Source organism: Ursus americanus, chromosome 4 (genome assembly GCF_024610735.1).
Source record: "Ursus americanus isolate L20-20 chromosome 4, mUrsAme1.1.p, whole genome shotgun sequence".
NCBI classification, from domain to species: Eukaryota; Metazoa; Chordata; class Mammalia; order Carnivora; family Ursidae; genus Ursus; species Ursus americanus.
The window spans coordinates 7084038-8237470 of record NC_142130.1 but is presented as its reverse complement, the minus strand read 5'-3'; the positions used below and the strand labels follow the sequence as shown (position 1 = coordinate 8237470).

At 37.7% G+C, this 1153433-nt stretch overlaps 3 protein-coding genes, 1 long non-coding RNA gene, 1 other non-coding gene and 2 pseudogenes across 23 annotated transcripts in view; 4 read left to right on the top strand and 3 right to left on the bottom strand.

Moving 5' to 3' along the window:
* MECOM (MDS1 and EVI1 complex locus) overlaps positions 1 to 86135 on the top strand; it is a 545991-nt gene extending 459856 nt beyond the window's left edge. For 2 of the 10 annotated variants that reach the window (XM_045788603.2, XM_087861383.1), the window contains exons 3-17: positions 27277 to 27411; positions 39231 to 39333; positions 43087 to 43303; positions 48410 to 48557; positions 49829 to 49985; positions 54321 to 55677; positions 58084 to 58171; positions 63036 to 63062; positions 68421 to 68587; positions 69649 to 69726; positions 73539 to 73708; positions 76153 to 76297; positions 79733 to 79969; positions 80812 to 80995; positions 84596 to 86135. In XM_045788603.2, the coding sequence (XP_045644559.1) occupies positions 27277 to 27411; positions 39231 to 39333; positions 43087 to 43303; positions 48410 to 48557; positions 49829 to 49985; positions 54321 to 55677; positions 58084 to 58171; positions 63036 to 63062; positions 68421 to 68587; positions 69649 to 69726; positions 73539 to 73708; positions 76153 to 76297; positions 79733 to 79969; positions 80812 to 80995; positions 84596 to 84730 (3348 nt within the window). In that variant the 3' untranslated portion in view covers positions 84731 to 86135. The other 8 variants (XM_045788609.2, XM_045788610.2, XM_045788607.2 and 5 more) reach the window with 8 other exon arrangements.
* A 159863-nt stretch (positions 86136 to 245998) lies between these two features.
* Positions 245999 to 816276, bottom strand: LOC123786433 (uncharacterized; annotated as a pseudogene).
* LOC123786366 (small ribosomal subunit protein eS6 pseudogene) lies at positions 741210 to 741969 on the top strand (annotated as a pseudogene).
* A 105016-nt stretch (positions 816277 to 921292) lies between the features above and the next one.
* On the bottom strand, positions 921293 to 962797 carry LOC123786432 (uncharacterized). Of its 6 annotated transcripts, none has more exons than XR_015724114.1 (3): positions 962617 to 962797; positions 944393 to 944524; positions 921293 to 922190 (listed from the first exon to the last, which is right to left on the bottom strand). It is a non-coding gene; the product is annotated as an uncharacterized LOC123786432 (long non-coding RNA). The 6 variants fall into 6 exon arrangements; XR_015724111.1 differs by having other exon boundaries at positions 944427 to 944524; XR_015724115.1 differs by lacking the exon at positions 962617 to 962797 and adding an exon at positions 949900 to 950343 and having other exon boundaries at positions 944427 to 944524.
* On the top strand, positions 950345 to 1025692 carry GOLIM4 (golgi integral membrane protein 4). Of its 5 annotated transcripts, none has more exons than XM_045788598.2 (16): positions 950345 to 951044; positions 993765 to 993839; positions 995384 to 995433; positions 996772 to 996825; positions 998145 to 998295; positions 1001781 to 1001863; positions 1002373 to 1002456; positions 1006094 to 1006252; positions 1008543 to 1008851; positions 1010489 to 1010745; positions 1011449 to 1011528; positions 1012920 to 1013029; positions 1015598 to 1015765; positions 1016080 to 1016148; positions 1023649 to 1023729; positions 1024017 to 1025692. In XM_045788598.2, exons 1-16 carry the CDS (start codon positions 950858 to 950860, stop codon positions 1024161 to 1024163), a joined length of 2064 nt encoding a protein of 687 aa, XP_045644554.1. In that variant the 5' UTR covers positions 950345 to 950857; the 3' UTR covers positions 1024164 to 1025692. The 5 variants fall into 5 exon arrangements, with proteins under 5 accessions (XP_045644554.1, XP_045644553.1, XP_045644556.1 ...); XM_045788597.2 differs by having other exon boundaries at positions 1011449 to 1011531; XM_045788600.2 differs by lacking the exon at positions 1002373 to 1002456.
* A 49255-nt stretch (positions 1025693 to 1074947) lies between these two features.
* On the top strand, positions 1074948 to 1075052 carry LOC123786475 (U6 spliceosomal RNA). Its single transcript, XR_006777974.2, has one exon. It is a non-coding gene; the product is annotated as a U6 spliceosomal RNA (small nuclear RNA).
* A 31933-nt stretch (positions 1075053 to 1106985) lies between these two features.
* On the bottom strand, positions 1106986 to 1124286 carry LOC148110202 (uncharacterized). Its single transcript, XM_087861372.1, has 7 exons — positions 1124207 to 1124286; positions 1121919 to 1122060; positions 1119083 to 1119176; positions 1114568 to 1114686; positions 1112085 to 1112227; positions 1109141 to 1109338; positions 1106986 to 1107034 (listed from the first exon to the last, which is right to left on the bottom strand). The coding sequence occupies exons 1-7, from the start codon at positions 1124284 to 1124286 to the stop codon at positions 1106986 to 1106988; spliced, it is 825 nt and encodes a 274-aa protein (XP_087717498.1).
* Between the last annotated feature and the right edge of the window lie 29147 nt (positions 1124287 to 1153433).

Sequence of the window (1153433 nt, the reverse complement as noted above, 5' to 3'; positions counted from 1 at the left end):
TTCTCATTCCTCCGTCTTGAGTGTTGCCTGTTAGATTTCATGTAGGATTTCACATGAGTTTCCTCTGTCTTTTACTCCACTTTGGATGGAGCCCACTGAATGTTGGTTTAGTTTCCTATTGCTCATTCTGAAGTGACCTGGTGTTCCTTTTGTATTAATGTTTACTCTCTTGGGAACTTTCTATTTTGCTGGAGTCAGTTCTCTGGCTTCCCTTTAGAAAAGGAAGGCCAGTAGTTCCCTGCCCCACTGCTTCATCTACATCTTAATAGTTTTCTCTAGTACTTTGTCCAGGCAAGTTTCCCTCTTTCTCTTAACGGACTTTTCCATTTGACAATAGCTGAGGAGTAACTTCTTATCCCTCTTATTATACATTTTCATCATTTCCTTCCTCTGCCTCAGAGTAACATGGAGTAAGTGCTTGACAAATAGACTATCAAATTATTTATTCCAGTAATCATTAATTTTATTTAAAATGATTTTCACTTTCTTCTGGAGCAATTTCTAAATACCTTTTAATATCATTTTTACACTTCTCCTTTTAATGGACTACAATGGCCATGATATGAAATGTTAAGGAGCTTAATAACTGTTATAAAACAGTATTTCAGATTTCGTTTTATCAAACATATACTGGGTACCTATTATGTACAAATCACTGGACTAGGCATTAGAAGAGATATAAAAATGACAAGGACCCTGTCTCCAAAAAGAACAAAGCCTAGTAGGGAATTCAGGATGAAGGAAAACTGAACAATCTACCTTAATTACTATTGGTTATTAATAGATTTCTTCATGAGAACTAAAGCAATTTAATTAATTCTTATAACCTCAGCAAATGTTTCTAATAGAAAAATACAGTAGCATTTTACTTCGACATTTTCTTTCTCCAAACCTCTATTGCTTTGTCTTTGCTAAAAAAATGAAAAAATAATAATAACAATAAAGTATTTTCTGGTAGGAAATTGGCATGTTTAAAATTAAATTATGCATATATACTCAGAGAAGAAAACAGTCTTGAAATAGTGTAAGGCATTTGTAAGCAACACAGTGATATCAAAACAAAAACAAATTCCAGCAGTACATTTTGAAATTTTCTTATTAATTTAACAATATAGAAAGTGGCATATCCATTCATTTTGGATGTTAGCTTATTTGTGTGAAAGACTGTTCTGTAATTTACAAATGAAACACTGTCCATTGGGTTTAGAATTTGTAATCTCCTAATGGAGAATGAAAAAGTCTACAGGACTCATTGGAAAGGACATTATAGGTAGAATCTCAAAATCACCTGTAAGGTTATTAAAAAAATGGGTTAATATGGTTAGTTCGGTGTTCTTGTTAAGTTGCCAAATTGAACAGTGTGTTCTCCTTCAATAATACAAGAGAAAAACATCCCCAGCTGCTGCTTTTATATGAGGAGACACTGAGTCTTCCAATCCTACGTAAATTGCAGGGTAGGTTCCCCGTGAAACTTTGCAGAATGTTTCTAGAATTAGGGAAGCTGGCTCATAATTCAGAGTAAAGAAACTATCAAAGCTTTAGCCACCGTGTGCTGAATGGAAAAAAAAAAAACTGGACAAGTTCACATTTTTGGCACCCACAGAAGTGTGTATACCTTTGAATTGTGCTTTCGTTTGACCTGGTCTAATTTAGTACCTTGGGAAACAATATAATTTGAAGGTTACTTCTAAGAGAACAGAGAGGCTTGGTGTTGACTCTTAAGGTCTGAGTTGGAACAGACAATTTTAATGATTAAAATAGATTATCTAAATCAACAGGTAAAAATAGAATGACTCGATCACAAGAGGGCTTGCAGTGTTAGGCATGTGTATGAGATAGTTTGTGATAGTCTAGGGATTTCATTTCCAGTATGAAATACATAAATGGCTAAATATAATTTTCCTAAAATATTACTTCATTGGGCCAGTAGTAAGATATCATCTTGGCCTTTGTATTTTGGCTGGCTGACATTTTCTTCTTTCCCATGAAAAAAAAAGTAGAACTGGCCTCATACAGAATTGAACAGAACAGAGTGTCGTGCTGCCCCTCTCTGTTTATTAAGATAAACTTCTGATAAGATGGTTAAGCAGGAAGCTGGAATAGTTCAGAGAAACTGAAGGCTACTTCTGGCTCTCGCTATCTGGGACATACTATTTTACATTTAGAAATCTATTTTGAAGGTTCCTTTTTTTTTTTTTTTAAGTACAAGATGTACTGAGTTTTGAATGATACTTTAGGTTTCTTTTTAGTGGATATTGAATAAGTGTGAAAAAATGTCAATATTTTTATTTGTATTAACACTCTGAGGTCAGAGCAAACATTTAGTAATATGAGAGAAAGTATGCCACTTGGGTTCTGGAATGTTTGCAAAGAGCATAGCAGAACACACTTGGAAGTATAATTACCCTCATTTCCATTTATGAATAATTTTATAGCATGTTGATTATTTCAAATTAATTAGTCCAAATTAATGAGATTAAATTTAACCTATTTTTGGTAACACTATATGTTGATTTATTTCCTTATCATTATTATTAAATCTTTCTTTTACTTAACATTTCCAAGTCAGGGAGAGATTTCACCTATGGCCCAAGATAAGATATGAAGAATTATGTTTCTGCTAAAAATCATGTGTGATTTTTTTCCTACATTAAATAATAAAACCAAAAACTAATTATTCTTAATAGCTATTTTCATCAGTTTAAAAGCACATTGTTAATTTAATTTAACCTAGGCTTAGGGAGCTAACTTGTCCTAGATGAAGGAGAAATATTATCTGTAACTTTTTAAATTGTAGAAACCAAAACCTGAGCAAATATAATTTCTTTATTTTTACCCACATGACAACTTTTTTATTAATAATATGTGTACATTTAATGCAGATGAATTTTATCTATACTATTCTAAATCACAGATATTTTGCTTTTACTATATTCTTTGAATTTTTATGCATGTTAAAGAAGTTACGTCCTTGTATGGTAATTTAAATTTTTTCCTCATATTCAGCTTTTCTGTGTGACTTGCCAATTGTCTGGTTTCAGTCAGAAGAGCTCTCTCAATGAAAACCAGTGTATTATTTGGTTATTTATAGCCCAGCCTGACTACAAGGTTTAAGCACCAAGAATCTAACAAAGTAGACTAATGAGGTTTCTAAGACAGTTTTGGTACGGAAAAAAAGATTAGATATAGGGTCGACATAGACCTTTAAGTTGACATAGGACATGAATTTAGAATCTTTTTGGTTTGCCCATAACCAATTATAATGCAATTGATGTGAACAAATCTGACCTAGCAGGATTTTAATCTACAACCTGGCAACATTTACCAATTTCACAGCTACAATTCTTTAACCTAATATCAGGCAAACCAAAATAAAATAATACCATAATTTAATAAAGAACCAACTAGTTTAACTTAAAGCAGCATGGAAAAAAAAAAAAGGTAATACCGTAAGGTAGAAAATTATCAGCATTAGCTCTGGAATCTAAAGCATTTCCAACAAAAACTCATTATAAAAAGTCTAAAAGTGGTTTCAAAAATTCCTCTAAAAGTGATCAAATTATTTAACAATAGAATTGCTGTTTTTCCCCCATGCCTGTCTTCATGTAACAAGCTGCTATTCTCTTTCATTTCTCAGGGATTTTATTTATTGCATTTATTTTATTTATTTTATTTCACAGAGTATTTTAAAGACAAATTTTTGAGTCAGTAGGTGGGGGAATAATAACTCTGTTAATTGAAGTATGGAACTGGGAAGGGCGATTACTTAAAAGCCATTTACACATTCTTGTTTTAATAAAAAGTATGTTTTATTAAAAACAATTTTGAAGCCACATGTGCATACACGCATACAGAATCATTTTCCTGCCTTAGGGTTGCATGCCTATTCATGGCAGTATAGACTATCTATGCGTATAGAGTAAATTTTCAATTATCCCAGAACAAAATAACTTTTCAGAGGAGGGGTTGGAGGGTGATTACCTACAGTGAAAAGCAATCATAGAGGATTTGTGGAAGCAGTTTAAATGTTAATCATCTGAAATATTTATATATTAAGAGTTGTTTATTGGAAGCAGTTTAAATGTTAATCATCTGAAATATTTATATATTAAGAGTTGTTTATTATTTAGAACTAACCATACATTCTACTATGTGGGACCTTGAGTTCCTTGGCCAATCAGATGTCTCATATATTGGAGAAACGCCCTCTTCCTCCACTCACGGTTCATTCTTAGCACCTGGGAATCGTATGGCCCCGCAGAAAGGCTGGAAAGCCCCAAGTCTTGCAAGTCTTGCAGTAGGACTAGAGGAGGTGAATATGCAGCTGCAGAAACATTTCTATCCAGTTCATCCCCCACATCAGAGACAAACTGACGAAAAATAAAACATCCTAGAAAACAGACAATAAATAATAGATTATAAAAGTAGACAATGGCACTTTGGCTATTTCTTGCCAAACAGTATACATAATTTATGTACATTTATGAACATAGTTTATTTGCATAGTTTGCATATTTAGTGTATGAAAACTTACAAACTATTGTTTTGACTCTTTCAGATATAAAACAGTAAGCCTGTTGTTAAATGTAAGATTTACTTCACCTCAGTGCATGTGCGTTGCGTAATTATTTTACAACATTTTGGCTTTTTCTCTTACATTTGTTACTTTCGTTCACAATGAATTGACATTAATGTGTGCTTGCCATCCACACCCTCTTCACTGCCTTACTTATTATAGTCACATAAATAAATACTGACACCTGCATGCATTTATGTACAACCCTTTACCCAGGAAGAGGGTTGAAAACAATTGTGAGATATTTAGCTGTTCTGCAAAAACTCCTTTTGCGTATATATTTGGAATGATGTTGAAAGAGTGATAAAAATTTAGGCAATTCAGATCATGTGTCCTGGAATGTTCAGTAGCGCCTTTGAGAAAGTTAAGAGAGGTCCTGAAAGTAAGAATGCAATCTTCCTTTCTCTGTCATCCTCTTATTATTATTCTAATGTACGTTAACCTGTTGCTTTCTATAGCCACCACATAATAAATAGAAAAAGTGTATGTTTTGTTCCAGGATAAGTTCTAGTGATCACTGTTGTAAGCATGATGTATGAGAAAGTTGTGATAATAGTGGGAAGCTATTAGGAGGGGCAAGCAGCAAGAATGGGAAGAAAAAAGGGAACCTCTCTGTGCAGTGCGGGAGATGGGATCCTTCAATGAGAGTGGAATTCATGATACACATAGTATGACCCAGCTGTTTGGGAACATTAAAAATCCCTTCGCTTAAGCTGTTGAAAGCTGCAAAAAAGACCAAATGTTTTCCATCTCAAAACACATTTTACTTAGCTGTGTTTTGAAAGCTGTTATCTAAACATTAGGGGGGAAAAAACAGCATATTCTAACATGATTTCTTCCTTGGGCGCAAATCAGCAGTTATAATTTAATTTAGGAAAGAGTGAAAAAGGTAGAAGGAAAAGGCACATTTTATTCTCCTACCTTCTTGTTTATCTTTCCTTAAAGTATTTGAAGGACATAAAACAGGGAAATAAAAAAGTCACCAGCATACAGTTTTGTTAACTTATCTTGTGAACATTAAACATTATGCCTCAAATTTCGTATGGTACATAAAGTGTTTCGCCCTGCAAGATCACGTATACAGCACTTCAAAAAAGCCAGTAGGACAGCTCACTAAATGTAATGGATGTGTAACAGCAGATCTTTAGATCTCTTGTATTTAGCATGACAACTTCGGGTTCTTTAGGTGCTTTAAACATGATATCTAAAACCACATATTTTTTTCCTAGTGATGAAAAACATAGACTAATTACAAACTTCTCATATGCTGTATAGATGGCTTGACCATCCGGTGCAATTGCAACATTTTGATTATACTGTATCTCCTTTTGTTACTGAAGTTAATCAGTTTTACAACTTCACCTTGTTTTCTTAATGCATTTTCATCTCATTTCTCACCAGAATGAATGCTCACCGAGCACAGTCACAGTCTGGAAATGCCAGTTTTCTAGTGGCGCAGTAAACACTTTATTTCTATTACCTAAAGGTTTTAAGGTGAAATCTTAGCTCCTCTCCGATTGCATGTATCCATATATGTCTTCACTAAAATCTTTAAGAACTTTTATTAAGCAGTTTCAGAAGATATCTTAAAACAGGAACTGATTCCCACTTTAAGACTTACTTCTGTAAACCAACTTATTTCCTGTCAAAACTTAGGTCGGCTATTCTGTAGACAAAACTTTTGTCAGGAAACTTCACTTGGAATCTGGCTTAGACAAGGAATACGACATGAGGTCGGTGCCTTGCACCCAGGATGCACACCACAAGTGGTTTTTGATGATAAAAGCACAAGGAAGTTTCAAACAGTGTAAATAATCAGATAAGGAAGCCGATAGCAAGGGCTGGCATGCTGGATTTAGGAGGAAACTGCCACTAATAACCCCAACCACCTTCTGTGGGCTAGGAGACATCATTATGGTTTAATGACATAATGTTAACCATCAAATTTCATTGTTTTTACTAGCATCCCTATTATGACAGATGCATAGATGTGGACAGAAAAATAAGAAATTGTTTTTTTTTTTTTTTTATTTTTACCTGTATGTTTTTACACAAACCTAAGCGACGAACATAAGATGAGGATAGGTAATACATTTTCTAAGGTCACTTTTGAGAACCCTAAATTAAAATTAACATTTTACTTCTAAGAAGTGTCTCTCTTCCTGTCTCTAGTACTGAATTTCTTTTTCATGTGTTTTTTCCTGAGAGACTACAATTAAAATATGCTAATCAATGAGAGAGTAATTGAAAAAATGGGATGATGCCATAAACCAAGTATTGGTACAGATTTGTTCTTACTCTGATGATGATTGAGCCTTGGGAACATTATGTTGCTTCTCTGGCCTCTGTGTTCACATTTGCAAAATGACTGCATTAATTACTAATATGTTATATAGATTCATTGATGTCTCTAGAGTTTATATGGGTCTTGAAAATGCCCCTAGTGGGTTCTTCCTTCATTTATCTAATATGCATTGTTAAACCGAGGTTAGCATCCCTTAGGCTCCCTGTCAGTCAGTGGTTGGCTCAGAGTGACCCTGAATGCCAACTCCTAATATCAGACAGATGACATCTTTGGCAAATGAGGAGGCCAGTCTTTCTGGTCTTTATGTCTGAGGTACTGCAGCCTTGGGAAGAGGTTATAGCAGAATATACAGTCTTTATTGATCAGGGTTTGAATCCCATCTTTAATACTTAACAATTGTGTGACTTAGGGCAAGTTATTTACTCAATGTTATTGAGTTCAGTTTTGTGATCTATAGAACAAGGGTAAAAATCGCTTATATAGCCTGTTAGTGAGTTATTAAGTGAAATGATGCATACTAAGCATTTGACATAGAAGAGGCACTTAATAAATGATTGTATTATGATTATTATATGTCTTACCATCTTATCATCATCTCTTGCCTCTATGACTTCAATAGCTTGCTAATTGGTCACCTGGCATCCACTTGCTGGACCCCAATTCATTTGCCATGTTGTTGCCATTAGAGTTTTTAAAGATGAGAATTTGGCAAAGATCATGTCGGATTTCTTTCCAGAATGAATAAATAAGTGAATAAAATTAAGACTGACTAATGTTAGAAATAAACTATTGAAAGACACTGGCTTTAAAAAAAGATAATGGATATCGGGTGTCTGGGTGGCTCAGTCAGTTGAGCAACCGACTCTTGGTTTTGGCGCAGGTCATGATCTCATGGTCCTGGGATTGAGCCCTGTGTCACACTCTGCATTCAGTGGGGAGTCTGCTTGAAAGATTCTCTCCCTTTGCCTTTTCCTCTTTCTCTCTCTCTCTCTCAAATAAATAAATAAATAAATCTTTAAAAAAAAATAATGGTTATCTTTTGCCTACATTTGTAATCAAAACCAAACAATTTACAAAAAAGTTAAATCCATGGTTGAATTGAAGTGATCACAACACAAAAAACCAGCAATGGGCATATGTATTCAGGCATTATGCTTACAGTTTGGAAGTGTGTTGTGATTTTTGTTATTGTTATTATTACTATCGCAAATAAATTGACTATAACGTAGATTTCGTCTTTGGTTGTTAAAGAAAATGGGAAAACACATTCTCTGAAAGCAGATGTTTCTAGCTTACCTGCAAAGAATTATGCCTGGATTTGTACCTTTGGTATGTCATCAGTTTTTCTAGGTTAATAAAAAATTACCCTAGAAATTTCATGAGCTTACCAGTTGCTTTTATATTTTACCAGAACCATTATTTCTCAATGTTCCTCTAATTTCTTTTAACAGATTCACCCAGCATAGAGCATAAATCTGCCTGGTACATTTGAATCCATCAGAAAAATTAATCTCTTTGTTTAAAACACACACATGAATATACACATACCTAAGATACTATAATCTATATTTTAAAAACACATAGGGATGATTTTATACACCTGAGGAACAATATAGATGCTGGGTTTTATCAAAGCAATTAAGCAAACATTGAAAATACATTTAGCTTAAGTCCGGCACACAGTAAATCCCCAGAAATATTCCTTTCCACTTTTGCCCAGTCTTTGAATGAGTGCAAGTCTCACTTCTCCCATAAAGCTTCTCCTGCATGCCAGCCTTCACACATCTCCCTCCTGTCTGAATCTCTGCAGCACTTATCATTTGAGCCACATAATTTAGTACTTAATGACTTACAGTCTTGTGCTATTTGCTGTTCTTTCAAGTAGCTTAGTCTTGTCTCTCTAAATAGATTGCATGGGCCTTAACAGCAGGGACAGTGGCTTATATTAATTTTTTATTTCCTCTGGTTTCTAAACCTTATCCTGCAGCATATTTAGTTTGGTCATTTTCAACTATGAATCAAGAGCCAAGGCATTGGAGAGAATGATGTGTGATAGAGGAGACATTCCAGAGTTATTCTGAAACCCAAGAGTCCATGCAAAATATGTGTGTGTATGTATATGTACATGTGATTGTATGCATACAGCAATTAGAAAAAGAACTTCGAATTAGACACCAGCTTCCTAACTTATCGATTGCGATCTATTGCCACATTCAAAAAAGGAAGTTGTAGACTAGTATGTGCAGTAGAACTCTATTTTGGTAAAAACAAATGTAGACATTTATATAGAATATATATATATATATATATATATTTCTTTGTTTTGTGTGAGCAAGAATACCACAAGAAAAAAACACTGGACTGAATATTGATTACCTCTGAAAAGTGAAACACCTTTGTGTTGTGTTGTTTGATTGGCAAAACAAACGTGTATTATTTTTGTAATTTGAAGGACTTCAAAGAAAATGTTTAAAAATGAAAACCACAAAGGAAAGATCAAAGTGGAGTGATAAATAAAATTATCAGATTTTCTGTAAGAGAAAAAAATAAATATAAATCCAGCCTCTTTGCTGGGATAGGTGGAGAACGGCCGGCACTGTGGGAAAAGCATTTGCTAAGAATCGAAAAGTTCTGTCTGTCTTCTCGTCACAGGGCTGGCACTTACTAGCATTGGGACCTCGGGCAAGTTCTCTAATGTCTGCATCTCCTTTCTCAGTTTTATTGTGGTGATAATTTTACTTGTCATGCCCTTTCATGGTTTTGTAACATTAGTGACTTAATTTAAGTGGAAAGTATATCCCTCGGAAAGGATAATGGGTTATCCCTACTGTGCTCTCTGTCACATCTGATATGGTGTGGTTGGTACTTAGGCAAACCTGGCAATCTCTCTGGGAGCCTCTGGGAATGGCAGCCAACAGCCACTTTATCAGAAATGGCTATAGCTCCTAGAAGAGGTCCTACTGCCACAGGCAAGGGGCAAGGTCCTAGTCCATGACAGGGGCGGAAGGGGAGAGAAACAGAAATTGCTAGTTTCCTTTTTCGTTGATGCATTTGGTACTGATATGTTTGTATGGCCTTTCTTCTAGCTTTGGGCTGGAGTTGGGGGAACTCCTGGTAAACAGTTTAGCAAAGCACTTCTTTGTTCAAAGATCAACATCAAAATCAGTCTGAATCTGCAAAGCAACTAACCCTTATTTGATGCATGTCCCCAAACCATGATCTCCTATGTGATGGCTCTGGAAACAGGAAACAAATCTCTCTGAAATCTTGTCATAATGTCACCACTCAGAAACTTGTAGTGACTGCCTTTTTCTGTTTCCAATCCATTATAGCCTAAATTCCAACAGTCTTTGGAAAGCCTTCCGCAATTTGGCCTTATCAAGTCTCAGTCACTAATGCTTCTCAAGTTTATGGCTTCTGGGGCATCCTAATGAGTATATTGAGCAACAGTTCATGAGCAGAAATGGAGGCAGGTATTGTTAGACGAGAGCTTGAAAGCACCCCTCTGGAGCTCCAGCAGACCGCAGCCAAGTGCAGGCTGGCGAGTGCTCCTTCACAGGCCTTAATGCCCTGATGACCGCAAAAGGTCAAGCCAACTGAATTCTCCGTATCCACTGAAGAGCTTTGGCTGGTATATTTTGTTACCCCCAAACTTAGTGGCTCAAAACAGTAATAAACATTCATTATTTTCAGTTTCCATGGTTTAGGAAATCAGGAGCCACTGAACTGCTGGGTGGTTCTGGCCCAGGGTCTCATCAGGTTGCAGTTAAGATGGTGGCTGCGGCCGTCTGAAGCTTTGACTGGCGCTGGAGATCCATTTCCAGTGGCCACTCACTCACATCTGTGGACCCAGCCAACAGAACAAATTTACACACCCCAAACTGAACAACCTCTGCTGTGATCCTCTGCATTCACACCAATTTCTTACTCTGTGTATCTTCTTTCCTTTCCCCTGAATGTTCCATGTCCCATTTTCCCCACATTTTGAAGAATTATATTGTTTAATAGCTTACTTCAACTAATGACTAAAGTGTACTTCAAACTTACTTCTGCTCAAGGTTTATTGTAAAAACATGTGTGACTTCCAGTAGAATCATGAAGACTCCTGTTTCTCTTCATGTGCTTTCTTTTATCTATCTCCAAGATATTCTTCTCTTAGGAAATATTTCTCCTTTCTAGCATTGGGAAGCTTAATTGTTAGAGACCATAATGAATGTGTATTCGTATTGCTTCTTTTGGGTGCTCTCTGTTTCCATTTCTGTCTCCCTGAAACAACCTGCTACCTGATTGATGACAGATAAATTAGGAGAAAAAAAGTTTGTCTCTAACATAAGGATGTCTGAGAAAAACACACCATAGATGGCATTTATATAGAAGGTAACTATTTTATAGTTAACTCCTTTTAATGATAGCTAATGTTTATTAGGTGCTTATGTGCTAGGTGCTGAGTTAAGTGCTATGCATGGATTATTTTATTTAATCCTCTCAATAGCCCTATGAGATACTACCATTATCCCTTATTTATAGATGAGGAAGCCAAGGTGTTAGGTAACTTGGCACATGTCACTTGCCTAGCATATAGTGAAACTGTGAGTTAAATACAGGCTGTCCTACTCTAGTCTGTGGTTTTAATCACTACACTGTTTTTCGTCCTTATGAGTCTCTGCTATGCACCAGGCATTATACTAAGTGGTTTTTGTTTTTTGTTTTTTTTTTGGTAGATTTTATTTATTTATTTATTTATTTATTTATTTATTTATTTATTTATTTATTTGAGAGAGAGAGTGTGTGAGCATGGTGGGGAGGGACAGAAGAAGAGGGAGAGAGAAACCCAAGCCAACTCTGCACTGAGCACGAAGTGCAACATGGGGTTCAGTCTCACGACCCTGAGATCAAACCTGAGCCAAAACCAAGAGTCAGACACCCAACCGACTGTGCCACCCAGGTGCCCCAATATACTAAGTTCTTTATATACATTATCTCCAGTTTAACCCTGATAACCTATGATACAGGTGGTGTTACTATTTGAAAGACTGCATCAAGAAGTTTAAGCAACTGTCTCAGTATCACATATCTAGTTGAAGACTCCATCTCGACCTCCGGCATCAGAGGGCTAGAGCTTAGTCTGAAACCGTAGATGATACTAATGGCTCATGAGCCCAAGTAAGTTCATATTTGCAAGGAGGGAACCTGTGGTCTACAGAGCCCTGGGAAGAAGATCTTGTTACTTCATTCTGGCAGCTTACCACATTCAGTCCATCACCTTCCCTACTAACAGCTACAAGAGGCAGGTCATTTGTGAAAACAGACTGTTGCCACCGCATCCTAGGTGTGAATGATTTGACAGGTGGGTCATGTGAGTCCTGCCGGAGCCACTGAATCACCTGGACAACATTAAGCAAGATGTGGCAGGACAGGGAAGAATCAGAAAGGAAATATTGCTTTGCCTTCCACAAACACATTAGAAGACACATTAATTTATTTGTCTTGATTATTTATTTTGTCACTGCTATGAAATATTTTTCAAAACCTAAACCAAATTCAGTCGGTTTACATTTATTGAGGGCTTAGATTCAGCCGTGACCAAGTAATTGGAAATCAGGTGTAATCAAAATTTCCCTTGCTCAGCCCTTAAACCACCAGTGTTGTAGAGTCACCTTGGCTTTGGTTGAGCATCAGAGAAAGTGATGAATGTATTTGCACTCAGATACTGCATGGTGTGAAAAATACCTATCTCTTAAACGTGAGAATTACACACTCAACACAGTAAGATACTCACCACAGAAGGCATTTTTGATCCTTGATTCCTACCGAGGGAGCAGATGATTCATGTCTCTACCTCATTCTCTTTTCTGGGTAAAAGTTCATTCAGTCTCCTCTCTCTCAGGCTTCCCTTCTTCTCCTTCTTCCTCTTCCTCCCCTTTCTTTCTGTTCAAAATAGTTGAACGTCAGTAACTTGAATATGTATATGTTACAATGCCATGATACTTTCTAAGATTAAAATTAAGTAAAATATGTTTTATAAAGATTTTAAATGACTTTCTTGAAATATTTCAGAATTGATTACCAAGGAGATATGCATAGGAAATGATACACATTTATTATGATATTTTCTGCAGAAACAACAAAAGCCACAAAATTAATACAAACACGTTACATAGCCAAGGTATTTAGTGAGTCATTTCAATTTGATTCATCTACCCAATTTTTTTGAGGACATATGAACTTTGCTAGTTTCTTGTAAGAGTGGAAACGGGGAGGAGAAATATAAAAGTGTGTAAGATGCAATGTGTTATTTCACAAAAGCATGGGTTTAAAATTTAAAATCTGTGATCATTTCAATCTTCCCTTCCTAGGCTCATAATTTCAATTTTCTCCATCTTATGACTGGGTTCCATGTTTTATTTGTAAATTTATAGTCCAGATCATATGGGGATAGAAATTATGTGTGAATCAGGGTACGTATTTTTCTTTCCTCTTTAAGTATTTCCATTCACGTCTCTTCTGGCATTCTCCATTCTAGTTGTAGGGCACTGCATTAGCAAGCCTGGATTTGTTTCCCAGCCAAGAACTACATACCAAAACACAAATACCTTTGAGAATCTGCATCTTGGAAGTTGACCAGTATTTAATTCTGAAGTTTATAGACAGGCTATATTAGGATTTTATTTGAAGCTGAAGAATTGACTCAACAAAATTTACAGAAGGTATTTTTAAAACCGTGGCTGAAATCAATGTCCATATATTCATAATGATACTAAGATTTTATTGGTACTTTAACCAACTGTTGGTATATTTTGACGTTTTACCTTTGATATGTTTCAAAAGAGATGTGATACCCATTCAATGAATAGCAAGCCTAACACACTTTCTTGGCTTTTTAAATTTTTTTTTTTTATTGTCTAAGTGTCTGGCTATGGTCATTGATGTAATAAAACGGAATTTTTGAATTTCCAACATAGAGAAAAGATAAATGCTTCACTAAATCATTGATAAGAACTTAACCTATTGCTTGTTTCTTAATAATTCTGTAATGCACACATCATAACCAGCACGCACCGTCAAAGCTTTGGAGTGGAGCGTTAATTCTGGGGCCAGAACCCCCTTTGTTTAGTATATGCCTCTCTAGTTAGAAGTAAGCATTTCCAGTAGATCACAAATTAACCTGTAAAGCGTTCTTTACAGAGAAGGTTGTGTGGCCGCTCCTGTGAAATGTTCTGTTCCTCAGGATGACGAGTTAATTCATCTGGAACAACGTTAGCTCATCGAGTTAGATCAAATTCCTGTAATTTTGTATGCCATCTGATTTAATGTCCATTTAGTTTAGTGGTTAGGCAGCCATTGGCAGGCACAACACATGAATCTAATATCAAAAACTGGAAAAAAGGCAAATTCTTAAACATTTAATTCAGGCATCCTTAGGCTGAGATTGACTTGCTGCTTTTTTTCCCCCCTCCTGGGGAAGTGTAGATCTAGATAATGCCAAATCTTATTAAGAAAAGCCTAAATAATGTAAAACATTGTGTGTAAATATGCCCATGGTAAAATCTATGCTTGAGGAGAGCTTGTAATGAAAGAGGGTAGGAGAGAGTGGGTTGATTTCGAAAGGAGATTATACACATTCCTTTGGGAGGTTCTCCTACCATACTCTCAAATAGAATTAGACCAGTTCACAGGGTGAGGATCAATTGGCTAGAGTTTACTGATAACCTACTTCTCTTGTGAGCTTGATAGACCTTTCAAATGCTTTCAATTTGAATGAAAAGTTGAGGCTTGATTTTTGTCTCTATTCATCTATTACTATTTTGTAGTAACATTTTTGATCAAGAGTAAAAAAAAGTCAACGGATAGAAAAAAATATTTAGAAGAATACTTACATGCTTTGCTGAAACGGATGCAAAGTAACATAAAATTATTTCCCTTACGTGTCCCAGTGGAAGAGGCAAGGGGCTTTCCTTCATGTTTAAATATTTTTGTTGATGCCCCATTAAACAAGTCAAAAGGTTTCTTTACTGAGCCTTTTAGAATCCTAGAGCATTTACCATGTTGATGTTCATTGTGAAACCCCAATGGGAGTTATCACCTTATTTAACCGCAGAACACATATCCAGGGAATACCTGTTAACCAGTCACTGATTAGAAAATGCTGGTGTGTAGGGTATTTCTTGCCATTAAACAGCCTATAGGTAGATTGGCAGCTAACAGAAATATTCCAAATGACCCTAAATATAATGACTGACTAGTGAATGATTTTAATAAAGAGTACTGTAAGAATTTCAAGGAAGGTGCCTGGAGGGCTGTGTATGAGCTTGACAAGTAGAACTATTACTTCTATTGTTTCATCTCCTGAATGCTGTGATTATCCAAGAAATGTGAAGGGCCCACATGAACACAGTTAAAGGACCAAAAGCTTCTGTTCACATCCCTAGCTATTAACCAGAGCTAAAGATTTGTTTAGAAGGAAGAATCAGGAAATGGGCTTAGAAAGATAAATTTGACATCAAATTAGAGAGGAGATTGTATTTGGAATTAGAGGCTTTATTTTCAGCATATTAGGATCCATTGGAATCTATATTAGTGTGTTTTTTCTTTGTTTTTTACCTTTCTTTTTTAAGGTAAAACAAAACATTGTTATAACTTTGTTGTTTCAGGAAGGCGAATTTTTGGTATAAAGATGTCACAAAATTCAGGCCTGCAATGACAAGGGCCTCCAGCAGGCCACTGCCAGTGGGAGGGTGAAGGCCCCATGGAAACAACTGAACAGACTGACCAAGCCAATGACTGTTTACTGGGGATAAGGGAAAGGAAAGAGTCCAAGATGTTGTCCAGGGTTGGCACTTAGGTAAAGGGCAGATGGTACAGAAACAGACATTTGAGTGTTGGGGAGCAATGAAGTACTGCTTCTGGGAAGTAGCAGTGACAGGAATTTCTCTCTCTAACTTCCCTCAAAGAGACTTATCAGTTCATCAGTTGATCCCCATGGGGAACAACATTAAATAGTCCAGTTGTCTTGGATATTAACTGTAGCAATTCCTCATACATCTAGCCATAATTAATTCACTCTTGCAAGGAAAGTTCAGAGGTGGTTTCAGCCCATTACGAAAAGATGCTGCTGAAGAGGTCAGTGTGAATAAAACTTGATTCCATCTTGAAGAACCTTACAATGACCCTTCAGGAGGATTTTTGATGATTTTAATAATGAACACTGAAGAGCATTAGAGATACTACTGTACAGTAAGAAAGAACTGGCTATAAACCAGGAGGGAAGCACAGATGATTTGGGGTGAATGATGAACAGCTCAAACTTGGTAGGAATCACAGGGCATAAAAAGGAGGGGGTTCTTTGGGCAAGTAAGATTTCATCCAAGATAATCAAGGCAAAATGACTTATAGGTTAAGGAACAATAATGATTATAATAACAATTATTTCAGGAGCACCACTAATAATAGTAACTATTTTTATTGACCACATGCTAGGCACCGTGCATGATTCTAAGTGATTTACATATATATGGCTTCATTTAATTTTCAAAAAATGGAATAGTTTATACTAAAACGTTAGACAACTGAAACCCATTGGAGAATTTTAAACAGAGGAGTGATTAACAGCCGATGCTTGGGAAGATGAACAGCACTGAGCATAAACTGGTGGGAAGGTAAGCTGTGGTCAGAAGATCTGTTAGGAGGTCATTGCAGTAATTCACACAAGAGGTAACAGGCATTCAAGCTGGGCATCCAAGCTAGGTGGGAATGAAAATCAAGGAAGGTCCTGATAACATTTTTTAGCAACCGTCTACTGAATACCTACTATATGCCTGGTTTTGAGTTAGGCTCTGGGCAATAGACGCAAATAAGACAGACCCAATCTCTGCTATTCTGGCACTTAAAGTCCACCAGAGGACATGGTAGAGAATAAATTTCCTGACCTCGGTAATAAATATTGACCTAAAACTAATCCGGATGTATGTGTGCTTAGGTATGTGTATGTGTGCGTATGGCTGCCTAACCTGGTCTTTAGGGATCTTGAATCTCAGTGGCATTTTCCATCTGCCTCAGAGCTCTCTCTCTTACTGATTGGCAGAGAACACAGCGGGGGGGACGGAACGAACTCAGCTGCAAGCCAGACAGAGACAGACATCTTTGGGGGTACCGCAGCTTGAGAGAGCAAAAACATTTTTCTTCAAATTCTTCTCTTCCATAGGTCAGGGTAAGGATTAGGGCAACTGACATTGGAATGGAAGAACGAGGATAGAAAAATACTTCTATTTTGCCATTCCTCACACTATAGACTAGACTATCTTCCTCATTGTATGTGCATGTAAGTGTATTCTAACCCAGTATACCAACACAAAACTGTGAAACTTACAGTATTTTGCCCTGTTCCCATGAACTCAGAGCAGTTCACACTCACATTACCCAGTTTATTTTCCCAACACTCCTGTTGGGCTGATATTATGAAACTTTCACGGAAACTAACTCAGAGGTTAAGTGACTTATCCACAGGCACATAGCTGGGAGTGGAGACAGGAGTAGACAAAGGTCTTCCAACTCACTTTCCCCACAGAATTATGAGTCAAAAATACCCTGATATGGTGTTTTTGTAGCTTCAGGGAAGAAGTGACCCTGGAGTTATTGTGTGATGTACTAAATGGTGTCTTGAAATATTGAATTAATTAAAATAAATAAAATAATTAAAAGTTAATTCCTAAAAGAGTTGAGGTTAATTCTAAGACCATTTAATTATTTGAGCTGAAGTGAGGAAGAACGAGGGATTTGGCTTTTTGAGACTAATTATAATGATGATCCAAGTTATCATCTACAAAAAGAAAAAGTAATAGTAATTTTTGCTCAGTGATCTACAATGCTTAATGTCCAAACAACCAGACTGATGTTATGTTATATGTTTTTTGGTGGATATATGTTTTTCAGTTTTTGCGAAGTTATTTATTCATCATTTTTTTAAGGCATCTTTCAATGCATACACATCAGATCATTAAACATTTCTACTTTGGGTGGATAAGGAAGAGAAAAATAATGGTATTTTGTCTCTTTTTCTCTACCAAAATTTTACTATATTTTAATTTATAGCAGTGTTTTCACTTAAACTTGGTATATATTTTTTGTTGTTGTTGTGCTTTACACACAAAATAACCACTCAGCGTAATAGCTTAGGCCTGAAATACATCAAAATAGCCCAACAAAAAATATTTTAAATATGGCAGTCTTAATTGGAGTTTAGGAAATAAATCTTTGAGTATAATAATTTATTCACTAGAGCTGTTGTCTCAGCAAAGTATTTCATCTTAGTTTCCAAAGAGCTGCTAGTCATTACTAAATATATTTAAAGTCAAAGCAAAAAAAGAAAGAAAGAAAAAAAGAAACTCACTTTCATTCTGGCCAAATATACTATAAAATACTCAAGTGGTAAGCAAGTCGCCTGCATTTTTTTTTTTTTAGATCAGATAGGTGATTATGCTTGTGTAGTTAATTAATAAAATAGGAAGTAGGTAATGGTTCACTGGGGAAACTTTTATATCACGGTATCTGTTATGAAGGATCCCATGTTATAGGGACAATAACGGGGTGCTAATTCTGAACGCACACAGTGCCGTCCTACAAAGACATCAAGATTTGTAGGAAATCAACCCTCCAGCAGTCCTGGCAAGCCAGACTGACCCCAGCAAATGAAAATAATCAAAAGTAATTAGAAGCGTGCTGGACTACTCCTCGGAGAGCCAAGCGGGAGAGTAAACATGCCTGAATCCTCGAGCCACTGCAAAGGCCCATGTCTGAGCTGTTAGGTGCCCTGACCTTGTCCACATAAAGATGTGATTTATGAAGTGCAGGGCACAGCAGCAGGGCTTCTGTCTTCTCCTGGAGAACCAAATTACTGAGGTGGAGATTAACATGCTTTCAGTAGGGCCCATTTCCAGACCAAGGGAAATTTTTTATTTACATTTTTTTTACCTTTAATTTCCTTCTTTCTTTTTTTTCCCCAACAGTTTCCTCCCCCACACCCATAGATTTAAAAAAAAAAAAAAAAAGACAAAAGTCCATCAAGAGAGACCAGAAATATCTTTCCTGAGCAGTGATGATGTATGTCGGTGACTATAGACATTCAGAGCCCTTTTTATTTGTAAATTTATTGTGCTGGACTGTTTTGTTGGGGTCTACCTATCCAGTACCACAGAATTCACCTTCAAATCTGGGAGCCCATCTTGTGAAATACCCCCCGCCCCCGATTAAAACACATACACTAAAATTAAAATACTACCTTTGAGTCCATGGCTTTCTGATCTAGTTTCTCTTGCTAGATATTATGCTTCATTACAAGGCTTACTCTTTAAGTAAAAGGATTTGGGAGAAGGAACTTGTAGGTGGTCAAGAATTTGGAGGGAAAGAAAGAGGAGAGAAAAATTGGAGTTTCTGTATTGGGGAAAATATTTATCTGAGAATCAGTGGGGAGTCTCTTGAATCCTAAAGACATATATAGTTTTTCTCATCTTTGTCTCAGTTAAGTTAAATTTTGCAAAATCCCATTCTAATGTGGAAAAGGAAGCATCGATTTTCTTTTTAAACACACATCAATATCTATACATGAAGCTAATTTAATTAGCAAGCAGTTATTGTTCAGCCAAATGTCAATTTCTCAGATTATTTCATGCTTCTTGATGTGAACTGTATGAAACGAGATTTAACAGGATCTCCATGAATGAAACTGCTCTTGAGAAATGTAAAAATGCACTTGTACGTTCTTGAAAAGCTACAAAAAAACAGTGTTAAAACAAAAATGTCAGGCTTGAACTTCAGTGTGTATTTAGCCACCTCAAGAAACCCAAAGCTGCGGAATTAAGGGAACTCTACTTAGGCTGAGGTTATAAAGTGCCTTCCTCTATAAACGAAAAACATAATGTCAGGGTGAATGGGAACATACTTTATTAACTTTATGGTATTGAAAACTGCCAGCAAGTTGTCTTGTTTTTAAATATTGTCCTCTGCAGAGTGTTACAGGGCTGTTTGTCCACAGGAAGCCTATTAAAAGTGGACAGTGCAGTCATTTCATCTGGCTTTGGCTGGACTGCTTTTCTTTCCTTTAATGATGTGCTGGAATGTACCATGCCCATAGGGTCTCCATTAGCAGAACTTTTACTTCTGGGACAACCATGAAGTTTAAGGCTTAAAAGAGGCATCAGCTTACAGTCTTGTGGGAATCACTTGAATACTGGAGCACTAACTTCTTACTGCTTTAACTAATATATTGACTTATTTTAAATAAACAGTTACACAATGAAGGCAGAGCCAGTGGCCTTATTGGAAATCTTTGAGCCTTTTAAAGATTCTGCAATCCACGCAGATGGGGGAGGAAGGAAGGGGCCTGAGGAGGGTTTATGCCCTTTTCAAACCAGGAAGAAAACACATTAACCTCTCCCACCTCAGCCCTGCCATCAGCCAAAGGGGGATCTTTACAGCTCCCAGAAAATCTATCAACTCACACTCAAACCTCATATTTTCCAATGCTTTTTTCCTGGTAAACAACAATTAACGGAATGAGACAGAAAAAACAATATTTTAATTCCTTCTGGAAAAAATGGTTTAAGAGTATGATTCTCTTTTTAAACATTGCTGATGAATCACTCTATTTTCTGCTTTCCCCAGAGCTATACATTTGTTGTAGTACAAGTTCTTCCATTCCATCCCCTTAATATTTAGATCATTTGTCCTGATACATGTTTGCAAATTAAAGTTGGTTTGAGATTATAGTAAAACCATTATTTTTAATAGCCCATTTCAAGGGCAGCGCTAAACACTGCAGAACACGCATGTTACTGATTACTGCTGAGCAGACAGCGGCTTTTGCAGATTAATTTGTAACTGGGAACTACTGTAAACAGATTTCACCAGAAATCCCAAGGAATAAAGGGAATTGGTGGTGGTATTTGGCTCCTTGTATTTATTTATTGTTTTAGAAACCTCCTGATGGAAAGCCAGTTAACCAGGGAGAAAAAACAAGTCCCCTGCAACAACCTTTTCCTCCAGCCCTCTGTCCCCTCTTCTGTTTCACTCCTGATGGGAGGAGTTGGGTTAGGGTCTTCTAAAGGGCTATTGAAATACCAAGAGGCTCCTTCCATGAGAACCAAGGCCCCCATCTCACTACCCTGGGATTTCAGGACTTTACTTTTAAACTTACAGCTGTGTCGTCGGGGAAAAAGTGGGGTGACTCTGTCTTTACACCAAGTTATTATATAATCAAAACAGGAGAGGGGGCGGGGTGGGAGAGAGGGAGAGAGCGGGAGCGTGAGAGCAAAGGCGGGGGGCCAAGAGCCAGGGAGAGAGATTAATATTTAGTGTTTGCCCGGGTCCTTCTGATGATTTCCTTTAGTCTTTCTCACAGACTATTCAGTAGAGAGCAAGACTGATGATGATGATATTAATATAATAATGATAAGGCTAAATAATCCCCCATCTCTCTAGATAGATCTTCCAAGGTTTCAGAGAGAAGGCGTTAACTCTTTTGGCTCTGTTTGGAGAAGAGAATGCCCTACGTAGAGCTAGCCCTAGCCCAGGCCGGTGTCTGCGTTGTCTGGAGTGCGGGGTGCACTCGGCCAGAAGCTCCGGGAACGCGGGCCGGCCGACGCGTTACGCGCAGGGCGAAGCCCGAGGCCGGCGCCCGCCGGGCGGCAGTCGCTTCACCTGGGCGGTTGAAACCGCAGCCGCAGCGCCTTAATTCGGGGCGCAACGCCATCTACCGGACTCCTGCCGCATCTGCAAGTACCAGACCTTGAAAGTCGCCCCGCCTCCCCCACCCGAACCCAATATAAGGGAAAAAACTCGGAGGCCCTTTCCACGAAATCCTAATTTAGCCAGGACCTGCCACTGATTCTACCCGACCTTTTGTTTATCCACCGACGTTTCCTCCTTTTCAGAGCCGCTTTGTAAAGGGCAAGGAGGCGGGGGCCGCGGGGCTGGGGCGGGGGATTGGGGAGCTGAGCTCTCAGACCCCCTGATCAGGCCGCACTGTCTGAAGCAATCGGTTCCCCAGATTACTTGTATTTAATACACAATGCATCATAAAACAAATCCCTCATCCTGACAGGAAGAAAATAGAACAGCTCATAGCTCGAGCCGGTCCAATTTATGGCTAAATTAAAAAAAAAAAAAAAGGCTCCGACAATGGGCAAGTTGAGGAAGGGCAGGAAATCAATGGCAGCAAACCGGGGGCTCTTAAAGGTTCTCAAGCGCCGAACTCTATGGGAATATCTGACCGCGTTTTAGGTTATTTACAAAGGATTTTTCCTGTCCTACCTACCACTGCTGTGCGATTTTCCCTCAAACAATGGCCATTATCTGAAATAACAGTTCAATGTCACAGATAACAGGCCACCGAAACGAATTAGTCACCACCTCTTGTCATTTTCTCTCCCCCACATCCCTCCCTTTTGTTACTATTTTTGTTTTTAAATCAGCATTTTGGGGAAATATACATCTACTAGATTTACACGTCTGTTTGCACTTGGAGAAAACAAAAAGGGGACTTGGCGTTGTCCCCGTTTGCTGATAAAGTTTAACATGAGCGGGCTTTCCATAGCCTTTCCCTCCACCCCTCCCCCGCGAGGGTCCCTCGACTTGCTTACTTTGCTTAACTTTCCAGTGTCGAGCTGAGAAGTTGGATTTGTTCATTTGTTTTTATGAATGGAGTTTTGTGGTAAAAAGCATTTATTTCTACTTAACCGGTGGGTTTTACTAAAGTTTTCAAGGTTAACTATAGGTAAATCCGTAGACTCTCATTTTGTCACGCATTCCCTATATTCTTTCTTCCAGTGCTGTTTCTGAAATGTTTTGATAAAAATTGACCATATATATTAGAAAGTTATTAATCACCGTACAGTACTCGATCCCCAAAGCAGCATTTATAATGTTAAAAGTTTAAAAATAACCTGAGTTGTCAAACTGCTTAATTCCACTTTTGGACGTTCATGGTGTTTTAATTAACGTATCACAGTATATGGCAAAAACTCACCAGATAATTGTCAATCTCCCCAAGTCCTTAATACGCTATTTGGGCAGGTTATATGCAAAAAATGTTTCAGATTTTTAAATTACTTCTTTTAAGAAAACTATGATTTGAAAAAGTAGCATGCTCTTCAGCTGACCTAACTATAATAATAGAGGGAACAGAGTATGAATTTCAATAATCATTTGAAAATATGCTTAGCAGAAAACTGGAAATGGACATGTCAACTTTCACTGTTAGGCTGCTGTTTTCTGAAAATTTCTCAACTAATTACTAGGTTTAGCATGAGCCAGTGTCTCTTTACCCGAAACCCCATTCTCGCCCCCTCCAGCGCCCCGCCCCCAGCCTTGGTGCACACACCCTCACACCCCCCAAAGCACTTCACCACCCGATCACTCCCATCCCCCATCTCTAACATCTCCAACACACACACACCACACACACACCACACACACACCACACACACACACGCACGCACACGCACACACTTACACTTGTGCTTTCAGGACAACGAAACAGAGGATATTTCCCTAGGGAAAGAAATCCTTGCCTGGCGAGATCTGCCCATTGGTTGTTTACCCGGAGAAATCTACATGTTTAAGGGGGATGGTGTATCCATAATCAGTCTGTCCCTATAGGACTTGGGTCTTGGCGACCTTTTTGTGACCTCTCCCGCCAGAGGAGGCTGCTGTCACTTTAAAAATTTACTGAAAGAGGAGCCCGTCTGGCTTCCGATCACTCTGGGCGGCGGGAGATAGCTCCCTTTCTCCCTCGCCCCGGGTTCTTTCTGGATGGCCGAGCAGATCCTCTTTAAAGAGACAGTTCATGAAATAGAAACCCGGCGGCTGCGCTTGGAGTTGCGAAAGGGGACGATCCCGTGAGGGTCTAGGACTGGGGAAGGCGCTGCGGAGGATCTAAAAGGGGGTAGAGCTCCCCAGGCCCCCCACCTTTTCAAACTCTCCTCCTCCTGCCTGTTTTCCCCCCCTTGGAACTGGGAGAGAGAAGTGGAAGAAGTTTTAGTGGGTTTCAGATAACTTTCATTACACATCGGGCTGATAAGAGCAAGAGAAAGTGAGAAAAGAGGGAGGTGATGTGAACCAGAAGGAATAGCTCCGAGCTCATTTAGGAAGGGGGAAAAAAAAGCCAAAACACACCAAACCCGGGTCACCCAGACGAGAGAAGACTTCATTTCTGGTCTTAAAAATACACTGTTGGCGGACAATAAATCTGAAACGCGTGGTCCTGGCGAGCAGATCCTAGAGACGGACAAAGTTATCAGAGACCTATTTGGAAATCGAGACGCGAGGCTTTCTTTTTTCTTTTTCTTTCTTTTCTTTTTTCTTTTTTCTTTTTTTTTTTTTTTTTAACATCCCGAAATGTGGTTCGGGATCGTTTGAAAGGATTTTCGTGCAGGAAAGCTGGGGGCTGCTGATTATTTTATTTTGTTTGTTTTAATTCTTCTGTGATTGCCTTTTATTGCTGAGTTGAGGCCATAGAAATCTTAAGGTAAGAGAACTCACTTTAAAAAAAAAAAAAGTCTTGGCGATGTGCATAGTTTGTAACTTCGGACAGTTTCCTGCCTTGGCACCCCTTCTCCGGGGCGCCCCCCGCCCCCCCCCCCCAGCCTTCTTTTCCTACTTGCCCGCAGTCTCGCGGAGCCCTGCTGCTTATCTACGTTGCTGGGACTGGCGATTTCCTTGTTCCTCCTGTGGAACCGTGCGATCTGGACGCGTCTCCGGGGTGGGTCGTCCGGCCTTCGGTGGGTCTCTCTGCCGGCTGTCGGCCTTTTTTCCTCCCGCTCTTCTCCTACTTCCCCTCCCTCCGTGTGTCTGTCGGTCGGTATCAGGGACGCAGAAGGTGGGGTTGCCAAAATCTGAATTCCTGGCACCGGCCACGCGACTTTGGAGCCGCTTTCGGCCGAGTTCCACCTTGCCAAGTAACAGCTTTGCTGTCCAACATCGTGTGCTGCTTCGCGAGAAAGTCACATTCGGACCCTTTGGCTAGATTGTGGGGATTTTTTTTTTTCTTTCCTTTTGCTGTTGGTTTTTTGAAAGGGCCTTTCTCTAAAGTCCACCTAAAGGGAATTCTTTTTTTTTTTTTTAAGCTATCTTTGGAACTTGACAGCTTTTAAAAACACAGGAGTGTGTTAGATGAAATGACGGAAGATGTGTTCTTACTTTATTTTATTCGAGATTTCCGAGACGATTAAGACATTTGGGAGACAAATGCAGTTCTGCTAGCAAATCAAAAGTGAATAATTCACCCGGGGGGAAACGTTTTTGGAGAAAGTTCAGCTTTTGTCTTGGGGCAAGAATATTGAGAGTAAGAAAGTTAATATGTTGGTGAAATATTTGAATAATCATATAACATATATGTAAAAAGACATTCTTTAGAAATGAACCTGTTTTTAAATTAATTTCACTGTTGACAGTGGCAATGGCAATAATGTTAACACGGAATAAAATTACACCCAGAATTTTTATGTGCAGTATATGCAATACTTAACTCCCTGCCCCCGCAAAAGGGAATGCTCGAAAGCTAAGGGGATAGATGATGCTTGACTTTGAAATTAACAAGTTTTCCACGTCTTTCTGCAAATATGAAATGGAACTGGTGTTGCATTTCATTGACTTCACCCTATTTCCTTCATTAAATATTTCTCTAGTGTGTCAGTACAACTGCCTTTTTTTTGCTAGTCAAGAAAACAAATAACAAAAGATCAACCAGAAACCAAACAAGCCAAAAAACAAACAAAGCAAAATCCCAACTTTTTACTATTTTAAAATGTGTATTGCTATTGTTATTTATGCTCCCCCATAGACATCTGGGGGGGGGGGAATCTCAACTTGCCATTAGAGTCACTCAGCATTGAGAGTTGAAGAAAACAACTTAAAGTTTGTAATTTTAAAAATAAGAAATTGTTAATATTTGTCTTTCTCACTAGAGAGGCTATTTAAAGTAGACTTTCTGTTGTTAGTGTGACGCTGTGTCTTGAAAAAGACGTACTTGTGTGTGTGTGTGTGTGTGTGTGTGTGTGTAGCAAATATTATCCCTTTCTTCTGTTTTGATTTTTCTTTTTTAAATTGTGGGACTACTTATTGCTCTTTAATTGCCTCATGGCCAAAGGCTTATTCATAAAGCCTCTTGACTAGAGCCCTCAGAGCTCTGGGCTTCTTGAAGTTTGTGGGTGAGTTGATGAGTTGAATCTGCAACTAGGCGATTATCTGAATTCTATGGAAGATTGCTTTTGGTCTATATGCCCAAGAGTTTAGTTTTTACTTTTACATAGGTGTAGATACAGCAGGGTTCTGTGGGAGTTATTTAATTCATTAGTTCTTGTTCTGGACTGTCTTATTTAGTCTGTGATAGGAAACTTCCTCAAGTTTGCATTAAGTGATTGACATTAACATTACCAGCCTTTCTACTTATTCGCCATTAGGTCAACAACTCTGCAGTTTTTAATATTGTTGTTTAAAACGTTATTGCTGCTAGTGAATCAGAATAGCTTCGTGTAAGTATGCAAAACCTTAAAAATGGACGTTTCCCATTTCAATTTTTGTTTAAGGTGCCCTAAGTAATGATTAATATTCAGGATAGGCCAAATGTAAAATTTTGTGAAAAATAACAATACAGAACCATAGATAATGATGGCAGTTTATTACAATATTACTATATATTTTTTACTTGTTCACAAGTCAGTTTTGTTATTTTGCTTACTAACCATAAAATTGAAATATGCATTGGCATGTGTTAACTAAAACATTAGGTTGCCATATTTTGCATGAGTGTTTACCAATCATTTGTTTTCATTTATTTTTCTTAAGTTTGGTCAGAAACATTTATGAGACAGATCTTAATAACTTCTTCCATTAAGGGCGTGATTTAATTGTTTCATGGTAGTGAAATGCAAAGTGAAAAGGAATTTAGTGATATTTAAAGTTTTTTAATTGAATTAATTTAAAAGGCAAAAATGTGAAAGTATACAGTTACATGGGAAGACAATCTGAATCTAAAACATTGACTATTTAGTTTAGAAATATGAGGTTAATATATGCTGTTCAATATTATTTTTTGTAAAAATCACATGGAATAAAATTAAGTCAATAGCACTCATTCATGCATAACAAGGAAACAAGCATTTTTTTAAATCAATTGATCAGTTTTTGCAATAATGTACAGTTGCTTTGTTCTTTTAAAAAACAGTACATTGCTGCTTCTAAGATAACTTATTATTCCTCCTTTATTAATATGCATGCTGCCTGACTTTTTTTTTTAAGGTTTTAAAGGAGGACTATACACTTGAATAAAGTATTTTCAAGCAATTAACCATTCTAATGAATGAACTGATATGGAAATTGATTGTTCTCCTCTTCTTCCTTCCAGATCTTAGATGAGTTTTGCAATGTGAAGTTCTGCATAGATGCTAGTCAACCAGATGTAGGAAGCTGGCTCAAGTACATCAGGTTCGCTGGCTGTTACGATCAACACAACCTCGTTGCATGCCAGATAAATGACCAGGTATGTTGTAAAGATTTTCTTGTCTTTCTTTGAGAGCACTAAAGTATCAGTGAAGCCTGAAGAATAAAAATAACAGTGAGCTGCAGTAGACCCTTGTGGCCTGTTTGTTGATATGGTGAAAGGTAATGCACAAATATAAGTAAGATGCAGAATAAAGTTATTTGCAGTACTACTTTCTTTCAGTGCTACTTTTTTGGGTAGTTTACGCACTTCGTAACTTCATAAATGCTCTAGTTTTCTGAGTGTGATTGAATGTTTTAAAAACAGAGTACTATTTATTGCTAGTTGTTCTTTACCTTTTTTCTTTACCATCATAATAGAGAAACATTCATGGGAAGTATTGAGCTACTCAATAACACTTTATGAATTTGTGCAGAAATTGGAGGTGATACACTTGAAATATTATATAGATTTTACTTGAAATAGTAGATATCTATCTATCTATCTATCTATCTAGATAAAATCTACATGTGGTCTTATCTGGCTGTGCATTTTATATTGATTTGCCTGTTTACAAATGAGAAACACTTTTAGATTAAACAAAATACTCCTTTTTTTGGTGAAAAGTTAAAAATATCACTGCTAGAAATTGCTTTATGGAGGCCCATGCAGTGAGGTTAACTTTAATAACAATAACTATGAAATAAGATCATGAAAATATCATGAAGCATATTTTGCACTCAATAAAGTTAGGTTATGAATCTTGTAACTTAGTATGACAATACCTGAAACAACAAAAGGTGTAGCCTGTTAATTTTTGTTTTATAAACACTGTTGGGTTCGAATTTAATTATGTTATCCATCATTTATTTCTTTTAACCCAATGGTTACCTAAATCAAATATGTTTCAAAGGCCATATTAAAATAGTTGTTTGGCAAATTTACTGTGAAAATCAGCACCAAGAAAAAGAAAAGTTTAAATTAGATGTTTCCATTTGAAAGCTGTTAAGTAATGTTAGCGTCATATGGCCTAAGACTCTATTTCAATCATCATTATGAGATTATTCTTTGGCATTTTACCAGCTACCAGATAATTTTTACTGACTAAACTGTGTAAGAGGTAGTAAATTGTAAAATTAGGTTCAAATAGGTATCATTTAGAAATCTTCCACATATATCAAAAATAATAAACCAATCAATTATTTTTTCCCTTTGCTGTAAGAAAACAAGAGGCATTATTGACAAAGGAAAACATTATTAAATTAACTATTGATTGGGAGCAGAAAATATCCCAAGTCCATCATATGAGTTACTGTCACATCAACAACAAACACTTTTTGAGCATACACTATTTGTAGATGTGGGAAATACATAGGTGTTGTAAATGAATTTTTCAGGTTATGTTTCCTAAAATAAAGGAGCTGACAGACCTCAAAAGGCAGCTGTAAGATGAAATAATGTAATTATATCATAATAATTATTTGCTACCATATTTACTGACAATAGGAGCTATCTCCTTGGACAGATAAAACTGTTGTAGGATCAGTGAAAGGATGGTGTAAGACTGGGACTTGTGGCCAATACGTTTTTTCATTTAATATTTATGTGTCTCATATGTTGTAATAAATATATTCTTCTTATTGGGAATCTTGATTGCATTAAAAAAGCAAAACCATTTTGCTATTGCTAACTATGAATTAGATTGCTTCTTAGGGCAGGCATTTATAATTTTAACACAGTTACTTTTGAAACACACATTATAAAATATATTGCTTTCAAAAGAAAATATGCTGGTTTCATACCATAATGAACAGCATGTTTACTTATTTTAATTGAAGAATGAAGGGAAATAGTTAATCAGGAAAAACATAAAAGGCCAATATTAGACACATACCCATTATTTCTGTAAGCACTCATTTTAAATTTATGTATTTTACTGGCAGAAGTCTAAGATAGTAACATAGCACATATCAAATAACATAATTGTGAAATTGACATTACATGGTCAAGTAAGTTCACCCATAAACAACGAGAGAGGAAAGTCAGAGGTAAAAGTCAGGTTTGTGTGATAGGCAATATATGCATACAATCATACTTAGCCCAGTTGACAAGACAAAAGAGAACAGATACCCAAATAGCGTATGCATATTTTATAAACGTATTCATCTGTAAGCTTGTATGCATAGTTCTACAAGTTAATTAAGACTACAATTTCAGACAGCTTTGAAATGTGAATGTTGGACTAGGTACAATGATAAAAGAGCTGACTAAAGAGATTCTCTAGGTCTATTTTCTTGTTCTGTTTTCCATGAGAAATAAGAGTTGCCAAATGGTGAATAAGCACAACTCATCACATAATGAACACTTTCGTTGTGTGAGATATTATTTAATGTCCATAAAGAGAGACCTGGACCAGGAGTAATTATTAAACACGAGCAACATCAACTCACCTGCACAAACAATAGCAGATGAAGCACTCTCAAGAAATTATAAAAAAAGTGTTTCTCTTTGCTCCGATTCTTAGAGTTCAAGTTTATAAAATGAATTTTAATAACAGGACAGGTAAAAGTCCTGGGCTACAGAAAGGAAAAATGTCAGATGAATCTCAACTGTAGTCTAGTCATTATAATACTTATGACGTCTAATAAAGAAGGGGAAAGATGGCCCAGAACAAAACAAGGGTGTATAAATTATAGTTTATTTTTGCAAAGAAGATATTTTTAGAAATTCTGATGTTAAAGATTAAGCTTAATCAATGTGGATCAGTTTTATAATGATGTGGAAGAGTTCTATAAAAGAGAATAAATGTTCTTGCTAAGATGATAATACAGGTTGGTAATAGTGAGACAGTCAAAACATGTGTACTGGATAAAACCCATATTTGATTTGTCTGGTGGTGAAGAAGTACTTAGGAACAGCATGGATTTTGATTTTCAAGTAAAGTTGAGAAAAGATGTAATCTGGTTTATCTCATAAAAACAAAGGCCATGCGATTAACATTTTCCTAATACTTCTGTACAAGGATTTTATTTGAGGGGATTTTCCTGAGTTTAAATTTTCCAGTAGATTTCTGTGAGTTATTTTATTTCAGGGTTTTTTTCTCCCCCTCACGCCAGAGTGAGCTTTGTGGCCGTTTTCTTTCTTAATGCTTCCTAGAAAGACCCAAGCTTATTGTTTTTAGATGTCTCTTCATGTTTTCAAAATTATTGCAGTGATGTTTTTGGAGATAGGAATTCTGAAAACACTGGAGTGAATGCTTAAATCATAATTTCTAAGTAGCTGCAGCTCCTGGCTGATATCCCCTACCATCCCCCAGAAAATATTGTATTAACTATAGTAATTTATCTTTGAAGAAGAAGGTCACACCAAAGACACTAGTAAATTAAACAATCACATTCAAGTCATAAAATAGAAGATCTATAATAATGTCCAAGGTTCTTTATCCTTGAAGTCCTAATTAGTTTCCCCATATTCCTTAAAATTTCTGTACAATGTTACATAGCCACATTGCTGTGGCATAGCATTTAGCTGGAAATTTTTATTGAGACAGACAATGCTTCAATATTTTTACATTTTAACAGTCTGAAATTGTCCCCGGTTGCTTTCAGGAGCAAGAGCTGGCACCGAGAGGTAGAGCAGGGCAGGAGCAAAAGCAGAGAGTTGGGTGATGAAAGTTCTTTCTAGAATAGGTCCTCAGGAGGACCAAATATGCAGGGGAAGCATGAAAACAATTAATTATTTTGAGTTTCATTTACATCTGGAAACACCCATGTGTTGAATGTTAAGTAGGTACACATCTAGATGATTTGTTGAGGTTTTCTTTCTTTCTGTTTTATTCTGGATATTTTGCTGTCCTTTCCTTTGATGTCTTGTAGGTACGTTTACAAACCATTCTGCTGGGTGGGTGTAGCACATTGCTTTAGATTTGGCCTCACCCTGCTCTTACCTTTCCCTCCATTCTTTGATAAGTCACCTCATACCTCCATATTTCTATACCCTCACCTTGAAAAAAGGCAAGGTGACCCTATAGACCCCCTATCTACCTCAAACAAGGCCAGTTCTCATCTATGATATGTTTGCAAATTTGGGGTACTTATGCAATAGCCAGTTCTTTGAACACAGCTTTTCCCCTAATACTTCTTCATGGTGAACCCATATTGGTTGTAATCAGGTCAGTAAGGCACAATTCATATACGTTGACTTTATAGACTTAAGACCTGCCTTTCCACTCATGATAATTAGAACGATTTGGGCGTGTGCTTTGGGGTAACGTTTTATGTGTATATATGTGTTCTGCATCCTGGAAAAGAACACGGTTTCATTCAAACTCCTGGCCTGCCCTTAACATGGTCTATAACTGGAATAAAGTTCTCAGAAACCCAAGACATTATTAATCTTGTCATTTACACAAGGTGATAAGTCCTTTCATTTTTAAACAGGCCCTTGACAGCTGGTATTTAGTAAGTAGAATAAGAGAAGTCTGCTGTTCACTTTGAATAAAAAGAAATGTGTCAATAAGAGATTATCCAATGCCTGATGTATATTTTGAAGAAATAAGATATAGAAGAATGGGCGCCCCTCAGAGAAATCAAGGTCAAAATTCCCGTAGGGGTCCTGCCAGCTCTCTTGTGGTTAATGAGCGGCAGCAAGACTGTACAGTGTTTTCAGTTGGAGCGGGCAGCGTTCTCGTTTGTGCTTTACCTTATAAAGTTTTAACTGCTTCCAGGACGATCAGGGCTGAATTGGCACACCCACTTTCCCTCTCCTTAGGTCCACGTCAATGGTTCTATCAGACGGCCGTGACACTAGAGTAGTATTATTACTACAAGCTTATTATGGGCTCAATTATCAAGTTATTTTCTTTGGCTTTTTACGGAGAAAAAAAAGTTTTCCTGAATTATTCAATTAATGCAATTTGTGCAAAAAAGCAGGGAAGACCAGCGATGTGAAAAGCAAAATGTAATTTGTTCACCTCTTTCCACTTTTTAAAAATGTTTGCGTCAACTGTCAGGTAATTTGTTAATTTGCTCTTCCTTTACAAGGATTTCTGTCCACATTTTCTATGACCTCTTTTGATGTTAAAATTATTATTGGCTTGGGGCATTTTCTTTGCTTTCCTTTTAAGTCAAGTTCCACTTTTATACCAAAGTTATGCTCTGCTGTTTTAAGATGAATGCCAGCTGGCAGTACCCAGAGCCCGGCCTTGTGAACGGGGCCTAAGCTGACTTTGGGGGGATGTTGCCTGCCTGATAAGTTACTTCCTTCACCTGAAGATGAAACTGTCTCAGATATAGTTTGCCATTTGATATTCACATGATAAAACAAACAGCCCTGGCCACTACCCTACCCCAGAAATGTTTCCTTCACGTAATGATGCTCACGACACAGGATAGCCATAACACTATGCAGACTAGGAATTTTATGAAGATTCACAGGTCACATAAGTTGAAAAAGTGGATGACCTGAGGTATTCTGTACATATTTTAAGTACTTAGTGTTTGTGTGTATGTAACACCTGCCATTCAGGAAGATCTCAAAGCATCACACCCATACTAGAGTCTAGCTATTTCTGGAATGGTGCCAAAGAGTTAGACGTCAGAATGCATTACAGTCCATCAAGGTGGAAAACATGTTGGTCAAGGACACAAGAAAAGCCTCCAGCCTGGTAAAAAACCCAAATATGATCTTTAGCTTCCTCATGATGTGATGATGGAACTCTTCCCAGGCATTCTGAAACCATTCAGAATGATCGGTTTTCCTAGAATCAAATGAAATGGCCACATTAAAGGCAGGTGACAAGAGGATATTTCTTGTGGGGACTGTAGGGGTCCGTAGAGGTCATTTCATTGAAACTTTCAAGGCTTCCAGACTGGGTACACTGTAGGCTCCAGATATAATAGTAGGTGGATCATTATCATTTGCTATGTTTATACAAACTAAAACCAACAGTCAGTTCTCTGTTTTGTGTCATCCAATAAATTATACCTGGCTTTCTCCTCATGTTATTAATAAAGAGATAAATATGGGGGGAAGCTTCACCTCCAATAATATTTTTGTCCTGAAAATAACCGATGGATACATATTTTTGGATATAGGAAGACAGTACCTCATGTTTCTCAAAATATCTTCTAGTCTTTAGACTGTCATCTGAAAGATGAATATGGTATACCATCTCTTTGGAGAAATTAAGGAAACTGAGAGTGGTTTGCTTTGGCACAACGTGGCCGTGATAAAACTTCCATTCTGTTGGACAAATATCTTTCCATTCTGTAATCAATCTCTCTGTCTCCTGAAGACACTTCTCATTATCTCTTACCAATTTGGCTGAGAATGTATAATAGAGTCTCTCTTGGTGAGGCTAAAAACTTGACATTACTCATGCCCTCCTGAATATTGGGGTTTCCCACATAGCTATGGTAGATCAGGGGTCCAGACAGTGTTTTCTAAAGCTAGCACATATGCACACACTGTCTTTGTGGACCTGATGTTACCTCTCTGCAGCACCAGGGCTGACAGATGTGTTCATATCTAATGTTGACTTTGTTCGGATATGCAAACTGTCACCTACCTCCTCTCCCACCTAGCTTCCAAATGTTAAGTTTCCACTAAGCTGTTCCTAGTCTGGTACATTGCATGAAGCTATAGAAAATAAAGCATTCAGGCTGAATGGTGGGAGCTGGAAGAGGCAGAAATCAACTGTCAATTTCAAAGGGAGAAGACCGCAATAGTCTGAAAAAGTTGTCTCTCCGTACAGATTCTGCAGGGAGTACATTTCTCTATTATTTCAATTATTACAACTTCCTGAATAGGTTGAAGGTCATTCATAATTCACACTTCTGTCATTTTTAGACATGCCAAATGCAGTCTATTAAGCATAAATAAAACTTCAGTGCTTGACCAGGAAAAATAAACGGGATTCATAACAATGAGGCCTTGTTCATCTTTTTAAAAGTAAATGATGTGTTTTCTTTTTTCTTGTTTTCCCCCCTGTGCACTGAATTTCTCTTCTGTCTCAGTGGTACAAACACAATACTTCAAATTGATCCAAGCATAGCAAACTAGACTGTAAGTCTGGTCTGACAGATTCTAGATTTTTCTATTTTATAGGATAATAAACAAGAACCCACATTATTACCATTTATAAATACAAATAGTAGCATTGTCTATTTGATGGAGGACTCGGTTGAACACAGGCCTTGACAGTATAAAACAGAATTTGCCTGAAGTCTTTTATAGCCTATTAACTTTCCTATCGGAATGCTTGTAAGCGCCCATACTCTTTTTAGTACTTGTGGTCTTGGACTTAAATAACAAAAGAACATGAATATTTAATAAAATATGATTAATCCCAATTCCAACTACATATAATATATAACTATATGTAACATATATTATATACAAACTACTGTAACATATATTATATACAAACTACTGTATATAATTTATTACATATCCCTTATATGATATATAATTAGAATTAAGCATATGCCATTAAACATTCATTTATATTAATATGAGATTGCTAATATTTTATGCAAATTTAAAATTTCCCCAAGGTGTACACTTTACCACTTTTATAGGTCACATATAAAAATATATAACATATCCAAGTACATCCATGCTTATATATAATATTGTATGAAAATATACCTCTTGGAAGTCTAAAATTTGTTAAATCAAATCCAATCACCACTGCCTTTTATCCCTAGCTTAGCCTTGTGAATATTAACTGAAGGGATATTCTTTTGGCATTTGGAACTGGTTTCGAGGTTTGATTAAAATACATTAAGTATAATAATTATGTTCAGAGTAATTCCTTTATGGATGTATATAATGTTAAATTTATGCCTTAAATTGTGAATTTTACCACTAGTAAGAGTGAACAATTTGGGGAATTTCTAGTTTTATTTTCAAAATCGAATGATTTAGAATTAAAAAAAATATTTAGAAATTTCACTACTATGCTATTTTAGCAAATTGAGAAAATTAAAAAATACAAAATGATTATTAATTAAAACATTTACTACAAATATTTATTCTTATAAATTGAGGCATCCAGAGATCTAGATATAATATCCATACTGACAAAGATAGAAAAATAGCTTTCTGGAAAAATAAAAAGAGTCCATGAAGATATTGGGAAATTTATGAAAAAACTACCTTAACTTTCAGAAGTGTCAAATGTACGCACAGTTAGGTCATGGTCATAACATGTTGTATTTCTGGAATTTGTTACTCGCTACCAAAGAGAAAACTCTAGAGGAGCTAACACATTTTAAAAATGCTTATCATGACTTTTAAAAGAACAGAATTTTTATATATTCCTATTTTCTTATACACTAAGGCCCCGTTCCTCTTATCTTTCAACTTCTATTGTGGGGAATTGAGGTTTTTTTTTCCTTCTTAGAAAGCATTCCAAGAGAGACAGAGCAAAATAATAAATCAACAACCCTTTTTGTATCAATTTGAACTTTTTCTGAGTCTTTGAGACTTTGGAGTCCCTCTTTATATACTTGAGTTGAATTCATCACAAACCCAGATCCGGGCCATTTTTATTTTGGATCCAGATAACTTTTTCCATAAACCCCCCTGATGGGAGAAGAGACCTTTTCTTTTATGGAATTCAACAGAGTAATGATTCCCTTCCATTTTTCTCCAACTCAAAAACCAGAGAGGTTCTATTGGTAGGATCTCTGCTTCTGTTACGTAACTCAGATGACATATAATTCATAGGACTGCAATAGAGCCGAGATTTTGAGACTACACTGAGTTTAAAGACATTATGGTTATATTTTTATGAGCATGGCCAAGAACACTTAATATACAAACCTGTGGGAAAAAGCTACATAAATCACTTCTGTTATTTATTGTATTTTTATTTGCTGAAGGACCTATTTTATAATATAAAAGCAGAGATGTGATATCTGATTTTCAGAAAGGTTTGATTCCTCCAAGATTACATTCCATCATTCCTCCCCATAGCTGTTTTGAGGCAACGAATTGTCATTATGTTTTTGTTTAAACTCCTCCTCTCACTTCTCCAAGGTAGAACATAAATTAACTTTATATGCAGACATCTCTGGATTCGAGTATTCAAATTATTTTTTGGGGTCATTGTAATTATAGGTGGAAAAATATAATGTTACCGAATCTTTCTAAGATCCTAAGAGATGAGATATAAAAAGGATCACAAGTGGTAGCAACACCTCGAAAAAACCCACTAGATTTGTAAGGGTGTGGTGGATGGGACTTCGAGGCACATTCTTATTGCTATATGAGGAAGTGTGCCCAGAATCTGCCCTCATTACGTCTGGCGCTTGCCAGTTCTTTTCAAACCTCAGTTTCATGAGCACCATAAAAATTCACTTAAAATCGAAAAGAACACCCTGAAGTTAAAACCCACTCTGCTTTGCCTTGCCTTTCGTGGCCCAGAATGTCACCTTTTACCTCCAGTAAATAAAGCCAACATCAACACTCTTCCGTGTCTTTTATTTTTTATGCACTCAATATTCCTCACATGACAATCTGGATACTTAAGGGGAATTACAGTAGCGATCGATGTCCCTGCAAAGAATATTGTCTCTATACGCTATACTTACAATGTACCTATCATTTTCTTTTGTTTCTTGGACTGTTCACACTGGATTGAGTAAATATGAAATGGAATTAAAAGAGACATGATTAAGAGTGGACCACAAAGAAAGCATGATATCATAATACTTTCTTAAAATGACCCGGCATGTGTGTCTAAGCAGCGTTCCCCAACAGAGACAATCGCCCTGTGTGACGGTCTTGCAGGGTATTGTCTCTTTAACCTCACTATTTCCGAGAAGCCACCGAAAAGTTCTAATATGTCACAATTCAAATGTCAACATGTTGTTGGAAAGGAAGCTAATAAGTTAAACCTTTGAGAGATGCCAAAAAAAGAGGTGATTCAAACTGTTGAGAGAAGTCCATTGTTTTCTAAGGGGAAATAGAACTCCAGAATGAAATAGGGTGCTTATAAGCATTTAACTGGAAGATTTAGGGGGAAAAAAAGTGAATGCACAATAGTTTTTCTCAACCTGATAACTTTTTGAACAGAACTATTCCTCTTGGTGTACTTCCAAAAACAGAAAAATGTACAGGTGAGGGTTAATAAGATACGCACTGCACACTCACTGGTTTCTGTAGAAATAACACATGACAAGATGTGATTTTCTTAAGATAGTCTGGAGTCTATCTGTGGGTAGATATAAAGAATCTTAGGTTATATGATGACATATTCTAGCAACATTTTGCGTTTGGCATTACTTTCTATAAACCAACTTCACGTGGTTAAACTACTGTTGCCTGAAAAAAATGATTTCATTTTGACAGGAAAGAAACTAGGCAGAAAACACTCCTCATTGACTGATTTTTTGGATTTAGCACGATTTGGTGCTATGATGTTTTTATAGGAAAATAAACAATTGGACTTTAGAGCCACCTACTGGAATAAAGAGGCACATACTTATATTTGATGTCTTCTGCTTTTCGAAGGATAAACAAATAGATAAATACCATGAAAGTTATGCACATTTCTGTTGATCTTATAAGATATTAATTTACTCAGTTTTCCTCCATTTGAAATGTCAAATATCCTGCAAGAAACCAACAGAGTTAAAGCAATGCCCTCTGAAGATACATTCTCATAGTTCTTAGTAATTTGTGTCATGTGAATTTTTCCCATCGATTGAGACTGAGCGCAATTGAATCCCTAGTTTTGCTGTTGTCTTTGTTGCTCTGGTGGTTGTGTGTGTGGATGTTCATTTTCACCAGTTAATTGTATAACTTCATTCTTTCTTCCACAACCTCTATCTGGTCATGGAATTGTTGTTTAATAAATAATCTTAGAATAAGATTAAAAACTAGGAACATTTTTTTGTGATAAAATGAATAAGCACCTTAAATATTTTCATGATTAAATGCTTTTTTTTTGAGATGTGATTGACATATAATATATTAGTTTCAGGTGTACAACATAATAAATTAGATATTTGTGTATATTGTGAATGAAAATGCTTTTGTAGATGAAAAAAACCCTGAAACCTGGACAAGTAAGTTGGACAATGACTTGCCTAAGGTCACAGAGCTGGTCAGGGGAAAGGTAGGCAGCTCTGGGGAATTACAGGTCCACTTTTCCCCACAGCTTTTTAGTCAGTCATTAACAGATTTATTAAATTCTTTCTCTCCTCAGAATTTTGCTAGGAAGCAGGGGAATAAGCACCACCCCCTACCACCCTGATAAATGAATCAATTAAAGGGATACCACCTGCTTTCAGAGAGTGGGAGTCAGGAGCTGGGGCATGAGGGCAAGTCCTGGATCTGGTGTACTGAAAGTTGGTGAGAGGGGGATTAAGCTTTTTAAAAACAGAAGATTCTCCTTTGACAGGAGAATTGCTACAGCTCAGTTCCTTATGTCACATCCTTAAAAACACCTTGTTGAGAAGGTGGCTGCTTTTGAGGACGCGCTAAGCTTGGTCATTGTGCCCCTGCTGCCCTTTGCAAGGCCACTGCTGGATAATGCCAGACATATTCAGCTCTGTGAATACCTGGGTGGTTCACTAGAGTGAAGAATTCAAAGAAGGGAAAGTTCTTCACTAAACATTACACAAGGTATATGTGACACAGAAAGCCTTGTATGAAGACGATTTGATTGGTGAAGGAGGATTTGGAAGAGTTTGTGTACTGGCATGAGAGTCACAGCTTTCCATTTGTCACCAGAAGTCACACTTCTTTTGATAAAAAGACATATGTTAAGGTCTGAGAAGACGTACAGATATTAGTGGATATCTTGCCCTTTCTTAACATTCACTTCTTTCTCTCTTCCCACCCCATCCATCTCTGGTCGCGTGCAGATATTTTACAGAGTAGTCGCAGACATTGCCCCAGGAGAGGAGCTCCTGCTGTTCATGAAGAGTGAAGACTATCCCCATGAAACTATGGCGCCGGATATCCACGGTTAGTACTGCTCACGCCACCACCCTCCCTGCCCTCGCTCGGTCGCTGGGATGCAGCATCCCCATGAGGCCGTTGCACGTGGCATGTATCGGTGTTCCTGGCTCTTCAACGTCAGTTTTCGCAAACTCTTTCTCTTGTAACTGGCTCTTTTCTTGGCTTGATGCCTGGCTGATGTTACTGTGAAGCTCAAGTCAGCAGAGGTCTTCCCTAAAGTGGAGGCCAAAGGAATTTTGAATATTTCGACTGAGATATCACATGGTTAAATTTTTCGTCAATCCCTTAGACTATGGGGAGAATCCTTTCACTCTACAGAAGTAATTTCAGAGAACTCGGTTTGGGCTTTCATAAATCTAGTGGTTGTTTCTTCCCATTTGATGTTCTCTTACTGGGAAAAGTGTATCAATGTGAGTAAAACCCTAGCCAGCGTGACCATATGGGCAAGGGTTGGGGGGATGGGGATTGGGAGAAAAGTACACATGAGGAAATTTTACAGCCAGAGAAGTTTTTATTTGCCAGATACCTATTCTAAATCAAATGAAGGGGGGGGAATCAAGACAATTATAGTTACTAGTTATGTATGTACAAGACAGATAAAGAGAAAATTCTACCCGTATTGATTTGTATCATTGGGATGAAAATTGAGTACTTTTTCTTTCTCTTTCTTATTTCTCTCTCCTAATGTAACATAATTTGGTTCAAAATAATCTAATGGTGTCTTTAGAGTGTTTTTTAGTTGGAAGGACCACTGGGAAGGGTTTCTCACCCCAACTGAGCTGACAGGTGGGGATCGAGCCCCCTCCCGTCCTTCTGGCATCTGTGACAGAAGAACCTCAGTGTCTGCTTCGGCAGCTCCTCCGAAGGAGCCTGCCTGTCTTGGCTGGCTCTTCACTTGAACATGTTTTCCTTTGGCTGGGCTGCATTCTGCCTTCTTGTAGATTACAGCAGTTATATTTTTGGGAACCTTTTGGAAATTCTTCTCTTCTTAGAGACCCAGTGTTCTCAACCAGCCGGGTAGAGTTTCAGCCTGAGTAGGGCGTCTGATCCATGGGGTCTGTGACGGCTAAGAGTGCTTCGAAGATAAGAAGCATAATCTGGGTTTTCTCTAGTGCAAGGCAACTTTCATTGGTGAATGTTAGGTCTAAAAAGGTTTTCAAACAATTATTTTTAGCAACATAAATGTTCTAGATATATAAATATTCTAAGGGTTCTAGATATATAAATATTCTAAATATTCTAAATTCTAAATATGTTTAGCAATATAGGTACTCTAAAAAAATTAAATAGAAGTGACTGTTCTTTGTTTAGGGCTACGATTCATAAATGACCTGCCTTTACAATGCTCTTGAATCCGTCAGTTGCCTTTTGTTTTCATCATGTCATATCCATATCTCTCTATATATACCATATATGCTATATGTAATGTTTATGGTGTTTAAGTGGTGCTTTGTGTTTTATACTTCTAGGATTTCAGATTGCTTAGGAGAGAGAAAATAAAACACAAGCATCACACACATTACTGTATACCAGATGCATACTCTCCATTTATCATCTCACTTGGTCTTACACATAGATCAAACCTGTAAGAAAGGAATCGTTTCTATTACACACATAGAAAAACTGAGGCTACCTAAAGCTAGGTAAATTGGCGAAGACCACATGACTAGAAAGTGGTAGAGTCAGCTTTCAAACCAAGGTCTTGCTATCTCTAAATCCTAGGCCTTTTCCATCCATCCGTGTGGCCTGGAGTTTCTGTTTGTGTTCAGACTGCTGGTGAGATCCTAAATGTAGATGATGATGATGATGATGATGACGATGATTATTATTTTGAGAGAGAGAGTGAGAGCGAGAGCAAGTGGGTGTGGGGGAGGGGGCAGAGAGGGAGAGAGAGAGAATCCCAAGCAGACTCCACAACCAGCACCGGGCTTAATCTCATGACCCTGAGATCATGACCTGAGCCAAAATCAAGAATTGGATACTTAACCAACTGAGCCACCCAGGCACATCCTAAATGTAGATCTTAAATATGTGAATAGTGTGACAGAGTATAGGAAATGTTTCCATTACCTGGAAGATGTCATCAAGAAACCTGACTTTAGAGCTGAGGTGATTTATTTTAGTATGCTGCTTTTCCTTAACCCTCTACAGTCCAAACTTGACACATGTATAAATCTACATAGTGATTTCTTTACCGTACTGGGCCCCCTGTTATTGGTTTAGTTTAAATCAAACCAGTATTGGGTGTGGATTATAACAGTGGCATCCCATTTGACTTCTGCTTAACTTGTTACACTATAGCCGGGCTTTCCAACTTTCAGTGGCTTTCTGTTCCTGTCTTGGCACGGGCCCCAAAAGCCCCTAGTGATCTGCTACCCTCTCTTACTTCACTTCCCATTTCTTCCCTACATGCGCCCTATCAGCCTGCCCTATTTTACTACGGCTTTGCCTTTCCACAAGCTGCCACGCTCTTCCTTTCCTTTAACCATTGGTGCCCGCTGTTCCCACTGCCTGAAACGTCCTCCCTCATCCCACTTCACCTGGCTGATGCTTGCTCATTGCAAAGCCTTTTCTGAACCTCGCTCCCTCAGATTAGATGGATTAGACACGTTCCTCTGGGCTCCCTTAGGCCCTATGCATGCATCTGTCATAAAATACATCACACTCTATTTGTTCACATGTGTATCCCCTTGAGTTCCTTATGTAGTCATTCCCTAGCAAAATGCCTAGCATTTGTTGGTGACTAAATGTTCCCACAAAAACATTCAGTCAGTGAACAACTGGCTGTAGGTCCTGCCTGTAGTTCTATAAAACAGGGATTATGTATCATGTTGTCCTGGGTGTCTTTGCAGCACTGTGAGCTGTTTTCAAGACTTCTGTGATTGTGTCTGTGTGATCTGTGCATAGTGTGGCCTCATGAGTGGGCTAAAAGCAGTTCAGATGGAAAGAGTAGGAACAATACGATCACTACCTGATACTTTATAACCTTGTTATCGCTAGTTCCCACTAGGACCATTTATTTATCTTACTGATTCAGAGTGCAAATTCATGATATGTTTGCTGTTTAACAGGGCCCTGCCAATTAGCCCTGACCCTAGGGTAACATAAATTAGCCTCAAAGGGTACTAAAAACATCCTGTGTCCCATTACGTGGTAATGAGGAATGTAATGAAACATCCAAGTTTACTGCTATTAACCAGGTACAAGCATGACTCAGATAGGGCTTCGGTGTCCCACGTGCCCTCCAGGTAACATGGCACGGTGAGAAGGGTATGAGACAAAGATGGGTTCAGACCCTGGCACAACCCCTTGGCTCTATAATCCCTGACTGGTTACTGAACTTCTCTGAGCTTTAGTAGCCTCATCTGAGAATGGGATAAACATCGGACATATAATTTCTCATGATCAGGTCTTGAGAAATATCAGTACCCATGAACAGGGTTGAGGAAATAGATGATGCACAGTCAGTGGTCATTATGACTTTAATATCCTGTGAATATTAACTCCTGGAAGGGTTTAAGCCATAAAGCTTTTATCTGGTGAGGAGGCTGTACTGTAGTCACAGGAACCACATTACACTGCTGGACGGTATCCTGGCTTCTCTACAGGTATTATTTTTAATTCAGGGTAAAATTGAAGTGGTGGAAATGACGACTAAACCATTTCCACTATGTCTTCCATAATTCGATAAGAACTGCTGGTTTGTGGTGACACTTCCTGATCAGCCCAGGCCTGGTAACATCTGAATTATTTTCACAGAAGAACGGCAATATCGCTGCGAGGACTGTGACCAGCTCTTTGAGTCCAAGGCTGAGCTAGCAGATCACCAGAAGTTCCCCTGCAGTACCCCTCACTCAGCATTTTCAATGGTGGAAGAAGACTTCCAACAAAAACTTGAAAGCGAAAATGATCTCCGAGACATACATGCAATCCAGGAGTGTAAGGAATGTGACCAAGTTTTCCCCGATTTGCAAAGGTTAGAAATGGCTTGTTGCACTATGGAACATGTTTATTTCCTCTGCAGTCAAGTGTTGTTGGTATGCAGTCGGTATGCTGAATTTTCAGAATTTATGCAGATGGGAAATTTGGAACTGCAATGAGCCTGACAAAGTGTGTTAGCGACATGTTCAGAAATCAGTTTTCACTGGAAATTCTTATCTGTAAAACATTTACAATGGAGTTGTAATTAGTTATTTTGATGCTAGACAGAAAATAATGTGTTTATGTTTATTTAAGCGGTGTTATCGGCAACTGAAAGCTTAACGTTGCAGCGTAAAATAGGACTTAAAGGAAGAATCAAGAGTGCTGGAACAACACTGATGCCAGTTAAAGTCATCATATGCCAAGTAGTAAAGCTGCCTCTAGAAACATCTAGATGATTAAAAAAAAAAAGGATTGGTTCTGGTATACACTTAATGAAAGATCGATGATCTTTTGATAGATCCTTGTCACCTGTGGATTTCATTTCAACTATTTATCTAAACCACACGTATATGAAAGAATAAAAAAATCATGCCCAATGAAGAAAATGGGAAAAAGTAAACATGATCTAAATGAAATTATTCTTTAGTACTTATTTTTAACAAAGTAAAAATCACGTATCAGCAATATATTAATTTTTTGTAGGCTTTTGAACTTCATTCAAGAACTTTTTTTTTTTTTTTTTAAATTTCTGTTAAAGAAAACAACAACCCTGGAATCCGCCCTTGGAAAACTACAGTGATGATTATGCTACAGAACAGTCTTTAAGATCAGGGATGTATATAACCAGCTAATAGGTTTTCTGTTTGTTTCTACCTAGTGGTTTTTGCCTTGGCCCACAAAAGGTTTTAATGATTGCATTCATTTCTTTGCTTTTAAATCCAGAAACGATCCTTGGAACCTAGAATCAGAATTTCAAATGAGCATTACCGTATTGAAGTGGGAATGGTAGTGTATCAACTGGCCTTACTCGAGAGTGTGAATTACCCATGGTTTATCTTGGACACTCCACCTACTGCCCTTGACCATTTTGTTTCCTCTCTTTCCTTAGTGCCTTCCCTTCTTTCCTCTCCTCTTTCTCTCTGTTGATTTCCCTGCATCCTCTTTTCTGGCTAGGCTTCTTACAGGAAAGGATTTCATACAGTAGTCATTGATTTTAGTGCATAAATAACTAAAAAAGAGTCAAGTATAACCCACTCCTTGAGGAGACTGAGTCAAAAGAATGAATTTCTAGGTTTGAAAATTCAGGCCTAATTTTAGAGAGAAAAGGGGGAATAAAAGGGCTTTCCCAGTGCCCTTTAAACTCACCTTTAATATTTAATATAAATCCATGTAGAGAATAAATCTGTTATAGATGTTTGGTAAAAAATAGATTTGTAATAAAAATAAATATATCTCATAAATACAACTGTGACCAAATTTAAAAAACGGAATGAAAGTAATAAATACTAGTGGGTAAGGAAAGTATTTATATGTAAGGCAGTATCTCTGATGCCAGAAATTAAGTATATTTCCTTCAGTTTTGTTATCGGAAATAATGGACAGCATCATAAAACAAAAATTGGTGGACTAAACACTAAAATGTAATGCCTACTTCCCCCTAGAAGTGTATGGAGACACTTAGGTGGAGAGAGGTTCTTACTCTGACTAGCTGTAGGATTGAGCCTGAGTCAACTTAACGCCAAAAGCCACTGTCAGTTTGGTTCCTTCAGTCAAACATTCAATGGAAAACAATAAGGAAACCTAATTATCTGGTATCGGATGAACCCTCAAAACTTACTTTTCAGGAGCTCAGCCAGATGATCTAGCATGTCACGATGCAGCCTGATGTCGACCGTCTAAGTGGTATTTTAGGTTATATAATTTAGCCATGTGCAGAACTTACATTCCCGAATATTTTCCACTTTATCGAATCCTATATTGTTTCTTTATACTTTAAACAAATGAGAAATCCTTTTTGGACATGGTAATTATTCTGTTCTGTATCTTTCTGTAAAATGTTGAGAAAAAAAAATACCCCCTTCCCCCACTACCCCACACAAAAAAGGGTGAGGAACAAAGGTTGATATGTAAAAGTTGAAAAGAACCCAGAAGGCTTTTCTATGAAAAGTGGAGAAGTCTCACTAATGACTGACTGGATTGCTTCTGTGTTTGTGAAAGAAATGCACATTTGCTTCTGTAAGAACCACGTGCCTTTTTATTCTTTCTATCACTGATAAACTGATAGCTGATAATTCCATGGAAGAATATGGCTTTTATGCTAGAGTAGAAGAAAAGAAAGAAAGAAAGAAAGAAAGAAAGAAAGAAAGAAAGAAAGAAAGAAAGAGGAGAAAGGAAGAAAAGTTCCCTTTGCACTGCTATTTATTTTCCCCCCACGTATGCCATGTACTATACTCTTGAAGCTCTATCATATCCTTGGAGTTGGGACATGGGAATAAGACTCCACGTATAGGCCAGTCTCTACCCCTCGCTTTCAGAGTTTACGATTTGACATACACATTGGGTATGATAGATGTCATAAAATGGCCTGCCTTCCTGGGTGGCTGAGAATGACAGGGAGAATATTAATCTGTGCAATGATTGGAAGATGTCCCTGACTCAGTTCAGTGTTAACTGCAGTTGATGGTATCTCTCTCTTAACTCTCTTAATAACATTTCGACTTGCGTAACAAACAGAGGATTACATGTTGTAGATAAAGATAGGGCCGTTCTTGTGACTCCACACGCCAGTACTCTCCTGGTACCTTTTGTTCACAGAGATAGCACCGTTTGTGCTCAAACAGAATAGCATTACAAAGTTGACTGACTCACAGAGGCAGGAAAAGTAAGTTCATGTGCCAATATGAATAGAGTTGTAGGGAGGAAGCTGAGGAAGAGAAGAAATATGGGAAAGATATTTCTGATTTATCAAGATATGAGAAAGGGCACTTATTTATTTATTTATTTTTACACACACTGCCACGCAGTCTACACAACTACTGGATGTATTCTAGGCACACAGGCATCTTACTCGATACTTGAATTTGGAGTATTCATCTCACAGGAAAATAAAATTTGGGAGAGAAAGAGTGCTTACATGCTTGGTAGTTGTTTTTTTAAAATATCTTTTTAGTATGGAAAGTTTCAAAATATACAAAACTAGAGAGGATGGTGTAATAAACCCCCATAGACTCAGTTTCAGTAATTATCATACAAGGCCAGTCTTGTCTTAGCTACACTCATTCGGATTATTGAAACAAATCCTGGACATTATGTCATTTTATTCATAAAGAGCTCAGTATGTATCTGTAAAAAAAACGGACTCTTTAAAACACAAGTTTCAACACCACACTTTAAAAATAATGATTCTTTAGTATTACCAAATATAAAATCAGTGTTCAAATTCCCCCAGTTATCTCATTATTTTTAGAATTTTTTTGTTCGAATTAAGATCAAACTAAGGTCCACCAATGCAGTTAGTAGGCATATCTCTTATGTCTCTCTTAATTTGTAAGTTCCTCCAAAGTCAGTCTCTTTCTTTCTTTCTCTCTCTCTTTCCCTCCCTTCCTCATTAAAATTTATTTATAGAAGAAACTACTTTTTCCTGTAGCATTTCCTCCAGTCTGGATTCTACTGATCATGTCCCCTTGGTGTTAACATCTTTCTCCATCTTCTCTACTTCCTGTAAAACATCCCAAGCCTTGATCAGATTTAGGTTCATTGTTTTGGAAAGAATATCTCACTGATGTTATGGTTTATTTCCTTCAGGAGGCACAAGATTTATTTATGGATTGCCTAGATTTATTAATTGTTTATGTGCTGTAAAATGAATGTTTCTACTTCTATCATTCTTTCACTATTTATTATCTGTATTAATTCTATGCAGAGAAACTTCCCCTCATTGTTTATTTGCTCACCCTGAAGTACAGTTCATATCGGAAAAGCAAGGCATGGGGGCGAGTTTTCCCCCTTTGTTTACTAGCTTTCAGAATAATGATTTGGCTTCCCCGCATCTTCCAAGGGTGACTGGTGAGGCTTTGCTTGTGTGATTTTGAATATTGTCTGTTAAAGGATGAGATTATTATTTTTGTTGATGCTTAAATTTCCTCATCTCTGGTCAGTGGGTGTCTTTTCATGTTGGTACCTTAATTCTTTTGACATGATTTGTAACTTTCGTGCATTGGGCTTCAAATTTGAAACAGGCGCTTTCTCCAAGGAGCTCTGGTTACTTTATTTGGGGGTAGTATTCCAATGGATTATAGGTGTGTATTTAATTAACAAATATATTACAAACATCGGAGTATCAGAGCAACCCATTATCTATAATATTTGCTTTTCATTACATTCATGCAGATTTCATATACAAGTTTCAGAAGAGGGAAATGTTTGAGAAGCAAAAATGTTCTATGCTTTAAACCAGAGAAATTATGCTTGTGAGAAACTTTTAACTATGCTTTTCTTTTGTGGGGCTTTAATAGTGCATCTGCTTATAATATTATACACTTTTCTTTCCTCTCTAATTCAAAGGCACTATATATATGTACTCTTCCATATCTGTGTATATCCATATCCATTCATCGGTTCACGTGCCTGACCATCCAGCCATCCTAGGGTTATATTGGGAAGTTCCTCGATGAATAGTTAGCTCATGGCTCACTTTCCCATGTGGCGATGCCTTTTTGAATCTAGAGGTTATAGGCCTTGGATAGGATACCTGCCTCATGTTCTTAAGCATTTTTGAGGATCTTCTGTTTGAGTGTATGTGTTTGAATTGAGTGGGTATGAGCAATATGTGTTGCTCTTAGAATGATAGTGAATCGAGAACTGGACAAATAACTAGTCGTTTACTGTGCCCCTGAATTGGCGACTAGTCCCTGATAGCCAAATCAGATTTAGTTTCTAACAACAGGAGTACTTCTCTGTGTGAGTGAGACACAGTCTAGGAGAAATACATTTTCTTTTGTCTGTCACAGGCCTGTTTCTTCTCCTTCGTCTTCCTCACCTCAACTACTTTTCCTTCTTTTTTCTTTAATTGCCAGTTTGATTACTAATAAAATGACATTCTGTTTATGAATGTGTTCTTTGTCACCATGTCTTATTAAATCAATTGTTCTCTTAACAGCCTGGAGAAACACATGTTGTCACATACTGAAGAGAGGGAATACAAGTGCGATCAGTGTCCCAAGGCATTTAACTGGAAGTCCAATCTAATTCGCCACCAGATGTCACATGACAGTGGAAAGCACTATGAATGTGAAAACTGTGCCAAGGTACAGTGAATTTGTAGACTACTTGGCCTCTCTCTGTCATCCTGCTCTCTCTTAATCCATCACTTACTATGATATATAAAAACAAGCCTTGAGAGGGGAAACTATAAATATCTTGAGAAAAGTAGACTCAGTGTTGTATGCTAAAAGGCATTAGTACAGTGTATAAAAACACTTAGTGGGTATCCTTTTATTTTTGTAAGGGAGGAAGTGAGGCTTAATGGTGAGTTCCAGAACTAGGTGTCAGACATCCTTGGTAAATTCCTGGTTCCGCTACTGGCTTGCCAGTGAAGGGTTGTTTTATAGCCTTATGGAGAATGAAAATTTTATCCAATGCACATTTACTGATTTCTTTTAATAGCAATTTGTGAGGAAGTCACATAAAGTTTCTGAATGCCTATTCAGAAAGAATAGGAGACTCCTACATTTGCAGATTTTTCCACCCAAGTCCCCATCATAAATCATGACTTGGTTCTAATTAAAAGCGTAGTGCCTTAGTGGCCACTGCTCAATAGCATAAGGGTGCAGTGAAAGCACCCCACCTTGACCATGACTCCGAAATATGAAAACAGTAGTTCACATCATTTAATTTTCATGGTTCTCAATTAACCAAAAGATGTCCTGATGTCATTAAAGTTGATTTCTGTTTCCAAAACTTTTCATATCATTTGAATATCTTTCTTCATGCCGGTGGAAATTGTGGCACTGGAAAATATCTTTAGAGATGTTTTGCTTCTAGAAGTGTGGGTTACTTTTTCTTTTCTTTTCTTTTTAGTACAATGTTTAAAGGAATGGTTTTAGCTTCATGGTAACTTGCTAAAACACAGTGTTAGCTTTAACTCCTGGAGGAACTCCTTGACTAGATTTGAGATACTTTAGTAAAACTCCCCCCCCAATTTTGTACACAATGTGTCTTGGTTTAAAGGATGGAAATAGCACGCGAGGTTTAATCATGTCTTGGCTGGCATTTTTATTATTCAACTCTAATCACTCTAAATGGGATCAAAAAGATCTTGAATATGGTCTAATGCCATTAATTATTTTGTTCAACTGATACTGATGGACATTTTGTGCTAAGGGTACAGAACTGAATAATTTATAGTCTCTATCCTAGAGGAGCTCATGCTTTGGAAATACAACTTTCTTTTGGTCTTTGGGGAGAACAAATAAACAAAAGCAAAACAAATAAACATAATTCCTTCTTGAGTCATTCCTGGTCTTCTTTATTGTGTCCTTGAATTAAGTTTCTTGATTAATCAGTACTCATTTCCTAGCAGGTTTTCACGGACCCTAGCAACCTTCAGCGGCACATCCGCTCTCAGCATGTTGGTGCCCGGGCCCACGCGTGCCCGGAGTGTGGCAAAACGTTTGCCACTTCGTCGGGCCTCAAACAACACAAGCACATCCACAGCAGTGTGAAGCCCTTTATCTGTAAGTTTTTAACACTCCAGCCCTCCTTCCTGCATCCTTCTCTCGTCCGAAAGGCACTGTGATCAGGAGAGTGGCCATGTGGCCATGGAAGGGTCTCCGTTTTAGCTATTTATGGTCCAGTCCAGTAGGGCTATTTTCTGTTACAAGAAAAACTTTTACACCCAGATCCAGGGTATTTTGTCTATAATACCCGGAGTGTTTTCTTTTAGACGAAACGAGCAGAGAAAGAAGTCATTAAATAACGGAAGGGAAGCCTCCCCAGGTTGTAGGAATTAATAGAGACAACTGGATTTGTCTCACACTGAAAACGGCAGATGCCACTAAATGAGATGAAGTGGTAAAAACCTGTTCTGGGTCAGAAAGGCCTGGAAGCACCCCACTTGGCAAGGAGGCTTATGACTCTGTGTGTGTGTGTGTGTGTGTGTGTGTGTGTGTGTGTGAGAGTGTGTGTGAGTGTGTGAGTGTGTGAGGGGAGAGAAAGGGGGGAATAAAATTCCCCTCAATCTACGCATTGTTACTAATCACAGGCTGCCGGCCGGTAGTTCTCAGTTACTTGAAAAGCAGAACATTCTCACTTTGATGCTGGACATGCTGCTTCTATAACTCATGGCACTAAAGCAAATTTACCGGCAGTGTGTGTTCAGGGGACATGGAATCTGACCACCTACTTAGAACGTCCCCGTACTTTAGTAACACACTCCGCATAAAGTCAAACTCAGTGCTCGTTTGCTGCTGCTTCTGTCCACCCACTCCTGTTCCCTGTATTGTGCTGAAATGTTTCACAAGGAAAATCCGTTGTTTTCGGTCCCTCTGGGCAATGACTCTGGACTTCTTTTGATCCATTGCTCAGCGGGGCATACAAACACAGTGACTCACTGAGTTGTGCTACAAACCTCAAGACTGATTTTGGATTCAGACGAGCATAGAACTGATTGAAGCACACTCCATAGTTGGCAAAACTTCTGACTTGGGAACCCTTATAACACATTTTTTTTCGGACAAATATGCAATAGTCTGTAGTAGGTGTATGAGACACTACTGCAGGACCTGATGGGCAAAAAATATTTTTTAGTGCCGACGTGGAGATTCCAGAGACTAACCCTCCTCCTTTACCTTGATACAGCCTTCATTTGTGCTTCCACGCACCAAGGGAGCTTATTTTTCCCCCCTTTCCAGCTTACGCTAAAGTCTTATTTTGCTCATATTTCTTCTGTTCCCTGGGTGGAGTGAAGAGGACTAGCTGCTAAACAAAAGGGTGCTCTAGTCCCCCCTGGGGCAGCTCTGTTGAAAGTCACGGGAAATGAAGTATACAATAGAAATTGTAGACTTCTTGTCTCATAAAGGCATTTCGGACTCTAGGTCGTAACGCCCTTAAAAATGTACTCGCAAGTGTTACAGGCATAAACAACTCATTTACTTCTGATTTCTCAGAAACAGACTTTGATACATTTATTGTGTTTTGGTGGAAAAAAAAAACAGGCCAAACGAATTATGATCACCCATTTAATGCTTACTCTATTATTTAAACCAAAAGTTAGAAAATATAGATTCCTATCATCTAAGGTTCTGGGATCTGGAATTTTAATTGTGTTGAAGTCAAGTGTTTCATTTTAAAGCACTATAGGGTGTCCCTTTCCAATCAGCTTGCGCAACTATTTGCCATGAATGCATTTTCAGTAATTATTGGTAAATTTAAATAGCAGATGGCATTCTTCAAATATAAAATCTGACAGAGAACCATGGGGTAATTATGAATAATAGCCATGTAATTTCAGAACAAAAGAGGAGACTTGGTGTGGAGATTGGGAGTGGAGGAGGTTCACCTAGAGTTGATATCTGTTTCTCACCAGAAGGCCACACACCACGATTTACCCCCACTGGTGTGTTTATGGCAACTGTCTCTTATTACAGTGTACCGCCAAGCTTGAGCCCAAAGTCACCAGCGCTAAGGTAATTACTCACTGCCTTTACAGAAACCTCCAGCCTTCCCAAATAGAAACCACATGCTCTAATAGGCTGAACATATTCAAAATACCTCTTAATTTGTTTAATAAGTAGAAAAATGCAATGTTAACTGCTGGCTAATTCCTTATTACCAAGAAAATTACAGTAGAGTATAGACTTCAACATCAATTGAGCCGTTTACCTGGAGGCCTGGTGGTTTGTGGTGGGCCAGGCCAGACCTTCAAGTGAGAAAAACAAAGCCCCTGCCTAGAGAAACATCTCAGATTCTATGTTCTTAAGACCTGACACAGACTTCGCTCATCTGTGTAACAGGGGTGCAACCAGGAAAGTCAAATGCACCTTCTGTTACTCCGGTATAGAGAGGGTCTTGATTTCTTAAATCCATCCGGCTCTAAGAGAGAAGTGTAGAGAGCGATATTTCTTTGCCAAAAAATTGCAAACCTTTCAAAAGTTTATATCGTGGTTGAAGACCCATCAAGACATTTTCTCAACGCCTTTTAATGCCCAGAGGAGAGGTGTTACTTTCTCGATGAGTGCACTTTTATAATTCTAACGACATTTTCTTTACTATTTCTTGTTATCGCTCATAGCTGAATTAGTGTAACCAGTGAAAGCCTCATGTTTCTACCCTCTACATCATATGATTTTAATTAGTGTATCAAAGAATTTAAATAGCGTGTATATTTATTATATATGTTTAAAGAGTACATACTTTAAAGCAGCCTCTGGTCAATATATTCCAGTAGGATGATTTGAAAAGAAATCACTCACATCTTCTCTTCCCATTAAAATGCATGTTACGGCCTCTATAATGTTATGAATCATCCCACAGTTGAAAGCTCCTTTACTATTACTAAGCACCCTGATATATGTAGCAGTGCATTTTAATCATTAGTAGTAAAAGAAATATTATGGGATCACTTGGTACTTTGGTGGTGTGTGGGATAATCCAACTTTTGGGTGAGTTTTGCATGACTGAACATCTATAAAATCTCCTTCGCGTTTTTTTCTTTCAGTTATTATTGCTTTAACTTAGGAGCTCCACCATTCTGTGCTTATAGGAATCATGACATGAAAGCAATAAATGTTGCATTTTGTCTTCAATTTAATTTCTTATATAAATCTGTTTCAGTAACTACCGACAAGGTGTGTCATGTTTCTGCATGTATTAAACGTGCACAGAATCGTTTACAGTAAGCTCACACATAAAGTGGATTCATCTCTACTAAAGTAAGATTAAAAACTTGTGATGCTTAGGAAATGGATGCAACGATCCTGCCAAACTGCGAAGGGAGGGGGATTCTTACCTAGCAAAGGAGTTCTTAAAGGGTACGAAGCTTGGTCTCAAAAATACACTTAGATCTGTTCTCACATATGTGAGGAGGAAGATGTTCTACTTTTTTGGCAAATGCTCCACGAAGAGGGTTCTTTCCCAGCCGCACCCTGCTGTGTTCTTTCTGGACTGGAGCATTCAGAGCTCCCTGCCCTGCTTACCGTAGTTGGCTAAACCCCATAGAAGTCAAGCCCTGAGATAACCGGCGAAGATATGACAACAAGTGGACATATTTCCCAAGGACGGGGGTTTCATAAATGCAGGAAGGTTAGCACAACCACTGGTGTGAGGGGAAGTCAGAGGACGTGATCATAGTTCATGGGAACCAGCAATGCAGGATGGGCCACATTCAATTTAGTTTCCTTTACAGGCTTAAAATAGAGCCATTGTAAATTATGTCAGTCTTTCTCAAATCATGAAAATGATTGTTAAAAATGTCTCAGAATACACAATGTGCATTGTTGTGTGGCTTTGATGTGTGAATGATGAGAGCGTATGATATAATGCAAATTAAATAATGGTAGAGCAGTCACAGGCTTTTCCCCAAGGGGAGAGGGAATAAAGGTAAAGTTGCCGGTTGAGGAAAAGACTGTTTTATTTTGTTTTGGTGCTACAACTTAGAATTCTCAAAGTGGTCTAAAAATTTAAAGGGGTTCCTGTTATGTGTCGTGCTTAAGACTTAAATTTTTACGATTCTGTTAGGGTAGTCGTTGGGTGGGAAATCAATGCATGCTGGAATTGGGCTTTTCTATAAATATTTAAATACACAAATATGATGCAAAATATTATGCAATGGGGATGACAACAATATTTCTATATGAAGTATTGGTGCTGCCTCAAGACATTTGTCAGGTTGGACGCCTTGCTTTGGAATCTAGTGAAATGGGGATATCTGTGTTTGGAGCACCCAGATTGGTACCTCCAGCAACTTTTCTTGGCTTCCTAATTGAAATTTTGGGTAAACCAATTGTGATACTTGCTAAATTCAGCAGCAATTGCCATAAAGCCTGAGATTCTTTTTTGTTGTTTGCACACAGGTGAGGTCTGCCATAAATCCTATACTCAGTTTTCAAACCTTTGTCGTCATAAGCGCATGCATGCTGATTGCAGAACCCAAATCAAGTGCAAAGACTGTGGACAAATGTTCAGCACTACGTCTTCCTTAAATAAACACAGGAGGTTTTGTGAGGGCAAGAACCATTTTGCGGCAGGTGGATTTTTTGGCCAAGGCATTTCACTTCCTGGAACCCCCGCTATGGATAAAACGTCCATGGTTAATATGAGTCATGCCAACCCGGGCCTTGCTGACTATTTTGGTGCCAATAGGCATCCCGCTGGTCTTACCTTTCCAACAGCTCCTGGATTTTCTTTTAGCTTCCCTGGTCTGTTTCCTTCCGGCTTGTACCACAGGCCTCCTTTGATACCTGCTAGCTCTCCTGTTAAAGGACTATCAAGTACTGAACAGACAAACAAAAGTCAAAGTCCCCTCATGACACATCCTCAGATACTGCCAGCTACACAGGATATTTTGAAAGCACTATCTAAACACCCACCTGTAGGAGACAATAAGCCAGTGGAGCTCCAGCCCGAGAGGTCCTCTGAAGAGAGGCCCCTTGAGAAAATCAGTGACCAGTCAGAGAGTAGTGACCTTGATGATGTCAGTACGCCAAGTGGCAGTGACCTGGAAACAACCTCGGGCTCTGATCTGGAAAGTGACATTGAAAGTGATAAAGAGAAATTTAAAGAAAATGGTAAAATGTTCAAAGACAAAGTAAGCCCTCTTCAGAATCTGGCTTCAATACATAATAAGAAAGAATACAGCAATCATTCCATTTTCTCACCATCTTTAGAGGAGCAAACTGCGGTGTCAGGAGCTGTGAATGATTCTATAAAGGCTATTGCTTCTATTGCTGAAAAATACTTTGGTTCAACAGGACTGGTGGGGCTGCAAGACAAAAAAGTTGGAGCTTTACCTTACCCTTCCATGTTTCCCCTCCCATTTTTTCCAGCATTCTCTCAATCAATGTACCCATTTCCTGATAGAGACTTGAGATCGTTACCTTTGAAAATGGAACCCCAATCACCAAACGAAGTAAAGAAACTGCAGAAGGGAAGCTCTGAGTCTCCCTTTGATCTCACCACTAAGCGAAAGGACGAGAAGCCCTTGACTCCAGGACCCTCCAAGCCTCCAGCAACACCTGTCACAAGCCAAGACCAGCCCCTGGATCTAAGTATGGGCAGTAGGAGTAGAGCCAGTGGAACAAAGCTGACTGAGCCCCGTAAAAACCACGTGTTTGGGGAAAAGAAAGGAAGCAATATTGAACCAAGACCCGCATCGGACGGTTCCTTGCAGCACGCTAGACCCACTCCTTTCTTTATGGACCCAATTTACAGGTAAGGGAGGATAGGAGACGGTTCGACGTGGACCTGTGTACGGAGGGCAGTTTTTACATTCTAATGCTATGGCTTGTAACAAATTCTTTTTGTTATTAATATAAGGCAGAGAGTAGAGTTGTTTGATCTAGTGAATTCATTTTTTACTCAGACGGTCAACTCATTAGGTTTGGACTTATTTTTGGATGTCTCTGAATTTGGGGTTTGAGATGAGGCCCACAGAGTTCTTTCCCTTGACAATAAATTTATTTTTAAACACATTTTTTTAAGTGGAAAATATGGGAAAGCCGTATTTAAAGCAAGTTGTCAAGTGGCAGAAGAATGAGGCTTCTGAAGGATTAATGCAAATATGTGTGGGGACTTAAATGGGTCAGGATATTTGGAATGAGATGGGACGTAGAACAGCACGAGTTTTCTCTTTGTTAACCTACCAACACATCCTTAGTAAGTACTGTTCATATTCTGTTGCTAAATAAATCTCCCAGGAGCCCAAAGTAAATGAAATATCAGTTACAAAAATGTCTTGTATATAATGTGAATGGTTGGTTTTGAAAAACGCGTCTCTGTTTATATCCTCATTATCCAGTTTTCTTTGATGCATCCAAAAATTCCTTCAGGGAAACATACATGCTTAATAAAAAGCCTCTTAGGCAGTATTCTGTAACACTCATTTGACATTCAGAAAGATTTAGTTTTTAAACACCAGCTTTCTTTAAAAGTATGAGTAATAGTAATTATGCTTATTATGTACTTAAATATTACCAAGCATTTTCACATTTACTTTCTCACTCAAGTCTTGAACATTGTCAAGAAATAATGGAAGGTGTGGATCACTGTTTATTGGACTTGTTTAAGATGAGACTATTTTCATATTTTTTGCCTGATTCTCTTTTACGAACAATTTTGTGCTACTCTTTCATTCAGTGATACTTACTGATTCTTACTACTTAATAGGAACTATAGCCGCAAACCCTTTTGCACTAAGAACTCCTTTTCTGCCTCCTATTATCTATAATACATTAAGAAATACTGCCAGTATGTTGAGGGCTAACCCCACTGGAAGGGGATTAAAAAGGACGATACAAAAATATCTCTAAGCCATTGGTATCAAGCTTGGGCACTTTTTTTCAATTATTATGTCTTGATTCCTGTGGCAGTCCCAATAAGAGAAGGGAAAAGAAGGGAAAACAGCATTTCCATATTTTGCGTGTGGATTATATGTCACACATTGCCAGAAAGTTGTTTTTCCAAGTCAGTGATACATCTCAACCCTTTGTGAAGAGAATTCCTCAGACTTTCTTTCTTAGACCCTTCCAGTGGCAATGGGCTTTCAGCTCCTCCATACACCCATTACACTCTTCTCCTTCACCTCCTAATCTTCCTCTTGCTTAGTCGCAACTTGGTCTCCTCTCTTTTATTTAACTCTGAATTAAGAGTCTAGGCCTGTCATTTTACCAAAGTCATGAAAGACCTAAACACCAGTTTTAGTGTAAGACCTGAGTCGAAATCTCAGCTTCCCCATGTCTCAAGCTTTTTTTTTTTAATCCATAAAATAGGTATAAGAGAGGATCTATCTCAGTAAGTGAAATCGTGTATGCAAAACATACCATATACAAAATTTCAAGAAGTGGTAGCTGTTTGTATTAATTTTGATTCTATTTTTAAAAGTGTACTTATTCAACAGTTCTTAAAAGAAAATTACCAACAGTTGGTGAAAGAATTTAGTCCACTATCTTGTTTCCTGTATACTTAGTGGAAAATAGAATGACAAACATTTCTAAGGCAGAAGGGATATGTAGATAAATTTTTATATGTCTTCGTCTATCTTCAAAAAGGTCCTCTTCCTTTTCCCCCCACCCCCTTTTGCCTGCCCTGTTTGTCAGCGGTGGCATCCAAAAGAAGACACCTATGCCTCAAGGAGTAGGTAGCAGGGTGCATAGTGTGCTTAGAAACGCTCCTGCTGTCATTGGCAAGGACGAGAGAAACATAATGAACATCTGGGGGAACACTTTCTTGGTAGAAAATGACTTGAATTTTCAAAATGGACTCTGTCCTCATGATTTCAAGATCATCCAGGCTTCTTGTCTCCATTTGAAATGGAAAAGGTACAAATGTGTGACCAATGCCTCTAGCTTCATGACTTTTCATTTTTTATATTTCCTCACTATTGTTATTACTAGTCATTCAATTGGATTTTGCCATTATAAATAGGACCTCCTGTCTTTGAGTGCCTAGAAGTGCCCTGAGTATTCTTCAAGAACTGAACAGATGTCTTTATATTTTTATTAGTGTGCTTCCCAGAAACCTACCATTTGCTTTATTGTTAGCTGTTCGAAATGTCAGTAATTATATAGTGATTGATATATGAGACTGATTCATCTCCAAAAACTAATTTTAACCTTTCAGAGTAGAGAAAAGAAAACTAACTGACCCACTTGAAGCTTTAAAAGAGAAATACTTGAGACCTTCTCCAGGATTCTTATTTCACCCACAAGTAAGTATTTTGAATTTGAGACTTCAAGCTTGTAAACTAACTTGTTGATCCTGAAAAGCAGGTGCAATGAAATGAAAGAAATCTTGAGAACATTAGGATTTCCTATGACGCTGGTGTGGAAGAACACAGGAAATTCTAGCAGAATTAAAACCCAAACTCTTTAAAGAAAAAGAAATTAATATATGTGTAAAAACAACGTGTTTTGAGATGTTAAATTATTGTCTGCTGTTAACTACTTATTGAGCCAAAGTGTATTTTGGAGTGAGCAAAATTCAGTTGAGAAAATAAATATTGAAGTTGTCTTTTATGTTTAAAAATTACTGCTAGTAAGAGATAGATTATACTGTGATTCGTCCCAAACTCATGAAAGTCCTTCAAGTTCCTTTAGTGCTTAGATAAAAAACAGGAAATGAGTCTACCTGACAAGTTGTTACCATAGAGGGTGAAGGAATTTATCTAGAGATCACTGGGCATTCCAGCGAAGTTCTGTAATTGCACAAGAATTTACCACAATACACAGAGCCATTTGCTGAATGGAGCTATGTCCATTTATCAAAATATATATAGTTTCTCATTGCAAGGAGAATGCAAAGCAGTGCCATCTAATTGGTTAATCCCTCTGTCCTTACATATTAGGTTATTTTTAAAAACTGGTTTACATAGCAATCAACATGAGAATTCTATTGAAAGACCAAATATATTAACATCTTAAATGTATCTTTTTACCTGATATTTTGTTTTTTATTTCTAATTTTTTTAAAGGATATAAGCTCTGCTCTTTGTAGATGGTAAGCAAAATTTTTATGAAAGTATTTGAAATCAGTGAACTAATTTATTCTGTTTCAGTATATTCAAACTAAAGATTATGCTCTTCTAATAAAATTGGTGGAATTTTATGCAAGCTGTCTTAAAGAATGTTATGAGGTAATTAAATTATCTGGGGATATGACTCTCCCTGTCCCTCTGCCCCCTCCCCCTCTGCCATCTCTTCTTCAATTTTACAAGTACTTCCCCAACATCCTGAATGACGGAGTATGAGAGTGGAGTACATCTTCTGGTTAGCTGGAAAAATCTATCATTCTCTCTATATCAAAGTGAGAAAATACATGATTTACTATTAAAGGAGCTAGAAATGCTCCAGTTAGTATTCGTTTTATATAGAAAGGCTAAGGAATGATATTATTTATGTAGTTACTTTATGGAAAAGAAACAAGTTATAAAATAGGTAAATGTTTATCAGGTACTTATAATTTACATTTAGGTTGATTAAAATTGCCCATTTAGGCCTCATGGTCTAATAAAGCTGAACATAACGTGCATTTTGTGTCAGTGCGCAAAAGGTATATCTTTCTTGATAACTTACTTTCTAATTATAACTAACTGCTCACAGGGATATTATAGTTATATACGTTTAGTTATAATAATCAAATTGTTCTCATATTCTAATTATCTTTAAAATCTAACAACTAATCACTTCCAAATTAAGTACAATGGGTACATGGTATAATGGAGGGAAAGAAGACTGGGATTCAGGATCCTCGGGTGACTTGGTCTACCTGGCACTTAGTTCCTTATCTGTAAGATGACAGAGTTGGGTGTTAAGTCCCTATTCTTTCTGAAATTCAAAGAGCACTAGCTAGCCAAAGTAGATTCACTAGTTCATGAGATGGGCAATTTTGTCTCCCAATAATTCCACATGTGCATGCAAGTGTCAGAGTATGTACATATTTTTAATCAAATAATATAAGAAAAATCTACTATCTCTTGATATTTCCGAAGTGAATGAAGGATCACAAAAGATGAGGCATCTGTCCAATGCTGGGAGCAGGGCAGTGCTTCTCGCAGAGCCCTGCAGACATGCGTGTAGCAGCACAGTGGCAATGTATGCTTCCTTGCCACACCAGAGGGTCGTGTCTTGGTGGAAGGGATTGCCTATTGCCACTATTAGAACAGGACCCAAGAGTGATAATCGAAATTTTAACACCCTGTATGTCATGAATACTGACCAATAGGACTGGATTCCTGGCATTCTGGAGCAGGACCTTGGAAGTCCTCGCTGCACCAACCGTTAATGCTGTAATTGCTGGCTGGCAGGCTGACTGAAGAGTCTTTTGAGATGCGGCCAGGACGGAAGGGGGACCATTCAAGGTTCTCAGAGCAGAGGCTATGTACCAACTGCTACAGAAAGATTTTATTATTTTTATAACCATTGTGGCTGTTTTCGTGCGTAATGGCCATAGCTCACAGGGGTACAGGTGAAATAATACTGTTGCCTGGGAGAAGCTTGGGCCACCCTCTTTTTCATCAGGCCTTCAGACCAAGGAGTCTGTTCTTTCAGAAAATCTGCCTCAAATGTCCTCAAGTTTCAGCAGAATTCTTCTTTCTTTCTAGTACTCTATCAATTCCATCCTACCCCAAGATCCACTTTCCCATAAATACAAAGACAACCTGCCAGGATTTGGGGCGAGAAATCACTGCTTTATGACTGGCTTTCCTGCTTATTAGCAAAAATGCTTAGATTTTGAGCAGTGCAGTTCATTTCTTCTCTATCAGGGTGATGGGAACACCCCTTCCAGCCTTACCTGGCTAGCTGTGCAGATTAGTTGTTCATATACATAACGTGGTACAATGCGTTCTGCCTGGCAAGTGGAAGGACCTAAATGAGGAAAAGCCTTCATTATTCATGAATGCAGAAGTATTCCATTTTGAATGTAAAGGAATCCCAGTAAAATACTGTCCTGCCATCCCCTGAGCCCAGCTTCTTTGGCAGGCCTATCCGCGTATCTAGAAGTACTCAGAAGGATGCTGACTGTGTTCTTGGCACTGCCTCCTTGGCCAGCAGTAAGAGTGGCACAGAGCAGGGGGCCGAAATGGAAGCCCTTGCCTCTGCTCCCAGGGCTTGCCATGATTTTGTAGCTAAATAAATGCTTGGATAAGACTATTCATTGCTTCAATTTCCATTTAAAGTACAGTGGAGCAAATCACAGGGTCCCTCTGGGACTTCTTATCTTTGTCTTCCAAAGGGGAATAATACTTTCCCTATGGATTTCTCATGGTTATAATAATAATATCGTCATCATAATGAAAGAGACCACATATTCTTAATGCCTTCGGGACAACATAGATATAGGTATATAAATTCTTGGTACTGGTATTCTCTGGGCAAGCCTGATTTTATAATTTTTGTATGTCTTTGTATTCTACTCAGCATGTCCCTCCCCAGGACACGTTTCCTAATCAATGAAAGGTGAACACTTCAATGATACTTAGATATTTATTGAATTTTACTAAAAGATTATCAGGCCATCTCACTGTCTCTTGGAATAATGATATATATTTTTAAAAATCTTGTCAAAAATATCTAGAAGATATAGGAACACATGCAAAATTAAAAGATAATTGCTGGGGTTTTTTTGGTTTTTTTGTTTGTTTGTCTGTTTTACTTTTCAGGGTCTAAATTCCTTGCTTTGTTCAATTTTTAAGTAAAGTATGCTTTCCATGTCAGGCCACTAGAGGACTATTTAGACTTCTATTTTTCTTTTATAAAAAAGTTAGTTTAACATAAGGTAGAAATAAGTACTATAGAGTACTACCTGGTTAAAAATTGTTTGTGGGGTCTTAGTTTAGATTATAATTTTGAAAAGGAATGACAGCCACAAGTAGGTGAGATGGAGGGAGTGGTATTAATATGTGATCTCTGGAAAGTCCTTCACTGGGTACTTTGCATTTACACTGATGGCTCATTTGAACTGCCATAGAAATCATTTGCTGGTTATGCTGTTGTAAAACTGGCTGTTATGCCTCGGTTTGGTTTTCCTCTACTCTAAATATGTTTTTGGTTGTTAATCCATTTTATTTCCAGATGTTTGGCTTTGTATACATCTGCAACAAAGACTCTGTTTTACTTCTGTTTCTCTCCTTTATTCACTCATTTTTTATTTTCTTCTTTTAAAGTGTTTGACTATCCTGTTACTGTATCCCAAAGAACTGGGAAAAAATTAGTCTTTTTCCAAGTTATCATTTATATATAGATGTGAAAATTACTGAAGTCTTTTGTCCTTCATCTTCTGTTTTACTTTCTTATTGTTAGATTGCCTCTGCAATAAATTTTTTATCCTTAAAAACTATGTATCTTCCTTATTAAAGATACCATAACTCATAAAAGCAAGAAATATCCCCCTTAACCAAGCAAAATGGTAATTTTAAGGATACAGCATTTGTGCTTCCTGGAAGAGCTCCCAATTCACTGAAGTTTTCCCCAGTGACTCTTGTCATAAGTTGACATAGGAGGCTATACATTTGTAATTCTTTTAATTAATATCCTTATGTGTTTTGACGACTAATGGTCTGAATCCCATGCTAATGAAAGTCAAGCAGTACATTTCCAAGTACATTACCTTTTTGTTACTCAGTGATTCATGTTTGAGTCAATATCTTATTGTCTTTGTTATTAACATTATACAAATGCAAGAGACTAGATTTTTTTTTTTCCTTGCTGGAGATTGCTCAAGTTTTATTTATTAAAGGTTAGAACTTTTGTTTTGCAGTGAGTGAAAACAAATAAGAAGGAAGTATCTACTTTGCTATTTAAGATTTGGTAGTAGGTAATGTTTAGCTTTCTTGGAAAAAAAGAACATTCTGGTTTATAACCTTGATTCTAAAATTTAATTTAGGTAAATAGAGGAAATCCAGCAGTGTTATAAAAACATTTAATTTTCATTTCCAGAGTCTTTACTCAAGGTACAGTTACATAATAAGCAAAAATTACAAAGTCCGTATAAATGTTAATTTCTCAAAGGATAGATTGCAATAAAGATACTGATACAGAAGTAATTTTTTGTTTTTGTTTCAATTTTGCTCCCAGTTCCAACTGCCTGATCAGAGAACTTGGGTAAGTTTCCTGCTTATATTTTTGACTAAAATAACGTAGCATTAAAAGGAAAACAACTTATATTATAAAATGCTGTACAGACATAAAGAATTCTGAGCCGCTTTCCATTAAATGATACGGCTTTCAGCAGATCGCTTTCCAGCTTTGTCAAGCTGCAAAATACTTTTCTGTTTTAATTGGGCATTTAGTGTGCTATAAATTGTTTACAGAAAGAAGTTTATTTTATAAATTTGACCCATTCCATGTAATTATACCTTGATGTAGAACTCTTTCTCGGCACTTGGGAGAATGTTGTTAAAAGAGCCTTCGAAATGGGTCACTAAGTGGAAACAACCATTATTTGGGGGAGCCTGTATCAGCATGTTAAAGATGCTTTTGATAAAGCCTTCAAAAGGTTAAAACCTCAACTTACATGTAGACACAAGCTGACATTGGAATTCACATCCGTATATCCCAGGGCAGAACTCGGTTCTGGCTATTTGGAGTAATAAGACTAAATGTTTAAAAATCCATATCTAACTAGTAAATGAATCTTTCAGCCTTGGGTCTCACTTCCTCAGCTTTCAGTTCCTATTTCCAGATTCAGTCAGTTGTCAGGTAATGATACTAAGGGACAGCTTTATTTTTTTGTTCAAGATACAAAGAAGACTGCTTATTTAGTTTTCACTCTCAAATAAACCTTGGGTCGATAGAAATACATATAAATAACATAGTACAAAATTTCCTCTGATTATATGTGCTTCTACTTCTTCACTCTCTTCTTTACTCAAAACTATTTCTGATTCTGAGATATGGGTAAAATCTTGGAATATAGTTCAATTTTTTGTCACCATATAATTATATATAAATTATTTTAAGTCAGAGCACTTTAGCACTTACCTTTGTCCTCTATCTGACATTAGATCTTCTTTACCATAAATTCCTTCATTTTATTTCTTCCGTGGAGTATGTGATGAATTGTGATTTTTCTCATTTTGATAGATGTTTAACGATTAAGTTCATTTATTTCAAAAGTATAGGAGAAGAGAGAGAGAGAGACTAAGACTTTCTTAGACAAAGTTGTACAGCTGACGGGGTCGTGCTTTGATTACCCTGGGCCTGTATTCCCAGAGTTCCTCTTCTGTCTTCCTCGGCAGAGGTCCATCCTGAGCATCGTCCTGCAGGGTCCTCCTCCTTTCTAAGGTCGAGTATTACTTGACAGTACTATGTGGTTGGCTGCTTCATCCACAGGTGCTATCCCCTACAGAAATACCCACTGGTTCTACCAATTTACGAAGCCAATTCCGATTTTAAGTAAGACTCCCTTCCTGATAATACAATGGTATAGAAACTGCTGTTGCAATGCTTTGGAAACACTTCCATTCCCTACATCACAGGGTTTTCAGAGCTACGATTTATATTCGTATTATAAAACATAGATATTAGTGGGAACTACTAAAATATTAAAGTTTATAATTTTAGTGGTAAACAGATTCTAAGGGATTTCATAATCCTGACTGCTGTGAATGTGATACATGGAATGAGATAGCCATAAACTATGAATACTTACTTCTCCCCCAAATGGCCACGATTTTGAGATTTCTCAAGATTATCAAGTGAATAAATATAGAAAACCACCAAATCTACAAACTTTCCCATCATAAGTTATTTATGAAAAGTTAGTTGTTTTACGATAAAAGCATGTGTAATCTAATTTGTAAAACATTAGGTCACATAATTCATGGTGCCATTGGACATATCATTTCATATAATCAGATTGTCACTTTCATGGTTTTAATGAGAAACTTCTTTAGGTCATCAATTATTGGCTGCCAGATAATAAATGTTAAGCTAAGTGCTTAGGACCCAGTTGATGATATCTTGCCTGCTGAAATGTTTTTAAAAATACTAGCTTTATTTGACTAGAGAGATAGCTACATTTTTTGGTAGGATCTAGGGAATTCTGTCTAAATATTAGTTTGCGTCAGTATAAAGTTAATAGCCTCTTGGGGACTGAAAGGGGGTGCAATGACTTCCTCTTGCAGACATCTGGCAGCAGATACCATCAACAACTATTATATATATAAATAAAAATTACTGTTCCATAGAAAAAAACCCTGTCATTTACTGATCAGAGATTAGCCTATGACATTAATAGGACACAGGGCAATGCATTTCTATGATCTAATTTTTCCTCCTTTATTTTCCCCATTCTCAGCAAATTCTTTTTTATAGTGGTACACATTGCCCTCTATATTGGATTTTTCACAATTGAAATATGTATTTGCTAGACTCTGTTTCATTGATCCCAATTCATATTGATTTTTAAAATACCAAGCCAGACTTTAAAATGAATGTCAAAACTTGCTACTTCTCTTGTAAAAGGCATGTTATTTCAGAAAGAGCATCACACGAGTCAGCCCGCAGAGTGAGAAAGTTAGAGTTGTGACCCATGCACCAGATGAAGCTCATCTTAATCCAAGACAGAGGCAGACTGATCTGGTCATAGAATTGCTAACGTACCCAACTGGCAGATGTCTACATCACTTCTATCTGTCCTAATGGGGAAACTTATTCTTTTCAACTGAGGTCAAGTGGTATGAGAGCAAATCTTATGAAGATGAAAGGGAGGAATCAGTGGTGGCTTTTATGTTCAGTGGCTGCTAGCTGGACAGAAAGTGGTGTGCGTGCGTGCGTGTGTGTGTGCACGTGCATGGTGTTAATAACTACCCTCGGCTCACTTCCCATCTTCTTCTCTCCCTTTTCCCCACTCTTATTTAGTCCTCTTTTCCTTTGACACCGGAAGCCAAAGGTGGGGGTGGCTTTTAAAAGAAGCATTCCGGTCACCCCTATTTTATTTCCTGTTATCTTTAAGGATGTCAGTGTTGTCAAGCCCATAGTGTATTTTCTTGTTTCTTGATAGTTTCCCCAAATCGAAATAGTTTGAGGTAATGTAATCACAGTGCTCTTTCTTCAAAAGGAGGTATTAGCCACTACTAAAACGAGATATATTTTTCAACAGCCAATTGCTCTTAAATAACTTGAAGGACTTGTAGTTTATATGTGCTAGAGATGAAAGCCGAGAATAATAGTCATGAGTAAGCTATTTTCCGTATAAAAGCCGAAGTGTTTCTATAAGATATATCACCACGGGAATCTGAGTGTGTCAGCAGGGCGGACACTCAAATGATTTAAAACCACTAGATAATGAAACTTTACTCAAATATTAAATGTACATAAATAAAACATTAATAATCATCACCCATGCACTTACTCTTCTTCCCAATAAATACATGCGGTAGTGACCCTGCCCCTTGCTTGTTTCTGCTAATGAGCTTGAAGGCCAGAGGTCATGTTTCACTCAGACAACTTACTCCACGGAGGGTGGAATATCAAAACGATTTTTCTGCAAGAAACAATTAGGAGGAATAAATGCAAATAAAATAGTATCATAAAATATTTCTGGATTGATTTTTAATAAATAAAACCCAAAGTAAGATGAAAATGCTAACGCTCCGGCTAGAGGGGGATAATGACCGTATTCTGCAGGGACAGAGTTTCCGCCACCCTCTCTGGGCAGCAGCATCATTCCATATCTCTGCCCTGTGATCAGTGTGTGTCAGAATCCTTCATAGTGACAAATGTGCTGTCCACTTGCATCTGTGGAGAATGTTTTAGCAGCTGAGTGATTATGAATCAAACCCCTGAGCTTAGAGCCCCTACCGCCTCCCAGTGCATTCACATTTGTCGTCTGACAAGTAAATGTATCTTGACTTTCCTCTGAGATTTTTTGCACCGTGTTTGATGAAAGACATTTGGCAAATCGGCAGTGGTACCCTGTACGTTGCAATTTGTAGCTAGCATTAGGAGTCCGGGCATGAGATGAGAGGGCAGGCTCCAGGATAAAGGGAAAAGACAGAGCTAACTACAACATGAATAGTCATTTGAAGGCTCGAGCATACACTATTCCCTTTGTAAGAAAAGAATCATCGTCTGGCCGTTCTGTTAAGATTTTGCTTCGCCGTAAGGAGTCACTGGTATTCTGTCCCACCGCACAGCCGTGGAATAGAGATTTTGTTAATTTTCCTTTTGAGTAGGAACTGTTGCCTTTTCTTTCTATCCTGAGCTCGTAAATTAGGGCTTCAATTCGGTCCTGCCATCCTGTCAGTGAAAGAATCGTCCTCTTGGGTTAAACAGTTGTTTGAATGTGCAGTTACCATTCTTGTCCTTGCGTGGAGTCTCCTGGTCTCACACCCCAGCTCTTTGAGAAACACAGAGTGCATACAGAGTGCAAACACCTTTTTAACAGCGTTCTGAGCTCTCCAGTGGCATAGTGCCTGAGAACCAAATAAATAATGGGTGAGCTGATTTAACAGGATGGCCTGAGAGTTTGCTTTTCTACTTAAAAGTTCAGTAGTAAGCAGCTTCCAAATAAAATATGAGCACTAAGGAAACTTAACATTTTGAGAGGGTTGAAGGAAAGGGGAGTCCTCCGAACTGAGGACAGTAAGGATCAAGCTGTCTTTCACAGTAAATGCTGCCCTCTGATTGTGACTGTCAGATGTATGTGCAGGGGGACAGAAGCCTGAAGATTATAAGCAAATAAATTAAGTTGTTTGAGGGGAAGAATTAGGCAGGATAGTTTTTAAAGATTATTTCTCTAAGAGTGTGGTCACGTTAACTACGCCCCTTATAACACCCATGCCAAGTTATATTACGTGAAGTCATGATGATATATCATGAACTGTCATTTCAACTCAGTCTTTGTCCAGAACAAATTAATATTTCATCAAAATTCCTCGTATGTGATCCCACTTTAAGTTGCATATGCAGGTATTAAGTTAACCTCGTCTTAGGCGAAACACTGCTTACATATTAATTTTTTTCTTTCTGCATTACACACATTTGGCTTAAGCTGTAACTTTGGAACACTCGATGTGTTTCGTGCTGTGAATTCTTTTCATGGGATGCCATGCTTCCTATGGTTTTTATTACCTAGGAAAGACACGCAAGATCTTTCCCTGTAATGTCCAGGTTACTATTGATGTCCATAACATAATTTAATAAAAAGCTTTATTATCACTTATGTATTTATTACTCAGTTCTATATCAAATTATGACAAAATGACCTAACCAAGGTCTTTGGAAGAAGTTCACCCAGCATTCTATAAGCATGGTTCTACCTTTGTTACTTCCTAAATCAACGAGTCCTCTCGTTGTCTGTCTAATATGGGGACAGTACAACCTTTTTCTCTAGTCCACTGCATTCAGCAGATTTGATCCTTCCCTTTTCTTGACGATTTCTGGGTTTGCTAGAGACTATTACGGAAGAAAAGATGTCAGACGGGTCCTTCATGGTCTTGTGCTCTTGCCTTTCAGATGTCAGCTATTGAAAACATGGCAGAGAAGTTAGAGAGCTTCAGTGCCCTGAAACCGGAGGCCAGCGAACTTCTGCAGTCAGTTCCCTCCATGTTCAACTTCAGAGCACCTCCCAATGCCTTGCCGGAGAACCTCCTGCGGAAAGGGAAAGAGCGCTACACCTGCAGGTGACCACAGGGCCCAGGACAGCCGGCTTTCCCCAAGTCTCCCCTCCGATTGCAAAAGGCCCTGCTGTTTGTTTTGGAAATTATTCTTGATTGGATGATTAATCGTGACCATGATAGATCTCCAGCACTTCAAAGTAGTCTTTATTTAGGGAGATATAAAAATAGTGGTTTTAAAAAACTATTATTAAATGAGAATTTTAACACAGGCCATTTGGTTGTGATAAATGAGGTTGGAAACAGTCCAAATACTTGTTTCACTTTGATATTTATGAATTTTCTTTCACAGTTAATTATTTTCATGCAAAGGGTATAATACTACTGTCTTCGGGCATACATTTATTAATTGTCATGGCATTGAAGAATAAGGCCATTAACAAAGGACGAATAAGGTCGATAAGTGAAGAAAGCTAGTTAATAAGTTTCTTGTTACCCATCAGCATTACAGTAAAGCTTGTTTTTTTTCTTTTCAATAAATTGTGCTTATAATTTCTGAATTGTCTTCAGAAATTTGTGGCATCTGACTCAGGCATATCAATTTATCTGCTCTTTGGAAAATGTGTCACTTTCTTTCCAGAAAAGCTTTTATAGGACCATACCTTGATGGATGAGGTCTTCGAATCTTGTCTGATCTGATACCGCTCAATGTACACAGTTGTCACCACAGCTAACATGTAAAATGAGTTGAAACATTTGAAATCTGTTTACATCAACCCAGAGTCACAGACTCTTGTCATTTTTTTATCCCCTTGTCTGGTTCCGTTTCGCGACTATAAAGATACAGAGTTAATAAAAGAGGCGTATGGGGGTCATCAAAACTAAAGTCTATTTTCATAAACTGCTTGCTTATGCATGAGCAAATTCAACCAGCTCTCATAACGCAGCCTTTATTCATGGAGTTATTTTTATCTGTAGAATGGCTTTGTTGCAAATTTTAAATACCAAAGACATGTGAGTTCCATGCAAGATTAATTAAAGCAGGAATCAGCATCTGGCTTCTACGCGGCTTGAGTGAAATAAAGTCGATTGTGCTGACTTTCTCTTACAAACATCTTTCATAACAGATACTGTGGCAAGATTTTTCCAAGGTCTGCGAACTTAACACGGCACTTGAGAACCCACACAGGAGAGCAACCTTACAGGTTTGACAATGATTTTTACTAAATACCTTGATAAATATCATGGTAATTCGAGTGGATATTGCCACAATTTTAAAGGAGGCTACTTTTGTGCATGTCTGAATGTATTGACTAATGGCTAGGATAACAAATAGAAGAGTTCTAATTTTTTAAATCGGGGTTCCTGACATCTCAGTTTTAAAGGGCTAGCAGGATCTAGCATAGAATAAGCATTTAAGAAATGTTAGCTATTTTAAAAATTATTATTATTATGATTGTTTTAGAGAGAGAGAGTGGGGTGGGGAGGGGCAGAGGGGGAGAGAGAGAAAATCTTAAGCAGGTTCCATGCCCAGCGCAGAGCCCAACACGGGGCTCGTTCTCGAGACCCTGAGGTAATGACCTGAGCTGAAATCAAGAGTCAGATGCTTAACCGACTGAGCCACCCACACGCCCCCATTTTAACAAATTATTTTAATGCTCTCTCTTCTCAATAATCAGTGCTATATTAATTGACAGTAATCAGAACATTGCAGCCTTCCTTTCTCAAGCCTTAAACCTCTGTTAGGAGTTGACAAGCTGTGTGTAACTTTATTTCCCTTGTATACCTAAGTCAGTGTCCCCAGGTCCCATTAGGAGGTTTAAGGAATAAACCTTAAACCTGGAGAGAAGGAAGGCGATGAGGAACTAGGAGGAGAAGAGAAAAAATAGAATATATTGTGGAAGGGGGCAATTCTACCAAAAATTTCTAAACCACATGACACATGGGACATGTGTCTAACTTTAATATTATTGACTACTAAAGCATGAAAATTATCAAGATCCTCTTCAGTTTTAAAATATAATCTACATTGCTTTATGTGCAGTGCTTTGCACATAGTGCTAGGTGTTCATAAGTATTTTTTATAAGAATAAATGTTATTTATCTTAAGTCATATAGTAATTTCATTCTACTTTGAAACTCTTATGCATTGCATATGCATAAAATTATTTTTGTCTGCATGCTCACTTTTTCCATTAAAATCAATTGTTTCTCAGGTTTCAAAGACTTTCTTACATATAAGAAAAAGAAAATGGGCAGACCAATGAATGCTCATTTCAAGAGAATTGAAATTTTAAGAGAAAACTGGAGGGACTTAAGCTCAAAAAGTAATAAAAGTGTCTTCTTAAATTCTTTGCTTTCCTACACGTTTTATAAATTACCAGTCAGAAGTGGTACTTCTACTTTATAGGTAATAGAATGGACTTTATATAGTAAGTCTCAGAGAGATATAAAAATGGAAGTTGTTAGGTGATTTCCCTTTCTGAGAAAGATTTCAGATCCCAGGAATTCTGCTTCAAGTGAAAGAAAGATTTCAGCACTTATGTTTTATTATGACCAAGGATCTGGTATGCGACTATATCATGCTCATTTTGCTCTGTACTTGAATTCAGTGATTTTATTCTACCCCATAAATGGTATGTGTATTTTTGAAAACACAGGCCAGAATTTTGGCATAGCTAGAGATCTTAAACCATTATTTGTCTAGCTTCTCTGTTCTACAAGTGAAGAAATTCAGATGCACAGATGTTAATTGCCTTCTGTAAAGCCCGGTATTAAAAGATCCAGAATTAAAACCCAGAGTTGGAGCTCCCATGTCAGAGTTTTTATCTCACACCGTGATCTCAAAGGCTCCCATGACCCCTCTGTTTACATCCAGATTCTTAACGAGTGTATTGCTCATGATATATGTATTCATTTTAAGAATTTTTGAAACTTAACTACCCACTAATTTATTGGAGCAGAATGCAATGGTTTTTTTTATTTAGGAGCACTCAAAACTTTTGGCCAAGACATTAGCAGAGGAAAGATACAAAATAACAGATGATTATTGTGTAGAATGTTCTTATTGGCCGGTTTTATCTATAGTTGAGTGAATGGTGTCTACTAGATACGAGCAGAAAGCTGGACGCATGTCAAAGACAAAATCTTTCTAATTCGTACGTAGAAAATGTTTTGCGTGAACAATGTTTGATTGGGAGTATACATTTTCTCTAGCGGTGTTGTCTAGGTTGTTCTGCTCGATACAACACAACTGTGCTAATTGTATCATTATTCTCATTGTAGTGGGCCTTGGGAGTCAACAGAGTTATTCCAGAGAAGGTCATGACTCATATATATATATATTTTTCAAAAGCAGAGGCTAACATACTACAATGACTATGAATGTGGGGTTTCACACACTTTTAAATTAATATTGTAAGTGAGGAAAGTTGAGGAGCTTCATCATGCCAGGGCAGATTTTTAAGGGGGAAAAATTAAATCAGTCCTTGAGTCGGTTTATTGATACTAAGCCAAAGTAACTTGTTTAACAGATTTATTTTCCCCACGGAACTAACTAGACTTCTGGCATCACGTAGAGACGGCCGTAGAAACCCAAACACTTCGAGTGGAATGGGGTGATTTCTGATGTAGAGCACTCGAACCACTGAGTCTACATTCAGAAGTGGGAGGAGAAGGGCCCTTCACATATGGAAGAATAAGTTAAAGATTGTCTGGCTGCTAGGTTAAAATTTTCACTTAAAAATCACCTAGAGAAAGCTCATGTTTGTCTGTTTGTTTTCCCAAGCAACACACATACAAAAAAAGCCCCACAAACAAATAATGCAATCTTTACTTTAAAATGCCAAAGGAAAATACCCCATAAATTGCCACTTTTCTTCTTTATCCATAAGAGCTGGGGAGTGGGGGGGGGGGTTACATTTTTATTTAGGATTGAAGGAGAACTTCAGAATAAGTTACTTTTTTTTTTTAATTGCATAGAAGGCAGAAACAATTAGCCCCCCAAGAATAAGTGTTTTCCTGGAAAACCTACCTGGTTCAGAAATGCCATGAACTCTATAGGGACAGAAATGGAAAACTGGAGGGAATAGGAAAAGCAGATTAATAAAGAACTTTATTTCATTCCAAAAGGAGAATTAAGTGCCACTCTTACTTTCTTTTTTAACAGTTTAAAGGTGGGGGCACCTGGGTGGCTCAGTTGGTTAAGCATCTGATTCTTGGTTTCCTCTCAGGTCGTGATCTCAGGTCCTGGGATTGAGCCCCGCAGTAGACTCCACACTCAGCTTCTCTCCTTCTCTCTCTCCCTTTGCCCCTCCCCATGCGTGCTCTCTCTCTCTCTCTCAAATAAGTAAATAAATAAATAAATAAATAAATCCTTTAAAAAATACAGTTTCAGGTTATTAGAGTAAAGATTCTGGGGGCTTGTAGTCACTACAGAGTATTATGAAAATCAGTGTCTGGTATCAGGATAGATATTCACGTGCCTCAGTTTTAAAAGTTTGGAAACTTTACTGCTTTTTTTGAGAAGATGATGGAAGTTCTTTTAGGATTATCAGTTGAGAAAGTGAATTTACTAAGAAACTGTTTTTATCAGACTCTGCAATTTTGGATTTAAGCATGATCTTTTTTAGTTTATTTGAAGAATACATGAATTTTTTTCATGGTTGTTTACAAAGGACTTACTGCTATTGTCCTAAGCAGAAGATAAAACCATGCTACTGTTTCTTAATGTCATTAATTTTGTGAAGTTTATCGAAAACATGAGAACTGATGACCCTAATAAATTTGGGAGCAATCAAATTGTCAATATTTTATTATGGTTTTTCATAAAGTCATGAAAATATTTAAAGCAATCAAAGTCTATTGGAATTGAAATCTTGGCTGTGCAAATAGTACTCTTGCCTCTGCCTTTGCTCTAAAATGTTTTATGGGTGATACTTTTGGATATCTGGCTTACTAGTCTTGAGAAATATCTCCTAATTTGCTTGCAAATATTTTGTCTGTGCTTATTTTTCAGATGCAAATACTGTGACAGATCCTTTAGCATCTCCTCCAACTTGCAGAGGCATGTCCGGAACATCCACAATAAGGAGAAGCCCTTTAAGTGTCACTTATGTGATAGGTGTTTTGGTCAACAAACCAACTTAGACAGACACCTAAAGAAACATGAGAATGGGAACATGTCTGGTAGGTCATCAGTTGTGTTATGAGGACAAGATGGCTTAATGTTCTTGTTTTCAAAGATAATCATGAATCATATTTATGTCAACAATACTTTTAAGAGACGAGATAATTGTGATCTTTCTTCTCTCCTTCCACTTTGACACCAGAAACAGGTCCTAAAATTTGTAGCATGTTTCCCTTTAGATTGTAGAATGATGTGATTGTTGAATAATGTACAACTCAGAGCCTTACCTGGATTGTTTTCTTATTTTCCTGGATTCATCTCAATGGGTAATCTCAAACAAAGAGAACCATGACCCAGTCTCGTAGAAGACCTGTGAAGCAGCATTTCCTAAATTGCAGGGAACAGTCTTTCCACATATTGGTGCAGAATGGGGCCTCCAGGCACAGCAGGATTTCCGAAGTGGCAGCCCCGGAGTGCCATGCTCTGAATATTAACTTAGAAACCATGGCTGCTTTTGCAGAGGTCCTGCAGTTCAGAGAACATCCCTAGGGTAACCTTTCAGAGATTAGTGATAGAAAGTTGTTGACATGATCAGAGCAACCCATAGCAAATGATAGTGGTGTGTGATTTCGGTCACAAATTCTAACATAGAATTGAGGTAAAAGTGGCCAAAAAAACAAAAACAAAAACAAAAACAACTAGCCTTCCCTTAACTCAGACCCGCCAGCACATAGCAGAAGAGATGGTAGTTTTTCTTGCCTTTGGCTTCTAAGAGTTAGATAATAAATCATCAATTAATATATGCCAACTGGCATATGTGTTTGGAGCCGCACTGTGCAGCCATAATTTGTTTCAAGAGAATCAAGAAAAGGGGCGCCTGGGTGGATCAGTCATTAAGCATCTGCCTTCGGCTCAGGGCGTGATCCTGGCGTTATGGGATCGAGCCCCACATCAGCTCCTCCGCTAGGAGCCTACGTCTTCCTCTCCTACTCCCCCTGCTTGTGTTCCCTCTCTCGCTGGCTGTCTCTCTCTGTCAAATAAATAAATAAATAAAATCTTTAAAAAAAAAAAAGAATCAAGAAAATGACTTGGGGGCAAGGGAAGGAGCAAGCATGGGGTTCAGGAACAGAGATTTTAAAAACAGAGAAAAGTTGAAGTTGTACAAAGTAGTTATTTTAGTTAAGGAAATTATTTTATTATCAATCCTTCCTCCGCTGTACACAGGCACATTGTTTACGATGATGGGGGGCTACTACGTAGAACTATATTACTATTCGTTTCCCTTTAAGCCAAAAGTCAAATGATGTGGTCTAAAGACAGCAGATTTTAGAGACGAAAGTAGAAAGCAGTCAAAGTCTAAACTGGCCACACTTTTCAACCATGTGCACCCTTATGGCATATTCCCATAATTTTTCTAATCCAAAGTATTTTGTTTCTGTTTTGTTCTTTTGAAGATTTATTTATTTATTCCAGAAAGAAAGAGAGTGGGGGGAGGGACAGAGGGAGAGGGAGAGAGAGAATCTCAAGCAAACTCCCCACTGAGCAAAGAGCCCAATGGGGGGCTCGATCCGAGGACCCCAAGATCATGACCTGAACTGAAATCAAGAATTGGCTCCTTCACCGACTGAGCCACCCAGGTGCCCCTAATCAAAAACATTTTGGAAAATAATTTTAAATGAGTTAAAAATGTAACATGTCCAAGTTCAATACTTATTTGTTGACCCAGATTATAACTTTATTCAGTTGAGAGATTTCTCCCCTCTTATCTTGGTCATCTGGACTGTTAGGATGAACTCTTAGATTGTAAATATCTTGTGGGAAAGGTAAACAGCATGAAGCAAGTGTGGTGTAAATTTGACCACATGTAAGGTGTTTATAGTTGTGTGAATTTATAAAAACCTCACAACCATCCTGTGAGAAGGTTTTCTGATTCTAATTTTATAGGTACGGAAGCTGAAGATCATCCTATAATCAGCAGATCCCGTATTGTCCTTTTTATGCTGTCCCAACTCAGTCTCTGGGCTGGTGTGTTGTCTACTCACTGCCTCACCCACCAAATCCAAATACAGAATTTTTGGCATATTTTCAGTCTTTATTTGGTAATGTGCACAAGAGCAATGGATACATATTGACTGCAACCAGGACTGAGTAACCAGTCTCTTCTGGCAGAATCTATTTGAGGCCTCTTTATAATTTGCCTCACCCTATTTCCTCATTATATGAACAAAAATGTTCTCATGTCAGTGGGAATGGGAGGAAGCTGTGGGAGAAACATCGTTGGGAGACCGTACCTCACGATTTCAATGGTTCAGAATATTCCCCAAGGTACTTCCGTCAGCACGCATGTGGTAATTTGGGAGGACATTGGCCTCCTGAAGTCACCATTATTAATATTCAAAAGAGCCTGTTTTAGGAAACACTGATCAAATGAAGAAGGAGTGAGATTCAAAATAAGTTGCCATATCAATAGTAGTCTTTTCCTCAGAAGGCTCTCTCCCCTCAGGTACGGCAACGTCGTCGCCTCATTCCGAACTGGAGAGCACAGGCGCGATTCTCGATGACAAAGAAGATGCTTACTTCACAGAAATCCGCAATTTCATTGGGAACAGCAACCACAGCAGCCAATCTCCCAGGAACACAGAGGAGAGGTAAAGCTGAGTTTTTCCCTTTTAAACTCTCTGATTTCTGAAATCAGGATGTTCCCCATAGCTTTGCTGTGCTCACTTTTGTGACAGTACTGTAACTCCTCCCACCGGTGGCTGGCGTTTCTTTAGTGCAGATTAAATACTAAATGCTTTTCTAAGCGCTTTACGTGTGTGAATTAATTTAATTATCAAAATGGCCCTATGAGGCAGCGACTATTAATGTGTGATTTTATCAGTGAAGGAATGGAGATATCACAGGTTAAATAACTTGCCAGAGGCCACATAAGTAATTAATAAGTGGGCCTCAGCCTGGGCCGTCTGGTTCCAGAGCCCATGCTTTCACCACCGTTCTGTTCTGCTTCTCTTGATAACTAATTAGAATATTTTATCAAAACTTGTCAAGCAGAAGGGAAAGCTGCCACAGGGATTCAGCTGATTTAATAGTGGCTACTAGTATATATCGTGTGTATATTACAGATAATGTAACTATATGTACCTGTGTGTGTATGTATCTATACATTTGTGTGTATATACGTACATATCTGTATATAAAATACCTATTGAAAATCATTTAAATATATTTTACCTAAAAAGCAGTTGAGACTTCTTGATATGATTCTGTCACCACCTATATTCTCTCAGGTGCATATTCATTTAATCCCAGCATGTTTGTTTCACTGAGTATGATCACCCTTGTTTTTAGTGACCTGGTGCCCTGCCTGCCTCTCGTCACCATCAGCATCAAGCATAGTATATGGCTTAATCCATAAGGAAGAACTTTTAATGCTGCTGATAATAGTAATACTTATCTAGTATTTACATTTTATGTGATGTTAATGAAACAATATTTTACCAAAACTACCAGATTTAATTTTTCTTATCTCTAAGTTATAATTAAATATCTGATACTGAGAACTAGATTTTTTTGAACATAACTATCCAAAAGCCTATTCAACTGGGATGCTGCTTAGTCAATTCTAATGTCAAATGAAATTAGTTAATGAAAGCTCCATTACTTTTCATCACCCCAGTATTACTGTTAGTGTCCTCTATTTTTTGATGCTGTTAAAAGTCAAATAATTGTTTTAGGTAGTTTTTACATTAAGCCAAGCTTCAAATAAACGTTATCTCTCCAGATAACAAAGATATATGGCCACTTCTGTTCTTCAACTTATATTATAAAAGTATATTTAGGGGAAAAAGGAGAGAAGATCTGCTATTACATGACCCTTCCCAGCTTCTAAGAAGTCTGATAAGAGCTATGACTTTTTGCGCTTGCCCATTTGTGTGTGTGTGTGTGTGTGTGTGTGTGTGTGTGTGTGTGTGTGTAAAAGAGAGACAGAGAGAGAGGAGGGAGGGAGGGAGGGAGGGACATGAGCAGGTGGTCAGAAATACAAAGTAGTAAGAACGAGTAAGGGAGTCACCGTCTTACATTTTGGTAATGACGTTTACATGATACAAATAAGAAATGTTGAACAAAAACCACCATTTGGGTTCTGAGATGCCTTTTCAGATTTCCTAGCCTTTGCTTGGGGATTTGTGAGCCCGCATAGAGCTGTAACATCTGGCTTCAACATGTCCAAACAGCACAGAAGTAAGAAGGTTGGGTCATTTAACTTCCCCCCTCAACTCCAATCGGGGTACTTTTGATGAATAATTTATCCCCCATAAATTGCCACATTTGAAAGCATAATTAACAAATAGGTTTTCTTAATCATGTTGGCTTTGTTACTTTTGGTTTTCATCCATGCATTCTTTTGTTCTTTTACTTTTTCTTTCATTTTAAAAAATAACAATTTCAATCCATTCAAGCTAGCAAGTTGGCAGTGTATCTGGAAACTAATAATTTATGTCTGTGCAAAACATGTTTTTGTCATTCTTTGATAAAAGTGGTTAAGAGATTGGCTGTATAAAAAAGATGAAGAATGATAATACAACTGTTTTTAAGATTTTTACTGCGTGCATCTGTCACAACCAACATTGTTTTGTTTATTTATTTATTGACCCCAGGAAATCTAAATATTAAATTATACTCTTTTTTTTACATGGGAAAGTGATGGGGTACATTGCTTATACCTGATCTTCCATAATCTGAAAAATAGTTCCATTAAATGTTAATAGCATACATTTCTGTAGGAATAACTTAAATTTCAACAAGCTTTCTGAACTTGGGGAAGTGCCTTAACTTTCCTGGTCATGGAGCGTGAAAAAGAGGAGGTTAGGAGGAGATACTCTAAGTTCACAGCATCTGTAATCAATTTGGAATGAAGTTAATTTTGATTTTTAAATGTTACAATGAAACTTAAATTCAATTTATACATTCTTTTTTTTGAAGATTTTATTTATTTTAGAGAGAGAGAGCACAAGGTGGGGAGGGAGAGGGACCAGCAGACTCTGAGCTGAGTGTGGAGCCTGACGTGGGGGGCTCGATCTCATGACCCCGAGATCATGACCTGAGCCAAAACCAAGAGTTGAGCACTTAACCGACTGAGCCACCCAGGCACCCCTCAGTTTATACATTCTTTATGCTTATTTTAAAGCCTGAGAAATTTGTCCTACTTTTATGTAAATGCTCTCAAATGTATTAAATTGAGACTTCTATGTAATTAAACCCTTTTTTATAATTAAACTTTTGAATCACATACTACAGTCCGTACGACCACAAACTAAAGTATTACAAATGACTTTTAAAATATAATGTTCTTCTTTTGTATCACATTAGACATGTATGCTAAGTAAGCTTCAAAAGATATTTGCACAATTGCATTTTTAGATAATTGCCCACCCTGATGTTCTTCTGGGGAACAGGGAACTTTTTACATTCAGACTATCAAGAATAATTTGAAAACAGTACAAGTAGGTGAGCTCTCAATCACTTCCAAGTTTGAGCAGGATGTCTAAGTGGCATGCACCACAAATGTCACCTAGAAATATCAAATACCACGTAGTCCCTGACAGCTATCTTAACATTTTCTTTGAACTGCGAGATCTACTTTAGGCGTGTGTGTTGAAGTTTTTGTCAGTGTTCTTCAGGGATATGAATTTTCCAGAAACCTATTATTTTAAATGGTGGGCACTTATATAGTAATTAGGTAACATTATGTGGAGAAAACAGTTGTATGCTTCTTATGTGATATATAACAATATCATTTATCAGGAGAGGGTCTGATAAGGAATAGGAGCCCGAGACTGTTTGTCCAGCTCTGCCAGAGCTCCATTTATCCTCTAAATAATCACCCAATTATGATTTTATTCATTTTCTCATTCGTAAAGTTACATTACTTTCCCATGGTTGCCATAAAGCATAAACAATAGAAATTTACTGTAGAAGTGCTAAAAATCTAAACTGTTGTTGGGAAGACATGAGAAGAGAGCTAACTGCCCATTTAAAAGTAAAACCAATAATAGGACCTGCTTCTTTTTTTATGCCTTTGAAAGGATGAACGGCAGTCATTTTAAGGATGAGAAAGCTTTGGTGACCAGCCAAAATTCAGATTTACTGGATGATGAAGAAGTAGAAGAGGAGGTGTTGTTAGATGAGGAGGACGATGACAACGATATTACTGGAAAAACGGGAAAAGAGCCAGGGACAAGCAATTTACATGAAGGAAACCCTGAGGATGACTATGAAGAAGCCAGCGCCCTGGAGATGAGTTGCAAAGCGTCCCCAGTGAGGTGAGCACCGGGGGCGACATTAGTAAATAAGGAGGAGTAGATACGTACATGGTTGCAATTCCTTCTGCTCTGTTTTTCCATTAGGGCAACATTTCAGGACATGGCAGTTGATGAGTAATGATTCATAAGACATACATTTGAATTAGCAAGGTGTATTTGGTGGATTCATTTTGAATAGGTGAAAACAAGGTAGCCACCAAGATAATCCACAAGGATACAAATGCATCGGTGTTTGTGGAACCCTGATTAACCTGAGATGAGAAGGGTAAATGAAAATTGGACGAGTACCCCATCATTTATTTAGACTCTACCTGTAGAACTCAAAGAAAAATAGAGATTTCAACATTATCTAATTCATTCAAAAATCTGGTACATTATTAGTCAAATATTAGTGAGATAAATTTCACGTAATTTGATATATATGTAACCTATACAGGTAGGTTTTTAAATGGAAAAAACTAGCCAAATAGTTAAATTTGTAGGAATATTCTATTTTCATATGGAGAGTGGTGCTCACAAAATACTATCATCACTGGCTTTATTTCAAATGGACATTATAAACCTATAAATTGTGTCTCCGCTGCATTGCTGATTCCACATCGTTGACTTTACCTCTTATAGACACTTGCTTTAGTTATGAAGAATCTTAAAACGAATGTGTTTTTAAGATATGATATGTGTAGAGACTTTAAAGAACCCAGTAATGGATGCATGCTTCTTGATACTGCGAATATGGTAGGAAGTTTGACAGCTGTATGGATTCAGATGAAAAGTGATTTGGTTGGATAACAAACTGAGAAAGAAACAAAAACCCTCTGTGCTTTCCCATTGGTTCATTTTAGGTATAAAGAGGAAGAATATAAAACTGGACTTTCTGCTCTAGATCATATAAGGCACTTCACAGATAGCCTCAAAATGAGGAAACTGGAAGATAATCAATATTCTGAAGCTGAGCTGTCTTCTTTTAGTGCTTCCCATGTGCCGGAGGAACTTAAACAGCCGTTACACAGAAAGTCCAAATCACAGGTACCTGTTCTCCTGCAGCACAGCGTCATGGCGACAGCGTGCCTCGGGCGCCGCAAGGCAGATAGTCTGTCTGGGCAATGCTCTAGAATCTGACAGGTTCAGATGCTTTACTCACAATGTTCCTACCTTGGCCCTGTGACCAAATCCGAAAGGGTTAAGCAGTACAGCCGTGCACATGGCTGCACTCCGCACGGACGCCTCCGTGACAAACCTTCTCCTCCAGGAGCTTTTCCTTTACTTTGCAGTTCTCCTACTTCTGCAGAGCTAGTCTGTAATGTTTGCACCTGTTTCTGTATGACTTCAGAGTGATTTTCTAATTGCTTTGCATCTGTCATTCTTGTCAACCTAATTATATTTCCAGACTTCTGGAATGTGAATCCTGCCCTCCATTTTTTTGGGGTCCCTTATTAAATGTAGTTAATTAACAAGTCATCTTATTATAGCATTTAGGAGTAAACTGAGGACCAGAGATGAAATGAGTTGCCCAAAGTCTGCAGCAACTTCCCGGCAGATCTGGAAATAAAACCTATTAGTTTTTAATTGAATGAATGAATGAATGAATGAATGAATGAATGAATGAATAGTACCCAAGTTCATTGGGCTCTACAGAGTTCTATCAGCACTGTGGAAACAAAAATAAATCCATTTAAGGATCCGTAAATACCAATTAAAAGAGCCTCAGTTCATCACTAAATAAAGGAAGCAGTATTTTCTGCCGACATCCACACTCAACCACGTTGTTCATTTCATTCAGGTCAATTACAGAAAAAAAAAGGAAGAAGAAGAAGAAAAGAAACTTCCTGTTATTACCATATTTGTTGGTCACTTTGGTCTAATTAATTGATCGTGAGCCCATTTCAGAGGTGGCCTGACGTATCAAACCACGTGACTTTATTGGCTTGTACATTTAGAAATGATTTCCTATCTGGCTGAGATGTTTTGGGCTGCTCTTAGCACCAAATGTGGTCATATCTCAACCAAGGTGGGAAAAACATGTGCTAGTGGGATAATATAAATTCTTAACTATCAGTCAGCTCAGTGAAAACCTGAGGTGCCTTGTATGGGAATCGGCAAATGAATGTTCTTCCTGAGTGGAAGCGAAAGCAGCCGCCTCAGCGCTGGAGTCGCCAGCTGCGTGAACCTAAGAGCATCCTTCATGACTGTGGGTGCCACTCCTTCACTGTAAAATGGGGTGATGGAGACCATAGCTAAGACCTCTCATCCCGCTGTATGATTCAATGGGGATAAAAATTCATTTTTCAGTTTCTAACATTGAATGTAAATTAGCCATAGTAGACATCTCATTTTTACCTGGACATAACCGTTAGAGGTAGCTAGTATTTTTTAAAACCCTTGGTATCCCCTTCTTCCTTCCTGATTGATCAGAGAGATACTGGGGGATCCAGGCTTTCTTTTCTTTTAATTTCTTTTAATTATTCCACCAAAATGCTTAGAAGACACGGTACCTAAAAATTCCTGGAGCTATCAGGAGTGATTGAAAGCAGATGGGTCAGCGAACCCAGAGATAATAGATGTGATCTGTTTCGGTACCAGCATTATGACATAAAGCCCCTGCCCAGCTGGACTAACAAGTACCGTCACAAGAAATTCTAGCATTTTTCTCGTATTTTTCATGTTACTTGATCATGTCATATATGTCAGTTTAAGAATGGTCAGGGCTTTTTGCAAACTATATTTCATGAGACTTTTTCTTCATTCATTCAGTTGTTATTCACTGTCAGTGATGTGCAGGGAGCTAATCTTTGTGCATAAAAATATTTATTTTATTTGATTACCGAAAGGCACATATTCTATATTAACCATTTTCTAGAATCTGAATAGAGTTAGACGACTTACTCAAAACATTCATATATTTACTCTGATTTTTATAGTGATTGAATCCAGGATAGTTGAATAATACAACAGTGGCTGCATTCTGCATAGAATCCTCTTTGAAAATTCCTATCCTAAAAATTAATGTCACGATAATAGGTACTGTTTATGTCTGGCACTCTGTGTTAGTGCTTGTAATTCCCTCACAGCCCTTGGAGGCAAATTTTTGTTACGATGATCCCCATTTGGTAGGAGGAAAGTGACCTTGAAAGGTTAAGCAACTTGCTCAAGGTCACGCAGCTAGTTGAAGAGAGGCAGGTTAGAAGCCAGGAGTCCAAAATTTTCTCTAGGTTTCCTTTCATTTTTCCAAATATCGGAATGGGTTTTGTTAAACCATTTCAGAATATTCTTTATCTTGATCTCTGAAAGTGGGTACCTAATAAAAATAAAGTTCAGTGCTCACCTTGCTCATATTTTAAACTCTTCAAAGAAAAAGGATTATTATTTTTCATTGATTCCCTAGGGCCTAGCACACTGCCTGGCATAGAGTAGATGCTTAGGACATATCTGTTATATGTCTGTTGAGATTTTGTAGAGGTCCCGAAGACAAATTGCCTACATAAAAGTCAAATGTGTACATTTAGAGCAATGACCCAGCAAATCAGAATCAGCCTACAAGGGCAGATTTTCTAACCGAATGCCATGATTACAGAAGAAACCACAGATTGGCCGCATGTCTCAGCATGACTCTCAGAGATGAAATTCTGCTTAACAACAGAGGCATTTTGTCTTTGTTTACAGACAGTGGAATGTCTTTGGCAGGACTTTAATGATTCCACTTAAGCAGCATTTTGACAAGCAAGTGTAGCCGTGGATGAGACCAACAATAGCAAATCAACAGTGAAAAGTTCACTCACAAGTCAAGACCAAACATTGCATTTGACTATTTGACTTGGCAGCAAATGGGAGCTTCTCTGAACAGTTATTTAGAACTGACATGATAGAAGGGAAGAAAGAGCCCTTCTTCGCGCAGTGTCGCCATGGACCTTCTGCTTGGCAGACGCTGGAGTACAAGTTGGTTAGAACGTTGTCGGCTCTTGTGTTTTGTTTTATTTTTTGGTAGAGCTGACTTGATCTACCTGAGCTTTCAAGGTCTTTGGGTGTCAGCTTTGAATATCTCAAACATGGAGGGAAACCAGAGAAAGGCCACTGGATTAAAAGTTGGGCGGAAATCAGTTGTGCATGTGCCTCTCCGTGGTCTGGTTGAGTGACTCAGGGCAAGTTGTGTCACCTTCAGTGCTCTCAGTTACGAAGTGCGGGAGTCGGTGGGACTGCGTCCTCTGCTAGCCGCGGGGCCCCCAGGGCGGGCTATACCCCATTCGTGTGCGCAGTGTTGGTCGTAAGCAGGCAGGAATACTTTTGGTGACCCGGGCAGGCGCATGGACAGTGGATGGCCGGTGCGTGTTTACGCTCGCGCAGGGGATGGCTGGTGGTTCTCGGTGGAGACACTGTTGGCGTTTTGGGTAGGATGATTCATTTTTTTTTGGTCCTGTAGGACGCGTACTTTTGTGGCCCCGAGGCACTGAAGGCCAGCAGTAGCACTGCATCATTACAACGACAAAAAGGGCCCCCATGCTTTTCCAAACACGTCCGTGAGGGACGCTCTTACTCAGAGTCCTGTCCCCCCTAAGATGCACCAACAGTATTCTTCAAATTAAAAGTAATGCTTTCCAGCGCCACTTACCGAGTCTCTCCTTTTTACCCCAGGCATATGCTATGATGTTGTCACTGTCCGACAAGGAGTCCCTCCATTCTACATCCCACAGTTCTTCCAACGTGTGGCACACTATGGCAAGGGCTGCGGCGGAATCCAGTGCCATCCAGTCCATAAGCCACGTATGACATTACCAAGGTCGACCAGAGTGGGACCAAGTCCAACAGTAGCATGGCTCTTTCATCTAGGACTATTTAAAAGACTGCTGAGCAGAATGCCTTAGAAACCTGAAGGGTCACTCATTTAAAGTCTGGTGACCTTAAACTGAATGCTTAAAAAAAAAAGAAAGAAAGAAAAAGAAAGGAAAAGAAAGAAAGAAAAAAGAAACTATTTATTCTCGATATTTTGTTTTGCACAGCAAAGGCAGCTGCTGACTTCTGGAAGGTCAATGCAACTTAACGTGATTCGGTGAGAATGAGCAACTTGCGGGCTGTGGGCGGGCGCGAGGGCCGTGGGGATGGCGGCATTGACACGAATGAACACTCCATAGAAACTGAATTCTTTTTTTGTACAAGATCACCTGACACATGATTGGGAACAGTTGCTTTTAATTACAGATTTGATTTTTTTTCTTTGTTAAAGTTTTATGTAATTTAACCCTTTGAAGATGGAAGTAGTTGGATGAAATGCACACTCGATTATTATAGAAACTGCTAACAGGGAGTCCTCGTTCCCCATTAACTTTTGCCTTCTTAAGTACATTGTGTAAAATTAGGGAAAAGGGTATGTGTATATTGTAAACTGTGGATGTTCCAGCGCTCGAAGAGGTTAAGTCAGTGAAGTAACCTGTCCGTCACCGCTGTACCACTACACTAATGTTTGCCAAATCCTTGTAATAACATCTTAATTTTAGACAATCATGTCACTGTTTTTTAATGTTTAATTTTTTTGTGTGTTGCGTGTATCATGTATTTATTTGTTGGCAAACTATTGTTTGTTGATTACAATAGCACTGTCCAGTCAGCCACTACTTTCTGATGTCCGAGGCACGCCCCTTTCTGAATTGCAAGGACCAAGGTGACTCGACCTGTGTATGGGGGTGCCAAATGGTGTTCGGCTTTTCTTAACATTCCTTTTTTGTTGTGTTTTGTTTCCTTCTTAATGAGCTAAATACGAATAGATGCAACTTAGTTTTTGTAATACTGAAATCGATTCAATTGTATAAACGATTATAATTTCTTTCATGAAAGCATGATTCTTCTGATTAAAAACTGTACCCCATATTTTATGCTGGTCGTCTGCAAGCTTGTGTGATGTTATGTTCATGTTAATCCTATTTGTAAAATGAAGTGTTCCAGACCTTATGTTAAAAGAGAGAAGTAAATAACAGACTGTATTCAGTTATTTTGCCCTTTATTGAAGAACCAGATTTGTTTTCTTTTTTTTTTGTTGTTTGTTTGTTTGTAATCTCATTTTGAAATAATCGGCAAGTTGAGGTACTTTCTTCAAATGCTTTGTACAATATAAACTGTTATGCCTTTCAGTGCATTACTATGGGAGGAGCAACTAAAAAATAAAGACTTACAAAACTGGTTATTTTTCCCACTGTGTGATATTTTTCCTTCTTGTGCAATTTTAGTTTCTCTTAGGGATCCAGTGATTTAAAGATATGATGTCTGGGCCCTTGATGCCCGATAGATACATGGAATGTCAAACACGTGTGTATTGTTTTGAGATGACATAGGGATAGACCTTGACCCACAGGGAACTGGGATTCTGACTCATTCTTCTGAACTCTCTTTGTGCGGTGCAAAGTCAGGGCTCATGTGCAACACCCCAGGGTCCTGGGTCTTATTCCATGTCCAAAGCACCCATTTTAGTTAGGACAGACAGCAACCTACTGTTTTTTTACTCAATTTTTTATAGTGCATACTTAAAGTTGTTCTGATTTTTGTTTTTAATTACACAAATACTGTTAACTGATTCATAGGACCAAAAAAGAAAAAAATCCTTTAACTTTTCTATATTCCTTCTAAGTCTTTGTCTACATGCAAAATATCATGTTTTATAGTTATAATCAGAGTGTAGTCATAATGTTGTGTTTTCTTTCTTTACTGTGACAAAAAAAGAGTCAATGCATGTTGTTACAAATTCTTCAAATTAATAATGTAGCAGTTGTCCCGTATTCCATCAGGTTTGATATAATTTCTTCCACTATTTCAATTTTGTTGAAGATTCCAGCTTTCTGATATTCACCAATGCAAGCAGTGGCATTTTAATTTTCGTGCACCAAATTGATTCTGTGTGTTCGTATATGTACATACAGGGCTAAAATGTGAGGAGTGGTATTATTTCCATATGATAAATTCTCTGGTTGGGGAGCAGTTATGAATTCTTTTTGCTCCTTAAACATAATGTCGATTGTTTTAGAATATGGGAATTTCAATTTTGGCTGACTATAGAGGTATTAACAAGGCCTGAAAAATAAATAAGTGTGACACATAGAAATAGGTCCCAACTAATTTCTTCATTCATTTACTCATTCTTAGCCATACTGCCAGATACAAAGAGAATCTCCTCACATTCTTTCTAAATGTCAGTAGTATAGGAATTAAATATACAGGGTATAAATATAGGAATTAAATATATAGGGTATAAATATTAATTTTTTAATAGGAAGTATGTATAAGAAAAAGCATTCAGGAAATCTATTCAAGCTGTAAATCTGGTCTATAAGGAAGGAGAAGAAGAATCTAATATTGGGGACATAAGAAAAGTGGGGTTCTGGGACATGCTGTGCATTTTTCTTTCTTTTAAAGAATATACCTATAAATTCTGAAGCGGTTTGAATAATCTCAGTGCTACTAAATTCTTGTCAGGCTTTGAGCATGACATTTCAGTTGTTTGCTCATACTTAGTCCCTCCGAATTCCAAAAAGGCTTTCAAGCCTTACATTTCTGCGTTTTTCCACTCATTTCGCCAGCAGTCCTCCACCACGTGCCCCTACGGGGACTGGTGAGATACGGTGGAGACGATACTGGATTTGGAAACCCAAGGCCTGGGTTTGAGTTCTGGCTCCGCCGCTTCACTGGCTTTGAGGTCTCGGGCAAGTCACACACCTCTCAAAATCTCATCTGTTGAAACCAGGGTCATAATACTTGCTTCTGCTGCTACTGCACTGGGTTTCTGTGATGTCCAAAAATCAAAATACGTTTTTGGGAATATTTGGTAAAAGTTCTGCACATGCAAAGCATTTTAGAATTTTCATGGTGGTAATTAAGGAAATATAATATATGCATGTATCTACTCCTATTTGTATACATACGTGTATCTACAGAGACCCAAACACAGACACTATGCTAAGAGAAAAATTTTAGGATGTGACCGAAATCTACTCTGGACTATACAGAAGTAGATGTGGATGTTTTCTAGAAAGAAAATTTAAGAGATGCTTCTTGAACAAATATGTATGTTTGAAAATAAAGCTCAGCCCTTTGAAAACATGAGCTATTCAGTATAGTTGTTGAGAACTCTCAAAAAATTTAAGGACAGTTAAGAAAGCATCTTCAAAGAGTAGGCACCTTGATATTTTTATTTTCAGATAATGTCCATCAACCAATGTTATCTCCGTACAGAATAAAGGAGTTATCCATTTTTTAACTGCCTCTTCTGTCAATGTCCTGCTGGGAATGGGCCCATCCGTGACCTCAGTTAGTCATTACGGTGGGTCTGAAATAGGCGGCATTCCTCCTGTTTCACAGATGAGGAAACCGGAGCCCGGAGAGTTTAAGGACCTCGTTCAAAGTGAACCAGCTGGGAACTGGCTGGCTGACATTCCAGGGGTGTCTGGCTCCTTAGCCCACTCTTAGCCAAGAGTCTCAGACCTCCTGATTTAGGCACAGCTAACGAAAATCCAAAAAGGAATGTTCCAAATCAAAGAAATGTGCCCACAGAGAGTAAAGCTGTCAGAGATGCAAATGTGCCTGGGAGACATTTAGGCGTCTGAGTCTTGGCTGTAAAGAGTTTGAAAGGTGAGTGCCAAGCACCGGGTTCCAAGCTTTTTCTATTCAGGTTATCTCAGAACCAGCAATACCAGTGCTTTTTTGAATGATTCTAAATGCGTCCTTAATGAGAGAAGAGCCTTAGTAATCTTGTTTGCAAATTCATAGCAGGTGGCTTGAGTTTCCTCTTTACCCTTTTGGAAAAAAAAAATGATTTACCCCAAACCTACAGTCTGAAATATTAACATGGAATGAATTAAACCCTTTCTAAAATGGTTAGCAGACTCACCATGAGAGAAAGCAAATGTAGAAGCAAGTGCAGTTAAGTTTGGAGAGCCAGCCAGCTCTTCCCCAAGAGATTTAGGCTGGGATTTAATTGTCTATTATATTTTACAGAACCCATTTCTGAATATAAGAGACTGTCCTTGGTGCAACATTTATTTAGAAAAAGGATGTAGGATGGCTACTATAAAAAAAATCCAGAAAATAACAAAGGCTGGTGAGAGGGTGGAGAAATTGGGCCCTTCGTGCACTACTGGTGAGAGTGTGAATTGGTGCAGGCAGTCTGGACAACAGTATGGAGGGGCCGCAAACAATTAAAAATGGAACTTCCCTATGATCCAGTAATCCCACTTCTGGGTAGATACCCAAAAGGATTTCAAAGCAGGGTCTCAAAGAGATATTTGTACACTCAATGTTCACAGCAGCATTGTTCACAGGAGCCAAAGAGTGGAAGCAGCCCAAATGTCTGTCGATGGATAAATAAACAAAATGTGGTGTATCCGCACAGTGGACTATTATTCAGTCTCAAACAAGAAGGAAATTCTGACATACGCTATAACATGGATAAACCTTGAAGACATGAGGCTAGGTAAAATAAGCTAGTCACAAAAAGACAAAATACTGTGTGATTCCACTCATATGAAGCACCGAGAATCGTCAAAGACAGAGCTAGAAAGTAGAATGGTGATTGCCAGTGGCTGGGGGCCAGAAGGAATGGGGAGTTGTTTAATTGATATAGGGTTTCAGTTCTGCAAGATGAAAAGAGTTCTGGAGATTGGTTACATAACAGTGTGAATTGTACCTGCCACTGCTGAATTGTACCTTTGACAGGATTAAGAAAATAAATTTTATGTTAGGTATATTTTACTACAATTAAATATGAATTGAAATAAAATCCTGCTCTATCCACATGGTTCTTTAGGCTGAAAGAATCTAATTCTATTTAATTCAAGCAGAGAAGCAAACTACCAGGGGGATACGGGAGAGCTCGTAACAATCAGAGAGAAAGCTGGGGCATCAGGCGGAAGACACAGTCCTGAACCAGTGAGCAGCCAACAGCAGGAGCCCATGGGCCACCACGTAGGCTGTTATCATCAAGATGAATCAACTACCAGTATGTTCAGTCTTTCTTGTCACTCTGTGTCCACATTAAAATTCTAGGGATAGACCATGAGATTGGCCTTACTTGAAACCCTACTTGATCAAGACCACTATTAAATGCACCTAAAGGTATGGGGCACAAAGGGCCAGTTTCCGTATAACTAACTTGAGAAGCTCCTCACAAATAAGTGGGAATTCCCTAATGGATGTCAAAAACCACACATCTTCTTACCACTTGATGATGGGAAAACTAACAAATATGTAAGGAACAATACTTTCAGGGAAGGACATAGGATTTGGTAATTTTAAGGGTCAGCAGAGGGATAACCTGATAGCACGTACAAAATTAGGACTGCTCCAGAAATTGAAGGACCTACAATCCTCAAAGGAATAATTGTTCCAGAAAATTCTTGACGTAAAGATTGTTGTTATTGCATGTGTGTGTGTGGTTTTTTGTTTTTTTTGTTTGTTTTTTTAATGCTTCAGTCATGACTCCTACTGACAATTCTACCAAGATTGGCAATAAAATTGTAGCCAAGTAGCCATGGGTTAACCAGAATTAAAGCAGAGTGATTCATAAGATGATTTATAAACTTCTATGGGATGCATACAATAATCATGGTCAGTGAGAAACTGAAGTGTTTGAATCAAAAGCATTCAGTACATCAACGTCTAGAAAGAAAATCAGAAACCACTCTAAATATTTAAAGCAGAGAAGGATTTAATGCAGATGGTTACATATAAAAGCACTGGAAGCTCTGGGAGGGGAAAAGGAAGAATAGAATGTAACCGGAGACCGGGGAGTGGCCTGCCCCTCCCCCGCCCCCCCCTCCCCAGTCATGACTGCTCCTCTCCTGCTGCTGCTAATGCGCCCCCACTGCTATTGCTGAAACCCTGGTTCTGCTACTTGGGGAGTCACCCTTCCTGCTGCCTTCTCACTTCCCACCAGTGCCTTGCATCACACCTCACCAGAAGCCAGCTGGGGAACGAGCTTTTCCAGCAGCCAGCCCCCAGTAATCCAGAGCAACAGTGGGACTGGCGCTGAATACCAACAGACCACATCTGATACAGGACCAGCTACACTGAACAGATACCCTAGATTGGGAGAAATCCTCTGATAACTTCCCGTTGGTTTCAGAATGGATGTCAACATATCCACATGGCCTCCAGGGCCCTCCATGACCTAGTTCGTGCCTGCCTCTGTAGTCTGGCCCCACTTCCTGCCTCAAACAGGCCAAATGACTCTCAGTCGCCAAGTTCAACTTCACTGTCAAGGACATGACACACAGCAGTCTGTGAACTTGGAGCACTCCCTCTTGTCTCACTCTCCACCCAGAACCACCACGGCCCCCCATTCTTCGTTGATTAAGCTAATTTACTCTTCAGATTTGAACTTATCTGTCACTTCTTCAGAGAAACTTTTCCTGATACCTTCTACTCTCCTCCACCTATTAATGTAAACCAACAGTCCTGTTGTAGTCTCTCATCAAAGCATCTATTATATGCATATTTTGTGTGCCTGTTACAGCTGGTAACTATATGTATATCCATGAATAATTTAAGATCTCTGTTCCTAAAATCTTAAGATCCACGAATGTTCTAGGTCCACTTTGATCGATGCTATATCCCCTCTGGTTAGTACAGAGTACCGCGCATTGTGACTCCTCTACACATTTTATTAAACTAATGAACAAACAAACAAGTTGACTGTAAGGATGGATATCAAACCAGTATCAGTGGGTACCTCTAAAATTGGAGAGGAAAAAATAACTTTTTAGTATGTAGTTTTATTTTAATGCTTTCAACGGGAATGAATTACTTTTATGTTTAAAAAACAGACATTTTTTTTAATATACCTCCTGATTAAGAGACTCCCAATTCTAAGAATCCATCCTAAGAAGCTAGTTAGCATTACACACTCATTTTGTATACACGGATGTTCATTAAAACATTAATAATCAAAAATGGTTATTAGCCTAGAAGTCAAACAAAAGAGACTTGCTGAAGAAAAATGTGTTGTGCCTGCTTGTCCATGGTTAAGTACACAGACAAAGTCCTAACATATTAAATGAACAATCAAGTCACAATTGCCTGGAAGGTATATTCTGTAACATTTTGCTAGTTGTAGAGTTATGCTTGAGTTTTATTTGTCTTCTTTTTTTTTGTTTATTTCCATTTTTACATTATCTGAAAATAAATATGTGTTACTCTTTAAATAAGAGAAACATTATTATAAAGACAAGCAAAAAAGTTTTTCCAAATTAAGTAAATAGTACAAAGACAACAAAAAAGGTCCTATCCAAGAGAGTGATATGGGTGTTTTCAGATGGTCACTTGCGAGTTGGTTGTGGCCAACCTGTTCACTATGCCAGTGATAACAGTGAGATCTACAAAGAGTAATGATGGTTTTATCCAAGGTCCAAGGTCACACAGCTGGTTTGAAGTCCAAACCCACTTTGGCTTTCTGGAACAGTACAGTGTGAACCATTGTCTCAGTAAGGAGTAGGGTATGAGTACACTGGGGTAAAATCCTGGTTGTCCAATAAGGGAGCTTAGGTCAAGGGTTTTTATAATGAGCTCAAGTGTTAGATTACCTCCAAATATACCCCAATTGACACCATACCCTAGGTTCTGGACCCTATTTGAACTTGTTTTTATGTGTTATTAACAATTAAAAAAAAGTATTTAAGGTGTATATACTAAAATTAGAGTTATAGTACATGTTTCCCATATATTGATTTATGTTTATTACATTTCAATTTGGGGCTCTAAACTACTCATCAGAAATTGGGCTCCTTTAACTAACTGAATGGTGTTGAGCTTGTATAGGCAAGAAAGAAGTGGTCAAACCATCATCTCAAAACCCTGCTTCAATTTGATATCTCAGAAGGTGAAATTGATTTTTAAATACTTTTTCTACATTATCGTTCTGCAGGATAAATTTTTGGCTTCCTCCAATCATCTCTTATAGGCAGCATCATCTTTAAATCAGGATAAATACATCGGAAGAACAAAGAATCAGACATTTCCCCAAAGAAGCAAAGTTAACAAGGCTAGCAGGAGGCCAGCTAGTGTCATGACCTTGTCAAAAAATATCTCTTTACCACCACCATTGAAGTCATCTTAGTCTGGAACAGTCACATTCTTTTCACGTAAGATAATCATGGATTTTTCTAGAAGCAGGCGCATGTTAGCTGATTTCAGTCAGTATTATTGTGAATTAGTGAACTGATCTTTTTCTCTGTGGTAGCAAGGGGAGGGGATATTTTCTGAAGAGATGAGAGTAGGGTGAAAACAGAATGTGAGGGGACAGATTGGAGGCACTCCCTGAATGGGAAGACCGGGACAGCTGAAGCAGGGAGGGTGGCAGCAATCCGAGCATTCTGTCAACCTGAGAGGGGAGAAGGTGCCGGAAGGGCAAGAGGAAGAGTGTGGGCTTTTATGTTTGCTTTGCTTTGCTTTGTTTTTGTCAAGGACCAATTCTTCCATCAAAATTCACTTGCTAAAAAGAGAAGTGTGGACTAATGTCTTCCATTTGACAGATTCGGAAGAAAGTGACAGAAGAATAAATCGGGAACCTCAATGAAGGATTTTTGATAAATAGATTTATTATGACAGCAGAAATATTCAATTAGCTCTCTGGCTTTATAGACCTCTTTTGAAAAATGACAACAAAAAATATGGACTAGAGGATAAAGACAGGGGTGCCTGGGTGGCTCATTCGGTTAAACATCTGCCTTCAGCTCAGGTCATGATCTCAGGGTCCTGGGATTGAGCCCTGAATCAGGCTCCCAGCTCAGCAGGGAGTCTGCTTCTTCCTCTCTCTCTCCTGCTCCCCCTGCTTGTGCTCTCTCTCTCTCTCTTTCTGTCAAATAAATACAAAAAATCGTTTCAAAAAGAAAGAGTAAAGACTTACAATGTTTATCTCTGAATCTCTTCAACATGGTCTTTTTGGAAAAGCATCCCCCTGTTGGCATTACTAATTTAGTGCCCACTGTTATTTAAATGGGTGACATTTTCCTTACTGTTCTTTCATGTACTTAAAATCAATACTTTCCTTCTTCATATTCTTCCAGTATGACCAATACATTTTGTAGAACTAACTAAAAAGTAGTTTCTAGCTCCTTTCATTTTTTCCTAAAATGCCATCCAAAGACATAAAAAATGAAAGAATAATTAGAGAAAGTGGAATTTTCTTTTCATTAATGTTTTAATTGTTCAGAAAAGATTCAGGACGATCTCCTAGGCTTAATTGGCTTCCACAGTTCTTGCAAAGGCAACAGCAATATGGAGAACATGCAAAGATGGCGTCAAAGAGACTGGAATCTTAGCATTTTTGCCACAAACTAGCTGTGTGATCTCACGGAAGAACCGTGATTCCCAAATTTTAACCATTTATAAATCCCTCCTTTTTCACTCTGTGTGCCTTCAGTATTGTTTACTTAACATTTTTTCATCTTGATTCATTTTTTATACTTTGGTAATTTTCTTTTAAAGGAACATCTCTGTAGAAAGCCACTTTCCATAAATATCACTGAATCATAAAAATAAGCACAATGAAGAACTATGTTATCATGAGATTCTAGGAAGATGCTTCCGGTTGGCGTCCTACTCCCTGGGCATATTGAGAAGCATGCATTCCTGCTAGAGATGTCCACATGACGAGTTCTGTCCAATGGACATGAGGCGGTAGACACAGCACTAATTTAACCACAGTACCGTCTACTTTCTCCCTCTGCTGCGGCAAAGCAGGAAGCTGCAGGTTCCACCTGCGGGCGCTCTGAGGTGGCAGAGCCTCGGCCCCGGCTCCTGAGAAACAGTGGCGCAGACCTACTTCCGTTCTGAGCACCATTACGTCCGTTAAGATATAACTGTGATATAAGAAATATGCTCTTGATTAGCTCAGACACTGAGACTTTGGGTGTCTTCTTTGCCCACAGCAAAACTTAACCCATGTTGATTAAGACAACACTGTAGCCTGCCTAAGACTGTGGTCTCTTCGTCTACTTGCTCCTTATTCAGAAAGGGGGATATTTGGAACTAGGAGAGATGTTAGAGAAACTCTCCAGAGAAAGCTCTAATTTGAGACTCTTCCTGAGTATAATAAAAAAAAAATGAAGAATAATTAAAATGAGAATGATTTTCTTTCATGTACTTCAAATCTATCCCTATGCCTTGAAATACACTGGGCGAAATATGCCAACTCATTGACCCTTGGTTCCCTTCTTGGGGAAATAAAGGAAAATAATTGGCTCTATGTTGATTAGAGAAAAACAGGTCAAGATGGCAGCAGAAAATAAAAAATTATGATGGGTTTTATTTTAACGTTACAAGACATTCTACAATGTAGCACATGGATATTTTGAACTGCAAATATTGATTTTGCACTGTTCTAGGCTCTGGAGGACATAGGAAACAGAACATATCTTGGTTGCGGCAAGCCTCTCTGAGCTGGTGACATTCATGTAGACAACTGATGTTGGAGCAAAGTCCTCCGTGAGAGATCTGGGTGAAATGTGTAGCAGCTTAGAAGGATTAGTGTGTAAGAATCCTCAGACGCCCTGATAAGTGGAGCAAAGGAGTGAAATTGGGAAAACCAGATAAACCAGGGAACAAGTTGTAGAACGGGTAAAGAAGTGTTTCAGGGGGATCGTGTTTTACAGGGAGAGAGACAGGAAGACTTACTGATGGTTTGACCTATGGAGTATTCGAATAGTACCTAAAATAATAATTATCATTTATTGAATCCTTAGTATGTATTTAGCACTAAGGATAATGCTTTTATTTCTTTTAACCATCACAACAATCCTGCACATGAGATAGACAGTGTTATCCTTCCCACTTTTTCATCTGGGAAACTGAAGCTAGAGAGGTTAAGAAGCTTACCCTGGAGGACACATTAGGTTCATGAAAGAGCTGGGAACCCCCCCAGGTGTATCTGACCCCAAAGGCTGCGAACTCTAGCACTCTTCCATCCGATGACAAGGGATGCTATCTTACTTTCCCATTGCATAACCAGCAATTATATTTTTTCTTTATCAACTGTATCTTGTTCTTTGTGTTTTGAATATTTGGAATTTGATCATGAAGACAGCCTAAGATATCCATGTGCTAAGGATTTTGCCTGTGTAAACAGAATACTTTGCAGAGGAATGCAAGGGTTGAGGGTTTCATGAACAGCCCAGCTATGCAGAGTAGGATGGATGCCACTTAACTTTGAACAATTACTCACATATGTCTTGAGCATGAAAACTATTTGTTGGTTTCCTACAATTATCCATGGAACAGCGCAAGGTTCTGGGTCACTTCATGGTAGGTGGTTGCCTTCCAAACAAAGTCATTTCTGTGTGTACATGGGTTTGTGCGAGCATGAGGGGGTGGAGAGGGAATGAAGAGCGGCTAGTGAAAAATAGATGGATTAGAAGGTCGCTAGTGCCATGTGGCACCATCGAAGTTGGCTATAAAGCCAATTGCAGTAAAATATATTATAGCAAGAGGAAGCATAGTGCAAAGTGCACATGGTTTGAGCCAGACATGTAGACATAAGGATTACAGCTCTGTTTTTAGCTAATGTGTTGCTGTGGCTGGGGGTATAGTAATAACTACCACATAAGAAGGGAAGGGATAGCAAACATTTGATGCTTATGAAGAGTCTGGTGCATAATCCATGTTCAAGTAATAGTAACAATAAATGGTCTGTATTGAGTTTCACTGCAATCTCTCCTGTTTTTTTTTTTTTCTTTTTGATTTTCATTATTTCATTCATCTTTTTGCATAGGCTGTATCTGCTCATGGTAAAAATTCAAAAGTTATAAAAGACGTCATAATAAAAAATAAATTTTCTTTCTTCTCTTGTATCTCAATGGCCTTGTTCCCCCTCACAAATTCTGTTGTAAGATTCTTAGATATCTTTTCAGACGACATACATATCACTCCTTTTATTTCTCCCACAAGTGGTAGCATACTACACATGCCTGGATTTTTTAAATTTACTTTATCTTGGAGATCATTGCATATAAATTCAAATAAAGTTCTCTTCTTTTTCTCCTTCTCCCCTTCCTCTTTGTCTTCTTTTCCTTTTTCAAGTATGTAATATTCCATTGTACCATAATTTGATTGACCAATTCCCTACTAATAAACACTTGGCAGTGTTTCAAATATTTCACAGTTGGGAACTTAAATTAATATCCTGGTAAAAAGTCATAAAATTGCAAGGTCAGAAAGTATGGGCATCAGACTCATCTCTAAAGAGTTGTCATCAATTTACATTCTCATCATCGTTCCCCATATCAACACAACACATAATACAATATTTTGATCTTCGCCAATCTAAGATGATAAAATGTAGTGGATTTCTTTTAGTATGAGTGAGGTTGTGTGAAATTTTTGGATGTTTAAAAACTATTAATTTTTCTTTTTGTGTAAAGTATGTTTAGTTATCTGTTCCTCTCTTTTGTTGAGATTTTTATTGAGTTGTTAGTTTTGTTTTCTGAGGAGCTCTCTACTTAAACAGCCTTTTATTTATGATATTAATCATACTTTTAACATCCTTTGTGGTCTTCTGTTTTGCCTTGCAGAGATTATTTCTGCAGTGAAATTCATTGATTTCTTCTTCTTCTTCTTCCCCTCCTCCTCCTTCCCCTTCCCCTTCCCCTTCCCCTTCTTCTTCTTCTTCTTCTTCTTCTTCTTCTTCTTCTTCTTCTTCTTCTTCTTCTTCTTCTTCTACATTTTCTTCTTCTTCTTCTTCTTCTTCTTCTTCTTCTTCTTCTTCTTCTTCTTCTTCTTCTTCTTCTTCTTCTTCCTCTTCTGGTTTGTTCATACATAGACAGAAATTCCCATTCTAATTATTTTTAAATTTTGTTTTGTTTCATCTAAATTCATTTTGTTAAAAGGAATAATATAGGTATTCTATTTAGTTTCCCCAACACCTTTTGACAATAATTAACCTTTTTACAACTGGCCGTCTTTTCATATAGGAGATTTCTATATGAATTTGTTATAGTCTGGGGGCTTTCATTCCTTGCACTAATCAATTGAGAAGCCATTAACATGATATTTTAATCAATATGGCTTTTTAATAAGTTTTATGGTAGGGTCAAAGTTATTCTGTACAATCATATGAGCTGTACACACACAGCTCATTTTCAGAATCATTTTTTACATAAACTATAAGGTTAGTGATGGTACCTTCCCTCTCACCCTCAGGAATTGTTCAGTGCACAGCCAACATAACTAATGGGTCAATCCCATGCAATTGTTTAACTTTTTTAGAATTTCCCAGCCATTACTGATTGCTTTTTTTTTTTTAAAGGAATTTTAGAATCAGCTTATACAGTTTCAGAGAGTCTTATTGATCCATTTTTTTTTAAACTGGGATTCATTCAATTCACAAATTAATTTAGAGAGAATTGATACCTGTCTTACATCATTTCACAAAATCAAATCTAGGTGAATTGCATATTTAAAAGTAAAAGCTAAACAACAAAACTTGACATAACTTACAGTTGGGATATCTTCATGACTTTAGTGTAAAGAAATTTTCTTAAATGGGATGCAGAGTTCTAACTGAGAGGATAACTGGTTAGAATATTTTGTGTTCAGAATATATAATGCACTAATAATCCATAAGAAGAAAGATGGACAACCTCAGTTGAAAAGTAGGCAAGAGATTTAACTAGACCCTTCACAGAAGATGGTATCTGAATATTCAATGTCCTCAAAGATCAAGGAATACCAATTCAAACTTTAATGAGATACCGCTTCACACACACCAGACTAACTAAAATTAAAAAGACTAACAATACCAAGGGTTGATAAAACCTGGAGCAATGGTAAGTGTTACACATTGCTGGTGAGAGCACAAGTTGGTACAACCATTTTAGAAAATTGGTTAAACATCATCTATGAAAATTGAATGTCAGTATTCCCTGCTTTTTGAAAGTTAGGCCATTTGCTTTTTCAAAAGACCTACTTAAGTACTTGTTTCTGCTAACTAAAAGAAATCCAGAGAAGATTTTCCGGTTTTATGAAAAAAAGGTGACATTTGAATAACGTTCAGCATTGGTTTTGCAGAAGCCCTTATAGAGGCAGCACACACGTCCAGAAGTGAGAGTGGCGCCACCAAGCTCCTTCCCTGGGAACTACACTCAGCACCTCAGCAACGAGCTGCCATAAGGTTTGAACTGCATCTGGGAGCGCCTGTGCTTTATCTTGGTTTATTTTGTGCGTTTGTTAGCAAGATGTGTCCTAAGGCATCAGAAAAGCCTAAAAGCCTTTTCTGAGTCTGTGAATGCTAAAAAATTTTTCAATATAACTAATGGTAATTGTTTCTTTGTTGTACTCCATTTCAGCTTGCACAGGTTTTATAGGAATGCTCTACTTTCAGATAGTGGGGGAAACCTGTATATGCTATGCCACATGAGCCAGCTACTCAACAGAAGTATGTACACATATGGACCATAATTCATGTACCAAAATGTTCACAGCAGCATTTTTCATAATAGCGCCAGACTGCAAACAATCCAAGTATGTATTCTCAGTAGAATAGATAAATATACCAATGATTGAGGTATTTGAAGACAGGTAAATACTATTTAGTGTTTAAAATTAATCACTACAGCTACATGGGATAACATGGGTGAATTTCACAAAATATAATTTTAAGAAAAAGAAGCTGGTTGCAGGGCACTTGGGTGGCTCAGTCTGTTAAACATTAGCCTCTTGATTTCGGGCTCAGATCATGATCTCAAGGTGTTGGGATGGAGCCCCACATGGGGGGGGGTGTCCCTGCTCAGTGGGGGGTCTGTTTGTCTCCCTTTCCCTCTGCCCCTCCCCCTGTTCATGCACTCACCCTTTCTCTCTCTTTTTCGAATAAATACATAAATCTTAAAAAAAAAAAAGAAACTGGATGCAAGAGAATACATACTGTATTATCTAATTTATATAAATTAAAAAAAAACAGGCACAACTGTTCATTGACAGTAGTAGTGAGGCTAGTGGTCACTTTTTTATGGAAGGGAAGCATTCAAAATGTGGAACGTGAAGAAAGGAACTTCTTGGTGCTAATATATTCTATTTCTTAACCTGGGTGATGGTTACATGGGTGTGTTCACTATATGACGATTCACTGAGGTGACACTAATGATATATACCCTTTTCTGATTGTGTATTAAAATACATATATATATATTCATAGATATACATATAGCTATAGGCTTTTACCTTAATCTGCTTATGATTTAATTATTATAATTTTAAAAAGTCAAATTACTTTATGTATCTTATAATAGATGTTTTTAAAAACCCGTTGGCCTCCTGTCTGACTCCCTTTTCCTTCTTTCACATGCGCACAATTTCAAGTCTTTTAGGTGTTTAAAAACTTATTTATAAACAATAGTCTATATTGCTATTTATTAATTGGTTTACGTTTTAGATACTATCTTCAGATTCCTGCTGTGGAAAATAAGAATAAAGCTGTCCTCCATAATCTCGCCATACTTTTTCCTCCTATCTTCCCAACATAGGTATATAACAATTACTAGATAGTTCAAAACTAAGGGCTTAAAAATTATGATAATGAATATATTTTGTGTATGCTTATATAAATATTATCCATAGCTGGCCCATGCATTACATTTTATTTTTTATTAATTCTTATTTTCCTGGAGTTAATGCTTACCCTAAAACCTCTCAATTCTCTCTAAACTTTTTAAAACCCGTCCTGAGAGTTCTCGCTACTGGATTTTTTCCTAATTTAATATATACATTTTATACATTTCCCTTAAACTTGTTTTTCATATTTATTAAACTCTGAATCATTTAACTATTATCATTATATTGAAGACTCCTCGAATACTTATATCAGTGTACAAACTCAATTTATTGTTCTCCATAAAACTTAGTTCCATAATGTCTCCTCTGTACCTCGGTTCACTGCATCACCTAACGGAGACCCCTGCCTCTACTTGAACTGCCTCATGGAGCCCGAGGCCTGTCAGTCCCTCCTCACTGAGTTCCCTTGTATGTGCTCCAGTGCCTTCTTGCTCCTTTGCTTGTGCTGAGTCTCCATTATTCTAGTCCTCTTTGTCTCTGGCCGCTTACCTGGCTGACCAAGTAGACTTCCGCCTGATTTCCCCGGTTCCAGTCTGTCCACACTCCCCTCAGCCCTCCATCAGCAAGTTTATTTTTTCAAATCACATGTCTGATCTGATCATATCTTCTAAAGACGTTTATAATGTTATGCTAAATAAAACAATGAGACAACATGGGGAAATTCTTACGATATCATGTTAAAGTAAAATGTCAAAAAGAGAACTATATATGTAAGTTGTCATGAAAATTTTATAAAACTTAGTATAGACATTGGAAGGAAATACATCAACATGTTAATCATGTATGTGGGGCCCGGAGGGATTTGTAGGTCGCCCTACCCTGTATTGAGGAAAAATGCTGACTACCGTGAAACTATCCGTGGGCATAGACACAAAATTCTACCCCAGGAATTCTTAAGGTGCTTCCGGACACCAACATGAAGTCTGCATGGTGCGTAGTGCAGTGAGGCAGACCATGGAGGGAAACATACTCTGGACAAAAGAGACAGCAGTATAAGAGCCCAGAGCCGTGAGGAAGAGTGCTGGGTTCAGGGAACTGTGAACTGTTTGGACAGGGAGCTGGGTGTAGCTGGGGAAGAACTAGCCGAAGAGCCTGGAAAAGCCAGATGACCCAAAACTCTAAAGCTTTGTGAAGACTTTGGATTCATCCTGTAGGTGGTCATGAGGGGCTACTGAAGAGTTTAGCAGTGCCAGAACGTGACCAGATTTAGAACCCAGAAAACTCTCCCTAGGAGAAAAGACTGCAGTGGTCAAGACTAGAAACTCCTAACACAATTAGTTCCATGGTTCTCAAGCTTTTGCAACTGCTATGCACAGTAACAGAAAACAAAAAACGGGGAAAAAAATCAAAACAAACAAAAACAAACAAAACTTAAATTGCAACTCAAGTGAGTCAGAGTAAGAAATATATATATTTGGTCTCCATCTCCATTTCTGGCACAGAGCGCCTAAAACCCTTGGAATTTCCTAAGTGATGAGAATGATAAAGTCTCTTTGTTATGTTAATCAGGTGACTTTAGGAAACACCTAAGGATGGGGGCTGGTTGCCAATGGAGCCAATCCTGTGATTAGAGGGTTGGAATTTTCAGTTCCACACCCTGACCTCTGGGGAGGGGAGAAGGGCTGGAGTTTGAACAATTGTCAATGGCCAATGATTTAATCAATCGTGCCTATGCAATGAAGTCTTCATAAAATTCCAAAAGGACAAGGTTCAGAGAGCTGCTGGGTTGGTGAACACGCGGCTATTCAGGGAGAGTAGCCAGCTTGGAGAGGGCAGGGAAGCTCTGAGTCCTTTCACCATACTTTGTCCTGTGCCTTGTTTTCATCTGGCTGCTCCTGAGTTATATACCCTTCTATAATTAACCCGTGATCTAAAGAGTAAAATGTTTCTCTTTAGAGAATGTTTCTCTTTTGCCAATCTAGCAAATTAATCATACTCAAGGAGGGGCGGTCCCTGCAACCTATGATCTATAGCCACTTTGTCAGAAACATAGGTAACAACTTGGACTTGGGATTGACATCTGAAGTGGGGGTGAGGGCAGTCTTGTAGGACTGAGCCCTTAACCTATAGAATTTAATGCTATGTTAGGGTAGGTAGTGTCAGAATTGAGATGAATTGTAGGACACCCAGCTGGTATTAGAAAATTGCTTGAATGTGTGGGAAAACTTCCCTCCACCCCAAAACACACGCAGTGGAATTAACGTCAAAACTTGTATCAGGTAATACATATAATCTATGTATCTGTAGATATGAATGTGTATATACATAAGTATAAATGAACCAAAAGTTTCAAGAAACAGCACTTACCTCATGTACTTCACCCTGATATTTTCTATTCTGTTTTATTTTATTCATTTTTTAAAAGTGCTGGCCATGATCCACTATGATGATTTGATAACCACAAGTAGATCTCATTCTAAAGCATGATAAATACTGAACTGGGGGTTATTATAATAATCTATGCTGGAAACGTGAACATGTATCAAAAACTGAACATATCCTAAGAACTGTCTAGAAGAATGGAGAAAAGGGGCTGGCAGTCAACTGCGATTTAAAAAGTAGTGTCAGTAGCCGTTGGTAAAGGATTAGATATGACACATAAAGAAAAAAATACTCAAGAATAATCTCAGATTTTTGTTTGAAAACCTAAGTAGATGGTAGTGCCATTTGTAGAAGTAAGGATAGAAGAAACGTGTAGAACGTATAGAAGAAACGTGATAGAAGAAACGTGTAGTGAGGTGAAGAATGAATAATTAGTTCAATTTTGGCCGTTTTGTGTCTGGGGTACATGTGAGATGTTCAGATGATATTGGCAATGGGAAGAATTGTCTGGATATAGGAAAATGGGTCTAGGCCGAGACCCACTGATGTAACTTATAGATTTGGAAATACGAATCTATAGATGATAGAGGAAAATGTAGAATGAGAAGAAATAAGCCCTAGGATAGGACTCTTGGAAATACTACCATTTAGATGAGTGATAACAAACTAGCCCAAGAACAACTAGGAAAGGGCACAGACAAGGGGGACACAGGGGGATGGTTGTGGGACGCTGAGGAAGGAGAATCTGGAGGAGGGATTGGCCAATAATGTCAAATGGAAAGAACTGGAAAAGGATCATTGATGACTAATGATACGTGTTGCAAGAGCATAGTAATTATAGGAAGCCAGTTTACCACAGCTTGAGGCGGGCCCCGTTAGCAGGGCTGGGCGAGAGTATCAGTGGAGGCAAACATAGCAGAAGTCCAAAAGCTATGAACTAACAGAACAAACTGGTAAATAATTCTACCCTTCTAACTTGATAAGAATACCTGTATGGCCAGATATTAGAAGACCAGGCTTGAATTTTGAACCCTTGAATTCTTCAGAGCTCTTGACCTGGAATGTAGTAGCTTGGAGAGGTCAAGCCAGCCTACAGGAGCCCCTTCTTTTCTCCTTCCATCCCTATAACCTCCATACTGTGAGGTAACCTACATATATACATACGTGTGGCCACACAGCCCATAAGCACAAATTCATCCATAGCTCTTTCCCTGCCAACACTCACTCTATGGCCACCCCTTGGCCCTTGGGGTGTGCCCACGAGTAGTGTAGGTTGGTCTCTAGAGAGCTGACTGCAGAAGCACCCCCACCCCACAAAAGAAAAAAAAACACACAACAGGTGAGCAAAAGCATATTTACATGCCTGGGGGGAGAAACTAACCTTGGGGAAGCAGTTGAGAGCTTGAAAAGAGTGTGAGTGACTGACAGATCAAGTCCCTGTAGGAGATGATAGGGGTCAGGATGTAGCTCACAGCAGGAACAGGAAGAGGCCTTGGCCTCCACAGGAAGGGAGGGAAGTTATGGATACAGGTTTATTTACGGGTGAGAGGGAGTTTGATCATGCTTGCACTTCATGCTTTCATTTTCGCTGTGAACTACGAAACAGCGGTTGGCGATGAAGAGGGATGAGGAGAGGAACCCTGATGAATACAGTTGCTTTTCTAGAAAATTCTCCATTGCAGTAGCAGGGAAAGGTGCTCAGAGATGAGCAAAAGACCACCCAGTGGCCCTCAGGACCAAGAGGAATTTGGAATAAAAGGATTCCAGGTTGCTACAAATTGCATGACTGTGGGATTTTTCTTGGCTGTGAAGGAACAGGATGCATAATGTTCACTACAAGGTAGACGGAGGATCTTGCTCTAAGGTGGTTCGGTGAAAATTTAGTGGGTAATTACGTGATTATTTTTGAGATTTTTCCTCAATATCAAGTCACAGAAAATGGAAACGGAAAGGATCTCCTTCCTCTCCCCTAGCAAGACGACTTGTTGTAAGGGACTCCAAGAATGCATGCCTCATTTCCAAAGTCCAGGGTGAGGGAGAGATCCCCACTTCCCTTAGGAATTATTTCATAGCCTAACAGTTATTGTAGCCAGGAAGCTTATTTTTTCTCTTCCTGATATTTAGTCCAAATTATATTCTTCTTAATTTCAACCTATTATTGTTAGTCATTTCCTCATGGTTAACTTAAGAATCTCTATCCCTTCCGGGTATTTGCACCTTCCAAATATTATGTCGACTTATCACCTGACCTGGTGATAACTGTTTAAAAATATACATTTTTGGCTTATATATAGGATGATGGTTTTACATCCTATAAACACACTATACGTGGATGTCTAGGGACTTGAGAAAATACACTTTTGTGTGAGTGAAAATATGTAGGCCATATATACCTGATATATGTAATTACAATCTTCATAATCATTCATTTTAGATTTGCCAACTTGCACATGTGGAAATGTTCAATTTGTAATGTGATTATAACACAAAAACAAAGCATGTTTGATACCTGTGGCTTGGTCGTTTCATGGTAAGTGCAGAAAATTTGAAAAACCATGTTACATTTCATATTCCCAGCCAAGTCAAACTCTGAAAGTAGCTCTATAATTCTTGGGGAATCTCTTTAAGCAGACTTGTGTCAAGGCCAATTAGAATCCAAACAGCCTTTTTCTAATTGGGGTGAGGTATGCAGCTGAATAATTCTGTCATTAAGCAAACCCCTTATAAAGGTTACAACTCCAAGGCAAACCTCAGCCCCAGGGCTGAATAAACAAAGGAGGGTAGGAGTGCAACATTCCACGACTGGCACCTTCACCCCATGAACCCCGGAGAGGGGGGTTTTGGATTTCTTTCTATGCTCTAGCCATATACTTCTCCCTCCACCCCCTGCCTTTCCTCATACCTGGCAAAGATATAACAGAATGTAAATGGAAATTTTCCAAGAGCTTTCGCCTGGTCAAGAAGCCATAGTGTTTTTTCTTTTGGGGGATAAGAGTATCTTGGGAATTCTACAGAACTGGTTCAATTTGGGGTAGCTCCATGTCTGCTGTGACATTCTTGGCTTATCCCAGTTTGAACTCTTCTTTTTCAGACTTACCTTCTCCTACCTGTCCTCTAGTCCCCAAGCTCCAGCCACCATTTACCACTGCCCTTCATGGAATATTACACACGCAAGTCTTCTCCTCTCCTATCTATCTGTCTACCTATCTATCATCTGTTTATCTATCATCTTTGTTCATGCTGTTGCTTCTGGCAGCAATACTCAGGCATTCACAGAACTCACAGGCTTCGAAGTTTGTTGTTCTGGTTCAAACCCTGACTCCACCAGTTATATGACTGTATGATATTGGGGATTTAACTTATCTAAGTCTCACTTTCCTCAACTGTACTGGGATTACTTTAGTATTAACCTTACAGTTTTTTGGGTGTATAGGGAGATTAAATTATTTTATACGGAGTGGCTAGTAATAATAAAAATAGTAATACCGACTCCTGCGGTGTAGGTTGGGATCTCTGAGAAAGAGACTTGAAATACAGATTTGTATGCAAGAAGTTTATTGGGAAGTGAAGTTTATTAGGAAGTGTTCTAGGAATCAATACATTTGGGAGTGAAGGAGGTAGCACCAGGGGGAGGGAAATGTTGAACTATGGTGCAATTATGACAAGGATTTCAGCCCATTTTCTGGAGAGCTTTGGAGTTGAGATGGCCGTGAAAGTTGTCCCAAATTGTGGCAAGGGGACTGGTCCTTTATGTTCAGCAACTGCCAGTCACTGGATGAGGGCTCATCCCAGGAAGGGAACATGGTCTTGGGTAAGGTGGCTCCATTCAGCTGAGGGCAGTTTCCAATAGAAGAAGGACTGAATAATAAGTACTGAAGTGGGAAAGTATGTAGAGTACACCATAACTTCCGTAGAGACCACCCTTGGCATTGCTCAGATCTGGGAGTAATTCCTTCCTGATTCTGATGGACATGTTTTCTTGGAGAAACTGAAAAGAGGAATGTTAGCACGACGAGCTACAGCTGCTCCCGCCACACCTGGTACTGAGGCCACACTGATAGTCATCATCTCCCACCTCTATCACCTCTTTCAATTTCCTCGGCTAGTACATATGCTGGTCTGGGTGACTTGTGGGAATGACCCAGACTCTCATCTCTTAGGCCTCATCTCAGAGGTCTGATCTCATGGTCACCATGCTTTTCTCAGTCTCTGCTGTTTAACTTCTTTTACCATCAAAGTTGGCAAGGGTTGACAAGAGACAGGTGGATCACATGAGTACCAAACATATTCTTCTCTGCCCTTTGTGTGACAGCAACTCTCTCTCTTCCCGATAATCAGAGTTAATTATCCCTGCTAGCAAAGTCATCTCTTTTCTTGCTGCTGGTCTCTTGACATGACAAGCCCAAAGTGACTAGGCACCAGCAGCTCCCTAGTGAAAGCACTTCCCTGTGGGAATCAGGGCCTCTAAAATTACAGGTATGGAAAGCACAAATTCCCCAAGTCACTTGTAGTCATGGTAGTGGGGCCACTCCTATTTCTACTCCTTGCATCTTGGACTGCGGTATTCTATGTATTGAAGACAGAGCACCATACAATGATCATGGATTTAGGCTATATGCTGCATGAATGAGGCTGTTGTTCCATCCTCACGGTGTAGATCTCCAAACTCACCCTTTCACACACTCTTTTTTTTTTAAAGATTTTATTTATTTATTTGACAGAAAGAGGCAGCCAGCGAGAGAGGGAACACAAGCAGGGGGAGTGGGAGAGGAAGAAGCAGGCTCCCAGCGGAGGAGCCCGATGTGGGGCTCGGTCCCAGGACTCTGGGATCACGCCCTGAGCTGAAGGCAGATGCTTAATGACTGAGCCACCCAAGCGCCCCCTTTCACACGCTCTTTCATCATTCTGTCAGGCCAGCTAGGTCGTGCAGTATGTGATATGACCTGTGGATCGCATGATCATTTGGCCAGTGCCATACTTCCTTTGCTGTAGAGTGTCCCTTTGTCCAATGTGATACATAGGATCTTGTTCTGGTGATGAAGACTTTGTGGAGGTCCTTAAGCCAAGAAGGCAAATCCATACTTAGAATATTTATTGATTTTGCTCAAGATGAATTGTTGTCCCTTTCAATTTAGAAAAGATCCAGTATTATCAACTTCCCACCAAAATTGTTCTCCTTGAAACATGGTACCATAGAGAGGCCTTGGTGTTGGTCTCAACTGATGGCAGTTTGGATATTTGGAGTGGCAGTAGAAAGGTCAGCTTCAGTGAAGGAGAGCTCCTGCTTTTGATCCCATGCAGAACCTCCACTCTTCCCACCAGCTATTCCATTCAGAAATCTATTGTGCAAAAACTGGGGCTGCCAATGACAGGAAGGGTGATGTCAACTGATGAATCATTCTTTCTACTTTGTTGTTTAGGACCCCTACTGTGGCAAATGTCTTCCAAGTGACATTATGTGATACAAAGATCTTCCTACTTCATGAATGCTCATGTTAATCCATCCCCGTTCCTTTTTCCTATACCTCCCTGTTCCTGACTTGCCAAACTTTCTCTGTCAGGTTCCAGAATAACCAATCAATTCAGTTACAAGGCTGTATACATTCCAACCAGGACGACTTAAGTTTTCATATAAGGTGGATGATCTGGTAACCAAAGTGACCAGGTTCACTGCCCAGAGCTTTTCTCATTAGGAGAATTTCCTGTCACCACTCTTTTTTAGTACTACCCAGTAGTGAAGCAGTAGTATAGTTGTCATTCATTTTTGACATACAGAAACAGTTTGAGCCAATCCATCCATGAACCTACCACCGCAATTTCCCTCCTCCCTCATTGGGTTGTAAGGGACCTCCCTCCTCTCACTATATGATCACAGATATGAGCTAAGGAAGAGATGCTTGTACAAGTGTTGGATACCATGGGGGGTTGGGCCATGTGCTTATGTAGTTTTCTTGTGCCCTTTGGTTTTGTCATCACAACCTTAGATGCACTAGTTCCGTCTTATATAAATTGCTGCTAGACCCATCCAAACTTATGACATGGTGAGTCTAGAAGAGCCAGTTTGTGGTAGACTGTTCTGGTCACCTGGTCAATATATATACCATGACCAGTTATCTACTATGGGCTAATAGCAAGCCAGGACCTAGTGTCCAAGAGGTACAGAATTTTCATTTGCAAATGGCATTACTTTGCATCAGAACCCCAAGGATCTACATCGTGATATTCCCATTAGGGTTTTCCATAAAATTCATACAGCATCTCTACCTTCCACAGATGCCCCTCATACCATAGGGTCTGTTGCATCATGTGGTCTCACAAGCAGGGCCACTTACATCGTAACTTGTACCTTTTAGGGAACCATTTCCCGTTCTGGATTAATTCAAAGTGGTCACACTTTTGTGTATCCTAGTATTTGAATCAGAGAAGTATTCCCAAATGTAGCATATGCTACCTCCATTACCCAAAGAGGCCTACAATGCCTTTTGTTTCCTTCTTAGTGGTGAGAGGTATTAGATGCAGTAATTGGTCTTTTACATTGGGTGGGAAGTTCTGACATGTCCCAGATCTCTGCATCTCAAATATTTTTTTCTTTTTTTTAAAGATTTATTTATTTATTAAAGAGAGAGATAGAAGGGGAGAGAGAGAAAGAGAGAACAGGGGAGGGGCAGAAGGAGAGAAAGAGGGAGAGAGACTCTCAAGCAGACTCCCTGCCCAGCATGGAGCCCAATGAGGGGCTCCATCTCACCATCCTATCATGACCTGAGCCAAAATCAAGAGTTGGATGCTTAACCATCTGAGACACCCAGGTACCCCTCAAAATCTTCACTAATATATATACCAGATCTCTGAATCTTCTTTAGGTTTATCTCCAACCTGGAATGCTTGTGGTTCATTAAGATGTCGAACATATTTACCACTTCTTAATCATTCTGTCTAATTACCATGACATCATCAGTCTGTTAGACCAACGAGATTTTCTGCAAACTATCAAATGGTTCAGGTCCTTTGGACAATCCTCTGATGAGAGTGGGGGAGTTAACATAGTCCTGAGGACAAGACTATACTTATATGCTATCATCTGTTTCAAGTGAATGTGAACTGCTCCTGATCTTCCTTTCTGATACGATTAGAAAAGAATGCATTTACCTGCCATATGCAATACACTTAAGGCTTTATTAATCTGCTCTAGCAAAAATATCATATATGGCATTGCAACTACAAGTGGGGCTACTACTTAGTTGAGTTTCTAATAGTCCATTGTCATCCGCTAGGATCCATGCTTTGCCCAGTTTCTGAAACTGAGCCTACATCATTCACTTGGAAAAAGGTGAAAAACAAACATTTTGATAACTGTTAAATACACTCTCAGCTGGCTTATCAACCTTGGTGTTCATCATAATAATTATTCCATTTTGCTTCTGTTATAATTTTGGCTCCTATCATCCCCATTGTTATCAGGGAGCACAGTTCTGTAGAAGTATCTCTTATCATCAGCATGACCTATAGAGGACAGCCACTACTGAGCTTCTCAGCAGTGCTGGATCCCCTCTGACCTGTGCATTCCTTATCATCTTGGGAAATAGTGTCCTCTGGCCTTCCCACAAAATAGCATGCCCATTTCTCCTGGCCATTTTATTTCTTCTTCCTTATCTGCCATAATAGCCTGGTAAATGTACCTCACTTACCATGGGCCCTATCAACAAACGTCCAACAACCCTCTTGCCAGCATATTACTTCCATATCCCAAGGTTCTGTGCCAGGGTGCTAAGTCCTGTGTAATGGTAGAATATTCCAATATTAATAAATTTTGGCTTATCAAACTTTGTATTCCACCTTCCTTAATCTAGCATCCTCAGGATCCTCTCTTGTACCTTTGGGTCCATGTTAGTTAGGTCCTGCCATGCCTTTAAAATAGGCTCTTTCCTCCCGTAGCATACCCCAGCTCTTCTCTGGTTGGATAATATCGAGGCTCAACTTCAGTTGTTGGCATAGCAGGAGGCAGATCCTGAGAGGAGATGTGTTGCCCTACAGAGTAGAGACCATTGCATCATTTTTAGGAAAGGGAGAAGTAATGGACTCGAACGTGGCAGGTAGGAGTTCGAGAATGTGTTGGGATGTAACGTGCTTTAAATCATCAACCCTGATATCCCTATCCCAAGTCTTAGCATCCCACTGCTTCCCAACAAGGGTCCTGACCTTGGCATTGCAGACCAACTGTGTTTGAAAATTGAATTTTTTTCTGAAGCTCTGTTACTCTTATAATTTTTAGGCCTGATCATCATGTTTTCTGTCTTCCAACTGAAGGAGCTGACAATCTCTTTATATGCTGCTAGGAAGACCCATTTATTTCCACACTTAGTCTTCAAGTGCTGAATGATCCTGATGCCTTTTTTCTTTCTTTTCTTTCTTGTATCTCTTGCTCATACCATTCAATAGTCTTTATAATTACTTTTTCTCAGTACTTCCCAAACACCTTTTGTTATATTGCTTTTTATCAGTATCTCTATTAGTTATCTATCATAACAATTTATCTAAGCATAACAAATCACTCCCCACATTTAGTGGCTTACAGCAGCAATAAATATTTCTTTTTTTTATTTTAATTTTTTTATCATATTATGTTAGTCACCATACAGTACATCCCCAGTTTCCGATGTAAAGTTTGATGATTCATTAGTTGCGTATAACACCCAGTGCACCATGCAATACGTGCCCTCCTTACTACCCATCACCAGCCTATCCCATTCCCCCACCCCCCTCCCCTCTGAAGCCCGCAGTTTGTTTCTCAGAGTCCATAGTCTCTCATGCTTCATTCCCCCTTCTGATTACCCCCCCTTTCTTTATCTCTTTCTTCCCCTACCGATCTTCCTAGTTCTTATGTTCCATAGATGAGAGAAATCATATGATAATTGTCTTTCTCTGCTTGACTTATTTCACTCAGCATTATCTCCTCCAGTGCCGTCCATGTTGCAGCAAATGTTGAGAATTCGTTCTTTCTGATAGCTGAGTAATATTCTATTGTATATATGGACCACATCTTCTTAATCCAGTCATCTGTTGATGGGCATCTCGGCTCCTTCCACGCTTTGGCTATTGTGGACAATGCTGCTATGATCATTGGGGTGCATATGGCCCTTCTCTTCACTACGTCTGTATCTTTGGGGTAAATACCCAGTAGTGCAATGGCTGGGTCATAGGGTAGCTCAATTTTAAGGGACCTCCACACTGTTTTCCAGCGTGGCTGTACCAACTTGCATTCCCACCAACAATGTAGGAGGGATCCCCTTTTTCCACATCCTCTCCAACAATTGTTGTTTCTTGTCTTGTCTATTTTTGCCATTCTAACTAGCTTAAGGTGGTATCTTAGTGTGGTTTTGATTTGAATTTCCCTGATGGCTAATGATTTTGAACATTTTTTCATGTGTCTGTTAGCCATTTGTATGTCTTCATTGGAAAAGTGTCTGTTCATATCTTCTGCCCATTTTTTGATTTGTTTATTTGTTTCTCGTGTACTGAGTTTGAGAAGTTCTTTGTAGATCTTGGATACCAGTCTTTTATCTATAGTGTCATTTGAAAATATATTCTCCCATTCCGTGGGCTGCCTCTTAGTTTTTTTGACTGTTTCCTTGGCTGTGCAGAAGCTTTTTATCTTGATGAAGTCCCACAAGTTCATTTTATCTTTTGTTTCTCTTGCCTTTGGAGATGTGTCATGAAAAAGGTTGCTGTGGCCGATGTCGTATAGGTTGCTGCCTATGTTCTCCTCTAGGATTTTGATGGATTCCTGTCTCACATCGAGGTCTTTCATCCATTTGGAGTTTATTTTTGTGTATGGTGTGAGACACTGGTCAAGTTTCATTCTTTTGCATGTAGCTGTCCAATTTTCCCAGCACCATTTATTGAAGAGACTGTCTTTTTCCACCGGATGTTTTTTTCCTGCTTTATCAAAGATTAGTTGCCCAAAGATCTGAGGGTCCATTTCTGGGTTCTCTATTCTGTTCTATTGGTCTATGTGTCTGTTTTTGTGCCAGTACCATGCTACAACAGCAATAAATATTTCTTATCTCCCACAGTTTCTTTGGCTCTTGAAATTAGGAATGGTTTGGCTGGGGTGGTCTCTGGCTTAGGGGTGTCAGGGGGTTCAATTGCATGTCAGCCAGGTCTGCACTCAGGCGAAAGTTTGGCTGGAGCTGTAACATTCACTTCCACATGGCTGGGAAATTATTGCTAGCTGCTGGGGTTCGGCTGAAGTGTCTCTCTAAAGAACTGCTTGGGTATCTTCAGACATGGCAGCTGACTTCCCTCAGGAAGAATGGGTTTAAGGTACAAGGTGGAAGCTTCAGTGCATTAATAACCTAGCCTCAGAAGTCACACACCATCACTACAGCAGTGTTCTTTTAGGCATAGGGGTCACCTTGGTTTGATGTGAGAGGGAATTGCATAAGGGCATGGATATCAGGAGGTAAGGATCATTGGGGACCATCTTAGAGGCTACCTATCACAACAACACCTTATTTAAGTTTATTAAGAGTGGATTTTTTAAAAAAGATTTTATTTATTTATTTGACAGAGAGAAAGACAGCCAGCAAGAGAGGGAACACAAGCAGGGGGAGTGGGAGAGAAAGAAGCAGGCTCCCAGCGGAGCAGGGAGCTCGATGCGGGGCTCGGTCCCGGGACCCTGGGATCACACCCTGGGCAGATGCTTAACGACTGAGCCACCCAGGCGCCCCTAAGAGTAGATATTTTAACAATTGCATGACTATTCCAAGTCCAGGATCTTTGATGTTCTCCTTAACATCCTTGATGAGGTCTTCAAAGCCAACTGGACAGCAGTGATCTAGCACCAAAATTCTATTTTTGACTCTGGATAGATGATAAATAAATAATGTCTGCCTATCATCTCTCTCTCTCGCTCTTCCTCCAGAAATTTGACTACTTTCACCACCTCTTTTACTCTTGTCAAACTACCACACAACTCTAACATAGTCCGTAGTGGCCTCGTGATCTGAGTTCCAGCCACTTCTCTCCGTGCTCCTCTCTGAACAGGCTTCTCCTGACCCACTCCTCTCTAGCACAAATGTCACCTTAACCAACAAGCCATATCTTCCCATCTCATCATAAACATCACCTCCCAGCACTCTTTAATCTCCTTATTGTTTTTTTTTTTTAAGATTTTATTTATTTGACAGACAGAGAGACAGCCAGCGAGAGAGGGAACACAAGCAGGGGGAGTGGGAGAGGAAGAAGCAGGCTCCCAGCAAGGAGCCTGATGTGGGGCTCGATCCCAGAACGCCAGGATCATGCCCTGAGCCGAAGGCAGATGCCCAAAGACTGAGCCACCCAGGCGCCTCTTTAATCTCCTTATTGTAAGAGGAAATATATTTTCTCCTTTATATTTTCTTTTATAACATCGTCCCCATCTGACATTTATTAGACATGACCTCATGTGCTATACGTTCGTCTTCCACACGAGATTAAAGTTAGGGTTTACTTTGTTCTTAACCTCAGTGCCCCAAACTGTGCCTGGTGTACAGTGAGCACCCAAAACATATTTTTCAAATAAATGAATGAATTGACAGAAGATCTGTCAACTGACACCATTTAGTGTTATCAGACACTGCATCGATGACCTTTGTTAGACATACTCGTGGTTCTCATTGAACCAATGTGAGAAGCCATATGACTCTGTTCTGCTCAGAATTGTCTTCTCTGAGTTAAATTTGGCTTGAATTTTAAGACAAAAGGCAACATTCTGTTTTCTAAGTGGCCTGATTTCCTTTTGCATTAACATCCATTTTGGAGGACTCATTGTGCTGTGAACTTTGCTCTTACAGAGTCTATTGTTCGGCTTTGCACCAACATCGAATCCCTTGGAATAAAAACAAAGGAGATTAAAAGGGATATCATATCACCCTATTTTCCATGGTTTCTTTTCAACTTTTGGCATCTAGATTCTCACGTATCCCCCTGACCAGTCTGATGTGGGGACTGTCAGACACCTTGTTCTCTCCATGAGCTCCCTGCCACCTAGCCTTGTTGCTGCTCCTTGGCTTAACCCCTGGTTGTTAGAGGAAGAGAGGCAAGGTCACGAAAATTAACTTATTCCTTGTAAACTTCTTTGGTAGAATTATTCAGTGTGTGATACATGAGAATCTTAGACTCCGCATTGCTTTGAAATGTTTAAGTTATCTCAGTTCGAATAATATTTACCTACTTAGACATAAATGTCTGTAAGGGCAGATCTACAAAGGCGTTAAATCAACCTGTGCTTCAGCCTTTATCCAAAGTCTCGGATCTCCCGTAGGAGGTTAGCGGCTGGGACAGAAAACACTGTTATTTTATAGGTCAACTTCAGAATGTTTTTTTCCCAAATCAAACTGTATCCAGCTTTCCTAAAGAAACTTTTCATAAGAAATCATGGCATTTCAGGCAGGACACGGGCAGACAATCATTAACAGGATACAACTTTCAGACTCCCTTCTTCCAAAGCAGAAAGCCACTCTAAAACCCGGTGGAGTCTTCCTGGGATTCTCCGAACAGGGAAAGTTTAGAGTGAGGGCTGACAGCTCACAGTTAGCATGTTGCTTACCAACTTTTCACAAGCCGACACTGACTTTCGGGAAAATAAATGAAACTGGGAGAATCACCAATCTGAAGATCCACAAGCTAAAAAAGAAACTCTTTTGAGGGATGCCAACTCCACGGTGACACTGTAAAGTCCAGATTGCCTGCCATGCTGGAAGCCATTTTGGGGGGTCAGGGTCCAACAGGTCTCTGGGTTTAAGGGAGTCAAGTCTATGCTGAAGGCAGAGAGGGAGAAGACGAAATAAAACATGAATTTAGTTTTTCCATGCTACAAAGCATTTGTGACACTACGGCTAATGTGTGTCACCATCCACAAATCCCTCTTTCTGAGAACTAAGAGGAAGTTTCTCAAAATAAAAGGGAAAGGTGTTTATTTCTCACTATCAATCTAGCTTCGGGAATATTCTATGAGTGACCTCCGCCCTTCCCCCAAAACAACAATGAAGTGTTCTGTGTGCCAATGACAAAGCTTAAAAAGAAGGTAAAACACAATTCCTCATTTTTATAAAACTGATTAAAAAACCAGTATTTCAAACTGTAGAGTCACCAGAAGTACACGGTTATCAACAATGCACACACTTGACTTGGCATCTCCAGCCCGTTCAGCTTGCTATGCCTGGTCTGTTTTGGCATCTCCGTTTTCTGCAGGGTTAGTCCCATCCTTGCCAGCATCAGCTTTCCCCTTTTTCTCTCCCTTCTTTGCAAGGGCCTTTTTAGGCTTGGGCTCTGACTTTGGAGGGGCAGGGTTAGCAGATAACCTTGCAGATCTTCTCCGTGGCTCATCCTTCACCTCGCCCTCACCTGCGGCGTCCTTCACCTCGTTCTTGGGCGCGGGGGCTGCGGCCGGCAGGAGGGAGCCGCGGGCCACTGGGAGCAGCGGTGTGGGCTTTGGTCGGTCTGGGGGTCGTTCCCCGCCTCTTCTTCACACTGCTCCAACTTCAGAAGTTTTGAAATCTTACAAAATTTGGCCAAGTTTGGGTAAACACTTCAGTGTTTTCATTCTTTGTCTATTTTTTGTGTATTTATATTATGAGAATGTAAACTCCAGGAACATAACGCACACAAAATTTTTATTGTTTTTCTTTTTCAGTGAAGAAATAATCTAACACTTTAAAAAATATGCTCTTGATTTTAGGAGTTTTCACAAAGTGCCTTGCTTTCCCTAATCATGGTCATAGATTTTAAGAAGTATGAAGTTTTCATCTCTGAAAATGTAAGACAATGAGAATTTCACATCTTCCCAAATGCCTGGTATGAGATCTAGGCTTACCATTAATTCGTGTCCTCCACGAGTATTTACCAAGTGATGGTGAATGTCAAGCATGGCCTGGACAGCATTAGTAGGTGTCCTCATTGGTCCTATACTCTGAGGGAAAGCCAGACATTGCACTGGTGAATTCAACTGAGTTGAATGTTAACGAAAGAGCAGTAACAGTGTGCCATTCAACATTCGGTGTGACCTCCCTGAAGACATAATATTTAATTTCAAATGTAAAGGCTGAGTTGAAGTTATCTAGCCTAAGGGTGGTAGAACAAAATGTTTCTGGTATGGGAAGTAGCAAATTCAAAAGTCTTGAGGGGATAGAAAACTTGGTATATTTCCATTTTCTAAAAGTAAACTATATGACTGGAGCTCTGAGAGCAAGTAGCAAAGTAGTATGTGATGAAGCCAGAGAGAGGAACAAGACCAAGATTACGTAGCTCTTGAAGGCTATTTGATTTTGCACTTGGAGCCTGATAAGTCTTGCTTTAAACATGGGACAACATGATCAGAATTGGTTGGAAAAATTGCTCCAGCTGCAAGGTGGAAAATGGGGTTAATATGACCTTGGGAGACAACTTAGGAGACATTTGAAATATTTCGGGTGAGAGACAATGGTGGCTTGGACTAGGGTGGCATGAATAGTCTCTGGAACAATGGGTTATTTGGGAGATAGAATTGCCAGGACCTGTTGATGGATTAGATTTGGGAGTTGAAAGAAAAAGTGTCGTCACAAATGGCTGAATGGCTAAATGGTGGGCATACACAGTAAGATGAGAACATGAGGCTGGTTAAAGCGGAGTGTAGTCAGGCATCTACTCGCTGTGATCCAAGAATGCACACAAATTTCCCTCCCAAATCTGCTACTTAATGCTGAAGCTTATAAGAGGAAAACCTAAAGTTTGGAAGGATTTTATAGGTAATCTTCCCAATGTATATACTCCTACAGACGTGCCGAGGGATGATTATTCAGTCTCTGTTCCACTTCTAGCAGGAGGAAGCTCACTATCAGGCTCTAGAAATACTGCTGATTATCTGCACTCCCTTCTAAAAGAATTTGCTACCTGTCCCAGCATTTGGCTAAAAGCCTTGACTATATTGGTAACTGGTAGAACCAACCCACTTAGCACAACAAATTGGATTTGGTTTGAAAAACTGGGCTCAAGAGGCTCCAACAAAATCTTTTTTTTTTTTTAAGATTATTTATTTATTTTTGAGAGAGACAGAGAGAGCGTGAGCGCACAGGCAGAGGGGTAGGAGCAGAGGGAGAGGGTTAAGCCACATGGGGCTGGATCCCAGGACCCTGGGATCATGGCCTGAGCCGAAGGCAGACACTTAACCGACTGAGCCACCCAGGTGCCCCAAGGCTTGAACAAAATCTTGTTGGAAGAGTTTGAACTATAAGACCCCGAAATGGCGGAGATGCTGTTGGATCCCAGAATGCTAAGGGAACACCGGGATGTTTATAGTGTGGTCGCCGTGGCAAGCCAGGGCTGCAAGAAAGTTGAAATGAGGAAGTCACAGAAACCAGAAATGTCAAGGATCAATCCACTCTGCACAGAGAAGAATGTAGGGAATTTGATGTGAGAAAGCGAGGGAAGAGACTGTGTGGTTCTGGAAAGAAGGAGGCTGAAAGAGGAGATATCTGACGTTATTTTGGTCTCCAGGAAGACTAACTGTGTTGTCTGCCATTCAGTTCTATCAGCGTCTCCTTATTCTTTTCTCTTTAAAGAATCTACACTTTTATAAATATGCTAGAGTGGGACTTTGTTCATTGTAATCATTGGTGCCTGTCTTAGATACTCTCATAAAGAAAAATATTCTCATTTTTAACAGATCCAGAAGAAACAATTTTTTTTTTCCTATCCATGGAGCTGTATCTTTTTTCCTGCAACTTCTTTGGTCCCTGGGAGCCATGCTGAGCAAGTCTAATTCCTCCCTTAAACCCAGAGACCCGTTGGGACCCTGACCCCCAACATGGCTTCCAGCACGTCAGGCAACCTGGACTTTACAGTGTCACCATTCCTCAAAATGCTTGTGGATCTTCAGATTGGTGATTCTGCCAGCTTCATTTCATTTTCTGAAAGTCAGTGTCGGCTTGTGAAAAGTTGTTAAGCAACATGCTAACTGTGAGCTGTCAGCCCTCACTCAACTTTCCCTGTTGGAGCTTCACATGAAGACTTCACTGGGTTTTAGAGGGTGCCTCCCCTCCAAGTCTTCTTGTCACAAAACGTCTACAGTTACTCTGACTGTTCCTAGCACAATTTGATTTTCAGGTCTCTCCCCTATTCTGTCATACTCATCTGAATACCTTATGATTTGCCAATCCTTTTAGAATAAGGGACCCAGAATTATATGGAACACTTCATGTGTGATTTGACAAGCTCAGAGTAGCACAAGGCTATCACTAGCTACTATAACTTTGCAGTTAACTAAGTCCCTTTCTGGAAAATTTCCGGATTTGAGTTTGATTTTGTTTTGTTTTGTTGTGTTGTGTTTTAGCCAAAGTAAGTCTCTAGAAAAAATACCAGGAGAAAATAATTCCTTTGGATTAAGATATTGTCGATTGGTAAAATAAAAGTACCCTTGTATGTCATATGGCAGGTAATGACATTTAGTTGTCACCAGCTACTCAAACCTTAGCTTTTGTCATGCCAGCAGGTCAGCTGATACCCCCCTATCACAATGAAATGTTATACATTTTGAGAGAGAAAAGAGGATTCCTGAGCCAGAATCCATGCAGCCATTCATGGGAGTTGGAGCGCAAACACTGGGCAGACTGGCCGAATTTGGAAGACGGATCATATGAGGAAGGACAGTGAAATGAAAGGTGGGAAGATATGAACAACAATTCAGTTAAGGGTAGCAGTCCACTGCTGACAAGGCAGTCTCCAGGGTTACTCTGAGATAGCCAGCTGCCTTCCTAAGATTAGTCCAGGGAGTGCGGAGTAGAGGGAATGCCCTTTCTCTACTTCTGGTCGTGAGTGGCTGCTGTTAATGAAAGATTCTTAAAAATCTTTAAAATTCCAGCAGTTGGGTGTAAATCTATGGGTCTTTGGAGCCAGGCCTCACCAAGTGCTGTGCCGCCCTCCGTCATATCAGACTCTGGTACTTCACTATCTGATCCCCAGAGCTCCTTATAAAGGAGACTCGATGCTTGTTAAATTTCATTTTCTCTTTGTGTGTGTGGGAAACTAAGACGCAAATGTGAGAAGCTTTTTTCCATAGTTATAGATGACTGCAGGGGCCGAGCCAGAAATAGACACCCCGTTTTCATCCATAGTTCAATTTCCAGCCGTGCTGAGCCCTGCCAATTGCAAACTGATCCGGTGTGTGCTGGCAATCGTCTGCATGCAGTAGTGATCGTGTGCCACGCTTTCTACGGAGCGGCATTAGCGTCCGCACCTGGCAAACGCTGCCTCTTCCACTTGAATGGCTGCCGGACTGTGTGGCTGGAGCTAAAGGAAATGCAGGGTTTGCTCACTATCTTTCTGGGTCAGATTGGCTCCGGGGGAGAAGTGCTTAGTTAAAATAAGAAAATGAAAGTATACCTCGTCAGGTCTGCCTTAAGCCTTCTCACGTCTGTCCTAGAGACACTCTCTGGAGCTGTAGGTTTCATGTAGCTTTCATAAGGTTACAATGCTTAATCTCAGTAGGGTTATCAGTTCTGTCGTGTATTATAAACCCTCCAATCAAGGCAGTGGGAAACAGTGCTTCTATTTAATACCCGGAGAAATGGTGGAAGTCAGCGATTGATACCAACACAATGATGGGAAAAAGTGTCCAGAGGTGCTACTCACATAATCTCATTTTACAGCATCTTGAAAATTCAATAGAAAGGACTCCACTAACAATACCATTACACACTACTGATTATTGTTCTCAAATGTTCCTAAAGCTCTAAAAGCATAACTCAACAATAAAAATGCTCTATAAATACATCCCAACAATGTACGTAACTGTATTTTTTCCTTTAAAAACAAAAGCACAAGTGTTAGTCACAAGTCATATAATTTTACTTAAGTAATTTCTTGGCTAAAAGTGTGAAATTTTCTAAACATTATAAAATTATAAACGAATGAGCTATTACTTGACATTGGGAAGTATTTCCAAATAATTAAGAAAAGGTGGAGAATCTTGCACATTGGGTTAATTACCTCTTTAATATGTGATCTTTGTTGGGAGACATATTTTGTTTATCCTGAGCTCTATGTTATTTGCAAAGGCATTTGGGAAAATAGCAAAACTTTCTTGCAGAAAGCACTTATAATTTTCAAATTTCCTGCTTAAATGTGTCAATAATTCTTGGTTTTATCTTTTGCCATTAAAGCTTTTGGAATAAGTATATTTTTCAAATGAGTTAAAATTGTAGGAAGTACTACTATATCCTGTCCAAGAAACAAAAAACAAAACAAACAAACAGTTGAGAGCCATACATGCAAAATATGCTCCAGCTCTTGAAAAAAGATTTCAAACTGGCTTAGAAAAATATATTTTATGCTTCCTGTTTGTGCTCACACCATGGAACGAGGAGGGGATACCCACGAGTCTATGTTATTACGAAAAAGCACTAATATTATTTCCCTAAAAATACCATATTCTTTCATTCCACAATGGAAAGAACAATTTTTTTTACAAATGAATATTTTTGATTTAGCAAATTAAAATTAAATTACTAAATTTAATTAAATTACTAAAATATCTGACAATGTTAATGTTTTAGTTTAAGTTTCAATTTAAATTATTTTACTACTATTGATAACACTAAACTATTAAGTTAGGAACATTCTTAAAATGATTTTTAAAACAATTGGGGAAGCCTGTGTCCTTTTAAATAATTCATATTTATAGTAATACTCATTTTCAAAGTATCATGGAATTCCTTAAAATTTGCTGACTTAAAAAATAAAATGCAAATTAAAATTCAATAGCAATTTTAAAATAAAATCTGCATATTTTGTTTTTAATAATGGTTTAGTATATTTTATGTTATTACATATTATTAATTTCTGTCATTGAGAAATCTGGTGTGTTATTAAAATATATCGAGCATATTTTTCATAACTGGACTATCAGGGCAGATTTCTAAAACATGTTTTCTACTGAGAATCCACAGTACTACCACCTTAACTTTTACTTAAGTACTTTACAAAATGATTATTTTCGGCTATATTCCTAGATGGTAATTTTACATATTCAGTCAGATTTGTTTACAGTTTTTATAAACAACATTTATTGGAGAATGCAAGAAGCATCAGAAGAGAAGTTTTAACTCCCTCAAACACAGTAAAATGATCAAACGTTTGGAATAGAAGCAAATTGTAAAAATGTGTCTTAACTGAGACGCTTTGCCCTAAGGAACCAAGCCGTTGTGTTTGATGATTCTTCCATAAACCTGAGTTTATTTTAAAAAATTGATCCTTTTAATGTAAGAAAGTTGATGGAGAAAGAATTCCACTTACAAGTTTTTCCACTAGACACTATAAAACTCCATCGCAGCACCTCGCATTTTTGGCATCTGTAGTTGAACCCCACAGTTGAGTGTTGCCAGATCTTATTTTGAAAAATTGTGTTGTGTCTGTAGGATGCAAATCCTCTGAATGAAAATTCAAGTCAAATGGAAAGCCGGCTTGGTCACGGATGCTCCACTTGAGTCGACAGTGAGAAGACCAGAACTTCACTGGGACATGAAGAAATTTATGGAAAGAAATGACCAAGAAAAGAGAGGAGAGGAGAAAAGGCAGGAGTAAAAAGAGAAAGCAAAGAGAGCTAGGCTTGATCTGGAAAGACAGATTTCGTGGCATGCTTCTTCGTGTCCTTCCACACAAATGGCGTTGCCTTCCCCTTCCCCGTAGCTCGACTACCAGGTATATACACTCGACGTGATCGCCCTGGTTGGAATATTTGACGGTTGATCCGTTTTTCAGTTTCTTATTTTTTTCTTTAGATAGAAAGCGATGTTTTAACGCTTTTCTCTTTGCTGAAGAAATTAAGACTGTCACATATCAATAAGGAATGCTTTTCTAAACAAGGTGTTTGTCTGTTTTTAAAAAAACACTAGAGCAAAACTTTTATTAACTTGAAAAATATGGCTGGGGAAAATTTTTGGAGAGCTGGATCATCCTTGATGACTCCTAATTAATTATGTAAAAGCTGGAGACTTTTGTTTCCACGTACAATTCTTACAATGCAAAATTATTCTTTACTGTTTATTTATAGATAACATACCTACCTAAACTCTCATTTTACATTGGTTTATATTAAAACTTGAATGAACTATGTATTCATCTTACTGAACAACTAAATTAATCTGAAAAGTAACAGCGTTAGATAACTCTATTTATATAAATAGGAGGCTTATGTGAAATTCGGTCTTGCATGTGCTTTCTCTTTCTCAGGACAATGGTTCGAAATCAGCATTACAACCAGCGGGAGAAGAGGAGAATTACAAACGAAGGAGTTCTAAATAATTCATGGATGTGCATGGAAATAATGTTTCAAAACTCAAGTCAGAAGCAGCTGCTGGGGGAAATTTTTTTTTTTTTTTTTAAGTCACAGTCAACAACAGTCATATTATTTCAGGTTAGCTCACACCATTGTGTGCATTTACAATGCAACATTTGTATGTTTCCATTGGTTTGGGAAAGAAAATTTAGAAGACTCAAAACACACAAACAGCAAATATAAAGAATCCTTTCTAGTTCTCCCAGACAGTATGACTCAGTAGTAAGAAACACCATTCTGCTTGCAAAGTCTAGCCGAAAACATGATTCTATATTTTCAAAAGTAAATCCAAACCTTGGCCAAATCTTTTAGGCAAGTAAGTCTCCCTTTCACAAAATAAATATAAAAATAAGACAAGTTATTGTTTCTGTTTTTTCCCCATTGTTTATTTCACAAAAGCTCCTTATCGTGACATAGGTTTAGGATAAGGGTCATTGGAGAGGCTTGACAATAATGGAAAAACCACTCATTACCCAGGTAGGTCATTCACAATTCTAAGATTGAACAATGATGCAGAAGCAAATTATTTATTTTTCATAGTATCTAAATTAGAAGTGTGAATGTAGCTGTGGAAAAAGGAAAGTAATCAAAACTACTTGAGGATAAACATTGAAGTAAAACAGGATATTCTTAGATCTCATTTGGAAAGAAGACAACTGATAACCATATAAGTGGAACCATTCATCCTCAATTTATTTAGATTGGTTTTACTCCAGCCCCCTTTTCATGGCAATAACTCATATTCTAGCTCCCTAGACTCACATAAAGATAATATTTATAAACATATTTACTGGATCTAGGTATAGATGAATCTAAATTACCCTAATATCTCAAATAAAATAATGGATCATAGTAAGCTAAATGCTTTATGGAAATAATTCTGTAATATCATAGATAAAACAATACATTTGTGAAAGTAAGTTTTATGCTAATATCTTAAGATTATTTATGCTAAATATTTTCCTTAAGTGAAGATAATGTTGACCCTATAATTAACTGGGGAAAAAGAAACGTTCATCTTTAGCTTTTAGGAAAGAACCAGCGTCTTTCCTCATATAACTGAATGAAAAATTTCGGATTTGTACATTGATCTCTCTTCCTACCAGAGTATACGTTTGACCCTATTGATGTCCTGAGGTAATAAGCAGTATATTTTGAGTCTTTTAAAAGGTATTGAACAGATTAGAATAATTTATATCGCTGAATGCTAAAGTGAATTATAGTATTTTAAGTAGTAATTATTTCTAATCAAGATTTTTTTTAATTTCTTTTTTTTTTTTTAAAGATTTTATTTATTTATTGGGCAGAGATAGAGACAGCCAGTGAGAGAGGGAACACAAGCAGGGGGAGTGGGAGAGGAAGAAGCAGGCTCATAGCAGAAGAGCCCGATATGGGGCTCGATCCCATAACGCCGGGATCACGCCCTGAGCCGAAGGCAGACGCTTAACCGCTGTGCCACCCAGGCGCCCCAAGATTTTTTTAAATTTCTAATCAGGGTTTAGCTAGATTTCTTAATTCACATTGCTCACTAAAACTCAAATATCGGCTTCGTTTTATCCTGAGCTATGTTCACTCACGAGATGGCAAATAAGCAGAGTCAGAACTCTTTAAATACACACCTGAAGTTGCAATTTTCTTTTTCCTTTTTTTCTTTTTAATTATCACAGGTGTTGTTTCCTGCCTGGACTTGTTATTAGTTCTGATACCCCAGAGAATCTCCGTGCGGTGGATTCAAATCAAAGCCAAACATCTCATCCGGTCTGTGACTTCCATTAATCAGCTCTCCCATAAAATTACAATTTAAAACAATGCCAACTGCCCCCCTCCAAGTTGCAGTTCACAGACAAAAGCCATAATGTAACACGTGACTGGGCAATAGAAGCATGGCGAGTTGGGGGATGTGGATTTGAGGCCGACTTCACGGGGCGCTTCACATTTCTATTTTGACCATCTTGTTATTGGCTGGCTGTGCATTAACTAGCCTATTTAGATAGTGTGTGCACGGCACCAAGGAACTCCCTGTACTTCTTTTTTTTTTTTCCTTTTTACCATGTCCAGGCTTCCTGCCCTTCCGAATTTCTCAGTCCTGGGGGTTGTCTCTCAGCTCCGTCTCTGACAGTCAATGGAGAGAGCGTGTGGCGAATGAGACCTACAGAGGCTGACTTGTGCGTTTACTATCGCCTGAAAAACTCACTTCTATCTTGCACATGGGCCAGGAAGATCCAGGGGGTTTCATCTCCTCCACGAGCTTTCATCTCCCTGCAGCAGCTGTCTGGTGAGCTCTGCGGTGAGCTCTCAGGCAGGATCGGAGGGAAAGTGCGCTCTGATCAGACTGGAGATGTCAACTCGGGAACGCCAAAGGGAAAAGTCTGCCTTCCAGACCGCGGCACTGAGATCGGCAAATGACCAGCTGGGCTCTGCCAAAAATCAGAAAATGATTTTGAGTTATTTAGATGCTAATTTCAATGTATCTCTGGCTGGATCTGAGAAAAGTAAATATATAAAAATAGACTATACATAAGAATACGTATATAAATTTAAAAAATGAATGTTAATTTTTCTATTAGCACTTTTTCAAGATTGCCTGACAGTGGCCGGTGACTGTAGATCGGACCCCACTCTGCAGTGAGCAGGGTTCTGAGGTTACCGGTTTCTACAGACAGAAGAGCAGGGACATACAAAAAATAAAGGTTACTTGGTCGAACATTTGGTTTCAAGAAGAATCATCTATTGGTCTAAAAACAAAGGTGAAAGCATTTCAAGAAAACATTTACATATTCAGAAAACTAGTTATGCTTGGGCCCTTTATTCAGTGAGATTGAAGACTTTTTCAACTCCGATTTTCTTTCTGGTTAGGGTTCAAGTGGGGGGAACTATAGCTGCTTCCACATTCTCAGAAGCAGACAAACCTACTTTCTTTCCCGAAGACCTAGGAAATCATTCAATTATTCTGATTATATTTAATGGTTAGAAAGATTTTTTTCTACTCCAGATCTTAAACCGTTGTGTGTCTTTTTACATGGAGATACAGCTAATGAATAGCCATTATAGTGATTTTTTTTTCTATTTTCTATTTTCTAATTGTGTCCATGAAGCAAAGAAGGGAAAGGCCCTTCTTTCCCCTACGGAAAGTTGTAAATTTTGGAGTATGTTTTTGTACATTCTCTCACATGTATACAGTCACTAGTTCTCATCAATAGCATATGTACAGATACAACGGCCCACAAATGTGTCTGATTATTGGGCCATCAATTTCACTCTTACCAAATAAAGTAGTTTGACTTTATTATTTACATGATTCTTAAAATATGTAGGCCACTGACCACACAAATAAACATGTGCTTTTGGATCAGTAGAAAGCCTGGTGTTTATGAACAGGGTTCTTTGTATTTTTAACAATATCTGGCACATTTAAGCAAAACTCCTTACTGAAACATGGAGACTGGATATTTGTGTGTTTTGTGATCTATGCTGGGCAGGGGCCCCAAGCTCTCCTCTGTAGGCAGACAAGAGTACGAAAATCTGTTATTGCAGTTTGACATTTTCTTTGCATGATTAGGTCAGTTGGTAAGTCTCCACTTTGCAGTTCTTAGAAGCCCAGATTTCCTGTTACAATGCAATGTGGTTCTGATTACAGCCTTACTGAAGCCCAGACGCCATACCTGTGTTCTGTAAGCAATTCCACCTCTCATTTTTCGTGTTAACACGAGCAACTTATCGACCCTACCTCCCTCTTCTTTGCCTGCAATGGTCGGGGAGATTGAGAATCCAAGGAGTCTTTCTGTGAAAACTGAAGGCAGAGTGTTACGCACATTCCAAGTTCTGGTACGATGTTCTTAAGCTGGAGAAGAGAACTGGAACGAACTCAAAGCAAAAGCGATTTTCTATGTAGAGCCGTGGCTCCTCTGTTTTGTGCTTTAATTCTGACTGTCACCACAAGTTCCGTTGGTGAGACAACATGATTATCTTTCAAAGGAACACTTTCAAAGACCATCCAAGCCTCCGGTCCTACCCAATATCCCATGACGAATCTGGTCCATGGAGCTTTCTTTGCCCACCTGACTCACACAGCTCCTGACATAAGCTTGCATAAGCCTGTACACTGAGGTAGACAGCTTCCTAACTCATCTCCTGCCTCTCATTCTCGTTCCCCTACCTTCCCTTCCTCACAGAGTAACCTGAATTTTCTTTCAAAAATGAAGGTAAATAAGATTGTTTCTCTGTCCTGCTAGAATCCTCCAGGGACTTCTCACTGCTCTCTGATCAACTTCCACACTCCCTTCTGTGATGTCGAAAGCCTGAGCTGATCCGGGCTATACCATTTTCTGACCTCAACTCTTACCACTGTCCTTCTCTTTGCACACTGCAGTCTGTGGGCCATGGCTTTCTTCCTAATTCTGCCTTGAAGCCTCTGAATGAGCTGTTACTTCTTCTTCAAAGACTGTTTCTCTGCCTTATCATACTACCGACTCCTTCTCACTCAACTTTTAGGTCTCAGCTGATCCATCATGCCACGTCACTCGGACAACTCTTCCTGGGTCTCCTGATCTACAGAGTTCTCTGCGGGATTCTCCTTCAGCCATCCATTTTATTTCCTGCACAGTACTCACTACTCTTTAATATTATCTAGTTGCTTCACTGACTTACTAGTCTACTTTCCATCTTCTTCTACCGGAACGCATGCTTCTGGAGAAAAAGGACTTCACCTTATTCTTGGTGGGCCATTGCCTTGCGTGGCATAACCACTCAATACCTTGTTGTCGGGCGGATAGAGGAAAGACCAATCATTGACTTTATCTAAGTCCTTTAGCCAGAAAGGGCTCAGAACTGGTTTGAGTCCTAATAGACTACAACGAATTTAGAGCCCATTAATTTTCATTTCTTTGTTTCTACAATTGCCTTGATTCTTGCCAGGATCTTACATTCCTTTAGTTTTCATTACCCTATACTCATTTAGTTTCTAGTAGCACCCAACACACGCTAGGCACTTTGTGAGTGTTAGTAGAGCTGGAATCTGACATTTTATTTTAATTAAGTTGAGCAGTCTCATACTGCCATATAACGTCTTGATGCTACTAAGAAAAAGCCATTTTCTAAACATAAAGAGAGTAAAATTCGTAACAACATTCCCCTTGTTTTACTGTCAACCCCGGACATCTCCCTGAAATGGGAAGGCTAAGCAAGCCCAAAGATAAAAATAATACTTGGAACTTTTATACGAACATCTTTCAAAGGGGTTTTGCATGTGACTGTATCTGCTTACATAGAATTTCTTCAAGGAAATGTTCTTGCATCTCCTTAATCAGACAGGATTAATGTTCGGTGACTCACCCAGGGCCCCGGTGAGCCAGTAGTAAAGGAAGTACCTGTGTTTCTAATCTCCCCCCTCCCACCCCCTACCCCTCCCTTCTCTACCTTCCTGCCCATTTGCCGTTTGAATGTTTTTGCTGTTTGGTTCCCTTTGGATTTTTTTAAAATTCAAATTTATTTTCTTGTTTTCAACATATGATTTCAAAGCATCCACAAACAGAAGCCCCGGGAATGGAAAGAGTGGTGTTCGGAGAATAGGAAGGAGGGGAACCGGGAGAGATTGCGGTAAGAATCAGGAAATCTCAGAACTTCAAGAAACCTCTTCCCCAAAGAGAGCAAAGGCCAGGACACGGTGAGGTCATTCCTTTTCAAACGTAGCAGCAGGAAGACTGGAAATGGCCGGCATACACTCGCCATTCACGGCCGTGCCTTCTCAGGGCTGCAAGCGGGGCTCCGACGCCTGCCTGGGCGCCGGCGGGGCCTCAGCACCGAGGTCTTGAGCAGCTCTGGCTGCGAACGCAGTTCCGCGCCGCTGAGGACGACTTTCAGACGTGCTGCTGAAACAGAGGCCCTCAGCTTCCCTTTCTGCTGTTACATCTCCATGACACGACTCATTTTCTTTTCCTCGGCAGGATAAACTGCATTTTTATTTATTTATTTATTTATTTATTTATTTATTTATTTATTTATTTAAGATTTTATTTATTTATTCGACAGAGATAGAGACAGCCAGCGAGAGAGGGAACACAAGCAGGGGGAGTGGGAGAGGAAGAAGCAGGCTCCCAGCGGAGGAGCCTGATGTGGGGCTCGATCCCACAACGCTGGGATCACGCCCTGAGCCGAAGGCAGACGCTTAACGACTGAGCCACCCAGGCGCCCCTAAAATGCATTTTTAACGGGTGCTGGCGTTGTAACCACCAAGGGAGGCAACCACGCCTGTTCCGATTTCACCAACGAAAACCCTCAAGGCCACCAAGCGGGCCATGCCTCCGAGCGACCGAGGCCCTTGGCAGTGGGGCAGGTCAGGCTCTGCCGGGCGGTTTGCCTCGGGCCACCACAGCCTCACCCTCGACTCCAAGCACAGGCAGGGAGAAAAGTGACAAGACACGGGAATGTTAATTTTCAAAGGCCTCTTACAGACTTTTTTTATTTTTATTTTTTTTTTTTCTATCAGGAAGGCTTCAAGAGGAAGATGGGCTTCCAATGGCTGAGGAAATGCCGTGAAGAAAAAAAGCAAGCGATTGGGAAAAGGGCTGCTTCCATGCTATTAAAAAAAAAAAAAAGAGGAAAGAAACAAGAAAAAGGAAAAGAGGAAAAGATGCAGCCCCGTGGGGCTTCGAGAGTGCAGGGGTTACTCCCAGATCCTCTGCGCCCTTCAGGCCAGCGCTGAGCCTCTGGGAGCCCGTTTGCCAGCTTTTGAGGATAATATTTATTTTGCAGTTTGTTTTGAGGTCTCATCCAGTACTAGGTTCATGGGAGATACTCAATAGCTGATATTTTTAAAAATTATGGAAGTCATTTGAACAGGGTCAAAAATAAAGAATGCCTAGAGCTCGGGGTAGGACACACAGCATTCTTTTCCAGGTCCGCGGTGATGGGAAAGTTACCACTTCATAGGAGACCTTCGGCTATAAAGCCCTACTCAGGAAAAAGCCCTCTTGAAAGATATCTCATTATATTAATTGTCAGCTAAATATGGGTCTGAAAAATCAATAGCGAGAATATGATCACTTAGAATATCTAGAAAAAAATGATTTGGCTGCCAGCTTATTGGCGATTCATGGGAAAAAGGGGTGAGAAGGATTTTTTTTTCTCCTAAAAGCAAGGTTATTTATGTTATGAAATCAATCATTTGAATGCTTAACAAATTTTTTTTGTTGTTTTCACCCAGTTATATTAGCAGCATATGGACATAACCTGCATATACTCTGGTAGCTTGTTGTTATGTATTGTTCTTTCCTATTACTGAGCTGATGGAGATAATCTGTAGATCATATTTTCTTAAGCTGTAAACACAGCTTAATTTAACACATTGTGACTTGCTATTTGAAGAGTAAACTTCAGACTTCTTACAAATTCACCAAACCAACGTCTGAAGTTTTTCTAAGGATTTTTTTCCCAATATAGTAGTAGCTTTTTGTGTTTTTTAACTGATTTTATAAGTAATGTGTGTTCATTGATTAAAAGCAAACAAACACACGGGCAGACTCTATAGGAAGTTCTATACAAGAAAGAAAAAATCATCTGTGAGCCCATTACTCAGAGATAACTGTGTTGTGGTGTGTATCATCCAAACATTGTGTAGTCATTTCCAGTTTGTTCTGAAATGAAATCATGCTATGATGTTTTCAATCTCAATTTAACTTAAAATAAACCATAGTCTTTCAATACCAATAAATATTTATTTGTATTATTCTAATGATTTACATAATAGTTCATTTGTATGGATATACTCTAATTTATTTAACCACTTCTCCTTTTGAAACAATTTAAGTTTTCATTCCCTCCCCCCCCTTTTTTTTTTACTATTAAAACCTATACTCCTATTTGTCTGATTGTTTCCAGAGGATTAATTCCTAACAGTCAAAGGAACTTCATGTTTAAAAAAATTTTTATGCATATTTTTAAACTGCTTCATGGAAGATGATTCTAGTGTTTGCAAGTGGCTTTTCTCTCTTGCGAACACTGGACATTATAATTCTTTTTAATCTGTGCTTATTTAGTAATAGAAAAGTACCCCTTTTACATTTTTATTTCTTTGTTTACTTTTAAGCATGAATAATTTTTTCATATGTTTATTGGCAGAGATTCTGCTTTTGTGAATTGCCTATTCGTGCCCTTTGCCTATTTTTCTACTGGCCATTAATCTTTTTTTCAGACCGATTCTTAATAGTGTCTTACATTTTGGGGTTATTGCTGGTCATTTTGTAAATTAATGATTTTTAAATTCATTTAAAAAATTCACGGCATCTGAAATTTCAAATAAAAAATGGCATAAGTTTGTGTGGGGAAAGAAGGGTGGGGGCACATAAAGAAATAGGATGGGCCTTCAGAAAAGATCCAAGGTATCCAAAATGTTAGTTGAAATAGTGGCTAAATTACAACATGAGAGAGTTGGGTTACCCACAAAAATATATTTCCAAATAGTTCACAGTTTAAAGTGTTGGCCATGTTCTAGAACAGGATGCCAAGATCTTCCTCTGTGGGACTTTGCAAACTGGTTTCATACCTTTCTGCCTGGCTTGCATCATGCAAAAGGATGGGCCAGATGACTGTTCAAGATGTACCTTTGTCCAAAGTCCTTATTTTCTTTTATTTTCAGATATAAACGTGAGATTCGTAAAAGCCCTAATTCAAGGTTCGTTTTAGTTAATTTACTAATACTATGTATACTGTCCTTACTAAAAAAAAGAGAGATTCTAAGCCATATTTCGAAGTTTAAGAACACATGAAAGTAGCTCTGTGTTCCACTTCTTCCTAATACATAAAGAATGACTATGAGTCATCTTCCTAAGCTTTAATTTCTTACTGCTCTCTTGTGGCCATTCAAATGAACTGTCCAGATTTTTTTTTTCTTTAACAGATCCTATAATGTTAATAAAAAAATTTTTATCAAGCAGAGTCATCAAAACTTGTTTGTGTAACAAATTTAGAGTCTCTGACACTTGAACATCAAGGTAGCAAAGTAATTCTTCATTTTATTGCTAAATACTGAGATGGGGTTGCAGAATAGGAAAGGCCTGAAAATTTCTTCTTTTTATTTTAGTGGAACCAACCACATTGTGATTCATCTATGAAATCATCAAAAGGCTAAAAACTGAAATAGTTCTGGCCATTCTGAAGGTAAAATAATGAATTCACAGCTCCTTCCCTTCCCGTGGCTTGGAAATATCAGGAGGGTCTAAGTTCGGTCATTATAATATAAAACAGTCTTTTTTTAGGAACAAATAACTCACGGCTGGCTAAATGTTAGAGCACATATAATATATACTGAGCACTAAACTTATTCTGTTACATTTTGGCCATGTCCTACTGCCCACGAGTAGACAGGGTCCAGGAATGGCAGTGTCAGCAATCTTAAGAAGACAAGATGGATTGAAAAGCTTTATTGATCCTGGCTGGAGCATCAGTCAGCAAGTCATGCTGTTGCCTGACAAACCTCTGCTTCATTTGTCTTCGATTCCTGGGACCATGTCTATTCAAACATGGCAGGTTCTAAGTGAGGTTAGTCGCTACTCTGCCATAATTAGTATATATATATATATATATATATATATATATATATATATATATAGGCATACCTCATTTTATTGCTTTTCACAGATACCCTGTTTTTTACAAATTGAAGGTTTGTGGCAACCCTGTGTCCAGTCAGTCTTTGGGTGGCATTTTTCCCACAGCATTTGCCTACTTTGTGTCTCTGTCACATTTTAGTTATCTTCCAATGTTTCTAACTTTTCCATTATTATTATATTTGTTATGGTGATATGTGATCAGTGATCTTTAATGTTACTATAGTAATTGTTTTGGGGTGCCATGAACTGTCCCCGTGCAAAACAGCAAACTTAATCCCTAAGTACTGTGTGTGCTCCGACTGCTCCACCAACTGGCCGTTTCCCTGTCTCCCTCTGCTCAGACCTCCCTATTTCCTGAGACACAACTATATTGAAATTAGATCAGTTAAGAACACTACGATGGCCTCTGAGAGTTCAAGTGAAAGGAAAAGTCACATGTCTCTCACTTTAAGTCAAAAGCTACAAATGATTGAGCTAGTGAGGAAGGCCTGTGGAAAGCAGAGACAGCCTAAAAACTAGGCCCTCACATCAAATAGCCAAGTTGTGAGTACAAAGGAAAAGTTCCTTAAGGAAATTGTGCAGTGGACACACAAAAGATGAGAAAACATAACAGCCTTATTGCTGAGATGGATAAAGTTTGAGTGGTCTGGACAGAAGATCCAACCAGCCACAACATTCCTTTAAGTCCAAGCCTGACCCAGAGCAAGGCCTTAACTCTCTTCAATCCTGTGAAGGCTGAGAGAGGTGAGGAAGCTGCAGAAGGAAAGGTGGAAGCTGGCAGAGGTTGGTTCATGAGGTTGGAGGAAAGAAACTGTCTCCAGAACATAAAGTGCAGGGAGAAGCAGCAGGTGTCAATGTGGAAGCTGCAGCAGACTATCCAGGAGATCTCGCGAGGGTAACTCATGAAGGGGGCCACACTAACCAACGGCCTTTCAGTGGAGATGAAACAGCCTTCTATTGGAAGAAGATGCCGTCTAGGACCTTCATAGCTGGAGAGAAGAAGTCAATGCCTGGCTTTAAAGCTTCAAAGGACAGGCACACTCTCTTGCTAAGGGCTAACGCAGCTGCTGACTTTCAGCTGAAGTGAATGCTCCTTTACCATTCTGAAAATCCTAGGGCCCTTAAGAATCATGCTAAATCTACTCTGCCTGCGCTCCATAAATGGAACCTTAATGCCTGGATGAGAGCATATCTCTTTACAACATGATTTACTGAATACCTCAAACCCACTGTTGACACCTACTGCAATGAAAAAAAGCTTCCTTTCAAAATATTACCACTCATTGATAATGCACCTGGTCATCTAAGAGCTCTGATGGAGATGTACAATGAGATTAATCTTGTTTTCATGCCTGCTAACACAATATCCATTCTATAGCCCATGTATCAAGGATTCATTTTGACTTTCAACACTTATTATTTAAGAAATATATTTCATAAAGCTATAGCTGTCATAGATAGCAATACCTCTGATGGATCCAGGCAAAGTGAATTGAAGACCTTCTAGAAAGGATTGACCATTCTAGATGCCATTAAGAACTTCTGTGCTTTATGGAAAAAGGTCAAAATATCAATACAAATAGGACTTTGGGAGAAGTTGACTTTTTTTTTTTTAAGATTGATTTTTTGAGAGAGAGAGAGTGTGAGCTTGAGTCAGGGGAGGGACAGAAGAGAACCTTCAAGCAGACTCCCCACTGAGAGCAGAGCCCAATGTGTGGCTCAAGCTCACAACCCTGAGATTATGACCTGAGCCAAAATCAAAAGTCAGACACTTAACCAACTGAGCCACCCAGGAGACCCATGGAAGAAGTTAATTCTAACCCCCATGGATGACTTGGAGGGGCTTAAGACTTCTGTGGAGGGAGTAACTGCAGATGTGCTGAAAATAGCCAAGTGGAGTTAGAAGTGGAACATGAAGATGGGACTGAATTGCTTCAATCCCATGATAATGGATGAGGAATTGCTTCTTATGGATGAGCAAAGAAAGGGTTTTCTTGAGACAGAAGCTACTCCTGGTGAAGATGCTATAAAGATTGGAGAAAGGACAGCAAACTATTTAGAATATTGCATAAACTTGATTGATAAAACAGTGGCAGGGTTTGAGAAGATTGACTTTAATTTTGGAAGAACTACTCTATATCTATACTATCAAGCAGCATCACATGCTACAGAGAAATTGTTCATGAAAGGAAGAATCAATTGATGTGGCAAACTTCATCGTTGTTTCATCTTAAGAAATTGCCACAGCCACCACCAGCCTTCAGCATCCACCACCCTCACCAGCCATCTGCAAATAGCAAAGCAAGACCCTCCACTAAAAAAAGATTATGACTCACTGAAAGCTTAGAGGATAGTTAGAATTTTTTAGCAATAAAGTATTTTAAAATTAAGGTATGCCTATTGTTTTTAGGCATAATGCTATTGTATACTTGATAGATAGTCATGTATAGTTTAAACATAACATAATGTATAGTTTAAATATAACTTTTATATTCACTGGGAAACCAAAAAATTCATTTGACTCATTTATTGCAATATTTGCTTTATTATGTTGGTCTGGAATTAAACCTGCAGTACCTCTGAGGTATATCTGTATTCGTGCAGCTAATTCTTTTGTAAAATGAGGTCCATGCTATTCCAGATGTGATGCTGTAGAAATAAAGCTGAACTCAGAATGTCCAGGGTTATGTGACTTCAACCAGTGTATGTTGGAGCAGCGTCTCTATGACAGATCCTAGGAATATGAACAGTAACCACCTTCCCCAAAGACATAGTCTCATAGAGGTTATAGTCTACTGTATAAAACAGATATGATCCATGAAGGAATGTAAAACTACAAGCATGATAAATTCTACAAAGCAAAGAAATATGCAGAGTTTATCTGGTCAGGAGGGTTAGATGAAGTTTTCTTGACGATGTGATGATACAACCAAGATGTCAAGATGAATAGGAACTAATGAGGCAAAGAAGAGAGAAAAAGCAAAAGGACCAGTGTGTGCAAAGGCCCTGTGGTGGGGGAGGGGAGCAGGAAGCTCTTAATGAAATGATACAGTAGTCAGTGACTTGACAGTAAGAAAGCGAGAGGAAGAGTGAGATGCTTTAAAGCTGCCGAGGTATGGTTTTGTGGACTCAGTGAAGGGGCAAGTTTGTCTTTATTACAAAAGTGTAAGAAAGACATCAAGATGCTCCAAGCAGATAATGTTAGGATGTCCTTGTGTTTGAAAAGATTGTTCTACTTGATGTGCAGAGAGTGGAGAGACAGGGAGAAGAAAGAGGAGAACAGAGCACTTTGAATGCTATTGCAATAGTCCAGGTGGGAGATAACAGTGGCATTGATGGGCTATAAGGAATACCTGCATCAAAGGATATGGGAAGTATAATCTTCAGGACTTAGTAATGGATTGGCTATTGGAGGTGAAGGTGACAGAAGTCTTCTGGGTGATTCCTTGGCGTCTAGCTTCAATAACACATTGTCTTCCGGTTGTATTTATTAATGCCAGAATACCAGAAGGTGACCAATTGGGGGAGAAATACTGAGTTTAAGTTGTGTGTGAAATATAGAAGTAGAGATGGCAGGAAGGTAGGTGGATATGTCAATGGAAAATCTGGGGGCAGGGAATCTGTTGTGAAAATATATATTTGAGTGAACTTGGTATTCTAATGTGTGAATTTGATGAGATTTCTGAGGTTAGGAGACTAATAAAAAGAATAGAAATGTTAAGTGAAACTTGATGAACTTAAACATCTATTTTTTATTTTTAAAAGATTTTATTTAGGGCACCTGGGTGGCTCAGTCGGTTTAGTGTCTGCCTTTATTTTTATTTATTTATTAATTTTTTTATAATAATATTTTTTTTATTATATTATGTTAGTCACCATACAGTACATCCTTGGTTTTTGATGTAAAGTTCGATGATTCATTAGTTGCGTATAACACCCAGTGCACCATGCAATACGTGCCCTCCTTACTACCCATCACCGGTCTATCCCATTCCCCCACCCCCCTCCCCTCTGAAGCCCTAGTTTGTTTCTCAGAGTCCATAGTCTCTCATGCTTCATTCCCCCTTCTGATTACCCCCCTTTCTTTATCCCTTTCTTCCCCTACCGATCTTCCTAGTTCTTATGTTCCATAGATGAGAGAAACCGTATGATAATTGTCTTTCATTTGTTAAGTAAAAAATAAATGAGAGAGAGAGAATCTACACAGGGGAGCAAGAAAAATTATTGGAGAGGATAGAGTAGAATCATGAAAACATGGTGCCACATGGAAGATTAGGGCTAACAAAGAAAAACATGGTTAATATACCGAGCAGCTTAGGTAACAATAAATAATAACAGGTAACATCGTAGCAATTAATATGTGCCAGACATTTTCTCTGGGTTTTGCATATATTAACTCCTTGAATCCTTACACCTGTGTTATGACATAGATGCTATTATCATCCCCATTTTATGGATGAAGAGAGTGAAGCACAGAGAAGTGAAGTCCCTTGTTGAGATTACACTGGTACGTAGAGGAGTCAGTAGTCACACCAGGGCAGTCTCACCTCAGGGTTCCATACTTTGTTTGCCATTATACTGTTCTGCGTCTCCACAAGTCAAGGATAGAGAAAAGATGTCTTTGACTTGAGTGACGTGGAGGTCAGTCATGACCTTACCACAAAATGTTTGACTGGAATGATAGGTCCAGGCCAACAGCCACACTGCAGTGGATTGCACAGCTGGGCCAGGGGAGAGGTGAAGAAATGGGTGATGCATTTAGATACAACCAGATAAGCAGCTGTTGAGAAGCATGGCTCTGAGAAATAGAGTTTGAATCAGTTCACAGATAGAAGCATGCAAGTGGGACTCGTGAGAGCAGGCAACGTTGGAAGACTCCAAAGACTGGGGGTCAACTCTATCTAGATATGAAGCAGGTGTTCTGAAATGCACAGACTCTTAGTTCCATTTTAGAATAAGACCAAATTACTGGGTCACTTCTGATATTGCGTTTTTGAGGTTAAAAACCTTTTTTTGCGGGGTGTCTGGGTGATGCAGTCTGTTCAACGTCTGACTCTTCGTTTCAGCTTAGGTTGTGATCTCAGGGTTGTGGAATCAAGCTTCACAATGGGCTGCATGCTCTGGGGAGTCTGCTTCAGATTCTCCCTCCCTCTCCTTCTGCCCCTCCTGCTCATGTTCTCTCTCTTGAATAAATAAATAAATAAACCTTTTAAAAAACTATTTTATTCATCTTATTATTACTCCTATTCCCAAACTCCCACACTTATTACAGTGTTTTATATGTAACAGAGAGAAAAGGGGGTCAGGGGAAAGTCACTTTGGAATTAAGGAATGCTCCCTTGTTCTCTAATGGCTGTGACTTTGGACAAATCCAAATCTCTTGGTTCTTCAGCTGTAAAGAAATAAAAATAGCCTCTTCTCAGTATAGTAGGTAAGGTTAAGGATAAAAATACTTTGCTAATGACACAATTCTATACAAATGTTAGGTGCTACTATAATAAACTGTTATTAAAAGAGGGGAGGAAGGAGAGGAGAAGGGAGTGCCCCCGGTTTGAGAGTTTCACCATACGAGAAGAAATCTAAGCCTTCTAAAGAATGTGGGCACACAGTAGATGTCAATAACTATTTGTTGGTGAATTAATTGATTTTTCCATTTGGGAAGGGCTAGAAACAACAGCATGCATCTACTGGGGTCAGAGAAAGATCACCCTGACCTTTGCCTGAATGCCATTCACCTGGGCACAATGGCAACCCGGGGTGGGGGGTGGCGAATGTCAGGCTAGCGGTGGTGATAGAGCAGGTATTTAACATAAATATTTGTTGATTGATTGATTGAAGTGGGCATATCATCAACATTGCAGCACAGAATGTTTCGACAAGTGATCTTGTGAGATTTTATAGGAATAAGCTTGCCAGCATTACGGCAGGCAGACATTTCCTGAACAGTCACACTGCAATGCCCCCAGTGAATTGCCCACCAGTGCCAATTAAATGGAATTGTAGTTAAACCTTCAGGGTGGTAGAAAATGATCTTTAGGACAGCTTAGGATTCACTGGGGACTAGCCAGTTCTACAATGCTATCGTTTCACATATAATTTGAGCAAAAGGTGAAGGAACATGAGAAAAAGTTGATTGATGTCTTCATGGACTAGAGATGCTTCATCAAGAGCAAGTCTGAGGTTTAAGGTTTTGGAAATGAGACTCATAGCTCTTTCAGACATTACGCAAGTTCCTCTGAAGTTTTTCTTCAAGTGCACACAACTCGTTAACATATTTTTTAAAGTAGTGACTTTTCAAACGAACAAAACAAACAAATAAGAGCAATGAGAACAGTAACAAATATAGCAAATGAACCAAAGGGAAGAAAAATGCATTTAGGAAAGAGTCTGTGTCTGTGTTTGGGTCTGCAGGACCTGACCGTGTTCATGCATAACCCCACTGAGAATTTTCCTCATCAAATCTTTAGAGGAGTCATCAGTCCACACACTTTGGCACCCTACAACATGACCAGATTTCCCTGACTACGTTCCAGATGTCTCCAAGTGCAAAACCAGAGGGATGCCTGGCAGGCTCAGGTGCTAGAACAGGTCAAGGTAAACCGTGAGGCTTCTGTACAGTTGCTGGTAGAGGTACCAGAAAGGAGGGCTGTTTCTTTTCCCCCTTTCTCTTAGATACACACATGCTGTGCTGTCAGGGGCCCTTGAGATAGTTGCTTTTTGGAGCCCAGTGTCTCACTCTGTGCAAATTCCACTTTGCAATGGGATTTTTTTTCTCTTAGGGCATAAATTGTCCACCTAATTTAATTTGTGTCTGGAGGCCTAAAATGAAAAGCTGGATATAGCAACATAGCACCAGCTGAATGTAGGACTAAATGTTGTTTGAAATACAACCATGATGAGTTTTAGAAAGAAAATTTTTAAAGGCTAGTATGTTACTGATATGTGGGTAGTCAAGCCCCTAAATGCTTTTGCAAAAAATCCTTGACTATACCCAGTGAGCCCCATGAAAACAACATCCATATCTCTTCTTGTAGGTAACAGTCAGTTCCCTGGGACTTCCACGTGCTGGGAGGTGCTGGTGGGATTGCGGCTTCTTCCTAACTGGACCTGTTAAATCCAAATCTTTAGGAGCCACAGGCTTTCAGAAGGACAACTCCATCCTCTTCTAACAACACTGCCCTTTGCTTTGCTCAGTCCTGAGATTTTCTCTTAGGTTACAGATGCCCCCGTCTAGCTTGGCAGTGTTACATTTAGCTTGCTCTTATTCAACTCCCACCTGATGATTCCACATTGTCCGTATAAATGTGCACTTCTTTGTAGGAAAGAGAAAACCACCTTTACTTCCACTTTTAAAACCAGATAACAAGATCATCTATCACATGCATATCCAACTGTTAATGTCAGCTCTGGCATAGACTGTGTCATTTCTTTTCCACTCAAAAAAACAAAAAAATGGGGAACCTGGGTGGCTCAGATGGTTAAGCGTCTGTCTTCGTCTCATGACATGATCTCCGGGTCCTGGGTTGGAGCCCCGCATCAGGCTCCCAGCTCAGCGAGGAGTCTGCTTCTCCCTCTCCCTCTTCTTCTCCCTCCTGCTCGTTCTCTCTCTCTCTCTCTTTCAAATGAATAAATAAAATCTTTAAAAAATTAATTAAAACATAACAAAAAATCACCAGAATGAAAAATGATAAGAAAATGGAATTAACGATGTTTTAATTCAGATGGCACTGAATCTGCTTCAGTTAACAAAAAACAAACAAAAACACTAGTAAGCATTGTATTTTATTATCAGTAATCACCGGTGACACACTTCACAATTGTTTGCCACTGTGGCTGAGTACAGTTTCCTAAGACAGGTGCTCAAGAGGGAGGTTTGAATCAGAATGAGACGTCAGACCAGCTGATAGGTTAGTGCGTCTGTGCTCACCGCCTCCTCGTGATTCTCACCTAGTAAGCCTCAAGGAGCCAAGCTGAGGGGCGAAAGCAAGAGCTCTGTATATGTGGGCCATACAAGAAGAATCGGGCAAGGGAGAGAAACAAGAATTCAGGCAGACCCTGACATTTCCATGCCTGGTCTGGCATCATTTATTTTAGCTCATTACTCTCAAAGTGTTATTAAATTATTTTTCTAAATAAAATGTGCTCTAGTGAATAACATTAATCTATTCATCCAAATTATAATGGTGTCAAGAGCTCTGAATTGTCACTAAATACTTTTGTAGTACTTTTACTGTCATTCTAAACTATACATATATCCAAATATTAAATGAATATTTAATAAATATTTATGAGCATTTAGTACATTCTAAACTGGACCCAAGTTCTACAGATGCAACAGTGAAGAGAATGGTCTCTGTCACCACAGAGTTTACATTTTTTAAAAGCAATTATAACAAAATTTTATAAGTGCAACAGAGGGTAAATACCAGGCTAAAGAGGCAAATAGCAGAAGACACCAAATCCCACCAGCAAGAGAGTGTCCCATGACTACCTGGAAAACATGATAACCAAGCTGCCATCTGAGAGATGACTAGGAATTAAGCAAGTAAAGGGTGAGAAGGTAAGGTAGAGAGTTCCAGCCAAATGGAATGCCATATGCAAAGCCTCAAGACAAGGGACAGATAGTGCGTGCGAGGAACCAGAAGAGAGGATGTGTGCCTGGAGTCAAAAGTCCAGCATTCAGTAACAATCCAAGATGTAAGACTTCTAAGCCATGCTAAGAATTTGGATTTTATTCTAATGTCAAGGGGAAGCAAGTGAAAACTTATACATGTGGTAAGATTAGATTTATATTTTAGAAAGATCCGTTGGACTTCAAGGGGAGAATACAGGGATTCCTCGCCACGCACATTCTCATGAGTGGAGTTCTCAGGTGTGAGACTCAGATAAATTTGTAGATAAGTCTCCACTCTCCAAACTTTTGTTAATCACTCTACTAGACAGATTCAGATAACCTAATATCTTTCCCTCTCTGAGCTCTTGCTGTCTAAACTGAGGAATCAAATCTATTCAAAAAACGAAGAATATTTATAAATTTAAGTGGGGTGATAATGGAGGCTGGAGACATGATAAAGGTAGTAAAAGGGTAGTGACCTGAGGATCTGAGAGATATTTAAAAAGCATTACTAAGCCATTGGGATGGATTTGATACACGGGGGAGGTCCAGAGGGATAGAGGCAGAATGAAGGATGACGCACAGTCATGACTATGGTGATAAACACCAAGGGGTTCCTACAGCTATGATCAGAAACAAAAGAGTACGAGTGGTTTTCACTAAAATGGAGTTTGGAGATTGTGAGATGTAGTAGATTATAAATTCTGTTTGGAACCTAGTGAATCTAAGGTGCAAGAGGGAAATTGAAGTGGAACTGTCCAGTAAGCTGTTAGATGTTTGAGTCTGAAGCTAAGGAAAGGCATCCGAAGACACAGAATTTCTAGTTATTGGCTTATAGACAGTGCTGTGGAGACTTATAGTTGTCTACTAAAATCCGTCCTCCCGCCCGCTATTTTCCTTGATGTTATGCCCAAATAAGTCCACGTTTCCCAGCTGTCACCATGGAGCTGTGTGGTCATTTGACCACATTCTTACAAGTGGAATGTGAATAGATGTAATGCATACAACTTCAGGCCATTTGTTTAAAGAGTAGTCCCTGCCCGTGACCTTCCTTGTTTCCTTTTCCCTTGCTGAAGACCCTAAACTCGGCAGGAACCTAGCTTCAAGCAGCAATGACTATACAGATGGTTCAGGCATGCAAAGCGGCAGAATAAGAGAAGCTGGGTCTCTAAGTGACCGCGTAGAGCAGAGCTGCCATGCTGGACCGCGCACACATTGGCTTGTAAGTGAGAGAGAGATAAACCTCACTCTTTAGGCCGCTCCTTTTTTTTCCCCCCCAGTAGCTTAGCATTCACCCTAAAGAATAGAGATGGGAATCCTGTGAAAGTATATTAGATATACCAGGGAAAGGCATGTAGAGTAAGAAAAGAAACACTCTATGATCGAACCTTACAGAACATCCACATCGAGAAAGTAGACGCTAGAATCCTGAAAAGGAGGGCAATCAAGTGTGACTTAAAATACAGGAAACACCCAACGGTGCATCTCTTCATAAAAGCCTGGGAAAGAGTGTTTCAGGAAGAAGAGAGCGGTCACTAGTGTCAAGTGATACCAGTAGATCAACCAAATAAAAACCCGGGGGTAGAACTCTGGGGATTTAGCGTCAAGGAGGCCACAGGTGACCTCGGTGAGAATAGGTTCAGAGGAGTGGTGGTGTGAAGAGATGGCAGAGAGATGACGAAATGGAGACTATAAACACTGGCAGAATTTTAAAGACATTTGGTGTGGCAGGAAGGAGAGAGATGCAGCCACAATTATAGGTGGAAATGGGATCAGCAGCAAATCACTAATATTTTCTGAGCGCTGAGGAGGGGCCAGGTAATATCCTAACTCTTTACACATACTTTCCCATTCAATTCTCACAACTACCCTATTAAATTGGTCTACTATTTCCAGAAAACCAAGGCCCCCAAATGTCAAATAACTGCCTGAGGCCCCACTAAGTCTGGGGGCACCCTTCATCGTCCTGTGCTACAACAGCTGGTCAAGCAGCCCAGAGTTCTTATATATTCCTTTTCTTCTGTGCCTAACACTTGGAAGTTTCCTGCTTTGAGTATTCTTGCTGATTTTAAGCTGCATTTTAAATTTAGGCCCAACAAAATGTTTAACATCAATGCAAAGCAAATCAGTTGGTCCCCCTCAATGAAAGCCCATAACATTTCTACTTGCCTCAGTCTCTGAGCCCTGGCTGGTTAAAGAAAATGCTTTCAGATGTCCTGCACTGATAATAATGGCCATCATTTGTTAGTCACAACATGAATTTAGAGTTGGTTTGGGGGTTCATTTGAAACTTCTCGCCCTGGATGCCGACATTAGTAAGCTTGCTTATTTGTTTGAAGTAAGTACCAAGGGATCTAAAAAAAAGAGCTAGGAAAACAGAGAAAAAGGGATTTCTTGGAAGTGGTGAGGGCCTCCTTGCTGTTGGAGAGACCGTGAATTTATTGTGGCATTTATCTGCACAGTTATGTGATTTCCTCCAACTTATGGTCAGCCACTGAGGTGAATATGCTGGGAAGGGCGGTCGCTGGAGTCTTCTAGGCTTGGGCTTCTGCCAGTAGATGATGGAAAAACAATGAGCAAAGAAGTTAGGATATTAAAAACAGGGTAGTTGAAATGATGGGTCATGGGACTTAGGCTCTGTAGGAAAAGATACAGGAGCGCTGATCAAGAGAATGAAGCAGGGTTAAGGGTTTTGAATGTAAGCTTCATGACAGCAGGCATCTTTGACTTCTTGCTTTACTCCAGCAAATCCAGTGTCTAGAACAAGAGAAGGTACCAAGAGGGCTCTCATCACTATTTGTTAAGTGGCTAACCAATGAAACTAAAGACTAAAGTATCAGAAATAATTAAGCAACAGTCAGAAAATAAGAGCTCTGGGTCAAATAATTATATAGTCCGAATTTACAATGTAAGAGCTTGAGTAGCTTCAGGTAAAGATCAAGGTTTCAGCTTTACAACTTGGTGGTGGGCCCCTGAGGACTCCACATAGAAAGGTAAGTCACTGGAGATGAGGCCAACATGCAGAGAGCTCAGGGTTTCTTTGGGTTGAACACATGTCTTTCCAGGCACTCAGAAGGATAACAGAACCCTTGGAAGGGAAGAGAATTGCAAGCCCAGGTGCCAAGGCAATCAGTAAGTGAGAGGGAATGATTAGAAGGTCTGAAGGCAACACACTGTAGAAAACAGAATGGTATACAAGTCACAGATGAAAATTCCAGCTAGCTTCACTTAATAATAATAATGGTTAATTTGTTCCATTCACCTGGCTAAAGTGGCCGACAATGGATACTTTATAGTTCGATTTACCTGTTTTCATGGTCTAAAATGAAATATTGATTGCCCGTCTGGAAAATTATTTCATTCTGTGCCATATGACATGAATCTTGCTTTTTTCCCCTCATCTGCCAAAATTGGATGAATCTACAAAGGTAAATTTATTTGATGTTAATGATCTATCAATCAATAAAAAAAAACCTTCAAACCAGTTTATGAACATGGATATTGTCTAGTCTTTGAGTTTTTGATATTTGTCTAATGTGTTCACAAATTCTTATTATTCACTATTCTTTTTAGATGAGAATTTTCTATTTATTCATTATTTTTTTGCGGTGGTATGCATGATTTCTTTACAATGGTATCCATGTCAAATATCTTATGTTGGTCATTTTATTTTTTACTGTTGCATATTTTTACTTGTTGATGTAGTTTGAAATTAGCTTGGTTTAAATTTGACAATGAGAATATTTCCTTTTTAAACTATTGATTCTATTTTGATGATACTATGTAAGATGCTAAATATTTTGTTGCATGTCTTGCAACTCAAATTTATCTGTTTTTTTTTTTATAATGTCCAGAAACAAATAAAGATCATAGGTTCCCTTGTTTGCCTATCTGGAAGAGAAAATGGAAAATTGAGGCAATCACACCAATAATTTAGGTATGTAAATCACTTGGCTATTTCATTCAAAAGAGTTTTTTTTTCATCTGAGTTGTCCGTATATTTAATTGTCCCCATTCCTCTCCTTTCACAGAGAGACAAATGTATGAACCAGAAGTTAAAGAAAACGTTTCTAATACTTTGGTTAAAGTATAGGTGGAAATGTTCTAACGTTTGTGCTGTGATGTGTAGAATGCTTCAGAGCCAAGAAAGTATAAACAAAGAATTCTTTACCTTAATTCTCAGTAGCGAAAATTTAAGAACAGAATCCAACCAGTGAGTAGAACATTTCGGAGAGTGTTTTCATGCTGAACTCTCGATTCCCCTGCCTTTGTGAAGCTGAAAGTCACCAGACACTATTTGATAGTTTGTTCCACTATTCTCTATATTCTTTTCTTTTCATTATTTCAACTATGCTAGTCAAATGAGTTTCCATAGCCCTGTCCTCAAAAGTTGTACAGGGCATGATGGCTTGTTTTGCTTGGCAAAATTCTCTAGAACGTGATTCATTGTCTGCAGGTGATTCATGGTTAGGAAATTAATTCTGAACTCTGCCAGTGATTGCGGTTGATTAAAGTCCAGAAGTCCCTGCCGTCTATTCACTAGCACTCTTTGTCAACTGGAATATTTCTATAATAAAAAGGGCCGAAAGTAGATGTGTTTGATGCATGGAATTTACATGCGTGTTTGCATCTTTTGAAAGAGCTACTCAAGCCTACACAATTTTAACACTTGGCATGAAAATCATTCTAAAAGTGTCTGACTGAATGAATCACATTTTACAAATAAATATCTGTCAAATGGTGCAATTACTTCAGATCCAGTCATTAAGCAATAAAATAAAGCAGTAAATAGGACACATCTGCTGCAAAGTGCTATAGAAATGCGAGTTTCCTTCTCAAGTTACTTGTCTTTTAATATTTTAGCCTAATTGGTGGAATGATTCACTAGAAACATCAACCATTCAATGTAATCATGGCACCAAAAAAGGAGGGAAAAAAGGCTTTCTAAACCAGTCAATAGGACAAGAAAAAAACACCCACTTACATGAGCACAGAAAGCAAAAAAAGGCGATGGGACCTAAAGCATTCCTGCTGTGTGCCATCGCGGGGAGGGCTGTGGAGTAAAGGACCACACATCCTTTGAGAAGCAATAACAGCGTGCAAGGTGCCATCTAGTTTCCTTCCCTATCAAAACAGTTGTGTGCATGTAAATAAAGTAAATCTAAGGAGATTGTCATCTTTGTAAGCCAACTGAAATGCAAGTGCTTGGTTTTTCTTAAATGAAGAAAGTAAATAAATAAGCAGGGATGATATTAGATTCGTAATTCTCTACCACTCTAAGTTTATCAGTGGTTCAGGGTTCACATTCAAAGTCAGGCCAGGCAATGATTAGGTAATTATAATTATGATCTATCGACATATGGATGGACATAATGAAATATTAGGTCTTCTTTCTTCAGTCATTCTCCTTTCTCTATGAATTATTATAAAAAAGAACAAAAAAATAGGAAACCTGTGAAAGTTCAGTTTGGCAAAGTAGTTAAACTAAGTGTTTGTTCAGATTTGATTATGAAAAGTATGTCTTTGTTGTAACTTCAGAAAAAAATAAACAGAAGAAATTAAAACACCTAATCCAACATTCAAATAACCAATGTTAATGCCTAAGTATCTTGGGGTTTTTCTTCATTTTTCATTGTATATTCTTATGCCTGGACCTAAAGAGGTTGTCATTGTTTCTATCCTCTGTCACGTACCTCTGTCACTACCATAAAGAGGACATGCTCCCGCTAGCCCGCTGTTCTAAAAAGGATGAGAGACATGTGGAGCGGAGCTGTTCCAGCCAGTCTACGAGCCTACGGTGAGGCACAAATGCATGAGTGGATAATTAATGACTGTTGTTTTGGGTGATTTGTTATGCAGCAATACGCATGTATATAATGTGTATGAGTGTATATATATCCATATATAAGTGTATATAAATAATGTATATTTAACAAAATCAAAAGCATAATGTCCTTTAATCTGTTGGATTTTTTTTTCCAGTTAATATATATCCACCCTTATCTCAAGTATATGTGAGGTTCCTGAAAGCAGATACCAATGTATGCCTGTGACTTACCAGGATCTGGCCCACAGTTAAGAACTAAACAAGTATACAGAGACTAAATTAAAAATTTTAATATCATCATTTTAATGGCTGCATTTTATTCCATTGTATATATGCATATATCATGATATCCCCAACCAGTCCTCTATTTTAATTTTTGCTAAAATTCTTTTACGGACTTAGAGTTTAGAACACATTTGTGTTTATTTTCTTAGGAAAAATTCTTAGAAGCAGAATTTTGGGGCCAAATATATAGAAAGGACAGCTGTTTAAACAAAACCTTTTTTTAAAAAAATCAGCATCTTGGCAATCATAATTTGACAAAAGCTTTTCCCCCCTTTTTCATCTAATTTATTTGATGCATCACGTGACCTTTCTAGATGAAGGCGAGGAAAAAAGCGGTCTCGGATTGTGCTTGGTGCAAGGCAAGTTTCAAAGTGGGCATGTTTTCCCCATTAAAAAAAAAAAGCTGTATCCACTTCCTGTATTCTATCATTTTCTCTTTTCTGCTTTTGAGGCTTCCTTTCATGTCTGGTCAGTAAAGGTCCATGAAGGTTCTACGACGTGGGAGGCGCTTCACCCACCAATCTCTTCTTCCAAGGCGCTGCTCCCTGCTGGGTCCGCCCTCAAGCGAATACATGGCGAAGCGGAGTGCGGGGACTGTTAGACACAGAGGTTGAAAATTCCGAGGATAGAGCTTGTCACAGCCAGGAGAGTGGCCAGCTTACCTGCTTGTGGACACGATGCTGTTGCTTGTCTAGTTTAAGGGGACCTTTCGGTTTGGGCAGGTTTTAGAGCAAAGGCCAGGAAGTTGATGAGAGGGAAAGAGAACTTACTAGCAACCAGAAGAGAGGGCCGGCACACTCTCGCGGAGACTTACACCCAGACCATTACACTGAACATAGCCTTTCAAATGAGCCCTAATTATGTCTGAACCTCTTCCTCCTCATCTCCAGGGATCATTCTACAATGCAGAGTTCACAGTGAACAAAGGCACTCGCTCCCCCACTTTCTGTGTAGCACCTATTCAAAGTATAATAGGCTTGTCAATCCAGGGTAATGTTATTCCCATATTTTGCTAAGCACTATATTTATTATAAAACATAAATGATGGTAGGCTGACAGATTTTTTAGTATAGACACGAGATTTTTAACTATGCCTGATTTGTTTTAATTGATGTGTATTTCTATAGTTTGAATAACTTTTGTTGGTTGTTTTCTAAATGTCACAAATTTCTATTTTAATGCTGATATCATGTTCTGTTCAGGGCTATAGCTAAGGAAACATAATCAGAAGAATTTAATTCTATCTTAAAATAGGTATGTGGTTTGTAAAGATCAGAAGGGAAAAAAAAGAGGGGGTAGGTTTCTTTTAGTTCCAAATAACTGTAATTTTGGCTCATTCCTGATATGAGAATTGTCTTGGGCTAATTTGAATATAACCCCTTTAATGGGGTTGAAACGTTTTCTCCAGGATCAGAATTTGATTCTGCACTAATAATAAAAGCTGAAAGGAGTTCTAACTATGCCCTACCCCCAATACACACCTACAAAGAAGGTCATGGCTCGTCACTCTTGTATGAAGTTGTGTTCCTTGTAAGCAGTCTAATTCAAACCAAAATTACAGTTAGAAGTACCATATTTCAGTAAAGATTTTCCCATTTCTCCACAAACTTCAATTTAATAATGAAAAAAGCCACCGGATTTTGAACAAATTAGAAAGGGAAAATGAAAAATAATACTCTCTATTTATGTTGGAAAGATTGGAGACATGATTCAGAGCCTACCCTCATCCCCTCCCCCACAAAAAAAGATCAGATTTATACATACATTCAAAATGATATGAATAATTGAGCAATTATTCAGATATTCGGTCTGATATATTCAGACACATTACATAAAAGAGTTTTGGTACTTTTGGGCTTGAATCATTGAGGTAATTGAACCAATTCACTGCTTCACTTTGCCTCTTAGTGTAGTAGTACCTTAATTATGGTCTAATTTACAGGGTTTCTGTTCCTCCACATACACTTTAAGAACACTGGATTCAAATCAAGAGGCCTGGGCTGATTCTCTTTCACCCTTATTAGTCTGGCGACCTTGGACAAGCCACTTTCCCTCATTGGATCTGTTTCTTGACCTAGAACAAGACAATACTGAATACCTGACATATTTCATGAAGCTGAGAAAAGGCTAAACAACGTAATAAGAAGAACTACCATTTATTGGTTATACATGATTTCCCTTCATTTTCACAATAATCACAATTGTGTAGAAGAACTGATATTTAGAGAAATTAAGAACTTTGCCAAAGTCATACAGCTAGGACTGCACAGAGCCCAGACTCAAAACCCAGACTTGGATTCCAATGTCCTTGTTATATGGTCTCTCTAATGAGACAAACTCCTGCACATACATGAAAGAATATTTTTCACATGATTCCAGTAAGTGCAGTGAACCAGGCAACCTACAATGAGCTGGGCAAACGTCTGTACTGGCGGTTATTTAAAATTTATAAATTTTTCACCTTTCTTCAGCAATGATTCTAGGACACTTGAACAAATGGCTCTTAATGGTGTCGCTGTTGGGGCTGTAGCCATATGTTCATGAAGGACATGTGAAACCTGTTAGCTTTGGCACGATCATCAATAATAACTTTGCCATTTCCCTCAGCCTGGGAATCAATCCCTGGGGTTGGATTTGCTAACACCAGCATGAGGTCCCTTATCTAATCAGAGCTAGACCTAGCCATATTTCAGTGCATTTGACAAGGAATGATGTAATGGTCTTAGTTGAAAATGAGATATGCATTTGACATTTGAATGTCACACAGTAATATGATTGTCAACTGAATTGCCAATAATAGGTTTAGTAAAAGCATACTTTAAAATAGGGTAATGGTTTTACTCTAGAGCTTTTTTCTCCTGGTCACTATGTTATGTACCCACACACATGTATGTATGTGTTGACACACTTATATACTCACTTATCTATGAAATAATAATGATATGCCTGTGAAAACAACCAGGTTGTGTCTGCTTTAAATATGGAGAAGTCGCTATTTTTCCACATCCAAGATTTTCCCACATACTGATGAAAAAATAAGAAATCTTCCTGTTTGGATTACAGTGGTGAGAATTTCCCCATATGTTCACCATCTCTTTACCGTTTAGATATTCGGAAGGCAACAAAATAGTACATTCCATCCTTCGTAAATTTCCACCAAGCTTTCTCATCACAGATAAGGATTTTGGGTTAATTAACCAGAATCCTACACAAAATGTATGCAGAATAGGCTAACTACCATTTGCATAGCTTAAAAAGAAGAAATATTTGCAACTAACAAAAAGAATATTTGACCTTTCTAGAAAGAATAGATAAAGTATAATATATAGCACAATTCCATGAAATATAGAAATGCTACATATAGGCTAATTTTACATTAAACTATTGCTAGGAAAACTGCAAACAGAGGTCAATCTTTGACAGATCTAAAAATACAACCATGTGGATCAAATTTTCCAGTCACAGCTTCATCTCTGTAGATTTTCTTTGATTTGTAAAAATCTTGCTGTTTCTGCAGAGGAACTGACTAGACTGTCCACTTTAGTGCTGAGCAATGTATTTCTGAAAATGAGCTTCAGCCTACAACAATGCAGTCTATTGGCTGTGTGTTTTTTTAATCTATCCAAGACCAGCTTTTAGGCCTTACATTTCAGATTTGATGATTTGCCTTCGGCATAAACTTTCAGTGGCAGCAACTTGAATTTTCACATAAATAAATAGTACTCCAGTTAAGAACTATATCTATTTGGCCATGTCATTGGAACATACACTTTTAAGCCTCTTCTAATCATTAACATACATTTCCATGCATTACTTTCACTGACTTTTGGCTTGTCCCTCAGTAAAAGGGAATAATATTACCCACTTTCAGCTCAACTCATACCGTAATGCTTTACAACAACTGAGCTAGAAGAAGATGAAACAGATCTTGGAATATTTTACAGAAATCTCTTAGACAAACTTGTTTTATCAAGGACTCAGTTTTTCACTAGGACCTCAATCACACCTGAAAATACTTGTTTTTTCTAAGTTTTGTTTTCCCAGTTTAGCAATTTAATGCTCTAGTAATGCTAAGACACTGTTGGAAAAAGGCCTTGACTAAAATATATGTTTTGCACCCTATCACTAAACAATGAAATGTCTGAAATAAGTATATCTTCTCGATCATTGAAGCTTATTCCATTAAGTGCCTAATTGTTTATGTTAAAAATTTGCTCATGTTCTGGTAGAATTTTTCCTAAAAATTTCTAATTCAGTGGAGGCCAAATGTAATAGATGCTCATTGTGGTGTCTCCCTCGTCTATAATTTCCAAGTCTGGGCATGGCCTTAATATATAGGTTGGTCCCTCAGAGACCATTTTGATTCTATGCAAACTCTTTCTCATGAATACAACTGATTCGACACTTGAAGTAAACTGAGTAATTAGAGTCCTTATCCATGATTTTCAAATAGGACTAAGACAAGGTATAGTCTCTGGAATTTAGAGTGATGGTAGCTGCAGGAAGTAATGTCAAAGTACTGCCGGCAGCCATGTTATCCACAACATGGAGGAAGCTAGTCTTCAGTAGGAGAAGACGACGCTGAGAGAAGACATGGTAAATAGAAGATGGAAAGAAAGATTCCTGGGCAAGACCAGTCATTTTGTCCACTTTTCTCTGAGACTTAGCTATACCTCTGTCCTTCGTGAGGGTGGAAAAGTAGGCTTTGCATGTTTCCTTTATTGCCTAAACTGATTGCATTTTAATTTCTGTCACTTGAAACCAAACAATCCTGATGCCATTATCGCATATCTATATTGTCCGCAGCTGATTCAGGCAAACTTCTGAACTCCATCACAGAACACATTAAAGGACTTTTATGTGAACCTCAATCAACATAATTTTCTGAAGCAACAGGAACAGTTTACAGGAAATTTTTCCTGAACAATGGCAATGGCATTGATCTTCTTAGACATAGCACAGTGAACACACCTCCGTATTTGCTTTCTTTTTTTTTTTTTTTAAGATTTACTTATTTATTTGAGAGAGAAAGAAAGAGCATGTGCACACAGAGCGGGGAGGGGCAGAGGGAGAGGGAGAGAGAGAATCTCAAGCAGACTCCCTACTGAGCATGGAGCCCCACACTAGGCTCTATCCCATGACCCTGAGGTCATGACCTGAACTGAAATCAAGACTCATATGCTTAGCCGACTGAGCCACCCAGGTGCCCCTATACCTCCATATTTTCTTGATGATGTGAAGCTTGTACACTAAAATGAACTTCAGTTACTGTACTCTTATAATTCAGTGACACATTCAAGAGCTTTTTGAAATAGGAGAGGTTGTTTGTATGCACACTAAATGGCCCCAGACAGCTGTACTTTGTAAGTTATTAAATCTGATTTACAGAAAGTCTCTGTCATTCCTTCACTGACTTATTGTTGGCTCTCATCTCCTGCTGTTAGAAAGAGGTGGTTTGAGAAACAACACAGCCATTGGAAGAGGGATCTGGGTTGGACAGAATGTGTACTCTTGCTTAGTAGCTGTTTGACCTTGGGTGGTTTCTTTCAATGCCTGAACTTCTCTCTTCTTACAAAAAGAAAGATTGGCTTAGTAGGAACCTTTTTCTAAAGAATAAATCAGATAATATATGTAAAACACATATTAAGAATTCTATAAATGTTAGGTCACTTCTACAACCTCTTCCGCCCACTTCTAATTTACTACTTCTAACCTGTCCTAGGCTAGGAAAACAAATCACAACATATGGAACCTGAAGGATTGACCGTGATAAAAGATGACTCAGTTTTTAAAATCACCTTCAAGATTAATTAAAATTTATCAGTTAAAAACCACTTAATTATATTGAGTACTCTCTACAAAGTCCCCATCATATGCTTAGACAAATGCTTCTCCACCTGACCCCTATGGATCAGGATACCTATTTGTTCATTCTACCCTTGGACAGTTATGATTATTAGAAAGTTCTACTTACATGGAGATCATTGCACACTAGAATTGGCTCCACCTATCATTGCCGTACAGATAGAGGTGTATTTCTGTATAATGATTATACAAACATTTGAAGGATACTGTCTTATCCTCAAAGCTTCTTTTATGTAGATTAGAAATGTCTACTCATTTTCCTTTATCTTCTTTAATCATCCTCTCAGTATTATCCAGTTTATCATTTTTGAACTAATGTTCGGAATGTGTTACCCGAGTCATTTGGAATAGAATCATATCTCTCTCTGGGCAGTCGCAGATTTCACTTTTGATAACAAAGCAGATGACTCTCAAAAAGAGAGATGTCTGTATTCTAGGGGAGATCATTATTAGTGAACTTAAGCTACGGCCTGGTGTGCGTCCCATGGATCAGGAAATTTTGTTCACTATCAATCAAAACTTGATCTCTTTTAATTTTTCCACAAATATATATGTACACACCAATTATAAAATCCCTTATCATACCCAGTTTTGAAACTAGATATTTGTTCTTTTATGTGATTTTCCAAGATTACCACATGGTTTTGTCATCTCAGTTAGAAGTGCTTTAGTACACTGAGCTGGACTTACTTCAGACATGTAGGATGCGATGTGTTCTTACAATCATATTATCATTTTGATCTATGCTGATCTTTTCAATTTGCCTTCTATATATTTCAGTCTGGAAAAATTTTTACGTTCAGGGAACTGCTTTTTCTATGTCATTTACAAAAATTCCTCCCAGTAAAGATCCAATATTTTCTTGACTGCCTTTATTTCAGTATCACTGAAAACTAAAAAACTAGAGTTGATACCTTTTCTCTCTGTGTGTATGTGTTTGCATTAAGGGTCAGGTCATTTAGGACTTTAAGCCCAAATGACCAGTGTGAGGTTTTCAGCTAACTGTAAAAGTTTAGAGGAAAGAGTCCCCACAGGAGTCCACCCTCAGGTTCGATCATTTGCTAGAAGGGTCTCAGAACTCACTGAAAGTGATTATACTCATGGTAATGATTTATTACAAGGAGACAATATAGATTTAAAATCAACCAAGGGGGGGCACCTGGGTGGCACAGCGGTTAAGCGCCTGCCTTCGGCTCAGGGCGTGATCCCGGTGTTATGGGATCGAGCCCCACATCAGGCCCCTCCCCTAGGAGCCTGCTTCTTCCTCTCTCACTCCCCCTGCTTGTGTTCCCTCTCTTGCTGGCTGTCTCTATCTCTGTCAAATAAATAAATAAAATCTTAAAAAAAAAGATTCTCTGTCTAATAAATAAATAAATAAATAAATAAATAAATAAATAAAATCAACCAAGGGAAGGAGGGCATAGGGTGGAGTCCAAGAAAGGTGCCAAACGTGGAACTTCCATTGTCTTCTTCCTGTGGACTCATAGATGCATTACTTTCCTGGCATTAATGTTTGACAATATACATGGATTGATGACACATTTCCATGTCAGGGAAGCTCACTAGACAGAAGAAATGCCAGGGTCATGATCTTGGACGTTCCAGACACCAGAGATGTGAGGAATAAATGTGTGTTGTTTAGGCTATCCAGTATATGGCATTCTGTTATAGTAGCCAAGCTGACTAATATATTTATCATTTTTCTCTATAGAATATGATACATAACAGGTACTCAATATTTTTGGAGTAGATAAATTAATGTACACAGAAAACTTCCTGTTTTTACTGGGATCTTACTACTTTTTTTTTTACGTTGAGCTTTCCTTATGTGCCTTTATCATTACTTAGAAACTCTGAGTTCATTTCACATGAGACCGGATTTCGATCTTCTCCTGTGAAATCAGAATCCCAGACAGAGCCCTGACTGGCAACAATTGCTGAAGCTGATGAGTCACCAACCCTTTCAGGCAGGACAACACCTCCAAGTTCATCACATGTTCACTTTGTGGTGGTCATTTCTTCCTGATAAGAATGGGTTAGTGACTCCTTCCTATGACAAGAGATTCTGACCTCTTTTCAGGTTTCAGAGATAACCTCACTGGAGTAATAACCAATCATAATCCATTTAGAATAACAAAATGGGAAAGGGAAATGCATTTTTAAAAAGACATAAAATTGTGCTTAAGAATAAACTCAATAATATATTGAGAGTATCAACATAAATGTAAAATTTTATTAAGAAACTGGGTTAGCTTGATTTTATATAGATTTATGTCATGCTCCTGAATGCAGATATTATAAAGATGTGAGTCTCCCCCACTAAATGTACAAATTTAAAACAATTCCAATAAAATGGATCCTAAAGCTCTTATGGAAGAATAAATAAGCAAAAAGAAGCAACATAAAAGTTATGAAAGAATAAATAACAAATGGAGCTGTCAAAATTAGATATCCCATTATTAAAGCTATAATAATGACCCTGGCATGGTACTAGTGTAAAGACTACAAATATAAGGACTATAAATTAATGGAAGGGAGTAGAAAACTGAGAAAGAGACCCAACACACATTCAACACTTAGCCCAACTGTTTCTGGTCAGTGAATATCAGTTGATGAAAAGTTGAAATTCATGCCATATTTGAACGAACATAAACATAGTGTTTTGCATATAAGTCAAATAAGAGGGATGAATAAGTAGCCCAAGACGGCCAGAGAGAACACATGCTTACTAACATGATAAAGAACCCATTTTAGTCAGTGGGGAAGCATGGCTTAATCAACGGGAAGGAGGAATGGCATAATTCGTTGATTAACTAGAAAATATAAACCTGGGGCGCCTGGGTGGCACAGCAGTTAAGCGTCTGCCTTCGACTCAGGGCGTGATCCCGGCGTTCTGGGATCGAGCCCCACATCAGGCTCCTCTGCTATGAGCCTGCTTCTTCCTCTCCCACTCCCCCTGCTTGTGTTCCCTCTCTTGCTGGCTGTCTTTATCTTTGTCGAATGAATAAATAAAATCTTTAAAAAAAAAGAAAATATAAACGTTTATGTCCACCTCACAATATTTATTTAAAAAGAATACAGTTTTAAACTCATAAAATCGGTAAAAAAAAAGTATAGATGAAAATCTATGTGATTTCTTGGTAGAAACAAAAAGTAAACAATTAAAAATGAAATGTTAATAAATTCAAAAGCATAAACATGGAAAGTTATTCTCATAAAATAAATAACAATGGTGAACTAGTAAAAATAATTTGAATACTAGAGTAAAAATGAAGACCAACTGTTCTTATTTATGAAGAATTGTATAAATTAATGTGGCGCAGTGTAAGAGGAAAATTGTAAAAAGAAAATAACAAGCAATTCACTATACAAGTTACGAAAACCATAAGAAAATGTCCATATCACAAAATATCAAAGAAATGCATATTAAAATATTAATTTAAAAAGACTTTTCACATGCAACACTGGCAAAGATGAAAAAATGATAATATTCAGTATTGGCAAGGGTGGTGGGAAATGAGGAGGGCCATAAATTGTTTTTTAGAAATGTAAGATAACACTGCTTTTTAGAGGGTAATATGGATATGATGTAACAAAAGCCTTAGAAATATTCACATATTTGAGCCAGCAAATTCACTTGTAAGAATGTATTCTAAGAAAACAATTTGAGATATTAAAAAAGATTTATGCTCATTTTGTTCTTTGCAACATTGTTTATGCTGTCATAAAAATATTCAGCAGTAGACGTGTGGTTAAATAAATTATGGTCAGTGAACAAATTCAATATAACCATGAGAAAGTGAGTTGAACAAGTAGAGTATAACCAAAGTTTTATAAATAAATACATCTAGTTGACCCTTGAACAGCACAGGGGTTAGGGGTTAGGGGTTAAGGTGTTACACAGTCCAAAATCCACGTGTAAAATTTCACTCTCCCAAAACGTAACCTCTAATAGCCTACTGATAACTGGAAACCTTACCAATAACATAAACAGTTGATTAACACGTATTTTGCATATTACATGCATTATACACTATATTCTTACAATAAAGTAAGCTAGAAATAAACAAGTGTTATTCAGAAAAGCATAAAGAAGAGAAAATACATTACAGTACTGTACTATGTTTATTATTATTCTTTAAAGATTTTATTTATTTATTTGACAGAGAGAGAGAGACAGACAGACAGCGAGAGAGGGAACACAAGCAGGGGGAGTGGGAGAGGAAGAAGCAGGCTCCCAGCAGAGGAGCCTAATGTGGGGTTGGACCCCAGAACACCAGGATCACACCCTGAGCCGAAGGCAGACGCTTAACGACTGAGCCACCCAGGCGCCCCTGTACTATGTTTATTGAAAAAATCTGCATATAAGTAGATCCACACAGTTCACACCTGTGTTGTTCAAAGGTCAATTGTGTTACTAGCAGAAAATATATAAAATATTAACAGTAATATGTAGAATTTTTTTCTACATCAGCATATATTTCAAGTTTTTCCATTTTTTTCTATCATTTATTTTTAACTGTAACAAATAGTACATAAATAAATATGTTCTGATGTGGGAAAACACCCCCAAAAACCAATGAAGTGAAATTACACTATATCCTTACTTAATCCTACTTGTTTCTCTAGAAGTAACTATGCATTTATGTGTGTGTGTATCTCTATAGACTTTTTATAAGAAATATGTGTTATTATTGCAATCAGAGGTAAAGGCTGTTGTAGTGAGTGTTGATCCAGACAGGAGAAAATAATCTTTCTCCTTTACTCATAGGTCTAAATATTAAAGGAACAACGATGACAAACTGTATAGTGATATAGGGAAAGATATTTTGTATTATACTCAGATAAATCACTAGCTTTGATTATCCCTATCTTGCCACTCCTGAAAATAGACCTTGAATGTCACTGAACATTCTCAGAACCTACTAAAATGCTCTAGCAGAGGCAGAGAACCTAACATTTTCAACAATGACCACACACTTTATCAGGCAGAAGATGTATTCTCTCTCCGCGGGCTTTCGCCTTGAACACAAGCAACTTTTTACATAAATTACCACTCATTTTTAAACAGAAGAACCATATTACGTGCAAACTGAGACCTCACTCTCACCTTGCAAGAAGGAACAGGCAATGGACAGACCAATGTGTCTGTGCAGATCAATGATGGATTATCTTGAGCGCTGTCAGACGCAACTGCACAACAGGCACTTACTAACACGACATGTTCACAAGGTTTCTTTGTAAGTTAAAGAATGAGTGAGAAATGAGGGGATTACTATAATGAAAGGGCAACCAACGAGGCTTTTAAATTGACCCTTAAAAATGGCTGCCTCGCCACACGGAGTATTTGAACTATGCCCTCAAAAGCGAAGCACATGACTCAGCATTTAATTTTAAAAAATAATGTGATTAACTTGAATGTTTTTGATAGCGAGAGGAGAAAGCAGAATCACTTACTTGTTTAACCCTTTTTAGTTGAGTGTTTTCTATGTAAAATGCATGTTAGGTTCTGGAGGTCTGGTGAGGAAGATGAAAAGTTCTTTGCCCTTGTGGAACTTGTAGTTTAGAAGGGGTTATAGGTTTAAAGATTTCCAAAAAATTTTGCTGCACTAAATGCTTTGACAGGGGTTCTGAGTGCCACGGAAACACAAGAAAAGTCCAATGGTGCCCAGAGGAAGTGATGTCTAAGGTAAAGAACTGCTGGATGAGTAAGAAGCAGGTAGACTGGTGAGGCTGGGACAGAGGGGCATGTTGGTTGAGGAGAGGATGCTCCACAAACAGGAAATGTCCACCATTCCCAGGGGAAGGGGGGGGGGGGGCAGAAACATGCGCAGTGTGAGAACTGAAGACAGGTCGCTGTGGCAGCAGAGGCCAGAGTTATGACTGTAGACGTAAGCAGGGCAGATGACTGGTGGCCTTATAAACTCATGTAAAGCAATTAGAACTTAATCCTGTGGGCAGTGGAAGGGCAAGTGACAGATCAGATTTGGAATTCCAGAGGTCACTGCGATGGCAGAGGGGCCGCTGGGAGGCTGTTGCGGTCCTCCAGGAGGGAGACCACGTGGTCTACAGGCAGTGGAGGCAGAGCAGAGGGAGAGAAGCAGAAAGATTTCAAAGGTTTAAAAACACGAAGAGAGTTAACTGTGGCTTACTGAAGAAATAATGCCGGACTCAAAGGAAAAATCCAGGTTCTGGCTTTGACGTGTAGGAGTGAGCCAGAAAACAAAACGAAACAAAACCTGTAATACTTGGGCTCAGCTATGGTGATTTGAAATTGGATGAATCGAATTTGAAGATCTTCTAATATACCCAATGAGAAATCTACAGAAGGCGATTTTATCTAGAGAGATGGGAATCCAGGGCGTTCTAGAAGAACTGAAGAAATAGGCAGAGGTAAGAAAAAATGAGAAAATTGTAGGTCATATAATTTTTTTAAAAAACAACTTTTTCTTCTCCAATCCTTAGTATATGTGTTATAAACAAGAGAAACTAAATAAATACATTCTTAATTGGCTTTGTTGAGGCATAATTTACATACAATAAAATTCACCAAATCTGAGTGTACAATTTGATGATTTTGACAAATGTGTACAGTTGTGTAACCATCACCACAGTCGTGTTACAGAGCATTTCCATCACTCCCGGACGTCCCCGCACAGCCCTTTGTTCTCACATCGACCCCACCCCTGCCCGACTACCACCGATCTGCTCTCTGTCACTCAGTTTTCTCTTTTATAGAATTCATATAAGTAATATCATACAATACGTATTTGGTTTATTTTGATTTGCTTTTGAGATTTGTGCATGTTGTCGTGTGTATTGGAAGTTTACTCCTTTTTATTCCTGGATAGTACTCCACTGTAAGGGTATGCCAGACAATGACCATTTGGATCGTTTCCAGTCTTTTACTATGACACATAAGGTCGCTATGAATTTTGAGAACAAGCCTTTCTGTGAACATGTTTTCATTGCTTTTGGCTAAATATGTAGGACCAGGATTGTTGGGTTGTATGGTAAATGTATTTTAACTTCGCACGAAACTGCCGAACTGTTTTCCGTTTCGAATGTGCATTCTGCATTCCTATCAGCAATGTATGAATCTTCTAGTTGGTCCACGTACTTCCTGACAGAAGCTTTACATTTTAGGCATTCTACTGTGTGATATTTCACTTTGGTTTTCATTTGAATTTCCCTAATGACTAATAATCCTAAGCAACATTTTGTGTACTTTTAGCCATTTGTAAACTTCTCTTGGCAAAGTTTCTATTCAAAGCTTTTGCCAATTTTATTCATCTTTCTTTGTCTTCTTGCTGAGTTGTAAGAATTTTTACATATTTTCAATATAGAACCTTTTTAAATTTTTTTTTAAAGATTATTTATTCGACAGAGAGAGAGGGAGGTAGAGCACAAGCAGGGGGAGTGGCAGGGAGAGGCAGAGGGAGAAGCAGACTCCCCGCTGAGCAGGGAGCCTGATGTGGGGCTCGATCCCAGGACCCCGGGATTATGACCTGAGCTGAAGGCAGATGCTTAACTCACTGAGCCACCCAAGTGCCCCTATATAGAACCTTTATTTTAAAAATTCTGCAAATATTTTCATCTATTCTGTGGCTTGCCTTTTCATTTTCTGAACGGTGTCTTTTGAAGTGCAGACATATTTTATTTTGATCAAATCAAAATAAATTCATTTTATTCATTTTTCTTTAATGGCTTATACTTGTGTTCCATCCAAGAAATATTTGCCTAGCCCAAGGTCACAAATATTTTCTGTCTTGTTTTCTTGTTAATTTTTATAGTTTTGCTTCTTAACAGGTAAGGCTATTAGCCATTTTAAGCAAATGTTTCTGTATAGTGTGAAATAAAGGTGTGGGTTTATTATTTTTTTCCCATGTGGATATCTAATTTTTACAGCACAATTTGTTTAAAACACTACCCTTTTTCCAAGTAAGTTAACTTAATGCCTTTGTCAAAAATCATTGGATAATGTATACATGTATCCATTTCTGGACTCTTTATTATTGTACAAATACTTGATTACTGTAGTTTTTTTTTTCTTTTAAGATTTTATCTATTTATTTGACAGAGAGAGAGCACAAGCAGCGGGGGGCAGGGGTGACAGAGGGAGAAGGAAAGGCAGACTCCCCACTGAGTAGGGAGCCAGATGTGGGACTCGATCCCAGGACGCTGGGATCATGACCTGAGCTGAAGGCAGACGCGTAACCGCCTGAGCCTCCCAGGCTTAATAACCCTTGATGTCAGGTAATACAAGTCCTCAAACTTGACTGTTCGTTTGGTTGCTCTACAGACTTTGATGTTCCATACATATTTTGAAGTCAGCTTATAAATTTCTAACAAGGAAAAATGTGCTGCTGGGATTTTACTTGGGATTCTATTGTACCTGTAGTTCAATTTGTGGTAATTGCTATGTTAACAGTGTTCAGTTTTCTGATCCATAGGCATGGTACATACCTCCATTTTTTTTTAGCTCTTCCTTAATTTGTCTCAGGAATATTTTATAGATTTCAGTGTACATATTTTCATTATTTTGATTAATATATCGCTAAACTTTCTGATTATTTGATAAGATTGTAAATGACATGATCTTTTAAGTTTTCATTTCTAAATGTTTTATTGTTTATAAAATGGGATATGCTTTCATATATTGATCTTGATTCCTGGAAGCTTGCTAAACTCACTTATTAGGGTTCTTTTTTTTAAGATTTTATTTATTTATTTGAGAGAGAGAGAGAGCAAGCACACAAGCAGGGGGAGCAGCAGAGAGAGAGAGAATCAGCGGGGAGCCTGACCTGGGGCTTGATCCCAGGATTCTGGGATCATGACCTGAGCCAAAGGCAGACGCTTAACAGACTGAGCCACCCAGGCGCCCCTCACTTACTAGTTTTAATAGCATTTTTGCAGATTCTTGAAGGTTGTGTAGACTATTTTAAACTGTATACTTTTTTTTCTTCAATTGCCTTACTGTGTTGGCTAGAGTCTGCAATGAAACATTGAATGAAAGGAACAGAGAGGAAATATTTGCCTTGTTTTCAGTATTTGCATGATGAGAGCAATAGGTTGATTCCTTTTATCAGGTTGAGGAAGTTGTCTTCTATTCTCAGTTTCCTGAGAGTTTTTATCATAAATAACTCTTGAATTTTATCAAACATAAAAGCATCTTACCAAACATTTTTCTCCATTAATTCAGTCGATCACATGGGTTGTCTTTTGTATTCTATAAATACAATGAATCACTTAGACTGATTTTAAAATAGTAAAATAACCTGCACTGTTTAGTTAAAACCCACATGGTCACAATCTATTATCTTCTGTATATATTCCTGGATTTAATTTGCTAAAATTTTGTTAGGATGTTCATGAGGTTTATTAGTTTCTAATTTTCTTATATCATCTTTGTCTGTTTTGATACCAGGATTGATATTGGCCATATAAAATGAGGTGAGAAGTATTTCCTCCTCTTCAATTTTCTGGAAGAGGTTTTATAAACTTGATAGTCTTTCTTCTTTATATTTTTGGTAGAATTAACCAGTAACATTATCTGATGTTGGAGTTTTGTTTCCTTTTTTGAGGTTTTTAACTATGTTTTCAATTTAACAAATGCAGAACTATTCAGGTTTCTGCTTCTTCTTCAATGACCTTTTGTAACTTGCGTTTTAAAGGAAATTTCTTTTTTTTAACAGTTTATTTATTTATTTGAGAGAGAGAGAGAGAGAGAGTGGGAGAGGGAGGGAGAGGGAGAGAGAATCTGAAGCCGACTCCGCACTGAGCGCAGATCCTGATGCAAGATCATGACCTGAGCTGATATCAAGGGTCCGATGCTCAACTGACTGAGCCACCCAGGAGCCCCCAAGGGAATTTCTTTATTTCATCAAAGTTCTAAAATTTATTGGCACAAAGTTGTTAATACTTTTTCATTATTTTTAGAATGTCAGTAGAATCTATCATGATGCCCGCCCTGTCATTCCTGATACTGATAATTTGTGTAATCTCTTTTTCTGATCAGTACGGCAAGAGGTTTGCCAATTTTATTTTTCTTTTCAAAGACATAAATTTTGGTTTTATTCATTTCTCTATCCTTTTTCCTGCTCCTTTGCTGATTTCTTCTCTTATCTTTACATCCCTTTCTTCCTGCTTACCTTGTGCTGAATTTACTCTTCTGTATTTAGTTTCCTAAGGTGCAAGCACAGATCATTGTTTATGGCTCTTTATTTCTATTGGAAGCATTTTGAATGGTAAATTTTCCTCTAAGCAATGCTGCATGCGAAATGAGCCCCTTGGCAGTGGTATTCAAGTCTATGATGTTCCTAATTTTTTGTTCACTGCTTCTGTGAATGACTCAGAAAGCGTGCTGAACTCCCAGCCATAGCAATAGATTTACCATTTCTCCTGTCGAGCTGTTTTCCTCAGGTACTGCTTCATGCATTTTGAAGCTTTGTTATTAGGTGCATATAGAAGGTTGTTTTGTTTTTGTTTTTTTGTTTTTTCCTCATGATGAATTGGTCCCTTTAGTAGTAATCTTCCTTTATTCTGAGGTCTATTTTGTTTGATGTTAGTATGGTCACTTCAATTTTTTTTTTTTTAATTTGTGTTTTCATGATCTATCTTTTCTTGGCTTTTTACTTTTAACATTGCTGTATTTATTTTTTTGATGGTTAATTTTATGTGGCAACTTGATGGAACCACAGGGTACTCAGATATTTGGTGGAACATTACTCTGAGTATGTCTGTGAGGGTGTTTCTGGATGAGACTAACGTTTGAATTGGTACACTGAGTAAAGCAGATTGTCCTCCTCCATAGGGGTGGGCCTCATCCCATCAACTGGTAATGTACATACAGTAAAAAGGAGAAGTAAGGAAGAATTCACTCTTCTCTGCCTGTTTTTGGGCTGGGACATTGGTTTTCTCCTGCACTTGAACTGGATGCTGTACCGTCAGTTCTGATTCTCAGGCCTTTAGACTTGGATTGAAACTCGACTCCCATCTCTCCCGGGTCTCCAGCTTGTTGATGGCAGACTGAGACTTCCTAGACTTCATAATCATGTGAGCCAATTCAATATGTATATACATATGTATGTAAAGAGATCTATTTTATATACATATGTATATATATAATATTTATTTGTATATGTCTGTGTATGTCCCATTGGTCTGTTTCTCTGTTGAATCCTGATTAGCATAATAAAATAAATTTCTTGTAGATAGCATATTGTTAGGTTTTGCTTTTTTTTTTTTTTGAGATTTTATTTATTTATTTGAGAGAGAGAGAGCACGAGCGGGGTAGGGGGAGGGTCATAGGGAGGGGGGAAGCAGACTCCCCACTGAGCGGGATGCCAATTGTGAGGCTGGTTCCCAGGACACTGGGATCATAACCTGAATTGAAGGCAGACACTTAACTGACTGGGCCGCCCAGGCGCCCCTATGTTTTGCTTTTTAATGCAATTTAAACCTCTGCCTTTTTTTCTTTTTCTTTTTTTTCTTTTTTTTTTGGCAATGAATTTTCTGTTTTTTTTTGTCTGAAAATATATTTTAGCTAGTAAGAAAGTTGACAATTTCCTTCCTTCCTTCCTTCCTTCCTTCCTTCCTTCCTTCCTTCCTTCCCTCCTTCTCTTAAAAAATTTGCTTCATTATCATCTGGTTTGCATAGTTTCTGACAAAAAGTCTGAAAATATATCTGTATTTGTTCCTTAATATATGCAGTACTACATCTTTTTAAACCCCTTTTAAGATTTTATCACTGTTTTTTAGTGATTTCATTATGATATGACTTGGCATGCTTTTATTAATGTTTATTTTTTTATATTCTTTATACTTCTTGTATTGATGGGCAGATTATTTGGATCAAATTTCAAAAAAATTAGCATTATTTCTTCAAATATTGTGTCTGCTCCTCTCTTTCCCCTGTCTCAGGATCTAATTACATATTTACTAGACTGGGTGGTATTGTCTCATAAGTCATGGATGTTTTCTTCATATTTTTCTATCTTCTTTTTCCATATTGCATTTTGGATACTTTCAACTGATATGTCTTAACAGTTTCTACTACTTCAATAATTTTTTCAATAGTCTATTGTTCTATTTTTTTTTCTGCAGTGACTAATATGGTGCCAATTTAACCCAAATCACTTTTCATTTAATGTTCATTTTTCAACTTTAGAAGTGGTCTTTTTCATATCTTTAACTTTTCTTTTCATCATACTCATGTGTTTTTCTACCTCCATGAACATAGGGAGCATATTTATAACTATTTCAAATGCTTTTCTGGTAATTCCCTTATCTCTGCCATTTCCAGGACTGTTTCTATTGATTGATTTTCTCCTGGTTAGAGGGGATATTTTCAGGCTTATTTGCATGTCTAGTAATTTTTTTAATGGATGCCAGACATTGTGAATTTTCTATTGTTGCTAGCTAGATTATATTTTATTACTATAAATAATGTTGGATTTTGTTTTGGTGTACAGTTAAGATACTTGGAATCGGTTGGATCATTCTGAGACTTGCTTTTGGATTTTGCTAGAACGGAAGCAGAAGAGACTTTGATCTAGGGCTAAGTCAGACCCACTACTAATATGTGGCCTTTCTGGGGATTCATCCCTATTATTGTAATATAATGTCTTTCCATTCCAGCTGGTGGGAACTCAAACTGTTCTCAGATTCATATAAGCATCAGGAATTGTTCTCCTTACTCCTTTCTGGTGGCTCTTTCTCTGAATTTAGGTCATTCTTTCCCAACTTGGACTGATTAGTACTCAGCCAAAAACTGAAGGTTGCCTCTGCAGATCCTTGGAGCTGTCTTTGTGGAGCTCCCTGAAGCTCCCTCCTTTCTGGCATTCCACCCCTTAATTCTAGATGCCTTGGCCTTCTGGAACTGTTTTCTCTGTTTCCTCAACTCAGAGAGACTATAAGGTACTTTTCAGATTTTTCCTTCCTGATATGCAGCCTGGAAACTGCCTCTAGGCATTAAGCTGGTATGACTGCAGCGTTCACTTAATTTCCCTTTTCGCACAGATGATAGTCCTGTGGTTTTCCAATGTCTGAAAAAAATTTTTTTTCTCCCTGATTTTTCCATTGTTTAAAATGGGAGGGTAAATCTGGGCTTGTTATTCTGCTTTGACTACAAGTAAAACTCAATATACAATTTTTTTATGATGGAAAATGAAATTTTAAAAACAGGTATTCATCCACAAAATGACTTAGCCCGGGCAAGCTGCTTAACGGTGGAAACCTTAGTTTCCTTGCACATCAAGAATCAGTAATAGTGTTCCCCTACTTGATGAGTTGATTGTAATCAGGATCCAGTGTGACAGTGGAAGTTCTTTGTAATCTGGAAAGCTCTATGCAAATGACAATGCTGAGGGTTGTGGTAGGGATGGGGTGATGGGAATGTTGTTGATTGCTTCAATTCTGTAACTATTCAAGCAATAAAACTGTTTTAGAAAGATTTAACTTCAAAAAATCCTGTGGATAATAATAATAACATGTACTCTGGGTCTTCTATGTAAGCAAACATCCCTATCCAAGCTGGTTTTAAGCAACGAGAGAATGTATTTGCTCATTAACTGTGAAGGCCAAGTGGTGGGCCAAGCCCAGCGAACTGCAGAGTTCCAGTGCTGTCAGTGTTCTCCTTTCTCTCTATGTCTCTGGCTCTCTTGCCTCTGCTGCTCTGCTTCCTTCTCAGGCTTTCTCCAGGTGGCAGCAAGATGCTTGTTGACAATTCCACCTCATATTCCAACATCTTGGCAAAATGAGTAGACAGAATGAGTCTTTCAACAATTGCTCTGGCAGAAAATTTCTGAGTCTTATTTGGGTGATTTTCCTGTTTTTGAACCAATCATTGTGACCAGAAAAAAGTGATATTCGAATTGGCCAGATCTCTGAAATCAGGGATATTTTATTAGATACTGGGGATTCAAAGCTCAATAGGATATGATCTTTGATCTTTCAGTTAATAGAGTATTTACAGGGCACGATGAGTCACAAAGTGAGTTATGGTTAGTTCTACTCAAGAATCAGAGAGAAGACCACAGTGTTTTCTATTTTGGTACTTTCTTTGGTATTTTTACTAATGCTGTTCTCCTTTGCCATGTAGATTGATAAGAAAACAGGCAACAGGTAAGCAAGGAAGCTTTGACAAAAGAATCTTTATAGCAACAGAAAAACACAACATCACTACACTCCATAAATTATATGAATATAAGGGAAAAGCAAAAGTAGCATTGGCCCATCTCTGTCTTCTCTCTTCATGTATAACATACTTCACTGATCCTTTTTGAATACTCTTCTGGTGTTATTTTTGTCTGTGCTGTTTCTCCCATACTGGCCAGTTAACTACTTGAAAGCAGAAAAAGACTGTGCCTTTTTATCTCTGCATTCTCATAGGTCTTGACATAATGCCTCATACAGATTAAGAGCTCAATGAATTATTTGTTGAATGAATGAATAAGTGGATAGCTTATTATATAAGGTATGTGAGGTATCGTTCGAAGTGCTTTACATGTGTTTACTCATGGCATTCTCCCAGCAATCTTTTTTTTTTTTTTTAAAGATTTTATTTATTTATTCGACAGAGATAGAGACAGCCAGCGAGAGAGGGAACACAAGCAGGGGGAGTAGGAGAGGAAGAAGCAAGCTCATTAGCAGAAGAGCCTGATGTGGGGCTCGATCCCAGATCGCCGGGATCACGCCCTGAGCCGAAGGCAGACGCTTAACCGCTGTGCCACCCAGGCGCCCCACAGCAATCTTATAAGATAGATTTTACTTATTCCTCATTTTACAAATGAGGAAATTAATACCCAGAGAGGCTGTTACTTACTTAAGAACTTGTAGGTAAGAACTGGATTTCAAACCCAGGCAACCTGGTTTCAGACTGCTCTACTGCAGTCTTATTTTTTAAAAATAAACTTACTGAAATACCTTATTAAACAATAGGAGACAAAGAAGAAAAAAATGAACTTGTGCATTTGAACAGCAAAGGCAATTGGTCACCTGTGAAGGAAACAGGAAGATTACACTTAGCTTAGAAATTGTCAAAGCACGAGGGTGTTATCCATTAACTGGATGAGTCAAAGGATGATGCAAGGAAAACTTGCAATGCTGAGCTAAAGCGGTCATCTGAGTGGTTGTTAGTGTTGCACAAGGGCTGAGAAATGATTCCCTTTTGTTCTTAGGTAGGCATGTAGAAATAAAATCAAATGATCGTTTGTTTCAACTCTTGGTGATGCAAAGAAACCACATTCTGAGTCAGTAGACAATGAATTACTTGACTCCTACAATAAAGTTTAATAAGCCCCGTTATCATGGAGGAAACTCAAGGCTTTAACAGTAATAGCAACAAGACCACCAGCAGCAGCTTCAGGTAAGCGAGGGACCACCGTTGGAATAGCCCAGGACTTGGCGCTTGCAACTGTATTTGGAGTTATTTTTTATTGTTTATCTCTTTGATCTGTGATTATTGCCTTGATCTTAACTTCTATGTCTCAATAACTTGGGTCAAATCTAGTCAGTAATCATGGATGACTCCAGGAAAAATTGTAATTTGAATAGTTTCTCTGCTACTTCTTTAGTTTCTTTTTCTTTGAGGATTGTCTTAGTATACTCTTGTCTCTAAGTCACTGAAATCCAGACTTAAACCAGTTTAAACAATAATAAAATAATCTTACTCATGTTAGAGGAAGTTTAGAGGTAGGGCAATGTTCTGAGCTGTCAGTTAGCTCACAATGTTATTAGAGAGCTAGTTTGTTTTTATCTCTTTGCTCAGATAGCCAGATGTTAGTCAGCGTCTCAGGTGGATTCCCTCTTGGTCACAGAATGGCTGCCAGGAGCAATCACCATCCTTATTGATGCAGAATGGGTTAAAGAGTCTGGCTACTTGTGACAACATCCTGAGAAATAAAAAGAACATATTCTGTGGAAATAAATGACTACAGGCCACAAAGTCCTTGATTCAGTAATGAACACAATTATAGTTAAATTCATGAACTATAAATTGCAAAGCTACCCAACTAAAAACTTTAGTGAAGAAGCTTCTGACACAAGGTTTTAGAAAATACAAAGCATTGCATCAGGCATTAGTCTTTTCCTGGGGACACGGGGGTGGGAAGAGATAATATTAGGAAAAATTTACCTACCTGTTGCCATAAAATTTAACTATACCTATAGTTAATCTGTGTTTAGTTATAAAACAAAGTTATAAAAAAGTTACTATTTTGAGTGAGTGAGTAGAGTTTTCCTGTGATATTCAAGGTTCATTTTAAAGTAATCTTCTGAATAGTGATTTGAGTCATTGAGACATTAATTAGATTGTTGTTCAATTTGTTGCAGAGAATTGTGTTTGTTCCCTTAACGTTGTAAACACTTTGTTATTTGAGGTTAATTTTGCTCACCAGCCTTGTGACGCATAACGATGACCACACTGCTCCCAACGACAAATCAGCAGGTCAGGGTTGAACATTTTCTTATTGAGCCGGGAACACATTTTGAAAGCACTTCTCCTCATGTAATGGAATGCACAACTAACAATTAAAGTGAGTGACTCTAACATTTGTTTAAAAACACAATGCAAAATCTTATTTTTCCATACCTAGAAATCTTCAGCACCTCTCTTCTCGTGTGTCATTAGCTATATGCACACGTGCGCACCACACCACACAATTTTGTTAGTATGAGATAAAAAATTGTTTTACCTATCTGATGTCTCTTTGGTTTCCAAAATCTTGGACTAAACGAGCTTGTTTTTACGTCTCAGTTGTATTAAATGTTAGAGATCATATAAGGACTGATGGTTACAACATTCAAGGACCCTACTGTCTATTTCAGAAATAGAAGAGCAACTGATAAGATTGTAAAACTGTGAATAATTAATCCCACATTCTGTGCGGGAGATTTCGAGTGCCACAGGCAACGCTCTAGTAAAGGAGTGGAGCTCTGTGCAATCTAGTGTCTCATTGTCTCTGAAACTCTCTCTAGTCCAGAAGTTTCAATAAAGGCCCGGAATGGAAATAACTAATCACGTGTATGTGGCATTAGCACCCGGATTCACAAATAAACAAAGGGACTTTTAAAATTGTATGTCGTATGTTTAACCAGAGTTAATATAAAATAGTGATGACTAGACTAAAATCTAGACAGTGGAGGGAGACAGTCTGTCAACTCAGTCTAAAGATACTGTGCATCAGTGAGAACTGTGGGTTTTATAAAATAAATATAAAATATACAAAATCTAAATGTGAAATAAAAATACTTGATATTCCAAATTCTTTTTTTTTTTAGATTTTATTTAGTTATTTGAGAGAGAGAGAGAGAGAGAGAGCACAAGCAGAGGGAGAGGGAGAAGCAGGCTCCTCACTGAGCAGGGAGGGGCTGGACCCTGGGATCATGACCTGAGCTGAAGGCAGACACTTAACCGACTGAGCCACCCAGACGCCCCGGTATTCCAAATTCTTTATGATTTGGTTCTTTATCAGTTATTGCATGTGACGTCATTTTTTTTTAGGAAAAAAAATTCATACTTCTAGGGGGGAAAAATCCATTAGCTAAGAGTCATATACAAACTGCCAATCAATGGTGTCAGCTGCTCTTATAATCAATAAAAAATAGAACACATAGTCCTTGCTCTCAGAAGTTTATAATCTAATGAAGGAGAAAACTATGGGGCATTTGAATTCACAGGAAAGCAGTAAGAAAGCAAATCACATCTTTACGTGAAAAATTTTACTAATTCCAACTTTTTTTTTTTAAATCTGAAGTAATTCTGCCATGATTTGTTTTCCTTGCCTAATTATAGACTGGCTACACCAGGATATCTTGAGCCTGGGATGTATTTGATTAAATAGTTATTTTCTAATATTTATTTCCTCTCCTGAGTCTAAAAATTAATCCCCCACCTAGGAGTTAGGGAAACTTTAGAAGGCTTTCTATCGAAACGTCAGAGGAAATTCCTTATTTTATATGCACTTCTCTCAGGATCCTCTTTGCTCAATCTTTGCTCCTACCATGAGCAAAGGTCAAATACAACTATTGTAAGCTTTTCATTAGGGTTTGTTTCATCTTTGACATTTTATTTATTTTTTAAAAAAGATTTATTTGTTAGAGAGAGAGAGTGCGTGAGCCAGAGGGAGGCGCAGAGAGAGTCCAAGCAAGCTCCTCGTTGAGCGCAGAGCCCCACCTGGGGCTCGATCTCACAACCCTGAAATCAGGACCTGAGCTGAAACCAAGAGTCAGGCACTTAGCCAGCTATAGCACCCAGGGACCCCTCTCTTTGACATTTCAAATGTTGTTCTGAAGAGGTCTTGAAAGGCCTACAAAGAATATCTATCCCAGAGCTGCTACAGTCCCCCTGTAACTTTGAGTTGGCTTATGAAGCAAAGGAAAGGAGAAAAGGAGAAATAAGGGAAGTAAACAAGCATGAATCAGGCAAGTGCTTTGAAAGGTGGAAAGGTCTGTTTTTGTTCTATTTTGTATTTAAGATGAGGGAAGGAGACGAAAGGTCATTGGCTCTCCCGCCCAGACCCCACGACGGGCCGGAGCTCGCGGTGGTGGCGGTGACAGTGAGGACTGCTAGGGCTCCATCCTGTGCTCTAACCACTGTGCTGCCATTTCCTGCTTCGTTTTCAGATATACAGTTTATCGATCCTGCACTTGTTTGATATCTATAAAAGAATTTAATAAACTTAAGAACCCATATAAAAATAAAATATGATTTATCAGTCAGAAGAATTTCCTGACCCAGGGCTCACTGCATTACCTTAGGAACATACCCCAAACCACAGCCTTTCTCTAATGGTGCCTTTTAAAAATTCCTGACCTCCCACCACTTCTGCTCTCACAGATTTTCCCTGTTTTAGCAGTCCTCTCATCCCATCAAACAGCTTTCAGTGGCGTTATTTATTTGGGTAAAAATAACAGGAGCGGAGAGGAGGGACTCATCAATTCCAACTTAGACAGAAAAAATGACTGAAATTATCTGGCTGTGGAGTTACTTTCTTTTTCACTTCATAAAACATCCCGAACATTCATCATATATCAACTTTCCGAGTGCATTTCAACGTGACCACTGTATTTGTCAGTTCAAAGAACTCGCAGGGCCCTGTCTCTGTTTGTCTGAAGTTGCTGATGGTGCCTTCGCTTTCATTGCTGGTCTTCTGGCTCACGATGGAGAAGCGGGGCTTCTCCACAAGTTTCCGGCAAGTTCCCCGTCTCTGGCTGCCCATTTCTCTGTTCCTTGGGTCAGAGCCCTGGGAGAGGACTGCTCAGGGGGAAAGGGGTGGGGGCCCTGGGGCCTAGGGGTGGGTTTTGGATACACTGGACAAGTACTTCCAGACTGGTGTGAACACCTTCCAAGGGGAAATCCAAACAAGACAGGCAACTGGACAGAATGGGAAAAGCACTGGTCTGGGGTCTGGGAGTGACCTCAGTGTCCTGAGCAATCACTTAACGTCTCTGACTCTCAGTCCTTTCCCCTTCTTAAAAGCAACAACGATCACTCACCAGCCATAATCCCCACCCTGTTTACCTCGCTGACATAGTAGGGTGATCGAATTTCATCGTGTATGGCAAGATCTTTTTAAACTCTTAAGCACGTCACAAATCATCAGCTCTCATTAACATAGATGCCCCGAACCCCGGTAAATGGTTTGCCCCGGGACCTGGGCTGTGGAGGTGGTTCAGTTACGCGGCTCCCTTCCTCCCCCCACCCTGCCCCACCGCAGCCACCTGCAAAGGCAGCATACGATGTCTGGGGGTATGCATGGTAAGAAGGCTGTGACCTCCCACCCCACAACACATTTCCCAATTAAAACAAAAACCAATCTGTTAACATTTCCCTCGTTCTTCCTCCTTTCATCCGTGGAGGTGATTGTGATAGTTGGGCTCCCGGTGGTGTAAAAGGAGTCATCCCAAGGTGTTTCTCTTGCAGGAAAAGAATCAAGACATCTGTGTATGACGCACTAAGGTAGTCATTGGCAACCTCCCTTCCATTTCCGGGTTGGCTCATTGTTTCCCTAATTGCCAGTAATAATATTTCATTGTGTAAAGAATGTTGGCACCCGGGGCCCAGGTTGCGGTTTATTGATGGCTCGGAGTTTATGAATTGATGCCCTCAGCAGGTTGCTGCCCTGATGAATGGCAATTACTGGGCTCCCACAGAGGCGACTGTAGTCAGAGCATTTACTCCTTTCAAATAATTGCCCCTGAGAAGTTGAACAGGTAATTGTAACATCTGAAAACCATGCTTTTGGCTCTGAATCAAAGAGTATTAATCTCCATACCAGAGGTGTTTTGGAATGACCCAAAAGAGTTGTTAAAGAATGGTCTCCAGAGTGTTTAATTTTAAGATGAATTGGAGAAACCTTAGCAAGACCCCCCCCCTTCCTAGCGAAAATTAAAATGTTGTAAAGACACCCAGATTGTTGTTAGGGGTGCCCACCTTTTTGAAGTTGTGATACTCTGTGGTGATTGGTTGATTTTAGACTTTATGCCTACCATTACTCCTCCTTAAAATTCTTTAAAGCACCTTGCTCCAGCCAGGCTAACCTGCCCATTAACCCCTGAAATGTCGTGTTCACACTCACCCTAGAATATTTGTTCATACTACTCTTTGATGCCATTTAATACATGTGTGCAATAAAAAAAATGGCAAAAGGTAAAATTATTTGAAATACCATTTAGTTGTATACTATGATTTAGGTGGATTTAATTAATTACTAAAGGGCCTTCAATACAGAGTGCTAACATCTTGAAATTACGCATATGTCTTCTATGGAATCCAAAGATTACCTTCTACTCTAGTTATTTCATTAGAGCTTCTACTCTGTTTATTTTGGTGCCATGGAAGAAATGGGAAATAGCCACATAATGTAGTTTATTTGTTTAAACTTCATTTTGGCGGGAACTATTGCACACAATGGGAAAGAAATATGAAGATACTAATCCATGATGTTTTGGGTGGGAGGGAGGAAGAGTATCCAAGAAGAATTTAAGTACAGAGTCACACCTACAGCTTTGAAAATTTTGTGTGGAATAAAGGTCAGAAATCTTTGAGAGATGACATTGGAGGAAAGGAAGGAAATTAAAAAAATGCAAAATATACAAAAGTGTAGAAAAATCATAAACTAGTTTTTAATTCTGGAATACTTGATGTTTAAACATTTATTCTTCTCAAATTGTTGGCAGTAAATCCAGTGTGGTGAAAACAGCCAGGTATCTCTCTTTCGAGGCAATCTGCCCGTCATTATTCAAAGTGCCAGGGGTTTAAAAAGTGTCTTAGCATCATCATATTTCAGACTGGTACGTAATGCCAAAAGGAATGATTAGAAGACTTCAGACTAAATCATGAGTTGGTTCAGCAACACCCAACAATTAGAATAAAGGCTATAAAAAAGTGATTAGGGGAGTAAATATAGGATAAAATTATGAACATAGGTAAACTCAAATATGAAGTAATTCTATAAACACACACGCACATGTGTATGTACAACTAGAAGGATCTAAAGGACACCAAAACAAAATATACTTATCCACGCAACCATAGACATAAATTTCCTTAATCTTAATTTACCTTAAGACTTTAATACTCAAGAAACTCTTTCCTTAATCTTGATTTACCTTAAGACTTCAATACTCAAGAGTTTCCATCTTATATAATCATGACCTTGTTCTGCTAATTAGATTATTGGAACTGAGAGTTTTATAGGCTCATAGCACTAGACATGAATTTTAGAGACCATGTATTCCAGGCGCCTGCCTCGAGGCAGATAAATATCTGAACCAAGGATGACAAATGGGTTTTAACTTAGAAACTAATTCCAATCCATTTGTGGTTGACTGGCTGGAGCAAAACATTGAGGTGAATTTTGAGGCTGAGTTTAGTTCCAACAGAAAGAGTAGTGAGTCTGATTGATAACGTAGGGTCTAAATTGCTCAGGTCCGGGAATAAGAGTCCAGACACATACAGGGAGAAGGCTGGCTTGACTGGCATGCATTTGTCCTTCACAGTGTAAACCGTGCAGGTACGAGGAGGGTGGCATACAGTACAGATGGTAAGTGTTCTGGGGCATAATTACATAGTACAGAAATACTTAGCCTGCATTTTCTTTTATCAAAATTGTCCTTGACATATTAGGGATTTTTGAGTTGGCTCCTATATCTAGAGGGAATCGAAAGCGTTTCATGCCATAAGCTCCTTGCCCCTCATTCCTTAAGGTTTGGGAGTTCAAAACAAAGGAGAAGCACAACAGTGAGAGACATGCTCTTCTCGTGAATGGTAAGCCATGTCAATGGCTGTTCTTGACCACGCTCTTGTCATTCAGGTGACTACAGCCGCCTAAGGCCTCTGCCGAGTTCATCATTTTTTCCATAGCTAACTCGACCTAATGCTCAGTTAAGCCATGCAACCACAAATGGTAATTACAGTCATTTATCCTAACTGCACACTATTTATACCTACTGATCACACAGCATAATAAGAACTGTTCATACTAAAGATGTGTCCAGTTCATTCTGTGGTACGCTTTGTGTGATCACAACAATGAGCTCTGCTGCTTCCAGCCCCTTTTTCATAGAGGCTCGTCTCTTCGGCATGATCTCCTGCCACAATTTAAAGCAATCAAAGGACCTCGAGGTGTTCCATTGAGTCTACCGACCCTGAACTATTCTCATTCTCTTCCAGTGGCCTGTTCATTCCTTCTCTGTGTTCTTTTTCTTTTCCTTCCACCTTCACTCTAATGCTTCTGTTCATAAATTCAGCAGACATTCAGTGATAGTTACTTTTAACCAGTTAAAGTACCAGACACTGCAGTAGGCATGTTTTTATACTTTCTTTTGGTTCTTCACAGCAGTCCAAAGAATTCAACATTACTATCCCTATTGTATGGTTGAGGAAATTGAGAATCAGAGATGTCAAGTAATTTATTCAATATCACACAGGGAGGGAATACCCAGATTGGGATTGGAGTTTAGCAACCCTCTTTCCTGTGGTCCTCTTTCACTTATAAATCGCTGCTTAATGTTGTGACATCTACAATAGCACACAAGACATTATCCAAACTTCTATGGAACTTAAAAATTAGAAAATTATCTAGTTCATTACCTACTTGTTTCCTGTCCTATATCTACCGAATCATATATGTCCATCTTGTTCCCTATGACCAGCGCCAAGAGCCTGGTCCTGCCTTTATCACCTCATGGCTGTCTCTTCACTAACACCCTAAACTGTGTTGTATTTTTTCTTATATGTGATCTGCATGCAGATTTTTTTTCTGCTCAAAAACCTGGAGCGCTATTTCACCTGGTTTGTCAGCAATCACTTAGGGGCAACTAACACTTAGGGGTATAATGGCAACTATGTAATTTATTACATGTATTATTGATTACTTTATATCATATCCATTCATTTGGTAACATCCTTGAGTATGTAGCCCTTATTAGACTCTGTCAAAGATATAAAGTAGAATCATTTTTGGTAAAGATGCTCTCTTGGAGAAAAGAGAGGGCCTTAGTCCCAGACACCAAGGTTCAATGTAGAATAAAACATAATCCTGCGCTAAGGAAGGTGGAGATCGAGGGTTCATTCTGGATCAGTCAGAAATCATGAAGGAAGAGGTCTGAAGTAAACCTGAAAGGAATACATTTCTGGCTTGTGGAAATAATAGAAGAAGGCACATTGTAAAGACACGTTGTAGAGACATAGCCATTGGAGCTGTGTGGGCTGTTGGGGATGCCATGCAAGCCATGTGCGTGGAGTTGCTGGGGCACAGAGCACCTTCTGCTCGGACCAGAGTCACGCTGGGTGGAAGCCAGTGCTGCTCTTTCGCTTTGTAACATTCTTCATCTACCAAACTCTGTTCAGTTTCTGGGGTTCCCTCAAAAATTCTCTCTCTCTCCTTTTAAAATCATACGTAAGGTCTTTTCCGTACTCTGAAGAGTTTGATTCTATTTGGTCTCATCAACATTGCTATCATTTCCATGTGCCAATTGTCTTCCCAATCGCATTATAGTCTCTTCCAGGTGGAAATGCACTTTTCTAATCTCACATAAAACAGAGCCTAGAGCTGTGCACACAGTAAACACTGGATGATTTATTGGGTTTTTAGTTATGAATAAATGAAACTGTCCACAGATAATGTGGTTAAAAAGTATTAAATGAATGTTTCACATTTATCCCAAATTGCTAGCTATGGAAAAAACTAAACATCAATTTAAGAAAGGAGATGACCTTTCTTAAAAAATTCTTGGTACACACTATTTCTGTTAGAGATATTTCTCCAATCAAAAACACTCATGTTGAACACGTATTATGGTATGTATCTAGCTTTGAAGATCTAACTTAAGATAATAGGGGAAAAAAACTCAGTCATTTCAGTTTTAAAGCAACATTTTCGATTTTATGTTGAAATGATTCATACGTCATTACCTACTTAGACTGAGTAATATGCTTTCTAACTAGAATTATTTCCATAAATATAAAGAAGTCTATTTCACCTTTCTCCATTGAAATTCAACTTCATTTATTAACGCAGAATTATCACCAGATTAAAATTTAGAATCTAAAACTGCTGGTACTTTGCCCAATTCTTTTATTGAAATCTGCCTATAGGATCACCTTGGCAGAATTAAACTCAACCAGTTAAAAGAATAACTTATGTGAGAACTGTCAGAAGAGATGAGAACCCAAATTATATACGTGCAGCATGAACGTATATACGGGGTCTGAGCTGACCCAGCAACCGAAAAGTTTCATGAGTCCTGTTATCTGAGAAAATTAAAGGAAGAACATTGCATTCTTTCTCTGATTTATACTTGGTCTGATATTGATTGTTGCTGCCCCCTCAGAATGTGTGCGACTCGTCCAGAGAATAATTACCTCTGCTCCCCAGCCTAGCAATCTGCTAAATCTTTTCTCTTGTGAGAGAAAGTTTTACAAACTACATATTTAGTTCTCAGTTTTTCCTACTGTTATTTATAGTTTCATGCATATTTTCTGTCCTCCCAATTCAACTGTGACTTCTCTTATGGCAAAAGCCGGCATTTTTCTTTGTATGCCTATTTGCTCTGTCAGTGTTTTGAACAAGGTTTATTAGTTTTTGTACAAAACAGTAGAGGATGAAATATAACAATTTAACTTATCTTTTAAAATGTATTTCTAATAAAAGTGACAATTGTTTTTTTTTTCTTTCTTTTTTTTTTTAACTGCCAACTAAGTCAAATATCTCAAACCATTGTCCATCTGGAAATGTGGCCCAGGACAAGATCAAAGGATAGTACAGCGGCACAAATTCTAGATCATACTAAAATTGCCTGCTACAGAACACACACTGTTCAGTTGCTGAAAACACACGCCTAGCTGTTGGATGTGTGCCGGGATCAAAAATGCTCAATGAGTTGGGAATTATTCGTTGTGGTTGAAGAATACTGCCTTTGGTTAAATAAGCCGGGTTTTATCTCTTGAGAACTCTACATATATTCTCTAAATTTTTTGGTAGAGTGCTGTTCCCATGGCGTAACCACATGGATCAGATTAGAAGTGTGATACCCCTTCAGAGCTCCCCCCAAAACACAGTTAACCTTGAGCTAAAGCAATCTTGCTGAACCTTTGATTGAGGTTCCTGGCACTGTTCTCTTATACCTTCCCTTTGACCTTGTAGTTTTATGGAAACTGCCTCCACCCTCTAACTCTATTCTAGGATCCTCATACTAGTAGGAATATGTATTTTTCTTGCACAGTCTGGTGGCCAAATTTAGTCAAAATTAATTAAATACACAAAAAATCGCAGGTAGTCAAAGATGCCTTAAAATATGCTTTAAGATGATACTAAACATATGTACATACAATTCAATTTTTCATCACAAACTTAGTGCCAAATAAAGCACATCTTTGTGAGAAATACTTCTTAGATGTTCTAACAAAAGAGTATGTTTTATATATAGAATTATGACCTTAACTCTGTGTGGTGGTGATGGAGACAACTCATTACGGAAATGATACAAGAGTTGGATATTAAGGAATAAGCAGGATTTTTTTCCAGAAGAGGGGGCAGATTAAGCACAGGGATGTGCATGTGCAAAATGAGCAAATGTTCAGTGAAAAAACTTAAAAGTCAAAAAGATTCCATTAATCACATTGTATAAACTATGGTCCAAGAATTGAGGAAAAACAGTGGTGAATAAAAAGTGGTCCCCACCCTTATAATCTAGCAGAAAAAGTGATTTAAATAACTCAGTTATAGAAATTAAAAATGGTATGAGTGAGCAGTCATCTAACAAGGGTGAAAATATTGTGGGACTATAGAGAAAGGAAAGAACAGGGTAGTAATGTAAGAAAGGTTCCCAGATAAGATGGAATCTGAGCTAGCCCTTGAAAGATGAGTGAGAATGTGAGACGTCAAGCCAGGGGAAATTCCAAGGCATTCCTGGGAGAGGAGGATGGGGGAGTGAACGGAAGCATACAGAGAATGGTCATAGACCGGCACAGATGCCATTGTGACAAGAAAGTGGGGCTTTTGGGTTGCAAGGTGGGGATGGAGGGGGCAATGTCAGTGAAAATCGGAATGGTAGCTTGAAGTAGAGTGGCAGAATTGTTTGAGTCATGGATTGAGGACCTTTGTCACTGGGATGAGGAGAGAGCGTTATGATTTGATCTGTGTCTTGAGTTCAATAAAGACAAACTTCCAGAGATTTGGGGGTCATCCATGATGACTGATTGATTGTCACTGTAGGAAGGATATAGCAAAATAATTGTGCTTAATGTGAGGAGACATGGCTGAAGATAGAGGGTGGGAAAGCCTTTCATACAAAGAGAGGAAGAAGTAGAGAAAAGGAAGAACATTGAGAAGACTGTGAAGAAACAGGAAGGAATATATTGCACACCAAATTTTCATTCTTTGAAAATATATTCAGACACATCGCCAGGGAATCTGGAACACTTTGGCCTGCTGGACTTCAGCAAAGACCTGGCATATATGCTAAGCAATTCTTTGAAATGTTGGGGTGATATAGGACCCTCTACTCCCCTCTTTTTTGTCCTCTCCTTCACCGTGTCATCATCCAACCCAAAATTCATTTATTCTGTCAATCTATGATGTCACTGTCTACAAACTCCCCATACATCATTTCAGAACAAACTAGAAGGGATAATTCTGTACAACAACTGTTAAGAATGTCTGAATGGCCTGTCCTTGTCCATATGGAGGGCAAGAAATAACTAGAATTGCGTTCTGAATAGTCCTGAAAGAAATTTCTTTTAGATCCACAAAATGTATTGATCTAAAATCTATTCTTGAGGGTACTTTAATGCCAAGGTAGTAATTTAGAACCCTCTCGTGTGAAGTCTTTTCTAGACATTTGCCCACTGACATATTCTTTTATTCTTCTTATTACTAATTATTGTATGATTTACCATTTTCATTCCTAACATTGGTAATTAATGCTCCCCCTCTCTGACTGATCAGTGTTGCTTTATTATTACTAACTCATTACTATTTTTAAAAATAATTTTTGCTTCTGTTGAACTCTGTTGCATGTTTGTGTCTATTTCATTAATTCCTGCTATTATATCATGATTTCTTTTTTCTTTGGCTTTTCTTTCTTTTTTTAAAATTAATCTTTTTGAGATGACATCTAGACATTAATTTTTCAATCTTTCTTCTTTTCTAATACATGTAATCGAGGGTATGTATTTCCTTCGAAATGTGGCTTTAGCTGTTGCATTTCACAAGTTTTGATAGTTACAGTGTTACTACACTTTGAAAATACTATTGCGGGGCACCTGGGTGGCTCTGTTGTTAAGCGTCTGCCTTTGGCTCAGGTTGTGATCCCAGCATTCTGGGATCGAGCCCCACATTGGGCTCCCTGCTCAGCCCTCTCCCACCTCCGCCTGCTTGTGTTCCCTCTCTTGCTGCCTCTCTCTGTCAAATAAATAAATAAAATCTAAAAAAAAAAAAAGAAAGAAAGAAAAGAAAAGAAAATACTATTGCTTTGGCTTCCGGCCTTCATCATTGGCCATCAGTGCTATTGTTGCTAATTTGTAGGGAGTATGTCTATTTTCTTTGGATTGCTTTAAGATATTCTCTTCGTTTTGTTTTGAAGTTTCACTGTGACGGTCCTACTTGTTGTTTTTTCCATATTTAATGTGTTCGGAGTTCATAGTACTTTTGACTCTGCTTAGTGACATTTTTTTTTAGAGGTTTTATTTATTTATTTGACAGAGAGAGACAGCCAGCGAGAGAGGGAGCACGAACAGGGGGAGTGAGAGAGGAAGAAGAAAGCTCCAGCGGAGCAGGGAGCCCAATGAGTGGCTTGATCCCAGGACCCTGGAATCACGCCCTGAGGCGAAGGCAGACACTTAACAACTGAGCCACCCAGGTGCTCCGCTTAGTGACATTTTTGTTAGGATTTAGAAAATTCTCTTTTCTTCCTTTCTAGGACTCCAATTACGAGTATGGTAATTTCCTCCTTCTACCATGTCTTGAATGTCTTTTATTTCATTTTCTGTTTCTGGGTTTTGTTGTTGTTGTTGTTTTGTAAAGATTTTATTTATTTATTTATTTATTTATTTATTTATTTGAGAGAGAGAGGGTGGGGCGAGAGGACAAGCATACTCTGTGCTGAGCATAGAGCCTGACATGGGGCTTGATCCCAGGACCCTGAGATTATGACCTAAGCTGAAATCAAGAGTCAGAGGCTTAACTGATTGAGCCACCCAGGCACCCCTCTTTTTTTGTTTTTAATACTTTTTTCTCTTCATGCTTTAGTCTGGATATAATTTTCTTTTTCTGATCAGTCTTCCAGTTCAGTAGTCCTCATCTCAGCTGTTTCAAATTAGATACTAACCTCCTCTAATGTGTTTTTAATTGCAATTTTTTTATTTTTCACTTCTAGAATTTATAATTTATTATTTTTGGTTTTCAATTCTATGCTGAAATCTCTTATTGCATAATTTTTTGAATATGTTAATTATAGTTATTTTAAAGTTTGTGCTTGATAACTACTATATCTGGACTTTATTGAAGTTTATTCCTCTTGTCTTTTTTTCCCCCCTTATCTTTGGTCATAGGATCTTGCAGGCGGCTAAGGTAGGGACAGGTCATTTTAATACTATTAGATGAGTAGTCATGCCAAGGCCAATCTAATTCCAATTTACCACTGTACCTAAAGTGTGGTCCTCTGGGGTGCCCCAACTAACAGCCAGAGGTCTTTTCTAGGACTCATTGTTGGTAAGGCCAAAACTCTAATTTTTGCTACCCAGTCTTTCTAGTCTATTCAACCTTTCCATCTCTTAGCTTCTTGTGATCAGTATACAGTGAGAAAAAATCATCCAGGACATTGGACTCATCCTTTTACTTCTCTGCACTTTTTTTTTTTTGTACTTCTATCATCTTGGAAATAATTGTGAATTTTGTTATCCTTATTAACAAATAGCTATCTAATTCCTAAACACAAAAATTTATCTACCCTATCTATCTATCTATCTATCTATCTATCTATCTATAAATAAGTAGAGAGAGATAGCAAGATATATTTGTGTGTATATGCGTGTTTGTGTGTTGCCCAATTTTTCTTTCTTCCTTTCTTTCTTTCTTTCTTTCTTTCTTTCTTTCTTTCTTTCTTTCTTTCTTTCTTTCTTTCTTTCTTTCTTTCTTTCTCTTTCTTTCTTTCTTTCTTTCTTTCTTTCTTTCTTTCTTTCTTTCTTTCTCTTTCTTCATTCTTTCTCTTTCTTTCTTGTTTTTTTTAAGGGTTCACCTACAGTAGCTCACCATTACCAGATTATTAAAATGCCCGATAGAAATTCCTAGATATTCAGTTTGTTCAATTAAAAAAAATTGTTATAGTAATTTGCAAGAGGTTGTGACATCCAATGCCGACCTTGAAACTCTATCATAGAATTGGTTGCTAAGAACAGAAATCAAAAAAGAAGGTAAGGGAGAAAAGAAGAAAAGAATTTTGAGAGAGAAAGTGAAGACAGAGAAAGGAAGAAGAAAAAGAGGAGATACCATGGCAGAGTTGAGGAAACAGATCCTTCCAGGTCACCAGATAAGTTTCATTCCAAGGCTGCATTTGTTTTTTTTGTTTTGTTTTGTTTTATTTACATTACATGTCTTCTTTGTCCCTGTCACTTCTTGTCACTTCAATCAACCCATTCAGGAAGTTCATGGACAACCCAGTCACTGGGTGCAACCCACTGTCCTTCATTTAGACTCTTTGTTGGACTGTAGACCTAGGGCCTATATTAGCAGCACTTCTTGTTCATGCTTCAGCTGGAAATGGCCGTGAATGCTCTCCTTTTTCCCTCCTCCACCTCTGACCCTCCATCAGGGCTTCTTGGTGTTCCTGGCCATCTGCCTGACATCCAGAGTTGCTTGCATTCTGACAAGACAGAGCGGCTCACCTAGTTTCAGAACAACATCAGAGGTGCCAACACAAAGTAGACCAGATACACTATCCAAAATACCCCTCCGTGGTTATTCCAACCCAGGACTAAGCCAGGAGTTGTTCCAAAAATATATCACTATATTTTGGCCTGAGTGTCACTTCCCCACTTGGCAAGCTAGGACTAGAGAAATTGGAACAGAAATTTCCTGTTAGCCTGTCTTATATTCCCTCCTCTCAGATATACATCTTTTACTTGTCCCATCTCTAATAGGACACAGTTGCCTCAGCTTTTACAATTATTTATAATGTATCAAAAAGGAGCAGAAGCTCTACATTTTGTCTCTGACCTTCTCCAACGAATTTCAGCCAAACTGTTCCCTTCACACTAAACAAATGTTTTTGAGTGAATAAATGATCAGCTGAATGAGTATTTTCTGCATGTTTGTACTTTGATATCATGGGTCACAGAACTCCCTAACTACATGTATTTTCTCTTTTTCTTGGCTCAGTGCAATTGTACCCATCCTTCGGGGTCGTCTCAAATCTCAAATCTCAAAGCCTCTGCTTCCTAGCCCAGTCTGTTGAAAATCAACTATTTAAAGCAGTAACCTTTTTGTTAATCATCCCCCATGGTTAATCAAAAAACTTCCTTTAGTTAGTGCCAAACCATTTCATGTAAAGATACCTTGTTTCCAGAAATAGATGGGAAGCTCCTTTGGAGTAGGAAAAACATTCTCCCCCTATAATATCCTTGTTGACCTCATGCCTATAATTTACAAAGGATTATCATCTATTTAATATTGTCTTTCATATCCTCAAAACCAGAGTAGGGCAGAATAGTGGCTTTATTTCAATTTTCAAAATGATGGAATTGAAGTACAGGGAGAATAAATGATTTCTTCAAGGTCATAGCCTTGATAAATGAAGAAGGCAGGATATAACTAAGTATTCTTACTTCAAAGCCAGTGACCCTTCTACTGTAGCATGCTCTTTCCACTTTTTAACCCTCCTTCAGCCTCCAATGAAGTCACTCATGAGTTATAAGGGCTCAACAAAGAATGAGTGGATAAATGAATAGGTGTATGCTTTTTTCAACTCACCATTCCTACACCTATTTAGAAATACACCTAGTTGATATTTGCTTCACAGTAAAAGAAAAATTCCTCTGAGAGGATGGATTACATATATAAAGACACGAGCAGTAATTGTTGAATGCATATATATAAACATATGAGAATTAATCATTGTAAGAAATAACCAGCAACACTGAAATTCTTAGTACAAAAGATGGATTCCATGGTGTTGTCAATATTTCTAAGTTTTGTATCAGACTGTTCACAGACTTGGGTAAATGGGCTCATTTACAAAAAGACCACCTTCTGATCTTGTGTTTTAACTTACTCTTACCTTATTTGGATACTGTAATAGGCCTGCCTTGTGTGTGGCCACACTTGTCGGCATCCAGAACACATCCGGATAACACAGTCAAACCAATGGCATGGTCATCTTCCCTGACCCAGAGCTCTTAGAGATGCTTTGAGGTATTTTGAATAAGTTCATACTGCATGAAAAGAAAAAAAAGTTGTTTTTGCAGCCTGCGACCAGATCTTCCAGGAACTGGCTTCTCCAGTTCCTGGAAGGTTTTGAGAATGTTAGACCATCTGTACATTGCTTTTCTGACATGTTGGTAGAGATTGCAAAGTATTATCACCACCACTAATTTACTTTGCTGACAAAGGAAGGGTGTACTTAAAAACGTGGAAAAAGAGAAAGAAATCCTAATGATAGGTTCTTGAACGTTATCAGCATTACTGTAAATTAGCTTTTGTGCTAGAACAGCCTGTTTGGTGCCAGGAACAATTCTAAAGCTTTACAATACAAAACGGTGAGGTTTTAACACAATGTCGTCTAGACAGAACTTGTGTGACGATACAATCAAATCATTACTGTAAAGTTAAAAAAATAAAAGATGCAAAATTACTTTTAATTATTTCTTGGTGCCAGATCCCACCCCTCTAAATGAAGCTATTTTTTACTGTTATTTCTTCTGTCCCAGAAGATTTTTTTCAAGTAACTACCCTGGCCACAGGCAGTGATTTAAAATACTAAGGTTGAGGCTACAGTTTTTACTTGTGCCCAAATTCAGATTGGCCATCAACTCTTCAGCTCAGCCCTGCCATTGCCAGTTGTTCAATATACCTGCGTTGGGGAATTTAGACCCACAACCCTGCCAAGACCAGGGCCAATTGTTTCATAAGTTGGCAGGCTGGAGCTCTGCTGCAAGTCAGGACAGTGTCCTAGCAACCAAGTGACTCACCTCTTAAATTATCTCATTATTCTTTTACCCTAAATTGGGAGAAAGCTCATAATTTCCTTCCAATATATTTTCCTGCCACAGTGTAGTTTCTCTTTTAATTATATGCAGGAAAAGAGGTTTTCATTGTGGTGGTGGCTTTCTTTTCCTTACCATTTAGGGCCTTTTAAAATAGAATACATTCCTCAATGAGCATATATGTATATAATACATCTACACACACACGTACACACACACGCACACGCACACGCACACACACACGCACACGCACACACACACACACACGCATATAAATTAAAACTTCATCTGTTGCTTCCTTTAATCTCTATTTTTTAAAAAATATACATTTTTTTTGTTAGTTTAGGACCAGTTCCAACTTCCAATCCCCAATTTAGATTACATGCTCTGAAACTAACTCCAAACATTTACTGAGTTTGAAGGTCACAGTGCTATTGATTGATTTCTACTTATAATGTATGTTGTCCTAACATGAGTTGTGCTTTTTTCTATAACTTTGGGCTAAGTCCAAAAATGCAAGGATCAAAGCATCTGGACTTGTTGCTTTCATGTTTGGCATATAAAGGGGCTGGCAGTCACCAATGTGGTCTTGGCTAGGCCCTACTTGTTTTCATTCTCTGATGTGAAACAGTTGGGAATCACAGACCCTCCAACAACTAGAGTGGACTCAATAAAAATTGGCTTAATAATCTGCCAAGCATTTGGAAGTGCCAGTCTCCACAGTTTTTCAGCAGTTATTGGCCATGACATGTTTCTTTCTTTTTTTTTTTTTAAGGAAAGAATTTGCTGTGAAATTAGTTTTGAGATCAACATTTGAAATAGGTAAACTGTTCATCTCAGTAAACTGACTTTATCATCTTTGATCTCATCTAGTTTATTATTTTACAAGATCTATTTTTCTGATGTGATGTTTCTTTTATCCATTTGTTTGTCTGTTTCTCATGAAAATCAAACACGGAATACAACAAGTAATGGAGAGGCTTAAACAGTTGACCATTCTATCAAAAGTCCACTAATTTAAGAAAGTTATCTAGTCATCTTAACCTTTCCAGTTCCTTAGATGTAAAACATCCCATATTAAATAATTGAAATTTGATTCCAGTAAAAAAAAATATTGAACATATTTATAAGGCACTATCTAAATGCAAACATTTATTTTGATTAGGGTGAGGAATTTTCCAAATGGATCCCCCCCCCAAACTCCAGGGCAATGCTATTCTTTGCATTGAATTTTATTGTTATGAGTATATTTAAAAAGGTGGATTTGTTAGCTAAGGCTTGTAAATATTTTCTTTATTTACAAATTTCATTGTTTTTCAAAATTTTTTCAACTCATCACCATTTTTACCTTTCTCTACTGCCTTGCTTTCCACCAAAAAGTAGTAGTAAACATACATCTGCTAGGGATTGTTAAGATCTTGCAAAAGAAGGCTATGCCAGGGTAAATTTAGTAGCATTGGGGATGGGGGGAAGGAAAAAAATGGAAGAGTATATTAATATTTTTGTAGTTATATTAGAGTCCTAATTTGAATTTGAACTTCTACTCAAGCCATTGCAATCGGAAAAAAAGAAACAATAATAAGCTTAAAGACTGGAAAAGAAAAATATTATCATTATTTGTTAATCATATGTTTATTTAAAAAATTTAAGAAAATGGGGGCACCTGGGTGGCCCATTCCATTAAGCATCAGCCTTCAACTCAGGTCACGATCCTGGGATCCTGGGATTAACCCCGCATCCGTCTCTCTGCTCAGTGGGGAGCCTGCTTCTCCTTCTCCCTCTGCCTGCCTCTCCCCTCGCTTGTGCTCTCTGCCAAATAAATAAATAAATAAATAAATCTTTGGGGGGGAGGGGCGCCTAGGTGGCGCAGTCGTTAAGCGTCTGCCTTCTGCTCAGGGCGTGATCCCGACGTTCTGGGATCGAGTCCCACATCAGGCTCCTCCACTGGGAGCCTGCTTCTTCTTCTCCCACTCCCCCTGCTTTTGTTCCCTCTCTCACTGGCTGTCTGTCAAATAAATAAATAAAATCTTTAAAAAAAAATCTTTAAAAAAATTTAGGAAAACGAGTAAAACAACTTCACAAGCAATAAATGCATTTGTTAAGCTTGTTGAGGAAATGTTAATATTCTGAAATCATGCTAGACTGCTACAGTGGCATGTTAAAAGAGAAAATGGACACTCCTTTTACAATAATAATAATAGCAAACCCGAAGTGACATATGGAAGAATAAATTAACAGGAAATGCCTAAAATCTGTAAGAAAAAGATCATAAGATGCTACTGAGGAAACAAAGTAAGATTTAAATAAGTGGAAATGTGCATAATGCTTTTCGAATAGTGAGATACAGCCTCTCGAAGATTGGTCTTTAATTCATCTATCTTTCATGTTAAATTCATAAGAAAAGAATATTTTTTGGAAGCAGACAGGCTGTTTCTAAAGTTCATGTGGAAAAATAAACAAGCAAGAGGGGGAGGAACCATTCTGAAAAATGAAAATAATGAGAGACCACGCCCAATGTTAGACCACATTATAATGCTGTAATAATTAAAACAGTGTGATGCTGGCGCATGACTAGACAGATTGATTAATGGAACAGACCTAAAAGGCCAAAAATAGACTCAGATATGGATATGCATTTGGTATATAAAGGTGGCATTATAAATTAGTAAGGAGAAAGTGTTTATTCAATAACTATGTTGGAACAATTGATTAAACACCTAGCAGAAAATGAAGCTGAATCCCTACCTCACATGCTACATCAAAATGGATTCCAGAATGGATCAAACACTTAAATCCATAGGAAAATGTTTTTATAATCTGAGTGGAGAAGGCCTTTTCAAGTCAGATGTGAATCTAGAAGCCATTTAAAAAAAAGACAAATTCAACTGCATAAATGGAAAAGAATCTGCATAGATCAAATAAAAAATTAAGAGGTAAAATACAGATTAAAAAGCAGGAATCTATAAATTATATAAAAATAAAGGAAATGTAGGGCACCTGGGTGGCTCAGCGATTGAACATGGGACTCTTGATTTCGGCTCAGATCACGGTCTCAGAGTGTCAGAGTGGTGAGATCCAGCCCTGGAGAGCCTCGTGGTGGGGCAGGGTGGGGCGTGGCGGGGGGCGGTGAGGGGGGTGTTTGTGCTCAGGGGGGAGTCTGCTTCTCTCCCTCTCCCTCTGCCCCTCCATACGTTCATGTGCTCTCTCTCTCTCAAATAAATAAATAAATCTTTAAAAATAAATAAATAAAAGAATCATTTTTCTCACATATGAGTATTCCTTTGAATAATTAGGTAAAAATGAATGCAATGAAAGTGGGGCAAAGAAAGTCAGAGACTGTGGGTAAGGGGAAATAAATGGCTATTCAATAAGTAAAAAGATTTCCAACCTTATTTACAATGACAGAAATTTAAGTTAAAACTATATAGGGATCTGCCTTTAGCTTTTCAGTTTGGAAAACAAAATCTCATATTAATCTATCACATTAATAAGAATGTAGAGAAACCTGCTTTTTCATGAATCAATGTCAATAAACTGGAACAATTTCTATGGCAAGCAATTTGACAATACCCGAACTTATTAGACGTGTGCAGCCCTTTAACCAAGCAATTCTGCTTCGGAGAATTTATTGCACAGATCTGTGTGTTCATGCGCAGAATGACACAACCTCACCAGTTACTGCGGAGCTGCCTTTCATGCGAGCTTAAAACAATCTAACTGGGCTTTAGTGGGAGGCAAGACATTAATTATACTGTATCCACAAAGTAGAATATTATGCTGCTGTTAAAAGGATGCAGTATAAATTAGGATTTCTATTTTCTCACACAAAAGCCCTCTGCCGCTACCACACTGAAACCATTTATGCCGGCAAACATCCAGGCTGCTTCTTTCTTTCGTTACTTATCAGTGAATGGCTTACCACTTACTTATTGTGGATGGCTGTCCCCTTCCTTACATCTTAGTGACATTTCAGGCAGAGAGAAGTGGAACTGTACATTCTGCACCCTTCCAAAGAACATTGCCCGAAGCCTTATCAGCGTCTGCTTCCCCTTCACTGGCCAGAACTCTATTGAATAGCCGCTCAAATCACAAGGCATCTTGGAAATATTGTATTTTAGCTGAGCACATATTTACCCGGAAGAGAATGAGCTTCCATTATAAGGAAGAAGAGACTGTCGGGGATTGGGTAAGGAAATGTGTGTGTGCGCGTGTCCAGGCGGGCATGCACACGCATTTGTGCACACTGATGTACGCAGTGGATGTGCACAAGGAGAGATGAGAAACGGGGGTTTTAGCTTCCTCTTAGGAGGAAAATTGAAAATTATAGGTAAGAGTAAAGATTTCCTCTTTACTGTATAATCTTTTATAACTTTTGAATTTTGTACTTCAGATACATATTGTTTATTACAAAAATATTTTAATGAAAAATGGTACCTCTTTTTAAAGTGCTTTTCAATAAAATTCTTCAAAATGTCAAATTCACATCATTTCTTAATCAGGTGCTTTCATATTACAAGTGTAGTACTACCATATAATTTGCGCCATTACAAAAATCTATTAACCCCTTCACGGACAGAAGGATTGGGGCTAAAACTTCAGTTTTGTGGGTAGTATGGCTCTGAGGAAATTAGTGGCAGTTTCTCTAAGCTTCTGTTTTCTCATGTACAACATGGGGATAAGGTTATTGTCGGAACATGAAACTAGGTAACGTATGTGGTGCATTTAGCATAGTACTGAGCAGGCAGGTGTTTCATAAATGGTGTCTACTATTTCTATTTCTATCATTATTATAATAATCACCATTCCTGAGAACATTCCTATGAGGTTGTGTATTTTCTCTCTAAAGAGCACGAAAAGGAATGATGATATAAAGATTGGCCAGCTTAGAAATAGTACAATAATGGGAGAGCTGTCATAGGGAGCAATAGTCTACCTCATGTCTTAACCACAATCTGACAGCATTCTAGTTTCTATGAGTTTTATATCACGTGATATAAAAGCAGTTAATTCACTAGGCTTCTGTAAAGTGGATATATCTTCTATGTTGAGTACTATTAATGTTGGGTTCTGGGCACTGCAATTGAATAATCAGTCTTAAACACATTTCTGCCAGATTAAAAGGGAATCGAAGTTTCTGATTTAACTACTAATATGTAACACCCTAACTTTCATTGGAAATTTGTTGGAAAACTGACTTTCCAAAAAATAAGGATACCTCAAAATATAGAATTTGTTAGGCCCAAATTCTAAATACCATTATTGGAATATGTCCCACAAGTCAAATGCAATAGATTGTGATTGAAAAAAAAATCCTTCAGATTGTTAATAATTTTATAAAGAGGGGCGCCTGGGTGGCTCAGTCAGTTAAGCATCTGCCTTTAGCTCAGGTCATGGTTTCAGGACCCTGGGATCGAATCCCACATTGCATCGGGCTCCCTGCTCAGTGGTGAGCCTGCTTCTCCCTTTCCCTCTGCCTCTCCCGCTGCTTGTGCTCTCTCACTCTCTGTCAAATATAAATAAAATCTTTAAAAAACTAATAAATAAAAGATTAAAGCCATTTATTAAACAGTTGGCTTTCTTTTGCTATTTCCCACAAAAGAAACAACGATTTTCTATCACCTGAAAAGACACTTTTACCCATAAATACGAGAGAAGAAAATCAGCTGGACAGGTAGGTACTGGGTGACCAGTGAAGCTCAAACCCTTTTGTCATCTCAGCTGCACACTACACCCATCAAATCTGTTCCTTTCAGGGTGGGAGGGAAGATGAAACATTCCATGTTTTTTTCTTTAAAGTTGCCTGCAAATAGTGGAAACTTTTAAAGTTAAACCTTTGAAGACCAGGGGTCTGATCTACTGTTACAGTGTGCCTAGTTCAATATTTAACATAGTTGACTATTTCAGGATCTTACTGTTTTTCTTTTTTAATTAAATACATATTGAACTTGAAGAGTGTCTAATATTGATTTAATTCTACAAGCATATGAGGTTTCAGAAATCTTTGTAAATCAACAATATACTCAAAATTCCCACTTTCTTCAGAAATTGGAAATAGCATTTCTAATACATAAGCAAGGCAACTGAAAGAAAGAAATTTGATTTACCCCAAGGCTCTTGAAATGCTAGAGTAACAGCCTTAAAAAGTAACCAAATTTTAGTCAGTTGTTTAGAAAGGTTGTCTTTAACTCTTGGCCAAAATATGCAAGTCTTGCAGTTTTCCAAACCATGAACTGTATCAGCAACACAGATACATGGGGAGGAATGTTGAAACCACGAGGGGCTGAATATATTTCTTTGTACTCCCTTATCCCGTGTCCTTCACCAGCATGGCTGTGTCTTACACATTTCCGTCTTTAAGATGTTCACTTAGCTTCCTCCTTCCTCATTCCAACACCCCTGGGGAGGGTTCCGAAGAGGGAAGGGACTGTAGTAAGCTCATAAGAAGGAAACAGCTAAATAATGCTCATTGTAAGCCTTATATATTTGTATGCTAAGGCTGCTGTATCTATAGTAAACATTGTGGCATTCATTTCAGATTCTTTTAGTAGGTAAAAATTTTAGGGTTGGAAGCATTTCTTTCATTATTCTTTCAAAGCACCAGCAAACTTTTAGGTTTTCACAATTTGCACATATAATCCTTAAAACGAAAAGAGGTACCTCAGTGAGGGAGCATATGTGAGAAATAACGGGGGGCTGGGGAGGAAGAAGGGAAGAAAACAATGTTAGGTTATACAACTCTTGTACCCTTAAAGACAGCTTGGAGACATGGAAACCATATGTGAATTTTTAGCTAATAAAATAAAATGCCAAAATGTGGTGGCTAAAGCTATTGCACCCAAAATGTAATTGGACATATGCTCATTTACTTGCTTATAATCAAAACATTTAAAAAACTGTTTTGAACTCAAGCTAGGTGTAAGTATTGGACTAACTTAATTTATGTAATTATCTCACATGGAAAGAATGCATTTGTGCTATAGTGTTATTATTCCATTAAGAAAAGTAAACAATGGAATAGCTGGAATAGATAATACTTAAGCAAAACCAAAAGTTCCTATTGCCCATGTTCAAGAGAGGAGAAGAACTTATTAATTTCACACAGAAACTATTTTCCAATGAACATGCTATTTGGCTCGTGTGCTTGCTGTAGATTTATCATGTTCACGCAAATGAATGTCGGTCTGTTTAGGTAATCAATGCAAATTTCATTCCGTTAGTCAAAACTAACAGCTTTTACAAGTCTGGAGAAATTGCCAGAATGTCAGGCTTTGGTTGCTAAACTCAGTTTATGTACTGCATGGATCTAAATTTCTCATGTGAACTCATTCAAGAATACCAAAATGGTATTGGCTTTTCCTCACCCTCGCCCTTTTTAGTAGGTCTATTTATTTATCTTTATTTACTTATTTGTTTGTTGGTTGATTAGTTAGTTGGTTTATGAAGCACTTACAAAAAAAACCCACAGTTATTAAAAAAATATGATCCTGAAATAGGTTATAATGCAGGTATTAATTAAGGATTATATATAGTAGAAAAAGCAAAATAAAAATCAGATTTTTAAAAATTTAAATTACAGGGGATGATAAGAAATTTTACTTAAGAATAAAGAACTGTTGACATGTTTTTATTATTTCAGAAAACAGTTAAGTAGGAACTGTAGAAGAGGCCAGATGACAGAATTAAATGGAAAAAAATTAAAACTCAAATTTCCTTCCTCAAAACAAGGTAACATAAGAAATTAAACAAACACATATGAAACGTGTACAGATGTTTGTAAAGCAACTTTTCAGCCTACGTAAGAGCAGAATCCAAGCTGAGTAGCAATGGCAGGACTTGACAGTACACCATGCTCACACACTTGTGTGATGTCATGTCATCAATATCTACATATATGCTTGGCCAAGAATTCACAAACCATCTATCTGTGTATGATCAATAACTCCTTGAAAACTTATTCTATATTTATGATACAAAGAATTATCACAGGGTGAAGTTCATCAGCAGAAATATTTTTGGAGACAGTTAATTGGAAGATAGATTGATGAGAGACCAGCGGTGAGGACATGTCCCGGATGTGTGACAGTAGAAGGACAATCGCGAGGCTGGGGAAACAACGTAGGATCTAGAAAGAGGAACAGTGGAAGGTTAGAGGAAGATGTGCGTGTTAGAAGATAATGTTGAAAGTCAAAGAACATTTTAAGGTGTTCAAAAGAAAAAAAAAATGTAATTGTCTTGAATTGAAATCTGAAAATAAAGCCAGTTGATTCAATCCTTTAAATTCCATATTGAAGCTCTCAAATACATTTTTCTTTACACAACTGGCTGGACATGAGGAATAAGCAGCATGGGGTTTCTAGAAAGAAGACATGTAGATGAGCTTACAGTTAATTTTACAGTTTGACATTCAAAGTGGACTGCGCAGGGACTTTTCATGAAATGATTAAGGCATTTATTGGTTTATGTCAAGTGTAATGGAGGAGAGGACTCTGTCTCCTACTGTGGAGCATATTGAATTAGAATTGTGCCCTCGTGGCATCTAGGGCACAGGAACTCAACTGCTGAAAAGTCGACTGATGGACTGGAAAAACATGAATCAAAATATATGAAGAAAAAAGAATCATAAGATCCTATCAATTTATAGCAAAGCTAAAGATGACAGAATAAGAATGAAAATGAAAAATAAGTTTATTTCATTTTCCCTCTCTATAAAAGAAAACCATGTCCTTAGGAACAGAGGGGAAAAGACCCCGATTCAATGTTGGAACCAAATCTAGAGCATCGGTGTCATCTCTGAATTTATACTGAAGGGGGAGTAGATCTTCCCAAATCAGTGACCAGTGACCAGTGTGCCAACTCGAAAGCTCCAACAAGAAATTTTCAAATCTGAGTCAATGTTTTTCAGCCAAGTTTACTGATTGTTGTTCAAACTTCCAAAACCAAACTTTGAATATAAATGACATATACTGAAATATATAAATAATATATACATATAGGTTGCATTCTCCCATTTATTAAATGCTAATTATATGCCAGGCAATATGTTAAGTGACCTAATTATATCCTAATAGTTAAGAATAGGAACTTTCAGGTCAAACGGCCTATGTGAAAATTCTAACTTTGTCATCACTAACTTTGTTACCTTCAGCCAGGTGTCCTTTCTCTTAGTCTCCTCATCTTTGTAATCCAGATAATAATATTTGCTTCATACCTCAAAGGATTGTTGTGAAAATTAATTGGAATGTTACAAGGAAAATGCTTGGAATAGTGGCCAACATATAATAAGCACTCAGTAAGCACGACACGCTAATCCTCACAATGCTACAAAGACGTGAAAATTGAAGTTTATTGATTTTAAGAATTTCGTGGGAGTTCATCCATCTAGCTAGTAGTCGGGCTGCAACTTTAACCCGGGCATGTCTGGCTAGCCCGTCTTCCCAGTGCTTCATTACTTCACATTCACAACCTGGACCTCTGCCTTACCCTGCAACTGGCCTACCAGGTTTTGGTACACAGAAATGGGTTAGCCTCCCAGAGCTCCATTTCCCTCCTGCACAGAGACTGTCAAGCATTCCTTACTCTCCCCTGACCTCTGCAGAATTCAGTGACCCTAATCTACAGATCCCAAAACTTAACTCATTAAACAAAAGAGAGAGAGAAAGAGTTCAAATTTCTTCAGAAAAACCAGAATCGTTCTTCAGTTTGTTTGTTTGCTTAGAGTCATGTAACCTTCCAAAGAAAACAATTCAGATTTTGGAGAGAAGTTGATTTTTGGTGTTAAAAAAAATGACATGATAACTGGACAGAGCTGGCTCCAGAGAGGGCAACAGCATATAAAATCATGAGACACTTCAACCATCCTGTTAAAGTTAGAAAAATCCATTACCAAGTTGTAGAAGGAAAACAACTTGCGGAAATATCATCTAGGGCCGACCGTTTCCAATCACTGGTACTCCATTCATTATATGCTTGAGTGGTTCCAGGAACAACAGAAGACCGTGCACTGTTACAATGCCAAGGACAAGAAAGGCAGCTCAGCCTGTCGGGCTGACTTCCCCTCACAGCAATCCGAACATTTCAGGCCTCGCTTCCCTTGCCCAGATGAGTTAGTCACTAGGGAAGTGAAGCCATGGCCAAGGACTCCTTTCTCAGAGAAGACTCACTGCTCTCTTGTGAACCATCGCCTGCTTTCACATTCTTGAGGTCTAGCACGCACAAACTCTATTTGGAAGGGACAAGAATGACATGTCACTCCATCTTCATTCTGCCTTCCCTTGGCTCTTTATTTTAAGAGCTTCCGGCAGGGGACCACTATCTTTATACGGTATCACTAATTCTTACACGACCCCTACAAAACTGTTGCACTGTTTAGACCAGGAAACAGATGCTTATGATATTAAGTTTAAAAGAGCATGGACCAGCAAGCAATAGAAACGGGGCTTGTACCCAGCTCTGTTGAACTCTAAAACCCATGACCTTTCACACAGCAGTTGAGCATGGTTTGGTGGGATGAAAAAGGCAGAATCCACCGTAGAGTGTAGGAAAAAAAAGTAAAAGTTTTGTTTGAGTAAATCCAAAAAGTTGATGCCGTTGAAAAAGTGGGACATTTCAGTGAGGAAAGTGTCTGAATAAGACAAAAAAAAAGTTTGTCTAGTAAATATTTTATCATAAAAGAATGGGTGGAACATGGGAAGATAGAATTTCAGCTTGCCTGAGGCGTCCATATATTAGCTTGAAGCAGACACATGGTCAATGGCCAAAATGAATAAAATATGCAGACATAATGAAGCACTATTTTACAATCCCTGTTTAACAGGCTGATTCATTTGCATCTGAGTTAAACTTTTAGACTGAAATCGTTGTTTTGCTGACCCTACGTGCACACATCCCAAACTTACTTCATCAATGTTGTGATATGTTTATGAGTTAAATCTTTCTAATGAGACCTTAAATTTGGTGGAGAATCTTTAAATATTAAGTTTGGGTATTGTTTTGAAGTGAAGACCCTGATATTAAGACAGTTTTAAGGCTAACAGTAAAACCACGCTTCCAAAAATAAGAGAGCTCGTTGCTTAGTCTTGAGATGGCATTATTTGATTCACGTATTTGGCAATGATTGCTTAAATATGTTAGAGACTTTTGTAAAAAGAGTTAGCAAATGCCGTTTATCACACAGGGGTGCCTCCCCCTGCAGTACAGCCCAGAGCTTTTTGTAGATGCCTATGCTCTTGGTTTTTTGTTTTCAGAGAGGAGGGTGGGGGAGGGGCAGAAGGAGAAGGAGAGAGAGAATCTTAAGCAGGCTCCATACCGAGAATGGAGCTCCATGCGGAGCTCTATCTCACAACCGTGAGATCATGACCTGAGCCGAAATCAGGAGTCAGCCGCTTAACCGACTGAGCCCCACATCCCCAGCGCCCCTAGGTGCCTGTGTTCTTATCACTGGTTCTGGATTGAACCATGGTTAATTTGTCCCTTAGCCCTTTTGTCCTCTAAAAAAAATTGTCACTTAGAATAATAAAATTGGCTTTATTGATTCACTTTCTATTTTCCAGTCTTTTTAGGGTTTTGTCCTAGTATCTCCAGCTCAAGAAAGAATAAATTTATGCAGGACTTGAGTTAGGGAACAGCTGGTATTGAAAATGTTTCTCTTCTTTAAGCCCTCTCCCTTCCTTATCCAAACAGAGAAAAGACAGATCTGTTTTTTCCTACTCGAAAGGAGTGGAGTGAAGTCCAAGTCCTCCAAAAGAGAGACGGGATGCTGTTCTACCTCGCTGCTCACTCCTACTTCAAACTTCAACGTTTGGACTCACATCAGTTTTAGAACGTTAAACCATTTTTCAAAGACATTAGACTCCCAAGAGGTAGGTGACAATTAGTTCCAGTTTAAGCAAAATTTAAACACACAAATTTTAAAATAACAAAGCAAAACAAACAAGGTGGATACTCCTTTTCTCTTGCTTTTTAGACTGCGAAGTTACAACATTGAAAACAACCCAGAGTGTTCGCAGCATCGCAGTCCGCACTCCTTTGACCCTCCCTCCAATCTTCCAAAAGGAGGTCTGGGAAGACATGAGCTGTTGAGAAGTTGCCAGTTAAGAAGTCAGTTTGGAAGCCACTTTAAGCCAAAGTTGCGTAATCAGAACTGTTGGTCTTAAGTATGTGTTTGAGTAATGTATTAAATGGCATTAACATGGACAGTAAAACTCTTGCATTATTTTCTTCCCTGGGGGCATATAATGCAAAACTTCATTGACTGGAGCCAGTTTGGTAAATGGGGCAGAAAATGCCTGCAGAACTGATGTAATGTCATGAAGAAAGTGGAGCATAAGACGGCATATAAACTGCTAATGGTATTGTTTCCTAGGTTCTCCTTGTGCAGCAAAGGAATATCGCCGCTGCGTTTAAGGGAACAGCCCGCTTACAATTAAGGCACCAATGTGTGCGTTTCCTGGCACACACATGACTATGGGGCACAGATTAGAATTCATTTCATCAAGCTTTAATTTCATGTTCAGCCCCTTAAAAGTTCCATATCTTTTAAATATGCTGCCAGCAACCTGTTATCTGGTATAATGAAAAGCAGTGTAACCACTCACCAAATAAAATCCCATATAAAATCTAAACCTCAGTTTCACTTTTCAGGCACTGGTTTCATTGCTTCTTCCACTCACTCTTTCTCTCTGCCAGAGCCTCTAATGAGCAGCAACTCTGGCCAAGCTCTGCCAAGTCTGAGCAGGTGGGTTTGATGGGATGTGAAATGTAGTTTGCCTCTAACAAGACTACCATTCGCTGGCAAGACCACATGGATATTAGGCAGAGAGCGAGAAAGTCTAAGCAGATGTTTACAAATAAGAATGAAAATAAATCATACTGTTTAATGATACTGTATTATTCATTTAAATAGTACTCATTATATGTCATAGCACATTTAAAGGAATATTTCTGGAAAGATTTCCTTTTTACTTGGTAAACGTTAAATAGGTGGGTTTCTAGAGAGAGGAGCACATTTCTTTTCCTCTTCACAAAGCCCAGAATAGCAGAATAGTTTGGATGATACAACCATGCATTCATTCTTTCATTTGCTTTAAAAAAAAAAAACCCCAAAACCAAGAAATTCCAAAATAATTATTTTTACTTATTTGTTAGACAAATCGGCGAATATAACCATGGGGTTTATGAAACAAAACAAGATTATTTTATTGTTACTTTGATTTGACTATCCAGTAATTTTCTAACAGAAAGAACTTATATTTTCATAGTTAATACCATGTTTGGTTTAAATTATGCTCTATATATGTTATGAGAAGAAAGAAATATGCTAAAGAAACTCAAGGCTGAATGTGAGAATCAAAACAGATGACGTGATACGGAAAGCATTTCGAAAGTGGTGAAACATTTCACAGACTTACAAGCTTATTATTATCTTCAGAGGAAAGATGGCGCAGGGGAGAGAGTAGACAGTGTGGGAAGTCAAGTACAAACTTTGCGACCAGCCAGCGTGTGGAGCTGTGAGGTCATTTACCCTCTTAAAGACTTAGTTTCTGTTTATTTAAAAATTCCCTGTAATAACTGCCCTCTCTATCCACCACCCAAGCTCACCGTGAGAGTCAAATGTATTTAAAATCACTGTTTTGAACTGCAAAGCACAATAAGTAATCTTGAAATTTGTGAAATGTGTTCTCGATTATAGTCACCGTTTAGGAGAACTACAACACAATTTCAGAAATAAGGACATTTCGGGAGCCCATGTCCTACAAATGCAGGAATTCAAGTGCTTCAGAAACTTTCATTTGTAAATGTGGTTAATATTAATAAAAGACTCTACCCAATTAAAGTCTTTAGACCTAGCAGTATAAACACAAATACAATTCACAGATTTTATTCATTGACTTGCTATACTGATAATAGCCATATTATTTTTTAAATTTACAGTTTTCCTTTAAATAGGTATAAAAGAATGTGTATAATGTATGCATTGTAAAGTGATATGAAATGTAATAAGAAATATGTTATTAAGCCCAAGAATGTACCCAATAGTGATGAGCCTAAGAACTAGGACAGAAGTAAAAATGTGTGTATTAAATAGACTCGTGGTAGAAATAGGGGAGATACTTACAAGGGTTTAACTGAAAAAAATTAACACTACACCAGCAATGACTAAGACTTTCCATATCTTTTCTATCTGCAGTTGATCCTGGAACAACATGGGTTTAAACTGTGTGGGTCCACTTTTATGTGAATTTTTTACAGTACAGTACTGTAAATGTACTTTCTCTCCCTTATGATTTCTTAATAGCATTCTTTTCTCTAGACCACTTTATTGTTAGAATACAGTACTAAGTACACACGACCTACAAAATGTGTGGTAATCGACTGTTCATGCTATCAAGAAGACTTCTGGTCCATGGTGGGTTAGTCGTAGTTAATTTTGGGGGGAGTCAAAAGTTATACTCAGATTTTCAGCTGGGTCAACTCCCCTAATCCCCACATTGTTCAAAGGTCAACAGTCTTGTGCTGTCAGATTCTTAGTTTCTGCCAATTGAGTGGGTAAAACGATGGCTATCGCATTTCATCTTCATTTTCATTTCCCTTATTACTACTGAGATTGAACTACTTTTCATAATTTTGCTTACCAAAAATCTTTCCTCTCTGTGAAACTTGTGTTCATATCTTTTGCTCAGTTTCCTATAGAGTAATAGTATTATTGACTTAAGAGATTTCTTTTTAATACCTGAGATAATAATCTTTTGTTGGTTATATGTATTGCAAATATCTTCTCAGAGCTTGTGACTTGTATTTTCACTTTCTTTTGAGGCACAGAAATTGTTAACGGAATCGTATTCATCGATCTTTTCTTTGTGGTTAGTGCTTTTATGCATTATTTACGAAAGTCTTCTTTACCTTAATTTCAGAGTGACCTCTTCTATATTTTTTTGAAAATTGTTTACAGTTTTGTATTTCATATAGAAATCTTTAAATAGTTAGGTTCAATATGATGAGAGGATGATCCTAATTTAATTTTTTAATATAAATTGACTTTTTAAAGCTACATGTATCAAAGAGTCTTTCATTTCCTCAGCGATCTGCTATGCCGCCCCTGTATTTATCAAGGTTTCTTCTTTGCCTGAACTCGTATTCTGTCCTGTGGGTCAGTCTGTGTATCCATGGTGTCCATACTACACTTTCTTATTTATCAAGGCTTTATCTTAATATCCAGTAGGACAAATCATCCCTCTTTATTCTTCCCCATGAATATCGCAGCTAATATTGGCTCTTTTTTTCTTATATGGAAATATTAATATCTGGTTTAAAAATCCTATGTAAAACTCTGTTATAATTTTAATCAGAATAGTGTTAAAGCTACAGATCCATTTGGGGAAATTTGATATCTTTATAACATTGACTATATCTTCATAGAACATATCTCTCCATTAATTTAGGTCTTGGTTAAATTATTTGAATAAAGTTTTAAAATATTATTACATTAGGTCTTGCATATCTTTTGTTTGATTTCCTCTAAGAGATTATTTTTTAATTGCTTTTACAGCATTTAAAAACTATTTTCTGATCTTTGTTGTTACTCTATAAAAATACTGCTGGTTACTGTATATTAATTTAATATTCTGTTAACTTGCTATATATATTCATTATATTCAATAACTCATGTTAGATTTTTTTGGTGTTGTTTCTTCTTTTTTGGTGTCTTTAATTTCTTTTTTATTTTCTTAGAGGGTCATCTGAGATAGTTGAGGCTTGCCTATAGCCTAATATAAATGTAATCATTTTTTGTAAATACCATAATTGTGCTTAAGAGGAATGTATATGTTATAATTTAGGATGTAGATATATTTCTATATATCTCTAGTATGTCAAGTTTATCAAAACTTTCCTATATATATTAATATTTTGTCTGTTTGACCAATACATACATACATACAGAAAGTCTCTTAAAAATAATTAAAATAAAATATTTTGCTATCAACTTTTTTAAATCTTTATGCATTAAGTTTGTCTCTTATAAAGTACATATAGCTTTATTTCCTTAATTCAATTTGAAACATTTGGCCTTTAACAAATTGTAATTATTGACATATTAGTTGATATAAATCTTTATTTTTATATTCGGATTTTCTATCCTTTTTTCTCCTTTCTTGTCTTTTAAAAAATTAATTGGTTGAGGTAGAAATTTCTATTATCATTTTTCTTTTCTTTTTTTCTTGCACTGCTTTGGACTTTGCAATCTTTTCTTTTTTTTAAACAAATTTTACTTAAAATCTAAAGCTAAACAATGTGTTAATTCCCATTCTTCAACCAGAAATGTCTTAAATAATGTGTCTTAACCATGGTCTAGTCAGTCTGTAGTCCATATTATTTCTTTAGAGACATTTATCTAGGTCTCTAATACGAACCAATAACATGGCTATATCATTCATTTTGAAGAATAAATGAGGAGTATTATGGACTGAATGCTTACGCTCCCCCCAAATTCATGCATTGAAATCCTAATCCCCAATGCGATGGTGTTAGGAAGTGGAGCCTTTGGGAGGTGATTAGGTCATGCAGGTGCAGCCCTCATGAATGGGATTAATGGTCTTTAAAAAGAACCGTAGAGAGCCCTCGTGCCCTCGTCTGCACTGTGAGGGCACTGAGGGAAGATGGCCATCTATGAACCGTGAAGCAAGCTCTTGCCTGTACTGGGCATCCTGATCTTGGACCTACCAGTCTCTAGAGTTGCAAGAAATAAATGTTTATTGTTTCAGCCACCCAGTTAATGGTGGTTTGTTATGGCAGCCTGGACAGACTAAGCCAAGAAGTGGAAACATTGTGTTTGCTTGAACTAGAAATCTTGGCATATGATAGCATGGATTTGGAGATTTTAAAATATGGGTTCAGATTCTGGCTCTGCACTTGTTATTTGACTTTGAACAAGATCCTTACAGCCTCTAAGCCTATTTATTTTGGTTAGGTATGATGGGACAATAATATCTGCTATGCGGTGTTCATTTATTTGTTCACTTACTGATTGATAAATATTTGTTTGAACTAATATATGACTGATTATGTACCAAATACTGAGTGTGTCGTGATAAACAGAATGCCCTCATAAAATTTACAGTCTTGGAAATACAGAATTAGAAGAGGATCATACAGATAACTGAGACAAATTCTCAGAAGAAATTGATTTTATTAAAGGCTGTTTAAGGATTACGTGTATAAAATGTATGGAATTTAGTAAGCACTCAATAAACAATGATAGTTTTTTTATGAGCAATATTTCCATATCTTTGAAGTGACTAATTTACGATTAATGTGACAATATGTAATACAATACTAAACTATGTGTTATAGGTGGTTATATTTTTCTTTAAAAAAAAAGATTTTATTTATTTATTTGAGAGCGAGAGTGTGTGCGTAAGTGGGGTGGGCGGAGCAGAGAGAGGGACAAGCACACTCCACACTGAGCACAGAGCCTGATGCAGGGCTCAATTCCAGGACCCTGAGATCATGACTTGAGCCGAAACCAAGAGTCCACGGCTTAACTGACTGAGCCAACCAGGTGCCCCAAGGCATTATATTTTTCTTAATGATGTCAAAAAATTTGAGATTTGAATAGCAGTCTATATTATTTTCAAAAGTAGAAGTCAGTGTATGACAAAATTGGTTGAATACACTTTCATTAATATATTTTTATGATTTCCATCAATGACATAGAATTGTATTTTCTGCCTTTTCTAAAGGAGTATTTCCATCCAAACTCTACTCATAGGTTTGCAGAATGCATTATATTGGTTTTCGTGTTTTTTTAAGATTTCTTTATTTGAGAGAGAGAGACAGTGCAGGGGGAGGGGCGGAGGGAGGGGGGAGAGAGAATCTTAAGCAGACTCCCTGCTGAGTGTGAAGCCTGACTCACGGCTCAATCTCACGACCCTGAGATCACTACTCTGAGATCACAGCCTGAGCCAAAACCAAGAATCTGATCGACTGAACCATGTAGACGCCCTTATTATATTGCTTTTCACTGAGCATCGCCATTTGTTCATTCAGTCATTCAGTAAATACATATTATTAGACATTTCTTATGTACCATATAATGGGCTATACTAGGAATCGTGTGATATTTGTGGTGGAATTTGAGAACTGAGCAGTTAGGAGGTGAGGGTAGCCCAGAAAAAAGGAATACGAGGTATTTCAAGCAATTTATCAGATTATGAGTCATGCTGCTTTGTTTTGTTTTTATAAAAAAAGAATAGAAATATATTAATTCATGTATTCACCAAACATTTATCAAGTGTCTGCTGTATGTTAATATTGTTCAAGATTCTGGAAATACAAAAAATTAGTAAGATACACTCCCTGCTCTGATGTTAACAGCTAATTAGGACTTATTGATAGGTATAATCCGGTGTGATTTAGAAGATGAATATAACCCAGTAAGATACTTAGGATACTTTATTACAAGGATTCTAAAATAATTTCCAGACCAGGAGAAGTATATCTCATCACATTGCACTCTGCTTTACTCTGACTGTTTTTGTATCCTATAAAAACCAGTGAATCCAGAATGGTGTGTTAAAACCATGTGACAGAAGTCTGTGTTTGCAAGGGACTTGAGAAATATGCCTTATGCTTATGATCTGAAGAAAGAAACAAAGAATATTTTAAAATCTGATACTTCTTGGTACATTCAGAATTTTGTATCCAATTCAACTGGTGTAATCTCAAATTTATCTATGGTTTCAGTTCACCCATTTTTAAGAAAGCAATAAATCAACAATTTTTCAGGGCAAGGGAAAGAAATTTCTGTGCATATCAACTGGGTATTAGAGCTTTAAAGTATTAGGAGCCAAACCCAGCTCAGGTGTGGCTTTATTTTTCAGGAATTAAAATTCGCTACGATATTTGACATTCAGCATGTATCCAATTCATCCCTTAAAATGAAAATGATTGGCTGCTCCACTAATAGTTCGATGAGCCTGACAGTACAAATAATGACTGGAAAGACTGAAGAGGCAATCAAAAAGGATGGACATTCAACTTATAGTTATTTCTTGACTTTTCTGCTCTGCATGTATGTAGTGGAAGTTTTGCTTCATAGGGTTTGCTTTAGGCCTAGCCATACATATATATGTTGTGGTTCTTTATGGAATCAGAGACAATTACATAATAGCTACAAAAAGTTTTTAAACTGGGAAAAAATAAAATTGATAATGCAATGACCATAAGATATTTTGACCTTTTAATTTCTATTTTCATTGAAACTGTCTACACTTTTGTCTGGTTTATTCTATTTTCAATAAAAATGGGAAGTTTTATGGAGTCACGGAGAGCTAAACCTTTTTTAGCAGTTTTATTTTTCTTCTAAACGAAGTATTTGTCATGGCTAGAATTGGTGGTTATATAAATATAATACTTTTACTTTTTATTAAAGTAAGGCACATTAGGAAAAAACTCAACAGCTCTTCTGTGTTGTTGTTGTTGTTGTTGTTGTTGTTTTTCCTTCAAATCCTATTTGAAAACTCCAGGATAGTCAGAGTCTAGATAATGGAGGATAGTGAAATATATTTCAAATTGAGCCCCAAATGATTTTTTGTAATGGCAGGCACCCTTCCCCATACAAGGCCAATAACAATAAAATAACTTTGAATTAAAATGTTAATAGCAAATATTGCAGATTCCTGAGACTATAAGGTAAAAGAAATGTGAAGAACAGAGATCTGAACATATGAGAGCTTCTAGATGATTCCCTAAGGATTTGGAATAATCTTAGAGTGAAAGATGTGGCTGAGACTTGCTATTTATTCACCAAACTGTTTATCTTTCCTTCCTGGGCAGACAGACTACATTTCCCAGCCTCTCTTGAAATTTTCTGTGGATAGAACTAATGTGAACCATTTCTGGAATTGGCCTGTGTAGTCTTCTCACCAATAAACCTTCATTCTGTCTCCACCTTTTCTCCTCATCTGAGGGTTCAATTTTGAGACCTCTAAGCACCCAAAGGAGGGCAGAGCCACACAAGAGCAAAGCCGCAAGAGAGAAATTTATGTCTGAAAGAAAACCAGCCAAAAGAACAACTCAACCCAGAACATTGCATTAGACCATTGTATGCCTGAGAATAAACTTTTATCATATTAAGCCCGTACCATTTGGAGTTGATAGTTAGCTTATTATGACTAATTCAAAAAGATCCCAGGAGCGAGGAGCAGAAAGGCTACCATCAACATCCTAGACTCTGTATCATTTATGCATGTTATGGAGGCCTATCTAGGTATCTGCCCTTGCCAATGTTGAATGCCATCGCTAGAGTGAGAATTCCTCCAGTATCTTTTTTAAAAATTCAAATATTCAGGGACAGGAAATGTACTTTCATGAGGCCATTTTCTACATAACAGGAGAAATGGGAGTAACTTCAGAGAAAAGGATGATGTTTGAGAAAAGAAGAATACTGATGAAGCAGGAAAAAGGTAAGAAAAGGGGAATGACAAACACAACTTCGCTTATTCTGTTTAGGGACATGGTGTCAAAGGTAATGCAAAACATGTGATCTTTCTAGTGTTTGTGACTCTATGAATAATGGAAGATGGTTTTGGGTGATGCCATCATTTCTAATGAAGTGGATTATGCCACTTGATTACTGAAAATCTCCTGTATCTCCCTTGTGATATTTTCACATTCTGACTTATTTTGCATTCATTTTACAGTGAGGTATTAATGCAGGGACCTTAAGATATAAAAGTGAAAAAACAGTCTCTAACTTCATGGAGCTTGCAGTCTGCTTATGGAAAGGGACATGACATATATAAATTAGATAGATATTTAAGTACATTAATGTAGGAATGTCATTATAACAACATAAAAGAACATAATAGGTGATCTGAGGGCTGTATTGGAGGATGCTGAGTCACATGGGTAGCAAAGAGAAGGTCTCTATGATAAAGCAAATTTTCAGTCTAAAAAAATAGTAGGTTTGGGGTGCCTGGGTGGCTCAGTCATTAAGCTTCTGCCTTTGGCTCAAGGCGTGATCCAGGGTTCTGGGATTGAACCCCTCATCGGGCTCCCTGCTCCACCAGGAGCCTGTTTCTTCCTCTCCCACTCCCCCTGCTTGTGTTCCCTCTCTCGTTGGCTGTCTCTCTGTCAAAAAAATAAATAAAATCTTTTTTAAAAATGGTAGATTAGGCAAGTAGAACAGGAGAGAAAGAGAGGTGAATTTAGGTGAGTGGAGAAAGGAGACAGACAACACCCAAAGAAAGGAAACAATATATGTACAAATATGCAAAAACCTCTGAGATGGGAAGGAACATGCTATCCTCAGGAAACAAAAAAGGACAGAGTATGGGGTGACTTAGGAAGTGGGGCAAGACATGAAGGCAGAAAGGAGTTGGATCACCCAAAGCATTGTAGGGCCTTTAAGGATTTTGAAGTTATTATAACAGCAATGGAATCACTGAAGACCCTTAAGGAGGAGAACTGCATGAACTGTCATGGCTTTTAAAAGACCACTTGTTTACCATGGAAAATGAGTTTGAGGGGAAAGAGTAGAATCAGGAAGATCTATTTGAGAGTTGTATCTGAAGTCCAGGCAAGAACTGATGGTGGTTTGTACCAGGATGATGGCAAGGGAGACAGAGAAAAGTCTGAAAAGTCAAGATGATATATTTAGGGAGTGAAAACAATAGGACTGATAGAATGTGAACATTAAGGGAGAAGGAGTAGAGAAGGCTGACTGTTAGAATTCAGACCTGAGCCACTGGTGGTTATTTTTTCTGCATTTCTTATATTACTTATTCTTCCTGATGAGCTTCAAGATAAGAATACTTTTTCCTTTAGTGTTAACTTTTTAGTGTCTAGTCTAGTAATGCAAAAATAATAGATGCTTAGGATGTTGAAAGAATCAATGAATGAATGTATATATACCTAAATAAGTGAATGCATAGCATTTTGAATATTTGGTTCATAAAATACTCAACTGAAGTTTCCAAGGCCAGTTACAATCTTTGAGATATTAATTTATATATTTTATCTCTGCATTATTCTCCTTTTTCTCCTCTTCATTCAAGTAGACACCAAGGCTGTACCTTACTTCACTCAATAGACATTTGTGCAGGTGAACTTATTTAGTAAATTCTAAATCTAAACACAGAGGTACTGAGCCTGAGTTCTGAAGAAGCCATGCAGGTGGGGGCTGTGGACTTCTTAGCTATACCCTGTGAATTACTGTCTCTATGACTGCACTGCCCAATCAACATCTTAGCAATCTTAACATATTCCTAGGGATAGAAAAATTGCTCAAAATCCTATGGATAAATTAGCATTCCACATGGTGTAATGGAAGATCAAATAGATTTTAATGAACTTTTGTAAACTTGGATTTGTGGCCTGACACTCATACCTATAATATATACTTTGTGACTGAGACTGTGAGAGTTAATTTTGTGTCACGTTGGGTGGGAGATGGTGCCCAGATACATGGCCAAACACTATTCTTGATGTTTCCAGTGATGGAAACACTGGATGAGATTTACATTTGAATTGGCAGACTTCAAATAAACAGATTGCCCTCCATTATGTAGGTGGGCCACATTCAGTTGAAAACCTACATAGGACAAACAAGAACAAAAAAACTGACGTCCTGTGAGTAAGAGGGAATTCTGCAACAGATGGCCTTTGGAACTGAACTACAACATTGGTTCCTTTCTGGGTCACCAGCCTGATGGACTTTGGACTTGATCAGCAATACTGGTTTTCCTGCATCTCCAGACTGCTGGCCCACCCTATAGTGGGGACTTGCCAGCCTCCATTATCATGTGTGCTAATTCCTTAAAACAGTATATTTCTCATATATATATATGAAAAATTACACCCTGAAATATTATTACCAGTGAGCCACAATAATAAAGCTACAACCCTTATGAATTTATGCTAATCATTCTCTATGTACAAGAAAGTTTAATTAGAAATAAATAACAGAAAAATATATAGACAAACTCCAAATATTTGTAGAATAAACAACCACTTCTATATATCCCATGATATATACATCAGCCATAACAGATTACCTTGAAATAAGCCATAACAGATTACCTTGAAATAAATGAACACGAAAAATGATGTAACAAAATTTGTGGTGTGTAGCTAAAACTGCCATTAGAGGAAAAGTGATAGTCTCAAAAGAGAGGAAATAGTTTCAAAATCACTTATCTGAGTATCTACCTTGAAAATATAAGTAAAAGAAGAGCAAATTAAATTCAAATTAAGCAGGAGAAAGGAAAAAATATAGATAATAGCAGATATCAATGAAATATAAAACAGATAAATGTATAATAGCAACTGGACCAAAAGTTTGATTTTTAAAATCTTGATAAATACTTTAAATACTTGATAGATCTTTAGCTAGAATGATCAAAGAAAAAAAGAAAAGGATACCCAAATTAGTAACATGAAGAATTCAACAGATGACATCATTATATATACCAAAATGATAATAAAGAAATATTTTGAATAACTGCATGGTAATAAATTTGGCAACTTCAAAAAAAAGGGACAAATTCTTTTAAGATTTATTACCAAAACTGACTGAAAAATATAGACACTCTTAACAGTTCTATATTTATTAAAGAAATTGAATTTGTTATTAAAAACCTTTCCAAAAGTAAACTCTGGACCCAGATAGCTTCACTAATAAATTTATGATCAAAACAGGACTTTTCCAGAAAAGAAAACTGAAGACCAGTAACCCTTACAAACATCAACACAAAATGTTTGACAAAATTTTAGCAAATCAAATTTAATAATTTTAAAATGGCTAATACATCATGTTAAGGTTTATCCTTATAATACAAATTGGGTTTGCCATTTAAAAAGCAATAAATGTAATCCATTGCACCAACAGAATAAGAGAGAAACACCATACAATCTTCAAAACAGATGCAGAGGGAGGTGGGCGGGGGAATGGGCTAAATGGGTGGTGGGTATTAAGGAGGGCAGTGGTGATGAGCCCTTGGTATAGCATGTAAGTGATGAATCACTAAATTCTACTCCTGAAACTAATATTACACTACATGTCGACTAACTGGAATTTAAATAAAAACTTGGAAAAGAAAATAAAACAGATGCAGAAAAGGGCACCTGGCTGGCTTAGTCAGAAAAGCTTGCAACTTTTGGTCTCAAGGTCATGAGTTTGAACCCCATGTTGGGTGTAGAAATTACTAAAACAAACAAAACAAAAACAGATGCAGGAAAAAAAAACTTGACAAAATTCCACACCCATTCATTATTAAAACCACCAAAACTGAGAATTGATAGGAACTTCCTTAATTTGATAAAGGGCATCTAAGAAAAATCTACACTTATCATCATGCTTACTGATGAAAGATTGAAATGTTTCCACCAAATATTGAAAACTATCACTATTCAACATTGTACTAAAAGTTCCAGCCAGTTAAAGGAAGAAAAAAAAAGATAAGATACAAAAATTAGAAAGAAAATTATAAACTTTTACTTTTTGGCATATTCATAAACCTAGAAGTTCAAAGGAATCCACAAAATTGCTATTAGAGCTAATAAGAGTGGTTAGCAAAGATACAGAATATTAGGATAATAAAAATTTAATTATATTTCTATAAAAATGCAAAAACAAAATGGAAATTAAAATTAAATACTGTTTACAATACCATCAAAAATACAAAGTACTTAGGGGTAAATTAGTAAAATGTGGGTAAAATACTTTGTACTCTTGAAAATATAAAACATTTTTAAAGAAAATAAAGATCTTAAAAATAGAGGAATTACACCATGGTTTAGGTTGGAAGACTCAATATTATTCAAATTGACACAGATTCAACACAATCTAAATCAATATGCTAGTGGGCTTTTTAAAAAAAAGAAATTGACAACTAGTTCTAAAATCCATATGAAAAGTCAAAGGGCATAGCATTGCCAAAAGAATGTTGTAAAAGAAAAGAAATGTTAGACAACTTACACTATCTGACTTCAAGGCTTAGTTATTATAAAACTATAACACCAAGACAGAGTATATTGATGTAAAAAAGAGTAAGTTCAATGGGACAAAACAGAGATTCTAGAAATAGACCTATGCATATATGGCCAATTGAATTTGAACAAAGATTCCAAAGTAATTTAATGGAGAAAGGCCAGTGTTTTCAACATACAGTTCCAGAAGACTGGATATCTATATAGAAAACAAAAACAAAAACAAAAGCATTAACCTCACCTTTAACTAAGCCACATGTAAAAATTATCCCCAAATAACAATACATTTAAATATAAAAGCTAATATAAATATTTCTAGAAGAAAATTTGGGGGACCTTGGAGAAGACGAAACTTTCTTAAATAGAACACAAAAAGTATAAACAATAAAAAGTTGATAAATTTGATGTCATCAAAATTAAAAACTGCTCTTCAAAAGTCACTATTAAGAAAATGGATAAGCAAGCCATGAGCTTGCAGAAAATCTTCACCATACATATGTCAGAGAGAGACTTATATTTTAATATAATAATACGAAAATAAATCCAATTAAATTAAAAATTACCATTTAATTAAATGGTAAAAGACTTGAGAAGACATTTTACCAAAGATATATAAATGGCAATACGTTCATGGAAAAAAAAATGCTGAAGCTAATTAGTTCTCATGTAAATGAAAACTAAATCCACAAGGACATACTATTACACATCCACTCAAATGGTTAACTGAAGACAATGCCGGGTATTGGTGAGGGTGCAGATATTGAGAACCTAGGACCTCATATGTTGCTGATGAGGATGTAAAATTGTACAACTCATTAGAAAACATTTATATAGTTTCTAATAGTTAAATATACACTTAGCACAAGCATACCTAGTAATTTACCTAAGAGAAACAAAAATATATGTCCACACAAAGACCTGCCATAACAACATTATTCTATAACTGGAAATCAAGTGTCCAACAGATGATGACTGTAGTACATTTGTACAAATTAATACCATGCAACAATAAGGAATACATTCCTGATATATGCGACAATGCGGCTACTCTGAAAAACATTTTGCTAAGCAAATGACACCAGAAACAAAGAGTTCATACTATATGATTCATTTTGTACAAAATTTTAATTCGTAATGGCAGAAATTTTGTTAGTGGTTGCCTAGGTCTGGAAGTAGTGTCATGATTCACTAAGAGAGCACAAGACAATATTTTGGGAAATAGAAATGTTCCAAATCTTTATTATGGAGGTGATTATACAAGTGTATATACTTTGAGGGATAATTACACAGATGCATACCCTTAAATGGGTGTCTTTTGTTGTATGTAAATTAGACTTCAGTGAAGCTGAGTTTTGAAATAGCTCTCAGTTTAATAAGAAAGGTATACGCATAAATAATACACTAAATGATGATATGTTTATATCAAAGCATGCTCCTAAGATCATAAAGGGGTTACTCATTATAAATTTCAGCAGCTATGCCATTTGATTCTCTAGTCTTAAAATTATTCTTTTTGAAATTCCCTTCAAAATTTAGATTTTAAAAAAACACTAGACCCATGAACCCAGGCTTCAGGCTTACCCCTGTCTGCGGACTCAAGGTCCAGGCCCACTGCAGTGCCAGGTTGGCTCCCATGAACCTGGGGTCCAGCCCCACCCTTGTGGACCCAGATTTCAGGTTGGTCCCTGGACAGAAGCTCCAGACCCACACTCGTGGACCTAAGCACCAGCCTGCCTGAGTGGACACTGATGACAAGCTAGTCCCCCTGGACCCAGGAACCAGGCTTTCCCACCCACAGACTAAAGTAGCAGGCCTACTTGTTCACGGGCTCTGGAAGCAGACTTGCCTACCTTTCCTTACTGAACCCAGTCTGTAACAACTAGAAAAGGTGACTATTTCTTCAAATACACAGACATCAATGCAAGGTAACAAAAATCACCAATAATCAGACAAACATAGCATTATCCAAGGAACCAAATAATAAAGAAAAGGAGACTCTAAAAAAAAAGGAGATTTATGAACTGCCTGGAAAATAATTCAATATAATTGTCTTAAGGAAACTCAAGAGAACACAGGTAGACAACTAAATAACATTAAAAAAAATGAGAAGTTCAACAAAGATACAGAAATCATAAGAGTAATGAAACAAATTTTAGAGCTGAAAAATACAATAATTGCAATAAAAAAAATCAAGAAAGGGTTTCAACAGAAGACTCAATCAAGCAGAAGAAAGAATAAGTAAGCTCAAAGACAGATCACTAGAAATTACCAAGTTGATAAAATAAACAAATCGACAAACCCTTAGCTAACTAAATAAAAAAAGATGAGATATATACAAATAAAATTATCAGTGAAAGAGCAGACATTCCATTGATACCACAGAAACAAAGGATCATAAGAGAATACTATGTAAGATTTTGTGCCAACAAATTAACATTTCTCTAAAAAAGACACAAATGGTAAACAGGTATATGAAAAGAGCTCACATCACTAGTTATCAGCCAAATGCAAATCAAATCCACAATGAAATATCACCTGCTAGAATGGCTATTAAAAACAATAATAACAACAACAAAAACTAAAGGTAACAAGTGCTGGTGAAATGTGGAGAAATGGGAACCCTGGTACACTGTTGGTGGGAATGTAAATTGGTACAGCCATCATGGAAATAGCTTTGAGGTTCTTCAAGACATTACAGATAGAACTAACATATGATCCAGCAATCCCACATCTGGGTATTTATGCAAAAGAACCGAAATCATTATCTTGTAGAGATACCTGTACTCCCATGTTCATTGCAGCATTATTCACAGTAGTCAGGATATTGAAACAAAGTGTCCATTGATGGATGAATGGATAAAGAAATTGTGGTATAGACAGTGGAATATTATTCAGCCTTAAAAAAGAAGCAATTCCTGCCATTTGTGACAACATGGATGAACCTGAAAGACATTTTGTTAAGTGAAATAAGCCAGACAAATAAACAAAAATTCTGAATAATTTCATTTGCATATATAATTTTAAATAGTCAAACTCATTGAATCAAACAATATAATGGTGATTTCCAGGGACTATGGGGAGGGGCAATGAAGAGGGGATGGTCAGAGCTTTAGTTAAAGAAGACAAATAAATTCCGAAGGTTTATTATACAACACAGGGCCTGTAGATACTGTATTGTATGTTTGTCTTAGTCTATTCAGGCTGCTGTGTCAAAATACCACAGACTGAGTAATTTATAAACAATAGAAATATATTTCTCTCAGTTCTGGAGGCTGGGAAGTTCAAAATCAAGTTGTGAGCATGGCTGCATTCTGGGGAGGACCCTCTTCCTAATTCATTATGGGGGCCTTCTTGCTGTGTCCTCACATGTAGAAGGGGCTAGGGAGTAGTGTGGGCTCTCTTTCCTAAGAGCAGTGATCCTATTCATGAGGGCCCCACCCGCATGCCCTGATCACACCCCAAAGACGCAAACATGAACATTCAGATCATAGCTATACTTTAAATTTTCTAAGATGACAAATCTTACGTTAAGTGTTTTTTTACTACACCACACAAAGTGATATTTCTAATATAGAGGTTGGAGGAGACCAGGCGTGATGGATAGATCTGTCCATAGCCTTGATGGTGGTGAAGGTTTGGTTTGTGTTTATATTCCTAAGCTTATCGAGTTGTATACATTAAATACGTGGAGCCTGCTTAGGATACTCTCTCTCCCTCTGCCCCCACCCACCGCCCCGCTCTGGCTCGCCCTCTAAAAAAGAAAAGAAAGAAAGAAAGAAAGAAAGAAAGAAAGAAAGAAAGAAAGAAAGAAAGAAAGAAAGAAAGAAAGAAAGAAAGAAAGAAAGAAAGAAAAGAAAGAAAAGAAAGAAAAGAAAGAAAAGAAAGAAAAGAAAAGAAAAGAAAATTACAACTACAGTACAGTTGTTTTGACAAGATCATAGTAACAGAAAGTACTAGTCTTTACCCAGCTTGAGATCTGTTTTCCCTCTCACACAAGTCTTTTGACATGTGAGGGGAAGATGACAGATGACATCAACACGAGAGGTAGTATTGAGAACATATCACACAGTCTTCTCTCCTTACATTATGGTGATAGGTACTTGCACTGGGTTCTTTTCAGTGGGGAACAGAATCCAGAACAGAAATCTCCACTCACCAAGGAATCATATGCCAGTCGATCTCATTCTCCAAACCGCTTCTTAGGGCCTTGTTTTTCTCTTCTCCAGATGTGGGTGACATCACCAGACCCTTGTTTTGATGAGTAATATGCACTATCAGCTCTTATTTCTCCTACAGTCATATTTATAAGAATTCAGGGAAATAAAAAAAATACATATTCATCAAGAGCAGGTCAGCAATGTTACTTCTGATGACTAGCACAGTCCTTGCACTTGCCTGCAGACCGGAAGTATGGGAGCACCCAAGAGCATGGAGATTATGCTAAGAGTTTGTGAATTAGGCAGTCTTAGGTTTGTGCCCTGGCTTCTGATCTTACTAGCTGTGTGATCTTTTGAAGCCTGCTCCATGTTTCTGGTTCGAGTTCTAGTATCTACCTCATAGCATTTTCTGAGGATTCAAATAAATACAAAATGTGAAGCACTGACTGTAGTTCTCAGTACACTATTCAATATACAGTAGCTTTGATTAGCATTATAATCTTATTAGGAATGAGGACTCCTGACCTCTAATGCCCACGGACATCTACAGCAATGGACAATTCTTTTTTGTTGTTGTTGTTGTTAAGATTTTATTTATTTATTTGACAGAGAGAGCGAGAGAGTACAAGCAGGGGGAACAGGGGGAACAGTAGAGGGAGAGGGAGAAGCAGGCTCTCTGCTGAGCAGGGAACCCAATGTGGAGCTCGATCCCAGGACCCTGAGATCATGACCTGAGCCGAAGGCAGACACTTAACCACCTGAGCCACCCAGGTGCCCCAGCAATGGACAATTCTTAACCTTTGTGCCTAAGTTTTCTCCTCTCTAAATTGGGGAATAATACCTTTCCTATCTGACAGGATCATTAAAAAGGTCAAATGTAAAAGAACTGTAACTTTTGCAGTGGGTGACCCATAATGTGCCCAATTATTTTGTGTTTGTGTTAGGAAGAAGAGTGAGAGTCAGAAAAGAGTGAAAATTTTAAAGAACCTTGTTTTTTTTTTTTAATTGGATGAGAGAACATTTTGGAGAAGAGAATTTGTAATTGCATAACTGGGTGGAAAAGTTGGTTAGGACAAAGAAGGTGAGAAACAGGATTCTAATAAAATCAGAATTAAAAATCATGGATTATCGTTAAAGTGTAAACAGTATTGAACTCCAGGAAATTATTGCTTAAGACTGCTAGGAAGTGAAACTCAGCTTGGTTCTTTTTTTGCATTACTTGAAGAATGCACACACACACACACACACACACACACACACACACACACACACACACACACACAGAGTCTCTCTCTCCCTCTCTGTCTGTCTCTCAATTCCATGTGATTAAGCAGTTTTGTTTCTGTCATTTTCAACATGCCACTGCTTCCCAGAACTTGGGAAGGCTCTGAGGGATAGGGCGCCCTGGTTCTCAAGTGCTCCTCCTTGCATAACTCTGGGTTTTGAAGAGGTACGCCAGAGGTGAAGTGCACACTGTGTCATTTCCAGGATTTATGGGGAACCGAAATGCTTGAGTCAGAAGTTGCCAAGTACACATTTCATTTTGATTTAAAAGACAGTTAATGCCTAAAATTGAAAAGAATGCAAGTGATTATTAATGAAACAGGCAACAGGAACCAACAGTTGAGAAGCAGCCCACTTGTACATGCAGCCGATGATGCTGATTTGCAATTACGTGGCTACAGCAGGCTCCTAATAAAATGAGACTCGATTTTCTGAATCGATGGTATTCTGTGACTGAGCACCGGATCTTCTTTGATGGTGAAGAGGCAAATGGGGCGTTTTGATATGTGGCTGGAAAGATCATTTTCTCTAGCTGTACTATAAAGTTCTGTTCATACCCCTGACTTCAATGCCACAATAACTTGGCAAGAAGCTACAATGGCTCACAAATGGATGCTTATAGAGGCATTTAAATTGTCCAGGCTTCGTTGCAGCTTGTAGAAGAAGAAGGGGTGCATGGTTATTGTAAATGTGGACCTTTCCATTGAATGGTGATATATAAGACTGATGACTAATAAACATACCCTACATGGGAAACATTTCAGTGATGACATCTTTTTTCTTTCACCCTTTTAACTAGCCACAATGGCTGGGATTTTACTTAAGACATATATGGGAAACAGACTAAGCCCCAAGGCAGATCACCCTGGCAGCTGTAGAAAGAGAAGGCTATCCTTTCCCATGCATGTTATCTGCATTTTTCTATCATTTTCACGTCCACAGGGAGGTCAGCTTGGTCCTGTGCATGTGTACATCGAATACCCGAGTCTGGCAGACAACTGCAGCTTCCTGCTGTCCGGGGAAACAGGGACGGACTCTTTGGCTGTGGCCCGGAGGCCCTTGCCACCAGCCCTATCCAGGCTGTCTGGGTTTTTGGACACATGTACTCACAAAGGTTCCCAGTAATCCTGGCAACAGTTCGTTGTTCGGCCACCTTCCTTCCCGTGTCCCCAACAAGGAAGATGCTGGCATTTCCTTGATCCTCACAGGAGATTTGTGACGATCAAATGACAAGATGATTATGATTTTGCCAAACACAAAGCAAAATGCAAAATATCATATTATTGCTTATGCCACTTTGAAACAAAATAAGGAGTTCTTTATACCCTCTCCATGTGATTTATTATGTCCAGTTACCTCATTTTTGCATGCAGATATATATTTCTGGTTACAAAATTAGCCTGGTTTGCCACTAGACTCTAACATATCACTGAGCACATGCCTACTCTGCTTTCTTCTACGTTGCTGAGATTTTCCAAGACTTTTCCAAAGTAGTACATGTAGAATTGTCCCATTCTTTTTTATTGAGATATAATTTGTATACAATATTGTATTAGTTTTAGGTGCACGACATAACGACATGATATACGGTATACATTGCAGAGTGATTACCCAAACAAGTGTAGTTAATATCCATCACCTCACATAGCTACAAAGTTATATTTCTTTGTGATGAGTACTTTTAAATCTACTCTCTCAGCAACTTTCAAATATACAGTACAATATTGTTAACTATAGCCACCATGCTGTACAGTACATCTCCAGGAGTTACTAATCTTATAGCTGGAAGTTCACACTTGGACCACCTTTTCCCCACCCGCCACCCCCAACCTCTAGCAACCACCAATCTGTTTTTTGCTTCTCTGAGGGTTTTTTTTTTTTAATATTATACATAGAAGTGATATCATACAATCTTTGTCTTTCTCTGTGTGCTTTATTTCATTTAGTATAATGCCCTCAAAGTCCATCCATGTTGTAAAAAATGTAAGGATTTCCATTTTTTATTTTTAGAGAGAGAGAGAGCATATGTGCTAGTAGGGGGTGGGGCAGAGGGAGAGGGAGAGAGAGAATGTTAAGCAGTCTTCACGCCCACATGGGGCTCCATCTCACAACCCTGAGATCATGACCTGAGCTGAAATCAAGAGTCAGATGCTCAACCGACTGAGCCACCAAGTGCCCCAGAAATTCCTTTTTATGGTTCAATAATATCCTATCATATATATCATGTGATATATGTGTATGTCTGTATGTATACACATAATATATGTGTGTATATATCTACATATCTAGTCTCTCTATATATACATATATATATATATATATTTTTAATTCAACATCCATCAATGGACACTTAGGATGTTTTCAGGTCTCAGCTATTATAAACAATGCTGTAATGACATGAAAATGCAGCTATCTCTTCAAGATAGTGATTTCATTTCCATCAGCTGTATACCCAGAAATGGAATTGCTAAATCATGTGGTAGTGTTATTTTTAATAACTTGAGGAACCTCTATGCTGTTTTCCATAGTGGCTGCACCAATTTACATTCCTATCAACAATGCACAAAGGTTCCCTTTTCTCCACATCCTTGTCAACCCTCATTATCTCTTCTCCTTTTGACAACAGCCTTTCTAACAGGTGTGAGGTCATATCTTGTGGTTTTGATCTGAGTTTTGCTGATGGTTAGTGATATTGAGCGCCTTTTCATTTGCCTTTTGGCCATTCGTATGTCTTCTTTGGAAAAATGTTTATTTAGTTCCTCTGCCCATTTTCTAATTGGACTTTTTTTGTTTTCTACAGGGTTGTAAGAGTTCCTTTTATATTTTGGGTATTAACCCCTTATTGATATATGATTTGCAAAGGTTTTCTCCCATTCTGTAGCTTGCCTTTACATTTTGTTGATGGTTTTCTTTACTGTGCAAGATTTTCTAGTTTGATGTAGTTTGACTTCTTTATTTTTGCTTTTGCTGCCTTTGCTTTTGAGGTCAAATCTAAAAAATCATTGCCAAGACCTATGTCAAAAAAAGATCCCCCCTATGTTTTCTTCTAGGAATTCTATGGTTTCAAGTCTTACATTCAAATCCGTAATCCATTTTGAGTTGATTTTTGTCTGTGGGGTAAGATGGGAGTCAAGTTTCATTCTTTTGCATGTGACTTTCCAGTTTTCTTGGCATCGTCTATTAGAGAGACTGTCCTTTCTCTATTGTATATTCTTAGCTTCTTTGTCATAAATTAACTGCTCATATATGTGTAGGCTTGTTTCTGGGCTCCCTATTCTATTCTATTCTATTCTATTCTATTCTATTCTATTCTATTCTATTCTATTGATTTATGTGTTAGTTTTTTAAGCCAATACCATACTGTTTTGATTACTATAGCTTTGAAAGTTGTTTGAAATCAGGAAGGGTGGCACATCCAGGTTTGCTCCTTTTTTCCTCAAGGTTTCTTGGGGTATTCAAAGGCCTTTTATAGTTCCACACAATTTTAGGATTGTTTGTTCTATTTCTGTGAAAAATGTCATTGGAATTTTGATAGGGATTGCATTGAATTTGTAGATTGCTTTGCATAGTGTGGACATTATAACATTACTAATTGTTCCAATCCATGAGCATGGAATATCTTTCCATTTATTTGTGTCTTTTTCAATTTCTTTCCTCAATGTTTTATAGTTTTCAGTATATAGATCTTTACACCTCCTTAGTGAAATTTATTCTTGGGTATTTTATTCTTTTTGATATAATTGTAAATAGATTGCTTTCTTAATTTTTGTTTCTGATAGTTCATTGTTAATGTATAACATCACAACTAATTTTTGTGTATTGATTTTGTATTCTGTAAACTTAATTAATTAGTTCTAACAGTTTTGGGGGGGTAAAGGAGATTTTTCTTTAGAAAATTAAATAACTTGTTCAATCCTATTTTCTTCCATTCTTGAAACTAAGTTAGATGAATTTAAGCACACAGGCAAGTTATTCCAATTTTCTGGATTCTTTCTGCATCTTGCTTTTCTGCTACTAGAGTCTGTTTCTTTAGAATAAAGAAGAGCATATGCCTACATAAGATTCTTTCTAGGACCACATTATTATTAGAGAAGGGAAGGGAAATATTTCTTTGCTTAGATATACAGTCCTCTTATATCAACATGAATACAAAATATGCCCAGATGTCTATATCTCGAACTCTATGGGCCTTCTTATTTTACTTTCATTATGTACCATTCAAGGTAGCTCCCAGTGTCCAGCCTCCTGAGAATTAAATGGAAGATGTTGACGTCAGCAAGACTTTACATGGCTAACAGGTCGTTTTAAGGACTAAGTGCTAGTCCCATGGTCAACTCGAAGAATGATGCTGTCCCTTTTGTCCTTCCTTTTATCACATTTGTTGGTAAGGCAAACATGCATTTAAAATCAAGATTGTGGGGCACCTGGGTGGCACAGCAGTTAAGCGTCTGCCTTCGGCTCAGGGCCTGATCCCGGCGTTATGGGATCGAGCCCCACATCGGGCTCCTCTGCTATGAGCCTGCTTCTTCCTCTCCCACTCCCCCTGCTTGTGTTCCCTCTCTCGCTGGCCGTCTCTATCTCTCTGTCAAATAAATAAATAAAATCTTTAAAAAAAATAAAATAAAATCAAGATTACATTTCTAGGATGATGTAGAAAAAGAAATTATAAAATTATAAAGTTAAAAGCTCTTGCTCCCTACTCTCTACTCCCCATCCCCATCCTGTCCAACTACATAAACATTAAAATACTATCTAGACATACTTCATCATGAGCCTTAAGAAGGTATGTTTCTATTGGCAACCAACTTCCTAAACATCACTGCACACCGATTAGGAAAAAAATCAGGATTGATGGAAACACAAAGGTAAGATTTGTTCTAGATGATTTATTCTTCTGTAATTTCTTCTAAGAGCCCCCAACCCTCAACACACACACACACACACACACACACACACACACACACACACACACCCCTTTTTCCCTTAAATAAATAATGAGCTTTGGAAGGCCTTTAACCTTTTTTTCTTATAGACATCATTCTAAAGGAAAATAGAGACCAGTGTATTCTGTAAGTTTATATAAGTTCCGAGAAAGGAGTCACTCTGGTGCAGTTTCAACCCTCATGGCAGCAAGTTTCTTTATGGTGAGTATGACAAAGGGCAGGCTGTGCTGCAAAACTGCCAGCCGTCTCTGTGTTCAAGAACCTTCTCTCACTCTTCTTGATTTGACATGAAATATTAAACACCAGTTACCAGCAAAAAGTTATTGAACACAGATGTCCACTATCACTTTCAAATTGCTAAAGTCAATTTGGGTTTATATATTTTCTTTGCTTTAGCATTCGCATGCAACGCAAATGTTCTGTGACAGTAATGATTTCACAATATACCCTTTCAATTAGGAAAGCACATCGTATATGTGTTTTCAGTTTTAAAATGCCTATTTTTTCATTCAAAAGCTCTGTGTCCCTCACTAAAAATGGGACCTGGGATCAAAAAATAAATAAAAAGAAAGAGCTCCACCTACTGATTCATTTTAAAAACTTTTTTCTGCTCTCATGTTGAATTGAAAATGCTCTTGGCACAACAGGGATTTTGTGAGCATGTAGCTCACACTGTTTGGTGAAAGAAAAAAGAAAAGAAAAGGAAAGAAAGAGAAGAAAGAAAGAAAGAAAAAGAAAGAAAGAAGAAAGAAAGAAAGAAAAAGAAAGAAAGAAGAAGAAGAAGAAGAAGAAGAGGAAGAAGAAGAAAAAGGAAGAAAGAAAAAGAAAGAAAGAAAGAAAGAAAGAAAGAAAGAAAGAAAGAAAGAAAGAAAGAAAGAAAGAAAGAAAGAAAGAAAGATACAGGAGTTGCCCCCATGGAAAGGAATAGACTAGAAAGGAGCTCTGTCTCTGTAACGGAAAGAGCCTGCTCCCCCCACATTTTCTGTGCCCCTCAGAAGCCCTAATTAATAAGTCTGCTTCAGGTTTAGTGCTCCCCAGGGATATGGGTTAGCTGTGGCATTCCCTTCTGCTGGATTTAACAGAATCCCGACGGGTCCCACATTTTGCTCCACTACAATAATTGTATTCATGTCACTGACTGCCTTTTCCTTCTGAAGGACTTGGTGGGCCCTCTTTGAGAGGATTTACAGGGCCGTGTCTCCCACGGGTGAAACTGGAATTGTTTAGCACCTACCATACTACTCCCCTGGCTCAACCACTAGACTCAAGTGATTTCAAAGAGGAAGTGAAGAAAAACATCCACTGGGAACCTGGGGGTAATTTAAGGAGGCCAAGAGTAATTACTTGAGGAGGAACTGCTGTGCCAGTCTCCTGGGGGCAAGGGTTGAGAGAGGCGGCTGGAACGGTGGCTCTCTGTGATGTCTGCCAGCTCTCACCCTGTTACCTCTGTGGCTGAGAAGCTTCCAGAACCATTTTTAACTCCTGCCTTGGAGCTTCTTTTGAGAGGGGCGTGTTCCCATGAGTTTCCCATTGTGTGCCAACCCAAGCAGCTTCCTGGGAACACAGACAGATGTGACTTATTGGGGGGAATATCCTGGCTGCTTTGAAGGGTCATAATGTTCCGTGTTTTAGGTACCCACCGCTTCCAGCTTGGACCCTGCTTCCTGTACTACAGAATTTCTCTTAAGATGAATAAACACCAGACTGTATTCTTCTCATACATTTGAGCAGTGGCTATAGAAAATATTACCAATGGGTAACAAGATGATATCTGGAAACACACAATGGAGTAATTTAGATTAAAGTCCCCTACCTTTGAATCTGTCTGCTCAGTCATGCATTCCTATAGACATGATTAACTAACCATAAGACCCAGGAATTCAAAGTCTGAATAGAAAATGTCTATTCTTCCCCCAAATGAATCACACATCACCTATCACTGCAGAGTTGCCAAACTCTATGGTTTTCTTGTCAAACATAAATTCAATAGCTGACCAGAGCCAGGGACAGAAATTTCTTATAAATCAAATAACTACATACATTAGAGGGAGATGCAGGGGACCCGCTGCCGCATTTCAGTCAATCAAAAATATATGTAATGAGTGTCTACTGTGTTCACGGTACTGTGCTTGCTATTGTGAGGGTATTTAATGAAATGTAACCTGGCCCTAAACCTCAGGCAAGGAGACACCTACCTCCCATTGCAGCTCTGAGTATTATATACAATTACCTAGCACGGTGCCTGGCACATAGTTGGTGATAGGTAAATGGTCACTAATACCATTACTAGTAATGTAATATAATAGTTCGGTACTATTTAATACATAAACAGAAGAGATGTCATATGATGGGGTGGTGACCAAATGATAGACTCAGACAGGAATTGTGCTGAGATCAAAAGAAAGGGGGAATTCCTGGAGTCTAAAGTGGGTGAGATAGTTTCATGCAGGTGATTTGAACCCTAGTTATAATTTACCATTTTTGGAAGCTTATTAATGTCCAGGCAGTGGACTAATCAATTGACCATTTTATCTTAATGATGTAGATATAATCACCCTCATTTTACAGGTGAGGAAATGGGGTTCCGGGAGGCTAACACATTTGATGTGACAAAAGCCTTACACTTATGTTGACGGTGTTTCTGCTAACAGATGATTGTTGTCATAGAATTCCACTCTTAGAGCTGGAAGGGAATGGAGAAACCATGCTGCCCTACTGGCTCACCCGACAGTTGAAGAAGCAGGGGTCCAGAGAAGAAAAGTGATTCGCCCAAGTTCACACACCTAACTGGGGACATGGCTGGAATTAGAAACTGAGGCTCTGATTCCAAGTTGGTGCCATTTCCACTATTTTTTCCAAGTGTTTTTCAAAATTTATCCTAAGTCAATAGCACTTTTCATATACAATTATAAAAAGATTATGCTCAGAGAAATCTCTGGTCTACAAGTCAACTTTACAACACCTCTCTTCTCTGCTGATAGCACTTAATGATTTCCTGTTACTGAGAAATGATGTTCACCTCACATTCCACCCAACTCCATTCCACACACACACACACACACACACACACACACACACACACACACACTTATACTCACACTCAAAATACACACACTGTTTTTATTCAGAAGGTATAATGCAGGCTAAGTTTATATGCACATCTGAGGCTTCTGTTATTATTTTTAAATTTAAATTAAATTTACTTTAATTTTATTTTTAAAGAGAGCATGGTAGGAGGGAGGGGCAGGGAGAGAGGGAGAGAAAGAATCCCAATCAGACTCCACGTTGAGTGCCACACGGGGCTCGATCTCATGACCCTGAGGTCATGACCTGAGCCGAAACCAAGAGTTGGACCGTTAAAACGACTGAGCCACCCAGGCACTCCTTGAGGCTTCTATGCAAGCCCAGCCTTATCTGAACCATTCTGTCCTCAAACTCATCTTTCAGCAGGATTTGGAGCTAACCTGTTTCCCGGAATTGTATCATGTAGAACAAGTATGGTAAATTTCTACTAATTATAGATGCTGTGGTCAGAATATTTGTGTCCCCCAGAAATTTATATGTTAAAATCCTAATGTCCGTAGTGATGGTATTAGAAGGTAGGGCCTTTGGGAGGTAATTAGGTCATGGGATGGAGGCCTCCTGAGTGGCATTAGTATCATACAAAAGAGGCCCCACAAAGCTCCACAGCCCCTTCCAGCACATGAGGACACAAAGTGAAGGCACCAGCTATGAACCAGAAAGAGGGTTCTCGCCGGAAGGCAACCAGACTGATGTCTTGATCTTGGTCTTCCCAGCCTCTGTAAAGAACCATGGGCTATAAGTTACTGTTGTAAGTTACTCAGTCTGTGGCATTTTGTTATAGCAAGCTGGATGGAGTAAGACAATAGATATTAATAATTGATTACAGAATACTTTCTTTTTTTTTTTTTGGTTCATGAATGGTTCCAAGATCGATCACAGTGTCTATCAATCAGAATGTTAAGTGACATGAAAATTTCTGCTATCCCCGATCACAGGTTCCTCTTTTTGGTCTGATATAATCATGCTACTTTGTGTCCCTCTTTTATTTCCTGTTACAGTGCTCTACCAATTTCTAGAGTTGACCCAAGCATAAAATCAGAAGAAACATATGACACTGCATTAGGCAGACTCTTTTAATGAGGTAAATATAACAAAAACTAATAATTGATTTTTCAGTTCACTAATTCAATTCCTTTTTTCTTTTTTGAGAGTGCAATTGTTTATCATAAAGCAAATACTTGTATAACTGTCATCATGACCATGAAATAAAATATTGTCAGTGCCTGGGAGGCCCCTTTGTGCACCCTCTTTCAATTACTCCCCTCCCCTCAAAACTACCAATACTTTGAATATTCTGATAATAATTTCTGAATATTATAATTCTGATAATAATTTCCTTCCTTTTCTTGATACCATCAAAATATGCATTGTTAAGCATTCTAGTTTGTCCTATTTTTAAACTTCATTTAAATTGAGTCATATATAGTGTGTGTGTTGTATATATATATGAATTATGTATTCCTTATATATAATATATACATACACACATTTTTGCAATATGTACATGTGTATATTATATGTGAAAGAATACATAATTTAAAATGTATTATTATTAACAATGTGTACTACTAATATAATATACTATTATATTAATATAATATATTATTAATATATTTATTATTCCTAACCTCTTTTACTCAACATTACATCCATTCATTCATGGATATGCCACAGGTTATTTAGCCATACTGTTGAAAGACATTTTTTCCAGTTTTGACTATGATGAATAATGCTGCTATGAACATTTTTGTACCTGTCTTCTGGTACGCATGTCCTGCATTATCCTGAGTATATTAAAGAGTAAAATCACAGGGCCATAAAATATGGTCAACTTTGGTATACACATTTTCCCAAAGTAGTTATAGTACCATCCAACACCATTAAGTGAGAATTCCCATTGCCCCCTAATTTTATTATTATTATCAGCATTTTAAAATCTAACCATTCTTTAGGAGATTTTAATATGTATTTTTTTAACTACTAATGAGGTTGGATAGCTTTTCAAATATTCCATATGTGATGGATGTTTGCTCTCATTGTGTGCATATGTGTAGTACCTTTTCAGGTTTCTTGTCCTTTTTTCCTATTAGGTTGTCGACCTCTACATTATTTTTATCTGGGAGTTCTTTATATAATCTGGAAAAAGGCTCTTTACTAGTAGTATGTGTTGAAAGCATTTTTTCCTCTTGATTTTTTTAACTGTCTTAATGGCATATTTTGATGAACAGAAAAGTTCAATTTTTATGTATAACCCCATTTATCTATCTTTTCTTTATGTTAGTACTTTACTTCTTATTTAAGAAATTTCCACCTATAGAGCACCGGGTGGCTCAGTCGGTTGGGTATCTGATTCTCGATTTCAGCTCTGGCCATGATCTCAGGGTCGTGGGGTTGAACCCTGTGTCAGGAGGTATGGAGTCGTTAAGATTCTCCCTCTTCCTCTCCTTTAGCCCCTCCTCCTCTGCATGCTCTCTCTCTCTCTAAAAAAAAAAAAAAGAAAGAAAGAAAAAAGACAAGAAATTATAAATATATTCTCCTATATTAGTTTCTACATGCTTTATTATTTTACCTTTCACATTTAAATTTTTGTACATATGAAATTCATTGATGTTTATATATGATGTGAAGGAAGGCCAAGTTTCTTTTGATTTTTTTCTATACATAGCCAATTTTCCCAATATCATTTGCTGAAAAGACCATATGCCCCATTATTCTATTCCCCACATGATGTAAATCACATGTCCATATATGCACTGGTCTGCTGATGAGATCTTGATCCTATTCACTTGATCTACTTATATCTTTATAAACAAATACCATGGTTTCTTAATTACTGTAGCTTTATAAGTTTGACATACAGTAGAGCAATACCAACCATTAATGGTTATTTACAGAGCAGATGACTGCAGAAAATACACAGAAGGTACATCAGAGGAAGAATGAAAATTAGGAGATGCTGGAACATCCAGGGCTTAGTCCTTGGACCACTTCTCTTTTCTGCCTATGCCTACTGACTAAGTCATTTCATCTAGTCTCATGGTTTCAAATACTTATAAGCTAATGGCTCAAAACTCTCTGTCTCCAACCTGGACCTTCCCCCCAAATCCTGGATCTAACTTTCCAACATCCTACTTGACATCTCCACTTGAAAATACAATAGGCATCTCAAACTTAATATACCCAACACTGACCTCCTGATATCTGCCTCATTAAAGTTGTGGCTCCTTCTGTAGTCATTCCCATCTCAGTTAAACAGTAATTCAATTCTTTCATATATCTTAATAGTATTTTGTTTTGTTTTGTTTTGTTTTCCCTCTCTTTCTCACTCTTTACATCCATTGCATCAGCAAATTCTCTTTGTTCTGCATGAAATTATATCCAAAATCAACAACTTCTTCCCACTCTACTCTTTACATCCTAGACACCATCTTCCCTTTCCTGAATTATTGCATTAGTCCCTCACTAGCCTCCATGCTTCTGCCCCTGGTTCTCCATAATTTATCCTCTATCAGAAAGTATAGTTATTTTCTTATTCCTCTTTTCAAAAACAGTTCAGTAGATTTCCACATCACTCAATGTAAAAACCAATCACCTAAGTGATCTGGTTCCTTGATATCTCTCTGATTTCATCTCATAACATTTTCCCCTTCATTCTCTCTGTTTCAGTTACCTTGGTCTCAAACATGCCAGGCATGCCCTCTCCTTAGTGCTTTCACAATAACTGTTTCCTCTGCCTGGAACATTATTGGTTGTCTCCCTGCAGATATCCACATACCTGAATTTCTCATTTCTTTTAGTTCCTCACTATATAGTCACCTTCTCAGTAAGATCATCCCTGGACATCTTATCTAAAATATCCCAGTCTGACATAATTTCATGTTGCCTTTCCATGCTTTTTTTTTCTTAGCACTTATTACTATTTAATATGCTCTCTAAAATAATGCATTTTACTTATTTGTATTGTTTAATTTGTGCCTCTTCGAAGTTATGTGATTCAAAGCCCAACTGGAGGAATTAGCCTTAAAATGGAATAATAGCAGTATAGCCATTGTAACAGGTCAGGGAGATAGGATAAATGCCCACATTAGTGGGTTTATAAGTCTGATACATTGAGGAATCCATAATCTGCTTCATTGACAGTGCTCCTGACTACCTACATATTATCTCTAAAAGGCTTGGCTGGGCAGAGTTCTTGGAACTATGTATTGAAAACTTCTTTATGATTGATCAGTTTTGTGCTTTATAATAATGGTTGAACACTTTGACTATTGAACATGGTTGGAAATGGGGCAGATGAGGAAGTGGAGTGGGGACAAGAAGAGAGAAACATGCATATCCAAATTCAAGGTGCTTAAATTCATTTGAGCTTAAAATTCTTGTCAATTTAAGAAGTAGCTGGACGTTATATAGTTTTAGGTTGATTTTGTCAACTCAAATCTAGCAAAACCTGAAATCTGGTTGGCCCTATGGAAGGGCCAGTAGTTAGTTAAGTCCAAGATCACTTGCAGTAAGAAGCAGTTATAGACTTACAAGAAAACAGAAATACTATCCGAATACAATTACTCTCATATTGTCACCCAGTAAGTGAGGTGATTTTCTAGATGAACAGACATTTAGATTTCAAAGACTGTGCTTGTTATGAATTAAATTGTGTCCCTCCAAAAAATCTTCGAAGTACCCAGTACTTATGAATATTACTTTATTTGAGAATGGAGTCTTTGCAGATGAGCAAGTAAAGTTGAGGTTATTAGGGCAGACCCTAATTCAATATGACCAATCCCCTCATAAAATGGAAATCTGGGCAGAAACAGACACACACACACACACACACACACACACACACACACACACACAGGGAGAACACCATGTGATGATAATGGCAGAGTTCAGGGTGATGCATCTAGAAGCCAAGGAATGTCAAAGATTGCCAGCAAACCATCAGAGTCTAGGCAAGATCCGTGGGACAGATTTTTCCTCACAGCCCTCAGAAAGAGGCAACCTTGCTGACATGTTGTTCTCAGACTTCTATCAACCAGAACTGCAAGACAATTTTGTTGTTTAAGCCACACAGTTTGTGATACTTTTTTATGGCAGCCCTAGGAAACTAGTACGGTCCCTACTCTTTTAAAAACAACTAGAGTAAATAGGATTCAATTTATGACCACAAGAATTTTAATCTAGTAAAATTTCCGAGGCTGGAAGAGTCATTGTTTTAATAGACTTTCCAATTTAGAACAGTTTTAGACTTAAAGAAAAATTACAAATATACTACAGAGACTTCCCACACGTACTTTCATTTAACATCTTACATATTTGTTACAAGTAATGAACAGATATTGATACATTATTATTAATTAAAATGCACACTTCACACAGATTTCCTTAGTTTTTGCCTAGTCCTATCCCATCCAGGATACCATGTTACATTTAGTTGTCATGTTTCCTTATGCTTCTTTTGCTTATGACAATTTCTGACTTTGCTAGTTTTTGATGACTTTGATCATTTTGAGGAATACTGGGCAGTGTTCATGGAACATCCCTCTGTTGGGGTTTGGCTGATTTTTTTTCATGATTAGACTGGGATGGAGAGTTTGGAGGAAGATCAAAGAAATAAGGTATCATTTTCATCACATCATACCACCAACATGACATCACTGCTGATGTTAACCTTAATTCCCTAGCTGAAGTAGTATTTGTAAGATTTCTCCACCCCCCACCCCGTTGGTATCTTTGGAAAGAATTCACTATGCACAACCCATACTTAAGTAATGGGGAGTTATGCACCATCTCCTTTGGGGTGGAGCATCTGCATAAATTATTTAGAATTTTTTTGCAAAGGAGACTTGTCTGTTCTCCCCAGTCAGCACTGTAATTATGTGGAATAGCTATTTCAATACGCTGAAAATAGGGAGACTTTACAAAGAGGATAACTTAAAAATTTTACTATATAATTTCTCTTTAAAACAAAACAAAACAGAATTAGCAGGTTATCGATAGCAATGCAAAGATCCTGATCCAGATAATTAGAAATAATCTCCTTTCTCAGATAAAAACTAGTAAGGTGATACTATGGAAAAGCTCATGCTTCAAGGACCCCAATAGAGTATATTTAATGCATCAATATTATTCATTCAGCAAACATTTATGGAAGGCTAGCCATGAAGACATTATCTTTGGTTCTGAGGAAACAACAATGAGAAAGGATAGTTTAGGTCTCTATTTTGACATAGTTTTAAATTTGGGGGAGAAGACTGGCATGAAGTACAAATTAAAAGTTTGCTAGTCACATGATGAAATTTAGGCTACTATGAGGGTACAAAATATGATCACTTAGTGGATGATGGACTAGTTAATTTATTGCAGAAAAACAGAAGGTTTCTTTGAGAAAATTATGTTTAGGCTGATTTTTGCAGTGTGCATAAGAGTCAAGTGAGCACTGGGAGTCAAGTTGGGGATGATTATCATATTAAGTGATACAGTCCTGCTTTGTTTGAACATTAGGTTTCTCTTTGCTTTACAGGGGACAAAGAAACTTTAGAAAAGATCTCAAATAAGGCTAACACTAGAGTTTAGAATATTTTTGGAAAGCTAGTTGAAAACTCCTTGCCCTGGACATTTCTTCTTATAAGTAGTTAGGGACAACTCATACTGGTACCTTCTCTTCAAAAAACTCATGGAAACAGCAACAATACAATACATCTATAATTGATGTAGTGATTTGCAATATCCAGGCTCTCATGCTAATGGCAAAATTGTGTGGTTGTCAGGATGTTTGCTACAAAGGCAGAAAAAAATCTGAGACAGCAGTTTCCCCAAATGTGGTGACAGCCTAGTCATAAAAGAACATTCTACCTTATTGTTATGAATATATTAATCATTCCAGTGGTTTACTGTGAACATCTTTTACCATTTACAAGAAAACATCTGTTATGACTAGATGAATGATCAGCTGCAAAGTATACAGCAATTTTGTTTTTAAGGATTGCTTTCTAAAGTACTCCCATTTCACCCTTCACTTCATTCAGGTGCATATGTAAAGATACAGGAGGTCATTTCCAGAATTTTCTGGGTCAGTAGAAGCAAATTCTTGAAGAAGCTCATAAGATAAAGTTTTTGCTTTTCCCAGAATTTGAGTATTTCTTTGAGATCACTCCATCCCATTTTCGAAGAGTTCTATCCCTCCTCCCTGGCCGCTTTCTAGGACTATCTTCAAGGTTAATGTTTAAATGTTAATTAAGCCTAGCCATCTCTTAAGAGATAAGTAAGTAAACAGGCTAGCCTTGATAACAAGGTTTCTAAGACTGGACATAAAGGAATGTTAATGCATCTTTCATAATGGAAGCAATATGTTTATAATCTTAGACTTAAAGTAACTATGGTTACAAAGCCTTGTGCTGCCTCACCTTTACTTGATTCCTTTCACTGGGGATCCACCTCTGTCATCAGGTGAGAGTCTCCTTGGCTAATGGCACTCAGTTTGTCACCATGAGAATACAAAGATTAAATACCTTGTGAATAGAGAGTGCAATTTTTTTTGTCTGCTTCAGAAGTGTCTTTTCAAGAAGGAAGACTTGGTCAACAAAGAAAGAAGTGTTCTCAGTTTAAACTAACTTTCTAAATAAAAAACTTTGGCTTTCTATTGTACCTGAAGCGCTTTGTTATCAATGATTACCTAGCAAGTACAACAAGTCTTTAAACCCATAGTCCTGATGTTGACTAAGTGCTTCAAAAAGAATTTCTGAAGATACTTAGGGTGAAAGGGTCAAGAAGAAGATATTATCAGGATATAATTTAAAATACTGGATTTAGGATGAACTGCTGCAGACATCTTCTCAAAGAACATTAAGAACATAGGAAATTGCTCAAAACATAACATTAGAAACAAAGCAGGACTCAAAATGTATACATAATCTATTTTATAAAATAAAATAAAATGTATAAAGATGAAAGGAAATACATGAAAACATAAATGGTGGTTATTTCAGGGGTGAGATTATGGGTGATTTGCCTCAATAAACATATATTACTTAAAAAATCAGGAGAGAAATAGTAAGCTTTACATAATAATCTATTTTAAACAACAGCTACAGCTTTGGCAATTATGAAAAGGACTCACTGTTAATCTGGGACACTTTCAGAAGAGGTTGGCAAATGATAATAGGAGCTGTGAAAGCACTGATGATTTTTCACCTGGAGTGAAAAAAGAGTAATGAAACATGAAGCCTGGCTCCAACCATTTGAAAGACTGTCAGGTAGAACAGTATCAAGACTTATTTTCCAAAGACTAGAAGTTTTATGGAGTCAGCACTTGTCTTAATTTAAGAAAGACGTTTCTAGCAATCAGGGAAGAATCTGATATTCAAAAAGAAGTTGGATGTATATCAGACATACAGTTATAACATTGATGTTGAGTGAGAACTAAGACTATGGGATTCTTAAGGTCCTTTCAACTCTGGGATTCAATTACTTTAAACATTGCTAACATATTTGCCCAACACTCTAGGGGTCAGAAGTCTTAGTTTTTCTTTTCCTCTTTTCTTCCCCCTACCCCCACTCTCACTTTCCTCCCATACTGACACAAAATTCTGGCTTGTCCAAGGAGTCACTGGGGCAAATTGCCCTTGGAAACAATGCTAAAGGAACAGTCAATTCCTTGTGATAACACCTCTGATTTAAGTAGAATAGAAATTCCAGAATATAGAGACACGTCCAATTTACCACAATGTGTCAATGCACCTTGACTAATAGGGTGGGGTTTCCTTGGCTTGGCATTTACAGGGGCTTAAGAAAAATCACAAAGAATAAGATGGGTTCTGATTTCTAAAACTCATCCAATCACATGGACATGACCCATATTATCCATTCTTTTCTCTATTTCATCAATTTCCATACCACCTTACTCAAATATGGTCCAAGAGAATCTGTGACTGAGCTTCCCAGACATCTCAGTCTCCCAGTTCAGGATGTCCCTTGTGCAATCCCTAGTGAGTGTGACATCCTCATCTCTCTTTGGCTTTAAGTAGGAAGCAAATATTTTTGTAATACCATTCTTTTAGGAAGCAGTCAAACAGTATTAGAAACTTTGTTCCAAATACCAATAGCCATTTGTCTGCTAGTAAAAATAGCAGAATATAGATATTTAGAATTTTGGGCAGTTTGGATATTTAGAAAACTTATTTTACTCAAAGACGTAAATGCTAGAGGAATGATTTAGCCCTTTGGATATGTTTCCTTGATAAATATTAAAAATGTGATTTTTTTTTTTACTTTTCTTCTGAAATATAAAGATATGCCAAAGAATGGAGAACTATAATTCTTTATTCTCTATTTTCTGAGAAAGCCTCTAATTTCAAATATATCATGTTACACTTTCCATGGCCACTTCCCACGTTCTGATTTTTTATTTGGGAAGTACTGTCCTGTACAAGACAGTATTTTTAAGAAACTGCAGACTTGATCTCTGCAAATGAAAGATTATAACAAGAGGAACTACCACAAAGGCTACTGCAGGGGTATTAGGAGAACTAATGCACAGACAGTCTTAGGCCAGGCTTCTGCACTAGGTTAGAATGTGCTGTTATTGTTAATTTTGTCAATGGTATTGCTATTAAGAGGCTTAGACTACATAGTCCAAATTCCACTTACATTTATTGAGAATCTATATGGTGCAGGTATTGTACTTTATTTTTATTTAATCTTCTTGGTCACTCTGAGTCTTCATTTCAGTTTGTCCTTCTCTGTTCAGATGAGAGATGGGCTAGATGGGTTATGGGTGCTAAGGAGGGCACTTGTTATGATGAACACTGGGTGTTATATTTAAGTGATGAATCACTAATTTCTATACTTAAACTAATAATACACTGAATTAACTTACTGGAATTTAAATAAAAACTTGAAACAAAAACAAATAAATAACTAAATACACAAACTCATTACTGGGATGAAATAAATAAATAAAATAAAAGATTAGGTATTTTACTTGGATTACACAGCTATTCCTTCCCGGACAGACATGTTAAACCACCATCCAGGATACTCAATTGGTACAGGACAAATGTGGGATTCAAAGTCATGTTTCTGCAAAGTTCTTCATCCTGCTGTGATGGAGAATGCTGTGAAATATTAAGGAAAGCAATATATCTCAATAGCGACAAGCCCCTAAACCTCTGATTGCTTATGATGTTTTCACCTTTACATGATGTACCTCATAATTAATTTTTATCAATAGAAGGTCTGTCTTTTTTAACCATTAAAATCCTATGAATGAATTATATTTCAAATAATGCTTTAATAGAAAAGGGGAGAAAAAAGGCATTGATAAAATGGAAGTCCAAAAATGGAGTCAGAAAATATTGGCCAAGAAAAAAGAAAGAACAGGTGTTTGCCCTTATCCCACACTCCTTCAGACTGGAATATGGAAGAGCAACACTCTTGTTTTTGTGGATATGTGCTAAAGAAAACAGAAAAATCCAGCCAAGTTGTGCAGTGAGTCTCATGAATATATAGAGAAGTGTTTACATGTCTTGAATTGAGAATGGAATTCTTAGTCCCCTTAGACTGTGAGCCAGATTTTAGAAGGCCAGTATAAGCCCACTTGCATTGTCTAATCATTCTCTCTTCTGGGAACATTCTAATTTAGCTAAAACCAGGATTTGGACTTTGCCTAGCTATAAATTAAAAGAATACTACATGGCTATGCAGCTCTGCTCAAGAGTTTATTTGTTCTTACATTAAAAAATAACTCAAGTCACTCTCAATGGATTCATTAAAAACCTGATTTCTCCACTTTATAGCTATTTTGCCTGGCAGATGGGATCTGGTTTTTTCCTTATGCTGCATTTTTTGAACTAAGTATATATGGTGGGATAGCAGTATACTCTCCCGCCAACAAAAAAGCCACATGCATATTTCAATAAAATCACATTATTTGGCATCTACTGTCCACATATGTTCATTTGGCTATTGCTAGTCCAAGCCAATTATAGCCACAAGGGAAATGAGTGTTTGAAATTTAAACAAGGAGCTCTAAATTTTGTAAGAGAGAAGAGGCCTCCTGACAGGTAGATCAGTCTCTAATTCATTTTTAATGCTGTTGACAATTCCATAAATCATTGTTTCTCTCCCATTATGTGCCAGCTTCTGTGCTGTAGAAGTTCGAAAAGAAAACTTCTCTATACTTTTGGATAGGGGTTTAGGGCTAGGTAAGATTGCTTGAATGATCTTTTAAGGATGAATAATTCACCATGTAGAGAATAAAGAGGATTTCAGGCAGAGGGAATGGATGGAAATATGGTGAGTTCAGGGGTAAAGTAGTTCTTCGATGTGGCTGGAGGGCACATGGTGGAATGGACGTAGAAATGTAAGTGGGAAGGGAATGGTAGAGTGATGGATTTCTCAGTGCAAAGAGCCACCATTAAAAGTTTTTAAATGAGGAATGTAAGCTTTATCCTTGTGAGTCCTGAGAAGCAGAGTATTTTATTCCCACAAATGTGAAAAGCAAACCTGATGCCCTCGTCCCAGCAAAGAATGTCTATAACAAAAGTCTGAAGTTAAATGGGCAGATAACTAGGGGCAAAAGTTACCTGGAAATACTGTTTTAAGCAAAGAACCAAAACATGCAATATCTGACTTAGATTATTTAAAAAAAAGTTTTTTAATTCTGATTTTTAAGGATCTGGTTGAGCACTGGGAGAGAATAAAGTACAGGTGAAATTAATGTGGATGTTTTTTGTATAAAGTCAGGGTCACCGGAGATACCATTTGTTTATTAATTTCTTATATAACATGTCAAAAAAAGTACACACATGCATTTTTTATGCAGCAAAATAAAAGTGTTTGAAAATGTGACTAATTCCATGTGTCTGAATCAGCATATGGATAATGAATGCACTCTTATTTGTATTTACCAAATTTTTATTACATTCCAACATTTTCAGCGATAGATTTTCATCCTATGGGGTAGTGTTTTAGAATCGCATGTATTGTACAGTCCAGAGCTTGGCTCCCAGAATCGGGCAAACCCGAGCTCTGTCCCACATAGGAGCCATAGGACTTCTGCAAATTATCTGATTCTTTTAGGTATACTTTCTCAATTGTTAAAAAGAAAAATCAGATGCAGACTCATATCTACCAAGTAATTATTGTGACGATTAATTAAATTGTTTGAAAAATGCTTATTATAGTGTCTGGTGTATATTAAGAACGTGATAAATGTCATTAACCAATTATATCATTATTTTCATCACCCAAAGATAAACACATGCAATCAGTTTGAGAAAAAACGTCTGTTAAAACTACTTTATCTATACACTTAGCCAGTTGATTCACTGCATTTTGCTTGATTAAATAATGATGTAAAGGATAATAACATACATATAATACTTTAGTATCTAAGAAGTAATCCCTCTTGAACAAATAATTTGGCACAAATCCTGTGAGTTAGAAAAGATAAAATATTCTTATTGTTGACAAAGAAGACAAAAAAGAAATCAAGATAAAATATCCAAGAGAAAAATACCCATCAATGCAAGAATAGACAAGGAAAGAAAGAGGAAAGCAAAACCCTTCAAAAAGATTAATTTGTCATAACAAATGCTTTCAAACAATTAGAGTGGAAAAGACATCATATCAGCCAGTGAACTGACATTCTCAAATCAAATGCTGGGGAGCTAACAAATATCAGACTTATTTAACTTTTTTTTTTTATAGCTAGCTACTGATTTCTCAAGTTTAAACAATTCATTCCAAAAGTAATATTTCAGTTATGCTTGTGACTCATCACATTCATCATCACAAAAATATCATAAAAACATTTATTTAAAAGAAATATGATTTTTATGATATGTAAGTTTGTAAAAAAAAAGTACATGGTTGAATAAAGTTTTCATTTCTTTATTTTTAAAAATCATACATTTAGAGATTGAAATTCAACCACTGCATTTATCTATTATTTAAATTATTGATCCATAAACTATAACATAGACTTTGAAGTGACAGTTCTCAAACTCTACGATGGTGTGCTGAAAATGTGGAGAAGGGTTTCCATCATTTAGTTGAATATGGCCAATCATTTTCCAAGTTCACACTTGATTGGATTTTCTTTTTAACACTTTGATCACTAAAAGTTCTCTTTTAAAAAATTGATGTCCAGGACGCCTGGGTGGCTCAGTTGGTTAAACATCTGCCTTTGCCTCAGATGATGATCCCAAGGTCCTGGGATTGAGTCCCACTTCAGGCTCCTTGCTCAGCGGGGAGTCCGCTTCTCCCTCTGCCTGCCATTCCGACAAAGTGAATGTCCAAGTACCATAAAATATGTATTGATGGAATTTCTCAGAAAGGTGATTGTGCCTAAATTGAACCATTAATAAATTTTTGTGGTCATATATATTCATACTTAAGATTTTTGTTTTGTATACCTATAATAGAATTATGGTTTTCTAAGAAGTACTGATTCCAGCTCATGTTATATGATTAAATATTCCAATAATTCATATTCCACTTTGACTACCATGATATTCAGTTGTTCTGCTACCTGATCAAAGTTGGTAACCGTTGCTTTAGAAGTACAGACATATTCAGATCATTTTTATTGAATGATTCTAAATTTCTCTAAATTGCTGAGTAAGTAAATATAAGGCAGTACACTTGGTTAGTTCAAGTTGTACAGAATAGATGCATTGATATCTCTGGGGTTTCTATCTCAAGTGCTCTCACATGAATGGGAAAAAGAAAAAAATTAATGCAATTTTTCCTTATGGTTGTAAGTGGGTGTGTTAACCAATAATATTTCTTACAGGTTACTTTGACATGTATCTGATAAACTTAAATGAATAATTGATATATATGTGGCTTAAATCTAGGAATTACACTTATCATTCATTACAGAAATTGATAGCAGTGGCAAAATAAGATATTGTTAAAATTTGTAGGCTAAACAGCCTTTCAAAATATAAAATTTGATTTACGTATGCTGGTGAAGATTATATAAAAACCTTTAAAATTCAAGTTATTTTTCTTGGAACACAGTGAAACCATTAGGACCATGAACCTCTCATTGGCTTCAATTCTTTATATCTGTATTTAACTATTGCTCCTAGATACAGTGTGAATATCCAAAAAAGGGGGACACCGTAAGTTTGGAAGTTCTGTGATACTGTGGCTAGAATTCAAAGGGACTTCTGTAAAGCAAAGTTCACTGACCCTTCCAGCCAAAAGAATTTCTCACATGTCTCAGAAAAGGCTACAATCAAAAAGCAAAAGATGAAAGACATAAGACAAGAAAGTCTTCATTCTGTGATGTATTCACTGTGGGACCTACTTCTCTGAGCCTCAGTTTCCTTGGCTATAAAGCATAGATTAGAGGGGCTTTAGGTATTTTCCAATTCTGTGCTTCTATGATTCCAAGTAATGCAAGATCCTCTACTCTGTTTAAGTGCTGTTCCTTTGTTTTGGTTGCTTTTCTGACATGTAACATAGGTAGGTTATATCTTGTTTTATGAATAGAAGGCTATTTTAGCCTGATCCTATGTGAATTGGATCATACCACTGTTTACTAATTTTAAAATTTAAATATATATATCAAAGTCGTGTGGTACTGGAGGTTTTTGTTAGTGAAAAAGGTAATTTTTCTGAATGCTACACTGTGTACATTCATTTGTAATAATTTGGAATTTTAAATAGAGTTTTAACCAAGAATGTCTTAAATATATAAGCCAAAAGGAAATTCTCCATAACCTTTTACCAACAACATAAATAGGCCTTTGTGTGTGTGTGTGTGTGTGTGTGTGTGTATGTGTGTGTGTGTATGTGTGTGTGTGTGTATGTGTGTGTGTGTGTATGTGTGTGCACATAGAGCTGGAGATAATTTATGTTAAACACTTAATAAACAATACAAAGATCATTAGCAAATAATACTTAGATCATAACTCTAGTATTATTAGAATTTACACACTTCAATTATGACATGACAACAACTCATGTAACCATTTAGTGAATCTCAAAAAGGAATTATATTCATTCCAGTGCACTACTAAACATTCTCTTTGGAATTTTTAAATCATTTAAATAATCCCCAGGGGTTATTCAAAATATGGTATGTAAAACTACTATAAAATGCCCAGATGTTAGTAAAACTTTGGTCTTTTATTTTCTAATACATATTCCTATAAAAATTTTTATAATATTTCATTTAAAAAGAATACAATTTATTTCACATCTTCCTAATTGTCCTTAATGTTTAAAAAAATATTTACTGAATTTCTCATATGAATCAGACAAGCAAGAAAGGAAGAGCTCTTTAAAAGAGCTTTATCAACATTTTACTTTGCATTTCCAAAGCTCCCTTTTGAGAAATACTTAACTGGCTCACAGCAAATCCATGGGAAACTATAAAGTAATATAGGCCTTGCTCAGAATTCTCCTAGGCAATTACTAGAAACACCATAAAAATGTGTGATCAGGGTATCCAGACCAAGGATGTTTCTGAGGGATCACGCGATTATATATTTATTCCCATTTTTTACAAAAGGTGATCCTTGGGACGCTAGTTTTTCAAAACACTTCTGAAGAAAGGAACTCCTAGTTAAACAATTTGGAATTCTTTGCATACTATGTCTTTCTACTAAAAATTCACAAATCACAACGGGATACTAGAGTTCCTAAAAGTATTGCAGTAGGGTCTACTATGTATTTCTGTTTAAGAAATTAGACAACTAGCATTTCCTAGTTGTTAGTGTTGTTTTTTACTCTAAGACCCAAACAATTCTCCCTCTTCCCCCTTTCTCCTTACTAAATGCTATGAATTTGCATTCCATGGAATACTCATTGGGACACACTGCTGGTGGCCTCAAGGCTTTGGGAGGCTCTAGACCAGCACTTTGGTACTGTGACTGCTTCAAGGCCAGAGCGCAGTCCAGGGAACAGGTTTGGAAGAGGGTACAAAATCTCAGAAATTCATGAGGATTGTTCAAAATGGAATTACAAGTTTGATTAATATTTCATAGAGCCCAATGAATTTGCTGATTTTGTTTTGATTTTTTTGTGTTTTTTTAAAATTTGTTTTGATTTTTTTCAGCATGTTTAGAAATATAATAAAATGGATGGGCTACAACTGTGATATGCGTAGTGAAAAATAATTGTCTTCTAGTCACTGCAACCCTAGAAAAAGAATTATTGTTTAAATGTGAAAAATGCCTTTCCTTCAGAATGCCTTGTGAATAAGAAGAAATTTATAGAAAGCATATTTTCAAATAACCGAAGTGTTTACAGAATATGAAAACTTTCCTAAGTGCAGGCAGTACAGGGGTTAAGTCATTTAAGTAGACCAACAACTTGTACTGAGAACTCTCTACGTATTACTCAATTGGCATCAGTGAAATCTTCCTGTATGAAAATAAATAATCCTTGATGATTACAGCAAAACAGTGTGGACGTACTGAATGCCACTGCACTGTACACTTAAAAATGCTGAAGATGGTGAATTTTATATTGTGTGTATTTTGCCACAATATAAAAAAATAAATAATGTAACCTTGTTTTAAGGCACCACTAAAATAGCAAGGTATTTTTTTAATGCTCAAGAGAATTACTTGCTTTGTAATCAAACCAGATTCTTGAAAACATCTAAAAAACCTCCTCTATCCACTGGGAAACCCTCTCTTGACCAAAAGAAAAGGCGGTGGTGGATGCTGAACAGATATGAGAGTTTTCAGAATAAGAGAAATACTCTTTGCTTCCTTCTACTTCCACTACCTCAATCCCCATGCCATTACAGTTGCAATAACAGATTTGAAAGTAGACTTCCCTTTTACACTGCAAAAAATAATACAGTGTTCTATAAATGTAAAATGGTATTTCACAAGTTTTTTAAAAAAATATTTCATTTCCTGTAGTGGCATTAAGAGTAAAATCTGATGTGTGGATTTTTAAGGTTAGGTGGAATACATTTGACTTATCAAAGTGTGTATTAATATAGAAGAATTAACAAATTTGTGAGAAATAGACTTAGCGAAGGATTAGTGAACTATAAAAGGATTGATGAACTATAAAACTCATTGCAAAGCTAGGAATGTTGAAAAACCATTGCTCTTGTTGGCTTGTGTTGACTAGTAGACTGTAAGTTTATGAAGGCAGGGAACATATGCATCTTGTTCACCACGGGTTTTTTTCTTGCGTCTAACAATATCTAGTGTTTGTAGACACTTAATAAATATTTTTGAGTGAGTTAGGAAGTTCAAGATAGAGTTAAAATTCAGAAAGTTGCTTTTTAGGCAATTGTTAAAAAGTGACATTAATGAAGGTACTTCTCAGTTAATAAATGATTCAAAATATGACCAATTGAACATTTAGATATCTAGTAAGTTCCAAGTTCATTATTCATGTTAATTGTTTGCTACCATATCCATCCAAATGCTACATATGGAATTTTATTCACAAACCAATACTCTACATTTCAAGAGACCAGTATTGTCAACACTTAAGTGCTTAATGGTCAATTCTTTTCATGAATCTTTTTGTCTGATGGATTATTGCTAAATTTTGCCCATGAAGTCTGGGCAATAAAATTGTGCTTCATAGATATCCTTATGTCTTTTTTAAGTGGAGGCATTATTATTAAACATTCTCTGTATTTTAAAGCTATCCAGTGGAAGAATATTAATTAAAATGTTAATATTCATTATTTAAATTCATTTTCTTTGCAATTTGAGCTATTTGTGCATAAACATTAAAGTGACAAATGATTAAATGGTGTTTCATGCAATCCTGATTAAAGATTTAGAGATGAAAGAGTATATATTTGGAAGAATGTAAAAAAGAGGTATCTATTGCTTTTAAATATATTTCCTGGACCTTAATTGTTGGATTTTGTGTTTTTTATTTAGAAAAACTAAAATATAAGCAAGAAAAATAGGACATAGTTTCCACACTATTAGCTAAAAAATGGTCAAAACTTTGGAATCACTTTTAAATCTATGTTAAAAGCTCAGCTACTTTGATTTTTTTTCTATTATAGAAACATGAAAAGTTATTTCAACTGAATTGCATACATAACTCCTAGAGTGTAGACAGTTGCTATTATTTGTTCACTTCATCAAAATGCTTTTTTAAATTCTTGCTACATCTGTATTACCAGGTCCTGGAGAAACCAAGGTGAAAGAGGCCCAGGAGAAGCCAAACCTTCTTTGCTATTTCTAACAAAGGAAATGCCATTCTTGCCACTAACTCTTGGAATGATTTCCAAGTTCTCTAAAAATAATTTAACCTGTGTCAAATAGCTGTCTCATCTGGAAAACTCAATAAATGAGTGTAGAAGTTAGAAAGAGTAGGGGGGAAGTTAGGTGTTAAACTGAAATGGTATATCCCAGGCATGTTAGATTGAAACTCCAAATTAGCCAGCACGCTTCCATACATCTGCTCCCTTTTCTTTAAACTTGAGCTATATTATTGCAGAAAAGCATAATAATCCCCACTCTGATCTTGCATTCCAAGGGAAAGAGCCTGAACCATCACAGTGTAAGCACTTTCGTAAAGGGGTATTATGGGTGGATGAATTTCTTTTGGGGTCAGCATTTCTGCATTGAAGGGGCAGATTATGTAGGGGGGAAAATAAGAGGAGTAATACAAATTATTCTTCCCAATCACAATGATTCTAATTTGACATTGGGCTTTAGTTTAAAGAGGGTATACCTAGTAAATCATGCCTCATTTTAAACAATAGTTGAATTCTTTAAATTTTGTGCAAATTATTTCTTGGAAGCCAAATCACCCTTCACTGTACCTGAATAGGTCTTTTATGTAGAAAGTGCAGGTAAATCCTTACAAAAGTAAAAAAAAATGTGCTTTATTTATTTGTTCAGAAATGTGGGTCATTATATATTATTTTCTGAATTTGAAGCATGGCAATTATTAAAAAATGAATTTTAAAATTCAGTTATATGATTTTCTAAATGTAAAACAGAATTTTCTTGCTATTAAATTATTTAAGATTCACGTTTAGTATGTGTCGATCCACAAATGAAACGGCATTCCCTGTAATGATTTTCAGTCGTCGGCCAGTGTCCTCAAGCAGAAGCACTGGACGATTTTTCAGAGGGATGACTTACCCTATGACTATTAACTTTTGCAGGGTACCACCTGAATCAAGATTTTTCAAGAGGACCCAAGGTAAAATGAAAACATTCCGGACTTCAAACATTTCTCTGTTCTCTTTTTTGATATGAAAGACAACCTAAAAAAAATTTTGTAAAGAAATGGGACTACAGTCCCTTGCATTAGTTTTTGTTGACTAGGATAAGGAGGAAAGTGAAAATCAATTCGTCTAATGGGTCATGGGATAGTGCAAGTACAGGCACATACTCTGACTTGGCTTGCCCACTCTCATAATTTGTTTTAGAGCTTGGGGTGGAAAAGAGGGTGAAAGGAGATAATATATGGACCGCCTGACATTTGCCAAGAACTGTGCTTAACATTTAACACATGGCTTCTCATTTATAAAAAGTTAAGCAATATATAAGGAAACAAATTCAACCAAAAGAAATCTTACTCTTTTTCCCCTCTGCCAAATCTAGAGTTTCTTGTCTGTCTTAATAGAAGATAACATCTCTAGTAAGGAAGAGAACCCTCGTTTCTTGATTCTTTTCTCGGTAGTCACTGTTTATTTTTTAAGTTTCACAATGGAGGGAGTCCAGCGGTGGATGGCAGCCCAAGAGAGAATGCTGCTTTTATATATCTTATTCTCTTTGCAGGTCAGATGGGAATAGCTAAGAGAAGCTTAAAAAAGAAGGTAAGGAAAATGAGCAAGTTCTCAGAATACTCATAGTTTTCAATTGACTTGAAAATAACCATTTAAATGAATTTAAATATAAACATAAAACTTTAATTCTGAATACTGTAGATAGAGAAAAAAAGGTAAGATCATCATGACTCTTTTAAGACTAAACCAAATTTAAGAGTAATCTCTTAAAAAGTTACTTATCAAGTCCTTTATATCATTTAAAAACACTAAATTTGGCATGGCTGCCTATTGTAGGTATGTTATGTATCTGTTAAATGGACTGAGATATAGGAAATGTTAAGTAAAGATCGGAAACCATACTGAATTGTTAACATCAAGTGTTTTGTATAAATCCTTTGGTCAATTCTATCCTAAATCAGTTTTGATTCAAAAGTTACTCTAGGGGCACCTGGGTGCTGCAGTCGGATGGACAGCTGAGTCTTGGTTTCAGCTCGGGTCGTGATCTCAGGGTCCTGATGTCAGGGTCGTGAGATTGAGCCCCATGTGGGGCTCCACCCTCAGCCCACACTCAACATGGTGTCTGCTTAAGACTCCCCCTGCCCCTCCCCCGTTCTTGCGCTCTCTCTTAAATAAATAAATAAATCTTTTTAAAAAAGCTACTCTAGACATTATGCATAAGTCAAATATCTAGTCATATAGTTTTCATATTTTCTATTTTTATCCCAATAAAACATGGATATCATGAGTAACATTTCCAATCAAAAAAATTGTTCTTTCTAATGTGAATTAACCAGTAATTTCAAATTTTAGATATTCATAAACTACTTGAGAGCAAGAAATACAATCATATTTATCATTGGATCTTTCTTGAGTTTATCACTGGGCTCATGCTTACAAAAGCTGTAGAGCCAACCTGAATGATGAGCGATTTGGGTCAAGATTAGCCATGTGGATTCAACACCTGATTCCCAGCAGGCCTTACTCTACCAAAAATCTGTGTCTCCCAGAGCTGGCGGAGAACTTGCCGTGATCACTTCTACACTTTTTTTCTGTCTGCTGACCAGTGATGGGGAGAACACCACTAAACATTTTGATGATTCATTATAAGTGTGCACGTCATACTTTTACACTGATTTTTATGTGGCAAAAGTCCTAATAGTCTCCCACACCAAAAGTCATGTTTGAAATTCAATACATTAACAATCTGAAGCAGACTTAGCTGTGAAGCAGGATACTGAGAATAAATAGATGAAATTCTAGACATTTCTAAAGAGGATCCAGCTACTTAATAGCCACTGAGGTCTTCAGTGAATAGGTGTGAATATTTCAGTGCAGTCCAACCTGAACTGAAAAGCAGTTCTTACTTCCAAATTTAAATACCGCCTGTGCATATAAAAAAAAAAGAGAGAGAGAGAGAGAGAGTTTTATTTATTAGTCCAAAATGTTACTATGATTGGGATCTTGAAAAAACATTCTCTTTTTCTTGGGCATGTTCTTCAGCAAAAGGCAGTTAGGAAGGGTAGCCTAGAGAAAGGAACTTATGCTTGGAAGCCATAAAGTTCAGACGTCCTGTTTTTCACCTCACAACAGGCACAGTTGGGCTGAAGATAGTTGAGTAAGTACATTTCTCTGCCAAAGTTAAGATGATGAACCATGGGTGAACCCTGGCAAAATTCTATTCACCCACTGAAAAGCTGTTAGTATTTGGTTATTGAGGATCGTCCAAATCATTTTCCTCACAGGTTGGACCCATTCTCTTCGAGGGGCAAGTGCAGCTCCCATGACGAGGGTTACGGTGAGCTCTGTGGGTACACTGGCGCTTCAGAGCACCGTGAGGTCCATACTGGCCTGACCTGCATTCTGGGAGGGAAAAAGTAAATATAAAGGCAATTCAAATGTGCTTTTTTATCACACAGTCTTTTTACTACTATTTCTTGGAACTGAATAGGATAATGATAGACTTGTAAAAAATTCTGGTTAACCATGTGGTATCTTTTTCCCATGCTAGAATGTTATATAATAAAAGTAAGGACTTTAATGGAAAACAGGAGGAAGCTGGGAGTGTCAAGGAAGTTAGTGACAAAATTGAAAAGAGGAGAAGGCAGGACAGCAACGTAGATTTTTAAAGTGCCTTCTCAGAATTAGATTATTCAATAGAGCTTATAACACTGGCATTCTGAAGGACCCAGGGAAAATGAATTAGTTGTCTTGAGGTCAGAACAAGGCAACACTCACTCAGAATACACAATATATGAAATCTGTCTTTAGGTTGAAAACAATTATTTTAGCTTATGTTGTTGAAAATGAAATGGCTTTAAATTTCAACTCTTTCATCTCTTAAATTATGTCAAAAGGGCCGTAGATGCCCTGTGCACCTAACTCCACAAGATCCTGCTGTATGTACTAAAGGGGTGTAAGTATCTTTAAATTGAATTGCATTGTGACTACAACTGGTAGAGAAATAAAGGGAAGGGATAAAAAGTGTTAGCTTTATTAAAATAACTAAACATGGACTAAAGGGGTAATGCAAACATCACGCCCCAGCCTGGGTCCTTGGTATTCGTCTGAAATCTGGCAGAGAATTAGAGAATTAACAGGTTCTGTCTCTGAAGGATTGTGAGTTGAGGGAGAAAGCCCCACCCAGCCTAGCCCATGGAAACAGAAAGGGGTTCATATTTCCTAGTCACTCAGGCAAGACTAAGAATTAACTCAATATTTAAGGACTGGAGAAATTTAACTTGCAATAATAACAGTTACTTAGCTCTACGCAGTTTACAAATGGGTTCCTAATACATTACTTCTTTTGGTCCTAACAAACACTTGTGAGGTAGGCAAGGCCGTGAGATAAACTCTTTATCATTCTAGAGGCAGATAAACCGAGTTTTGGTATAGCTTAAGAAACCTTCTTAAATGTTCTATCCCAGGTAAATGCCAGGGCTGGATTTCTAAGTTCTCATCTACTGCTCATTCATCATTTTGCACTACTATGTAGAAAGACAAGGTATCAAGTATATATATATATATATAGAAGAAAGCCCAAAAGAGAAATTAGAAAGCTAGAGTGCCTGGGTGGCTCAGTCGGTTAAGTAGCAAACTCTTGGTTTCAGCTCAGGTCATGATCTCAGAATCATGAGATGGAGCCCCGAGTCAGGCTTCATGCTCAGCGGGGAGTCTGCTTGAGATTCTTTCCCCACCCCCCTCTGATCCTCCCCCTGCTCCAAGCGTGTGCTCTCTCTCTAAAATAAATAAATAAAATCTTTTAAAAATAATAAAAAATTTTTTAAAAATTAGCAAGCTGCAAAGTGGAAAATTTAGAAAAGATTATATATGCGTGTGTGTGTGTGTATACACACATATATATGTAATTATAAATATGAAGATACAGGTACTAGAGCAAATTCTGAGTCTGTGGGCAAAATTTTGTTAAATATTTCCTTATTTCCTCAAAATTCTCTTTGCTGGGTTGGAGATTCAACTTAAATTTATCATGAGCAGTTGGATTTTTTTTCTCTTTTGGGCTATGAAGATTGGTTAAGAGGTGGTTTAGCCCTCTTGTCTCAATTAATTAACTAGTTAGATTTTAAATATGATATGAATGGAGACTTAGAAATCAATTTTGCAATTAGTTACTTTTACTAATTACTAAGGAGTAATTCAGCTCCTTCCTAAATGAAGTTACAACAGGTAAGTAAAAGGAGCTTTGGAGAAGATGCAAGTACTCCTCTGAAATGAATCTCTTCTTTAAAACTTCAAAATTTATAAAATTAAAACAAATTTCTGTGTTATTTCAAATTTAAACTAACACACCCACCTCTGCCCAGTGTGTGGGAGGATTACTTAGTTTGGTGTTAAGACCTAGTGTTCTTGTTTGAAAAGAAATTATGAATCAGGATCTCTCCTGAGCAGTTCAGAATCTGATTTTAATTTATAAAAATACCACATTTTCATGTTAATAACGATGTGTATTTAAGACATCTGTTTGAATGTCTGCAAATGTTAGTTTACCAAGAGGGTGGGGAAATAATCCAATAAAAAACTGTTACATTCTTTTATGAATTAACATTATGGCTGTTTAATAGGTCCTTTACCAGAGTTCAAATTAAAATGAGGTCTTTTATCTTTATAGTGCCTGCGTAGACACAGCTGCTCACAGTTAATATCACAGATGAACTGTGCCTAATTGAAAATAAAAATACAAATAAAAGACCCTGTAGTACATCTGTGGAGGCTGTGGGTACCCCCAAAGAGCCCATGACAAGAGGGGCCTTGAGGTGCCCACTGAGAACGGACATATTACTACACATGATCCACTGTCACGTGGTAATTTACTTGTGGATGAAAGAGCCTATGTGATACAGGAATTTAGTCCAAAGAAAGTCCATAGAGTGAGGCTTTAATTTCCAGCCTCTCCATCAGCTCTCTTGGTTTAGTGGCAAGTGTTAAGCCACTGCTGAGTGCTGCCCGATAGAATTTTCTGCAAAGATGAAAATGTTCTCTACTGCACTATCAGATACTATAGCCACTAGCTGTAGGTGGCCACTGAGCACTTGAAATGTTATGCATGACTGAGGTGAATTTTAAACCAAATTTTAATTACATAGCCACCTTGGTTAATGCACAAAACATTTTAGGCAATGTAAATAGATAACCAAAAGAAATTCCTATTCCTTTCTTTCCCTTAAGAGGTATCTTAGTGGAGATGTTAAAGACTGACTCTGGACCCAGATTTTCTGTTTCAAACTCCGCTCTATCATTAATAGCTGTGTAACCTTGGGCAAGTTCTTAATCTTTCTGTGCTTGAGTTCATTCATCTAGAAAATGGAAATGATGATGATTGTAAAGCATAAATTAAATGCCTGTCACATAATATGCACTCAATAAACACTAATGGTTTTCTTCAGTGTTTAGATGAAACCACAAATGCTATAAGGGTTCTGTTTTTACTGAGCATTTCATTGGTGACGTGGGTACTGTGGCCTCACCAAGATGTCATGTAGATGTTTATTCTGACATATTTAGTTCAGATATGGCAAGGTTCATGTATTTTTTTCTACCATGACTCCATGAAGAATGCTGAGAAGAGAAGCCAGAATTCCTTCGACAAAAATGTGCTAAAGACTATCATGTGCTAGACCTTGTTCTAAAAGACGAATAAAAGACTAATAAACAGTGATTCAACTCACAAGCTTACAGTACAGAGAAACACAAGGATTAGATATTTAAATGAAGCAGCTTTGCAAAAAAGCAATGTCCAGATCAATTAGCTGCTGAGTTGGAAGATCCCATAAGGTTCCAAGTCAGTATTCATAACCTTTTAACCTTATTCTAAAAGTCTATAAAAAGGGAAGAAGAAAAGCTAGGAAAGGATATAACACTCTTGATGAGCTGCTGGAGGTTCCTTATTCCGGCCTATATACAGATATTCACACACTAATAGCATCACCCAAAATCTGCAACCAGACTGCATGGGTTCAAATCTTGGCTCTGCCACTTACCACCTTTCCATGCTTCAGTTTCTTCATCTGTCAAATAGGAATAAAAATAGCAACAACCTCATAAAGTGGTTAAATGAATGCAACCAAAGTGTTTCAGATGGGGCCAGGCATTCAAAAAAAAAATCTTTTATTACTATTTCTCAGAAGCAAGGTGGGGTGGGGCAGATGGTGCTGGGTAAGAAGCACTCTCCTATAGCCTGGAAGGTTACTGTGGTTTTCTCAGCATTATTAAAATTCCAAGTTAAAGAATCATAGATTAATGCTGGAAATGATCTTAGCAATACGTAACCTCAACTCTTCTTTTTGGCAATGAGGAAAGTAAATTCTGAGATTAAATGCTCTACTTTGGGTCATAATCTGTGTCAAGGACAGTCCTTCAGGGCTATTGTGAGATGTATAAAACCTTTTGATCTAGTAAGCACCCATTAAGTCAAATAGCAAGGGATGAGTCGATTCAATCTACTTTGTCCTCTTTTTAAGACAATCCCTGAAGATTTAAGACTTTACATTCTAGGTCATCCTTCTTGTGAGTGGAAAGGGCAATAAAAGATAAATCTCAATTTACAATGAATAGGTGGAAACTTGGTTCTCAAGAATACTATCTGGATCATACCTTAATTGCCTTAATTTTAGTTATTTCTCTGAATACTTTTGTGATCAGGGTTTTTAACTACATCACTCTGAGGTTCTTATAATGTGTCCTCTCTTAGTCATGGTGCTGGTTTGGGATGCCTGTGATGTAAAAGCTACATACCCTGATTAATCATGCTAGGGCGAGGTGACAAGCAGTGGTGGGACAATGTTCTCTAATTGAGTTATGTTTTTAGCACGGAAATGTCTATATATCCTCCGTGTAACCCATGAATCAGAGGAATGCCATGAGGTGTTTTGGTTCATACCAGCATCACATCTGGCTCAGGTTTTCTCAGGTGGACCGAAGCATTTTCCAGGTACTGGGTAGAAGGAACTTTCTTGTTCACAGTCACGAAGTTGATGCCAATTGTCTCCAAACATTCCAGGTGAACACTTTACCAAGGAAAGAGAAGTGCTGAAAATTTAACCCTTTGAGCTTTAACTGATGCATCTAAAGTGAGATTAGAGATAACAATTTCCTCAAGATGAAGTCCCAAGTAGCAAAGTGGGATGCTAAAATGATACGTGTTGGTCAGAAGAAGAGAGGGAAGTTTTGGAACTCTCAGAGAGAAGCTGCACTGTATACATGATTTCACATCAAGTCTTAAAATGGATTTATTTCGACAATGGTTTATATCTGTTAGAATGTGTGTAAGCTTTTTGAAGATAGGAATTTAAAGAAGAAGACTGGGTCTACTAGCTAAGAGTATATTAATATTTTTCCTTAAAATGTTATTTATTGTATATCTCCTCAGAAGACTGTAAGCCTCATGTTTTCTGCTAGATTCCCAGATTTTAAAGCAGAAGGAAGCACATAACAAGTGTACATTATTGAATCACTAAGTAATAAATGAATAAAGGATGGACAAGAAATATTATATGTAAGACTCTAGTGACATATGAGGTTATGGTATGGGACTAATATATAAATCTTTTTTAAAGGCAATAACTTTGGTTCACATAAAGTCAAATTATCATTATCATTATATCATCATCTTGGTTGTTGTGATCATATGCACAAAAGTGTACATAATATAGAGGAAAATTGGACTTAGAGTTGTTTACTGAGAACCATGTATTTTGGCACTGTTTTGAATTAGGTTGATCAGTCTTTTAGGATTTTATAATATTTTATATCAAACTGAGTAGCCCAAATTCCCACCTCTATCTTTTCACCCACATTTATGGTTGCCATTATTTTCTTGTGATAAATGACTAATTCACATTTTAAAATATTTTTCATAAAGCCCTTATACTTACTTCAATACCATTAAAACTAATGCAGTTTTTAAAAAACATTTAATAACATATTTTTCATTCAGAGGGAGCTTCTTTGCCCATTGAAGACTAACAGCATAGTGATGTTTTGAGATATTAAACAATTTCATTTATGGGAGGCAAAACATTTTGACCAATCAGCAACAAAATCAGAAACAACCACGATATTGGCACAGAATGAGTTCCCTTCTCCTTAATGTCCAAATTGGAAGTTTAGGTGATTATTCCATGTTTTCAATTTGAATTTACGTCTTTGCCCTCAGGATGAAAGATCTCACAGTCATGCAGAGTTCCCACATGCCTAACGATGCCCTGGCTATACCTTTTTCATACTGGCTGCCATGGAAACCTGCTGGGCAAATGCACTGTCCACTCTCTGTGTCACAACTGGCTCCATTTTTGTTGTCACAGATGTGAGCACAATTTAAGCTATAAAATCCAGGCAGGCACGCTAGAAAATGGAAATGTCAAAAGGCTATTTTGGTTTTAAGAATAAGCTAAAGGGAAAATTAAAGGACCTGGTCTAGGTCATTTTTTTCACCCAGGACCAAAGAAAGAGTTGAGAGCAAAGAATTGGAAAATAAGAAAAAATGATTAGGACATGAATATTGACAATAGTTTAGTCATATAGATATATAAATACATGAAATTTATTATCTACAAGTAGTCTAGAAAAATCCATAAGAAAAATATAAGTAAAATACCTTCAAGTAGATAAAATTTATTTGCTATGATGTGCTATGGTCTTACAAGTCTTACAAAGTCTTCACCAAAACCCTCTAATACCCTAAACACCTAAAACAATGTTTTCAAACTTCAGATTCAGGCTAAATTTACTGAGAATGGTTTTTCAATTAAATTCTTTAAGTAAATAAGAGTATCTGTGGAAAGCGATTCATACAGCTCTTTATAGTTGAAGTCTTGGGAATGTATGACAAAGGTGGGTATGAGGAAAGCAGGGGGGAAGAGAAGAAGAAAAAAGGGAATAAGAAACAGAGAATATGTTGTATATATAATATATATAGTAGGTTAGCATATTATGAGGAAGTTATGTTTTAAAGTCAGTGAAATTTAATATTTGGAAAATTTCCTTAGATGGCCCTTAAAGTACAATATAGAATTGCTTTTTAGGAAGTCCAATAAAACTTGTTTCTCTTCCATGGTTGGAGATGATCAATATTTTTGTGGTAGAATATCAGAAGAAGTACTTGATTTACATTTAGAGACGATGTAATTCAAGCAAATGCATTTCTTTAACGGCTAAGATTGTCACCTGCCCAGAAAGATGTTCTGAGAAAGGATTTGCCCTTAGAGAGGTGTGTGAGAGCAAGGCTTGACTGCAGACAAAAGATTGTCATTTCCTATCTTATGCTTTCTTGGCTATGCTTACCAGTCATCAATGGGAAGGGGATGAAATTCCCTTATCCCTCAATTATTCGTACTCCCTCTCCATCCCTCCTTCCTTCCCTTTCTCTAGCTCTCTCTCCTCTTTCTTTCTCTCTCTGTGTCCCCCCCACATCTAGAGTTGGTTTTGCCTAGTCACCATGTGTATGACACTTGTCCAGCATTCATGGAGTTACTTGAGACAGATTCAACATTAGGAAAAACTCATAATCAGGGAGAAGAAAAAGAAAGTAAAACCAAAAGGAGATAAGGAAATTTTATATAATAAATACTCTTCTATTTTCTACTATCATTATAACTCTTTAAAAAATAAATAACAAAGGAAAATGCAGCAAAAGGCTTCTTCTGTTTGTTCTTAAATAATCATTACTGAAAACACAGAAAAATCAACTGTCCTTTTTTTTTAGATTTTATTTAAATTCAAGTTAGCTAACCTATAGTACATTATTAGTTTCAGGGGTAAAATTTAGGGATTCATCAGTTGCATATATCACCCAGTGTTCATTACATCAAATGCCCTCCTTGATGGCCATCACCTAATTACCCCATCCCCACCTACCTCCCCTTCAGCAACTCAGTTTGCTCCCTTTGGTTAAGAGTCTGTTATGATTTGCCTCCCTCTCTATTTTTCTCTTATTTTATTATTTTTTCTTCCCTTTCCCTATGTTCATCAATTTTGTTTCTTAAATTCCACATATGAGCAAAATCATATGGTATTTGTCTTTCTCTGACTGACTTATTTCACTGAGCATAATACCCTCTAGTTCCATCCATGTCGTTGCAAATGGCAAGCGTTCATTCCTTTTGGTGGCTGAGTAATATTCCATTGCATATATATACCACATCCTCTTTATCATTTATCTGTCGATGGACATCTGGGCTCTTTCCCTATTTTGGCTATTGTGGACATTGATGTTATAAACATTGGGGTGCAAGTGCCCCTTTGAATCACTATTTTTGTATTCTTTGGATAAATACCATAGTGCAATTGCTTGTTCATAGGGTAGCTCTATTTTTAACTTTTTGAGGAACCTCCATACTGTTTTCCAGAGTGGCTGCACCAGTTTGCATTCCCACCAACAGTGTACGAGGGTTCCCCTTTCTCTGCTTACCTCATCAACATCTGTTGTTTCCTGAGTTGTTAATTTTAGCCAATCTGACTGGTGTGAGGTGTTATCTCTTTGTGGTTTTGATGTGTATTTCCCTGATGATGACTGATGTTGAGCATTTTTTTCATGTGTCTGTTAGCCATCTGTACGTCTTCTTTGAATGTCTGTTCATGTCTTCTGCCCATTTCTTGACTCGATCTTTTGTTTTTTGGGTGTTGAGTTTGATTAGTTCTTTATAGATTTTGGATACTAACCCTTTATCTGATACGTCATTTGCAAATATCTTCTCCTATTCCATAGATTGCCTTTTAGTTTTGTAGAGTATTTCCTTTGGTGTGCAGAAGATTTTTATCTTGATGAAGTCCCAATAGTTCATTTTTGCTTTTGTTTCCTTTGCCCCAGATGACGTATCTAGTAAAATGTTGCTACAGCCTAGGTCAAAGAGGTTGCTGCATGTGTTCTTCTCTAGGATTCTGATGGATTCCTGTCTCACATTTAGGTCTTTTATCCATTTTGAATTTATTTTTTGTGTATGGTGTAAGAAAGTGGTAAAGCTTCATTCTTCTGCATGTTGCTGTCCAGTTTTTCCAACATCACTTGTTGAAGAGACTGTTTATTCCATTGGATATTCTTCCCTGCTTTGTTGAAGATTAGTTGACCAAGAGTTGAAGGTCCATTTTTGGGTTCTCTATTCTAATCCATTGATCTATGTGTCTGTTTTTGTGCCAGTACCATACTATCTTGATGATTATAGCTTTGTAATACAGCTTGAAGTCTGTAATTGTGATGCCTCCAGCATTGTTTTTTTGTTTTGTTTTGTTTTAACAATACTTTGGCTATTCAGGATCTTTTCTGGTTCCACACAAATTTCAGAATTGTTTGTTTCAGTTTTTTGAAAAATGCTGTTGTTATTTTGATAGGGATTGCATTGAATGTATAGATTGCTTTGGGTAGTATAGACATTTTAACAATATTTGTTCCTGCAATCCATGAGCATGAAATGTTTTTCCATTTCTTTGTGTCTTCCTCAATTTCTTTCATAAGTGTTCTATAGCTTTGAGAGTACAGATCTTTTAACTCTTTAATTACGTTTATTCCTAGGTATCTTACAGGTTTTGTTACAATTGTAAATGGGATTGATTGCTTGAGTTCTCTTTCTGCTGCTTCATTATTGGTGTATAGTAATGTAACAATCTTTTGTGCATTGATTTTATATCCTGCAACTTTGCTGAAACCCCATATCAGTTCTAGCAATATTTTGGTGAAGTCTTTTGGGTTTTCTACATAGAGTTTTATGTTGTCTGTAAAGAGTGAAAATTTGACTTCTTCCTTGCTGATCTGGATACCTTTTGGCATCAATATTCATAGTCCCTTCCACGGTAACCTTGGAGGCACTCAGAAAACCTATTGCAAACTCCATTGTTCTGACACGAGCAATTAAAATGGCAGCCTCAGCCATAATTAACCAGGAGAACATTCTGAAAAAGAAACCACTGAAGCATTAGTTCTAGTTAAGACAACTGAATTTGTTGTAATGACTTTAAAGACAGAAACAAACAGTAGAAGCAGACAAACCATTAGCTAACCTAATCAAGACAAAAACAAAAGTACACACAATTTTTAAAAATGTGGAGTAATGGGACACCTGGATGGTTCAGTCAGTTAAATGTCTGCCTTCAGCTCAGGTCTTGATCCTGGGGTCCTGGGCTAGAGTCCCACATCATGCTCCTTGCTCAGTGGGAAGCCTACTTCTCCCTCTGCCTGCCACTCCCCCTGCTTGTTCTCTTTCTCTCTCTCTCTGATAAATAAATAAATAAAATCTTTAAAAAATGTGCGATAACCGTCAAAAAGAGTAAATGCAAAAACTATAGTACAAATAAGTGTAAAAACCTAAATGAAATGGAAAAGTTATAGAAGAAAACTTATCAAAATTGTTCCAATTTGAGACAGAAAACTTAGATAAGCTAATTATAATACAGAAACAATAAAGAAAATAGTAAATCGTTTCTGAATTAAAACAACAGCAACAAAAATTTTACTAGTCCGAAGTTTTGCATGGAATTCTATAAACCTTTGCCAATGAGATTATCACCTTATTATATACACTATTCCAGAGCATTGAAAAGGAAGAGAAATTTCAAATACATTTTATTGAGTATAATACCAATTCCCAAACCTGACAAAATACATTAAAAACTAGAGCTTAATTTTGCCTATCAATATTGATGCCAGTTCATAAGTACATATAAACCAACAGCATATTGTAATATACCATGAATATCATGAAATAGTAGTATTTATTCCAAGAATGTAAGGTCATTCAACATTAGAAAATTCATTAATAATTCCATCATATTTATCAGGCTAAAGAGAAAAATCATATTATTAAGTCTGTAGATGTAGAAAATATATTTGAAAAAAAATTCACGAGGTGCCCAGGTGGTGCAGTCAGTTAAGCTCCAACTCTGTTTCAGCAAGTTATGATCTTGGGGTCCTGGGATTGTGCCCCACATCAGGTACCATACTCAGTGTGGAGTCTGATCGAGATTCTCTCTCTCTTCCTTTCCCTCTACTCCTCCCACTGGTGGTCTCTCTCTCTCTCTGAAATAAATAACTTTTTAAAAAGAAAAAGAAGAAGAAATTCATTTAAAAATTCAGTAAAAGCATTGACTAAATCAGAAAGTTAATAGCTTATCTTAATATGAATATTAAAATCCAACATTTTACTTAATGGGAAACAAAAAAATTGAACAAATAAACAGGACATGTTTGTTTTTGGATAAGATAAGTTAATATTATAAATATGTTAATTCTCCCTAACAGAGTAAATGCAGAGGACAACAAAACAACCAAAAAACCAAAACAAACAAACAAAACACTGATTTATTTATTTATTTTGCTTCTAGACAATTCCATTATGAAGTTCATTTAGGAGGACAAATAAACAAAAATAGTGCCAGGAAATCCCTGAAAGTAAGAGCAATGAAGGGCGGCCAGCTCGGTCAGTATCAAATGCATATAATAAAGACTCATAATAAAAATGTATTTCATTTGCATATAAATGAGCAGACCAATAAAACAGAGCATCCATAACTATACCTAATTACATATACATGTTTAGTATTTGATGAAGGCTGCATCTCAAATCAGTGGGTAAGACAGTCTTGTAAAAGCTGCATTATGATAACTGAAAAGCCATTTAAAGGGAAAATGGATCTATTGCTTACACCATACACAAAGAAAAATACTTAAAATTGATCAGAAAGTTAAATGTCAAGAATGACATCATATAAGTATTAAAAGAAAACATAGGTGAATTCCTATAAAACTTGAAAATGGGAAATATATTTCTAATTATGACTCAAAATTTTTTAAAGAACAAAGGGAAAAAGCTACATTTTATTACAAACAACAACAAACTTCAAATCATGCAGAATCTATAATCCAAAGATGCTCTTAATAAACCATATCCTTTGGGATTCACACTCTTGTGCTGCCCATCCCACATGGAATCTGGGTTGATCCTATTACTTGCTTTATCCAGTGGGATTTGGTGGAAATGGTGTTACATCATTTCCAAGCTTTAGGAAGACCTGATGACTTCTGTTTTGGGAGATCAGCAGTTACCTAAGAAACCCAATTATCCTGTTGGAGAAAAAGGCCATACAAGGGAGGGTGGAATTTTATGATGGGACTAATGTCCTTATAAGATGAGACATGAGAGAGCTTTCACACTCTTTCTCTGTCTGTCATGAGAGGATAAAAATGAGAGAGGAAGGCCATATGCAAATCAGAAAAGAGGGCTTTCTCCAGGAACCAAATTCGTTGGCACTTTAATGTTAGATTTCCCAGACTTCAGAGCTGTAAAATAAAATAAAATAAAATAAAATAAAATAAAATAAAATAAAATAAAATAAAATAAAACAAGTCACCTCATTTATAATATTCTGTTAGCAGTCCGAGTTGACTAAAATAAAGAGAGAGAATCCACGTGGAGGAACAGCAAGGTGGTAGATATGTAAATGAGGAGGTTATCTTCTCCATTCCTACCCAGTTGAGTGTCCAGAGAGCTCCAGCCCCAGCTATTATCTGAGAGAAGAGTCACTTAGCTGAACCCAGTTAATCCTCAGAATCACAAGACAATAATACATTTTTTTAAGTCTCTAAGCTTTGGGATGGTGTCTTATATATTGATAGATAATCAATCAGGTGGCAAACATACTATAGGCATAGTAAAAAGACAAAAGACAAAGTTTCCCAAATTAAGGTGAATGATTCACAACAAAGAGTTAATATCTCATATATATATATATATATATATATATGAGATATCTCATATATTATATACATATATATACACAGTTGTGTACGTACATACAGTTGTATGTATGCGTACATATATATAGTTGTGTGTGTGTGTGTATATATATATATATATATAGAACTTCTAATATTAGAGTAGAAAAAGCCAACAACCTTATAGAAAAATGAGCTAGGGTTATGAAAAAACTATAGGAAAAAATGTAAAAGATTCTGATCCACTAGGGAGGATGATACAAATTTTCATAATAATAAAAATGAAATTAAAATTCCATTGATATAACATTTCTCACCAAAATTCTGATAACATATTCTTTTGATAAAGCTGTGAAGAAACAGGCATTCTATATATTTCTTGTGAATAAGCAAAATAGTACAACCTTACATGGAGAATTTTATAATATGTTGCAAAATTATATTTGTATCTTACTCAATGACTCAGTAACTCTTGCATATGTTCGAAATGTTCCATATTAAAAGTTTTAATGATAGAATCGAAAGTTAAAATATCTCATATTCCAAAATGCCAGAGAACTATCCAACTTGGAATTAAAAAAACTAATATGAACATGATGGTTCTATTTTTAAAGTACTGCTGTTATTCTGATTTAGTAATCCCAAATATCACAAAATTGGTAAGAGCGGTTTTCCATGTGGGGAGCATAGTGGCTCAGTCAGTTAAGTGTCTGACTCTTGATTTCAGCTTAGGTCTGGATCTCAGGGTCATGAGTTTAAGCCCTGCATTGGAGCTCCATGCCCAGCATGGAGCCTACTTAAAAAATAAAAAATAAAATAAAAAAATTTTAAAAAGAGAGTTTTTTACAAATTAGAGAAAATATCCATAAAAAAAAATAATCCCTGAAAAACAATCTTCAATGTTAGGTTTACAAGGGTTATCATTTCAAAGTATTTTTACCCTCACTTCCAGATGGGAAAACCAAATCACGGAGAGACTGTGATGTTCCCAATGGCACAGAGCATTGTATCAGCAGTGCAGGAGTTAGCATATGGATTTAACCACTCTCACTGCAAGGTACTATCTTCTATGCCATGCTGCTAAATTTCATGGCAGTCAAATTAGTGGTAAAGGATGGTGGGTAATCACACCCATTGTGATGGTATGTTAGGGCCACAAAACTACAGAATAACAGCCCCCATAGGTGAAATCATTTAGGTAAAATTTCACTGTGGATTTTTTTTCCACTCGGGGTACTCCAAGGTTAAGTCCCCACACAGTGTTCCTACCCACACTCAGCCTCACTGTCAGAACGCTCTTTCTCTATTCTGCCAAAATAAAACATCATCTCCTACAATAGCATGAAATAGGGAGCAAACTCTCCAGTGTTGCATAAAATAATCAATTGTGACTGGGAAAGAAAACATGAGAATAACCATCAATATTTATCTTTATTCATTCTTTATCAATTTAAACCTTTATATATGTTTTATAATATATACAATGTTAGTTGAAAAGCACATGCATGTCACTTATAAATAAAAAAAATATTCATGGTGGTACATGAATAACTTTTTCTTAATGAAGTGAAGGTGGGAGACCTCTGTTCCAGAGTCCTCCTCTTTGCCCCCTGCAGGTGAGCCTACTCTTTTTTTTTTTTAAGATTTTATTTATTTATTTGAGAGGGAGAGAGTATGCACAAACAGGGGAAGCAGCAGAGGGAGAGGGAGCAGACACCCTGCTGAGCAGGGAGCTCGATGTGGGTCTCCATCCCAGGACTCTGGGATCATGACTGGAGCCAAAGGCAGATGCTTAACCAACAGAGCTACCCAGACACCCCCAGCTGGGCCCACACTTAATGAACTGGCTCTAGCCAGGGCCCCACGTCTTCCACCCTGCCAGCCTCAATGCCTCAGTAGTGGTTGAGGGTCTTCTGTATCGAGCCAAGAAACTCAAGATCCAGCAAATCTGCCATCCACCAAGGCTTCGGGCTTAAACAGAACTGGAGGGTGAATGGGGTTTAGGTCTCAAAAAAGCTCTTTCACATTATTTAATACTATTTCAATTACTTAGGTGTTTAAAGGATTTTCACGTGATATTCTGGTAACACCGTAACAATCAATCAATATTAATGTAACACTATGTTTATTGGAAATGGAGTCATAATTATAAAATTGGAAAATAGCCTCTTCATAGGTCTCTACTATATTTTATCCAACAATGGAAGTATGCCCCAGAATTTTATTGAATAAAAGAATGTGATAATCAACTTACCTTTTTCACGGTAATTTCCTGTCCATCCAAGACCACAGGTACTTCTTCCATCTACAGGACTGCAAAGTCCACCATTTTTACAGGTACATTTTAGCTCACAATTTGGGCCATACATTGTTTGGGGACATCCTACACTGAAAACAAAATATACATATATATATACTCATATGTATACATATACACACATATATATATACATACATACATATATGTATACATATATATATACACCAAACTGAATAAAAATGTCACCTGAACAAACATTTTCCCCTGTTTCAGATAAAGTAATCATATCTAATAGCAAAAGCAAGAAAATGTTCAAATTAAAACAACTACTCAGATGTTACCTTAAGGTAGAAAGGACGATCATTCATTCACGTTTTCAATCACACTACGCATTTTTACTGTGCTTATAACTGCATGCTCGGTATACTTTGGGAACTGGACATGCTCTAGCGAACAAACAGAGGTCAATCCCAGATTGGCATAGGAGCATTTTATATATTTAATTTCATAATTGATAAAGAAGACAGATAAGCGGTTTACTCCTTAATGACTTCGTGCTGAAGTCTGAAAAGCACTTGAGCATACAGTGGTGTGTGACACACACAAAAAGCAGCGTGAAGAGGAGGTAAGATGCAAGTGAGAAAAGCTAAGCAGACATAAGGAAGATGGAGACTTCATCATCAGGAGAAAAGGACTGAACGATGGGAAGTGTCCCCAGTAGGTGAGTAATGCACTACTCACATTTAGTTGGTTTTGCCATGAGGAGTATGGGCCCAGTATAGCCAGCTAATATGATTTTTTCCAGGAAAACTCAAAATCCATACTTTATATCTAATCATTTAATCTTTGAAAGTTGGCAACTAATTAAAATTGCTTTACAGCACTGTGGAAGCCAAAACTGGTTCAGCCAATTCAAACACATTTGTGGCTAGATTTGGCCAAAGGCCTGTCATTTATACTTTCTAGTTTTTAGTATTTTTACATAATGATATTTTCCATATGAATTATCTCATTTAATGCTCACAAATATCCCTCTGATGTGGGTAAAAGTGTTCTTATTTACACTTGAGAAAACTGAGGCTTAGAGACTTAATTCTTTCTCAGGCTTAAGTAGCCAGGAAAGATAAAAACTGAGATCCAATCCCGAACTCCTGACTCCTCATCAACCTTTCTTTGTATTTCAGCTAGCGGGAGAGACATTAGAGATTTTTTTTGTTTGTTTCTTATTTACGCAAAGACACCTGTGTAATACATAACAGAGTTCGTACTTGAATTCAATCTGTATGACACTTTCTTTTTAGCCTTTATTTGACTTTAGTACCAAATGAAAGAAAGTTTTAAGTTGTTTATTTAAAAGACCGTTACAGCTGTACATTTAATGGTGGAATCACGACTAGATTTAATATTTCAACCTATCAAAATAAAGTAAAATAAATAAAATAAATAAAATAAAATAAATTTCAACCTTAAACCTCTCTGGAGCCCCATATCATGCTTTATTTTTTCTCTTAACATTGATTTTATTGCCTTTTAATATACATATAACTCACTTATTAATTATGTTCTTTGTTCACTCTTTTCTCCAGTAGAAAGCAAGTTGCAGGACTGGGATATTATGTATTTTATCCGTATGTTCCATATGTTTAAAACAGGCATTGGCATTAAATAAGTATTTTTGAATTGAGTGGATAAATGACTGAATATATCCAGAAATAGTCCATACCTAGTAAAACATATGTATGTGTATCTCTCTTACCCTTTAACCCTTTTTTACCCAATAAGTTAATATAGATACATAATATTGTCAAATTTTCTTCTTTTATAAATAAAATTTCCCAGGATTTTTCTAAATTAGTGCATATAATAGACCTGTCTCATTGTTTTTTATCAGCTGCATAGGATTTATTTCATCTTAAAAGATTTATTTTACCACACCACTATGATGGGCAAGTAGGTTGTTTAAAATATTTTGCTACTACGAGCAAAACTGTAATGAATATCCTTATGGAAGTCTTTACTCATATATACCACTGTATCTGTGGGGTAAGTCACCAGAAGACTTTTTTTTTTATAAAATAATATGGGTTCTAATTTGTGTAAGATAGTATCAAATTTCCTTACAAAGAGATTTGCAAATTTAGTAAGAAGGATTACCAATGTGCCATTTTCTTTTGTCAAACTAGTATATTATAAGAATCTAAAGATGTTATATAAATGTAACTTTAATTTGGATTTCTTACATTATGCATGATACTTATGTCTTTTCATAAGATCTATGGGTATTATAGATTCTCTTCTTACTAATACATAAGTTCTCTTAGCTTATTAAAAAAAGTTGGTCTTTTTTTTCTTCCATTTTTAAATTTTTTGATACTTTTTATCTTTTATGCCTTGAACAATTTTTTTTATTTCTTTTAAGTCAAAACACCATGGATTTTTTTTTCTTTTATGGGCTCTGAATTTTTGTCAAGATTTATAATATGGCTTTCCAAAAAAACTTTAAAAAATCCTAATGGTAATTCTGGTACTCTCAGAGTTTTTGTCATTATCTCTAAGTACTTTATGCACTTGGAAGTAATTTTGGTGAACCAAATTACTTTTACAAGAGTTACTTTTGTCTAGATTGCTGGTCATTTGACTTAACGTAACTTATTAAATAATTCATATTTTCCCTATGTTTTACTTTAGTCTTCCACATTTTTGCTTTAAGTTTATTTTATTGTTTTTTTTTTCACTGATTTTCATCACTTTTTATTTACTAACATAAATATTTTGGAATATAAATTTTCCTCTATTTTCTGAATTGGCTTTACCTGATGGGATGTGAATGTCCTCACTGTGTTTTTAAATTTCTGAAATACTGGTTTTGTTTGCCCTTTTTGAGCCATTGATTATTTAAGAAGGAGATTGCAAAATGCCCATGTAGTATAGTGTGGTGGGTTTTTTCCCTGGTAGGGAGTTAGTTTTGTTATTAGTTCTTCTTTTACTACTTCGTGGTCATAGAATGCCCTAAATCATACTTTTTGGGATAGATTTACTTTCTTTTTCAATTTTTGTTAATATTTCATGCATACTTGAAAAAGATATAATTTTTTTTAGGGAACAGAGTTTGGTTTACAACAATTAGATATACCTTACTAATTATGTTCAAACTTCTTTTATAAACTTATTTTTTTTCCTGCATATGTGTATGCAGTTTTATGTGTATGAATTAACATTAATGAGTTAATCTTCTACTGATAAGCTCTTGCTATTTCTCCCTGCATAGCTATGGCTTTTGCTTTATGAATTTTAATACTGTTATTGGTTTTATACATATTCATTACACTTCAATCTTCATTGTCAATTTTATTCTCTATTATTATAAGTGCCCTTCCCATTACTTGCATATTGCTATAAAATTTAAGATTGTTTGATACTGATATTATGACCACTGTTTTATTTTTCTCACATGGTTTTTGTGTGGTTGTACCGATTCATTTACTTTCATTTTATTTAGGAGTCTTTTTTTCTAAGCTAACATGGGTGCTTTTTCTCTCTTGCTGCTTTCAAGACTTCTTCAGTTTTTAGAAGCTTAATATTGATGTGTCTTTTGCAGATTTCTTTAAGTTTATCCTGTTTGTCATTCACACAGCTTCTTGAATCTGTAGGTTTATATTTTTTGTCATGTTTGGGAAATTCCAACCATTATTACTTTAAATATTTTTCAGCCCTATTCTCTTTCTCCTCCCCTCTAGGATTTGGATGACAAAAAAAAGTTGGATCTTTTTTAATAGTTCCACAGGTCCTTTGAGATCATTCTCTCTCTGTCTTTGTCATTTCTTTTCTTTTCTCTGTCTATCCTTTAGACTGGGTAATTTTCTACTGTTTTATCTTCAAATTTACTGATCCATCCCTTTGTCCTCTCCATTCTGCTATTAAGCCCATTCACTGAGTTATGTTTTATGTATTTTTGTTTCTTTTGATTATTGTATTTTCCAATTCTCAAGTTTCTATTTGCTTCTTCTTTATGCTTCTTATTCTTTGTTTTATTCTTATTCTATTTTTCTATTTTTCTTCTTATTCTATTTTTTTTAATTTGTTTCATGTATGGCCATAGTTGCTCACTGAAGCATTTTTATTTATAATGGTTTATTTAAAATTCTGATCAGATAATTTTATAATCATCTGAGTGTTGTTATCTGTTGATTATATTCTTGTTCAAGTTGAAATTTTCTGGTTGTTGGTATGATGAATAACTTTTAATGAAATGTGGATATTTTGAATATTATGATATAAGATTCCGGATCTCATTTTAGCAAGTCTCCTATGATACTGTACTTGCAAGGAAAGAGGTTCATCAGAAAGAGTTCTCTACATAGCCTCCAAGTGAAAGGGGGTATAAATGTTCCTTATTACTGCTGTGCCAGTGTGAGGGTTCAGACTTCCCATGGGGCCTCTGTTGGCACCTATCTGACAGGGGGGTAGAAGTGCCTTTTATGGCTCCTGACTCCACTTCCATTGATACTGCACAGGGTGGCCTCATTTCTGTTTGGTGGTTGTGAAAGTCCTGACTGTCCACTGGACCTCCTGTGACACCACCCTCGAAGGAAACAGTGCTGTCTCTATAATGTCTGATGGGGGTGGAAGTTCACAGTCTCCACATAGTTTCCACTGACATTGCCAGGGGAGGGGATACATCCCAATGTGGCAGGGATAAAAGTACCAGTCCTTTCTCTCACACCATCTTGGTGCAGGGCAGGGTGCCTCATATATCCCCTTGGAGTATGAAGGGTAGACTCTTCACTTGGCCTTTGCTGGTGGGGTTGGAGTCAAAGATAAAGTTTTATTCTTTAGTGTTTGACTGGACTATTTACCAGTTATTGTCTAAGAGTTTTCTATCTTGCTTGGCTGCCCTTTTCCTTGTCTTTCTTTTAGAGAAAGTGGGCATATCTTGGATTTTTTTTTTTTTTTGGTCTACACCTATTTGCCTTCCAGATTGCAGGTTCTCCACCACCCAGCCCAGGATATATGAGTCAAAAATGAAAACCCAGGGAATTCACCATTCCTGTTCTCTAGGTCTCTGAAATCCCTAGTGAGTCTGCCTTGTTCTCTCCACATCAGAGATTCTTATGTTTGTTTTTGATATAGTGACTAGAATTTTTACTGTTTAGAGGGAGGAATATGGAAAAATGTATGTATGCTATCTTTAAGTTAAGTCTTATAATTTTATATAATCTAGGGACTCTTCTTTAGACAGTGAGTATATTATTACATACCATAATTAATTTCTTTATTCAGCATATATTGGCTCAGCAATGTTAGTGGTAATGGAATTAATATGATTTTCCTTTCTCCTAATTTTTCTCATTCCTCTCCTCCAACTGACTTTAGTCGGCTATGTTTTTATTCTTAAATTCTCAGTTCTAGCATTTTAAAGTCCAACATTTACCTTTATACACTTAAATATGCTTATTGAATTATCATATTTAAACAATAGATTTTAGCACAGATCTATCCCTCCCATTTGCAACTTCTAATGAAGAAATGAGATCAGTATACTTAACCTCCTCCATCTTCTCTTTCCTTCCAGTTTATGCCTGTTTTGCTAAACTATCAAAATTGTTATTATATTAAATATTTATATTCTTATCATGTGACCATAATTTGTTTTAAACTTAGCCCTAATAAAAATAGATTTAATACTCACTAATAATCTTTTTACCAGAGATTTTCCATTTATTACTTGGCTGCTCAAATTTATCCTCTACTATTTCTTCAAAAATATTTTATGGCTACTATATCCTCAGCAACTTTTTATTATTAAAAATAGTTATTTATTTTCAGTCATACTATACTTGAATAACTGTTTAACTGTGTATAAAACACTTAAGTCATATTTTCTCCCAAGAACTTCATAGGCATTGATTAACCACATGCAAGCAACGGTTGTGATTATTGCTGTGGGGCGTGAGGCCGGTCTGATTTTTCTCCTCTTCATACGAAATCTCACATTTTTTTCTTTTATCCCCAGTGGAACTTCCCCTTGCTTATGATCAATCTTAACTAGAGTTTCCAGGAATAGAATGTATTCAATCTGTAGCATCAGATCTTCTTTCATTAAAAAACAAAATCTTGAATATTATATTTGAATATTTCCTTTTCCATTTATGTATTTGTCTCTCTGTTTTTCTATTTCTTTGTTTCCACTTTCCTCAAGCTTACCCTCCATTGACCTGGCTGTCACATACGCAGATTCAATCCTCCTATTACCTGTATTCAATATGGTCTTCATTTATATGATGTGAGGTTTAACTTTCATTTCCACTTCTTTCTGAGCTCTGCCAGCTTACTTTTTCATTTTCCTTTGTTGTCTTCTCATTTATTCCACGAACCTTTGTATCTCTGCGTAGCACTCACAATTTGTAGAGAGCGCTTTTTCATTATGTCCTTCGAATTCTTGGAAAAAATTCTGGTTAATATTTCCATGTGCTCCATAGCAAAACTCTTCTGCTCTATGTCCATCTGCTTTTTGTTTTCTTATTCCTTTTCTCCTTTTCCCTTCTTATAGAATTTGCACTAAAAATGTAACCAAAGCTTTGCATACTTTCATATATTGCTTCCGAAATGAGAGGAGGGTTTTTTGGGGGGTCTTTTTATGCATCAGGTTTTTGTTTTTGCTTTCATTTTCTTGTATCAGATTAGTTTTGTGTGCACCAGCTATTTTGGGGGAAGGTAGTATGGATCTGGGGCTAGAAAAATTATTTCAGCTAGTTGGCAGCCTCCTTGGCCCAGAGTAAAACTCCATATGACACAAAGTTGTGGTCCGTGTGTTTGTGTGTAGGCTTAGCTCCCTTTAGCTGCAAGGCTGCTAATTGCCCATAGATTATCCTTTATTCTAGAGCGGAGTTGAAAAGATGATGTTTCTGTGCACTTCCTGGTTATATCCCATTTTTCCTGCAACTCTGTGATGTCCAGTGGGGTTCAAGGTAGATCCTGTAGGATGCTCATGCAACCAACCCTGCTTTTTTAACAAAGGTCATTGGTTTTGCCCCTCTGTGTGTGCGATGGAGAAGTGGTTCTCTATATGTCATTTCACTGAACTTGAGAGTTCTTCTATTATGATTATTATTGTGAAAATAATGAATAATAGGATCTAGAACAAGACAATTTTGTGGTTTTTAACAAAGATCATGTTTTCCTTCTGTCTCTCATTTTTCTTACAGCTCTCAATAGGCTTCTGAAAGTTGAAGAAAATATAAAACTTTTCAGTTCTTATAATTAGACATTCCTAACACACAATTTTAGGCAGTTTTACAAAAGTTAACCAAAGTTATTTCAAAATTTGCTCCTAGTCAAGAGTATACATAAATTATTCTTTGTTTTTATTTTCAATTCTTGTTTACCCTCCAGTAGGCTATTTTGTATATGGCTCTGTGAGAGTGTGTACTTTCAGGTTATTAAAGCCACATTTAAGAAGAAAGTGTAATAAACAATGCCCATTTAATTATATTCCCTGGCACCAATCTGTTTTCATAGTGTAGCTTAGTTAGTGCGTGGACGGACAAGGTGACCCTGCAGCCATTGTTACCTTGCTGACACCTGGCTCCCATCTGGCTAGGTGGACACTGGCACCCGCCAGTCACTGGGTCATGCTGTCCTGAGCCACAGGGACACCGTTGGTCACAGTCCTGCCCATAGTGATCCTCAGGACAAACTGCAGGAAGGAGCAAAACAAAACCAGATTTTTCTTATTAAAACATTTTGCCAGTCAAGACTTTAAAAACCTTGTAAATACACGACCCTTTCTTTTAATCAAATAGGTTTCCTTGTCTTGCCTTCAGTTTGGTTTTCAACTTAAAAGGTTACTTTGAAAAAATAAAACAAAAAAAGGAACTGCTCAAATTGTTGCTTACTTAGTGCAATTTTGGTTGACATCAGGAATTCCAACCAAATATCCAGTGTCAAACACTTACATATATGATATAAATGACTCCTACAAACTCAGTCTTGCTTTACCACATGGCTGCCTTAGCAAATGTGTGTGTGTGTGTGTGTGTGTGTGTGTGTGTATGCATGCGTGCATATGTGTGTAATAATCTTGAGTATGTTTCCTCTTAAAGTCCACTCTGGAATTTCAACTTACACTTAGATACATCAACATAGAATCTATTATGCTCATATCTCCAAATATCATCTATGTATTTGTTAATTTATTTGTAAATTTATTGTTTATTTATTAAAATCAACAAATTTGTTAAATTATCTTTTGAAATTAATTATGTTAATTAATATAAGTTAAAATTTAATTTATTAATACATTAACACATCTATTCATTTGTCTGTTTGCAACTTTATTCCACAAATTCATTGAGATGTTAATCAAAATACAGATAACACTCAAAGATAAAATAAATACTTGTGAGAATCAAGTGAAGAAAAAAATATAGTTACAATATACACATAAATGAACATCACAATTCTTTGAACTTGTAAGAGGTGGACTGCAAATTGGCTCTGACCTACCTAGCTGTCAAAGCAAAGAAAGAAAAATACTCAGGTATAAGATCACAGCTTTCTGAAGACAAAAATATTCCCAATATTCAGAGAAATCAAAACTCTTGAAGATGCTTCGGCCTGAGGAAATTAAGAAATTTCCCTCAATGATTTTCTTTGAGGAACAAAAGGGCCAGTTAGAGCCTTCCTTAGGAGATGTTTATGGGTTGGCTTTAACTCAAAGATAACTTGGCTGCTGAGGCCTCAGAAGCAATATTCACTAGGTTTCAATTTTCCACTATATGGAGCCAGGACTTTGTCCTACTTGTCTTTTATCTTCAGAACATCAGGGTACTGAGGTAGGGTAATTAAAATTACCTTCATACAAAGAAGACAGATCAACTACCTGCCTGGGCAAAATAAGCATTTGGATATCTTTAGCACATAACAATTTAGTACCCTGCCTGATCACCAACTTCGTTATCATTCTTCCAACAATTACAGCACTTCTATCTTTTATAAAAGATCTATTAATAGTTCTTTTATTCTTTTAATTCTAAAGTATAAAATACAGAATAGTGCACAAAAAACATAAATGTGCAGCCCAATGAAGCATCAGAAGCGAACATTCTCAAAAACAGCAAATGGGTTGAAGAACGCAATATTGCCAGAACTACCTCCCCATCATGCACTCTCCTACGCATTGTTCCTCTATCCTCCCTAAAAATCATTATGATCTTGAAAAATGCCCAAATATTTAGGAAATGTCAAATCTGATAAGACCAAAATGTATTTGCTAAGTATATTCCTACAGTGACTAAGCTAGTACATTTTTAAGGGATCTTTAATTAACATCTGGTCCCTTAAACTTTATGTCAATAGTTTTCTTTGTGATGGATAGTTAAGTCTTTAAATTTTAGGGAACTGGTAACTTTTTGGTACGTAGGGGAACTACTTAATTTTGAGCTGGAAATTGCTAGGGATAAATTGTGAAACTTTAACCAATGCATTTGACTTTGTGTACACAGGCGTCCCCACTCCACTCTTATCTTATGGAACAGATTTTTTAATCCTGACTTGAGTCTAGCATTGCTGGGATATGAGAGGTTATGACCAAAGGGCTCTCTTTGGCTGCCTTCACAGCTTTAGCTCTCAAACTCCTGATGTAAGTACTCCTCCACCTAGAATGTAGGTCAGTTGGTGTTTGCCTTTACCGCAGTAAATTATTAAGCAATAATTGCAGTTCTTACTAAGTGCAGTTCTTAAAAACTCTACTTTAGCATATCCACTTCATAATTGGTAGACTGCCTTACTTCGACAGGAGTCAGCGCCAGTGAAGCCAGGAGGGCAGTAACAGGTGCCAGTCTAGGTGTCAAAGCCGCCGCCATTAAGGCATTTGCACATCCTTTGGCAATTTAGACCTTAAGTGCCTTTTGGGCATCCTGTTGAAGGAGAACAAAACCATATGTGATACTGTAACTCAAAGCAATCATTATTTAAATTCATGCCCATAGACATGTGGCTAACTCAACATTCCAAATACTGTTCTTTGGTATTTTCAATCCTCAAGCTAGTGATTCAAGGCATGGACTTATCTGAAGAGGTGAGACCATATAGATAGATGCCTTAGTAGTACGGTTGGGGGCATAATGTTACTGATGCTGCTCATTAATAAAATACAGGAAACTTAACTTTGAGTTTCCTTGGAAATTTGCCCACTTTTAGAGAGTGCTCAGAATAGGTGACGATTTGCCAAACAAGGCTATTTCATTCCAGTCTAGATGAATTCATTATTTTGATTAATGTGTAAGTGTTATAGTTTGTCTTGTCTGGAATGATCTGGGTTTAATACAAGTAAGAATTCAAAATGGCGTGAAGCATCGAGAAAGAATCTTCATTTAGTTTCTCACTTTCCTACTTTCACATCCATGGATGTATGGCGTACCATGATGATACCTGTGTAACAAATAGATAAATGGCCAGAAATCAAAATAAAGGGAGATGAAACAGGACAAAGAGTAAGATGAAGACCAATTATCTGTGCAATGATTGAAAGACTGGGGATGTTTATTCAGGAGAAAATAGAGTTAAGAAGATAGAAATGCCTTTAAACATGGAAAGGCAGTCTTGTGGAAAAGAAGAAAGACAGACTTTATCTCAATAAGCAAATACTTTCTGAAAAGTATTTCATGAAAGAGCTTTCCAAGATTGGAATAAGCTTTTTCAGGAGTCATGGTTACTCATCTCTGTAGGAGTTCAGAGACAGGAGAAGTATACAGTAGAGAAAATATAGAGGATATTCAAGTACTTGATTAACTTTGAAGCATTTCCATCTGTGACATTCTCCTACTCTGTGAAATGCCTGATACTTTCAAGTCTTAAAATTGTAAAAGTTTGAGTTTCTAGAGACCTCATGTCCATCTGGTTCAATTCTTATTTTAAGATGATGAAGTTAAGGCCCACAGAGTGAGGTGACTTGGAATATATATTGCACAAAATTCTGTCACCTGTTAAAGATAACCATCTTTATCCTTGCCACATTTTTAAATGTGAGACTGTAGGAAATTTTGAATAGACTGTGATTTGAAACCTACATATTTCACTTAGTAACATTGTGGCTTGATCTCCTTTTTTGGACTTCTAGTTCTTAATTCCCGAAGGGGATAATAACAAAATCATGGGCCTGTTGTGGTGACTAGAGTGAACAAATACATCGCCAAACTCAGCTCCCGTGTCAGTGTGGCCATTATTTTCATTAAATGATGGCAGTATCAATGCTAGGCGTTCAGCAAAACCCTTCCCCTATCTGCTTGATCTGAGTCAAAGTGTTGGGTATTTGCCTGAGGTTCTTGGAAGCATAACTCTAAAAGTGACCAAACTAGACCAGATGGCACTTGTTTCCTTCCTTTTATCTTGTGTTTTTATGTAAGAATCAGATAGTAAGGAATATTTTTTAAGAGTATTTGACATGTAGCATGTTTTAGAGGTAGCAACAAAGAATGGATTTTATTGAGATTCAGGTTGTTTATAATCCCCATATATGTCTTGTCCTAAATTCCAGAGTTCTCACCTTGAGTCTCAAACCCAAAGAGGGCTGCTTCTTTCTTCTTTTTTCTTCCAGTTTTAAAATAAAATTCTTCATAACGGAGATGGAAAGCAAAACACTGCAGTTATTCATACCAAAGGTTATTTCTGTGCTGTAGCTGCTGTATTTCTTTATTCCTCTGTATGAAAAATAATGGCTTCACTTTACAGTCACTTCTCTCATTCCCTCCTCCCAAGGAATATCAGTTCCCATAGCTCATTGTCTTTGGTACATAACATTCATTGGTCCTTCCTAAGAACTTGTTTTTTGCCTCACAAAAAGTTCAATAGAGCATACCTAAAAACAAAATTAGTGATTAAAAAAGTCTTCATCTCCTCCTCTTCTCCTATTCACCAAGATACAAAATGCTTTCATGTCCATTCAGGTCAGACTTTTGGAATGCAAATTTTTATAGTATTTTTTATCATTACTATGTGTGATGCTTAAGAAGAATGCTTGCTTGATACTAGAGAAAATACACGTAAAGCAAGCTGAAGGTATGGAGTCTGAAATAATGAAGACTGGTGTGTACTGCTGGGATGTTGCTTCCCAAAAGGAGGTTAAATTAATTAGAGTTGATTGGTATAGAAAATTCTGTAGTCACATTGCTATGAAGTGAAAGCTGGCATGAATTTCTGTGCAAGTAAGGAAAAGAAAACACCTGATAATGTGAAATTCATGTACTTATTAATGAGGAAAATGTCAAACTATGGATATAATCATGGATATAAAAGAATTTGCATCTCGGTTTAAAGGGAAAAAAGCTCATGGGTAATTACTTGATAAATTTAAATAACTGATATCTACATATATTTATATTATATTTATCATATATATACATATGCCTATATTTTTAGATCACTTTCATGTGAGTTGAAGTTACTTGGGAGACATAATTTCCCTCTGACGTACACTCATTTTGCAAACTATCTTAATGGTGGTTTTATGTTTGTTAGAATCATCCTTCATGGTTACTTCTTGTACACAGAAAACAAAATCACCTGAGTGTTAGCCTTCAACCTAATTATCCTTTTGAAATTGGGACACTGAACTTGATGAAATTTACCTACTAATGAGTATGCCATCTGTTGAAAGACAATGTGTGTATAACCTCTTAGCCTCAAAACTCATTAAATTTATATCAGGAGTACAGTATATGTTTACAAAAGGCCCCACAAGTTTTTCTCCCCAAGAATAAGTTATTTACTGACAATTCTACTTTCTCATATAATTCTGTAGCTATGTGAAAGTTTGACTTCTGGAATCATGCACACATCCTTTGCTCAAACATTCACTATATTTAACAAGGGAACACATGCTCGGGACATAATGATTTCATTTGGCCTAAGTGAAATTCAGTCTCCCCTCCCTCATTTCTTAAGTTCCATTTTGATCATTACTTGGCCTTTGCATTATCCTTTACAATTATTTCTCCTGGGAAACTTCGTTTTTCTGGCAAGGGATATTTAGATATTTCCCATCGGGAGATGACAACATTTTCCCATCCTTGCACCATCCCTTCTTCTTGAAGGAGACTGATTGGATATGGATTCAAAGTTCTGATTTGTTTAAATATGAAAAGTGACTCTATACCGTGATGTTGTAAACAACAACTGGAAGTTTCATTAAAAACTTAGAACAAGCAAGGTTGTGACTGTATCCCGCGATGCTTAGCTAACAAACAAATTAGAAGCATGAATGTGTTTTCCACAGAGTCTTTTCCTAGTATTTGACCAGGTTACTACTTACACTAGCTACTGTCACACAGTTTTGTTTTATTCTTAAAAAGAGGTGCTAAGGTTTGGTCCGCCTGAATTCTTAGTGCTATGAGCAAGATCATTAAACACAAGCTTCTACTGATGTTTTGATGTCTTCCTCCTGGCGCAGGTGTGCTATCTATGGCCCATGCTTCTCAAAACCTTCTATACCAAGGGTGTTCTTATGAAAATTGTCAAAAGAACTGCCCGTGATTTTTAGAGGACTCCAATACCTTAAATGTTCTCAAAGAGTTATTATAAATAGTGGGTATTACAGTTTGGAGAAATAAAAGATTTCCAGGGTATGGAGTTACTTTGCAATTTCTCATTGGTCGTAAAATACATAGTATGGTGAGTTTCTATCTACTGAGCAGTTTGTTTTTCCCCACATGCTGTCCACAGGCTGAGACCAACCTGCCCATTATAAATTATGGACAAATGGTGAGATCCTACTACAAGTTTGTCTGCTTCCTCTGACCTCTGCCTAGAGAAAATTTTGATTCTCTGCTCCAAACTCAAGAACATGAAAGCCCAGTTGTTTTTGGCTGCTGAAACTTTTGCTTTTGAGCCAGCTACACCTTTTATGGATATTTTCTTGAACCCTTTTTCGTAGTTCTGTAATTACAGTGGATGTTGCCAAGGAAACTTTGCAGCAACTCCCAACCACGTGTTGCCTGGAGCTGAGCCAATCTGACTAGTCAGGGAGCCGCTCCCCGACTCAGCCTTGATTTTACAAGGTGGAACTCCTTTCCTTCAACCCAAGGTAGCTTGCCTTCTGACGTGGAAGTACTACCAGCTCTATGTAACTTGTTTTTTTTTGTTTCATTTTAAAGATTTATTATTGATTGATTTGAGAGAGAGAGTGAGCATGCATGCAAGAGGGGGCCGAGGGAGAGGGAGAGAGAGACTCTCAAACAGACTCCCACTGAGTGCAGAGCCCCATGCGGGGCTTGATCCTATGACCCTGAGATCATGACCTGAGTTGAAACCAAGAGTTGGATGCTTAACTGACTGAGCCACCTAGGCACCCCTCTGCGTAACTTGTTTTTATTTTATTAAGATAAAATATCCTTGATATCAAGAAGAAATTCTTCCTGAGAAATGTGATTCTTAAAAAGTAAGGAAATAACTTTCTTCCATTACAAGGGTGTTTGATATTCGCCATAACCAAAATAGAGTTGAAATTTTACTAATTTTATATTTTAATTCTTCAGTTTAAGTTTGTATACCCACAATGGAACAATGGTTATGGGTTACAAACAAAATACTAATTGAAACCATTTTCATGAATGCTTAATAGTGTTTTTAGTTGATAATATTTAAAATTAGGGCAAAAGTGAGAAGTGATATTCAAAATATATATTATGTGGCTTGTAGAAAATAGAAATCAATAGCTTGACCATAAGTCTATGTTTTATGGGGGGCATGTAGGGGGAGAATCCAAAAATCATCCATATACTTGCAGAATTAAGAAAGAAAAGTGGAAGGAATCTGCTACAGGAGCGACTAGGGAGAAAAGAAGAGCAGTGGCCAAGTTGGGGGAAAAAATGAAACTGAGGCCAAATCATTTTATTTTTAAACCTATAAAAAGTACATTATAAATAATTACAAGCTTAAAAATTAAGTAGCTGACTGAACATTTTAACATGCTCCTTGGGACGTTTTATCGTGTGTTCCCTCTAACCATTTTCGATGTTAAAATGTCCTAACAAATCAATATAAGCTGTTTGGTCTAGGGACTATCCTTTTTTATTACAAAGCAGTGAGCCAACTGGCATTCTGTCCTTTAAACAAGTTACTGTTTTCATTCCAGAATAAAAATTTGTGTAATTTGATTGTTCCTAAGCAGATCCTGGAACTAACTTTATGAATCACTTTAAATATCTTCCCATTGGCTGTATATTGATTGTTACCAATCAGTTCATATTATCTTCGTTCTTTCTTTTTCTTTCTTTCTTTCTTTCTTTCTTTCTTTCTTTCTTTCTTTCTTTCTTTCTTTCTTCTGTCTTTCTTGTCTTTTTCTTGGGGATATTTGGCAACATAGGAGAAAGGGTTACACAAGAAAGCATGTGTTTTCAACCATTCCAATAAACCTTCTCACAGGACTTGTTATAAATTAGAAACTTGAATTAACATTTGCCCTTTAACATTCTGACTGATGACCCACCCTACTGGTGTCTCTTCGATAAATTACAACAAAAGCACAGAACACACTTACGGAGATGACAGCGGTTTCCACGGTAGCTGGGCAGACAGGTACATCTCCCCGTGACTGGGTGACACTCTTCATTCTCAGCTGAACACTGACATACCTGTTTACAGTCCTTCCCATATGTGCCTGGTGGACAAACTAAGGGAAAGAGGAAATGTAAACCCAATGAATTAAATTTGTCTGTGTAAATATAGCTCTAAAAGTGAAAGCAGGGAAAAATTTATTAAATAAGACCATTGCCTACAGAAGTGTGCTGCCCTTTGGGATTTAGGTTTCATTAAATTTACTTGGGGATTACTTCACTGTTTGATTTTGTTTTGTTCAGTCAATTTGTGACCGACTGTCAAGGGCTGGCTGCAATTTTCTTGTCACTGAAGAAAATCATAGGGTGATGTCAGGTAAAATCAACTAAAATAATAGTATAATTCATGAGGGACCACGTATCTGGATAAAGATATTTTTTCTGGTGTAGCCGGTTTAAATTCTCAAGGTTGTTTCTCTCTGCACATTAGCCCGTACTGTATTTGTGTCACTTGTCAGCTACAGTGCTGGGTTGTGCTGTTTTCTTTTTAAGGCCGAGCAGTAAAAGCTTTCCCTCCAACTTCTAAATAATACCATGCCATTTTGTTAAGAAAATAAAAAGGTTTCTGGGTATTTTTCAGCTTACAAAACGGAGTCAAATAGACATTTTAAGTTTCACGGTTGCGACCAATGACAATTCAAACAAAATCAGTAAAAAGAAAAGTCTAATAATGTGGTTATTATATGTCCTGTGGACCCAAAATTGAATAATAACTTCTGGAACAACCTTTTTATTTGTCACCTAAAGGGTATGGCATCATGGAAGAAGGGTTTGAGAAGGTTCTTCTCACACTGGAGAAATTATTGACTGTTTTGTTCACTGCATCCATGTTTAGCGTTGGCTGTCCCGTATGCCTATGGTGTCACTTGTTTTCTTGGCGTCCACTGTCTTTAAGAATATTTCATCTTCCAGTTTTCTTTAAGTAAAAATAACAGCAATGGTAGCAATTCTACTTCAGGGGCCATTGGTTGCTTGCTTAGCATTAAAAACAAAAACTAATTGAAACACCGGGCAATTAATCAAAAAAGAGGGTTCCCCCCCTCCTTTCTTGATTGGGATATATACAAATCAGAGAGCATTAGGTGGAATCTGACTCAGCATCTGAACAGCTATTTGAATGGTCTGTTGTTGGCCTAGACATTCTTTTAGCTAAGATTCACCATTTGTTCAAATATATATCAAAAAAGCATTTATCTGGTATGCCAGAAAGCACATCTGGCTTTACTGCCTGAGAAGTTTATTAACTTTGTTTGTTAATAAGTGGCTAGGCCAGAAGAACTGAGTGCGGCATTTCAGACATGACTGAGACTCTTACTTCCTTCACCTGGGTCGTCAGGACACACGTGAGGGCATCACTTACATTCCACCGTAATGTGATGGGAAGGGAGTTCCCCCAATGGAAGTTTTTTAACATGGAAGGCTGACAAATAATCAGAAAAATCAGAATATGTTTCATTAGAGGCTTCCAATAACTTTAGAACCAAGAGCTGCAGTTATTACAAATTCTTCCCATCACTGGGAAGACCTGTTTTGGCTGCAGGGTTATGTGAGCATAAAGCTTGGTTTCCCCGTGGCAAATAGGACCACAAAGCCCTGTGCTCTGTGGAGATCGATGACATTGAGAAGTCCAAGGGGCTGTGTTGAACACAACAGGATTTGTGTAGTAAGTTCCAGTACCCCAATATACTTAGTCATTTTCCATCTTGAGATTTGGGGCCCACCGGCATAGGGCTCTGAGTAAAGTGACAGACTGGTCTGCTCTGAGGGAGAGCCATCATGATGAATATTGTGCTGATTTGCAAGCATCCATTGAATGCTGTGTGGGCCAGAGGAAATGGTGTGAATTTTGAGTCAGGTAGGCCCAGCATTGCCAGTGACCTGATCTCTGGCTTTAAACAAATTTCTAAAGCTCTAAGAACCTCAATGTCCTTTTCTGTACAATGGGATTAATAAAACCTATCTCACAGATTGTTGTCAGGAGTAACTTAGTGGACATAATAACATATGGGAATTTCATAGTGCCTCAATAAAATTTGTTTCACTTCCAATGAAATCTTATGTATAAAATTAGAATCAACTATTTGACAAAAGTGCTATCTTTGGGAAAACATTATGGATAGATGCATTCAGAATAATTATGAAAAAGTTATCTAATATTTAGAGATCATCTTTACATGCATCTGCTTTCAGGAAAAATTATTTTTAAGAGAAAAAAATTTCAAAACCATTAAAATCACATGACACACAGTTTCTGAAACACAAAAAGGTAAAATTTATCCATATTCTCACTAATTGTCCAATGTTTTGAGGCTTCATTACACCATTCACAAATGTTAATCACTTCTTCATCCCAAGAGCTCAGGCACATCCTTAGCTTTGATTCTTGAGCTTCAGAGGAATCAAAATCACAGAAGATATAAATTATCTTCTTGTGCAAAACTGACCTCTTAAAGCTCTTAAACTCAGTTCTCAAATGGATGTTTAAATGTCATTGAAGGAATTTACAATTTATATTGCAAAGCAATAAAATGAAAACTGGAATAAAAGCAAGAAAAAGTATTCTGAATGTTACCCAAAAGAATTTTTGAGAAATATTGCTGTATTTCTTAGATTACATACTCATTGTGAAAAACATCTATCAGTTGTCACCTGTGAAAAAAATGGTGACTTTGACTAAGACTTCAGAGGAAATCAAAGTTCGTGTAAAGCCTGCTTCATATCCTCTGAAAGAGAATGTGGTATGTTAATGTATTGCCTCGTGATCACAGATGGACTGCATTAGGGGGCATGCTTTCAACCCATCTTACAAGACAAGCAGAATTCTGGAATATTCTCATTCAGCAAGAAATATTTTCTGGATATCTACTCTGTGCCAGGTTCACAAGAGTGAGCAAAACTAAACATGATTCTTGTACCTATCAAGCTTGCAATAGTGGGGAGATAATTACAATAAAATAACCATCAAATAAGCATATCATTTAAAAATATTATAAGAGTGCAGGGTGCTATGAGAGAGTATAACATTGGGGACTCCACTTTAGACTAACAGGCATAGAATGGAGGGTGTTTAGTTCCAGATGTTTTCTTTGAAGAGACCACTAACCGAGATCTGAAACACTAGAGAGTGTATGTAGTGGGAGAGGGAAGGGGAGGGGAGAAAGAGTAAGGAGGAGAAAAATTTCCAGAGGGAAAGACCCAGGTCTATATGAGTTACTGACACTATTCCTACATAGGATGTTGGCAATAATATGCCTGCGTATTAGACAATGGTCAGGCTTACCTTATTTTAAGCATTTCTGTATTAGTTCCCTAGAGCTGCTATAATAAATTACCACAAATTTAGTGGTTCAAACAATATAAATTTATATTCTCACAGTTCTGGAGGTCAGAAGTCTAAAATCAAGGTGTTGACAGGGCTGTGTTCTTTCCAGAGAGTCGTGGGCTGGGGTCTATTTCCTTGTCTTTTGCAGCTGTAGAAACTGCCTCCATTCCTTGGCTTGTGGCCCCTTCCTCCATCCTCCCAGCCAGCAGTTTAGCTTCTTTTTTTCTCTGATTGCCTGTCTCCCTCTTAAAAGAACTTTGTGATTGCAGTGAATCCACCCACGTAATCCAGGAAAATCTCCCCATCTCAAAATACTTAATTTAATCACTTCTGCAAAGTCCCTTTTGCCGTGTAAGATAACATATTCACAGATTCTAGGAATTAGGACATGGGCATCTTTGAAAGGACATTATTCAACCTACCACAATCTCTGTATTCTGACATGTTTTAGGTAGCTTCTGATTTATTCCTTAGGGACCATGGTATTATAGACAGTCACATTTTTAACAATAACCTTATACACAACTCTTTATAGAAATCAACACAAATATCATATTTTAAAAACTATGTAAAATTTATATGGGAAAGCTATCACCAATTATTTTTTTTCCTGATGTAAAGTTTGATGATTCATTAGTGGCGTATAACACCCAGTGCACCATGCAATACGTGCCCTCCTTGCTACCCATCACCAGTCCATCCCATTCCCCCACCCCCCTCCCCTCTGAAGCCCTCAGTTTGTTTCTCATAGTCCATAGTCTCTCATGCTTCATTCCCCCTTCTGATTACCAATTATTTTTTAAATATATATGTATATTTAATTAAAAGATCCAAAGGACAGCTTTTGACTTGGGATTTTTTGGAAAAGATCAGGGCCTAGAAATAACCTGGGAAGGAGCTTGGGCACCCAGAGACATCTAGAGGGGACAGGAAGAAGAGACTTCTCAAGGGCTAAAACTCAGAGAAATGAAGGACTAACTGTAGAACACAGTAGAAGTTTCTAGACCATGAACTACTTGCTCTTTTTAGCACTCTATGTAATAACATTTTACCTCTGCTTAACAATAAGCCACTTTAGGGGTCCTCCCCACCCATCTTTAGAACAGTATTTGCTTTTATAAATAGAGTGTTCCTTTAAACAGATGCTATTATGCCCATAATAAATTAGAGAGACATTAGACCACTTGGCCAAACAACATGGCTATAAGTGGCAAAACCAGGAACAAAACTGTGGTGCGCTTGGGATAAGTTCTAAGGTATTTCCCACTCTCTCAAGGCTTCTTCTCAGGAGGTGAGAGGGATGTTGTAAACTATATAGCACTGAAGAGATTGCAAAGCTGTCAACAGGCAAAGTTGTGGTTTAATTTACTAGTTAGGTAAATGAGCCTGGAAAATTTTATATTGGAAATTTCTTGTTTACCTCGTTTACTGATTAGCCATCCAGAGCACTGGAAGAACCAGTCAAACCAGTTTGGAAGTAATGTGGTTCTTTCTGGCTGAAATTATCCTGGGCAACCAAATGACCACAAAACCTCTGCGGGGCGATTTCTACATGGATTTAAGCTGATTCTCCATATTAAAGCTACACTTTCTTGTTTGAATTAACCAGTGAATATACTCAAAAATAAGAATGATTCAACAGTGCCTGTTTTTCAGTTAGGTAGAATCTATATTGCTTTAATCATGAAGCTGTAAACTGAATATGGATAAATACCCAAAAGATTTTGGAAAGGGGAAAAATTATATTTTTGATTTGTCAGATTCTCAGGTATTTAACTGATTTTTATTGAAAACTGAGGAGTCAGCTTTGCTAAGATTCAAGTTGAGACAAAGTCGGTTACAGAGACAAGTTGGTTAGCTGTGACAAATCATAAACACTACACCTCACATAGTTTTACTGCAGGATAAACTTTCTAATAGTATTTTTTGCTTCCAAGAAATAAGAACTTTGTCAAGTGACTTCTGAAAGATGATTCGTCTCTTTACTTTCCCCACTAAATTTAAAGATAAATGAGACATCAACTAGAAAATTTAATGAATTTGTCTTTATTTAATTGTCCTATCTACTCCCTTCTATAATTAATCATTTTCTGTGAGCAATATATCTGACTGGCAAACATTTTATGAGATGGCATACAGAATTCAAGCCATACATATAAGAAAATGCAACAAGTTGACTTTTTGTTTGGAAATTCATGACTGTCTTAGCGTTTGACGGGACACAGAGTAACTTCTTGTGGGAAGACCCTGTCTCGCCTGGCAAATAGATACATTGTGCAGTGCCAAGATCACAGTCTCTCCACTGTGACCGTTACGATCTCCAAGGCCATCTACACCAGCACAGTGTCCCTGACAAGCTAAATAAGCACAAGCAGAAAAGTGTTTTATACTGTCAAAACGAGCATCCACCATCCCATTAGCCGAGAAAAAAAAAAAAAAAGCCTATGGCTCTCATGATCCGTAGAGAGGCGTATTCAAATTTCATCTAATACTTTGCTTCTCACAAATTGGGATTGACCTTCCATGGCTTATGGCAGCATATTTTGCTCAGGTCTTTATCAAAGGCCTGGTGATAGATCAGCTGTCATCCACCGTTCCTCAGAATGTCTTTGTATTAAAGTAATGGTCCAGCAGAGCGGCCAGCCTGACAGGCAGGTTATTTATTTGCAATCTGGTAAAAGAACTGACAACTTCATTGTTTTAATTGTTCATTTTTCATGCGTTGATGCATTAGCTCACCCGAATCTTTGTGCCTTAGTCAGAGAATAAATATATGGGAGTCAGGGCATCAGAATGACTGGGTCCATCTTAAAGTTCAAGAAGCCAGGGATAGTCTTGGTGGCGACTGTGATTACCAGCGTCCCACAAGCATTTGGGATTTTTTTCGGTCTTATCTCTGTTGTGCATCTCTTTCCTCTCTTTCAGGAAGACCTATGATGTCAGCTACTGATCTGATTGTTTCTTGAAACAATGTTCCTTGTTCTCACAGACTGTTTAAGGAGAAAGACTGGAGTGGGCCTAGAGTCTCCATGTCTCAGTCAAAGTGCGGGCTGCCAGACAGAGGCCCCCAGACCTCCGCTATCAAGATATCAAGAGGAGACACAGCTCAGGTCAGAGCCTCTCAGAATCACGAGGAAGTTTTTTTGTTAAACAAACATGGCCTGGTCTCATTCTATGAGATTTGATTTTAATTCAGTGACTCTTTGGTGAGGACTAAGTATATATATTTCTAAAATCCTATGATCCTGGACGAGAAGCACTGAAGTAGAATTTAGATCGACACCCTCAATTTACAGATAAGATATCCTACAGATTGAATTTGCCCAAAGTCATAGCTATTTAGTAGCAGGGCTAAAACTAGAACCCAGAGATCCCAACCCTCCGATCAACACCCATTTCATTTTCCACATCACATATCGTTCTCTAGGAGCTATCTGAGAGACACTTAGAAGAAGTTCTCCCAATAGCTCCTGAACACGCCATGTATCGGGGCATAATATGGAGGTGATCACTCGCACTTAAGGCTCATCTCAAATGCTGGTCTTTAGAGAGCTGAGGACATTTCCACAGGCCAATTATAAGCATGAAGGGGATTCCTATTAAGGTACTGGGTCCCAAATTATATTATTACTTTACTATTTTTTCTTCTCATTAAAATTGAGAGTGCCTCCAGGGCAGAGGAATTATTTTCAATGTGCCTGACATCTCACATAAATCAAGAACAAGCACATAAATGCCTGATGAAGGAAAGAAAGAAAGAAGAAAGAAAGAAAGAAAGAAAGAAAGAAAGAAAGAAAGAAAGAAAGAAAGAAAGAAAGAAAGAAAGAAAAAAAAATAAAAAAAGGAAGGCAGGCAACCAAGCTTCTCTAGCCCAATATACACAACTGTGTGAAAGGCTGATCTTACACAAAAAGAGAACACTGGATCCCTACGTGGCATGTTTATATGTTCTTTTGCTTATCAAAAAAGATATTTAACATTTATAATTATTTACAGGGTCCTGTGCCGATGATATAAAATTGAACAAGACTAAGATCTGTTTTCAAGAACCCAACAGACTAATTTAGGCAGACATATGAAAAATTGATACAGAATAATCTGACAAATGCTACAAACATGTTAAAAAAAGGTTAAAGCATATTAAAGAAAATAGCTAAGCCATCACGAGGGAATTGGTGTCTCCTCAGAGAGGCAGCATTAGAACTGGGCCTAAAACAATGTGTAAGAATTCCTCAGTCAGAAAGAAGAGACTTAATGAGTCAAGTCTTAGACTGAAAGTGATAGGTACCTTTGCTTCATGGCTAGAGGGCAGAGTTTAGGAACAAGTCTGACGTCAAAGAGTTGTTGGCCCTTCAGAGTGAAGTGTGTTTACGTCACATTGAAGGTTTCATCTAGATGACCACAGAAGCATCACGGCCAGACTGTTGACAATGTGCAGATTGGATTAGAGGATGGGAGCCCAACTGGAGACCACTGCAGGCATCCTAACGAGACAAGAACCTGAATCAGACATCTGAAAAGTGATGGAAATGAGGAATTGTACCAAGATTTTTTTTTTCAGGTGGTTAGATAGAACTGGATGACAGATTGTTCATGAGATCAGAGGTAAGGCTCTGTCTGTTCCTAAACATTTCTTTCATTGCTTGTTGTTTGTTTGTTTTTGCCATAGGGTGTTTCTTTTGCAGAATGGTCTAATATTTTCACATTCTAATTACAAATGGGTTAAAAAATATTAGGACACTGACTTCAGAAGGCCATAGCAAACAAGCAAATCTGAATGAGCATGCAGCCATTCTTAAGATTTTTGAAAACAGGCCTTTTCAGCTTACTTTGGCAATCACAGCACTGGCTGGAGAGGGCAGGCTGCCAGGGCAGTGGCATCATAAGAGCTACAGAATGCAGATACTCTAGGGGCGCCCGATTGGAAAGCAGTGTGAGCATGTGGATCAGAAAAGAGAGATGATCCCAAGACACTGGGGCTGGGATAGGTCCTGGAAGCAAGTTCCACCTGGTTCATTTCTTTCAGGCTTTCTTTGTGAGTATATGCTTATATGGAGCACACTCCCTAAGGAAATATTCAGTGTTTCAGTGTTGAAGTCAAAGTGATGATGTTCCTTGTTGGAATGGACACCTTATGTACCGCTGTCAGCATGGTACACCACTAGGGCATTAATGATGGCTGCTGCCCTTTTGGGGAGCTTACCATTTACCAGATATGTGGGCAGTATTCATAAATGGCTAGCAACAACATTTCCTCTTCATCAGTGCTCCAGATAAAAGACAAACAACAAGTCACAGTTCTAGAACTTCAATATTTCAGTTCAATGCTGATGGATTATCTTCATACCCACAGAAGAAATGTATCTATTCTGAAAACAAAGAGTTAATTTATTCCTGCCTGTTTTTCAATTTTCGCATGTGTTTTGTTCAGCTACAAAAAGGAGAAAATCAACAGCACAGTTAAACTTGTGAATTGTTGTTAGGAGGCTCCAACCTCTAGCAGATGTTCAGAATGCAGGAACTCAAGCTGAAGGAGAGAAAGACGTTTGCAGAAATAGGAGAAGGTGAGAATGACTATGTATCAGGTACCAGAAATGAGTGTCTTGGAGGCCCGAGGAATGGGTCATTGTTAAAGAGCTGACATTTTCTCAGTACCTAAAATGTGCCAGACCTGTTCTAAGCCCTCTACTGTATCATCTCCTTTGATAACTGACACAACCTCATGAGGGAACAACTATTATTTTCATTTTATAGAAGAAACTAAGGAAGTTAATGTGAAGTCATTCACCTAAAGCTTGCACAGCCAGAGTCAGCATGGATAACTCAATGATGTTGTCTTAAACATGACATTATTCTTCTTCCCAGGAGTTACTTCATTAACAAGGGAATATGAACATATACTACTGGTTTATGGATCCTTACAGAAGGACCTATGACCCATGTTCTCACCTCATTTCCCAGAATCGGGATAGTATAGTGAGAAAAAACCTGGACTGAGCCCTGGGAGTTATCAATTCCTAACCATGTTACTTTGGGGAAGTCACCTCCTCTCTGAATGCAGTATTGAATTTTGTCATTTCCATAGCTCTACTTAGTTTTAAATTTCAAATAAAGTTTATTATGAAAGTGATCAGTAAAACATCTCAAACGGTAGAAATCTGGTACATTCTACTTTAGCATGCATGTATAATAAGGTGGCTATGCTATATTCAAAACCATAGTAACTTATAAGTAGATTAGATCCTATAATTTTCTGTGCCAATTAGATATGAACCAATTAGATACTAAGCTTGAGATGCTATGTCACTAATCACTGCTTTTCTCCAGATCCAATTAGATACTAAGCTTGAGATGCTATGTCACTAATCACTGCTTTTCTCCAGATCCATAGGATTTAAAGGACAGGAGTGGTATACAGAAAGAAGAACACCCACGTCCAATTAACTGAATTAGTGGATGGCATTAATCATACATAATGTAAGAATTCTCCTTTGTAATAGTAACAAAAGGTATCTGTATTAACCACTTAGAGCTCACAGATTAGATGATGAGCAATATGGTGATTAGACAAAGAGGGGGCACTTACAGAGTAAGCTGGAAACCCTGGAAGACAAAATGTCCATGCTTCTGCTTAAGTGTGTTGATACTCCCTTAAATGCATATACAAGATAAAGTTTATAGAATCCAGGGCAGCATAATTAATCATAATTATTTCTTTTTTTTTCAGATTTGCTATTGGAAGAGAGGTAATGTTTTCTATTATCTTAGAGTGTTAATTTTGGGCATCAATGTAAAATGAATCCTTTATCAAAATTTTCTTCATATCAACATTAAGGTCAATGAATAACAAATGATATTCAAATATAGAATGAAACTTCTGCATCAATGATCAGCTCAAAAACTGACCTGATAAACAGATCTCTATTTGGCTATCCTGAATACTAGTCCCCTTTTATCACAACAGAAAAAATAAAGCATCAAAAATAGAAACACGAGGGAAGCACTTAATATTATTTTGGATGATACAATAAAATGAAATAACCGTAGTAGAGTAACTAGATTCTTGTCAGTTCAAATGATAAAATCATTGCCTTTAGGTCATGGCTTGTGAAAACAAATTCTTTTTCTTAAGACCAATGTTTTAAAGACAGATACAAATATCCACTCATAAACATCCACTGACATCTTCATTCACTCGATTTGTAGTATTAATTCAATGCTTACAATGTGGCAGCCACTGAGCTTACTTCGAAAAAACTCAAAGTTGATCAGATCTCAGAGTTTTCTTTATTTCAAAGTCATCACTTTGTCTGAAGTCCTTAAGGATAAGAACAACAAGATGTTTGAAGAAAATTGGCCCTTAACTTTTATGAATTGTTCATCTCAACTTCAGCGATGTGAATGCCAACTCTCCAAAACAAACTCCAATTCAATTAGTAATAAAATATTGCAACTCTCTGTGAAGCTCTTTCTCTTCCTAATGGCAGTTTGCTTGGTCCAAAGTAAAGGTCTGAAACGAACAACTTCATTGTATCACTCTCTCCTTACATATTGTCCTGAATAAGTCACATTCCGTCTTAATAATTTGAAAGCATTTTCATTCGTGCCCTGGGAATGACTAGAAGAGCTTTTAATATTATGAAGTCTAGATCAAATCAATCCAGTCTAAATAGGGCATGGGACTAATGCTTCTTTAACCACCCCTCCTTCTGGCCAATTATTCACAACTCTATTGGTGGCCTTGTTAGGAAATCCTTGACATCTATGATCAGAGGTTGCAGGCGCAGGCCACTTTCATACATTTTGCTGACAACCTTTGAACCAAGCTGCCAAGTGAAAGCTTACCATAGTCTTAAAATCCCAAATGGTGATTCATTGTTTGCAAACAGAGAGACAGATTACCATTGTTAACTTGACCTCAGCCTCTAACTCCGAGTCAAAAATGCTTGAAAACATGGGCATCTTAACTAGAGCAAGACATAAATCAAATTACCTTCAACACCACAAAGAAATGAATGGTTGGCATCTTAGGAACTGTGAAGTGCAGTGGGTTTTCCTTGGAAGATGAAGTTGAGACTGACGACAAAAGACCCCATTACTTAATTGAGTTTAATAAAATATGGAGGAACAAACTTTGCCACGGCTTCAAATAGTTTGATGAATAAATAGGGCAATCCCAAGAGCTTGCTCACCGCACAGTTCCTGGGAGTGAAGCCTTTCTAAGATTATGAGTGAGACAACAGAAGGGGACTATTCAGCAACATGAATAATGTTGTCTTAATGTCCTTGCTGCAGCCAAATCAAATTAGCGGGTCATATTGTCTTCCTGGGTTTTCGTGCAGGCTTTAGAGCAAGGCAAAGTAGAGAGAAGGAGTAAAACGGCTGGTACAAGGGAGATCAGGGGAAAGAATTGTTCCCGAAAAGACAAACAATTTTGGTAAGTGAAGGAGGTGTAGCGAGGTTAGGCAAGAGCTAAGGCCAAACATGATCATCAAGTAAGGATTTTATGAGCATGTTAAATCTCATCATGTCACAAGTTAGACTGCAATTTTATTAGATGTCGGGTGAACTGAGTTGAGGCAGTGTGTATCCACAACTGAGGAAAAGGAAGACTTGGAAGTTCAAATAATAACAGATCATTATTGTTTTTGGGATATGACACCAGCTCTACTTTTTCCAGTGAGTTTTAACTAGAAACTGGAGGTAACAACTAACATGCATATATAATTTTTTAAAATGCTTATAAAATCCAATTTTTAAAACCAGGCCACATTAAAATTGAATGTTGAACATGTCTATTATTAATGAGCTAACACCAATCCTGATATTTGAGATGGTTATATTTATTATTTACTTTCTGCTTTGGATCTGGGAGGGGAGAGAAGTCTGCATAACAGCCCGGAAATGTGAGACAATTCAGTATTATTGCTTTTGATATCTCCATAAAAGTTTTGACTTTGCAAAACACAAGCTTTTTGAAAATTGCTCTAGAATAAAAAGCACTTTTCTACACAAACAGCAAATAAGTTCTTCAGAGGATTCTACCAGAATGCTCTGGAAATCGGTGTTTCCAACAAAAGATGATACATCCCAGAAACACTAGAGACATTTCTCCTTTTAATAGTTTGCCAAAGTGTAAGCTCTTGTGAAATCTGAAGGTTTTCAACATTGGCACAAGCTAGTTACTTAGAAACATATAAGCATTTCTTTGGGTTTCTGGAGAATGCAACTTAATAGAAAGTGGCATCCATGTGCACCTATGGATGCTAACAGCATGCGTACGCACCTGAGAACAATGGCAGGGCACATACTCATGGAAGGATACCAACACATTCATGTACCTCTTACTGAGACCTTATCAACCCGCTGCCAAAAGTGCTGGTTGAAACATGAAAAATTCAATAACTCACCTGGTTATTTTGCCTATGCTAACTAGTCTGATTTTTTTTTTCCTTTTGAATTAATTGAGCCGATCAGCCATTTTTTGTGTTTTGGAATTGAGTTTGTATCATCTTCATTAGAAATATATAGCTTCTACTGCACTACTGGGTATTTACCCCAAAGATACAGAAGTAGTGAAGAGAAAGGCCAAATGCACACCAATGTTCATAGCAGCATTGTCCACAATAGCTAAACTGTGGAAGCAGCCGAGATGCCCTTCAACAGACGAATGGATAAAGAAGATGTGGTCCATATATACAATGGAATATTACTCAGCCATCAGAAAGAACAATTACCCAACATTTGCAGCAATGTGGACAGGACTGGAGGAGATTATGCTAAGTGAAATAAGTCAAGCAGAGAAGGACAATTATCATATGGTTTCACTCATTTGTGGAACATAAGGAATAGCAGGGAGATCGGTAGGAGAAGGAAGGGAAGAATGAAGGGGGGATAAAAAGAAGGGATATGAAGCACGAGGGACTGTGGACTCTGGGAAACAAACAGAGTTTCAGAGGGGAGGGGGGTGGGTGGGATGGGCTAGGCTGGTGATGGGTATTAAGGAGGGCATGTATTGCATGGAGTGCTGGGTATTATACGCAAACAATGAATCATGGAACACTACATCGAAAACTAATGATGTACTGTATGGTGACTAACATAACGTAATTTAAAAAATTTTTAAAAATTAAAAAAAATTAAAAGTCTTCAACAGCAATATATATATATATATATATATATATGTAGTTTCTTTCCCACGATAACAATTTAAAGATAACGGTTTGAAAATAGATATTTTTACTCAACACTAAACTAAAGTATAAGAAACACTCACATTTGGGTATATGCTCATTAACTAGAATTTTATTCATTTTAAACTGTAGGAATCTATTTGACAGAAAAAAGAAAACAAACAAGGTGAAAAGTGAAAAGGTCCAAATGTGATGCCCCAAGAGTATGGGGTATGGGGTAGAACTGGGGTATGGGGTAGAATTGCTCTAGCTCCATAGTTACCTTTGGCAACCCAATCTGGGAGGCATCAGGATGTCCCTGGGGTGGACTGACAGTGTAACACATGCAGTGACAATTCAACCCTAAAAAGTCCATGTGGACAAGCTGAGAATGACAAATAACAGATCAACTTCCCTCCCTCCTTCCTCCTCTCTCTCTCTTTTCTTTCTCTCTTTCCCAAAAGCTCCTGTTTCTCTGTACTGCTTTAGCGCCTGGTGAATGAACCAACTCTGTTTCTAGGTATCTGGACATAAACTTTTCAACCACTGGAAAACTTTTTAATATTTAAAACTTTTCCCCCAATTATATGGAAAAGCATTTGACTCTCTGTCAAATTATTCCTTACCTCTCTAATACAGAGCATGGAAAATTTTATGCACAATGTCTGATTTGGAAAATATACAACAATTTCAAAATATTCAGGCCAAAGGTTATTATACACACTGATAAGAAATTACTACACACCTGGAATTTTATAATCCAAAATCACATGTTCAATGCAGAAAGTTACAGCACAAGGCAGAAATAAATTCAAATTTATCTACATAAATCTCTTTCCTTTCTGGTTTGTATAAATGCATTTTTATTAAATTATTATTTCTTACAATAACATTCTCACTCAGGAATTCATTCCATATACTTAACTCGTTTTTCACACACACAAAAAGCCATATCCATGTATATAACTAACTCATTTTTCCTGATTCGTATGTATTTTTCTTTTCTAGCAATGCCATATTTTTCAAGTTTATACGTTGGCAGCTAATAATAACAATTCTGTCTCATTTCACCAACTTTATTTCAAATATATTAGTTAATAACTAAAAGTGGATTACATTGGGCAACCCCAAAATTTAGAGACCTCAAAATAAGAAATTATAGAGATACATAAGTCACCTGATTATTCTCTGGTTGGAGTAGGGAACAGAAGGAGGGAGCTGTTTCCTCAATTAGTACCGGTCAGAGTCCAACAAAATCCCGTCCCCAGGAAAGCTGAAATGTGGATTAAAAACATTCTATTCTGAAGCTTGAAGTATGACTAACCAAAACCAAACCACACACACACACACACACACATACACACACACACACAAATAGAGCAAACCACTAAACTGAAAGAAATAGTGATCCTCCTAGTACATCTAATGGTTCCTTGCCATTTTATTTTTCTACATCTGAAATTTCACATTTACACAGGAGCCAGGGATGCTTCACATAAGTAGGCATAGAAACCACCTATAAAATACTCTACGCTTGAAAATTTATCTCCCCGCCCACTATTCCCTAAATTATCCCCTTGAGAGAAACTCTCCTTTGAGTCTCTGAATGTTCTCTATTTATATGCACTCTCCCCACCCTGGAAGACATATTCGACTAACATTGAAGTGCAGAGTATCTCCCTTCCTGTGCAGATTACCCGGACAAAGCCAAACACAGCTAGAGGAGGGTGGAAGGAGGAAAGAAGTATTCAGATGGGAAAAATATAGCAGGGGGAGGGGAAGGAAAGTAGACAAGCCTCGCCTGCTTCGCAATTTTCCAAGGTGGGCTTGTCCCTTGATGGGATATTTTTGGGTCCTGTAGGATATATATGGCTATCACCAAAAGAACCAGTTTTCTGTCGGCGGAAAATGAACAAAACTGGTACAACAAAGTAGCCAACTTTTGTTGCAATTATTTTCAATCTGATACTTGGGTGTATACTTAACCTCGTAATAAAAATATTTTGTTAGGGAAAAAATACTTGACATTTCAATTCTGGGCATTTTGTTCTTTGCTAAAAACTGAGAGGAAAGGGAGGGTGTTGTCGTTCCGCATGGAGAGAAAAGAATGGGCAAACTGTGATAGTCTCTAAGGAAAAGGGAGAGAAACAGGCTTAGAAGCTGAAGTCAAATTCAGGTAAGAAACTTCAGCATGGCTCACTGAAGTTCTTTATCCTGAGGATCGTAACAGTGACGAAGCAGCAAGAATACTGTTCAAAGATTCATTGCCATCTATTCGTTCTCATCTATCATGTCTGCTCACTTCAATTTTCTGACAAAATGTTTTCAAACAATATAGACTATTGGGGAAAATATGAAATATTTATTTAGATCACTAGTTGATGGAAACCAATTATTTTTTTCTGCAACTATGAACAACTGGTTATCCTGCTTCCATCTTCTGATAAAAATCTGTATAATCATTTTCTCAAGTTCATTTTTTTCAATTTTCAATTTAGTTCACTGGTTGAGGTTATCATAGACCTGAACATTTTTAAACTACTGTTGAGTTACTATTTTTTCCTTTGACAAATTGACAAAGATTATAAGGTTTTACACACCTTGTGTTTGCCAGTGCCAGGGCTAGAGGCTTCACACATAGTGTGATTATAAATCAGTGCCAGTTTTGTTGTGGTTGTGGTTGGGGTGGTTTTTGGAGATAGACTTCACTTGCAACGTCTATTAAAGTTGTAAACAAACAAGCCCTCAATTATGCAGCGAGAGGATTTAACTTAAGGAGGAACTCTCAGATCTGTGCAAAGAAAAAAATGCAAGAATGCTCACCACAGTATTTTTTAAATAGAAGAATACTGAAAATAATCTAAATTTCCATTTTTAGGGGATTTAGTAAACAAATCGTTTTAGAGGCTTACAAAAGAGTATTCCAAAGCCATATGGAAGAAAAGTCAGCTACGTGTGAACTGATAGGAGGAGATGCGTAGAATATTTAGTTTAGTAAATAAGTAAGCAAAACACAAAAATGTTTGGTGCAAGCATATTTGTGTAAAAATAAAACCTGAGGGGGGTTGGGGGGGGGGAACTGGCAGTGAAGCTTTCCACTCTACACTCTTCTGCACTATTATTTTTAAAAAATATTTCTACTTTTCATATCTTTATTATATATAAGATATATAAAACAATGAATTTGAGAGAAAAATAATAACACTGTAACATTTACCTTTTGTGTGTGTGTGTGTGTGTGTGTGTGTTCTGGCCCAGACCCACGCAGGGAAGAGGGAGCTATGGCCCTCTAGTGGAGAATTGCAACAATGCATTTCTCTCAACGCTGCTTCATCCCACATTCTAAAGAAATCTCCACTTCTAAATTCATTTATGGGTGGAATCAACTAAAATTTTATATCAGGTAATATCACAAAATATACACATTTCAGTGCCCTTGAATTTAACTCTTCCTTTAAAAATTCTGGAAACATCATTTGATAAAATATTAACGTATGATGCATTTTCTGTGTGCGACGTAGCAGTACCCAGCTGCTCAGTTGCATTGCATGGGAAAAGTCTGAGCGTGTCTGTTTGCTGAGAAAGTATATTTGCTAGCATGGGTGCTTCAGTTACAGGAAAGGCTGACTTCTAATAGTTATGAAAGCTTGCTGCTAATTAAAAACCAATCATTTGCTTATGCCGATCTCTAAACTAGGATCTATGTAGGCAACTGTCCTCCTCAAAACCGAATCACTGTAAGTGAATAATAAAGGTACTTATTTTCATGGGCTAATCTAAAACATTTCTAACAAGAGAAACTATTTCAACACTATATATGGCTGTGTCAACCGCCAAATTCCCTCAATCCAGTTGAAGGCGTGCAGAGTTTCCTGTCAACCTTTGCTCTGAAGCAGAACATTCTCCAACCCAACCACTGGGCTTGCTCCGTATTAAGTATTGGCTACCTTGGAAATGTACCGTCTCTCAGTGTAAAACTCCCCAAAGGGCAATTCAGATCACATTTAGAATTTCCTATTTACATTGCAACAGCCATGGCAGAAGTTTGAATGTCACAGTCCAAATCTGGCACCAAACGCTGAGTGTGTTCGGTGGATTCAGTTTCCAAATTCACGTCACATGGGCATGTTTTCATCAAGTGCAAGGAGGAGGGGGTGTCATGGGATAAGTTCATGTTATGAACTCTGGTCTTAAACTCTTTATCATCTTGAACAAGTAAACTAGTGTTTTTGCCCTTGCAAAGAAAGAATTCACCAGACTACCTCAACATAGTAAGCTTGCCTTTTAAATGCTTATGCAGAAACGCTATCAAGCAAGGACAGGCCACTATTATTTCCAGTTAAATCTCCCATATGAGAAAGGGAAACTCGGCTAGAACAGCCTAGCAAGGAGAGGCAATTCTTGAACAGGCAAACTTTTATTCTAGACAAGTAATGAAGGTTGCTAATAAGTTTTCTTTCCCAAGATGTGTCCATGTGATGGGGAAATGTATCAGGACACTGTTTTTATCTTCAGGTTTCTCCTTCTCCTCCTCCTTCTCCTTCTTCTTCTCCTTCCAAATGTATAGGGGTAGATTTTTCAAAATAAATAATCAGATGTAATTTTAAACGTTGTTCTGTGTACTTTGTTTTGCCTCTTCTTGGTTGTTACAAAGAGTGATCTGCAAGGAGAAAATGTGTCCTCCAACTGAATACAGCCACACACGTGCACACACCTTAATCCCCGGATCCCAAGTCCACCCAACTGAGGCGCACTTGAAAGAGCTCTTCCAGACCAAGCTGGGACATAAAACAGGCAGGACCGCTTCAGGTCACCATTTAGTGACTGGGTTGTCGAGTCCACATCCGCCCAAGGTTCCCGAGTTCAGCCGTGAACATTTATTTGCAGTAAATCATGATATGCCTAGCAATTTATTACAATCTAATGTTGAAATAACTTACTCTGACCCATCTATCTTGAAGTTAGTTTAAAAATAAAGTGTACTTAAAGGGAACGTGTATTATACACTTTCAGACTCGGAAAAAAAAAAGACTCATTATTTGGTCTTTACGTAGTTAGGTAAAAAAATAACATAAGCATCCCTTAGCTAAGGCTGCCTTTGAAAATTCCTGAATTGGAGGCGTAAATTGCTTCCTTAATTTGCAAAGTGATAGAACTCATTCGGGGCTGGGACTACGTGCTACCAGCACAGGAAGCACAAGAATTCACAAATATACTTGAAGAGAAGAGACCTCTCACTCTGTGGAGGGTTCTCACTCAGGTAGAAGAAAATAAAATGCTGTTTGTTATTCACAGCCCACTGGCGTAGAAGTTTTTCCTCTTTCAAAATTTTAAATTTGTCGGAACACTTTGAACGAGTCATTTACTCTGGCTTTCGATAATATATTAGCATATCAGATTAGCATATTAGATTGAAACTACACTTGCCTAAAAAACGAGGATAGATCTTCCTAGAGACCCAAAATTCATCGCATAAATGTGTTTCAAGTGCCAAAACAAACAGAGGAAAAGAGAAGAAACAGCTCTTGTTATACGCCAGCTTCAAAGATAGAAGCTGAGTGCTTCAGAATTCATATAAATTAAAATAATTATTATTTCTTTTTAAATCTTAGCGTGGCCTTATGTATTATTCAGTGCCATCTTGTTTGAATCCTCATTGCCATCCAGTTAAGAGAAATACTACTGCTGCCCTACCATACACGGTGGGTCCGGTAGTGTAATGAAGGGATTGGGGACCTGCAGTTGGGCAGATTTGGCTTCTATTTTAGCTCTCCAAAATGAAAATGATGATGCTTTCCCTACATCATGCTGCCAGGTATTAGAGATGATGTTTAAACAACAGCTGGCCCAGGGCCTGGCACGGAGTTGGCAGCCAGAGCAGTGAGCAGTTTTACCCCTGAGGGGCAAGTGGGTAAGCGACAGGATGGAGGTCAAAGGCAACAGCCCAGAGCTGCCAGAGGAAACATGTAAAAGCTCCCAGAACTCACCCAGCTTACCCACGTCCTAAACCTTGGTTGTTCATTCAAGCACAAGGACTAATCCATTTCAGTGTTTCCCAGTCTTAGCTGATCTATAATCAGATTGTTCCCACAGGAAGGAGGGATTTAGGCAAGTTGCTCTTTATGTAGAAACTTAGTACGTAAGCATTTGAGAATTTATCACGAATGGTTCTTTTATATGTAACACGGCCAATCATGTCACTCCTCTGCACGAAGTCCGTCAGTAGCACCCCCATTTCATTCAGCTGAAAGCCAAAGCCTTACAGTGGCCCACGAGGCCGTATATAACAACCCTCTGCTTTTCTGATTTCATCTCGGTAGCTCTTCCTGTCTCTCCGCTCAGGCTGCAGCCCCTGGCCTCTCACTGCCCTGGAACTGTCACTTTGACTCAACTCTTGCCTTCTCCAGGAGATCCGCCTCGACCACTCCTTACTGCTATCAGCTGTTTTGCCTATCCTGTGTTCCTGATTCCATTAACTTGACCTGCTCTACTTTGGTTTTTCCCAATAGTGCTTATCAGCCACCGTGCTACAGATTATGCGTGTTTGGGGGTTTATTGTTTCTTACTAGTGTTCTCTCACTAGAATGTAAGCTCAAAGAGGGCAGTGCTCTTCGGCACTTTATGGGTACGCACGAAGGGCTTTGATCAGTGCTTGGCCCTTACAAAAATGGGCATAGGACATTAATCGGCAATTCATGGAAGAACACACTTGAAAAGACAATGTATAAAAAGATGCAAAACCTCACTAGTAATCAGGGAGAGGCAAATAAAAATAATATTTCCTCTGAAAACCTGACACAAGTTAGACAACAGAGTAAGGCAACTACAGCTCCCCCATAACAGGTTCACCTACTTTGGACAGCAATTTGGCTTTAGTAAACAAAGTTGAAGATGCAGTGTCCCTTGCCCCAGCAAATCCACACCCAGTAGAAACCCCAGTAAACCCTGCCTCACGTGCACCAGGCGGCGGGCACAGAGATGTTTGCCGGAACACTGCTGGTAATGCAAAACACCTGGAAACAGCTCATGTGACTCTTGTTGGAGGGTGGAGAAAAAAGCTGCCCCACCTTCCCACAACAGGGGCCTTGTAAGCTCTCAGAAGGACACAGTCAACATCTACCAATACAAACTAACTTCCAAAACAACAGTGGAGGGAGAAATCAGGATGCAGGTTGGGAAGCACAGTATGATGTTATTTGCCCATCAAAGGCTAAATGTTTGCAAGATGGTACTCTCTGCTGTTAGCTGATACATGATTAACTCCTTCACTCTGTGTAATGCTCTGAACTTTATGAAGCCCTTTCCTCCCTCATTGTGGAACATTCCCTCTCACCCTATTTCTGACTCTGCTCCAAGTTTGGATAAAGTTCAGTGATTCTGCCCCATTTACAAAGAATAGCCAGTTGTGTCTCTGAACTGTTTCTGCCTTGGTGTCACATAAACAGGCTTGCTTGAGTTGACTAGAGGGAGGGCTGCCCTAAATCTCCAAAGTTGCACACAATGTTTGCATTAAATAATCTAGGTCATTAGAGTTCAGCCATGACTTTTCTACAGGGCTGTTTGCATAGACTTTATCTTGTTCCATGTGACATATCTCCAGCAATAGACCATTTTAGTTGTTATTTGCAGATACGGCTCTCAATTTTGGAGGAAATAGAACCATAGTATGGTTCCCAAATGCTACATTATCAGAAAGAGAGTAAGATTTTTAGATATGATCTAAATATGTGAAGTTTTAAGTATAAAAACAGTTAACTCATACACTTTCTAGAATGCCAACAACTTCATTTGTTATTTGAAACAGGACAAAACAATGTATCAGTTTTTAAATGTTCATTAAATCCTCCCATTTTTTTTTCCTTTTGAAACACTCCAATTTTTTGTTAAATGCCTTACTTACGATGGAAATGACCAAGAAGCTCCCTGGATCCCAGCATAAATTCTTCTCTCTTTAGATGGGAACACGTCCCTTTTACAGTAAATGTTGACAAAATGAGATTAGGGTGCTCCTAGACAAAACAGTTATAAAGAAGCGGTTTGTGTGTATTCTTCAATTTCATCTAAACGCCTTCCCTCACTGTAACTCCTGGTAACAATGATTCTCACCTGACTTTCTCTAAATTTCTTGTTAGACAGCTTGGTGTCAGGGGTTATTAATTTGAGTCCATGAGTTAATAGTTAATCTCAGTGGTTTCATGATCTCTCTGGAGTTATTAGTAAAAATGAATGTGCACATATGTTTTTCTAGGAAGAATTTCCATAGCTTTTGATAGATCCTCTAAGATGTTGAGTACCCAAAAAAGTTTAAAAATTATGTTTTACAAATTGGGCATTGTTTCCAGCTGTGGTTTTCACAGAGTGCAGAACATGACGATTCCTTGGCTCACTCTCTGAGAGGTACTGATTCACAGGACCTGGGGTAAGATTCAGGAATCTGCATTTTTAAAAAGTACTTCAATAGATCTTGATGACACTGATTCAAAAGATGACACTGATCCACAGAATAAAATTTAGAGTTTTATGGTCTTTGTCCCTAACTAATCTTTCTACTTTTATTTTGTCCATTACTCATACTGCCCTACAAAACACAAATCATTCTTCCACTTACTTACTCTTGTGTTCAAAGAATAGCTATTAGATTCACTATAGGGACCCTGTGCAGTACTTCTAAGATGCCATGGTTGACAAATAGTCTAGTCACAAGAAACAACCAGCTTTTCTTTACATTTTGTCTCCTCCTCCTTCACCAGGTAAGTGCCTATTAATCCTGCGAGATCCAGTTCAAAGACTACTTGTGCAAACATTCTAGATCCTTTGAGACAGAGTTCTTGTTTTTTTTCCCCCCTTTGGTGGATTCGCAGCATTTTTTTCAAACATTAATTATACTTTTGTGCCATTATTTTTTCTGGTTCCTGGTTTCTGTGCTTCTCCTGGTCAAGAACCACGTAGAAGTCTTAAACATATCCATCCTGCTCTCTTCTGTTCCAATGCAAAATTTCCAACAATATTTCCGAATGGATGAGAAAAATACCATGTTTTCTTCCCTACCAAGAGTAATACACATTTTAGTATGATACTCTTGAAACCCTAAAAGCAATGAGAAGAAAAAGTAAAGCATTCCTGTGGTCAGAATCCTAAACACAATGCTATGCTATGGGGCAAGATACTTGGGTTGGAGAATCTCATTAAATAGGGCAACATATCTGAAGAACTAGGCCCCAGGAGAGTCTCTTACTGTACAGAAGGGTGGGAATATATCTAGGCATTGGCCTTGTGACCAGAACATGCTTCAGCTCAGAGTGAGTATTGTTATCCACCCCAGAGCTAGTTCTCCTACCAGACAATCTTAAAGATATCATCACCAGTGGAGACACTTGGAATTTCATTAGATTTAGAAGGAAACTACAAGGAAAAACCAAGAGTCCATCTAAAGTTGATTTTATCCTTAATATCTTTGAGAAAATCTATGAGTTGCAAGGGAATAAAGCAGCATTTTCTGAATCTTGGATGCAGTGACAGCAGTGAGGGTCAAGCTAGAGAGAGCATGCCTGGTAGAGAAAATTCATGTGGGTGACATCTAATTATTCTTCTATTAATTCAGCAGCTGTCTTTAAGCACTCCTTTCAGAGCCAGGGATTTTAAAAATATACAATTAAAACATGATTTGGGCTCCAAATTCATGCCTAAATATATTTGCGAGCTTGGTATTTTTGAAGTATTTTATATGTTCCTAAGAAAAAGCCACAGTACAAGTAATTTCTATACCCTCAGTACTTTTACTCTGTGTATGTTGTGACATTTGTAAGCTTTAGAATTGTTGTGAAAGCATACTTCACATTAGTAGAAATATATCTTCAAGCATGGCACTTCAAGTGATGTACTTTTTGAATTCAGGCATCTTTTAAATTCTTGATCTTTAGTCAGTTTGAAGCCCTTCATTGCTGAATAGGGTGTTTTCTTCATGTGTTGAGATACTGGCTGTCCAGGCTTTGTATAGATGTATTTATACATATAGAGAAGAAAACACACAGATACAAATTACTTAAGTACAAGACGTGTCCATAGTTATAAATACGAGTTGAGGTTGCCATCCACAATTTTCCTTAACAGGTAGATATGTTTTCATTTTTAAATTAAACATGCACTTACAATGAAACCCATGTTTAAAAATGGGAATATTTCATATAAAAAATCTGATTTCTGGACTTTTCTTAAAAATCCGAAGTCCTGGCAGCTTGGGGTCAACCTTGCATGACCACAGTTAGTGGAGTTAGGAAGCAGCTCAGTGGTCGACCCCCGTGACAGGGCAGGGAATCTTCCTACCATTCCAGTATTCCTTAATATTTTTAGACACCGGAGGACTTTCACATTTTTAACTTCTCTTCTTAAAACTGCACTTTTATGTCAGAAAAAGTGGCCCTCTGTATAATATCCACTCATATCAGACTGCTGTTCTGGTATGCTCCAATAATCCCAAAAGGCTGAAAGATTTATTCTTGATTGATTATAGCATTTCCATTAGGTGGAGTTAAAGAGGCAAGAAAGCGTTGACACAGCAGTTGATGGGAATGGGAAGCCTCACAGCTGTTCTGCTTCTTCCTTCCCAGGGGCAGCTCCCGGGTGCTGAGCGACCATATTCATGGGAAGTCCTGGGACCTTTCTCTTGCATCTTTCTTTGGAATTTTTTTTCAGCAGCCAGGAGCAGGTGCTGCTAAATTTAACTCTATTAGGAAAATATGTGTTAATCCACCTCAAGACAGGTATGATTGTAGCAGCTGTTCCCAAGCTTTAGCAAACATCGAAATCTCCTGAAGGGCTTATTAAAACACAGAGTTCCAGGGCCCAGGGTGTCTGACTTAGTATATGGGATGGAGCCGAAGAATTTGCATTTCTAACAAGTTCCCCAGGGATGTTGATGCTACCGGTCTGAGGACCTCAGTTTGAGATCCACTTGCCTATACATGCCTATAGGGAATTTTTCAGATTCCTCTGAACACTGTAAATGCCAGATTGATGCAGAAAAGGTCAGTGAAGGTAGCATCTCCTAGCAAACATCTTGATGACATTCACTAGGCAGAAGCTGAACCCTTCATGAATTATGCAGAGTTGTTAGAATCATACCTATACCAACCAGCTCTATGTTGTCATTCTACTGCCCTACCACCTATGATAATCCACAGAGTAGCTGTGGGGTTGTAACTGAGGACAAATGAAGGAGAGAAACAGAGACGATGCTTAGATGATTATCATTTGCTTTTTTCTAAGAGACCATTTCTTTTGATATAGTTTTTAATTGAAGGGGATCCTTAAAACCACACGGTGGCAGTGTAATCACATGAGTGACACTTGTCATGCTGCCGGAGTTGGGTTCTGAACCCAGTACACATTAAGAGATAATTCTGAAAGCTAAGCATCTGCGGCTTTGGCTTACCAATTATTGGCCCGTAAAGTGTAAATGACAAGTTGTAGTCAGATACCTCTACAAAAAGCCTCCGTCGGAGCTTTCAATGTTTTTACAATGCCTCAGACAGAATACATTTTTCCCCTCTGCCGTTTCGTAGTGTGAAAACAACTTCACACGAACAAGCAACAGATCATCTCATGCATGAGCTATGTAACAAATTCAATCCAAAATAACTCCTGCTTCAGTTTAGCAAATTACTGTGTGATAGCAAATTCGCTTCTAGACTCTAATCATTTTTGAAAAGTGTATTTGTTTTTTCTCTAGCATTGCTTAATTTTAGATATGTGCATGTCTATATGCTTCTTACAACTGCGTAAAATTGAACTTCCCTAAATTTGCTTACTAGAGTGTCTACTCGGACCTTTTCTTTCTGCAGTGAGATTTCAAAATGACAATAAGTCTTTGCTGCATTTTAATTTGGCTTGTTGGCTATTAACCTGTACTTTACAAACTATATAACTTCAATAGAACATAAGGAGTAGTGGATTCTTAGGATAACAGGGTCCTGGCAAAATGAAGGACATATTTCTGTATTCTGTTCCCTGTCCTGAAACAAAATATTCTGTACGGTCGTCAGAAATGGCAGGTTCCTGGTGATGGTAGAGTGGGGGTTTGGGGGATGACTTAGTATTAAATATCAAAAATGTTTCCTTATGTGCATCTTGATATGGTGCTTCTGGTCACCTGAGCAATGGGAACAGTCAAGTAAGAGATTGCAAATGTGATAGATATGGGTGTCAGCAGAAGGGAACAAAGAACCTAGAAACTGCCCATGCAACATGGGGTACAGTTTCAGTTTGCTGATGAAATATGCCTTTGCCAACAATGACAGGACCTAAAATCATCGGCAGCCAGACTGGAGTGGGAAAGGAGGAAACATGACTTTTTCCCCAAACCATCCCCACCCAACCTCCTGACTATGTTCAGACTTCTCCCACCACCGCAGACATCCTGCTTCTGGTTTTAGCTGCTAACCTTACATTTTGGATCAAAGAATACCCTCTGGGCATTCTAAATCAGACAAAATACTCTCTGGGAAGTACACTGTGACTGGGATTGTCCCAAATGCAGGGCTCTGATGGGAAAGGTGTTTTAACCTTAGAGAAAGACAAGACTCAAGGTCCAAAATGATCTTCCCAAATGCAGACTAGAGAAGTCGTTAAAAATGTTATTTTGAGGCTGTAGCTGTTGCTCTAATGTGGGTAACCTGCGCTGCACTTTATTGCCACATGTGTTAGGTGGAATGGGAGCTCAGAGAGCCCGCCAGCACCGCAGGGCTTCCCAGTACGCCACAGTGTCTACAGTTGCAGAGGCTACAACTCCCCGGGTCCTCGTTGTGATTGATGGGCTGCACGCAGTGTGCGGAATTTCTGATTTGCCCCACATCATTTGAGTTTTTAACCTGCTCTTCTCGTTCAGCTACTCCATATTCAGCCAGCTTCTTCCATATAGGTGTCCAAGTTTTAGTCTATTCCAGAATCTCAAGATTAAGTTTTTCAAGGACAGATTGCAAGATTTGGAGAAATCACACCCTACAAAACAATCAGTCTTGTGCATGCATTCAGCCATATGTGGAGCCATGCCTGTAGGTACGAGGTCGGTATTATTATACCCACTTTGGATATAAAGAAAACTGAAGCTTAAGAAAGACCGAGTAACTTGTCCACAGATTACAGTCACTAAGTGGTAGTGCTGGGATTCCTACTCAGGTTGGTTTGGTAACTCTAAGGCCTATGCTTTTAATCATTAACAAGATTGGAAGGACTCAGTCATTATACTTGCTACCTTCAGAAAAGTTATTCCTTCTCTCCTACCTGCTCCTTCCATGTGAGGACTACAGAACAAATAAGTATAGAATACATGTGGTTTATAAAAAGTAGATTCTTTCTCCATGTAAATGGTACTTATTTTTTAAAATACTGACACATATGTTAACACTTAAAAAATATTCCATGTAATATTTATATGCATAATATGTCCTAGCAATATGATGTTGGATAGTTATAATTTTTTCAAAGTGCAATTACAAGGATTACTATATGAGCTATAAGTCTTCTTGACAATTCAATCGGGCTTCAAAATTTCGAAAAAAAGTTTAACTTGCCTCCTTGATTGATTTTTTTCATTATTTATACCCTGACTATTTAAAAAAAAAGAAGTTTTAAAATAACTTTCAAAAAGGAGAGAGTTACAAAACGGACTCATTAAAGCAAGAATGAAAGAATAAGAAGCATGCAATAAAAGGACAAGAGAGTTGTGCCCAAAATCTTGGATTCAAGAAAATAACAGTAAACAGACATGCTTTATTCATGAGTTCCCAGATAGCTAAAGCAAAGACAAATGAACAAATAAAAATATAGTTCTGTAACTGATAAAAAAGAATGCTAAGTTTTTAGAAAAGCCACTTATTTTTGTACTATTAAGCTTAAAGTGTTTTGACTTGTGTATGTGGTATGAGGTAGGACTAAAGATTCTTTTTCCCCATATGATTATTCAGGAGATCCAGTGCCATGACCATTGCGTGTTCACTGCGTAGGGTGATCGTTCTCGTAAATCAATTGACTCTGTATGAAAGGGTCATTTTTCTGAGCTTTTTATTATGTTCTGTTGGACTGTTCCTCTATGTCAAACCAATACTATCTTAATTACTATAGCTTTTATCTAGTAATGAAAGGTTTCCAACTCTATTCTTATTCTTCAAGATTGTCTTGGCATTTTTAGATCTTTACTTTTCCAAATGCATTTTACAGTCAGCTTGCCAATTCAAAAAAAAAAAAAAAAAAGCAGAGATTCTGATTCTGACTGAGTTGGTATTGTAAATCTGCCAATCCATGGCCGTGGTATATGCCATCATTATTTAGCTTTTTAAGTTTCTCTCAATAATATTTTGTAGTTTTAAGTTCGAGGCATTATACATCTTGCATTTAAGTTATTTTTTGATATTTGATATTCTCTAATGCACATGGTATCTTTTTAAAAATCTTTTTAAAAAATTATATTTGTTTCTGGTATGTAGATATGCAATTAGTCTGTTCATTGATATAGTATCCAGAGACCTTGCTAGGGTTACCTATCTGTTCTAACAGCAGACAAATTCTTTTGTTTCCTAGACACATAATCAAGCCGTCTAGAAACAATGGCAGTTTTGTATCTTTGTTACAGTAAGTCTTTTTCTTGACTTATTACACTATATAGGACTTCAACTTCTATATTGTAAAGAAGTGGTGATAGCAGTGTCCTTTTCTTGTTTTCTCAATTGAAGGGGGTACTTTTAGCATTTTACCACAAAGCATGATGTTTGCTGTATACATTTGTATATATTTTTAAAAATCAGATATTTAAAAATAGGTAGTTCTTTTCCTCATTTGCTAAAAGTATACTTGGTATGTGTGTATGCCTGTGTGTGTATTTTATTACAATGAGTATCAAATTAATTATGTACTATTCTGTGTACATTAACATGATCATATAATTTTGTCCTATTTTTTCCTAATACTATAGTGTACTACACTGATTTTCAATTGCAAATTTACTTTTGATTCTTGTTATGAACTTCCTTGGGCAAGATATATTATCATATATATATGTGTATATATATACACATATATATATCACTAAACAGATTGTAGATTTAAATGTGAAAGATTACAGAATAAAGATTTTATGAAAACACATAAGCAAATTTATACATGAGCTTGAGTAAGCAAAGACTTCTTAAGCAAGGTTCAGAAAAAAAAAAAGGATGACAAATTAAACCATATTAAAATTAAGAACCTCTGTTCATTGAAAAACATTGTTAAAAGAGTGCAACCGTATGCCACCACGTGGGAGAAGATATTTATAATACATATAGCCTACCAAGGACCATATTCAAAATATGGAAAGAAATTCTACAGGCCAATATAATAAAAGGCAGGCAACCCACTTAAAAATTGGGCCCAATACTAGAATAGAGATTCACAAAAGAGAAAATCCAAATGACAATAAATATATGAAAAAGGAATCAGTATCATTAATGATCAGAGGAGTGCAAATTAAAATCACAATGAGGTTCCATCATACACAATCCTGGAATGACGGAAATGGAATCCACAGTCTCAGGTATTCTCAAGGATAGAGCACCTAGAGTATTACAAAAGTGGGAATTATTATAAGCACTTTGTCAAACTCTTCAGTACTACCTCACTAGAGGTAAATGTCCATATAAGATGCAGGAATTACACCATGAGGTATATAGTTAAGAGAAATGCATAGTATCCTTACAAAATATATGAAGGAATGCTCAAGCAGCACTATTCATATTAGCCACAAATTGACAACTATTCCAGTAGCCACTGTGGTAGCCAGCCTGTGAGATGGCCTGCTATGATCCCTGCCTTCTGATAGTCACACCCTCTTGGAATCTCCTCTCACATTGTAACAGGGCTAGTCTGTGTGACCAACAGACTATGGCAGAAGTGATGGCATGTGGCTTCTCAGATTCCTTATCAAAGCCTGGAGCTTCTCACCTTCTCTCTTCCCCTCCAATCCCCTCTTCTGACCTACTCTTCTGTCCTTCTTCCTCCCACCTCCTTCTCCCACCCTCCCTTCCGCTCCCCCCCCCCCGCCCCTTTCTCATCAATGTCTTGGGGAAGCCGGCTGCCCTATCATGAGAAATGCTATGAAGAGAGGTGTGGTGAGGAACTGAAGCCTTCTGCCAACAGACACGTAAGTGAACTTGGAAGCAGATCGCCTCAGTCAAATCTTCAGAAATTGAGCCTGGCTGGTGGTTTAAACACAATCTCATGAAAGTCTCTGAGCCAGAGTCCCCAGTGAAGCTGCTCCCAGGTTCCCGAACCTCAGAAACTGTGTGAGATAATGTTTGTTTTTCAAGGTGCAAATTGTTACAAATTGAGGTAATTTGTTATGCAGCAATAGATAACTAATACATCCATCAACAAGAGAATGGAAAATTGTAGAATAATCATAAAGTAAAATACTAAACAGCAATGCGAATGAACAAACTGCAAGTATATGCGATGTTATAGATGAATCTCGCAAACATATTTAGTAAAAGAAACCAGATACTAAAGAGTACATACATTTTCATCTCATTTGCATGAAGTTCAAAAGCTGACAAAACAAATCTATGGTCATAGAAGCCAATATAGTGGTTACTCTTCTATGAGGCACAAAGGGGCTACTAAGAATGTCAATAATGCTTTAGTTCTTGGTCTGAGTAGTGTTGACATGGATGTGTTCATTTGGAAAATTTATCATTCTGAATACTTCCTATTCACTTACATTTTTAAATGTATGTTATAATTAAACAGTTTAGTTAGATTAAAAGGTAATGTATTGTGATTTCGGTATGAGGGTCTCAGAGCAATATAATGAACTGTTTTTTGATATTAGTCTCTTAAAAGTACAGAATCACTTTACATGTTGTCATTTCTGATACTGATTCTTGATAAAAACCAAGCACAAAATAGTGAATCACGTACCATGAAGATGATTCTCTATGGAATTAAATTAATGTGGTCCCGGTATATAGTTTTCTAATAATCAAATTTAATTTTGAGATAAGCTTAGCAGTGTTTCTCAAACTTTAATATGCATAAGAAATACCTAGGGATTGGCTTAAAATGGAAACGCACTGCCTCTATACCCAGAGAGTCTGATTCAGCAAGAATGACAAAGGGCCATGAATTCGTATTTTTAACAGATATTCCAGTGAAACACTTCGCAAAATACTGCAATAAAATTGTACAGGTGTTTTTTGCAAACCTTGGGACATACTTGTATTTCTGAATTTCAAAGAGAAACTAGTTTAACTGCAAATACACATGGGTATTTGATGCCTAAAAAAAAATCCTCAAAATGGGGAAGACAGAAATTAAAGTCTGAATATAAGAGCTCATATTTTAAATGCTTTTGGAGAATAAAAATGATATGAATTAAAAAGAATCACAAATATTTTACTGATTCTAATATATAACTTCTGTTGCATGAGAGGGGTGATATCTGTAAAAGATATGCACCTGTTGTACAATTAAATGTCACTCTACTGTGAACATTCCTCCTGCCCAAAACACCCACACTTAAGTTGCACTCCGAATAGCCAAGTCTGAATCTTCAGTTAACAAAAACAAGTTAGAAACCCCACAAATTTCAGTAAGACCACAGTGCTTGCTTAGAAGCTTATCTGTCCCTATGTTGTGCCCCTCAATAGAGTCTGAAAATCTTTCCTTGGTAGTGGAAATGACTCTGGCATGGAAATCATGTGAGTTTGACTTGGGGAGAAGAATAAGCAATAGCTCTCAAAGGACAAATATCCAAATAACCTGTTTTCATGCAAATATACTCATAACAAACAAAGCAAGGCAAAAGGAATCCTGAAGACATAAGATGTGTAGGCAGAATTATTTATAAACTGTATTATTCTGAAACTGCCCAAGAGGCATCAGCAAGTCTTTAAAGGTCCCTTATGATCGCTGTTAGAAGTACTGCTGGAAATAACATACAGCAGTAATAAACCATAGGTAGCTACAGAAACAGGCATACCATTTACTTTACCAAATGGGGTTTATTTTTCCTGTGTAGTCTCCTCTTAATAATATGAGCCCCAAAGTGAGGTCTGTGTCCAGATTTATGAAGTCGGTGAAAATGGGGGAGGTCCCGGTCCTTGTGTATGCCAGCAACTCTATAATCATGCAACAGCTTGCTGGGCAGGGGAGGGGGCTACCTCTGTGTTCTGTGCATTAGCTAGGCCTGATGGTGCTTATTAAATTCTTAATGGGGATGACAACCCTGCAACTGATGGAGGGTTATAAATGCAGCTACCTCAGGTGCAAATTATGGGCCAGACTTTGAGGTCCCTGTTGCTGAGGCTATGGATTTTTCTATTAGAACTACCACATGAAGGGATGTATAAACACGCTTATTAACATCTTCACCCTCTATAGAGTAACTATTTGGCCCCAGTGAGGCAGGTAGTATCTCCTCCTCTGTTCAGTAACCTTTAGAATGATCAGTAATCAAAGCAGTGCCCCAGAGTGCCAAAGAATAACAAGGATGCTAACTAGCATCGTGGCAGAAGCGGAATCAGAAGTATGTATATACATACAGACATATACACACGTACATACATATGCATATGTATATCCATATTTATACACATGCATTTGTATACAGACGAATACACATGTATATCCACACACATACATGCACACACATCTATATACACATATATACAAAAGAAAAAAATGAAGAAACACTTTCAGAACAGGCTATTTTAAAAATCAAGACTCCATTAAATAGAGAAATTATGTCTATATTAAACCAAGGTTGAAATGTAGTAACTAGTGTAAAAAGGCAATATGGAACCATCTGGTATTTTCCTCAAATGCTAACTTCATGAGGGCTATAGATAATTCAAAACCTGACATCTCGATTTTGGCCAATGGAGTATACCATGAGTAAAAGAGTCGGTGTAATCCGGTATATGAGGGGCTATTAACACTGCTCCTCACAATCTGAGAAAGCAATTGCCATTGATTAATTGCAAAAATGTCCCCGATTCTGCCCCCAGCCATGTACCCCTGCTGTTTGCAATGTGACATTCAGCTCCTTTCTTCAAGTACTGGAGTTCATTTCTCCACCCCTTGCATTTCGGCAGGCTTTGTGACTTGCTTTGGCCAGTAGACTGCAGCAGAGGTGACGGCATGCCAGCTCTGAGGTTAGTCCTGAGAGGCCATCTTGGCCCATCCAGCCACAGCTGACCTGCCAACTGACCACAGACACAGGAGAGTCCAGCTAGGTCTGGCTCAGACCAGCACAACTGCCCAGTCTACCCACCCATGGACTCATGAGACACAATAGTCACTGTTTTGTGTCATTAAATTTTAAGGCAACGTCCTACACAGCAATAGCTACACAATCTTGGCTGACATTATGGTGAATAATTAATGCTCTAAATAAAAGATATTTTTTTACATTCCTTTTTGGTCATAGATTATAGCCATTTTTACTACTTTTGCTAAGTCACGTGAGATGCAGTTCTCAGTACTTCATACAACTACTACAATTAATGACTTTAAAAATCCAGATTTTTGGTATAGCCTGTTACCTAAATAGGAGATCTGAGTCTAACCACAGTCTTGTCATTGAGCCTCTGCATTAAAAAGATAGTTCAAAGGATCAGCACCATTACAGGAAAGTGGTGGGAGTAGTAAGGGATCCAGGCATGGGGTGACGGGATCCAGATGAAAAGTGAGGTGCCTCATGAATAGGCAAACTCTCTGGTAACTTTTCATCCTCAATTGGCACTTTGAACTCAAATCAACCTCAAAAACTCAAGATGAAATGCATTCAGAAAAATGGCTCGTATCTTTAAGTCATCATGAACAGGGACCAGCTGGGACGCTGGCCCCAGGATGCTCTTTTGTATGTGAGCAAAGGCAAACATCCTAATAGTCTTTCTTCCTAAAAACCGAAACTTAACTACTGAACAGACTGTTCCTGGGCAAAGGAATCTGAAAATAACCTAGTATCCACTCGGTTACAGTATTTAGAATTCAAATGAGAAAAGAAACCATGTACCTTTAAACATGGGCTCTCCAAAAACACTGGTGATCACAACATATTGGTGACCATAACGTATTCTCCAACTTGGAAGAGACTGGAAAATAATACCAAGACAAAAACATTCTATTCCCTTAGCCCTGCAGAGCGACTCTTTTGGCCCAGGGGTGGCTTCCACATGAACTCTTTTCATGAAGACAGAGGCAGCAGTGGAAAAAGTCACAGATCTTACTACTTTTAACGACAGTCACATGTGTTTCCAAGGCCTTGTCCACAAATACCAGCATCACTAGTTGCAAAGAAACACAAAATTTAAATGAGAGTGGATTTCACACATGAGGCAACAGGCAGCTTTACATTTGGATATGACATTCAGAGCTATGTTAAAATACTACTTTGCATACAGATTATTGAATGCTTTGTCTTGGAAACCAATTCATGTTCTGTATGCCAGGACCCAGGGAGAACTGGCGATGCTGACTGGCAGAGTCCTTCCTTTACGTTACAGAATTCCAAGAAGAGATACAATTTCCCCCAAAACATTTTTTTATGAAGAAAGGAAACTGGTAAACCTTTGGGGATTGAGTTACAACACCTACAATGAAAGTAATAACCCTTTGAAAGATGTACAAGTTTTCCCCAAATTGGTAGTGAAATAACTAGAAATTTGCACATTCATCCTAAAAAACAAAGCACAGTTCACCAGATTATCTTTTTTTAAAGACTTAAAGTTCTTGGAAAGTGATGTCTGAATACTCAAAAAAAATTAATTGTCGTAATAAGTTACTAATTATTGAGGATCTGTCATGTGAAAATCTGTATAGCTATTTTTCTACAGTAACCTCACAACAATCCATCCACAGAGATATTATTGTTATTCCAATTTGAAACATAAGGAAAATGATGTATAATTCACCAGAGGTCCCATTAGAAACACATTACTGATTTAAATAAACAGTTTTGAATTAAACTATTCTAATGTGCTTTTTTTGTTTCCTTCCACATTCATCATCATTCATATTTTGCTGGCTCTATGAATACATCAAAATCAGAATCATTTAAGAACCAAACAGACTCCTCTAGACGTTTCTCATATTTCCCTTCTTTCTCTTCTGTGACCTCACAGTTCTCAAAATTGCTCTCTTCTTCATTTAGATAACTGATATTTTTTTTATCTTTCTTCTTATTTCCAAGCTCTTTCTGAGCTAAATTTCATACACTCCATGAAAATAACATATACATATTGGACAGTGACTGACATGCCTCTGATTGGTCCTGCAGTTAGTAAACTATGTTACCCAAGGTTCCAGAGGTAACCTGCCTTCTTTGAGGACATCCATCTGTACCAGTCTTCTTTACCAGCATGCGTGTTGCCATCACTTCTCATTCAATTATTGTTAAAGACACTTCAGTTAACGTTTATGTGTACGTGTTTTCATAAATAAGAACTTAAGGTTAGTGAAGACGGCAGTGGGCTTTACATTATGTGTTCTTTTCATAGCAGATACATTGTAATTCAGATAACTAAAAACCACTCACACTCTTTGACCTCAAAGCTGACATGTAATTAATCTTTAATGAGTTATTAACATTCTTTGCAGTTTTATAAGGCCTTGCTAAGGATTAATAAAATTATTAAAATTTGAAAAATTAGTCCTGAACAGATGAGTGGGATATTTTACTATCTTGTCAGGTGGGTAACGCACTTGAATACTAAGTGTCTGGGAAAGTGCCACTTTACGAAGGGTGGCTCTTACAAACATTTGCATGGCACTCTTACTCTATTCATCATCTGACGCATAGTCCCCTCATATGTTTTCAACCACAACTGTCTTACTTTTAATTTTAAAGATCTAAAACAGAAGAGAAAAAAGTATAGAAAATCCAAGAGAGTACAATATTAAGACTGTGCATTAAATACCACGAAGAACACAAAATTCAAGATTGATGGCAGTAAAAATGTAAGAGACTAAATACAATTGGAGTTGGCTTCTTTAAGGTTTCAACAGCACTGTGATATTGAAGTGGACATTATTGTTTCCTTTTAGGGAATTTTCCAAGTTTGAACAAGATAACAGATGTGAAAAATGTTTTGTAAAGCATAAGACATTAAGCAGTTGTTATCATGATATGACTACTAGAGACGTAAATCAGACTGCTTGATCACATAATTTAAATTATAGACCTTCCCTATAGAAATGCAAGCTTCTAAGTCTACCCTATATGGGGTAAGGTAGTCGACACTACCATTTTGTAGTCTCTCAAATTTAAATTAAAATTCAAGAACATCCGGTGAAATCCACAACGGAAATACTTCAGAGTCTACAATATAATGAATATAATTCCCTGGTAATAGCTAATACACATTATCCTTGTGGGAATACATAGGCAATTTCAAGGATATTATGGAACTTCTTCCCTAACATTTGAAAAGTTTCAGAGTCAGCTTCCCAAACACATTAATTATGTGGAGACTCTCACTAAGGTAGACTTCCAGGAAGTCTGAGCTCTTGGCTGTTGTGCTAAAGTGAGGCACATTAAGTGGTCTGCAGGCTTCCTTCTCTTTCTTCTCTACATTCAGACAATTGATTAATGATGGCACAAGAACACAGTTAGTAAGATCGACTGTATCTTAAAATAGCAGAAGGATTCTTTTCCCCAGTTTCTTGGGCCTGTCATCTTTATTATAGAAAAAAGCAAATACGGGACATCTCAGACTGAGCCTCACCATTGTCTCTGAAGCCAGCAGGTGTAATTTATCCCAACTCGGAAATAACTATTATGATCAATCAGGCATTTAAAATTGAGCCACTTTAGACTGTTTGAAAATTGATTAATATATATATTTCATTTGATTTTCTCTTAATCTTCTATCTCCTTTTGGGCCCAAGAGATAGAAATTATTCATAATGTAGTCACAGACACTTTCCTCTAGTGTGGTCCTAGAAAATAGACTGTTGGACAGCTACAAAGACAGTTAAATACTGTCGTGCTGTCAGTTGTAAGCCCCTCCCTAGTTTTAGATATGTTAAAATTTAAGAGAATGGTGACTTAGAATACATGACATAAATACGGTATATGAGTGCCTGTGTGTGTAAAAGAGAGGAGAAAGAAAAGGATAAATTAAAACTGGACAGTAGAAAAATCCAATGAGTTAAAAAAGTTACTTCTCAAAGTATCTATCAGTACAATTATTTAAATACATTCTTTAGTTTTATGTGAAAGAAAACTTCCAGGTATTTGATTTCATCTCAACATTAATAATTCTCATGGATTCTGAATGCTTTCTATCATGATTACATTGGATCTGACCTTCTAGGGTGAGAGGGATTGAGAATGAATAAGATTCATCAACAGGGATAATGTATCTTGCAAAGGCAGAGAAGATTTTAAGCATTCTGTTGATGGGGAAGGAAAACAGGTGAACCATTTTGTTCCCTTCATTGTCAAGCTTTCTGTAAGAGCAGTCTACAGGTGCAATTGTGTGTGTGTGTGTGTGTGTGTGTGTGTGTGTTTTAATTACCAAATCTTAAGTCACAAATCCTTTGTTTTTCTTCCCTTCTTTCACCCTCCTGTTTTAAGAAAGACTTTTTGGAAGTCCTCCTTTTCTGGAATTGGATCTCTAAGTTTTTCTATTTGCTTATCACCTTTTCCCACCTTTCTAAAGCAGGAGTAACAAACAGGTCCCTGAAGGCCAGGCAGGAAACATGCAGGAGTAAGCAGATGGAGTCTCAGCAGGTGAACACCAGGGAGCCGTAGAAACCACAACCGACTGGAAAGTGCCTGCCCCACCTAGAGAGGTGCGTGCAAACTAATTTTAGCCATTTGTTCCCATGCAGGAATATGGTCCCAGTGTTCCCACATCTCCCGATTTTTAAAAATATTGAATCATGTATTTTAAAAGGAATTTGCCTGCCATTCAAAACACATCTGCAAGTCAAATTTAGCTCTAAGGCTGCCAGTTTGTAACATCTGCTCTAAGTAAATCTTGCTCTCGTTCACTGATTCCTCTTTCTGTATATCCCCCTTAAATGTAGGGTATTTATTGATTTCTGCTCAGAGCCTTCATAGCTCTTGTCTTTAGTGTCTTCTCTTTAGTTCTCTCTTCCAATCTGTCTCCATGTTGATGGCTCGCACCCCTGTACTCTTAGTTCTGATCTTTCTTTTGAGTTCTTAGGATCTGATTTTCCAACTAATGATTATTTATGCATGCCCTGCTCAGCACGCCTCAAATCGTACATACCAAATCATTGTCAAACTCGGTCATCTTTCATTTTCCACATCTATTTACTGAAACAACCTGTGGCATATAATATGTATTCTTAAAATTTTATTTTATATTTATATTATTTTATGTATATTATGTGTGTATATTTTATATAACATATGTATATATTTTAAATATATTATATATATATTTGAAAGCTAGCATCACATAGTTGTTAAGATCAGTCATTGGAATCAAACCACTTAGGTTCTAATCCTAACTCCCTCACTTACTAACCACGTGGCCTTGAAGAAATTACTTTACCTCTCTTTGCCTCACTTTCCCCATCTCTGGTTGGGGATAATAAAAGTACCTACCCCACAAGGTTACAGTGAGTATTGAAAAATTATTGACTAGATAGCAGGATACAAAATGGAATTTTTTTATTTTCCCAGATTTGCAGAATAGACTTCAAACCAATGAATGCCAGGCAATTTATTCAGGTTTCACTAATGGAGTGTTAGTATAGTTTTATGATTCTTAGCTTTTCAGTTACATTGAGGGCATATAACAAGTGCTATGGATTAATTTTTAAAGATGGGTAGAGATTTTCTTGAAGGGAAGAAGTCTTATTATCCTATAACTGACTGAGTATAGCTATGTGCTAAATGCCCTTCCAAAGGTGTAATATGTATTAGCCTATTTAATACTCTTAAGAATCTGATAAGTCTTCTATTAGTTCCATTCTACAGATGAGGAAAGGAAGGGAACTAAGTACTCACCTAATGCAACAGACAGGTCAGTGGAGAAGCAAGGAGGTCAGGCGGTCTGACCTGTACTGGACAGCATCTTTGGGGTTGTCAGAGAACTGCTGCCTTCCTTGTCCCCCCTCCATGAATGCCTTCCCTTTACCTTACGCCCTGGGTAGAGGTCTCAGAGAGAACACTTTGAAAGCTTGAGATGCACCTTCTGGAAAGGGGGAGATTCATGAGCTGGCATCAGACCCACATTTGAAGATGAGAGACCAGAGAGCAACATTGCCACCAAAGGCAAATTGTAAGAGCAATTTTTTCCCACAGCCCAGCTGCCCATGCCATAGAGGGCATCTTGAAACATGATCCACCAAGAAGAGGGTGGAGGATGAGAGCAGGGTAAGGATAGAGTGAAGAGTACACCCTTTCTCTCTTGCCCACTTCTGAGCTTGAGTCAGGCCTAGGCTAGCCAAGGAACGAGTTTAAATTGGATTAGGAATTGAAGTTTTGATAAGAGAACTATACCTTTAATTGGGTGATGCAATAAAAACTGAGAGTGACGAGGAAAGTCGTGGGATCTTTCTGGGACCTCGTCCAAGAGCAAAGGGAAATGAAACTACCAAGAGGCTGAGCAGAGCAGGGCTGCAATGATGTTCTGCACTTCATGGCTGAGATCACATTCAGTTACTCCTCAAAAACTTTTAGACCCCCCTCCCCATTTATTTCCAAAAGAAGGACTGAATCTTCTAATGTGTCATCTGGGGCTTTTCACCATCTAACCCTATTATATCCCTTTTACCTTTATCTCCCATCACAACCAAACTAAATGCAGTCACACTCCATTTTGCACATCACCCTGCCTGGCATAAACTCCACACCAGCCAAATCTTCATATTTTTACTCATTATTTAAGATTTGGCCAATATCTTACCTCTTTAATGAAGCCTTAAGGATTTCCTCTCATGAGATTAATCACAACTTCTTCTCACACATCTATTATCTCACCCTCTCTTAAAATATAATTAAAATTAGTAATTTATACACTTTTCTCATCCACTAAATTGTAAATGAATTCCATGAGAGCGGGAAGATGCCTTATCTTTTTTAGTGCCCTATATAGCACTCCGCAAATGGGGCATGTACACAGAAGGCACAATAAACAATAATACAATGAACACTTAATGAGTATTATGACCTGAGACCTTTCTCACTTTCAGAGCACTTGCAAAATTCTCAGGACAATCTACATCATATGGACCTTTGTACGATTTTAGCTTAAAAAAGAAACAATGATATCCAGACACATTGGTATCAAAAAAACAAATTGAAAAGAAATTCTTCCACATGTCAGACTGCTTACATTTAAATATTAAACAATTACAGTACTAGAATGAATACACGTCAAAGTAAAAATAAATATTCAGCCATAAGTAGATAAAAATTTCAGAACACAGCGAACCATGAGCCCAACTAACAATGCACAAAGGGTTCTGTGGTGTGTGTGTGTGTGTGTGTGTGTGTATGAAAGCTGTGTGAATTGGAAGCCATGTGTATTGGAAGGTAGAATTTCGGGAGGACTCACTTTGTAGAAGTAAGAATTTATTTTGTACTTTGCCAGATATTCAATTCAGGGCTTGGGAAGCAAGCAACAAATGTAATCATGGATTACTGTAGGCAGCCAGCCAGCTATATTTACTAACACACAAAGAGAATTTTAAACAGTTAGATTGGACAGTCCTATAAAAACAAAAAGGACTGAGACCACTAAGCATCTGCTGAATGCAAAGGAAATTCCTTGGGTCATTATTTATGTTAGATGATGAACAGGACTTATTACAGGCAGCTTCTGACTTACAGCATCTGTCACCAGGCTTGGTCCAGTTGGACAGGCAGGTACACTGGCTAGTATCAAGGTCCCACAGAGAACTATCATTACTGATGTGGTGCAGTGGGCGGCTTAGGCTGTGGAAATAGGTTGGACAAGCTGCATACAGACACACAAAAGCATTCTCTCTCCATCGTTAAATTGAGCATAAGCTGGTCTGGCATTTGACATTTCAATGATGCTTTTAGCTATGGCACTCAATGTTTTTGCAGCCTACAGATGTGGGGCCCAAAAGAGAACAACCCTAATCCAACTTCTTGACTACTTGGAAATTTAGTTGGCTTGGAAATTAAATATTGGATACAATGTTTAATATCAGTAACTATTGTCTTATTTTGTAGATATGTACTATTGGTATGGACTTTACTGATAATCCTCAATTACTAATTACATGACCTCCAACAAGTTACTTAATTCTTCTAAATTCAGCTTCTTCCTTCATAAAAATATAATAGTATCAATAATAGTAGTATTATAATAGTAGGATAATAATAGTATCAATCCAGTTAGTTGTTCTGAGGATTAAATGAGTGAATTGATGAAAAACATAGCACAGTGGACATAGAGTGGGCACTTAATTACATGAAATTTGAGTAGTATATTTTCACTATATTGCATATGCCTACATTACCATATAGTGCTGTTATTTACTACACATTGACTTATATATTATTATATAAATATTATATATTCTATATCATTGTTTGGTTGAACTACTTTTATGTACAGAAACTAAGAGCCAGAACCATTTATTCACTTTCTTAAGGTGGCTCTGCTATTTTTAAAAGAAAAAACTGCATACATTAAAGGTGAGTACAGAAAAAAATAAATCTAACATCTTGAGAGGAAGCTAAAGAATTATAAAAAACTTCATTTTCTGGGGTTGTTAGTCTTCTAATCTTTCAAAAATCTTCTTCGGAAAAGTGCTTTCACAAATGGAATAGAGACCAATGAAGCCGTGGTGCTGGGCATATGGCTAAAGCTTATCTTCTCTCCTTTTGCCACTGATCTAATCTTAAAAGGTCTAACAATTCAATCCGGTTTTGTGTAGGCTACTGAATATTTTTCAGTACCATAAACTTTGTGTTTCTCATGTTTTCTTTTTTTTTTTCACTTGATGGGTATGAAACTTTAATCCCAAACTTCCTTACTAAATTGTCAAGAATGTTTTCTAATTTAATCTAGCAAATCTTTAATGAGTATTTCTTATATATCAAGAGCTAAGGAATAAAAAAAATGAATGATAGTTTTAATCATGTGCAAACAGACAATTATAATACAATCTGATGGGTGTGGCTATGGAAGAAAGGAATTTGGTATTTTTGTTTTTGTTTGTGTTATTTACACATACCAGAAAATGAAAATCCCTGAAAACTTTTAACAGGCAATAAAAATGAAGGTAGAAAAAAATTCATTAGGGGGAAGAGTAATGAATAAGGGCACCACAGTTTAGAACTACATGATGCTTGGGGGAATGAGTAAAGTATGCAGGATATGTGTAAGAATGGCCAAAATGGTGCTAGGGACAGGTTGATGATGGTCATTTAGTGCCCAAAGCTCTCGAAGGGATTTCCATTTCACCATGGAGGACATCAGCAGGTCACTGAGAGTTATAACATAGTAACAGGATTAACTTTAAAGATCTAACGGAGATATTGTAGAAGGTGATAAGAATAGGGGAAAGAGCCCCTCTTGGGTGCCCTTCAGTGGATATGGGCTAAAAAATAACAGCCAATTTGAATATTGATTCTTTGAAAACAGGAAGATAAATCTCCTAAAGACCAGATTAACCACTCCTCAACTTAATGCCTTTACATCACTGCACAACAACTCCCTTCCACTCCCAGACAATGGGGAGATGAACGCATTGGTAATGACATATCCATCAGTCCTCAACTGCGTCCCTATCTTAAAACTGAATTTGCACAATAGCTTTTTGAAAGGCCTGTCACTGCTTCAGTGTCGACTGTCGCACTTCTCTGTGGGAGCTGACATTTTGCTGATACTTCATCAGGCTGGACTGCCTGCTGAGAACAAGATTGGTAAGGGATATGCATCTCACTGCTGGAAAGGATGGGAGATGTATTATTTAAATACAATTTATTTTACAGTAACTTTAAAAATCAGATTTAAGATTGCTTCAGAGAGGTTAGAAGCATATTATTGCGTCTCACCTCTTCATGTCTGGGGATGTTTAAGACTTTTAATTGTTCTAATAGTTTTTTTTTTTAATTTGTTTGTTTTGTTTTATATGTACTCGTTTTTTGTTTTTCGTTTGTTTATTTTTTGTCTTAGATAACTGTCTTCTTGTTCACAATAGTGCGTCATAAAGGAAATGCCAGCCCTGATTTATGGTAGGTGTGTTACAGGAAGTTGGGAAATAACTTAGAGGTTCTGTAAGGGAACACATGGTTCCTCTCAATGTGAGTCAATGCTCCAACCACATAAATTCCAGAGAAAAACTGAGGAGGCTGTGTCTAACATAAAGCAATGCAACAGTTTTTGTTTGTTTTTTAAATCTTTAATAAGTTCAGCCAAACAATTTTTGCTTTAAAAATAAAATAAGCTTGGCTAAGTAGTAAATTTTTTGTTGGCTGGAACTATTTGTTGGTTAATTTAATTCAACCAAAAAGGTCAGACCAGTTATCTGTTTAGAAACAGCAAAGTAGAATGGACATCTGAGAAGTAATCATTTCTTAATATCAAAAGGGTAAGTAAAGGTTAAGAAATCTTTCCTTGCGTTTGGAATAAAATGATCTGTCAGCTGGTGGTATGCTGGAGTTGTTACTACCAGCTTGGGGAAACCAACTGTTGAATTCTCAAGAATTTTGCAAGCCAGTTGACATAACACTGGTGGCTTGAGATCACCAAGGTGGGAGTCTTACACTGTAGAAAACAGCCAACACTACAAGCCAGGGGCTTTATATTTCAGAGAACCAGTTGTTAAACATTTACCAGATTATTTCTCCAGAAGGTCCCCACCTGTATTCGATATGGTTTTCATGATGTTTAATGATGTTTAATTATCATCATTTCAAGATGATTAATCATTTCATGATGTTTGATCATATGATGTTTAAAGCATTAGTTGGAGTTTGTATCCTCCTTCTAGTGTCTTCTCCCCCATTCTTTCTAATCTTCTCTCCTTTAGCAGTGAAGGGGTCAATTGTGTAAACGCTCATGAAAAACATGGTAGAATTCAGAGAAGTCATAACAAAATGACTGAGGGATAGAAAATGGAATTGCTGAAGAAAGGGAAATGAAGAGTTATGAGGAGGAAACAGTACTTTGTTCTTATCTTAAAAAAAAAGAGTTTTAGTGCTGCTGTCAAGCTATGCTCAATACCCATGCCATATGAAATAGGAGAAAGCAGTCTCAAGTTAAAAGAGCAACAAGTTTAATTGAACTGAAGGAAAAACGTCTTCCCTGTTATGGCTACACCAGTAAGAACAGACAACCATCTTACTCAGGTACTTAGTCAATGGTTGGTCTGGAGATGATGTGCTTTCCCCTGATTGTTAAGGGGGAAACTGGTGCCATAGTGAATATGGATAAGATGGGAATGTATAAAGGAGGAAACTAGTCACCCGCAGTCCCACCATCTAGAGATGGCCACTGTTAACAACTACTATCCTTCCTGCTATATTTGTCCATAGACATATATGGGTCTATGTTCTCACAAATTTGGGTAATTTTGTATGTACATCATGTAATGTCAAATTAATGTCAATTCTCCTGACATTACACATTCTTCTAAAACATGAATCTTAATGGCTTCAGAATAGGCCACTCATGTGTTATGTAATTTGTTTAATCAAACTCCTTCTGGTGGGTATTTAGGTTGTTTCCATTTTGTACTTTTTACTATTACAAATAGTGCTGGGTTAAAGAAGAAACTGGGACCTCTTCTCAGATTATTTGGTAAAAGGCCTGATACGTAAGGCTCACCTTCACACAGATGGTGCATTCTTATCAAGGGTGTGAGAGGAGCTGTCAAGCCATGCTGCCAACCCCAACCCCCAACACTGTTTAGGAAGTAGGGAAAACTACAACCTACCGTAATGCAGATAGTTTTCTAATACAGCGAAATAAACCCTTTAAAAAAAAAGAATTATTTCCCCCAAGTATTTGTATTTATAACTACAAGAAATTGGAATTTATATAAAGCCAATATCTTTAGAAATAGCTTTTAGGTCTTTCCTGCCTTGAAAACATATTACCTTGTATAGCCTATAAGTATTTTTACAGTTCATCATGCAAAGTAACTAGGTTTTAAATTCTGTAAGCACCATAACAGGATATTTAGAAAAATGTTGTATGCATTTTTTCAAACACAAACCCCTTTTTAAATGCCACACACATTTCTTTGTGGAGTATGCATGAAGCATTTTTAATGAGTCCTATCCTTTGGTTCCACTCATTTGTCTAAATATCTTATTATGATGATTATACAATTTTTGCTTGTGTCTCTGTGTGTAAAATCAGATAATAACATATAATACCAAAATTGAACTGGACAAGGAATTGGTGAGTATTTTTGCCTATTCAATTCAATACATCATCTCATTTATCAGGTTGCCAATAAATTTCAATACTATTACTAATCACCAAAAATCTCTCTGAACTATCATGTTATATTCTCACGGGGTTTGAAATCCTAGAATAGAAGAGTCATAACATAACTATTAGAATTAATATTTTAAAGAATGAGCAGTTTATCTGTCTCTTCACTTGTTTTTAAATAGTCTATTTATATCATCTGACAATTGGAACAGTGTAAACTTTATCACTAACTGCTTAATAATTATTCCATTAAAGTTGAGTTAGACAAGAGAAAATGTCACTTCGTTGTCGAAATAGCTAGTAACTACCTTTTGAATATGTAAATTCTTACCTTTAAGCTTTTTTTTTTTAAGCAAAAACGTAAGTTAGGGATAGCCAACTGCTGCTCCAGCAAACTTTACTGCTGCTTGAAATGCTTGTCAACAGTGCCAGAATGACAGTCCTAAAATAAAAACATCTAGTTATATCCAGAAAAATCGTCAGACAAAGACCTTAGCCTATTGCTCTTACTTGAGGGTTATCCTTAGTGGCAGTGATGCATTTCCCCCAAATGATGAGATGATTAGCTAAGTGCTAAATACTATCCTGTTGTTACATTTTATGTTTGTGTTTAAGTTTCTGGTTTTATTTGCTTGTTGGTTTATAGAAAGTCCTAAGCACTGAAAACTAATTCAGATAATTGTTTACACCGTATAAAATCATAGACAATCACAAGCAACAGACTCTTGCTAACCTTCTCAGATACCTTTGAAATAATAATGTAAAAAATACAGCCATGGTCTTCTAGCCTACGGCTCCCCTCCAGTTCTCAAATTGTTCCAGTGTAGCGGAGTTTAGAAGGTAACACAGGCAGGGTTAACAGAGGTTATGTAAGAATCACAAACAGAAAGGAAGATAACAGGGTAGTAGTACCACCAGCTCTTCGAAGCAGGTTCAGTTTAACTGATCACTTTTTATGAGTCTATAATCTTCTCCCTCTCTGACAAGAATGGTAAACACAGTCTAGTAGATTCTGAAAGTGCCTTCCAGTATAACTTGAAATAATATACTGTGGTACATTGGTTCCAAGGATGATTCCAACTACATCTCCCAAACTTGCAGGTCTTTTGCAATGAGATTTTGCTGTTTCACTGACCAGAAGTTAAAATTTTTCTCCTCCCCTTGTGTCTGGCTGGCCTTAGGACGTGCTTTAACGCATAGAAATTGGCAGAGGTAATGACATGTGGCTTCTGAAGCTAAGCTTTTTGACATGTGATAGCTTCCTGGTTTTACACTTTTAGGATGCTGCTTCTTGGATTGTCGTCTTGATCTTGCCATGTTATGTGAAAGTCCAAACTAACCTTGTGGAAATGCTGTGTATAGCAAAGGCAGGTTGAGAAGCCCGGTCAAGCCGAGTTCCCAGATGATCTATTTACGAGCTAAAAGCAGAAGAACCGTCTTATTAACCCACAGGATCAAAAAATAATAAATCATTGTTTTAAGCCACAAAGTACCTGGATGGTTCATTACATGACAATAGATAATTGAAATACACCCTAACACAATATTTCATAGAGCAGTTAGAAAAAAAAGAGCATTTATAAAGCTAACAGCTTTACTCACTTTGTTGGTTATGCTGTGTCTAGGTTAATAACTTATGTATAGTACAGGCTTTTCCTGTGTAAGCAAGAGGACAATCACAGTTTCCAGTTCTGTTTTTTTGTTGCATTGACTTCCATCCTCGCAGGGCCCACAGGAGAACTGGCACTCCGGTCCCCAGAGGCCAGCAAAGCAGGCTTGTGGAATAAAAATAAAAAGACAAAGAAAGGAGTTAAGGGTTATAATGAATCTCAAGATGCCCCCTGATTTCTTCTGTCACCTCAGTGGGTTGGAAAAGTGTACATGTGTGTGTGTGTGTGTGTGTGCGCGCGCATGCACGTGTGGTGTATGTGAGTGTATCTGCGTGTGACTGAGCTGCAAGGAAAACCACATTTGAGTAGCCTCCACGGATTTACAGCACTTCCAAAAATATTCCCCAAAGAAATCAACACGATGCCAAACCTTGTCACTTTGGAAACACAGAGACAGAGGTGACTTTTTGCTGAAAATGTGGTTTTTCAGACAGTAACAATGGAAGCAATTTTGATATATATCTTTGGAGGCAGCTTGCATAGAACGAAACCTAAAAATGAGATGTAATTTGTCAAGGAAGCCTAGGAGGTGCAGTGCTTGGGAAGTTGTCCCCAAATTATTGCCTGAATCCTGTCCCAGTCTTTATTTCTTTTGTAATCCAGAATAATCACCCCAGAGGTTTATAATTTGTGTACTTTATAAAAGTGTGCAATGCATAAAGTGGGGGAAGAGGAGCGTGTGGTGCTTTGTTGAATGCCCTTTGAACTGGTAGATGCTGCGAGGCCTTGTGTGGGCTCAGTTAGAGGTTCCCCTGTTTGTCCCACCATTGAAACCGCTGGAGTTAGAGACCTGGTGGAAAGCATTCTTTGAATACAAGGAAAGCCTGGGAGCTTTCCCAAACATATGACAATTGTGGAAAGTTGCATCAGTCCAAGCTGGGCTGTGAAGTATCTTCTCGTCCTGGGAGGAATCTCTGAATAACAGAATTACAACATTTTCTGGATGTTCATACCATTCCTGGCTATTATCAGTTGATCATTACTTTGTGCCAAGCACTTTACATAAATGAGCTCACATTTCCATAAATACCACCATGTGATATAAGCAGCTTTATGGCCTTTTTATATAAGAAACTGAAGTTCTGAGAGGTAAAGTGACTTACTTTGGGTCATCCAGCTAATAAACAGCAAAATTAGGATTTGAACCCAGATCTTCTAGCCTTTGGAACTGAAACTCAGCCCACACACCCAATTTGGCTCTAATACTAGGTGCTTAGCACCTTTCAAGTCAATTCACTTGCTTTTAGAGACCCACCAGAACTCAAAATTTGAAGTCCATCCAGCGTAGAACTATGGTAACAAAAATCTATCCTCCTAATGATGACACAAGGGTTGACTAGGCCTCCTTAGATGGACTCGGTGGGCTCTCTGGACCAGAGTCCTCCATCTTTAGAGATCTGCCTGCAGTTAGGGTCCAAAATACCACAGGCTACAAACTAATCAAAATAAGGCAAAGACACTGGCTGTCTTTTTCTCCCCCTCTCTTTTTTGCTCTTTCACAGATTGATGTAGAAACTAGCTCTTCTACTCTTAGAAGTCATTGCTGATGGGCTAAATAAAGCCTGGTGCTGATTGTGGAGAGCACTGTTCGTTAACGCCATTGAAACAATTTGCAGTCTTTAATTAACTATTCATCGGCAATCTAGACACAGGTCTAGAGTTAAGATTTTTTAAAGATATGTCTGGCTCTAGGAGCACTTGGGCTACTTCACTCTTTTAAAAAAGATAAAGAAAAACAACAGGCCTGATTTTCATCATGCACAACTCTTCAAGAGCTCTTTTTGCCTTGATTTCAACTGCCAATCATGGCGATCCCATTCACCCGCTCCACTCTGATTCATAATTTCATTTTGTGGTTAGACAAAAATATCAGAATTGGACGAAGTTATCTGATTGAAAAATAATATGTTTTCCAGAGATTATGGTGACCTCTCTATTTTGCTAATTTACATATACTTTCAACTCATTTTCCTTCACAGTGGGAATCTCAGAAGCATTTTCCAATATAGTATATTCAGCAGCTGCTTTAAGAAAATGTTATCAGAATAAATTAAATCTACCCAGGTGTGTGTATACGCTATTGTTACCTCATGCTTGACTTCCAGGGCATGACTTCCTTAAGCGGGTTATTGAATAAAGGGCTGACTCTACATCTAAAAATCAGTTAAAAGAGGAGGAGGTTTACAGATTGGCATGGGACCTACTCTTATATGATGTTAAACATTTGTGTTACGTCAGGCTTCTGTTCCCCTAAGTTCTTTTCTTCTTTGCCTAGAAAGTCACAATCCCGCTACATAAATAGTCCTTTCTCCACAAAATCTAGGTGGGACATTGCTGCTCACGTACAGTTCGATAGCCACAGGACAACCTGTAAGACCCTTATTCCTGTTCTGTTAGCTCCAGAAAAACCCTGCAGACTATCTGAACTTGACAATGCAAGAAGCAACATGTAATACTTGAAGGCGAAAGACAACCTTCAATCCCAGGGCCTGTCTCTGTAAGTGCATGCAATGGTATGACCACTTCCTTTCTCACCTATTCGCTCCTCCTGATTAAAAAAAAAAAAAAAGACTGCCCTTTGGATTACTTCAAAAGCAAAGAGTTCACTTGTGCATTAGTTTTGACAATTTTGTTTGTTATCTATTCAGTCTTGCTATGTATGAAAGAAAAAACAATACTATGATAATTTCCTCTGAAAAAAATAGTAACAAGTGCTTAATTCAGAATACATGAGGGATGTGTATATGTTATGTTTATAAATAACATGAGAAAAATGTACAAAGAATAAAAACTGAACCATGCACATTTATGTATTCATTTAGGGAAATACTTATTGATCATCTCCTGTATGTCAGGATTGCTCTAGGAGTTTGGGAATACTTCGGTGAACAAAATGGACAGATAAACTTCTCCCATGAGAATGAGCTTCTGGCAGGAAGGATAGGCAATAAATATTAGACATGATAATAATTGGAATATGTGATGATAATAATAAAAAGAATAGTATGTTAGAAGATGACTTCGGAAAAATTTTTTAAATTCAAGGAGTTTCACAATTTGCAATTTTAAGTAAGGCAGGACTGACAAGATTCAGTGAAAAAATGACAGAAAACTTTGTGAAAAATTGAGAGAGCCATGTAGACAGATATCTAGGGAGAAGCATTCCATGAGTCCACAAACTCAATGCAGAATGCATTTTCCCAAATTTTATATGCATGTACAAACATAGATATCTATATATGTTACTTATAATTGGAATTTTGTTGTACATAAACTTTTATATTTATGGATTGTTAAAAATACTTAGGCAATACTCAAAAATTTGAAAAAGGAGATACTGATAACCCTATTTAAAATTTCCAAACCTTTTTTATGGATAGAATCTTTGAATTGAGTTTGTTTGAATGATCTATCTTCAGGTATAAAGAAAACAATTCGTTAACCCTGGAAGCTAGCAGTACCTTTGGTTGATTACTTCAGCCCAAAGAGGTGATTGGCCAGCTTTAATCTTCTTAAGATTCTCTTGCAATGGGATCTTTTTTCTCTTGCTCAAGCTAGCCAGGGGACAGCTAACAGCAGAGGCTGAGAAGACAAGGTTAAATAACTTCATCACCATGTGTCTCAGTTTCCTCGCCTGCAAATAGGGGATTAATAAAGCTTACCCATCTCCTGAGGACACTGGTGGGTTAACTAATTAATGATCACACGGTGCCGAACAAAGGCTGAGCATTGTTATTAGAGAAGAAAGAAAATTTATCATCAGATTGTACCTTTCTGGCATCTGTTGCCTTGGTAACCAGATTTGCAGGTGCAACTGCCATTTTTGGCACTGCATTCCAGGGTGTTCTCCTCCACACACTGACATTCTGAAGAGCAGCCAGATCCATAAACCCCCTTGGGACAGGCTGCAAGCAGACTGAGGCAAACTGGTCACCTGAAAACCATGCTTTGTTTCCTTTACATTGTCAGTGTACAGGCATGTTTTTCTGCGGGGCCTGATTATGGGGAAAACAAGGGGATCATCCTGACTGCCAGAAAAAAAAAAAAAGAAGAAGAAGAAAGAAAGAAAAAAAATGTCTTTCAAAGCAGGCAACTAATTTGATTTTTTGGCAACTGGATGTGAACAGTGAAGCCTGAACTACTTAAAAGGCTTTGGTGCTTCTGGGAGAGAAATTGCTTCTCAATGTGCTCCATTGGTGCCCATAGTTAATATTCTCCAAGGACTGGTAAGGTCTGCCAGGCCCTATATTCATTGTGCCACAGCAAGATGATGGACAAGCACTGACGGAAAAGCTTACCATTGTTTCCATCCCCTTTTATGATGTGGTAATCCGAACTAATTTTACATCATGTATATTACACATAACTTTCATCGTGACAGCAGCATTTTCTTGGCTACATTTTTGGCAAATGGTGCTTGCCTTTCCTTCATTATTTTCCCCATGCTGTTGAGTCTTAGGGATGGGAGTCAGCACAGGAATTCTAGTTTGAAGAAGTCTCACCTTTGCATTTAGGAAAACATACCCTTAGTTCTGTCTTTGAAGAGTTATTTGTAGTAATTCAATTCCTTTTCCAAAACCTGACATGTTTTTTCCTCCCCCATTATAAATGTCCAAGGGACTTATCAAGATCCTTCAGGTAATCTCCAAACTCAAGGTAATTGCATTCTATGCCTGTAGAGGCTTTGCTGTCAAAAGCTGCTTGGAGAAAACAAAATAAGTCACTTGACTTTCTGCTGGATGGAAATTATTAGCATCTGCTAATATCTGCTATTATTAGCAGAGATAATTTAAAGTTGTGGTTATAATACTACCACGTAGGGTGATTCTTGTCCCCATTGCCATGGACAGAGTTACCCTTGAAGCAGAACAGATTTATTAACAGGGCCCCTTTTCACTGTTAATATTGTCCCATTTGGATGATAAAATGTGATCCTTCTCTCATCCTTTCTGTGGCTTCTGAGTCCTTTCCCAGACCAACAAAATCCCAGGTCTCTCTCTCAGAGCTTTCATCTTCCTTGCTGGCCTCTTCTTGCTCATTCCAGAGCACTCCCTTCCCTGGATTGGCTTCCATGCCTGACTTTTCCTGGTTTAGCATATAGAACAGTGGTTCAGGGAACAACTCAGACATGATGGAATGCTGAAATATGACAATTGGGTATAATAAGAAATATAACTATGAAAATATGCAGAGAAAAAAGGAAAGGTAAACTCTTTTGGCAATCCAAAGCCAGGGTTCGTTATGCATTGAAATGTGTCCTCCAAAGCTCATATGTTGAAGTCCTACACTCAGTACCTCAGAACGTGACCTGACTTGGAAATTGTGTCTTTGCCAATGCAATTAGTTAAGATGAGGTCAGACTGGAGTGGGATGGGTCTCTAATCTGATAAGACTGATGTCATTATAAATAGGTGAAACTTGGGCACAGAGATACTCAAACAGCGAAAACACCTTGTGAGGATTAGAGCCAAGGAATTATGGGAAACCTGGAGAGGCCCGGAACTGATTTTTCCCCAGCACCTTCAAAGGGATCACGGCCTGCCAACACCTTGATGGCAGACTACTAGCTCCGGAATTGTGAGGCAATACATTTCTGTTGTTTAAGGCACTTACTTTGTGGTACTTTATTACAACAAGTCTAGAAAACTAATACAGGGTTGCAAACTCTAGCTTCTGAGGGCCAGGTAAGTGGCATTAATCAATGAAGCCTTGAGTTTAAGCAATAAGAATCCTGAGAACTGGAACATGTATTTTTTTTAAAGGTGGTCACATTCAATATTGTAACCACCATCACTACCACCACCATCTGCTCTTTGAATTTCTGACCAGATGAATTATTATTTAAATGGTTTTGCCAAAACATCTGATATTACCTTATAAATTATTCAAAGTTATTACTAAAAATGGGGTGTGTCTTGTGACCCTAGAGGAACAATAATAGAAATGATGCTATCTTTGTTTCTAGGTGAGTTTTCTTCTCCTGGCATATTCTGGTACACACTATCTACACCTGCATTGTTCACGTTTACCCATGCCTTTTCTCCTCCCTTTTGCTTTGCTTATTCAAGCCTAACCTTTCTTCGTGACCCAGGTTCAGTTTTCTATGATGCCTTCACTGGCTCTCTTATTAGAGTATTCACAATTTACTCTCTGTTTCCAAGGGGAAACAGCTTTTTATAAAGTAGAAAAGGTCCATGGACATTCAACTAAAAATACAATATAAGACTCTAAAAGGTGTAGGTTATTAAAAAAACAGGTCGTGGCATTACTGGGGTTCACGAAGGAAGAATTTCCAGAGGAGGGAATGTGAAACAGGCAGAGGAACAGGGTAGAGATTACTGTAGGCTCACAGGTATTTGCACACAGCTTCAAGATGGGGTGGTGGGCGTCTGGTGCTGATCCACTGGGAGAAATCCTAAAAGCTACTGATGCACTGAAGTACTTATTGGTGATTGCATTTTCTCACATCTTTTGTAAAATGTGATTGATGGTCAAAATGCAAAGAGAATAGCCTGTTTTGGAAATTTTAGGGAATGATATCACTTTGCATTAGAACAGAAATTAAAGAAACTAGCTCTGGGCTTTTGATATTCAACTCCCAGAAAGTGTCAAATGTCCAACAACTGAAATTCTCTTAAGGTAAATAACTAGAAAAAAAATGTAAGTAATTCAGAAATAGTTTTCTTTCATTCATCAAAATCTAGATTCTATAATGTCAGGAAGCTGAATAAAGACTAGAACTAAGCCATCATATATATGACTATATAAAATGCTGTTTTTTACCCTCTTTCTCTGTCTAACAAATTTTCAGTACTTTTTGAGCCTCCTTGCTTCATGTAGAGAGCAAATTGTTTTTTTTAAAGATTTAATTTATTTATTTTGCAGAGAGAGAGAGAGCACAAGCAGGGGGAACTGCAGACGGAGGGAGAGGGGAAAGCAGGCTCCCCGCTGCACAAGGAACCAGACTTGGGTCTCAATCCCAGGACCCTGAAATCATAACCTGAGCTGAAGACAGACACTTAACCAACTGAGCCACACAGGCACCCCATCATGTAGAGAGCAAATTATTGCCCGGGACTTACTCAGATGACAAAACCCCTCATAGCACGCTGGCTCACACATACAAGCACCACACACCTTGTGGCAATGGCCATTGTTGGTGTAGTTACATTTCTTTTTGCAGTTCTTCCCAAAGAATCCTTTTGGGGATTCCTGGAGGGTCGAAAAGACACACAAAGCAAATAATAACCCACATGCAAAACTGGTGAGAGCTGTTGTTATATGGAATAAGGAGATTGTACAAGGTAAGATGTTTCCAAGGTAATTGGACTGAAGCTAGAGAGATTTTTTTTTAAAGCTACAGATAGGATTCCATATCCTTTGTCTAAAATTCTACAATGACTTGCCATTGCTGTCAGATTAAAAACTCCAAACTTAACAAGACCTATGGGCCCCTGCGCCAGCTGACCTCGGGTGCTTTCATGTCTCCCTGGCTGACTTTTGCTCCACCAGCTGACCTTCTGCGGGTTCCTTTGGTTCACCTCACTCTTTCCCACTCCAGAGTCCAGCTATAGAAAACCTCTCAGTGTGGGATGCTCTTCACTCTTCCCCGTCTCTGTCTCTTCCTTTTTCTGCCTTTAGCTTAAATGTTACTTTTCCAGAAGTTGCTTCCTGGCTCACACAGTCTGCCTTTTCCTCCTAGTCTGACCTCTAAGCACACATTATTATTTAATTTGTAATACCTACCAACATTTGTAACCTATGTCTGCTCTGAATATAAGTTCCACATGGAAAGACCAGAGTCTTCTTTATTTTTCATCTTTTCCATTACCATATCATAATGCCTGGCACACTGCCTTGCTACCACTTCATATGTATCTTTTGAATAAGTGAATAAACATCGTTCAGGGGGATGAATAACTGGGATGCCAACAGGAGTCTTCCTACATCACTCAGAGAGGGAAGTAAACTCGGTTTCCATGTCCCCGGTTCTGTGATCTGAGAGAATCCAATAAACTCCCCAGGATTGCTGACAGTCCCCAAAGACTTTTACCTTCATTCACTCTCTGCATTCTACTCTTGGGCTTGTACAAGCAGTTTTATTTTTGTGCTCTATCTGCTCATGCTGAAAATGTAGCCTTTTCACTGGTTTCCATGTAAAATCCACACACAGCACTCGTAGGTATTTTGTGAGTTTTTCATCCATCATTTCTCCTGTCTTTTCCCCTCTCCCTCCTCTCCTTTGCTTCTCTGATTTTCATCTCTCTTCCTCCCTGGTTTTCTCGAAGAGCTCCATTTTTTCTTCTTTTTATTATGCAGAGCAAATAAATTCCCCCTAGTTCCTATGTCCAAATCTACACACACAATCTCAACTTTTTGCTCAGCAGAAAAAAAGTCTCTGTACCAAGATTTATCATACTTAGATACACATGTCATCAGTCAGAGCAACTGTACTCTTGTATACATAGATACGGCCTTTTTTCTTCTTCAGAAAAGGCCACCTTGAAAAATACAGATGTAATTTTCATTTAAAATTTTTATTTATTTATTTGAAAGAGAGAGAGTGAGTGGAGGGAGGGGCAAAGGGAGAGAATCCTCAAGCAGACTCCCCGCTGAGTAGGGAGTCCAAGAAGGGGCTTGATCCCAGGACCCATGAGGTCATGACATGAGCCAGAATGAAGAGTCGACATTCAACTGACTGAGCCATCCAGGCACCCCAGGTGTAATTTTCATTTCGTTTATTCCCTATTAGAAACCTCAAGAACTTAAGGAGTTATGACACGTGACCAGCACTAGCCACCTTCTACCGTTTCCACAGGTTTTCCCAGGAACTCCTCAGGGTGGGGGCCACTGACACTGCTCAGGGGATCACAGGTGCCTCCATTCTGACAATCACAGATGCTGCCACATGCTTTCCCGTGGGTCTCTGGGGAAAAAGCTAAGAAGAAAGTAGAGAAAGTGAATAGCAGTGTAATATACCCATGATACAAATGGAGAAAGAAGTTTGTCTTTCTATTAGAATGAATACCGGGTAATTAAAATCTCTAGTTCTCAGACCCAGAAAGAGTCAGCAGAATGCTTCCAGCTTGGATGGAATAATCATTCCTGGGAGCAAATTACTGATGCAGCTAATTAGAATGATGGTCACTGAAGAACTGATAACAAGGTTCACATGCAAAATTTACCTTGTTCCTTAAACTCTAACACTCACATTGTCACAGCTACCCAGACATCCTTGTTGTGTAACTGTCACCAACCCTAATGAGAAACAAATGGCACCTTCTATTTTGAAAAATGGGAATAAAATGTAGAAAAAAAAATGCCATGTATTTTTAACTAGGAATGAATGCAGCTAAGACTGTCTTGAAGGACCCAAGGTAGTTTGCATTGTGAAAGATTGATGATGTCAAGCAAACAACTGTTTTCTCTGATTTGTTGGTTCTTTAGGAAGTGTTTAGTATTTTTTTTTAAAGATTTTATTTATTTGACAGAGAGACAGCCAGAGAGAGAGGGAACACAAGCAGGCAGAGTGGGAGAGGAAGAAGCAGGCTCACAGTGGAGGAGCCCGATGTGGGACTCGATCCTGGAACGCCGGGATCACGCCCTGAGCCGAAGGCAGACGCTTAAGGACTGAGCCACCCAGGCGCCCCTAGGAAGTGTTTAGTATTCTATTAAAAAATAAATTGGGAAAAATGTGACTTGGGTTTAACTTGAGTAAATACAGCTGTTGAGATGATTTCAGAAAACCATTGTTACTTGGCATTTTATCATAATCGGCGAAATATTGTAAAACTATATTTACATCACCTCCTCTATCTATCCACCCACATCACTCCAGATACTAATATGGAAAATTGGCTCCTTATTGACTTTTTTCTTTTCTTTTAAGCTTGAAGATACTATGCAAAGGAGAAGGAAAGGACAGAGAAAAACAAAGGGCTAGGAAAGAAATAAGCGGGCAACACTGGTTGAGATCTACACTGTTAATTTATATGTAGTAAGTTTTTTGAATTCTTATGGCAAGGTTTTCCAGAGCTAAAGAAGAGGTCATCTTATCTTCATTTCAACAAGTTCATTTTCAATATTTCTATGTTAATTTTGTATCAGAGATGTTTTATTCTGATGTATTTGAGATAGGTTTTTAGTTTAATTTCACATGCTACCATGTGAGAAATCAAGGGTTTGGAAGATGCACATTTATTAATGAAACTGACTTAAGGGAAGTATTTACTTCCTAATAGTCATATACCACATTTTTTGATCCCAATCGTATATAGTTGAGTACGTCAAGTTGCAGGTCAATATAGCTGGGTGTCTCAACACCAAGTTTTATTCATTTGTCTATTCATGCACTGGGTGCCTTCAGTTTGGAGGAAACATTGGTACCTGACCAATGAACTCTCAGTCTAGTAAGGGAGATAGAACAGGAGATAGCTAACTCTAATTCAGTGTAGAGAGAGAGAGATAGTGACTTGAAACCCACCAAAAACATAAACAGTTGTGGCTAGACTGGGGCCATCAAATAAAGCTTCATGCAACAAGCAGCAATAGACAAAGATGGCAGTTCAGCAAAAGGCACAGAGCTGAAAAATGCAAAACGTTAAGTAGTGAGCAGTTTAGTTTGCTGGAAATGAGAAGCTGAGCAAAAAGCCGTGATTAGGATAAAAAGAGAAAAAGATTTATGAGTGCCTGATTGTACATGGTTGCCACTCCTAGATTAGAAGTGTGTGCTTATGTAGCAGGAAATGGGTCACCCTTGAAGTTTTTTGAGCAGCACAGAAACATGATCAGAGGGATGCTTAAGGAAGATCCTCAACACCCTAACTAGTAATTTTGGTAAATACTTCACCATGTTCTGACTCAAGTTTTGCCTCTGTCTCAGAAACAATATTTGTCATCTTTCTTCCTATATGCAAGGGGTTCAAAAGAAAATCTGCTCATATCATCTTTCAAAGTAATCACAAAAACTAAGAAAACCATTTTGTTAAAAAAAATGTATAAGGTAAATTTAAAAAGAGAAAGAGGAAACAGTCAATATATTTTGATTTCAGTACTTGGCAGTTTTCTTTCCTGCAAGTGTACCTCTATTTAAAATGTAAAGGAAACGATGTGTTCAAGGTATCATTTTTCAAATCTTTGATATTTTCGCATGAGGGACATAAAAAAACTTAAAAGTGTCATTGGCTTATGTTAACATATTTTGTAAAGAAAAGGAAAAAAAAACAGACAAAAAGAAGCAGTCAAGCAGTTCCATTAATTGCACTTTGTAACACAAACTCTTTTTTTTTTTTCATTGGGAATAGCTTGCCAGGGCCTAATGATTTATTTAAATGGAGGGATTTTTATAGGCCTAGAATATTAGGATCCTTTATTAACTTTTATGTTCCAGGGATAAACAAAAGACAGCACATCAAGTTTCCCAGGTAACACAAAATCTCCCCTTTTAATCACATGTTCAGTTTAAAACCTTAGCGTTTCATAAGCATTCTTTATGCACAACAAATAAATTAGTTTCTCACCATATCAACTGCTTACCTTTTAAAACATTTTTGGGAGAACACGTGTAAAGGAGAACACATCACAGTAATTTACCAGTAGTAAAGAACTCATTACCCTTTTACTAATTCTCCAGTATGACTTACTGTCATTGCAAAGATTATCTCCCCAGCCATCTGGGCAAGAGCACTCTCTCCTTCCTTCCTGGCATCTGCCCCCATTCAGAAGGTCCTCACAGCTCACACTGCAATTGTGTCTGAAGGTGTGATTTTCACCAACGGAACTATGATACCATCTTAGTTGGCCCATATTGTCTCTACCACTGAAAATGGAAATGAAACCCTTCATTTAAAAAAAAAAAGAAAAAGGAAAAAGAAAAGAAAAGAAAGAAAAAAGATCCTTGGGCATATTTCCTAAACAGTCTCAGAAAAAGACAATTGCAAAGCAATAACAATGGTATCTTTTAAAATAGAGTTTGGAATATAGATCCTAAACACTAGAATGTTTAAAAGAGTAGAAAGGTAAAAAGAAATTACTATTGATTCCTGAACACAAAAATAGTCACTGTTTCTGGCACTTTGGTGCTTTTCTTTCCAGGCTGGCTTGCTTACTTATTTATTTCATGGGGCTCGATCCCAGGACCCCAAGATTACGACCTGAGCCAAAGGCAGATGCTTAACAGACTGAGCCACCCAGGTGCCCCTCTTCCAGGCTTTTTTGAATGCCAGGTTGTTGTTTTTTCTTCTAGGAAAACTTTTTATTGACATTTAATATGCATGCAGACAAGTGCATAGAACTTAAGAGTACACTTCTTACTTTCTTCTCCACGATGTAAATAACCCCTTGTAAATGACACCCAGGTCAAGATACAGATTACCAGCACCGCAAAAACACAAAGGTGATTTGATGATTTCTTAATCATTAGCCTCACAAATTGAGCACTATCCTGATTTCTATCAGCAAAGATTATTTTTTCCTTATTTTTGAACTTCATATAAACGAACTTTATATAAAGCAGTCTTTGGTATCAAACTTCTTTCATTTAGTAGAATGTTTGTGAAACTTACCCATATTGTGTGCATGCTAGTTTATTTCTTAATGTCTGTGTACTTTTCTATCGTATAAATGTACCATAATGTGATTTTCCATTCTATTTTTCAGGGAAATTACTTTCATTTGAATAAGAATGTAGAGACTTGCTTTCAGTTGTTTTAAAGAACTTTCCATTTCGAGTTTTGCTTCTGTTTCTAGGTGGGGTCTTTCAGACTTCCTAATGGAAAGCCTGTCATGTTTAGCAAGGTCTCTATTCTGTTTCTTTTCCGACTTCGAGTAGCCAAAGAATCAGGAGTTTAATTAAGAAACATCAAAGCATTTCCATTTGTATACAGACACATTTATTGATATTATTCTTATAGACTGACCATAGCATAAAAATGCCTCTTGCATTTTAACCAACTCTTCCTAGAGCAATCATCCAGCTTTGATAGTGTTAAAATACCACAAATAGAGGGAGAACAAAAAGAGCAGTTCTGTTTTACAAAGAAAAGAAAAAAGAGGCAGCAGACTGGCTGCAAACTGTTACTTTTGAAAGAGGGTATGCTAATTTATTTTGATCAGAAGTGATTTGATGCTTCAGTTCTGTTGCGTGGACGTATAAGTGAAACTGCTCCCATTTTTAAAGATATTTTTCTTGGTCCACTTCAGCATAATGAACAATTGCTTCCTGGCATTTTAAAATGTAGAAAGAATCTAGATTTTAAGGCTATTTGAGGTAAATTTCAACTATATAGTAGTGACTTCTAGCGGAGTCATAATAGTTAGAAGAACTACAAGGTCCCAATCCAATCTCTTCCCCCGTTATGCTAATTTAAAGATAGTTTCCTACTCCGTTTCTCTGTACACACTTTAACAGCCCCCCACACCCTGCACCCCCACTTCTACGCATACCTACATAGCAAACTTTATTGCGCAAAAGGAAGAAAAATAGAAGATGGTGAATTTGACAGGAAGCAGTGAAGAAGTAATTTTGGCCCCACTTTTCTTGCTAACATGTTCAAACATCCGATGGCATTAAATACCGATAATGAAATTGCCTATAAGAGAATTTATGTGAATTACCTAAAAAAAAAGAGGTGAGTATAATGAAATAAATTCTTTGACTCACCATTTTGCTCAAAGCAGTCAGTTCTCCTCAAGTATGTGTTTCCTTATCCTCCTCATCTTCTTCATCTTCGTGGGTGGGAGGCAGAAAGATAACGACATCATGAAGCAGTTGAGGTGGGCTCTTGAATAGAAGGTATGGAAACCTTACAACTTCTAATTCTTCTTCTTCTTCCTCCAGCTCACCATCATCTAAGGCTAAGGGCACACAGAAAAATGCCTGGATTCAACATCCTGGTTAAAAGAAGGAAAAACTGAGCAGGGGTTGATGAGAGAAATGAGAGAGTTTGAACCAGACAGTCAAGGCAGGGGGTGACTGGAAGGTGCAACTCTTTGAGAAAGCTCTTTCAAGAAGTCTTTTGTAAATGTGGGTGAGAAGCAGCAAGCACGAAGTTGAAACCGCAGCAGATTGAACAAAAGGAAAAGGAAGAGCTCAGTCTGTGAAGACAGAAAGGGGAGGGCAGGTTGAGTTAAGGGACATGTGGTCTCTGTTGCTCTCCAAGAACAAGATGAGGGTTGAAGTCGTTTAGAAGAGATACAACAAAATTCTTCACAGTGACGTACACATGCAAGTTTTTTCATCACTTCCAATTCTGTAGCCTTCTTCACAGTGACAGTCCTATGGCCCCACAGAGTTAATACACAGCTGGTCACAGACTATGCTGACATGCAGACACTCAACCACATCTAGGAAAATTTAAACAACGTTTGCTTTTAGGTGTTGAAAGATAAATAAACATTATGAACTCATGGGCATAATTGTGTTCCCCTCGCCACCCTTATTAGCCAAAAACAAGGTTTTGCCATATAGAAGGCATCGTCCCCGAATTCTTCCTCAAGTATACCCTGCCAATTATTTTTCTTCCACTCATTTCTAAGTTTACTATAGTTCATCCTTATAGACAAGTTCTTCCTGAAATCTTGATCACAAGATTTTGATGAAGAATTTTAAAAGAAATTCAATGGTCTGAGTGTACCACTTTATAGAATGTTCATCATTCTTGAATTATTCAGCATCTAAGGTGAAGCATTTATTCCATGTGTAATTCTGTACAAGGCTTGTGGAGAATTTTAAGATGGAAGAAGAACCCCGGCCCTTGATTCATTTGACTTACTGGTGGTGTATGTCCACATTTGAGCCCAGACTTTGGTCAATGTGTTTATGATACTAAAAGTTCATTTATAAAGCTGAGTTTCTAAGTTTTGCTTCAGATTTTGGATACCTTTTCCATTTGGATGTGTGTGCCCAAGTATGTACATTCACGCCATACAATCATCTCTTGGCTCACTCTACTTAAAAGCAGATGGTACATAAAATTCAATTTTTTTTTTGGCCCCATTAATTGGATGGAATGTGGTAAATGGTAATATACTCTACTGTGTTTAGAATATATAGATACAGTTTTGTATTCTTTGCTGTTATCTATATTGCAAGGCTGGGGAGCTTGGCTATCTATATGAAGAGACATATCTATCATCCTCAACAGAATGCAGTAATTTGTTTCTTTAAGCAAAGAAACTATTCTCTCTGAGGCATTAAATCCTTCGTACATAATTTTACTGTTATTGAGACAGATATTAATTCTCTAATCTTTGCTTTTATTTTTAAAAAATGTGGTTCAAAATAATGGTAATAATGATCATAAATGAAAATTTAAAGGTTATATATTTAAGACAAACCTTAAATAAATTACAGCAATGACTTACATGAACCATTCTTAATAGTATAAAAAAGGTGAATTAATACTACTCACCTAAATCTCCTATGATATTTATATATCATATATACATCATATATCATATTTATATCTAAATCATATATATATGACTTAGAAATCATCTGAAGGGTAAGTGAACCAATTTTAACAAATAAGTTAGAAGATTATAATGACTCCTCTGAAAGCTTGCATTAGCTAGATTAATATCAGATATGTAAAGGATTCCAGTACAGATTTGGACTGTGGCTCATGAACTGGCAATCCCTTTGCTACGACTCCCTGATTAAAATGACTTTCAGGAACTAACTTTAATTCCAGTCAAGCTTGCCCTGAATGATTCCTATGGCAGTGTTCTATGGCCTGCCCAAATCTCTCACTTGCCTATATATATTAAATTAGGTAAAAGGGATTATGGGCCAATGAACATTATAATAATAATAGCTACTTTTAGCAGAGTGATTTCTCGACGTCAATCACTGTACTAGGCACTTTACATATATTACTTTACTTAATTTACCCACTAATCCTATTATTGTCTTCACTTTACTGATGAGGACCTGAGGCTCAGAGCAGTTAGGGTCGTCCAAGTTCATACAATAGAAAATGGTAGAACCACATACAAAGCCAAGTCCCTTTAGTGTCAAAAACTTCCCTTTCCACCCCTAACCCTGGGCCTCAGATGTTCTTCCTGCATGGTTGCCCCATCACATAATGAGTTCATGTTAGATCTCGGGAATTTACCATCACATCCACCACCATCAGAACTAATAATGCCTTCCTGACCTCAACATTTGTAGCTTCCTAAATAGTTGATGCAGAGATGGGCACAGCAGGCTTCTCCACTCTCACATTCATCGAGGTCTGAAGGGGAAAAGGACATTTCTGTTATTTAAGAGATGGGAATTGAACCAACCTAGAGAAGTGCCCATAAGCCTCATTTCCAAGTTACAACTGTTCTACTACTCATTTCCTGTTTCTCAGACTACACGGTACGAACATCAAAGAAACCATAATACAAAAAGGTTGAGGCCCACGTTTGGATTTATGTTTCTTGCATGCTTCCCCAATGCTTGTTACTTATTTTTAAAATATGTAAATAATCTCCAGATGCATTTATAAGAACAGGAAAAGAGATATCTGCTATTTTTCCAGTTTAAACAGCAATCTGACTGAATCAACAGAGAACCCGAAGAACAACAACAACAACAAAACAGCTTCAGAAGGGCCAAAAAATTCCATTTAGTGGGCACTTCATAGCTGCAAAGAGGAGGTAGTCTTAGCCTCCATAATGTGTGTACTCTTCTAGAACTTGAGAAGAAAGCATTCCCAAGCAAAACGAATCCACGTAACTGGCAAGAGAAGTGTTAACCGCAATTCAGACAGAGGGCAGAAAATCATTGTAAATATTATATTTAAATGACAGACTATTTCAGAGCGTTTGCTTGAACTCTTCGATGATGCTTTGACTACATGGATAAGTGGGGTCTAGGGGTTTTTATCGCCACCAGTAATACTATGACCCTGGCATGTCCTATCAGATAAACAATTTTCTAAGTGATGGTCTTTAAGTCTCCTTTGACACTACTATTCTAGAATTCTACAATCCTGAACGTTGTTTCCTAAGACATAATTGCCTGGAGGAAAATAAACATGCACCACAAGATGTCAAATTGAAACCTTTCAGCTACAGGATAATCTATTTGGCCTGAGTTTTGGGGTGATCATTTCTAGCATAATTGGCTGAGGAGTAGCAAGAGACTCTTTGCTCACTTTTTCCTCAGGTGGACACCTGGGGTTGTGTGGTCAGGGTTTTCGGCTACTCTTGGTTCAGTTTGACTCCCTCTGTTTGCTGAGCTGTGGAGTCGGGTGGACTGCGGCGCTGACGTTACTGAATTTCACTGTTCTGTAACTACATGAGAAGCCAGAGATATAAACGGTCAGGGTCTCAATTAACCTTGGAAAGGGTACCAATGTAAGAAATGCAGATAAGAAAAAAAAAAGAGAAAAAAATGCAATCAATCAGCCAAGGTGAAGGGTCACTATAAAATATCTAAATGAGGGTCATTTGGACACAAAACACTCTTCCTCCTGCCAAATATCCTAAGTAGAGCTGCTCACAAAATTCTGGATATTTTTGCCTTTTCAATATTAAACCTTCCTCTGTCCTTTGGATTAAAGAGCATGAATATAGGGGACCAAAACTTTTTTTTTAAAAACTCAGTTCCATTTCATCTAAAACATTATCCTTAGGGTTTTTGTTTTTTTTTAATTTTAAGATTTTTTTTTTTTGACTTTTCTCAGATACCACCAGAGCCTTTAACCATCCAGGTTTCAGGATTTCCTGTTCTCAACTAGCAAGGAGAACAACTGCATTATAATTGGAAAATTAGTTCCTCAGTCTATCATTTTATGATCCATTTTGGATTCTTCTTCTATTATCATTCCTCTGGGGTTATTTCTACCTTGTCTGATCTATAACGCCCTCAGTCTGGAATTCACCTGAAAACCCTTCCTTTCTATCTGATAAGCCTTTCTTAAAATGCCCTGTCTCTTCAACTTTTGCATCACCTGTTTCTCAAATTTCTTGATTTTTTTTTTCCTGATCTTATTGGGTGAGATTTTGCTTGCTTATTTTTCCCTTTTAATTTTCCTCATCTCTATTTTTTCCTACATAGGCCAATATGCCAGCTATTGCAATGTTACAGAGAAATTCACCTGTACATAAAAATTTAGCCCTAATAAAAAATAGAACATCAATTGTAACCAGGCAAAATAATTTCACATTTCAGCTTTAATTTCAGAAAAGCATCAAAAGTAAACTGTAAAAGAACTTGAGCTTCTGTATTTGTTCCCCATGTATAACCACTGAATAAAGCTCCAAACATTAGAAATAAAAAAATATTTTCTAGGGGTGCCTGGGTGGCCAACTCTTGATCTCAACTCAAGCCATGTTCTTGGGGTTGTGGGATTGAGCCCTCCATCAAGTGCTGCACTGGGGGCTCTGGGGGGAGTCTGCTTGAGATTCTCTCCCTCTCCCCCTGCTCCAACCCCTGCTTATGTTCTCTCTTTAAAATAAATAAATAAACCTTAAACAAGTATTTTCTAATAATTTCCAATTGTTAAATGTAGCGAACGTATTGCTGGTCAGATGTTCACATTTTAGACAGCTGCCTTTCCAATCATATTAACACATCTCTAGGTTTTAGCCCTAATAAAATTTGCATTTGGGTAAGACTGAACATTTGCAGATTGGATGACTGATTTTCACATTTATTTGTGTATTCAAATATACTTTAAAAAGCTAATCTTAAAATAAGCTAACAATTATTTAGTTTCCTTTATGCATGAATGTTTTTACAAAGCAGCCATGGCCTTAGTCTATTCTTAGGCAAATAAGCAAAGTATGCATATGTACACTCTGAACAAATCATTGCCTTTACTCTAGTGAATATTTGGACTTAAGGGATGAGTATTATTTATTGTTGGAAACGAAATAAACTTGAGCCATAAACAATACAACATAATGTTGACTGCTGAAATGTCATAAATATGTACTTTTCCACATTTTGACCCTGGCGGATGTTCTTTTTTTTTCTAGCTATAAATAAAAGCTTTACTGAATTGTCCTTTTCGAAGAATAAGGAAAGACCAGATTGTAAATTGCAGAGGTTTAGCAAAATTCCAGTTTCTCGTATTCAATAGTCAAAATAGGAAGATAGGTAAGAAGGAAGAAGGAGAGGGAAGGAGAGAGAAAAGAAGGAAGCCCTTTATATTTTTCTCAGATAAAAACATTAGCAAGATAGAAAAATATAAACCTATTTTTCATTACATAAAAATTGGCAAGGGAAGCAACTGGTTTCCTTAAGTTAATCACTGTAGACTGGGAAAAATACAGAAAGCAATGCTGGATCAAGAAATATGTTTAATGACATTGTTTTGGTTAAATAATTTATGAAGCCAGAATACTTCAAAATTCCTTTACGTTCACTCTGTCACATTATAGTGCCAAAATAAAAAGTCCCAAATACTTGGACCTCTGAAATTCTTCTTTTATGATACGTCACTTTGTCTCTAACAATATTGAGTAGTATGAAATGGCCAAAGATATTTTTCAGTAATTATATTATAATTTTTAAGAAAGGTGACTTAAAGTATCACAAAAGAAAACAAGCTAATATGGTATCAGAATTCCTGAATAATGGCAAACTGCTTTAGGGGCTTATAGGTTCTCTCTGAACCAAAGTTCATAGTAATACAGTTTGATGTTCAGTATCCCTATTTTTAGTAGTATTCTTTTTCCTCAGAAGCTCTAGATTAAACATTTCATATAGAGCAATGTTAGGGTGGAGATTATTCTTAGTTTCCCACATGATAAAAGTTCTAATAATATGTTGGAAAAGTTATCCATTAAGAATGGGTTTGAACTGGAATTTCCAAAGAATAATATCTTTTAAAGTTTTCTTTTGGAATGTAACTACTAACCGTATCAAAGTTGACTGTGCACCCAAATTATCACCAAGTTAAAAATCAATGCTCATGGTTTAGTTTCTGTTTGAGGTAAAGTAGGGTGTATGTGTTGTTTGAATTACAAATTACATTAAATGGTTAGGTAGGTCTTGCAATATTTTCTTGACATAAAACTATTAAGTCTATATATTTTGTTAACATGTTTTAAAGTAATTTTTCTTTTGCATTTGCCAGTAGTCAGAGATACTATTCAATTTGCTTCTTGCAGTTTGAGAGACAGGGCCCATAGTACAGCCGTAAGTATGTATTAGAGAGGAATGGGCTAAATGAATCCTGGGCAAATTCTGAAGATGACATTTACCGTACATTACCTATGCATGTTTTCTCATCTGAATCAAGCTGGTGTCTATGGTTGCAGGAAAAATTACCCTCCCTCCGGCCCCCGCCCCAAGTACGTGTTCACAGTGATGGGAACAACCATGATTGTTCTCTTCACAGCTATTGACAATTTCCAATTCAAACCCTTTCCAAAACAAGCAAAAGAGAGTTATTAGCATAACAACAGAGAAACCTGAATATCTGTCAATAATGGGTACATTCTCTGTTAGGAAGATAACAAACTTCATTGGAGATTTATCAACACTCTTCACGTGTAAAAGTAAAAGTCTGAGAGCTGTTAGGCATTGTAAATGTCTATACCATATCAAAATACTAATAAACCTATAAATAATGTTGAACTGATGAAGTCATACAGAAAAGCAATGTGTCCACCAGTGGTTATTAACACACTTCTTAAAAGAGAGTTACCTCTGGGAATTCATAGTATTTTCAGGATATAAAAAAATATGCATATTGAATCAATGACCAGAACGCAAATAGGTTGTTTGCCAATTGACACATCTGTTCTCAAGCTAATGGTATGTTATTATCTGTCCTTTTTAGAGGCTATAAGTACATGAAAATACTGTTAAAAATAGCTTTAGAACAAAAGTATGAACACAGAAACAATAAATGAGCTGATCCTATGTAACTAGTATCATGTTGATGTGCTAATCAGTTTTGATGTACATGAGAGTCACTTATCGTATAAACACACGATTACTTTGCAAAACAATTTGCTGATCCTGGTACATACTACTGATTGGAGACATTTGGGGGGACATGGCTCTCAGCATATAGATACCAATTGAACTGAGCACACAGGCACTAATCCATCATATTCTTATGAGGAAATGAGAAATAAAGAATGCTTTGAATCAATGATAAAATATGGAATTTGGGGGGTGCCTGGGTGGCTCAGTTGGTTGAGCGTCCAACTCTTGATTTCAGCTCAGGTTGTGATCTCAGGGTCGTGAGATCGAGCACCAGCATCAGGCTCTGTGCTCAGCACGTAGTCTGTTTGTCCCTCTCCCTCTGCTCCTCCCCCTGCACTCTGTCTCTCTGTCAAATAAATAAATAAACAAACAAATAAATAAAATCTTTTAAAAATATGGAATTTGGGTACTCTGCTTTTTCCACCATCGGCCACTATTGTTCTTCATTTGTGTTTCTTGGGGACACCTCTTCTTAATGAGAGTGTCCATGTTGGTTCATTTCCTTCCATTCTTAATGCCTGAAGAAGAGAGACAGGAAAGAACCAGACAAGGGTACTTGGGATTGTGGCACTCCTTGAAGGCATATATTACCATTCAAACTGCCTAGATATCTGCCATAGTTCCTGTACACTGATAGCACAGATGCTCCCTGATCCCCAGCCTCTAGTCTACAGTCGGCAGCAGCCTTATGTGCTCCCAGAGCACACAGTGCACATCCCTGTCATTGTGCTTATCCCTCTGTGCCATCATCATTTTGCATTACCCAGCTCATAACAGATGTTCAAAAATAGGTTTTAAATGATTGAATAAACAAAAGAAGGATTATGCTAATCAATTTATTATTGAAAATAAGAACCCCTTTGGGTTTAGAAACAGCTACTTTAGCACTGAGGAAAATTAGAAAGCTAAAGGAAAGATTGAAATAGTAAAGAGAACTGATATTTTTACAATATGTTAACATATACTCTTTAGGGAGACGTAGTTTAAATTTTAGCTCCTGTTTTTGTTATTTCCTGTAGACAATGCTGTTCTAAGTCTGCTGGTGGTAACTTAATTTAAACAGAAATTACATTGTTGTAACCTTATTTAAAAATGCATGGGACTAAAAGAGTGCATACTTAGATCTATAACTGCCCACTAAAAGTAAGCTGAGATTTTGTATTCTTGATACAGGTGTAAATAATTCTCAACCACCCTACTTTAAAAATATATACACTTAAAAAAAAACTTTAAAAAATGATCCTTGTAGTTTCTCACAGGTAACAAATAATCATTACTTACTCAACATATTAAAAATACATTAAATATGTATAGAATTTTTTTTAAAGATTTTATTTATTTGACACAGAGAGAGAGACAGCCAGAGAGAGAGGGAACACAAGCAGGGGGAGTGGGAGAGGAAGAAGCAGGCTCCCAGTGGAAGAGCCTGATGTGGGGCTCGATCCCAGAACTCCGGGATAACGCCCTGAGCCGAAGGCAAACGCTTAACGACTGAGCCACCCAGGAGCCCCTAAATATGTATAGAATTTAAGTTCTACTATATATTGCTTGGTAATTTGGGGGAAGCCTTCCTCATGCTGCATCTGGAATCTTCTAATTTCTAATCACAAAACAGTAACAGTTCATTTATAGCACTCCATGATGACTTAATGTTTATGCTATACAGTGTTTTGAGAGCCTCTGAGGAGAAATTATATAAATCCAAAATATTGTTTTCTTAGGGAAAAGGTAAAACAATATTTTCCTAAAATGTACTTCTATCTGAAGGACACATAATTCATTCTTAAACATCACCACATTCTGAAAACACTTACTCCACCTACAGGTTTTGAAACAACTCAAAACACCAGTTTTCATCTAGAAAGTTTTGTGTGTCAGTTAGTAAATATTGAGGTCTGGTGAGAGCTACAAAAAGAACTTAGCCAAATATTCACATAAGGGAAATAAATGTAAAAATACACTTCTACCAAATGTATTCAACTCTAGGGCAAATTGCTTTCCCAAGTAAATTCTACAGAAATCCTGTATCTCATAAGTCATTAGCAATAATGGCCCCTTCTTTCATGATAACCCAAAATGCACAGATTGCAAGAATTTTATTTCAGATATTTGTAAGGTATACTCATCTCCTAAGCCTCTGGCTGCATTGAAAAGTCAAAATATTAATAAGAAAGAAAAACCCGTCCACATTTCTGCTTGAAAGGATTCCTCAGGGCACTGAGAGAAAAGATTCACTTCAGAAGTTGTATCCTAATTAGTAGTTAATTCTTCTCTCCTGTCTTACTTAGTTTGCTCTTTAAAAGACAAATATCACCATAGCAAAACTGCCCTGTCTTTAAGCAATAGAAATATACCATCAGACCTCAAAGCTACATTAGCAACCCAAGCATTAAAGAAACATAGCATTTTGTGCAGTGGAGGAGAATGAAGAATTTAGTGACCCTAAGAATGTCTCTTCATGGGAAAGCTTAGAGAACACAAAATTGTTTATTTTATTTATCAATATCATTATTCTTCTTCCTTGGTTAAATTGATAAGTTCACACACAAATACATGATAAAATTGAAAGGACAGTGTATTTGGAGCCTAAAGACGTCAGTTCAAGTCCCAGTGCGAGAACTTACTAATTTTGTGTCATTGAGTTTTTGTCTTTGACACTGAATTGATAGTTCCCTAAGGTGTGGAGAACTGGGAAGAGCATCTTTGGAACTGAAACTGGAAATCAGCAGTTCTGTTTTGGGTGTGCCAAGTTTGTAATGCTTATCAGTCAAGCAAGTGGAGATGTTGAGTACATGGTTTGATATACTCACATGAGTTAAAGGAAGAAGAGAAATGAAATATAAATTGGAAATTGAGAGAGGGGGCAGAGATGGAGAGGAAAAGAAGGAAAATGTAAGAACATGAATGGGAAGGAAAGTGTTTCAAGAAAAAAAGGGGTTTGTCCACAGTGTTGAATGCTGCTAAGAGGTATAGTATAGTATAAAACCAGAGATATTAACAAGCAGTCTGGCAGCATGGAAGTTATGGGTGATCATTGGGTAGAAATGGAGATCTGATTAGTCAGGGATGATGAGAGAGTGCAAGATGAGGAGGGAACATTGGCTAAGTGATGAAAAATTTTAATGTGAAGGGGATCAGACTGAAGCTGTAGTAGGGAGTGGGCTCATAGGAATGTACTTTAAAGATAGGAGATACTGGACCAAGTTGACATGCTGATGAGAATGATCCATTATATAACTGCAATAGCAAAGATAATGAGAGAATGAGAGAGAATAGAATCTGAAGTATAGTATAGGAGATGGCCTTTGGTAGTCTTAGGACCGCTTCCTTTATATTAACAGTGGTGAAGGTTTTTCATGCTATTCTATGGGGTATTTTCAGTCAATCGTTAACTTGACTTGTAGTTTGCATCCACTTGCTTGATGATGTAAGAAACAAGGAAGAATAAAGGCAAAAGGGGGGTGATATAAAAATTTGTCTTTTAATTTGTCTTTAGAAATATACATCACATTCTACTGTATGGTGACTAACATAACACAGGTGTGAGCATTCATTTTGATGAAGTGGAAATAAACATATTCTGATAGTATAGATTGGTCCAGTTATGCTGCATAATCATTTGAAATTTATGGTCCTGAATTTAAAGTAAAACTAGTTAACATGGTTGTGCTTTGAACATAACAAAATTTACCTGCTAAGTTAAAAATATGAAGCAGAGAAAGAAGGGAAGAAGTCACTGAGAGAAAGCTGGGTCTAAGGATGAAAGAAAATGTATTGTTTACATACCATGGCTACATAAGAAGCAGAGGTGGAGAAATCAGCCAAAGAAATAAGAAAAAAAATATTCTGTCATTTGAAAACAGAGAGAAGAAGAAGCAGATGAGTGCATTTGGGAAATATTGAAGTTGAGAACATGGATTGGAAGGAATTTGTATCAGACAGTTTTAAACTTAGTAAAGCAGGGAGTGTATTATTCATCTATAGATTAAATAGTGAACCAGTGGAGAAGACATGAAAATGGAATTGCTGTAATAGTTATTAATAGCAGTGAATAATTCAGCATAAGAACATTTTAATATACTGATAATAAGAGATATATTAAATTGTATAACTGAACCTAAGTGAGGAAAGGCTAAGGTTAGATGACATGGATCATTTTTTTTAAGATTTTATTTATTTATTTGACAGAGATAGAGACAGCCAGCGAGAGAGGGAACACAAGCAGGGGGAGTGGGAGAGGAAGAAGCAGGCTCATAGCGGAGGAGCCTGATGTGGGGCTCGATCCCAGAACACCGGGATCACGCCCTGAGCCGAAGGCAGGCGCTCAACCGCTGTGCCACCCAGGCGCCCCTGACATGGATCATTTTGATTTGAGAAAAAAAGAAGAAGGAAAGGGGTAGAGGGATGAGCTAGTGAAAGAGAATTCAGTGAGAAGGAGCTGCTTAAAGAGGCATGATGGAAACGAACAGAAACAGGAAAGGGAGAAGGGCTGACAGGAAACATATGCGTTGGAGTATCCAATGTGTCAGGCACGGTACTTCAAAACTCCTTGTGTTTTACACTGGAGTTATTAGTGTTCAATAAATGTTGCGAAACAGAGGTGATGAAGGCAGGCAGACTCTTCACAAAGGATAGCTGTGGGTCCAAAAGAGCCTCCAGTCATGAGCCCTGAGACAGTCCTTGCTATCCACACTGTGGGTCATTAGGCAAACATTTTCTGTTGGCTCTGGACCTTTGTTTCCTCAAACTACAATGAGGGTGTTAGACTTCGAAGATCGCACTCTTACACCACCCCAGTGGAAAATATTTTCAGGAGCTTCTGCTTTGACAAGTTATTCAATATGGTTCTTTTGTTTATTACTCTTGTTCAATACTTGTAAAATGCTACACATTTCTTGGGCTTCTTTTGCTGTCATTTCTGTGACATTGTTTTCCATCAGCTCCCAGCTCAAAGCTAGGGTGGAAGGCGCAAATGAAAGATCCCATTGTGTTCACACAGTGATGGCTGCAGTGAGCCAGCCGTTCAGCATGTTCATTCACATCTACAGGAAGAGATATACAGCAGCTATGTCTTCAGAGCTCAAATTAAGATTTATCTGTAAACTATAAAAATGATCTAAAGCATTCCCTTCCTCTCAACTCCAGACATCAAGCATAACAGTAAATACTACATAGGTGTCATATTTGCAAATAAAGCAACTGCTAATGATATCAACTCAAGTGTTGGTCTAATGCTCTCAAACACTTCTATCTATAAGAACCTAGTAGTATTAATTAATTGGGAGAAAGAAAAGGAAATAAACTAAAAATTATACTTTATCTGTCCCCTAACAATACAGGTAGAAGTCATTGTAATTTGTCTTTAGAAATATACATCACATTCTACTGTATGGTGACTAACATAACACAATAAAAAATTTTTATGAAAAAAAGAAATATACATCACATTCTTTTTTATTTTAAAGATTTATTTATTTATTTATTTATTTATTTATTTATTTATTTATTTATGAGAAAGAGAGTGTGTTCACATGTGCACATAAATGAGGGGAGGGGCAAAGGGAGAGAATCTTCAAGCAGACTCCCCCTTGAGCTCGGAGCCCCATGTGAAACTCCATCCCTTGACCCATGAGATCACCTGAGCCAAATCCAAGAGTGAAACACTTAACCAATTGAGCCCCCCAGGTGCCCCAGGAATGTATCTCACAAACCCAATCAAAAATGGTATCTCCCTGATGTAAGGTAGACAGGACGTGTGAACAAGCAGACTTGGGGTCTTCATGTGTAGCAATCCATGGTGTACGCTCTACTTGATTACCATGGGGCAGTGCCATTTAAACAAGAATTCCCCCTCTTTCTCCTGACACTGAGAGCCAGTTCCATTCAGTGTAACTTCTGTAGCTCAGGTAGTCCCTGCTCCTTCCCTTCACATCGATAGGTCTCAACATCATTTTCCTGACTAGTACTTCCTCCTGTAGTGTCCTGCATGTCATCGCCACATGTATATATCTATATGTATAAATTTGTCAATTTGCCACAAATATTTGATAAGATCCTATTCTGTGCCAGAAAAGTTAGGCAAATGCTGTGTAAACAGATGACAAAAGCAAAAATGTTCTCTGTCACAAAAGTATATGAACACAATCAACAGAAAATCATATCTTAGTTTTGGTTTAAAAAAGAAAAAAAATAAACAGTAATTTTTATATCTAATTATTTTTCAGTATCTCTAAGTGTTTATCCATCCCATAAGTCAGGAAATATTTTGGTATTTTCATAATTAATCCAAATAAACTGTTTCTTATTTCTGAAATGTCATGATAAAAATGAAGGATTCTGTGATTTCTCTGAAGTTATTAAAACAAAGACTGTCCCACAGGAATGATTTCATTTATTAGTTCTGGTTATGGAGTAATTTGTCACTTTCATCCTTGAATTGAAGTATGTCTCTTTTGCTATTTCTAGGAAACAGAAATATGTAACCTTGTATTTATAGTTTCTTTCTTTTTGCTTTTAATTATTTCTAATTTCTGAGAACACTCATTTGCACATACTTGCATTTCAAAGGTTATCCCCCACCTTCTGTAGCCTATAATAAAAAACTCCCTGTGTAGTTATGGAAGATTTTGAATATTAATTTCGGAATTCACTTCATAACGAGAAACAGAAAACAAAAGGCATTAATTCTGAAATCACACTAAAAGATTTTTTTGTAACTAATAATTTCACTGTTTTTATAGTTTCACAAAAATACCTTTCAGAATGATCAAATGAGAATATAAATGTTCTTTTTAAAGCATAAATGAAAACACCCTTCTCCTAGCTGTTCTGATTATTCAAAACTGAATTACCACAAAATTTCAAACAATTACACAATTAAGCCATCAGTTTCAACTTCTTACCTCCACAGGCCTTTTTGTCTTCAGACAGCTGGTACCCTGGGCGACAGACACACCTGGCCACACCATTCTCACTCTGACAGATGTGGGCACATCCATTCCCACCTGTTCAGGGGTCCACCTCTGAAAGCAATTAAGCAGTTTATAATTCATTAACTTCAGAAAGATATACAGAGTGGAAGATTGGGGAAAGGTAAAGAGGGAACAGGGACCATGGGGTTTCTCACAGAGAGATGGTAAGGACTCTGGAAAGTCTTTTCCCACTTTCAGATAGAACTAATTTCACAAAAAGTTTCCCATTTTGTGATCTGAACTCCAAAATCTAAACAAATATAAACATGGATCAGAGCCAAAAAAGAATTAGCTTAATTCACTCTTCTCGAAAGTATTCTTTCTGCCCCCTGGTACCAAAAGTTCAACAGAGTCAGCATGAACTCTATCATATTTTCTCCTTCTCTCTCAACCCTTTCCTTTGGGCATCAGAATCATCCTAAAAGGCAAAAACTTCCTCTGGGTCACCTTTGCCTTTGGATAAGCAACCACAGTGTGAGGAGAAGGCAGACTGAAGCAACATGGGAGAGTCTTAGCCATAGCTGTCATGGAGATGGAATACAGTTCAGATCTTCCAGGCTGTAATGAACCTACTGTAGAACGTACAGTATAATGTTGAGTACAAGTGGCATGAACAGACATCCTTATCTCCTTCCTGATCTTGGGGGGAAAGCCTTCAGCATTCACTATTAAGTATAATGTTAGCTGTGGGTTTTTCATAGATTCCCTTTTTCAGGCTGAGGAAATAGTCTTCTATTTCTAGGTTGTTGAGTTCTTTTATCATGAAAAGATGCTGGATTTTGTCAAGTGTTGTTGTTACTGTTTTTCATCCTACATCTACTGAGATGATCATGTGGTTTTTGTACTTTATTCTATTGATATGGTATATAGTATTAATTCATTTTCAGATGTTGAACCAACCTCGTTTTCCTGAGATAAATCTTACTTGATCATAGTGTACAATCCTTCTATTTGTTGTTGGATTTGGTTTCCGAATATTTTGTTTGGGGTTTTTATATCTACATTCATAAAACATATCTGTCTATGGTTTTCTTGCCTGTGATATGCTTGTCTGGTATTGGTATCAGGGTAATTCTGACTTCATGGAATGAACTGGGAAGTGTTCTCTTCTCTTTTACATTTTTAAAGAATTTGTAGGGGCACCTGGGTAGCTCAGTGGGGCGCCTAGGTGGCTCAGTCATTAAGCGTCTGCCTTCGGCTCAGGTCATGATCCCAGGGTCCTGGGATGGAGCCCGCATTGGGCTCCCTACTCTGCGGGAAGCCTCCTTCTCCCTCTCCCACTCCCCCCGCTTGTGTTCCCTATCTCACTGTCTCTCTTTTTGTCAAATAAATAAAATCTTAAAAAAAAAAAAGAATTTGTGGGGCGCCTGGGTAGCGCAGTCGTTAAGCGTCTGACTTCGGCTCAGGGCGTGATCCTGGCGTTCCGGGATCGAGTCCCACATCGGGCTACTCTGCTGGGAGCCTGCTTTTCCTCTCCTACTCCCCTGCTGTGTTCCCTCTCTCGCTGTCTGTCTGTCTGTCACATAAATAAATAAAATCTTTATTAAAAAAAGAATTTGTAAAAAAAAAAAAAGGAGTAATTCTTAAACATTTGGTATAATTCACCATTGAAACTACTTGGGCCTGAGCTTTCTTTCTGAGAAGTTTCAAAATTATTAATTTTAATCTCTTTACGTATTACATATCTAACTGGATTTTGTATTTTTTTCAGAATCCAATTCCAGTAGTAATTATCATTCTAATAATTCATTCATTTCATCTAAATTATCTAATTTGTTGTAATACTGTTGTTCCTAATATTACCTTCTTTCTCTTTTTAAAAAAAAATTCCCTAGGATCAGTAGTGATGTTCACTTTCACTTTTGATCTTAGTCATCTGAGTCATCTTTCTTTTTTCCTTTGTCAGTCTAAAAAACAACATCCGGTTTTATAATTTTCTTGTTTCTCTATCTTCTACTTCATTTATTTCTATCCTAATCTTTATCTTCCTTCTTTTTTTAACCTTCTATGTTCCTTTTCTCTTTATGTTACTTCTTCCCAGTCTGAGCTTTCTAAGAAACTCTTATATTTGAGTCTGCAGATTCAGTGTGCCCTCCAACTTCACACACAATAAAATTTGATGGATATTTTTGGTTTTGATTTCATTATTGCATCTGTATGTTTTGTCACGGGTTAAGAGATCTACACAGCTATGTTTATACCAGAAACTTAATTTACTTAATCTATATCCCCTACTACCAATTCTCAGGACAATGGAATAGGTAACTTCTCCTCTGAACTCTGAAAAGTGAGGGGCCATTTCCACCCGATACAAAATTGCAAAAAAGATTGCAATGAACTTCGGTAGGTTCTTTTCATTGACCGTTGTCTCTGGAACCTCTTCTCTAAATGTACTTTAATCATCTATTGCCTTAATGACTTCTTGATGCCCAGGTCTCCAAATCTGAGGATTTACTCCTCCAGAAAGTGGCTAGATATAATCTCCCTACAACAAGCTATACTACTGTCAGAAGACCCTTTTGTGTTGGGGACTGATTGTAACTGTAGTCTTAACCCATTTGAATTAGTCATGGAAGAACTATAAAATAAAACTTCTATTATGCAGCATTTGATAAAACTTACAACTTTTATTCTCACCTGCAGGACATAGAAGGACATTTAAAAGTAGGATGTGGGACACAAGTAATATTTTCAATCAAATTTATAATGCTTCTTTTGTGTAGAGTACCCTTTTTATAGTAGCACTTGAATAGGACCTGTTCAAATTTGGCTCATGATCATGAAAGAGTAACCATGATTGGGCTTACTTTCTACCATAAACAACTAGAAAATTAGAGTAAAAATACATGAAACAACTGTTTGTAGATATTGGACAACAAACAGAAAAAGTATGGGAACTCTGAGTGAAGAGAAACAAAGTAAGCTAAATTACTGTTTTGGGTTTTGCTGGAGACCATTTCTGGGTTACAGCACAGAAAGAGAAACCAAAAGAGAGCTCAGTGATCCTGCTAAATTGAAGAGACAAATCAGAGCTCATGATTATCAAGGAAATTAGAATTTGTGGAGTGTTAGAAGGGGCAGGGGGAGGTGGGGAGGAGAGGAAAGAGAGGAAAAAAAAAACCTCCAGAAATCTGTATACTGATCCTTTTGAATATTTGACTAAATATTATTGCATATATACATATGATAAGTCTCCACGAGGCCAGGCAAGAACAAAGAAGAATTAGGGAAGTTATAAGCCAAGCCAAACAACTCCCAAAGTATACAGAGGGCCGGGAATCAGTTCTTAGCAGCTAGAGTGGGAATACTGTTTAACATATGGGGCTTTCAGTAAAGATCCCCAAAGGACCATGACTCAGTAGTAAGACCAATTTAACCCCAGAATAAAGTTTATTCTAGATCTACCCTAACAAAGATTCAAAACAGCATTTGACAGGATCAAACTGATCGGCAAGTAACTTAGCGTGGCACCCAGAAAGAAAGCACAATACTTTTGAAAGAAGAACTAAAGCTAGCGTTAGACAATGTAAAATGAATAATGTCCAGCATCTCATAAAAGGTTAATAAAAATGTGAAAGTGTAATCAAATGTGACCCATATCCAGGAGAAAATTCAGTTAATAAAAACAGACTTAGAAATAATAGAGATGATGAAATCAGCAGATAAGGACATTAAAATAGCACTATAAATAAATCAAATATGCCCGATGATTTGTAGAAAAATATGCATTTAGTGAGGAGATAAATAGAAGATATAAAAAAACTACCAAAGGGAACTTCTAGAGCAGAGGGATATAAGACCTGAAATGGAAAGTCACTAAATGGTATTATCAGCAGATTACATAATTAGAAAATTATTGAACTAAAAACTTAGCAGTATAAATTATCCAAAATGAAGAACAGAGAGAAAAAAAGGACCAAGCAATTTAAATAAAGGAAGTCTGGTGACGAGTAGAGCAATACTAAACAGACGATAGCAAATAATTCAAATTTTAGAAGGAGATTCTCTAGTAAAAGGATTAGGAGGAAGACAGCCTAATAAGACAGAAAACTTTCAGAAAATGACTGCCATGCTATAGCCAGACACCACAGAAAAAAATGTAACCCCAACCCCTACCTATGACACCAAAGACTGAACAGAGAGCCTAGACTTTCCCTTCAACAGGCTGTAAGGAGGAATTTTTTTTTCCCCTTCCCACTGGGGTGATGTCCAAGGAGGCTTATCAGAGAGTCAAGGCTTCCACCACCAATCAATGATAATGAGGCCACCCTACCATGATGTCTATGAAAGCCATGTGGGAACGCAAAAAGACACACCTATACTTCCTGGCCAGGTGGTACCAGTAGAGAGCTAGAACTCCCATCCTGCATGGAGGTAAGGAGGCATACGCTTCCACTTGTAAGTCATTAGAAGCCAGGTGGTGGTAAACTTGAACTTCTACTCACACTGAGCAGTAAAATATGGTTTCCCCCCACTCCTTCCCCTTCCAGAGTAGTGTCAAAGGAAAACATCTAAAATATAAGGTTTACGTAAGATCCAGAGTCTAATAACATAATATGCAAAATTTCCAGGTTTCAGTAGAAAATTACTCATTATACCAAGAACTAGGAAGATCTCAAAAAGATTGAAAAAGTGAATAAATAATTGCCATCACCAAGATTTTAGAGATGTTAGAATTATCTAAGATTTTAAACCAGCCATCATAAAATTGTCTTAATGAGCGATTACAAACATGCTTGGAACAAATGAAATAATAGAGTCTCAGCAAAGAAATAGAATATATGAAGAAGAACCAAATGGAAATTTGAGAACTGAAGAACACAATAACTGAAAATCTCAATAGAGATTGGGTGGCTCAGTTGGTTAAGTGTCTGCCTTCAGCTCAGGTAATGATCTTGGGGTCCTGGGATCAAGCCCCATATCAGGGTTCCTGCTTAGCAGGGAGTCTGCTTCTGCCTCTCCTTCTGCCCCTCCCCCCAACTTGTGCTCTCTCTCTCTCTCTCAAATAAACAAATAAAATATTTTTTTTAAAAAAGAAAGAAAATCTCAATAGATAGGCTGAAAATTAGAATGGAGAGGACAGAGGAAAGTATCAGTGAAATGGAAGATAGAACAATAGAAATTACCCAACTGAACAACAGAAACAATCAACTAGGGGGAAAAAAAGGAAATTTAAAAAAAGGGAGAAAGAAAAGAAAAGAAAAGAATGGAGACTTAGAGACCTACAGAAATATAACAAATATTATGGCAATGTCAATATCTTAGAGGATAGAAGAAATAAGGTGAGGCTGAAAATGTGTTCGAAGAAATAAAGCTGAAAATTTCCCAAATTTGACAAAAGATATAAATCTATAGATCCAAGGAGCTGAGTAAAGCCCAAGCAAATTAAACCCAAAGAAGTCCACACCAAGACACATTCTAGTCAAACTTCTGAAAAATAAAAACAAAAGCAAAATCTTTAAAACAATGACTGAGAAATGACACTTTATCTGTAAAGAAAAATGTAAAATAATAGATATTTCATCAGAAATCATGGAAGCTGGGAGGAAGTAACAACATTTTTCAACTAATGAAAGAAAACAACCCAGAATCTTATAGGCAGGAAAATTACTCTTTCAGAAATGTAGAGGAAACTGAGAAATTCTCAGATAAGGAAAAACTAAGAGAATTTATTACTCTAAATTAATGTCTAAAGGACGTTTTCTAAATAGAAATGACTAAAAAAAAAAAACAAAACACACACACAACAAATGTAAAACATCAGGAAGAAAGAAAGAGCAAAATAAAGAAAAAAGCCCAATAAACTTTCCTTCCCCTCTTGAGTCTTCTAAATAACACTTAATGGCTGAACCAAAAGTTATAATATTGTCTAATGTGGTTCTAAATGAACATAGAAAAAATACTTAAACAATTATATGTAAGTGGGGAAAAGTAAAGAGAAGGGATTTTTAAGGGTTCTACACTTCACTTGAACTGGTAAAATAATGCCACCAGTAGCTAAGATAGTTATACAGAATGCAATACCAGGAGAACCAGTAAACCAGTAAAAAGCTATGTAAAGAAAGCCACTCAAAATTGCTATGAATAAAACAAAATAGAATTCTAAAAAATGTTAAATTAACCACAGGAAAACTAGATAGAAAAATTAAAAACAAAACCAAAAACAACAAACAGAAAAAAAGAAATAGTAGACAAGCTGTAATATATCAATAATTACATAAAAGTAAATGGCCTATTACACCAATTAAAAGGCACAGATTTGAAAAGTGGGTTAAAAAAAATGAACCAACTATATACACTCTACATGAAGCTCACTTTAAATATAATGATATAGGCAGATCAAAAGTAAAAGAATGGGGAAAAATATATAGCATCGAAAAACTGATCAAAAGAAAGTAGGAGTGGCCATATTAATGTCAGATAAAGTCCACCTCAGTACAAAGAAAATTTCTAGAAACAGAAAGAGACATTATGTAATAATAAAAGGTATAACAAAAGGGTCAATCCACCAAGAAGACATAATACTAAATATATATGTATCAAACAACAGAACTATAAAATATGTGAAGCAAAAGCTGATAGAAATGAAGGAGAAACTGACAAATGCACTGTTATAGTTGGAAATGTCATCACTCTTTCACCAATTAACGATGGAACAACTAGACAGAAAACCATCAAAGACATAGAAGTCAACAACACCATCAACACATAAGATCTAGTTGATACTTACATAATGCTCCACTCAACAACAGGAGAATAAACATTCTTGTCAAGTGCCCCAAAACCATATGCCACCATCAATTACATCTTGGGCGATAACAAACCTCAAAAATTTTCGAGAATTGAAATTAAATATGAAGTATTCTCTGACCACAAAGCAATCAACTGACAAATCAGTAACAGAGGTTATAGGAAAATCTCTAAACACGTGGAAACTAAACATGTCACTTCTATGTAATCTATGGGTCAAAGAGAAAGTCCCAAGGAAAAATAAAAAAGCATCAAACTGAATGAGAATGAAAAGTCAACATAAAAATTTGGGAACAGGTGCGCCTGGATGGCTCAGTTGGTTGAGCAACTGCCTTTAGCTCAGGTCATGATCCCAGGGTTCTGGGATCAAGCCCAGCTGGCCTCAGGCTCCCTGCTCAGCAGGGAACCTGCTTCTCTTTCTCCCTCTGCCCTCGTCCCCAACCACATTCATGCTCTCTCTCTCAAATAAATGAAGTCTTTTTAAAAATTGGGGGACAAAGCTATAACAATGCTAAGAGACAGATTTGTAGCACAAAATATATTAGAAAAGACAAAAGATAATCTAAGCTCCCACCCCAAGAATTTAGAATAAGAAGAGCAAAATAAACCCAAAGTAAGTAGAATGAAGAAACTAATAAGGATAAGAGCAGAAAGCAATGAAATTGAAAATAGAAAAAATAGAAAATATTATTAAAACAAAGAGCTGGTTCATAGGCCAGATCGATAAAATTGACAACAAAAGGATTGACAAAGAAAATAAGAAAAAAGAAAATTATCAACATCAGAAATGAAATAGGATGTTACTATACACCCTGATGACATCAAAAGTATAGTAAGGAACAGCTACAAACAACTCTGCAAAATATACGTTGGTAACTTGGACAAGTAGTTTAATTTCCCAAAAGAAACACGAACAACCACAAGTCATTCATATGAAATAGAAAACTTGTATAGCTCTGTAACTATGAAAAAAATAATTTATAATTTAAACTGTCCCCAAAAAGAAATCTCTATGCTCAGATGGTTTCACTGAGTAATTCTACTACATGTTTAAGAAAGAATTAACACTGATTCTAAAATATCTTCCAGAAAATATAAAATGGGATACTTTCAAATACATTTTATGAACATAATATTATCCTGAAGCCAAAGCCAGGCAAAGACAGTACCAGTAAAAAGAAAGAAAGAAAGAAGAAAAAGAATACTATAGATCAATATCACTCATCAATAAAGATGTAAAAATCCTTTACGAAATAGTAGCCAATAGAATCCAGCAATGTATATAACACAATTATGCAACATGATCAAGTAGGGTTTATTGCAGCATGCAAGGCTGATTCAACATTACAAAAAAAATATCAATCAATGTAATTCTCCATATTTATAGAATAGAGAAAAAATTCACATGATCATATCAATCAATATAGAAAAAAAACATTTGACATAATTCAACACACATTCATGATTAAAGAAAATGGGATCAGTAGGAATCTCCTCAATTTGATGAAGAGTGTATACAAAAAATCTGCAACTAACACTATACTTAATGGCAGAAAACCAAATTATTTCCCCTTAAAGTTGAAACCAAGACAAGGATGCTTGCTCTCATCACTCTATGTAACAGTTCTAACCAGTGCAATCAGGCACAGAAAGGACATAAAATGACTATAGATCAGAGAGGAAAAATTAAAACTCTTCTTATTTGCATATGGCATGATGGTCTAAAAATTCTAAGGAATATACAAACTCTTAGAACTAAAAGGTTGAGTTCAGCAACTTTGCAGATAAACATGCAAAATAAATTGTTTTTATACATACTATAAATGAACACATGGGCAGTGAAAATAAAAAAGCAATAACATCTACCATCACTCAAAAACCCAAAATATTATGTGCCAATCTAACAAAACATCTATAGGACTTGCATGCTGAAATATACAAAACACTGATGAAAGAAATAAAAAATATATGGTGAGATCTACTGTCTTTATGGATTGGAAGACTCATGAAATAAAAATGCCCATTTTACCAAAGTCGATATACAAGACTAATGCAATTCTTATAAAAATCCCAGCAAAATACTTTGTATATATAGACAAGTTTTTCCAAAAATGTATGGAAAGCAAAGGAAGTACAATAGCTAAAACAATTGCAAAAAAGAAAAATGAAGTGAAATCAATGCCTGTACTTGACGTCAAGATTAATTGAGGCTATTTGGTAGTGACTGAAAGATACATGCATAAATTGGTGGAACAGAATGAAGAACCCAGAAAAAGATCCACACAGATATGACCACTTATTTTTGAGAAAGATAAAAAAGCAATTCAATGAACAAGGATAGCCTTTCAACAAATGAATAGGCAACCAAATGGATCTTGACCTAAATCTTATATCTTGGGGTGCCTGGGTGGCTTAGTCAGTTAAGCTCCTGACTTTCAATTTTGGCTCAGGTCATGTCTCAGGGTCATAAGATCCAGCCCTGAGTCAGGCTCTGTGCTCAGCAGTGAGTCTGCTTGAGATTCTCTCTCTCTCTCTCTCCCCTCTCTCTGCCCCTCCCCCCTATTTACATGCTCTCTCTCTCATAAATAAATAAATAAATAAATAAATAAATAAATAAATACTTTAAATCTCATATCTTACACAAAAATTAACTAAAACTGGACCACAGACTTAAATGTAGAACATAAAACTATCTTTAAAACACTTTTAGAGAATATAACCTTTATTAATAACCTTTAAAAACTGGAATGAATCCAGATGGAAATATTTAAGGAAACTGGTATATCCATATCTTGGAATACTATGAACTGTTGTTACATGCAAGTACTTGGATGAATCTCCAGAGAACTATGTTGAGTGAAGAAAGCCTATCCATAATGGTTATATACTCTTTGATTTTTTTATATAACATTCTTGAAATGTTAACATGATAGGAATGGAGAACATATAAATAGTTCCTTGGGGTTAAGGAGGGAATAGGCATGGAAGGAAAATGTAGCTATTAATAGAGAATATGAAGGATCCTTGCAGTGATGAAAATGTTCTGTATCTTGACTGTATCAATACCAATATCTTGGTTGTGATATTGTATTATAATTTTCCAAGATGTCACCATTGTAGGAAACTTGATATAGGTACATGATATCTCTCCATATGATCTTTTTAAAATTTTATGTGAATCTAAAATTATCTAAAAAAAAGGCCCAAAAGGTAAAATATAGACCCCCCCCCCAAAAAACCAAAACAAAACAAAACAAATCTGTTAAATGAATGAATATTTTGGCTGAACTGCAATCTAAATTACCTCTTATAAAAAACAAGAATACAGAATTGACTTTACTCATATAACTTTCATTCAATATATATTATTTAGAAAAAGAGATAGATGGAGAGAGAGAGAGAGACACCTGACAGCCTTGATTGTTGGAGAAGCCTTGGACCCCACCAGGCACCAAGTCTAAACGGGGACTGCTAGAGTCGTCAGTATAAAGCTGCCATGTCAAAATGATTTTTGGGTGTAGGCTCTTTCCACTCTGGAGGGTATGTAGGTGGTTTGGAATGCACTGAGCTCCAAAGAGTGGGAAGGCCTGGTTGCCCAAGGCTTGGAACAGGGCAAATGTCAGGAGAAGAGGCCAGGTCTCTCTCTCTCTCTCTCTCTCTCTCTCTCTCACACACACACACACACACACACACACACACACACACACACACACTTTAATGAAAGAAAGCAAAGCAATATGGAAACAAAATGAACAGTTTCAGTGACCAGTGGGAAAATATTGAAAAGAACATATCATATAACTGGAATCTCAGAAGAAAAGAAAGAATAGAAAAAAGAAATAAAAACTTTGAAAAAATAGTGACCAAACATTTTTGAAATTTCATGTAAACTAGACCCATATATCCAAGAGTCTCAATGAACCCAAGCAGAATAAACATAATGAAAACTGAACCGTAACACATCAAATTGACGAAAATCAATGATAAAGAGAAAATTTTTTAACAGAATCCAAAGGACAAAGAAAACTATATTATATACAGAAGAAAAGATAAAAAAATAACTCCATATGCCTTGTTGGAAACCATGCAAGACAGAAGACAGCAGAACATTTTTAAAATGCTGAGGGAAAATAAAAACAACCCCCCCAAAAAAAACCAAACCCCCAAAAACAGACATACATATCCAAAATGGATATGACACAAATGGAGAAGACATAAAGACATTCTCAGAAAAAAAGGAGTAAGCTGAAAGTATTCATCACTACAGATCAAAACTCACAAAATGTTGAAAGAAGTCATTCAGGTAGAAAGTAAATGACAGCAAATGGAAATGTGAACCTACACAATGGAATAAAGAAAGCAAGGCATTGTACATGTGTGGACAAAAATAAAAGATAGCTTTTGTCATTTAAAAATATATCTAATATATATATATATATGTATAGGTTAAAGCAAGTATAGTAGCAATGTATATGGTATTTTTTACATATGACAATTCTACAAAGCAATGGAACATAAAGAAATGCAAGTATATTGTTGGAAGTTTCTAACATTATATGTAAAGCAGTAAATAACATTTTCAAGGTAGACTGTGATAAGTTAATAATAAATATTGTAAATCCTAGAATAACAACTATTTTAAAGGAGTTATAACTAGTAAAGCAATATCAGAGATAAAATGAGATATAAAAATCCTTAATTAACCAAGGAGAAGTCAGAAAGGAGGAAAAGGGACTAAAGAATAAGTGAGACAAATAGAAAACAAATAACATTCTCATAGATTAAAACCCATATGGAAATAAATATAAATTAAATATTCATATGACAAGATAAGGATTGGGGCACCTGGGTGACTCAATTGTTTAAGTGTCCAACTCTTAATTTTGCCTCAGGTCATGATCTCAGGATCATGAGATTGGGCCCTGCATCAGGTTCCACAGTCAGCACAGAGTCTGCCTGAGATTCTCTCTCTCCCTTTCCCTCTCTCCTCTCCCTGCTCTCCCTCTTTCTAAAATAAATAAATAAGTAAATAAGTAAGTAAATAAATAAATAAATAAATAAATAAATAAATAAAATCTTTAACAACAACAACAAAAAAAGATAGGGATTTTCAGACTTGGAAAAAAGCAAGACACAGCTATGTGCTATCTACAATAAACACATGTTAGCTATAAAGAATAAGATCTATATTTTAAAAGAGTAAAAATATATACTATGAAAATACTAACCAAAAACTTTTGAGTGGCTGTATTAATTTTGCACAAAGTGATTTCAGACAAGGTAGATTAGTACAAAAAAGGGCATTCCATTCTAATCAGGTAATCAATTTTTCAAGAAAACACAAAACCATTTTAATGTGTGTGTACCTAATAACAGAGCTTCAAAATACATGAAGTATATTGATATAACTGAAAGGAGAAGAAGATACACCCATACATATAGTTGGAGATTTCGGTATTCCTTACCAATAATAGATAAGATAGGTGACAGAATAGTGATAGGCCTGTAGGCATGACTTAACAACTGTCAAATAACTTAAATTGACATTTATTACAATTTCAATCATTGCGGAATATGCATTTTTCGAGTATACAGAGAACATTTAACAAGATAAAATATTCTGAGCCAAAACCAAGTCTCAAATAAATATAAAGTGATTACAGATATATAGAGTATATTTTCTAATCAAAATGGAATTAAGTTAGAGTACAAAATGATATCTGGAATTTACTCAAATGTATAGATATTTAATAATTCAATTTTATTATCCATGACTCAAAGGAATTAGAAAATATTTTTAAGTGAATATAAACATTATCAACCTGTGTAGGGGAAACCTAAAGCAGTGCTTAGAGGAATGTATAGCTTTAAGTACTCATATGGGAAAAGAAGTAGGTCTAAAAATTTAGAAACTAAAAAAGGAAGAGCAAATTAACCTAAAATAATTAGAGGAAAAATAACAGAATGAAACCAGTGAAATAAACAATAAACAATAGAGACAATCAATATGAAAATTTGGTTTTTAAAAGTTCAATGAAATTGACAAACCTCTAAATTAAGCAAGAATAATGATATGACACAAATTAATAAGGGGATATTATGATTAATTTTTGCAAATATATTTGACAGTTTATATGAAATAGGCAAACACCTTAAATGACACATTACAATATATCAAAACTGACTCAAGTAGTGATGGAAAGCTTAAATAGCCTAATAGCAATATTGAAAATTATATTAAGAAATAAAAAATTTTCCTCAAAGAAAATTCTAGGCCAAGATGGCTTCACTGGTGAATTATCTTAAATGTTTAAATAAGAAATTATAGTAATTCTACACAAACTCTTGAAGAAAGTAGACAGGAGGGAATGTTTCCCAACTCACTTTACTAAGCCAGAATTACTCTATATTAGACAAACACTACAAAAAATAAAACTATACAAAAATAATCCTAATTTAAGATAGATTCAGAAATCCCACATAATCTCTTGAGTAACCATTCCGAGTTTTAACAAGACAGCAGAACACCTAGAACCCTCATATGTGGAAATATAAAGTTGCTTAACTCTGGAAGAAAATTTGCCAATATTTTATAAGGTTAAATATGCACTTACTATATGGCCCAACAGTTCTACTCCTAGGTATTTACTTTGTAATAAACTATTCTGCAGTAATAAAAATGAATGTGCTGCTAATATACACAAAAATATAGATGAATTTCAAAATCATTAGGCTAAGCTTTTAAAAGAATACAAAGATAATTATATACTGAATTATTCATTTTATACAACACTTTAGAGAACACAAATCTAAACTATGCTGAAGGAAAGCAGATCACTGGTTGCTAAGACTGAAGATACAGTGATTGTAAGAGTAGAGTAACTGGGAAAAGAAATTAAGGAAACTTTTGGGGAGATAGAAATAGTCACATCTTTATTGTGGTAATAGTTACACAGCATGTACATTTAAGTGTGTAATATTAAAGTTGTTGCATTTTATTAAATGTAAATTGTGCCTCTAAAATGTTGAGTTAAAAAAGATAAATAGCAATAATAAAAAAGGGGGACTATTTTTGTTTGGTTGTGGTCTATATTAAAGACAAATAAATTGATAGGAGTACGCCATTCTTTGTATACATCCCAATGGATTTTTGAGCCCCATTCATAGCAAGCACCAGATCTTATTTATTCATCTATTCTAAGCCATCCAAACACATTTGTTTAACAAATGAATGTTAATGTTTTAAAGAAGAGTGTGAATAAATAACACTCTTACTTTCTTTCATAAGAAATAACACTCTTACTTTCTTTCATAAGAAAGTAGTGGTTAAGCCTCACTTACATCTTACTTTCCTTGCCCAGGTACTCATTGTCCGGACTACCTGATTGACTAAGAATTTTCTTTTTCTAAGACTCATCCTCGGGACTACCTCCTCCATGAAATCTTTACCAATGATCACAATGACAGCTTTCATTATTGAAACAGACAGTTTTTTCAAACTGGGTTCCTTACTATAGCAGTTTTTGGGGATGATAGGTGTTATATGATAAAAGTTTCCAACACCAAATAAGCTTGTGAATGCTTTGTCATACACTTCTATTTTCCAAAAGATGTATTGAATAGTCAGAGATATATTCTTGACATCTTTGCAAAATTAAACATATACTTACCCTCATTTTCCATTGACTTTCTCAGCACTTTTACTATGATATAATGGATTATGGTCATCTAAAAATGATAGGGTATTTAGGTTTGCTGTGCTTGTTTGACCATGGCATTCTTTTTATTGTAAAAAAATTCAATAACTTAATGTTTCAGGGAACAAATATGGGAAATGAAGGATGATGCCATACATTCAGTTCTTATAATATCCTATTTTAACTTTAACAGATCAATAACAGGACACATTTTATTTCTTTGAATAATTTATTATTCCTTGGAGGCAGGGACCTGACTCATACAACTTGATATCTCCATCTGTCTATAATCTATATAGAAGGTGCTTCAAAAACTGTAGTTTGATGGAAAGAGGATATAACTATAAGAAATTTGGTTTCAAGTATTGGTCTGTCAGTTGCTAATAAATCACATGTTACCTCAAATGACACTCAATAGATCCATGGTGGTAGACTCTTGATGAATAATAGTGAATAAGACCATGTTCCTGTCCTCACAGAACATTCCTTCCAGTAGATGAGATAGACAGCTTATGAGTAAACCAAAACCAAACAAACAACAACAACAACAAAATCACAACTTATTGTGAGTAATGTGAAGGAAATAAACAAGATGATGTAAGAGACAGTAGCTGAGGAGGAGCACCTGACTGGAAAAGAGAATTTGGGGCAGAGGTCTTGAGACATTGAAATAGAAAAGACAGAGCATATTCAAAGAACAATAAGGAAACTTCTTTGTCTGTACGTGTAAAACATTGTGGTCCATGGTAAGGGTTTGGGAATTTAAGATCAATAGTAAGACATTGAAGATTTTGAGTAGATAAATGGGAGGGTCAAAAGTAAAATCCCCAGGTCTACTACTTCTTGGTTCAATAATCCTTTCCTCTTTATTAAAGATTATTAAAATACATGCATTTTACTTAAAAAAATCCTTCAAAATGATAGCCCTGAAACCACATAGGATATAATCTTTCACTGACTTTGCAATCTTAAATCCCTCAGTGTTTTTCATGCTTATGCACAGTTAAGGCATTTCAAATTCAAAAGAAATTGCTGTTTCTTTTTCACTTCCTATGTAACTTGGAGAAGATAAATAAGAGGGTAATTTAGATGGATGAGTTGGCATGGATTTCACTAAATACGTTAGTTTAGCAGCAGTTTAAAATAATACATAGTAATTTATCTTGAAATCTCAAACTCTGGCTGAAAATCATTTTAAGGACTTGATTATTAGTCACCATTTTGGAAGATGCTTAAGTGAAAAAAACATTTTATGTATTCCCAATATAATTTAAAATCTTATTTATGTTTTTAACAAATATGAGATAAAAATATGATTTAAAAATTTAGAACTTTGGCTGATTATATTTACCTTTAGTGAGACTTTGTCTTAGTTCTATTTTCCAGAAGATGTATTGAATAAATAGTCAAAGATACATCTTTGACTTATTTGCAAAATTAAACATATACCTACCTTCAAACTATATGAGCTAATTTACACCTCTGAATTCAAGAAAAACCTCTTTTCAAATCTGTACAAATGTACACTGAGGCAGCTAAATGTTATTTTATTATAACCAGTGGCACACATTTCCAGCTTAAACCCAGAATTTTTTTCTCCCTTAGAGGTGTTATACTACAGTTCCTCAGGTTTTCCAGTGACCAATCTTTGATGGTTAAAGGCAGACTAAGGCTGCCATGGAAAACATATGGGTAGTTTTGTTTTTAGCATGACTACTTCCCCTAATAACCATGTAACACTTTCTCAAAATTATTTTCTCAAAAATATATATTGGTAACCTCCATATACATCCCTGTTGGCCCCAGGGCCTTTGCTAAAGTTATTTATTAGTCAGAGTCCCTTGATTTTACCTCTACCTAGAGTCTCACTTCTTGACTTTCAAAGATACTTGAAAGACAGTGATTCTACTTGGAAGGTTGATATACTCATGTTTAACAAAGCACCCATGTGGCTAAACAATGCACATCTTCATATATGAGGGTTTAGTGGCATTTTACTAGGAAACATGTTCTGATCCAAGAAATATGTCCCTAATAAAAACTTACTTAGAGATATGGCAATAAAAAAAAAATCCACTCTACAATACCAATATCTTCCTTAATTGTTGATATTTGAAATATAATAGGCTAATTGTTCAGTAATCCTATAATGTAGAAGATGTCTGGGACCCTGACACCTCCCTTCTCTGGACTCATTTCTACTCTTCTTGCAAAATTTACCTTAGGTGTTATCACTTCTTAAAAGCTTTCTCTGAACCTGTTTAGGCTGGCTTATGCGCTATTCACTGGGGTTCCTGCAATATGTTATGCTCATTTTTACCACTGCTGTGACACTATTTATTTATGCATGTGTATCCCCTCACTAGACCATGAGCTTCTTGAGGGCAGGGAACTGTTTCTGTATCAAGGAATTCTTAATTTCCAACTCCAGTGCCTGATATATAATAGGAAATGAATGACAACACAACATCTGAGAGGAAGGTGAGGAAAATAAGCAGATTTTCCATCCAGTGAAATACCAAACGACTATCCCAAGCCTGAAAGAAATGAATCCTCAAAGCAAAAATGAGATAAAACAATCATTTGGTACATGATCTTTACAAAAAGACAGAAAATCCCCCCAAACCTTTAGGTTTTCTTTTCAAGTTTTGCTCATTACTAATATCCATTTCATATACTCACTGTAACTGTTTAAGTCCCTCAGAGAGTCAAGACTTATTTCTAGCACAGCATTATGGATCCCTTTCATCTAAGTCCTAGATAAAATTCAAGAAATCTATTTAGTTCATGGAGAGATGTACGACTGCCGTTGGAGTTTCTATGTGCTTAATAAACCACATGTGCTCTTGAAAGGCTAATCCAAACCAACTAGAGTTAGGGTCATTATGAGGCTTGCAAGGGCACTCAGACATGAAATGCTTTCTAAGAATCTAACTGAGATTCATAATTGACAGCATCTCGGTTTATAGGACAGTAAGATTGCATTCATCAAAGTACAATATAAGACTTTGTATTGACTGAATGAAGAAACTAGCCACATCTTCCTATGCTGCTATAGTTTAGTCTAGCTGCCAATTTGGCAGTTCCTGGGTTGCAAACTGTGGACACTATTGCTTAACATTCATGTCTGGTTCACATCCCAGCAGTGGCAGTTCACCATCTACGATCACGTTTCCTAACTGCAGTCCAGCCCAGCTGGAGACCCAATTTCCAGCACGACTGCAGCCAGCGCTGACAAGGGGTCTGGTAGTCAAACGCCACATTCTCTGAGGTACTTGGAGGCTATCTGCTTTGTGAAGTATTATAGATGCCACGAGAATACCAATGGAATGAGAAACTAAACATTTTTTTAAATTAAGTATATTATTTAAAAAATTCTATTCCTCAGAATTGCTGTAATAATTATTGCCTAGAATATTCATGTTGACATTTAATATGCTAAACTTTAAAAATGGCATAGAGGAAAGAAAGATCAAAGAGACATGAATTTATAACCTGTCACTGCCAAGGCCAGTAGCTCTGTGATCTTGGAACAATCACTTGACTTCTAGGAGCCTTAAGTCCCTTATCTGTAAAACAAGCATCATAACAACCATTTCATGGGATTGTTGTAAATACTAAGTGAAGTAATATGTGTATAGAGCAACTAATACAGTATCTGGAATATTATAGGCACTCCATAAATGTCAGGCATTTTTCGTATGAATATAGTAAAAAAGAGAAATGGAAATGGATAAGAGAATAATAAGCTAAACACCAGAAAGAGACATTTAGAACTTAAGATTTTTGAAGTAAAACAATTGTGAGTGGTATGAAAAGTCAGAACGTATTCAGGCTTGTGTATAGCTAAACCTGACTGGAATTGAAAAAATAAGAAAATCTTTGTATTGGGAGTTAAAATAATCAAGACAAATACTAAAGTCAGCAAAGATTTACTATGTTTCTACGATGTTTAAGATACTGGAACAGAGAGATAAATAAGGTATACCCACTGCCCTCAAGGGTCTTACTCCATGTGGGGAGATGAGCAAGTAGGTACGTGTGGGAAAAGATGGAGAAAAAGAAGATCAAATATTAGAAAAAAATCAGAACTAGAAAAGAATAGGGTCTCAAAATCTGAGAAAGGGACTTTCCAGAAGAGAGTTAAGGTTAAGGGCAAATTGGGCCAAATACTGAAGAGTTTGACAGTCAACATAAAGGGCTGGATTTTTTGTTTGTTTGTTTGAGTGCTTCCCCTGTGCTAAGCATAGTTTGAGGCACTTCTCTCATATTTGTTCAATACATCACTTAAGTAAGATAAGGAAAAGTGTTGGATGATAGCAAGGAACAAAGAGATGAATTTGGAAGAGGTAACTCCAAGCTACATTTGGAAATCTTAAACAAATAATAATAATTATTGATAAACGGTTATTGAAATTATAGATAATGTTTATATAGTGCTTAGTATGTTCCAGGCACTGTTGTAAGTGCTTCACATGCATTCATGTATTTAATCTTCACCACAACTCAATGAGGTAGGTAAAATTTAAATACCCATTCTACAGATAAGGAAACTGAGGCAGGAAATGTATTTAAAGACCCAAAGCTAAAAAGTGACAGAGCTGGGATTTGTGGAAAAAGAGTGCTTCAAACCCAGGAGGCTGGATTCAGAACCTGTTTCTTAACTTCTACACTATATTGAAAGAAGAGGGGTTTGGGCTCTTTCATGATAGCTATAGATGGGAAGCTTACAAGGATAGGTTATAAAGAATGGGAAGTACCCAGATGATGAGGGCTTCAGAAGGTAAGTGATAAAGATGCAGTCGGAGTCAGACAACAATGAGGACTACAGAGAACAAAAGAGCTAAAGGGGAAACGGGACTTTTGTTCCTGGAACACGAGGGAAATGGCGTTGAGGAAAATTTTGAGAGTATAGAGGAACTGATGTCTAAAACTCAATAAGCAAGCACTAAGTGGCTAGCCAGCAAGATGAGGTCCAGGAAGGTTGCACTGGATGGAGGGTCTGCAGCTTGGGTGCAGGATACGGTGCCATTGGTAACTCTGAATTCCAGTCTTGACAAAGTCAAGAAATAGCTTTGTAACCCTGCAGATGAAAACGTATCCATCTCTGCTTTAGGGTTCTAACAATTTTTTGTGAGTCAGGAAACTTACTAAGCTCTTTCCATGCTTTATTTATTTAATCTTTATTCACAACTTTATGACATATGTATGACTATTATGTCCAAATCATAGATGAGGAATACCAGTGAGTTTAATAACTGTTCATCATCACAGTAAGTGAGGAAGCTGGGACTCCCATCCAAGTCTATCCGACCTCATAGTCCTTTATACTACTGGGCTGTATTGCTTCTGTAATAACCTGGTGTTACTTACGAGAAAAAAACAGGTTTGCGAATTTTGAACTCAATCCACAATTACGGTGCATAGATACAGGCAGGCAAGAGATTAAGAACAATGGCAGCTGTAGCAGTTGAGGATCAGTCATTTGAAACTGAGTGTGTGTGTAGCCACCAACCCCAACGACCCAGTGCAGGGCTTGTAGGGGAAAACTCATTCCTAGTGTTGCAAGCAACTTTTTAAACAAGGGCACTTGTTGGGTGAGTGGTGGAGGAAAGGGATGTGCACAAGTAATTTGGAGAGAATTCAATAACATGGGATCATTTCAAAACTGAGAAAAATAATGACAATGGATCTTCATTGCATGGCCCTTCCTAAATGTGAAAATTATTTCACAAGAGCTTTTCTTTTAACAGTGCAGGAACAATGTTGGCATACTGGTTTACAACTAAGGATACTAAAAGTCAAATTTTCAAGTATATATACAGATGCCAGGCTTTTATTCTAATTTTTGGCTTGGAAAATGTTAAAACACAAAAAAGCTCAAATTGTTTCCAAAGCGCTACTTGTAGCTTAATATCTGCCATCAATAATTTCCATGTATAAAGGCATTTCCAGACATACCACTATTGAAAACAGGCACACTTGGAAATTCTATTAAAGCAATGGTAGCTATAATTCCTTAAAGTATTCACAAAAGGTAAATAGGTCAATAAAGACCATTTTGACCTTAACCTCCCAATATGTCATTTATTCAGCTTCTAGATTATCTCTGTAATTATCAAAGATTCAAGCAAACAGTTCCTTAAGTCAAATATCACAAAAATAGGAAACACAGGACACTTTCCAGATTTGGCCTACTCAGTCATCAAGCCATTACTGAGCAGTCATTATATATGCAAGACACTTGCATCTTAAAGATTTTGTGAGATCTGAACTCATATAAATCGTCTTTTAGACTTCTAAAATATTTCATAACATTAAGGTAAGAACAGGATTGTTAGGCTTGTTTCCCACAAGATACACAGTGGTGATATGGTTTGTTAGAAATCAAAAGGATTTGAATTTAGTATTCTATTGCTTCCAGTTTTTAGTTTAAGCTTGCATAAAAATTTGATGCCATGAATTGTACAAATGACCCTTGGACTGTAACAATTTTAATCAGCTAAATTTATCTTAAGAAATGATCATGTACGGGAGCAAAGAATATTTTTTTATAATTTTCTTCAAAATAGTTAAAAAGTGCAAATCTAAATGTCCAACATTAGGAAATTGGAATAGTGCAATTATAAAGAAACAATGGTATGCCACGTATTATATAGTCAGCCTGGAAAATCTTGGGTTCCAGAGTTCCAGTCCCTAGGTTCAAATCCTTTTTCTGCTACTTCCATGCTATGAAATCTTGGGCCAATTACCCAACCTGCACTGTGCTCCATTTCCTCTTTTGTAAAATAAGGACAGTAACAGTGTCTACTTTATATGGCTGCTGTGAACTCAAATGAGACAATGCACAAAGATTTATTTTCCAAAGGTAAATAACACAAAGATTATTCTAAATAAATCTAAGCTATTGTTATAGTGCAGTCATTAAAAAATCACATAGTAGAAAATTAGATTATGACATTAAATAATGTTTTAAAATATTTTAACAAAGCAAATTATGTAATAAAAGGTACAGTATAATCCTGTTTTGTAAAAATATTTTGTAAAAGTGTGTTTATTTACACAAAATACTTGAAAAGATTGACAACAACATATTAAAAATTGTTACTTCTACGGTTGATATTGACGGTTTCTATTGTTTTTCTCCTGTGTTATTTTATTAGTCATTTTTTCCCAAATTTTCTTCAATGAACATACACTGCTTTTATGAGAGAAAGTGTAAAGCCATAACAATAAAATAAATTGCATGGCATATATTGATCCATGACAAAGTTAAAAGGACCTCAGTAGAAGTTGCTGCTATCAGTATGTCAATAGTTCCTGAGGGAAGAGATGCTAATGACACCAAAAAGACCACGGGGAGAGGAGAAGTGTGGAGGGGCACCCAGTGTATCCAATACAAGGTAATAGAATTTGAGGTTGATGACAGGAGGACCAAAAAGTCAATGTCTGCTGAAAACACAAAAGGTGCAATTTCAACATTAAGATCGCTACCACTGAAGTATGAAATAATTGTTGCTAATGATCTGGAATAGAGTGATTTTACCTTGAGTTAAATACATAAGGACCTGATTAAATTCATTAACTTCTTTATGCTTTATGCTTTCTTTGTAATTATTTTTATTTTCAGTTTCATTTTAGATGTCATTTCAGTGTCTGGGCAGGTCCACTACCTTGGTGAAGGGCAGGGGACACAACACTGGAACAATGTCTGAGCTAAGACACTGCTGATCCAGAACCTGTTGCTTCATAAGCCATCTTATGTAGCATTTCTAGACCAGTTTGTGGGGTGGTTATGATCAATGTCTGTTTCCTCCCCTTGACTCTTAGGTCTTGTTCACTGCTGTACTTCCAGTGCCTGTCAGCTCCTGGCCTAAAGCAGGCACTCACTAAATAGTCATTGAATGAATGAACAAATGGATGAGTTTCAACAAGTTATTTAGTCTCTCTGAGACTCAATTTTTTTTTCCATTTATAAATTTGGGATTACTAGTCTCAGATCTTTTAAGGCCACCATAACCCATTTTAAACAAAATCTTACATAAAATCCTGATCTACTCAATGCTTAAAAAGTGGAGTTTCTCTGTAATAGCAGATGAAAATCCTGGAACAGCTCCACATCCACATCCTCCTCTTCACACACACGTGCACACACACATGTACACACTTGTGTGCGCACGCACAGACATACCCAGTAACTTCCTTGAGTTACGTTCTTGAAACTCTCCAACTTCTTAAATTCAGGTAAATTCCTGGGAACATTTAATTTGGAAACTACTGAACTAGACAATCTCTAAGAGTCTTTCTGTGATTCTAGGTCTTTCAACAAAGGTTGTTCAGCTATTGTTTTTACTCGCCAACCTCTCAACAAATTAGCACAAACTTACATTCTAACTTTTGGAAAACTCAGCCCATTAGCCCGTTTCTGTTACACTTTGGTTTACAATGCCAGAAATGCAAGCATATTTTTTGATGATGTCTCAGGCACATCATGGGGATATTCTTGAGCTCTCGCCCTATTTAACCTGCAATGGGCCTACAACTCAGATATTCCCCCCACCTCCGTCATGCCCCATGCCCCATCATGTTAAACTCAGCAGTCAATAACCTCCTTTCCACTAACTTCCCTGTTGTCATGTTATTACTATCATTCCTGATTCACCAAAAGGAAACCCTGAGATTATCTTCTCTTTATGTCTAATCTCTCATCACATTCTCTAGTTCCTTCCTCAACTCAGCTATTATTCCTCCTGTTACTTCATTGCTGAAATTTATCTAATCATACCTGAATTATTACAACAGATTTCTTAATAATCAATGTGATTTTCCTAAAAGATCAACTTTATTGCATCATTTCCAAGCTAGCAACAGATATAGACTCCCCTGCTTTTTTTCCATAACAATTGTAAACTCAACTTGACTTCTAAGACTTCCTAAAATTTGGTTCCTCCACTCTCCCTACCAAAACTTCACATTTACAGTTACGATTTGATAAAATTATTTTTGTCTATCCACATGCAAAATGAACAAGACTGACAATATCCTGTGTTGGTGGATATGAAAGAACTGGGTCTCTTATATACTGATGGAAATGTAAATGGGTTCCCTTTTCTTGAAGACAGATTAGTAGATTGTATCAAAATCCTAAAAAACTGTACATATTTTATACTCTATTCCACATTTAGAAATGTATCCTAAGGAAATAATATAAATGTCCAGAGATTATGTACCAGGACATTAATTGAAGTTTCCATTTACCAGGACCAGTCAAATAAACTATGGTAATTGTGATATTGGATATAACAAGAAATACATATTTGGTCTTCAACCTCTGGCTCCTAGAACAAGAAACTTTTAAAATCCTTAGAGTTTTCTGAGTGATGGAGATGAAAGAAGCATCTTTTGTTATTCATAATAATCCCCTTTCAATCATACCTGAGTTTATGCTAATAAGGTTACTCTTGGTGGGTCCCTAGATAGCTTCAGGATGGGGGCTGGTTGCCAAAAGAATCAACCATGTGATTAGAGGGTTGGGATTTTTCCTCCTTCAACACCTCCACCCCTATACTCAAGGGAGGGAAGCAGGGAAGAGGAGCTGAAGACTGAGTTAATCATCAATGGCCAAGAATCTAATCCATCATGCTTATATAATAGAACTTCCATAAACTCCCCTAAAATGATGGGGTTTGGAGAAATTCAGTTGGTGGACACACTGAGGTGTTGGGAGGGTGGCATTCTCATAGAGTACATGGAAACTCTGGGCCCCTTGTCCCTAATACCTTGCCCTAAACATCTCTTCCATTTGGCTATTATGGAGTTATATCTTTTATAATGAATTGGCGTAATAAGTAAAGCATCTTCCTCAGTTATGTAGCCGTTCAAGCAAATTATTAAACCTGAGGAGAGGATTATAGGAAATACCAATTTATAGCCAGTTGGCCAGAAGTATAGGAGGCCTGGGACTTGCAATTGGCATTGGAGGTGAAGGCAGTCTTTTGGGACTGAGTCCTTAAATCTGTGGGGTCTCTGCTAATGCCAGATAGTTAATGTTACAACTGAGTTGACTTGTGGGACACCCAACTGATGTCTGAAGAGAATTTGGTAATTGCTTAGTGTGGAAAAGCCACATATGTAGTGTCAGAAGTGTTGTGAGTAAAAATAGCTCATAGCAATCCATACACTGGAATGCTATATATATACACAAAATATTAGAAGAAACCTATACTTTTATCCTCCAGAAGTAGAGGTTTCACATATTTGAAGTTTTTATTAAGGCTTTCCATATTTTAAAATTCATATTTTGGTGAATATGAAATATTTCAGAGTAAAATTCTATTTGGAGGCAAAACATAAAGGAAAATACATTCCACAAAAGAAAATATTTCAAAATGTCAAGAAGTTCCATAAACTGTAAAAATGATGAAATGGAAGAATATTGGAATATATATTAACTTCTAAGGGGTTTATTAATATCCACAACATATAAAAAGCTCCTATACATCAACAAAAATGTACATGCCTATAGAAAAATGACAAAATGGCATAAAGAAGCAATGTAGTATAACATGTATTCCAAAGGCCAAGGAGTACATACAAATTTCAGCCTCTTGGATAAAAAAGTAACAAGTAAACAGGAACAATAATCAGATACTGTTGGACACATCAAATGATGAGACTGAGAATAAATGGTACTGATAGTCCTAATAGAATGAAATATGGCTTCATGATTCTAGTTTGGCTACATATCAAGGTCTTACACTTGACTGCATAATTACATTTTTAATGAATTTAGCCTAAGAAAATAATCGAGGATGTTTGTAAAAACAAAAGATTGTTCACTGCAGCATTATTTTGAAAAAATAGAAGAGTAAAACATCTTGTTATTTGATAGTATGAAAATGAGTCAGGATATTTTGCTGTAATCACTGAATGGGATATTATGCAGCTATTGGAAATTATGTAGTAGATTTATCTTAACTGACACAGAACAAATAGGTTTCATAAGACATTAAGTAATTTAAATAAAGAAAAAAGAAATGGGTTAGGTTACAAAACCATACAATCAATATGATACCAGAATTGATAAAAGCAAAACAAAACCAGAAAAGTACATATATTTTCTAGAAGAACCCATAATATAATAAAAGTGAAACCACTCCGGAAAACAGTATGGAGGTTCCTCAAGATGTTAAAAATAGAGCTACCCTACAACCCAGCAATTGCACTACTAGTTATTTATCCCAAAGATACAGATGTAGTGAAAAGAAGGGGCACATGCACCACAATGTTCATAGCAGCATTGTTCACAATAGCCAAACTGTGGAAGGAGCTTGGAGATCTCTGCAGTTTCTTGTTTTCAGTTAATGGAGAAAATTTTAGGACAAGCTGGTAAGGAGAAACTGAGGAACAATGAAGGGTGAAGTCAGTAATAGATAACACAGAAAACACATGATATCTAGAGAAAAGAGAAGCCCGCTTTCTGCTTTCCTTACTATGCTTTATTCCGCCTCCAGGAATGAAAAGATAAAATGCCCATTTCATAAAATACTAGAACTGTATCAAGCCTTACACATGTCCCTCTAAAGCCAGTGCTTTTGTGTGTGGACTAGAGGCCAGTTGGTGGGGGCTTTACTCTCAAGTCTTTCACTCTGCTACCAGATGATGGTCTGTGACCTTTAGAGTTGGTTTCCCTTATTTATCTTTAACTATGATTTTTTTCACACCCCTTTTTTTTTTAAGATTTTGTTTATTTATTTGACAGAGAGAGACAGCCAGCGAGAAAGGGAACACAAGCAGGGGGAGTGGGAGAGGAAGAAGCAGGCTCCCAGCAGAGGAGCCCGATGTGGGGCTTGAGCCCAGAACGCTGGGATCACTCCCTGAGCCGAAGGCAGATACTTAACCACTGCGCTACCCAGGCGCCCCTTTTTCACACCCTTTTTATGGCGCTAAACTGTTTGGTAAAAAGCACTTCTGGTCTCTAAGACTTAATTTTTTATTTAATCACATCCTTGTTGCTTTCTCTCTACTATTATGGACAGTGACACATTGTCAGCAAAATCACAGCCCTGTGTCTATGAGCACTGCAAATGTCTTTGAGACTGACACATGATTTTTATGTGGGGGGTTCTGGATAAATATGCAGGTAAACCACAAATCATCCCATAGGGCTTAGCATTAAAGTCATCTCCTTCACACGTGCACAATTGCGTGGTTTTGGACCTCTATTAAAAATAGGACAAATCAATGTGATTAAATCAATGAAACCTTAACCATCTGATTTCATAATTGGAAACAGAGGTAAATATGATCTAATAATCCCAACAGCTTTCCGTAGAAAAAATATGTGTAACAGCAAAGTCCTAAATAGTAACTTGAAATAAAGTATTGAAACCATGCTGAGATAGTCTAAATCAGATGTTGGACAAAATCCCCACTTCCCTGCCCAATTTATTCAGCATTCCATGGTCGACTTCTACGAAAAGAGGTGCTGTTACCAAACTTCAGTTTATGGGTGAACTAGTCTTTCAACTACATTTATAATGAAAGCTGTCTAGGAAAAGAAAAATCACTGTCTTGCACAGGGCCAAACAAAAAGGAGATGATCCATGTATGTTTGTTGAACAAATGAAGAAAAGTCTTCCCATCTTTTGTTGGATTAGGATTAGATGGCTGTACACAGAGAATCTGCTTATGTCAATACAGAATTTAATTAAGCAGAGTAATTGCTAATGTCAATAGTTGCTGGTAGGCAGCTTTTCTTTCGAACTATTGGAATTTTTTACTAAATGTACCATGCTATCAGAGGAAAATGACTCTGTCCTTGATTTCATCCCAAGTGAAGCAAAACCACAGTTTTGGGAAATTTATCTATGCTGTATAATACATCACCTTAGTTCATCCACGTATTTCTAAAAACAATAAAACTTAATATGTTAATAATTTTCTTCCTCTTACTTTCCAAAATTGCCAGTTGTTACTAATTCATTGCTGGCAAACTGTGGACCTTATAGGTGACGGACATTAACTCCCAAAGGACCATGAACTTGAACTTGTAAATTCAGACCCGCCTTCCTTGGTGCTCAGCAAAATGGCACCTGCTGTTCTCCACTGATTATGGTGAATGACTTTCCCAAAATAACCCATAACTCAAAACACCTACAGTTGCCCAGAGAAAACATGCACAATTTCTTTTGCAAAGGACGCTGTTCTTTGTTAATTGTGTTAAAACAGCTAAGGTATTTTTCCTTTCACTATACAACAGGGGTCTTTGCTTTACTCTACCACCTTGCAGTATTAAACTTAATCCCAATTGTCCACTAGTCTTTTGCTCAGGAAAGTAAATTCTAGGGTGCATGAAATGCTGTCATCCTTTAGCATAACTTCAAGTAGCCTAAGAAGTATCCCTAATGCAGGAACCCCTAGACCATGAAGGGAGTTCAATCTTTGACAGAGAAAGCTTGGGGATTTAGGAACTGTGATATAGTACGAAGTTCCCAAGGGAGGTTTATAAGGAGAGATTTGTTGCCAACTTGGAGATATGGTGATAAAGAGACCAGAAAGGAGAAAAAAAAACAAGAACCATTATGAAGTTAGAAAAAGAAAAAAAGGGGCGTCTGGGTGGCACAGCGGTTAAGCGTCTGCCTTCGGCTCAGGGCGTGATCCCGGCGTTCTGGGATCGAGCCCCACATCAGGCTCCTCCGCTATGAGCCTGCTTCTTCCTCTCCCACTCCCCCTGCTTGTGTTCCCTCTCTCGCTGGCTGTCTCTATCTCTGTTGAATAAGTAAATTAAATCTTTAAAAAAAAAAAAGAAAGGAAAAAAAACCTGAAAGAGTTAACTTGGGAAAAAGAGCTATACCCATCTGGGAAATGAGCAGCCGTGGTCCCAGAATTGCATTTTCACAGAAGCAAGTACACTGTTTATATTTAGATTGTGTGCTAGGAGTTAATAAGAATATCAAAAATTTTAAAGGATAACTTTATTTACATTTTACTTAGTACTGAGAAAAATGTGTTGCCTGCATTAAAGAAGATGCTTATCATTTGGGGAGTGTAATTAGGGAACAGGTGAAAATTATGGGTGCCTCCCTTTGACACCCCTACTGAATGAGTTGAGGTTAGCATGCCAAGTCTTTTCAGAGAGTTTTAATTTATTAAATAAAAATAAATGAGAGAAGATGTGCTTTTTATCACAAAAACCCACTACTATGAGTATATGCACATATTTTTTTCTCTTGAGTCTGTAGACTGTTTCTTGTTGATGCGCCGTCACAAAATGCACAGTGGAGAATAAAAGTCTTCACCCCTCTTGCTTTGTTTGTGCATTTAAGCATTTTCCAGAAATCTTTGTCTGGGATTTCTTATAAACTCAATGGGACACTTAACATCACTTTAAATTCTTGAATTCTGTCACAGCTCATCACCATGAATCATATTGCTATAGCTGGCTGCCCTCGCTTGAAAGAGAGTGAATAGGAACCTAGAGCCACAAATGGTTCCTGAGACAAAAGAGGCAACAGCTGTTTATGGAAAGGAACGTGTGAAGTAGATTATAGGGATAAAAAAAATGATTGTTTCAAACACACGACCTTGCAAAAATGGTACACAATGCTGGAAAAAGTTTTATTGCTCTCAACATGTTGTTCCTTTGCAGCAGGTAATATGTGCTCACTGTGACTTCCTCTCTCAGTGTTTGCTGTCTCATTTCAGCTGGTGGTATGGAAGGCACCAGGCTTACAGTGTTCATCAGTGATCTGAACACACTCCAGCTCATAGCCCCCATTGTTAACAGAGCAAGAGCTGACAGCTTGAACTCTGGAAAAGGCAAGAAACAAAATAAAACAGATGTCAAAAAATCCAGGGCTTGTTTGAACATAACTAGCATGCTGCGGAATCAATTGCTAAAGGAAATCTATTTCTTCCCATTTCTTACCTACCCCTGAGGGTCTTTGGCTAATATATTTTGATATCATCCCCTTCCTCAAAAGAAAACTAGCACATATATATTAGTCCCCAAATCAAGACAAACAGCACGGTCATTAACTACAAGATTCTTATTCTAATAAGGTATGCTTCTTCCTTAGTGACAGTGCTTCTCGCATTTGGAGGACAATATCCTTTCAGGGAGTCAGATTAATGAGAAGAAAATTTCCAGCTGTTGCTACAAATCATAGTACATACATGCTCACCATAGATATGAAAATACCCTCTGCAAAGAAAGAGCCTTTCTTTATATTGCTTTATTGCGGATGATTTTTTAATGATAAAAATAAGCCACTAATTTTATCTTTACCCAGCTCATAGTAGGGTGTCCTGCACACAGTGGTCATTTCACAAATTCTGCTAAATGATTATCCAAGGATGTGGCAGCTGAAAAATTATGTTGAGAATTGGGAATAAGTGTAAAGCAGTCAAATTTCTAAAACCAATTCTGAATTAGAGAAGATAATAGAGCATGACTCAAGGAAATGAATTGGCACTTCTCTGCTTTCATCTACATTGACCCTGTGAGCTCCACCAGGGAAGTAACCATGGCTGCCAGTTTCCTCCCTGCTATCACACCGCTGCCTGGCACAGTATATGGGGTGGGTTCAGCCAGCTTTGTGGACGTTAAACCTATGCAGTTGCAAAATGGTCCCACACGTGGTTATCACCATCTTGAAATTCTTAATACTTTTTGAACAACAGACCCTATGTATTCATTTTTGTACTTGTTCTTGTACTTTACATAGCCGATTCTTCACTCAGTTACATGTGTAGAATGAATAGAAACAAATAAATAAAAGGAATGACTACCTAGCTTTTTCATTCTGAGTTCCAAAATTTTCTTTTTTTTTTTTTTAGAATTTTTTTTTTAAGATTTTATTTATTTATTCGACAGAGAGAGACAGCCAGCGAGAGAGGGAACACAAGCAGGGGGAGTGGGAGAGGAAGAAGCAGGCTCATAGCAGAAGAGCCTGATGTGGGACTCGATCCCGTAACGCCGGGATCACGCCCTGAGCCGAAGGCAGACGATTAACCGCTGTGCCACCCAGGCGCCCCTGAGTTCCAAAATTTTCAACCACATTCAGAGGTCTTCAAATTTATAACTTCCCTGAAAGTAAATCTAGCCTAGATATTTAAAGCCTCATCAATGACATTTCTTTAGGAAAAAGAAAGAAAGAAAGAAAGAAAAACGCATATCTATATGTCATTTCAGTGTATTTTAATCCACATTTTTTCCATAGTCTCCTACCTCATTGTGAGGTATTCTAGACATAATTTGCAATGTAGAGAAATCAAGAACCAAGGAAGGAAGTGATGATCTCATTCTTCAACACTCAATAAATAAATAAATTTCATGTGCTAAAGCCTGAAATAGAAAATATAAGGAATATCAAAGGAAATATGCAGCTCAATGATTGTTTTCAAAAATTAACTGTAACAAAAAGAAGAGGAAAGACAAGAGTGTGACACTTTCAAGCTGCATTTAAACATTCGTCAAGTGGTAAAATGCATAGACTGATGGTCAGAAGTAAAGAAATATAGATTGTTCGTATAAGCAAAAAGATGTAAAAATTTAGGTATCTAAGATAACCATGGTCACCTACTCCTGTATCAATCATCTGTTGACTCTGGTGGGTAAGCTCAACTGAGTGGTAAACCATAACTATAAAAGTATAATAATTTAGGCAAATTTTTGATGTAAGCATAAGTACGTTGATTGATGAAAAGAATATTGTATAGACAATCCTGGTATAAAAGAACTTGATATACTCAATATATTACACAGAAATCTTGAATTCATTGAAGATGAAAAGGATCACTCAAAAATGGTGCTGGGATAATCACTGAATTATCTGGAAAACACACATAATTTAAGCCTATACTATACACCTAAATAAATTCCAAGTAAATTAAACATTTAAATCTAACAAAATAAAACTATGAAACTACTAGATCAAATTATCTGCATTTCTCTATAAGCTGGATAAAAGACTCTTAAAATTCATAAGGAAGAAAAAAATGCAAAAGAAAAAGATAAATATATTGTGCTATATAAAATTTAAACATGGATATATTGAAAAACAAAAATTGAAAAACTGGAAGTATTTGCCTTGTATGCAATAGGAAAAAAAATCAACAAAATGTTATCTACATAGAAAAATAGAAGAAAGAAATATGCAGGCAATTCAAAAAGAAGGAATGCATATGGTTAACAGAAATACCAAATAATACAAACTACAGTAATCATGAGATGCCATTTAAACTACTGTAATTGGTACCATAGTGTGGTGCCCAGATTCCATTTGGGGACTGAAATACGCATTCCTTCAGCTGCTGGGAGTGTTAGCAACTGGCAGATTTCAGTGGAGTCCCTCTCTGGAAGTGTCGTTAACTGAAGAGTACACTTTGCCCGAGGTCACATCCCCTCCTCCAGAGAAGCCTGCACCTACAGATTGGTTGGGCACAAGAATAATAAAGTCCCGCTGCCTTGTGCAAAGATGGGGTCAATATGAAAAGCTATTCCAGCTCTGATATTCCCACAGAACTGGCCGAGGCACCTGTATCTCAGTTCAACTGCATCTCAGTTCAACTCATCCATCTGCCCAATTGTCTTTCCCTCACCCCTCCCCTGTGTTGTTCCCAAGAGCACTCTTCAATAAATGTCCTCTATGGACATCTCAGAGTCTGTTTTCCAGAGAACCATTCTTATAACAGTTGGTAATGGAAGTAGAGTAAAAGAAATCTGGAATTGTAATGAGAGGAAAGATGTTGAGTCTCAGTTTCAGCCTCAAGACCAGCTGCAGTGACAAGGACTCTAGTTCATTTCAGTAACCTTACTCTTGCAAATTTTCCTGGGAAATGAAATAACCAGAATCCTGGAGAAGCTGTTCCTATTAATTATTACACAAAGCAAGTAGATCTGAGTGGTACAAAGCACAGACTGCAGTAGCAGCTCTGGCTACACTGCTGAATTTTTCCCTTCAGAACCACACTCATTCCTCAACTGTTGGCCATGTTGGCTGTGTACTGCTCTTGGCCAATTTGTTCTCTAAAAGAATTGCCCTCAGCTGAAGAGAACCTTCTTATCCAAGGACATGCCCCATCTAGCGCAGCCTGCAAATTGTTACAAGGATATCGAGTCCCAGACCCCTTGCCTCAAGATTGGACAATTTTGAAGGAACATCCCAGCTGCCTAAAGATTGGTAAACCCTTGTTGAAATTGCATTGCACTTCAATTTCCTTCTTTGCCTTGTCCTGCTTCCCTAACCCCTCACTTGTGTTGTTCTTAAACAAAAATTTTAAAGTCTGTTTTTCTGGGGGAACCTAACCTATGACATCTATATTATTGGGGAAAATGATAAAATAAAAGATAATATATAAGTTTTGCTTGGGCATAAAAAAAGGACAGTTTTCTCCCAAAATGCTGATAGAAATTTAAATTGCTATTTCCTGGAGGATAAGTTGATAGTAAACATAATTTTTGATGTAGTCATTCTATGCATGTTAATATAGCATAAAGCATGTCACTTTAGCAAAAGACAGAAAACCCAAAAATGGAATCATTAAAGAAATTATTTATCATAAAATTTATTATTTTCTTAAATATATAATGGCATAGAAGAAGATATATATTAAAATTTAAAAAAGAATTTCTAAAAATCATATAAACTTTTACTTTGTTTCTTTTAGAAAAGAAAAAGAAGTGTAAATTAACTCATAGCTGGGATGCCTGGGTGGCTCAGTAGGTTAAGTGTCTGCCTTCAGCTCAGGTCACAATCTCATTTTCCTGGGATCAAGTCCCACATCAGGCTCCTGGCTCAGCAAGGAGTCTGTTTTCCCTCTGCCTGCCGCTTCCCCTGCTTGTGTGCACTCTCTCCCTTTCTCTGATAAATAAATAAATTAATTAATTAATTAATTAAATAAAATGTTTAAAAAAAAAAGAACTCACAGCCAAGCCTACCAACTTGTCATTATTCCCTCCTTGTGGGAAAAAGATGGGATGAGCAGACTTAGGACACAGTCTCCTCAAGCCTGGTGTGCCGCTCTTACGCAACTTTTTTCTTGTCTATATTAAAGATAGGGAATTCTGCATCATTTTACTGGTCCTTTTTGAAAGTTGATAATCATATTTTCCTTATTGTTCCCTTTAGAATTTCCTCTTTAATATCAGTGCTTTTAGGCACTTCTAAAAATCTATACATTTCTACATAATACCTTGGAAATAATTACCCACTACTGTCCCAAAGTTTAAAAATATAATGAATTAATAATCACCATAGACCCTTAATTTGTTGTCTGGATTACAACCATATAAAATCAGACATTCTTCTCCATTTGAACAGTTTCTTGGATATCCCTGCTTAGAAAACCTCTGTGGTTCATATCCCCTCTGAAAAATTTCTTCTACACGAGCTCTGAGGTGCTAGGAAGAATCCCACTGGCAGGTACCACCTACATCTGGGCCAGAGAAGCATGGCATTGTTAGAATTAGGAAGTACAAAGTCCTGGAACTCTTTGATGAATCTTTCCCTTGGAGTCCCCCACTTCCCATTTCATTCAATTCAAAGAACTGAGGTACCGTCTCATTTGCTAAGAAAGAAGGTAAGGGAGTCCTAGTCCAAAAGCTGTCAAAACCATATAGATGATTGATTGATAATGGATAGATAGACAGATAGACAGCAAAAGTCCTGGGAGTACATAGCCTCTCTATTACCTAGTTCTGGCCCAAGGATCAGTCCAGGCCTCAGTACCCACATTCCCACCTAGTACAATGAAAATATTAAAATAGTTTAATTCTGATGGTGGTGGTGATGATTTTTTACATCCTTCCTTTTTTTTTTTTAAAGATTTTATTTATTTACTTATTTACATGTTGCCTTTATTCAGAAAAAAATAGGACAACGTATTTGTAATAACGATGACAAATGGTTATTATGCTTGCTTTGTGAAGTACTGTATATTTTTTAAAAAGATGAAATTCACAATTTTAAAAGGTTAGCAAAGTATCTTAGCAAACTCATAAAAAGAAACACAAATGACACATTTATGTTTAGAATCTGAACTTAATAAAATGATGTACATGGTTTTATTTAATTAGCAAACATTGAAAGAGACAATAAAATTTTGTGCCAGGAAGGGTAAGACAGGAACTTTTACGTAGTGGTAACTGATTAACAAATTGTCTTAGAATTTGGAAAACATTTTGACAACAGGTATCAAGAATTTTTTAAAATATGCTTTTTTAAAAACCTCTTTTATACCTTAATCGTCCTGCTTGAAATCTCACCTAGAACACAATAAAATATCTAGATAATATATGCAAATAAAATGAACATCAGCATTATTTAGAAGAGAAAAAAGATCCCATGATATAGCTGTATATTTAAATTTATCAAAAGGTACTTGCTCCAGTTAAAGTGCATTTTACAAATAGTTTTAGATTAAAACATATTGAGATGTAGGGGGTGTATGTGTGTAATATGTGTGCTGCTATATGAATATATCCTAAAAAGTAGCATCATTTCAATTATGAAGAGAAAAAAACCACGCAAATTAAAAAATGGAATGAAAGGGGGCGCCTGGGTGGCACAGCGGTTAAGCGTTTGCCTTCGGCTCAGGGCGTGATCCCAGTGTTATGGGATCGAGCCCCACATCAGGCTCTTTCGCTATGAGCTTGCTTCTTCCTCTCCCACTCCCCCTGCTTGTGTTCCCTCTCTCGCTGGCTGCCTCTATCTCTGTCAAATAAATAAATAAAATCTTTAAAAAAAAAAAAAAAAAAGGAATGAAAGAAGCCCAAATGTTAACATGGTTGCTTCTGAGTGGTGGGTTGTTGTTGCCTATTCTCTATTTATTTATACTTTTTTGCACTTCCTTTTTTTTTTTTTGACCCTAAGGATGTAATCCTTAGGAAATCAGGGAGAAAAAAAAGTAAAAGAACAAACAACAATAAAAAAAACCAAAACAAACAAAAAACCCCAAAAAAACCCTGAGGTTTCCACACAACCTTTCATTAAGTGTGTATTATAAAACTAAGTCAGGTATTATATGGTAATTAGCTCAATAGAATATTATTCAAAATATCTGGATTTTAATCCTTGCTCTGACAATTTCTAGCAGCATGACTTCAGTCTGTCTTATTTACTGATTGTTTGATAGTAGGAGATTTATTTAATTCCTCTAAGCTTCAGTTTTCACATCTTTAAAAAGATTATAATGAGTATTTCACAGGATTGTTGGAGGGATTAAATAACTTTAAAAGGGAAAGCACCAAGCAATGTTCCTGGCACCCTCTAGGGGTTCCATTAATGTTTGTTGAAGGTAAAACAGCTGGGTGGTTCCATCATTGAAAATCACATTTTTTTAAAGTGTAGAAACAGCCTTACTTCACAGTTCTGGGTCACAATCTCCTACCCAGACAAAAGAATATCCTAAAAATATCTGAGCCTCTGGAAACTAATCAACTCAACAGAGCAATGGCAGTGGGAATATCAGTCCTGGCTTAGAATCCTTTTTCTTTCTTTTTTTCCCTCTTATTCTTTATCTTCTTTAAAGTTTTGTTGTTGTTGTCTGCTTGCTTGATTTGGAGACTTATTCAGCCTGAATTATCTCCTCAGAATTTGTCTTATTTTTTAATATATTAAGTAATGATGAGCTTTTATTCATTGTGCATTTGAAGTGGTATCATTCTATGTATTAAATTCATATAGGAAATTTTTTTTTCTTCAAAAAAGGAGGAACAAGGAAATAAAAAAGGAGGGACATCTGTATTCATTTCTGGACATTTTAGACATGGTAGTTCCAAAGGACTGCGAAGCAGAAATTAATCCCACTGCCTGTGGAGTTCTGAGGACAAGCAGGGCAGCGGCTCTCATTTAGAATCCTCCTTTGCCATCTATTAAGAAGTGAGCATGGTAGAGCTGGCCATGGGGGAGGCTTTTTGATTCTCAATTCCTCTGAACATTGTCAGTGTTTAATCAATAGCTAGTCCGGGCATCATTAAACATGTGCTCTCAGTTCAAGGTCCTCTGATCGGAATGGCTGAGGGAATTGCTCAGTTTTGCTATCAAGTGCAAAAACGGGTACCTATATTCAGGTTAGCCTACTTAAAAGGTACAATTTTAAACCATATTGCATTAAATGAAACCTGTTTTAATGGGTCACATGGAATATCAATTATTCTTGATCTCATAATTTGTGCTTCCAATGCAGGATATATCCTACTGAATTTGAGACTCTGCACTTACTAAGTTATGCTTTCTACGAGGAGAAGGGTTAGCAAATGTGTCAGTCACTGGAATCAAGGAAGCCTATTCTTCCACATCTTAAATTTTATAGTTGGATGATTCCATGCAAGTTAAATAACTGTGTAACAAAGCAGGACTGTCTGTTTCAACATGTAGGGTGGGGATGAAGAAGCCTAATACACAATGTTTTGTTTCTAGTTTTAATCCATTATTCTGGTTTGTATGGGATACGGCACTTAGGGAAACCATCACTAGATTCATGGAAATACAAGAGATGAAATAATGTAGCTCTTACACCACCGGGCCTCATAAAAGTTTTAATGAGAAATAAGGAAGCTTATTAAATCTCTCTCTCTCTCTCTTTTAAAATAAGGCCAGGTTGAGACTAGACTGTTTTTAAGTTTAAGGAATTTAAAAAATGTGAGTTGTAGGAATCAGGGTATTCTCCCCAAACAAAAGAGGACTAATTAATTGGTTTGGTATAAAAACAAATTTGCATTATCCCCCCCTGAATCCAAGAGAAATATTGAAATCTTGAACATTTTTTTCCAACATACAATATAGAAAATGCTACAGGCAGAAAATCAATCAAACCATTCCATTGCAATTATTTAAATTTTGAGTCATATACGATATTCACTTCTAAAATAAATTAATGTGGGCACTGAGATTATGGCAGAGCAGAACAGGCAAAGGCACTCTTCTTGCTATTGGTTTATAATCTATGAATCTCATTTGGTAGGGACCAACATGATGAAGTCTTCTAGTAAATACGAAACCATACAATGTAAAACCTTCAAATCAAATTTTAAACAATGTCAAACTAGAATAAGTCTTGGAACGCCTTTCTTTTTACTTTATTACAAGTCATTGGGTTGTTATTAAATAATACACAAAATGTTAGAATTTGATGCAAACACTCATGCACTTATAATGTATATTCAAATGATTATATTGACTTTGACACAACTAATTTTCAAACTGTGAAAAATCAAACTATAAAATTTTATACAGTCTATGTGATATTATTTTTTTGTAAAATAAAATTCACATGGTTGAGTATACATGGGAAAAAGGACTGCAGCTTCCTGGCATTTGGTCTCTTGACTGTCATAATCCAACGTGACAGGATTTCTCACCAGTCCAGCCTTAAGGCAATAATCTCTTGATGGGGTCTCTGATTCAAAATGTGCCTAATCCATTTTCCATGCAACACAGTGATGGGAACCCTTTAAATTTTAATTGGTGTCTTTTCCTTCCTTAAAAAGATTTAACAATAAAATCCAAACACCTTACTTTTGAATAAACATGTTTGTTTATTTTAACACAGTGGATTTAATTGATCAGCTATGCCCAAAGGGCATATCATGGATTTATCCATGATATAAACTGAGTGGCTTTCCTCAAGTTGCTTAGCCTTCCTATCTTTCATTCCCGACCCCCACATTGCTGAAATAGTCATCTAGCACCCACCTCCCAGGATTTTATGAGGTTTAAATGAAACGGTAACTAGAGAATGCTTAACACTGTGCCCCAATAGATAACAAGCACTCCATAAATATGAGTCATTGTTATCACTTAACAACGTGCCCACATTCACACTGCTAGTTGGTGCAAAGCTGGGATTCTAACTTAGAGCTTTGAGGTGCCAAAGCTTATGATCTTTCTGCTGTGCACTCTGTATATCAGATGTCTTAAGGGAGATTTAGATGAATGTTGGCTCCCATTCAGTTCACAGTCGGATCCTCCAACACAGGCCTGTAGTGCAGAATTTCTATATTGTCAGTTGAAGTGAGAGCCATAAGATTTAGATACCAGACACTGGGGAGGTAAGGTTGACATTCTGTTGTGAAAGCTTAACAGTCTGACTTGTTTTCCTGCCCAGGCAGAAGGCCAACCCACAACAGTCCCGACCATCCAGTGTGGGTATCTACAGAATGAGCCAACTTTTCATTTTCCAAGAGAGAATACAGAGAATCTCCCTAAGTTCCCAAACTTGGGATGAAGTAAGAGTCTAAACCACCATATCACATAGCCTGGAAAGGAGAAGTTTAGCAAAGGTTACAATGGCAGATGTACTCCACTGTCTACTTGTCTCCTTCTTCCCCTTCAAAAAGTATAAAGCAGGGGAGCCTGGGTGGCTCAGTCATTAAGCATCTGCCTTCAGCTCAGGGCGTGATCCCGGAGTCCTGGGATCGAGCCCCACGTCAGGCTCCTCTGCTGGGAGCCTGCTTCTTCCTCTCCCAATCCCCCCGCTTGTGTTCCCTCTCTTGCTGGCTGTCTCTCTCTCTGTCAAATAAATAAATAAATAAAAGCTTAAAAAAAAGTATAAAGCAGCTTCAGTGTACTTCCCCATGATGTTTACTGATTTCAGAGAAGTACTCTATAGGGCTATAAACCCAAGTCTGTGATTCCAAAGCTATAATATTAACCTTTGAATCCCAGTTTCAGTATCTTTAGAATGAGAATATCAGTATCTCCCTCTTAAGGTTGTTGTGAGGATTGGAGATAATGCTTTTAAAACCATAGTAACTATTATTATTGATGGTCACAGTCAAAATTACTCTAAACTACCTAGATTCTAAAGTTTGAATCTCTGGATTAATTAATGTGTCTGAAAACATAGTACTTGGACGATGCTTGTTTAACCTCATGGTGACACATCAACACGGAGGACCGTACTCTGAGAACTGCCTTCCTGTGGGAATGCTCCAATCCAGTAATCTTAATCCACCCAAACCAGCAAGCCTGCAAGGGTAGGAGACATTTGGTCTTGATTATTAGGTCAATGGTTACATTATTGTTTTAGGACTACTAAAGAGATGCTCCTTGAAGTTTTCAAGGTCAGATTTCAAGTTCCTTTTCTGCCTACCTTATTATCTGTGGCCCCAACTTTAATCTTAACTTGGACCCAGACTCCTGGATGTCATTTCCACCTTGCCTTCAGAACTCCAATTCTCAGGATCAGTAGTGTATCCCTACCTGTGATTTGGTATTCAACCTGAACTTCCAGATAGTGACCCCAGCCCTATCACAGGTTTTGTGTCTGACCTTTGTCCTTATCCTCTGATTGGAAGTGGCACCCTGGGCTCTCACTACAGTTTTGCCCTTGACTCCTACTAATAACCATATACAAGATACAGCCTGTCTTTATGAAGTGGCTGCTCAGCATCAGGCTCTAGTTTCAGTGAAACTCTAGGGAGTCTTCCCGCTCTGCTGGTGTAGAGGCCAGTCTTTGTCTTCCCAGCACACGCCGTCTACCTCAGGCCTTGGTGCTGACAGTGAGACCTGGGGTTGCTGAGAACCAGTATCCAAACCATCCAGCTGAATGGCAGGCTCGTATCTTTTTCACATCTAGGGTTTAGAATAGTGTCCATGATGTTCAAGTATCCAGGTGATGAATCTAGGCTTGAATTTAGTTAGTTTTATTACCGTTATACTCCATCTACTTCCAAAGACAATTTGAGGCAATGTAATCTAAAACACAGCTATAATAGAACCACTAAAGCTAAGGTTTAAAAGGAGGGAGGGAAATATAAAAATAACCATTGCAGCAAAACAAGGACCATGTTATGAAATGGGGTAGAGATAGCTAAATTAGGAATATAGGTTAAAGAGAGTCCCTGCAATTAAGCCTTTAACTTAATGCTGGGTTTCCTAGGAGCCAAAGCCATGCATTTATGTAATTCTTCTTATCTATAAAGAGAAGCAGATCATAAAAAACCCAAAATGCTCCTACTTCTAAACAAAGCATAATTTGTTGCAAGCATCTTTATATTTTAAACACTGAATGGATATAGAGTCATTTAATAAAATTGAACACTTCATTTCAGTCACATGCTAGGTATTGAGAACACAAAAGAGATCAAAGCCTAGTAGGAGAGGTAGACAAGAAGAGAAACCTTTATAATCCATTGTGAGAGGTTCTATGTTAGAGATGTGCCTTTGGCTCTATGTGGTGGTATAATATATTTCACAGTGCTATCTTGACCCAGTTTTAAAGTCATGGCTCAAAACTCTCAGTTCCTCTTCATAGACACTTTGCTAAGCCCTCACCCCAACTACTTCTTTTATCAGGCACACATACCCAACTGCTAGAGGTTCCCAGATACTTAACACCCAGGATGGCCCCTTCTTCTTTGTGCTTGTGAAATCATTCAAAATACTCAGTCCCAGGAAGACAGTGAGTTTAACCTAATCTCACCCTACTTGTCATAAATAAGCTGCCTCTTATAGTTCCAGCTTGCTGTTACCCTGTCTTGGGTGTAACCCATGAAGCCTTGAGTGGTACTCTTCTCTCATTTGTAGCTGTAAGTAACCAAGTGTTCTTCCCTTCATCTATCTGAGTGTCTTAATGTTGTGTCTCATCATTAAAATAATCTTTAAAATCTTACAAAACAGGTCACAACTTCGGTTGATATATATGGGAATAGACCTAGGAAGTCTTCCCAGAAGAGATGATTCCAAACTTTGTCTTGAAAGGGAAGCAGAAGTTAGGCAAAGAGAGGTGGGGAGGAGAGCATATGATTAGAGAGGAGAAAGTGTGGACTGGCAGTCAAACCCAAGGACACGCATGTGCAGAAGCAGGGAGTGTCTGACAGATGGGACACTAAGAAAAAGGTGGAGGGATGTGGAAACTTCTGGTACACCCAAAGAACTGCAAATGTTCAGTATGTCTAGGCCTGGAGTATGAAGTATGGAGTAGAAAAATATCAGGTGAGACAGAAGTAACAAAGAATCAGATCGTGAAACATCTTGCAAGCCATAGTAAAAATTCTGAATTAATCCTAAAACCTACATAGAGACAGTAAATGGTTTTAAAGATGATAAAATAATTTCTTAAATCATATTTTCTCAGATGTCTTAGCAGTTTTGATAATGGATTGAATGGGGCAAGTAGGGAGGATGATACCATTTAAGAGGAAATTATAATAAGCTTTTCTATAAGAGATTATGAGGACCTGAATGAAAACAGTCATGGTAGTGACAACTCTTTGGGAGGATATTATGGAGATTTTGCCCACTGGTCTTAGTGGAGAATTAGATGTGTGAATTTAGAGAGAAGATGAGCCATGAGCAACTCCAGTGTACTAGACTGGCCTGGAGAATGGGTGGCCTGATGGGAAAACACAGAGAAGAGGAAAGTTGAGGAGTCAAGGGCAGAAAGGAAGATATATTTAGTTTTCTGTTGACTAAGATTGAAATGCTGGGGACATCCTTAATGAAGGCCCTATGCAGTAGCTGGATCTATCGGTCAAGGGAACAAAGAAAGTGACCTGACTTAGTAATATTGATTTGGACATCATTCACTTCTAGCTAATTGTAGTACGTAAAGCTTTGCAAGTGGAAAAGAACATGGGAAATGGAAAAAAGACCAATGTCAGAACTCTGAAGATCATCAGAATTTTCAAAGGTGGGCAGAGGGAAAAGACTATATGAAAGAAGTTAAAGAGTCATCACAGAGATGGAAGAGAATCAAGAGGAAGTTGTGTCCTACAAACCAAGGAGGAGAGAATGACAAGAAGAAAAGAGGGGTCATTATTTTCAAGACATTAAGCAAAGTGACTGACAAGCATTCCTTGAAACTAAGAGTGGGTAATTCACGGATAAGTCTGGCAAAACTAGTTTTAGGGAGGAGTCTGGTGTTAAGATGGAAAGAGGTTGATGATAGGGGAGAAAGAAAGATGTAATATTAGGAGCAAAGTTCTAAGGAGAGGTCAGGATGGGATTAGCCTGAAATAACAGCAGGGCACTTTTTCTTTGAGTGAAGAGCAACAGACAGAGTGGAGAGTTAATACCAAAGTTTCTAGGTGGAAGGAAACCTGGAAAGCCCTTTAGCTGAGAATTTTGGATTTCTCTGCAAAATAAAAAACATATATTCAGTAATAGATTTTGAAATCATTGAATTAAAAAAAAGTCTCTATGATTTGTTATTAGAGAATGCACATGCTCTGAAACAATGTGTCTCTTTTCTTGCAGCAACTAGAAAACTATTCTGGGGTACTAGATTTGGATTTAAGTTTTATGCTCATATCTGGTATTTGCAAGCATTTAATCCTTCTGCTGCTTTTAGATGGAAGCAATACTATTTTGTTTAATGTCTTTTCGCACTTTGTACCCTGTAAAAATGTCAAAGCTTCCTTGGAGCTTGTCCCCAGTGCTTTTGGAACCAGGGAGATATAAATCGTCAACCTAGTGATAAATGAGAATGGAAAATTTTACCATATAGTGAAAATATAGTTGCGAATATTGCTCTAAAACTCCAAAGGCATTAAAAATTAAAAAAGTAAAATAGATGTTAAAAAAGTAAAATAGATGTTTAAAGACTCACTGAATGTACATTTACTAACAACCCAGCAACAAAGATGTTCAGTGGAAGACATCTGATCACCAAAGCAAGTTTATACCTAAAGTGTCGGACCCTCCATAATTCTATGTAGTCCTGTAACAACAGCCAATGACAAGTATGAAACTAATATAAACAATGTTAGTTAATATTTATTGAGTGCTTGCTCCATTTTAGGCTCTGCACTAAGGATTTGACCTGTCCTGTATCTTTCCCTCACCACCCTCTGCATATGGAGAAACAGTAATTGAACAGTTAAGTGACTATCTCAAAGTTACACAGCTTGTATATGGGACAACTATGTCATAGAGTTCATATTGTTATGCCACAAAGGGTAATTTTTCCAAGATATGCTGTTTTCAGATTAGCATTATTTTTCTAACAATCCTAAATCCCATGCTGTATTTTCATAAATGAATAATTTAAAGCTAGACTCTTGTACTTCTATTTGAGCACAGTCCCAAATCTCCCATTCTTGGTGTCTCTGTACACTGGATGGGTGCTCTGTGGGAAGATAATGTAAGAGTACACACCTAATCATCATCAGTTATTGATTCAAACCACTATTTATTGACCATCCACTATGTGTGAGGTACTGTTTTAATCTCTTCATATGAATTCATCCTCTACAGCAGGTATTCTGTAACGCACTATGAAATTGTTTAGGAAATGCAAGAAAGCACAATTATTTATTTTTATTTGATACAATACCTATTATAAAAATTACTTTAAAAAATATTTTATGAATGTAACTAGAAAAAAAATCCTAGAGATTATTCTGAAGGAAGGGATGCGAAGCTACTTCCCACACAGAGAGAAAGAAGGAAGGGAAAGGCAACTGGCAAGTATTAAGGCCACTATGCTAACATCTCATTGTCTTGTTCTGTTTTGTTTTAACCTTGGAGATAGAAGACAGAGTTCACCATAATGCTTCGTTCAAGGAAAATTCTTGTCACCTCCTAGTCCTTGGAGGGACATCCTAGTTTGATGTGTGCACTTTTAACCCTAGAGTCCATTCTCAGTCTGCCCCAGTCTCCATGGGTAGCCATTCTAGTGTGTTAAATGCATTCCTTTGTATAAGGTATGTGTCCTTGTACAGTGTATAATATTGATTTTTGTGAATTATTATCCTGGTTTTATTAGGTATAGACACAGATAGAGAGACAGAGATAGAAATGATACAGACCCTGAAGATCAGAGAGACTAAGAAACTGGGCCAAGATCACACAACTCTTACGTGATGCAGTAGAATTTAGACCTCAGTCTGCCTCTGTCTAAAATTGTCAGTCTTACTTTCCCAAGTCTTCAAACTGTGGAAAAACTGTAGAAAAAAGGAAGGTTTCTAAATGCATTCCTAAAATCCAAGTAGTTGGAAGAAGTTTTTGAATTGGGTTAATGAAAACATGGATGAAAACTTGGGAAGTTCATGATTTTTCCCAAGGCTACACTATGGGGATGAGGAAGGCAGAGGGGAAGTGCTCCTTAAATTCAATTTTTGGGAATTAAATTTATCATCTACCACACTAAAGTGATTAATATTGCGAGGGCGAGGAATCTGATAATGACTGAGAGATGCCATCAACCTGACAAACTAAACAATTTTTTTAACCTGACATATCCCTTTTCAAGACATCAGCTGTCACCTGAAATGAATTCTGTTTCTAATTTGTCTTCATAAATAATGCAACTAATTGAAAGGTAGTTACAATGAAAGTCTTCAACCTCTTTCATCTCCAATTTTAGGGCAATCTCTTTGCATTCCCTGGAAAGAATCTTCTACTCCTTCTTTCGTGTAAAATTTAGACATCACTGACGCTGATCAGAACACTGAGATCAAAACAAAAGAATCCATTGTGCAAAGACCACCACATCTAATGGTTTTCTTGATCTTTTTTCCCCTAAGTTTAGCATTAACTTAAAATGTGAAACTCGTAAAAATCTGATGTAAAAAAATTTATTCAAGCTCAAAGTTTTACTAAGAGCATCTTTATTTAACCAAGCTTCCAGGTTGTCCTTACCCTCTTCTTCTTGCCACCTAACTTCTGCTTGTTTAGAATTAAAATAGGACCTCTTACTCTGTCACACACTTATTCACACGGAAAAAATCTTTGTTTTTCAGCTTTCCCGTTCACTTTCTTCTCTCTATCTGTTCTCCTCTCATTTAGTGAGACTAAAAAGGGGCCATTGAACAATAACAGATTCTGACCGTTCCCAGCAACTACAAATGAAGAATTCTTGCATTAAAAACTAAAACAATTAAAATGTTGTCGATCTGAGGTTTCTCTTTGCAGACATCAGTGATTCCGTTTGTTTATTCGTGAGGGTAGCTGTTAATAAAACTATGTGCTGAAGGCATGAGAGGTAAGAGAACTATGCAAGCATTAAAACTTCCAATCATTTAATTATTTCACCCCTCTGGAAAGGCCGATTTCAACAAATATATCAAGGGAAGGACATGATTATGAATGCAGATTTGAGCTGAGTGTGTTTCACCAGGTTGCTATTAAAAATGGAAATTTATGAAAGATTTTGTGAGGTATATCAAAAACCTTGCAAGTTACTTAAAATGCAAATTATACAGCTAAATACAGGAAATTTGGGTAATATAAATTATTTTGGTATCTAGCCCCTGGCTGTTAAAAAATATCCACTGGCAATAGAAGGAGTTTAGTCTACATTGTCATTACTACCTACATTTAGTAATATTTACTAAAGTCTGCCTCTCAACAATGAGAAAGCCACTAATTAAAAGCTATTGAAATATAATATATTTTGTATAGAGAATATACAGGCAAAGGTCCAAAAGCTAGAACTACTGAAATGAGTTTGAGTTTTTCCCCAATAAGCAAATCCATCTGGGTAAAGTCCTTGTATTTTTTAATATTCTGTTATAATAATAGCTAACATTTAATTAGTACTTGCCAGGTATTTTGCAGGTATTGACTTATGTCTAAAAATAAGAGAAGAATGGAGATAAACCAGAGAAGGGGTGAATAAAGGAGGACAATGAGTGTATTTGTCTGCGCAGCTGCCATTACAAAATACAACTGATTGTGAGGCTTAATCGACAGAAATTTAATTTGGAAGTCCAAGACCCAGGTTCCAGCAGGATTCGGTTCCTGGTGAGAGCTCTCTTCTTGGCTTCAGATGGCCACCTTCTAGCTTATTCCCAAATGGAAGAGACAGAGGGCAAGCTATCTCTAAGATAAGAGATTGGGCTAGATTATTTCTCAGTTATAATTATAAAAAAACAGTATTTTCACAAAAACACCAATGATTATATTTTTTCAATAAAAACACTTAAGTTACACACTCATTTTTATTATACTGGATATAAAATTCTTATCCTGCTTTTATGCTTGGACTTTCTAAGGTCTAAGTTCTTTAAACATTTTTCAAGTAAAATTAGAGCTCTATAGAGTGATTATTATACATAGTTCAGTAGAGTTTTAAAAAATATAGGTTAGCAGATGATTTTTTATGAATTAGTAATTTTAGAAACTCCATAAAATTAAAACACTTTAGAGATGCAATAACTTTAAGGCCACTTTGTCCAATTTTCAGATTTTACACATAAGGAAACCAGGTTGCAGAGAAATTACATGATCTGTAGAAGTCCACATGCCAATTTGGATTTCCACTGTGCTCCTGTCCCTAATCCATGGACAGAGTTAATGGTGGACTGGTAAGAACATCAACATCTATCTAATGACAGCTACAAAAGATGATTGCTGAAAGTTTCCATTTTTTAAGCTTTTGGTTTCCAAGCAAAGGAAAATTTAAAAGTATGTGAGTTGTTTGATAATATCTGTGTTAATGGAGACTCTGAATAACAAATCAAATCTGGCAAGAATTCCATTTTTGTCTGCTTTCTGATGCTGTGTCTGTGCCCTTACACCAACCAGGCACAGCTGGTGTCACTTGTGGTCATCTTCCCATGTGGGAAATCTCCTGGCTTTTCTGATGCTGTCTCTTAGGAGACGTCACAGCAGGCCAAGAAGTAAGCTACTCAAGGACAGGGAACCAGGGCTCTGGCTTGGAATCATATCATAAAGGAGGCAATAGGGAGAAACAGTCACTGATCAGCTTTGCTTTAGACTGTACGACAGTACCGAGATAGTACCGTGGCATAACAGTGTCATGAGAGTCTCCCATGTGTACACTTTCTTCAGAAGTGCCATCATAAGGACAAAAAGACATGCAGAATATTTTGAGCTGTCACAGACCCCTATAGGAATCTGATGAAAACAATAAGCCCCAGAAAAATGACACACATTCCAAGAATTTACAGACAAATTCAGAAGCTCAAACTGAAGTCCACTGGAGCTAAGTTCCTCAGTTTTACTGGGGTCACATTTTATCAGCAGTCCAAGCAACCCTTTAAAAGGAGCCAAGTGGCCCATCCACGCATACTTCTTGCCATGGCAGCCAACTACAATAGACCTGTTCGTTGTCTTAGAGCATTTCATGCGACGTTATCATTCTGGCAGAGGCTGACTAGTAACCGCTGGCCATATAGCTCCACAAGGGCATAATGCCTAGAGAAGGGGCCCTTTAAAAAAAAATGAAATCATCTGAAACTCTGTAAATGTTTAGGGGTGCAGGGAGTTTACTTTACTGTAGCTTCGATTAAGAGAAAGTGCAAAGAGCACCAGAAGTTATAATTCAAAAAGTCACACTAGCCTAGGCCTATGACTGATGGGCAGAATGGGGCAAAGGAAGGAAAAGAAGGCAGGGAAGAAGGGAGACATGGCGGCAGTTAATTTCAAGTACTCCAAAGTTGCAGAGCCATAAAATTCCATAACTCCATCTTTTCTTCCGTGACTCTACCATGAGTCATGATGAATTTCTGTCTACTACAATTTTGCAGTAAGCACCAACCACCATTTTCTGTCCCCTGCCAGGTAAAAAATCCTAAAGGGAAAGTGAGCTAATTTAATTTTCTTATTTTTAAAAATATCTGATCCATCCTACAATATAACTCAAAATACTAACCAATATGAAATTCAGTTCTCTACAGTAAACCTTTTTTTTTCAAAACAAATGAGCAACTAGTTCTTATTCTTTTTTTTTTAAGATTTTATTTATTTATTTATTTGACAGAGATAGAGACAGCCAGCGAGAGAGGGAACACAAGCAGGGGGAGTGGGAGAGGAAGAAGCAGGCCCATAGCATAGGAACCTGATGTGGGGCTCGATCCCATAACGCTGGGATCACGCCCTGAGCCGAAGGCAGACGCTTAACCGCTGTGCCACCCAGGCGCCCCACTAGTTCTTATTCTCAAGCTCACATTATTAGTCTTTAAACACGAAGTGCTTAAATTCTTCTTGAGCTCATTTTAACAAGAATGCTATAGTTGTGTCAACTGAGATTGTTAAGACGCTTCAGTGTATTACGTGAGAGAGGCATCAGGACTTCCACCAAGATCAAGTGCTGGTCTCAGTCCAGTATCTTCTGCTGAGGAACATCCAAGGGGTTAATGCTTTGAAAAGATTATAGCCATGAAACTCATACTTCTCATTAGCTTAATTTGTGCCATCTATCTATCTATCTATATATATATGGCACAGAATATATATATATATATATATAATTTCAGAAATATATATTTGTGCTTAATTTGTGCCATATATATATACATATATATATTTCAGAATATATATATATACATATATATATTTCAGAATATATATATATATATATATATATATATATATATATATATATATATATTTCAGGCACTGAAATTCTGCATGAGAAGATCAGCATAAGGAACTGTAAATAAGCTATTACCATAGTGTCCATGTATCTGCACAGTAGGACCTGGCTTTTAAGGAATAGAAATAGGAAAGATAAACCATAATATCCTTATCCAACTCCACTTTTGACCTGGAGTCATTACAACAAAAAATTAGAAAATTCAAGGGCACTGGTGGTGAGGAATAAGGAAAGCACTTAATGATTTTACTAAGAAATAGCTATTAACTACCAGAACTTAGAAAAGAAAAAAAAAAGAAAAGAAAAAAAAAAAAGAAAATTATACCTGTGTATATAATTTACTTGGTTATTAAAGTGTTTATTTGGCTTTTTCATAAAGACCAGGTATCATAGATTTATATAAATCATGACTTTGCAAAATATTTTTGTACTGGATATAAAAATTCACCAGTTCAATCTTTACTGATAAATATCTCATCTGCATGTATCAATAATCCTGCTGCTCCTAAATATTTTGTAACTGAGAGAAATTAGAGTGGCAACTGAAGGATATTACCCTGAAGACCTTACAGGTTGGGGATGCGGGTGGGAAAGGGATTCCTGTTGCTAAAACCAGTAATCCTGCAAAAAGAAGGGGTTATTTGGATGACATAAATATGCATGTGCTGCTGTCCCACCACTTGTGCCTGCTGTAGATACAGTCACAATGATATTGAGTTCCCTGGTTGCTAGGGTATGACTTCTATCTGTATTTTCACTAGACCGGCAAAGTCCTTTCATTGTTCTCAGGACCCCATTTTCTCATATCAAAATCAGACCTATGACTAGGACATCTGTATCTGTTTCCCTTGGTCTTTTCTCATTTGCTATAAGACATGTCTAGAAAAAGAAAGAGGGAGTACATGTTATGAAACTAGCTGAAATTGGCTGATTCTTATTCCAAGTTTCATAATTACAGAATAGCTATAAAATACTAATAATTTTTAGTAAATGGGCAAGTGAACAAGCCCGATATAAGTTAAACCAGCAATTAAATTGTGATGGACAAGATGCCACCTTTTTAATATAACAAATACTTTTAAAAGAGATCTTGAGATGAAATTAGAATGTGCATGATTCCATCTGGGGATCATCAATTAAAAAAAAAACCACTCTTATGTAAATTACTTTAGTTAAAACAACAAAAAAAGAGCATATATAAATCATACAGGGAGGGCAGGATTTTAAAAGTTTGGGTTTTTTTTCTGTGAACATACTTATTTTAGAAAATTTATAAAATTCAGAAATACACGAAGAAGATTTAAAATAAGAACCCAAGCACCCAAAACTGATATCTAAGAACACTTTGATGTACAACAAATTATAGTAAGCTTATATTTAATGTGTGTAGTTTTAAGTATTCTTGAATGATTCGAAGATCCTTGACCTATAATCTGTTATAATTTTTGCTGTTACAATTATGAGCCCAGTTTTGAGTCTGATCGGAAATGAGTGGACATTGTAGCTCATGACTGTAATAGTTCAGCATCCTCTCTTCATTGTGGCCCTGTGCTGTACTTGTGCGTAAGCAATAACTAACAAATTTACATTTCGCTGCATATGGCAGAAATTATATTCTATGGAAATATTCACATTTGGGGATTCGAGTTTTGCTTATGAATGTTAATTTCTATATTTCTTTCCCCATCTTTTTTTTTGTCTTTTAGTCTTTTAATAGCAAAATATATTTTTTTTATTCTAAGAGACAGATTTGTACTTGAAAACCATCAGCTTCTATAGATATTTTTACAATAGAAAAACCTTTCCTTCCTGCCCCTACGTGGGCAGGTCGATTTTCATTGAAAACGGCTTCAAGCTGGTTCTAATATTTACTCACTTATGCAGGTGCGTTCATCAGCATGGAGTCTGTATCCCGTATCACATTCACAGTGGAAGGTGCCCAGAGTGTTAATACAGCACTGCTGGCAGCCTCCATTCACCACCGCACATTCATCGACATCTAGAGGAGAAAGACAGATGGCCAGGATTACAATGTCATTCCAATGTCAGCTTCAGAGAAGTGGCACAATATTTCTTTGATACACAGTATGTGTTATATTGTACACAGGCACTGTCTCTGTTGCCACAAATCTTTGCTTGTTTGATCCATTTTGCTCCACAGTGTAAACAAGAGAATGTAGATAGAAACTTTATTGAGCTTTTTAAAGCCCAGCAACGATGAGCATAGGGATTGTCTCACAGTTTTCTATTCTTCACATACTAGTTAATTAGACAGATCTGAGATATAGATATTTCCTTGGGGAAGGAAAACCGGAGGGGAGAATTTCAATGAGCTACTCTATCTGGAGCAGTACACACTGGTAGATAAACACCTATTATTGGTCTGATGTTGTTGAATAAAGCCGATAATAGAGTTAAGACCTTGAATCTCCTTCTCATGTGCTATGGTGGACATCAAGGCAAAGATAGATAAATTCAAATAAAACTATGGTTTGGCGTTCTTAAAAATACGTCAATACATTTTCTTCATTGATTTGAATTTCCTCCTTTTCACCTAAGGTTCCATTTTCTGAAATACTTAACATGTATATGTGAAGCTTCATTTTAGAAAAAATTAGAAGAGATCAAGACTCATGGTCACCTATATCTTATGTTCGGTCAAGGTCATGATAAATTCATGTAATATTCACCTCTTTTTAGGAAAGGAAAATAAATTCATGTCTCAGGATCTCTATTTCTTTCTACCCTATGTAAATCAGTACTCACGTATCTAAAATGATGAAGAGAAGACACCCACAAACATAAGGAAAACTTTTCAGGTAATCAGTGGATAAAGGGGCTTCTAACTTTTCTTGTTTGGAGAATTTTTAAACTTGTAATCTGTCTTTTGGCAAGTGTCAAAGTAAAAATCAGGCAGAGGTGGAGATTTGACATGAGAAAGTATGTGTTTCAGGCAGAAAATGTCCTTAACTTCCCATGTCCTCAATCCCAGATATTCGGTCAAAGAATATTGGGTATGAATATTTGTCACTAAAATATGTTATAATGATATATAATGTATAATGATAACATCAAGTGAGACTAATTCCACAGGGGCAAGATCCTTACTGGAGAAGGCATCAATCTTGACAAGGAATACTATTGCAATACCTCACCATAGGACTTTGTAAAGAATGTTTTATACTATAATAAAAACTATAGACCTTGACTTGAGGTAGACAAAAGTCTTGACTTGAGGGAAACAAAAGAGTTTTCTCTCATTGGCTTTGCTGTGTGTGTGTGTGTGTGTGTGTGTGTGTGTGTGTGAGTGTGTGAGAGAAAGAGAGGGAAAAAAAATCCACATTTGTACAATCTAGTATTTTCCTTCTAAATTTAGATATTCTGCAATAATTTCGGATATTTAGAAGGAATCTTATTTTAGATATAAAAAGTACTAACTTTTCAAAGTATTAGAATTTTTATTAAATTGTGAGTCTGTGATAAACAAGCCTGTGAGTCTTTTTCATATGAACTAATGTTGATCCAGAATTCCCCATTTGTATTTGTGCTTCATAAAGGGCTTTAACATTTATGCTAGCTAAATTTTTATCTTTCTAGCTTTAGGATATTATTCCATAGGGTTGAGATATAATTTTGAATTTTAATTCTATCAACCCCTGAATTAGCTATCCTTCCCAGGTCTTTTACTTTAGATCTACAAATAAAACCCTTAATTCCTGGGATGCCTGGGTGGCTCAGTCAGTAAGCGTCTGCCTTTGGCTCAGGGTGTGATCCCAGCATTCTGGGATCAAGTCCCACATCGGGCTCCTCCGCTGGGAGCCTGCTTCTTCCTCTCCCACTCCCCCTGCTTGTGTTCCCTCTCTCACTGGCTGTCTTTCTGTCAAATAAATAAAATCTTAAAAAAACAAACAACCCTTAATTCCCAACAATCATATGTTTTATATGATAAAAGCATAAAAAAGTCTATAAAAATTATTATAATGTACCATACATACGTATTAAATACATTAAAAAATATCTTAAAGGGTGTCCACAAATAAAAACGATTACTTCTGAGGATGGAAGAAAGTCATCTAGATTGAGTGAGGTGCAGGATGTGTGTATGGGAGGGTCACAGAGAATTTACCCTCATCGCCAATGTTCTAATTTTGTATAAGAGAAAGTCATTCTGGTATTACTTGTATAATAAAATGTAAGTTTTTCATTCTTTTTAATTAAACTACAGTTGACACACAATGTTACACTAGTTTCAGGTATACAACATACCGAATGGACAAGTCTATGTGTCGTGCCGTGCTCAACCCAAGTATAGCTACCACCTGTCACCATACAATGCTATTCCAATACCCTTGACCTTATTCCCTATGCTGTACCTCTTATTCCTGTGTCTTATTCATTCCAAAACTAGAAGCCTGTATCTCCCACTCCACTCTACCCATTTTGTCCATCTCCCCATTCCCCACTCCTCTGGCAACTATCAATTTGTTCTCTGTATTTATGGGTCTGTTTCTGCCTTTTGTTGGTTTGCTCATTTGTTCCTTTTTAGATTCCACATGTAAGTGAAATCGTAAGGCGTTTGTCTTTCTTTCTCTGACTTATTTCATTTAACATAAAAAGTAATTTTAAAGAAGTGTAATATGACCACTTCCTTTTGCCTCTCTTTATCAAGCTTCATTAATTTTCTGACAGAAGAAACCAAATAAATGTAAAAAAGAATAATCATTGAGTTTATTCCAAAGATAAGAATGGACATCAATTCTGAGAGTGAGTCTTCCTTCAGTATGTTTTGGGGTGTTCATATTCTAAATCTGCCCCAGAACTAGAACTAAAGTACTGTAAGTTATTATACATAGACACACACACACACACACACACACACACACACACACACAACCAAACTGCCCCTGGACTTTGAGTTAAATAATCTTGGGGAAAATATCTTAGTGTTGAAACTTACTAGCCTGTCACCTTGCTCTCCAAAACTACATTCGCTCATCTATAAAATGAGAAAGTAATGATTGTCATATGTACTATGCTATGATTTCTTTTTTCCTTTCCTATTCATGCATAAGATTTTGAAATAGATTGCTAACAACTGAAGATACATGTAGAAATTAAACAACAGGCGATTTTATTTCACTAAATAGTGGAGCTAACAATGTAAGACTATAAAGTGAGAGTGCAAGACAGAAACAGTAAGGAACATCAGAATTCAGAGGAAAAAATCCATCTGGAGCTAGAGGGATAAAGGAATATTAGAGGGTAAACATCAAGCAGTTAAGTGCATGCAGTAGAGGGTGCGTAATCCAAAGGTGCTGTGGTTTGAACGTGCACAGTGTCTGAGATTCAGCATTCAGATCTGTCGGGCTGGAGAGTTGAAAAACAAACCTAAAACTCCTTTTAATTAATTTGGCAAAGCGTTCCTCTTCTTGATTTACAATACAATACACTTCTAGGCAGGTTGAGACATAATAGGCTGTGTTCACACAGGAGCTAAGCAAACTTATTAGCAGTTAAAAAAAAATCAATCATTTCTAGAGTGGTACCAAACACAAAGTAATTGGTTTGACTTCCTTTTTCTTTTATGCCTTTTCAGAATACATTGAATGTACTGATTGGGCATTGTGTAACTAATAGTTTTCGTGCCTGGCAGCATGCTAGAATCACTTGGTGAGCGTATAAAAATACTCATGCTCTGGTTCTACCCTTAAAGAGACTCATTTAATTGGTCTGGGGTAAGACCTGGGAATAAAACATGTTAAAATACCTTAAGTGATCCTAATGTGTAGCCAGAGTTGAGATCCCCTGATACAGTTAATGCTTTAAGCACTTAGGATCTTGTTAAAATGCAGATGGTAATTCAGTAGATCTGGAGCAGAGGGGCTGAGATTCAGCATTTCTACCTAGATCCAAGGCAATTCTGATGCTGCTGGCCTGTGGACTGTACTCTGAGAAGTAAGGGTGTAGACAGTCCTCTGTGCAACTAGAAATGTCACATGGATCACAAATGTCATGATTTGGTTCAACTTCTCAGTGGTTTGACCAAAGCAGACCAATTCAATTCAAGTGGACAAATCAATACTCTAACCAAAATTATATATATATATATATATTTCTATATAATTATATAATGTATATTTATGTATTTTCATATGTGTTCTATATTTTTATTTTTAATGATTTATATTTTAATTATCTACCAAAAACCTCTGAAAATAAACCACCAATATCTCCCACAATATTCTTTCAGTAATAGTTAATAGTTTTGACTATTTTAGCATCATTTGTTGTAAGAAATTACTTGCTTCTATAAAACATGAAGAGCACTTTAGTTCTTTTCTGATGGAATACCTCTGATATAGGATAAAACCGGGTTAAATTGCCATGATATTAGACACTCATGCTGAAGCTGTTACAAGTGATTTTCTTTTCCATCAAGATTCTGTCCAACAGAGTTAAAAACCAGAAATGTCAATATTACATTAAAATGTTATTATCAAGTATACTTCATGTGAAGAAACTATTTCTCCAAAAATTCTCTGAGTTATATCTTCATGTCAGATGCTTAAAGAAAGCCCTGCCCTTAGAATTGGAGCTCTGGGACACTGCTGGGAATAATGATAAAGTGATTAGAATTTTTTCAGCATTATCTCTGTGATATGGACCAAGGATTTCATGATTTTTATACTATAAAAGAATGTCAAAAAGAATCAACTATGTCTGCTATTTTTCCTTTTAATGTTCTTTCTCTAAATATTTCTGCTGTATTTATTCCCAAAACTATTTCCCTAGATGGTCACAGAATATAATAGCTTAAAAGAATTCACATTATTATCAAATGTATTTTGCACATAAAAGCTCCCTGAGACAACAATGATCCACTTTTGTTTCCAAACAACCAAAATTGTTTCATATTATTTTCTTAGAGTGTACAACCAGAATAAGATAAATTATTCTTCCATTTCCCTTTTAATATATTATTCTCAGAAACCTGTTGATTGGAAATGAGTGTTCCTGGGTTGCTTTATGATGGAGATTACATTGTAGAAGGTTAGGTTTGCAGGAAATATTGAAGGGTGTAGTGAAGATTCCACTCGATTTTCCATGTGGCTTTATTTTCACTCTGTTCTACCATAGTACTTTCACTCTGATATACTATAGTATATCAAAACTCCTAACTATTCACTTGTAATTCTGTAGTGCCTGATTGAATGAACTCCTTAAGGTCAAAGATTCTGTTGTATTAAGCTTTCCTGGCATAAAGTCGATATTCCATAAATGTTGCATGAATGAATGAATGTGTGACTTGAGAGCCATGCACAGCATTTAATCTTTTTGTCCATGCACATTCATCCATCGGATTTCTTAGAATTGGGCTCTGATTGCCTCTCTTTACCCTTGCAGTAGGATGCTTGGTATTTGTTTTGATCATTAACGAGTAGCTCTTAAAATCCAGGGCACAGAATAATTTCTAAGCTTACAAATGAATAAATCTGAACTGTGTCTGAGGTAATGATTGCCTGTTAGGGATTTCATCCATTTTTATCTTCCTCACTCATCATAGATAACCCAGCTTTTCCTTTGGGGAATTTTATCTCTTCCATTTTGGAAAAGGCATATAGTTTATGTGAGATTGATGAACGCAACTCCTCTCTCAAATCCAAGGTGGACTCTACTTCACATTATTTTACTTCCATTTGCCATAGTGATTGAACAATGCTATCTTTTCATTAGTATGTAGCTTTCTCAGGAATGAATGAATTTGTTCAGATGTGATCCAATCATCCTGAAGCTCAACATGTGGGTTGGGAATCCTGGGACATAGATGCCTTCTTGCTCTGGAAATTATAATGTGTGGATGTGAGCCATTTGCTCCCATGAATGAAGTTACACTAAAGATAAAGCTAACAAGCGGGACAGAACTGAAGGACTCACAGAGAATCTCAATTGAGACCCTGATTGAACTGTGCCTGAAGTCCTCCCTACCTCTAGACTTTTCAGTTAAGTGATCCAATAACCCCCTTTTATTGTTTAAAATTTTGAGTTGCACAATTCTATCGTTTGTAAACAAAATCATACTTACTGATACATGTATACTATAAAGATGGCATGCAGGAGGAAGTCACCAAGTACAGTTCAAACTCAGCATACACTTATCAAAAAGTTTTATCGTCCTCTAATCAGTAACATGTTTTAATCTATATTTCATCAAGGGTCAGAAAAAGTCATGTAGCTCTTCCTTATAGTGTTTACTGGAATGATTATATTTTATCAAGATTCTAATGAATTTGGGGATTTGTCACAATTTTGGTTCATTATTAATGAAAATATTAAGAGTTTATCAAACTGCCTGTGTAAAATCATGGTACATCTGATAGTGCCAGAGAGGTTGAAGATGATACCTTCTTTAATGGTTTCATCACTATTCCCCCTTGAGTGATCCTTCTCTAGTTTTTCCTTCAACCCTTGTCTGCTAGTTTCCCCTTTTGTTCCTTTCTTGGTAGCTACCTCTGGTAGCTTGATGCTCAGTTAGTAGGAAATAAATACATGCTGCTAACTTTGCAGATTCTATTGTTTCCCCCTCCTTTTGTATTTTTGTAAAAAAAAAAAAAAAAAAAAACAGTTTTCTAGCCCAGACATTCACCCAGCAGTAGAGATGGCCTTTCTCAGCAAAAACCATCTAGTTTACAAAGAGGCAAAAAGGATGGTTATGTGTATTTTTAAAAGAATTACAGTATTAGGAAGAAACAAACCTCAAAAGACTTGTTATCTTGTGCTGAGGATAGGACAATATATGTTTTGTAGGAAATGGAAGTCATTCGGTCTTGTAAAGTAAGGATTAAAGCAAAAAAAAAAAAAAGATGGTGCTAGAGATGTGGCTGGGGCCTGATCATGGCGGGTTTTTCTGCCATACTAAGGAACCATTACTTTATAGACAATGGGCACCAGCAGAGTGAAGAACAGATTAGAGAAATGGGAGACTGAAGGCAGAGGAGCCAAGGAATAACTATCATCAAAATCCAGATGAAAGATGACAAGGACTTGTTCGAGGGTAGTAGGAGCGGAAATAAAGAGATGTGGGCAGATATAAAAGATGTTAAGGATAAAAAAAAACCAATATGAGTTGGTTCTTAACTGGATGTGATGGAGAAAAAAAAGAGTTAAGGTCAACTCCCTTGAGCAATTGGATGGATGGTTGTGGCATTCACTGAAATAGCACAAGAGGAAGAACATTTGACAGAATAGTTCAGTTTTGAACATAAATGATTTGATGGGTAAGTAAGATGGGGAGTTGGAAATATCTAGCAGGCAATTGAGTGTGTGGACTAAAATCAGGAGAGAAATATGGGCTGATTTTTCAGCTACCATCTATCTACCTGAACAAGTCTAAAAATTAAGAGTCATCCTTGATACTTTCCTTTCTTTCACCCATATCTAATCTAGTAACCACATTATACTGCCAAACTTATCTCCTAACACATCTCAAATCTGTCCACTTGTCATCTCCACTGGTATCACTCTAATCCAAACTGCATAGATGCTTGTAATGGCATACCAAAAAACTCCCTCCACATCCACATTGGGCCCTCTAATATCTTCATGCTGCACCGCAGTGATTAAAAAAAAAAAAGATCAAGTCACCTATTCCCTCACTCCTATCATAGTTTTACACCCTCCAATCACTTCCCATTTCTCTTAGAAGTAACTGAACAATTACATGGTCTGCAGGTCCCTCCACCACACTCCCTGGTTTTTATCTCCTTCTCTAATTCTATCTTGCTATTCTTTTTCCCTTACTGTGTTTTAACAACTCAGATCTTCTTTAAGTTCCTTGAAGACTCTGTATTCCTTTTGATTTCCTCCTCCTCTCTTTTACCTAATATCTGTGCACCTAGTAGATGTCCACCCAAACACCACTACCTTAGGGAGGCCTGTATTTCTCCTTCAGTGTAGGTCAGATTTATGTGTTACACTTTCTTAGGACTATCTTCTTTTCCTTTGGAGCCATTAACTCATCTATTTGTGTGTGTGATTATTTGATATCTGTTGTTCCTCATTAATGACTAAGTCCATGAAAACAGGAACACTGCCAAGTTTTGCTCACAATAATTTATGTTTGACACATAGAATATGCTTTATAAATATCTGTTAAACATGTAAATGAATGGGGTACAGAGTATTGGGCATTTCCATATAGATAGTAATTCAAGACACAGGAGTAGACAAGAGCACTAAGCAAAATCATGTAGATAAAAAAGACAAAAGGACTCTAATAGAGAACCCTGAAGAATATCAACATATAAGGCAGGCTATTGTAGAACATACAAAGTTAAACCAAGAAGGCCATACAGAGAGGTAGGAGGAAAACCAAGAGTCTGGCATCATGGAAAGCAAGGAAGGGGGGATTTAAGAAAGAAATATGGTCAACACACAGATGTCAAGTAGGAAGTGCCAGTGCGCATTGAATTTAGCAAGAAGAGTTTCACTGATGACATGGAGGAGGAGGATGCTAATAATAATAATCTGCCTAACAATTACTGAACACTTACTATTTGCCATGCACTGCTCTAAACTCTCTACGTATACTAACATATTTAATACTCAAAATACCCTGTGATGTAGATACTGTTATTACCCTTACCTACAGGGGAGGAAGCTGAGACAGAAAACCGTTTCAGTGGAGTAGCTGATACATATCCCAGATTACAGTGGATTGGGTTGAAGAAGTGGGAGACAAAGAAAGGGAGAAAGTGAGCTAAAAGATGGATTGCAATAAATGTAACTATTAATGAGAGGGGTTTGTAGTTGACCGGAGAGTGTGGTAGAGCAGAGGGTGTTTAAGATGGAAGAGATTTGCGGTAGCTTAAATACTGATAGGAACTGGCCAATAAAGAGGGCTGCATTAAAGATGTAAGAGACAAAGGAAATTTTCAAATTATTGAGAATCTCAAAGAAGGTATATGCTGGGAGAAACAATCAACCATGGGCCTTGAGCATCCCTATACATTCTATGCCTGATCACTCTCTTTACCCAAAACATTTTTCAGGGTTGTGTTTGCACAGAGAGGTGAGATAACATCTCTCCCGAGAAAATGATCAGGCTTGTTTCCACTATGAAAGTGGTGGACATTCCCAAGCTCAGTGTTTCCTTTGTATGATGCAATCAATTGCATGCACGAGCATTCATAATATGCCCTTTTGTCACTGCTGTGGGATATGGGGGGACACAAGTTGACGCAAACAAACAAAGCATTGGCTACTGCTTTTGCCAGAAGTAATAAAGTCTTTTGTTTCTGACCCAGAAGCCTCATGTGTTCTGTCAGCATCCAGGAATAGGTTAACTTGTTAGTGTAAAAGTAGAGTAAAATCCCAGATCCTGCACAGTTCTTGATAGTATACAGAACAGAATTCACACACATAATCATCTAGAGAAAGCATGTATGTTACAAAGTGGAAGAACGTGAGAAGCCAGAGAGGATGTTCCTGTCTTCGTCCTCTTTCCATTATGCTTGTTGATTGCTTGTAGCCTTGAAACTATTAGTAAAGCATGATGCTCAGTAGACCTCTCTGCCTGAGCCTGATGTGACCATCTGATCTTTTGCTTTAGCTCAAAAGAGATAAAGGAAAAGATGTCATGCTAGTATGTCTTTATGTGATTTTAAAGAACACTGAAGATACAAATACCCAGTCCAAGGAACCAACAAGTTTACTATATTGTTAGCTCCTTGAGGACAAAAATGATGTGTTTTGCTTATCACCGTGCCTCTAGTATCTATGTCAGTGCCTGGCCCATAGCACATGCACAATAAATATTTGTTGAAAAAATGAAAAATGGGGAATAAATGAAATAGTGGGTAGCTAGATTTGCGAGGAAGGGGGCTTAGCAAAAGGGACTGAGAGAGAGAGAAGAGAGAAAGTGGAAAGAAGCAGGATGGTACAGAATCCTAAGTAGTAGAACAGTGCCCCTATGGAGGATTCTTTTTAAAAGGGAATAAACAAAAATATCAATTTGCTGAAAATCAAGTTAAATGGGGACTGAAAATAGTCTAGTAGATTTGCAAACTATAAGGTCTTTCTGTTATAGTGCAGAATGTGGAAAGCAAATTAGTCTTCTGGGGATGTCTATTTCTTTAATATTTTTCCAAGATCAGAATAACCTATTCTTTGTTATTGAAAACAGAGCTTCCAAGGTCATGCTTTCATGGATCTATTATATTGCTGCCTCATCTATAACATGACCCAATATCATCCCTGAGGACCACAGTATGACAAGGCTCTAGTATACTGTAATACAATATTGTCATCACAGTCTCTCTGTGTGAGGGAGCAGCAAGCAATGACAATAAAGCATGTACACAGAGCTTACTACAAAGATCAATTGGACATATAAGTAAAAAAGATGCAAAATTATGTTTGTACTTCATAGAGTTAGTATCAATGGAAAAGAAAGTAAAACTGAGCCTCAACAAAAACTCACGTGGTTGGTTCTGCTTAGCTAATTTTCTCTATGTCCAATTCAACTCAGTCCAAATACATTAATTCTTTTCTAGTTTTTAAGGAAGAACCAAACTCTCAGTGGGCTGAGAGCTAAAGATGTTATTACCAGGGTGGATAAGGCTTTACCCTGGGCATTAGGTTAGAAAAACAGAAACCCTGAGTCAAACTCTTAGTTCACTTCTTAGAAGAATGAATGGTGTGGTCTCCAGGGATTTTGATCTTTCCTACAGTGACTGGATCCACGTCCCCCTTTTTCTGTAGGTCTCACATAGCTCTAGCATGTAGACGGTGCTTAGTTTTTCCTAAGCAAATGGTGAATAAAGACACATCTAGAGAGGTAGAAAAGGGGCCATAGGAAATTGGCGAACCAACATTGGGTTTGGAAATAAAAGGCAGGTAATGAATAATGGTTGGCTAACTTCTCACTTGATTGAGATAACTGGGTTGATGTAGAAATTATTCAGACCTTTTTGAATATCCTAACTCTAAAGGTCTCAATTGGGAGATGAGCTCATGGAGCTCATATACTCTAGAGGCCACTGCTTGAAAGGTGCATCTTTTCCCAGGTGTTGGGATACAGGACAGAATACACAGTGGGGTTCTGTTTGGAGAAAGGGAGCGAGAGAAAGAGAAAGAGAGAGATCACACATGAGAGTGAGCAAGTGAGTGAGAAAACGTCTCCAAGCCCAAAACTTTTCTTTCGCATTGACTATGTGAGTCAATAGGAAAACTGTCCTGGGAAAATAAATGTGAGGCTAGCATTCTTAATTCAGAGTGGCTTTTGATTAGATTTATGCCCACTTATTGTAAGAGTAAGATCTCTCTCTCTCTCTTTTTTTAGATTATTTATTTATTTATTTATTTATTTATTTATTTATTTATTCGGCAGAGAGAGAGAGACAGCCAGCGAGAGAGGGAACACAAGGAGAGGGAGTGGGAGAGGAAGAAGTAGGCTCCCAGCATAGGAGCCTGATGTGGGGCTCGATCCCAGAACGCCGGGATCATGACCTGAGCCAAAGGCAGACGCTTAACGACTGAGCCACGCAGGCACCCCAGCGACGCCCCAAGAGTAAGATCTCTTACAGAAGTGAGAGAGGGAGAGACAGACAAGCTGTAACAGCAGGCAGAGAAACTGAGAGTGTGGCTGAGAGAGGGCCTTGGACATTTCTTGGTCACTGGGCAGCTGGGGAAACAAAATGAGGAGATCTAGAAGCTGGGAATTAAGATGCAGAAAAAGAGCTCAGAAACCAACCTCTCTCCTTTCTATTATGACTACCTCCTTTAGCTGAGTTTCTCTCCACATCTCAACCTAAGGGGTCGAATTAGCTAAAATAAACTTGTTGTCTTATAACATGCAGAAACCCTACAATTTATACATGCATGGGACTTTGATAGAAACCATAATATGATGAATTGATATTTTGACTTTGGAGAGCTCCAGTAATGATTTTATTTTCACAAGAAGTTTTCTTCCTCTCTTTTTCCTGATTACAGAGCTCCTCTCTTGTGAGCTGGAATAGAGTGAAAGCTGTTGCCACCCCTCTGCCCCATGATCACCACCAAACTACTGGGTGGGCAGGGGGCCCTGGCTGAGATAACCTGAGAACTCCATCTCCCCAGCCACAATGATTAGATCAAGGAAGGTGACCCAAGCCAGATAAAATAACATCTTACCAAAGACTTTTGCTCAAGCTAACAGGGAAGAAGCACTACCTTTTCTGCACAGTGCTCGAAGTTGCCCTTTATTTATATTATAAAGCTTGAGTTTGTTTTATATTTTTGTGAATATGTTAAATTGTGTGCCACTTCTAATGTCACCTCTATTTCTTTCCTAGTAAAAAATTTATTAAAATGTTAAAAATAAGATTTATCCAATTGTAGAATCTGAAAGGACCTCAAAAGATAAACTAGTCCAAACTCCTACATACTGTAGGAGTTCCTTCTTCAATATTTTTAACAAATGGCTATTCAGACTCTGATTAAACATGTCCATCTATAGAGAGTATTATTCTTTTTATGCCTTTCTCCCCTCCTACTTCTTCTTCTCCCCCTCGTCCTTTTGTATTTATGTGGCCTTACCACAGTATAAAACATTTGGAAGGAAAAAAAATTATTTTTTTTCATCAGAGAAAGTTATTTTTATTTTTATTTTTTTATTTTTTTTTATTTTTATTTTTTAAAGATTTTATTTATTTATGTGACAGAGAGACAGCCAGCGGGAGAGGGAACACAAGCAGGGGGAGTGGGAGAGGAAGAAGCAGGCTCCCAGCCGAGGAGCCCGATGTGGGACTCGATCCCGGAACGCCGGGATCACGCCCTGAGCCGAAGGCAAATGCTTAACGACTGCGCTACCCAGGCGCCCCCAGAGAAAGTTATTTTTAAACATAAACAATATTATAAACAAAATAGTACAAATAAAACAATGCAAAATTTTGGTACTTTGTTTAGTAAAATTGATAATTTTCTTTAGTTTTCATTTTATTACTTTTAAGAATAAACACTGTATGTTTGTTTATAAGTCATACCCCTTTTTGGCAAAATATCTGCATATGTTTTTTTGCCCATTATGACACTACATTCTCCTGTTCTTTCTCTATACCTTTCTTTGTCTGATGTTTACCAAAACAGGTACTATCTGTCATTCAGTATCACACTGAAAACAGAATCTTTTTTCTTTTAGTTTTTTTTTCTCTTTGCCAATAGTTTCAACCAAACTTCTAAGAAAGATCAATGTAATTTAAAGTACACCTCTAGACTATCCAAGACTTCAGCATTTAATTAGAAATCCATTAAAGTAATTGTATTCCCTTTTAATGTAGTCACTTAACCTGTAGTTAAATGTGACTTCTATTATTATAAAATAGCTCATATATAATCTGATATTGTATTGCTTAAAATTATCTCAGAAACATTAGCACTTGTCGATTAAGTACAAACGTCCTGAATTCACACCCTGAAGATACTGTTCACAAAAACTGGTGCACAGGTTATATTTAAAAGCCCAACTGAGGGGCACCTGGGTGGCTCAGCCATTGAGCGCCTGCCTTCGGGCAGCGTCCCAGGGTCCTGGGATGGAGCCCTGCATGCGGCTCCCTGCTCGGCAGGAAGGCTGCTTCTCCCTCTCCCACTCCCCTTGCTTGTGTTCCCTCTCTCGCTGTCTCTCTTTCTGTCAAATAAACAAATAAAATCTTTAAAAAAAATAAACAAAAGCCCAACTGAAGCAAAGTAATAGTTCCTTTCTCATTTTTTTTGTTAACCACAGCCAAATAAACTAGAACTGAGAGAATACAATTTAGGAATCTTTCATTCTTGAAATTAAGAATAACCTAAAAAACTCTTTTCTCCCCGCATTTATTTCTTAGAGAATTACCTGTTGATGACTTAATATATTGACATACATAGCAAAGCAAATGAGTAAAATGAAACATAAAAATATATATTTATGTAACCTATGACTGGCCTTTATTTCTAAACCAAATCATTGAATCTTTTTGTCTTTTGATAGTTTCAACACTATAAGACCTAGATTATTTCCCAACCTGACTCCAGGCTTCCATCTGTTTATTACCCCACTGCTCTTGATACTTCCTTCTCTTTTCTCTGTGGCTCCAGACTCTCATCTAACAATTCTTCGTTCACTAGAGACTTCTTGTATCTCTCTCACCCAGCCAGGATATTATGTTTTCCCACTGGCTCTCCAGAATCCTTCCCCCTGATCCCATCCCATATCTACCATGCCAGCTCTGAATAATACCTATCATCCATCAGGGCCAACTTATCCATTAGGTGTAGTGCCTAGTACCTACACTACTTTTAGAGACCCACATAAATGTTTTAATGTCTTACCTTTTAAGTTAAAGAAAATATTTTAATATATAATATATTCATCTTTATATCAATGCAGTCATAAAATATACTTAAAATTTTTTTATAGTTGAAAGGTCCCATTAATGCAAACATGCCTTGGGTCCATGAAAATCATAATGTGACCCTGCTATCCATTTACTTTGATTTACCTCCAAAGACACCAAAAAAGGCTAGTATTACTGAAGGAATTCTCACAACCCACTCGGCTCATGTTGATTCTCTTTTTTTTATATCATACACACACATGCACACACATGCATACACACACACACACACACTCAGAGGCAGCTTCATGGTTATGTGACCAAGACAAAGGCAAAGGGCCCAAGCTCAGAAGGCTCTGTGTTCAGAGTTTAGTGCTCTGGGTTCACCATCTTGAAATATTTAATAATTTAATCTCAGGACTTGTGTTTTGTAAGTGAAGTCAGGTGGGACAGTGCTGCATGAACCAGGAACTTGGAGCCTCAGCTCACATACATCCTTACATCTCTTACCACCTCCCTTCCTCTATGGGATGGCTCTTCTAGACTGCCTAGCACCTCTCTCCTGCCTGTACCCAGTTATCACTGCAGCTCTCTGCTGCCCCCACCCCTCTGTGGGGGCTTGAACATGGGTTGGGAGAGGATTTGGGTGTGGTGAAAGTCTCCATGGCATCTCAGCAGGTTATAGCGGCAGCTGTAACCTGCATCAGACTAGAAGTGACACAGGCCCATCTGGAGGGCAACTTTGCAGACGTTAGCCCTGATCTAGGACTAAGTGAGTCTAAGCAGAGAATCCTTGGCGTTCATCCATCCATTGTAGGTAGAGGTGTGAGCTGGTAGGAAGGAGACAAGCTTTCCTGCCACCAGCCAGAGCACTAAGTCAGTGTTCAGGCACGTACATGCTGAGCTGCTAGGCAGGACTATTGGCCACTATGAGTATCTGCATTTCCCCTGGAATCCTCATGCCTAACAGGTACAATAGCAAATAAAAAAAATACCATGACAGGATGAGACAGGGACCACTAAAGAAAAATGTTTTATATTCTAGTACTTATACCAACATTCTTTTCTGCTTTTTGAACAAAAGCCACACATCTTCATTTCTGTGCCTGTCCCTGGGAATTATGTAGGTTGCTCTGTACACTCCTTGGGTTCCAAGAGCTGCTCCCCCTTGATCTTGTGAACCTTGAGCTAGCTGATGAGAGTTCCTTTGACTTCCCTCTTTATAACACAAAATACCTCCTATTTTTACCCCCTGCCTCTTCTTCCTATGGGTTCTAAAGTTAATTTCTCTACACGATGCCCTCAATCTGATTCCATTCTCATCCATCAGGCTTCATGACATCAGTTACTCTCTTCCGCTTAACTCTTCCTCTCTCCCTTGCCATTGGTTATTTTCCCCTGTGTTTACCACCCCCTCTCTCTACCATCTGCTCCTCCTCAACTCCAAAAGCTAGGGGTCTCTACTTCATGGCCATCTCCTCTTCTGGCAGTACAGCCTCCCCTCTCAGTTCCCTTTCCTACCTTGGATTCACTGTCCTGGCAGTCTAATGATTCTCTCACACGTGCCTGAGAATTCCTTCCCAGTCCTGGGCATTTTCTATCCTCTACCCAATTGCTCACTGAATGGAAGTTAACAGAATGACCAGCAGAGATCTTAACATAGCTGAAGTTAGAATACTCCATTTTCTGGGCCCCCAAGTAGTGCATGCTTTTGAGGGTGGAGACTGGAATTCTCCACTGGGATCAACCTTGACTTTTTCCTAAAAGAGATTTCTTTAGTGTACTCTTTTATATAAGGAGAAATCCTTCAGGAATCTCAAAATCAATGAGGCAACTCAAACGCAGATACTTTAGACTGAGAGGTAAAAGGTTCAGCTTAGCCATATAAATTAGATGTATTGGCAGAACTGTACTCCTGCTACTCCCTCAAAAAAATTATCCCTTATGTAGGAGAGTTTTATAAACTAATATCTGAAACTAATATCTTATTGGTTATTTGCTGGAAGCTATTAGTCTAATGGCAATTCCCACATTTTCAGTGTGGCCCTAATACTTACAGGATAGAGTGCGACCTCGTGACATCTGAGTCCAGGTCAGCTCTTCTGTAGCTACAGCCCTCTTTCTAGACTTACATCTCATTACTTTGCTTTATGTATTCAAGGTCCTAATCATACTGTGTCACACAGTATTGCAGAGGTTCCTTGCTAGCTCCATGCTAACTCCTGGCTAGCTTGCTAGTTCCTGGCTCATTCTGATCCTTGAACTGAGAGTGATCTCTTCATTTCCACAGGCTGAAATTCTACCATCCTCCAGGTCCTGGCTGAAATTTCTCATTTTTCATAAATATTTCCTTGATTCCTACAACTGGAAATGATTTAATTCCCTGGAAAACTACAATATTTTTTTCTGCCCTTTTCTCTTCTGAACATACCCTCCCTTGGAAAATGCCCAGGACTGGGAAGAAGTAATTAGGGGCATGAGAGAGAATCATTAAAGTGCCAGGACAGGGAATGCAAGGTAGGAGAGAGAACTGAGAGGGGAGATTGTCAATATTATTGATATCTACAGAAAGGTCCAAAGTGCTAGGAACATGACATGCTGTTTTCTTGGGCTCCTAGGCAATCCCAGGTCACCTTTGGCCAGAAGAATACTTTTGTATTCTCCATTATAATATAAACTCATTAAGGGTAGAAAACATGGATAATTTTTTATAGTTATCATTTGCATTAATCAATTATAAAGTAATAGCATTCATTTAAGTCCTATGAAGGACTTATTTTTCCCATGAAAAATATATTATTGACCCCACTTGAGGTGCGTTTAGGAACTGAAGCTGAAATAGACTAAGTAATTTGGCCAAGGTCTGAAAGCAACTAAATGGCAAAGCCAGGACTTAAACCCAAAGGTTCTAATGCTAAATCTAGTGTCTTTCTCCTTCATACAATACTGCCTACAGTTGTCTTTATGTGGTCTTAACACATATGACCCCTGGCCCTTAGCATAATATCTTGGGAGTAATAGATAGCCAAGAGAGATTTGTTAATTAATGAATGATAACATACATAAATATAAATTAAAGGACTCATGTAGAAACAAGATAATTTGCTTAACATTAAAAGGGATCTAATGAAAAAATTCACTTATCAAAAGACAAATCTTCAGTAAAAAAGAGTCATGCCAAGAATATAGTGGACCAATATTAGAAACGTTCCTCTAAGTGTCATAAAAGTAGACTTAGATTTAAGTCATTCATTTTAGAGAGTGGATCTGATTTGAAAAGGGAGAACTCTGTTAGCACCTGATGGGACAGTGTAAAGAAAATACATTTTCAGGTTTATCATTTGAGTTTCTGACTGCAGGCAAATAAGACACAGATGAGGCTCTCCGTGAGAATTGAACGAGAAAGAGAAATTTGTAGGGGCTGAAGTGCTTTAGTAAAGAAAACATGCGTTCGGGCCCTTACGCTCTTTCTTCCACTAGTGTTCTGAACGTGATTTTGTGGATTCACAAAGGGAGCACAAATGAAAGAGATGGAAAGTACAGGCTAGTAACATTCAAAGGGAAGCAAAAGCTGTCTGGATTCAGGCTGATAACGCTGAATTTGTCTGGGGACGGATTCTCTTGAAATTCGCACTTGATGCTCAAGAGGCTGTACCAAGAATTATCAGCTGTAAGAAGGCACTCTAATTTAGCTTGTGAAGCAGTTATTGCTCTGGTTGAATGGACATTGATTAGAAATTGGAAGAATGTGCTGTAGTAGGTCAGGTTTTTATAATGCATGTCTCAAAAATGGAAAGTTTAACCCCAAATATAAACTTTATTTGGAAGTAGACTTTAATTCAGAGTATTGCACCTATTTATGAAGAACCTGGCATTTGCCATTACATATTACATAATGTTGTAGAGGAACTTACATTCTCAAAAAAGAAAAAAAGCACAGAAGAGGCTTCTCCAGAGAAAAGGAACATATGGAAGAGAAGGATTTAAAAGTATTTTTAAAGTATAATAGATTTATTTTACAATTAATATCCTGGTCTTCAAAAATATCTAAATAAGAATAAGTTATTTTAATTGTTGTAAAAGTGAATTATCAAAAAAATGAAGAAAAAAGGTATCCCTTTGATCTTGAAGAAAATAAAATAATTCAAAATGATCCACCTATTTAATAAAATAAATGAACTGTAATAAATCAAACAAAGATATCTTCAAAGAACACCTATTTACATGCTTCAAACTGGTTAAGTGAAATTGGTAAGTCAGCCCTATTGGAATACTACGCAACAGTTTTTATTTATTTTTATTTTTATTTTTTTTTAAAGATTTTATTTATTTATTCGACAGAGATAGAGACAGCCAGCGAGAGAGGGAACACAGCAGGGGGAGTGGGAGAGGAAGAAGCAGGCTCCTAGCGGAGGAGCCTGATGTGGGGCTCGATCCCAGAACGCCGGGATCACGCCCTGAGCCGAAGGCAGACGCTTTAACGACTGCGCTACCCAGGCGCCCCTACGCAACAGTTTTTAAATAATAAATCTATTTAAACCTGCTGGCATAAAAATATGTCTGTCATAACAGTAAGTAAGAGAGAAAGTTCCTGAATATACATGGGGTGATATGGATATCTACATATAATGCACATATATATGCATATACATTTATGCAAATGTTTAGGATCTATAAATGCATACACAGATTTTTTTATGCAGATGCATGTAGGCCTATGTTTTTAATAAATGTTTACAAGAAGACCACCAAGAATACACACAGGCCAGTGGTTAAATCTAAAGGAAAGGGTAAGCATGAAGGTTAGGAAGAACTACTATAGAGAGAATTTCACTTTCTCTTTATAATTTATACATATTATGATGAGAATGAGTCACTTCTACATTTTTTAAAAATTCCATGCATTATGTCTCCAAAACTGGTAACTGAAATCCCCAGTGGCACCTGGCTCTAATCTCTACTTATCAAAGAGTGAACATCTTTCATATTCTATATATAATATCATAGCTACGACTATGCCTTTCCTAGGGTTTCCTTTAATTTCTTCATTAACTTAAGCTAGATTACAAGCAAGATCTATTGCTTGCATTTCAAAATCCGAACTTAAGGAAAAGAGCATCAATATTTGCCACACGTTTAAGATTTTTCAAAATTTTGATATAATCAGAGAACAAATGCTCTTTTTTTCAAGGTTTAATGTATTCCCAAATAGCTGCTACAAACACATGGTAGAGGAAGCTACATCTGATCATGGTAGAACATATAACTTGTGGGGGGAGAGACTCTCTACTACTTTATTAAGGTTTTAGCCACAAATTCTACATAAAATAAAAAGGCCAGAAAATATCATTCAAAACTGATTACTATTCCTTCAGTTTATCTTTTACATCTGAATTACATTTGATAGTTGGCGAGTTGAACGTTCTTTTAGCTATTCCACAGACAATAATTACCCTTCCTTCTATTCTGAATCTTGTATGCAAACCATATGGCACATTTAGAAATTTTTCAGGCTTTAATTAAAAGTGTCCATTCAAATTAAACAAGGTCAAAAGAGAAACTATATTAAGATCCACCAAATATTTTGGAGGGAACTACACATATAACAGACCCAGTGTCAGTTAAAACTATCTGCAATCTTCATGTTGATATTTCTTCATACACAAAAGCTCAGAAAACAAAGCACATCATGGGTTGGTCTTCTAAATATGCAAAGAAAGCTAAAATGTCAGGGAGGCAAAGAGGTAGGAGAAGAAAGCAGCATCTGCTCCATGATTTCATGTGCCAGGGCTGTGAGTGTGCCTCAGCTCGAAACAGCTTGATGCAGAGTCAGTGCACATGTCCAGCTCTGCTCGTGATCCACGAGGTATGGTGGACACTCTGCTATGCCGCCCAGATCCCCCTTCAGGAATGAAGGACTCAGACCCCAGGTGCCAGGAGTGCTGCCAGTAGACAGTCTTTAGCTGTCACCCCTGTTTGGAAACTGCCTCTGCTGAAGACAGCCTCTTTATCCAGGGATGTGTCCCCTTCTTGGGCCAGTCCAATCCAATGACTGGTGCGTGAAGAGTATAAAAGCCCAGCCCCTGGCCCCAAGTCATCAAACTCTAAAGGGTCATCTCAGCTTCAGAACTTCCCAGGAGATCTGCTGGAGTTTTGTGTGACTCTGTCCCAGCCCATTTTCTTCCTGTTTCCCTCCCTTGCTTTCCATAGTTGTGGAGACTAAGAGTGCCCTCTAATAAAATTCATGCACACAGGGGAACCTGGGTGGCTCAGTTGGTTAAGTGTCTGCCTTCAGCTCAGATCATGGTCCTGGGGTCCTGGGGTGCTGGGATCAAGCCCCGCATTGGGCTCCCTGCTCACTGGGGACTCTGCTTCTCTCTCTCCCTCTGCCTCTCCCCTAGCTCGTGCTCTCTCTTTTGTTCACTCTCACTCAAATTAAAAAAAAAATCATGCACATTAATCTTCTTCTGAATCTGCTCCCTGGGAACCTATCTGGTGACAATTTATTGAAAAATCAAGGCAAAAATCAAATTTGAAACAGGATAATTCATAAGAAAAATAAATTTCAAAAAAAATCTGGTAAAAATGTTTATGTTGGAAATAATTTTATTTTCATGTTTCTATGAGCATTTAACATATTTCCAAACATGTATCATATTTCTGTGAAACATCTTATAATTTTTAAGGAGTTTATTAGGGAAAACTATTGAGTTTCCTTTGTAAGGCTCTTATGAGGTGAAAACAAAATGTATTTATAATAAAGAGAGATGCAAGTGTAATTAAAAACTAGATGTTTGTTAAATAGAAAAATTATATACATTTGAAAATGAATGCTAAGGTGATTAAGATGGAAGGCTGCATTCAAGAATCTGAACAAAGCCCCATAGGCATTGTAATGGAAGATGAAACACAGCAAAAAAGTGACAAAGTCTTAACCAAAAGATAAATAAAACAATATCTAGGAAAGATTATTAGTATTATTTTAAAGATTTTATTTATTTATTTGAACAGAGAGCAGGTGTGAGAAAGTGGGCACGAGCTGAGGGGGGGCGAGCAGAGGGAGAGGGAGAAGCAGACTCCCCACTGAGCGGGGAGCCTGAGATCATGACCTAAGCCGAAGGGTGGTGCTTAACCTAAATGACTGAGCCACCCAGGCGCCCCTGGAAAAGATTGTTTTTAATAGACATAAGTAACACTGAAAACTGGATTTTTTTATGTTTTTTGGACATAGTAGTAACATAAATTTCTGGTTAACTCAAACAATAGACAGTTCTTAGTAGTAATGCTGTGAGGTTATTTGGAAGACACAAAACATTAATACTTGGCCTCCATTGCCAAGATACTTAAAATGCAGCTTATTAAAACTTCCCTAAGAAAAGCCTTTTCTTGAAGAGGGAATCCAAAAATATTATAAACTGTGAATGCACATTTAACTAAAGATGTAATTTTTCTAGCATAATAGAAAGTCATTTAAGGGAAAGACATTTTTCCTCAATTTCATCCAGTTATTAATTTACATTCCAAAAAGAAACAAACTCTAGTGTTTTCTTTATTACAATCACCATTATTTTGACTTACTACAAATACCTGATAATTGTTTTATGTAATTCACCCATTAGAAAAGTTTAACTTTAATTGTAATCAACTCTGAATACAATACATTCAAGATTGTCTCAAAAATTATTGAAATACGAATAATAACATTTGGTAAAAATATAAAAAATAAAGAAAAAAGATATTAAAGATTTATTTTTAAAATACATTATTCGAAAGAAAACTTGAACATTTGGTACCATTTTCTTTATTAAAAATCGAATAATAGGGCTTAACAAATTTAATTGTTCAGAAATATATTTAAGCCCAGAAAAATACTTTAGAATACTTTTAAATATTCTTAGATCAAAATGTATGTCTAATATTCTCATGAATATTTTCATAGAAATTTAATGCACATCTTTCCAATTTAAATCACACATTAGCAAAATGTCATCTTGAAAGTAATACGCTAAATCTTTTTATTACCAATTTTTGAAAAGCTTTTCTTTCAATTAGAAGCAACTTGCATATTAAAAAGCTATTGTTTATTTCCTCATACCAAACTCAGAATTCTCAAGACCTTAAACATAACTCTTTCTCAATTAATATGGGGAAAAAAGGAGTAATGTAGCAATTGCTCTTAAAAACATTTCTAAACATAACAAGGAAGAAGCAAATTGTTGGCAATACAGTGAATACAGTTTAGCATGCTCATTACCATCTTATACAAGCCTCTTAGAATACTTTATTAAAAACCCTGACAATATCCCTAAGGAATGGAGATAATAAGACCTTTTATATACTCGTTTCCAGAAATGTTAAGGGACTACAGAAAGGGTTAATTTTCTTTTCTCCTCTTCTATTCCCACCTCCCCCATAAAATGAAAGACAAAGACAACTCTAGCTGATGAATTTTGGGGTGGTTTCTAGTTGACAAGATTCTCTTTCTGATGTTGCTGGTAATACTCATTCTAAAATTTACTTACTCCTTTAAAACATGTCTGTCAATGAGCTCAATGAGAGAACAGAGAAGTGAAGAAGCTCCAGATTACAGGTTGAATTCCAGGATGAAATCTAAAGGAACTACTCATGAGAAATTATTGTGAAGAAGCCATTTACTGTTTGTACCCTTAAGCAAACTTCATAAATATGTGTATTTTGACAATAAAAGAAAAAATATAACTAACCCTATGCCCCCATAAGTGAAAAGCCAAAAATTCATTTAATGCAGATGGAATTGCGCATCAACCAGGACTAATATCCTAATCGAGGGTGACATAGTAGAACTTTCTCTCCCAAAAGAAAAGTAAAAGTCAGAATTTTAAAACCTAGAGCTTTACACAGTCTTCTTTATCTAAAGAAATAGGGCCTTTCTTTGTGCTTACTCAAGCTTATCTCATGCATAAACATTTAACAATATTTTTATGATTATGAAAGTAATACACTATTGTTGACAAGGTGGACTTTACAGAAAAGGATTTTTTTTAAAGGAAATTAAATATCCTATAAAACCACTATTGGGAGAGAGTATGGTAACATTTTGGTGTATTTCTTTCTAGTCGCACATGTCTGATCTGTATCTGTACTTCTATCTTTATGAATTTCTTTCCCAGACCGCATATCCCTGTCTATATCGATGTGTACTCCAATATCTGCTTTATTTATTTTTCAATCTCTTTGCACATATATCTATGTATCAGGTAGTAGGTGAACCCCAACTCATTCTCCCATTTCCTTGGATCTTCCTTCAAGGAGTTCTTGCAGGAAACTTTCTCCCTCAATTTTTTTCCCCAAGAAGGAGGAGGAAAACAAAAGCGAAAAGAAAAATAAACAAAGTTCCCCATCTCATGCCAATATCTGAAACTGGCACAGCCCCATCACCAGCTAAGTAGTTTCTCAAGTCCGCTTCAACCCTGTGGTTCTAGTTATCTGTTACATTTTCTTTTTAATGCAAAGTTCAAATCATGCTGCATATATCTGTATTCTGCTTTTTTTCGCTGAATAGTGCATCATAAACATTTTCTCAGGTAAATATATTTTCAAATTTCTCAGGTAAATAGATTTTCAAAATTGCTGCTTAATATTCCAGTGTGTTAATTATATTTCTAATGAACTTTATTGTCTAAAAGTCCACAGCTAACTAAGAGAAACAGACCAGAAATCAGAGAGACATTTAGTAAAAGTGAAGAGGAGATAGAATAAATATAAAAAGCAGACCCAATACTTGTACAAGGTGTTGGGTTACATTGTTTTGTAAAAGTAAATGTATGTGTGTAAGTTACATCCATGGAGAGGCAAAGTTAAGTCTGTCCATGCGCTGCTTAAGAATCCAAGCAGGGGTGTTTTTCATTTGTAGTAGATACTTTATTCCACATGACAAAACCCAGTGTATGTCCGTTTTTACTTGCTTTGCTAAACAAAATATAATCTGCACTGATCTCTATCAGGAAAGAAATTCTTTCTCAGTCCTTTCGTTGGAGAAGGTGGCTTCTCCTCAGGGCGGCACAAGTTATGGGAAATGGCCCCGCTCTTTGGTCGCCAGCAGCCACTCACGTGCGGGGCTCTCAAGGGCTCTCTGCCGGCAGCATCTCTGCCACCCATGTGCCACACCTGCGAATGGAGTGGGTCCTTTTTTTAGATTGGGAGCCTTTGCACCTAGAGGCCATTTTACTGTGGCTCGGATGTGTCCCTAGACATTCTGCAGTCGTGGGGCATGATGCTGCTCTCGGGAGAGACACCCACATGTCCATCTCCTCCCCAAGTCCCCAGCAACTTCTCCCCACAGCCTCCTCAGGCTGCTCCTGCCTCTTCCCCCTTTTCAGTGTTGTCCTCAATCCTTTTCACACTCTGGAGTCCAACAAAATTCTCTTCAGGTATGGAGACTTATAAAACCTGAAGTGTGGCAACTATTTTATGAAGCAAGTGGGTCCAAAACCCAGGGAAAGGGGTGCCTGCATATGGGGGGGGAGAGTAGATGAGATGAAGGATTGGGTGGGCAGCCCTCTCTTACTTTCTTGACTTGACTTCTGAGGCAAGAAGAAATGCATTACTGTCATTACTATTGCAATGGATTATTTTTATTTCCAATAACTTGAGTTTTGAAAAGTTTCCATTTAATTAAAAAGATTTAGTACATAAACATAAAAATACCTCTAGAAGCCTTGCTTATTCCAAGTGACTAATTGCTGGAGATACTGAGATTATCTTGATATTGCTGTAGAACTTGTATAAACAGAGGTACATGAACTGATTGCTTTATCCAAAATACATCCCAATCATTCAGGAGAGAATTCAAAGACCACGAATAGTTGGCTAATATTTGTTAAGTCACTCAGCAGCCTACCATTTGCATGTTGTCAAAGATTTAATGAAAAATTCATAGAAGACTTGATTACACTGATAATTTTGATTATTTTGGGCCTATCTTTATAAATCCAGATAAAATAATGCTAATAAAACTAGCCCACTTTTTACTATGCTTTACAATACTTTCAAATTCAGCTTGTTTTGTTACAAGTGTTCCTAGAATGAGAATTAGCTGATAAGAATGTTGGTAAATAAGGGAATTAGGTCAATTCAATGCATTGGTTCAGATTCTAATTTTTTCCAGCATATTAGGTTTTTTTTTTTGTCTCACCACATACCAGCGGCTAAATGCGTACTACACACCTGAAATACACAAAGTGTTGCACATTATGGAACTAAAAGCAATGCCCACTCACTCCATATTCTTCCTCTCAGCTTGGGGTGGCCATATGCTTGCTCTTATTATTATTATGTTTTAAAGATTTTATTTCTTTATTTGAGAGAGACAAAAAGAGCCCAGCAGGGGGAGAGGGATAAGCAGACTGAGCACAGAGCCCAACACAGGGCTCCATGCCTGAGATCAGCGCCTGAGACAAAGTCAAATGCTTAACTGACTGAGCCGCCCAGGTGCCCCATACATGCTTGCTCTTAGAGGTATACGTGCGTGGTATATTTTGACTGGTCCTCTAATTCAAGCTTCAAACTTTTCTTACTCTCTATCAAGCTGTATTCTTTCTTGCTTTCTCTGCCTCTCTCTCCCTCACACACACACACTTTTTAAGGTAAGGCCCTATATTTTCTACAAAATTTCTTTTTTATGATTTTAATTTGTCTTTTGAACCACAGAGGTATTTTTATCAGCATGGTTGTTTTAGATAGAGCTTTGGTTATAAAGTTGCATTTGCTTTTAATAGTATGCCCTTCATATTTTTATAGTTGCATTACTTTTAGAGCTATGAGGTTTTTTAGGCACTCATGTTACAGTGGAAAGACCTGTGTAGTATGCTTTCTGATTCTCTTAATAAACTTATAATGTAGGTAAAATTTTTTTACAGATGAGGAAACAGAGGCTTGGGGAGCTTAAATCATCCATCCATTAGCAAATGGCAAGTAATGGAGACTGGAGACTGGAGTCCTGATCTGCTGATTCCGATTCTAGTGCTCTGGTCGCAATACCACACTCAACATATTTTCTTTTCTTTTCTTTTCTTTTCTTTTCTTTTCTTTTCTTTTCTTTTCTTTTCTTTTCTTTTCTTTTCTTTTCCTTTTCTTTTCTTTTCTCTTTTCTTTTCTTTTTTTTCTTTTCTTTTCTTTTTTTCTTTTTTTTTCTTTTTTCTTTTCTTTTCTTTTCTTCTTTTCTTTTCTTTTCTTTCTTCCTTTTCTTTTTTTTTTTTTTTATTTAAGATTTCATTTACTGGAGAGAAAGAGAGCACAAGCAGGGAAGGGGCAGCAGGAAGGGGAAAAACAGATTCTCTGCTGAGCAGGGAACCCAATTGGGGCTGATCCCAGCACCCTGGGATCATGACCTGAGCCAAAGGCAGATGCTTAACTGACTGAGCCACCCAGGCACCCCTCAATATCTTTAATAACTATCTGCATAAATTGTTTTATTAATTACGACCTGCTTTCTAATGTGGCTGTTCTTGTTGCTTTAGATTAGTATTTCAGGCTTTGAGGCTTATTTGTTTTAATGTGTTCACAACTTGTCTGCTTAGCTACTCTTATTTCTGACTCCCTGAATACCGAGAGTACTCTCTCCCCTCCACTTACTATTCCCATCCTATCAAAATACAAACACAATGAATCAGGTGCACTGCTCAGACCTTGAAGGCATAAGAAGAATGCTCCAATTCACCAAGTGAACCCCATCACTGCACATTGGACCTGGTGTCTCCATAGCCTGATGTTTGCCGGAAATAAATTATAGATCTTCCCACCCAAAAGAAAACAGACCTGGTTAAAGAGGGCTTGTGAATTATCCGATCATCTTGTTACCCTCAATAGAGCTACATAAAATGAATCATTACGGATTTATTCACAGCTATGCAGTGTGCCTTTACTGAGTACCTCTCATGAATCAAGCACATTTTTAAAAAAAGATTTTATTATTTATTTGTTTATTTATTTATTTATTTATTTATTTATTTATTTATTTATTTAATATAGAGTGCACATGAGTCGGAGGAGGAACAGAGGGGGAGGGAGAAGGGGAGGGAAAGAAACTTATGCAGATTCCATGCTGAGTGTGGAGCTCCATGAGGGTCCAAGAACCTGAGATCATGACCTGAGCTGAAACCAAGAGTCTGGTGCTTAACTGACTAAGCCACCCAGGAGCCTGAATCAAGCACATTTTTAGGCACTGGAACACAAACAAACATGACACAGCCCTCTGCTCTTTAGCGCAAAGCGAAAAAGACCCTAAGTGAAGTTCCACTGGAAAGATAGAGTTTAGGGCAATGGTTCTCAACCTTTATGGTATTCAATTTACCTGGAGGATTTGTTAAAACAGAGTGCTGGGTCTTTAGGCTTAGGGTGGGGCCTGAGAATTTGCATTTCCAACAACCTCCGGGACGATGCTGAGGCTGCGGATTACTTAAAACTCAAGACGTGTTTGTTATGTGGAAAAATGGAGCTTCAGAATAGTGTCTCACCCTTAGAATTGTCTTGAGGATTAAGGTAGTGTAGCATAGATCCTGGTACACAGTGAGAAGTCAGTAAATGTTAGCTTCTAATATTATTTTGATTATTTTCATTATTATTAAGGGGTTTCGGGAGGATTCTTCCAGATTCTCTCTCTCTCTCCTACCTCAGAATGTCTGAAATCTCTTTAGCCAAAGACAAACCAATAAAAATTATAAAAGTCTCCATGAGAGTTTACTTCCAGTAATACTAGGAATTAAACCAGCAATATCATATCCTTCCCTTATTCTGCTTTTGAGAAGGGAGAGACCCCTGGGGCTCTAAAAGGTGTTGATAAAGGTGAAAGAATTATGTGAAGAGAACATAGAAGCAACAACAACAAAAGAGCTTGCAGTAAAAAAGAAAACTTAGACGTTCTCCTGAGGTCTGCCCTATCCCCACTTAACACACAGAATTTCCTTCCAACAAATAGAGTCCCATCTACATTCTACTTGTATCAGTAAAACCCATTATTATTATAATAGCAAAATCATTAGAGAAGAAAATGTTAGACTCTTTTTTTCAGCTGAAGGTCTGCTGTTTCAAAATTCAAGCTGTGTCCAGATCTGTTACATGACAGGCCCCCTGAACATTCCCTCAGCAGGGCATGACACATGTTGAAAATAAGGTTATTGAATAAGAAATACAGAAAATAATGATTGATCTCCCATGGAAAACAGCTGCTTCTTGTTAGCAGCTAAACAAATGTCCTCTCTGGGTTTTGCGGAAGTCTTAATTCTGTATGGAAGAAAAAAAAAATGCCATGAAGGCATAGACAATCTAGACGGAATATAGCAAATGCTTTTTATTAAGATAATTTCTTTGAAATTTCAAGTACATAAAAACCTTGAAATAACAATTTAAAAAAGTGATGCTTGCCCTAGGTCAATGAAAAAAACGAGACTTTTTTTTTTAATAGATGGGCTCTTCAGTACACAGAGGACTATGTAGGGGGAAGAAAATAAATCCAAAAAGATTTGAACAGTACGCAACACAAGCAAATTAATATAGTATCCATGTGATGTTATTTTTTGGTTTAGTTTCTTTCTTTCTTTTTAAAGATTTTATTTATTTAGAGAGAGAGAGAAAGAGAGTAAGCATGAATGGGGAAAGGAGCAGAGGCAGAGGGAGAGAATCTCAAGCACACTCCCTGCTGAGTGGAGAGCCTGATGTGGGGCTTTCTACCTCTTGACCCTAAGATCATGACCTGAGTTAGAACCAAGAGTCAGATGCCCAACCAACTGACCACCCAGGTGCCCCCAGTTTGGTTTCTTCTTAAAGATGTGATGTTCTATTTAAGTTTATAAAGACCACGGTTTCTTTGGGATATAATTCCTAGATGAGATTTAATTATTATTCCAAGGGGGAATACAGGGTTAGGCTTCTGCAAGCCTCTAGTCACAACATTTTCACCAGCCTATCAATACATAATGTTGTTTTGTGTAGGTTTACGTTTGAAACACCATATTTAACATATATATATGTTATATATACATGGATAATTTTAAATAGCACAATCACTAACAGAAACCACAAACATATGAAAAACATGGCATTACATAGACTGCAAAAAAAGAATACTAGTTTACAGTATGAAAGCTAAAACAAGAAGGCAGAGTGTTGTTTTGTTTGACCTCAGGTGGGAACATGTGCATTGGGCGACTCAAATTTTTAGCTGCTCTGTGCATGTCTAAGAATGACTATGAAAGCACTGAGAGTATTGATTTGGGGGTTAAAAATAAACTTCAGTGAGTAGGTGAATTCACAAATAATGAAGATTGACTGTATATTCTTCGTCATTTTGAAGACCTTGCTCCATTTTCTCCTAGACTCTACTATGACAAATCATCTGTCATTTTAGGTAATCTGTCTTTTTTATCTTGTTTTTAGAATTTTCTCCTTACCCTTGATGTTCTGAAGCTTCACTATAATGTAAATTAAATTGTTTATCTTTCTCTAATTCTGGAAAAACATTTTTTTAGTCATCATCTCTACAAACATTACTTCTCTGTCATTTCTCTCATATTTCTGGGATTCCTAATATACAAATTTTAGAGCTTCTCAATATAACATATATACATATGTGGTCATATACATGATATATATTTTAACTACTTTCATATTTTTCACCTCATCATATCATTTAATTATGTGCAAAATGAAGCCTTTAGCACTTCCAATTCTTAAGCTATATCTATGACTATATCCACAATTTCTATGAGTTTTATTTTATGACTTTTTTTTTATTCACATCTGCCAGTTTTGATTTTACTATTTTCTTTTAGTATTCCTTTCTTTTCCTTTTGAGGATCTTGAACATACTGATTTAAAATCCATTTGTAACTAGTATATTATTTGTTTGCTGATGAAACTATATTCATCTTCTGTTAATTTTTTTAGCTGTTTTCCTTACCACTGACTCTTTTCTGTGTGCTTTAGAATTGTAGTTGGCAACTTCGCTATGCATGAAAGCATTTTACTTTCTCTGCCGTCTCTCTGAATTCATTCTTCTCCATAGCTCAGCTGTGCAGTCCCCTGCACCTAGAGGGTCCAGAGCAAATATTGCACTAAGACACATGCATTCCTGGAATGGGGCTATCAAAGACAGTCTCTATACAAGCAGGTTCCCTGGCCCGGTTCTTCCTCCTCCCCACCATCTGAGGTATGGAAATTAAAACAAGCAGCATGAGTCAGCCTCCTTTCAAAGGTGGGGGAATTCTTTCCTGGCCCCTGGTTTCTGGCCGAGTTTGGCCTTGATACCCTACTGTTAAGGGTTGAGTTGTGTCTCCCTGAAATTTATGTGTTGAAGTCCTAACCCTCAGAAACTCAGAATGTAATAGAGTCATTGCAGATGTAATTAGTCAAGCTAAGATGAGGTCATACTGGAGTAGGGTGGACATCTAATCCAACATGACTGGTATCTTTACAAAAAGAGTGCCGTGTGAAGAGAAAGACACTCATCCATGGAAAATTATGTGATGATGAGGGCGGAGATTGGCATGATGCTTCTACCAGCCAGCAAACATCAGATATTGCCAGCGAAGTATGACAAGCTAGGAGGCAGGCCTAGAACGGATCCTTCCCTGGCACCTTCAGAGGGAGCACAGCCCTGCTGACACCTTAATCTCAGACTACTAGCCATCAAAACTGTGACACAATAGATTTCTGTCGTTTAAACCACCCAATTTGTGGTACTTTGTTACGGCAGCCCTAGCAAAAGAGTGCCAGGCAGAGGGAGAAGCTCCCGCTGAGCAAGGAGCCCAATGTGGGACTTGATCCCAGGACCCTGGGATCATGACCTGAGCCAAAGGCAGACACTTAACCGACTGAGCCACCCAGGTGTCCTATCCTTACTTAATTTTAAAAACATATCTTATTTACCACTACCAAATCTCTGGAAAGGATGAAGGAGTTTAATATGAGAATTTGCTATACAATCTTTTCTGAAAATCCCTATTTTCAAAGTAGTCTGTAAGAAATATATATATAGAAAAATATATATAGGAAAGGATATTTTTAGGGAAAAAAAGAGATATAACAATGTATATTCTGATCCATAGTTTTAAGGATATTTTACAAAGCAGAGGGGTGCCTGGGTGGCTCGGTTGAGCATCAGACTCATGGTTTCAGCTCAGATCCTGATCTTGGGGTGGTGAGATTGAGCCTGCTTAAGATTCTCTCTCTCCCTCTCCCTTGGGATTTTTCCCCCTCATCTCCCCCCCCCCCGGTCCTTCACAGCCCCACTTTCATGCATGCGGGCTATCTCCCTCAAAAAAATTTTTTTGTTTAACAAAATACAAAGGAAAGAAAAGAGAGAAAGTAAGGAGCAAAGGAAAGAAGCTACTATTCTTCCCCAGAGCACAGGCCAAGATTCCTCTATATACAGATTGAAAGGAACAAGGAAGATTTAAAAAAAAAATCAGTTATCAAAATATATGGTAATTTCTGTTTGCCTTTGATTAATATTAATAGTCTTCTGATCTATTGTTCTAGATCTAATGGTCCCCTTAATTCCTCCAGTGTGCAGCTTTTGCACATATGTCTGTTTATAGAAAAACTACACAGCATTAAAACAGGTCCCCCAAGGAATGGGTGTGGGTGGTGCCAAACTTCTCAGGTCTTCTTGGAAACTAGGCATGATGACATAGTTTGCTACACAGGGACTAACATCCATATGCATTTGTGCTATTTTCACTGATGAACAGCTTGAGAAGGGTTCATTAATAAAACCTTTCAATGATTCCAGATTCAGAGTGTCTGCAAACATCAGCCATGACCCAGAAACAAATCAAAGCAGCCTAGAAAATTTTAAATAGACTTGAACTTAGTTTGGAACATGCATTTCAAAATGTCCAATAAACCTAGGATCTAGGTCATACTTTTAAAAAATAGACAACAGTTACATAAAGTAAATGCAATGGAATGAGTACTCACTAAATTCTTATCAAATTTTTATTGTATTAATTAAAGGAAACATTCCTAGGATATTAGCTAATACATTTTCAACTTCAATTCTTAATTAGAGGGATTATAAATATCTTTGCATGATACATATGGCAGCAGGTGGCATTGTAGAAAAAGTGTTAGATTTGGAGTAAAAAAAAAAAAAAACCCAAAAAACAAAAAGGCTAGTTCCACCATTTACCGATCACAAGCAAATCTTTTAATCTCTCTAAGCTCCACTTTTCTCACAACTGGAAATAGGAATAATACTACCTTCTACTTAAATAGTAGGTCATGTAAATTACAAAGTGTTTTGCAGCAATAAATGTTAATTCACACTATTGTAAAAATATTGTAAAAAAATTGAAAACAAAAATGAAATTTGGCATAGACTAATGATCTCCTTGAAAAAGTAAAGATACATCGTAGCGTTGTTATCTGAACTCATGAAAGGGTATAAATGATCCTAGTTGGAAAGTCTGGGAGACTCAGGTGAGACTGGGCTCAGAGAAGCTGTTTCCCTGATCTTTCTGATTCATGCTTTGACCCTCAGCGTGGCAGATTCAGAGGTTTGAATGTATTGGTTCACATAGAGGGCCTGAGAGACCAAGGGCATATCAGTTCAAATGTATGCCTATTTATGGACATATTAGTAGTTTAAAAACCTGGACTGTTCTTCACAATGAATCTCGTGCCGGGGGAGTAGATTTACTCAGGAAACCAAATGATAGATGAGAAGCTGGCCTTGTCAATCTGACCCAAGAAAGTCACATGCCTTTAACATTTTGTACCCTCCAGCTCAATAATCCCAGTGATCTGTCATCCTCTACTACACATGATTTCTCCATTTCTGAGCAAGATGGGCAGAAGAGCAGGCCCTTCCTTGGGCAGAATCAGAAACATTAAATCAGCCAATATGTATTTTTATGATCCAACAGTGTCCTGGGCTCTGAACAGAAATAAAGTTGTATGAAAAGGGGGCTGTGCTCAGGAAGCTTTAGGTCTAATAGACAAAGGTGTGAACCACTAACTATAATAAAGAAAAGGTGAAGTGAGAGTTGCATGACTTTTGTGAGAGTGTGCTGTGAGTGGTGAAAAAGGAAGGGGAAGGAGGCTAACATTTTTGGGTGCTTAGATTGGCAGGGTAGGAGGCATTCCCACATATCATCCCATCCAATTTCACCCTCCCAACAATTCTGTGGGATACAGATGTAATTCACACATCAACTACGGTCACCTTGTTCTCTAAATTCTAGAGAAGATTGGCTCCAAGAGTCCTTTTGCGGCAACCGGCCCTCAGTTGACAGGGTCAGTGGATAACTTAGGTAATTACAGGCTCACTCACAAAAGGCTTTAAGTCCTGCTGTAGGGCTTAGAGAGAGTAGTATGAATGTCCTTGCTACACAGTGTTTTCATTTATTACGTGTTATAAATCACACATATTTATTTTATGGACTATAATGTTTTTTATGTTTTAATAGTTATAACTATAAAATTTTAATTATTTAAGCATCCCTATACCCTTTATTTTCTAAAGTGTCCTAGTTTGGGTAATAAATGTAATGATGTAATTGTCTTACAGTGACCCCAACACTCATCCGGACTGGGGACCTTAGGCAGCCATCTATAGGGACACTCCTAGAATCATTACACCTATCCTTGAAGTCCCACTCAGCCATGGACCAAGAGTTTTCTCTATTGATGTTTAAGTGGAGTACACATTGTCAGCTAGTGCACCAAACCTCAGCCAGCGCCAGAAGAGCTTTCCATCCTCAACTAGACTGAGAAACTCCCAGGGGCCACCTGGGGAGGCTTAATCCACCATCACATTGGCCTCACTGTAAAAAGGTAGGGTTTTATGCCAACAAATCTCTAAATTTATTTCATTGTGGCCATATTTCAGATTGCCGACTTGTCAGAGAGGAAGAAAATATGGATTATATTTTCTTAACCAAATTTTGGTGTGTATTAATCAAAATCACCTTACATATAAATATATTTGTATAATGGATGTTAATAAAATAAATACATATTTAATAATGTCCTTAATAAATTGCCTTCATTAAAAACAATAAGCTCATTAAATCAAGACATTCTTAGAAAATTTGTATAATATCTTCATTTATATATGTATATATATAATGCCTGGAATGAGTGGTTCCAAATTATAACTCATTTGATGGATTTTCCTAAATTATTCTTCTCTGTCTTTAAAAAAAAGAATAACAGGGGCTCCTGGGTGGCTCAGATGGTTAAGTGTCTGCCTTCAGCTGAGGTCATGATAGTGGGGTTGGGCTCTCAGCTCAGCAGGAAGTCTGCTTCTTCCTCTCCCTCTGCTTCTCCCCCTGCTAGTGCTCTCTTTGTCTCTCCCTCTCTCAAATGAATAAATAAAATCTTTTAAAAAAGAATAACAATCTAGATATAAAAATAAACCCTCAAATCATCCTGAAAAGGTGTTATTAACCTAAAAGGGAATGTTTCTGACTCCCTTAATATTGAAAATAGCTAATCTAAATTAACATTAACCGAGCAACACAATTAAATAAAAAAGATATTGCAGATCTCTTCATAGAAAATACTGTGAACAGGTGTGCCTGAGTGGCACAGACAGTTAAGTGGTTGACTCTTGGTCTGGGCTCAGGTCATGATCTCCTGGTTGTGGGCTCGAGCCCCCTGTTGGGTTCCATGCTCAGAGCAGAGTCTGCTTTGGATTCTCTCTCCCTCTGCCTCCAGCTCATTTTCTCTCTCTCTCAAGTAAATAAATAAAATCTTTTTTAAAAAAGAAAGAAAATACTGTGAACATAACAAATGGGAGTGAATCATGGCAAGTATAATTTGAAAAGATTAGGTACTATTGTCATATAAAGATATCATATAAGCTCCTATTTGAAATGTAAACAGTTAACATAATAACCCAGGAGCAATATCCAAAAAGCAAACAGATACATCAAAGTGTAAAACAGGTCTTGTAATTATTACCTTTCATAGTGAGGCAGGGGAGCACACCACTTTCTATGAGTAAAATAAGTGATTGTTCCAAGAAAGCTAGATTGTCTCTGCAGGGCAAGAAAAGCTGTCATTTACAGAATTGTACCCAGGAGCCTAAGATGTTAATTTATCTCATTTTGTCCTCCTTGTCTCATGTAGGATTAGGTAATCATCAGGGATGGAACAATGAGGACAGCCAATGAAAGCCAGAGGAGAAATGACTTCAAATATGATGTGTTTGTAACTTTGCCCTACATTTGGCCTAATGGTCTTTGGGAATTTAAAATAATTTTGGATAAGTGATCAGAATTCAAAAATAGGGGTGCCTGGGTGGCACAGCGGTTAAGCGTCTGCCTTCGGCTCAGGGCGTGATCCTGGCGTTATGGGATCAAGCCCCACATCAGGCTCTTCCGCTGTGAGCCTGCTTCTTCCTCTCCCACTCCCCCTGCTTGTGTTCCCTCTCTCGCTGGCTGTCTCTATCTCTGTCGAATAAATAAATAAAAAAATCTTTAAAAAACAAAAAGAATTCAAAAATAGATTTAAGAGTTTGACATATGAGATTTAAAAACTAATAAAAATGAACAAGAATACATTATTAATATTCATTCTAATTCTGTAATTCCAAATCTCACTACCTGATCCAGAATGGCTTTAATGGCTCAACTGACATTCTAAGAACTGAGTATGTTGCTAAATTTAATGCAAAACTATACAAAAATGGTTTCTGATGTCTAAGTTGTACCATAAAGGATAAATATTGACTGAAATTCCACTAATATATGTAGTGGAGAAGGATGAGTATTAGCAAGAGTATGAAATCTCTTTCTGTTTGTGTTATTGTCACTAAATCAACTATGAGAGTTAGTGGTCTAATAACCACGGCTTGGGTTTTCTTTCATTGTAATTAATAATAAACAAAAATTTGCCAGTGTATTTTAAATTTAATAAGTTTATACTTTATCAATTTTCTTGGATTGAATATTTTTACTGGATATAAAAGTTTAAGGAAACCGAATAGTGTCATTTTAAAAATATTTTGTTTTTATTACAAAATATTACATACTAAAAGTAAAAAAAATTATATATATATAATATAGCACAGAAGTATAGTATAATATTATATATATATATATATATATATATAGTACAGAAGAAAAACAGTTGAAAATAGGTGTCCCTTTTGACTGTTTCCTCCTTTCTTCCCAGTCTCTGATCATATTCTTAATAATTGGGAGTAAATTCATCCAGATCTTTTCAATATCAGTTCTAACACACACACTTGCACACATACACACAAAATTAATACAGTGCAGATAATTTTTCATTGCAACAAAAGTAACTTCCTCATTCTTTTTAATGATTAGCTCAATCTTAATTTGCTAACATCTTCTATAAAAACAAGAAAGTCTAGGTAAGTAAATACTTCTATAAACAAGTCTGAAGCCCAAAGGATATTCTCCCCAGATAAAGGAGTCAATAAAAAAGATAATTATATGTAAAAGACAATTACACGCAATTAATATTTCCTCATCGTTTGTCCTTTCTGTGAACATTAGGTGGGGCAGAGACTCTGGCTTTTTTGTTTCATAAAGTGTAGTCAACTGAGCAAACACTGTATAGGTATGGTGTCATTTGTAATATGTTTATGTTTTAACAAGCTGAGGGGTATTTTTATTTTAATCAACTACTTCTCATGCAGAATCACTTAGAAATGTTGGCATTTTCAATGAACTACATCTTAGAGGAAATAAACATAAGTCTGTACTTTGAAAATAAGAACAAATGCAATTTTATTTGTTAAATTATTCTAAATTGCAATCTAACTGGATTTTTGAGTAATTGAGCTTCCTGTCCCTTCAGCTAGTCTGTTAATATTAAACAACCCTACTAACATCTTGCAGATAATCACGCCTAAAGTAGTGCTTCAGATTGGGTTGTTAATGAGAGTGCTGGCAGATCTGAGCTTCTTGCAAAATCTATTATGGATTGTTTTAAAACTTTATTAAGGGTATATCAGATGGGTCCATAAAATACAGGGATGTTTCAATACAGAATGTGACTTTTATTAGTCCTCTCATGAAAAACGGCATCAGTTTGATTCGAGATGGCAATAAAAAATATATAGCCTGTTCTAGGGAGCTCCATTTCCCAGATCTTGAGATTTGTGATTAGTAGGCAAGGAATTTATATCATATAGCAGGCAAGGTAATGGACAAAGTAAGATTTACCTTACGAAACATTTCCATTGAAAGTCAAATTTCTACAGCCTGGCAGATATGGTATCTCCTAATATTTCTTGTAAGCACATTCGAGGATTATATATACTCTTTTGTCATCCTTAAGAGGAAGAATGAGATGACCCATTTACAGATAGTTAATATTTAAGCTTGCTCAAAAATTCTGGAAAATGTTTGGGAGTTTCACACCTATCTTCACAACATCTGAAAAAAATGGAAAGTAATGCCATATTCTAATTTAGAATATGTTCAATTCAAACAAATTTAAAATGTTCTCACTCCTTCCACAAAATAGTTACAAATTCTGTGTATTATGACAAAGATTCCTGAAATGTTATATACTGGACACACCCCTCTGACTTTTATAACACCTCTTCCTCCATCCTAGTTCAGCTTTAACGTACATTATTTTTTCAAAGAAAATTGTTATCTGTTTAGGCAGAATATCATAGTTGTTTTAAGTCTATTTTTAAGACACAAGTAAATGTGAAGATATGAACCCAGACGTTAGAAGTTAATCATGTTTTCCAGGAGTTTCCTAAAAAAATATCTGTAAGTCTATGGACTAATTTTTCCATTAAATTTTAATGAAAAATATGTGTTGTGCTGTCTTGAAATGGTTCCTTGATATTTAAGAAGTGCAATGCTTCATTTTAAAGCCTTACTAAATTCTATCTCTTCCTACTGCTTGACTCTATCTTCTACCCATTCATCGCTTCACCTAACATTGATTGGACATGGCAGGCCCAGTGCACAGCGTCAGTCAGGGATACTAGAGAATTAAGACAGGATTCTTACCTTCAAGGCACTTCAAGTCTCATGGAAGACACAGACAATTTAGCAAGTAAATACAATATACTACATGAAGTTTTAATACACAAGAGTTTCCCACAAAGGCTGGGGGACTACAGAGAAATAAGACTAAGTGTTCATTAGATTCTTGGTGAAATGGAGTCCAGGCAAGTTCAGGGAGAAGGTGAACATGGGCTCAGTGTGTTCCCTGAGTATAAGCCCTACTGCCAGTTTGCCAATAAACCACTTTTCATCATTCTGTCTTTTCCCATTTTAGTGTTAATACTATATAATTATTAGGGAGCTTATTGGCAGTAAATTTCTCTACTGCTGGACCACATCTTCTTTTAAATGAAACTTTGGGGAATATGATACTTCCTGATAGTTGAAGTTATAGTTAAGGGGGCGTTAGAAGAGTTCTTTTAGAAGAATTACAATTCTGCCTACTTTACCTTTAAGGCTATCCCAATATCTTGTGTTTCTTTCAGTAGTAGGATATACTTTGAAGATTACTCTTCTGGTTAGGTCTTACTCCCTTGTCTAGGCTCTAGGCTCAATGGAATTTAGGAAGATTTCAACATATCATCAATATCGTTTCACAGTATAACAACTTTTCACATGTGCAAACACCTTTACTATTTACATATACTTCTCACTGACACATGCTAATTTGATTCTTAAAACAAAATCCCATGAATTTGGTAGGGCAGATGTTATTATCCCCATTTTAGATACGAGAAAGCTGAGACTCTGCAAGTGCTGTGGCAGAGCCTAGACGAGACTTTGTGCATTTTTCCTGCCTCTTCATGATGCCTTTTGTTTACATGCCCCAAATTAAATTAGTTCTGGGATGGATCATTATTGTAGAAACAGGGTCTGAAAACTCTAGCCAATTTTTAAAAAATATCCATAGGAAGTAATATTCCTTGCTGTCAAGGAAAAGTATTAGTCTATTTAGTTTTTCTTAATTATACACATATTTTACATATATGTTAATATTTGACCCCTGGTTCTAAATGTTCAGTGATAGAATCATAGCATGTTAATTCTTATTTCTGATTTTCATTAATTTTTTGTTGTTGAGCAGCAGCATTATTTTTCAGCTGAATAAAGTTTGAAATATCTAGACCCAGAGGGCAGTGTGTGTGTGTGTGTGTATGCATGGGAGGTTCTTTGAGATTATTAAATATAATAATAGTTTAAATAGCAATGTACCAGGAAATTGATTATAGTTATGTTGTCTAGGATAATAGTGAGCTAGAAAATGACTTCCTCCTAATAAATCAATTAGGAAAGAGTAAGTCTATGTGGGTGAGTCTATGTGAGTATGAAGTTGTCAAAAAAAATTTTTTTTTCCTCCACAGAAAGTTGTGTAGAAGTTGACCAAATCTAGCTAAGGACAACAATTTATCCAAAGATAATCCACAGTCCAGTATCCCAACTGATTTGGGGACATTTGATTAAGATAAAGTAAAATGAAGTAAATGATAATCTTGACAACTAATCATCAAAACTGTCAAAGACAGAAGAGTGATAGTGTACGGCAGCTCTCTGCATTAAAAAAAAGTTGACTATAAGCTTTCCATCTCTAACTTTCCACCACTTACACCTAAGCAAGGCTGAAATCTGGGAAATACCAGCTAGCTGCCTCTGGAGACTTTTCTCAGGTTGACACTCCTGAGATATTTCCCTCAATCCAAGGACAGGTCTTATCTCTCCATTCCTATCTTCTTAGTGCAGGTGAATATACCTTAGTGCAGGTAAAATCAGAAAGTAACACAATGCTTTACACTACAATTTATGCAGCATTGTCATAACCAGCCAAATCAAAACTGGAGTTGTTTGTCAAGCATGAAAACTGCATGTTGTAATTAAAACAAAACAAAACAAAAAAAACAAACAAAATAAAACTTCCACTCAAATGCTATTGGCCCAATCAAGTTACATGACCAAGTTGGCAATGGATAGGGAAAATACCATCTTCAGGGGAGTTCCCAAGTCTATATGACTGAGGATGTGTATTTATAATCCTTTGATTGGGTGGGATGAGCATAAATGGGAATTGTTCCAATTGTTGGTTTACTACTTCCCAGTTTCATATTCATTTTCTGCTCTCTGTGTGAAAATGGATCTGGGTCTTTTAAGTAATTTCCTTTTCCTTGCCAGTAGAGAGTACAAGAGAGACATTGTAGGATAAGGGGTCTCTCTTCCTGTTCCAGCATGCTTTTAGGCAGGTTCCTGAGGCAACCTCTCCAAAGGCTGGCTCCCTTAGCACAGAAGTCTTCACCAGCCTCCGGCTCTTGCAGTGCACAGGTTTCCTACTAACTAGCTTTGCTAGAGCAGGCCGTTTGTCCGGTGTTACATGGGCAGCTTCTCTAACATTAAGGTGCTGCATTTGTGCATAGCCATTCCAGTACTAACTCCCACAGTGCAGATAGCTTCCTCATCTCCTGGATCCTGCAAATGACTGGTGGTCAGCAATACCCAACAACCAGCAGCTTCCTCTGGCACATGCTTTGGGCAATGTTGTAGTTAAGAGATACCTCTCCATTAATAGATTTCTCCAGCACTTTAGAGAGCAGATTTCTGGCACGTTCCACAGGACATATTTCCAGCAAGTTTTGGTAGCGTGGGACCACTGTGGCTACTCTGCCATCCAATAAACCATGACCACACTCTCTTCAACAATGTCTGGATCTTAGTCCTGGGGAGCCTCTTCTTGGGTGTCCCTGTACAGCCATGGGGTGGTAGCTATAATCCTGTATTCTTTAGAGTTCCCTGTATTTCTTATTGTCCAAATATTATTTCCTCCAACCTCCTGAGATAGTTCACAATTCTTTGCATTAAACTTTCCATGTTCAAATTACTATATGTTTCTCTCTCTCCTAATCGGACGCAGGCTGATACAGGAGCCATACTATAAGCTACTACAGAGATTAATACATGGAGTTAGTTACATGAAACATTAATGGCAGATTAATACATGGGATAAATTAATCTATTCATTGGCACGTAGGACTGAGATTATCAGAGTTTGCTGGTTTAAGGCTCCATTTCTCCTGGGCATGCTTGGATGGGTTGTCTTCTTTCTATAGTTATGTGTTTAAGCACTTTTGTTTGCCAAACTCTTTTTCAAGCTCTTTGAGTAACTTAAGGTTATGGTCAGCTCTTTTCATTTCTCAGAGAACAGAGTTACCTCTGTTTATTTTTACTTTCATTGATTTTGTGTGGACTTTCAGAAGACATCTAATTTTTTTTTTCTCCCTCCGACTTCTTGAGCTTGGCCTCATTGGAATCCTCACCTATGCCAGTATCATGTACGCATTAGAAATGACTCGTGAAAAGCAACTTTTTAATAGGCATCATCCCCTTAAAACAATAATTGCTAACTTTCATTTCTTTCTTTTTTTATTAAAGATTTTTATTTATTTATTTGTCAGGGGGAGAGTGAGAGAGACTGAGCAAGGAGGGGGAGCAGCAGGCAGAGGCGGAAGCAGGCTCCCCACTGAGAAAGAAGCCCAATGCAGGACTTGATCCCAGGACCCTGGGATGATGACCTGAGCCAAAGGCAGATGCTTACCAACCAGGCGTCCTGCTAATTATCATTTCTGATACATTTATTAACCACTGTAACTACTCAGTGAATTATGTGAGTGTATGGGGGATATATCTAGAAAACACAAAGATAAAATTTTTGATTAATACATGTGTTGAAGCAAGAATCATATATGCCTTTGTAATTTAGAATTTCTTTCCTAAGAATCAGCACAGAAAATGCAGATGATTTTATTGGGCAAAAGGAACTTAACTTCCACTTTTTATTAATATATGTATATAATTTTTACAGAAATGTTTATTGAGACTACAGCTATTCCTCTCAATTTAAAAGTGAGCAATTCAAAGAGTTATTTGAGGAAATATATAGTGTTTTATTTTCTTGTCTAAAATCTCCTCTAGACTAACTGCTGATGTGAATAATGGATAGCAAGAAGCTCAACATGAATATATTGAGTATAAGGTAGGTAACACTTTGCTGGAACTGTGGAAATCCCAGAGAAATTTCATTTTTTGAGAGCCACAGAAACAAGACCTATATGGAAAACAAGGTTATCCTAAAGCTCAGCCTAAAAGGCAGGTAGAATCTACGGCTTCTTCCAAGTCTGAGGCAGTTAAGTTGCTGTTTCTGTTTTGCTCTTTTCCATCCTCCAATGATCTCATATCTTACTAGATACCTTAGCTTCTCTGTGTCGCCCCAGGACTAGTGAAGAAAGGCTGTGGGGTTCAGAGAAGAAGTCTTATGTCTCGTTAACCTCTACAAATTTCCTCTCAGCCTCTTTCACAGAATTACAGCTTTTGGATGACAGTTAATGTTGTAGGTTTATGCTTTGTGAATTATGGAATTTACAACCTTTGAGATTTCCCATTCCAAATATCTCATTGTACAGATGAGAAAGTTGAGGCCCAGAGAAGGGAAGGGATATATTCTAAGCTCCCAGTGGGTGGATCTGAAGTGATCACTGAAGTGATCTCCTGGTGTCTGAGTTGATGATCTTCATCTTGTCAGAGCTCCTGTGGGCAAAAGGGCCACTCTTTAGTGGTATCAGGGAGCACTACTTGTGAAAATGAATGGAGATTTAAACCTCCACAGCTGAAGAAAGAATGCCGACCAGGGGACTGTCTGCGTGTTGTGTGTGTTACACTGACAATGTGCGGCTCCTAGAGATCCATATTGCTACCTAATTTAAGAACTATCACCCATATTTGTCATATTCCTCCTAATATAAACAAGAGTATATAATTAACACTATGAGATTCTGAGTGTATCTGCGCGTTTTAAGCAAAAGGTTTTTTTTTCTTTTTTTTAAAGCAAACATTCTTCATTGTTTGTTTGCTAACTTGTTTGTATATAAAGAATCTTTAAAAGAAACACTGTCATTGCTCACTTCTATTTGCAAACCATCTGGCAATTCCATTTTCCAGTGACATCCAACAAAAGGAAAACAGTAAAAACAGTAGCAGGAACAAAAGTAAAGACAGGTCATCTCATCAAATAGAGAACTTATTTACAAGCAGATTTGAGCAGTGCTAAATATTGTGCCCTAACAGCATAATTAATAATAACATTCAGGGGACATTTTTATCTTTAATCTTACTTCTCATTAATTCGAAATTGAGTTAACTTATGATTTAATGTTGAAAAATAGGAATCAGCATAAAAAGAGCCTGTGTCTATAATGAAGATAATAAGCAGGCTCTACCAGATGGCAACATCAAAACCTATGGCAGGGTCACACACAGAAATCAAGTACTGACTTTCAAATGAGAAATGATGAAAAAATGGACTAGAATTTTCTTATAATGGTAGAAATTTTTATACAGATATTCTAATAAATCTGGTTGGAATGTGATTGTGTTCATTACTTTTTCTATCATATTATACTTGGCATCTCTGCTCTCCATAATTTATTCTATTATTTATTATCTTATTTACAAAGACTTTGGTATTTCCCCTTTCCTTGGGTCCAGTGTATCATCACGACTTACTGGTTCTCATTTCCTTATACTTCTTATGGATGCCAATAGCTGGGCAATCTCAATCGTTTCCTTGATATTTTCATGTCATCCTACATATCAATGCCAGAACAACTTTCAGAAATCACATTTTCATCCTATCACTGCTTTATTCAAATATTTCTCATTAAAAACCACACTCTTGCCCATGTTCCTATGGAATTTACCTCTTTAGTTGAAGCCATTCTCAGTCCAACTCAAACAAACCATTCATATGTTCCTGGAATAGACTCATGCTCATTCAATAGGTCTTCTACCTTCAGAACGTGCAATTAAACCATTTCTCAAAATGCATCCTACAAAACACTAAGTCCTTGAGTTGTAAATATTTCACTTTTGAAGATTTCCAAACATGTTTCCCTAACATGTTTGGAAACCTGAGTTAAACAAAGTTAAATGATTCTTCTTTTGCCTGGTTTTCATCAAGAGAGTTTTGATATACAGTGTTCCTCAAAATTATTTGCCTATGGAACCCTTTTCATGCAGCCAATTGCTTGATGTGTATCTGTCCATATGCATACTCATATAGTTATCTATAGTTCTAAATCTGTTTTATCTATTTCAATTAAAAGCTCCAGAAATATTAAATACAGTTACCACTTAATCCAACAATTCTACTCCTGTGTATATACCCAAGAGAAATGAAAATATGTCCACACAAAAACTTGCACATGGGTGTTTATAGCAGTATTATTCATAATAGCTTAAAGATGGAGACCCAAATGTCCAACAACTGACAATGGATAAACCAAAGGTGGTATATCCATAAAATGGAATATTATTCAGCCTTAAAAAGGTAGGACATTTTGACACAAGTATATATAATATATATAAACCTTGAAAACATTATGCTAAGTGAATGAAGCCAGTCACAAAAGGCCACATACTGAATTATTCCATTCACATAAAAGTCCAAAATAAATAAATAGAGAGAGACACTGAGTAGATTTGTGGCTGCTTAGGTCTAGAGGGAAATGGGTGAGTTAAAAAGGTGACACCAAATGGTATAGGTTTTCTTTTTGAGGTGATAAAAATATTCTAAAATCAACTGTAGTAATAATTGCATATTTTTAACTATGTTAAAAACCATTGAATTGTGTATTTTAAAAGGATAAATTGAATGGTTTGTGAATTATATCACAATCAAAGTGTTTTAAAAAAATTTCTAAAAAGTGTCCAGAATAGCAGATCATATCACACCATTTTATAACTCCTTACCATGGCTGTGTTTCAATTAGCAAGGGTTTAATAATTATCTGACAAATGAACTGAAAAAAACAAACAACTCTAACAAAAGCCTTTCTATTCAGTGTGGTCTAGGGATATCACATCCTCTGGGAGCCTGTTAGAAATGCAGATTCTCCAGCTGATCCCATACCTGCTGAATCAGAATTTGCATTTTAACAAGATCCAAGACGATTCATATGCACATTCAAGTTTGAGAAACACTGAACTGTAGGTAGTATCTTCTAATTGTTAAGAACACTAAGTTTTTACATAGCCATTTTGCTTTTTCATGCCTTAGGGCTTTTAATAGGGATTAAATGAATTCACTTTTAATAAGGACAGCATCTAATGAATTACAATTAACCTGATTTTCTCAGCTGCAGTTTTAATGTTTCCCAGTGCTCAGTCAAGCCTCCAAAATGTGATGATTATTTAAAATATAAGAAATTATATAAAATAAATACATATGTTCAGGTCTTTTAGCCCCTTGAATTTTACAGGCATACCATCTTTATAATCATTGATTTAAATATAAAAGCTAACCATTAACTTGTACAAAGATACAGAACAAATTATTTTAAACCAACTTGTTTTCTTATCAATGAGAGGCATATTGTCAACATTTTTTGATGAATTAGTAGGAGTCATTTTGGTTATCCTCAAAAAAAAAAAGTGAATATACATGAAATAGAGTAAGATTTTAGTTATTGTTGTAACCTCCACCCAAGAGGTTGTGCTATTGTTGGGGACGCTATAAGACTTGCAGCACCATACTTCTATAAGCTTGTCAGAACCAGAGAACATTATAACTGAGAAACATACACTTAATTACAACATCAAATACACATTTAAATGATTTCCTGTCAAGGATTATTCTTGTTTCTCCTCCTTCCTACCCCTGACCTCATGCCCACACAGATAGGGAAACCTGAAGCATCTTGGTTTTGCTCTTCTCCATCCTCACCCTGAAATGGGGTCTATAGGACCCAGTGATAAACTGAGACCAACCAGAGCTAACTCCTCTCCTCCTCAAAGGTGTACTCCTGAGAAGTGAAGGCCGCCTCTAATGAGCCACTCAGCTTTGTCAGGTGGTCTATTGCTAGAGTGCTACCAAAGGGTTTTCAAAAGGCCCTACTGTTTTTCTCAGTCTGCAAGACAGACTATAAATAAAAATTAATTTATGATCAAGTACCCTGAGTATTTTGATAACAATCACAGAAACCCACACGTTTATACAAGACCAGAAGCCCAACAGCTCCCTTCGTAAAAAGAGAACATTGTTTAGAAAAATTCTTTGGGTAAGATTCTTTAAATATCTCTTTCCTACATATGGGAATGCTGAAATATACGAAAGTTTATGTCTGTAATAGCATGAAGCACTTTACATATTTACAATATATACTATTCTTAGGAATATACCATTATGCATTCAGAGTCCCTCTTAATGAGTACTTATTGAAAGATAAAAAGTCTTCCTTATTTAGAGATTGATAAGGGTATTTTATTACAGCAAAAAGAAAATTTTAAAATCAATTATCCATTACTATTTTTATAATAGTAATAGAAAGTAATATGAGTCTTGCAAGTATAGGAACTAACCATCTACATTTCAGAAGTCCAAAAATGTCGTTCTTCAGAATACAGGATCATACTGATCCTTTGGTGGGTGTAATTTAATAATCTAAAAAAATATATATATATCTAGAGGAAAAACACAAACCTGAAGTGATTAAGGTCAGGGTGCTTCAGTTGGGGAATTTTTTTTTTTTTAGAAAAAATGAAAAATACAATATCTTTCAAAAAGATCTGCTTATTTTTAAATGACTGAGTAGAGAAACTCAAAGTAATTGTGAATTAAACTAAAAGATTTTATTCTCAAGGACATTAAACTTGAGGGGAGGGTCCAAGATGGTGATGTAGGAGGACTCTGAACCCACCTCCTCCATGGATACACCAGATCCACACCTACCTATAGAACAATTCATCCCAAAAAAGAACTAAAGGCTGACTGGACTCAGCTTTTGCACAACAAAGGATGGAGGACCTCACAGAGAACAGCAGGAGAGGTGGAGAGGTGGTAATGAAAGGATTCCCACCCTCAACACTGCAAACTGCCCTGGGGAGAGACAGTACTGAGGGACAGTGAACAGATTCATCTCTGTTGGGGCACAGAAAAAAAGCTGCAGTTTAAAAGGGCAACTAGAATGTAAAGGAACTAACCCTACACCAAACAGTGAAGGGCCAGAGGCACTGGCTAGTGCCATGGTTTATATTGCTGCTCCACCTTGATAGTGCAGATAGGAGCAGACTCTGAGCACCCTAGCATCCTGCTACCTCCATGAGTCCCAGACCCCTGTCCCACACGTGTCCTAGATACCCTGGGGTATAGGGGAAAAAACCAAGGTTTAAAGGAGCAATTAGAATATAAAGGAACCAATCCCAAAGCTCTACCAAATGGTGAGGGAGCAGTGAAACACTCTCTGGGCACAGAGGGGCAGGCAAACACCGTTGTTTGTGTTCCCCCTCCACCTTGATAGAATAGAGGAGAACAGGGTATGGTGCCCTGGCCAACGTGCTGCCTCAGTGAACCCTGAGACCCTAGCCCACACCAGCCCCATTTGTTCCACCAAGGAGACCACATAAGACAGCCCCAGCATCCCACACACTAGGATCCCCCTGGACAGTGCTCACTCAAGACAATTCAAGCCATCTCATCAAGGTAACCCAGGTGCAAAGAATCCCAGGATACTCCATGTCCATATCTCCTTCAGCTGGAGATGACTGTCTAGGGTACTCACTGTGCAGAAAGCCTGCTTGCGTTGCAGACATTCTGCCATAGTCACCTCTGTGCAGAATGCCCTGGAAATCCCAGACTCTGCCCACTTCAGCTGAAGCTGTCCCACCAGGGTGCCCTCTACATGGAGAGTCCCTGGACCTCCCACTTCATCTCCAGCCATCCAACAAGAATAGCCCTAGTGTGGAGTACCCCAGAGCCCCCAGCTCACACTCGCTACATCTCTAGCTAGCCAGCCAAAGCTGCCAGGCACATGTAGTCTATACTGGGATGTTCCTACACAAGGCCATTCCTTCAAGTCTAGAAGTAGCTGTTTGACCTAATTCATAGAAACAAACACAGAAAGTCAAATAAAATGAGGAGACAGAGGTATGTTCTCCAAACAAAAGAACGAGACAAAATCTCAGAAAAAGAACTAAATGCAATGGAGATAAGCAACTTACCTGATAAAGAGTTCAAAGTATTGGTCATAAAGATGCTCACTGAACTTAGGGAAAGAATGGATGAACTCAGTGAGAACGTTAACAAAGAAATAGAAAATTAAAGAAAAAAAGAACCAGAGTTGAATAATTTAATAACTGAAGTGAAAAATATACTAATTCAGCAATCCAACAGCAGATTAGGATGCTGAACGATAGATCAGTGATCTGGAAGACAGGGAATGAAAACACCTAAGCTGAACAGGAAAGAGAAAAATAAATAAATGAAGACAGGTAAGGGATCTCTAGGACAACATCAAGCATACTAACATTTGGATTATAGGGGTCTCAGAAGGAGAACAGAGAGAGAAACAGGAAGAAAACTTATATGAAGAAATAATAGCTAAAAGCATCCCTAACCTGTGGAAGAAAACAGACATCCAGATACAGGTCCAGGATTCACAGAGATTTCCAAATAAGATGAACCCAAGGACATCTACACAGAGACACATAATAATTCAAATGTCAAAAATTAAAGATAAAGAGAAAATCTTAAGAGCAACAAGAGAGAAATAATTAATTATGAACAAGGGAAATCCCAACAAACTATCAGCTGGTTTTTCAGCAGAAATTTTCCAGGCCACAAGACAGTGGCATAATATATTCAAAGCGCTAAAAGGAAAAAAACCTACAATTAAGAATACTCCCCCAGCACCACTCATGGGGGGCCCAAGTCCTTCTGATTGAGGCCCAAAGGAAAAAAAAGACTACTCTACCTGGCAAGGTTATCATTCAGGATTGTTAGAGAAAAACAGCACATAATCCAGTAATTCCACTACTACAAAGAAAATAAAAACACTAATTCAAAAGATATATGCACCTCTATGTTTATTGCAGCATTATTTACAATAGCCAAGGTATGAAAACAACCTAAGTGTCCATTGTTAGATAAATAGATAAAAAATATATTACACACGTGCACACACACACACACACACACACACACACAGAGGAATATTTCTGAACTCCAAAAAAGAATGAGATTTTGTCATTTGTAACAACATGGATGGACCTAGAGGGTATTATGCCAGGTAAAATAGGTCAGACAGAGAAAGACAAATACTGCATGATTTCAGTTACATGAGGAATTAGTTACATTACTAGACAAATGAGCAAACAAATGAAAAACAGAAGCAGAATTATAAATACAGAGAATAAACTGCAAACTGTGGTTGCAGAAGGGTGGGTAAGATAAGTGAAGGAGATTAAGAGGTACAAACCTCCAGTCATAGAAGAGACAAGCCATGGGGGTGAAAAGTAGTACAGCACAGAGAATTTAGTCAACAATATTGTAATAATGTTGTATGGTGACAATAAATATAATCACTGTGGTGAGCACCGTATAATACTGAGAATTGTTGAATCATTAAATTGTACACCTGAAACTAATATAACATTGTTGGCATTGTATATCAACTATGCTTCAATTAAAACAAAGGATACTAAACTTATTTTATGCTTCTTGATACAAGGCAAAATTAAGGGCCACGATCTGAACTTTGGAAAGAAGGTCCGTTGCTGTGCATCATTCCCAGACACGTCCACACAGCAATTTGCCCTGATTGGCTGCTTCTGTTTCATTGTTTTTGCAAGTGGCAGGAGCTGCTGAAATAGCAGGTTTGTGGTTGGTGAATTTTGTCCTGGCATACTGCCAACATGAGGCCCCTGTGAGAGATGTCTTGCTAGTCAGCCACAGACTTCTGGGACCTCTTTCCTCTGGTCTTTCTCCTTTGGCACTCCTTGTAGAAGCTGTAACTGCCATCCATCTGTATGTCCCTAATGACATCTGGAAAGTGAGCCAGCACGTCTTGGAGAATTTGTATCAGTTACAGTCTCTTCCAGTTTGCCTCACTACCAAATACACTTTTGACTGTAAGTGTTAGCTGAAAGCTGAGGTGTTGAAACGATCTCTCTGAGTTATTAGAGGAGAAGTGATGGGCTTCGTTTAAAAGATTAACTTAAAAAGAGAAAAAGTGGGTTTCCCCTTTCATAGCAAAATTTCAGATTTGATTTATGTGTGTGCTTTTCTCTCTCTCGTCTCAAAGACACAGATAAGAATACCCTTAGACTTTCTACAAAGAAGGATTGTGGGTGTGGCAATGTCAGCTTTGCTGTTAAAACCTTAGATGCCTTCCAATGTCAAACAAGAGAGAAGACTGACAACAGTACACTAATTGGGATTTTTTTAAAGAAACTAAAGAAATGGAAGGAGGGTTGTTCAGTCCCCGGACTGAACGATTAGTGTCTATCCTTGTTCCTTACAGCCTATTTTGATTCAATGGTGGGTTATCTCTTTGTCTGGTTAATTCCCATAGCACTTTGCTTGCACCTGCCTTATATTTACCCCTGCTGTCTTATACTATAGCTGTTTGTTCAACCATCTTAAATCTTTTATTGAACTGGAAGCTCCTTGGAGAGAGAAAGATAACCTTACACGTATTTTTATCTTCAGCAACATATAACATAGGAGGAAATTAAAAATGAGGAAAGAAGGAAAATTTTTTGAGCATGTATTATGTATTAGGAAAATGCAAGTCGTTAGTACATGAAAGTACAATAACAAATTTGTGTTCCCCGCCTTACTTTTGCATTAATTGAGATCTAATCAACATAAGTAGATGTAGATAAAATATCAGCTTTATTTTTCTAACAACTGAAACTGGAGAAGATTTAGGGGTTTAGCAACAATGGGCCTCCTAAAAAACATGCAGAATTAGGCAAATGCTTTCTCCTGGTTATAGGTGTAGGTGAGAAACCTCACTCTTCCCCATGGAGGGGGGGGGGTTCTGCCCTTGTTAAACTTGCATTATAGCAGAGAAGACCAGAATGAGCACTTTCTGCAGGCATTTGCAGATCCTAAAGAGGAGATAGGAAGGCAGGCTAAACTCCAGTTTCTTTCCCCAAACACACAGTTTGCTTCTTCAAACTTGCCGGTGAGGTAATTTTTCTTTCTCCTCTGGAAAGAAGGGAGTGAAGAGGGGGCAGAGAGATGTCAGAATTGTTAGACTAATGAATATCCCTCTTGTATGGTCATGCAGTAGGGGAAAAGAGGCTTCTCCACCACCAAGCTGTTTTCATACAACATCTCATTTAATCTTTCAATTTGTATCAAGTTAGGTATAGTGATTCTGGTTTTATACATGAAGAAGGGAAAGCCCACAGATATGAAGTAACTTGTTCTAAGCTTCAGAGTTAGTTAATGTCAGTCAATATTCAAACCCAAGGTGTATGCTCTTTGTTTAACATGATCCACAGTGGATGGGTCAGACACGTTTGGTGAACGAACGGATGGGTGAACGGATGAAAAGGAAGAAAACTTTGCATACATTTATGCATCAACTACGATAAATCCCAAGAATTTTAAATGATTCAAGCTTTTAAACATAATGAATTACATATTGTAAATATGTCTTGATAAATTCAGAAAGGATAACTTTTTTTTTTAAGTTTATGAGGAAAGACTGCATGGGAATTTTCTCAAATTGTTCTCCATTTCCTGGTTGTTGTTTTTTTTTTAAGATTTTATTTATTTATTTGACAGAGAGATACAGCCAGTGAGAGAGGGAACACAAGCAGGGGGAGTGGGAGAGGAAGAAGCAGGCTCCCAGCGGAGCAGGGAGCCTGATGTGGGGCTCGATCCCAGGACCCTGGGATCACGGCCTGAGCAGAAGGCAGACTCTTAATGACTGAGCCACCCAGGTGCCCCTGTTCTCCATTTCTATCATCCCAATGGACTGTCAGCCCCTAGAATTCAGTGAAGTACTACTACTACCTTTACATCCTCCCTAACACCAACAGAAGTTCAGGAGGCCCTTTATATATGACTACGAACAGAAGCAATGCACAGAAGTAGATAAATCCTTAATCATTTCTTCAAGTGAATTTTATGAACTCAAAACCAAATATGTATGCATTTATGTTTGTGGGTGGATAGACGGATTGATAGATAAATAGATAGATAGATGATAGATAGATAGATACATAGATACATAGATACATAGATAATATTTTTTCTTAAAGTGCCAAAAGCCTCTAGTATTGGGTGCACATTTTTACTAAGTTGAGAAGGGGCACAGTAGTATGCCATAAATGTGGGAAGAATTATTATAAAGGAGGATTCTGATTAGCTAAGTCTCTCTGAACTAAGAAGACAATAAAATAAAAAGGCTTACATTTAAACTTAAGCAGAAGGGGTATAGATTACATATCAGGAAGGCTTTCCTGATAGCAAGGGTAATTAAACAGACTACAGAAAAGATCTGCTGACTCTCCTCCTTTGGAGATCTCTGCTATCAAGATGAACCACCAGCTGGTTTAGATACTGTGCTGCTTGGAGGCAAAGAGCTGGCCAGCATGAACTCTCAAAACATATAATAAAACTACTTGCACTGTCCTTATCACAAAATAATTTTATATCCAGGATTCATAATAATACTGAAACCCGTTGACAGAAGAAACCATATTTTGTAGTATTCCAATATTCTCAAATTATGCAACATAGTGCTGGGCACATAGTAGTTGCCCAATGAATGTTTATTGACCAGATTGATCAGTAGAATGGCAGGTGGGAAAAGGAGAACTGGATTATTCCTAGGTCTATAAATAGTCTGAAACTTGAAGGAAATCAGTCAATTTCTCCAGGTCTTCATTTCCCTCCTCTGTGGATTATGGTCTCTGGGAGCTGAAGGTCTCTGGTATTCTGTAGTGCTGTGACTCCATGGTTCCGATTAACCTGATCTGTATCTACTTCATGTTGGTTATCAATATCATAGAAGGGAAATGAGAAAACTTGGCTTCCAGTGTCACTTTGTCCACCAATTAGCATTTTAAACTGGCTCAAATCATTTAATTTCCCTGGGGTTCTGCCTATAGAAGCCTTTTTTAGCCAAAAATTCTATAATTCCACAACAATGGCATACCGAGTTACATTCTCTGCTCATTCATATTATCATTTCATGTTTTTCAAGCAAAAAATGGCTTAAAATATTATCAAAATTACTTTTAAATATTTTAACCATCAATACATTAAACTATATACGTTTTTGTCCATTTATTTCTCCCAAATGTAAATTTATCTCAAATGTCAATGTTTATTATTAGTTCATATATTAAAAATATGGTAATGTTAGTTACTATTTGTTAGAAAAAAATTTTTGACTCCATGGGGCTACTATGCTCAGAGAGTCATACTAGTTATAATGCTGCACCAATAACTCAGAAAAGCCACATCGAGAAATTTCAGAAAGTTCAGACTAAGCTACAAGACTTTGATTTGCCCTCTAGAAGTAAAAATGTGATTTACCTTTTCAAATGAAACAGACTTGTTATCAGCAAATATTTACACAAAGACCTGCTGATAACCAAATGGTTTAACTAGCCAGACTTTAAGTGACAAACCCAGCATGATTAGAATCTGTAGATAAGGAAATGAATAAAGGTATACTGATTGTATGCTGCATGCATTTATATATATTCATTCATTCATTCATTCACTCAGTAAGCATGTATGGAATTCTGCTAGGTACTAGACACCTGTTAACAGGGGATGAGAAAGTGATAAGACATGATAAGACATGGCCATTTCCCAGAAGATATTCCCAATCTAAGAGACAGTACAAATGTGTAAATAAGTACAGTGCTCTGTGAGCTCTATACTAGAACTATATGCAACACGAAAGGAAAGAGAGTGTAACTAAAGGCCCAGAAATAAGAAATAATAGATTTAGACCCCCCCCAACAAGAACCACAAGTATTGGAATCAGACACACAATGTAGCTATGTGTGAAACAGTAAAGGAAAGGGATATAATAATAAACATTAGCATGCAATAGAAAGAAATCTACAGATTTGAGAAAAATAGGACTTATAAAACTGTAAAGTTAAATTATTGATATTTGAAACTCAGTAAACTAGTCAAGCATATGCAGTAAAGAGAGAAAATAGAACAGATGAAAGCAGCCTGTGATAGAGAATGCAAGGGTCTAACAAGTGTATAATCAAAGTAACAGAACAAGAGGATGTTCAGCAGTTTCCTGGCCTCTGCGCACTAGATACGAACAGTACCCCCTACGCTCAGTTGTGAAAATTAATGTCTTCAGACATTACCAAATGCCTCTGAGGTGCAAAATCACTCCGGTTGAGAACCACTACCATAAAAAACATATGAGAAACACAAATTACTGGCCTATTTCACTTATGGTTATGAATGTAAAAATCCTAAACAAAATAATTGCAAATTGGATTTAGTAGCAAATAAAATATTAAATCCAGTTGAAATTTTTCCTGAAATCCAAAAATGATTATATCTATGAAAAGCTATAAAGATTATAATTCATGTTGACACATTAAAGAAAAACCCTAAGTCCTTTCAAAAACATGCATACATATATGTATCCGTACATACATGTATACACATGCACACACTATACACCACGGTGTCTGCTAGTAGGCCGTTCTTTCCCCTTTTTATTTTCCTTTTTAATTTACACCTTATCATAACCAACCTGCCGTGTGAATTAGAAACCGTGCTTTAAGTTCAGCGCTTTGCCTGAGAAAAGGGGATCCCATGTAACCAAGCTAATGAGAAGCCTTCTCCACAAGTTTAATGGCTCTTTAGAGAAAAGGTTAAAAAGTAAGATTAGCTAACAAGGCCATTTACAAATATTTCACCTCCATTGAAAAGTAGACTCTAGATTTATTTTAATAGTACAACAAATGTTTACTAAAATGTTGATCTGTATTTTATTTTTTATTTATTTATTTTTTTAAAAGATTTTATTTATTTACTTGACAGAGATAGAGACAGCCAGCGAGAGAGGGAACACAAGCAGGGGGAGTGGGAGAGGAAGAAGCAGGCTCATAGCGGAGGAGCCCGATGTGGGGCTCGATCCCATAACGCCACGATCACACCCTGAGCCGAAGGCAGACGCTTACCCGCTGTGCCACCCAGGAGCCCCTATTTTTTATTTTTTAACACTAAAAGATGGGAAAAGATTTATTAATGAAGTGCTAAAAGATCTGTATTTTAAAAAGCAATTCCAATAAATTACATTCAACTTATATTAATGCAAAAAAAGTCTTTTCAAATGACTGTTTAATTCTATATCTGTAGCATTCAATACAACGGTTTTTGAAACCAACCCACCCTTACTGTTAGCATCCAGGAAATAAATATGAATGACTCATTAGTGCATTGAAATGCTCATTTGCAGTGGCTTTAGAATGCGCCCATTTTCAAAATGACTTCTATTATTTTTTATGTAATTACATATGTAAACAAATCTGAGATCACTAGATGTTCAACAATCAAGCAAGCCGGTTCCCTAGCATCACCATGTCTACCAGCCGTGAAGAAAGTGAACAGGAAAAGACTATGAGAAGTAGGAGACTATGAGGGGGTTCTTCACTGAGGTGCAAGTTCCACTCCGTACCACCATCCCCAGGGCTGCATCTTGCTAAGTAGGAAGTCAGCGTTAGCTCAGGGTCACACTCTTGATTCCCACAAATCCTGACCTTACTCACTCAGTCTGTGTGAAAGGACATGGGTTAAGTGAAACCATGGAAATCATTTCTCTAAATGTTTTGACAATTATATGAAGAGTAACTAACTTCAATTAAATATGAGATAATTGCATGTAAATGAATTAGTGGGTACAAAGTTTATCAAGACTCGTTAGCCTAATAGTTATTATAAACATAATTGCAACTGTCATACCTACCGCTGGCTAATTGCTGTGCTGGGCACTTCAGATATACCTATAATAAGGGCGACGGTGATAACCATACTCAGCCGAAAGAAACAAAGAGGTTGCTGCCTGTCAGGGAAGGGAAGGGTCATAACAAGGAATATTCTCATCATGTACGCCATGCTGTCTTCAGCAGTCACTGTCCCACTGTTCATTTGGACACCATGGGGTCCTTGAGTCCTCCTGTTCTTGGATATTGAATCAATAGAACACCACTGACAGATTATCTCATCAGTGATAAAGATTATCTCCCTTGAATGAAAGGAGCCTGGGTAAGTAAAGGGCTTGCCTTTATTAATTTATACTCTCCCTGGTAGAAGACCTTGCTTGGGGTGAAGCCTATCTCAGGAAGGCCCAGAGGCAGCTGCCTTTGAATATCTGCCGCTTACCTGGGGCCCTTCGTGTTGCTGCCTGACAGAACTTGCCAGAAGGGACTGAGCCACACTGCTTCCTGAGAATTTGATAAATCTTCTAACCTACTCACATCTACAACTTGTCCTGCCTTGGCAGTTCCAATCAAACCCACAGCCTCAGCCCCAGTTGCCTTCAACTGGATGTCTTTTATTTATTTTGTTTTCTCCTACAAACTTATCCACATATGTCCCATTGGGAATAGACATGGTCAGAGGTAAAAAATGAGCATATTTGTAAGCTCAATGAGAAAACATAGTTAGAGTAAATACACTTCTAAGTGATCAAAAAAAATGCTCTAGCATTTTAGTAATATGACTAGATGGGGGACAATCAGAAAGGACAGTTGTAAGACATCATACAGGGTTCTTTTTAGTTTGGATAGCTCTCCTTAGAGAACAAGAAAAGGGAGGGGCACCTGGGTGGTTCAGTCCTTAAGAATCTGCTCAGGGTCTTGGGGTGGAGCCCCGCATCAGGCTCCCTGCTCCACTGGGAGCCTGCTTCTTCCTCTCCCACTCCCCCTGCTTATGTTCCCTCTCTTGCTGGCTTTCTCTCTCTCTGTCAAATAAATAAATAAAATCTTAAAAGAGAGAGAGAGAGAGAGAACAAGAAAAGGGAGCAGTCTCTGTAACCCATTACATTCCTAATATGGGTAATAACTGAGTTCATAAATGAGAATGAAATCCATAGTTATCATCTCAACACCCACTATGCTAAATGTTTTAGATACATTATCTTATTTAGTCCCATGGCAACTTTCGTGATTTTAGAAAGTACCATTATCCCAAATATTATAAGTGAGGAAAGAGTCTTAGCAAGACTAAAGAACATTTGCTGGGTTACCTAATTGTTAAGTGAGAGACTGAGACTCCAACCCAGGTCTCTTTGAATCCAGTACATTTAATCCCATGCTATAATGCTTTAGAACACTGTTCTGTAAGGTTTTGGTTTATGTTTCAATCTTTGCCTCTAATCAGTACACTCCTTCAGGGCAGAATTTATTTCTCATTAATTTTTATATCCGCAGAACATGAAATAAAGCCTGCTACAGAGCATAAACTCAATGATTGTCAAATGAACCAAATGATGAATTAATAAATAAAGGAAGGTAGGAATTAATTTTAAAAGGAGACAGTAAATTGAAGTTTGTGAAAAAAGCTAATTCTGCACCAAGAATACTATCCCCGTGGTTGGTTTTGTGCCTTCCATTTCCATTGTACCAACATATGAGTATTTTATGATAAGCACCGTTTTTACTTTGGAATTAAATGAAATGCTTTCGAAAATATGTACTTTACCCAGGGATTTAAATGAACGATTGAAATTCTATAATCAGAACATGACACGACCAAACCAGCATATAATCATATGTTTCCTATAATAAGCTACTTGAAGTGTTCTTAGGGTTACAATTTTGTAATCTAGACATGAGAGGAAGATCTGTGCTCTTGACAACATTCAACACAGGCACTTCAACTGGCTTTGGATAAAAGACAAACCCCCTCTTTTGCATTACATAGATGTTCTCTCTTTCCTTATCTGTAAGCAGACAGTCTTAAACGTTACCTTCACATCCTCTGCCATCTTTCTCCAGCTTCTGGCCAGCTTGACACTAGAAGTAATAACTGCCAATTGTATTAGCATTGGTTCTGACAGCCACCTTTGTCAATGGTACGTTCATTTATATCTGCAATTGAATATTTAAAGAGAATTAGCCTCCTACAACTAGACACATAAAAAGACTTCAGTGGCTCTCCTAAAAATGTGCCATCACAGAACATTATTCTTTGACCTCAGATTAAATGAGATAACACTACAATATCTTATTTTAATTAGAGCTAATGCACTCTAATTTTGATGTAAAGGAAAAGGCAGATCATAGCCTTTGGTATCTGAAATATTTTTGAATAGTGTACTAAGGAGTTGTTTAGTCTTACAGAATTTGGAGACTTATACTACAGGTCCAAGAAACTGCATATCCAAGTCATCATTTGAGGATGAGATTGAGAACAGAGTCACAGACAGTGAGTCAGAACACTAAGTTGCCTATTTGTCCATTATGTAAATGTTGTTACTGGCTTCTCAAATAAATAACTATTGATCACCCAACCCCCCCCTCCCCCACACACTATATAATTGGCATGTGCTGGGCAGTGTGGTAAAGGTAGAAAAGTAGTCCCAGGTTTTCCAATGGTTAAAGTCCAGCTGGGGTTGAGGACTACATGGAGGTGTGATTTGGTTGTATCCACGTACTGGATATGTCCACACCCCATTCTAAAGATAGGCCAGAGCCTATCTTTACAGATAGGGTTCAATTTTATGTCTCCCCCCACCCAGCTTATAGCTAATAAGTATCCCAACACATCTGTAGGTTTGATAGTGGTGTGTTCTGCTCAAAAGAGGCACCTCTACTGCGTGTTCACTAGCTGACATAAGAAATCTTTGCCTCAGGAGGTGAGTGTGGCTGGGAGAGAGAGAGGGTAGAAAGGGCTGGGAGGAAGTGGGGAGGAGCACGTAAAAATGGGAGAGAGACAGAGATAGAAGGAGAATGTATTAGTCAGAAAGAGCAGAAGAAGCTGACAAGGAGGAAGCACAGAAAAAGAGGGCTGAGTCGTCCTGACCCTGGAACCCTGAGAGCAGGGCCCTGATCCTAGAGGAGCGAAGAACTGACTGGAAGAGTGAGCTACGGTGCCTCCTGACCTGATATACAAGCTTTGGTCTGAGGCATGGCTGTGCAGGTGTTGAGACTGCTTTTGTTTGTTTTTAGTTGACTCTTCACTGAAACGTGCCATAGACACAGAAAAGTGTACAAATCCTAAGTGTACAGTTTGGTGAGTTTTTCAGATACAGAATAAACCAATGCAACCACAACAAAGAGAACATTACTAGCACCCAAGGAGCAGCCTGCCTGGCCGAAGGTAACAACTAGCCTGATCTTTAGTCACTATGGGTTACAGGTTTTTCTTTTTGAACTACATAAGCAGAATCAGACTGTGTGTGTGTGTGTGTGTGTGTGTGTGTGTATCTGGCTTCTTTTTTAAAATTTTTTTAAAAGACTTTATTTATTTGAAAGAGAGAGAGAACTAGCACAGGTAGAGGGAGGCAGAGGGAGAGGGAGAAGCGGGCTCCCCACTGAGCAGGGAGCCTGATGCGGAGCTTGATCTCAGGACCCCAGGATGATGGCCTGAGCCAAAGGCAGACGCTTAACCACCTAAGCCACCCAGGCGCCCCTGTGTCTGGCTTCCTTCATTCAGTGTTCTGCTTATGAGATACACCCATATTGTTGCATATACTTGCAGTTTGTTCATTCTCATTCCTGTATATTATACAATTCCGTAAATACGCCACAATTTTAATTGACCCATTTCATAGCTGATGAGAAATTGGATATTTTCTTATTTGGGGGTTATTATAAACACTGCTGTTATAAACATTCTCACACACATCTTCAGTGAACTTACATGTGCACTTTTGTTGGGCAATATATATAGGACTGGAATTGCTAGGTCAAAAACTATAATATGCTTTGCTTTGGTAGTTAAAGCCAAATAGTCCTCTAAAGAAGTTATTCTAATTTATACTCCCACCAATGGTGTATTGGATACCAGATGCTACTCATGCATCCTTGCCAACGTTTGGGATATTCTCTTTTGTTTTTTTATTTTTACTCTTCTGGACAGTGTATAATATTAACATATTATAATTTTTAATTTGCATTTTCCTGATGATGAATTAGGTAAAGCACATTTTCATGTTATTGGCCATTTTAATAACATCTTGTTGAAGTGCTTGTTCAAATATTTTGCACATTTGTCCAGTTCTTAAAACACTGGTTCTTTTACTAGTGGGTAAGGTAGTGGCAGTGGTGGTAATGATTGTCTTTGTCTTGTTCCTGAACTCAGAAGCATAGTTTTTTAACATGTCACTGTTAAGTAAGAGGTGTACCTAGTTGGGTTTTTTATAGATTAGTTTTATCAGGTTAAGAAATGTCCTTTCTACCCCTAGTTTCTTTTGTATTTGTATCATAAAAAGGCGTTGTTGTATTTACTGATTTTTCTGAATCCATAAAGATAATTATATGGTCTTTCTTGTTAATTCCATTAACGTGATAAAGCTGATTGATTTTTTTATCCTTGAAGTAGATGTGGTCATGATACAGTGCCTTTTTTATATATTCCTAGATTCAGTTAGCTGACATTTTGTGGAGAATTTTTGTGATTATATTCATGAGAGAGATTTGTCTACCCTTTTTATTTCTTGTAATATTCTTGTTAGGTTTTGGCATCCAGATCAACCTGATTACATAAAGCAAGTGGGAAAGGTTTTTGCTATTTTTCTATTCTCTAGAATAATCTGTATAAGATTGTTGTCATTTCTTACTTAAATGTTTGGAAGAGTTCATTTGTGATTCCATCTGGGCCTGGGATTAGGATTGTATATCTGTGTGTGTATGTGCGTGTGTGTGTGCATGTGTGTGTGCATGTGCACACACAAAGTTTTTAATTATAGATTCAATTTCTTTAGTAAATATAAGAATATTCAGATTTTTATTTAAACTTGTAGAAAAATTATGTGTTTCAAAGAATTTGTCCATATCATCTAAATGTTCAAATAATATTGCTGTTAAGTTATTCACAATATTCTCGCACTATCTTCTTTTTTTTTTTTTTTAAGATTTTATTTATTTATTTGACAGAGAGAGAGACAGCCAGCAAGAGAGAGAACACAGCAGGGGGAGTGGGAGAGGAAGAAGCAGGCTCCCAGTGGAGGAGCCTGATGCGGGGCACAATCCCAGGACCCTGGGATCACGCCCTGAGCTGAAGGCAGACACTTAATGACTGAGCCACCCAGGCACCCCTCACACTATCTTTTTAATGTCTGTCTAATTTGTAGTGAGGCCCCCTTTCTTAATCCTGAAATAAATGTGTGTCTTCTCTTTTATTTTTGATCAGCTTTGCTATCTATCTATCTTCATCTTTAAGAACAAATTTTCAGCTTTATTGATTTTTTAGTATTCCACATTTTTCCAATTAATTACTTTAGAACTGTGATCTCTATCATTGCCTTCCTTCTACTTTCTTTAGATTTCTTTTACCACTCTGCATCTAAGTTGTTGAGATGGAAATTTACATCATCAATTTTTAGACTTTCTTCTTTTAAAATACTTCTGGTTATCCATGAATGTGTAACAAACCACTCCCAAAGTCATTTAAAAAGGCGATAGATTGGGGTGCCTACGTGGCTCAGTTAGTTAAGGGCCCGTCTCTCCGGTCTCAGCTCAGGTCTTGATCTCAGAGTCGTGAGTTTGGGTGTGGAGTCTACTTAAAAAAAGGCAATTTATTGTTATCTTTCACATTTCTGAGGATGAAAAGACTCAGTTTGATGGTCCTCATTTGGGATTCCAAGTATGGTAGCAGTCAAGTGGCAGCCAGGGTTAAGCTTGCATAAGGCTTTTTAACTCACATGTTGGGATTGGGGCTGAGATGGCTGGAATATTTGGGTGGTTGGTGGGGGCATCTATCTCTCCCTCCACTTGCCCAACTTCAACTTTCTCACTACATGGTGGTCTCAAGGTAGAGACATTTTATAAGGTGGCTATCACTCCCTAGAGAGACATTCTAAGAGATCCAAACAGAAGCTACAAAGCTCCTATAACATAACCTTTGAAGTACATACTATCACTTCTTAGATATCTTTTGGTTAAAGCAGTCGCAGGCCAGCCGAGATTCTAGGATGTGGAGAAATTCTTTCCCACAATGTGGGAATTGCAGTGTCCAGGAAAGAAAGAAATTGATGGCAGCCTTCTTGGAGAGAGCATATGTCACAGCAATATAAATTTTCCCAAAAATAAAGTATTAGATGCATCCCACAGGTTTTCTTGTGTTATAATGTGTTATCACTCAATTCGAAATATTTCCTAATCTACATCAACCCTTCTTTGGGTTATTTTGAGGTATATTTTGAAGGTTTTTCAAACATTCGAGGCATTTCCAATCATCTTGTTAGTGTGAAATGCTATATCAATTCCACAGGGGACACAGTTTAACTTATGTGACTTCAATTCTTCAAAATTTGTTAAGGTTTGCTTTATATTCCACCATATGGTCAATTTTGGTTTAAAAAAATCTATGTTTACTGGAAAATAAGATATATTCTACAATTCTCAGGTGCTCCATTTTCTGTATGTATCTATGCAATATATATAATATGTGTGTATACGTATTATATATATATTTCAAATATGTATATTTAATTAGTTCAAGTTTATTAAACATGTTTTTCATATCGTTATATCCTTAAGGACTTTTTTATATGCTTGTTGTATCAGTTAGTGAAAGCGGCATAGTACAATCCCCCGATGCGATTTTACATTTGTCCTTTTAGTACTGCGAGTTGTCTTATAGGTATTTGGAAGCTGTATTGTAAGTGACACACAGATTTAGAATCACCACACCTTCCTAGCAAATTAACTCTTTGTTATTGTAAAATGTTCCACATTAGATCCAGCTATATTTCTTTCATTAAAGTTGAGGTTTAATGATATTAGTATAGCTATATCAGTTTTCTTTTGGATTGTGTTTGCACGACATTTTATGTTCTAAACTTTACTTTTAACCTTTTTTGTATTCATTTATTCAAGAAACTATATCCATATATTTTTATCTATCTATATGTGTTATTTTAAATATTCTAATATCCTTAAGTTGTGGTATTATGTCATTGACTTTAATGTAATTACTGACATATTTGGATTAAAGCTATCATTTTACTAGTTTTCTGAATTTCTATATATTTTATGTTACTTTTGCTTTGTACCATTTTGTCCTTTTAAATTTATTATTTTACTGTTCTTTTTGCACTCTATATTAGATTGTCAGTTATACATTCTTTATTATTCTTTGAGTAGTTACTCTAGATATTAAAACATCTATTATTAAATTCTAATATAAATTAGTACTTTAACCACATCCCTGGCAATGCGAGAAACTTACATTTTAACTCCATTTATGCTTTTCCTGCTTTTATGTTATTGTTATCATGCTTTTTAATTTCAGATCTTTAGTCCCCCATAAGACTTATTATTATTTTATATAGTCAATAATAACTTAGACATCCACATATTTACTTTTTCTGTTATTCATTATTGCTTCCTGCATTTCTGTGTTTCTTTCTGGAATAATGTTCCCTCTGCCTGAAAATTGCTTTTAGTATTTCTTTTCATATGGATCTTCTGGCCACAACTTTTTTTTTTTTCAGATTTTCTTTGTCAGGAACCAATATTCTTTCACTTTAATTTTTAAATAAACTTTTACAAAATTTTTGAACAGTTTTAATTTTGCAGAAAAAACTGCAAAGATAGTACAGAGTTCCTCTATACCCCATATATTCCATATTCCATTATTATAAATCTTAAATTAGTATGCTATGTTTGTTATAATAATAAGTCAATATCGGTACATTATTGTTAACTAAAGTCCATACTTTTTTCAGGCTTCCTTAGTTTTTACTTAATGTCCTTTTTGTGACCCAGGATCCCGTCCAGGCTATCATATTACATTTAGTTGTCATGTACCCTTAGGTTCTTTAACTGTGACAGTTTCTACTGCTTTCCTTGCTTTTGGTGAACTTGACATTTTTGAGGAGTACTAGTCAGGTATTTTATAGAATGTCTTTCAATTAGGATTTTTATGATGTGTTTCTTATTATTAGACTGGGATTATGTGTTTTGAGGAGGAAGATCACAGAGGTAAAGTGCCATTTTCATGACATCATATCAAAGATATATATTATCAACATGGCTTAGGACTGTTGATGTCAACCTTGATCCCCAGGCTGACATAGTGTTTGTCAGGTTTCTCCACCGTAAGGTTACTTTTGTTTATCCCCTTTTCCATACTGTATTCTTTGGAATGAAGTCTTTATTCGTAGCCCACGTTTAAGGAGCAGAGAGTTATGCTTCACTTCTTTGAGGATGAAGTACTAATGTAGATTATTTGGCTCTCTTCTGCACAGATTTGCCTATTCTTCTCCATTTATTACATCTTAATTTTTGAAGAAAATTTTCAGTGGAATAGAATTCTAGGTTGGCAGTTGTTTTAAGCATTTCAAAAGTGATATTCCACTACCACTTAAATTTCCTTTTGAATATAATGTGACTTTCTGTCTGCATTTAAGATTTTCTCATTGTCCTTTTTTTCTCAGATGTTTTACTATGATACATTTTGTGTGTTTTGTTTTGTACTTTCCCTCCTTCGAGTTTGTAGTGCCTCTCAATTTTGTGGTTTTATGTCTCAGTTTTAGAGAAATTGTATCTACCATTCATTATCTCTTTGAATATTGCTTTTGCCCCATTTTCTCTTTTCTTCCTAGTACTGCATAACACAGTATGTATGACTTTTGATCTATATGTCATTTATCTTATGCCTTTTTTTTCTGTTTTGTTTTGTTTTGTTGTATCGTCTTTATTTTCTTTCTTTACTTCCATCTAGATATATTCCACTAGATATATTTCTGTCTTCTAGGTTACTAATTCTATAAACAGCTGTTCATAATATACCATAATTCCATCTACTTCATTTTCTGTTAAAGTTTTCTTTTCCATTTCTACTGTTTACATTTGGTTATTTTTATAAATTCTTCTTCTCAGGTGAAACTTTCCATCTTGTCATGAATTTTCTCATTTTTATAAATCCATTCTTCTTGGATTTGCTTTATGATATTGAAGCTGGACCTTATAAATATCTCTACATTGCCAGGTGGTGCAATGTTAAGTCTTCTTAGTAGAGGACCTGGAGGAATGCTATAGAGGAAGGGGCTCATACCTCTGAGGCCAGTGCTTTGTGTTTGGCAGTGTGTACATTGTGGCTGCCAGCAGGCTGCTTCCTTGTCAGTGGGAAGCTTCTTCACTAGCAAGCTACCCTGCCAGTGGTGTAGGAGACCAGGGGTACCAACCCTTCAGCTAGTCTCACCAGTATCTCAGCAAGCAGTTTCTCAGTGAAGCTCACTGCTGCCCCCAGCAACAGGCTCCTGCCCAACATCCCTGCCAGCAGCACTTCTGCAAAGCTTTATGCCATCTCATGGGCCATAGTAAATATTATGTAAATGAAATATTAAAATAATGAGTATCATCTGTAAGGATCCCTTTCCACATATGTCTGCTTAATTTAAACTTAACAATAAATGCACATTATTAACAAATGTCAGACAAAATTTGGCCTTTCAAAAACTCATAATCAAAATGATAAAATGGGACTAACAGGAGATAAGAAATAAAAGATGATTAGACATTTTATCAGTCAAAATGACTAGTGTACAAAAATGGTATAAAAAGGACCTAAAATCTCTTTCTTCTACGCAGGAAGAATTTTAGTAGCACACAATATAGCAAGAGATATTTTACAAATACACTTTATATTTTTGAACCTAAAATAATACTAGTAGTAAAAAGTACAAAAGAAAAGGCTAATAGACTTCACAATATAAACTTTAAAATCTCCCATTCAGAGTGACCAAAATTAATAGACAAATAAGAAATGAAGAAAAAAATTGACATATATAACGCAAGGGGTAGAAGCCTCGAATATATAAAATAATTAATATGTATCAAAAGGAAAAGATAAGCTCTCCCAAACAGAAATTTGGTCTAATAAAATGAAATACATTCAAATCAGGAATATAAATATATAATAAATATCAAATGTTGTTAAGCTTAATTGACAAAGAAATCAAAACAAAAATAAAATGAATATTCTTTCTCTATCAGATTTACAAAGACTAAAATCAATGCTAATGTGTGTAGGGGTTGTTAGGGTGTGGCAAAAGGGATGTACCATATTTGCTAGTGAGAGTACAAACTGGGAAATAATTTCTGATTCAACTGTCATCAAAAATCAGACAGTGGTTAATATGTCATATTACCCAGGGGCGCCTGGGTGGCACAGCGGTTAAGCGTCTGCCTTCGGCTCAGGGCGTGATCCTGACGTTATGGGATCGAGCCCCACATCAGGCTCCTCCGCTATGAGCCTGCTTCTTCCTCTCCCACTCCCCCTTCTTGTGTTTCCTCTCTCGCTGGCTGTCTCTATCTCTGTTGAGTAAATAAAATCTTAAAAAAAAAATATGTCATATTACCCAAAACTATCTACAGATTTAATGCAATCCCTATCAAAATTCCAGTAGCATTTTTTATAGAACTAGAACAAATAATCCTAAAATGTATATGGAAGCACAAAGATCCCAAATAGCCAAAGTCATCTTCAGAAAGAACAAAGCAGGAGCTATCACAAGCCCTGATTTCAAGATATACTGCAAAGCTATAATAATCAAACAGTATGATACTGGCAAAGAAAAAAAAAAAACAAAACACAGACACATAGATCAGTGGAAAAGGATAAAGAGCCCAGAAATAAACCCATGCTTATATGGTCAATTAATCTTCAACAATGGAAGCAACTCAAGTGATAATGAAGATATGATACACACACACACACAATGGAAAATTAACTGAACCATTAAAAAGAATGAGATATTGCCATTTGTGACAACATGGATGGACTGAGAGTATTTTGTTAACTGAAATAAGTCAGAGAGAGAAAGACAAATAACATATGATTTCACTCATATGTGGAATCAATAAAACAAAACAAACAAAGCAGAAAAAGACTCACAGACACAGAGAACAAACTGGTGGTTGCCAGAGGGGACAGGGGTCAACGGATGTGCAAAATAGTTAAAGGGAGAGAGAAGTATGGGCTTTCAATTATGGAATAAATAAGTCACAGGAATAAAAGGCCCAGTATAGGAATATCGTCAGTGGTATTGTAATAGCATTGTATTGTGACAGATGGTAGCTACACTCACGGTGAGCACAGCATAACATACAGACTTGTCAAATCACTATGTTGCATACCTAAAAGTAATGTAAAATTATTTGTCAACTATACTTCAATTTAAAAAAATAAATTAAAAAATCAGAACTTCTGCACTCAGCAATTCTACTTCAAGAATATATCCAAGGGAAATAACTACAAGTGTCCATAATGATTTACATATTTTTTAAATCAGATGAGGAAAAATGGAAAGTACGTATCATATAGTAGAATTTTAAGTTAATTATAATACATCCAAACAAAGGACCACTATCTAAGAATTAACAATCAATTCCAGGGAACTATTTATTCACCTCTGCAAATGTCACAACATAATAAGGGTGTGTGTCTGTGTGTGTGTGTGTGTGTGTATATATATATATATATATATATATATATATATATATACACATACATACATACATATATATAATGGTAACCCCATATGTATCTACTTATCTTGTTACCTTACATATCAATATATCTTATTAAAAAAAATGCAAGAACATAGTCAAAAATGCTAAAAGTACCTATCTCTGAATGAAGTTGATGATTTTTTAAGACTTTATTTATTTACTTGACAGAGAAAGAGAAAACAAGCAAGAGGGGCAGCAGGCAGAGGGAGAGGAAGAAGCAGGCTCTCCGTTGAGCAGGGATTCCAATGCGGGGTTCAATCCCAGGACCCAGGATCATGACCTGAGCTGAAAACAGATGCTTAACTGACTGAGCCACCCAGGTGCCCTGAAGTTGATGATTTTATGTTTTGTTGCCCTGTATTTGCCTGTTTCCCAACTTCTTTGTAATAAGTATACTTTGAGAAAAATAGCACAATAAATGCAAAAAAATGTTTAAAGTTAAGGCTAAAAGGTTTCTAGTACCTCTCTTTCCTTTTTATACACTCTGCCATGGTGCACAATTACATCACTTTTAGTGTATTCACTTGAATTTTAGAATTTATAATGTGTTTTTTAAAAAATGAATAATTTTTAAGATTTTGCTATTTTGCTTTTTAAAACGCTTTGTGAGGAACTTAAAGCTACTCAATGATACAGAATGTCGGCATTTTATTCAGTTCAGTTCCCATTGCCAAGGCTGTATCACCAATCATTTGGATGCTCCATACTTGAGAAAGGAGCAATGCATGCCAATGTTTTTGGTCTCTGGAGGCATCTTCACATTCAAATGATAAGGACAGCATTCTAGAACCCCCAGTGGAAGTTATATGAGAGATCGTGTGTTCTTATGAAAATTTGATCCATGCTTCTGTACTGAAGATTTGATGAAAGGAAAGGATGTCACACATTTCATACCAATAACCTCCTGCTAGGTGTAAAGTAGAAACCCTTTAAGGACAGCTAAATGTAACAGACAGGCCACTTGCCTGAACACAGAATTCTGAATAGAGTAGGTCTTATTTGGCTTAAGTCTTCATCTGCCAGAGTACAAATGAACACAAGAGTAAAGCCCTTTATGAAATGTTTGTTGCTAACTTCACAGTTCTTAATTTTGTCATCTGTACGCTATAGAAAAAGAAAGTAATTACTTTATAATGCTTCTGTAGGAATCAAATTAAATAATACACTTAAAATACTTAGCATAGTTTCTAACATAAAGTAAGTTCTATAAATAGTAGCTATTATTATTATTTATTAGCTAAGCATTAGCTATTATTATCACATGCTTGAGAACTCAAACCTGGTTCATAGGAGGCACTCAATTGGCTTTCCCTGTTTACTTTATATTGAACATGAATTCAGTTTTAATATGGATGGAATAAATTTATAGTAACATATATCACATTTCTTGTACTACAACAGAGAAAGCTCAAAAGCAATTTTGTTTTTTCTCTGATAGCACTGTTTTCATGCAACCCTGCTGTATTTATACATAATCTGAGATTTTTTAAAAAATTGGCTAAATAATTCCACCAAAGGATAGACTTCATTACTAGTGCTTGTTCACTGGTCAACTGCATATTGACATTAATAAATATAAAATATAAACATGCATTTCTGCTTCTGTTGTTTTCTACTTTAAAAAGCAAACAATAAAGCATGGTACACATATGGTGACCTCATGTACTAAAAAATGAAAATATAAAGTTATTGTTATCAACTGAAAATCAGTGTTCATAAGTAAAAAAAATTGAAAGTCATTGGCTTTGAAGATGGTTCTAAAAACCAAGTCAATACTTAGGATTTTAAATTGCAATTTTATAAGATACTCACTGCATGATAGATTTCAGGCTGTTTCATGTGTCCAATGTCATTCAAGGTTGCAAATAAATTTGGCCTTTCAAAAGCAAGATGAATGACAAAAATTCTCTGACATATAGCAAGTCTTCCAGGTTAGGCATGACAAAAGTTCAATGATATCATCAAGGCTATCAATCCATCTGTAATGACATACTGCAGTCTCTTCAAGAATTAAATATGATGTTTGCAAGAGCAGTGTTGCATTTCTGGTTGTAGGACAAAATAAAACGACTGCAAACACATAAAAGGTCTGTTAAATTAGCTACACAAATAGGCTGTTAATTTCTATATTTAAACAAAATTTGTGAATTTGGGCTCCTTATAGTTGATTGTTTTCTTAAAACATTCTTCTATTCTAAAATCATGTGATCCATTTAGTCTGTTTTTATGTAGTTTTAGGAATAGCTTACACTGCTTTCAGGAACAAAGCAAATACTAAACATAGGTGGCCACAGTGCAGAGTAAAGAGGCAAAATTAGAACTGTTTTATTTTACTCACATCTTTCTCTAAGCGAAATGTTTGGCCCAATTTAGTGTGTGTATTTTTGTTTTTAAAAGAGTGTGTGTTAGGGCACCTGGGTGGCACAGTCGTTAAGCGTCTGCCTTTGGCTCGGGGCGTAATCCCAGCGTTCTGGGATCGAGCCCCACATCAGGCTTTTCCGCTCTGAGCCTGCTTCTTCCTTTCCCACTCCCCCTGCTTGTGTTCCCTCTCTCGCTGGCTGTCTCTCTCTGTCAAATAAATAAATAAAATCTTTTAAAAAATAAAATAAAAAAAATAAAAGAGTGTGTGTTTGCTTTGTGAAAATTACCCAAAAGTGCACACACATCTTATGTATCATGCTGATTTTCAAATCAATAGGCTTCATGAAATGAATGACCTAAGATTCTTATTGCAATTAGTTTTTACAGCAAATCAGTCGATTTTTCTGTAGGTCCCAAGCTTAATGTAATTCTCTATAGGTTAAGATAAGATATGGCATTAATCAACATCTCTGAGAAATTCATACTTGCCCTAAATATAATTAGGAAATGCATTTAAACAACGTTCTGGGTTTTATGACCTCATTTTGAGATTATGGAATTACTCATGAAGATAATAATAATATATTTATAATGAAGAATTTAGATAATGCCAGAGGAATAACTTCTATACATGATTTTAGTTCTAGGATTTTGCTTAAATTGGTGCATGTGGTTTTATTTCAAGGCTTGGGCAGTCCATTCAATCCCTAGTCACTAGAGAACAAACTATGAACCTCAAAACAAAAATCTTGACCTTTATGAGTCTCCTGAGGTCCAACCACATTCTTTCTCATACTATTCATCAGTGGTTGTGGAGAGAAAGAGAGGAGGAATGTAGAAATGTACTAGACTCCTCGAGAAAGTATCAGAGAAGATCGTTCCTTATGAACCAATAACTTCAGGACAATGGTAGGAACAGATGTCACATTAGTGCTAATAGTGTTTGTTTTACATATAACATTGATCTACCCTCCAATGTGTCAAAAAGATAAATTTTAAATGTAGCTATTTATTTATTTGTGAAGTGCAGGCCCTACCATGACCTAGAAAATTCCCCAGTCCAAGGTATAATAAGTGTTATAATTTCCAGATTGCAAAACTCAACTATTAATTAACATTTTAGAAATAAAAGAAGTGAAGCTCCAAGAAAATAATAGTTATTGCTTCTTTAAATAACTTTATTGAGATATATTTGTCTATTTTATATATATATATATATATATATATATATATATATATATATATATATATAGCAAAGATCACCACAATCAAGGTAATTAAGTTACTCATCACTTCTACATAATTACTACTGTGCAAGTGTATGTGTGTGTGTGTGGTGATAAGATTTAGATTTAATATATAAAAAACTGGTAAAATTCAATAGCAAAAACCCAAAATAACTCAATTTTTTAAATGTGCAAAGGACCTAAATAGACATTTTTCAAAAGATACACAATGACCAATAGGTTGTGAAAGGGTTGTCAATACCACACTGATTATTAGGAAAAATGTAAAATAAAACCACTATGAGATATCACTCATACTTGTTAGAATGGCAATTATGAAAAAGACAAAAGATAATAAGTGTTGAAGAGAATGTGGAGAAAAAGAAACCCTTGTACCCTGTTGGGGGAAATGTAAATTAGTATAGCCACTACGAAAATAGTATGAAGTTCCCCAAAAAATTAATAATAGAAATACCATATAGTCTAGCAATTTCACTTCTGGGTGTATATCCAAGGGAAATGAAATCTGAATTTCAAAGAGACATCTATACTCCCATGTTCATTGCAGCATTAGTCACAACAGCCAAGACATAGAAACAACCTAAATGTTCGCCAATGAACAGATGGATAAAGAAAATGTGGTATATACACAGTGGGATATTATTCAGCCTTAAAAAAAAAAAGAAAAGAAAAAAAAAAGAAGGAAATTCTGCCATTTGCAACAACATGGATGAAACTGGAGGGCGTTATGTTAAGTGAAGTAAGCCAGACACAAAAAAACAAATGCTATATGATCTCACTTTTATGTAGAATCTAAAATAATCAAACTCACTGAAGCAGAGAGTAGAATAGTGGTTGATTGCCAGGAGGAGAAGGGAGTGGGAAATGAGATGTTGGTCAAAGAGTACAATTTCAGTTGTAGAAGATGAGTGGGTTCTAGAGATCTAATGCATAGCATGGTGATGAGAGTTAACAATACTGTATTGTACAGTCATCCATTCACTTAGTAAATATTTACTGGATGTCTCTTTTAGGCTGGGCCCAGAGAATCCAGGGATCAAACCCATTATTATTATTATTATTTATTATTATTATTATTATTATTATTTCAAGATAAACCTCCAATCCTGTGCTAAATAGCTTACTGGCTAGTGTGGGACATACAATTCAATAAGTTGTTATAAATTAACTAAAGATAAGATGGAAATTCAAGCTCACTGAAATCCAAGCTTTTGGACTCCAAAGTAGTTTCACTCTGCTCCAGTGCAGTCTGTCTATTAAGAAAGTATTTCCTCATTAAAATACTCACCATCTAATTAATTTACCCTCCACCCCCCATCTAAACTGCCATGTCGTTGTAACATGGTTGGAAGTCATTACTCAGATACAACATATAACTACTCAATCCCTGATCAGTCACCTTTTAAACATTCTCTTATTCTTCCCTTGGTTCATTTTTAACCATAAAAGAAAAAGCTCACTATGTGAAAACATTTCCTGACCTTCACAGTACTGATTCGAAGGAGAGATTTCTGCGACACAGTCATGTAACGTGGAGGCTTTACTTAAAGCATTTATTTAAAATGTCCACAAATCTCCTCAAGCTTTATTTTCTGGTGTAGAGCAAAAGTGGCTCTGAAGTCAGAATGGGTTCAAATTCTGACTAACTACTTGTTAGCTGTGTGACTGCTACTGATAGTGCTGTTATGTATCAAATCAGTCCAAAATTTGATAGCTTGAAAGCAACAATTTTTATGTTGTCTCACAATTCTGGTGGATCAGGAATTTGGGAGAGACATGGGCAATACTGCCTCCAGATCTCTCATAAGCTGCAGTCAGATAGTGTGAGTGGAGCTAGAAAGGCCAAGAGGGACTGGAGCTGCTGGGGGCTGGCCAGGCACCCCTCTCTCTCCCCAGAATGGTCTCTCTTTAGAGCCACTTTGGGCTTCCTCAAGGCATGACTGACAACATGGCAGCTCAGGACTCTAGTACAAGTGTTCCAGTGACCCAAGGGGATGTTGTGTCTTATTTCCTAACCTGGCCTTGAAGTCACTCAGTGCCACTTCTGCCACATTTTGATGGCTTTATGCAAGTTCCAAACCCAACTAGATGCAAACAAAGGAATTAGACTTCCCCTCTTAATGTGGGAATGGCAAGATTTAAGAAAAACATATGGAAAGAGAGATATTGCGATGGCCATCGTTAGAAAATAAAATCTGCCACAGTGACATTGGGTAAGTCAGCTAACTTTTTTGTGCCTCAGTTTCCTTACCTCTAAAATGGTTATAATATATGTCACTTCATTGGATTCTGGGGATTTAAAGGAGCTAATACATTTTCAGTGCTTAGAACAGTGCCTAGCTTGGGGAATGTCATTCCTTAAATTTAATTTTTTAAATTTAATTTAAATTAATTTTATTTAAATTTTATTAGTATCTTCAAGTCTCAGCACAAGTATCACCTCTACTGTGGAGCCTTTCCTCTTACTCTCACTGATTTTTCATTCCTTCTTCCAGCTTAGCATGGCTTTGAAGTTATCTCTTTTTTAATACATCTCTTCAGATTTTATTGTAATTATATGTTCACAGGCCTAGATCCTCCAGTGTACTGTGAACTTGTCAAGAGAAGGAAACAAAATGGCTGCTCAGTAACACAGATTTGATTTTTAGGGAACGACTCAGTCCAAAGTACAGGTACAAAACATACTGATGAAAATGTAGATGAAAGAAGATGTTGAAAACAAACTAGGATAATACAAAATAAAGAAGGTGGGGTGTAGTGGATAATGAATGACTTCCACTTAGGTTTACTCTCTCGTCAAACCTTTAAATGTTACAATTGCCCTGAGAAGGGTTGCAAGAAATGAGGATTTCCAGATGAGAAAATAGAGCAGGGAGTTGAAAGCTTTGGCCTTGAATTAACGTCTAGAGAGTGGATTAAATTTGTTGTAATAGACTAGCTAAAATTTAACTAGCTTTCTTATCACTGGACTCTAGCATTTAAAGTGTCTGCAATTAGAACATTTACTGAAAGAAAACTGCATTTGAGAATGAACATCAGCTTTAAACTTGTAAATGATGGGAAAATCCACAGCATTCTATTCCTTTTATCAGAGAAAGAGACATTAACGGCAATCTAATACAACAAAAAATATCTGTCCCTGGGTATCATACAGAATTCCACAGAATCCATAGTAACACGCAAGACTGAGTTTCTTTTACCATCAGGAAGGTACCTGTAAATCACGGGAGAGTGCTTTAAAATCATAAGTGAGTTTTGGTTTCACACCAAGAGCAATCATTTAAATTCAATAAAAAAAAGAAAATCATAGTACATGAAAATTTCAAAAAGCCATTTGTGAATAACAGCTCTAGAATTATTATTATTGCTGTTATTATCATTGTTTTGCTCCAGAGTCTAGAGATGTTTAAAAATGAATTTTTCGGTCGAACTCTAGGAACGTCAGATCTCAGAAACAACAGGCGAAGAAATTCTAATTAGCTGTGATGAACGTTGATTATAGAGCACGGATATAACAATGATTACAAAAGGAAAAAAAAAGAGGTGATGCATCAGTCTCACGTATCAAGTGTGGTTGTGTAATTAGAGAAATTTAATCACAGCCGGCATATGTGATATATTTGTATTTGCTCCATTTTGTGGATTCACAGGCAGAACTTCCTCAGAAAAGACAAAAGAAATAAAAGCATTCCTATTTTATAAGCTTTACCTCTAAACCATTTACTTCATGAAGGTCTTTTTTTCTTGTTCTTTTTCTACTTCTTCCCCACACCCCACAGAAAACCCACTTCTTCTTCAGCAAAATACTCAGTACAAGACCTTATTAGGTTGTTCTTTGTAGAATGTCCCCAGCTCTTTAGGATTAATGGAAGATGTGCATAGCTCATAGGGAAAAATAGGGTCTGTTTTATCTGAAACATTTGATTTTAAAGATATGGTCCTTCATCTGAGTTTCTGAAGGAAATAGAGTATAATCATGGCGTCCTCTAAAGACGAGGCCATGAATAGTGCCAGTGCTCTCAGGTTCTGCAACATCCGCCTGAGCTTTGCTGCCTCCTGAGTAAGTCCCAACATAGGAGAAATCACTTGGCCAGCTGAACTCTCACAGAAGATTCAGTCACCTGTTAGAAGGTCACTAGGTTTGTCTTGAACAAGAGTCTGTCTTGCAGCTTGTTGTTTTTTGATTTCCTGATTAAGTGATGGATGAGAAGAGGTCGCCTGGGCAGTACAGAACCAAAACCAAAACAAGACAAAACAAAACTCTCACAGAAACCTCAGCTGGCCCACATTATTCCCAACAAGAGAAGATTTCTGCTTTGCACTGATTACTCATAAAGCTTTTTCCAAGCAAAAAAAAAAAAATTTTTTTTTTTTTGCTAATGTTGTTCTATAATTAGGTGTTTCTGCTGGAATTAAGAGCAAACATGAAAAAGCTGTTCCTGCAATACATTTGTAAAAGGTATCTGAGTTATCATTGGTGAGGCTGGATTAAACTACACAGTTTATCATTATGACAGTGTATCTGTGTTTGCTCTAGAAACTCCACTTAAGTATAGTCCCCCTTATCCATGGAGGATATGTTGCAAGGCCCCCAGTGGATGCCTGAAACCTTGGATAGTAACAAACCCTATACTAGGTATACTACATTTTTTCTATACATACATACCTCTGATAAATTTAATTTATAAATCTGGCAGAGCAAGAGAATAACAACAATAACTAATAATAAAGTAGAACAATTATAACAAGATAGTGTAATAAAAGGTATGTGACTGTGGTCTCTCCTCTCTCTCAAAATATCTTATTGTGCTATACTCACCTTTCGCCTATGATATAATAAAATGCCTAACGATGAGAGGAAGTGAGGTGAATGACATAGGCACTGCAATGACAAGGCACTACTGAGCTTCTGAGAATAAGTCAGAAGAAGGATCACCTGCTTCCCAGCCAAAGTTGACTGTGGGTAACTGAAACCAAGGAAAGCGAAACTGTGGGTAAGAGGGACTACTTCATAATAAAAGAGAGAAATAGCATGAATCGTTAGAAGTTTACACCCACCCACCCACACACACACACACACACACACCCTTACCCTTTACACATTAATACTTTGCGTAGTTTCTTTAACATTTGTATATAATTTTCCAGACTTAACCTGATACAATGCAAATATAGTCACCCGAATGATAATCTTGCTTAAGATATTGAGGAGTCCATCATCCTGCAGTTTAAACTATAGAAATTCTCTCTTTGATAGAAGATGAGTTTTTGTACAAACATACTGTAAAAATGGGAAGAAAACATATCCTATTTTCACTTGCATCCAATAAAGATCTCTGTATATCAAAAAAGAGATCCCAATTCCTTTTCATGACTTATTCATAAAAGAAATTAGATGTCATCCCTCCTTCCCCCAACACACACATAAACCACACTATTTGATTAAACTTTGGTACATGACACAAGTGTTCAAATGCCTGTTGGGACAAGGAAATTGTCCCAATACATGAGTGAAGCAGGTGCCATTTATAGATGTTCTGTTTATATTGTGTAAGTGGTGGGCAAGGGTAAGATTGTTGACAAGAAGAAAGCAGGCCTCGTGTCTGATCTTCTGCTATGTTAAGAGAAGGTGTAAATTTCATAGGAAATCCCTCAATCTTTAAATACTGGCACAATTCATATGGACCAAACAAAGAATTCTTTAGGCTGATTGGACCTACCAGCTACCAGTTTGCAAACTCTTCTGTACTACAGCTGCTGAAAGGATTAGCAACAGGAGGGTGAACCTCTGGGACAGGCTGTGGCCAGAGGATGACAGAGTGGAACCAGACAGACCAGAACCCCATGCCCAATGGCCTTATAAGAAAATCTGCTTGGGCTGTGACATACTTCAAACTAAGTTAAGCTAAATCAATAACTTGGATGAGCAAATAATAGAGGGAGATTGTAGGGGAGACGAGAATTACCCAGAGAAAGATGTCAAGGAAAGCAGACAGTTACAGAAAACATTGGTCAGTTGAGGGGGCCCCTAGAAAACCAGCTCACCCCAGATAACTAGATATCAAATATTAATCACAGAGGAAGAAACAATAAATTTCCATGAACAGTATTAAGAATGAATGAACTCTGGCATTGTTTATGCCAAAGTGAAAATTTTCAGGCCACCTGCTTTGACTTCTTAAAATCATATATGTCAGGTTGGGCCCCAGAAAAAGGGCATGATGAAACATAAACTACGTGAAGAATTTAAATGTCACAGCAAATGCATATTTTGTTAGCTGATAAATTAGCACAGGGACAACCAAGGTTTATAATTTAAGAGTTGACATAAATTACTGTGCAGTTACATGGCAATTGAAATGTGTAAGAGACTTCTTTGATAATCTGCAATTACCCACTTCACTGGTATCCTCTGAACATTTAAATATAAGGATGAAGATTAAAACCCTGTTTTATCTTGATGTCTTTCAGCAGTCACACCTTTAGCTATGGCATACGGCACACATGCAGAAGAACTGGCACAAAGCCTTCTGTACCTCCTGTGGAACCAACCATTAAATGTGAAGAACATTTTTTCAATAACTTAGAGGTTTTCTTGACCAAAATTTCACTGCCTTGACAGTCTGAGAGGGCTGAAGAGGACCACTTAATGAGGGAGGGATGCTCAAAAGCAGGTTGAGCATGAGGTCACCCGAACGGTGGGTTGGGCAGATATATTCTATTTAGAAGACAAGCAAGGGCAAAAATAACACCATGGCCATCTCCAAGGTAAGAGAAAATGAGACTGTTTTCTGAAAGAATCTGCTATTTAGAGAGTGAAGAACAAGTGAGTACTTGGATTGGGAAGCAAGGTCAAGCTAATAAAAGCAGAAAGTAGAAATTGTCACTCTGTCTAAAAAATAGCACCTTGATCTCAAACCAAATTAAGAGTAAATTCCATAGCTACCTTGCAAGCCTGAATTATAAAGGCAGGAAGAAAAAAATCAGATCCCCCATGGCTCTTCTCAAGCTAGCTTTAGTTCTCTTCCACAGATACAGCATTATATGGTTTTAAGAATAAATGGTATTCAAAGCACTGTTTGCAAAAAGATTCATACTTTCTCTACCATAATCCTGGCAGGCTGTTATGATCTAGATACACCTCATCTTATTGCTCTTCACTTTATTGCACTTTGCAGATATGCATTTTTCACAAATTGAAGATTTGCGGCAACCCTGCATGGAGCAAGCCTACTGGAATCATTTTTCCAACAGCATTTGCTCAGTTTGTGTCTCTGTGTCAAGTTTTGGTAATTCTCACAATATTTCAATTTTTCATTATTATTAGATTTGTTATGGTGATCTGTGATCAGTGATCTTTGATATCACTATTGTAACTGTTCTGGGTTGCTATGAACCATGCCCTTATAAGAGAGTGGACTTAATCAATAAATATCATGTGTGTTTTCACAGCTACACTGACCAGCCAATCCCCCATCTCTCTCCCTCTGCTCAGACCTCCCTATTTCCTGAGAAACAACAATATTGAAATTAGGCCAATTAATAACCCTACAATGGCCTCTAAGTGCTCAAGTGAAGGAAAGAGTTGTATTTCTCTCACTTTATTTATTTATTTATTTATTTATTTATTTATTTATTTATTTATTTTAAAGATTTTATTTATTTATTTTAGAGAGCAAGAAAGAGAGAGAGAGCACAAGCAGGGGAAGGGGCAGATGGAGAGGGACAAGCAGACTCTGTGCTGAGCATGGAGCCTGATGCAAGGCTTGATCCCAGGACTCATGAGATCATGACCTGAGCTGAAACTAAGAGTCAGATGCTTGACCAACTGAGCCACCCAGGTGCCCCACATGTCTCTCACTTTAAATCAAAAGCTAGAAATGATTGAACTCACTGAGGAAGATATGTTGAAAGCTGAGACAGCCTGAAAGCTAGGCCTCTAGCACCAAACAGTTAGCTAAGTTGCGAATGCAAAGCAAAAGTTCTTGAAGGAAATGAAGTGCTATTCCAGTGAACGTACAAGTGATAAAAAGCAAAACAGTCTTATTGCTGTTAGGGAGAAAGTTTGAGTGGTCTAGATAAAAGCCAGCTGCAACATTCCCTTAAGCCAAAATCTTATCCAGAGCAAGGTCTTAACTCTCCTTAATTCTATAAAGGCTGAGAGAGGTGAGGAAGCTGCGGAAGAAAAGTTAGAAAAAGTTGGTTCATGAAGTTGAAGGAAAGAAGCCGTCTCCATAAGGTGAAGCAGCAAGTGCTGATGCAGAAGCTGCAGCAAGTTATCCAGAAGATCCAGCTAAGCTGAGTAATGAAGGTAACTACAATAAACAACAGATTTTTTAAAAAGATTTTATTTATTCATTCATTGAAGAGAGAGAGAGCACAAGTAGGGGGAAGGGCAGAGGAAGAGGGAGAAGTAGACTCCTTGTTGAGCAGGGAGCCCCAGTGGGGGTTCCATCCCAGAACACAGGGATCGTGACCTAAGCTGAAGGCAGATGCTTAACCGCTTAACCAACTGAGCCACTCAGGTGTCCCTAAATGACAGATTTTTCAGTGACATCAAATAGTCTTCTATTGGAAGGAGATGCCATCAAGGACTATCATAGCTGAAAAGAAGTCAACACCTGGCTTCAAAGCTTCCGAAGACAGGCTGTCTCTCTTGTTAGGGGCTAATGCAACGGATGACTTTACATTGAAGCCGATGATCATTACCGTCCTGAAAATCCTAAGGCCCTTCAGAATTATGCTAAATCTACTCAGCCTGTGCTCTCTAAATGGAACAAGAAAGCCTGGGTTACAGCACATCCATTTACAGCATGGTTTACCGAATATTTTAAGCCCACTGTTGAGGCCTATTGCTCAGGAGGAAAAAAAAAAGATTACTTTCAAAATATTACTGCTCATTGGCAATATACCTGGTGACCAAAGAAAGAGCTCTGACGGAGATGTACAACAAGTTTGATGTTGTCATGTCTGCTAATACAATATCCATTCTGCAGCCCATGGATCAAGGAGTAATTTTAATGTTCAGGTATTATTTTTTAAGAAATACATTCCATAAGACTATAGCTGTCATAGACAGTAATTCCTCTGATGGATCTGGACAAAGGAAATTGAATACATTTCGGGAAGGATTTACCATTCTAGATGCCATTAAGAACATTTGTGATTCATGGGAAAAGGTCAAAATATCAGAATTAACAGGAAGTTGGAAGAAGTGGATTCCAAACCTCACAGATGACTTTGAGGGGTTCAAGACTTCAATAAAGGAAGTAACTGCACATGTGTTATAAATAGCAAGAGAACTAGAATTAGAACTGGAACCTGAAGATTTAACTGAATTGCTGCAATCTCATGGTAAAACTTGAATAAATGGGGAGTTGCTTCTTTTTTTATGTTTCTTTTAAAAAAATTTTTTTAATTTAAATTCAATTAATTAACATAAATGTATTATTAGTTTTAGAGGTAGAGTTCAGTAATTCATCAGTCTTTATACAATACCCAGTACTCATTACATCATGTGCCCTCCTTAATGTCCATCACCCAGCTATCCCATCCCACCACACCCCTCTCTTCCAGCAACCCTCAGTTTATTTCCTATGACTAAGAGTCTCTTATGGTTGGGGCACTTGGGTGGCTCAGTCATTAAGTGTCTGCCTTCAGCTCAGGGCCTGATGCCACAGTCCTGGGATCGAGCCCCGCATGGGCTCTCTGCTCCACTGGGAAGCCTGCATCTTCCTCTCCCACTCCCCCTGCTTGTGTTCCCTCTCTCGCTGGCTGTCTCTCTCTCTCTCTGTCAAATAAATAAATAAAATCTTTAAAAAAAAAATAAAGAGTCTCTTATGGTTGAGGAGTTGCTTCTAATGGATGAGCAAAGAAAGTGGTTTCTTGGGATGGAATCTACCCCTGATAAAGATGCTATGAAGACTGTTGAAATGACAACAAAGGACTTAGAATATTACATAAACTTATTTGATAAAGCAGCAATTTAAAAGGATTGCCTCCAATTTTGAAAGAAGTTCTACTGTGGGTAAAATGGTATCAAACAGCATCTCCTGCTATAGAGAAATTTTTTGTAAAAGGATGAGTCAATCAATGTGGCAAACTTTATTGTTGTTTTATACTAATAAATTGCCACAGCTACCCCACCCTTCAGCAACTGCCACCTTGAGCAGTCAGCAGCCACAACACTGAGGCGAGACCCTAGTATAAAGGTTATGACTTGCTAAAAGCTCAGATGGTGATTAACATCTTAAGCAATAAAGTATTTTTAATTAAGGTATGTACATCTTTTTTTAAAACATATTGCTATTGCATGCTTAATATACTTACTGTATAGTGTAAACATAACTTTTATATGTACTGGGAAACCAAAAAATTCACATGACTTGCTTTATTGCAATATTTACTTTATTGCGATGGTCTGGAACAAAACCTGCAATATCTGCAAGGTATGCCTATATTCCAAAAGAAAAAATGAAGTTCAGTGAAGTAAACAGTCACCTATCTGGTAGCAGAAAAGTCAGGATTAAAGCCGACTAGTTTTTTCAGACACTTAGTGTAATGACATTTTAATGGCACTCAGATTTTTGTGCTCTGTCTCTCTATATACACTCTTTCAGGGTTATTCCAACTATTATACTTTTTATCTTCCTCAGCATTTGTCTGATAATTCTGATCCTGCCATCCATGGTTAATCGTCCCCCACTCAGTCTTAGGCACCTACTACAGTATCCTTCACTGATCCTGTTATTGCAGGGTAAGTTTATAACAAACTGTTAAGAGATTTGCCAGCATGTTTGCCCAAAAGTACAGGGCAGAAGCAAAGACAACAGGAACAGCAGTGAGAATGAATTCTCAAAAGGAGGGAGTTAAACAATGTTCGACCACAACACTAGGAGTGGAGAGAAGTTGGTGTAGTGGGGAGTGAAGGGTTATAAGAGCTTAGACGCTCGAGCTGAAAACCAGAAAAAATACAAGCTAAAATGTTCAAATTTGAGAAAAACACCCAATGAATTTTGCAGAAAGGGAGAAAACATACATATGATAAGATTTAATTTCCATTTACTGTACTCATATGTCTCTAAAGGAGCACCAGGAAGAAGAAGCAATTTGGCAAATGTATCTTTTGTGTTTAAACATCAACTTTGATTTGTGATAGATACTTGTCTTTCAAGTATTATATTTTCCATAACTAGAAAAGACTGGGAAAATACACTCTGTAAGCTGTTTATGAACTAAATTCTATTCTGACTTTTAAAATAGAGAAGAATTTCAATAAGAGTAAAGATCTGTGATAAAGGAAGAAAGAGATACTGTGCTTAGTTTATCTTCTTGAAGGACCAGAGCCTCCAAAAACATTATCAATTAGAACTTAGCATATTATAGACCAAATTTAAATGATTGTTAATAAAAAGGAATACACAACCTACAGTAAACAATGTGTACACGCGCATGCACACACACACACACACACACACACACACACACACACACAGCACTAGGCTAATGACTACAGGACAGACTGGCTTTTCTGGAGCTTGCAAAGAGAAAAGTCCCTCTCACCTTTCACCTGTAGCCTCATCTCCCAAATGACAGAGCTGCTATTGATAATGATCCACTGTCTGGTGTCTAAAAGCTAAAATCCAATAATTACTGCTAGTGGTCTAAGAGTTCTGTTTAGTGAAGGGATGGCGGTAGATTGAGATCATCATCCAACAACTTATTATTCTTTAAACTGCTGGTCAACCTGTATGTCTTTGAAACTAAGCATCTAAAGCTTTTAACTGCAGAGAAACTCTTGGTATAAAAACTCAGCTACTGATATGTAAGCAGATTAGTTCACTTTTGTGTATGCAAAGAGAAGACCTATATCCTTCCTTTCAATCTCCGCTCTTCTCCCTTCACCCCAATTCCCAACAGCCATTAATACTATGAACTCCCCTCCTGCTGGGGACAACTATGGCCATAAAACTTGACTCATGAAAATATTAATGAACTTTCTGTTTTCCCTTCATGTTTTCCTTCCAGTTTCTTTCTGCCTTTAGAAGGGAAATCAAAGGATCTCCCAGTTCATCTCTCTTACCACCCTTGTAAAACACCTGTCACCTGGGAAAAAGTAGACTCATTCACAGATTTATCATCAGGAAATGAAAATATTTGCTGAATTGCCAAATATAAGCTATGCCTACACATTTAATAGTGAACTCCCCAGTCTTGGGGGCTACTTGGTTGAGGAACTGACATTTTAGGATCTCTACTCTCAGCAATTTGAAATCCTCCCTAAAGTCACCAATTTCACTGCTAACACATTCATGTTCTCTGTGTATTACTCTTGTATTGCAGTGAATTGCTCACAGGCTTTCAAAAAATTAGAAAAAACACTGCTTCTTCCTCTGGCTACTTTTTCATTTTTCTCCATTCCCTGACTCAGTTCTCATTCCTTATACCCATTACATCTCTTTGCATCTCCAGAAAACTTCTCCAAATTCTCTTTAAGCTGACAGCTGTTCCCATAATTTTCTGAAAAATACATTCTTAAAGTCACCAACCCTCTTTATTTAAACCCAGTGGCTCTTTCTCACTGTAATTTGCCTTGAGCCATATCAGGTAAAAAAGGAAGTTTCTCAGTGGGTGCCATGTTCTCCATGTGATAGAAATACCATCTCTTTGTCTCCATCTTCTCAATCTGTAGTGCCCATTTTATTGTTGGTTTCCAGACTGTCCTTAAAATTTTGCATATTATCATTCTTTTGCTCTGATACTGTCAATAGTGCCCCCTCCCAATTAATGCATTAGATCTAAACTCCCTTTGCTTGTCTTTTATGGTCCTCCATCAGTTTGTACCCAGAAGTTATTTGTTGAGAGCCAACTTAAGGAAGATTAACCCGGCAGTTTGTATCCTGCAGCTGTTCCCCATGAAGAATGAGTATATAAGATATAAGAAGGGAAGTATTATTCCTTATTTGATTTCAGTTGTATTCATATTTAATCTCAAATTTCAGGTTATAACACATTATAACTTTCGCCCTTCTAAAAGAAAAAAAATTGTTTGAAGGGGGGAAAAAGGCTTGTGATAGCTGAGGGGTTCATAATCTCATTCTGATGAAATTATTTATTACAGTTTTCCCCAGTTGCCTTATTTTTAGGAATGCGTTGATGGCTATCAATGGTCAGATGCAAAGCTCTAAACTACTCATACATAAGTCTACTATTATCACATATAATGTAGGGAAATGGTTACCATTCTGAACTCTATTTATTTGTTAATACTTCATTAGTTTCATGTTAATATTTCGTTCTTGAAGCTTAACCCACAGAGAATTTCATTACCACTACTATTCAGGTGTCAAATCTCTTTCTAAAACAAAACAAAGGAAAATCTTTTATAAAAGTGGGTCTTTAGTTTTACAGACAAAAGAAACTGTGAAAAAGAAGATTAAATCTTCATCAGTTTAACTCACAAAGCAAACGCATAGGGAAATAGCATTATTCACCATTTAAATTGCCTAATTAGTCTTGGGAGTTTTTTTTTTTTTTTAGTCTGTCCAAGGTAAAGGAATTCTACATCCAGTTATAATAATGCTAAATTTCTAAATAGTAGATTTAAGTAAATCTTCTATTGAAAAAAATAAATCACTTCTGTGCTGAGGAAACTCTATTAAGATACCATCTGAAAGATCTATGGAGCCCTGAAGTGGAATACATACATTTTTAAAAGGATAAACATAGAAGAAAATGTCTGTCATGCTTTACAGCGAATATCCACCCACATGTTCACGAGCTCCCTGATTTATTCTCAAGTAACAACCTTGACTCTTTAAACATTGTTTATGATGGTCAAATGAGAACATACAGAGTTTGAATACAAGCTATCTGCTAGTAGGCTTCCTTTTGAGAATAAAACATTCTTAAAGCACCATTTACTTTCACAAACAGCATATGCTCACCATGTGGCACCATTCTTGTTAACACCAAAGTAGCAATTTGAGCTTAACAGCTTATAATAATAATAGTATGTGATGTCAAGTCCTCAGAGTCTCAGATGTCAAAGGTGATCATGAACATAAATGCAAATTCCCAAAATCTGCTCTGCTGGGAAAAAAGAGTCTTGCCAAGGCCAAAGAATCCAGTAGAAATACAAATGCTTGGTCTCCAGCTTCTAATAAGCTCAGAAATTGTCTTTCCAATTTCACTGCATCACGTTCATCTGGTTCTAATGCATACGCATGTCTAGTGAATTAGTTCCCCTTGGGGGAAAATTTTGTTGTTTCAAGAGCTTGAGATTTTCAATGAAGTGCCAATGATCTGATACAAATTGTTGAAAGTTTTATATTACAACTGTTCCCTTTTATATGAGCCGACTGTTTACTTTTTGAGCACCTTCAAACCTTCTAGCATTTCAGAGTAATGTTTAAAATATGGCATTATTAAGAAACTTCAAGATTACAGCTGTGAAAACAGACCTATGTCATTATAATCAGTGAGAAAGTCCCTTAACTGGGATTTCAGAATATAAAAGGAGCCCATGCAGAGAACTGGCAGAGTAAAAACCAAAGAGAGAAAAGAGAAAAAGAAAGAGGGGAAAAATCCATCAAACAAAGAAAGGGGGTGTTTCCATTCTTGACAGCCCATTTGAAAAAATAAAAGTAATTCAGTATTTGAGTAGAAGACATTTTATGGGGGAGGGAGGTGTAGTTACTTACTGCAATGGCTTGAATAATCACTTTATATATTACATCTATTAAAGCACTTATTTTTTTTCCATTTTAAATGGTTATTTAGCTATCTGCCTTCTCTACTGACTGTGAGCTCTTCAAGGACCAGAACCATGTCATATGTGTCCTACAAACTAGGACCTAGTATATTGCGATATTCAATATTTTTGGTTAAATAAGTGATTCAGACTAGAAATAATATAGAATACATGCTTCTGCTCAGACTAAGATGCAGAGGTAGGATAATAATGGGTGAAGAAAAAATTATCCCATATTAGCGTTGTATTAATGGAAAGAAACATTCAATATACATTAATATGCTGTGGTAAGATGATCACAAAGAATAAGCAAATTATGTAACACTCACTTGGGGAGTCCTCATCTCTCAGAAATAGGCTGTGGTTCAACATGATGCATTTTTCCCTTGGGCACTGAACTCGCTGGGTTGCAGGAACAGAGAAGGCAGAAGGTAGTAGAGGATTCATGTCATTCAAGTTCATAGAGTGGTGCCCTGATAAGTGAAGATAATGAGACACTCAAAGGTCCTCCTGAAAGAGTACTTTAGAGAAACCCAAATTGGGTAAGAGGGAAGAAATTCCAAAAAGGGGCTCCAGTGGACTGATGGATTAAAGAAAGTGGTATGCTATCATAGCCATGCTCCAGGCACTGTCCCTCAAGTCTCTTTTCCTGTCCTCTCTTGTCAAACTTCCCAGTCCTCTTGATGTTTGTCAGAAACCTTTATTTCTTTCCTCAAAGTCTAAAACAGTGTCTATGCTCTTATTTTCTTCCTCCTCTCCATCCTAAAACAATGCCCTCCCTCTAGGGCGCCTGGGTGGCTCAGTTGGTTAAGCTTCTACCTTCTGCTGAGGTCATGATTTCAGGGTCCTGGTATCAACCCTTGTCAAGCTCCCTGCTCAGTGGAAGTCTGCTTGTCCCTCTCTACCTCTGTCTGCCCCTTCCCCTGCTCGTGCTCTCTCTCTCTCAAATAAATAAATAAAATCTTTAAAAACAAAAAAAACCAATGTCCACCCTTTAGTGTATTCCCACTAAAATACTCATTTCCTGTCCTTTCTATTTAAAGCAAACTACTTTATCTCCACTTCCACACCAGCCTTTTCCTTCCTACCCACTGGACTCTCGTTTCCAGCTCTGTTACTCTGTAAATACTGCTCTCACTAAGGTCACCAATGACCTCTTAATTGCCAAATCTATAAACACCTTCGTTTTCACTGTACTGAAGGTTTCTATTGCATTTGATACCTTTGATCCCTCCTTTGATCATTATACAATAAAGCTGAGAATTAGTGATGAGAATTCATGTAAGTAAAATACTTAGCACAGCTTTTTGCACATAGTATGGGCTCTAAAAATGTTTGCTAATATTATCGTATTATTGTTTCTCTTCATTGCCTTTGTGATTCCTCTTTCTCTGTCTCCTTTTAAAGGCAGGTGTCCCTCACTGGATGCCCTCATCATCCACACTGTATAATCTTACCGGTCTTCTGATTTCAACACCTATTGTGTTATGACTGTCACATCCACATCTCCAGCCCAGTGTTCTACTAAAGTTTTATATGTACATATCTAGCTTCCTGATGCAGATTCCTATTTCAACTGGCAATGTGTCCTGTGGAGCACAGGTTGGGGGAGGGCGGTAAAATCACCCCCAGTTGAGAACTGGTGGTTAACTTCTATATGATCATTTGTGTCTTTCCTCAGGTGACTGTAAGCTTCCTGAAAGCCAGCACAATGTCTATTCATTCCTGTGTCCCTCAGACATAACACAGAGCCCCACATATACTGAAGCCACATATCTAACTTCACAATTCTCAATGTAGAACATCTTACTTTAATGAGAAATCATATTTATACTCCTCTCCCAAACAGTCTCTGTACAAATTAGTATATTTAGTCCTGATTTCTTTTGAAAGGAGGCATCTGGAATATCCTAATAATGAGAAAAATACACGTTAAGTGGATGGTGACTAAAATTTTGAGATAAGAGCATACTGTTAAATTTAGAAATCAGATGAAACTTTTCTTCAGAAAAGGTTTGAATAATAATACACTCTATTAAAAGAATGATTTGCTGGATTTTTTAAAAATAACCCAAAGAAATAGGAACTTCTAAAAATTTCACAGCCAACCTAAATCTGAGACTTGAAAAAAATAATAAAGTACTGGGGTTTCTATGTCTGAAGCCATCACATCTATGGCTCCATGTCGATTTATAATGGTAAATGTGCCACAGAAACAAATTTGTCATGGGAATTTTCACAGCAATAAATATCACAGTCTGGTGGCAGGAGATGGAGTTATGGATCACACCCTCACAAGTCTTAGGCCTAGTTTGGGGAATGTGACACGTGTAATGCACATTAGCTGAGACTTTCAAATCTTTTCATGCTTCACAAACCAGACCAGATTGGCTGAATTGTGGAATATATTTGCTGCAACACAGTAAATTGTCCCCTTAAACCACACCCCAGCTGATTGTGGGAGACAAATTAGCTGGAATCAGATCTTCAAAACAGTGTGATACACTGGGAATGAGGATCAATCTTAAAATTATTTTGATTCAAAAATTATGTTTTCCATTGCCTGAAGGCATGAAACTATTTAAATGGAATATGGTTTACTGGTAATGTCATCAATTAAAAGGTAAAGTAATAGAACTTCCAGGTTCCACAAGTGGTATATTATTGGTCTTGAACTTTAAATCTTTATAATTGTACTCTTATCTAACACCTTTCTTATGCTTCTTTTCCTTGACTCACCCTCTCCCAACTCTCTCTCCCACCCCTACCCCCCCCAGCAAAAACAAAACAAAACTAAACTTGGTACCTTGCCTTTTTCATTTTACAAACTTTCTTTTCCTTCCTTTGCATTTTTAATTGAGCAAATATCTATATTCTAGACAACAGGTCATACACCTCAGGTGGGTACTAAAAGAGTCAATAATTACCTTACCTTTAAGGAATTAACAATCTATTATTAAAAAACACAAGTACAAATGATCATAAAACCAGGTAGAATGTGAAAGTACAGGAAAATGAAGTGCCATAGAGGTGATATATTACAAGTAGAAATTGGGTTGGGATTTGTTCGGGAAAACAAGTCAACTATTTTTTAACATACATGAAATCATAAAACAGTGCATGACTCATGGTAAGCATTCAACAAACATTTATCTTCTTCTCTCCTATAGAGGTGTTATAGGCTGAATTGTGTTGCCCCTAAATCCATATGTTGAAATTTTAACCCCCAATACCTCAAACCTGTACTTATTGGTAAGGCCTTTGCAGAGGTAATTAAGATAAAATGAGGTCATATGGGTGAGTCCTACTCCAATATGATTGATGTCCTTATAAGAAGAGATTAGGGCACAGACACAAGAGGAAAAACCACATGAAGACACAGGGATAAGATAACCATCTGTGAGCCACGAAAAGAAGCCCTCAGCAGAAACCAACATTGCCAGCAGCTTGATCTTGGACTGCTAGCCTCCAGAACTGTGAGAAATTGAATTTCTGCTATGTAAGCCACCCAGTCTTTTTATTTTGTTACAGCAAACTAATATAAGTGTCAGTGAATATAGAGCTAAGAGGATCCCTTGGATCTCTATTTTTAAGGAGCTGAAGCTTGGGAATTTGATTTGTTAGCCAATAGGAAGTCAAACAAGGGTTGTGAACTGAAAACGTCCTGAAGACCCAAGTTTAGGTGAAAAGGTTTGGCTTTTATGTTTGGATTGTGATAGAAGGGAAGACAAATTTGAAAGATAAATTTGGGGGATATTGGGTCATTGGATCAGCCCAAGTACAAAATAACTGGGATCTGAACTGGCTCATTGATACAGAAAATGGGAATTGAAGTAAGGTGTATTTAACTTAACAACTGATTATATAGTGGAGAGCCAGGGAATAATAAAGCTCAGTGGTACCAAGTGTTTAGCATAGTAGAGATATTAATAACAAAGATAATAGTATAATTTTTATAAAGTTGAAAACATGACTTTTCTGTAAATATAGAATATGTTTAAGATTTTATTCAACATATTAATTAATGAAAAAAACAGTAACACACACATTCCTAACAAGGGCAATCAAGAGTGCTGAAATTAATTTGCTAATAACTGTCAAATTGGTTAATATTATAAAAGGCAATAAAATTATTTGGGTCATCTTTTCCATAGCGCAATAATCAAATATGTGTCTCTGGGACAAAAATTCCTTTGTACTGCTGTGCAGAGGATCCTTTACATGACTACCAGTTCTTTACAACTTAACTTCTGTCTTCAGAGTTGTAAAATAACCTAGTCGACAGAAGGTCAATCAGAGGTACATACTCCTATAGAATTATTTAATTCCCAGAGAGTCCCCTTAGACAATGCCCAGCACTCCAGTGAGAGGAAAGATACCCTGTAATCTCTTTTGTCCATTTCCAAGTCTTGCGCTATTTTTTTTCTGACGATAAATACAGGAGGAGCGATTTTTCATTTTAGATATGCTAAATATGCAGTGCCAAAGAAACACTCTGGGGAGAAAGTCCAGCATGCAATCAGAAATGTGAGGCTACACATCCGTAAAGGACCAGGTTGGAATAACTTTGTCAGTTCTGCTTGATTTTTCCACATACCTCATCAGTGAGCTCATTGAATTGGGACACACCCACAGGCTGGAATTGGAGGCAACTGCTAAGGACTCCATCCCTTCCCTCCCCCATGCTTAATAACCAACTTTGCTATGATCCCTTGTGTCTAACAAGCTTAAAAGTCATGGCTCTGTGTTCTCAACCCGGCTTCTCTTTTCACCCTTTGATCCCTGGTATTTATTTTTTTTCTTTCTGGTATCTGGACCTCAGCTTTTCTCTTCTGCTAGGCAGGTCCCCTGAACCCAGATTTCAGGTGATGTGGAATTGCTTGCTCCATTCTAGACTTAACAAGAAAGAACCCAATTCTTGTCTCATCATTTGGCTGATGCTCTGGTGGCCAAAAAGAAAGACTGGAGAAGTAGATTTGAGTCACCTGCATGAAGATGACATTTTGCATATAAATGTCAAGATTTCCAATTTTTCCTCTAGCCTTTAACTTCTGTGGTTCACTAACAGAGTCTACTTCCCTTTACTATCTACATGCTGGGTATTTGCCATGTGATTTGTAAATAGCTCTGGTAACCTCTAAGTAAAACAAAGTGTTCATTCATTAACTCATTAATTCTTTCACTCATTCATTCGTTTGTCAAAAATTACTAAATTCTTCATATGTGCTAAGCACTGCACTAGGTGTCAGAAGATATATAGATAAATAAAATATATCCTTGCCCTCTAAAACTTAACCACCGAGGGCTATAAAGCAATATGAATTTTTGACCTTTTCAAGTACATTCCACATCTGCAACATGTCCACTTAGAAGCCCTGCACATAAAGGAGCCATCTGTCAAAACAGAGTAGGCTGTAACCCTGAATGTCTGGGAGTCTGAGCTGAACCCTAAGGAGCTCTCCTTATGGCACATCCAATTCTCACCCTCAGGGGTTTGATAACGCCATAATGGAACTCACTTCTTTCCAATCATAAATATCGCACCCCAGTGTTACCTCAAAGATCTTAATTTTCACCAAGACATAAAGTAGCGGATTAACTGATTTTTTAAAATTATGATTGTTTTCGTGATACACTTAATGTTATAGTCAAAGAAAAATGTCAAAACCTTCCATTTCTCAGAAATTTGGTTTAATTATCAGTCATCTAAAATTCTCAATCCAAATCTCTTATTTATTTAATAATTTTGAAGAATCTTTAACAAGAATACATTTATCCTAATTGTATAGAAGTTTATTTGATCAAAGATGTGTTAAAAAGTATCACCAAACTAACCAGGAAATTAGTATGAGATGAGAAAAGCAGGGATGATTCTTCATATTTGATATCAGTTAATTAAAAGAATAAAATTTATTTTCAATGGAGATAATTGATGTGTTTCAATTAACATGAAGAATTGAAAGCCAGATCCCTTCATGGAGAGAGAAGATTCTGTGGCTGGTGAAGCTATATATAAGTAATTTAAATTTTGTAAACAATAAATCATAATCTAGTTCTCTAAATCTTCAAAGGGACTAGAGATAACCAGCAGCTCCTTCCTGGCAGACTTTTATTTCTTTCGGAAGTCCTTCCAATTCAAATGTTGTGATGACCAAATGAAACTCCAGAGAACCTGGCGGTAGGTATGTTTGAAGCATCTCTGCTTCATCTGAGGATGTGAGAGTAATGGAGAATAGGGTTCACTGGGGTGTTCCCCCACCATCCCACCACCCCTCCTCCCAAAAAGAAGCAGCTACAAATAGAGTACAAACAGGGAAATAAATACATAGATATCAATGTAGTTAGGTATCTCCCATATATAACAAGGATATATGGATAGTGTGTTGACTTTGGTTGTTGTACATTTTGGGATGGGCCAACAAATGATTTTAGAAAAAAATTTTCTTTCAACTCAGCATGGTAAGAAAATGACAATAACATAATAATATCACCACTGAAACAGACAAAAACCTTGTTCTGTAACCATATCTGATGAAGAATACTTTGAGAATAAGCTCTAAAGAGGAAAAAAACCCAAAGAGCCATATTTATTTTGGAGAATGCCCTTCTGCCTCTTTTGCTCTAGGTATATTTTAATCCATACACAATTACTTATTATTATGGGTGTAACAACACAAAACCCCACATTTTCAGAATTTTATTTTTAAATTACATCCGAGTTATGAAGATGCATGTATGTCATTCTATCCTTTAGGACGCACAAAGAACTAGTAGGTAGCTTTGAAACATATATGCATATAGTAGGGGGGTCCATTTTCAAAATTTACCAAGGTCATTAATGAACCAAATGTAAATGGTCTCCCATTTGTCAAATGCCCTGGGGAAATCAGGAGATAATTGAAATGATAGATGAAGAGATGAAACTCTGGGCTAATGGGCTGTATATCAATGAATCAATGTCACATTTATGAAAGGTTTTGGAAAATGATTCCTATTCTTTGCTTATTTCTGAAGTTTTAAACCTCAGGAAGGTAAGCTGTAGGAGGAGGACCAAAAAGTGAATTAAAAAGAGACCCTATTGATCGAATCAGAAATATTTCTGCTATAATTTTTCTCATGGGAGTTTGCATATTCCTCCACTAGGTTCAGCAGAACTTATCACACTCTCTACTTTTGCATTTGTGTTGCCTTCCTTTTTTCTTTCTGTGAAATCATCAGTTCATAAATGATCTCACCTAGGGATCAATTCTACTTCTTTCCCTTGACAAACTTATAGGAACTTTATGTAAGGAGGAAAAAAAGATAAGTATGTTGAATAAAGATTTAAAAATACAAGATATTTTCAATTTAGTTAAAAATAAAGGCAGTTTTCTTAACAAAAAAAAAAGTCATTAAAATGAGTTTCGGGGGATGTGCTCAGTGGGGAGTCTGCTTGAGGATTCTCTCTCTCCCTCTGCCCCTCCTCCTGCATGCACATTCTCTCTCTCTCTCAAATAAATAAATAAATCTTTAAAAAATGAACTTTGGGTGACTTAAAGTTAAACTTCTCAAAGAGAAAACTTATTTTCTAGAGCAAGTTATTTAAGGTTAAGTCAGACATAAGTCTGCGGAAAACAAATGGTACTCAAAACCAGACATTCTCTGCTCCCTAAAATGACAAAAAGTCAGCAATCCCAATACTGGATGAGGGGAGACATGCGAAAATACAAATGTAAAGTCCAACCATTAATGAGTTTAAGGAATGACAAAGGTGTCTTCCCAGGGCAAGTGGGGTTTTTGTTTATCGAGCAAGTTCATATTTTGATGGCTTTGATAATTTAAAAGCTGCTTGTGTTGAGTCATGTTTCCTCCAAGTCAGGCCCAGATACTGGGGCTCACTGTGGCTGTCAGAGTTGCTCAGTGAGTCAGACAAGCACTGATGGTGGCTGTGGGCACAGGTGATCAACCTCAGAGGAGGGGTTCATGGGAGGAGACCTCTAGTTCCAGCACAGGGTCAGTACCTTGACAGCTGTTTCTATCAGAAGCCACACAGGAAATAATCTTGCTGATAGTTTCACCAGGCCAATGATAATTGCCCCTCTTAGGGCCTGAGCTGGGAAACATGACCAACCAAGGTCAGCCAAAAGAATAGAACCCTTGAACTCAAAGGGAAGGGATGGCAGGAAATGCCTGGAAGAAATCTCTTTGAATTAAAAATGTTTGAATTCTAAATTCTTTCAGAATCTGAAATCCTGGACACAAACTCCCCAAATAAATGCCCTGAAAGAACTTTAGTTGTGATATGTTCACTGGTTGTTAAAATATTGCTGTATGTATTTCCATAGTGGTTGGAAAGTAGTCTCCGTCCTAAGGTCCCTGAGTGTCGTCACCCACTAGGTTGCTCCCTCAGCCTCCCCTGGAAGTCGTGGACTTCTCCCAGTCCAGATAATAAATTATTAAAGCCTAGCAGCAGGGAGCCTTGAGGACCCTGGCAGCTCTGGTATCTGCTTTGAATTTGTGGATTTCCTGTGCCATACAAGCTACAAAATAACTTTAAATATCACTTTGCATATATCGAACACTTAAAGTGAAGTAGTATGAATGTTTTTGGTTTTCTTCTCCCATCTTCACCATAAGCACCTTTCCTTCCATACCAGTCTCCCATACACTTCACACAAAAGTAAGCTTCCCCAACCCCCACCACCATCACCTGTACCTACAATGTTAACAAAAGAGAATATTAATACCACTATCTGGTACTGAATTCAAAGCTTCAATTATTGTCCCCATTCCAGTGGCCCTCTCTGAGACTGGCGCAGCATGAAATAAAGGAAAAATGAGATGTGACTATAAAGTGATGAAACTGATTTTCACATGTGGCCTGTGGGATTTCCTTGATTACTTTTTAGTCATGCCTCGTATTAGTCAGTAGGTAAAGCTAGCCTTCTGAGCAGGAAGATTTCTTACATGGCCCAAATAAAATATGCATTCTCTTCCTCACACTCGCTAGGGTTCTTTACATAGGAAAATGTAGTGCTTATAGAGAACTCCAGAGCCTAATTAGGCTTTTTTTTGCACCATTAATTTGCTCTCTTAAAATACTTTGCTCTAAGAGTAGGACACAGAATTTTATCTGACATAATAGAGTACTATCAATGTCCCTAATGGTCAGCCAACCAGTTAATGACCAAAATAGCAAAACCATACTCAGTACACAGTTTTTATGAGGATAGAATTTTCAAAGATGCCAAATGAATTAACTGAGTGGCTTGGTGTTGTCACTGTTAATCTCTCACATAACTCCTCAGATGTAAGAACAAGGCAAAAGTGGCAAAAAAAGAATTTTGCATAGATAACTCAAGATAGACATTGACCCCGGGATTTTCTTTATTGGGATGAACCTCTTCCTTGATTTCTGCAGAATTTAGAAATTAATGGCATGATGTTTGAGGTATGTTTCAGAGGATGTTTCCTGAAATTTTATCACTGAACTTTGTTAATGGCACAGCCAAAGAAAAACAAGACAGTAGCATTTGATGCCAGAGTTTTGTTTTCCTACCTGAACAAAAACCTAGTATCCTAACAAAGTGAAATACGCTGTGTTTACGTTGTTAAGACAACCTCCTCAAAATGATTTCAGCTCATACCAATCGTCTATTTATAGTAAAAAAAAAAAGGGAGAGAGAGAGAGAAAATCAAAGAAAAATCAGTGCAGATAGCTGCTCAATGCTAGTGTTGATGTACGCATGTAATATATCCATATAGAGATAGTCAGGTAATCTTCATTAATGTCATGTCAAATGTCTTACAAATATTTTTCCCTCTGCTTTATGGGCAAAGAAAATAATATGATTGTATAACACTATATGCACATCATTTTATGAATGTGAGATTACATTGTACATTCTCTTTCACAAAATACTTAGTTCTATGAACTTAATAATATTCCATGAACATTTTCCAGGTTATCACCATTCCATAATGCTTTAAGAACTGTATCATGCTTTATATAAAGAGCTTCCTATTAATGGAGTTTAGTTTATTTCTATGCTTCAACATTACCTGTAATACTCTCAACATTCTTCTAGCTAAATATTGGTGCATATTCATGCTTACAATATCACTCCTTCATGTTGCTGAAAACAGACACAATTGAGGCTAACCTGTCATTTGTATGCTGGTCTACAAGTTCTGTCTTCAAAAGAAATAATGCAAGTATACTCTGCACTTGATACTCTAATAAGGTTTTCAGTGTTCTGTCCTCAGAGACCTATTTCAAAGGGCCTGGCATGTATACCCTGCATTAGAAATGAGTATCACAGTATTTTGCATTTTTTAAAAAGTGTCTTGACTTTCAAAATTTAAATTTAAAGCAATACTTTAGACCAGACATAGTTGTATTCTCTGTAAAATTTGAATCATAGATAAAGCATAACAAATCACAAGGGAATGGTAAATTATTCAATAATTTGTGTTTGAATAAATGATAGCAATGTTGGGGAAAATCCATTTAGAGCCTCACCTCACACCATTTACCAAAACGATCCAAGTGGATTAGAGTTAAATATTTTTTTAAAACAAGCTAGTGAAAAGCTGGAATTGGATATTCATTAAATCTCTGGAGAGGGGGAGTTTTTACAATCAGAAGTTAGAAAAATCATGAAGACAACAATCAATTTATTTATGCTCACAAAATTTTTTAAACTTTTGCGTGTTATAAAAACATCAGTCAAATGAAAGAAGAAAGCATAATATTTAAAAATCCATCAAAATAACAGATCACCATCCTCACTAAAGAAAACACAATGATTAAGAAAAAATCACTAAATAGATAAAGAGATTCTAAAGAGGCAATTCACAAAAGTGGGCAATTCCAAATTTTAACAAACATTTTAGAAACACCATCCTCACTAGACACCAAACAAAGCAAATTAATACAGTAACGATATAAAATATTTTAACCTATAAAAGATGGTAGTTTAAAATATAAGATAAGGTACAGTGGAATCATGTTTGCTTTTCCAGATATTGCTGGTAGAAGTGCATACAGCCATCTAAACTTTTGGAAAGGAATATGTCAGTATGACCCAACCACTTTAAGAAATACACAATAATAACATAAATAATAATATTGTATAAATTTGAGTACATTTATGTTCAATGAGGTTTCCAAAACTATGAAGCTACATACATGCAAGTATATAAATATAAAATCAAATTAAGTGCAAACAATATCTATTCCCATAATTGGCAAGCATAGTGTACCTGGCATGTAGAATTCAGGCAATAAATATTTGTTAGAAGAGTGACATACAGACATATTTTAGCAATGCATAGGACCAAAAAAAAAAAAAGAGAGAGAGAGAGAGAGAGGCTAGAAGGAAATACACCAAAATGCCAAAGAATTTGTATTAGTATGGTGATATTATGGGTGATTATTTTTCACATCCCTAATGTCCTTATGCTACTTTTTATTTTAAATGAAATTGATTTTTAAAAGCAAAATTATCATTCAATAAACATATATTTTAGTCTTTGTCCTAGCACAGTTTAAACACTTTCAAGTTGTTCTATTTAACCCTGTGGTTTGTTCTAATCCTAAGAATACTGCTTATAGAAGTATAGGAAAGGCTGCTCTACTACTTCTTCAGTCAATAAATCTCGTATCTTATTTGAGAGGTAGGGAAAAACAAAAAAGTATTTCTAGAAAGAATTCTTGTGGGAGGGAATGTTTGTGAGATGGCTAGTATTTCTAAATTTCTATAATAGTCTTATATTAGTTTTACTTAAATGCAATTACCTGGAATACTGAAGCATGTAGGCTTACGAACAGCCACATCAAAGCCCAGAGATACAAATGGATCAATGTTCTGGGATCAATAGCAGATTTGCCAGAGTTTAGAGTTTGTGCAGTATATTTGGCAGAAACCCAGATTGAATATGACAAGCACATGCAAAGCCATTGCAAATGCACTCATTCCCACATGAGGAAGGGAAATGTATGAGCTCAAATGTATCCATGTGATGTGCCCTCACCTTCTCTCTGAGGTTGGTTTCGTGTTGCTGCTTGGAAGTCTCTCTTCCATTCCCAGCCCTTTCCTCACACTGCCTTTAGAACATAATTGATTTCTATTTTTATTCCCTTGGTACTCTTCTCTCTGCCATGTAACAGCTGATTAATCTGAACTGATGTGCCAATAAGTTTCCCCTTTCACATAGCAAGCACATTTTAACAAAGGCCTTCTGGGGATAATGACTAACTTAAGAAGGACAAAGGGATTTTTATGTGTCAGCTCCAATGAAATGAATGTGGCTTCCTAACCATTGTGGTAAGACAAGATCTGATACCATTTTTGGTCTCAGAAGTAAAAATTACCCCGAATAGTAAGTTTGCCATTGTCATTAGACAGGTCAATGATGGCACATGTATAGTGCTTGCCATTTCAGACTTCCCCTAAAAGCAGGGCAACTATTTCAGACAATTGAAAGGGAAGTAATTTGCCACACACAACACTTTACACCATGCATATGACTAACAGTGGGCTAGTAACACACAACAGCCACCAAACAGGTATGAATTGCATATGTGCTTGTAGAATATGAGAAAAACAAGCAAATCCCAGATATTCAAAATCCTTCACAATGGGCCAGTGGTCCCTAAACATCCACCTCTGGACTGGTGATGATCGGTGATCAAGTTTTTGTGCCTATTTGCACGAGATTTTTTTTTTTAAAGGGAAAAAATATGATTTTTTTTCCCATAAAGTTTAGCTCTTCCTCAGCTTAAAAAATTTTAACTCCAAGATTGTGTCATTCCTTTTTTTGGACACTAAAAATGGTCTTCTGTCTGAAATGACAGTAATCATAGGTGGATTTTTCCCTCTAACACCACCACTATGTTAATTTCCTCATTAAAAAGTAAAACAAGTGGAGATTCACAAAATCTAAAAGTCTTGGAAGCTCTTTTCTACTTAGTAAAGGATTTTAGATGGTCTGAGTTTGCTTCTTTACATAATGTTTCATTTTCAACTACGTACACACAGAAAACAAATATTTCTGCCATCACCTTATTAGGAAAAAAAATAAAGTTTTCCTTCTTTTGAGAACTCAGCAACCAACATTAAGCTCATTATTTATTACAATCTACTGTAACAATAAAGAACTTCTCATTTATATTTTAAATGAACCCAGGGACCCCATGACTTGAATACTTCTGTAAAGATTGGTTTAACATTTCTTTATCCTACGGTTTTGATTTACCAACTACCAGTGCTCCTTGTTTGAGCATGTAGCTCTTCCTTTGTTCTGGCTGCCTCCTCACCTAGCAACAGTTCTGGTAAGAACTGGACAACATCCTTGAGGGGTGAGAGCAAAAGTTTATAACTTTGAGAGTTTAACCTCTGAGACATCTAATTTGGCTTGGAAAAAAATGTTTGTGATGATTTTGTGGTTTAAGTAGTGTTCTAGAGAGGTGTGTGGCAGTTACTGGAGACAAGGACACTCGACTCCCATCCCTAACCCCTGCCTTGTTTTTTTTCTTCTGTAGAGACCGGAAGCTTTTGTGCAGCTGGTGGTGGCCATGTGACTGAGTGGCAGCTAATACAAGCACTGACCATTTTACTTTGTGAGTCATCTTTTAGACCGGAATGTAGATGAGATGCCTAGAGGTGCAAAAGCCATCCTAAAACCACAAATGAAAAATATGAAACGAGAGTGAACATTCTGCAGATGCAGAAGTAGGAAAGTTAAGAACCTGGGTACTTGGAGGCATTCTTGAACCACTACCAGTCCTGCAGGCCTTCCACTAGATCACTTGTAATAGGAGACAAATCACTAATGAATCATTTAAGCTTCTCTTAGTTATTTGCACTCGAGCATATTCTATACTATAGCTGAGTGTCATTCACCTGATTTCTCTAGAGGTAAATATGATTACATTTGTTTGACCCTTAAAACGTTCCCCAAGGAGATTTCAGAATTATAAAGTACACTCAAGGTCACTGAAAAATTGCTGAAGAGAGTTTTATATGAGCAGAGTAAAAAAGTATATCCAAAGTACATTACTAAGTCACCTCAATTTTACTTGAAAAAAGAGTAGTGTCTATGTAAGCAAACATTCCCAAGACCACAAGCCAAGAGAGCTTTGTTTTACTACCGAATGATTCAAACCTGTTCTTCTGTTTCAAAACTCAAACTAATAGACAATTTTCTGATGTCAAATTGAATGTGCACATATTTTGAAAATTTTGTTTCCGGTGCATCTTTAAATGACAAGCCATACACTATGGGGGAAAAGTTGTCAAAAACTATCAGAAACTCAGAAGCACTTGTTCAGCAGTCAGCATGTGAGGAGTTTCAGCAAGTTGCAGAAAGCTTCACAATGGATTTAATAACTAACATTTTGGTGCAAATTGAAATCAAATGTGTTCCGTCTACAGGATGTTTATCATTGATTTTCCCTCCTTTCATTTCAATAATAATGATGTTAAATATTCTGTGTGAAATACCTTTAGACACTAAAGAGCTCATTTGGGGGATTAAAAAATAAAAGCTCATGTAAATTAAATAACACAGAAATGTTTGCATCAACTTCTCTTCATTTTGCATTTTATTATCTGATCACTCATGCAGAGCACAAAAAGGAGATGGTGAGGTCCATGTCTTTAGTCTGCACAAATGTTTGAAACTTTATACTAAAACCTCCCCATTTATCAGTGAAGGCCTGAGCAGAAGTATCCTTGGCTTCTTGGAGGAATTCTCTAACACCTCACAGGTAGGCTGCCTGCACTGGGTGAAAAGGACAGGCCTTGTTTATCACTGGAAAAATTAACAAACCTTGCTCATTCAGAAGTAAAAGTTTGAATACAAAAAGAGGGTAATTGCCTCAGTGTTTCTCCTATTGAGCAAAAATATCTTTGAAGTACTATTATAAATACAAGCTAACCACATTGTTTTAAAGAATTAAAAAATAGAAGAAAATCATGCATAAACCAACAAGCTCAAAAAAAACCCCCGTATTATTAGCATTTTTTGCATTTTCCTTGAGAAAATTTTCCTTCGCTTCTTTTGTAGTTATAAAATTATTCTGTATATATAATTTTGCATCTCTCTTGTGATGGATTTCTTTTAAGAATTTTCATACTGTTACAGTCTTTATAATCATCATTTTAATGACTATATTATAATTCCATTTAATATAGTACAATTTTCTTATCTTTATGCATTTAAGCTGTTTCCAGTACTCTTTTTTTTTAAGATTTTATTTATTTATTTGACACAGAGACAGCCAGTGAAAGAGACAGCCAGTGAGAGAGAGACAAGCAGGGGGAGTGGGAGAGGAAGAAGCAGGCTCCCAGCAGAGAAGCCTGATGTGGGGCTGGATCCCAGAACGCCGGAATCATGCCCTGAGCTGAAGGCAGACACTTAATGACTGAGCCACCCAGGTGCCCCTGTTTCTAGTATTTTAATGTGTTATTGAAAAATGCTATGCTAAAAAGAAGTCATATATCATGTTCTCTATTTTAGATTCTTTCTTTAGGATATATTTTCCAAAGTGGAACTACTGGTTCAAAGGTATGAACACTTTAAGGGCTCTTTATATGTAATGTCAGTGAATTTTTAAAATGGTTGTCACAATTACACTCTATCAGAAATATGTAGAAAATACTAAGAATTTAGGCTAGCAGAGGGAATATGACATTTTGTACCTAAGCAAGCAAAAACTACTCAAATGCCTATTTCTACAATAGCATTTCCTTTCTATAGAGTATTCCTAGAAATACTTCTCTCCATTGTTGCTTTCTGAAAAAGTTTTTGGTGGTCAAATATTAGGAAAGGATAGTCTCATTAATCTGTTTCTTATAGATTCCATTTACATAGTAGTGTATCCAAAGTTTTGTGATATCCGGCCAAAACACGACTGTTAATTTTGTTTAACCACATTTCTCAAGCATACGTCCCACTGAGTGCTCCCACCTTTTTATAGCACCTGCTCTCATTTGACTTATAAACATGCTCTAACAAACTTGCATTAAGAAAAAAAGGAGGCACGCATCCTATGCAGTTGTTTAAAAGACACACAAAATCCTCCTAAAATCTGAATCTATTCTAGAAAATCCCTGCTACAAAATGATGGCAGCAGTAGCCTAAAGCAGCTTTAAAAATGCCTAGATTTTAGCAGATCTGGATTAGCCCAAACCTTGTCTGTGTGACCCCAAGATTTCAGGTTTCTCCAGATATTTGGGGAGGGCTAGAAAGGAAAAAAAAAATTATCTTTAACCAGTTGACTATATGCTCGCAAAAAGAAATCTTTTTTCCTCTTCCTTCTTTTTCCCTCTGGTCTGTTTAAACTACTCTTGATTTATCTGATTCTTCTTTTGCAATGAAGCTGCTGCTGTGTCACAAATAGGAACATAATATAGGAAAAAGAGAAGTCCTAGGGTAACAGCAACTTTTGGTAGAATATTCCACATGAGTCACTTGGCACATGGTGAGATCATAGTGAACGGTACCACCTGTTATTAATAGTAGTGTCTATACTTGTTCCTGGCTAATAAAAGGTTTATACAATTTTTCTAAAAGATAAATTGGCAGTTTATTAGAATTTTCTTTCCATTTGATATTGCCCCATTAACAACAGATAAGTACCATTTTCAGGTAGTAATTTTCAATCACTTGTTAACAACACTAACTGACACAGATAATAATAGTTTGAGAAGTGAATAAACTACAAGGAACAAAGATAAACAGATCACGTCCTAGGCCATTAAGAGCGGAAAACAGAAAATATCAACAGGAACAGAACTGGAGCAACAAGATTGAGGAAAAAACAGAATAAAATAGAATTCAAACTGAATAAATTAAATAAATATCATCCATGAGTTTGATAACTTGTTCTATGTGAGAACCTGAGTCTCTGATACATGAAATAGCATTCAAATATAAAATGAAGATTTATTGGACTATCAGAGAGACAGAATCAAAAAAGATTGTTTTGAAATGTAAACCTGAAAAGTTTCATTAAAGTTTTAAACTTTATCACTGTCCCTCTCTAATAAATGATCTAATTGGTAAAGGAATATAGAACACAGTTAAAGTAGTTTTAGCAGCAATATTAGTTATCTGTTTAAAATGTGTACTCAAAAGCCAAAAAGATCTACGTTGCTACCATTTATAAACTTTTAGGCTTTGAGAAAAATGTTTATTTTCTCTAGTGTGGGGGAGAAAAAACTTATTTTACCTTCAAGACTCTTCTAGCTGAAGAAAGAATTAAATCGACATGAAAGGGATTAACGGGAGGAAATACAATTTAATTTTTTATGTACAGGGAATCCACATGGACATGGTAATTCCAAAAATAGTTAGGCCAAATGAGGTGTATATGTCATTCTGAACTAAGAAGAATGGTGTAGGGATCCACGACTTCAAAGGGAAGGAATGCAATTTATAGGAAGATGAAAAAGAGTAAATATTTGGTAAGCAGATGTTTGCTGGGCCATTCAGAAACAATGGGACATAGCACAGAGTGGACTTTGATCAAATGGGCCTTGCTGGGTTCTTATCTATCTACCTTACCTAGTTCATATTATAATGTAGATATCTATGGTGATAGCTCTCCTCCTGGAACAGGTCCTCTATCTAAATTCTTTAAGGCAGGTGGGTGTCTGGAGGGTGTTTGTCAAAGCTTCTTCCTAAATCTTTGGGGCTTTGATTGTTTTCAGATTGGCATAATCTGTATGCCAAAGTAACCCATTTTGGGGAGGCCTGCCCTTGGCCCCTACACTAGTTTCTTCGAATATAAAATATTACCAAGTGTGGGAGGACTAAGGTGAGATAATGCATGTGAAGTATTTAACACAGTGCCTGGCACATAGTAAATACTCAACAAATATTAACTATTATTAAAGCATTATGAATTTTATTTGGAAACACAAATGACAAAATACAAGAGTAATTTTGGGTTGAGACCCAGACTAAAGTAATAGCTATGGAAAAGAGCTATTAAACTTAATTTTGGGCTGAAGTCTAGAGAGATTGAGTGTCTTTCTGAACTGGTAGAAACCAAGAATTTTAATTCCTAATTGGAAGTCTCTTGACGTGAATCAGCAGTCCTATACCGCTGGGAGTCGTAACTGCGTTAGACTTGCCTTCTAATTTCATCAATGTTATCACTGAGTCATACTTAAAATGGCAAAACTGGATTGCCAAGACATAAAAAGATCTTTAGTGAAATCAGTCCTATAAGAATAAAGGGATATTTTTCAATTTTCTCACACCAGACTTAAATTGAGAAGGAGCTACAATGCAGTATCAAAGGAAAAGTTGGTATAATGAGCTAATAGGGGAAGCACCAGAGAAATGGCAATGTCTTGTTGAGAAAGCTACTTAAGAGTTTTCTTTTTTGTTAGGGAAACTGTTCAGAGTACAAAAGCTGAAGCAGATTTCAGTCTGTATTAGATATTTTTCCTCATGGGTATTTACCCCCTTGTTTGAAAATTAAAGGGAAGGAATCAAGGCCAGATTTTAAAAGTTCTGAATCATTAAATGTAACTTCCAAAATAATATAATGTCAGATTTCCTTTCCTTCATATGAATCTTGGGATAAAAAAGATAAAACAACCTGTTTCAAGGATCACCAGTTCCTGGGGTGAGGGAGCAATGAAAAACTGATTCTACCCCAAACCAACAAAGTTCTGGGATGAGCACTATAAAAAGTATGTGTCCTATTTCCTGAGATGCCAAGCTGATGTTACATTTCTGCTGTTAATTTGATAACCTGGCATCCCAACTTACTGTCTGTTCCACCTTACAAAACCTGGACTGAAAGAGCAAGCAGTGATACAGGAGGGGCCATGGGCATCATAATCAACTGCCTTCCTCCCTAGTACTCAGATAAGTGAGAGGAGATATGGGGCCAGGAGTACAAGAATGGGGAGCCAATGATTGGAACCTTCTCAATCTTATCCCTTTTGCCCATAAATCTAATAAATATATTTTTTAAAAAACCTGCTGTTCAAGCATATTTAACATTGTTAAACCACATGTGTGGGCTGGGAAAATTGTAATAGACTGTAATCTTTGAAATTACCCACATAAGTCATTCTGCATCACTTGTTCTTAATGGGAATTCCCAAGATGCCGTTAAAAATGAATTCCATATATGATACTCATAGGTGAAAAGTGATAAATCAGATATGCAGTACCTAAACAGGGATGTTCTTACTGAGCAATAGCAGGGGGGAATATAACATTAAGACAATCTCTAAAGTAAGACTACACTTAGTAGCCTTGGCCTCAAATTAATGGATCTGTATATCTGTAACAAGTTGATAGGAGACTTTCCTATTGCTGGGAATTGGTGACTAGCCCCAAAACTGAGTCCAAATAGATATTTAGTATCCTGTGCTCTAATAAGAACTGCCAACAACTGGGACTTCTTAAGAGATTGTCACATTAGCTTTGCTGCCCAAAGGCTCCCAATCTTGATAAACAGAAGGCTGAGGGTAGGACGAGTAGCTTGCATTTCTACCACTTTATATAACAATGACGTGATTGCTGAAAGACAGAAAAATAGTTTCTTGGCTGTCTGGACAGTGCCTTCCCAACACTGTAGCCTGCTTGTTGAGGAGACCCCAGCTATGGGGTTTCCTAGTTAACAGGAAATAGGGGAAGTGTGAAACAGTACCAACGATGTCAAGCAGGAGCCAGACTCTATCAGGGAACTATGCTTTGGGGAAATCCCACAGCAACCTCTCCTCTCTCCCTCTCCCAAGACCACATATATGTGTCCCATGAGAAAGCCAGGCAAGGGGTTCTTGTATACAGTTCCTGCATTTCCTGCTACTACCTACAATGTCAATCCCCTCTATGTGACAGCAGCCCCAAGTCTGGCTTTCTTATGGGAATCCTTGCCTTCTCCCCAAGAATCCAAATGTTTGTCTTTATACTAGGAGAGTTAGAACCTAAAAGAAGACTGAAAGAGACCTTGCTTTTTTCTTTAAAGCAATTCCCTGAAATCTAGGGTTAAACCTAAATAGAGAGAAGAGAGTGATGCAATTAGAATTTTTAAAAAATATTGGATTGAGTTTTCAATAACTGAACATGACTGGAAAATATGGAATTTGACTGAGATAATATTATAGCTAACATTTATTGTTTACTGTGTACTAGGATCTGTGATTTAGATAGAGTAGTTCAATGGTTCCTCACAATTCCTTTGACACTCCCATTTCATAGATGTGAAAATTGACTCATTAAAAGTTAAGTAACTGTCCCAAAGTCACACAACTGGCAAATTCTAGAGTAAGGCAGTTCAGGTCCTCACTATTAATCACCATAGTCTTCAACCTCTCCAAATTAAGAGACTGTAAAGGTTGACACAAAAGTGTGCTTGAAGAAGAAGACTGGGAGAACAAAACCATTTCATATTACTCTTTACTGAGTTCAGCTGCTCAATAAACTGGTTATATATTCATATGAGAGGCTTAATAAATACTTAATAAAATTTGTTCATTATGAAGGGACTAGGGACCACCCGTCATATTATTTTCAGATATTCTTGTATTTCTAGATATAAAACATTATCACTAGCCTTATCCTTTGTATTGTATTAATTGAAAACAATATAAAGAAAAGATAAACACAGACATATTTCCTATTTAACTTAAAGTTCTGTAATTTTCAGAAAGGTATTTAGCTAGTTCATCTAATTTTCTAATGGAAAGCCTGTGTTTATCGCTAATTAAGATATGAATGCTTGAGTTGGGAAGAAATGGTCCAGTTTCTTTGTAAGAATGGAAAGAAATTTGGTTAAAAGGTACATATTTCCAGCATCTCCTACATTTAAAATCAGTTACAATCATTGCATCTCCAGCTATTTGATAATAATGGGTGAGGTTTCCCAAAAAGTCTCTTCAAGACTGATTTGTAGAATTTAGCCCAAACCCCAACAACTCAATAAAAACAGTCCTCAGGAAGAATATTCTCATCCATCTCACTGATTATTACAGATAATCTATAGCATTTAGCTAAAATGAGTGAAGTTTTAATTGCTTGCTCTTTTCTTTAATGACTATCTCTGAGTCTCTGTGGGCTATATTCAGTCTCCTATTGCAGATGCTTTTTCTCATAGTCATAATCTAAAAATAAATAGATATAAAACTTAAGGCTTCTCTGTGTCATGTTATTTGTTTCCCCTCCTTGTTAACTGGGGAGCTTGTACTTCCTTTTGCCTTGTTCTTGTATCAAATGTGTTATGAAAGGCTTTTTCCTTCTCCTTGGTGACCTGCTCTAATTGGAACTCATTTTGTGTCCTGGCCTCTTTGACCGCCCCACAGGCTTCTGCTGTTCCCTAACTCTCGTCCTTCCTGATCTGCCTTTGTTCTATTCAGCAGATAATTGCTTTTTGCATTTCAGATCTTAAAAACAGACTATACTTTACAGATGGCAGCCTCCTATGGTTTTCTTATCTTTCTTTTCATCTGCACGGTTATCTCTATGCCTTGCCTTTAATATGGTCGTATTTTTACTTTTAAAGAAATTCCCAGAACTCTTTCGAACCACTTTTCCTCTGAGTGTCCACAGGATATTACCCTCAAATATGCTAAGCTCAAACGTGTGTCTGTTTTATCCTTCTCTGAATCTGCTCCTCTGTTTCTTCTCCTTCCTTAGTGTTCTGTCATTTCCTCACTACAATTGACTGAAAAGGTAACTCAGAACTATAATTACTCTACTTGCCATGTATTGAATTACTGGTGTGCTTGTAGCCTCTTTCACTGAAAACCATTACTGTAACTTCAAGCACATATTATTCCTATTGTGATGAGTATAAGAAAATAAAACTAGAGCTATATAATCCAGAACACTCTTTCCCAATGACTGCATTTTCTAAATCTGGTTATTTTTGTCCACAAAGTTCCTTTTATAAGAAGAGTCTCTTTTTTTAACTCCAGTTCAGCTAATCATTTTATTTTTATTTACATATTTATAAGGAGCTTTTGGCTCACACAGCACTTTCAGAACAGTAAAGAGAACCAAAATCAAAACATGGTCTTTGCCCCAAAAGCTTACAACCTATTTTCACATTTCGAGTATTTTCCAGAACTGTCCTAAATGAGTCCTTTAGGAGAAAGTTTGAATATACAATAGTAATTGCAATATCTGCAGAACCCAGACAACCCAGAAATAAATTTATTTTATCCCAGACACAGCTATCAGGGTTGTGAATATGTAAATAGGTCCTAGCTTTTCACACCTGAATGAATGGATTATATCCTGCAGAAACCTGCTTGGTTTGAGAGATTTAATTAAGACAGAAATGCAAGAGTTTTCTTGGGACAAACAGGATTACAGCATTTCATAGATAATATGAAAAATTTTATAAACATGTCACAGTCATGAAACTTAACATTAGTTGGTTGGATTTTCTTTCTGTACTTCTGGATGAATTTGAATACAGCAATGAGCAAAAATCATGATAGTGATGAAATTCTTTCGCAGAGGGGAATGGTAGTGTGCAAAACAGAACTCTTCCAACAAACAAGCAATTGGAAAACTAAGATTACATACCCAGTGTTTATTACCAGAACTTCAGTGAAGCCACTCAGAGCTAAAAATATCTTCAAAGATGGGACACCTGGGTGGCTCAGTAGGCTGAGTGCCTGACTCTTGGTTTCAGTTCAGGTCATGATCTCAGGGTGGTGAGATCAATCCCCCATATCGGACTCTGCACTCAGCACAGAGTCTGCTTGAGACTTTCTCTCCCTATGCCCCCCCCCAAATAAATAAGTGAATCTTTAAAAAAAAAATATCTTCAAAGATGATCGCCTATACACATATGCATTAAGACTAAGAGAAATAAGAATTATAATCTTCTTGAGGGCAATGAACATTTCCTATGTGTTTTGGTCACTGCTGGTACCTCATTCTCTTGCCTTCTATGTGGTTTCACCATGAGTTAGATCCTGCACCACTTGCCAGGCCTAGGTACTTCCAGATCTCCCTGTTATTCCCTAGCATAAAACTCTTGCTGCCCTTGGGTACTGTAATTACATCTCTGTCTTTACCACAAGACCATGAATTCTTTGATGGTGTCTTTGATCCCTATATCCCCAGAGCTTTGCCCAAAGCCTGACACAAAATAGGTTTTTCAATAAATGCTGGTTGATTGAATAAATGAATTAAGGAATGGATAGATAGATGGAATTAATTGAACTGAACTAATCATAAATGGTAATTTTATGTTCTAAGCTTAATCACTGTTCACTCTAACTCTCTCAGGAAATCTATTCATGTTCCTCATTTCTTTTCTCCCTAAATACACAGGCATCAATTGAATGATTTTAAAGGGTGCCGCTCTGATTAGGAATCCTACTTTTGCTCCCAAAATAGAAATTTAAAAAGTCCTTCTGTGTCTATATCACCAAATATTTCATTGCACAGTGCGAGTCATTGCTATGCCACTTACTCAAGATTAAAAATAAATGGGCAATTTTGCTATTTGGTCCTATAGTAATTATTCAGATAGACTTAATATCTTTATATATATAAACATTATATATATATGTATATATATAATATATATATATATATTATATATATACATATATATGCTGCCTTTCTTCTTTTACAAGAGAATCATCTTGCAAAATACTCTGGATTAACCTAAAGTATTTCAGAGATTAAAAGGAAAATTATTTAATTCCATTTTGCATTTAGACAATGTTATTTCTGTTTGTAAGATATTAATGGCATTTTTCTATGTCCTCATGCCAGGTATTGTGTGAGATGCGTGAGGTAGACAAGGACAAGAACAAAGGAAGGGTTAATCTCTAACCTCATAGATCTCACAAGTCTGCTGATTCTGGATGGCTAGATGATGTTCTTAGATTTCCTAGTCAGGGGCACAAACTCTCCATTCCTTCCTTTCTGTGCTTCGCTGCTCACGGGTGTTCAGCGTACAGTTTCAGGAACCCTACACTACAAGCCACCATCTCTAGCTTACTGCCTTCTGCCACACATCAAGTCTTACATAAAAGGGAAAATTAAGTTCTCATTCAACAAATAATTATTGAGTAACTGTTAAGGTAAAATGCAGAGTGCTAGAGGCACAACACAGTTTTTCATCAGTCGTTTAATATCTTCCTGTCAAGCTACAGGATAGGAAGCTGAGCGGGGGGAATCAGGAAATAGGAGCTTGTCAAGAAGAACACAATTGAAGTCAGAAACCAGAATCAACTATTAAAAACAATTAAGTCAGAATTTTTTATGTTACAAGGAAAATCATTCATGCTTTGCCTTCCCTTAAAAGAATAATCACAATGAAAATATAAATCTATGGTAAGACAGAGATAGATGGTGAAAGAAAGACATGCTTTTCATTTTTTCCCCTTGAAGCATACATCTGAATTTAATTGTGCAAAGTCAGTGGTGTCAAGAAAGTAGCAAGTGAGTTTTGTTTGCAAAATTCCAATTTGCAAATGGAAACAATTACAGTAACACAAAGGCATTTATTAGCTAATCTTCTAGATAACTGAATCATAGTTTAATTTAAAAAATGTGTACCTATTTTCTCACCAAGCAAAACATAACTGTCTTTTTCTTAAATATAGGGCACACTGTCCTTTTGGTCATTAAAGAAGTAAACTACTGTCTGGGAACAAGAATTTCCTGTCCTCTCAAGGTCCTTATAGCTGGACTAAGAATCAAATTAACAGACAGATTAACAAGTGAAAATCAAATTTAATTTTGTATGTACAGGGAATCCACACAGACATGGATATTCCAAAGACAGTCAGGCAATAAGGTATATATGCCATCCTGAACTGTAGAGAAGGGGTTGGGGGTCTTTGAAAGGAAGGAATGCACTTCACAGAGCAATAAGAAGAGGAGATGTTTAGTAATTAGATGTTTGCCCTGTCATACAGATGGGTCACTCAGATAAAATGTATCTCTGGCAATGATCATTATTTTGGGAAATTTAGATTCTTCTGTATAGTTAATGGAGGGACAAAAAGTTTCTCTTGATCCTGCAGTGTCTCGATTGCCTTCAGCTTAAGAGAATCTTCATGCCCTCAACTCCTTCAGTTCAGATGTGTTCCTGGCGTTTTGAAAAAAGCAATTCACCAAAAATCTTAAAGAAATAAAGCAGTGACCTGTAGTAAAGTATCATATTTTAACACAAGACCCAGTTGCCATAACAGCAAAATTTATCTTGCTTTAAATCATAGATTATCAGGGATTTATTCTCGTCTAATGACATAAAACATGATCCATAACTCTCCTTGGTCCTTCTGTGGGAAATCCAGCAGAAATGAAACCAGTCACTGATTTCCTTTTATTCAACTTCTGAAACTTCGAGAAAAGGTCACATTTGGGGAGGGTCTACATTAACTTTAAACATAGTGTTTATAAAGTGTGAAAAAATAAAAAGAGCTTCATTTGAAACTTTCAAACTGGAAGATGAGTGGGCTCACAGAGTTAGTGATGGTATAGCAGCTTTCACTGTGAAGTTCCCGGCATGAATTCTGCCTAAATCAGCAGTTATCAGAATTGCTACCAACCAGAAGAAAAAATAATCTCTCACATTGCTAAATTATTGGTACAATGAACAGTCACAGTGGCAATGAGAGTCAACATGGGTCCAAAGAATTAATCTTTCAGAATTTTTTCCCTTCTACAACATTTATTGATGGTAGAATAATAATAATAATAATATCAGGATGCTGCCCATCAGTAATGATTAGTTAAATCAAATATTTCTATTTCCAACTCAAATTCAGTCACTTAAGTGCAGTCATTTATCTAATTCTCATGTTGCAACTGGAAGAGATGTTGTTCTACGGGTCAATTAAATAAGAAACTTGAGATACGCACCTATCCTAACGTGTGGAAAGTAGTCAGGACAATAAACACAAATAAATGACATTAAAAAAAAAAAAAAACTCCATGGAAGTTTGAGGTGAGAAAAGTACTTCGGCTAAGGAGTTCAAATAAATTAAATAAAAACATGAAATCTGAGTTGGACCTTCAAAGACTTACAGAATGGCACTATTTTGGATGGAAAGAATGAAGGATAAGGGAGTATTATAGACAAGGGTTACTATATAGCTTCTACATGTTTAGGGGCAGAACAAAAATGGTAAGTGTTTACATTTCCCCAGTCTCCTACTACTTCATTGTCTTTACCCCTCATCAGCTTCTTCCCCCTCCCACCCCAACATCTAAGAAGGATTGCCCAGCTGGAGGATATTGAGTTAACTTAATAGACCAAAAAAAAAAAAAAAAGGAAGAAAATGAAAAGTAAAATCCAGGAATACTAGGAGTAGAGAAGCACTTTTTCTTAGAGGCCTTGAAAAGGGAGCAGTGCCCTATGGAGGCAGTGGGTAAGAGGCATTTGTTTCTGCAACAGTCACATAAGGTTTTATTCTCTTTTAGAGTATGATTTTGAGGCTCTAAGAAGTAAGAAACCTTGTTAAGTTTGAGGGGGAACAAAATATACCACTCAAAAATTTAGCACTTTGGCAGAAGCATCATTTTTAGCTAAAAGAAATTGAAAAACAGCAGACTCAAAAAAGCTCTCTTCTCTATTCTCCCCACCTCACCACCATTTAACTATACCATAGATGATTCTAGACTCTTATCAGCCCAGAAATGGCACTAAGGGGTATCTATAACAAACGTTACTAGACAACCTTTATCTTCCATTAGTTTCCTCAAAAATTTACCTTCCCACAGTTTGCCTCCCATAAAACCCCTTTGCTTTATCTTGTCACTTTTCCACAAATTTATCATTCTTTGTTAAAATGGTATATAAGCCTCAGGTTCTAGCCGCTTCTTTGGATCTTCATTATTTTTCTATGAAAGCCTCCATATGCATACATAATAAACCATTTCCCCTGTTAAACCATTTCTTTTGTCACTTTAATTTGCATTGCCCCAGGTACTGAACATAACAGGGCAGAAGAAAAAGTATTTTTTCCTTCCCTACAAGGTCAAACAGAAGGCAAACACCAGGATGAAAGAGAGGTTGAACTGATTCCAAACCTGTGATCCTCTCTGCACTAAATGTCTTCTTTCCTTTGCACAAGCAGGAAGATATGTGGTGTGTGCTGCGGCTAGAGCATGAGGTAAAAAGTAAGCAGAAATATGACTAAAAGGGGTCAATAGCAGAGGGTCAGTATATTTGAGCTGGAACAGAAGAAGAAAGTGTTCCTGGGTATAATGGAAGTAACTATTCTTTTCCCAGCATCCTTAGAAAGGAAGAGAATTAGATCCCCAAAACATAGCATCAGGAAATGGTAGACAAAGTGGTGATTTTAGTTACATAATGGAAAACCAAAGGAAGATTCCTGGAATTATAATGGCTATAAACCTTTCAGATTTATGCTTTCAAGTTGTGAATAAATACTCTCTGGTATGTCATCCTGGGCTCCACTGTTGCTGGTTCTCAGATACAGACTCTACCTCCACATGCCCTGGCACCACTCTGCTGCCTGAAGAGGTCCCAGGACAACTGATCTGGGGCCTGTTTTTTCAGTTATAATATGGGAGAATAGCATCTGCGTAGTGTTGAACCAGAAAGTATGATAGACACATTAATGCCTAAATGAAGCCTTCTCTTTTCTCTAATGTAATCAGAAGAATCAAGGAAGGAGGTGAAGGTGGAAGAAGGCAGTGGAAAAAAAGAAAACTCAAGAGACCCATTACTGCAACTGTCTGAAGCACTTTTTAAAAGGTATAATTATGTCTTGAATATTTTTTTAATATTTATGGGAACTTTAAAACTTATCTCTTAGCAATCAGGAGAGTAGCCTTTTCAGTGAAACTGCCTCATTTTCATCTCAACAATTATTGTCTCTCTAAGAGTGAGAAGGGGAGAAGAAAACATTTGGGCATGTTTTGGTTGTGTTTATTTCTTCTATCTTTACCTGTCATCTTCAAGCTCACCTCTTGTAATTTAATGACTTAACTTTGCTTATGGCAAAGGCTCAATGTACCTTTTATTTAAGCTGAAAATCTGGTGCTTAAAAAGAGACCTAAGCAAAGCATTTAACAGACTATTCCTGAGAGAGCTTGGAATTAAATTGTTAAATGTTCTACTATAATGAAATTTTGTATAATCAGCAGGGAAGTAGCTGTTGGCCATTTATCAGTTTTTCTAGCTGCATTTTTTTTTTATGCATGGAAAGCATAATTAGAAACCTCCACAGGTGGAAAATCTTATATAATAATAGTACATTTTATCAGAATGGTGCTCTTTACCTCACAAATTTTAGAGCATTTTATAGCAATGACCTATTAGCAATAATAACTGTCACATCTTTAAATATTTTAATATAGAATTGTATGTAGAAGAAAGGAAGCAGTTACAAAATTCTCTAGACTCAGGTAGGGAATGTTGTACCTATGATCTCAGCTACTTATATATGTACAAATGGGTTAACATTTAGATTTCATGTGTTGGAAGGAATTAGGAAACCAAAACACTATGGACAAACAATCACAAACAGCCAACCAGGCTTTAAGATATAGCCAAATAATTTCCTTTCTTTCTCTATATGTCTTTCCACACTTTCTCTATAAGTCTTTCTCCTGGCTCATCTAGTGGAGTGTTCCTAACCATTTTTGGTTTGGCACTGCCCTATTAGAATGATTTTTTGCTCAAATAAAATATTAAAGTTTTTAATATTCCTTAGTTTATCTGTTCACAGGCTCTTCCTTTTCCTCTTCCGCCTTCCATTCCCCAACCCCTCCTGCTCCTTGTTACCTTTGTGTTCATAAGAAGAGAAAGAAACTTGCCTCTGTCTGGTGGTGTTTGCGGGTGTCCTTATTTGTACATTAGAGTGATATTTACGCTGAGTCATGACCTACTAATAGTATATGAAAATAATTTGGTGAGCCATATCAGCACTTTAAAAATGAAAGAGAACACAATAGAAAATATCAGAATACAGCCTATTAAGAAGAATTAAACAAATTTGGGAGAAATGAATAAGAAAGTTGGGCACTATTGTCTTTTGACATCACATACGTAGATTTTTTTAATAGACTCAAGCAATCATTATTTAGGGGAATAAACTCTGACTCCACTATTTATGGAGGGTCCTGGATTTAGCGAAAGTACATGCAAACTTATAAATTTTCTTATAGTAGATATGTAAATAATCTCTGTCCATTAGAAAATAAAGCCTTACAGGTTGTGACTGGTCCTATACCACCTTAACCAGTTTTATATCTAACTTAGCAATTTTAATATCTCCATTAAATTCCCTATGGATACCCAGATCCTCAATGATCTTTTAACGAATCTTAACATCTCACTGATTCCCTCAATAATTAATAAGCTGAATGAAATCCCTGACATGTGTTCATTTTATTTTTGTATGAAAATCATGTTTTTAACTTTAAAAGAGATTACACTTTGACAATCCCATGTCACAAGGGTATTTCTTATAAAACTTTGGTTTTAATAATAGTATATAAATGAATATAAGTCACATTGTAAATTATATTTCTTATTATAGATCTTGCTCAAAAGGGTGTGAAGCCTCCGAATTAGAAAATTTATCCCATGACCTCTTGATATTTCCTCTATTTCTCCAATTCAAGTGATCCTACTTTATTGCTTCTCCTTGTTTTTAAGCTTAAGCTTCAAATAACAAATATTTTGTCATGTTTCCCTAAGAATTACCTTCAAGAAACCCAAATCCTAGGAGTAATTTTTAAAGTAACTGAAGTGTCAGATGACTGATAGCAAATCTCTTCCTGGGAAGACAGTCCCCTGGGGTGTGAATTGGTGGTTAGGCCTGCAGCAGCAGACTGTCAATTGCTGAAAAGAAGTGCTGCTTCATGGCCGGCCGATTTGCAGGGAGAGACTTGGAAAATGTCAGAAAAAGGGTAAAAGCACAGAGATTACAAACCCAAAGTAAATACGGTGGTGGCATGAGGCATTTATTGACTTAGCACAAAATATCATGTGGCATTTTATAATAACAGCAAGATAACTACATGGGAATTCAATTCATAAATAACTGAAATCCCAGTAATAAAGACAGTGAAATCAGGGAACAACTGGGCTATATTAAAGCCACAGTGAGAGGCCTGGCTCAGAATTTTCTCATTCAGACTTGGGTTCCATCTGCCTGTTGGCATCATTTTAACGTTGGCTTCTACATAAAGCCTTCCTTGTGGCTTCTCCACTGGGAACAGTTTCTCTTCTCATCCCCCAAAACAAGGGGGGATGCAAAAGGATGGTGAAATTTTTATTGGAAACTGTGTGTTTTTTTTTCAATAATAATTTATTTTGGGAATCTGAAGTGATAGAAATTACATTTTTCTCCTAAGGGAGCAAAAAAATAATAATAACAAAATGAATTGCAACTGGTAATATGGTGGATGCTTTAGAATTCACTCTGGTCTGTGTCATAAAATAGCATTGTTTTGTGTGCAGGCATTTAACATTTCAATTGAAATTTGTTGTTGCTATTGTTCAGGAAGTCCTTATTCACATTTCTTTTTTCATACAGCAGCACCAAATGCCTGTACCTGCACCAGGGCAGATTCCCAACCTGAAAATCTGGCAGTGGATAACCCGGACAGATATTATTTGCAAAATTCTTCAGTGACATGATTCATTCATGTTATCAGATAGCAACATATGGCCACAATTATTGAGAAAGAAAGCATGATATATTACATAAAATAACCATTCTGACGAACTATGCATTATTTTCAGTGTACTGTAGTAGAGATGATATTCAACTGCATCTGTGCTCTAGCCTTTGCTTTGCCAACTAGACTTATGACCTTTCATTGATCAAGTTAACCTCCTCACTTCAATCTCCCTAATCCACAAATGAGACAGTAGTACAAATTCCATAATGAGACAAACAATAATGTAAGATAAATGAAATGATATAACTGAATGTGTTTTACAGATTATAATATGCTGAAAATATGAAACATTTTAACACATTGTATCTTTTAAAACATATGCCTATTCAATATGTTTTAATTAATTTGTTTGTGATTTACAATATTAGGCTTCAAGATTATAAGTGATGTCCATCAAAAAGTTATTGGCTCCACAATATAAAATTTAAGCAGAATTCCTGACCTCTCATGATTCATTAAAAATTGAACTACTATTTAAGTGTTAAAAGTCTCAAGGACAGATATAATAAAATGCGCACCTAATCAAGTAAAAAAACCCCCAAAACCTATATATGATTCCCCCAAGTCAAACATTCTTAGAGGAGAAAACTGCTAAACCCCATGGCAAAATGGGGTCTCTGATGGAAACAGAGTTTTTGCAATTTTTGCAGGTCAAAAAACATGAAATTATATGAGATGGCTGAAGAACATTTTAGTGCACAGACTTTAACATAATATCTTTCATTACATAAAAAAATCCTGAGAAATTACACATTATATCCAATTTATTACCTAATGGCTTGGAGAAGAGACATAGGCAGTTAGCATTCTGACGAGCCACTCCTTAACTATGGAAACAACCAATATAATGGGATTAATGCTCTCAGGTGGCAAGCAATGGCTTGGAAATTTATAACCTACAGAAACAACCAATTTTCTACTTCTCTGAAGACAGAGCTCCCATTAGGTCAACAAAGCATGACTTCTACAGATGCCCCACAACCACACTGTAATCAGATGGCATCGTCACGTACTGATTTATGTATAGAAGAATGCTTTAATATAGAAACAAGTATATTCCAGGGTGTCTAAAAAATATGGAATTTGGTAAAGTAGCTCAGTTCCTGCTCTCTGGGTTTGTCATAGATTTATTGTAGTTTCTAGAACAGTGAATAATCTCACTCTATCAAGCTTTAAAATGAGAAATACTGCTTTGTGATTGCATTTCAAAAGCCAAGAAAATATATACATTAATACCTCTCCAGATGATTGTTTGATCTAGACTGGTTTGAAGTGCCAATAAGAAAAGAGCATTTATAACAAAGTCTTTAAGAAATTAACATTGTAAATATTCCTTTAAAAATGTTTGTGGTGCTTAAAAAAACAATTTGACCTCCTTGGCTGTGGTCCTTTGAAAAAAAAAATCAAATAGGTTTTATTTGTTTCTTAAAGCAGAACAGACAGACTCTCCGGAAAAAAAAAAAAAAAGAAGAAAAAGTGTTTTTCATTCTTGTTGTTTGTACAGATAATTGCCAAAACCACATTTCCTTAAAGGTATTTCATTATAATTAATAATATTTACATGACTGTGGATAAAGCTTATAACATGCAACTTTATGATGTGGGTACTACAGATATACATATCAAAAGTAAAAATCCTGAAAGGTGAAACAAACTTCCTTATGATCAGTTAGCTTATAAATACTAGAAGCAACATTCCAGTTTAAATTTCATACAAAAATAAATGAGTTTTCTTTTAGAAAAGACTTCTGCATATATTAACCTGAATTACTGAAGATGCACTATGCTTCACTTGAATAATATTTCAGGGATATATAATGGTGCATAAACTTGCTAATTTTAAAGAGTATTTTACCCTACCTCAGAGGCAGAATATGCATGTTTCCCTGGCAAACATATCTGAAAACAGCACACACCAAGCCTGATTATTAACACCAGTGAAGCAGAGAGTTCCTACAATTATACAAGAAAGTGTTAGTGGCCAGATGCGCCTAAAAGAAAACCTTAATTCAATGACAATCAGTTTCTTCCAACTTCTTCATCTCTGAAGGTATGAGAAAGGTCTTTCTTGGTTCGTTGTTCCCCTTCTACAATAACCAGAAAATATATCAATTATTTTTGGCGGACAGGCTGTCACTACCCCTGGTAAGTAAATACACTTTCAGAAGGTTTCCTCTGAAAGGAAGTAAAATATATGTCACTTTCTTAATCAGCTGTCAGGCATCTTTTATTCTAATATGTGTTCAGAGAGAAAGATAGAATTGCCATTTTAGAAAAGTGATGGAAACTTTGGGTGTTTTCTGAAAAAATTATTCAAGAAAAGATGGTCTTCTAATGTGGTGACTGGGGCAAAGTATTTTTCCTTTCCCAAAGAAGAGTGAAGGGAAATGAAAAAAAATTTAAAAGGAGTGTCTAATTTTACTCTAAGTTGTTGATAAAAAATGGTAAGTGGTAAATCATTAAGCATCTATGATTCAGTGAATAAATTAGGGAGGACCAAGAGGTCTTAATAAAGGGCTCTCATATAATTAGTAACTGCATGGATAATCATTCTAAATTTATGGTTTGGGGTCTGAACAAAGTTTCATTCAGAAAAGGTGGGCCTGAGCCAAACTGTTGAAGGCCTTTTATGCCCTGCTAACTTGAAGAATAAACAGGCAGATAAAAGCAAACAATCCACTTCATGTCTCCTAAATTTTGCTCTATATTTACATGTTTAAGAATGAAACATGAACATGTTTCTAAAAGAATACAGAAACCTAGAGACCACCCAAGGAAACAGAATAAACATAGAAACTCACTGAATTGTTTCTTTTGATCAAGCTTATTAGCAGAGAGCAAAATGAAAGCTGACAAGAAAAATATTAACAAATAGTGCTTCATATACCTACCACATTTGGCACTTCATTACATATTTAACAGGAAAACCCAGCATTTTTGGCCCATTCTGGTCAATTTAACACACAACACAAAAACTAAACACAAAGATAAGAAGAAAAACAGTAAGTATGAAGTTTATGAGCAATTTTGCCACTATCTGGTTCCATTCACACTTGGTTTGCCTACAAAACAAAACTCAAAGTTTATTATCATCCTGGTTTCTTTCCACTCTTGCTGTAACTTAAACTGTTTTAATAGGAGAGTGAATTTTTATACTGATCAGTGACGTGCTTATGCTTCTGAAACTGCAGAATGTTGGTTCTCTCTCTGATATGAATCCTTTCATGGCATTAAAGTGGCTGATAGCATCTCAGGAAAGTGGGTTAAGGACAAATGCAATTATTTTAGTTTGACATATTTATTTCTAAAGCTAGAAATATATTTTTTTCCCTAGCTATGTCAGTTTGGTTTTCCTAGATTTACCCAGTTTAATCATTGATTCTATTCTATTCTTGACAGTCACAGCTGTCAAAAATACTCTTAAAATTGTCAATCTTTGGTCAAGATGAAAATCTCAAGATTAATGAAAAAAGCTAAACTATATTTTTAAATGAAAGGAGGAAATCACAAATAGTCTGTGGTTATGTTGTTAAAATATTTAAAGGACATTCTATTCTTAGTGGAATCCAACAAGAAACAGACAATACCAAGATACCTGACAACAAGGCAAAAAAACTTTTTTTTAGAAAAACAGGCTCTTTCTATGCTCTGAGGAGCGAACACCACACGTATACACTCTTACATATAAACCCCCTAATGCATTAACGTCTTAACAGAGATTAAAAGGAAAATTAAAGTACTTTGATGAATACAACTTGCAGTAATATTAATGAGAATGCTTTCAAAAAATAAAGGCTTCGTCTTTATGGACATTTTACCTAGTTTGGCTTTTTAACTGACAATAGAAATCAAATAAGGATTAGAGGAAAAGGGACTGACAAGCCTCTTGCAGATTTAAAAGGCTATCTATATCGCTATTTTGGGGAAACCTATGATAATAGTTAATTATTCAGCTTAGCATACTGGTCCACAGCGTAGCTTGCAACTGGGACATAAATAATCAGTGGTTTATAATTTCAAGTTTCCAATTATGCTAGGATGCTGACATTTCTGGAGACTTCCAATTTCATGGTTTTTCTGTGAAGACGGCAATGACCCCACTGGCTGAACACAAAACATAACAAGCACTAAGAGAAAGTAACACCACAATAGATTCTGCCACAAAACTTGCACATTCGAAGTGAACAAATACCTTTTTATTTTAATCAGCACGTTTGGTGAGAAAGCTGGTTTTGAGTTTCATTTGCATTTTCTAAGCTTACACCAAGTAGCACTAATGGCCAATTGATGATTCTGTGTAATGGAGACTGCCTATAATTATTTTTTAATCAGTAAATAACATTTAACAGCATTTTCTAACCTGATAAAAGATCTTCAGTTGGTTGAGGAAGTCTTCACAGGCAAGCTCACTGAAAGAGAGCACTTAGCAACAGCAAATCAAATGCAGCCCTTCAATGAAGTTGTTAGACACACAGCATCAGCAACTGCTGCTGTATCGAGGGCTTGTTAAAAATCAATTCATTCTAGTGATCAAAGCTGAAAAATCGTTCCACAGCCTGCTTCATATCAATAGACAATCTGTGCAGTACATCACACACACAAATAAGGTCTAGGAACAGGGGGGAGCATCAGAAATCTGGCAAAGGATGAGCTTAAATAGAGCTCAGTGTCAAATAGAAAGGTTGAGGTTTTTAGCATAATAAAAATAATCAATGGCGTTTCTCTTCTAGGTTCAATATGCAAAAAAAAAAAAAAGTGGTGTCTGGTTTTTCAGAATGGGAACACAAGACAGACCTTGATATGGGTTTTGTTTTTTTTTAATTCTTATCAAGGAGCACTTTACTTCCAATCTCTGGGTATCTTAATATAAGTGACTGTGTGTACTTACATGTGGATATGTACTCATATATACATATAATATCGATAAATTAAGTACTGACATTAAGGAACATATCGTAGCTGATATGTTTTCATTCTTTTTTTTTTTTTTAAATCAAAGTTCAGTATTTTGGAGCTGCCTAGACATAGCCACAGAATAAACAGACAAATTATTTTCCACAATGCATTAAGGGCAAGTATGTCAGGTGTCCAAGTCTGTTATCTTAATGCTATAAGGTAAAAATAAGTTTCTTCTACATTTATGTGGAGAAGATCCCCTAGTTATTACTGTAAAAGCCTCAGCTAAAATTAAATCACACCATAGCTATTCCAATAAGAATTGAGCAATCAGTCATAATTACAGCCAAAATAAATGAATTGGAAAATAGCTGATTTAAAGAGGTCATACATAGTCTGAGTTTTAATTTGAAATTAATAACAGCATGAGTTGTGCCTCCTAATAATTCCTTATTAAAAATGAATAAAGGCAGTGCCTGAAAGTAAATGTTTCCTATTTCATGGCTTCATTCTCCTGATTATGGGAAGGAGTTTGAAGAAGGTGGGAGACATGGTTATGGCCCTTGGTGGCCCCTTTCCTGTTACAGGATAAGGGAAATTGTGTGAGCAGATAATGGAATAGTAAGAGGCAGAGAAATCCCAATTTAGTAACATTGGTATGTTTATTCAGTTACCTCTTCCTCCCAGGAGATCCCATCTACATGTAGGCATATTCTACAGCATTTCAAAGCTTGGGTATAAGTAGTTATGGCATTTAGGAACGCTTCAGGAGAATCTACCCTTTGGAGAACCCACGTTCCCCTCCAAACCAAGAGAAACCTGTGCCCTCCACCCTTGCAAGACACTATCTTTGTATTAAAATGCACCTCTTCATACAGCACTGTCCGTTCCTTGAGCCGTTATACTTGGCTCATAATGATGCATCATTGCCTTTTATTTATTGTATTTTCCAAAACAGGAATGAATCCCAATCATAATTAACTCTCCCTTCTAAAGCTCCACATCTCATATGCCTTATGATTAGATACTCAAAACATGATTCTTGGAATCATGTGCCACATATTAATCTTAGATTGGATGTATCATAGAAACGACTCTCTAATGAATATTTTTCAAACCCCTGATTAGTTTATGTACATATTATAGAAGCCACTCTTTGATGAACATTTTTCAAACCCCTGATTAGTTTAAAAATAATTAGCATCTACTCTATAAAATATTAACCAAAATATGTGTTATAAGATTTCTCTTTCAGTTTGGGCAATGAGTTACTTCTAAATTATAATACCTCCTCTTTAACACTTACTGTGTTGTATTTCTATTCTATTTGTTTAAGCCTCTAACTCTACCTCAATGCCATGAACAAATGGAAGACAGAAGCTGTGCCTATTGGTCTTCACAGCATGGGCAGTCAGGGTTAGAGTTTACATAAAATAGGCTGTCAGTAATTATCTGTTGAGTTAACGAATAACTTTACCATCTCACCCAGATGTTCACAGTGAAAAAAAAAGTCTATAGTTCTTTTGTGGTTCATCTTAATTTCCCCCTCTCCTCTTGATACTTTCTAGCCATCTATGGACAGCCCCCTCTCCCCCCATGCCCACCACCCACCACCCACCAAGGCACATTTCCTTTGGAACATTCCAGTTACATTATTTGCCTTTTACCCCAATTTATCAATAATCTCCACTCTCCATTTACTTTTCCCAAGGGGTACACTAACATAGTGTACCCCTACATGTATTCATCTCCTCTCTGTTCAGAAATGACACTGAAATCATTGGAAATGTATAATAATAATAAAACCTACCACAAAAAAGAGAATGAGGAATGGGCCATCTCTGCATGACAGCTCTTGTTACAATTATTTTGAGCAGATAGAGAAAACACAAAAAAGGAGTGGAAGTCAAAACCTGGAGTGGTCACAGAAAGGGAAAGTCTAGACAGAAAAGCGAGTTGCCAGACAAAAACCTAAAATGATTTGGGACTTCTAGTATCAGATAAGAGACTAATAAACAGAGGATTCCCTGAAAGCTTGCCAACAGAACTGTGGACCCCATTGCCCACTACACACAGAACATCAGAGAGAGAGAGAGACAGAGAGAGAGAGAGAAAGTTACACAAGGAGAGGCAGAAGACAGAATGTAAAGTCTTGGAGATCACCTGGCATATCTCCTTCAGTTACAGACGGCCTTCTAGAAACTAGTTATCTCACACACCAAGTTATGGGATTTTGGGCTGGATGAACCTTTCTTGGAAATGTAGAGCACTGGCCTCAACTCTGGCATGTTTTCTGCTACATCAGCTGGGCTTCTGGTTCAGAGATCCACCCTGTCTTCACACCCAGACATTTTCCTGAAAAATGATTTTTACAGTCTCCTTGCTATAGGAACAATTCATGTGAGATAAAAAAGAAGTGATTCCCCACTTTCTTGAAAATATGGCATAGTCCACAAAACCATTCTCAAAAGGTCCTTTTAGAGCTTTAAAAAAGTAAAGAAAAATACTGCTACTTACAGGTTTAAGTAACGTTTTTAAATGAACACATCCGTTTTCTAGACGTTGGCATGATATACTGTGAGGAATACCTGATGGTTTGTTTGGGACAATGTGGTAACCTCAGTTTCTTCAAATAAACTGAGAAGCATGCTACTTACTGAGAGCATAACTGAGGATTAATAGTGAAAACCCATATAAAAAATTTAAAGGTCTCCTTAATATATAGTGGGCTCTTAAGATGTGAATTTTTCTGTTTCTAAATGAATGTGTATTACTTTATAATACTCTGGGGTTCCTCATATGGTGAGCTTATTTGATAGATTAAGATTCACTTTATTAGTTTTTTTTTTCTTTAAGAGACCATGGATCTTTATCTTAATTTTGTTAGCATGACATCTTGGATAGAAGCAAAACATGTTACATCTTAAAGAAATGTTTTACATTTTCTAGTGCAACTGTCCCCACTTTTATACAGAAATATTCCCCAAGATGTAAAGTGACTTATCTAACATCGTGCAGTCATCAGGGGCAGAGATAGAATTTGAATCCAATCTTTTCAGTTCAAGTATAGAGCTCGACATTACTTCAGTTAAATTAAATAGGCTTCATTTAATTAAAATGTTCAAGGTTCCTTCCAGTATAAAAATTGTAGGATTTGAACAGAAGAAAAGGAACAAGCATCTTCTAAGCACCTACCAAGTAGCAGGTGCCATGCTATGACTTGGAAGAGAATTTTACTCTTGTCTAAGGGTGTTGATCCTAATGCTAAGATTTATACAGAGAGGTAATCATAAATTATACCATATTTTCCATGGGAAACGAGTTGTTTTTAAATCCATCTAAATCACACCATTAAAATGATAATCAGGAAGACAATATAGCAACATGAAAAAAATGCTGATAGTGTAATGTTAACTGAAAAACTAGTCTATAAAATTGCATCTTTTCCATAATTACAACTTCAGGTACTAGTCTAAGAGTTTTTTTGATGTCTTCATCCTTATCATCTTCATCTTTGTGTGTCTCTGTCTCATCCAAGAAGCCCATGTTGAATTAAACCACATTAAGTTAAGAAGGAAAAAAAAAAAAAACACATGAAGCTAGTACTTCGTAAAAGCTTAAACTAATCCACAAAAATGATAATGGCTGCTGCTGGGTTATCAAGTAGATTGTAAATGAATTTTCCATTGCTTTTAACTTTTCACTAAATTACGTGTATAAGAGAAGACTGCCCTTGATTTCTCACTCTCAGTTCAATCCACTGAAGTGTTAAAAAGACTAAGGTATGATGCTTTCAACTCCATATTTCCTTATAGAGAATATGTCAGTTCCTTAACTTCCCAACTATAGAGGAAATTTAGTCAGAAGTGGGGAGAACCTATGCTTTACTAATATTCACTTCCTTCCTATCCTGAATTATTATTCATCAGTCTCTATTTCTTTTTCAAGAATTGTAAGTGTCAATCAGGAAAAGATACAGTCAGCTGAGAAAAAATGTTGTCCTGTAGAAAATGGAATGAAGCATTCATTAAAATGGTCATAGTGACAGATGATGCATGTTTTAACATTTCTTTACCATTTATTTTAAGATAAAAAATATCAAATGTAAGAAAGCAGCCATAGAATGAAAGAAAGGGATAAGAAATGTGAAAGGCAGAGCTCTAGACCAGCTCACAATGTCTACTTCCTCTAGGTATGTTCAGAATATACAAATCAAGTGTTTATTTAAAAAAATCCACAATATTTGAATTGCATGGTTGAGAAAAATTACCCAAAACTTGGAAAGGAGGTAAGAAAAATTACTGTGGCTCCTTTCAGGGTCACACTGGCATCCTAAGAAGCTTGCACAAAGGTTATTCAATTCTCTAGGGCAGAGTTTCTCGATTGGAGCACCACTGAGATTTTGGGCTGGATGATCCTTTCCTGGGAGTGTTAACAGGAGGCAGGGGAGTTGTCCTGTGCATTCATTGTAAGATGTTTAGCATGGGACTCTTCCCACTAGATGCTAGTTGCACCCTCAAGGTTGCCAAGACCCAAAATATCCCCAGCCTTTGCCAAATATCTGCCTGGGGCAAAATCACCCAGATTTCCAAGAAGTACAAGAAGTACCGCTCTTGGGAAATGTTCTACTGTTTCATTTACTATTTACTCTTGGTTAGTGCCCAGAACTGGTCAAATTGCTTTTTTAGTTTTTGTTTTGTCTGATAGAGATACAAATGATTTCTCTCTGGTAGAAAAGATATACTCAAAGGTTATGATTTTATTGCCCTATTGGACTTTAATCAGTATTTTCTCTAACTTGGCAAACTTCACATCTTTTCCAACCAACTATATAGTCTCTCTTCCACCAAGGCTCTTTGAACCAGCTCTATCTCCTAAGAATTATCTCATTAATGAGTTAAATTAACTATAATGTATCCTTACTTGAAACTTGTATGAAAGTCAACTTTTTAAGACTTTTTAACTATACTTTGACAAACGTTCCACTTTTAAAAGAAATATGCATGTCATCTTTTCCCCTAATAGACCACTTCCATAAGCCACAGAGTTACCTGTGGGTTCCTGACTGCTATACTAACAACCGTGATTTTTTTCCACTTAATGAATGATAAGAATCACATGTTTGTAGATAAAGAGAGAATCTATACAAATACCATTTACTTAACATTTTTTAAAAAATTACTTAATTATGTAATTACTTTCCCTATAGAGGAAGACCACAATAAAAGCAACAACCAGTAGATAAAACAAACTTTCTTTCAGCCAAGAAAACAAATCAAAACACTTAACACAATTATTATACAATCTTAAAAAGTAACCACCACTAACCCCACCACCAAGCAGCACACATACATAAATTCATGCGGACATGCATGTGTGCTGGTACAGACATAAGAGTCCTTGGCTAATTTCTTCCTTCAGCAGTAACAAAACAGCCATGATTGTGAGGGTGTGAAATGAAAGGTATTAGATTCAGCAATGAGACCTTGTAAATCTCACAGTTTTAAAACTGGAAGTGAAAGAATGAATTTCTTTTTATAATAATGTGTGACTATTACATCTAATGCTTTTCCAACACTCACTAATCTCCTTTATAAGAAAGAAAACAGGCCTCTGGCTTAGACAAAGTATCTGGCTGGGAATTTATAGCATAGTTTAGTTTTTATTTTCCAGGTATTTATTTCCCACTTACCTTTACTTACAACAAATGGTACTGGTTTTCCATTTTCCTCGTAATAAATTTAAATTTAAAACAAATAAAATAACATAATAGTACAGATGGTAGAAGGATATGGCAAAACTTATGAATGTGTTAAGTGAATAACTAAAGTTTAGGGAACACTCTGATAGAGAAAACTGATATTTAAAATGGAACTTGCTTTATAATTGCTTGACCTTAAGCTTTCTTTTTAGTGAATTGTTAAAAACAATCTTCTCTGGACAGCAGTCTTAAAGGCAAAGTAATGAGGAAAGACCAATGATTTGAGGGTCAGGAGAACCTTCCATTCATATTCTGGACATGTCATACCTGGTTATGAAATCCTAAATGGGTAAACCCACTGAACTACAATTTTATCATGTATAAAATTATGAATACATGATTTCTAAGGATCCTTTAGACCTTAAAGTACAGAAATTGGCTACTATGGTTACACTGATTCACCCACTTTTACACTCCTATTTTGCATAATAGAGTTTAGCACTGATTGATTTTTAATTATTTCATGCCTGCTAGTTTTGTCTTTCCAGCAATACTGTAAGATGGTTGAAAAGAGGAATCACATCAAATCCTTTTTTTTTTTTTTGTAACTTAAAGAGTAGTTTATGCAATACTGGCTAAAGTCAATTACTGTGTGATCATTGTTTGGTAATTGGCTAGCTTTCAGCATTCAGCAGAAATCTGATGAGTGTTTTTATTAAAAACAAAGTGACATCAATAGAAATAGTGTAAAAATTGGAAAATCATTTCAGTCCACTATTTTGTGGACAGTTTATTATATAAGCACGTGGTGATGAATTAAAATTGTTCCAAAATATATAAACTTAGGCTACTAATCAAAACCTACCACATTCATAAGAGAACTGAAAAAGATGCATTTGGTGAATTTTTAACCTAAAAGAAATTGTCTAAATGACTACCATATTCTAGAACTGTGCTGTCCAATACAGTGTTATTAAGTACATGTAGCTGTAAATGGAAAAAAAAAATCGTTCCTCAACTGCCCAAGCCATATTTCAAGTGTCCCATGGCTACTGGCTACCATATTAGATCTAAAATATTATAGGTCACTTCCATCACTGCAGAAAAATCTACTGGACAGCACTTCTCTAGACCATCTAAGAGAGGTTCCTTAATTGAGAAAACAGCTCAAAGGGAGCTGAGTTGCTCCAACTCCATTTGTCAACCAAGAAAAAGCCTGAGCAAAGAATTTGCTGTAAGTATCAGAGTCCAACAGAATGGAGATGTGTCTTTTATTCATTTTGCATATTTATAGATTAAACTATCCTAAGTGGAACAAAAGAATACCATTCGTAAATAGAAAATGTATTACAAATATGAAAATCAAGTAAGGCAATACAGATATAGAATAAGTCTTCATTGGAAATGACTTTCATATTTCTCTAACTAAGCCTACCAAAATCCATGGCCAGGAGGTATGTAATATATACTTGACAGAACTTGCTTTTCTAGCTTAAATTTTTATGCCAAAGATCCAGGTCTTCAGAATTCTGGTTGAAAAAATTAAAAGCAATTTTGAAATGGTTCCTATAGTTTAAGGGATGACAACCCCTATCAACACAACCATGCCCCCCCCCCAAGCAAAAATAAAAAGTACAGGATAAACAAACAAAAATTAACAAATACCAGCTCAACAGTTATAGCCTATAAATGAATTATCAGCAAAGATACAGTGAATGCAGCCAAGTATATTATATATATATATATATATATTCCAATCAATATATACATTCCAATCTCTTCCACAGGGGGGAAAAAAGGTGAAATTCTAGTAGATCACTAACTCAGGATATTTGGTCTTATAGAGAATCGGCTATGAGTGGGACTGGGTATGTGGAAAAGATGTGGTTAGAAAAAGGATGGATAGATGCCAAAGGATAAATGAGAGCCCCAGCCAAATCTGTTCTCTTGCCCTTGCATCTCTGTCGGCTCCCAAGGAGCTAGCTTAGTACCATGGGCAAATGGACCACCACAGCTCAAGCAGTGCGGGGAGAGGAGGTGAGTCCTTAAGGAGGTAGAAGCTTCATATTTGTATGATGTTTTAAAAATCATTGACAGGTGTCAAATCATTATCTGTCAACCTGGTTCCTGTTATTTAAAAACTTCTAAAAAATTCTATTGGACCAGAAGTGTAAGAATTACATTATGAATTTACCTCTGTTTCCTATTTGTTTCTGTCTTTTTTTTTTTAAAGATTTTTTTTTGACAGAGATAGCCTGCAAGAGAGGGAACACAAGCAGGGGGAGTGGGAGAGGAAGAAGCAGGCTCCCAGCGGAGGAGCTCGATGTGGGACTCGATCCCCCCCAGAACACGGGGATCACACCCTTAGCCCAAGGCAGCCGCCTAAGGACAGCGCTACCCAGGCGCCCGTTGTCTCTGTCTTTAATGAAACTAGGTTGCCCAGAAGTTTTTGTTCTTTGAAAGTCCTGTATAAAGAGGTGTGGCATTTTCTCAATTCAAAACCGTAGATATTCTCGCAGCCTCTGAAACCAAGTATGGGTCGCCTTCCTGCTCTGCACCAGGTCTCACCCACACTTGATTTCATGGGCCAGGAGAGTGCATCTGGAAGTTCTTACAGAGGTCTGAAGTCAGGAGAATCAGCAGAAGAAGGTAAAAAAAATAAAGGCAAGACAAGATACAACAAAATCATTGGATAAATAACATTTTACAAAAGAGCTGGTATAAATGGCTCAGAGGAAGACATTTCTGGGACAATTTTCCATTCAGATTATTTGTACTGTCTCCAAAATAATTTGTAGTGACAAGTAAACATCCAGCAACTCTTGATTCAGTTTATAGCTATTTCTTTACTGCCCATTTCCATCATGTGGGAAATTCAACTACACAGTTTCATCCAACTAGTAAGTAGCAGTCATTCCAGACTTAAATGTCTAACTTTCTGCATCGTCAAATTGTATTTACAAAGCCTGCACTTCCATATAGTCCATCTAATGTTGGCATATATGTGTATGTGCTAGCAAAAGAAAAAAGGTATAAAAACACAATCTAAGGTATATTGTCAAAACATAAGTCCGCTGAATTTCTTGATAATACCTAAAGCTTCACCTGACAAATTTGACTTTAGAAAATATAGAGCTTTCAAAAAATCGTACTGTATAATTTCAAGAAATTCTAAAGACTTGAGTAATTTCTATTTAGGATATTACACATATGTATCACAATCTTTCAGTATTAAAAGGAAAACAGAAACTAAGTTACAGAGAAAAATCATGCTGACATGACTTATTTAGAAATTAGCAAAATGCAATTACTTTTCACATCAAATAACCAAATAAAAATAAAATCATAGATGTGTAACACAGTATGGCTGAGAGATACCTTAGAAATAAGCCCCGTAGTCCAATTCCAATCCCAATTATTTAGAGACAGCAAAGCAGGACTTATTTGCCTTCATTTTAATCTGAATTTGGAAATGGGACACCAGAGGTTGATGAAATCAGTGGCCTGTGTCAGTTCAATGTGCCCAAGCTTCATGCTTTATGTACCCTCCAAAAAAAATGACAAGTTAAGGACATCTGACCCCTGATACTGACTGTGGCCCAGAAATGCCCTTGCTCCATTCCCTCCCTGCTCCTACTCAGTTCCATTTCTACCTGATTCCCAGCTTAGCTTCAACTCATCAACAACCTTGCAACCAACACTGAAATCTGGTTTCTGCATTTTGTACCTTATCTTTGATCTTCAGTGTTCTCTAAAAACTCAGTCTTATACTTGCTTCTTTGGCTTTTACCTTTCTTAAGACAGGAAGACCTGTCTTGTCTGGTTCTCCCACCTCCACTAGGACCACCAGGTTCACCACCCCTCAGCCCCCAACACACCACGAGCTCAGACCCTGGTAGAGACACTACACCCCTCAAGTATGCCTGCACCACTGAGAGATCACCATTGTTAACAATTTCTAGTTCTTTACAAGGTCATTGGACTTCACTTCTCAAAACACTATGCTTTAATTCCCAACCAACATTTCACTAACATTAACTTCTTTGTAGAAGTTTCATGTCAAGGTAGCATTTGCTCAAAGGACATAGGTCACATAGTAGCATCATTGCACAGACCATCAGTAAAAAATGATGTGTGGGATGTGGGGTGAAAGAGCGGAACTAATGACACAAAAGATGAAAAGGGACTCACCAATGAGTAATTAAAATAGAATGGGCCTTCCAAGAAGAGGGAAAAGGATGTGCAAAGTCAAGAGATATGAAAGTTTAAGGAGCTCCTAGAAGCTCACTATCACCAGAGAACAAGTAAGAGGGAAGGTCTGGGGAGAGATGCAGAAAACTGGTGGAAGACTAGGATTCCACAGGCCACACTGGGACAGGCCATGAACACAATGCCAGAGAATGCGTGTGTTTTACCAGAAGTTGTAAGATGCTAGCGATTAGTTAGAAAGCAGTGGCAATGTTCAGGTGAAAAGGAAGAGGACCTGAATCTGGATTTATAGCAGTGAAGGGAAAGAACATTGAACATCAACAGAGGCTGAAGACTGGGTGTTGGGATGGAGGGAGAACACATTATGACAACTGGGTTTCCAGCTCATCTGAACATGGGGTTGTGATGCCATTGACTGAGAGCAATAGAGAAAACACAAAGAGGTTTAAAGAAGGTAGACAATGAGCTTGATTTAAAATATGGTAAATTGGAAATAACAGATTTGAAAACACTGGTTTTTTAAAACCCAAATAACAGTCAAGACAACCCAAGGACATGTAAAGACAGAGTAATGACTGGAGGACAGAAACACAGGTACCCCAAATGTAATGTGATGAGAAAGTAAAGGGGGAAAAAAATCAAGAGAAAGAACATGCTAGCTTTTGCACAGGCCATAGGAAGTCATATTATTATACTAGAAATATTTAAACAAATATTTTGTATTGTGTTATCAGATCTCAGGTTTTAAATATTTTTGATGTTGACATAGAAGATATTTATACTTTTTTATTTTGAAAGCAAAATTCAGCTTAGTTTATAGCAAGATTGCAACAATTTCTAACCATACACATACAAGTCCATAACTGAAAGTAAACATTGCAATATGGTTTTATATTGATTTCCTTGTAGTATAATTACCTTGAGGACCTCTAGTAATCATTTGTTTTACTTACTTTATGCTAAGGTTTGGTGTAAAAATTGCTTTTCCCATATTTACTCAATAAGATTCCTCCATGAAATTAATTAGGGAAATAAAATAAATTTGTAGAGCTCATTTATGCATACACATCATAGAAAAGAAGATTCCTTCTCATTCTTGTTTACTCATCATCTTTACTTCAGGACATAACGCTTTGTCCATAATCAGAATTAAGTTTCAGTATAATTCTTGAGAAATATAACAACTGAACAGATCTCTTACCTTGCCTGGGGCCCTATCCCCCCACATCATTGCTGTTCACAGTACTGTATGGATTACATGCAGACCAGTCTCATCGGTGTCTGCATTATGCTGTGGACCCCTACATTATTACATTATTTCCAGGGAAGTTTGATACATACCTTTTTAAGAACAGATGACCATCACACAGAGAAACTGAACTTTAATATATGCCCCCCCACACACATATACATAAAGACACCACAGAGAGCTGACAGTATGTGAAAGGTAATCAGTCACATAATCTTTACTAAACACAGCACACACTCACCTCAAAGGACTAAGAATCCTTAAACAACAACAACAAAAAGGCCTTTTGCTGCAGATTATTTTAGATTTACCTTCAGGGTCAAAGAGATTATTTTTTTATTTTACTTTTAATTCTCGGCCTTAACTAAGAGTTTTTTCTTAGCCTTTTCCTCTCAATGCTGATTTTTTTTTTTCTTTTTGTATCCTGGAGACTTGGGTTGAAGCAGTCTCAATATACAGAGATGGCTTCATAGAACCATTTTTCTGCATCTTCTGGAATAAATCAACTTTTATAACTCTAACTCCAAAGATTTCATGTCATCTTAAATCTTTGAATGCCTGTATTCTTTACTCCACCAGTAATTACTTTTTAAGAAAAGAAGAAAAAAAAAAGAAATATTACCTCTTTGATGGTTTCACCCAGTCTGAGACATTAATCTTTCACTTCAGATACAGTATTAGATTAGTCTCCCCACTCACAATCAAGTCTTGATTTGGGATGACAGTGTTGAGCCATCCAGACACTGTTTTTAATCAGCTACTTTTGAAGGTCAACAAATGAATAGTCCGATTATTTCAGTCCTTTGTGAGTAACTCAGATACAAACACTTATTCTGTTGGCTATGGAAAGTATTAGTGAGAAAGGAGCTTTGCTAGTAACAAGCAAAATTGCAACAGCATCATTATACAAGCTACTTTTCTATCCATCCCAGATTACTCTAGAGCCTTGTAAATTCCCCAACTACAGTGGCTAAGAATTCTCTCCTATACAAAACCATACAACTGGACAAATGGTTTGCATACTATTTGCAAATATGTTTTTCCATTTCCTGGGGGTAATATATTTAAGAATTATTAAAAGAAAGTAACATAGTCCCTTGCTCCTTTGAAAAGCCTCGCCAACTTTTAAACAATGTACTTTCAACTCTAGCTATAAATGAGTTAAGAATAATCCCATTGGGGAAAGAGTACAAATTACAAATCTCTAGTTATAAAATTTGTTCTTTTAAACAGAGAACATAAAAAAGCAATTGGCATACGAAAATCCTTTTACCATTATTTTATCTCTAGCCGTTCTATTATCAGAGTTTCAATTACTTATATTAGCTCAAAATAATGTCCTCTCACTGATGCTATTTTGCCCTCTACAAATATATTAAAAAATTAGGAGCCCTGTCAGAAAATTAGGACACTTCTTCTTCTATCCAATCAAACAGGAAGGTTAATAATTTTTCCACCTTGAGGCACTGCCAATTTATCAGCTCTGGCTGGAGGCCCCTGTCCAAACCCAACCTTTCTATACTATATCCCCAAACCTCATTATTTCAAACCATTCCTTCAAATCTCTAACCCTTAAAGCAGTGAGTGGTCCTAAGTCCTGGCTGCACATTAGACTCTCCTGGGAAGCTTTTACAAAATATGGATACCTAGAAATTCTGATGTGATTGGGCTTAAGCATCAATGTTTTTATAAGGTGCAGAAAGGTTGAGAGAACCACTGCCCCAGAGCAATCACTTAGTAGCCCCATCATGTATTTTTAGTGCCTATTTTCCCAAACTGTACATCTAACCACTTTCCCTTTACAAACACATAGAACGAGACATCAGAGCACTCTGGTTTCCAATACACTTCTATCAAGTAATTTGAACAACCTCACAGCATTTTCTAAATACAAACAGAATAAGACTTCTGTATTTTCTATATTCAAACAATATGTTTAAAAGCAAGTAGTGAAAGACAATAGCAGAAAACAAGTGTCCATTATACATGCCCTCAAATATTCAAGTACTTTGCTTTTCCAAACCAAATTTCTACAATTTCCTCCCATGTCTACTATTTCCCGCGATTATTCCTCATTAATTAAGAACACACACACACACACACACACACACACACACACACACACACACACACACACACAGAAAAACCCATCTTGCTGGGATAAAGATAAAAGATGGGGATCATGTGCTTTAGAGATGTGGGGTAGATGAATACACTAGTATCCCCTAATGAAAACTACACTACCCTATATCTGTATCTTTTGCCATGTGACTATATAATCTGCCCCTTGAGATGGGGGCTCTTTCTCCACCCCTTATAAATGGACTGGACTTTAAAAAGGGGGACGGAGGGCTGGCATGATTTGCTTTCCCAAAGAGAATGTGATGGAAGTACCACTGTGTGACTTCTCAGGCTAAGTCTTGAGAGAACTGCAGTTTCTGTTTTTGACCTTTGGGAATGTTTCCACTATCATCTGAAGAAACCTAGTCTAGCCTATCAGCAAATAAGAGGCAGTATAGAGGAGGGTGCCACAGCCAACAGCCCGTGTCATTGCCAGGCTTGTGAGATTCGTTTGGATCACCTGTCCTTGGCTGAGTTGTCAAATGTCTACAGCTGCATGAGTGAGCCTCGGCAGGATCATTGGCAGGATCTGCAAAAGAACCCACCAGTTGAGCCAAACCCAAACTGCAGAATCATGAACAAATAAATAGCCATGGTTTCAAGTTAAGAAGTCCTGGGGTGGTTTGTTATGTACCAAAAGTTAACTGATATGGAAGTTTATGTGATATTCAAAAAATTGATGACTACTGTACTTGTTTTCATACATATCTGTTGTATGCAATTTGTAAGTAACACATTTTGAAGTCATTAAAACACTTCATGAAGTGTTTTGCAGTTCAGTCTCTCCCCATTAAGTTTCATAAATACCGTACATTTGCTTCTCATGTTCTGCCATGATTACTTGTAGGAAAATAATTAAATAAACAACTACCATAGCCATCTCTAAAAAAGTCAGTAAACAAATTAGCCTGAAGTTCCTCTGTAATTACTAATTATATAATTCACTTCACTTTCCTTAGAGAAAAAGGTATAAAAAGAAAAATTCCAGGAGGGATTAAAACAGAATTGTTCTGTTGCTAAACCTAAGGATATTTCCAAGCTTGGCTACCTCCAATAACTTACAAACCATTTCACTAAATATTTCACCTAATGGAAAACTCTCCTCAAAAACCTTTCTATAAAAATAGTGGTAGCTGGACTATTTTGCAAATATTCCATTGGATCTTCCTTCAGCATGGATCTAGGTAATGGCTGAAGGAAAATGGAGGCTTTGTGGCTTTCTTTTCCTATTTTTGGTTTTGTATTTTTTTTTTTTTGGTAGTGATTTGGGGAGCAACTTTCTGTATTCATTTCCTATTGCTGCTATAACAAAATATATTTAAACACAAATTTATCTCTTATGGTACTAGAGGCCAGAAGTCTGAAATCAATCTCACTGAGTTAAAGTGAAGGTGTTGGGAGAGTCACATTCCCTCTGGAACGCGACAAGAGAATCCTCGCCTGGCCCTTTCCAGCTTCTAGAGCTGCACTCCTTGCTTTCCTTAGTTCATACCACCTTCCCCCATCTTTCAAGCCAGCAGTGTAGCATCTCCAGTCTGTCTTTGCTCTTATCATGACATTGCCTTCTCCTCTTCTGTGGTCTCCTGCTCCTCTGTTTCCCCCTTATAAGTACATTTGTGATTCCATCATTGGGCTCACCTGGATAAGTCCAGGTAGTCTTCCCATCTCCCGATCTGTAATCACTTCTGCAAAGTCCCTTCTGCTACTGCCATATAAAGTAACATATTCACAGGGTTTGGAGGATTGGAATGTGGGTGTAGTGGGCATTACTTAGGCTATCACACTGTCTTTGGTTCTGTACTGTTTGGTACTGGGGTCAGGATTCTTCAAATAACTTCTTTGTTGAACTAGTTCAATTGAGGAACAGTAATGAAAATCCTTAGTTTACACTTCGTACGTAGTATGGACTAAACTTCCCACTTAAGCCAAGTGAGAATTCAGTCCTCCCTGAAGCTTAGCTAAAGCCAAAATGTGACTAAGTAAAAACAAAGACTAGATAAAAGGTCACTGAGGTGGAACTGTTATTTTTCCAGCAATTTATTCTACTTAAAAATATGATTGTAAAAAAAAAATTATTGCCATCATTTGTTTGCCAAGTTCAATAAAAACTTCATCTGGAATGGTTGCTTCAGGGAATGCTGGGTAATACTGCTTTTTATTTCAATTTCAACACAAACACAATTCAGTAGTTTCCTGTTTAACTTTAACTATCACTTTTTTAATGTATTCTTACCTAACACAGTTTCATTTTATTAGCAGCATAAAAACAAACTCACGCAATAATTTTTCTATGGACAATGTTGCCTACTTGAAGGCATCATAAACTTATAAGCACAGATTTATAATTCATACATTATTTAAAAAGAAGATATCCTTAATACATTTTATCTGCAAAAGAAAGTAATATATTTCCATTGAAAATTATGTTAGCACAGAAAATGACTCAAGCACGTATGCAGAAGTATTCTAACCATATAACTAGATTACAATATTTACATGTATGCAATCTCATTGACTCAGAAAATAAGTAATAAACTACTTCTAATCTCTGCTAAAGGGAATATTTCATAAGGTAAATCAGATAAAGAAAACAAAGCATTAAATGCAAATACTTGTGAGAATGATAGGAAATCAGATGTGCATTAAAATGTCTTATTATAGAATAGATAAGATAAACTAAAGAACATAATCTAAAGTACATTCAAAAGTAACAGTGTGCAAATTAACTGTTCACATATTAAGGTAGTTCTCAGACTGCTTATTTTTCAGGTTATGGAAATAAATGATAAATGGTTGTAGTGGTTTTAAGAGTACAGATTTAGGATAGTTAATATCCAAAGTCAAAATATATTAACCAAAGGTCAGAACCAATAAATATAAATTATAGCAGTTACTATACAATATATTTAGCATTTTTTAAAAAGCAAATATTAGTTTCATAGTACTAGTGTGAGAAGAAACTTATAATCTTTATCCTATTCCCCCCTCAAATTTTACTGAAATCAAAATAAAAAGCTCAACTATAAACCCAAAAGTTCAGAGAAAATAGGAGCTGGGACATTAGCAGACAAGATACGGCAGCCAATTCTGGAAGGAAGAATGTGGAAGGAAATGGGATACTGAGTTAGCCAGAGAAATTTCACCTGCCCTAGGAGGGGAAGGGTATTTACCAGTCAAATGAAAACCACATGCAGATATGCAATCCCTGCTTGGCTTTGGAATTAGTTACCAGGGACCTTAGAGGTCCAGGGTGCAGGGTGGGACTAAAAGCAGGAAGATTATTTTTAAGTCCATAGGAGAAAATTCAGATTCTCAGATCCTATTTTCCACTTAGCCAGCTAATTAATTGCTCTTTCCCCACCCTCACTGAAGATAAGAATTGATTCACTGAAAAGATTCAGAGACACCAGCTGGGGGTGGGGGTGAAGTACTATACTGAAAACTGGGGTTAAATATACTTGTCCATATGGAATGAAAGCAGAGGATTCTTTTCTGGGTAAACTAAATGGACCAAGAAAAAAGAACTAGAGATTCTGACTGACATTAGCATGTCCTCAAAAAAAAAAAAAAAAAGAAGCTGGTCCCTGTCCCTGTTCATTTGCCCAAAGATATCTTCCTTCATGCACACACACATATGGAGCTTCCCATCAGTCTTTTCTGTGCTGTTTGGTACCAAGATTAGGACTAAAAACAACAAAAAACCTTGGAGGAAACAGACAATGCAAGAAGAAACTAAACTCGTGTGTGTGTTTGTGTGTGTGTGTGTGTGTGTGTGTGTGTGTATTTGTGTATGTGTATCCTCAGACATAAAAGAAGGAAAGATGTGTAGATATTGCACCTATGTAATTTGATCAGGAAAGAATAAACAAAAGCATTTAGAAATAGGAAAGAACTCTTAGAAATTAAAATGATTGTCCAATAAAAAATCCAACATAAAGGTTGAAGAAATCTCTCAGAAAGTATATAAATTAAAAAAGATGATAAAAAATAGGAGACCAAAAACTTACATACAGTAGAGAATCAATCCAGGAGATCAACATCTAATTAATGAGAATTCCAAGAAGAGAAAAGAGAAAACAAAGAGGATCAGAATGATCTAAGAAAATAGAATACAATTTTCCAGTACTGAAGGTATGCATTTCTGTATTAAAAGAATCAACCAAGTGCAGAGCACAAATGAATGAAAAAAGACCCACATTAGGATACAGTATTGTAAAATTTCAGAACACCAGGTAGAAAGAAAAAAATTAGAAGAGCTTTTAAAAATAACTAATCAGATACAATGGAGGTTTTAGGCTTCTCAAACCAGCAAGGAGAGGAGAATAGAAGGCAGCATTGTCTTTAAAATTGTAAAGGGCAACTGTTTTCAATCTAGTATTTTATAAGTAGCCATATGATCAATTACCTGTGGGGGTATAAGAAAGCTTTTTTGAGAAAGCAAGGATTTTAAGGAATTCACCCCTCAATCAGTCTTTCTGGATAGTTACTAAAAAGTATTCTCACAAGAAATAGGAGATTCAGGAAACAGGGAACCTAATAAAAGGGAAAGAGAGAAGCAATCTCCAGAGCAGTGATGAAGAGAGATCCTAAGCAACAACTGTGTTACAAAGCCAAGGGAAACCAGCCCCACTGGAACAGTGGCTAGAGGGCCCCAGGAGAACTATCTCTGAAGAGAAAATAAGACTGTTACAGATTCCTTGTTGGCTTGACCTTACTGGAGGGGGCCTATAAGTTTTCTCTGAAAGTTTGTGCTAAATTAGTGTTAGTTACAGAGGAAAATAAACAAATAAGAAAAATGAAGCAATTACTGGCTCAACAACAACAACAAAATACTGATTTAATAACAACAGGTGACATAAGTTTTGGAGGATGGAAGAGAGAAAAAAATGTATATAATGTGGAGTGGAGCTAGACATGAAGTAAGAGAGCTCAGTCCACATTTTCTGTGGTAGGAAGATGGTTTATACTAAAAATATAACACATAACACCCCATCCCTGATAGAAATATCAGAAAACAGTGATATGGTCATATTATTTAGAAACAGAGATATATATGAGAAGAAACAGCTGTGAGAGAGCTGAAATTAGGTCTAGTCTAAGGAACAGAGACCAAGGAATGAGAGTGGTGGGTCAGCAGATAGCTTAATATTAGGCCTTGTATTACCCTGACTTTTAAAACTGTGAACAGGTACAACTTTCATAAAATACAAATACATTTTTATAGAAAGCTAACATCTAGTAAAAATCCTATAATCCACTAATGGCCAGCTCTTTTCAATGCTTGTGTTGAAGAGAGTAATCCAAACATGTTTTGACACTGTATACCAAATGTCACTTGATTCATTTGATTTCTAGCATTTCTAGGACTGCAATTGTAATTTGCAGTAGCTTCAAGATGGCTCTAAGATAATTCCAAAGTTTTCAGCATAAACTAGCCCTCTTAAACACTGTGCATAAATTTTCTCAGGCTCAAGCTGACCAAATGGCAATCAAAATGAAACACAAACAGGATGCTGATATTGCCTTATTGCTCTTGGGGCGCCTGGGGGGCACAGCGGTTGGGCGTCTGCCTTCAGCTCAGGGCGTGATCCCGGCGTTATGGGATTGAGCCCCACATCAGGCTCCTCCGCTATGAGCCTGCTTCTTCCTCTCCCACTCCCCCTGCTTGTGTTCCCTCTCTCGCTGGCTGTCTCTCTGTCGAATAAAAAAAAAAAAACTTTAAAAAAAAATATTGCCTTATTGCTCAGTGAGCATGAGAGAAAACAAAACAGAACACAACTACCACTCACACCTTAGACGGAACAGTTTCTTGTTGGGATAATTACATTGCCAAAATGTATTAATTCAAATGCGGAAACAAATTCATCTGTCTATTATGTGCCTCGCACTGTGCTAGGTAAATAGGTTATATAAGGATGTATAAGATGCAGTCACTTCATTCAAGAAGTTTAAAATCAAAGAAATTAGAACACTAGACATTCTCTTGACTGACTTCCATTTATGTGATTTGTCAAACTAACCCTCACTAGCCATATCCTCCTTTAAACACAATGACTGACATCCATGACATATTGAACACTCAAGTTAATGACTGCTCTTTCACCATTAGCTTCTTAACCCACCAGCTGAGTTGTATGCCTATATGGGGGTGGAAAAAATTCTTCTACCCTTTTAGGTTTAGTAGCTGGGCTTGCAAAATTAACTGACGAAAGACAGATTAACAAGAGAAAAATATACAGTATTTATTATTGTATATATTGAACATACACATTGGAGAACTCAGTGATGAGTAGCTCAAAGAAGTGGTTATAACTTGGGCTTACATAGCATCTTAACAAAGAATAATAATTTTGTACAGAAGTGACAAGATGAAGGAAAAGGGTCTTAGGCTTTAATGATGACCAATTGTAGGAAGATAAATATATGGGGAAATTAATGGTAGGTAAAGGCTATTTAGTAAGGTTTGTTTGTGTAGACAGACACTCAGTGCCACCTTATTTCACTGATCAAATTATTACCCATTTCTTGGTATGTGAAGTGGAGGAGGGAACATCTTCACAACAAGAATTTATGTTCTTTGTTTAGAACATATTTGTAAGTTTGATTACATGTTATTTTAAAAATGAAATTTGACTATTAAATTTAAAAGAGTTCTTTAAAAGTTTCAGCCTTGCTAAAGGTGAAAAGTTGAAGAAATGCTGTTGAATTAGTTATGGGAAAAAAAGTCATAAAAACACAGAAGGATTTTCACTTAACTTTGTAAACATCTTTACATTCTCACTTCTTTTTCAAGAAAATGAAACTGGATATGGAGAGGGTACAAAATGGATGTGGTTTATACTAAAAATATAACACATAACATCCCAGAGAGGGCCTGCATTCAAAGAAAAAGTCTTAATTCTTCATTAAAAGACAAATCACCAGAAGTATATTTATACGTCTTAATTTAAAATAAATGCTTAAAGTTGTATGTATCATTAACTTTAGTTGTATGTATTATTTGCCTTTTCATACTCTAATCACTGTGTCCATTAAGCAGCCAACTACAGTCCTGATCTTATTGAACAAGAGAGGTTCCTCTGTTTGCAGAGGTCACTTGGTAGCTGAGAGATGTGTTTATAACAGATTCCCTTGGAGTGGTGATGGATGTGCTCTTCTACTCACTTTTTTTCACTTTATGTCCCCAACTGTGTTCAGTAAACTAATTGATAATGTGCATTTGCAAGGTGGCTGGCTATGCTTAGCAAAACAAACAAACAAGTAAACATAGCCACAAAAAACAAACCAAAAACTGACCCAATTTTAAGGATTTCACATAAGATCTCACCCTTTTGAAAACTATTTTCTACAGCACCGAGCTAAGTATTAACAACAACAACAAAAGTAAATCCTATTAAAGAAAAAAAAATGATGCAGACCATCAAGAAAAGGAACATAGAATAGAATTGAATATTAGAACATCAGGGTGGAAATATCTTTGTCATACGACCTATTCAATTCATTAAGACTAGAGATATACACAAAACTGAAGAGGAAAGGGAGAACACGGCCCATGGCAGTAGTGATTATTTTCTGACGGCAATGGAAAATACATTATCTCAAAACTTCATCTATTGTGTCAAAGGCTTTGATATTGGCTATCATGAGGAGAGTTCTCCAAGCTATAGTATATTCCATGTGACTACTTAATTTTCCTTGAAATGATTCAGAATAAAAATTTCAAAATAAATATGGCAAAAGCTTATAGTTTACTTCCTTTGAGTCTTATTCAATTATGTTTAATTAAATTACAATGTGTTGACTCAAATAACTCTTTTAACCATTTTTAAGGAATGTCAAAATCCAGTCCTGCAACATAAAATAAAAATCCTTCAATTTTATGGAATATGTCTCAAAAAACATGTATTCTCATTTTCAGTTATATTCTCATTTTCTATCAATTTTCATTACAAAATCAAAAGAATTGTCCCACATGGTAAATTTATACTAGACTGGCTTAAAAGATTGTGTAAATTATGAGTCGAACTTGAAGTGTTATGACAATTGTCATGGAAGAATATGTTTGGCCTCACAAGAGTTGGAACATTGGCCTAACAGTTTATTTCACTTTCTGCATATGGTTTTACCAGCATCTGAAAATTCCCTTCCCTCATCAGTCATTCTTCTCTCCTGGGAGATCTAGTCCTTTCTCCATACTTCTCCATGTTCCAGATTCTGCTCTCTACTTTTGTCCTCATAGGAGCTGGCTAATAGAGTTAGCCTGTAATATCACAATTCCCCACTGTGGAATCACATGAAATAGTACTCTCCGAATATTCTTAAATTTGAAATGATGAGTTACATAAAATGAGTTTTCTTTTCAATTCTGTAAATATTAAGTTCTGTGTTTTGGATTAGAACATAGGAAATATAAGTTAACTCTTTCTGAAAGAGAAATTTATATTCATATCCCATAACCTAGGTTAAATGGTCTGGTGTTTTTATAGAATTGTACCCTTCTAAAAAAATTAAATATAGAGAAATTAACAAAATCATAAAATCTCAGACTATAAGGACATTTAAAAATCATCTATTCCTATCACTCATGCTCGAACCCTCTTTACAATTCTTTCACCAAGAAGTTATTCATTGTTTTCAACATTTCCCAGAAATAAGGAATTTTACCTTCCGATTCAGCCCCATTCCATTTTTAGAAAAAAACTATTAGAGAATTATTGTGAGAAAAGAAACTAGTCTCCCATTCTTTTGATCCTTATCCAGATACTTTTTTTTTTAAGGCAAGCCTCTGTAATTCAAAGTCAACCATTTACTTCCCAAACCTTCCTCTCTCTTCTATTGTCCCAGCCATTTACTGAAAGAAGCAATGAGACCTCAAGTCATGCTCCCAAAATCTTCAGTTTCCTGACTATATCTTTAGAAATATCAAAGATATCTTCTTAGAGTTTTCATATATTATTGAGTGCCATTAACCTCACTACTTAAATATGCATTTCAGCAAATTCTACCTCATAATTTTACCTATTTTCTTGTGCATATAATTATCATGAGTCAATTTTGTTCTATGAACAGTTGCATGTATGTCTCTCACTCAATTACAACCAGTTACTAGTTTGAGAAGAAGAAACAAGATGTCACAAAGACACGTTTTTGAATCCTCGAGCATGTCACTAATAATTTAGCAGTTGGTTTTTCACCAAGAGATGTAAAAGCAAACAAATAAGCAAATCTAATGTTCTTTACCATGCAATCAATACAGATGGTTACCAGGGTAAGTGATTACTAATAAAGTTGGTTCTACTAATGGAAAACATTCTAACAAACTGAAAAGAATGGTAGTAAAAAGCAAGAATTAGATTTTTTTAATAGATAGAATTTCTCTTCTTTATTAACATAATAATTTTGTATTAAAAACTGTCAAAATTTCTATGTCAAAAATTAAGTCCAAATTATTATGATCTTACCAAACACGAGCATTTCATTTTAGTGGACTCATGTTCATTTAAATAAGGGAAAACAAAGCTGTTTCCTAAGGAAGAGAAAAGTCTGTCACTTTTATGATCCTACAATAATAATGTTTTAGTAAATGCTCTCTTAAAACTGTAAAACACTTAACAAAGTATTCAATTATTGTTATTAATCTCTCTCAAAGTCAATCTCTCTGTATGAGACAGTTTGTTTTACCCCTACAATCAGTCTGCATTTAAATCTTCCATCCAAGAAAAATTCAAAATGAATTTGTTTATTGAAGGTTCAAGGTACAGTAACTTGTTCTCTAGATTTTATATAGGTTCTGTCATGATTAATTTGCTTCAGGCTTTTTGTATTACTTTGTTTTGCTGATTTGGCTTTGTTTTCTAGTCCCTACCCCTTCAGAATGCACTCTATTCTGTCCTTTGTGGATCGATCTACAGAAATGTGCTACCTAGCAACTGCTCAGCTTTTCTATCTGTCATTGCACAAGTAGTTGAAGCAAAACATGTAGAGGTTGGAAATTTGATGGAAAAAAACCATTATATTTTTCCTTCTCTCATCCATAAAAAAAGAGAAGAGGTATTCAGCCAGAAGTACTCCAGGTAACTATATCAAGTAAAGGCCCCCCAAAATCTCTCATTATGAGGAGAGTGATAAAATCTTTTTGATGGAGTTATCCATCATCTATGCTGCAATCATCTCAGTGGCCTACAGAGCAAGCAGCTGTGTGTCTAATCATGGTCATGAAGAGGACCTGGAGTTCTGTCCAGAATCAAAGAAATTCATGTTAATTTATCAGCAAAGTCTTTGGTTATTCCTTAATAACTCTATATTGTTCTACATGAACTCTTCCTTCAGTGAAATGAAATATTATACCATGCTGGCATTTTCCAGTTAGAGCTGAACATAAAAGCCAAATATCATCTAAAAAAACTTCAAATTTTTGAGACTTGCAGAAAGTTGTTCCTACCTAAAAATGTTTCCATCTTTTTGAATTATTTATGAAAATTATTTCCATACCTGAGTGGATATGACATTTTCAGCTTTACTGTTAAGAGCACAATTCAACAGCCCCTTTTATGAGGCTTTATGAAAAATGAATATGCAGATGTGGTTGTGCTTTCACATAAGATGTAGGGAGGGGACTCTACTTCAAATTATATGCATAATATGCTTGTGCTAGGTAGCACATAGAGGGAAAAAAAACAACACATTAGTCTATTAGCATATAAACCTAGCTATTAGAAATAAGTGACAAAATTTGCACTACGGAGGCAGACAGTATGGCTTAGTGTCCTAAGATGTGCTTTGCATGCATATAGACCTCAATTAGAATTCCATTCCCGCCTCACACTAGTATGATAAATTTAGACAAGTCACCTAACCTCCCTGAGACTCAGTTTCCCCATTGTGAATTGGGGATAAAAATGTACACTTTATCAAGTTATTATGAAGACTAAATGATATCATTCTATTCATTCAAAGTTCATTCATTTAGTCTATATGATGACATATGTCAGGCAGTATTCTAGGTACTAGGGATACAGCAATGAATTAAAGACAGACCACTGAGGAGGTGACATTTGTGCTGAGACAATGAAGGATAAAAAGGAATCATCCAAGCAAAGAGCACTCTAGCTTGAGAGGCCAGCAAGTGCAAAGGCCATGTCTCAGGAGTTTGACAAGATGAAGTAATGGAATGGAGGCCAATGTCGCCGGCAGATCACAGAGTGAGGAAGACAAGTTTGGGGAGACAGGTAGGGCAAAACCTATAGGACCTTGTTGCTTGCTTGGTCATAGTTTAAGAGGACCTGTAAGTTTATGAGCACACAGAAAGTTTAATCTTTCCAGTATGAAAACGAACATTATTTTAAAAATCAGACCATCTATTTTATTCATCTCACTCATCTTTCTTTCTCCAGGGCTAAGATTGCTTGACCCATAGTATCAATTTTACCTAAATCTGTAGGACCATTTTGAAATCAAACAAGAAATGTGAACAGACTACAGAACGCTGAACATCAAGATGAGTTGACACTTCACTGGGCTATAGACTCCAATCATGGGTGCCAGCATCCCACCCAAATGTCTAGATGGAACCAGTCATACCTCACAGGTGCTGTGATTTATGAGAAGATGAGACCAGCCTCACTGTTGTTAGATAAGATATATCCCTACCACAAGAAATAAAACTATACATGCCCAGCTGGAGAGGAGCAGGATTGGGTAGAGAGTATCCAAAAGATTGAACATTTTCCTAAAAGACACTGAGTCATTCAAAAGAAATCATTAAAACTGAAAGCATCAGTGATGCTCTAAGTTGACCAATTTAAAGTTTGTTGCCTAGACATGAGGAGGTTCAGAGTATGCTACCCCAAAATATACCACTCTGGCATAAAGATTATTTTGTGTTGAGGACAATTTAGAAAAACTAAACGCAGAATAACGTCTCTGCCTGCTCTACCCTCCCTACCATATGCTTGAAAGCAGAACATAAATATATGAGTTCCACTTGTGAAGGTGTTCCCCACCTACTTCCCATACCAGGAAGGAGATAACAACCTTATCGTTGGAGACAAGATGACACCAAGAGAGTCTACACAAACAAACATTGCTAACTGGTCCATACCTACAATTAGTTTCTCCATATATTTACCTTCCTATAATTTGTCACCTCTAGAAACTCAAAAGACCCTTTCCTTTGTCTTGACACTTCTCTACAAATTTATTGTTTTTCTATTAAGATGCTATATAACCCCAAATGTTTGTTTGTTTTAAGATTTGATTTATTTATTTGAGAGAGAGAGAGAGCATGAGCAGGGGGAGGGGCAATGGAAGAAGAAGAGGGAGAAACAGACTCCCTCCTGAGCAGGAAGCCTGGTGCAGGGCTTGATCCCAAGACCATGGGATCATGACCTGAGCTGAAGACAGACCTATAAGCCCAAGTTTTAACCACCCCTTTGAGTTACTCATAACTGAATTCTGTGTATGAACAATGTACCTGTTTATGAACTCCATGTTCCTTTTAATATCTTTTGTCAGTCTAATTTGCAGAGCCCCGGCCAATGAACGAAGATGGATAGAGGGGAAAAAAGCTCAAGTCTTTCCTCCCTTTACCCCTCTACCTCATGTTCAGTAGGATGAGAGCTCCTTAGTTCTTAAAAATAAAATCCAAAACAATTCTATTTATAAGTCTGCTAATAATTTCTTTATAGTACATATACAAGACTTAGAGTCATTTCAATCTGTGTGTATATTATATAACAAAAGGAAAATATCATATATGTGTGCTTAAACAGAATTCTGTGTTGAGAATCCAAAAATAAAAAATGCAGAGAATATTCACAATGTACTTTAAGCAGATGATTTGCATCAAGAATTTTCAATCAAATTTTAATTCCAGCTGCTTATTTGTAATAAAAACACCTCAAAATCATTTAGGTTTAAAAACAACAAAAAGGAATGATGCATGTTTCAGACATGTAAACTTAATATATAAAAATGGAGTAAAAGACTTTTAAAGAATAAAATATTTATTTCAGTTGATTTCTCTAACCAATCCAATACTTCCTTTCCTCTTTCATCTGTAATATTAATATTATAATTGTTTCAGTTATGATTTTTCAATTTCATAGCTTCTTTTCTCTGAAGTAATCCTTTTCTGGGAAAGGAAAGATAACCTAATAGATTTTTCTATTTTTAATTTCTTACGTTCTGTGAATTTTTAATGCTAATGCTTTAAAGAATCCTTCTTATTTAAATAAGATATTTGATAAAAAGTATTCCAGATAATCTTTCCACTAAATCTTTAACAGCAAAGCTTTAAAAAAAAAGAAGAAGAAGAAGAAGTAGAAGTTATTACCATATGCTCTTTAATGCCTAAAGCAAAGATCTAGTATGGAATTGAGAATCATAATGAGGTCAATCTCAATTCCATCAATGTTATGTTCTATTAAAATCAAATCCAATCACATTCTTCATTTCAACCCAGCATGGCTTGGCTTTGAGGTATGTTCAGAAACGCACTTAAATTAGAAGAGAAACATTAACATTTTATCATATGAATACCACTAATGGCTCAGAAGATTAGCAGTAACACATTCTGGAGACGTCCTCCACTGAAAATGTACTTTTAGTAATATTCTCACACACCTAATTGTAGCTGTGGGAGGTGTGGTTTCAACTAACAAAGTTCAGGAAATCTTGATTAAAAAAAAGAAAAGAGAGAGAGAGGGAGAAAGAAAGAAAAGAAAGAAAGAAAGAAAGAAAGAAAGAAAGAAAGAAAGAAAGAAAGAAAGAGCAGTGAAAATCCTTTAACTAGAAACCAAGTTCTATTTGCTATTTTACCAGAAAATGATTCTTCAGTTACATCATCCCCTATTAAGTGAAATAAAGTGTTGCAATTCTCTGGTGAATAATGGATCATCCTAGATTATCTATGAGTTACAATTAAATTTTTTATTTTTAGGAGGATTTTTTGGGGGGTGAGAGGAGGAGTTTAGATTTTCTCTATTGCCTTAGCAGGAAGTCTTACAAATTCATTCCAATCCTACTACTCTATTCTTTATCTGTGCAGACAAATAGCCCACAGGCTTAAAACATTCACTTATGACAATCTTAATTTGAAGTCTGAAGAAGGCTGGTCTCAATATAAACAGTTTCAGAGTTAACCCTATTCTATATGCCAACAATACATGCATCACTGAGAACAGGAAATATGATGGATAGTCCTTAACTTATAGCAGGAATGTATTCTTTAATACTTTATTTCCTTTGAATGAATTCAATTTCTTGAGTGCCTAAATTATAACCAGCACTGTTCTAGATGTCAATAAAGAAGCCATGGCCTAATGGAGATGGTAATATATATCTAAAGACCAAAAATGCATGGAATTAAAGACCTTTTAAGCTGTAAATTCTCTTAAAGGTCATGAAGGAAGAGTCATTTTACATTTGTAGGAACTAAAGCCCAGAGAGTTTAAGTGCCTTTGCACACACCACAAAACTAATTAATAGTCTACTGGGACTGGACTCCAGAAGCCTGACTCTCAGCCATTGCTCATTCTGAATATAAACTGAGAGAATAACTGCAGGGAGTGGATGTTACCATACAAAGTATGCGGACATCAATGCTGTAAAAATTCAGTGTGGAAAAGACTCGGGGAATGGCCATCTTTTCTCTCTGAATTTCAATTACTGCTGAAATCACCTGCTTTTGGAGTCTTAATCCCTAATAATTTAAGATGAGCTAATGTGCATTATTCTAAAGTACGTTGATAAGGGTTCCACTTATGCACATGAAGGAAACCAAAATATATCACCTCAAGATCTGCCTCTTTGACATAAAAATCATTTTGAGCTGAAGACAATTAAGAGATAGCAAATGCAGGAAAAGCTCTTTCCCCCCTCCCTTGACATGTCTAAAGGCAGGATATAACTTCTCCTTTCACTGGAGACAGACTCTTACAAGCCCAGAGATGGCACCAGAGGAGTCTATGGACACACCTAACTCCATTAGTCCCCTCTCACGTATTTACAACTTCCCACAGTCTGCCACCCTTGGAAGGCTAAAATCCCTCTCCTTTGTCCTGTCATTTCTCCACAAATTTATTGTTCCTTGTTGAAGATGCTATATAAACCAGAGTTCTAAGTCACCATTTGGAGTTACTTTTCATAAAGTTTTCTCCTGTGTGATATGTGCTGCATGCATTAATAAACTGTTTTTCTTTTGTTAATCTTTTTGTTCAAGACATCTAAATTCCTTCACAAGTTTAAAAAGGCCCTCACCAACCTTAAGCTCCCTAGAACTGTGAGCTCAAACATCCGCACTGAACTGGACCCTTCAGAAACACATAAGACCAGTTTCAGTTGAAGCTCCAGGTTCTTTGGGCATCAATTCTGAGACCCTTTTAGGAATATTTTCTCAGAGAAGTCATAGCATTTGGGGTCACAGTTGGCCAATGAAGCTCTGTAACTGCTTTTATGCTCTGAAAACAAGTGAAATTATGGAGAGAGAAGGTAGTAGGAAAAGGGAAAGCAAAAAAGCTAGAATTTGGGAACTTTAAAGATGGAATGAATTACAGGTGTGAATGCCTAATTTTGATATCAACAACAAACTTTTACTTATTAAATTTATTTTATTTTTTTAAGTAGGCTCCATACCCAGCATGGAGCTGAAGATGGGGCTTGAACTCATGACCCTGAGATCAAGGCCCAAGTTGAAATCAAGAGTCAGACGTTTAACTGACTGAACCACCCAGGCACCCCATCAACAAATTTTTAAAAATATTTCAAACCATTAGTTCCTCCCTTTGAAGGTTATTCTGTAATGTTTAAAAATATATGACATGTTGAGCCTAGCACAATGAAAATTTTTCCAAAACTATCATCTTTAAGAGCTCTAGAGAATAAATTAGGTTTATTTATTTTTGTTAGTACACAAGTACTGTACTAAATCTATTGCCAACTAGTTCTTTATTCTAAATTCAAGTACCAGATATGTAAATGTATTCTTTTTTTTTTTTTAACATTTTATTTATTTATTTATTTGACAGAGAGAGACAGCGAGAGAGAGAACACAAGCAAGGGGAGTAGAGGGGAGAGAAGCAGTCTTCCCTCCAATCAGGGAGCCCTATGCGGGGCTCAATTCCAGGACCCTGGGATCATGACCTGAGCCAAAGGCAGACGCTTAATGGCTGAGCCACCCAGGTGTCCCTGTAAATGTATTCTTAACTATTTGGTCAGTAACTATGAAAAATCGTTCAAATGTGCCTAGATGACTTTACAATTGGGGATAATTAGGATGAGAGCTGTGGACCTTCATTTTAAAAAATGAGGAAAGGCAGAATGAGATCCCTGACTCCCTCACCCCCATAAAGTTTTGAAAAGGAAAAAAAAAAAAAAAAAATATATATATATATATATATATATATATATATATATATATATCCCAGAAATCAAGAGGGAGAGGCAGAGAGAGAGAGAGATTGAGAGAGAAAATAGACCCCTAGAGCCTAGAACAAAGGGTCAGCAACTCTAAGTGACTCAATCAGAACCCATTAAATTTTGGGATGGCGGCTGGAGGAGCCATAACTTCATAACTGAAACAGAGTACAGTATATTTAAAAGCATTTTGTTAAAACAATGGAAGAAGATAGTAAAATATTTACTATGGGAAAGGATTGGTAGATGGAAATTTTTAAATATAGTAAATTTTTTTACTAATTTTAAGACTCACAAATTGCATTAATACGATGTATATTTAGTGTGCTTCCTTAAAATTGCTTTAATTTAATATTCATAGAATATTTATGTAAGAGCATCCAGTGAATTACTTCTTACCTCTATCCCCCAATCCTATATTTTCTCATTAAATCTCAAATAACTCAAACTCTTAAGTTGCCTACTTGAGAGTTTTTCAGAAACTTAATCATTATGACAAATATATCTCACATATTTTCTGCTTTGTACTTTATCATTATTCCCTTTGTTAAAATGTTTCTCAAATCCAACCATTTTATTAAAATTTCCCTGATGTATTAAAAGATTATGATTTTCCCACCTCAATTAAGAAACTTCCATGACTCACCATTCACATGCCATTACCTGAAAGACACTCATTTGTTTTATCCTTAGAAAGCATAACTTTTATAATTCATGTTACTATTTCGTAGAGCCTGCATGTATTTTGGAAAGGCCACCATATTTTTTGTCTTATTCTGGATGGCTTTTGTTAATCTAATCAGATTGACAATGTCCAAGTTACTACCTACAAATCTTATAGCACTCAACACCACATTTTAATACCAATTAGTAGCTTTCTATCCATTTTCTATATTAATGTGAGAATGTCACAAATTCAATGCTCTGTATCATTTCTCCCCAATTCTTAGTTTAATATCATCTTATAAGAGATGGCACCTTACAAAATCTTGCAAGACCAAGAGTGAAGTCATTTGTAAAGAACCTTGTAAGCTTCAATGCTTCCAAAGGTTGGTGCCTTGCCATTATCTATGCCCTCTAACCTAGACTTTTACTACCTAAGAAAAGAGTTTTTAGGACCAGATCGAGGGAATGTGTACTTTTTAATGATAAATTTTTAACAAACTATATATAAGATGGATCATGTAAGATTAATTTATAAATAATTATTTTTAGTTGCCAAAGGATGAAGATCTATTCAAGAATATGTAAGCAACTGATGGGAATTAAAATATAAATGAAAGAAAAGGAAAGGAAAAGGAAAAAAAAAAATCCCTACCACATTTTCTGAATCTCCCAATACATGTACCACACTAGAAAATGACAGAAATGCATACATGTATATATATATATATATATATATATATATACCCACCCCAGATCACACACTTCCATATCCTTCTCATATTAATTAAATGTCTCTTGAATTAATTTTGTGACATAGTATGCTTGAGATGTAAGATAGAATGGAACCCTTCAATATAGTAAGCCACTCTTTGCTAGAATCTTAAATAACACCTGAGTCTTCTGAGAGCCACAACGTTTTGCAAATTTCATTGATTTCTTTGATTGATGTAAATTGCAAGTGATTCTGTATTGTGTAGGGCAACTCTCAAATGGTTCCTGCTGACTCTGCAATGAGTCACTACATGGTCCAAAGCACTGTAAGGAACACATCACATCTTAACCTCAAGCAATAGAGCTCAATCTGCCTTGTTTTAAATTAAACACCCCTAAGTAATTGTGCTCAAGATTTGAAAAGTTTTTGCCTCCTTAAACAGCAAGAGCATGAACTAATAGCATTGCCTTTTATAATTTTGAGAATAAAAACCATTTGGGGGACCTGAGAAGAAAGGTAGCCTTCAAGGTGTAGGCCTCAAAGCAAGGAATGAAAACATAAAAGGTGTTATGGTCTGCTTTAGACATCTTAGAATAGAGAATAATGGTCTCAGCTCCTGTCCCCATTCCTCCTGTGATCAGAGCTCCATTTGCAGTTAATGGCGACTCCTTCTATAGGAGGCCTTTTAGAGGATGTGTGGATTCTGAACAGAATCACAGAACTGAAAAGTATCACTGAATGTAGCCTGTGGGCTGCTCACCACTTGCAGGTTCATAGACAAAAGAGAAAAAAGAAGCGACACCATCAGCAGGTGTTCCAAGAAGCAAGCAGGCCTGAGATGGTATCCAAGTGGCACAATGCAACACAAAAAGACACAATCCTCATGCCACAAGGTTCAAATTCTGGCTCTCTTGCTTCCTAACCACAGGAACTTGAGAAAGTCTTTAGTCTCTCTGAATCTGACGTTTTCACCTGACAAAGTACAATGCTAGTAATTCCTACATCATATTGTGATTGTCATGTGAGGTAAAGTCCATAAGACACCAAGGACAGTACCAGGCATCTAGAAAGTGCTCAATAAATGTTAAGTGTAAGATGACAATGGCTATGGTGGTCATGAAAAGGATGCTGACATGTGATAGCCACTATTACGAAGACTACTCATAATCCATCCAGTGTGTCACGCTGTTTCTTGCCCTGGAGCTTTTACATACCCCGTTTGTTCCCTCCTATCTGCTTTACCAACATAACACCTCATCCTTCTGAGAAATTAGCCAAAGCATTAATGCCTCTAGGGAGACTTGCCCTGAGCCCATCTGATTTGGATGCCCCTCTTCTACTCTTTACATCAACTGGAGCGAAGCGTAGATGGCTCAGCAAAAGCCTCCTGGAGAAGGTGAGTTCTAAAATGGAATTTAAAGATGATCGGATTTCTATATAATCCAGAACTGTGATAAGGGATGAGGATAGATAAATAAATGAGACACGATTACAGGCCATAGACATGCTCCCAGTCTAGACTTAGAACTACACCAAAAGTGTGGCAAGAGCTGTAACAGAAGTGTGTATAAAATTCTGTGAGAACACAGGAGGAGGGCATTAATTAAACTGTGGGAAGACAGAAGGAGAAGTTTTATGGAACATTTCAGTTATAAAATAACATCTGAGTTGGACCTTAAAGGGTAAGTACAAAAAGTTCCCTGAAAGGATCCTACCACAACAGCTTGCCTTCATATATACAGGCAAACCGTCTCTAAAGAGTATCAGGGACACAGACAGCTCTCACTGAAGAAGTGATAGATTATTCCACTTATAAGCGAATAATGGACAAAGAAATAGAGGGGAGCAGCTTATATTTAGCCTTTCATTTGTTCCAAGGGTGATTTTTAATCAAAGCAAGTCTCGACGATGTGAGCACAGAGGCAATTTGGGGAGCTAATACCAGCTCAGGTGGTGGTAGGGTTACATTTGCTTCTCGGTGTTGGAATTGCTGGGTGGTTAAATGAATTGATGATTGCAAATTGCTTTGAAACTACACAATACTGAATAAACACCATGAATTACTGTTGTTCAATATACTCAGGAGACAAACTCGCCTCCAAACAGAAGGTCTCCAAAAGATGGACTACATTTAAAGACATTTAGGAGATTTTTATTTCACAGCAATGATAATTTTTTTTTTTTAGCTAGATTTATTCTAAAGCCATTATAATGCCTAAGGATAATCTTTTTAAAATGCCATTATAACAGAATAAATCTGAAATTGCTCATAAATCCTACTTATAGGAAACCTGAAGAAAAAAATGCATTAAACTAAAACAGTTTTGCCATCTCACTTAAAAATAAATTATAAGACAAAGAAAGACTCTCATGGGAATGGTAGCTGTGATGGCCAAGAGCAAATAAGAAGAAACAAATTAAAGCTATCTAACCCATATAAACATATAGAGAGGGCTCTTTTAAAAAGGTGATGGAGGAAACTACTGGAAGAAACTCACATTTGATTCAAATAATCATTCTTTACTTACTTCAAATGGTTTCAGCATGTCTGTAAATCCCACCAACTCTATCCAACACTTGCAAAATGTTAATGGAAGTGAGATTAGTCATATAATAATGGTAGTCATACTGATGACACCTTAGATTGCTATTATACATTCTAGTTTATACAGTAAATTTAACAATCTAGTTTTTTAAAAAAGATTTATTTATTTGAGAGAAGAAGAGTGAGCACAAGCAGGGCGAGAGGCAAAGGGAGAGAGAGAATCTCAAGCGGACTCCATGCTGAGCATGGAGCCAGACTCAGGGCTCCATCTCCTGTTAGATTATGACCTGAGCTGAAGCCTGGAGTCGGACACTCAACCAACTGTGCCATCCAGGTGCCCAAAGCATCTAATTTAATACTCAATGCACTGTGAAGTGCATAAGACAGGTGCTATTTTTTTTTTTGAGGGGTAGATGTTTTGTGGTTTTTTCCCCCTAATTTTTAAATAATTGAGAGAAAGAGAGGTTATATGACTAGAAAGCCTGGAATCCCAGAGCTGATAGGTATCAGAATCTAGGTTCTTCTAATTTCTAGACTAGTGATCTAATGACACTGTTTTCCAAACACTGAGTTGATCTTTTAAAAATTGTTACCCAAATAACAGAGTTTTGTGATAAGCTTTGAAAGAAACTGGGGGGGGGGGCCGATCTCTTTTGATATCACAACAGAATTCATATTTATGTTACTTAACCATTAAATTAAGAAAGTTATTTTAAGACAAAAATTTATTTCCATAATAAAATGAAGAGGTAAGAATGAATTAGACAAAACTTTCTCAAACTGTATCCTTTGGAACACTCATTCCATAAGATTCCAGTAAGCTGTATGAAAAAAATTTTAAGGTAAAATATATCTGGGAAATGCTGTTTAGTAGGTCTTTTCCTTTTGACTCTCAATGTATATTAACAGGCAAAAAACTCTGAGAAGGGGCGCCTGGGTGGCACAGTGGTTAAGCGTCTGCCTTTGGCTCAGGGCGTGATCCCGGCGTTATGGGATCGAGCCCCACATCAGGCTCCTCCGCTGGGAGCCTGCTTCTTCCTCCCCCACTTCCCCTGCTTGTGTTCCCTCTCTCGCTGGCTGTCTCTATCTCTGTCAAATAAATAAATAAAATCTTAAAAAAAAAAAAAAAAAAAAAAAACTCTGAGAAGATCTGAAGCCAGAAACTTGTTTGTCTAATGGCCTCCAAAGTCACATATTCTATCTCTGTTCTTAAACTAGGGTATACATCCATCTGAGTCAAGAATATACTATCATGTGACAGAAATACCTAAAACTACAAAATAAATATGGTACATATCCCTGGAATAACGCTATTAATTATTATTTTACTAGTCAATAAAATGATGTAAAACATTATTTTTAAATTAAAACAAGCAAAAGATTGTTGCTTCAGAGAAGTTTTGCTGATGAGAGGCTGTTCTACCCCACACCCAGACACCTGGGAGTAAGAGTCCCTCTACCATGAAGATTATTTCAGTGGAAATGTTTGAGAAGGAATGGGATCTGAAACCTGGAGAGAATTGGTACGTCCAATAGTCAAAGCAACTTGAACACCTCATCAGGTTTGGATTTATCAGTTAAAAATAAAAAGAAGGAGATCAAGAGAAAAAGGAGCCTAAAGCAACACACCATTAAAGAAAGCTTGTTTGTCTGCTGTGTCTTTCACAGAGACACATATTTTGCTGGCACTGTGAATGCAAATTGTCACCTTAGTTACTCAGATTTAAACAAGTTCAGGTATGAACCTTTTACAGCTATTTTAGGGTCAGTGTTCAATTCTGTCAACTAGGAACCTGCTTAGAACCTGTTAGAGATCAATTAGCAACAACATTAAAAAGAAGTGTTCATAATTCCTAAGTGAGCTGCTCAATAATCTAAATATTTATAGCCATGAATCCCATTGTTTCTTGAATACATAGCTTTGTATTAGAAATTTCAGGGGGAGTGGTAATTTACATGATGTCCTGCAGGTCTCCAGTTTGAAAGTTTTGAGTCCGGGGATTGTTTTGAGCTAAAAACATGTAGAAAGAAAACAAAAATGCAATTATAATGTGGTAAACTAAAGAGTCCAGAGACCTGCACCCTGGTTCCTGTTTTGCCTTAAACTAGCTGTCTTTTAATTTGCTCAGTTTCTATAGCTAATACATAACGATATTTGCTGAGATGATCATACAATTCATTCCTAAAGGCTGGCAACGTACACACACAAACGAAATCTAATAACAGATTGGAGAGCATAGTAAAAAGACTCATTACCTAGGATTTGGATTTTTTCCTAATGTGACACTCAAAATATGAAGTGATGTCTCACTCATAGTAGGCGCTCAATAACCAAGTAGTTGAACTGATTGGGTAAGGGAGGGACAAATGTTTCTAAAAGCAGCACCAAATCAAAAAAGGTGAAAGAAATGGTAGCTGGCAGGCATGAAAAGAAGGGTAATAAAGAAGCAATGTAAATAGAGATTAGAAACAAAATGAAGTGGGGCCTGCTAATTACTGATAAGGAAACAGAAAGAACGCTGAGAAATTGTGAGTGAATCTAGGCTTGAAATTTCACATACAAGCAATAGAACCTTGAGGACCTCAATCAATCTAAAAGCATCCTTTAACATTAGTAAAAACATAAATGTAAAAGCTAAAAGAAGCTGGAGAAAAGTAATTCTTGTTTCAAGAAACTTAAAAAAAATCCATCGAGGAAGAGGGTAGGAGGTTTACTTCCTAACAGATTAAATGTGTTATACTGTCAGAACTTCTACTAGATATGGGAATTTCTTTTCTTTTCTTTTCCTTTCTTTTTTTTCTTTTTTCCCCTCCTTTCTTTTCTTTTCTTTTCTTTTCTTTTCTTTTCTTTTCTTCTCTTCTCTTCTCTTCTCTTTCTCTTCATTTATTTAAAAAAAAGTTCCAATGAAACAGAATTTTTAAAAGAAAATAAAAGATTTTTAAGTGTTACAGTCCCAATTGACTAGTTTCTACATTTATTTTAATAAATGGAAAATAATTAATTTGGGGCAAATTCTGGGATAAATATACCAAAGTTGAATACATAATTCATTTATTTTACAAAATAACTTACATGATAGGGTAGGAAAATTAATAACTTCAGGATTTCAATATTATATTGATTCAAAATCCAATGGATCAGTACCTTATTGTCAGGGTTTAGGCCAATTCTTGGGAGTTGAGGCAACTGCAGAGTTAGAAGGCATATAGTCCCCAGACTGCCCTACTTCTGACACTAATTGCAAGGATATTTGGGATATTCCAAAATTACCTTCAGCCTGATAATTCTCTAAAAAGACTCACAGTACTCTCTGAAAGCAGTTGTATCCATGGTTACGGTTTATTACAGCAAAAGGATACAGATGAGTATCAGTCAAGGGCTGAAGCACAAAGGGCTCAGTCAGGAAAGCAGCAAACACGGAGCTTCCATCATCCACTCCCCATGGAGTCAGGAGATGCTACTTTCCTGGCATTTTGTGACAATGTACACAGAGTGTTGCCAACAATGGAAGCTCACCTGACAGTCAAGGGTTCAGAGTTTTTATTGGGGCTGCATTATATAGTACAATTGATTGATTGCCCACATGGTTGTTTTCTATCACCAGGTTGACTGGTACCATGTATTCAAAGCCCCCATCCTAAATCACCTGTCTTTCTCACATCACAGCTATGAGCAAACAATGATGTAATAGATAAAAAAGTACTTCAAGAGATCATAATTGCATTACAAATAAAAGTTAATATTAACTTTTTTAGGAAGGCAATAACAAGTATTTTTTTAATTACATAAGTCCTACCCAAAAAAGCACCCTAATATAATTAAATCATGCTTTAATATTCAGAAATTCTTTTAAATCTACTATTCGTGGAAAATTGACAGTTTTGCAATAACTTATTATATTAAACATTAATAAATAAAATCTCAATGAAATGCATCAAAATATGACATGAACTAACAAAAGGTATTTTTATATCTTATGCAATATCTTGAAGATTCAAAGATAAAGCAACAATGTTACTATGTAGGACATAATGAATTCAGAGTCTATGACCCATTCTCTTTAATGCTCACCAAGAGGTTACCTTCGGTTATATACACCCTATGTATTAGCACTCTGGACACTGCTAATTTGTAGGCATGAGGAGATAGATATCACTTGAGTAAAGGTGATATTGAAGACAGAGGAAAAATTTCTTAATTTTTTTGCTTATCTACCTTCATCCAGTTTGAGAAAATTTAAAAATTTGGCTGGGAAAAATAACAGGATAGCACATTACTTTAAAAACGTACTTAAAGGGGATATAAAAATGTTATAACTTCAAGTTTTCAAATCACGCATAGAAATCTTTTTTCTCTGGTTAATAGCATTCTATTAAAGCTAGCAACTTTGTATGTTCATTCATTCCTTTAACCTGCAAAGAAACCCATTAGATACCAAAGGAATATAACAGCTTACAAGAATATCTCTAAATGTAGAAAAATCATAGAATGATCTATAAATATAAGCATGGTAAAGTTGTAGAGAGGACGTGCATGTTTGCCTGGGTAAGAAACGGGGAAAACAAATTTCTGGGTAAGATGAGGGCTATAGTGGAAGAACTTTTTGAAGCCTTTATCCACTCAATGGTCCCATCATGAAGGTGATACCAATTCCAAAAGTCCACCCTTTCTTGTTCAAAAAATGAACAGAAGCCCGAGCTCAGTTCTAGAATTTGAATATTCAGTCAAACAACAAAGATAAAAAATTTGCCCATTAATAACAATTATATGGAACCCTAGGGCTGCCCTAGGTTCTGCTGTTTCTGAGACTAGGTTTTCAATTTTTCCCTCAATTTTCTGGACAACCCCATAAACTTTCAACAGATCCCAGCAATGCTCTCACTTTTGCCTGAGTAAGTTAGAAGTGGTTTCTGATGCCTTCAATCAAAGAACCCTAACTAAAAGAAGTCCTGTATCCAAGAATGGTAAACTGCTAGGGTGCAGATACCTTTGGCTAAGATGATTGATGCAATTTTTCTGTGTACTTGATGAGAAGCTCAGTTCTGTAAGATATCCAAAAAGTGTACAAAACATAGTATCTATCTCCCCAGTAAGTTTTAAATAGCTAGGGAAACAGAAATCACATGTGGGAAACAGTTACAGAACTAGGAATAACTAAGTTACTAAGAAAAAAGGCCCAACTTTCTGTGCAATAGCAGTTCTAGAAAGGGAAAGAACAGAAGAGAATTAAATCTCAGGCACTTTCTGGACGAAGATCAAGATTGAGTGCAAACTAGAACCTAAATTAATGGTCCCTGTTATTAGGAGTAGGAGTAAATGAATTTCAGTGAAGAAAAATACTTAGTGCATACACTTAAACAAGACTAATAAAATCCCTCAACAAATGGCTTTGGAGGGATATAATGAAGTAAAGAGTCAGGCTCTTCATTGATAAAATGCACATTAGTAATGCAGTTGGCAGTGTTCAGGTTCCCTAAAAAAGGTACACACACATAAACAATCTTACCTCTGTCAAGCCCAGATACACCTCGTCCAAAGGGTTCTTCCCGGTCCTCAGAAGATGGGTGAGCTGTAGGTCCACACGGAAAGGGAACAGGACAGACCCACAGGGGTAAGAAGATGGAAAAGAGGACCTACAAGAGAAGAGTGAAAGTAACGGGGTTGTTAATGGAAGGAAGTAGAGTTCCAGGAGAAAACACTTCAGAACAGTGGTATTTCAAACTTTTCAGAAGATAGATTTGTCAGTAATGCAAAAGGCAAAGTGAGAAATAATGACAAATGAAAACAACCAATGTTTATGTACAATATGAAGCCTTAGTTTTTAAAAGTAAGTCAAGCCTTTAAAAATGCCAAGAGGTGTTTGTTTGGTTGTTTGTTTGTTTGTTTGTTTTAGGGGCCCCATCAGCATAAACTTCTATGAGTATGAGATTTTATGCATGGCTTGATTGAGGGATAAGTCACTCCCTGGGGATATCTGTTCTACGATAGCTAAGAACATAGCAGGAAATCTAAAGACTGTGGTTTCATACTACATATGGTTCAGAAGACATACATTGATAAGTAGGGTGACTATATAATTTATGATTCAACTTGGGACTGACTCTTTGAGAGTTCTAGGGGGAAGGTTATTAATAATTATGCTAGAACAGGGCACAGACCACATACATAGTCACTTATTCAAAGCCTCTCATGTAGGGAGAGGGAGTAATTTCCAGAAAACATTTCCCCCAAGAGTACCAGTAGTTCAGGCAGGTATCTGTTTAGTTGAGTATTATACAGGTCCTTGGGCAGAGTACATTGCTTAGGACAACCACCAGAGAGGAAAGGTCCTTTCTCTCCTGGCGGCTGCCCTCAGTCTGGCCTGTCAAAATATGTTGAACCCATATTTCAAGATTATTGATTTGAAAGGGCATTAAAATTTATTAATCTGAATTTACAATATCAAAAATGTACATTGAATAGTAAGAAGAGATTCGGGAAAGGCAAGACACATTTTCTCTAAATTTCCCATCTGCATAACAAGCTTTCTTTCTCCTCACAAATATTTCTCCTTGAAATCCTTCCCCAACTTTGTCCTTATCATGATTTTGTCAGACTTGCCATGCCCTCATTTCGTTATGCCTCCTAAATCCTGAAATTACTGAGGAAAGTCCCTTACATACTCATAGCTACGCCAACCAAGGCAGAGCCCCCTGGAGCCTATATGACATTAACCAAAAAAATATCTCATCCATATCTGGCTCAAATAGTCGGTGAGCTGGGGTAGATGTGGGAATTGAGGGCTGAATCATCCCATTTTATTAGTTAGCTGCTGGTAGTACCATGTCATTTCCAAACCACGACTGGAGCTGTTCTTTCCATATTTAGCCAGAAACAAAGACATTGTGTGTGGAGACATGTAATTTGCCCCATAGCCAGAGGCCCAAAAGGTCAATGTGACAGCAAAAGAAATCTCTGAGGCAAAGATTCAAACCTGCTTGACTCTAAAGCAAGGAAGTGATCACCTTGTGGGAAGGGATCAAGGTGTGAGGCAATTTATTTTCCTATCTCTGTCCTGTGATGAGAGAAGCAAATGAGTAATAATGGGAGCACCCCTATGATAGGGTGGCCACTACCTGAGAAGTTAGCAAACTGACATGCTCTGGAGCCTGAAGAAAGTTTGTGGTAAGGAGACCTCATATACCTGGAGCCTTTGATTTCACTGACTAACATTTCTGTAGAAAATCCAAGTCAGGAATGGCAGAGGTTGGGCTGCTGGCTCGTGCCCTCCCTTGGTGACAGCTCCAGGCAATTTTAGCATCCAGCTGTTCTGTTTTTCAAAATGAAAGTAATTGGAATTGAACTACAGAGCTTTGCTAAAACCTTAGCAATTAACAGTGCAATTTCCCAAATTGCACTGTAATGGAAAAGTGTCCATCAATCAACCCAGTGAAATAACACATTTTCTCACCAGATGTGAGATTTAATATCTTCATAACTCTCTGGATTTACCACTTATGAATTGTCAGCCTTGCCTCGAGCTCTGAGAATTAATGGACTACATCCCTGCTATGCAAGGATGGTTTACAGTTGTAAAATATCCCTACCTTCATTTTAGATATATTTACCAAAATGTTCTTCTTTAAGATGTAATCAGAAAACATGCTAGATGGGGAAATCTCATTTCTATTTACTAGGTTATATATTATCATTGTCTAGATAAATATAGTTCCCGGAGCCTCAGCACAGCACACTCTTGTAACAGGACCAGCCAGTTAATCACTGGCAGTGAACAATAAAAAATGGTGCAGAGATGCAGTGGCTTTGTTTTAAACTTTAGGATATCCTCTACAGTTTTCTGGAAAGAGAACCAAGAATATTCTAAGTTTCTAATTCTGGATGTATGTACAGATCCTGCTGTTCACCCTGGACTAAGAAGAGAACTCAAAGAATCCAATATGTTCATGGTGTCACTACGGTTATCAGGCACTTTGATTCCCATTTTCACTTTCACTCCAGTCTCAAACATCTGAGACCCGGCCATGATGAAACTGCCTCCTGAAATCAGCCCCAGCAGACTCCTGTGATGCCAGAGTCTCAAACTTTCCAGGTTTGGAAACTTATTCTTGCTTCCACCTTACAGAGAGAAATGCTGTAACAGTGAGACTCATTCCACAGGCCTTGCACGGACTGAATTCATTGAATAAATGATTCTTCTCCTACAGTGTTGTTCTGGGACCTTTGCAGTAATATGTGCAGGGTGCCAAGTAGGCAAAGAGGAGACGCAGTAGAGGCTGTGGGAGATTAGGGCATGGGGGTTGTGGTAGCACTTAGGGAAGGTTCTGCAGATAGCGGAGATCGCCTTCACATCACCAAGGAAATATGTTGTCAGACACTGGGGTCATCTACATGAGTATAGTTATTTCGGGGGCGGGGGAATCACAGAACTCTAGCATTTTAAGGAAATTTAGAGACCATCTATTTCAGTTCCTAATTTCATAGATTCATAAAATGACTCAATGACAACTGTTAATCACATCATTGTATCAGATAATACCACTCACTTGGCAAAATGGGCTATACTATATAAACTGTCGTTCATTCCCAACTGATAACACTTATTTCTCCTTGACCAGATTAGTTCACTTTAGAAGTTAACACTTTTCTTGTTTTTTGGTTTTTTAGCAAAAGAAAACAGAGGTCATGAAGGAATCACCTTGTCTAAATAATAAAGAAGTCTGACATATCTCTGTATGATTTATTCTATCAGAGATGAGAATCACAAAGCAATAATTACATAGTAAGAAACAGTTCAAAACCCACAGAAAACAGACCGGTGAAATACAATTGAGATTGGTAAAATCAATTCAAATGATTATAAGAATCCTCAACAATAGAGAAATAAATTACTATTTTATAAATAATATTGAGCTGATGTGATATCAGTATAGAAAAATTATCTTTCTTATATCACACAATGTATTAATTCCAGATGAGTCAGAATTAAATATTTCATTGAAAACTAGAAGGGGGGGGAGTCTCTTTCTAGCTATGGAGAAGGGATAAATTCCTGATACAAAAGAAAGGAGTATATTAGGATCTCACAGAGGCAAGACAGATGCGCGCCGATATGTAAAACTAAAGCATCTGAACTCTTCCATGTAAAAGAAGAAAGCAGCATAATGAGACTATGCACTAAATATATCTAATTAAAACATACTATCATACGTGTGTGTGTGTGTGTGTGTGTGTGCGTGCGCGTGTGCCTGCATATGCACACACGTTTGTGAGTGCATAAAGGTTAATGTGTCATTCACATCGGTACACAGACTTCCCCTCATAAATAAAGGAGGTAAACTTTCAGGTAAATTATAAGTGGCAAAGGAGGAGATAGGCAACACAGCTTTATAAACAACTGAAAATGATAAATACAACAACATTAAAGTATCGTTGCATACCCAATGACATGGCCAATAGAATTGAAAATGATAAAGCTCAATATGAGGGTTGGAGGAATTAGAATATATACCTCAGAGGTCACCAACTGGAGACCTGTCCAGGGGCAAGATCAAGCCAGCAGCAACTTTTTTCCCCACACAATATTCAAAAACACTTTAAATTTTTTGCCAATGCTTAAACATTGTGAGATTTCATATAAAACCTGGATTTCTAGAGTCTCCACAAAAATGGGAAGTTCTAAGTTAGTGCTGCAACTGTATGTGCACAAGGTAACATCGAGGCAGAGCTGAGCAGAGGCTGCTGTTCCCACTGGCTGGTCCCTGAGCCCAAGCAGGTGCGCGGTCCCCACCGCCCTCTGCCCCTCTGCGGTCAACACCTGAGCAGCTGCAATCACTTTTCTATCATGTGTGGGGGTGGGGGGATGGCGGAGTTTTCCAGCTCACTTATTCAGAACCTGAGTTTGAGATTTATGATTTACACATTGTCAGAGTCATTAAAAAGTTGTTCTTTCTAAAAAGCTATCTTGAACTTTTAAACAAAACTTTAAAATCTATTAATATACTTTAATATAATAATTTTACTTTGGGACTTTATTTCAAAGAAACCAGCATGTGTCTCTCAAACACCCCTCCCTGCCTTCCCCCAAAAGAAACAGAAAATGCTCACCCATAGTGGCAAAAAATGGAAAAATCTAAATATCTAACAGTACGTGAATGGCTAAATAAAGTAAGGTATAGCAACTGAAGAAAGTAGATGAGGTGCCTAGTTTGATGAAAATGTGAAAACATAATTAATGAGAAAAATGATCATGTCAGGTAACACCAAGTAGCTAAAGGTCTAGGGCTTTATACTGATAGAGATGAGAAGTGAATGTGGAAGGGTGCCGATTGAGTTCGATATGTATGAGAGATCGTTCACGTGAAGGTGTTTGCAGTCATAATAAACTCTCTAATAGGAGATAGCTGTGCAGTTCCTTAAGTCCTTTAGAGGACTGAGCCATACAACTAGGACAGGTGGTTAGGACAACTTGCTTCTTGCAGACCTCTCATTCAGAGTCTACACAGCCCCTTTTGTAGGTTGTTCACTGTGTCCACACCCAAAGGATCAGGCACTTCTAGATATCAAATTGAAATCTCTCCTGAGTTCATTGAAAATGTATCTTTTCAATGACCTGAAAATATGAGAGGATGGAACAACTGAACTATAATCATAAAAATATTACTTATGCTTGAAGCCAGCTGTCAAATTCTAATATTCTCTGCCCTTACAAGGCAGTAAGACAGGGATGTGTAATGGTTAAAGGCCTAGGTTTAGAACAAGATATAACTGGGTTTCAATCCTATCTCCCAATCCAAGCCACTTAACCTTTCCGGTTATCAGTCATAATATCTGTAACAAAGGAGATAATGATTTTGGTCTCAATAGGGATTTGGGGAGTGTTAAATAAGCTAATAGATGTGAAATACGAATTGCTTAGTTTAGTGTCCAGTCCTTAACAAGTTATTACCATAATAGTGATTATTTTTACTAAAAGAATTTGAGCGTTAGCTTTGTTTTCCTGTGAGCAATCTGATATAAAACTTAATTTTCTCTCTGTAATAATATTTTTCTCTTCTTAGAACTCTCAGAATTTTCCTGCCTCCTTCTTTCCAAGTGTGACTTTTGCTATGGGGAGGCAAGCAGTCTGCAGTATCAGCTTCCAACACAGTGTCGGTATCCTAAAAAATGAGGTACAGATTCCATAATAATAGTGGCTATGATCAAGACTTGCCAAATGTTACTATAACCTCCAGCAATCTGTCTTATGGAAACCTTAAACTACTCTAAAATCTACCAAAAGAAAATTTAGACATTGGAAACTATATCAGAATAAGTGTTTCTCAGTAAGGGATCATTACATTATCACCACATTAACAAATCAAGTACGCTGTAATTTTGTCCTCCTTCATCCACTCCGTACCTTCTAACTCTTTTGAAAGAAAACCAGTAGACAGGAAATATAATTTGATACAAATACTAAAGATACAAGTGTGAAATTGTTAATTAAATTCTGTTTATTTACTTATTTTTTTTGCTTATTTAATACTTCTGATCAAAGTCTTTAATGAAACAGTCTAACATTTTTTTCTCTAATGTTTTAATAGGTAACATATATTTCTGTACATCTGATTAAAAAACATATAATGAATCAGCTTTTTTCCTGTTTTAAAAATGAATAATTATATAGACGCCACCTCAAGTTAACTAGGTGGCAAGAATATATTTGTGACACTTTACATCATTAAAATGAGTAAGGAGTCCTTTACTGTTTGGAGGCAAATACGCTTCTGACTCATGTCCAAATAAAATCATAGCTATTTTCTCTCAAATGGAAAGGTGCATCTACTTCAAATTTAAAGTGATGATAAGAACAAAATGGAGGGACATTCTCATTCTCTTTAGTCCTCAGTTGTGATTTAAAAGTTTATACTCCATGGAGGTTTCAGTAGAAATCTGTTAGAAGGTGCATATGAGTTTGTTACCTGAGGGAGTGGGAGTGGGGGTAAGTATGTCCTCCTAAGAGTTAATAGCGTATTCGCATTCAAACAGAGCCTTAAAGGTAAAATTATTCCACTAAGAATAAGAAGTATAATTAAATGTTTTAAAAATACTTCAAACCAGCTATATTTGATACATAACCCAACAATATATTTGTTCCATGACTGTGTAATAAAACAATGACAAATTTATATTTATCAATTAAAAAAAAAAAAAAAGGAGGGGGAATGAGTGCCATCTTGTGGAGAGACCTACCATAGCCAAGCAATCTCTGTCCTAAGCTTTTCTTTTGTTTCTTTTCCACACAAAACCAGGACTTCCTTTACCTTCACGTACCTTGCTCTTTTCTTTGTAGAAAGGAAGTACATTATTTTTCCAATGGAAAGGATACTGTAGGTTGGAATATACATGGAAAAACCACTACTGTGGTCTGGACAATGTTAATAAAGAAGCCCTGGCTGGGATGCTGGAACATTCAGAAGAACGTATAGACATTTTACTACCTTGCATGCAATTGCCAAAGCAGGACTATTCATTCAAAAAAGGGCAGATTCTAATGGTGACAAAATAACTAGGTCTGTGACAATCTGGGTCTCCCTGAAATCTCATCTGCTCTGTCATGTTAAAGAAATTGAGGCAGTTTATTAAATTCAGTATTTTCAAATTTCATAACCATGGCCTCATCATACCAATGCATTCAAAGACCCACTCATATAATTTCATGTTGGATGTATTTAATCTGACACTTTCATTAGAAAGGAGTTTATTTCAATACATTTTTAAAGGAGAACCTGCTAAATAACATAGGAATAATAATCACTATGTGAATTATACTGGTAATGACACTAGTGATGATAATAATAAGAGCAACTATGATTTATTGAATATAACATGACAGTTACTTTAGATATAATATACAACCTTCTTAACAATGCTGCTTGGTAAGTACCACATTATTTTGCATTTAAGAAGTTGAGTCTCGGAGAATTTAAGCAAATTGTTCAAGAGCACAGTGCTAGTAGTAGCAGAGTTGGGATTTGAATAAAAAATCACAACTTTCCTTGACACCCAGTTTACTCTTAGGTCTGAAATTTTTGAGACTTCAGAAGTAACTGCAGTCACAAACATAACCATCTTGAAAAATAAAAGCCTTCCAAAGTATGGCCTTAAATCCCATTTTAATTATTCTGGCCATGCACCATTTTCCCAACATCCCAGCCAGGACTAGAATTATGAAAATCACTGTATGCTCCACTGAAAAACAGTTTCATTAGCATAGAATGCAATCTAGCTATTCCTTGGTGGGGTACAAAAATTACCCTCAATTGTAAAAGCTTGTTAACTAGAGATCGCTTTTCAGTTGGACTATCTCTATTCAACATTAGATAAATGCTAATTAACTATGAACCATGAAATGATTCAATATTAACCTCTACCCCAAAGCAGTATTTTCCAGGTTTCAAGTTCTGTACCCGATTATGAAACTTTCTTCTTTTTTCAGAATGGAAATATTTCCTCCATAAATTAAAAAAAAATGTTGTAACTAAAATGTCAATAATGTAAATTAAAACTGTATTCTATAATTCTAATTCTTTTACCTTTGCTAGAAGTGTATGTGAAAAATTGTTTTTGTTGTTATTGTTGTCATGGTATCTTTTTTTTTGTCCTAATAATCGACCTTCATAATTTTTAATAATAAATCACATATTTAGGTAATTAGCATAGGCATTTATTAAAATTACAAATACTATTCATAGCAGCTTATTTCTGAGGTTTCTTTACATTAAAGCAAGATGAATCTCATCTGGAAAAACACACACACACAAGCTAGATTCCAGGAAAATGTTCGTCTAAAAATAAACAAGCTTTTGGGCTTTTTCCACGCGTCTCAAGGTATGGATACCAATAAAGGCAAATTAGATAAACACATTTTTCTTTATTCAATTTCCCTTTATTTTTATTGTTTTAGTTTCTGACCATTTAAAGGACTAACCCAGGGATATCTCTGGTCTTCATTCTTCTCATCTGACTGGAATAGTGATCTTTAAAATTTTAGAGCAATGGTTTGCAACTTGTGAGTTATAGACCACCGGCAATAAGTGGAATGATTGCAGAATCTGGAAATTCTTATGTGCAAATAAGATTGGATTTTTTTTTTTATATTGGCTACATGACAGGTCATACACTCATGCATATATATAGGTAAATACATTGTTTGTCAAATGTCTATACTGTTGCTTTTGACTAATACAATGAAAATTCACAGTTTATTGGCCTCATCATTGTTATTCTATTTATTCTTAGTTAACCAAGATTAAATATACAACTATCATAGATGGGGTCGTGTTGGGAAACATTGTCCAGAGGTGACAGAATTTCTTTTTCCTTGGTGTTTGTCATCTCAGTGTTACTCAGAACACATCTCTTTGTTCTGAGAGATGCATGGAACTGTCCAAGCATAGCTTGGTAAAGAATGAAGAGAATGAAAAAGAATGTAATATATCAACAACTAGCAATGGCCCTTGTCTTTCCTCTTGTAAAATAACCTCAAGGCCTGTCCAGATCAAATAACACCCTTGGATATCTAATTGAATGTAGTAGTTGTCCTGGGTAAAAATGCTCAAGTATCAAGTAGCCCAAGATTTCTTCTGTGGTTTTTATGCAATGCCCCAAACTAACCTTTGGAAATTTTTCCTAAAGAAGAAAAGAAAAACTTCACTACCTTCAGCCTCCTTCTTCTTCAACCTTTATTTTAAAAATCATGGGCTTTTGGTTGTTTTTACCCATTCAGGAAAGGGTCAGTGAGAAAGTGCAGGAACGACCAGAGCAGCCACTGTTTGGTTTGGGGCAGCAAGGCAGACCTATGCAGCCTGGCAGCCTTAGCACTGAGGTGCGGAGACCACTGAGCCTTCCTGCTAACATGTGCAAGTTCAAAAAGAATAATTTCAATGTAAAAGTTCAGTTGGTCGCTCTGTAGTGAAATAAATTATTTCAGCTGCTACATTTTTGAAGTTACTCTATCAGAATTTTAAATCCTTTTCCATACATCCCCTAAGGGCGTGTGAGCTGAACCAAGCCTCCTTTCTGTTTTATGATTTCTAGGCTGACGGGAGTTCACAGCAAAAATAACTTCCGAACATCAATCAACCCTGTCCGTCTGCTCTTTTATTTGACATGCTTCCTTTTCATTGTAATAATATATATTTTTTTACATTTAAAACATGACGCTCAATACAAATCACTCGTTAAGAGGAACTTAATATGAAATGCAAACCTTATCAAATGTAGGAAAAGAAATAGAAATCATGGAGGAAAAAATGAAAGAGCATAATATAGATTCAGGGGAATTATTTTTTTTATACTTAAAGTGAATACAATTCTACAGACATTTGAATGCTTTTGTACTCTTATTTTAAACAAAAGTATATAGAGTGTCTTTAAACAAAGTGAAAGGAGGAGGAGCATGTTACCAAAGAAAATGGTCTGGCAAAAAATATAAACTACCAAAGATTTATAAATACCAAAATAGTTAAATTCTTTTTTCTGTTTCAAGTAATTGCTTGGTCTGATTCTGAATGGAAGTCAGAAGTGAAGTGGTTACTTCTTGAAACAAAGTATTTATCCAATCGTAAGTTGTAACGTTTTAACCTGTTGTGAAACCAATTTAGCGACATTGGTTAATGAAACTGAATAGAGCAGAACAGATCAGAAAATATGGGAGGGCACTGCACGTCACAAAGTTAAAACTTTTTTTAAAATTAAAAATGTATATGTGCTAGCAATATAAAATGTATTATTCGCTGTGTACTAGGCCAAAATTAGTGACAAAATAATTCCCACAACTTAACTTCTCTGTGCTCAGAGGATCATGGTTTGCAAGGTATTTTGGAATTCTTCTATAGAAATATAATTACAAATCCTGCATAGTGCATGTTACTTAATCCAAAGAAAATGTGCAAAACCCAGCAGGGTATTTTGAGAAACAGATTAGTCAAGAAACATGACTATTTTGATTCTAGTTAATATATCTCTGGTTATTAAAAATATAAATCAGTGTTTCCAACAGACTTAATTAAGATCATGTTCAATATGAAAAGGACAACAAGCATCTTTGGAGAGCCACAAGCACATTTCCAATATCTGTACATTCTGAACACTACTTATCGGTTTCCATTAAAGCCAAGACTCTTAAACTATCTGTAGAAAGAGCCAGTTAACAGTCAACAGAACACCCAATGTTTCTCATCATATGTGGATTTTTAAGCATTTTAATTTTTGCCAAAATATTTGGTTTAATAGTGATGATGATGATGATAAAACAATACGATATGTAACAAAAGTAATAATAGCTGCATTTCTTTGGGTAACCCAATATATGACTAGGCACTATAAATATATCTCATTAAATTTTCAGAACAATCCTATGAGGTAGATAAAATGGCTTCCATTTTACAAGAAATACAAAGTTCAGAAAGGTTTAATAATTAGAGGAATGTCTCAGAATTTAAACTCAAAAGCCAGTGTTTTTCATTATCTCTCAGGATAATGAGACATAACACATGCAAAATAATGAATTTGGACCTGTACCTCATGCCATGTGCAAAAATTAACTCAAAGCAAATTAAAGAACTATAGATATCAAACTATAAAACTCTTAGAGGTGGGATGCCTAGGTGGCTCAGTCAATTAAGCGTCCAACTCTTGATTTTGGCTCAGGTCCTGATCTCACAGTACTGAGATCAAGTCTCATGTTGGGCTCTGCACTCAGCAGGGGGTCTGCTTGGAATGCCTTTTCTACCTACCCTATGTTCCTCCACCCCATACACTCACTTTCTTTCTCTCTCATAAATAGATAAAATCAAAAAACAAAACAAAACAAAACCTCTTAGAAGAAATTATAGACATAAATCTTTATGACCTTGGACAAGGCAATGGTTCTCTCAACCTGACAACAAAAGCACAACCACCAAAGAAAAAAAATAGAAAAATTGGACCTCATCACAAGTAAAAACTTTTGTGTGTCAAAGGACGCTATAAAGAAAATGAAAAGGCAACTTTCAAAATGGGAGAAAATATTTGCAAATCACATACCTGGTAAGGGTCTAGTATCCAGAATATATAAAGAATACTTACAATTCAACAATAAAAAGACAACCCAATTGAAAAATGGGCAAAAAAAAAAAAAAAAAAAGGTGAATAGACATTTCTCCAAGTAAGATAAACAAATGGTCAATAAACACATGAAAAAATGCTCATCATTAGTCATTAAAGAAATGTAAATTAAAACTACAAAGAAATATCACCTCATACCACTATGATAGCTATATATATATATATATATATATATATATATATATATTTTTTTTTTTTTAGTGGAAAAAGGTTTAGATGAGGGTATGGAGTGGAGATTTGGGTACTTCTGTACTTTGCTAATGGGACTGCAAAATGGTACAGCTACTGTGGAAAATAACCTCCATAAAAAGTTAAGGGTTATCATATGACCCAGAATTTCCACAACTAGGTATCTTCCCAAGAGAAATAAAAACACATGCTCTAAAAAAATCTTGTGCACAAATATTCATGGCAGCATTATTCTTAGTAGCCAAAAAGTGGAAACAACTCAAATGACTATCAACTGATGAATGAATAAAATTTCCATTAACAAATGAAACAATAGACAAAATGTGGTATACTCACACAGAAGAATATTATTTGGCCATACAAAGGAATGAAGTACTGATATGAGTTAAAATATAGATAAATGTTGAAAACATTATGCTAAATGAAAGAAGCCTGAGAGAAAAAAGCCATATATTGTACGATTCCATTTATATAAAATGTCAAGAATAGGCAAATCTGGAGAGACAGAAAGGAGACCTGTGGATGCAAGGAGCTGAAGGGAGGGGAGGATGGGGAGTGACTGCAAAGTCACTTGGTATGGAGTTTCTCTATAGGGAATGAAAATACTCTGGAATTAGATGGTGGTAATAGTTACACAATTTTTGAATATACTAAAAATCACTGATTTGTGTACTTCAAAATGGTAAATTTTATGTTATGTAAATAATATGGTATATAATTATATCTCAGGAATTTATGGTATGTAAATTTATGATATGTAAATTATATCTCAGGAGAGAAAGCAAGCATTCATTGGAAGGGTAAGGTGGGGAAAGAAAATGAATCTTGGAAAGGAAAATAGTTGGAACATGAGGCTATGTTTTCACTGTTATTCCACAAACATTTATTGAACACCTGCTATGTGTCTGGCATTCTGATAGTCACTAGAGATAGAGAAGAGCTAAACAATCATTATGGAACTTTGGTATTGTTGGAGAGACTAAAATAAAAAAAAAAGTAATGTTGATGGGATAACAAAGATAATTTAAAGAACATGATAAGAAAGTTGCAGAGGTGAATGATATCTCCTCTCTAATTTTGCTTGGAGCTAGTGAGGCCAGTACATTAAAATGATGTAAAAGCATTAGTATGGTAGAATTATGTTTATAATTTTTCTTTCTAAAAATGAATTGTCATATCATATGCCAAGTGTACAAGCTTTTAAAAAAATTAAAACAAACCCATATGATGTTTCTTTCTTAAGTAACCTTCCCATGCATTCAGTTCACTGTGACTTGACTTGTTCCTTTCTTCATTTTGAGTGCCACTGCTCAGAGAGGAATGGAATCAAGGTCTGAGTGTCCTTGACTTTTCTACTTCCATACCACAGTTCTTAAGGCACTAACCAGGTAACATAAAGAAGGCCAGTGTGGAAATATGAGTGTACATATTTGAGACCTAAGTCATTTTCCTTAGTTTTCAATTATGAATATTATGTTTCTGGCTTCCTCAAACGGACATTTTTCCATTCCTTCTTACAGGGTATTTCTTAGAGAGTAAAGATAGGGTTATTTATGGTTGCATGGCCACAAGAACACTATATTATGTTATCAGCATTTAGTTATGCATAATCAATTAAAAGGAATCTGTTTTAGCTGCTCAGTAATTTCTCTTGATAATAAGAACTAAAGTCATTACTGTCCTAGAAATGAGAGAAAAGTGTGTCTCCCCTCAATCTACAGATTTTCTGCTGAAATATATCTATGAAATAGTTCATTAAAAGGTTATTAGATTTTATGTAAAAATGTTTTAATATAAAATATTTTTAGAAAATGGTTCTTGTTCCCAAAGTCATATACCCAAATCCTCTAAATCATCCTTTTAATTGTAGAATTTATGTTAGATGAGGACAGGGATCTCTCTCTGGGTTTTTCATTGCTATATCTCTAGGCACCTTGAACGATTCCTGGCACAGAGTAGGAACTTGGTCAGTTTGCCAACCCAATAAATGAGTGAATATGTAATATGTATATTACTTTCTTTTCTGTTTTTTCCTAAAACATATATATCTGATACAGAAGTATCATATATTATTTCTGCTCCCTACACAGACTCAAGCATAAATATTGTTTAATTTAATCAATTGCCTGAAAGCAATAAAAGAACACATTTTCAGAATAGAAAGGAGAAATTCAATATGGTGTATAAATCAGTACTGACTGAACACATGTTACATGGCTACACTAACAAGAAAGGAGAGTTTGAGATATTTCTAGTGATTTCGCTTGATTTGTGTATTAGAATTGATTGTGGACCTCAAATCAGCACGCAAGGAGGAACAAAACTTAGTAATATCTGGAATCTCTAAATCTACACCTCCTCCCTCAAAATATGTGCACTGATTTTTTTGGTGGCTTATTGAAATCACACAAGAGAAACATAACCATGGTCACCAAACTTTTTTTAAACGGATTTCCTAGAAAAAGGGACTTCTGTGAAAGAATCAGAATAGTAGACACCTTTCCTATGAAAGGAAAGCATCTGCATTTAAAAACAAAATTTGAAAATACATTTGATATCCCCCTGTGCCAATCACGTTTCAAAAGAGTTTTTCACATGACCACATTTAAAAATTGCTTTAGATAGTTATTCTACTTCTGTTTTATATAGGAGATGACGGAGGAACTAACTTGCCCAAGATCCTGTAGCCAGAAAGCACTAGAGGCAGACTTGAATCCAGGATTCTGACTTTACCTCCCATGCCCTTCCCTCTGCATCTCTCCTGCTTATTTACCCATGGAGTAAGAGAACCAGAGCAAATCACCAAGTCACATTCACCATGGGAATTCTTCCATAGCCAGGCAAGTTAGGAAGCTTGGATGAACATCACAAATTCTATTGGCCAATAAGTTTATTGTCTGATTTTAAAGCCCTTAGCCAGCTAGATGGAAATGAAATGTGGTGCATAAACTTGCTCTAGGGACATGGATTGGGGGTTTCTAGCCACAGGTGACTCTAGGTGCAAACTGGGATGATGCTTCTCAAATTGCCCATGGCCTGGTATGGACTCATCTAGTTCCTAGGACATGAAATTGTCCAGTCATCAGGGAAAAGGGAGTTACTAAAAACATAAGCAAGTAATTTAGAATTAAGTGCTATAAGAAATCTAGAACAGCTGCAGACCCACTTTTTGGTAGCTGAATAATAGAGCTCAATAGTTTCAGCCAGGAATTAGGAGGGAAGCTGGGCATGTATCCATGTATTCACAAGGTATATATAAACACACTTCATTAGCTTCCAGTTGTTGCAGAGAGAGAAGAAGAGGGGCATGGAAGGCATTATACAGGATACAGAAAATGAATCTATAGACAGGAACAGTGACATCACCAGGGAAGCAAGGAATCCTCTGTGAGGAACAAGGGATTGAGGAATGTGAATGAGGAGAAGAGATGTGAGGAAGTCTTGTGTCACTGTTCCTGATGGTGAATTTAACCTTCCGTATTGGGGTTGGGGGCATGGTGGTAAGAAGAACAACAACAACAACAAAAAGTATGACTTAAGCCTCCATAAGAACTCTTTGGAGATCCAGAAATAGTTATCTCTGCTTCCATGGGTGTGTATGTGGATGTTCCTTGACTTCCAAGAACTGATTTGGCAGACAGTTCTTACAAATTCCTCTAGTGGTAGTCAGCTCCTTCCGTGAGGTCTTAAACTTTCTCTGGTTCCCTCAAAGAGGCTGTTGTCTAAGGAGCTAGAATATGTGGCAATAAGAAGAGCCAGGGACCTGGCCAGACTAGAGTTTAGATCCTGCCATCTGCATTTAGATCCCACATTTGCTGTGTGATCCAAGGCACTTCCTTGAGCCTCAGAATCCTCCTTGTTAAAATGGTATTGCTACATAGACCTCTGGGGTTCATGAATACTAAGAAAATAATATGATACAATAATACTAAGAAAATAATATCAAGTGTTTGATACAGTATCTTCTTCTACAAAATAGATGTTCCATCCAGGGTAGCAACAAAATCATTATCACCCCCATTATTATTAGTTATCAGTAACTTTCCATCTTGGCTTCATTTTCAGGTCTACATGGAGGAGAAGGGCTATGTAATACCAATTACGTGGCACCACTCCAAACTGGTGGAAATCTGTAGAGATGGAGCCCAGGAATGTAAAGCCTCCCAAGTGACTCTAATATTCACTTCTGGTTGAGAACTACTATTCCATCTTGAGTCAACTCCTTGCCTTGTTCCTACAACAGCTCTTACTCCCTCTGGATTGACCTGCCTTTAAAACCAAAAGGGACACCATTTCTGTCCTCAGAGATGGATTTAACATGAAGTCTCTGAAATGTAAGCTTGAGGCCCCCTCACTTCCATGAGCCCATTCCAAAACCCTAAAACTAATTCCATATTCATAATTTTGGATTATTTTTATTAAATATGATTTCCTGTATTGGATTAGTTTCAGGCTCCATGCAACCCAAATCCCTGAAATTTTGTTCAACTGCCCTTGATGTAAACAACCAGCCTCAAATGCTTAGCTTGTGCCTGGACTGATGTGTTATAGAAACTTGGCATTGATTACACTACTTGTTGGTCCTCCCTTAATATTTGAAGTGTTGGCATTACCTTGAATTCCTATTAACTCTTATTGAGTTCTTTGTTTTATAAAGTTTACTTTTCTAGTTTTCTTGTTTTTAGCCTGCCAAACAGCTGGTCCAGCTAGAAAAACTATCAGCCACCAGCTGAGAGCTAACCTGGCTACCCCATACTTGTACGTATGCACCCCCACTGGTGGCCTGGGAGAATGTGGAGGACATTCATAGCAAACTGACTTCAATTCTGGGTCTTTTCCCAGAACTCAGAGTAAAAAGTAACATTTCCTAAAAGTAATGTTGCTCAGTGACCTCCAATCCAGTATCTCATCTTCCTAATGGACATAATCATAATCCTTTATTTAAGCAATTTTCTTTGCCTATCCAGAATCAGAAACTGTTCTATTTCTGTCAGTCTTCTGCTCCCCAGAAAACTTAATTTTCTGGTTGTCCATTAATTTTCTGAAAGAAACTTCTACCCCAAATTTGTTACATGAACTATTCACTTTATTCATAACTGCTGTTTTAAGAGGTGTTGTTCTTACTATTCTTTTAGATTTGCGGCTTATCTCTCTATATAAAGTAGTAGGTTTTCCAGTATGATCCTCCGAGAAAAAAAAAAAAAAGCCTCATCACCTAAATTATTCTGTTATTTCAAAGGCTGACAGTTCAATTCTCTGTAGAGAGATGGAGGGTCAAGATGCACGAGCAAAAGTAGCAGATTCCAACCTAGCGTAATTTGGTGAGGACAGAGGGGGAAAGGAGCTGCAAATCATTCCATCAGCTTCTATAGGGACAGACATGTCTGCTGATACATTTCTTTCTTTCAATGAGACAGATACCCATTGAATGAGGTATTATTTTACATTAAAAGCAAAAATTAATATGCAGAAAGCAGGGAATCTAAGGAATGAGACCCAGAACTGCAAAGACTGAAAGGGAGAAAAGCTTAGGAATGGTATGGAAACAGGCTTTTGGGTGTCCTAGTGGAGAGAGCCTTGGGAAAGCAAGGAAACAGATCATACTAGATGGTGGTTTGGCATGATGTGACTATAAATATTTTCACATTTTTTTTTTCTGTTTGGAACAGAAACATACCTTGAGGGGTTGTTAAGAAATAGGCAATAATTTCAAAAGCATGAAACTTTAAAAATAGATTTTTTTAAGGTAATTCCCCAAATGTCATTTTAAGCAGATGTCTGGTTTTTTGCTTCATTTTGTTTTGTTTTTTGTTTTTTTAACTAAATCATCATCCTGGGTCTAAACTGATACCATGGCAATCTAGACTGAAAATATTTCTGTTATTTCATTAAGAAGTCATCATTTAGCAACAAGAAAAATCAGAACTACACCTTGAAATATAAAATGAAAAGATTTACCAATTCAAGTTAATTTATCATCTCTCTCACCTTTTTTTCTCCAGTATATATCTTCTTGAAAAATTATTTCATGTTTTTAATATTTTGGTTTCACTTCTTATCTTTTTTGTTCTTCCTTAGTTAGGAGTGTTGCTTTTTCTTTGACTTAAAAATTTTCAGTATCTGAGGAGCCACTAAATGTCGTAGGTGGTATCTGACCATCTATTCTTAACAAAAATGGGGCTGCATCTTTAAGAAATGTCATTCTGAAATTTGCTGAGTCTTGCTGAAATTTGCTTAGTTATTTAATTTGCAAACATATGTTTTCATCTACTTTGAAAGGTCTAATTGATAGAGTTGCAGCATTAGTTAAGTGACAATGAGACTATTTTTTGCAAAATTTCCTTTTGTAGCTCTTTGTTCTTTATCAGCAGGTGACAAAATTATGCACTTACGTGGGGAAGTAGTTTAAATATGGTGCCAGCTGTGGCATATGACTGCCTCGGGCAGTTAGAAATGTTTCCACTGACACCTCTGAGAGAGAAAATCATCACTCAATCTAACTATAAAAACCACATAGAGACAAAAATCAATCATTCTAAAAGAGCAAAGAAAAATATCATGTATCATAAATATACAATGGCAGCTATACATTAATAATAGATAAATATTTATTTCTTAGACCTATAAAATACCATGTCTCCAAAGAGCATGAATATAATATGTGTACATATGATGAGCATAAGCGTTAACCAATAACAAATATTCTAATACTCAGGCATAAAATAATTATTAAATTAAAAAATAGAATTTTGTAATTTAAACCCTTTCACAGATGAGAATAACAAACTTGGAGGCATACAATGTTAATGCTTAAATGCAGATCATTACAGAACACTGTGTGTGAGTCTGCATTTTAATAAGATCACTGAACACTCAGAAATGCTTTGCAAATTGGCTCCAGTCCATAAATCTTTAAACTTTATGGTCATATTTGCTTTACCTTATGTACCCAAGTACCATTTCAACTTTTTAGGTGTTTGCCTCTGTTTTTCTCCAGAGGATACAGATTTCAGATTTCTGCAAAGTTAGACTGGCTTTAAGCTAAACTTCCATTACTATCACCTTGTAAATCATACCTCAGCTCTCAAAAAATATATTAAAACTTAAGGAAAAGTACTAAGTTGTTCTAAATCTGTACTTCCTCAATATCAATTTCAGCGAGCCCCCATCACCCATTTTCTTTTTTGCATTGGATAAAGTGGTAGTTTAAATCCTTTCATTACTTTCTGTAATTTAAGAATATTAAAAATACAAATAAACAGAACGACTAAATGTTCATAATCTTGAGAGAAGCAATCACGCTGCATAGTAAAAAGTCATCCTTACAAAACCAACATCAAGGAAAGGGAACTACAGGAACATATGCACACACGCATACATGCACGCATACACAGAGTTTTGGGTGGTAGAAATTTGGGGCAGGTAGCTTTTTTCCCCTCTATCACAAAACCCAGGTTTGCTTTCCTCCTGTCAGTTATTAAATAAACAAGCAACAACAATAAAAACAGAACACATGATTATTGCCAGCTAGAGTTGATCTTCCTTCCTACTTTTTCAGAGTTATCAGAAAGGTGCAACACCCATGCCTGAGAAACTATAACATCAGAATGATCTGCTCTCATGATGATAGACCATGTTCTAGAACAGGAATTTTGTCAAGTGTGATAAAATCTGCTTGTAAAAGCTCTTCTGTGGGCAGGCTGCGTCCCCCTGGTGATCTTCACACAAAGCTGAAAGAGGAAAATGAGTTGAGCGAGCAGAGGTATATAGGATCATTCCATGAAAGTTTTATTGCCCTAAAAATAGATACTTTATAACCTACCTTACATGGGCTCTGAAAGGGGTGTTCATCCCCTATTTATGGGGAAGAAGAAGGCAAGTTGAAAACCCTCTTCCCTGAAGAAGAAATATTTTCTTGGTTTCAGTAAGGTCACAATAAAACTGATGGTGAAAATATTCCCACTAAATTTTGAGACTTCTCTTAAAGTCATACTAAACTTAAGTGGACATGTCCATAATTTTTAAAGATTAGAAACAGTGACTTCTGGGGAAAAAAGGCAACAGTCACATTTGCTGAGAAACAGTAGGAATGCATCAGTCTGACCTGAAGGAACAGTGTACACTATTATGGTGAGCATTGCTTGCTCTTTATGAACAGCATATGATAGGTGGCTATCATTACATAGTTTCTTACCTATTAATTATGGTTAATTGCTAATAACCTGAGAATGTTTCCCTTCAATCTTCTCCCAGAAGATATGCAATATGAATAGTTTCAGGATGTCCTGATCTGAACTTCTAACACATCACCCCTGTGCTGTTAATGCTTCATAGTTCATAGGGAGAAATGGATGAAACAGAACAAGAACATCTTCACCTTCTCATCACTGAACCTGCCAGTCTCTCTACATTTGTATCCACTTTCTTTGCCTTCCTCCTCTGGAAGACACATTCTGCCCCTACTCAGATGTAAGGCTATGCCCCTCGCTTGAGCTCCGGTTCTCTCCCCAATTTACCTCCAGGGGACATCCTGCATTAATATTTCTTCTCTTTCAGCTGGAGGATCTCCACTAGCATGCAAACTGCTCTAAGGTCTCTTCAAAAATCCTATTTCTAGTCTTCTCATCCTTCTTTATTGACCACTGCCCTGCTCTGCTCCACTTTCTCAGACAACCTATCAAAAGAGTGGTCTACTGTCATAGGCATGTCAGTGCCTCCTGTTCACTCATCTGCAGTCTGGTTTCAATCTCCTCTCCTCCACTGAACCTGCTTTTACCAAGACCAGCAGTGACTTGCATATCAGCAGCCTACATTATTCAGTAGGAGCCGATACTTTTAACAGTCTTTTCTTTATTCAAACATTTTTTTTCCAGTTGGTTTCTGTGCCAGTGGACTCTTTCTTATTTTCCTCCTAGCTCACTACCTAATGAAAAGTTACTCTTAGATGTAATTACACCAAAGGAGGAGAAAGTACATATGGTCTTTGCTGGACTCTACTCTTCTACCAGACCTTTAGGTGTCTAGTTCTTCTTTTATTTATTGGATGACATATAGTACTATAGCATTATCTACGACCTATCCATTAAAGCCTATATTTATAACTTCAACTTGAACTTCTTCCTTTCATCTCCAGACAAAGTCCAATAGCATCCTTGACATCTCCATAAGAGAACATTTGGTTTCTTTTTGCAAAACATTTTTTCCACAGCCTTCCATTTCTTATTATACTCCACACTCTGCTACTCAAGTTAAAAATTGGGGAGTGACCTTTTCCCTCACCTCCAGATCTCAGCTATCAGCAATACTCATTGGGTTTACTTCTGAAATTCAAATCATTTATCTCGATCCTTACCACCATCACCATGGTGCAAGTCACAATCATGTTTCTGCCAACTGCTAGGTCCTCCTAAATAGCTACCTCCTGCTTTACCTATTTCCCCTTGGAAATCCATTCTTCACAACAGCCAAATGACCTTTTGAAAACAGAAATTAGGCCAGGTTACCCAGCTGCTTAGATTTTTCAGAGGCTCTCCGGTACTCTTTGAATGATAGAGTTCTTTCCATGGGTTCCAAGACACCTCCAGTCTCCTTGTCTGACTTCATTTCCTGGCATTCCCCTTGTCACTGCATTTCCTTCTGCTTCTTGGATATGTTAAGCTTGTTCCCACAACAGGTAATTGAGTTTTCTTTTCCCTTAGCCCTGGATGATCATCCAGATCTCACATGATGGGGCCTTCTTACTGTTTAGTTCTCAACCTGCCCACCACCCCCAGAGAGGTCTCCTGTGTGTCTGTCTTATGGCATGTTGCACTACCCATTACACCCAGCACTCCTCACTCACTGCATTGCCTTTTTTATTATTATATATTAACCATTATCTGAAATGATCTTATTTAAATAGTTAGTTACTGACTAGTTTCTCATCTTTTTCCCTTAACAAGGCTTTCAGTTCATGAGAATCTTAGGAACCTCTTCCGCCATGTTCAGAACTGTGTCCTCCAACACTTTAGTACACTCTCTGGTAACTTGTAGGCACACACACACACACACACACACACACACACACACACAAATACAGTTGAATAAGTGATCAAATAGGGATGTTTTACATGATGGGTGTCCAAAGGGATATGGTTTGTGGCTGGACATCCATACCAAGGGACCAGAACCATCTGGAATGTTCTTATTGTTGTCATCTTATACAGGTACTCTAGAATACAACAAAACCTCGGAGGGCAAACATTTCTAAATTGATACAAAATTGACATTGTCATGTTACTTCTCTTGTAGTTCTCAATATTGACTCCTGTTTTTCAGGAAATGTTTTAGTGATGGGAAGGAGAGCCATGAAGGTTGTAAAATATTCTAATACAAGTGTGGTGCATGTGTATTTTGATTTATATTAACTCAATCAAAACACTTTTTTGTAATAGTCTTTAAAAACCTATTCCTTTCCTAATACTACCTATATATATCTTAGTAAACTGCGCCACCTAACACTTAGCTGCTTAAGCCAGAAATGTGGAAAATCTTCTTGACCTCTCATCACCATCACCCAACCCATCACTAAGTTCTGTTGATTCTACCTTCAAATATATTCTGAAAATATATGCTTTTCTTCATATTTATTGTTACCACCATATCTAGGTCACAATTTCATTTTCCTTGAATCATTGTAATGCCATGAACTTTATTCAAATTCCTACTAAACCCATTCTCCGTACAGTAATAACAGTAGTCCCGCTGCCACCCAGTTACTTATAACTCAAGCTTTTTGTCAATCCAGGGCCTTTACCCATGATGCTTTAACTGTCTAGAAAGCCCTTCCCCTCCATTTTCATTTGGCTGTGGCTTTCTCACTGTAGTAGATGGTCTGGTGTACTGCTTAGATTCCTCTTTAGAACTGAGGTGCTTATTCCTATGCCAGTGGGAGTGTCAGTGACTGAGAACTCTCAGCTGAGTTCCTAACCAGGAATTATCCCTGTTTCAGAAGAGCTACCTTGTCAGAAATCATGCTCTCTCTGGAGGAGCAGCCCCTACCCAACATCTGGTAAGTTACCTGTGTGCTGGGTGGTGGTGGGGTGTTGTATAAAAGCTAAGCCAGGCCCTTTTGCTTCAAGGCACGGACAACTCTGAAGGGCTATCTTAGCTCCAGTGCTTTCCATTGGATTGTCTAAGAGTGTTGCAACTGTGCTATATAGTTCAACTTCTGCCCAATTTTGCTTTCCTCAACTTTCTTCATGTCATCTTTAAAAGTACCCTCCCCATCAACTTCTTGATCTCAAATTTTAGAGTCTGTTTCCTGGGAACCCAATCTATGACAACACCTGTTCAAAAAGTTCTTTCTTAACACCTATAACCAAAGTTAAATACCACTCATCCCCACTACATCCACACATACCATTATTTTCTCTCACAGTATCCTATTCATTTCCTTCATAAACCCTAATTTCAATTTATTTATTATCTATTTTTAAAGATTTTATTTATTTATTTATTTATTTGAGAGAGAGTGAGGAGGGGAGGAGCAGAGTGAGAAGGACAAGAAGACTCAACACTGAGCTTCAAGACCAATGTGGGTCTCAATCCCACAGCCCCAAGATCATAAATTGAGCTAAAATCAAGAGTTGGACTCTCAACCAATTGAGCCACCCAGGTGTCCTCTAATGTCAATTTATAATTCTGCAGATTGAAAGCCCCATAAGGGCAAGAAGTATTTTTATTACTGCTTGGTATATGTAGTTATTGAGTTTAAAAACCACATCTTTTTTTCCATGGTAAATATCAAAACATCAATAAAACATCCTGTGTTTGACTGGTCTCAGATCTCCAGACTACTCAAGGATGCTAAGGGACCATTGTTATTATTGAACAGAGGGTCATCAAAACTGTAACAATTCAAACCCAAATAAGCACTATAACGTCCAGCTTCACTGTCGAAAAAAAAAATCAACTTATTTAAGATATTTCTTATTTTCATAAATTGAGCAAATGTTTAAGACAATTAAAAACCTAAAGGTACATATGGAAGTGTTTCCCAATGAAGAAACATGCTTCATTTCTTAAAATCCAATTTCTTCAAAGCTTGAGGTACCAAAACAGGTGAATTTGGCCTCTCACTCTTCAGAATGTAGACCACACAGTCTTAAGGAGAGGATAAAACAGTTACATTTTAGTTTCTTAAAAATATAAAAGGAAATAAAAACAGAAAGAATTTCCTACTCGTGAGAGAAATCAAGTACAGATACTTAGCATTTGTCCTTTCAGATTTCAGTCACAAAGGTAATATTCTTGCTGAGCAAAGTGATTTTATTCTGACCTTGATCCAAGACTTAAATCTAGCCCAAAGCTACTGATGAATCATATTTGAAAAGTTTTCCAAGGTAATTATTATGAAAAGTCCATTTTAAGAGTCATCTTAAAGAACAATATTATGCTAGGATAATAACTTGATTTTCTCCTTCTTTAGAGAATTCCACAGAGTAAAGGACATTGGGTCCACTTTTTATAATTATCATACAATCACTGGAACTATGAATAGCATCCTCTATTCAAGTGTCTCAAATGCCTTATCCTCATTAAGTTTAATCAATTGAAATTTTTAGGCCTTGACCTCGAACTCGAAATATGCTTCCAATATTTGTAAGTGAATGTGTGTGTGTGTGTGTGTGTGTGTGTGTGTGTATAAGTGTGGGTTTAGTAGATTTTCTGTAAGTCACACATATATTGGAAAAGAAAATGGAGAAGGGAAATTTTTACTTATCGTAACTTCTAAATAATGATGACAATTTAAGCAATCAGAATATGAACCCTTAAAAAAATAGAAAACACCAATGATTAAATAGGCATAAGCTATTCTTAAATTAAAAAAAGAGTGAAATTCAAAATATGAGAATGAAGAAGGCCTATCATTGTTTCTTGCTTAATAAAGCCCACTAGAAAGGAACCATTAGCTTCCATTTTTTTTTCCTTTGGAAACAATGTAGTTCAAAGAATCCTAGACAAATTAGTGCTCTCAGTTTAGATATGTTCCCCAGTTGGTGAGAAAAATGATTTAACAATAAGTTTTCACAAAATCCCACTAATCATTTGTTCATGAAAAAAATCAATATTAAAACTTCATAACATTTCAGAAAAAGATATAGAGTTAAATAAAATTCGAGTGATCATTTCATTTAGCATTGTATTAATTTATAATATTTTCTTACTGAGAGTATATAATAAAATATTTACAATGTTTATATGCATGAAAAACATAAAAAGTACATCACTCACTCTCAAGGAGTATAGCCCATTTATAGCATGAACCACTGAATCAAAAATACTTCACAGTTGTGGACAGGAAAAAACAGGTTCTGGGGTGCCTGGGTGGCTCAGTTGGCTAAGCATCTGCCTTCAGCTCAGGTCATGATCCCAGGGTCCTGGGATCCAGCCCCTCCCTGCTCAGTGACAAGCCTGCTTCTCCCTCTCCCTCTGCCCGCCACTCCCCCTGCTTGTGCGCGCTCACACTCTCTCTTTCTGTCCCCCCCCGCAAAAAAATCTTTTAAAAAAAGAAACACATAGTTTCCCTTTAGTTCATTTTAGATCCAGTGGCCTGTATTTTTTATGGATCATAACATATAATATTGTAGTATCTACAGAGAAATAAATCTGGGAGAATATAAGCTAAAATGGTAATAGTGATTATTATCACAGACTCAAACTTTCTACTATATTTCCAAAGAATTAATATGTTTTTTACAATAAACTAACATTATTTTTCTCTGCTTGCAGAGAAACTAACTAATCAAGGAAAGTGTTCATTAAAATGGACAATCAGAACTGTTCAGGTAATCTCTGCACAAATAATCTGGGGGAATCTATCTGTTAGTATTTGGTGTAAAGTGAAAATTTCTTTTCATTTTTTAAAAATAGAGTATGTGTTTAATTTCACAGTGTCTGAGTTAAAATTTTATTAAGATCTCATTTTCATCAAGGATACATTTTTCTGAAGAAGAACTTTCCAACCACAAGGAAAATCCTTAAATCACAAGATAGCATTGCCAAAGTCAAAGAGCATATGTGAAGTATCTATTCTCTAGCCAAGCTGAAACTGATCCAAGCTGTGTTCTTTGTTATAGTCATATCACAGCCGAAAAACTTGAGATGTAAAGATGTTCTCTAACTTCCTTTTTTTCTTCTGGAATAAAACCAGAAGTGCTCTGCTAACCCTATCCCATATCAGTAGAGGTGGCAACAAACCGTTACAAAACTGGTAAATTTAGAGGGGACTATTACTATTATTATCTTAAGAAGAGTCAACACTTAATTAAAAAGTATAGGGTTCAAATTGAGAAAGATGAGTATTTCCATTAAAGGTATAATTTGTTTGACTAAGACCATAATCAGTGACAATTTTTTAGGGACATTTATTTTGCATCATGCGAAGTGTATTATATATCACTTTTATATTAAAAATTGGAAAATATATTTCTACTCTATTTTCTTTTGATATTAGCTGTTATAAGGGAAACTATAATCAAAGCTTCCATCACCAGTAGTGGATTTGTGGTGCTGGAGAAGGTAGTTGGAAAACATGTGGAATATTCATTCACTTATTCACTCGTTCATTTAACATTCATTAAATATTAATTGAACTCCTTACATATATTCTAGTCATTGCAGTTGGTGATGGGCAGATAAAAACTGCCAGGATCTCAGCTGTACAGATGTAAGTCAAGCTTTATAAAAAAATATTCTCAAGAATGAATACCTATTCACCAAGTTGGAAAAGAAGTCATTGCAGCAGAAGGCAAAGGCAAGGAATCATAAAACAGCAACTCTTAGACAAGGAACTGCAAGTTTTTGGGTTAAGCCATAGAACACTGCCATTTTGCAGCTCAAAAATGATAGAATATTTATACTTTTCAGGCTTGTTTTCCTACTTGGGAGTGACTCAAGTGGAATGTACACCTGAGGGAAAGGGGCAGAGGAAGAACCTGGAGACACAGGTAGTAACAATTATGTTGAGCCGTGTTTGGCTTGCTTAGGAATTTGGACTAAGCCTTCCTTATCAGTGCTTCACAGACTTTGGGTACACACCAATTTTGGGGTATGCTACTAAAATGCAGATTCTAATTCAATAGGTATGGGGTGGGGTCTGAGATTCTGCATTCCTAACAAGCTCCCTAGGGATGTCTACACTGCAGGTCCTCGGACTGTTCTTTGAGCAGCAAGACTCTAGGCGAGGAGGTCTCAAAATTTCTCGTGAATAAGAATCTCCTGGGAAACCTGTTGAAATGCAGATCTGTGGGCATTTTACTGATCCCATGAGATTTGGAGTAAGTCCAAGAACCACATGTTTTTTGTGAGTACTCCAAGTGGTATTGAAGAAGGTGATCCTCCACTTAGGGACACACTGACAAGTAGAGAGTAGGGAGGTGCTCATTCTTGCATTGTAAAAAGCCAAAGGATGTCAAGATGAATGAAGGGAGAAGAATATTGATTATTTATTTAATAACAACAACAAAAAGGTAAGAAAAGGCCACATGGAAATACAGAAGAAAAGCTTCAATTAGAAAAAAAAAAGTGCTCTGAACGTTAATGAGAGACTAACTGTATCAGTAGCTGAACTATGTCTGTAACTCTGACTACTTGCAGTGCAGATAATTTCATGATTCTTTCTTATGGCTGAATCTTTCCCCATGAAAAGAATGCACCAACTTAATTCTTCAAGACTGACCTGGTAATATATTCCAAAAATTCTGCTGCTAATTATAGCTCATAGTTCTTCGAAAGAAAATGTGTCAATTTACCTAGCTTAAAACAAATGCACAGATGTTTATGTAGCCTGCATTTAGTGCTGCTGAGTATGCTCTCACCAAAGATAAATACTCCTTAGGGTCTCATAAAATATCTATATATTATGTGTGCCATACACTCAGTTTAGGTTGCCTAAATGGGTTTAGGTTGCTCAATGGACATTATAAACATGCTGAATGAGAAAACTATATGTTAGTGTTTTCTAACTTTTGTTGAACATTCATAACATCAAAAAAATAGCATTATGGTTCTACAAACTCAACCTACATATCTTCCTCCACAAAGTTCCAGAACATCACCATGCCCAGGAAAGACCTAAAGCCAGGCAGGTGTGGATGAACACCTGTTACCATATAAACTTGGTGGCTGAGTTGAATCAGGTTGGACAAACAATTAGTGAGGTCTCTTAATTGAGGTGGTAGATACCAAGAGGTAGTGCCAAAGCAAGGTTTTATAAAATGTAGGCTTTTCGGTGTCCTGTTTTTTTCAAAAGTATGTATATAAAACTAGAGAGTTGGGTTGACTGGCCTTTCAAATCCTAGATTTTATACATTGCTTTTATTGAATTGGGGCCAGGAAGGAAGATGAAGCAGAATAAAAAGATTTTGTCATTTAATTTATCATTATTCTCATTTTTAAAAATTCAGCAATGTACTTTTATCATCACAAACATTTTCAAAACTGAATAGAATTTTTACAACCACAGTAATGAATCACAGGCTGGTAACCCTTAAAAGCCTAGCTTTTGTGAACTCAAAAAAACAAAACAAAACAAAGTGGAGAACAAGCTACACCTTGGGCTCTTTCCTTGTGTGTTTTTTTTTTTTTTAATATTGCAGTTCTGCTTAAAATGATTTTAAAGGGTCCGTGACCTCTGCAGCAGATTGTATTTCCAAACATAACTGCAACAATATTTTACATCCCACATGCTCTTCTCAAATGTGATCTTGACACTCCACCAACAAGAAGTGGAGTCTAATTTTTCTCTTCTTTTATCTGGGTTGGCCTTAGTGATTCGCTTGATATGTCAGAGGCAGTGCATTGGGATTTCTGAGGTTAGGTCACAGGCAGCCTACCTGAGCATCCTGACGTGTGCTCTTAGGAGATCCCTCAGAAGCCAGCTGCTAGGCTCTGAGAAGGAGGGGCTCTGGTTGACAGTCCCAGCCCACAACTATCATTCACCCCTCCCCACACTCCCCTTTTACCTTCTGAGCTTTTGAAAAGCTATAATGACCAGGCTCTCACTTACAGTCAACGAAACCAGAAACTCTGAGTGAAGGGCCCAAGCATCAGTGTTTATAAAATAATTTCCAGGTAATGAAATCTGCAGCCAGGGTTGAAAACCACCAACTTGTAGCATGAACAACCCTCGGATGGAAATAACCAACCTCCTTATACTCTCTAGACCTACAAACCTGAAAAATAATATAATAAGCAGCTATTAGAAAACTGTATACGTAAGTGCCCCATTACTGTAATAATTAAACTAGAAGATAGGGTTTAAGTAATATTCCTTGAGTCATGTATTTTTGTGTTTTACTTGTCTAATTAATAAATCAATTTGTGCATAAATATAATAGTAAGAATTCCAAAAAAGATACTTCTTCTACCAGACTGCTCATTAGTGCAGGATCTACTAAAGAGAAATACTTGTGAATAAATATTCAAAACATTAAGCAAAAATACAATTACTGTCTTACTGCCTTTTTTTTTTTTTTTGAAGTAAGTAGTTCATGGAAGAAGGAGTGGTTATCATTCAAGGAAGGCCTCCAGGGCACGCAACCAGGGCAATTGCAAATGGCTTTATTGCTCTGTGGTTGCCATCTTGAAATTCTTAATCATTTTATCTTTGAGTTTGCATTTTATAAGTGAAATCCAATGGGCCAAGGGAGCATGGATCACAAGCTTAGAGCCTCAACTCACACAGTGTCCTGCAAACGCCTGGGCAGGTTCTTACTTCCTCCTCCCACACCAGTTCCCACCCTAGTATGGGCTTCTGCTTCTCTCTGCCTGGGCAGGGGTGACTGGGTTGGTCCCTGATAGGGAACCTGTGTGTAGGCACAGAGAGACAGGTCAGGCATGCACCAGCATTCAGGTGGACTGCCTGCCCCACAATGTACTCAGCGGTCCACCTCATGGGAATCTCTTGCCAACCACCAGTCCACTTCTTGTCCACACCCCAGTCCAGGTATCTAGCACTAGAGGATGCAGTCCCTTGGGAGTCACCTGTCCACCAAACTGTGGGAAAAGGACTTTGACTTCCTCACTTCTATGTGGGGCTTTGCCTTTTTTCTTTCTTTTTCTTTTTCTTTCTTTCTTTCTTTCTTTCTTTCTTTCTTTCTTTCTTTCTTTCTTTCTTTCACTTAGCTCCACAAATTATGCATTATCTTTGTTTCTGAAGAAGTGATGCTTACATCAACTCTCTGTGAGAAATTACTGAAGCACAAGTCAGGCAAGTCTATCTACAGCATTTTGTTTCAACTACGTATGTGTGATGTGTTAGGTAATAGCATAAAATTGGACTAATCACTCAATCACATTTCTCAACAGGGATGACAAAACAAAACTGATTTGCATTAATTGGGTGGTAGACAAGTAATGAGAAAGTACAAGGCAGGCAGGAGAAAGATGAATCAAGAGATAATTTCTCCCATCTGGAATTGGAAACTCCCCGACTTTTTTCAACTGGGAATTTGACCTTTATCTTTTTGTAAGCTGGACTAAATAAATAAACAAACAAACCAACCAACCAACCCCAGGTAAAGAATAGGTGGAAAGATTAAGGTAATGGTTTTAAAAGAATCTTAAAACAACCCACAAGTCATAAATAAAAAGAATCTTTTGATCTAAAAAGCTGTTATTAGAGTATTCAAATACAGCATCTAATTCCTGGTTTTAAGAATATTCATCTTGTGACAAATGACTCAGTTACATGAAGATTCCTAAGATCAGCATTCACCTTTATCAAAGACCAATAAAAATTTCGATCTTTTTACATAGATCTTTGACATAGTGTGTTAAATATTTGGAATTCTCTATGTGATTTACCCTGAGATGAAATTTGGTGTTACAGAACTCTATCTTTGGAAACATTTCAAGAGTTTTTGTGACTCGAAGATACTCATTACAAGACAGTTTCACTCACCGGGCCAGTGTTAAATTAAGGTTTCAGCTTACCAAAATATTTCATTAACATCATATCACATGAGTCTGGGATTGGATGGTTTTTTTTTTTTTTCCAGTTCTTTTGACAAGTTCCCACTTATAAAATGGTTGCCATTTCTGGTATTAATTTGGAAAGGAAAATAGAGCAGAAAAAATTAAGAAACATAAGTTCCATGTTTCTCAGCATCACAGCCAATAAACTGTCTCTAAAACAGACTGGCAGACATTCTGAAGTGTTAGTAAAACAGGAGGCAGGGGAACATGAGAAGCCACACAAAGAATGCTGAAACACTTCGAAGAGGAGAAACCATTTATTGCTCTTCTCACTCTCTCACTCTTCAATGTGAACAGCAAGTAAAGAAAGATAAGTGCCTTCTGAGACACATTTCCTAATGTGTAACAGAAAACTATCAGTCCCTAAGCAAAGAGATGGCTGCCCTTGTCTTTGATTAATTAGGTTATGAGTCCTGGGAGGATACCTGTATATTCAAGGACTGCTCAGGACTGCAGAAAAGAGGATAGAAAGAGTTCAGAGAAATAAGATTCTAAAAACAAAGAGACTCAAAGGTCCTCTCCTTATCCTCATATCAAATACCAGAATCAGAAAGATAGAAAACTGAAAGGAGTTTCCAAGATTATTATCCTCTCCATCCAGGGCTGCGTCCTTTAACCTGGATAATTGCTCTCCATAAAAACTGGGGCCAGAATAATAAAGGTCTTTACAAATCTCTTATCAATATCAACTCTAGCAGTGGAAAGAATGTCACAACTTCAAAAAGAATATGCTGCTTCTAATCAGCTAGAGTGCCGCCCCCTCATCCCCAGTTTTTCTTTCTTGGAAGTGCAATGTTTGAGAACATAGCATGGGATTTCCAGTCTGTTTTCACCACATTTTAACTGGATGGCTTTGGACAAGGTGCCACATTTTATAAAACAGAAATCACCAGTGAATGTAAGATATACTAGTATTTTATGTGCCACTCAGAAAAATAAAACAAAACTGCCAGTTACCTTTATAACATACATTGACAGTATGACGGGACTCAATTTGGGAGATGTTAAAATGTGAAAAATGTGTGCTGTGGTCTGAATGTTTGTGTCCCTCCCCAAATTTACATGTTGGAAACCTAATGACCAAGGTGCTGTTATTAATAGGTAGGTAGGACCTTTAGGAGGTAATTAGGGCATGAAGACTCTGCTTGCATGAATAGGACCAGTGCCCTTATAAAAGAGGACCAGCAAAGCTCTATAGCCCCTCTACCATGTGAGGACACAGTAAGAAGGTGGAAGTCTACAAACCAAAAGATGGCCTTCACCAGAACCTGACCCTGCTTGGACTCTGACCTTGGAATTCCAGTGTCTAGAACTATGAGAAATAAGTGTTTGTTGTTTATAGCTGGTGGTATTTTGTGACAGCAACCCAAATGGACTAAGATACGTGGATCTCAAAACGGACGAAACATGATGCTCAATACCTCTAAGCCACAGCAACTCTCCTGTATTACGTGGCTAGAGGCTAATTTACATTCTTGAGAATTTAATTAGATGAAGTAGGTTGCACAGCAGCTGACATTTCATAAGATTCCAATCAGGTTTCACTACTATTGTTGTTGTTGTTTTTATTGAATATACTTGAGCCAAATGTCTTAAAGAATCTACCCAGTATGTGAGGTAGGATCAGTGCACATTGACCACAGTAGCCCAGTAACAATCTTATGAAAATTTCTACTAGAAATCCAGTGAGAATACATAATCTTCTTGAGAAAGGCAGAGTTGCAGAATTGCCAGAATGCAGTGTCACAAACAGAATCACCAGAAATGCTTCTGACCATCTCCTTGCTCTCCCACCGGGTCCTCTATTTAAAATTTGCAGCCAGCTGGGCCCCTCTCAAATAGGAGATCCGAGATGATCAAAGCCGAAGGTAGTACGACTGCAGGTCATGATTAATATTGATCCTTTCTTTTTTGTGTGGTACAACTGCTCTCTGTGCTTGTTACATGGAATTCTTCTCTTTTCACTTGTGTATCGGGTGGAAAGGGAGTATTGGGGAGGGATTGAAATGCATGTACTTTTATAAAAGTTCTTAAAATTTTTGAGTAGCAGTCAAATTAAATCAGCTAAGTGAATCTATACTACAGGTCCAAAGGAGCGATTCAGTGTTATTTTCCTGTGAGTGAAACACCAGAGGCTCAGTGCCTTTGAAATGCACTTGTAAGAAACGTGATTGGCATCAGCTGTGAGGACAGAGTGACCAATACAGAAATAATGAGAAGGGGAGGCCTGAAGGCAGAAACACCATGAAGAGTATGATGAGTATGTGCATGACTGAAGATCAATATGCTCAGAAGATGATGGAATGGGTTTCAATGAGGAGGAAAAAATGATTCAGATAGCTCAAGTGTGCGCAGGAAGGCCAGGAAGGACTGGTAACCTGACACCTGCCAAGACTGATGTGAATGACGTGGGAGACAAGGGGAGGGCCTATCCCTTACACATTGGCTGCTTTTCAGTACAGGGTAAAGCAGGGTGTGGGTGTGAATGAATGAATGTGTCATTTTCAGAACTGAAGTCTTTGAATCTTCAAAACTTCAAACACATGAGTCAATTCTGCTGAAATTAGTTCTAATGGGATGGCAGATTTGTCGAATGCCTAGTGTCAGTCCACAATAATCAAGCCCTGGAAATAATGGTTAAGCATACCATCTCTTTTACAATTTAAAAATCCAAAATCATCTGTGTTGGACCTGAACTACATCCATAGTAACATCACTATTACACATTTTCTTATTACCAAAGGCATCTGGCCTTATTGGGAAGAAGAGCTACAAGGAGATTTCTGTACTTTGACATAATTAGAGGGGTGGACATCACTAGTTGCAGCAATGGGCTTGAAGACCTACTGGGGAAAGGCTTCTCAACTAGTCAAGTGCCCAACTCATTTTATGAGATGCCTGTATTTTCTCCCTTGATTTTGTTATCATATGTCCCCTAACTGCATATTATACCACTTAAAAATTATTTTGATGAAACAAGTCACAAATCATCAGGAACCTGCCATCTTTTCTCTTTCCCTGCATGTTTGTATTTAGTAGATCTAGATCCCTAAAATCATCACATATTAAATTTTGAAATTGCTGTGAAAGTAATTCATTAATACTTGAAGAAATCAAAAACTTCCCCAAATAATTTTAAGCACAGCATAATTGAAATAGCAAATCAAACAACACAGTCACAGTCTTTAGGCATGTTCCCATGATGTTGCATGGCGCAGCTCTCAGCTTCTACGCTGCAGGGAAGAGCTGCTTCATTTGTACAAAGCTTTACTTACACTGTGCAAAATGGAAAATTATTGGTCTCTACCAGGAAGATATGAACTATTCTTAAAAAAATACACATGGTCCCTGACTTTATAGAGCTTAAGGTCTAGAGCCTGTTGTAGACAAGTACACCCACAACTTAAATGCAGTAAAATAAATCCTGTGATAGGGGACGTTATTATGGGAGGGAACATATTAAAGTAGCACCTTACCTAGAGTAGTGGTTTAAGAAAGGCTTCTTACAAGAAGTATCTGAGTAACTGAGGCTTGAATTAATCATGAAATAAAGAATATGAGGCTTCCAAAGTATCTCCTTTGGTTTTCTGGTTTCCCAGATATTCATGGTACCAAATCTCTCCACTTTCCTCTTACCTGAAGAAATGCCCTCAAAATGTCAACAAGTGTTCTATATTTAATTTTTCCCAGTGTCTTATTCATCACTCTTTTGGTTAAAAGTAACAGAATCACTTCAACATAGTTTAAGCAAAGAAAGGAATGTCTGGAAAAGATATGGGATAATCACTGAAATCTAAGGAAGAGGGAAAACCAGAAGGAGCTCAAAGCAGGAACAGAAAAACTGCAGAAATGTAGTCAAGTTCTGCCTCTTTCTGTCCCTCCCTGCCTCTGCTCCCACTTTCTTTCTGCCTCTCTTGCTTCCTCACTCTTCCCCATCTCTGGACCGATTCTCACTACTATGATGCACGTGTACACAGCTGAACAGCACCTTCAGAGCCTGAGTTTACATGTTCTCGTTTCATAACACCCATTTCTCAGGGTCATGTCTTAGGGTCATTAACACATGTCTTAGAAAACAGATTCTGATTGGCCTAGCTTGTATGAGGTGCTCATTTCCTCTCTGAAAATCTGTTAGAGCTAATAGGGTGAGGTTGCGGAGTAGAGAGGCATTTCCTGGGCTCATCCTGAAGGTAAGATGAGCACATCTCATATGAGAAGCTGGTGCTATAGACACTTCAAAGGTGTCTGCCATACCTACCTCTTCAGGAACATTACTCCTCACTCTTCTCTTGGGCTTTTGCTGTCTTGTAACCACTTTGAGACTAACAAACCTAGAAATTCATCAGCTCACCATTACCAAGCATTTCATTTCTGCCTCAAATTCTATTGCGAACTCTTTTGAACAAGTTTTCTTTATCTTGCTTTCTCAACTTCTGAATCAATCCAAGAATTCTCACACTGTAAAAAACAAAACAAAACAAAACAAAACAAAACAGAACAGAACACCCTGTATTTGTTATCATGGGATCCTTTCTTTTCCTATCCTAAAACTCCCTCCTCCCTTGGCTGTTGAGACACTGTGTTAAAATGGTACTGCTCTTCCTTCTCCTTCTACTCCATCATCTTTTAGCTCTTTTCCCTTGGGAAAAATGCATCTAATTCAATGGATTTAATCACCCAAATCTATATACCTCAGCCATTGATTCCATTGTCCTCCTAGTCCTCATGCTTCAAATCTCATCATTACCTTTATTTCATTAGTTCCTCACTGCCAGTCTTTCACTGAGCCCTGCTGATCCTTTCTTTGCAATGTCTTTAGATTTTTTTTCAACCCATACCGAGCACCCTAGTGTAGGTTTCTCATTACAGTACACCTGGATAACTAAAACAGTCATTTTTCTGGTCTTCATGTTTTCATTTCTGTCATGATAACTTTCAAAATAACTTCCTTAGCCAATATTATATCAACCTGTTTCTCTGACCAAAGAAACTAAAACAATTATTGCATCTCAAAATAAAGCTTAACCCTAAAGAAAGACTTGAAAGCTGTATATTAACTGGACCACTGCACCATAGAATCTATCCTCAATCTCGTCCCTCCTACTCCAGCAAGGCCAGCTTCTGTTTTTTTCCTATTCATACCACTGGTAGTCTTCTTGTTCCAGTTCATCATAATGTCTTTTAAATTCCCCTTTGCCAATCTAGCTCCATCACATTTTTTAAAGACCTATCTTGCTTCACCCTACAATGATCATTCCCTAAGCCCCTACACTGTTCCTAGTACTATGTTGTTGATACATTGCTTCACAGACATTCTTAAATGTTTACTTCCCTGATTAGATTGAAAAACTATAAGTAAGAGACATGATGTTTTGCATAGGGTCAGGTATGCAATAGACAGTGGTTGTAAATGGTAACCTATTGGCCAAAATAGACTTACTGAAATGCTATATATCTCATAGAGTTTACATATATACGACACACACACACAGTTGATTTTAAACATTTAAATATCTAGATATTTCACCTAAACCATGGGTTTCCAGCTTCTTTTTAAAATGCAGATACATTCCAAGATAGGCAGAATGATCCCTCTCCCTGCAAAATCCATCCCCTAATCTTAAGAATCTGTGAATATTTTATTTTACGTGGCAAGCAGTAATAAAGGTTGAAGATGGAATTAAGGTTCCTAATAACTGGTGTTAAAATAGATTATTCTGGATTATCCAGGTGGGCCCAAGATAATCACAAGAGTCCTTTAAATGTGGAAAAGGGAAACAAAAGAATTAGTGTCAGAGTGATGCAAGGTGGGAAAGATTTGATTGGCCACCGCTGACTTCGGAGATTGAAGGGGGCAGGGGGTCAAGGAATGCAGACAACATCTAGAAGATGGACAAGGTAAGGAACTGGATTTTCCCTTAGAGCCTTCGGAAGAAAGGCACCTGCCAACACTCTGAATGCAGCTTAGTGAGACTCACTTCAGATTTCTCACCCTCTAGAGCACTAAGGTAATATATTTGCGTTTTATGTCACCAAGTTTGTAGTAATTTATCACAGCAAAAGGAAACTAATACACATACACACATCAGGGCTCTGTTGCTACAACGCAACAACCCCCAGGAGTAAGTGGCAACGGCGCACTTCCCAGTTCACTACAGTTTCTACCTCTTTCTATTGTTAACGTAAGAAGCATTTAACTTCATGACACCTAAACAGCCATTCAATAACTGGATAGCTCAAAAGAAATATTAACATTATTAGGCCTAATATTAAAAAGCTGAAGGTTGTTGGGTTTTTTTGTTTGTTTTCTGGTATTTGTTGTTGTTTAAATAAAAGGTAGTGGGAAAGTGTGTTGACAGTTGAATAAAAATTCTAGAATATTACATCTTCAAAATACAGCTGCTAGAATTAAAGTTTGAGGTCTGGCTATAGCTTTATGTGATAATATTATTGCTGAGTAGAAATATCTTGATGGACTACAGCAGGATTTCAGTACGGCTGAATAATTTGATTAAAGCACAATGTGCAACCATTATACACTATGGCAAATTTCAGAGAGAATTTCCAAGGCATCATAAACTTGAAACTGAAAGAAAAGTTGAGCATCACCACAGTTATCCACAGACAATCGAGCTAATTAAGCATGTGTTCTTCATCCTGTTATTTAAGAACATCTGATAGCAAGTGTTCTGCAAAATGAACAACTCCATATGTCCAATACTATCCATGTCTATGTGCTTTACAAGTCTGAAAAGATATTACACAGTGTGGCTTTCCAGACCAAGTTCAGATGTTTAAAGCTTTTAATAATCAGAATTGCTTTGTTTTATCGAGAAGCCTGAAAGCCTTAGAGGACATTTTTGTTGTGGTTGGTGAAATGATTATTTCAGCATTATGGTGACTTCAAAACAGGTAAACAGAAAATCTAGGCTGCAATGAATGATTTTAAACAAAACAGACTAGAAGAAGTAAGATCAAAAGCCTGTAAGATTCTACTTTTAAGAGCTGAATTAAATCTTTGGATCACTGTGGCCCCAAAAGAAGACCCCACCTCCATGTCTTCGTCGAGTAGATGTACCAACAGAAGCATTGCTAAGCCCAGATGCTGCTTATCCCTGAACTATCTGGATAGACTCAGGTAACAATCATCGTTCAAACTCTTCTGGATTGTGTAAAGGCAAATTACATGTCAGAGAAAACTGTTTTATACAACAGCTCAGAGAATGTAATTTCATATAGCTGTTTTAACGCTTCCTTTCCCCTACAATAATTTTTCTTTTGAAAAGAGAGAGGTTTTTACATTTTTTTTTCCTTAGGTAAAGACTATGGAAATGAATAGATGTCATGATGACGAAACTCCAACCTAATTTCCTTATTCAGTAATTCAGGCATTAATTGCCACAGATTTTTTATTCTACTTCTGAATCTCTACCTTAGAATGGCTGCCAATCAAGTTAACCTACTGAATATGAAGTTTCTAGGATGAGAACCCAACTTGCTCTCCAGCTAAAAAAGTCTATGCACTTGTGAACTTATCAAAGTCAAATCTGAACCCAAACAAATGATAGAATTTTGAAAACTCACTGTTCCACAGCTGTTTGGCACTATATTGAATAAATTGGCCCAAGACCTGTTCACAGAGTTCTGTAAAAGAATAACTGCTTGAGTTTTTCTCCCCACTGTGAATTCACTCTCTAAAATGGCTACTTTTGAAGCCATTAGCTTTTTCAATAATTAAATTTGAATCACCAAGGGAGACTCCAAATTCAAGTATAGAGCTAATATTCATTGAATCACTGCTATTTGGCAAGCATTTTCCTAAGCACTTTAAATATGCTTTTTAGTTAACAACTTTAATAAGTATTTATTATTTTCCCCAGTTTTCAGATTACACAACCAAGTCCAAAGAGGTCACACAGCCCAACGAGATAAGTGGAAAGCCATTCCAACATCCTGTTTTTTCCATTACCACCAGCCCAATACCCACACACTATCCACTTTTATATGGACTGTGAAGAATCTCAGCCAATAGCCCCCACAGGCTAAAGCTGTCTTTGCAGAATTTTCTATTAGTTCATGAAATATTTTATATTGTAAATATTTTATATTACACGTATTCTATTTTTTTCTTCAAATTTTTATTTAAATTCTAGTTAACATACACTACAATATTTGTTTTAGGAGTAGAATCCAGTGTTTGATCACTTAAGTACAACACCCAGTGCGCAACATGACAAGTGCCCTCCTTAATACCCATCACCATCTAGCCCATCCCCCACCCACCTCCGTCCATCAACCCTCAGTTTGTGCTCTATCTTTAAGAGTCTCTTATGGTTTGTTTCCCTCTCTCTTTTTCCCCCTCCCATATGTTCATCTATATTGTTTCTTAAATTCCACATATGAGTGAAATCATATGGTATTTGTCTTTCTCTGACTTATTTTACTTAGCATAATACACTCTAGCTCTATCCAAGTCATTGTGAATGACAAGATTTCATTCTTTTTGATGGCTGAGTAATATTCTAATGTGTGTGTGTGTGTGTGTGTGTGTGTGTGTGTGTGTGTGTGTGTGTGTTTAGCATAATATACTCAAGTTCCATCCAAGTCGTTGTGATGGCAAGATTTCATTCTTTTTGATGGCTGAGTAATATTCCAATATTCTTCATCTACTCATCAGTTGATGGACATTTGGCCTCTTTCCATAGTTTGGTTATTGTTGATAATGCTGCTGTGAACATCAGGGTGCATGTACCCCTTTGAATCTGTATTTTTATATCCTTTGGGTAAATACCTAGTAATACAAATGCTAGATTATAGGGTAGCTCTATTTTTAACTTTTTGTGGAACCTCCATACTATTCTCCAGAGTGGCTGCACCAGTTTGCACTCCAACCAATAACAGGAAGATTCTCCTTTCTCTGCATCCTCACCAACATCTGTTTCCTGTGTTGTTAATTTTATCCCTTCTGACAGGTGTGAGTTGTATCTCATCATGGTTTTGTTGTATTTCCCTGGTGATCAGTGATGTTGAGTATCTTTTCGTGTGTCTGTTAACCATCTGGATGTCTTCTTTGGAAAAGTGTCTATTCATGTCTTCTGCCCATTTCTTAACTGGATTATTTGTTTTTTGGGTGTTGAGTTTGATAAATTCTTTATAGATTTTGGATACTAATCCTTTATCAGATATGTCATTTGCAAATATCTTGTCCCATTCCGTAGGCTGCCTTTTTGTTTTGTTGATTGTTTCCTTTGTTGTGCAGAAGCTTTTTATCTTGATGAAGTCCCAATAGTTCCTTTTTGCTTTTGTTTCCCTTGCCTCTGGTGACATGTCTAGTAAGAGGTTGCTATAGCCAAGGTCAAAGAGGGTACTGCCTGTGTTGTCCTCTAGGATCCTGATGGATTCCTGTCTCATATTTAGGTCTTTCATCCATTTTGAATTTATGTTTGTGTATAGTGTAAGAAAGTGGTCCAGTTTCATTCTTCTACATGTTGCTGTCCAGTTTCCCAATACCATTTGTTGAAGAGACTGTCTTTTTTTTCCATTGGGCATTCTTTCTTGCTTCATTGAAGATTAGTTGACCATAGTTGTGGGCCCATTTTAGAGGTTTCTGTTCTGTTCCATTGATCTATGTGTTTGTTTTTGTGCCAGTACCATACTGTCTTGATGACTACAGCTATTTAATACAGCTAAAAGTCCAGAATTATGATGCCTCCAGAATTGTGATACCTCTAGATAAGCTTTGCTTTTCTTCTCAAGATTGCTTTGGCTATTTGTGATCTTTTGTGGTTCCATACAAATTTTAGGATTGTTTGTTAGCTCTGTGAAAAATATTGGTAGTATTTTAATAGGGATTGCATTAAATGTGTAGATTGCTTTGGGTAGCGTAAGCATTTTAACAATATCTTTTCTTCCAATCCATGAGAATGGAATGTTTTTCCATTTCTTTATGTCCTTTTCAATTTCTTTCATAAGTGTTCTATAGTTTTCAGAGTACAGATCTTTTATGTCTTTGGTTAGGTTTATTCCTAGGTATCTTATGGGTTTTGGTGCCATTGTAAATGGGATCAATTCCTTCATTTCTTTTTCTGCTTCTTCATTATTGGTGTATAGAAATGCAACAGGTTTCTGTACATTGATTGCTAAATACATGTATGAGCTCTAGAAATTTTTTGGTGGAGTCTTTGGGGTTTTCTACATAGAGTATTACATCATTGGTAAATAGTGAAAGTTTGACTTCTTCCTTGCCGATTTGGATGCCTTTTATTTCTTTTTGTTCTCTGATTGCTGAGGCTAAGACTTTCAGTACTACGTTAAATAGCAAAGGTGAGAGTGGAGATCCTTGTCTTGTTCCTGACTGTAGAGGAAAAGCTCTCAGTTTTTCCACATTGAGGATGGTATTAGCTGTGGGTCTTTCATACATGCATTTTATGAAGTTGAGGTACGCACCATCTATCCCTACTTTGTTGAGGGTTTTTATCAAGTTGGATGCTATATTTTGTCAAATGCTTTTTTTGCAACTATTAAAAGGATCATATGGTTCTTATCCTTTCTTTCGTTAAGGTAGTGTATCGTGTTGATTGATTTGTGAATATTGAACCACACTAAGCCCAGGAATAAACTTGATCATGGTGAATAATTGTTTTAATGTACTGTTGGATTCAATTTGTTAGTATTTTGTTAAGAATTTCTGCATCCATGTTCATCAGGGATATTGGTCTATAATTCTTTTTAAAGGGGTCATTGGTTTTGGAATCAAGGTAATGCCTCGAAGAAGGAGTTTGGAAGTTTTCCTTCCATTTCTATTTTTTAGAACAGTTTCAGAATGATAGGTATTAACTCTTTTTTAAATGTCTGGTAGAAGTCCCCTAGGGAGTCATCTGGCCCTGGACTTCTGTTTGTTGGGAGGTCTTTGATTACTGATTCAATTTCTTTGCTGGCTAGGTGTCTGCTCAAATTTTGTATTTCTTCCAGTTTCAGTTTTGGTAGTCTGTATGTTTCTAGGAATTTGTCCACTTCTTCCAGATTGCCCAGTTTGTTGGCATATAATTTTTCATAATATTCTCTTATGATTATTTGTATATCTGTTTGTTAGTTGTGATTTCTCCTAAGTCATGATTTTATTTATTAGGACCTTTCTCTTTGCTTTGTGATAAGTCTGGCTAGGGGATTATCAATTTTAGTAATTCTTTCAAAGAATCAGCTTTTAGTTTCGTTTATCTGTTCTACTGTGTTTTTGTTGTTGTTTCTATATCGTTTATTTCTCCTCTAATCTTTATTATTTCCCTTCTGCTGGCTATAGGCTTTATTTGCTGTTCCCTTTCTGTCTCCTTTACGTATGAGGTTAGTTTGTGTGTGTGAGACTTTTCTTGCTTCATGAGGTATTGCAATATATTTCCCTCTTAGGACTGCCTTTGCTGCATCTGAAAGGTTTTGGACTATCGTGTTTTGATTTTCATTTGCTTTCATGTACTTTTTTATTTCTTCTTTAATCTCCTGGTTAGTCTACTCATTCTTTAGTAGGATGTTCTTTAACCTCCTGATTTAGTGGTCATGAACTCCTTTAGTTTTTGTTTGGCTGGGAAACTCTTTATCTCTCCTTCTACTCTGAATGATAGCCTTGCTGGATAAAGTATTCTTCACTGCATATTTTTCCCATTCAGCACGTTAAATATATCCTGCCATTCTCTTCTGGTCTCTGATCTGTTTCTGTAACAGATCTGCTGTGAACCTGATCTGTCTTCCCTGTAGGTTAAGGGCTTTTTTACCATTGCTGCTTTCAGGATTCTTTCCTTGTCTGTTTATTTTATGAATTGAGCTGTGATAAGCCTTGGCAATGGCTGGCTTGTTTTGAATTTAATGGGAGTTCTCTGTACTTCTGGGATTTTGATGTCTGTGTTCTTCCCCAGATTAGGAAAGCTTTCAGCTATAATTTGCTCAAATAAACCTTCTGTGCCTTTTTCTCTCTCTTCATCTTCTGGGACTCCTATGATATGCATGTTATTATGTTATTTAGTAAGTTGCTGAGTGCCTGAAGTCTACCTTCATGATCCATAAACTTTCTTTCCCTTTTCTTTTCAGCTTCATAATTTTCCATAAATTTATCTTCTGCATCACCGAGTCACTCCTCTTCCTCGTTCATCCTTGTCATTATGGCATCCATAGGGCTTGCATCTCAATTATAGCATTTTTAATTTCAACCTGACTAGATTTTAGTTCTTTTAATCTCTGCAGTAAGGGGTTCTCTAGTGTCTTCTATGCTTATTTCAAGCCCAGCTAGTATCCTTAAAATTGTTGTTTTAAATTCTAGTTCAGACATCTGTGTTGATTAAATCCCTGGCTGTTAGTTCTACCTCCTGCTCTTTCTTTTGGGGTAAATTCCTACATCTTGTCATTTTTGTCTAGGAGAAAAAGAAAAAGAGGAAGGAAGGCAGGAAGGACGGTGGAAGGAAGGAAGGAGGGAAGGAAGGAGGGAAGGTAGAAAGGAAACTGACCTAGATTCTGGGTGTGTTTTGGTCTGCTTGTTAAAAGAAGCTAGATCCAAAAATTTAAAGAATAAAATAAAATAAAATAAAATAAAATAAAATAAAATAAAATATAATACATATAAAAAATTTAAAAATATAATTTTTTTAAAAAAATTAAAAATAAAAAATAATAAAAAAATAAAACATTAAAAGAAAAAGAAAGCTAGATCCTATTTCCCCTGGAGCTGAAGCTTTGCAGCACTCTATGATCAATAAGCTTGGTGCAAGAGAGGTGTTTGGGCCAGTTTTCTGGTAGAGTGGGTATTGCTCTAATTCTCAGGTAGACTTGCCCTAGTGGAGATGTGCCTGCAGGGCGCAGAGGGGCAGGGCTTGCTGTAAGCACCCCTGGCCTCCACTAGGTGGAGCTGTTTTGCTCCCTGAAGACTTTCAGCGCTGATGGACAATGTGAAAATGGTGGCAGGAAGCCACTGAGCTAAGAGTTCATGCCCGCCATTCTTCAGGAAGCCCCCACAGAAGAGCAAACAATCACCCCTCTTGTGTCCCTGGCTTCTGTCTGATCCCTGCCAGTGTCCGAGCTGTTTTATCTCTGCTGTGCGACTAGTTTTCCAAACTCCGAATTCTGGGGACTCTCACCATATGGACCTGCGCTGACCCTCTGCGGGAGGGTCTAGCCACGCTTTTGTCATTTGCGGGCTAGTCCCAGGAAAGTGGTCACAAGCCTGGGCAGCAGTTCAGAGTTTATGGCAAGGCAGAGCAGAGACCCAGCACCCAAGCTCACTGCCCTCAGCCAGAGTCCCTGCTCCTCTGCCTGGGAACACTGCAGCATGTTGGTGTCACCCGTTCTTCTTGGGACCCAGGGGATCCTCAGACTAGCTGTCAACTCCCAGGTCTCTGCTCCCCTTCCCCACCTGAGCACCTTTAAGCCAGGCATGACCCCTGCCATGGCAGACTTCTAAAACGTCAGATTTTGCGCTCTGCTGCTTGTAATACCTTGTAGTAATCTCTGTAAGTAGGCTCCCTCCCCTCTCAAGCACCCACAGTGCTTATCTCCCCCAAATCAACTCTCTGCACCTCCTACCTTCTAGAATGTGGTTGCTTTTCTACTTGTAGACTTGCTTTTTTTTTTTTTTTTTTCCTCTTGGTCCCCTGACCGGTTTCTTGGGCATTCAGAATGATCTGATAATTATCTAGCTGTGTTCGAGGGATGAGGCAAGCTTAGGGTCCCCCTATTCCTTCACCATCTTAACTCCTCTCCTGTATCACATATACACAGTAATACACTCTCGCTTATCACCTCTAAATAATTACCACCTGATTTCATTTTCAGGCAAAGACGCTATTGTGAATTCAATTATTTTTTAAGCCTTTACACATTGATGAAGTTTCTATGTTTTTTTCACAACTACACATTCTTGGTTCATATATGCTTCTTCCTTAATATGGTTTATTTGCAAAGAGGTTTCTGGAAAACTTAATTCTTAAACAATGTAATACAGTTGCATAATTAATTAGAAACATACTGAAATAAACCTTTTAATTTCTTTTTGTTTTACAAGCATGACTTTTGACATGTATATACTCTTTTAAAAAATTTATTTATAATATTATTATAACTTCATTATAATGCCTTATAATTCAGTTATTAAATGTAAAAAGAATAAAAAAATTTAAAATCCCATAATAAAAAAATTACTGCTAATATTATATGTATTTTAATAGTTTCTTTCCTTTCAGATAGAGAAATACTTTCCTTAAAACAAAACATACAGTCTATAGTTTCCTTTTTCACTTAATTTATCAGGGATAGTTTTCCATGTAATTAAATATTATTTTAGGTCATCATTTTAATGCCTACTTAGTATTTCACTGTTTAAATAGAGCACAATTCAATTAACCTATTATTGTTGAAGATAAAGGTGGTTACCAACTTTTTGCTATTATAAAATGGAATTGCTGGGTATAAATAAGCATACCCTACCCATAAATGACTCACTCCCAGCAGCACTCATGATAAAAATTAATATCCTCCATTCTAAGACTTGGCATTGTATCTATTTAAAATATTTGTCAATGCGATTATCTAAACAGTCGATTATTTATTTAATTCACTTGTGCCACGTCTTCTCCACTTCCTAACCTATACTGCTGTCTCCAACCTATGCCTCCAGCCGCAAAAGTGATTTGCAGTGAATCACTCTAGAAGTACATTTTATCAGCCCTTCCCAGTCTTCAGAGTGGGGTGATAATGGGCCTCACAGGCCTGCTGACTCAATGAGGTGGATGGATTAAAAGGAAAAAAGCACTTAGAAAAACAGATACTTTTGAGGGGAAGGACGCAAATATGGCTAAGTGCACCCCATGCAGCCAGCTCACTCTCCTTTCTTTTCCTGAACGGTGCTTTTACTGAATGGACAAAGAGGGCACAGGGTTCCTAAAGAGACTCTCTAACAGCACTTTCCAAGCACTTCAGTTCAATTATCATGAATTAACTTTAAAAACAGCATTAACTTTTCAGCATATACAATGTGCCCAAGAAAAACAACTTACTTAGAAGTCTGTTCTGTGTTATTAAATTTTTCTCCCTCTTGCTTGAAACCAGTAAGTAGCCTTCAAGAAAGGTTTCTAGTTCCACTGATGGGATGTTACTTATTTTAAACCTGGGCCTAAGACTATCTCTGGTTTGAAATGGCTGCTTGATTGAGCAGCATAGATTACCAAGAGAAAAGTACAGTCCATTTCTAGTCAGAAATGTAGATAAAAATGTGTTTATACTCAGAAATGTGTTTCTACAAAAATGTAGGAAAAAATCAGTTCCCTGGCCACTGCAACTTGATGCTCTGGGTCCTCAGGTCTACAGATGTGAGTCTTAATGATGATCAGTAACTGATTATAATCCACAATCATAATGTGGCAATTTTACTTTGTATATTTCTAGAGACAGAAAAATTACACATTTCATTCACAGGCCTTCTACTTGTCATCAGTGTCCTTCAGAAAAATTTTGTAATTATATTATGCCAATTCTTTGATTAGAAAGAATCATATCAGAATCAGTTGAGAAGTGCTTTTTTTTCCCCCCCCAAATTAGTCATCTCTGTAGTTCCCACTACTTCCCTTAGACATCCTGGTACCACCCAGATACTGCTGGCGCATGCCTCTGTTACTGATGTGACAGGAAGCTGTACCTCTCTGCTATAGTGAGACAGACAAGGAAGACAATCACAGCATCATAGAAAAGGAACTGAATTGCTTCATGTGTCATTCCAAGCAGATTCCAGAAAGAGTCAAGACCAATAAATACTTACTGAACACTTATTAGGCCAGGCATTAGGCCAGGTAATTTTATTTCATTAATTCCTCACAACAATACTATGGTGATATCATTAAACTCATTTCAGAAACGAGGAAAGAGGATAGGATTTAGCATTGTTTCTAATGATAAATGGTTAACATGTGGCAAGATGGCACCCAACATAGGTCTTATTCTGAAATCAAGTTTCAAATCAGTTTTATACTACAGAGTACACTTTTCTACCTGCCATATACATATCCATTACGGATATTTACCTGAAGGTTAAATTACTTCTTTATAACCTTTCAGCTTTCTATATCCCTTATTACCAGCAACCAAAACATTTTTTAGAACATTACCTCACAATAGAAGAAGAATCTCATGTTGGTGGTTTTTTAGATAATATCTGAATGATACTATAATCTTTTTCCTGATATTTAGAAGATATGTGATTCAGTCTATAAAGGCATCAGTTAATTATAAGCAACCTCTCCTTTTAGGTGGCAATCCAGGTGCCGATGCAAATCTCATTGTTTTTAATTGATTCTCATCAACTTTATTTTTATCAGGTGATGATTTTTAAATGAGTCTATAATTTCTATGGTCATATCTACAGTGCTCAAACATTCTAAAATTTTTTTTAAAGATTTTATTTATTTATTCGACAGAGATAGAGACAGCCAGTGATAGAGGGAACACAAGCAGGGGGAGTGGGAGAGGAAGAAGCAGGCTCATAGCGGAGGAGCCGGATGTGGGGCTCGATCCCATAACGCCGGGATCACGCCCTGAGCCGAAGGCAGACGCTTAACTGCTGTGCCACCCAGTTGCCCCTCAAACATTCTAAAATTTTTAAGAAAGCTTTAATTGCAAAAATTCTCTTTAGTCTTGTGCCCTACTCTTGTCTATTGGAAAATGAAAATTCTTTTAGCCCAAAACAAAAGAAAACCATATCTAGCACTTGTCCTTTTTCCAATCAAGAAGGAAGTTGCAAAAGTTAGGATAGACAATGTGAGAAATAAAAATCCAATCTCTATACTAGACCAAAACACTTTATAACATTTAGGCAACAAACAGAATTTTAGAAATAGCAACAGTGTAAGGTAATCAGTATATACAATTCATTACTTAAAGTCTACCATAAAGTTTAGCAAAAGACAAAATTAACTTATCATCCACCTTTACTTTATTTGTTTTGCTAATTTACCCATGCCAGTCAAGACAAAAAGATCCCACACATTGTATTTAGGACACTTTACCAGCACTCACTAGATTTTTAGATTCTGGTGAATAGGACACATTGGAAGCTCTTTATCTTTTAAAATGAAAGACTTTCGCTCAGAAGCACATCTTAATAAAGCAGAGATTTTTTTATTACAGTTATTATTACTAAGAACATCTCTCAGTAGTCCTGGGGAAACATCTGCCCCTACTAATGAGTAGGACAGGACTCATCTATTATATCTACTACCATCCGAATCCCTGAACTCAGTAAAATGAACACAGGAAACTTTTAAACCTTGTTACAAAAAAAGGTCATGGGTAAAGTTTGCTATAATACATTTTGATATTAACATGCTAGGAAAAAACTGTAAAGCAAGAAAAATATGCATATATTCTAATGAACTCAATGATTACAGTAGCATCCTGAAAATTATTTTAAGTTACTCTTGAATTTTACTAAAGTCTTTCAGAATACACCTAAGGTTTCCTTCTTTGTGAGTAGAAACAAAGCATATAGTCTTTGATTTCAAAGAATTTCTGCTCTTTCACATTCATCAGGTTTACTGGCAGCCTCACCAGACATGCCCACACTTGTCTAACCCTAGGTTTGGGCACAGCATCCTTCAAAGTGGGTTTCTCATCTTCCACCTCTGATTTAACAGCAACAACAAAAAATATTCATGATTTTTTTTTCTACATCTTCAGAGCATAATATCTTGGATCTATAAATCCTCCACTTAAGGTCCTTCATTTTGTGCTCACAGTTTGTATATATGTTTGAGGCATAGCACAACGAACACACTCTACTAGCTTGCCTTCCTGGAGAGGGGATTCCTCCTCAATTGCAACAGTTAGACATGAGGAAAATCAGATATGGAGGACAAGAAAAGAGTCCCCTGAGCATGCAGTTAGGTCAATGTTTAATTTAATCATTAACTGTCACCCTCTCCGATCCTCCCAAGTAGAAACTTCTGCAACATTCACCCAGAAGTTTATAATTTACATAGAGCACCTATCATGCCAGACCTTGCTGCTCTCATTGCATAGTTTAAATGGTCTTGGGTGGCAGGATGCATATTCTATTCATCTTGGAATCATAGTTCTTATTGGCTTGAATCTAATTTACAATTATTTTTGCCAGCTCTTTTATTGTTAAAAATTAATAGGAAAACTCAGGGTTTTCACCCAGTGAGAAAGCTTGTAGGATGATGACATTTGAACAACATTTTTACTATCAGGAAAAATTGGGAAAAGCTTGAATAGGGCAAAAAGGCTGCTGGATGTCCTATTTAGTGCACCTTTCTTAGTTACCTCTGCCTTTCATTGTCTTGGAGCTATTTTATAACCCTGTAAATTGTAGGAAACTGAAAATAATGCAAATCATTCCTATCTATAGAAATGCAAATGAACTGGGTCTCATGAAATTTGATTCATTATTGCCTTGTGGACAGAGCAGTTTTGCCTCTACTTGTACATTCATTTCAGCTTTCCTTATTCTCATATAGATGTTTCTTTTAAATTTTCCTTTGAACTAGTTGTAACATCTTACTAGTTTTCTCATTCATTAATGAGTCAAATAAAATCTCTGATATATGTTCATTTTATATTTGTATGAGAGCTGTGATTTTGTCTTTTTAGTGAATTATCTTTCAATACGACACTTCTAATTTTTATTTCTTTCTAGCCAGATCATGCAAGTCAGGTGTTTCTATAAACTTAATAGGTTGTCTTGGAGACTTTATTCACTTCTTCAGGGAATGATGAATATATTTTCTGACCAGAAGCTCTTAAATTATACCCGAATATAATAATTTTATACTAAGAAAACAAATATATAAAATAAAGAAATAAAGTATCATTTAAAATTTAGCCTTTAGGTTACAACAGCCTAGGAATCAGTGTTTTAAAATCACAGCAACAAATTAGAAAGGAAAAGCTATTCCCATTCATGTTTATTGGAAGGACTTTTTCCAGATCCATCTGTCCTAATCTATCTAAATACTAAGCAGACCTGTACATTGTTTTCTTATTTCCCTTCCCTAAATTAAGAAGTAGATTTTAAAATTTTATTTTCGAAATTGATCTTAGTGAGGAAAACCAGAATTCTTCAGTGTCTAGTACCAATGATCTAGTTGTGAAAATCTGTATATTGAGAAAGAATCTGCAAGATAAAAAATGAAACTATTTTTTAAAGATCTTCTGTATGACAAACTATTAGTCATCAGATTCCCAGGCCATTCTTCATTCAATTACCTTGACCATGATATTCTGGCAAATTTCCAAAAGAGGAAATTAATACTCTACTCTCCATTGCTTGAAGGATACTCTTTGGAGCAGTTGGCGTGGTAGAGCTAGTGTGTATATGAGTTAGACATTCATGTAGTTACTCCCTCAGGTCCAGTTCTGCCACACTGGAAATAAACCCATCATTGGGAATTGTTTAAAATTGGAACATACTTTGCAATTTTATAAAACACCCAGAGAACAGAAAAGGTGCTGCACAAAACTTTTTCTAGCTTGCTTCATTAAGCCAATAAACCATAATGGTCCTTTAGGAGACATCAAACTTTATTGGACATAGCCAATGAGACTGAAGACAAGAGGGGTTTATAAGTGTGCCCAGAGCAATGGCATATCTTCACTCTAAAAAAACAAACAAAAAAAAACAACAAAAAAAACATGAAACAAGAAACAAAAAAAAAACCTATAAAAAATTTTTCAGATTTGCATAAAGATTGGAGCACAGACACATACATACTGTTCCACAGATCTGGTTGTTTCTGTATTTTATTACTTATTTCATCAAAAGGAGTTTTTGAAGGTCTTTTTATCTAGTCCCTAGACAATGAAAATACCACAATTAACTTTTACACTAACAAACTGTTTCAATGAATATTTGTGAATGGCCTAGGGAACCATAATTAAAAAATAAATTTGGTGAATGATTACACTTTTCAGAAGCCAGTTATTAAAGCTAAATGGTAGTGTTATCTGCTTCATTGTTAACAAGACATATTAGAGTAAAAATATGAAAAACAGTAACCCTGAAGGGAAAAAAATTGTTAATCATAAAATAGTAGATGTATAACTTCATTTCTACATAGAGTTTCTAAGCAAAAAAAAAAAATGTTCTCATTACCTTCTGCTATCTGTTTTAGACGGACAATCTCTCTGAACAGTTAAGAGTCATGAGGCATTTCAAAGAAGCAGATGACCTCATTATCCAAAACTTAGAGGAGGCGATAATGACTCAAGAGATGAATGTAACCAACTTCATTTTCTGGGATTATCGACTTTAATTAACAGAAATTATCCAGCAGAACAGATAGCTACCTAATGCTTAAGAATGTACCTAGAAAAAAAAAAAAAAAACCAAGACAATGAATTCACTCCTTTTGCTGCCTATGAATAGATAATTGTAAAATGAAGACAGGGATTATAGTTTTTGGCCTAATATATTTATTCTGTAAGAAATGGACTTGTCCTCAGCTAATTAACATAGGCAAATTCAATATAGTTTTACAAAAACTGTGTGAATTTTAATGGAAACAATTTCAATTTGACCTGTTTGCTATTTGCTTGACAGAAAAAATAAACATATGTAGTTAACCTGTTCAAGAATAATTAAAGGAAAACTCTCTTCCTATTTTAAGAGATGGCCTTTGCCTGAATTCAGAAGCTGTATTTGCTGCTCCGTACCCTTAACCGACGTAGGCTTTTGTTTTGTCTTGTTTTGTTTTGTTTTCTGGTCCATAAGGAGTGGCATCAAAGAGCATAGAGGATTTAGAGCAAGAAGACATAAAATTAACTATTGCTTCCTTGATCTCACAGTTTCCTGATAATTATCAAGTAAGAGGGCACTGTTACTTTGTTCTTATAACAAAGAAAACCATTTATAAAGGTCAGTAAAAGGATGGATTAGTTCCATACTGAAAAAGAAAGTGAGAAAGTAAAATTAAGAAATGATTTAAAAGTTGACATTTCAACAGATGGAAGGAAGTAAGAGTCCAAGGGCAACAGGGCTATGTGAGTTGTTTTAAAATACCTCAAACAAATCAGAAGATCATGCTGTTTTAAGTGTGATTCTAAGCATTGTTTTCAGGGCATTTATGAAAAAGATATTTCATTGTAGATAGAGGATACACATTTGAATTGAATCTCAGTTTCCAAAGCTCTATGGTTTGTCTATATTTTGCAATATAACCCAAAGAAACATTAATTAGTAAAAAAAGAAAAGAAAAAGAGACTGAAAATAAAAATAAAATGTCTCCTAAGAGTCTTATTTTGGTCAAGAGAAAGGGATGATAAAGGCTTCCCCACCAAATATATACTAAGAAATGATGCTTTCAAAAGTGTATACTGGTTTTATCTACTCCAAAAAATTTAAAAGAAAGGCAATTAAATCAACAATGTTTTCAGTCCTATAGAGTGAATATTTATCACATTACTTGGAGATATTATTTTAATTCACAGAAATCCTATGAAACTACTTGATTGACCTCCTGGCATTTCTAATCAGGAGATTCCATTCACAAACTCAATCCATTTAATTATTTTGCACTTAAAATTGAATTAAAGTTTCTTGCCTACTTCCACCACAGTCAAAGGGAATTGAGTTTGAAACTAACTCAACTTGAATTCTGTTGGCATACATAATTAATTGGTTCAAAACTTAGTGCTGAGATGGTTACTTAAACCCAAGATATGAACTGCTATCACAAATGATAACATAATGATATAATAATCTCATTAATGCTGAAAATTTTTGATGACCTCAGAGTCCATGCCATAGAATTAGCCCTGGTTTCATACTTCAAAATCAGTTCATTTGGTAACTCAATAATTTACACTATTTGGATAGAGCTTTCCCCCACCATCAAAACAGAAATCCCCACCCCCTCCCGCCCACTCACCCACACCCACATCTGCACACAAATGAATTAAAACAGCATTAATAACGTTCTGATTTAATTGGAGGGGGGATGAGATTTACCTTTTTGGTACTTTTTAGGAGTTTTGATCTCTTTTCCTAACTATTAGAAATTCTAACTGAAATTCTCACAGACATAATTGTCACTATACTAATAGAAGCATTTGGTTTTCTTTAGAATGAGAAGTTTTCACTTAAAACTCTATCAAGTCAATGGTATTCCAGCCATTAATAAGCTAGCTAGGCAAACAAGTATTACTCATTACAGTAAATTAAGGTAAACTCCATCATAAGCTTTTTAAAATTATTTCATTTTTTAATAACACATGTTCAATACAGGAAATTTGGAAAATATAGAAAATTATTTAAAAACATACTCTCATTTCCCAGAGATAATCACTGTTCACAAATGACCACTGAAGACTCCAACTTATATTATTTCCTTTTTAATAATATTATTTTGGGGATTATAAGCAGTTTCTGAATTCTAGGGTAGAAAAATGAATTTTCCCTTAAGGGGATTTTCCTTCTTCAAGGGGCCACTTTGCAAGGCTTGTAGTTAATGAGAATTTGGTTGGTACCTTTCCGTTGTTATTGGGATACTTGCTTCAGATTGAGACACTGAGGGTTCTTTGCACTTACAATCTTGCCAGTTAAATCAATTTGTATCTTTATATCTGTACCTTTATATTTTCACTATCAATCATTCTCGATCAGGATATTCAGGGAAACCTGACTTGAGGCCGAAAAGTCTTCTTCCTCTCTCTATGGCTGCAGTACATTAAGATTGAAACTCTAGATATGGACCTCTCTGGAAATTCCTGTTTCTGAAATTTGATGTAGTACATGGGGACCTTCCAAGAAGGCTAGATATAAGGTTACATTTAGGTTATAAGTGCTGAGAGCTACCACTGACAGAAGCAAATCCATGTTCTACTTCTCTTATTCCAGTCCGTTTAGTAGTCTAGAGTGATTGTGCTGTGGGGTATGAAGAAGAGAGGAGTCCCCACTCCAAGAATGAGGCAGCAGTGTTAGCCACAATAACCAATACATGGCAGCCAGTTCCTGTGACATGGAGATCTCACAAAGTCCATCAGCAGCAAGGTCAAGGCATGACAGCCAGAACAAAAGCTAGAGAAGGACATGTTATAAGGCATGGACAGACCCATGAGAAACTCTCAGAGATAACTGAGGGAACCTTAAGAGCCCTGCTTTCTCACAGGTTGGCCAATGTATAGAAATAACGTAGAATCATATTTTAGGGTCCCAGGCTACTTCCACTTTTGTACTCTGCTTCTGCTTTTAACTTAACACTATAATATGAGCATCTGTATATGTAACCAAATTGTCACTGAATATATCATTTTATTGGTTGTGTAATATTCCTCTGTGTGAATACTACAATTTAATAATTTCCCTTTATTGAGAGCTTAAGATATTATTTTCCTGTTCAATGATTTGGCTACACATATCTCTGTACATAAATATTTTTCTGTATCTCTGATAATTTTCTTATCTAAATCAGAATCTCCAACTCTGCCTAAAGGGAGTATTGCAAGTGTATATCTAGGACAGGAAACACAAATACCCAAAGAGAGGCTGTTCATACAAGGTCTGAAGGGGAAACTCAGGAGTCAAAACAAATTATTCTCTCAGAGCATAGAGTGATATCTTATTTCTCTTCCTTGCTTCTAATCTGTTGCATTGTCCTGATTTTCTCTACAGAGCCACTTCATTTGCTTACTTGTAATTCCTGTTGCCCCAAAACTGAGTCTTTAAGTGATTCCAGACTCTTCATACCATTTCAATCCTCATATTAAGACTAAGTTTCTTCTTCCTCTACTTAACTGGAATAGTTTTTATTACTTATTCAAATCATACACTAAAGTATCCAGTTGGCACAGTACTGGTTTTATATGGGTTCACCACCAGTCCAATCATCTGCGGGCAGAGAGGGGAGAGGTCTTTTGTTTTATAAGGCACTTCCTATCAGTCACTCTGACTCACTCTGGTTTTGCTAAAAGGCAAAATTGGGTATCAATGGAAATTGGGTAGAATGTTTATAATAGTCTTTCTTTGGATATAAAGACAGTATTTCTCTGTTTAACTCTATGAAAGTAATCTACAAATACTTGCTGGAAGATATGTATTACATATGTACTACGTATTTTATATTGGGGCATTTTCTTTCTCATTAAATGATATCACCATCTAATTACTTAGGCTAAAAATATAGGAGTTACCCTGTTTCCTCTTTGATTCCTCCCATCTCACTACCAATCCATTTTTCTGACCTGTTTGTTGTCCTCCATATCCTGATTGAACCATTTTCACTCTCTTTACCCTGACTATTTAAACACAAGCCACCATTATTTCTCACCTGAACTGCTGCAATGATGTCCTAATTGGTTTCCTTTTCTTCCCAACATCCTTTCACCACAATTAAACAGGACAGCCAAGGTGAGCCTTTTAAGATGTAAAACAGGTCACAACACACTCGCGCTTACCATCATCAAAAATCATCTCATCAAAATCTGAATTTTCCATACTGGAACTAAGAAAAGAATTCTAATACCCCCCACCCCCAGTAGCAAAGCTGTAGTTGTGAAGCACCAGGGCTGTCCAGTGTAGGAAACATGTCTTGAGAGAAGAGATCCCTCAGTCAAAGAAGAGGGGGTGGAGAGATGGAGAGAATTCTGTTATCACTTTATTGTCTTCATCCCCGATGTTCCTGATGCCAGATGCACCTCCTCCCTCACATCAGTTGATTACGTAGGCTAATCCAATCTTCTTTTCTGCCTGAGCTATTCTAAATTGGGTTTCTCTCACTTGCATGGAATCTCAACCACTCTAATCAATGTGTCATACTCTCGGATGAATTTTAAAATCAGATAAATACATCTTTTCTTGGGTAAAATCTAACAGGTATTAGTTTTTCTTTAAACATAGTTGGATCCATTTTGGATAAAACATATAAGCAAAACATATAGATACTATATTCATTTATACTTCTGGTTTTTATTTTGGGATCAGGCCCAGCCCTGTTCATGGTTCTGGGACCTACTGACCAGGTGGCGTAAGCGTAGCAGCAACAATAAAAGTCACCAAGGAATGAGAGCATTAACTACAGGTTCACCAGGACTGGCAGTAGGTCAGCTAATAGTATAATAACAATAATGACAGAAATTGGTGGGGGAGTTGGGAATACCTGTAATTTGGCACAGGAAGGAAGACGAATTAACAGGTTTGGAGCTATAGGACTAGGCTGGAATTGAGGCACACAACAAGAAGGATTAGAACCGGAAGCAAAGGGCTCAGGAATCGATCAGAGGAAGCAGGTCTAAACAGAGACATATTATTTCAATCATAGTAAATGGAAAGGGTAACAAGACGCATATTATTAAGAAATAACATTCTTAATATGGTTTTAGGCATTCAGAGGCATATCCAACAGATTTTGTCTTTATAAATATTAGGAGTATTAAATACTAAAATTTAACCACTGTTAATAAGAGTCCCAGTTCTGGACTTTGAGAATTAGGATGGCTTGAGTGAGGCAAAACAGCCTGCATTGTAATTATTGTGTCCTTTGATGTTGCATTCATAGATTAATTCTATGAGGCTGTTCATCTGATTCTTGGGTTTAAATGACAACAAAAAGAATTTAGGCTAATGATGAAAAAATCTTTTTTGACAGTTCGAGTTATTAAACACCGAAATAAGTTATAAAAGAGATTATTGAATCATTTTCTCTCAAAGCCTAAAAGAAAGCATAGATTCCCATCTCACTGGGTGACTTAATAAAGCAGCTTTTATCGGAGGCAGATGGAGGACTGAATAACTGCCAAATTCCTTCAAATTTGATGATTCAAAGCCTATACAATTTGAAAAAGACTTTGAATTGTGTGACAGAGTTCTTCATAGGCACCAGAAGTCTACATCTGAAAGCAATCCTAGAGTACTGGTACTCATCACTTCTGTATTTTCATTTCTAACTCAAAACTCTATTTGTGGTGGGAAGAAATAAGGAAGCAGGAAGAAACAAAGGAAGAAGAAATAAAAGAATATTTATTATGTTTTCTGTATTTACCTACTTGGAACTATATAGAATCAGAATGAGAAGCAGTATTGCATGAACAAAAATTATAAATATGATCTAGGCTTCTATCATTCAGCCTGTGGCATACAGGCTTTCATTCACTGTCTTCTACATAAAGCACTGTCATCATGGCACAATTTTACTTTGAATTAAATAATAAGCAACACTTTTGTCATATTGGAAGACAGAGAAGGAACTAAGTAAATGCCAAAACATTTAAAATATCTCCATCTGACATTACAACATGGATACTTAATGGCTTCAGGTTCAATGCCAGAAAGCTGGCTTGAGCGAAATCAACTAACTACTCAAAAAGTTTTTTCAAAAAAAAAGTTCAAATATCCTTTTAATAAGGAGCTGCTTGCTGTAAATGTTTAAATAAAATATTTACAAGAATTTCGTGTGTTCTTTTAAAATAGGAATTGCATGAATTATTTTATGAGTTTGTGGAGAATATTCGATTCTTCTAGCAATATTTTTTTTTTCTCCTCAGACCTGGCTTCTTTTATTGTGTACACTAAGTGCTTAGAAAATTTATTCTTAAAGCCCTCACATCTATAACTGTAACTTTTGATCTTATCAATCTAGTGATTGGATGGGAAAAGATAAAATCTAAGCTTAATAACACCAATGAAGAGAATGCTTGAAAAGTGTGAATTACTTTGAGACTTAAATTATTAAGTTGGGCCTCAGAAACAATAGAGAAGGAAGGAAGGAAGGAAGGAAGGAAGGAAGGAAGGAAGGAAGGAAGGAAGGAAGGAAGGAAGGAAGGAAGGAAGGGGAAAGAAGAAAGAAAGAAAGAAAGAAAGAAAGAAAGAAAGAAAGAAAGAAAGAAAGAAAGAAAGAAAGAAAAGAGAAAGAAGGATGGAAAAAAGAAAGATGCAGATTCATCTTGAGTCATTGAAGTTTTAGGCACAAAAATATATTATTTGTTTAGCAACTTTACTATACAGTGTCATCGAAGATGACTTCTTGGAAGCAAACGAATGACTTGTAAATCTTAAGTACACCAAGCTGCCTGTGAGCATGCAATTGTAGTGACAATACATAAAGCCCCACAGAGTAAATGGTACATCACTCTGATTCAGTGCTTGCTGTCGTTTTCACAAAGATACATATACAACCAAAGGCAATGTATGAGTGATTCTGGAAGGATACTGAAGAGATGCTTAGCAAACGTACATAACTACATAAATCCACTCTCCTCCGTAGACAATTTAGAGGCAGAAATAAACCATGTTATTATAACGCAATGTAGCTACTCTTGGTACCATAAAGACAATAAACATCAAAAAGACACTTTGAATGGCTCTATGAAGTCGTAATGGAAATGACTTTCATATGGAAAATGCTCAAGCACTGTTTTAAAAGATTAATTCACTTGAAATTGATTTGTTTAAAACCATTTCCAACTTCTGCATCCTCACATGCTTGGTTCTTGGTCATTAAGCAATGAACCCTTTTGATGTTAGACCACATAATCACATTAGTAAAAACTGAAATGTACAGCAAAGAATTTTATTAAAAAAGTATAACTGCCAAAAGAAGATGGAAATTAAAAGCATTTCTACCCAGTCACCGAAAATTGTATTCTCTGTAATTTCCTGGGTTAAAGTGACCCCAACTGCAATAGGTCTGTACAATTTAAAATAAAGCAAAGCATATTCTATTACCACTGGCTGCTAATATACACAGAAGCTTATTGTTAAGTAATAGAAATTGGTTTCTATAAATAAAGTTGATTTAGCTAATTCAGGAATATTATCTCAGGATTGTAGCAGTGGCCAAGAGCAGGATTCTGGGTCAGCCAGTGTAGGTGTCTTTGCTTTGCTGCTTCCTCATTGTGTGTCTTCTAAGAAAAGTTACAGAAAGCTTTGTAAGCCTTAGTTTTTTCTTTGTAAAAATGGAAAATAAAATCTGTTAAGGATACAAACTTGGAACTAGTAGGTAAATAAGTCCTAAAGATTTAATGCACTGCACAATGATTATAGAAAACAATAGTGTATTATAAATGTCAAAGCTGGTAAGAGACTAGATCTTAATAGTGCCCACCACAAAAAAAGAAATAATAATTATGTGAGGTGTGGAGGTATTAGCTAACACCATAGTGGTAAGCATATGGCAATATATAAATGTATCAAATCAATATGTTGGACATCTTAAAATTATACAGTGTTACATGTCAATTACGTCTCAATAAAATAAAACACTAGACGATAACTGTTATACCTCCATTATGGGTTTCTTGTGGAATGTATATGGAGCACTGATGGCAGAGTCTAGCCTAGAGAAAGCCTCAGTGAAAAATTAAAAATATTGCTACTCTCATTATGAACCAGTTGTTTCAGTAACATAATTTTATTGGTCTTTTCATATGTGAAATAGGTAAGAACTAAAATGCAAAATTCCATAGAGAACTTTACAGGTTTTTTCATTCTGTTATTCAATAACCTAGGAGCAAAGCTACATTAGAAAAAGTGGAGAGAGCTGAGGAGGGAGAAAAGAAAAAAACAAAACAAAACCTGAAGTAAGGAAAGAAATATTAACAAGAATCTGTGCAGTCCCTGTATCAGGCATCCATACATTACCACATTCAATCCTTGGAAAATTTTGGTGAGATGTTCATTTCATGCATAAAGAGTCTCAAAGAAGGATACCTGGGATTTTTAACCCATGCCCCCTTATTCCACCTCATGATGCTTCCAGGAAAGAAACTATAAATTTGTAATACTAATAGTAACAACAAGGACTATATGAAAGGAATTTTTGAAGTTCACAAGCCTTACATTTAATACCAGGGACCAATCTCCCCCTAATACAGTTATAATTCTAATCAACATTCAGGGCTTTGTCTCAATAATTAACTTTAAGATAAGATTGCAAAGAGAAGTTCAATTTGTGACACACAGCATTCCAGCAAGAAATGATATTTAACAATAACAAAAGAAAGGTAGGAAAGGTATACTAAAACCGTTTCCCACAAAGTCGGGTCTACAGAGCACATGCTAGATTCTTAGAGTGACTGACAGGGCAGATTTGCCAAAAAGCTAGCCCAGTATAAGCCTCTGGGATACTTACTGTGACATGGTACCTAAGTTTATATTTGTAAGTTTGGGTTATTTTCTTTCATAAGACCCTTCTCAAAATTGTATTAGGTCCTATAAAACTTAGATTTTTTTTCCCTTTCTTTCTGCCTATCCAATTGCAGATTCCTGGGTCCCATGTAGATTTATTAAAACCAAATCTCTGGGAATAGAGCCTAAAATGTCTTTATTTTTAATTGGAAACCCCAGGTGATTTTATGTGAACATTACATTTTTGAGAATCAATGTCCTAGAGACATAATATGAATTGCAAAATACTGAACATTATGTTTATTCATTTCAATACCAACTCTCCATTATTCACATTACAGCAGTGTAAATAAGCCTGAAACCTATCTTCATTTATATATCACTATTTGTGCTGCTACTTAATTTTGTACGTGAATTTGTTTGTTGTAGTGATTTTAATTGCTCCCTGCCTCCAAGACATGTCCACCCAGAACCTGGGAATGTGACCTTCTTTGGAAAAAGAATCTTTGCAGATGTAATTAAGTTAAGGATCTCAAGACGAGAACATCCTAAAGTACCAATGTCAGCCCTAAATCCAATGACAAGTGTCTTATAAGAGACAGAAGAGAAGACCTGAGCAGAGAAGAGGGAAAACCCATTTGAAGATGACACAGGCAGAGATTGGAGTGGGACAGCCACAAAGAGCCACCAGAAGCTGGAAGAGGCAAGGAATGAGAGTGTGGCCCTAATAACCCCTTGATACCAGACTTCAGAATTTCAGAAGTCTGAGGATAAATTCCTGTTGTTTTAGGCCACCACGTTGATGGAAATTTGTTCTGACAGGTTCAGTTTCTAATTCATCTGTGCATTCCAATGTTTTACGTAATATACAGTTATATTATGAAAACCTTGGCTTTTCCTCTTGAATTATTTTCTGTTTAGCTTGGCTGACACTAGCTTTTCCTTGTCAGATGTCTGCCTCCTACAGACAGATCTTCCTCACTAGCAAGTCAATCTAGAAACAGTCTGTTTGATGTACCTCTAAAAGGAACTTAACTCCCGGGCCATATACATAACCACCAGATCCTTGACTTCCCCTTCAATGTTACCCACCAATGATGGATGGTCCCTCTAACTGGCTCTTCTTTTGGGTCCTTGGTACTTGGCAACTCAGTCATATTCTTTGGGGAGACTGTAGTCAGATCCTGAATCCCCACTGACATTGTAGGGACATTTGAGCTTAGTGCTTTCACCTAACTTTTGTCAACTCTGACTTATCAGCTCTTTGACTCTGTTTCCAGTATTCTCCTTCACTGTCTGCCTCAAGTTTCTCTATTTACTTCATAGATTTCAATACTGTTGGCTTAATTTTAAAGACCTGAGAAAGGTCTTCAACATTCTGAGGGAAAATAACCAGGAGCTTTAAAATGCTCTAACCCACCAAATTAGCATTCAAGTAAAAGAAAATAAGGATGATTTTGAAAGCAATCATGTACTATTTGAAAGACTAACTTGAGAATTTACTTCAATAAATGAGAAACAAATCCAAGAAAGAGAAATGTGAAATATAAGAAAAGATCATAAAGAAAGAAATCATGGGGCTCCTGGGTGGCTCAGTTGGTTAAGCGTGTGCCTTTGGCTCAGGTCATGATCCCAGTGTCCTGGGATCGAGCCCCAAGCCCCGCATCAGGCTCCCAGCTTGGCAGGGGAGTCTGCCTCTCCCCTTCCCCCTGCTCATGCTCTCGCACTCTCTCTCTCAAATAAATAACTAAAATCTTTTCTTAAAAAAAGAAAGAAATCATAAACTTGATCATTCAATCTAAAGATGTCTATGAAACTTTTGGTAATTTTAAAGATATACAAGAAAGTGGAGGCATAATACAAAAGAATTATTAGGTACAATATAGGAAATATAATCCATGGTATTATAATGGCGTTGTATGGTGACATGGTAGCCACACTTGTGGTGAACATAGCATAACATAGACTTGTTGAATCATTATGCTGCACATCTGAAACTAATGTAACATTGTGTGTCAACTGTACTTTAATCAAAAAATATTTTTTAAGAAGGAATTATTAATTTCTTGGTGAAATTACAGATGATTATAATAGAACATAGGAGATATATAGTTATAAATATTGATTAGCATTAGATGCTAAACAAAAAAATAGTTTAAATATGTGTTTAAATTTTTAAGAGTAAACATTTAAGGGTAAAAAATGAGATAGAGGGTTAAGAGGTACAAACTTCCATTTATAAAGTAAATAAATCTTGGAGAAGAAAACTATAGCATAGGGAATATAGTTAATAATATTGTAATAACATTGTGTGGTGACAGACAGTGACTTCACTTATCATGGTGAAAACTGATTAATGTGTAGAATTGTTGAATCAATATGTTGTACACCTGCAACTAATATAACATTATATGTTAATTATACTTCAGTAAAAGAAATACCACTAAACACTAATCAAAATAAAACTGGTAAGGCTAAACTCATATTGGAAGGATAGTATTTAAGGCAAAAAGCATTATTCAAGATGAAAAGGGACATTTATTAATGACAAAGGGGTCAATTCACTGTACCACAAAAAATACTAAATCTGTAGTCATCTATAACTTAGCTTCAAAAAAATGGGATGAATAAAATCTAAATCGCAAAGAAGAAAATATAAAATAAAGAACACTCAGAAAAAAGGAATGGATAGAGGAATTCAGTGGGAAAAATAAAGATCACAACTAGAAAACATAAAGTAATAGGATATGATGAATCAAAAGAAAATAAATTAATAAATCCATCTACTACTGATTATTGAAGATATAGGTGAAACAAAATGGCATTGACAGGTTGAAATAAAGGTATGGAAAAAATACATCAGGTATGTGTGGAAAGAATTAATAAGCAGGGACGCCTAGGTGGCTCAGTTGGTAAAGCATCTGCCTTCGGCCCAGGTCATGATCCCAGGACTCATGATCCTGGGGTCCTGGGACTGAGTTCCGCATCAGGCTCCCAGCTCCATGGGGAGTCTGCTTCTCTCTTTCCCTCTGCCTGCCACTCCCCCTACGCATGAGCACACACTCTCTCTGTCAAATAAATAAATAAACAAATCTTTAAAAAAAGAATAAAAAAGAAAACAGCAATATTAATAGTAATCAAAATTAAATTCAAAGACAAAAAGGGATATTTGATGATTATGTAATCTACCCTACAAAATATAGACTTGAAATATTTTTTTTATAAACTAGGAATACAAGAAGGGTTTGACAAATCCGTAACAATACTGGGGGATCTTATCCCACAAGGTAATAGATCAAGCAAACAAAAACTAGAGATACGTGATAACCTAACAAACATGATCAAAGACACACAAACACAGACATAGATACACACACAAATTTCCTTTGAAATCAAGAAACATAATTGGCATAAAATATTTATAAGAAATTCACTATGTGTTTGGCCATGTCAAATAATTTCCAAAAATAAAAAACCTTTCTTTTCTCTTTCTTTTCTTTCTTTTTTTTTTCCCCAAGAAGAAGGTGAGGGGCAGAGAAAGAATCTTGAGCAAGCCCCATGCTCAGTGCAGAGTCCCACACAGGGTTTGATCTCACAACCCTGAGATCATGACCTGAGCCGAAATCAGGAGTTGGACATTTAATGGACTAAGCCACCCAGGCACCACCCCAAAAGTAAAAAACCTTTCTAACCTTAAGTTTCCATGCAACAAAACTAGAAATTTATAAATTAAAAAAAAAAAGACAACTCCCCAATAGAACTACTTATTCAAAAGAAAATGAATACTAATAAATAAATTATAAAATAAAGAGAAGAGAATGAAAGCATTATGGGATGTAGCTAAAATTATATTCACAGGAAAATTTATACATTTAAGTGGCTTCATTGAGAGAAATAAAGATTCATATGATGTCTTGTGTAAATTGAGACCTAACTTCAAAATATATAGTGTGAATATTTGAATAAATGGATGAATAAATATTAAATAAATGACCTAGCCATACCTTCCTTATATAGTCATTAATAAAGAGCACTGTGTTGGGAACCTAAAACCCTTGGTTCTAGACCTGACTTTTACTAATAACTTACATTATATGGCCTTGATGTGTCACCTCTGTGTATCTCAGATTCCATATCTGTAAAATATTGTTGAATAGATGACCTTTAAGGTCCTTTACAAATATAAATACCTATACTCCATAATGTCTTTCTCAATATTGCTCTTAATGCTTTATTAAAATATGTCTATTGAATGGTTTGACAATGGTGTCACGTGACATAAAATGAAACGATTTGTGTTTGTGAGTATTGTGTGTGTATGTGTATGTAAATGGATGTTTCTGACATTGGTCAGTGACAAGATTTAAGACTCCATTTGTCAAAAAGCCAAGTGCAGGTTAAACTAAAAACTGAAAAAAACAGCATTTTTAATTCCTATGGTCTGAGAGTGACCTAGACCTAGACCTCAAGAATGAGAAACATTCCTTCCAGCACCCATTAAGATAATCTAAAACTACCAAAACACGTTTTCCCCAATATGACAAAACAGTCAAATGCATTTCTTATGTCATCCATATCACTTTTCCTACTTTTCAATCTTATTAGAGGGATACCACTACTTGGAAAATCAGATCACCTAACCTAATCTTATCTTTCTCTACTCTCTCTAATCACTAGTAAGCACTTTAGATGACCTCAACACATTTTTCTTCAGGTCACTTTAGCCATGGGGCGCAGTAGTATTTTTTCTACAACATGGAGCAAATGCTTCCCAATGATTCTCAACCCCCCAGCTGTTTCCAGTGCAAACTAGCTCTGGTTAACAAACATCTTGCTTCATGGCCAGAATTAGTTCATCTTTCCTGTGATGGCCATGCCATCTACCTTTGCACCCTGATTTCCGTGTGTTCTCAACTTCCACCTCAAATCCTCACTGCCATTATCACCACTTCCTGTCTTTTCTTTCTTTCTGAGGAAGTGGGGAAGGTGGGACATGAGGAGAATCAAAACAGTTTCTTGAAAATTACTGTGGTAGAAGGACCTTGAACAATCTGAATTCTTTGTCACAAGTATCAGAAATCACCTCTGTGTTAAAATATGGAACTCCTTTTGATCATTTTACAGCTATAATATTTGTATTATTAGCATTTAAATTTTATATTAAGCTAAATAAAATAGATAAAATAAACTTAAAACATTACAGCCATTACTATTTCTGTTAAATCAAAAGAGTTTATTACATTAGCTATATGTATCAAGTGTAATTATATAATTTTTTCAAGAATCAAGGACAAATAAAATTGTAACACTGTCCAAGTCAAGTATTACCAATATCTTGAAGATGTAGAACATTTTACTAAGATACAAAGAATGATAAATCATCATCTTCTTTTAGTTTGCTAGTAATAAAGTAATTACCTTGTGGTGGGTAATTTAATTAGTGCTTACTTTTTCCATATCCAGCATTGGTATTCACTGACTTAATTATATGAAGAAACTGCAAAAGTAATGCCACAAAAGCAGAAAAGCCACTAGGCTACACTAGAAAAATATTTTTAAATATATATATTTTTTAATTTCAAAATCAAATCTAAATTAGTTTTGTAAGGATGCACAAATAAAAGTTAATGCTGTTGGTGATACTTTATTATAGAAAGGCTATTCAAGAAAATGTCAGCTCTATGTTATTTTTCCAGTTGAAGATGATATTTGTGGCAGTTTCATTCATTTATCCAGCAAACATTTATTGAATGACTTACTGAATGTGTTAAGAGATATACTAGGCCAGTGGATTTCAAAGCCTTTTAGCAGTGAAACCATTACTGCAAATCATTATATGACACAAATAAAATTGGAGCTAAAATCAAGACAGCTAGCCCCCAGCAGAATGTTAGTAGATACTCTAAGGCTCCAAAGAACACAGTTTAAAAACCAATGAACTTGGTGTAGAAAGACAAAAAGTATCTGGTCTCTGCCTTTCAGGACACATCTACTGAAGAATAATAATATTAATATAATCCACTAATTTACTCATTTATTTATTCAACAAATGGATTTAAATACCTACTATAAGTCAAGCATTATTCTAGTTCTGAGAATACAGCAGTAAACAAAACAAAAGCATGACATTTATATTGCAGCAAATGACAGACGCCAAAAACAAGCAAACAAATGATTAACACATTAAACAATAATAACTGTGATGAAGAAAATTAAAGGGAAATAAAGTAAAAGGGGTTCTACTTTACATAAATTGCTTAAGTGACATTTGAACAACAGTTTGTATGGAAGCATTTGGAGGTTAGTGGGAATAACAATCCAGGTGGAGAAAACAGCAAGGGCAAAGCTTCTGATGCAGGAGTTTAGATGCCAAGGTCAAGGAAGAGCAGAATGTCAAAGAGGGTAGAGTGATAGAGTGAAGAAAGAGTGGTAGGAAACCAGGTCAGAAGGAGCCAACAGCTGGGTCAATGCAAGATTGTAAAGGCATCGATAAGTATGGGCACTCCTCACCTTCCAAACTACTCTCTCTCTCTCCTTCTCTCTTTGAAATCAAGACTGAATATATTTAGGTAGAAAAGTAAAAAAGATAACAACAGTTTACATTTTATGCTAAATATGATGGGAACTCATTAGAATGTTGAGAGCAGGAAAGTCACATGACCTGATGTACCAAACACTTTCTGCGATTATCTCAGTTAATGCTCTAAATGACCCCAGATGTAGATAAAGGGAGGAGTAATTTGCCAAGAGACACATTATATTAAGAGTTAGACTAAGGGTTCAAACCCAGAGTCCAACCTCTGAATCCCTCTGTAATCCAAAGGAAGACCATTTAACTGCTAAACCTACTATGCTAATGTACATACACTGTTCATTGGGAGGAAATAGTGCTCATTGCCCTTAAGATTTCAGGTGGAAATACTTCCTAAAGGAGTTGACATTTTATGTCAGCCACAGAGGGTGAGTAGGGTTTCTTCAGGAAGACAAAGAAGAAAAAGACATCATGAGTACAGGTTGCAGTGTGAATAAAATCATGGAAGTGTGAAGCAGCAGGATGCCCTTAAGAATTATATCATTATTCAGGGCATCTGGCTGGCTCAGTCGGTTAAGCATCTGACTCTTGATTTCAGCTCAGGTCATGATCTCAGGATCCTGGGACTGTGCCCCGAGTTGGGCTCAGTGCTCCTTCCCCAGCTGGCACACACACACTCTCTCTCTCTCTCAAATAAGTAAGTAAGTAAATAAATAAATAATCTTAAAAGAATTATATCATTATTCTGTGTGGCCCGAGCATGAGTTCTAAAGCAGGGCCATAGAGAGAAATGAAATATGAACAGGCTAGCTCAGGAGGGAGCATCATGCTATGACATGGTATTTTGTATTAAACTGCAAGAAATGGAAGCCCCTGAGGAGTTCCAAGAAAGGAGTATTGTGAGCAGGTAAATATTTTTGGAAAGATCCCTCTGATCCAACCCATGGAGCAGGTGGTTTGATGGGGGTGTGGTACTGCTACAGGAAGAAATAGCATTGAGGGTTACTGCCACAGGTCACAGGAAAAATAAAGAGAACCTGAGTATAGACAGTAGGAGATGCAGACATGTTATAGAATGAAAAGGGCTTGGTTACTAACTGGCTATTGTTAGAGATATGAAGAAAGTAAGAGTAGGGGTGCCTGAGTGGGACAGTCGGTTAAACGTCTGACTCTTGGTTTTGTCTCAGGTCATGATCTCAGGATGGTGAGATTGAGCCCCATGTCGGGCTCCACACTCAGTGCAGAGTCTGCCTGACATTCTCTCTCCCTCTCCCTCTGCCCCTCCCACTCATGCTGTCTCTCTCTCTCTCAAATAAATAAATAAATAAATAAATAAATAAATAAATCTTTTTAAAAAGTTAAACAAAAAAGAAAGTAGAATGACTCTAGGCAGTCCACTTAATCACTTTGTGCCTCAATTTCTGATTTATAAAATGGGAATAATCATAATAGTACTTATCTCACAGTGTTGTATAAAGATTAAATTAATAATACTGGTGTTTCTGAGTGGCTATCACATGTTAGACTAGAACTGGTACACATATTATCTTGGTGGTATCAATACCCAAGACAAGAACTATCAGACAAGAAGTGAGTTTGCAAGGGAAAGGAGAGGATAAGCTTACTTTCTCTGGAGAGCCTGGAGATCCCTGTGGACAATCTTCAGGAAGTGGTAGGATAATACATGGATCAGGGTCATACCTGACTGAAGATTCAAAGCCATGAGACCAAAACCCCGTGGACCACCATCACTTTGGTATAGACATAAGAGGCTAACAGGGAATGGCCAGAAAAGTAGAAGGAATATCAAGAGAGAAGGATGTCCCAGAAACTAAGAGAGCAGGGAGTTTTACGTAAAAGAGAGAGCCCACAGTGAAAATACCAGAGACAGTCATCTAATGAGATCTGGTGAAGAGAAGTGAAAGCATAATTTGGGGACATTGAAGAACAAACAGTAGCTGAAGAAATAAAGGCAGAAGTTGTAAATGAGTCTTGTAAAGAAGATGCCTGGGAGGAAAAAGAATAGGAAAAGAGGGTATCTAAAGCGAATCACAGGGTTGAGAAAGAGTTTTGTAAAATTCAAAAGACTTGAGCTTGTTACAGGCAGTGGGCAATGAGCCAGCCGAGGAATGGAGTGAAAAGTACAGGCAAGAGAGAGAGAAAAAAAACTTTGGCACATGATCTGGGTCCTAGAGGAGAAGGGAAATGCTGGAATCAAGAAGACAGATGGAAGGTGATTCTTGAAAGGAAGAAGAGATAGGTTTCCTGAGGCTGGGTGTGACTAAGAAAAGCCACAAACATTACCTGTACTGTTTACTTCCCCAGAGAAAATTCTGGACGTGTGCTTGCTGTATTACTTGCAATGTTGAGCTAGCACAGGTTTGTTATAATGTGAGCTAATGAAAGGCAGAAGAAAGAGAACAGGCTTTGAAGTCAGATATGAAGTTATTTGTGGTCCCTTCCGCTTACTTGCTTTTATGGTTACATGAGCCTCCATTTCTTCATCTAGAAAATGGAGATTCTATTTGTTTTATATGGCTATGGTGCCAGTTACTGCCAATATAAGAGTATCCAGACTAACATATGATGGGCACTCCATAAATAAATGGTGTTTAATATTACTTTAACCATCACAACAGCCCCATGAACTAAGGACACCTGGGGAACTGATGCACAAAGAGTTGAAGTGACCTACCTGGGGCCATTCATTCATTTGGTTGACCAGCGTTTCTCAACTTTTTTTTTTCCCAGTATCACCCACTAAGGAGCCGATTTAGACAATTTTTGCCCAATTGGCCACCCCACCCCTATGAAATTTTAACATCACAAATATACTATGTGTCTCTTTATTGAGGAGAATTGACTTTTGGAGGGCCACAACCCACGATAATATCAATATTTTTTGCCCACCAGGAATCATTTTTTTCCTCCCTTGAAAACCATATTGCCTCCATTGAGAAAGCATGCTTTAGAGCTTCACATTTTAAACACTGGGCCATTTATTTTAATTGATCTATAGATTAAAGCAGAATTTCTCGACCTCAACACTACTGACCTTTTGGGTTCAATGATACTTTATTGTGGCAGGTTTATCCTGCACACTGTAGGCTATTGGGCAGCATCCCTGGCCTCTACCCTAGAGGCCAGTAGCACCCCCTCCAGTCATGGCAACAAAAATGTCTCTAGACACGGCCAGATGCCCCCTTTGGGGGATAAGGGGAGCAAATTTTCCTTAATTCAGAGTTCTTGGGTTTAAAAAGTGGACATAAGAGAATTAAATTATTTTCCAAGGACACAAGAAAATAAGAAAACTCTCCTCTGTAAATTAGTAGTTTTTCCATTGCCCAAAAATGTCCTCAAAAAGAACACTATACAGTTTATAGCAAATGTTACGGAGAAATGATTTATCTTAGCAAATCATTTTCTGAAAAGTTAATGTTCTTCAATTTTATAATTCAGTACAAAACTAATCACGTCTTTTCTCTCCTAAATTGTACTCTGAATATCTGACCTGGCTTTTATTTAAAAGGTTCTATAACAATAAATAATATTAAATGTTTTTACCACAGTCCTCCATCTATATTTGTCTTTAACGTCATGTATGTAAAATTTGCAGGATTTAAATGGTCTAAATATACACACACACAAAAATACATTAGATTCACAGAGAGCAAATACGTAAAAACAATGAGAATTTACAGTAGCTACAATATGTAAAAAAACAAATCTAGTAAGAGTTAATGATTACCCTGCTGTGCATTATGTTGTGGATATTTCTATCGTGTTTTTTAACTGTACTTAGCTCTGCAGGTAGCTTTTTATGTCCATTTCACAGATGGGAAATCAGTTCAGAAATGCTAAATAAATTGTCTAGGACTTGTTACACAACCAGTGGCAGGATCTTTAAATTCACCCTTATCTAGCACCAAAATTTCTGCTTAGTCCACACCAGGCTTTTAGATTTAGTTTTCCTCTTAAATAAAAATCTTTCCCTTCCTTTTTCTTCACTCTAATAAGTTCCACAGAAGATGATGGAAAATAATTTCATTTTACTGATAAAGGACGTTTTGCAAAGCTTAGGTTTCCTTTCACCATGAGAGATGCCACATTATTGATGCTTGTCTAAGATCAGTCTTATTACGTTAAAGCTACTAAACAAACCAAAGGCAAAGACCGACATTACATCCAGCAACAATGAATCCTGGACAGCTTTTGTTTTTGTTCTCCCCTATCACTTTTGATGTTTTAATACTAAAGCAAAACAGGGACTATGTCTTCTGCATAAGTTTACAAGTCCAGAGAATCTTCAAAACCAGCACTAGGAGGCAGATTTTCTTTAAGCAATAAACAAAGAAGCACTGTAGAGCCAGTATGTGCCCAGGCTCGCCAGAAGCTTAAGCCCACCCCCAACTCTTCAACAAGTAGCAATGTGAAATTGACCAATAACCTTCTCTTCCTGGACCTCAAATGAAAGAAACAATTTTTAGTGGACTGCCAGACTCTAAGGCCTTCAAAGCCTAGGTGGAGCCTGAAGTAAACTAGCAAGTCGCAGATTTTTAAAACATTCCTATATGCTTCCTTTAAACAGTATGAGGCAGAGCTGAAGGTTTGGATCTTTGGGTTAAGCTTGGCAAAAGATGTCTGGATTAGTTATGCAGAAGATCTCTTCCAAGTTTGGCATTCTATGATTTGAGACTTTTGCCCCTAAGAAGCTTATGTTTTAACTGCACAGATATAATCTTAAACATACATTATATTAGATTTAAGGTAATATACACTTACAAGTCTGAATTATATGGTATTAACTATTTAAAGTCTTTCTACTCATAGTATTGTGGCTCCTGGGACCAAAAGGCTTGCTAGAAATATCCCACCCAAAACTGCTAAACTAGAATCTACATTGTAACAAGATACCCAGGTGATTAAAATACACATTAAAGCTTGAGAAACTAGGTCAAAAATAGTGTTGCCCCAAGGTTGGATCACCTACAACAGAATCACCCTAGTGGGACACTTACTATGTGGACACTCGGGCCTCCTTCAGACTCACTGAATGAGAATCTCTGAACGTGAAACCAGAAATCATCATGAATCAGCCTCCCAGGTGGTGCTCATATATAATAAAAGCTGAGAACCACCATTGCTCACCATGATTCAAAGAGCTGAGAGTCAGACCTTGGTGAGTTAGAGGGTGCAAAAGAGACAGAAATAGCTAGGAGTTTTAAAACCGAATATTGAATTTGAATATTGCTTTCAAAGTTCAAGAGAGCTGTGGCAAATTAGAGCTAATTATCGACAACAAGAATTAAGCACAGGTTAGCTACAGGGGAAGATGGTTGGCTGGATCACTTGGATGCAGTTTTTCTCAGAAGTTAACAAAAAAGAACTCCCAGGGGAGCTATAAAAGGCAGTTTTTCAACACAAGACCTGGAAGATAGGGCCACTGAAGGAAACCTTCCAGTGACCAGAGCTATATTTATCTCCCTGCCTAAGGCACTCACCAATTATGTGCACTGTAAATGCAAGTTGGCCTCTCTGCTAGAAAGGAAGGCACAAGGGTTGAGTAATGCCTCTCTGTGTCCTGGCTTATTAGAAAGGAGCAAGTTCTCAGAAAAAGCTGTGAGCAACAACCCACAAACAAAGTAGGAAAGAAAAAGATTCTAAGACGGTGGTATAGAAGTAAAATTGGTCAAAATTCTGGAGAGCAGGGCACCTGGGTGGCTCAGTCGGTGAAGCAGCTGCCTTTGGCTCAGGTCATGATCCCAGGGTCCTGGGATCGAGCCCCACATTGGGCTCCTCCCACTCAGCGGAGAGCCTGCTTCTCCCTCTCTCTCTACTGCTCCCCTGTTTGTCTTCTCATGCTCTCGCTCTCTCTCTGTCAAATAAATAAATTAAAATCTTGAAAAAAAAATTCCGGAGAGCAGAAGAATATGATAAAGAAAGAGGAATTCTACATGCTTATTACTCACAGTGTGGTCCATGAACCAACAGCATTAGCTTCCTCTGGAAGTTTGTTGGGAATGCAGACTCTTAGGCTCCCATCAGCTCCCTAAGAAGGAATCCTAAAGAGATCCCCAGGTGATTTGTACTCACACTAAGATTTGGGAAACACTGACCCACACCAGTGGTTCTTAAAATTGGCTACACGTTAAAATCACCTGAGAAGCTTTTTACACTTTGGATGCCCAAAATTCTGTACTCCAGAATCGCTGGGAATGGATCCCAGGTTTCAGCATTTTTTTAAAAGCTCTCTGTGTGTGGCCAAACTTGAAGACCACTGCTTTATATCCTTGGAGATGTGAAGTTACATTATAGGTATAAGACATTGGCCTTTTTCAAAGAATGTAGCCACTGACCTCTTGATTAAGCTATAGCATTTTATAATGCCACATAACTTCAAAGTGCTGGTAGATGAACAGAATTCTGGGTGATGATTTAGTAAATTGCTGCTAAATACAGGAAAGTCACCATATATTGGTACATATTTGACAACTAATAGAGAGGTTTGTTTTCTTCCTGCCCAAATGCATGTAACCCATCAGATGCTCATCAATTTAGGTAATCCTCTGAGTATAAGGGGAAAAGCCTAAAGAAAACTAAAATGCTCCTCCAATGGCTTAAGTATTTGTGAGAACAAGTGGTATTTGCATCTCTTCTTCCAGTTAAAGGTCACGACATTATAAGAGAACTGAGGATTTGAGATGTGAGTGTGTTTTAATAATCAGATAATCTGAGTCTAAGGTGAAAGGTCTTTGTTCAAATCCACAACACACATGTTTTTTCTACTTGTGGAATGAACATACACTGACATTTTCACATGCTGAAAACATCTCTTAAATATGTGAATTCTTATGGTATATCTAGTATCTTTAGTAAAAGCAAACTTAAAATTCAAAGACATAAGATCATAAAATAGACAGACATTCAATAAGATCTTTTAAACTAAAATGTGGAAGAGAAATGATAAAATACTCAAATAAAACTATACAATTGGATGTTATGAAGAGTACCTTACATAGGCTAAAAAGAACAATGTGGAGGAGGAACTCATCCATTCTCAGACACAAATAACTGGAAAGGTGGTCAGGTGCGACCCTTAAAAATAGACACAAGAGAAGGAAAGTGTACAGAATGTGAATAATCAATGAAATCACGTTGAAAACATAATGCTGTTAGTAAAACTCTCATTGGTTTCTCTAACGCATGGCAGAGGACTCATGACTCAGTACAGCAATAAAAAAGAGGGCACCTTGTACATAATGCTGTGTGACATGTAGAAGATTGGTACTGAAATGTGCAAACCTGAGTGTAGAGCATGGAGAAAGCACGTGGACAAGAATAAGGAGAGAAACAGAAGAGACCTTAGTACACAAAGACTGGGCTAGAATCAATCATTTATTATACTATACAACGAAAATTTATTGTTGTATTTATCAGACACTACACTATGCAACGAAGCTACAGACAGTTGAAGGATGGATAACCAAGAGTTTGTGTCAATAGTGCTTTCCTAATAGTGAAGAGAAAATGAACTCAGACGTGACGCCAAGCAGAAAAAGCCTTCAACTAGCTGGATGCTCTCATCCAACTAAAAGTAGAAGATCTGATAAATGCTTTACTTGCCTAGCCTGACAACTTAATCTCTCAGGAAGTTGAAAAAGCAAGAAGTACCTCTCTCAACATCATTCTGATTCAATGGGTGGCTAAGGAAATAGTTGAGACCTTGGGAGAAAATGATCACACCATTGTACAGGGTTTAAGTAGTGTATCACACCTATGACACTTACAAGCCCTAAATTTCAGGAAAGTAAAGTTTAAAGATCTCAGAGGAAAAGTAAGGAAAAATTATAAAGAAGAGGATTCAAGATTTTCTAGACTATATCCTAGGTACTACAATAATGAGTGTGTTCCTATCAAGAGATTATGTGCACTTCACAAAACTAGTAAGTATGTATATCACAAGAAATTCAACACAGATCAAAATGCTGAAATTAGAAAACTAAATTTGATGGAGAAAAAGACAAGTACTTAGCAAAAAAGAGCACATAGGATATTACGGATGATAATAAATATGTGGAAAAACCAACAGGAAACAAATGTTTGCTTAGGGATTCTCTGTATTGTAATCAAACTATCCTTAATATGCAAAGATGGTGTAACTGTCTTATTGTGATATAATTAAAAATATGTACTTTGTCTTCTTCTCTAGTTCCTGGCATATAGTTCCTAAATTCCTGGCAATTTCCTATATGATAGGGGTGAGAGGAGTGCCTTTTGTTATTCCTAATAAGCCCCTTTCAACTATAGCAGAATTTATGCTACTTAAGTAACTCTAGGAGTTGGGGAATAGATTGCCAGAGGAACCATCCAGACAATTAGAGGGGTGGAACTTTTAGCCCCACTACTGACTTCAACGGAGGGGAGAGGAAATGGAGATTGAGTTCACTCATCAATGGCCAATGATTTAATCAGTCTTGCCTACATAATGGAACTATAGAAAACCCTAAACACAGGGGTTCAGAGAGCTTCCAGGTTGATAAAAATATGAAGTTCTGGGAGGGTGGTGTGCCTCCCAAGAACATGGAAGCTCTGCAACCCTTTCCCATATACCCTACCCAATGCATCTCTTCCATTTGGCTGTTCCTGGGTTGTATTCTTTGTAATAAACTGGTAATAGTAAGTAAATCACTTTTCTGAGTTTTGTGAGCTATTCTAGTAAATTATCAAACCCAAGAAGGGGGTCGTTGGAATCCCCAATTTATAATAGGTAGGGCAGAAATACAGGACTCAAGATTGCATCAGAAGTGAGGAGCAGTCTTGTGAAATTGAGCCCTTAATCTGGGAAGTCTGCACTAACTCCAGATGGTGCCAGAAGTGAACTGTATGATACCCACTGGTATTCAGAGAGTTAGTGAATTGGTTCATGAGGAGAAAAGCCCCACCATTTGGTGTCAGAAATGTTGTGGATATAGTAAAAGAGTTTTGTTTTGTTGTGTTTTTTTTTTCCATGATACATGATAAAAATTCTTAGAGGGCTCACCATCCCAAACTCCTCTCTCCTCCAGAAACTGTGGATACTTTTATTTCCCTGAATAAGCTGTGATTTCAATTCTACTCTCTTAGCAAAAGAAAAAATAGGACCTATCATATTTCTCTAGATGTACTTTCATCCAAAACGATAACAACCTTGTTTTAAGGAGAGTATTTTTAACTATCCATACTTTGATTAACCTACACAAGAGCCAATCTACTTTTTTTTCCAATAGGCTTTTATATGCACTTTAGAAAATATTTTGGGAAATGGCTATACTTAAAAGTTACCATAAGAGATAGATGAAACCTGGCATTTTAAATTCAGTACAATTGAAATACAAAAATAGATTGACCTTATATTAACTTCTAAAAGTAGACTAGGCAGTGAGCTTTTACAGCTTTCATTTGAAAGGAATAACACATTGAGTTGTCATTCCTCAAACTAATTCACTCAGCTGTCCATGACCATTCATATGATTTGGCAATACATAGTAAGCCAACTAAATTTTAATATACTTTAAAGTATGACACTTCATATTCAGAGTAAAATAGCATATTTTGGGGCACCTGGGTGGCTCAGTCGTTAAGCATCTGCCTTTGGCTCAGGGCAGGATTCCAGGGTCCTGGGATAGAGCCCCACATCAGGCTCCTCTGCTGGGAGCTTGCTTCTTCCTCTCCCACTCCTCCTGCCTGTGTTCCCTCTCTCGCTGGCTGTCTCTATCTCTGTCAAATAAATAAATGAAATCTTAAAAAAAAATAGCATATTTCATCTCAGTTGAATAGCAAAAGGTTAAAAATATATATGTTTGTTCTCTGTAATATGTTAAGGTCCTTTCACAGTAGTGGTAAGTGAAATATCAAATTTTAGACTCTTTAAACCAATTTCAAAAACGTAGATCATTTAGAATTGATCACCCCCTGATATGAAATGGTAAATGGTATTTTGTTATAGTAGTGTCCAGAGCCATTCAAAATGGCTTTTTTCTTACATCTTACATCTAACCATGCATTCAAAAATCCCAAAAACGATTGATCTAAATTGCAAAAACATTAAGTTGGCCAATTTTTGTTTTAAACAAAACTCACATTGAGTTTATATTAATAATTGTTTTGTCTGGCAGGTAAATATTAACTTCAATTCTTTCCCTATTACTGTCAAGAGGAAAATGTATAGTATAGGGGAGGAAAATTTTTTCTTTATCCTTCTAGGTTCTTTTGATTGGTCTACTAATTAAATTGACATATGACAGATTAACAGAAGAAAAACAGAGTTATTTACATACATATAGAAGCCCCATAAAATAGGATACCCAGGGGCGCCTGGGTGGCTCAGTTTTTAAGTGCTTGCCTTCGGCTCAGGTCATGATCCCAGAGTCCTGGGATTGAGCCCCGCATTGGGCTACCTGTTCGGTGGGAAGCCTGCTTCTCCCTCTCCCTCTGCTTGTGTTCCCTGTCTCACTGTGTCTCTCTCTATCAAATAAATATAATCTCTAAAAAAAAAAAAAGGAGACCCGCAGGCAGTTAGGCAATTAAGGTTTATATGTCATCCTGAACTAAGAAGGGGTCTGAGACTTCAAAAGGAAGGAAGACATTTTACGGGAAAATGGGAAGAACAAACGTTTGGTAAGTAAATGTTTGCCATGTCATACAGAGATAATGAGACATAGAGAGAAAATTGATCTCCAGGCCCTCCTGAGCTTCTCCCTAGTATACCACCACTTAGCCCATTTCCTTGGAGTTACCTCTGGCAATAGCTCTTTTCCTGGACCAGGCCCTCCATCTAAATTCTTTTAGGCAGGTAAGGGGGAGGTAAAAGCTATTCCTGAGTCTTTTGGGTCTTGAATGAGTTCAACTCAAAGTAATCCACATGCCAATATGGCACATTTTGGGAAGGCTTTTTCTGAACCTTTTCAATATGAATGTAAAAGAATTTTTCTAGAGAAAATAAGATCCTCAAAAATATGTAAAATAACGGTAGAAAAAGCATGACATCATACACACAGTTTATTTTTAATTTCCATGTAGGTTATTGTTCTTTTCAAATCTGAACTACTATGAACTCTTGTTTGCAACAAATCATGTATATTAAATAATAATCTTTTAAACCCAAGCCCCAAGTGAAACTTTAAAAGATGTGTTAAGAACAAAATTAATTAATCTACATGTACCCCATCTTTAGACTTATTTAGACTGATAGTGGATAATTTAAAGGGACAATTCAAATAAATTTTGACAAGGACTTTTTGTCAGATTAAATAAATATTAAGCAAGAAGCATTTTTTAGCTTCCTCAAAAAAAAAATGCACACACACATGCACACACTATTCCATTCTTCTTCAAACCTGAGCTTTTTTCTTTTTTTAAATCATTTATTTTTCTACTTTTGACAAGTGTGGCTACAAATACTTCCCTCTTAAGCCCCCTATAAGAAAAAGAGCAGTGCCAGAACAATTAAGTATGGTTAGAATGGTACCTAATCAGAATGAGTGGGGGGAGTTGGTAAATGAGAAACTTGCCACATAACACATCTACAAGACACTTGCTATAGCCTTAACCAACTAATTCCTAGTAGGGACTGGGGAGTAATGTCAAATCCTCTGATTAAAAAAAAAAAAATCTCAATTTTTATGTGAATTCTTCTGAATTTTAAATGGATTCTTCCCTTCTGGCCGAACAGTAGAAGTATAGTGTCTGGTTCCTTTGTGGCTGGATGGGGCCATGTGAGCAGTTCTGCTCAATGATTTGTAAGCCAGATTTTAATTGTGGCTGTATGACCTTCCAAAGCTCTTTCCTCTCTGCTATAGCAATTAATAATATCCCAGATAGTGGCTGCTTTATCAAGGCAGGTCCAGAGTGAAGGTAATTCAGTGCAATTGTCCTCCTGTGATGTATGTGCTACATGAGTGAGAGATAAAATTTTGTTAAACTACTGAGGTATGTGTGTGTGTGTGTGATTGCTATAAAAAGCTTATGCTGGCTGATATAGCCACTAACTCATTAAAAACACAAGTAGGGCACTATGGGGACTAACACAAATCCACACACAAATGTGGGACAGGATTCACCAAAGGACCATCAGTTTTCAGTCTAAAACACACTGAACGTGCTTAATAAGAGAGTGCATGTGATTTGGGTTCAATAAACAAAAAATCTTAGATTGCTACATAGAATATTTGACCCTGGCATTAACTAAAGAAGAAAGAGGGGAAAGAGGAAGGGAAAGGAGGAAGAGACAGAAGTGAGGAAGGGAGGGAAGGAGAGAAAAGAGGAAAACAACAAAAAACAGAATGAAAATTAGACAAAATAAAACACTGATTAGGGTGACTAGACCTGATTCGTACTCTAAAACAGTCAAGTCTGTTCAGAAGCCCACATGGGCACCCATATGACTATCTATAACTCCCCTTCCCAAATATATCCAGGGCCTTTCTGAAGCCTTCTTGCGCCATTTATAGCCTGAGTTTTAAACCATTCCACCCCTCCCTTCCTCCACTGAATTTCTAGGTCTCAACTCCCCTCTAGGAAAACCAGTCAGCTCTTTACAAGACTTTTACACTGTTTAGAGTATTTATGGCTATTAATATATTGTTCCTCTCTAACATAGTATTTTCATCTTTCAAACATAGCCTGTGTGTATTAACTCTTAGCTCGGAGAAGTAGAAGTACATAGCTTGGTAGCGGAAGGTACAGATTCTAGAGTCAGCCTACCTGAGTTCCAATACTTACAGTGTGTAGCCTTGGGAAAACAATATTTTGCTACTTTGCCTCCATTTTCTCATCTGCAAACTAATGATAATGAGTATCTATCTCACTGAGTTCTCTTAAGTATTTAGAACAGTGCCTGACATATAGTGAGACCCATATGAATGTTTGTCAAATAAATGAGCAGACAAATAAGTAAATACGTTGGGAATATTAGACTTCAGATTACTGTGAAATATTGGCTGGCAAAGGGGGGAATGGAGTAACTTTCAACATCCTTCAATCCCATGGTATACTACTTACACGCTTGATAATCAACCTATTCTTTGTTTTCAACAATGAAAGAGTTGTTGTTTTATCTAACTGAATATTCCTACATCAGGCTTCAAGGGTGGTAAGAACTAAATCATTGACGGCCATTTCTGTTTTGATACAACAGACAGGAAGTAGTATTTAACAATAACACATAAAAAGAGAGAGAAAACCTATTTAAAAGCTAAATAAAATATCTCTTGCTATTGCCCATATACTAGAAAAGATCTAACCCAGCTCTCTAAGAGCCTCGCCTCATTGCTTAAACCTCAGTGCAAAGGAATACCGTGTCATTTCACTAAGTCTTTGCTCTTAACTTAGAAGATGATGTGGTTTTTCACTTTATTTCCTTTTATATAGCCAAGAATAAAATTTAAGGGATGCCTTCCATCAAAAGACTTTCTCATAAAACATCTTTCCCAGTGTGTTCTGTATTCACATGTTATGCCATAAAAGTCAAGTATGTGTTGACTCTTTCTACACCCTGAGTTGTATTTACAGACTTCCATTTGACAATCACCAACAAAACAGAAGAAGCTCCTGCTTCTCTGCCCCTCACCCTTCCTCAACCCCCACTGGCTTTGTGGTGTGCTTCTCCCACTGTGATCATTGATAAAGTGTGGTTCACAAGCTTATGCAATCAATCTGTGCTTCTGAATCCTTACTTCTCTCCCAACGTAACTCTTCTTCCAGCCGAGGATGGAGAGATGTACAAAGAGAACTTACTGGAATGTTTGATTTCTTCAACAGATATGGAAAACAGATTCTGTTTAATTTTTTTAAGTTTAAGACTAGCTGGGTGGTAATCTCAAGAAACGTATTTACAAGTAATGAAGGAAACAATAATGAAACAACCTGTGGAAGTCTTCAGAATTGGGAATTAATTCAGACGTTCAAAAAGGAAATCTCTGAAGCAAATTACAAACCAGCCATTCAGCGTATTACACTTAACGCAGATATCTCCCGTACCCATCTGTGAATCTCATTTATCTCCTGGAATAAACAAAGTCTCATTATGAAAGTTACACTTTTATATCTTTTGCTTTCATTTTCCCCAGACTTGGCCTTATTGGCAATGTCTGAGAGAACTGGTAGCCTTGAAAACTTATTTTTCTTCGAAATTGTGTATTTAAAATTGAAAACAATTCTGTGGAGTAAATACTTCTAATCCCTACAATAGTTATCTCTTTGCTTTATGAAATAGATTTCCAATTTTTGTGTGAAATCTTTATAAATGTCTTCAAACCATAAACTTCCCAGAGGTAAAGGCATGGGGAAATACAGCTTTTTTTTTTTATAATGAACACTAAATTATACAATCACCAATGTAATCATTTATTTTCTCTATTTGGGACACTGTATGAAATATTAAAAAGCTAAATAACTTTCTTAAGCTTTTTACTGTACTTTTTCATTTTAATCAATATCCAAATACAAAGGACTATAAAGCTACCAATCACAGTTCAAATGATCAAAAAAATTTTTAGTATTTTGTTAGATTAACTGACCAGTAATACATTTTTGGAATTAGATGTCACTATATTTTTTTGCATAATATTTCTCATTTTACATGTATACAAGCAAGAACTTCTTCTGCCTTTAACGCATTTACTCTTTCATTCAACATTCAACAGGACAGCCCTATTAATTCTTCCTCCAAACTGCAAATACATTCATTTTAATGAGAGGAATCGAAAGCCCCATGGGAAATATTGAAATAAAAGCCATTTTCCTTACAATAAAAGCAGATTTTTTAAAAAGTGATTCTCAGAACTCTGTGTGGGAAAAGAGGTATGCAGGTGTTGAATTCCTATATCACTCCACTCTCTTTCCTATTGTAGAGTTGTAACTAGTAAATTCAACTGTTTAAAGGAAGACTCAAAGAAACTTATAGAAAGCTTATAAAAATATTTGAACTTTTCTTTGACTATTTAGCAATAGCCATTATAGAGGCAAATGTTTTATTTTCCATTATATCCATGTGCAAAGAGAATCACCTGCAGGGCTGCATGGAATAATAAGGTCACAGCACGAAGACCAAGTACGCACAGAGCCCGCACAAGTCATAGACTGAGTTCAGGTCTTGTGGCCTTTGGACATCAGTCTAAGCAGCCATCCTTGCCAAATCTGAGGCAAAACAGCAAGAACAGCCATGAGAACCAGAAAGAAAAGCAAAGCTAGCAGCTGGCAGGAGAGCAGGTGTAAGAAAAGGCTGTCAGAATAAGAGTACCACCAGTACTGCATATCAAGTACTTAATATTGTCACTAGCCCCAGGCCTAGAAGAAGTTGGGTCAGATGAAGCACAGGCAGGGAATCTGAAACATATAAGATCTGAGGTTTCCCAGAATATTTGCAGATATAGAATTCATGCATTCATTCAACATATTATTCAGTACCTACTATTGTACAGAGTGCTGAGATGACAAAGATAAAATAGATGTGGTCTTGGGGCACCTGGGTGGCTCAGTCGTTAAGCGTCTGCCTTCGGCCCAGGGCGTGATCCCAGAGTCCTGGGATCGAGTCCCACATCAGGCTCCTCCGCTGGGAGCCTGTTTCTTCCTCTCCCACTCCCCCTGCTTGTGTTCCCTCTCTCGCTGGCTGCCTCTCTCTGTCAAATAAATAAATAAAATCTTAAAAAAAAATAGATGTGGTCTTATACCTCAAAGAACTAACAGTGAGTTAAGGAAGTTGGGCTAGTAAAGGGACACTTAAAATATAGCCCAGTGATATCTGTGGTGAAAGAAAGTACGAGATGCTTTGAGAAGCAAACCAATTCAAACTGAGATTATAGACAATTCTTCCCAAAGGCCCAAGATGTCTTGAAGAACAAAAGAGATATTATTTTTTATAATACATGTCTGTTTGTCCCACAAAGAATTGTAGAATTTAGTTTGACCACAAAGGGACTTAGAGACAGGACAGTCTAGAGGAAACTGATGTGAAGCCATGAAGGTGAAAATATCCACAGCTCATCCGGAGGCCTCCACATAATTTGGTTTCTGGACATGGGACAGAAATAATCAAAGAAGAAGCTTAAGAGATCGTGAGGGTCTGTGAAAGGTTTGGGGCACCAAGCCCAGGAGTTTGCTTTTTTATTCTGCAGACTGTGGGGAAACATTGAGAGGCTTTAGGCAGCGTAGTGATATGATTAGATGTGTGCTTCAGAGCAACTCTGCTGGCAGCCTTGGGAAGAACAGATGGAAGAAGAAGGGGATGACTGCACAGTGATAAGTTAAGAGGCTACTGCATGGAGAAGACTTGAGAGATTAAAGCAAAGTGATGACAGTGAAAGTGGAACGAGGGGACAGATTCATGATGCTTAGGAGGCTGAATCAATAGGGTTTGGTGATGGATTATATAAGGGAAAGAACGAACCTCGTATGGCTATTGGATTTCTTATTAGGATGTGTCATTCACCCACTTAGAATATACAGGAGGAGGAGCACAGTGGCAGGGAGAATAAAATATTGATTTAGAAGTCCCTGTGGGGTGTTCAAAAGGAACTGGTATTGAGCATTTGGATATAAAGAATTAAAGTCCAGAGAAGCAGCCTATGCTAGAGATATGCATTTGGGTGCTATTCTAACCACTGGATTTGCATGAAGACATAAAGGAGAATATGAGTACGAGAAGAGCAGAGGGCCTAAGATGGAGCCAAGCAAAACAAGGCCATTTGAGAACAGGTGCTTTGATTTGCACGCCAGGTTTAGGGATATCGTGAAGCCAGCTCCAGGCTCAAAAGGGCATGAAAAGGTTAAATAGAGTCACCATGTGATTCAACTACTCCAATCCTAGAAATATACTCAGAAGAAATTTAAAAATGGTCACACGAAAGTTGCACTTGGATGTTCTTAGTAGCATTATTCATAAAAGCTAAAAAGTTGAAACAACCCCAATGTCCAGAACCGATGAAAGGATAAATAAAATGTGTTTCTGTACAATGAAATATTAAAGAAATGAAGTACGGATGCATGTGACAAGAGGAATGAACTTAAAAGCATTATGCTAAGTGAAAGAAGCCAGACACTTATTATATGACTGCATTTCTATGAAATGTCCAAAGTAGGAAAATCTGTAGACATAGAAAGTTTTTTGGTTGCCTAGGCTGGAGAGATGGAAGGAGTGAGGGAGGGTACATGGTTTCTCTCTGAGGTGATGAAAAGTTTCTAAAATTGATTGTGGTAATAGCTGCATGATTCTGTGATTGCACTAAAAGTCACTGAAAAGTACACTTTAAATGAGTGAATTTAAATGAGGTTGATATGTGAATTATATCTTAATAAAACTGCTAAAAGATTGTATGAAAGGACACTTGAAAGTATAGATAAGATAAATGCAAGTACAAAGGCGTAAGACTTATTAAAATCTCTCTGAAGTTTTAACTCAAGAGCAGGAATCTTCCACCCATGGCAACAGGCACTACAAGATTCCAGTGATAGGTAAATATCGGACAGAAGAACAAAGAAGTCTAATCAGTCTAACAAAGATTCCTCATCTGTTTGGTGAAAGCAATATCCAAAGAGTAGGCAGGGAGGCTACTTGGAGGAGCGTATTAATCAAGTAATACTTTCAAAAACTTTAGGCTATTTCACATGTAAATATAAAACATTTCAGAGGTTGGATTTTTGCATTTTTGCATATGCTACTTTACCATAGAGAAAATCCACACTGGAAGACTATTAATTGTTCAGACTCCCTCCAAGGTCCCCCATTTCCTTCACCACTGTAAGGGTTGCTGGAAGAAATGGAGAAAATGGGCAGCAATTTTCAAATAAGCCTAATTTACAAATTCACTTCTCAAAATTTCTGTAAGGAAAATTATAAAGCACTTAACAGGGTAGCCACTTAAAACCAGTTTTCTTTCCTTTTTCATTCCAACAAGACAGTACCTTTAGCTCTATCTGGTTGCTTCTCCCTAAAGGGCCTTGTTCCTCAGATCTTCATAACTTTATTCATGATCTCCACCCTTGCACCTGCCCACTCTCCCTCCCTCTTAATATTCTACACTTCTTTCGGAGCCAATAATGACATCACTCTCATCTTAGTTTTGGGTGCACAACAAATTCTCCCTCCACCAAACTCCTATTATACTTAGATGGGATCTCACAACTTGGTGTTCTCTAACTTAGGTGTGTGTTTTATCTTCACAGCCAGGACCGAAGTGGCTCAACAGCAGACAAGATGATTCTCTATGTTCTCTATGATGTCTAGCATACTGCTGCAAAAGTAACAGATTCTTATTAAGTATCTAATTATGGCACAAAGCAAAATAATTTTTAAAGAATTATTAATGTCCTAAAATTATTGCTTATTTATATTAAAAATAACTTACTGAAAGACAAATGCCGTATGATTTCACTTGTGTGTAGAATTTAAGAAACAAAACAAATAAGGAAAGGGACAAAAAAAGAGAGAAGCAAACCAAGAAACAGACTCTTAACTATAGAGAACAAACTGATGGTTACTAGAGGGGAGGCCTGTGCAGGGAGGGGTGAAATAGGTGATGGGGATTAGGGAGCACACTTGTGCTGAACACCGGCTGGTGTATGAAGTGTTGAATCACTATATTGTACACCTGAAACTAATATTACACTGTACGTTAACTAACTGGAATTTAAATAAAAACTTGGAATAAATAAATAAATAAATAAATAAATAAATAAATAAATAAATTACTGATGTATGAAAATGCATCAAAGTTGCTGAACACTTGCTGTGTGCAGAGATTCTGTGGAGTTCTATAAGCACATTATCTAATCTTACTCTCTTAATAGTCCTGCAAGGTGGTTACTCTTACCATCTTCACTTTGCCCATAAAAAAAAAAAAATAGATGTTTGGTTTTTTACAGATTTGTTCAAGTTCACAAGGATTTCTGCATATTAAACACAATAAATATGTTAGAATATTTGTTCTTTTACCTCCTAATATTGGCCAAAAGACTTCTAATCAAATACTGGAAGATATAATCACTCAGAGGCAGGAAGATCTGTGTTTAAATCCTAAGTTCTCAGAATCACAGTTTATTCAAATGTACAATGAGGCTAATAATACCTGATTCACAGGGGCATGAGAAATTAATACAATCGAAAGCTTCCAGCCACAGGAGGAAAATAATCTTACTTCATTTTCTATCTACTTGAATTACAAATGCTTCCAGAAGTTTACCATTATTTTTGGAAGGAAACATACCAGTAATTCCATAGGTATTAGGGCATTTTTCAGGGTCTTAGTGCAGATCTATATTGACTACAATCTTAAGACGTTAAGCTTTTCTTCAAAGAGATGATAAAAGCATTCTAATTATGCCATCTTGTTCTTATTAAAGGCCAAAATGAGAATTCTACCAGTCACATTACATGATACCCCTGATTTGTTCCTAAATACAGAGTATCTCTCAATTTCTTCAGCAAGTAATTTCAAAATAGGAACTTGAAAATGACAGGTACGGTAAAGCAGAAGTTTTTGTGAGCATTTATGTGTCTGTACGTGTGTAAAGAAGAATGAAGAAACAAAGATGTTAGTCTAGAACAATTCTTTAAGGCATACATCTTTGGCACTGGATTCTTGCTTAAGAAATATACTTCAGAATCTAAATTCTTTGCTCATTTATTCTCCTTTGGGAAAAAAAATCATGTGAACTGCCTTACCTATAATGTATAAAGTCTGAACAATGATGATCTTTTCAGAATATAATTAGACTTATAAAGCAGTAGCAATAAAATGTATTCAACTGTGTGTAACCAGCCTGCTTCCCTCATTGTATTTGAGCAAAGTGCTTTGGTTGAAAGCCAGGCAGAAAACCCCAGTCTCTCCCAGAAAGGACTTCTAAACAGCACCATGGCTTAGAGAGGGAAACTCCTCATACGTACGCCTGTCTCATTTTCTTAGGGCTCTGGCCAGTCCTGCTGATAGATTACATAATATGATTAAGTGAGTTCTGTTTTAATGTAGGTTTAACCAGTATTTATTGATTGACCACTACATGCCCGTACTAAGCAGGGTTCTCCAGAGAAACCAAACCAACAGGATATATGTACAGGAAGAGATTTATTGTGCAGAATTGGTTTACACAAACACTGAGAAGTCCCATGATCTGCCATCTGTAAGCTAGAGATGCAGAAAGGCTGGTGGCATAATTGTAGCCCAAGTCTGAAGACTTAAGAACCAAGGGAGCTAGTTAATGGTATAAATTACAGTCTAAGGGCAGGAGAAGATCAAGGGCCCAGCTCAGTTGGCAGGCAGAAAGCAAGAAGAGGGGAGGGGTGTCTGGGTGGCACAGCGGTTAAGCGTCTGCCTTCGGCTCAGGGCGTGATCCCGGCGTTATGGGATCGAGCCCCACATCAGGCTCCTCCGCTATGAGCGTGCTTCTTCCTCTCCCACTCCCCCTGCTTGTGTTCCTTCTCTCGCTGGCTGTCTCTATCTCTGTTGAATAAATAAATAAAATCTTAAAAAAAAAAAAAGAAAGAAAGAAAGAAGAGGGGAATCCCACCTTCTTCTGCCTTTTTGTTCTACCCAGGCACTCGAAAGTTTGGATGATGAACACCCATGTTATTAACTCTTGAATAACATGGGGGTTAGGGGCACTGACCCATCCTGCAGTAAAAAATATGCATATAACTTTGTCCCAAAACTTAACCACTAATAGCCTACTATTGGCCAGGAGTCTTACTGATAACATAGTCAATTAACATGTATTTTTTATCTTGTATGTATTATATACCGTATTCTTACAATAAAGTAAGCTAGAGAAAAGAAAATATTATTAAGAAAATCATAAGGAAGAAAAAATACATTTATAGTACTGTATTTATATTTTTAAAAATCTGCATATTAATGGAACTTCACAGTTCAAACCTGTGTTGTTCAAGGGTCAAATGTACTCTGAGTCTACAGATTCAAATGATAATTTTATCCAGAAACATCCTCACAGACACACCCAGAAATAATGTTTAATCTGGGCAACTCTTGGGCCAATCAAGTTCACACATAAAATTAACCACCACAATAACAGCACCATAGGTGTACATCAGTGCATTAGAAAGAATTAGCTTGCCTGATGCTTACAGTGTATTTGAGAAAATAGATAGTTGATGATCATGTAATTTGTCATCCAAAATGGGACACTTTTTAGAATGAAAATAGATTCTATTAATAACGAAGCTAGGGCAAAACTATGTACGACAAAGTACAATTTATATTCATATATTTACCCTTTTAGTTAAAGAAATAGGTATAAGAATTTTATTCAAGAGGAGAATGCAATCCTAAAAATAGTTATTTTTTCCTTATATGGATCTGTTTAAACTTTGTTCCTCTACTGCTCTATAGAATTTCCTCAGGTCCTGTAGCTTCTCCTACCTGCTTTGGTCACCAAAACAGTTTCTTTCAGAAATTTGAATGTCGTGTCCAGGGTCATAATTAAAACTCCAGCTTCATTTCCGTTGAAAGTGGTTCTCAAGTGAGGGAAAGTGTGAAAGAGGAGAAATATTCTGTCTTCCAGGAATATCTGGCAATTTGGAGACATTTTAAACTGTTACAACTGGAAAGAGGGGATGCTACCGGCATCTAGTCAGTGGCTGCCAGGGCTGACGCTAAGCATTCTACACTAACAGGACAGCCCCCCCCCCACAACAATGAATCACCTGTCCCCAGGTTTCAGTAGTGCCAAGGTGAGGAAACGCTGCCCTAGGATAACTGCTCTCTCCAAATGGGAGCTCACTTTGGACCTGGAAATCTTTAAAAGCAGTGGAAGAACGTTAACATTCTTTCTTTTCCCTTAGTTTCAATCCCCTACCCCTCCTTCCAGTGGTTTCTGATGCTCAGATTTGGGTGCAGGGGAATAAGGGATCAGGGAACAAGGGCATATTCTTACATCTGTTAGAGTTATAATCTGGAACTTTTCTTTCTTGGATGTAGTGAACACACAGTTGCTGGGAGTGTCTGCATGGGTGTTGTTATTTTAGACAATGTGGGGATAGTTAGCAGCAGGCAATGCCTCTCGAGGTCTAAAGATTAGGAAGTGTTGATTAAGTTTAGTAAGAGGGAAGTCCTTGATGACCTTAGCTGGAGGTGTAGAGAGGGAGAGAGGTGCAAGCAGAAGCCAGATTAAAGAAACAGCAGGAGATAAAACATGGGGACGGTGATTCCATAAAATCATTTTTGTAGACATTTCATTCAAGAACACAGAGGAGAGAGAAGAGCATGCAGGACTGGTGTTGGGTCTTGAGAGGGGCAGATTTGATCAAGTTTAAATGGAAACTGACAGAGAAACAGGGACCAACGGGACAAAGAGAGAGAGAGAATGAGAATTTATAAAGCATGGTCTTGAACAAATAGGAACAGAAAGGGGTAGTATCCAGGCACAGGTATCCATTGGGCCAGAGGACAGTAGGTCTCATTTATCACTTATTGTGACCTTGAATAGAACTGGTTTGGTTCTCTTTCATTTATACCTTTGAGTTAGGTCGTTCCTGGACTTAAGTCAATGAGACAGCTGCCTACATGATAATCTGAGAGGAAAATGGCCTGAAATTTTTGTCAGTAAAATAACTCCTTGGTTTTTCCAGGCTTTGCCTCCCGAAGGCTCTCTATTAAAATGTAAATAAGTTACCTGAAAATTCATCATCTGCAAATCCATTAACATATTTAGAAGGATTAGTTTATCAATTGGTCAGGACAAGTTCATTGTGAGAGTGTTGAGAGTGAGTGTGTACACATAAGTACATGCCCTAATTTTTGTGAGAGAGGGCGATATTTCAGAATAGAGAAAGTCTGGAACACAAAACACTCTCTAAGAGGATTGTATCAGGAAGAATATAAAGATACTAAAAACCTGAAAAGAGAGGGCAAAAAGGTATCTTCAGAGACACCTGCAGGATCAAATCCAATAGGAGAAGGTAATGCAAAAAGTCTTGAGATCTACCAGATTCTGTGGCAGCAAAATTGGGCTCATGTTCCCTGGTAAACAAGATTGGCTCAGGGTGTGGCTGGCTTCTTCCAGACGTCATCAGGATTTTCCATATACCATCAAAACATTTGACTGCCTGTCTGAGCAGAGACCACAGTCTACCATCAAGTCCCTGGCCTGGCTCGGGCAGCTTAGACACTCAAACATTTAAACCTGAAGACCAAATACTCCTACCAAACCTCAGTCTCCAACCCTTGCTATCCTGCTGTTGTAACCCCACCTGTCCTCCCCTCTCCTCTACGCTCCCCATGTATTGACTGCCTACATGTGTCAGGGGTAAGAGCTCCTTTCTAATACAGATTCTTATGCCACTTCATTTCTGGATTTTGGATCCAGTAAAACTGAGGTGGAACCAAGTGTCAGCTCAGGCTGCTGTAACAAAATACCATAAGTTGGATGGCTTGAACAACATGAATTTATTTCTCACAGTTTTGAAGACTGGGAAGATCAAGGTGCCAACTGATTCAGTTCCTCGTGAGAGCTCTCTTTCCGGCTTCCAGATGGCCCTCTTCTCTCTGTGTCCTCCCTCACATGGCCTTTCCTTGGTGCAAATGGAAACAGATCTCTCTTTCTCTTCATATAAGGTCACCAGTTCTATCAGATTAGGACCCACACCTCTATGATCTCAATTAAAATTAATTATGTACTAAAAGCCCTATCTCCAAATACAGTCACATTGAGGGTAAGGGCTTCAACATATGAACGGGGCAGGGGGCTGTGGACACAATTTAGCCCAGAGCACGGAGGAAATCCACATTTTCAGCCAGCATCCTAGCTGAGTCAGAGGCAGACAGTCCAACATCCTGGCTTTGAGAGGCCCTGCTTTACAATTTGTTCCCATGAATCCTTCCTAAAAGGAACGTAAACTAAACTGTAACTGATCGCAATTCTAAAATATGTAATATAACACCATAAACATAACTGCAGCTGCACATCAGTGCTCTATGAATATTACATGTCACTTACTGCAAGCCCTCAGATAGATGAGGAAACGGAAGCCTATAATACTGAGTAATTGGAAAATGTTTTCCTTGAGTAGGATATACAGATAACCTTAGAGAAGCATTGAGATCTGGCAACATCTTTAAAAAGTTACTAAATAAAACAAACATACTTCCAAACATTTACTTAAAAGAAACATTACAGTAGCAGAGACCGTTGCTAATTAAATGCAAATAGTTGGTTAATGTGTACTGCAATTATCTCTTACTCAACAAATTATGTATGGAATATTGCGTGCATCATTTCCTTCTTGAACGAAAACAAATTCTCTTCAATCCACAAATTATCCAACACAAATGGTCCAAACCTTTTGTCAATGGGCTAAAAGCCAGCTGACATACTTCCATCCCCACCACACACCCATCCACCTTAGTTACTCTGCACAGAATGCTTGAGTGTTATCACAAATATATGTGTCATCCAATTAACAGTGTCATCATATATTTCTTCTTCTCTCCAAATGTATCACCAAGTAAACAAGTTAGCACATAAATGCGTCTTCTGTTTTTTTGTTTTTTGTTTTCAGAAAAGAGTGAGTGGTACCTTGTTAGCCTCCAAAATTAAGGAGCATTGCAGGTTGGAATATTGTTTACAACTGTGCAGCCCAGTGGTGACTGTGTGCAATGAGTAATGAGAAGCTTTTCTAGGCACTTAACTTTCCTCCATAATGTGAAATCTAAAAACCTCTAGGAAGAATTATATTTCTATGCAAAGAAAATGTGTGTTAATATACGTTTTTTGAAATATCCATCTAGTTTAAACTGAGCCAAAGATGTATTTTTGATCTGCCACTGAAGAGACTTCCTGGTGGTGGAGGGGGGATCTTTCTGACTCTGAGGATTCTTGGAGAAAAAAAGGAAACTTTTAACCGAGGACTGCTATGGATACAGAGAGGACCATTGAAATAGAGCTATTTACCATTAACCATGAGGGCATGTTTCTTCAAATGTAATACCTGCGGCTCTTTATTAGAAATAACTAAGGATAGGATGCTTTTGAAAAATACAGATTCCAGGCCCTTTACTGAATTCCAAAATCTCTGGGATCAGGGCCAGGACTGAGCATTTTCTAAAAAGGTCTCCAAATGATTCTTATGCACACATGAGCTTTACTCAACTGAGGCGGAAAATAATAGGAATATACATTATTACCATCTTACCCCATCAAGTCATCCAAGATTCAGCAGCTCATGTAAAACCTGAGGTAAGTCAATGAAATACATGAATTCTAACAAAAATAAAAATAATTTTTAAACTTGGACCCTCCATCTACCACACCACTTAGACCCTAAGTCTCTTTTTTCACTAGCCCCAGATGCCTCTTAGGCACATGGTGACCTTTTAAACCATCAAATGATTATCAAAGTCAAATCCTTGACCACTGTTAGGCTCTCTGAATGGATTGAAACTCAACCAGCAAACTTGTCCTCAAAGAAAAAGTCAGTCTCTGTCTCTCTGCTTCTCTGGTCTCTCTTTCTTTCCCCTCTCTCACTCGAGGAGAATTTACCATTAGCCATGAGAACACTGGAGCCCACCAGTTCCATCAGTTTTCACTTGCTTATGTGGCCTAGTTGCCTTTCAACATTCAATACCTGGTGACATTATAAAGTTTCTATTTATTGTACTATACACATACTTCTATTTCCTCTATCCTAAGATACTTTTTTTTTTTTTTTTACATTTTAGTATTTCTGAAAGTAGGTTGTATCTCACAGGTGTTTGGCCCTTTCAAGCAACTGTAAATTGCTCTCATACTACTTCCCCAATTCTCTCCTTGTGAGATTAGAACTATTTCTCTTTTTCATCCTTCCCTTTCCAAACCAATCTTGCGAGCCCCTGAACTGTAAACTTGGGAGTTTTATGCCAAGCAAACATGTTGTAGGACCAGGTAGATATCTTTGTACCATTGTTTGTCCATAATATATGCAAGCTCAGGAAGTACAACCATTATAGACTCTTCTTTGTTGCAAGTTGGGTAGGACAGAGCCAGAAAACTCACTTGGCAGTCAGAGGCCCTCTAAAGAACTCTTTCAGTACATACAAAGTAGAATGATAACAAAGCCTTAGTTTATTTGGTATATTTTTCTTTCTTAGTGATACCTGAAATAATGGCATGTTTATTCTGATAAAATACAGGGGACAGTAGAAAACTTTATAAATATAAAGTTGAATCAATGGGATGGGAGGAGCAAAAGATCTTTAGCCCTCTTAATGGGCTATGGCACACATACGCGGAAAAGTTTAAGATTGTTAAATTTTTTGTTTTATCTTTTTAATCTTTTTATTCTATTTTATCTTATTTTATCTCTGCTCTTATAGTGCCTGAAAGCTCCAACAGAAGCTATTGCCACTTCTTACCTATTGACTGACCTTGATTTCATTTCTGGGGAATTGTCTCCATAGCTATGAATCCAATCATGCCACTTCTGTATTCATCAAAGCTGTCCTCATAGAAAAGGGAACCTCGGTGTAACAGCTCTTCCATTAGGTTCTCCAAAGCCTGCCATTGTTGATGCTGTCTTTTTTTCAGTTGTCTCTTTTGATAAAACTGGACTATCTCTTCAGAGTTAGGTTGGAGGACATTTTGAGGGGCATACCATCCAGGGTCACAACAAGCTACCTGTTAACTCTGAAAATCAACATGCTTTTAAGATAAAGATCAGCCATCTATTTTATTCCAGGATGAGCTCCTTGCCTATTTTGAAAACTCCGACAAAGATTCTGAGAGCCAGAGGATCAGGCCCTCAGTCTTTTTAATCTGTGTTCCCAGAAGACCCCTGAGGTCCACAGGCTGAGATGCCTCCTTAAACAAGTATCCCAGAGGGAGACAAGCCCTAGTATTTGCCACACTGTATTAGAGTGAGTTATTTACCCATCTGTCTTCTCCTCTAGGCTGTAAGCTCCTGAAAAATAGAGTTTGTTGCCACTCACTTATCATCTTAGTTGTACCAGTAAATGGTACAAGTGAAGCCCTGGTACTAGTACCCCAATGACTATAAATTGTGTCTACTAAACATTTTAATGGATGATTAGAGTTATGGATCACTAAAGGATAGAATATTAGAATTAGAAGTGATATTAAGGATAGTTTAGTACATTAATCTTATGGAACAGATCTACAGTCTTTAGACTATATTCTAAAATTAGACAACTTTCTCACATTCACAGAGCTAACAAGTGACAGAGCTATGAAGACATAGACTAAGACTACTAATGACAGTTTTTCAGTTCTTTCACTATAAAACATTAAGATCTGCTACATTGTCAGTCACAATTTTAATAAGATACACCTCTCAGTGAGAGTATTAAACCAATATATATATATTACTCCCTCATCCTGTGGTAATGATGGATCAGTAACTAAAAGACCTCAGAATTTTCTTGCTCAAACCATCAGGAGTAAATAATGAAGTTAAGTCTTTATAGACCTCTTACTTTTGCATCACTATTTTTTTAAAGATTGTTCTTAAAGATTTTATTTATTTATTTGTCAGGGAGAATGAGGGAGAGAGAGAGAGAAAAAAAACACAAGCAGGGGGAGGGGCAGAAGGAGAAGCAGACTCCCCACTGAGCAAGGAGCCCGATGCAGGGCTTGATCCCAGGACCTGGCATTATGACCTAAGCCTAAGGCAGACACTTAACCGACTGTGCCATCCAGGTGCCCCTTGCATCACTATTAAAACAAAGCAAATACGTAATTTTTTCAAAGTAGGTTTTGTTCAAAGCAGGAAACAGACAGCACACACAAAACTAGAGTGAAGTTAAAATTCACCATAGTTGTCTCATGTGTCCTAAGTAGAAAATTGCGGTTACTAACTGCAGCACTTCCGGTCAGAGGGAAACCGACGAAGAAGGAGATAATAATGTCCAGATTCCATCCACTGTTACAGATCCTATTTGGTTTTTCAATGGGAGGTGGTGGCAGTAATTCTGTAATGCTAACACTAAGCACAAGATTTTGCAATAAATGTTTATAGATCTTCAGTATCGACTTCTAAATATTATTGTCATCACTTTACTATAATTGTAGATAGTAAAAATACAAGTAGTGATAGCCAATTTTCGATCATTGCGCAATTCAGAAAAAAAAAAAAACACTTCACTACATACAAGAACATTTCTTCCCTGAGATTCCATCTAGCAAAGAATTAAAATAAAACTGCTGACAGTTACCTATTCTATAACTGGTTGCAATTCACATAGTAGGAAACCTTCAAAATGTAACTCTTCTATCTCTGCCCTGTATTCACCTGATTCCTGCTCAAGGTACCAGTCGAATTTATGTGACAGTAAGTCTTGATTTGGGAAGGGTCGAGTTGGAAGGCGGAATATTATGGTGCTAATACGATGTCTTCGCCTTTTCTCAAACTGTATAAGACACTGATTTCTTTGCAAAATAAAATGTGCAAAGGCATATCAGGATCATTCATTTCAACTTCATTACTGGTAATTGATCACACTGCCCAAAGGAAATCAGTCCATTTGTTTTTCATGAGCCAGACTGGACAGAGGTCACTATTCACATCTCTCCTCTATAATGAACTAATTATCAAAACAATAGGCACTTAATGAAAAGCATGGTCAAGGAAACATGTTTGTCCTCATTCTTTTGAACTTTCAAACTGTACAGAGATATGGGACTCAAGACAATTTTCTCTGCTAATCCTTGTTAAACAAAACTTGGTTTTTACCTTCATCCTAAATTTTCCTCCAAAAATTGATCAAAAAATTGTTGATCTCACTCTTCCCAATACAACAGATGCTCATGCCAGACATTAAAGGAAGTGTCCACCCCCTCAAAAATGTTCTAAGAGAGCCTCACTCTAATTGGTTTGCATGCCTTGCAAAGAAAACACCAGCACATGTATAAACAGACTGACAGGTTGTCTGATTCCACTGTGACTCTTACAAGTCCCCGTGTTCCAAGAGCTTTCAGAACGTCCTCCAGCAATACTCATTAGCAAAACACAGCTGATACCTCTCCAAAGGTAATTGGTTGGGGGTAGGGTGAGAGAAAAGGGGTATGTTCCTTTTCTCCCTGGATCCAAAAGTCCAAAGACTAACAAATCCTGTATTATACCTCAACACTATAATACCCAAAACCATTTTAAAAAATAGGAAAAACTTCTCTTCACTAAGAATAATTTGACAATCTGGCTCATATCACTAGAGCTGAAATTTCAGATCTCATTTCCTGCCTTGAGCCATGTGAAAGATAAGGGCAACACATATTGGCACTATCCAAGACACTGACTACAGATATTAACCCATAGTCAATGATGACCTTTTCTGACAGATTTTAATATACTGACTTCTTACAGACTTTACACAGTCTTAATATACTATCTATTACCCTATCCCCAAAAGGTTGTGATTCATTTAGTTACAACCACTTTAAAATGAATCCAGTATATATTGCAATATGTTCAGAAGTGGCTTATGGCACCAGGGAGTATATAATTATTCCCTTCCAGCTATTCAGTTTTGCTGACAGCAGATAATAATTGTGTATACCTACACCCTACATAACCCTAGGGAGCCTTTCAAAGCAACAAATTAAAAAAAAATTTAATGCAAAATTTTCTGAAAATGGCAGCAGCCACAACCAAGAGCAGAACACATAAAATACAATTTAAATTTTTTGGGAAGGATGAGAGGATGAGGTAGATAAAAAGAAAATGTACATATTTTCATATTATATACACAAGATGTGAGATTAAAAGGATAATTTTGCATGTGGTGACTCTATGAATTTCTTTGTCATTTTCTAAAAATTTTATTTCCTTTTGTAAGAATACATTAAAAATCATAAAATTCCATCTAGAAGGAGAGAGAGGGTATGTATTACATCATTATTTACTTAGCTCACCTCTTCCCCTTTCTCTCTCCCACACTGTGACTTCCAAGCTTACAAAGAAGTACATAGAAATGTCAAGAAACAGGCTAGAAACCTGTACCACAAGTCCCTGGAGATAAGCAGTAGACTCATCACTCATAGCTGTGACTTCTCACTCTGGTTCTCCTTGCTAGAAAGCTCTGATAAACACTTAACTCTTCTGTGTCCCAGCTTCATATTTTAGAAATAGGTTTTCCCGTCCACGGCCATACCACCCTGAACGCGCCCAATCTCGGCTGATCTTGGAAGCTAAGCAGGGTCGGGCCTGGTTAGTACTTGGATGGGAGAAATAGGTTTTCCCCATTTCAGTTTATCACAAATAATAATCAATTAAAAAATAATCTAAGCCATGACATGAAGATCACTGGGACAAGTCATCTCAGAGCACTGACCTTAGAGGGAGCTCCTGGGCACTATAAAAGTTGTGACCATAAAGGAAAAGAAAAGAAAGGAGTGGGTTTCTTCTACAAATAAAAAGCAATCACAAAGGACAAATAAAGATGAATAAAATATGACACACAAAAATGAATTCAGTCCATAAATCCCCCATACAATAAGCCAGTACTGACAAGATCCAAACCCCTCTACTTATCATCATTCATATACATCTTCATACACATCAGTGCCACAGCAGTGTCCATTAGGTTTGTGCCTAGGAAAATACTTAGTACCACTCTCTTCCTTCCACATGACACTCCTTCCAATGACCAAGTGGGATGGGCCAGAACAGAAAGACCTCAAAGAGAAGACATAATCTGAATCCACTCATCAGGAGTCCAAGAGAGAAGACTGTAATGTCACTGAGAGAGAAGAGAAGCTGGTGGAAATACTTGAAGTGTCAGAGAAAAGATGATCTGGAGCTATTCTATCACTGGCCCAGATAAAATTAGCTTATTTTATTATCCCTAATTTTCTTTATTTTCTGTGGACTCTACAAGGTCTCAATAACTATTTCCTCTTTTTATTACATGGTTCTTCTCTGTTATTATTTTTATATTTCTGTGCTTAGGTATCTTTTGGAATAAGACAAAACATAAAATCATAGAGTGATTTAAGTCATCATCTTGAGTTAAGGAATCTAATAAATATAAAATAAATAGGTGAGTATCCAATAAACTTACTCTGTATACTTACAGCACAATGAGCACAACAAAAAAGCTTTAGGTCTCCTAGTGGACAATGCAAAAGATAAAATATGATAGACTAGTCACTATTCATTATGTAATGATCTATAAGAACCATTTCATTAAGGAAGACAAATTTTACCCAGCATATTTAAAGATAAATTTATCATGTGCATCTTTATGTAAGTATGACCAAAAATAATAAAAATAATAATGGGCAAGGTCTTCTCATAGGCTAATCAGGGCTACAGAAACCTTCATATGAACATATTGCAATCTCTCAGTGAAGTCAAATGCATTACGTTAAAGCACAGAGTAAAATCATTTCTATAAGGCCCAAATATATGGCTATGGGGGTCTGACCTTACCCAGGCTTGAGGATCCAGAAAAAAATGGGTATTTGTCACATCTATGTTCACATCCAGGAAAAATTCATATATGGTACAAATGGTCTACAAGGAACTGTCAATGAGCAAAGGTCACCAGGTTTCCTAAAGTGAGGATGAAGGTTGCCAGTAGATCTCTCCATGGAAGTATGCAAGGTAGAGAAATCCAAGATCAGGAGGCCAGAAGGATAGATGAAATTGTCAGGGTCAAGAAATAACCAACTGGGAAGGGTCCAGGCAAGCAAAGGTTGATATTGAGAAGCAAGCAAATACATCAGGGTAAAAGTAGGAGAAAGAGACTCCAGAGAGGTGACACAAGTGAGGTCAATCCCTGAGAAAATTTACTTTATTTAGGTTCCATAGCATCTCTCTTGACTGACAATTAAATATACCAAGGTGAATCTAAACTTTTTCAGTAAAAATCTGAAGAGCAGACAATTAGAGACTAAAGTCACAGGGAGTGAATGCTTGAAACACACAGGTATTTTTCTACCAAAGTAACATACCTTTTTCTATAGAGATCAAATATGCAAATGGTGAAGATGACATTTTCTTTTGAAAATTAAAGAGGATAGTTTGCATTCCTACCCCAAAAGTGGGTGACTACCTAGAAGGCATTTGGAACATCACGGTGGTGTTCAAAATCAGTGTCACAACACTTCTACACAAATTTCCTAATATGACCTCTCAGAGGTCAATCAGTCATGGAGTATAGTCTCCACCAGGGCCTGGCAGAGGGGATAAGTGGGACCCACCCATGTGTCTCTGCTTTGAGACAACATGTACCCTGAGGATGAAGCCCTTTTTTCTAATTCCAACAAATATTCCATAAAGGCTGGCAGAGCTCTAGGGCACTAAAGAACTGAACCAGAGTCCAGGCAGAGAAACGGCTTGGCAAGAAGACAACAAGTGATCCACCTGGAATGGATAAGCTATGGGGGATAGTCCCAGAAGAGCCAACAGTAGCTGCAGCACTGCATGATTCATGGCTTGGGAAAGTAGCCATACCGATGGGGATGATATTTGGTGTATTCTCATATGAAAACTGAAACTATAAGTAAGAGGGAGTTGTAACAAGACACTGGACACTGAACAGTCACAATGAGTGCCATATAAGAATTTTGAAATTTCAATACTGATTGTTAATATTGCATGAGATACATTGTAACAGTGATTAGTAGCAAATTACACAGGAGTCACTCAACAATACCTGTTTTACTTGTAACTTACAATAGCAACTGTTAACAGCAATTGTGATAACAATATGCTCACTAAGAATTGAAAACATTGAAATTCAGAAGAGACAAAGAAACGAAAAGATTGTTTTTAGAGTGTCTGAAGGCCTGAATAGGCACAGGTGTGATAACTGAAAGTCAACTCTATTTGAAGAAAGAATAGTTGATAACTGCTGGGGCTGTCAAAGATATTTTAGAAATGTGTACAAATTCCTCAAAGCTCTACTCATAAATACACTCCATCATTACACAGAACCTGCTGGGTGCCAGACTGATGAAAGTGATAATCAAGCAAGAAATTACTTAAGATTAGATATTGACAAAGATCTGGGAAAGCCCACTAGCATTCAAGGATTGAATGCAGAAACAGGAAGAAGAGCTTTGGCGCAATCAGATATTAGTTCGAATCCTGCCCTTGCTCACCAGTAGCATGTAGCTTTGGGCAAGTCACTTAACATTTTATATTGATAATAATTTAACAAGAAATACATTGTGGAAATACTGAACACTCCTTTACATTTTTATTTTTTAATTTTTTAAAGATTATTTATTTATTTATTTATTTGACAGAGAAAGAGAGAAAGAGTACAAGCAGGGGGAGTGGCAGAGGGAGAGGGAGAAGCAGGCTCCCCGCTGAGCAGGGAGCCCAACAGGCAGCTCAATCCTAAAACCCTGGGATCATGACCTGAGACCAAGGCAGACACTTAATTGACTGAGCCACCCAGGTGCCCTAAGAAGTATAACTTCTTTATAAAGACTTTTTTTTCAAGATTTTTTTAATTTATTTTTTTGTTAGATTGAGAGCACAAGCAGAGGGAGCAGGAGGCAGAGGGAGAAGCAGGATCCCTGCTGAGCAAGAGCCCAATGAGGAGCTTGATCCCAAGGCCCTGGGATCATGACCTGAGCCTACGGCAGAAGTTTAACCAACTGAACAACCCAGCCATCCCAACATTTTTAAAAATTATTGAGGAATCCAGAGTTTCTGTCTATGTGGATTATATCTGTCAGTATTCACCATTTTGGAAATTTAAACTGGGAATTTAAAAAGCTATTTAGTCATTAATTTATTTAAATATAACAATAATAAACCCATTACATGTGATAACACATTTTAGTGAAAAATAACTATTGTTCAAAAAAATAGAATATCATATTTTATATTTTTGTACATATCTTTAATGTTCTGACAAGACAGTTGAATTCTTATATCTGCCTCTGCATTCAATATGTCACAATAGGTTTTCTTGGTGGAAGTATATAACAAAAATCGAGCTACCCACAGGTATGCTGTAGAGAAAGAGAATACCCATAGATACACTGTTATCTTTTTAGATAACCATGAATGCTGTTCTTTGTCACTATATCAAAAGTTCCTTAAAGGTTAGTTGCAATGTACAATCTGAGGCCACCTCGGTGAACTCTGTATTGTGTCTTACACTGCAGTCCCTTGGTCTACCTTGCCCATGAAATGGATCATTTACCAATGCAAAAGTGCTTTTTGCAAACACCCAGTTTCATCGCACAGAATATTAAAAAGTTTTGTATTCAAGAATTATTATTTAATCCAGTTAGTATTTTTACAGTTTCATCATTCTTAAATAAAACTGGCAAACTTTTTTTTAAAACTATAAATGTATAATGGCAATGAAGAATACAGACTACAAAGACAGTGCCACTGCCTTACTTGTGCTAAGGCGTATTTTACCCATTATTGCTTTGTACAACCAGGGCAATTACCACCACAGTGAAAGAGGCCAATGCTAAGCCTCAGTATTATTATGGATATAAATTGACTTCACAAAATGCCATAAAATGTCTTGAGAACACCCAGGGGTCCACTGACCACCTTTTGAAAACTGCTGTTTTTTACTTCAGAAAACCCAAAAGCTGGAACAAATACGGGGGGGAAATCTGAACACATATTCTATGCTAAATACTAGTTAAAAAAATAAATAGTAATATTGCTTTACCTTCAAAGAACTTACAGTCAGGTTGTGCTGGGGAAATAGACACAAAGAGATAATTTCAAAATTATGTATGATAAGTGCTGTCACATTATAGAGAAGTACTGGTAGACGTGAAGAATAAAGATAGGATTCTCCTCTCAAGGACCAAGCATATAAAAATGTAATATATCTTTAAAATATTTTAAATAATTTATTAATATAAAATAACACAACTTCACAACATAAACTAAAAAGTATTTCTAACACTACAAAAAAGAAAATGTAATAAGTAGGACCGCACCCAGATTTAACTGCAGCTAGTAGTTTGACATATTAGATTCTTCTGTCATTGTATAAATATACACAATTCTTTACTTATAGCTTTGTGATTATCTTATATATATGCAGGTTTATATGCAGTTTTTAACTTTACATTATATTTCAAAGATTTTTCAAATAATTTGAACAAACCTCAGACCCACAACTTTTAATGTTTTAAGGTATGCTATCAGATGGGTAAATCATAATTCACATAAGTTATCCTGCTACATGACATTTTTGATATTATGTGGTATTTATAATTCCACATAAACACAAGTTTTGTTTCTGTATGTCAGCTCATATCCCTCAGGATTTGTTCACTGAAGTAGAATCACTGGGTAAAGCTTTGGTAAGAAGAGTTTGTAGGTTCTTGCCATAAAAAGCTAAATTTATTTCAAGGAACATTATGCTTGTCCAGTTTAAGGTACAGTCCAAACATATGCCTTCCTCCCTTTTCTCACAAGTTCCTATTGAAAAGACGGACAAGATATTTTTGAAAGAAAGAAACCATAACATTTTTTAAAATAGAAGAAAGAATACCAACATATATTTGAAGAATTCCTGAAACATAAAAATCAGATGTAATCTGATCATAGAATAATACAGAGCAGAGAAAACTACAGTGTGAAACACCAGTGATTAGTAGGATTCTGCCCAAGGGAGCTCTGTAGACACTTCAAGTTCAAAGTCAGTGAGTACAATGACAGAGGGAGCCAGGATACATCATGTGAGTGGATTAGTTAAAGTACTATATTTAGAATGGCTGGACCAGACAGATAGCCATTCCACTGCAGGTAGAGGCTAGTGAATTTTTCCCTCAGGATTACCCCAGGGAACTTTCTTCTAAGAAAATGGGTCATCTCCCAGGGAAGGGCTCTGCATATGGGTGTCAAAGCCTGAGGGAAAAAAAAGAACAGGGTTTAAGGTAATGACAAGCCTCTACAATATATGGCAAGAAAGAATACTTTGACTCAGAAATTAAATTCATTAAGATTCTTCACTCCCTAAGTAAAGTCCCTACTTGGCAATGAAAAGCATCATGGGACAGTATACTCTGCCTTGCAACATCACTGTGCCCTTTAGAGTTAGAAAGTAGAATCTCACATTCAACAGATGTTGGGAAAACAGAACTACAAATCTATATGAAAATTGAATTTAAGAGAAAGAAAGAAAGAAAGAAAGAAAGAAAGAAAGAAAGAAAGAAAGAAAGAAAAGAAAAAGAAAAAATTCCAAGCAATGGAATACTAATTCCATTCCAATACTAGCTATACTAATTAAACTAGTCCTTTATTCATAAATCTACATAGTCAAACAAAGACCATCAGATATTGGAGGAATACAGAAAGGAGGAAAATAAGGAATCAAAACAAAGAAATACATTAACAAACCTGGGAGAAAACAGAGTCCAGTCAGGGGGCAGAGGGGGGAACAGTAGTTCTCCAAAAATATTCTTAGTATCTTCAGAAAAAGCAAAGAAGGATATTACATCCATAAATCAAGAAGAGCCTTCTATGATTGGGAGCAGCAATTCAAGGGCATAAAGGGAAAGCTTTGGAAATTCTTTAACAAAACTAATTAATTATAGGCTAATGCAGTGGCTTTTAAGCTTTTTTGACTCATAAATACATTTAACATTATGATACATTGTGTGTGTGTATATATGTATAAAGCTTCACCAAATAATAATTCCCCATACAGCCATATAATCTCTATGATAATTCTATTTATTTTTTTAGAAAGGACTCATGGATGCAACAGACCCACATTATGACCAAGAGTCTGAAAACAGTTGGTTTAATGGTAGAATAAAACAACTGAAAACCAAGGGGGTTGGTTTGTAGGACAAAAGTGAGGAAGTCTCACAGAATGAAGAGCAAAATAACAAAGAAATGGATACTAAGGACAAAAAGTTAATAGTCACAAATGAAAAATCCAAGAAGCACAACATCCAGGTGGGAAAGATATGAATCACCGAGAAAGAGAAAAGAATAAAAGAAATAATAGTAATAACAACAGAACAGAAAGACATGTGCTTTTTGTTTGTTTGTTTAAAGATTTATTTATGTATTTTAGAGAGAGAGAGAGCAGAAGCAGGAGGGGCAGAAGCAGAAGAAGAGAGAATTTCAAGCAGACTCCATGCTGAGCCTCCAACTGGGTGTGCAATCCAAGGATCCTGAGATCACTACCTGAGCCAAAACCAAGTCAGACACTTAACTGATGGCATTACCCAGGCACCCCAAGAAATGTGTTTTTGAATGGGAATGGCTGAAGTATGACTGAGCAAGATTAATAAAATTTAAAAAAACATAGACACACACTTGCAAACTCCTTGTTGATTTCAGAACTCCAAAGAAAGAAAAGATCCTAAAAGCTTCCAGACAGAATAAACCAATTATATACAAAGCAACAAGAATCGATATTATACCTGACATCATATTTGGCATTATCATCAGTTTATCTTCAGTAGGACTGTATGCAAGAACACACACACAAAAGCAATATTTTTCAAATCTTGAAGGAAAATTACATTAAATTTAAAATTTCATACCCTGCCAAATTAGTGGAAGGGGAAAATAGGGAGAAAATAAAAATCATTTTTACAAATTCAAGCAAACAGAAAGCTTTCCACTGAAGACATTATATATACACATAGTATGTATGTGTGTGTATATATAATATGTACATATAATATATATGTATGTATGTGTATATATGTATATATATGCCAGATCTTCCATCAAAACCAGAAAGAATTCCAAGAAAGATGATTACAAGGGTATACGAAACATGGGCAAATGAAGGAAGAAAAAACAGAAAGTGGTAAGAAAATGGGCAAGAATTGAATGAATCAATGACAACTTGATTCCTGAAAAAGTAGCTTTGAGCAACAAAGTTTTAGAGACAAAGAATGAAACTTATTTTTCTATGGGTCCAATTATACTATAAACTTAACAGTGATATATATATACATACACACACAGAATGTATACAGAATCATAACATTTTCAACAATATTGCTGGTTTTTAGTTTTTAGAATCAATCTACAGGCAAAGCACAAAATAAATATACTTATAGAAGATAATTTAGATACTATAAAACTTGACAATATAATAATAATGTAGTAAATTTTATAAAGCAGAGGATGAAAGAGAAGGGGAAGGTAATGAAGACAACTAACTATTTTTCTAGATTGTGATAAATAATATTAAATATATGTCATAAATCAAGAAACCTAGAAGAGTTGAAAATAGTAAGAGCCTACAATGATTGGCAGGAAGTTTAGGTGTTTTAAACCCCTCATTTTTCTTAAGTGAAGTCGATAAATATTGTCTAAAGCTGATAAACAAAGATACGGGGGTTTTAAAATTCTAACAGTCGTCACCAAAAAACGAAAAGTGCTGATAACGATGATTGTCTCTATTGATTGGGACTGTCAGGATGAAGGGTAGAGAAGTTTATCTTTTTTTTTTCCCTTCTACCCTGCTCAGATTTTTTTTTAACCAAATGGAAGCATGTATGTGTGTAGACATAAATATATATCACATTTTTTAAATAAAAAAAGTAAAGATCTTACCATTTTACCCTATCTCTCCTGAACTGTTATTTAAACAAATATTTTCAGTTTCATTTAAATAGTTTCTTTCTTTTTAAAAAGATTTTATTTATTTGAGAGAGTGAGAGATAGTGACAGAGATAGTGAGAGACAGCAAGAGCAGGATGGAGAGGGAGAAGCAGACTCCCCACTGAGCAGGAAACCAGAAGCGGGCCTTGATTCCAGGACTTTGGGATCATGACCTGGGCTGAAGGCAGACAATTAACCATGTGAGCCACCCAGGTACCCTTCATTTAAATAGTTTCAAACATCCATAATTGCTTTTTGAATTTTATTTGTAAAATGTCTATGCCATTGGTCCACAGCTTTTTATTTATTTTTTATTTTTTCCTTGCTTTTATTTTATTTCAAATCTAGTTAGTTAACATACAATGTTATATTAGTTGCAGATGTACAATATAGTGATTCAACACTTCCATTTGTCACCCGGTGCTCATCATAAGTGCACTCCTTAATCCTCATCACATACTTCACCCAAACCCTCACCCACCTCCCCTCTGGTAACCATCTGTTTGTTCTCTATTGTTAAGAGTCTGTTTCTTGGTTCCTCTCTCTCTTTTTTTCCTTGCTCATTTGTTTTGTTTCTTTTTTTTTTAAGATTTTATTTATTTATTGAGAGAGAGAGATCGTGTGTGAGCGGGGGAGGGGCAGAGAGAGGGAGAGGGAGAATCGCACGCAGACTCCTCACTAAGCATGGAACTAAATGTGGGTGATATTATATATGGACAGAATTTAATCCACACAGATCCTTTTCTCTCAGGCAAAGCTTAGGTGTGGGCGGGGGGAGGGGGTCTCAGGCAAGACCACTGATTATATCCAGGATACTCTAACTTCCTACAGCTTTCTTCGTGTTATTCTTTTTTTCATGTCATTCTTTTCTTCATTTTCATTGTGAGGAGGCACCATGAGGTGGCATGCAATGATAACCAGCAAGGATGCAATACACAGGAGGCTATGGAAATGCTGTGAGGCGGGTAGGGAGAAGCTCACAGAATACCCTGTTGACCCAACCTACGATGCTGAAAGCCTACCTTTCCCCTCTCCCTGCTCCAGAAGCCTAGCAAGTCCTGGCGCAGAAGTTTAAAAACTGAGGTTTATCTTGTCTCGGCCTGTGGAGATGTGAGGGGACACGCATGGAAAGGGAGAGATTTTTTTTCCTGACTTGCTCAATCCTAGAAGAGAAAAAGAGCGATGAGGAGACATAGGGGTCTTAAGATCCCTCCACGTTTCCCTGATCCAAGATAGATAACAATCAGAAACCATATTTGGAATTATATACATATTTTCTAACTTTTTAAGAGGAAACGCTGCTCCCAAAATAATTTGTCTAATTGGTCTACTTAGGGACATTTAAATTTCAAATACATTTTAGAAGAGTATTATCTACTAACGTAGGCAAGATCTCATCACATTGGAAATAATTTTCTTATTAGGAAATTCTTAAACCTGGGGTATTAAGTTAAATATTCATGTATATGGTCTTCCTAATTTTCTAAGTCTTTTTACTTATTTATCTATTTATTTAAAATTCTTCTGTTTGGAGAGCCAAGATGGCAGAGAAGTAGGAGACCTTAGTTTTGTCTCGTCCCAGGAATTCAGCTAGATAGCTATCAAATTGTTCTGAACACCTGTGAATTCAACTGGAGAGCTAAGAAAAGAATAGCGGCAACCCTATGAATAGAAAAGTGACCACTTTCTGCAAGGTAGGAGGTGCAGAGAAGTTAATCTGAGGCAACATATGGGAAAATAGACTTTGGGGGGAGGGAGCTTCCGAAAGCCAACTACAGGAAAGTGATATAACAGCAAAGCACAAAATCAGAAATTTTAGAAGTCTGCTCCAGTGAGAGACAGTCCTGCCTGAAAGGTGCTCAGGTGGCAAAGGGGGCTCAATCCTAGGTGGAACAGTGTGGTCTCAGGATCCTTGGGGTCACAGGAAGACCAAGGGGTGCCTGAGTACAGCAGGGTTCCCAGGCATTGGAGCGAGGAAGCTGGCTGCAATCAGCGAGCCCAGGAGTGAGCTCTTAGCTCAGGGTTGCCATAAACCATGAACTGCAGCACAGTCAGGTGACCGCCCTCCGAGCAGGGGCCAGAAAGCAGCCAAACCGCAACATGAACCCCTCCCCCCTCCTGGAGGAGCGGTGCCAGTGCAAGCCACAGCAGTCAGCAGGGTATGGAGACACGAAGCAGGGTCGCATGCCTGAGATAGAATTGCTCCATCACAGGCCAGGTTCGGACCCGAGTGAGGATGGGGACCAGGGAGACAGGAGGGAGTGACTGCTTTTCCCTGAGGGCACACTGAGGACTGGGGCCCCAAGCTCACAGCTTTGGGGCTGGAGATTGGGAGGTCACCATTTTCATTCTCATCCTCTTAAGTGCCTGGGAAAGCCTTCAGGGAACAAAAGCCACCTGGAGCAATCAGGAGCAGATTACTTAGCCTGGTCCCTGCGAAGGGCTGGGTAATTCTGCCTGGGGCAAAGATAGAATCAGTACAACAGGCCCCTCCCCCAGAAGATCAGCAAGAGCATCCAGCAGAGACCTATAGGACAGAACTATAGGACTCCATAACCAGGGGAAAATAGTATACAGAATTCCTGGTTTTTTCTCATGATTCTTTAATCTTTCAATCTTAATTTTTTTCTCTTTCCTTTTACAACCAATTTCTTATTTTATCAACTCTTTTTTAATTTTCATTTTTACAGTTACGTTCTATCCTTTCATTGTATTTAATTTTATTTTTTGTACATATATAAGTTTTTCTTTCTTTACAATTTCGTGATGCAGTTTGTTCTAACAAACAGACCAAAATACACCCAGAACTTAATGTATTGCTCTGTTCTCTTCACCTGTCTGAATATATTCTCTCTTTTTTTTAGTTTTTTTTAAATTTTAACATTTAAAGTTCCATTCTAGCCTTTCATTGTATTTAATTTTATTTTTGTATATATACAAGTTTTTCTTTCTTTACAATTTCAGTAGTTCCTTCTAACAAACAGACCAAAATACACCCAGAATATAGTGTATTGCTTTACTCTGTTCATCTGTCCATTTATATTTTCTTTTTTTTTTGTCTTTTAATATTCATTTTTACAGCTACACTCTATCCTTTCACTGTATTTAATTTTATTTTCATACTTATATAATTTTTCTATCTTTACAATTTTCGGATCTGGTTTTCTAACAAACAGACCAAAATACACACAAAATCCAGTGTATTGCTCTGTTCTGTTCACCTATCTGATTATATTCTCTCTCTCTCTTTTTTAAACTTTTATTTATTTATCTTTTTGGTTATGGGTCTTCTCTGATTTGTTTAGTGTATATTTCTCAGCAGTCGTTGTTGCCATTTTAGTGTTTTATTCTCTCATTCATCTATTCTTCTCTGGATAGAATAACAAGACAGAAAAACTCACCTCAAAAAAGAGAACAAGAGGCAGTACTGTCTGCCAGGGACCTAATCAGTATGGATATAAGTAAGATGTCAGAACTAGAGTTCAGAATAATGATTATAAAGATACTAGCTGGGCTTGAAAAAAGCATAGAAGATATTAGAGAATCCCTTTCTGGAGAAATGAAAGAAATAAAATCTAATCAAGTCAAAATAAAAAAGGATATTAATAAGACAATAAAAAATGGAGTGTCTAACTGCTAGGATAAATGAGGCAGAAGAGAGAATTAGTGATATAGAAGACAAAATAATGGAGACTAAATGAGCTGAGAAAAAGAGAGATAAACAACTACTGGATGACGAGGGGAGAATTTGAGAGATAAGTGCTACCATAAAGCAAAACAGTTAGAATAACTGGGATTCCAGAAGAAGAGGAAAGAGAGAGAAGGGCAGAATGTATAGTGGAGCAAATTATAGCTGAGAACTTCCCTAATCTGGGGAAGGAAACAGGCAAGTTCAGGATGCACAGAGAACCCCCCTCAAAATCAATAAAAATAGCTCAATATCTCATCATATAATAGTGAAGCTGCAAATCTCAGAGACAAAGAGAAAATTATGAAAGCCATTTAGGACAAGAGGTCTGTAAACTACAAGGGTAGAAACATTAAACTGGCAGCAGACTTATCCACAGAGACCAGGCAGGCCAAATTGGACTGGCATGATATATTCAGGGTGCTAAGTGAGAAAAATATGCAACCAAGAAAACTTTATCCAGCAAAGGTGTCATTTAAAATAGAAGGAAAGATAAAAAACTCCCAGGACAAACAGAAACTAAAATAAAAATGTGTTCATTAAACCAGCCCTGCAAGAAATATTAAAGGGGATCCTGTGAGCGAAGAGAGAGCCCAAAAGTAACATAAACCAGAAAGGAACAGAGACAATATACAGAAACGGTGACCTAATAGGTAATACAATGGCACTAAATTCATATTTTTCAATAGTTACTCTGAATGTAAATGGAATAAGTGCCCCAATCAAAAGACATAGGGTATCAGATTGGATAAAAAAAAAAAAAAGCAAGATGCATCAATCTGCTGTCTGTAAGAGACTCATTTTAAACCCAAAGACACCTCCAGATTGAAAGTGAGAGGGTGAAAAATGATTTATCATGCTAATGGACATAAGACAAACAAAAAACAAACAAACAAAAGCTGGGTTAGCAATCCTTATATCAGACAAATTAGATTTTAAACCAAAGACTGTAATAAAAGATGAGGAAGGACACTAAATCATAATTAAAGGGTCTATCCAACAAGAAGATCTGACAATTATAAATATTTGTGCCCCTAAGATGGGAACAGCCAATTATATAAACCAATTAATAATGAAATTAAAGAAACACATTATACAATACTAGTATACATTATATACTAGTAATAATACAATACATAGTAGGGGATATTAACACCCCATTCACTGCAATGGACAGATCATCTAAGCTGAAGATCAATAAGGAAACAAGGGCTTTGAATGACACACTGAACCAGATGGACCTCACAGATATATTCATGCATTCCATCTGAAAGCAACAGAATACACATTCTTCTCTAGGGCACATGGAACATTCTTCAGAATAGATCACATACTGGGTCACAAATTAGATTTCAACTGGTAACGGAAGATTGGGATCATTCCCTGCATATTTTCAGAACACAATGTTTTGAAACTTGAAATCAATCACAAGAGGAAATTTGGAAAGAACTGAAACACATGGAAGTTAAACAGCATCCTACTAAATAATGAATGGGTCAACCAGGAAATTAAAGAAGAATCTTAAAAATTCATCAAAACAAACAAAAATGAAAACACAACTGTTCAAAACCTTTGAGATGCAGTTAAGGCAGTCCTAAGAGGGAAGTATATAGCAATACAAGTCTTTCTCAAGAAACAAGAAGGTCTCAAATACACAACCTAAGCTTACACTGATCGGAGCTGGAGAAAGAACAGCAAATAAAGCCTAAATGCAGCAGAAGAAAATTAATAAAGATTAGAGCAGAAATCAATGAAATAGAAACCAAAAGAACAGTAGAATAGATCAACAAAACTAGGTGCTATTTCATTCAAAGAATTAATAAACTTCTGGCCAGACTTATCAAAAAGAAAAGAGAAAGGACCCAAATAAATAAAATCATGAATGGAAGAGGAGAGATCACAACCAACACTGAAGAAATACGAACAATTATAAGAATATATTATGAGCAACTATATGCCAACAAATTAGGCAATCTGGAAGAAATGGATGCATTCCTAGAAATATATAAAGTACCAAAACTGAAAAGGGGAGAAATAGAAAACCTGAGCAGACCCATAACCAGCAAGGAAATTGAAGCAGTAATCAAAAATCTCCCAACAAATAAGAGTCCAGCACCAGATGGCTTCCCAGGGGAATTCTACCAAACAATTAAAGAAGAATTAATACCTATTCTTCTGAAGTTATTTGAGAAAATAGAAATGGAAGGCAAACTTCCAAACTCTTTCTATGAAGCCAACATTATTACCTTGATCTCAAAACCAGACAAAGACCCGACCATAAAGGAGAATTATAGACCAATATCCTTCATGAACATGGATGCAAAAAATCTCATGAAGATATTAGTCAATAGGATTTGACAGTACATTAAAAGAATTATTCACGATGACGAAGTGGCATTTATTCCTGGGCTGCAAGTTTGGTTCAACATCTACAAATCAATCGATGTGATACACTACACTGATAAAAGAAAGGACAAGAACCATATGATCCTCTCAATAAATGCTGAAAAAGCATTTGACAAAGTACAGCATGCTTTCTTGATTAAAACTCTTCACAGTGTAGGGATGGAGGGTACATACCTCAATATCATAAAAGCCATCTATGAAAAACCCACAGTGAATATCATTCTCATTGGGGAAAAACTGAGAGCTTTTCCCCTAAGGTCAGGAACACAGCAGGGATGTCCACTATCACCACTGTTGTTCAACATAGTACTGGAAGTCCTAGCCTGAGCAATCAGACAACAAAAAGAAACAAAAGGCATCCAAATTGACAAAAAGAAGTCAAATGCTCATTCTTCACAGATGACATGATACTTTATGTGGAAAACCCAAAAGACTCTACCCCAAAATTGCTAGAACTCACACAGGAATTCAGTAAAGTGGCAGGGTGTAAAATCAATGCACAAAATCAGTTGCATTTCTTACACTAACAATGAGACAGAAGAAAGAAAAATTAAGGTGTCGATCCCATTTATAATTGCACCCAAAACCATAAGATCTCTAGGAAAAAACCTAACCAAAGAGACAAAGGATCTGTACTCAGAAAACCATAGAACACTCATGAAAGAAATTGAGGAAGACACAAAGAAATGGAAAAATGTTCCATGCTCATGGATTGGAAGAAACAATATTGTTAAAATGTCTATTATCTATATAGTCAATGCAATCTCTATCAAAATACCATCAACTTTTTTTCACAGAGCTGGAACAAATAATCCTAAAATTTGTTTGGAACCAGAAAGGACCCTGAATAGCCAAAGGAATGTTGAAAAAGAAAACTAGAGCTGGTGGCATCACAATTCTGGACTTCAAGCTCTTCAAGCTGTAATCATCTTCAGTTCTTAACACCCCACTCACTGCAATGGACAGATCATCAAGTTCTTCAAGCTGTAATCATCAAGACAGCATATACTGGCACAAAAACGACACATAGACCAATGGAACAAGATAAAGAATCCAGAAATGGACCCTCAACTCTACGGTCAACTAAACTTTGACAAAGCAGGAAAAATATCCAATGGAAAAAAAACCAATTTCTTCAACAAATGGTGTTGGGAAAATTGGACAGCCACATGCAGAAGAATGAAAGTGGACCATTTTAAAAATAGAGTCAAAATGGATGAAAGACCCAAATGTGAGACAGGAATCCATCAAAATCCTAGAGGAGAACACAGGCAGCAACCTCTGTGACCTCAGCCACAGTAACTTCTTGCTAGATTTGTCTCCAAAAACAAGGTAAACAGAGACAAAATGAACTATTAGGACTTCATCAGGATAAAATGCTTTAGCACAGCAAAGGAAACAGTTGACACAACCAAAAGATAATGGACAGAATGGGAGAAGATATTTGTAAATGTCTTATCAGATAAAAGGCTAGTATTCAAAATTTATAAGGAACTTATCAAACTCAACACCCAAAGAACAAATAGGCCAATCAAGAAATGGGCAGAAGACATGAACAGACATTTCTCCAAAGAAGACATACAAATGTTCCAACAGACACATGAAAAAATGCTCAACATCACTCAACATCAGGAAAATACAAATCAAAACCTCAATGAGATACCACCTCACACCAGTCAGAATGGCTAAAATGAACAAGTCAGGAAAAGACAGATATTGGTGGGAATGCAGAGAAAGGGGAACCATCTTATGCTGTTGGTGGGAATGTAATCTGGTGCAGCCACTCTGGAAAACAGTATGGAAGTTCCCCAAAAAGTTGAAAATAGAGCTACCCTATGACCCAGCACTACTGGGTATTTACTCCCAAAATACAAATGTAGTAATCCAAAGGAGCACCTGCACCCCAATGTTTATAGCAGCAATGTCCACAATAGCCAAACTATGGAAAGAGCCCAGATGTTCACTGACAGGTGAATGGATAAAGAAGATGTGATACATATATCCAATGGAATACTACTCAGCAAACAAAAAAATGAAATCTTGCAATTTGCCACAACTTGGATGGAACTAGAGGGTATTTTGCTAAGCGAAATAAGTCAATCAGAGAAAGACAATTATCATATGATCTCATTCATATGTGGAACTTAAGAAACAAAACAGAAGATCATAGGGGAAGGTAGAGAAAATAAAACAAGATGAAATCAGAGAGCAAGACAAACCATAAGAGACTCTTAATCACAGGATACAAATTGAGGGTTGCTCGAAGGGAAGGATTAGGGGGAATGGGGTAACTGGGTGATAGGCATTAAGGAGGGCATGTTATATAATGAGCACTGGGTATTAGATAAGACTGATGAATCACTGAACTCTAGCTCTGAAACTAATAATAGACTATATGTTAATTAATTGAATTTAAATAAAGTTTTCTGTTTAGTCTACATGATATTCATTTTGATATATTTTATGCAAATATGTAATCACTTGACTTACCTTCATATAACCAAATTTTGCAACATCATTTGTTGAACAGTTTATGTCTTTCCTGTTCTTTTGTGGTTAATCAAAGTTCTAATTTATCGGTTTACTTATGGAAGTAGCCCTTTATTAGTTATGATAGTACTCAAAGGCTCTATTCATAGGACATACACACCCCTTAGTAGGATCAAGTTATCTAGAAGCCAAATAATTTATCAGAATTTCATTAGGCAGAAATGAAATCTAAATGAATGATGATAATTTTTTAAAATATTTTATTTATTTGACAGAGAGAGAGAGAGGGAGAACAAGCAGGGGGAGCAGCAGAGGGAGAGGGAGAAGCAGACTTCCTGCTGAAAAGGGAGCCTGATGTGGGGCTTGATCCCAGAACCCAGGAATCATGACCAGAGGCAAAGGGAGACAGTTAACAGACTGAGCCACCCAGGCGCCCCAAGATGATAAATGTTTTCAAGGATATCTCATCCTATGTCTTGGTGAAAGATGATAAAATAACCTTACAACATAAGTAAACAGACCTTCACAGTGACTGAAATGATTTTGTCTCAGGGCCAAAGTCTGTCTTCCCTGGATACAACTACATGTCTATTATAGTTTTTGCCTCCTTGATAGATTTCCTTAATTTTCGACATCAATGCTATCATCACTGTATTCTTATGGAGACTGCTTATACTCCATTAATTCTGCTAGATCAGACAATACTTATTTGATCTAGGGACATTTTAATGAGCATTCTTATCAATTTGGTGTATCCTCTTGGGATTTATAGGCATATAATTTTATTGCTTTCAAATAACAGTATTAATTTCCTTTTCAAAATTTATAATTTTGTTTTTATTTCAGGTCATATTTCATTACTAGAACTTCCAGAACAACATTTAAATTAAAATAATAATGGGTAACTTCAGCTTGCCTCAACTATATCAAATGGAAAAAAATCACTAGGGTTTATTCTTAAAATTTAACACATCTATTCTAAATTTACTCACATTTTTAAAAAGTTAGTAATGGGTGTTAATTTTTGTAGCAACAAGAGACATAGTGGTGTGCTATTATGTTAATAAAGTTCTTAATGTTAGACTATCTTTTCTTCTTAAAATAACTTTTCAGTTCAAAATAATTTTATGAAAATGTGGTGAATGATTCTTTGGATGAATTGATGTTTGTTTGTTTTTCTTTGCCAGTATTTTAGTTTGGATTTTTGCCTTTATATCAGATGAATGCTTCCAGCTGTTAAAACAAAACAAAAACAAAAAACCTGCAATGGGAGGCAGTGGCATGCCCTGAGTGTGTGCCTGTGTGTGTGTGTGTGTGTGTGTGTGTGTGTGTGTGGTATTTTATCTCAGTTACCAGGAAAAACCCAAGACGTGATTTCAGGACTAGGTCAGCAAGTCAATTCTGTCATGGTCTTCTTTTTATCTCTCTCTCCACCATCTTCCACAATAGCCAAAGGCTTTGTTTTTCACACTTGACGCCTCATGTTTGCAAAATAGTTGCTGCTACTCGAGACAATGCCACCAAGCCTTCCTCTTCTATCTGATCCTTATATTAGGACACCAATTCAGTTGTTCCCAGATGTTCTTCAGCAGAGTTTCCCTTAAGTTCCATTGGCCAGACCTGGGTCAATCAGCCAGCCACATCCAGTAAGGAAGGCTGGGAAAGTGAACTACTGGCAAAAAGAAACATAATTATCATTCCTAGAGTAAGACCAATCATGATTAATCACCATGGGCTCAGAAGATTATGGCACAAAGAAAATAAGAATTCTATTAACAAAGAAAGAGATGGAATGGAGATAGTTCAAGGATAAAATTAATACTATGTCTGCCACCATATCTACTCTATTTTCACTTGTGATGCATACTTTTTTTGTACTAAACTTATATTCAGTAATCAAAATTAATGCTTGTTTCCTAAAATGGGATGTTCAGTATTCTAAATTCCCCATGCTCTGCAATGGAATGTACAAGTATGTCTTCAGAACTCAACTGACTTTAGAAACTTTTATAGAGGGAATAATCTGAATTTTATTTACTATTTTGTTACAATTATTGGTCTATCTAATCTTTGATTACTGCTGAAGCTAATTTTCGTAATTGGTATTTCAATTATTTTTTCAAGTATAAGATCTTGGAGTCTAATATGATATTACAAAAATAAATTAATACATCATTTATAGTATCTGTATCCTCCATGATTTTCAACATTGGTTTATCTCTTTTATTCTTATTAATTATAGTTTTAATAGAACAAATTCGTGATGTAAATTTAAAAAACAAGTTTTTCAATGTATTTTTTAAATAACCTAATGAGGTCTGCCTTTATTTTTCATCTAATTTCTAGAGGCTTATATTTGTTTTTTTCTAAATTTGTGATTTAAATCCTTGATTAATTTGTATTAATAGTTCCTGTTTAATCATGAAAAGACTTAAAGCTAAGAGTTTCTTCATACTTTCTTTTTTAGCTATATGGCTTATGTTAAATTACTTCTGACTTCCATTTTATTACCTAAAGCATAGCTTTTTAGTATTAGAGAATTGTTTTTTCTCTAGTCCATTTGTCATCCTTAACATTCATTCAATTAATATTTATGTTATCAAAGAATGTACCCTGTACATTTGAAATTTATAAATCAGTGTTTCTCAATTCTTGAAGAAAATACGGTCTTTGAAAGATACAAAGTTCAACTTTATGAATATTAGGTAAGCTGATTCATTCTAGTGTGCTTATTTTATTTTATTTAATTGTTTATTGGCTGAATGGAATATTCAGTTCTAAAAATATTAATTTTTAATTTTGTCATTAATTTTTGTCAATTTTGCTTGTATATCTAACAATAATTACCTCATTTATTTTTCTGTTATAGCTTTCCCAAGATTGTCATTTTTCTTTAAATCAAAGAAAAGTAAATTCCTCCCGTAAAATAAGTTTTTCTGAAATTAATTTAGCTATCTCTGTTCTCTTTCTGTTTGTATTTGTCTGGATATTACCCTAACCATTGATTCTTTTAAAAATTCTCTGTCTTTGGATAAATAGAAGGTAGTCACACTTTAGTTTTTAACCAAACACAAAAGTATTATATATTAACTGAGGAGTTTAACATATTTCTTTTTATTGCCAGAGCTATTACATTTGGTCTTCCATTATATAGTTTTATGCTGTTTTAAAATGCTTACTTTGATATTTTTTATATTTCCCAGTAATTTATATTCTCCAGGAGGAGCAGGAGAGTGTAACTCCACTAGTAGCTACCTTTAAATATTTAAACTCTAGATCCCAAATTGACACCCACCCCACACGGTAAGGCATTAAGGGTATTTTGACCTCTCTTTATCTTCTGCTTTATATTTTCAGACCTTAGCTAATATCATCTGTGAGTTTAATCTATTTTCAATTAAATTATTATGTTTCTATTTCCATAGTACTTTAAGACTTTTTAAACTTCTCTGTTGAATTTTATTATCAAATTTAAAACAACCATTATTATTTAGATTTCAGTCTGTGTTTAACTAATTAAACCTTAATTAACTCAAATTTATTTCCAGTTTTTTGACAAAAAGTTCCTCATTTTTACTATCTCAGTTTTAGTGCATCTCAATTGGCAGAAGCACTTCTTAAAGAGATTAAGTTTTTCAAAACAGTTTATCTTTTCAATTCAAAATTTTTATTACTGAATAGATATAAATATCTTCTCAACAATTTCATGAATTGAAATGAGTCCTATTCAATTTAACGTGTTTATTTTTTCACTTTACCAGTTATCACAAATTGTCCCCATATCCTGGCAATAGATTGATTGTGAATCCTGTCTTTCAATGTTATGAGTTGGCTTTTTTTCCCCTCTGTGTCCTAATGGGAATTTTAATGGGAATTCAGAAACTGTCATTTTACCTTAAAACTTGAATATTTGCTTATTTGACAATTGGTTCTATTGCTGAACGTTTACTTTTTTCTTTTGAAAATAAGTTCTCAGAAAAAAAGAAGTAGCATAGAAAGCAAATAAGAAATACGAAGCAAAAGAAATCAAAGCTTAGAATCTGGACAGCAGTTCAACTACTTAAAACTAAGAGCAGCCTGAGTAGAGGGTGTGAAAGTGGTGAGCACAAGTGGAAAGGACATTGGTAAAATTACCGGCTTTTTGGCTTGGAAAATGTTTAATTTATACTAGAACAAATTAACCTTTCTAAACAAAAGAACCCATTTCCAAATTTCACCCACTCTGTCCAAATTCCAACCCCCATTCCTTCAAAGCTCTCCGTAGTGAGTGTAATCATAAAAACATGTACAACTTTCTCTAACCTCATTTCAAAAGTTAACGCAAACTCACATGGTCACTAATGAAACTCAATGTCCTTGTGGCCTGATAGAGCCTAAGCTTGCTGGTTGCCAGAGTCTATTTAATACATTCTCCTAAGCAGTGTGGATAATGAGATAAGATATTCAAGGGAATTAAAATGTTAATTATGTGTACAGCTTGGTAAATATGCTCAGTGATTTGAACTGATTCATTATATGAGCTTAAATTATTACTGCAACAGTGAATGTCACCCATTCATGATACATACCTTCATCACAAAATATTGATGACCAAATTCAACCATGTACTTTTAAAAATTAACAACTACTATAAAATTATTCTTAAATTGCTCTTAAATAATTCCAGAAGAGTTCTTCTGACACTGTAAGCATTCCCCGAAATACTTGTACCCAGTTTCTCTGCTATCTAAAGAACTCAGGAGAAATTTCAAATAATACAACATTTGAGCTTAGTGAATCATACAGCTCTTAAGTGACAAAGATAAAACTTTCAAATGAATGTACCTGATACCCAATCCTATGTTCTCTCTGTTATGATTTTTACTTCTTATATAAACAATAGCCACCAAGTATTGAGTATTCACTATACTTTATACATATGATCACATTTATTTCTCACAACCCTTCTAGGTAGGTTTACTTTTCCCATTTGGCAGAGAAGAAATTGAGGCTCAGGAGATTTTAAACGTATTGTACTGTATTGTATTAGCAACTCACTTTAGTGAGTTCTTTAGAATGAAAATGTGTATCACTTCAAACCACTACACCTGTGACTTGCCCAGACAGAAAGCATGAAATCTATCTTGAAATGCCTTTAAAGAACAGCACTATTGTGTGGAAAATTGGGGGTAGAAAAATCAAGTCAGAATTCTTATTTCAGAATGAAAAAAAAAAAAGCAAAGAGAGCTCTCCTGGTCACAGGGACCAAGCCAAGATGAGCACAAGGAGATGAGTATGTGAATTATTCTCGTGTGGCTCTCTTGTTTGGCAGTCACAGTGGGACCCAGTAGCACATCAGCACTTCCCACTTATAAATACTGTAAATCACTCCTCTCCATATGTCTATGTTCTCAGCTGCCCTCAGCATTTTGGGAAGCGGAAGGTCCCAATGAGCCAGTTACCGTTTTGCTCAGGGCTAAGTATGCTCTTTATAGCCCTGTCTGCTTGTCCACTGCCTGTGATGTGTGCCAACTTTGCTCATGTGAAACACAAATAACTCCCATGATTCAATTAAAGAGCAGCCCCTAAAATAGAAGGTAGGATTAAATCCATACCATTATGGGGAAATTTTATCATGAGAAATGGCTATGCCTGTACTGGGTATGAGGGAAAATGACAGTGCTGACCTAACCAAGCAGGAGAATAGGTGTTCAGTTTCTCTAAAATATACATATTCTAAGTTATAGCTTTGTAGTGTAATTTAAAATGCATATCTGAAATGCCAATTCTTTCATTTGTATACATAATGATTTTTTGAATCATGTATTTTCTATTTCTGGTTAATCATATATGAGGTCAGCATTACCCACACATTCGTCCACCTCTTGATTACCAAATGTGATTTCAGCTTACCTGGTTGGGTTAAATAGAATCCCCTTCCATTTTCACTGATTATACAAGAACATCATTATTCTGTCAAAGAATCTGTTCTATACATTTTCTAATTTCATGTTACATTCAGTCTCATCCCTCAATAGGTCACAATCTCCACCAACACTGAGATCTCATGTAAACAATGCCACATAATCCATGACATTGCCACCAACTCTGTGCAGAGGCAGCAGCTATCCAGCTGTTGTACATATTTTATGAACACCACCTCTACCCTTCAATGATGACGACACTTTAAGGAAATAAGCAATTAATTAAATACCAAACACCTGGGCTTATCCACTGACACCTGAATTTCCTGATTTTGTGGCATTGAGTCAGTGTCTTGACCTCCCAGTACTTTGCCAGCAATGAAAAAAATTATAAACCAATCCTTGCCTGTCCCACAGAGTCCATGTGGTGATCAAAAGAGACCAGGTGAAGCATATGTAAAGATACACATAGAACATTATCAATAGTTCTTAAAAATGGAAACCAACCAAATGTTCAATAAAAGGTGAATGGTGTACTAAATGCTAACACACCCTTATGATGGATTATGCTTATTAAGAGATTTTAATTAAATTGAATGAATGTTACACAATATTATGTTTAAAGGATACAATATTATCTAATTAAGTAAAAAAATATATTTTTAAAATCCTAAAAGAAAACACACAATAGTGTCAACAGTAGCTATCAGTGGATAGTTAGAAAATAGTTGAGTTTAAAAATAATAATTTTCTGAATTAAGCTGGAAAAATAAGTCATATGCAACAGAAGAAATAATATCAATTTTATTTATTTTACTTTTTAAAAATTAATCTATATCTCCATAATTATAAAAATAGTAAAAATATGTGCAAAATACTTTGTACGCCAAAAGCATACCAAAATATGTGATAGTTAATATAATTACTTGAATAAAGACAAAGATAAATAAAGAAAATAAAGTTTGTTTCATTTCCAAATATAAGTTTCAAGTTTCCTAACAGTCTTAGTGCTGATTCAAATATTGCAATTTGAGATATCAAAAATTTAATAAATATCAAGCATAAGGTAAATATGAGTCTAATTCATTTAACTAACTCAGATGTTAGCATACAATTCTGCTGATAAAATCAGAGTTCAAAATAAAAGCTATCTAAACATACATTTGTTTATTTAAGTGTGGTGGTCAAGATTATTTAGTTAGCACTATTTGTTAGAGTTTTATTTTCTTAAAGAAAAAATTACATGCTACAAAGAAATCATTAGTGAATAATAGTATTAAAATTTTTTAAATGAGATTCGAACAAACTTAGTAAAAATTAACAAGAAATCAGGATTATGTAATTACTCCAAATAATTTAAAGTACTGAGCTATAAAATTTTATTTCTGTAAAAGATATATATCAAATATTTTGGTTCAACATATGAATAATTTAAAAACTAATTAAAATTAAGAGAATACTGCAACTTAATTTATTTCTAATATTTATTCAAGGAGCTCTTACTTGTAATGGGAGTCAGAAGCGTCAAAATTGTGAGAGGTAATTCTTGACCTCATTTAAAAAATTTGACCCTAGTATTGGTATAATTACAGTCTAATTTTTCTAGAATAAATATTTAAAATGTGATAGCTCCATTCTGAAACTATCAGTTTATATTCCATTAAGGCACCAAACAGTATTTGTGTGAGTATGTGTACATATTTGGTTTATTTTTTATTATAAATAAAAAGAAACATGTTTCAAGTGCCCTCTTCCATTAGTCAGTTGAGATAAGAAGGCAGTTTGAACAACCCTGAGATACATTTCTTTTTATTTCTCTTTACCATTAAGGAATATGAGCCTTGTCCAAAGTCATAAATTCAGTAAATGGCAGTCTGTCTGCCATCAAAGCCAACTCACTTTCCACTACATTACGCAACTGTTGAAATTAATGCGAAAAATATGAAATAATCACCCTCAGAATATCTGATAAAAAAATCCCTATGGGAAAATAAAGGAGTAAATTAATAATGAAAAACTATCATATCAACCATTCTAACATAACAGTTTCTTCACATTTTAGCAAAAATTGAGATTCATCTTAAAATTGATAAAGCATTTAGCAATCAAGGACATCTTATAAACAGTACTTCTTAAGCTATCTGTGGTGAAGGACTAATGTTTGCTTGTTTCTTTGTTCACCCTTAATTCTTCTATAGCTCTACTCTGTTCAGCGAGAGTCCACTAATCATGCATGTGAGTGTGTGAGAAAAGCAAACTGCTATTAGCACTTCTAAATGCCTCTCTAAAATTCTTTTAATGCATGCTGTAACAGTTTGTGAACTACACTTTCAGTAGCGCTGTGTTAGAGTCAGTTAAATAGTGTAATAACCAAAATTTATTACATATCATTTTGAATCTTTTAATCAATATTTTATTACATAGGATTTTGAATATCAATAATCAATATATTTTCTTAAATTGGGGTGAGTTGTAAAACTGACTATTTCACTTTCTTTGCCAGAAATAAATTAAATGGCTAAAGGCAGGGATCAAGAAAAAAAAAGAGAAATATTGGATAATCCACCTATATGAAACATGATTCATGAATAATCAAGAATTAGCTCTGTCAGTCAAATTAACTATTTCTTGCTTCCAAGTGGCCATTTAGTATCTCCTCTCAGCTATTCTGAGTAACTTTGGTCCTTGAGTCATTTTACCACTGGTGGAACACTTGCTTTTCTTTTGTCGTAAAACTTGCATGCAAGAATGATTTGATCACTTACTAAAAATAAACTGTAACTGATGTTTCCTTCTTAATGATAAAACTGAGTAACTTCTGCATAAAAAACAAAACATGTCCTATCTCACTCTGCTAAACACCCCATAAAAAAATTAGAGATCCTGCAAGCAAGAAGTAAAATATGATAAATCAGTCAGGAAATGTATTTAGAAATGAGGAAGGAAGTGGATGAATGCCATAAGCATAGGTAAAAACCAAGCCCAGCTTATCAAGAACTTTCTGCTTAAATTATTTTTTCATTGTCATGCATTTATACTATGACAACCTCTTACAAATAATGTGTTTTGAAAATTCCTTTGTAGAAGGAGACTCTCACAATACTAGATAGGTTCTCTCCATTGAAATGGGTCAGGATTCAGAAACTGATGAAAATGGAGATTTAACTGCTTTCTCATAGGAACAATCCTGCTCACTAATGAATCCCCCTGGGTACTCACATGTGTTCACTTCTGAATGAATGACAAAGAGAGGTTCCTTCAAGGAAGGAAAAGAGGACACTATCCCTGATTGCTCTATTTTTCTATGTGTGGCTTGCACGAACCATAAGGAGAGAATTCACCTTGCCCAGTCTAAGTACACTCAACATGAAAGACCAAATGAAAATCCAACCCAGGCAACCTGGTCAAAACAAAGGTGGGTTTCCTTATAACCACATCAGGCACCAAAGCTGAATAATAAATTCTTCTACCTGTTAGAAAAGATACACACTGGCTGGCCTGACCGGCTAGTAGAAACCCAGCTATATCTACAACATAGTATAACTCACAGCTAGGAAACTGCTCTGGAGGCTCATTATTTAATTAAGAGTAGGAATTACAAGAGCACTAAATGCAATGAAGCAACACAATTTGCAAGGGCTCCGAATTTATGGTTTTCATTAATTAACATAAAGTAGTGTAGGCAAGCGAAATCAAGTGATCTGCTCAGCTATTAGAATTTTGAGAGTTAATTAATATAACAGTACAGATCATTGAGCTTAGAAATTATGAGTAACATATAGAATTTTAAAGAGTATCATGATGTTTTATAATTATAAGATACTCCTCTGCTCCTTCAAATTGTATTCTTTTGAAGATTGGTTCCTTAACTCAATTCAAGATCAGATATTGCTAAATCCATATGAAGGGAAAACAATTAGAAAATTTGTGAATTCAATTCTACAAACTCTTCCAATAAGTGATTTGCTTGTTTACTTAATCAGCTGTGATGATTACAGACCACTAGTGGCCATTAATAAATAAAACTATTTGCATTTCACAAATATATTTGAATTTCAGATTTCTTAAATTTCTCACTGGGAAGGAAAAAAAAAACTATAACAACTGTTTCTATGACCACAGCTTAAAATGTAATGGAGCAAATTCTCATTTCTCCTCTGGAATTGTAAACTTGAGGGGAACCGAAGGCTGTACAAACTGCCACCCCTGCCATTCTATATATTCTGTATACCCTGCCCTCCTCATTGGGCTTCTGAATTTAAGAGCTCTAGAGCATTGAGAGCTATTGTTCCTCTTCATTTGAGTGAAGAGCTGTGTAAATAAAAGTAGAGTCTTGCCATTTCTATCGAATTTAACTTGTTAAAAATAGACATGCATTGCGACCTGAATAGCATTTTCTATGATGTCTTTATAGATTTCTAATACATCTTAGTACATTTTAAATTACAGGGAAAAATCTTGCACTTACAATCAGGACATCAATGGTCTAAAAACATTTTCTCTATATAAGCACAGATTTACATATTTTTTTCACAATTACAGTAGTTATCATCCACCGAGTACCGAAAATATGTCAGATGCTTTATTTTTGCTTTATATAGATTATCTCATTATTGCTGAAAAGAATCTTGAAAGATAGGTCCTCATTTTATAAAAAAAGGAAACTGTTATGGGCTGAAGTTTGCTCCCCCCCCCCCAATTCTTATGTTGAAGTCCTAACACTCAGTACCTTACAATGTGCCTGTTTTGGGAGATAGGACCTTTGAAGGGGGAATTTAGGTAAAATGAGGCTACCTGGGTGGATCCTAATCCAGTACAGTAAGAGGCTGACTGTCTACAAGCCAAGGAGAGAAGTCTCAGAAGAAACCAAACCTTACTGACACCTTAATTTTGGACTTTCAGCCTCCAGAACTGTGAGACAATAATTTTCGGTTGTTTAAACCACCCGGTCTGTGGTGTTTTGTTACGGCAGCCCTAGCAAACTAACACAGAAGCAGTGATGTTAAAAAAAAAAGAAGAAACAATTATGTTGATATAGTAACTCTCAATTCTTATAGCTAAGTATTTCACTTAACCTGGCTTACCAACATTACTAGTGTGTAAAACATCTAGTAAATGGGTGAGAAAGATATAAATCCATTCCCTTCTCAAAGAACAAGCTCTCTCCACCACTCACAGTGGGGGTGGGAGGGGAGTTGTCAAGAGATAATTTGCACAAAAACAGAATATTAAAACAGGTAAAAATAATTTGCTTTTGAATAAAGCATGGGTGAAGGTCAGGAACCCATCACACCCCACCTGCAGGGCCATTCCCTTGACACTCACCACACTGATCCTCTCCTTGGTGGCAGTTAAGGAGGAATCCAGCAGGGAAATGACTGTAAGATACAGTGCTGCTGCAGCTGTACGGAGGCTTAACTCATTCCCAGATTTGGGCTTTCAAATTTAAAGATTTTCTGTAACAATCTGTATTTTCTTAAAAATCAATACCAATATACAGAGAAATTTATTTCAGTATACCCAAGAACTTTCTAAGAGTGAGAACTTTCCAAAGTTATAATAGACGCCTGTTAAGGGTGAGTTTCCTCTTCAAGCAGAGCTGGAATGACAGAGCACGTGGCAAGGTTGTTGTTGAGGACATGAAGGTCTCATCTACACTGGAGATTAACAACTGAATTTGCAGAATTTTTCAATGTTACAGAGCCACTTCCAAAGATGAAAAAGGATTCACCAGAGAGTATGGCTGCTTGGTACTAAGCAATATTGATGACACATTTTACTTACAGCTGAAATTGTCTGTTTGGAAAGATACTCCCTAGAAACTGGCAAATGACAGCAGACAGCCCTCACAGCTAGCATTTTTAACAGCATTATTGAGCTATAACTGATAAACATAACCACACATATTTAAATAAACCACACAAATTTAAAGCATGCATTTGATACATTTTGACATATATAAATGTTCATGGTACTACCATCAAAATCAACATAATGAATATATTTATTACCCCAAAAGTTGCCCAGGGTGCCTTTGTAATTTCTCCCTCCAAGCCCTGCCCCAGCATTACCACTCCCCAAGACCCACCAAGCAAAAACTGCTCTATTCTCTGTAACTAAATATTTATTTGCATTTCCTATAATTCTATATAATGAAATCATGCAGTATGTAGGCAGTATCTCTTTTTTGTCTGGCTTCTTGCAATCAGCATAGTTATTTTGCAATTCACCCGTGTTATGTATAGCAGTAGTTCATTCCTTTGTATTGCTGAGTAGCATTACATTGTATGACTACGTTGCAGTTTGTGTATCCACTCATCTGTTAATGAGATTCGGAGCTTTTTACAGTTATGGCTATGAACATTAACGTACAAATCTTCACATGAACCTACGCTTTCATTTCTCTTGAGTCAATGACCAGGAGAACGGCTGGGTGACATGATAGGCTTATGTTTAAATTTTTAAGAAACTGCCAAACTGTTTACAAAGTGGTACAATTCTACATTTCCATCGACAGCATATGGAAGTTCCAGTTCCCCCAAAATTCTTGCCAACATTGTCAGTCTGCTTATTTGTTGACAATCTAGTAGGTGCGTAGTGATTATACCTTGTGGTTTTAATTTGCATTTCTTGAATGACATAATGTTGAACATATTTTTATGTGCTTATTTGCCATCTGTGTCTTCTTTCATGATCTGTATGTTTAAATCTTTTGCCAATTTTTTAAGTTAGGTTGGTTTCTTATTGTTGATTTTTGAGAGTCCTTTATATATTCAGGATACATATTCTTTATCAGATGTATGCTTTGTAAAAATAGCCTCCCATTTTGTGGCTTATCTCTTCATTCTCCTAACAGTATCTTTTCAACACTAACACCAAGATTTTTAATTTTGATGAAATCTAATATACCAATTTGTTTTTTTAAGGATTGGACTTCTGGTGTCATACCTAACAGACTTCTACCTGACTCAAGATCACAATGATTTTCACCTGTGCTTCCTTTAAGAAATGTTACCATTTCTATTTTACAGATAGGTCTATAATCCAATTGATTTTTTTTCTTTTTGTCCTTTTGTGCTGCATGGATATCCAGGTTCCAGCACTGTTGCTGAGAAATAAACAAACAAATAAACAAAGAAATAAAACTGTGCCTTAGCCACTGAATTGGCTTTGCAGCTTTGTAGAAAATCAGCTGTCTCTCTATGTATAGACCTATTTCTGAACTGTCCTTTATGTTCCATTTATACATTAGTCTATCTTTGTGCCAATACCATACTGTTTTGATTATTATACATTTAGAATAGGTCTTGATATTGGGTTATGTTAGTTCTCCAATTTGTCTTCCACTGTAAAGCTCCGTAGGACTTTAGAATAAGTTAGTCAATTTATACACACACACACACACAGACACACACACACACACACTCCACTGGGATTTTTTTTTTTCAAGATTGTATTTATTTATCTTAGAGACAGAGAGTGCACATATGAGAACAGGGAGGGGTGGGCGGGGGAGGAGAAAGAATCTAAAGCAGATTCCTCACTGAATACAGAGCCCAGTGCAGGGCTTGATCCCATGACAGCTGGATCATGACCTGAGCTGAGACCAAGAGTTGGACACTTAATTGACTGAGCGATCCAGGTGCCCCTCTGCTGGGATTTTTATTGGGATTGCATTTTTATCTATAGATCAGTCTGGGGAGAACTGACTTCTTCACACTACTGCATCTTCTGACCCATGCACATGGCATATCCCTCCCTTTGTTTAGTTCTTTTGTAATACCTGTCAGTAATGTTTGCAGTTTTCAGTGTATAATTCTTTCACATCTTTTGTCAGATTAATCTTAAACTATTTCATATTTTTCACCCAATTGTACAGGTTTAACTTAGTTTAATTATATGGTTTGTTGTGAATATACAAAAATATATTTAATTTTTTAAAATCTCATACCCTTCAAGCTTGCTAAACTCACTTTCTTTTTCAATTCTCTGAGCTTCAGGTCCTCATCTATAACATGGGACAAATAATATCCCTGATGACTACAGTTATCAATGATTTGATATAAAGCTACCCTCTTTCCAGTCTATCACCAGTGGCATAATCCACAACTTGATGTATAAATGGACTGGCTGTGATGGTTGTTGCTTTTTTTTTTGTCATTTTAAGTTAAACTCACTTGTTAGTTCTAGTACCTTTCTCATAAATTTTATCAAATTTTCTACATAGATAATAGGCCATCTGCACATAAAGATGGTGTTACTTCTTTACCAATCAAGATACTTTTTATCTCTTTTCCTTGACTGATTTGACCGGCTAGACCCTGTACACGATGTTGAATGCAAGTGGTGAGAGGGGACATTCTTCTCTTGTTCTTCATCTTTCCAGGAAAACATTTAGGTTTTTTTCACCATTAATTATGATGTTGGCTGTTGATTTTTATAGATGCCATTTATCAGAATAAGGAGTTTCTCATCTATTCCTACTTTGCTCAAAGTCTTATCAAAAGGGATACTGGATTTGTCAAACACTTTTTGTGTATCAATTGAAACGATCATATGTTTTCTTTTTTATTTTGTCAATATAGTGAACTACATTAGATTACAATCCTGGGATAAACCCCACTTGGTAATTGTGTATTATCTTCTTTATATATTATTGGATTCTATTTTCTAAAGCTTTTATTTAGAATTTAAAATTTTTATATCAATATTCCTTTATGTTTGTTTGCTTTTTACTTGCAATGTCTTTGTCTGATCTTGGTATCAGGACAATGCTGGTAGCAAAATTGAGTTGGGCAATATTCTTTCAAATTTTATGGAAGAGTTTGTGCAGAGTTAGCATTATTTCCACCTTAAATGTTTGGTAGAATTCACCAGTGAAACTCTGTGGGCCTAGAGTTTTCTTCATTGGAGGTTTTGAACTACAAATGTAATTTCTTTATATATAAAGGGCTTTTCAGCTTATTGATTTCTTTTTAACTGACCTTTGGTAATTTATGTCTTTCAATGAATATGGACATATTCATCTAAGTTGTTGAATATATTGGCATAAAGTTATTCATAATATTCCCTTACTGTCCTTGTAATGTGTATAGAATCTATAGTGATGTCACCTCTCTCATTTCTGATACTGGTAATTACGTCTTCATTCTTTTTCCTTATCAGTCTGGCTAGGAGTTTATCAATATTATTGATTTTTCTGAATGAATTGGTTTTCTGCTTCATTGATTTTCTCTACTGTTTTTCTGTTTTCTATTTCATTGATTCTCTCTCTGATCTTTAGTATTTCTTTTTCCTGCTCACTTTGGGTTTAGTTTGTATTTCTTTTTTAGTTTCTTAAGTGGGAAGCTAAAGTCATTGATTGGAGACCTTTCTCCATTTCCAGTACAGGCACTTAGTGCTAACATTTTCTCCCTAAGAACTGCTTTAGCAGCATCCCCCAAGTTCTGATTAGGCTGTATCTCCATTTGCATCCAATTCAAACCACTTGTTATTTTCTCCTTTGATTTCTCCTTTGATCTCTGGGTTATTTAAGTGTATGTTATAATTGGTTTACAAACATTCGGAGGATTTCCCAAATATCTTTCTGTTCCGGATTTTACATTAAATTCCACTGTGGTCGGGTAACATGTTTGTACGATTTGAATCCTCTTAAGTGTATTAAGACTTGTTTTACAGCTTAAATATGATCTATTTTGTTCATTGTTCTGAGCCACTTGAAAAGTTGTTACTTAATGACAGTTTGATACTTTCAGGTCTTGCTTTTATGACTTATTAGATAGTTCAGAGCACTGCTTAGTCGAGGGTTAATTATTCCTCACTTCTGAGTATTTTATTCAATGATCTATTAATTATTACTTTTTCAGTTTGGCTGGTAGGAACAGACATTTTACCCTGTGAGCATCAGACACTGTTCCTTCTAATGTTTTCAGGTGATTCTTTTCCCCATGACTTTGATGATCAGTACTCCGACTTGAGGGGGTGTCTTCTGAAGATGTTCAGCATTATCTTACTGTGTAGCAGACTGCTGAGTCTCCCTGGATGTCCAGTTCTGTCTTCTCAATGTAAGAAGTCTGACAGGCTCTTCCTGGGTTCCTCCTCCCAGTGCAATGGCCTGGAAACTCTTGGGGCTATAAACTGGGTGGTCATAGGCAACACTTCATTTGTGTTCTGTCACTCAGATTAAAGACTTTCAGCGCCTGATGCTCTATGTCTTGAAAACCATTATTTCATATATTTTATCTATTTTTAGGGTGCTGTCTCAGGCAGGACCCTAAATGCAGTGTTTGCTACTCTATCCTAAAGTGGAAGTCTCCCCAATTAACATTTTAAAATAGTTTAAAATTCACTTGCTCCTTAAAAGAGTATTTATAATATAGTGTTACTTATTTCATGGACAGCAATGGTGGGTTTTTAATTTTAAGTAGAGAAAATCAAGTAAGAAGGTGCTACTTTGAGCTTGAGGCATTGCAGTTTTAAGAGAAAGCAGTAAACTGGGGCGCCTGGGTGGCGCAGTCGTTAAGCGTCTGCCTTTGGCTCAGGGCGTGATCCCAGCATTCTGGGCTGGAGCCCCACATCAGGCTCCTCCGCTGGGAGCCTGCTTCTTCCTCTCCCACTCCCCTGCTTGTGTTCCCTCTCTCGCTGGCTGTTTCTCTGTCAAATAAATAAATAGAATCTTAAAAAAAAAAAGAGAGAGAAAGCAGTAAACTGAGACAGAATCAATACTAGGTTTCACTATTAAGAAGTAATTCCTGAAGCAATTAACAACTTAAACTCAGTCTTGTCAACTGGCAAGGTTGGAGAGGATCTTTAATCTGTCTCCTATAAAATTCAAAAACTTTATACTTCTGGGAAGATTGGGACTGGGGGAAAGGTGTAGAAAACTTTGGACATGGGACAAACTAGGAGATAAAAGTACCTGGAAGAAGAGAAGAGAATGTGAGAAGTGGGAAAGGTGTCTAGAGAAGAAAGTAGCAGGGCACAGGATACACAATTATACCTGCTGTCTGTGTGCATTATTAAAAATCATCTCCTTGCTGCTTTTGTCATAGTAACAGGTTGTCAAAACCAATGTTAGGACATTGGTGATGGTTGGAAGTTTGCAAATACCACCTTCCAGAGCTGTCTAATCTCCCTGACATGTCCAATCCACACCTCATTACTGAACCTCTTCTTCTTCGGTACAACGTCAAGTCATCTGTTTGGTCACAGAGGAAAAGTGAAAGGATTTCTCAAAAAAAGAAAGATATAAAACTATAACTTTGTATAGAGAGGAAAGAGGGTATAATTGATTGGTTATTTAACTTTCCATACATTTATTCTAGCTTTCCTTGTTACTATGTGTAAGTACAATGCAATATTTGTGGAAATTCTCACACACAAAAAATAAGCCTTGTTTCTTTTTTCTTACATGCTCTTGGATTTTCAAGATTTGATATATTTTTTAAAGGGTATATAACTGTACATTTACCGAAAAAACATTTTTAGAATACCATTCATTGTATTTTTTAATATCCCATCCAGAAAAACAAAATTATCTTAGAATTTAGAAAAAGTCAATCTTTCTTACAAATATAAATATTTCTTTTTCATTAGATAATAAACATAACCCACTATGTTGAATGCTTTCCCTTTGTTGCTGGAAGCTCAGAACCGGAATAATAGTTAATGGAGGAAAATACATGGCATGTGTGCCACCCCACCTGCTCCTCTTCCAGCCATCATTAATCAAGCATGACAGGCTTTCCCTGTTGAACCCACTTGGACTCAGAATCTTTCTCAATATTCTATTCTAGGTATCCATGACCGATTGAGAAAAATCTACACATGATATGAAACGGCATCAGCCAGCTTAGATGATAACTATATTCACTACCTCCCTGAATGTAATTTTTTAAATTTGTCGTATGTCTATTTGATAGATTTATTGACATATGTCTTTTATCATAACTATAATCAAATTATTTTTTGAAATTAAAGAATCCCATAGCTCTGCGACTGCCAAAGATTTTAAGTAAACTTGTAAATGTATGAGAAGTCCCTGAAGATAATTAGTACTTACACACAACACACACACACACACACACGCACACACACAAACTGACAGCAAATTCAAATAAAACGAGGTTCACAAATTTTATACTTCTTTACACTAAAAATTATTAAAATAAGTTTACATTTAAAAAAAACAAACGTACGTGTAATTGCAATTGTGCACTAGTTCTTAGAGTGAACAGTGACTAGATCAAGTGTGCCAAGAGTAAGAGTCATGCTGGTCTTTCCAGTAAAGCTGATCGTTAAAACTACACAATCTAATTCAGGTCTACACAATTGTCATCTGAGGACTGGTGCCAGCTCACAGACTATTTTCTCCTTGTCTATAACAAGATATCAACATAATTGAGAGTAGATGTTTAGGAATTTTTACCACAATTCCACATTATGATTGCATTTTATAAAAGTATCCATCTACAATGTTTGAGAAAAGAAAAAAAAATGCTTCTTCACCACAGAAAGTTTGAGAAACACTGACATTCCTTTTGATGCTCACAGCAACATCATAGCAAAGGTCATATTTGTAAAAACATTTAAGGAATTCCCTGACTTCGGGGAAACTATCAAACCTTTCCATGACTAAGATGTGTCATCTATAATACAGGGATCATAACAGCATCTAACTCATAGGATTATTATGGGGATAAAATAAAATAATCCTCAAGGAGCAGAGCCTACCAGTGGTCATCTGAACACACAGCCAGTAAAAATAAATATTACACTTCCTCACCATCTGCCATCAGGGCAGCTAGATGTGGCCAAGAAGCAAGTACTCAATGGTGGTATATGAGCAAAAGTGGCATGTGTAACTTCCAGATTGGACTCTTCAAGGAGAGAAAATGATGACTGGGAGAAACACCCACAGAGAGTGAGATCTGTTGGAGTATGCCAGTGAGGCACACTGTAGGGAAAGAGAACACCATGGAAGGAGCTGGGCCTCGAGAATTTTGAGTAAAATTTCTCAGTTCAGGCTTTTACGTTAAAGAAGAATAAACTTCTAGCTTATCTACACTTCTGTTAATATGACCCTTTGCCACATGTATAGCCAAATCAATAGTCCCATTGAGACTACATGTAAAGCACTTGGAAGAGCACTTGGCATATGGTATACATTAATAATTGATAGCTATGATTATTATTAATCTTTGACCTTTTTACAATGTCACTTTATGCACCATCTATGATCATCTGTGATAATTTTTTCTTTTCTTCAAACGATAACTGGTATAGCTCTGCCAGACTCTTGTTTATTGATAATTTCAACAGTGATTCAAATAGTTCTCTGTCACTGCTTTTGTGGACTTCATGAAAGCCCACATATTTTGAACAATTACTATTTTCATTTAGAAATGATGAAATGATTGGCATTTTACCACTCAACACAGCCACATATAACAATATAGGAAATACTGATCAGAAAAAAAGTTGGCAGGATGTGATGGAATAAGAACAGACATCTGCAGGAAGGGATGTCTGAGTGGGGATACATGTTATAAGTGGTTGGTTCATTAGTGGATGGTTCAAAGTATGACCTGTGTTCTTTTTCATTAATTGGTACAGCTCTGTAAAAGAACACTCTCTTCATCAACTATCTGTTTATCCTAAGGTATAGTTGGTTTAAGAAAAACAGGACAAATTCTTCATTCTAGTAATCTACTTACCGGTTTTCAAAATTTTATTTAATGATGGGATATTCCAACAAGATGAAAGCACAGAGGCTTGTATCTTGGGCTTGTAACATCACCTAGAATCTTCAATAACATAGAACTTTTTGTGACAAGATTTTTTCTATTTTGGTGGCAATTAAGTGCCAGAGCACAAGTGATGAATTCAAAACCGATCGTGACATATGTCAACCTGAGCAGGTCCTTCGTGACAGAGAGCTAAAGAAAAGAAAACAGGCTCTCAGCTCAGATTTTCTAAAAACATTTTCCCACCACAGTGACTCCTTTGTTATTCCTAAGTCATTTTTCTCCAAAGAGAAAATGAAAGAGTCTAATTCACTCCTATAGTTCCTATGACATCTGCCTCCACAGTAGGAGTTCCTCTCCATGAGAAACTACCTCAGTCTATTTCAAAATGCCTTTATGAAGCCTGGTATATGAGGCCGGTGGCAACAGCTCAACAGTCATCATGCTCTTTTAAAATATAAGCTAGATCATGGCATTTCTCTGCTCACATCTCTTCAGTGACTTCCCATCTCACTCAGACTGAGAGCTAAAACTCTTATAATGACCTACAAGGTCTCCACACCATGCCCACCCCTTCACTGATCTTACACCGTTTTATGCATGCTCTGTTCCCTCTGCTCTATATATACAATTCTGCGCTGTTGCTGACATCAAATCACCCCTGCCACTGAGCCTTACACTGGCTGTTCCTTCTTCCCAGAATGTTCTCCCACTGCATAGCTACATGGCTTGCTCTCTTCCCTTCTTTGGATGTTTTTGTTTGTTCGTTGTTTGCTTGTTTTATCGAATTCCATCTTCTCAGTGATACCTTTTCTGACCATCATCATCCAAACTGCAAAATTTCACCTACCCTCACCCATACTCCTATTCCCCTGTACTTTTATTTTTCTCCATAACAATTACCAACTGACACACTAGAAATTTTCCCAATTTACTGCTTATTATTCATCTCTCCATACTAGGATATGTGCTCCTTCAGGGTCCTGTAGCACCAGTGCCTAGAACAGCACTTGGCACATCAAAAATATCCCATCACACCGATTGATTGAATGCACAAATGAATTGTCTTAACTCCCCACAAGACAGGCAACAGCACAACCTCAGCAACTCTGCTGTTTCTGAATTATAATAATTAGATATAAGACATGATGACACATAATTAAGCATTGACACTAACTCAAAAGTAGCCTCAAAAGCAAGACAACATGGAAAATGTGAAGGACTGAATATACAGAGAGAAGAGAGAAAGAAAAAAGAATACTTCAATTGTAACATTGTCTTCAATTTCAATTTTATACAGCATTTGTCAAGTAGAGATTTACTTAATCTTTCTCAGCACCTGGATTATGACAGAAAAATAAATGCAAAAAAAAAAAAAACAAACAAACAAGCAAAATCCTATCTAAATAAAGTATACTTTAGGAAGATTAATTATTGTTAAGACCAAATTAGAACAATTCCTCATGTCTCCGACACTCCCACTTTTGGTAAGCTCAAATATTTAAACAGTCACACAGCAGAAGACCCACAAAGAACTCCTCAGCTTTGAGCTTAGAGAAAACTGCTTAGCAAGGAACAAACATTTTTCCCTTTAAGACTGTTCTTCAAAGTGATTTCTGTAGAATCTTGAGATATTTATAGATGATATCAAAGAAAGTGTTCTGGTGTCAAGTACTAGTTTTGAACTTCTTGGAGTCTTTAATATATATACCAAGAGAGTACAAATATGCCAAAGGAAATACAAAGTAAGCAGCTCTTCCCAACCTACTTTTGACCATGAACGGCACACCACCATCACCATTATCACCCACCACCTTTTTTCCAGGGCATCCATGGCCAGATACACTTTGAGAAATCGAGGATCCTTAAACCTGAGCCCGTGAACTTAGAACTGTGTGTAAAAATCAAGAACTAATTTAGCAAACTTAGGGTGGTTGGGTTTTTTCTTCTGAAAACTTCTGATCCTTCTTAGAGTATAACATGTATTTAGACAGAGAAGAAAAAAGGAAATATATATATAGAGAGAGAGAAATATAATTGTTGATGATCATAAGATAAAATGGTCAGCAAGAACATCCAAATTTCATTACTTTCTTTGAGGGGCAAGGTTAATCCAGAACATTTCAATGGCCTTTTGAAACATGAGATTATGCTAACCCCAAATTGTTTACACCATAGATAAATGTTGCATTATGTTCAGAATATGAGGTGTAAAAAGATGTGTTATTTTCATATGGTTTCTATGATAAATGTGCCACAACCTGGTGACTTAAAACAACTGAAATTTATTCTCACAGTTCAGAAGGCTGGAAGTGTAAAATCAAGATATCAGCTGGGTCAGTTCCTTCTGGGGGCTTTAAGGGAGAATCTACTCCCTACCTCCATACCTAGCTTCTGCTGATGGCTGGAAGCTCTTGGCATTCCCTGGCTTGTAGATGCATCACTCCAATCTCTATCTCTGCCTTCACATGGCATTATCTTTTCTGTGTGCCAATGCCCAAATTTCCCTTTTTCTTATAAGGATGCCCATTATAGTGGTCCACCATAATCCAGTATGACCTCATCTGAACTTAATCACATCTGCAAAGATCCTATGTCCAAATAAAGTCATATTCACAGGTTCTAGGTGGACATGAATTACAGAGAAACACTATTTAACCCAGTACAGCGGGTAACACATATGGCATGCATTTTAGAATTATTTCCACTAAAATGATTATCTTTTGTAATGTAAAATATTTTTTGATTAAAAAAGGAATGATTTAAAAGCAAGTAAATACAGAGGGAAAGCTTATTTTTAAGTATTTTAATAAAGGAAAGTCTTCTATAATAACGTGGAAAATTATCCATGAAATTGTTTTGAATGTTTTGATTCCCCATAAAAATATTCTCAAAGGAGACACATGTGTGATAGCAAACACTTAGCAAAGGAAGAATAAAAGAAAACCTAATCTTGAAAGTAAACATTGTTCCATCTCTATGGGTGTTCCTTTGGGAAAAAATTACATTTTATATTCTATGCAATCTCAGAGATCTGGCACCTAAAGGCTCACCAACACAGAATGAAATAGAGTCTGATTTTCATCACACTCAGAGTAACGCAAAAAATGAAAGTAGCATAACCTCTTCACTTAGCTACCACTGACATTATATTCAGTAATTTTACTCTGGATGTTCACATATCTTTTCATTTTTTTCTCCCTTAAGCTATTATTAATTCTATTACTGAATGAAGGGTAGAAAGAAACACAAATGTAGGAAAGCTGAAAAACTTAGCTAACCCACACTCATCTGCTTAGTAAAGAAGATAGTTCATGTATTTAATGATACTGATCAGGCTGTTTGATGATCTTTTGGTATCAATAAATTGCCCCACCCCTTATCAAAAACACCTCTTATTTCTTAAAAATCTTTCTAAAAATCAAATGAAAACCACTGGAAGATATCTAAATTAAAATGAAATATCTGTAATTTATAATAAGAGAAAGATTACCATATGATGAATCAGAGATGTAATCTCATTTAAATTAAAGACTCTGACTTCTTATTAAGATGAAATTGTGAGTTCAGGTATAAATACTCATTCTTTCTGTGTCAAATCCATAGTAATGAGAGAAACACACACATCAGGATATTTATAATTTTATGTTATATAACATATATAATATTTAAAACAATAAAACTGGACTCGAGAGCAAGATAAACATCTTGGAACAGAAACGCAAACAGTAACAGTAGCCTACTAGGCTCCTGGATAGAAATAAGAAATTTCAAAGTGAGAAGAGGAATAACAGGAGCCCAAAATGTTTTACTTGTGTCAGGAGACTGGGATCAGACTCAGGCTATAAAACCAAGGCTGAGTTTAGCTTCCCTGACTTATGAAAGGACCCTCAACAAAATGGTGACCACTGCCCAGACTGAGACTCTATCAAGCTGCTATCAGAGCAATGAGTGGGAACTAACATTTCTCACTATGACTCTGGGTCTAGTCTTCTCTGATTCAGAAACAAGATGTATAACATACCAATACTCCTGCAGGACTAGAGACCCAACATACCAATATGTGACCTAGTTCTCAACTAACTCAACTACAAAAAATCATAGTCACTTATAAAACAAGAACAGATGGCTATGACGAATAAAGAATTATAAATGCTGTTAAAAAAAAAGTAGTTACTAAAAGGAAACCAAAAAGGCACTAATCCTGAGCTGAACATAGTTAAAGAAGTAATTATTCAGCTGAAAGATTGTATTGAAGAAATAAATGAGTGAAAATTATGAAAGATAATTTTATGTGACATGCAAAATAGATTGAGAGGCTCTCCATTCTGTTCAAGGTAGAAAGGCTACATTTCAGTAACAAACATCTCCCAAATCATAGTGGCTTAAAAAATTTCTTTATCATTTATTCAAGTCCCTCTTCCATAATTGCTAAGGCAGAAGGAAAGAGAGCCCAGAGAGTTGCACAGGGCTTTTCCCTACCTCAGCTTGGAAGTAACACCCATCACTTATGCTTACATTGTATTGCCCATAATTAGTTATATAGTTCTGCTTAACTGCAAGAAGAAAAAAGATATAGTCACTTATTTGCCCTTGACAGAGGAAATATTCAGATATTGGTGAGCACTAGTAATCACACTGTGCTTCCATGCATTGCAAGTAGGAGTTCCAGAAGCAGCATGTCGAGAGAATAATGAAGAAGCAATATTCAAACGAAAATAATCATAATGATGCCTGAGAAACTTCAAGAACTAAAGAAAATGTATTCTCAGAAAGTGAAAACTGGGAGAAAAAAGAATAAATTAAAAATAAAGTCACATATAAAACCAGGACACATTAAAGATAAACAGAATATTTTAAAAGCCTCCGAAGACAAAAGAGAAAGAATCTTTAGATAAATGACAAATTAGACTGACAGCATATATCTCAACAGCTACAGTAGCAGCTAGAGTATTTCAAAATACTGAGACTAAGTATCTATCAATCTAAACTTACATATCCACCTAAGCTAACCTTTAACAGTGAAGGTAAAACAGACATGGAAAGGCTAGGAGAGTTTACCACCAAGAGATACTCCCTGTGAGAATTACTAAAGGACATATTTCAGAAAAAAGAAAAGCATAGAAAGAAGGAATAGAATGCATAAAAGAGTGACAAAAGTAATTATAAAATATATTGATAATTCTAATTAAACACTGAGTGTAAAAAATTAAGTTTGAAACAGTAAAAAAATAAATAGAACTAAAATTCATACATTAGAAAGGCAGTAGGAAAAGACAGTGGGGCTAGATCAGGGAACAGAGTTGTTTGTCTTGTTCTGGAGAAATAAATACTAAATAAATTTAAATTTTGCTAGAAAAGATACAAATATGCATATTGAAAAGGGTTTTATGTATTATTATTCCCCCCAAATCTTATTTTTTAGTTTCTATAACAACAGCAACAAAACAAAAACAGAAACAAAATGTGATCACTGTAATAGTTCCCTTTCTGTTTAATCAATATGGTATGTCTACGAACTGGTTTGACTAAATGAAAAAAAGTACCTAAAGCCAGGTGCTTAAAAATAAAAAGTGAAGACTCTACTCTCAAAATCACAATATTTATAAAGTTAAAGTCACAAGGTGGTCCACAGAGTAAAGTACACAGTGAGTTCAAAGGGAGGAGACATAGCATTAAGTCATGGGCATCGAGCAATGAGGTTGGAAAGACAATGAAGATATATGGCAGGAGGTTGGGTGAGGGAAAAAGGAGTAAAGGCACCAGTCAAGGCAACAGCATACCAAGATGAGGCTGGAGAAGAAGTCCACCCTGGGCACAAGCAGTTAAGAGACTGCATTGCTAGTAGATACTCAGGTTTTTATTATCACTATGCAGTTGTAAGTTAAAAACAGTGACAAAATATTCCCTGAAAAAATATTTTGTTGGTCTAATTTCTAAACAGTTACACGGTTACTGTTGAATTTTTAATAATATATGAAAGTTTCAGAATCATATACTATTATTCTTTATTCTTTTATAAATATTGGATTCCATGTAGAATTTCAGAGAACTTACAGCATGCAACTAAATTCCACTTACACAGCTAATCCCTAATAGTTAAAGACTAAACTACAGACATTCAAGTATAAATTTACAATAGTCAGAATCATTTGAGGCTCCTTCAGGTGCAACTCATGTCTCTAACATATGTAGTACTATATGTTTCTATATTTAATCAGCATATTCAAAATAAGCAGTAATAGCACAGTCTGTAAAGAAGAAATAGAATTTGAGTTCTAGGCAACTACATGGAATTTTTATTTGTGTTTAAAATTTAAGGCAGTGGAAGAGTATAAACTATAAAGGTATATATCTTCATTTGCTAATTATAATATTTGTATTAAAACTTCAAGTCTAATGTATTCAAATTTAATTGTTTAAAACCAAGAGCAAATCAAGAAAGTGATTACATTACTGATATCCCATGATTATTACTGAAAATAATCTTGTTTTACAGAAAAGAGGATGTAAAAAAAAATACCGACCTGCACTGGGTGTCAACTGTGCAAGATATGGCAGCTATGAAGGCAAGAAATCATAGCGGTACGTAGTAGAGCCAGTTATACTTACCTCAAATAATGTCAAGGCCCACACTTTGTAAGTCAAAATTCTATTTCATAATTTATGTGTGTACAACAGAAAACAAAACAAATAAATGGGCCACATTTACGCTTTCTGTGATCTTAATAAATTTATAAAGAACCACAGTTTCTCCAAACAGTGAGTAAACAGGGTTACAATGAAAATTCTTTAATGAGATCCCTCAGGATTGCTCGTAATGGTAATCGAATAGGAAGTTACACAAAGTCAGGAACACCTGGGCCTCACTGGGAAACAACTGGAATGTTCTCCAATGTCCCCCTTTCCTAATTTTACTAACCTCTCATTCAGGCCTACCTTGCATTATTGCAATAACGCACTACCTGGTCTCTTCATCACTTCGCTGTCCTGGCCATCCACAACATCCGTGTTTATCTCCTCCCCTGGGCCACAGGTAGTACTGGTGTAAGGGCAAGGGCTAGGGAAAAAGGGATACAGAGGGGGTAGACCCATGACTTGAGGCATTCATTTGCCTACAAGTCAGAAGAGAAGCTCTTCTTCCTATAACCTACAGAACCGGGAACTCATAATGCAATCACAAAGGAATTTTATAAGCAGCCAAACTGGGACTGATTGTCCACCCACACTGGATTGTCCACCCACAAACCAAAAGAGGCTTTCTCGTGCTTTTGGCTCCCACAGTTTATCCAACCAACAGTACCTATCCCTTTACTGTCTTGTGCTTAAATCTTGCTTGCTCCTCAAAGATCTAGTTCATACATTTCCTTCATAAAGCTTTCCCGATTCATCTAGTCATAATGAACTGTTCCTCCTCCTTCATTCCCACGGTCTGTTGCTCACTAGCTAAATGTGTTTGTGCTAACTAGCCTCTCTGAGCCTCAGATTTGTAATCTATAAAACTGACATAACAGTGATACCAATCTCACAGAACCATAAGAGTATAATAAGAGGTGACAGTGCTTTTAAAACTATACAACACTAATATTCCACTTCTTCTCCCTCTCTGCTGGCACCTTCATCTTAGGCTTCCCAGCCTTCCAAACTGTGGGAAATAAATGTTTGTTGTTTATGTCATCCAGTAAATGACATTTTTGTTATAGCAGCCCAAGAGGAATAGGACATCCTCCTAATTCTGACTTGCAGGTAAGTTTTTGCCTGTCTCCCCCAAGGCATGGTCCTACCTCCCCTATATCCCTTTTCCCTGGACTTGCCTCTATACCAGTAGTACTGTGTGTATCCCAGGGGAACAAATAAGTTTTCTAATGAGAAATAAAATGTGATTCCTTAAACTACGAATCTTCTCAAAATCCAATCACCTGATATTGTCCTAATAGATTAAAAACTACTATTCTTAAATTCAAAGTTTTTTAACATAATATCTCTCACTTGTTCTCTCTTTCAGCCATAAGCGTTAGAAGCACAAAGGCCAAAACTAGGAAGCAGCCTCCTAAAATAATAAAAAATAAATATAAGACTGCCAATCAAAAATATTCCCAAATCTACCTGTTTGACTTGTTTGTGAAATATTACTAACTCTTTGGCTTTTCTGAACTTCAGTGTTAAACTAATATTGCTGCTTTATATTTGATTCTTGCCTGAGTTCTCTAAATTCTGAGTACAGATTGAGAACAAAATGTTAATAATAATAACCGTTCATTATTATGGGAACAGAAAGTAAAATCTAGAAAGAAAACTGCCTGTCCCCAAAATGAAAATTCAGTCCAGATTCTGAAATTAACAACTTGTCTCAACATGCAACTGGGATGGTAAATGGAACCAAGTGTCAGAGTACAAAAGCTCTTCTGCCTTTGAAGTTAAACAGATAAGCATTCAAATTCATGCATGACCACCAACTTGCTACATGACCTTGAGCAAGTTGCTTAATTTCTCCAAGTACCAATTCTTCCTTAAGAAACCAAAAAATTGGGATAATAAAAACCTCAAAACCTGGTATAATCATTAAATAAGTAATGTAATTCTAACACTTAGAGCTATGTCTAACATAGGAGGTGTGCTCAATAAATGATTATCATTACCATTGATAATTCTGAACAATGCTGAAAAATAATTCTCTTACTTTCTAGTTTCGTGATTTAAAAAAATAACTGGTATTTTACTTTTGAAGGTAATTCTCCTTTTTTTTTTACTATTTCAATTGAAGGATAATATTTAAACAGAAAAGAACACAAAATAAATATCAATATACAGCTTGATAAATTTTAATACATTATGCAACCAGATCAAGGAAGAGAACATTACTGCATCTCAGAAGACCCCACTTTGCCCCACTTCCAGATATTATTGCAAGGGTAACCATTAATCTAATTTCTTGGTCCATACAATAGGTTTGTCTATATTTGAACATTATGTAAATGGAATCACATTGTACCTACTTTCTTGTGTATGGTTCTTTTCTTCAACATTGTTTCTGAGGTTTATCTATATTATTGTATGTAAACAGATACATATTAATGGGATATTTTCAATTATATACTCATAAAACTTACATGTTTCAAACCATAGTTCTCTGGAAATTTAGCTCTATATACTTACCTTTACCTACTTGGGTAATATGCAACAAATACAGTCCAATCAAATGTTTTGTATGAGCATCCTTTGGCTTTCACTTTAAGTAATATTGAAAAAATCACTCTCTGGTACCATCTCTTGCTGATTCTAATATTTAGTACCATGTACATTGCGACCCACCTCAGGAAAGATGGAAGCTCATGAAACAGGAGAACACCACAAGGAAATCCATATGAACATAATTACTATTCAAGTACATCCGAACTGTCATGAACAATAAGACCTTTGGGTTTTGTTCTGCCAGGCGTATCAAGTACCTCCAATGTCACCAGTTCCAAATCTGACTCTGACATGGGACAGAGGAGACAGGTGACAGATGGGCAAAATTTAGCATGCGGCTTGGATGATCTTTGGGATAGAAGTCTCGTTATCTCTAACTTCCTGCCAAGTCCTGCATGCTGCTTTATAACAGACACCACTGGGAAACTCTGTAGCCTCAGCCAAAAACACAGACTTGAAAGAACCAGACTTCCTCACTGTTGGTATTTGTAACACCTCACCTACACCAGGCTCTGCTGCGATAATGAAATAGCCACCGGTGTTTATCTGAATATGAAAAAGCATTTTGACACACCAGACTGAATTTTTTTAAGACAGGACGGTGGCTTATAAGATGTAGAATTAACCATTTCTAAGCCAATTATACAGTCTTTGTGCCAAGTCTGGGCCCAAATACCTTCTTAAGATCACTTTTAAAGAACAATGAAGTATAGACAATTAAAGTTGAATATCTAAAATGTGTTCTCTGTTATTTGTCTTTCAGTGTGTCTGCTGTCCATTATGATAGCCATGCCCACCTTGCTTTTGCCGGTTGAGTGTCACCACTTGGCCCCTGCCACCCCGGGATCCAACGATTTCCATCACATTTAGGTTTTCTAGTTGAGTGGCTGTCGTTCCCACTGTAAGGTCTGGCCTACAGAGGAGAGTGATCATGAAGGTCTTCAGGAATGCTGGGGATCACTCCACAAATTTATTTCCCACAGTAGTGACAAATGCTATGTCTTCCGGACCATCCTTGTGTGGCTGTCTGGGTCTTAAATAACAAATACACTCCAACATTTCAATCTCCCCAAGCGTCTGGATCCCCTCCTCTACATTAAACCAAAGGAAGTTGGGCATTTCCAGTTTGTTCACAGTGGGCCATCTTTTGGTCCAACCAAACTGTCAGATCCCCTTTTAATTCCCCAAGCTACAATATTAAATGTAAAACCTTTGTTTAGTTAGCTCATATCCATATATTTGGCCCAGTCCAATTTTATGTTCCTTCCTCCATTATCCTACACCTTTAGCATGCATTCCCACCCATGTTCCCTGAATTTCTGCCTGTATAAATTAACTCTAATTTAGTGTAGTTCCCTTCCCATAGGTCATATTTTGTATCTCATTTTTAAAGGTCTGCTGGAACTTGAGTCTAGTTATAAATGTAGAAGCGAAGAGGAGTGGTATGGGTGTATCCTGAGGAGAATCAGCACTGTCTTGTATGGCAACTGGTCAGGGATGCCTGTGCAGTTTCTTTGGACAAGGCAGAGTTAATCCCTTCAGTCAGGGGTGGAGACATCTCTACCATTGGAAGTAGAGAAGCAGCTGTCACTGGGGGAGGAGGCCACTTCCTCTAGGAAAGAAGACTCATCAGAATGTAGGTGCTCAATGTCTCCAGCTTAATCAGAGTCTTCGACACATCATCATCCTAATACAGGATCCCATTCTTTGCAATCAATGTCCTCACATTAATAGTAGACACCTCTTGAGGCTGAGAGGTCAACTTGCATTATAATTTGGCCAACCACCACATGAGATTCTGAGTGTTAGCAATTTCAGCCCTGCAGCTAGCTACAGGAGATAAGGTTTTCCTTCAAGGCACACATAGAAGCTCTTAGGTCATTTATGCAGCTGGCGCTTGAACTGGGAATTTGAATCCCTGAGCTCATCCTTTTCTTTCACCACTTTGTCCAGAGACATTAGGAGCAGCCAACCAACGTTATTATATTCCTTAGTCTTCCAAAAATGTTAAGACTATCATATGCAAAATCACTTGGCTCCTTGCTTCTTGTAAATGGTTGATCAGAGGTAACCAGTGCAGATAGTTTATATATCTCTATATACAGTTCACACCATGGACTATCCATGCTCTCTTCACTACTGGAAATAGAGTTATTAGTGCCTTTAAATCTAATCAGATTAGAGAACCAATTCCAGGAACAACAAAACCAATTCAGAAAGCTCATCCTTCAAATTCTGCTCCTCTAGAACAAGTCTTGGTACCTGAATCTATATTCATCACGGCTTTCCAAAGAAACAGAACAAATAGGAGATAGATACATCAATAGATAGATAGATGATAGATAGATAAATAAATCAATAGGTAGATTTAAAAAAAAAGAACAAGATTTATTACAGGAATTGACTTGTGTAATTATGAAGGCCCAGAAGTTCTACTATCATCCATCTGTAAATTGGTGGTATAATTCAGTCCAAGTCCAAAGCCCAGAAAAGCAGAGAAGTCAATGGTGTAAGCTCCATTATGAGTCCAAAGGCCCAAGAAGGGGGAGATGGGGTACTGATGGTATAAACTCTGATCTGAGTCTGAAGGCCCAAGACCCAGGAGTACTGATGTTCTCCAAAGGCAGGAGAAGATGGATGTCCCAGCTCAAGAGAAAGAGCAAATTTGTCCTTCTTCTGCTTTCTATTTTCCCTCCATTCAGGCCCTCAATACACAGGATGATGCCCACCAACACACGTGAGGGAGAACTTTATTCAGTTTACCAATGCAAATGCTAATGTTGTCCAGAAACAATTTCAAGGACACACCTAGAGCTTACTTTTTACTACCAACCGTCTGGGCATCCATTAGCCCAAATTGAAACCATCACACATAGTATCAATTGTGTTTCAACACCAATATTTTAGGTATATTTTACTATATGTCAGCCCAGCATTTTATGAATATTTTTATGAATAATGCATACCAGTATTATATGAATAAGTCACTATATGCCAAACCAGTGTTTTATAGATAGTTCACCTTTCAGAGGACCCTCGAATTACCTCCACCATCCCAGGTTCTCTCCAAATCCCTAGGGCCAACTCAGATAAAGAATGAATCTTTAAAATATCTCTAGAGCCTGCTGCAATCCTACCTCACATCCCGAAGGCAGTTCAAAAGGTCCCTGAAGTTAACTCAGAGTACAGTGGCAACCAGCCAGTGAAAGCTGTCTTGTGATGCTGGTAGCTCCCAGCACCCTCCGGAGATGGCTGGATTGACATGAATCCACTACCCGCTAGAATAATCTAATTATGCCTAAAGGTTTCCACTGAAAAGGCTCTACTCCAGGTCCCTGTTACTTTCCCTGTGGGTGAAGTCAGCTATCCAGTGACTTTCAAATACTCTCTGCAGGTGGGTTTCTAACACATGAAGAAGTTCCTGAAATGTCAATCCTAAGGGACAACTGTTCATGTCACTGAAGCAATACATCATAACCTCTGCACTTCCTGGATTTTTCAGACAAAAGCCAAAAGCTATGAAGGCCACAATGAAATTATTCTTGCTACCCAAGAGCTGATATTTCCAAAGAGAAATATATATGTATGTTAGGAGAGTTATAAGGATGAATTTGCACTACAGTAGCTCCTGCAAAGCCTGTCCTATGAATAAAAGCCTTCAGTTTCTAAAGCCTGAAAATCTGGTAACATTCAGAACATATGGATATTCATTTAAATAGGGAAAAAAAGTGAAAGTGTGACATTTCTTTTAACCCACAATTTTACAGCTGGAAGAAATCTTTCCTACTCTTAGATGGCATAATGTGAAAATCCAAGCAACCAAGCTTAAGGTCTGTAAATTCACCACTTTTCTTCTACTACCAAATTCCAAGATTTATTAAACATCTCCTCTCATACTACTCTGGGCTTTATGAGCAAACCAGATTTGACCTTTAAAATGGTAGAAGCATCTGGATTATTTCAACTGATTTTCCTACTGGCAGTTTCTTTAGTTCCTTGTTATATTTTTACTTTCTAGCTAGCCCCCCACACAAAATGTGGAGAATAAAAGCCTGAAGGATGTATGCATTTCTAACTTTTAATACTTTAAGATATGTTTAATTAAAAAAACCTGGTCCCTAATTATTGGTACATTGCCATTCTAGATTTCAAATTGCTCCTTTATACCCACTGCTGAAGTGACTTTGCTAGTCCTAATTTCGACTCATATTTCTCAATTTCTATCCCTCTCAAAAATGTTCTTTCTTATCCCTGCAGCTGTTTTGAGAGCATAACTCCACTTTGGCCCAAACTCGGATCATTAAGATCAAAGATATATAACAGGAAGCATGACTTTTGCCCAGTGTTATAACTCTTAATGATACACATTTAGGGTCTTTTATCTCAAGATCTCAAAGGGAATCTTCTTAATAGGATTCCATAATCATAACAAGTCCAATGGAATGCAAAAGAGCCACGGAGTGCTGCGGCTCAGAGTCACAAGGCCATCATTAACTCGGAAAAGATGGTACAGCATTGTAACATTGGGGGAAAAACACTCCTCTGGAACAAATATTTACTGGATACTAAAAATTGGTCTGTAGTTCTGTCATCTCTTTTTTTCCTAGTCTCACATTTTCTGAAAATAAAATAGGAAAACTAATACGAACTACCTCACTCACTCCTTGAGATTCTTGCTATGGATAAGTCAAAAATGTGATTGAACCACATGTTTTGTGAAGTCATCATAAGGCAACATGACCATGAATTTGTGTCACTGTAAGAAACAGAAGATTATAGAATTACAGAAAAATACCAATAAGTAGGCAAATCTGGATTCTGGTCCCTACTCAACCATTTACTACTGTTGCCTTGAGTAAGACGTTTCCCCTAGTGTATCATAGACAAGATCTTGTAGAATCCTTTTCATTCATTCATCCAATCAAGCATTTGTTCACCCATTCTGCAAACATGTGCCAGAGCTGTTGTGTTCGGCACTGTGCTGAGCATTGAAGATGCCGGATATAAGACGGTTCTACTCCGCCATATTCCTCTTGCCACCAAGGCATGTCAAAGTGCTGCTCTTGACAAAAGCATGACTGGAATGAGCAGAAAATACATTTATTTTGTCATCATTGCCAAGCTCACTAACTTTTCTTGGAAAATGAGGACAAACACATTTTATCTAACTTAAGAATATTTAGGGATACTTTTCCAGATAGGTAAATTACCTATATTTATACTGCCTGAATAACAATGAGTAATACTCATTTAAAGCTTATTATATCCTGAACACATCTGTTTAACATGCATTATCTCATTTAATCTTCCTAACACTTTATAAAGTAAGTAGCATTTGTATCCCTATTTTATGGATTGATTACTCCACAGAGATAAATTCAAGGAGATTTGGTGGATTATCCAAATGGTAAATATTTGTACCTAGGCCTGTCTGACTCTGAAGCTTAGATTCTTTAATTTGGATATAAAATAATTTCAAACTTCCTGCATTTCTCAGCAAAGCCTGCTTCAGTATATGCACATACCCGTGTTAGTCTTCAAAGCATAGATTTAGAAGGCATAGAACTGAAGAAATGGAAGAGATTTTAGAAACCATCCAGTCTGACCTACTCATTTACAGTTACAATGTAGGTGTTGAAATTAAGGGTAAAAATACATCATGAATGAAAAGCTAAAAGAAGTAAAGGGGGAAAGCTGAACAGGGAAAAGGAAGTGAGGAATCCTGAATTATTCATCTTTGTATTCCTAGTACTTAATACAGTCCTTGGCAACTAGGGAAAATTCAGTATATGTTTGGTCAATTGGCTTATATTTCACGTTACAGATTTTTTAAACTAGAGTTTCCCAAAGATCAAGAGAGAGATAGGATACTTTCATTTGTTTAAAGCTTATAGTATATTAAAAATGAAGAAATGACAAAACTGTGATATATTTTAAATGTTTATTCCTATCAGCTGATCTTTGTAATTATCCTTATAATTTTATTTGGAGATATGGCCTAAAGTATGGGTTTTAGCCAGTGTGTGACAACAAAACACTATGAGATAATATCTCACGTAAGCCTTACAAAAACCTTATTGTCTTGATGCATCATTATCTCCAATTACAGACAACAGAGTCTAGGCAACTCCTATCATGTTCACACATTTGAAAGTGGTGAAACATTTTATAGTCTATCCCCTTAAACTTTTAGTCCAAAGGAGTGCTTCTGTGAGATTTTTTAAAATTAGCAAACACCAAAATATACTAATTTCGGAGACAGTAAATCATTAAGTTGTCATTATAGTAAGCCAGTAAAATTTGAAGTAAAAGTTAAAACAAAAATTTTCTCCCCTGGAGAGTTCTAAGTTCACTGATTCTAATAAACACATTTAGAGACATTGTAAGGATCATCCTTTTAAAACACACTTAATAGAAATAGTACTCAACTATGTGGATGCTTAGAGATTCCTTATGTGTTGATTACCCAGATGCATGTTAGATTTTGCAGGAATTAGATTTGATATTATCTCCTTATTATGCAAAACCATGGAAAACATTTAATTAAAACTTAATTAAAAATCTCCATGATGCTTCAACCCCATGGAGTCCATTTTTCAACAGCAAGCAGCAAAGAAAGCCTTCAGGACAAACTGTTTTTGAAATATGGTGTATAAAAACTCACTTTTCTCAGTACCTATCCCTTTCTAACAGATCTTGAATCTTCACAATTTTTTTTATTTGCATGAGCCTAAAGAGTGACAGATTTATACCAAAAAGGGTAATCATCATTAATAAATAAATATATAGGTTTACACCAGTTACTGATGTTCTAATTCTTCTAGAATTTCTACACATAATTTCAAAATACATAAACAAATCATACAGTATTATATCTGTCATATACTGGGCTCCTAATAAATATTTATGTCATAAAATTAGTAAATATTATATAGGTATCAATTAAAAACTCTAAGGCTCTCATAAATTTTATCCTAAACTATAGCAAAGTATATAAACTATTAGTTGTCATTGTGATTGAATAATTTTGTGTATACAGAAATACTTTTTATAATAGGATATGCCATAGTAAGAGCTGGTCTCTATGGAGTACTCAAATGTGGCCTTATTCTCTAACTTATAAGGCGACAGTCCATTCTTCCCAAATAGATTTAACTTACATCATGAAACAAGAGTCATAACAAAAGCATTCTTACTCAGCAAAAAAAGGAAGGAACTGCCCACGTCACACAGTATCCATGTAACATCACAGATGAACCTCAGAAAATACTTTGCTGAGGGAAAGAAGCCAAGCACAATAGAGGGCACACTTCATGATGCCATTTATAAGAAGTGCTGGAGCAGCATAACTAAGCGATGGTGAATGAGATCAGAACAGTGGTTGCCTGGGTTGTGGTGGTGTTCAATTCAGGGAATGATGGAAAGGAACGGGAAAAACCCTATGGTGATGAGACTGTTGTATATTTTGATAGGAGTATGGGTGACACAGGTGTGTGCAATTTTTAAAACTCACTGAACTGGATACTTAATGATGTGTGCATTTTACTATGTGTAGATTATACTTCAGGTTTTAAGAAGCAAATAAGTATATGCACCGGACATAATTGATCTTAAGGAGATTAGTCCTCCAAGTATGATGTTGTTTAGCTCAGAGATTTTGGAACTCCTCCTTTGGAACTGTATTTGTGGCTACAACACTTTTCTTTGATATCAATGGCAGCAAATCTCCTACAGGTGAAATTAACTTTCAGAAATATCCAGCATCATTCAGGGTCAAATCTGTTTATTACAGGTGATTAAGCCAAAAAAGAACATTTTTGCTTGTCAATCTGGAATAGTAACTAACTTAATGAGACTGATTTTTCTCACAAACTGCTTTCTCTCACACAAACACAAATATAAACATAAACACTTACTCACACACTACTGGTATGGTAGATTCAAATTAAATGTTCCAAAACCTTACTGTTCAAATGTGGAATCCCCAAAATAAGTGGCAAAACCCTCCCTAATTCTCTTCTTTAAAGGAAGCAACTTTAATCACATGTGGAAGGGATGGTAGAGTAAAATTATTCTGATAAGTTAATTATACCTATTTTGTGATACATTAGACTGAAAAAGAAATACTTCATATTTTTTCTTCATTATATAATGTCTGAAAGACACAGACTTTCTCAGATGAAATTTTAATTTGCAATTATGTTCAGTTTAATCCCTACTAACAAGGAAGAGGTCTTCTCTATTAAATTTTATTTACCCTCTAATATGCATAACACAGTGATCACATTTGCTCCCCAATTACTCCTCCCCCATAAGACTGTAACAGGATAGAATAAAACTTTAATTCACCACAGGGGATAGTAGTCTTTACTATCGTGCCTTATTTTATTCCATTATTGGAATGAATAGCATAGATTCTCATAATACACAACACACGGTAAGACAATGAAAGAAGAAACTGACAGAATGACCATAGCACAGGCCTGGAAAAGGATTCAATATTTAAACTTAACCAGGTTTTACACAATGATAAAATCTTTAGCCAAGTAGATCTATGAAACTTGAATTTACTGTCTTATGATCAGTTTTTTGGACCAAAAAAAAAAAGCATACCAAAGTGAAAAAGTTAGTTTTGTGGAATAAGCAATATAGTTGAAGTTCTAGGCTTTTATCAGGTGCAATAAAACTCAAGACAGGTTTACAGTTACTCTATCTTAAATATTAAAGGTTTGAACTAGACATCCTCCAAAGTCCCTGACAATGCTGTCATTTTTCTATAAATCTATTCCATATGAGACAGTAACCCAAAATTAACTAAAGTTGCTTCAATTATTGTCTTAAGTTAGTAACACACAATGTGACCAAATAAGTGAATAAAGTATAGATGCATAAACTTCATTATCTCTTCACAAAATCATAGTTCTCTGCATGGGTTACTTAATAGAATGGGCAAATGTATTATGGGGCTTTCAAAAGAATTTAAGGATAATTCTGTTAAGTGAAATATTATATCTGTTATTTAAATTTTACTTAGCATTTCACAATCATTAAATACACTATCGATGGTTTTATTAGATGTTAATCAACCATACTCCCTGGAACACTGGACATTTCAGAGATTAGCAAATGGTTTTTAAAAATCTGTGTCTCGTAATATGAAAGCACCAAGTACTGATATAAAAATCAGAATTCTGAATTGTTGGTCTGCTTTTGCCCAATCTTATTCCAATTTTATTTTCAAATAGAGCTCTACATTCCACACTGTTCATCTACAGTGCCTACAGATTATCCTGTTTACATTTCCAAAGAAAGCCATCTCGGAAAGATGAAAATTTATACTATTTTTAAAACCTTTCAGGGAGAGTTCACAAACTGCCTTAATAATTCATTCAACACTGTAACCACTCTCATTGTCAGGAAATTATATTTCATGTCAAACATAAATTATGTCACCCAACAGCCTCCTCTTGGTGGAACAATCCCAGACTCTTTTCTTGTGGTTCATCTTTTCTTTTTTTTTTTTTAAGATTTTATTTATTTATTTGACAGAGACAGAGACAGCCAGCGAGAGAGGGAACACAATCAGGGAGAGTGGGAGAGGAAGAAGCAGGCTCATAGAGGAGGAGCCTGATGTGGGGCTCGATCCCATAACGCCGGGCTCACACCCTGAGCCAAAGGCAGACGCTTAACCGCTGTGCCACCCAGGCGCCCCTTGTGGTTCATCTTTTCTAATACCTCCTGGATTCATATCTATTTTAATCTTTGTGACTACCCTGCAAGATTTTTAAGCCTCTCTTAAGACCAGACTCCATATTCTAATGAGTACCTCGCCCAGGGGTTGGCAAACTACCACCCATGGGCCAAATTTGCCTTTTTTTGTAACTACAGTTTTATTGGAACACAGCTATGATCAATTATTTATGTATTTATATATTGTCTAAAGTGGCTTATGTGCTTGCAACAGAAACTGTATAGCTTACAAAGCCAAAAATATTTACTCTTGGCCCTTTACAGAAAAATTTGCTGACCTAGTCAATGAAGTCATCTAAAATGCACAATTACTTCAGGTTTCATCTTACGTGTGAGCAAACAGGGCCTGAGAAGTTTTTTCATACCCTTTCCAATTTTTCCAGAACTCTCTCTCACTCTGACCAGTAAGCCCAATATAACATAACATCCTAAAATATTGATGGATGGCAAATACTTTGGAGTGTAATACAAGATATGCAATACAAGTGGGTGATAATTTGCCAGCATTCACTCTGAGCAAAGAAAGCTTTTTCAGTAAAAAGTGTTCAATCTTCCTCCATAATCAGGGCACACATAGGAATACAGAGAGCTTCAGAATTCCCTCAATAAAGCCACACAGAGGCATACCTTCCTGACATTGTGTCACCTCCCTATGACCCATTTTCCTGCCCCAGCTAAAGAATATGTTGTGTATATCTGAGAACATGATTTCAAATGCTTCCAGGGCAGGAAAACCATACAAATGAGTGGAGCAATCTGATGTGAGACTGTAGAGCATGGAGAAGATTGTGGAGAACCTGAGTACATACATATGACCAAGCACGTTAGCACTGATCTGCTCCAAATGACTGCTATGCTGTAATTTGGGCCCAGGGTAGACAGGCTTGCAGATTTTTCAAGGTAAACTGAAAATCAAGATTCAAATTTCCTAATACACAGGAGGGACAACACTGTTATGGCCAAAAAAAAACTTACCTGTGTTCACCTAGACTGCACAAGTCTTTAAGACATACTTGTTGATTGAGATGCACTTATTGAGGAAACTTGACCTTAATTAAAACACTTATCTTAGAAAAGAAGAAACTAAAGCTTAGAAAAATTAAATTACTGGTCTAAGATTGCACTGAATATAGCTAGTCTAGGGTTATAATTCTACTTTCAACATACCACTCTATAAACACTTCTTAATTTAGAGGAATTCAAAGGACCCACTAAGAGGCTGATAAAAGCTATGGACCCTATGGAAGAAAAAGGCCCATCAAACGTATATTTACAAAAAGTTGGTTTATCATTCAAAGGATTTCATATACTCATGAAGGTTATCCTTGCCTATGTTCAGAGCCATGGACACCAGGTTTAAGATATTTTGAATCTTCCATATAAAGAATCCATAATCCTCCAATTATATCATATAAAAAATAATTGAAGACTGTATGACATTCTAGACAGATTTCATTTACTGCTTTCACCCACTTATGTGACCATTATGTCACCTCATTACAGAAGAGCACATATTCCAGATAGAACAAGTTCACAAACTCATAACAGTAGTTATATAACCTTCTTTGTTATGATTTAAAATGATTAGAACTTGGGACTCCTGGGTGGCTCAGTTGGCTGAGCATCGGATGCTTGATTTCAGCACAAGACCTGGGATAGAGCCCCACCTTGAGCCCTGCATTTATTTTCCAAAGCATCCCGATAACCAGCCCCCTCTGAATTAAGTGAGTACTTCTCTATTGCTCTCAGAACACCTGACACACATGGCCATGACTGCCTTGTTTTGGGGCCTCTCTATCCTGTGAACCTTTTGAAGATGGACCACCTATTAAGCACCACCTTGAGAAAATGATTAAAGGTAACACTATTTGGAATGGAAACTGACCTCGTTTGCTTCCTGAAATGATGTATTGAAAATACATGATTTTTGTTATCTTTTTGTCAAAAGCATAAAACTTAAGTCCATTCATAAGGAAATTTATTAGCCAAACTCAAATGAGGGACATTCTTTTTTATTTTTTTTTAAGATTTTTTTTTAAAATTATTTATTTGACAGAGACAGCCAGCAGGAGAGGGAACACAAGCAGGGGGAGTGGGAGAGGAAGAAGCAGGCTCATAGCGGAGGAGCCTGATGTGGGGCTCGATCCCAGAATGCCGGGATCACGCCCTAAGCCGAAGGCAGACGCTTAACTGCTGTGCCACCCAGGTGCCCCCAAATGAGGGACATTCTGCAAAATATTTTTTAAAAATCAGTATCTTAAATAAAAAAAAAAAACACCTCTTTCTTTCGAAATTAATGAGGGAGTACTCCACATTACAAAGACCAAAGAGACACGACAGCAAAATACAACACAGGATCCGAGATTTATTTTTGCTATCAAGGACATTTGGACAATTGGTGAACTCTGAATGGGGTCTATAGATTACAATATTGTGTCTTTGTTAACCTCCTGATTTTGATAATTATCCTATGGTTCTGTAAAAGAATTTATTTGTTCTTAAAAAATAAACACTAAAGTGTTTAGGGACATGAGGTCTGAAATGGACACTAAATAACTAAGTATTAAATAAGATACATAAGTACGTATGATCCCAATCTGATTTGAAATAAGAGAAACATACAAAGACTTTTTTGGTTTACCCTAGCTCCCTTTGTTAGTAATTTAGGAGAAGTGGGCAAGGAAAAAGTAGAGCAGTTCCAGTATAATTCAGAACAATTTTAGGGCTACAGTACTACAGATAATCCTGAGTTACTGCAGGCAGATAGTACATTGGCCTGTATCGAACCTTCTTTCTTTCCCACCCAAACCCACAACTCCTTTTCCACAAGAAAAAAAAAATCTATCTACTATGGATAGTTATAAATATATGGATATTTTAAACCAATTTGCAAAAGAAAGAACCCTCAGCCCTCACCATACCGTCATTTGAAAAAAAGCAAAGCAACAAACAATAAAATACCAAGAGTATTGGTCATTTTGATAGCATCACCTGTCCCCCAACCCCATTTCCTATGAACACTGTGGTCTCTCTTTGGGGCAAATTACCCACTTGGTATAGTCTAGGCAGTACTACATTGTACTGTGGCCTCCTACGAAGGAGCAGCAGAGGACAGATTTTTCCATTATCCACTCCCTGATAGGCCATCGGGTACTTGCTTCTGGCAGCTTGAATCATGAGTAAAGAAGAATTTCTAGGGACACCTAAGTGGCTCAGTTCATTAAGCGGCTGCCTAGGCTAGGGTCATGACCCCAGGGTCCTGGGATAGAGCCTGCATGGGGCTCCCTGCTCAGTGGGGAGCCTGCTTCTCCTTCTCACTCTGCCTGCTGCTCCCCCTGCTTGTGCTCTCTCTCTCTAGCAAATGAATATATAAAATCTTTTAAAAAAAAAAAGGAATTTCTAGAAGCCAAATTCCTTGCAACATCAATGGCCACTGACAAACCAGACTTTTGCTACTGAGTAGAGTTCTTGCTTCCCCTAGAGGTACCGGGTTGCTGCCCATTTACCCTCCCATACCGTCTACTTCCCCACCAATTAGTGTGCCTCTCTCTTCCCCCATTAGCTTTCCAGTGAAATCATTTTAGGCTTTAAATAACCAGCCCATTTCTGTTGCTCGGAACCAAGAATCCTGACAAAAAGTTATTAGAATTCCTAAAATCTCAATTTAAAATAAGTTACTGTTAGCTCTACTAATAGGAACCCAATAGGGGTCTGTTTACATGTGAGCAAATCTCTCCGGGGCACTTGCAAGTGTGGAGAGAAGATTGGCTTCACATTTGGGCATGGCCTCTCTGGCTATTTAGAGATAGGCTTCCATACAGATTAATTCCTATAAGAGGCAATTAAAGCTAAATTCTTTTGATGTGCTGGAAATTGAGATAAAGATGAAAAACTACCCAACTCTCACTACATTTGGTAAAACATTTTAATTGAACATGTGGCTGTTTCCAGAGACTATCCACCTGGTAGAGGCTCTCTTTACCTGGAAAAGTACAGTCACTGTTGGCAACCCATATACTATCTCTAAAATGCCACCCTCCAACACTTCTGTAAAAATAAAATTTCTTCCCCTAGGGGCTATTTTTCTGCCACTAAGAAAAGTCTTTGTTTTCACAAAGCAAGTGGATTTCATTTACTTAATTTTTCTTTACAAATGTAGAATGAAAAGTAATTGAAAATACTATTAATTAAAGGAAAGTTACCATTTGCCCTTTAGCTGCAAATAATATCAAAGCACATTCAGTGATAACAAGTGCAGTAATAACTAGCCTGTTGTGATGATAAAACAGGAACATCACATCTGTGGTACAAAATCCCTAAAACTGTGTTGGGGTCCAAAGGCATTTACTTTACATAGGTCACATATGCCCTTGTTCGTGCTCAGATGTGCAAGTGTAGCTGTGTTTGCAACTTTGATGCAAACTCATTTAAGGTATGAACCTTTCCAGAGTGCTGTTTCATGATACGTTGTAAGAAAAATCACTTTCTATACCCATTTATGCAATGTGAGAAGTTCACAATTTTTGAAAAGAATTTATACTGCAGTGATTTTTTTTCCTCAAAGTACTAATCTGAGCAAGTCGACCTCTGGATAAGTTTTTAATGACTCACCACTGCCCAGAGGATAAATCCGGGCACCCTGGCAGAATACACAAGGCCCCTGATAATATACTTGCTATAAACCTTCGGATGTTGTTCTACTACCATTTCCTTTCTTACATTCCTTCAGTTCTTCACCCCCACCCCTCAATCTTCATGCTGCTCTCTCATTTTTCAGTGTCTTTGCAAACTCTTCCTGTTCCCTGAGTGCCTCTTGCTTCTCTTTATCTGTTCAAGGTCTACTCATGAGCCAAGACCTAATCTGTGTCAAATGGTCCTGGGAGCACGGAGGAGAATCAAGTTAAATGATAAAAGTGAAAATTTATCCACAACAATCAGTTAACAAATGAGTGATTATTTGGAATATGCTATGTGCCAAGCACTGTTCCATGCTGGAAATATAATATTGAGCAAAACGAACAAAAATCCCTGCCTTCATAAAATTGGTGTCCTAGTCAGCAATGACAGAAAATATAAAATAAGTAAATTGTGTAGTCTGCTAGACGGTGGAAAGTGCAGGAGAGGAAAACAAAAATTAAGCAGGGTAAGAGGATAGACAGTGCTAGGGAAACAGTTCTCATTTTAAAGATGGTGAAGATACCCTCATGGGAAGGAGATATTAGATGGGGGAGGCTTAGGAACATATCTGGGAGAGGAATATCTAGAAGGTATCTAAGAGTGACAGAGGTAAAGCAAGAGTCACAGCAAACCCCTGAGGCAGGAAAATACCCAGCATATGTGAGGAACAGCAATGAGGCCAGTGTGGCTGGAAAGGGGAGAGGGAAGAGGAGAAGTCGGAGGAGATGAATTCACACAGACAACAGGATGGCAGGAGCACATCACGTGGATTCTTCTAGGTGGTGGGGGCAGTGGGAAGCCAGGGCAGCATCTGATCAAAGGAGTAGAATGCTCTGTCTATGCTTTCACCAGGATTGCTCTGGCTGCTTTGTAAGGGAAAAAAAGAGAGCAAAGGTGGAAGCAGGGAGCCAGTTAAAGAGGCCACTATAATAATCAGAGCAAAAGACGATGGTGGTTTGGATGAGGGTAGTACAGTGGAGGTGGTGAAAAGTGATAGGTTCTGGACATAATTTGAACACAGAATCAAAAGGATTTTTTTGAAATATTAGGCATGGGCTATAAAGGAAAGAGAGAAGTCAAGGATGACATCCAGATGTTTGGCCTGAGAAACTGGAAGTTGTTACCATCAAGGAAAAGGGGAAGTCCCTGCGAGTAGTAAGTTTAGAGGAAGATGAGGAGCTTAGTTTGGACATGTCCAGTCCTAGAAAGAAAGAAAGAAAGAAAGAAAGAAAGAAAGAAAGAAAGAAAGAAAGTAAGAAAGAAAGAAAGAAAGAAAGAAAGAAAGAAAGAAAGAAAGAAAGAAAGGAAGGAAGTGGCTCATGAAGACTACTTCAGAGTTTTAAAAATCTTCCAACCTAAGAAAATGCTAACCACAATGCATTACCTATCATCAAAAAGATTATCGCATGTGCACACTCTATCATTCTCACTATATTAGGAGGAGGCAAACTTCATACAGTTAAAATGATTCAAGAGTAAAATTAAGGGCCGTGCTAAATTTTAAAAAGCATTAAGTCGGATATCAAAACATATGACACAAAGAAGCTTTAGGGATATCTGGGAAGTGAAGACACTATTATAAACCTTTTTAGCTAAGTCCTCTACTTATATACATGAAAAGCAGAATTTTGGATTTTTTTTTTAAATCATGAAGATTCTAATAGAAAATATGATCCAAATCTGCTCACAAAAACCTTTTTGGACAAATCTAACATAAAATCATTGAGTAATATGACACCCATAGGGTAAAGAAGGGAACCAGAGACCCTTTTCCAGAATACACTGTAGCTCGGGTAGGAATATAAATATTAGAAATCAGATATAAATACCTGTACCACACATTTTAGATTTGTTTTCTGCCCCATTAGATGATTTTCACCTGGATTCCAAAGGGACTTCTTGGACAACCTCAGTCTACGTGACCAACAAGCAACAAAGTTGTCCTCACCTGAAGAGCCAGACAATTACTTATTTGAAAAAGCCCCCATCATTTCTCAAAATGGCAAGTTATCATAAATATAGTAGTTTCTGCTTTTTTCATACATCTAAGTTTTTAGGGTTTTTTTTCAAGCCTCTAAGAATATTTTATGATGAGACACTTAAACTAAAAAATAGTTACACATAAAAATTTTATGAAGTATAAATTGAAACTACATGCCAATGCATGCAGTGTCCTACCTTTTAAATACTGTCAGTCCCAGTCCAGGCAATCATATAAAGGGTGGACACTGTGTACTAGATCAGTAACCATCTCTTTTTATTAAAATTTGACCTTATAAAGCTTTGAATTTCAATGGATTTTACTGTACAGATTAAATCACTCATAAACTGACTTTTTCTTTATTATTTTCATCTTCCTAACCCGTTTTACTATAAAATTTCAGAGTCAGAGACCTATTGGGAAGAAGAAAATGACTAAGCGCATAAAAATATCCTGTTTTGAATCAACTTAAAGTAGGGACAGAAATGTGCTGCTTCAGTTGAAATGAACTGTTGACATTTCCTTCTCATCAGCCAATACACACACACACACACACACACACACACACACACGCACGCACACACACGGCAACATATACACTTCCCTGCAGGGTGAATGGATCAAGAAGTATGCATATAGCGAGGGCTTCATATGAAGCTGCTGAAACGCTATCACAACCAATAAAAAATTAAAATATGTGTCCCCCCCGGGACTGAAAAGCAGAATTAAGGCTGGAGACACATCATTATTAATACAAGGGGCAAAGCACAAAGCCAGGTATGAAGTGGGCTCTTTTTTAATATAAAACGACATTTCCTATAACCTCTGGACCGTAAGTCTCCATGTCTGTTATAGATAATTTCTTTGGAAATTGAGAATACCAAATTTGTATGGGATAGCAGTAAAATTGGGGTCGAAAATGAGAGTTCCTGTTTGTCTCTGAATCTGTTCTACAATGTTCCGATTATATTCTCATGCACTGGCCCATAGTTGGGTATTAAGATTTTTTGACAATTACGTGTAAAAGATGCAAGAGCACTACCCATAGTCTGACTGATGAATATTGTCTTTTCAAACTGTCAGCTTTCCTAAGCTTGGAAACAGCACAAGATTACTGTGAAGGAAAACAGATTCAGGTCAGCAACCCTGAATATAAAAGCTCCACTTGCAATATATTTGTAATAGTGAGAAAAGCAATTGCCCATGAATTCTTGGTGAACCAAAAGCAATTAGATTTACAAAAAAGGAAACTGTTAGAAATAAGTTTTCCATAAGGAGAAAAAAACAAAAACAAAAACAACCAAACCAGCACAGACACCATTCCCATTACAGAAGTACATCAGAACTGATAGTATTTGTATCAGAATATTCCAAACTTGTTAAAAATAAATGGCATCATTTTTATTCAAGCTGACTAAGAAATAAAGATGGTGTTTTCAACTTTGTTGATACTGTGACTGGGGCCTGTAGGAATGCATTTAAGAGGTGAATTGAAAGTCTGTCAGACAAGGTAGGGTTTAAATCTCTCCACAAAATGAAATCTAATACTGTTCCTTTAATGCAAGCTGGAAAGGAGAGTGTGAGTAACAGTTTAATCAACCCCCAACAGCTAAATGTATAGATGAGAGTAGACAGGGGAAGCAGAGCTGCCTGGCATAGAGAAGTGCAGGAAGAAAAAACCTGAGTAATATCTTATGGTACAGAGAGTGCTTTTCTTCTAGGCTTGCAAAACACCTCAGATGGCTTCTCTAATTAATCCCTAGAAAATTTGATGAAGAGTTGGCTGGAGCAGGAAGAGTTACCTCCTATTATATATAAGAAAACAGGAAGTAAATCCCAGCCTGCTCAAGGTCATACAGGTGAGAAAGCCAAGAACCAAACTCAGATTTCTGGGTTCCATCTCTTGCACCCAAACACCACCAGCTCTGCGAACTCTTATGTTTTTCTTTAGGTGGAGGCTTTGAGATGAGTGGAGATTAAAAATATAACAAAAAAGTAAAATTATCCAGATGGGGCTTAAGAGGGCTTTTTCTTTTGAATCATACTTTTAAAAACAAACAAATCTTTTTATTTTAATTATTCTGTTGGTTCATTAGTTAACACAATGCAGGACAAATTCCCTAACATTTGTAAGCTTCAATCTGGTAACTCTAAGCTACATGCAAAAGGAGTTGTGATTCAGTCAGCTAATGTTATCACACTTAAAAAAAATGTATTTATTGAATCACACAAAGAAATTAAGAAAATGATTACCAATTATCTTGGCAAGGATTCCTTAATTAATTGCCAGCACTAATACCATGTTATCTTCTGCATATTAAAACAATACGACTTCTATTAAAAACTATTCATTAAAGATTCATTCATTCCTTATTGCATCCTGCTGTTTCATATCTTATGTAGCTAAAGGGTTGCTTCCCAGAATATGAGGTACTGCTGTGCAAAGAAGCAACAGCAACTACAGAATTTATGTTGAGATGTTACACTTCTGAATGTTCCTTCTAAAGTATCATACGGATGCTACTTATAAAAGTGAATAGAACTAATGTATGGAGGTCTAGTGTTTATGTGCATGTGTGTCTGTCTCTGTATGTCTGTGTGTATACAGAAGCATTTAAACTCTAAGATGTTAGATTAAAAGCATTTTAAAAATTAAAAAACTCTAAAATGTTAATATTTCCTGCAAGTATTCTACTCTCTTAGGAATACTAAGCACCAGAACTGTCCTTCTTATGGAAGAGTAGTAAGCTGACAACAACAAGGGCTTGTTAGAATGAGAAATTTGTTATACCTTCCGAAAGTAACTTGCCTATATTCCTCTCATACAGTTATAGCAATGGTTCTCAAAGAGGAGCAATTTTGCTTCCCAGGGCACTTTTGGCAAATACTCAGAGACTTTTTAAAAAAGATTTATTGATTCATTTTAGAAAGAGAGAGAGAGCACAAGTCGGGGGTGAGGGGTGGGACAAAGGAAGAGGGAGAGAGAGAATCTTAAGCAGACTGTCCGCAGAGTGCAAAGCCCAACATGGGGCTGAATCCCATGACCCATGAGATCATGACCTAAGCAGAAACCAAGCTGGATGCTCAACCTACTGAGCTACCCAGGCACCCCAAATATTTGGAGACAATTTAATTAAGTCTTCACAACTGGGGGGAAAGGACTACTGGCATTCAGTACACAGAAGCCAGGCTATCCTATAATGCAGAGGACAGTCCCCCACAACAAAGAATTATGTGGCCAAAAAATGTCAATTTTGCCACTGTTGAGAAACACTGATTTATAGAGAAAATAGTGGATTTCTGCTACCAGTAGCCACTGTTGCTGTTAGCCAGCTCAGTTGTAGCTGTGACAGAATTTAAGTTGGTACTTAGGTAATGCTACTAAGATAATTAGAATGTAGCGATTCTTTTCTACATTTCTCCCCATAAATGAGCCAAATAAGGGATGGAGTAATTAGCTAAGAATTTCCATAATTGCCACTTAATGCCCCCCACCATCAACCTCTCCTCCAACACACCCCTTAATGCTAAGAATGGCTAACATTTTATTAAGTTAAAAAGAATAAGATCCTATGTCTCTGACATATTTGAATCGAAGCCAAGGAGACAAAACCAAACCTTAGTCTGCAACCTCCCTTGGGATATCTTCGCTCATTTTAATACTTGTTCAGTCAGCTGTCTGCGTGAATGACAAGGTTTTTATCTCTAATGTGAGTGGCTTTGAAGGCTACTCGCATTATCCATTCCTCAGCAATTGCTGCTGAAACCACAACGTAGCAAACTGATAATTAAATCCAGCTGCCTCTACTATGAATTCAATCATATCAACATTAGCAGCAATCTTGGTGGTTGTTGGTGGGTTTCTTTTTCAATTTCTAGACAACATAATTAACTTCACTAGCCTTCTTACATTAAACAAAACTCAGAGCTAAAGAATACTATGAATTAAACTACTATAAATACTATTCGTGCAGAGGAACGCAGTTAGATCATCAGGATACTGAAATGGTGCCAATGCATTGCTAATTTGGGTCTAGCCATTTGACCTAATACACATTAATATTATGTTTTATCTATAGGCTTAGTTTCAGATTTCAATTACAAAAGCTCATGTTAACCGACAATTTACTACTCATGAGATTTTAACTCCAGTACATGTAAACAAGTCATAGTTCACAATGCAAAAAAGCCAACTTGTCGAACACTGAAATGTACCCACTAAAACAGTATCAAAGTGCTTTTTTATTATTTGAACTATTAACGCAAAAGAAATATGTTTTAATTAACTTTAAATAATCTGTCACATAAGAGAATACTACGAAAAATTATATGCCAAAAAATTGGACAACCTGGAAGAGATGGATAAATTCCTAGAAATACACAATCTTCCAAAACTGAATCAGGAAGCAATAGAAAATCTGAATAGACTAATAATAATTAGTAACAAAATTGGAACAGTATCAAAATCAAAATCAAAAACTCCCAACAAACAAAAGTCCAGGACCAGATGGATTCACAGGTGAATTCTAACAAGTATTTAAGGAAGAGTTAATATCTATGCTCCTCAAACTATTCCAGAAAAATAGAAGAGAAATAAAAGCTTCTAATTCATTCTATGAGGCCACAGTTACCCTAACACCAAAACCGGACAAAGATGCCACAAAAAAAGAAAACAATAGTCCAATATCCCTGAAGAACATAAATGCAAAAATCCTCAACAAAATATTAGCAAACCACATTCAACAATATATCAAAAGGATCATTCACCACAATCGAGTGGGATTTATTGCAGTGATGCAAGAATGGTTAAATATTTACAAACCAGTCAACGTGATACACCACATCAACAAAACAAAAGATATAAAACGTATGGTCATCTCAATAGACACAGAAAAGGCATCTGACAAAATTCAACATCTATTCATAATAAAAACTCTTAACAAAGTACGTTTAGAGGGAACACACCTCAACATAATACAGGCCATCTACAAAAAAACAACATCATACTCAATGATGAAAAACTGAGAACTTTTCCTTTAAGATCAGGAACAAGACAAGGATGGCTGCTCTTGCCACTTTTATTCAACATAGTACTGGAAGTGTTTGCCATACCAGTCAGACAAGAAAAAGAAATAAAATGTATCCAAATTGGTAAGGAAGAAGTTAAACTGTCACTATTAGCAGATGGCATCATACTACATAGAAAACCCTAAAGACTCCATAAAAAAACTCTTAGAAGTAATAAATGAATTCAGTAGAGTTGCAGGACACAAAATTAATTCATAGAAATCAGTCCTGTTTCTATAGACTAATAACAAAGTAGCAGAAAGAAACATTAAGAAAACAATCTTATTTATAATTGCACCAAAAAGAATAAAATACCTAGAAATAAACTTAACCAAGGAAGTGAAAGACCTGTATTCTGAAAACTATAAAACACTGATAAAAGAAATTAAAGATGACACAAATGAAAAGATATTCCATGCTCATGGATTGGAAGAATTAATATTGTTAAAATGTCCATACTACCCAAAGCAATCTACAGATTCAACGCAATCGCTACTGACAGCATTTTTCACAGAATGCAAACAAATAATGCTAAAATTTGCATGGAACCAAAGAAGACCCCAATTGGACAAAGTAATGTTGAGAAAGAAGAACAAACCTGGAGGTACCACTATCCCAGATTTCAAAATACACTACAAACCTGTAGTAATCAAAACAGTGTGGTACAGGCACAGAAATAGACACATAGATCATTAGAACAGAATAGAGAGCTCAGAAATAAACCCACACTTGCATGGTCAATTAACCTATCATAAAGGAAGCAAGAATATACAATGAGGAAAAAAGTCTCTTCAATAAATGCGGCTGGGAAAACTAGACAGCCATGTGCAAAAAAATGAAACTGGGCCATTTTCCAACACCATACACAAAAATAAACTCAAAATGGACTGAAGATCTAAATGTGAGACATGAAACCATAAAACACCTAGAAGAAAACATAGGCAATAATTTCTTTGACATTCACTGTCACAATATTTTTCTAGATATAGCTCTTCAGGCAAGGGAAATAAAAGCAAAATTAAACTATTGGAACTGCATCAAAATAAAAAGTTTTTGCACAGCGAAAGAAATCGTTGACAAAACAAAAGGCAACCTACTGAATGGGGGAAGATATTTGCAAATAATATATCTAATACAGGGTTAATATATCCAAAACATATAAAGAACTTAAATAACTCAACACCAAAACAAAACAAAACAAAACAAAACAAAACAAAAACCCAAACAAGCCAATTAAAAAGTCTACTCAGAGGAGCTGAATAGACATTTTTCCAAAGAAAACATACAGATGGCCAACAGACTCATGAGAAGATGCTCAACATCACTAATCGTCAGGGAAATGCAAATCAAAACCACAATGAGATATCACATTATACCTGTCAGAATGGCTAGAATCAAAAAGACAAGACATAGCAAGTATTGGTGAGGGTGTGGAGAAAAAAGAATTCTTGTTTCACAGTTGGTGGGAATGTAAATTGGGACAGTCACTATGGAAAACAGTGTATGAAGGTACAGAAATACAATATGATCCAGTAATTCCACCACAGGGTATTTACTCAGAGAAAATAAAAAGACTAATTTGAAAAGATGTATATACCTGTATGCTTATTGCAGGATTCTTGACAATAGTCAAGTTATGGAAGCAACCCAAAACCCAAGTGCCCAGTGACAGATGAATGGATAAAGACGTGAGATAGATATATAGAGATTAGATAGATAGATAGATAGATAGATAGATAGATAGATAGATAGATAGATAGATACACACATATACACACATGTAAGATATATATATATATATACGTATATATACACGCACAGTGGAATATTACTCAGCTACAGTAAAGGGTGAGATCTTGTCATTTGTGACAAAATGGGTAGACCTAGAGGGCATTAAGCCAAATGAAATAAGTGAGAGAGAGAAAGACAAATACCATACAATTTCACTTACACGTGGAATCTAAAAAACAAAACAAAGGAATAAACAAAAAGCAGAAAGAGACCCATAACAGACCCATAAATACAAAGAACAAACTAACAGTTGAGGAAGGGGGAGTGGTGGAAGGCTGAGAAAGGTTGAATCATCTTCCTAAGGTTTGACAGCTAATAAGCATAAAGGCAGGAGCTCTGCCAAACTTTGGGTCCCCTTCCCTAGCAAGGTACATCTTGGGGCTGGTGGCTTCATCTACTCCCTCCCACTCCCCGGCAAAGGATTATCACAGTACTCCTCCTTACTTGGTCACAGAGTAGCTGAGGGATAAATCATGCCCTCTTGCCTTTCTGTTGTTGTTGTTGGGGTGTTTTTTTTTTTGTTTTTTGTTTTTTTGTAATCTGATAATCTATACCACATTTGGATTTGAAAATGGTACTACATTAAGATTAAAAGTAAAGTGGATACTATTTAGAATTCTTTGAGAATGAAGCATTCTAAGTTTTTAAAAAAAAGGATTTCTAAATAGCTAAAGTCTAAACTTTCAGACCCTAAATATAATGTTTTAATAGAAATACTTCTAAAATATACCATGAATCTTTTCTCTTACATGTAAGACACTGAGTGAACATTGGGTAATATCTTCACTACTCAGGCCCGTCATTGGGTCATTAATTACTCATTGTGTTCAGCATGTGCTTGTAAATAGAGATGCACATATAGTTTGTCCTGTTGTCCTGTGAAGATAACCAGGCCTAGAAAAAGTCCAGTCAATCAGGAGACTTTATGATTGTCCTGTCCCTTTCACATAAAGGCAAAGGAAAATGTACCTGGCCAAACACTGCAGTACATCTGCCTTCCTGCCAGATCAGTGATGATGGCAATGAAGATGATGATGATGGCAATGACATGAACCATGACAACGACAACGATGATGACGGTAGCATTTATTGGGTGCTTGATACATGTCAAAAACAGTATCAAGTAATTTATACAAATTTTCTCATTTAATCATTCAATAATTTTATCAGGTAAGAACTGTTTCTCTTTTTCCATTTTACAGATAAAGAAACTAAGTTACAGAGGGAGTAAATAACTCTCCTCAAGTCATCACGAAACCTGCAGAACTCATTAAAAACTCATACAGTCTAATGCCAGGACACTGTTTTAACCACTACACTCTATTGCCTCAAATTAAAGAATAAAGCAGTCTTCATACGGGATACTCACCTTCCAGAAAGTAATTACCTTATTCACTGTGCCTTCTGTTCACCATCACTCAGAGTAGCAAAGAACATTAGCTAATGTTGATTAGCTAATGAAGCCAATCAAAGACAAGCCCTCTGGGGCTTGTACTCACCTGGAGAGACATACAGCATAGTGGTGAAGAGTTTGGACTCTGGAGCCAGGCTGTCTTTGCATCTAGGCTTTTCTACTTACTAGCTGTGTGATCTTGGGCAAGTTACATAAATGTTCTGTGCTTTAGTTTTAAGAAGTGATACCAAGTATTTACTTCATTATGACACTACAAGGATTAAATAACTAATTTACATGCAAAGTGCTTTAAATAGTGTCTGGAAAATATTAAGAGCTCAAGAAACAAGTTATTAGTGTCTCATATACACTAATGTTGTGGAAAACACTCTGTGATTTAAAAAATTTGTGCAATAATATTACAGGGATAGTTTTCTCCATCATATTCAGCAACTGGAAAATCCATCATAACAGAAGGAAATCAGAACACACCTTTACAGGTATTCCAGGAAGCTTACACTTGGAGTCAAGCAACCTGAGATCAAGTATCAGCTCTGTCACTTAACCAGAATCACAATCATCACTCAGATGTGCCAGAAGATGCTGAGATTTTCCATGAGTTTGCCCTCACATCTTGGGGCACATGTGCCTACGTAGAAACCAGTGAATGACTTACAATGTTCAGCAAATGAGCATTGACTCTGTTCATTATTTTGTTCCCAGCATTTTGTATTAACATGCCCATTGTTCAGAATAATTAATGAAATAAAAAAAATTAGATCATTTTATTTCGGTGCTAAAACTTTGACTTCAACTATCTATAAAAATTTTACCAAAATTAGTTACATAATTTTTTGAGTTGTCATACAAAATACAATAAAGATAGTCACAAATAAACCATAAACTTTTCAGTGTCAAGTGTATAACCGAGAGAAAAGCAAAGGCATGTAAGACGTGATCTCAGGCTTAAAGAGTTTATATCTAGTTGAAAGAACAAGACTCAGACCACAAATAGATTACTGACCCCAGAAGGGGGAAAGGCCAAATAACTGACAGACATGCAAATGTTATAAGATTGAAGAGGAAAGAAAAATAAAAGTGAGTTGGTGAAATCAAAGTGGATTTTATAGAAATATTGGGACTAAGGCTTGAAAAACTTGCAACCTGTAAACTTGGACTCATTCTCTAATCCTAAAAAGAAATTTCCTTTCAATATGATGACTCCTGTTGAGAGTGTCTTTGTGGAATTGTGTGTTCAGAAGGATTCTGAAGCCGAACGTGGACTCAATGGAAAAGAATTCTATAATTGGTATTAACATCTGCTACTGGGAGAAGAGAACCCACCTCTACCCTTTCTGACCAACTCTGCTTCCTTCCCACACTGCTCCCTACTCTCCTGTTGCTCCTTTGGAGCCACTAGTTACTGAACTATCTCCCTCTTCTCTTCCTTTTTTCTCAGCTTCTCTCATTCTTCTTGGCTTTCCAGAAAAGATAACAAAGCTATCTTTTTTTTTTTTCTGGTTAGTGAACCAACTAAACACCATGTCCCATTCAATCCTGAAACTTCAGATGTTCTCAATCTTTAGCAACCAGTCACTTCGGTTTTGCAATTGGAGAACCCAAATGTTTATCATTGTGATCACCAGCACATCAACTACTTAGGTTTAGTTAGGATGGGTTCTTGACATGATGAGAAGAGCATGAAGAGCATGAAGGTTGCAGGTTAACATTTTGCCCCCAAAAAAATTATCTACAAGATATGCCACCTTGCTGGTCTATTCAGTCTGCATTTCTTTTTCCTGCTCTTTCATGCATTCTGCTCAACAGCTTCTAGTAGTCTCTTGAAATGCATTTGTGTATTTATCCGCATTCATCTCTGAATGCATCTTAGACCCCTAACACGTTTTCATCCAAGCACTGCATGTTATATCTGTCTGTTTCTTGGCTCCTCAACACCTGGTATGAACCAGATTATACTAATTGTCAAAGAATTCTTTACTAAAGCCCATCTACAATGCAGCAGGGCATGCCAAATTTCTGAGGTCCATAAAACTGAGGTATTGATGTTCTGTATATAAGTGATGGTTAGTGTTTTCATAAATTCATATAAGTGCTTCAAAGCAGTGTTTGTTGTATCTAGTTAATGCTGGTATTTGTTGGATACCTAAAAATAACAAAAATAGGCACCATTTATTGGGTACTTACTATCTGCCAAGTACTGAAGTGATTACTCCCCAACCATTAGCTTACTTAATCATCTCAACAACTCTGAAACTAGACATTATTGCCTCCATTTTACAGATGGGAACAAAGTAGAAACAATTCAAAAAGTGTGAAATCCCTTGGAGTGCTTTTGTAAGTCACAGATTTCCTAGACTCATTTAAATGAAATCACATTATAAATCACATTATAAATATGCCCTGCATGTTTATTTCACGCTTATCCTACCATGTTCAGATTTACAGATTAAAAAATAGCAGCTCTCTCCCTTTGAAAATATATATTTTATTCAGTGCTACCTGTTGAGATACAAAGGATGGAACTGCCATGCATTTCAGGCAGATTTCCCAGAAAAGGGGTTTGATTTTCATGTCCTCAGTCCTCTCATGACCAAAGAAGCCCAACAAATTGCAGGGCAGTCTCAGATGCTTCCGGGCCATGCTAAAGGCTTCTCTTTAGCTGAAACACACTGACCCGGACCATGGTTGAAACTGTGACCCATCGCTTCATTAGTACTGGCTTCTAACTGCTCTAAGTGTCCCAGACAAATTTACATAATGACATGGCTACAGAATGCATACTTAAAAAGCCTTCAAAGAAAACAGTTTACTCTCTATAAACATCAGTTTTCACACCTCAAAACCATTTCCTAAACCCTTTATTCCAAATAGAAATTGCTTGAAAAATGTATACAGGACATTTAAGTGGCTCTTGTTGAGGCTTGCAATGGGATGTTTATGCCTATTTATAAACTTCTGCCATCAGAAATCTTGGTGCCACTATGGTATCTCACTCAGTCTGTCTCTTCCATTTTGATGAGGAGGAAAATGCAAACTACTCTCTTCTCTGCTCCCCTTTCACAAGGTTAGCTAGCACTTTGAGCCAGTAGCAATTGAAAGCTAGTAGCTAGAAAGTAATTTACTTCTTTGAGGCTCACTCTTCAGAGCCAGTACAATCTGAGCACATTTTTGCACCAAAGACATTAAGGGAGAATTCCTTTTCAAGTGGTTATTCTTGAATTCATTTACTTTTGACACACACAATGAAATCCCAATTCTCCTGCAGGCTGCAGGGCCTTTGTTTGCTGTTTTGTGCCGTCTATCTCCTTGCATCTTTGAATGAACAGCTGCAGAATTTCAGAAACTTGTGAGTGCTTCCTCAAGATGGACTATTACTGCCAGAACTTAGCCAGCTAATGATTTTTCAATCACCATTTTCCTGTTTCCTTTTTCAAAAGAGTGAAAAGTGACGAAGAGGGGCACCTGGGTGGCACAGCGGTTAAGCATCTGCCTTCGGCTCAGGGCGTGATCCTGGCATTGTGGGATTGAGCCCCACATCAGGCTCCTCCACTAGGAGCCTGCTTCTTCCTCTCCCACTCCCCTTGCTTGTGTTCCCTCTCTCGCTGGCTATCTCTATCTCTGTCGAATAAATAAATAAAATCTTTAAAAAAAAACTGACGAAGATACTCATTTTTAAACAGACTCCATGCATTTGAATCTGTGGCAAGTGCACTTTCAAGTTACAAAACTATTTCTGATAAGTGGCACTAACTATGATTGATAATGTGATTAAAAAAAAAACCCTAAAACAGCTCTTCAAATCTTTAGAAGATATTCCTGTTGGCTAGGGATCATTTTAAAAGCCAGAGGCAAGAGAAAAGGTGAATTTGCATTGCCCAGTTAAACTATAGGGTCTCTAACAAGATGGATGACAAGAGCTCTGTGGAACGCAGTGATGTCAACCACAAACACGAATTCACAGAAGCATCACGTCTAAGCAATATAATGACGTTAGGATGAGATCATGTGCTCGCTGTTTGAGTCCCCATCACCCACATGTACACTGATTTTGAACTATTTATTTAATTGCTCTTTGCCTGCATCTCCTCATCTCTCAAATACGGATGATCATAAAATGCTTCTTTCGGGGATGCCTGGATAGCTCAGTTGGTCAAGCATCTGCCTTCGGCTTAGGTCATGGTCCCAGGGTCCTGGGATCGAGCCCTGCATTGGTCTCCCTGCCTGCTTCTCCCTCTGCCTGCCATTCCCCCTGCTTGTGCTCTCTCTCTCTCTCTCTCTATCTCTCTGACAAATAAATAAATAAAATCTTCTTTTAAAAATGCTTCTTTCACAGGACTGCTTAAGGAGTACATGTGCTAAGATCTCATAGTCTCTTCTGTTTTGATGAGGAGAAAAACATAAACTATTATACTCTCTTCTAAAATACTATTGTATGGCACATAGTAAATGCCAAATATGTTTTAATTTCTGAAATTTTTGAAATTGAAGGTCACCCAGAGATTTAAATTAAAGTGAACTATAGCTGTGGACTGGCTCTATTATATCCCATCTTGTGCTTATGCCTAGTACCCATCCATTTCAATACAGAAAATATAAAGCCACTCAGCATGGTTAATCAGTCCTCTTGCAACTGCGACCAGCCTGGAGAAATACCTTTGAAGAACTACAAAAAAAAAATTGGCAGACTTTTTTCCTTTCTTATCTTTGGCTTTTTTCAAATAAATCTCTTTCAGTGCATCCTTTTCATTTCAAATGTTTTACCTTCAAAATACATCTGTTTCCTTCCTGTTCTCAAATATAAAATATATTTGCAGTACTGGATAAGTCATGTTTCATGATAAAGCATATAACAAAGCTAGAAGACGTCTGCTGTCTCAACTGGTATCTTAATTCTTTAGAGAATCTGAATAATTATAATCTCAGTCTTCAACATTCATATCTTAACCTGAAAAATGTCAGCAAATACAACAATAATGTCATTATGTCATAGGAATTGATAAAAATACTTTACAGAAATTTGGTATGGATTTACATTGCCGGCAGTACTAGCAAGTGTTTTATACTTATACCTCTTTGAGGAAAAGCCTCCTCAAAGGGCAGAACTAAAGATAAAAGGTGCCACTAGGGCAGCCTAGAAGAGATGCTTTCCAAAAATTTATGCCCATGGATATGGACATGCACATTCAATACATGCAGGCATTTGTGAGCAGCTATCAAGCAGGGGCATCTGGTAGATCAATCCTCCCAACCCTAGTCAAGCCAGCACAGGAAATGAAAATGTCTCCCCAAATACCAGTGTGCCAGGAGACATAACGAGAAAGAGGCAGATCTAGACTATGAGACCACAACATCAAAGGCAAATTTATACTAAGAAGATTAGGTAGACAGATTTGCATCCAGCTAGTTTCAGTCTGAAAGAAGCCAATGTGGAAAAAGATTTCATTTCCAAATGTCCATTACAATTTCATCTAAGTACCAAGATCACCTCTAGAGAAATACAAAAGAAGCATAAGCCATAAATGCATATTTTTCTCTTTTAACCCAACCGTTTCACTCTGAAATCAGTAAAGAAAAATAGGGCAAGCATCTGAGATCCTCACTCACATATATTCAATAAATAAATATACACTGAGTTCCTACAGTGGGAGAGGAATTATCCAGAATTATTGTTTTGTGATCCACCCGATCTACATTTTAAAACTTAGTTATATTCTGCTTAAGTGTTTACAGGCAAAAGGGAGATCAGATTTATTTATTTTTTAAAAAAGATTCTGGCTTGAAACTATCTATCATAACTGCTGTGCACCTGTAAGAGTTGTGAAAATAGATTAATTCAATGCACAGTAAATTTACAACTGGTGGGCATTAGGAATTAGGCAAAGGAAGCAGGTCAAGGGGTGTGAGACTGCTAACACAGGGGAGTCGTACTTGAGACAGTCATAAGAATGCTTCTGCAATCCTCTGAGTTACTGAAGCCAAGCACATGGTGTCAAAAAAGGCTCTCTCTCCCTGAGAGAGGAAAAAAAAAAACCTTGCAGAGTAGACAAAGACACAAGAGAATGAAATTGGAAGTCTTCCGATGGCAAATTATTAATACCTTCTCTTTGAGAAATTGCAAGCAGGCAGAAAAAGGTCTAACCTGAAGAGGAGGATCAAAGATGGAAATAAAAGCTTTGATGCCCAAGTTGCTCTGCAGCCTCAAAGCACTGTGGAGCCAGGAGTGCAGCCAGGAAGATTGTTAACTCCAAAAAAATGTGGAATGAATTGGTTACTTAATCCCTGGGAGGATACAGGAGTGGGATTAGTAAGTGATTAGCTGCTTCTGAAATTTAGTGATGTCATTTAATTTGAAGCTAGGTATTTATATTTCTTTAGATTTGGCTCTAGAGTTTTTACATCTTTAAAAATATATGCCAATGGTGGTGATTAGTTGATATGAATGTTTTATTTGAATAAAAAGTTTATTTCTCGAAAGAGAACATTATTGATTGGGTCATGTGGTATAAAGTGAGATGAAGCTACCTATCCTGGAAAAGCTCCACTGGGGCTGATCAGACAGCCACAGCCTTGCTGTACCGTTCATCCTGAGATGAGGACCCAAACTGCTGGCATAATGACTCAAAGAAAAAGAAACCGCCTTTCAAATCTAATTTTGCAGACTCAAACATAAAGTCACACGGCAAGGTAAATTTCTGATCACTCCGTTAATTTACACATTCAATATGCACATTTAAAGCTCAGTTTGTTTCGGGCCCCTTGCTGGGAGCCAGATACAAAGATGCGAAGGTTCAGTCCTGGCCTCAAAAGTGCCACTTAGAGCGCACAGAACCTCAGACTTTGATTTTCCCTCCCGAGTCGGCGTCACTTTGCATCTCCTTTATGCCAACTGCACCACATGGTCTTTCATAATCTAGTTCTGTATCTTCAGCAAGAGGAAACTTTCTACTTCCCTGGCTAAAAGTTATTCCCTTTTTCACTAAAAAAAAAAAAAAAAAAAAATTGAGAAAAAAATAGAGTTGGGCTCAAGGTCATGCCACTAGATAAATAAACAACAAACAGAAGAAATCATCATTTTAATAAAGCCTCTGGAACTGGATCTCATGCATTTTCTTTTTGCTGAGCAAAACTGTATTACTTGGCAAAGGGCACACATGCGTTCTCTTTGTTAATGATCAGATATCAAAAGACTGCCTTTAAAGTGAAGGCCTATTTAGAATCACAATATTGAGTCTCACCTACTGATTCCCAGATGGTTCCCACAGATCACATTTTACAACAGAGAGAAGCTGAAGCCTGATGTAGTTTAAAGCACAAAGAAATCTCCGGAAAGTCTGTTTTCTGTCTAACCTTCGTTCTTCCAGGACTCAACAGGGCCAGGATAGGAGATACTGTATTTCTACAGAACAAGGTAGGGAAGTCAGAAAATACCTTTTTAAACAAAGAGGGAATATTTTCAGTATTGTGACAGTAGACCTTTGGGTATAATGGGGACCACCTTTCCTGATTTTTGAAATGCTGTATGCTTGCTGTTGCCATTATTTTTCTTGAACGTAATCTTTACTCTCCCACTATAGTAAAATACAATTGATCCAGAATAGTTGAAGACAGTTCTCATTCTCTGAACAATTTGATTACCTTAAGGTCACATACATTTTAAAAGGATTTCAAAATATTTAAAAAGGCAATGAAACATTTATTACTAGCTTATGCCAAACAAAATATTGTTTCAAGCTTCAAAGGGCACTTAACCATTTTTCTTATCCACCAAGAAAATTTCTTAGCCATTTGGGAACATTTCACTTTTGTGGTCAAAAGATCTGCTACAAAAAAACAAAACAAAACAAAACAAAAAAACCTGCTACAAATGTCTGGTACAATGATTTGTTGAATGAATGAATGAATGAATGAATGCATGGATGAGTGAATGATATATAACATCTCCAACAGAGCAGCAGAGCTAGCCTTTAAGTACCATCATGTCAGTGACTTCATTAAACTTCAATTTTTTTTTCAGTTCAGGCAAAATATCAGCTATCATTTCCTGCTTATTAAACTATTAGTCTTGTTCACCTTTAATTTATTACCTAACTTTTCTTGTTAATTGGCTATGAAAGAGCCTTCTTCACCCTAAAGTATATTTACCCTAATGCATTTATAAAAATTTAATCACTGCTTGTAATGAACATTTTTTTCAGCTGACACATGTAAAAAACATGTTTCCTTCTTTAATTGTGACATAGTCATAAAGTAGGACTATCCAAATGAGAAAAGAAACTTGAGAAAGGAAAAAAGACCTTGAATCACATTTTTCAAGATATACTCAATATATTAACTTTTATGTTTCTTACAATAGCATATTAGTCTTAATTTCCATATCCTCCAGTATTAGTATGATTTGCTTCTTTATAATTTTAATATCCGTCTTGCTCACTCCTTTTCTTTTATGTTTTTGCGATGTGGTTTCTTCTACAGGTGTCATCAGCATTTATACACAATTCTCTAAGTTAGCAAAGAAGTTACCATTGAGATTATCCAACATTCAGACCTTCTTTAACCCATTGCTAACCATACATTTATATAGTCAAGGTATTTGAGATTTTCATTGTACTTTTCTTTGTTTCTAGTTAAGTGGAGATTATCACAACTGATATCTTATCTGAGTATTTCCTTCTTGTATATGTGAGTAACTCAAGGCCAACAACCACATGCTTTCTCTATTCTATGAGGGGTACTCTGTCCACAGTGGACATTTACTCACACTAGAACTAAAACAAAAAAAAATATTTCTCTACTAAACTCCAAGTAAATGGAAAAGAAGCCACAACAACTTGTATGTAGACTGGAGGGAACAAACAGTTTTAGTTTTCTCTTCAGGTATTCCTGACATGCTCTTCAGCCAGCTGTAATAAATTCTTGCTTAATTCACAGATTTATTTGACCCTTCTCCAAGGTCAGATGTAACATAAGCATCTCAACATTGCTACAATTGCAGTATCCTGGAGAAGATTATTTGTGATAAATGAAAGCTAAGCAGGGGTCACTAGAACTCACAACAGAACAAAACATATCATCTCTTCTGTCAAGATGGAAAAAATAGCCTTTATTTGAGTTACACAACTAAATCTCCAGTTGTTAAATATTCTTTAGCATTTGTCTTTAAAACTATTACGATAACTTCAACAAATATTCATTCAAAATGCAGGCAGTCTTATAAAATTTCAGGTCTCTTGTACTTTATTCTCCTACTCTCCCACACCCCCCAGTCTCCAGCATTGTTCAGAACTAACAGATTATAAAAATGTTATTTTTGCACTTGCCTTCTGTGGCTTGCCATCTGATTCAATAAAGGGATGAGTTAAGCCATTACTTTCAACCCACTTAGGCAATCCAGACACTATTGTTCTTCAGCAACAACGAGGAAAGCCTTCATCCAGCACCATCCTGCACAATTGGGCAGCCACAGAATGCTACTTAATTGTCCCTGTACCCCATGCTCACTAGCAGAACAAAGATTTCAAAGCACTTTATTTCTGAAGGAGAAAAAAAGTAAAAAGAGACTTTTCCTCTGAAAGAGTTTAGCCAGCTAAAAAGTTAGAGGGAACAGTCCCCACAAGAGATCACCCTCACTTCTGACACCAACTGCAAGTTCAGGGGGTTCCGAAAACCACCCTAATGTGCAATAATTTGTTAGAAGGAATCACAATAATCACTAAAAGCTACTGCATTAAAATCAGCCAAGGAAAGAAGGACATAGGGCAGAGATGGGAAGTACCACAGGTAGAGCTTCCATTGTCCTCTGTGAAATCAGAGCATGTTACTTCCCTGGCATCAGCATGTGACAACATGCGTGGACTGCCGCCAATCAGGGAAGCTCAGCTAGATCCTATGTATAGAGCTTTTACTGAGACTCTACCACACAGATGTGATTGATTGACTGATTGATTGGCAACTTAGTTGATTTCAATCACCAGTTTCCGGCCCCTTTGGGAATGACCCAAAGCAGCTACCAATATTGTTGGTCTTTCTGGTGTGGCAAGAGCCCCAACCTAAGACTATCCAAGTGTGCCCAGCCCTCACCCTAAGTCATATTGTTAGACAACCCAATGACCCAAAGCCCCTATCAGATATGACATTACAAGAGCTGAGAGATTACCTTCCAGAAGCTGAGGTCAAAGGGCAAAACTCTTTTTGCATAAGGTTAAATTCTTTACTGTACATCTTCACTTTCTCATTAGCCTTTGATTTGGGGCATTTATCTCAATGGTAAACATACTGTGGTTGTAACTATGCTCTTAGGCATTCTGAAGGTCAAGGGAGATTTATATAATAAAGTAGAGATTAAGAAAGCTAATTTATAGTGGAATATGTGGATATAAAACAAAACCGTGTCAGAAACACAGACCTTGGCATTATGAGCTTGAAGAAACATAGCAAAAGTTCTTTCCCTCCCTGACAATAATGAAGGAGTGGACTTGCCTGGAAGGCAACAGACACAGCTAGTTCCATCTCTGGGTGGAAAGAGCATGAACAGTCCATTTGGAGGGGTTCCTCAAAGCTCCCCTACAAGATCTCCCCATCTGCTGACTGCCAAGGCTCTGTTACCATGTAGGTTAAGCATTGTGTTTTCACTGTTAAAATACTAGTATGTTAAACCAGTAGTATCCATGCATACTTTAGTTTGAAGTTGTTTGCTGGGAAAAGTAATGGAACTAAATTCTGATGGATGAAAACGAGAAAAGAGAAAAATATGAATTATGAAAACTGCAAGGGGCCCTGAATGGAGAGAGATGAGAAAGAGTTCCTCAACCCCACTCTGCTCTCTCCCTTTCTCAGCCCAGCATAGTACACAGTGTCGTCAAAAGAGAGGCCCTAAGGGCCCGTGGCAAGACCTACTTACCCCCAGGTAGCTGTGTGACAATACCAAAAACACCAGAGTAAAGATCTGGGTTGAAATCCGGGCTCAGCTACTAACAAGCTGTGACTTGGGCATATCAATTAAACTTTCTAAGTCTCTGTCACCTCGATTCTAATTTGAGATTAATGTGAACTCCCTCACAGAGTGGGTGTGAGGCTTAAATGAGATAACATATGGAAAAGCACCTTGTTAAATGTGTTTTTTTTAAACTACTATATAAATATGTTATTATTAGTTGAGCAGATTGGAAAAATAGCTTTTGCATTTTGATTTCCAATTTTGAGATTATATATATATATATATCTATTCCCTCAGAGCAACTGAATTCTACAAAATAATACTTCAAGAATATTATTTTAAAAAATACAAAATATTTCAAGACGGCCCCAGAAAAAAGGTTATATAGACAGATGGGTCTGGAATACACAGGAATCTAGACAGTCTTCTGAGAGCATCACAATATACATTAGCACATTGAAGATTCTGGAGAGTCCTACAAGAATGAACCCAACATAAGGCTATTTGATACAGAATTTTCCAAACGGTTTGGAACAAAGACACTTCCTCTCCTCGAAACACTTCTTAAAATTCAAAGGAAACAGTGATCCGGAGAATAAACTTTGAGAAAAACAGCCCTTTTACATTGCACCTCAGAGGAGGTAGGCTGCTTTAAGATGAAGCTGAACATCTCTTTGCCAACTACTGGCTGCTAGAAACTCATTGAAGTGGATGGTGAACATAGACTTCATATCTTTTATGAGAAGCTTATGGTCACAGAAGTTACTGCAATTTTATATATACATATATAAATGCTCTGGGTGAAGAAGGGAAGGTTCACATGGTCCAAGTCAGTGGCGGTGCTTCCTCCCCCACGAAGCAGGGTATCCACCGGCTGCTGAGTAAGGGGCATTGCAGCTACAGACCAAGGAGGACTGAACAACGAAAGCTCAAATCTCTTCGGGTTGTACTGTGGATACCAATCTCAGTGTTTCCAACTTGGTAAAGTAAGTGCAGAAGGATATTCCTGAACTCACTGATACTACTGTGCCTTGTCTCATGGGGCCCCAAAGAGCTAGCAGAATCCGCAAACTTTTCAATCTCTCTAAAGAAGATGATGTCCACCAGCATGTTATGAGAAAGCCCTTAAACGAAGAAGGTAAGAAACCTAGAACCAAAGTGCCCAAGACAGCATCTTATTACTCCACATGTCCCTCCAACATAAATGTTGGCATACTGCTCTGAAGAAACGGTGTACTAAGAAAAATAAGGAAGAGGCTGCAGAATATACTAAAGTTTCATCCAGGAGAATGAAGGAGGACGAAAAAAACATATTAGCACCAGATTGCCAAGAGTCAGAGGCTGTCCCCTCTGAGAGCTTCTACCTCTAAGTCTGAGTCCAGTCAAAAATGAGATTTTCTAAGAGTAACAAATAAATAAAATAAATTAACAAATAAAAACAAAACAATTAAATAAAATGAAATAACATCAAATCTCAGAACAATATTTTTAGAGAAATACAGTAAAGCAGAATATTCATGTTTAAAAAAATATAATCTGAAAGCATCACGTTCTGCACATCCAGCCTTTTACTATGCTTGACCAGTAAGGAAGAGGGTGCTCTCTGCAGATCTGTTGAGAACAAGGTCTGAATCTATGCAGTTAAATCTCTACCTTCAATATCACCCAGTCTCTCAACTCTCTTGATGATCACTAGTCTCCTCCCTTTGTTTCACCTAGAATTTGATTTTTTGTTTGGCATTATCTTCTCTGGTCTTCTATTTTGTCTCTTTCAGGAAATGCACCCTTAAATCACCATCAAAAAAGCTGTCACCATTTCACGGGGTGACGGTACTGTGCTCTCTGGAGAACACCACTGAGGTCGCAGGCCCTCCAGGTGCTCCCTCCTGTCTCCTATCCCCACCTTCCAAATGCAGGCTCACCCGACTGCCCTGAGAGCAAGAATCTTGGAGAGAGTTTCGTTTTTCTTTAGAAAACATAAAACACCCTAATCACTTACAGGAATTTTAATAATTGATTATCATACCAGTAGTTTCTAACACTGACCAGCCTAAACTCTAACAGAACAGAGTGGAATGCTCCATTCCCTCAATAGCCATTATTGGTAGACTTGTATTATCGATTAAAGAATTGATGTTTTCAAAAATAACTAAGAAATGAAGTTGCACTACCCAAACCAGCTGATGCATCCCCATAGCCTCTGTTGACAGTGATGTTGTTAGGGCATTTCTAGTTCACTATATCTAAATATAAATAAGCCTGAGTAACACACTTCTTAACACACACGCACACACACACACGCACACACACACCATATACTTCAAATTCAAATGCCAAGCAAAAACTCATCTGCGCTATTTTTTTTAAAAAGTGAATCATATTCTGCAGTAGAGCATGTTAACTTTTTTTTATCCAGAATTTCCTTCTTCAAACTATGTTCATTAGGTTCCTTAAGAAAAAGTAGGATTTGAACTTGTAGTGAAAAAACAAAAAGGGACAGTTTTATATTTTACTTTGTACCTACTAGAAAGAGAAGTCTGATATTTAAAAAAAATAAATTGAAAAAAAAAACCAAACCACTTCTGGCAGCAAGAGATGAAAAAGAAGAAATGAGTGCATGCAAGATTTGAGCATTTCAATGATATAACATTCTCTTTTCCTTTGGGTTTTCAGCCTCTTTCTATTGTTTTGTAGTTATATCTTTATGTTTTTGTCTTTTTTTAAGCATAACTAATATACAATATTATATTAGTTTCAAGTGTACAACATTGATTGAACAATTCTATACACTACTCAATGCTCACCATGATAAGTATAGTCACCATCTATCACCATAAAACATTATTACAGTATTATTGATTATATTCCCTAAGTTGTACTTTTCATCTCAATGATTTATTTATTTTAAAACTGGAAGTTGGTACCTCTTAATCCCCTTCATCTATTTCACCCATTCCCACACACACCTTCCCTCTGGCAACCACCAATTTGTTCTCTGTACATAAGAGTCTGCTTTTTGTTTGTTTTGCTTTTTATATTCTACATATACGTTAAATTTTATGGTATTTGTCTTTCTCTGTCTGACTTATTTCACTTACTGTACTGCCTTCTAGGTCTATCCCTGTTGTCGCAAGTTGCAAGACCTAATTTTTTATGGTTGAATAATGTTCCATTGTATACATACACCACTCTTCTTTAACTGTCAGTGGATACTTGGGTTGCTTCCATGTCTTGGCTGTTGGAAATAATGCTGCAATAAACATACAGGTGCATGCATATTTTGAATTAGTGTTTTTGTTTTCTTTTACTAAATACCCAGTACTGGAATTATTGGATCATATGGTATTTCCATTTTTCATTCTTTTTTTAAGATTTTATTTATTTATTTGACAGAGACAGCCAGTGAGAGAGGGAACACAAGCAGGGGGAGTGGGAGACGAAGAAGCAGGCTCCTAGCAGAGGAGCCTGATGTGGGGCTCTATCCCACAACGCTGGGATCACGCCCTGAGCCGAAGGCAGACGCTTAACCGCTGTGCCACCCAGGCGCCCCATCTATTTTTCATTTTTTAAGGAAGCTTCATGCTGTTTTCCACAGTGGCTGTACCAAATTACATTCCCACCAGCAGTGCACGTAGGTTCCCTTTTCTCCACACCATTGCCAACAGTACTATTTGTTGGGGCGCCTGGGTGGCTCAGTCGTTAAGCGTCGCATTCGGCTCAGGGCGTGATCCCAGCGTTCTGGGATCAAGCCCCACATCGGGCTCCTCCGCTGGGAGTCTGCTTCTTCCTCTTCCACTCCCCCTGCTTGTGTTCCCTCTCTCACTGGCTGTCTCTCTGTCAAATAAATAAATAAAATCTTAAAAAAAAAACACTACTATTTCTTGTATTTTTATACTAGCCATTCTGACTTTTGCAAGGTGATATTTCATTGTGGTTTTGATTTACATTTCCCTGATGATGGGTGATGTTGAGCACCTTTTGTCTATATCTCTTCTTTGGAAAAGTGTCTATTCAGGTCCTCTGCCCATTTTTAATCAGATTGTTTGATTTTGGGCGTTTGAATTGTATAAGTTCTTTATATATTTTTTATGTTCTCCACTTATTGGATATATGATTTGCCAATATCTTCTCCCATTCAGTAGGTCACTTTTTAGTTTTGTTGATTGTTTCCTTCACTGTGTGAAAGTCTTTATTTTGATGTAGTCCCAATAGTTTATTTTTGCTTTTGTTTCCCTTGACTCAGGAGACATACCCAAAAATACATTACTAATGGCAATGTCCAAGAGATTACTGTCTATGTTTTCATTCAGGAGTTTAAATGTTTCAGGTCTCACATTTACATCTTCAAACCATTTTAAGTTTATTTTGTATGTGGTATAAGAAAGTGGTCTAGTTTCATTCTTTTGCATATAGCTGTCCAGTTTTCCCACTGTATATTGAAGAGACTGTCTTTTCCCCATTGTATATTCTTATCTCCTTTGTCATAGATTAACTGACCATATGGGTATTTGTTTATCTCTGGGCTCTCTATCCTTTTCCATTCATCTGTGTGTCTATTGTTGTACAAGTATCAGACTGGTTTTTTTATTACTATAGCTTTGTAGTATATCTTGAAATCTGGGATTGAGATACCTCCATGTAGCTGTACCTTTAAAACACACTTTACATATGAAATGTCCCTCTTAAAATCTTCAGTGGCATTACATATCTGAGGAGTTGCGATCCAAACTATTTAGCTTGGCAATGAAGAGTGGCATGGCATTAATCTACAGTTTTATTTGCCACAATTCCCAAGTCCAACTCCCCATCATGACCTCATTCCTGTGCCCCTTTTAATGTGTTTCTGAGAACACTGTTCATCATATTATAATGATTTGTTTTCCTGTCTCTGTAACTGGAATATAAGCTTTTCGATAGTAAAGCTACATATTTCTTACACAGGTCAGAAACAGTCACTCAGTATATATGTGTATAATGAGCAAAACTTTAAATGAAGAGAATCATTAAGCTCACACTTTTTATAGGAAGACTGTTTTCTCAGCATACTGACCAGGTTTAAACACTAAAAAGCATAAATCCCTTTTAGAAATATGACATCAACTACATTTTTCATAGACAAGAAAGTGTATACACTTTAAAGAAACAGCATTGCCCAGTGGTTAAAAGGACAAACTGGAGAGCTAGACTGCGTGAGCCCACACCCTGGCTCCATCATTTACTACATGTATGACCTCAGCTAAGTTACTTGGCCACTCTTTACCTACAGGGGTGTCATCTCTAATAGCAGACAGACTATTCACTGCACTTACCTTACAAGATTGTTGTATTAAATGAGCCAACATGCATAAAGCACTTAAGACAACATCTAGGATGATTCATATAAGCCTCAATGGTGGTAGATCATCCTCCTTTAAGGTTGTCATATTCACAACATCAGGCAATTCTCATGCAGCCATTTTTAAATTGCATCTTATGCTTACTAATACTGGCCATGCAAAGCATACCTGCAAGGGTGTATTAGTAAAAGCACTTTTGAAGTTGCTGTTTCCAAATCAGTGTCAGGGCAGTAAATTTTCTGCATGGATTCCAAAGAGTAGAATGCCCCTTTAGCAGGCTCACAAGAATATGTCAGATAGTTATTGCTTTACTTTTCTCATAAATGGTCTACCCATCCCTTCACTGCACTTGTCCCAATCCCTGTCAACACTGCCATATCTTTCTGCCAAGTTATGTAAAGCAGAATGCAGTCACCTTAATACGAACTTGCTAGAACCTTTTTGAAGGCTTAAGGCTCTAATGCAATGCATCTTTATGTGGCAAAAAAAAAAAAGACACTGGATTTTACACTGTCGGTTCATGCTAAGAACACATATCAATTTATCTCCATAATATAACCTGCTCCATTTCATACGATTGCCTAACAATGCTCATTTAGGACTGCAGATTAATAAGTGTGTTCAATTAATGATATTGCATTTTTTCCAAATTAGATTTCCTTCCCACACTAATTTTATAATTCAATTAAAATAAGCCATCAAGTTTTCTTAGCATGATTTGCTCTTTATAAACCCCCTGCCATTTTTTCTCCATTGTCATTGTTTTAGTAGACCTACTGCTGAAATGAAGCTGTGGATAAAAAGAAAATGTTTTCTAAACTTCCTTTATTACTTTGCCAGGGCTGCTGTGACGAAGTACCACAAGCTGAGAGGCTTAAGTCTCGGAACTTTATTGTCTCACGGTTCTGGAAGCTAGACGTCTGAGATCAAGTTGTCAGCAGGGTTGCTTCCTTCTGAGGGCTGTGAGAAAAACTCTTTCCCCTGCCCCTTTTCTAGATTCTAGTAGTTTACTAGCAGTCGTATAGATGTATCAGCCTCATCATCTTCCCATGATATTCTCCCTATGTGCATGCCTCTGTGCCCAAATTTCCCCTTTTTATGAGGACACCAGTCATACTGGATTAGGGGACTGCCCTATTCCAGTACGATCATACTTAACTAATTACATCTTCAACATCCATATTTCCAAATAAAGTCATATTCTGAACTACTGGGGGTCAGGACTGGAACACATGAATTGGCAAGGGGTACCTATACCGACCTATACCACTTCCCAGATTCAAAATGCTCTTGTAGACAAGTCATTTTGAAAATCCTTTGGTCCAATCTCTTATTCATATAGAACAGATGTATCATGCAGAGAGCTCACTGGACTCCTTGAGAAACCTACTAGTTCACTCTAAATCATACGTGTGACCCAACACCTAAGGTTTGCTCAGATTTCCCATAGGATAGAAAACAAAGCAGCAACGGGAGCCTTTTCCTCTTTACTTTGTGCACTTCCTTTAAAGCTTCTCAGAGAATTTGGGCACCTGGGTAGCTCAGTCAGACTCTTAATTTCAGCTCAGGTCATGATCTCAGGGTTGTGAGATCAAGCCCCCCGTCAGGTTCTGCACTGGGTGTGGAACCTGCTTAAGATTGTCTTTCTCCCTCTCCCTCTGCTCCTCCCTGTTTCTTCTCAAAAAAAAAAAAAATCAGAGAATTTGCAGTCAACCAAAGGAAGTAATGCTTGGATTATGTTTTCCAAATTACAGATCACATGCATTATCCCATAGGACTCTCACAAATAACCTAGCAGACAGGCAATTACATCAAGTATTTTTATAAAGGGACCATGACTTGAAGGTTAAGCCTACAGGCTCTGAAGCCAGAACACATAGATATGGATACCATATCTCCTGCTTCCTGGTTGTTTGACCTTGGACAAGTTGGTAACCCTCCGTCAGGTACAAAAATGGGGCAAATATGAGTACTCACTTCATCAACTTGTAAGGATTAATCATTTAATCCATATAAATTGTTTAGAATGGTGTCTGGTATATGAACGGTATTTAGGAAAATGTGAGCTATTATTTTACAAATGATGACATTGAGCCTCAGGGATACAAAATGACTTCTTCAAGAAAAAAAGTCAGTGATGAGACCCAACCTCAACCCCAGAACTTCTGTGGGCCTTCCATGTCACCAGACAGCATTCCAGCAACACTTCATCTTTAAAGTGCATAAACATCACGCTTTGAGGTAATGGAGACACTGGGGACTCTGACATAGGAGTAGAAAAACACCAGATACTGTTGTATGCTCAAGAAATCCCAAATGCTCTGGGCACTTGGGTGGCTCAGTCAGTTAAGCATCCGACTCTTGATTTTGGTTCAGGTCATGATCTCAGGGTCCTGAGTATCCAGCCCCATGCCGGGACTCCACGCTTAGCAGGGAGTCTGTTTAAGATTCTCTCTCTCCCTCACCTTCTGCCCCTTCCCACCCCCTGTTCTCATGCTCGCTCTTTCTCTCTCCCTCCCTCAAAAACAAATAAATAAATCTAAAAAAGAAAGAAAGAAAGAAAAAAGAAGGAGAGAGAGAGAGAAAGAAAAAAAGAAAGAAAGAGAAAGAAAGAAAGAGAGAAAGAAAGAAAAAAGAAAGAAAAAGAAAGAAAGAAAGAAAGAAAGAAAGAAAGAAAGAAAGAAAGAGAGAGAGAGAAAGAAAGAAAAGGAAAATCCCAACTGCTGGACTGCCTGCTCAGAAGCTAAATTTAGGGAAGGCAAAGTTCCTGCAGAACCCCATCAGTTAGCCACTGGTGCAGAGAGTTCTGAAATAGCTGGTTTGGCTGGACCAAGAAAAGCTAAGGAACCGCTGCCTTGAGCCTAAACAAAGCCAATTTTTTGCTATATCCCACACACATCTCTTATTGCAGCCAAGAGAACTACTTATATTATTATTATTATTTCTTAAATTTGTTGTGCTTTTCATGTCTTGGGGAAATATTCTATACCCTATGTCGAATTTCATATTACTGTTTTGTTTATCTTTAAGAATGAGCTGTATTTTATATTTTCAACTCCTCTGAGAAACCTTCCCTCATTGACTGGCATGATATAGATGGACCCTCCCCTTGTTTTCTTTTAGGACAGAATCATACTCCATCATAGCACTTGTGAGCTACATTATAATCCCTGATTTCCTGGTCTCTATTCCCTACCACACTAAGGATACCATATTTATTTTGGTATCTGCAGTATCTTGCACAGAGCATGGTGTATAAATATTTGCTAACTAGAAGATTGACTAGAAGAATTAATTAATTAATTAATTAATTAATATATGGATAGAAGAGACAAGAAGACCTCAAAGTCCTAGCATCCAACCATTAGGCACATTATAATTTAAGTTGACTTCTGACCAGAGACAGAGAAGATGGAATAAGAGATGAGGAGAAAAGGTGTGACTCCGTGTGTGCTATTAATCAGTTAATGAAGCTCCAAGTTGTTTCCTGGATCCATAGAATTAAAAAAGAGAGGAAATTCCACCACCATCTATCTAGCCTGATTTGCATGTGTTCAAATCGTCAAAGTATTCCCTTTGATTCCTTTAATCAATAGCTATTTTAGAAAGCTCTTCATTACTTCCTAATTGTCCAAATTCATTTTCTTCATTTTTCCTTATTAGAGGCAGATTTTTCAAATGAGTTAAGTAGATCAGTAATTTTAGAATCATTATTAACTTCAAGCATTTCTCTCAGTTATTAGCATGTCCCTTCTCTCTCCAGGACTAGATTATTTTCTCCATTTTTAATAGGCCATCTGGTTCCTTTTCTAGGCTTTTTTCCCCCTATACAGATCTAATAAAGTCAACATTACCCTATCCTAAGACGAGTCCATGCTTACAGTAACCCTGATCCTAGAAACTTTTAATTTATCATATCTAGGGTTTTGGATGAAGACTCAAGTGATTCCCTATTTTGTTAACATGTCAAAAAATAAGTAAATAATTAGCATTTATCTAGATTTTAATGCATCTCAACCAAATAAGTTGATAAAGTCATCATCATGGCCCACAAAACATTCTATAAATAATTTAAATGAATATTTTGATCCTTAAATATATTAAAATAAAAAATACACATATTCGTTGACCCTAACAATCCCATTTCTGGAAATCTGTATCACAGAAATAAAAGCACCACATTATTGTGCCAAAAACCTGGAAACAAAGTGAATGGCCATCAACAAATGGGTGGTTGAAAATGTATGGTACCTCCATAGCATGACATACTATGCAGCTGTTCATATATGAGTATATGAGCACAGAGAAAGATACAAAAGAGGATTCGGCAGGTTGTTACTGGGGAGGAGAAAAGAAATCTGGAAGGGAAGAGGGAGAAGAAAGGAGAAGGTAAAAAAAAAAAAAAGAGGGGCATTCATGGCAAACAGTATATAGGATATAATCTTTGTGTAAAATTGCATATATGTGTATGAATATTAACAAATAAACATAAAAGAATAACCTGAGGGCAATAGAGCTGCATTTTTACTTTATTGTATATATGGAAATGTTTATAATTTGATAATTTTTGAATTTTGAATTAATGTTTTCTCATTTGAATTATTGTTTATATAATGTGAAAACATTAAAGTTATTTTCATTGTGATATACATACTATACAGAGAGAGAAAGTATCGTGTCAATCATACCAAGGATTATGTACTCAACCAACAGAACACAAATCCAGCTGAATAAGAGCTAGGTTATGGGCAGTACACCAGACCATATTCAGCCTGTTTGATAGGGTATATGTCCTATCAACTACATTCCTTTAAAAAAAACATTCTTTGCTGATTTTCCAGTTTAATCCACTTCAAGACTCAGTTAATGTCATTCATTCCTCACTGGGCTTTCCATTTGTTTACCCCAATATTTGATTCCTAGGAAGCTTCAAAATTCCTCTATGAAACCCTTTTAAATTTACATACTTTGTGATATCTCATTTTGCTGGATAAATGTGATACCATGTAGAAGATGTCTGAACTCATACTTCAGGTTGTATATCCCTCAGAATTCATCATTTTTCTTTTTAAATTCAACACAGCAGTTCTACAGTGAGAGAAGAAATGTACCAAAATCTAAAGATAAACACAACTGGACAATAATGCCAAAAAATGGAATGCAGACTTTGCAAAGGTATTTTGTATGGTTGGTCTCCATGACTTCCAGAACTTTTTGGTATATCAACAAACTTGTGGAAAAAATACACTGATTCTGTCTACATTTAAGATAATCCAGTATTCTCATCAATCCAATATTGAAAAGTAAAGAATCTAACTTGAATTTCAGAAAGCACTTTAATTACTTTGGTATATAAAAGTTAAGAGAATAAAATAAAATACCCAAGTATTGATGTAGAAAACAAAGAATAAATTAACCCAAGTGTAATTTCTAGGTCATTGTCATTACCATATGTCTCTTTAATTACCTTTCTCCTCAGGGACTTGATGTTTTATAAGATTTGTTCTGCCAAAATGAATTAATAAAGTAACAATGAGTTATTTTTTTAATTCTTAATGAATCAATGACATGTGCAATTAGCCCATCACAGCTATTGACCAAGATGAGGAAACCAGCATTACAGATGTTGTTGAAACAGTTTATTTAAAGGAAAATAACTTGTTATCATGGAGCAATGTATAATTTCTGTTAGCTTCTGAAAAATGATGAGAACAGTTGAAGATATACACTAGAGCTTAAATAGTACACTAACCCTTGTTTCAGAATCAACATTCCTAAATGAAAGAATAAATGGGGGTTAAAAATCAACTTCACGTTAATTCACAATTTGTCAAAAAAAAAAAAAAAGAAGCAGAAGAAGAAAAGAAAAGCAAACAGCCAAGAAAAGAGTATTGAGATTAATTTGCAAGAAGAGCTTTGAGGTGACCCATGAAAAAATGTGAGCTTTAACCTTATGCCAAGAGCAGAGGAGACAAATGGGCACCAGTGATGAGCTCTCAGTCACCTTCCAATTTCATTCACAAAGATTCAAGTAACAGATAAGAGAAGGCAAACGAATCAGCAAAAGATAATGATTACAATATTTTTGTTAGCTTTTTACACCTATTTCTTTAACTTCCGTTAAGATAGGTTTTATTTTGTTTTTTTCTTCCCTGAAAAGATAAATGCAGATGCAGTCACCTTCTCTGGAGGCTAGAATCAGATGATCAAGTCAAAACAAATCCTTCTGAAAGCACCGATCTCACGGCAGATGCAGAAAGAGATAAATCATTGGCCATTTTGAAAATTTCCTGTACAAGAAATATTTCAAATGCACATGTCCAAAACTGACAGTTGATAGAGTTCTAACCTTGAAAATTAGGTTACCAAGTTTTGATACTTTGAGAATCAAGCAAGCGTTGGGTTTTTTGTTTTGTTTTGTTTTTAATAATGGGCACAAAAGTAGTAAATATCACATCACATTGAATCTGTGCTAACCCCCACTTTGTTCATCCATAAACCACAAATACCCCACAGAAAAATACTGTACCAGCACTTTCAAACTATTGCTCTGTTAAAGATTTATCATCTGAGGTCAGAATGAGGTTTTCTTATTAAGCTGCCTTTTCCTTTACAAAACAGACTATTTTGTACTTACTGCTACCCTTTGAACTCATAGTGAATAATTAAAACTAAACTGCAAAGCATATTTTGTGATGCTGAGTACACTGTAGGTTGTAGGTTTTTGCTTAGTGGCTCGTTTTAAATGCTCACCAGTCCCTGGAGGGATAACCCTGCCATTAGTCTGAATCGACAAAATTGGCTGGCCCCTAAAAGCAAAGCAGACAGCTCCAAATCATAATAAAACAGTCTTATTGGCGACTCACCATATTAACAGCAGGGGCCTTGGAAACCCTCTGAACACTGGCACCGCTGGGCCTCACTGTCTGAGCACCTCCTCCCATTGAAACACGTCCCCATTGCAGAGACAGCTGAAACGAGGCAGACAAGGAGGATGAGAGAACGAATGGAGTTGAAGGAGAAAAAGTAAATCCTCACTAGTATGTCGTTAACGTAAATACAATCTAGAAATTCCCACCAGCCCCTCCAAGGCAAGATCACACAATGTTTTCAAAAGTTAAGGCCTTGCTGTTTAAAGCCATGTGGAACTCTGTATATAGTATCATCCACATCCCCTAGAAGCTTGTACGAATGCAGAATCTCAGACTCTACCCCAGACCTACTGAATCAGAGTCCACATTTTAACTGGATACTAGGTGATTTGTATTCACTTTCAAGTTTGAGTAGCACTAGTCTAAAGAAATGCCATGGAGAAGATGATTCTGTGGCCAAAACAATCTAAAAGTCAAGCGAGAAATACTAATACCTACCAGAGGCAAAGGACTGTGACAGGTGTAATCAACAATATAAAGCAGTCATCTCACAGTTGTTAATTTCCAGGAGTTGATAGCATAGTTGAGATGACATTGTGGGCAGATGTTTTCACTGAGCTTAAACCAGCCAGCTGAGTGGCCTCACACAGCATGCAAATACACCTGACCCTCAGCGCACCACTCAACACAAAGCCTGCTTAACATGGGAAGCCTGCGGCAACTTCACTAAGAGATTTGAAGAGCAGAAAGCACAGTGGGGAAGGAAGCAGGATGCCTACAAACTCCTTAGGGTACAGGATAGCAGGAGAGATGAATGGTTGTGCTGTGGTGCTGCATTGATTGCAACACACTGAAGCATTTTAAGTGACTTCGCAATAACCATAAACGCATAGGGAAGGGAGTAGCTAAACAGAGCCATTTCTTCTGGCGTGAATGAACTATATAATGCCACTAGTGCGGCTGCTTGAGTGCTGTCAAACATACTCCAAAGGTTCTGGAATACACTCACCAGAGGTTTGCAAAAGGACTGCATACCTCATCTTAAAAAGTAAACTGCCTCCAGAGTTCTGCAATTAATCATGACAAGCACAAGTTGAGAAATCCCATTTAGATTTAGTACAGTGATTTCCCTCCAGACTTTTGAATCAACTGTGGATTACAAATTTGATGATATGGAAAGGGGCAAACAGAAAAGGGAGATAAAAGTCAAGGTGTGACCTGTCTGGCTTTAAATAAACTGTCTTTTAAATAAAGAGACAGAATATAAAGCAACAGTTCTATGGGTTCTGAGTTCTGACCTATCATTAGGAATGCTTAACAGAAAAACTTTTTGTGCATTTTTTGCACATGTCAAGTGTGAATTTTCAGTCTGAGGAGTTGTTCTGAATCTGTGGTGATTCTAAAGATGCCTAAAACTTGACAGGCATGGTATGATTGAAGCCCCAAACAGGGAAACCATTACTTCTCGTGACAGTGTTAGACAGGAAGAATGAGAACTTACAGCATGGGCAGCCAGGTTCATGGTCCCACCGGCTCCGACCGGGGCAGCACTTGTAGACGGGCTGCGTGCTGTACACTTATCTGTAGACGGTGTAGTTCCAGATCCTGTGAAATACAAGAATCTAGCTCAGTAATGCTTCCTCTTAAGGCAAAGCTGTTATCTTGAGACCATTAAAACATTTTCCCTCCAACCCAAATCCTGCCCTTTATACACACACACAAATATATTATTTGTTTATACTATATATGTGCACACACACACACACTCATATCACTCACTACATATGCAACCAAGATTATACAACTAAGATTCAAAATAGGTATAGCGTAATGAAAATTAAGAAAGATCCCCATGCCCCATGGTATAAACAATCCGAAGGGTCACTCAAGCTATAGAGAATGAAATCCAAAATTATGAAGAGAATAATGAAATCCTGAAGGATAATAAGGTACATGCTTTTCAACTGAAAGGAAGGCCCCTCAGTTATCCGCCCCAGTACAGCACACTTTCTTATCAGTGGTAACATCACCCATAAGGGGATGACAATTGGTTCTTGAGTAGGAGGGGTGAAAAAAATCTTAGCTGATGAATTGGTTTTGGGCCTCTAAAGGAGCACAGTATACAAACAGATAAAAGTATTTCTGTGGTATTAAAACTTCACAGGGGAAGGGGACAATCACTAAAATAAAAAAAATAAAAGTTTATAAAAGTTCCTTGAGGTGGCAATAATGAACACAAAGTTGAAAATGCTGCACTCTTCAGTACTGACCTCTCTCTCAATAGACCAATATACCGAATATCTCTAAACAGGCTAATTTTCTTCCCATCAAATCTATGTCATATATATTCTTTATCCCCAAAGTGTTAATCTATTTTCTTCCCTTCACATACCTCTCCTCATATCCCAGCCCAAGTGTTCATTATTCAAGGCCAAGTCCAAATTCCACTCCCTCCAATCTCCCTTTTCCCAACATGCCAATGTCCTTCTCCTCTCAAAAATGGAACTTACTGGACATGCCATTTTTTATGACTTAACTATTCACCATCTTGAACTGTAACCTCATATTTTTATATGTGTATGTCCGCAATAGGGATATAAGTACAGGTTTGCGTACGGATATACAAACAAAAAGCATATTAGTTTGGCATCTCTGAACATTGCCTCACCTCCAAACCCAGGGTCATAAGTATTTGCTGAACAAAAAAACATAGAAAACAGCTAAGCTTTTAAGAATAAAAATATAAAACATGTTTTACTTATTCATGTTTGTTTTCCCAAGTCTGAATGTCTGTATGGTGGTGGACTTTCTTTGGTTCAATGTAATATCAACAATGATTAAACCCCATGGGGGAGAACAGAAAATCTAAATGAAAAGCCATTTTCAAAAACAAGTACTCTAAAGAACAAACATATTGAGTACCTACTGTGTACCAAGCATGGTGCCACATATATTAAATATGTTTTCAGTTAATCCTCATAGTTCCATGCATGGTATTATCTTTCTAATTTTACAGACTATGGCACAAAGAAATGTAAGAACTTTGCCTAGGGCCAAATAGCTAGTAAGAACCATGGGAAGTTTTCTGATTTAAACTTAAAGTTCCTGAGTGCAAAACAAAACAAAACAAAACAAAAGACTATCTATTTGAAGGTTAAACACACACACACACTATATATGTACATATTCACAATTATAGTCTTATTTAGTCCTATATTACCAGTGTTCTGCTATTTCTATACAATGACAAATTCAGTTATTTATAAATGTCCCCAACTTTCCCTGACAATGGTAATAATAATAATGATAGTGATAGAGATGATGTGATAAATTCATTAACCTAAAAGCATATTTTTTAACTTTAAATATCTTGAATTCAGACCCAGTTAATTCATTTACATAAAACTTAATCCATGAGCAACTATTTGCATTAAGAGCTACTCAGATGTTTCGTAAAACTATTATAACACTTTGATTTAAGAAGTCCGTGTGCTGGCTTGACTCAGAAAGCACTGTACTGGTGTTTTCTCTCTTCTTCCAGCCTGCTGAGTTAATCCTAATTCAAAGGCCATAATAAAGTTAAAGAAGCTCTAGGTTTCAAAGTGTTATCAGAGAACCAGAGGCAGGTCAGAGAGTGGTTCACAACCTGGGATGCCCTGAATCCAAGTCGTGCTAAATTTAGCAAACCAACACAATATTCCTTGTTTCTCAGTCCTCTGATCTTCAGCTTTCAACAGTCTATCATGCCATGAGGTAAAATTAGTGGCGTCTAACCCAAAATACTCACACATAAATGAGGCCTAAGGTAAAGTCATGATATATCTTGTCTCTGAAGGAAAGTATATAATAACTCTGAAAGTTCCTGGTGGGTATATCTTATGCTCATTTACTTCAATATATAATTATTTTCTAAGACTTACTGGATGGAAACTTTAGATGCAGTTGAGCCTTTGGGTTTCAATTTTTAGTAATCGAAAGGAAATAGTGGAAGCACCCTTACCTTCTTTCATAACCCACATATCCTCTGAGGCTGGCACAGCCCTGCCTCCAGATCTGACAGCGTGTGTGAACACCTGCACACACAGGTGTGGGAGTTCCACCACATTCAACTGCTGTTCTTCACAAACGTTGGTCCTTGGGGAAAAAAAAAAAGAGTAGTAATGTGATAAAAGTAGCTTGTTTCTTTGTGTTTTATACATGAATCATTTATTCCTCCATTTTCCACAAAAGCTGGTGGTGACTTACATAAATACATAAAGTAAGAGAGAAAAATACAGTCAATATATAAAAAAAATTCAGGCCCAGGAAAAAGAATAATCAGAATAAGTTTTAAAAACAAAGAGACATTTAGAAGATAAATATAAATGTCATAAACTACCTTGTGCTTAGAAATACTGAGCTGTGAATTAAGTTCTGAGCTCTTTGGAAGCTAAAATTAAAAAAAGAAACAATTGCACTTTTTTTTAAAAGATTTTATTTATTTATTTGACAGAGAGAGACAGCGAGAGAGGGAACACAAGCAAGGGGAATATGAGAGGGAGAAGCAGGCTTCCCACGGAGCAGAGAGCCTGATGTGGGGCTCGATCCCAGGACCCTGAGATCATGAACTGAGCCGAAGGCAGACACTTAATGGCTGAGCCAGGTGCCCTGAATTGCACTTTTTTTTTTAAAGATTTTATTTATACATCTGAGAGAGAGAAGGAGAGGGAGACAGAGAGAGCACAAGCAGAGGGAGCAACAGAGGGAGAGGAAGAAGTCGACTCCCCGCTGAGCAGGAAGCCTGATGCAGGGCTTGATCCCAGGATTCCAGGATCATGACCTGAGCCAAAGGCAGACACTTAAGGGACTGAGCCACCCAGGTGTCCCCAAATGCACGATTCTTAACATCCATGAAGAAAAAGCAGTCCAATTTATCAAAAGAAGTTAAATGTTTCCTGGAAATTATTTCTGAACCACAGTTTCCATCAGCATGTTTAGTTCAGTTTCACACATAATGCTTGTTTAAGCACAAATGTTTTTCAACTGGCACTATTATATTAATATTTCCTCACTGAAAGTTTATACAGATTTACAGGATTTTAAACACATTAATTTTTAAATGTGTGGAGCTAGATAACACGGACAGCCTGGAATGTCAGAGTTAAAAATCTTTTTTTTTTTTATGTGTTTATTTGAGAGAGAAAGGAGAGAGAGCACACACCTGTGGCAGTGCACGGAGGGAGGCAAGGGGAGGGAAAGCAAAAGGAAAAGGGAGAGAATCTCAAGCACATCCCACGGAGTATGGAGCCCAATTTAGGGCTCAATCTCACAATCCTGACATCATGACCTGAGCCAAAACCAAGAATTGGTCACTTAACCAACTGAGCCACACAGTCACCCCTAAAATCTTTTTTAATTTGAGGAATGCTTTACTTAGTGATGAATGATTTACTACTCCATATCAACTGTTTTATATATGAAAACAATACCAATTATAAAAGCAAGCTGGCCCAACCACACTAATACTTTTCATGCATTCAAAGTCACCTGAATTCCATGTCCTGACCTCACTGGGGTCAGACTTTGATGTTCCTGCCTTCAGAAAACTCACCATCTAGCTAAGTCTCCACGCTCATAATCTGTTGAAAATCGAAATGATTTCTCATTCAGGAGTTCTAGTCAGCCCCTAGCTAATGATGGGAATTTGTCCAGCAGTGCAATAATGATACTGATAAGAACATCTAACAGTATCAGTTATCCCACCTGTACAGCTACAGTCTCTTTCTGGGATCACTTCTTTCCATGGTTCTGACTAAATTTCACCATTAGACTTCACTTGTAGTCCAATTCTCACTTCCAGAAATATTTCTGAAAGGGGGCTGTTTGGACTATTAACTTCACCTAAATTGAACAAAATTCATGTTGAACTCTGTGAGTTTGCATTTTATGTTTTTTTATGCATTTTAATGCTTCAACTAGATATTGTAATAAAGCAATAAATGTAAAAACGGCACATAAGTCGGGCATCCATAATGTCATTAAGAATTGGGTAGTGGGCCTAAAGAAAACCTTACCTTTCAAAAATTCTATATTAGGTTCTCTGCATATACCTACATCTTTATGTGGGCTTTCATGGCTCCCAACCAGCTCCAGTTTGAAAAAGCTCACACGTCTTTGTTTTCTCACAGTTTGAAACCTTATACCTTACCCAGCTTTGAACTCCATTTCATAAACTACCCTTCATATTATCCACCTATCCATCCATCCATCCATCCATCCATCCATCCATCCATTCATCCAACAAATACTGTCATCTACGCATTTTTCCACACAGGGATTTGAGTATCAGTAGTTATTCGGGAGGTGCAGAAAACACTGGTAAGGGATTAGTGAAGTGAGACAGGGAAAAAGAGTTAACCAATTAAAAAAAATGCATTATGGAGCCAGCTAACGCTTCAAATAATCAGTGCCCAAATGGGTGAGGGAGCTTGGGCATTTATATACTAATTCCTATCAGTGATTACTTGAAGCCTATTTCCTCTCTAACATTTTAGGCAGAAGCACAGGTAGGCAAAACCAGCTTCCAGAAGCCAAAGTAACTCTTCAGGCAAAGAAATGCAAATGCTGGCAGTTGGAGACCTGCCAAGTGTGCGGTAGTAAAGGAGAGGGGACATGGGTGCTGCACTGATGGTTTCAGCTGCAGGTGGTACAGAAAGTCCATATTCACTTTGCACTGATACAATCCAAATAGAGAAGAGAGAAAAAATAAAAGCACCTAAATAAATACAAAATGTGAAGTGCTAAGCTGGAAGCGATCAGGGAGCTGAAATACAGACGGGGAAGCTTACTAACATTCATTAATTAGGAAAAGCCTCACTGAGGAGGTGACATTGTGACCTGAAAGGGTGAAGAGCAGCCAGTCATAGAAGAGCCCCCAGGTGCCATTCAGTTAGAAGAAACAGAACGAGCAGAGGCTCTAAAGGTGAAAAGGTTTGGCCTTCAGAGGATCTGAAAGAAGGCCAAATTGGCTCAAATGAGGAGATGCTTGGTAGGGTAGACGGGGCCTTTCAGGCTGAAAAGTTTTGATTTTTTTCTCAGGACATTGGAAGCCACAAAGGGTTTTTAGAATTCTAGCCTCCTTAGAATTTCTAGCCTCCTTTCTCACAGCCAGGATCTGTGATAGCTCCCCTCCTAGACAATGACTTAAGCTCTATCTGCTTCTGGGCAATGCAAGTGACAGCTTAGCCCAATCCAGCCCGGCCCCAGGCCCCAAATCCCAGAAATACACCACACTCCCCTCAGGGTCTTCCTGTTCCTACAAAGAAAGAAGTCCTCCAGGGACATCTGTACTTTCAGAGAAACCCAAAGCCAGCAGCACCAGTGAACATTGGAAGGCACAGAAAACATTTTAGGCATCACAAGGAAAATGCATTTGACTAAATAAAGTTTCCAGGAAACTATCTGTAATCCAGATTGTCACCAACTAATTTCTCTGATAACATCATAAGAAATGTTAATGTGACTTCAGAACTCCACATTATATTATTGAACCATAGTTAACAAGCGGCATAGTTTTGGTTAAGATGAGTTTTTATTGTTTTTATTTCAGGTTAATTTGTGCTGGGGACTGTTTTGGTAAAACAGTATCGTTCTTGACTCCCAAGTACATATGGCTAAGTAAAGTTAGCCACTTGGTTATCCTGCATGTGTCCTGAGTATATTCCAATGTTTTAAAAAAAGTTAATCTTTCTTAACTATGAAAGCTATAAATGCTACTAGTAAAAAAACCTCAACAATGGATAAATATAGAAAATCAAAAGTGCCCCGAAGATGCTCCCAGATATAACCACTGCTAACAATCTGACGTATTCATACACAATACCTTTTAGGGGCACCCAAACTTATTTTTGCATAAATGGGATTACACCTACTTACTGTTGTTTAAATTGTGCAGCAAGTATTTTTTTTTAAGTTAGCAAACAACATGGTATGATTTTTTTCATTTTGAAAAATATAGAATTACTTTAACCCTTGTGTTTTTTTCCATTATATAGATTTATCAGAATAATATATCAGAATCAATTTAACCAACATTGTATTGATTGACATTTAATTGTAATACTTTGTAACTATAAATAACTCGGATGTCAGCCCCCTTACGTAAACAACTGAATTAAAGATTTTTTTTTCTTCTTAGACTTTTTTAATGAAAAATTAGTTTCCCCTGCATCGTCTTAGCTCAGTTTTTGTTTGTTTGTTTGTTTTTGTTCTTTTTAGCCTTGCTCCTATATATGTTAGGAGCTCAAGCATCAGGTTATCAGATTGTCTAGTTTGAAGCATGAGGCACCAGAAGTTGACTGGAAGCTATGAATGACAGAAAGGGCTTATAATTGGTGGGCTCACCGGCAGGTGATTAGGAGTGAATCTATTTTTTTTTTTTTTTTGAGAAGCTCTTAGATGTCAATGTATGAAAATCTGTTATCCCATTTTTTTTTTCCAGAAAATATCCCAATCTTCTGCCTGGGGAAGCAGACAATTGTGGCTGAGTGGGAATTGAGCAGGGCTATCTGTCCAGCCCTGCAGTTTGCAGGAGGGAGCCTGGAGATTTCAACAACTTTACCTATAGTCTTTCATATAACTCTCTGCATCCTGCCCTACACATCTCCCTTGTCCATTCCTTGTCTTCATTCTAAATGCTAAATGTTGAACCTCTCCAGGGTTGCATGTGAAGGGACCAACAACCAGCCAGAATGGTGTAAAGATTACATCACACTGAAAATACCTGAGCTACAGAGACAGAAAGAAATCTTATCTGAACTTCTCCTGTGTGACTCAAGCAGAGATCTAGAAGAGTCATTTGCTACCACCATCCCCTCCCACAAATACCACTCCAGGGAAGTCTCCAGTCAGGGAGACTGAGCTGGGGCACTAGGACATTTCAAAACAGATTTATGTAAACAAACCTCCACAGAACCTTCCATCCTTTGAAGCCCTAATCCCTGACCCTTTATTAAACTGGTATAAAAACCCTTATCCCTAGCTGTTCGGAGACCTACTTCCTATGGAATACTCCTGCATGCATGAGTAATAAATTTTTCTATTAATCTTTCTGTTGTCAATTAATTTGCAGGCCCTCAAACACTTGACCTAAGTTGGTAGAGGAAAAGATTTTCCTCCCAGTAGTTTCTGCAGCAAGGATGGGATGGCTCTTGGGATCTCTGATCAAGCTGGCCAAAGTAAGCTTTCTTACCAGTCAGATCCCAGGTCTCTGCTTGGGGTCCAGCTGGGCAAAGGTGGTAAGAGGCTCCATCTTTTCAAAAAGGAATTTTCCAAAATTTAGTTTTAGAGGAGAAAACATTTTGGTTAAAACTAAATCTGGGTTTGGATCTCCCAGGATAGCCATTGTGTTCTGTTTGTCCCTGTCTTTTGTGCTACTGTTTTGTGTTGTGCCATCTAAAAATATTGCTTGTCATAAGAAAGAGAACCATAGGCTAGCACACAGGTGTAGGTTTCTTATATAAGCCTGTTATTCAAGCCAGCCTCACAGACTGGTGACTTAGTGGTTCTCACCAGACTAACATCTGCTTGGGACAAACTTAGTTGGTCACCAATAAAACCAGATGAGTTTCTCCTTCAGTCTCACTTTTGTGTCCTAAGAGCTTGACTTGCAATCAGAGAGAGCTCTCTCTGATTTTCTACCTGCCAGCAGGAACAGATTATCAGGTCTGTGCTCAGAGGTGGCCAGCCATTAGGTTGGGGCCTGAGATAGGATGTGCACAAGCAAAATTCTCTGCCAACCATTGTCATCTCTTGGGAAGGCCATCTAGGTCTAAATCCTAAAGGGTCTCAGACCGTAAGGACCCTTGTCCTCTCTTTCTCCATTACCCTTATAGCGCTGAGACTTCCCATCTCAGTATTGCCCTGCTGGTATCACAGATGAGCAGCTCTATACTAGAGGTGCCTCACTTTTGTGGGAGGGTTGGAACAAACCATTCTTTCTGCCAATGGCAACTTCCACCAATGGAAACTTGGTTTCCTTCTTTTTAGCTATAGTTGGGAGTGATTTTGGATTGTGGTAGCAGCATCTTATGCACCCTCTTCAGAGATGCCTGTTGCATTCATGACTAAGCCATAAAATGGCTTATTGGTGTCAGTCACATTTGGAATAGGGATACCTATGCAGATCCTAAACACCAATGGCTAGATGATGGATTCTTTGATTTAGAAAAACTTTCCATATTTAAAAGATTTTTAGAGAGCTTTCATCCTGAACAAAATGATTCCTGTAAGAAGACCAAATTGAAATGAACATAAAAAGTATCATGGCTAGCCTAAAATACTCCCTTTACAAAGTTTAAAAGCAGAAATCACTCAAAATTTAAGCCCCTTACCCCCATCAGAGGTTCTCAAAGAACCCCCAGAAGCAACCATCTGAGGCTGATAAGGGGGAACAGGGGGCTGATTGGAACAGACTGAATATTTTATCTACTCAGATAAATTTGGAGACACCCAGATGGCTACGTGATGTCTCTCCAATCCTTCACCCAAATTTTAGTCTACAGCCTCCATAAGATATGTCAGGGCAAAAGAAAATCTTAAAAAAATCTTCTATGTAAATATTGGTGGAAAGTTTTTGCTCTCATATTGAACATATAACAACATGTTCCATCTGCCAGAAACACAATTAGGATAAAAATACAAAGTGGGGCAAAGACAAGAACCAACTCTTACATAAACTAGTGAATTTTGCATTACCGTGTATGCCTAACTCATGGCTAAAATTTTAGAGTGAAAGCCACAAGAGCTCTATTTACATCTGTCTCTATGTGTATGTTTGTTGTATTTTTTCCTACCTCAGAAGGTGTTACCAAATTAATTTATAAAATCCCTTAAAAGAGCTCTATTCTAATTGGCTCAGAGAAAAATGAACTCTTACAGAAATTAAATATCCCTAAATCTCCCAGAAGTACAGGAACTAACCCAAATGTTTTTGAGATGTGTGTGATTTGGGTAAATTTCTGGTAAATAAGACCAGTACAATATTATTTTGGGTTTAATAAAAATGTTTATGTCTTCTGATTTGTCAGCATTAAGTACAAGACAAGCATAAATTTTATTTTACCTGGGTTTACTTGTCAAATAAGCTAATATTATATCTATTAAATATTTCAAATTATAAAAATAATGAATTTGATTTTAATCAAATGGAGTCATTATTTTGAAAACTTTGTTCAATAATAATGACATTTTATAATGTCTGCCTAAAGATAGTTTTTACCATCTTTTTGTTAAAGATGCTAAGTTAAGTAATAGATCATCACATAGATATATTATTTCAAATAAGATTAAATGCTGACACATTCATTACTAAGCATAAGTTAGAGTATATATACTTTGGCTTCTTACCTTTAATTGGTACAGAAAGGTTAAAGATATAGTCTGTAAATAAAAATAATCTTTTCTGCCACATTGAGAAATTATACTATTAAGCATATATCTTTAAAATTGTGAGATGGTATATTCATAAATTTTGCTAGTCTGCTGTAAAATACTGGCATATGACATATAATTCATAATCATCTACTTCCAGTTTCCTCTGTAAAGAGTCCTATCTTAGTCATCCAGGCTGTCATAACAAGAAACCACAGACTGGGCAGTTTAAACGGCATCCATTTATTTTGTCACACTTCTGGAGGCTGGAAGTCCAAGATCAAGGTGCCAGCAAGGCTAGTTTCTGGTGAGAACACTGTTCCTGACCTATAGACATCTGCCTTCTCACAATGTCTTCACATAGCCTTTCCTCTGCGTGCATGCACAGACAGAGGTCTCAGGTATCTCTTCCTCTTCTTAGAAGGACTTGGTTCTACAAGATTAGAGTCTCACCTTTATAACCCCATTTAACCTGAATAACCTCCTTTATGACCCTATCTCCAAATACATTCACACTGAGAGTTGGGGTTTCAATATATGCATTCGAGAGGGCTCCACAACAGTTACTAGTGATAAAAATAAATTATAATAAAAATTAGTAGATGAAAATACTATAAGTAATAAGGATGAAGAGACACAACTTTATATTAAAAGTACACAAGGAATTTAAGATGTGTTATTGCTAAAGGAAAAATAGGAGTAATTTTGTCCTAAAGTAAAATGACTGGCTGTTTCACAATCAAAAAGAAGAAAAGAATAGGATAAAACCTGATTGGATCTATGAAACTGTAAAAGATTTGCAGAAAAAGAATTTTATGCTTCATGGTCATAGCTGGCTAAGGTTGGATAGGTTTATTTATAAGGTTGTTTGTTTTGTTTTGTTGTATAATGAGCTATAGTCTTAATAGTACCTGAATGCAAAACTAAGGTCTGGTTTTCTCTATCAAAATAACAAAGTTTTTGGGGGCCATTGGTCTGCTCTTGGTAAGGGACCCCCAAAGGTTTTTCTTAGCTTTTAAGTAATCTGCCTAAAAAACAAAGATTCTGTGTCTTATCAGAACAAGTTCCTGTGTTGTCTAAATCATGTTCTTGACTATTTCAGAGAACTGAGTCTTCTCACAATTGAAAGAGCTAAGCTCTTTTTTATAATCATGTCACTTCCTATAATTACTTTTACAATCTTTCATTGTCACATTGTTGAATAGATAACCAAGTATTTTTTCATAGTGACCTGTGATCCTACATAATCAAGTGTGCAAACCTTTTGACATTTTGACACCTTCGATACATATTTTGCCTTCTCAAAGTCAAATTCTAAATAAAATCTTGATCTTGAACTGACTTTGAAATTCCTCAGAGCGTCCATGAAAAATCTCAAATGATTTGTTTTTTCACCTTGTAAAAAGAGAGATGTTAAAAATTAGATATGTTGAATTGCATAAAAAGCATTGTCAAAAAAGAAGAGATGCTTAACCTTCCTTAGGTTATATTTTGCAGGTAAATATTATTAATACAAGTATTCAAAAATTGTATGAAGTTTCTAAAAATCTGTCAGTACCCTCTGAGCTATCCATGATATGTCCTGGTACTTTTGACTGATGTACATGTCATTATTCATATCTCCAGTTTTTTTAAAAATATTCTATGTCACAGGAAAAAAAAATGCCTTCATCAATTGCATTACTTTTATAATGAACTCTCATCAGATCTTTGACCACAGCTCTTTTAAGTCTTTTGTCAGCGGCAGAGTCATTGTTTTACTCTGATGTTTTCCTGAAAGCACTGGCAATCAGCTAGGAACCAGAGTGCTTATCTTAAATGAAAAGGAACTTTCTCACAGACCCATGACAAAGGACTATGCCAGGTACTTTAGGGTACAGGCTTCTAATTGCATTGCTAAAACAACTTAGAGATCATACCATTGAACTAAGTCAGGATTTCCAAAACTCTAGTGAAGAAGCTGATAGATTCATGAAACTGCTAATCCAAGATCAAGCAGAACAAGAATTAATTACATGAGACTGAATGAACTGATAAAGGATGATTATGGCTTTTGTTTGGAATATTGCTGCTGGATTAAAAGAACCCCTTTCTCTTTTCTATTAAGCTATCTACAATTTACAAAAATTTTGTAAACTATACTTTTATAAGAAGAAATGATACATTTAAACATTGATCTTTTTCTCCCTGCCTGATCCCTCCAGAATTTAAAAAACTCTCATTACGTATTCTTATTGTGTAACTATATTGTGGCAATATAGTTATTTGCATAAATTTGATAAGAATCTGTCCTCCTTGTTACAGGACATAATTGGAAACATTGGTTACATAAGCAAGGCTTTGACTAGAATGTCATATTTTTAAATGATGCATAAAGTCACATATGATCAGACAGTTTAAAGGAGCTAAGGTTGACTTTATGGAGCCAGTGCTTACAAAGCCCTCTTAGGAAAACTAGCCTGGTACCTGGCTTATAGGGTTCCCAGCCGTATAGGTGATTAAGAAAGGTCACTTCTTGACCTAGGAATCAGGATATTTGGGGGACCTGGAGAACAGAAGAATTCGCTTAAATCTATATTGCAGGTAAAATCTAATAACAGGTTTTTGGCTTGCCTTCCTAGGTGGAGAGGTTTTTAAAGTTCAATCCGAGACTCCTTATAAAAGTTCCAGCAAAGTAAATTTTTAAAAGGCCTATGTGGTCAATTACCATCCTTGCAGCACTTAAGTAAATAATCAGGCCAAGTGTAATGTGAGCGGACTTATTGTATAAACAAGACCAATCTTACTTTACTTTTTATTAAATTGGGAATTATTATGGAGAAAAATTTTTATGTTTCAAAGGAAAACTACATCCCACTTTTGTAGATTATCAGAGTCTAGTCCTAATCACTGTCTGAGGTTTTACTATCCGTAAACTGGGCAGAATCCTGCCATCTTACACATTTGCTCAGGCCTTACCAAATTCTCTGTTCTTCTGGTTTTCTTCAATATCTGGCTACGTCCCTCTAAGTTAACATTTCCAGTTTTTCTCCCACCCTACGGAGTGGATGCCACTGAGAGCTAAAACCTGACTAACCCAGACACTTCTAGGTTGTCTTGTAGCTGCCCCTCCCACCAGGATCTAAAGGAGCCCCTCAAGGTGAAGCTGAATGACTTGATACAAACCTCAAAGAACTCATCACCACAACACATCAGGTTTGGGCAACCTTTGCGCCTGGAGCTGCTGCTGTAAGGACTACTCAGGAAATTCACTGGGAGACTTTCATTCTTTCGTGCTCTGCTCCAGGAAATAACCGTGACAACGGAACTAATGTCTATGCCATCGCCAGAGATTCAACCTTCAAACCAGGATATCTATTGGATTGACACTGATAGTCTTGATGAGGGAGCAGAAGGCTGACTGAAGACAAAGCATAAACTGACACCCTGCGACCTGCTCCACCCCCCACTCTTGGGGGGGACATGTGTGACATTCTTCCAGGAAGCTCCCAACCATCTTAATACTAATGCCTTGCTAGAGGGAAAAACAACCTTAACCTGACAATGGCAAGGCCTCGGGTATCCTGTGAGTCTTCTTTAACATATGAAAGTACTTTCTCAACCTCCTTTTTCCTTACCTCCCCCAACCCCATAGTATATAATCAGTCACCCCTCACAACCCGGGGCAGCAGCGCTTTCTGCCCAGGCACCCTGTCTCGCGATTTAATAAACCACCATTTTGCACCAAAGATGTCTCAAGAATTCTTTCTTGGTCCTCGGCTCTGGACTCCACCCCACTGAACCTCACCTATATTCCAAAACCATCATTCTCACTCTACCATCTAAAAATACTTCAAACCCAATGTTTAAAATCTTCTCACCTGGCTGGACTATAGACTCAGAAACCGGGCTTATAGTCTGCTCCAACCACTAATGGTTGGTTTTCTTTATTTTCCCATCAGTTTAATCTATGCTCTTCTCTCCTTTTGTAGATCTCTTACTTCATAACGTCTAGGCTCAGTCTTCTCTCCAGAGCATTCAACTCAGCTTCTTTCCAAGAAGTTTCACATGGGGGAAAATGAAGCACCCAGCAACCTATGGGAATGGTGTAAAGATTACTTCAAGGTAGAAATATCTGAGCTAAAGATGAAAAAAAAAAAGAATCTTTCATGAACTTTTCCTATATGACTAAAGCAGAGATTGACAAGAGTCATCTGTCACAAACCCCAGCCCCTTTACTCCAGAGAGATCTCCAGTCAGGGATGCAACTGACCTTGGGCATCAGGAATTCAAAAAAAAAAAAATCTGTAAATAAACATCATCAGAATCTTTCATCTTTTCAAGCTTTAAATGCCTCCTCCCTCTTACTAAGCTAGTATCTAAACCTACCCTTAGCTGTTCGGTGTGCTACTCCCTATAGAGTACTTCTGCGTACATGAGCAGTGAACTTTCCTGCTTAATCTGAATGCTGCCAGTTAATCAGCAGGCCCCCAACCACAAATTTAAGTTGGTGGAGGACAAGTTTTTCCTCCCAGCGCATGAAAGAACTGAGTATTACTGATTTCTAATTAAATTATACAGATGTTAAAGACTATCGTCTGGATAATAGTGATTCCTCAAAATCTATGAATATAACACTATATACCACTTAGCATATGGAAAATTTTTTGTGCAGTTGTGTTTAAAAGTTTTGTGTACCTGTATACTCAATAATATATACTCTTTGGTAAAGAAACATGGACAAATGCATGTATATGTACACACACACGAACCTATTCAAGCTTGTGCATTTTGTCGGACAAATGCATGTATATGTACACACACACGAACCTATTCAAGCTTGTGCATTTTGTCGATCAAATCTCTATACTTACCACGTGCTTTTCTCTGCTGGGTATTGGATCATGAAAGGTGTATACTGAAATCTCCCATTAGTTATCTTGGACATTACTCTTTACAATTTTGACAATTTAGTTCTTTATTTTGATGCTACATTGTTAAGAGTTTACAAGTTGATGATTACTGCATATACTGGTGTCTTATTTCTCCTTTTACATTATAGAGTGTGTCTTCTAATCCATGCTAATGTGTTTTGTCTTGTTTTGTTCTATCTTACAATCATTTGTCTGATGTTAACATTTTTGGAACTACTTTCATTTGGTTAGCGTTTTCTTATTCATATCTTGTTCTGTTACTTTACAATCTTTTATATCTACAGCTGCATTGTTTAAAAATCTAATTTGTTAGTTTCTGTCTTTTAATAGCTAAAGTAAATATAGTTACATACGTTTTCATTACAAGTATGACTGTCCTTATTTCTCCCATCTCATTTTGTGGCTTCTATATACCAGCCATTTGCTTTTGTTCTTTTCTGCTCTTTTTTATGTCAGTTGGATGGAAACGTTTTCTATATTCTCTGTTCTCTGTGTTATATTTGGCTTCGTTCTAAATTATATTTCTAAGATTTTAGCAGTTACCTTTACATCAGTAGGTACTTCTTGGAAGTACTTATCATGAGTCTTCTGTAAAAGAGTGCCTGATTCTGATCCACAGATGTGTGAACCCAGTTAAGAGGCCCTGTTGGAAGAGTTCATAAAGTAGGGCTTGCAGAAACCAAGCTGCAGTAAGCCCACCCCCTCTCAGTTCTCCACAAATTCAGGAGAGTTATTTTGGCTTCATGCAAAGAAGCATCAAGATGAGAGGAGAGGAAGAAGACAGGCTTCATGTGGCTACTAGGTCAAGTGATCACACATTCAACCAAAGAAGCAGTGGGGCATGTGAACCATTGGAAAGACCCAAAGGGAACCCATGCAGCCTCTCTGTATGATAATCCTTAGAGACAGACTGGGTTGAAGATAAATCCTTCCCCCAAAAACACAGAGCACATACCACCTCAAACAGACAGCACCAACTTCAGACAGAACCAAGCCAAATTTAAGTAACATCAAGCACTGCCTCCATCACTATAAGGACGTTAGCCTCTCTCACCCCTTCTCCCTACACTTCCCAACCCCAGAACGGCTAGGGTTGTTGAGGAAATGGGAGAACAAGCTGCCTCAGAGCTAGACAAGCCTCTAAGCTACAGTGCTTCCAGACCCAGAGCCCAGCAAGCCCACACTGTACTCCAATTTGCCACTGGCTGACATTTCTATACCTCTGGTCCACCTAGGGGTTTGATTTTCAATTTTCATATAATACTTTTTTTTATTAGAGTATTTAAAAAATATTTTATCTAGCTTCAATAGATACTTTGAGCAGAGGGACCTCAAAATATGAACTTATATTGACCAGAAGTTGGACTTATTTTTTATAAACTCTTAAATATGATCTTTTTTCCCTCCACTTTCTTCTAAAACATTAATGCTTTCAACCTAGTTCAGTGGCTGGCACAAGGATTATGTTCAGTAAGTAGTACGTAAACGAGTGGACGCATGACTTTGCTTGAAAAGAGCTCCAGTAATCACAATAACACAAATGAGTTAACACATATAAAGCATTTAGCATAGTGTCTGAAACATGGTAAATGTTTAGGAAATATTAGCTATATATTTTTTAAGCTCATACAGTCTGAGGCTTGATTTCTCAAAGAAAAATTATTTATAGAATGTAACTTCACCAGCACTGCCAATTTGTAATGCAGTGAAACAAATGAAAGTAGATAATGTGTCATTTTTTAAAAATCAGAATTTAATATGACACTTCCTAATGAAAACACTAATTAAAATTAATAAAAGACACCATACAGCCACTGTTACCATCTGACCCTCTATCCCCCTAGGTTTAGATAAGCCTGTGCTCTTCAATGTTAAGACATAATTTGAGAACAAGTACCAACTCTCTTGTTCCTTAAGCTATTAGTATAATGTTCTGGAGTCAACAAACAAGTGTGTGACCTGAAGGGCATTATAAGGTATTGAGAAGCTAGAGGGAAATCAAAATGAGGGGTTAAAAATGAATCCACCCTTATGTTCCAAAAGTTTATTACTATCTGCCACTTCCCTCTTTGTTTTAATGTACTAGATCCCACCACAGCTGCAAATTAATTTTCTCTGCTCCCTAAATGAATTACACGTCACTATTTCTAAAAATGACTACAGACATGAAAGTCATTTTCACTTAATAACTAACTATTAATCTCGTATTTCTTGGTGTCACTTTAGTATGAAATGCAAACGAAAATTATGCTAAACATTGCAAATTTATGGCAAACATCAGCCCTTGATTTATATTATTATAGATGGTTTATCACCAGAAGCAATCTAAACAAAACTCCATCAGATAGATGTTACAATTTGTATTTATTTCTCCCAGTACTAAATGGTTCTTCAATTTCAGAGCGATCATTAATTTCTTATAAATGCAAATCTTTATTTCTTATTTTAATCTACAATGATTTCTCTAAGTCTTCAGAAGATTAGCTTTTACATAAAATATTCAAATAGCAATTATAAATGATACTTTGTTTTCCCTGGGCAATCTATTAGCTATTATGCATAAACTATTTAAAAGAAATGGGTGGTCTATATTGATCAGGGATATAATGAGCTAATAATGTGGTCCTCCTTCCTTTTAAATGATCCCCTCACAACTCCAACCAAATCGTTAAGAGAAACCTTTTCCATGTTTGTGACTATCTTAAAATTGTTTTGCCTACCTCATTAATCCTCTACTTTTACTATATTTTCTTTCAGAATCTCTGGGAAGACCTGGACCACCGCATTGACCTTAATGAAGAGAAAGCTACAATTATATATTCTTCACTTATTTTTTACTGCCATCTCATCTCATCTCATCTCATCTCATCTCATCTCATCTCATCTCATCTCAAAGCAGAAACACTCATGAAACTTCACCTGACCACACATACTCAAGAACAAAGGAAGCAAACAGCTCTGCCCACTCTGACCATGCTCCAGGGTCAGACTGCATGTGTTCCACTATAGTCCAACCTCAGCGAAATCTGGCGTCCCATACCTGATACCCTGTGGTAACCGAAGCTCTATTAAAATCATTCTGATTTAGGATTTCACTAGTGTAAATTCTCCATGATTCCAAACCTCCCAGTCCTGTTTCCTCTAAAAAATTAGAAGATAGAACAATAGAATCTTTAAAATTCCAACCTAACCAGTCTTGCATTCTATTTGTCAGATCCATCCACCTGACATCCTCCTTGGCCTAAGTCATTCATCACCATTTTGTCTTCATTGATCATCTCTTTAGCTTATGATAAGCAGCCCCTTATGAATACATTATTGATTCTACATAGAAAAATACTGATTGATTTAAATTCTGTATTTTCTTTATCTAAAAGCAAAACAAAACAAACAACAACAAAAAAACCTTTGTGCCAATATATGTTCAACATTAAGCCATAGATAGTGATATCAATAGCGCAAAAATAAAGGAAATCATACTGCTTTAAAGATACTGTGATGAGGAATTCAAGAGTTCATTTTACAACATTTCCTTGAACAAAAAACATGGTACCAGCAATTGTGTCAGAGGCCTGGAATATAGTCAAAAGTGAACTGTCCTTGAGGCTAATGAAACTTAACCTTCCAGGCCCCCCACTAACATGGGTTGCTTCCAGCCCTAGAAGAAGTTAAATAATATTTTACAATATTATTTATTATAATTATTTATAATAAATAATTAATATTATTTATAATAATATTATGCTAATATTTTCATAATAGCATATGTTTTTGTAAAATTTGCAAATATAAGATATATTTGTACTTTTGAAGAGGGCTCCCTAGATTTTATAAATCTCAGCTACATAAGAACTGGGATTTAAGCCTAATATCCATGGAAAAGTTGCATAGCTATTTCATAAGCAAGGTGTTACATGGGGTATTAATTTACTAAATAGAAGACACAAATGGCACCAAAGTGCATCTCAATAAATCTAATATAAAGCCTTACTCAAAAGAAGCATGCTAAGTTAAAGTCACTTCTGCTTGTCATGTTTGGGTCAGATAAATTTCCTTCTAGTAACTTGGATGTCTTCTGTTAAATCTTTCTTGTACAGGTTAAAGGAGTTCAGCCTTCTTTCACCAAAGATAATTGGCCTTACTACTCAACATCCTTTTGTTTATCAGAATTAAATTAAGGTCAGTATTAGGGTGCTAAAGTAATATATTACTTAGACTGGGGACATGAAGTGGGAGGAAATAGAGAAGACTAATAATGGTCTTTAATTACTATACGATGCTACCTTTCCAAGGTCAGAAAGTTTACAACAAAGATGAGGTAAGTTTCAGGTAAAGGTTTTTTTTTTTTTTTAAGATTTTATTTATTTATTCGACAGAGATAGAGACAGCCAGCGAGAGAGGGAACACAAGCAGGGGGAGTGGGAGAGGAAGAAGCAGGCTTCCAGCGGAGGAGCCTGATATGGGGCTCGATCCCACAACGCCGGGATCACGCCCTGAGCCGAAGGCAGGCGCTTAACCGCTGTGCCACCCAGGCACCCCTCAGGTAAAGGTTTTATAAGAGATTTTTTTTTTCCACTGAAAAACTATTTGAGTAAGTTATGAGGAAAGTGGTTGTTTCCCTCCCTGAAAGCACTTAAACACAACACATTTTCTAATCTTCCACAGAATTGTGGCTATTCCAAATGAGAAATCAACCTACAGTAAGTTTTTGTTTTCAGATTTACATTTTAAAAAGTAATAATAGCTTTACATGGTAAGGAAATCTCCTAGATCGGTGGTTCTCCAAGTAGTGGTCTCTGCACCAGCAGCAGAAGCAACACCTGGGACTTCCTAGAAATGCAAATTCTTGGGCCCCATCTAGATGTACTGTATCAGAAATTGTGGTGATAGAGCACGGCAATCTGAGTTTTAACCTGACCCCAGGTGATTCTTATACATGCTATATAGCTCGAAAGACATAACCCTAGTTCATCTACTGAAGATGAACCCAGTCAATAGCACACACAGCCTCTGCCTATAGTCAAAAGAGAACTAGCTACCTTCTATAAATTTAAAATTTTTATTTTACTCTAAAAAGATCACAAGTCAGACCTGGTTTTGTCTAAGAGGCACATTTACAATGTTGTATAATTTGCAAACATGAAATACACATCTTACAGACACATGCACAGAAACAATCTGCAGTTGTAGCTCAGACTTCCCAGTGATCCTCTAATTGTGACAAGGATCTGACCGTCTCAGGAATTCTGTCAAATATCAAAGGTGTGGAACCATGGTTCAGTGAACTATCCTATCTCAGTCTCAGGAAATGCTGCTACAATCCTGAACCCATCTCTAAAGATCAACGGAGGAATAATAAAATTGGCAACTTCTCACAAATTCCTGGCTTGCTGGATTATAAATGAGATAAAATGTTGAATTAAGGAGAAAGCAGTATGTCAAAAGGACAATTCCAAAGAAAGCACATTGTAAAAACAGCAGGAAAAAAAATGACAGTCATGTATTTGCTCAGGATTCAGAACACAAGTTTTGAGCATGAGAAGCTCCGAATAATAGAAGTCATGTGCAAAATTTGGCTTCTGATAAAAGGCTGTAGTAGGTAGGTAACTGCAATGTATAATCATTCAACAATCATCCATTAGGACCCGCTCACCATTCAACTCTCACTACTGGACAAACAGCATGACTCTACCACTAACTCCAAGTCTTATATTAATGTCTTTATAAATCTGCCTCTCTATGTATTGTTTCCTGGGCACAAGGACCATTTATATTAGTCTTTATATCCTCAGTGTTTTGCAGAGTATCTGACACATGGTGGGTGCTTAAAAAATACACACTGAATCAAAGAGAATTGCTATCAGCTATCCAACATAGAAGGACATGGATTCCCTAAACTACCAATAGCCTAGGGACATTGCATGGCATCTGTAGTCAGTTCAGATGATAAGGAACCCCCACAAACAGGGTTCTAATAAGGGTTCTCTTGAACTAAAGGGTGGCTCTTGGGCTCCAAAGAAATAGTAAGGGCAATAATCAGTAAAGGTGGTTAGAAGAGGGACCCTTTAACACTCCTGCCCCCACAACCTCTATCAGATCCCCAAAACTATCCCAATAAATATATATATGCAAAAATTCTAGTGTCCCTTTCCAAACATGCTGCTATCCTACCCCTTCATACATAAAAGCTCTGGGCCAACACAGCCTGGCATAAATACATTCAGTCACCCAGGAAAAAGCAAAGAGGGCTAATGGTAAAAGTCTTCCATCTGTCTAACGATGCTCTTGGAATGTTTTCTCTCCTCTTGCCTGTTTTTGGCCCATGGTCCATCACCTTCAGGTCACATCAAGTCCTAACTTGTCACTTTGCTTTAATATGGATCCCAGGACATGTGCCAATTAATTCAAGTATTTTTTGTTTCTGACCCCATCCAGTCAGCCCTCCAAGAACCTCTGTAGCAGCCAGCTGCCATGATCCATTCCCAGACTGAGCAACCGCTCCCACAGTCTGTCCTGCCGGGCACAGAGCAGAAGTTCCTCCCAGGCCCCTCCCTGGCCTTCCACACTCTGGACAATAGAGGAGAGAGAAGCCTTGGCATGGACTGTACAACCAGGTTTAAAGACGGGCCTCTTCTCTAGGGCCACTTCAGGACTATTGTGAAATAAAGATTATAAACTGGGTCACACTAAAAACTATCCAACCAAATCCAAAAAGTATGATCCCAACGAAATACATGTAATACTTATAAAAAAGTGTAACAAAGACTAGAACTTGGAACCAAACACTAACAGTAGTTTTCTCTGGTTTGTACAATTACACCTTTTTGTTTGTTTATACTCCGTTTATCTATTTTACAGACTTTCTATGGTGAGAGTGCATACTTATATAATTTTAAAAATTATCATTTTTTAAAAAATGCATGGAGGGGCTGAGTCTCGAGTTCAGTCTTTAATTAAATAAGTATGAGTCAGACTGGCTGTGGAAGATTTTTATCTGTTTTAAAATGATTAAAAACAAAAAAAATAGAAAAAAAAGTTGATATGATAGAAATATCTTTTTCAAAAATAGCCATCCCAATTACTTAACAGTGTTCATGGTTTCTCTAGATGCATATGTATTTTTTAATATACTTGCATCATCTTCCCTCTAAGAAGTTCAGAGTTGTTCAGTAATAATTGACCCAGTCACTGTAATATTGAGACACTGGCAGGAATTGACTGCTGGAAATCAAATTTGTTCCAAATACAAAACCCTCAGTCTCAGATTATTTTTTACAGTCCCTCCCACATAGGTTTTTCTCTCTTCTCCCCAAACCGGATCATTAAAGGCTTATGGAAGAGGTAGGAGAAGAGGGTACAGAAGAAAAGCAATGCTTACTAAGCATCTAGTATAATCCAGCACTGTGCTAGGTACTTAGATACATGATCACAGTACTACTAGAAGGATCCAGAACACAGGTTTACTGTCTATTAAAGGAAAACTCCTCCAACAGCTAGTTTCTCTGCATTTCTAGGTTCCTATTCTTCAGAATAGAAATCTTTTTTTTTCTTTTTAAGCCAAGTATGCCTGATTCTATGCCCAATGTCTTAGAAATACCAGCAGGAAAAAAGAGAAGGTGGGGAGGAAAAGAGGGAGGGGAGGGATGGAGACAGCAAGGGAGGAGGGAGAAGAAAAAAAAAAAGGAAGGGAGACATCTGTGATGCCATATATATATATATATATAAAATCATGTGAAGCTATGGATGCATTTAATTGTTATTCTGTTTGTTTTTTTGAAGAAGGGTCAGAGAATGAAGACAGTCTGCTCAAAGGCTAATTTCAAAGTGTAAATTTTAAGAGTGGCCACTGCTCTTTTATAGAGCAACTGTTAAGCAGAAAAAATACTGGTATTGTAATTTACTTCCTAACGAAAACTCCTTCTACAATTCTTAGTCACAGTGATGACTTCCTTTTCTGAATTCCTATGTCACTTAGGGCCTAACTTACATTACTTAGAGGTCAATTATATACTATTTCTGGCCTTTCTTGCTCTTTTTTATTTTCCCGTGCTTTAATGTTCTCTTTCCTCCAACAATCCATAGTCTTTGAGGTCACAGCTGCATCTTAGTATCTTCCGTCATGCCCAGCTCCAGGACATCAACCCAGGTACCCAATAAATTGTGATGGGAGCCCCAGCCTCAACATCACCCCTCCTGAATGTCCCATGGCATACTGTTCCTCCCACAGCCCCAGGTGTAGCACTGGGCTCTGTCCATGGTTTGGATACCAGTCTGTCTATTCAAGTGCTGTAAACACCTTAAGGGCAGAGTCAGTACCTTATTCATCTCTGCAGCCCCTTCTGGGCTTCACAGTGCAACTGGCACATCATAGGTACTCGATATATATTGATTGGCTCAAATAGATGAAGGGTGGAATTCTGGTGTATCCCCAACTCAGCTACACATAAGCAGGGTCTTCTAAGGACCAAGAGGAGTCAGGAGACTCACCATCTCCTTTCATGGGATTTTTTAAACATTAATCACACATTTTTAAAGGCCACATGGTTTTGTAGAAAAAGCACAAATGTTGGGACAAACACCTCTACTTGACATCAGAACTGCCACCACTTTTTTTTTAAGCTATTTTTCACTTTCGAATGTTCACCTGGGCAGCAAAAGTCCTTTCTCAAGCATCAAGTTTGTAATTACCCAAGCAACACATGAATTAAAGATTTAAACAACATAAAAAATTACTGAAAAAACTTGAAAAAAATCATTTGCCTGTCCTTCTCCCTGCTCAGCTCCCTCAAATAACCACGGTCAGTGATCCAGTGTGCTCAGCTCTGGTTCTCTTTATCTGCGTTTACACGTGTGACTGTGCATATAGATGGATGGATGGATAGCTCTGGTTCTCTTTATCTGCGTTTACACGTGTGACTGTGCGTATAGATGGATGGATGGATAGGTACATGGATCCACGCTTAGTCTCTTTTTGTATTTTTTACATAACTAGGTCTATATACATATTGCTTTGTTACATTTTCACTTAATTGATCTCATTCAATATTTAACACCAATTTTATACATATAAATATATATTTACATACATACATATGTATTTGTATTCATATATATATGAATATGATTTATCTTGCACTTCAACAGCGCCAACACTTTGTAGGTATGTGCCTTTGAGAAGGACATAAATGCTCTGGGCACCAGCTTAAATTGGAAATGGCATCTACCTAAAAAAGTTGGGTGAAGATTAAGTAAAATAGTACATGCAAATCACCCAAATGATTGGCACTGGATAAAATGTCACCGTTGTTGTTGTTATTGTTATTACCTTTGAACACCAGAAATTATCACACTGGCAAGCTCCTAGCTTCGTCTTAGGGCCAATCCTTAGTGGGATTTTAGGAAATCAGCAGTAGAAGAAGAACGACAATAGCCTCAATGTCGTAATTCACTATTTGCAGGAGGACTTCATTCCCTCACTTACGAAACACAGGAAGTCCCCGGGACTCCGTGGGAACTTGGATTTGCTCGTAGTGCCTCTGTGCCTGTGGGGTTATAGAAGGATAAGGGTGAGGAGAAATATCTCCTTCCTAATTGCCTTCCAGGGAGCCAGCAGTGTGAGTTCACCTTTTCATTAACCAGAGCCAAATATACAAAGACCTCACAGCAGTAGCAGCCTGACTTTAAATTGTGATAAAAACAATACCCACTGGCGACTGCAGAGCACAGCTGTTCTCCCTTCCACATCTGCCTTCCTGTTACAAGGTGTGCACTGCATGACTATCAACGCTGTATTTAAGAGGGCACCTCAATACATACATTTTAAATCAGACCTGAATTGCTGATCAAAACTGTTTGAAGTTTTCCAGATGCAAGTACATTTATCTACAGCACTTCTAAGGATAAGGGCAAGAAAAGCCCAAAGCCTGTCAACGTTAATTAGATTCATACAAAAAGCTTAACAGTCCTATGCAATGGTTTTACTCTATTACATATAAATGTACAATAATTCCGTGAACACTGGGTTTAATTGCTCATAATATTTTAATTAAGGTTATGCTTTGTATAAATATCAACTCATCATTTACTGTGACTACAGTCCTATTTAAATGATGAAGCCAATTTGACAGTACATTCATGAAAAAGAGAGCCTTTTAAGAGTTTTGCTCTTATGTGGTCTAGAATACTAATGGAGGTTAATTGTCAAAACAAGCCTAGTAAGACTTCAGAATTATCTTCACATTTTAGTGATAGAACAACATAACCACATTTTTATGTGACCTGCTGACCTAATACCACGAAGAACATAATGGCTATTGTAAGTCTCCACATCTGCTTCCTAAAAACCGGAGGGCTCCTTTTTAATATTTACATTTTGTGGCTGCCCTTTAAACAGACACCCTTTAACTACTGTATTTGCGATTCAGATGATCAGATAATTAGATGTAAGATTAGATGCGCCAGAAGAGATGGCTGCCTCAATTAATCTTGCAGTCTGTGCCTCTGTAAATCACTACTCAGTGTGTAACAGAAAATATCAAATTAAGTTTTCAGAGGCAGGGAAATCTCAAGTCTGCAGTCATTTTAATTCCATCTGAGGCAAGGATATAATTTATTACTGTATTCAGAATTCATGTTCTCTTTTTCCAAAACACCAATTTTAATTAGAGAACAGAGACCCAAAAGAGTAGAAATAGAGGGAAAAAATGCCTTCTAGTGTCCACAGGGATCCCTATCTACTCCTTCTCTAGGCAATACCTGTCTCAAGTTCGTGACTGCCACGAGTGAATACCAAAAGATTAGATACAGTGAGCTTTTTCTTATCAAGTGGCCCTCAGCAGCCTTCGAAAGAGCAGTGAGGCATCTCCCATCTGGCAAATACCCCGACTGCTTTTCTTCCCTTTGCTACTGGTTTTCGTATTCAAATTTCACAAACCAGTATGTCTTCCAAAATGATCTAGTAGTTTGTCTCATCAAAGCCAAGAAGATGCAAAAAAATCTTATTGCCAACTATATGTACTTTTTATAAATAGAATAGAATTTTTAACAGAATAGAAAGAGGGCATAAAAATAGTCTTAGAAACTAGAAAACAGATGGCAACAAAAGATACCGGTATTTATCCGTGGATCCTATTAAAAGGGAAGTGTAAAATAACCAGCCCATTTTGGATCCTTTTAAGAGTTTTGAATAAGGTAAATTCTTACAGCTTCTACTGAAGTCAGAGGGCCTTTAAAGATAGAGGGTGGTTAGGTGGTGTTTAAGTATCTAAGTTCACACTCCCAGATGTGAAATCCAATGCTTGAATCCTGTGCTAAGATGTTACCATGACAAATCTGACCCTAAAGTCATTTGAAGGCTTCACTTCATCTGGCAATGCCATATTTGAAAGTTGGGGCGAAAGTTAATTTAAAAAGTCACTCTGTTCATTCATTCAACAAACATTTATGAAATACAGGAAAGCTTTCAAAAAGAAGCATCTGCAAAGTAATTCCTAGGGGAAAGAAATCTCCATAAAAAACAAGAGGGCAGGAATAGCTTGTCATACACTTATTTAATATTCTTCTGATCTCTGAATATGAGGGTGAGAACACATGGGGACATGCTAACATCTTCAAGGACACCTGAAAGAGAAATCTGCTAATAGCAAAGTGGAGCTAGAACTGATGAGCTTGACCCCATTTATTACCTGATGTACAAATAAAATATAATATGCTTTGTGTATTTGTTTCTAAGTTTAGCTTCTGCAGGCTAGAGATTCCAACCCACCATTTTTCTCTTTTGCATTCACAAAGTAGCCATATCGTCTGTAACTGTGTGCTGATTACTTCCTAAGTATGGGTAGATCCTATTCCCCAAACTCGACACGTGAACATCTAAAGGGCAGGAGGATGTCTTCTGCATGTTTTCCCCCTTCATTACTTCACATTGCAGAGTCAAGCACTGAGCAGAGGCTGTGTGTGAGGGATGGAAGGAAGACTGGGAAGAAAGAAAGAAAAGCAACCAGAAGAGAAGCAAGTTTTGGTTCCAAGCTTATCAGCATCCTTTCCTACTCTCTAGTTTTTGTCAATGGTCTCAATATTCTACCAATCGTCCTACAGTCTTTGGTTCTGACTGTGCCCTTCTCAGGTCTTTCTTCACAATTTCTTCCTCACGACTCCATCACCTTTGCTTCCTCAGCCTCTTACCTAACACAAGCAGTCATTCCTCCTCCCTAAGCTACTGCAGTGTCTGCCCACTGGCCTTCTTGTCTTAACTCTTCCCTCACGGTTATCACCTAACTCTACTGGTGCTCTTGTGTCCTCAAAAGCCTTCAATACCTTTCAGAAAACACCACGCATTACACATATAGTTTCTATGCACTACCACCTGCCGTTCTCTGGGCTGTCCCTCTGCCTCCACACCTCCATCATGCTCCACCTCCCCTTCAAGGCCCAGCCGAAAGGCCACACCTCCAGAGAAGCCCTGTATGTTCTCATCTTGCCCAAACTCATTTCTGCCAGCTCTCTGCCTCTACAGAAAGGCCCTGTATCTCTCAGGTGGCTTTTATGGTATCTGTTACTGCCAAATCTACCTGAGGATATTGCAAGCTCCTTATAAAAAAAAATGCCATCATGTCTCATTAAACTTTGTAACCCATACCTTTTCCACAGTAGTTGCTTAGTAAACATTTGTCTAATGATCCCCGTATGCCCTCAGAACCTTGTATCACACACTCAGCACCAACAATCTCAGTGATGATGAGGGAATCATAATTTAAGAACTGATTCTAGGAAACAATTGATTTTATCCTTCTATCAAAAGGAACATAAATATTTTGGCCAATTAAGAATTTATCAATATTTAATGCTTTTCTAAGATAGTAAGTGAAAATATTTTAAATACAAAAGATTTTAATATGTTATACATATTTTCCAGCCACCAAACCAAAACATTTCTACAAACATTAACTCTTTTCTATAAATGCAGCAAGCCAGCATGCTAATTCTCTTTATGCAATTTCCATAGTGTCTTTTCTTATGTAGACCATCCCTTTGGTGCTTCCTTTATATTTTGATGTGCATAAGCACCTCCACTCTTCAGCTGCCCCTGAGATGATTGGGGGGGGGTGCTAGGAGTGATTTTTTGCTGTTCCTCTTACTTTTCAACAAGTCCTGCAAATTCTTTACAGCCATGGCTTGTCTACTTCTTTCACATAACCTTTGCCCGCAGCTCTCTAAAGACTTGTACTATAATACATTCAGAGGTCAGGTATGCTCACAACTCCTCCACCCCACGCCTGGGCCTGAACTGTCTCTCCTGTAACTCATTCTCTACCAGAATATAATTCATTATACCCAACCTAAATTCCTCACACTGCAGCTTTCCTCTCCTTTTTCTAACCTTAGTGGGTGTGGAGTACAATAATTTTCCTCTGTATAATTAGGGGGAAAAACTCCAAGGGATGACCCAAGAAACTCTTTTGATATTATTTTGCTTTTCTCTTGGACAATATTGCCTTTTATATTACTTATCCAGTAGAAATACAGAGTACATCAAATTTTGTCTCTGCCAATGACATCCTATTTCTTTTATCCTGTCTGCACAGTTATCTTGTCTGAGCTAATGGCTCCTGTTTTGAAAGTCTACGAAGGATTGAAAGATTCAACTTTAAGCTTGGTGAACTGTGGTTGCTAATCCAACTTCCACACACTGTGGCAGTGTGGCCAACTCACCTTAAGATATGCATGATTTTAATGGAGAAATCCAAAAGAGCTTATTAGCTTAGAGGATTTACATATATTAGTAGCACACTTGAAGTGTCCGATTAATATTGTGCGCTTATATTATATACCAATCAAGCTCTAATAAAGAGTTCACTCACCTGAGTCGAGAGGTTCTGCCCCACACTACCCTGGACACTATATAGGCCTCATGAAATGTACACGGAAGATGGAGAGGAGGCTAGAGGATGCTCTCAGAGAAGTCCCTGAAAAGAACCATGGAGGATCTATAACCACCTATAGAAGCTTTCTTGCTTTACGTGCCTCAAACATGACATGGCTATGCAAGGATCCTTTCAGAACAGTGGACTATCCAACTCTCTTTCTTCAATTGGAGGAACCAGAAAAAGCTACCTAGAACTGGAATTTTTCTCAGCAGATTATTTAGAATAGAGTGAGAAGAAACTCGGCGGATGACATCCATAAATTTAAAAAACAAACAAATAATAACCATTCATGGGCAGTTAGAGATCTGCTTAGAGCTCCTGCAATGCATTAGAGTGGAGTGCATGTTTTATTCACTTGCTGAGTCTTGATCACAGTGGCCCCCTGAGGATGAGCTCCTGTATTGTCTGTCCATCTTCTCAATAAAGAACAATGCCAGTCAAAAGGACTCAAGCTCCTGAAAAATAACCTGATTTATCTTCTGCAACTAAGCAAAGAGAACCCTCCCAACTTAATGCTGTTCTCATACATCAGACTGCTCATTTACCCTGTTTGGAAGGTTCATGCAAGTTAGAAGCCCTGATATTCTTACCCCCATGTCACATATTCCACCTTATCAGCACTTAAGTCTAAAGTACCAACTGAACACTTACTTAGAAGATTAATTCCCCTTCATTTTTCAACCTGCTTGGACATGTAAGAAACTTCTGTACATTTTTGTATTTTCATAACCAACCTCAGATACACTGCTTGTCCTTTTGTAAAAATACTAAGATAAAAATAAAAGACTTTATGATTTCTCCAAAGTTAATAATGCAAAGCTTATCTCAGTAATTATTTTCTATTGGTAAGAAATAATTGTCACATTGCAATTTATGAGATATATCTGTCTGGAGGAAAGTACACACACACACATATACACATATGCATGCATACACACACACATCTCTTTTTTCCATTTTAAGTACTGGTGTTATAGATGTTATGTAAAAAAAAAAGTCAACTGTTCAGGGCAATCTAATATATTGCTGGTGGTATTTTAAGTTGCTGTACTTTTAAAGAAGGACAATTAAGAAAGAAAGAAAGAAAGAAAGAAAGAAAGAAAGAAAGAAAGAAAGAAAGAAAGAAAAGAGAACGAAAAAAGAAAAAGAAAGAGAAAAGAAAAAATTTAAATTACACACGTGCAAACACATACACACATACATACACACACACACATCCAGAGCCCCTAAACTGTGACTCAGTAATTCTACTTCCAGGAATTTATTCTTAAGAAATTACGAGAATTCCACTTTGGGGCACCTGGGTGGCTCAGTCGTTAAGTGTCTGACTTCAGCTCAGGGCGTGATCCCAGGCTCCTGGGATCAAGCCCCCCATCGGGCACCTTTCTCCGCTGGGAGCCTGCTTCTTCCTCTCCCACTCCCCCTGCTTGTGTTCCCTCTCTCACTGGCTCTCTCTCTCTCTCTGTCAAATAATAAATAAATAAATAAATAAATAAATAAATAAATAAATAAATAAGTAAATAAATCTTTCTTTAAAAAAAGAAATTATGAGAATTCCACTTAAAAATTGAGTTACAAAGATGTTTCTCATCTTTTATAATGCTAAAAAAAGAAATAAGTCAAAATACCAATGATAGGAAAACATTAATAAATTATAGTACCACTATAAGAGTATAACCCTAAAAGAGCATATTTTTAAATAATATTTCACATGGAGAAATATTTATGATTAAAGTTAAGTAAAAACAACAGATACAAAACAGTGGTTAAATAGGATATTGATTTTTTTAAAAAAAGAATGTAAGAAAGATACATGTTCTTATGCTTGAAGATTCTCTATGCAAAGTCACTCACCCAAATATTAACAACGGTTATCTCTAGGAAGTGGGTTTACAGGTGATTTATATTTTATTATTTATATTTTTATATATGCCAGCTGGTCACTAATGAATGTGTTTTATTTTCTTAATTTTAATCAACAATTTTTCCATCTCCCTAGCCCTCCACACACCAGAATTTCTGTATCTGTTTATAGCCAGCTTTGGGAGACTAACGTGAAGTTTGCCCAGGAGAGGCCCTTTCATTTTCGCTTGTTACCCTGTCATTAACCACTTCCATACTCAAAGGTGTCCTGGTTTACATAATAAATTAATGGTGACCCTACCCTAACTGAACTTGTAGGATTAGGAATATAAAAGTTGGAAGAGGGGTAAAACAGTCTCTAAAATATGACCAGTCCTCTACCTAAGATGCACTAAAGCTCTATTCCAAGAACAGAGGAAGGATTGGGAGAGAGGTCTCATCTCCACTTAAGCCTGTATTTTGCCATTTCAGAATAGATTAAAGATTGCTTTTTATCCGCCTTGAATTATCTTGAATTCTAAGGACAGGAGCCAGGTGTGACCCAAGGAGAATTATATCAATATGGACACTCAATTATCAATACTCTTACAAAACTTGCCTTTTTTTTAAAGATTTTATTTATTTATTTGACAGAGAGAGAGAGAGACAGCCAGCGAGAGAGGGAACACAAGCAGGGGGAGTGGGAGAGGAAGAAGCAGGCTCCCAGCGGAGGAGCCTGATGCGGGTTTCCATCTCAGGACCCTGGGATCATGCCCTGAGCCGAAGGCAGACACCTAATGACTGAGACACCCAGGCGCCCCAAAACTTGCATTTTTATACACTGGAAGAAAGAAGGTTATCAAAGCAAAACACAGGCAGTCCACCCCTGAACAGCACAGGTTTGAATTGCATGAGTCCCCTGATACGTGGATTTTTTTCAATAAATACAGGACAGTACTATACATGTATTTTCTCTGCCTTATGATTTTCTTAGCACTTTCTTTTCTCTAGCTTACTTTATTCTAAGACTAAGGTATATAACACATATAACTTACACAATATGTGTCAATCAACTGTTTGTGTTATAGGCAAGGCTTCCAGTTAACAGTAGGCTATTAGTAGTGAAGTTCTCAGAAAATCAAAAATTATACATGGATTTTTGACTATGGGTGGGAGGTGGAAGAGGTACTCCTAACCCTTGCATTGCTCAGGGTCAACTGTAATCTTTATTGATGCATGGAGCAAGGCTGTGTTTTAGTATCCTAAGTTTGTAGTAAATAACTGGATGAATTTGGATGCATTCTCTATTTCCATACAAATTTTAAAAATAATTATTTTCCTATATGCTAATATATGATTTTATTTTCACTTTCTTAGATTGGTCTAAGAACCTAGAATCCTAGGTTGGTCTAGGAATATATAATTTGTTCTGTTTTCTAACCAAAGTCAAAAGTAATAGATTATGAATTAATATTAATTACTCTAAAACTAAAATCAGTATCCTTGGAAATTTTTCTTCAAAAGGCAATGGGAATTTATTTTTTTTAAAGATTTTATTTATTTATGAGAGACAGCCAGCGAGAGAGGGAACACAGCAGGGGAGTGGGAGAGGAAGAAGCAGGCTCCCAGCAGAGGAGCCCGATGTGGGACTCGATCCCAAAACTCCGTGATCACGCCCTGATCCGAAGGCAGACGCCTAACGACTGCGCCACCCAGGCACCCCGCAATGGGAATTTATGTGCCCATTTCCACACCCCTTCCAGGTGATACACTGTGCAACTAATTCATTCGACTAGGTTTTCAGAAAAACCTCTTATTAAAATAAATCAATCCATGAGAGTTTATTGTGGATTTTCTATTGCCATGATGAATAATTAGACCAAAATCATTATGGCCATGCAAAATGGTAGTACTTTTTCCAAAAAAAAATTTTTTTAAGATTTTATTTATTTATTTATTTGACAGAGAAAGAGACAGCCAGTGAGAGAGAGGGAACACAAGCAGGGGGAGTGGGAGAGGAAGAAGCAGGCTGCCACTGGAGGAGCCCGATGTGGGGCTCGATTCCAGGACTCCAGGATCACGCCCTGAGCAGAAGGCAGATGCTTAACGACTGAGCCACCCAGGTGCCCCTACTTTTTCAAAATTTTGAGTAAAATAATTTCTTTTACTGCTTGTCACATAGTCCTTTGCAGAGCCCCAATGTATAAAAATAAGTAAGGCTTATTCTTACCCCTCGAGTCTTTCCCTTCCCTCCTCCACTCACTCAAGTGCCCCAAGGTATCTCTAATGAACTCAGAACTTCATGACTTGGTACAGAAACATACTACAGTTTTCCTCATAGGAAGCTGACTTTACTAGCTTCCTAGCTGATTTCTAAAGCATACTGGTCCTGCTAAAAAAATCACCCAACTAAACATATTCCTACTTCTGCCCCTTTTTGAACTAGAACCTCTCCAGCTCCTTTCAAACTCTGGCTAAGATAAGTGACTTTAAAGAATGTTGTTAAAGGATATGTTAGTCAATCTCTAAATTATACTTTGGATCAAGTCATAAAGTTTACATATACAGACCAAATTAGCTTAGCTTTTCCTAACAGTGCCTTTGCTGAACTGACAATAAATAACCTTTAGATTTTTTTCCCTAAGATTGCTTTTAAAAAGAGCATTTGTTTCAAAAAAATATTGTTGAAGAAATTGCGTATTAAATCAATGCTCATTATTTATGGTCTCATGTGATAAATCTCTTAAAAATCAGTACTAGGACTAGATCTCCTTTGTCATCTTGGCTGCCAAGAACCTGAGAGCTAAATCCGAAGTTCAGCTGTAACATATATGTTAGGCCTTAGGTCTCATGCTTGAGTTCTGTTGCACCATAGCACCAATTTCTACCTTCATATGCATCTTATTTCTTTCATTATAGGTATTACAATTGCAAACTCCCTCAGATTCCTGATGGAAAAATTAATTGTTCACGAGCCATTAACACTGTAACTGTATTGGTACAAATCTGTAAATCCAGCTAACAGTATTATAATCAAGTCAATACCACTCCATCATGCCCACATTATCATTAGCTATTGTTGGATGCCTTTTGAAAATATTATTTATTTCTTGCCTGTCTTAGGAAATATCTTCAAGTTTTTAGAAAGATTACCAAAAACGGTTCTATCATAACATATACATAGTATCTCAGTAATATGGAATGTAATTAGTCTAGGATTGAAAACCTCATTGAGGCTTTCTTACTATCCCCTGATATTTTGATATTTAATTCCCTCTCAACTACTGTTCTACCCATCCCAGTCTGAAGATCATTTTCCTCTTTTAATGGTAAATCTAATCTAATAACAATCATTTAGTGCATATATCAGGCACTATCCTAAGTATCTTAGAGTATGTAATGCCTCACTAAATTCTCATAACTAGTATCACCCATTCTTACAGATGAGAACAAGTTAAGTATGCCAAATGAAGTTACGTATCTTACCCAGCATCACATGATAGGAAGCGGCAAAGCCACAATTCAACCCCAGGTGGTCTAACTCTAGGGTCCCAGCTCTTAACCACTATTCTATATTGCTCCTTTGGAATAGTATATAAAATAAGAAGCTTGAATTCTGCTGCAAGAGATTAAGTAAAATATTAATAAGAAAGTTATAACAGCATGACTTATATTTTAAAAGAAGGATACCAGGTAAAGTTTTGAAAACAATTTTAATGGCTTCCGAAATAGTGCAGCATTTCATTTTCTTGAGCTATTTAAGTGTGAGGCTGCCTGAAGATAAGAATGGGGAAGACATTGTAAAGCTTCCTTCCTGCTCAGTCACTCTAATTTTTACAATTTCAGGTGAAAAGAGTTTTATGCAAATGACGGGCAATTCCCAAACCTCTGTTTCTTCAAGTCTAGCCCTTTGTAATTGTTGAAAATCAGTAAGTATGGTGACTATAACAGATTATAAAATATTATTATTATTATTCAGACCATTTTGTGCAAGGGCAGGGGTAGCAATATAAGGCAATAAAATGGAGGAGGGACATTCTCAAGAGATAAAATTCTTTTAAACATATTTTCTGCAACCAGGGAAAATACACCAGCACCCAAAGGAATATGAGAAACTTTACACTACATTTAAGCACAAGCACATTTTCTACTTCTTAATTTAAAAAAGGAAAGGACAGCATTAAAATGCGCATACAAATAAACAGGCCATTTATTTACTTCTACTAATTAACATCTCTTGAGATCTCCAGGGTCTCTTAACATCTCTAGGGCCTCTCTCAAAGGATGTTCTCATGGCAGGAGAACCAGCGATTCAAAAACTTGCTGAGTCCGGAGGGAGAAACGTCAGAGAAGAAAAGACACCCTAAAAACAAACATGTTAATTAAAAACATGAGATAAACACCAACATCTTCCACCTCTACCCACTACCCCTGGGAAGCCAGGGAAAATAGTCTTCCTGCTTTAAAGTTTTAAAGGGCCAAATTAGTATGAATTCTCCAGAAACAGTTAACATTTGCTCTGCACAGTCATTACCCCCAAGAAACGCAACTCCTAAAATCAGCTAAAGAGCAGGAGTAGAAATTTCCAATTGCTCAGATTTAAAATACATGAGACGAGATGAGTGTCACCCCCAAAGAGACTCTGAAGTTCCCTTGTCTGTTTCCAGCAGACTCAACCCAAAAGAAATCAACTAAGACAGTGGGGATATCCAAGAGGGAATGTCAAAGTTGGTAGAAGACCAGTCAGGAACAGGAAAGGGAGACTGGGTAGAGCAGTGATTTGATTATGCACCAAAACACAGTTGTAGTTAGAAATACGATTCCTGCTGACTGAAAATTGAAAGTGATGGGGTTTAGAACACATTACCCCCAAATATGGCACCTTGGTATTTGAATATTTTAAGCTGAAAGAGTTTGAGAAAACAGCAGAAGCAGGAAGGTCTCTCTGACCTTATTCCCTACCTTCCCTTCTCCCCTGAAGCAGCTCTTAAGATCATCATGTGAGAGGCACCCTTCCTATATCCAGAGAAAAGGATCATCTTTATCTGCTAGATGCAGGAAACCAAGAAGAATCTGCACACATGATCCTTATTAAGTTTCCCCCAATTTACTACATTTACCTCATACTCTGCTCTATCGTATCTTTCTACAGATGTCTACTTTTTATCAAACCTAGCACAAAAACTCAGCTTTAACCATTTCTTCGGAACTTCTCTTCCTTTTTTGCCCGTATCATATGAAACTGATATTAAATAAATGTGTATGCTTTCCTTCTGGTTATCTTTGTCAGTCTAATTTTCAGACCCAGCCAAGGACCCTAAGAGAGTCAAAGAAAACCTTTTGCTCCCCTACAAAACTATGGGAAGGAGAAGAGAATAGGAAAGGAGGAGAAAGGAAAGGGAACAAATAATGAAGAACTATACGGGCAAGATGAAGGTGGAAAGAAAATCAAAGTTGAACCAATTAACTCAAAGAAAACCATTTTTATGGTACCATTCTAGATTTTTCCCTAATTTTCCTTATAATATATATGTGTATTTAAATGTAAAAAGTTTAGCAAAATGTTAAAGGCATGGTTTTGGAGGCAAACAACCTGGGACCAGGTCCACTCTGTCCCTGAGCAACCATGTGAACCGAACAAGTTACTCCACTGCAGTGAACCTTGGTTTTCTCATCTGTGGCATGTTGATAGTAAGAGTTATCAGATGATTACTATTTCTCCACAAATCTACTTTCAATGTATATTTACAAAATACAACAAGTTATCTACAATTTTAACTGCACAGCATTATTTTTCACCTTACATCACATCAAAGCAGTTTCCATGTTGCCAAGGCTTCGTAAGTATAACTTCCAGCACCTGCAAAAATTCTGTCTAGTGGATGCACCATGTTCCTATACTGCTGTTTCCAGTTTCTCCTTTTTGTAAATAAGGCAGTTATGAATATCATCATGCTGATGGTGTTTCTTCAGATTTTGGATGATTCCTTTACATGCAAAGAGCTTCCCTGTAGAGGAGCGCTGACTCCAAAGAGCCTGAACATTGCTCTTGTCTTTTAACAACCAGAAGTAAAAATCTAGTTCTCCCTCACCAATGAGGAGTCCGTGGTTACTACAGTATTGTTAATTACCATGATCTGGACCAGTGTTTCAGGTTATGTCATTTTGTCATCTTTACAAAGACTCTTGTGCTCTTCAAAGCTTATCTTGAGTGAATTCCAGATTCTAGATCAATAGTTAATTCATGAACCTTCCCAGCACTCTCACCCTTGCTTCCCAGATAAACACATTTGCACATACACGGTATGGATGGAGTTTCTCTAGAGAGCGATTTTCAGCCCCTATCTGCAATCACCAGGCTGTCCAATCAATATGAAATGAAAAATTGCAGCCCAGTGTATTCAGCCAAAATTCAACTATGAGATGTTTGTCCATGGCAGTTTGTATGTTATTTAATCGAGACCTTTATGACAACTTTTTCCATTGTGGTTTGTGATAAATGCAATCAATCAGCAAATATACACAGATCGATCATCTAACTACTTTGAATTGTCTGTAAACTTGGTTGAAGTGCAAAGAAAAATAAGAGATATAATCAATGTAATTGGTAATGCTGGAGGGAAATCAGACTTGGATGTTTAAAGTATGCAGGTATGAAATATGACTTCCTGTCTATTCTCTACTGTCCCTGCAGACCTGCTGTATTAACTTTAAATCAAAAGTTTGCTTGATATTTTTTAGAGACACTGTCATTTTTCATATTAACATCTACTACTTCATATTACTAATATTTGTTGACAAAGATTACATCAATTTCCTGTCATCTATAAATCTCATACTAATAGCTTCTGGGGCAAATAACATTAAGAATGTGTTACTCTGGATTTAACCACAAACATTTGAAAGGTCATGATATGCAAGACAGAACTCATTAATAAATAAATAAATAAATAAATAAATAAATAAATAAATAAATAAAATCCTTTTCTAAATTCATAAGATAGTTGTGCCCATCTGGATTTTGCATAAGGTTATCTCTTCTAAAGCACTTCAAGTTACTCAGTTCAGTGAGATAGAGAGGTATAACACAATCTTACAGATGAAAGAAGAATCAAATATAAAATGCAGTTTAACATATTTTAGAATCTTATTAAATCATACACCAAAGTATTTTGGAACAGGAAAAGAAAAGATATGAAACAAACAATATACAACTATTTTGGCAGATAATGTGAATGGAGAACATTAAGTCAGAGTCCTACATATTCTTTTCTTTTTTTTAAGATTTTATTTATTTATTCAACAGAGAGAGAGAGCACAAAGGGAGAGTGAGAGGGAGAAGCAGAGACTCCCCACTAAGCAGGGAGCCCAACACCAGGCTCCATCCTAGGACACTGGGATCAGGACCTGAGCCCAAGGCAGATGCCTAACCAACTGAGCCACCCAGGCGCCCTGAGTCCTACATATTCTTAATGGCACAAGAGTCTGGTATTCTGGAAAGAACACGGTAGACTGAAAGATTTAACTGTGTTACCTGATTAAGTTACCCTAAGTCACTGTTACCCTAACCTCTCCAAAGAGTCCTCATCTGTAAAATGGGATTATATCTCTCTACCTCACTGAGTTTTGTGATAATTAATGTTTGTGAAAGCACTTGGTCAATTATAATCTATGAATTCTAATCATTTTTCTTTTACTTTCTTCACATGTCATCAGCGTTTCCATTTTATAAATCAATTTTTTTCCTGTATCTTGTTACTGTCCAGTTCTGCATGGATGGTTCACAAACATCACACAATTTTTCTTTGTCCCCATATCCTGCAATGTTAGCTGGAGATTAAAAGAGACCAGTTTCATTCATGCAGAGAGTACTTTCTATAGATTTATAAGTTGCATTGTGGATTTTTTCCTATGGATTTGTTTCCTCAAATATTTTCAGAGACACTGGGTACAGAAATATAATCAAGACAAAAACACTTTAAAGTGTTACCGCATCCGATAAAGGAGTATTTAAATAAACATACATTTACCCAAACATCCCAATTTACATAGTCTCTTCCCTCTTAAAGGTTAAAGGCTTTTAAGCTTAAGTCTCCTAAAATGACACATTGTCACACTTGCATTCAGGACCTCCAGGAAAGAAGCAAACAGGAATTTGTACAGAGATCAACACACCTCTCCATAAAGAGGCAAATTGGTATCTGTTATAGCTGGAGCTTTAGAACCAGACAGAGCCAGTCTGAACATTTTAATCTGCAGCTTGTAGGATCTTGGGAAATTTATGTTACCTCACTGAAGCAGAGTTTCCTCATTAGGAAATCAAGAGAGGCATGGTGAGGGAATAGCAAGGTGCCTGGCAAATCATGGATTCTGGCTAAACATCTGTACTTTTCTCCCAAGGCCAGGTGAGCTCACCTCCACTGAAGCACTTACCACCATGTACTGTAACCACCTGAGTCCTTCCTCCACTGCAAGCTCCCTGTGGACAGTGCCTGCTTCTTATCTATCTTTGTATTCTAGTGCCTGGTGTTAGGTGCCACTGTTTGGAGATTAATACATCGTCAACACTTGTATAGGAATTGAATAACTATTTTCAAAAGAAATAGATACCGTTGTGGAGAATATGCAAAGCAATATAGCAATATAATTAATGTTAAAATGGTAACATGAAATTCATTTATTTATTCAACATTTTATTCAACAACAGTATTTATTAACAACTACTGTCTGCTAGGTACTTTTCCAAACGCTGGGGATACAGCAGTAAATAAAATGTCCTGCCCAAATGGAGCATACTTCCTAATGCAGGAAATGGACGATAAATACATGACATAAGCAAAATATGTAGTAAATGAGATCACTGTAAGTGCTGCGGAAAACATGGAATAGGAAGGGGGAGTGGAAAGGTCAAGATCTTGGACAGCTTTACTGAGAAAATGACATTTAAGCAAAGACCTGACAAGGGAGGGAGCAGTGTATATGTCTAGGGGGAAAGCATTCCAGGCAGAAAGAAGAACACTTTCCAAAGCCCTGAGGCAGAATTCCTTGTAAGTGTGCCTAGAGTAGGGTGAACATGGAAGAGAGGAGTTCAGAGAGATAGGCTGTGGGGAGTGGGTGGGTGCTTGATCACATAGGCCTGGTGGACCACAGTGAAGATACTGGCTTTTACTCTCAGTGAGGTGGGAGTCAAGGAAAGGTTTTGAGCAGAGAACCAGCATTACCTGACTTATATTTTGGCAAATTTACTCCAGGGACAGGGTGGAGAAAAAGGGCAATTATATAAATAGGGAGTCCAAATGGGAGGCTACATTAATAACCAGGCTAGGATATGATGATGGTTTGAAGCAGGGTAACTACAGTGAAGGTGGCAAGTAGAGGCCAAAATCTAGATACATTTTGAAGGTAGAGCTCAAAGGTTTACATATAGTGTGCAAACTAGAGAGGAGTCAAAGACTGATGCCTAGGCACTTTGAAAGACAGAGAATGAGTTGAATGAAAAATGAGTTATACAATGTTCTGAAATTAAAATGCAGGTGGCAACTTCTGAGGAATGAGGAATTTCTCCTGACTACTGGCTAGGACCTAAATGGGCAAAACACAGCAATTCCTTTGGAGAAATAACCTTTTGCCACAGATTTAAAAAGCATAAAAGGTATAAAATAGAGGGTATATTCAGTAATGTGGTGTCCCCACCTCCCTAAGACTGGATGTAAGAAGATACTCATACTCATAGTCAGATCAAGGGTGTTGGTAGAGACAATACAAGGAGTCAGTGTGTAAAGGGGACAACTGGAAGGAATGATCCCCATCAATCACAGAAATGGAAATCCAAAGTTCCCTATGGTTGCTAGACACAATGTGGTAGTAAGGACAGGAGGAAACATTAAGCAAATGCAAAATGTCCTCATACTTGGAAGGAAGACCAATGACAGGACTTTGGAAGCAAAAAGGGTCTTACATTGTTTTTAGGAGAATCTCAGAGAAGCTGGTGTCCATACATACCTACCTGGCCCCCTCCACCAACCCCAAAGCCCAGCATACAACATTCCAGAGCGGGGGATGGAAAGTAAAATTGTATGTAATCAAATCTTCAAAAGTCCCCATAAAGTGATATATGCATATGTATAAACAATGTATCTCTCCATTTAGATATGGAGAAAAAGAGCAAGAGCAAGAGAGACACAGAGAACCTAATTATCCTGTGACTATCGGAAAACAGTTAACTTCTCATTAAAAGAGGAAAAAAGGAAACTTTGAAAAGAGCTATAATCTCATCAAAGTAACCTCCCTCTTGCTCAGCATTTAGTTGCTTTGTGTCTAGGGGAATGAGACAGTGAAGACATGCTATAAATGTGAATGAATGACTGAATGAAATGTTAATCATATACTCCACAATTCAACTAACAAAGGTGTATGTTTCACTTTATTTAATAACAGTACATGAAACAGATCATATTCCTTCCTTCCCCAAATAGAAGAAACACACACACACACACACACACACACACACACACACACACACAGTGTTGCAGTCTTCGGGGCCTAAAATATACTAATTTTCAAAATTTGATAATCCAGTTCCCATAGCAACCATAAATCAGTCTTTTGAAGGACACATAGGAAGGATATTCTGGCTGGAAACAACGTTCTTGGACCACTGAGAAAAATGAAACCAAAGCCAAATTATAGTAACCCAAGATAGGGTTGTTTTAAAGGTCCCAAGTTTCTTCCCTTTGACAGTATTAATGCTACAGTAGACACGACATCCGCATGCTAAGGAAACCTTGAATTCCAAGGGGAGAGCGGAGCGCGGAGAGGCGCCGCCTGGCCGGCCGCCCGGCCGCCCCGGAGCCTCCCCGCCGCGCCCGTGATTGCCTATCGATCTGAGCTGCGCCCAGCCTCCTGTCGGCACCTGCTAGGTCAGTAGAGAACTCGTACCAGGCTTTGGCTGTGCTCTTTTGGGCAACCCCATTTCCTAACATACGCAGCGCGATGCATTTTCACTGTATCTTTCATCTTTTTCAGCATTCAAACTTGTATCAACCGAGCTAAGTTTCCACACACTCCACTTCATATTATTCATATTATTCATATTATTGCCAGAAAACCTTCGCTTAAGTCTCCCCTGATTTGCTTGGGAACTACGCTACGAAAGAATGTGAATGTCTCTTACTAGGTTACCTTAAGCAGAATATTGGAAACTTCAAGCATCTGTTAGTATTCACAAACTGGTGATAAAATGAAATAGACTAAATGAACTCTAAAGTTGCTAGAAAAAAACAGCACCTATGACTTAGCATGTATGCTTTCGCCAGCCACAAACAACACTTCGGAGTTCTTTATTGTTAAGCCTAAAATGTACCTGATTAATTGGATTGAAAAGAGCATTTATCCAAGGAAACTTAGAGTTCAATCCACTTTTTTTCAACACTGCCTTCTAACATTCCTTAACACGAATTCGCGGAGCTCTCTTTGGTGCTGTGTACCTTTTGTGTCTCTTCATTGACTTCCCAGCTCCTGTCCTCTGAAATTTCTCCCTTTGGTTGATGGAGGGAAATGGGTGGGGGATGAGCTAAATGGGGGATGGGCATTAAGGAGGGCACTTGCTATGATGAGCACTGGGTGTTACATGCAAGTGGTGAATCACTAAACTCTACTCTTTAAACCAATATTACACTATATGTTAACTAACCAGAATTTAAATAAAAATTTGGAAAAAAAAGAAAAATGATCTAATGTAAATATAAAAATTTATGAATAAAATAGATTAGAAATAAAAAATAATAAATTAAAAAATAAAATTTCTCCCTTTGGAGCACCTAGCTTTCTGGGTCTGTGGAGCATGCAACCCTTGATCTCGGGGTTGTGGGTTCCAGTCCCACGTTGGGTATAGAGATTACTTACAAAGGTAAAAACTTTAAATAAATAACTAAATAAAAATAAAATCTCTCCTTTTGTAAATTCAGTTTATTTTTATCATTTCATGATAATCCTTCTCAAGTGGGCACCCTTCCAAGAACTTCTAAGAATTGTTCAGTCCAGCATCTGTTCTTTAGCAAACAGGTTTCTTCTTCTAGCCACTCATTTCTCCATGTCTGCTTCCAGGACAGTGGTCTCATCAACAGGTAACTTCCCAAAGGACCGCCCTGATTCTAGTTTCTCTCCTGCCCTTCCTGGGCCCTAATCCATCCTACTTATGGGCCTCAGAATTGTTTCCCTCATATCCCATTTTCATCTCCACTTCTGAGAATAGCAGCCTACAGAGGCATCCTCTACCCACTTCTGGCCTTGGAGAGGAGATGGAAGATCAGTCATTGTTGTCTACTATCACTTACCTATTTGGAAGGACAGCACTGTTCATTTTACAACCTAACAAAACCTTTTTCAGATCCTGAAAAACACCAGACTTAAAACTCCACAGCCCCCACACATGCTGTTTTCTCTACTTAAAAAACTCTTCTGCCCTGTTCCCAGTACCTGGCTACTGCCAACCTATCCTCCACAGCTAGGTTTTACCATCCTTTCCCCCAGGAAGATGTCCTGACCTCTCTGCACAGAGTTGTGGACCTCTACTCTCCCTATGGAACTATGATTGCTTGTTTAATTGCTGATCTTCCTCTGTGAAATGCAAGTTCTTTTGGGCAGGTACGTTTCCTCTCTTGACTCCATCATAATTCCAGCTTATAGCATATTGTCTGGCACACAGTAGGTGCTCGAGGAATATTTTTGAATGAACGAAACAAATAAGTTTTCTGTTATCTACCTCCATGTTCTTTCCAATACACTGTTCTACTTTGAAAGAGAACAAATTCAAATAAGAAGTGTTATCAGCAGTCACACAGGGAGTAGCTTAGTCGGCATAACTGCAGAATAGTCAACTTTGTAGGGTGTTCCCTCACTCTGGAGGCCCTGACTGGTCTGACTGAAGAAACTGAAGTGACCTCGTATACTTCAGGCCAATATCATGCCTTGCCTCTTACCGAGGAGTCCTACCATCCCTAACCCGGACCAAAACCCTCAGAAGACTGTAGCAGCCACAGGAGGCAGAGTCCCTCCCAATGCCTCACTTCATATTCAGCCAGAATACAAGGATGGAGTAGTCAAGGCCATCTCCCTCCATACACAGCTTCAGACTACAGCTCCTTGAGCGTTCACTCAGCTCCTGGTTCAGTGCCAGACACAGGATATACTGAGGGAAATGTGATGAATAAAAAGGGGCTCTTTTAATTCAATGCTTTGTTGTTTGCCCTGTGCTAGCTAGCTCTTCCCTCACTAATATAAAATGCTTCCGATTCACCCCTGCTTTACAACAACCACAAACACTCACTCAACCCCACATCTCCCTCTAACTCAGATTTCAATCAAGCTATCAAAGTAGTTTCCATCTGCTCACTCCACTCTCACCTGCTGGTCATCCCTCAGACGACTGAATCAGGAACTGAGCCCCATCCCACCAACGCCACCAGCAAACCAAAAAAAAAAAAAAAAAAAACAGAGGACACTTCCTGGCTCTTACTTGGCTTGTCTTTCCTATAACATTTAATACAACTCACTTTCCTTTCGGCCTACTTTAATTCTTACGACTCCTCTCACAGACTTCTCCTCTACCCTTTTGACAACACCTATTCTGCTTTCTTCACTGAAAAAGAAAGGGGGGGGTTGGCCAAATTTCCTTTAATCATTATTATATTATAGTAAAGCTAAATCCATTGAATTTTTACTATGAACGAGTCCTATTATACATACTTTAATATATTAACTCATTTTATGGTTCACAATTAGCCTATGACTCGAATATATATTATCCCCATATTATGGGTAAGGAAACTGAGGGACAGAGAGAATAAGTAATTTGCCCCAGTAACTGATAGAACTAGGATTTCAACTTAGACAGCAGAGCCCACACCCTTAACTACTATTCTATGCTCATCCTTTAGATGGTGGTGGTCCTACTACTAGTACTACAGCTCAAGATCTCTCAGCTCAAGATCCACACATCCAACTGCCTGATGAATACATCTAAACTCATCACCTTCAACCTACCCTGTCAACAGCGTGCTCGATTCAGAGCATTTATCACTTACAGAAGATACCACCATGCACACAGTCACCTTGCCTATAGATAATGATGTCATCCTTTGCCATCCACTGCCTTGCCCTGCACATCGACCAGTCAGCAAGTTCATCAATTCAACAAGTTCCTCTCCAACACCTTCAGATGCTGATCATTCCTTAGCACAACTTACAGCCTCTTCACACAGCTGTCAGAGTGATTTCTTAAAACCACAGCTGTTCTCATATCTCCAATGATGATGTTTCCAATGACTCTTCGTTCCTTCAGGTTAAAATTTCAACTCCACAGCACAGCACACAATGCCTCCCTAGTAGGTCACGGCTATTTCTTAAGCCTTGTTCCACCTTATGTCCTAACCTCTAGTCCCCAAATCTGTATACATGTGGTCCCTCATCTTGAAACACCCTTCCTCTCCCTGACACTCACCTATCATCTTTGGTTCCCCACTCAAGTGACCATGCCCAAAAGAGCCTTTCCTGTCCTATAGCTCCCTAAGCTCACTTCTCCCCTGTTGTCCACCATACTGAATTATAATTACCTTTTTCTTTGTTTTCTTATCATTAAACTGGACTTCTCTGAATACAGAGGGCACATCTTAAACCTCTTTGCATTAAATAATCATCCAACACAGGACTCACATGAAGTAGGTGCTCAATAAATCTTTGTCAGATGAAATGACAATTGGAAACACAGCTTTTGGAAGCTGGTTCTGCCCCTCCTTCTGAATTAAGTAGGCAGATGGACACAAAGCTTCTTTCACTACGAGTGAAAGAAGCAGATAGCTTTAAATCACATCAACTCCAGCCAGGGAATGTATACTCTTCCTTTCAAAAGATCCTTAAATTATCACTTTCATTATTGATTCCTTTTTCTTTATTAAAAAAAAGAAAGAAAAATAAGAAAAAGAAAGGAAGAAAAGAAAAGAAAAGAAAAGAAGGAAGGAAGGAAAGAAGGAAGGAAGGAAGGAAAGAAGGAAGGAAGGAAGGAAGGAAGGAAGGAAGGAAGGAAGGAAGAAAGAAAGAAAGAAAGAAAGAAAGAAAGAAAGAAAGAAAGAGAAAGAAAGAAAGAAAGAAAGAAAGAAAGAAAGAAAGAAAGAAAGAAAGAAAGAAAGGTTACTTTAACATGTTTAACCTCAATAGAGGAAAGTAATGACAGCTCTACAGGTTGAAGATAATTAGACTACAGTACTTCCTCATTGATACAAGCATCATTAACAAAGAAACTGATTCACATAAAATAATTTTCTAAGTTAATATGTATTTTTCCTTAAAGCATCAAATAAATGGGTGTTTTTAATTCTTTCTGGAAGAAAATCATTCTCAAATATATTATAAACTTCTCTACTTTTAGAATCAAAGAATATTTTAAAATACACTCATATCATAGTAAGTAAATATGATTTTTAAAAGTATTCATAGTCCCATTTTGTTAGAACATAAACATACATATTTACATTTATACTTAATTTGTGTTTACATTATTTAGATCTTCCAAAATGTTAACAGTGGATATGTCTGGTTGTGAAATTATGAAAGATTTTAATTTTGTTATTTCATCTGTATATTCTATTCTTTTCACAATAAAATGCATAAATTATATAATAAAATAGAAATGTATAAAAAATTAGTACTATATTGAATTTAAGATTTTATTGACAAGATAAATTATCACAATCAAGTTCCGTACTTATCCACTGGTATACTTGGAAGCTAATAAAGTTAACAAATGTCTTAACAAACCAATCCAAAATATAATGCTTTCAGAGTTCTTGGGAATATAGTCTAGATGTTACAGCCCTTCTCATTTAGTCTACAGCTGAATTTTGTTCTTGCTATCAATTCCTGCTTTTAGAAGCCCCCTTTTCCTGTTTTCAAATATGTTATTTGTAAATTTGCTAAAGTCATTTGAAAAGTAGAGTGATTCTTTCTTGAGACCTTGAAGGGTCAAGTCTGCATTTTTTGAACACAGACTTGTGACATCTGTTTGCACATTGTATTTACTATAAAGAGTTAAGAGTATGTTTAGGCTTTGGAATATAGTTCAACTTCTAGCTTCACAGCAAGTAGCTATGTGACCCTGGACAAACTACTCGACTTTTCTGAGTCTCAGTTTTCTCATCTGTAAATAGGGAGAACAATAATAACTGTATATGTTTGTTATGAAGACTAAATAAGACAATGAGGTAAAGTGTTCCACAGAGAGATGGAAACAATAGCTACTGCCCAATAAGTGTTAAGTATATTATTTATGTTACTGTTATTGTTCACTTCTTGATTCTCAATTATTTTCCAGGTATGTAAGCTTCCAGATAATCCAGTTCTAGGGAAGCAAAATATTTCTATATGTAAGCAACTGGTTACAGAAATGAGTCACCAAAAAGCCAAATTGGGTTAATCTCATCCTTAGAAGTAGAAAAAAAGGTGTTAAACTTGTTAAAGAGTTAGCAATTTACAGCATATCTAATGTCCAGTAAATTAAACACAAGACTAACATTGAGTCACTAACTATAGATTTGTAGAAGTCAAGCCTATGGCAACTTGTTCTTCGATATGCTTATGTCAGTTACTTTAGAGGCACAAGACTGGAGCTCATGTGATAAGGCTCCTCTCTGGGATGCTTCAAGAGCCTTTAAACAGAGGAAATAGCCTTCATATACATTTTTTTGACCATCACTGGGATAAATAATAGCAACCCAGATAGAGAGTACTTTTACTAAAATACAAATGAACCCATAAAGGTTCTTATCAGAAATAATTTTGGTGGTGATGGTGGCCTCAATAGTGGTCTTCAACGATGTTGTCAGGTAGCTCTGGTCAGTAATACATTATAGGTCAGAAAGCTAGTTCCAAAACAAAAAATGTTTAAGTATTTTTCTAAGAAGAAAAGGAATAGATGTACATTATAGAGGAGCTGGCAAAAACTGAGAACTGTCGATGAGAGAATAAAAATTATCCGTAACTCACCACGAAGAGATAAACACTATTAAAACATTTTGATGCATTTTCCTCCTTTTGAGTTATTATCTTTATATTTATACATTTACATATAAAATCATGCTGTTATAGGCATTTGTATCCCGCTTCTTTTTGACTTATTATAATGTAAGCATTTTGTAAAGCATTCAAATTCTTTGTAAACATTGTTTTTAATAGCTGCATAAATGTTCCATTGTAAAGATATACCGTAATTTACCTAACTGTTTCCTCATTGTTGGACATTTAGGCTGTTTCCTTTCTTTTTTTTTTTCCTAACACACAGAAAGTTTAAAGATGATTTTCAATAGAAAACAAGTTTTATTTCATAGGCAAATGAAGAACACAATGAAACAGACAGTGATGACATGTTAGTGTAATAGATTCACTGGTAGCCTCAGGTTCAATCAGAATAGGCATTTATCTTTCCTTCAAGCAATAATTCATTTTAATTCAGACTTTCCATTCCTACCTGCTTCCTCACAAATATGTTTTCCATCTCACACAATTGCTAAGAGTCAGCCATAAAGCTCACTTTTTGACAGGTGGCATTTAATTTGTCTGTAGGTCAAAAGCCCTACTATCTCTTGTTGCCACACTGAACAGAGGCAGGAAGCCTCACTTACAGTCCTGCCCATGTGTAACCCTCCTCCTTTGTGAGAATATTCACCTCTTCTTTAAGCTCAATTCTTGACTGTCAGATGTAAAAGTGTTTTCCTTGGGCTCCTGGGTACTTTAGAATTAACTTTTCTTCCCTGGCCCTTAGGCTCCCTTGAAGTGTCTGTCTCCATGGGGACCAGAAAGCCATCAAGGGACTCCACCCCCACCTTAAAAGGATCCCTATTGCCTTAAGAATAGGCCTCTCTCCTGCTATGCTAGAAAGTCATGCCAGAAATATAAATGCCCCACCTATGCCTCCAGATGAAGAGCTTAAACTTTGAGATAATTGAAGCAGTCACAGCAAGAAGCAAAGCCTTGGGGAGGCCATTAATAATGCAACATGTGGTCATGCAGATTGCATGTACAAAAGAGAATATTATAAGCATATTTAATATGAAATGCAAGAACTACAGCAGAGTGAGTTAGGAATTTTGGTTGATTCTCCTTGGAAACTAATCGCTTACCACAGTCTAAACAGCGATAGATTGATGCAATCTAAAAAATATAACAGCCTGTTGGGGTCAAAATAGGGATTTCACAAAACAAAATAAAATTTATGAAAAATATGAAATAAGAAAGTTTGTGAATCAGAGGACAGCAAAAGACTTCAAAGTCTACTTCTATTAATATTGAATCTGGTACTAGCAGATCCAGCAGACTGATCCTAACCAGACCACCTTACCCTTCAAAAGACTTGTACACCCTCTGGAATTAAACATCATAAAAAGTAACCAGGAGTAGGACCAAAGAAGTTTTAGCCTTCCTGCAATTGGAGTGCAATTGGAATGAATAAAATATCTAGACTATAGAAAGTGGGTTTTTCTTCCTTTATCAGTATCCCTAAATAATGTTTTTTTCAACATTGGAGGCATAATACAATTGCACAGTGTTGGTGTTTAGATGAAATAAGACAGAAAACCCTTGCCATGTTGCCTGGCATGAAGTTCTTGTTCAATGGATGTCAACTGATTCTTTTCTATAAAGAAGAAATGGGCTTAAGAGAATAACAACAGAACTTGTTTTCATGCATTACCCTTAGCTGATCATCTAATCTCTATTTTCTGGTTATTAGGATGGGAAGTTATATATATATTATATATATACATATATATATAATATACACATATTATGCTTTTGACAAGGTGTGTCATAAAATGTTGGAATTTCAGATTTTTAAAAAATCCACTAATGATACAGCTCTTCTTGTTGTTGTTGTTGTTTTGGGCGGGGGCAGGGAGAACCCAAGAAACTAAACCTTCCTTGCTTTACACCAACCAACATCCAGAATTTTTTTTTCATTTAAATTCAATTAATTAACACATAATGTATTATTGGTTTCTGAGGTAAAGGTCAGTAATTCATCAGTCTTATATAATACCCAGTGGTCATTGTGTCATGTGCCCTCCTTAGTGTCTATCACCCAGTTACCCCATCTCCCTACCTCCCACCTACCTCCAGCAACCCTCAGTTTGTTTCCTATGATTAAGAGTCTCTGAGCCACCCGGGTGTCTCAGTCGGTTGGGCGTCTGTCTTTGGTTCAGGTCATGATCCCAGAGTCCCATGAAAGAGCAGTGTCAGACTCCCTGCTCAGCAGGGAATCTGTTTCTCCCTCTGCCTCTGCCTCTCCCCCTGCTCGTACTCTCTCTCTCTCTCTCTGAAATAAACAAATAAATAATTTTTTTTAAAGTCTCATGGCTTGTTTCCCTCTCTGATTTCATCTTGTTTTATTTTTTCCTCTCCTCCCTAGGATCCTGTTTTGTTTCTTAAATTCCACATATAATTGAGATCATATGATAGTTGTCTTTCTGTGATATGCTTAGCATAATACCCTCTAGTTCCATTCATGTCATTGCAAAAGGCAACATCCAGAATTTAAACAAACAAAAATAAAAAGCTTAAAAGCAAACTTCGTCTTATTAAAAAAAATCCATACAAATAAGCAAACTTTTAGAAGTTTAAATAATGCTTTGAAATTCAGTATGGTCTCCAAATATCATATTTACAAATACAGGTTTGAAGGATATGAATGCCTAGGGACCAAATCGTTTTACAGTTCAGAATTTTTCATATTTTAGAAAGGCAATATGATGCATATATGCCCAGAACGGTCTCAAGCATCACATCCTAATCAAATACATTAATACTTCTTCAAGGAAACTTCAGGATTTTCATATTGAATAAAATAAACAAAGTCCATAGTTAGACTCATGTCTGCTCAGTGAAGGTTATGCCACCAAATTAGTCTGTGACAAATAACAGCAACAAAAACATACCTGCCACTATTTAGAGATCGTTTAATTTCAGACTATGGATAAGGGATTATGCAATTATTTTTGATATGACCACACACTATCAGGTAAACCCAGCTACTGTGTAAATTTAAGAAGGATAAATAATTAAGAAATAAAAAGGACAGCTTTATGCTGATATCATCTAGAAAAATCACTGCCTCAAAGAGAAAGAACTTCTATGAAAACTACAAGACAAAAAAGAATTGTTGAAACCAAAGTATTTACCTCTTAAAACAAAAGGGTTTCAGGAGCCTCTAGTATAGATTTGGCCTGTAAAGCACTATCTTGGCCTAAGATACCTTAAAATCTATTCTGATCATTATTTCCTACCACTAACCAAAATTTATGAATCTAAAGCCACATTGTTTTGAAGGCAAAAGAGAGTACTTGGAAATTGAACACACAGTGTGGGCAAAGCCCAACAAAGTCACTTCCAGAATTTGACAACCACACAAACATAGTTCACCTCATTCTTTGGGTTATGAATGCACAGAAATCACATGGTAGAAAGAATAAGTGAACACATGCTCCCAGTTATTACTGTTTCTGTATAACCGACACCCTACTATCACTGCCAAATCTCAGGATTAAGAATTGATGCTTACCACCCCAAATACCAAGTCATAGTAACCTGATCTTGAGTATTCTTGGTTTTTAATGCACTTTGATAGTATAAGGTTTTGGGGTCATTTTGGTGTTAGTCTTTACCTTTTTCCATCTCAAGTTTTCCCATAAAAAAAAAATATTTTCTCTCTATCAATAAATGAGAGGGCTTCATTATTATCAACCAGAAATGTTCTTTAGATTAAAAGGATCCCTTAACTGTATCTTATCAAGGAGGGCTTAACATAAACTAGAGCCAAGGGGCGCCTGGGTGGCACAGCGGTTAAGCGTCTGCCTTCGGCTCAGGGCGTGATCCCGGCGTTGTGGGATGGAGCCCCACATCGGGCTCTTCCGCTATGAGCCTGCTTCTTCCTCTCCCACTCCCCCTGCTTGTGTTCCCTCTCTCACTGGCTGTCTCTATCTCTGTCGAATAAATAAATAAAAAATCTTTAAAATAAATAAATAAATAAATAAACTAGAGCCAAACAGAAAATTGTTGTCTTGGGCAGAAAGTTCCCTACATGAAAGTGCTGTTAAATAATTGTATATAACAAGTCACATTAGGAACATATTTTAAGGCTGGTGGATCCTTGAAGCATATGTATCTTCTGAAATATATTTAACAAATGAAAAACTAGAGATCAGAGAGGTTACACCCAACTAATCTGTAGCACAGCCAGAACAAAAATTCCAAATAGTTATAACTAATTTCAAGTTTGGATATATTTTTTATTGAGGTCAGGGGCACACTATAGGGGGCAAAGAAACATGGGTTGAAAGTAAGTTATCAATGACTAGTTTTATTTCAACAATTATTGGCTTCAAACTTTGACCTCAATGAAAGTAAAAGCTAGCTGTAGAGTTAACACAGTCAACTAAACAAATGTTGGCAGAAAATGTTCAACAGGACCTTGGGAGACTTTAGGATTCAGACGAGGGAAAAGAAGGGGAGAGTTTTCTGGTGGGGTTGAAATGAGGCAATGCGACAATGTACCTGGGAGCACACTTAGCTGCTACAAAGAATCTCTCAATTGTTCATTGAGCCAAAAATATATTTAAAGCCTTTACAACACTCACTAAGTCATTAGAGTAGACTATGGACTCCCTGGTCCCTTAAATTTTAATGAACCTGAGACCTTTAAAGGTGGCACAGAGATCAACTTTAGCTGTGAAACAATTAAAATGTTAATGGGGTTTCTACTGTAAATAGATTTATGAAAGAAGGAGAATGCTGACTGAGTTGTTTCTTGGCCCCGACTTGTTACTGTCAATTGAATTCAAGCAAGATGCGCTTTACAAGAGACATAACACATACCTTTTAATGGCTGCTGCCTACTGTGTTTCCTATTTCAAAATTCATTTCAGTATTGCATATAACATGCCTAAAGCCCAATACAAATACTATTCTGTTATCATATAATTGGCCACCGTGTATTGCTGTGTCTTGAGTTTCTACTTGTTTTATTTTACATGTGGTATGCCAGTATATTGAAAGGAAACTCATGTTCATTTTTGCTCATCCTGATTCAGAGAGAGTTCAAAAGTTCAAAAGATAAGAAGTGGTTCTCAGCATGAGTAAACCGTGAAATGCATTGGAAAATAAATTTTTTATGTCAAGATACATTCCCAGTTTATTCATGCTGAGAATAGTTTGTGTGTGTGTGTGTGTGTGTGTGTGTGTGTGTGTGTGTGTGTGTGGTTTTTTTTTTTTTTTTAATCTTTTCGAGTTTATAAGCTGGGATAGCCAAAACTTATATTCCACAATAAATAAAGAAGTATTATAATTTACTATTATTTTATTGTCACATACATTTGACTATAAACAAAACCCTTTCCAGTGTAACAAAAATCTGGAAGTACTGCAAATGAATATTAGTACTTCGAGCTCCAGAAAGGAAAACCATTTAATATTAGGTTGCGTTTCTCCTGGTCAGAATCCACTATACCAAACCATGAAAATAGTTTTCTTAATAATTCAGAGAAACCAAAATTCAAATCTCCTAGGATTGCCTCTTCCCTCAAGAGCAAAATCCACCAAAGTTCAGAATCACTGTCAATTCTTAATTAACCGTATCAGTGAGAAGGAACATTAAACACCACTGAAAACTGTCCACTGAAGAAGGACAAAAAACACTTACCAGATCACAAGTTGAAAAGCCACATAATTTATACACAAGGGGCTGATTTACAAAGAACTGTTTGGAAACACCTTTACTAATTCTGAACATGTTCCTTTCATTATCATATGGTTATCAAATAGATTTCTTTAAAGAAACTAGAGCTCTCCATATACCCAAGTAAAATAAAGATGTCAGTTAAGATTGCTGAGACTGACAAACATGCAATTAATCCTATCTGAAGGATCTAGAATTAATTGTGAAATAGATGACTTTTGTGCTGGGTCTTAGAGATTAGCCTGGAAGAAAGGGAGGAGGCAGGAAGTTCACTGAGAACAAAGGTCACGTGGCAGAAATGTGTGAAGTGCATTTGGGGACCCTGGGATATCCTGGAGAAGGTAGAGCTGCAAGTACATGAAGGCAAGGATGGCAATACCAGTTAACTGTAGTGTAAATCATCCCCAGAAAGTACTGCCCCTTTCAACAACCTCCAAGGTCTTCTCTGCTCTCTTCCTGTAATGAATGTTCTTCTGCTTGCAATCCTAACTCCCTTTCAAATCCCACCATGTTCATGAAGCTTTTCATGATTCCCTCTCATGAACTTGTTTTTTATTTTTTACTATAGTAATATTTTGGTCTAAGTCCTTCGTGGTACTTAACTATCCACAACAAAGAAGAAAGTACTTGATTATAAGCTCCTTAGAAGTGGATAGTTTATTTTACCCATCTTTAGAATCCCTGCAGAAAATGCCTTGATCATAAATTGTGCCCCATCTGTAATTAATTATGCTGGAGTAGTATAGCAGGAAGTTTCCTTTGTTCATCAAACTTATACTACTTCTCCCTCTACTACTGGTTCTAACCAGGCTCCCTGCCTCTGGCTCCTCTTCAGCCCATTCCTCATTCAAAAACACAAATCTGATTAGGTTACTCCCCTGCTTTCAGCCAGTCACTTCCTGGCTCCTTGCTGTTCCCCTGCAAAGTCCAAAATTCTCATTTTGATATGAAAGACCCTATCCCCTCTCAGCTGCCCTAAACTTATCTTCTACTGCAACCCCTTTCATATTCTTTCTTCCAGACATATCATTAAGGAAATGACTTACGGTTTTCCTAAGAGAGAGATTGTGTCTCCTTCTTGCACATGCTCTTCTCATCAACTGGAACCCACCACCACCATCACCACCTTTACCAACCATCTAACCTCTACTCAAAGAATCTGCTTAAGAAAATTAAACTCTTGAAAACCTACCTGAGGTTCAAGATTCTTTCTTCCCTCCAACTAGGTTACTTCTTCCATCTCTGCAAAGTTGTTTTTTGGTAGGTTGTGGTCTGTCCACTGGTCTCCCTATGACGTGCTCAAAGAGAGGATCACCCTATCTTCTCTGTATCCCCAAAGCCTATCAAAGTACTTGAGACTGAATAAGTATATGTTCAATGGAAGTAACAAGAAAATAAATAAGCTACATATTAAGCAACTGGGTCAGTGATTTTATATCAACTTCAGTAGAAAAAAGACACATACGTGGGATTTAAACATATCCTTTGGGTCAGCTCACTAAATGTATGTGTTCTTCTAGTTCCAGAGTCCTCCTACCTGGAAAATCAAGCGCCGGATTCAACAAAAGAGAGCAAAACTAGATTTAAGCTTTAGTAAAACCCATGCAGCTGAAACTGGTAAGGAAATGTTAGGAGTGTTAAGAGATAATTCTTCAAGGTCTCTTGCATTTCTACATATCTTGTGAGGCTTAGATGGCTTTTGTTCTGGAAAGATGTTTGTATAGCAAATAGCCTTGTAAGATTTAGAGAGCGTCTTCTGTCAGGGCTGAGGGAAGAGTTGTTTAATGAGCAGGATAATAAAGATGATGTCTCTCTCTAAGGGCAAAAGTTGACTAAGTTTGCTAATAGTCCCCTTATAAGACTAGAGATTTTTTAAGGCCTATGTTCTGCAGCTGTGACATAAATTCCACCATGTGCACAGTATGCACTGGGGTTACTCTTCATTACCCCTGTGGAATTTGAGAGAGGGGGAAGTAGAAGTAAGGGAAACCAATTCAAACATGAAGCTCATGCTATCTGTTATGTAATGACTATCAAAGTCCTTTGTCTTTGATCCAGGGGTCTCATGTCTTCCTTCAGCAACTATGAACTGTGGCAAACTACCTTGTTACCTTGTGGGTAGAGTAAAATCTTAAATACTTCATAGTTCTTAACAAGGAGAAGGGAACAAAAGGCAAGTAAATTAAAAATTGCTCAATAAATGTTTCTAAAATTGAATAATATCAGAAAAATATGATCTTGAACACAATGTAGTGGTTAAGAGCATAGATTCTAGACTCAAACAGCTCAGATTCATATCCTAGCTTTATAATTATTAACTACATAAACTTCCCTGAGCTTCACACTCTTCTGTGCAATTTGTCCAGAAAACCTTAACTTCCCTTGGATTTCAATTTCCTTTTCATGAAATGTGGTTACTAATATTATCTTGTTGTGAGGATTAAATGAGTTAAAATATGTAAAGTACTTAAATTGTTCCTGGCATATAATAAGTACTATTTAAAAATAATATTCTGATGTTTGAACTTTATTTCATGGATAATCAAATTTTTAAGAAAGGAAATGATGTAAGTTAGTAGATTTTTGTTTGGGAAACCAACTTTGATGAAAATTAAATCATATTTATAATAAAAATAAAGAGGAGCAAGAGAATATGAAAGCAAAGACCAACCAAGAGACAACTGTAATAGTCTAGGAGTAAAAATAGTATGGCTGGGCTTAAGTGTTGGCAACAGGAAAGAGAACTAATTCAAGAGATATTTCATTGCAAATTGATGGGAACATAAATATTAATTTATAGTTATACAATTAACATATACAGAGGCCTTTTCATAATCATCTCACCTAAAGCTCATCATATAAGTACAAGGTAAACTGGAAGAAAGGTGACAGATAAAAGATTTCAAATATGAAAGAAGGGAAAGAAGAGCAAAATATCCAAGAAGGAGAAAATGGGGAGGGGAAACAGTGAAGACTACAGATGATTTATGGACATTTTAAGTCTCGGGCCAATGAAGGTGATAAGTCTATAGCTGAAAATGCGAGTCTGTGATTTCAAAGAGATTGGGGCTACATGTACAGATCTGAGTCTCATCAGAATAGACGATCTGATAGAAGCCAGTGGGAAGAAAGAGAATAAACCAGGTGAAGTGTAAAGAACAAGAAGAGGAATAAAGATAGAAGGTAAGAGAGTACAGAGGCCAATGGAGAACTACAGATGATACCAAGTGTACAAATGAAAAAGTACAAGCAAGGAAGTAAAGAAGTAGGAAATAAGAATAGCCAGTCATATCATATGCTACAGAAAAATGAGAGTAGGGTGAGTTTTGAAAAGAAGGCAGTTTCTGAGAAGAAATTTTGGCAGAGGAAGCCAGACTGCAATGGACTAAATAATCATTGATAAGAAGGAAGCAGCATCAAGAGCTGTTCTTAAGAAACAGAAGGTGAGGCAGAGAAGCAAGATCACGACAGATCTGCATACAGATACAGACATATGATAAACATGAAATAGAGAGAGATATAGAAAGAGAGACTTGGTTACATTGGGGAAAAAAGGAAAAAACTAACAGTGGAAAGGAAAGATGTGTCAATAAAAGAAACTAACAAGATGACCGATAGAGAAAAAATTTTAAGGATGGGATCTGGAACATACAGGGAAGGGATTACCTTGAAAAAAAAAAAAAGAGTAGGAAACTTATTCCCATGAGACACAGAAGAAAGAAGTAAAAATATAGGGAAAATATATATTGAGGCCAAAAACAGGGAGCCTGAAAATTCATATAACATAATGTCAATTTCATCAATAAAAGTGTAGAATGAAGTTAACTGCTAAAGCTCCAAGGCAGAGTTAAGGTTTCAGTCCACTTGGAGTAATAAGACAAAGACTTGGCTACTGTTGAATATAAATAAATAGATTCAGACTGAAGTAGGAAGACCAGGGAGGCTGGTAAATTGAGAGCCAAGGAAGGAGAGGTCAAGAGCTGAGGGACCACCACAGAGAACAGTGATTAGGAACAGAGTTCTGGCGTTAGAATGGGTCCAAAGCCCATCCCACCACTTCTCAGTTATGAAACTTCAGGCAAGTTACTTAACCTCTCTCTACCTCAATGTCCTCAACTGAAAATTGGAGATGACAGTATTATCTACCTCATATGATTGTTGTTAGGATTCAAGATATTAATAAACACAAAATGCTAAAAATAATGCCTTGCCCAGAGAGGGTACACACAGCCTTCTCTGTACATTTTATGTTCATTTGGTGTGGCTGATCTCACAAGAAAGAAAAATATTTTTGAACTAATTTACAGTAATGAATAAATGATGGAACACAGGCCATGCTTAAATTATTTGTAAAATTAAAAAGTGGACTGTTAATAGTCCCAGACAACTCTAATTGCTCAATTTCAGTCTTTATCATGCCAAAAGAAAAAAAAGAAAGAACCAAAACAAACTCCGATATGTTGTGTGGTGAGAGAGACAATTTTGTCAATTCCCCTTCATAGTTTTGGATTATCATAGCTTCTTGCCTTTGCCTACTTCTAAATTTATTGATTCCTCAACAATCTAAATCTCTGCCATTCTGACCACAGGTTTTTATATCAACTACAGAAGCCTGAGGTAAAACACAGTTCTCCTTAAGTGTGTTGGGCGTGGGAGGAGGATGGATAAACAGTACCATAGAAGGCATATTTTGAGTCTGTATGTCAAACCGCCTATATCAGATACCTGTGTTAGGAAATGATTTCAAGATGCCCTAAACAGTTTGGGAGAGTGCTGAGTCACACAGTGGTCACACCTTTTTAAAATTTCCCCCAAGTGCAAAAGGAATCCGAGTCTCTCAAGTCCCAGGAGCGTAAGCTACTGGATCTGCCTTTATGCACTTCTGCTTGCATGATATCTGCAATAATTCCATGCTTACTACTTTTAATCATGTTGTATACAATAATTATGCAAGTGTTTACAAGAGAGCATTACAAAGGATAAATTTTAATAGAGTGTGTTATCGCCAGTCATTTTCCTTTGATGTCTCACAGATCTGGAGTAGAGTTTATTTCCTTCTATTTAATCCTTTAGAAAACATTTGCAGAGTACCATTAACATAAGTAAACTCTTCAATATCCCTTTATCAAAATGCCATCACCAGACAACTCTCCAATTCATAATGCACTTGCCAAGGATAGCGTTCCCCATTCCACAATTCCCAGTTTAAGCCAAGCCCATCACGTAATACTTAAACACCTTACAGCCATGAGAGAGCAGAATTTCTTCTGAAAAGTCTCAGTGAGGAGAGAAATCAGATCTTCTTTGTGAAGAACTATCTTACGCATTTTTAGACATTTAGCACCCCAGTCCCTCTCCATACCCAGCACCAAATGCCAATGGTACCCTGTAGCTTTTACAACAATCAAAAAGCCCCACTTTTGGGAGCCCCACTCCCACTGAAAACCCCTGGCAGTGATTAAAAAGAACTTCATAAAATCAGATACTGGATCTGGGTGTTCTGAAATGGAGCATATTTGCTAAGAACTCCAACACTGGAATTCAAACTACCTTGATCCAAAACTTGTGAATTCTTGGGAGTGTGAACTTAACTGGCTATGTCTCTTTCTTCATCATAAAATGAAGGCAACAATAGTACCTACCTTGTAGGACTATTTCCAGAATAAAGTGCAATCATATATATAAAGTAGCCAGAAATTTGTCTGACATTTAAGCTAGAATTCAAACAGATTAATTATTACCTGTGATTTCCAGTGTCTCTTTACATAGTAGGTACTTAGGTACTCTCTGTGGAATACTGATTTTATGAATCTGCCTAACTTTACTTATCCAAGGTTTCCTACATATGATAATACAAGATCAACAAACAGATCAAATATAGAGTTGGGGTATCCACTTGTCATACATCTTTTGCTTCATTAATAAAGTTTCCTTTGGAAATGAGCTTACCTGTGGAGGAATGTGCCGTAAACACAATGCATTAAGTTTAGGCTGGCCATTATTTAGCTGCACGAGCATTTCCTCTTTTTAGTTGTCACCCCAGCTCCAAAATCTGCTCAAGTACAAGATCAGCTCCCTAAAAGTTTTACCTGTGTTAATGACCTATAAGTGCCAGTTAGTAAGATGATGCATTTTCATTAGTGGTCCTCACCTCATTAGAAGCCTGCTCTCACTGATAATGGACCTCAGAGGTCAATAACAATCTCAGGAAAAATTCTCCTTAATTTAATAGATGGACAGGTGTATGGAAGCCATGTGCTATACATGATTACATTCCACATGCCCACAACAACTGCAAAGGTATCTGCAGAAACCTACCTCTAAATCACAACATGGTTGCTGCTGAGGAAACCCCTAACTCTAATACCAGGGAAGACTAAATACAAATTTGACTGGATTTCTTCCCATCTAGATTTCAGAAAATATTAAGTCATCAGAGTGATCTCAATAATCCACAGAAAGAGCATCTCTATTAAACATCCAAGAATTTATATTGGTTTTAATATCCGAGCTCAGCTCACCTGATAAATAAATGAGCTACAATAGCAGTGTTCTTAAAAAAAAATGCAATGTCATCCTTCTAGCCTTTATGAGGTAAAACAGTTAAACAATGTAAAAAGTGATATGGTATTTCTATAATTTCTCAGTGCCCCCCAAAGGGATTACTCAGTCTCATGTTGTGTGGATGACTCTGTGGCCACCTAATGACCTAACCTGGAATCCACTTTAATAACAGCACTTGTAAAGGTAAGAGCATGGCTAGCTGACAAGCTTGTTAAATAAAAAGCAGTTTCTAAGAAGTGAAGGCTTATGCACTCACAAGATATCCAAAGAAAGATGTGTTGTCTGAGATAAACTGGAGAGGCAAAGTCTAAATCAACCTTGTCTTCAAAATAAACAAGACACATTTTATCAATGCAAGAGAAATTACCTACCCAGAAACTCCTTGCATTTCTGACAAACACCTATTTACAAACTATGTAGAAAACAAGTTGTTCTGCAATGGTACCAACACCCTGCCCATGTCTCAAGATTTATAGTTAGTGACATTTACAGTAACCAGGTAGCCAATTTAATCTCAAGTGAGAAGGAAGAAATATGGAAATGTAAAGTGAACCCCAAAATAGTATTTTTCCTACAAGAAAAAGTAAAGCCCCAGAAAGGTATAGATGGCTTTATGTACTTATCTAAATCATTTTTCTATTATAAAATATTCACATTTCAGAAAATCACAGATGAAGCAAAGAAGTAGTGAAGCAGCAAAGATGTTAAAATGTCCAAAATACTCTGGTGTCTATTCACAACAGCTCGAGAGCCGAAAAGAAAAGCAGAATTAGATCTGGCTTCTCTTTCTCTCTCAAGCGGTTGGATAATGATCTTTCTGATGCTACAGAATTCAGTGAAAACTTCTCCAGCCAGTCAAAACGACCAGGCAATTTGTAAAGACTTAGATCTCCCCTGAGCTTCTCGCTCCGCATGACACAGTGTCCAAGACCAAGAATTAATATCTCCTGGCCTTCATCACCTCTAATCTGGAAATGAAACCACGCCCCATGCTCAGCCCGTGCTTTCCAGTCATCTTCCTACTCTTCAGCTCTAAGGAGGCTAGCTTCTAGGTCGCCGCGCGTTCAGTCCTTGACATACTCTTCTCCCCGGCTCCTCACTTGGGCGGACGAGCCCGGGTTCGCTTCTCATCAAACCTGTGGAATAATCCACTCCTTCCGACTCCGAGATACTTTCAAAAAAAAAAAAAATGTACACGAACTCGTTGGTCTCTAGAAAGAAAAACATGTCAAGAAACTAGCTGCTCGACATGATTTCATTCAAACCCTTTCAGAAAGTGGAACTTGTCATTAGCCACTATTACTCGTATAAATTAACTGGAACACACACATTCACAAACGGCGTACACACGCACACACCCAAATCTGGGGGGAATTCTGTCAGGAGCTGAAAAGTATCAGATGGAAGACGCGCTGCCCGGGATCCCGGCTTCTGCTCCGGGGCTGGTGCTCCCGGAGGACGCGCTGGGTAGGGACAGCGTTCCGCCGCGCTCCGCCTGGGACATCCCGCAGACCGCGCTCTGTGCCCGCCCGCAGTTCTGCCCTCCCTCCTTCCCTTCCCTGAGGGGACGGGCTGCGGCCGCAGTGTCCCCTGCGGGCCCGAGTGGGGCTGAGGCGCACGGGGACCCGCTCTCCCTACGCGTCCCGGAGCGCGCGGGCATCACTTACATGACCGGCCGGAGCTGGAGGGCGCTGCCTGGCGGCCAGCTGGCGGCCACCCAGGCGCAAAAGCGCCAGAGCCACAGTCGCCAGGTCACCTCAGCGGGGCGGCGCGGCTCGGCTCCTGCTGCTGCCGGGGCTGCGAGCGGCGCGCCACTCCGGCTGGCAAGTCCGCGCCCGGCGCAGAAGTTGGGCTCGCGGGGCAGAAGTTGTGTGCGGGGCTCGCGGGGCGGCGGGGTGTGCCTCGCTGAGGTGGGCGCGGCAGCGGCTCGACCGCACTGTGCATCAATAGCTACCGGCAGCGCGGGAGGAGCGGCCGGGCCAGCCCCCGAGGCGCCGTGGCAGCTGAGCTGCGCGCCCCTGCTCCACCGGGAGCGACTGGAACCCAGCGAGCAGCGCGGCCCCGCAGCCCCCGCAGCCCCGGTGCCATGGAAACGCGCTCGCCGCGCTCCCGCCTTGGCCCCCACTGAGCGCTTAAAGAGACAGCCGCTCCGCCACCAAGGGCTCAGCGAGCCGCTGGCTCCCCCACCTCCCCCCACGTCCTCCTCACTCTCTCCCCTCCACCCTGCCGGCGGGGGCTAGATGCTGGGGTCTGGAGGCCGCTGAGACGCAAAATAAGGGGCTTCGCTCAATTCTCCCGCCTAACTCTGCTCCCCACCCCTTCCTACCCTCCCACCTACCCTACGCACATCCCCGCCCAGCACACACACCCAAACCCCGCCAAACAGGCGAAGCGGCCTTGGCTTTCCCCCTCCTTCACCAACCTGCTCAGAACCCGACCAGCTGTGCATCTGCCACGAGCAGAGGCCAAGAGAAGGCTGACTTTGGATTCTGGATCCGCTCGTTCGCACCCCAAGTCTCGGGAGTCCGTCAGAACACAGGCTTGGGGGAGCTGTGTTTGATGTGGGAACCAAATGGCAGTTGATTGAGTCAAATCTCTTGCCAAATCGACAGTTGCAGGACACGTTGTCGGCTTATCCAAAACCCCTCGTTACTCAAAATGGGATAATCCCCTCTTCATTTATTTGGCCACCATCTCACCCCCTTCCGGCACCAGAGTTATAAGGAGGAGCCAATCCTTTTACAAACCTATTCCCTCCTTTCCTTCAAACCTTCTCCCCTTGCCCCAAATTTACGGAGGTGCAGCCAGTTGCGAGCCCCCACGGCCCTTCCAGAAGGGAAAGGCGTCTGCTCAAACGGGAAGCTCCGGCTGCGGTGCTGGCCGCACTGCCTGGGACGCACCGCCAAGCGCTGCGCGGTCGCCAGCAGCTCCGGCCCGAGGCTATGCCTCCGCCCGGCGCCAGCTGCTGTCTGGAAGGCCGAAAACCTCTGGAGTCTGCTTCCCGAAAATAAAAATCTATGGTGCATCGTGCCCTCCAACAAGGACAGCCCAGGTTCCGAAGCCATAATCTGCAGTTCAGCCCTGTAGAAAACGGATCAGTCTGCAGACAGACAACTTTTTTCTTTGATTCCTAAACTTACCAAAAGTGGTTCTCCAATGACTCATTCAGAGTCCAATACTTAAAGTGGTACCATCTGATTTCCTCAGTCCTAGGAGCACTAAAATGATCCCCAAATGGTCTTTTGGGCTCCCTTTTGCCCTTCATATTTGAATTAACCATCTGGCTTGGTTTCAGCCTTCTGAGCCTTTGTTCTCCCTTCTTTCTGCTTTTTCTGCAACTAAAGAAGCAATTGAGCATTAAAGGAGGGGCTGAGGAATAAACTTTTGGAGTTTTTCTGAAAAGAAAGAGAAAAAAAATGCGGGTGAGATAGAACCATACCAACTCCTGAAATCTTTACTCTTCTGTGACTCTGTCTTCCTTGATTGGAATTCACACCAACCCGCAGTGTCTTCTATTTCTCTTAATCTTATCTAAATATTCTCGTTTTTTTATTGAGGCTTAACAAAGTGAAAAACCATAAATATAAAACAAAACAAGATATCTCTATCTTTCCACAAATATCTTTAACAAAGAGAATTTTAGTCATTTGTAAAATAGAAATCATTATTTGAACCTCCTTATTTCATAAAAAAGGGATTCATTCTTTATTTTCTAAACACCAGTTGTACGTGAACCAGGCCTTCTCCAATCCTAGAGAGAGTGGACTTGGGGACAGTGCTGGTGTCTGTTGTAGAGATGCATTGTCACTTGGCTAACTCTTTAATTAGTTCTGATAATGGCAGGCCTAGCATGTGTTGCTAAAACACACTGATAATTTTTAAATCTACTGTTAACTCTTAATTTCTTCTAAATCTCTGTGCCACCTTTGTTAACAAGTAACAAAGTTCATTACTTAATTTCACTTCCTTTTCTTTTTTCCTCTCCCTCTTCTGGTAAGGTGCTAATGAACAGTAAAGTGACCAAAGGCAGGCAGGGAACTGTGGGGAGGAAAGAAAGAAAAGGAAACTGGATAATTCACAATGGTGGTGTCTCCTGAACTAAGTGTACTGACTACATAAGATGGGGCCGTTTTTCTCTCCTTCTGCGTTTAAGTATAAGTAAAAAGATTAATCCTCTCCATTGAGTCAATGTCCCGTTTATGTTTTGCATGAAACCTAAAGACCCTAGGTTATTTCAATACAGTTTGATCTTAATTGTTTCAATGAAAACTTATAGCACACCTAAAGATGACAAGATAGATTAAACTGTACCCTGAAATTTCCCAGGACGTGATAAGCCTTTCTTTGCTCCTGGACTAGTTTTAACTCTGCAGGGCTCTATCTTAAACTAATTTCATTCCTTCCTGGAGTGTGGAAAGTTTCTACTCATTTTCTTCCTTTATAATACAGAAACCCTTGCATAAATAATAGACCTCCTTTATTACAAGGCTAAATTTTATATAAGCCACAGCTGAAACTCAGAACTATTTTAAGAACTAAAGAATGATGGAAAAATACTAGAACATATGTAAATTATCTGATTGCATGGTTGTTTAGTAAAGGACAGCTTAGGTACATGAGAAGTGAATCAGTAAATTGAAAATCACAAATTAGGGAAATTTCCTTTATGTACATTAGTTTAAAAACATGTTTATTACAGATGAACATTTTAAGCACTTGGTAACAGGCTAAATATGATTAATGTATATTTTGTAAAGTGAGGCTGATTTCAGATTATTCTAGCATGGGTAATAATATGAACACAATGTCATGTAAACAATTATCATTAAATAAAACATACTCTTCCAGCACAAGGACTTAAAATTTTGCCATGAACTAGGAAACTCTAATTTGAATTCAGCTCTCCTTTTGCAGTCTATTCATGCAGTTTAAGAACAATTGGTGATTTGATTTGATTGTTTGACTATGCTTTATTTCTTTTTTTTTTTTTAAAGATTTTATTTATTTATTTGACAGAGAGAGAGAGAGACAGCCAGCGAGAGAGGGAACACAAGCAGGGGGAGTGGGAGAGGAAGAAGCAGGCTCCTAGCAGAGGAGTCTGATGCGGGACTCGATCCTGTAATGCCAGAATCACGCCCTGAGCCGAAGGCAGACGCTTAACCGCTGTGCCACCCAGGCGCCCCCGACTATGCTTTATTTCTAAAACAGGGGAGCATCATGAAACCTGTTAGTTACAGTCTTACATATTAAAAGAGTGATGCAGTTTGGTGGCTTGGGGATGCTATGAACACATAAAGTGAAGCCATATACAGACAAAACAATTCATTCAGCATTTATTGCCTAAAGTGAAAGAAATTTTAAAATTAACAAAGCAAAAGAATGAGTCAAATACACAAAGAACCAATTTTTAAAATTAAGAGAGAGAGAGAAGTTGTGTGTTGATGGCATCCCTTGCTCAGACATAAATTTCCTGGGGGGAAAAATAGAAACATCATGAATTGGGTTTTATTCTTGTCAATGATTTTTTACACTGTCAACCTGGACAGGCTCTTAAAAATGGATTTGATGTAGCAGACAAATGTTCTCTCTGAGAGGAGTCCAAAAGATTTGGGGAGACCTCCAGTGGGAATGCCACATGCCACCCCACTCTCTCCAGACCTGCATCAAAGGAGTAATAAATCTAACCAGCTTTTCCCTTGTTAGGAGGAGGCGGGGTTAGCCAATTTCATGCTTTATGTATGCTGGTTGTAAAAAGGAATGCTTACCTAAAAGGAAATAGATCCTGACCAGATGTTCTCAAAATCTTTCTCAGCTGCTGCTTGAAGCTTTACAGTTACCGCATACTTTATCTTCTCGTCTATCTCCTTCTAATTGAGAAATTGTTGATCCATGCAGTTCGACAGGCAGGCTGCTGCAAAAACCTTCCTGCCAAAGCTTTTCAGCCCTGCTCTCCTTTTGCACACAAAAACTTCCAGTGTCTGTATGGGGACAGGAAAAGAGAGCAAGCCACTTCATTCGGCAGGTGTTGTGGGTTGAAAGAGGAGGAGGTCAAAAAGTAATCCTTCAAAGGACAGCTTCTGTCACCTGAAAGTGTAATAAATTGCCATTATAGAAATGCCTACAAGCACTAATGAGCCATGTACATTGAAATCTTGATGTCAGGCAAAATAGAATGAAATTCACCCAGGAACCAACTGGGATTGTCACACCAAGATGTGAATAATCGTTCTCACTTTGGTTTCATCTGCTACTAAATTTTGTCCCCATGAACCAATAGCTCTCTCTCTTTTTAAGGAGAATAAAAAATTCAGCATAAAATTCCTAAGATATCTTTCTAGTGACTTACACATAATTTCTCAGTACTGTGCTACTTATCGACCATAAAGATTTGGCCAATCAGATGTGAGATAGAATTACCAACTTCAGAATTATACATTTTTATGAGAACATAATTAGAAGATTAGCCCAGATATACACTGACTTGGACTTTTTTGGAAACTCTACCTTGCACAGCTAATTCTTTTGTGTATGTGGGGGGGGGTAAAAAAAATATGTAACACTAATTAGTATCTTAATCATTTTTAAATACACAATTCAGTATTGTTAAATATATTCATATTGTGCAACAGATCTCTAGAACTTTTTTATCTAGCAGAACTGAAACTCTATTTCTACTAAACACTAATTTCTCCTCCCCCTCTCTGTCCAGCCCTTCACAAATAGTTCTCTACTTTCTGTTTCTATGATTTTGACTACTTAGATTCTTCATGAGTAGAATCATACAGTATTTGTTCTTTTGTGACTTATTTTGCTTGGCATAATGTCCTCAGGGTTCATCTATGTTGTAGCATGTGACAGGATTTCCTTCTTTTTAAGGCAAAAAAATTCCATTGTATTATACACCACATTTTGTTTATCCATTCATCTGTCAATAGACATTTGGTTTGCTTCCACCTTTTGGCTATTGTGCATAATGTTGCAATGAACTTGGGTGTGTAAGTATCTCTTTGAGATCCTGCTATGAATTCTTTTGGATATATATCCAGAAGTGAGTTTGCTGGATCATATGGTTATCCTTTTTTTTTTTTTATTTTGGGGAAAATCTCCCTACTGATTTCCATAATGGCTGCACCGTTTTATATTCCTATCAACAGTGCACAAAAGTTCCATTTTCTCTTCATCGTTCCCAACACTTCTTATTTTCTGTTCTTTGTATAGTGGCCATTCTAATGGGTGTGAGACATCTCATTGTGATTTTAATTGAATTTCTCTTATGATTTGAGATGTTGAGCATCTTTTCATATATTTGTTGGCCATTTGTATATCTTCTTTAGAGAATTGTCCATTTTTTTGCCTATTTTTTTTTTATGGAGTTACTTGGTTTTGTTGTTGTAGAAATCCCTTGGGTGCCTGGGTGGCTCCCTTGGCTAAGTGTCTGCCTTCCACCCAGGTCATGACCCCAGGATCCTGGGATCGAGTTCCTCATTAGGCTCCCTGCTCAGCAGGGAGTCTGCTTCTCCCTCTCCCTCTGCCCCTCCCCCTGCTCATGCTCTCTTTCTCTCACTCTCTCTCTCAAATAAATAAATAAAATCTTTCAAAAAAGAAATTCCTTATGTATTGTACATATTAACCCCTTATCAGATATATGATTTACAGATATTTTCTCCCATCTCATAGGTTCCCCTTCACTCTGTTGATTGTTTCCTTTGACACACAGAAGTTCTTAATTTCAATGTAGTTATTTTGTCTATTTTTGTCTCTTTTGTCTCTTTTTATTCTTGTTGCCTGTGTTTTGGGTATCATCTCCAGAAAATCATGGACAAATCTAATGTCCTAAAGCTTTTCCCCTATGTTTTCTTCTAATAGTCTTACAGTTTTAGGTCGTATGCTTAGGTCTTCAATCTATTTTGGATTAACTTTTGTATATGGTATAAGGTAAGGGTCTAACTTCAATTGTTTGCATGTGGATATACAATTATTCCACCACCATTTGTTGAAGAAACTGTCCTTTCTCCATTGTATAGTCTTGACACCCTTGTCAGAATTGTTTGACCAGATATGCAAGGTTTATTTCTGGACTCTCAATTCTACTGGTCTGTTTATCTGTCTTTTTGCCAGTACCACACAATTTTGATTACATTGCTTTACAGTATGTTTTGAAATCAAGAAGTGTGAGACCTTCTTTTTCAAGATTGTTTTAGGTGTTGGGAATCCCTTAAAGCTAACTCTTGTATGCAAAGAAGTTCCTCATTATTATTTGAGTAAGGTACAGTTTTTCTACATCTTTTCTGTCAGAGGAAAAAGTGAATACCAAAATCTCTTCCCTGGCAACTTTTATTCTGAATTCCTATTTTTTTATGTCTGAATGCCTTGAGTAACTGATCAAATCCAAACAGCCATTATGAATGTCACTCATACCCAGGAAAGATCAAAAGTAACTCTTGAGAATACAGAGCTTTCCATTCCTTTCCCAACCCAGTAAGAATAAAGCCAAGGAAGATTTCACGAAAGTAGATAAGTGAGCAAAATAGTAGCTAATGAAACTCTATAAATAAGGAAAAGCATCTACCTAAGGAAAAATGATCAAACGCAATATAGTCTCAGGCCTATCTATTTCAACCCAGATAAGAGGATAGCAGCATTGTTAGCTGTTTTCTGGAAGGTTAAGCCCAAACAGGGTGCTAAGGCCCCAATTACCAGCCTAAAGCCAATGTACTTGACAGCTCATTATCTGACATTTACATCCAAACATAGTGCCAATTTGTACCTGGAATATTTTTTATAGTTCTGACTGTGCGTTTTATGTAGCATAGGAGAAGGCAACTTCAGCTTACTATGTAGCTATGGAACATCAGTATCCAAAGTCCTGTAAGTATATTGTCAAAAAGTTAATAACACACAGAATGGGAGAAAATATTTGCAAATAATATATCTGATAAGGGACTAGTGTCCAGCATATGTAAAGCTTAAGTTCAACAGTAAAAAGAAAAAAGGGGTCAATAATTTCAATTGGCGTTTCTCCAAGTAATGTATAAACAGCCAATAAGCACATGAAAAGATCCTAAACATCATTAGCCACTAGGGAATTGCAATCCAAAACCACAATGAGATCCAACTTCATATCTACTAGGATGGTTATAATCAAACAGACACTAACAAGTGTTGACAGTGGTGGAGAGAAATTAGAACTCTCATACATTGCTGATGGGAATGTAAAATAGTGTAGCGACTTTGGAAAATAGATTGGCAGTTCTTCCAAATGCTGGATTACCACATGACCCAGCAATTCTATTGTAAGAGAATGGAAAACATATGTCCACACAAAAATTTTTACAAGAATATTCATAATAGCATTATTTATAAGAGCCAAAATGTGGAAACAAACTAAATGACCATCAGTTGATAAATACATCGGCAAAATATGGCATATCCATACAATATAATACTATTCACCGATAAAAAGGAATGATGTACTGATATATGCTACAACATAGATGAATCTTAAAAACCATATTCTAAGTAAAAAAAGCCAGACACAAAAGGCCACCTATTGATTTATGATTTCATTTATATGAAAGGTACAGAACAGACAAATCCATAGAGACAGAAAGTAAATTAGTGGTTACCAGGGGCTAGAAGAGAGGAGGAAGTGGGGAGTGACTGTTAGTGGGTATGGGTTTTCTTTTTGAGATAATGAAAATGTTCTGGGTTAGGTAGTGGTGATAGTTGTAGAACATTGTGAAAATACTAAAACGCACTGAATTCCATATACTTCAAAAAGGTAAATTTTCTGACATGCGTATTATATCCCAATTTTTTTTAAAGTTGAGTTTACAGGTCAGTACCAAACTGAAAAATGTTTTATTTTGGTCCCTGACAAGATAAGAAGTCTGTACCACAATGAAAGCAGACTACATCACTAAGCACTCTATTTAGTTCAGCTGACATTTTTTCCCCCGTGGCAAGACTTTCTCAATGAAGTAAGCTGTCCATTGATTCTCCTTCTAAGGTAACCTACTTATCATCCTTGGGACAGGTAATGAGGAGTTCACAGATCGGCTACTTTGAGTAGAGCCACTGTAATCTGCATGCCTGACTTGGTTACATGACACACTGATAAATGAATTAAGACATTCACAATTTCAGAGAGCAACCATTCCAAACTTATGTCTTACGTTTGATTGTACATGGTAACATAACTTCAGTCCAGTTCATCATGCCTCTATATATCGGGCAATGGATGAGGTGATAGAAATTAAGAAGGAGGAGGATAGGAAGAAGAGTTAGAGAAGGAGGATGAGAAGTGGAGAAGAAAGGAAAGTGGAGGAGAAGGGAGAAGACTCTAAAATAATAAGACAGGTGTTATATACTTAAAGAACTTGTTCTGGGAAGTTAAACATGTGACTTGTCTAATGTGATGAGTATAACAAGAGAAGTAAGAATAAAATATAGAGGAGTTGGAGGTTACTTTGGGGCAGGATATGCTTTCTATATGATCAGAAAAATCTAGAGGATCCATATGAGGTGGGTCTTAAAGGAGAAGTAGGTGTTCAACAGGTACCCATCTTGGAATATGGAAGAATAGAACCAGAGTTAATTAAACTAAAAGGCCATACATATAAATTGGTGTTTGTCAAGGTGTGGTTCCCAGACCAGCAGTATCAGCATTGCTTGGGAACTCGTTAGAAATAATTCTCAGTCCCATATCCTAAATAAGAAATCAGACAATCCAGGGATGGGGCACAGCAATCTGTTTTAACAAGCCCTTTGAGTGCTTCTGATACATACTAAAGTTTGAAAAGCACTATTTTAGATAAATACAGAAAATAGCTTAAAAAATACATACCGAGGGGCGCCTGGGTGGCACAGCAGTTAAGCGTCTGCCTTTGGCTCAGGGCGTGATCCCGGCGTCATGGGATCGAGCCCCACATCAGGCTCTTCCTCTATGAGCCTGCTTCTTCCTCTCCCACTCCCCCTGCTTGTGTTCCCTCTCTCGCTGGCTGTCTCTATCTCTGTCAAATAAATAAAATAAAATCTTAAAACAAAAAATACATACCGAGTCTTGGAAAAAAAAAAAAAAACAAGCAAAAGAGTGCTCCGGTTTAGCACTGTTTTATCCCTTCTCCCTCAGAAAACCTCACTAAATAAACAATAAAGAAATGTTTCAAGACATTATCCATCAAGACAAATGGAAGAGGAGACCACAACTAGCCAACTATTTCCAGAAGAATTGGGAAGGTAGAAGACTGACAAGTCCTTTCCTAAGTGCCTTTGTAGAGAGAAGTCATAAATGTTACAGGGCAAGTGCCTGAAGAAGGCAATGCCTAGAAGAGAAGTTAGCCAGTTCCCCAGAGAGAATGCAAAGGAACTTGGTGCTTAAATGTACCTGGAAGGAGTAGGTGATATGTGAGCCTAAAATGAGGGATCCAGTTGTAAAGTATGGACAGTAGTTGACTCTCTGATGTTACCTTCTCCTTATGTCCCTCCATAGACACGTGATGTATTTCCTGGAAAAGCTTAACTGCAAGTGTTCATCCTTGACACAGTACAAAACAGGGTGAGGCAAAGTGCACAGGAACATTAAGTAAAAGTCTACAGGATGAACAGGGGCCCTTCGCGGCCCTTCTCACCTGTAGTCCCCAGAAAACCTGTATCCAAGTGTATATCATGCACCTTGTGGAGGTTGGAAGATTGTCTCTGGAGACCCCAATGAAAAGACCAGTGATTGATAACCTTCCAGTGAATTCTATACTTGACTATTCCCACCTACAAAAACAGAGCTTCCTTTCAACAATTTGTGTATGTTTATGCTGAAACCTAAACAGCTGAGGGTCACCAGACGTGAAGAGAGCTTACAGTATGTTGAGCACTATAGGAAAAGAGTAGATAAATGGAAACTGAAAAAAAAGAGGAAAAAAAGTCCCCTCCCCCTAAAATTATAATTATTAACTTCAGAAAGAGAATATACTACATTCACATACACACAAAAAATCTATTGCTATAAAAAAGAAACACTCAGAAAATAAGAAATTTTTTTACAGTGATTTACAATTGCAATATAGCTGCCATACAATATTATATTAGTTTCAGGTGTACAACATAGTAATTTGACAAGTATAACATTATGAAATGCTTTCAATCTAGAATTCCATACTCAACTAAACTATCAATCAAGTATAAAAGAATGACAATTTCAGACATATAAAAATTCAAGAAATTGACCCATTTTTATACCATTTCTTAGGAGGCTCCTAGAGGAAATGTCTCAGCAAAATGAGGAAGTGAAAAAAGAAGGAAGGAAATAAGAAGAAAGATATGGAAATTAGAAAATATAGGTTTTGGCACTCATGAGACAAAGAGAATCTCCAGAACGTTGGCCAAGGGAATTTTTTAAAGATTTTTTATTTATTTGTTTGGAGAGAAAGAGAGAGAGCATGCACATGGAGGGAGAGGGAGAGAGAGAGTGAATCCTAAGCAGTCTCCCCTCTGAGCACAGAGCCCACCCCACAGGGGACTTGATCTCACAACCCTGAGACCATGACTTGAGCCAAAATCGAGAGTTGGACGCTTAACTTCCTGAGCAATCCAGGTACCCCAGCAAAGGGAATTTTTACAATGTAAGCTGTGAGTGAGAACTGAAAAAGCATCCTACCAGCTGGGAATAAGTAGGGGGCATAGGGTGAAAATCTCTGGAAAATAAAAGAGAGGGCTCATTTAACATGTTTGGGAGATATAGAAATTATTTCTAGGTACTAGAGCATTTGGGGAGAAAATTAACTACCAATAAATGAGAAAAAGCTACACAAGAAAATGATTGTCTGTAAAATGACAACAAAAACCAAAGCTCAAATGAGAAAGGAAATATCTTAAGACATTATTTGGTGTAGCTGCAAACAATAAGCCATTTATAAAACAATATAAATATTCATGTATATTTGTAATAAACTACTGAGAGCATAAAGGAAAGGAAGGCTGGGGAAGTGGGGGGTTAACAGATCCAAAATTAAAAGGAAGTCAGTTATCACAGCCTGCTATAATAAATTAAGAAATAACAGAATCGGGGCACCCGGGTGGCTCAGTGGGTTAAGCATCTGACACTTGGTCTCAGCTTAGGTCATGATCTCAGGGTCATGGAATCAAGCCCCATGTTGGGCTCCATGATCTATGGGGAGTCTGCTTGATATTCTTTCCCTCTCCCTCTGCCCCTCCTCCCTAAAATAAATAAATCTTACAAAAAGAAAGGAAAGAAAGAAAAAGAAAGAAAGAAAGAAAGAAAGAAAGAAAGAAAGAAAGAAAGAAAAAGACAGAAAGAAAGAAAGAAAGAAAGAAAGAAAGAAAGAAAGAAAGAAAGAAAGAAAAGAAAGAAAGGAAGAGGCTAATCTATCAGATGGTGGTATATGCATGGAAAAATAAAAGAATGTCCTAGGATAGAAAGAAAGGAGAGGCAGGCTGTTTTGTAGTGTGATTAGGCTTTTTCTGAGCAGTTACCTGAATTCTTAGAAGGAGCCAGTCATGCCAAATTTGGAGGACCAATCCTCTAGGCAAAAATAATAGCAAGTGATAAGATTTTGAGGCAATACTGGGGACGCCTGGGTGGCTCAGTCACTAAGCATCTGCCTTTGGCTCAGGTCATGATCCCAGAGTCCTGGGATTGAGCCCCGCACTGGGTTCCCTGCTCAGCAGGAAGCCTGCTTCTCCCTCTCCCACTCCCTGCTGGTGTTCCCTCTCTCGCTGTGTCTCTCTGTCCAATAAATAAATAAAATATTTAAAAAAAAAAGACTTTGAGGCAATACTAAACTTAGTGTGTTCTAGAAAAGCAAGAAGACCAGGAAGCATTGGGCAAAGTTAGCATATGGGGAGCAGTAGAAGAGACATATCCAAATGGGAGAAAATCATTTGAGCTTCAAGACTGTGCTGTATCTAAGAAGATTATGTGATTCAAAGAAAAACGAAGCAATACCACATCTGTTTGTTTTATTTCATGGATTTATCCTGCCCTGCATGATTCTATCTTGCCTTCTTCACCACTTTAGTACCATCAACCACTAACACCACAGGGCCCTGTACTGTAGTAAACAGAGAAAAGTTCTTCTGGCTAATATATCTGAGTCTTTTGCATGTCTGGGAATTAGTCTATTACCACATAAATCATGCCCCCTCTGTTTCTATCTACCCTACTCCATTTTGTATTTCTCAGTGTAATCATCATCCCAGTTTCCTATTCACATTTTCAATAGTAGCAACCTACAAGATTTCACATTTTCTGAAAATACAAGACTCTTGTGTAGAAATTATAATTAGGCTGGCTGGGCAATGTTCTATTATTAGTAAGAATTGTGATTTTTAAAGTTGTGGGTTAATTGCTAATAACTGTATGCAGTGTTTTCCCTCAAGATGTTTTCTATTACAGTAATTAACTGAGCAGCTGGGAGAGCAGACATTAACCATTTGTCTTCACAGTAGCCCTCACTGGGGACTCTCCCCAAACCTTTGCACATGGCTTTATTTGCTATTTGATGGGTAATGTAAGAGGGAGGCATAAAAGATATAGGGCGTTCACACTTTGGAATGGATATCCAATTTAAAATGATTTTTTCTTGTTGAAAGGATTCTTTCTCACACATGTGTTGAATAGATTATGAGAAACGTAGAATGTCTTTTAGACTTATTTGACTAGTTCTTATGTGCATATTTCTCTTAGTATCTTCACATAATGAAATTTTGTCACAGTGATTGTGTCAGAAGCCAGAGCTACCCTGAAGACACCCCTGGTTTACCTGTTTACAGATTAGATTGGACCGGTAAAAGCTGGCTGATACTGAAGAAAGCCGTTCAGCAAAACTTTAGGAGCCATTGCCTGATATCTCCATTCCTTTTCATGATGCTTGAATTCCCATTTGGTTGTCAACTCAGCTCTGGCCCTTGATTTTAGTATCTGGAATCTCCCTCTGGGACTCTTGGTGCTTCCTTGTGTGATTTTCTGCTTACTGTCTCATGTGGCCCCTCTCTCAAGACTATACGCAAAAACCAGATATTTTGACCCTAGGTTCTCCTAGCCAGCTCTGCCGTTGCCTGGACTCCACTCCGTCTCTGCCAACTTCTTTTCTGCAGCATGCCTTTTGTTAGTGCAAAGGCGTTCTTCTTCTTTTTTTAAACAGGGAACATTTTATTTAACATATTTTTAAAACAAAATATCTCAAACCACAAATAGAGAATAAGTACAACTCTTTTATTAAAAAAGCTAGGCTTTGGGGAAATTTTTAGGTATATAAGAATTCTTTATTGTCCCTCGTGTTGAATAAAATAATAAATTCACTACTGTTCAGATCTCATTGCTTTTTTTTTTTACCCTGCTTTTCCAGAGGTGAGAATGTTCTTTCTTCTTAAATTTACCCCTTTTCTTTAAATCCAGGAGAGTTCTGGGTTTGTCAGAGTGTGTGGTTGTAAGAGCCTCAATAGGAAGAATGCTATCTGATTTAAATTAATTCCACAGAAGCTACACAAATAAGGGCACTCCAGGCCCTCTAGTGAATGAGGCAGACCACAGCTTTCCTTCCCCCTGTGAAAAGATACAAGACCCTGACCCACTCTGCCTTGGTTGGTGGTGGCTCAGCATGACTCATTGGGGCCACGCACTCAGTGTCACTGGTCAAAAGGGAGACTTACCAATAGAGATCATGCTCTGGAGTCTACACTTTGCAAGCCTCCAAGGTCCCCCTTGTACTTTGAAGAGTGTAATTTACCAAGGGTTTGAAGGCAAACAAGGCTGTAGTAGAATGTAAAGAAAGCTTTTCATTCCGAAACTTCCATTATGAAAATCCCACTGGGAGCCTGGGCCGTTAACTGGAACTACCCTAGAAACAGGTCAACAAGACAGAATCAGGTAGAACCTAGAGTCTGGTGTAGATGCGTTCAAGAAGACAAGTTTCAAAGCAGTTAGAGGTTAAGACATCAGGCAGAGAAGTGTAAGACTGTGATCCTCAGGTCAGTGAGAGCTTCAAGCAAAGGCAGGGCAATAACCAGGATGCCCTTATGGGAAAAGTTGCTCTAACCACTTGGCTATGGGCAAAGGAGCCCTGAGTCATCCTACGTCTTCCTCTAGAAAACCTTGACTCTGTGGGTTCATTCTCCCTGTATAGCATTCAAACCTAAATGATGCTATCTGCTTAATTTTTTATAAACAGTGCCTTGCAGGGAAATGTTTTAATGAATCCTTTTTGATTTACTGGTTGGTTGAACCAATTTTGGAAAAGCCCTGCAAAGCATGAATTAAAATACAAATTGAGTTTAGAAAATATCAGCTTGCATATTCCAAAGGAGATAAGCTCTTAACATGCCCTCACAATTCTTCCTAATGGTACACCCTTTTCAATATACTCCTAGCAATAACTAGAATTGGAAGGCCAAACAAAAATAATATCTACATTTTCTGTCCACTTAAAATGAATTTCATACGATAAAATCCGAGTTGATTGTCTCAAATTAATATCCAAGGGCTTTGATTTTACTGTCCACTTCCTCCATCCGAATTTATTTTGAGCTCTGTAACCTGGGAAACATGTTTTATTCTTATTTATATTATTCAAATAACTGAACTATATTGGGTGTGGTCATGTAAAATGCCTGAAGTGTCTTAGTTAAAACTGAAGTTTCTTTTAAGGCCAACCTAGAACACTATGTAACAAAAGAGCTGACTTGTATTGTCATTATGACCTCAGTTACCAGGGGTGAAGAAAGGAAAGCGTAGATAACGGCAATGTCTCTTTGGCTAAAATACAAACCCTATGCTACTTCAGAAATAAGAACCAAGGACAAAAGTCTTGGCATTTTGGTGAGTCCCTCATAAGCAAGAAAACATATGAGGTTTTGCTAGAATTCAAGAGCCATTTTCTCAATGCTTTAAGGAGGGTAGAAATTAAGCTATATTAAAGCTTGTCTTGGCCCAATTATGGAGTGAAAGTGAGGCATCCATGGAATGGTTCCAGGATAGGTTTCAAATCAGTTTGAATCCAGCTATTTGGTCCTTATTAGGACTTGAGGGAACAGCCAGGAATTACATTTAATTCATTATCTTGTTCTGAAAGCACTACAGTAGCTGCTACACAAATTGAAAGCAGCATTTACACAAGCTAATACCCATGGTATCTTTCCAATTTATCTTTTGGGCATTATCACCTCCCAGTGCACCTCCTTGAAAGTTTGACATGTGGCCTGAATTCTTATTTTGTAGGATGATAGCTATTCACCCCGAAGAGAACATTGAAGAAAATGGCCCCACAATAAAGTGCTAAGAATGCTACCTGAAATACATTTTAAAAGATTTGAAAATAGCTACAGTCTTGTGGCAGAAATTGTGCTATATATAAACTCGCCTTCTAGGCAGTCCATTCTTTCTGGATTGAAGCTGCAGTATTATTATTGACTTAATTCATTGCTGTTGGACTCATGTCCAGCAATCTGCTGTAGATTCACAATGGAATTATTGCCCTCCTTTGTGACACATTCAAGACCACTGATGTTTACTTGTTCATTTATTTGTCATTGTTCTTCAAAAGTGAGAAAATTTAAACAATACGTTTAACTCTGTGATGTGAAAGTAAATATAACCTGTTGCAATTCAAGATAGGAAAACGTTCCTTTAGGAAACTAGTAGGAATGATACAGGAAGCAATGTTGCCCATACACAGAGTGATTTCTAACAGTTCATTGATCTGACTACTTAGTGTCGCCTTTTAGAGTGTGCATTAACAAAAACCCTGCATGGCTATCAAATCGACAGCATAATCCTAGAGTGTTTTATGTAACTAGACACTAGCAATAGAGAATACGGTATGAACGCCCAGATATCAGGCAACAGCACTCCAAGCCAACTTGTATTAATGCTTTATATTGATGTAAAACCTTTCTTCCAAAAAGTAAAAGGGGCTTCCTTAAAATTGTCTTATGGGGTTTTATAACAACTCAGGAATGCACAGTGTCTGAGACCACAATGTGTTGAGCTGAGATAACACCGTAAGTTTGCCGATTCCTAATCTAGTATTTCAAACGTTTAATCATTAGTCATCCTTCCAATTTCCAAAAACGCCAAAAATTATTCACTCTATACAAGAGTTGAAAAAGGTTATGTTTCAGAGAAGATTCTTTTAGAGTCTCTAAACCATTAAGTAAAACTTTAAAAATCAATTGTATGAGAATTCAAGTGACTGTCTTTTAGCTAAGGATTTAAGTCTATTATTTCATCCTAAGGAAGAATAAAGTGAGTGGTAAGAAAAGATCAACGAAATAGATATTTTCCAGTAACTACAGAAAATATTCCCAAAGTTAAGCATACTCTTTACTAATGCAAAATGGTTGACTAATCTTTTAACTGCAGAAAATGTTCATCAGTCTTTTAAAAAGGTAAGGATTAACCATCCTAGGAAATATTTAGGATCATTTTGAAACAGACATCAAATGGATGAATGGTTTCTTTCTTTTGAAGGGCAGCATGGCTAACTTTCTTACACTTTTATTTCTAGTTTCTCACTTAACAGGCTACAGGGCCTAATCACAAAATTGTCCTCCAGATATAATAATGCACCCAGAAGTGAACACTAAAAAATAAAACTCTGTACAGGGACAGCGTAAGGGTCATCTTGGTGATCCAAAAGCAAGGTTTACAAGTCAAAACTCTCACCACTGATTTGTCTTCCTGCTTTGTTGACTTTAATACAATGACTTAAGGCCAAACTCAATGTATCGCCCTTTTCTGTTCCTTCAGAACACATGTTCCCTTACTTCCCTCTTAATCAGTTGGTCTTTTGAAGATATTTCCACTAATAGGGAGGAAAAATCCCTTCCTAAAGCTAGCAACTGACAGTAGCTCATTGAAATTTTGTAAGAAGGAGCACTGAGCATGTTCATTTTCCTTCGGTTTTGCTAAGATGCATGATAGATTTACCAACACCTGCTGTTAAGATTCTGTTTGCCCTTGCAATTAAAATATAGCAAAGGAGAAAAATGTACACATTTCATTTGGGTTTAAACGACCTTACGCTAGCAAAATTACGTGCCATCTTTGCCTTTTCTAGATTCCATATACTTTCTCTTTCATTTGGAGCAACAGTGTGTTTGGTTAATAACCTTACTGTTTTCTGCTGTTAAGGGAACTGAAGTGCCATTAACACATATTAAAGTACCATTGATTCCATTAGTGCCGACAAGCACTAAATCCCAATTTCTTTTTAAATAAGCATTGAAACAAATGCAGATGTCCTTTATTAACAAGTAACATGCTGAGCAACCCTTATTGCAATAGCTTAATATATGAGAGATATCTTAAAGACCAAGTTAGAATTTTAAGGAGCTGAAATGCCAGAACATGGGTACAATGAAGGACAAGTGAAGGAATTAATATGAATTTTCTATATGCACGGCTTATCCGAAGGGTCCTATTTTATGTTCCATATTAGAATCATAATCACTTTTCACCTTTATATGCCTCTGCATTTGTATAACACATATAATACCACACTAGTGGAGAGACACAAGCTGTAGATTTACAATAAAGCAGTTTGTGAATGAGGAACCAAAGCCCAGAAATGGACATGGTTTAGATGGGCTCTGACTCTGTGATTTCTACATGTGCTCCTCATGATTAGATGCTCACATGGAATAGTAAAGCACTTTCAATTGTGAAGCAATCTCAAGGGAAGCTATTTGTGTGCCTGAGCATTGGGCCTTATTAAAATATATGACCATTCTAGGGACCTTTTCATACCAATAGAACTTAGAGTATTTCAGCATAAATCTTTGAGTCAAATTTGCAGCAAAAACAAAATGTTTTCTCTTTCTGTATTACTCTTGTCCCTAAGCACTATTTTATTTCTTTACCCTCTCCATCCTTGTATTTCATGTCTTCTTTACTTATTTCTAGTAGGATTATGTTAGTTGTATGTATTCCTTGAAATCTGCTTCTAATTTTTTTCAAATGAAGATATAGACAAAGGTGAGAGATACTGGCTTGCTTTGTTTGCTACGGCATTTGTAGAATCTGGAACAGTGCCTGACATACAGAAGGCACTCAATGTTTGTTGAATAAATTTAAAAAATTGTAGATGGCTAATAAGTAGATATAGATGGATGATTGATAGATGATAGATAGATAGATAGATAGATGATAGATAGATAGATAGATAGATAGATAGATAGATAGATAGATAGATAGACGATAAATACTGGTAAGAAGCTAAGAAGCAAGGAAAGAAGGAAGGGAGGAAAGAAATGCCTGTACCTTTAGACAGATGTACAGGCTCACAACTGGGAAGAATTTTACTCTACTTAAATAAGTTTGACAGAGTGGAGAATGCCTGGAAGCAGAACACCAAACTATACAAGCTAATAAGTAGCCTTCCACAGGTCCATAAATGCTAACAAGAGACACAAGACTCTGTCAGAGACAAAGAACTTTACTCCTCACAACAAAAGCAATAGCAGGAGTATCAACATATTTGTGCCAGCTCCCTAAGCTCCAAGTTCCACAGGGCTATGTAGAGCCAGAGAGAACCTGAACATGGACTAGAGTGTGCCCTAGGGAAGGAACCACAAGCTTAAGGAAACTGCTACTTTTATAGCAAGCATTTTTATATGGTCTAGAGGGAGAGCAAATGTGTCATAGGACCTGTGAATACCTTGCTTTCCAGGATTGCCACTTCAAGGATTCCCAGTCCAGGAAAATGATTAAAAAGAGCAAAAATTTAATAGAGGATAAATCTGCTTTAGTATGTAGCTTCAGAGATTAAACTGTTGAGCCACAATGTAAGGTTAAAAGATAAGCTGATGGTATGTGCCATGAGAGCTAGAAGGCATACTGAGAGGTGATTGGCCAAATAGAAGAATAATAGCAGAAACTTAGCTCATTCATCACACAGAATAACCTTAGACCACTTGGAGCACATAGCAACATCCCCACTCAAAAAGAGCATCTATTGTGGATGGTTTGTACATACATAGGCATGTAGAGAAGTCACTGGAGTGTCATGCAGTGCGACCAGAGCTGTTGGCTTGGCATCATTGGGGGTAGGAGGAGTGTCTGAGAGTAGAACTGATAGGCTACTTCATTGAAAAACACTGGAGCTGAGGCTGAGTGTGTGTGGTCATCCACAGGAAGGTCCCCATTGCAAGAGGATGGGGAAGTAGGGGTAAAGACTCGGCATCTATGTCCGCAATGTAATGTCCTCTAACCAAACATCTCGGGTGGCTCATGTGGGCACCCTGTAGGAGGTTCGTTGCTAAACCCATCCCTGAACTCTCACTGCAAGTCATCGAGGTTGTAACAATCTGTCTCCCTTCTTAAAAAACCTTGAAAACTATTTTTAGTATAGTCTCTTTAGGGGAAAAAAAAGTGTGGCTCATTATGTTTGGTTTTTACACGTAGTTACTTTCTCAAGGATTTTGTTGTTGTTGGACAGCAGGGAGGTTGGAAACAGAGGGGCACTAATGAAATTTAAAAAGAACATCTTTTTATCTCTCGGGGTTTTAGCGGCTTTGGTTACTTGTTTATCGTCTGAAATTATAGCTTCTTTTTGATATAGAAATCTTAATTTCAATTCCCTGCAATATCAAAAGCAAAACAGAGGCCATACTCCTTCAGATGAGCAATAAGCAGCAGGCTAAATGAACTTTGCATACTTCCTTGAGTATTAGTGGTCTGTAGTTAATAACTTGTTATTCATTTTGCTTTAAGAAAAAAAAAATCTTGTTATTCATTCTGCTTTACAACAGAAATTCAGATGGAGTAACCAAAAAAGAAAAAAAAATTGCTACAAGTCTCCCAGATTTGTTTTCCTGCAGAGTTATTTTCAGGTTTAGTATATTTCTGTCCATGCGTTTTTTACTTCCATGGAGCTACAGGTGTCGTTCCCGTAACTCTGTAAGGATAGGGGGACATCTGAAATGAGTTTTAAGGGTCTCCTCTAGACTGGGCCTTCTGTTCAATGCTGTCGCCGGCTTAGTAGAATAGCATGAACTGAGTAGTTGTTTTGGTTTGAGTTTCAAGATAAAATAATTACAAATCTCCAAGACATTCCACAGATACAATTTGATAAATATGTCCATATTTGTTTACAATATGTTAGATGACTTTTTTCATTTACTGCAAAAAAAAAATAAATGGGATACTAAAATTCTAAGAAGAAGCAAAGAAGCTATATATCAGAAGCATGAAATAAGACTTCTTAACTCATAAGTATGCTTTTATCTTGAATCTCACTCAAAAGAGCCCTGAACGTGTTAACATTGCCCCAGTCCTAGATAATTCTATCTGGTGTTGCTTTATTACTTATCCAAAAGCCATAAGGTCTTGAAATACCTTAATGTGCTTATGTTTCACAGCATCTTCTTTCAAGTTGTCCTCCAACTGAAATATCTTGATGTGGAATGTCTTGTACAACAGGGTGAATGCCTTCAAAAACAAAAGCATAGTGGAAGAAAGGGGTAAGCATTGCAAATATTTTCCACTTAAACTTTTTTCATTGTTTATTGCTAATTAATAAGATCAGACAATAACTATAATAAACTATGTGAAAGTCTACTTCATACTTACTTAAGGGCAAAAAAAAATTCTATAAAGGAAAAAACAAACATCTAATTCTCTTACACACTGCTCAGAGGCCAGAGCAACAAACATTAGTGTAGAGAAGTCTTTCCTTTCTTTGCGTAGGACAGACAGAAGTAGATGAGTCTGCCTAGACCCGAGATAGAGAAGTTGGTCTCTAGTGACCTTGGGGGACAATGTAAGATTGTAGAGAAAATGTATGTGTATTAAAGAAGATGGCTGTGACATAATTTGTTCTTTTCATTTCCATGTTTGAGGAGATTGGTTGACATTTATGATCAAGCTTTACGCACCAGTATTTATCACCTGTACCTGGAAAGAATCTGCGAGTTGCAACATAGCAAATTCTTAGGGCATGCCTTGGGTCTACTTCCCTAGTTTAAGATAATTTCAAGGCTTTCCACCTTTTCTAAATTGTCAATATTAGAAGGGATCCAAGGTTTTGACGAGAGTAAAATTTGAAAAGAGAGACTCTTACTCTGGCCAAAGAACATTAGGCTCATCCAACAGTTATCAGTATTGCATTTAGCACATCTGAATCCCCACAAAGTCACTCATATTCACCTGAAAGAATCAAATTGTAAGTTTTGTCACAATAAATTAGAAATAGGCCTTTCTTAGTCTTAAAAGCTCCTTTGACTTCCAAAAGAGTTTTTAAAAAATTCAGCTTTAACGGATAGCCCTGCAAAGGCAGATGACATTGGAGACTGTCAGCCAAGAGGTGAAGAAGGAAGACACAGAATCAAGACAGGTGAAAGATAAGTAATCTCAAAATATTCTTTTCTTTTTTTTTTTTTTAAAGATTTTATTTATCCATTTGACAGAGAGACAGCCAGCGAGAGAGGGAACACAAGCAGGGGGAGTGGGAGAGGAAGAAGCAGGCTCATAGCAGAGGAGCCTGATGTGGGGCTCGATCCCATAATGCCGGGATCACGCCCTGAGCCGAAGGCAGACGCTTAACGACTGCGCCACCCAGGCACCCCACAAAATATTCTTTTCTTTACAGTTTTTCCAAAAGTAGAGTCTGCTTCCATTCCTCATCATTTTTACCTGGAGATTCAATACTATACTAGTGAAAGATCATATCAGGGATGTTTTCTCCCTAGGAGATGAACCAAATCTGGCTATTAAGCTTTAACTATAAAAGATTTTTAAAGGAAGCTAATATAAGCATCAGCACTCTGTGTTGACCGAGGCAAATGAAATTATTCTAAGGGCAAAAAGAAATACTGATCTTGCTGCATAAAGTGGGCAGTGCATCTATGTGTCCACTGCTATAATTAGTTTACACAGGCATGCATTCTAATTGATGAGCAATATAAGGCCTAATTTAATGGCATACATATCCTAATGTTAATCAAGCTACCTGATACATGTCTCCAGCATTATCAGCATGAAGAGTGATATTGTCAAATGTACAAGTGTGAGGAAATAGGGCAATCGTAAGCTCACAGTAAGAGAGGTGGAAGGCATCTACATCTGGCCTATTGCTAGCATCATAACAACTCCTTTGCTGCATTTTTGCAAATGTGATGCCCCTATCCCATTTGCCCATGGTGCCTTGCACAAAATGGACACTTACCTTCATGTGGTTGAATGTAACACTGACATTGGCATTGCTTTCCTCCAGCCATTGTCATATGAACCAAAGCCAATAGATACAATGATACTTTGGACTGTTGGGACAAACCATTCTAGGATGATATGAGATGGGAACTGAAAGAATTAGATTATAAAGCCAATAGCAGAAAACTGGGCAAAGAAAAAGGGAGAACCTGAGTATTGACAGCATTATTTGATCCCATGAATCAAATTTCACCCAAAGCCAAAACAACCTGTAAACTTTTCTGTTATGTCAGCCAATGAGTTTCTTTTATACTTATGTCTGTTTTAGGTGAATTTCTGGTCAGTACAAAAGGAAATGGAAAAAGTCCTTACCATTAATATTTATGCATGCCCTATTAGAGTGTTTCAAACCTTTGAAATCTATGAATATTTGGTAATAACAGAACAGACTAAATGAATCACCTGTCGCATTCATCTGTCACTACAAAAAAACAGGATCTCTATTAATTGGAAGAAAAGCCTGTCTCAAGTGTGTGTTTTACTAATGAAAGTAAGCTATTAATCCCTACCTAACACTAAAGAAGATAAAAGTCATATGATGAATCTTTCTATAATAGGCTTGGTCTCCAGCCCCCTGATAGGCTTTCAAAGACCACAGAAAAACAGTTAAACAATGGGGTACTTAAGGAAAAGAGTCCATTACTCATTGACTATTTGTGATATTCCACGCAGTTATTGAAATAAATTTTTGCATGTCACTTCATGTTTCTTTAATGATGTCCTTCTCTGTTCTCTCTTTCAGACACATTTTAGCAAAATCCAGTTTTTTTTCAGCAAGATATATGCCTATATTTCCCACTATGTGCCCCTTGGAACACTGGCTTTATGACATAAATCATGTGCAGGTTCTTTCTTTTTTTTTATTTTAATGTTTTTTTATTATATTATGTTAGTCACCATACAGTACATCCCTGGCTTCTGATGTAAAGTTCGATGATTCATTAGTTGCGTACAACACCCAGTGCACCATGCAATACGTGCCCTTCTTTTTTTTTTTTTTTAAAGATTTTATTTATTTATTTGACAGAGAGAGAGACAGCCAGCGAGAGAGGGAACACAAGCAGGGGGAGTGGGAGAGGAAGAAGCAGGCTCCTAGCGGAAGAGCCTGATGTGGGGCTCGATCCCATAACGCCGGGATCACACCCTGAGCCGAAGGCAGACGCTTAACTGCTGTGCCACCCAGGTGCCCCAATACGTGCCCTTCTTACTACCCATCACCAGCCTATCCCATTCCCCCACCCCCTTCACCTCTGAAGCCTTCAGTTTGTTTCTCACAGTCCATAGTCTCTCATGTTTCATTCCCTCCTCTGGTTACCGCCCCCTGCCGTCTTTATCCCTTTCTTCCCCTACTGATCTTCCTAGTTCTTATGTTCCATAGATGAGAGAAATCATATGATAATTGTCTTTCTCTGCTTGACTTATTTCACTTAGCATTATCTCCTCCAGTGCCGTCCATGTTGCAGCAAATGTTGAGAAATCGTTTCTTCTGATAGCAGACTAATATTCCATTGTATATATGGACCACAACTTCTTAATCCAGTCATCTGTTGAAGGGCATCTTGGTTCCTTCCACGATTTAGCTATTGTGGACAATGCTGCTATGAACATTGGGGTGCACATGGCCCTTCTCTTCACTACGTCCGTATTTTTGGGGTAAATACCCAGTAGTGCAATGGCTGGGTCATAGGGTAGCTCAATTTTTAACTTTTTAAGGGACCTCCACACTGTTTTTCAGAGTGGCTGTACCAAGTTGCATTCCCACTAACAATGTAGGAGGGATCGCCTTTCTCCACATCCCTTCCAGCAATTGTTGTTTCTTGCCTTGTCAATTTTTGCCATTCTAACTGGCGTAAGGTGGTATCTTAGTGTGGTTTTGATTTCAATTTCCCTGATGGCTAATGATTTTGAACATGTTTTCATGTGTCTGTTAGCCATTTGTATGTCATCATTGGAAAAGTGTCTGTTCATATCTTCTGCCCATTTTATGATTTGTTTATTTGTTTCTTGCGTATTGAGTTTGAGAAGTTCTTTGAAATCTTGGATACCAGTCTTTTATCTGTAGTATCATTTGCAAATATATTCTCCCATTCCGTGGGCTGCCTCTTAGTTTTTTTGACTGTTTCCTTGGCTGTGCAGAAACTTTTAATCTTGATGAAGTCCCACAAGTTTATTTTATCTTTTGTTTCTCTCGCCTTTGGAGATGTGTCATGAAAAAGGTTGCTTTGGCCGATGTCGTAGAGGTTGCTGCCTATGCTCTCCTCTAGGATTTTGATGGATTTCTGTCTCACATTGAGGTCTTTCATCCATTTGGAGTTTATCTTTGTGTATGGTGTGAGAGAGTGGTCAAGTTTCATGCTTTTGCATGTAGCTGTCCAATTTTCCCAGCACCATTTATTGAAGAGACTGTCTTTTTTCCACTGGATGTTTTTTCCTGCTTTATCAAAGATTAGTTGCCCAAAGAGCCGAGTGTCCATTTCTGGGTTCTCTATTCTGTTCCATTGGTCTATGTGTCTGTTTTTGTGCCAGTACCATGCTGTCTTTGTGATCACAGCTTTGTAGTACAGCTCGAAATCCGGCATTGTGATGCCCCCAGCTTTGTTTTTCCTTTTCAACAATTCCTTGGCAATTCGGGGCCTTTTCTGGTTCCACACAAATTTAAGGGCTATTTGTTCCAATTCTTTGAAAAATGTCATTGGTATTTTGATCGGGATGGCATTGAAAGTGTAGATTGCTCTGGGTAGCATGGACATTTTAACTATGTTATTCTTCCGATCCATGAGCATGGAATATTTTTCCTTCTTTTTGTGTCTTCCTCAATGTCTTTCAAGAGTGATTTATAGTTTCTAGAATATAGGTCCTTTACATCTCTGGTTAAGTTAATTCCAAGGTAACGTATGGTTTTTGGTGCTATTGTAAATGGGATGGATTCCCTAATTTCTCTTTCTTCATTCTCATTATTCGTGTATAGAAATGCAACTGATTTCTGAGCATTGATTTTGTATCCCGCCACATTACTGAACTGCTCTATAACTTCTAATAGTTTGGGAGTGGATTCTTTTGGGTTTCCATATAGAGTATCATGTCATCTGTGAAGAGAGACATTTTGACTTCTTCTTTGCCGATTTGGATACCTTTTATCCCTTTTTGTTGTCTGATTGCTGTTGCAAGGACTTCTAGTACTACGTTGAATAATAATGGCGAGAGTGGTCATCCTTGTCGTGTTCCTGATCTTAAGGGAAAGGCTTCCAGCTTTTCCCCATTGAGAATGATATTTGCTGTAGGCTTTTCATGGATGGTTTTTATGAGATTGAGGAATGTACCCTCTATCCCTACACTCTGAAGGGTTTTAATCAGGAAAGGATGCTGTATTTTGTCAAATGCTTTTTCTGCATCTATTGAGAGGATCATATGATTTTTGAATTTTTCCTTCTGGATAAAATCTAAGACGCTGATAGATTTGTGAATGTTGAACCACGCTTGCATCCCAGGGATGATTCCCACTTGGTCATGATGGATAATCCTTTTAATGTACTGTTGGATTCTATTAGCCAGGATCTTGTTGAGGATTTTGGTGTCCATATTCATTAGGGAAATCGGTCTGTAATTCTCCTTTTTGATGGGGTCTTTGCCTGGTTTGGGGATCAAGGTAATATTGGCCTCATAGAATGAGTTTGGTAGCTTTCCTTCTGTTTCTCTTTTTTGAACTAGCTTTAGGAGAATAGGTATTATTTCTTCTTTGAATGTTTGGTAGAATTCCCCAGGAAAACCATCTGGGCCTGGAGTTTTGTTTTTTGGAAGGCTGTTTATCACTGTTTCAATCTCTTCATAATTAATTGGCCTATTTAAGAAATCAATTTCTTCCTGTTTCAGTCTTGGTAGTTTATAGGTTTCCAGGAAGTCCTCCATCTCTTCCAGATTGCTTAATTTATTGGCATAAAGCTGTTGATAACAGTTTCTAATAATCCTTCCAAATTCATTGGTGTTGATTGTGACCTCTCCTTTTTCATTCATAATTTTATTAATTTGGGTCCTTTCTCTATTCTTTTGGATAAGTCTTGCCAGTGGTCTGTCAATTTTATTAATTCTCTCGAAGAACCAACCAGGTTCTAGTTCTGTTGATCTGCTCTACTGTACTCCTGGTTTCTAATTCATTGATTTCTGCTCTAATCTTGGTCAACTGCTTCCTCGTGCATGGATTAGGCCTGTCCCTCTGTTGCTGTTCCAGCTTCTTGAGGTGAAAATATAAAAACTGCATTTTAGATTTTTCTATTATTTTCAGTGAGGCTTGGATGGCTATGTATTTCCCCCTTAGGACTGCCTTTGCAGTATCCCATTGGTTTTGGACTGCTGTGTTTTCATTCTCATTGGTCTCCATAAATTGTTTAAATTGATTTTTGATTCCTGGTTTATTGAATCATTCCTGAGCAGGATGGTTTTAGTTTCCAAGTGTTTGAGTTTCTTCCAAATTTTTCCTTGTGGTTGAGTTCCAATTTCAAAGCGTTGTGGTCTGAGAATATGCAGGGGATAATTTCAGTCTTTTGGTATTGGTTGAGACCTGTTTTGTGACCCAGAACATGGTCTATTCTTGAGAATGTTCCATGGGCATTAGAATAGAATGAGTATTCTTTGGTTCTGGGGTGTAGTGTTCTATATATATCTATGAGGTCCAACTCGTTGAGTATGGCATTCAAAGCCCTTGTTTCTTTGTCGATTTTCTGCATGGGTGCTCTGTCTATTTCTGAGAGTGGAGTGTTGAGGTCCCTACTATTAATGTATTTTTATCTATATGTCTCTTTATTCTGGTTAAGAGTTGGCTTGTGTATCTGCTCCCCTGTTGGGAGCATATATATTTATAATTGTCATATCCACTTGTTGGATACATCCTTTAAGTATAATATAGTGCCCTTCTGTGTCTCTAACTATAGTCTTTAGTTTAAAATCCAATCTGTCTGATATGGGAATTGCTTCCCCAGCATTCTTTTGAGGTCCATTGGCATGAAAGATGGTATTCCATACCTTTACTTTCAGTCTGAATGTATCTTCAGGTTCAAAATGAGTCTCTTGTAGACAGCAAATGGATGGGTCATGTCTTTTTATCCAATCTGCAACCCTGTGGTGGTTTATGGGAGTATCTAGGCCATTTACATTGAGACTGATTATTGAGAGATATGATTTTAATGATGCCATGTTGCCAGTAAAGTCTTTGTTTCTATAGATTGTGACGTTCTGTTCTGTATCACTCTTGGGGCCTTTTTACTTTTATAAAACCCCCCTTAATATCTCCTGTAGGACTGGTTTTGTGGTTACAAAATTGGTCAATGACTGGCGATTCTGGAAGGTCTTTATTTCTCCATCAATTCTGAATGACAGCCTTGCTGGATAAAGGATCCTTGGCTGCATGTTTTTCTCTGAAAGAGCTTTAAAAATGCCCCCCCAACCCTTTCTCCCATTCCAGGTCTGTGTAGACAGGTCTGACATAATTCTGGTACCTTTGCCTTGGTACGTGAGAAATTTCTTTGCCCTGGCTGCTTTCAATACTGTCTCCTTGGATCTAATATTTGCGAAATGCACTATGACGTGACGTGGTGTAGTTTTGTCGTGGTTGAGCTTGGGAGGGGTCCTCTCTGCCTCTTGGACACGAATGTTTGTTTCCCTTGCTAGATTAGGGAAGTTTTCAGCTACAATTTGTTCAAGTATCTCTTCTAGACCTCTGTTTTTCTCCACCCCCTCGGGGATGCCAATGATTCTGACATTGGAACGTTTCATTGAGTTAGTAATCTCCTGTAACCTACATTCCTGTGTGTGGATTTTTTTGAGTCCAGATTCTATTTTAGCTTTCTCTTCTACTAACCCATCCTCCAATTCGCTGATACGTTCTTCTGCCTCATTCACCCTGGCTGTCAGAGCATCTAGTTTTGACTGCGTTTGATTCATAGAATTTTTAATTTCTGCCAGATTCGCTCTCATTTCCGCCCTTAGAGATTCTATATTCTCATTAACATTTTCGTTAATACTTTTTTCAAGTCTACACATCATCTTGACCATTGTTACTCTGAATTCCATTTCTGATAATTTGGTTATATCCATGTCCATTTGTTCTGTGGCAGAGGCCACAGACTCATTGTCTTTTCTTTGCTGCGGGGGATTTCTCCTTCTCGTCATTCTGATGAGGAGAGGTTGCGGGGTTGTCCAGAGCCCAAATTATTGACCGTGACCCAGGCCGTGCGCCCTTGTTTTATAGGGATCTTAGGGATGTGGGCTTCTTGATTTTTCAGCCTGCCTTCTGGGGGAGGGGCCTGCCGCGCCGATACTCAGGCAACCCTGTTTGGGTAGCGTCTCCATGTCCCCTGCGAGGGGGGATGGGGATGGGCACACTGTGAGCCGGTATTCCCAAGCTTTTGTTCTCTGGCGGCTTTCCCTGGCGGTTTGCTGTGCCTCTTCTGAAAGTCAGAGCAGCAGTGGCCGAATCTCAGCCTCTGTCTCAGAACAGAGGGATTGCGGACCATTCTCCACTGATGTTCTGGCCACTTTAAGTCTGTTTCTGTTGGTGCTGCTCAACCCTGCAGCGTCCCGGGATGTGCTCCCCACACCCGGCGTCCCAGCCCTCACTTCCAGGGCCAGCGTGTCTCTGTCCTTTATGTTTCTAACACCACCAGCCACCAGCCGCCAGCCGTCCCTGCGCTCCTGGAGCTCCCGGTCTCAGTCTGGTTCCAGTGAGCGCACCGGAGCTCCGTTTCACTCTGGTCGCGTGCGTTCCCCGGCTCACGGTCCCAGTCTGCTCTCTCGTGGGTGCAGGTCCACGAGTCCGCCCGCTCCTCTGTGCAGGTGGCTACCGCTTCCCCGCGCCTGAACGCGGCGGCTCCCTCCCCCTTCCGTTTATCTTCTGATATCTGTGCGCGGTTTCACGGCTCCCGGCTTCGTACCTCAATATTCAGCGCTGGAGATGTTCATTTGTAGAGATCCAGATGCATCTTCCTGCGTCTCAGGCTGGTTCCGTGGATGTTCAGGCTGGTCTGGTACCTATCCAGCTCGACTCAGGGGACCGGCTAAAAAAGGGGTCCCCTACTCCAATGCCATCTTAACTTCGAGGTCCATGTGCAGGTTCTTGACTGAGTCAAATAGGTCTGGGAAACAATTTAAAATCTGTCCTGTCTGGAAAATTTATGTTAATATTAAAATATCGAATTCTCTGATTAGTTTTTCTTCACATTATTTAATGCAGCAGTCCTAAACTATTTAAATAAAAAGCCGTTTCATGTCCTACCCACAACACCTAAAAACATTTGAGAGAGCTAGCATTCCACTGAAACTACTTTGGGAAAAACACTTATTGAGCCTATGTTTTCAGAAATTACAAAAATTTGTGAGTATAATTTAGAGTGCAGAATCAGGAGCTTAAACTCTTCCTCTGATAGACCTGAAACTTGCCTGCCTGCCTTCAGATTGCATTAGGTTGAACCATATGAAATTATCCATATTTGATGGTTTCTGACCCACATCCCAACTCTTGTCCTCTGCATTAGATATTGCTCATTTGTTCCTCCAGGTGTACTCTCTACCCTTCTCCACCTTACTCTGTGTCCTGTGGGGTTGACATTTATGGTCCACTTTCGTGAAACTCCTTGCTTTCTAGCTTTAGGTGGGTTTGCCCAATGGAGCCACTGAAATACAGGCAGATAGAATGGAGGGAAAATATACCTCTTGCCCCAGCTCTCTCCCTGTCTCAGATTGCCTTGAGTTATACACAAAGGCCACACTCTCACGGTCCTGTTTTCACAATGCTTTCTCTAGTACAGGGCTTCTCAACCTTAAAATTACTGATATCTGGGGCCGGATGTAACACTTTGTTGTATGCATCTGTTTAACAGCATCCCTGGCCTCTATCCACTAGATGCCCATAGCATCCCCTCAGTCATGACAATCCAAAATGTTTCCAGATGTTGCCAACTGTCTTCCAAGGAGAAAAATTGCCCACCCATCCCCCACCCCCACCACTGAGAACAACTGGCAGTTACTCTCTCCGGGTTTTATTGACAGTTCCCTCCTTTTGCCCCTTCAGGCCTGGGGGTAGTAACATACCCCTCATTGCTAACACCACAGCGGGTCTGTCTCTATCCCTGGTTCCTCTGCTTTTGTAAATAGCTCTTATACTAAAATTCTCCTCAGTTGTCTCAGTTCAGTGTGGTATGTGTTTGCTATTGGGGCAGTAACAGATATACTCCCTATTCTTCCCCAATCCCACCGGACTACTTACTGTCCACACTCCAAATCTGTTTACTTTCTTTGAATCTTTGTACAAGTACTGCTTACAAGAGAAATAGAGGCAGCATTGATTGAAAGCTCACCACATGTCAAATATGGTGACTGCAGCTTACATAATTGTGGTAAATATTAATGGTTGGTTGTCTCACCACCATCCATTTTCTCTTTTCAAAAAGTACTCTAATTTGGGTTCAGGTATCCACACCTCTCACATATAACCCATATGCTTCAGGCAGAGTTGACCTTACCGCTAACTTCAGATTGTTCTAATATTGTTAGGACTGACCATTCTAAGAAGAATCCATTGAGCCATTTGGTGATACGCATTAATTAAAACTTTGGCTCACAAATAAGCATGTGCTACAATTTGGCTAAATCAGACTTGAAGAGCAGTTTGACGGCAGTTCTGGGAGAGACATTTCCTCACACCAAAGAGTGAGTTGCCAATAACGGCCTCTTTTTTCTCTGAATTCTCCTGGTGTATTATAGGGTCTAGAACTCTTGCAACCATCTCAATACTGGTATGAGGAAGAAGTCATCACAGGAAGGAAGGCAAAGTAAAAGAACCACAAAGAAACCAAGCCATTGATTCAACCACACCTGATCATTGCCAATCTTCCGGACTTTCTCAATTATGTTATCCTATATATTTCTTCATTTTGAAGAGAGTTTGAGTTAGGATTTCTGTTACTTGTAGCTAAAAGCTTCCTATCACTCTAAGAGCTAGATGTACCCATCTGACGCTGACAAGAATTCTCAGCTGAGAGACATTAAGTGACTTGTTTAAAGAGACCAAACTAGAAAGTGTTTGAGCTGGACTAGGTCTGTCTGACCATATAGTCTTTCTATTTCACTCCTCTCCATTTGACTCAGCCATCTGAAATCATTCAGCTACCAATGTCCACACAGAAGAGACACAATTAAATAAGTTTCGATGAGGAGGGAACAGTTAGATAATCCAGGAGTCTGCAGTAGTTTCCATGACTTTAAGGGACAACTAAACTCAATATGGAGTTGCCCTCCCCTTGTGACTTGGCCCTACTGGGACACTTGCTAGTTCTGCAGAGCTCTCTGAGTCTTATCTACCATCTCCACCTCATAGCCTCCTAACAAGCCAACGGCTCTCAACCTTGTGCTTCCGTATGGGGGTCAAGAGAACATCTGCATTTTTTCCATGTCACAGGGAATTTTGCGTAATTATGTCCTGCTTCCACTTTTATTCCGTCCTTATGTTTCAGTGGCAGGCCAGTGTCCAGCTCTGCCTGTAGATTTCCTCTCAAAATGACTATCACTCTCCCAGATGCCCTCTTGGGTTTCCAACCCAGAGAAAGGAAGGCATGAAATCATGTCCGACCAATCGCCTTCCCTCTTTTCTTAGCCTTTCCTCCTTCTCACTCCCACACAGAGTGGAAGCGGCAGGATTTACACTTCTTTATGTTTGTCAAGTGTTTTGCCTATTTCACATCCCTGACTTTGACCTCTTTCTGGGACCCTAGGGTGAATTGAGTATGGAAAGAAAAGCTACTTTTTTGATAATATTTCTCATGAGGCATTACAGAAATATTTCTCCCATCCCATTACAAATGCCAGCACATTGACCATAGAATGTCATTGCATAAAATGAGATTGCATAAAAGCTGTTGATAAAAGGTAAATGACAATAAAAAGTAAGATATCATAGCATGATTATTAAGTCACAAAGGAAAAAATCCACGTAGCCCTATATTCCAATTGCAATATACTTCTGCACTGAAAACAAATTATGGAGTTAAAAGATGCCAACTGTGTACAAAGTGGAGCAAGAAACCAATCAATAAATTATATCAGTAGGTTATTAGTAAATCTTTGACTCATGACAAAACATTTTAGAGTGAGATAATCTTACAGATTTTTAATCAGTGGTTCTCTGCCTTTGCTGCACAACAGAATCACCTGGGGAAGATTGAAATAATACAAATGCCTAGGCCATATGTGTATATATATATATATATATATATATATATATATATATATATGGAAGAAGCTAAGAGTTGTTAATATAAAATTTTGGTATTGAACGTTAGAGCCCTTCTGGAAAATCAGGACTTCCACATGGAGGGGCTAACTAAAGTAAAAACCTGAGATCACTTGCCCAGGATGGCAATCTTATTTTCAGGGCCAGGGAAATTAGAAGTGATTCTGTTTAGCCCATGTCATTTTTTGATGAGAAACATGAAGACTTTGCCAGATTTGTGCCCTGAACTCCAGCAGAATTCTCAAAGACAGCAGTGGCGTCTCCCCAGATTCCCTGCCCCATGACTCTGGCATTTCAGGATCAGCACACACTTCTCTGCCCCGCACCCAAATGAAAGCACGACTTCAGAGAAATGTGAAGTAGTTCCAGTTCCTCCTCACACTTCAATTGGCCTAAAACACCAGCTGATCAGAAACACAGATGCTTAAGATAGAAATAGTCCTGTCTTCCTGGCTACTGGGGCCAGAAGACAAATGGGTGGAGGCCAGAGCCGCGAGGGAGGTGCTGCTGGAGCCAGCCTCCTAGCAGCGAAGTGAATCACCGCTGCCATTCAAAACGTGTCCAAAAGAAACCAGGGCTTAGGGGGAGAGGAAGCAGGTTTTTTTATCCCGCGAGTCTGTAGAGATGGTGGTGACAGCAGCTGTGCTTCCTCCCCTTAGAAAGTCATTTTAGCGTTGGATTTTCCCTAAGGAGGAAGCAGATGGAGAGAAGCTTGACTTACACATATGTGACTGCTGCTGGCTTTCCTACTGCTGCTACTGACCCTGGATTATACTGAGGAACAGGGCTTTGGAGGGGGGAGGGGATCGTTATTCAAGGGGCTCTTTTCAGATCTGCGGACCTAAAAGCCCCAGGAGTGCATTAATGTTAGGGGTTAACTGCGTACTCTTTGAATTCTAAAGATGTAGCAATAGGCTATCGTTCTGTATAAGACGATGATGATGATGTCTCCTGATTCCCTAGCAAACAAGAACAGCATGACAGCTGTGACAGGCAAGGTGGCCACAAGGGTGAATAGCACAGAGCTCCTGGCCACAGAGTGGTTGTAGTCGAGCCCTCGGGCAGCATGATGAATTGAATCATAGACTATGTTCCAGCATAATAACCAACATATTTCCTTTTTGCCGACACGGTACTTCTCACCCACACGTCATCCTACAGAGAAGCACCCGGCATATTACTCAGGAAAGCGACATAATTGGGTGAAAAAAGCAAAGAAGAAAAAAGTCTTTCTTCTTCCTGACTTTGCTTCCAAAGATTTAAGCCTAGAGGACTCAGTGAACTCCTGTAATGGATAAAACATTTGCTTCTTTTCTGAAGATACAGAGACAGATTCTCCTTTTCTGAAGCAGGGAGGAGAGATGAAAGGGGAAAGGATGAGGGCAGAGAGTTTAATGAGAAAAGGAAGAGAACGCCAACTCCATGAAAGCCATGTAAACTGAAAACTATTTTCGGTGAAAGACAACCATGACATTGTTCAGGCATGCAGGAGATGAATGGGGGCGGACTTTACATCCTCAGACTACCAGGCCTGCAAAACACTGCCACTGGCACCTTCATCCATGAAAGGTTTCCCTTCATGGGCAACTAGCTCTTTGTCAAGTGGATACCCAGCTCTTGACATCTGTCCCAACCCAGAGACTTGGCTTTCACCCTTCTGATGTGCCTCACATAGACATACCTTTGCTACATCCCAAAGGATGGGATGGACACTGGTAACTAGCAGGGTGACAATGGACCATAAAAAGTCTTCACATCTGTTGTTTAGCAATACTTAGGAGAACAAAACAGAACCTGGTCAAAATTCTCCCTGAGCAAGGAGATTATTAGTAAATATATCCCATTAGAGGCGTTAGAGAGGGAATGATATAAGCACAAGTAGAGTAGAATGGAGGGGGGAAAGGTCATCCATGTCTCTGGGGCAAGAAAAAGAACTGTTTCTTTGAGGAAGTGACACTGGATCCTAGTCTAGAAAGACAGGTGGGTAGAGGCTTCCAGGTAGAGAGTGCAGCAAGAAAACCATGGCATCCAGAGAAGTAGAAGAATCAAAAAGTTGTGAGGCATAAAACTCACAGAAGAGGGAATATAGAAGAAGTAGTCACATCACATGTATCAGAAATTCTCTAAGAGATTGATGGACAATGAAAAGTGTTCCTTAGATTTAGCCATAGGAGAGATTTGGTGGCTCTGGTCAGAGCAATACCAGTGGACAGTGAGATTGGAAGATGGATTGTGCCATCCTGAAGGATGAACTAGGAGAGGAAGTGAGCCATGCACATGGAGAGCTCTGGTTCTTAAAGTGTGTCTCCTGGACCAGCAGCATTAGCATGACCTGGGAATTTGTTAGAAATGCAAATTCTCACACAGACACACATATCCCCCAGCCATCAATCTGGGTTTTCATGAGCCCTCCAGATGACTCCGATGCTTTCTAGAGTTTGAGAGCTATTGGTTCTTATGATGAACTTGGGGTGTTTATTTAATAATAATGAGGAGGAATTTATACTGTATTTAAGAATATAGGAAGTGATTATATTAAAAGTATTTTGATAACCAATGAAATATCTATTAATGATTTCTGATAATGGTTAAGGAAACTTATGTAATAAGTGAGAGTATTAATAGGTATATAAACCCACAAAATTCCTTTAAAAAGGTGACTAAGGAGTTGAGAAGCCCACCCCAAATTCAAGCAAGGTGACTCAGGGGAATTTCAAGATTGCTGACTTATCATTTGTTTGATTCAATTTAATCAATTTTGCCCTTTCTTGAAACAAAATGTGACCATGTATGCAAAGACTTCTGGGCAGAGCAAAGGGGCAGAGAGAGTGTGGGAAGCTGGGAATACTAGTAAGGAGGTGAAGGGGAGGCAACAGTCGGGGCTGGGAAGGAAGAAAGTAAGTGGTGATGAAGCCAAACCAGCAAGGGCTGAAACAAGGACAGAGCAGCTGAATACCCTAATCAGTGTCAGGAGTCATACGCTGTGGTCTGCGGCCAGGTCACAAGTCTAAAGCACCTGAGCCAACTGAAATCTGCTCTGGGCAACGGGGCTAGCTGTAGCCTCATGTTCTAAGTGCCCAAGACCCTAAAGTCACCTGCCTGAATGGCTCCAAGTTTGCCGCAAGAGTCTGTACTGGTTCTCCCTTGGGTCTCATGCCCCAAGGACAGGCAGAGGAATGACCAATGCGTGACTGACTGCTGGTGGGGTGGATGGAACTACGTGTCAGTAGAGGTGTTCACAACATAGATGTGAAACCCTTAACAAGTCAGGGAAAGAATCAGGTATGAAGAACATAGAATGGAGGCTGGGAGCCATGAAGCTGATTCCTTCCCACAAGGAAAGTGAAGAATTCTAATCCTGTACTGGCCTTCTAGATCATAATGAAGGTATATTTGTCAAAGTAGGAAGACAGAACATGTTTTAATTAATAACATATTAATTATTTATAAACACTTAGATGGAATGTGGGCCTTGATTTGTACTCTTTCCCCAGGCCTGCTAATACCAGGATAGTTAGTCATAAATACTCTGGTCATGATAAAAAATATTTTCTATTGTAAATTAACATATTGGCCTTCTTATTCATAAATAAATTTGTGGTGGTTTTCCTGACTGTAAGCCACTTTCTCATCATGCAGTCTAATGAGCTCCTAGTCCTGTGTCCTTGAGAAGTAGAACCAAACCATAGGGACCATGTGAAGACAATGGAACCCACCCTATTTGCCTCAGGGCTGGGTGGCATCTTGGACCACACCGATCTTGTCTATAAGAAGAGTAAGAAGGAACAGGAGAAAAGAAGGATAACCTAAAGGAGAGCCAAGGCCAGATGTAAAGAACTCTTCTTTCTAATACATAAAGAGGAAAAATGTCAGCTATTACTCAGTCTCATTTCAAAGGTTTTCAATGGCAAAAAAGCAAAAGTTCTGATGCATCGATTTCGAAAAAGCTGTTATCAAGTACTACGTGTCCCTTAAGTAAAATTATGGAAAATTGGAATAGAAATTCAATATATTGCACAAATAGAAAATTACGTAGGAGGCATAAAAGGAACGTGTTGGAATCTACCTAGGCTCTAAAAATTAAGAATATCCTACTGAAACCATTTCTTTACTACTTACCGGAGACCACTCAAAGTGACTACAACTGACAATCTGTTTGGGAACCGTGGTGCCTTGAAGGCCAGCTGAGTATGGAACTGCCCCAGGGCCTGAGGCTGGTGGTGATGAAGACCCTGGCAGCTCTCACCAGCAGAGGCAGATCCTCTGCCCTGTTCTCCTCGGGGACTCTCCCAAGTTGAGATTGTTTTTAATGGGAATTGCTTATTATAAAAGTAGACAATTTTAATACTTTTCAAAGCCGAAAGGAAGCAATTAGAAGTTGTAACATGTCAGAATAATATGTGGGTCTCTGGCACACACAGCTTGAAAACACAATTTTTCCATTCAAGTTAAAAATCACAAGGAGAATTTTAGACTGTGTCTCAGTTTTTTATAGATAAATATTTGAGGACTCATAGCTGCAGACTGAAGGAATACCATCCCTACTTGTCAACTCTAATTTTTAGAAAGATCCCAAATATTATCTACTCCACTCTGTGCCAATTTCATCTGAGAGAGTAAGTAGAGAGTAGGAAAGAAAAGAAGGAACAAATAGAAAAGGGGGCGGGCAGGAAGTACAGACAATATGGTAACACTAATAATATCTCCCACTTGGATATAACACTTCCCTATTTAAAGGATTTTTACATAATGCCGTTGTTTGCTTGTTACAGGCAGAGCCAACGAGGTTGGTATTACTTCATCGATTTTACTGAAGAAAAAATCTGGGCCCAGGGAAACATCACTTGTCCAAGATTACACAGAACAGCTGTATGAAGATTAGTCCAGAATCGATTAAACAATTCCCATCCGGTAGTCATAAAATTAGTGATGATGATATTTAACATATTTTGAGAGGTTGCTATATATTGGGCATTATAAGATTTAATCTTGCAAACCAGTGGGATAGGAATAGCCATTGTCTCAACTTCACAGATGTGGGGATGGAACCGGAGTAACTTGGCCAAGTCACCCAGGTAGCAAAGAGTCAAGAAGCCAGAACTCTGGCTTTAACCTGCCTTTGCTCTTCATCATTACAGTCCCATATGCAGCGCAGATAGGTAAAATTCATCTGCGCATCTTTGATTTTCAAACATGATGAAGGAATGGCTCTTTTTCTATTCCTTTACTTTAGTATTCTTTCCTCCTCCTCTTCCTTCATTCCACACAAGTCAACCTCAAATCCTTTTAGAATAAAAAATAACTTTCTTGATGTACTTGGACCAAGCACCAACCTCTTTATATCCCCAACTAGAATTTCCAACCATGCTTCCGTTGGTCTACATTTCCCTCCAATATATTTTCTCTATACCCTAAGCAATTAAATATTGGAACTTTTTAAAAATGCTTTAACCTATTCCACTCTAGACACAATCTGTGGGATCGAGTCTGCCAGTTTCCTACCAGTATCTAGCCTCTCCTTTTAAAAAATAGGACATTGGTTTTATGCCCCACTTAAGTACTCTATTTGTAAGCGTTTTCAGAGTAGGGGTGGTCATCAGGCAGTGATCAGGCTAAAAAAGTGACATCACATCAGGGGACTGGGGCTATCTGGGAGAGTTTTGCTTTCCTGATAAGGAAGGACACTACTCTTTCTCATTGTAAATTTCTTTTTCTTTCACTTGCAGTGCTCAGGGAAGGCTAGAGATCAAACATCTGCGATTCACGTGGGTAAGTCATAGGCCAAAAATAGAGGAGAAGACTGAAAAAGCACCTAGACTCTGATGTCACCAAGAGCCACGGTAGCAGTCCTGGATGGCTGAACACTGGTCTATTTTCTGCGCAAGAAAAATAAGCCCTTATTTGGATAATTGACAGATTTGTTTTATGCAGTTGAAAACAATCTTATCTGACACAGTGTGCTAATGCTGAGATAATAGTGTACCCACACTGGTACAACAAGAAAAACAAATCTAATAGCAACAAAATCAACAGCAATTATATCAGAAGAGTACACACTGTGGTTTCAAGGGTGTGAGTTTATGCTCCAAAAATGAGAAATCAAAGCGGGTTCCTATGGGCTTGAGAAAAAAAAAAGAGAGACATTTATTGACAAGAGATACAATCAATAGAGAAAACAAAGAGACGTTAAATGAAAACACAAGTGTAGAAAGTGATGTAAAATGGACAAGGAACATGTTTATTTTACTCGTATGTAATTTTTCTACACACGTTTAACCCTACATATTACTAAAGCAAATCACAGTAAGCTAAATTATCTGGACAGAACTCTGTAAAGGCAAAATTATAAATTTCAGAAATGCTTTCACTGGTACCCCTAATTTTTTCCTACTTTCCTACCAACTTCTAATATTCTCAGCCCCCTCCAAAGCCTCATGACCTCTTTTTTTTTAAGATTTATTTATTTATTTGAGAGAGACAGAGAGAGCAAGCATGAGTAGGAGGAGGGGCAGAGGAAGAGAATCTCAAGCAGACTCCCCTTGAGCCCAGAGCCCCACGTGAGCCTCAATCTCATGACCCATGAGATCATGACCTGAGCCAAAATCATAAGTCTGAGGCTTAACAGACTGAGCCACCCAGGTGCCCCTCTTGACTTCTGACTTAGTACCTTTTATGTGTGTCCTCTGGCTCAGCCAAGGACAACACCCAAAACCCATCTGCCCCATTTTTCAGAACTTCAGGACCCTGCACTTTGCTAGAAAGGGCATGGATGTGCTAAAGTACCCTAATCTGTTAATTAGAAAGTATGTCCTTCTCCCTGCTTACATAAAATATCCATGAACCCTTAATGCATGCCTCTGGTAGGCCATTAAGACACAGCTAATCACAGGAGTCTCAGACATCATGGAACCCCAATGAGCCTTCTAGCTCCCCTTAAGTGACCCTCTCTAGGGACCTGCTTATTCTTATTTGCACAGCCAACCCTGTCACTAGAGGAAGAGGCCATCACACATGATAGCTTGACAAAACAGCAGTCATCACCGACCCCTGTGCTCCAGACAAACTCTTTCAGGATACCCTAAAAGGTGCCCTTTCCCGAACTTTTCCTAGTGAGCTCGGCGTGGTTCTCTGGTGGGCACTCTAACTCTAAAACTATCGCAAGATAGCAATTTGTTTTTTTAGTACCTGGTCTCAAGCTTCTATAACTCAATGCACATTTTCCTTCACTAACTTTTGCATCGTGTTATTATACTTGTTTGCAGAGTCCCTTAGGATACATGGATTAAAATGGCTATGAGAGAAACTTTCATTTCTATTTAATTGAAAGTTACTGGTCAGACAAGTGTGCTGTGTAATCGTTCACATGGGATGCTAAAACAATCTATACTGTATTTTCCCAAACCTAAGCAGATCTGTATGATTTTCTTTAACTTTGATATGCCCTTCTTTTCCAAACCAACTCTGAACTAAGTGACCTCACCAGTTTAGTTAAAAGCTCTAACTGGGAAAAGAGTTTTTGCCCTTGAGATTCTTTTGTGACTTCAGGCTTTATTTTTTCAGTTGATTAGTAGATGAGAAATTTGAACATTCATGTAAAGTCTCTATGATGGATGATTTTTAAAAATCGAATAATTCTAATTCCATATGGCTCTTAATGACTTTCTATAACAGCAGCTATTTTGTCCATTGTTCCCACTTGTTCCTCACTTTAGAGAATGAAATTCAGCATTTGCTAAAACGAAGTCCCCGACAAACAATTACATGTAATGTGTATTTTCTCTTTTTCTGTCTCATAGTGTATTGAAGTTGTGGATTCAGACGGAATCTCTTTGCAAATGCGGACAGCAGACTGCACTCTGTCTTTTCATGCTGTCATATTCCTTTGTTGATATCTCTGTTTTAAGATGAGTTTGCCCCATGCATCACCAATTGTCTTTTGTTTTCACGCTGCAGGGAAGACTGGGCTAATCCATATGTCACTATGAAGCTTCAGGCCTCTCTGTTTGACAGGTAGCGAGCCTGACAGCAATCTATTGAAAATGCATTTTAGACAGCAATCTATTGAAAATGCATTTTAGACTATCATTTTTCCAGTCTAATTTACTCTTAATAAAATGACTTTGAAGACAAGGGGTCCACTCTGTGTTGGTTTGCTTCTTGCGGATAATTGCATTTTGAGAAAGACACAGTGACAGTTTTCACAAATACAAAAATGATGAAATTCCCCTGGGAATAAAATAAGATGGCTTCACAATAAATAGCATCTTTTAGCCTAAGTGATCCCAAAGCACTTTGGGAATTGTGGACATTCAGATGACTCCCCAGGGTAGGGAAACAAATTTTCATCCAAGATCTCAAGTGAGATACATTCTTTCCTGTTCAGTGGAAAAACACAGCACCCACCCCCATGCACACAGACCTTTGTAAAACAAGGTGTATTTATGTACTCTAGGTATATGTATGTGCATATTACAATCGCTGGCAAAATTTTACAAAAGAGTACGCATCTAAGATATCATAAAAGTGCATACATAAAACTAATAACATTAAATCACTTTTTAACATGATTTCCTTTTTAAAATTCACGTCATGCTGTGTATTTATTCATTTCTTCCTCTTCCAAAGAAGAATAAAAGTAATAAAAAATTAATATCTATTGCCCCTTTAACCATTTTCAGTCGCCCTGGCAAAGTCATTCATCACTTAGTACCCAGACCTCCAAATCGGAAAGAACGACTCCTTATAGCTACTTCCTCACGTGAAATTTTGCCAAATGGACACTTGATCACTCAGTAAAAAGTGTTAATTTATAAGGTGTGTGGGGTTTTTTTAAGCCATTGAAATAATGCTTAGGGAAAAAAAAGACCCTCAAAGTTTCTTAAACTGCACATATCATCAGCAACATAAGCAATTATGTTGCTTTAAGAAACAAGTATTCTGCACTTAGAACATAATACCAGGATGATATATTTTAATTTTATTGTCTTAATAATTTAAATGGTCACCCATACTATTTTTGCTACGTCAATGATAATTAGATTTTGAAATTGAAGGAAGATGATAATAGCATTTTAAAATGGGAGGAAATGCTTGTTTTTCTCTTCTAGTTAGGTAGGATGCTGGCTGCATAGATTGGTTTTCACTTACCTCAATTGTAATTTTGATAAGAGGGAGGCATCGTATTTCCGTGCTTTGAGACGCTCGGTTCTGTAACGAGCAGAGCCTTAGCACTCAGGAAAGGACGGTGAAGCAAACACTGAGTGAGAATGACAGCGTCCCCGGGAATATTCCTGCTCCTCATTTTGCACTGTCCATCACAGCCTGTTGGCCAGAATATAAAGGGGAAAAACTAAAAAAAAATGATCTTTTCCTGAGAAAAGATCATTCTCTTTCTCTCCCTCTCCTGATAAAATCCAACACCAAATATTCTGAGAAGTTGGAGTGGGAATTTTAAATTCTGTGGAACTTGCACCTGGGGCCGCGCTTTATCCTCGGAGTCTCTGGGCAGTTCGGGCTCCTTGCCCTGAAGGGGTGGAGAGGGCTCCCCACTTAGAGTATAATGTTTTGGTGCCATCTGGTGGATAATTGCAGTGTAGCAGCCTCACGTAAGTAATGAAATGTTTCTGAGGAAGGACAGAAGGAAGGGCCGGAGGAAGGAAGGAAGGAATTGCTAATCCCTGCAAGTCATCACTTAGTACCCAGACCTCCAAATCCGAAAGAAAAACTCCTTATAGCTACTTCCTCACGTGAAATTTTGCCAAATGGACACTTGATCGCCCAGGAAAAAGTGTTAATTTATAAGGCGTGTGGTGTTTAAGTCATTGAAATAATGCTTACGTAAAAAAAAAAACTCGAAGTTTCTTAAACTACATATATCATCAGCAACATAATTGTTAATTATGTTATCTCCCTCTCTGCGGGAGAGAGAGGTCACATCTGAGGGGCTCAAGGGCATATCAGGAAATGGTGGTAGGCAGCAGCCCTGGATTGTCAGTCTGTGAGGATCAAGTTATCCCATAAAATAAGAACCGAACCACGAATGGGAAAATCAGAGGTAGGTGTCGGCAGGAACTGAGTTGAAAAGTCAAAGCTAGAACTCCATCACCAGGACACCTGAGTGGCTTAACTCAGTGGGTTAAGCATCTGCCTTCGGCTCATGTCCTCATCCCAGGATCCTCCTTGCTCAGCAGGGAGCCTGCTGCTCCCCCTGCTTGTGCTTGCTCTCCTTTCTTTCTCTGACAAATAAATAAAATCTTAAAAAAAAAAAACAAACAATTCATTACCAAAAACTTTTAAGTTCTCCAAGGTGCCTTGACTCAAAATGCATGCTCTTCCCTGCCACTCCCAACCCAATCCTTAAAAAAATAAAAACAAAACAAAAACCTATTTCTAGTTTCTGCTTTTCAATGATGGCCAACCATCCAGTTTCCAAGTCAGAAACACAGAGTCTGCTTGATGCCATCCCCATTTTTCATCCCCACCCCCCAGTTAGTTGGAAAGTTCTGTTGATTTCACCCCCAATGCGTCTCTTGAGTCTGCCCATCTCTTGCTCACTGCCACCACCTGGTTCAAGCAACTGCTCTCTCACCTGGTTGACTGATCGCCTCCTAACCGGTCCACCACCTTCTGCTTCTCTCACAATCTGCTCTCCACAGTGCAGTTAGGGCTGTATTTTCAAAGATTTAGTTATTTATTTGTCAGAGAGAGAGAGAGTGAGAGGGAGCACAAGCAGGGGAGCAGCATGCCAAGGGAGAAGCAGGCTCCCCGCTGAGCAGGGAGTCAGATGCGGAGACCGGGGTCATGACCTGAGCTGAAGGCAGACGCTTACCTGAGGAGCCACCCGAGTGTGCCTAGGGCTCTATTTTCAAAATGCAAACTGATCATGATTCTGCCCCTGCTTAAAATACTACTATCGGAACACTTCGACTTTAGGATAAAGATCAAATTCTAATGTGAACTGCAAGACTCTACATGACCAGGCTCCCACTGTACAGTCTTACTCTGCACACTGTCTCCCTTGGGTGTGCTCAGCTGTAACCACTCAGCTTTCTTCACTGCCCATTCTTCTTCCCACCACAGGACATTTGCATATGCTGCTCTTGCCACCTGGGCACTCCTGTCTTCCAGCCCCGTGTACTTAACTCTTATCTTTCAGAACTTAGTTCTAGGTCACTGATTTACTGCTGGCTTTTTATTTTTGTTATTTTTTTTTTAAAGATTTTATTTATTTATTTATTTGACAGAGAGAGAGAGACAGCCAGTGAGAGAGGGAACACAAGCAGGGGGAGTGGGAGAGGAAGAAGCAGGCTCCCAGCAGAGGAGCCTGATGTGGGGCTCGATCCCAGAACCCCAGGATCACGCCCTGAGCCGAAGGCAGACGCTTAACGACTGAGCCACCCAGGCGCCCCTACTGCTGGCTTTTTAAATCAAAGCACTTCATGTTAAGTTCTAATAGCTCCAAATTCTTATTTGGATGAAAATCATGCCTACACTTTCACTCTTAGAAATTATTTGAATATCTCCACCATTAGAATATAATTCCCATGAAGGCAAAGACTAGCATATATTTTGGTTCACCATTGTATATTCTGGGACTAACACCATCTCTGAATTAACATATATTTTATAAAGGAAGAAAGAAGGAAGGGAGGAAGTGAAGGAAGAAAGAATGACTGAAAATTATAAAAATAATTACTATAGAAAAAAACTAAAAGTTTTTCTAAGATTTAAGTACGTGATCAAAAGAACCTTCTTTATGATCCGGTGTATATTGTGTGAATCCCCTCTCCTAACAACTAAGGTCCTGGGTAATGTAGCAGTTAGTCATGGTGCTGCAGATCGGACAGCCAGAGGTCCAATCCCGGCTGGGAGATCTGAGCAACGACCTTCACCTCACTATGGCTCCATTTCCTTCTGTGTAAGAGGAACATAATACTAGTACCTGCCTCACAGAGTTGAGAAGAAATCGGGTGGTCCAGCTGAAGCACTCAGTAAATCCTTCATCAATACTAGCTTTTACCATCCCCCATAATTGAACTTTGCTGTAACATGCTGTCAGTCACGGGCATCAGCCGTAGACACATTTCATTTGTTTCTGTTTTCCCACTCCTTCCCCCTCCCAACTATCTGGGCCTATCTTGGCAAAACCCTCCTCGCCTTCAAAGGCCTAATTCAAATGCTGCCCCTTTCAGGAAGTCTCCCCTGCCCCTTTCATAAAAATTCACATATATTTAGTTAATGCATCCTATGTTGGCCCATTCACACTTTGTAAACTCATTCATGGCACTTATGGCAGAAACATGGGAAATACACGATATTGTCGAATTTTTATTTGAAAACTACTTAAAATGTATCTATAATACAAGGTGCCTAATTTGGAAGTAGATAAATACGCCTTTTTGTGTAATTCTTTTAAACTCTTATTTCCAACTGTAGTAACAATAATGGCATTTTTTAAATTCTTTCCCTGGGCCAGCGTGGGACTGTTGTAAAACCGACCTCAGAGGACTGTGGAGGGGAAGTAATAGGACAGCAAGAAATAGGACAGCAAGAAATACGGTCAGCCCTGTGGACCACCAGAAGAAAAAAGAAAGAAGGAAAAAAAAACCAAAGACAGTGAGAGGAAGTAGCTGGCTGGAGGACAGGGCGTTGCCTGTATGTCTAGGAGATTCTCTCAGTGGAGGCCCCAGAGGGACGTACAGAAATGGCCAAGAAAGAGTCCATATTTAGCTGCCTGCAGGGCCCATGGGCATGATGCCATCTCACAGCAGTGCCAAACGACTAAGAGATTTCCTTTCCCCTTCCCATCCTCCAGATGAGAGAGAAGATCCAACTTTAAATCAAATTTGGAGCTTTTATTTTTATATGGGATCAGACCATTTTCAGAATTGAAATAGTACTTGCGATTTTGAATATCTGAAAAACTTCTTAATCTCTAAAATGAGGCAGAAAATTCATTGATCAACCTGTGTTTTCAACCAGCAGTCGAGGAAGGACTTTCCTGCCAAATAAATTTTAAAAGGACAATGGGAGATTAAATAAGGATGATTTCTGATTGTATCTCGAGTCCTGCTTGTTTAACATAGCAGATATCCACTATTTGTACCTTAATTCTCACAATTCTGTGAGGTAAGCCTAGTATTATGAAGCATCGTTTCCATTTTAAAGATGAGGAAACTGAGGGGCGCCTGGGTGGCTCAGTCAGTTAAGCATCCGACTCTCGGTTTTGGCTCAGGTCCTGCTCTCAGGGTCATGGGATCAAGCCCCACGTCAGCCTCTGTGCTCAGTGCGGAGTCTGTTTGGTATTCTCTCTCCCTCTCCCTCGGCCCCTCCTGCTGGTGCCCTCTCTCTCTCTGTCACTCAAATAAATAAATTAAAAAAAAAAAGATGAGGAAACTGATACATTAAGAGTTTACATAAGTTTCCTCAAGATGCTCAGCAAGTAAATTTGAGATTCAAGATTTGAATTCAGTATTTGAAACCAGGTTATGTTAAACCAGTCTGCTGTAAGTCGTTAAACCTATAGCAATAATATTATCTTATGAAATCACATTAAACATTTTAATTTTTTATATTCATAGTTTCTTTCCTTTCCTTAAAATGGGGTTCTACACCAAAAACTCGTTTTACTAGTTTGCTGAAATTTTCGGAGGCTTCCCTGGAAATCCCAATGCCTGTGGTCCCTTCTCCATAGAAAACCATGAATCCGCTCCTCTCTTCTCAATCCATGGAGGCACTGCCTTGGGGCTCTGGCTAAAGTTCTCTATTTCTATGGAAGTCATAAAAATTATATATCTTTCTGAACCCAGGAAAATCCATTTTTAGTCTTGAGGAACCTATCTCTTTGTCAAATTGTCTTCTGCCAAGCAGGTTGGGGCTGGAATTTCTTTGTATTAAAAAAGTTGGATTTCCAGTTTCCCTTTTAAAAATTAGAAGTCTGGCCTTTCTGGGCTCACATCCCACAGAACAAAAGCTGGGGCAGTGCAGCAGCCGTCTTCTTTCTCCAAACCACAGACCCTTCCAGCTCACTCCTCCCATCGTTTTATCTGCCAGACCCTTCTAAGCGTTTGGATTTGTTAACCTTGGCTTAGGCTTTTGGAAACTAAATCCAGGAAGGTTTGCTGTGACTTCTTCTTTGGAAAGTGTCATAATCCTCCCTGGAAGGGATGAAGCAAAACAAGCTACCTTTCTGGATGACGGGAGGAAAAATTCGGGGGGGGGGGAGCCTCAAAATTTGATCTGCTACTTCTCCCTAATAAAGAAAGTTTATTTCCATTCTTGTACACCTGAGTCGTTTGTCTGAAATGCACACCTGCTCCCACTGAGATGTAATGGCTATATTCAACATATCACAATGAACCAAGTAGGCTTTCAATAAATAGTTACTGAATCGAGTTGTTCTGTTCCGGAGTAGATTAGCACAAAAATATTAAAGATCAGCATCCATGCCTAAACACAAACAAGAATTTGCTGTAGGAATTTTAATTGCATCTAGATTCGCATGCACTAACGAATTTGCCAACTGTTATCCTTTGGAGCTGCGAAGTATACAAGTGAGAATGACTTCTTTGACTGCTGGCTAAGTAATTAGTTCTCTGGGTCCTAGAACATTATTTAAAAGGGAGTCTTTAGAAAGCTGTCACTTTATCCCAGATGTGCCATCTGTACAGAACCAAATCTACTTAAAGTAACATAGGATTCTGAAGATGACCTGGATACAGTCAGTAACCTGGGATTTCCTCTGGGTAACAATGCTCCTGACTTGTCAATAAAAGAAGTGCCCATGCTCTTTGGCTAAATTTTCAAAGTCATTCAATGTGTGTATATCTGGACCCAAGAAAGAGAAAAGGAGAGCAGGGAAGTGCCGAAAACAAGGACACTCTATGAAATGAAGATGTTTGGAAGGATTTGTTGCCCTCACAGTAAATTACAGGCTGCTTCTCCAAGAATTCTCTCTAATGCTGGCTTTTGCTACGAGCGTAGCTCTGCAGAGCGACCCGCCGCCAGCTTTCCAAACCACCTTCCTTCTTGCTCGTCTACTTTTTCCACAGGACAGAATACTTCAAGGATTGAATCATAGGTGGCTCATAAGAACCAATACTGGAGCCATTATATTTTCAGATCTCGTTTGCTGTTTGGAAGCCCAGATGCCTTACCGTAGAAATGGTACCAGCTGGTCAGCTGGGCTCAGCAAATACAATGGTAGGTAATAGTAACAAGAGCATCCCGTGATTAGCTCTCGGCCGCTAACTATTCTGCATGTGTTTTAAGTATCATCTCATCAATTCTTACAACAATTCATGTTTTCTAAAGGTGGGATCAAAGCCCAAAAAGGTGAAGTGATTTGTTCCAAGTCACACAATAATTGAACTATGAGTTAAAAGCCTCTCACCTGCTTTTAACTCATGGTTCAATTCACAATGTGTCCTTAAACCCAGGCCTTGCGGGTGCCTTTAAAACACTCCAGGGAGGTCCAGAGTAGGGTCACGGCATTATGACTTTTGAGTAAGAGATAGGAAGATGCTTTGTTCTTGTATTTGCTTGAGGGACGAAATGACATCTGAAATGTAAGAGCCTGAGGATTCATCACACACACAAAAAAAAAAATACTTTGAGCCCTTAGCCTCAAGCCGCACCTTGGCTGTGGCGGTGTTGAGGGCTGGAAGTGTACAAAGGCCTTTTTGTCTGACCGTCTAAAAGTGCCTTCTTAGCATCACCTAATCACACACAACAGCCCTTTGAGACAGCTTTCATTACTGGTCCCATCTTACAGGTAAAGAAGCTAGGAATTAGAGAAGTTAAAACGCTTGCACAGGAACACCCAGCCTAAGGGATTGCACAGGCTCGGTTCAAATCCAAGTCCGCTGATTCTAGCCCAAAGATCAGTCTCCTCGGAAAAATGATTTCTCCCTTCTCCACACCGCGGGTCTCACCCTAAGCCCGATATCACTGCTGAAATCCCATGTAGAATTCTCTTCTGTGGGGAGAGGGATCGCTACTCAAACATCAGAATTCACCCTTCGCGTTACAACACTGACAGGCAGGCGGTGCTGGCTGCCAGTGCTTCGGACCTCCCGTGCCCGAGGCTGCCCCTGGGCCCTGTACACCTTGCTGCCCTAGATGAAAGAAAAGTGCCTGACAAGGCAGAGGGTGGAGGGAAGGCGGGCAGGGCACAGCCCTCTTTCTCAGAAAGGGAAGTTGGTAGGTCCTGTGTGCTTGGGATCCAGGAAAGTGGGGCTGCCGGCGGCGGGGGTGGGGGGGTGTGGGTGATAATGTTAATCTGTAAATGTACCCCTGTGATTTGCCTCCGGTTGGTACTGGTTGCACTAAAGTGATGTTCTACTTTCAAACACATGTTTCAAGAACTTGGGCCTCTCGTGGGTGGCTGTGAGAGCGGAGAGCGGGCCGCGAAGGCCTCGGGCGCACTGTCACACTGCCACACGGCGCGAGTACAAGGTGGTGCGGCGCCTCCGGGCACCCCCGACTGCAGCAGCCGTCCCCCATCGCATGCAAATCTTTGCATTGAATCACGTTGTCGCCGAGTCCCACTTCTGCTACTTTGTTTTTTTTTTTTTTTAAGATTTTATTTATTCATTGGACAGAGATAGAGACAGCCAGCGAGAGAGGGAACACAAGCAGGGGGAGTGGGAGAGGAAGAAGCAGGCTCATAGCGGAGGAGCCTGATGTGGGGCTCCATCCCATAACGCCGGGATCACGCCCTGTGCCGAAGGCAGACGCGTAACCGCTGTGCCACCCAGGCGCCCCTCACTTCTGCTACTTTGTATCTCAGTTGAAGAAGGTGACGAAGTCTTCAGGGGAAATCGTCTTCTGTGGACAGCGGCTCGAAACATCCGTCTTGTGGCTGAAGAACTTCGGCCCCTGGCTGCACTGGGACTCAGCAGCCGAACCCACAGCACGGACAGTCAGCACCCGGACCGACCACTGCAGGCGCTCTCACCAGGGTCTATGTGCCCAAAGGAACACGAGCTAGGAGAAGCTTCTGCGGGCTTTTCATAGACTCGTCTCTCCAAACTCCATAGTACAGAACGTGATCAAAAACAAAATTGGAGAGAAAAAAAAATAGCCTGCAACCAACCTCAGATTTTTTCAGGTTATTTCATTTTTCTATAAGATACAGGAAACGTAGTTCCCTACAAGGGCCGTAAAATGATACAGCTAAGCAAAATACGGAATATAGTATAATATATTATTCTAAAGAATTAGTAAAGAGCATAGAACAGCTTGGGATTTAGGATCAGCGGACCTGTGCTGAACCCTGTTTAACCATTTCCTGGATGTAGAATCTTGGCTGAATTAGTATCTCTGAACCTCAGTTTCCACATCTGCATGTACCCACCACTTCAGGTATGACTCAAATGTTAATGTCCGTCACATGCTTTTTATATAGCGTGCCATGGAGGAAGAACTCAGGAGATGGTGTCTAATAGTATTAAGAAAAGTAAGTCAAAGGACAAACAGCAATATTTCTCCTATCCCACTCACAGTCAAATATCTGTGTCCACTTACGAGGAAGAATTATGGCATACTCATCACAGTCTCATTTCTCCACAATGTCTTCTTATGAGACCTTGGGTAATAAAATGATTCACTTCCAAAAAATGAGAGGAATACGAAGAAAATTATCCTAGGAAGTTCATCTAACCTTTCTCAATTTCCTTATCTGTAAAAAGGAGCAAGAACACCTATCTGTGTTGTATAGGTAAACTTAGTTCATACATGTGAAAATACTTTAAAATTACATGACACAGGGGCGCGTGGGTGGCTCAGTTAAGCGTCCACTTTTGATTTCGGCTCAGGTCATGACTTCAGGGAGGTGAGATCAGCCCCACATGGGGCTCCAAGCTGGGCATGGAAACTGCCTAAGATTCTCTCTCTCCCTCTGCCCCGCTACTCAGGCTCTCCTCCCCAAATAAATAAATAAATCTTTTTAAAAAATTACATGATGCAGTTAAGTTCAAGATATTTTTATTTTTTATTTGGGACAGAAGGGATTGAAGATATAGGAAGTAGTCTTACATAAAGAGCACTGAATAACTGCTTCATGAAAAAGTGGCACTCTCTAATTTCATCCTTATTACTCAAAGTCAAACTACACCACTTCTTTTTAAAATTATCAATGGCAATGATAAATTGTGAGATTAAAAATACATTAACTACTGGGAAAGACGGAACTATTATCATCACAGGGTCTCATACCTTTATCATTTGGCTTCCCAGGTAAGTTTGATGAAGAGAAAAATCACCTAAAACACAATAGGATCTTCTTCCCTGCCAGGCCCTATGTTTAGCATTCTGGAACAGACTTTGACTAAAAGCCTTCCTTCAAAAGAGACAATGGTGCCTGTAGCGTATACCACAATTAGATGTATACCACAATTAAATAACATGGACTTTGCATAGCCTTTTATGTTGATGGAAAAACTTCCATCTACAAGTATTTTACTAGCACTGATTTGAAATTGTATTTATTTAATTATGTTTTGTATATATATTGAAACTTGGCAAAGTGAGCATTTCTACAGATAAATGTATTCTTATCCTATGTTTTTACAAAAAAAAAAAATCCTATGCTTCCTTCCAAAAAGGCTATTTTGGTTTTGTGCATAGAACCCAGGTGGTTTCCCTGAGTAGGTTTTGGGTAGGACGTACTTTGCCAGGCTGATGAGCCTATTATAGCCCGTACTTAAGATGTGAATATTTATATATCACAGTTTATTTATTGAAGTGGGTGAAATATTTTTAACTCTCACTCTCTTTACTGAGGGAACAATTTCCCTTGGAGAGAAAGAATATTATTAGCATGGAAATTAAAAGGCGTGATGATGTAAAGATAGCAGAGTGGTGAAAAGAGCCAGTTCTAGGGTCATACTGCCCAGGACTGTTTGTGGTAGCTGTGTGACTTTAGGCAAGTTTCTTAACAACTCTGTGCCTTAGTTTTCTCATCTTTAAACTTTATGGCATATACACACAAACTCTCGTAGTCTGCTGCCGATTTCATCCCTAAGCTGAGTGATTACAAATAAAGAACATAAAGGACAATAAGGAGACCCAGCAGAAGAATTCACACAAAACTCTGCGTGCAACCAATTTGACATGATATTTTTCCTTTATAATAAGAAGGCAGTAGTTTATTCAGCTTGACTCAATGTAGGCTTTTCAGTTAGTATCTAAATTTAGTTCTAGAATAATTTCTTTTAGGAGCGAAGCTAAAGTTATTCCCCAGGGGTAGCACATTTCAGTGTACCTGTGTGTTTATACACATCGTGGTTATTGGCAGAAGTGAACCTGTGTGTTTATTGCTACAAGTGAGTTAACAAAGCTCTTTTTTTCCTGTTGGTTTCAGGAACATTCATACTCAATAAAATGTGAGCATCTATACATTTTCTTCTGTGTGCCTTGTACTACTTGGGTTTATGTTTTACCTTTCACAGGTAATTCTTCCTTCGAAGTGATAACAGTTTAGCCCAGGGGCAGGTAAACTCCCACCCATGAGTCAAATTGAGCTTCCTGCCAGTTTTTATATGGCCTATGAGCTAAGAATGGTTTTGATTAAATGGGTAGAAAAAAAATCTAAAGAATAATTATATTTTGTGACATGAAAATTATGTGAAATTGAAATTTCAGTATCCATTAAAGAAAGTGTTATTGGAACACAGCCATACTCATCCCCTCACATATTGTCTATTTTCTTGGCTACTTTTGTGCTGTAACAGCAGAGATGAATAGTTAGGACAGAAATCATGTGGCCCACAAAGCTTAAATATTTAGTATCTAGCCCTTTAAGATTGTTGCTGACACCACCACCCCCACCCCCACCCCCCATCTAGTATAGCCTAAATCTATCCCAGAAAGAACGGAAGACTGGCACACTAACAAGATTATAGGCAAGGTTCTATTAAGCAGAGGATAAGCTGATATTTATCTGATGACTGTAGAATAATCTTCTGCTTCAAGACAAGAAAGAAAAGAAAAAGAAAAAGAAAAAGAAAAAGAAAAAGAAAAAGAAAAAGAAAGACAGTTAGTTGCCAACTAAGAAACTGCACTTAAGGATTACTCATCATAAGAAGTTTCCCAAATTGTCTTACAGTGGTAGCTGGATCCTAATTATACTAAATGGGGACTTATTTGGGTTATTCCATTACGACAGTACACAGAGAGTGAGTCAGAAATTCAGGCAATTGAGACCAAACCTAAGCCCACTCCATATCCCAGACAGTTGGTGTCATGTTCAATACCTACCAGGTTCACAGCTCTTCCGGGAAAGTGATGTATAGCATTCCTCCCCCAGGAGGAACTGCCATGTTTGGTACCCCTCAACATTCATCCACTCACTTCCTACTCAGTTGCAAGCACTGCTGTCATTCTGAGGATGCAGGGGCGATCAGGGAAAGCACTGACCGTGCTCCCATGGAACTCAAAATGCAATGGAGGTGACAAACAATAAGCAAATGAGTAAAGAAAGAAAAGCTGAAAAGTGCTTTAAAAACACAAGATAAAAAAAACTGTACGAGTCCACTTATATGAAGTATATAGAGTAGTCAAATTCATAAAGACAGAAAGAGAATGGCGGTTGCCAGGGAGCGAGGGGAAGTGGGAATAGTGAGTCATTATTTAGTGGATACAGAGTGTAAGTTTTATAAGATGGAAAGAGCTCTGGAGGTGAATGGTGGTGATGGGTACACAATATGAATGTACTTGATACCACTGAACTGGACACGTAAAAGTGGCTAAAATGGTACATTTCATGCTATTTGTATTTTACCACAATTTACCACTAGAGATAATGAGATGGTTCTAAAAGTTTCCATAAAGAAGAGGGAAAAAAAACAAAAGACAGGTCACCCCCAAAGAAGAAGAAGAAGAAAAAAAAAAGAACATTTAAATTCTGATCAGGAACATTGGATCCTAGATAACAGGGAAGAAAAAAATTCAAATTCAAAATTCTCTGCTGAAATGATCTTCAACTTACCCTTCTATACTCAGACACGTTAACTAACCGTGAAAATGGAAAAAGTCATTTTCAGAAAAACATACACACATACACAAGGTATAGTGACGGTGGCTAGCTAAGGGGCTGATGTTCATGTTAATGTGTTTTCAGGTTTTAAAAATATTTTAAATAGGTAATTCATTTACATGGTTAAAAAATCAGAATACAGAAAAAGATATATACGGTAAAACTCCCCCTCCAGTGTTCACTCCCACGTTCTCAGATTGTTCTTACCGCTCATTCCCAGAAGTAACCATTGTTGTTAGATTCTCATGTAACTTTCAGAGTAACACTATTGATATAGAAGCAAATTTGAATATAGATTCTTTCTCTCCCCTTTCTTTAGAAGATTGGTTTAAGCTGGGTGGTGAGGTAAGGCCTGAGTTGCAGGAAGACAGACATGTGCAGATCCAGGAGAACGTTCCAGGGAGAGGAAAAAGACCGGAGGCTCTAAGGCAGGAACTGGTGTCATGTGTTTAAGGATCAGAAGTAAGGTCAAAGCAAAGAAGAATGTCAAAGCGAGCGAGCTCAAAGTGAAGGTCAAAGGAAAGTCAGACCACATGAGGGAGAGTGTGCAAGGAGAAAAGGTAGAAAAGAAGGGAAAGGCCAGTGACCTCACCTGGAATAATAATTGATAGCTGGCAACCTTATCTTACTGAGAAACTGCCTGCCACGGTAGCCAGCCCTGTTTACCACCAAAGGACCATTATGAGAGTTTGACATCAAAAAAAAAGATTCCATGGATCCCCACCTTGTTCCAGGAAACAGCTATGGTACAGCCGCACCCCAACACTGAACAATTCACCTCTTTTGAAACGTCTCCAGATGGCTCACTTGCCCCTGAGGCCAACCAAGGAATCCTGAGTGTCCCTAAAGTTCAAGTAGAAAATCTCCTCCACTTCCAAAAAATCCCACCTGAATAGAATGCTGGCCAATCAGAGACTGTGTTTCCTCTTTTTACACTATAAACTTACTCTACTTTCCACCACCTTAGACTCCTGCGAAAACGAAAGTGCTGACAGATGGATTCCCTTGCCCAGTTTAGGAAGAAGCAGCCTTTGCTCATTTTGTCTCTGACACAGTTTTGTCTTTGACATCATGAAAACATTTATATCTTTGGCCTAATTACAGGGCCCTATCTTTCCCCAACTCCTGAAATGGAGAGGAAAGAGAAGAGGGAGAAATCAGCAAATTCTTTATTTATTTATTTATTTATTTATTTATTTATTTATTTATTTATTTATTATTTTGTATTCTCTATGCTTCTTAAAACCTACTATCTCTCAATACTATTTCCAAATACTTATTTCAGTTTACCCCCAAATTTGACTCTTAGAGGAGTTTTGGTGTTTTTTTTTTTCAACTGATCTCTATTTTGTCCGATACATGCATAGACATAAACTCATGAAACTTTCCAAGTTTTATTAAAAAGATATTTAAAAATCTTTGATATAGTTCCCATAAAGCAATATTATGACTCAGTATGCATTTTTAGAGAAATTATGATGAATTCTTTTAAAATTCTAATTATAGTTTAAATGACTTAATTGCTATTCAAAATCAACACATCATACACATATTTCAATATACTTCTTAAAAATATTCTGAAGGATTAAAATAAATTATCATGTATACTCTGTAATTTCACCTTAATTATGTATTTCTATGATTGGTTTTCAGTTTCTATGATTTCTGTTTTCTTTGTAAACCTTCTTTCTTCTCCACAGTATTTCTTGCTTGATAAAGGGGTAAGGTCAAAAAGATGAGTCTAATTTTTTTTAATGTTTTTCTTTTAAAAGTAATGTATACTTAGAAAAATTTAAAACACATAAAGTGGGCAAAATAAGAGGTGAAATTTGTCCCTGCCTCCATGAATTCTACTCCCATGAAGTAATCAAAATATGAAGCGTGTGTGTGTGTGTGCACACGTGCATGCATATGTGTATTAAAAAAAATAAAGAGTGGGACTTAGTTTTTTTTGTTTTTTGTTTTTTTTAAAGATTTTATTCATTTATTTGACAGAGAGAGACAGCCAGTGAGAGAGGGAACACAAGCAGGGGGAGTGGGAGAGGAAGAAGCAGGCTCCCAGCGGAGAAGCCTGATGTGGGGCTCGATCCCAAACTGGGATCACGCCCTGAGCCGAAGGCAGATGCTTAACGACTGCACCACCCAGGCGCCCCAAGAGTGGGACATTGTGAAGAGGTTTAGCCAACTGCAAATTAGAGGACACATAGTCCACACAAGACTGTTCTCACTTCCGACACCAACTGTAAGTTTGTGGGGATCCCAAAGCCACCCTCGGATTTGAATATTTTCTAGGACTCAGAACTCACAGAAAGCTGTTATACTCATGGTTACAGTTTATTTCAGGGAAAGGATAAAAATGAAAATCACCTGATGGAGGAAGCACATAGGGCAGAATCCAGGGAACTACCAGACATAGAGCTCCCACTGTCCTCCCCCTAGAGCATCAGGACACTTTATTTTCCTGGCATCAATGTGTGACAATATACATGGAGTATTGCCAAGAAAGGAAATTCACCCATGCCTCAGTGTTCAAAGTTTTTATCGGGGGCTATTACATAGGTACGATTTATAGGCTCATTGCCCACCTAGTTGAGCTCAGTCTCCAGGTTGTCTGACCCAACATGACCCTACGTAACATTGCTGGGTTGCCTGCTGTGGCCGGCTCCTGGGCATAGCCAGCCTCCACCATGCATCATATTGTTAGACCATCTGGTAAACCAAGGCTCAGGAAAACAAAGACACTCCTTTCTGACCTGTCATTCCAAAGGCTTAGTGATTACCTCCAAGGAGCCAAACTTAAAGGTCAGAATTTGGGATGGGGGAGCCAAGGTTAAATTCTTTACTACACAGGCCTCCAAGTGAAAAAACTATTAGAGGAGTACAACCACCCAGACTCATTTTTTTTTTCAATTAATATCAGACGTTATTCTATGATTTTTTTTTTTAAGGAGGGAACCAGTAAAATAGTCTTTTTGCCATCAGAGTAGTATGGGTAGTCAGAGAAATGTGATACTATTCATTTTATGCTTCTGCTGTTTGTCTCTATTCTTTTTATTCCCTTTCTGTCCACTTGGCTTCCTCCAATCCACTGCAGCTCATTTCAATTACTAAAATGTCACTCTGAGTTAGGGATCACCTATACAATGCCCACGGAGGTAGGTAAAGGAGTAAAGCTCCCATTTGATGTTGGCTCAACATTGATACACTTTGTTTGCATATTACACATAAAAGAATATCATTTTTTTTCTAGAAGGGAAATCTGTTTCCTCACTTCTCCACTACACCGTTTTTTTTTTCTTTAAACATATAGATCTTTGAGAAAATCTTCTCTTTTCCTGCTTTTGATAGATCATGCAGAGAAATAGTTCTCTGCTACAGTAAAATTAACAGCTAGGGCATGTAGAAACTTGGCCCTGACTCTTACTCTCAGACTTAAGTCAATGGTGATGGTGGTCCTTAAAACACATCTTCTCATCTAAAGGAGTAGTGTCCACTCAGTTCTAGCTGATGGTTTCATGGTGAGACTAAGAGAACAGTTTCCTAAGAAAGGTAGAAAATCTGAAATCACTCCATTCTTTTCATTTGTGTGAAAGTCACATAGCATAAGATTAACCATTTTAAGGTGAAAAATTCAGTAGCATTTAGTACACTCACAATGTGTGCAATCACCACCTCTATCTAGTTCTAAAACATTTCCATCATTCCAAAATAAAATTACACAACTCTCCCCACTCCTCCTTCCTTCTAGCCCCTGGAAGTCATCAATCTACTTTCTATTCCTATGGATTTACCTATTCTGGGTAGTTCATATGAACGGAACTATACAATATGTGATCTTTTGTGTCTGGCTTCTGAAATCAGTCCATTTTAAATGCTAAAAAATAATGAACAACAATACTGAGTTGGATAAACATGTTAGGGTGGGTATGGCTCACCAGCCACTAGTTAATACCTTCTATTCTGATATGAAGAGATAGAAGAGGCCATAGAGAGATGTTTAATTAAAAGAAAGGGTCTGGCAAGATATTTTCTAGGAAAGCAAGGAATCGAACTAGGTCACCATATCCATAAACCCAGTCAAGGACACAGAATCCTGTAGAGGGAACCTGTTAGAATCATGGTTTCAATAGGAAAGCCAAGCCCAATGTTCTAGAAAGTCCTAGAAAGTAGGGAATAGAGAAGAGAACTCCAAAGGTAGCAATCAAGTAGACTGCAGACTTAAAAAACATGGAGGATTTAAAAAAAGAAGAAGAAAGTAAGTTATGGGGTAAAATAGAATAACGTTAGAGATGATGCCAATTGGAACTCAGCTTGGAGCACGGCTTTGCTTTGATACTTAACTTTTTAGTCTCAGGTTCTCCATCAGAAAGTGCGTATGATTACCCATTGCGCTGGACTGTTGTTAGAATTATAAATATTATTTATATAATACCTGACACGAAATAAAAATTATTTAGTATGATTATAATAATGAGATTGGAATCAATAAACAGAGTTATTTTTTTATTTTGTTTTTGTTTTTGTTTTCAATAGAGTTTAAGCCAATTCTCCTAAGATAGGCATTTGTTCTCAGGACTACCTTTCTAGTCCCTGCTGAGTGTAGGTAGAACACCATAGACTGGCAGAGCACAGCCTCAAACGGTTTAGTAGACCCTAAATTGAAGGCTAGAGGTGTGTCTTACAAAAGTATATGAAGAAGCTTTATCACTTATTTAGAGGAATGGTCGCAGACTTTTAAATTAAATCTAAATAATTTTACTCATTGGAAAGGATGACAGATGGACAGTGTGACCCCCTGTAATCCTTTTTAGTTGTGGAAATGGCAGTTAGTGGAGGGATTAAGCCTGTCAGCGTCACACTGCCAACTGGACAGATCTCAAATGGAGAAGGACAACTTCTGTGTCAGACTAAGTAGGTCAAATTTTTGTGCTTTTTCCATAAAGTCCTGGGCCAACCAGAGGGTGAAAATTCAGGGGCACTTGTTGATTTGACAGAATTTAGATTTAACTTTTTCAAATATTTTTACTAATTGTCTCAGCATTTAAGACCAATAGAGATTTATATCAACACCTCCATAAAACAAACAAGGTTTTGGTCTATTTAAAATGATTTTTGCGTCATAAAGAAAGATTTAAAGATATGACCCCAAGTCTTAGCTGTTATATAATCTTAAATAATCTCCATGTTTTTGAAATGCAACATGCTCTTTATAATGTGAAACAAGGGATAGGACCATCTTTTGTTCCTTTTCGTTCCTTAAAATTCTATTTTCTGATTAGCTCTGTGTAAATTAATGATTAAAGTCTAAAGTCATTTGCAGAAATTAAATGTCTCCTTATTTAAACAATTGACTGGAATTAGCTCAGGGGAAAATCTGATTTTTAGAACTCCATATACCAAGAAAAGAAAATCAAGTTTGAAACTGTCATTTCTCTCTTAAAAAATGAGATGCATGGTTTTGCCACGTTAAATCTTTTTCTAGGGTTTTCAGGGATCCTTGACTTGGGTGGAAGTAGGTGTACTGTTGACAAGAGGATGTGACACCTACAGAACAGATTTGGACCCAGTAATTTTAGGAAGCAGGGAACTTAAGGTGAGCCAGTTTCTGTTAGATCCTGAGTCTCAAGAAGTTAATAAGGCTATTGACTCAATGGGGGTAGGAAAAAAATTGTGGGGAGTGAGGTCCTAGTTTCTGATTGATTACTTCATTAGGCTATGATTCAGCAGGGGAGCAGGAGGCAGGAATCATTTAAACCAATATTTCCAAACATAGTACTTACTACTGATATTAGATGAACTTAGGTCACATATATATGATATATTAATATTTTTAATTACCTTTTCTATGACAAGTGATACTGACTTTCTATTTATATTGACAACATATGCTTTTGCTTTACCTTTATTTGGTCAAATGCAAAAAGTTCTAATTAAAAAAAAATGGTGAAGCACATGATCTAATGAGCACTAGGTATTATATAAGACTGATGGGGGCGCCTGGGCGGCTCAGTCAGTTAAGCGTCTGCCCTTGGCTCAGGTCATGACTCCAGGATCCTGGGATCGAGCCCCACATCAGTCTCCTTGCTCAGCGAGGAGTCTACGTCTCTCTCTGCATGCCTCTCTCTGTCCCTTTCTCTCTCTCTGACAAATAAATAAAATCTTAAAAAATACCTACTTAAAAACAAAAAAGACTGATGAATCACAGACCTGTACCTCCGAGACCAATAACACATTATATGTTAATTAATTGAATTTAAATTAAAAAATGTTTTTAAAAAATGGTAAAGTTTCATTACACATGCCAAAAATTATGAAGGTTGTGTATGAATGACTGGTTTGTGAAACATTTATTTCAATTAAAAAGGCAGACAGCCTTTTATTTTTTATTTTTTTTAATGATTTTTTATTATATTATGTTAGTCACCATACAGTACATCCCCAGTTAGCCTTTTAAATTGAAATACATCTAATCCTAAGAGGCACTGGGCATGTGAATTGACATTCTGAGACCTGTCAGAACCACTGGGTTTGGGGGAGGGGGGGTTGGATTTTAATTTTTATGTTTGTGTATTTAAATTTTTAAGCCCTATAAAATAGTCTAACAGATAATAAAGAGAAAAAGATATCATTCCTCCAATATCCAGGATGAAGATGAATAATACAAAGAATCAGAAAACATCAGTCCAACAACTTTGAATGTGGGCTAGAAAGAGGTATAATAAAAATCAGCAGCCCATGTGACATACAGACATTTTGGTATTTGCTTGACACATTTACACCTTATAAATTGAGAACTACACCTACAGTAATACAAAATCAGTTCCCAATTAAAAGGTATGTTTAGGGGTGGGGAGTCTGCTTCTCCTTCTGCCCCTCACCCTGCTTGTGCTCTCTCTCTCACTCTTTCTCTCTCAAATAAACAAAATCTTTAAAATTTAAAAATAAAATAAAAGCTCTGTTTAATTCAATGTAATTATATTAATCTTCTTTCAAAAATAAATTCACATGATGGCTTCAGACACAACACAATAGAATTTTTAAAATGTGACTGAACACGTTGGCATAAAGGAAAGACACCACGATATCATGGAGTATAGTCTGCAGGCTGTGTGGTCCATGCTGGGAGTGGACCACAAAGTTGCAGATAAGCTTCCTAACAGCCAAAATAAACACAAATGCGTAATTAGTTACAACAGGGGTGGTAAACTATGGCCCTTGGGCCAAATCCCATCTGCCACCTCGTTTTGTAAATAGTGTCACTGGAACACAGCCATGCTCATTTGTTTCTATACTGTCTCTAGCTGTTTGTCCGTTACAATGGAAGGATTGAGTAGTTGCAACAGAGACTGTATGGCCCAAAGGAAAAAGCTGCCAAATCCCAAGTTACAATGTTAGAACATCTAAAAAGATTTTTAAAAATCCACTGGCTCAGTGAGTTTTTTAAAAATACAACCGTTTTTAGTTATTAAAAGACATTGATATTGATTAAAAGGTTTATCTTTATCAAAATGGGTGTGCAATTTAGCTGAGTTAAGTTGCGTTGCCAATTTTAGTTAGCCAAAGCTCATCTCTTGTGTAAATTAAATACTATATACTCACACCTCCCAAAAATATGAGTTTAAAAAAGACCTGCCTGCAAGGCCCAGATCTAAAATGATCCATTACCTAACAGCCATCTTTTACACAAGGATTTGTAAACACAGTCCTCTACTATTTACGGTGCATCACATTAATCATTAATTTCAAAGGAAAAGCAATCTCTCGATAAAGGACATTTCCTCCTGCTCAGTCTTAAGTCCAGATCAACAGCAACTATCATGTAATGGATTTAGGGCAACACACTGTAAGAAAAGGATGAGAATGTCAATAAAGCCTCTTTGAAAATCTTTCCGTCCGCTTGGACTTCAGAGAAGGCAGAAAATGAGGACAAAGGGAGGCAATCTGCGCTGCGAATATGTGAAGAGTGTCCATTCTCAGGTTTGACTCCTAGGAGCCTAAATTTGAAGCTGACTTTACCACCGGGCCGTACCTGCTTGATCCAAGAGTGGACCAGATACGGGTTGGATGCTCAGATTCTGTCTCCTGAGAATCGGTAAGACCCTGGGATGTTGGCGCTCGGCGCACAGATAGCAGCACCCAGGAAAGGGAGACTCAGGCTCTGCTGAGCCAAATGCCAGGGCTGCCGATTCCTGCCTTGCTGGAGTCTCGTCGTCTGGATCTTCCTTAGTTCCTGTGAATTCTCCATCTTTTCCTAATTCTCTTGCCTGTATCCAAAGGAACTTTACAACTTGTCCAGAAGGTATCTTTTCAAATACTTATGAATAGTTATCATATCCCTCTCAACTTCCTTTCTCCACATGAAATGTACTTAGTTTACTAATTCTTTCCTCAAAATAATTTTACTGGGGGAGAAAAATCTCAACCATTTAAACAAATACATTTTTTAAAAATAGAATTTAATCCCAGGCCCCGGCTCCAGGCTCCTTAAAACCTTGTGTCAAGAACTGAACACAATGTTTCAGGCATGGTATGATCAGCACTGAGTAAGACAGTACTATCACCTCCCCTATTATAAATATTATATTTCTACTAATGCAGCCATAGGTCATATTTGGATTTTTTGATAGACAGATCATACTAATGACCTTACATCTAACTAAATCAGTCATGTTTTTAAACATTAAACCTTACATGATAGCTGTTATTCTGTCACTTTTTGGATTTAGGTATATAAACTTATATTTACTCCTAGCATATTTGATCATGTTAATTTACTCATTTTTCCAGGTTGCCAAGATACCTTTGGATTAGTAATAATTATGTAATTCCCGTGTGCTAGAAAACATGGTAAACATTTTATATCTTTTATATTACTTCATTTTCACAACAATTCAATGAGAAATGTGTTTATCTGTTCCCGGCTTCCCCCACCCTCTCCCCCCTCACCCTTGTAAGGGAAAACATAAATCTTTTGATTGAAGTTCGTTTTCTTAGTGCAGGTGAATAGCAATCTTACCAGGATAGAATTGTACAAATAACAGTGTATACGTTTTAAAAAACTAAAAATGCTGCATGAAAAATGTGTGTGTCCATGTTATGTGCAAAGAGGTAAGAACAAGAGCAAGTAGGAAGGTCATAACTAAAAGGATGAGATGCCAAAAGAACAATCCATTAAAGAAATAATTGCTAATCTGGACTTCATTGAATTTTAAAACTTCTGCTCTGTGAAAGACAATGTCAAGAGAATTAGAAGCGAAGCCCCAGACTGGCAGAAAATATTTGCAAAAGACACATCTGATAAAGGACTATTATCCAAAATACACGAAGAACTCTTAAAACTCAACAATAAGAACACAAACAACCTAGTCTAAAAAATGGGCCAAAGACCGTAACAGACAACCTCACCAAAGATGAACACATGGCAGATAGGTGTAAAGAAAAACCATTGACATCATGCGTCATCAGTGAAACACAAATTAAAACAACAATGAGATACCACTACACACCTAGTAGAAGGGCCAAAATTTGGAGCCCTGACAACAGCAAATGCTGATGAGGATGTAGAGAGACAGGAACTCTCATTCATCACTGGTAGGAATGCAAAATGGTACAGCCACTTCAGAAGACAGTGTGGCAATTTCTTACAAAACTAAAAACATATTCTTACCATACAATCCATCAACTGTGATTTTTGGTATTTATCCAAAGGAGTTGAAAATTTATATCCACACAAAAACCTGCACATGGATGTTGCTAGCAGCTTTAATCATAATTGCCAAAATATAGAAGCAAACAAGATGTTTTTCAGCAGGTGAATGGATAAAGAGTGATATATACAGATGATGGAAAATTATTCAGCACTAAAAAAAATTGAGCTATCAAGCATGAAAAGACATGGAGGAAATTTCAAGGCACATTATTAAATGAAAGAGGCCCATTTGAAAAGCCTACGTACTATATGATTCCAAATATATGACATTCTGGAAAAGGCAAAATTATGGAAATAATACAAAGAAAAGTGATTGCCAGGGGTGGGGGATGGAGGGAGGGATGAATAGGTGGAGCACAGAGGACTTTAGGGAGTGAAAATACTCCGACGTTATAATGATAATATACATCATTACACATTTGTCTGACCCCACGACACCAAGAGTGAACACCAATGAACACTGTGGACTTCGGGTGATAACGTGAGTACTGTAGGTTCATCAGTTATAAGAGATGGACCACTCTGGTGGGGGTGTTGATGACGGGGGAAGCCGTGCACGTGTGGGGACAAGGGCATGTGAGAAATCTCTGCACCTTCTTCTCAGTTTTGCTGTGACTCTGAAACTGCTCCAAAAAATGAAGTCCTTTTAATTAAAAACAAACAAATACACACATAAAAAAAGAAATGAGCTTGAGAGAGGTTGGGTAACTTGACAAAAGTTACAGAGCCAGCAGGTGGTGAAGTGATCTTTAAAACCCCATATGCACTGAACTGCGATGCTTTGGTGCCTCCAAAGTGGAACCAAGGAGTTGCTTCTCAAATGTCGATTTTCTTGATCATCAAGTTTTCTAAGCAAATTTCCTATATTTTCATTTATATCATTGTAAAAGAAGAGAGCCCAGTGGCAAGCTTTGAGAAACTCTTTTCAAGGCTGATGTTATGTAAGAAGTTGCTGTGCTGAGGTCAAGGAGGTTAGCAATTCTCCTCTAGGATTTTGATGGTTTCCTGTCTCACCTTTAGGTCTTTCATTTTGAATTTATTTTTGTATATGGTGTTGGAAGGTGGTCCAGTTTCATTCTTTTGCATGTTGCTGTCCAGTTTTCCGAACACCATTTGTTGAAGAGACGGTCTTTTTTCCATCGGATATTCTTTCTTGCTTTGTCAAAGATTAATAGCCCACATAGTTGGTTGGTTTATTTCTGGGTTTTCTATTCTGTTCCATTAATCTATGTGTCTGTCTTTGTGCGAGTACCATAGTGTCTGGAAAACAGTATGGATATTCCTCACAAAGTTAAAAATAGAAATACCATACAATCCAGCAATTGCAAGACTAGGTATTTACCCAAAGGATACAAAAATACTGATTCAAAGGGATACATACACCCTGATGCTAATAGTAGCATTATCAACAATGGCCAAATTATGGAAAGAGCCTAAATGCCCATCAACTAATAAGGGGATAAAGAAGCTATAGTATACATACATCTATATATATATACGTACACATACAATGGAATACTATTCAGTTATAAAAAAGAGTGAAATCTTGTCATTTGCAACGTGGATGGAGCTACAGAGTATTATGCTAAGCAAAATAAGGCAGTCAGAGAAAGACAAATATCATATGATTTCACTTACATGTGGAATTTAAAAAACAAAGCAAATGAACATAGGAGAGAAAAAAAAAGAGAGGCAAACCAAGAAACTCTTAATTCTTAATTATAGAGAACAAACTGATGGTTACCAGAGAGGAGGCGGGTGGGGGGATGGATGAAATAGGTGATGGGGATTAAAGACGGCACCTGTGATGAGCACTAGGTGTTGTATGTGGGTGATGAATCACTAAATTCTACATCTGAAGTAAGTGTTACACTGTATGTTAACTAACTGGAATTTAAATAAAAACTTGAGAAAAATAAAAGCTGATGTCTTTATTTTAATCAGCACCCATGGGTGCACTAAATCCACTTTATTGAAATATGATCCCTCTTCATTTCCCAAACTTTTCCATCAGAATGAAGCAAGTCTTTTCCAAATCCTTGCTTAAGTCCACTTATAATGTGCCTACAATTTTTCCCTGAGAGAGTAGTCAAATTACTCTATCAAAAAAGTTGTATAACCTTTCCAAGAAACAATTCAGAAGTACCTACCCAGCCTCACAAAAATGCTCTTATTTAACCATCTCATAAAATTTCCCTTCAGGAATATATGCCAAGGAAATAATTCAGCTTTTTGTACATAAGTCTTTTTCTGGATTTTAGATTCTTTTATAATTTTTCTAATTTTTGTGTTCTGTATTATTCAGAAAGGTAAAACAGCAAGCATAGTAAAAATAGAATTACAAGTCATGTAACAGCACGTAATGAACTGCTACACAGACTTTTAAATACTGATTTTGAAAAATATACACTGACATGAGCAAAATGCTCATGATAATACAAATGAAAAATAAAGATGCAAAAGCATAAAGTATGATCTAATTTCTAAAGTATATTTAGGGGCGCCTGGGTGGAGCAGTCGTTAAGTGTCTGCCTTCGGCTCAGGGTGTGATCCCAGCATTCTGGGATCGAGCCCCACATCAGGCTCTTCCGCTGGGAGCCTGCTTCTTCCTCTCCCACTCCCCCTGCTTGTGTTCCCTCTCTCGCTGGCTGTCTCTCTCTGTCAAATAAATAAATAAAATCTTAAAAAAAAAGTTTTAATAAAAAAAAGTATATTTAACACATATAAGTGATGTGTATTACGTACATATACTAAATAACTCGACTTTCCTATGCTTTATTAGTCTGTAGACCTAATGAATATGTATGTATTCATATACATTTTTTACTGGGTTATCCAGCCTCCTGCAAAGCTGTCCCCAAGTATTTCCAAAATACTAAAAGTATTTCCAAAATACGTATCTATACATTTCTGAATTCAAGTAATTTATTTCTGAAATATACAGTTGACCCTTGAGTAACACAGGTTTGAACTGCTCAGGTCCTCTGAGCATGTGGATACCTTCCAATAAATACTGCACAGTACTGTAAAGATATTTTCTCTTCCTTATGATTTTCTTAATAAATTTTCTTTTCTCTAGTTTATTTTATTATGAGAACACAGCTTATAATATATATGACATACAAAATATGTACGAATTGGCTGTTAATGTCATCAGTAAGTCTTCTGGTTAACAGTGGACTATCAGTAGTTAAGTTTTAGGGGAGTCAAAAGTTACACATGGATTTTTGACTATGCAGAGTGTGTACCTCTAACCCCTGCATTGTCCAGGGGTCATCCGTATATTCAAGTACATATATATATTCAGGAAATTCAAGTATTTCTGAAACATATATATAGTATCATCTAGCCCACTGGAAAACTTTCCACGAGTATTTCTGAAAGCTTTATGGAAGTACACAGGAATTTGCTACTTTCACCACCACTCTACACTCATGTTTTCTCTAGGGCTGCCCTACTAAGCATTGCAGTCTCTGCCAGAAACTGCCACCACTACCTTTCATTAGACACTATTCTTAAGTGACTACATAATGCTCAAAGAAATCTTACAAGCTTCCAACAGCTCCAATGGAAAATAAATTCTACCTTTATTCGAATATTCTAAAAGCCTGTTTTCATGTATTATTTTCATGATGGTTTGTTGATTTTCTGGAACCTATAGCTCTAGCTACTGAAATCTCTAGTAAATCACTAAGTCCCAAAAATGTTTTGAACTCTCATACATTTGTTATAGGGCATGCCAGCAAGATTAAGACCTATATTTTCTTAAGATTTGTGCTTACCACCTGTTTGGACATTGAGCATCTTACTTATTTTATGATATCATTCAAGGAACAATGTTGTGGTTTTGGTGTGTTTTTTGGGGTGTGGGTTAATTGAGTGATAGAGTTTATTGACCGATTGTACAAAGCACCCAAAGAGGGAGGGGACCTAAGAGGGTTGCCCTCAAGAAACAATGTTGAGGTTATATCACTAAGATGTTTATTCACATGCCTGTAAGATATTGCTAATATAATTATATCATCTATTTAAACTTATTCTTCCCATTAATTCACAACACTAATCATTTTCTCCATTAACCACTGGAAGGTAGCAGGAGTCATTAAGATTCCTTAGATCATCTCTTAAATTTTGACAGAGCCCCATAGGAATGATGAATACCATCTTGACTATTTCTCTTAGCCATAAAGACATGAAATATTATTCTGCTGTATACAGTTGTATAGGTTGTACACTGCTTGACAGAAGACAGCATGACATCTAAGGGAATGCCATTTATATCCTAGTCACTACAGATTTATATAAAATGTTTCATTATAAATAAAAACAAAGGTGACATTATTATACATTGTTTTAGGAAGTAGAATATCTTATGTAAGGGAGTGACTTTGTCTAATTTACAAAAAGACATCATGTGAACTTCTGGCAGCCCTAGGACTAATCGTAGTCACTTATAAATTCAACTTCAAAACGCCCTAGGTAATACTTAGGTACCTAGGAGAGGGTGGGTTGACATAGAATGAGGCCACTAACTGAGAGAGAGAGGGAAAGGAAGAAAAAGATAAATTTTACTTCAGAATTGGAAATATGAGACTAGAACTCAGAAAAAAAATTAGTGTTGAAATTCTAAAGAGTTGAATTCATAAGAGTAAATGAGACCAACCAAATAGATAATGCACATGTGACACTAGCATATACTGAGAGATAAGGAAATCAATAATCTAGCCCTGAAGAGGCAGAAAGGGGAAAAGGGTAGTCAGAAACACAAGAGAAAATGGTCAGAGTATTAAGAGGACAGAAGAAATAATATCATGGAAACAAACAAAAAAAAACTCTTAAGAAGAATAGACGATTTACACTGTTAAGAGTAAAGACAGGTCAAGGAGAATGAGAATTGAAAAGAGTTGATTCTATGGAGGGATTGGTGTGGAAATTAAATTGCGAAGAGCTGCAGAGGGAATGGAAAGTGAATATCTAATAGTAATAAATATAGACTGGATTCTTAAGAAATCTGGTTTTGAATCAAGAGAGATTATTGTTTCAGATGCAATTTTACATAGAAAAAAAATGCTACATTGAGGTCAGCCTACAGCACTTATTTAGTCCATAATGAAATGCTGAAAGCGCAGATTTAGAATTAATGCTAGAGAGAGAAATGCTGTTGCAACTCTTGTAATAAAACAAAACCGAAATAATATATGTTAATAATCAATTGTTTTTTTATGTGTCTTGAATGCTGGGGAAGAGAGGTTTTATTTAAGGATTTTGAGTTGGCAGATAGTTTTTATATAAGGGCTCTGATATGAACTTCCAGCAACTTCTAAGGCCTTAAGTTTTTTTCATTGTGCTTAATTTCACTTCTCAACAGATTACTGTGCTTTACTTTGATTTTTCTCTGTCACTGGCCTTAGCCCATAGTTTCCAGCTTTATTAGGAATTGCTTTAGGTATTTATGAGTATGAAAAAGGAAGAGGAAAAAGATGTGGTAGTGAAAAAGTGTATAAAGACAGCTCAAGGTTAGTGTGGAGAAAAGAAGTTTCTATGATTCAAAGGCATTTATTTTTTTAAGTGCCCTTATAGCCAAGGTGATCAAAACTTGAAACATTCTATGTTCTAATTTTTGCTTAAGAGGAAAAGGGCAGAAAGGCAAAATGGTGAAAAGAGAAAGTTGCAAGGGGTCAACAGTGAAGGAAGAGTGAGAGGAAAAAGGTCAGCATTCAACTGACCAAGAAATTAAATTAATTTTCCAGAATAGATGAGCCTCATAAGCTCTTACCACGCTACTGCAATAGAATATTTTACTGCCCAGTGGATAAAATGAAAGGTGATGAAGCCTAGTCACCTACATTTTCATGGAGAGAAAAGTCAAATGTCAAGGGGAAATTCTTTTTGGATCTAAATGGTTTCCCAGTCACAGGAAAACCAGACTCATTTAAAGACAAAATTGAGTGTGGTAGTATTTGGAAGACCATAAATATGAGGCATTACAAAGAAAAGGAAAAAGAAAAAAGCTGACCAAAGCAAATTGCTTAATGCCTGCAAATACTATACTGCTGTAAGAATCATCCCCTCAAAGAATTTAATGGGCCTGAAAATGTTAATATCAATGATTGCTACAAAGTATATAATAGGAAATATTAAGATAACAATTAAAAAGAGTCTTCCTTACTTCCCTATCTCTCCCCAACCCCCACCCCCCATGGTCCCCCTCCCCCAAAACCCTCCAGGCTCAGACTCCTTCACAGATTAATTCTACCTAATATTTAAGGAATAGATAGTACTAGTTCTACACAGACTCTCAGAATATAAGACAGGAGGAAATACTTCTCAACTTATTTTATAAGGTCTGAATTATCTTAATCTTAAAACCAAATAAACAGATGATAAGAAAAGAAAATTACACACCAATAGCCTTCATGAAAATGGATGTAAAAATCTTTAACAAAGTATTAGCAAATAAAATTCAGCAGTATATAAAAGGACAATATAGCTTAGCAACTGGCATCTATCCCAAGAATGTGTAATATTAAGAAACTAATATATATATATATATATATATATATATATATATATATATATATATGATCATCTTAATAGATACAGAAAAAGCATTTTATAAAATGCAAACTTATTTCTGATTTAGAATTCTCACCAAAGTAAGAATTAAAGGGAAATTTTTAATTTAACATAATACTCAATGGTGAAAAATTGAATATTTCGTCCCTAGGATTCTAACAAGGGAAGGATATGTACTTTCACTCTTACCTTCAACACTATTCTCAAAGTCCTAAGCCAGTGCTTAGGCAAGAAAAATAACTAAGTGGCCTATAAATTGGAAAGGAAGAAATCGTCATTATTCACAGACACTATGATTGTCTAAAAAATCTTCAAGTCATCGCAAAAGAGGTGTTAGAACTAATAAATGAATTTAGCAAGTTTGCAGGACACAAAGTTAATAAGGAAATCAATTAGCATCTATACACTAGCAAAGAACAGTTGGAAATTAAAATTTAATTTTAATAACATATTCAATAGCATCAAAAACCATGAAAACTTAGGGATAAATTTAATAATGTGCAAGACAAGTCACACTGAAAACTATAAACCATTTCTAATAAAAATAAAAGAATCCCTAAGTAAATGGGGAGATATACCATATTCATGGATCAGAAAGTTCAATTTTGTTAAGGTGTCAATTACCCCTAAATTGATCTGTAGGTTTAATCTCAAAATCCTAGCAGGATTTTGTTGTTGACATTGACAAGCTGATTCAATAACTAATGTGGAAATACAATGAGGAATAAAGTTGGAGGGCTTTTGCTGATATAAAGGCAAAATATAAAACAATAGAACAGACAGAGTCCATATATGGGCCCACGCATACATGAACAATTGGTTTTTGACACATATTTGGAGGCAACTCAATAGATAGAGATAAAATTTTCAACAAATGATGCTGGGACAACTGGATAGACATATGCAAAAAGAAAATGAACTTTGATTGCTACTTCACAGCATATAAAAAAATTATTGTGAGGGGCGCCTGGGTGACTCAGTCGTTAAGCATCTGCCTTTGGGTCAGGGCGTGATCCCGGCGTTCTGGGATCGAGCCCCACATCAGGCTCCTCTGCTGGGAGCCTGCTTCTTCCTCTTCCACTCCCCCTGCTTGTGTTCCCTCTCTCGCTGGCTGTCTCTCTCTCTCTGTCAAATGAATAAATAAAATCTTTGAAAAAAAATTATTGTGAAATGTATCATAAACTAAAATATAAGAGCTAAAACTATCACACCTCTAAAAGAAAACATAAAAGAAAATCTGTGTAGCATTGGTTTAGGCAAAGATTTCCTACTTAAGATTCGAAAAACACAAACTATAAAAGATAAAACAAAATCAATAATTTGAACTTCATCAAAATTTTTAAAACCTTTCCTTTTAAAAGACACCAGTGGGGTGCCTGGGTGGCTCAGTCAGTTAGGCATCTGACTCTTGGTTTCAGCTCAGGTCATGATCTCAGGATTATGAGATCAAGCCACACATCAGGCTCCATGCTCAGTGAAGAGTCTGCCTGAGATTCTGTCCCTCTCCTTCTGCCCCTCCCCCTTCACACTCACTCTCTCTCTCAAATACATAATTAAATAAAATTTTTAAAAAATTAAAATTAAAAAAAAGACACTGGCAAGCGTCTTGTCCAGACAAAATGGCATAGACTCATTTCTCACTGTTCCTCAACTATAAACTATACACATTACAATGATAAACATTGAAATAACATGAGGCAACCAAAGGAGAAACCTGGAAGATAGTAAGGGAAACTAGTTTGGGATCCCAGGACTGGAAAATGACATAGGGGAAGGGCGTCATACCTATCTTCCTACCCAACAGAGGAAGGCAATCAAGATCTGGTGTTTTCCAACTCCCAACCTAGCAATAGAAGGCAGCACAGGTAAGCCCGTTCCAAACCTAGATTGAAATGAAGTCTAGATGAGTCTGGCACCACTGGTGAGGAGAATAGATACCAGGGCCCTGTTCACAATAACTGGCCAAGAAAGCACTCTTCTTCCCCTTCAGGCCCCAAACTTCTCTTCTACAACTAGGTAAGTCAGAGTAGCAGAGAGCCTCAGCAAGAAGGACCTACCACAACAAATTGTCCAGGCATGGAAGCCTCTTTGTCTTACAGACCTGAGATTCCCTTTTCCCACCAGGAGACACCAGCCTGCCCAGCCTGGGGAAACACTTTTACCCCCTCAGCACCAGCAGAGACAAGTGGGAGCCCCAGATGAACCAGAAATAACAAAATAACACCACAGAGTGCCTGAAAATTGAACTGTCATTGGAACCACAGCCCACAAAAGTAGCCTGTGACCTGGAATCTAAACCTAAAGCCTGCTGAAAGAAAAATCTCAAAGGAAATTATAAAAATACAGAGAACTGAATGAAAATACAACATATCAAAATATGTAGAATGCAACTAAAGCAGTGATGAGAGGGAAATTTATTCCACTCAATGTTTACATTAGAAATAGGAAAAGGACTCAAATTAATCATCTAAGATCCTACCTAAACAAACTAGAAAAATGAAAGCAAAATAAACCCAAAGCCAAAAGGATGGGAATATTAAAGCATGACTAGAAATCAATAGAATTGGCCATAGGAAATGGGTAGAGAAAAATCAATGAAACAAAACCTAGTTCTTTTTAAAAAATCAATAAAATTGATAAACTTCTAGCAAGACAGACAAGAATCAAAAGAAAAAACACAAATCACCAGCCTCAGTCTCCGGAATGTAGCAAGCAGATCACTACAGGTCTTGAAGCTATTACAAAACATAATAAGGGAATACTGCAAGTAACTCCTCTATTCAAATATTCATATACTCAAAAACTTAAAAGAAATGGGCCAATTTCTCAAAAATCACAAACTACCAAAACTCAACCTAGAAGAAATAGCTTAATTTATTTTTTAATCATTAAGTTAAGGTATTAGTAATTAAAAGACTCTCAAGAAAAGAAATCTCCAAGCTCAGATGGTTACGCTAGAGAATTCTACCGAACATTTAAAGAATTAACACTAGTTTTGCACAATTTCTTCCTGAACAGAGAAGAACAAGAAACACTTCCCAGCCTGTTTTATGGGGTCAATATTATCCTGCTACCAAAACCAGACAAAGAGAGTACAAAAAAAGAAAACTACTATGAACTTGAATGAAAAAAATCCTCACCAAAAAAATTAGCAAACCAAATACAATAATGTATGAAAAAGAATTATACGCATGACTAAATGAAATTTATTTCAGGTATTCAAGCCTGGTTCAATATTCAAAATTCAGTTGATCAATTCATCATATCAACAGTAAGTATCCTTACTTACTCTCCTTCCTTACTCATCAAGTTACAGACAAAGGAGAATTGTTTCAACCTGATTAAAAGCATCTACAAAAAATCTACAGCTAGGGGGACCTGGGTGGCTCAGTCGGTTGAGCTTCTGACTTGATTTCAGCTCAGGTCATGATCTCGAGGTCATGATCTTGGGGTCATGATCTCTGGGTTCTGAGATCTAGCCCCGCACTGGGCTCCGCACTGGGTGGGGAGTCTGCTTAAGATTCTCTCTCCCTTTCCCCTTTCCCTTCCTTCAGCTCTCACTTTCTCTTCCTCTCCTATATATAATCTATAGCTAATAGTTACTTAATGGTGAAAAACTGAACACTTGTAGACAAGGCTATGATATCTACTCTTACTACTCCTATTCATCATATTACTGGAAGTTCTAGTCACTGAAAGAAGGCAAAAAGAAGAAGTAAAAGACAAACAGAATGGAAAGCAAGAAATTAAACTTTCTCTATTTGCAGATAACATGACTATCTAGAACTAATAAGTGAGTTTAGCAAGGTTATAAGATGCAAGATAAACACAAAGAAATCAATTACATATTTAACATTGAAACTGTCAAAACTAGGGATGACTGGGTGGCTCAGTTGGTTAAGCATCTGCCTTTTTGGCTTAAGTCATGATCCCAGGGTTCTGGGATCAAGTTCCACATCAGGCTCATTGCTCAGCAGGGAGTCTGCTTCTCCCTCTGCCTGCCACTCCCCCTGCTTGTTCTCTCTCTCTGTCTGACAAATAAATAAATACAATCTTTCTTTAAAAAGTGCAAAAACTGGGGCGCCTGGGTGGCACAGCGGTTAAGCGTCTGCCTTCGGCTCAGGGCGTGATCCCGGCGTTGTGGGATCGAGCCCCACATCAGGCTCCTCCACTGGGAGCCTGCTTCTTCCTTTCCCACTCCCCCTGCTGTGTTCCCTCTCTCACTGGCTATCTCTATCTTTGTTGAATAAATAAATAAAATCTTTAAAAAAAAAAACTTAAAAAGTGCAAAAACTATACCACAATACCATTTATTGTTGTTTCAAAGAAAATGATAGGTGTATATTTAAAACATATACAGGATCTGTGTGCTGAAAATTACAAGATGTTAAATGAAAGAAATCAAAGACCAAATAAATAATATACTCTGTTCATGAGTTAGAAGTCTCAATGTAGGATAGTTTCAATTCTCCTCAAATTAATCTATAGATTTGATGGAATTCCTATTAAAATACTAGCACATTTTTCTGTAGACATAAACAAGCTTATTCTAAAACTTATATGGAAAGGCACAGGCTCTAGAATTGCTAAAACAATTTTGACAAAGAAGAATAAAGTGAGAGGAATCACTCTGTTCAATATGAAGATTTACCATCTAGCTACAGTAATCAAGACAGTGTGGTGTTGGTGGAGGGATAGGGTCATAGGTCAATGGAACACAATAGAGAACCCAGGAATAGACCCACTCAAATATGCTTCACTGACTTTTGGTGAAGATACAAAAGCAATTAAATGGAGGAAGGATAACCATTTCAATAACTGGGCATCCGTAGGCAAAAGAAAAAAAAATCTCAAGCTAAGCCACATAGCTATACAAAAATTAACTCAAAATGGATCACTGACTTAAATGTAAAACATAAAACTTTAAAACTTTTAGAAAATAAAGAGAAAATCTTTGGGATCTAACATGAGGCAAAGAGTTCTTAGGCTTGATACCGAGAGCATAATCCATAAAAGGAAAAATCCATAAATTAAACCTCGACAAAATTAAAAACGCTTGGTTTCAGAAAGACTATGTGAAGAGAAAGAAAAGACGTGCTACACAACAGGAAAAAAAACTTGCCAACCACATATCCAACAAGCGACTAGTATCTAGAACACATAAAAACTACAAAACGTAGCAGTAAACCCAACTAGAAAGTGAGCAAATGACATGAACAGACATTTCATCAAAGAGAATATACGGATGACAACTAACACATGAAAAGGTGTTCCACATCATTAGCTCCCAGGAAAACGCCAATTAAAACTAAGATAAGATATCACTACTCACCTATCAGAACGACTAAAATAAGAAATAGTGGCAAAACCACATGCTGGTGAGAAAGTAGAGAACCCAATCACCCACACACCACTGGTCAGATGTAAGTTGGTACAACCATTCTGGAAAGTAGCTTGACTGTTTCTTATAAGACTAAACATGCAATTACCATATGACCCAGCAATTACACTTTTGGTGTTTATCCTAGAGAAATGAAAACTAATCCATATAAAAATCTGTACATGAATGTTCATATCAACTTTATTTCTAATAACCAAAAACTGGAAACAACGCAGGTGTTCTTCGATGAGTGAATGGTTAAAATAACTATGCTATAAACATTTTATGGGAAAAAAAGCATTTAAAAGAAACAAACTATTGATATATAACAATCTTTAGAGAATTATGATGAGTGGGAAAAAATCTCAAAAGGAAACATATTGTATGAGTCCCTGTATATAACATTTTGAAATGGCAAGTGTTAGTGGCTATCAGGGGCTAGGAGGGGTGGGTAAGGGCAGGGGATATGGTTATAAAAGAGCAACACCAGGCATCTCCGTGGTGATAGAAGTGCTCTGATCTTGACTGTGGTGGATATGTGACCCTAGACACATATAACTTTGAACATCATACAGTTAAATCACACACAAACACACACACACACACACAAATATGTACAAAAAAAGAAGAAAGGAGAAAAGGATGGGGAGACCAATTTCAAGTTACACTTTGGAATAAAGTTTGACGAGAGCCATCTCTTTGCAGGTTAAATGAGAAAGAGAGAGAGAGAGACAATGCTGGGGAAAAAATGTAAAAGCAAGTCACGGAGAGTGAGAGAGTATTTCCAAAGCACATATCTGACAAGAGATGTATCTAAAATCTATTTCAAAATAATAATTTAATGATGGAAAACAACAAACTCCATTTAAAAATGGACAAAGAGGATGAACGCTTAACCGAAGAAGATAACACATGGTCAGTTCACATCATAACGCATCTTTGAAATGCAAAATAAAACCACAATGAGGGACCATTACATTCCCAAAGGAGTGGCTATTAAAAATGGTTCACGATACGAAATGCCAAAGTTGTGGAGTAACTGAAACTCTCATGGGTCTCTGAGGAGAATGCAAGACTGTGCATCACTTTTGAAAACAGTTTGGCAGTTTCTTATCAAATTAAACACACAGCACGGGATCCAGAAATCTCACTTCCAGGTGGGATCTCATTTCATTACCCAGTGAGTTTTCATTTGCAATGAAAACTATGTCCCAATGATCTGAATAAGGTACTCCAAGGAAGTAGTATTTGCTGTTGCATACAATGTCAGCAACTGTAGTCTTCACATTTAAGGAAGCTGTTGAATAGTGAATTTTACCTTGTCTTCAAGGAAAATACATATCAGTAAGAAAGATTGAGAAAAAACACCAGACTGAACAAGATACCAGAGTGATTCTTGAATGGGGCTTCTTTGAATTCAAATGTCTGCTTATTATAATTAAGTTAGCAATCCGCCATATTACAGTGTTTTGCGTACAGTTGATAGTCACTTAATATATACGTGGGGAATTATATGAAAGTAATTCAAACTCCGCTCTTTCTTCAAACCCAGTTGACTTACCACGTTTCACATGGAAGTTTTGCTGATTTCTTCCCCTACCACTAACCAACCCTCCTTCTTTCCACAAAACCTATTTCTTACTCCTCTAAATTCCAAGAGTTCTTGCCATGTTTCACTCATTTGGAATTTTATATATAGCACATATTTGCAATCCACTCATGCACACGTATATGGCACATCTCCCCAACTAGGTTGGAGGCCCATTATGCCTCATGATGCCTGAGAGAATAAATTCGTTTGTTTAATGCTCAAGGCACAATCTGGTTACTCCAACCAAGGAAACATTTTGTTTGCTTGTTTTCATATGTATTCATCTTCCATTTATTTTTTTAAAAGATAGATCATTTTTTAGGAGGTTTAGATTTACAGAAAAATTCAGAAGATGGTACATGTAGTCCCACTATACCCTTACCCGACTTCCCCTATTATTAACATTTTCTGTTAGTATGGTACATTTGTTGGAACTAATCAACCAATATTTATACATTATTATTTTTAACTAAAGCCCATAGTTGGTTTTTTTTTTTTCAGATTTCTTTAGTTTTTACTTAATACATCTTCACTGTTCAAGATCCCATCCAGGATATCTCACTACATGTATTTGTCATATCTCCTTCTGCTATTCCTTGCTGTGACAGTTTTTTGGACTTCCCCAAGAAACCTTTTTAGAAAATGTCATCATGAGGTAACTTTTCTCCTAAGAATCATGGAGGGGGGGGCGTTCCAAGATGGCGGAGGAGCAGGAGACCTAAAGTTCGTCTGGTGCCAGGAATTCAGCTAGAGAGCTAACAAACCATTCTGAATACCTACAAACACAACTGGAGAACGAAGAAAAGAGTAGCAGAAACTCTATGAACAGAAAAATGACCACTTTCTGCAAGGTGGAGAAAAGATGGCGGAGAAGTAGGAGACCCTTTCTCAGCTGGGACCAAGTTGAGCTGAATAGCTACCAGACCATCCTGAACACCCACGGAAGCAGCCTGAGACACAGGAAGATACATCTGGATCTCTACAAACAAACATCTCCAGCGCTGAATATTGAGGTATGAAATGGGGAGCCATGAATCCGTGCACTGATATCAGAAGATAAACAGAAGGGGGAGGAAGCCGACGTGCTCGGGCGCTGGGAAGCGGTAGCCACCTGCACTTGGGAGCGGGTGGACTCGCGGAGGACACCCGCGAGAGGACAGACTGAGACCGTGAGCCTGGGAATGCTCATGCAACCAGACTGAAAACCGGAGCTCCAGAGCGCTCACTGGAACCCGACTAAAACTGGGAACTCGGGAGCGTGCGTGCGTCCAAACTGGGAACCGGAGCTCCGGAGCACACACTCAAACTAGACTGAAACCGAGAGCTCAGGAGCGGGCGCATGACCAGACAGAAAACTGGTGCTCCAGAGGGCACGTGAACCACACTAAAACAGGGAGCTCGGGAGCATGCACGGGAACCGGGGAGGCTGGTGGTGTTAGAAGCACAAAGGACAGAGACACGCCAGCCCTGGAAGTGAGGGCTGGGACACTGGCTGTGGGGCCACATCCCGGGACGCTGCAGGGTTTTTAGCAGCACTGACAGAAACAGAGTTAAAGTGGCCAGGAGAGCTCAGTGGAGAGCAGACTGTGATCTCTCTGTTCTGGGACAGAGGCTAGGATACGGCCACTGCTGCTCTGACTCTCAGAAGAGCCACAGAAAATCACCCGGGAAAGCCGCCAGAGAACAAAAGCCCGGAAATACTGGCTCACATTGTGCCCATCCCCATCCCCCCTCGCAGGGGACAGGGCAACTCTAATCAAACAGGGTTGCCTGAGTATCTGTGCCGCAGGCCCCTCCCCCAGAAGGCAGGCTGAAAAATCAAGAAGCCCACAACCCTAAGGCCCCTATAAAACAAGTGCACACTGCCTGGCTCCTGGTCAATAATTTGGGCTCTGGGCATCCCTGCAACCTCTCCTCATCAGAATGACAAGAAGGAGAAATCCCCCCCCCAGCAAAGAAAAGATAATGAGTCTGTGGCCTCTGCCACAGAACAGATGGACATGGATATAACCAAATTGTCAGAAATGGAATTCAGAGTAACAATGGTCAAGATGATGTGTAGGCTTGAAAAAACTATTAAGGAAAATATTAACGAGAATATAAAATCTCTAAGGGCAGAAATGAGAGTGAGTCTGGGAGAAATTAAAAATGCTATGAATCAAATGCAGTCTAAACTAGACTCTCTGACAGCCAGGGTAAATGAGGCAGAAGAACGAATTAGTGAATTGGAGGATGGGATGGTAGAAGAGAAAGTTAAAACAGAAACTTGCCTCAAAAAAATCCAATCTCAAGAATGTAGATTACGGGAGATTACTGACTCAATGAAACGTTCCAATGTCAGAATCATCGGCTCCCTGAGGGGGTGGAGAAAGAGAGATCTAGAAGAGATATTTGAACAAATTGTAGCTGAGAACTTCCCTAATCTGGCAAAGGAAACAAGCATTCGTGTCCAAGAAGCAGAGAGGACCCCTCCCAAGGTCAATGAGAACAGACCTACACCATGTCACGTCATAGTGCAATTTGCAAATATTAGAACCAAGGATACAGTATTGAAAGTGGCCAGGGGGAAGAAAATCCTTACGTACTGAGGGAAAAATATCAGAATAACGTCAGGGGTGCCTGGGTGGCACAGTGGTTAAGCGTCTGCCTTCGGCTCAGGGCGTGATCCTGGCGTTATGGGATCGAGCCCCACATCAGGCTCCTCCGCTAGGATCCTGCTTCTTCCTCTCCCACTCCCCCTGCTTGTGTTCCCTCTCTCGCTGGCTGTCTCTATCTCTGTTGAATAAATAAATAAAATCTTTAAAAAAAAAAAAAGAATAACGTCAGACCTGTCTACAGAGACCTGGCAGGCTAGGAAGGGTTGGCAGGGTATTTTTAAAGCTCTATCTGAGAAGAACATGCAGCCAAGGATCCCTTATCCAGCAAGGCTGTCATTCAGAATTGATGGAGAGATAAGGACCTTCCAGGATTGGCAGAAACTGAAGGAATTTGTAACCACCAAACCAGCCCTACAGGAAATATTAAGGGGGGATTCTATAAAAGTACACAGGCTCGAAGAGTGATACAGAACAGAAAGTCACAATCTATAGAAACAAAGACTTCACAGGAAACATGACATCATTAAAATCATATGTCTCAATAATCACTCTCAATGTGAATGGCCTAAATGCTCCCATAAAATGACACAGGGTTGCAGATTGGATAAAAAGACATGACCCATCCATTTGCTGTCTACAAGAGACTCACTTTGAACCTAAAGGCACATACAGACTGAAAGTGAAGGGATGGAAAACCATTTTTCATGCCAATGGACCTCAAAAGAAAGCTGGGGTAGCAATTCTCATATCAGACAGATTAGATTTTAAATCTAAAGACTGTAGTTAGAGATACAGAAGTACACTATATTATTCTTAAAGGATGTATCCAACAAGTGGATATGACAAATATAAATATATATGCCCCCAACAGGGGAGCAGCTAGATACACAAGCCAACTCTTAACCAGAATAAAGAGACATATAGATAGTAATGTGGTAATAGTAGGGGACCTCAACACTCCGCTCTCAGCAATAGACAGATCACCTAAGCAGAAAATCAACAAAGAAACAAGAGCTTTGAATGACATACTGGACCAGATGGACCTCACAGATATATATATATATATAGAACACTACACCCCAGGACAACAGAGTACTCACTCTTTTTGAACGTCCATGGAACTTTCTCCAGAATAGACCATATACTGGGTCACAAAACAGGTCTCAACCAATACCAAAAGACTGAGATTATTCCCTGCATATTCTCAGACCACAATGCTTTGAAACTGGAACTCAATCACAAGGAAAAATTTGGAAGAAACTCAAACACTTGGAAACTAAGAACCATCCTGCTTAAGAATGATTGGGTAAACCAGGAAATTAAAAATCAGTTTAAACAATTTCTGGAGACCAACGAGAATGAAAACACATCAGTCCAAAACCTATGGGACACTGCAAAGGAGGTCCTAAAGGGAAAATACATAGCCATCCAAGCCTCACTCAAAAGAATAGAAAAATCTAAAATGCAGTTTTTATATTCTCACCTCAAGAACCTGGAGCTGGAACAGAAGAACAGGCCTAACCCACGCAAGAGAAGGCAGGTGATCAAGATTAGAGCAGAGATCAATGAATTAGAAACCAGAACAGTAGAGCAGATCAACGAAACTAGAAGCCGGTTCTTTGAAAGAATAAATAAGATCGGTAAGCCACTGGCAAGACTTATTCAAAAGACTAGAGAAAGGACTCAAATTAATAAAATTGTCAATGAAAGGGGAGAGATCACAATTAACACCAATGAAATAGGAATGATCATTAGAAACTTTTATCAACAGCTTTATGCCAAGAAATTAAACAACCTAGAAGAAATGGATGCCTTCCTGGAAACCTATAAACTACCAAGACTTAAACAGGAAGAAATTGATTTTTTTAAACAGACAGATTAATTATGAAGAGATTGAAGCAGTGATCAAAAACCTCCCCAAAAACAAGAGTCCAGGGCCTGACGGATTCCCCGGGGAATTCTACCAAACATTCAAAGAAGATATAATACCTATTCTCTGGAATCTGTTTCAAAAAATAGAAACAGAAGGAAAACTACCAAACTCATTCTATGAGGCCAGTATTACCTTGATCCCCAAACCAGGCAAAGACCCCATCAAAAAGGAGAATCACAGACCAATTTCCCTGATGAATATGGATGCCAAAATTCTCAACAAGAACCTAGCTAATAGGATCCAACAGTACATTAAAAGGATTATCCATCATGACCAAGTGGGATTCATCCCTGGGATGCAAGGGTGGTTCAACATTTGCAAATCGATCAACGTGATACATCATATCAACAAGAAAAGAGTGAAGAACCATATGATCCTCTCACTTGATGCAGAAAAAGCATTTGACAAAATACAGCATCCTTTCCTGATTAAAACCCTTCAGAGTGTAGGGATAGAGGGTACATTCCTCAATCTCACAAAAACCATCTATGAAAAGCCTACAGCAAATATCATTCTCAATGGGGAAAAGCTGGAAGCCTTTCCCTTAAGATCAGGAACACGACAAGGATGCCCACTCTCGCCACTATTATTCAACATAGTACTAGAAGTCCTTGCAATAGCAATCAGACAACAAAAAGGGATAAAAGATATTCAAACAGCAAAGAAGAAGTCAAAATGTCTCTCTTCGCAGATGACATGATACTCTATATGGAAAACCCAAAAGAATCCACTCCCAAACTATTAGAAGTTATAGAGCAATTCAGTAATGTGGCGGGATACAAAATCAATGCTCAGAAATCAGTTGCATTTCTATACACGAAAAATGAGAATGAAGAAAGAGAAATTAGGGAATCCATCCCATTTACAATAGCACCAAAAATCATACGTTATCTCGGAATTAACTTAACCAGAGATATAAAGGATCTATATTCTAGAAACTGCAAATCAGACTTGAAAGACATTGAAGAAGACACAAAAAGACGGAAAAATATTCCATGTTCATGGATCGGAAGAATAAACATAGTTAAAATGTCCATGCTAGGGGCGCCTGGGTAGCGCAGCTGTTAAGCATCTGCCTTCGGCTCAGGGCGTGATCCCGGCGTTCCAGGATCGAGTCCCACATCGGGCTCCTCCACTGGGAGCCTGTTCTTCCTCTCCCACTCCCCCGCTGTGTTCCCTCTCTCGCTGGCTGTCTCTCTGTCAAATAAATAAATAAAATCTTTTTAAAAAAATGTCCATGCTACCCAGAGCAATCTACACTTTCAATGCTATCCCGATCAAAATACCAATGACATTTTTCAAAGAACTGGAACAAACAGCCCTTAAATTTGTGTGGAACCAGAAAAGACCCCGAATCGCCAAGGAATTGTTGAAAAGGAAAAACAAAGCTTGGGGGCATCATGTTGCTGGATTTCAAGCTGTACTACAAAGCTGTGATCACAAAGACACCATGGTACTGGCACAAAAACAGACACATAGACCAATGGAACAGAATAGAGAACCCAGAAATGGACCCTCGGCTCTTTGGGCAACTAATCTTTGACAAAACAGGAAAAAACATCCGGTGGAAAAAAGACAGTCTCAAGAAATGTGCTGGGAAAATTGGACTGCTATATGCAAAAGAATGAAATTTGACCACTCTCTCACACCATACACAAAGATAAACTCCAAATGTTTGAAAGACCTCGATGTGAGACAGGAATCCATCAAAATCCTAGAGGAGAACATAGGCTGCAACTTCTTTGACATCGGCCACAGCAACTTTTTTCATGACACATCTCCAAAGGCAAGAGAAACAAAAGAAAAAATGAACTTGTGGGACTTCATCAAGATAAAAAGCTTCTGCACAGCCAAGGAAACAGTCAAAAAAACTAAGAGGCAGCCCACAGAATGGGAGAAGATATTTGCAAATGACACTACAGATAAAAGACTAGTATCCAAGATCTACAAAGAACTTCTCAAACTCAATACACAGGAAACAAATAATCAAATCAAAAAATGGGCAGAAGATATGAACAGACACTTTTCCAACGATGACATACAAATGGCTAACAGACATATGAAAAAATGTTCAAAATCATTAGCCGTCAGGAAAATTAAAATCAAAACCACCTTGAGATACCACCTTACGCCAGTTAGAATGGCAAAAATTGACAAGGCAGGAAACAACAAATGTTGGAAAGGATGTGGAGAAAGGGGATCCCTCCTACATTGTTGGTGGGAATGCAAGTTGGTACAGCCACTCTGGAAAACAGTGTGGAGGTCCCTTAAAAAGTTAAAAATTGAGCTACCCTATGATCCAGCCATTGCACTACTGGGTATTTACCCCAAAGATACAGATGTAGTGAAGAGAAGGGCCATATGCACCCCAATGTTCATAGCAGCATTGTTCACCATAGCAAACTGTGGAAGGAGCCGAGACGTCCTTCAACAGATGACTGGATTAAGAAGATGTAGTACATATATATAATGGAATATTACTCAGCCATCAGAAAGAAAGAGTTCTCAATATTTGCTGCAACATGGACGGCACTGGAGGAGATAATGCTAAGTGAAATAGGTCAAGCAGAGAAAGACAATTATCATATGGTTTCACTCATTTATGGAATATAAGAAATAGGAAGATTGGTAGAAGAACGAAGGGAAGAATGAAGGGGGGGTAAACAGAAGGGGGAATGAACCATGAGAGACTGTGGACTCTGGGAAACAAACTGAGGGCTTCAGAGGGGAGGGGTGGGGGATTGGGATAGGCCGGTGATGGGTATTAAGGAGGGCACGTACTGCATGGAGCACTGGGTGTTATATGCAAATAACGAATCATGGAACTTTACATCAACAACTGGGGATGTACTGTGTGGTGATTAATATAACAAAATAAAAAGAAAAAAAAATAAGAATCATCCAGGGGTACCTGGGTAGCTCAGTCAGTTAAATGTCTGCCTGTGGCTTAGGTCATAATCTCTCGATTGTGGGATGGAGACCCACGTTGGGCTCCTTGCTCAGCAGGGAAATCTGCTTCTCCTTCTGCCTCTCCCTCTACCCCGGCTTGTGCTCTCTCTGTCTCTGTCTCTCTCTCACAAATGAGTAAATAAAATCTTAAAAAAAAAAAAAAAGAATCACCCAAAACATGTAGTTTCTTTTTATAGACTTTTATATTTGTGGACTATATCATAATTCTCTTTTTTAAAGATTTTTTTTATTTATGTGACAGAGAGAGGCAGCGAGAGAGGGAACTCAAGCAGGGGGGAGCTGGAGAGGGAGAAGCAGGCTCCCTGCTGAGTAGGGAAGCAGATGCGGGGCTGGATCCCAGGACACTGGGATAATGACCTAAGCCGAAATCAGATGCTTAATGACTGAGCCACCCAGGCGCCCCAACAATATCATAATTCTAATGGAGAAAAACAGATAAGACATTCACATGGCACATCAGACTGCAGCTTATTATCCTACAAAGTCATTCTCTAAAACACGCAAGGACAAAAAAAACTAGTGCATGGAAACATACTTCCAGAGATGTCTCTTCAGGACACAGACTTGGCCTTTCCTTCCGCTCTGCACTTCCACACTCAGCATCACCACACGTGGTTGGGCAAGCCCATTTACTGCACAGAGGCACCTAGGCAAGGGGGGGATCAAATCTAAACCCCACTATTCTCCTAAGCTATCAACCCACGCCTTGCCTCTTCCCGCAGGAACTGCTTTTGTCTAATTTTCACAGAGGTGCTGTTCGGGCTGGAGAAGGTTGGGGTTTCCAAGTATAGTGACTTCTACCACCTATTGTCTCTTAAATTGACCAGTTTTTAAAATTGTCCAGAAAAACCCTAATGCCCAAGTGGTATAGTTTTCATCTCCTACCCAAACTCCTGAAATAGCTTTCTAATTGCAATACCTTTATGCAACATTCTCTTTTTTTTTTTTTTTTGCAACATTCTTGAGCGTAACACATAAAGTCTTTTACTATCTGGTCTCAGTTTACCCTCTTGGTCCTATCTGCCTTTACTGTCCAACATTCGAACTGTGATTTAGCCTCACAGGGATATTTGAACATAACCAGCTCTTCCGTGCCTCTAGAAAATGGGATAAAAGAAGCCCAAAGGAGATCTGGAGAATGTGAGGTCAAAGGGACCTGTGACCCAGTTCCTAGATAAAACCAAGGAAAGCCTCAAGTCGCCAGCACAAACATGAATGTTCGGTGCACCTAAGCACATAGGGCAGTCGACGGCCTTCCAGGAGCAGCAAAATGTCTGAGAAGGCAATGGACTAGCTGAGAGAGAGGCAGACATGAGGAAACCCTGTGCATGGAAACGAGAGCAGATTCAGCAGTGACCTGTGGGGGCCAACGACTAAAGAGCAGACAGAAACAAAATCATGTCAGCACAAGACCAGGGATGGACAGCAACGGGGAGCCCTGGATAGGGATGCCTCTCACCAGCCAAACCCCAGAGCTCAGACCTAACGGAAGCATGGGGTGTAGGGGCACCTAAGTGACTGAGATGAAGTCTTCACCACCAAACAAAATGCAGGTTTAATACAGATAGTAATTATGTTAGCAGAAAGTAAGGTTAGAATTCTTGGATATCTCGATTTGTAGACTCAACTACAAATAATTCTCAAGTAACCTAGAATTTATTAATGTTCTCTGTGCATAACAAGTCCTCAATGAATGTTTATTACAAGAGTGAATAAAACTCATAATAAGTATTTTAAGCCATCCTCAAGTTCTGAAATTTTCATCAGTTTTTTTCCGAAATGCTCCAGTTACCCACTAGGTGGCGTCCACTATCTGGAGGTCTTCACTTCCTGGGCTGCTGCAGGATTTTTCTCCCCTGCCGGACCCAGGGTTCCTTGTTTGCAGCTGGCAGAGATGATCCCGAGTCTCTAGAGACTTAAAACTTTTTCTTCTTATGCAAAACTGCTGGGATTTCCCCTCTAATCTTTCCCAGGCCTTCTTTGTAACTGCGGAGGAAAAAGACTGAAGCATCCAGCTACAGCTCATCTAAATACCAGGGCAGCTATGGAAAGCACTTCCATTTCACTCTCTTAAACATGTTCTTTGGACGCAGACTGCGGCGTTGCCCTCCCTTCTGCATATAGCTCTCAGGCCTGTCTCATTTCTATACCCCCTGGCTCCCTTTCTCCATGAGAAGTAATATTCTATTTTAACTTAAATATATTTTTTTAAAGCTTTCTATTTAAAACTGTCTGGATTTTGGACAAGAACATAAGAAAACAGCTATGAGAAATGCCAAAGCAGCTTAGAAAAACTTACTTGGAAAACAAGCTTCTCAAAAAGTAACTTTATATTTTTGAATATTGGCATTTTCGCTTTCTCTAAAAAATAAAACAAAGAAAAATCTCAGTTACTTGAAGGTGAATGAGAGACAAGAAAGATGAGTGAAAGATCCTGGAAAGAGGAGAGCGAGAAATGAAAGCTTAAATATGTTTCATTTTTCTGGCCTGGACTTGGGAGAACACTAAATCGTTGTCCACGAGCTTCGGGGAATTTTGTTGTTGCCGGGGGGGTCTTGTCCTCTTTCTGGGCTACTCACTACAGTGAGGCATCGTCCCAGGCAGATGGATCGCCACCTGCAGATTCCAGGATCTGAAAGCTGTTCCTTGCTGACTCCCAGCCATCTCACCAGACCAGCACTCAATCCCCAGCTACAGACAACCTACCATGAACCTCCACCTCCCGGGGAGCTGTAAGTCCACAAGTTCAACACTGGCCTCTACCACCACCACCACTGCCCCCTTAGAGGCCTTAGCTGGACAACCACGTCGTCATCCATTCAAGACAGAGACACGGGAATTCCCCTCCAGTCTGCCTTCTCCCTGCCTCCTGCCTAATCAATCACCCAGTCTTGTCACCGGGATCTACTCTGCATTTCCTGTTTCCACCCTTCCTACTCAATTCCTAATATCCTTCTCTTGGTTTAAGCCCTGGTCAGCTCTACTCCTAGTAATGCTGCAAGCTCTAAACACATTTCCCTGCCTCGCCAGCGTCCAGCTCCTCACCCACTGTGCCCAGATTGGGCTTCCCCAACACAAGTGTGATCATGCAACTAACTCCTGCTTAAACCCTGTTCTGTCTCTAGAATAAAAGTCCAAATTCTCCGGAAGGCCCTTCCTCCTCATATAAGTCAGCCCCCGCCTCCTGTAATATCATGCACCACTCCTGGTCTGAACCCTGCATTCCAATCTTCTAAACCACTGACGTTCACAAAGGGGCCCTTCTCCTCCATGCCCCATGCTCTAATTAATGCTCAGGCTACTTCCCTTCTATCTCCTCCCTCATTCATCTAGAAAACTCTTCATCATTCTTCAAGACCCAGATCATCCCCCAAATTGATCATTCTTTTCTCTGACCTATCTTGTACCTTGTATATAAATCTGTCAGAGGGTTATAGCACTTTAATGCCAATACTGTGAGTTCCCTAATGGCAGGGATTGCTCCCTAGTTTTGTGTTCTTTAGTGAAGAGCACTGTGCCTCGCCCTACTCGGTACTCAGAATACCTTGAACAATGAATCAATGAAGAGGCAGGATATTAATAATCAAAATTTACTGACTGTGTAATGAGACAAGCACTTTGCTAAACCTTTATAAACATTATCTCATTTAATTCGATAGCCCCATGAAGTAAGTTCTTAATTATTCTGGTCGGCAGATGATAAGTTTCAGGAAGTGAAGAAATACATGCAAAAACAATATACGCAAATTAAAGGCTCAGAGGCTTTGTTTAGTTTGCTCCGCCAGAGCCGAATCTCTTCACTCAAATCTATGCTGCTTCCCCAAAAACTGAATATGAGGAAATACTATTCTGACTTTCAAAACAATGTTTTTAAAAAAAGAAGCTCATGGATTCTGTAAGCTAACCACTTGAGAGCTTGACACTGATTCCAGAAAAAGGGCAAGAGTGACTTTTAAGCCTGGTTTGTGAACACTTAGTGAGGGGAGTCTTACTAATACCCTTGGGCATTGCCAGGAAGCAGCCTGGTTTCTCTAGGAATAAGCAATTCCCAACCCAACGAAAGTAGGCATATGGGGATGGGTGTGACGCCCCAGCATTCTCCCCAGCCCTGCCCGTTGCACAGCAGCCGTGCCATGTTGGGCAACGACGCCAGCTTCCGGGTTGAGTACTGTTAGGTCTGATCTCGTGTTTCTCCAAGTGCTGGTCTGTAGAGCTACCATCTGCACTCTTGATAAAAATGGATTTCTTGGGCCTCCTGGCTGTCTCAGTTGGAGGAGCACGTGACTCTTAATCTCAGGGCCGTGAGTTTGAGCCCCACGTTGGGTGTAGAGATCACCTAAACAAATAAAACTAAAAAAAATATTTCTTATTTTGGTGCTCAGATATTCTAAATCAGTAGGTCTAGGTGCCTAGGAATCTTCTCCCGAAGGAATCAGATACAGGTAGGCCAGAGCCACACTTCAGAACTTCAGAAACATGTCTTGAAACCAAACATGAAATCACATCCCCTTGCCGGGAGCCTCAGTTTCAGCCAATCAGGGTCAGGTTTTATCCTAGTAATGGTTCCTGGTCTGGGTCTAAGTGCTAGGGTGACCAACTGTTGATGTTTGCCCAGGATTTTCTTGGTTTTAGTGCTGAAAGTCCACATCCTAGGATAGCCCTTATTCCCAAGCAAATCAGGGTTCTTGGTCACTTTAGACATGATCTAAGAGGTTGTCCCAGTCAAACTGGAAAAACAGTCTTCTGTTCACACTTTCTTCCCTTCTCATCCCTGCTCTGGTCACAAACAAGGCAGCATGTTGTCCCCACCGCTGTTGGCAGCCTTCTTCCAACCGCAAGGGAAGCTGGCCCGAGGACAACACACGGGAGAAGGTAGAACGAACTACAAACAGCAGAACAGAGTCGCGGTCCTGGTTGTGCGTGCCTGGGGCCCTCCCTACCTCTGTGCACTAATAAATGTTCTTATTGTTTATTCCAGGTTGATTTAGAGTTCCACCCTTGCATGCAAAAACATTCTAACCAATGCAGTTTGGCGAAACAGGGTGTTAGGGAGAAATATGACAAAGCTTCTTTCAGACAAAATGAAGATGTGGACGAAGAAACAGGATAGTAGGGTAAATCTGTCACTTTGTGCATACGAAATTCTTCTGGGTTCCGTTTTATTGAAAGTTATGGGGAAACGTGTATGAAAACCTGAACTAATAGGTAAAATATTCTGTGAAAGCTGGCATGATGACCTAAATGTAACAAGATGAAACTTAATAGCCATAAATGTAAAGCCCTACTTTTAGGCCCAAAACAGTAATTAATTTCGCAAGTGCAAGATGGTAGAAACATGGCTTAAGAGCAGCATGTGTGAAAGATTTAGGGATTTTGGTTGACTGTAAACTCAATATAAGGCAACAGTGTGATGTGGTTGCCAAAAATGCTAATGCTCTCGCAGGCTACCTTACTCAAAGTGTAGCAAAGACCTCCCTCAGGCCACACCAGCCATATAACCTTTAACAAAACAGGATTTTTCTACTTTTACAGCCACTTGTGTTCTACCGTTGAGTCCACGGGAATTCTAGATAACCTCCCCCACCAACTCTTTCTGAGAATCCTTTGGAGTCTTACTGTGAGCTTGTCCCTCTTACTTCCTTTTTAGAAACTATCTCAACCACGGATTAAGCTAGCTGTCTGCTTTCTTTACAGTCTCATACTGAAGCTACTAAACACTGAAGAAATTCAGGTAAATGATAGCACTACAAACTCACCTCCCAAGCTAGGCCCCTCCATGCTATTCCACAATCTTTCATTATCCCCAGACAGGGCTCTGTCCTCTTCCCTATTGAATTTTATTCCTCTTCTTAAGACCCACACTTCATTTCTCCCTGTGGACCTAACCTCTTTTTTCATGAAAATGTAATCTGAATTAACATAGCCCTTGCCTTCCTCTCCCTCAGGACCTCAGCCTCCTGATTTTCTGGACATCCCCATGGAGTTTCCACCTCAAATTGAAAGATACTGAGACCTGTGGAGGCCAACAAACATCTCCAGCAGGGCATCCTTGAAGGACCTCTGCATTTTTCATGAATCCCTTTGGTCCTAAGACTTCTGTCATTGCAGAACAACGAAGGTGCCAGGGTCCTCTAGGTGACAGGCAGAGCTGTGTTCCAACCAACACTGTTACCTGGTGCCAGCTGGTGCCTCCATATCTCAGGAAAAACAGATCCTTCAGCTTTTGCTGGTAGAATCCCTTCAGAGGGGCTGGAAGTTAACGTGTCTTCTCTTTTTTACCATCCCCACCTTCATCACCCCCAATCCCACGTTCACCCTGGACAACCAAAACCTTCTTCATCATTTCACCAAACAATGAAGCTTTCCTGAAACTGGCGTATATAACTGACCACACCGCAGGGTCTGTTTCTCAAATTATGCCTCATGCCTAGGTGTGCCTCAGCCTAGCCACGAACACAGCCCAGGCCCAAGATGAATCTCTTCCCCATGGAAAACTAGAGGCCAACGACAAGAAGCCAAATTCCTGACTGTGCTCATCTGTGCCTCTCCTCCCTGCCCTCCCAACTCCTCAGAAGGGTTCTCTCCCTGTCTTCACCACTGCTCTGTGCCTGACACCTCGCACCTGTTCAGAGCTCATTTCTCTCCAGAATCTTCATTCTCTTGTGGGTAGGGAGGGATTTTTTCTCTTTGTGCATATATACATAATCAAGTCTTGCCAAACCCCCTAAGAAATAATAGAAGAAGAAATTTTTTAAAGAAAATCTCTTGACCCAGTGGCATAAACTAATAAAAATGTGCCCTGGAGTAGAATCTAATGTAAATCCTCCTCCATAAATAAGCTCACATCTCTCTTTCTCCTCCGAGTATTAAAAGTAGAATTGGCTGAGCAACAGCAGCCTTTTTTTTTAAGGGTTTGATGTGAGGAAATAATAAAGTGAACAAAGATAGAAGCCCACTGCATATTTTCCACCTTCTCCTCCTCCTTCTACAGTATGGGTGGAATTACAAAAGAAGAGAATGTAGGGTCAGCTTCGCAAGCCTGAGTGCAGCACAGGGTGGGCTCTGAGCTGCCTGAGATTGGCCAGCCCCTTCTGTCTGTGGGGCTTAGCATGGACAGACCTTTGTCCTCTTCAGTTCCAGCTCCTCGGCCTCTCCAGAATGGCCATGCCTCCCCAGCAAGCCCCCGATTCACAGTGGCTCTACTGTCACTTGGTTTTGCCAATATTGCCACAACATGGCCCTCGTCAGCTTCCCAATGCCCCCACCTCTTCTCTCCTCAGCCAATTTCACATTCCGACTCCTGTCTTCATCTATGGGAACCTCTGTCACTGAGGTTGCAAAGACCACCCTGTTGCAAATTCAACTAACATTCTCCAAGCCCTTTCTTACGTGAACTCTCTACAGTATCTGTTGCTGGTTTTTACTGATCTTTTCTTGAACATTTTCTTTCTTCCCTCCCATGAAATCACTGGTTTTAATTGCTCTTTCTGTCCCCAGGCCATTCGGTCTCAGTGTCCCTAGTTGTCATCTTATTTCCTCAAGGATTAGTGCTCCCCAAGATTCTGGTCTTTTACCTCTCCTCTTCTCTCTTCGCCCCACTTTTGAGTGATTGCACCCCCTCACATGGTCTCAACTAGCCCTACAGACTGCCAACTTCCAAAGCCACACCTTTAGTGCTCATCTCTCTTCTGAGTTCCTGATCCAGTCCCCTCCCCCAAATATATGTTGGCTATCCAGTAAGAGACTTCAAACCCAACATGTTCAAAATCAAACCCCAAATCACGCTCCTCCACCCCAACCCTCGGCCTTCTTCCCCGGTGATCTTTACCTCTTTTAATGATACTATGTTCACATACCTGAGGGCATTGGGAACTTCTCCCTTCCCCTCACTCACCCACATTTCCTCTGTGGGTTAAAACCTTATGCCTTCTCTAGAGGTCCAGTGTCTACTGACTTACTACAGGTTTTTATTACTGTCCGGGTGGTGGCAACACCCCCCTAAAAGGTCTCCTTCACCTCGGTCACCCCCTCCCCACTGCCTGTCTATTCTCCTCACTATTATTATCAGATAACTGTTTTTTCTAATGATATGATCATCTTATTCCCTTGCTTAATCTTCTTTAGTAGAGCCTTCACAGACTTCACGACAAATGCCAAATTCTTTACCATGAACTATAAGGCCATTTTTATCTGTTCCTGCTTTACCAGTCTCTTACCAGCACTCTCCAACTCAGTCCTCATGCTGACCACAGGAGTCATAGTCTTAGTCCTGTGAGAATATTCTGCAGCATGAAAGAATAAATGTATTAATAAACAGCAGAAAGCAATGCCTTCCTCCCCTTAAAAACCATCAGCTTAGTTTCAAACATCATTGTTCATTGTGAACCTGTAGGTTTCTCCCAACATTAGATTGTGTGCTCCCTAAAGGCAGTAGTGGAATTTTGTTCATATTTTTATCTCTAATGCTTAGCATGGTGCCTGGCCTATTGCATCATTCAATAAATGCTATGGAAACAAAAACCAAAGCGGGATGGGAATGAGAGAAAAGAAAAGGAAAAGGTGAAAGAGAAAGAAAGAGAAAAGAAAAAGAAACTGAAAGAGAAGAAAGAAAGAAAGAAAGAAAGAAAGAAAGAAAGAAAGAAAGAAAGAGAAAGAAAGAAAGAAAGAAAGAAAGAAAGAAAGAAAGAAAGAAAGAAAGAAAAGAGGGAAGGGAGGAGCAGAGCTGGGAGGGGAGGAAAGGATGAAGGAAGGAAGGAAGGAAGGAAGGAAGGAAGGAAGGAAGGAAGGAAGGAAGGGAGAAGGGCTGTTTTTAATGGCACTATTTTACAATCTTTTCAAACCACATTCTGCTCTTGACAAGTCTCTGTCTGTCTTACAAACACATGCAGCACCCAAAGCTTACCACATAATTTTTTAATTAAAAAACCTAATAAAGAATTTTTATTTGAGAGATAGAAAGAATATTTGTCCTAAAGCATCAAAGAATCTTGTTGGCATCTAAGCATCTGCAGACAGCTGAGGATTTTTTGAAGAAAAGGAGAAATGTTAGGAATTGAACAGAATTATTAACTTTGTGTCTCATTAATAGTTAACACTAGGTACATCTTTAGAAAACAGAAAAGAAAAGTTCCCCTGTCCTCTAATTGGCTATTCTAAGTATCCTCGATTCTCAATTTAGACAAAGTCAGGAGTCTGGAGTAATAACTGTTCCAAGATTAAGTAACATTAAATCCCTCTCTTCCTGTTTTCTAATCTATAACTGACAGCAAGTGCTAGCCCTTTCCCTTTGTCTTAAGTCTATACCTCCCTCCCAGCAAATATGTGAGACCTAGGATATCCCGGATAATGGTCCCATCAGGTGAGGCTGGACATGGCGAAAGGACTTTGTGCTAAGGTATCCAGGAAACCCCCCCTTCATTGCTAAAAACACTGTCATAAGATGCCCACAGCTGATACAAAGATCAGAGGGACAGCCCAGGACAGATTCGTGGGCTAAGGTGAAAAGCCTTGGAATCAAGACAAAGTGTACTCTCTCTTCCAATAGCAGTCATATAATTTGGGAGCTCATGAGCTGATGTTGAGAGGGAAAATATTACATTTTTGACCTTTAAAGACTTGGCCAGAAATGCATACTTTCAAGGGAATTGATTCACTGCATTGCCTATCTCTGGTCGCTGAGGAAGAGAGAGAGAGATGAAATTTCATGAATGGCTTGATGAACTGAAATCAACATGGTGAAAGATGGCTTCAAATTGCATGTACAAGAGTGAGTGATGGAAGTCGAGGAGGGGAACGTTGGCAGGAGCTAGTCTGTCTTCCTTGGATGGATAGGATTTGTAACTTGACTCTGTAGGCAACAAGAAACCATTCATTGAAAGACTTTAAGATCAAGAGTGAAACAGATCTGGTTTTAAGAAGGGTTTTGGGGGATGCCTGGGTGGCTCAGTTGGTCAAACATCTGCCTTCAGCTTGGGTCGTGATCCTGGGGTCCTGGGATCAAGTCTCGCATCAGGCTCCTTGCTCAGTTGCTCTGCCTGCCTCTTCCTCTGCTTGTACTCAATCTCGCTCTCTCTCTCTCTCTGACAAATAAATAAAATCTTAAAAAAAAAAAAAAGGAAGGGGATTTGGGCAGCAGGTAGAAGAAACAGAATAAAGACCAGGAGAACAGTTGGGACGTTTTGGCAAAAATTCAGAGTAGATACAAGAGTCTAAACTTAGGCAGCAGGAAGGAAGAATTTGGTGGTGAAAAGATCAATGAGAGAAAAGAAGAAACTAAGTAAGAGGAATGGTAATGGTAGTAACAGACCTTTTTTCCCTAGTTCACCTGACTCCAACCAGGTGGTCTAACTTTTCTAGCTACTCCTCGACCTAACACGTGCACAGGGTAGGACATCTTTTGTGTGCTCTGCAAATCTAACCTTTTTTTTTTTAATTTTATTTATTTATTTGACAGAGACAGCCAGCGAGAGAGGGAACACAAGCAGGGGGAGTGGGAGAGGAAGAAGCAGGCTCCCAGTGGGAGAGCCTGACATGGGGCTCCATCCCAGAACGCTGGGATCACGCCCTGACCCAAAAGCAGACGCTTAACAACTGCGCCACCCAGGCGCCCCATGCAAATCCAACCATTTAAAGCAGAACTTCGCACCAGTGTTGTCTGTCAGCAGCATCTATGGAGCTTTTTAGCATTACTGCTTCGTGGGCACCGCAGCACACTCTTCTTATTGTCGATTCTGTGGGGTACTCCTGGTCAACAGAATCACTGCTCCGAAATGAAGTCACACCATTGAGCACACGCTCCAGGCATTAAAAAGATAAACTTTCCTTAACTCTTCAAAGCCCTCACCACTCCATGCATTTTTTTAAATCTCCAACATAAAAATGAGCAAGCAACCTATTTTCCTGTTCCAATATTTGAAATGTACCTCTTGTTTTATGGCTATGTATAGTGTTCCACTGACTGCGTATGACACGTTTTCTTTGGGATATAATGAAAAGAAGAATTAACAAAGAATAATGAAAAACATAAACTTGCCAGATTAATAAAATGATTTCAGATAAAATAACATCCTCGTTCCGTCACCCTCCCACCTGATATCCCCAGAATTGCATCTGGTGGGTGTTGAACACTCACCTTCTGGGCTTTCTCTCAACATTCTTAGTAAAATTAGAGAAGGAGCTAGAAGCTGAATTGTGTTTAGCTTCCCCAGGTATTTCATGTGGGTGGCCCAGGAGCCCTGCTTTGGGAAACACTCTTTTGTGGTAGGTTAGTAGTAAAATGTCTCCGACTTTTGCCTCATCTACCAAATTTTATTCCCTCCTCACTGAATCCTGCTGTCCTAATCAGTTTGGATATTATGCTCAACAAAACTGTAAAGGAAAATCTTTTGACATTTTATTTACTTTGGGAAGAAAATTATGACCTCAAATACCAGGGGTAGGGCAGCAGACTGTTAGACGCCAGGAGGTCCCCCCGCCCCCGGCATAGAGGGGTTTGCAGAAAGAGCACTCCATGCTCACGGGGGTTACAACAATATGGTATTTATCATCAGATTTAGTGTGGGTTCTAACAGATAACAAGATGAGATTAATGCAAAGAGTGGCTCTCAAGTCCAGAGCAGAAAGCTGTGTCAGGAACCAGAAGAAACAGTCAGAAGATACAGACAGTTAAGAGGGAAACCAGGCAGGCACAAGAGAACTTAATGATCTTGAGTGGACACTAGGGGTACCTGCAGAACATAAACATCAACAATCGCAACAACAACAAAATAATACTAGCGCCCAGGTCCCAGGTGAACCGCATTAGCAACTCTGGAAGTGGACCCAAGGATAGGCATTCTAAAAGCTCTCCAGGTGGTTCTATGTGAAGCCCAGGTTGAGATCCACTCCTCTAAATACCTCCTTTCTCCGAACAGCTTATTGTCCTGACTGATGACATTCATGCCCTAATTGCAAATGAAAAGGGTCAAATTCCAGTACCTTTGGTCAGACCTTATTGATCTTTCTAGACACAGCTCCCTCCAATGTTACGTTTGTGACCATGTCTTTCCCAAGCCCCACTCCAGCCTCTTTTGTCCTGTGTGCTCTGATACCCTGCATATCTATGGTTTCATCACAGCACCTGTAAACTCCATGCACTTGCCTGTCTCCTTCACTGGGGTCCCCAAGGGCATGATTTATATGCCTTCAGATCCCCATCCCATTTGGCATATTGTCTGGAAGGAACAGATTCTCAATAAAAGTTTATTGAATTCTTAAGAACCCAATAAATATTTATTTTTTTCTTAAATACATATTTAACCACTATAAAATTCATTTTCAACATTTATAAAAAGAAAAGATTGAACTATATTGTCTCTAAATTGTAATCCCTTTGAGATCCAAAATTCTGTGTTTTTTTTTCTCTTTGTATCACATAAAATGTATACATATGATTCCAGAAATAATGTTTTAGGCCTGTATTTCCCAAATGTTAATACGCACTCTACTTACCTGGGATCTTGTTAAAATGCAAATTTTAATTGGGCAGGTCTACGTTGAGGCCTGAGATTCTGTACTTTTAATAAGCTCTCAGGTCGTGTTGTTGTATCTGGTCAAAGATGACACTTTGTAGCATAATTTTAGGGAAGGGAGGCAGATCCTAGCCTTCCCTGAGTTCACATCACACATTATAAGACAGATAGGTACTCAGCACCAAACTGCCTGGGTCAGATCCTGGCCCTGACACTTCTATTAAGACAATGAGTCATCTTAACATATTTGTGCCTCAACTTCCTCAACAGTAACAGAGGGATAACAATGGGTTTTTTTGTGAAATTAACGAGTTAATTCATTTGCAATCTTTACAATGGTGCTTCACACATAATAAGCACAATGCATATTAACACAATACATACATACACACCTTTTCAGTCCATTTGTTTCAGCAGTGTTCAGTTCTATTTGACAGAAGCACTGGTTTTTCTTTTTTAATCTTGAAATCAGTAAAAGGGAGATATGTTTCCTTCCTTAGACTGAAAAGCAAATACTGGATCCATAGACCAAGAAAAAAATTAGAAGAGACAAAAAAATTCAACTGATCACTCTGTAGTCCCGTCATTCTCTACTTTTTCATCCCAGCACTGCCCCATTGCAGCATTGACAATACCTAATATTACCATGTCAGAAAGACATAAATGCAAGGATTAAAACCCACAATAAAAGAAAACTCTGGTCAGAATGTACAAATTGACACTCAGTACTGCATAAACACAAAATCACACCATTCTTTTAACAATAAGATTCAAAGCTTATTTCCTGACACTAAGATATCAGTTCTTTGGCAAGACAATTGCTTTTCACTGAGGTGTATCAAAGTCTTGGGGGTAGTCAGAATGCAAGAAAGATCGCCCCAACCTGAAATAATTTCGTAAAAGCATAGGGCTCACTTTCAAAGAAGGAGGAAGAGAAGCATCAGAGAGTAGAAAGAAAACAACAAAAACAAACAGAAAATCTGACATTATTAGGAGCCTTGTTTACCTTAAATAAGAGAAGGAGGCGGGCACCTGGCTGGCTCAGTAGGAAGAGCATGCAACTCTTGATCTCGGGGGTCGTGAGTTCAAGCCCCACAACTGGTATAGAGATTACTTAAATACATAAATATTCTAACAAAAAAGAAGAAAGGAGGAGGAGAAAAGAAAAAAAAAGAGTTTCAAAACAATCATTGCTGAGTCCTTACTCTGTGCCAATGGCTTCAAGTATATTCGGGTTCTAAACATCCCGTTAACACTCCCCACAGAAGGCATTCTGAACCGCACTTTACAGTTGTGGAAGTTCTCTGAGAGGAGGGGGTCCTACTTGCCAGACCCAGATTCCCAGATTCGGCAGAGCTGGGGTTTGACTCTCCTGCCAGTGTACTTCTCGTGCTTCCCATCCCCTTCCATCCCCTGAAACAAAACTTTGAAAGAACCTCCAGCTCTGAGCTGTCTCGGGTTAAAATCAAGTTTAAGGTCATACAACAAACAACAAGCCAGGACAAAGTGAAGCAGGAATGAATATACAAAACAGCTGAAGTTGCGCCAAAGACACATTCCACCTCTCCATAGTTTTCATTGAGAGAGTTAATCCTGGGACGCAAACAAGTCAGTCGGGCTTGTTAACCATGCCGTCGGCTCCATTCCAGCCAGGTGCTCTAAGGTCTGCCATGTCTCTTCTTTTGTTTTAAGGTGTATTTGGAGAAGAATATCTGCCCTGCTCGGCGATACAAAGTGCAAAACTCACCAATGCTTGGATTCTGCCCCTGGCTTCTTCCCAGACTAAAGCTGAGGTCGCTTGCTTTGCCTGCACTTCTTTGATTAGTGTAAATTCCATTGGGCCTCTGAGCCCTTGTTAAGTGAAGGAGGCTAACCCAGTGGGAAAAATGAATTTAGGGGCTTGAAAGGTGGTTGATTTAACACTCGGAGTTTCGTTAACCTAAAGTTCAATCTATTTACTTACTCATGTCTAAGCAAAACAGAATAGAAAGCCTAGCCTGTTGGTTTAATCTCTATCTCATTATGTCGTGAGACCCTTTTCATATCCCGATATATATAATTTACTGATTACGTTACCTACTTTTAATGCTGAACCTAACATGTTCCTCTTGGTTTGGCCACAATGGAAAAAAAAATTTACCCCTAGTTAAAATTTTCAGAAAGTCTATTTTTTACACTTGGAAAAGTCGGATTATTTCTTATTCAGTTATAAGTTCCTGTGTTAGAAGAAAGGAAATCGCTAATAATGATACTGTTAAGGGGATCAAATAACTTGACAATGTTTCATCATTTCAGGTTTTCCTAAGCAGAAGACTATTCAAACCTTTTTATTTTAACTTTATGCTTCCCACAGAATATATGAATAAGAGAAAAGTAAAACTTAGCCACATTCTGTAATTAGTATGTCAGGAATTTTCAAAATGCTGAGAAGTACTTACAATGGATAATGACTGCAAATTCCAGGTTTGTTTGTGTGTGTGTTTTTTTTTAATATAGCCTAGGAAAAAGGTATGCTGATAAATAGAATATTGTCTGTATTGTATAATATTGTGTAATATATTATGTTAAATATTTCTGAAGAATTAGAATTTTCTGGCCACCGAAAAGACTTGGAAAATATAATTTAACCTTTCTTTGATAAATCAGAAGATATTTTAAAATCTTATACATTTTCAGGGTCACCATAATAAACATCAATGAATCCAATTTAACTTGTTACTGCCAAAACACAAATGTCATTATTAAGAGAAATGCCAGATTAATAGAGTGACCAATAAACCGTATTTCATTGTAACACATAATGTTTTGGGAGCTATGTCCACTGTTCGTATTTTTATTTAAGTATATTATTGAGAAATAACTATGTTAGTGTTAGTGAACCTCCGTGCTCCACAGCTCGTCAAAATGCAGTCGCATTCTTTGCCCCCTGCATAGGGTTGTTTCGAAAGTAGTATTTGGCATGACAAATATTGCCTCGCTGAAATCCCGTATGCCATTAAGAGCCAAACAAGAGCAGTGTTTCAAGTATATAAAAAAAGAGAACTTAATATTTTCTTATAAATTGTGTCTCAACCTAAGTAGAGGAAACTTCCCACTCAACATAAAATTGGTAAAGAATTAACCAATTGTTCGATATAGACTGGAAACAAAAAGCAGATAAACTTTTAAAACTATTTGAAGTCATTATGAGTCTTGAGAGAATTGTGTTTCTGCAATATTACAAAATAAAGCTTGACTTTCTCATTCGGAGGATTTATCTGGTAAGTAATATTGCCATATGGACTATAAATTACAGCTGTTTTCAAGTGGACTGCCGTAATGCAATCGGGAGCATTCAGTACGTGCATTAGACATCCGGCAAGCTTTAAAACAGAAATATGGACTGGAACATGTGCATTCATTATATTGATAATGAAAACAGACATAGGCTTAACATTTCAGTCATAGAGAGATTTCCAAAAATGTTAAATTCCTTTGTAATAAAAAAATAATTGGATGGGAAACTGATTTTAGGATGGAGAGTATAAGGGCAGTCTGCATAAAATGGATCAAAGGGGAAAACTCAAAAACCACAGCTTTGGGGACACCTGGCTGGCTCAGTCAGTAGAGCATGGGACTCTTGATCTCAGGGTCCTGAGTTCAAGCCCCATGTTGGGCATAGAGATTATTTCAAAACAAAACAAAAAAAACCCACTTTTTAAAAAAAGATTTTATTTATTTATTTGACAGAGAAAGAGACAGAGAGAGAGGGAACACAAGCAAAGGGAGTGGGAGAGGGCGAAGCAGGCTACCACTAAGTAGGAAGTCCTACTCGGGGCTCGATCCCAGGACCGGGATCATCACCTGATGCCTGATGGTTGAGCCACCCAGGCACCCCCAAAAAAGCACTTTTTAAATTATAGAACAATGATGACAAAAATCAGAATTGCCACAGAATCATGGAAGAATTTCATGAAACTAGTCATCTGGGAAGTAGTTTTGTAGCTGTGCTTTCAGCAGGTCTTCATAATTTAACTGTGTTATTTGTATACTAGTTATACACAATTATCCCTATGGTCATATAAGCTACATATTTCTACCTGGGTTTCCCAAGGCCCACCTTCAGGATACACTTCTGTTAAAATATGTTTATAATTTCAAAAACATCTTCTAAGAGTATACTAAGGTTTATATAATCAACTTGAAGAGATGTATTGGTTAATCAAAAGTCAAAAACAAAACATGAATATTACCATTTTTCTTTTTTTTTTTTGCTCCTCATTTTATTTTTGAATGGGTAATTCATTTACATAGCATGAAATTCAGAAGCTAATACCATTTTACAAACTTCTATACATTATTGAGAGACATGCCTATGCCCCAAGCAAGTCCTAAAAATAGCAAACATCCGTCAATATCATGTCTCGTCTCTTCCACATCTTGTTAAACTATTCCAGTCCTCTAGTGTTAACTCCGTGTGTGCAGCTTCGGTATTTGAGGCATAGCTTTAACCAATGTGCAGAATGTCATTATGACATACTTTACAAACTCTGTAGCATTTGAATTTATACTTATAGACTTATGCCATCTCTATTCTAATGTGTCATCCCTTCTAGGCACCAAAAAGACAACTAAAATAGGTTGCTTCTCCCTCTCATTTGGAGATCATGGTAAGGAGTATAACACGAATTGGTAGGTAGTGGTTTATCGAGAAAGGTGTGATAATATTGAGGAACATGCCCAGCTTTAAAATTCTTTTTTTTTTTTTTAAGATTTTATTTACTTATTTGACAGAGAGAGAGACAGCCAGTGAGAGAGGGAACACAAGCAGGGGAGTGGGAGAGGAAGAAGCAGGCTGCCACTGGAGGAGCCTGATGTGGGGTCCCAGGACTCTGGGATCACGCCCTGAGCTGAAGGCAGACGCCTAACGACTGAGCCACCTGGGCGTCCCAGTTTTAAAATTCTTATGCTTAAAAGTGTATGCCTTTAAATTCTTATAAACAAAAACCATACGCTGGAGAAAAAAGTTAAAGACAAATTTAGAAAGCACTAAATGTAACGTATAGTCTAAACCCACCTTGTTACAGATGAGGAGATTAGGCTCAGAGAAATGGAGCAGCTTGCTCAACTTCCCAGCACGCACGAATCAAAGATCTGACACTAGAACCTCGTGTCTGGACTCCCAATCCTGATCTCATTTTGCTGTGAAAATTACTTCTTTCATGCACTTTGCCTTTGAATGACCTACAAAGATGATATGTATTCAAATTATGAGTAGGGTTTCCCTTATATCTTTGTGGGAGGAAATAAATAAATAAATAGCTTTATGAAGAAATTAGATAAAATCATGGATGATATATTAACTTCAAGAAAAAATTAGAGATATTTGCAGGCTACCATCAAAATTACCACCTAGTTACACCCCCCACACACACACACACACTCTGTTAAAACTGACCTCTCTTGGGGCACCTGGGTGGCTCAGTGGATTAAGCATCTGCTTTCAGCTCAGGTCATGATCCCAGGGTCCTGGGACGAGTACCACATCGGGCTCCCTGCTCAGTGAGGAGTCTGCTTCCCTCTCTCCCTCTGCCACTTCTCCTGCTCATGCTCTCTCTCTGTCTCAAATAAATAAATAAAACCTTAAAAAAAATCAACAATTGAGGAACATTTCCTCAATTAAAAAAAAAAATTGAACTCTCTTGAGTGATGGCCACACCTTACAGTCTACTGACAACTAACTGTCCTTCAAAGCTGACCAGCTCCACCCCGTGCTCTCTGTGACACTGTCTTGTCTTGAGCATGTTTTTGGATTCTTTTCTTGACCTCTCTCCCTCTCTTCCTCCACGTTTATAGGTCTTCCTTTAGGCCCTCCACTGCTCAATTAAACTGCTCTTTCATTATGATCCATCCATGTTTACTATATTTTTCTCTGTAGATACTTCTCAAATTTCCCTCTCCTGCTCTTTTGTTGACCTTCATCCTGGCTTATATTTCCAACTGCCCATGGATAATCTCCATTTGAATGTCCTGCAAGTACTTCAAATCCAACTTGTTTAACAATGATTTTTTTTTCCTCCCCTAAAAAAAGATCTCCTGACTTCCTTGCTTCTGTTGTCCTTCCAATAAATCAGGTGCAAAACCTTGGAGTCTTCTTTGATTCTTTTTAAAAAATTTTTTTTCTTCTTGTTCTTCTTCTTCTTCTTCTTCTTTTTTTTTTTTAGAGAGAGTGCGAGAGCAAGCTGTGGGGGAGGGGCAGAGGGAGAGAGAGAGAATCTTAAGCAGGCTTCACACTCAGTGTGGAGTCTAACATGGGGCTCAATTCCATGATCCTGAGATCATGACCTGAGCCGAAATCAAGAGTCTGATGCTTAACCAACTGAGCCACCCAGGCACCCCTCTTTGATTCTTTATCTAGCTTTCCAAAACATATTTCAAAGCTAAACTTTTTAAACCTTCTCCATAAGTTATCTCATTGTCTTCTTTTTTCTCATATCCCTGTTGCCTATCATCTAATACTTTGACTATTATATAAAACTGTGAAATCTTTGTCTTCCACTTTCTCTCCCCAACCTTGATTAATAGACCTATTCACATTACCTTCAGATGAGTTTTTGTATACGGTACTTTAAATCACTTGACATTCTTTTACTCAAGCCCTTCAAATTCCCTCAGTCTACATCCAAAGTATTTAATCTGGCATTTAAGGCCATACACAACCCAATGGTTTCATCTTCCAGGCAACCTGTGAGCTTTTTAGGCCCGCTCCACACCACACACCTAATACCTCATAACAGTGAACCTACAAGACACTTAGTCCTGAACCACTTTATCTGACCCCTGCCAGCTGATTCACTCGGGCCTGCTGTGGTCCTTACAGCACTTGTCTCTGCAATTAAACTTCCCTAGAACTGATACTCTTTGCCATTCCTCTGTCTTTCAACTCTTCAACCATCTCTCCTCAGGCCTCTCGCCTTGACTGTTACATGTAGCCACACAGGATCTACGTTCTTCTTTACTCCAGAACAGTAAAGCTGGCCACTGTACTGTCACATTCTTTCTCTCCTATCTACTCTTGGGTTTGCTCTGTCTACGCACAAACTTTACACACAGCTACTTCTGCCCGTGAGCCCTCACTCCTGGGTGTGTAGGCAATGTAACGTCCCCTGTGGTGGCTCAAATGTCTCTATTTTTGGTATTAGTTAACACAGGCTGGGAATGTCCTCTCTAACCCCTGAGCACATTTTTTTTTCACTTCATTGTCCATCAAAATTACCTGAGCACTATGTGTAAAGAATACTTTCTTTGAAATCTATAACAGTTATCAAATAAAAATATGATATGGGTCACAAATACAAACCACATATCTAATTTAAAAATTGTAGTAGGGGGCGCCTGGGTGGCTCAGTCCATTAAGCATCTGCCTTTGGCTCAGGTCATGATCCCATGGGATCCTGGGATCAAGCCCCATGCTGGACTCCCTGCTCAGCCAGGAGCCTGCTTCTTTCTCTGTCTGCTGCTCCCCCTGCTTGTTCATGCTCTCTCTCTCTCTCTGTCAAATAAATAAATAAAAATCTTTAAAAATAAATAGATAAATAAATAAAAACTGTAGTAGGCAGAGGAGCCTGGGTGGCTCAGTCAGTTGAGCATCCAACTCTTGATTTCAGCTCAGGTCTTGACCTCAGGGTCATGAGTCCGAGCCCCACACTGGGGCTGGGCAGGGAGCCTACTTTTTAAAAAATGCGGTAGCCATATTATAAAAGTAAAAAGAAATAGATGAAATAAATTTTAGATTTTTTTTATCCAACATATCCAAACTATCATTTAAACATGAAATATTAAAATGATTAATGAGATGTTTCTACATTCCTTTTTTTTAATCCTAAGCCTTTGAAACCCAAGGTGTATTCATAATTACATCATACCGCAATTCAGACTAGCCATACTTCAAATGCTCAGTAGCGACATGACTGAAGGGCACAATAGTAGGTAGTACGGGTTTATCGCCTTTGTTGACTTGTTCAGTATTTGGCATATGCTGGTTTGAAAAGTTATTCATGTTTCGTGAATAGACAATTGGATTGTCAGTTCCTAAGGTATGGGACAGCCACTACCAAACGGGTTTGAATACAAGAATGAGTACTCCGTGCTGGACCACAAGCAATTTGACAGAAAACAAGCATCATGCACACAGGTTATTATAATACGTCATTATCAGGGTTAAAATAGAAATGGAAGCACGATGCTCCACGGTTCTCTACACCTCTCCCTTATCTCTCAGACCTGCCCCCATTGCAAGCAAGGAAGAAAGTAAAGTACTAGCCAAATAATTCTAAATTTATTAATAATTATAAATATGAAAAGTGTCTTAGGGAGCTCATAACTGGGAAAAACCCATCTAGCTCACAAATGAAATTTAAAATGAGACCTGAAGGAAATATAGGACAAGAGGAAACAGGGGAAAGAAGAGTGTTGTAGGCAAAAAGAACAGCCTATGCAAAGGCCCTGAGGCAGAAGTAAGTTGAGAAAGGGCTTTGAGAAACTCCCTAGGAACCTAAAGCCTGAGCATGTCCCCTGCACGATACACAGGGCTTTATTTAGAACCTGAAGAAGTAAAAAACAGTGAAGATGTACCCTGTGTCTATCAGGGAATTCCTGAGAGTGACCAAAAAAGTTAGGGGCTGAGGTTTCACAAAGCATCTGGATCCTGTCTGGATGAGTTTTCTTTTCTTTTTTTTTTTTTTTTAAAGATTTTATTTATTTATGTGACAGAGAGACAGTCAGTGAGAGAGGGAACACAGCAGAGGAGTGGGAGAGGAAGAAGCAGGCTCCCAGCGGAGGAGCCCGATGTGGGACTCGATCCTGGAACGCCGGGATCACGCCCTGAGCCGAAGGCAGACGCGTAACGACTGAGCCACCCAGACGCCCCTGGATGAGTTTTCTGAAGGTCTTTTATTCTTTTCAACCTCACAGTCTTTGGGAGATGTGACAGAGGTAGAAGCTTCCGCATCCCCTCCCTGACAATAGGATTTTCTGAGCTGACATCTGAGGGAGAGTGAGGTCAGTCCCACTTGATTCATGTTTGAGAAGTCAGAGGTGCCATAGCACTGTCTTCCCTCATGAGCCGTTCCTCGATTAGTTGTCTTGATGTTAAGATCAACGAAGCAAACCTGAGGACAGTGTTCTCAATCTCAGAAATCCACCCACTAAATATGAACAGGAACCCTAAGAACAGAAGGAAAGACAAATAAAGCAGGTACATCAAATTCTAAAGTTTTCCAAACTTCCAGTTAATTAAACGTGACGCAAAAAGTCACGGCAATGCTACTACAGGCATCGGTTTTAAATATGTGTCTCCTATGCTCCCCCAAATCAAGGGAAAAATCTCTGACAGCTCCACGGTGGGGTCACAGCAAAAAGCAGTTTCTATTTTTGAATTCCTGCTTCCGATCGTGCAGGCACACTTTGGAATTTTTTCTCCACGATTTAAACATCGGCTGTTGCCCTGTTATTTAGCCAGCATTGCACGGTTCTCCTTGAGTGCGGATGTGTCTAAGACAGAAAGGGCACCAGCTTTGTAAGGCAAGCATCCTACCAGCGTGGCTCAAGGCTCGCTAGCTGTTTTTCTGGCTGATTGACGAATTTTACAGATGTTGGAAATGGAATCATTATGGAATCAAAGTTCCCAGTGAAATTCTGTGTTTATGATGCTGAATCAATAGGATAGAGTAAGTTAATATTGATTCCCAAAGCAATGCATCAATAGAATATCTTGAAGTTATATATTTAATTCCTTGTTCAGTTGTATTGTGAGTTTATCAAAATATTGCATAATCACTCAATTAGCCTACTATCCTGGGTCCAGAACTCCTGGGACATTCTCCAACACATTTTTCTCTCCCATCAAGATAGTGTATTACTATTAGGTTATGTAACCTAACAGCCTAAGTGATTACTGAAACAAATGTCTTCTTCATAGAATTTTAAATCTGGCAATGTTTAACTTAAAAAAAAAAAAAGCTTTCTTCTCTTATAAAGACCATAGTCCAGCAGTAGCCACAAACCCAATACAGTTAACAATGACAATAGTGACACACATATGTTGTGTATGATTCAAGACCCTGCTACTCAAAAGCCTTTCTCTCATTCTTTATCAATAAGATTTCATTTTTTGTTTGTTTGTTTGTTTTTGGCTTGACAATGAGCCATAAACGTACACACCTTCTTAGACTGTCTTGCATCTGGGGAAGACCAGGTGACCTGGTTCTAGACAATAGATTATAGGCTGAAATTCTTGGTATGGTTTCTAGGAAAGCTATTGTTTTCCTGAGTGTTAGAAAGAACGAGAGAGTGAGAGAAAGAAAAAAAGAAAGAAAGAAAGAAAGAAAGAAAGAAAGAAAGAAAGAAAGAAAGAAAAGAAAGAAAGAGAAAGAAAGGAAGGGAGGGGGAGAGAGGGAGGGAGGAAAGAAGGAAGGAAGGAAGGAAGGAAGGAAGGAAGGAAGGAAGGAAGGAAGGAAGGAAGGAAAGGAGGGAGGAAGAAAAAGAGAGAGGGAGTTGCTCGGCTGGTTCAGTCAGAGGAGTGTGTGACTCTTGATCTCCAGGTTGTAGTTTCAAGCCCCATGTTGAGTGTAGAGATTACTTAAAAAAGAAAATCTGAAAGAAAGAAAGAAAGAGAAAGAAAGAAAGAAAGAAAGAAAGAAAGAAAGAAAGAAAGAGAAAGAAAGAAAGAAGAGAAAGAAAGAAAGAAAGAAAGAAAGAAAGAAAGAAAGAAAGAAAGAAAGAAAGAAAGAAAGAAAAGACTTTCACTTCCTGCCTGGAGTTCAGAAGTGATGGCTGGTTGTGAAACAGCCATTCTGTGACATTGAGATGACAACCTCCTATTGCAGAAGGTGGAGCAGGAAACAAGATAATCTGTGTCTTCATGATTCCTTTTGAGCAGCTGTGCATCCTCCTCCCAGATTTCTTATTGTGTGAGAAAAAAGAAACCCTTTGTGTTCAAAGAAGAGTTGGCCAGGATCTGTGACATGTGGCTGAAAGTGCTCCTAACTGATAAACCACACTCTGAGTCCAGGGTTGCTGTGCCACACAAGTCCAGGGAGTATCATTTACTTGTATCCTGTACAACCATGGGGTCCTATAGCTGTCAGATGCAAAGCAAGTTCTGGGGATCCAAAAAATTCATGAAATATGGATTCTGCCTATCAGGAGGTTGCAACACAATGAGACAAACTTGTAATGTTATCCGTGAAGCTAGGGTTTCATAAAGGATGCACCCTAGAATAACATTCAGGTTAAAAATGGTCTGCTGTTATGTAAGTTTGGGAAACTTACTCTGTCTTCAAATGCACTCCGGCATATTAAAGACTCCAAGGAGCCTTGTAACAAGAAGGGTACTAACTTCCTTTGACCTACTATTTCTTAAAACTAATAATTAAACCTTTTTTCTCCCTAGGCAGTACCTCTTAATAGCCTTCAGACTCGCGTTCAAAAAACACACTTGAGGAACTGCTGTACTAAATGATTTAACAAAGTTATAACCTTAGTAATACGGCAAATGTTACCCGTGGAAATACTTCAGCCATACTTAAATTATTTATATAGGAGTCTCTTAAACACACACACACACACACACACACATCTGTGTGGGTTGAATTAGGTCCCCCTAAAAGATATGTGGATGTCTTCATAATAAAACCTGTGTGTGTGCCCTCATTTGGAAATAGAATCTTCCAAGATGTAATTAAGATGTAAATTAAGACGAGGTCATACTCGATTAGGGTGAACTCTAAACCAAATCACTGGTGTCCTTATAAGGAGAACAAAGGATTCATAGACACAAAAAGCAGAAAGCCGCGTGAAGACAGAGGTAGAGACTGGAGGGACGCAGCTGCAGAGGGAGGAATGCCAAGGAGGGCTGGTGACCACCGCGAGCTAGGAGAAGCCCATGGGGCAGATTCTCCCCTGAGCCTCCGAGAAAGGATCAACCCCGCTGACACCTTGATTTTTGAACAGACTTCAGAATTTGGAGAGGAAAAAAAATCTGTTTTTTAAAGCCTCCTAGTTTGCGGTGCTTTGTTACCTCAATCCGAGGAAACGAGTACACCACCATGTCCTTATTTGGCCTCCCAATTCTGTTTGTCCTGGTACTTTGTCTCCAGCCCAGCAGCTGGATGGAAAGGAAGGGCTCCAAGTCCACAAGAGTTTAAGCCCTGACTCAGCTTATTTTTAACTCTTTAAATTTAGGCAAGTCACTCAGACGTCCTGAGTCTCAATTCTCTCAATTATAAAATCAGGACAGAAACTTGTATTCGTTCATCAAGTCTCTCTTTGACAAGGACTGACTGACCAGTACCTGTGTGCCAAGCCCTGTGCGAGGCACACGGATAGCTATCACGTAAGCCAATACGTGATAGGAGAGGAAGCCATCCCGCAAAGGAGAGGCAGGTGTTAAGAGCAGGCATAACCTGACCGCATAAGCTACTGTTGGAGGTGGTGGTGAGGATCACATGAGAAGTATGTGAGTGTACCTTATGATCTGTGCCTTAAAATACAAACATTATAAATAGGATCAGATGGATTCATGAGAAAGAATGTCCTTGTTCCCTCTGGTCAAACTGGTAAATATTAGGTAAAAATAAATGAATAAAAGCTCTTGCTGGGGTTTCAGAGGACTGGCAGGAGAAAGTGTTGGAGGGAGTAGTAGGGAATAGAGAAGAGGAGGCTCTAAGAGATTTACACATTTATTCATCACTCATTCAAAGCAGACCCAGTGATGGCTCTTCTCAGAGTTTAGCCAAAACTCACCTATTATTATGTGTTGTAATTAAGTGAAATGGTTGATAATTTTTCCTTCTTTTCTCCAAAGGAGGTAAAATAGACATTTGCATTGACTTGTCAAATGGTTCTTTTAAGAAATATCAGTGTATTGGGATGCCTGGGTCGCTCAGTCGGTTAAGCGACAGACTGAGTTCAGCTCAGGTCATGATCTCAGGGTCCTGGGATCCAGCCCCAAGTCGGGCTCCAGGCTCAGCGCCGAGTTTCCCTGTCCCTCCCCCTCTGCTCCTCCTCCCACTCTCTCTCTCTCAAATAAGTAAATACAATCTTTTTTTTTTTTGAAAAAGGAAATATCAGTACATCAATAACAGGAAGAAAATGCAGCTATTGGTGTTACATTGGTAAACTGTATAATAGAACAAGAGAATAAATTGTCTTAAATATCTCTGAAGTCATGAAACTGAGTATTTGCAAGTTCAAGCCCCTGGTACCTGCATGATGAAGATACAAAAAATCCTCCTCCGTAAACCTGTCAGGGATCATCAATTGATTTCTTCGGAACCATCCAGCCATTTGAAAGACCCCTCATTGGCATTCAGAAGACTTGACTTTTCCAGTCTCATAAAGTAAGCAGCCAAGTGTTTTCCATGCAAGGATAAGTACTTCCCTATGAAAACTTTATGAAGTGACAGAGAGCCCCCTTCTTTCAGAAACCAGTCATGCACTGTCTGTTAAACCACTCTACATTGAAATTCCCCGCACAAAGGTTTGTTCTCTAAATACACTGTACTGGAGTGCAGAGAGAGTCAGAGACGCAGCTCTGGATATGCGCAATGACAGCTCAGTCTCCTGGCCCCACCCAGACTTCCCAGTTTCATGGGTCAATAACCAATAACTTACACTCTCACTTTTTCTTCCCAAAAGCTTAAAAAAAACCAAACAAACCCAAAAAAACAAAACAAAAAAAGCCACAAGAATAAATACAGAAATAATGATAGTATGTGTTTGTATGAATAAATATACAAAAGCACATATTCTTGCTTATTTCAAAAAAGGGTTTGGGGACATGTGGGAGGCTCAGTCCTTAAGCGTCTGCCTTCAGCTCAGGTCATGATCCCAGGGTCCTGGGATCGAGGCCCACATCGGGCTTCTTGCTCAGCGGGGAGCCTGCTTCTCCCCTTGCCTGCTGCTCCCCCTGCTTGTGCTCTCTCTCTGTGTCAAATAAATAAATAAAATCTTTTAAAAAATAAAAAAAAAGGGTTTGGGGCTGCTTTTAGAAATATTGTTATTTTTAAGTATATTGAGTTTTAATATCACATATTAGGATTATAATATCACAACTAACATTTCTCATGGCATAAATTTCATTTAAAAAGAAATTTAAATTGTATTTCTTAAGTCCATTCAAGAGTCAAGGAAAAGTAATCATAGCTCCAAACCTTGCCAGCAGTAATTCAAAATAAACTACCTAATCAGTGAAAGGAGATATATTTCATGGAGTCTGAGGGAATTCTGGCAAACAAGGTTCATATGTTTAATGAGCATCCGAAAATTATGAGGAAAATATAGTGGCATGAATAATATTTGAGTTATAATTATATCTACCTAAGTCATGTCGATTATATTCTTTAACTGTCCTAAAATCGTCCATACATCTGAAGCTTTTCTGCTGTCATATCCTGATCTCTAGATCCTTTTCTTGACCACCCTCACAGCAGCTCTCCTAGGGCTAACTAGTCCAGCTGAAATTAAAGTGGACTAACATGGTTTGAATATGGGAAAAATATGTTTGAACAATAAGAGACAATTTGAAGGACGCCTGGGTGGCTCAGTCGGTTAAGCATCTGCCTTCAGCTCAAGTCTTGATCCCAGGGTCCTGGACTGAGTCCCGCATCAGGGCTCCCTGCTCAGCGGGGAGCCTGTTTCTCCTTCTGCCTGCTGCTCCCCCTGCTTGTGCTAACTCACTCACTTGCTCTCTCTCTCTCAAATAAATAAAGTCTTTTAAAATAAATAAATAAATAAATAAGCAAGAGACAATTTGAGGGCCAATCCATTCTACTCAGAGATGGAGGTGTATGGAGGAGAATTCATGGACATTTAGAGAAATCATGAGGAATCACAACAGGATCTCGAAGGATCTAGAGACACACACATACATCATTCAGCTAAGAAGAGATGTAAATATGATATGCAATTATTTATTTCAAACCTTTGATTTCAATTATAAAATGTTAGTGTTGAAAGAGGCAGAGAAGACCACTGCGTTTTCCTCATATTTTACAGTCATCTTCGTCATTTTGGGGTGCTATAACAAACCACCATAAATGGAGTGGCTTAAACAGCAAGTGTACTTAGTCCTAGAGGCTGGGAAGTCCCAGATCAAGGTGCTGGCAGATTCGTTTCTGGTGAGGAACGCACATCTGGTGTGTAGACGGCCATCTTCTGTGTCCTCACATGGCAGAGACACAGGGCTCTCATGTGTCTTCCTCTTCTAAGGGCACCAGTGCTATCAGATTAGGGCTCCCACTCCTATGACCTCATTTGACCTCCTCATTGGCCCTATCTCCAAATACAGCCATGGGGTGGGGGCAGGGGAAGAGCTGCAATATATGAAATTTGGGGGACACACACATTCAGTTCATAACAATAGGTGCGTAACCAAGGACAGGAGAGGCAAAGTTGCTCATTCAAGGTCATGGAGTGGGCAGAGTCCATTGGAGATGGGCAAGCCAAAACCTGAAGAGCCTAAGGTTAGGGCAGGAGCCTGGCAGTGGGTGAGTTTGAAGAGGAAACTGACCTAGGAAGACTGAGCTCCCAGAGAACCCCCCCTTCCTTTGCTCCCCTGTGGCCGAGGGCCCGTCACCCTGCAAGTCGCAGTCACTTCCTTCCACTCCACAGTGTTCTTACTGACAGCCCAAGGTTCATGTTTGCTTTTTTACTGGCAACCAACACATCAGCTAACAGAAAATTCCAGCAGTTCTTCACTCATCTGTGTATATCCAACAATTACAAAGACACGCTCATTTTATTTCTTTGATTGCATGATGAGAACAGAGACTTTTCATTCACTTTTTCCTCACCTCTTGCACGTTAAAATTCCACATTCTTCAAGGGGAAATGTAATTGAAAATGTAGATGAGAGATGCCTGGGTGGCTCAGTTGGTTAAGCATCCAGCTTCATCTCAGGTCATGATACCCCAGTCCTGGGATCAAGCCCCACATCAGGCTCCCTGCTCAGTGAGGAGCCTGCTTCTCCCTCTCCCTCTGTCCCTCTCCCCACTTGTGCTCTCTCTCTTCCTCTTTCTCTCTCTCTTGCTCACTCTCTCTCAAATCAATAAATAAAATATTTTTAAAAAGAAAGAAAATGTAGATGAACAAACTAAATTTTTGATTTAAATGCCACCATTAAGGTTTTTTCTATCCACTACCCATCTTTTTTTTTTTTTTAAGAAAGTAATTTTTGAACTTCATATCATTAATATAATAAAATAAAGGCACAGGGCCAGTGTGTGCTGTGGCCCCCTGGCCTGCGAAGTATCTTGTCTTCTTTTTCTCCTGAAGCTCGGGCTTTGAAGAGAACAAAGTAGCTCTGGAGTTTTCTCTTCCTTCCCCAGAATCATTATTATCTGAAGAGCAAAAAAATAAAGGTGAACGTTGCTTCACCACAGCACTTCTCAATCTCGCATGCCTGTTTCATCTTGTGGCAGCGGTGGCATTGTTCCCGGCTGTGGGGAGAATAGGCTCTTACCTGGAGAGCTTAAGCAAAGAGTAATTTATTAATACTCACAGAAGAGTCCATAGGAATGAAAAGAAGTAAACAAAAGGAAGAAGCCCTTTAGGCAGGCTCGCAACAATAAAGCCACTATTCCCTGTAAGGGCCACCCAAAGAAACAGCCTTCTCTCTCAGCGCCCCTCACCCCCAACCCCTACCACCACCATCACCACCACCACCACCACCACCACCACCACTACCACCACCACCACCACGCCCAGCTTTAAAATTTCACACCTTCTACTGCTTTTTCTCACAGTCCCAGTTTATCCTGGGGTGAACTAGCCTGTCTCTGGTCAGTCGCACAGAAGATTAGAATCAGAAGTATATGATATGTCATTTACTAAACTGTAATCAAATATGATGGCTCCCTGGAGATGATCAAATGTGAAACTGGTTGAGATTTTCTGCTTGCAGTATAAATTCAGTACAGAAATGCCTATCTGGTGGTTTGTATCTGGTCACTTGCCAAGGAGCTATTTTTTTTCTCAGGTATAGACGATTATTCTTTCCACACAAAATCTTTTATTTTGACACATTTTAAGTGGAAATCCTTCTAAAGTGCGTAACAAGTTTTCATGACTCTACCAGTAGGGCAAACAAAACATACTTTAATTCGTTACCAATCTCAAGATTATTAGAGTGCATCCTGGTCTTTTGGATTAGGATGTTTTCTCACTGAAGAGCTGCATGGCCTCTCCTAAGTGAATTGTGGCAAGCCAGGCAGTTGCTAGGTAGAAAGGACTCCTTAGTCGAAGGCTAGAGGTGGTCAGATACTTGGCCTCAGGACCCTCAACTGGGGTCCCGACATGATGTATTCTCAGAAGTTCTGGGAAAAAGTCCTATTTAACTCCTCCAGAGCAAAGACTTGGCATGCAACTGTAGCTACACCCAGAATTACAGATGGGGCTATCTCGTGATTCTGTGGGAAGTTTGCTTCTTTACTTGGCTTGCGCTGCACAGTATGTCATTTTCTGCCCACAACTTGGTGAAAGAGAACTTTTCTGTGCTCCTCTCCAAGCATGTGTGTGCAATGCAAAGCAAGCCTTGTGCAACTAGATAAAGGACAAAGGAATAAGATTATCTATTCTCCAAAAATACCTTGAGCAATACAACCTAAAGAATGCTATCTTCAAGCCTATGCCTATTTCAAGTAAATGTAATCATCACCACTCTTGAATTAGGTGGATAATAGAAGGTTCTAAACATTATGTTTTAAAGCATTAAAAAATAATTCAAACCTAGTCATAGTAATGATAGTTGTATAATTTGGACAAAGAGTTACTCTTTGAAGAATACAGATACTATAAATAATTAAAGTATCTAGAAGAGCGATACTAATTAAAACCCATTCACATACTTCCATACAGTTTGCTAGAACTATGTTTTGTTGCTAGATGTTGATAATGATATTTAAGAAAACATTATGAACAAAAAGAGATTTACAAAGGTTACAATTCATACCATCTAACCCTCCTTTCCCAACTTCCTGCATTGTAGACCGACTTCACTTTCATTTTTTGAATACTAGGTGTATTATACAACACTTTGATATGGTTCAAAATCCTGTCCAGGATTTTAGCTCCCTTTTTCCTAATGAAGCTCACATTCATTGTCTTAGCATTTATTACTTTATCCCCTCTTTGACCCCAAATTATCTTTCCAACTTAGTTTCCAACCCTCACTATACAAACCTATACTGTCACATTATTAGACATTTCATCATTCCTTAAGAAAGCTTTGCACTGATCTTGGGCCATTTCTAATGTCATCTTCTCTGTGAAGCCTCTGTGATCCCTCCAAATAAGAGATCGGTCCTTTATCTGAACTTCTGTAGTCCTTTGTACTTCCCATGTGGCATCCGTCACATACGGTGTTGTAGCATTATCTGTATCCATCTTATCTCTCTTACTATATTGTAAAGTACCTTAAAGGCAGAACGGGAGTTAATTTCTCATAGAACTATCACTCACAATACCTAACATGGCGCTTTACACATACACAGTGCAAGATGATCAAGTGATATTACATATGTATGCGGCAGGTCACTTTCAGTGGCAAAATAACAGAAACCTAATTCACACTGGCTTGGTTTCTAAAAGAGGAATGTATTGACTCATATAAATGGCCAATCCAGGGATGCAGCTGACTCCATGTATAAAAGGATTGAGGGGCTCAAAGAATGTCATTACTGTTATCTCTCCCCAACTCTGCTTTTTTCTATATCTCTTTGTCTTCATTTTTCAAGGAGATATTTTCCACATGGTTTTCAAGAAAGGCACATACAACCTCAGGTCACATACCCCAGGGAAGAGAACTATTGGCTCTTCCTGGGTTTCATAAAGTTACACCAGATATAGAACGAAAGCATAGTTTTTAAAGGGACTCAAAGACAAATGATAAGAAAGCATGCTGAACAGTTAAAAAACTGTGAAATTACACTAAAAAATTACAAATCAACTCGCTATGAATCTTACAGACTGACATAAGGGTTAGCCTTATCATTTTTAAATTTTAGTGAAATATCAAATCAGCAAGCATAGATTATACAACTGTCTATTATACTCAATAGACACAATGATATAAGAGCTAAACTTAACTACTGAGGAAATGTAGTCTAGCTGGTGGTTTAAAAAAATTTGATGCATGAAAATAGATGAATATAAGACATGGTATTAACCAAATGTTAAAAATTGCAGCACAGGGGGTGCCTGGGTGGCTTAGTTTGTTAAGCATGTTTTCAGCTCAGGTCATGGTCTCAAGGGTCCAAGGATCAAGCTCTGTATTGGGCTTCCTGCTGAGTGGGGAGTCTGCTTCTCCCTCTCACTCTCCCTCTGTGTTCTCTCTCTCTCCTTGTTTCTCTCAAATAAATAAATGAAATCTTTTTAAAAAATTGCAGCAGATGATAACTTTAATAATAATTCAGAGAGGCGCCTGGGTGGCTCAGTCTGTTAAGCATCTGACTCTGGTTTCAGCTCAGGATGTGATTCTGGGGTTGTGAGGTCGAGCCCCTCGTGGGGCTCTGCGTTGACCTCGAAGTCTCCTTGAAGATTCTCGCCCTCTGCCCCTCCCCCACTCATGCACCCACTCTCTCTGTCTCTAAAATAAATAAATAAAATCTTAGTAATAATAATAATAAAAATAACAATAATAACTCAGGAAAGATAGGATGATTGTGGAATAGAATGATCTTTGAAGGTTTTATAGAGGTTGGGAAAACTGTTTTGTTCAGTGAAAGATGGATTGTTTTTGAATTGTTGGAAAAGGGTAGGAAGAAATTAGGGTGGAAGGAAAGAAAATTAAATGGTCCAGAGGTAGGCATTCTATTTGTAGAGACATAATTGTAGACAACAGCTCAGTTATAATGGAGAATTCATGTCGAGAATGAGGTGAAGTGCTATAGTGAGGTTAGCTTAAAGCAGGTTTTGAATACCGGATCTCTGAGTTTGAATTTGATCTAGTTCTAATTTCTACTATATGTAGGTTTAAAGAAGAATTGAGAGGGAAATCTGACTGCAGGTGATGATAAAATTGGAGTTCAGCCTTTGGAATAATATTTCTACTGTGAAATAGGGGTCAACATTTCCATTTATGTGGGTTATGAGCTGCACAGCCCTAGTGGGCACGAATCACATTGTAGTCTCTTGGGGTTGTGCAGTGCACAACACTTGTAACAGTGTATGGCTATTAAAAAGAAACCCACAAGCCCAAGATGGAGTCATTTGACCCCAGAACAAGGACTTAGTTGCAATTTCAAATTCTCTAGGAGTAGACTTTTAAGCCAGTCAATTTAGAATTTTGTGGTCAGCACCAATGAGGTAATCTGTTACATGGGGCCTCTCTATCCCCCAAAGGAAGATGAGGTAATCCACCTAATAAATCCCCTGCCCTTCTCTGTAAGGGAAGGTGACCTTGCCTGGAACAATCCCTTCTTTTCTTTTGTTAATAACTTCTTGTCCCACCCCTCCTTCCTATAAAAACCTTCCATTTTGTACAATTCCTCAGAGCTCCTCTACTTGCTAGATGGAATGCCTCCCGATACATGAATCAATTAATAAAGTCAATTAGATCTTTAAAATTTCTCTGTTGAATTTTGTTTTGTTTTTTTTAACATGGTCAACCTGGATGACTTTCAGGAAACAAAAGAACATATCAGTTTAACATTGGTGGAACATAGGTAGGTGTCAAGTAGAACTTAAAGAGAAGGTTAAAAAGTGAGGACTAGATTATGGATTGCCTCAAATTTCAGGCTAAGAAATATGGACTTTGTTCTGTGTTTAATGCAGGGGAGAAATTGGGGAAGCCATTGAACAATTCTGGATAGAATAGTGAAGTTGCAATCAGTGTTTTAGGTGAATTAAATTTAGGCTACAGGTTGGGGACGTATTCAAGGAGTAGAAATTAGCAAACAGTTAACAAGTAAAAGATCATTTGAGTAGTGCAGAGAAAGTGGACCATAAGCTAGAAAGCAAAAGGGAGATTTGGGAGGTGTTTTATTTTGGTTTGGTTTTGGTTTTTAAAGAAAAAGAAGGAAAGGCAAGAAAGAGGGATTTTATGAATCTCTTATGAAAGAAATATGCGCCCTGAGACCTATTATTATTATTATTTAGGTAGAGAATAAAGGACCAAAATTACATTTCTTTCAGATCCCTCCCAATGACTCTACTGCTGGCAGTTGTACAGCTTTTTACAGTAATTTCAAATATATTCTTCCATTTGGGTATAGATACTTCTTGAAATCATGAAATTAAACAATGTCCTACGCGTATATAAAAAAATCACATCTAAAATATAGAAATTGTGATTCATTACCTACAATAAAGTACAGTTTAGAATTCTAATGACAACTCTCCCTATGTTGATTTGAACCAGAAAAGAATGAATGGGTGGTGGCATCAGCATGTCAAAATCAGACTTTTCATGTGTTTTGGATCCCATTCTTCTTCAGGGATCTTGTTCCCTATCTTTCCTCCTTCCATCACTGAGTTTCCCTTCAGCATTTCAGAAAAACATTCTTTAACCATCCTGGGTCATCTCCTCACTTTCCATCAGTCCAAGCTGCTGGTAGAGCAAGTGTACATTTCTTGTCTCTATCTCCTTTGCACTCAGTCACTTCTCCGTTCATCCCACCTCTGCAACTTTTCCCTCTGAAGATAACACAAACCTCCTATTTGTTATTTCTATTGGGCAGTTTTCAGTATTTACCATCTTTGACCTCTACAGTGGATAATAGTTTTCCTTTCCTTCATTCTTGAAACTCCTGCCTTGGGTTCCTGGTCTCATTCTGTCTGAACGATGTTGCCTCTATGCCCTTGAATTTCTTTTGTCCTTTCATGTTAATAATCCATCCTTCACACTCTACTCTTTCTTATTACACATGCTTTATCTGGGGAATTTCATTCACTCCTTCTACAGCTTGTATACCGATAGCTGTCAATTCTATATCTCTAATCCAGATCTAAAGCCCTATGTTTACAAGTGGATGTTCCATAGATGCTCTACAAAACATGTCCAGCACTGAGCTTCTTACCAGTACCTCAAGTCCCTTCTTCCTTCCCTATTCTCTTCCAAATTGATGGAACCACCATTTACGCAAGGAACTATGATAGAAAACAGAGCTATCCTGAATTCTTTTCTTCTCCATCCTCCGTGCAATAGTTAATTTTATGTGTCAACATGATTGAGCCACAGGGTACACAGATATTTGATTAGACATTTCTGGTTGTGTCTGTGAGGGTGTTTCTGGATGAGATTAACATCTAAATTGGTAGACTTCATAAAACAGATTGCCCTTCCCGTATATAATCTGTGAAAGGCCTGAATAGAATAAAAGGCTGAGTAAGAAAGAATTCTTACTCTTTGCCTTAAGGTCTTCAAGCTGAAATGTCAGTCTTCTACCTTCAGACTCAAACTCAGCTTGAGACGTACATCAACTGCTCTCCTGGGTCACAGGCCTTTGGACTCAGACTGGAAATTTACCCTCAGCTTGCTGATTGTGGATCTTGAACTTCTCAGTCTCCGTAATCACATGAGACAGTTTTTGGAGTACATCTCTTACTTTTGGTTTTCTTTCTCTGGAGAAACTGACTAGTTCAGATTTGGGTACCAAGAGTGGATCTACAGGACCACAATTCTAAGGATGAGTTTTCTGAATTAGTTCTGAGGTTTCCGAAATTGGCTCTTCAATCTCATTAGATTGAAAGATGGTAATGACCATATTTCCAGTAGTGAAAAGAGCGCTGATAGTCCCTTGCAAGATCTGGCAACAGAGGGGGGTGGGGGAATGGGATAGACCGGTGATGGGTAGTAAGGAGGGCACATATTGCATGGTGCACTGGGTGTTATACACAACTAATGAATCATCGAGCCTTACATCGGAAACCGGGGATGTACTGTATGGTGACTAACATAATATAATAAAAAATCATTAAAATAAAAAAAAAATAAATAAATAAAAAAAAAAATAAAAAAAAAGATCTGGCAACAGAGATATGCAAAATATCTTCATTAGATATTCTAATCAACCACTTATAAGAAATAAGGAGTTTGGTGACTGCATATGTGATACTTTCAGACATTTTTGGAAATCTAATGCATTTAATGAGGTCGTTGATTGCTCCTAATGTTGCTGGAGAAGTGATGAAAGAAAGGATGAGCTCAGGGATGTGAATTCTCAGTTCAAGTGTCACATAAATGACCTAAACACTTCTGTGTGTGCCCTAAAGGAGACCTTTATCTCCTGTAGCCTCAGGGCTGAGATTGTTGAAAATCAAACACAGAATTTCATCCTGCAGTTGGCTGAATTATAACACTAGTTGAACTCCCAGCTCTACAGGGTGTCTACTGTTCAAATGAGGTCATTGATTGGTAAAGAATAGAATCTTGTAAATTGGAATGGACCTGTAGGAAGAGCCTGATGAGGCTGGGGACATTGAACCTCTAAATTCTGGCTAGTCTTCTTTCCCAGTGGAAGTGGCCTCCTCACTCCCAGTGGTATTGTCTTCTCTAACTCGCCCTTACTCCCCATTGGAGGGAATTAACTCTGCATTGCCTGAGGAAACTGTAATGCTACGCAATACAAAGCTGATTCTCCTTAGGAGCCACATCTACTGTCCCCCTTTGCTTCTAGATCTATAACTAGACTCAAATTCCAGAAGGTCCCTAAGGATGAGATACGAAGTGTGACCTCTGAGGAGGTTGCTACACTCCAAAAGAATTATGTGACTTTTCTAACTTATGTAGATTAAAATCTGGAAAACATGTATGGGAATGGATACTGAGGGCACGGGATAATGATGGAAGAAGCAGAGTTGGATCAGGTTGATATTATCAATACGGGCTTACTAAGCAGAGATCCCGGATTTAACGTTGTAGCTCAGGGAGTTGGAAAGGGTTTTAACAGTTTTAGCTGATTGGATGAACATGGACCAAAAGGTGGCCTACTATGAGCAAACTAGAAACACTTGACTTACCTTGCTTAAATGTAGAGGGAGGGATTCAAATGCTTAGGAAGTTTGGAATGCAGATTTGTAAAATTAGTGGATTTGTCAGTTAAAACTTACCCATTCTGAGAGTCCAGGTGACATACCAAAGTCCAGAAGACACCTTTCACCACTACTCTGAGAAAAAAATTGTGAATAGAGCCCTAGTATCCTTAAAGAGCTCTGTAATCACTCTTCTTTGTAGGCCAGTCCTTATAGTGGGGACTACAGTCACAGAATCAGGAAACCTAAATGCAATGGGAGTAATTGGATCCTGGGGTAGCAAGGGCCAAATGGTAGCACTCAACCACCAAGGGCAAGGTGGGCATGGTTACCATAATGGATAGCAGTTAAGCAGCAATCAGAATAGTCTGACTTGCATAAAACCGTGGCATTGGCTGGTTGATCATGGTGTTCCAAGAAGTGAGATATGTAGGAAGCCTGCTAAATTCTCACTTGATCTATCACAACAGAAAAGTTTTAGGTCAAATAGCAAAAGTCTAACCTGAATCATAAAAATAGAGTCATGGCTTCTCAACCAATTCCTGGACTTGATCAGTTTTTAGACCCAGAACCCCTTGAATAGAGAAGACACTTAGTCCCCTTGAAACAGAGTCCCTGTACACCACCAAAAATGTGTAATCTTTCTTTAACCCTTCACCCAAAAGGACCTCCAGGCTTTTACTAGGGTAACTGTGCATTGAGGAAAGAAAATAGTGAAAACTCTCAGGGACGACTAGACACTGGCTCTGAACTGACACACTAATTCTAGAAGACCTGAAATATCACTGTGATTCACTAGTTGGAGGAGTGGCTTATGGAGGTCAGGTAGTCTGGGGACTTTAGCTCAGTTCCCTTACGGTGGGTCCGTGGGTCCTTGAACCCATCCTGTGCCTATTTTTCTGGTTCTGGGATGCATAACTGGAATAGATATAATTAGCAGCAGGTGGACTCCCCACACTGGCTCCTTGACCTGTGGAGTCAGGACTATGGTGGTGGGAAAGGCCATGTGGGACCCTTTAGAATTGCCTCTAACTAGGAAAACAGTCAACCAAAGCAATATTGCATTCATGAAGGGGCTGCAGAGCTTTGTGCCAGTATCAAGGATGCAGGTATGGCAATCCCATGACATTCCCATTCAACTTACCTATTTGGTCTATGCTGAAGACAGATGGATACTGGATCATAACAGTAGATGTGTAAGCTTTAACCAGGTGGTGACTAACTGTGGCTGTTATACCAGCTATGGGTTCAAATTGCTCGAGCAAATTAACACACCCCCTGATATCAGATATGCAGCTATTGATTTGGCAAATGCTTTTTCTCCATACCTGTTAGGAGAAACCAGCAGAAGCTACCCTTCATGAACTGGATGTTATCTGACCCGCCAAGCCATGAAGTTAACATGTACAGCACTCCACCAACAAATAGAAATGGTATGTATGTGGTGTGTTTTAAATGTACTGAGACTCATTTTTATCTCAGAATATGGTCCATTTTGGTAAATGGTCCATAAGCACTTAAAAAGAATGTGATTCTGTTTTTGAGTGGAATGTTCTATAAATGTCGATTAGGTCTTGTTGGTTGATAATGTTGTTCGGTCTTTTATATGCTTACAGATTTTCTGGCTATTCCTTTTATCAAGTACCAGGAGAAAAGTGCTGAAGTTGTGGATTGGTTTATTTCTCTTCGTTCTATTAGTTTTTGCTTCACGTATTTAGAAGGTCTAGTATTAGGCACATAATCATTTAGGATTATTAGTTCCTCTTGATAAATGGACCCCTTTATCATTATGAAATATTTGTCTTTATTCTTGATAATATTTTTTCTCTAAAGTCGACTTTCTCTAAAAAAATGAAAAAGTAAAATAAAATCTCCTTTCTCTACTATTAACATAGCCACTCCATCTTTATTTTGATTAGCATTCTCATGGTCTATTTTCTCCCTTTTTAGGATTTTAACACTTTTTATTTTGAAGTAATTTTAGACTAACAGAAAAATGGCAACAATCGTTCTCATGTACCCTTTACCAACTTTCCCTAACACGGAATGTCTCGTCAGTCCCCTGGGGTTGTCTCCTGTTGGGGATATGGCCGCACCCCACCTGGGCTCCTCCTTCTCTGTGCGGTAGCCTTCTCGTGCCAGACAGTAAGCAGTTAGAGCGGCCATCAGGTTCACCTCTTGTGTTTCCTCTCTCTCTAAAATCACTCCTTCCGGATGCCTTAGGGCTGAACCATTGTGTCATGTATTTTGTTTAGTTTTTTAGTTATTTCAGGCCATGATGTAAATCTGGACCCCTTAAACAGTACTTTGTACCTTGTTTTTTTCTCATTCAGCATTCATCATATTATGGGGTATTCTTTACGAACACCTATTCAGCAGGTATGTCACTGCCCCACGCATATTTGCTGGAAAACCTTCGCCATTTTCCTTCCCCCCGGGCTTCTGGTGTGCTTCACTCCTGTGGTAGCCAGTACCTGGGACTTGGGCTGCTGTGGCCACTTTGTTGTTTGCACAGAGGACGGGGAAATTTCTGGGACTTTATGCCCCTCAACCAAACCCTTAATTAATGACTCCGTGGAGCAGTAATATAAATACACCCGCTCTCTTGCTCCCTATGGGAACAACTCTGAGGTGTGATCTACACTTTTTCCAGAGCTCCTCTGAGTGAGCAGAAGTTACCTTGGGACTGCTCATTTGCCATCCTTCCTGCTATCCTGACTTTTCATGAGAATTCTTCCTAATAACCTTCTTCCACATGAAAGCTTTCTTCAGGGTCGCTTTCTGAAGATTCCAAGCTAAACAACTAGTTTTGGTATCTGCTTAATATTTCTTTTAGAGATTTGGGACCCAATTCCAGCATGGAGGTATGCTCCTCCCAGCCACAACACCAAGCAATTCTTGGACACCAGCAGGCAATCCAAGAATTCAACTCAAGTCTGATCCTATCTAGGGGTGCCTGGCTGGCTCAGTGTCTGCTTTCAGCTGGGGTCATGATCCCAAGGTCCTGGGATCAAGCCGGCATCGGGCTCAGCGGGAAGCCTGCTTCTACCTGCCACTCCAAATGCTTGTGCTCTCTCTCTTTCTGTCAAATACATAAAGAAAATTAAAAAAAAAAAAAGTCTGATCCTATCTACCTGGAGATAGCATCGGATTTCACAGGTTGAGGGCTCAGTCCCACAAGACTGTACTCCCAGTCCCAACCCCTTCAGATACTTGGCTCAAGCCTCAGGCTCTTACATGTGTTTCTGACCAACCTGTTACAAATTGAAGGTTCCAACAACCTCCCCCTTAAATTTGACTAATTTGCTAGAGCAGCTAAACAGAACTCAGGAAAACACTTAGGTTTACCAGTTTATTAAAGGATATGATAAAAGATACAAATCAACAGCTAAATGAAGAGATCCATAGGGCAAGGTATGAGGAAAGGGTGGGGGGCTTCCATGCCCATTCTGGGCATGCCACTCTCCCCAAAGCTCCACCTGTTTACCAATCAGGAAGCTCTCTGAAATAAAGGACCAAAAAGCTGCCTTAGGTTTTTCTGGAGGCTTCATTACATAGTCATAATTGCCTAAGTCATTGCCCATTGGCTGATTCAATCTCCAGCCCCTCCCCCTGACATTGGGGATGGGACTGACAGTTTCAATACTTTAATTACACGTTTGGTCCTCCTGGCAACTAGCTCCCTACTTTTGACCTTGGGTTGGGCCCAAAAGTCACCTTCATTCTTAACAAGACACCCATTTCACCTTTATGGCTCTGAAGCATTTTCAGGAACTGTGGATGGAGACCAAATATATCTGAGAAATATATTTTGGTCATCTGAATGACCAAATGTATATTTCTTATAAATCATTATATCGCAATAGTCTATTCTTTATATATACTATAAATTATAGATATATAAATTATACTATAATTTATTTAACCATTTCCAAATAGTTCAGCATTTAGTTTGTTTCTACTTTTTTTTGCAATAACTAATTTTGTGATAATTATCTTTGTTTCATTGTTGTTGTTGTTGTTGTTTTAAGTTTATTTACTTATTTAAGTAATCTCTACCCTCAACATGGGGCTCAAACTCAGGACCCTGAAGTCAAGAGTTGCATGCTCTACCGACTGAGCAGGCCAGGCACTGCTTGTGATAATTATCTTTGCATGCAAAAATTTTTTCTTGAGTTCTAGACTACTTTCTATGGATAGATTCCTAGAAGAGAAATTATTGAAAAAAGGTATGAGTATTTTATGGTCCTTGATCTGAATTGCCAATTTGCCTTTCAGAAAATGTATCAATTCATAGTTTCCTTTGCAGAATATCTTTGTTTAAAATATTTTTGAGGGGTGCCTGGGTGACTCAGTCAGTTGGGTGTCTGCCTTCAGCTCGTGTCATGATCCCAGAGCCCTGGGATCAAGTCCCGAGTCAGGCTCCTTGCTTGGCAGGGAGCCTGCTTCTCCCTCTGTCTATTGCCCCCCATGCTTGTGCTCTCTCTCTCTCTCTCTGACAACTAATAAAATCTTTAAAAAAAATATTTTGACTACATGAAGCCACTCTTAATGTAAACTTTTTTAAAAACCTTGCTTTTTTTATTAGTTAGAGATTATTAGTATTGTTTTCATTTCTGTGATTACTGAGATTGAATCCTTTCTCACATATTTACTGGTTGTTTACCTGCCTATGAATTACCTGCTTATGAACTCTTTCTGAACTATTATTTGTTTATGAACTTTGCAACTTTTTATTATCCTAGTGTTTTAGCAATATGCATACAATTATATAAAGTTGTTAGGTCTGTGTAATTTACACAATCTATTTAATCTATGCAAATATTCTCTGTATGTGTCTGCTTTTAAACTTTTTAGTAATGTTTGATGTGTGACAATTTTGAATTTCAAGTAATCCAGTGTATTTATTTCTTTTCATTTCTGATTTCTCCTAAGGCTTCCCTACTTAGAAATTACACTACATTTAAAATCAGATAAATTTTATTCTACATTTTCCCCAGATTTTTTTCTTTCTTTCCTATCTCTCTATCTTATAAATTCCCCCATTACGTATTTTACAATGGACAACACTGTATGCTGAGTTTATTCACTCACTCAGTGAAAAGGTGTTCAGTGTTTACTAGGTACTAGACAGGGCGCTAGAGACATCGTCGGTAAAGGCAGATGTTGAAAGGGACACTGAAGTCACATCTGAAGATGATGCAGGCTGGCTGGGTCTGAGGACCCAGAGGGGTCCCGCAGGACCAGCCAAGAACGTCCTTGACTTCTTAAGCAGAATAAAAATCAACCTAAGCTGAAAGGAAGTGAGAGCAGATTTTATTAAAGATAGAGAGAGAGTGTAGAGACAGAGCATCTGAAAACCTCAGAAAGGAAAGAAGAATGAATTTTATCTCTACTTGGGGCCTGGGGTTTTATTGAGGGTTGTGGTCCAGTGCACAGTATCTTCTCAAGCATCCAGGCACACAGACGAGGGTTTAGGTGCTCTCCATAAGTCACCTATGCCCTGGAGCTAAGGGTCTTGATGGGTCGGTGGTCTTGGAAAACATTCATGATGACCCCACCCAGTCACTCCTTAGATGTTATTTATTGTGCTGGAAGACTCAAAAAAAGAAAATCATTACATCCTTGACTTTTACAAAGAGGACATACACTATCTGTTTTATAAGGCACATGTAAGGTGGGGGTGTAGGTCCTAGCAAGAATAGAAGCAGAAAAAGAAGCAAAAACAGTTTTCATGGGGTTGCTTTAGTTTCCCTGTCCCAAAGTCACTCAGTGAGACAGTTCACTTAATTCATTACTGATGGTGGAAGAGAAAGAGGGAATATGTGTGTGAAATGGCTGCCCAGGGCTGGGTATTTAACCCACCTTTTCCATGGTATATCAACTCACTCCTTAATAGAAAAACAGATCTTATGATCAGGGATATGTTCAACAATGTTAAAACCAACAAATGAGTGGAAAGCATCATTATCCTGAAGCGAATAGATTTTCATGAATTATTGAAAATATCCACCTTTTTTCCCTCTTTATCTGATTACTTAAAAGTAGCAATATACAACAAATCATTTTTTCTATAAACATTTTAACATGATTGCAATAATATTACTTATGCAATTTCGCATTCTCCTTTGTGCATTTAGTGTTACAAAACATTTGTAAAAGTCATAAACTACTTAGTAAACATATCTAACAGTTATACATAAAATGTTTTAAATGGACCAATTACTGTTATTCAAAGCAGAGTCCATTTTTCTTCTTAAATAAATACATACTGTTTTACAGATTCTCTATTTGGGATATTATCATACAATCATGTCCATTTTGGGGGGTGTGCACATTTAATCAGAGTGAATTAATACAAGTACACACCACCTTAGGCCTTCAAACAAATTTCTTTTTCAATTAGCCAGGCAATCCTTTCAATTTTCTTCCTCTTAGTGACTCTTAAGACCATCCATTCTATAATTTATTGAGCCTCTAAAATGGAAAATGAACTATAATAGGGCATTGCCTTAAGAAATAACGTTCCAGACATTCCAATGTATTTAATGTGGCACTTCAAATCTTTAACGTATTCCTCTCTACTAGCTCCTTGAAGAAATTCTTGTGTGTGCTAATCCAAAAACAAAAGCCCCACAGCAAACTTTCCCTCAACCCCTCCTCAGCTCCACCCAATCTATCTTCCTTTACAGGCAAACTATCGAAAGCAGAGTTCATCTTCCTACTCCTCTTCCCTTATTTACCTGGCACCCGTTTATTCCCCAGCGCACTGTAATCTTCCACCCCAGCCCTTATCAGTTCCTTCTATGGCCTCCTTGTAGGCTTTATTTCAACGTCTTTTCAGTAGTTGTATCAACAACACTCAAAGTTCTCTTCTTAGTACCTTTGGTTTCCCTGTCACTTCTCTCACATACCTTTTCTTGACCACCAACTCCTCCTTTTACCGCACTAGTCATTCCAATGTACGGTATCAGCCCTTAACTCCATTTAACCAACTCACTGGATGACTGGATGACAGGAGACTTTCCCCTCTGTCAGTCAGCCTCTCCCCTGTGCACTTCAGGGCTGAAGACTCCTGGCGCTTACACTCATCTCCGCTTGGCCCGCGTCTGCCTACTGAACTGAAGGCCTCATAGAGACTAGTGGTTTGTTCTAAAAGCAGTTTATGCAATTGCACTTGCTATTTTAATTATGTAATTTAATCAACTGCTATGTAAACTAATGAAATATGAGAGTGAAAAAGATAAAAGAGTGTTTCTATGAAAATTGAGATAAGTGATTTGGAAAAGCTCCATAATGGCTGGTATCAGAAAGACAAATCGCGGTCAAATTAGGTGAAAAACAAAACCAAGAAAAAACTCCTTCCAATCTAGACATACTGACATTGATGACCTTACCATACAAATATCCTGAAGATCTTGCCCCACTCACCGAAGCTGAAACTGGAATCTGAACGATGTTCTTTGGCTTAAGTGGCTGAGCTGAGCTCCAGGCAGCAACATATCTGCACACAAATCAAAGGCCTTGCCCTGCATCAAAAGAGAATGAAAGCAAAGTAACATTTCTATGTTTTAGGGGTCTATGCATTCCTTTTCTTTTTTCCAGCTTGAACTACCTCTACTGATTAAGCGATCCTATTGCCTTGTCTAACAGGCCTCCTTCTCTAGAAATCATGATTACAACATGAGGCCTCTTGTTCTCTTGCTCTGCTCTCTCCTTGAGTAATTGAATTTCCAACCAGAGCTTCGATTTAGCCTTTAAATAAACAAGTACCAAATCCATGAGCTCTTCACCAAAACGGTCCATTCATCATTATAGCCTCAACCATCCATTTCCCTCCCCGCATTGTGCCTTGCACACAATAACTGCTTGAGAAAATTATTGACATATAAAGCATAATGAAAACATTAGTCCATAAATTATAACCCAAGACTTAGAAATCTAGCTTGAACAAATGGATTACAAGAAAAGTCCTTTGTTTTAAGGTCATAATTCATCCCTTCTCAACTATTAAAGAAGCTCAGTTAATAATTATGATTGGAAAATTACCATTTTAAACTGGGTAGCTGATTTTTTTCTTAATCAACTGTTAGTTTTCCAGAAATGTACAAATTTAGGTCAACAATGACAAGTATCACTACAGCATTCAATTTTATCTAAATGAAGTCCAAAGTTTGCCTTCTCTCTTGAACCCCATGGGCTTATTCTCTCCGAAGCTAGGCAGCACAGATATGATTACCCCTTGCATTTTACAGATGAGAGAATTGAGGTCCTAACAGTTACTGATTTACTGTGGACCTCATCGACAGTTTGTAACTTAAATGGGATTTGTATCCTGGCCATAGGCTTCTTGAGTCACCTCTTGAATGCTCCTGAACACCTTTACAATTGGGCAGAAGAATCAGGAACTAAGTAGCAGAAAGTGAAACTCTTCTGTCCATAAGTATGACTCATCTGCTCACAGCCTGTCCAGGATTATGCCATTAGAGTTCAGTCCTTTGGCTTAACATATTTTCTCACAAAATTCTTGAGAGCAATATTAAGTTAATAATTCATCCTCTAACATCTTCCTATTAATTAATGTATCCAATTCGCTTTCCTTTGAATAACTGATTACTTGAATGACAGTAATAGGTATTTTGAGGAAGATTATTTTAGGTTTTTGTCCTTTGTCTTCAAGAAGGGAAGGACAATGTTTATGTGTGTAGGTGGGTGTTAGGGAGTGAAGGGCATAGTCCTAGACAAGGATCCTGGGAAACAAAAGGAGATTACGAGGATGTTGGATCACATTTGAAGAGTTCACTAGAGAATAGAATGAGAAGGAGCGGAGTGAGGGAAGACGTGTGTTTTTATTTCACAATTTTAATGTGAGTTGAACTTAATGCTGAGGTAACTCGGCTCTTAATGATTCCTTCCTTCCTTCCTTCCTTCCTTCCTTCCTTCCTTCCTTCCTTCCTTCCTTCCTTCCTTCTTCCTTCCTTCCTTCCTTCCTTCCTTCCTTCCTTCTTTTCTTCCTTCCTTCCCTCCTTCCCACCTTCCCACCTTCCTTCCTTCCTTCCTTCCCTCCTTCCCACCTTCCTTTCTTTCTTCCTTCCTTCCTTGGTAAAACCATTGATAGTATATCCCTTCGTTTTGACTCAAAACATCTCTGTAACTAGAGCATAAAAAACATTTATGGAGCAGATTATGATTTCCCTTAGGAACAGTTCTGAAATTGAATGTTGAATTTCTGACCCAGGACTTCGCATTGGCTATATCATAAATATGATCAGCCATGTCTCATGACAATTAAGAAATTACTAAACATGCCTATCATATAACATTAAAATTTAATTACCAATTTTATAAAATGGTCATGGATAAACCAAGCACGTCTTTTATACAAAGCAATCCAATAAACTATGCATTTTGGGGGAACATTAAAAATGTCATGTTTCACTGGCTGCTGATCTTCCCACGGTCTGTTTGTCTGAAGTCTCTGAGTTACCGAAGACAGTGAGCTGGCGAAAAGCTGCCTGAACGAGCCAAAGGAAGATTTGGGAAGTCCACCAGAGTCTTACATGTGGCCCCTTTCCATATATTCTAATATTCTATGCAACTATTTTCTTAAAGTAATATGTTAGCTATAACAAACATTAAGCAACGAATTCAAATAATTGCTTGTGCACCTTAGAATTTGCAAGAGTTTATGGTATGCTAGACTGTCCTGCTTTAGAAGGATGTTAAAGACGTTTGAAATGATAGCTCTTATTTCTTTAGTCTAGCTACACATCTACACATTTAGGGCCTCCTAAGTAATTTTCATTTTTTAATTATGAAATAATTTTCATACGTTGTTAGTCTGCTAACAATTACTATCTGGTCATTAGCAAAATTTTATGGAAATGGAGTTTCAAAACATCTCTCAAAGAATCCTCAAAAAACAGAATGCCTTTACCTCTCAAAGTACACGTAGGTGGCAAGCAGGAAGCTATGTGTTAATTAGGTGATAGCAAATGGGTGAAGTGGCAAAAAGGCAGAGATGGAAAGTGTAGTTTTCTACAGTGGAAAAAGGATAGTTGATTTCTGCAAAATTTACACAAAAAGGCTAAAGCTGTACTTTATGAATACTGAAAGGCCATTTGCAATTTTATTTTTTTTTATTGAGATATAATTGACATATAACACTATATTCGTTTCAGGTGTATGACATAAGAAATGAACACCACAATAATTCTAATTAACATCCATTGCCACAGTTACAAATTTAAAAAAAAATAATTTAACATTTACCACCTTTTCTTAGGTGTTGATGTCTTTTGCAAATTATTGAATTCAATTTGAAGTAAGGAGATTTAATTGAAAAATTTCACAGACAATAGGAACTACTTACTCTAGGATAGATCATCTATTTTTACAAATTATATCCCTCAACTATGTTTTTCTTGCCTTTCCCTATTTTGAAAATGAACAAATTTTATTGAAATGACAAATTTAGTAAAACTGGAAAGAATGCTAAGGTTCCCAAATATTACCTTAGTCCCTCTCAAATGTAAGACCTCGAATCTTTAAGTTAATTTCTTCTTGCCTTAGAAAGAAAATATTAAACTGGTGAAATACCTCAGGATATATAATTTTTAAATTATATATATTGTTAAATATATGGCATATAGAAATATATATATTTTTAAAATGATAAATAAAAATAAAATAGAACTAACAACAGACCTCACAAGACCAGTAGAAATAGCTCATCTATTACAAGTTCTACCCAAAGGTGATGTTATGTAAATTCAGTTTGTAGGCCCTGGGTGGCTTCCCCAACGTCGGCCTCTCAAAAGCTTTATACTGATATTTTTAAGAAACTAGCAGTATACTTCACCTTGGAAAAGTAATTTTATAAAGACACTGCCATTAGTGATTTTATGTACTTCGACATACCCTTCCTGAATTTGAAATAATGGGTAAGTCCAGGTAATAATTTTTGTTCTCTTTCAAATTTTATGACTAAAATATTGAGTTGTGTTTTATGGCCTACATTTATTATATTCTGTCGAGTCAGCCAGCAGCTTTAGGCAAAGAATACCTTTGGAGTCTGAAATCAGATGCAAAGGAATCAGAGGTTTAAAATGAGTTATCATGTATTCCAGAAGCATAAGAATTTTCCGGAGATTTTGAAATACAACTAAATGCTGCATACTGTGTTATGTATGAATAATAATTTTTCAGTCCTCTGTACAATTTCTTCCTTCCTTCCTTTCTCTCTCTCTTTCCTTCCCTTCCACTCTCCCTTCCTTCCTTTCTTTTCAGTTAAGATAATTTTCTCTCCTAGTATGGGCCAGGATTATTGCTATAAAACTTCATTTCCTCCAGAGTAGTTTTGGTAGTATTTTTGGAGGAAGAGTTTATTTAGCAAATTGTACATTGATAATGTTAAGGACTTTTTATAAAGAATTTTAACAAGGTTTCAGGAATTATTCAGTCTCATTTTTAAGAGTAAAACTGAAAGAGGGAAATTTAAACAGTGGTAGATTGAATAACAAGTGAGGCTATATAATATCTGTATGACAGAACAAAATTCTAAAACTTCCTTAAATCTTTTTCTTTTTAAACCAGGTTCTCATTTTAACTGACCAGACACAGTTGTTAATATCACTTATTTAAAAAGAATGAGAACTTGGCTCCCATAGGAGAAAGAGAGAAAAACAGCAGGATTCTAACCTAGATCTAATCCTAACTTTCTTCGTGTCGTAGGTCCTAGAGCTGTCACAGTCCCTTTAATAAACTTTCATTTTTTTACCAAACTGTGAGGCCAATACTTAATCTGGGTGTGATAAGTGTATTTGTAAATAAAAGCATTTTGAACAATATAATTATTGTTATATTGTAAGTTATTACTTATTAGGGAAAAGCAGATACCAGGCAAACTTTGTTTTCGTGGTACTGTAAATGTCATAGGCTAGCTAGGTTATAATGAGGTTTATTTTATGGTTTTAGCACTCTTTAATTTCAGAGTCTACCTAAAAAAGTTCTTCACCAGGGACCATCTTTATGTTTAATTTGGCTATGCAGATCTACTCTCATTTGGAGTGCTCATTGGCTATTATTGATAGTGATAACTAAAGTCTGGTTAGAATATCATAAAAATTATGCAGTATAAAATAAATTCCATGGCACTTCTGAGGCATTTGAGAAATAATTTACTTTCTTAGAAGTCAGGTCAAGAGCAGAAACAAAATTATCATTTATGCCTAACCTCAATTTTCCCCCTCAAGTACATAAAAAGAACAAAAGCACTGTTTTCTTTGAATTTGATTTTCTTTGAAGAGGGTTGTGGTTATTACGTTTTACTTTGTTTTACATAGGAAACCTTTGTTGGCCCTCAAAATGTAATTTAGCAATGTAACTGATGTATTTTTGCTACCAATCAAGCAAATACATATGACAAAATGTATGCATACTTATTTCAGCCTCTGAGATTTGTTTTTAAATTATTCTGTTTGAAGCCCGGGAAAGAATATGAGATCATTTCTTTCCCCTCTGCCAAAGGCAAGCTGATTTCCCCAACCCATGTGGACAGTTGAGCAGTAAGTCTAGCGTGTTAGCGTGCCTGAGTCTCCCGACTCGCGTCCTGCCATCCGTGAGCACACACGCATTCACGCTAGCACGCGGGATGGGGCAAGAGTCAACTGGCAAGACATCTCCGGTTGGGCTACGCAGATTATGCTGACGGTGTAGCCGTCCCGTGTGTCTGCCGCATCTGCCCACCGGCTGGGGAAAGAAAGAAAGGGTATCCGGCAGAGTGTAAGCAGTTGCGTCCACCCACTCTCCCACTTATATACACTGTACTCCTCTCCCCACGTGCATTCCGAGTGCTGGATCACACACACACTCACTTGCACTCTCACACACGTGCGCACCGTACCTCGCCCAGCCGCAAGCCAGGACACGGCGCCGCGGCACCCCAACCTCCCCGCCCCTGGCTCTGCGGCCTCGCCCCATCCACCCGCGCTCCACGTGGGCGCACCCCGGCGCCAGGCGGCCGCTCTGCCCACGGAGCCCCCCCTTCACGGGCCCCCGCGGTGGGAGGGAAGGCGCGGCCCCGGGGTCGGACGGACAAAGCGGGCGTCCAATCGAGCCCCGCACTGCCTCCCCGAAGGGAGGGAGCGGCGGCTCGGACGGGCCCAATGAGCGGGGAGCCCGAGTGGGACTTCCTCCCGGAATCCCGTTGGCCAGAATAGCGGGGCCGTGGGTGACACGTAAGTTGGGTGGGAGGCGGCGGCGGCCAAGGTTCGGCAGCCCCGTCAGTGACACCGGCCCGCCATCCCCCAAACCCGGCCGCGCCGGCCGGCCCCCGCCCGTCCACCTACCCCGGCGGGCCGCGCGCGAAGGCGCCGCCTGGAGCCGGGACCCTTTGTTGGGCGCGCACCCCCTCCTTCTGGTGGCAACAAAGTCGCGCAGTGGGAGCCGCCGCGAGGGGGCGGGGAGCGGCCGGGGCGGGACTCCAAGCGCCGCCGGGGGCAGCCGAGCCAAAAAGTGGGGAGGAGGAAAAAAGGCAGGCGGCGTCTGGGGACCGGCGCGGGCACAGTTCGCTCGGAAGTATGCGGAGGGCCCCCTCTCGGGCCCGGGCACTCGCGGAGAGCCAGCCTAGCAAAAGTTTGGCGGCCGCTGCCCAGGCGGCGTCGATGGCTGCGCGCCCCGTGGCGCGCGGGGGCTGAGCGGGCGCCACTTCCCTTCGGGCCCCGCTTTTGTGTCTCGCGTCTCCTCCTCATGCTGCGTCCGGCCACCTCCTGCGGCGGCCGCTGCTGAGGCGCTCGCTCCGGCATAGGGGAAGAAGGGACGGCGGCGGCGGGGCGGCCGCGGCGCGGGGTCCAGGCGGGACTATGGGAAACGGGATGTGCTCCCGAAAGCAAAAGCGGATTTTCCAGACGCTGCTGCTGCTGACCGTGGTGTTCGGCTTTCTCTACGGCGCGATGCTCTACTACGAGCTGCAGACGCAGCTGCGGAAAGCCGAGGCGGTGTCGCTCAAGTACCAGCAGCACCAGGAGTCCCTTTCCGCCCAGTTACAAGGTACGGTTAACGGGACGCGCGCGGCCCGTGGCCAACTTCGCCCCGCGCCTCCCGCCCCGACTGGAAAAGTGGCTTTGCTGAGACGTTGGTACTGCGGGTGCCTCCTCTGACCGTCACGGACATCAGAGGCGAGCCCTGCAGGGCCACCGGGTCCCCGAAGCGTCAAGGGAGATGACATCCCCTCCTCCCACTTCCTCCGGCGGTTACGTTTGAAATTGGTGGCACCAGCCGCCGGTCCGCTGGACGTTGGGTGGGCCGGCGGCCGCTGAGAGCTTTACCCCAGCGCTTGTCAATGGCCCAGCTGTAGTCTGGGCAGGCCGACCAGTAGCCCTTACCCCGTTTCTGCCAGCCCATCCCGGAGGGGCATGGTCTCGGTTGCTGGGTATTCGCTTTGCAGTTGACTTTGCCAAGAAATGGAGAGTTTGGCAGTGATTTCTCAAACTATGCTGTTTTTTAAGGGAAATTTAACCTTGACCTAGCTGCCCAAACTAATGGCCCAGTCGAATGGAACCTAGACCTGCTAGTTTCTGTTAACTTAATAGGGTGACTTTAGAGATGTTGGGAGTGTTGGAAAAGTCCACACTACTACTGTTCACCATCCTGCAGGTATGTTTTTTGGGGAAAAAAAAGTTTGTCTTCCTGAGGAGCTTTTAGTTTATTACGGAGGTAAGGGTGTATGTGTGTTGTGTATTTTGCAATTAGCCTTGAGAAGTCCAAGAGGAGAAACACAGTTTTTCATTCTATCAGATACAGTGAACCCAACTTGAGCAAGACCTGCAGAAAGATTTAAAGTTCCTGTCCTTCTATTTTAGAATCTCATTTAATGTAAATTTCAGAAACGTAAATGATGCGTGATTGCAAAGTAAGCACCCTGTGGTCTTAAGAGCACAGTCATCCTATACATATTTTTTGAAAGCTTTTACTTGTACTTGTGTCTAGTTTTCAACACTTATGCAGTCCTCTCCCCAACCAAAAAAACAGTACTAGAAAGCTGTGAGTAGTGAAATGTTGACAGTCTTTGCTGATAATGCAAATAGAGCTTATTTCATATTACTGGGAAGATACAAGCTGGATGCATGTTTGTGTCAGTGTATGTGTATACAAATAGAAAACAGATGCCTTTTCGTTGGTTCAGCTATTTTGAGTGTTTTCTAGTAAAAAAAAATTAAAATGAGAGAAAATGACATGCGGCTGATTGCTTGGTCTTATTTTCTCTTCCCAACTTAGAAGAAAGGGAAGTATTTTTAGCTTATTGAAGCTGCATAGCCACAGGCAGTGAAAATATGTGAGCTGGGGTTTGGTTCAAAAGGAAAACCTGTTTGGATACAGACTTAGATTAAGAAAATTTTTCTTTAAACTTGCTGAAATTTACCCATGACTTATTGTTGCTATACGAATTCTGGATATTTATGTATTTACTTATATACTTAGAAGACATTCGTGGTTTCCCTATGAAGTTCAGTACAGTTAGACAAAGGGGAAAATTTGCCATCTAATAGTACTACAAGGGCAGAACTGGGTTTTCACACATGTGGCTGGAAGGGGCGTGTATGGTGGATTATATGAGATTAGTGCCTTGGTGTCTGAGTTTAGGAGACCCATGCAAACAGACACCGTCCAGTTCACCAATACATCCTCAGCACTGTACAGTGCCTGACACTCATGAGGGAATCAATATATATGTATTCAGTCAACAAACAGCTGTTATCTTGAACTGTGGTGAGAAAATTAATCCTAGCACTTTTGTCTGCTTTCTCAGGCTTTGCTTCCCTGTCTCTGCTTTTTGAAACAAAACAAAACAACAAAATATTTTGCCCAAGTAGAGGTTTTGCCTCAGGAGCCAATGCTGGAACTGATTGACTGAGGCCCTGATTTCTGAGTCATGGCCTGTATTTGCAGTATTTCATTTTGAAAATCAATCTCAATTTCTTTTCTTCTTTTATTTGCTTTCTTTTGGTGGTGGTAGTGGGGGAGAGTGGTGGTAAGTGGTAATACAAGGCCATTAAAATATACAACATTTGTTTTGTAGCAGGAGATGAAAAAATGTAGCTAGTTTGAGTGGCCTTAAAATCCGTTTCTTAATGTATTTTGCCATTTCCTCTTGAATTGTGGTGCTGCAACAATTATAATATGGTTATACATGAAGAATTCTTTCCTAAGCAGACAACAGTTTCTTTTTTTTTAATGGATTCACGATTAACTTCTATAGCATTTATTTTGGCTTTCACATCTGCAGGCCATTTAATGAAGATTCTTCTGATGGTACGCAGCTTTTGCTCCCCTTTGCCAATGACAGATGACATTTTCCTCAGCAGCACTATGTTGTACCACCTGCACAGATTTGTTTCGAGGGCATTAGGCTCTCCATTCTTAGGACTTGTTTAGTTAAGTGAGATCTATTGACCTGGCTTGGATTAAGATCAGAGTTAATTATGAGTGGCCTCTTTAAAAAAAAAAAAATCTAGGACTCTTCAAATGTTTAAGTAGTTTGGCCCCGTAATCTGAAGGTATGCATTTGTTAAGTGAGCATATTTAGGTCATCTTCAGTTTAAGAATGGGTTGTACTCCAGAGATTATTTTAGAAGTAGGTTATGTCTAACTCCAAGGGCCTTTTGTAGTAGACCCGTTCCATAAATAGGAGACAGTGAGGGGTGACCTGAGGAACGTTCTAAGACTAAGCAACCCCCTCTCCAGTAAAAACAAATGTCTGTGTCTGCCAGACAGTATATCTGTTTACTTCTCTCCCACTTCTGCTACACGTTAATTATACAGAGCAGTGGGGCAGAGGTGACATCTTGGTGGCAGAGGCAGTAGTTACAACCTTTGACCAGCCCAGTGTTTACTTAACCTCTTAAATTTTTTTGAAACTGCCTTCAGGTGGGTCATGCCCCATTCTCTGTGTCTACACACAGTGGTTCTTAGCTCCGACTGCCCATTAGAATCACGTGGGCAGCTCCCAAACCAACTCAGTCACAGCCTATGGGGGTGAAACCCACAATGTGTCCTCCCCAGGTGATTACAGTATGCAGCCCAGGGTGAGAACTACAGCCCTGTGATCTTAAGCCACTTCACAAATTTACTTTGTTTGGCCGTAAAGACATCGAAGGGTTTTGTTGTTGCTTTTACCCCAGCATGTGATTCAAATTCTAGTCCTGCAACTTTCCGGGTGAACTTGGCCCTCATTTTTCTTTTCTATACAATGGAGATTAGAATGATCTATTTCATAGGGATAATGTGAGGATAAAATAATGAATACCTCTGAAGCTCCTAGCACATACCTGGCACATAGTAGGTACTGCTCATTAAAGATGATCTGTTATTATCATCATGGTCCCTGTTTGAGGTGAGGTATTTCACGTCTTTCTCTTCCCAGGTTTGTTATGGGTAAAAGTCTTAAAATTGACAAAATTTTTTTTATAATTGGCTACCTCCTTTTATTGTACCTGATTGAACATCAAAGGAAACAGGTGAATGGACATAAATCCAAGTACTTTCCTCTGGAGAAGGGACCTTCACTGACAGTTTAAACTTAAAATATTAAAGTAGGATTACTGATTAACTCTCTTCTGTGTCATATCAGATAAGAAGAGGGTGTAACTTCTAGTAGTAGGCAATAACTTTGTGTAATAGGATCTGGAATAGAGATAGAACTGTTCAAATTTTTTAAAAGTAGGGACAGATAGCCCCTCATTCCTGAAACACTGCATTACATTTTTGCAGTGCTTTTGGTCTTTCCAGTGATGGCCAGAAACCATTAAGAAAACGTTTATATAATGTTTCCTCCGCTCCTGTTCCAGATAAGTTTATTACAACTATTTAGTAGGCACCTGGGTGGCTCAGTCAGTTAAGCATCTGCCTTGGGCTGGAGTCATGATCCCAGGGTCCTGGACTCATACTGTTATTTAAGTTAGTTGTCCCTTGCATTGTGTTCTCCTAACACAGGATGGCACGCTAGCCTGAGCATGAACATATCACATTGGAACTGGCAACTCGTTATTTTCAGCCTACCCTGAATCTGCTTAAAAAAGAATAAAAGTCTCCTTCAGCTCAGGGCCAGGCTTTCCTTCATCTCCAGTGCCTGGCACATAGTAGGCGCTCAGTAGAGAGTCGGTCTATACCTTTGTGGTATTTTCTGTCTGCTTATGAATGTGGTTCTATGCAGTGGGCAGTGAAGTGTAGTGGATGCAGGCTGCGGAGTGAGAGCACTTGGGCTGCAAGCCTGGCTATCTTTTTTTTTACCGGCTGTGTGATGTTGGGCAAGTTACTTTTTTGCGACTCCCTTTTATCATATGTAATAATCAGAATAATAATGCTTATAATAGGTTGTCATGAGGATTGATCATGTTAGCTGGCATACAATGCTTCTAAGTATAAGGCTTACATTTTGGACCGTACAACAGAGTGGTTCACAGAACTCAGTGATTTAGAACCACGAGTGTGGGCTGTCTGTGGTTAGGTATACTCATCTTCAAGTGCAAAGTTAGACCTTATAAACATCAGTTAGATACTGCTCATTAGATGAACATTTTCATTTAAAAAAAATAGAACAGAATTAAATACTCTTTCAGTTCAGTAGTTTTTATTTATATGTAAATCCCTGCCTTTAAAATGCATTCCCTGAATAAAAGATGAAAGCTTCTAGGTACTTTGTGAAAATCTGACTCAATTAAGCATTCTGTTAAATATATATGATTTGCACAAATTTGTATGATTCTCCATATTGTGTCTGCTTTAGTCATCCCTGTAAATTAGAACATATGCCCATTTTGGTTGACCACATAAGAGAATTTCTCATTTGTGAGCCTTCAGTTTAAGTCCCAGATAAATTGGAAGCCTTGCCTTGACTTTGTATTCTTCTGCCTTTCCAAGGACAGTTTCTTATAGGGCTAGGGCACCAGACAGGTTTCAGCGACTTAACGAATGGACTTGGAGTTGGTGAACTGATACGCAACCAATTTGAGAGAAACTAAAAGAAGGAAATAGGGAACAGGGGACTGCTATCAGTTTATGACTTTTCAAAGCATTGAGGAATATTCTTGTTCACATGTTTATGTCTAAAAAAAGAGAAACAGGAACTAGGGAAAGGAGATTGGTTTTGGCATCGAATACTGTTTAAGTACAGCTCTGGTGTTCACAGGTAGAGACCTTGAACAGGCAAGTAACACCTCTGGACTTCAGTTTCTTCATGTTGAAATGAGGATAACAATGTCTATTTTGCACACTTGTATAGATTGTAAATCATACATCCAAAATGACTAGCACGGGTCCTGGAGCGCATTACTACTGCATTTATTAGGTGACCAGGACTACTCTTGCTGGACTGGCATTGAGCTGCTTTTTATTTTGCTGGCTGTTTACTGCATCTAGTAGGCAATAGTGTTGCTAGTTGTGGCCTAAATGTGGCTCTTTTCAGAGCTAAGTGCCAACTTGGCTGAAACTTTTATCTAAGACATTCTCACTCTGTTTTTCTACTGTACTGACCCTTTCTTTTTCTTTTTCTTTCTCTTTTCCTTTTTCTTTTTCTTCTTCTTTTCTTTTAGAGAGAAAAGGCCTGCGTACGCTTAGGTGGTATTAACTGAGAGTTGCTGTTTTTCATTTTGACAAATAAGTGTTTTTATTTTATCATTGAGGACAAAATGTTTTTGCTACTTTTGCCAGTCAATGCTTTGTGGATTTTGTAGCTTTGGAAGTAAAAGTTATATATAATACAACTTTATTATAAAAGAGGAGTGGCAAACTATTTTTTCCTTTCAAGCCACTGTTACTTAAAGTGAATGTATTTTGATAGAATTTTAAAAATTAATTTGATGAAATTAAAGTATTTTAAATACATAACATTTGTTGAATGTCTACCGGGTTCAGGTGCCATGTTAAGCATGTTACGTGCGTTTTTTCTTGTAATAGTGACATAAGCACGTTAATGTGAGTGAGCAATCTGAGGCTCAGAGGGGTTAATTAACTTGCTAGTGTCAAGGTCAAATCTAAGGAAACGGAGCTTAGAACCCTAATGTAACTTCCCAGCTGTGTTCTTTCCGCAGCACTCCATTGCCCTCAGAATTATTTTAGTGCGTCTCGTGACAATATTGATGGTTTTGAGAAAGTAGGTTAGGTGGGTCGTATGAAGAGTCAAGATAAAATTTAGAATCAGGGGTAACAGGATGATTATTTGATGCAGCATTTCCAGAGTATAGGACATTTGCTGCTGTTACAAAAGGTAATTTTGGTTGATACGGAGTTGATTTTAGGTGGTGTGCAAATGCTGCATTAAATAACATTGAATCATATAATAAAAACCTTAAGGCCCTTTGAATTCCCTTTCAGCGTTTTCTTGACAAATCAAGGAGAACCTCTTAGTCTGATGCTAGAATCTCTGTCTTAGATGTAGTTACTCATTTGTTTTTCTCAGAGAACTGAATAAGGGCAGCCACCAGTTTGATAGCTAGAATTTAATAATTGTTTGTTGTTTTATTGCATTTAAAGTTTACAGTCACTATATCCATTAATAGCATGTAAATCATATTTTCCATTTACAAGGTGGGAGTGTAAAGGGTGTTTTTAAGAAGCTGATTTTAGGGGAAAAAGTGAAATTTGGCAGCACGTGGTACCTGGGCCGGTGTCGCACGCGTAAGGTGAGAAGTCGTGTCTGAGCACCTGCCTGTCTGTACTTCAGCAGTGCATTAACTGAATGACTCTGCTGCAGCCATTGAATCCTCCAGTTAAAGAAACAATCCTGAAACGGATGAATCATGTATCATGTATCTCAAGTCCACATATGCTGACTTCCAATACAACAGAGCATTCCTCCGCTGTCTCTGGAGACCAGCACCCTCTTCTCAGCAGCAGCAGAAATGCGTGCTGCTATTTTTAAACAATGCTGTGTATTTCTGAATGGCATATTTGTGTTCTTTGTTTTTATTGGCCAGAGAGTGCTTATTCAGAGGACATGCCAGTCATTGCCCTTCACTAATAAACCTCACTAATAGGCTCATAGCCTGGAGGGATGTGGGCATGAAATAAATTGCTCTTTAAAACAGTATGACATTTTTAAAAATATTGCCTTAACTATTTTTTCATATATAAAATGTCACAATATGATAGATTGTGAATAAAAAAGTAAAGATGGGCTGTCATTTTGAAAGATAAGGCATTGTAGCACATTTGAATGACACTATTTCCTTTCTGTTGAGAGCGAGTTTAAGAAAAATATATAATCATTTTAGGAGAGTCGAACATTTTATTTCCCATTTCACATATTTAAACCCCTTCTTTAAGTGGAATTTTTGTCATAAATAACAAAAAAATCTGCAAATTAAGATACTTAAGAGATCTTTGACATTGCTTATATGATCTCAACAATAGCTATGATGCTATATAGTAGATATTCTAAATAGATTAAAATTGAGCAGCTGTTAATTACTTTTTTACTTGTTTAGTGTGAATAGTTTATTAAGTTTTACATTAGTGAGATTAAATCTATAATCTCTCAATCTATTAACACATATTGATTTTTAAAAGGATTTTATATCCTTTTTTTAAAGATCTGATGCTATAAACACATTAGTTTGCACTGATGTCAAGCATCACTTTCATAAGAAGATGAAAAGTAACTTGTCTTCACTATGTAGGTGAGCACCAGCTGTAAATCCAGATGTCATCTAAGCTTGGTCTGGGCATGGGTGAGGCTCCTTGGATATCATTCCTTAAGTACAGTTCCTTGTCATCTCTGTATCTGTGAAACTAGAGTCAAGATACTGACCTCAATACAACCGACATACAACAATGAGGCAGGCATACGATATCTATCTGTTTTGTTCAAAAGTGGATAGATGCGTGGTATGTAGGAGTCACTGGTCCATAGCAATTCTGAAATCCAGCCAAGCAGATGTTCCCTGACTAGATTTCCAGACCTGGGGATAATTCTCCATGGCTCTCGAGTCTACTCCTTGGGCTACTGGCTTCACTCTCTGAGTCATCTTTCCTTTTTCATGAAAGGTAGCATGTGTTTTGCCGCTGAGTTTTCTCAGCCTGCTTACTGACAGTAAAACTTGGGGGGATGTATGGCCTTTTTTCATTTAGTACAGGCTCTATTCCTTTCATTCTCCCTCTCTCTCCCTCTGCCCCTGTTTGTGCTCTCTCACTCACTCTCTCAAATAAATAAAATCCTTAAAAAAAAAAAAAAAAAGCTCCTAGACTTCTAGCAGGGTTTCTGGTGATAAAATACTCTCAAAACTTTTGTCAGTCTCCTGTGAAACTTGGGGTTTAACTCTATTAGACAAAAACCATACCCACATATTTCTTGGCGATAAATCCTTCTCTACTTGGGGCTTCTGCTGAGACAAGGGGCAGGCAGTGACCTTTTACTTTCGAAAGGTATGTTGATAGGATCTCTGTGTCATACCCTTAAGCTTTTAGGAGACCCTACGGTCTGACTGAATAGCTCTTTAAGAGACCACATTTCTGGGGCTCCTGAGTGGCTCAGTCAGTTAAGCCTCCAACTCTTGATTTCAGCTCAGATCATGCGGGGTACTGAGATCGAGCCCTGCGTCGGGCTCCATGCTGGTGTAGAGCCTGCTTGGGATTCTCTCTCTCCCTCTCCCTGCTTGCACATGCATGCGTGCTCTCTCTCTCTTTCTCTCTAAAAAAAGGGGGGGGACCACATTTCTAAGGTCTTAACAAGGATTTCTAAAGCCACATCCTCTGCCTTATCTTTAGACCCTGTTTTCTCTGACAATTCTCTGGAATTGGTCTTTGCGTGGAAGCTATTTCTGAATTTCAGCCTTGTTTGCTGTCCAGAGATGCTGAGAATTTTCAAAACTATCAAGTCCTCCTTCCTTTTTGTTTAGCTGTTCTTCCCTCAATTTATCTTCTCAGTTTACTGTAATCAGCAAGAAGAAACCAGGTAGCATCTTCCAACATTTTGCTGGGAAGTCTCAGCTAAATTGCCCAGTTTATTCAGCACATTTTTTTTACTTCTCATAACTGCAAGTGACTGCAGGTCATGTAACTCTATATAAGTGGGGGTATTGTTAAACCTTTTGCCACTACATAATTACAGTTTCCAATAAAATTTTCCTCATTTTCATTAATGCTCTTCCTACAGTCTCTTCAAAGTCCAAAATTCTGCAAACAATTATGTTTAAGGCACTTTCACACTCTTCTTAAGGCCCATTATACAGTTCCAAAGATGTTCACCTTTCAGATTTTTGTGGTGGACACACCCTACTCCAAAAGTCTGTATTGGTTATCCTATCGCATAGCAAATTATCCCCCAGCTGAATTGGCTTAGACCAACAAATGTTATCTCACAGTTACTATGGGAAAGGAATCAAGGAGAGTTCTCTCCTTGTCAGTGAAAAGTTGAAGTTGAATTTCTGTGAAATTCTGTGAATTTTTTCCTTCTGTGAAGGAAGGTGATGCTTTTCCTGTCCCACTGCTACCTATGTGAGTGCCAGATTGCTGCCATGATATTCCCTGATACTCTGGGTTGTGGACGTCTTTTCTTTTGTGATATTCACATGGTTACCCTTAAGTCCCTTGTGATATGTGGTCATATCACAGGATCTCTTTTCCTTTAGTGCCCGTGGTTCTTGGTCACGCCACTTTGAAGAATGAAGAGGTAGACCAGACAGAGTGGTGGGGAGCAAAGTTTATTGAGTGATAGTACAAAGCTCCTGAAGAGGGAAGGGACCCAAGAGGGTTGCCACAGGAGTTTTTGAGTCTAGGAGGTTTTTTGTTTTTATTTTATTTTATTTTATTTTATTTTATTTTATTTTATTTTATTTTATTTGAGAGAGAGTGAGTGAGAGAGCACAAGCAGGGACAGAGAGAGAGAGAGAAGGAGAAGCAGACTCTGAGCAGGGAGCCTGACATGGGGCTGGATCCCAGGACGCTGGGATGGAGACCTGAGCCAAGGGCAGACACTTACCTGACTGAGCCACCCAGTCTAGGGGCTTTTATTGGCTTGTTGGCAGGCTGTTTTAATCTGATTAACCCTCCATGAGCCTGTTACCCAGTCAGGTTTTTGTCTTCTATCTATCACGTGGGAAAGGGTGGAGTTCTTCTTCCAGGGTGTTGTAAAATCCTTTTAAGGGTGGTTTCCTCTTAGGGTTCGGGTAGAGGGGAAAGGGTAGGGCCTTGTTCCTGCCTGCCTTTCACCCAGCTGTCCTTCACCAGTCTTTATTCTTTTTTTTTTTTTTTTAAAGATTTTATTTATTTATTTGACAGAGACAGCCAGCGAGAGAGGGAACACAGGCAGGGGGAGTGGGAGAGGAAGAAGCAGGCTCATAGCGGAGGAGCCTGATGTGAGGCTCGATCCCATAACGCCGGGATCACGCCCTGAGCCGAAGGCAGATGCTTAACGACTATGCCACCCAGGCACCCCACCAGTCTTTATTCTATGTCCCAAAAACCAAAATGTAAAAAAATTCTCTACACATTCTACAATGTAGTATTAACAGGTGCAGTGTGGTTCTTAGGGAGGCTTAATAATTCGCATAGTTTTTTTTTTTTTTCTCCTGTATCTTTTGCTCCATGGGTTGATTAGTACCCATTCGGATTAAGCTAGAGGATGTAGCTACTAACCCAGTTAGCTAGAATGATGCTTTTGTGCGTGAGTATCAGACTCCTTATTTAGACCGCAAGAAGTCTTTATCTGAGGGTCCCATGGCAGCAGTACTTTGAGTAGAGGCTGAATCTTTAAAGAAAGACTACTTTGTTTTATTGTAGGCCTCTAGCTGTTCTCAAAACTGCCTCCCACCCAGCAACAACTCGTTCTTAAGGCCATATTGTGTGTCTCATCTGTGACCCTCTCTTCTTTAAGGGTGGCGTTTTCAATTTGGGATCCATGGGGTTCCATGAACTTCCTGAAAATATATGTCAGTTCTGTATATGCGCCTTTTTCCAAGACAGAAACCGTAGCTTTTCTCAGATCCTCAAAGCATCAGTGACCTAAAAAAGGTTATGGTTTAGGGCAAATTCCTTCTTCTGAGGTCTTTTTAAGTCCATCTTGGAATTTGACCTCCCTTGGTCCTACCCCATGAATCCTCTAGAAAGTGGCTGAATTTGTAATGGGGTAGTCAGTGCTCAGTGCTATTTCCCTAAAGCCCTAACCCACTCCACCCCTCTCAAATTTGAGATTCCTGATTAGGGACTTAAGTGGCACTTTATAAACAGCATTCCTATAATCCACTAGTAATTGCTTAGTAAATAATAAAAAATACCTTGTAATTACATGAGAAATTTATACCTTCCAAATTTATATTCCTGATATCATTTAGTTCTGGAAGCAAGATATAGAGAAAAGCAATACACTATATTATTACCATTTTAAATTTGAGGAAACAGAAGTCACACAGCATGACAGTGACACACTTGGGATTAATGTTCAAATTGCTTGAATCCTAACTCAGGGATCTTAGTTATCCTCGGTTTCCAAGGTCCCCTCACCCTGGAACTAAAATGAGGTTTTAACAATATTCACAAAACAGAGTTTCTGACTTTACCTCTTCCGAGGGAACTCTATCCTTTTTGGATTCTGCTAAGCAGTTAAGAATATTCCCAGATGGTGACTCACCTGAACTTGAGAACTGATCTTCTTGGAGTCCACCTGCCTCTGTAACTGAACAAATGAGAGTTTGCCCACCCGCTGCATAGCAAGCTGGTACAAACTGACCCTGGCCTTCTGCAGTGAGGAAAGGCCATTTATTGGCATGGCACCACCCAGGACAAGGGGCAGCTAATGCTCAAAAGCCTGGAACTCCCTGATGGCTTGCATGTGAGGGTTTTTAAGGACAGAACTGGGGACAGAGGTCTTCTGAGAAGGTGGACGCTGATTGGAGGCCCATGGGGTCATGGTAGCAGATGTTACTTAATAACTTATGGTGCCACTTCATTTGGTTCCCCCCTCCCCCGCCTTGGTCTGTTCCATCTCAAGAGACTTGGAATCTGAGAAATATCTTTGTTCCATATGTGAGAGCTTCCCTTAGTGCTGATTAATTACTTGTCCTACAGGTTCCTTTGAATGATAAGCAAGCATTCCTAGCCCTTGAGTCTAGGCCTATGTGTTCCTTGGTTTTCAGGTCCTTCCTGGGGGTGACATGACCCCTAGTGTTCATTTTTACAACTGAACTGATAAGTTCCAGTTCCACTCCCTGCCCCCACCCCCTTTTTGTCCACTGAAGGTACCAATAGCTGCCCAAGCTGCTACTTCCTCCTTTACCTCTGCAGCTTTCCATTGTCAGTGGCAAGTTTACCTTTTTCAGTTTTGGATCTTACATGGCCTGGAGGATCCAAACAGGCTCCATAGGGACTGGGCCCCATGGTGAGAAGAGTGATATTTGCTGTGGTAAACTTGGCTTCATTACCCTTTCCATCTATCTCTGGCTATTGCCCTTGATCCAAAATTAGGGTCTAAGGCTGTCCCTTACAATAATAATAATAATAATAATAATAATAATAATAATAATAATAATAATAAAAATTCTTTTTTTAGACTCCTCTGCATCCTGGGGTGTAGACAGAGCTTAATTTCACATTGGGATCCTGCTAACTTCCATCAGAGGCTGTCACCTCCTGATAGCATCTGTAGCTTCACCTTGACTTCACAGGAGGGCTTTGAATCTCACCACTCAACTGATTCTCCAGCTGTGCTTTTTAGCTTCCAGATGTAGAAGTCAAATCACTCCTTAATAAATCATAGATTGGTAGAGCAGGAAAGAATGTTTATAGAACCCAGGTTGCAAAGAGTAGCATATGGATATGTTTTGGTTTGGCCCACACAGTGCTCTGAAAAATTTCACAGTAGTTGTCTACATGGAAAAAGAAAGATATTTTATATAAGCATCCAGATTTCTGACTTTATTTGAAAAGTCCAAAGATCCCTTGACAGTGGTCTGCATTCCTGCATTGTGAGTGGCCCACATTTTGATTGGGGCATGTGGGCTTCCATTGGCAGAAATTCTCACTGGGAATTCTGTATCTCAAATAATAACTTCTTCAGTTTATCAATGAAGAAAGTGAAACTTTAAGAGATGGAATGACCTGAGACCTGTGCTGTCCAGTATGGTAGCCACTGGTCATGTGTGGCGGAAGCATTAGAATGCAGCTGGTATGACTGAGGAACTGAATTTCAAATTCTAAATAATTTAAATTCAAAAGTTAAAACTAAAGCGTCGTTGGGGGTGCCTGGCTGGCTCAGTTGGGTAAGCATCTGGCTCTTGATTTCTGCTCAGGTCATGATCTCAGTTGTAAGATCAAGTCCTGTGTCAAGCTCTGCTCTCAGAGTGGAGTCAGTTTGAGATTTTCTGTCCTCTGCCTATGCCCTGCCCCTTGCTCGTGCTTGCTTGCTCTCTGAATAAATAAATAAAATTTTTTAAAAATCACAAAACTAAAGCATTGTGAAATATTTTTTTCGAAAACATGACTTTATTGTTTTGGTGGCACTATGGTGAAGTTCTGTGTTGCATTAGATATTATTAGTATATTACAGTACACATATACTTCTTTTTAAAATGTGGCTACTAGAAATTTAAAAATCACAGATGTGATTCACAGTGTGTTTCTATTGGACAGTGCTGATCTGAGAGTTCACAAGCTTGCTGGTGGCAGGTCTGGAATTTGTCAGCCAGTATCCACAGTTCTAACCATATTTTTTTCTCCATTACTAAAATAGTGTCCTTTTTCCCCCTAATTCTCAAAAGCTCTTTTCATTATAACATATTCTCTCACAAACTCCTATGAGAATTTGTTTTTCCTAATTTTAACATGGTACATAATGCAGAAGTGATTTTATATAAAAGAAAATTTAGCTCTGTATATTAACAACAATTTTATAATAAAGCTAACTTTAAAGATAATAAAATTAATATTTATGACTTATAAAGACTATTTTAAATTTTTTTCTCATTGTTAGTGACATTGACATTCTCTCTGAATTATTTGTGTTAGAAAACTTTTAGAGAACAATTTATAAAAATTGAAAGTAACATTGTTTGATTTTGGCACAGATGTATATTAAAATGTAGTCTAAAATTAGTTACCTTTTGTAACTTTAAAATTAGGCAAAATTACTTTTAGACCTATTATATTTTCTTATATTCGACATGGTAAGAAAGGATCAAATACTTGACACATAAAACATTGGGCATGTGAATAACTCAATCAAATCTAACACTCTTTTTTTTTTTGACACTTATTGAACCATGAATTGTAACTTTTTTTTTTTAAGATTTTATTTATTTATTTGTCAGAGAGACCGAGAGAAAGGAGTGAGCACAAGCAAGGGGAATAGCAGAGGCAGAGGGAGAAACAGGCTCCCCGCTGAGCGGGGAGCTCAATGCAGAACTGGATCCTGGGATCCTGGGATGACGAGCTGAGCCTACGGCAGGTGCTTCACTGACTGAGCCACCCAGGCGTCCCTGAATTGTAACTTTTATACATAAAAGTGCACGAATTGTAAGTATACAGCTTCCAAACTTTCACAAACATGTTTGTGTAAGGGCAACCAGCTCAAAACACGTAACAATATCGCAGCCTGTAGTTTTGTCAAGTCACCAACTGCCCCTCCCTCTGTGGATAATCCCCATGGATTAATTTGCCTGTTTTTATGCTGTACATAAACAAAATCAAACAATATGTACTCTTGTGTCTGGCTTCTTTTGTTTAACATTGTTTGTGAGATTCATCCAAGCTGTTACATGTAGTTACAGATTGTCCATTTCTGTTAGTATGCCATTAGAATTTATTCATTCTTCCGTTGATGGACATTTGGGCAATATCAATTCCTGCTGCTATGAATGCTCTGGTTCTTTTGCCTTTTTTAGGACTAACAGCTTCTTGATGTGCTTGATGACTGTGTTGAGTAAGACAATGCCACTTAAGGACTATTTTGAGTGATTTATAAAATCTTTATTATTGCCCCTCTACTAGCGCTACTTTAATATTCTTATGCATCCTGTCTACAAGTGCTAGTCTGTTATCAGTACAGATTTAAAAATATGACCCAAGTAAGAACAACTATAACTTGTTCAAGACACAGGCAGTGGTATCATTGTTCCGCCGAGTATACGCTGCCCATGGGACTTCCTGGATATGAATTGGCTTATTGGTTGTCGTGTTAACCATCATTCATGCTCATTTGGTACATTTTTTTCCCCATTTGTATTGTGTAAAAGGGGTCATTTAAAAGTAATTTTTTTTTTCAAAAGTAGAAATTACAGTAGGCTGGATTACTGCCTTTTGCTGAAGTAATTTACTGAAACATAGTGGCAATCCCACTAGTTTTGGAAACACTGCCTCTCATTGGAAAGGTCCAAAGTATAACCGAGCATTCTGAAGGAATGGTATGGAGTTAACTCAAGTATCTGGTGGGTAATCAAACTAGCCTTAAGATTCCTTCTAAGCTAAAATTTTCTGATTTTTAAATCCTGAGATGCTAGCTTAAGTGAGTAAAAATGAAAATAAAAATTACCTATAGTGACTTTTACGTATCATCTTACTAATACACAGTTTTCACAACATAGCTTTGCTTTATTATATATAAATGGCAGGAAGGGCAATGATATTCTTGGAATTGATCCATGAAAATCTCATTAATATTACTTTTATAATATGATAACTGAATTTGTGTTAGGTTATACTTTATCTTCATTCAGATTATGACAGAAAAAATTAATAAAATATCTGTGTAAACAAAAATCTACCCCATTTTTTTAAAACAACAGGTTTCTAAATCCTGTAGGAATATGAAAAGATATCTTCCTAACCCAAGAATTAACAGATGATTCCCTTCTAGTTTCAGGCAGACCCTGAAAGTATTAGTCCTCAAAAATAATAAAATTGCACATATCAAAAACTTCTTCAAGATCTTTGCTAATTCATATGGGCTTCTTCTTCCAACATGAGTTAGTTCACATGGGAGGTTTCGATGGGAAGCTATTCAGAAACTGCTTGAACGAAACAAAACAAAACAAAACGAAAAACAGGCAAAAAAGTTCTAGAGTGTATCAGACATTCAAGGAGGTGCTTTATGTTCAGTTCACTTGGAGGACTGCTTGGTAAATTATAGAAACATCTGAGGTTACAAAATTACAACGTGGATGTCTTAAAATATAGTTTATTCAGTATATTATAGTTTATTTCTGGAAATTACACTTCAGTTATAGAACAAATGTCTTTTTATGACAATGTTTTTCTTAAAAAATTCCTTTATTAAAAAAATCTGATTTTCTGAAATGGAAGATAGCCAAAGAAAATGACTGTTTGGGTTAGGTAAATCAAGAAGGTGTGGTTCAATGCCAACTAATGTTACATGAGCCGCCATATAAAGATACCGAGAATCAGTACACTAGTTTTTGTTTTGTATTGATTTCAAAATCTCAGTGTCTTATAATAACAAACATACTCATGTTCAAGTTCTGCAGTTTGGCTGTGGTTTGGCCATTGGGGACTGGGCTTGGCTGGGCCTGACTTGCCTGAACTTAGGCCTGGGCAACAGGTTTTTGGTTAGTTTCAAGTAGACTCTGAATGCCTCCTTTCTACAACCTGCTAAAAGGATTCCATCTACCTGGGGGTTCCCTTCTCAGTGGATTACAGGAGCACAAGAGGGTGAGTGTTAACATATAATGCCTCTTGAAATCTGGGCTAGGAACTGGCAAGCTGTCAGTTTTGTCTACATATTGGCCAGACAAGTCACATGGTCAATCCCAACATTAATGGATTAGAATGTAGAAGAACCCTCTGCCTGTAGCAGTTAAATAGTAGGGTGTGGATATAATGCTGTAGTAGGGGATGAAGGATTTAGAATAATGACTCCATCTACCCCATCAGTCAATTTCAAAATTGGTACAATGTGAGATAAAGGAAGAAAGCTGCTCTTATTTGAAGAATCATTTTACAGTGATTTGATGTAGACTTTTTAAAAGAGTAACATTAGATGACAATTTTAGTTATTTTTGTGTATTTCTTAGAAAAGGATATGTTTATAATGAACAAGCACTTAGCAGAAATTCTAAAAATGCAGTAAGTAAATATGTTCTTTTAAGCGGCAAACTTTTCCTGAAGCACCTACTGTCCACAGGCTTTCTTGGGGGATGTAAATTTGATTATACGGGTGCTGCCATCAAGGGATAGAATGTAAATGAAGTGTCCAGTAAAGTTAAAGCCTTTTCTATTGGATTTTTATGACTCTGCTCTTTCATTGACATAGAGTAAGTAGAACTTCTCTAGCAAAGCATTTCAACATTTAATATAATGATTTTAGCAGCAAAAGCAGGTATGATAAAACATAGAATTACTAATTTATGTGGGTTAAAAAAAAAAACTACGGCAATTTAGAGCATGGGCCCATGAATAGGATTGGGCATTTTAATTTTTTTTGTACACTTCTTATGAACATATGTAATACTTGTTTAAAAAAATTGTTGCATATTCACTGAGATTCTTTTGTAAAAAAAAATTAAATGAAAAAATATTCAATTAGTATTTATTTGAAGGTTCTAGTACCCACGATGGTAACTATATATGTTTATACCCAAGGCCTTGGGAAAAAACTATGGAAAATTCATACATACAGATGTTCTTTTTGTCTGTCTGTCTTTTAAAGAACTTGCCTGATTTTACACATTTGTTTTAAAAAGTTGCACATTCACAGGGTGCCTGGGTAGCTCAGTCAGTTAAGTGTCTGACTCCTGATTTTGGTTCAGGTCATGATCTCAGGTTCGTGAGATTAAGCCCTGAGCCCTGTGGGGAGCTCTGTGTTGGTCTTTGTGCTGGGCATAGATCGTGCTTAAGATTCTCTCTCTCCCTTTGCCCCTCGCCCTGCTCTGCTGGCATACATGCTGTCTCTCTCTCTCTCTCTAAAAAAAGTTGCACATTCTTTCTATTTAATGTGAGATTGTTTGTGTGTATATGATTGTATATATATGTGTGTGTAATTACTTATTATATTGGCCTCTTCAGTAAGCTAATCCTAATAGCAATTTGTTTAGATTTTTACTTTATAAAGCTTGATTTTTCATGTCTCAACTTAAGAATAACAGAACTCTGTACTAAAAAAGGGAAGCTGAAGGCTGGTCCCTAGGTACACAAATATGGCCTTGATTTGGAAATGGATATTTCCTGTGAGTCGTCCGGACATGTTTTTTTGTGCACATAATAGAAGCAGCAGTAAGAAGAGGCAAGGTTTTTTCTGACAAGTTCATTTATGTACTTTTTGTGAACATTGCCTGCTCAGAAAATTTGCAGAATAAGAACATGTAGATTCTTGTTAAGCTCTAATAAATGACGCTCTTAAGTGCTATGAAGCCACTGAACAGTCTGCAACGTACTAGTGTAAGTATTCTCTAACTTAAATACTTTTCGTCATTAACTTTGTTCCTTTGGAAATATGTTGATGTCAAAAGAAAATCAGGCTTTATTTTTGGTCTTCCTCATCCCTGTTTTATTACTTTTTTTTTTTCTTTTTAACCTCACTAGTTGATTGCTTAAACAACTTTTTTTTTAGCAGTCTGGTTGGCACTAATCAGAATAGACACTGAAAAGAACATTTCGATTGACGGCTTAATTCTTTCCATTCCTCACTGAGTTTTAACTCCAAGAGGTTAGTTTTTAACTACCCAACCTAAAATTATTTCTTGAATTTTGAGTTATATTTCAAGTAGGTCATATCTGGGGTGATTCTAGTTTTATCCAGGTCACTCAAAAACCAGAACCTTTTGGCATGGTGTAATTTACATGGATAATTGTTTCATATAGTTGTGTTGACTCTTCTTTCAAAATATATATCCTGAATTTTGGGGCACCTGGGTGTCTCAGTCAGTTGAGCGTCCAACTCTTGGTTTCAACTCAGGTCATGATTTCGGGGGTTGTGGGATCGAGCCCCAAGTTGGGCTCTGCGCTCAGCGTGGAGTCAGCTTCGGACTCTTTCTCTCTCTCCCTCTGCCCCTTCCTGCTCATGCGCTCTCTCTCTAAAATGAATAAATAAAATCTTTATATCCTGAATTTTACCAATCTAGAATATTTCTAACATCCTAGTCTGACCATCATATCCTGACTGGACTAATTGTAGTAGGCTTCCACCTGGTTTTCTTGCCCCCACCCTTAACCTCCCACAAAATGGTCCAGGAATTTACAAAGGTTATTCTTTATAAAATATAAATTAGGTAATGCTATCTTCCATTTCTCTTTGGAGGAAAATTCACCTCTTCTTTTACTACTCTATTGTACTTTACTAACAAAATTCCAGCAACGTGGGCCTTTTAGCTATTTCAAGTGACACTTGGAACTCACATTCTAATTCTTAGAGTCTTTATACTTGCTCTTTTCTCTGTTTGGAATATTTTTCCCTGAGACCTATTCTTCACTAGCTCCTCTTTATTCAGGCCTTGGCTCAAATTTCAACTACTTGAAGGGTAGCTGTGTTATCTGTTGCTACATAACAAATTACCCCCAAATTTAGCACCTTCAAGCAACAAGCATATAAATATTAACTAGTTCACACAGTTTCCTGAGGTCAGAGATCCAGGAGCAGCTTTGCTGGATGGTTGTGGCTCAGGGTCTCTCATGAGCCTTAACTAAGCTGTTGGCTGGGCTTCAGTCATCTAAGACTCAGCTACGGGAGGATCTACGTCCAAGCTCACTCATGTGTGGTTGGTAGGCCTCAGTTTCTCCCTATGGAATACCCTTCCATCGATTGCCTGAGTGACCTCATGACCTGGCAGCTGGCATCCCACAAGGTGAGGGATCCAAGAGAGGAAGAGCCCAACATGGAAGCCATAGTCTTTCAAAACCTAATCTTGGAAGTGAGATAACATCGTTTGTGCTGGATGCTATCAGTCACACAGACCAACCTACTACAGTGTTAGAAGGGAGCACACAGGGTTTGAGTACCAGGAGGTGGGGATCACAGGGAACAATCTGAAAGACTGGCAACTACTGCAGCCCTGCCACCCATTGAGATTTCATTGGTTACTTTCAATGAAAGTAACTGCACCTTTCATATTTTTTACCTTTGACCAATCTATAGAAGTTGTAACTACATCTCTTCCTTGATATAAGGTAATATAAACAGAAGAATGGTAATAGTTTTTCTACCCAAGTACTCTACCCCATTATCCTCCATGATTTTCTTATTTATGCCAATGACTATCTGAAATGTTGTGTGTCCAAGTTGTCTGTCTTCCTCGGTGAGATTATAGGACCTTGAATTCAGAAAACTGGTATTTCATGTCCGCTGTTTTAATCCTTGAGCCTAGAACAGTGTCTGAAATGTAATAGTTATTTGATAAATGAAAAATAGGTTTGGGGGCGCCTGGGTAGCACAGTCGTTAAGCGGCTGCCTTCGGCTCAGGGCGTGTCCCTGGCGTTCCGGGATCGAGTCCCACATCAGGCTCCTCGGCTAGGAGCCTGCTTCTTCCTCTCCCACTCTCCCTGCTTGTGTTCCCTCTCTCGCTGGCTGTCTCTCTGTCACATAAATAAATAAAAAAAAAAATCTTTAAAAAATAAAAAAAAAAAAAAAAAGAAAAATAGGTTTGCCTTTCAAGTTTTCTTTTTTTTAAGATTTTATTTCTTTATTTGAGACAGAGCGAGAGAGAGAGTGCATGAGTGGGAGGAGGGGCAGAGGGACAAGCAGACTGCCCGCTGAGCATGGAGCCCAATGTGGGGCTTGATCCCAGGACCCTGAGATTATGACCTGAGCTGAAGTCAAATGTTTAACCAGCTGAGCCCCCTAGGAGCCACCAGCTCTAGAAGTTCTGTGTTAACCATGTTATATGGAAATGTTTCTACGTGCCTCCCTATATTCTAAAATTGAGTACATTGTGCATAAATTTCATTAGTTTAATAGTTGCTGAGTTTACCTTATGTAGAAGGCACTGTGCTAGATACTCTGAAGTTACAAACACAAGTAAGACATGGTCCCTGCCCCCACAAGAGTCCCATTAGGAAGGCAGGGCAGACTGTGGTGTGGGTCATATGAGAACAGATAAACTAGAGGAGAGGGAAGAACTCCAGGACTCGGGGAATGATGGCACTTGGAGGAGGCCACACAGTGGAAGCCCTCTAGATGTCTTAGAGTCAGTACAGTTATTTTATGCTGTAATCCTGTGTTCCTTTTAGCACATTCAGAAGGTAAGAAGCAGAGACCATATGTTTTAAACAACAACGACAACCAGTTAAGAAATAGAAATAAATAGAAATGGTGGATTTATTTAGTGATATATTTGTAACAATCATCTTGCTGAAATGACTAAAAACGTATGGCATTGTGTTTCATTGTGTGTGGTCATGGGTAGAGCAGTTTGCCAGTGCATCAGCTAGCTCTAGACCAGCGTTGTGGAATTAGTTCTCTGAGTGGCGATTATTTTTTATAGTGTTCTTCTCTGCTGTTAGCGTGTTCCTGTAGTCCTTCTGTCTCCCTGTTCTTAAAGTTGCTTCACTTCATGGCTGTGAGTTTGAAAGCCCAGTAACCATGGGGCACCTGGGTGGCGCAGTCGTTAAGCATCTGCCTTCGGCTTAGGGCGTGATCCCAGGGTCCTGTGATCGAGCCTCGCATCAGGCTCCCTGCTCTGCTGCGAGCCTGCTTCTTCCTCTCCCACTCCAGCCCTGCTTGTGTTCCCTTTCTCACTGGCTGTCTCTCTCTCTGTCAAATAAATAAATAAAATCTTAAAAAAAAAAAAAGAAAGCCCAGTAACAAAACTTGATAGAATTATATGTAAGAAGAATAAATAAGGCTCTTAAAGCTTTTTTTTTTTTTCAAGTAAGTTTTCAGGGAGGTGTTATTTGTAGTGTAACCATTTGTGGCCCATTTTTACATCTTTCTAGTACTCACCTATTTGAGTACCATTTCCCTTAGTAGACAGGTTATTTTACTGCCGGTTTTCTATTAAACTTTTTGTCTCATGCAGTATATCAAGTTGGCTTTAAAGTCAGACTGACTCATAGGTCTGCCAGATTTTAGTTTTACGTCCTTAAGTGAGTGTTGGATCTCATAAAATTAAAAAAAAAAAGTCAGATCTTCCTCACAGTGGAGTGTGAAGAGTAAATGAATATGGCAAGGCCCTAGTATGTGACATGACAGTCTGTTTCCAGCTTTCCTCCTTTGCCAGTCATTCCCCCGCAGGTTGAATGGGCTTCACACTCCATCACCTAGTGCCTAGTGACAGATATCTTGGTAAGCAGCATCCATAATGCATGATCATTTTGACAGGGATGTCCTGGCTTATCTCTGGCAGTGTAGGGCTGGGCCAGGAAGACCAGTCCTGCAGATACCTTCGTTTCCTAAGATTGGCGGCATAACTCAGGGAGTGATCCAAGGTTGAGTTTCACTGCAGGATGGTACCAGTGACTTGGCCCTATAGAAAATCCAGCCGGAGACTGGCCATAAAAGTAAACATGCTCTTTAGGTATCCATCAGAGATTTGATACCCACAAGCAAGTTTAACGGTTATGTGGGATTTCATTCCCTACCCTGGGCTTATAGCAGTGGAGCTCAGAGGCATCTCAGCCTTTGAGAGGAAAAAGGCCGTGGAGGTTTCATGGGAGGATGAGTCACTCAGTGTACATACTCAAAGTTAACAAAACTTTCAGAGCAAGGAATTTTTTAATTAAAGTAAGTTCTACAATATCCTTGTAATTACTTACATTTTTCTACTCCCTCACATGTTTTCTCAGCTTACCCACCCTTGTGACTCATTCAGCAGCAAAATCAGTGAAATCAGCATTCTCTTCTAGTCCTCAAGCAAAAGTGGGTCATCACCCTAGCCTACTGGATTGTCTGGTATTCCCCAGAGAGTCCAGTTTCAGCTGGGCCTCTTCTTGCTTCCATGTTTCCTTGCTGTACACTTGGACTGGCTTCCACCCATCATCAGGAACTTCTCACCATGGCCAGCTCCTTCACTCCAGGTTGCTCTTGGCTGAGTGTCGCATTTCTTGTATTCATTTATGTCCATGACCTGAGAAAACTGCTAAGATTCAGCCTTTTTCTTGTAAATTCAGCTGAGGTTCCTTGAGTACCTATTATGTGCTCGTAAATGGTAGAAGGAATTTGAATGCAAATCTGCTGACTCCAAATGCAGTTTTACTTCTAATTTAGCACAGTCCCCCCCTTTCCTCCAAGCCAGTGTTGAGAAACACTGATGATGTGAGCTGGAAGACTTCATTAGGTCATGCTTGAGTCTGTACCATCGGCTATCACCTCTTCTCCAGGTGGGTGACTGCTGTATGCAGCGTGTGGCAGATGTGCAGGGCTAGGTCTATAGAATGGAGAAAAAGATAGCTTCACCATCGATTAAAAAAGAAAATAAGATTGGTCTTCAAAGTAGATTTAGCAATTCAGGATAGAAAACCTCCACTCACTAAGGAGAGTCAACTCACTAAATGTAAAGAAGTTGGGAGAACTCCTTGACTTCAGTTTATTCAGAATATGAATTTAATCTTTGATCGGAAAAGTAGAAAGGTGTTACCTGTTACACTGAGTAAGCATTCCAAGTTTTAAAGATATATTCCTCTGTCTAGACTGGTAACAGATATTGTTTTTTCTTTTTTTTTTTTTAACTTCTTACATAACCTTCATGAAAATGAAGGTGGTTTCTATGAGTTGAAAAATAGGTAGTTATTGATTAATTGTATTATTGGAAGGCACTATTAAAATTAATTCATTTCGGGTTTCACAATGTGATTTTAGAGTTTGCCTTAGAATCTGTATTTGATGACGCAGAAGATTACGTTGGAGACTTTAATGAAGCCACAGTGTGAACACCCAACTCAGAAAGATGAGGGAACTATGCACTTGCACAGAATTTGGAATGAACGTAAACCTGGATTGAAATTTGGACTCCATAATTAAATATTGGATGACCTTTGGCAAGTTACCTAGCCACTTGGCCTGTTTCATTTGCCTATTCAAATAAAGACTGCACTTGCTTGCTTTCTGGAGTTAGGAGTCTGATGAAGGCGTCTATCTTGTGCCTAGTACATGGTAGGCATATTGCAGAAGTCCACCATTGTGATCAGTTGATAAATTACAATTACTAGAAAAAGTATTTGCTTTACTAATGGTGAGTTGGTAACATCATCTTGAAGGAAAGCCTTCATAGTTCAGAATTTGCTACATTAAAACAAAGGTTTATATAACACTAACTTAGAAAGTGAAAATAGAGATGGCCTAAAGCTCTAATGACACCCTTTTAAGATTCCCATTAAGGAAAGTAAGTTTAACATATTATAAAACATGATGTTTTTAACAGGCATTTTTATTTTTCTCAGGAATTATATTTTGGAATGATCTTTGAAAGGCTTCCATTTCAATCGTTAATTCGTTTTACTCAGAGACTTTGAACATCAAAGCAGCAAAACTAAATTAAGTGAAATTGTCAGGAAATAGAATATTCTAGTGAATTTAGTTGTCAGTGTTAAATAGAAAACTTATTACATTCTCCACCCATATGGTTTCTGGCCTCTGTATTTAAATTATTCTATTCAATTTGAGTTTATATTGAAAGGTCTGTGCCAAATTTGTTTGTTTCTTTTTCTGGACAAAGGAAGGGAAATCAAAGAAATTCCTTTTTGTTTCAAGTTATATTACTGAAAAGCATTAGAAAATACACTGATTGCTTTACTTCATTGGTAAGAATGGTCACCATTGGGAACATCAGTTTTCTTCCAGTGTCGGAAATGTAGATTAGAAGATTCAACTTAAATGAGCATAGCAATGAACTGACTTATCAATGGATTTTGATCTTCCTTTTCTCCTGGAATTGAGTGCAAAAAAAAAAAAAAAAAAAAGTCCACTCAGTTAAGTTATGGTGAAATGAGCATCAGCATGATGAATTGATAGGATATAGACTTGAAAGAGTAGCTTATGTTTGTGCAGAAATTTGGAAAGTGCAGAAAATTTTTAAGAGGCAAAAGAAAAAAGGCAATCTCAACAACCAGAGCAATCATGTAATACTTCAGCGTTTAGTCTTCTTGGTTTTTTTTTAAAGATTTTATTTATTTACTTGAGAGTGAGACAAAGCAATCGAGAAAGAGAACACGAGAGCGGGGAAGAGGGGCAGAGAGAGATGGAAAAGCGGACTCCCCGTTGAGCAGGGAGCATGACTGACCTGGGCTCATGACCTGAACCAAAGGTGGGCATTTAACCGACTGAGCCACCCAAGCGCTCCCAATGTTTAATCTTTATTTATAGAATCAGAGGCAAATGGATGTGCAGTTCTTCTTTTTAACAAGTTTAAGTTTTTTTTAAATCTGCTTAAGTTGGTGTTTTGCTTTATATATTCTTATTTCTGAGTTTTGGAGAAATTATAAGAAAAAATGGATGAAAAGAGCAGAAATAAAGCTTTCCTTTTTATGGTTTAAAAAAAAAAAATCTGTCCTTAACAAACATTGCTGTATCTTAATGGGTATACAGAAAAAAAAAATTATTTTTGAAAGTTTTTTGTTCTGGGGCACCCGGGGCGGGGTGGGGGGGCTCAGTCGGTTAAGCTTCTGACTCTTAGTTTCTGCTCAGGTCATGATCTCAGGGTCAGGAGATCTAGCCCTGCATCAGCTCTGCACTCAGCAGGGCGTCTGCTCCAGATTCTCTGTCCCCCTGTCCCTCTGCCCCCTCCCGCTCATGCTCGCTCGCTCTCTCAAATAAATAAATGTAAAAAAGTTTTTTGTTCTACAAGAAGTTGATACGTAGGGGCGCCTGGGTGGCACAGCGGTTAAGCGTCTGCCTTTGGCTCAGGGCGTGATCCCGGCGTTATGGGATCGAGTCCCACATCAGGCTCTTCCCCTATGAGCCTGCTTCTTCCTCTCCCACTCCCCCTGCTTGTGTTCCCTCTCTCGCTGGCTGTCTCTATCTCTGTCAAATAAATAAATAAAATTAAAAAAAAAAAAAAAGTTGATATGTAAGTAGTAAATCACATACCCCTTTCAAAATTCAGTGGGAAAAAAATGTTCTAAAAAGATAGAAGAATTCAGAACCCAAATTTTAAGAGGTGGGGTTTTTTTTCCCCTTGTTTTTTTCCTTGGATGTTGAATGAATAGTTTCATCATAGTAATTTTTTGTTGGTTTACTTTCAGGTTTATTTTTTTTTTATGATAGTAGGAAATGTAAGCTTAACCGGAAAATGCATCCATGAATTATCAGTGTATCTTAACATAGATTAATTCCTGATCATTGACTTTGTGAGAAAAATTTCGTGGAAGTTATTCTAATTCTATAATGCAGTATTATCAGATATGTATTTTCATCAGATATAAGGAATTATAAAATTACTTTTGTATATTCCTGGTGAAATAGCAGGCCAGAAAATAATATGCTCTGTAAGATTTCATCTCTGTTCTTTTCAGATTCATGGAACTCTGGAAAACAAGATGATAGAAATACTCCTCACTTTCTACACCTTGGATAAATATCATGTATATTTCCATATTGATAATATGGAATTGTCCTTTCTGCCTTAAAGCAAAATTTTTTTTGAGAGTCCTGGCCTTTTTGTTATTTCTCGAATGGCTGTGTTGTATTCTCTGGTGCATTTAGTACGGTGGATAGTTTACTGAATTCTGTCAGTACCTTGGCAACTATGTTTCAGATCAGAGTTGTTTGGTTTTGGTTTTGGTTTTGGTTTGTCACTGTGTGTGTGTGTGTGTGTGTGTGTGTGTGTGTGTGTGTGTTTGGTAGCCTTAGAGGAAAAGCTAATAACTATTTAGTTCTATATTTTGTTTGCCCACACATACTCTTAATTATATATTTCTTTAGGTAACAGCTCAATGTGTATTCCTAGGCTTATTGCTTTGGATCAAGGGCTAGAATTCTTAGGTAATAAATTTGTGGTGCCAATGGGATAGGCTACTTGTAAGCAGTGTAGTTTTTAGCCCACCATTGAGTTAGTAATAAAGTAGGCACACAATTATCTCCATTGAAAGTAGCACTCAAAAGTGGGTTCTTTAAAATGTTAAACAAAAAATTTACCTAGTGTATTCTCAGGATTCTAAAGCAAAGGTGAGAGAACCAAGCATGAATATTAACTAAAATTGTCCTAATTTTTCTATGATGATTAGTACTCAAGAGTAATTACAAAATTTTTTTCTTTTATCTGTGTACTTCTATTCACACAGCTTGATGGGGGCTATGTTGTATAAATGATTTTAAGGTAAATTTAAAGATAATAGTCTCTTTTCTTTCTCACAGTCTCTTGAATGACACCCACAAAATTACCATAGTAAGTGGATTCCTTTTCTAATGAAGTAACTCTTAAGGAATTCAGAATAATGGAAAAAGACTATACTAAATCACAAAAAAATTTAATGCTTTTTAAGTAAATGCATTTTTAATACTATAAATGTAAGATGAACTAATGGCTAAAGAAAGGTCACTATATCCTCTAATGAATAGACGGGAGTAATTTCTAATTAGCACCTTGTTCCCTCACAAATTACCCATGAATTGGATGTAAAAGCTCTTTGTATATAAACTGTAAAGGACTGTAAAAACACAATTTATTATGATTGCTATGAAAGTTGGTTTTAAGGGAGCCTTTTTTCCCCCCTGAATATATGAACACTCATTTACAAATATTTTTAATCTTTTAGTGACAGTTTTATTTTTTATTTTATTTTTTAAAGATTTTATTTATTTGACAGAGAGTCAACGAGAGAGGGAACACGAGCAGGGGGAGTGGGAGAGGGAGAAGCAGGCTTCCCACTGAGCAGGGAGCCCGATGCGGGCTCGATCTCTTAGAACACTGGGATCATGACCTGAGCCGAAAGCAGATGCTTAAGGACTGAGCCACCTAGGAGCCCCAAGTGACAGGTTTATTTACAAGATGATAAAGAATAGAACTGAGATCTTTAGTAAAATAACTGTTTGCTCTTCCTGAGAAATTCTGATTTACACTTTGTCAATGGAGAAATAACAGAAAAATCAGAGGTGAAGTGTCTAGTATGCTAATGAATCTTATTTTAAGGGCTATGGTTATAATTAGCTTTGTTCTCTGTTGCTTGAAAAAAACTATGCAGTATAATAATAAATGTCAGTTACTTAAGTCCAAATTATTATAAATATTGAATTGGTTGAATCTGAAACTAGTGAGGTTATTCTATGCCTGAAGTTCCTGTTTTCACCTATCTCCCAATTACTTGCAGCTGTCAAAATAATTTTAATCATTTTCAGATACTTTGCAAAAGAAAAGGGCCTTAAGCCCTTCAGCCAAAAAGGTGTTGCCCCTTCTCTTCTCCTCTTCCTTTGTAGCCCTGCTGGGTCTCTCCGTTGTAGTCAGGCCAGCATTCTTTCTGAACATCACCATTATGCTCTAAGATCTTAAACATTTATCCAGGTCATTCCACAGTTCTGATTCCGCATCCTTGCCTGCTAAACCACATCAGAGATTCAGAATTTTAGAACTAGGAGAGGCCTTAGTAATCAGTTGGTAAGCCCTCTCATTTTACCAATGTGGGAACATATGACGTTAAATAAATACTTCTCAGATTAAAAATTAAACCCAAATTTCTGGACTTCTAGCCTTTGGCCCCTTCCACCATCACATGTTGCCTGCAGATATATGCATGTAGGCATGAGCAAAGGAACCCTTAACACTTGCACTCTCCCATCTCTGTGTCCAGGCTGTCCACCAGATATGCCTGCTTATCTCCCAGTGTATTTAAGAGTTATTATGGGGATTAAAAAAAAGTTATTATGGGGAGACCACATTGAAACATATGTTAGGCAGGGGAAAAATGAGCAAGCACACTTCTTAGATCCATTTGCGGTTAGAGTAGAAGTTGTACTTTGCTGCTTTTATTTTTCATTCATTATTATTCATTCAGTGTCAGAAAAGGATAGCGTGAGTGTATTTTTCACAGCCACACCTATAGAAAAGGACACCTTAAGTATGGTACAGGGTCTTAGCTTGTATATACATTTTCAACCTTTTGAAAATCATGGGAGACAGATAAATCTGAAATAGTACTCTTCTGTCAAAAGCTTTTTCCTAAAAAAGTCAGAGCCTTTCTCAGCATTCTGCTAAACTGTGTCCTTTCTCGCTTGTATTTAAATTTAATATATCGAAAATTCACAATACCAATTTGAAGTGATTTATGTATTGTCAGTGTCACCACTCTTCTAATAATTATTGCAAATATGCATGGTTAGAATTTTAGCACCAGAAGGACCTTGGCCACTCAACTGTTCAACTACATTTTATTGCTGAGGAAACAGAAAGATGAAGTGTCGTGGCTGTAAGCACAGAACTGGTTAGTGTCAGACAGCATGGAACTCAGAAATCTTGGCTCAGGCCAGTGTTATTTTCCCTAAATTATTTGAAAAATCTTCTTTAAATTATCTCTTGTCTCCATCTGATTCTGTTTGTCGGCCTGTCTCCCTTTTCTTTTTTGCTTTTTTCTTTCAGTAGACTTCATCTCAGTCCTATTTAAGTTATTTTCAATGGATTTAATCTGAATTCTAACATGGAATGAGGTTGAGAAGAAAAATCAGAAGTCTGACTCTAATTAGAATGCTGATACCATCAAAGATTTTTTCTTTTTTTCTTTCAGCATCCAATCATGCTCCTTTCTACAGATTGGGACTGTTTATTGATTTTTCTGTGCTTTCAAAAGTCCCCATGTACTTTGTTAATTTACGCAATATAGATATATTGTCTCTACCTTTGATAGAGAAACTTTAGAGGTTGCCAATGAATTCCCATGCTTCTTTTGGTGCAAGTCAGCTGTGTCAAATTTAAAGTGTCTTAAAACAGGACTCTTGGAAGTCCACCGTGATATGTAACCATTAAAGCTTTACATACATACATTTTATGGAACAGTTGATATGAAGCGTGAATTATTAACATTACATGGAGCCTTTGACCCTGGCATTCATTTGTCTGCATTAATTCCATCACTTAATAAACATTTAGGAGGTAGCCATTTTGTACCAGACCCAGGCCAGTGTGCAAACAGTAAAGAGACCAACTCTCTCATAAGTAATCCACCGCGCAATAGAAGTGGCAGATCTATATTTGAAATGATAATAGGAGTGTGCGTAGAGCTATGCCTCGCGCCCTGTGGGAGGGAGGGGAAGGGCAGCCACACTGCTCAGGGAGGCCTCCAGGGATCACGGGGAAGGCAGATGCTGATCTTGAGGGTTGGGTGTCAGGTCGTGCGTGACCTTATTGACACGACGCCGGCCAGTATAATGGAAGTATCCCAAGGACTGCTCACCAGAATATGCTTTCACAAAACCTTCTGTACCCTTCTTGCATCATACCATCATCAAAAATCTCTCACTGCCACCCTCAAGCCCACAGCTCCTGGTAAGTAGTGTGCCCTTTCTTAAAGGATGGAGAAAGGATAACACTCTTGTATTTGACCTTTGAGGGTCTCACCCGGTGATCCCAGCCTTCTAGTTGGAGGACTTCTACACAGCGTGCAGTGATTAGTGACTAAAAGGCGACCCCCTGCCGCAGGTCGGGAGTGCCCAACGTCTCAGTGTAGAAGATATTCCTGTTTAGAGCTACATGTATGCTTCTTAAACCACTAGGAAAATATTCATTTCTATAGCAGAAAGTATAAAGAAATATACTTAATTATATTTTTATCCCAAAGGAAAACTTAAAAATGAATGGCCAAAAGTGAAAAGAGAATTTAGGGTATCACTAAGAATTCCAGTGAAACTGGGTGAAGTGGCTTTTAGACATTCAGTACTGACTTTATTCCCACAGTCTCTCTCTCTCTCTCTTTTTTTTTTTTTTTTCTTTTTTTAAGTTCCCTCGGTTGTAACCATAAGTACTCAGGCAGTTTGGTGGCGGTAGGACAGATGTGTCAGGACGAGTAAGAGTGGCTGTGGGGAATAGGCTGAGGTTCGCCTCAGAGGGGTCCTTGTGTTGGTCTTAGACGTGTAAGAGATGGTGAAATGGCTCTTCCCAGCGAGGACCTTCTTGCTGCCAGCAGCACAAATGTTTCTTAGATTACTCTAAATTTCTCTGTGCTATCTGGACATCCTTACCAAACATTAAACATGTCCAACATGGGATGTGTGATTTGCCCCACCCCAGGCCTCCTTGATCCTTGATCCATCTTTCACACGGTAGCCCAAGTCAGAAATATTTGTACCATCCTTGCATCCATGCTTAAGGTGCCCTTTCAATCAGTCACTCAGGCATTTTGATTTGATTTCCTCAAATATATTTTGCTTCTGGGCATTCCTCTCCCTCAGTCAATGATTATTGCATATGCTTGAATATTATAACGCAAGGTTCCCTTCATCCTGCAAATTTACTTCTCAGAAAAAGAAGGAGTCTTGTTGTATTGGAGTCAACACAAAGCCTCTCCTATTTCTGGGTGCTTTCCCAACTGCTTTATTTTAAACAGCAGAGTACTGTGTGAGGAAGACACATTAACCCAAAATGACCTTGTTTGATGTGGTTAGATATTTATGGAAGGCACCTGACCAATTTTTTTTTTTTTAAGGAGGAAAAAGCACTTAGAATAGTATATTTATTCCCAGGAATGTGTCCTCCAATTGCAAATGCAGAATGTTTTTATAAACAAGCCTTTTTACCACCACCTCCCCAAAGGCACCCCAGTACATTCGAGTTAGCGATACAGAAAGCTTGAATATACACCTACAGGACAAATGAAATGATCAGCTCTCCTAATTTTTACCAAATGTGTGCAGCTTGGGACATTTCCGGTGATAGCATCAGACAGAGATTCCACAAATGCTGTTATCTCCAGCGAAGATGGGTATGCTTCAGAAAACTCAGAGGACTAAAATCCTGACTTGTGGTGGTGCAGACACAGACGTCAGACACATGCGTGAAGAGTTTGAATCATGGTGTTTGGAGAGATGTGGATCAAAAAAAAGTGACATATCTAAATGTGTTTTATATTTCACTCTGACTTGAACTGAAAATAACAAATACCTTTACATAAACAAGCATACATTCAGAAAAGTAGAGGAATCGTAAGTGTAGAGCACAGTGGATTTTCCCAAAGCAGACAGTGTATCCAGCACTCAGATCAAGCACCAGAACATTTCCCTCACCCAAAGATGCTCCGTCTTGTTCCCTCCCAGTCACTGGCTGCCCGCCTCCTACTGCCATATGCACACTGCGAACAGCGTCCCATCTCCCAGCACCACGGCTGAGCTTTGCTTGTTTTTGAACTGCTTATAAGTAGAATTATTTAGTAAGTACCACTTTGCCGTCTGGCTTCTCTCCTCAGCATTACGTCTGTGAAATTCATCTATGTTCTTACGGTTCCGTTTGCTCACATTGCTGAGTGACACTTGAATGAATAGTGACCTATTTATTCTCCGATGATAGGTGGTTGTGTTGTTTCCAGTTTGGGACTGTTATGAATAGTGCTGCTCTCAGGACTCTCCTATGCGACTTCTGGTAACTAAATGAATATATTTGGTTGGGTTCGTGCCTAGGCGTGGGGTTTATTGGCCACAAGGTCTGCGTTCGTCAGCTCTGGCAGGCACTGGCAAACAGTTTTCTAAAATGGTTGTACTGACTCACACATCCATCAGCAAAATCTTGCCAACCTTTGGTATCGTCTGTCTTTTAAAATTTTAGCCATTTTGATGGGGGAATGGTGGTATTACATTATGGTTTTAATTTTATTTCCCTGATGATTAATTTAGTTGACCACTTTTTTGTACATTTAATCACTGTTAGAATATCTTTAAGTGTCTATCTTCCTTTTCACTTCCTACTCCCTTTCACTGCTCTAAAATTTTGTATATTCCATTTGGGAAAACAAACAACTTTTTTTTTTTTTTTTAAAGATTTTATTTATTTATTTGACAGAGAGAGACAGCCAGCGAGAGAGGGAACACAAGCAGAGGGAGTGGGAGAGGAAGAAGCAGGCTCCCAGCAGAGGAGCCTGATGTGGGGCTCGATCCCGGAATGCCAGGATCACGCCCTGAGCCAAAGGCAGACGCTTAACCGCTGTGCCACCCAGGCGCCCCACAAACAACTTTTTTTAATTGGATTGTCTTATTGGCATAAGTGGAGATCATCTTACATTTGGGCAAAATGGAATTTTAACCTTCATGTTACTTTATTTTAGGTTTTTGCAGTGACCTCCTAACTAATCCATCAACCTCTGTATTCTCTTGGATCCTCTATCTCCTGCACCACCCATAAACTTAATTTTTGGCAACCATGCAGATCTGATCAAGTCAAATGCAGCCTTGTCTCACTCGTTTTCTCCCCCCCTGCCCACTTTCCTATCATCCCTATGCTAAATAAACAGTGTTTCCAGAACTCCCTTATAAAAGCACATGGAAGGGGGGGCAGGTGGTGCACACTTGCTCCATATTCAGATTATCAGGTATCTTCCCTGGAAATTCTGATTCAGTAGATGTAGGTTGGGCCCCAGGAATCTGTGCTATTAACAAAGTTACTCTTATTCAGTTTGAATAATAACCATAAACTGATTTTTTAAAAAGATTTTATTTCTTTATTTGAGACAGAGTGAGAGAGAGAGCACGAGCTGGGGAAGAGGCAGATGGAGGAGAAGCAGGTTTCCCACTGAGCAAGGAGCCCAACAAGGTGGGACTTGATCCCAGGACCCCGGGATCATAACCTGAGCCGAAGACAGAGACTTAACCAACTGAGCCACCCAGACACCCCCAGATTTTTTGTATTTGCCTCAGTGCTCTTGCATGTTCTTTCTCCACTGTCTGTATTTTTCTGTGTTCTTTCCTCCATCGTCGTCTCTTAACATCCACACAAGATGTTACCTGTAGGAGTCTATCTTAACTCCTGCAGGCTGAGTAAATCACTCTGTAGTCAATAAATTGCTTATTCCAGATCTTCCTCACAAACCTGTTCCACTAGTAGCCTTCCCCATCTCAGCTGATAACATGCACTGCTTTTATCCTCAGTATGAATGCAGAATCTGCCATAGCCCGCACATTGGTCCTAGTCTGCCGTTACCTCGTGCCTGGGTTACTGCAGAAACCTGCTAATAACTGCTTTCCCTGCTTGCATCTTGCACCCATGCGGTCAGAGTGATCATTATTTTAAGATCTAAGTCATCACTCTATATTCCTGCTAAAACCCTCCAGAGAGTTTTGGAGTAAAAGCTAGAGTCTTCACTAGGTTTTACGAGGCCCATCCCAATTTGTCCCCTTCCCCACCTTCACCCTTTGATCCTCCAGGTCACTCTACCTCAGCTACACTGACTTCCCTACTTTTCTTAGAACATCCCAAGTATGCTTGCCCTTGTTGTGTTGATTTGAAGGAGCAGTCAGTTGTAGGCTGGCGCATCGTGCCCTCCTTTGGTTATTCTCTGCGATGTAGGCTTATACAAAGCAAAAACCTCTTAGGGGTCGCTACTCGAGTACTGGATTTCAGGTTGTTTTCTCTTTGCTGGTGTTGGTGGAAGTGTCCATAGAGACAGGTTCCCATGAGGAAATCAGATCACCTAGAAAATGAAATAAATGTCTTTTCTGGTTGGTTCAGACACATCAGTTTGAAAAGTATATGCATAAATGCATAGTCTTTATAAAACCAATGGGCTTTTGCATATTTTAGCCCATCGAAAGGGCATTCTTTTACATCTTTGCATCAATTTGGGGTGACCAGAAGCCTCTCTCCCTCTTTCTCTTTCTCTCAGGCATTATTTTCTGAAACACCGTAATGCTCTCCTGTTAAAATCTGACTGCTAGATTAGAAGAATATTACTGTACAGGGTCTATTTATATACATCTAATTTTAGAATAATTTTGCTTCTATTACTGTGAGTCCTTAAGTTTCTAATATATATGCATATGTATATGTAATTTATATATATAATTTTTGCTTTGTAGAGTGCAGCATTTTCATGGGACAGGAGGATATTTTCCCTCTCTTCTTACAAAGAGAGTCTATTTAAAAATCTGCTGGCTCAGCAAGTCATTATGTCAGTTCACCTAACCTTTGGTGAACTCTAATTGTCTTCTTACTGTTCTACCTGACTTTGCCTCTTCTCACAGCCCAAATTTATTGATTATAAGCTTTTTATAAGAATCAATCCTACACTTTTTGTGTTTCCCGAGGTGCCTGGAACACTACTGGGCTGTAATATAATAGCTCTGAGCCGCTAAGAGAAGAATCCTTTCATGAGAAGTGAATAGATGTCATCTAATAATGTGAATGATTATTAGTAGCTCACCACTTGAAAGAAGACTCGTATGAAGAAATATATCTTAAGTCAGCTAATGTAATACTTATTTGAAAAAGCCAAATCTCAGATAGTGTCATGAGGGAAAGCCTGGGTATAGTTTTATCCAAAATAGAAAAGGCAGTTAAGCACCATTCAAATCATGGTTAAAATTTCCATTTAAACGACTTCATAAACTGTATGCATTAGCAAACTTAAAAATAGACACTGTGTGAGCTATTGTAGGAACTTTATTGTACAGCAAAAAAAAAAAAATACTTCAATTGCCATGCAGTAGAAAAATACCTAATCAAACTGTCCTTTTTTCTCTCAGCATCCTGAAAGCGTCTATATTCCAGGGCTGTGATTTAACTAATGCTAATCTTATGAGCCTGCACATCAACAGATAAATTTATATTTAATCTCTATTCTGTTACTTCTCTCTTCTCTGTGATATGCAAGTACTAATGAGCCAACAAATGTGGAAATTTAGTTTAAAAGTGCCTGAACATAAAGGATGGCAGACAAATGAGCAAAAGTATGAAATATCTTCTAAATGCACTCATTCATTTAACAGCTATTGAATACCACTAGATATAAGGAACCGGGGTATTGGGACAGAAGTAGTAATGAAGGTTTGGGATATAGAAGAGGAAGATTAAAGAGATAGCCAGTCCCAGCCTTCAAGGCACATGTAATTCATTCATTCATTCACTCATTTATTCATTCATTCATTTATTATCTATTGAATGTCGACAATCCAATGTGCCAGGGATATAAGAGTGAAAGAAGGCAAACCCAGAAATTCTTGCCCTGACTAAACTTCTATTCTAGTGGGATAGAAGGGCAATAAATAAGACAAATAGGTAAAAAAAAATATTGTAGAGTGTTACGTGCTAAGGAGAAAAAGTAGGAATGGGAGACCGAAAAGTGTTGAGGGTGGGGAGCAGGTTGCAATTTTTGATAGGTTGTCCAGGAAAGGACTTGGTGAGAAGGTATCTTTTCAGTAAAGATCTGCAGAAAATGAGGGAGTCAGTTGTGCAGGTACCTGCAGAAGGAGCAGGGGAGGCACCAGGAAGATGCAGTACAAGGTGCTGAAGTGAGAGGGTGCCTGGCCTGTTCAAGGAAGGACGGGCTGGAGCAGGAGGAACAATCTGGTGAAGCCTTGAGAGGGGGTTGGGTTTCACTCAGAGTGTGATGGGAAGCGGCAGGTTTTGCCCCTGGGCCTGCAATGTGAATATGTAATTTAGTAAGGGGAGCTAACCATAGAGAAAGGTTAATTAATAATTGAATTCAGCTATAAATTGTCAAGCAGACTGGAAAGGTTAAATTGTACTGGAAGATGTAAAACTAGGATGAGTGAGAGTAAAAGCTGGACTTAACCGTGAGAGCTCATAGCACAGTTATGAAGACGGTACAGGAGTTGGGGAGACTTTGTTGAAAAAGCCGGGCTGAGACACTGACAACAGCCTTAGGGTGCCCTTGCCTACCCCTGGGGGCTGGAGGGAGGATCCAGTGAGATTCTCAAAACGTCACCACATTGTTCTTTTACTTAGTTGTTTTATGTGGGTTATTTTCCAAGGAGATCTCCTCTGTTCTTTCTCAGACTTCTTATGAGGTAAAATTTTGAAGGAAGGAAAGATAATTGGAAAACTGTATCTATGATGTCGTCTTCATGTTAATTACCAAGTCCTTGTTCTACAGAAGAGGGGGCGGCTGTCCTCCACCCCACAGCTGGTGGGTTAGAACCACAACAGAAAACTGTTCTTAAAGGCTGTTACTAAATATTTACTATTTTAGGCCTAAAAACAAAGACAAATCTTCAAAAGTATTATGTTCTGGGAACCAAGGTGATTTCAATTTATCTTCCTTTTTGTCATCCCTCTTGCTGCCCTACTTAAAAATCTTCTACCACAAGGGGCATCTACTTGGCTCAGTCAGTTAAGTGGCCGAGTCTTGATTTCATGATCCAAGATTATCATAATCTCGGAGTTGTGAGATTGAGCCCCGCGTCCCGCCCATCATTCAGCACAGTCTGTTCGAGTTTCCCTCTCCCTTTCCCTCTGCCCTTCGTCCTGCTCTCTCTCTCTCTAAAATAAATAAAATCTTAAAAAAAAAAAAAAAACCACTTTCAACCACAATTGTCAAAAGCACAGGTTTGTTCATTTTAATCTTTATTATCTGTAAAGTGATAAAGGTACTTAGAATTCTTAGTGTTTTCACAAGTTGAATTGTGTGACTTTCCTACAATTGTTTGTTTTTTTTTTCATAAAGATAAAACCTTATGTTATCGTCAAGACTGAAAGCAAAATTTCATGGGCTGTTGCTTCTGCCAAAGAAACATTGCCCTCTCTTGGCTTAAGGTGTTAAAACACTTAGCAATGTTTTCTGTCTAATTTTGGAGTGTTGCTTTTTAATTCTGATCGGAGCAGTTTGCCCTGAAATGTCATGGATATGTGTTTTGCCCATAAGTGGATGTATACAGCTAATTTCTCTTGTGACTTTCAGAGGAAGTCAAAAGTAAAATGGAAAATTGCTGTAGGAAGCTGGCATGATTTTAAACTCTTGAGTGCTTGAAGGAGGAGTAAAACCTCTTTCCGTTCTCCACTGCATGGAAAATAGTAAACTCCTTTTCAAGAAGCAGGGGAGATGATGAGTATTATGCATTTTCATCTTTTTCTCGTGGGTTCTTGTGATTCAAATCCTATCCCCATTGCGGTGTTATTCTGCATTAAAAATCTTTGGTGCCAAGATTGAATCATTAATTTTGTCCTTATTTTTCTTTAAACTTGTCTGGTGCTTTGAGAATATTCACTATGTCCCTTTTTTGTTGTAGAGGTTCTAGCAGTATTAGTTCATCTTGACTGATGCCCTTGACTTCAGAGTATAAATAGAAAGATAGAGATAGGTGACAAGGATTGATTAGCGGGCCTCCTTCTAAGCGAAACAGTAAACCTATCTAGATAAATCACTAGCTCAAAAGCCTGGAGAATGCATGTTAAAATAATTAAGGGTAGTGTGGGTGTATGTGTGTGTGTTTAGCTGATAGGGAAATTTTCTAGAAGAGCTACAAGGACACAGAAATTCTATCTGGTCTGTTTTACTGTCTTTTTTTATTCTAAAAAAAGGTGTATGAGTTTTGGAGCTGTTGGACTGATTATTTACTTTCTTCTTTTTTTTTTTAAGGGAAAAGTTTCTTTTAAGTAAAAGGGAACCGAGATTAATATTTTATTGCCTTTTTGAGTCCCCCGCCCTCTCTCCATATATAATAATATATATATGTATATATATATAATTACTTTATTATTCTTAGACTTTAATTGTAGGGTTGAAAGGCCTCAGGGAATCCTCTAATTCCTTCTCTGGCAATTTTAAGCCACCATAGATAGGAGAAAAACATATTTTAGGATTTTTCTAGCATTTACTCCGTGCCAGCTAGTGTTCTAAGCACTTGGCACATATTAACTCATTTAACCCCGACATCCACCCAAAGAGATAAATACTGTCATTATTTCTATACACTGTGTCAGGAAATGGAAGTACAGAGAAGTTCAGCAGCTTGCCCCATAGGGAATGGATCTGGGATTTGAATCCAGAGTCTGTGCTCTCAGCCTTTATGTTACTGCCTGCCTCTTTCCCTCTCTCTTTCTTTCTCCAATTTGCAATTCCAAGGGTGAATTTTCACTCTGACTTTCCCTTCTCTAATGTGGTGTCCTCAGCTTCTCTTTTAAGGCTCCTTTTGGCTCTGTTTTCCTTTTCCTGAACTTAAGGAAGGAGCGGTGCTTCTCCCACCTCTCACCTCCTTCGGTCACTGCCACCCCTTCTCTCACCTCCCCTTGCTCATATCCTTCCATGCTGAAACCATTCCTGCATTCTTAAGTTATTTTACGTCAGGACTGGAAACTGGTGCTATAATAATGGGTTGACCAGTTCTGAGTAAGATAACATTAATAGTACAATTACCTCATGGTCTGTATGTATATCCTCTATTCCTGTTTACCACATCTTTTTTCACTGCCTTTGCAAAACCACATTCTTCGTGCCTTAGATCTTGCTATTAGGGAGGCCAACTTATTCATCCGTGAAGATCTCGAATTTCTCAAGACCTTTGAATTTTGACTGTAATCCACAAACATGTCCGTCTCTTTGTGGACACGGTGGAGCATCTGTTTAGGTGATTTATGAAAGTTTATAACTGCGTATCCTAGGATTTTCTGGCTCTTGAGACAACACTGCCATTAATATGTTGAATGTGTAAAATCCCATTGAGCATAAAACTGTCAAAGACAGTTGTGTGGTTCGGTATGATAAATGGGTACTTTGGACCAGCCGTTGGCACATTATCTACCTGACTGCATTGCAGGGAAGAGACGAAAGAATGGCGCACCATCTCCCACCCTCTCATTCCATTCCCTGTACTCCCTCCCTACTTGGTGTGATCTGGTGGACCCCCCCCCCCTCTTATTGCAGATGAAATAATTCTGATGAGTTTTCTCCTTCCCAGTGCAACGACAGTCATTACCCGGTTACCAAGTCTCACACAAGATTGACTTTGCAACAGCAAGTTTGCAGTGATCGCTGCTGTATATTAAGTAAAGAATTTCACCAGATTATAATTTGCAAATGCAGCATTCCCCCTTTATTATTTCCCGTCTATCGTGACCGTTCCATAGTAAAGTTTAATACTTAAGAGTCTGAGGTGGCTGGCAATAGGTGGTGAGCAGTCCTCTCCTGTTTGTCTTGTTGACTATGCTGCTATCTTTTAAAATCGTGGATGTTTCTAGGCTGGAGTTGTTTCCCTCTAGTGGTCCTGCCCTCCATGGGAGCCCCTAAACTCGGGCCCTCCCCACCCCCACTGCCACTTCAGTTCCATTGGAAAAAAGATCTTGACTGCTCTTCCTGTTCCTTTCTTTGAAAGTGACGCACGTGCTTGCTGAAATCATCTGTGATATATCCAATTTGTGCACTAAAACTCCGTTTTAACCGGCATGTTTATGTGTTCGTGAACCTGCACCCAGACCGGGGAGCTTTGGCCAGTGGGTGAGAGGAGAGGGAGTGTATTTCCTTCCAGCTGGGGGGCTTAGGTGTTCCGGTGGCATCCTGTTCTTGCCTCTGGGATATCAGGATGGCATTGTAATATACCTGGTTTCCTGTACATTTTCCCCACCTGACCGAAATTCTCAAAGACTGGGAGCATGCAGTTTAGGGCTGGCTTAGTGAGACCCTATAGTGCTAATCTTTTTTTCCTCTGCCTTGTTCCAAACATCATTCCAGATGATACTGTAGTACCAATTCAAGGAACTTCTTGGTTTAATAGGCTTTTAGAAATTGGCAGAGGGACTTACATACCACACAGATTTGTTTGCAAAAAAATGTGATTTCTTGACAAGGGACTTAAAACTAAGCTTTTTGGAGTTCGGCTACCTTTAGCCCAATTTCATACCTCTGTGCCTTTGTCCCTGTGATGTCTTGCACAGGTGCCTTTCTCCCCTGGCACCCTTTTCTATCCAGTTGCTCTTCGTTCTCAAAGCCAGCCAAGAGATGACTACCTCTGATGACTGCCTCACCCTTCTCCCATCCAGAGCTCACCCTTGTCTTTCCTTGGGCTTAAAAGTACTTTTATTATGCTAAATGTCTTTAGCTCTAATTGTATAAAAATTACCTAACCTATCTACTGTGTTAGACTTGAGCTGCTTGTGGCCAAGGCCCATGTCTATTCATTTTCCGTTTCTACTCATAATGTGGTTCCAGATACATAGTAGGAGCTCAGTAAATGCAGAGTTATCGGATGTATATACTGGATCCCTTATAATAATAGCACTGGGGGGAAGGGGTCATCTGGCAAAGAAAATAGAACCCGGGTGGAGAAAAAGACTGGGGCAGGGATTGCAATGACCTGTGGGAGGCTGAGGCTGAGGGGGAAGCTGAGATTGGGGCATACACACTGCCAGGGGAGGACACCATGCCACTTTGGGTGGTGGCAGGCATTCTAAGGGTTGTGCACAGCAATGTTAGCAGAAGCGTGAGTAGGGGTAGGGGCTGTGGTAGTTGGAGAGGGAGCCCTGGAAATGGAAGGTTTATATGGGATGCCAAGATGAGACATGCAGCGTGGGGAGAAGGTGGAGGACCCAGGAGATGATGGAGATGTTGTAAGGAGGACAGCAGTAGCTGGTAACCGGCAGCTGTGACACTGGGGAAAGGGCAGGAGGGACCGGGCATCCCTTCAAGCAGCAAGGAGTTATAGCAGGTGTGAGGGAGGGAGTGGCTGTGAGCAGGGCACTTTTGGATGGCCAGTAGTGTCAGGCCGTTGGATGTGTTGTATCTGGCGAGTCAGTGATTGGTGATTAGACTGTATCTTAGGTAGCCAAAGGCTGCTAAAGACTGCTAGAAGAATCACAGGACAGCTTTGGCCTAGTTTGGCAGAAATGAGATCATATGTGACCATGATGCTGCACAAAGAGGATTCAAAGCCTACCTCAGAAATTCAGTGTTTGCCTTCTTTCCCCTTCTTTGCCTTTTACAGACCACTCTGTGAGGCTGGGTTTTCTGTCTTGGAATGAAATCTTAACACAGACCTGGATACTTCTCAACTTCTCTCAGATTAAAAAAAAAAGTATTAATAACTTTTATCCATACACCCAGTCTCAGTCTAGTTAAGTATTATGCCTGGTCTAGTCCATATGCATACATTTTATTATATAAATAAAATATCTATTTTATTATTTTATTCATTCAAACGTAGAGCTTTTCCCACTCTTCCAGCTCCTGTTTGCTGTCGATGTGAAGCCAGAGCTGGGGAAGAGAGTTCTGATAAGCTTCCCCTCCCTGTTTCCCCCTACGACATTCGCACTTCCCCTGTACTCACCAGGCAACTTTGGCTTCTTTGGAGTAGACAGGGCAGGTAGGGATAACCGAGGACAGGAAAGTCGTACGGCATGGCATCAGTTTGCCATGGGCTGCTCACCATGGCGGGCGTGAACCTGACTTATATAGGTTCTCTGTAGAGTCCTACCCCGTTCATTTCTGTGGGTCTCTCACCTGTGTTTTCCTTCATGGCGGGGGGTGGGGGGAATATACCGTCTCTTTCATGCCAGTGAGGTGCTGAGGTTTTCTCACTGGTTCTGATTCAGATCATGTGGACGTGGCAGTACTTGAGCGATACCTCGGTGGAAAAACCCTGGAGTCTTTAGGAAATGCTGTGTTGTACCTAAGAGAGAGGTGGGAGCTAGAAATAGAGATGTGGGGCTAACCGCGGTGGTACAAGAGAGTGGACACATTTGCCCAGGAAAAGACATGGAACCTCACAGAGAAGGTTCTGAGAAGCAGGAGCAGCAGGAACTGGCAAAGAAGGTGGGAGGAAGCCCCTTTCAGAGTATTGATTCCATGAAGGTGCAGACTGTGCAGAAGTCAGCTCAGACTTAGGTCGGTTGTGGCTATTTTTTTACCCAGAATGTGGAACTTATAAACATGTACATTTTTATTTTAATTGTGAAGACCATACAGTGTTTCCCCCTGTTTTGAAAATTGATGTTCATTTTACTTTAGAATTTCTAATTCTTTCCAAACAAATTTTAACTTTTTTTCTTTCAGTTGTGTATGAGCACAGATCAAGATTAGAGAAGTCCTTGCAAAAGGAAAGACTTGAACATAAGAAAGCAAAGGAAGGTAAATATAAAATGCAGTTTGTGTTCTGTGTTTTTATCACACTCTTCTTTGAAACATCATGTGCTTGCTTTACTTTTTTTTTCTTAAGAAATTTCTCAAATCAGGGGTGCCCGGATGGCTCAGTCATTAAGCGTCTGCCTTCGGCTCAGGGCGTGATCCCAGCGTTCTGGGATCGAGCCCCACATCGGGCTCCCTGCTCAGTGGGAGCCTGCTTCTTCCTCTCCCACTCCCCCTGCCTGTGTTCCCTCTCTCGCTGGCTGTCTCTCTCTCTGTCAAATAAATAAAATAAAATCTTTAAAAAAAAAATTTCTCAAATCAACCCTAAGTCACTTTCATAGGTAGACAGAGAAAGTCAGACACCGTGTTATGCATCGTACAACACAGTAATTCCTGTATAAGCCTGGATTCCGAATCGTCCATTCAGTGTGCCGCCTTGAGGTGGTTCACATTATTGGTTACACATATTCTATCAGAAATGAACAGCTTTTCGTCTGAATATCACACACATATTGTTACTCATACCTGAAAATTCCATAGATATCCAAGACAAACAGCATGTGTTGTCCAGAATATGACAAATTTTATACATTAATATACATACACATACATACATATACGTACATTTACAACATAATAAATTGATCACATTGTGTGGTATCTTTTTTTTTGGTATGGTGTCTGACGTTACGCACTTGTTTTCATCTTGTGAAGGCTTCTATTGGCACAGCTGATCGGTTCAATTTGAAAAATTAACATTGAGCACGGGTGTTGGGCAATGCTATCGATTTTTATCAGAATTCTTCTATAAAGCACTAGCTTTATACAGCTTGTGGTTTGAAATGATCCGCATTCTTATTTTTATTTATTTGCTCATGTTTTGTGAAATCTTGTGAGGAAATAGAAGCCAGGTATTCTGTCTGATTATGTTGGTGTGGGGTAGAGGGAGGGAAAAGGGGAGGGCAGTATGGGTTAGGGTGTTTTACTGACCCTTGGATTAGGCCTGGATGAAGAATAGGAGTTTAACATCATTAAAATGCTTTGATAGGATTTGGATTTTCCTTGTCTTTAAATGCGGAGTGATTTTATAGAGCCATCTAGTGGATAATAAAGCTTTAAGAGCATTAAAGATGGTTTCCGTGGTTGAGTTCCCTTACTAGTCCTGAATGATTTTAGCGTGCCATCTAGTGGATAGCAATAAATCATGTCTTGAGCTGTGCTTCATTTTTTTTCCTCCTTAATTTCAAGGAGGGTTAATTACAGAGTGCACATTTTAAATTCACTTCTAATTAATTGGTTATAATGTATATTTTCTTTACTCAGGACATCAGCTTTAAAATAAAGCTTAAAATTATATAATAGTTTTCTTCCAACTCTTTCTAAAAAGGCATTAAGAGGAAAAATGAAGTATGTTTTCAAGTGGATTGTTTTTAAAGCTAAAATATTTTTCACAAGTCTGGATAAAATTTGCTTAATAATCTTTTAGATATTTAAATATTCCATAATGAGTTAATTACACCCAATTTTCTCTATTTTTTATTTTCTAGATTTTCTTGTTTATAAGTTAGAAGCACAAGAAACACTAAATAAAGGAAGGGTAAGTTTTTTAATTTTTTTCTTAATTATTTTATGAAACTTAAGAAGAGGGAAATAATAGTGACAAAATCGTTTACTATGTTGGTCATTCGGGCTGAAGTACATACACATTCGCATATGTATATATACACACACATGCATGTGTGTATGTATGTATGTATTTATTGCTGCCCAAAAACCCCTGCAGTGTTGCTGTCACTTGCACGGTCCAAACCAACTGGAGAAAAGCAAGTTTTCTCTTACTCTAAGAAGAATATATATATATATAACCATTAGTTGAATGAAACATTGACATTTTGGGGTATTAAAACTGAGAAGGGTCAGTGCCTCGGACAGCTAGGAGGCTGTCAGCTTTCAACTCTTACCTCCTCTAAAAGCCCCAGCTAAAACTGTGTGCTTTCTGTTGTGCATTTCGTAATGTAGTTTCTTTGTAAAGTAAAAGAGTAAAGCAATAGAAAAAAAAAAGCAATAGAGCAGAAATGCAGTTCATTTTAGAAATTGTAAAAAAAATGAAAGAAAAAAAGGTTGTGGGCATACTTGAGCTGGAGCCAAAGTAGGGCTGTGGCATGTCAGATAGAAGAGCCCAGCACGGGGAGAGAGTATGGTCGAGCGTCTTGTGCACGGACTGCTACGGCTGCCTAGGACTGTGGACATGTGTGAGGTCCCTGTGTCAGATGTTCAGCCGGGACACACACATAACCCACTGGAACATGGCTTAGGCTCAAGGTTCAGTCCTGGCTCTGCTACTAATAGAAATGTTTGCCCTCAACTTATTCCTTATCCTTTCTCCGTTTCTTCACTCTGTGAAATAGGAGTCTCATTTGGGTAAAGTGAGACATAGAGAATTCCTTACACCGAAGCCCGGAGAAGGAAAGCGCCTTTTCTCTCCCCTTTCTTAAGCCTTGCAAAGCTTGTGCGGCTTGGACCTGGTTGGTTTATCCCCACGTCCCCTCGGAGCACCTGGCACAGAGTATCAGCCGTGCGCAGTGACTATGTCTCAGGACAAGTTCCTTGTGCATCAGAGCCTCGGTTCTTTTCAACTTGAAAGGGGAAATAAACCATTTCCAGGGGCCCTGCTAAGGTGCTGTTTTATGATTCCATGTCTTGCTTTTTCTTTACTAAACTCTAGCAAACTTACAGGAATGGTAAGACTTCATTCCTGCCATGAAATAAGGAGATGGCCCTAGAGACATCCTGGTTCAAGCATAGCATTCATTGTAGCTTATATAAGTGAAATAAATGGAATTCTTCTGGTAAGTGCTGTAAGCACTTAAAGTGTGTTTAGCAAGAGAGCCAGATTCGTTCTCTCTCTGTTAACTATTTTCTTTTCAATTTACAGCAAGATTCCAATAGTAGATACAGTGCATTGAATGTGCAACATCAGATGTTAAAAGTGAGTAATTTAAAGTTTTTCCTCATGAATGAATGAAAAAATTAAGTAACTTAAGTGATTAAGGAGAGCATACAGAAAATCGGTTTATATGGTAGGATGGTACGTTAAAGTCATATTTCACTAAAAATGAAGTAGAACTGTAATGTTGTTCCCCTATCTTATCACCCAGTTACAGCGGTCATAGTCATCTTATTATATATTTTCTTATAAATCTGTCTGTCTGGTCACCCAATTTTTAATTTTAGTCTTCTTTTTATCCTTTAAGGCTTTTTTGTTTGTGTTTGCTTGCTTAGTTTCTCACAGTGGTTTCCCTTAGATGTTTCTTCTATCTTAGGCACATTGGAGGCAGGAGAACAATGAAACGCCTCCTTCATGTTACTAATATTTAATGTGTCCTTTTACCTACCACAGGAACACAATGTATATTTAAAAATTCTCCTTGGTTCTTGGGTAAAACTCATTATTGTGTGTCAAGAAGACTTAGAAAGAGAGAGGGCGTGGAGGGGAGAGAGTCATGATTTCTGTCAAGCTAGAAGAGAGGAGTGGATTCCATCAAGAGTTCTGCACAGCAGGGAAACCCTGCTGTGATCTCCATATGCCTCCAGCCTCCCTCCCTTGCCTGCCTCTCTTTTTGTTTGGTGTTGTCTTTCCTCCAGTATCAGGAGAGCAAGTCCTTTTTTTCGAAGCCAGAACCCTTCCTAGTATCAAGAAAGCAATGCTTGGATTAAAGCAGACCATCCTTTCACATTAGCATTTGGGGACTGTGGGATTTATCTAGATTGTGATGACAGTGTAGGATTATGACTAGGAGTAAGGTAAATAAGAATCATTCTATAAACAATGTATGACTTCCCCCAAAGGGAAAGAAATCTTTTTTTTTTTTTTTTGACTAGGTTACCAGGAAGGCTGAAAATTAAAGAGGGGAAATAAAAAAAATGTTGCTGGAAAAACATCAGATTGAAAGAGGAAGTCTGGAATATCCATGGAGGGATAATTTTTCCATTAGCTTTACCTTGTCTCCACAGCAAGTTGAGTCCCTGGGAGTTTCCCCAGTCCTTCCCCTTTCCATCTCCCATGGCTAACTTCTAACTTCTTGTTGTTTTTACCAACGTTCAAAATTAAGGAGAAAATTATTTTTGGCCACGATCCCAAACCCCTGATTTGAAATGTAAGGGAAAGGCAGGGGAGCTGCCCCAGTGAAAGCAACCTGAGGAAAAGAGAGCCTTCTGCCTCCCCTGTTCTTTCTTGAGAGGTGAAGGCTATAGACTGTGGTGTCATGGAGAGAATGTACGTCTCTGCTCAGGTTCTCATCTTTGCAGAGTCAGCACGAGGAGCTGAAGAAACAGCACAGCGACTTGGAGGAGGAACATCGCAAACAAGGAGAAGACTTCAGTAGGACATTTAACGACCATAAGCAGAAGTATCTGCAGCTACAGCAAGAGAAAGAACAAGAACTTTCCAAGCTAAAAGGTATTGGAAGTCTGATTAGCTAGTTTATATGAAAATAACTGCTCATTTTAATGTTTCAGTAAAGCAGTAGAACTGTGTTTGCATGGCGATTGATTCACATTTACCATGTGGTGCTTTACCGGCCACTTACTGTTTTGTAACATTTCACAATTATCCTTACCTCTTTGGGTTTGTATAGGGAAACAGAATAGAATACTTGGTGTTTCTCAATGGAGCACGTTGGCCACGTTGGGCAAGATCTCTTTTTCTGTGTGTTGTAAGATACTTAGTACCCCCGTCCCCTCCCCACAAGATGCCATCGATGCTCCACGTCCCAGGCGCCCAGGCGACGACCGAAGTTGCCCCGTGCGTTTCCTGACCTCCAAGGGGCCGGGAGCACTACCTGTTGACCCCTCCTAGGAGCTCTGAGAAGTGCAGGATCTAGAGGCCGTCTGCCCTGGTGAGTCTTGGCCTCTTCAGTTACTGGTTATATGACCACGGACAAGCTGTAAGATCACCACAGGCCTCATTGTCGTCATCTGTAGAACCGGGATATTCATAGAAAGTTACCAGCCTCGTAGGTTGGTGCGAGGATTAAATAATTTATGTAAAGCACCTAGGACAGTTACTGATACGTGATCAGTGTCCGCAGGAGGTGTTTTCGTAGTATTATGAAACAAAATGTATCACTCTGAGTGTATGTAAACTCTGAAAAAGGGAAATATTCTACAGTCACCTCTTCAGGTGCTAAATAGGTTTGACGTGTGAGAATTGGTGTAAAAAGTCACAGGATGCTTGCAAAAACAATGGTGAAATCCAAGGAAGGTCTGTGGTCTGGTTAATTATACTGTGCCAAACAGTATTTTTATTTTATATAAGATATCATTGTAGAGGGAAGCTGAGTGATAATTACCTTGGTCCTCTCTGGGCTTTTATTTGCAATGTTTTGTCTATAAGTATTTCAAAATAGTAAGTTATAACAGAAAGGCACACAAGAGTTAAGTAGCCATCGAGGCAGATTACAGAGGGTGAAGGTGGTCTTGAAAGAGTTGGGCCGGGTGTCAGCAGGTGATACCCAAGAGCTGTGGATGTGCAGGGCTGTTGGTTGGCTTGTCGGTGATATGGCAGATGGTGGGGGTCGTTCAGATAACAAACAGAGAAACATCCTCACAAAGGTAACATAAAGCATGTTTTCTTACGTCTACTCTATTTCCTTTCTTTGAAACAAAGTGTGTTTAGAGTAAAATTTTAACAAATTACATGTAGAAGTAATAAATCAGAACCATGGAAAATAGGAGGCCACATGTATATGAGTTCTGCACACTAAGGTAATTTAAGCCTCATAACCTGGTCTGAACTTCGTGGCAGCCAGGACAGAAAGGGAAATGCAGTGCGTTATGGGGCTCTTATCATCAGGAAGAGAATAGACCTCCCCTGTGCGTGGGGCAAGGGAGGGAGAAACAGAGAACGGAATTTCTGGTATCAGTTAATGTTTGGAAGAAATTTCTCAGAGGCCTTACACAATAGGGTGTGACAGTGCCTTTGATGACACTTTATGAGCAGTTTGTCCGTCAGCACTTTTGTTTGAGGTTGATCCTCTGATAAGAGCTTCGGATAGTGAGTTAAAGCAAATGGTGACACGCAGCTCGGTAGTGGCAGCCAGACGTATAATCCAGGTAGTCTCTGGTCGAGTTCAGTGTGACACCAGGAGAGAATTCAGAATTCCTGGGACGTAAACTGGTAGCATAGAAGCTTAGATAATTATTCTTTTCATTTCTGTTGTAATAATAGCTGACACTCAGCAAATGTTCACCATGTGCTAGTACCAGGTGAAACTCTTCATGCAATTATTTTATTTAATTCTCATGACAGCCTGTAAGTGAGGCATTGTGTTTAGCCTAATTTAACAGAGGAAGAAACTGACCCTTCATAAAGTTAAATAACTTACTCAAGGCAATACAGTTAAGGCACAGAAGCAACTGCCATTAAGTTTATAATCTGAAACTCCTTTAGAAGCTAGCAGTTTGGGTATTTGTGTGTGTATATGTGTATGTGTGTGTGTGAGTGTGTGTATTCATACGTGTGTGTGCGTGTATGTGTGTACGTATGTGTGTGTATGCCTATGTGTGTGTATGCATATGTGTGTGTGTGTACCGAAGCCCCATCCAGCCGACAGCCACACACTGACAGTCCCCTTGGATTGCCAGTGCTGTCCTATTTTGACCTTTGAGTGGAAGCCTTTCCCACCTTGCTCTTGACCTGTCCTCTACACCCAGTCAGCCATCCAGAGATCAGGGGTGAGGCAGGGACGATAAGGGCGTAAAAGGGGACAGAAAATATGGTGAGAGATGGGGACGGACGCTTTTCTTCAGTGCTGAGTGCCACACTGGAGAGCTAGGGTTTTGTGTGCAGGACATGACTGCCACTCAGGGATATTTTGCCCAGCACGGTGTAGACTCAGACCTGCTGTCTCAGCATCATTATTAACAGCCTCCCCCTTCCCTTTCAAATGAATCTTCCATTGAAAAATGAATTATATTGTCACCTGCCACCATTCAGCTTCTGCTGAGTCACATGACAATGGGCCTCATGTTGCCAGATCTTAGTAGACCCAGATCCTTGATTTTTAAGTGCTGCCAACTATTCATATGTAGAACACTTTGCATAGGCCAACGCTGCAGGGCCCAGGGGAAAAAAGAGAGAAAGAGAAAAGAAAAATGTGAGTTGGATTCAGCCTCAGGGCTGCCAGTTTATAACGTCTAATGTCCAGTTACAGCAAAAGTAAGAAATTCACCAAGAGGGTAGGAGAGGTGGGCCTGGAATCTTTAAGTCATTGAGGCTGTTCCCTGAACAGTAGGCTTGAGATTCGAGAGATTATAGGACTTCACTGAGACAACCACAGTCTCACATGGTAGCCCTGGAAAAAACTGTCCTATGACTATCGGAAGGGGAATTTGTATCAGGCAAGAATTCAGTGGTAGGAGAAGGAAAATATGCTTAGAATTTTTAAGCAGGTAAGTGGGGTTTTCTCTCTGTCTCTTCCTTTATTTCTTGAGTTGTCTTTGTAATTGAAATACTTTTTGGGGTCTGTGGAAATTATTCATGCTATGAGAAAGAGGATTTGTACTTTTTGATAACTTTCTTTTTAATTCGTGGAGAGACTCAAATCTTAAACCATCCCTGCCTGTTACATTTGATTGAGGACTTGCTTACTACAGAAATACTTCATTTTTAACTCCTGAGTAATTAGAAATCCTTAACTGCTATACTGTGTAGCTTCCTTAAAAGTATTTAAGCTACTGAACCAGATTGTATTGGAATGTCAAGCTGAATCCACGCCACATCCCAAAATGATAGAATTTGTGTTGATTTGGCATATTATACTGTCAAAGTTCAAATCGAATCCTAAAAATAGTTACGTGAAGTCTGAGATATGAAAATAATGGAATCAAAAGCCAGAAAATCTCAAGGCTTTTATGCTTGTTTTTTTTTTCCCCCACAAATAGAAACCGTGTACAATTTGAGAGAAGAGAATAGACAACTAAGGAAGGCACACCAGGACATGCACACCCAGCTCCAGGACGTCAAGGTAGAACAGAATCGGGCATTGGCCTGCTTTACTCTGTCAATCAACTTTACAAGTCACTCCCTAATCGACCTGCATTACAAATCCACATTGTTGTTTTGGGCTTCGCATAAACTGGAGTGTGCCCACTACTTTTACCGCGTCTGCATTGTAAGCTAAAAAATGGTCTGAAAATCCAAACATTTTCATTAATACCGAAAGGATTCTTTGGCTAAGTGGTTGCATTTTAATAAGCTTTTTTATTTACAAAGCTTTATTAATAATGAAGTATTGGTTCCTTTGGTTTTGATTTCATTGTAAGGGATTATGATATTTAGGTAGCACGTTTTAGATTTCAGATACTACCTTTTTATCGTCTTCTCTCTACAATGATTTTTCAACGTAGCAAGTGCTGCAAGAACAACAAGCAAGCAGGCAAGCAAGCTGCGTTTGGGTGCTCACACCACTGTCAGCCGAAGACGAATCTGTCTTAGAATGTTAAATCTCAACATGTAAAATTCTTTTTTGTGTAGCAACAGCATAAGAATTTACTCTCCGAGCATGAACAACTTGTAGTGACTTTGGAAGACCACAAGAGTGCGCTAGCCGCTGCACAGGTTAGAAGGGTAGCAGCCTCTATCGTTCTTGTTACAATCTGCTTAACATTTCCGAATTCCTTTATGCATGTAGTCTCTTACAAGCCAACCTTCAGTCAGTTCTTAGGTCAGAGCTCTCCTGATCCTGAGGATCATGCATGCTTTCGAAATTCAATCAAGAGAATATTAAATAAGCCTTCGATTATTTTTTGCACTGGTAGTGTGGTACCTATGACTATTTCTGCCCTCCACCAGCCCCTACGTGCAATGGTCAAATGCTTGTTTAAATCACAGAAATTATTCCATATATATGGTCTTCTGCCACTCTCTGACCTGTGGTGACTCTTCTTATAGGATCTATAAGATTTTATGATGCTAGCTACCAAATAAATTATTGTCAAGACTTTTTCTTCCATCCCTCTCTCCCTTACTTCCATATCCCAGCCTACACACACTCCTTTTAGGACTACCCTTATGTGTTCTTGGCCAAATTACAGAAAATAAGAGATCTCATGTCGATGGAGAAGGAAAAACAAGAGTCGTAAGTTCCGTTTTTCAAAGCCTTAGAGCAGTCCCTGGCACAAAGCAGGCCCTCAGTGGTTATTTACTGAATGTACAAACGAATGAATACAAGTGTTGGAGAGCTTATTAAAGCAATACCATACTGTGTTTTACAGCTTTCTAGGAGAAGCAAACAAACAGGAATGGCTAGCTTAGTCACTGGGTTTGTACTTTTCTTCATTCAGAAGAATTAAAAGGAAAACCAGTTATCTGTCCTCATCAGGAGACCATGTATAATTTTTTGTCTTTATAAAATTATGAAAAATATAGCATGTTGGGCCCTGACCCATCTCATAGGCTGTAGCATCTGTATTTGTGGGACTCCTTTTCAAGGTAGTCATTGGCTCTCTCCCTATGAAACTGTAGCTGTGTGGCAATTTTTTACAGGTGTACAAATTGAATTGACTTTAGGAGATTATTTCATTTAAAGCCTTCTTTATAAAATTTTTACCAAATATTATTTTATTTGAGGCTGTTTTTCATGCTGAAAAATGTGACAAACCCATTTGAATATTCTGTGTGCTATATGATTGGCCACAAATATTAGACTAAGCAACAATTTGAAAATCCAGAGAAATTTAAGTAAAATAATGCATTTAATGACCAAAACCAAATTCTGCAGTAAGCACACTGGCAGTATTACGGACAAGATTTTGTAATAGAGAAAAATATTTTTATGTAACTTATGTATGATATTCTATTTCTTTAAAAATATTTTCTTCTCTTTTGAGAAGTGGCTCAAGTTGTCCTGCCCACCACCCCTTTAAATTGTTATGTCAGAACTAGGTGTAGTACTTGAAGTCCCAGCTCAGATCCCCATATTAGTACTTTCCCTGGATCTCCTTAGCAAATAAATGCTGCTTCAAACATCGACATTTCTTCTGTAAATCATCTCATGAGACTGTGACTTGACATCCTGATTTTTTTAAAGATTTATTTATTTATTTATTTGAAAGAGAGAAAGTGTATGGCGGGAAGGGCAGAGGGAGAGGGAGAGAGAATCTTGAGCAGACTCTGAGCTGAGCATGGAGCCCAACTCGGGGCACGATCTTATGACCCGGAGATCATAACCTGAGCCGAAACTAAGAGCTGGCCAGGCTCAACCAACTGAGCCACCCAGGTGCTTGACAACCCAATTTTTAAATGTAGTTGAGTGGGGGAACAGCAAGAACAGAATAGAGGGACGCCTGGGTGGCTCAGTCATTAAGCGTCTGCCTTTGGCTCAGGTCAGGATCCCAGGGTCCTGGGATTGAGTCCCACATCCAGCTCCTTGCTCAGTGGGGAGCCTGCTTCTCCCTCTGCCTGCTGCTCCCCCTGCTCGTGCTCTCTCTCTCTGACAAATAAATAAACGAAATCTTGAAAAAAAAAAAGAACAGAATAGAATTTGAGTTTACAGTGTGTCAGGGATCATTATAAGAACTTTTTATACAGGATTTTATTTAATGTTCACATTCTACTGAGTTATATAACATTGTGTCCTTTTTATAACTAAATAAAAGGAGGTCAAAGGAAGATAAAATAGGTGGCCCAAGATCAGCGATGAGACTGAGCTTAGAGTTTAGGTGCTCTTGACATCATGGCCATGCATAGCTCTTAAGCTGGTGTTTTTGGAGACTTTCCTGCATCACAGTTAACCTGGGTCTTGCCCCAGACCTCCTGAGTCATATTTTCTAGGGTGGGGGCCCAGAAGATTGCACTTTTAACATGATCCTTCCATGATTCTCAATGCACACTAATATTTGAGAACTGCAGCATAACTGCTTTCAATATATATCTAGGAGGAGGAGAAAGAAGAAATATTTATTAAAAGTATCACTATGTGGATGTCTTTTTTAAAAATCTTCTTTGACCTCCAAAGTTAGTTTGCAAATGTGTTGATAGATTTCTGGGATAAGGGCCACCATTAGCCATATGGCATACCTTTGTACAAATTACAAGGATGCACTCCTCTGAGACAGATGTAGCAAGAAAACTTCTTCACCTTTGTGTGAATTGGAAAAAAAATTAAAAGGCCTCCCCCTTCGTTGGGGTGTAAGAGCATTATGCCAGGGTACACAGCTGGGGTGATAGGAATGCCAGCTGGATTCCAGCCTCCACTTACCCGCTCTGCTCTGCCCACTGGCTGGAAACTTGTCCAGAAAAGATTTCTGTGTTTTTTGTATGTATTTATGTAGGTGTGTGTTTACACACACAGCATTTCTGTTTTAGGGTAACAGTGTTGGTGCATGTAATGAGCTAAGTATGAGCAGTGTCTGTTGATTTTCTTAGTTAAGGCATTTGATTTTTTTTCTGTCTTTCCAGCTCCTTGTATTAAAAATATTGTGCATGCACACACACATACACACCACCACCACATATACACAGATACACCTGGATGAGTAGATTGTAGTTTAATACTTACATTAGTGCCTTTAGCACCTTAGAAGAAAGGAGGTTCATGATTGAGGAATAAAAATCTAGGCTCATTTCATGCCTATGCTATTGCTTTCCTACATCTGCAGAGCGCAATACCAGGAGCATTCTGGAAAGTTAAGGGCCCTATTTGACCACAGGTTGATGGGGGCGGGGGGAAAAGGGGGCCTGAGTGATTTTATAAATAAATAACTGAATATATATAGATATACTCAGTTACTTATTTTAAACTTATGATTCTTCTTCACTGAAAAACGTTACTCAGACCATATTGGTAAAAGATATCTGCACTTGTATTTATATAATTGTGTGAATTTTTAAACAGATTTTTTTAATGCTATAAAACTGATTGCAAACTGTCTTTTAATAATGACACTTCTACCAGAAAGTTATTTATAAAAATTCTGACTGTTTAACATAGCATGAGAAACTAACATCTGTCTTAGATATTTTTTCTCCGTTCCCTTTATATCTAATTCTCATTTGCATGTGCCTAAAAATGGTTAAGCATGTCCAAGTAAGAATAGCTAATGCATGGAAATAATCTGCATATTTTTCCTAATTGGCACTTAGGTACAATATTTTAGTCTGGTCTTCCATGCAACCCTAATGTCCATCCATGAACGATATCTTTTTCCCTCCTCAAATTGTACAATTTGCAACCAATTGTGCAATTTATAACCAGACTCAAGTTGCGGAATATAAACAGTTGAAAGATACTCTGAATAGGATTCCAAGCCTTCGAAAGCCAGAACGAGCAGAGCAGCAGAACGTTACCCAGGTGACACATTCTCCGAGACGTGACCACACAGCGAGGGAGGACTTGGCAGGAGAGCCACGGGAGGTAAGAGGCGTGAGCTGGTATTCTGCGATGGGGTCCCTTTCCCCATCAAGCTGTCATCAGGTGAACTGCTCTAAATATCTCCAACTTTTCCTGCAGAACAGTGGTTCTCCAATTTTAGGGTATATCAGAGTCCCCAGCAGAGCTGTTAAAATGCAGATCGTTGGGCCCTAGCCCAGAATTTCCAGTTCAGTTATTTTGGGATGAGGCCTGAAGATTTGCATTTCCAACTGATTCAGCTGGTCTGGGGAGGACACTCAGAGAACTACTGCTATAGTATTTTCTGGGAAGGACTTTACTGGCTTTGTTTACTCATATGGGTTTATTTTTTCTGAAGGGGCTGTTGTGTCTGAGTTGTTTTTTTTGTTGTTGTTCTTGTTGTTTGGTTTTTTGGGGGGTAGAGTGAGAAGATTAAATGATAATGAGGCTGTTCTGTGATAGCCCACTCAAGTGTTAACGTTGGTAATACAGTTGAACTTGAGGCAGTTCTAGGTCCACACAGAACAAGCCAAAAATTGTATTTAAGAGGTCTTTATAAAACTATCAAAGGTGAGAGTGCCTGTCTCTTAATCCACTTTTTTTTTTTCTTCATAAAAATTGAGCCTTGCTTAAGAGTATCTCTCATAAGTGGGACATTAAAAGTAGGGTCGCCCTCATCCTTAATTCTAACATAGTTGTTTTTTAATCACATGCATAATACAAATGGCAAGTATGGCTATCTTTCTCCCTGAGAAAGTTGTTTTTAACAATGAATGTTTGAGAAGATGTATCCTGAGTTACCATCTTATGGGAATAATTAAGTCGCTATGGATGGACTTCATAGAAGTCTTCAGTCCTGCAGAGCATTGCTTTACGGGCGGGATGTTCTGTGTCTTCATGGACCCTTCTCTGTTACTATTAAGAAAACATGACCAGATCCTTGTCCTGGGAATTGGTTCTATTCCCTATCCTAGTCTGACTACCTGTTTACTGGATTAATTAATCTTTTAATGACTCAGACCTTTAATTTTTTCATCTGTGAGGTGGCCATAGTAGTTATCTTCTATAACCTTTTTCACAGGAATGCTGTGCAGATAAATGGCAAGTATTTGAAAGCACTTAAGGCCCTTTAGAGAAGTATTTCATATAAAGCCAGGGCAGTATTATGTCAAACCTGCCAGGTTTGTGAGGATGTTGGTGAGACATACATGTCCAGGAGTTGTCCTCAGATGTCTGAGAGAGGACTTTTTTCCTCCATTCATTCATTCATTCTGATTTCTTGGTTATAGTTCTGCTAACTTAAGAAGAGAGCCTCACATTTATTTCAATTTGGAGGAGCAGTCTGACCAAATAAGTTATTTTTTCCAGTAAATAAGATTGGGGGGGAGGAGTGATAAATTTTCTTATGATATTATATCATCTTTTTTTTTTGCCCCTCTTTTCTAAGTAATGAAAATCACATGGAAATCTCTGAAACTTTAAATCCAGTAAAACCAATTTAAACCAACCAATTTTAGAAGAAGAGTTCTCTGTAAAAAGACATGTCTTTTTATGTTGAATTTATGTATTAACAATACAAAATATTTACAAAGAGTTTCCTCTGATTTATGAAGAAATGCTACTTTAATATGTTAAACGTATTTTATTGTATCTGGTTTAATGCGCACTATTTTTAGTTAACATGGATGTCTATTAGTAATGGTATTCTTTTTTTTAATTAGTAAAAAGTAAACCCAACTCATCCTCAATTTGATCTTGTCCTTGTCTTTTCAAATCATTATATTTTTGTTAAAGTTGTGTTCATTTAAGTAAGCTCTACACCCCTCCCCCACCAATGGGGCTCGAACTCATAACCCTGAGATCAGGAGTTGCACATTCTTGCGACTAAGCCAGCCAGGTATCCCACTTTTCAAATCATTATTGAAAACAAAATTTACATTGAAGAAAACTACATACACCCTTCATCACTTGAAGGTTGAGGGGTTTTTCCATTTTGTTTTGAGGGAAAACAGGAGTTAGTTTGCTTTTGAGGGAAGGGTCCGCTGAGATGTGGTCACGTGTATAGGCTTTACTTTTAGGTTACTTACTGTGCTCTTCCTGGTGTGAAATTGTGCTTATGTTATCTCTGTTTTATAGGTGAGATTACAGAGTGAGAAGAGTTAAGTGACTCCATTGCAGCCATACTTTTCAGTCAGGACTCTATTTCTAGACTCCAGGATTTTGCTTATGTTGTAACATAGACGTGGTAATAAAGAGATTGTATCAGTGCTTTCAAAATAGAAGAGCATCATTCCCAGTGATGTGCTTGGCCTAGGTGTCTCGGAGTAGTGATGGGCGGCAGACGCACGAAGCGGTTCCTAGAAGAACGGAAGAAACAAAACTTGACCCTCCCACCCAGGAGGAGCCCGAGTTTCAGGCTCCGGCGGAGCCGAAGCAGCACGGAGCCGACGCCAGAGAGCCCGAGGAGCGGCAGGTGGAAGAGGAGCACCGGAAGGCTCTGGAGGAGGAGGCGATGGAGCAGGTCGGGCAGGCCGAGCGGCTGGAGGAACAGGACCGCGAGTGGAAGGACCAGCGTGAACCGCGGGAAGAAGCTGACCTGGGCGGGCACGCTCCCGCCGCCGGGGTACGAGGTCCTCTGCTCCTCGTCCACCAGGGTGGTGGTTTGTGGGCTGGGACGGGGGGTGTGGCTTCGTTTTTAAAGATTGAAAAAGCCTCCCCATCGATGACAATCCCTAAAAGAAAATCTGAGTGAGTTCACTCAGTGTTCTATGCACGTATGTAGATTTTCTATCGTCATGCCCAAAGCAGAGCCACTGGGTACCTCAGAAAGATGCCTGGGGGAACAAGAAGGCTGTTGGTGTGCGTGTTTCCTCTGTCAGGGGCGCCACACAGGGGAGCTCTGTGCTCCCCTCCCTTGAGCAGTAGGAGGAGAGATGAGCTCAAGTCCCACAGGCATCGTGAGGCCGAGAAGGGTCTCATTTTCTGTGATCAGAGGTCTCCTTCTCCCTGTTCACTTCCTCTCAAACGGTGGGTTGGCTTCTGCACATTCGTCTTGAAGGTGGTTATTAAGTTGTCAAAAGGCTGATCTTACCCCTTAAGGATGCCCCCCCCCCCCCGGGGGGAGTATGTTTAACCAGTCTCTGCTCAGGCTCCCCCTACAGACCGCTCCTCTCTCACATAAATAAGGTTTTCTCCCTTTAAAAAATCCATTATTATTAGGAATCATACTTTGAAAGAACTTGAAGCAACACTGAACGCAGAGAGGTAGCTTTCTTCCGCTGTCTCTACGCTGATACCTAACAGCGGGCTACTTGGCCTTTACATAGATGCTGACCACCTTTTATTTATGACTCTGAAGCTGTGTTTGGCCTCAGACTTTCTAAGACTTCAAGCTGGTTGAGGCTTTGGGCTGAGTACATGGAAAGGCCTCTATTGCACTGCTATATTGCTGCAACCTTAATGTGGAGAAGCCTCTCCCAGTCTTGTGTCTCTCGTAGCGTTCTTCAAAAGTAATCCCCGCCGTGGGTTTGATCTCCCTCACCCTTGCATCTTCTTTCCGTTGGTGAAAATCGCGTGTGCTTGTGTTGGTTGGGAGAGAGGGTGACGGAGGAGAGAGCAGTGGGCAGCTCAGTGGGAAGCAGAGTTTAAGAATTCCTATATCAGTTTTTCCTTTCATTGGAAGGTATTGTGTTCTCACTCAGTCTCTTTTTCTTTGAAGAAATTGGTTCTTTGCTTCTCCACCCTTACCTGAAATTTGGCTTTTTTTTTTTTTTTTTTACTTTACTGTGGGTAACCTGAGACTGGTTGTGCATTCCTAGAATTAATTGGTATCCCTGCATCTTAAACTCTTCATGGAAAAGCCTTAGCCACAGCTTCAGCTCACAAATTGCCCCAATTAATGTGAGGTCACCAAGTGCCCACTTATGGCAGAGCCTTTTGAACATAACATTTAATGAAGGTCCAAAACTGATTTCTTCTGTTGTGCCCTCTCCCAGGTGAGAGGGAGCACATTGCAAATCTGCCAAAATGCCCACAAATCAGGAAGATCAGTTACTCAGAGAAGCCAAGGGCGGCTCAGAGAGTTGGGAAATGGGTGACCTTGGATGACCTTGGACGGAGGGTGTAATCACGGTCCACCTGACAGATAGGGATTAGTTAAAGCAGCCAGCCCTGCCTCCTGAGTTTGTCGTGAGAAACAAAGGATGAGAGAACCCAGAGGTCCCAACTGTTCTTGCTCAGCCCCTGCTCGTTTTCCCTCAGGTATATCCTTCAACCAAGCCGGTCACCAGGTTCCGCTCGGCGTACGAGGAGCAGCTGGAACAGCAGAGAGTGGCCGCGCGGCGGACAGAGGAGGCCCGGCAGTTGAGGGAACGCCAGGAGGCTCTGCACCAGCAGAGGCTGCAGGGACACTCGTGGAGGCAGCGGCAACAGCAGCAGCAGCTTCTCGCCAGAGAGGGCGCCCCGCAGAGGCAGGCCAGCCCCGAGGAGGGGCGGCCGCAGCCCCCAGAGCAGCTCCGGTAGCCTCCTCCTGATGGGTGTAGATAGCCCCTCCTCTTGTTCTCTTTATTTTTATGTATTTATTTGTTTTTAAAGAATATATTTATTTATTTGAGAGAGCGAGCACGAGGGAGGGGAGGGGGGGTACAAGCAGGGGAGGGGAGCAGCAGAGGCAGAGGGAGAAGCAGACTCCCTGCTGAGCAGGGGGCCTGATATGGGGCTCCATCCCAGGACTCCGAGATCATGACCTGAGCCCGAGAAGGCAGATGCTTAACCGACTGAGCCACCCAGGTGCCTCACTCCTCTTGTTCTTACAAGCAAGTGGCAGACAGCTTTGTGTGTTTATTACCCACGAGTTTGAGCGTCTCCTCAATTTATTAAATTTCTAAATATTTAATTTCTAAAATAATCAACATTTTCCCCCCTGATTAAAAGTGTTAGGTCTCCAAGCTTAGTTTAGGTCTCAAAATAACCTAGCAGGTTTTGTACTAACTTTATTTTACTTTATCATTTGAAAGGTGTTTTATCTCTTTTAAAGTATCCTTTGAAATTGTATCTGGAATCTTTATGAAACCTAATAGCACAAGGTTTAAAAAAAATTTGTTTATGACTTTTTAAAAAACATTGAAAATTTGTTTATTACTGCCTTTAAATAGAAACGACTTATGGCCAGTTGTGCCACTTAATTTGTCACTGAATTGTTAATGTTTGTGTCCCTTACAGGCAGCAAGCTCCTTATGATGCTATGGATCATGACATTGTTCAGGGAGCCGAGGACCAGGGCATCCAAGAAGAGGAAGGAGGTGGTGAGACTTCTTAGATGATGGATACGTTAATAAGATTACTTGGTAACATGTAGTATCAGCTCAGAGTAGTGTGCACATCTGAGTACACACAAAGGACATCTGTGTACTGCTCTTCTGTTTTGGTTGTTGTTGCTGTTATGTTTTTGGTAATCCTCCCAAACAGTGCACATTGGTGGCCCAGACAGCCCAAGATCATCTATTTCCTTTCTTATGTTTTTCCCGTAGTTTAAGCTTTTTGTATACCGAATTGTTATTTCTGACACATTATCATAGGGCTGTTATACTCTGGGAAATGGCTCCATTTTCGCCTTACCTTGGAAGCCTTTGGATCATTGCCTCTAAAAGTTTTTCAAATTAAGGCAATAGTAGCTTTCACTTGTGGTGAGCATCTCCTATGTAATTTATCAAATATCACTGACTGTATAATAGAACTAGAAAGTAACAGTCTCTCTGGCAGCTCTAACACTCAGCTATGTATCCTTTTTTAAAGAGTCTAAAAGAAAGTGATTACCCAAACTCCCTCTATAGCCTGTTCTGATATTTTATAGCCCTTCTAGTCAAGAAATTGTTTTCCTTATGTCCCCCTGTACAGCACTTTAAGCTTTCTTGTTCCATTATCAGTAAGATGAGAGAACAGTGTATTCTCTTATTTATTTAATGAATCCCTTGGTGCACTTGAAACCTGATGGTTGGTTACCTTGCATCCCTATTTTCTACAAGCTAAATACTCTTCATGTACTTAACCTTTCCTCTTACATCTTACTTAAAAAGTTGTTTGTTATTCTCTTTGTATGCTCTTATCTAAATTCCCTTTATGGAAATATTTTTTTCCAAAAGCAGCAAGTAAATGTCTGTGAGCTGCAATTTGAGATGTATCTGTGTGGTGGCAGCCCTCCTCACTGCCGTATCAGACGACTCGGGATGGGCTGGATTTGATTTGAGCTCCACAGATGGGGTTGTTCTTTCTTTCATTTCCTGAGACGTTAGCGGTTTCTTCTTTTGGTACCTTGCTATTTCCTCTGATATTACCAAAAATTAGCTGATAATTTTAGCAGTGTCCAGTTGACTGGGCTTTCTTTTATTGAGAAAGTTTTGGCGTTTTTTTTGCATAACAAGGGGGAGAATGCAGCTGCTGTTATAAACGTTTGTTTCGGAAGGTGAGAATGATGTCACTCACCCACGCTGTCTCCTTAGATACACGGTCTGGGAGAAGGACGTGGTTTTATTCAGAAAAACTGAGATGTGCCCCGTGTGGTGAATTAACCTCTCTGGAGGAGAGACTGGGGGAGATGGCCTGGAGGAAAGCCCACTGTTGGCTTTTCTTTGAGTGAAAGGGCAGAACCCTGTCTCGTTCATCTGCACTGATGGTATTTCCTTCGGTTTGCTAGCCTACGAGAGAGACAACCAGCACCAAGATGAGGCAGAAGACGACCCAGAGAATGGACGTGAGCCCCAAGACCAGGGGCCGCAGGAAACCGATCTGGAATCTGAGGCAGATGTAAGTGTCCTCTCTTTCGGTCACGACACTTGGACACGCCCCAGGGAGGAAAGGAAACTTGAAGGTTTGCCTGACGCCACGCCTCTGGCTCCAGCTCTGGCTCCAGATGGGGCTGTGATTTCATCAGCGCGTAATTACCTCAGCGATGTTGTTAACTGTAACGCGGGGGTATGTGTGTGTGATGTGATGAGACTGGCCCAGAAGTTGTTCTGGGAAAACAGAAAAGGAGTTTTCCTCTGCCAACTTTTAGACTAATAAAATTAAAACTGAGAAAAGCAAAATTGAGAGGCATTGAAATATGTAGACATTCTGAAAGATGGTGGAAGAAAAAAAAAGCAAGTGTGGGAATTAGAGAATCTGAGAAAGGAAATGGACCAGTGTGGAGCCTGCTGACGAGTCCCCTGGAGCGTCATGTATGTCTTGTGACCATGTCACCTCCCAGCAGTCAGGGGCCATTTTCATCAAACCATGGACGGATGAGGATGTGTGGCTTGAGGAGCAAAAGAAAAATCTGTACCATGGTGCTATAGAAAAGTTCGAATATATATGGGTACAGACCTACCAACCAGGAATGTTCCTTGTGTTTACTGAAAGGACCCAGACTCTCAATTTCGCTGTGTGGCCCGGGGCCTGAGGCAAGCAGGGGTCCAGGGAGCGTGTTTTTGTGCAGATGTGTAGATGAATTTTATAACTTACTTTGGCTCTCCTGTCATCTTTTGCTAGTAAATCAACCACCGCGTTGATGAAATTCAATCTATACTGTCATATGGGTTCTGCTTGTATGGAAAGGAGGATCCATATCCTTCCTTGATAATCGTTGAGAAGGGCTTCCTGATAGCTGCCTGAAGTCCCTTGGATGGAAATGGCTTTTCTCCTTGCACAGGGATGTGGCCATGGGTCAGCATTTGTCCAGGTATGCTCAGGAAAGAGCAGGAGCTCCAGAGAGCGGGGAGCGGGAGGGAGCTAGAGACTGTGAGAGGGCAAGAGAGTGTCTTGCAAGAGGAACGAGAAAGCAAGTGCACACCTGACAGGTGGAGGGGCAGCAAAAGGATGCCCGTTCCAGTCACCCCCCCGGGAGGTGCTGTGTGCTTTGACTACTGGACTGTATAACACTTCACTCTTCCCGTTAGCGGTTTACACGTTCTCGAGGGCACACTGGTGGCCTTCCTCCCATTCCTTCTTTCAATTAGAAATTGTTAGCCTACTTGTCTCTCTGTCTCATCTAATGATTTTATTTTTTTTGGTTCCAGCTTCATTGAGTTATAACTGATTGTTTTATTTGAACGTAACAACCGTGCCTATTAAACTTTACTTGCTACTTGGCTAGACTTGGACCCAGTGTGTACATTTTGTGGGCTTTTGCAAAGGCTTTTGGTACTTTTTTTTCTGAAGAGAATGTGTTACATTTTTCCTGTGTTTCCACACAAATTATTGATGATGCACAAAAAGAAATCTATATAATGAGATTGTGGAGTAATTGGCTTTGTGTGAAGGCAATGATTTGTCACTCTATAGTCCCAAGAAAAGTGTCCTCTGCACTTCCGTGGACTGTATAACCAGGGGTTGCACATAGTAAGTCAGCTGAGACCGCGGTGAGCCCTTGACTATGTTCAGGGCCCCAAAGTGAATCAAAGTGGAGTCCTGTTGTCTGGACTAAATCTCACCCTGAGGCCTCATCTCTGGGAAGCATTTGCCGCTTCAGTCAAGTGTTCTGTTGGTGACCCTGGAGGCATCGGGAAGCTCCTCCTGCAAGCATTACCGTGTCTGCCGAGCTCGGGCTTTAAAATCTGAACCTTTATGAGGATATGTATTATTTTGAAAGGTGCTTTGGGAGTTTGAGTGGCAAATAGAGATCTCAAGTTGATCATGTGAAGGGCATTTGTTGAACAGCATCACTGAGAGCGGCCGGAGTGGGGGTTGGGGGAGAGATTTTTCAAGATACACTGCTGAAGACTGGGTCAGCTCATCGCGTTGTCTCCTGTCCCTAGCCAGGGCAGCTCTCTTTCTTGGTCATGTTTGTTCTACAGAAACATGTTCCATGCTAGAAATCGAGCGCTTACTTTTGGGTGAGCCCCTTCTTGTCTCCTTCACAGCTCCTTTCTTAGGTCCTTTCTGGTGGGGCCTTCTCACTCTCGACGGCTCTCCACCCACTTAACATGGGAAAGTTTGTATAAAAATCAACATACTCATGAGACAAGTTACAATTTGCCTATCTAAATCTCTCATTTTAATGATTTCTCGTACTTGGTCTTTTAGCTTTTATTAACTATTTTTCTTGTTGTCTAGTTATGCTCATTTCTTGTGATAGAATTTGGAGGACTGTCTCAGAATCGCTTGCAGAAAACAAGTGCTGTTTGTACTGCATTCTGATTCATTCAGCCTCTGACAAATAAAGCAGGAGTTTTATCTTTTGACGGTGGGATGTGTACTTGTGAGTGTTGGCAAGGACAGATCTGAACAATCTGGTGAAGGACGATTTCATTTTCTGCCAGTGTGTGGCCTTTCAAATGAAATTAAATTGGATCCTGGATTTTGAAGTAGTGGTTGCTTTTTATTAAAATTTTGCAGAGGGCAGCTGTAGAGGATATAAACCCAGCAGATGACCCTAATAATCAAGGCGAAGACGAGTTTGAGGAAGCCGAGCAAGTGAGAGAAGAAAATTTGCCAGATGAAAATGAAGAGCCCAAACAGAGTAATCAAAAGCAAGAGAACGCAGAAATGGAGGAACATTTGGTGGTAAGCAGACGCTAGTGCAGAGGCTGGTTTTAACCCGGGCGTCTTAATCCCTGCCTGGTTTGTGCCAAAGGTGAGCCCTAATGCACGCCGACAGGTTTGCCTCTTTGGTTGGGTTTTAGGCCATCATGTGAAAGGATATGCCCACACTCAGGGAGAGAGGTTAACACCCCTCCTAGGTTTTGTGTTGGGAAGGATTGTTCATCATTTCCTGGCCACCGATGCATTAAAAGTACCTTTTTTACAGCAGCAAGCTCGTTCTTTGTCCCAGCATCTCCACCGTTCAGTAACTTGAGCTTCCCCTTTTGTTTCAACAGATGGCAGGAAACCCAGACCAGCAGGAGGATAATGTTGACGAGCAGTACCAGGAAGAGGGAGAGGAGGAGGTAGGGAGGCGGAATGCAGGAAACTGGTCAGGATGCTTCGCGCATCACAAGCCCCTTGAGTGGCGGCTTCGGCTTTGACAGGCCTTCTATAGACGCCCTCAGAAAGCCATAGGTGGGCTGAGAAGAGGTCCTTTCAAGAGGAAATGGACTGTGGAAGTAGAGACATTTGGTTAGTTAGTAACAAGAACAGGGTCATAGAATCCTTCCTTCTGGTTCTCACTAGAAATTTTGAACTGAAAGAAGACATTCGGCCTTCTAGGAATGGTGGACATAGGTCTATGTGATCTTTCTAAGACTATTTTCTCCTGTTTCTTTCTCTCAAAAAGGAGAGAAGAACAAAGCTTTGCCTATTGAGGGGGTCTGGAGTAACCCCTGTAACTTGCTCTGTAGACATTGCCATAGTTCTCCCTCACAGGGGTGCCCTGCCCCACAGTGCCCATTAGAATACACTTAACACCCTCCAAAAATTTTTTTAGAGTCTCTACTTTTGCTTTTTCCCTCATAAGAATTTAGTGTCATAATGAAATTTAATGATAACGAAAAGGAAAAATATGTAAGAAGCTCAATTGAATAAAATGCACTTGGGTGGAATTTGTTGTTTTTTTTTTTTTTTTAGATTTATTTTACTTTAGAGAGAGAGAGAGAGAGAGCATGGGGTGGGGAGAGGCAGAGGGATAGGGAGAGAGAATCTCAAGCAGACTCCATGCTGAGTGCAGAGCCTGAGACGGGTCTCAATCTCACAACCCTGAGATCAGAACCCGGGCCAAAATCAAGAGTTGGACACTTAACCGACTGAGCCACTCAGCTGCCTCATGGGTGGAATTTCTTTCTTTTTTAAAGATTTTATTTATTTATTTGTCAGACAGAGAGAGCGAGAACGTGCAGGCAGGGGGAGCAGCAGGCAGAGGGAGAAGCAGGCTCCCCGCTGAGCAGGGAGCCGGATGCGGGACTTGATCCCAGGACTCTGGGATCACAACCTGAGCCAAAGGCAGACGTTAACCAACTGAGCCAAATTCCTCCATGGATGGAATTTCCTAAATTTCATTTTAGTTTCCTTTTTATTGTTAACTTCTGGCCGATGATTGTTAATTAGTTTCAAGGAGCACCTGTCGTGGTGGCCCATCTGTGTAAGTGATGGATGAATGTGCTTGGTTGGAGCTGGTTCGTCACAGTGCTCTACTGTGGGGGCCACTGCCGCTCCATGCCTGGGGGTATGATACAAATGAGCCAAGGCCCTGTGTTTAGTGTCTCTCTGGCCCAGTAAAGCTCCGGTTCAGAGGGGCTGCTCAGCCAGGCTTCTTGCCGATGTGGGGCTTTAGCCTAAGGGGAACTGCATGAATGGAACGGATGGGCAAATATCAGCCCAGACAGATTCCCCCCACCCCTGGGGATCCTGCCCAGAGTACATGTGCTGCTCTACTCCTGTGCATAGTTTCTCGACTAGCCCCGCTGTTTCATTTTTGTTGCATTTGTTGTCCACTTCTCAGAGCTAATGCTAAAATTTGCACTTACACCAGAAAAACAGAAAGGGTTGTTGCTCTTTACAGCCGTTGGCAGCAGATAGCTCTAGTCATGTGCACTCTGGCTCCATCTTTTTATTCTTTGTTCTCATCCTGCTGTTCATCCTGATCAAGATCCTGAGCTGTGTTATCACAAGAGAGCACTAGCAAAACTAGCAGCCTTGAATATTAGGACATTTGGCAAGAAAAAGGTATTCATCTGGACTTCTCTTGTAACAGGGTGTCTGGACAAATATTATTCTGTTTCATTATGTCAGATGCCAGATATCTTTGAGGGATTAAAAGAGAGGAGGTTCACCTTGGCTTCTTTTTAAAAATGCAGAAGGGTAAACATTAAATTTTAATCAGTATTTACTGATTTTTTTTTTTTTAATGTTCATATTATGTCGGTTAAGGTGGAGAGAGCACTCCTGTGATCCAAGCAGGTTTAAGGATAGGGAAAAAAGAAAGAGACTGGAGGGGAAGAGAGTGGTGACAGGCCGAGGTGAGGACCTCTGCTCTTCGACCCTCAGGTCAGCTGAGCCCACCAGAGCCTTTTTCTCTCCCTGCAGCAGGCCCCGGGTCCTGCTTCTCTTTCTCTGGTTCCCTGCTCTAAATTTCTGTCTGGCATCTCTGTCCCTCTTTCTGGCCCTGTCTTGCGTAGGCTTGAGGTCTTGCATCTTCCCATGTCAGAGTGCTCTCAGCCTGCCTTTCCCCTTCCCTGGGTGACTCTCCTCTCTGCCCCGAGCGGCCCTTTCACAGGCTGTGGTGCATTCCTAGGTCAGTTCCTGAGATGATTAGTTACTGGATCTTGCTACCTCTTCCGGTTCTTCCCAGTTCTTCCCTGGAGGAGGGAGAAGAGTGGTTCCCAAATACCATTTAAGGACTAGTAATAGAGACAAAGTTCTCACCAGACTGCAGCAAAATGAGAAAGAGAGGAATGCAGTGCATGAGAACCCATTTCGTGTTGTTTATAAGTGATCCATGTGAGACATTTGTGGGGCGCTCTGTGCCATGCAGTGCCGTGTCCTACACGTCCTTCTCTGCATCGAGCCTCACAGTTTTCCAGCCGCCCCAACTGACTACAGGGATGTATGACCCATTGCTGTCATCGCTTCCCCTCGTCCATCCCACGTCACCTGACGTCCATTAGCATCTGCTCCTAGGGAGGAAGTGCGTCTTGCCAGGGCCCTCCCTGCTCAGAGGTCCAGCCCCTCAGACTTGTGACTTGAGCTCAGAGAGTGGGACCCAAGACAAGTGCGCTTTTCGGAAATTTGCACTGTCCCTGCCTCTCTTTTATCTTCGTGCGACAGCGTTACCCTTCTACAACATGAAAATGATGGCTATGAACAAGTGATCCTGGCTTATTGCTTGGGACATTCGTGTGGGGATCCCATCCCCACGTTGCTTACTTTTCAGATTTTTTATTTACTTATGAGCAAACAAGACAAGTTACGTCATTGCCAAAAAAGTGCTATGGGTGCTTAAAAGTGATTTAAATGTTCAAAAAAGTATATAAGTTAAATGACCGCTTGAAAACTCTGAGTGCTCATTTTCGCCAAATATAATTGAAAATAGATGGATCTGCACACTCGTGGGAGAGCGCGCACGGGGTTATTAGGCTCCCTGTCGTGGGACTGCCAGCCTGTGAGTCTCCGCAGCACTGAGCAGGCCAGGCGGCACAGCCCCCTGTTAACCATGACCAGCCAGCTGTGGTGTCCCTCACGGGACTGCTGTCGCCCAAGGCCTTTCCTTTGTCCCATTCCATGCACATCTTTGGATCCTAACATTCTGGACTACTTCAAGTTCAGCCTTCTGGGTCCTGTCTCATCCCATGACATCTTTGATCTGTAAAGCCAAAGCCCATTTCAGACTCAGTAGATCTGTCTTATTTTGGTGATTAAACTTTGCTACATCACATAGGGACTGTTTCTAAAATGCCTAAGACATTAGATTTCGGTGAATAAAAATGAGTAATGAGGAGCAGTGTTGGGAAATCTTTGACAAAGTGTTTGCATCAGCTTTATCAGGATACTAAAGAGGGTCGAATGTGGAAGACATAACTGGTGTGTCTCCATTATAAAAGAGTAACATTTGGCTTCTGTTATTAGTTTAAGCATATTTGAAAATTAGAAACTCCGTATTATTTTGTTCCTTTTCAGTAATGCCTTTTAAGATGAGTTCACATTACTTTTGTCCCAAACACGAAGAATATATTACCAGAATAATAATGTATATCTATAAACTTGAAAATTGCAAAATTTTCATTTATGGGTTCCCTAAATTAAAAGAGTAATTTACATCAGGGCTGCTTCTCTCAGATTCTATTGACAACTGATAAACAACCCAAATTTTTCTACACTAGATCTCCAGGGAAGAGAAGAAAGAATTTATGCAAGGGTGTTTATCTCTCTAGCCAGAGACACTCTTAACCCTGCACTCAGTCACTCAAGCTAGTAGCTCTCAGTCTTTGCTGTGGCTAAGAATCACCTCAGACAGACTACGTGAAAGGTACAGATTCCTGGATCGGACCTTACCCTTGCAGATTTTGATCTTACCTGTGGTGGGGCCTAGGAATCAGAGCTCCAGGAACACACTGTTTGGAGAAGTATTCCTAGAACAGGTGGACTCCAGGAAGTCTGAAACTCCTGAAATTTTTTTGTCAAATGATGTGTATCTGTGCCTATTTGCATACATTTGCATTTCTTCCCAATGTATTAAAAGGGCCCATGACTCCCGAGCCCCACCACACAGAAAATTAAAAATCACTGATTTTTATCAAACCCTTTTATTGTACAGATAAGAAATTTGGGCCTCAGAGAGGTTAGCTAAGATTTTGAAGGTCACACAGCTTGTTATTGTTGGAACCATGATTAGAGCCCACCCAGACCTGATTTTAGAGGCTATTGTAATTAAGTATACCAAGGATAGTAACTAAAGAATTGATATGGGCAAGTTCTTCTTTATAGAAGTTAGTGAATGCAGAAGGAATGATGGAATAAGAAAGTCACCATTTTTGTAGCCCCTAATTAAACCAAGTGACTTAGGTGCCAGTCATCAACGGATGACATCACTAGATGAATGGCGGTCAGGGAATTTTATCATGGCAGTTACCTTCTGAGCTCGCTGACCAACTTCAGCCTCACAAAAAGTGGGGTGAGTGTTATGTGCCTCCCAGTGTGATGAAAATACAAAATCTGCATCATCACCTATGAAAAACTCTTGCTTTGCAAATCAAATCTGAATTCATGTAAGTCTTTGACTTCCTTTTATAAGAAATGTGGGGGCTAGAGGAATGAGTTAAGTGATACCTTAAAGAAGCCGATGGATCCAGAGTGTGGGTCATTCTACAGGAAAACAAGTCAATAGCGTTAAAAAGCAGAACCGCTGTTAGGTATGGCCTTTGTTTGGATGATGATTAGACGAAACCAACTGTAAATAGACAGTTTGGGAATTTTCTGTTTTGTTTTGTTTTTGTTTTTGATTTTTGGTTTTTATTTATTTGACAGAGAGAGAGCATGAGCAGAGGGTAGGAGTAAGGGAAGAGGGAGAAGCAGGCTCCCCACTGAGCAGGGAACCTGATACAGGGCTCAATCCCAGGACCCTGGGACCATGACCTGAGCCAAAGGCATTTAACCAACTGAGCCACCCAGGCCCCCGACAGTTTGAAGATAATCAGGAAACTGTTAAGTCAGAACTAAACATTAGATGATACCATGGGACTATTTATCAGGTGTGATTATATAAGAAAAATCCATTGTTTTTAGAGGTAGATACTGAGCTGGGTAGGGATGAAATTACATGATGTCTAGAATTTTTAAGAATGGCTCATCAAAAAAAAAATAAAATAATAACACTGATTGGTGATGCAAGGGTGGCACCGTTGAGCTAACTTTTGAACCTTGGTGATGGCTGTAAGGAGTTCCTTGAATTATTTGCTTTATTTGTATGTGCTGGCAAATTTTCATAATAGAAACAAGTGACTTTATTTTTATACAGCCAGCATTTGGGAGCCAGGGTTTTAATCCAGGTCTGTCTGACTCCACAGCCCATGTTAGGGTTTGGCAGACTACAGGCCTTGGTCCATTTTGTAAGTCCGGTCTCACTGGCACATGCCTTTTTGTTTACGTCTTGTCCAAGGCTGCTTCTACACCCCAGTGGTAGGGTTGAGTAGCTGCTCGAGAGACTTTATCGCTGAGCAAGCCTGAATATTTACAAAATCTGTCCTTTTACAAAAAACAATTTGTGGACCCTGATTTATATTCTTTCTCACCATATTGCAGTTTCAAGGCCGGTCCTTCCCAACCCCAACTAAACCAAGTTTGGTGTTCACTAGTATATTTTCATTATTAAGGCTACAGAAGACAGGCCTTTGTTCACTGAAATTGATGGGGATACTTTGGCAATTTAACGATGTTTCAGTTAGTGAGACTTTAATATATGTAGCCTGAAATTAGTAATTCAGTGTTTTCATCCCAAGTGGTGTTGTGAGATTCTGTGGTGAAGGGCAGAAGAGATGTCACAGACCACTGCTAAGAGCCTGAAGGTGAGATGAGGGTGTCTTCTTTTAAGCTAACGCCACTGGGACATGTGAATACAAAAAAAAAGCTCTATGACTCTGTCCCCAGAATGTATTTATTTGGTTCCATTGTAGTTTAGAGGCTGTGAGTCTGGCTGACGTTGGGGTGATTAGAAGAGGTTCAGGAAGCTGGGGGGTCGAGGCGTCTTTGAAAGATCATCTTTGTCAGCTCTTAACAAGCCAGGTTCCTGCCAAAGCTTGTATGGTGGGTTGTGGTTCATTCCTGTCACACCTGGGCTGGACACTTTGAAACAGCCCTTAATTTGTTCCTCTTTCAGTGTAACACCTGTGTGCTTTCCCTCCCTTGCCCATTTCTGGGATTTTTAACACCCCCTCCCCCGCCCCCACCCTCAATCTGGAAATTCTGTGTGTGATTCAGGAAGACTGCTCTTATACCGCTATCCTAGGACAGGTCAAGTTTTCTTTTAGTCCCAGGATACTACATGATGCTTAATGGATAGGCAGGATTTTTTTTGAAATTCAAGCAACTTTAATCTTTTGGTATGCATATGGTTTTGAAAATAGTTAAGCTAGAAAATATTTTACTTTATATTTTTGTGGAATGTGATCTTTAAATAGAGATTATTTTGCAAGAATATTTGCGTGCTTTCTTTGATTTGCATTTTGAAAAAAATAGTTGGGATCAGTGACAAACAGATAATAGTAATAGTGCACATAAGAGAAAACTACTTAAAACAGAAATAGCATGTTAGAACATTGAAGAGATGTAGGGATTTGGGGCAGTATAGTAACTATTTCATGAAGAAATTGAAATGATTGTGTTCTATGTTCTAGATATTTTAGCCAGAGAACTTTATTCTTAAATTATAAGATTATATATACACATTTTCTCTGTTTTCTATTACATCATGTATAGGTAATGGTGTCTGTTTTCTGTGCTGTTACAGAGCAGGTATTGTGTGCATTGATTCACTTATTCATTCATTGACTCTTGCATTCATCAGTACTTAAGCAATTACCGTGTCAGGTACATATCTAGGTATTGAAGACATTTGACTAAGACAGATGGTTCCTGTCTTCCTAGAACTTACATTCTGTCAGGGTCTTCAGACTTCTGCAATTCCCCCATTTTGAAAAGGGGAATTTTTAATTTTATAAGCTGAATTTCTTCAGGTGTTATACTTGTAGGGTTAACGCTTATTCAAAGAAATGAGAAATTCAAACGCAAAGGTCCTAGGGTCTGAATCAATGGCATTGATTTTTTGTAGGAGGTATATTATACATCTCTTCATAGCTAATAGACAAGTTAAATCTTTGACTCAAAAAGATTTTGTCTTTTTTCAAGTTTATTTTCAGTTTAATTTTGTTTCTTCTATTTTTAATAAAATGTTTGGAAATCAAAATATGTTGTTGCAAGTGTTTAAATAATAAAAGGGGTCACCTATTTCTGGTTTCTTTCAGGTTCAGGAAGATTTGACTGAAGAGAAAAAAAGGGAATTGGAACATAATGCTGAAGAGACCTATGGTGAAAATGAGGAAAACGTATGTATAGCACCGAGATGGCGACCGCGCGTGTGCGCATGCGTCGGAGAGAGGTCTGGCTGGTCGGGTAGATAGCGGCTGGTCCGCTCCGGTGCCGCAGTTTCAACAGGCCAACCCAGCATTAGATTAGAAGAGACGAGCGCTGTTGCCTATCGGAACGTATTCCAGCAGTTGTTTCCTTTCTCTAAAACTGAATAACTTCACTTTTTTTTTTTTAAAAGAGGGATATTTATATCACTAACTCTATACCCTATGTCTTCGTTTTCCCTTTTCCTTTTACCTTTAAGGGCAATGAAAAAAACAATGACGGCGAAGAACAAGCAGTTCGAGATGACAACCGCCCCAAAGGCCGAGAGGAACCCTATGAGGAGGAGGAAGAGGAAGAAGACGGCGGCGCGGCTGCGGAGAAATCCCAGCGACGAGCGGAGATGTAGGGGCCGGGCCGCGCGGACAGGGCTCAGCCGACGGGTCTTTTCAAGCTGCTCAGAAATCAAGCTGCCTACTGAACTCTAGGATATTTAATTACGAAAATTAAGAACTTAGACTTTTTTTTAACTTTTGTATTAGAAATGCTCATACATTTATATGAATATATTTTGATAACCTAGGTTAGAGCTTCTTTTATATTCAAGCTAAACACGAACAAGAAGAAAAACAAGAAAGCAAACCTTAGCCTTTGAATCTCGCTTTTCATAGATGATGTGATGTTGGAAAGGGCACCGATTTTGTATATTTCAGCTTGTTACTTTTCTATCTTCTTGTTTCCAGGTGTTCCGTTGTTTGCCTTTAATAAAATACAGGATTGCAAATAGGGAATATTGCAAAATGCTGTGTAGCCTTTAAGGAGAATGGCCAGTTTATTAACTGCAGCCTTTCTGAGGTTCTTGTGTATAGTTCTGATGGAATTTTCACCCCTCTGTATGCCTCTGGAATAAGGTCCACATACAGACATACAACTGGAAAGGCATTTTGGTTATAAAGACATTTTTTTTCAGTCTTTTCATATCAGTTAGAAAAATGTTTGGCTTTACTTTAAATCACTGCTGTTCTCGAAAGGAATTAGATTTTACAACGAGATGGTACTAAAACTCATGCCTCAGTAGTCTGGACTTTGATACTCCAGCATTCAAACAAGGTAGGACGCATCAGTGTATTAACCTTCTTGAAGGACTGGCACCTTGTTTAATAGCTAATTTAGTGTGTGGGGGTGGTATTTTCTATGTGAGCACCCATTCAGTTTTTTTTTTCTGAACTCGTCTAGTGATATCCTTGTTTCAATATCTAGTTCTCTACAGTAATATATCCCCATAAACTGTGTTCCTCAGTCTGCAAGCACTTTGATGACAAGTAGGGATATGAAGGCATTCCAGATTATACAATTGAATAGGGTTAATTTTGGTGATATGATAGACCCTCAGGACTTTTCTGTTTGCTGGGATTGGAGCTTGTGTTATGCCCATATATGGCATTTTAATAACTACAAAAGTGCCCTAAAATAAAAGAATTAAAAATCAAAAATTTCTTTTGGGATCGAGACATATTTGTCTCTCTACATGAAGATTTTTAAATATATAGAATTAAGTAATATAATTCATATGTGTGTGGTTTTATAATCTCTCAAACTAATAAAGACATTTAATTTCTACCATTTTTGTATGAATGTAATGTTAGTTTTTAATAACCACACTCATGTATGGTTTTGATTATCCCAGTGGAGTGATTGTGTACGTATGCATAGGAATGTTTTGTTCAAATATATTTTGGATTTTCAATAATCATAAATCAAATTTACCTTTATGTATAAAAACCCTTTATGTAATGTAAAATGTATAATATTGTACATAATATTCAGAATACAATTATTTTGGTAAATTAGTTTGTATTTTTAATGTCCCAGTTGCAGTATTTAATTATTTGAACTATATTGAAACTTGGTAATAGTCAATAAAGCTATAAAAAACAAGTGCTAAATCTTTTAAAGTCTGTGATTTCTTATTAGTTTCTGATCTTATTCTTCAGTTCTTTTTTATAAAAGGAAAAATTTTAGGAGGTACAAGTATAGATTAATGAATTATAAAATGCCTTTCCAACCTGTTCCTACTTTCCTTCTCTCTCTCTCTAATTGGATTGGTACTTGATTTTCTTTCCCCCTTTCCTAAAGAAAGAACTAAGAATTGTTATTTTATTTGAGCTAGTTTTGGGGGGAAAAAATATAAATAGGTACAGAAATGTAAGAGACTGTTATGTGAGCACCTTCAAAACAAAGAAACGCATCTTAAATCCCCCCTAGGAAAGCAACCAGCACAAACCATTCTACTCTGTACGTCACCAAGTTCCTGTCCCATCCTAGCTAGTGTTTGGAAGAGAACTGATCAGTCGGAGTTGAGCTACATTAATGAGATGTGCAGAAATAAAATGTCACTTGTATTTATCTCGCCAATTAATCTGTGACTTTTGGTGCAGCCAATAAATCAAAGGATTCGGTCCCAGTGACATAGTCAGGAGGGGAGAAAAGGCACATTCATTAGGGACAAGTACAGTGGAACACAAAAAACTACATTAGTACAATGTAATGACTATATTGTAAGCGTGATTTTAAAAGATCCTTGAGTAAGTGTATATTCTGAACCATGGGTAAGTTACAGCAGCTCACGTTCATAAAGGAAAATTATTGACATTTATTGAATGCCTTCATAATGCAGGCAGTGTGTGAATAGGACCCACTTTATCCCCACAGCAATCCTTTAAGGTTGATGGACTCCCCCTTCTCACAGCTGAAGAATTTTGCCCTCCTGGAGCATCTGACATTATTTAACTGCTTTGAGTTCTGTTTTGTCTCAAGTCCTCTCATGACATCGTGGTACACCCATACTGTGGCATGTTGCACAGCCATTAAAAAAAAAAATAGGTCAATTTCTATTTCTATTCTTGAATCCTCTTTTGTCTTCTATTGTAGTATCTCTTCCTAGTTTTCTTCTTACCATCCTGGCTGCTACTTCTCAATCCCCACCCCCCACCAGATTCTCTTCATGCCCTTAAATATTAGTGTTCTTCCACTTTTGTCCTAGAGGTCTTTCCCCATCTATGTCTTAGACGCATGTCTCCTGATCCATTTCTTCAGCCTAACTTTCTATGACCCATTCCACCTCAAATTTATGATTTTCAAAGCTGAATTTGCCCTTCTTCCCCACCTAAAACCTGCTTCTAGGTTCAGTATCTCAGTTCGCTCAGCTTCCCAAAACAGAAACAAAGTTCGTCCTTGATTCTGTCTTCACTCCCTACAGATGCTACCAAAATGCCTTTAAATTTGCCCTTTTTTTTTCCATCCCTACCATCCTGATTCAGGCCACTGTTACCTTTTACCTGAACTATTAGAACAGTTCCTTAACTTCTCTCCTTTGCTCTTTCCTACCAATCCCAAAAATTTGTGCCAGTGTGATCTTTCTAAAGATAACAGTAACACTCCCCCATTATACAGTTATTTAATAAATCGCTATTCCACATAGGGAAAATTCCAAACTCTTTAACCTACATAATCATGATCTGGCCCCATCTTATCTCTTCAGCCTTCTGATTTACATTTTAATACTGAATCATGATAAATCTGGCTCCTTTTTGTGAAGCACATTCCTCTCTTAATCGCTTAGTAACCAACCTTGACCAATGCCAGAGCTATTGTGTTGTTAATTTCGGATAGCTGGTGTCTATTTTCTCAGTTGAGCGGAGAAAACAGTCTACAGAAGTAGAGAACAAAGCTAACCCACAGAGAGAAACCAAAAGCACAGGCAGAGGTAAGAGTGGTGGCATTTTTTCAGTCCCTATATCTTGCCATCCTTGATGCCAGCCAAGTCTACCCATAGCTTGATGAGTGAGCAAATAAATCCTACTTTTTCATTTGAGCTCGTTGAAAATGGATTTGTCCCTTGCCATCTGAATGTTCCTGACTAATACTTAATATTCAGTTCCTTCAAATCATTATGCTCTCTTGTATCATGGTAAATTCACTACCCACTCTCTCCAGAAACACTGTTCAATCCCTATTCACTCTCTTCTTGGCCTGACTCAGTGCTTTAGGTCTCCGTCTGGGACACCTCCCCCTCACCCCTGCCCCCCAGTCCAGGCTGCATACCTTTTCTGTGTCCCTCTGTAACAACCTGTATTTCATACCCCGGTACTCTCTGCAGTGTAGGGAAACAGCCTATAAACTGATCTATTACTCTTTTTGACATACATGTTCTGTGAGGGTGGAGACCTTATTTCTCTTGTTTATTGTTGCAACCCAAACACTGATACCTTCAAATAGTCAATATGTACTAGGTGAATATCTTACAGTCCTCATCTAAGAATGTTGATTATTTCAAGATCATACAATGAATAAGTGGCAGAGCTGGGATTCCTTCCCAGGTGAATCTGATTCCAATGTTAATTGCAAATATAGCCAGGGTTGAATGGATCATTATCCAGTGTCACATTCTGAGTTTCATATATTAAGGTGTCCTTTAAATTCTGCAGAAACAAATCTAGCGGGAGTCAAAAATTTAAAAAATGAGCAAAACCTCAGCCATAGGGTCTTAAGGAGGAACCAAGAAATTGGAATTATTTGGTCAGAGAAAGATACATGGTCAAAGGAAAATGTAACACTGTTAATGTCTATCTTCTTAGAAGCATCGACTACAGTGTGAGGAATAAAGAATTTTTTGAGAAACAGGTTGGTGGAGTTATGAAATCTAGAGAGGTTTTCAAACCAGAATGCATTAATCAATTAAGACTTACAAGAGCCCCGCCCAAGCCAAGGAAGAGATGTAATGTTCTCTAGAATGTCCTTGGGTCTTGTGTCAACCTACTGTGGGAGGGCCAGTTGGTGTGGTGGGGTAGGCCGTGTGTTCATCCACCGGTTGTCCTTTTGTCTGCATCCCATTCTGCTTCTGCTCTTCATTTGTAGAAAGGCCTAATCCTGTAACCACGGAATTGGTCCCCAAACCAACCATTGGGCTCCATCTTCTGGGATTTCTTTCTCTTTTTTTCTTTCTTTCTTTTTTTTTTTTTTTTTAAGATTTTATTTATTCATTTGAGAGTGAGAGAGAGAGAGACAAAGACAGAGAGACAGAGCACAAGCAGGGGGAGGGGCAGAAGCAGACCTCTGCTGAGCTGGGAGCCTAACGTGGGACTGGATGCCAGGACCTGGAGATCATGACCTGAGCCAAAGGCAGACACTTAACCATCTGAGCCACCCAGGCGCCCCCTTCTGGGGTTTCTCTCTGAGGCTTGAGAGGAGAAATGCTCTCTGCCTGCTCTGACAATGGCAGGAAACGCACATCTGGAGCTTCCAAGAGTCATACTCGTGACTCCTCGTAACTCTTCATGACTCCTCCTTGCAGCAGGAAGAAAGGAAGCTAACACAGAATGAGGGGCAGGACTGGGATGTTAGGGAGGAAGAAGAAAAGTGGGAAAGGGAGCGAGACAGAGACAGAATGATAAAGAGAATGGTATTCAAATTCCCAGGTTCTGACATCCTTTGGTTTCCTCCCTTTTTTTTCCCTTTGGTAAGTTTGAGGTTCTTTTCAATCACATACAACCTAAAGAATACTGATGACTTCAGCATTACATATAAAGTACAGTATTTTGTATTAGCTTCATTTCTTCCTGTTGCAACTGGCTGTTCTTCATGTCACAAGAAGTAAGACTCCTAAGTTCCAGATGTATATTAGATAGATAGATGTTAGATAGATGATTGATAGATAAATAGATAGATGATTGATAGATGATAGATAGATAGATAGATAGATAGATAGATAGATGATAGATAGATGATAGATAGATAGATAGATAGATAGATAGATAGATAGATAGATAGATAGATGATAGATGATAGATAGATGATAGATAGAAAGAAAGAAGAAGATTAGGCTGAGAGGAAATCCTTGGCACTAACTTTTAGTTATATTGCCCTAAAAGTAGCAAATTTTAGTAAATAATGACATACTTTTTGCCAATCTCTTGATCTTCTTGTTTTCTCTTGGATCTGTCTTTAAGGCCCAGAGAGTCTGTGTTGAAAGCTTTAGGATTATTTTAATGAAGTTAAGAATACCCATATATCCTCCTTCTTTAATCTACACCAAAGATTGGCAAACTTTTTCTGGAAAGGGCCAGACAGTCGATCTTTTAGCCTTGTGGACCATAAAGCTTCTCTTGACTACTCAACTCTGCCATTGTACTGTAAAAGTAGCCAGAGACAATACATTAAGGAATGAGGATAGCTCTATTCCAATAAAACTCTGTTTACATAAACAGCAAGCAAGCTAGAGTTGGCCTGCAGATTGTAGACACCTGTTATATATGCTTTGAATGCTTGCTATAAAAACAATTATGTCAATAGAAAACAGAGCATTTTGGATTTTCAGGTATCAAAGGCTTTCTATTTCTTTCCTGTAATCCTTTCTATTTAAAGTTGGCAAGCACTCAATGTTATCTCAGCTGCTACATTTGTACACTATTTTAAGTAATTGGAATGAAATACTTCTGTCCTTCACCATCTTGGCTGACCTTGTTCTTACCATTCCCTATATGTTACTAATGGAGCTTGAAATTAAATGTCATTTCTGTTTGTCTCTTAACACATACACAGAATTCTGTATAAGGTACATGCCTTTTAAAGAACTGATCCTTTGGAAAACATGGGTTTGAGCAAGATGAGATGACTTCTTTTGGTCTTTTGTGTGTTCTTTCTCCTTTTAAGACTTAAGGAATGAGAACCAATTACCACAACTGCCCATTAATACATTAATGATAATCGAATTTGTGATCTCAACTCCAAAGGTTTTTTTGGGGGTTCTGTAGGTATTCTGATTCTTGTTAAGTTTATGCATCCTAGTAGAATTCGATTTTTTTTTTTTCCATAAAGGCAATTCGAACACTTTGTATTCCTTTAGCTCTGGTCAATTACCTCCTGTGTTAGTTTTAAGGCTTATCCACAAAATCTTTAATAGTCATCTCTTTAAGAGGTGGAATCTAGTTCCCGTTCCCCTGAGCATGGACTAGACTTACTCACCGACTTCTAACAAATAAAATTGAAGGGAAGGGACGGTGTGTGATTCAGAGATTAGGTCACAGAGACAATGCAGCATCCTCCCTGTTCTCTCTTGGAAGCCAGCTACCATGTCATGAGGGCATTTGAACAGCCTTATGTTGAGACCTGCATTCGTGTGGCAAGATATTGAGGCCTCCAGCCAGCCAACAGCCAGTGAGAAACTGAGGCCCCCTGTCCACAGCCACCTGAGTGAGTTTGGAACAGACCCTCCAGCCCCAGTCCAGCCATCAGACTAGGCAAGTGGAGTATAACCTCAGTGGAAACCCGGCACCAGAAACACCCAGACAAGTTGCTCCCAGATTCCTGGCCCACACAAACTTGAGATAATAAACATATATTCTTTTAGGGTTTGGAGTAATTGGTTACACAGCAATAGATAACTAATACATCTTCTAAGGAGTGTTTATAACTCCAAGTGGAGACCCCAGTGGTGAAGATGATGGGCAGCTGTGTGGTGGAACTGGGCATCCAGCCAGTTGCTTTGCTGGAAGCCAAATCTAGATGCAATGGTGACAGAAGATGAAGTTCAACTTAATGACTTAAATAAATTTAACCCAATTTATTTGTTCAAATTATTAGATTATTTTTAACACAGTGTTACTCAACTTGGATTGACACCTGAGGAATTTCTAAGCTAGTGATACCTGGTCTCAGTGCTGCTAAGATCAGATTAAGTTAAAAGTAGGAAAGGGTAACGTTCCCTCCCCAACATCTCCCTACCAGATGATTAATTACAATTTAAATTCTGGGATTTCTATATGAGGCTTGATAAGAGACACGCTCTCTGGCTGCTCTGATGGTTAACACAAGCTTCGGGCCAACCCTGCAAAGCACATATTTATAGGCATCAGACACACACACTACGCTTTCCTGACGTCTCCATGAAGCACAGATCCCTATCCTTTCAGGCATTCTAGGCAAAAGATGTGAACGACTTGCTCAGGACAGATCCCATAATATTCCAGGCACAGATTCAGCTAGATTTCTGGCCAGATCCTGTGCCTGACAGTCTTCCTTAAGAGGCCCAAGTCCTCTTGCAATGGGCGCTAGGCTTACCAGGTGCTCAGACCTTTCTTGGGGTGGAGGGAGGAGCCAGTACCTGTGCAAGACTCCCTCCAGCTCACCCACCGATTTTGAATACAATTCATTCATTTCTAGAATGAAAAAAATGTTTTTATTACTGATGGTACTATCTAACAAAACAGTGCTGATTTAAGTGAAGAGAGTAAAAGATCTTGTGATAGTGGCCTCTGGAGTGTAGGCCCTCATGAGACCACCTGTTTCTCAGTCCTGGATGCAGATTAGAACCACCAAAGACACTTTTTAAAAAGAGTCCTGTCCTGACCCCAGTCTAATTAAACCAGAAACTCTCAGGGCAGAGCCTGGACATTGGTCTTTTTAAAAGGCCTCTTGATAAGTTATCATCACGAGGGATTAGGGTGGCAGGGAGGTGTGACCCTAAATGGAGTGTTTTGGGTGCTAACACTCTTCTCTGTTCTGACTGTGAGAGTGGTATGCAAATCTGTACAGGTATGAGGACTCTCCGAACTGTGCAACAAAAGAGAAGGTCAATCTTATTGTACAATTTTAAAAATAAAATATCTCTTAAATTCTTTTTTTAACCTTTTAAAAAAAAGATTTTATTTATTTGAGAGAGAGAGCATGAGCAAAAGAGCACAAGCAGAGGGAGCAGCAGAGGGAGAGGGAGAAGCAGGCTCCCCACTGAGCAGGGAGCCTGACGCAGGGCTCCATCCCCCGGACCCTGTGATCATGACCTGAGTCCAAGGCAGATGCTTAACCGCCTGAGCCACCCAGGCCCCCACTATTAAATTCTTTTTGAAAGCCTCAGATGATTCTAATGCACAGCCAGCATTGGGAGATCACTGGATTAGATTCCTTCAAGGGCTGACCCACCATCTCTGGGACATGTATTCATAGTTCAGGCACCAGCAGTGTGAACTTCCTGCATTAACAAGCCGCCCCTACCCCACAAATGCACATATCCACGTAGACAAGCGCACCATACCGTCTATCCTGAAGTATTCGCAAGTAAATTAAAAATGCTATAGTACTGAGATAGAGCTGTCTTTCCCTCATTCACACTGGGGAATGCCAAACATTGCAGTGGAGAATTGTGCACGTCAATAGTTCTATTAATCTCTGCTCTTGGAGAAAAAATTCATAATGCAATTGCTTTGCCTCCAAAATCACTGTTTCTCAAACCCACAAACTGTGGTTTTTAAAGAATAACAAAGAATCCCAAAAGGAGAGTAGTTTGGCAGTTGCATTAGTTTCATGTCTGAGTAAGATCATAGGAAGAAATAAATACATTTTATATCACGAAACAGTATGCATGAGTATGTGTGTGTATATCAGTGACATAAAGGCTTCAAGAAACAGCTCGTGCCTTTTCTATTCTATCTCATGGCAGTGTTGGTCATGACTCAGTATCTTGATATCATGATGCATAATGGTGAGAAAATCACAGTTAAAATACTCTGGGAGAAAATAACTGTGTCTGTGCTCCTTCCAGCCACGTGACAAGGAAACAGACAGGGATCTGACCCCAGGCTGCACCATTCTCTAGCTTTCTGAAGTGAGGCAAGTTTCTCAATCTTTGCGCACCTCCACTTGCTCACTCCTAAAACGGGAACAATTGCAGCAGCGCTCGGTTTGTGGCTGGGACCACCGAATCCTCATCTGCAGCACTCAATTCCAAAGCTTCTCTTCCCTTCTTTACGTCTATGACTCACTGAGAAAGAGACAGGACATGGAAGCTCTGAACTGTTTCTTAGCTTAGAGGCCAGAAGACTAAACCTACAATTTTTTTAAGGTTTTATTTATTTATTTGAGAGAGAGCAAGCAAGTGAGCACGAGCAGGCGGAAGGAGCAGAGGGAGAGGGAGAAGCAGACTCCCCACTGAGCAGGGAGCCCGATGCGGGACTCAATCCCAGGACCCTGGGATCATGACCTGAGCCAAAAGCAGATGCTCAACAAACTGAGCCATCCAGGTGCCCCCAAGACTAACCCTAACCTATTGGTTTTTTTATGTTGAAAATCAATTTTCGTTTGTTTTTTAAAATTATTTTTAATTATTTTTATTTTAATTCCAGTGTAGTTAACATAGTGTGTTATTAGTTTCAGGTGTACAAGATAGTGATTGAACAATGCTGTACATTACTCAGTGCTCATCATAAATGTACTCTTAATCCCCATCACCTATTTCCCCCACCCCCTACCCACCTCCCCTTTGGCAACCATCAGTTTGTTCTGTATAGTTAAGAGTCTGTTTTTTGGTTTGTCTCTTTTTTCTTTGTTTTAACTTCTACACACAAGTGAAATCATATGGTATTTGTCTTTCTTGGACTGTACTGTTTTACTGGTTTTTTTTTTTTTAAGATTTCTTTATTTGAGAAAGAGAGAGAGAGCAGGGGCAGGGAGGAGCAGTGGGAAAGGAGGAGAATCTCCAGCAGACTCCCTGCTGAGCACGGAGCCCGACGCAGGGCTCGATCTCACGACCTGGAGATCATGACCTGAGCCAAAACCAAGAGGCAGACGCCTAACCGACTGAGCCACCCAGGCACCCCTTAATGTTCTCCTTTAATGATAGTATGTGGTAACTAGGACTTCTCAGAGCTTTCAATATATGAAATATTCAAATATCTTAGCAACAGTATACACTCTTTAGTCTCCAGTGATTCAGGACACTCTGGCTGGAGTCAGAAAAAGAAGTTAAGCAGCTGTTGTGTGGCCAAAGAGAATTGAGTAGTTAATACAAACTGAGTAGCTCCATCTACATCCTTACTTTCACCAGAAATGTTTCACTTTTATGGGTTTGCCTTATGGAAAACCAGTAGGACACGAGGGAAAATGAGATGATCATTCTAGCTAAGGAAAAAGTTGTGCCACGATTCTCAGTAGAAGGTCTGGGAATGGCCAAACAGCCTGGTTGAATTCCTCACCACCGTTAACTCACCTCCACAGCATCCCTGGGCATTTGAGGACCTAGCAAACTAAGCAAAGTATATTCAAATATTCCCAAGGGCACTTGCTAAAACTTTAGAGATTGGAAACATATACTACATGTATGGAAATAGACGTCATGCAAAATGCAATGTTAGTGCCCTGAAGTAAACCACAAGGCAAAGCAGCTAACGAGAGGTTCAGCCTCTCGTTTCTACTGTTTGGGTCAGGGGCAGGGCGGGACAGTGGCTATTTATTCACAGTGTGGACTGCAGTACTAACTCATGAGCGTGTGCGGTTTAGCCCCGTGTCTCTTCACGCCAAGACCAGAAACCCTTCTGAGACAAGGAGGAAAACATAATGACCATCCAAATTGCATGGTTCACTTAGGGTAGTTCAGTAAATTTCAGTCTCCAAGCTGGGTTTTAGATAACAAAAGCTATTGAAAAGGCTGCTGATCCTGAGAGAAAAGCAGGTGTTGGCTCATGACCTCAGGAGTTCCCCGGTGAACTCTGAAAGTGACCCCTGCATGGGGAGCGCAGGGCGGGGAGGGCCAGAAGAAAGAGGCAGGCCAGGTTGGTAGGGGCCGGTATAATAAGTAAGGGAACCTCCATGGGAGGCTTGTCTTAGGCACTGCAAGAGGAGAAAACCTCCACACCTGCCCACCAAATCCTAAGCGTGCGTGTAGAGGCCTTCACAGTGCAGCCCCGCACACCGCCCAGGTGATAACAACACATCACTGTCTCCCCGAGGCGGACTCACCAGCGGCTCGGGCGGTGCGAACCGCTGGCAGAAGGAACATTTCCAGGGCGGGGACGGGGCGAGAAGCCTCTGACTCCCTGGGTCCAGCTCGGGGGTCCACCGTGGTCACATCCTCTCGATGACTTCATCCAACAGCAGGTGAAATATGTTATCTGAAGTGCAAAAAAATCACTGAGGTGGCTAAAGAGCACGATACATGTTGAATAAGAATGAAACTGGATTGGGAGGAAAATCAGCCATTACCACACATGTGGAAAGGGACGAAACCTGCAACCGGTATGTTTAATCTGCTTGGAGGCATGCAGGAGGAGACCGCAAAATGAAACCTTGGCTTTTCACTTTGAAAATGCATTCGAATTTCTCGTGCACCTACACACTGGGGTTTTGACTTTCTCATGCTACCACTCGGTTACACCGCAGGACAGCCTGCGTCAGGAGCATCTCCGTGTGAATGCCCTGGGAACCTTTTCCTGGCCTGAGCCTCACCTGCACAGTATCTCACAGGGTCCCTGTAACTTTAGTGAACCACACCAGGTACTCCCCCGTCGTTCTTCCTTCTCGTGGTTTTCTTCTTTTTGTGCTAATCAGCTTACTAATATTTGAAATGCCTTAACCCAGGACTGAAAGATGAAGTTCTCGAGGAGGAAGGAACGATTTGGCTCAGGGCTCTGGATGAAGTAGCTTATCCGCCTGCAGAGAATCTCAGGTAATTAAAATGCATATCACATGTGTGTGTGAATCTTGGTGGTTTGGGGTTGGGATGCTCCTGGGGAATGAGCCAAGAGTCTGCTGGCTGCCTCAAGTCTGGGGAAAGAGAAAAGAGCACTGCAGACCCATTTGCCTAGAGTCTGCCCACCTTGTTTGTCTTTAGTGCTGAGTAAAGTAATGAAAATATTTTTCCTTAAAGTTCAAAGATTATGACCCTTTGCAAACTCTAGGAGTGATTACTTTCATCCCAATGGATTCCTGGCTTTGATTCCTTCAATGGTTTAGTAATTCTGTTCTGTACCTCTCCTTTGGAATGAGTTTTAAGAGCCCCTGGGAGCCTCTTCTGTCTTCCCTTTTCATAGCGTCTTGGCTTCCATTACCTCAGAGCTGTAGGAAGGCACACAGGTACAATCAAGGCTAATGGTATGGAGACCATGATTCCAATTCCTTTTCTCTGCTTTTGCTTCCTTCCGCTCCATGTCTATAAATATTCTTGGTTTTGGAGGACCGACGACAGCTGAATTAATAAATAGTGCATCTATGCGGAGAGCGCAACAAGGACATATCTGGGCTTTAACCCTTTTAGCATTTCCCTGTGGTCTGGTTTCCGCTTTGAATTAACGTGTTCTGCCTGTTTACAGGCAGGCTTGGCTGTGGCCCCCCCATCCTCTCTATCCCGCTATCCATCCTTCTTTCACTAGCAGTCTGCTGAAGTCAAGATTTTGTGAGTCAAGTTTCACTGCAAAAGACCAGCTGGCCACTGGCCAACATCCCATGGCTTCCCAGCCTACTTTTTTGTTTTATTTGATAGCATAAGAGTAAGACAAAGTTTACACTAAGCCAGGAACTGGCTTCTGGTAGGAATCTTAATGTTATACTTTTTCTTTTTAGATAGCTTAGAAAAGCAGATATTCTATGGCTAGATACCAGTACTCATTTTTTTTTAAGATCTGTTTATTTATTAGAGTGTGTGCAAGTGTGTGTGCCAGCACACACACGTATGTGGGTGGAGGGAGTGGGAGAGGAAGAGAAGGCTACACGCTGAGCAGGGAGCCCAAAGGAGCAGTGGGGCTCAGGGCTCGATCCCAGGACCCTGAGATTATGACCTGAGCCGAAATCAAGAGCCAGACGCTTAACCAACTGAGCCACCCAGGTGCCCCTCAGTACTAATTTTTATATAATGTCTGTGTTCCAGAGAGTATCCTCATTTAATATAAGATAGCCATAGACATTAGTAAATATATTCTATGAAAACTTCAAAATACAGCATTAATTTTATGTGTATCTGAGAGCCTGAATAAGCATATAATCTGTTTTGATGAAGAGGTAACCTCATCCATATGTAGAATTCATTAATTAAGAGGGAATACAATACTGCATATATTCCCTACCCCACCATTCAAGGGGAAATCATTCAATTATTAAACTGCCTCTCTAATACTGTTTTTCCACCTAGAAATTATAATTATGCCTTTACCTTAAATATGAAAAATTAATGAACTGTCATTTATATTTCGATGGCTAGGATAAAGAGCTAGTCAGCATTCTCATCTCCTATTCTTCTCTTGTAGCTTTCTGTTATTTCCCCAGGGATATAGTTTCAGCATATCTTTAAATCTATAGGCCATGCCAACAGCAAGTAAGCTTTTCTGGTGATTCAAACACACTTAAGTCCCAAATGTAAAATTTGAAAAAAATTCCAACTATAAATATTACTTTTGTGCCAACTGAAAATCATATATGTCTCCCTGTTGCTTAGAAATGTACTTAGCCTCTTAGGTGATATTTCTTAGCGAAGAAATTGCTAAAATTAAACAAAAATTAGGAGTTCAAGGTTCCAATTAATATTGTCATTATTTTTAAGTATATTCGAGTTGTGTTTTCAGAATTTAATGTACTTGCCAAGTGATATCGGAAACAAAGTCTAAATGAATAATTTTTCTTTGTCCTTATTTCAAACTGAAAATACTCTTGGGGTTAAAAGGGAGGGACATGTGTGAGCAAATAAAAGGTTCATGGGTTTTTGTATAATCACAAATGGCTTCATATAATTAGAACTGACTTTAGCAATTTTTTTCTTTTGTCAACTTAGTAAAATAATTGCCAAATTCATCTTTCAACAATTTAAACTTTAATTAATGAATGGATTAACTGTAGCTTTTGAAATTATTTCCAAAGCTATTGTATATTTTTATGAACAACCAAGAAGGAAAGGTCATCATTCCGAAAAGATAATGGGAGAAGGTCTGACTTGTCTTTCACTAAAGGTTCTATCAAATTAATTGTACAATATGAAAAGCCTAAAGCGTCATCTGTCTGGCAGGAATGAAATGGTCTATTGTTAATGGAGAAAATATAGTAGTAGTTTCACCTCACCATATAGCAGCAAATAATTAACCAGCAGAGATAGTTTATTCAAAAGCTTAAAAAAGATATTCACACACTGCTTTGAAAAGTGATCATTTTAGATCAACGAAGATCTTGTATGTTTACCATAGAAAAGAGCGATACTGTGAAAAAACAGTTTTTCTGGTTAATGCCAGAACAATTGAGGCATCAGCAAATTTCTACCTAACAATGAACCACATGAAGTTTGACGTTACTGTCTCCATTAGCTTCCTAGGCGCCGGAACAAACCAGCACCAGCTGGGTGCCTTAGAACAACAGAAATGTACTCTCTCACGGCTGTGGAGGCTACAAGTCCAAAGTCAAGCTGTCTGCAAGGCTCGTTCCTTCTGTTCTGAGGGAGGTTCTGAGGGAGGGTCTGCTGCAGGCCTCTCTCCTGGCATCTCGTGGTTGCCAGAAATACTTGGTGTTCCTTAGCTCGTAGGTACGCCACCTTCACACCTGTCTCTGTCATCACATGGTGTTTTCCCCGTACGTCTCTGTGTTGTTACATGACCTTCTTGAAAGGGTGTGCACTGTTGGATTCGGGACCCAGTGTGATCTAGTACGATCGTGGCTTAACTAATTCCTTCTGCAAAGACCCTATTTCCAAATAAAGTCACATACTGAGGATCTGGGTAGCCAGGAATTTTGGAGGGACAATCCAATAGAGAGTCTTCATCATTGGAAAGAAAAAAATGAACAGTTTAAAAAAAGTGGCTCAGAATATGTTTTTGGTATTCATGTGCTTAAGCTGACAGTTAAACAATTTTATTTGGGAAATAACGGTATTAAATTTTTATTCAATTTTATCAGACTAAAGAAGGAGGAAATAACTTAATAATAGTATTTGTAAGAAATGTTGGCATAGTCCCCATACACATTATCAGAAAGAATCAATAAATATTTATTGAACATTTACTATGCCCCAGGCACATCTTTGTAGAATATTGGTCTTTCATCTATCCGAAACATAACTACTATTGACTAAAATATTTATTATATCCATTCTTGATTGCTTGTAATACATAAAATAGGGCATGAATTGTTGGAAAAAGGAAAACAAGAAAGACCTAGTACTTTTCCTCAAAAGCTTTCAAATAAAAACCTACTCTATTGTAAAGAAAGGTGCAGTTTGGTAAGCGAGGGCATGACAGGCTGTTACCTACTAGCCAGGTAATCATAGGCAGGTTAGTAAACTGCATCACAAGTTCTTTATCTGTAAATAGGGATGGTGACATTTGTATCTCAGAAGATTGTCAGGACGGCTGAATGAGTACATGCGTCAAAAGTGTTCAGAACCATGCACGGACACAGGAAGATTTATATACGTGTTAGCTACTATTACAAAAAGAAAAAAAAACTGGTGCATATCAACATTTAAGGATGATGTGGGGCAATATTGTAAAGTCTTTTTTGGGACCCAAATATTCTCCAGAAAATGGTTTCAGAGAACACTGGGTGACTTGGTAGTTATAAATAATTGATTTGAAGTGGCAATTGACTTTCTTATTGGCAGGAGTCATTTGTCTGTTTTAATGTAATGAGTGGGTTTTCCTTGGATAATATGGTGATTTATTCTGGAATTGGACTTGCTGTTAAAAGTGAATCAGGTGGAAAACTTAAAATTCTTAAAGAATTTGATTTCAATTGGTGTGCTTTTGATATATGTGGGTTTCATGTTTCCTGCTGAGAAGTCCTGGGACAATGGTTGTGACAGAAGTCTGTACTTGCCCTCGTTCACCCCATAAAAAGAAACACTGGCCCAAGCAAAATAGGACAATCGCCTTGAGCGCACCCTTGTCATGGGTTCCTGTCTCCAAAGAGGAATCTCTGCTGTTCACCTCTCAGACCGACTACACTTCCTGGAACATGTATTGCCACAGACAAAAACATACCACCCTAGAGCAGTTAAATTGCTCTGATGCTGATGTCTCCTTCTGCCAGCCCGCCTAAGGCCAGTAGGGGAATCTAATGGAGACTTGGTGACCACAAAGCTTGTATGAGTGCATTCCTACCACTGACTATTAGGCAGTGGTTTTGGTTTTTTGTTTTGTTTTGGGTTTTTTGGCATGACCAGCAATATTCAAGGGAGTTTATAGGTGGTAAGTAGTGGGAGGAAGTGAATTTAGGTGCTTAATATAGCGGCATGCAAAATCTAAGGATTGCAGCTCTGATCCACCCCGTGTATTCATTAATGTGCGGCTGAGTTGAGGAAGCTGTGGGAGACCTGGTTCCACGACCCCCTGGAGGACGGCAGACCAGCTGCTCCGTAGCTACAATTTCACAAGGTCCGTAACCTGAAAAAGAGGCTGCACACTGCATCCTTCTCCTATATGTTTAGATGTGTCTACTTCCAGCAAGTGATTTTTATGGTTCCTACAAAGAAAAGGATAAGAATAAATTTTTACAAAATTGAACTAATGTCAGATACTGTCTTAAGTATTAATTAGGAAAGGTGTAAAATATCATTTCCTAGGGGCTTGATACATGTTCTAGGTTAAACGGATTCCACGGTAAAGTAAGTTTGGGAAACAGGTTGAATTGTGTTAACCTAAATTGTTAGGGTATCCACATAATTTATTGTCCAAACTAAGATATTCTTGAGAGAGAAAAGGAGTGCTGTTGATAATTATGCCAGAATAAAGGCATAAACCAGGATTGTCCCAGGCAGAAATTGATGTACGGTCACCCAACTTATTGTGCATCATGTTAAAACCTTTAGTGTAATAGTAAACATTTGCTTAGGAAGAAAATAATACAGAGTATTTCCAAAAAAAATATGTACAGAACATGTTGAGGGTCTGGGTGGCACAGTATTTGTGAAATGTCAGTTTTAAATGAGTACTTAGAAATAGTGGCTTCTGCATCCCCAGCCTCATTTCAAATTTAAAAAGAAACTACATAAAAACGAAAGAGAATTACCATCTATATATAAATTTAAATGTCTATGGATGATGTTAAATTCTTTAATGAGGACTTTAATTGTATAATATACATCCTTGGGATTAAAGGTTTCTAAGGATGGCTGATATCCTATTAACTTTTTAATAATGTTATAATACCCCAGGAGGAAATTAGGTCTGTCCCTAAAGAGCATTAGAACAGTCTGCCTATTTTGCCCACATTTTTATCATGGTGACTTTTGATTCTCAGAGTCTTTTTCGGGTGTTTCAGGAAAATGCTTTATTGTAAGTCCCATTCATTTATGGGCATAAGATCATTTAAGTGCAGATTTCCTTGTTGCTGGACCTATCCCTCTTATAATCCTATCAAATGTTTCCAACTGTATAAAATGATAATGAGAGTTTAATGGCTTTCTTCATCCTCCAGGAAAAATGGTTTCTAGCACATTAGAGATACAGGATTTTGCTTTCTCTGGAAAGACAAAAAAACAAAATTGACCCCAGTTCTCAAGCTTTAATTCTCCAGTGGTTAATTGGATATTAGTCTTAGCATGTTTCAATCTGTTTTCAAGGAGCCCCAAACTCACTGATTAAAAACTAGCAAGCGGAAGGAAAGAGCAGAGAATCACGGCCTGAAGCATGAAGAAAGTAGGACACTGTAGTTCAAAAGGAAATCAGAAAATTAGTCTTTGAAATAACGGAACAGCATGAAGAGACTTGTCTATTAGCCGTACCTAGAACACTGGCTTAAACCAAGGTGGACAAAGGAAAGCCACCAGGGAGGTGAGAGACAGGAGCATGGGAAAAGTTAGAGGGTGCTGGGGCAGAGTAAAAGTTACATGGAAAACTCAGCCTGCCTTCCATTAGCAGCTGGAACATGGCAGGCACTCCAAAAATAGGTCAATATTCAGTGAATAGTTGTTGAATGAATGAACGGCTCGCAGTAATCAGATCTTCCCTCAGTGTTTTGCTGATGCTAACACATTGATCAGGAAATGCTGTCTGAATATAGAGATAAAATGATAGTTTAGAACAGTTATTCTGACTCTCTTAAGATCCTGAAAGATAAAATGTGCATACCCTTCTTTTTCCCTGGAGCAAATTACTGGGATTCAGGTTCTTTGCAATTTTAGAGATGATAATATTTGCTATATCTTCCTCAACCTGTTTGTTTGAGGATCAAATGAGATAGTTGTAAGAACGTGTTATGAAAGCATATTGGATTTTTACTCTGAGGGAATATCCATGATTTCCTTTAAAAAGCCGTTTCTCATCCACAAGTGATTACGTCTCTGCACACGGAGGAGATGCAGGGCGGAGCTGCGTGGTTGCCGCATGCGTGTATGCTGTTAATGGGGTGGCATGAATCAGTGGTTCTGAACTTTCCAGCAGGCATTGGATTCACCCGGACGGCTTCTACAGCATACCTGTGTCTGTGTCTTGCTCCAAGAAATTCTGATTGAATTAGTCTGGATAGGGCCCAGGAACTGGTGTGTTTCTCAAGCTCCCTAGATAATTCTGTATGTAGGTAGAGTTGAGAACTACTGTTTTAGAGCAAAGTTGGGGGTGGGGAGAGGGAGAAAGGAGAGGAAAATAGAACCAATTGTTTTTTCCTATATTAATTCAGCAAATATTTACTGACTGTTATGTGCCAGACATTGTTCTAGGCAATGGACACGTATTGATGATTAGCACAGACTCCCTACCTTCCTCTTGAGTTTATGTTCTAGCTGGGGAAGGCAGACAATAAATACATATTTCATTGATTTTAAGACACATCTATTTCCCATAATGTAAAATCTCTAAAATTATTATGTAGCTCACAGTGGATGTGATAAAGCATTGTGAAGTATAGTTACTAGATCATTTTTTTCTTAGTGGTAAATAGAATATTTACCTCATCATTTTTGAGATCTCAGTTTCAATGGAATATAATTATAGGATACAATTTTAGGTAGAGTCAAGGAGACGAACCTCTCTATAATCAACAAAACATCATCACTTAATCCAAAAGTTGAAAATCTTAATTAACATAAATAAATCATCTTAATTATTAACAAAGCAATCATTAATAAATTATTAACCTAAATAAACACTGTGATCCCTTCAACAAGGTTTTACTTCCCTGGATCAGCACTATGATGCTTTCCTAAATCTTACATATTTTACTGAACAAATACTGTGAACCTTTTCAATGTATGTAATCAGTTTTGGGACACAATTATCCATGGGTTTCTCATGTTCTCTACATCTTCAGAAGTGAGGCACTGACTACCTCTTGTTTCAACTATCTTTTAAAGGATGTTTGTATAGCAAACAGCCTTGGAAGATGGAGGTAGTGTTCCTCTCCAAAGCAAGGGGCAGGCATGCTTACTGTCTAGTGTAATAAAGATAATGTCTCCCTCTAAAACAACAAATAATTATCTTATTTTTCATTGTAAAATATTCAAGTTCCCTAAGCTCAGGGTTCCTCTCCTATAACACATCCTGCTACATGCTCAGCTTCATCCTACCCCTTTTGCATTCCCTTTAGGGAGATGGGGCTTAAGAAACCAGCACAGAAAATGCTTGTACTCTGGCTACTACTACTGTTGCTATGAATAATAAACCATTCTGTGTCTCTGACCAAGAAGTCTTACATCTTCAATAGACACTCGTGAAATTGTGATTGGCTGACTTATTAGCATGCAAGGAAGATAAAATCACAGAATTTCCTAGTTCTTATCCATTAGTATCCCTTTCAAATAGCCTTTTTTTAAAATGATTTTTTATTATATTATGTTAGTCACCATACAGTACCTCCCCGGTTTCCGATGTAAAGTTCAATGATTCATTAGTTGCATATAACACCCAGTGCACCATGCAATACGTGCCCTCCTTACTACCCATCACCGGTCTATCCCATTCCCCCACCCCCTTCCCTCTGAGGCCCTCAGTTTGTTTCTCATAGTCCATAGTCTCTCATGTTTCATTCCCCCTTCTGATTACCCCCCTTTCTTTATCCCTTTCTTCCCCTACCAATCATCCTAGTTCTTATATTCCATAGATGAGAGAAATCATATGATAATTGTCTTTCTCTGCTTGACTTATTTCACTTAGCATTATCTCCTCCAGTGCTGTCCATGTTGCAGCAAATGTTGAGAATTCGTTTTTTCTGATAGCTGAGTAATATTGCATTGTATATATGGACCACAACTTCTTAATCCAGTCATCCGTTGAAGGGCATCTCGGCTCCTTCCACTATTTAGTTATTGTGGACAATGCTGCTATGAACATTGGGGTGCATATGGCCCTTCTCTTCACTACGTCTGTATCTTTGGGGTAAACACCCAGTAGTGCAATGGCTGGATCATAGGGTAGCCCTATTTTTAACTTTTTAAGGGACCTCCACACTGTTTTCCAGAGTGGCTGTACCAACTTGCATTCCCACCAACAATGTAGGAGGGATCCCCTTTCTCCACATCCTCTCCAACAATTGTTGTTTCTTGCCTTGTCTATTTTTGCCATTCTAACTGGAGTAAGGTGGTATCTCAGTGTGGTTTTGAAATGAATGTCCCTGATGGCTAATGATTTTGAACATTTTTTCATGTGTCTGTTAGCCATTTGTATGTCTTCATTGGAAAAGTGTCTGTTCATATCTTCTGCCCATTTTTTGATTTGTTTATTTGTTTCTCGTGTATTGAGTTTGAGAAGTTCTTTGTAGATCTTGGATACCAGTTCTTTATCTGTAGTGTCATTTGCAAATATATTCTCCCATTCCGTGGGCTGCCTCTTAGTTTTTTTTGACTGTTTCCTTGGCTGTGCAGAAGCTTCTTATCTTGATGAAGTCCCATAAGTTCATTTTATCTTTTGTTTCTCTTGCCTTTGGAGATGTGTCATGAAAAAGTTTGCTTTGGCTGATGTCGTAGACGTTGCTGCCTATGTTCTCCTCTAGAATTTTGATGGATTCCTGTCTCACATCGAGGTCTTTCATCCATTTGGAGTTTATCTTTGTGTATGGTGTGAGAGAGTGGTCAAGTTTCATTCTTTTGCATGTAGCTGTCCAATTTTCCCAGCACCATTTCTTGAGTGGTTTTTTTTCCACTGGATGTTTTTTCCACTGGATGTTTTTTCCTGCTTTTTCCCCTGGATGTTTTTTCCTGCTTTATCAAAGATTAGTTGCCCAAAGAGCCGAGGGTCCACTTCTGGGTTCTCTATTCTGTTCCATTGGTCTATGTGTCTATTTTTGTGCCAGTACCATGCTGTCTTTGTGATCACAGCTTTGTAGTACAGCTCAAAATCTGGCATTGTGATGCCCCCAGCTTTGTTTTTCCTTTTCAACAGTTCCTTGGAGATTCGGGGCCTTTTCTGTTTCCATACAAATTTAAGGACTATTTGTTCCAGTTCTTCGAAAAATGTCCTCGGTATTTTGATCGGGATAGCATTGAAAGTGTAGATTGCTCTGGGTAGCATGGACATTTTAACTATGTTAATTCTTCCAATCCATGAGCATGGAATATTTTTCCATCTTTTTATGTCTTCCTCAATGTCTTTCAAGAGTGATTTATAGTTTCTAGAATATAGGTCCTTTACGTCTCTGGTTAAGTTAATTCCAAGGTAACGTATGGTTTTTGGTGCTATTGTAAATGGGATGGATTCCCTAATTTCTCTTTCTTCAGTCTCATTATTCGTGTATAGGAATGCAACTGATTTCTACACTTGATCTTAGCCAAAAGGCCGAGAAGCGATTGGAAATGCAACTGATTTCTGAGCATTGATTTTGTATCCCACCACATTACTGAATTGCTCTATAACTTCTAATAGTTTGGGAGTGGATTCTTTTGGGTTTTCCATATAGAGTATCATGTCATCTGCGAAGAGAGACAGTTTGACTTCTTCTTTGCCAATGTGGATACCTTTTATCCCTTTTTGTTGCCTGATTGCTGTTGCCAGGACTTCTAGTACTATGTTGAATAATAGTGGCGAGAGTGGGCATCCTTGTCGTGTTCCTGATCTTAAGGGAAAGGCTTCCAGCTTTTCCCCATTGAGTATAATATTTGCTGTAGGCTTTTAGTAGATGGCTTTTATGAGATTGAGAAATGTACCCTCTATTCCTACACTCTGAAGAGTTTTAATCAGGAAAGGATGCTGTATTTTGTCAAATGCTTTTTCTGCATCAATTGAGAGGATCATATGGTTCCTGAGTCTTTTCTTGTTGATATGATGTATCACGTTGATCGATTTGCGAATGTTGAACCACGCTTGCATCCCAGGTATGAATCCCACTTGGTCATGATGGATAATCCTTTTAATGTACTGTTGGATTCTATTAGCAAGGATCTTGTTGAGGATTTTGGCATCCATATTCATTAGGGAAATCGGTCTGTAATTCTCCTTTTTGAGGGGGTCTTTGCCTGGTTTGGGGATCAAGGTAATATTGGCCTCATAGAATGAGTTTGGTAGCTTTCCTTCTGTTTCTCTTTTTTGAACTAGCTTTAGGAGAATAGGTATTATTTCTTCTTTGAATGTTTGGTAGAATTCCCCAGGAAAACCGTTCGGACCTGAAGTTTTGTTATTTGGAAGGTTGTTTATCACTGACTCAATCTCTTCATAATTAATTGGCCTGTTTAAGAAATCAATTTCTTCCTGTTTCAGTCTTGGTAGTTTATAGGTTTCCAGGAAGGATTCCATCTCTTCCAGATTGCTTAGTTTATTGGCATATAGCTGTTGATAAAAGTTTCTAATAATCCTTCCAATTTCATTGGTGTTGGTCATGACCTCTCCTTTTTCATTCATAATTTTAATAATCTGGGTCCTTTCTCTTTTCTTTTGGATAAGTCTTGCCAGTGGTCTGTCAATTTTATTGATTTTCTCAAAGAACCAGCTTCTAGTCCTGTTGATCTGCTCTACTGTACTCCTGGTTTCTAATTCATTATTCTCTGCTCTAATCTTGGTCAACTGCTTCCTCGTGAGTGGATTAGGCCTGTCCCTCTGTTGCTGTTCCAGCTTCTTGAGGTGAGAATATAAAAACTGCATTTTAAATTTTTCTATTCTTTTGAGTGAGGCTTGGATGGCTATGTATTTCCCCCTTAGGACTGCCTTTGCAGTGTCCCATAGATTTTGGACCGTTGTGTTTTCATTCTTGTTGGTCTCCATAAATTGTTTAAATTGATTTTTGATTTCCTGGTTTATCGAGTCATTCCTGAGCAGGATGGTTCTTAGTCTCCAAGTGTTTGAGTTTCTTCCAAATTTTTCCTTGTGGTTGAGTTCCAATTTCAGAGCGTTGTGGTCTGAGAATATGCAGGGGATAATTTCAATCTTTTGGTATCGGTTGAGACCTGTTTTGTGTCCCAGAACATGGTCTATTCTTGAGAATGTTCCATGGGCATTAGAATAGAATGAGTATTCTTTGGTTCTGAGGTGTAGTGTTCTATGTATATTTATGAGGTCCAACTCGTTGAGTATGGCATTCAAAGCCTTTGATTCTTTGCTTAGTTTTTGCCAGGGTGTTCTGTCTATTTCTGATAGTGGGGTATTGAGGTTCCCCCACTATTAATGTATTTTTATCTATATGTCTCTTTATTCTGGTTAAGAGTTGGCTTGTGTATCTTGCTGCTCCCCTGTTGGGGGCATATATATTTATAATTGTCATATCCACTTCTTGGATACATCCTTTAAGAATAATATAGTGCCCTTCTGTGTCTCTAACTATAGTCCTTAGTTTAAAATCCAATCTCTCTGATATGAGAATTGCTACCCCAGCTTTCTTTTGAGGTCCATTTGCGTGAAAGATGGTACTCCATCCCTTTACTGTCAGTCTGAATGCATCTTTGGGTTCAAAATGAGTCTCTTGTAGACAGCAAATGGATGGGTCATTTCTTTTTATCCAATCTGCAACCCTGTGGAATTATGGGAGCATTTAAGCCATTCACATTAAGACTGAGTACTGAGAGACATGATTTTAATGATGCCATGTTGCCAGTAAAGTCTTTGTTTGTATCGGTTGTGACTTTCTGTTCTGTATCCCTCTTGGGGCCTTTTTACCTTTATAGAACCCCCCTTAATATATCCTGTAGGGCTGGTTTCGTGGTTACAAAATTGGTTAATCACTGGCGATCTGGAACGTCTTTATTTCTCCATCAATTCTGAATGGCAGCCTTGCTGGATAAAGGATCCTTGGCTGCATGTTTTTCTCTGAAAGAGCTTTAAATATGCTCCCCCAACCCTTTCTCTCATTCCAGGTCTGTGTAGACAGGTCTGACTTAATTCTGATGCCTTTGCCTTGGTACGTGAGAAATTTCTTTGCCCTGGCCGCTTTCAATACTGTATCCTTGGATCTCATATTTGCGAATTGCACTGTGACGTGACGTGGTGTAGTTTTGTCATGGTTGAGCTTGGGAGGGATCCTCTCTGCCTCTTGGACATGAATGTTTGTTTCCCTTGCTAGATTAGGGAAGTTTTCAGCTACAATTTGTTCAAGTATCTCTTCTAGACCTCTGTTTTTCTCCACCCCCTCGGGGATGCTGATGATTCTGACATTGGATCGTTTCATTGAGTCAGTAATCTCTGTAACCTACATTCGTGGGTGTGGATTTTTTTAAGTTCAGGTTCTATTTTTGTTTTTTCTCTACTAACCCATCCTCCAATTCACTAATACGTTCCTCTGCCTTGGTGACCCTGGCCCTCAGAGCCTCTAGTTTTGATTGCATTTGGCTCATAGAATTTTTAATTTCTGTCAGATTCGCTCTCATTTCTGCCCTTAGAGATTTTATATTCTCGTTAATATTTTCATTAATACTTTTTTCAAGTCTACACATCATCTTGACCATTGTTACTCCATTTCTGATAATTTGGTTACATCCATATCCATTAGTTCTGTGGCAGAGGCCACAGACTCATTGTCTTTTCTTTGCTGGGAGGGACTTCTCCTTCTCGTCATTCTGATGAGGAGAGGTTGCGGGGTTGTCCAGAGCCCAAATTATTGACTGGGACCTAGGCCGTGCGCCCTTGTTTTATAGGGATCTTAGGGGATGTGGGCTTCTTCTTTAAAGATTTTTTTTATTTATGTGGCAGAGAGCCAACCAGCGAGAGAGGGAACACAAGCAGGGGAGTGGGAGAGGAAGAAGCAGGCTCCCAGCGGAGGAGCCCAATGAGTGACTCCTTTCCGAAACACCGGGATCATGCCCTAAGCCGAAGACAGGCGCTTAATGACTGCGCCACCCAGGCGCCCCGGGATGTAGGCTTCTTGATTTTTCAGCCTGCCTTCTGGGGGAGGGGGCCTGCCGCGCCGAAACTCAGGCAACCCTGTTTGGGTAGAGTCTCCCTGTCCCCTGCGAGGGGAGATGGGGATGGGCACGCTGTGAGCCGGTGTTTCCAGGCTTTTGTTCTCTGACGGCTTTCCCTGGTGGTCTGCTGTGCCTCTTCTGAGTCAGAGTAGCAGTGGCCAAATCTCAGCCTGTCTCAGAACAGAGGGATCGCGGGCCATTCTCCACTGATGATCTGGCCACTTTAACTCTGTTACTGTTGGTGCTGCTCAACCCTGCAGCGTCCCGGGATGTGCGCCCCACACCCGGCGTCCCAGCCCTCACTTCCAGGGCCAGTGGGTCTCTGTCCTTTGTGTTCTAACACCACCAGCCACCAGCCACCCGCCGCCCCCGTGCTCTCCCGGAGCTCCCGGTCTCAGTCTGGTTCCAGTGAGTTCACCGGAGCTCCGTTTCAGTCTGGTGGCGTGCGTTCCCCGGCTCACGGTCTCAGTCTTCTCTCTCGCGGGTGCTGTTCCGTGAGTCCGCCCGCTCCCCGTGCAGGTGGCTACTGCTTCCCCGCGCCTGAACGCGGAGGCTCCCTCCCCCTTCCGTTTATCTTCCAATATCTGTGCACGGTTTCATGGCTCCCGGCTTCATACCTCAATACTCAGCACTGGAGATGTTCATTTGTAGAGATCCAGATGTATCTTCCTGCGTCTCAGGCTGATTCCGTGGATGTTCAGGCTGGTCTGGTACCTATCCAGCTCGACTCAGGGGACTGGCTGAAAAAGGGGACCCCTACTCCTCCGCCATCCTAACTCCCTCCTCAAATAGCCTTTTTGAATTTTGCTTATTTAGGATATGGAGATGATTAATAGACTACAGTATGCAATGGGGCAAGACAGAAGGAAGCCAACATAGCTATTGTTAAATGTACACAGTCAAAAGAATTCATAGAAGACTGAGGGCAGTTCCCCCAATAAAAAGTCATAATCTCTCACCTGATTTCCAGAAATGAGCCAGTTTTCAAACCCAGAACCCGCTTAGTGAAATGAAGGTTGAGTTCCCAGGAGAAAGGGCACTGAAGGACATGGGGTAACAATGTTCCGTTTTGCCCCAAAGGGACCCACAAAGTAGCAATGTATAATTTCCCTGTTACAGTTGGGCTAGTTGGAAGTCAGATAATAAATGGAACGTTGGCCCAGGCCCTACTCTTAATAGTCCCTAGAACGACACGTGGTCATTTTCCCATTCCCAGATGAATAATTACAACAGGCATACTCAGCAGTTGGGAGAACCTCCATATTGATTGCTTGGTCTGTGGAATAAGAGTTGTCATGAGGGAGAAGGCCAGTTGGAACTCCCCTATCCCCTGCCAAAATAGTAAGTCACAATTATTTTAAGTTTCATGGGGAAGGCAGGGAATGCCTTTCAACTAAAGATGCAGAATTGATGGTCCCCCATCATATTCTATTTAAACCAGAAACATCCTGAAGAATGAGAGTACATTGTGCCAGATGTGTGATATCTTTGTCAAAGCAGGATACCTGGCCTAAGGTAGATAATGTGCAGCCTTTGATATGGTGAATTCATTCTTCTTCAGTCCTTTAGGAAGAGGATCAGAAATGGTTTGCATTCACTTGAGATGGATAAAGAGTATACATTTATGATCTTGTTCCAGATCTACGTTACATTTTCTCTTCTGTCATGATATAGTCCAACGGACCTGGGCTGTTGAGATGATGTGCAGAACATCGCACTGGTTCATTCTATCAGCTATATGTTATTTTGTTCAGATACACAACAATCAGCGAATACATCCAAGACCAGAAAATGAGGAAATAAAACTCTTTAGGGTCTTGTCCTCAGCAGTGTAGGATATAAGACTCCTGTGTCTGGGGCATGTTGGGATGTCCCCTCAGAAATAACAAACAAATTGTTATACCTCCCACCATTTAGAAAGAATCACAGTGTCTGGTAGGCCATTTCAGGTCTAGAGAGAGTATATTCCAGGGTTGGAAACTGGTTCTAACTTAGCTACCAAGTGACATAAAGGCTGGGAGCATTGAGAGTGGCAGAGGAAACACTTCAAGAAAGGAAGGGAAGGAAGGGAAAGGAGGGAAGGGAGGGGAGGGGAGCAGAGAAGAGGGGAGGAGGAAGAGGAGGAGAAGGACCCTGAGGAGGAGAGGATCTTACACTTAGATGTTTCTCACAATGTATCTTTTTCTCTCAAAGTGTCCAAGCACTCTCCTCCTCATCATGGCTTTCCCAAGGCTTTGTAAATTTAATTTACAAATTAAAACAGTCTAATATGGACACATGGCAGCATTTCCAGAGAGGTGAGCGGCTCGGCCTTCAGGCATAGATAGTATGTCCAATTTAAATATGGTTGAGAGTAGGAAAGAAGAGTTAGAGTAGTTTTATTAAGTAGATTTTTATGAGATATATCACAAAATTTTCTTACAATATTATTTTTATTGCAAAAGATTTAAAATAGCTTAAATGCCAAGGGAAGGAGAACGGCTAAGCAGATTGCTTTGACATACCATGTAGTAATTAACAATAGTGTTTAAGAAAAATGCTCACGTTATAATAAATATATATATCTATATATATATACACACACACACACACATACACATACATACATATATATCACACCATGTATACAGAAGGCACATAATAAATCATTATCAGCAGCAGCAACATATTCATAAGAGTAAAAAAGACATCAACCATTTATTTATTCTACAAATAGTTTATTGAGAGCACTAATAGACAATATAATATCCACAAAAGCAGGGATTTTTCTTTTTCATTTCCATATTCCCAAAACGTAGAATAGTGCTTGGTCCATTTTTAGGAACTCAGTATTTATTATGTGATTTTTTGAAAAATTATGATGGTATATGACATAGTTTCAATTGTTCATAATCTCTTTAAAATACTTTGTCATGGGGCTCCTGGGTGGCTCAGCCAGCGAAGTGTCAGACTCTTGACTTTGGCTCAGGTGTGATGTCAGGGTTGAGGGATCGAGTCCTGTGTCTGCTCCGCACTGGGCATGGAGCCTGCTTGAGATTCTCTCTCTCCATTTGCCCCTCCCTGCTCTCTCTCTCAAAACAAAACTAACTTTGTCATGGACAATGGGATATAAATGTGTGTATATCAGTTTTTATTTATAACCAATTGACATTTGGTCAACAATTCAAGGTTTCTAATACACATTCTAGAGGCAATTGGTAATATTTGAAAGACATTGACCCATGCTCCAGGGGTATCTACAGCACTGTTTCAGATATCACTATGTGATTTGGTATTAGAGTTCATTGTTTAACATAAGGGACGCTAACGGTACTTTCTCATTGCCGACATGAATGATGTTCCAACTATGTTGATCAGATAGAAATACTTTATAGGCACATGCAAATTTGCCTGAATGGTGTATTGAATCTTTCTTCCAATTTTTATTTAAATTTTAGTTTAACATACGGTGCAATATTGGTTTCAGGAGTAGAAATCAGTGATTTGTCAGTTACATACAGCACCCAGTGCTCATAATCACCAGTGCCCTCCTTAATCCCCATCACCCATTTAACCCATCCTCCCACCCACCTCCCCTTCAGCAGCCCTCAGTTTGGTCTCTGTCTTTAAGGATCTCTCTTTTTTTTTTTTAAGATTTATTTTATTTTATTTTATTTTTTAAAGATTTTATTTATTTGACAGAGATAGAGACAGCCAGGGAGAGAGGGAACACAAGCAGGGGGAGTGGGAGAGGAAGAAGCAGGCTCCTAGCGGAGGAGCCTGATGTGGGGCTCGATCCCAGAACGCCGGGATCACCCCCTGAGCCGAAGGCAGACGCCCAACCGCTGTGCCACCCAGGCGCCCCTGTCTTTAAGGATCTCTTATGGTTTGTTTCCCTCTCTCTTTTTCCCCCCTTCCCCTATGTTCATCTGTTTTGTTTCTTAAATTCTACATGTGAGTGAGATCATGGTGTTTGTCTTTCTCTGACTGACTTATTTCACTCAGCATAATGTACTCTAGCTCTGTCCACATTGTGAATAGCAAGATTTCATTCCTTTTGATGGCTGAGTAGTATTCCAGTGTGTGTGTGTGTGTGTGTGTGTGTGTGTGTGTGTGTGTGCGCGCGCGCGCGCGCACGTGTGTGTGTGTGTGTGTGTGTATACACCACATCTTCTTTATTCATCAGTCAATGGACATTTGGGCTCTTTTCATAGTTTGGCTATTGTAGGTAATGCTGCTATAAACATCAGGGTGCATGTACCCCTTCAAATAAGTATTTTTGTATCCTTTGGGTAAATACCTAGTAGTGCAATTGCTGGGTCCTAGGGTAGTTCTATTTTTGACTTTTTGAGGAACCTCCATACTGTTTTCCAGCGTGGCTGCACCAATTTGCATTCCCTGAGCGGTGTATTTAATCTTCAGAGCCCGTCAGCCTGATGCCTCTGGAGGAGGGTTTTAGACTTCACTATCTATTCTAATTAAAAAGATCACTGCTCCCCTCCTTAGAGTAGGGTGGCTATCTCTGCCTTGGAGTGACACTTCCACGAAGATTGCTGTGAGGTTTCCTGGAGATAGAGAACTGATTGTCCTGAAGGTCGTGGAATGTTTTCGCATCTGGCAGAAATCACTGAGCCTCGCTGTCATTGTTACAGATCCCCTGGCGGCAATGCAGCCTGAGAAGAGCCCTAGGTCACCAGTATTTACCAACAAGAGCCCAACCGCTGTGAGGGCACACATTCACTTGGGTTAGAGCACAATAGACACACATTGGCGTTATCCCCATTTTATAGATGAGGAAGCTAAGGCTTAGAAAAAGAAGTGATTGGGGTGCCTGGGCGGCACAGCGGTTAAGCGTCTGCCTTCGGCTCAGGGTGTGATCCTGGCGTTATGGGATCGAGCCCCACATCAGGCTCCTCTGCTATGAGCCTGCTTCTCCCTCTCCCACTCCCCCTGCTTGTGTTCCCTCTCTCGCTGGCTGTCTCTATCTCTGTCGAATAAATAAAAATAAAATCTTTAAAAAAAAAAGAAAAAGAAAAAGAAGTGATTTGTCAAGGTGATAAAAACTTGTCAGAGGGAGAGGTGGGATGGGAATTTGAGTATCATTCTAACATCCCTTTCCTTGTACTTAAAGCCGTTGGGAAAAAGATACCAAATTGTGTCCTTTCCATGGGAGAAAAGTAACACCAAATAAAAATTCGTTCATTAAAAAAACCTAAGAGAAATTATAGCAAAAATGCTACTAGCAGTGAATGGGATAACGGGCAATTGTATTTCTTTCTACTTTTTCTGTATTATATAAAATCTCTGTAGCATTTTTACATTTATAAAGAGAAAGGAAACCTAAACTTTGATTTCTCTTGAAAACGTTTTTGGCTGAAGCAAACTGTTCTATCAGTGTTCCTCAAAATAGAATATGTAGAGATAAAAATATATTTATAGGCCAAATAAAGTTCTCATGTCATAGCCCTAAAATATATTTATGCTGTTGACAGAATTTTTGAAATACACAGAATCCCAGCCAATGTATTACTTTTTCTATTAGTAGAGTATTTTTTAATTTTCTATAATTCATTTCTTAAAAGCAGAATATTGGTTTTATTGACTAAAATATAGTGTTACTCATTATTTTAGAGTCACATCAGAAGAAATGTTGAAAAGGAGTAGAAATAAATCAAACCTCTCTGTTTTGCTTTAAATTTTCTTCTGCATTGTTTATGTGAATATAATAAAATGCATTGCAAATCTTGCTAAGGATACCCTGGATGAAAGGAGGTTATATTTATGTTTCCTGTTGCTAATAATGGGAGAGCTGTTAATATGTTTCACTTATATGCTGGCTGGGTTTTTTAAATTGGGACATTACAAAAATGTATATGGCTGACATCACAGATGAATAACTCCAGTAGAGTGACAATCATTATCCAAAATTTTCATTAGAGCAATTGCTCACTAAGTTTTGTGTTGTTACTTTTCAACGTGCAAGATATTTTGAAACTGAAGCTTTCAATATGCTAAGAACAAAAATGGAAGCCAACATGATAGTGGGATTTCATCTGTAAAGGAAGGGGGATGGAATGACAACCTTTGATTCTCTGACTCCTCTCTCTACTTATTTGTGTTCATTTGTGTTGTGCTTGAACCACACTTTTGTATTATTATGATTAATTTCAGTAAACATACTGTCTAATGTTTGAGACACGTTCTGATTTTGATAATAAAAATCAGCAGCAAAAATGTTATAACACCAATGCCAGGGTTGCATTCATTACGTCCTTCTATAGTGGACTGTGTCTATTTCTTTTATATAAAAGTAAATTAATACATCGATTCTGTTAACAATGTCATATATTAATACGGGTATGAAAACCTATGTTTTTAGTGGTGATGGTTATAAGATATGAAACAGCTCATTTGAGACCGATGGTGAAGTGAATTAAATTGCCATTTAGCACTGCCAGGGAAGGAGACTTTAGCTGCAGTAGTGGTCCAGCTGCCTGATGGGGAGTGCAGCACTAGCCTAGAGGGGTCACTAAAGTCTCCATCATAGCTTAGATTCCAAAGATTTTAAAGCCATCTACTCTACAATGTGGGACTATAAACCAGGAAAAAGACAGTCATTTGGCTTGTTAGGGTCAAAAATGTGTACCGGACCACTAGGTCTGCTAGATAACTTCTCACCATTTCACTAGAGTTCCCTTTTAAAACCTCTTCCATATAAGGCAAACATCACCTTATAAATATTGTCATAGAGCCCTTGGGGTCTGTTACAATGCTGCATAATACCCATCCAACCTAAAATAGCAAACTAAAAAAATGAAATAAATTTTATGCTATAAATGAAAGTTAGGCTAATTTTTGCTTCAATAACTATAGAAGAAAGTCACTTTATCTTTTCCATATAAATGTAACTGATTAGTTTTTGAACAACAATAACAATGGACTTCGTTTTCTGTTTTATGAAAGTTGGAAGAACTTTCCAATTATAACTAATTTGTATCTTGGGTTCTCTGTTAGTAAAACTAATAATATTTTTTAAATGTTATGTTTCTTTAGTTTGTTTTTAATATAGCTTTTGTGTGTGTGTGTGTGTGTGTGTGTGTATTGCGTTATTTGTTTCAAATGAAGATTAATCTCTAGTTCCCTAGGCATTTCTTAGACTGCATTGTGTCATCATTAGTTTTTGCAGATTTCTTTCTGACTAGATTGCCAATTCCTTGAGGGGAGAGATTGTTCTTGATTTTTTTTTAGTCTCTTTTTTTAAAATATTTTATTTATTTATTTTTGGGAGAGAGAGACAACAAGCACAAGCGGGCCAGAGGGGCAGTGGGAATAGCAGACTCCCCGCCAAGCAGGGAGTCTGATGTGGGACTCCATGTGGGACTCGATCCCAGGACCCTGGGATCATGACCTGAGCTGAAGGCAGACACTTAACCAACTGAGACACCTAGGCACCCATTTTTTATCCTCTCTAATGCCAATGACAGAGTTCTATAGATAGAACACACTGGCTAAATTGAATTGAAATTACACATTAAAAAAGAATGGAAGAAAGAATGAGGAGGAGGAGGAAGAAGAGAAGAGGAAGGAAGTGGAAGAGAAGGAAATGAGGACAAGGAGGAGGGAAAAGAGAAGGAAGAGGGAGAGCAAAAGGAATTGAGAGGGAGAGAAAAGTTGGAGAGAGGCAGAGAAAAACAACCAATATATTTAATAGGGGGAGAAATGCTGTTTTAGGAAAAATCAGAGGAACCGGGGATTATTTTGCATGTTAAAGAAATAAACCCGTTACAGGCTTCACATGTAAAAAAGTCAGCTTCCAGTGTACCAGGCAAAACGGACCTGAGATCATGAAAAATTTCTTGGCCAGAAAAATAGTTAAAATGATAGCACAAAACAAATAAAATGGCAGTGATGTCTGTGCTCTTGACTTCCATCAGTGTTTAGGGAAAAAACTAAACCAGATACAGGAAAGAATACTTCCAATAGGGGAAGAGGAGAGAACAAGGGAGTAGTCCTAGAAAGGAGGCAATTAAAATGGGACCTGAAGAATATTATAGCTTTGGGCGCTTAGAAAGGGAAGAAGAAAGTATTGAAGGTAGAAGTTTCTGCATGAGTAAAGGCACAGGACCGTAGTGACGGCGGAGGCGATGATGGAAGGGCGTTGGATCAGGAACAGCTAATGTGCAGGGCAGCCACGAGCTAAATCCAGGTCTGGATTTGAACCTTCGTCGGTCAGACAAATGTTTGTTCTCTTCTGGAACTTCAACTCTTGATCCTAAATGCTCAGAACTCCTTCTCAGCTGTGAGATATTTTCCCTGAGTCTTATAGCATCAGAATATAAGGGGGTGAATAGAGATTTCCCTGGATGGAATTTCTAAAATGAGAGAAGGGACAGAGTGGGGAAGTTGGGTGGTAGAAACTCCCAGAATTGTCAGTGTTTTTAGAGACCATCTGGTTTTCCTCTTTTCTCTACAAATGTTGCCATGAGAGCTCAGAGAGGTTCAACAACTTGGACAAGACAAACAGCCGGCTAGTGCCAGAGCTGATCCAGGCCCCGGTGGTGTGCCCTGTGCTTCAAGGGGTCACTCTTCAGGGAGGGGCACAGTGGTGTCATGGGAAGAGCCCAGTTTGTAGAAGGCAGACCGGCCTGGATTCAAGCCCTGTCTCCATTCCTCCTTACTGTGTGAACCAGGGAGTTTCACTGAGCTACTGTCTGCTCTTTAAAGATGGGGATAGGGATGCCTGGGTGGCTTAGTCGGTTAAATGTCTGCCTTCCGCTCAGTCATGATCCCTGGGTCCTGGGATCGAGCCCTACATTGGGCTCCCAGCTCAGCGGGAAATAAATGTTTGTTGTTAAAGTCACCCAGAATAGGGTATTCTGGTATAGCAGCTGGAACGAGGAAAATATCCTTATCTATCTAATGGGAGGATAACAGTACCTACTCATAGAATTTTTGTAAGGATTAAACTGGTCAATCCATCAAAAATTAGTTAATCCATGGAATTGTTTAGGGCAGTGCCTGACACGTAATTACTGTTCACTAGATATTAGTTATTATCATCATTATTGGAACAGAACCTAAGGTATGAATCCTCCTTCCATTACTTTTTATCTACGTGACCTTGGTGAACTCTGTGCCTCAATTTCCTCACCTGTAAAATGGTAATAACAGTACCTGCTTAATAGAATCATTGTGATTCTATAACAACCAAAAAACAAATAATAGCAAAGAGCTTAGAACAGGCTTCATGTATACCGAGCACTCCACAGAACTGCCAGCTGCTTTCAGTTGTCTGAGAACCACCAAAAGATTGCTTTGTGCTTGTCATTTTATATCCAAGTGATATGATTTTCTAGAATCTACAAAAAGGATAGAATGATAGTTTAGAAAGAGTCTTCTTTTTTATTTAAAGATTTTATTTATTTGTCAGAGAGCGAGAGAGCACAAGCAGGGGGAGCGGCAGAGGGAGTAGCAGACAGCCCGCTGAGGAGGGAGCCCGACTCAATGCAGGCTCCATCCCAGGACCCCAGGGTCATGACCTGAGCTGAAGGCAGACGCTTAACTGACTGAGCCACCCAGGCACCCCTGGAATGAGTCTTAATGCAAATATTGCAATAAGCCAAGGAGAAACACTTAAAACACAAAGGTCTGAGTAAAAAATACTGCAAATCCCAACTATTGACCTTATGTAGAGAGATGGCATTTTTAAAACTTTAAACTGATGTAGTGAAATGCTAGTTACCGGTAATTGCTTATTCTGAGGAGCTAATAATTGCTTCTCTGCTCCCTGTGGCTCTTCTTTCATTAAAACTGAAAGAATTGTAGCTTCTGGGGAGGGAAGGTCTTTCAAAGAACAAACAAATAATTGCTCAACTTGGAGCAAATTTCTAAAATATAATTATATAGTTTTTTATGTATACATATTTTAGGGGAAAGGTATATTTAAAAAATTAAACAAGTGTATTTTTTAGTTAAAAATGTATTTATAGATTTTATAGTCACACGGTTCAGAATCCAAGAAGTATAAAAGAGTATCTGGTGAAAAGTCTGCCTTCCTCTTCTGAACTTTATTTACCCACTGCCTTTCTGCATAATCCATATTGCTGATTTTTAGTTTAATCCTCCAGATACATCTTGGAGATCTTAGGGATCAGCACATAAAGAGCCACTTCATTATATTTGGTGTCTTCATAATAGTCCACCATGTGAATTTACCATAATTTTATTTAACTAGTTTCATATTGATGGATGTGCAGGGTTCTGATCTTTCACTATTACAAATTATCCCACATGAATAACCTCATTAAAAAGCCATTCTATGAGAGCATGATCATACCTGCAGTATAAATTCCTAAAGGTAGAATTGTTATTCAAGGCCATGTGTATTTAAAACTGGGCTAAATATTGCCTCCATAGCAATGGTACTAAATTACACTCCAACTGGAAATGTATGAGAAGTCTTCAAACTAGATGTCTTAAAGTCTATACCAAACATCAGATTTTTGGCTTCCCCAGCTTGAGTTGAAATTCTGGAAAAGGACAGGGTGGAGACAATGGAATTATCACTCAACCTGAATACCTAGTTTGATGTGATTAGTCACCAGAAAGTTCCCAGTTTGACATGGTTCTGCGTTCCACATGCCATGGTGGCCATACTTAGCAAGGGCAGAAAGAGGTTCCAAGGCCGTGGATCTGAGAGCAGCTTTGAAATGGCCCCTTCATACCAGTGAAGCGTGGAAAAACTACCTGAGAGTTTCTGGGTACACACAAGGCATGGGCCATGCCGTTTGTGGACTCTTTTATGCTTCAGCCTAGAAATGACAGAGAGTTGCCCACAACTATTGGTCAGATCAAGTCATATGGTTCCACCTTACTGCAAAAGGGCTGGGATGTGTGGAAGAAAATTTGGGGGAGTAGCACTGTTTACGCCCTGGATCATGTCAGACGGGATGGAGGAAATAGCCTTCCTGGTAATGTCTTTCAGCCCCACCCGCCTTCCTTTCACACACCCTTACGAGCATGGAGTCAGAGACCTGTAAGGTGTGAGATTCAGACAGCCTCTCCATTTACAGATGAGGAAACTGAAGCCGGGAGAGGACTGGTGACACAAGCAGCCCCCTGCGAGGCCATCTCCGCCAGCCGCTCTCCCACATAGCAGTGACCCTGGAGCGCCATTCCTCTTGGTCCCTGCTGGTTTGTTCGCTCGCTCTTTCTCCTTCGTAATTTTTATTGCATTATTCTGCCTCACCACATATTTTGGCTGTGACCTTTATGTTGAAGAGTTCCAAATATATATGTGTGTATCTGAGTCTCAGATCTGCATTTTCAACTTCCTGCTTCTGAACTTCTCTTGGTGGTTCAGCTGCTCCAGATTAGTTTTTTAAAATACATTTCTATGTGTTGAAAGCAGGAAGCGAACGCGCATTGCAATAAAAGGAATCTTGTGAGATATACGTGTAAAAGGAGCTTTGCCCAGGGGGCTGGACCATAGATTCCTAGTCAGTGTGCCTAAGAGCACGATTAGGAGAACCAACAGAGAGGGTATTAATTTAAACAAACATGGAAATGCCTTCAGGTGGGAGAAACGCAGTGGCTTATATTAGCAGATGTTATGCATATCTTTGTCTTCTTTTTCATTTTCTTTTCTCCCCCTTTTTCATTTTAAGAGATACACACTTCCAAAGCACCAAATGTGGTTGAACTAGAGCCTTAAGGGACACAACCTAAAGGCTAGTGGTGGTTAGGAAATGTTGGCTCTCCCTTCCTTGCATTTCATCTTATTTCCGTTTAAAGAAAATTTTGTGTATCTTTTCTTTGGTTTCCTGCCTGTAGCTTTTGAAAAGCTTATTCTGACTACTCCATTGGCATTTTGCCTGCTTGAAGAGAGGTCTTCAAGAGAAATAATACTTTATGAATTGCCATTCTGTCTCTTGCTTTTATTTTTCTTGGCTAACATCTACTTCAGTTGTGACTGTTTACTAAACTTTGTGAAGAGTTGTTCAAGGCTTTTGGGCATTAGGAATGGTGCATTAATTATTTCATTTTCAAGAAACAAGTGCTTTAAAAAAAGTGGAACATGAGTAATTTTAACTTCTTATTATTCTTTGAAAGCTTCTCTAGAAAATTCCCTTTTTTCCTTAGGCACAGAAACTCGTTGTTTAAAGCTACAAGGGTGAATGATTTTATTTTCACTTTGGGATTGCTCTTGCAAAAACCAGATATTGATTCTTTTGTTAGATGTACAGTAAAGTCATTTTTAAAAACTTGTTCCTTCTTTTTCTTTAAAGATGAGCATTTTAAATGCATGTTCCTGCTCTTTCTGATAAATCACTGCCTAACTTAAGTTCTCTACATCATTTCATACTTTTTTCTGTGTGTGGCAATAATGAGATAGAAAAGGAATTTGGAGAAGTGAATATATAAAAGATTTCTCTTGCATCAAATCTTATGGATTTTTTTCCCCTAAGGGTTTCAGGGAAGCCATTTTGCACAAAACACTCCTAGTGAGAATAAAGAATTCACAGAAGAGATTTTTAGTCAAAGAAGACTTTTCACTTAAAGAAACAGTAGCATCCTGTATCTGTCCTGTATTTATTGAGGAGTGATAGAAAACAATATTTCTCTCAAACAGAGAACAACAACTTCAGATTGACTATACGATAAGGTGGTTATGCATTTAATGACAAATGTTTACTTCATTTGCCACTGATAGAAGGGCAAACTAATATTTATGAAACATGACTTGGCATTTTCCAACAAAATTTAAAATACACATGCCTTTAGGTGCAACAATTCCACTTTTAGGGATTCACTCAGCAGGTGCACTTGCACATGTGGGGGGAGATGACCAACGTGTAGGTTCACCACTGAGCATCCCTCCCAAGTTGGAAAACAGTGTACATGTTCATATGGCGGATTAAATAAAAATTGTAGCACATCTGTAGAATGGATTACCTTGCATGAAAAATGAATGAGGAGCAAACACCATGTGCATCACCACAAAATATTCTCCAAGATAGTTTGCTAAGTGAAAAATGAAGGGGCAAAACAGCTGTAGGAAATGTTACTATTTGGCTCCCAAAGGGAGAAATAAGTAAATATGTATTTTTGTTACATCTAATATACTACTGACACATGCCAAAAATATATTTGGAAAGACATTCCGACAATCCTAAATAATGTTAGTTGCAAATAGGGAGCAAAATTAGGCTGGGTAGAAGAGTGAGGGTGGGGGGGAACTTTCTCAGTGGTGTTCTGGTGAATGTTCAGTAACTTGGTAGGCATGGAGGACAGACTCGATTTGTAGTATTTGCAAATTTCCATGGTGTCAATACTCCCAACACATCCTCTTTCAAGATACCAATGTGGTGTCAGTGGACACAGAGTTGGGAAGAGATGTGTACAATGGCCCTTGTGGGCCAGGGCCAGCCATCTCCAGCACAACCCTGCCTTTCACTATTTACCATGTTGCAGCTTTTGAATTTTGAACTATATGAATTTATTCAAAAAATAATAATTCAAAAAATAAGTAAAATTTAAAAATCTAAGAGTTCTTGCTGAACCATTTGTTATCTAGTAACCAAATTATTTTAAACACCAAAACCAAGGCTCTGTAATAGAAGAATAATGAACATAAGAAAAAAATGTGTCTTTTCACCAAATTTCAAACATTACTATTAGTGCTGGAAAAAAAAAATCTGAGCGTAACTTCAGAAAGATTGTGAGATTTCTGGTTTTAAAATATTTAACATTATCTTTATTAAATTACTTCAGTATTCATCAGTGTTTGACGTAAACAACCTCTGCTAAAATGGAGAGAATTATCTTAGTAGGTAGACCACTAGGGAGCTCTTTCTTGTGCATTTCCTATTCCATTTTTAGGCCTGAAGATTGACACTTCCTGATTCTTGATTACCGTTTCCCCTTTGCAAAGTTATTAATTCTCAGCCCCTCAAGCAGGGGAGAAACAGATTTAGAAGACATCTCTTACGCCCCACCCATAACCAACTCCTCTCCAGCCCATGCTTTTGTGAGCACTCTTCACTAGCCCAGGGGTACAAGTGTGGTCATGACTTTTTTTTAAATGAAATTATCTGAATCCCTCCTATAATAGACTTTCAAAGTTTTTATTATCCTTTTTTGTTCCCCAAATGAATCCAGAACACCAACAGCTTACTTGATCCAAGGAAGCTAGCCTTGCCTCCAAATGTCTCAAGGAGAGACAACATAGAAACTGATTAATCCGGTTGGCCCAGTCTGAGGATACCATTGTTTCTGTTCTTGGTCCTCTGTGTTAAAATGAGTTAAAAGGAATTCTGCACAGTATAATATACCCTAATTCATACCTGCAGCAATACGTAAGTTAATGAGACCCTTGTCTACCACAGAGTTGCCTCATTTTGAGGCTTCCAGGATTACATCTCTTTCATTTACACCTTGTCGTAGAAGCTGTTGGTGTCTCACGTAGCCTTTTCAAGGCTGTTGTACCCATCTCACAGCTGTTATGAGTTTTGACTGCTAAGAGCTCACAACTGCCACCTTGTCTAAATACTGACTGACCTTGGAGATCAGCAGCATCCTGTCCGGGAGGGGACACTTGTGCCTTCCAACCCTGGGGTAACCCACAGCTAATCACTGACTAATGCTAGAATAAGAAGGCCAGCCCCTTGCCTCAAAATGGATTGACTCTGGAGCTAGCACAAAGCCTAGAATGCAGCAGGGAGTCAATAAATATATGTTGATGAATGAATAAATAAGGAGATACTCGAATCTATACTGCAGTATATACAAAGCAAGTATTTAATGAAGACAACGTATGAACATTTTTCTGTGGTTCTTCCCACTGAAAACTTAACAAAAGATTGTGTTCATGTTTTTTTCAAGTACTTTTCAAGTACTTTTTAAGATTTTTTTCTTCTTTTTTTACTATCAGTGCACACTTGAGTCTTTCACTGTTGTGGCTAACTCTGGTCATTATACTACCATAGCTTTACATTTAAGCTGTTGTGTCCTCCAAATTTGAAGCCGACGTTTGAACACAACTTAAACTGAGAACATGTTTTTCTTTCCTGGAGGCAGAGTGGGGCAGTGGTGGGTGAGTGGGAGTTGACCTATATTGCCTTGCATGAATAACTCCTAGAGAAGAAGATAGAATTTAAGCAAAGATCAACTTAAACCTAATACTATCCCACATTTAGAAGGAGGAGAAAGCCAAAGTTGGAACTTTTCAGGTAGCAGAAATAGCATTATACAGAGTCTGATTTGAGGAAAAGCAATGAATATTTGAGAAGCCAAAAGAAGACCAGAGCTGTGATAAGAGGAGATGCTAAGAGGCTACGGATGAAGCTTATGACAACGCAGGGGTCGAATCATCCAAAGCTATAACGTAGAAGGCTAAATTCCAAAAGTGACATGGCAGCATTATTTACAATAGCCAAGGCATGGAATCAACCTAAGTGTCCATCAGTGGATGAATGGATAAAAGAGGTGTGGTACATAGAAATGGTGGAATATTATTCAGCCATTAAAAGAAGGAAATCTTGCCATTCGTGCCAACATGGATGGACCTTGAGGGCATTATGCTAAGTGAAATAAGTCAGACAGAGGAAGACAATACTGTATAATACCACTTATACGTGGAATCTAAAAATGCCGCACTTAGAGAACAGATTGATGGCTGCAAGGGGGTGAGGGGTGAGGGGCATGGGTGAAGGTGATCAAAGAGTACGAACACCCAGTTGTGAATACGTCCTGGGTTATAATGTACAGCATGGTGACTCTAGTAAACAACACTGTACTATATATTTGACAGTCGCTCAGAAAGTGGAGTGAGTGGATTTAAAGTTCTCGACACACACAGTTATAACCGTGGGTAATGGTAGATGTGTTAACTAACCTTATTGCGGTAATCATTTTGCAAAATATACATATATCAAATCATGACGTATATCTCAAACTTACACAGTATTAAAGGTGAACTATATCTCAGTAAAGCGGGCAGAGGGAAGTAACATGGGCCTATTCAAATCTAGCTACTTTGTAAAGAATGAACGGGAGTAAGAAGAAATAAGAGCTTGAACCAGTGAAGTTGCAAGGGGACTAGAAGATCAAGGAAGAGATACACAGCTAGAAAGAAGAGTAAAAGGTAACCAAATTTTGAGCCTGAGTTGGTTGTAAAAGAACGAGAAAGGAAGAGCAGTATGAGAGGAAAGTAGGTGAGTACCTTTGGGACACATTTGGAGGCCTGTGGAATATCTAGGTAATTTGGAATATGTGGCTGCAATTCAGAAACAAGATAAAGGAGAGAGGAATGTGGGAGCCACCTACATAGCTCTTACGCTGCAGCAGCACTGAGAGGGGAGGAATTCTCCCAGACTGGATGAATATAGAGAAAAGAAAGAAAAGGCTCCAAACAGGGGCTCGGGGATCTTTACTATGCAATTATAAATGGGGGTGTCTGTGCCTTCCTTCTAATATGAGTAACTGATAAAGGCTGTATATCTATTTCCCAGCTTTCCACTTTAAACAGAAAGGAGACGTAAGTATTTTGGGGTGCTCACAGGTTGCGACATGATCAGAACTGAAATAGTCTGTTTATGAGATATGGAGATAAGTTTGGAGAAATGCAGGAAGCAGGTCAGACAGAGTAAATATTGCTGTAAATAAGTACATCCAGTAGGCAACCCCAAAGCATACTGATTTTGGAAACCAAGCCATCAGCCATCTAATCCGTTTGGCAAGAAGACAGGAGGCTAAGGCCAGTTGAGAATTGGAAAGAACAGATGGTTGCCCTTAGGTGACAAATATTTAACATGAGCCATCGCAAGTATTTTTCAATAGGTTGAAGAGATTGTAATGACCTCAAATGTATTTTAACTTTCCCTGCCTTAAGGAAAAGAACACCCATCTCCCCAGCCTCCTCGGGCAGTTTATTGTGACAGATAAGCAACTGAAGATAAAATATTGGCCTGAGCTGTATCGAGAAGGTAGAAGAGGGCTGCGGGCAGAGGTTGCCAGACTTTCTCTGTTCACGGGGCCCTCACTGTCTCTGGTTTTTGTTTTTGTTTTTTGTTTTTTCTTTTTCCTTTTCCACAGCATTCTTAGCACAGAAAAAATACCTGACAGTTCAGTGTGTTAAGTGGTTAGATCCAAACAATTTCAGAAGTGTTTATGTCCTCACAACTCAGTCGCCGTTTGAAAAAATGATGCATGTAAATGAAAATAAAAAATATCCTATATCATTCTTGAAATTGGACACCACTGCCCTCACTTCCCGTTTCACATAAATTTTTTTGAGCGGTGCTTGCTTTTTATCACAGCAACAGCAGAACACCCGGCTTCTAAAAGATACGTCATTCAAAGGAATGTTACCGGTCTGAAAATTAACAGACTTGTAATTCAGGAGCCATCCGATAGACACTAAGTCTCAATGTGTTTCCCTTAAAACACACAGACTATCCACAGCTTCCCTGTGAATTTCCTGCCTCCCCTTGAGGTGACTTGGCACACAGTTGGGGAGCTGCACCTTTAGAGAATTTGGAGGTAATCAGACAGCAGAACCGGATCAGAGAACAGAAGAACATTTCGGAGATCATCTCTTCGGATGACCAGGTGATTTCTTCACTGTGCAAAACTGAGATTCATTGAGTTGATAAGAGGCCTCATAATTTGTTCGTAGTTACACATCAACAGGGGTTTGCCTAACTCTCTTTCTAAAGAGAGAGAATTAGTTTTTAAGATAAAACAATAGCCTCTTTTCTTGAGATCCCATCAGGATTCTTGAGTAAAATAAGGTCAAACTACGTTACTACTTTGGTGGGCAGAATCCAGGAATCATGTAGGTCTGACAAGGTGTGACTTGTTTTCCTCTTGGAGTATACTAAGCTGTTCCTCTGACACTTTGTTAAAGGACACAGTGTCAGAGCTATTATCTATTAGAGGGGCCAGGAAATGACTCTGCATCTAATCACTACCGAGTCTGGCGATATTTTATTAGATGAATGAAATATTAGTCTCCTCCATCACCTTAATTGTGTTCCAAATTGGATCCCAAAATTAAATCCTTATTTCCTGTCTCTTATTGCTTAACTTGCTTTTTTTAATTTTATTTTTTTACTGCTATGACAACATATTCATTGTCTGTTATAATTTATCAACTGTCTAATGTAATCATTATGTAGCAAAACAAGATTACCTCTAGCTCCTAGGAAATTATGAAAAAAACTCATTTCCCTTCCCCCATTTTCCTCAGAATTTACCTGATTCTAGAATGTGTCATCTGTGAAAGGAAGAAGAGAAGGGAAAGGTTACTTTTTTTCCCTAGTTCCTATTTTGTCCTATGTACTTTAGATACCTTGAATAATTTAGAACTCATAAAAAAGTCTTGAAGTACATAGAACGGTCTCTTTTTTACTAGTGAGGAAAATCCTCCTCAGAATTAGTATGTGCTTAAGTGGGAATGCAAACACCAACATCCATGGGATTTTGTTTGTTTGTTTTTTGTTTTTTTTTTTTTATACTGTCTCTTTTTCAAGGGTATTTGGTCAAAGCAACCAGGTAATTAGAATCTTACATCTGATCTATATCCCTCCCTTCTAGTATTACAAGCCAAGTTTGAGCCAGATTAGGGTTTAGGGTCACAGGTTGGAAATGTCCCAACAGCCCATGTGCAGAAATCATTCATGTTGTGTCCCCTCGGATTACGGAGTTGAGATCCTGAGGGTATTAACACTTAGAACCCTCACCAAAGAATCCAAAGAGACATGAGCCTAAAAAAGATTAAATCTGGTATGGGCTCTAAGAGCCCTTAGAAAGCAGTTACTTCAGTTTCGTGATATTATAGATCAGAAAATGAGGACCAGAGTAGTTAAGCTACTGTCTCAAATTAGTGAGGAATTGGGTTGAGAACCCAGGTCACCAAACACCAAATCTAGAGTACTTTTACTATGTCACTAAGCCTTTTGTCCATCATGACTTTTTTCTTTTTTTTTAAACAACACAATATTATATGTTCATTATAGAAAAATTAAAAAATATAGGTATGTAGTAGGTAATAAAAATAGAATTATCAAAAATCCTACCACTCAAGATAATTACTTTTGTTAAGACTCCTTTCTATGCATGTATATTCACATATATTTTTTAAAATGTATTTCCATTATGTATGGTGCCTAGTGATCTTTTTTTTTTTTTTGCCTAGTGATCATTTTAACCTAATATTTTGTAAATGCCTTTTTATGTAAATAAATATATCCATATCATAATTTTTTATATCATGGCATAGTATGATGTACAGAAAGCTTTTTTTTGGTGATGTTTAGGCTCTTCCAATTTGTAGCTATTTTAGTAGTCCTATAAACTTCTTATTATATAAAACATACAGACATATACATCTATCTTCTATCTATCTATCTATCTATCTATCTATCTATCTATCTATCTATCTATCGCTGATCAGTTTATCAAGATATATTCCTAGAAGTACAATTCCAATGACAAAGCATGTGTATTAGAGTTCTCCAGAGAAACAGAACCAATAGGATGCACATCTAGAGAGAAATCAATTGGTTCTAAAAAATTGGCTCATGAGATTATGGAGACTGAGAAGTTGCAAGATCTGTAGGGTGACTCAGCGAGCTGGAGACCCAGGAGAGCCAATGGTGTAGTTCCAGTCAGAAGGCCTAGAGGCTTGAGACATCGGAAGAGTCGGTGTTTCAGTTCGCGTCCAAAGGCAAGATTAAAAACTGATACTTTATTTTAAAGACAGTGAGACAGGAGGAATTCTGTCCTACTCAGGGGAGGGTCAGCCTGTCTGTTCTATTCAGGGCTTCAACTGATTGGGTGAGCACCATCTTCACCCCAGCCCCCATTAGAGAGGACAATCTGCTTTACTCAGTGCACCAATTTAAATGTTAATCCCATCCAAGAACACCTTCAGAGACACATCCAGAATAATGTTTGACCAAACACTGGGATACCCTGTGACCCAATTAGGTTGACACAGGAAATTGATCATCACATGTGAACAATTTAAAAATTTTTGATTCATATTTCCAAGTTGACCTCTGAAAATTCTATCCCAATTCAGAAGGCACAGGCCAGCAGTGGAGTAGGCCCCTGTCCTCTGTCCTGGCCACACAGTCTTCTCATTCTTCGAAAGTCTTGGTCAATATACAGTCAGTCCTTATTGTTCATGGATTCTGCATTTGCGAGTTTGCTTATTCATTAAACTTTATTTGTAAGCTCAAAGTCAAACAGCACTTTCCTGGTCATTTGTGAACATGTGCAGAGCAGTGAAAAACTATTCCCGGTTAAGGCCAAGCAAGGCAGCACCGCGTTCTTGCTTCAACTCTCAAGTGTCTTTTTTATGGTCAATTTAGTGCCACAATTTTTGCATTTTGGGGCTTGGTTTGGTGATTTTGCTGTTGAAAATGGCTCCCAAGCACTGTGCTAAGTGCTATCTCCTTTTTTGTTTGTTTGGTTGTTTTGTTTTGTTGTGTTGTGTGTATGGAAGGAAATTGTGATGTGCCGTCTGGGGAAAATACCTGTGTTAGCTTAATTTCATTCAGGCATGACTTATAGTGCTACTGGCTGTGAGTTCGATGTTCATGAAACAGCATGGTCTCTCCAGACAAGGGAAGAGGACATTCTCTGCTCTGTAGGTCAGGCTGCCCTGGAAAGGGCTAACGTAACATCTACAGCTTATGAGGAAGCTACGGAAAGGGTGCGAAGATAGCTCAACACAGAGATTCATGAGATGACGACTGACTGAAACAACAACAACAGCAACAACAACAACAACAACAACAACAACGTGTGGTTGATAGCACTGTTGTGAGGCTGAAAGCCAAAGGAATTTATGTTCGTGTTACCAGGGTAAAGATCATGGTAACCCCTTCCCAGCTAGTGTTTTATTATACAGAAGTACTGCATATAATAAAACAAATATTGCATATAATTAAACAAAGTTATAAATTTCTCAGTTGAAGAAAAGTTGTGACCAAAAGCTTTCAGGAATCTAATTGTACATTTCCCCTTAGAGCCATGGCTCAGTATTCAGTGTTCGCAGCTACTTCATAGAATGTAACGACTGCCGGGATCCCCAGGGGCTCCATCAGTTGTACGTCTGCCTTTGGCTCAGCTCATGAAACCAGGGTCCTGGGACCAAGCCCCCTGTCTGGCTCCCTGCTTAGCGAAGAGTCTGCTTCTCGCTCTTCCCTGCCCCTCCCCCTGCTTGTGCTTGCTCGCTCGCTCTCAAACAAGGAAAGAAAATCTTTTTAAAAAATGAAACTACTGCAAATAACAAGAATCAACTGAGAACCATAATTCCCTCTTATTTTAATTTACATATCTTATAATTGAAATTGGACTTTTGATATTCAATAACCACACTTCTCCTTTGTCAAGAAGCAGTAGAGTGTAGTACTTAAAGTGTATACTGTCTGAAACGATATTCTGGTTCAGTGTTCAACACCAAGACATCTGCGTTCTAAAACGTTTTCTTCCATTCATGTGTGGATTTCTTCATATTGCTTTTACTTTCTGAACTTTTCACTTATAAAAATAAGGGCATACATTTTCCAATTCTAAGATTTTTGGTTTTATAATCTGTAAAATGAGGGCATTATATCCTACATCAACTCTAACTTTATTACCATAATGTACATTTTGGGAATCGATAACTACTGTAATCTTTACTGGAGGCAGAATATAACTGATGGGATGGTCTCTTGAGATGTTTACGTTCTGTGATTCTGTCTTGAAGGGCTAATGTGTCTGAAGAGCTTTAAGGTGATAATACTCTTGGGAGTTGTTTTATATATATATATATATATATATATATATATATATATATATATATATATATAATTTTGAATTTTTGGGCTAGTCTGGTTTCCTGGCATTATGTTGACTCAGCTTAATAAATGAAACCTGGACTCTTCTTTCATCAAACAAAATTCCAATTCTTATTATATATTATTATAACATTATGATCTATTTTGTTCTTTCTGTCTTCACCTGTCTCCATTTGTGCATAGGTTACCCTGGAGACAAATCAACAAGTTTACTTCCTAATATACTGACTATCACATGATTGCTGCTAATAAGTGAAGAGATTTATGATGATTTTAGCTAAAGAAAAATATAATCACCAAAACATACTTAAGATGCTCAAACTCCAACTGCAATAAAACTCATCTTCAGTGCATAACATGTAGCAGAGGGAAAGTTAACAGGAGAAAGCCATTCTTGTGACAGAATTTGTAACTCTTCTCCAAGATGCTGTGTTTTTCTCTCAGTCTTCTACACCTTTCCATTTAACCAAATGTTTCTCAGCTGCTTGTTCACACTTGCTTTCTTATAATCAGGCCTAGAATCGATACTCACATCTCTGTATAACTTGTACTCTGATATATCTAGCTCCCCATGGTAACTGATAACCTAATAAGTTCCTAGAAGTTTCCAATGTAGAATTATAACATCTTCTTAGAATTTATTTTTTGAATTACCAATGATGCTTGTATTTAAATAGTTAGATTTTAATGAGAGAAAGCATACATTCTAGGAAAGGAATTTATTTATGTGTAACAAACATTTGTCATTTTTAGCTACCTGGTATCTTTTGTATAACTTCTCTGTATTTTGATAATTTCCCAGACTTTTTTGCCTCTCTAAAGGAGAATCCAGAAAACTCACTTTTCTAGGCTCCTTTGGCCAGAGGCCGAAAGCAGGGGATCCATATTCTGTTATTCACAGTCTGTAAGACTGATCCAAAAGTGAGCAACCCGATTAGGTAACATCCATTCTTCTGGAATGGGTGGTAGCTGGGATCTGCAGCATTTGGCTTTAGAAATGTCTTTAATGGGCCAAATCTTTATGGGTTGCTGGATGCACAGCCTCTCCCCTGTTTCACTAACCTGTTTAATGAAACTATGAGTTCCCTAGTATTATTTAACAAATTCTTTCTCTACTTAGATCAGGCAGAATACATTTTGTTATTTGCAAATTTAAAATAGTCAAATATTAATTTAAAATATTCAAAGATTTGGGGGAGCCTGGGTGGCTCAGTCAAATGTCCAACTCTTGGTTATGGGTCAGGTCATGATCTAAGGGTTGTGACACCGAGCCCCATGGGGGCTCCATGCTGGGTGGAGATCCTGCCCCTCCCTCTGCCCCTCCCCGTCTCAGCTCCTGTGTGTGCGCATGTGTGTGTGTGCACGTCTGCGTGCCCTCTCTTTAAAAAAAATTCAAAGATTTTTATCAAAATACTATACACAATGGTTTTAAAAGTGAGAGTTATAATAAACATCAGGCACCTCTCTACCTTTCTTCCTTTCTAGTCCCATTACCCAGACACATTCACTTTCAATGACTTTAGTTGATTTGTCTTGTGTTTCCCCCTCCTCCATATACAAATTGTACCTATATGTAACTTTTTCTGTATTACATGTAGATATTACCTATTGATTGTGTATTTCTTTTTTATATTCACCTCTCTCCCTTTCCTCCATATTCCCAATATCTTTGTAAAACATTTGCTTAAATCATTGGTCAGTGTTTACTGTGTAGCTATTGTTTATTAATAAATGAGGTAGTATACTATTATTGTATTTTATCTTTTTTTCAGTCTTTCGATTACTTCGAGTTAATTGCTTTGCTCCCACCTTGTTTCATTTGATTTTCGATACACCTTCTCAATATAGCTCTGTCGGATCACTCAAATACTCATTACTATCTTTTCAGATGTTCAAATAAATCTGATCATTTGGAGATTTTGCCCCTCTGCTGTTTCAGTCTGCACTCCTTGCTTTCTAGACTAAGGCATGGCTGTCCTGGAGGGTCTCCACTTTTTGGCTTTCTTGTTTTGGATCCCCTATTTTAGGCACCGGTCTCCCTCTTTCTGGTTTTACCACCACATTTTACTGAGCACATCCTACACTAGCTTCCTGAAAATGGACACAAGGGATTCAGAGTCCCTGCACTTGCGTACATTCTCGATTCACTCCTCATGCATCAACATTTGAGTATAATATTGAATATTTTTCCCATAACATTTTTCTATGAGCAGCACTTCTCTTTTTAATAAGAAATAATCAATTTTCTCTTGTGTTTTAATTCATTTGACACAGATTAATTATTAACTCATGGCCATTACTGAAGTGAATAAAACTGGCATATGTATTTTTAGGTTGGCATTTTCATATCTGAATATATTTTTTCCACCACCAAAAGAAGCTAAATACTTACAGTGTGAAATTTGGGAAATATCTTATATATCATCAAAGTAATGTGAACAATGTGCATTTATCACTCTTTGGTTATCTTCTTCAAGACCCAAGAATATTTGGTCAGCCGTAAAGAATAATTGGACTTATGGGGCGCCTGGGTGGCGCAGTCGTTAAGCATCTGCCTTCGGCTCAGGGCGTGATCCTGGCGTTATAGGATCGAGCCCCACATCAGGCTCCTCCGCTGGGGGCCTGCTTCTTCCTCTCCCACTCCCCCTGCTTGTGTTCCCTCTCTCGCTGGCTGTCTCTCTCTCTCTGTCAAATAAATAAATAAAATCTTTTAAAAAAAAGAATAATTGGACTTATGACTTGATATCTGTTGGCAGCGGGAAGAATTAGAACTCTGATGTGCATATTATCATTTCTAACACAGCCTACCAGATAAATGCTGAGACTCACAAGTGTATGGTGACTTTTTGTGCCACTGACTACTGCCAGAAATCCTGGCTTCTCCCACAAGTACAAAGACCTTTTGAAATGAAAGTCCAAAAATATGAACTTTAAGATTTTAAGATAAAAAAATGATGTAAAAAGTGTTAAGTAAAATATAAAAGGTAGTTTCTATGAAAGTCACCTTAGATCCTCAAGAAAATTCTGGGCCAAACTATAAAAGCATCTCTATGAAAAATAGCAATCCTAAAGTCTCTAAATATTTTATTTTTAGATAATAAATCACTTCTGTGTTCTGACATATCCTTATGCATTATTGTACACACAGGAGGCGCTCAATAAATAATGGTATGTGGAATAAATGAATGAGAGATGTAGTAAATGTTTAAATAAGAAAATCCAGACTTTTTTGCAGTGGAACCCATGTAATTATGTATATTCTGCCTTAATGGTAAATTAGGAAGTTTCAGTATCTAAAAATTTCACTTCCCTGCTCACTCCAGCAGCACATATACTAACCTGGACCAATACAGAGAAGACTAGCGTGGCCCTGCACAAGGACGACACGTAAAAATATCACTTTCTCCTCCTCCATTGTCTTCTCAACGTTTTACTTGGGCACCAAATTATATGCCTTGTCCATCTCCACCACCTGCTCGTGAACTTTAGGAGAGTTAGGTCTGTGATTAATTTACCTTTGTCTTCACCTGAGCAGCGACTGTTTTACTTTGCACACAGAAGGTGTTCAGTCAGTATCTGTACGGATAACTTCTTAAGTGAATATGTGATTGACTATCTACCAAGTTCAACAGTATGATACTACCTTTCCAATAAAGGAATGAGATGTGGAATTTGCATGGAAAAGCATTTTAAAATAAACAATGGGACAATAATATACAGACAGCCTGGATAAATAGGAGGACACACTTTTCAAGAAATTCATCTAAAAATTTCACAATAATTTAATGCCTTCGAGATCTTTGGCAGACACCTTTAAGTAATACAAGGAGAATATTGACTTTAACCAAAAAGGGGATTGATTAGCACCCTGATCTTGTTAGGATTAAAAAAATACTTTGATAATAGCTATTCGAAGAATTTAATTTCACAAAAGCCTTTTTAAAGAAACAGATAGGCCTTTTGAAGCCTGTCCATGCAAATACTTGAAGTTTAAGAAGCACTAGAAAGTTGGAAAGAGGGGTGCCTTAACCAGTTAGTTAAGTGTCTGGTCCGCCTTCTGCTTAGATGATGATCCCAGGGTCCTGGGATTGGGCCCCACATCAGGCTCCCTGCTCAGCAGGGACTCTGCTTCTCCCTCTGCCTCTGCCGCTCCCCCACTGCTCGTGCTCTTTCTCTCTCTCAAATAAGTAAATAAAATCTTTAAAAAAAGAAAGCTGGAAAGATAACTTTTTCTTCATGACTAGGGAAAAGATGAAAAAATGGATAAAGGAATCTGAGTTAACATAAATATGTTAATTTGAGGGAAAAGTTAAAAACCAGAATGCTGAAGGATGACTTAGGTCTTGAATTACTGTCAGGGAATTTAATTCATTGGGAAACCCACTTGAGATTTTCCAGTTCTTTCATGACCACATTGTGTTCACTCAGCAAACAAGTAGCAGCTGTTTATAATTTCTTACAGTAACACTGAAATGAAGTATCATAAAGTTCACCTCTAGATAGAACGCCGACTCAAATTGACAATGTTTTCTTGCTTACCTCTTCCTCTGTGTCTCCTTGGCTGATAGGCAAAATGCAGACTCCTTGAGGGCAGGACTTGCTTACTTTGCAGAAGTCTAAAATCATGTCACTGCACACACGGCATTTAGAAGTATTCTTTAATGTTGATTAAAGTGGGACTTTTTTCTATTCATTACAGATTTTCTGTTTGATTACTTACAACTTGCTACTATATAAATCAGAAGTCCAGTGGTTATGAAATTTTGTTAGCTTCTGAACTGTTTACGAGACAATGAATGTTGTCCCTGGATAAAGTAGTCAGAAGACAGAGGCAATGATGGAGGGTCCAGTCCCAACACAGTTACTGTTTGTTTTCCCTTCACGAAGGGAATCCGCAAACCCTGACACAAACTCCTCCCTGTGTCTATTTCCGTTTCGATGAGAGGCAGACGTATGTGACTAGTTCAGTGCAATTTGTCAGAAGGTCTGAATAAGCAGCTCTAGTATCATGACTCCGGGTTAATAGTATAATTTTTGTAGAAGGACAACACTTTACCAAAGCCATGGGTCACCCTTATAGAACAGTAAGGTCAAGTTTAAAGCTGAATTACTCCTCTACTGGCTGCTTAGAAATATTCCAAACCTGGAAACTAATATATATTTTGTGTACTCTGAACATTTTAATATGTTTCTTTCCTCCCTGGACTCTTTCTAAAAGGGCTGAGAGACACATAAATTTATTTATTAATAACTCATCATTAATCAAAAATCTTTTATTATTAAAAGCATTTCTCTTCATGCTACTCTGTGCAAATTATAAGGCAACATCAACCTTGGGAAATTAGTTAAATCTTTCTAATTTCTCTGCTCCAATAAGCATGTTGTAAGGCTCCTATTTGGTAGTAAATTTTTGATAGACATTGAAATAACAATTTTTTAAAATTAAGTACTGGAATAATTTAAATGAGTGAAAAAAGAGTACTGTAGTCCAAATGATATCTGTTATGTTCAAGTTTTAGACTGTTAAATTATGTTTCTAGGGCAATCAAGAAAATAAAAACTAATTTTTTTTTAATCATGGGTTCTTCTGATTAAGATAATTAATGTTGGTTATAGGAAATTGGGAAAGCAGAAAGTTATAAAGAATAAAACTAAATGCCTGGCTCATGTCTTGTATTAAGAACTTAATTTGGTATAACATTTTCGGAGGACAGTTTAGCAATACTATTTTTAAAAGCATATAGCAATTACCTTCTAGGAATTTATGAAAAATTGCCTCAGTAAGGGACAGTTTTGAAATATTTCTCTTAATAGCAAAGAACACAATCAAAATAAGTTCATTAATAAGAGTCTAGCAAAACAAGTGATGGGCTAACATTATTTAAAACTTGATTCATTCAACAAGTATTTGTTGAGAACCTGCTATATGGTAAGCCTAACCTAAGCACTTGGATATGGCAGTAAATGAAGAACTCTCTAGCCAATGAAGCTTATCTATGGAAGGAAATAGACAATAAACATAGTGAATGACTAAACTATGTAACATGTTTGGAGGTGAGCAGTGTTATAGAAGCAATAAAAAGAATGATACAGATATATGTGTACAGATCTGAAAATACGTCCAGTGTATCTGTAATTAAAAAATAAAAATAAGTTTTGTACCTATGTATCAGGACTCTTTTTTATAAAAAATAAATACCTATGTGAATGTAGTGTAAATATTTATAAATATGTCTGCATAAACTTGGGATAACATCTACAAAGACTGTTTCAAATTGTTAATATAACACAACACCTCCAGTGTGACATGTGAGAGGGGAGAATACACCTCAATGTATACACACATTATGGTAGATTTATAGGTCATTTCTTTTTTCTTTTTATATATTTTTTTAGTATTTCTCAAATTAAATAAAAATAATTTTAACCCTTTCATGGGCTTCTTTTCAATATTTATTTAAATCTCTGATAACAATGAAATAATCCACGGTTCTTATAATTTTGAGAACTCAACATCATTTAGTATTGAAGTAAAGCTATGGGGGCGCCTGGGTGGCACAGCGGTTCTGCCTTCGGCTCAGGGCGTGATCCCAGCGTTATGGGATCGAGCCCCACATCAGGCTCCTCCGCTATGAGCCTGCTTCTTCCTCTCCCACTCCCCCTGCTTGTGTTCCCTCTCTCGCTGGCTGTCTCTCTGTCTCTGTCGAATAAATAAATAAAATCTTTGAAAAAAAAATGAAGCAAAGCTATGGGCCCTCTTGTAAAAAGCCCACACACACCAAAAAGGGATTACAGTGATTGATTACCTGAAGCATATCTGGTTTAGAAATGCTGCTATGAAGTAAAGAGACTAATTTTCTTTTGAGAAACAGACAAAGCCCCTAGTTTTTTATCTTTATGTTATGGTAATGTCATTTAAAAGAATGATAATTAATAACAAAAAATATGCAGCTTGAACTTATTTTTCTATATTTGGAATCACACTCTCAAATATCTATTTATGCCTCACAAATTTATGAAGTCTTCACTAAATATATTAAAATAGTTCTCAACTAATTTTGGGTCCTTGAATGTGGGAAGTTACCCGCCCTCCCCTCCCCCATAGCCCCGTATCTGAAGATGGGCCTGCCGAACATCATTATTCAGATATCAGGATGAAATCTGCTTTTGATTTATTGATATGCCACTCTGTTCAACTAGCAATGTATTTTGAATGTGACATGCTAATAAATAATCAAGATACAAATTATATGTATATGAAACAACTTTGTAAGTCAGCATTCTCTTTAATGATAAGCTAAGGTGTTTTGTAAAAATAATGGATAAACCTTCTTTCCAAAAATTAGTAATATTTCAAGAATGGTTAAAGTAAGGATGTTGCTTGGGGCGTCTGGGTGGCACAGCGGTTAAGCGTCTGCCTTCGGCTCAGGGCGTGATCCCAGCGTTATGGGATCGAGCCCCACATCAGGCTCCTCCGCTATGAGCCTGCTTCTTCCTCTCCCACTCCCCCTGCTTGTGTTCCCTCTCTCGCTGGCTGTATCTCTCTCTGTCAAATAAATAAAAAATCTTTAAAAAAAAAAAAAAGTAAGGATGTTGCTAGGATTCGAAGTTTAAAAGGCAACATGAAATGACTCCAGTTAGACTAGATTTATGTCTAAGTTAAAGAGAGTTGAATGAGACTTTAAATAAATTTTAAACTTAATTTTCTTAGCTAGGAATGTCAGCTATCAAAAGTTGTTTATCATAGTTGGGTATTTAATAACTGTTGATTAACGATTTTCTCAAAATCATGTCTTAATTTCAGGAACAGTCGTATAGCTTAGTGACATTTTCACTTTGCTGAGAAGGTATATTCCAATTTCATTTCTCTACCATCTTTATGTTTTGAAGAAGTTTATTGCAGATCCACTGATCTACTCGACATTCTCTACTGCTCTGATCATTCAATGATGCATTTCTTTTAATTCAAGAGACCTTAAAATACTGGTACGGTTTTAACTTTGATGGGAAGTGAGGATCTAGGAGTGAGTGCCGCCCTTACTCGGTAGCAAAGAGAATGAATCCATGGCAATCTTGGTGATATTATGAAACATAAATGGAAATTATTAAGTGTTTGAGGTAAAGCTAGCTTCATGCTATATGGGTTAGCAATGTTTCTGCCTCACTGCTTCACTTATTTATCTTTAGATAAATACCACCTGGGGCTAAGTGCGGTTTTGCTTCATATATGCACAGGTGCACATTATAATCAGTCAATTTTAGAGTCTGGGTATCAGCCATGCTGAGTATTAGCCCATAGCTGGGATTAGGTGACATAAAGCTATTCCATCCATTTTATGAGCGTGCCTTTATTCAGGTGGTTTGGCTTGTTTGTTTCGTGAATACCATCTTGGCTCTGTTAGTTGGCAGGAGTATTTCAGTTTTACAGTTAACGTATAAAATTTTAAATGCCATATTCAGGGAACATTTATAAGAACGTTCACTGCTGTCTCCATCACTTTCCACCCAACATCAAAACTTGACAGGTAGCCTTGTGATGAATACTTTAAACGACTGAGAAAGTTATCTTTCACTAAGATATGCTACCATTGGGATAAATCAGATCTTGAATAAAAGCCAAAGCCTTAATTTTGAATGATTTTAGGAATATTACTCATACCTTGGGTGTGCCAAAATATCTTGGATGGCATATTAATGAATAAATTAAGTTTATTATGGGTTTACTGGAGAAGATTCCAATTTTTTTTGAGATTTTGCTTTACCTGATCTCAGTAACAATAGAAAAAGTAATGATAATGAGAGTTAACCTAAATTAAGCATGTACTGACTGCTAAATATTTTATATGATTCTTTTATCTGGTAAGAATTCACCTTGTTATGAGGCAGGTAGTGCTATTATTCTCTATTTTATTTTTTTAAAGATTTTGTTTATTTACGTGTGAGAAAGAGAGCAATTGAGAGATAGCATGGGGGGGAGGGGCAAAGGGAGAGGAAGAAGCAGACTCTTGGCTGAGCAGGGAGCCCGGTGCAGAGCTCGAACCCAGGACCCTGGGATCATGACCTGAGCGGAAGGCAAACACTTAACCGACTGAGTCACCCAGGCACCCTATTCTCATTTTATGTGTGAGGAAATGGATGCTCTGTGTATCATTTTCTTTTGCTTTGTAACATATCATCACGAACTTCCCAGCTTAAAACAACACATTTATTAGCTCACAGTTCTCTAGGGCAGAAGTCCCAGCATGGCATGACTTGGTTCTCTGCTCAGGATCTCACAATGCCAAAATCAAGCTGTCCATTGGGCTGCTTTCCCATCTAGAGCCTATGAAGAAGAATAGACTTCCAATCTCATTCAGGCTGTTGGCAGAATCTCATTCCTTGAAACTATAGAACTGAGGTTCCAGTCTCTTTGTTGGCTCTCAGCTCCCACAGGCTGCCTGCATTTTTTGCCTTGTGGCTCCCTAAATCTTTAAAGCAGGCAATGCAAGTATCTCCTGTCAGATCTCTGACTCCTTTGTCTCTAACGTCAAGACCCAGATTTAAACGGTTCATGTATTTAGGTCAGATCTATCCTTTCTTAAAGTCAACAGTGCCGTATGACATAATCCCGTCATGGGACGGACTGTCCTGTCATATTCACAGGTCATACTCATACTCAAGGAGGAGGGCATTATACAAGGATTGAGTCATTGCAGGTAGATCTTAGAATTCTGCCTGCTATACCCTGATAGCATAAATAAGTTACCTACACAGCAAAGCTAAAAACTGTCCAACTCTAGAGCTTTGCCAGATAGGCCCTGTATATTGAATTGAAAGCTACAGATTACTGGGGAATGTCTGGCCATTATACTATTGAATGGTGCCTCTTGGAGTTCTGGAGCTATCCTGTTTAGACTGTGTTATCTCTTACTTCATTCTAAACCCATATCTGTTCCATAATTTTTAAAATTTTATCAACATGATACATGCATTTAGTTAAAAAATCAGGGGACACCATAAAGCTTATTTTTATTTTTTATTTTGAAATTAATTTATAGAAAAGCTGCAAAATTTAGAAATTCCATGTACCTACTATCTAGGTTCCCTAATTGTTAATATTTTACCCCATTTACTTTATTGGTCTCTCTCTCTCTCTGTATACTATTTATTAACAGCTTTATAGAAATACAATATACCATAAAGTTTGCCTGCTAAAAGTATACAATTCAAGAGGGGGAAAGGTAGGGGGGGAAATATGCAGTTCAGTAATTTCTAGAGTTGTGCAACCATCACTCTAATTTTTGAACACTTCCATTATCCCCCAAAGAAACTCTGTATCCATTATCAGTCATTCTCCTCCTCCTCCCACTTAGCCCCAGCCAATCACTAAGCTACTTTTCATCTCTACAGAGTTGTTCGTTCTGGCCATTTCATAGAGATGGAATGTGTTGCTGCTGAGTAATTTATCATGGTGTAGGTTCAGGGGTGAAATTATACCAAAAGATGCCAAAGTCCCAGTTTAACAAAAAATGTAATATTAATTTTATAAAGTGTTCTTTCTAAATCCTTTGAAATATAATTTCTGGGACATCTAGTTTCCTATAGTTGATATATTAGAAATTTATCTATTTCCCCAGCTTCAATAAATTGTTAAGTATCTTCAAAGTTTTAATAAATGTATTTGCATATTTATTTTTAAAAACTTTATTTTCCTTGGGATTCAAAATCCTTTATTGTTCTTAGGTGTAACTTGAATTGATGACAATTTTCTTTTTTACTGTCTCATTAAATATACATATATAAATATAAATATAAATTCTGTATCTTAAATATTTAATCAAAACAACTCAAAACAAACTATGTGGTCTTTGGTGACTGGCTTCTTTCATGTAGCATAATGTTTCTGAGTTTATCCATGTTATAGCACCTATCCATACTTAATTCCTTTTTATGGCCACTAATATTCCATTTTATAGATGTACTATATTGTGTTTATCCATTCTTCAGTTGATAAACATTAGAGCTGTTTTATTTTTCAGTTATTATGAATAATGCTATGAACATTTATATACAAGTTTTATGTGGATATATGTATTCATTTGCGGGAGTAGATATCTAGAATTGGGATTTCTGGGTCATACGGTAACTCTATGTTTAACATTTTGAGGAACTGACAATCTGTTTTCTAAAGCAGCCATACTATTTACCTTTCCATCAAACAACGTTTGAGCATTCCAATTTCTCCACTTCCTCGTCAACACAATCATCTACCTTTTAAATTGTAGTTTTCTTAGAGCATGTGAAGTGTTATTTCATTGTGGTTTATTTGCATTTCCCTAATGACTAATGATAATGTATTCATATTCTTATTGGCAATTTGTATATCTTCTTTGTAGAACTGTCTATTCAGATCCTTTTCCCATTTTTAAATTGTGTTGTCTTTGAGCTGTAAGTTACTTTTATATTCAAGAGTTCTTTATGTATCAATGGTGTCCTTTGAAGCACACCATTTAAAATTTTGATGAAGTCCAGTTTATCTATTTTACTTTCTTAGTGACTTGTGCTTTAAGTTTTATATCCAGGAAAATATTGTCTAATTCAAAGTCATAAAGATTTGTGCTTTCAAAGAGTATTAAAGTTTATGTCTTACAATTAGGTCTTTGATTTTTGGTCAATTTTTAACATGTGAGGTAGACATCCAACTGTATTCTTTTGTAGGTCGATATCTGGTTGTCCAAGCACTGTACGTCAAAAGATTATTCTTTCCCCATTAAATTGCTTGACATCCTTGTTGACAATCAATTGCCCATAAATCTTTGGGTTTATTTCTGGACTCTAAGTTCTATTCCATTGATCTATATGTCTCTCCTTATGTCAGTACCACACGTTCTTGATTACTGCAGTTTTGTAGTGAGTATAAATTGGCAAACATTCATCCCCCAACTTTATTCTTTTTCAAGATTGTGTCGGCTACTCTGAGTCTCTTGTATTTCCATACAAGATCAGCTTGTCAATTAAAAAAAAACAAAGCTGCCAGCTGAGATTTTGATTACATTGAATCTGCAGATCAATTTGCAAAGTTTTGCCATCTTAACATTAAGTCTTTCCATTCATGAACATAGATGTCTTTCCATTTATTTAAGTGCTTTTTAATTCCTTTCAACAATATTTTGTAATTTTCAACATAGAAGTCTTATACTTCTTTTGTTATTTTTATTCTTAAGCATTTTATTTTTAGATGCTATTATAAATGAAATTGTTTTTAATTTCATTTTCATATTGTTCAAAGCTAGTGCATAGAAATACAGTAGACTATTGTATGTTGGTCTTGTGTCCTGTAACCTTGCTGAATTCATTTATTAGCTCTAAAAGGTTTTGGTGGGTTCCTTAGGATTTTCTGCATGAAAGATTATTTCATCTGCAAATAGAGGTAGTTTTACTGTTTATTTTCTATCTGGAGAAGCTTAATTTACCTGGCTAGAAACTTCCAGTAATGCTTTTATATGAAACATTTTTCATTGCTTCTGATTTAAGATTTCAGTCCAGGATTATGTTCTGCATATACCAATAGAGGGTGTCTGGGTGGCTCAGTTGGTTAAACGTTTGCCTTCGGCTCAGGTCATGATTCAGGTCCTAGGATCGAGCCCCACATCGGGCTCCCTGCTCAGCAGGGAGTCTGCTTCTCCCACTGCCTCTACTCGTGCTCTCGTGCTCTCTCAAATAAATAAATGAAATCTTTAATAATAATAATAATAATAATAATAATAATAGTTCAATAGACACCTCCAGTCTGGTAGTTTTCCACAGTGTTTTCTAATCTTTTGTGACCTTGATATTTATAGAATTTGCTAGTCATTTGCTAGAATTCCTAAACATCAGCTCGTCTGATGTTATCTCATGATCAGATCCAGGTAATGACTTTTAGTAGGAAATCCACAGAAACAGTTCTGTGTTCTCAGTGAGGCATGTGACATTCTTTTGACCCATTACTCATAATAACTTTGAACATTTTGGTAGAGTGATATCTACCCTGTTTATCTACTGTAAAGTTTATAAATAAGTATATATATATATATCCTGTTATTCAACAAACTCATCCACTTGCCTTACCCTCCATTGATGATTTATTCCTGAATCAGTCATTATTTTGATAATTGCTAAATACTGATTCTTTTCCTTATCATTCCTTCCAATTATGTTATTTGGCCTTCTATTTTAATGTATGGTTTTCCTTCTCCACTTAAAAAATCACTCACTCATTTTTTATATCAATATTGAGTTATGAATTCCCTTTTCATTCAGTAAGTTGTAATTATTACTGTCATTATTTATTTTGATGCTAACATTATTTAACTTCTGGCTGGCGAGAGCCCCTTCAAGCTAGCTTCTGGGCACTTTTCATAATTCCTTCAACCATTTTATTGAGCACCTTCTGTAACTAAAAGATGTTTTAGGCTTGTCTTGTACTTTTTCTACTTAAGCCCTGGAAAAAGACATTTCTCCAAGGAGTTCTGGGTTTTTAAATTAAAAATTTAGAATATTATTTAGAAACAAAGATCTAAGTACTAGGTGTTCTCATCACTACTGAGGTATTATTACTTCTGGGCCTCTTAGAAGGCAGAAATAGGAAAGATATCTTCACAGACACACTCATACACATATACTTACATCTATATCTATTTCCATATGTATATTCTTAAAAATGAGCTTACAGGGACGCCTGGGTGGCACAGCAGTAGGGCGTCTGCCTTTGGCTCAGGGCGTGATCCCGGCGTTATGGGATCGAGCCCCACATCAGGCTCCTCTGCTATGAGCCTGCTTCTTCCTCTCCCACTCCCCCTGCTGTGTTCCCTCTCTCGCTGGCTGTCTCTATCTCTGTCGAATAAATAAATAAAATCTTTAAAAAAGAAATAAATAAAAAAATAAAATGAGCTTACACTGAAATGTCCATTTATAATCCAACATTACAGGGTTCATTTCAGACTTTATTCTTTCCATATTTGGACCTTGTTCCACAGATATTGTCGCCTGAGCCTCCTCAAAAAAAAAAAAAGTTAAGAGACGGTAACCTATAAATATTTTTAAAGAGAATAAAATGGGGGAAAAGAAGAAGAAAGAAAAGGAAGTAGAGAAGGAAGAGCTCATGAGGGTTTTGATGAGAATCTGTCATTGTGGCAGTTTCTTCCCCTTCACAATGCCTCCAAAGACAAAGACTTTCAGCCCTTTCAGCTGTTCTTCTGGTATTTAACTCCAAGCTAATACTCTTCATTCTTGATTAAAAACAAGAATTAGGTAACAACTATAGCCTTCCCACTGCTGCTTTTTTATACCACTGATAAACTTAACTTTGCTTGAGCAGTTGGTTCTTCTGAGGGTCTTTTTGGATGTCAACAGATGACATTGAGAGCTGTGATTTCTGGTATTGCTCCTGTTTCAAAGGAATACCCACATTTTATTGCCACTTGCTTTCCAGAGGAGTTATATGTGGTCAACACTTGCAAAGCAAAAGATATAATTTTTGCAGAAAAACTTATCGAAAAGATGACTTGGTGACAAATTGTATCTTAAGAGGGATAAGACACTCTGAAATAAGTTAGTCTGAAACTAAACATGAGTCAAGTTTACTCAAAATATTCCTAGGTGAAATGTAGGTTGAATATTCAGAGAAATAACAGTTGGACAGAAGTGGTAATTAAAGAACTACTCATGAGAAATTTTATAGAATAATATCAATAAAGAGCTCTAGTAATAAAAAGCATTGCTAATACTGCCAGTTTTAAGTCTCATTTCCCATTTGAACAATTTTTTGAATACATTTTCCTTAGTGTATTTTTCTATTCCTCCTAATCATTTACTTCTTACCTGGTAAATATTAATAAAGGGTAAAGCCTCTGTAATTTAAGAGTTTTGGACATGGCACTTTTCCTTTTTTGCATATTCCAGTATAACTGTAGCAACACTGCACACAGAGTTCAGCATTGTGATAGTTACTTGAACAACGTGAGTTCACTCCTTGGCGAGTCACAGAAAATGCACCAGATGAATTGTGATGCAAAGAAAACTTTATTTGTAGCAAATAAGAAGATCATGGGGGAATGGCTATCAAAGCCACGACTCCTCAACAGAGGGTGAATGGTTTGGTTCAGGGTTAAAATGAATACTTAGATAGGGAAGCCTTATCATTGTATGTAGAAGTGGGCATAAGGTCACGCATGCGCCTTAAGGAAACATGCCCATACATACATCGCATGTTATGTGAATGAGGCTGGTGCTCCTCCTTGGTTAGAGATTTTAATATTATAATGTAGTCAAGGTAACTATAGATCATTCCAGAGCTCAAAGGTCTGGGTGGTCTGCTCCAGGGGGAGGGCTTTTGAGGACAGTTGCCATCACCTTGAGGGGTGGTTTCAGCTTTCATTTGCCTGAGTTAAGAAGTAAGCCAGAAAGAACTGCTTCAGGAAAAATGTAAGACAAACATTAGTACAAGCAGGTGGGCAGCAAAGGTCGGATCTTGGGGTCTAGCTGGTGTCGACAGTGCCTGTATTGCAACATTATCTCTGTTGTTACTAAACATAAATGTATTTTATGAGCATATTTAAAATCTGATGCCAGGGACGCCTGGGTGGGTCAGTCAGTTAAGCGTATGTCTTTGGCTCAGGTCATGGTCCCAGGCTCCTGGGATTGAGCCCACATTGGGCTCCCTGCTCAGTGGGAAGCCTGCTTCTCCCTCTTTTTGCTGTTCCTCCTGCTTTCTCTCTCTCTCTGACAAATAAATAAATCAATTTAAAAAATAAAATAAAAAATAAATTCTGATGCCAACCAAGAAAAAATAGGGTTGACTTCAGTTAGAGTTAATATGGGGCAAAATTTCATGTGCAAGTTGTTCTTGCATATCCAAAGGAGGGAGCTAATAGCACTGTTTCCTCTTTCATGTAGGCTTTTATCAGGAAAAACAACACAGGAAACTGTGGAGGTTGGTTTTCAACACATCTTCCCAGAGCATTAACTAAACCACAAAATTTCACTCTTTCTTTCTAACCATAGCTGTGTTGTAATGACGACATTTATTATTCATTATTACTGATACACAGGGACCATGAGAAATTCAGCAAAACCTTTTTTTAAACCTTATAGTCTCAGGTGGGGTGACCTTGGACAAGTGAGTCAGGTTATTTTTTCAGCATAGTTACCTCGGTGGCTTATGTGAAGAATATTTGCCTTGCACGTTGTTAATGAAGATTAGAGAAAATGTTTTACAACCATGTCTAGCTCTCAATAAATGGTATTTGTTGATAATCTATTCAGTACCAAAACAGAGCAAAATAAAATTAAGTATACAGGCACACAAAACCTAGGAGGGGCTAACTCATTTGTAGTGAAGAATTTGAGAAATGTGTTATAGACCTGGAAGAATTGGGTTAACTTCTCACAGTGGAGCATTTGTAACTGACAAGCGAAAGGAAAGATTTCAGAGGCTTGCTCAAGCCAGAGAGGAGGCTAGCATGCCACACTTTTTCTGCATCTTTTGTTAGGAGATTCTGTGCTGGGAACTTTGCAAATCAGATTTTTGTACAGTGTGACAGAAGAGGAGATATCAAGTTTGAAACTTTGCTGTTTGGTCCTTTAATACGATCAGAGGCCTTTAAATATTATGATAGAAATATTTGTATGGTTCATTGGAAGAAGATAAAGCAAATTCTAGGAATATAATTTTTAAATTTTAATCACGTAGGACACATAAGAGAAACTTTTGTAAAGGGATGTTTTGAAATCAAGAACTTTTTAGAATTAAAGTCCTCTAATGGAACCAACTTGTCAGATCTTTTATGACTCACAAGATTGAATTTTCTACCGAGATGGCAAGACATCGAATGTATTTGTCTTAAAAACTCAAGGAGGGCAAACAAGCCTGTTATTGATTTGTTCGTGGAGGTGGTAGTTCAGATTCAAACCGATTATGTGTGTAGTTGGAATCTGGTTTGATCTGTGGCCGTGTGCACGGCTGGAGCTAAAACATGACCTGGAGTGTCTGGAGGGCAGGTGGCACTGGTTCACCAGAAATCTATATTAGGAATGAAGCACCTCTTAAGAGCTAAGTCATCCTAAATAAAGAGGAGTCAGATCATGGGGTGGGTCCGATGGCAAGGACTCAGTTTCCTGATAGGCAATTTTGAACATAGCATGGATTTTAGATCCTCAGCCTCCTTCCAAACCTTCCTCCAATTTCCTGGGATTCACGTAACTTTAGGGGACTATACATCTTTTTTTTTTTTTAAATCACAAATTTGTTTGTCATAACAGCTTTTTAAGTTATTTGAGTACAGATGGCCCTTTCTGCTTATCTGTGTGTCATAGTGTAACACCAAAGAGTAAGAGGAGGGGGGGATATCCTCAAACCCCATCCACCCACCTCCATTTCTGCATGAACTATCTTCCCTGAGCTGAAGACTCTGGGGGACCAAGATCCCTTTGGCCTCTTTAGGGTCCTGGACAGTGGTGGGGTACCTGTGAGGGTCATAGTGGTAATTACCAAGAGTTGAGTCAGCTGTGAGCTTCAGATGTTCTCAGATGTGAGTAATCAGCTGTGAACCTCAGATATCCTCAGATGTGAGGCACTTTCACCTGACTACACAGAAGAAAAACAGGCCCAGGAGAGAAGAAAGAAAGAAAATGGCTGATGTTCATTCATTCAACAAGTAGTTGTTGACTAATTGACTAAATTTCTAGAATATTTGGATGCCGTGGGGTGGAACAAATTTGCAAGAGCCTGGAGTTCCTTCAAATAGATAGTGGAAAGCCAGGGTCTGTGAAATATGGAATATGCTTCTTAATGTCAACTCCATGAGGTGGGTTTTTTATGTTTTAATTACTTCTCTATGCCAAGAGCCTACACGGGGAACCAATGCATAATAGGAGCTAATAAATTCTTGTCAAATGTGTTGAATGACTATAATCTCATTTACCATCCTGAGCAGATTGTCCAGTAAAACATGGTGTAATTGTTAATTTTATGTGTCAACCCGATTGAGCCATGAAGTGCCCAAATATCTGGCTAAATATTTTTCTGTTTGTGTTTCTGCTTGAGATAACACTTGAATCAGCAGACTGAGTAAAGCAGGTTGCCCTCCTCACTGTGGGTGGGCCTCATCCAACCCATTGGAGGCTTAAATACAACAACAACAATGAAAAAAGAGGCTGAGCAGGAGAGAATTTACTTTCTGCCTGATGGCCCTCAAGCTGGGACATTAGTCTTCTGCCTTTGGACTTGGACTTGGACAGAACTATACCATCGGCTCTCCTGGGACTTCAGCTTGTCAACTGCAGACTGTGGGATTCTCAACCTCCATAATCACATGAGCCAATTCATTATATTAAATCTCTTTATATATAAAGAGACTGGTTTGTTTCTCTGGAGAAACCAGACTAATACAGATTATGCCCACAGCCACTATTGAGAAGCCTCATTTCCTATTGCAGAATTCTCTGAAGTCAAACAGAATCCAAAAAGGTATAGTGTAATTTCATGGAAATAAACAATTTCAAAAGAGATTCATAGGTTTTGATGATTATGAGCTATGCTTTGAGATACAGTGACTGCACTAGCTTACAAGCTTCAGGTTGTGTTTAGCGTCACTCTGTTTCAAGTTAATTACCGAGTGGACAGAAATCATATCCACCCAAATGATACATTAGTATCTCTGAAGCTTGGGAGCCACTTCCCTCTGGAGGAGGGTCTTTTCTTCCATGACATTGAAGACTTCAAAAGGGAGAGGTATTTATATCTTCACCAAGATGGTGATAAAGGTTGTTCCTGACTTTGCTCCCCCTCACAAAAACAAAACAAAACAAAACAAAAGAACTATGCAAAAAAAAAAATCACTTAAAGGATCCTAGCATGCAGAGGTGAGCTGAAGCAGCCCCTGCACCACAGAGACCAAGACAGTCTGCATTAGAAGGGTAAGAGAAGTAGCTGCGTGTTGACCACCTCATTCCTCCCCAGGCAGCACTGCGAAGTTGTCTCCCCTAAGCCTGTGTTTCCTCCAGTGGGAAAAGAGAACCTAGGGAGGAAAACCAGCAACCTTCACCCCTACTCATTGTCGGTTTCTTTTGGGGAGCCCCATGATCTTGCCCCATGAGGACCGCAGGGGAATCTGTAGGGCTCAGCCACCGGCAATCTGTGATGAAGGCCGGGGAGGGGCTTGCAACCCCCAGAACGTGCATCTCGGCCAACGGAGTTCATAGCTGCAGAATCCGAGTAGTGATCCTGACTAGCAGTTTTGCTCACCTGCAGAACCAAGTGAGGGGATCACTCTGACCAGGAAACACAGTGGGTTCTGGGTTCTCCTTTGGTGTCTTATTTTTCTCCTTAGGACATATCACTCTCTAACATACTACCTGTGATGTTTACTTAGTTTATTTGTCTATTTACTATGTTTATTGTCTAAATGACTAAAATAGAAGTTCCACGGGGTGCAGTAGTTATTGTCTCTTTTGTTTCTAACTACAACCACAGCACCCCAAACAGTTCTAGTACACAGAAGGAACTCAATGTACTTTTGGGGGATAAACAAGTAATTGAATGAACACTATGAAAATCTGTCTGGGGTAGAATATATTGAAACTGCTTGTCACAAAGCCAATAGCATTAAAAAGCTTTTATAAATCTCCTGAATATGAAACTGATTTGCTGACAGTTATTCTATAGGAATTTGAATGTGTAGTGGGTGTTAATTTGTAAATTCTATAGCCCTTCGTTTCTCTAAGGCACATTTCCGTTCTGCACCTCTATCTGGCCAAAATGGTAGGAAACCCAATATCATTCATCATTGGGCCTCTCTCTCTCTCCTTTGCCAGGGTTGTGTAAAGGTTCTGGGAATCTAATGAAATCCAGAAAACTTGGCAAGGGCCATTTGGTTTCTTTCCACTGGGATGATCACTGATCTGCTTGTCTGTTGCTTTGGAGGCAGTCTGCTCTCTGGCAATTCTGCCTAAGTTTGAAAGCAGAGACTTTACCACGTGTAGAGCCTCAGGGTCTTGGATGTAAGCTCCCTCGTTCACGATGGCATCATGCCCTCTGTAGTGTTGCTAACATCCACAGTTGCTGCAAGGGAGTGGCATGAGCTCCTAATTTCCCACAAACCCTCCAAATATCTTCCCCTTTGAAATCCAGGGGACTAATTTCTCCCAAGGGTTGCTACCACTGTTTTCTCTCCCCTTTAAAGGGTCCTGTGTGATCTCTGTCTAAAAGCCTTTAAAAACGTTGGTTTCTTTCAGACAGGGCAGGAAAAGATACCAAAACAGTCAGGTTTTCTGTTAAAAAATATTTTGTAATAAATGATTTTTCTAGTTTTGCTGAAGGAAATGTCTAAAGTGAGGTTAGGCGCTTTGCTAAGGGCTAGCTGAAAATTACACCAGGATATACTTCCTGAAATAAAAGAAAACATCAAGGTTGGGATAATGACAATGTCGAAACAAATCTGATTCATGTAAAGTTCTTTTGAGAAAGCATATAACAATAATGCAGACTACAGATTTAAAATATATATTTCTCTCAATCTTTCTCTTTAGAGAGATATTATATTAAGCGTCAAAGTGGGCTCTGCGTTCTGTGCCATTCTATCAGTTACCGGCTCACAGCAATGGAATACAAAGAAACGGGCGTCTGGATGGCTCAGTCAGTGAAACGTCTGCCTTTGGCTCAGGTCATGATCCCAGGGTCCTGGGACTGAGTCCTGCGTCGGGCTCCCTGCTCAGCGGGGAGCCTGCTTCTCCCTCTCCCTCTGCTACTCTCTCTCTGTCAAATAAATAAATAAATCTTAAAAAAATAAAAGAATACAAAGAAAGTACAGAAAGTTGGAATATTTAGAAACCATTATAACAATTGGCATACCATGCTATCCAAGCTCATGATCAGAGAACTCATCTTGTTAATTTTATCTATCTTTTATTTAATTTATTTTAAAGATTTTGTTTATTTATTTATCAGAGAGAGAGACAGTGCGCACAAGCAAGGGGAGCTTCAGGCAGAGAGAGAAACAGGTTCCCTGCTGAGCAAGAAGCCCAGCGCAATGCGGGGATGGACAGGTACTCAATCCCAGGATCCTGGGATCATGACCTGAGCCAAAGGCAGATGCCTAACCAATTGAGCCACCCAGGCATCCCAGAACTATATTGTTTAATAGGATATAGATCAGTTCAAATGCTGAACACATGTGATTTGCTTGTGGTTTAATTGTATACTGGTTATGTGTAATATTGTAAAATTAGTTTGTCAACTCTAACCCAAAAGTGTATAAAAATCTGAGAACATAAAGGCATTATTTACAATTTATTTTTAGTTATTTTGTTTTTAATTCTGAACATAATAAAAATTTCTGAATTTTTAAATTTATGTTTAAATTTATAAAATAACATTGTTAGCTATGTTTGATAAGTAAAATTTATATTATTTATATTTAATCTTAATTTACAGATGGACTTTTTCTAAGTCTAGTTCACTGGATTTTTTTTTTTGTCCAGAGAAAGATATTTTTTTCTGAATGTGATGACAAAATGTAAGTTATTACTAAGAAAGGAAGACCATAAGAACCCATACTAGTTTTAATTGGAAAAATGATGCTTCGTGTATTTATAGTTTAGTTTCGTGGCCACTATTGATGGAGAAGTGCCTAAAAGTCAATGTGTTACTTGTGAAATCTACTGGCTAGTGAAGTAACAAAATTATAAAAATTTAAGCAGGATTTGAACTTATAGCATAAAGAAGTATGTTTGAATCTAAAAAAAAATTCTTTGAAAGAAAAAATATTGACATGAGAACCTGACAGAAATACACGTCCACTATCTCACACATAAACATTGTATTTCACATATAAGCGTTCGTGCTTTACAGGTTACCTGTAATGTAACGCTACATACAAACGCTGAGGCTTAGGCAAACAACTATATGGAAGGTTTTGCTCGGAACTATTGGGTGACTCTGCCACAAAGATAACTGAAGTACTTTCCGATGACACCACAATTTGGCCTATTCAGGAATGGAGAATGTGATGGAAAACCAAGTCAGAACAAATAAAGCTAGGAAAGTATTTTCCACTAATAATAGATACTGCTAACAGGTCAGTTCTTTTACATATATATCATTTGAACATGCTGGTGATTATTCTGTCAGCAAATGTGATTCAGAGTTTAAATTTAACTTAGGAATAAATTCTGATGATACAGTTGCAATGACAGGAAAATCATCTGGAGTAGCTGCCCAGATTAAGGAGTTTGTTCCAGAATGGCTCTTACTGCTTCCTCCCTTAATAAACTCTTGCCTCAAGGGGAGGAAAGATCAGCTGAACTAAGCAGGAGGCTAAGTAGTGAAAATTGTGAATTACATAAAAACAAATATGTTAACTTCAGGAGCATTTCCTTTATTATATGATAATAAGGAAGCTAATCACAAACAACAACTATATATGGTGATGGATGGTTATTGAGGGAAGGTTCTGTCAAGATGTTTGAGTTATGGAACAAACCCTTAATGTTTCTGCAGTGTAAGAAACCGGTTTGTTCCCAAATTTTTAAAGATCTTTAATAAGGTGCCAGGCTTGTTTCATTGTCTTCCAACTGAGTTGGTTTTTATAAAAACTAACGTTTTTCATGATACTTAATTTTTCCATGCAAGGAAGAATTGCAACTGTTTTCCAATGGAAGATGAGATCAAAGGCTAAAATGGACATGAGAAGCTTGGAGGAATTGAGTTTCTATAGGCTGTTTGGCATGTCTCATAACTGAACAGTTTTCTCTGAAATAAGTGATGAACTTGATGAAGCAATCAACTACGTGAAATTTCCATAGGTTATTTTTAGAAGTGGAAAACGAGGAATGGGGCATGTCTGCTTAGGATATGGATATAATATTGTTATTAATAATTACTATGATTCTATTCACCTTGACTTTTTTTCTGTCTTACATGGCTCCCTTCTGTTTAATTTCTGGAAAGATTAGATAGCATAATTTTTAAAAATGTGTCACTTAGTATTTTTCTTTGTTAAAAGCATTCCTCCTTTGGCATTCTTCTTTTTTTGGTAAATCCAAATTTTCCTTTCAGTTCTGCCATATGTGCCTAATCCTTGATCTTGATGTTGGCGATGGTGATGATGGTGGTGGTGGTGGTGATGGTAATGATCCTACTACAGATGACTATAATTTAAAAATCTCAAGTATGTGTCTCTCTTGTTCTCCTGGAATAGCAAATTGTAATTCAAGTGTACCATTTGACTCTCTCTCACCAAATGTATCAGTTTCGTCTTGAGATATCTTGGTAGAATACCATAAAAACTTTTAAAATGGGATTTTAGTGGAGGAAGATGTTCTACCAAAAACTACAGTTAAGTACGGCATTGTTATGAATTATCACTTTTTACTTTTATCCTCCAACCTGACACTTGCAGTTTAAAAAAAGTCTGATTCATTTACTCATTTAACAAATCCTTATGAACCTACGAAGGTTTATACTGCCCACATACGTTGTTTTCTCTAATCCTCACTCTGTTGAAAAAAGGTGGTTACCCTGTTCTGATGATTAGTGCAGGTATATGGTGCCCGAGCCTAGCTCAATAGTCTGTATTAGAGCAGAAGCTGATATTTAGAGGTATTGAAACCATAATTCTAAATTTTTGTTCCATCCTGTAGATTAGAGAATCAGGTCTGTCTCCCACATTTCATTTTGAGTCAACCTTTGTCTCCCATCTCTCTCTAGTCAGTCACCTGTCACCCTAATGTGAAATGTGTCTCTCCAGATACTGTGCTTTTGTAGGTTTAAAAAACTTCTGCTCCTGAGACTCCAGTAGGGAATGGCAGTGTCCGGGCTTTATAAATACATGGATGAGGAGGATGACTGTCCTGTCGAGGCCCCAGGTGAAAGGAATCTTGTCTTTCGGGCAGCGTGTGACTAGTTTCCTACTAGGCCTGTTGGGAAGTCCACTCTGATTGATGAAAACACACGCTGGGTTCCTGGAGACTGTGCATAAAGGGCTCACAGCTGACTCATCCTGGAAGCTGAGAGATCGCAGGTGACGTAGTGAGCCCACTGGTGTGGCCATCGCAAGGCCTGCAATTGAGCCAGCAACACTCGGTAGCTGCAGATCTCCAGGAGGTCACTCTAACCTCTCTGAATTTCAGTTTCCTGAACCATGTTAATGGGAATAATATTACTTCATAGACAAGTTATGAAGATCACAGACAATAATACGAGAAACGTTTTACACAGTATGTACGAATATATTGCTTCATAGTAATAAGTATTCTACATTCCACTCCTGGCTTTATTTTGCAGTTTATCCCTAAGGCTGCTGCATCAATCAGCACTCTCAATGAGAAATGGCCTTTCTTGAACTTTGTATAATTTTCTAGATTTTTCTTGACATTTTTAAAGTCTTTTTGCATCTCTTTTTTTGAGTTCCCCAGGGAGAATCATTTCAAATTTAATTTGAATGCTTTCCATCGCATCTGCCTTTCCTCTGCTCCGAATTTGCTCTCGCTGTGAGCCTAGCAGCTTATGCACACAGCTCCAGGCTGCCCGGCTCAGATTTTAGTCAAGTCCACCATCACGGCCTTGATCCCTACTTCACCTCTGGTGGCGCAACCCTTAGGAATCTGCTCTCTCCTCCATCTCCCCACCGCGGATCTAATTTACCTCTTTCTCTCCAGCTGCTTAGAACTCTGCACTTTCTTCCGTTAGGGAAGAGGGTCAAGGCCTCCTAGTGGAGGAGTATAGGTTTCTAGGGGAGCTCTCATAGACTTCCCGCGCAGCCACACCTCCCAGCGACTCCCTCCTCACTTCCGGTCTGCTGCAGTGTTCCCTGCACAGAGTGCACTGGAAGCTGGTCTATCCTGCTGGGCTCTTTCCTCATTTACATGGATTCTTCTTCCAGCCCCCCCTCCCCCCCAGAGAGTCTCGTCAGTCTAGCACTCCTATCTCTCAGTACCTGCTAGATGCAGGTTGTCCTCCATGAGCCTCTTGGGCGATATGCAAATCAGAGGTTGTACCTGGATACTGGTGGGTGTGCCAATAAATTCCTTATGTGAAAGTACCAGAACTTCCTCTAAGATCCCCGTTCACTATAAATAATCTAAGCGAAAATAACAGACTTGTTTGGAAAATAAACATTACATATAACTAAATAGGCAGTAACATGTAACTCCTCAGAAAAAAAAAAAAACAAACCACCACCACCACCACCACCAACCCTCTTTAATGTTAATACAAATCTTGACGGATTGACCCTGTTATTATTATAAAATGTCATGCTTTGTCTCTAGCAGCTTTTGTCTTACTGTCTATTTTTTTCTTATATTTGTATAGTCACATCAGCTCTCTTTTATTTACTGCTTTCATATTATGTCTTTTTCTATGCTTTTATTTTCCACCTATTTGTGTCTTTGCATCTAAAATGTGTTTCATCTAGATACAGGTACTTGGATCCTTTTTAAAAAAAATTTCTGCCTTTTGACTGAAGTGTTTAATTCATTTATAATTAATGTATTTGCTGATAAGATAGAATAGTAAGATCTGTCCACTCTGTTCATCCAATTGAAAAAACAAAACTGCTATCATCCTTAACTTTGCAAACAGACCCAGCCAATGACAAAATAAAATATTTTAACCACCAAATAGTACAACCTTAGTAATTTCCTTTTTTCCTCTTTGAACACATGTAAATTTTATTCGATAAGTCTAATTGACATTTGACTCTTGTACATCCTTTCCCAAATAAATGTTTTCTCAATAATTTCATCTGAATCTTCACTTGGCAGCTTCTTCCTTACTTACATAAAAGTATCTTAAAAGGAAGCCTTCTATCCATTTAGATATAAATGCATCTGCCATTTAAATGACATACTTTTAAAAAGAGTGAGAATCAAACATTGCTATTAAATATTAGCTTAATACTATTGTCTGCTTCAGACTTTGAGCCTGCAATTTACTATCTCGTCCTTAAAATACATTAGCAAGTATTAGCATTGTGATAAATATATCCCAGTGCTAAACTGGGATTTTTTTCTTGACTAACCAAGAGAAATAAAACAATTAAAAAGGAGACAGATTCCACCCCTGTGATTTGGTGTTATTTAAAGCAACCACTTGAAATTCCCTGTACATAGTCCACATTTTGCAAAATGCTTTACTAGTAAGAGCCAGTCACTTTTTACACATTTAGACACATGCTTTCAACATAGAAAATATTTGAAGCTTAATCTCATTGAATTTAGCTGAGGAACTGAGGGTGTAGAGCTGCATATAGCAGTGGTTCTAAATTGATGTTGGTGCCTATAACAATTCAACAGAGACAACAGCAGAAGACCCTTGTTGAAAAGAGCACTGGGTTCTTTTAGTTGCTATATATTACCTCAAAGCAAAAGAGAAACATTATTTGCGTGACTACACCAGCTCTTCTTTTGTTACTATAATCACACACTGAACAAAGTCACCCTTTTAGTTCCCACAGTGATGAATTCACAGAATGTTAGCGTTAGTTCAATGAAGACCTTGAAACTCAGCGCCACATTTTTCACAGGAGCAAGTTGAACCCAGATAGGTGACGTTCATCCTCCAGGGATCTTCTAGCTAGTTCATGGCAAAGCCATGCCCTCGAGCCCAGTCCCATGCCTTGCCTTTACACCAGCAATTTCTACCCCTGGTTGCACATCAGAACACCTGAAGAGGTTAGCAAAAATAGTGACATCTGAACCTCACTCAGATCAATTAAATCAGAATCTCTGGGGCGTGGGGGGGATGGAGCTAGGACACTGATAGTTTTGAAAAGCTTCCAGACAATTCCAACGTGAAGCCAGGGCTGAGAATCTCATTTTATGCCACTCTCTGGCAGAGTGAAAGTATTAGCTGATGAACTAAAAAAAATTTTTTTCATGGTTCATTTTCCTTTTGTTCCCTAAGCATAGATGATGAAGCATCTATGCTTTAGTGTGGGGCAGATAAAAACTAAGGACCGAAAAGTCAGTGTTCAGCTTTGATTTTCAAGATAAGCTTCAAAAAATGTATAGCAGAAAGGAAAGTTTTAAAAGCTAGACTTCCAATAGTAAGGGCTAGGCACTTGATAGAGAAAAGGTTTATCTAGATTCCAAAATCTTTAAATATCCAAAGTCAGATAGTGATGGACTCAGGCCTGGAGTATAAGAGGTGAACCACAGAAGAGGATGCAATTAAGGATATGTGGAAAGAGTCATTTCCAGCTATACAGAAAAGAGGGTAAGAACAACATGATGACCATTTTCAGGAGGGAAGAGTAGAGAGGCGAAGATTGGAGGGGGTGCTGGTAGAGGGCTCAGAGAGAACTGGAAGCAAATGAGAGATGCACATCTTAGGCTGATTACCTGGTAGACTAGTCAGGGTTCTCCAGAGAAATAGAACCAATAGCATGTGTATGTGTATTTGGGTGTGTGTGTGTGTGTGTGTGTGTGTGTGTGTGTGTGTGTATTTATTTATTTATTTATTTATTTAGAAGTTCGCTCACACAATTATGGAAGCTGGCAAGTCCAAAATCTGCAGAGAGAGCCAGAGAAGAGCCAGTGTTACAGTTTCAATCTGAAAGCTGTTTGCTGGCAGAAGTTTGGTAGATGAGTAGGTGCAGGGTGGGGAGGTGAGGGAGGGGTGGTCTTTTGTCCCATTTTGGCCTTCAACAGATTGAATGAGGCTGCCCTCATTATGGATAGCAGTCTGCTTTACTCAAAGTCCACTGATTTAAATGTTAATTTCATCCAAAACAAAAACCTTCACAGAAACCTCCAGAATAATGTTTGACCAACTATCTGGGCACCATGGCCATAAAATCAACCATCACACCTGGAATACACCCACTTGTGCATATATCATACCTACCTCCTTCTGTCTCCTTTCTGCTCCATCCCATTCAAAACTCAAGAGAGAAGAATATCTGCTGCCTGATGGATTTGAGGGACCAAATGCAAAAGGAATCCAGGAGACCATTCTATAGACTGGAGGGCCGGGAGGAGGACCCTCATATCCCAAAGCCTTACTTACTGCTAGAATCACATTTTTTTTTTAAAAAAAAGGACGAGGTAGGAGTTACATGTTTGATAGCATGGGATCTAAAAATGCTGGCACAGGGTCTTGAATGTTGGGGCTACTCAATAAATGTTAGCTGCCCTAGAAATATAATAAAGTATCAGATTCATATCCAGTGACTAGCTTGCTGTTAACAGCTCTTAAATCAGAACTAGATTGCAGGCGCTCTTCTGTATAGATGAAGGAGCTGAGCAGTGTGAAGCATGTGTGCTAAGTGTGAAGAGCAGGGGTAGGGATGGGTGTAAACCTTCCCCCAAAAGTTTAAAGTATTGGAACAACAAAACATGATAAAACTCACTTGCTTTTTATAAATTTATTTCCTTTCATCAATGGGCCATTTTCTATGTTTATCCATAATAATTTACTGTGGGGAAAAGACACAAAGCTTTTTTAAAATGTGCTTTAGACAGATAATGGTTTTAAAAGCAGGAAAAATATATCTAGTCATTGAACAGGTATGGGCTTGCAAAAGGGAAATAAATGAACCTTTTAAAACACAATTTTTCATCAAAATGAGCTTTACTTTAAAAAAATGATGGCAATACACCCTGTGGATACTTAATATAAATTCATTTGAAAGGCATCCTAGATCTTGTTACCCAGTGATCAATTGCTTTGTCTTTATTTTTATTTTAGAAAGCCAAAGAGAGAGGCCATAATTCTTCTGTATAATAGAGACCAATATTCAGCTATTTGTTTGAATTTCACAGCTCTGTGTGAGAATAAATATACATTCATTTTTATTCCTTAACTTTTTAAAAAATATTTGTTCCTTATTTTAATCCTTTTCACAACCAAGTTTTGCTATGTAATTAGCTTTCTGTATTATGTAATAGACAGAGGGAATATCATTAACTAACTCTGACCATACCGGGAATAGATTGAGAGTCTGTATGAGTGGGATCTAGAGAACTTAATCAAGGTATTGTTTTAATTGTTTATAGCAGATTTTTATTTAGGTGAAATTCAGCATAATGTTCAACATGAAATCTATCAGTATGTTCGTAGGTGTGTATGCAAACACATACTCTAATGTGAATAAAGGGAGCCTGGCATGCTTTTTAAATGGCACTTTGGCCATGAGACTCAAGACTACCAGAATCCTCCCTCAGAAAAATACCTCCTATAATTTTCTGGGAGGAGATTAGTGAAGAGAACAATGACTAGTTAAATAAGATAACATTTTATTACAAATTAGGTCTCTGACTCCAAAGCCACTGACAAAGTCTAGTAAATTGCACTGGGGTCTAGTAGAATTTACACCCAAGCTAGATGTATGTATAGGCACCATCATACTGAGCCCAGATTTGACATTTAGAAATGACTACTCCTATAAAGCAAAAAGCTACACCTGCCAGCTCAGGAAAACATGGAAACAAGCAAGCAGAAAAGAGCCTTTGCTTCACTGGTCTAGCACTAAGTTGGCCTCTATCACTTGACATGCATACCTTGCAGACCTGGGTGAAGTCTCTTGCTGAGTGACAGAGTGGGAGAGGCAAAGTGTGTGTGTGTGTGTGTGTGTGTGTGTGTGTGTGTGTGTGTGTGTGTAGGGGAAAGGGAGAGGGAGAAAGGAGGGGAGAGGATGGAAGAGAACTGGAGAGGTGGGGGAAGGATAGGGGAATGGAAAGGGAAGAGGTAGAGAGAGAAAGGTGGTGCTTTTATCACTTTCCAAGTGTGGAAGAAAGAGAATTAGGAAAAAGAAAATCAAAGCCTTCTTGAAAGCTCCACCCATAGAAAACTCATCATAGTCCGTAATCTAGTTCTAAGCAGTTCAGCCCTCCCTCCTTGGGTAGAGGGACACGGGGAGCAGATCTACTGGCCTATGGTCTGACTGGTCAGGGGAAGGAGTGAGGGAACAGGTAGGAAAAAAGCCCACAGCAACCCCAGAGCTAACCTCCACCTCACAGGGGAGTTCATGTCTCAGTGAGATTTTTTGGTTTCTATAAAATATTTTTTCAGCCCTATAACATTATTTCTTTAGACTCATGAGACAAAATTTAAATTTTTTTTTCCAGCACTAGAGATTTAACCTCAAGGAGGATATACTCAGATTTCACTTGTTCTCTCAACACTCATTGATGTTTAGTTTTTGAGGGGTATAAAGAGGAATTAAGATGACTCTTGCCCTTGAAGAAGCTTGTATTTTAGACCTTGTCAAAAATAACTAGAATATAAACTCTAAAGTGAAAAGTTAAAATGCTTATAGTTCAAGAACACCGAGAGTTTGGAGAAAATATATTTTTTTTAGCAACAGTAGATTTCACTCTGAATTTTATAAAGTAACATAATAAGTTTTGGAATGACCTTTTAGAAACTTCAAACAGAACTGAGAATACTTATTCTTTTGAAGAAAAAAAAATTCAAATAAGCAATCACGCACCTGCATGATTCCAATATTGATGCATCTGCTCCCAAGCTCTAAAACTAATTAGAAATTTGTTTCATATCTGCAATTAGCCTTTAAAAAGATGGGCATCCATTAACACAGTTTGGTAGTATGACAAGCAATTAGTGATAAATTGTTCTATCCTGGAAAGAAATAATAATAGAGAGTGGATGATTTCTAAAAAATTAAAACATAACTTATTTTTTTAACTTGTTAATTTTTAAAATGCGGTACAAAGAATTCAGTTTAGGAATCTTCTTCTTTGGGTGTGTGTACAACTTGAAGAAAATAAAGTCCTTTTTCTTACTTTGGCTCTTTCTAGTTACCTTTTCTCTACCCTTCCTCCTTCCTCCACACGCCTCATCCCACAAATCCTACATTTCCACTGTAATAGAAAAAAAAGGGTGGGGGGATGGGGTAACTGGGTGATGGGCATTAAGGAGGGCAGGTGATGTGATGAGCACTAGGTGTTATATCAAAAACTGATGATGTACTGTCTTTTGGCTAATTGAATATAAATGTAAAAAAAAGAAAATATGAGGGTATTTTCAGGAACCTGGAAGTTGAGAAAAATTCCCTACAAGATGGAATTAATGATACTTATTTGAGAGATTTAAACAATTGATTGGAAGCTGCAGAAGGCAGGTATCATCAGTTCAATATAAGGAAGAACGTCCTACAGATTAGGATGGACCATAGTTTTCTCAAATGTTTATAATTCTTCAATATTACCAAATGTGAACCAGAAAATCCTTTCCTGGATGTTGTAGAGTCGATATGAACATTCATGGGGGTCTGATGAGGAGGGGGACTAGTTGATGTGTAAGGTTTCTTCATGCACTGAATGAACTTCTCTCAGTGAAATTATTTTCTTAACAGAAGAGTTATCTGCATTGTGCCCTTTGTCAGAAAGTTGTCCTGGCTACACAGTTTAGTCCCTGGCACTGTTTTGAACTGAGCCATACAGATAATCATGAGCCTGCATACACATGCCATTTAGGAAAAGAATGAAATTGAGACACAAAATTAGATGTAAGATGTTAAGTGGCATTAGGTCATTTCTTTTATGTCCATTGCCTCCAGTGTATTGGAGGAGAACTGACTATTTGAGGATGGATGTATCGAGAAATTTTAGAATGGGAGCTTGTTGTGGTTCTGTTCAGTTAAGTAGAATATGGCTAGAAGTCAACCATCTTTTGTACCTATGCACAAAACTCCCACAAATATAGCTTTATTGCTGATAATAATCCATGTATATTTCCCAACATAGTATTTCCCAAGACAGTATGTCTGCCAGTATGCTTATGCCATGGGAGAAAATAAGTCAGATCTCTAGATATTATAGAAGGTATAAGGAAGTATTACATAGGTCAAATGAGCAGATTTATTTGAAATAATAGCAATACCATTGTTGGACATGTCACCATGATAGCTACTAAAGCTGTTGTCAATACAATGAGTGATAAATGCAATTTTAGGTTTAATGTTATTCAGTTGATTGACCTCCCTCCAATCAATTCCTCTCTGGCATAAGTAGGCATCACCAGCCGAAGTCAACTCCCACTAGCCACACTTTATATATACATATAAAGTATGTATATCTCTTACGACCAGACTGTCAGATTGCAACCCTACACAGGCTACCTCTTGGGAATAATGTGATATACATCTTGATACCCTTACTTACCAGTGAGTCTAGACATTCTTCCTCATAGCTACCCAGCTCCTAGGACCTCTTAACTTCCATATATATATATATATATATATATATATATATGGTTTTATATATATATATGGTTTTATATATATATATATGGTTTTATATATATATAATTTTATATATATATATATAAAATTTAGAGAGAGGGAGAGAGAGACAACACATGTGCATGCAGGGTGGGGGGAAGGGGTAGAGGGAGAGAATCTTATGCAGACTCCTCGCTGAGCCTAGAGCCTGATGTAGGGCTGAATCCCACAACCCATGAGATCATGACCTGAGCCAAAAATCAAGAGTCAGACACTTAACTGAGCCACCCAGGCGCCCCTTTGTGCCTCTTTTCATGTCATGCTTCCTGACTGATACAACCCGCTACCATCTGCTACCTGTGGAAGCCTGTTACTCTTTAACATCCATCTCCAATTATCTTCTTTCTAAGTCCTCAAAGGGGCTTCCCATAATTTAAAATTAAATCTCTTTCTTCCACTTCCTCCCATAATATTTAAAACATATTACATTGTATTTTAGGTCGTATGTGTGTATTGTCTGCTTTAGTCATTCATAAGATTCTTGAGGGAAGGAACTTGGTCTTGTTAGAATCTTTGTTATATAATTTTAGAAGCAGTTTTCACTCATGGCAGGATGATCCAGAAAATATTTTATTTCATACTAGGAAGCATCTAACTGATGAACCATCGTGGGAAAGTTTTAGTTCTGCAACTAAGTTGATCTTTATGAATAAGGAAAAATATAAGGTCAGAAGTTGATCTAATTGTTGCCTTTTCTCTAAATTTTGAAAGCAATTGAATTGAATTGAATTGAATTGAATTCTTTCTCTTTAATGTATAGGAAAGGCAACTTTAAAATCGCATTTATGAAATTCTCTGAACGTAAAGAAGTTTTACCATTATTGTTTATTTTCTAAATGTTTAATGAATGGCCTGGGACCTTCCTAAATTTCTGTTGTATCAAAGTCACTAATGATTGACAAAATGTTTAAGATGAAGAATCCGGGGTGCCTGGGTGGCACAGCAGTTAAGCGTCTGCCTTCGGCTCAGGGCGTGATCCCGGCGTTATGGGATCGAGCCCCACATCAGGCTCCTCCGCTATGAGCCTGCTTCTTCCTCTCCCGCTCCCCCTGCTTGTGTTCCCTCTCTCGCTGGCTGTCTCTCTCTCTGTCAAATAAATAAATAAAATCTTTAAAAAAAAAAAGAAAAAGAAAAAAAAAAGATGAAGAATCCAATGCATGTGGCTTAAAATCATACAGTTGTCCCCCTTCCTTTTGATAGGTTCAGATATTTGAAGCAGTACTCTCAAAGTAAGAACCTCGAGGCTGGACAGATAAGTCCCTGAAGTAGGGAGGAAAACTTAGAGACTTTATTCATGTTAAATTTTTATGCCATCGTGTAAAGATCTCTTTTTAATGTTTAAAATATACATCATATATTTCTCTAGTATTTTATGTACAAGATTTCTAAATAAAAATTATATGTGTATTCTCAAAATTTATTTACTTTTGGAGTATAGAATTAAAAAAACTGGAGATCACTAGTTTAAAGGAAAACAATATATAAATATATATATGGTAAGTAACAATATTTAGTTATGCATCTTGTATTTATTAGCTTTTAGATACAATAGTGATTGCTTTCTTTCTATACAGATTGCATTATGATATAATACACATTTTTGAAAAAATGTTCGTTTCTGGTGATGAAGAATCTTCTGGTAGCTTCAGGATTCCATCCAGCATTTTTAAGTTTGGCAAACAGGAGAACACTCTAAAGCCAAAGTTAAAAAAAAAAAGAAAGAAAAAAAAAAGTAACCGTACTGAGCAAAAGCATTGTCTTTCGCTTACTCTTTTTATAAATGAGTGGACTTTGCCTATTATTACAAGAAAGATGAGTGGCTATCATTTTATTCTGTTTTTTAAATCTTTGCAATAGGGTTATAATAAAATACTATTTATGTTCATTGAGCTGATCACCCTGCTGTAGCTTGCCCTCTCCGGGAGCTACTATATAATTCTGCAGATCATAAGTATAGATCAGAGAAGTGGGACTGCGTACAGTCTGTTTCTATAAGAGAATTTCAGTCCAGTTTTTACAAAGTTCTATAAAGGAAAAAAAAATGAAGGAATTTAGTAAAATAACCATGAGAGAAAGAATGAGGTAATGATATATGTGCACATTTGAAAGTTAAAAGTTTTTTATTTATTTATTTATTTTTTAAAAGTTTATTTACTTATTTATTCAACAGAGAGAGCCAGCCAGCGAGAGAGGGAACACAAGCAGGGGAGTGGGAGAGGAAGAAGCAGGCTCCCAGCGGAGGAGCCTGATGTGGGGCTCGATCCCAGAACACCAGGATCACGCCCTGAGCCAAAGGCAGACGCTTAAGGACTGTGCCACCCAGGCGCCCCAAAAGTTAAAAGTTTTTTAAAAAGGAAAAAGTAAAGAAAACACATGTTGTTTAATGACAGTTAAGGAAGAATTCTGGCTGTAAGGTATAAGAGAAAGGGTGGGAAATATTCTTCTGCTGAGTTATTTTCTCTTGACAGAGATCATTTCTGAAGATCACGTTTCAAATTCACACAGTCACTTCCAGGTTCAGGAAGGGGTCCTGCTCATCAACCCAGTTGAACAGTAGTCAGATGCCTAGCAGTATTAGAAAGCAGAGTTTCCCTTCAAGTGGACAGCTTTTCTAGATCTGGGAATTCTGTGGGCCCAGACCGGAGGAAATGTGTGGCCCTGGGATTTGCCCAGGATGAAGGATACTGAAACCTGTTAGTAGACATGCCATGTCAACGAATGGTGGTGTTGACCTCCTTGGGTTCTCTCCTTAGCCATGTCATTTTCTTTGCACTAGATGCTTCCTGCACATTATCTTATTTAATCCTCACACCAATTCCGTCAGGTTTTTATTCCCCATTTTAAGTCACTTATCCAAGATCATAAAGCCTATGGAGGGACAGTGCAAAGATTAAAAATCTGTCTTTGGGCCCTAATGTTTGGACTTTGCTGACAGGAAAACCTAGCTACTACTTCTTTTCAAAAAGTCAAACTATGGTGAACTCAGATCACACTGACTTCTGAAGAAGAGTAAAAGAATTTGCCTGTGGGTATCCCAGTACATGGGCTGCCATCTACCTACTGGGACTTACACTATGAACTTTATCAGTAAGTTTTTTCTCTTTTGCACTGTGCTTTCTTCTTATTGGAGGATCTGAAACAAAGCAGGAAGGGAAAGACAGTCACAATTCTAGGTGACAATTATCAAAAAAATCTTAAATAATTCTGATTATGATGCAAAGGGACACTGAAGGTCTGGCCCAAATCCTTGACACAGAGATACCCAGGGACAGAACAAATGCTGTTATAATCCTCAAAGTATGGATTTTGGTTAGGTGCCTGAACCCAAATTTGGATGAACTTGGGACTTCAGTTTAGTTCCTCAGCAGAAGTGGGTGCTTAAATCTTTTCCTTATACTTTGAAATGACCACATATTTCTGTTTAAAGTAAGCCTGTACTATCCAAGTCGATATAACCTGGCTTTTTATAGCTTGAACACCAGACTGTATCCACCTTGGACTCAACCCAACAGAGTTAACGTTAGAAAATAGAAGAACCTCATTATATCCCTCATTCTCACATAACTCTATACCACATCATAAATTTTGAAGACAGATTTATAGTGAGACCTCAGGGCATATCAGATTTCAGACAGTTAATCTTAATTCTATTGTTATAAGACATCCTTTGAAGGGAGGCAAGTAACGGAATTGGGATCAAAATAAAATCCCACATATAAATTAACAAAACTAAAATGTAATACTAATAAATTGTCTTTATGACTAGAAATGTGCCTTTTTATGAATGATGTTGAAATGTCCAGCTAAACCTCCTCTGACTGTAGGAAATATAATTTTAAACTTCAAAATGTTATTATGGTTAAATATTAGTTCAATTTTAAAGCAACTGTGCTGCTAGTTTTCACTTATGTAAAAGCAATTTGAGAATTTATTATCACAGAACATGAATTTTGCCTTCAGTCTATAGTCATGGGGGAGACAACAGCAGTAATAAGATTTATGTAGGAACAACAGAGATTAGAATTCTTATTTCGACAATTTTTTGTTGTACATCAGGGTTTGAAGAGTCTGATATTATCTAGGCCTCAGAATATGGTTGTTGTCATGGGAAAATGGCAGTTTAAGGAAGGAAGGTAGTGAGAACTATGTCTTTTGTTGAAGTTGAATGTAGATGAAGGACATAATCATAGACCAGGGAAGGACCTAGAGATGATCCAATCTTTTGTATGACAGATTCAAACTGAGACATGAGTTGACTTGTTATCTGGGGGCAAATACAAGTTCTAGAACTCAGTAGCTTGTTTTTACCCTTTAAATTCCCGTAAGCGGTGCTGGGAAATAGCTAGGGAGAGATAGTTGGGCATAGAATTTTCTGCATACTGCAAAGTATACATTGCATTATTATCATTAGGAATGTTCCAGCAGTGACAAAGGAATAAAATGGTTTATCCTTCACAGGTTTGAAGGACTTTCAACCACTGGGGTAGATTGAATCAGTTACTTCTTTGCATCCACTTAATGGTGCCCTTGTGGCCCAAAGGAGTGAAAACAAAATCAGAGAATAGGGGCAACTGTGTGGCTTAGTTGGTTGAGGGTCCAACTCTTGATTTCGGCTCAGATCATGAGCTCAGGGTTGTGAGATCAAGCCCTGCACTAGGCTCTGTGCTGGATATGGAGCCTGCTTGGGATTCTCTCTCTCCCTTTTTCTCTTCCCCTCCCCTGCTCACTCTTGTTCTCTCTCTCTCTCTCTCTCTCTCAAAAACCAAACAAACAAAAAACAAAAAACAACAACAACAAAAAAACCCACCACCACCGAAACAAACAAACAAACAAACAAAAGACAGAGACTAAACAATTTATAAAACTATCACATGGACCTTCCTTGATAGGAATCTGTACACAGAGATCTTTAAAAAGACATAATATCTATTAAACATTATGAGAGAAAACGCATAGGATTTGAACATCTAAAATGAAGCATCTTCATATATGTAAAGTCACATTAAAAGAGAAGCCTAAAATTTTAAAGCAATCATAAATTAAATGACAGAAGACTGTATTATAGATTTTTTTTAAAAAAAAAAGATCAGTTCAAAGTTCTTAGGTGAGATCAGAAGCATGAAATGTTCAACATGTAATAGAAAGGATAAATATTTGCCAAGTGAATTAAGCTCCAGGGGAACAGCCAAAGTATAATATTCAATGAAGAACGTAGACAACAAGGTGTTTGGGGCCTTACCGTTTCCGGTAATTTTGGTGAAACTCACAAGGGTTCCTCCTGAGCGTAAGGGATTCTAGTGGAGTGCACCATAAACTGGAGAGCCCAGTCAAGGCCTCAATGTGGTTTTCAGCCAAGGATAAGTGCTGGATCTGAGGTATCTTTGGCAATTGTTTGAAAGATGTGAGATGGTTTTTGTTCATATTTAAAACTCTGCACCTGGATAAAAAATATAAACACCTTATTATTTGTCTCCTGAAGAGGATGGTTAACTACCAAATCTTGCATAGGACTAGCATGCCTCATCTAGAGCATAACCCCTCAATGGAGTGACAGTGATGTTTTCTACAACTGTGGTTTGTAAGAGAAGAGAAATATTTATATCAAAGTGTGAAGAGAAAATAAGCCGAATATATGAGACTGTAAGCTTGCTGAATACAGAAATCTGTTTTCTTTTCCAATGTATACACTCAGTACTTGGCATAATAGTCGGTCCATGGTGGATTCGCAGTATGTCCCAAACGAATGGCTGCAACGAATGAGTGAATCTCAGCAATCTAGTTGTTCACACGGATGCGTAACAACTTGTGAAGAGTATCGTCTCCAGGTAGTGAGATCAGTTATTTTTTTTCCTATTTTTCTATACTTAAATCCTAGCATTTTAAATCAGAAAAAAGCCTTTTATGTATAAAAGAAAACTAAAAGGATCCTTAGGAGAAGAAATGTGTGTTGGGTACTTAGGTTGAATACATTTTCCTGACATATCATGCTTCTCAATATTTTTGCCTTAAAGCTATATTTATATAAGACCATGCAAGTAGAGGAAATATTTCAAATCTATCACTGGTACCTTGCCTTAAGGAAAAATTCCTTTATGTATAAATTGGGATTAAATATCATGAGAGCAACACAGGGAAATTATTTATGGCCTTGTACCCCACAAAGACACTTAGTAAATAATTATCCCTCATGGTAAAGATGATGCTGTTTAAACAAGAGAGAGAGCTTCCACACAACCGTATTGGAAAAATCCAGTTTGAACTCCCCCACCCCAATTGAATTGTAATTTTTTCACATCTGTTCTTTTCATTTCCTTGTTTCCTTCCACTCTCTCCCCATATGGACATTTTACACAGTCCTAATCATACATTTGATAACTTTGGGTTTTTACTCTTTTCCAGGTTACACATAATCTTTTAGAAGCACTTTAGTGCTGTGACGATTTCCAATTGAAAACCCAGCCTGAGCAAGTCCTGTCTCTCTGCCCCATTCTCTGTCCTCCCATGAAATCTATTCTTTTCTTGTCTGCCAGTCATTCTCTCATTTTCAATGTACATCCATCTCGGGCTCTGAGATTCACCCCATCACACATCCCCAGTCAGCTGGATGTTAGGGGTGAAAAGCAGCAAACCAAGTGTGGTGTTTTCCCTGGGGCAGAAGGAAGGAAGCGATGAATTACATGCATCAACTTTTTCTCCTTGACACATTGAGTTGGCAGTTGTAAAATTTGAATTGCAATTACATTATTTGATATTATATATTCTATTTCTAAAGAAAAGTCAAAAGTCTAAAGTCAAAAAAGAAAAGTCATCTAGGGAACACTAAATCTGGGGCAAGTCTTTTCTTTAATGATTATGGCTTCTCTCTCTCTTTTTTATGTAAGATAGCAGAGATTTGGAGGTTTATTGACTTGGATCAGGTCAAGTTCAGATACTCCAAGTACATGATCTTCTAGGTCAGTATTTTCTAAAGTATGCCATGTAATTATTAAACATGTTTTTGTTGCATGTATATTAAAATATGTATTAAAAATATAACTAATGTTATCACTATTATATCCCTAGAAGAGTCTGGTAAAACAAAAACAGAAACAAAAACCTGAATAAATCAGTATCAACTGCCAGTGGTTTTTATTTATTTATAGTAGTGATATTAAGTTTCTTTTGAGAATTTTTATTTAGGTATTTAAAAATTTGTTATTTAAAAAGAACGTAACTAGGGGCGCTTGGCTGGCTCAGTTGCTAGGGCATGCAACTCTTAATCTTGGGGTTGTGAGTTCAAGCCCTGCATTGGCTGTAGAGATTACTTAAAAAGAACATAAGTAAAATCAAATGCTATGCAAGTGTGTCTAAAGTTTTGAAGGGGCTTTGGAAATGAGTGAAGATACCAGGCACATTGCCTATTCTGACACTTCCTCCGTCTCCTGACTGCTTCCCTCTCCTATGTGGCTGTGATGGTCTTTTTGTTGCCCTGTCTCAGTCCATGCTCAGAGATGTACCTTAACCAGCTCTAGAATGTACTCTTTCTTGTGGCTGCTTGATTTCCTTCATCTCCTACTTCTCATCTCTCCACTTACCCATTGTGCCTGGTGAAGCAGAAAACAGCTCTCTCCAAAAGGAGTCCTCGAGCAATCCTGAGCAAAAAGGCAGATTATCTTTAATGTCAGGAGTTTGGGGTCTTTGGAAGACCAAAGAGTTCATATATTTTTAAAAAACTTTTAGTTTGTTTCTGTTGCTATTCTGATTGGCTACCCTCACCCTTCCATTAGAATGTGACCCTGAAACCAAGACTCTTGTCAGTTACGTGCAGTCTTTCCTCATAGATGTTTAACAAATATGACTAAAAATGTCTATGTTACAACAGTAGTATTTATATAATGTAATTGCATTTCCAGTGTACAATACAAGGGATATGGCAAGCCTTTCTGCCAGTATGATTCTCTGGTTGCAAATTACTCCTCTAAAAATTAATGCTAATATTAATTTAGAAAGGAATAGATTTTTTTCCCTCTAAAGTGTGACATTTGATGTATAAATTTGTTTTCGCCTTGCCCAGGTATCGTTTAGCACTATTACCTTTAAGACCTGACCACATGGCCACAGTAGGTACAGACGATCATCACATATGCCCAAATAGCAAATATTTGACTTTAACTTAGTCACTAGACATGCTAAAGGGCAGGTACCTTGGCAATCTTACGGCACTTAAGTCCACCAGTGAATTATCCACTAACCAGAGGATTTCAACTCGAATTAGTCTTCTAAGAATCCTGTTAAAATTTGCAACTTGATAAGGGTCTCCCAAATCCTGAAATGAAAGGTTCAAATTCTGAAGGGAAAAATAAATAAAAAGAAAAAGCAAGTTCTTTGTCAACTTCTAAGAATAGTTATTAATTAAAAATGTGTTGTGTATGTTTTTTAAACCAGTAGTTTTCCACCTTTTTTTGGTGTGCACACTAAACCACTCACACATCCAGACACCACAATTATGTGGCAGAGATTCATTCTCAAGGTAGGGGAGGTGAAGATCTTAATCTGATCCTGATTAGAATTACATACAGGGTTGGAGGTTGGAGGGGGGGGAAGGATCCTGAAACTGATTCTAAAATTTTCTAGGGGTAAAGAGTGGAAGGGATAAAATTCTGTTTTGGAGTTACTGATTTAAATGATTAGTTATCCTTAGCCTCCTTGGAAATATGCAGAAATCACATTTAAAAGACTTCATCCTCCGCACCCCCATGCTAACTTGTTTTCCGTGTATTATGAAAATTATTGTTTCCCCCCCCCTTTGCTTCAAGAAAGTAAAAATGACACCTGAAAATAATAATAAAAAGATTTCAAAGTAAGATACCATCATTCAAAAGACGTAAACTATTACTTTGTTTTAAAGTAGCTAGGGATACATACGTAAAAATGACTTTACCATATTTAAAGATACTGGATACTTTATTTTTGCTTTTAACATCAGTCGGCTTTGATATAAAGAAAATTAAAGCCACTTTTGGTGGTAGCATTGCCCTTGTAAACTCTATTTCTAAAAGTCAACTTATCTTATTTCCACAATTTTGCCACCAATTTCTGTCAATAAATTATTGAATAAAATGGCAATCCCCTTTTTAAAAAATTTGAATCAAAATAATTAACTATTTTAAAGAAATATAGATAATCTCTATCTTTAAAAAGATTGTTAAGGTCATAAAATTTTTAGACATTAAACATAAACTTTGATGCTTTAAGTTCCATTTTCCAAAAGTATAAAAGGTCTTAATTTTGAAATAAAACTTAAGAAATGATAAGAGATTATGTCTATCTCTATATTGAATGTCACCTCCTCAGAGAGGCTTTTTTTTGGGGGGACCACTATGTTCCAATTAAGTTTTCTATGGTAGTTAGAATTTATTTAGCCATTCTCTTAGAGTACAGTTATCTCAAGGCCAATTAAATTTTCTATGATGATTTATTAGGAAGGCTCCACTGGCTTTTACAATATATCCATAGTTTAAATGGCAGCTCTAAAGAATGAACGCATATATACAAGAAATGATTACCTCTAAAGGTTGTTCTGGGAGTGGAGGTTAAAGTTTCAGGTATCATTTAAATTTTTAAACAAATAAATAAGTGTACGGTTTAATTTTTAAGAGTAGAATATATCCATCCATTACATATGAAAATTTTTAATTAATTTTAAAAGGAAAAGAAAGCACCATGCAGGAGAAACAATATTCTATTTTTATATTTTCCACTACCAAGATGTATAACTTTTGGCAAATCATTTCTTTCTGGACTTCCCTTTCCTTTTTGAAAGGAAGGGATTTAGAACAGACCCTCTCTGAAGCTCCTTCCCACCTCCTAATTCCATAATTCTACAACATCTAAGGTCAATTCTTGAAGCAAAACAGGCCTCCAGAGGCCCCAATGAGCAGGTTTTAAACTCAGTCTTCTTTCTGGAGGACTTCCTAAATTCTTCATGTACAATTTAATCACTCCAGAAAACAAAAACATTGGCATCCCACTGAGTTGGGAAGTTGATTTACTCTTTTATTGCTACCAACACATCCTTCCCGGTTACGCCCTCGGTTCTCTGCCTAACATGACTTGAGCCACCTGGAATGAGAGGCTGAGGAACCGCAGCCCCATAGCTTTGTAGTGCTCTGGCTGACCTAGGGCACGGGCTGTTTCAGGGCTAGCGGCTCTGTCAGCTGGGTCATTTTCAGCACCAACAAATCACAGCTCCTAGTTTTCACTAGTAAAAAGTTTCGTTTGTTCCCAGATAGTTCTGTTCAGACCAGGGTGGCTGCTCCAGCTAGCTGTTCAAAATTTGGGGCTTAACGCATTGTTCAAGAGATTCTAGATTGCATCATAAACTCTTTTGATGAGGAATATTGTCCAACATTTGACAATTATTATCAAAAGGAACAATTTCATTCTCAAGTATTGTAAACTTTTCCAAAGTTCAGTGATGTTAGGGTAAGATACAGGTTAGGAAATAAGTAACATGTCATGATGAAGAAGAGGTGAACAAAGAGACGGAGAAGCCCAAACCCCACTAGTTTTAGAGAAAATGGCCAAGGAATGTTTAGAGTTTTGATGTTGCCCTTAGAAAGGGGGAGGGGGTGTCATTTGAATCAATGAGGAAAAGAGACTTTTTTCCTGTCTTTTAAGCCCTTACCGTGCAGTCCTCCCAGTTTTCTTGTAGCCATGTTTCCCATTTGTTTTTTTCAAGGACTCTTTTCCGAGCAGGCAAGGTGCACTCCTCCTGTCTGAAGAGCAACTCTTCCGTGGAGGGTCCTGGGCAAAAATCACAAGGTGAGATCTTGGAAGTAGGTTTACGGCGGCAGGACTGACATTTTTGCTTGATATTTGGTCAGTTGTTTTAAACTTCCACTTGATATCAGGATTGAGGAAAACATGAGTTGGCCCACGTTATGCCCCAGGAGTGTGAGCAATAACAAAATAAGTGAACTTTTACCCCTACGTAAATTATTTCGAGCGCACATAGGTAAGAAAATCACTGATAGAGTGACTTAAGTTTTCATATAATTTTCTCTTTGGGGATGTCACTTGTGACTTTCCCTCGCTTTTGTTTCCCAAACCAATTAGCTACTTGGTTCCGTGACTTTCCCCTTGAGAGTCTGTCCCCCTCCTCTTTGATGTCTAGACCCTCGTATCTTCGTACCTGAACTATAACTACTTTCTCTGGGATCGCCTTGTTTGCAATTATCTCTCCTTCAGTATAAATGATACACGTGGCCGTCCAGCTTTCCTAAAACATAGCTTTTACCACACTCGTGTGTTTAAAGCATTTCGGAATTTCTCACTGCCTGCCAATTAGAGATGGAAAATCCCGGCTTGTCAAGCGAGGTTTGCCACAATTTTATCTCAATCTCCATTTCCAAACTCATTCCCCACTATTTCCCAATCCTGCTGTCCTCCAAATCAGGCTTGCACAGATTTCCACGGTTAGGGAAAGAATACCTCTTTCCAGTCTGAGGTTGGGCGCTAGGTGATTGTGTGACTCCAGATGACTAATTTTAATTTTCTGAGCTTTAGTTTTCCATGTCTGCAAAAATACAGGGAAGACTAGAATCAAGAGTCAACAACAGCTGAATATGATGAGAAATTATGTTTGTTTGAAGTTCATAATGCTTTATAAAAATACTGATTTCCAATTTCACTAGAATGTGTTTCTCTCTGAGAAAGTACAACTCTATTGTGTTACCCAGGTAAACTTCAGTCTGTTACGATGTTAACTGGGCTCCTGATAGCAATCCTAAGCTCAGTGATTTCAATTCTGTCTCAATTCCAACATCCTGTGTTTCCATGAGTCCTACCTGGTACCATTTGCGCACACTTTCCCCTTTCCATTTTTCTGGAATGTGTGATTCTTAGTTCAGAGGTGAAAAGGAAGAGTCCTATTAAAGAAGTTATACTAAAGGCATCAGGAACAAACTTTGCTTTTGTGACAGTTTTGTCTGGGCTCTGATGGGAGATAATGAGTCCATTTGTGAAGGATTTATGGAAGGCAATAAAAGAGTCCAATGTTTCATTATTTTGACACAAATATCAGTTCTTTCCTCAGACGCAGGTGGAAGCTGACGTGCAACCTGACCTTTCAGGCATTTCTCTCATAATGAACTGTACTGCTGCCACCCATGAAATCACATAACCCTGAAGTATCCTAACAGTTTACAAATAAAATGTCCTTGTGTTAAATTTTCTTCTTCATTGATTAGGCTGATTGGAATTAAAAGTCATAGAACTGGAAAAACGGGACAATCATCTAATTGACTGGGTAGACCTTGGTCTCTATTGTGTTTAATACGACTGCCCCCAAATTTGGTAGCTGGCTTTGTGCAATAGATACCCCCAGAGTTATTAAACTCTGCCCTATATTGTTTGTTTGAGTTCTATCGATCTTCTGCTCTTTCAATTATTTTTTTTTAAAGCAGCTTTCAAAGATTTCTTTGAAGTTGGAAGCCAAAGGTCACTTCTACTGTGAGGAGTTATATTAAATTGGATTCTTTCTTTTTTAAAGTCAGACATGGTTGATAATTGAAGATATATCTTAGCAGTTGAGAACTATAGTCTGGAATATCTGACAGCCCTGGAATGTTGGCTTTCACCTGCTATCTCTGAATTTGTTCTTTGTCCCCTCACTGGATTTGTAACTCTGCAGCACTGACTGAATTAACTTGCTGAGGGATTTTCAAATAGAAAGCATCTATGGTTTAAAAGAATTCTACCAACAGTTGGCTCTTTTGCTTCATTTAATTGGGAGGAGTTAAGTCAGTCTTGATCTGGCCATCAAAGCCTTGGGAAATTGCTGTTTATCACACGCCAGATAACTTTCTTCTCTTAAGAACTCCTTCCAGATGTACAACCAGGGCAACTGAGATGAACTGAAGTAGTTTTGGTGGGTGTTTCAGGATCTAATCCAGAAGGAGGGCGATTATTAGAGGGCTTTTGAGAAGCACTTGTTCTCCATCTCACACATGCACACACAAAACTTAAACAAAATGAAGGGCAATGAACAAGGGACATCTGTTTTCTTCACAGTTCGAGCTGATGGGATTTTTCAATGTTTTCCATCCCCTAGATCATGCTCCATTCCTTTTACAACTAGTCACTTGCTAGAGATTGGGTGTTGCTAATGGTCTATGGAAGGAAAATGTGCCTTATCTCTGCAGAGCAGTGATGCCTTCTGCATGACTGGCCACCGTGGTCCTTATGTGGGATTGGTTTTGTTGACTGATGACCTCAGCACATGACCTGGTGCTTAAATCAGGGAAGGAGGGAGGCCATTGGACTCTCTTTACACATACATGTTTTCAGTTTACTCCTATATTTTATTCCTGTCATCCCCCAATGTTTTCAGTTTGGCATTTCTCTCTAAATTTCAACTCTCCACCCATGCTCAGAATACAATTTCTTTTTGCCTCATTGTAGTACAATCATCAACCACCACCACACAGGTACAGGCACATGCATGTGTGCGTACAGACACACACACGCACACACACACACAAATACCAACACCCTTATTGTATCAATCTTTTCACTTTCTATTCAAATTTCTTCCTTCCAAACTTCCTAAACTAGCATTTCTCATACTGTACCCCTCAGATCATCTGTAACAGAATTTCCTGATAATTTTACAATTATCAAATTCCTTGGCCCCATTCATACTAATTACATCAGATCCTTTGAGAGACAGTCCTAGAAAACTGCATTTTCCACAAGCCTCTGGGTAATCTGTCCCAACACTAAAGTTTAAGAACCAGCTGAACCCTGCCTGCTTTGGGCCTCAGCCATCTCTTTCTTTTTGCCTGTGGACTTCTTACTCATGGGACACACATGGTCTCTACTTCTTTTGGTCTCCTTTTTTTCTAATTCCCCATATTTTCTGGCTCTTTGAAAAATATTCTCTCTCAGATCCCCACAGGACAACTTGAGTTTACCTCTGGTAGTACTATCTACTAATATTTTAAAAATAAGAGTCAGTACCTAGCTGCAAACAGAGCTGACAGAGTTAAAACATAAGAACATATTTTACTCAATGTTTCAGAAAATGATGCTATTTTAATCTTCCTTTGTCAACTGAGTTTGAGTGAAAGAAGAAAGGCATTGTGTGGTAAGGTAATGCCATTGAGAGAGGGCAATGAGCAGGCAAAAGTATCTAAAGCAACTTTTTCTAAATCGATATTACAATTGTACGATATACAATATAACTGCGAGTCTGCAAATACAGATGGAAAATAGCCAAGATATTTGATGTTTTATAAAGACTACTCACTGCAGCCAGAATTATGTCTAAAATTATTTCATCAGCTTATGGGATATGCAAAAGAGACATGAGAAATGCATGGTGCTTGTTCTTACATAATATAGAACCTATTGAAAGCTACTTATAAAAAAAATCAAATTGTGTATATTAGGGGCTACAGATAACAATTCTTCATACTGTTACACTAGTACACTTATAAAATCTGATAGAATGAAAAGGAATAGTAAAACATTGGTTTATTCTACCAAACTTAAAATGCTTGTTGAAAATATAAAATTAAACTATTTGGTTTATTTAGATTCCCATTTGGTGTTTTAAAAACCAATGGGTAGAATTAAATCAGGTTAAAGTTATTAATCGAAGTGACAGTATAAATTGAGATCATGAGATATTGTAAATAAATGAAAATTCCAATAAAGATCATTGGTTAAATATATTTAATAATATCCATAGGATGGAGAGATATGCAACCTTTAAGAACCACATTTTGGGTACTGTTAAATAACATGGAAGAAATGCTCACAATAACAAGGTAAGTGGAAAAACTCGAGAAACAGAATTATTTGTACAACTTTGTAAAGAAGTATGTGTATATACTTTTCAAAAAGACTAAATGGAAATAAAAGTCACAGTGGTTATTTATGGATAGTTGAATTACAGGTTCTTTTTTATCTTTCTATTTTTCCAGCATTTAATACTGAACATTTATTATTTATATACTCAGATATGTGAATGTGCTTTAAAGTGGCTCCACTAACTATATTAACAAATCTTTGGTCTTGAAAAAGCAAAATTTTCTACCTCCAAGTAATATCTTTTCTTCCCCAAGTAATGTTTTTAATCCACATATAAAATCTAATCATAGCACGTACACAAGGAATACACACACCTGTTCTTTACCTTCTCTTACTCTTGGGCAACGCAGTTGACTTCCTTGGATGTCATGTCGTTCTACCTCGTGCCAAGTGAGGTACTTAAAAGAGTCTGATGGAAGCTTTACAATAAGAGAGAAGAGAAATAGCGTCCAGCGATATGTGATTCATTTCCTTTTATGGATAAAAGTAATACAGAACAGCCAAACATTCAGCCAAATTGAACTCCAAGTACCTAATGGTGCCCTTATAGAAGTCACTTTAGTTCATTCTAAATTATATTTGATGGTAAATGACAACAGAAATATATACATGTACCCATTCATGAATCCACTTTACACCACCTCTGATAAATCATCCTTTAATATTTATCGAATGTATATTAGGGGCTGCAGATAACAAGTCTTCATACTGTTACACTAGTCCATTTATGCAATCTGATAGGATGTAAGGGAATAGTACAACACTGGTTTGTTCTACCAAATTTAAAATGCTCAGTAAAAATATAAAATGAAACTATCTGGTTTATTTAGATTGAGAACTCTCATTCCATTTTTCCATCTTATAACAGTTCTAGTTGTTGAAGGTTCTTTATTGCATGGGCCTCCAAGCCTCTTTAACTTGCTCCTGTTGTGAAAGTTCTGAGTTTTGAGGCTATGCAGAAGCCGTATGTGACTACTGTGTTAAGTGTTTGTAACTGTTGTCGTCTTCTTCCTAAGTCATACAATTCTTACAGATCATCGTTTACAGATTATTAACTATCCAAGAAAAGCATACAATTCTCCTTGTGAAGAGTTCCAGTTTATTGACATTCCTCTTAAAATGTGTAGCCAGTAGTGAGTGAAATATTTCAGGTCTGGTTATCTTCCTTGTTTTAGACAGGGTATTACTGACCAGAATATTTGCCAAGACCATATTTGGAACAATTTTATGTTGTTTACTATTATTGAGGTTGTAGTCAATCTAAATTCCCTGTTTCTTAAATAGCTTATGGTATTTTCAAGGTTAACACAAACAAAAGGCATATTACTCGGAAAAGAGCATTATGTTAAATACACCACAGATTCAATCTTCAGTTAGCCAGTGTTGTACACATAAACAAACAGACCCAGAATATTTAATATAAAGAAATGTCATTAGAGTGTTTGGAACAATGGCTTTTATCTCACAGAGCAGCATTTCACATAGCTTATGTTTTGCTTGAGCTGTAAATTTGTGTGACTAATACTAACATAAAAAACATTTCCACCACCAAATAAGCTTCTGAGGCTTTGGATTAAACTGAGTTAAGTGTCTCTCTTTGCTACAGGGCTCTGCAGAGCCTTTATATGCTAGTACACATTGTGAGTCTCTACACACAAAGTGTTCCCCTGGACTTTTAAATCATGGAACCTTTTATTCTTGGAGCAGCACGTGGGTCTCATGCATTTTGTGAGCCAGAATTTGGAACATGCTGACTCAAAATAAATTGAAAAGAGGTGGCTTTTTAGTAATCATTTACTTTTGATTTTTGATCTTCATTGCTTAATCACTGAACGACCATGGTGCTTCCAGTAAATATGTCAATGCTTTCATTTAAAGAATAGAACTAATAACAAAAGCTCTCTACCTTATTAATAACAACACAAAAAGGCTAATTAATGCTTGAGCAATTCTTTGAGAAAATCTGAGGATTTGCTAACATGCTTGCAAGGAATTCACTCATTCTTTAAAAATAGTCTTTAAAAAAACCAAGAAGCACAAATTTGAGGTTATTGAGGAATGTGGTCCCTGGACTATTCTTGGTCGTTCAGTTCACATGTTTATGGAAGCTTTTTTCCCCAACTTCCAATGTGCTTTTGGGTGTTTTTTTTTTTCTTGCTTCTATCATAGAATAAAAATTTCTTAGAAGTTAAATTCCCTGGAGTTGCCACACCCCATTGCCTTTTTGTGCTATTTCATGATGATCTTACCGAGAAAAAAAGAACCTAAGCTAAAGCTGTGTCTGAGAAAAAAGTTTCCATTTTTCAACTGTCAGCTAATTTTATACAAAACTGTTTCTTAAAGGAAGTGTGTGTTTGATTTCACAATTTCTGACCTTGTAGGAAAATGAGCCGTTGCATTTCTTTGTTTATGTTTCTGTAAGGTTGTCAATGTGCTGCCATTGAGTGGCTGCTGCTTTTTCCTAAAGGAATAGTGAATATTTGTGTCTCACCTTTTGTTTTTCCTTTTTTAATTCTGATGAACCAAGTGATTAATGCATTGGTTCAATAAATATTTTCAAAGTTGATATGCTTCATTTCATTCATTTATCCAATATACTGTACCCTGCTGTATATCGGGTACCGGGATATAAAGTTAAATAAAATGTGGCATTTGTGCTTGAAAAACTCATTTTCTATAATTCGGGAGGCAGATATCTGAGTAACTCATCTGGATCCAGTGGGATAGGTGGAACAGTGATAAATACAGGAAAGGAGGGAAAAATACACACGTTCCACTGAGCTGGGTTAGGGAAAAGTCTTGGAAGCAGTGAGTTTGGAAGGAAAAAATTTTATCTTGTGGACAAAGGGCATTCCAGAAACAAAGGAGATAAATCTTAGACTAGAGACAGAATTCGAACTCAGTGGGGGAAAGGAAGGCATGCCACTTCTGTTTTTGTGGTCACTACCGTTTCTATTCATCTCCACTTTTGTCTTCCTTCCTCCATTCCAGCACCTTCTTTCTGTCCTCTCTGAGTTGGGACTGAGAATATCAACCTTTCATTCCTCCCCAGTTACAAGAGTAGATTTAAGAAGTTATACACTTAATAAAAAATGTTCAGTATAAGATAAAGTACATTTTATAAACTTAGCCTTAGGTAAAGAGCTAATAAAAACATTTACCAAGGATGATATTCCAGAATCCGAACGTGGATGAAATGTTCTGTTTCTTGATAGAGCTGACCAAGTGCGTGACTCACTCAGATCAGAGCAGTACGATGAACTAGACGGGCAAATCTGACTGCTTGTGTTTCGACCTGAGGAGCTGAGCGAAAAGAAAATGCTCAAAGTGTTTGTGTATCTCTTTAAAAATCTTTATCTGTAAATACCTTTGTATATAATAGCAACAGCAACAAATTATAAGCACCAACTTTTCCATTGAGAGGATAAATGATGTCCTAGAAATTTAGCTAGATCTCAGAAGGATTTTGACATCTTGTCTCAGTCCTAAGCACGAGTTTATGGCTAATAGTCACTTAAGGCAAATTCTCCCCAAAGTTAAGGAGGGGGGTCTATGTGGACTGTATGTGCTAGAGAGGTAAATCTAACGGTATGCACAAATGCACATGCATGCTTCTAAGATATGGGTAAGGAGGTCAGCCCTCACAGGAAGGCATCGTTCTTAGTGGAGCTCCAGCCGCTGGTCTGGCACGCGCAAGCATCCTTAAACTCTTGATTGGTTTCCTCGTTAATCTGGCCCTTACATTTCCCCTGAAATTTCCCCCAAACCTCTTATATTTCTACAAATTGGTGGCAAACAAGTTAAAGAGTCAGATTCTTTCATCAGTTTTACTCACTTTGGAAGACTATTTGAGGATTTCGCTTAGCAACAGTCCAGCACTCTCTGTATCCCTCTTTTTATGCCACTGAGATATAAAACGTCTTTTCTGCTCTACTAGTAATTCTCTGGTTTATTATTCATTGTTTTTCTTACACTTTTCCATATCTCTTCAGTAATAGTTACAAGTTTCTCTTTCTGTAATTGGTGCCGTACATTATTTTAAGCCAATTTTAAAATAATTTCTAAATATTGCTTTTTCATGTTAAGTAAGACTAGATATCATATCTCTCTTTATTTCTGGCCTCTTTTTACTCTTGGTAGATCATTTTTCAGACTCCAAGAATCTTAACAGAAAACCTTCTCAATTTTATGGCACAATTATTATCCCTCTGTAGCAATGTTGCTTATAAGAAACCATACGTCTCTTGTACATGAGGTTGCCTTCATAAAGTGCAACATAGAAATATCTTTTATTTTTCATGTATTAACTGAGCTGATACAGTAGAAGAGCATAGCCACTACATCATATTCCAAAAATAGCACTACTGCGTCATTAAAAAAATAAAACAACCATGCCCTATTATCAAAGAGAAAATTATTCCTCCATCTGCAATAAAAGAACAAATCAATAATTTGGTTTTAATTATGTGAAAAAGTCAGAAAATGTGTGTCTCATATCTTTCCCACTTGAGCAATTCATTAATAGTTTGGATATTGTTTCTTGAAATTCCTAATGTGGGTCTTGCCACTGAAACAAATTAACAAACATTAGAAGAATAATAGCAAATTATACAAAATTTATTATTCCCTGAAGCAGGTATATCCCATGATCGATAACTGGAGTCTTGGCCAACTATCTGGGAGAAAATGAAATAATATACCGGGATAAACGGAGGATGAAGGTTTAGCTGACTTTTTGGTTCATTTGTCTTCATCAAAATATGCTAGCTATTTTCTGTCGAAATAAAATCAGGAAACTAGATAATGGACATGGCTGAATCTTTCATCAGTGACTGTTGTCTTGTTACTCTAAACTCCAGTGATGGTTACACAGTGGTAATAAAATAATCTAGAGGTCTCCTCTTTGTTTTTCTAATCTGAGGTATGAGAAATGGTCGTAGTTTGCTTCTACAGTCTCTCCAAAGAAAACACAGGGGAAAAAATAAAGTCACATAATTAAAGGATCCGACAAGAGAGAACCAGCTGATTGGGATTTTACTATACTTTTCTTGTGCAGTGCTACAGGCTAAATACAACCATTTCAAGGTGAAATTCAGCTTAAAAATAACTGAAAATTATCTCATCATCTTAGTTTACATTAGATGATTTTGGGATTTAAACTAGATGACCTCTTTATGCCATTATCCTGATTACTACTAGACATTTATTAATAATAGAAGGTAATTAAAGCTTGGTAACACAAATAAATAGGCTGCTAACATCCCCAATCTCTCTCTCTCTCTCTCTCTCTCTCTCTCTCTTTTCTTTCCCAGAATGACCTGAAGTAGAGTCAAGAGTTTCATCCACAGGCAGGTTATCTGAGAAGATGCCAGCCGATAGATGACAAGTCCGATTGTCTTTCAGTGTGAGATCTTTCCTTAGGCTCCAAAGTCTAGTTGCTATCCCTCACATTCTTGTATTGCTCCTGGGCACCACACCAGGGTGCAGCGTCTGAAGGGCAGTGTGCTGGAATCTTGAGGTAGAAACCATAGGCGCATTCTCTAAATCTTCTTTGTTCTGTTACTTGTCTTCAATTTCTTTTTTTTTTTAAGATTTTATGTATTTATTTGACAGAGAGAGAGCATGCAAAAGCACAAGCATGGGGAGCTGCAGGCAGAGGGAGAGGGAGAAGCAGGTCCCCACTGAGCAGGGAGCCCGATATGGGGCTCCATCCCAGGACCCTGGGATCCTGATCTGAGCTGCAGGCAGACGCTTAACGGACTGAGCCACCCAGATGTCCCTCTGTGTTCAATTTCAAATAAAATTTTTCTTTAGTCTGCTTTTTTGGGAGAAATCTCAGCAAAATAAGATAATTTCTGAATCTTTAGTTTAAAAAGAAAAAAGTGGGGCATCCTTCAGGTTATGTAACTAACTCAGACTTCCACTTCATCTGCAACTGTCTCAATGTGCACATCACTGAAGTCACGACCGCACGAGCCGCGTGCTAGGGATCTGAGGAACAGACGCTGTCGGTACCTGGGGCAAGGCAGTCAGCATTGCTCGTGCACAGTTCCTTATCTTTCATATTCAGAGGATGTCGTAGACTCTGACTGATAGGGTTTTTTGTTTGTTTGTTTGTTTTATAACATTACTGCTGTAATGACAACTACCACTATTACAAATGTAATGATTTTGCAGTTCACATTTGTTAAGCCCTTACTAGGGGTGACTGGGTAGCTCAGTCGGTTGAACATCCGACTCTTGGTGTCGGCTCAGGTCATGATCTCAGGGTCGTGAGATCGAGCCCTGTGTCAGCCTCCGCACTCAGCAGGAGTCTGCTTGGGATTCTCTCTCTCCCTCTGCCCCTCTCTCTGTTCTCTCTGTTTCTCAAATAAATTAATATATAAAACCTTAAAAAAAAGCACTTGCTATGTGCTGGGCATTGTACCAAGGGCTTTATTATGCATCGCAGCCACCAAATGAAGTGGTGATTATTTTGATGAACATTATTATTTTGCTAATGTTATTATAACATAATAAACGTTCTTATTTTATAGATGAAGAGGCTGAGGCCCAGAAAGGTGGCATAACTTGCCCAAGGCACACAAGTAAATAACCGAAGACTCTTAACCACTAGGATTCAAATTAGATTCATATAAGCTATTGTGATTCTTTAAATAACTGTAAAGCTCTGTCATTATTAGGGTGCAGTTGTTATGAAGGAAAATCATTGATAATGATTTTCTTATCCCATTGCTCCACTTAACTACACATAAATAATTGCACTAGTTAATAGAACATGTAAATCTGAGCGGCTATTATTTGCTGAAAACAAAAGTTAAGCCTTGAGTAGTAGAACCTATGAGAACAGCATTCCAGATAACATCAAGCTGTTTTTAAAACCCTCTCCTATCTCCCCTCCACAAAAGAAAATAAAACCAGACACATGCAGTTTAGTTGGTATATTGGTTTACTCATTTTTAATCTTTCTGCCTGCAGCGATCAAACAGTTATCATAAATTACAAATCTAAACCCTTATGAAAGAGAAATTAATTTTATTAATGCTCCAATATAAAGCTGCCACGGAGACGGTGCCATGGCTAGAACTGTACAACACTTGTCAGCAGTGATTGATAGTGTCTTTAAAATAGATGGCATTATCGGAATTGGCCATCTATTCTTGGTTTTAAAAAGTGTAGAATGGCCAACGAGAAGGAGTCAGGTGAGCTGAGACTGCTGGATAAAAAGCAACAATAATGTAACTTATCAATTCATGAGCACCTTTCATCAGAAGGCTGCAGCGTTCTTTACAGTCATGATTTTATTCGCCTCATCAATTGTTGGCCACAATGGGTGCTATCTGCTTAATTAAAGTGTCAAGTTGGTGATTAGGTAACTTTGTAAGGCGAGTGAAGGAGGAAGCGGTAGATGGTCTAGTTTCTGAGGAGAAGCTGAGCTCCTGAGTTGAAAGATTGTTGGGCACCCATCATACAAAAGGCTGGGGGATTCCTTTCAGACACCTAGGGAGGTTGGAATTGTATTTGTATGACTCAATTTCTAAGCATTCCATTTATATTCATTGCTGCATCACGAGAAGTTTGTAGTTAGGAAAGAAGGAAAGAAGCTCACTGTTATTTGCATTTAGCCAAGGTCAAATTCCCTCTCTCTCCCCAAAAGTATTAAGCCAGGTTCTCAAATCTTGTGAGATCTTGCTAAAACCAGGCACTTCGGAAGTAAACCCTAGAAGAAAATTGCCATGGACTCTAGACCATTAATATTGGGTGAAAGGAGATATTAATCTAGCCTTTCTTATTTCTTTGACCATTCTTTATTTTTATTTTCTAATTTGTTTAAATCCAGAATCCTTGTGCTCTCTCTGCCTGTATTTTACTCATTTGTAATATGGGAATGATTATACATCTCTACATAGTAGGGATGGTAATGAGATAATAGAAATAATTTGGGGGCACCTGGGTGGCTCAGATGGTTAAGCTCAGGTTTGCCTTCAGCTCAGGTCATGACCTCCAGGTCCTGGGATGGAGCCCCATGTAGGGCTCCCAGCTCAATGGGGAGTCTGCTTCTCCCTTTCCCTCTGCCTCTGCCCCTGCTTGTGTGCTCTCTCTCTCTCTCAAATAAATAAAGTCTTAAAAAAAAAGAAAGCAAATACTCTGAATGGGGTTCTCATAAAGTCAGGAGGATATCTGATATGTGTTCATTTCTGAAATGGTGACTCAGGTATACCAGATTTTTAAATTTCTGATGGCTCCAAATGAAGTTCCTGAAACTAAACCCATTAGTTGAGTAAATAATAATATACCAATAAAATGTAGAGGTGGAAAACTTTTTCATTCTTCTCTTCTAGGTTCTTTGGCTGGTCTTATAGTTAAGTTGACATAAAAGAAATTAACAAGAGAAAAACAAATTTAATTTCATGTGTGCAGGAGCCCATGAATATATGAGACTCAAGGAATGACCAAATTAGGCTGCTTTATAGACTAAGAAATAATAAATTTTTGAAGAACTGACAAGTCAAAGAAGTTTGGGCTTGGGGTAGTAAATATTTGTTTATACACCCTTCTTGGCCCTAAATTCCTCTCCCTGGTGATAACAATGCTTTCCACCCTCCTGATTCTGGGAGGATATCTTCTCAAGGGAGATTTATTTCCTGCTTTCAGGAAGACAAAGGAGGATCAGACTGTCCTTCTTGCACCAGCTGTTTCTTAACTAACTTTATTTAAAATAATCATTATGCCAAAGTACCATATTTTGGGTGGCATATTCTTCTCTCCATCAGTATTGTTCCGAAAAACTATGTGTTTTACAGATATTCCAAAAGTACTTCGGTACCTACAACCTGGAATTTTAACAGGTATATCTTAAATTATTTAGATTGTTGATTTGAAAACCATATAACAATATATTTTGAAAAAAGCACAACTAGAATTGTCATTTCTTTTCTTCTGTCTGAAGGAGTCAGATTTAAATTTTATGTGAACTTAAAATCTTAATTTTGCAGTTTTATACAGGATGCATTTTCATCCTGTTCTTCAGCTCTGTAAACATTCTTATAAACACAAATAGGCCCCCAAATTAAGGTACAACAAAAGTAAAAGAACAAACTTCTATCAAACTTCTCCAGAGGGAAAGCTTGTAAACCTCAATAACCAGTAGTGGGTTCACTGACATTTATAGAAGCATAAATATATTTAAATGCCAGAAGCAATGAAGAGAATGAGATTGAGATACCTCAATGTTCCCTCTACAAGAGGATATTTAGAAATTTTGAGAACTTTATTGTAACCACATATATAGCTGCTACTTAGAAGGTCTTCAATGCTCTAAGAATGTTTTACTATGCTATATGCTGTTATAATAGAAAATTCAACCACATACAACACTACAAGAGAAAAGAATAGACACACTATAGGATAATAAGTGATTGAGGTAGATCTTGTGAACAGGGATAAAACTATAATATCCCAAATGAAACTGACCGTATATGAGGAAGGTAGTATGAATAAGACTTGTTTCGTGATGTGCAGAAATGTGATTGAACAAATACTAGCATTGAGGAATGTTTTTTTCTTTTTCCCTCTCTTCCAACCTACCTTCCTTCCTTCCTGCCTTCCTGCCTCTTCCTTCAAAATTTAAAGATTAAAGTTTAAATTGTAGCTTGGACATCACTTTTTACACTGTGTCTAAAATAATTCTGTAGATATTTACTCATTTAAAAATAATAATATTGATCATAAATACCATTTTATACAGAGCTCACAAACAAGTCTCCTTTGTTATTGGGTATTAAAGGGTGTTAGCAAATGGGGAAAAATAAAGTGTATAAGTCTTCACAGAACTTCTTACCCTTCTAAAAACTATTGTTTCACATGTCCATTTTTCCAAATCACAACACAGCTTTTAACATTAAAGTCAACAGCATTGAGGCACTGTTTGAGATATACACAGCTTGCTAACAAACTAGAACTTTGGTAAGGGAACTGCTGCAGTCCCTAAACCCCACACCTGAGCATGGTTCCTCCCTTAGCTGTAGGCAGTAAATGGGAGCTATCAATAAGTCCCACATACTCATATGAAACCACAATGTACATATTCCTAAAAATTGAGGGTGCAAATGTCATTTTTTGAAAGATGAGAGCCAAATTACACATCAACATAAAGACAAAAAAAATTCAAGGAACTTGCAAACCCTCTAATTATAGATTGTCTAATAATTGGCATGTTTCAAAACACATTTATGAAACAGCTATGCAATTTAGAAGTGAGGAAACAGAATTGGGTTTTGGCCTCTTAATCTGATTTTTGGCTTTATTGGGCTGGTAAAAGTCCTGTTTTTGTGGTAGTAACTTCCTGTAAATAACGAATAGATGTTAACTAACAGATGTCTACTTTTGATTTTCTTGTCTTTCTCCTGCAGTTCATGCGTGCTCTCCCAAAGAGCCTTGTGTGTTTATAGGCATACCATTGGCTAAAAGTTACAGCCACCTCTCTCTGTGTCATAATGATGTACTGTATTGCATTTGTAAATAGTTGCCTGGTGTTAGGAGAGAGTGGCAAAAGGGTTTGCCTCTCTCTCAAAGCAATCATCATCAGTAATACAGGTTGCATGACTTTATATTTTTAAATGAAATATAATTCAGTAACCCTATCTAGGTTTGTTTTCTCAAGTAATGCCTAAAGTTCCTTTTAACATTTCATTTTTCTTACCTTCCGGACATGTTTTGCTGGTACATAAAGGTCCTCTGGCCTTCATAAAGCTATTTTTCCAAAGACATTTTTCATCATGTTCCCAGGAGGGGATATGAGAGCTGTCCACCAAGACTCTGCTGCTTCTTTTGGGGGTCTTCCATGTATTCACTCTGACCAAGGAAACAAGCTGTTACCTAGCAACCTGGCCTTTCAGAAGGTATTGTTACCAATCTCTTAGAGCTCATCAAAGGAATTCTTGTGCTACTGGAGCAGCGTAACGGTGAGCATTGTTTCCAGGGACTTGTCTACACTGTGGTGTAACTGAACCTTGACTCCAGAAACATAAATGATAGCAGAGGGAACAAACCTCTATAGATCCCTGAAGACTTTGCTGTCTTCAGTTCCATTATTTCTTGAATTGTTTGCATCTGGCTCGGGTCTAGCTGAAGTGGTACTTGTGCAATATATCCCTCAGTATTTGGTTTCTTGCTTCTCTTCTGCAGTTTCAGAACTAGCAGAAGGATCAAAAGGGAAGTTAACTAACTACTGCTTGAACTTTGCTCAGATAAAACGCCTTTAATCGAAGACACAGAATTGTGCACAAGAAAGAACAATAGATTAATAATAGATTTTTATTTCAAAACAAATGTTTGCAACTTAACACAGAAAAAAGGAGAGAATATTACATTATATTGTATATTCATTGATTGGTCCAACCAGTTTGTTTAGCGTGCCCGCTATGTGTGTAGTAGAGAACACTGTGAATTTTTAACTTCATGGACTGATAAAAGTTCTCTAAATCTTTCCCCAAAATAGAAAAATGTTAGCTGTGTTTTCGAAGACTGAGAATTAGTTGTTTGCCAAAAGCACAGTAAACATTTCCATAGTCTTTCCTGCTTCAGAGAATAAGACATTTAGGAAAGGATTTTATTCAAAACCTTGTTTCAAAAGAAGATATTTGGTATGTCTTGGAAAAAGCAACATGTTTACCTTTTCATTCCCTTTTTTCATGCGGTGGTAATCCGTCCATAGACCGAAAACGTTTCAGTAATCTTATGAATGTGTTTCATATCAAAAGAGTGAAAACATATTCTCCTCCGCATTAAGTTTCTGTTAGAACTTCAATTTTACATTCCAAGTGCTTTAGGCTCAAACCTAGCATAGCAACCTTCCAAGTTAAAAAATATATAATTTAACATATTTGATAAAGATCCAGAAATTGATTTGTTTCTATCCAACTAAATATAGTTTTTAAGGAGCTATCAAATATTTAAAATATTACATCTCTCTTCTTTTCCATGAAAGAGGTAGAGATGCTGAATGTCAGGCATTTCTTTTACCCTTGACTTTCTTAAGCATCCTTGGATTTCCCCAAGTCAACATTGTAGACCAATATTATTCAAAAATGAATTAATTAAGATAAGCAAATCACAACTGGTCTTAATTTATCTTTTTAAATTTATAGCCCATAGTAACTACTTTGTTCTTCCACTGCCTCAGTCAAAAGCTGTGTAATACCCCAGTGGTTCATTTCTGATTTTGTCAGAATCCCTGGATCCTTTGTCTCCGCCAGTCTCCCAGATGATTCTCATACCATCTCCTCTCTCTTCTACCTCAGGATCTCTGACCCGTTCTTATTCTCACCGGAACAATCAGAAAAGAATTTCCACTGGGCACCATCATCCATTCATCCATCAATTCACATTTACCCGCCCATTTACTTTGCTTTCCCCACGTTAACAGTTAACGCTTCTCAGTGCTTCTGTCTCCCTCCAAGGACTAGATCCTATCCCTTCATCTTTCGTCAAGGCCATACTCTACTGAATAATTCCCACAAAGATATAAACATGCTGTAATTTGTCCCATTTTAAACAAACAAAACAAAACAAAAAAAACATTCTTTGGCCAACTTCTGCCTTCAGCTTCCATCCCATTGCTTTATATCCATCACAGCATGAGGGAAAAGTGTTGAAAGTCCTATGCTTGCTGCATCCAGTTCTCCTCCTGGTCTCTCCTGATTCATTCAAGTAATCTTTTCACTTTCCTACTACACTGAAACTACATTTGGCAAGGTCTCTAATGACTTAGTGTAGCTAAATTCAATGGCCAGCTCCTAGTCGTCATTCCCTTGTTACATCCACTGCATTTGAAGCATTGAATTTCTCTCTCTTCTCTGAAGCACTCTCTTCATTTGGCTTCTAGGACTCCACACTCCACCAGTTTTCTTTCTACTTTATAATCTCCTTTGCTATTCCCTAATCTTCCCCCCACTAATCTCTTGACATCAGCATGCCCAGATCTCAGTCCTTAGACTACTTTCTCTCTTAATTCACTCCATTAATGATCTTATCCAGTCTCATGGCTTTAAAAACCAACTATATGCTAATGAGTCCAAAATTTATAACTCTATCCTAGACCCCTCTCTCTGTCCTGAATCCCAGGCTTATATATTTACCTGCCTGTTTCAAGTTCCTCTTGGATATTTTATAGTCATCTCAATCTTAGCATTCCAAAAATAAACTTCTAAATCTCCTATTTTAATCAGCACCGTTCATATCCTCCATTTATTCAAGCAAAAATCATGGAATCATCCCCAACTACTCTGTTCACCTCCAACGTCACATCCAATCTCAGATGAAATCCTACAAGGTCTACCTTCAGAATACATCTAGAATCTGACCACCTCTCACCCATTTCGCTACTACTAGCCTCGTATAAGACCCCATATTTCTTAACAGTATCATTACAACAGACCCTTTACAGGTCTTCTGCTTCAGGCCATACCTCCCTACATTCTATTCTCAAACACAGCACCCAGAGTCACTCTGTTAACGTACAAGTCATTCTTCGGATCGAAATACTTCAATGGTTCAAAGAAAGGATTAACATCCTTACAATGAGGAATATGGCACTGATGTATCTGATTTAAAAAAAGTAATATTTCAAAATTGAAAGTAGTTTTGATATGTCCCCCAAACAATCAAGGTTTAAACTGGTTAAAGTTCTTTGACAACTCCAAGTTGTTTATGTCAGTTAAGGACAGCTAAGCAGTTGGTACATTCTAACAGCACAGTAGTTTCCCTGTCCACTACTTGATTTTTCTCATGCCAAACACAGTGACTAGAATATCATTGGCATGAAATAAGTACTTGTTAAATCAACGAGGGAAGTACAGGGTCTAAAGCCATCCTGCTGACATGGAAGATGGAGACAGTTCACAGCTGAGAGGTGGTCATTAAGCTGGAGAGTACTTCATAGTGTAACTATAGGGAAATGTTTGTGTGTTTACATATGCATTGCTTCTGGAAAACATTTCTAGAGGTTTCTTTCAGTAGAAAATCACTTTCGTTCCCAACAAATTGACCTGGCAGCTTTAAAAAAATAAGTGTGTATTTTCCAATAATAGTATGAAGACTAGCTGATGGGGAAACCAGGCAAAATCTGAAAGGAAAAAAAAGAATTCCATGGCATGTTTGTAATGTAGATGGATGGGTCCTGCCTCAAATTCCATTGTTTGGGGAAAAGATAATCATATAAAAAGCTTTCGTTGGTGTGCCTAGGTGGCTCAGTCAGTTAAGGGTCTGTCTTCAGCTCAGGTCATGATTCCAGGACCCTGGGATTGAGCCCTGTGTGGTCCTCCCTGCTCAGCAGGGAGTCTGCTTCTCACTCTGCTCCTTCTCCCTGCCACTGCCCCCCACCCCTGCCACTTGTGCACTCTCTCTCTCTCACAAATAAATACATAAAATCTTAAAAAAAAAGTTTTCATTTTCTTCCTGTAGGATTAAATTGAAGACAAATTAAGATTTTGTCCTTTCTTTTTCCTGTGGAGTGAGCAGATATGTGCTTGGTCTAACAGAGTTTTGAGTACCTGGCCCAGGCCTGACATTATGAATAGATACTCAGCAGCAGAATGAAACCAAGGAATTAGAAGTGCTTTGAGAGATTAGAGGTGAGAACTTGTTCTCCCCTAGAAAAGTCAAAGAAAATTAGGCAAACCAAAGATTTTAGCAGCACACACTAAAAAGCAGACAAAGAGAACTCTAAACTTAAACTGGAAGAAATTATTTTTAGGCAATACAACTGATAGAAAATATGAGATGGGTCAAGTTCCTGTAATTTTAGATCTTTTTAAAAAAATCCTTGCTTAATATGGAATCTTCTAACAAAATTATATAAATATACATATATATTTGCATGTGTATGTTTATATATGTAAATATATATAATTTACATTTTTTCATGTAAAATTTAACTTATTTGAGTAGCTCCTATTACAAAGTCATATTGTAAAATAGTAGTTTCCAGTTTGAATATTTTATAAATATACAAGCAAATTTCAAATTAATTAACTGACATTGAATTAACAATTTTTTTCAAATAAAGTAACTAAAAACAAGAATACTATATACTTTCATCATTATTTCTAAAATGAAAAGCTATATTAAGTAACCCGAATAGGAAAAACAGTATCTTAAAATAAAGAATATTCCTTTAAATTAACAAAATATCTTCCTATAAAACTCTACTATGTTTTGGGGTTTTGTTTGTTTGTTTGTTTTGTTTTTTTTCTCATTTGCCCTTGGCTTAGCTGACACTAACTTGTGGACCAGTCTCTGGGTCTTTGGGAGTCAATCTCTGAAATCCATTTCAGAGAAGAAAACAAGCTGCTTGAGTGTGCACAACAGAGTAGAAACATCCTATTTATTTAGCAGATTTATCATCCTGAAATTCACAGCGGGCCATAGGGCATGTCATACTGATATAACTCATGTGTTATGGTATGATAACATCATGTGTACTTGAGGGATTTATATGAAGCATGAAGAAGGGTTTCTTGCTTTCAGATAAATAATGGGATGAGTTAACAGCTCAACTCTGGAGAAAAATACGAGTACAGAGTGGTCCTGATAAAAGGTGCAAGAGATCAAACTAAATGATATTTGGGCTTGCCCCAAATCTGATGTTCTAGCACTGCTGATTCTTGGAATATTAAAATTTTCTTCATGTAGATATTATCTTTTTAGCCTAACACAAGTTAACTCATGAGTTCTAAAGATTTTTCTTTCTACAGTGTAAATGGCAGCTAGCCAAATGCCGATGAACATTCACGTTTTTGAATTTTCATTTGCAAAAAAGTATGATATGTGCTAAGAGTTCTGCTTCATTTTGCCAGAGCCTGTTAAAATTATCAGTGTTTCCTAGTCATAATAAGTTGCTTCTTCAGGCAAAAGGAGATTAATAAATGTTCAACATTTAATGAAGCCACTGTATACTCTATACTTCTTTTACTGAACTCTAGTCTTTATCTCCAAATTTTGGTTAAAATACTAATGTTGGCATATATCACATCAACTTTGAAAAACAGCTTATTCCTAGAAAGTTTTAATTTTTTTTTACTTTCCTGTTTGAAGTCAGTTAACCTGCTTTTGTTATTTTCCTGTTTGAAGTCAGTTAAAAATCAATGAAATCATCATTAAGTGCTTATTGACAATCCTTAATAATAAGACTCCAATTCTGACTTTATCGTGTTGGATACCCTTTAGACTGCTACCTTGCTTTATGTTTTAATGTGAGATATCTAGTCTGATTCTAGAAATAACTCTAAAAGCATTGAGGAATTTCACTGAATCTGAAATCATTTTAATTAACCGAAACTACCATGTAGCTTGGCAGCTCTAAGGGAAGTGATTAAAAAGAATTATTATGACAAATACCAAATAAAAATCAAATTTTATTCATATTTTAAATCATCTATTCTTGTTTTCATTAAGGAACAGGATTCATCGTTCACTCCATTTTCCAATGGCCAAATTTGTTAACATAAATATGGTGAACGAGGCAAGAGTGCTGAATGGTCATTGCTTATTAAATCATAGGATAAGTCAATTTTTATGAATAGCTTTCATCTAAACTTGAACTGTTTTTTCAGATTGGTTAAAAATTTTACCCTAGTTCATTAAAAGGCATCTCAGCTCTTACTGTGTATGCTAGGCACTATGCGAGGTGACAGAAATACAAAGTAAACAAGTCAGTTTCTTTAAGGAAGAAACTTATATTGTGAAGGTAAAAAAAGTAGTAGGAAATTATTAGCAAGAAAAGTGCTGCAATAAAAGTAACTGTGGAATACTATGGAACCACTTAGAAGGGACACTTTGTGCTTTAGGGTGGAGGAGTGTTAGAGAAGGCTTTCTGGAAGAATTGGGATCTAGGCTGACACTTGGAGTTAAAGCAAGAGTCAGGTAGGCAAAGAAAAGGAGAGGAATGCTTCTGGAGAAGGGACAGCATGAGCAGAAGGCTGGAGGTGAGAGAGCGTTGTGGTTTTGGCGCCACTGGTAGTTTAATGTGGCTAAGGTTTAAATGGAAAAAAAGATCAACAAGTGAAATGATGAACTGAAGTCTCATCAGAAGTGAATAGAACCAGCAAGCAGAAAATCAGTAAGAACATAGTTGAGCTTAACAACATCATCAATCAACTGAATGTAATGGACACATATAAACTACTTCACCTAACAATAGAATGACATTCTCGAGCTCACATGGAACATTCACCAAAGATAGACCACATTCCGGACCATAAAGCACACCTTAACAAATTTAAAAGAATAAAAATCATACAATGTCTGCTCTCAGACCACAGTAGAATTAAACTAGAAGTAAAAACAGAAAGATAGCTGAAAAATTCCAAAATACTTGGAGATTAAGCAACACACTTTTAAATTATACATGGATCAAAAGAGAAATATCAAAAGAAATTTTAAAACGTTTTGAACTAAATGAAAAAAGAAAACACAACTTATCGAGATTTGTAGGATATGGCAAAAGCAGTGCTTATGGGGAAATTTATTGCATTGAGTGTATATATTAAAAAAGAAGAAAGACCTAAAATCAATCACCTAAGCTTCCACCTTAAGGAAGTAGAAAAAGAAGATAAAAATAATCCAAAGTAAGTAGAAGAAAAGAAACAATAAAAATTAGAACAGAAGTCACTGAAATTGAAAATACGAAATCAAGAAAGTCAATAAAGCCAAAAACTTGTTCTTTGAAAAGATCAGCAAAATAAAAAAATCTCTATCCAAGCTAACTGAGAAAAAAAGAGAGAGGAAACAAATTACTAATATCAGAAATTAAGGAAGGGATATCACTACAGATCCCATGGACATTAAAAAGATAATTAAAATAATAATAAGTACTATAAACAACTTTATGCCCTCAAATTTGATAAGCTAGAAGAAATGGACCAATTGTTTGAAAGACACAATCTGCCAAAAGTCAAACAAGAAAAAATAGACCCAAAAAAAGAAAGTGAAAAAAAAAAAAAAGAAGAAGAAGAAATAGACCATTTGCCTAGGCCAAAATCTATTATTAAAGAAATTTAATAAAAAACTTTAATCTTTCAAGACAGAAAGCACCAGGTCCAGGTGACTTCTGGTGAATTCTACCAAACATTTTAGAAAAAAGTTATGCTAATTATCTATAATCTCTTTCAGAATCTAGAAGCAGGGGGAATGCTTCCTAATTTATTCCGTTTAGCCAGCATTACCCTAATGCCACATGAGACAAATAAATTTTAAGAAAAGAAAACTGCTTGGGGCACCTGGGTGGCACAGCGGTTAAGCGTCTGCCTTCGGCTCAGGGCGTGATCCCAGCATTATGGGATCGAGCCCCACATCAGGCTCCTCCGCTATGAGCCTGCTTCTTCCTCTCCCACTCCCCTGCTTGTGTTCCCTCTCTCGCTGGCTGTTTCTATCTCTGTCAAATAAACAAATAAAATCTTTAAAAAAAAAAAAAAAGAAAAGAAAACTGCAGACCAATATCTCTCACAAACATAGATCCAAAAAGTCTCAACAAAATACATTTGACCCTTGAGGAATGCAGGAGCTGGGGTGCTGACCACCCCACATGCCCTGCACAGTTGAATATCCACGTATAACTTTTGACTCCCCAGAAACTTAACCGTTAATAGCTTACTATCAACCAGAAGACTTCCTGATAATATAAACAATTGGTTAACACATATCTTGTATATGTATTATATAGTGTATTCTTACGATAAAGTAAGCTAGAGAAAAATATCATAAGAGAAAAAACATGTACAGTAATGTACTGTATTTATTGAAAAAAATCCATGTATAAGTACACCCAAGTAGTTCAAACCCATGTTGTTCAGGGGTCAACTGTATTAGCAAATCTAATCCAACAATGAAATGTATAAAAAGAATTATATACCACAACTAAGTGGAATTTATCCCAGGTAGGCAAAGCCAGTTCAATATTCAAAAATCAATTAAAGTACTCCATCTATAAGATAAAGGATAATCACATAGTCAAATCAATAGATACAGAAAAAGCATTCGACAAAATCCAACACCATTCATGATTTTAAAAATGCCCAGTAAACTAAAAAAAAAAAAAAAAAAAAGATAATCAAGTATTTCTTCTGGCTATAATTTAAATTTTAAAATCATTTTAAATAATATTATACTTTTATGGCAAGTTTGGTATTATACCTTTATGTCAAGTTACATATTTAGTTATTGTTTTTCAATTTAAGATATTAGATCTTCAAATTTTTCTGCAAAATAAATATATAGGCAATGATTAGATAGATTTTTTCGTCAGGTTTACTGAGGCATAATTTATACTCAATAACTTCATATTGTTTGGCTGTTTGCTTATATGAATTTCTTTTAAAGATTTTATTTATGTATTTGACAGAGAGAGAGACAACCAGCGAGAGAGGGAACACCAGCAGGGGGAGTGGGAGAGGAAGAAGCAGTCTTCCCGCTGAGCAGGGAGCCCAGTGCGGGGCTCCATCCCAGGACCCTGGGATCACGCCCTGAACTGAAGGTAGACACTTAACGACTGAGCCACCCAGGCGCCCCTGGTTCTATGAATTTGAAAAACACATACAGTCATGTAATCATTACTATACTCAAGGGGAAAATAGTTCTATTATTCCCCAAAATCCCCTTGTGTACCATTCTAGTTGATGCCTTCCCCCACTTCCACTGCTGGTAACTATTAATTTGTCTTCTGTCCCTATAGTTTTCTATTTTCCAGAATGCCATGAAAATATAACCATATAGTATGTAGCCTTTGGATCTGAATTCTTTCTTTCATTAAAATGCATTTGAGGTTTACTGATATTGCTGCGTCTAGTAGCACTTGTTCCTCTTCATTTCTGAGTAATAGTCCGTAAGCAAATGGACATTGAAGTCATTACGTGGACCCAGGGGTGGGATTAGTCACTTCTTAGGTCAAAGCAGGCTTTTAGTTCATTTTATTGCATTGCCGTGATTTTTGAAAATTGTCTCAATCGTCTTTTCCAATCCTTCCCAAAGTTAAAATTTATGAGTAAGATGATGTGTGTATACAAAACAAAAGACCACATTAAATTGAAGGTTAGAGGGAGATGGTTTTTCAGACAAATACTTTGGATCAAGGAGGGTTGTGGGAGAGTGCCAGGTAGTAATCAGGGAGGACGGTGTCAGGGAATGGATGGGACTGTAAAAGGTCAGGCTGAAGGTAGCCGGGAGAGTCCACTCCATTATCAAGGTCCCCAGGGAAGCCTGGTAGGTATCGTGGAAAATAAGGATCATGACAGTGTTCAAATGATAATTTAAAAAAAAAAAAGGCAAAATCATGATTCTCATACAGATTTTAAAGCGATCATATGTCAAGTATTTTTAACTTATCACTGATGAAATTGGTAAGATGCTATAATCAGATCAAAGGGAAATATAAAGAAAGATATATTTGTAAATTGGGGATATTAACATGAGCATGTGAATAGAGGCACAACTATCTTCTTCCACAGTGATAAGGAAAGTCAACTGGATCTCTATGGAACAGAATTTGCATGCCATTTTATAGACAAAAATGATTCTGCTTTGTATGAGTTATTTGCAGTTACAGAGTTGCAAAATACTTTGCATCATATTAGAATCCAGTAACACAGAAAGGTATGCTCTACCCAGGCCAGGCAGGCTGCTGCCCACTGGCTGAATCTTGGCCCACAGTTACTTTATATAGAGCCTGCAGCGAAGAATGGCTTTTATATTTTTAAAGGGTTGTTTAAAAAAAAAAAAAGCAAAAAACCAACAGCAACAAAGCAGAATAAACAGCAGAGATATATGTGGCCCTTATCGGAGAAGTTTGCGGTTCTCGTTTGTTGACCTTTCCTCTCAAGTAGAGATCAACAAAAGATACCAGTGGGCCAATCAGGTGGCTGCCTGATTATGTAAGGTTTTACTGAAACAAAGCCATGTGCATTTTTTACCTGCCCTCTGTTTTGTGCTACAATGACAGAATTAAGTAGATGTGATAGAGGAAAAACAAAAATATTGCTTATATGGTGCTTGATAGGAAAAGTTTGACCGTACCTCTCTACCTAATATGTAGCTCTTCAGGGAAACACAGATTTATTCCTCTTGTGAAGTTCTCTACTTTTTCCTGTTTCCTTGTTTTCCCTCTGGTTCTTTTGCTGGATTTGTCTCACTTTTTCCTTCCTGTCATCCATGATTCTTTGCCATATGTTTCCCCTCTCTAAGTCTTTCTTTTCTTCTCTAAATAGCCATATTTTGAAACTAAACTACAATATTTAAAAATAATTTATGGAAGGAATTTTTAGGTTCCTTCTTGAATCTTTAGGGAAACTGTATCTTCTTAGTCTCACCACCTCCAATGCCCTAAGTGTCTACATTCTTTGGAAATTACTTTTCACTGTGTTGTAAATTTGTGCCTGTGGTTCAAGGGGCAGTTAGTCACTATCCCCTCAGGGCAAAAGAAGGAACATTTGTTTACATTTCAGTCAGTGAGAACTGAGAGAGTGACTTAGTATAATCTTCTTTGAAAAGCTCTTTACTCCCTCTGGTATGGAGATAGAGCAGAGGGTGAAGTTGGGAATCACTCCTCTAAGTGTAACGTCAGCAGTTTTAAACATAAATGTATAAATGTAATCTGATATATAGTGCATCATAAATATAGTGTCAGCATTCTCAAAATCACAAATTCCCAAGCAGTGAAGAGATTTACAAGGGAATGTTTTCCGACACCCTTCACTCTGCTGATTCTCTTTTGCCTCCCTAATTTCTTCCTACTCTTTTGTGTTTTATCTTTTTATCTACGTGTCTTCAGTGTCATTTTTCTCAGGATACTGTCCCTTATCCTCTTCTCTTTCCTTTCTATAGTCTCCCTGAGCTCTTTTATTTACTCCTTTTATTCTAACTACCGGCTGACGATTCCCAGTCTGTATCTCTAACTGTGAAATATAACTAAAGCTATACACGCATAATTCATATTAAATTCTATCTAGAAGTCAGTGTTGTTGGGTCAAAGTGAACATGGTATCTCCCGGTCCACCCAATAGACTTTTATTTCTACATTCTTCCTTATCAAGCATAAACTGGAGAAACAACCCACACTTCTTTACCCCCATTTTCAACCAATCTTACATTTTTTTTTGTTGCAGAGAAGCATACTGATATTTGAAACTCACATTGAAATGTATAAAAAAATGTATAGATGAATGAATTGAGGGATGAATAGAGGGACACGTATATGATAAAGCAAGTATAATAAAACATTAATTGTAGAATTAGGTGATGGGGATATGTGAGTTCACTGTAAAAAAAAACTTTAAACTTTTTGTATGTTCATTTTTTTCATTAAAAATGTTAGAAAGAAATTCCTTCAATTTGCCCTCAAAATATCTTTAGTGGCTGCCATTGCTTTGGCCTAGGCCCTCATCATCTCTCATCTAAACTGCTGTGGTAGTCTCTTTGGTGTTCACAACATGATTTTGTCTCTGTTGGATACTCTGAAAGAAAAGTTTCCTAAAATATTTCTACTCAAAGTGTGATCCACAGAGCAGTAAGAAGCCAACATATCACCTGGGAACTTCAAAACGCAAGCCCTCACTAGGCATACTGAATCAAAATTCAAAGTTAAGATGATCCCCAACTAATTTATGAACTTTTACATATGAGAATCACAGCTCTATATGACGTCTCTGTTCTATATTATTCCCTTGCCTGAAACCCTTTTGTGGCTCTCCATTACTTATAGGGTTATGTCTAAGATTTTTTAGCATGGTACCCAAAGGTCTCTGTGGCTAGGCTAATGTCTACCTCAAAAGCCTCCTCCCTTACCGCTACCCCTATTTCCCTTGCACCCCCAGTGACATACCTAACTATCGTGCTTGCCTAGTTTGAACATTTTGAATATTTTCAAGGCACATATGTCTTGTCTCATCCTGTTTCCCCTTTCTGTAACTCCCCAGACCCTAATGCTTTGCCTAATTCTATCCTTATGCCTTTCAAGATAATTTAGTCCACATTGCTCCCTTAATATTCTGTGTCCGTTTTTGTTATATTCCTGTGTTGTAATTTTTTTTTTAAATAAGAATATATTGGTTAGTTTTCCCACTAGGTTGGGAGCCTCAGAAAGCAGGAAATACATCTTATTCATGATTACATTTCCAAGTCTTAGCATAACTCTTATTACAGATGTCAACTATTTAGTAAGTATTTATTGAACCTAACCCAAAAAGAAGTGACCGTTGCTGAAAGTGTGTAACTCAAGAAGTACTTGTGGTTCAGAAAGACATTGCTATAAGATGAGCAAAGAAGTAAAATGAATATTACTATAACTATATTCATTTAGCTGTATCTTCCAATTTACCTACCTTGAGTTCGTATACTTACTTTTCAGCTCTTTGAATTTATTCATAATAAAACAGTTACTTCTTTAAGTGTGTGTGTTCCTAATTACAAATATAAAAGACATGAAAATGTACTGAGCATATATATTTATTGAACATCTATTAGAACAGGGCTAGTCTTATTGAGATATAACATTGCCTTTGTTGCAATTTAAAGAGATCCAGGTGCTTGTTTTCCAAAAGTTATAACAATTATATTTTATCACTTTTCATGTGTGATAGATGAAAGTAGAGTGTCATATTTATCAACAAAGGTAATGAAATGTCATTTAGATGTTCATCGGCAATCAGTCATCTGTCAACAAAGCATAATTGAATTTTGACTTTTGCCTGGGAGATTATTACAATTAAAGAGAATTAAATATGTTGTTTATATATCTCTCTAGTAGGGTAAATCAGAGTTGAAAACAACAGAGCAAAAGATAAAAAATTCTTGCAGTTTAAGCCTTAATCTCATTCACGACCCAATAAAAACAGTTTTTAGCCATATTCATTAAATAATAAGATACATATATTTTTGTTGTATTTTTTATTTATTTAAATTCAATTAAGATATGGTATATTATTAGTTTCAGAGGTAGAGTTCAGTGATTCATCAGTTGTATATAACACCCAGTGCTCGTTACATCATGTGCCCTTCTTAATGCCTATCACCCAGTTACCCTATCTGTCCCCCTCCTTCTCCTCCAGCAACCCTCACTTTGTGTCCTATGATTCAGAGTCTCTTAAGGTTTGTCACCCTCTCTGATTTCTTCTTGTTTTATTTTTCCCTCCCTTCCCCTATGATCTTCTGTTTGGTTTCTTAAATTTCACACATAAGTGAGATAATATGATAATTGTCTTTCTCTGATTGACAAATTTTGCTTAGCATAATACCTCTAGTTCCATCCACATCATTGCAAATAACAAGATTTTTTTATGATGGCCAAGTAATATTCCATTGTGTGTATTTTATCCATTCATCTGTCAGGGGACATCTGGGCTCTCTCCATAGTTTGACTATTGTGGACATTGCTGCTATAAACATTGGGTTGCAGGTGCCCCTTCACATCACTACATTTGTATCTTTGGGGTAAATAACCAGTAGTGCAATTGCTGGGTCGTAGGGTAGCTCTATTTTCAACTTCATGAGGAACTTCCATACTGTTTTCCAGAGGGGCTGCACCAGCTTGCATTGCCACCAGCAGTGTAAGATGGTTCCCCTTTCTCTGCATCCTTGCCAACATGTCATTTCCTGACTTGTCCTTTTTAGCCATTCTGACTGATGGGAGGTGGTATCCCATTTTGGTTTTGATTTGTATTTTCCTGATGCTGAGTGATGTTCAGAATTTTTTCTCATGTGTCTGTTGACCATTTGTATGTCTTCTTTGGAGAAATGTTTGTTCATGTCTTCTGCCCATTTCTTGACTGGATTATTTGGTTTTTGGGGGTTGAGTTTGATAAGCTGTTTATAGATTTTGGATACTAACCCTTTATCTGATAAGACATTTGCAAATATCTTCTCCCATTCCGTAGATTGCCTTTTAGGTTTGTTGACTGTTTCCTTTGCTGTTCAAAAGCTTTTTATCTTGACGGATTCCCAATAGTTCATTTTTGCTTTTGTTTCCCTTGCCTTTGGAGACATGTCTAGCAAGAAGTTGCTGTGGCCGAGGTCACAGAGGTTGTTTCCTGTGTTCTCCTCTAGGATTTTGATGGAATCCAGTCTCACCTTTAAGTTCATTCATTTTGAATCTATTTTTGTGTATGGTGTAAGGAAATAGTCCAGTTTCATTCTTCTGCATGTAGTTGTCCAATTTTCCCAGCACCATTTATTGAAGATGCTGTCTTTTTTCCATTGGATAGTCTTTCCTGCTTTGTCAAAGATTAGTTGACCATTGAGTTGAAGGTCCATTTCTGAGTTCTCTATTCTGCCATTGATTTATGTGTCTGTTTTTGTGCCAGTACCATATTGTCTTGATGATTATAGCTTTGTATTAGAGCTTGAAGTCCAGCATTGTGATGCCACCAGCTTTGGTTTTCCTTTTCAACATTTCTCTGACTATTTGGGGTCTTTTCTGTTTCCATACAAGTTTTAGGATTATTTGTTCCAGCTCTGTGAAGAATGTCGACAGTATTTTGATAGGGATTGCATTGAATATGCAGATTGATCTGGGTAGCATAGACATTTTAACAATATTTATTCTTCCAATCCATGAGCATGGAACATTTTTCCATTTCTTTTTCTTCCTCAATTTCTTTCATAAGTGTTCTGTAATTTTTAGAGTCCAGATCCTTTACTGCTTTGGTTAAGTTTATTCCTAGGTATCTTATGGTTTTTGGTGCAATTGTAAATGGGATCAATTCCTTAATTTCTCTTTCTTCTATCTCAGTGTTAGTGTATAGAAATGCAACTGATTTCTGTGCATTGATTTTATATCCTGCCATGTTGTTGAATTCCTGTGTAAAATCTAGCAATTTTGGGGTGGAGTCTTTTGGGTTTCCCACATAAAGTATCATGTTATCTGTGAAGAGTGAGAGTTTGACTTCTTTGCTCATTTGAATGCTTTTCATATCTTTTTGTTGTCTGATTGCTGAGGATAAGTTTTCTAGTGTGATGTTGAGCAACAGTGGTGAGAGTGGGTATTCCTGTTGTGTTCCTGACTTACGGAGAAAGCTCTCAGTTTTTCCCCATTGAGAATGATATTAGTCGTGGGCTTTTTGATTATGGTTTTTATGATACTGAGGTATGTTCCCTCTATCCCTACACTGTGGAGTGTTTTCATCAAGAGAGGATGCTGTACTTTTTTCAAATGCTTTTTCTGCAACAATTGAGAGGATCATATGGTTCTTGTCCTTTCTTTTATTAATATGATGTAGCACATTGACTGATTTACAAATGTTGAACTATCCTGCAGCCCAGGAATAAGTCCCACTTGGTTTTGGTGAATAATCCTATTAATGTATTGTTAGATTCTATTGGCTAGTATTTTGGTGAGAATTTTGGCAACCATGTTCATCAGGGATATTGGTCTGTAATTCTCCTTTTTGGTAGAGTCTTCGTCTGGTTTTGGGATAAAGGTAATAATGCTGGCTTCATAGAAAGAGTTTGGAAGTTTTCCTTCCATTTCTATTTTCTGAAACAGCTTAAGAAGAATACGTATTAATTCTTCTTTAAATGTTTGGTAGAATTCCCCAGGTGCTGGACTCTTGTTTGTTGGGAGATTTTTGATTACTGCTTCAATTTTCTTGCTGGTTATGGGCCTGTTCAGGTTTTCTACTTCTTCCTGGTTCAGTTTTGGTAGTTTATACATCTCCAGGAATGCATCCATTTCTTCCAGATAGCCTAATTTGTTGGCATATAGATGCTCATAATATGTTCTTGTAATTGTTTGTCTTTCTTCAGCGTTAATTGTGATCTCTCCTCTTTCATTCATGATTTTACTTATTTGGGTCCTTTTTCTTTTCTTTTCAATAAGTCTGGCTAGGAGTTTATTGATCTTGTTAATTTTTTTAAAGAACCAGCTCCTAGTTTTGTTGATCTGTTCTACCATTCTTTTGGTTTCTATTTCATTGATTTCTGCTCTAATTTTTTAAAATTCTTTTCTCCTGCTGGGTTTAGGCTTTATTTGCTGTTCTTTCTCCAGCTTCTTTAGGTATAAGGTTAGATTGTGTATTTGAGACCTTTCTTGTTTCTTGAAAAAGGCTTGTATTGCTATATACTTCCCTCTTAGGACCACTTTAGCTGCATCCCAAAGGTTTTGAACAGTTGTGTTTTCATTTTCATTTGTTTCCATGAATTTAATTCTTCTTTAATTTCCTGGTTGACCCATTCATTCTTTAGTAGGATGTTCTTTAACCTCCATGTATTTGAGTTCTTTCCAAATTTCCTCTTGTGATTGATTTCAAGTTTCAAAGCATTGTGGTGTGAAAATATGCAGGGAATGATCCCAGTCTTTTGGTACTAGTTGAGACCTAAGTTGTGACCCAGTATGTGATCTATTCTGGAGAATGTTCCATGTGCACTAGAGAAAAATGTATATCCTGTTGCTTTAGGATGGAATGCATGAATATATCTGTGAAGTCCATCTGGTTCAATGTGTCATTCAAAGCCCTTGTTTCTTTGTTGATCTTCTGCTTAGACGATCTGCCCATTGCAGTGAGAGGGGTGTTAATGTCCCCTCCTATTATTGTGTTATTATCAATATGTTTCTTTAATTTTATTATTAATTGGTTTATATAATTGGCTGCTCCCATGTTAGAGGCATAAATATTTACAATTGTTAGATCTTCTTGTAGGATAGATTAATTATGATGTAGTTCTTCCTCATCTCTTATTATAGTTTTTGATTTAAAATCTAATTTGTCTGATACACGGATTGCTACCTCAGCTTTCTTTTGATGTCCATTAGCATGATAAATGATTTTCCACCTCATCATTTTCAATTTGGAGGTGTCTTTGGATCTAAAGTGAGTCTCTTGCAGACAGTGTATTGACAGGTCTTGCTTTTTTATCCAATCTGATTCCCTATGTCTTTTTATTGGGGCAGTTAGTCCATTTACATTCAGAGTAACTGTTGAAAGATGTGAATTTAGTGCTATTGTATATCCTGTAAAGTTCCTGTTTCTGTAGATTGTCTCTGTTCCTTTTTGGTCCATGTTACTTTTGGGCTCTCTCTTCGCTTAAAGGATCCCCTTTAGTATTTCTTGCTGGGCTAATTTAGTGATCACAAATTCTTTTAGTTTCTATTTATCCTGGAAGCTTTTTATCTCTCCTTCTATTTTGAATGATAGCCTTGCTGGATAAAATATTCTTAGCTGCGTATTTTTCTCATTTAGCATGTTGAATATATTATGCCAGTCCTTTCTGGCCTGCCAGGTCTCTGTGGAGAGGTCTGCAGCCAGTCTAATGTTTCTACCTTTATAGTTTATAGACATCTTGTCCCGAGCTGCTTTCAGGATTTTCTCTTTGTCTCCAAGATTTGCAAGCTTCACTATTAGATGTTGGGGTGTTGACCTATTTTTATTGATTTTGAGGGGGGTTCTCTGTGCCTCCTGGACTTGAATACTTTTTTTCCTTCCCCAGTTTAATTTGCTTCAGTATACCTTCTGCCTACCTCTCTCTTTCCTCTTCTTCTGGGATTCCAATTATTCTAATATTATTTCACTTTATGCTATCACTTATCTCTTGACTTCTCCCTTCGTGATCCAGTAGTTGTTTATCTCTTTTTTTCTCAGCTTCTTTAGTCCCCATCATTTTGTCTTCTATACCACTAATTCTCTCTGCTGCCTAATTTATCCTAGCAGTCAGAGCCTCCATTTTTTTTATTGCATCTCATTGATAGCCTTTTTGATTTCGACTTGACTAGATTTTATTTCTTTTATTTCTCCAGAAAGGGATTCTCTAGTGTCTTCTATGTTTTTTTTCTCAAGCTCACCTAGTATCTTTATAATTGTTATTCTGAACTTTAGTTCAATATTTTGTTTATATCCATACTGATTAGGTCCCTGGAAGTCAGTACTGCCCCTTGTTCTCTTTTTTGAGGTGAGTTTTTCCATCTTGTCATTCTGTCTAGAGAACAAAATACTGAAATGGCAAGAACGGCCCCAGAGAAATACACACTAATCAGATCAGAAGAGACCCAAAACCAAAAAAAAAAAAAAAGAATAAAAATTAAAAATAAAGAAAAAGAGAATATAAGCTGACAGGTGAATAGAACAGAGCAATACATTGGATCCTGTGTGCATTTTGGTCCTTTTGTTAGAAAACTAGATCCAAAATTGTAAAGAAAAAAACTTATTTATGTATGAAAATAAAATTAAATACAATGAAAGTATAGAATGTAACTCTAAAAATGAAAATTAAAAGACAAAAAACAAACAAAAAAGAAAGAATATAAGCAGACCAGACAGGTGAATGGAATACAGAAATACCACTATATCCTGGGTATATTTTGGTCTATTTATTAGAAGAAACCACATCCCAAAATTGTAAAGAAAGTAAAACTTATACATATACAAAAATAAAATTAAATGCTATGAAAGGATAGAATGTAACTGTAAAGATGAAAATTTAAAAAGATTTTTAAAAAAAGAGAATGTAATCAGACAGTTGAAAAGAACAGAGCAATACACTAGATTCTGAATGTAATTTTGGTCTGTTTTTTAGAAGAAACTATGTTCCCAAATTGTAAAGAAAGAAAACCTTATGTGTGTGTGTGTATATATATATATATGTATATATATATATATACACACACACACAAAAATAAGATTAAATTCAATGAAAGGATGGAAAATAACTGTAAAAATGAAAATTAAAAAGAACTTTAAAGAAAGAGCAGATAAAATAAGAAATTGGTTGAAAAGGAAAAAGAAAAATAATTAAAATTGGAAGACTGAAGAATCATGAGAGAGAACCATGAATTCCATATACCGCTTTCCCCTAGCCCTGGAGTTTTGCAGTTCTGTGTGATCGGTGAACTTGGTCTTAGCCGGATATTCTTGCTGATCTTCTGGGGGAGGGTCCTGTTGTGCTGATTCTCAGGTGTCTTTGCCTTGGATGGAACTGTACCGTCCTTGCCAGGGTGCCTGGCTAAGTATAAGCAGCTCCAAACTGCTCTATGTGGCTTTTGTTCCCTGAAGGCTTTCTGCACAGCTTTAAAGGATAGAGAATGAAAATGGCCACATCCTGATCTCCAGTCCCAGAGCTGAAACTCGCACCTTCCACTTCTCAGTGGGCCCTCAGAGAAAAGCAGTCACTCACGCCTGTCTCCCTGGTCTCCATTTGCACTCTGTGCTCACTCAGCCTGTAATGAAGCATTTCCATCTCAGGCACAGGACCCCACTTCAAGTCTCCACACCCTGCAGACTCCTGCAGTGTGTAGCCACGCCACTCCTCCTGGGGAAGGCAGGGGAAGGGGTCTCGCCCTAGCCCTGCCGCTTGCTGGGCCCCTGCTCCGAGAGCAGTTGCCCAACTGTGCCACAGTTTGTGGTTTATGGCAACACTGAGCTGAAAGCTCAGTGGGCTCTCTGATAGCAGCTGGCTTCCCCACTCAGATATCTGGGAGCTCTGCTGCGCTCAGGCAGCCCCGGTCTTCCCATGACCCCGATGATCCTGAGGCCACAGTGCCCAACCTAGGATTCTGCTTCACCACCTGAGTGCCTTTCAGGCAGGAATGTCCCTCACCAGAGCAGACTTCTAAAAGTTCTGATTTTGTGCTCCACTGCTGTATCACTTTCTGGTAGCCAGCTTACAGAGGCTCTCTCCCCCCGCAGTTTATCTTCCCATATATTGCCTTGGATTCACTTCTCCGCACCTCCTACATTGCAGAAAGTGGTCGCTTTTCTATTTGTAGAATTGCAGCAATTCTTTCCTTATATCTCTGGTTGAGTTCACAGGTGTTCAGAATGATTTGATAGCTATCCACCTGAATTCTTGGGACCAGACAAAACTAAGGTCTCCAACTCCTCCACCATCTTGGAAAGTTCCCAAGATATGTATTTTAAAATCAAAATATAAGTATGTTGGAAGAATTTCTCTAACTTTATTTATTTATTTATTTATTTATTTATTTATTTATTTATTTATTTATTTTGAGAGAGAGAGAGCAGGCGGAGGGGCAAAGGCAGGGGGAGAGAGAGAAAATCTTGAGTGGACTCCACACCGAGGGCAGAACTCGCTGCAAGGCTCCATCCCACAACCTAGAGATCATGACTTGAGCTGAAATCAAGAGTTGGATGTTTAACCAACTGAGCCATCCAGATACCCCAGAATTTATCTAACTTTAAAATATTATTTTACATGCCAATCACATAGAACTAAATAAATTATTTTTTATATAGAACTAATAAACTAATAAACTGAGAAATGATGATTCTTCCTTCCAATGTCCTTCCTTTCTTTCTTCCTCCCACAATATTTATTGAGTGGTTATATCGTACAAAATATGGTGCTATGCTAGTTTCCAGGGATATGAAGATAAAGCATCTCTTTATTCATTCTACAGATATTCAGAAACTTCTATGTGCCAGGCACTGTTTTAAGCCTTGGAGATACAGCAGTGAATGAACTTATAGAGTTTATATTCTAGTGGTGAGACAGACAACAAGTAAACAAATGGGTAAGCAGTACAATTACAGACAGGTGCTCTGAGAAACATAGAGCAGGGCCATGGTACAGAGTATACCAGCTTGGGGAGCACGTAAAGGATGCTATTTTACATAGACCAGCCAGGGAAGTCCTCTCTGAGAAGACAATATTCGAATAGAGAATGGAAAGATTTGAAAAAGTGAGCAATTTTAAGTTTGAGTAGGGGGGAGGGGTATTCCAGGCGGGGGAAATACCAACTATAGAGACTAAGATAAGAGTGAGCTTGGGAAGTTTTCAGCAAAGAAAAGACAAAATTGGTTGGAATGCAGAGTACCAGGTTGAATGTGGTAGGACTATAGGTCAGGAGGATAGGCATCTCAGATAAGTTGGTTAAGTTTGGATTTTATTCAAAATGTGCTGGGAAGCCATCATGGAGATTTAGACAGTGAAAATTTGTGAAATGATTCTCACTCCAACTGCTGTGCGGAGAAAGAACCATAGAGAAACAGATGGAAGAAAGGAGTTAGGTTCTGAGGCCATTACAGGAAATAAGTTGTAGCGTCTTAGATTTCTCCCCACGTAGGTAGAGAGAAGTGGTTGTGTTGGAGATGTAAAGGTGAAGCCAACGGGGTTTGTGTTTGCTTTAGTTTTAGGGGAATTGAAGAAGAATCATCAAAGCAGACTCCTGTGTTTACATGATGAAGTGAATAGTGAGGGAAGACGGCTAGAGGAGACAGAAGTTTGTGAGGAAAAGTGAGATTAGGTGTAAGTGGAAAGCCCAGGCGAGCAGTGTCATATGTATGACTGGAGCTCAGGGGACAAGTCAGGGCTAGAAGTACAAATTTGGGAGCAATCTGCACATAGATGATATTTAAAGCCCAAGGACTAGATGACATCGTCTAAGGAAGAGATAAATAAGAGAAAAAGGTTTAGGGGTGACCCAAGTCATACACCATCTAGAACCAATGAGGAAGATTGAGAATATGCAGTCAGTGATGTAGCAGGAAACCCGGGAAGCAGATCAGGCTGCACGGGCATGTCACCTGTGTAGCCACACAGGGCCTTGTGCCCAGAAGGGCCCATACTTGGCTGCTCAGCTGCCACCAATTCTTCATAATTTTATCTTTGAACGTACGTTTTGCAAAGTGAAGTCCGATGGGACAATGGAGCATGCAGGCTGAGGAGAGAAGGTAGTGCAATATGTATGTTCATCATTCCTTAACGCCCCGTTCACATCGATGCTGCCCCATGAGCACAGAAGTCCAATGGATCCACAAGGCTTGGGTGTTCAGTAAGACTCAAGTACAAGTAAGCGTATTATACCTCCAACGGAGCTAATGGTAGTGTTGATGCCAACAGACCCGAGATGCCATGGTTTCTTTCAAACCAGAATATGCTGTAGAGTGGAAAGAAGGCAATAGTGATCTAAGAATCATGAATAACCAAAGAACCCTATCATATCCTTTTTTACTTATGTTACTTCCCTATACTAGCCAGCCACTTACACTGAAAACAATGACACAGAAGGAAAGGGAAAGGTAGAGCAACCCATAGATGCTTTTCCTTTCAATCCTTCCTTACCTATCTCTAAGCCAGAGATACAGAATATTGATGGACTCCGTGAGGATCAAGAAGCAAAATACAAACAGTTGTGTTAGTTTTGTGCAACATTTCCACTGTTCTGGGAAGAATGAAATATACACACATGTATGAGCTCGTGTGTAATTATAACAACTTAAATGCTCTTATATTTTCATTTAAATCTGGCATTGCAGAATATTAAGATGAATGGAAAATTTATGCTGATAATTCTAATTTTACAATTTTTTCTTTACTCATGAACAACATTGAAAGCAAATAAAAAAACTCCATGACAAGTTCAGAGACAGACAGTGAAGGAAAGGAAAAAACTTTATAATTTAGGACCTTACGGACATTTTTTTTTTTTGATGAAGGGAACCCACAATTTCATCTTGCTTTGGACCCACAGATTATGTAGCTAGCTGCGGGAGAATACGGTGTCCTCGAAGCCAAGGGAAGAAAGTGCTTCCAGAAGGAGGGAGGGGTCTGTCAGCTGTGTCTAATGCTGCTGAGAACTGAGTAAGATAAGGACAGAAAATTCATCATTGCCTTTGGCATGGAGACTATCTAATTAAAGTGAATTCTGTCAGTTCAGATGGTGAAGTATATGTATAGAACGGTTTAATAATAGAAATAATAAGCAGAGAGGTTTATACACTCCTTATCTGTGATGTTTCCATTTAAATATATTAGTTTTATTTATTCTAATGGTATTTCAAAAATAAATTAGCATTTGTTCAATGATAAAACGGAATCATCCTAGAACTGAAATAATTTTAGAAATATTAAATTATATACTTTTCATATCTTCTGTTGAAGATTTTCATATCATTTTTTCTTTTAATTTTTCCCCTTTGCTTTGAAGATGCCTACATTAAAAGGGAGTGAACTATTATTAGATCAAATTTGACACTAAAAAGTAGTTTTTTAAATAAATATCTGCGTCTCCTACTATGTTCGAAACATAAAAAAGTAGACTGAATATAATGACCAGAACTTTGCCATCTCAATATTATTTCCATAAGAATAGATTTTTCTCGTTCATTATATAATAGCTTAAGTCAGCCACTAGATGGCAGATGTTACCATAGGCAACAAATCCATCATGAAAGGAAACTGGTTATAAGATTATTCAGAATTATGGTTTGCAGAAAAATAAAATTCTATTGATCTATCCTCTCCATCCACCCTGTTCTTAAAGAATTCATATTGGGGACCTACTTTGTATGACAGTTTGCCTTGCATAGAGATGTAAAAAGTAAAGCTCTTCCCTCTACAGGTATCCCCTGCTTTCTGAAAGTTCATGTTATGCTCCTTTGCTTTTATACAAACACCTCCATTAGTACCTGTGTTTGCTAACTGAAAGAAATCCAAAGATTTTCACTTTTAAGGGAAAAAAAGCATGTTATTGTACTCTTCACTTTACACCATTTCAGCTTATGAAAGTTTTCTGAGGAATGCTCTACTTTGGATAGCAGGGGGAAATGTGTACAAGATGGATGATCCTGAAAGCAATTTTGGAGTCTTATCAACTCCATAAAACATAACGTAGAATCACAAAACTGGGTAACAAGTTGCATTTAGATGACTATGAACATGAATGGCAAGGCACTGGAACGTGT

Bases quoted from the DNA above. Each gene is read 5' to 3' on its own strand.
- GOLIM4 (XM_045788597.2), top strand. From the start codon at position 950,858: ATGGGAAACGGGATGTGCTCCCGAAAGCAAAAGCGGATTTTCCAGACG. The intron at 1,002,457-1,006,093 runs GTTAGAAGGGTA...ATTTATAACCAG, and splicing joins GTGCGCTAGCCGCTGCACAG to ACTCAAGTTGCGGAATATAA. The intron at 1,015,766-1,016,079 runs GTAAGCAGACGC...TTGTTTCAACAG, and splicing joins AAATGGAGGAACATTTGGTG to ATGGCAGGAAACCCAGACCA.
- LOC148110202 (XM_087861372.1), bottom strand. From the start codon at position 1,124,286: ATGGTTTCTACCTCAAGATTCCAGCACACTGCCCTTCAGACGCTGCAC. The intron at 1,119,177-1,121,918 runs GTAAATGTTTTT...CTTATTGTAAAG, and splicing joins ATTCTGGAATATCATCCTTG to CTTCCATCAGACTCTTTTAA. The intron at 1,107,035-1,109,140 runs GTAAGGCCCCAA...GCTTTGTTTCAG, and splicing joins CACCAAAATTACCGGAAACG to ATCCTCCAATAAGAAGAAAG.